This window comes from Euleptes europaea, chromosome 1, assembly GCF_029931775.1.
Source record: "Euleptes europaea isolate rEulEur1 chromosome 1, rEulEur1.hap1, whole genome shotgun sequence".
NCBI classification, from domain to species: Eukaryota; Metazoa; Chordata; class Lepidosauria; order Squamata; family Sphaerodactylidae; genus Euleptes; species Euleptes europaea.
Genome location: NC_079312.1, coordinates 37461958 through 38615390, shown reverse-complemented (window position 1 = coordinate 38615390; position 1153433 = coordinate 37461958). Strand labels below are relative to the sequence as shown.

At 44.0% G+C, this 1153433-nt stretch overlaps 3 protein-coding genes, 1 non-coding gene and 1 pseudogene across 18 annotated transcripts; 3 read left to right on the top strand and 2 right to left on the bottom strand.

Moving 5' to 3' along the window:
* The first annotated feature begins 46831 nt into the window (after positions 1-46831).
* Positions 46832-155237, top strand: LRIG1 (leucine rich repeats and immunoglobulin like domains 1). Its single transcript, XM_056846696.1, has 18 exons — positions 46832-46935; positions 55105-55179; positions 98198-98335; positions 99400-99543; positions 101944-102087; positions 103446-103589; positions 107546-107689; positions 109985-110065; positions 122542-122613; positions 124958-125029; positions 128505-128668; positions 142455-142775; positions 144455-144736; positions 146270-146689; positions 147405-147530; positions 149834-149983; positions 151951-152262; positions 155031-155237. Exons 1-18 carry the CDS (start codon positions 46832-46834, stop codon positions 155219-155221), a joined length of 3084 nt encoding a protein of 1027 aa, XP_056702674.1. The 3' UTR covers positions 155222-155237.
* A 6462-nt stretch (positions 155238-161699) lies between these two features.
* On the bottom strand, positions 161700-299715 carry SLC25A26 (solute carrier family 25 member 26). The gene is made up of 10 exons (XM_056861949.1): positions 299660-299715; positions 294720-294876; positions 289799-289908; positions 274989-275093; positions 272067-272114; positions 212801-212845; positions 194988-195057; positions 179515-179579; positions 177904-177977; positions 161700-161816 (listed from the first exon to the last, which is right to left on the bottom strand). The coding sequence occupies exons 1-10, from the start codon at positions 299690-299692 to the stop codon at positions 161720-161722; spliced, it is 804 nt and encodes a 267-aa protein (XP_056717927.1). The 5' UTR covers positions 299693-299715; the 3' UTR covers positions 161700-161719.
* Positions 299716-312804: 13089 nt separating this feature from the next.
* On the top strand, positions 312805-312876 carry TRNAD-GUC (transfer RNA aspartic acid (anticodon GUC)). Its single transcript has one exon. It is a non-coding gene; the product is annotated as a tRNA-Asp (tRNA).
* Positions 312877-484282: 171406 nt separating this feature from the next.
* Positions 484283-1105742, top strand: MAGI1 (membrane associated guanylate kinase, WW and PDZ domain containing 1). Of its 15 annotated transcripts, none has more exons than XM_056867146.1 (25): positions 484283-484589; positions 786586-786702; positions 930588-930707; positions 946205-946411; positions 954781-954991; positions 958232-958314; positions 963363-963398; positions 972025-972082; positions 979346-979443; positions 982803-982895; positions 986192-986374; positions 988950-989570; positions 1011557-1011588; positions 1033337-1033553; positions 1050590-1050667; positions 1059204-1059295; positions 1061246-1061438; positions 1062640-1062933; positions 1077056-1077259; positions 1093767-1093857; positions 1093998-1094058; positions 1094876-1095022; positions 1100446-1100584; positions 1103259-1103351; positions 1104823-1105008. In XM_056867146.1, exons 1-25 carry the CDS (start codon positions 484283-484285, stop codon positions 1104873-1104875), a joined length of 3828 nt encoding a protein of 1275 aa, XP_056723124.1. In that variant the 3' UTR covers positions 1104876-1105008. The 15 variants fall into 15 exon arrangements, with proteins under 15 accessions (XP_056723124.1, XP_056723119.1, XP_056723121.1 ...); XM_056867141.1 differs by having other exon boundaries at positions 986189-986374; XM_056867143.1 differs by lacking the exon at positions 1103259-1103351 and having other exon boundaries at positions 1077092-1077259; positions 1100446-1100588; positions 1104823-1105742.
* LOC130493412 (eukaryotic translation initiation factor 5A-1-like) lies at positions 754671-755124 on the bottom strand (annotated as a pseudogene).
* Positions 1105743-1153433: the final 47691 nt, after the last annotated feature.

The following is a 1153433-nucleotide window of genomic DNA, read 5'->3' as shown; positions in this document are numbered from 1 at the left end:
TCAGGGACCTTAAATTTTGCCATTTAGGCCCAAAATAGAGGAGCAGTTGGCATTGCATTCATCTTTCTTAATGACCGCTTCGATTTAGGGGCAGAGGCATTCCCATAAGAGGGTAGAAGGTACTGGTGAGAAAGAAATGGGGACAAGATATTAAAGTGCCGAGAAACTCTTCTTTAGACTTCGTGCATATCTTCATAGAATCATAGAGTTGGAAGGGACCACCAGGGTCATCAAGTCCAACCCCCTGCACAATGCAGGAAATTCACAACTACCTCCCCCCCACACACCCCTATGACCAGAAGATGGCCAAGATCTTTCTAGAAGATCATGGCAAAATCCGAGATTCAGAGGTGGTAGATTTTTCAGACACTAACAGTGCAGTCCTGCAGAGTGTTGTTCCTATAGAAATCCACTGAAATCATTGGGCTTAGACTGAAGTAACACTGTATAGGATTGCACTGTGAGCTTAATCAAACAAGAATAGGACAGTAGCCCTGTAGGTTATGTTGTATGTGTTCCTAGGTTGTCTGTCTTTGATTACAGCTTCAGTGAGCGGCTACAGCTCAATAGCATATATAATAATAGGTATACATTGCACTGTTATTTGAATGAAAAATGCTGATAAGTAAACTATACTGAATGGTGATGCTTTCCGGGTAACCAGATTGTATATGATGCGTCTGTCATTCTTGTAAATATGTAGAGAGGTACACATGAAGCTGCTTTTCACTGAATCAGATCCTTGGTCCATCCAAGTCAGTATTATCAACTCAGACTGGCAGCGGCTCTCCAGGTTCTCAGGCTGGGGTCTTTCATATCACCTACTTGCCCGGTCCATTTAACTGGCGGGGGATTGAACCTGGGACCTTCTGTATGCCAAGCAGATGCTCTACCACTGAGCCACAGCCCCTCCCCCATACACACAATAAATTTAAGGGTGTAAATCTTAAAAAAGAAATATCCTCCCCCATTTTAATTGAAGTAGTCAATTTGCCCCCCTCCCCAACATTTGCATGTCTTTCAAAAAGTATCCTGTAGGATGCTGTTTGAATTATGGTGCAAGGCAAGCTAATCGCTATACCGCTGATAATTCCCCCCCTCCCATTTTGTAGTGTTAGCTTATGGCAATTGTGGCCATCCGCTAGGGAGCAGAAGGGTAGAAAAGAACTACTGCATTGGGTACGCCTAAGTCATTGGGGAATTTGTTCTCCTTGGGGTAGATTTCTTGATAAATTAATATGCTTTTGTTCCAAATCAGCAGGGACATGCTTTTGAGCTTTTTAAAAATAGTAGTCTTTTCTTTATGCACCAGTTTCACACATATTTTCCCAGTTTTATGTATTAAAACCCATTTGTTTCCAATTGGGCCTTTTTTTATTTTTTTGCAGTACGTTTGAGCAGCAACTTCTTGTTTAATGAGCAGTTCCTCTCTCTTCTCCTTTTGCGTTCATGTGTATTTTGTCCTCCCCTGTCAAGAGTTTGTTGGCATGCTTTCCTCGGCCTTTGCTATTCCCTCAAGAGCATGCTTCAAGGAACTCATTGCAGTGAGTATACTTTGACCAGATCTTGGAACCCAGGGCCAGATTGTCGAGATGATTTTTTTAAAAAATTTAAAAAACAAACAAAACAGAACCGGTCAAAACTCCAGTGCACTTTTCTATAGATTTATTATCGGCAGTTTTGAAAGAATTGTCACTTTGTGTCTCAGCTGCGGTAAAGTCTGAGAAGTTCTTGTTTCAATGCTCCTTGAAGTGCCTTTGCTACCGAAGGACTTCAGGATCCCAGTAGGAAAATCCTCGGGGGCACCTTTCCTCTTGAGAAATGGTTTGAATCACTCTTGGCTTTTCCTCCCCCGCAGGGAATGCAATTTGAAAGCAAGCGCCGCATACAAAAGGAACCAGAGCTCAATAGGTTGTGTTAATATTCAGAACCCATTTACAAGGGGGTGGGTGGAAAGAAAAAGAATGAATAGCCTTGAGAGAGAGTTTTTTTGGGGGGTTGGGGGGAGCTGAAGAGGTGAAGGAAACATTCCCAGGGTAGGAAAACAACCATCTCTGTAGGCAGCTGAGAAATGAATAGTTCTCACACATACGGACACAATCCATAGTAACTTTGTTCTTGTGAATTTTTTAAATTAATTTCTACATCTGGGAATGTTCCGTACTGCTAAGAAGGGGGATCAGAAAGAGGTTAGATGTTGAGGGAACTCTGTTTTATCCCCATTGAATGTCCTCACAAAAAGACTTGAGGCTCTAGCAAATATGGTTAAAGTATCTGCGGTAGAGAGCTGAAGAGATTTCATGGCTTCCCCCAAGGGAATGTGGGAATTATAGTTTTTGGATGGTGCTGAGAAGTCTCAGTTAGAGATCTGTTGCTCTCTCAATGAACTAGAGTTCCCAGGGTTTTTTGAAGAGTGAAGAAAAACATAAAAGATAAACCAGTTTAATTTTGTTCTTTTGTGTGAAGGAACTTTCCCTTTTCATAACATGCCATTTTAGAGGTCTTCAGTAGTGGAAGAACTCGACCTGACCTAAGATGGGTCAGAGCAGATGCACCCACATCATGTGTTGAAAAAACAAAAGGAAAGAACAAACACATCTACTGTATTTGTATTGTGTCAAACACAATAGATTTGATGGTCAGCTCTTGAGGGACAAGATTTAAATGTAGCTCCACATTGGGGGTTAAAGCATGATTAGTCACTCCCCTGGTCTCCTGTGGCAAGAAAGATTCACCTCTAGGCAACTAGGTCTTTACAAAAGATTATCCTTTCTCATTGTAGCCTACAAACAAGTCACAGAAACCCTGAAGAGAATTTAGTAAATGTTCCTGCAGGCTTGCAAACTTTGTGAATGTATTTGCAAGACTGGATGAAGAGTCTGAGTAGGGGTGAAGGGCACCCTATTAGAAGGCTTCTTTGTCCTTCACGTCATTGCCTGGGGGTTGGGGGGGTTTCCCCTGCTATTTGCAAAATAGAGTAATATGACCCACCTTCCATGGCTTTTAGGAGGATGCATGAGATAAGGAATAGAGTTGTCCCCCCATAAAAGATAAGGCAGGTTATGTAAATCTTAAAAACAGTTTTGGTGCTAAAGTTCAACAGTAGACATGACTGGCTTGCATGAACTGTTCTGTTCTCCTGATTTTATGCAGAAGAGTGACTTACATACACATCTTTGTAGTGGATGTGTAGAGAGCTCCCTTAACATGAACTGTGATGAGGAGGACCCACAGGTAGGCCTCTCTTACGGTAATTAAAATGAGGGGTATCCTTTTTCTCCCAAAATAGCGTCTATTAGGGATGCTATAAGAGAAATGACCAATTGTGATCATCAGGATTGTCTGTGAGCATTCATAAGAATGGATATTGTGGTTCAGCACAACTATGATGCTACTTAGCAGCTGTGATGTATGGCCACCTCTTGATTGATGGAAATGTGCAACATACAGTTATTGGTCATGGATGTATACTCCCAGTTAGATGTGTGTGTGTGTGTGTGTTAAGTGCCGTCAAGTCGCTTCCGACTCATGGCGACCTTATGAATGAAAGTCCTCCAAAATGTCCTATCTTTGACAGCCTTGCTCAGATCTTGCAAATTGAAGGCTGTGGCTTCCTTTATTGAGTCAATCCATCTCTTGTTGGGTCTTTCAGTTAGATAGATACAACAATACAAGCAATCTTTCTCTGTGTTCTAGTTAATATAAATGTATTGTGCATATAAAGTCTATGATCGAAAGACTTGAGGCCAGTATTAGGGGCCAGTTTTCCCTTTTTGCAGTCCTTCATAGTGCAGTAGAACAATGATAAGTTTGAATGTAAATTTTCTTCTGTACCGCCATCGGTATCACAGATAAGGAGCAGGGGAGAAAAAGATGAGTCCCTGTCCTCAGTATTTCACTCTCCTGTGCTCATAGGAAGAGGGCAATAGAAGAAGGATTGGATCTTGGCTAAATTTTCTACTAACAGATGTTGTGTGGCAATTTCCCCGAGAAAAGAAACAAAACAGGAGGGAGGAAACCTCTGAATGACAAGAACAAGGGGTACAAAGTACCAAAGGTCTAAAAAGAAGCATAAAAATATTTAATTCAAAAATTGCAAAATGAAATAGAAAATACAAAGGATTATTGCTATGATTGCAAAAGTACACAATTGTACCGTAATATGTTCACAAGTTAAAATTTCAACAAATGGGAACACTATCAAAAGGTTTACATGGCAAGTATAGCGAATAACAATTTCAATACTGATACTGTGTGTACAGCCTCAATATGGTAATTCTTTAAAGCAGTTTACAAGCTGGAGAAGAGCGCACAACAATGATGACAAGATGCTGGCAGCCCCTTGTGGAGATCAGTGAGGTGCACCAGGACAGTGATCAGTCTGTTCCACTGACAAGAAGTGCCTTGCGTGAGTCAAAAACGTAGTCTTAAGGGTGTACTAGCTGATGGGGAGGTGCATTTGTAAAATCATAAATCATAAAAAGGGAATTAGTTTTTTAAAGGGGGGTTGTGTGGGAAGGAGGGGTTATGAATCTAGACTGCATTACAATGGTTTCTCTGTCCTATTTATGCTAAAACACTTGTGGGTTATCTGCGATCTGGATTCCTTCATCTGGTTAGTCACAGTTATATGATATATGGCACAGATCGGTGGAGAGGAACATCTCCCATAGGTAGATTTAGAAAAGAGTGCATGTCACAAATCTGCATAGTTTAGGATGTCCTAAAATACGTTTTTGCTAAAATCTGCCATGGAAGGGTATAATCAACACACATGAAGTAGTTGTGGAAACAGTATGTGGTAAACAAGGGATTTTGACCGAGTCTGTTGTTCAGGGAGAAATGCAGATACAGTTTTAATGCTGGCCCATTATGTACAGAAGAAATCTGCAGTCCAGTGATAGGAAGATGCTGATGATACATCATGAATTGCTAATATGTCCTAAGTTCCCCTCTGAATGATTCAAAGACTTCCTTTCTCACAATTTGTTTTATAAAAGTATGCTGCATTATAGCAGCCACATTATACAAGCACATAAAAGAGCAGCTTCTGCCCAAGTTGTTCACCTCTATCCTAGACACAATATACCTAACTGAGCATGACATGCCCTGAATTGCAGTATTTCTTTGCAATTCTTATTTTATTTCATATAAGCATCTTATGAAAGAAGAAGAGTTGGTTTTTATATGGCGACTTTCTCTACCAGTTAAGGAAGAATCAAACCGGCTTACAATCACTTTCCCTTCCCCATCCCCACAAAAGGCACCCTGTGAGGTAGGTGGGGCTGAGAGAGCTGTGACTAGCCCAAGGTCGTCACCCAGTTGGCTGCATGTGGAGAAGTGGGGAAACCAATCTGGTTCACCAGATTAGCCTCCGTCGCTCATGTAGAGGAGTGGGCACTAAAACACGTGTAACCTTTTCTGGATTGTGCCCTCTGGGTAGCCTTTTATAAGTTTCTCTTGAATCGTAGCCACCATGGTGTAGTTGATATGGCGTTGTGCTTGGCCCGCCGAGGCACAAGTTTAAATTCTCGTGATCAACAAAGATGATGGCTTGGATCCAATAGAGCTTTTCTGCGGAGAGAAGGATTTCCACCTACAGAGTAAGAATTCCTTGTTACGGCCCCAAATGCCCCCCATTCAGTTCCTGATCCCACAGCATCATGGTTGGGTGTTGGGCTGCAGAGAGAGAGGGAGAAGCTAGAAAGTCGTGCTCCACAGAAATGTGTTGCCCTGCAGAAATGCACCTCTGGATCCAACCCACTATCTCTGGTGAAGAAGAGTTGGTTTTTATATGCTGACTTTCTCTACCACTTAAGGGAGAGTCAGACCGGCTTACAATCACCTTCCCATCCCCTCCCCACAACAGACACCCTGTGAGGTAGGTGGGGCTGAGAGAGCTTTAACTGAGTGGTAACTTGCCCAAGGTCACCCAGCTGGCTTTGTGTGTAGGAGTGGGGAAACCAATCCGGTTCACTAGATTAGCGTCCGCCACTCATGTGGAGGAGTGGGGAATCAAACTCGGTTCTCCAGATTAAACTCCACCGCTCCGAACCACTGCTCTTAACCACTACCCGCTGGTTCTCTTAAAGAGTTATGTAAAGTGGTAGAACCCTTGTGGTTGCCAGCTCGAGCTCCGGAGAGGGCTGTTAGGCTACAACTAGGTTGCATATATTAGCCTCAGTTACCTATGTAGAAAGTGAGAATCTTAATTGCCTACGCTGTAAGGTCAGGAAGGCAGACAAGAACAAGGAAATGGCTCTGATACTTTCAGCCATAAAAACAGTAAAGGAGCAGTTGGTTGACATTTGTTGTGGCTGTCAGGTCGTGTTGCATTGTGGAGTTGGAATGGTGCTTTTTGGGCTGTACCAGGGCTATATATATATATATATTTTTTAAGAAAATGCCCAGTCCTTCTAAGTGTGTGCGGGTGTGTCTGTAGCCGTGCTTGTCGAAAAACGACCATTGCCATTTCCCTGGGACATCTTGGACTTCCAGGCTGACAGTTGCCCTGACCATCAGATTTACCCCCTCTCGTCTTCCAGCCCCGGAGAGGAGACAGTGGAAGGCACAAGGGTTAGAGGACTGGTTGGTCTGCAAATGCTATCAGGGGTAATAAAATGGATATCGTAGGAAACTTGCCTGGTTGGAGGCCCTGTGAAATATAACCCCTTAAATGTCTTCCAGTTGTCCAAACACTGCTGCCTCACCCTCCCCATGTGTGTATGCGTGCGGAGCTCGTTTCATTGGCCAGTAAAGGAAAAATAGAAGAAAATTGGCACTGGGTGGAATTTAGCACGCAGTCCGGACGGCCAGAGCCAGTGAAAGCTGGTTTGTCTTCCACAGGCTCCCTTTTAAATGGCCTGACTCTTGTCAGTGTGAATAAATGATGGAATCTGCTGGGGTGTGAGCAGCGTCGACTGATTAAAACTGCCTAGTGTCTGTGTTTTATAGTCCCCTTGGGGCTGAACGTTTAAACCGTTCAGCTTGCAAAGGGATTTCGGTGTGTTGGAATAACCACGCTTGCTTTGTGTTTTTTTAAAAAAACAAACCAGCCGGCAAAGGTACTTGGGATCCTTTCTAGTGGAACGTGGTCTGATGGTTACAGGCAGCTTGAAGAATGTGCGAAGTGCTGAACTCAGGCCAGCAAAGGCCCCACAGCTTGTCTGTTGCTGAACTCCATCATGCCACGCAACCTGATAGCCACAACAGAAGTGGGCGCCATGGCACCCACGAGCACCGCGTTGGGAACCCCTGCTGCAATCTTTTCTGGCGCCTTCCGAGTGTTCAGTTTCCCTACTCCTGCCCTTATCAGCTGTAGTAACTTAACAACCGTCAGAGCATGGAGGGCAGGGGAGAAATGGGACAGAGTAGTGTTGGGTGAGGGCATATGGAGCCCATCTAGAGGTTTTGGGCAACAACGCTGGTCCAAAGTAAAGTCTAAAAATAAAAGCCACACCATCACAATGACACAAGCTTTCAACTTCTTTGGAACTCCGCATAGTGTGTGTGGGGGGAGAAAAAAATGTTGTTTCACCTCATGACCCTAAGTCCTCTAAATCCTCTGTAGAATGCTGCCTAGATCTGGATGGGCAGTGATGCTGGATGGAACGGGTATTAGACTGTGCTTGACATTTCTTCGGTGAATAAGCTGTTCTTGATTGGACAGCCTCCCTTCAAAATAGCTTGGTTTTTATAATCCCTCCAAGTGGTGATGTGGATTTTAACCACACATTAACTGTAGATACGTAGCAGGATGGTCATCTGTATCCATCCATGGTGTTTCTGCCCACTGTTAGCCCTGAATTTAGGGTTGCCAACTCTGGCTTGGGAAATTCCTGGAGATCGGGGTGTGGCTCCTGGGAAGGGCAGATTTTGGGAGGGGAGGGAGCTCAGTGGGGATCTGATGTCGCTCTAGGACTTCAGTTTCTCCTAGATTCCTTGGTGTACCATAGAGTGCACCCTCTGCTGCTTCCTCCAGGGTAACTGATCTCAGTAGTCTGGAGATCGTTTGCAATTCCAGGTGAATTCCAGGCCCTGCTTTGAGGTTGGTAACCATCTGCTAGTTGCTACAAATTGGTAAGGGGGGGGAGTTATCCTCCAAACATCAGTTCCTACTCAGAGGAATTAATTCACAAGTAGCCCCCCCTCCCCAATAACTTGTAATGAGCTGACTTTCTGTGAACAATACATGGTAGACTTTTTGTGGTTATAAAAACTCTACCATCATTGGATAATGCCATTCCACCCCAGCTCCTTTTTTATGGTTTAGACTTTTCTGGTGGCAGTGGTTTTGCCGTCATGCTCCAGAGCCCAGACTTTGATCAGTGCTTCCTCAAATCATTTGGATCATATTTTGTGTCTCCTGTTCCTTTCTTATGTAAGATAGCAGGTCTCAAGCACTGCCCAGAGCAATGTAAATACCAGCTGTATCGTCGTAATATCTTTTGTGTTTTTAAAAATCCTTGGTTTTGATTCAGCTGGTGTTGTGTTTCATTTCTTCTGACCATACAGGAAGATTTGTTTCAATTTGAAAATCGAAACAAACCGTATATAATCAGCTTTGATATCATTTGCCAAGTTCTCTTTCTTTGTAGCCAGGCATGTATTTGTGGTATTTCTATCTGTGCAGTTTTTAAATAATGGAGGGATGTTCTCTACTGATACCAGAACAAAAGATCCTTTTTTTAAAAAATAGGAAGTGAATGCAATGATGGATGTTTGTTTGTGTGTGTGTGCTAAAAATCCTTGGATTGGAAATTTGGTTTAGTTTGAGCCTAATCTCTGTGCATTAAGCATGCACAGGTGGTTTGGGATAAGAAATAAAATCTCTACTTCTAGATGCTGCGGCTGAAAAAAATAGAAAGCGAATACGCTACTGAAACACAAGCAAAAAAGACTGCTGGTCTAGATAATGATGAATTTTCTAGGGTTTTGGCCATCATTTTCTGCCCAAACTAAGAATAATTTAAAAAATAATTTTGTACAAGTAGCTAGAGAACAGGTTGTAATTTCTTATTTAGATTTATATTCGATACAAATGAAAACGGAAGTTTTTTTGGTCTCTGTTTTTTTATTTTTCCTTTTTTCTTTATTTTGTTTATTGTAATTTTGTTAACAAAATGGCTGGATCCGAGGCAGAGGCACAGGAAGGCGGGAGTAGAGGGACCTCCAGCCATGTAACCAGTGAGCTGCCTGGAGAATAAAGTTGTTGTTGCCCTTGAGCCTGAAGTCAGCAACTTGATACAGTAAGGAAGGGGGATGGAACCCCACCCAGGGCTGGATTAAGACCTTTAGAGGCCCTAAGCACTTAAAAGGTTTTGGTGCCCCCCCATACATATGTAATTCAGAATATAAACAATAACAAACCATAAAAAGTTAAAATTTAATAAAATTACTAAAAGAAAAAAAGTTTCTGCCCAAACTAAAACGTGCTGATGTTTGTGTCACTGTCCTATTGCGGTGACGATGAAATATCCTCTGAATGAACCCAAAGATTTTTATTAATGCGCAGTCGGTTTGCTTACGTAGGTACATAACCCTCAAACTTTTTTTTATATAAGAGGCTTGGTCACAAGTTGTGAGTAGGGTTGCCAACTTCGAAAGTGGTCCTTCCAGCTGTCCCTTTTAATATCGGATTGATCCGCGGCAAATATGGAGGAAAGGGGTATCCATGGCTACTAGTTAAAATGGATACTAGTCATGCTGCATACCTATTCTCTCCAGGATCAGAGGAGCATGCCTATTATCTTGGGTGCGGTGGAACACAGGCAGGATGGTGCTGCTGCAGTCATCTTGTTTGGGGGCTTCCTAGAGGCACCTGGTTGTGTGAACAGACTGTTGGACTTGATGGGCCTTGGTCTGATCCAGCAGGGCTTTTCTTATGTTCTTAAATGTTAGGCGGGGTTGTTTTCCTCCATGTCATAAGCGTCAGCTGCCCATTTCCACTCATTAAGCCTCTGTTAGGGAGAAGGCATTTCCACCCCCTCTTGGCCAGTCAGCAACTGTAGCTGTGATATTTGTAACTGGCAGTCCATTGGATGTGGTCTTTACTCCCTAGTTTAAATTCATCTTAAATTAGAATGTACACAGTCTTTCTGTAAATCTGGGGGTTAATTGCAGTTTTTAAAAGTGTGGTGTTGTGTGTATGCTTTGATGGAGCCGATATTATGGATAGGGTTGCCAGGTCCCTCTTCGCCACTGGCAGGAGATTTTTGTGGCAGAGCCTGAGGAGGGTGGGGTTTGGGGAGGGACTTCAATGCCATAGAGTCCAATTGCCAAAGCGGTCATTTCCTCCAGGTGAACTGATCCCTATCGGCTGGAGATCCGTTGTAATAGCAGGAGATCTCCAGCTAATACTTGGAGGTTGGCAACCCTAATTATGGAACTGAGGAGCAGTTTATCTCTGCTATGGTAGGGAGACGGCAGCTCTCGGGGGTGTCGAATTGGTGTTACAGGTTCCTGGATGTTTGTGCCAGTGAGGTTCTGTAGTTCAGAGTTTACTGTGAACCAGGGTTTTCTAAGGTTCTGTTCAGTTCTGTGTTTGGGCTCCCTTCCACTTATCCAGTGCCCTGTACAACAGGCCACTCGTTCATTTTTTAGGCCGTGGAAAAGGGAGGGGCTGGAAGATCACTCTCTGCCCATTGACCTTGGCTAGTTCCTCTGCTTCTTCCTGACTTTTAAAGGCCCATAATTGCCTTCCTGATCCCTGTCACCCTGTTGGGTCATAACAGTGTTGTCGGCCCCTGGCTGAGCGGCCACCAGGCTTCCCGCCATAGGTGGAACTATGCCAGCTAGAGGGTTGGCCGGTTGTTGCCCAATGGCTCAGGTCTGCCCCCAACCCAACCCTCAACAAGTTCATCCAACCCCAGATCCTGTTTTGATTGCCTGAGCTTAATTTTGGTATACTTGAGGGTGGGAAAAAAAACCCAGAAAGCCTTTAAGCTTATTCAGAGTTCCTTCCCTTCTTCACCATATGTAGGATTAGGGGGGTATGTTTCTAGGTAGAATGCTTTCCAGGTAGGCTTAAGCCCCAGGAAATGATCTGTCTTAAAGATTTAGCCCAAACTTTTATATGAAACCTTTATATATGAATATGCCAGAATAGTATACTGTCGCTGTATTAAAAAAAATAACCCTTTTGGACACCCTTATTTCCCCAGCCAGTGTATTTTTTGTGCAGATGTTTGAGCCTTTCTAGGAACAAATGTCCAGGCTGTGCATGGCACCCGTATCTCCTTCCTTTGACTCTCCAGAAGTTTTGAATATCTGAATTTTAGGTCATCCTTGAGGTACAGGTGTTAGTAAAGAAGAGCACGCTGCTTGCACACGGGAACTGAGCTGTGCTTGTTTCAAGTTGCTTCCGTTTGTCAATATTTAAACAAAACAAGAATTGCTGGCCGTGGGCCTTTGGAAACAAAGGCGAAATGTTCATTAGCTGAAAATACGTTTAGCGTAAAGGCGTTCAGAGCACAGACTGTTTCCTCTTACAACTCGCTGGAGTTCAGCAGTGTGGAAGTTCCTCTGTCTAATAACTTCCAATTGCTTCCTCTACAGCTTCCTGAATCCTTTTGACTCGTCCTTGCTTGGGACACATCTGTCTTCATCATTGCAGTATTTAAATTCTCCACTTACAATTAATACGGTGTGTAACATTCTCCATTTATTTATTCACTCATTCTCTCTCATACACGCTCTCGTTTAATTTTTTCCCACCCACCCCACTTCCAAGGATCTTGGGGCAACATGTCGTGCTTTTCCCATTTTATTTTCATAAGAACTGTGTGAGGTTGGCTAAGCGGAGGAAGAGGCAGTCTCCTCAGTCTAGTCCAGCCCTTTGCCTACTGCGTGGTGGTGGCTTTCCTGGAATCTGCCAGTTGTGGAAGAATTCTGGGAATATCCTGGTTTTTACCTTTCTCGGCTGTCTCTCAGATAGGGTTGCCAGCCTCCAGGTAGCAGCTGGAGATCTCCTGCTATTACAGCTGATAGAGGTCAGTTCTCCTGGAGAAAATGGCCGCTTTGGCAGTTGGTCTCTGTGGTATTGAAGTCCCGCCCCAAACTCCACCCTCCTCAAACCCCAAAAACCTCCTGCTGGTAGCAAAGAGGGACCTGGCAACCCTACTCTCAGAGTAGATTTTGGCTTGTAAGTTTCCTAGAGTAAGAGTCTGTCATCTGTGAAGCACCACACATATTGTTTAGGGAAGGGGCTGTGGCTCAGTGGTAGAGCATCTGCTTGGCATGCAGAAGGTCCCGGGTTCTATCCCTGGCATCTCCACTTAAAGGGACTAGGCGAGTAGGTGATGTGAATGACCTCTGCCTGAGACCCTAGAGAGCTGCTGCTGGTCTGAGTAGACAGTACTGACTTTGATGGACCAAGGGCCTGATTCAGTATAAGGCAGCTTCATGCGATTGTGCCATAAAGATAATAAAAATATGACTGTATTTTTGTACTTTATAAGTGAACCAGTGTTTCCCCCCCAGAATGTTGAGTTGAGAAAGATAATTTTGAAAATGCATTGGCACTTTCTGGTAGGGGAAGATCTTGGCAACTGAGCATTACTCCTTCTTTTGGGTTTTCCTGCTCCTCTGCCTTATATGAACCTGGTGAGCGCGTTGTTCAGGAAAGAGGTGGGCCATGGGAGACAACAGCTTGGGTTTCAAATGGTACCTCAGAAGAAACCAAGAGGTGGGAATGACTGGGGGAAGAAGTTGGGTTACAAGTCTGACCGACAGAGCCCAAAGGTTTCAGTTGTGTCATGGAAAGGGCTGTGTTTGGATGCTAGGAACAGATGCTCCAGTGTAGAAAGAAAAGTATCTGTTGTTAAGGCTGGAGAGGGATTGTGGGAGGGGCATGCGGCCTGCAAAGGGAATTTGGATGTAAGGGAAAAAGGAAGAATGATTGTGAACGTGGAAGTTGTGTGTGTGTATGTGTGGTTCTGAGGATTATGAAATGTTGGCTGGGTCTGTTACAGCCCTTCCCCACCCCCAGGCCCTGACAGAAAGAGTCAGAAGCAAGGTCACCAGACAAAATAATGTTTTTGATTTTATTTATGTAAAATATTTCACACACAACACAAGCCTTTATTGGCATATAAAACAGGGGTGGAGAACCTTTTTCCTGCCAAGGGCCATTTGCACATTTATGACATCATTCAGGGGCCATACCAGGTGTAGATCTCCTGGGGGGGGGAGAGGCTAGGGTTGCCAGGTCTCCAGCCACCACCTGGAGTTTGGCAACCCCAGGGGAGGCCACACAGAGAAGGCCAGCAGGGTGCCCCCACTCCCCCCTCCCAGGCGGAAGGGCAGCCAGCAGTGGGCCCGAGCAAACGAGGTGCCAGGGGGGTGCAGCCCACAGTCAATCGGCAAGGGAGGAAGGAAAACAGAGAAAGAGGAAAAGGGAGGGCGAGAAATGGAGAAAGAAATGGAGAGAGAGGGAGAAAGAAAGAAAAGGACAGAGGGAGACAAAGAAGAGGACGGAGGGAGACAAAGAAGAGGATGGAGGGAGACAAAGAAAAGGAAAGGGAGACAAAGAAAGAGAAAGAAAAAGAGGGAGAAAGAGAGGGAGAGAAAGGAGAGTGACAGAAAAAGAGGAAGAAAAGAGAGAAAAGCCTTCTCCAACGCACACACACACAGGCTGGCCCCGCGTGACCGGGCCCCAGCCTCCCCTGCCCCCCCCACACACATACATACACACACACACACACACACACACATGCACACACACACCCGGCGGCGCACAAAGCCCCGCGCGACCGGGCCCCAGTCTCCATGCCCTCTCCTCCCCAGTCCACAAAAGGGCCCCCCTGAAGCCCGATCGGCTCCTGCATATGCTCTGCCACCGGGAGCCGCCAGCCTCTTTCCCCCTCCCTCTCGCTGCTCAACAGCCGACAGTCGGCAAGAGGAGGTCCAAAGGGCGCTGCAGCGCCGCTGTAAGCCGTGGCGCCAGGAACACCCTCTGGGAGGGCCGCCCTGCGCCCCACCTCTGCAGCAGGGGCCCGGAGCTCCCGAGGGCCACAAAAAATGTCCTCGGGGGCCGCATACGGCCCCCGGGCCTGAGGTTCCCCACCCCTGATATAAAAGGAAGAGCATACATTTGGGTAAAACCGAGTACAAATAAATAAAATTGGATAAAACCATCCCAAATCAACCATTAAGGAAAGCTACACACCATTGATGATACCTGATTGCTAGCTGTACGAACCTTGCCGCTGCTTCAATTATTTTTGGGTTTTGAGTGGTCATAAGATAGGATGTCCTTATTTCACCAGAGAGCCATTCCCTGTTTATGAATTGGCATTGGCTACAAGCATAAAAGCAACAATTGAAAAGGATGTGCACAAGGGATTCAATTTCACCATTCCCGCAGGGGCAAACTCTGTCCGCACATGGGAACTGAATCTCAATCATCCATATGGATAAGACATATTGAGAAAAAAATTAGATCAATAGGGATTTCTTTAGATTCCCTGTATTGCCTCACAGAAAAGTCAGCGTTTGATGTGATCAGACGTAGACTTTTAGACATAGAAATGCAGGAACGTAGAAGCCATGCAAGGAGTAGATGTTCCCCCTTGAGTTGGGAGCCTTAGCCAAATAGACAACATGTAGCACTATGCTTTACGTGTCTAACTGCACCACAACAGCGTAGAGCATATATGCTTGCCAGGCTAAATGCACTACCCTCTGCCTTGCTATATGTAAAATATTTGTTTCCTGCCCATCAACCTATGACTGTTGGTAATAATTAAAAACGGCCCAACAAGATAAAGTCAGCTGTGCCTCAAAAAGCTGTTTGTCTGTAGCGCTGCCCAGACATTCTGTGGTATTTTAGAAAAAGAAGGGGTTTTTCAGTTATCACAAGGAAGAGTTGGGAGTGTATGGGCGAAAACGCATGGTCGCTTTAGCCGCCTCTATTCCCTGTTTCAGCCAGGATTCAGCCAGGATCGAACTCATGCGTTTTCGCCGAACTGTGTTTGATCCTGGCTGAATCCTGGCTGAAACAGGGAATAAAAGAGGCTAAAGCGACCATGCGTTTTCACCCTATGTGCATCTGGAACTTGCCCATCTCTTGGGCAAGTTCTTGCTTCAAACATAGTTTCTGGAGCTACCCAGGCATAACCCTTACAGTGCTGAAGTCAGTAGTACATATTCCCAAGTAAATAGGTTTAGAGTGGGGTGGAAATCACCATTACAATACTGCCATGCATTTTCATGAAAGGTTTGCCTCAGGTGTTGTGGTTTCTCTCCCAAACCGTAATGTGGTAATCGCACACTGATTGTAAAATTGAGAGATTAAAAAGGAAAAAGAAAGGGGGAAAATGGCTTTGAAGCATGCTTCTGAAATGCTGCTTGCTAAATGTTACGGTCTGCCGTATCCCAGATTTCCTCTGAACATTTCCCTCGTCTTGTGTGGGATTTGTTTATTTTTCCAGACTTCCAGTGCAGAATTCCTTTGCTTCCATTTGTTTGGGTGGCTTTGTGGCTACTGGAGCATGTCGGCTGTAAGGCAGGAACATTGCTACCCCCATCATGTAATGTGTTTGTTTTGGAAGAGGAGCGCAGCACATTTCTGGTTAGATCTTGGTCCATAGAGAACAACTCCAAAACCAAGAATAGAAAAGTTCCCTCCCTTTAAACTCTTACTACTAAGTAATTATATCTCTCCTTTATAAGTCACATCATGTATGGGGTTACATTTCCTGTTCCTACACAGGGCTGCAGGCCGAATTTAGATGTTTCAAGTCAAGATGAATGAAACACGTCAGCTTCTTGGGTTTTCCTTGTGAGCATGCAAAGCACTTAAAGCTGCCGTACATATCGTGGGCCAAAAGCATCTGCACATGCTCAGAGGCCACCTTTTATTGCTGTTTGAAGCCACATGTTTTCTAGGCTTGAAAACTACTCCCATAGCCTTGACGCTCAGGATGCCTTAACCTCCAACTCTCAATTGCTATTGCATAACAGTGGTAAAAAATGTGGATTTTTATCATACATGCTTATGGCTGAACTGGGGTTTCTAGTCCATGCTATGGCTTTTCTGGGTAATTGCTTTCATTGAAGAATAATTGAACATTTGATACTTAGTTGTTGCAGGAGTGTCTCTTCCTCATTTAGAGGATATCTCATGAATCAGTGGCGTTTCCCCAGTCATCAATAATGTTTTGGGGGAAGGTACTTGAAGCCCTTATGTGTCTCCCCCCAGTCTAGCTTGCATATCCATTGCAGTTTTGAGCATTGGGTGGAACATGATTGTGAGAATGCCATAAACATTCTTGAATAGCGCTGTCCCATTGATATCCATATAGGGTTGCCAACCTCCAGGTACTAGCTGGAGATCTCCTGCTATTACAACTGATCTCCAGCCGATAGAGATCAATACACCTGGAGAAAATGGCTGCTTTGGCAATTGGACTCCATGGCATTGAAATCCTTTCCCCTTCCCAAACTCTGTCCTCCTTAGGCTCCGCCCCAAAAACCTCCCATGGTGGCGAAGAGGGACCTGGCAACCCTATATCCATAGATTGCCGAACTTTTAAAAAGGGATGTCTAAGATGCCCTGTCTGTTTCCTCCTGAAAGGAGGGAGAAAAACAACAGTAGAAATGCTGTCCTTTGGTTCATGGTTTCCTCTACCATTTCATATATTTCTTTTGAAAAGTTTCTAGATTCTAGACTCCCGATTGCCACCTCTGGAAAATGCAGTCCTTCTTATTTAGGGCAAACAAGCTTGCAGGAGAGCAGGCCATACTTCTGAAGCATCGTTTCCTCAATCACTTTTTAAAAAATCTGTTCTTTAACAGATCAACAATGGTTTAAATGTCAACAAAATGAGCCAATATGAAGTAGATTAGAAAATAATTCAAAACGATTGAAGAAAGGCTCTATAGATGAGAATAAAAAGAGAGCAGGTTGCAAAAATGGGAACCGTAATACAGATTTATTGACTGTAACCAAAGGGCAAGTCATATTGCTTCCTATGTTTGTAGTTACATTAATAATACCAATGTGTATCTTAAGACAATAAAACCTTGTATCGATTTGGGATTCTGTTGAGTTTTATACTGAGTTTTTGCGCAATATAAAATAGGAAAGAAAGCCAAGTTGTACAAAACGGTGTGGATCTCTTGGGCCTCTAGCTAACTTGATGGGGACCACCTTTGCCACGTGTGAAGTATTCCAAATGTAATTGAACCAGCCTTTCTTATCAATATATTTATTGCTCTTGTACTGAACAGCAATAGTTTTCCTAGCTGCCGAGCGTAAATGGACAACAGTGAACTGTTTATTTATTTATTTTTAATGTACAGTGAACTGTTAAATTCCGGAGTTCAGTATTATTTTGTGGGGGTCGAGAACTTCCTCTTCTATATGGGAATGGGCCTGTTCTTAAGATGGTGGTGGGAGAAAATGTATTACCTTTCTTTTATGTGGCAAAAGTCCCTTAGTGAGTGTGATACAGAACCCAATTACTTTGGGTTAACACAGAGTACAAAAATATAGTCTTGACTGTGTTTTGAAGAAGAAAGCTGGTCCGTATATCGAGTTAACGGGACATGTTGCGGTGAAAGAAAATATCCTCCAGCAAATGTCAAAGCCGTCGTTAGGGAACTGCTTGAGAAACGTGTACCATGAAAGTGAACATTCTGGAGGCAAGCACATATTAATCCATTTTCAGTCTTGCCTCTCCACAGAATGGTTGTTGCCAAGCCCACCAGCTTTGCTAGGCACACGAGGTTTTCCTGGCGTGGCAGAGAAACCCAGCTGGAAAAATGTGATTTTTGGGTGATGTTTGAGTTTCAGCTGCTTGTGGAGTCCTCTTGCTAGACAGAAAATAATTCTCATTTCTACACATTGATTCCCCCCCTTTTAAAATCTAGTGCTTGCTTTGAAGCTATTTCAGAAGAATAGATTGGTTTTCCTTTGCCCATAGCATGAGTACTCCTTACGGAGAGAAGTTGTGTTTGCCCAGACAATTTTCAACTTTCAGGAACCGGTAACTAGAGTGCTAGATGCGGTCCTAACCAAAGTTCACATTTTGCTTGAGCCATGGATTTGGTGGGTGGCCATGTGTTGGTCAGTGATTTAGGGCTCTAAACAGTTGCCAAGGCCTGTTAAATATTGGTGCATGGATGTGCTGTTACATCATACAAAATCGCTTCTTCTTTTCACTGGCAGTATGAGCTACTGGACCATACCTGTAAATGTTGAAGAAGAAGAAGAGTTTTTATATGCCAACTTTCTTTCCCACTTAAGGAAGAATCAAACCAGCTTACAATCATCTTCCCTTCCCCTCCTCACAATAGACAACCTATGAGGTAGGTGAGGCTGAGAGAGCTGTGACTAGCCCGAGGTCTCCCAGCTGGCTTCATGTTTAGGAGTGGGGAAACAAATCCAGTTAACCAGATTAGCGTCCGCCGTTCATGTGGGGGAGTGGGGAATCAAATCCCATTCTCCAGATCGGAGAAATTGTTGTGAAAATAGGCTCTGGGTTTCATTTTCTAGCATGCATGATGAGAACAGTAGCTATTTTCCTCACAGCTTTGGTAGGAAAGGGAAGAGGGTAAGAGTGCTCTGATGATTATTGTTTCCAGATGAACCGCAGACACCTTTTTCTGTGATATTCCCTGGTAGGTCCAGCTTATGCTTTGACAATCACTGACTTGGATCCAGCCAGTTTTTCCATTTAATCTCACCAAATTCTCCTCCTAAACAGCCTCCCCATCCCACATGGGTCTTATCCATGTAGGTTCCATGATCCCTAGCCTAACATTTTAGAATGGTCATGGGAGATCCCTGTTTTCATCAGCGGAAAAGCTGTTGTGTCCAGCCATTGGCCTGTCTCTGTGTAGTTGCTTTCAACAGTAGTGAATGTGACACAGACCTTGCTGCCTACTTTGATGAGCGTTTTCTGTGGCTTTTCACAGAATTTGGACTTTTTCCCTGCTGCTCTTTCCAGTCCTAGTTAAGAACAATGTGTAAACTGACTCTCCCAGGACAACAGAAGATGATTTTTCTCCTGAAGAAATGAATGGGTGAAGGTGCTATTGGTAGAACCCTTTTGCGCTGTGGCGGTGGTACGCTCTGCACCAAGTACCTTTGCAGGAGCTGCTCTGGAGATTGAAGATTAGTGTCCGCTTTCTGCCAGTATATCATATTTTGGCAATTTCTTCAAAGTTTTAGGAGGAACAGTCTCTGCCTGTGATGTGACCCTGATGGTGGTGTTTGCTTGTGTTTTTTTACTGTTTTGTTTTATCTCTTACCTCTCTTCCGTTCTCCATCCCCGTTTTATGTATACATTTGTCCAGATCCTTGTTCTGATGTTTGTTCTGGGGGGAAAGCGGAGGCTTTAGAAGCCGAAACTGCTGATTGACTCCGCTCTTCCCTTCTCTGTTAAAAGTGGAGAACTGCTTCCAAAGCTGAGAGGAGTCGGTGCCAGATGCCGCACAGTTATTGTTATAGGAATCCGAAATATAATTGAAAACAAACGTTTGTTCAGCTGCACCAATCGGCCAGGCTTTTCCTCCTCCCCCCGCTTTTCCCCTTCTCAGAAAAGAGACGCTTTCTGCAATTGCCTTTGACCAGATTTCATTGTCTTATACACACTCCTCCTGATAGATGAATCACCGTACACATTTCGTTACATCTGGTAATCATCTGCAGAGTTAAATCTCATATTTTAAACAACTTGTTAAAGAGGCGCAGGTTTAAAGTTACAGGCGTGTTTGCGTATTTGCGCGTGTGGCCTGTGGCAGAGAAACATCCAATTGAGGCTGTTGAAATGAACACATGAAGCTGCCTTCTACTGAATCAGACCCTCGGTCCATCAAAGTCAGTATTGTCTACTCAGACCTGCAGCGGCTCTCCAGTGTCTCAGGCAGAGGTCTTTCACATCACCTCCTTTCCTAGTCCCTTTAACTGGAGATGCCAGGGATTGAACCTGGGACCTTCTGCATGCCAAGCAGTTGCTCTACCACTGAGCCATAGCCCCTCCCCATATAATAATTTGAGTTGGGACAGTGACAGTGCTGTCCTAGGCAAAGTTACAGCACTTGGTCCCACTGAAGTCAGTAAACACAGAAGGATGCAACTCTGCTTAGGACATCTCTGAGTTCATTAGGTTTAGGAGTTTCTTAAATGAGCGTTTCCCTTTTCAGTACATTAGGCGCTATGAAAGCATCACAGTGGTGATTTTGGCATGTCCATCATTTGCAACCTGCAACATCAAGAGAGGGCTTGTGTGTATGTATGGACCACCATATATGACACCACAGATAATCAAATCCCCTCAGATCACCTCAAACACAGAGCAGTGGACTCTAATCTGGAGAACTGGGTTTGATTCCTCACTCCTCCACATGAGCGGTGGACTCTAATCTGGGGAAACCAACTGGGTTGGTTTCCCCACTCCTACACATGAAGCCAGCTGGGTGACCTTAGACTAGTCACTGTTCTCTCAGAACTGTCTCAGCCACACATACCTCACCAGATGTCTGTTGTGGGAAGAGGAAGGGAAGGAGATTGCAAGCCAGTTTGATTCTTCCTTAAGTGGTAGAGAAAGTTGGCACATAAAAACCAACTCTTCATCTTCTTTTCAATGGAGTTGTTCCACTCATTCAACTTTCACTCATCAAACACTTAATAATCAACCACAGAGAAGGTGGATATGCATGTGTAAAACTTGCTGAGGTCCTTGGCTGAGGTCATGGTGAGTCTTAGACTCCTGAATAATTTTCAGCCAGCCTTCTTGCCTGTTCTTCGTACTAGTTTGATCTCGCCATGGAACGATGAGACTTACAAGAAGCAGATTGTGGAAGGGTTGGGTTTTTTTGTTTTTTTTTTGTCTACTTTGGGATTCTGAATAGAATTTATGGATATCCCCTGAATCGATCTTTCAGGAAACATGGGGCCAATTTAATAAATATGTTGATTGGGAAAGAGGGTTTCAACTATGGATGGGTTTAAGAAATCTGGCATCATGTTCATTTTCTCAGTGCACGAGCTGGTTCATGCAGATTGGCACTCCAGTTCATCTTCTGTCTGCACTATGGGTTGCTAGGCAGAGGTGCTGACTGGCGCGCAAGTCTACAACTCTTTAAACTTGATACCAGATAGTATGCAACCCTGCTGGGGTGAAGTGCTTTTTATATACCAAGCATCTTATGGAAATTGTCCCACAGTCCCAAGTATTCGGTGAACATCCCTAAGGTTCAAGTCAGCTTTGGGTAGTCCTTGAGCCGAATCCAGACCTGCAAGAATGACCTTCCGGCTCTTGAGTTGCTCTCTGAGTTTTTTCCTGAATCGGCAATCACAGTTGTTTATGTTGAGGGGTGTTCGGCTTTTGGTTTCCACCTTGCCCTGTGGAACTAGCTGCAGGCCAAGCACTAAGGAAGTGTGAGCAGTTGCTTTTACAGTTCTTTCCATGAGTTCTGCAGGCCAGTTCCCCTCCCCTCTCCTTTGCACTGATTCACTGTTGAGAAAATGATCCCTCCAAGCATAAAACTCAAGGAATACACGATCCTCCACAACTTCAACCAGATGGAAGGGGAAAGTAGCCAGGGTGTCACTTGGCTACTTTCCCCTTCCATCTGGTTGAAGTTGTGGAGGATCGCGTATTCCTTCAGTTTTATGTTTGGAGGGTTCATTTTCTCAACAGTATTTGAAATGTTTAGACCTTGGTGAAAGTTTTAAAATACTATATACTAAACAATGCTGTAGGAGCTGAAACAAAGAATCGTGTTAAAACGACTTCCAAATTAATGGCTTTGGATCTGTTACCCTTTCCCCAAGAGTTTCGATGTGTGGCATATGAAGTTTTCCTTTCCTCCATTTTTACCCTGTGAGGTAGGGTAGAATTGGTGAATGCCCCAAGATCAGCCAATGTGTTTCATGGCAAGGATGAATTTGAACCTAGGTTTTCCAAGGCCTAGTCCCCAGACCGCTATTAGAAGAAGAGTTGGTTTTTACAGCCCGATTTTCTCTGCCTTTAAGGAGTCTCAAACCAGCTTACAATCACCTTCCCTTCCTTCCCCCACAACAGACACCCTGTGAGGTAAGTGGGGCTGAGAGAGTTTTGATAGAACTGTGATTAGCCCAAGGTCATCCAGCAGGTTTCATGTGGAGGAGTGGGGAATCAAACCTGGTTCTCCAGGTTAGAATCCACTGCTCTTAACCGCTACACCATGCTGGCTCCTGGTACACAGGACTCCAATGATTTTTATTCCATGTATCGAATTCTTATGAGTTTTTCTGTTATGTTACAGGAACAATTCCAGAGAAGCTGTACCAAAAAATATATGTACCTCATCAACCAGCCGTGCTTTGGCATCTGTCGTGTTCATGAAAGTAGTGTTCAGAGATAGTCAATCACATTGAGCTAATCAACACCATAGAGATGGCTCTTCTGCCATTCAACATTGCCATTAGCTGTCCAGTTGGGCTTTGCTTGCTCTTTGTTGCTGCTGCTATCATGTGGTTCGAGACTCATACATGATGATTGTTTTGAGCAAAGAGTGAGCCCGTTGTCCAAGTTTGGAGCTAGATTCTGTAAAGCATTTATAAGCATAAAGCTTTTTTTTTTTGGTGTGGGGGGGTTAGACACTGTTATTTCTCTGTCCCTGTACCGCACGTGCATGTTTGGCCAGCTGATCTGATGTAATCTCTCCCTCCTCAGCTTCCAGATGTTGAACAGATCGTGACGTTTTCCATAAAGATGGAAAAGGTTCAGAGTGCTTTTGTGCTGGGGAGGAGAGCAGCAGAAAGCTTCAGTGAAAGAAGAGTGAGCAGGAAAGGCATGTGCTGACTGCGCAACTCGAAGCCGAGTTACACGCCCTTCTGAGCCCACTGGTTTCAGTAGACGTAATGAGTTCTAGCAGGTTCTAGTTTGGTTGGGTCCGTACGGGGGGCCAGTTCAAAAAGTGCCCGAAATAAGGCCACCCTTAGGGTTGGCAGGTCCCTCTTCGCCACCAACGGGAGGTTCTGGGGGTGGAGCCTGAGGAGGGTGGGGTTTGGGGAAGGGAGAAGCTTCAATGTATCAATGTACTACTCTCTAGTATCGGAGGAGCATGCCTATTATTTTGGGTGCGGTGGAAACAGGCAGGATGGTGCTGCTGCAGTCGTCTTGTTTGTGGCTTCCTAGAGGCACCTAGTTGGCCACTGTGTGAACAGACTGCTGGACTTGATGGGCCTTGGTCTGATCCAGCAGGGCCTTTCTTATGTTCTTATGTTCTTTTTTAATGCCATAGAGTCCAATTGCCAAAGCGGCCACTTTCCCCAGGGGAACTGATCTCTACCGGCTGGAGATAAGTTGTAATAGCGGGAACTCTCCAGCTAGTACCTGGAGGTTGGCAACCCTAGCCACCCTACATGTGCTGCTGGAGGTAATCTTTTGGAACTCCAGATGTGGTGACTGGCCCTCAACAGCAGCCATGAGGGGCTTATGTGGATCAGGGCTCCCCACCCATTCCATTCCCCCTCTCCTCTCGCTGTTTTCAGCCCCTGCACAAAAGGAAACCCTTTTTTAAAAAAAAAACCTAGAACAAAATGCAGCCTGGCTGATTTTTAGTTGGAGAAATGGTGCTGGGTTAGGTGAGGGGGAAGGAGTTAAATCTTTCCTTCCCAAGCCCTGTAGTCCCTGTCCCGATTGCATGCCCAGCTGCTTTTAAGGGGCCAATTACACATCTGGAGTGCAAACTGCAGAACTCCAGTGTAGCAGGTCGTGGAGCCCCAGGTTCATCCCAGCTAACGTCCATTTGAATGTCTTCTTCCCTGGCTCTCGCTTTGGGGGTAGTGTGCCAAGCGCATGCTGCAGAAAATGGGCCAAAGCAGATGTAGTGAAAAATGTCTGCATTACTGTTTTTCAACACTGTCTCAGCTGAACTCACAAAGGTGACTTGCCACTAATATATATATTACAAACACATGCACACACAATTTATTAATGTGTGAGATACACACACACACAAACTTGCTGGCCACTCTGTTGTGTTCACAATAGTTGCACTGAAGGGCCTGAAAGGAAACCGAGAAACATCCGGGAGCGGGGGGGGAGGGGGGGAGAGAAATCCAGGGTTCTGGAAGACAAAGAATTAGATTGAACTTGTTTTTAAAAATCCATTCTGTGTACATTTGAAGATCTGCTGTTCTTCAGGGCAACTGAAACCAGATGAAATTGGCATTTAAGCCTAAAACAAATTACAATAACACATAAATGTTGATTCTCTGTAATCTTCTATCCCTTTAAAATGTTTATAAACACTTGAAAAGGCTACATATTTGGCCAGGATATCTTAGAAGCTGCTAACAACTTTGTGTGTTGCTTTAAAGAGGGAAAAACACGTACTTTATTTATTCACTGGGAAAATTTCTTTCCCACCTTCCAAGGTGGATAAGGGTCAGATTTTAATCAGTTAAAATGTGATAACAGTAAAACTACAATAGGACAGCAAAGATCAGTGCTTAAAAAAAGAGAAATTAAGGTTTAAATGGGGGGGAGATTAAGAGGGGATTGCATTTATTGTAATGAAGAGATAAACTCTTGAATCTTTTGTACTTCAGCATCCTTTCAGTGTGGGCCCAAACCAGAAGAGACACCCACAGTTTCATGATGGGTGCGTGCAGCTTTTGAAAATCCAGTTTTCTATGGGCGTAGGGGCCTGATCCTGATCAGTGCTGCGGTGTAATGGAAGGAGCAAATGGTGGCTCTGTGGGACTGCTTTTGATTAGGAAAATGATATGGGAGAAGATTTAAACTATCTTCCAGGCCTACACTGTCGTTCTGGTTGGAATTTGAAGTGCCCTGTACCTGATGGTTGTATTTTTTAAAAAGTTGGGAGCGCTAATAATGAAAGCCCCTTCAAGCATCTTGTCTTTTCTGACCCTGAGTGATCCATGCTTTAATAGGTGGGGTGGGGTGGAGTCTTCCAAGGGCCTCCAAAACCCTGTTTATTTTTGGTACAGTTTGGACAAGAGGGAATGTTACTATCCTAGAGCATGGACTCCAGAATAATAATGAAAGAAAGCCTAACATCCATTTCACAAGAAGCTGCCTTGTCTGGCTTCCAGTAAATGAAGTTCATTTACTTCATTTATAGTCCGCCTTTCTTACAGAGGCTCAAGTTGGGATGCCAGCCTCCAGGTGGGACCTGGGGACCCCCCCCCCCAGAATTATAGCTCATCTCCAGACTACAGAGATCTGTTCCCCTGGAGAAAATGGATGCTTTGGAGGGTGGACTCTATGGCATGGTACCCCACTGAGGTCCCTGTCCTCCCCAGGCTCTATTCCCAAATTTCCAGGAGTTTCCCAACCTGGATCTGGCCACCCTACCCCCCCCCCCCCATCCCCTGCTGGTGGCCTGGGAGGACCTGGCAACCCTAGGCTTAAAGGGGATAACAAAAATTGAAAACTAATAATAAATGCAACAAAGGCTACCTAGAAAAAATGTCCACACAGCTTTAAAAAAAGCAACAATATTATATTAATAAAAATGCTTTCCTGAATAGTTCAATTTTGAACGTTCTGTGGAATAGTTGTAGATAGGGGAGGGGCTGTGGCTCAGTTTGTAGAGCCTCTGCTTGGCATGCAGAAGGCCCCAAGTTCAATCCTTGGCATCTCCAGTTAAAGGGACTAGGCAGGTAGGTGATGTGAAAGACTTCTGCCGGAGACCCTGGAGAGCTGCTGCCAGTCAGAGTAGACAATACTGACTTTGATGGACCAAGGGTCTGATTCAGTATAAGGCAGCTTCATGTGTTCATAGGTAAATCCAGTTCTAGAATGAAGTCAAGGAGGTCTTCGCTGTTTTTGAGGGAGCTGTGGGGTTCCTTGGAGATCAGAAAGGAAATGCTTCAGGTGGAGAGTGACAGTTACTTTCAAGGAAGTGGGAATAATGAGGGGCCAGTGTGTTCAATAGTCTACTTCAAGGGTAAGCAAACTAATAAAGACTATACTGAATCAACCAGTTAACCAAGCAGGGAAACTTTCAAAATGCTCTTGGCCTCTGCAGTAGACTCAGTAGGTGGCCTTAAGAGAAGCGGATGTCCCTGTAATCAAATGTCACAAATAAGTTCCAGTTTGTTCATTCTGAAAATGAGCCTGGCTTATTCTTTGGCTTGCATGTTTTACTTCTCACCTGTGGAGCTGAGATTTCAAGGCTCACTGGTTAGGAAGTTATCAACCTAAACACAGTTTGTTGGGATGGCCAAATTTGGGCACTGTAACAAATTGGGGCCTGTTTTTTGCCCATAAACTAGGTTTCACAGAAGGATTGCCAACCTCCAGGTAGCAGCTGGAGATTTCCTGTTATTACAACTGATCTCCAGCCGATAGAGATCAGTTCACCTGGAGAAAATGGCCGCTTTGCCAGTTGGACTCGATGGCACTGAAGTCCCTCCCCAAACCCTGCCCTCCTCAGACTCTGCCCCCCAAACCTCCTGCCATTTGTGAAGAGGGACCTGGCAACCCTACCAGTAAGGAAGTTATCAACCTAAATGCAGTTTGTTGGGATGCCCATAAACTAAGTTTCACAGGTTCTGTAAATCAGAGCTTTTCTAATGGGTTTTGATGGCTTATGAGTGGAGGTTAAGGCCTGCTTTTTTCTTTTCTACTTGCCTTTCTGTTGAATTTGAGATTTTAGTTGGATTGAATTGACATAAATCTCTTGAGCCCCATCGGTCAGGAGAAACGGAGGGATGTAAACATTACAAATAACAGGACAGATCTCCCTCCCTTCCCAGTCTTTCCCGCTTTCAGTGGTGATCTGTATCCATGTTAGCCATTGTGGTGATGTCACACGCAGCATTGTGTGGAAGGGGTTTGGTTTAAGAGTAAAAGTGGGCTGAGCTACATTGAGAATAACACAAAATTCCAGCCCATGTTTGGGGGAATACTGCAGCTGTAGAAATGCCGGGGTAGGGTGGCAGGGTTGGAGTGCCTTTGGGTGACGCTTTGGATGAAATTTTTGCGAGGGTTGCTTTAAATGCTGTGTTCGAATGTCTGCAGTTTTATAGTCAGTTCAAGTAATAGAGCTGGAAAAATTGTTCTTTGTCTCGCACTGAAGAACTCCACCAGTGGGGAATAGAGCCTTTTTTAAAAAAAAGATCCCGTCTAGGGCTGTAGAACAAAGCCTTTAATGTACTGATTGCGTATTAATGAACAGCCAAGCAGCCCCGACGGTTGCCAAGTACCAGCGCGTAGGAGAGCCAACAATATCAGTGTTGTGAACTTTGCACTCTGCAAAGTGTGAAGAGATGTTGGTGAAAGGAGTTTATTGCACAAGTGGAACTCCGCGGCCCTTCTACTCATCTCAGGAAAAACGGAGCAAATCGACTGGTGCTAGCAAAAAACTACTCCTCCTCCCCTTTGCACCAGTTGACTGCCTCTGTCGTGACTCCGTGGAACATTTATAGTGTCTACCTGCGATATAAACATGTGTGCATATCCTGTCAGTGCCGCAGTTGGCATACAAAGCCATAATATCTCTTTTAAAGTGTATGGGCTTATGCCTAGTGCATCTGGTTTGGATCACCTTGAAGTATTTTTATTGTACAGCCGTAATATTGCAGACAGAATCGTTTTCTGTCTTCAGAGGCTAGCCGAGATATATCAGGTAGACCAGAATCAGCCTGAATCATCTGCAGAATGGCTTAATATAAAGCCATTTATGTAATGTAACTGCAGTATCTGTTACCCAATATGGACATATCTTTATTTCTAATATATGATTTAACATCAATTTCTCAGCTCTGAGCTAGTGATTAACATGCATTATTGAAAATATTCTTCTTGAAGCTCCAGCCGAGCAATGACTTAAAAAAAAAAAAAAAAGAACCCTTCAGACTTCAATAGGTTCAGTCGAGTCCTTTTTGACCTCTTGAAGAGACTTTCCATTTTAGAGTCTATTTTTCACATACTCAGAATATGGGAATAATAGTTTGTATGCCAAAGAACCATGAAACAAAATTCTAATTTGAGTGCTGGGGAGAAACTTATGTGTTTCTCTGAGTTCCTCTAAGTTAGTAGGGTAAAAATGTATAGATGGATGCAAAGGAAAGGCCAGATTCGTGTGTTGTGATTCTAGGGTCATGGTTTATTCACTACTTATATTGGTTGGCTTGCTAGCTTTTGGGGAAGGTTGTGATTGATTCCTGTGTCTGCACTGTTGGCTAAAATATAATAGTCTCTTGCTACTGCATTGTAGCATTAAAGATGCCAGCCATCTTTTACATTTGGTATAAAGTTAGTCTCAACTGTGGTTACTTTCTTATAGCATGGTCATCTTACTACCAGTGTGGTGTAGTGGTTAAGAGCAGTGGTTAGGAGCTGTGGACTCTAATCTGGAGAACCAGGTTGGTTTCCCCACTCCTTCACATGAAGCCAGCTGGGTGACCTTGGCTAGTCACAGTTCTCTTAGAGCTCTCTCAGCCTCACCTACCTCACATAGTGTCTGTTGTAGGGAGGGGAAGGGATGGAGATTGTAAGCCAGTTTGATTCTCCCTTAAGTGGTAGAGAAAGTCAGCATATAGAAACCACCTCTTCTTCTAACTACTGACATGGTAAATGTTTGATTTATAGGGAGTGCAGCAGCTAACGTACACTGAATCTATGGAAACAAGTTTCCCATCCATGTCCTTACATATCCAGTGGATGTTCTTTCTCTGCAACAAAATTGTGAACTAGAAATGTGTTGCAGAGAGAACTTCGATGAAACTTATGCTAGGTTTTTGGAGGGGAGCGGACAGGGTTCAAGCATCTGTCTTGCACACAGAAGGCTGCAGGTTTATTCCCCGTCATCTCCAGTTGGAAAGATCAGGTGAATGTGAAAGGCCTGTACCTGGAGAGCCACTGTTAGAGTAGACAATAAGAACTTTAATGGACCAGTGATCTGACTCCATATGAAGCAGCTTCCAAAAAGCTGTGAATAGCATGGATTGGAGCAATTTCTCTTTATTGTTCAATTTTGCAAATCTCTCCGCTCCTCAAAGTCCACAGTGCTTTCTCCTTTGGCTGCTTTCACACTTGTTGGGTAATGCACTTTTTGCAACTGGATTTTCCTGTGTTCCTACCAAGGTCCCTCAAGTATCCCATGAGTTTCATAAGTTCTTTCCTAATGTAGTACTTTTTTTTTCAATAGAGGAAGAATGTCAAATGAGAAGTGCCTAGTGTGGGTGTTGTGGTGGCCTAATCTTATACATTAAATGGCACGCCTGAAACTTTTGCATTGTGTAGTTGAACAGTAGTAAACATGCAGAAATGAATTTTCAGGGCTGCAGAATAACTAGATGAAGATCCTGCAAGCAGGAGAACGGAATGCTTTTGGTCAAGGTGAAGTGGAGAAGGAATTGTAAAATATGGTCTAATTTACACTTTGTACAGAGATTAGTTTGGGTGCTATCCTGAGTGCATGCTGGTTTCTAGTGAGTGTACTTGGACAATACAAGCGTTTGCCATATTTACACATTACATCTTTTGGGTGTATGCTCAAAACAACTTAAGGGCACATCTAAAAATGTAGTTCCTGAAATAACCCGGCCAATCGTTCACAATATGGCGATTATTTTATTTCTTCCTTGCTTAATTTGTGTTTTTTAATCTGTCTTGTGACAATATCTGAAGGTCAGTGTAACAAATTTTAGGAATGGGGAATGGGGGGTGGTGCCTGTGAAAATGTGTGTGGGAGAGGGAGATGGTCAGGAGATGGCTGTTCTTTCTTAGCCAGTGAAAAGGAGCTAGATGAACATAAGAAAGGCCCTGCTGGATCAGACCAAGGCCCATCAAGTCCAGCAGTCTGTTCACACAGTGGCCAACCAGGTGCCTCTAGGAAGCCCACAAGCAAGATGACTGCAGCAGCACCATCCTGCCTGTGTTCCACAGCACCTAATATATTTGGCATGCTCCTCTGATCCTGGAGAGAATAGGTATGCATCATGACTAGCATCCATTTTGACTAGTAGCCATGGATACCCCCCTACTCCATGATCATCTCCACTCCCCTCTTAAAGTCTTCCAAATTTTAATAGCCTTCCAAGCGTGTCATGGAGCTACTTGTGATTTCTACATTACAGCCCTCGTTCTCCCTCACCCCCCTCCCTTACATACCACCTCTGCCCCCGGGGCCAGCCTTCTGTTGCTGTTGTGGCTGCCCCAGCTATAAATTAGACAGGAGACCGTTCTCAGGCCTGTCGAAGCCGCGGCAGGGTAATTGCTCTGGACACCTTTACAGTAGGGAGGTGTGAAGGGCCTGCTGTCGGTCTGAGCTCTGTGAGGAGGCAAGGAGGGAGGCCGAGGGAGTGGGAGCGGGGGATGATGACAGATCGGCGAATGCAGTTGAGAGATGGGCGCTGGGGCCCAGATAACTAATTGGAAACCTGTTTGTTCCTGTCCTGGGATATGAGGTATGGGGAAATTGAGGTGGTGTTAGAAACAGGTCGGGCTTTCTTAACTTCCTTTGAAACTGGTTGGCGGTTGCTCTCTGGCCATCTGTGTGCTAGCTACGAACTAGGGTTGCCAACCTCCAGGTACTAACTGGAGACCTCCCACTGTTACAGCTGATTTCCAGCTGATAGAGATTAGTTCCCCTGGAGAAAATGGCCGCTTGGGCAATTGGACTCTATGGCATTGAAGTGCCTCCCCTCCCCAAGCCCCACCCTCCTTAGGTTCCACCCCAAAAAACCTCCCACTGGTGGTGAAGAGGGGCCTGGCAACCTTACCAGGAACACACTCATGGGGCTGGATCTGCCCCTCTTGGTGTTCTCTGTGTGTGGGGTGGTGGTGGTGGGAATGTGTTAGTAATACATCCCCAGATGGCACTTGGTACATTGCCTGTGGCTAATACCGAGTAACTAGTGGGCTACCTTATTTGTAGCTAGATGGGCCCGGAAGGGATTCCAATGTGCTGTGTAAAAGAATCAATTAAACAACTCTCTAGTGGGCCCAAATTCTGAGCCTCAGAGGAGGCTTGTCACTGCCTGTCTGCATACGGTTGCCAGCTCCAGGTTGGGGAATACCTGGAGATTTGGGGGGTGGAGCCATAGAGGCCAATTGCCAAAGTGGCCATTTTCTCCGGGGGAACTGACCTCTGTCCCCTGGAGATCAGTTGTAATAGCAGGAGATCTCCAGCTACCTCCTGGAGGCTGGCAACCCTATGTCTGCATGAGTCACTACTGTGCTCTTTTAATGAGAAGGTGCCCCCCAGCAGTGACCTCTGTAGAAACATAGAAGATTAGGCTAGCAGTGGGCCAGTAATTCTTACACAGTCTAAATCAGTGGTTCCCAACCTTTTTTTTGACCAGGGACCACTAGGACTTTTTTGTTCGGTGCAGGGACCCCAAGGTTCAAAATAAAAATTCTGAGAATTTGAAAATTTTAATCATAACTGTTAGTTAAACATTAAACTTAGAATAATATTTGAATATATATATTTTATAATAGAGAACTTTTAATTGAAAATATTAATTTATTATGGGTTTATAACTTTGTTTCGCGGACCTTAATTTAGTTCTCGCGGACCCCTGGGGGTCCATGGACCCCTGGTTGGGAACCAGTGGTCTAAATCTTTGGAGATGTGTGAATGGTGCATCCAATTTTACTCCGCTTTTCTCCAATATGCCTTTGCTATCAGAAGTGTGGGAATCGCTGTTCTGAATAAATTACTTAGCAAAATTGCCCCAAGGGTTGCTTTTGCAAGATTTCTCCCATTCCTTTCCCCCCCTTCTGTTCTGTGAGCCAACTGTGCAAGTCCTGTCTCGTGCAGGATTTGTGTGTGCGCTGTAGTTGCAAAATCAAAAAAATAACAATAGTTGCTGATCTCACAGGAAAGCTCAGGGTGTGTGTGTGTGTGTGTGTGTGTGTGTGTATGAAATAAAAAAGGCCAAGATCCAGTTGAAATGACACACTCTGATCTCACTGGGAGAGATTTAAGGTGATTGTGCTGTAAAGATGTGTAATCCTGTTAGGCGCAGGTCCAAAGCTGTTATCCATAAGTAAGAAAGTTCACAACTTTTTTTAAAAAAAAGGTGATGTCAAGGTTTAAACTGTGCATGCATGAAAATGTAAGAAGAAGAAGAGTTGGTTTTTATATGCCGACTTTCTCTACCTTTTAAGGAGAATCAACCCGGCTTACAATCTCCTTCCCTTCCTCTCCCCACAGCAGGCACCCTGTGAGGTAGGTGGGACTGAGAGTTCAGAGAGAACTGTGACCTGCCCAAGGTCACCCAGCAAGTTTCCTGTGGAGGAGTGGGGAAACCAACCCGGTTCTCTAGATTAGAGTCCACCGCTCCTAATCACTATACAATGCTGTCTCTCGAGATATGAAGGGGTTATGTTTCCTCACCCTTAACCACGACCCCCAGATAAGTGTTCCTATGGTGGTTGTGATGAAATGAGCAGGCACTGTGGACTTAGTAGGTCTAATGGGACTCATGCAGGAGAATTCCTGGTGGATGATTGTCCACCACTCTCAGGAAAGTTTTCCTGGGAGTAAGCCCCATTGAATAAAATGGGACTTCCTTCTGAGTAGTCCTGCCTAGGATTGCTCCCATAGGTTATGCAAGTTTAAATAAAGCCTAGTGCCACAGTAAGCTTCCATCATTTTTTTAAAGCAACGAGAGAAGTAGAAGCCTCATCAAAGGTGCACGTGCATCCTTTTTTTCTGCTTTCAGCTGGGATGTTGCAGTGGTTAAGAGCGGCGGACTCTAATCTGGAGGGGACCGAGATTGATTCCCTGCTCCTCCACATGAAGCCTGCTGGGTGACCGCGGGCCAGTCACAGATCTCCCTGAACTCCCTCAGCCCCACCTACCTCACAAGGTGTCTGTTGTGGGGAGAAGAGGAAAGGGAAGGTGTTTATCAGACGCTTTGAGACTCCTTCCAGTAGAGAAAAGCAGGGTATAAAAACCAACTCTTCTTCACTTTCTGGTCACTTAAGAACAAGTTGGTGCTTAGATGGGATCATGATGTGCTAGTTATGCAGTTGCCTTTTCTGCGTCCTCCAGAAGAAATTCAAACAATAACGAAATCTGTGATCGTGCCTTTGCAGTGACAACTTATCCAAACAAAAGTCGATGAAGGTTTCAGGGCTGGAGGAATAACCGAACTTTTTTTTTTAAAAAAAGTAGAAACAAAACCCCGCTCTCTTTTATGCAGTTTGGATTGCACAATGCCAGATAAATATTGACACCCGAAATCCTGGCAGGCTTACTGCTTTGTGAGATGCTCCTGGGAATCAAAGATCCTTTCTTTGGCGTTGGCTCCCCCCTCCTCCACCCCACAAGTTAGTACAGGTATCTCAAGGTAACATTACAGTGGAGGTATGATGTCATTGTTGCTTTGAATGTGATGCTTGAAGCAAACACAAGCTCCTGGTGGACATTTTTGTTAGACTGCAGCAATTCCAAAATGTGTGTGTATGTGGGGGTTTACCTTCGTGATGATGCAGAGCATTGCCGTGTCTCCCAGAGAAATGTACTGTATGTAGGGTTGCCATGTCCCACTTCGCCACCGGCTGGAGTTTTTGGGGGACGAAGCCTGAGGAGGGCGTGGTTTGGGAAGGGGAGGTACTTCAATGCCACATAGTCCAGTTTCCAAAGCGGCCATTTTCTCCAGGTGAACTGATTTCTATCGGCTGGAGATAGGGTTGCCAGGTCCCTCTTCGCCCCCAGTGGGAGGTTTTGGGGGAGGAACCTGAAGAGGGTGGGATTTGGGGAGGGGAGGGACTTCAGTGCCATAGAGTCCAGTTGCCAAAGCGGCCATTTTCTCCAGGTGAACTGATCTCTATTGGATCATAGCAGGCGATCTCCAGCAACTACCTGGAGGTTGGCAACCCTAACTGTATGGGGCTTCACATCTGATGTGAGTGGGGGTGAATTTTCTCTGGATGCAATCCGTGCCGCTAGTTTAAATGCCACTACTTAGTGGGACTGACATCCTGAAAGTAATTCATATTTATCCTGCCCTTCCTTTGTGGCCGTGTTCGTCTCCCACTCTGTGTAGCCTAACAACAGTCCAGTGTGGTGGACTGGTCTGAGAGAGAATAACTGGCTGAGTGATTGTTGTGATTGAACAGGGATGTGAATGTCCTACATGCCCGTCCGTATGGCCCGATTCTCCCACCTTAATCAGTCTCATCCTATACAATATGTAAAGAGCTGCTGTTACCGTTTAGGAATACAATTCAGTAGATAAATGGGCAATACTAACATTTGAATAAGAAATTTTTTTTTTGCTTCCTTAGATGTTTTCAGTTCAAATGCATCATCAATAAATAAAAGTTTCATATTGATTGGGAAGGGAGATCCAGCAGAAATATATTTTCTAATTGGCCCCCAGCAAGGCTGAGAAATAGTTCAGGGGCTTGGAATAGGGAGGCAGATTCTTGTGCTGCGCAGACGATTTCTTTCTTCCTCAAGGAAGAGTTCTGGGCAGTTGATAAACTTCTTGTTCTACCTGCATTAAAATGTGCACCATTTGAGAAGCCTGTTTGCTTAAAATTTCACATAACTAGATGGGATTGTCGGCTGAGCTGCATTGTACAAAGTTACACCATTTGTGTCTCCCCCTCCTTTCTGAGTCACTCTGGAGACTTTTTACATGACCCGTCAGGGGTGGTGCAGTCACCCAAACAATTAGGGATCCATCCAGTCAGGGGTGGCACAGTCTCCCCAAACAATTAGGGATCCATTCTGTGTGGGCTTGTACCTTATTTTCCACCATGTCTGTAACAACTTACGCTGGAATTGGACTACTGCTTGTGGCCAAAACTGGATACATGTTACAAGGGTCTCTAAAACAGATTCAGACTAAAATTCCCAAGTTGTCCTCCCATATGGTATTAAAATCCTGTGTCGTGGATATCTCCCATGAAATCTGGGGTCTAACATCCTGCTGATTTTTATTTTAAAGTTCTCAGTCCTGATCAGGTATCGGGGAACAGCTGCAATGACAAACGACCTGCTAACTAATTTATGCTTGTGTTATATATACACCCACGCACAGGTGTCTAGATCCCTCTAGGTATATCTTTATTGCCGTTTATCAAGTTTGACATTTAAAAAAATAAAATAAATGGATGACTCATTGCGGAAGGTGGTTGTGGCGGCAGGAACCTTTTTTTTAACATTCCGTTTTAACTTTTCGACTAATCAGTTTCTGATCCTGTAAAACTGGGTTTTGTTGTAACTTGATGGTTTATTTTTGGCCAGTGTGTTGTCAATTCTCTGCCAGTTTTTTGTATGAAGCAGAATTTTTTTTTAATTGCTACAAATTAATTTGGGCTAAAGTGAGATGAATGTGTCTGTGTGTGGGGAAGGGACCATGGTTTGGGAGGACTGATGATCTTTCGAGACGAAAAGTCTGCCATTGAGGTATCAAATCTGCTTGCTTGTTTTTCTTACTAGAGATCACGTTGTGCTTTTCTCCCCGGTAACTTGTGCAACTCGTTTATGCTTTCCTTCCTTTGATCAGTATGAAAGCGTTCCTTTTCTTCAAAACGGAAATGTGTGCAGTCATTCCACCAAATGATCCACGCAAAAGTTGAGGAGCCGTGATCCTCCTAGTGTAAGTGGAATGATACTTATCTGTACACCAGCTGCGAACCATACGCAGGCTTTAATGTTTTCAGCGAAAGAAAAATGAAGAATTGGTCTTGCAATTAAGTCATTGTGTTTCCTAATTTGTTGGATGAAAGCAGGAAGTCAGTTAAATATAGATGCTGCTAATTTTTTTATTTATTTTTTACAAATAAGCCATGCTACTAAGCTGCGTGACAAAAAGGCCCCTGCAGGAATTAAAAAATAATAGGCATTCCCTTTGGAAATCGGGGGGGGGGGGGAGTATGTTGGCAATTCTCATACCTTTTGGAACCCCTGTGGGTAAATAACAGAATACAAAATGTTTAGGTGTTCGTATTGAGATCCCCCCCCCCCCATGCAAAACTTTGTCATCATGAAGCTTTATATATTGTAGCGTTTTTGTTCAGGGCATTCATGGAAGGAGAGGATAAAATTGGTTAGGTTCCTTACTGAAGCCAGTTTTGTGATCTATTAAATTATGTAGTGCTTTATGAGTAACAAAATCCTACCATGACCAGGGACTAAATTATTGTTAGTCATTGATTTCTTAGGAGGAGACAAGGCATACAGCTGTAGAAACTGTATACCTCTGTTTGAAACAACCAATTTTAGGTCTGATTCAGTTTTAGGCTTGGGTTGGTTGTGTTTAAAAAAGAAAAGAAAGAAACCCCAGTAAAAATGTTTGGCTTTAGATTCTGTTCATAATTGCAAGAAAACATAACAGGAAAGAAACAAACACGGTTATCTTTTGATGCCTACCTTTAAAAAAAATGTTGGGAGTATAACTGCCTTACAATGCCCCTGGTCATTGTTCATGACTTGTACAAGATGCAGATGATGGGGGCACAGCGCTCCATTTTTTGATAGATGTAGGAGGACCTTTAAGGGCCAGAATAGGAAATCGTCAGGACTACATCCCGTTCTTGCTTCCCCTGTTTCTACTACTGCCTGCTCTTCATCTCAGTAGGACTCGGGCAAAATCATTTCAAGATACAGGAGCTTCATATTTACCATAGTGGTGTTTTGTCATACTTTCAATTTGGCTTGTGCTACCCACTCCCAAAAAGTTGGTTTCCACCGAAGCAGCTATGTATGTATCTTGCTTCTGAAGACGAAGCGACTCACGCATTCAAATGTCCCAACAAGCTCCATTTAAGTTCCAAGTAAACTCTGGTTTGCTTGTACTCGCCTGTGCCCTTGGAATCTTCGTACATTGTGGAGAACTTCTCAGTGTGGTTAAGCTTCTCTTCACTTTGCTGTCTGAACAAAGTACCCAGGTGAATTGGAGCTTGTTTACTCCACACCCGCTGAGAATCGAAGCTTTAATCACGGTTTAGAATCCTGACTTCTATGATGCGAAAAAAAAACCAAATTACTGAGGAGGTGCCTACATTTGGACCTCACAGTGAATTGTGGAACTTGATTCAGCTGGGAAGTTTTACGTGGGAGGAAAGAGACTACGGCAAGCACAGTAACAAACTGTGTTCTCACACCCTATTGAAGTTTAATTGGTGTTTAAAGGGAGCTTGTTGCAATCGCTAAATGCTACGTAAGTTTTCCGTTCAATCTTTGGCACAGGTTGTCCTTTGCCATGGCTACAGTAGGTCTTAGTCTTTCTCTCCCTGGGGAGAAACTCCACCCACGTTGCCTGATGTGATTCTTTAGCGACAATGTGAGTAGAGCTGATTGAAACTGGTGCTTATGAGTAGCAAGGTGGCTTTTTAAATCTTGTACGCAGGGGCTATTGATCTTAGCTCTCAACATATAATTTTAGACAATATAGCTGCGATGCAGATGATGCATACACCATATGATGCTTCATATGCTAGAGCGAGTTGTGGGCAGCCATGTTGATCTGTTGGGGGGGGAATCCAATGAGTGAAATCCAAGATGAAAAATCAGTTTCCTTTGGCAGAAGTGAACTAAAAATCAAGACAACGAGTTCTATAAGACTCTACGTAGAATACAACAGAATGATGTAATTTTTTTTGGAAGCGTGTTAATTTTTTGTGCTTTCCAAGTCTACGGTGTGTTTGGGGAACAGATCGGTCCTTCCTTTCTTCATTACTAAAGAAGAATGCACTCGCATGCAGAAAGAGTCTCAGATATTTAAGTAAACAGAGCCCTGGTAAACAATGCGCCTGCCTTTTGAAAGCATAATGATTGATTGTTTGTGGTTTTGCTTTAACAGAAATGGGCAGGACCTGTCCAAGTTCAGTCACTGGAAAAGGGATTGGCTGGGACCAAAACAGAATCCTTGCTATTCCACGGCCTTAACTTGAAAACAATGGCATATTCTGACTTGCCGTAATGCTTGTAAGTTTAATTTCGGTAATGATTAAACTTTGCCTTGTGCACTCGGCTTATTTACGAAGTTGATGGCTTCATCATCACAAAAAAAAAAAAAGCGTGAGAAGGTTACATTTAGCTTTGGGAATAGTTACATTAGAGCTGCTGAAACAAACGCTTCCGTTCCCTGCTCCCCAAACTCCTCACTGTTTATGATGCAATAGTGGGCAATCTGGCATGGTGTCAGCCGATTGAAGAGCCCTTCCAAAGTCAAAGTAGTGTGCTTTTTCATGCTTTGATTCTTTTCCAGTGTACTTCTCATCGTGTTTCAACAAATTCCTAGAACTGTTTGCTCTTCCTATGGTGGTAGACTGCTGTCTGCTCCAGTTGCCCAATGAGATGGATTCTCAGTTCAGATATTGTGCAAAATCGCAGTTTATTTTGACTACAGCTTGTGAAACCAGAATTCGGCTCACAGTCATTTCAATCCTACTGCAACCAATTCTGGTTTCATTACCTTCACTGTTTGCCCTGCCTCCTCTCCGAAGCCTGGCGGTGTGCCAGCCTGGATTGTTGCAAGGACAGTGCCGGGGAAAAGTCTGGATTAAGAAGCCCAGATGTCTGAGTTAGTACCTTACATTCTAGTGTGATGGAGACTAACATTAGTTAATAGTGGTAGAAAATAGTAAGAGTCCAGTAGCACCTTAAAGACTGACAAAATTTCGGGTATGGTATTAGCTTTTGTGAGTCACAGCTCACTTCTTCAGATAACACGAAAGCTCATACCCTACCAGAAATTTTTGTTAAATCTTTAAGGTGCTACTGGACCCTTGTTCTTTTCTGCTGCTACTGGTAGATCACGATGGGTAGCTGTGTTAGTCTGCCTCCATTGGTTAATAAATCAACTTCAGATTTCGATTTTGGGAATGTAGGGGCTGCAGTGGGAAGGAGGAAGTGAAACTATTTTGCTGTGCTTATTACGATTCTTTGGGCTTCTACCCAAAGTCTATTTTGAGATTTGGGTGTTTAATTTTGAATGTTACATAACTTTAATTGGAGCCCACAGATGTTAGTATCCACATTATTCATTCGGTGTGCGACATTAACAGTGAATTATCGTCCTAGAAGTAAAATGGGCTTACAGACGTGGGGAAAACACATGGAAACGCGTGGGGAGAGCAAGGCGACCTCTGATGGTCGGAAAATGCAAGCATAATCAAAGCAAAGCCCTGGAGTAGTTGGCAGGGTGACCACGAGGAAACAATCATGCATAATTGACCTAGGTATTTTCATTTCCTTGTAGGGATAACAGGTTCATCTTGGTGGCTAATGCTAGTTTAGATGTTAGTAGCAACTCATGAAGAATCCAGCAGCCCTGTGAAGCTCGCCCATGTGCATTCAGTATGGCAATTGCGTAAGAATTTGGTTCTTTAATTTTTAAATGCCTGGTAAAATTATTTGGGAAGTGGGGATGGCAGAAGAAGAATTGGTTTTTATACCCTGCTTTTCTCTACCTTTAAGGAGTCACAAAGTGGCATACAATCACCTTCCCTTCCCCACAACAGACACCTTGTGAGGTGGGTGAAGCTGAGAGAGTTCTGAGAGAACTGTGCCTAGCCCAAGGTCACACAGCTGGCTTCATGTGGAGGAGTGGGGACCTGGAATCAGATCTGGTTCTCCAGACTAGAATCTGCCGCTCATATGGAAGAGTGGGGAATCAAACCTGGTTCTCCACATTAGAGTCCACCGCTCTTAACCCCTACACCACGCTGTCCCTGTGTGGTGAAAATGTCCTTTATTTCAGGGAGATGCCATGCATTGGGGGTCGGGGTAATATTTCCCAGCACAAAAATATCAGGAGGGGAAAAAATTCTTTCCCCATGTTGTTCTTGTTCTCATCTGGAAAAAAAAAGCATTGAAGAAATCTTAAAGTGTAGTTGAACTCTCAGTTCTGTTGTGCTGGGTTCAATTCTGTCACCCTTTGAGACATGATAGAACTGAACCATAACCAGCTTGGTGGGGGGGGGGCTGCCACCTGCTCCAGTCTTGGATAGGTCTTAGAGTTTTATAGACTCCCAAAATCAAGTTTAAACATTTATCTGTGGTTTTGGGGGAACACAAATAATGGGAAGAAAACAAAATGTATCGCAAGGCTATCCTTACGTAACATTTTCTGCTTGTCCTTTTGCATATGTATTAGGAAAGAGTGACATCTGAGTGGGATAATCCACTTAGTTTCCCCCTGATGATTCTATTTACATAATTCTAGGTTGACTATGAGCCCTAGTTCATAGAAATGTTCAGTGTGTGTGGGGGGGTAACTGTTAAAACACAAATAAACCAAAAGTATTTTGCCAATTTAGAGATGAACTCTTTTTTATTCTGGCATACGTTTTTTTGTTTGTGGGCTAGAGACTCTGACAAATTGAGCTCAACAAAAACACTGTTAGACTTTTAAGATCACGCAAGACTTCTGTTTGTTCCTGCTCGTAGAGATATCTTGGGGACAGTCCTGCGGATAGCTGATTCTGAACAACACATTTTTGAGAAGATAATGCTTGCATTAAACTATTTCTTAGGGAAAGAACCTATTTGCCTATCATTCTCTTTGACCGCTTATCTTGGAAGCTGGAGGGGAATTCATCAAACCCTTCTTGGAGTCTGTGAATGGACTGAGATTCGGCTGCTGTCTGTTGAAGAACGGTGCTTTCTTTTCAGTCCGAAAGGGGCCCTTTCAGATTCGCTGCCCCTTCACAAGCAACTCAGCGGCTTTCTTTTCCCATTCAGATCCAGCCATGTGTGCTCCATGCTCCCTTTTACCGTACTGAAACAACTGTAGAAATTTGGTGGGAGGGGGTGTGCATTAGGGGAGCAGGCTGGCTATTCAGCAAGCTGCAGACTAGGCAGCTATCTTTCGACAGATTAGCCCGAGGAATTTCTGTCGCAAAAGATTTTGATTGTCCGGAGCCCTTGATTCTTTTGTATGTGCAATGGTGAAAAGTTGTGTTAGGCCAAAGAATGACAAAGTGTTTAATGAAAGCCACAGTTGGTATTAAGAGACATTCCCCAGCTTTTTCCTTCCCCTCCCTCATCCCTCTCCTGCCTCTTTAGCCAAAAAGTTTTGGACACAATTTGCTGATCTTACAGTGGTAGGTAAATGGTGGCAAACTGATCTGATAACTTTGGCTTTTGAACAAGAAGCAGACTGTGATGTGGCATTTTAGGAACATTTATTATGTACAGGAAGTAAACAGCCTATTAATTTAGAGAGTGCCCCCCCCCCCGGGTATTAACTTCTTTATAGCCTTGAAACCTTAGGCAGCACCCTGAGGAACTAGCTAATCTTGCTTCCCCACCTGAATTCTCTTCTTCAAGCAGGAATTAAAGAGAAATTCAGTGCTCTTGATGAATTAGAATGGCAGGAATATAGGGCACACACAACTTTTAATTTTTGTTGTTTCTTAGTCGTATTTACATAGCAAAAATATGTTGCCCTTTTTCTCTTTCAGTATGCACGAATCCTTTAACTAGAGCACTGTTTTCAGTTTACAGACTTGATTCAGGTATCTGTTGGCCACCTGAGTCTAGCACTCCCAGGGCAATATTAGCTTCCATCTGGAGTTCTAGAGCAGGGGTGTCAAACTCATTTGTTACAAGGGCCAGATATGACATAAATGTCTCTTGGTTGGGCTGGGCCATGTCTCGTCAGTCTAGATCGGGACTGGAGGGGGTGGCTACCTCAGCTGGCTTGCGGGCCGGATAAGAGCTCTCAAGGGGCCGGATCCGGCCCATGGGCCTTATGTTTGACACCCCTGTTCTAGAGTTTGCCATAATTGATGTGTTTCTGGTCATGCTAAGCTTAGATTGCTGTAATGTACTTCATGTAAAACTGCCTTTGAGGACCGTTCAGGGACTTCAGCCAACACAAAATACAGTGGCAAGGCTGTTGCTGGGAACATGTTATAATGAACGTAGTGTCTCTGTGCTGTAGGTAGGGTTCCAAACACTGGCTAGGCAAATGCTGGTAGATTTTGGGAGGCAATGCCTGGTGACAGTGGAGTTTGGGACAGATAGTGATGTCATTTCTGGGTGACACTCTAGGGATTTCCCTTAATTTCTGTGGTACAGACTGTAGAGACTAGAGGAAATTCCTAGAGCATCATGATGGAGGCCATTTTTTTCTCTCCTGTTCCTCAGATTCTCAAAGCTGGAATATTGGGGGTGGGCCTGGCCAGTTACTAGCTGCAAGTAATATATTAGGTTTTAGTTTTACAGGCGCAACTTAAAAGTGCTGGGTTTGTTCCCTGAAGCTACAAATGATCTGGCCTCAGGCTTGCTGAAGGACTTCCTGCTCCATAGTGTTGCCATGTTCCTGCTGGGCGCAGGAGATCTCCTGCCCCCAGCGGCTGTTGCCTGCCAGCACTCCAGCAGCTGGTGGGATAGTTGTTGTTTTTTAAATCACTGTGACACCAGTTCCTTCTAGGAATTGCTGCTTGTGGCAATTCCTAGAGGCAGAAGTGATGTCACACAGTTGCCGATGGTGCCCCCACGTCCCCTTCCAAACTCCCGCTGGTTGCCAGACAACCCTATAGCTCCACCCTTTCATTAAGATCTTTCTCACAGATTATTCTGGATCTCCCTCTCCCCCCCCCAAATCTTCTGAGGTTAGGGAGGTCGTGACCATTGATGGGCTTTTTGCGGGGTGATGCCACACTTCTTTCGGGTGTTCGAAAAAGTTTTGTTTCATTTGAAAACATTTTAACTGGCAGGTTATAATGCGAATTAACAACAAGAAAATAAATACCCTGGCTTACAGCAGTAAGCAGAGAACTACCCTGAGACATAGCCCACAGACTACAGTAATCCATTTGGGTACCTGTTCATTTTTAAGAATGCCCATCTGAACAAGGTATTTGAAAGATAGGCTGGCTAGGGGGTTTGCTTAACAGAGTCAGGAGACCATTCCACAAAGTAGAGAACCACTACAAAAAACACTGGGAAGTGGGCATTAGCTGTCTTCTGCTTGCCTGCAAGATACAGGAGCTCTTTTGAGGTCAGAAATTTGCAAGTTTTTGTTGAGGTCACATGGCATCCATATGTGCAGCCATGTTCTTTCCCCCTTTAAAATTAAACATATAAGTTCAGTTTGTTAGGACCTTGGAGCTTTATGGAGTTGTTTAACAAACCACCCCATAAACAAAGTCTCCCTTGGAAACATCGGGATGTGACGTCACCCCATGGGTCAGGAATGACCCGGTGCTTGCACCTTTACCTTTTTTACCTTAACACTCTTGCATCTCAAAAGTGAACTGCAAGAACTCAATCCTGTCCAGTGCAGAGTTACTCCAGTGTAAGCACATGGAAATTATTGGACATACTGGAGTAACTTTGCTTAGGATTGTGTGTGTTATGTGCCATCGGGTTGCTTCTGACTTATGACGACCCTATGAATGACTGCCCTCCAAAATATCTTGTCATTGACAGCCTGGCTCAGCACTTGCAAACTGTAGGCCATGGCTTCCTTTATTGAGTCCAATTCATGTCATGTTGGGTATTCCTCTACTGCCTTCAAATTTTCCTAGCATTATTGTCTTTTCCAGTGAGCCTTGTCCTTTCATGTTGCGACTGGAGCGTAGGAGGGAATTTCCAGTAGAAAATCAGGTTGTGTTTTATGGATTGCAGCAACACTTTTGACTGTGCAGACCATGAAAAGCTATGGATGGTTTTAAAAGAAATGGGTGTGCCACAACATTTGATTGTCTTGATGCGCAACTTGCACTCTGGAGAAGAGGCTAGTGTTAAAACAGACGATGGGGAAACAGAATGGTTTCCAGTTGGCAAAGGTGTCAGACGAGGATGTATATTTATCTCCCTGTGTGTTCAATCTACATGCAGAACATATAAGGAAAGATTGTGCTGTTAATATTTCTGCTAGTCTTGCGCAAGTGTGCCTTCCTTTGTGCTTACGTTTGCATTCCTTTTGAAAAAATTGACTTCAGGGCTGAAATGCATTCTACCTGCCCTTTTCATCTAACTGATGAGCTCAGGCTTGACTTTGTGGTTTTTGAGGAAGGGATTCTTTGCCATAATAATCTGGACAAATTGCATTTTTATTCTTTTTTTCCTCTTTATTGGAACATGTTGGCTTAGACTTGAAGTGCCTTGGAATTTTTAATCTGCAGTCCAACATCTTTTATTAGATCCAAAACCCTTTTTGAATGTTTGTAGCGTATTAAAGGCTGCCAGCTATTGATGCAGAGGGGAAACCTGGCTCCCTAGAAACCGTTGTAGGTCACTTTGAAGACTGTACGTTTTAAACTAGTTCAAAAGGTGCTTGTTTGTTACTTGTATTTGATAGCAATCACCGAGGACAGAGATGTGAAGTCAATTGAGGTTGTAACTAGTCGGTCTAACAAAAGAAATTGCTGCAACCTCCTTGGTATCTCATAACTGTAGGTTCAATGTGTTGGCAGTACTTTAACTGATAAGGTTCTCAAGGTTTCTTGCTTAGTTGTTTGTCACTTAACCTTACGGCTGATTTTTTTTCCTATTGCCCAACTCTGCACAAGATAGAATGTTTTATACCTGGTTTTGGGGTGGTGGAAGACTTTCAGGATAGACGATTACTACATTTTGTTGTTGGCTTAACATGGCAGCATGGTAGAACATGCCTTCAGTTAGGGTGTTGCTTGGTGGAAGAAAAAGAGGCTGAGGTTAAGTCATAAGAGCCACTGTTTTCTAAGGGAGTTGAAAATATTTAAGACTTTGACCACCAACTTTTGTTATGGTTGAGCCAGTTTACTGAGGTAGTGGTGGTAGGAGCCCTGTGCTATGATTTCTGGTAGGTCAAGAGGTATTCAGTTCTGTAGTTGTGACATCAGAAGATATTGGAGGTGTTTAGTTCTGTAAAAGGTAAAGGTCCCCTGTGCAAGCACCGGGTCATTCTTGACCCATGGGGAGATGTCACATCCCGACGTTTTCTAGGCAGACTTTGTTTGCGGGGTGGTTTGCCAGTGCCTTCCCCAGTCATCTTCCCTTTACCCCCAGCAAGCTGGGTACTCATTTGACCGACCTCGTAAGGATGGACGGCTGAGTCAACCTTGAGCCGGCTACCTGAAACCGACTTCTGTCGGGATCGAACTCAGGTCGTGAGCAGAGCTTTTGACTGCAGTGCTGCAGCTTAACACTCTGCGCCATGGGGCTCCTGTTTAGTTCTGTAGAGGGTACCTAACAAACAACTTCCTGTCAGAAGCTCACTCCTAAGGCATTTTTTCCCAGCAAGGGCAGAAATGTGAAATTGTTGGTTTTGTTTCAACCGTAAGGAGTCATTTAAAAAATAAAATAAAAAATATCACAGTACATTGTGCTCCTTGGGATAACACCAGCAACACTGGAAAAGGCGTCTGAGGAATTGTATGGATATGCGGTCACAGCTGCCGGAATGGTACTAGCCATGAAATGGAAATTGGATGAAGGTCTCAACATAGGAGAATGGAAGAATAAATTGCCGGGGCACGCTGTCATAACTAATTTAGTAAACAAAAGACCTAGAGAAGAATTGTTTCTAAATTGGAGGCTTTATTATGCTTATGTTAAAACAGCATAAGTTCAATATGGATAATACTAAAAATGTGTTTTTAAAGGTATTTTTGTTTAGTATAACAAATATATAGAAAAAGAGAAATATATCACATTTTAGAATGTTAGAGGTTAAATTGGGATAAAAGACATATTCACACCCAGTGTATATACTTTTTCTTCTATATAATTGAACAGTAGATGTAATATTTTCGATGCATTATTTCAATCCCCTATTTTCCTCCTATCCCTTTTCTTTTATGTTTATTCTTTCGAAAATTAAAAAAAAATCACAGTGCATCAAAGAAAACACAGGAATGGCTCGATGCTATAAGATATAACTTCAGGACATGCTGAATGAAATCCCTTACTTATCTGTAAACACTCTTGCTTCTGTAAATTATGTTAGTTTTCTGATGAAAATATATATTTTGGCAATCAAAAGCAGCCTCCTTGCTGAAAGATTGCTAGCCAGTGTAACAACAGTTTTCATAAAGAGGTCTCTTGAGTAAACTTAGTGGTTCTTTTTATTAAATGAAGTGGCTTTCTTATGAACTAGTAACTGTATTGAAGAGCAGTAAGCAGAGAGCAACACTTAAATGCCAAAAGATCAGGATCAAGGATTACCATTGTATCATTAAAGCATAATCATGACTGTCTCGCAGGGGAGCTGGTACTTTTTTTCTAGGGGAATTTTTTTTTAACTTGGTTGGAAACCGTTCATCACCAGCTCCATCCTAGAAGAGTCATGTTAATAAACAGATTTCCATTCATTTTGTTTGAACTACTCTTTAAATGCAGGCCATACAGGTTGCATATCCCTTACCGAAAAATCCGATATCCAAAACTTCTGGTAAGATAGTGACACGTTTGCTTTCTGATCATTCAGTGTATGCATACTTTGTTTCATGCACAAAACTATTTAAAATATTGCATAAAATATTGTATAAAATTACCTTCAGGCTATGTGTATAGGGTTTTTATAAATTGGGTTGCCAGCTCTGGGTTGGAAAATACCTGGAGATTTTGGGGGTGGAGCCTGAGGAGGCCGGGGTTTGAAGAGGGGAGGGGTTTCAATGCCATAGAGTCCAATTGCCAAAGTGTCCATTTTCTCCAGGGGAACTAATCTCTGTCGCCTGGATATCAGTTGTAATAGTGGAAGATCTCCAGCTACCACCCGGACGTTGGCAACCCTATATATGAAACATAAATGAATTTCATGTGTAGACTTGGGTCCCATCCCTAAGACATCTCATTTATGTATATGCAGATATTCCAAAATCCGAAATAATCCGAAATCTGAAACACTTCTGGTCCCAAGCATTTCAGATAAAGGATACTCAACCTGTATTTTGGTGCAATCCAAGAATAATTAGGATTGCCAAATTTTGTTGAGCGAAGTGTCTGTGATATGCTGATCCCCCTGTCTCTTCTTTTCAACAGAAACCTGAGCCACAACAAGTTGTCAGAGATTGATCCTTCTGCCTTCTCTGGGCTGCCAAACCTCCGGGAGGTGTAAGTATTTCTCTGAAAAGCACTTTGGTCTCTGCCCCCAACCCCAGCCAAGAAAGCGCAAGGAAAAATGTATATAGTTTCCCATTACATGCTTCCATTGTACCACGAGCTTGCATCAGCAGATTAAATCGGAGGTATGGTTTGTCTTTCATAGAGCACCTGTGTGCTGCCTTTCTGTCTCTTTTTAAAAAATTAAGCAGTCAATTAGCAGAACATAACATCTCAATTAAACTGCTGTACAGTTATTGGAAATCTTTGGTGTTGGCTCCTTTTATCTCTGCCTCTCTCTGCACTTCATGTTAGGATTAGCAAGAGTAGTTCAGGTAACCACACCTGGCGACGCGGATATGCTTTCCTCTGCCAAGGCAGAATGCACTTGGTTGTGACATCTCATGCTAGCTTGTCCCGAATCTCCCAGGAAACAAAGGTGTAGTGTATAGTGCAACAGAACCATTCATTCATTCGCTTCTGCCTTTTGCTTGCTAACCTGGGAGGCAAGTTGGGAGATTTTTGGTCTCACCCTGAGAGCATAGGTTGAGTGGCAACGGTTGTGGTCGGGGGAGCCAGTACAAAAAAAAATGTAGTTACTGATTTTTAAAAAAGTATTCCAACCAAAGTCTCAATCCATTTCTCTTAGTATAGAATCATAGAGTTGGAAGGGACCACCAAGGTCATCTAGTCCAAACCCCTGCATAATGCAGGAAATTCACAACTACCTCCCCCACACCCTCCCAGTGACCCCTACTCCATGCCCAGAAGATGGCCAAGGTTCTCTCCCTCTCATGATCTGCCTAAGTTCATAGAATCAGCATTGCTGACAGATGACCATCTAGCCTCTTCTTAAAAACCTCCAGGGAAGGAGCACTTACCACATCCCGAGGAAGCCTGTTCCACTGAGGAACCACTCTGTTAGAAAAGTCTTCCTAATGTCTAGATGGAAACTCTTTTGATTTAATTTCAACCCGTTGGTTCTGGTCCGACCTTCTGGGGCAAGTCAGCACCATCCTCTATCTGACAGCCCTTCAAGTACTTGAAGATGGTTATCAGATCCCCTCTCAGTCTTCTCCTCTTTAAGCTAAACATACCCAGCTCCTTCAGTGTGGCACACTGTATTATGAGATAAAAAAAAATAAGGCCAAGGCCAATGGTGCAAAATAGATAAAAATATATTTTAATCCTCAGAAAAAAATTCCCTACGCATTTAGCCCAAGAGGCTTTTTCAAGGGAATCTTGTTAGTCTTGAAGTAGTTTTTCAAAGAAGAGTACAAGTTACGTTATGAGAAATTTCATCTCTTATCCTTCTCCCCTAAAAACTGCTGTCAATAGGAGCTGCTTTGAGCTCTTCTTTGACATGTTCGGAAGATATAGAATTCCCAACATCCTGTTAGGCAGGAGCTTTATGTGAAATGGAACCCCAGAAGGGACTGTGTAGATGTCTGGGGATCTCAGACGGCAGGGGTCTGCTTTAGATCTGTCAACAGTGATACCTCTGCCCTTTACTTTCTTCACTGAACACTGCCTTTTATTCCAGTGGAAACCGTGTTGCAGAGAGGGGTACTGCGAAGGGTCCCTGGGTATCGAGAACAGAGATGGGTTGAACCTTTCTTAGGATCTTGGCAGCACACAAACTCATCCCTTGCTCACCCCCCCCCATCTTTCATAATAGGGTTGCCAGCTCCGGGTTGGGAAATACCTAGAGATTTTTGGGGCGGAGCCTGAGGAGGGCGGAGTTTGGGGAGGGGACTTCAATGCCATAGAGTCCAGTTGCCAAAGCAGCCATTTTCTCCAGGTGAATTGATCTCTGTCGTCTGGAGTTCAGTTGTAATAGCAAGAGATCTCCAGTTAGTACCTGGAGGTTGGCAACCCTACTTCATAAGTGTGAGCATTTGCAGGCACGAGACAAACAGGAAGGACAGTGTCTCCCTGGAGTGGTGGGCTTTGAGCAGTAATTGCTTATGACCAACTTAAACTGATTTAATGGTTGCATTTGACTCTATTAAGAGCGGCCTGCGCCTTGCAGTGAAATTAAAACCTGGGGGCATGTTAATAAATTTATTGCACTCCCTTATTTTATTTTTTAAATTACCCTGACTCTTCCCTCCTCTTAAACCTCAAGTTGATGTACAAAAAAGAAAAGAAAAAAGAAGACAAAACCAACAACAGCAAAGTAACCCATGCTACTCACAGATTGGGTTCCCCCCCCCCTAAATATAATTATACCCCTTCCAATTCTCGTCTGAAAAGCTGTCTGGTAGGCCCACTGTCATGAAACAGGGTCTCATTTGGCTAAAACACCTTCCCTTGGACTTGTACAAGGATAGGCAGGGGTTGAATACCTCCCTATTTCACCTCTTAGCTCTACTGCCTTCTGAGCTGGGAGCCCAAGCTGGTATGTCCGCCTTGTTCTCCTCTCTCAAGCCTTTTGAAGGCCCCAGCCGTGCCTGGGGCATGCCCAGTGGCCTCCCTCTACTTAGAATCTTTATGAGGATGTGGCCAAACCCATGAGGGACCAATGGCAGCCTTTGAGCAATCTCTCCCCTGCATAGAACATAAAAACATTAGGAAAAGCCATGCTGGATCAGACCCAGGTCCATCAAGTCCAGCAGTCTGTTCACACAGTGGCCAACCAGGTGCCTCTAGGAAGGCCCCAAACAAGATGACTGCAGCAGCATTATCCTTCCTGTGTTCCACAGCACCTAAGACAATAGGCATGCTCCTCTGATCCTGGAGAGAATAGGCATGCATCATGACTAGTATCCATTTTGACTAGTAAGCAACGGATAGCCCTCTCCTCCATGAACATCTCCACTCCCCTCTTAAAGCCTTCCAAGTTGTCAGCCATCACCACAGCCTGTAGCAGGGAGTTCCACAATTTAACTCGTTGCATGCCACCTCTGTTAGTCTCTTGCCATGAAAACCCCAAAAAGGGGTCGCCATAAGTCGGCTGTAACTTGACGGCCCTTTACACACACACACACACATGCCTAGTGTGGACTGTATGCATCAAGCTTTAAATTATTAGCATTTGGTAATTTCATTTATTGGCCAAGATTTTTTAAAAAGTGACAAATAACTCAATAATTTGTCTTGTGCGTTTTGTTGTTGTTGGTGTTTTAATGGAGAGAGTAACAGTCAGTGGGCTGGGTCTATTGCTTTTGATTCTGGTTGGGAGCCTCTCTGAAAAAATAAATAAATAAAAGTGAGTACTAGTTACAGCAGCTGTGATTGGAAACTCGCTTTCTAACCCTTTGATCTCACTATTCTATGTGGTAAAAAGGGGAGGTGGGAGAGCTACTCAGTATAAAATATTTACAGCCCATTTGCCAGCGAATGTCATGCTGAAATGGATCCTGCTCAAAAATAGCACAGTTCTCTTGAGGATCCTCTGAAAGGCACTTAGGGTTTTAACCCCCCTAAATTTTTTTTTTTTTTGTAAAAGGGGAGATGTTTGGGAAAAGAGCCTTACTCGATTTACCACTCTCTCATTTCATACAGAAGCCATAGCAGAATATCAAATGCATTTTTATGATGTACAGCCATCTTCCTTTCAAGTTACAAAACGGAACACAAGGCTCGAATGGAAAACAGGAGCAGGGCCTTAAGCTAGAACTATAATTTGGGGAGCCACTGGACAATGGCACCTTGTGTTCAGTTCTGCCTCCCACCCATAATGTTCAGAATCACTTCACCTACGTCGTGACAAATGTCACATTGCAACGTCACTGCTCAGTGCCTATTGTAACATGAGGTTAATTATTCTAAATGTTACAGAGACTAACAAAAAAACTCTACACAGGGATGCCGTTTTCAGCAGTATCCCTGTGATATGCCTACCATGTAGTTGTGATCTTGCAATGCTTATGGGGAATCAAACCTGGTTCTCCAGATCAGAACCCACCTCTCTTAACTACTACACCACGCTGGCTCTAGCCAGAAACATAACCTCTGTTAAAATTTTCCATTGTAGATAAAGTAAGAATGTATTCTTATATATCCTAAAGTCCTTGTTATGAAGAAACTTAATAAAATAATAAAACTATGCTATTGCAGATACTTTGGGAAAAGTGCAAAGAGGGAGAAGAAGTGTAACAGTTGTTACCTCAAAAGTAATAATATCTGCGACAGTTAATAAATGTGCTTCAATGTATCATGTACTAAAGTGGCAACTGAACCCACTAGGACAGAGATTCCCACACTTTTTGAGTCATGGAGCATTTTTCAGGAGGAAAATTTTCACCTAGCACCTATATACTAAACCAAATGACAGTAGTATGTTTCTTTCCAATCTCTTCACGGGGCACTAGGAGATGTTTCAAGGAGCACCAAGTGCTCCACGGAGCACAGTTTGGGAACCTCTGCACTTGGAGACAGCCAAATCTGAAATCACCTGAGATCGTGAGAATCCAGATAGATAGCCTCAAGTTGCAAGTGCTTCTCTTGACACCTGTTTTGATGTAGACACACTTAAGTAACATTCTTTTATTCGTTCCAGACCTATAATAATTTATTTTATGGCATGTTGCTCATTTTAAAGTCTTTGACTTGGATCCACCAGAGCATTTTTGTGGATGAAATGATTTCTACCAGTGCTGCACAACTTTTATCTTCTTTCCCCTTCCACTGTAGTCCAAAATGTCCTGTCCCCCCACCCCGAAATGCTGCTTCTGGTGAACAGAGGGTCACCCAGGAACAGTATATTGGGCTGGAGTAGAGAGGTGAGAGAGCTGCACTGAGCATAGAAGTCTGTCTTGGCTGTTGTAATGCAGTGGTGGATTCAGTCCAGCAAGTTATTGTTGAGGAGACCCATGCTCAGAATTTTTCGCTACTTAGCTTTTCCTTTCTTTACCCCTTGCCCATCAACCGTTTGTTTTATTTTTGTATATGTCCTACCTTTTCCCGAACGGGCTCATGCCACTTCATAAAAGGATATCCAATGGCATCCATAACTCTGTAGTAAAATAGGCGACAGTAAAAAGAAAAAATCCGCAGCAGCCTACCAGTCATTGAGGTTCTGTGGGAACACCATGGTACAGTGTCTTCACACCTCAGCTTTTCAGATTTATCTTTTCATCAGAATAATTTCAGAAATTTCCCAGAAGTATTTTATTGGACTAAACACTCACATTAAAGTTGCCAGCTCCGAGTTGGGAAATACCTGGAGATTTTTGGGGCAGACCCTGAGGAGGGCAGGGTTTGGAGAGGGGAGGGACTTCAATGCCATAGAGTCCAATTGCCAAAACAGCCATTTTCTCAAGGGGAACTGTTCTCTATCAGCTGAAGATCAGTTGTAATAGCGGGAGATCTCCAGCTACCACCTGGGGGTTGGCAACCCTAAATCACATGTATGTATATCTAACAGGCAATCCTGTACTGGTTTGATGCTGGTAATTTTCTGCCATATATATCAATTATACTAGATGTATAAATTATTGATTATACTGTACACTTTTTAAACTGAAGAGCATGTGGTGTCGAGACTGCTAGATTTCTTTTCTTTCTCTTTCTTTTTTTCTCTCTCTCTCTCTCTCTCCCCCTCCCTCCCTCCCTCCCTCCCTCCCTCCCTCCCTCCCTCCCTCCCTCCCTCCCTCTCTCTCTCTCCCCCTCCCTCCCTCCCTCCCTCCCTCCTCCCCCTTGGACTTTTGGGACATCACAAACAGTAGAGAAAAAGAAAACCCACTTACGCATGACTTAGAAGCCACTGTCATGGCCCGAGGCAGGAAGAAACCATCTTTGCTCTAAAATCTTTGGCTTTTCAATTGCTGGTTGAGAGGGTGAAGAGCAACGAGGGCAGTTTTCAAGCTGCCAGGCAAGCAGCTGTTATTATGGTAATTAATTGGCTAATTCAGCATACAAACAAGAGCTCTTCAAACCAAGAAGGGAGCATGTTAAGTGACCCAGATCTGCTTTCACTCAGTGAGAGAATTCGAGCATTCTGCCACTGAGAGGGATATACTTCTGTATCTGATAGCATAGCCAATATAATAGAAAGAAGGAAAGCTGTCGTACAACTGTCTGTCTGTGCTCTTTGGAAAGGATCATATATACCAGTGTCCAAGAGTGTTGCCTGAGCATTTCTTTTAAGTTTTTTGGTTTGGTTTGAATGCGAGGGCTTTCAGACATTTCCAGGGTATTATTTTCTTGCTGGATCTTAAATATCGGATCGCTCTTCTCTCCCTCAGCCGAAGCCCTGAAATATTTGACGCTCCTTTTTAGTCGCTCCTGGGAGGGATGCTCATGTTTCCAGGGCAGCGCAAATCAGGCTGCTGCAATCTCTGCTGGGGCGCCCGGTCCTGATACCAAGCTCTTATTGCAGTGGCAGAGGCGATGTCTGTTGTACGGCCTGTTAGCAGAGGGGGTCAGGGCTGCAAAAGATATGCTTCTTGTGGCAGCTGCAGCAAGGCAATGGCTGGGAGTTGGCAGGGAGTTAAACAAAGCCCCCCCAGGCCCTGCCCCTTAGTATTAGTATCAGCAGTCAGCTAATGCTAGCAGTATCTGGTTGTATATGAAGAGGGGCCATGGGGCGGGCCTTCAGGGCCAGTGCTCAGGGCCCTAGCCACCCTGCTTCAACAGGGCCTTCTCAAATGCAGGGTATAGCTTGAGGTTGCAAAGTGCCTCCCAGTTCACCGCCATCTGTATTCCTCTACTTCTTTCCCCCAAAATGTCTGACATTAATGGGGGCCCTTTTATCTGGAGTCCAAAATTGTTTAACTGTATAATGTGTGTGCAATTTTTAAAAAAATAATCAAAATTCTTCATTGATGACTGAATTTTTGTGACCTGTATGTGTTGAGTAGATTTAGAAGAAGAGTTGGTTTTTATACGCCGACTTTCTCTACCACTTAAGGAAGAATCAAACCAGATTGCAATCACGTTCCCTTTCCCGCCCCACAACAGACACTCTTGAGGTAGGTGGGCTGAGAGAGCTCTCGCAGAGCTGTGACAAGCCTAAAATCACCCAGCTGGCTTCATATGTAGGAGTGGGGAAACAAGTCCAGTTCCCCAGATTAGCATCCATCACTCATGTGGAGGAGTGGGGAATCAAACCCGGTATGTATATTTTGCATGAGTCCAGTAGCACCTTGAAAGACTAACAAAATTCCTGGTAGGGTATTAGCTCATACCCCGCCAGAAATGTTGTTAGTCTTTAAGGTGCTACTGGACTCTTGCTCTTTTCTATTGCTACAGACAGACTAACACGGCTACCCATCGTGATATGTTTTGCATGATATATTCTTCTGCTGGTGGCTAGAATAATCACCCCCAGCTTCTGAGACTTTGCCAGGCAGTTGTGTGCCTGTTTTTGTGTGATTGGGCCTATTCACAATGGGTGTGATTTAGCCAAAGTTAATTACACTTGTCAAAGGAGGGAGGGCTTGGACCAAAATAAACTTGATTCTAAGCTGAACTCCGTGTCTGGTATAAGAGTACATGTTTGTATGGTGCATTCGGAGGGATACCGAATGTACACAACTGAATGCTTATGGTGCTATTTATTTATTTACAACATTTAGACCCCACCTTTCTGCTCTCTTCAGGGCCACCAAGGCAACTAACAGATTAAAAACGAACATAATGAAAACACGTTTTAAAAATCATTAAAACCAAACAAAACCCATTGCTCTTCTTATTGCTAATGGTATTCCCTTTGTCATGCATCACAGTGGTTATAATAATTGCTAATACCTATGCCAGGAATTAATGCCCCCAGTGTAACAGGCCGTGTCCCAAACGGGTTGTGTGTGCCTGAGATCTCTTCAGGAGCAGCGCTCAGGCCTTGCCAGAAGGTGCGCATGTGTCTCACGAGTTGCCGTTTGGCCACCCCTGATGGGCACTGGCGAAGCTGCCGTTCCATAAATATGTGTTAGCAATAACTAAAGCAGGCATGGAATGTGCAGCTGGGTTTCTGTTGCAAGTGTTCTTGGCAGACTCTTTGCTGGAAAGTCACAAAGATACAGGAAGCATTGGAACAGATACCCAGAATTCTAATTATCTGGAGAAATGTGACTTTTGGGTTGTTAAAGGGTGACAGATAATGAACTTCATCGGTACAAAAAGGCAATTTACCTAAGGTTTCCTGAGTTGATGCGCTTCAGTTTTGCTTTAAAAAACCAAAAAAACAACTACAACCCAAAACCTTCTGGCTTAAATGACTGATTTTGTTTCTTCCAGGCGACTGAGTAACAATGAACTGACAGCCATTCCATCCCTGGGAGCGGCATCTGCCAACATCACATCCCTGTACCTGTAAGTTGCATTCTCCCCCCTCCCAGGGTTCTGTTTAGTATATGCATAATTCTTATTATGGCTCTAGCTAACTGTCACATTTATATCCCACCTTCCTCCAAGGCATTCAGGGTAGCATACATGGTGCCCCCCCCCCCATTTTATCCTCTGTTGGGTAGGTTAGGCTGAGAGAGAGACTGGCTCAAGGTTACCCAGTGAATTTCATAGTGGGGTAGGGACTTTAAGGTCTTTTATGCATGGCTGTTTCCGGGTCTTTGTGTTGATTATGCATGACATTTCCGACCTTCGGAGGTCGCCTCGCTCTTCTCCTGCATCTCCCCGCGTTTTGCCGGCGTTTTCAAATTCAAGATAAAACAGGTCTCTGAAAACATAGGGAAACACAGGGGGCGAGAGAGGCGACCTCTGACCGTCGGAAATGGCATGCATAATCAACACAAAGACCCGAAGTCCTTGGAGGAGTGACGGCGAGTGAAACAGCCGTTCATAACAGACCGAAGACTACACCACGTGGTCTCTGTTTTATGTGTAGTTCCTCCTATTTGCATTCAAAGCAGCAAGCCGGAGCATTCTAGAACATTTAGGATCTGAAAGGAGAGCTATTTATACATGTCTCTGTAGGTTTTTTTTCAGTTGCTTCTAGCACTTGGTAAGAGGAAGGATCAGGGTGTACTGCTGCCGAGTGGAATGCTGCAAAATCCCAATAAGGCAGGCTTTTTTAGTCAGTAATTTGTCCATCTGGTCAGTTAAACAGTTAACTCTTGCTAGTGAGTTTGTAGCACTAAGCGTGGCCCCCGCAGCCTCAGTTCAGGCAGGGCAGTGTGTTGAAGGGAGAGCCGCCTGTGATGAATTCGTGCCTGGCTTGTTTGGGTAAACAATGCAATGTCTCAACTTGTTCGGAGTGCCAAGTGTTTACTCTGAAGACCAAGCGGGATCATAGTCTGTGGGAAAAGGCCCATGCTTGCTAAGCATACCTGTGCCAGTTGCCTGTCATCAGCCCTGCCCTTGAGATTGTGTCCTGGGTTGGGAAAGCAGTTGAAGTCAATACCAAACCTGAAGCAGTTCCAACTTCTTCTCAGCTGAAGGTAGGGGGTGTAGCGTTACTAAGCTTGCCCCTCACCCCAAATTTAAGCAGCTTCAGCAAATATAAGGAAGAATCAGGATTCAAAGTACATCTACAGGATCAGTGGGCTACTATGCTTCTTTTGTGCTTACGGCAATCTTGTTGTCTTGGCACCAGCAGCACTGAGCCCTTCCATGTGAGAACGATTTCAGGGGCAAATCGAAGGAGTTCTACTGTTGCCACATCTTTCTGATTAGGGATATGTGCCTGAATATTTTTGGACCAGAAATACCTTACTGGGATTTTTCAGGTATACTCTGGTCAACAGAAACAACATTTGGGATTCCAGAATACTGAATATTGATTCTCCAAATATCCTGGAAATCTTTGGGAATATTCAGTGCCGCCATTTTAAAACTCCCAGGACTGTTTTTCTCCCACTTCTCAGGGTTCCCTGGCAATGCAAGGGAGTAGTGGGAAGACAGCTGTCCTAGCAATAGGATCAGATGTAAATGGAAGCACTTGAACGGCCTGCTCGGTCAGATTCTCACGTCGCTCCATGAGGGGCCAACTACGCCTTTAGGTTTTAAACTCGGGGTTCCTGCAGCCACACAGCAGCTGCGTGGAATGTCTTTTTAAAAAATAAAGGATAGCCCAAACAGGCTGAAAATGCCACCGAGGAAGGAAGAAGGGCTCCTGCCTTCCTTCCCAAGCCATTTTCCCATGCCGAAACAGCTCTGGGGGATTGTTTTCTCATTTTTGCTGCTCCATGTGGAATAATCTGTGCATGGGCAAAAACAGCTTGACTCCATTTCAGAGCTAGATTTTTTTTTTTTTTAGTGTGTTCTGCTTTTGATTCCTACTGCTTGCTGCCTGCCTGGAAAGACCTTCTTGTTCTCAGCCTGCTGGCTGAACAATCTTCAGGAATGGTAGAATTTGTTTCACAATATTAATTCAAGTTTTCCTGTGTGATTTTTTTTTTATTATTGGGGGAACCATGTACTTGGGAGTTCAGCCTTTCTTTTCTTTCTGGTTCTTGTTTTGTGGTTTTGTTGTGGTTTCCTTGGTTTTGTTTTGTGGTTTTATGGAGTTTTGGAGTGTTCCTGTGGATTTTTTTAAAAATTAATTGTTTTAGCTAGTTCAGAAGAAAGTTCTGGGTTATGTTTTAAGAGTTAACTGTAGGTATTTTATAAAACACAAGGCTGGCTTGACATTGGTTCTGTTGGGCTTGTATTTTGCATTGCAGGCTTTTGGCCAGTGGTTGCTATTGTGTGCTATTAGCTTCTTTGAACCCCCCCCCCCCATCCTGTAGGAAATAATGGAGATAAGCAGGATTGGGTGGGGGCACCTTGTTCAGGGACCCATCGAATTGGCCCCGTTTGCTTGAAAATGGGGGGGGGTCTTTAATGGACGGGCAGCACTAGACCCCCTCTGCAAGTCTGATGTCATTTGGTTTAAAAATAACCACTCCGAAGCACCCTCCCCCAATTCCTCTGAATAATTCTAGAATCCTGGAAAAAACCTGAATTGAATCCTGAAGGGTATTGGACCTGAATACCTCCAAGTTCTGGTCTTTGTCCTTCACAAAATCCAAATCCAAAAAATACCAGGGTTTTAATAGGTGCACATCTCTATTTCTGCTGCCAGGGTTGCTACTGTTCTGATATTGGTGGATACAAGGTTCTTTTATTACTTTTTAGTGTAGTTACCCTACTTTGTGTTTTGTTTTTTTTCGTTTCCGTAGTGGTGGCTTGCACATTTAGTGGTTTTTTAAAATATATCTAAGGATTGTAATCTGCTTCGGGGTGATGATTTTTATACAGAAATAGCTTAGATGCATAAATATGTAACATTGTAAGCATCAGGAGTTGGCTGGGGCTAATTTAAGGCAGATGAACCCTTTCAGCATACAGGGTCTGCATGGATGGTTGCTTGAGCTTGAGAGTCACAAGAAGGGAGCAGCCTTCTTCATTGACAGTTATGGGGATGTGGATGACTCCTCAGATGAGAATGAGGTAACCAAACAGGCAGACTCACGGGAAAAGTCAAGCTTGTGTCCCTCATTACAGATCTGAGGCAGTATAAAGGAAAGCTGGCGAGCGTGCTATAGACTTCAGAAGAAAGTCAGACAGGCTAGTGAGAGAAGATCCTAGCTGTCAAGGCCTGAGCAAGATCTATCCTGCTAGATTAAAATCTACTCTTACTTTTAAAATTTGTATATTTCATTTTTAGTCTGCCTTTCTTGCACGAATCTCAGGACAGCAGACACCGTTCCTCCTCCTCCTGCTAGCTGACACTGATCCTACTTTGACTGTGGCTAAAATTCTGGCATCATGGCTTCTGAGTGGGGATGGAAATTCAGCATGGCATTTGTAAGATTGGTTCTGTCCCAGACCGCTGGGCCAGTGGATTGTTACAGAAAGCTCTTGCTCCTCTGTTTTATCCTCACAGCAACCCTGTGAGGTCAGTTAAGTTGAGAGAACATGACTAGTCCAGAGTCACCCAGTGAGTTCCATCTCAAGTGGGAATTTGGACCTGCCTTTCCCCAGGCCTAATCCTGAACTCTAACCACTATACCACACTGACAGTTTGCTGAAGCGTAACAGGGCATGAGTAGCTACAGCCAGCCTCATCACAGTCTGTACTGAGAAGAACGATCAAGAAGTCCAAATTTCAGATATCTCCTTCATGAGAAATTGTCCAGTATCATTCTCTTGGTGGGCAAGGAAAGGGGGATGAGAGAAGAATGATATGATTAATGGAATTGGTTACCTAGGGAAGTGGTGAGCTTCCCCTCACTGGCAGTCTTTAATCAGAGGCTGGACACACACTTTTCAGGGATGCTCTAGGCTGATCCTGCATTAAGCAAGGGGTTGGACTAGATGGCCTGTATGGCCCCTTCCAACTCTATGATTCTACTACTGACAGAAGCAGGAGAAAAACAGAATTTATTGAGTACAAAGCATGTTCTTGGGAATAACCATGGCTAACTATCCGGTTATGATGGCAATGTCGTGGTTCTTTCAGTGGGAGAAACTTTGTGCCACCCCTGACTCGCTTGGAGAGAAGAACACATTAGGCGGTAATTTCGCTGGATGCGCTGGGACAAACAGATGTGGTGAAACGTGCCCTGGACTGTTTTCAGAACACAAGTTTGGCTTCACTTGACTTGAGAACCACAAAGAGGTGAAGGGTTCTGTATTTGAGCAAGAAGCGCCTTTTCAACTCTGGAACTGACTGCTCCTTGAGAAAATTAAGGACACTCGCTAGATGACCAGATGTACATCACAGCAGATGGCATTTTACAAAAAAAGAGTCGAAACATGTTTCTTGTTTCATTGACATTCACACTTTGACCTGATCCTCACTAGTACCAGATGGAACTAGAGATGGGCGAACTCCCTCTCCCCGGGACTCAAGTGTGGTTAGACTGAGCTTATTTATTTGCAAAGAACTCAGCAAATAGTTAATTATATTATGAACTTGCTTCCAAGCACACTGAAATTATAAACAGTGTGGCACACCCAATAATGTTACCAAAAGTGCCATAAAGTTCTGGGTGTGTAGTTGCCCAAAGAATTCACCCCTTTGTCTTTGAGCTCACCCCAGCTTATCTGACCTGCTGCTGGCAAATGATGTGGGGTGCCAGACTAACAGGAGACCAACTTGTTGCCTTCTCCATCCTCCTCTCCCTCTTGTCTTTTTCTCTCCTAAATGACTGAGACATTATTTCCCAGAATGCACCAGGCACCTGGCAGCATTGTTCTCAGAATTCCCTAGTTGCCATGGATGTTATGCGTCCAAGCTGGAGGCAGAGGAGAGGCAGCAAGAATTTTCCCTTGTCTTAGCTGTCTGCTGGCATCAGCACATCACTTCTCAGCAGCAAGGCAGATGTTTTGCTGGGGTATTTTTTTCGGTTGGATTTACCACCCAAGCTAGAGAATAATTTAACAGCTGTGAGGCTTGATTCACTTTGGAGCCAGGTTTTCTGAGCTGCTGAAGCTTGTACTCCGAGCCGAAGGACACACTTTTAAAACACAGAACCATAGAATTATAAAGTTGGAAGGGGCCATGCAGGCCATCTGGTACAACCCCCTGCTCAATGCAGGATCAGCCTAAAGCATCCTTGACAAATGTTTGTCCAGCCACTGCTTGAAGGAGACCAGTTCTTCCAGCAGAATAAGAGGAAACTGGACACAACAGCAAAGCCCTCTAATTTCTCAAAGAAAGGCTTTTGACATGGAAGGTGGAAACCTGAGACGCTTCCTAGACCCCTTCCTTCCTTCCCAGCTTCCTTATGTTTTCCCCAATATTTGGCCACACATCACTTGGGACAGACGGGAACAGGAAAATCATCTTGGAGTGGTATACAGTAAAGGTCAAGTTCCAGCCTTCCCTGTCCCAAGCAGTCCATAGCTTGGAGAAAATCTTTTCCTCTGCAGAAGACTGGGAAGGAAGAGGAGCAAGAACTATCACCAGTGGAAAGGGCTGCAGGTTTTTACTCAATCCTGTTGACCGAGAAGACAGAAACAAGTGCATATTGTTTGAAAAAATTTGTCAAGAGCAATAGATTGAATGGTTTCTGAGAGAGACATTTCCCCCCTTGCTAGAGAAATATATGTATGTTTTGTCAGCCTTGAACCATAACAACACATATTTCCACATAGTCATTCCCCTTTCCCTTCATTGTTGTCAGCGAGGGCATGTATATTTGGCACCACATGTATGAATTGCGTGATCTACCTCCCTTGCCAGAAGATCCAGTTGTTCCTGAGCCTGGATAAACAGCTGTTGATCAATCCCTTAAACGGGCTGTACAAGATCTTAGACTCATCGTGAACACAGGTCATATTGAAACCTAACCTGTGCTACATACCATAGATGTCATCTGACCCTTAAAGTTGGTTCACAATATGGTATAGAAGTGAAAAACCCTAGATTACTACACCTCCCAACTATGGATAGAAAGTGTAGTGTGGTTGGAAGCACAGCCATGTACATTCCTGCATGCATTATACCCTTCCTGAAGGATGAAATCCATCAAACGTTAACTCCACCATCTCTGTTTGATCTGGGGGTATTTATTTTTGTTTGTTCAGATTTTTAACCTTGTTTTTCTACCCAGTGGGAACCCAGAGCAGCTTACAACACCATTCTTCTTTCACTATTTTATCCTCATGACAAGGATAGGCTGTCTGTGAGGTAGGTTGAGTTGAAAGAGAGAGGGGGGGAGAGAGACTGGCCCAAGATCACCCAGTAAGTTTCCATGGCAGAGATGATATTTGAATCTGGTCTCCCAGATTCTACTCAGACATACTAACCACCACACCATGTTGACTTTGGGATACCTTTGCCCGTCTTCTGTGTGTCATTTTACTCTTAATTTTAGTTGTCGGTTTGTACATTTGTTTACTTTGCAAAGGTATTCTCTGTGAAGAGCAAACCACTGGTAGGTGTAAGTGAATGCTGTTATTAAAAGGGCAAAGCTCTTTAGTGGATAATTGCATCAGGGTGTAATTGTTGGACTGGTTGCTTATCTCCCAGCCTTTCACTCCCTTCCACGCTTCGCTTTTGCCCTACTAGACAGGCCCACTGCTGGGATGGCCCAGTTTATGGTTTCCGCAGGCTTTGAAAAGAGGTACTCTCAGAGCCAATGAGGTGACCTTGATATATTTAATTGTCTTCCTTTTCATGTAAACAAATAAATTGGCTGCATTCCTACTTTCCCATTAAAACGGTACTAAAATAAGGGGGGAATGCTGTGGAGCTCAAGTCAAAACTGGCAGCTGTGACCACTTCTTTCTCTTTTGCCTGGCAAGAAATGTGTCCATATTTCAAAGAAAATAAATTGAAATCTGGCTACTCATGGAGTGGGGTGCGTGTGCGCATTTCCCCCCACTGCGCCGCCGGCGGAGGGGGCGTCTCTTTCTCCTGTCTTGTCCACACTACATCCGGGACAGAAGTAACTAACCCAGTTAAAGCAACCAGCCATCTGGCTTGCAGTCACACGAGTCCACCTCATTTTAGGACTTCCCAAGATATTATTGTGGTTTCTGGGCAAAAGCCAGTGTTCTTTCCAACAAATTATTGGGTTTTCCTCTTGTGGGACAGGGTAGGGGTTGCTTCAGATGTATCCTACTTTATTTCCCCAGTTTTGTGAATTAAGAGTTATTATTTTATTATATTTCTAGCCCTCCCTCCCCGGCCAGGACCAGTTTAGTGTCAGAGTGGGTTGGTAATTACTGTTCTGAGTGGCAGGGGCTCAGGAGAAAATCCCAAGTCCTGGGACAGAAATCTGTCCTAGTGAACTGGAGAATACAGGTGGTAACAGCTGTATTGTGAGTGAGCAATAGACCTAGGATAACGCAATTTTTATTTGTGTTTGACCAGTTACACTTGCAATATTGTGAGTACTGAGGATAGTTTCCATGTTTCTGTGTAAAATTAACTGCAGCAAAATCCTAGCTGAAATCTTACTGTGTCGCCGTTGCTGCTGGTTACATTTTTATGGTCTTGTTGCTCATCTCGTATATTACAGTTTTTATTTTCAAGTGGTTTCTGAGATTGAAGTGCTGCAGCTGGAAATGGAAATAGATCAGCCGTGCCATTTTGCTAGTTGACTTAAGCCTAAAGCGTATTTCAGTTTAATTATCCACTGAGGAGCAAGTCTGATTCCCTCGCCTTTCTCCTTTGAAAATATTGCCAAAGCAGTTCATCTCCCAACACCAGCAAACATGAGGGATTTGGGATGGGTTTTCATGGAACAGAAGAAAACAATTTGCACATGAGTCAACCAAAAGACAGACCTGCAAAGCCCTTTAAATGCTAACAACTGTTTCTGCAACCCAGTAACTTTTCTGCTCCAGAAAACTCAAAAGCTTCAGGACCAGATTCTGATACCCATCTGTACTAACTCTAAAGTTACATCAGGAAAAGCATTTTTCTCATAGTTCTCACAGTAATTTATTTAACCATCGTCTGTAGAATTGAGCTTATGGGAATTGCTTGCAGCTGTTGTCAGAGAATGTATAGCTACGGAATTCCCTTTGCTCCTTTTTAGTTTCGCTATCATCTGATGCCTTTAGTCCCTCAGCCTTTCACAAAGGGCTCGGTGGACTCTGCAGTTCCGGCACTGTGGATATTTTCACATATGTTGGCAGTTGTGACAGGATGTCAAACAGCAGAAACCAAAGGCACTAGAGGTACTGGGCTGAAGGGGGGGGGATATTCAGTTCTGCTGTAAATGTCTTTTGTGTCGCTAACGTAGAAGAGGACATTGCAGAGTGGTTAACCATTGCTCTTTGCTGCCTCCAAAATTTTTTTAGGCCTTCCAGCATTGTTAGAACCATTGGGTAGAATGACAGCCGAAGAACACTTTGTTAACTTTTGGAACTGTGCAGCACCCGCAAAGGAAATAGATGCTAAAAGAAGAGTTACATACAAGATGTCCTGCCCAATAACAAGAATGAGTGAATGAAGGACATATCAAGCAATAGAACCCAGTGTTGTTTCTCTCTTTAGACAGAAGAGAGAGGCAGCAGTTGGCGTAACCCACTGTTATTAGGGTTGCCAGGTCCCTCTTCCCCACTGGTGGGAGGTTTTGGGGCAGAGCCTGAGGAGGACAGGGTTTGGGGAGGGGAGGGACTTCAATGCCATAGCGGCCATTTTGTCCAGGTGAACCGATCTCTTATCGCCTGGAGAACAGTAGTAGTAGCAGGAGATCTCCAGCTAGTACCTGGAGGTTGGCAACCCTAACTGATATGCCTGTGTGAGATGATGATGATGATGATGATGATACAGTTTTATTTATATCCTGCTTATTTATATCCTGCCCTGGCTCCTGCTTGGTGGAATAGTCTCTCTAATGAGACCAGGGACTGTAAGGAGTTCCTCAGGATCTGTAAAACAGAGCTATTCCACCAGGCCTATGGTTGAGGTCAGGTGCGGTTTTTCCATCAATGCTGGCCTCCCTACCTTCCCACCACCCCATGCTTCTATTTGAACTTATTACAATCTGTCTGGGGAGTTCTGTTTACCGGCTCCTCTGTGGACCATATATTACTGGCTGTGCCACCTTATACATTTTGTGTATGTTTTTATGGACTTACGTTGGGGCATGTTTCTTATTTATAGCGTTTTTAACATGATTTTATTGTAATTTTAATATCTGTTGGTTCTGACTTTAATGTTGTGTAAGCCACTCTGAGCCCAGCTCCGCTGGGGAGGGTGGGATGTAAGGTTCAAAAATAAATAAATATTTTGTAGTAAAAGGTCAATTACCCCCCCCCCCTTGGGCTAAGTGATGTTTCATGTTGCAGAGTCATTTGCTGTATGTATACATGTGCTTGCAATGCTGAAGCGGAGGCCTGTGTCAGGAAGTAGTAGTGACCATGTAGAGCAGAGGCATGGCCATTTGTGACTTCTTGGCTCTCGTCCATATGAGGACTGCTAGGAGACACTGCTAGGAGACATGAGGACTGCTAGGAGACATGGCTAGGAGACATGGCCTTGGGTTGCAGTGCTTTTGTTGTGGGGTAACAATGGAGAAACTGGTTTTTTACCTCAGTCTTAAAACACGAACACGAAGAAGAGTTGGTTTTTATATGCTGACTTTCTCTACCACTTAAGCAAGAATCAAACCGGCTTACAATCACCTTCCCCTCCCCAAAACACACCCTTTGAGGTAGGTGAGGCTGAGAGAGTGTGACTAACCCAAGGCCACCCAGCTGGCTTCATCTGTAGGAGTGGGGAAACTAACCTGGTTCACCAGATTAGAGTCTGCCGCTCATGTGGAGGAGTGGGGAATCAAACCCGATTCTCCAAATCAGAGTCCACTGCTCCAAACCACAGCTCTTAACCACTACACCACACTGGCTCTCAAAGGGGGATTATGACCCAGAACGCCTCACAGCCTGCCACTTGAAATCTGCATTATTGAGCCTCTTCAGCATCACAGTCCTTTGCCAAATAAGTGTTGGGGAAGTTGCAAGCAGTCCTTTTATTTTTATTTTTGACCAAAAGAGTGGAAAATAGGATTAGCTCATTCATAAAGGACGGGGCAGTGCTCTACAACGTGTTTAGTGCCAGAGCAAGATCAATAGGCTACTCAGCTGCCAAACAACATAAATCTCTCTTGTAAAACATCAGCTGTCTTTGCGGAGTCATTAGTGTAGAGATGTGTTCATGTTAAACTATAATTAAACAGAGAAGTCTAATAATGGAGACAAAACCCTCTGTTCGACCATTGGCATTTCAGAATACGTGAATATGGAGTATTCAGGAGTTAATCTACAGGAGCATCAGTTGTAGAACCAGAGAGGGAAAAGAAGAGTTGAAAGCTACAAAGATCATTAAAAAAGCCTAATAGGTAATTGCTGGGAGTAAACATCGAAGGAATCCAGCATGTTTAGTCTAGAAAAAAAGATGTGAAATCCACTACCTTCTTATTTAGAAAGATCGTTGGAAGAACAGGAAACCAATGAATGGTAATAAATACAGGCTAAATGGGCATATGAAGCTGCCATTGGCCCATTGAGGTCAGTATTGTCATCTGTGTGTAGAAGCAGCTTTCCTAGTTCTCAGGCAGAGGTTTCTCATATCATCCACTACCGGATCCTTTTGAACTTGGTGATACCAAGGATTGAACCTGCAACCTTCCATATTCCAAGATGATGCTGTGCCACAGAGCCATGGTGCTATCTTTAATGTTTCCTTTGTCACATGAATGTTTAAGGCTGATGAGCCAGTTCAGATAAATTAACTGTCTTGCTTTAGAAATAGACCTTTGACCAATTAAACAAGAAAAGAACACCAGGAACAATTCTGGGCAGATGTAAGCTGGTGTTCCTTGCCTAAGAAAATTCTGCTTCTGGGAACTCCTTCATACACCGTAGGCAGAATCCAGCCAAACTCAGACAGATTTGCCCCCCATTTCTTTGAGTGGGACATATTTTAAGGTGTGTAACTCCACTACTAAAATCAATGGGATTGAATTGTGCTTACCTGTAACTGCCATATATATTATATCATATATGTATAGACTTTAGGCATATTTCTGAGATGTTCTAGTTGGATCCCTAGAAATGTCATGGATGAACGGGACCAGTATGCAGGTTCTCTTGCCAGAAAGACATGACCAGCTATAGTTCCCTCTGGATAGCCCATGCTAGCCTGATCTCAGAAGTGAAGTAGGGTCGGCCCTGGTCAGTATTTGGATGGGAGATCACCAAAGGATACCAGGGTCACTACGCAGAGTCAGGGAGTGGCAAATCACCTGTGTCCGTCTCTTGCCTTGAAAACCCTATAGGGTCGCCAAAAGTTGGCTGTGACTTGATAGGAACCCCCCAACTCTATATTTAGAGTTCCATTCTCTAACCATGAAGCAGTAGCAAAATAAATCCTTATAGCTGATTTTATTGTTTATCTGCTAAACACAAGAGCAGTCAATCATGACTTTTAACACTAGGCAATTGGCAGAGCTGAATAAATTGAAGCAGTAACAATAAAACTAGGAGCCTCCAGATAAAAGATAAAACAGGGTTTCAAATTAAGACTGGAGGCAAGGCAGAGCATTACTATTTTAGTCTTAGGTAACAAATATACCTGAAGCACGGTATGTTCCAGAGTTGGGTTGCTACAGCTCCGGAAGCCCTACTCCTAGTTATTGGCTGGCTCAACAGGCAGTCTCATTGGGTAGGCAGGAACATATGGAAGAGGGCTGCTCTTTAGGTACCTTGGTCCTAGGTCGTTTAGGACTTTAAAGGTAACAGCCAGCACTTGAATTTGTGCCTGGAAGCACGCAGACAGCCCTTGGAGATCAGCATATATTGGAGAAAATGTCCCTGATTCATGGCTTTGATGGTGCTTTTGAGCTTCACATCTGCACCATGGAACAGCCATTCATGCTTAATGGTGTTCTGCCTCTGCTTTACCCCATAGCAAGAACACTGGAATATAATCGTTGTTCTGCTTTTCTTTGGATGTTTGACAACAATCCATTTCATAGCATTCCAAGCAACTGTAGAGGAAGTTGGAGAGACTGACCAGCCACAATTAGTAGCTACTTTGATTTTGCATCTTTGGTCCCAGCTGACATCCGATAAATTCTGCAATATTCTCTGGTCATACATTCATGAGTGGCACCAGCCCATGGTGTTGAATTATGCTGCCATATTTATGTTTCAGTGGTGACAAAAGGACACGTGAACTACTATTGTGAAAAACAGATGACATAATTGGATACTTCTGTCCTGTTTCATTGTCTGATGTATGGCGGTGAAGTCAAGTGTTACTTAGAATGTTTGTGTCATACTGCATTTGGCTGTCCAGATGAGAATTTGGTTGCCAGGAGGGAGGGAGGAGGAAGCCAGTGAAACCTGTACATTCCACCCCCAAAACACACATAAGAGAGGGGGAGGTCTGACACACAGACTTTCCATTAACTAAAGGTAATGTGATTGAATTTTTCTCTTGGCTCTGGGCCAAAGCAATGCATCTTGCCATTTCTGTTCTTTCTCTCCTACCTAAAGGATAGACAGACAGCTTTATAAGTGAATTAATGTACATTCCATTGTTTTGCTTGGACATGGCCAATCCTGTAATCTGAGAACCAGCAAGAATTACCACCTCTGGCCATGAGAAAATCCAATTCGTAACTGTACTGGCCACAGTCTGCTGTAGAAACACCTCAACCTGAAACTTAAAATAGAAACGTACATGCCCCTGAACGTTTCCAGTGCTCATGTTGCCCACTGAAGAATTCTGTGTAACTCAAAAGCTTACAACTTTTAATACGACGCTGAGTCCGGTGGAAGGTACGCTGCTTGTTCCTAGTTCAAAATTAGTCTTGGGGTTTTGCGTGTAATCTGGGATGGATTGAATCATTACAAATTCCAGCACTGACTAATTGAGAAACAAGTGGGGGCTCGCAGGGGGAAAGGAAGTACAATTCCTACCCCAACTTTCTGCTCCTCCTCCTGTTTCCTCTGCCCCACCCCCATTCCCCTGCTTATGATGCTTGTAAACTCAGAGTTGGGTGTCATTTTGAGTCAAATGCTGTTTTGTTTCATTGGTTATTAGACTTTTGAAGTTTTTACCCAAAATAATAATCTTAACCTACTGCTACTACTACTGTCACTATTGTCACTATTGTTATTATTACTATTGTTGTTATTATTATTACTGTTAGCAGCAAAACTGGGGGTTCCAGGATTACACATTTTTTTAGAAAATAAAATTTCAATGTGAGAATATACCAGTACAGGGCAATCTGCATCATCTGTATAAACACAAACTTCTGCAGTCCGAGCTTAGCAGAGCTTGCTGCACTTAGTGATTGTCATCTAAAAGAGCTGTTAACAAGCATGCAAAGTAAGTGCACGTGCAGTTAGCAATTCCCTTACAATGTCCACTACAGCATCTCTACCAATTAATGTAGGGAATCCTCAGAGTGGCACGTGTGAACTCTGTGGTGCCTACTCATGTGATTTCCTGGGATCCGCTTGCTTCTTCTCCAAAGCATCGCTTCCCTAAAAGAAAGACCCAGTCCTGACTTCCCTCCGTTCAAGCAGGAATTGCTTCCGAGGACCCCAGGAGACATCGCCCTTTGGAAATAGCTGCCCCCCTCATAGGAGGATTCTTGGCTTGGGACTTCCCAGCCTTTGATAATACCCCCCACCACAGCTATTTTGTGATTGGTCCAGCTTTTCTTACACAAAACTCCAAAAGTGCCCACAGGCTCAAGATGGTTGAGGACCCCTGATCTGGTGCAAAACTTCTTAAACTGTGGGTCGCGACCCTATATGGGGTCGCGTAACTGAATGTGGGGGTTGAGAACAATTTGGCAACCATAAATGGTAAAATTATATGTACAAATAATTGTTTTAAAATAAATTTCTTTACGATTTATTATCAGTAAACATTTGATTTGTATACCTATTTTATATACCTATATACCCGGGGTCGTGTAAAAATTTCTCAGGTGAAAAGGGGTCGCGAATGGAAAAAGTTTAAGAAGCCCTGATCTAGTCAATAAACTGGTAGTTTTAGCCATTGGGTTTAGCAATGTAACCAGGTGATCCCCTGGTTATTGAGTGTTAAAACAAGGCTAATGGGGAAGGCTCAGGTTGATTAGTGTATTTCTTTTGCAGAGTGAGATATCATTTGGGAAGTTGTTACGCTGTTTACTTTTAATAAAATCTGTATTTTAAACAGAGTAAAAAAAAATAGCATGGATCCCCACTTTTTTTTTTTTAGCTTTTTTAATTGATGATCTTGCCCAGCTCCCATTGTAGCAACAAGTAGAGATCACTGCATTGTGATGTGCCAATGGTGCTGTGGTGATGGTATCTCCTGCTGCTAAAAACATGGTTTAGGCACCTGGGCTTGACTGAGTACCTATGGTTTGAATCTCACAGGTGAGCAAGGAGCCAGTCCATCAGTCCACAAGAAGGTACATTTCCCACAGCTTTGTCTGCTTGGTGTTGTACAAAGTACCTCTTTACCTCTTGAAGAATGTCTCCCACTGTGTATGCCTTCTTGCCTGCTTTCTCTGCCAACAGCGGAAGTTTGGACAATTCATTGTCGTTCTCATTGATGAACGTCAGGTTGGGTACATGGAGATGAGATGCAACCATCCACTGGAGAATAGCCTGGAGTTCTTTATTCACTTGACTGTCATTTGCATTCTGATTGGTCACTATCACTTCAGAGTCAGTTAATTGTCCGAGGTCAGCTAATTGTCCTCCGTCAGCTGGCGAAGCTGATGTTTGCCCTCCGGAGAAAGTATCGCCAGAACCGTTTTGCTTTTCCACTACCTCATCTGTTGTAGTGTCAGAGCTATTGTCTTTGGCCAGGTCTAGTGACAACTTTGTAACCGATACTGACAATTGATCAAAAAGTTGGTTGACTGTCTCATCAATATCCTCAGGCACAACTGGGGCACTGTTTGGCTGTTCTGATAAACCTCCACCATTCTGGGGTGAATTCTCAGGAGCAGGATTAGGGATTGGATTGGTGGAGCTGTCAGGCATATTGGAAGTAATTTCACTTAATTGCCTTACCCAGTTCCTCTTTCAGTTGAGCAGATTTGATGGCCCAGATGTATGCAAGATGTTGCCTGCTCTCTCAGATGTCCATGCTCTAATACTGGCTGATGGCATTTTCAGTTGCATGGACACTTGGTTTCTATGTCGACAGTGACATCACAAAGCATCATTTTCAATCACCAACCAATGACACACTGACAATGCTTCAAATGTTAAGCCTGTCTGATTCCAGCAACCTTGGGCAGGTAATCTGTTCATCATGCAAGGAAATAACAATATAGCAGATTTAGCCCACATGGTATAGTGGTCAGATCTGAGAGACCTGTGTCCAAATCTCTACTTTGCCATGAAGCTTCCTGAGTGACTTTAGGTTAGTCACTGTCAGCCTAATTCATTTTACAGGGCTGTTAAGATAACATTGAGGGAAGACCAATGCATATCACGCAACGCTCTTTGGAGGAATGTCTTTAGTAAATAAATTAAATCTAGGGGTTCTGCTAATATGAGAGCTTTCCTCTGGTGGAAGCAACTTTTTGCTTGTGGAAGAAGTTCCTTGTGCTAACAGAAATGTCCTTGGGCTGGAAGAAAGTTCTGCTGTCAGCATAATAGTTGTAGGATGCAACCCAATGAACAAAAGTACCCATTCCTAGGCATCTTAAACTTCTAAGTTACTCTAGCGCAGGGGTAGGCAAACTGCGGCTCAAGAGCCGCATGCGGCTCTTTGGCCCCTTGAGTGCGGCTCTGGGCTGCAGGATCGTGGCCGCCCACCTGAGAGAGGCCACCTTCCCCAGGCGCGCGGAGGGTGCGGGGGGGGGCTGGCTTCTTTCGGCGGAGGATCAGGGCTGCACGTCACGGCGGAGGAGAGCCTGGCGTCCCTTCCCTGCCCCGGCTGGGCTCTACGCGCACACAGAAGTCCCGCAAAGGTTCTCCGCCTTTCCGCCAGCCCAGAGCTGCCGCCACGCCTGGGGGGGTGGATCTTTGCAACGTGCTGGCCTGAGCACTGGGGAGAGGGAGGGAGGCCCCGATCCAGCACACGGACACCCTCCCCCGCCTTCCTCACCTGCAAGCTCCAGCGCGTCGCCCTCGTGGCCTGCCCTTCCCTTCTGCCGCTGGAGAACGCCAGCAAGAGGGGAGGGGGGAGGACACCCCTCCGCCTTCCTCCTCCCTCCTCCTCCTCCTCGGAGGCTGAGGCGCTGAGGAGGGGCGGACGGCAGGCTGGCCGGGGAGGGAAGGAAGGAAAGAGCCCAGGCAGCGGTGAGGAGGAGGAGGCCCAGAGGCGAGTGTGGGAGGCCGAGGCGGCTGGGATGCACCAGGGCGGCCGCTGAGAGGTCAGTGGGGGTCGGGGAGATGCAAGGCCATTGTTCACATTAACTGTTTGTCAGTCACTGTCATGATTTAATTTTATGGATACCTTACTTACAATTTAGTTTTTATCAATAAATAAGATCATTATTAAGTATGATATCAAGTTTTAGTCAGTGTACCTATAGTTAAATTAAGACTTAAAACTTTAATTAAAGTTTATTAAGTTAATAAACAGTGTACCTACCTATATAGTTTAAGAAATTTGGCTCTCAAAAGAAATCTCAATGGTTGTACTGTTGATATTTGGCTCTGTTGACTAATGAGTTTGCCGACCCCTGCTCTAGGCAAAAGCATTCCCTTTCCAGGGAGCAGCTTTGATCGCAATGGCCAATATTTTAATTTCCAGTTTTTGAAAACAACAACCATGGCTATAGACAGTTGTATCTGTAATAACTGTATTGACTTTTTTCCTTCCTGCCACAACCAAGCTGGTCAGTGGTGATGTATCCTAGGAAAGTGCAGCTAGTAGAAATAGGCTTAGATCTTATAAAGCAAAACCAGAGCGGTGTTGCAGAAGTGATGACTATCCCACCTTTTCCTCCCACTGCAGTCATTTATGCCCCACCTGATATTGTGCCTCATAGGTCAGTAGACCCACGGGAACGTCATGGTGGCTGCAGTGGGAGGAGGGAACCTGCAAAAATCGCCGTCTCCCTCCCTCCCTCCCTCCCTCCCTCTCTCTCTCTCTCTCTCTCTCTCTCTCTCTCTCTCTCTCTCTCTCTCTCTCTCTCTCTCTCTCTCTCTCTCTCTCTCTCTCTCTCTCTCTCTCTCTCTCTTTTTCTCTCTCTCTCTTTTTCTCTCTCTCTCTTTCTCTTTTTCTCTCTTTCTCTTTCTCTCTCTCTTTCTCTCTTTCTCTTTCTCTTTCTCTTTTTCTCTGTTTAAAATCTAGACTGAACAGAGGGGGAAAATGGCCCAACATTGAAACCAAGTTGGGTACCCAAAGATTGGGTGCCAAACAGACAGTCTGTTCGGTTGATACTGATATTCACATTTTAAATGTAATGTCAGCCTTTTCCAGAAGGAAATATTAACACTGTATTCCTTGCATGCGTGCTTTTACAAGTCTAAACATACTTTGGTAAAAATCTAATTTCATAGGCACAAAGTCCATAGGATGCTTTCCCCCTCATTAAATAAGCGCATAATGTTATCAGTGCTGACTGGAAGAAAATCATTGAAAGAAAGCATGTTCTACCTGTCAGGTCTATCTAATGCAGAATTAAAGGGGAAACTGTTTTTGAGGGCATATCTAAAGTATTTAAACCGTGTCAGAGCTGACAAAAAAAAATGAATAATTTTGCAAAAAAGAAATACCTAGAACCAGAAACGGGATCTTTTAAAAAAGCAAGCCGCACGTCTGCTAGTCTGTGTATTACAGCCCTGTGCCTTGTGTTAGAATGGTGCTGTGAAAAGTAGAATTGATTGCTTGAGCGTATATGGAAAGTATTTTGTGTGGTCATAGCGAATGAGCTATGGCCTTGTGGCAATTAACACATTTCCTTTTTGGAATAGAGACAGCCAAAGAAGAAATTATTTGCGGCTATTTCAGAAAGATTTCTGCTGGATTAGCGTTCTTGTTCGTGCCTTCCAAAGCCTTTGCAAAAATCCCCTGTGGTGACATTGTGTTATAGGCCCGGGGTTGTATAATTAGTCATGTTTCTCTCAGTTACCTCCTCAGATATTTTTTCCTGGAGCCTGTTTTTTTCACAATTGCTGAAAGGATGTTTGCTTGCATTTTTGTAAAAAAAATATTAAAGAATGTGAGAGAGTGGCATTCGATGGTCACTTAATCGTTAAAAAAACCTTGAGCACATTTAACTCAAAGTTGTAGAAGACTTTTCCTTTGTAAATCTGAATGGTCTCTGTGGTACTTTGTAAAATACAAAAAAAAAAAAAAAAGTCTGTCAGTTCCCTAAAATACCTTGCAAGCTTTCTGAGGACCCTTCATAAGGCCTTTCACCATCCTCTGAGCTGGCTTTGTGCTATTGTTAACCACCTAGCATGCAGTTTCAATGTCTGAAGCAATCAAGGGACTTATCAACAAAGTGTCCAACCTAGTGGTATTTATCAAACCCCTTCCTCCACCCAGGACCTATTCCAAAATGCATTGATATTCCTATTATTGCTATCTGTCTTTAGGAAACCAAACAAAAGATGGATTGATTCAGGGCTGCAAGGAATAAGAGAGCCACATCGTTTATCTCCCCTTCCCTTTAAATAAGACTAGAAGCAACAAAGATGTCCTTGCTTTATGTCAACTCTGGAGAGATGGTGGGGCTTAACGCCCTTGCCGTAATGCCCACACCCAAGGCTCAATACTACATCAGCTGCATAGTCTACTTCTAAACATGAGGACAACCTACTTCTCACTAGGATGGTAAACCTGTTCAGTGTTGGTGTAGTGTCGTGCTTAGAGTGTCAGACCCAGGCTCAAATCCCCACTCAGACCTACCTTGCAGAGTTGTTTTGAGGATAAAATGAGGGAGAGAACCAATGCATGTTGCCCTGAGCTCTTGGAAGGGAAGGGTGGGATAAAAATGGATGGTTGGTTGGGTTTTGGAGATCAGGATTGTAGCTTGACATCCAGTTTACTGTGTGCAGGAAACTCTCTGGAGCGGGGTCTACAACTGAGTGTGCCTTGGTACAATCCAGAAATAGGTTTAGCCACTCAGCGAAAAGTAGGCCATTGTGACGAATTGCTAATAGAACATGCATACCATGTGCATACCATACCTGCATGCCTTTATTTAGTGTGTTAGCTCAGACCTCTGTCACGTGTATCATCACTTGGGGCCAAACTATGTAGCCCTTAAACATTTTCTTTCTTCAAATAAATGTGGGGCATCTTTTGTATTTATTAGTGACAACAAAACACCAGTGATTCCTAACTTGTGCCACTTTTCTACTAATTTACAAGCTACCCCTTAATATGTACATAATACATTTGCTACTTGCTTTACTCTTCACCCTCAGAAAAGTCCTCTGAGGTGCTTTACTGATATTCTGCAATCATGAACGAGAGAGAGAACACCAAGATTGAGATCACTGACTGGGAATATGAACCCAAATTCTCCCAGGTCTTAATCTAACAATCTAGCGGCTGGATAGTTGGAACTGTGTTCGCTTGTTGACTCACGGATCTTCATTTTCAGGCACAGAAATGTTGTGGCAATAAGTTGCCCAATTCAAAATACTGTATGTCTAGCACAGCTGGCTTGCTCAGTTGCTTCAAATGTGTCCCTGTCCTTTTGGGTATCCTTTCCTCTCTGCCCTGCCAAACAAGAAAAGACTCCACAAATATTCACACTGGATTTTCACTGTGTAGTATTTCCCTCTCCCTGTCCAAATTTAGGATGTGTATGCAAGCCTGATTATGTAATAAGAGCCCGCATCTCAGTCTGCAGCAATCTAAGGAAGAAGAAGAGCCCATATCCTGTTAAACTGAGTAGACATAATTGTTCCTGGAGCTCGCAGAGTTCCTACTTTGGAACAGGCTGTAGATTCCAGCACAATGACATGTACTGTGCTTGGCTTCATTTTGGGGTATGTAAGGGCAGACTAAAATGGGTGCGTAGAAGTTGTCATGGTTTTTTGTTACAAACTCACACAGAAATGTCCCTTTTTAGGAGCCAGAGGAGACACAGCCTTCCAAAAACGTATTTTTGATACATGCACCTGAATGTGTTTAGTATGGGGTGGGAGTCTGAGGGAAAGGGAAGCGTGGGTGAGTTTTTACTTTTGGTCACAGTATTGCCTTTTTAACATGAAATCCAGCATGTTTAGAAGAGAGGTGATGGAATGGTTAAGACACTTGATTGCATCCCTGGAGGTTATGGGTTGCTCAGACAAAGATTGTTTTGCCTACGAAAGGATGCCTTCTCTGAGTTCCAACCAGCCCATGTGATTTGAGGGGTGGGTGGGGAAAACAACCTACGAACAAGTTGTTAAAAACTTTGCAAGCAGAAAAATGTGCCCTAGAGATTTCCTTTCTCCCAAACCCCTTCCCTGCTTCCTCAGTGTACCACTCTCTCATGCCTGGAAGGAGGGAATCAGTCAAGCAGGGGAAAGATACCTAAAATAATGGCAGGTTTTGTGCATTAGGATTTATGTACAAAGTGGCATTTGCTTCAGCCATACTACTTCTAAGTTAAACAGAAGAGGGAGTCGTGCATTAAGGGTGCCTGATTTTAATAACCCCCCCCCCCACTAATATTCTGTTAGATATTATCTTTTGTGTGTCAGAACATATCTGTACAAAATGTCACTGTTCAACCGTGTGTTTTATGATGTAAATAAAAGGCACAATGGTTTTTGAGGATCTGGGGGAAGAGGTGTCCTATAATTTAAAGGTAAAGATAGTCCCCTGTGCAAGCACTAAGTCATTACTGACCCATGGGGTGACATCACATCATGACGTTTACTAGGCAGACTCTGTTTATGGGGTGGTTTGCCAGTGCCTTCCCCAGCCGTCTACACTTTACCCCCAGCAAGCTGGGTACTTATTTTACTGACCTCAGAAGGATGGAAGGCAGGCAGCCCATTCCTGAGCCTGCGGCGGCCAGGAACGGCATGGCCGAGGCACTGCAACGGTGCCTCCAAAGCTGTTCCCTGGCTGCTGAAAGGCTTTAAAATGCCTTTTGGAGGCATTTTTATTTTTAAATGGGGTATTTGAGAACAGCAAAAAAGCTGGCGCAGCAACGCGGTTCTCGCCGTCAGCGTACTTGGGCGAAAGGGGACAGGAAGCCGTCTACTGGCAGCTCCTCCCTGGCATGCCAGTGGGTTGCTGGCGGAAGGCCCAGCTGGCGTCCCTGGGTGGTGCTGCCATGGCAGCACTGGGAGACCGACGTCCAGGTTAGGGTTGCCAACCTCCAGGTACTAGCTGGAGATCTCCTGCTATTACAACTGATCTCTAGCCGATAGAGATCAGCTCACCTGAAGAAAATGGCCGCTGTGGCAATTGGACTCTATGGCATTGAAGTCCCTCCCCTCCCCAAACCCCTCCCTCCTCAGTCTCTGCCCCAAAAATTTCCCGCCGGTTGCGAAGAGAGACCTTGCAGCCCTAGGCCAGGTCCCCCCACCGGTGTCCGTGCCAACCTGGATGGTGTAAGTCGTGTGGCTGCTGCCGGCCGTGCCACTTACGCCGGCACAGCCCTTTTCCTGGCCTCCAAAGGATTTTCGTCCTTTTAGGACAGGAATGGGCTGTAAGTCAACCTTGAGCTGGCTACCTGAAATTGACTTCCATCAGGATTGAACTCGAATTGTGAGCAGAGCTTTGAGTGCAGTACTGCAACTTAACACTCTGCGCCTCGTGAGGAGAAATTAATCAAAGGCTTTTGAACTGTGTAGGGTTGAACATTGTTGTAGTCATGTAGTCATGGTGGAGACTGCAAGGATATAGAATAAATGAAATGGGCTCAACAGCAGCAAGCTTAAGTAAGTGGTATATAGCATAAATCGAGCAAGCAAAGAGAGTAATTTCCCCCTCCCCTTCTGAAAATGGCCGCAGAGCTCCCCAATGGCATTCAGCAACTGCAGCTCTGGTTTCACTTGGGTGGAATCAGCAGGTTCCTGTTCTAAGCATGTCCTTTCAGACTGTTCTCATGCGGGCCAGCACAACTCATCCCTTTACTGTGATGGAGGTGAGGGGGAGTATGATTGAAGTTCACTGAAACTGCCTAATGCTCTGGTAGGATAAACGTCATTAGATATTGTAATCGTTCACTTCTTGATTTTCTTTTGTGGACAGGGGAATCTATCTGGAATAATTACAATAGCAATTGCAATATAATTACAATAGCACAATATGCAACTATGTCCTACCCCCTTCACAAGTTATATTGAACGCATGTCTGTTGTGCATGTACACTAGTACTTCTGTTTGCATGGAAGAGCCACTGTGTATTGACTTTACAAACAAAATCAGGGACCACTTGAATAAATGTGGGGTTTAAATCACATGTTCAGCTGTTCATGCGTTGGATGCATTGTGGAAATTATTCGATGACCTTATTAAAAAAAATCAGGTGAGCTGTGCGTACCAATTGTACTTGTTTTCACTGTTGTCTGTTCAGACTAGCTGTGGCTGTCCAGTCTCAGCTAGAGATCTTTCACATCACCTACTACCAGGTCTTTTAAACTGGAGATGCCAGAGATTGAACCAGGGACTTTCTGCCCATAATAACACAGTCAACACATGGAATCACAAACCAGCATTCTGATGATGCCCATATATCTAGGGGAAAAGGTACAAAGTACAAAAGATCTGGAACAATAATTCAAAAAGAAACAAATTACCAAATTCAAAATTTTATTAAAAAAATGAAAATACCAAGGATTATTATGATTTGCAAAATTGCATGGCTGCACCACAGATTATCCAAAATTAAGCTAATCTCAATTACAGTACAACTATCAGTAACATACACCACGAGGCAATTAATTCAGCAACTCTCAATAGCAGTACAAATATCAGTAGTGTACACCATGTGGCAGTTCTTTTCAGAAATATGCATCATGGAAAAGGCACACAACAAAGACAGGATTCCGGCTTAGTTCCTGTTTCGGATCTTCATCGATCCTGAACGACCTTGCACAGATTACTTTAGGAGACAGAATTTCAAAGGCATGTTCATAATATGTAGAACAGCTTGACCTCAAAAGAAAAACATTTTGGCTCCTACTCAAAGGTCGATAAAAATTGAATCCTCAAAAAAGAACTGAAGGGAGGGTTCTTGCTTAAAGGTAAAGGATGATGGCTATTATAATGTAGAAAAGCATCTCTATCAGGCTTTTCTGAAGGGTCTTACCCGCAGGTGTCCATCATAAACTTATACATAAGTATCCAAAAAAGAAATTTATCTATAGTCAGAAATGTAAGAAAATTTAATAGATGGATGACGGTTATTAAGCCATACCATGAATTCCTCAAACCTGGCTTTTCCATCAAACACAGCAAAAATATCATCTTAAAAATATCTTTAAATATGTTGTCCATTGTCCACACTGAAGAAGGTTGAAAGATAGTTTTGTCCTCCAAGTAACCCAATGGTAGGTGCAACAGAACTGCCCGTTGCTACTCCTTGAATTTGAAAATAAAATTGATCCTGAAAGCAAAAATAATTCTTTTCAAGAACTATCTCTAATAATTGAATCAAAAAAGAAGTGGGAGGGAAATGTTCACTCCTTTTTTGAAAATATAATTCAGCAAACTTAATGGCCTCTGCATGTGGTATATTAGTGTATAATGATGTCACATCCCATTGTAGCCAAAAGATAGTGATCATTAAATGGCATATCCTTCAGCTTGAGAATAAAGTCAGCTGTGTCCTTAACATATGTTCTCACAGTAGAGACAAATGGGCAAAAAGAAATCCAAATACTTTTGCTAATGGCTCCAAAATGGAATTGGAACCCGATACGATAGGTCTAGCTGGAGGTGGTCTTTGTGGTTTGTGAATTTTAGGGAGCATATAAATAATGGGAGTCCTAGAGAATTCATTGCCCTGACCTGGATGGCCCATGCTAGCCTGATCTCATCAGATCTCAGAAGCTAAGCAGGGTCAGCCCTGGTCAGTATTTGGATGGAAGACCACCAAGGAATACTAGGGTTGCTGTGCAGAGGAAGGCACTGGCAAACCACCTCTGTTAGTCTCTTGCCATGAAAACCGCAAAAGGGGTCGCAATAAGTCGGCTGTGACTTGAAGGCACTTTACACACACAGAGATAATTCATTAATCAGAATGGAACAAGCTTCATCTATATATCCCAGTGATAAGCCCTCCTGCACAACAGTTTTGATGATAAAATCTGCTTAGTTGGATCATATGATATTGGTTTATAACAAGCCTCATCAGAAAGTTGCCTGTTCATTTCTTGTATATAATCAACAGTATTCTGAGTAACGCCCTGACCTGGATGGCCCAGGCTAGCCTGATCTCGTCAGATCTCAGAAGCTAAGCAGGGTCAGCCCTGGTTAGTATTTGGATGGGAGACCACCAAGGAATACCAGGGTTGCTGTGCAGAGGAAGGCACTGGCAAACCACCACTGTTAGTCTCTTGCCATGAAAACCCCAAAAAGGGATTGCCATAAGTCGGCTGTGACTTGACGGCACTTTACACACACACACACACACACATTCTGAGTAACAATACCATCTCCTTTATCAGCTAGTTTGATGATAATAGAAGAATCTCTGCTTAAATTTGGTAAGATGCTACATTCTTTACTGGAATAATTATTCCAAGTATGCATTTGTTCTCTTTCTTATTTTTCAGTATCCCTCAATACAACAAATGCAATAATATTATAATTTAACATTGAGGCATTGAAAGATGATGGAGGATGAAATCAGCCAGAAGGAACATATGAAGAGTCACCCAAAAAAAATCTTTCAGTTTAACTAAATGTAAAAGCATGAACAGATCAATTATAGTGAATCATCATCATAATCCTTTGTATTTTATTTTTTTGTAAATTTTTGAATTATATACACTTTGGTAAATTTTGTTTCTTTTAAAATTATTGTTCCAGACCTCTGGCACTTTGTACCTTTTTTTCCAGGTTTTTCAGAGGTTTCTTTTCGTTTTTGTAATGCCCATATATTTGCCTTATGTGGAAGAGATTAAGAAACAATGGCAGCCGAGCTTTTTCAACTGTTTGAAAGACTGTGGTGTGTCCATTTTGAGACTTGTGACTATCCTACACCAGGAACCTCTGCAGTTGGGGGTTCAAATCCCTTTCTGCAGACATCAATCCTTTTAATAGATAAACACTCAGGGCAAGACGTATATCACCTAGCTTCCTCCACAGATCACCTGGAAGAGGGAATCACCAGGAAAATTCTATGACCCTTCTAAGGAAAAGCCCTAGTGGTGGAATGGGGAGACTTTTGTAAGGCAAGGGCTAGCAATAGCAGGATACATAACTGCAGATTCACAGATGACATTATTGCCCTCTCTTCAGTAATTCATTGGGGAAAAGCACTAATGTTAGAAAGAGGAGGATTATGAGTCCAACCAAGGATAATGGTGGGAATAAGCTTGACTTTTGGCAAATGTCAGCAGCAAAATAAGAGGAAAAGGAGGAGGCAGGGCCAAAACCTACACACTGAGGAAATTGGTTCTATAAAAAAAACAATTACGTTTTTTAAAAATTAATTTGTATTTGTGTCTCTTTAGGTTCATTGAGAAAGTATGTATATCAAAACACCTGCTCTAATTGTGCCTTTCTCATCTGGAAGCTAGTTGCTTAAGTATTCTGCTCTGAGAAGCACTTGTATAACTATATTCTTTCAACCGTTGCTTGTTAAACCTTCTTGGAGATTAAACCCTTCAAAAGCGACACGTCAAATTAAAAAACAAACAAAAAACCATCACTCTTAGAGAGAAAACTGGTAGGGCACAACCAAATAGCAGTTATTTTAGCTATGTAGAATATCAATTTGAATGGCAAAATAGGTAATTGTGTCAACTGAACAATTTAGAAACTACAGGGAAAAGAGTACCTTTTAGGTCTTTCCCTCTAGTTCTTTCAAAACGTGTCCCAATCCTATGACCCCTAAATTACTCCCCTTGCATTTATGCTGACACCCTGGATTTGTTCAATCACCTATTCTAAACTACGATAGTAGATTGAAGGTAAGTGCAGGCAGGACTAGAATTGTGGTGTAGGAGACCATGGCAGTTTTAACTTGCCTTAGTTCTGACCTGGAAGTTATGGATACCCTTAGCAAGTTACATAAAAGAGCCAGAATAGAAAGGGATAGTAGAGACTTGCAAGGTGGTAGGATGTGAATCTATGACCTGTTTCCTAAACCTGGCCTTTACATGATGTCTGCACCAGCCCTGTAGTGATGTTCAGCAGAGGAGCAAAGAAGGGTTCTTTAAATAAACAAAAAAAACCCAAAACCTTGAGCGGCTGTTCAAACAGAGTAAGCTTTCATATTGGTCAGATGATGTTGGCAAGCTGGTGGGAATGTAAACGGAATCACTGTAGACTCCTGTGTGGTGGCTTGCCACGCTGGCGCTGGAAAAACATGTGGGCTGCTGGCCTGTGAGACGGACACCTGAGGCTTCCTGTTTAACTGTTTGGCTTGTGGCAAAAGGCTAAGGTGATGTAACCCAAGAGTGAGGTAATCTCTAAGCATATGCACGCTCACATTAAATACACAGGAGTTCCCTCCTGGGGCCGAGTGCAGCGGAGCTAACTAGAAACAGAAATGAGTGTTTGTTTACTCTTGTCAAAGTTAAGAGGGGAAATAGCTGCAAACTCTTAATGCTTTATGGGTGCCTAATAATTATAGGGTCGTTACTGACCGGTGCATGTGGAGGATAATTTGACTAGAAAGCAGCCTTTGGATAGAGAGTATTGCCCTTGGGGTGATCTATTGCCATTTTTGCCTTGTATTGCGTGCCATTCCTTAAACCGCCATGGGATAAGTTGAAGACCACAATGGATCATCTGGATGAGCTGGCCTCAAATCCATGCTCAGCTCAAGCGAATGTTGCTTGGGTCATGGCCACTTTCAGTATCAGGAATAATAAAGGTTTCCTTCACATGGGTTATTGTCGGGGCCAACAGAATCAAAGTTATAGACTCAGAGCATTCTGTGTATTAAGAGAGAACATAAGCAGAACCGCGTTGGATGATGATGAAGAAGAAGAGTTGGTTTTTATACCCCGATTTTCTTTACCTTTAAGGAGTCTCAAAGCGGCTTAAAATTGCCTTCCCTTCCTCTCCCCACAACAGACATCTTGTGAGGTAGGTGGGGCTGAGAGGGTTCAGAGTGAACTGTGACTAGCCCAAGGTCACCCAGTAGGCTTCATGTGGTGGAGTGGAGCAACCAACCTGGAGAACCAGATGAGAGTCCGCCGCTCATGTGGAGGAGCGGGGAATCAAATCTGGTTCTCCAGATTATAGAGTTCGCCGCTCTTAACCGCTACACCTCACTGGCTCCATCTAGTCCAGCACCCTGTTTCTAACAGTGGCCAGTCAGATGTCTCAGAGGAGTCAACAAGCAGGACATGAAGGCAACAGTGCTCATTTGCTGACTCTTTCCAAGCCTGTGACAATCTGACGAATTCTGCCTGTGAACTGTGAGGTCCCATTCAGCTCTCATGGGTAACAGCCATCCTCTACAAATCATATACCCATCCTCTATAAATTCGTCCAATCCCAATTTAAATTTAAATGTTGAAAACTTAGTTAGATTGTACTGTGTTGCCAAACTCTCATTGTTGTTCTGGGAGGAACTCTTTTTTTAAGGAGGATTTTGCTAACAAAGCCTCTGCGTCTAGAATGCTGAATTCTGACTTTCAAAGAAAAAATTAGCCCTCCTCGTTAGCAAAAAATGAAATGTTGGCACATGCTTTAATTTGACCATTACCACACAGGTACCATATTCTGGGATTTAGAGTTTGCCTCCCAATTTGAGAAAATAGCAAAGAAAAGCATGCCGTAACAAAATAATATGGCAGTCATATTCCTTAGCGCAAGTGTTTTGTAGTGTTTCTAATCTGATGCTTGTAGGTGTAGACATGCATGTGAAGTGCCTGCGTTATAGTATTAAGTCCCAATAACCATAACACAGGAAGAAGTTGATAATTTAAAGCAGTTTGTTTATTAAGCTTAATAATACATACCGGGTGGGAGCTTCCCAAATGCGCAGGGCAGCTCGCACACAGAACAAAGGATTGCCACAACATTTATAACCTCTGGTCAGGGGTGTTACAATATACGTAATATAGTGCATAGATACACAAAGACCCAATGATGGACACCCTTGGATTAGCATAGGCTTATCAGTGTGGGTTGAGGTGGGGATTTAGGTGGCTACATGATCTGGAACGGAGAAATGAAACTTAACATTTTTGGTGTCTTAAATTAAAGCTTTAGGCCCTGTTAAGGTGGCTGGCAGTACCAGGGCTGAAAGGATGATCTCACTAGCACCTGGTTTATAATGGCTGCTAGTTTATGCTAACTCAGTGCTCACACAGGAGTGAATAGGAACCAAAAAATTATACTTGACCCCTTATGCATAGGGTATTGCTATTATATATATGTGTGCAGAATATGGTATTGTGCTAGATGCTAACCTTTATACCCCGGGCTTAGCATCTTTATAAGTGTGAATATGCGGACTGAATATAAAAGCATGTATTTCCAATACTAATGAAGATTATAGGCATTACACATGTACATTCACTACAAAAAAAGATGTGCATGGAGCCAGAGAAAGGTGAGAGGATGGTATAGAAAAAGAATACATGGGCATACAGGAGTAGAGAGGAAGAAAAAAAAGGAGATGCTTTGATCATATTTTCCAGGTTATTCTTGTAGCCACGAAACAAACAAACAAAAAAAAACAATAACAAAAACTAACCTGTGCTGAAAAACTAAATGTTAACCTAATAAACAGCACAATAAAACAAGAGTCAGAAAACTCCTTAAAGACTAACAAACATTTATTTCAACGTGAACTGTAATTAATCAGAGCTCACTTCTTTCAATGCATAGAAATGTACATCCAGACCAGCCATTAGTCCTAACCACAGATTAACACAAGGCTACCCTCTGGTCTGTGTACATAATGCCTATGAACTAGCTTAGGACAGAATAAGCTGATAGGGTCAACCTTAGTTATTGTTAAGTAGCTTGAAGTCACATACTTCAAACAGAAACAAATGTTAACATTATGGAAGATGTTCTTGGGATTTGCCATGCTGGATAGAGCTGCAGGTTTAGAGATGTACCAGTACAACTTAACAAAAACCGTGCTCTTGTTTGTCATCCCACCTATACCATGACTGGCATAGGCTAGTGCTGGCCTTGGCATCCCCTGTGGGTTAGGAAGTCCCATAGGGTATTGCATATGAAACATAGAATCATGGAGTTGGAAGGGACCACCAGGGTCATCTAGTCCAACCCCCTGCACAATGCAGGAAATTCACAACTACCTCCCCCCTCCACACCCCAGTGACCCCTACTCCATGCCCAGAAGATGGCCAAGATGTCCTCCCTCTCATCATCTGCTTAAGGTCATAGAATCAGCATTGCTGACAGGTGGCCATATAGCCTCTTCTTAAAAACCTCCAGGGAAGGAGCACTTACCGCCCCCCGAGGAAGCCTGTTCCACTGAGGAACCGCTCTTAACTGTTAGAAAATTCTTCCTAATGTCTAGACGGAAACTCTTTTGATTTAATTTCAACCCGCTGGTTCTGGTCTGACCTTCTGGGGCAACAGAAAACAACTCGGCACCCTCCTCTATATGACAGCCCTTCAAGTACTTGAAGATGGTAGACAGGTATGAGGTAGACAGCAGTTTGCCCTTTGGCCCCATTTCCCTTGGTTTGTCCTCTGGCCAAAGATGGAGCTGTCAGAGGAAGAATGCTGGTGGCTGCTCCTGCCTCAGAGATGATGCTGGGGTTGAGGTCCAATGTCAGATTCTGTAACTTCGGTGTGCTTTTAGCATCATGCCATGGGGCACAGGAGTAGAGCAGATGCAGCTGCTGTTAAAACTACAGTCATGCAAGAGTTTATTTCAACAACTGATTGGCCTGTGCCATGAAATGCAAGTGGAGATGCTCTCACACGAAGGCCGGGCATAGAAGCCGAGAGCGTTAGGAACCTTGTGCTCAGGAGGGGGTTACGGATTCAAGTGGGACAGTTTTTGTGAGTCTGCCGTTGCTGCTGTGAAAACAAAAAAGGAGTCGTGCAGCACGTTAAATGCTCACAGGCGTTTTGAAGCAAGTTTTTGTCGGCTGCAGCCCGCTTCAATAGAAGAAATGGGCTTCAGCCCACAAAAAGATTATGCTTCAGTGAATCTGTGAGCTCTAGCCCATGAAAACACATGCTGCAATAAATCTTTAAGGAACCACAAAACCCCTTTTTAAGATTAGAGGAATGTGTTTTTTCCCCCTATGTTCATATACATTTTAAGAATAGAAGTATACAATGGTGTTTTTCTTGCTGTGGGGGACTTTGCTCACTGATGTCACATGGAGATATAACACTAGAACTCTTCCTGGCTCTGTTTCCTATCCAAGGGTCCAGCTGCTGGAAAGAAGCATCCTGAGAAAGGGGAAGGGACGAACCTGGTTCCTCTAAAATGCACAATTCAGAAGTTACACAGTGCATTCCTAAGGAGAGTTACTCCAGTCTAAGCCCATTGAAATGAACGGACTTAGACTGGAGTAACTCTCCTTAGGAATGCGCTGACAGTATCACTGCTCTTTAAAGGGGAGCCTGTACTATTATTCCATTTCAACAACTCTTCCAACTGGAACAGTCCAGGAGATAAAACACTAAAGGAATTAAAATGAAGAATCTGTTAACATTAACGTTGAATTATTAAAGCGAAGTATCTGTTAACATTTCCATGGGCAGGAGTTTTGTGGTACATTAAAAAGGGACGGCAGGAATTATCGAGGGTGAGCAAAACAGAGCCTTCTTTCCTTATGACCTTTGAGAAGAGGCAAATTTGGGAAATTTCTCCCACAATACATGGCCGTGTTGGAAGAAGTGACACCAGTGGGATTTCTGCTTGGAAGATCTTAAAGATATCTAAGATGCATCCCTTTTGCAATGCTTGTATCTTTTAAATCAGAATTGTTGGAAGCACCAAATGCAGATGCAGCACCAGAGCACATGTCTGACTACACGGCGTCCAGTAGTCTTAAATGATGAACTGTTGGGCCTTCTTGAACCTCACCTGTCACAGCCTCCTGTCCGGATAACGTCCTCTCCTGCCTATCCTCCCCTGTGCAATTTCTGCAGTTCCAGACATACAAAGGAACCATGGATTCCTGCAGTAGATCACCTGCTCTGCATGCAGAAGCTCCCAGGTTCAACTGGCAGCAGGTGATGACCCTGGAGAACCTGATTCTCCAAAGAATGCTGATTCTATGACCCTAGGGAGGGCATCTTGGCCATCTTCTGGGTCTGGAGTAGAGGTCACTGGGGGTATGTGGGGAAGCTGGTTGTGAATTTCCTGCATTGTGCAGGGGGTTGGACTAGATGACCCTGGTGGTCCCTTCCAACTCTATGATTCTATGAATTCCTGGATAGATGGGAGTAGAGCTGGGGTAGGGTTTGGGGAGGGAGCTCAGCAGGGTATAATGCCATAGAGTCCACCCTCCATAGCATCCTTTTTCTCCAGGGGAACTGATCTCTGTATTCTGGAGATTAGTTGTAATTCTGGATGATTTCCAGGTTCCACTTGGAGGTTGGTAACACTCTCAAGATTGTTCTGGGCCCAGAAAAATTATGTTGGAGCCCGAGTCCCCATCCTGCCTGAGGATTTGAGCCGTTCATTACATTTCGTTTGTTCTGGGCTCTGTTAAATGTCCAGTTCTTCTTTGCCCTCTGATCACCTCCTTTCCTTGCTTCCCATAAATGCACAAAGGTGCTTAATACTGAATCAGACCCTCGTTCCACACTCAGAATTGATAATAGTGGACCAGCGTTCTGACTGCATAGGACAACTTCATCTATGCTGTCCCAGAGCTACACTCTCCTGCTCCCTGGCTTTTACTTCCAACAATTCTGAATTTTATTTCCAGCACTCATTTTGCCAGAGCAATCTCTGGTTCAGTGGACTGGTTTAAGCTGCACCCCCTTTGCAGCCGGTGAGCACACTTGCATTTCAGTATTGTTCCTTGCCTTCACTCTTGGGAAAAAATGGTTTCCCAAGGAAAGGAGATTGGGGTAAGAGCTGGCACTCTTCTCCGCTCTTTGTTACAAAGCCAGCATGTGGCCCATCTTGCTCTAGGCCAATGCTGTAACCAATTAAGAAGCTGGTGTTTGCAGCTTACATTGAGTTTCGCAGTGGTTGACCCAAGCATGTCAGGAGTACAGATCTCATCCCTGGACTGCTCTGGAGGCTCCACCTGAACAAACAGTCTTTGGAACAGGCCTGACAATCCGCCAAGGATTCCTTTGGGGACGAGTGATTCAACAGCCTCTGAGAAAAGTGGGGGTTACTTTTTATGGATGTTCACTTCCTGCCTGAATAACATCTGTATATATAGCACAGCAGTTTTTTTTTTTAGTTTTTTTTTGAGCACAATGCCACTCCAGGGCTGTTTAGCTTAGAAAGAAGGCGGTTAAGGGGAGACATGATAGAGGTCTATAAAAGTATGCAAGGTGTGGAGAGAGTGGACAGGGAGAAGCTTTTCTCCCTCTCTCACAATGCTAGAATGCGGAGTCATCTGCTGAAGCTGGAGGGTGAGAGATTCAAAATAGATAAAAGGAAGTATTTCTTCACACAGTGTATAGTTAAATTGTGGGACTCCCTGCCCCAGGATGTGGTGATGGCCACCAAATTGGAAGGCTTTAAGAGGGGAGTGGACATGTTCATGGAGGACAGGGCTATCCATGGCTACTAGTCAAAATGGATACTAGTCATGATGCATGCCTATTCTCTCCAGGATCAGAGGAGCATGCCTATTATCTTAGGTGCTGTGGAACACAGGCAGGATGGTGCTGCTGCAGTCGTCTTGTTTGGGGGCTTCCTAGAGGGACCTGGTTGGCCACTGTGTGAACAGACTGCTGGACTTGATGGACCTTGGTCTGATCCAGCATGGCCTTTCTTATGTTCGTACGTTTTTATGAGGCTAAGACGTGTCATTTGAAAGACCTTTTCCACGCTGATTAATAAGAGGTGGAGCAGGCACATTACACTGACCCACAATCACAGCTCTTGGCATACGCATCTGTGTATCCTTAGGTTAGTCTAATCCACAGTCCTTATGGCCTCTATTTTAAATCAAATTTGGGTATATGAGATAGAGCCAGACTTTGCTTGTCTTTGACTTGTTAGTTTTTTGTTTTGTTTTGTTTGATATACATTTAAAGGGTCCAAATGCGACATAGTTAATGTGTGTCTGCTGTTTGTTACTCATAAGGGCTTCTAGCAACAAAAATTAAAGGCACTTGCACACTCATACACAAACATTTGGAATCATATATACAATTACGAACAGTTCATTTGGAATCATATACAATTATGAACAATATATACAACTATGAACAATTTCTTTCTGTCTCTGTTGTGTGCGCTGCTTGCTGGTGTAGCTTCTTAAGCTAGTGTGAAACTCTAGCTTGAGAGTTACCTGCTTTGTAGGCCCAACATAAATCCTGTTGCAGAATAAAATGTGTAGTATACAACCACAGTATAACCCCCACAAATATAAATTCTGAAAATCCTTCTTTACTCCATGCTGACCTGTACCAAATTGTTCAGAACCTATAAAATATCCGGAGGTATCTCAGCCAGATTGCTTTAGAAGCTGGAAGGTCTGTTGTGTATTCACCTCCATTCCCCTTCCTGCTATGAAACACACAGCTTGTTTCTGGGGCCAGGATTACACAGTGTGTTGGGCAGAAGTGGCACAAAACATGAAAAGAAACAATGAACAGCAGCAGCTCTTTCTTGCATTAATGTCTCTGTAGTACAACAGCGAATCCAGTGCTGCCCTGTCTGGTTCTGGAGAGCCAGCGTGGTGTAGTTGTTAACAGCGGTGGTTTGGAGCGGTGGACTTTGATCTGGAGAACCGGGTTTGATCCCCCACTCCTTCACATGAGTGGCAGACACTAATCTGGTGAAACAGATTGATTTCCCCTCTCCTCCACATGAAGCCAGCTGGGTGACCTTGGGCTAGTCACACACTCAGCCCCACCTACCTCACTGGGGGTCTGTTGTGGGGAGGGGAGGGAAGGTGATTGTAAGCCAGTTTGAGTCTTCCTTAAGTGGTAGAGAAAGTCGGCATATAAAAACCAACTCCTCCTCCTCCTCTTCTTCCTCTTCTCTGTTTCTGCTGCTGTGACTACTTCCTTTTTACCTGGCTGGGAAAGTGCCCTGCTACAGGTGCCTGAGGCTGGGGGAATTCACATTGCTTCCATATCAGGCACCTACCAGTGAGGTGCTTAGCATCTTAGCTCAGGGCAGCAGCAGCAGCCCTTGGGCAGAGGAGTGAGTGAATGGAGAGGGGCGAGTCTTGATATGTCATCATTGGTTTTGTTGGGAAGTCATAGACATAATGTCAACCAAGTACATGGTTCTCTAAGCGGGGTCTTTATATCAGGGGACCGCAGCCTGGCAGGGCCTGTGAGCAATCTTGGAATTTTGAGAAAGGGTGATGGTTGCCTTTTACAAGAGAGCTGGCATGGTGTAGTGGTTAAGAGCAGTGGTTTGGAGTGGTGGACGTTAATCTGGTGAACCAGCTTGGTTTCCCCACTCCTACACATGAAGCCAGCTGAGTGACCTTGGGCTAGTCACAGCTCTCTTAGAGCTCTCCCAGCTCCACCTACCTCACAAGGGTGTCTGTTGTGGGAAGGGGAAGGGAAGGTGATTGTAAGCCGGTTTGATTCTTCCTTAAGTGGTAGAGAAAGTCGGCATATAAAAACTAACTCTTCTTATAATGAGGGCAGCTTTTTTATTATTATTATTACAGTTTATATGGAGCTTGCTTTTAAAAATTACATTTTAATAGTTCTTTGAGTTACGTTTATCTTCTCAATGTATCTTCATATCTAATAACCTATCAATTACAAAACATTTATTACCTATATCTTTCTTCTTTTGTTTTGATTTAATTTTATTCTTAATTTTCAGCTATATAGTTTTTAAAAATCCTTATTTTTCCTGAAATTCAGAAATTTGTCTCTTATGTATAAAAGATGTTAGTTTTGCCATAGTCGCATATTCTGTTAGCTTATTCATCTGAAGCAGCTATTTCTTAATGGGTGTTCTCTGCATCACAACCTATTTGTGATGCCTCCTGAGGTCTTCTGAAGTGCTTTCTGGCTTTTTGGTTCTGAAAAGAGATGGGTGATGGGAAATTAGCCTTCTGAAGCCTCAGAGAGCCTTAGTATGTTCTGTGCTTGGCCACCTTTAAATATTTGATACAGTACAGCATGCACACCAATGATGTTATGGCTTTTTAGGCTTCTATATATTTCAATGTTAAGTCAAATGGTTTCCTGTCAAATCATCATTCAATTCTTTCTCTTTAAAAAGTCACTGGGCTTTGGTGCTGACTTTGGTTCCCTGGATATCTGTAGTGCTGTGCTTGTCCGTCCAACCTAACGTGGGCATGAAAGTATCTAGCGCTTAAATGGTCATGTGCTTTATTTGCAGTAGGAAATTGTTAGATTGATTATTTCCTTGAGTAATCTCGGAATGATGTGGATGTAAACGTGCACATAGGACAATGGGTTTGAACTAGCTTCAGATACCCCCAGCTTCAGGTACACCCAGAGGAACATCAACCTTTGATTCAAAACATTTCTTGTGCTTTTAGGAAAAGCAGGCACTGAACTCTGGTTGTGTCAAATAAGGGTGTGGCAGCTGCTGGGGATGGAAAGTCAGAAGGGCCGTTCCTAGCAACAGCGTTGGAATCATCTCATGCAACCTTTTTCTTTTCTTTTTTTGATCTCTATGTCCAAACATGGCCCTTGGCATTCCTCTGTGAATCAGACCTTGCGTGTCCTTTGGGAGCAGACATTTTTAGGTTGATTAATTGTTTCCGTCCCTACACATGAACATAGCTGAATATTAATAGAACAAAAGGGGATGTGTTGAGCTCCCCTCGTGTTTGAAGCTTCGTTTTGTTTTTTGATGCTAATAGCAGGTGGTGTCTTAATAGAGTTTTGCTGTGTTAAGGCTGTTTTTTCCCCTTCTAAATTAACAAAGCTATCCAGAACTGTAAGTCGATACTAGATGAAGGCCAACCATGAAATTTCTCCCTGCCTCCCCATTCTCTTCATGGCAGACCAAAAATAACCTCCACCGTGGAAAGAAAATGCCACCTCTTTAGTGTCAGAAGGAGAGCCTCCCCGCCCTCCATTTCTACTTGTGGAAAAAGCCGTTGAAAAGGCTTATCAATAAATATTCACTGAGACATTTAGCACTGGCCTACCCGCTGGGATTAAGGTGTAACTTTATCTTGAAAAGCGTGCTCCCGTATTCCTAGAAAAGTCGTGATCTTTTGAAGTTGCACCACCTGTTTTACTGTGTCATTTCTTGTCCTTGCCTCTCACGCACAAACACCCATTTCTGATCTTCTGCTTCAATTGTATCAGCAGCTTTAAACTGCAAGCAATAATGTATTGCTTTAACAGTTGGTATGAGAAGTAGGATTACCAGGTCCCTCTTTGCCACCAATTGGAGATTTTTGGGGTGGAGCCTGAGGAGGGCGGGGTTTGGGGAGGTGAAGGACTTCAGTGCCCTAGAGTCCAGTTGCCAAAGCAGCCATTTTCTCCAGGGGAACTGATCTCTGGCAGCTGGAGATCAGTTGTAATAGCAGATCTCCAGCTAGTACATGGAGGTTGGCAACCCTACACTCATGGTGTATGGCCAAAATAATCCATGCTGGTGTTTCCCAGCTGCAAAATTGCTGCAAGTTAAGGCATGTAGCATTTGAGAAGATAGAAGACAGTGGCCTCATTGAGATGTCACATAAAACTGGAAGTTGATTGAAAATTTTCCGAACCAGGAAGCTTTTTGTTGTGTTAAGTGTGGGGGTGGGGAGAACAAGCAAGTCCTGGACCAGCATTTATGTCTGTCACTAGCAGAGGTTCATTGCTAATGTCTGAATGCAGCCGGTGGCAAAACTCAGTCTTCTGTGTGCAATAAAATTGTGTCAGCTCACAGTTAGGGGAAGACTGTCCTGGAGAAGGGGAAGAAATTACAGGGAAACTGTAGCCATAGGCAAAAATCAGAAAATGTCTTTGTGCTTCTTCTCTTTCCAGTTGTGAGGAAAAGCAGAGCGGGGCAATCTGTTCCTAAATCTAGGCCAATGGATAGCAGAGCTCCATAGGTGTGAATAAGGCTGACATGAACATCTGTGCTGCAAGTGTATGTGGGTGGGTATGTGGGTAGTAAGGTTGCCAGCTCCGGGTTGGGAAATACCTGGAGATTTTTTGGGGGGCGGGGCCTGAGGAGGGCGGGGTGTGGTGAGGGGAGGGACTTCAATGCCATAGAGTCCAATTGCCAAAGCGGCCATTTTCTCCAGGTGAACTGATCTCTGTCGGCTGGAGATCAGTTGTAATAGCAAGAGATCTCCGCCTAGTACCTGGAGGTTGGCAACCCTACGTGGGTAGGTATGTAGGAAGACAGCAGTGTAAGTAGCACCGGTGCAAATGAGCTCAGTACTGGAACCCGTTGTTTAGCCGAGGAGGGGACTTGAATGGCTTTCTGCCTATGTTATTTGCTACAGAGTTCTTCCTAGCCTGAGCCACAGCCTCTTATTATTTAGCAAGTTCTCAGGTGTCTACAAAAGCAACTATTTAGAGCTCACCCATTTAATTGTTCCAAAGGACTGCCCGACATGTAGGTGATTATTGACTGTGATTTTAAACTTGTGTCGTGCATCTGTTTACTTTATTGTTTCTTAATACGTTTCTTTTAAATTTGCAATTTAAATTTTCTGCTGCAAGGACATAGGCAACCTTCATCAGACATGATGAATAACAACTCACCAGACCATCTTACTTGACAGACAGGAATGAAATGAGCCCTTGAAGCTCTGACAGAACTGCTGGGCCTCAGTTGGTTTCCAGTGGGTCTGAACACATAAAGCTGCATAATAGTAGGGCAGGCCGTTGGTCTGTCAAGATCAGTATTGTGTACTGTGACTGGCAGAGGAGTTTCTCATCAGTTCCTACCCATTCCTTTCATACTGAAGATGCTGGGGATGGTACCTGGGATCTTCTGCATGCAAAGAAGGGGGGGTGTCCCCTTCTTGCCTTTTCGTTGTTGTTACACCTACATCTTGGGAGCTTTTGGCATTTTTGGCACATTAGGTTTCCTTCTTGTGGTGCAGAGCTTCTGGTGGAGAGCCAGCGTGGTCTAGTGGTTAAGAGCAGGTTAAGAGTGGTGGACTCTAATTTGATTCCCCACTCCTTCACATGAGCGGCAGATGCTAATCTGGTGAACTGGGTTGGTTTCCCATCTCCACATGAAGCCAGCTGGGTGACCTTGGGCTAGTCACAGCTCTTAGAGCTCTCTCAGCCCCACCTACCTCACAGGGTGTCTGTTGTGGGGAGGGGAAGAGGTGATTGTAAGCCAGTTTGATGCCTCCTTAAGTGGTAGAGAAAGTCGGCATATTAAAACCAACTCTTCTTCCCCAAAACGATAATACCCCCTTGCGCTTTCATCTAGTGTAATTTTATTTTCTTCAAATGATTTAGACAATGGCTTGGGTAACTTGTTGGGCATTTTAAAAGGCTGCTTTGGAAGCATATAATGTCGGAGGGTGACCAGTAAATTGCCAATTCAATAGCATTTGATTGGCAAAAAGGGTCTTTGCTTTAACATGGGAGTGGAGGGCCCAGTCGCAGACAGTGAGCACATCGGGAAACCTTTGAGATGCAAGATCAAGCAATTTGCATCATGACCCTAGAAAGGAATGTTCTTAAAATGCTTTGGGAATTAGTTGGCCACTTGCAGTCCTATCTTGGACTAGTTTAGGGTTCCTTTGGGAAAACGTTGGTTTCGAGTGTTTGAAATCTGTGTGTGGGAAGGTATTGTGTTGAATCCTGAAGAACAGGGGTGTCAAACTAAATTGTTATAAGAGCCAGATATGACATAAATGCCACTTGGTAGCGCTGGTCCATGCCTCACCAGCCCAGATTGGGACTGGGGGAAGGATGCCTGCCTCGGCTGGCTCACGGGCTGGATAAGAACTCTCGAGGGGCTGGATCCGGCCCGTGGGCCTTATGTTTGACACCCCTGCCATAGAGGATTTTTGCTAGCAGAAAGGGGAACGATATTTTCATTGATTTCCCCCTTCCACTGCATACCTCTGACTCCCCCTACCATGCTGTTCCTTGGGATCCCTTTTCTCTCAGGAGCAGCACTTCGTGGGGCATTTTGGGCCACAGTGGGGGGTGTAAAGAAATCTTCAGCAGGATCCAAGCCGTCGTCTTTTTAATCCTGCCCTGCTTTTAAGGAGATTGTGAGGTGCTCCCTGCTGCTTAATTCTCACAACAACCCCGTAAGAAAGGTTAGGCTGAGAAAGAATAACCGCTCAAGGTTCTCCCAGTGTGTGTCACAGAAAGTGGGAGTTTCGACCTTGGTCTTCCCAGGCATCGTCCAACACTCTAACCACTAACATACACTGGCCCCCTTCTCAAATCTTGAGGAACTGTCTTTTTAATGTACCTGTTGCCAAGAAGAGTATAACCTGGGAGAGTTTTAAGAGAGTGTAGGTGTTTAAAAGGGCAGCTACTGAGAGAGAAATACTTATGTGTTCAGTGTGGTGTGTGTACATGCCTCTGGACTGCAGCCTGCATTCTCTTTGTTGATGAGGCATTTTGTACTCATTCAGAATGGAATAATAAGGAAGCATGGGTTTAAAGAAAGAAGTGGGGGAAGCAATATTTATGATATTGGAGGTGGGAATGTTTGATAATATTTCCTGCTTGTTGAAGCAAGATATGCCTTTAGGTGGGGTGGAGATAAATATTTGAGAGGGGAGTGCCTGGTGCTTCATCACTGGGTGCCTCTGAAGCCTATGAGAGTGCTTTGCTTGTAAGAGTATCAAGTCACAGATACCGTCTAGGTCATTTCTTACATTACTATAATATCGCCTCATTAGGAAGTTCGCTCATCAAGAGAGTAACATGGAATAAAACAGTGGTGGAAGTCAATGGATCTGTTTTGTGGTTTGAAGGCATAAAGAGGTTTCAGAATGGGATCTGTTTTTCCTGAAGGGAATATGACACGGGGAAAGAAAAAATACAGTTGTCTTAGAATCATAGAGTTGGAAGGGACCACCAGGGTCATCTAGTCCAACCCCCTGCACAATGCAGGAATTTCACAGCTACCTCCCCCACACACACCCAGTGACCCATACTCCATGCCCAGAAGGTGGCCAAGATGCCCTCCCTCTCATAAACTGCCTCTCATGAACTGCCTAAGGTCATAGAATCAGCATTGCTGACATATGGCCATCTAGTCTCTGCTTTAAAACCTCTAGGGAAGGAGCACTTACCACCCCCCGAGGAAGCCTGTTCCACTGAGGAACCGCTCTAACTGTTAGAAATTTCTTCCTAATGTCTAGATGGAAACTATTTTGATTTAATTTCAACCCGTTGGTTCTGGTCCGACCTTCTGGGGCAACAGAAAACAACTTGGCACCCTCCTCTATATGACAGCCCTTCAAGTACTTGAAGATGGTTATCATGTCCCCTCTCAGTCTTCTCCTCTTCAGGCTAAACATACCCAGCTCCTTCAACCTTTCCTCATAGGACTTGGTCTCCAGACCCCTCACCATCTTTGTTGCTTTTCTCTGGTCCCGTTCAGCTTGATACATCTTTCTGAAATTGCGGTGCCCCAAACTGAACACAATACTCTAGGTGAGGTCTAACCAGAGCAGAGTAAAGCGATACCATCACGTGATCTGGACACTATACTTCTGTTGATGCAGCCCAAGATTGCATTTGCCGTTTTAGCTACCACATCACACTGCTGACTACAAGCATTCCCTCTAGGGTTGTAGACAATTTTTGGCATTGTCCCTTTGGCAAAGTCTACAGCAGTCACAAAGCTAATACATGCATTTTGGAGACTTCGTCTTGCCTTGACAAAGGGAAGCTTTGACTCTTGGAAGCTCATACACAGAAAATCTTGTTGGTCTCTAAGGTGCTACTAAACTCGAATCTAGCTGTTCTACTGCAGACCGACACATCTACCCTTCATTTTGTCTGTTGTTTGATCTGTCATGTTGACACTAGAGTAAAATGGTCAACAGTTGGGGAAGGGGTGTTGTCGAAGACAATTTATGGAAACTGATAAGTTAAACTTCGCCCCGGAAGAGTTTTATGTAATTTGAAAGGTGTCCTGCTTCCTTACGCTATTTGGCCAACAATGCGTTAAGATTCCAAGGTTGAGCCCCTTCAAGGGCACACAGTGACTAAGAAAAGACATGGCCCTTCAGATGCTCGGGAAATGATGAGTGCAAAATTATGGTTTGTTGCCACACATTATCCAGTTTCCCAACAGTTTTCTTTTTTTATTTATTATGTGTTTAAAAAATTGATATTCTCCCTTTCTGCCCCCTCTGATCCACCAAGGAGGTTAACCATTAAAAACAGAGCATTAAAGCATACTGTAAAAGCAAAAGTAAAGGTAAAGGTCCCCTGTGCAAGCACCGGGTCATTCTTGACCCATGGGGTGACGTCACATCCCGACGTTTACTAGGCAGACTTTGTTTACGGGGTGGTTTGCCAGTGCCTTCCCCAGTCATCTTCCCTTTACCCCCAGCAAGCTGGGTACTCATTTTACCGACCTCGGAAGGATGGAAGGCTGAGTCAACCTTGAGGCGGCTACCTGAAACCAACTTCCGTTGGGATTGAACCAAGTATTAAAACATAGGACAGGTAGGGGAGGTCATTGAGGGTTCTAGGGATGCCAGCCTGCAGGAAGGATATGGAATTATAGCTCATCTCCAGACAACAGAGATCAGTTCTCCTGGAGAAAATAGATTATTTGGAAGGTGGACTCTATGGCATTGTATCCTATTGAGGTCCCTGTCCTTCCCAGGCTCCATCCCCGAATCTCCAGGAGTTTCCCAACCTGGATCTGGCTACCCTACCCCCCCCCATTCCCTGCGTTGACCGGGGGTGGGGGACCTGGCAACCCTAGAGGGAATTCCAGACAAACTATTAAGCCTTCCCTTGCTGGCAGCAGACAGTGATAGAAGGGGAGAAACAAATGTCCCTTGGGAAGGAGTTCCACAATTTTGCTACCTTTGTGTGTTTCTTGGGGTGCTCTTCTTGTCTATGTGTCTCCATATGGCAGTGATGGCGAACCTTTTAGAGAACGAGTGCCCAAACTGCAACCAAAAATCCACTTATTTATCGCAAAGTGCTAACACGACAATTTAACCTGAATACTGAGGTTTCCTCCCAGCTCGGCAAGGGGGGCGGCGGCGGGGAGTCCAGGGAAGGGGGGGGCTTTGAACGGCTCCGCGCTCCCTTCAAAGCCCCCGCCGCCCCCGCGCGTGCCCACAGAGAGGGCTCGCATGCCGGACTTGACACGCATGCCATAGGTTCACCAACACGGCCATATGGAGTATTCTAGTAACTCTCTCCTGAGTAATGTATACTTTTATATAGTAGAAATACTCAGAACATTTGCAGTAATCATCCATCTTGCTGGCTGGGGCAAGATATATGCCATATTCTCTCTCCCTCCCCTCTTCTGTAGTTGGCAGTGGGACAGCCTCATGGATTGATGTGTCATTGTGTCACAATCTAAAAAAAATCGCTAAAACTATTTTTCTGTTCTGCCTGACCTGCGTAACTAGAAAACTTGCCTGCCCCAGCTTATATTGACCCAATAAAAGGTGGCACGTCATGATTTTTTTTATTTTTTAAAAAAGCTCTAAGCTTTGCTTTCCTTCTCCATGAAAAGTCCTCAGTGCCACCGTGGAGCCAAATTAGTTCTGCTAAGGCTGTTGTTTTCATGTAATTTATTATTTTATTTGAATAGAAGGAAAAGTTAAAAGTGGATTAAGTCCAATTCTTCTGCATTCTGCATTGTAGGAATCACAATAGGATCAATAGTATCCAGGCGAGGGAACTGGAGCCCTATATTGCTTTGGAAACGTTGGACCTTAGCTCAAATAACATCACAGAAATCCGAAGCGGCTGTTTCCCACTGGGGCTTCATATAAAGGATCTGTAAGTATTTTTTTGTGTTTGTTTTTGTTGTTATGCTATGGAGCAGTTTCAAGTTTATATAGCAAAGAAGATTTTCAAATTCTCTTAAATTAAAAAAAAAACAACGGGTTATGATTAAGAATTTACAAATCAGCTTTAATCATCTAAATACCAAAAAATATTAAGAAGAGGGAACATTGGCTTGTAATGTGTCATGATTGTACCGCATCAAATAACGAATGGTGTATAAATCAGGGGTGTCAGACATAAGGCCAGTGGGCTGGATCTGGCCCCTTGAGAGCGCTTAACCGGCCCGTGAGCCAGCTGAGGTATCCACCCCCCTCACCCCAATCTGGGCTGGCGAGGCATGGCCTGGCCTAACCAAGTGGCATTTATGTCATATCCAGCCCTCATAACAATTGAGTTTGACACCCTTGGTATAAATGCTTTCACTGTGGCAGACTGACATGTCAAAATTGGTCCAAGGCAGAATTTCAGAGCAGAATCATACCAGAAAGAGATGTTGTAAAGCCTTTCTCACAACATCCCGATGAAATAGGTGGCCGCCATTTCCATTTTACGTATGTGGATCTGTGCCTTGGGAGGGCACATCTGAATACATGTCTCCCAGGTCCAATTCAACTATTCTACCTGTTAAGCCACAGAGATCTGATCTGCTTCTGGTGTGGTTTTGGTCTTTCCATATCAAATATGGAATTAGAACATAAAAAGGCCCTGCTGGATCAGACCAAGCCTTATCAAGTCCAGAAGTCTGTTCACACAGTGGCCAACCAGGTGCCTCTAGGAAGCCCCCAAACAAGACGACTTTTTAATTAAATGTGTTGGCTATTGATTCCTCTAGGAAATTAAAGGTGCTGAGATACCTCAGGGGATCTCCTATCATCAGCTGTCTAAATTGTGCTAATGGGGGAAAAAAGGCTTCATTTTATCTAAGCGGGGAAAAACACACTTGATTTTTTTTAAAAAAATGTGATATGTCTAATGTCGCCAGCCACTCTGATAAAAAGCGAACAACAGAAATCTCTGTCACAGCCGTTTAAATAGCTTGTGATGAATTATTGCAGCTACCTGGGGAGCAACCGAATCAGCACCCTGGAGACCAAGGCTTTTGATAGCCTGTCACGATCCCTGCTAACGCTTCGCCTGAGTAAAAACAGGATCACCCAGCTTCCTGTTAAGGCATTCAAGCTGTCCAAGCTAACGCAACTGTGAGTAGAAATGTGCACTTTAATTATGGCTAACCAAACTTTATGGAGACAAACACTCCCTGAGGACATGCTCACCAAATGCAATCCTTCTTCACACTGTGCCTATAAAATGTTGAATAAACTATATTTTAATGGCCCTATAGTGACACCTAATAAAACAAATTAGGAGTCGACTTTTTGTGTGTGTGTGTGTGTGTGGCCTTGTACAGTGTTAGATCATTCTCATAACAAGACACGCAAAAGAGAGAGTGAGAGAGAATTCTTTAATATGTTAATTATAGTGCCATCGGAAGCAGATTTACATTGTTCTAAGTTCTGTGAACTTAGACTTCCGTGAACTTAGAAGGGTGTAACTCTGCTTAGGATGGCACTGCTAGTGAATTAGTTACCCTGAACGTGGAAAGTATAGATTCTCAAGCCAAGGGGTACATTTATTTTACTTGTCTTGTTTTCCCCTCCTCCCTCTCTTTTCACAAGGGAGGGCAAAGCAGGTCATAGGCCTTTCTCGAACCATGTAGTCAAGACCACACATGAATTTTTAGTAGTAATAAAACGGACAGCAAGCAAAGGCTGTTAAAGTGTACGGTTGACATTTGGATGGTCAAAATGGTGATTTCAATCAGTACGTACACTGTTGTTTGTTCAGCCAAAGTATAGCATGGTCTGCATTTGATCATAAATGTACATCTGCATCTGTGATTGTGCTTTATGTGTCAATAATTGACCTTCGGTAATAAAGATTTTGCTGTCTAGAAGTTTGGAACCAGACTCATGACGACTAGATCATGAAGTATTTGGTGTCAGATTGCAATCAGTATTGTAATTTTTTTCAATAAAATAGATTTATATCAACACACAGGAGAGGTTATAGAATTCCTTTGAAATGGAAATCAAATTAACAGCTAGAACTCTGGTAAAGAAACTGTTTATGTGTTTTTAATTCCCCCAATGTATGCTATCTGTTCAGACAGTGAGTTTAAATTTGCACTCTCCTGTCATAAAGGCACATGGAAGAAATATTAGTATAAATCCTAAACAGCACTGCTTTTATAAATGTTTCAAAAGTGAATGCAGTATTTTGGTGCTTAATTCTCATTAGTCTTTAAACATTTTAATGAGTTGGAAAACAAAGTAAAACATCTGATCTTGTTAAGATATATTAATAAGTAGTAAATCTGTTACCTATACGGAAATGCTATGTGTGTGTGTAAAGTGCCATCAAGTCACAGCCGACTTATGGCGATCCCTTTTGGGAGTTTTCATGGCAAGAGACTAACAGAGGTGGTTTGCCAGTGCCTTCCTCTGCACAGCAACCCTGGTATTCCTTGGTGGTCTCCCATCCAAATACTAACCAGGGCTGACCCTGCTTAGCTTATGAGATCTGACGAGATCAGGCTAGCCTGGGCCATCCAGGTCAGGACATACGGAAATGCTGCACTGGTATAAACTGGTATAAGCACATTTTGGAGATAAGACCCTTCATCTGGCAGAATCCCCTGTGTAATACAAAAACTTGCATATCTCTGCATCTGTAGAAGTGAGATATTGCCTTACCTATTCCTTGTTTGCAGACACCAACAATACAGTGCACAGACATTGCCATCACTAAGTTAAGGCAGCAGGAAAAGAGGAAGACCCAACATGAGATGGATTGACTCTATAAAGGAAGCCACATCCCTCAGGTTGTAAGACCTGAGCAAGGCTTTTAATGATAGGATGTTTTGGAGCACATTGATTCATAGGGTCGCCATGAGTTGCAAACGACTTGACGGCACTTAACAGAAACACACACATACTCAAGTCAAAACCATTTCTACAAATTAGATCAGGGGTGTTTTGAAAGGCTAAGTTGATGCCAGGAGGGATGGGTGGCTCAAGGTTAGGTTCATTCATTGAATCTTTATTGTGATTTTTGCAGGTATTTTAAATTTCAGTACTTACAGATTTTATGTGTTTATGGTTATGATTTAGCCATAGCATGAATACCAGAACTTAATATTGCAATAACAGGCACTTTTGTGATTGAAAATATTTATAATCCTTCAGGGTTAATAGATAAAAACCATTGAATTCTTGAGAATGTTAACTCTAAGCAGATGGGGTAAGATACTCTAGAAATTAAGGGTTATGTGCATTTGAAACCACAGTCCTGTGTGTTTTGTGTATGCGGTTTGTCAGAAATGTGGCCAAGAATTGCCATTCTGTTTCCCTGCACGTGGTCAGGTTTGCTCAAGGTGGGATTTATTTAAGAAGCAGCCACCCTGGATTACTTTGTGGGGCAGCTGTTACAGACGCTTGTCGGAAAAGTTCAAGGCCAGGCTTATTGGATTGTGGGATTGTGCCAGTGCCCTGGAAAAGCAGGCCCATTTTAACACCTTTCTGTGCTGTTGGTAATTTTAGGGAGTTAAACCGTAATCGCATCCGCCTGATCGAAGGCCTGACATTCAAGGGACTGGACAGCTTAGAAGTCCTGAAGCTGCAGCGCAACAGCATAAGCAGACTGACCGATGGAGCCTTCTGGGGTTTGGCCAAAATGCAAGTCCTGTAAGTTCAAAGATGGTTAATGGTATCTTCCTTCTGATGGGATGTAAGCAATCCTCTGACAGTTTCCTTTCCAGATTGATATCCTGAGGATTTCTCATTTCGGGACCGCCTCTCCTGGTATACCCCCCAAAGGTCACTAAGATTGGCGGATGAGAACTTGCTGGAGGTTCCTGGCCCTAAGAGTGTGCGCCTGTCCTCGACAAGAGCCAGGGCTTTCTCTGCCCTGGCTCCAGCCTGGTGGAATGCTCTGCCTGGCAACATCAGGGCCCTGCAAGACCCGAAGGAGTTCCACAGGGCCTGTAAGACAGAGCTTTTCCACCAGACTTACAACTGAGGACAGGCGCTGATACCATCTTCACTGGCCCCCCCCCTCCAAATTTAGATAAATTATGGATTGAAGGGGTGCCACCTGTACGGCGCTCACAGTATAATTTGGAAATGGATGCGCCATCCTTGTGGTGGGACTTTAGTTTTTTACTGCTGATTTTATTAATGGTTTTATGTGTTATTGATTGTTACGTTTTAAATGATGTCACCCGCCCTGAGCCAGCTTGCTGGGGAGGGTGGGCTACAAATTTGAAGATAAATAAATAAATAAATAATGGGCAGTCTTTCCATGCCACTTCCAAGTACGGGAGTGCTGCATTGGAGGATCTGTGCCTCAGACTTCTAATTAATTTGTTAGTTCTTTAGTTTATTTGATTTTTAGCCCACCCTTTCCCACCCAAGGTCAGGCTCAGGGTGGCTTACATCAGTTTAAAATACAACATCCCTGCAATAAATAAGTATCATTAAAACCAATTAATACATCCTCACCTTTGGTAATTAAGCCAAGAGTCCAATGACACCATTTAAAATTGGTACTGATGGTGTCCCAACCAGGTGGAAGGTAGAGATTGATTGATACAAGATGTAGACAATGGTTTCATCTAGAAGTTGGGGAAGTGAACGTAAGTTGAGATGTGGTGGTCTTATTGGGAGTTTTTTAGTGAGAGGGTGCATAGGGAGGTTTTTTTAGCGAGATGGAGCAACTTTCTTTTCATTTTACCTCTTAAATGGTTTTTGATCCGTTGCAGTAGTAGATGTTGTGGCTGTGAAGGGTCACCATAGCGTCTGGATCCTTTCCCTCCACAGTGCTAAAATAAAAGCACAAAAAGTGCCTTGAAGGATTAGACCAAGGTCCGTCTAGTACCACATTTTGTCAGTTATCATTCAGACAATTCTGGGCATGAAGGAAACAGCCATCCCCTACATAGTGTACGCAGAAGTGCTGTTTAGCTATCAAGGCACATAACCATAGATAGGCCTACCCTTTACAGTGTGTGCACTAAACATTCTAAAATTTGTTGTCTCTTTAGGCATCTGGAACATAACATCCTGACTGAAGTTAACAGTGGCTCCCTGTACGGTCTGTCTTCTCTTCAGCAATTTCATCTGAGTAACAACTTGATATCCCATATCAAACCTGATGGCTGGAACTTCTGCCAAAAGCTACATCAGCTGTGAGTTACCTACTTTAGGAAGCAACTGAGATAAAAAGTAGATATTAATGGCCAGGAGAGTGTAATATACCCCTTACTATAAAATAAAATAGAGAGAAGGGCATGCAGAAATATGCCATCCTAACCTTCTGCAATGCCTGTAAGTTCTGGGTTAAGATTTGGCTTGGCTTATTAGCTATTCAAGTTTATTGTCTGCTTGTATGAAGTTAGCCTAGAGCCAGCGTGGTGTGATGGTTAAGGTGTTGGACTAAGATCTGGGAAACCCAGGTTCAAATCCTCGCTCGCCCCATGGAAGCTTGCAGGGTGACCTTGGGCCAGTCACACACTTTCAGCCCTGATGCTGGCATGCTTGGGTGGGAGACCTCCAAGGAATAGCAAGGTTGTGATGCAGAGGCAGGCAATGGCAAACCACCTCTGAATGTCTCTTGTCTTGAAAACCCCACCAGGGCTTGCCGTAAGTCAGCTGTGACTTGACAGCAAAAAAAAAAAAAAAAGGACTTAACCAGACTGAAAGATAAGTTGCATGAACCTTCCTAAAATCTGCTGTGCCTAGACTGATATGTGGTTCAAAGACATACCAGTGGCCGCCACCATTGAGAAGCTAGACATTGATTTCCTGGACTAGCTGCAATTTCTGTAGACCCAAAGGCCACCCTAGTAAGACCATTTGCTTAGTACTTTCTTTTTTTTAGAGAAGGACAAGATACTCAGAAAGCCCATCTTGTCGGGAAATGTAAAAAGGTATTTGAAGAACAATTGGTTGTAAATAAGCAACTTTTTTTGTAAGTACTCTTGTTAAGAGTGATTAACGATTTCAAAAATCTTTTAAGGGCACTTCTTTAATTGATCAAGACTTTTTATTGCTTAACCCAATGGATAGTTCCAGGCCTAATTATTAACTCAGTTTGTTCACATCTGTCCTTTGTGCATACAGATTGCCATCAGATGGTATAGAAAGGCCTTCGAAATATTTTTGGAATGTTTCACAAACAAAAGTAGAGGCTGTTTTCAGAAATCACTCAGTGTATTTTTGATTTGCCTTGAATCTTTGCCCCTTTATTTTAATATTTGCAAATGTGGCTAGTGTTCCAGGTGATGATGAATGTAGTAAAAAACATTCAAATGATAATCCATAGAAACATGGATATTAAGTTAAATCGAGGTATGGATGCTTGTTCCCCTCTGTCTGCGGATAGACATATCAGTAGCTGGGTGCTAGCGGTTCCTTCTCACTGTCTTTATCCTATATGTAATGCCTCTCCCATACTGAATGGCTGTGGGAATTCCTAGGATGTGAAATGTTGTTTCTTTGTTTGTTTTGCTTTGCCATGTGTAAGGTGAGTTGAAATGATGTTAACCTATGGATGTGCGAAGTTCAAAAAGGTTATTTTTAGTTTCTCATGTGAGAACCGCTGAGATTTCAGGCATTGGCTTGCTACTGGGGTATTGTGGACCTGTATTTTAACAGGAACCTTCACAAATCCCTTTCAGGGGAAAAAAAAAACCCTTCACATTCTAGAAGGAAAATGGGATGTTTGGGTCAACCTACCTACTTCAGAAGCAGTCCCTAGGTGAACATGCACTAGGAAAGGGAATGAGTAGTACTAAAAACGGTGAGATTTTGTGCAGATACCTGGCTTTATTATGGTTGCAGCCATAACAGAAGATATCCTGGAATTTGCTCTTTCATGACTATCTCTGTATCATGTCAAATGAAACATAGCTGTGAAAGTTCTGTCAGAAAATCCACGGACGCTGCCCACCCTCACCCCCCCAGTCAAGTTTAGCACTACACTTGGATTGATTTTTCCCTCCCTCTCAGAGAAAAAAAAAAAGCTTTCATTGCAGGTGAGGAAATAATTTTGAGTGGCTGCCATTTCTTCATAATTCAACAGTACAGCCTCTTTAGGAATGAATGCACGTTGTCCAATGGCTTCTCGAAAGCCATTAATCTCTTCTGAATTTCTTCCAGCGGTCTCTTAGGTGCGCCACCATCCCCTTTGCTTATACTTCCCAAAGGCAGACGGCTTGCCAAGGAAATGACACTTCTAGCTCTTAAAATATATGTCTGTTTTAACTTAGGCTTTGGCTTTTCCAGCTAACTTTCCTGTGCACCCAGACGTTATTTTTGTTTTAAGATAGGCAACATGAGAGCCAAACCTGTAACAGAAATAAGAAGCTCTAGATGTGGACAAAAATTCTGTATTGTTTCTCCCATCAGACCTTCTAATATTACCCAAAGATTATGTGGAGTTTTTTTTTTGTTTTTTTTACTTTCTTATGTTTGTTTTGTGTGAGAAGATGTTGCTCAAAGGCTTTCAAAGTGTGAGGCAAGGTTTTCTAGGAAGTACAGACAGTTGCTAGGGGAGGTCCAGCATTTACCTTGACACCTCCATTGTCAGTTGTGAGTGGGCCAGATGGCAAAAGGCCAGCTTGGCTCACAAATTCTCTCACACGCCTTATAATGATAGAGGCTATTGTGCCCCAACCCACTGATTGGCTGCCAGTTCTGGGAACTTCTTAGGCAAGTCATTGGACGGGGAAGACTTCTGCTTGTCTCTTTTGTTGTGTGTAGTCTTGAGGAACCTTGATTTCATTTTCTGCTTAGGGAGGTTTGCCGTGGTCCAGTCTGAGGTCCCAAGGCTGGTTTGCAATCAGTTCTGTCTCTGCAGTTTAGCTGAGAGCCAGCATGCAATAGTGGTTAAGGATGATCAGGAGAACTGGGTTTGATTCCCCACTCCTACACATGAAGCCAGCTGGGTGACCTTGGGCTAGTCACAGTTCTCTCTGAGCTCTCTCAGCCTCACCTACTCCACAAGGTGTCTGTTGTGGGGAGAGGAAGGGAAGGAGATCGAAAGCCGGTTTGATTCTCCTTAAAAGGTAGAAAGAATTGACATATAAAAACCAACTTTTCTTCATCTTCTTCTTCTTGGGCTGAGCCATGATCCAGGTAGAAAACTTTCTGGAAAAGAAACCCCATCTATCCTGTTCTGAGCTTCTTGGAGTGCGGGATACAAATATAGTAGCAAAGTAAAATGCCCCTATATCATTCTTTTAAGGTTCACTTTTCTAGACATAAGCAGTATTCAATAACATACAACTTACGTCTGAGTATGATACGATAAATATTTATTGTTTGTGGCTGAAGGCCATCACAATCTGTCATACAAAACCCAATCATAAATAGTAACATTACTTCTGAGCAGATCTGCTGAGGATTGCTCCTTAGACTGCTTTAAGTATTTTGGTTCGTTTTCCCACTGTAAAGGTATAGTTTGTTTTTTTTTAAACTTACTGTGTTTATTAAAAAAAACTTTTTAACTTACTGTGTTTATGGAGTCCTGTGGAGCAGAGTGGAAAGCTGCAGTACTGCAGTCAAAAGCTCTGCTCATGACCTGAGTTCGATCCCGACGGATGTTAGGTTCAGGTAGCCGGCTCAAGGTTGACTCAGCCTTCCATCCTTTCGAGGTTGGTAAAATGAGTACCCAGCTTGCTGGGGGTAAAATATAGATGACTGGGGAAGGCAATGGCAAACCACCCCGTAAACATAATCTGCCTAGTAAACGTTGGGATGTGACGTTACCCGATGGGTCAGTAATGACCCGCTGCTTGCACAGGGGACTACCTTTACCTTACTGTGTTTATTTATTAAGATATTTAAACCCTGCTTTTCTCCCCAGGGGGGCCCTAAAGCAGCTTAGAATATCATTCTCCCCTGCTCCATTTTATCCTCAAAACAACCCTGTAAGGTCGGCTAGGTTGCAAGATTGCAAATGGCCAGAGTAAGGGTATTTGAACCTGGGTTTCAAGGATCCAAGTCCCACATGCTAACCACTGCACCACACTGGTAGATATTCTAGACAGGACAGAGATGCTGAGATGCAACAGGGAAGTGAATGAAAACTTTTAAGAAAATGCCCTCTATTATTATTGATATGTGTTCTTTTTGTTCTCAGGTCACTATCATTTAACAATCTAACCAGACTGGATGAAGGGAGTCTGGCAGACCTGGGCGGGCTTCAGATTTTACACCTCAGCCACAACTCCATCAGCCACATCACCGAGGGAGCATTCAAGGGACTCAAAAGCTTGCGAATTCTGTATGTGTTTTGTATTCTTCTTTTTCGGGATGGCCAGAGGGGCCCCTTAGTAGGGTTGCCAGGTCCTACTTTGCCACCGGCGGGAGGTTTTTGGGGCGGAGCCTGAGGAGGGCGGGGTTTGGGGAGGGGTTTCAATGCCATAGAGTCCAGTTGCCAAAGTGGCCATTTTCTCCAGGGAGACTGATCTCTATCGGCTGGAGATCAGTTGTAATAGCAGGAGATCTCCAGCTAGCACCTGGAGGTTGGCAACCCTACCCCTTAGGAAAGCAACCGTGGTTGCTCCTTCCCTAAGACACAAAACCGAATATATGAACAAGGCTGACCTTTGTTTCAAAATACGTGAGCCCGTGATTGTCCTCCAGCCTTTGTGTGGCTAAGAAGGGATCCTTCTCAGGTTTTCCCATGCTTGGTATTATGACTGTACAGACAGTGTTCTACTACTGGGCTTGAAGCTGCCATTTGTTTTCAGTTGGGATGGGAGCTAGTAACACTGCTTGTTCCTTCTTTCCCACAATTTATCTTGGTTTTTAATGGCTCAGGATTATGCATGCACAATTATTAATCCTCCAGTGTCATAAAATCCGTAGTGCCAGTTTTCCAGCGCGATTTTCTGCTTCCAGGCCAGAAATCGTGATGGATAAGTTAAACAAACAAACAAACAGTGAAACACATTCAGTGTTTCTGTCCTTTCTCCTAAGCCCCGTCAAGGCTTAGTTTAATTGAACTTCCCTCCTTAGTTACCACACGGTGCGGTTATTTATTCTTTTTATTGCGCGGAGGGAGGAAGCACTTTTATGTTTCTTAGCCTTTCCCAGACCCACCTTTCGATCCCATGCTCGCTTTCCGAAAGGCCCTTCTCCTAGGCAGCTGGCACAGAAAAAAAAGGACTCTGGACTTTCCCAAACCCCAGAAGGGTGTTTGGATTGCAGCTAATTCTGGTCTTCCTTTGTGTCCCTTTGCCCAGAGAGGAGGGGAGGGCGGGGTGAGGTGGGGAGCGAGTTCTAATTGAATCAAGAAGAAGGCCTATCGGGTCCTGCACCTGGTGAAAAAGAGCCGGGCATGCTTTAATTACGGCCTATTGTTGGCGAGCCTTTGGTGGGTGTGAAAGTGCTGAAACGCGAAGCTATTCAAATAGAGGTCAGGCCCGGGGACCTCACAGCAGAATGATTAACAAGGCAGTAGGCATTCAGGGCCAGCCAGCCAGAAAGAATAGGAAATTGGCAACAGAGGCTGGGAGAAAAGCAAAGTGAATGCAAAGAAAGCTGGACCAGAATGCCGAATCCCTACACTTTTTTGTGTGAAAAGTCTTCTCTCTCTCCCCCCCCCTTCATTGTTATTTAAAGGCATTTTGGCTTCTTTGGGTGGGTGGGGAGGAAACCCAGCGTAGCAACAAGTCATGCTCTTTTCCCTCTTCTTTTATAGAGGATACAGTGTAAAGAGCAATTAACAAAAAGGTTGCTACAGAACTCTCACATACGCGGTATGTTCTCAAAGCATTTGAAGCTGGCTTGCGGGCCGCAGCATGACCAGAGAGCAGGAAACTTAGATTTTGTAACTTCTCCAGAGATGGAAGGTTTGCCTAACGTAGAAAATGGGGAGGACGCTTCACTGAGGTAAAAAGCTGCACTTGTATCACGTGTAGAGTCAGTCAGATATACGTGATTCAAATAAAATAAAGTTACCAGCAGCTCTGCTGAGTTGTGACCCTGGCCTCTCATTTAAAGACTCTTCCGCCACCACCGCCACTCCCACCCCTGCTTCACCATAACCTACTGTGTTGCTCACATTATTTTGTTGATTTCTATCCTCACACAGATCTTTCCAACAGCCACATCTACATTATCTGGAATGTGAGCCTTGTGCTCTGGAAAATTGATTCTGCTTAATTTTTCATTTCCTAATTTTGGTCTAACTGGGAATACATCCCCGTCCCTGTCCCCCATCCCCCAATTCTTTCATTGCTCTGAAATAGCAAGAATGGATTGGGCACCGGAAGGGAGAAAAACTGGACATCCGCTTTGGTCTTTAAAAGGGCTGGATAGGAAAAGCATCACTTTGGGAGCTTTCTTTGAGAGAAAACAATATGGAAGCGACCAGTTTTAGTCAACTAGACTAAATTACCTCTGATCTCTCTGAGAGTACTGGCCAGTTCTGGAAACAAAAGCTTTATGCTTTTGGAACAAAGAAAGAGGCCTTTGATAAACTTGTCCTAAAGGTTACCCTTTGGATCTTTTAATGTTGAGTTCACAAACCGGGAAATTGATTGCGGGCTTTCTTTTGTCTTCTTCTCTCCAGGGATCTGGACCATAATGAGATTTCAGGCACAATAGAAGACACCAGTGGGGCTTTTACAGGTCTGGAAAACCTAAGCAAGCTGTGAGTATCAAAAATGTCTTGTTTTGGTTTTGTAAAGTTTTTCTGTCTGTCTGTGTCAGTCCGTCCGTCCGTCTGTCCGTCCGTCCGTCCGTCCGTCTGTCTGTCTATCTATCTATCTATCTATCTATCTATCTATCTATCTATCTATCTATCTATCTATCTATCTATCTATCTATCTATCTATCGTCCTTTTGCTTAATGTGCATTTTGTAAGGATAAAAAGAGGCAACTCTTATCCTGTAAAGTTTAAATCATAAATTAGTTACAAAAAAGGCATTCTCCATTTGAGTTCTTAGCAAATTGATAATTAAGTGATATGAGCATGTTCAATAAATGACAGTAAACAAGACTGAGATTTCTGCTCTGCATAAAGTTTATTCTGAATCACTTATGTTCACACAGTCACTTTTCCAGTAATGCAACATCTTCTGTTTTGGAGGCAACTCTATTACTTGTTTCTCACAATTTGGGACAGTTCAAGATTCTTATGTGGGGCAACCTTTTGTGGAGATAAAAAGGAAACAGTGTGTTGTGAAAACAGTTTGTGTGTGTGTACACATAGACTAAAACTGCACCAAGCATTCAGAACTCTTTTTTTTAGAAGGTATTCGTTCTGTTTGTGGCAGGGAAACACTGAGGACAAGATTTTTACCACACCAGTTAGTGAAACCCAGGCGTTGAATGCTTAGCACAAACATGCCTTGATCACTCCTATTTATACCATTGTGCAGCAAGGAAACACTGAAGGCTGAGAAATGAATGCATATCTAAAACCAGTACGTAAATTTGTGCTAGGGAATTCTAAGAACAAACACAGGTCTTTCTTTTCAGCTCTCTTAGTTTCATTTTACAGCACTTAAGGTTGCATTCAGACATTACAAAGAAATCTCCGTTTGTGATTAAAAAAACCCAACAGAAAATACTGGGGCTTGGGTGCTACATTTTCTTGTGTGATGCAGAGACTGAAGACTTTCTGGTTTGTAACAAATGCCAGCATGTTGTGACATCTAAATTGGGTGAAACATTAAACTGAGGTTTGTTCTCATGCCTTCCCACCCAGGATTTTAAACCATTTTTGAAGTGTAGTTTGGGTTGTTAGTGACAGCTGAATGCAATCTTAGAGCAGGAACTCTATGCTATAATAGCCATTGTCCCTGTGAAAAAAGGATGTGACACATCATTTCACATTTTTTTAAAACCAAAGTTTTTGTCTAATTGCAACTCTAGCCCTTCAAGAAAAATGAAAGCATCAAGGGGAAAAGTTTACTCTGTTTGAGCTAGGCAGAAGCTCTTCCTACAAAATTAATTTTCAAAGGCCAGAAACAAACACAAAAGAATGAAATCCTCACATTCTCAAGCAAATTGGGACACGGAAGATGTCAAATGACATTTCCATTTTACTGAAAACCCCCCATAAAGGGTTCCTTTGACATATAAGCAGGAGCATATGATATGCATGTTATGTAGTTGGTGAGATAAGGAGTGATAATTAATATGGCCTTAATTTGTGCCAGAGCTCAGCTCAGCCTCAGAATCTGTTCTTAATAAAAGGACTGTATTCTAATAAAGTTCTATGTCTTTTCTTAACTCCTAAACCAATGGTCTAGGGATTTGCCTAAAATAGGATGGAAAAGGAAGAGGAGACAATCTGGCGCAGTGCTGTTTGGAGGGATGCTGAGAAGGAGGAGCCATCAGAGTTGAAGCATATATTTTAAAGGCTTTAAAAATGAAAATAATGGCTACTAGTCAGAGGGCCAAAATAGCAACAGAGCTGTAAAATACCATGTTTCCCCGAAAACAAGACACTGTCTTATATTTATTTTTCCTCAAGAAGACACACTATGGCTTATTTTCAGGGGATGTCTTATTTTTATTAAGTATGGTACAACAATCTACATTTATTCAAAGATAGTTAAGTCGTCTTCTTAACTAAACCTGTTCGATGGGAAACGAACCCTGCCGCAGTAGACACCTGAGCTGACACCGCCAAGCCGAATCTGCCCGCCAAAAGCCGGGCGGCGTTGCCCTGCAGAGCACCGACTGTGGCGTAAGCGGCTTCGGGATCGCAGACTACTTTCTCACAGACAGCCTGGGGAGTTTCCCCAGGTCCCCCTCGCCCGTTTTACAGTCACACAGAACCGAACCTGCACGCATCTGGTCCCCCCCTTGCAACTTAATACTGAGAGACAGAAATGCCCCCGGTTCTCCCCCCACCCCGTACACAATTCCCCCCCTTTTAAACAGATGGTGAAGGGAAGCATCTGCAGACGGAGAAAAGAAGCCGTTTTTACCTGATGAGGCAGTCCTCGCTCTTCTTCCTTTGGATCTCACTAGGGCTGTTGAAAAAAAAAATTCGGTATAGTTCAGCTTCGGCAAAATTCGGCTCGTTTTTATTCGGGCCGTGCCGAAGTCCGAACTCCCCTGCTTCGGATCCCCGGAAATTCGGGGGGGTTCCGGAGTTCGGGGGAAAATTCGGCCCCCCCGCGCGCCTTCAGGGGGCTTCCCAGAGGGTCTTTGCAGACAGCCCAGAGGGTCTTGCCAGCCCCCCGCCAGCCCTGCCGGGAGTCCTGGCAGGACTGGGGGGGGGGCTTTAAATAGATCTGCGCCTCCCAGCCGGGAGGCGCAGATCTATTTAAAGGGCCCGCCGTGAGCCTCCAGGGAAGCTCCCTGGAGGCCCGCGGGGGGGGGGGGAGGGAAACAGATCTGCGCCTTCCAGCTGGAAGGCACAGATCTGTTTAAAGGGGCCGAATTCGCCGAATTTATTCGGGACACCCCGAACTCGGCGAATTCGGGTCCCCGGTTTCCCCCCTTTTTGAGTTCAGTTCGTCCGAACCGAAAAACTGCTGAATTGCAGGAAATTCGGCTGTTTTTCAGTTCAGACCGAACTGAATCAACAGCCCTAGATCTCACCCAAACCCCACTGGGTCAGGAAGGTGGAGAGGGAAGCTGCCCGATTCCTGCATTGTACTGATTTAAGGATCACCGCCAAGATCTGGCTTTGTTCCATCGCTGGTGAGCGCCCCGATCCTCCTCATAAACCCCACCTTCCCCCGCCGATACGATTCTCTCCCGGAGGGCGGGCGGGTGAGCGAGCAAGGGGGGTCTTCCGGAGCCTCTGTCCAGCCGGTCATTCAACCCAGGCTCCGAAGAGCGGAGGTGATTTCCAAAGCCTCTTTTGTTTGGGGGGTGCGCAGGGAATCAAACCTCTCCCCACCCCCACCCCCCGCCAAAGATCCCGAACGGCGAAGGGGCTGAGTCAGTGCAAGGCACGGCCCGCAGACCCCGAGGTTCCCATCTCCCCAAAGCGCAAGCTGTTGGATTTCAACCGGGGGGCTGCGGCGGCAGCGGCACGCAGCGTTGCCCACCTCGAACAGCACCTTACCGCTCCGCGCCAGTACACTGCATAGCCACGCCTATCACCATGTCTTATTTTTGGGGTATGGCTTATCTGGGTATTGCGCAAATGCTTAGAAATCCTGCTACGGCTTATTTTATGGGTATGTCTTCTTTTCGGGGAAACACGGTACCTGATAGTTGGAGGCTCTAGCTCTGGAATTGTAGGAAGCAGCTCTATACAGTCTAGTCAGAAGCCGATTGTAGAAGTTGGTTTTCGAGAATCTTTGCAAAGGTGAACAAGATTTTTACCCAGTAGCACCTTAAAAGACCAACAAGATTTCCAGGGTATAAGCTTTCAAGAATCAAACCTCCCTTTGTGGGATACAAGAAGAAGGGAGCTTTCACTCTTGAAACGTATAACCTGGAAATCTTGCTGATCTTTAAGGCGCTGCTGGGCCCGATTCTTGCTCTTCTACTGCAGACCAACATGGCTACCCATCTGAAATGTATAAGCGTGGACCAGGATGGGTGCAAAGCAAGAGGTTATACAAGATGAGATCAAGCCTCCAGGGGGGAAATTTGCTGAGGCCAGATTGTAAAAATGCAAGAAAACTTGGACAATTTAGGCAGCAACTAGAGGTAAAGCAGAATGCAGGATTTGGCAAGTGCAGGACATCTGGATTTTGAGAACAAGAGAACAACTGGGCAGCTCCTAAAGGAAATCTCACAAGTGTTCACCAAATTCACTGCAGTCTATTCCTGTTTTCTTGTTACAGGGAGCCTGTCAGGGGAGCCCATAGTTGGGAGCACTTGGCAAGAAATAGGTCACTCTGTAGGCATCCTGGGGCAGGGCTGCAAAAAAAAAATGCCGTGTATTACCCCTTGATACTGTACGGCCATTTTTTGCCCCCTGCTCCATTTTGTCTCTCTTACATGGGGATAGGGGTAGGCTTCCAACTCTGAAATTGTTAGCCCCTGTCAAGAAGTTGCTAAGCAACCACACAAGGCTCCAGAGTTTCTTACCATGAAGAAACTCCCTTCTTCTCCCTTGTCCCTTCTCCCAGGGGAAAAAAAAATCAGTTAGCCATGTCAACGAACAACGAATCCCCCTTCCCTTTCTCTCCCTTCCTTTAGTGCCAAAATTGGCACCAAGAAAGTGGGGCGCCAAAGTGTCAACTGCTGGGGTGACCTCGGAACAGCCTGTACCAGAAAGCTCAATCCGCCTAATCCACAGCTGCACCTGGTGTAGTTAAATACTCGCACATATGAACGTGCCCTGTTTATTTTACTTCATATTTATTTGATTATTGCCATTTTTTCACCCCACACGTTTTTACAACCTTTCGTTTAAAAAGCCATTAAAAAAAACTGACCTCCACATGGTAAACATTGCTTTCCCTCAAGCGGGATCTTGTGTTTAAGCTGTCAAATGGCAGGCGTTTAAAAGCATTAGCATAAAGTAGGGGGGGTGGAGGAAGGGGCGGGAGAAGGGGACACTTAGGAGGAAACCTTCAAATGAATTAATAATTACCCGAGCTCTTTGGAGATTGCTTTGAGAGCTGCTCCCCGTTTGATCTGTTGTGGATAAAGCTTGTGAAAGGGCCAAGCGGCGAACCTGCAGCGCCTTGTTCAGCATATTGAAGGTGTTAAACTGGGGGAAAGGGGCCAGGCCCAGCCACTAGACTTCTCTGAATTATAGATGAGGCTCTCCACCGCGGCTAAAGCGAGCCTAAATTAAAACAATGCCTCAAATGAGCGATCAGGAAAAAAAAAACCACTCTTGGCATAAAGCGCATGGCTGGAGTCGCTGGAGATGCTAGCCCCTTACTCACCCCTAACCCCCAATTATGCAGACCATTAAATTTAACTCTCCTTGTTTCCCCCCCACACACACACACACATCAGTTCACTCAGGCTTGATTTAAACGTCATGTTGGAGAGGCAAAAGAATTCACCCGCCTAGCTGCTTTGTGTAGGTGGCAGCCCCGTTTAAGTGAGACGCCGCGCGAGTGCAAAGTTCCATGGGAAAGCGCTTCTGCCTCCTTGGCAGAAACCCTGATTTAGAAATGAGGCCCTGATTTAGAGCCGAAAAGGGTGGGGAGGAGTCCGAACGGGAGAACTTCTCCAGCAGGTGCAGAGCTTGACAAGAGTGGGAAATAACTGCTCGCTGACGGAGAGAAAACGCACGTAGGGCAGGTGCACTTATATGGCCGTGCAGTCTCCATGTGCACTTGGGTCTCCCACTGGTTTTCCTTTGACGGCGGAACAGGTTTATGTCTTCCAGGAGAGTAAAATGGGCTGTCTTTATGGCACCATTGACATGTCTTTCCTCAGCGCCTGAATTCTTTTTTTTAAGGAAGTCATTGGCTTTTGTTTAAGTCATTTACTCATTAGATCAGGGTTTCTGTCAAGGAAAGCATGTCGCTGTGAAAGAATTATGGTACTGTTGTGATGAGAATTCTGTAGTGTTGGCTCATCTTCAGAACACATGAGGGGAGGAAGGGATGGGGGCCCTGACAGTGTAGCACATCTCCGAAACATAACATAAGTTATTGCAGCTGCTGAGTTGCGTCTTAGCTAATTTCCTGCTTCTCAGTATAGTCTCCATACAGCTGTACAGCAAGATCTAAGGAATGTTTTTTTCCCCTCAAAAGTAATTCCAGCTAAATTAAGGGACACCTAGCACACGTGCTATGGTCATCAGGTGGAGCCTTGTTTCGAGGGTTGAGATTTGTGGCTGGCCCAAAGAATACAGCTTTTTTGTTTTTGTTTTTACCGTTTGGAACTCCCTTCCTCAAGAGGCTCAGGGGATCTGCTTGGTTCCCCCCCCCTACACCGCCCCCCCAAAAAGTGAAACTTGGTGCAACACAATAGTTCTTCCCCTGAGACACCCAGTTAAATAACAGATGAATGAACATTCACAGCTAGGAAAATGATCTCAATATATTTCCTCCAGGTGGAACTGGGTTTTGGAAACACAGGATAAGGAAGCAAGGTCCAAAACCTCAGCCAAGCTGAGAGAAGACCTAATGTGTAGTTCATACTCATAAAGGGGAAGGGGGGTCTGAAAGACCCACATGATGTCATGCTGCCTTTTCTTTTTGGTCTACCGTCACATATTTATTTTACCTAAAGCATTTTTATACTGCCTTTCCACTCAACCAACGGTCCCCAAGGCAGTGAACAATCAAAAACATTAAAACAAACTTTTAAAATACATATATAAAAACAAAACACGTAAATGGGAAAGAAGGTCAGTGAAGGAACACCAAATGAAACAGAAAATCTTCATCCACTGGCGAAAGACTGATGGGAGGTCAGATAAACCTCCCTAGAAGGGAATTTCATAATTTTTGATGTCACAGTGGAGAAGGCCTGTTCTCAGGCTGCCCCCTATCTAGCCTCAGATGGTGGGGCCAATCAAAGCAGGTCCCCTGATGTTGACTCTGTAGTGTTCGGGTAGGATCATATGGGAACAGGCGGCCCTGAAGTATGCTGGCCCCAACCTTGTTCAGGGCTTTAAAAGTCGATGCTAGCATCTTGAATTGGGCCCCAGAAGCAAACTGGGAGCCATTTTTTTGCCTAGGCGGCATGAGTGGGCGGGCCATTTAGTGGGTCAGTTTTCTTTCAGCCCCAAGAGTCAGGTATTGTATGTTCCTTTGCAAGGGAGAGGGAGAGGAAAGGTGGAGCAGCCAGTGGACAGATGAGATTGTAGCCCCAAAGACTGGGCTTGAGAGAAAAGAGTCCCGCTATGCAGGAAGGACTATTCTGACTACATTCCAAAGAGAGATAAGTACAACCGAGTAATCAACACGGCTCACACTATGTGCTCCATCTCCCCGCTGCGGTATGGTTTGAATTTGACCTGACAATTAGCTTGGGAGAACCAAAAGAAATAAATAAGGTGAAACAATTCTCTTCGATGGTATTTCTCTCTCCCATACTCGAAGGGAGGCATAGCTCTGCCCTTCAGCCCATAATGGTAGAACCATCCCTGGAGGAACTCCTGGAGATTCTCAGCCAAGGTGCTAAAAAGTCCCTTGTCAGAAAGTTGGCTTTCTCACAGATCTACATTTCCCCTTCTCACAAGTCTACAGTTCCCAGTGTTCCTTTGAGGAAATCACTGACAGTTAAATCAATTTTTAAATTTAAAGTGCAGACATGACCTAACTTCATCACAGTGCAACCGTGGAATAAAAAGAACAGTGGAATCCTGACCTATAATAATTTAGACCAGGGATTCCCAAACATCTTTGCCAAGCTCTCTCTGTGTCACCACTTCAGAAGTTCAAGCTCCAACAAACTCTTCTCCTTTAGTCTTCTTTCTTGCTGTGGGGCAGCCCCATCCTGAAGAGGGGGCAGATAGGCAGCGGCTGGGAGTGGCGCAGCCACGCCTCCTCCTCCTAGGCTTACTGGTTTCCACGGAGGGAAAAGTGCAGTTTAAAATAAATAAAAACAACAAAAACGGAGGAACGCCCCATTGAACAAAGCAAGGCTGCTCCACCAAAAAAGGTAGCGCAGTCATGCCACAGGTCAAGGGGGCTTTCCTGGGGTGAACGGGTTCGGAAGCTGCCCAAAGGTAGCTACGCCCCGGGAACGCCTCCCCCATGCTGACGGGGTATTCTCTTCCAGGATTTAGTTCCTGGAGTGGCTCCACTGGTGGTGTGGGCTGGTGGATCTCTGTGGATCCTGGATGGCGGCATGTTTGACCCCATGTCGGTGTAGGTCAAACTGGCTCCTAAGGTCACGCTGGCTCCTAAAAAGATTTGCCTCCCCTCCCCCCCCCATCAGAATTGCAGACTTAGTCTGTAACTTCTGGGACAGAAATCCAGTTTTGAAATTCTGTGTGAATGTAGTGGTGGATTACCTATAATACACAGATCTTTCTTGGAAAACAGACATGAATTGTAGGAACATTATTTACCTCAGTGCTTTCTGTTTAGGATTAAAAGGAGGAGCAGCTCTGAGGTGCAAGCCTAGACAAGGCCCTTGTTGGTTAATGTGGGATAGTTGGTTTACGCAGCCAAGGTGCAATTTCCTGCAGAGAACATGAGTTTGCCAACTCCTCATCTGATCCAGTAGGTTTAACTGGGTGTGTCTGAGAACTAACGTATCCAGGAAAGGCATATCTGAAAGTTGTTCGTGTGTTCTTGGTGGAAGTGGTTACACGTGCGGGTTACCTAAGGAATTGCCTGTGATTATTTTTTTTACTCCTCTTATAACCTGTTTTAGCAGGCTGTTCCCAGTACTCAAAACTGGCAAAATATGCAAATCCCCCACATTACCATAATTACTTTGCAATAAATGCATTTTGCAAAACATATGTCATTTTATGTAGGTAGAGCTTATTGCTGATGTACACGTAGGCAGGCACTCTGTTTCTGGAAGTTGCGCTGGGTTGACTGACACTGCCATTTTCCTTTTCTGTAAGAACCACTTTCAATTACGGTCTGTTAAAAACAACAACAAAAGACATATGTTGGGGCCCAAATCTTGTAAAACAAGATCTCACTCATGTCTGTTATACATGTTATTGTTTTCTGAGCATTGGCAAATGTGCATTTTTACTTAGAATCATAGAATCATAGAGTTGGAAGTGACAACTAGGGTCATCTAGTCCAACTCCCTGCACAATGCAGGAAATTCTGAACTATCCCACACACACACACACACACCCCACTCCCCCCACACCCCCAGTGACCCATACATCATGCCCAGAAGATGGCCAAGGTTCCCTCCCTCTCATGATCTGCCTAAGGTCATAGAATCAGCATTGCTGACAGATGGCCATCTAGCCTCTTCTTAAAAACCTCCAGGGAAGGAGAGCTTACCACCTCCCGAGGAAGCCTGTTCCACTGAGGAACCGCTCTGTTAGAAAATTGGTTCTCGTAGGTTATCCGGGCTGTGTAACCGTGGTCTTGGTATTTTCTTTCCTGACGTTTCGCCAGCAGCTGTGGCCGGCATCTTCAGAGGAGTAACACTGAAGGACAGTGTCTCTCAGTGTCAAGTGTGTGTAGGAAGAGTAATACATAGTCAGAAAGGGGTTGGGTTTGAGCTGAATCATTGTCCTGCAAAAAGTAACAAAGGTAATGTGCTAACCATTGTCTTGTAAGTATCAAGATAATGTGCTAATGAGGGTGTGGTATGTTAGCACATTATCTTGATACTTACAGGACAATGGTTAGCACATTACCTTTGTTACTTTTTGCAGTACAATGATTCAGCTCAAACCCAACCCCTTTCTGACTATATATTACTCTTCCTACACACTTGACACTGAGAGACACTGTCCTTCAGTGTTACTCCTCTGAAGATGCCTGCCACAGCTGCTGGCGAAACATCAGGAAAGAAAATACCAAGACCACGGTTACACAGCCCGGATAACCTACGAGAACCAATGAACTCTGACCGTGAAAGCCTTCGACAATATTTTGTTAGAAAATTCTTCTTAATGTCTAGACTTAAAAACATATATCTGCATAATGTTTCCTATATCTTTTTAATCCACTTTAGATCTTCAGAAAATACTGCCATATGCAGTGTTGATTTGTAATATAAATATCTTTAGACAACTGAAGGAGGGAACTAGCAAAATAGAGTACCTTACCTAAAAAAAGTATGTATCCCTAGCTGTGACGTGGCTCAGTGGCAGAATATCTGCTTTGTATACAAAAAGGATCTTTAGTTCAGTCCTTGGCATCTCCAGTTAAAAGGATCAGGTAGTAGGTGGTATGAAAGACCTCTAACTGGAGACGCTGGAGAATCACTACCAAAGTAGATAATATGTCCTGTGATAAAACCAGTGGTTTGGCTCAGTGTAAGGTGATGTTATGTATGTTCTCTGTGAACCTCTCTTGCATGAGAAGTCCTACTCCAGCCCTTATCACCTGTCTCACTGGAGCAATCCTTAATCAGGTCACATGGTGGAGAGTCCTCATGACCCTACCACTCTCACATTTTCTTGGCCTGTTGTAATCTTAACTTTTGCATTTATTCATGGAAGTGAGTTAGAGAAATATTCCTGTTTAATTAAAATAATACTAGTATGAACTTGGACAGTAGTATCCCAGGATCCATCATATAGTATCTTCCTCAACCTCCCCCCCCCCCGAAGTTTTGCTTATCAGGGTTACATTACATTAAAAAATTAAGGACAAAAACTCTAGAAAGAAGATAAAGTGACAGGATAAAACCTGCAAAAACATGATTTAAATCTCAGGTCAGTGCTAGCTTAGGGCCAAACTAAAGATATACGTGACATATGTCAGGTTTCCCCAACCCAACTTACAGTCGCACATGAGTTTGGGGAAGTAACATTCCCAAGGGCTTCACAACAGGGGCTTCAGCCTTCCCTCCTCTGTTGTTTTTCCAAGCCAAAATGGCCACGGTTGGGGGGGGGCTGTTTGCTCCAATGTGAGCCTCCACTTGCTGTAGTCATTGCATGTGGAGCACCATATCGAGGTAAATAGTGCCTCCCAATGACCATTTCAGCTTGGGAAAACAGCACGGGAGGGAAGGCTGAAACTCTTCCCCCCTCTGCACTGTACTCCTAAACTGATTCAGGTCCTGGAGCACTTGAGAATGTTAGTTCCCTAAAATCACGTGCGACTGCCAGCTGGGTTGGGGGGCTCCCAACCCGATGTACGTCATATATATCTTCTAGTTTGGCCTTTAGGACCCTAGCAATTAAAAGCCAACAGAAGTAGAGAGGTTTTAACAGCATTTTCCAGTTGTTGTGGTTGTCTGTTTTCCTGAGTATTCAAACCAGACTCATCTAATATAACAGAAGGGTAGAGATGAGCACAGTACTTCATTTTGGAATATAATATGATTTCGGTATTTCATGTTTTATTTAAAAATACATTTCTTAGAAGTGGTACATTGGTTTAGAAGGCAAAATGGAAATTCCTCCTGCCATAGCTTGCCAAATCCTGTCATTTTGGGGATATGGTTTTGAACTTTGGAACTTAGCGATACCAAGGCTTTTCATCCCGGTTGACTCAGAAATGGCTTCTTCTTTTTTTTCCTAAACTGGCACAAATTTCCATTTTAGTTCTGTCATGTGCTCAAGTAGGTTCTTTGGGGAAATAATTTCTCACCTTATAATGAATGACTTAGTGAATATAAACTAGAAGCACTCTCTACATAAAAAACACCTCCACGTTTTACAGTGTGACTATAAAAATCCATATTCAGCTGTCAAAAAGTTATGGAATTTAAAAAAATTAAATGCTTCATTGCAGTATATTGTTCTTGCACGATAATTTGAATTTTTTTTGCCATGGATTTGGCTAACATACGAAGCAGCAGTAGAAACCAAGGGATACTGGTAGGCAGCAAGTATTGCTATAAAACATAAATGTTGTGCTTGTGGGTTATCTGGGCTGTGTAACCGTGGTCTTGGTATTTTCTTTCCTGACGTTTTGACAGCAGCTGTGGCAGGCATCTTCAGAGGAGTAACACTGAAGGACAAATACCAAGACCACGGTTACACAGCCCGGATAACCCACAAGAACCAATTAACTCTGACCGTGAAAGCCTTCGACAATATTATAAATGTTGTGCGTTTGTGTATCTATGTAAAATTTGGTCATTTCTGGGAGAGAGACAGAGGACATGTTAACAGTTTATTCAGGAGGTTGTCAAGTGGATTTTGTTCCTTCTGTGATAATGAGGTCTGGAAATTTGCTTGCTGGGTTATCTAGAAATTTTCCGAGTCTGTATTGGCAGTCCATTTTGTTACCAGCAAGGACTTCAGTGTGCTGAGGCGATGGTCCAGAGTCTCATTTAAACTGTGTTCTCTCTGATAACCGAAGGTCAACACATATACTGACTCCCCTTCCCCAGTAACCAAAGCAAACCTCCATTTTTTAATGCAGTACAGCGTATCTTGTGTAAAGCTATCATCGCCATTAAGTTCTAATATAGATAAAAGTATTTAATTTCAGGGAACGGGGGGAAAGCACGCATACTCCGGCTTCCTTAATCCCCACGGGTCATATTTCCAGTGCCTTACTCGGGGATGTTTCATCAGATACAGCCATGCTAATTGGGGTCTTTTCATTTTCTTTTCTTTGCTGTTTTTCTCTCCCACCCCCCTTTCCACTGCTTATCTGGCGCTGGGTGTTTGGAAACTGCAGGACTCTGTTTGGAAACAAGATCAAGTCTGTGGCCAAGGAGGCGTTCTCAGGCTTGGAGGCCCTGGAACACCTGTGAGTAACCCACAATGCGTTGCGGGCTCGCAGTGAAGTGGCTGGGTGGGAGAGGGGAAGTCTGCCAGCAGTGGCTGCCGGAGAGGCCTGCTAGCAATTTAATAGCATCTTTGTAAGCTGAGAAGCCGGTCCATTTGTGAGAGCCAGCTGCTTCCTTCTCATTACAAGTCAGCTTCGACTCTGGCTTTTTTTTTTTTCCCCACCAGGAAGAAAGTTATAGAACACATGGCCAGTTTGCATGCTTTTGATTTCTCTTTCTCTTTTGGTCAAGTACAATGGATTACATCTCATTTATTCACGCAGAGCCACAACTAGTGTTTTGGTCCGCTGGGAAACCTGCCCTTCGTTCTCACACTCTGTTCGACTCTCCCCGGTGTCCACGGGTCCTTGGCTTTCTCCATCCTCTCCACCTGAGCCTGAAAAGGGCTGTGAGTGGAAGAGGAGGAGGGAGAGCAAGCCCAGCACCTCCAGCTATTGCCTTTACTAGTGTGGTAGGACAAGCAGGAGGGCTACCAGCCATTTTGTTTTAGCGCTTATCCTCTCCGTTTGCTCGGAATGAGCTCAGAATAGGGCAAGTGGACCTGGCAAAGCAAACGATGGATGCTTAACGCTGCTATTTTATGGGCTGGAATTGATAAGAAACATCAGCCACTTAATCCTTTTACAGCGCATTCCTGAGCTTTAACACCCTTAGGAGACCAGGAAGGCGCTGCACCGGCATTAGGGCCCCCCGCGCCAGCGTCTTGGCTACTTACACCAGTGTTAGTGGCCCCAGCACTGGCGAGGAGGCCTGGATGCTGGTCTCCGGGTGCTGCCGTGGTATAAAGGCCCGTGCTGGCGTTCCGGAGAACATCCCGGTGTCCCAGGAGGCGTTCTCGGGATGGGCCGGGGGGAGGAGCTACTGTTAGGCAGCCTCCTGTCCCCTTTCACCTTGGGTACGCCGGCGGCGAGAAAAGTAAGGCTGCACCTGCTTTTTAGTAGGCGCAGCTTTGCTTTTCTCTGTGGGGCGAAAAACCCCATTTAAAATTTAAAGAGGCTTTAAAAGGCTTTTTTTTTTTTGGCGCTGGAGAAACGGGTTAGGAGGCTCCGCAGCGGCGCCTCCTCCCCGCTGTTTCTCCACGCCGAAAGCTCAGGAATGCACTGTTATGTTCTCTGGGTTTCCCTCCAATCAGGAGCCCAAGTAACTTTTAGTGCAGATCGACCAAGGGGAGCCCTCTGCACTCATGAGGGCCTGGTGGACTAGATTAAGGCTTTTGTGTTTACGTGATGCTAGTATGCATGCAATGCAGCGGGCATCATGTTTTGATACATTGCTGGCCTCCATAGGTGCTTATGGAATTAATTCCAGTTAAGGAACACACACCAAAGATATAATAAAGAACTGGTCTCCTTACAGGTTCTTTCTGAAAATATCAGCCAAAGGAAATACTGGGATATTGGGTTAGATCCATTGCAAAATGTCTGCTTGCACTAGAGCTTTTGCACAAGCGAAAATGCAAGAAAAAATTTGTGCTCAGTCAAATATTGTATCCCATTTGCATTTGTATCCCGTTTGCTTCAAGAAACCTTTTTGAATGTGATTTTTGAAAAATACACCGGCTTGAACTAAATAGTTCCCCTTTCCCCTGTGTGCATTGCCTTTCTTAAGATCCATGCTCTGAGAATCAAGTGAAACTATTTCATCTTGAAAGATTCAAGTCCAAGAGGCTCTTTACTACCAATGATCCTTGACAGCCTAGATTTTTGCAGAATGGTCACGGAACCTGTTGGGGATTGAACAGGTTTATTCAAACATAATTGCACTTCATTGTCATGATACAGTAATAGCAAAAAAATTAATGCAGGTGATTTAAATCCACTCTGAGCATCTTTGGGGTTTGTATGTGTGCTGCAAAGGGACACTAAAGACAATTTTTTTCTTTTTAAATATTTAACAAGAAGTTTCCAAAACAAACTGTGTCAACTGGTTGTCAAAGAATTCCTACCTTTTGTTACGTATGTTTGACTCCTGTAGTTGACACCTGAGCCGGATTATTTAGGGAACTCAGTATGTTGTGCAGTACACTTAAAAGTGAATACTTCTTACATGTGAGTTTTAGGCTGCAGGTTTTAAAAGGTGGCGATGATTACTGGAACAGCCACCACTTGCAGTTACATCAGTTTGTCCAGCGAACAACACCACACTTTGTGAGGACACACGATCCCGGATAAGTAGGTGTATACATATTACAATTCACTGCAAAGCCATAAAGACATTAAACTGAACCAAATGCTTCTTTAGTGACAAAACCAATTAATCTTTCTCTCCATGTGTTTAAACACCTTTCCCCCCCACCCCCTGCAGTAACCTTGGAGATAATGCAATCCGGTCTGTTCAAGCAGATGCCTTTGCCAGACTGAAGAGCCTGAAGGAGCTGTAAGTAACTGGGGCTGTTAGGGGCTATCCTAAAACACATGTTGTTGCATCGCTTCCTTGTCCCAGCGGCTGTTCTCACCCTCCTCTTCCCTGCCCCCCAATCACCCCCACCCCAGTATTACTGCTCTCCACTTGCCGCCCCTCTGGAGTTATTTTTACAATTGAGCAGATGTCACGGGCTCATCTCGCTGTCCGTAATGAGTGAAATTCGATCGTCTCAGCAGCTTCTTTCATTGAACTGCATCTGCGCCCTTATCCATCTCCGTTCAGGAAATCCAGGCTCCTGTTCTCTAGCCTTACCGAGCATTCAGTGGGTGACTTAAAATCTCGGCAGCAAGCCTGCTTCTCCTTTTCCCTATTCACATTTATGGTTTGGTGACGTTTCGGCAATAAGTTCGAATTTCACCCTTGGTGCGCGCTAAGTCTTAAGGATGGGAAAAATTGCGGACGTGTTAGCAGATCTGACATTACAGCTGTGTGAGGGAGATCTGGTTTAGCACATTACTTGCCAGACTTCCTGCCTGGTGATGCTTTCCACTCCCACCTCCCCAAATGTTAATATGCTGCTTATGCTCGACCGGATGTTCAAGTGACATTTGATGTCTAGGCACTTTAATGTATTAGGTCCCTTTCCAAGAGAAAACATCAGCCAGGCACAGAATTTGTTCACATGTTATGTATTTGTGGCGTAGGAGTAACCTCTCTTCCAGTTTACAAAATCCTGGAGGTGACTGCTCACTTCAGTCAACCAGGCTTCTATAGAAACCTGGCATTCAGGGTCAGTTTGCTGTCTACACCCAGCAAGGTACTATTTGCCTTGAGCCAATAGTGCCTTTTTAGGGTGTCAAGAATTTTCCCCAGTCCTACCTAAAATCTCATATTAGGAGATGCCTCCTATGTGCAAAGCATTTCTATGTAGGGTAGTAAACTGGGTGGCTTGTGCCAGTCACGGAAACAGCAAAGCCAAACCAACCAGAGGCAAGGTTTCTGGGGACTCCAGAAAAATGTGACTTCGTAAATTAACCCGAAAAGGACTGAGCATGTTTCAGGAAACATGGAAGTTGGAAAGCTGTTGAGATCAGCTATGAACATATGAAGCTGCCTTATACTGAATCAGACCAATGGTCCATCAAGGTCAGTATTGTCTACTCAGACTGGCTCTCCAGGGTCTCTGGTAGAAGTCTTTCATACCACCTTCTACCTCATCCTTTAAACTGGAGAGGCCAGGGATTGAACTTGGGACCTTCTGCTTGCCAAGCAGATGCTCTACCACTAAGCCATGCCCCCCTCCCCATTTGGGGGGTGAAATTGGCTTGATCAAGGACCTGAGCTCTTATAGTATCACAGAGAGCATTTTCCAAAGATTTTGTATAATGTGAAGTATGCTGCTGAAGAGAAGAGAGAGCCTTTGTTGTCCTCATGCCAACTTAGTGTGCAGCAACTGTGAGGAAGGCAAATGCTGCTGCAGTCGCTTTGTTTGTGGGTTTCCTAGAGGCACCTGGTTGGCCACTGTGTGAACAGACTGCTGGACTTGATGGGCCTTGGTCTGATCCAGCAGGGCCTTTCTTATGTTCTTATTTTCAAACCCTATTCTGGGGATTATATGGAAAGGGGGTGAAAATGAAATGGCCGATATTATGATGCCCCTGTGTAGATCTGTGGTGTGGCCTCATTTGGAATACTGTGTGAAGTTCTGCTCACCATATCTCTAAAAGGACATTGCAGAGCTGGAAAAAGTACAGAAGAGGGCAAGGAAAATGATTAAGGGGTTGGTCCACTTTTCCTATGAGGAAAGGCTGAAGAGCTTAAGACTCTTCAGTTTAGAAAAGAGATGACTAAGCCAGAGACATGCTAGAGGTTTATCAAATTATGCATGGGGTAGAGAGAGTGGACAGAGAGAACTACTTCTCCCAGAATTCTATAACTCGATGGCATCCATTGAAGTTGATGAGCATAGATTCAGGATAGGACAATAGGAAATGTTTCTTTCTTTACAAAGCGAGTTATTAAAATGTGGAATTCACTGCCAGAGGATGTAGTGATGGCCTTGGGCATCGATTACTTTAAAAGGGGACAAGACAAGTTCATGGACAAGTTCATGGTCTATCAGCAGCTACTAGCCATGGTACTACTAGCCAGGGAACCTCCACTTTCAGAGGCAATAAAGATCTGACTCCCAGTGCCAGGAGGCAATATCAGGGGAGGGTGCTGGCTTCTATTCCCTGTTATTGGCCCTCCAGAGTAACTGGTTGGCCACTGTGTGACACAGGATGCTGGACTAGATGGACCGCTGGTCTGATCCACCAAGCCACTTCTTATGTTCTTATGTATTGGGGGGGAGTGGGGGGGGGGAAGAGAAGAGGCTTGCATTAACGTTTCACTTTATGATTTACTTGAGTCATCTCTTGTTTTGGATGCCCCTTCAAAGGATCTTTGGAATAGAAGTTTTATTTGTTAGAACTTGTATCAGGAGAGACTCCCATGCTGCCAAAAGCTGCCTTCAGATAGTCACGGCTGCATTGCCCATTTGCTACTGTTATATAAAAAGAGGACTTCAGGCCTGACATACCATTCTGCATGGTCTGGCTCCGATCATGGGAACAGCATGGTCCCCTGAATCCCCCTAAAGGCTCCATTTATAAAGAAGCAATCTCAGTGCAACCTTCCTCCTGCCCTCCAACCTTACTTCCAGAATACAATGTTGATGCTAGAATAGAGAAAATAGGCTTTTATTGCCTTCTCAGCCATCAGTGTGCGTGACCTGGCTCCACCTTCAGCAAACTGGGAGTAGCGGAGCCCTGAATACAGAACTGTAGTTAGAATGAATGGGATTGACTTTCTGATACTTAGGGCTGTTTAGCTTGGAAAGAAGGCGGTTAAGGGGAGACATGATAGAGGTCTATAAAATTATGCATGATATTGAGAGAGTGAACAGAGAAGCTTTTCTCCCTCTCTCATAATACTAGGACATGGGGTCGTCTGCTGAAGCTGGAGGGTGAGAGATTCGAAACAAATAAAAGGAAGTATTTCTTCATACAACACATAGTTAAATTGTGGAACTCCCTGCCCCAGGATGTGGTGATGGCTGCCAATTTGGAAGGCTTTAAGAGGGGAGTGGACACGTTCATGGAGGAGAGGGGCATTCATGGCTACTAGTCAAAATGGATACTAGTCATGATGCATACCTGATCTCTCCAGGATCAGAGGAGCATGCCTATTATCTTAGGTGCTGTGGAACACAGGCAGGATAATGCTGCTGCATTATCTTGTTTGGGGGCTTCCTAGAGGCACCTGGTTGGCCACTGTGTGAACAGACTGCTGGACTTGATGGACCTTGGTCTAGTCAAGCATGGCTTTTCTTATGTTCTTATGATCCTGTGTTTGTGATAGTGTTAAGGAAAGGCAAGCGGTTCAGCTTTTAAAGACTCCCTCACAAGTTTCACCACTCTCTCGCTTTTTGCTTGTTTCCCTCTAGCCACATCAACAGTGAGAGCTTCCTGTGTGATTGTCATCTCAAATGGCTGCCGCAGTGGTTAACCAGGAAGGAACTGCAGCCACTCGTGCTAGCCACCTGCGCCCACCCGGAGTCATTAAAGGGCAGAAGCATTTTCGATGTGGTGCCAGAAGGTTTTGTATGTGGTAAGTCTTGACTGTAACCTAGTAATTTTGAGGTTGTTTAGAAGGGCAGACTTTACACAGGAATTGGTATGTACTTTGCGGCTAGCTTGCTCTGTTGCATGTGGTGAAGTAGGGGCATTCCTCTTAGTATGATTAAACTTGTCACTGGGCAGAGCTGTTTTTCAATCAGAATGGCATATCGACAGAATACAGCAATGCATATCTAGAACTCTGTTACCTAACTTGAGATTTGGGGACCCCACAGTAGATTATGGAAGCCTTATTTTGGGGCGCGGGGGCAGGGAGATCAGGTCACGTGGCTACTGTGGAGGTGACTTTCATAGCATACTGATAGAGTATAAAAGCCGTAATGCAAGGAAATTTACCAAATTATTTGTTCAACACGCCCTTACCTGATTGTAATGCATGGCTGGGCAGTTTGTGGTCCATATGTTTTTTTTCCCATTGGTGCATTGTCCCGTACCAATGCTGAAGTCCTACACTGAGTTTAACTGTGGCCTGCGAAAGCTCCTCACTTTGCAATTGCTATAATGGCCACAACGTCCACAAAGATATTTTTTAAATCAGGAAACATTATTACAGGGTAGCTTGCCATAATACTGTAATGTAAAAACAGCTTTCCTGGCACCTGCCAAGTGTTTTTAGAAAGAGGCCAGGGCCAGGTGAGGCTTTTGATTTGCCATTGGAAATTTAATTGCCTGTGCAGATTTTTTAAAAATGTTGCTTTGGCAGCAGCTGCCACCACAACACAAGGATTTTCACTCTGTGACTGAAGGTAAGCAGTGGCAGCAGCCATTTTGTGGCTGGCTCCACCTCCTGTGGCAGCCATATTGTGGCTGGCTCCACCTCCTGTGGCAGCCATGTTGTGGCTTTGCCCACCGTGCTGTGTCAGAAATCCAAAGGTTCCCACAGGCTGAAAAAGGTCAGGGACCCCTGGGATAGATGATAAAAGAGTGTCATAGGGATGTGCGGGTATAGCTTCCTATCTGTTCTTGTTAGCATCTCCCATGATGCAGCCTAAAGCCGTATTGCTCAGGGCCAAACTAAATGTGACGGTGAACTCATGGCCACCAGGACATCGTCGTTTTAAAATGCAGCAAGAGGCCAATACTAATTGGGCCCACAGCTCTTTTCTCCCCACCTTGTGCCTTTTTAAAGTGGCAAAATGGGATCAGGCCCTCGCAGCATTTTAAAATCACTTTAAAGTGGGGATGGAGAACATGTGGTGGCCGTGAAATCACCATCCCGTTGAGTTTGGCCCTCAGTTTTATGCTGTGTGGATGGTAATGGAAGCAAGACTTTCCTTTGAGAACCCGCTTCCCAGTAGAATCTGAAAAATTGACAACCTGAATGTGTACGTAGGCACAAGGTCATTTGCCCGATGTCTTTGTTTTTAAAGAAAATGCTGTGTTCTGTAAGGATGGTCTATAATCAGAGGCAGCAGATGAATGAAGCTACATGAGACTTCTGCTCAGAATTTTGCAGGACTTTGTCGCTCTTGGATGAGGTTGATCATCTCATCCAATGTGCCCTAGGACACGGTGCAATCAACAGCAAATCCCAGTATGTGTTGTGAACTGATAGTCTTCCTTGCCCAAATATCATTAATAATTTCCAGGGCTGCCGAGAGGGCAGGCCTAGAGGGACAAAATTCTGGGTGGCCTTGAACCAGCAAATCATGTGACTTGTTTTCATGTGAAATTTGGGTTGCATCCAGGTGGTGTGAAGAGGGGCTCTTTTGCCGAGGGGGGAGCACTGTGGCTCCAGGCATGGTAGCTTACACAAAAAAAACCTGACAGTCTGGTACCATGTGACCACCACAATCGAACCACTACGGAACTTTAAGATTCTCTATAAAATCTAATGAAGTATTTCAAGTGTACGTTGTGTAAATAGTACACCCCTTTTCTCCCTTTTTGGACCCTGATAAATTAATAGAGGTTTTAATTGTGAAAATACGAGTGTGGGGGAAATTATCAGCTCACAAAATGGAGAAAGTTTGAGAATGTGCCATGGTGCGATTTCAAAATTCATTTTTGATTACTATAAATGGCACCCTTCAGGGAATTTGTTGTTTAAGAACTATTATCCCAAGTATCATTAAAAAGCAGGTCAAATCTAGCACCACCGAAAAGAACCCAGGAGCTGTAGTTTTAAGGCAGCTTAAGTCATATCTCTTAAAGTTCACAAGAAAGCATTTAATGGGTCTGTAGGATGCTGGTTCAGAATTTAGGGCCAACTGTAGAACTGCCAGTTGCTTTGGGGTATGCACTTTTTTTTCCCTTGAAGAGGCCTTTTTTATACTATTGTTTTAGGGAAGGGTTATGAACTAGCACAGTAAACAAAGAGCAGCTGAAACTACATGTGCATAACGTTTACCTCTTAAAAATGGAACCGTTTATAAAGTTTAGAGCCAAGTTGCAGCGGCTCATATTTTCCTGCTCTTAAACGAAAAGGAACCCTTTTTGTCGTCCAGCTTGTTTATTGGTGTAGAACTGACACCGTCCTACCTAACGCATTAGGTGGTGCTAGTTTTATACAGAGAATAACAGAAGAATCCATCAGTTCTGTCGAAAGCCTAATCCGCTGGCCCCATTGTTCACACCACGCACTGCAATCAGATCAGCCCAAACATACCGGCACCTGCTCAGATCACAGGAGTATCTCAGCTGCTGAGATGATCTCACTCTCCAGCTGTGTGTGCGCGCAAAAGACGATTAGGAAATGCATAGACAATAACACAGATAAAGGCATGGTCCCACCCACCATCAGTGTGACCACACCTTGCTTACAGCATGCATTGAGGTCAGTCTCTGTTGAGGACACACAGCAACAACAACATGTGGCTGGGGTGGGAACCAAACCTCACACCTAAACAGGAAAGTGTAGTTATTCTCCCCCAAGTGAAAGTGCAAGGCCTAGAGTTGCTCAGGACTGCACTGAGACACCTTGCACCATTCACCTAGTTAACCCAGATATAGCTATGTTGGGGAAACTGCATGGCTTAGCAACAACTACCAGTGATAACTGTGGCTGGTAGGAGCTGTTGCATCATTCTGTTTGAGGAACTGCAGGTGAGACCTACTGTTCCTGCTTTGGTCAGCATAATACGATCAGCGGTTGCAACATGGCCTCTGTGACATGTGGTCACCTGACCCCCTGGTGGCTCGTGTTTGCTTGTGATTGGTTGGCGATATCTACGCTTCTGAGGGAAGGTCTGGCCAAGACCTGACAACACAGAAGGAACTTTTTGTGTGTGTGTTACACCTTAAGGCAGGGGTATAAAACATAAGGCCTGCGGGCCAGATCCAGCCCCTTGAGAGCTCTTATCTGGCTCACGAGATATCTGAGGCAGCCACACCCCTCCACTCTCGATCGAGGCTGGTGAGGCCTGGCTCGGCTCTCACCAAGTGACATTTATGTCATATCCGGCCCTTGTGACAATTGAGTTCAACACCCCTGCCCTAAGGCTTCTCCTGACTTTGGTCTTTTTTATGTGGCTCTCAATACTTAAAATGTTATTGTTTTACCATTATTTATTGTTCAACTAAATGATTAATATTTTTCTTATTTTTTATTTTTTTTCCATTTTGTAATATAAGATGCTTTGAGTCTGGCAAGGGGGAAAATGGTTAATAAACTGCCTCAAAAACACATAATTCTTGTCTTAATATCAATATCAGGTTCGCAAAAGCATTATTAGATCATTATAATTATTTATTCATTTGAGTCTTGCCTCTCTGCAGAGCCATTCAGTGTTGCTAACAAAAGTTATAAAAGAGAATTCATATGCAAATATATGAAAGCCAACAATAGTGTAATTAAGCTGTAGAAAAGCAGCTATTGAGACTTTTAACCACTACACCACACATGGCTTAGGAATGCTTTAATTCTTGCAAGTTTGGCTCACTTTGCATTTGCCGGAGGTGATCAGGCAGCCCATTACTTGATGTGCTCTTCAGCTGTTCGCAACTTGTTCGTGTGTATTTGCATGAAGAGGCTACTTGCAGCCATCAGAAGCTGACTCCCACCTGATGAGACTTCCTTCCTTCTGGGGAACACTTGCTCCGTACTCAGCAAGGTTTTTGGGGGGTTGAGTGATCTGGAGGGGCTCCCAGCTGATCCTCTGATTGTCCATCCTAGAATCTTTTCTGCCTCTCTGACTTGCTGAGAGGTAAAGAATTGGGGTGGGGGAGTGATCAAAACCCAACTGATTTCCCTTCTTCCCACCCCAAACTGGCAGCTTAGGCTGCAGAGAAAAGGGAAGAAATGAGCTGTATCTCCTCTCCCTTTTGCAACCTCGCTAACTGTTTTGCTGAGGAGGATCAAAACATGACTCTCAGCTGATTCCTCTATCAGCTGTGAGATGGAATCTGAGGAACAGGCAGCTGCAAACCTATTTGGTAGCTGTTCTAGTTGTTCAATGCCAGTCTGATAAAGAGTATCAAACAGGGGACGTTTGGCTGTGGAAATTCGTGGCATCCCTAAAATGGCTTTAACACTACAGGGATGCATGGCCATACTGTGCTAATTTCAGTAAAACCTGGAGGAATGTGGATTGCCATGTTTTAGGAGTAAACAAAAAAGTGACAGAAAATGTCATTCTTAGAAGAGGTGACCTTGTCAGGATTATTGACTTTGGGTTGAAGAAAGAAACACTGAAAGTGCCCCAAACGATAGAGTATAACTGATCTGTCCAACTTGTTTCAACAGGCTGTTTGGCATATGTTGACAAACCTCTACGGCAGCCCTGCAATTTAACTGTGTTCAAAAAAGGGGACGCCTCCAAAGCATGCTGACAAAGATGGTGTCAGGCTGCTATCTCGGTTTCGTTATTGCCTCTGTCTCTGTGCTGTATTGTCTGCCCCCCAAGGTCGCATACCTAGGCCTGGGAACTCAGCTCCTGGGAAACTGTATTCATGCGTGTAATCTCCCGCCTTTCCTGCCTTATAATATCTCCCAGCTAGTGAGCCTCTCATAGCTGTCATTTTATTCGTTTGCACTGTATGCCTATTTGATCAGTAAAAGCCATCTGTTTGGACTCTATATGACTTTGTGGTGATTTCTGGTTCTGTGGGCCAAGGGCTGACATTATGACAGCTATCTCTCATCTTCACCGTTCTCCTAGCCAGGCTGGAGCCCAGGGGGGTTCGCCTGCCACTTGGATGGGAGCTGTGCAGCTCTCCAGGTGATCTACTACCCTGGAGCCCTTCTCAGAGGACCCTACTCTGTTACAAGACTTAATCGCTGAACTTTTCCGGACGACCCGAGAGGTTTGCCGCTTGAGGGGACTGGTACAGGCGCAGTGGCAATCTCTTACAGGACGTCTCTGGATGTTAACATCGGAGGATACTGATGCTCGTTTAGATCTTCAGGACTTGGATCAATTACTGGACGATGCCCGATTGGCGACTGAGGATTTACAAATATTAACTGGACTTTTGGATAATCTTATTTCTCGACAAACTCTTTCTACCATGGCGGGAGCCCCGCCGGAGGGTTTTTCCCTGATCCCGGATGCGGCCAGCTGCCAGGCTGAGGCCAAGCGAGTCGCTATTAGCACCGCTCTTCTCCTTGTGGAATGTACAAAGGACACCCCGGTAGCCACCTTGGCTCAAGTTTTGACCCCGACGTTTGGAGCCGAGGCATCCGCACTGGCGGTTCGAGTACAACCTCTGCTGGGCGGGGAACCTGACCCCATACTCTTGCTCCTCGAGACAGAACTTTTGCCGCGCATTACGGCAGAGACTGCCCTAAGACTTGAGAACGCCAAAGTTCTTGCGGATCAGCAAGCCGCCGAAGCGGCTAGGGTCGCAAGAGAGAGAGAGGCGGCGGAAGCAGCCAGGGCGGCTGCAGCAAGGATTAGGAATCAGGCGAACGTGGACACGCGCCCCAAGGACTATGTACTGGGACTATCAGGTCTAACTTTTTCCCCGGCGTTTGTCCCGTCGCGTGCGACCCAACGCGCACGCCGTTTGGCTGACCGACGTCGAGACTCAGATGAGTCTGAAGACGAGGATTTATATGGGGATAGCTCTCAATGGGCCACGAGCTTCCGAACCAGTAAGCCTCATCTTACTGGTGGCCCAAGTGAGGAGGTTCATCTTTTACGAGCCCAGAATCGGGAGCTCTCCGACCGTGTTGATCAACTCCAGGAAGTAATGGAACTTATGCTTCAAGAGAACAGGCAATTACAACAAACCCTGATAGCTCAGAGACAGCCCGTTCCGATACCGGGTCAGGGGGTACCCGTACAACCACCCGCTAATGTGCCTGCTCCACCCTTACCTCCTGGGGCTCCTGTTGCTCCTCCGCCCGGACCACCCGTGCAACCGGGTCAACCCGCGCCCGGCCCTTGGAAGCAACTCAAATTGAGGACTACGTATGACGGATCTCTTGAGACTTTGCCTTGTTTCTTGCATCAAGTGGACAGTTATATGCGAGAACAAGGTCAACTTTTCCCCACGGAAGATAGCCGGGTGCGGTACGTAGCTTCCCTCCTGACAGGCAAAGCGGCTGACTGGATGGTCCTCCAGTTTGACACCCGCTCTCGTGCGATTCGTTCCCTCAACAACTTCATGACTGCCCTGAGAAGGAGGTTTGAGGACCCCTTCCTGGGGGAAAGAGCCAAAACGGAACTCTTACAATTAAAACAAGGCTCTGCTACAGTTCGGGAATTTGCCGATGAATTTCAGCGACTGGCAAGTAAAATTGTAGGTTGGCCCGAGACCACCCTAATCCATCATTTCAGGGAAGCCTTGCATCCTGACATTCTGAACTGGTCTTACATGCGGGGCGATCCCGATACCCTCGAAGGCTGGATCCTATTAGCCGAGGAAGTGGAAAGCCGCCGCCGCTTTATTTCTCTCGTCCGTCAAAAGCACAAGGAGAAGGGCACCCAAAAGCCTCAACCCAAGGCACCACTGCTCGTCCCACGAAATCCCCCACGTCCGCTCCAGGAACGTGAAGCCCGATTTCAGAGGGGTGCCTGTCTTACATGCGGAGAAATGGGCCACTTTGCAGCCGTTTGCCCACGCCGCCAGGAATTATTTCGTCCCAGCACGACAACCCGCGCCCGAGGTCGTCCACCACGCAGAGGCACCGCGGCCACCCGCAGCGCAGCTCCGGGAAGGCCCACACCCTCTGCACTCCATGCCGGGGACCCAGCCTCCCTGCCTGCTTCCAACGACCCCGCCGGGTCTCGGATTACAAGTGCCCCATTGGGGGACAGCTTTCCCTCTTCGGATGAGGAAAACCCTTGGATTTCTCCAGCCTTAAACCTGGAATCTCCCCTCGACTTGTCAAAAAACGGCTCCGGTCTGTGGTGAATGGAGCATCTCCACAGACCTCTCAGGATCTTCCTATCAAACCGAATGCTCCTACCAAAATAAAAGAAGTGGACTCCACCGTCTACGTGGATGCAGTTTTACAACAACTTAACGGAGGTCCACAAATCCCCGTCAAAGCACTAATTGACTCCGGTTGCTGTCGCACTCTCATAAGCGAAGCCACGTTTGCTGCACTCAGAGCCGACTCAGAGGCTTTACCCGCCCCCGTCCAATTTGCTCAAATGGACGGGAGCCAATTCCAGGGGGGTCCAGTTGATCACCGCACCATAGGGGTGGCAATGGGAATTGGTTCCCACTGGGAACAAATAGACTTCACTATAGCCCCTATCCGATTTGAAGTGGTCTTGGGAATTAACTGGATTAAAGGACATAGTCCCAGTATTGATTGGGAAACAAACACTATCTCTTTCGCTAGTCCCACCTGCGACCAGCATCGGCAAAACTTTGCTCTGCCATTTCCGCCCGTTCCAGCATTAACCTCTACTGCCCCAGTACCACCGGCTCTACCCGCTGTATACCGGGACTTTGAAGATGTCTTCGACCTTAGGGAATGTGATGCCTTACCCCCCCACCGGGCCTCAGACTGTGCGATTGAAGTAGTAAAGGACTGCACATTAACCAAAAGTAAGATTTACCCTATGAGCGCTTCCGAGCGCACTGTCCTCCGGGACTTTTTGGACAAAAACCTCGCCAGAGGGTTCATTCGCCCTTCGAATGCCCCAAACTCGGCCCCCGCGTTTTTCGTCCGGAAAAAAGAGGGCGACCTTCGCCTGTGCATTGACTTCAGAAAGCTCAATGCGGTTACCCAGACCAACGCCTATCCTATCCCATTAATATCGGATATTTTGGGACAATTACAGGAAGGCCGTGTGTTCTCTAAATTAGACTTGGTGGAAGCCTACTACCGAGTCCGTATCCGCGAAGGAGATGAACACCTCACTGCCTTCTCTAGCTGTTTCGGAATGTATGAATTCCTTGTAATGCCATTCGGATTAAAAGGGGCCCCGGGGGTCTTCATGCAACTCATCAATGAAATCCTACATGACCTTCTATATCGTGGGGTGGTGGTCTACTTAGATGACATTCTCATTTATTCGAAAACTGTGGACGAGCATGTGACTCTGGTCAGGGAAGTTCTACAACGCCTGCGTAACCATCAACTGTTCGCTAAACTAGCTAAGTGTGAATTTCACCAAAGCAAACTCACGTTTTTGGGATACATCATCTCCCACCAAGGTCTTCGCATGGACCCCGCCAAAGTCCAAGCCGTTCTCGATTGGACTCCCCCCACCAACCGTAAGCAAGTACAGCAATTTCTGGGATTTGCAAACTTCTATCGGGGATTCATCCCTAACTTCGCCCAAGTGGCTCTACCCATTACGGACCTGCTGAAAACTAAGGGAAAAGTAAGCTCGGCTGCCTTGCCCTCCGCAAAAATCCTATGGACTGAACAATGCCAAGCCGCCTTTCTGGCCCTCAAACGCCTCTTCACTTCGGAGCCGGTGCTACGGCACCCAGACCCAAATCAAATGTTCATTGTGCAAGTCGATGCTTCCGATGTAGCCATGGGAGGGGCTCTCCTCCAGCAAGGACCGGACGGTCTTCTTCACCCTTGCGCTTACTTTTCAAAAAAATTTGCGCACGCTCAATTAAACTGGCCCATCTGGGAGAAAGAGGCCTCTGCAGTTCATCATGCACTGACTTTATGGCGGCAATTCTTGGAAGGGTCTAAAGTACCCTTTGAAGTTTGGACCGATCACAAAAATCTAGCTGCCTTCACGGGGTCCCATAAGCTATCGGCGAAACAACAACGGTGGGCGGAGTTCTTTGCTCAGTTCCGTTTCACCCTGAAGCACATCCCTGGGAAGCAGAACGTTCTCGCGGATGCCCTCTCCCGTTTACCACAATATCCGGTAAAACTCGAAAGACCCACCAACTCTCTGTTCACCCCTATGCAACGTGGGGCCCTACCTATGCTGGCTGTGCAAACCCGATCCCAGCATCAGCACACCTTCCCTAACTCGCAAGCTCCGCCAGCCCAACCGGCTGCCCAGCCGCCACCGCAACAGACCGGAGTTCCCGCCCCTCCTACCCCTCCGACCGCTCAGCCGCCTGCAGTCTGCGCGCCGCCGCACGTAAGCACTAGCCCTATAACTGTTTCTCAGATCTCCATGACCGACGGGGGGGCTCCCTCCAAAATCCCCATCTCCGAATCCTTTTTAACTGTCCTTCGGGACCAGTGCCTTTTAGAACGTTCCGCTCATACCCTACCTCCTGGTGTTTTGGAACAAGGGGGGTCCTGGTACAAAGACTCAAAATTGTATGTACCCAAAGCTCTCCGGAAGGACGTTTTACATTTAGCTCATGGAGCCAAAACAGCTGGGCACTTTGGGTTTCTGAAGACCCTTCACTTATTGCGCAGACAGTTCTGGTGGGGGGGAATGCGTTCCGACATTGACTCCTTCATCCGCAGCTGTCCCGTTTGTGCCGCTGCGAAACGATCGCAGGGCAAACCCCCGGGACTGCTACAACCTCTTGAAACGCCCAGCAGACCTTGGGAAGTGATTGCTATGGACTTCATGACTGATCTCCCTCTCAGTGGGGGTAAAACTGTGTTGTGGGTTGTTACTGATTTGTTTTCTAAGCAAATACATTTGATTCCATGCGCAGGGATCCCCTCTGCTCAGAAACTGGCCCGCCTCTTCGTGACGCATATCTTTCGTTTACATTCGTTTCCGCGTAAAATAATTTGTGACCGCGGAAGTGGTTTCGTTTCTAAGTTTTGGAAAGCTTTCCTCAAGTTGGTGGGGGTGGAACAGGGATTGTCTAGTGCATACCATCCTCAAACTGATGGTCAAACTGAACGTGTCAATGCTGTACTTGAATGTTATTTGCGTTGTTATGTTAACTACCACCAGGATAACTGGGTGGAACTGTTACCTTTAGCAGAATATGCCTACAATAATGCCATGCATCAATCCACAGGTTTTAGCCCGTTTTTTGCTGTGTATGGACAAGATTTCAGTCCCATCGCTCCTACAGATGATGTAGAGGGGGAGGGGAACCCCGACATTGCCTCCTGGGCACACGCCCTCCGTACCACTTGGCCCTGGCTCGTTAGCAACCTCGACCGGGCCAAACGTAAATACAAAGCGCAAGCTGACAAACATCGCTCCCCCGGGGGTGATCTGCAAGTGGGTGCTTTGGTTTACCTTTCCACCAAAAATCTCCGTTCCACCCAACCGTGCCATAAGCTCAGCGCCAAATTCATTGGCCCTTTCCCCATTACTCGGGTCATAAACCCTGTCACAGTGGAACTGGCTCTCCCCAAATCCTTGAGGCGTGTGCATCCTGTTTTCCACATAAGCCTCCTCAAACCCCATGTTGCTTCTCCACGGTGGCATCCGGACCCACCGCCTGCGCAACCCATCATGGTGGGGGGGGAAGAACACTTCGAAGTCTCCAAGATCCTTGACTCCCGTATTCACCATGGCAATCTGCAATATCTAGTTCGTTGGAAACATTTCCCCCCTGCCTATGACGAATGGGTGCGCGCACGGGATGTCTCCGCCCCCGACCTCGTCGACGCCTTTCACATTGCTTACCCGGACAGGCCAGCCCCCTTGCGAACTGGGAGGGGGCCTTGAGGGGAGCAGAATGTCAGGCTGCTATCTCGGTTTCGTTATTGCCTCTGTCTCTGTGCTGTATTGTCTGCCCCCCAAGGTCGCATACCTAGGCCTGGGAACTCAGCTCCTGGGAAACTGTATTCATGCGTGTAATCTCCCGCCTTTCCTGCCTTATAATATCTCCCAGCTAGTGAGCCTCTCATAGCTGTCATTTTATTCGTTTGCACTGTATGCCTATTTGATCAGTAAAAGCCATCTGTTTGGACTCTATATGACTTTGTGGTGATTTCTGGTTCTGTGGGCCAAGGGCTGACAGATGGTCACAACCTTTTGTAGCATCCTGCAAATCTAGTTATTGCAGGCTTGGGAATGCGTGCCAGATCAGGAATGAGAGGATGGGCCTCCATTTTTCTTTTGAAGCTGCAACACCACCAACCAGTGTTGTTCTGCCATGACTGCAGCAGTCCTATGCAAATTTACCTGGGATTTAAGCCCCTGGCATAGGATTGGATCTCTTGCTATGTTTGTTTCAACATCAAGCACTGTTTTATGCACTTGCCCGTGTGGCATTTCTTAGATTTCACAGCTGATTTGGATTCAGAAGAGGCCCCTTAATTGCCACATTAATGCTCATTTATGAAATTTGGAGACATTTTGAAGTTTATGCTGTCCATTCCTCTTCCTGCATCAGGCTTTTATTCTAAATTTAAATCCTGTCAGACATATGTTCATCCATCCTCCCCAAAAAGGCCTCCATGATTGGAGATGCCACAAATTATCCTTTGAACCTCTTCCATTGTCCAGCAGTTCTCACTGTGAAGGCTGGAGAAATCAGGAAAGGTAACATTTCCAGGGTCAGCTTTCTGCATCCATTTGAGCAGTCAGTTGTCCTTTGCTCTTCTTTCAGCGAGTTTGCCAAACACTTTCGTATCTCCTTTTTATCATGTCTAGTCAAGTGAAAACACTGCTTTATAACTGGATGTGGTGTATTTTTTTTTAAAAAAAATATCACCAGCCCCCACCAGTCCCGCAGTGCGATTCTTTCATTTGATCTGAACTGAGTGGGCATTTTACAGCCAAAGGAGAGTAGGGTATGGACACCCCCCCCCCCAACCGATTTGTTTCTGTCTATCTCAATGCAGGGGTCATAAGAACATGAAAACACTCACATGGTCATTTGTGATCATTTTATTGTTCCATTGATAGTCTTGCACTCGCAAAAAAAAACAAAAAAAAAAAGGCTTTCATGCCCATAAGAGGACGTGTATAAGAAATCAAGGCAGACTTTAAAGTCAGGGTTAAACAGCATCCTGAAAACACAGGGAAAACATAAGGGGAGAGCAAGGCGACTTCTGAAGGTTGTCCTATGATCCAGACAAAGAAAGTCCTTTGTGCTGTTTCTCCCACATTTGAATTGGCTCTCCATGTTTAATAAGTTGGTCTGCCAAACTCTTTTTCTTCTCTTTTTCAAGAAGGACGTGATTCGGTAGCGAGTGAGCCATTTGATTTCCCCCTTTTCCCCATGTCTGTGCTCTTGAAAAGTACTGAGTAGCACTGAAATCAGAGATGCCTTTTGTGTGACTAATAAATTAAGCTGCTTGGAACTCGGCTAAACCAAATAGTCTCCTGTGTCAGGCTCCACGAGCACAAGCCTTCGCTCTGGAAGGGTGACAAGCAGATGCATCTGCTGTTCCTCCGACATCTTTGTGCCAGGATGCTATCCTGCCTGTCAGCACTTGTCACCGCTGACGTTAATTGCAACAGTTGCTGTAACTCTTAAACAAATTAGCGATGTCATCGTGCGGTAGCAGCAGTTTTGAGGCCATGTCACAATGACCGGCTGGCATACAAGGATGGGAATAGCGTTTTTGGGGACATATTATTTATTAAACCTTGGGCATTTTTCCTCGCTACAATGGTTTGGCTATGGTGAGTCAACTGAAGAACACCGGGTTTGCCTCGGATGATCGATAGATTTCACTTTGGCCAGATGCCTCGTTAATGCTGCTCTTGCAGCTTGTACCAGGGTGTTCTGCTGATAAATATCCTTGGGCTTGCAACCAGAAAACGGGTTGGATCCCACAAGTCAGTAGTGGTAGAGAACTATTGATGTAACCCAGTTCCGTTGCCTAGAAGATTGTGCAACAGCTACTGTAACACGAAGTGCCGATTTTTCATTTCTGATCAGTGTCACTATGTACGAAAATCACAGGGCTGTATGATTTGAGCAAAGAAAGTCAGAGTGTGTACACATGCTGAAATATACCTTGTGTTCTGTCTTGCAGAAGCAGAAACACAAGACAAGATACTGCCAAGTTAACGAACGAACTACTCAAAATGGTTGTCTTGTGTTTCTGCTTGTGCAAGAGTTCTGGTGCAAGTGGAAATGTTTCATGGGATTCGACCCAATGTATACGTTGGGTCATTTCTGGAATTTTTCTTGCTAGCTACTTCTGTACACCTTCATTGGGCAAGAGGGGCAGGCAATGGCACATTTGCATAAATACAAATGATGCTCAGTTTAGAGTTGCAGTAAAGTGAAGCTGTATGATGGAAACATTGAACCATCAAGGTTGAAATTAGTTGTGTGTGTTTTTTTGGGGGTGTTTTATACTGTATTTGAACTGCAAAATCAAGGGTTGGATGAAGCAGCGATGTTTCTTAGGATTGGCGGGTGGGAGGAAGCTGATCATGAGAGGGAGGTAGTTGTGAATTTCCTGCATTGTGCAGGGAGTTGGAGTAGGGGTTTCCACTTTTGTGTCCATTGCATCTTTAAAAAAAAGTAATGAAAATGCTTTGGTTGTTTTTCAGAGGATTTCCCCAAACCCCAGATCATAGTTCAGCCAGAAACGACAGTAGCCGTCCTGGGCAAGAACATCCGCTTCACCTGCTCGGCAGCCAGCAGCAGCAGTTCGCCTATGACCTTCGCCTGGAAGAAGGACAACGAAATACTGCACCACGCGGAGATGGAGAATTTTGCCCACGTCCGGGCCAGGGATGACATGGTGACGGAATACACCACTGTTCTGCTCTTGCGCCACGTCACTTTCACCCACAAGGGACACTACCAGTGCATCATCACCAACCACTTTGGCTCTACCTACTCTCATAAAGCACTACTGACTGTCAATGGTGAGTAAGAAGCAGAAAGATGGAAATGACAAAGAATATTGGGAATGACTTCCGCTTTGGGCCTATACTCCTGCTCCTGGGAGGCACGTTGACTTCTTTTTCGGCTACAGAAGAGGGGGAGGGTGATTCCCACGAATTTCCCCTCTCCCGCTGCAGGCCCCCCATTTTGACTTCCCATGGTGTTCCTGGGAGTCTTCTGACTCACAATCTTGGGGGGCATAGTGGGATGCTGGGGAAGGGGGAAACGGTGGCTCTTTAGTGCAGCTGTGTTCACACTGCATTAGATCCATGCCTTCGGAAAAGTTTCTCATTGCAGATCATCTAAACAGCATATTTTCAGGTGTTGACCTGAAAACGCAACAGACAGGACACAATTCAAATGATACAAATCTATATTTATGAAAGACAGGTCCTGACACGTTTTACGTATTAGCTCTTTACTGTGAAGAGCACTCTTTCTGAGACATTGCATGCCCAGAAAGCATGGTTATCTTTGTATAAAGATTACATCCCTTGGGAATAGCTCAGGCATTTGGGGAACCCCCACCTCCACCTTTGGGGGCTTTACCCTTTTTTGTCATAGTGTCTAACTCTTGGTACTGGCCTCCACCCTTCCTTGGCTAATTTTAACACATATCTTTTAGGAGGTTTTATATTTTACGCTTCATGAGGGTTGGCAGCACTTCAGTGGGGCAGCGTAGTGTTGTGGTTAGAGCACCAGACTAGAATCTGGGAGACCCTGGCTGAAATTCCAGCTGAAGGAGAAGAAGAGTTGGTTTTTATATGCTGACTTTCAGCTTACAATTTCCTTCCCTTCGCCTCCCCACAACAGACACCCTGTGTGGTAGGTGGGGCTGAGAGAGTGTGATTAGCCCAAGGTCACCCAGCTGGCTTCGTGTGTAGGTGTGGGGAAACAAATCCAGTTCACCTGATTAGCCTCCGCCACTCATGTGGAGGAGTGGGGAATCAAACCCGGTTCTCCAGATTAGAGTCCACCTCTCCAAACCACTGCTCTTAACCACTACACCACGCTGGGGGTGACTGTGAGCCGGTTTAGTCTCTTTCTCTCCTTAAGCTACCTCACAGTGTAATGGTTGTGAGGATAAATTGGAGTGGGTGGGGGAGCCATCTTGTAAGCCACTCTGAGTCTGCATTATGGGGAAGAGTGGGTTGTAAATATCGAAATACATTTTTTAAAACCAGTGGAAGCTTTTAAAGCCTGCTCTGCACATACAGCAGAGTGAGTTGGTAGAGTGGACTGTTCTACCTCAGCCTACAGGTGAGGGAACGTCACTTCGAAATACTGCAGCATGTGGAAAACATCAAATCTTGGGAGAAAAATAACGTCAAATAGAAAATGGTATTGCAGCCCTTTTCCGTCTCTACTTTTTTTATCTTGGAAAGAGTTGGCTCTTTTATTTTTATGTAGATACCAAAGTGAATCCCCACTTTGCCATGAAAGCTTGCTGGGTGACCTCTGGGCCAGACACTGTCTTTCAACCTAATCTACCTCATATGGTAGTTGTTGTAAGGATAAAATGGAGGAGAGGAGAATGATGTTGCAAGCTGTTTGGGGGTCACCATTGGGGTCAAAAGTGGAGTAGAAGTACCTAAATCAGTAAGTATAGCAGTGTCATCCAGGAAATCTTTTCATTGTCATTCTCTCTCGTCCGTCACAGTGTTGCCATCGTTCATCAAAACCCCTCATGACATTACGGCCCGGACGGGGACAACAGCTCGGCTGGAGTGTGCTGCCGGTGGCTTCCCTACCCCACAAATTGCCTGGCAGAAAGATGGCGGCACCGACTTCCCTGCGGCTCGTGAGCGTCGGATGCACGTCATGCCGGATGACGATGTCTTCTTCATCACCGACGTGAAGATAGAGGACATGGGCGTTTACAGCTGCACTGCTCAGAACTCTGCGGGTTCGGTGTCCGCAAACGCCACGCTGACTGTGCTAGGTAAGGAGATTTGCTCCCTTTCAGGTAGGCTGAATGGACAGTGGGTACATTGAAAGTAAAGGGCAGATCCACCCTGTGACCCCATGTACGTGGCACTGGCAAACTGGTCAATATCCTGTACTCCCTCCCTTTGGAGAACAGATAATCCACAAAAGAGTCTACTCTAAGGTGCCGAATGCAGAGCAGTTGCACTGAAGTCCATAGCCAAACTTCCCACATGCATCACTCACAAAGTGGTGGGCTGCTGATGCTCCTGTGCCAGCCGGCTGTGTGAGCCAGCTTGCTTCCTTGACAGCCGTCCTTCTCCACTCATGCAGAGTATAGCAAAGGAAGGAACATACGGAGCTAGCACCGCCTCCCCCGTGTAACTTAGTCCATTTATACATGGCTGTTTCCTCCCGGTCGCCCTGCCGACTGCTTCAGGGCTTTGCTTTGATAATGCTTGCATTTTCCAACCATCAGAGGTTGCCTCGCTCTCCCTGCACGTTTTGCCCGCATTTTCTGGATTTGTGTTTAGCTAGCATCCAGAAAACGCAGGGGGGAAACACACGGGGAGAGCAAGGCAACCTCTGATGGCTGGAAAACGCAAGCATAATCAAAGCAAAGCCCCGAAGCATTCAGCGGAGTGACCGTGAGGAAACAGCCATAAATGGCCTTAGGATACCTGCACATGCACAGACATGGCAAAAAAAGTGCAAAATTATTTTAAAATATAAGGATTGACCTATGGGAGGGGAGGAAATGTGCAACGAGAGGGTTTGGGAAACAAACCTCTTGGCAAGGAAGTGGGGGCAAACAGGGGGGTGGGATTTCCCTTCCCCCATGAGTTGCCATGGGACTGCCTCTTGTATTATAGGTAACTTTGTTTCTGTGGAACATCATAAGAAATCACCGTTGCTATTTTCAGGAGTGCATGGCTGGTGCTGAGTAAGAAGAAAATAGATTATAAGGTGACTCTTCTGGCAAAACATCCCTTCTGTCTTGCTTGGAGGAGTTTTATGCAGTCAAAATGTCTGGGAATTCTTGGAACAAATTTGGGAAACCTGTTTCTGGGAATTACATTGAATTTTCATTTTCCATGCCTATACGGAGAAATAATAACTTCTACTACTAGAAAACAATGGTCCTTCTTGCCATGTGGGGTTATACAATCCTGGATAATTTTCTTTTGTTAGGGTTGCAAACTGCTTGGATTAAACTAGAACATGGTACTGTTTGGGTTTGTGGGCTGCCATTATTAATTTGCCTCTTTTGAATCTCCATTTGAGGCAGCGCTCACATTTATATCTGGAAACACCTGAAGTGATAAGTTACTTCACCATTATTTAGGAAAATATAAAGGGTACATCTTAAACTGTTACCTGTAACTACATAGTACAAGTAGAGTCAGACTACAGTACAAAACCAAGGAGTTTATAAGAACTGTGTGCCTTCTGCAGAGTGAATTTGAGAATTCTCTTGACTTTTTGTTAGATTAGCCAGCAATGTCCTAAACCATGGCTAGGTTAACAGGTTATATCTGGCTTCTTGCAGAGACACCAAGCTTAGTTCACCCACTGGAAGACCGCGTTGTCTCTGTGGGCGAAACTGTGGTCTTGCAGTGCAAAGCGACCGGAAGCCCGCCTCCCCGCATCACCTGGCTGAAGGGCGACCAGCCTCTGATAGTCACTGAAAGGCATCACTTCACACCTGGCGACCAACTGCTCATTGTCCGGAATGTAGTGATGGAGGATGATGGGAAGTACACTTGTGAAATATCCAACATTGTCGGAACTGAGCGGGCGCACAGCCAAGTCAATGTGCTGCCGACGCTTGGCTGCCGGAAGGACGGGACCACGGTTGGGATCATCACCATTGCGGTAGTCTGCAGCATCGTCTTGACTTCTCTGGTCTGGGTATGCATAATCTATCAGACCAGAAAGAAGAGTGAAGAATACAGCGTAACAAACACAGGTAGGCCCAGAGCCATTTTGGGTAACGGAACCCAGATCTGGAGGGGTTCTTTTCTGGTGCTGTTTGCAGCTTAAAAAACAGCGATACAATTTTCTGCAAATGTGGCAAGTAGCAGCTGATGCTGTCCTCCCAAATTGGGATAACATAAATATTTTTTACATAGACGAATGTGTGTAAATTAAGCCATTTGGCTCCTCTTTTATATAAACCTGGTGTGCTTCCTAGCTTTGAAGACCTGATTTGCACATGGCACATATTTTTAACCAGCACTGTAAAATGAAAATCAGTCAAATAGTTGCTGATTGCAGGAACCATAATAAAACCCTTTCCAGAACCAAAGAACTCACACCCTGGCCTTTGAAATGTGATTCTCCATTTAGGCAGGCACAGTATGCATCTGTTTACTGCATACCCCTCACGAGCCAGCATGGTGTAGTGGTTAAGAGCAGTGGACTCTGATCTGGAGAACTGGGTTTGATTCCCCACTTCTCCACATGAGCGGCAGACTAATCTGATGAACCGGGTTGGTTTCTCCACTCCTGCACAAGAAGCCAGCTGGGTAACCTTGGGCTAGTCACAGTTCTCTCCGTACTCTCTCAGCCCCACCTACCTCACAAGGTTCCTGTTGTGGGGAGGGGGAGGGAATGTGATTGTAAGCCGCTATGGTTTTGGTACAATGTGGAATGAGTATGTCACCTTTCCCCCCTCTTTCTAGATGAGACCATTGTACCACCTGATGTGCCAAGCTATCTGTCCTCCCAAGGAACACTTTCAGACAGACAGGAAGCAGTGGTCCAAGTGGAGAATGGCCAACAGCCCAATGGGCATATACAAAGCAATGGTATGACTTGGAAAGTCTCTCCTTCTGTGGTGTTGGTGAAAGGAGACGTCCAGTCGCAGCCGACTTAAGGTGACCCCGTAGGGTTTTCAAGAGACGAACAGAGGCGGTTTGACATTGCCTGCCTCTGTGTAACAACGCTAGACTTCCTTGGTGGTTACCCATCCATTTACTAACCAGGGCTGACCTGCTTAGCTTTCAAGATCTGACAAGATCAAGCTAGCCTGAGCTGATGAAACTGTGTTACTTCTGCTTTTTCTTAAGGGATTGAAAGTCCAGCAGCACATTCAACAAAATCTCCTATGCCATCAACTCCCTGCACGTAGTGTCAGGGACAGCGCTAGTCTAATCATGATAGTAAACATACATGTCTCATTTTAATAGATGAGGGTAACTCTACAAATGTTCTAGAGAACCCTCAGATCTAGCAAGGAGCAGAAGACAATAGGGATGCTGGAGAGCATCTTCAGTCCCACTTGCAATACTCGTCTGGGATCTACTGGATGGGTCTTGCATTGAGGATAGGTGTGTGGTCTTAATTACAATGCAGATTAGCTGCCCCCATCTAAAACCGAATCGGAGCCAACAAGCATGACATGTTTGTGCCCCTTTCTGTAAGTATAATTGCTTATCATCTTTACATACCTTTCCCTGCAGACTTTCCTTCACACACATTAATATTCTATAGTCCAGGAGTGTCAAACTCAATTGTTACGAGGGCCGAATGTGACACAAATATCACTTGGTCGGGCCAGCCCATGCCTCGCCAGCCCAGATCGAGAGCAGGGAGGGGGCTGGCTCACGGGCCAGATAAGAACTCTCAAGGGGCCGGATCCAGCCTGCGGGCCTTATGTTTGACCCCCCCCCCCCCGCTATAGTCACAACCAGCAAATCACAAACAGTAAAAGTAGGATTCTGTCAAGCTATTCATTTATTATGAAACCAATACTTTGTGAAATTGTGGGTGGGAAAGGAATACAATAGATTAGATTAGATCCCACAAATGGGATAGCCTGCTCTGCTCGTAGTTTTTCGGGAATTCAAATCTAGGAAAGAAGGAGAAGAGTTGGTTTTTTATACGCCGACTTTTCTCTACCACTTAAGGAAGAATCAAACCAGCTTACAATCACCTTCCCTTCCCCTCCCACAACAGACACCCTGTGAGGTGGGTGGTGCTGGGAGAGCTCTAAGAGAGCTGTTGACTAGCCCAAGGTCACCCAGCTGGCTTCATGTGTTGGAGGCTAATCTGGTGAACTGGATTTGTTTCCCCACTCCATCGCTCATGTGGAGGAGTGGGGAATCAAACCCAGTTCTCCAGATCAGCGTCCACTGCTCCAAACCACCGCTCTTAACCACTACACCATGCTCGCTTTCCTTTTAGTATTCTGGTTATACTTACTGGAGTGATGAAGAGTCCTTGCCCTTGTGTCCCAGTAGTTGCAAGAGCCCTCTTGGTGTATTTCAGTCTTTGGAGTCATAGCTGTGCAAAGGGACATTTCCTTCAACTCCCCCATTCTAGACCTCAGAAGAATTAAAATAGTTGTTCCTCGTGACACATGGCCTTTTGTTGTTTGTGCTGTGACCCATCATAAGGCTCCAGGATGTTGCAGTTTCTTTGGATTCACTGTTTGGGAATTGCTGCTTTGCAGGGCTAGATTAAAGAGAATAGGAGCTTTGTCAGGGAGCTCATTCATCACACGCACAGTGGCCATACAGGCAAGCAGAGACGCTTCTGTAGTCTATAACATGCAACAATGTGCTATATGCATAGGTTTTCCACAATTCTGCCTTCACTCTGTTTGTCAGTGAGAACTCTGGAACAAAATTCTACTGATAAAGGTGTTTGGATTTTGTTTTGGTGAATTTGGGCAGGAATTTGAATTTATTTTAGGCTTTGGGAATGGATTATCTGGTACAGTTATTACGTCCCTCAGTGATTTTCTCCTCCTAATATGTGCACGCCCTGACCTGGATAGTCCAGGCTAGCCTGATCTTGTCAGGTCTCAGAAGCTAAGCAGGGTCGACCCTGGCAAGTACTTGGATGGGAGACCTCCTAGGAATACCAGGATCGTGATGTGGAGGCAGGCAATGGCAAACCACCACTGAACGTCTCTTGCCTTGAAAACCCCACCAGGGATCGCCGTAGGTCAGCTGTGACTTGACAGCAAAATAATAATAATGTGCACATGATTTTTGGTCAGCATGAAATCTGGGTTTTCATTTTTTGATGTGAGATCTAGTATTTTCCTCATCCTCAGAAGCTTGTGGTGCCAGTAATCAGTAGCTAGATTGTCATTCTCTTGCAGGTATTTGTCAGACTGACGCAGAGAAGAGTCCGATGGTTGATGAGGCTTCCCCTCTTGTTTATCAGCAGCCAAAACTATACCTTGGATATAATAAAGAAACTTGGAAAGCAGACAATGTAGCTAATGGGATGCTTGCTACAGACAAGACAGGTACGCAGTGTGATTTTCAAGGGAGCCATTTGTGTCCATTCACATTAACAGAAACCACCAGAGAATCAAAGCAACGGTTTAAAACTTACAGAGAAATGTGTTTTATCCATCAGTGTTAGGTTTCAGGTTGTGTTTCCTCCCCCCAGTTACTGGTGAGCAGCATAAAACTAACAAGTTGCAAAAAGCACCTGCTGTGTTAGTCCAAAAAAAGACAATTGTCTAGGAAGTTTTCCTGTAGAGACTCCTCTGAAATAAGCAGGAGCTCTGTCAGAGCCTCATACTTCCACCTGGGTCTTGTCCCTTTCAGGAGGGGTGAAGGTAAGAGAACTTCTCCCAGGGTTGTGACCCAGAATGCTTCATCTGATATCATGTATCAAATTAGTTGCCATTGGCAAGAAAAGACAGAAGGTTGGCAGAAGGTCCAGTGGACCTTCTGGAGCCCTTCCAAAGTTTGCTGTCTACAGCAAAACACAATTTATGAGTTCTGCAGTTGTCAATTCCAGACTATGAGCAGTTAATTAATTGCAGACGTAGAAGAAATTAAAATGTTTGGCTTGAAGCAAGCAAATGGTGGCTGGGGAGGGGGCTCTTAACCGTTCTCCAGCTCAGTAGCTTTACCCTGCAACATTCTTCCCCAGCGTGGTGTAGTGGTTAGAAGCGGGGGACTCTAATCTGCTGAACCGGGTTTGACTCCCCACTCCTCCACATGAGCGTTGGACTCTAATCTGCTGAACCGGGTTTGATTCTCCATTCCTCCAGATGAAGCCTGCTGGGAGACCTTGAGCCAGTCATAGTTCTCTCCGAACTCTCTCAGCCCCACCTACCTCACAAGGTGTCTGATGTGGGTAGAAGAAAGGAAGGCGATTGTAAGCCAGTTTGAGTCTGACTTACAATTGCTAGAGAAAATTGTTATATAAAACCCAACTCCTCCTCCTCCTCCTCTTCTTCCAAACACACATCTAGAATGCTGGCAGAAGGCCAAGCAGCTAGAGGAGGGAACTGCAGGAGAAGCACCACAGACAGGGGAAAGATTAAGCACCCCTTTCCCTTTGATGTTTCCCCACTTCCAGTTGCACAACTGCTTTGCAGCTATTAAGCGGAGACATGGGTTCCCAACCCAGGACTCTGGCTACTGTCTTATTTCTGCCGACCTGTGTTTTGTTGCTGAAATAAAAATTCTGTGTTAACGTAAGACAGATTCTGCAACCAAAAAAAGCTAGATTCTGTGACCTGCATAAACGACACTATCTAAGCATATTGCCTGGTTGTTCTTATCTTGCATAATTTATTTTCATCTTGCTAGCCCCAAGAGCCCCGTGGTGCAGAGTGGTGGTAAGCTGCAGTACTGCAGTCCAAGCTCTGCTCACGACCTGAGTTCGATCCAGACGGAAGTTGGTTTCAGGTAGCCGGCTCAAGGTTGACTCAGCCTTCCATCCTTCCGAGGCCGGTGAAATGAGTACCCAGCTTGCTGGGGATAAAGGGAAGTTGACTAGGGAAGGCACTGGCAAACCACCCTGTAAACAAAGTCTTCCTAGTAAACGTCGGGATGTGACGTCACCCCATGGGTCAGGAATGACCCAGTGCTTGCACAGGGGACCTTTACCTTTAGCCCCAAGGTGAAATACGGAGTACTGGAGCCCCACACCTGGCTGCTGTTATTCTGTGTTGCCTCTGACTCCCCAGAGTCCACTCATTTCAGTGTCTTTACAGCCATAGGGACTGGAGAGTTTCCTTTTTTAGAAAGATGAGATTTTTCTGTAATCTGTATTCAGCCCTTCTCTGGCTTTTTAAATACTGCTGCAAGAACACAGCTTCGACTACCATCAAGTATGAAAAGACTACTCCGAGCTCTGAGAAAACAAACCAGCCCACAAAATTGGCTTTGCCCATTCCTCTATCATGTAGCTGCTCCAACTGCCAACTCATTGCTTCCCCCCCCCCCTCTGTTTTTGTCTCTCTCTACCCAGGGTACAGCTTGCCAGTTGTATGCACCGACTGCAGCGGGAGCACCGATAACACGAGCGTCACCATTTATCCCAAGGATCCCTATTATTATCCTCCAGCTGTGGAGAACGTACATCCAAATCCATCCAGTAGCCAGGACTCCAAGAGGCATGACGACAGCATGCCTGCTGCTAGCTGTCAAAGTCCTCCAAAGTGCAATGGGAGCGTCAGCAACAGTGACAGCCCGTCAGAGGTCAGAGGGACCATCTACCCTAGTAACCACGACAGAATGCCAGCCACTAGCCCAAGTAAACTGCTTCAGGAGGAGAGCAAAGGTATCTATTGTGTGTGTGTGGTGGGGGGGGGGGGGCGGAACTGGTTACCTTTCCCATGCGATCTTACATCCAGTTTAGGTTATGGAGGGACACAGTTTGTTAGAGCAGCAATCCACGAGTGTGCATTAGATGCTTCCACAGAGGGGTCTTGCAGAAAAAGTCTTGTGACTGGAGAATAGAATCAGGCTTTTTATGAGGGGTCCTTAGGCAATATCTGTTTGGGGGCATGTTACTAGGGAAGAAAGGGGGCTACACAAATGGGATGTTCAGTACTGCAATGAGGGAGGAACACTTCTGGGGTGTGTGTGGGGGGGGAGAACTGAACTAAGATTGCCCATCTTAGGATGCCAATGTTACACTATTTTACCTGGTCATTTATTATTGGGGCCAAACATCATTGGTCGCTTTTCTGGACCTGTATTGCTTTTGGGTTGAATTTTAGGATCTGTCCTATAATTGGGGAAGTTGGGGTTGTTCTGTGATTTATTAAGATCATCCCTCCCATTGGAGAAATGAGAGTTGGATCTGGATGAAGTAACTAGATTACCTGGGTCAGGGGTCGGCAAACTCATTAGTCAGAAGAGCCAAATATCAACAGTACAACGATTGAGATTTCTTTTGAGAGCCACATTTCTTAAACTTAAACTATATAGGTAGGTACACTGTTTATTAACTTAATAAACTTTAAGTTTAAGTTTTAAGTCTTAATTAAGTTTTAAGTCTTAATTAAACTATAGGTACACTGAATAAAACTTGATATCATACTTAATAGTGATCTTATTTATTGATAAAAATTAAATTGTAAGTCCCTTCCGTTTCCCCCTCCCCATCCGGAGTCCTCGTCTGGAGGCCTGGTCAACCACCATAAAAGCCTATTGGTAGACCTGGTTCCGGCTGAGTCCCATTGGGAGGCCAGGTCTACCCATTGGCTTTCTTGGCAGTAGACCTGGCCTCCGGAGGCCCATAGAAGCCAATTGGTAGACCTGGCCTCTGAAGGGGGACTTTTCCCCTCCTCGGAGACAGGTCTACCGCCAAGAAAGCCAGTGGGTAGACATGGCGTCCCAATGGGACTCAGACGGAGGCCAGGTCTACCAAAGGAACCCCTCCCCGCCCAACAGCTGATAGGCGGGGGGGGGCAGAAACCGCCGAGCTGCCCGCCCAGCAATCATGCGGCTAGAGGGGAGGGGAGGCTTTAGCCTCCCAACCATTGAGGGCAAGGGAAAGGGGGACCCGGCCATTCTCCACGGTGTGTGTGTGGGGGGGAGAGACAGTGCGCCCGCGCTCTCTCTCAGGCGCACCGGCTCCGCAGCCCGGCTGCAGGGGCGAGCGGGCGCAAGATCAGGGGCTCCGAACCAAGTTCAGAGAGCCGCACTCAACGGGCCAAAGAGCCGCATGCGGCTCTGGAGCCGCAGTTTTGAGACCCCTGACCTGGGTTATGTAAAAAAAAAAAAAAAAGTAGCAGTGGTAGTAAAGCTTGGTCTTCCATTCACTCATTCCAAAAGGGAAACAAAATCTTCAGTATTTTTTCTAGTGTTCCCAAAATTTCCCGATTTTTTTCATGCTGTCCATTTTGAATGAGGGAAAACCTTGTCTTTCACTCTTTCTAAAAAAGAAAATATTTTGTTAAGAGGGTTTTTTCCCCATTGCTCTCCAGCATTTCCAGCATGGTGTAGTGGTTAAGAGTGGTGGACTCTCATCTGGAGAAACAGGTTTGATTCCCCACTCCTCTACTTGAAACCTGCTGGGTGACCTTGGGCTAGTCTCAGTTCTCTCAGAACCTACCTCACAAGGTGCCTGTTGTGAGGAGGGGAAGGAAAGGCTGCTTAGAGACTCCTGTTGGTAGAGAAAAGCGGGGTATAAAAACCAACTTCTTCCTCCTCCTACTCCCAATGTCTCCATCGGAAAAATTAAGGAAGTTCTCAGACGTTTTCACGTTATACTTTCTGAGTAAGAAAACCCTTGCGTTAAAATTTCATGCTATACATTTAAGAACGACTGAAATACAAGACAAGTATTTTTTACTCATTGTTCTCCCAAATGTCCCTGTATTTTGATTGGAAAAATTGAAAAGAAGTCCCCAAAATAACAGTGGGGAAAACATTTTTTCCATGAAATGTTCCTGTCCCCCCTCCCCCAAAAAAACTTCACGTCTCTAGAGAATCTGGGATGCATTTGTTCTTGCGGCAGGCATGGTAAGGTCTTCCATTCCAAACTTTGGGAAGGCCCTGCATCAAGTGGCTCATGGGGACAATGCTGGTTCTCAGGGGTTATAGTCCTATTAGTGGGTCCAGACTTGAGTAGGTACCCAACCCCAGCTTGAGCCAGCGTGGTGTAGTGGTTAAGAGCGGTGGTTTGAAGCGGTGGACTCTGATCTGGAGAACCAGGTTTGATTCCCCACTCCTCCACTTGAGCGGCGGAGGCTAATCTGGTGAACCAGGTTGGTTTCCCCACTTCTACACATGAAGCCAGCTGGGTGACCTTAGGCTAGTCACAGTTCTCTTGGAGCTCTCTAAGCCCCACCTACCTCACAGGGTATCTGTTGAGGGGAAGGGAAGGTGATTGTAAGCCGGTTTGACTTTTTCTTAAGTGGTAGAGAAAGTCGGCATATAAAAACCAACTCTTCTTCTTTCCTCTGGCAGTAGACATAGATGAAAATAGTGACCTTTGGTTAGGTTGCAGCTGGGCTTTTTATTTTTGCCATGGCCAGAAGAGACAACTGGGTGACTCCTGCCTTCATTCTCTAAAATCTACATTGGGTTTGCTTGCAGGTCCTTCACAACCTTTATCGAAGTCTTCTGAGTCTCACAACATTCTGCCGCCTTTCGAAGACTCAGTCAGGCTCTCTGTTAGGACAGCTGAACTATCGCAGACGTTACCAGCAGTGGAAGCTAAACAAACTCTTCTTCTCAATGGACACTTACCAAGGTCATGTGACTCCCTTCACGAGTTCAGCCACTGAAGATCACGATGGACAGAGAAAACTGCTCCGTGCAAATAAGCGGAACATACTATATGTATCTACGGATTTCTTTGCACAGAATATCTAAGCTACTTCTACCTCAGGTTCTCAACTGACAGCCTCTCAATGGGAAAAAAAATTAAGAGAAAATAAAATGAGGTATAAGAAGCAAGCTTGTGTGGGGGGAACAAAGCCCTTTCCAAGCGGTGCCTACTTGTACATAGTTTGAAAACTTACATGAGAAGTTTCAGAAGCTCACACATTGGCTTGCATAGAAAGCACAGAAATGCAAAAAAAAAAAGTTATTGTGTAAAGTGGGGGGAAAGTGTATTTGGTAAATTTGTACATAAGAGTTTTCATATATATATATAATCTATATATATATTATATATATCTTCTAACAGAGTTATTTTATTCCTTGTTGCATGATCGAATCGAGTGAAATTGTTCAATGTTGACTACATTTTCTCGCTACACGGTTGCTTCCCCCCCCCCCCCCCGGCCGTTTTTCCCCCTCGAGAGTAATCATTCTGGTGCCTTACTTGGATCTTCAAGGTCAGGCCCATATTTTAATGGAGCAGGCCTTGCTGGCGGAATTTCGTAGCAAACAGGTTCGCTACTTCAGTTACAGATGATTCCCCAGCAATGTTGCGCTTGACCTTTACATTGAGATCTTCTATTATTTCAGCATCACTAGGCAGACTGCCCTGAGAGGAACTCAGAGGCAAGTTTCTTGAAATGAATGGGAAGCTCACCTGTGGGGAGTGCTTTGCGTAGTTCTCATCCAAGGCAATGGGACTTCTCACAGGTGACTGGTGGTGGTGGGGAGCTGGCAAATCTTTTCAACGGCAGAACCCACAATGCCGGTCATGCACACATAAACATCCAGTGGACTTTAAACATGTTTTAGATGCACAGATCAGGTGGGCAGGATCAGAGTTTGTTTGTTGCACTAGTTGAGATTTATGCATCCCAGTGGAACCCCATTAAAATGTTGGTTAGCTTCTTTTTTTAAAATGAGGAAAGAAACCTCTCTGGATTTTGTATTGTCTATTTAAGTTCCTCCAGGAATTAAGAACAACTATTCATAGGCTGTAACCACAATAAGCTACTGTTTTTTTTTTAATTATAGTGCTTTGAGAGCTGTTGTTTAAAGCGCTACTAAAAAGCAAACATGAAAAGGCGGACATGGACAGAAAGAACTGTTTTACTTAAAAATTGACCTTTTTTATCGGTTTTTGTAGGTTATCCAGGCTGTGTGACCGGGGTCTTGGTATTTTTTTCCTGACGTTTCGCCAGCAGCTGTGGCAGGCATCTTCAGAGGAGTAACGCTGAAGGACAGTGTCTCAGTGTCAAGTGTGTAGGAAGAGTAATATATAGTCAGAAGGGGGTTGGGTTTGAGCTGAGTCATTGACCTGCAAAGTATTAAAGGTAATGTGCTAATCATTGCAGGACAATGACTCAGCTCAAACCCAACCCCCTTCTGACTATATATTACTCTTCCTACACACTTGATACTGAGAGACACTGTCCTTCAGCGTTACTCCTCTGAAGATGCCTGCCACAGCTGCTGGCGAAACGTCAGGAAAGAAAATACCAAGACCACGGTCACACAGAACCGATGAACTCTGACCGTGAAAGCCTTCGACAATATTTTGACCTTTTTTACTTTATAGAAGTGCTGCTTCTCTTGATGTTTGTACCTGTGTAACAAAAATATCAGGGTGTTGTTGTTTTTTGCCCTATTTTTAGTTAAGGATTGTTGCATTTAATTCATGATACAGAAGGGAAAGATTTCTCTCTCTTTTTAAAGCCATGATTGAATGGCCACTTTTAGAGAAGCGAAGCAGCTGAGAAGGGGGGAACACTCCTCATTTTTGACCAGTATACCAAATTCCCATGATCATTGGGGCAACAGAACTGTGTTCAAGGCCCCAATTCAGGAACTCTCGCTGGGATGGAACATACAACTGTGCCCTAAACTAGTTCTCAATAACCAATGAGCAGCCTTGTGGTTGGCTTTGTAGGCATCTCAGCCATGATGCACTCTTTCAAATATTTAAGGGTGTTCAGTTGTTTCATGCAGCAACCTTTTTCTCAACCCTTTTCCCTATTAGAAAACCTCCTTACTGAAGGAGGTCATGTACGATATATCCCAGTACATTCTTCCCAGACTCAGGCTGCCTTGTTGGCTTATAGGAAGCAACCAGTTGTTGGGGGTGGGGGAAGGTCTGCCACCTGTAATTTATCCTGAAGGTTTGACAGGGAAGGGACACTTCAGTAAGAAAACTGCTCAAACACACACGGTTTCCCCATAAAGCTTGCTAGGGCTGTAGACATCTACTCATTTTGTATATCCCTTAAAATAGTCTTACCCATCCCGCTGCCTACCCAAACTACAAGAGACATGGGGGTTGTAAAGCAAGGACATTAAGCCAATAGTGTGTGGGAAGGTGGGGTGAGGGAAGAAGTACAAACTAAGACAAAAATTTGCCACCAACTTTTTAGCTGAAGCTGGCCTTTATGAAGCAATGCATAATGGCGCAAGCTGTCTATCTCTTATCCCTTCTGGATGGTTGATACTTGCACTTTGTAGTAGGCGACTAATTATGTGAAGTGCCAACTGATAGCTATTGAGGGATTTCTTTTAAGTGGCATTTCCCCCCTTGATTTGAAAGGAAGCGAGACGTTTATAAAGGGGAGGCAAACAAGTCACGATTGGTTCATAGGACATGAGCACAGAGAGGCATAGGAAAAAAACAAAGTTGTCACCATTGGAAAGGCTGAACACACTTGCCACATTAACAGTTTTTTTGGGGGGGTTGTATCTTTTGATACGGTTAACTGTTTAAATAATGTTACTTCCACTAAATATGTGAATCTGCTGCTTCTGAGAGGCAATGTGAAAGAGGAAGTATTACTTTTGTGTACAAAGTTATTTATTTATTAGAAAATTTTGGTACAATGTTGTACATTGAGAAGTACATTGTAAAAATATTGGAAGTGTCTAACAAACAGCATTGAAGTGTCTTTAATAAAGGTTCATTTATAATATCGCTGGAGTTTTTGTCTAGATGGAGCTCCAATTTTTTTTCCTTTTAGAAGAGAGAAAAAGCTCACATTGCTATACCATTTAGGATCTCCACGATCCCTCTGAATATCAATGTCGTAAGACGTTTGGGAAGACTCAGAAGACATATGCTGTGTGTCTGCCCCATGAGGTATGGAATTCTCTCCCATTCCTCCATCAGACAACTTGTACTAATTGGTCCAAAGCAACTGAAGTCTCTGGTCTGTGCCATTTCCTCCCTACTACCAATGCCGTGCCATCTACTTCAGACTACATTTAAACATATGAAAAGTTTTACTCAGTGTTCAAAGCAGACTTTCTCCTTCCTGGCTCCAGAGGACCAGTTTTTGTTCAGACCTTACATACTTGGATACACATGAACACATGAAGCTGCCTTATACTGAATCAGACCCTTGGTCCATCAAAGTCAGTACTGTCTACTCAGACCGGCAGCAGTTCTCCAGGGTCTCAGGCAAAGGTCTTTCACATCACCTACTTGCCTAGTCCCTTTAACTGGAGATACCAGGGATTGAACCTGGGACCTTCTGCATGCCAAGCTGATGCTCTATCACTGAGCCACGGCCCCTCCTCTGATGCTTAACTTCGCTTGTGCCTCAGTATCTGCTCTCATCACCGCTTCAAGGCCTAATGGCTGCTTGAAGAGCTTGCTAGGCCCTACCGATCAGTCACTGCCGCCTAGTCCTGGGAATACATCATCTCGCAGAAGATTCAACACAGGCAGAACTTTCCCATACATAGAAGGTGCAGTACCTTCCCACTCAACAAAGGCTGACGCATCTGGAGCTTGGGGAAAGACTGCTGGGATCAAAACGGGGGGGGGGCAGTCAAAGAGGGTTTATAAACTTTATGATCAGTGTAGAGAGGAGAGGATGAAACAGGCCTACAAATTCACACTACTGTGCTAAAATTCAAAGCAGCCCGATGGAATGAACCAGCAGTAAGTATAAAATTGACAAAAGGAAATAATTTTCCGTATGAAAATTTACCACCACAAGAGTTTGCTTTCCAGTTGCCCCTTTCTATTTGAGGCTTGGTCTGCTTCCAATGAGGCCACGACAGGTCCTGGTGGCTGTGAGTCTAGGGGCGAGGGCTCAAGGATGCAAAAAGACAAGAGAACTGTTTGGGTGTATTTGTATAGGTGTGTATTCAACCTTCCAGTTAAGGAAAAATGTACTTCCAATGGAAGTCATTTCTCCCCAGTTATATTAATTAGCATGCTTGCAATGTATATTGGTCCTTGGAGTCAAGTGAACACATGAAAACATGAAGCTGTCTTATACTGAATCAGACCCTTGGTCCATCAAAGTCAGTATTGTCTACTCAGACTGGCAGCAGCTCTCCAGGGTCTCAGGCTGAGGTCTTTCACATCACCTACTTGCCTAGTTCCTTTAACTGGAGATGGCGGGGATTGAACCTGGGAACTCCTGCATGCAAAGCAGATGCTCTACCAGTGAGCCACGGCCCCTCCCTTCCTCCCATTCCTTCCTCCTGCCACCCAATTTTTTTTAACAGTGAGCCAATTTTCCTAAGCACTAGACTGAAGAGATCCAAACCTCAAAGTGCTTGGTGTGGATTCTGGATGGGTACTCCCCCACCCCCTCCAAGTTCTTAGTAATGTCCTTGGGACCAGTATGGACCTGGAAAGATGGAATTATACTCAAGCCTGTAACCAGGGATTAACTTTGAAACACAGAAAGTGGGACACTAAAGCATATCCCGTTGGAGAGAGGAGCCCCCACTTACAAGTACAAAGCGGTTTAATTCACTGCTTCGTGACTGAAGCTCATTCTCACATTTGTGAGACTAGACCCCATAGTTTGGGACAGGGTTTTCTAGCAAGCCCATCTTCATAATCTATAAAGGAGAGAACTTCTCACAACTGCAGACTGCAGTTGTCCTGCATTAAGTATATCCCATATATCATCAAGCCCACCTTGCTCCATGGATTGCAGTGGGTTTGAGTGCATTTGGCTATCTTGGACTATGGCCTTAGGCTGCAACTGAAAGAATATCTTTTGACACACTTGTGACCCCAACATAAGTGACTCTTCAAAGAGCAGCTCCTCATGTTGCATCGCATGCTGCTTTGGAAACCCGAAAGTTTCACAGATGGGTTTGTCAAGGAGGAGGAGGCAGGAATCAAAAATCCAACTGTACAGACCACTTGCCCTGAGCTGGATGGCCCAGGCTAGCCTGATCTCATCAGAACTTGGAAGCTAGGCGGGGTCACCCCCTGGTTAGAACTTGAATGGGAAACCACCACGGAAGTCCAGGGCTGCTACGCAGAGGCAGGCTATGGGAAACCACCTCTGTTCATCTCTTGCCTTGAAAACCCTCCCGGGTTGCAATACGTCAGCTGTTCCTTGATGGCACTTTCTCTCACCACAGATAACCTGCTGTGCTACCATGAGGCTTGTGGGCATACACAGAAAGCTGCGCCTCACACCCTCCATGACAGTCCCCACCAAACTTCCATTCTGCTGCTGTGCTATAAATGGACTGTGAATGTCCCCTTTAGTCAACGAGTAGCAGGTGAACTTGCTGCCATTTAATCTGTCCCTCGCTCGCCGTCCACAGTCTCCTTTCTCATGTTCGGTGATTTTTGTGCTGCTTTAGAGGCAGGGGAGTGGAAAGAAAAGAAAGAGCTGGGCTTGGTTTCTTTTTCACAGGCAACATTGTTAGACAGTAAAATAATACAACATTGTACTTTTACTGGAGAAATCTGAGTCTAATTAAAAAAGGCAGCCTTGCTTATCCAAGCAAGAATGCTTGCTATGCACCTGCAGGTATGAACAGTGGTTTAAACTTTCCAAGCGGGGTCCAAACAAGAAACAAATGGCCTCCCCCCCCTTTTTATATTTCGAGGGAGAGGAAGACCCACAACCTATTCTGCCTGGGGTTTTTTGGAGAAGAGCAGGCCTGCAGTTGTACCCAGTCTTCCTGAGCGCCACTATCGAGTTGTCATGAAATAAAAGGTTCTTCTCCGTGCAGTCACGTCACTCCTGCTGCGTCCTTCTTACTCGCACATCCTTCTCCCTGAATGAGTTCTTATAATAATGCCTTTCAGGCACAGGGCTGGGTCCCATAAAATGGACTGCTTGCCCCCAAATATCGCCTTTCTTGGCACACTTCTTCCAGTGAGCTCACTGCTAGCACAGGGGTTTCCATACAGGGAAATTGTTTATTAGGGGAAACGGAATTAAGGGTTTTCTTTTCTTTCTTTTTGCAAACAGTGAGAATAGTGTCCAGGCTGTTGAACAGCTGCTGAGCCACAGGAGGCCAGCAAGGGTGGGGGGCGGGGAGGACTGTGGGAAAGTAAAAGAGGATCTTCACGAATGTGTTTTTTTTAGGGAGGGGAAAAAATCCACACGGCTCCTCAGTAGTTCAGCTTGAGCCTCAGGGCCGGCTCACAACAGCAAACGGCGTATCTTGTCATACGTCCCAAGGAAAATGAAGCCTCCAAGACTGATGGCCGACATTCGAGGGACAACACCTGCGAACAACCTGAAAGGACAGAAGGATAAAGAAAGGATTATTCCACCTTTTCCAGAAAGCTGCACCCAAAGGCAGGCTTGCTTGGCTTAATAAAAATGTGTGTGTTAAGTGCCATCAAGTCGCTTCCAACTTATGGCGACCCTATGAATCAATGTCCTCCAAAATGTCCTATCTTTGACAGCCTTGCTCAGATCTTGCAAACTGAGGGCAGTGGCTTCCTTTATAGAGTCAATCCATCTCTTGTTGGGTCTTCCTCTTTTCCTGCTGCCCTCAACTTTTCCTAGCATGACTGTCTTCCAGTGACTCTTGTCTTCTCATTAACAAAAATACATGACAATATATCCCATCAAAAATCTAGACACCATTAGAATAATCTGATAATTTCCAGCATTACTGTCATGCCAGTGGTAAGTGCTGGAGCACTTACCACTTATTCTATGCACCCTTCTCCCCCAGCGGCGGCCATCTGAGTCCATTTGGGGCTCTCCATGATCTTTAAAAAGCCCAATCCCTGTAGCTGCTGCTTAGCTGGAGGGAAACTGGGTTGGGTTGAGGAAACTTGGGCCCAACTTGTTCAAACACTGAAAATTAAGTTTGGCCCTTAAATTTTCTGAAAATTAATCTGCTTAAGAGAGCCTCTAAACTGCTATAGTCAATTTGTTTTTCCTGTGATAATTTTTTAATGGATATTTTATTACAATTTTATCCGGGGGGTTTTCGCACTCTAATATATTTTTAACACTTTTAGACAGTGGTTAAAGTATTTCAATGGTCATAAAAGCAGAATATAAAACATTTTATTTAAACCAATAAATTAAATAAAGGTCTCAATGAGGCAGAGGGCACAGCCCTTCCCAATCAAAGGGGGGAGAGGAACGGCTCTTCAGGCAGCCTCCACCTCAGGAAGCCTGCAGCATGAGTCACAAAAGCAACTCCCTCCCACATAATCTTGAGAGTCAGTGTGGTTTAGTGGTTAGTTTCAGACTAGGATCTAGGAGATCCAGGTTCGAATCCCCACTTGGACATGGAAGCTTGCTGGGTGGCCTTGGGACAGCCATACACTGTCAGCCTAACATACCTTACAGGGTTGTTGTGAGAACAATGTGGCAGAGAGGGGAGCAATGTTATCCACTTTGGGTTCCCACTGTGGAGAAAGGTGGGATATACATGAAGTTAATTAATTAATTTTCCCAGCCTAAATTTTGCAGCTACTGTCTGGCTTTCTTGTGGGTCTGCTTGTGATACACTTAGTGAATGGATCCCAAAAATAAAAAGTGTGATTTCAAGCCCAACTAGATCAGGGGTGTCGAACATAAGGCCCATGGGCCGGATCCAGCCCCTTGAGAGCTCTTATCCGGCCCGCAAGCCAGCCGTGACAGACCCCCCACACACACTCTCGATCTGGGCTGGCAATGCACAGCCCGGCCCAACCAAGTGACATTTATGTCATATCCAGCCCTCGTAACAATTGAGTTCAACGCCCCTGATCTAGATGATACCATATTTTCCCAATTCTGGAGAAATCTGGAGAATTTCCCAAATCTGCATGGCACCTGATTGTGATCAGATGGCCCTGGTGGTCCCTTCCAACTCTATGATTCTATGATTCTATTATCACCTGGTAGTGAGAGATCCTTTACATGGTCAGAAGTCACCTGATGATTCTAGGAACAGATTATGGGATTGAGAACATTTTTAATAGTCAATTCTGGGAGAGCCTTGAGGAGAAAGGTACACATGATCTGCATGTGTTAAGTCATGGGAATGAGTCTGGAGCCCATGTGCTGGGAAGACTGTGTAAATATGGACATTGTAAGTAAGGAGCCATCTTGAATTTGACCCAACCAGCAAAATTTATGCATCTTCAAAGTGCCCTCCATTTGAGAAGAACATATAATGTTCCAAAATATTTGTGCATTTGAAGAAAGGGTAGATTTGCTCTGCAATTGCACCGGGGTGTGCAAACTTTCCTTTTGTCACAATATCATGTACAACTGCTTGGACCATGTAATTTATTTGTACCGACTGAAACAAAGACAAGCTATGATTGGGTAGTCCCTTGAACAACATCCAGAATATTTAAAAAAAAAAAACACCTCAGCTTGTTTCTGAATCAGCCAGGGTGCTTGGTGCAAATTTTATCATGTGAATCAAGGAGGACACACAAGGCCCATTGTAAGATGCCCATCCATCCATCAACCAACCAACCAACTTTTCCCACATGCCCTACTCATGTATAATACAGGCTCAGATCTGGGCATTGCTCTGGGCTTGAAAGGAGATAAATTCCAAATGTCTCAGGGTTATCTTGTGCATCAATGGATGGAAGCATATATAATGCCTAGATGTACCTGTTCCCAATAGTGAGTCTTTAACCATTTTTAAATGGTTAGCCTAGCATAATGCCTTCAGGCTCCCTGAACTTTTGACAGTTCTGTCAAAATTCCTCCCTACTGTGAAACACACATGTAAAAACCACCACAGAGTTTGTGTCCTGATATAGTCCTCCATAGAAACAAGCACCGCTGTGTATTTTCCTGAAATAAGGCTACATTAAATCAGCTGTTTGTCTTGCTAGGACCATGCATTACCGGCGGGCCTCTGGAAGTCTGAAGCCAGCTCTGTAATGGGCATGGATGAGTTCTCTCTCTTCCCCATTAGACTAATTCAGATGTCGAGCTTGGCGAGAGTCTTCGCTGAATTCGCTGTCTGCTGCAACCATCTTCCCTTCAGAGCCATGGCAGGCAGATGGAAATGTTTTATGGTTTCTCTAGATAGCAATTCGCTGTATTACAGTAATTATATCTTTAAAGCCAAGCAATTTGTTGCAAGGCATGTACTAACAGAACATTCCATGGGTAGATCTTGTGGCAGAATACCATTATTCTCCACAAAAATGCAGACTCCTTCCTTTAGGGTTGATGGAGACAACCTGCTGGATAAAGACCATAACCTTTATCTGGCATCTACCCATTGCTTCCACTGACTAAGGATGAATACGTTTTCCCATACATTGTCCACAACTTAAACCAGTCTCCAAGTCATGCCAATGAAGCTAGACCACCAAGGCTCTACTTGGCCATGGCTTCTTTCAGCCACAAATTAAAACAGGAGTCCAATGACACTTTAAAGGCTAACAAAGTTTCTTCTAGTATAAGCTTTTGTGAGCCAGAGCTCACCTCATCAGATGTATTGGAGTGCAAACCTATCAGGCTGATACACACACACACAACAGAAAGGTGGGTTTAGGAGGGATGTTACAAAGAGATGGCCAGGAAGAGAGCAGGATATTAACTGAATTAACGACAGTAATAATAGTTCAAAACAAGATCCAAGCTACAGAGTAATTAGTTAATAAAACTGAGTGCAAGATACACCCAAATGTTGTTAGATATAAATGAGATAAGCAGATATAATAGGAAGCTACAGAGGTCCAGCTGAAGAAGTATGAACATGTGTAAGGGACAAGATATACAAGGTATTAGTACCTATAGAAACCCACATGATTACTAAGCCTTGGAGGTGGGGTATATTATCTTGAATTTGTTAATGAATCCTAATTCAGCAATTTAGCATTCAATTCTCTCTTTGGTTCTTTTGCAAAAGAATTATAACTCTTCAGTCATGAGTTAACTATAACCACTTTTTACACAGGACGGTACAACTAACAGTCATAGAGGAACCCAGATTTGGATTGTGCTTGTGAGGGCCTTTGTGTATGTGTCTCTGCTTCCCATCACCTGCTATCAGTGAACTCGTAAAAGCAGTTCACACCTTTTGGTCTCAGGCGCCAGGCCTGATCGCCCCATGTATCTTCCCCCCCCCGCTGTTCTTCCTGTCAGTACTCCCTCAGGCCGATGTGGCCTTGGAAGTGTGATAGCTTCACCAGACTTCCTGGGACTCATCTGATGTTTTGTATTATGCCAAGCTTGTAACTTCCCATAACAATAAGTGTGAACCCCAGTGCCCCAATGCCCTGGAGTCAATATATTCTGTAAACCCGATTAGCCCCTCACTTGCAACTTGCTACCTGTGCCTGTCTCATCTCCTGATGTCTTCAATAAATCCTTTGTTTCTTTATCAACGTCTGAACATTTGATTTGGAGAAGTAAACTCAGAGAGAGGGGATCTCTCACATTAAGTTGCAAGTCCTTGCCTCTCGAACTGCTGCTGTACCTTTTGGGACAGAATGTCAGGCGATGAGGAAAACACCCCTACTACCCCTGACGCACCGGACGGATCGGTGGTACCGGAGAAACCCGATCCCAAGGAGGAGGGTGCCAAGCCAAAGAAGCCCAGGGGTCCCATCCCCGACCAAGGCCGAGGACTTTTTAACAATTGGCTGGACTCCCCCAAGGGTTGGTCTCTCTCCCGAACCACGGCGAAGGATCGCCGTTTGGCCTTTCCCAGCACGGGACTTGAAGGGGACCCGGCGCGCAAGGAGGCCCTGATGGAAGAGGAACGCAGGCAGTGGCTGGAGGATCGCCAAGCCATGCAGGAACAGATGGAGTCCATGCGGCGGGTGATGGGTGAGATGGCCGCGGCCCTAGACGCGTTGAAAGTGCAACCGCCTGCCGGCAACCCCCCGGACGGAACACCGGCAGCCCCCCCCGCGCCTCCCAGCCTCCCGTCCCGTCGGGACCTGAAAGTCACCTATGACGGTTCGGGAGACCAGTTGACTTTTTTCATGGTCCAAGTGGACATTTTTATGCGAGAACAAGGCCGCACCTTCACTTCCGAAGAGTCCCGGGTGCAGTACGTGGCTTCCCTGCTGCAAGGGGAGGCGGCCGCCTGGATGGTGTTGCAGTATGAACTCCGCTCGCCGGTGCTACGAACCCTGGATGAGTTTATGGTAGCACTCCGAAACCGCTTCGAGGACCCGACTCTGGGTGAGCGGGCTAAAGCCTCCCTGATGCAACTGCGCCAAGGGACCAAGTCGGTGGCGCAGTATGCAAGTGAGTTCCAATCACTGGCCAGCCGAATCCTGGACTGGAGTGAGGCCACTTTGGTACAGTGTTTTAGGGAGGGCCTCAACCCGGACCTCCAGCATTGGGCTTTTATGCAGGGGAACCCCCCAGATGTGGAAGGTTGGGTTCGCCACGCTTCCGACATCGAGAATCGTAAACAACTCCTGACTTTGTCCAAACAACGCGTTGGACGAGACCCGAGACCCCGGAGTGACCGGGGCCGAGACTTCCGACCGGGAGGGAGCGGGGGTCCCTCGGCCGCTGAACGCCGTAAGCGTTTTGAGACCGGCGTCTGCCTGACCTGTGGAGGAAAGGGGCACTTTGCGTCGCAATGCCCCTCTCGTGCGGGTCGTCCAAACCCCCCTCGCCAAGCCCCGACCGAACCGCAGAAGGCGGCCGCTGAGGACCAGCCCCGCCGCAGGAGCGGGCCACCGGGCCGGCGTTCGGCGCACCCTCCGCTCTCCATGCGCGCCCCCAGGATGTGATCTCCACCTCTACAGGCCCAACGGAGTCCCGGATTACAAATACTACTTTTGATTCGGACGGATCCCCGAATGCCACCACTCCATCCCCCTCTTCCAGCGAGGAGGAAGAGTGGGAACAGCCGGCAAAAAACGCCGTCGGTCTGCTGTAGAAGGGGCTCCGCAGCAGACCGCCCCTGTCGTTGTGCAAGGAGCTCCACCGATGGTAAGCGCCCAAGAGGACAATGTGTATGTACGTGTTCACCTGTCCCTACCCAAAGGGGGTCCCAGTTTAGAATTCCCCGCTTTGGTTGACTCGGGGTGTGCCCGCACTATGATTAGTGAGGAAGCGGCCAAGAAACTGGGAGTCCGGCGCAAGCGGCTTCCGGGACCCCTCCGCTTTTCCCAAATGGACGGGAGCGATTTTAAACGGGGCCCAGTGACCCACCGAACTGCAGCTGTGATTATGTCGGTGGGAGAACATTGGGAACGCTTGTATTTTACCATCGCCCCTATTGTAACCCCAGTGGTGTTAGGGATGAACTGGCTACGGGGACATAACCCCTCCATCGACTGGGTTAAACGGGTGCTCTCGTTTCCCGAAAGCCCCTGTGGGTTGCATGACAAGGAACGGGTACTCAGGACTCCGGCCGCCGCTTTGGTAGGGTCCCCCAACCCGACCTCCATTCCCCCTCAACTTCCCACAGAATACTCGCAGTTTGCGGATGTCTTCGATGTTAAAGAATGTGACGAACTACCTCCCCACAGAGAGACGGACTGTGCCATTGAAATCGTGGGGGAAGGCAAACTGTCTAAAGGGAAGGTCTATCCCATGAGCCCTAGTGAGAAGGCGGTGTTGCGGGACTATTTGGACGCCAACTTGGCGAGGGGTTTCATACGCCCTTCCAAAGCGCCTTATTCGGCCCCGGCCTTCTTCGTGAAGAAAAAGACGGGAGATCTAAGACTGTGTATTGACTTTCGTAGGCTAAACGCGGTCACCCAGTCTAACGCTTACCCTCTCCCTCTTATTCCCGACCTTTTAGCACAATTAAAGGAGGGCCGAATCTTCACCAAACTGGACTTAGTGGAAGCATACCACCGCATCCGCATTAAAGAAGGAGACGAACCCAAAACGGCCTTTTCCAGCTGTTTTGGAATGTTTGAATACCTAGTCATGCCGTTCGGACTTTCGGGGGCTCCCAGTGTGTTTATGCAATTGATTAATGAGGTTTTGCATGATTTACTGTTTCGGGGGGTGGTGGTATTTCTCGATGACATACTTATTTACTCTGAAACCATGGAAGAACATGTGCGCCTTGTACGAGAAGTGCTCCAGCGGCTGCGGGAGCACAAACTGTATGCTAAGGTATCCAAATGTGAGTTCCACCAACCTTCCATTACATTTCTTGGGTACGTGATTTCCCACCAAGGTTTAGAAATGGACCCCGCTAAGGTCCAGGCGGTGCGAGATTGGGAACCCCCCACTACCCGCCGCCAGCTTCAGCGATTTTTGGGATTCGCTAATTTTTACCGAAACTTCATTCCCAACTTTGCCCAGGTTGCGCTCCCTCTCACCAATCTGTTGCGTACCAAGGACAAGGGGGCTAGCGCCGCACTTCCCTCAGCCCGTTTGCAATGGTCCCCCCAGTGCCAGCAGGCTTTTGAGTGTTTAAAACTGCTTTTTTCAACCGAGCCCGTTTTGGCTCACCCAGATTGCACCAAGCCTTTCGTGGTGCAGGTGGATGCCTCGGATGTGGCCATGGGTGGGGCCCTATTGCAGAGGGATGAAGGGGGGCGGTTGAGACCATGCGCCTACTTCTCCAAAAAGTTTTCCCAGTCCGAAATCAACTGGGCTATTTGGGAGAAGGAGGCGGCGGCGGTCAAACATGCCCTCACCATATGGAGGCACTTTTTAGAAGGTGCCGAACTGCCGTTTGAAGTGTGTACCGATCACAAGAATCTCGAGGCTCTCAAGGGAGCTAGAAAGCTCAACGCCAAACAAATTCGGTGGGCCCAATTCTTCGCCAAATTCCGGTTCACTCTCAAACATGTCCCGGGTAAAGACAATGCCCTAGCCGACGCTCTGTCTCGACTTCCCCAGTATCGCAACGATTTCGATCGCCCTGTCGACTCCCTGTTCACGCCCGAGCAGCGTGGGGAGGTCCCCGGCTTAGCCGTCACCACCCGCTCCCAAGCCCATCGACCAGAGACCCCCCCTACGCTCAAGGGTATCCCGGAAGCCTTCCAACAGCGGCTCCGGGACGCTTCCTTGCAGGAGGAGGAGCACCATCTCCTCCCTACGGGTCTGGAACGAACCAACACTTGGTGGATGCAGGGGGGAAAACTGTATGTCCCATCCTCCCTTCGCAAGGAGGTATTGGGACTTGTGCATGGTGCCAGATTGGTGGGTCATTTCGGCTTCATTAAAACACTTCACCTGGTACGGAGGCAGTTCTGGTGGCCCGGTATGAGAGCCGATGTGGAGCTGTATGTGCGCAGCTGCCCCACTTGCGCCACAGCTAAGAAACGGATGGGAAAACCCCCCGGGCTCCTCAAACCGCTGGAGAACCCCTCCCGCCCCTGGGAGGTCATAGCCATGGATTTTATCACCGACCTACCTCCTAGTCGGGGAAAAACGGTTCTCTGGGTAATCACGGACCTTTTTTCCAAACAGGTCCATTTTGTTCCATGTGCAGGTCTTCCTTCAGCCCAGGGTTTGGCTAAACTATTTGTTACACATGTCCTCAGGCTACACTCGGTACCGAGGAAGGTCCTCTCCGACCGGGGGGTCCAGTTTGTTGCCAAATTCTGGCGGGCATTTCTAAAGCTCATGGGGGTGGAGGAACAGGGTTTGTCTTCCGCCTATCACCCCCAAACGGATGGTCAAACGGAACGAGTAAACGCGGTGGTAGAATGTTATTTGCGTTGCTATGTAAATTTCCACCAGGATGACTGGGTCGACCTGCTGCCATTCGCCGAATATGCGTACAACAATGCGCCTCATTCCTCTACCGGCTTTAGTCCCTTCCAAGTAATATACGGGACGGAATTCGGTCCTTTCGGTTCCGCTCCCGTCACGCCAGAGCTCCAATCCACCCCTGATCTTCAGGAGTGGATCCAGGCAGTTAAATCTACCTGGCCGTGGCTGCTCAAAAATCTTGAGAAGGCGAAAAGCAAGTACAAGGAACAAGCAGACAAACACCGGTCTCCGGGATGGGAGCTAAAGGTGGGGGAGCAAGTGTATCTGTCCACCAAAAACCTCCGCTCTCTTCGTCCCTGCAAAAAACTGAGCGACCGTTATGTGGGACCTTTCCCCATTACCAGAGTGATCAATGAAGTTACCGTGGAACTGAAGCTCCCAAAGACTCTCAAGGGAGTCCACCCTGTTTTTCATATCAGTCTCCTCAAACCGTATGTGGCAGCTCCCCAGTTCCACCCCCCTCCCGATCGTGAGATTCCTACTGTGGTAGGAGGGGATACCCATCTGGAAATATCCAAGGTCTTAGATTCCAAATGGAAGAAGGGGAAATTGTTCTACTTTGTTCGTTGGAAAAACCTTGGGTCCGCTCATGACGAGTGGGTGGCCGCACCCCACATGGCGGCCCCTCGCTTGGTCCGAGAATTCCACCTCGCTTATCCCGATAAGCCTCGCCCTCTCGAGGACCCCGGAGGGGGCCTTAAGGGGGGCAGAATGTGAGGGCCTTTGTGTATGTGTCTCTGCTTCCCATCACCTGCTATCAGTGAACTCGTAAAAGCAGTTCACACCTTTTGGTCTCAGGCGCCAGGCCTGATCGCCCCATGTATCTTCCCCCCCCCGCTGTTCTTCCTGTCAGTACTCCCTCAGGCCGATGTGGCCTTGGAAGTGTGATAGCTTCACCAGACTTCCTGGGACTCATCTGATGTTTTGTATTATGCCAAGCTTGTAACTTCCCATAACAATAAGTGTGAACCCCAGTGCCCCAATGCCCTGGAGTCAATATATTCTGTAAACCCGATTAGCCCCTCACTTGCAACTTGCTACCTGTGCCTGTCTCATCTCCTGATGTCTTCAATAAATCCTTTGTTTCTTTATCAACGTCTGAACATTTGATTTGGAGAAGTAAACTCAGAGAGAGGGGATCTCTCACAGTGCTACTGCATGGAGTGAAGTATTAAAGCTACTTCCTGAACATAAATCACCTCATCCCAGCAGTAGTAGGGCTGCTTTTTTCCCTACCATGGCTCATACAATAGGTACAAAGCTGGAGGGTGCTTTCTATCCAGGAAACAGAACTAGGGGAAGGAGGAAGGGATAACCCTGAGTTCAACAGCCCTGACCCAAATCCCATCCCCCATAGCTGGCTCCCCCCCCATATTTAAGAAAACATTGGAAGCTGATCACAAATCTCTTCTGCAATAGAAACTTTGTCTCGTACAACTAGATTCTAACCATGTTTACTCTGAATTCCCATTGATTTCAGTGTAATTTATTTCCAAGTGTGTTTAGGACTGTAGCCATTAACAGGTCAGTTTCATTATCAATCTCAGCCAGAATCCTGTCTCTAGTTCTGGCCAAGTCCCAAAATGCTTCAGTTAAACTGAATGAAATGCTGTAATTGCTGGGGGTAATTGCTGGCCCTTCCCTCTGCTGTTGGCATTGAGGGGTGGGACTGAGAGTTAACATAACATAAGAACATAAGAAAGGCCCTGCTGGATCAGACCAAGGCCCATCAAGTCCAGCAGTCTGTTCACCCAGTGGCCAACCAGGTGCCTTTAGGAAGCCACAAACAAGACGACTGCAGCAGCACCATCCTACCTGTGTTCCACCGCACCCAAAATAATAGGCATGCTCCTTTGATACTAGAGAGAATAGGTATGCAGCATGACCAGTATCCATTCTAACTAATAGCCATGAATACCCCTTTCCTCCATGAATGAGTTGTTCATTTAGAAGCCTGCGCTCGACACAGGCAGTTGTGTTGTGATTCTGCAGGACTCAGAGCTGCTAAAGAGGTCAGTGTAAGTTTTTGCTTGTGCTTGTTCCTCAGCTGTTTGGGAGCTTCAGCTGAGGCTGGTGTGTGTGAGAGTGTGGGTGAGGGGTACTTGGGGCCTGTTGGAGAGGGGTTTCTGAGTGTTTCTCTTTGTTCTTTTGTTTAGTGTGGTTTCCAGAGTGAAGACGGCAGTGTAATCGCTGGGGGTAATTGCTGGCCCCGCCCTCTGCTGTTGGCATTGAGGGGTGGGACTGAGAGTTGTTCATTTAGAAGCCTCCGCTTGCCACAGGCGCAAGCCGAAGAGCGAGAGCACAAGGGCTCTTGGCCTGTGGCTCTTAGCCTGGGGGTCGTGTCTGGGGGTCTTGAAACAAAGTTTGTATTTGTAGTTTACTCTGAAACCGGGAGTGTTGTGAAGCTTTTAGTAGGGTTACCATTGAGGGAGTGTGCAAGAAACCATACCATATCTGCAATGAATCAAAGCGGAACGGCTGGTGAGAGAGTGGAAGCAGTGATGTGTAAGGTTTGTGGAATGTTTGTTTTCCTACCCGAGGGTAACTGCAATTACACATGCAGTAAGTGTAAGTTGGTGGTTCTACTGGAGGAGAAAGTAAGAAGACTTGAGGCACGCTTGTCTACACTGCAGAGTATAAAAGAGGGGGAGGAGTACATGGACCAAACTCTTGAAAACCTCTTGGGAGGACAAGAGGAGGAGGGCCAAATAACTCAGTGTAGGGAGGGGGACCCATCTCAGGAGGACAATATGTGGAAGAATGTTACCCACAGAAATAGGAAAGTCAGAAGACATTCCGTTCCTCTGCTGCTTAGCAATCGGTTTCAAAACCTCCCTATAGATGCTAAGCCTGGATCATTGGAACAAAGGTTCAGCTCCCAGTCCTCTCTGGTCTCTCAGGTTCCTGTGGATGACAGGACTCAAACTTCTGCTCCCCAATGTAGGAATAGGCAAGTGTTGGTTATTGGGGATTCCCTACTGAGAGGGGTAGAGGGTAAAGTGTGCCGACTGGACTTGTTGTCTCGAGAGGTGTGTTGTCTGCCGGGGGGGCACATTCGGGATGTGACAGAAAGTCTGGATAGACTTGTTAGACCCAAGGATCATTATCCCTTCCTTCTTATTCATGTGGGAACAAATGATACTGCCCAGCATAGCCCAGAAAGTATTAAAAGGAACTATACTGCTTTGGGGGGAAAGGTGAAGGAACTGGGAGCACAGGTTGTGTTTTCGTTGGTTCTTCCTGTAGTAGGCTGCGGATTGGGAAGAGAACGAAAAATTCTGGAAATAAATGAGTGGCTACATCGATGGTGTTGCCAGGAAAGGTTTGGTTTTTTTGGACCATGGCTTATGCTACCTGGATAATGCTCTTCTATCAGGAGATGGCTTGCACCTCACAAAGGTGGGTAAAAATGTGTTTGGCCGCAGCCTTGCAAGCCTGATAAGGAGGGCTTTAAACTAAATCTTCCGGGGGAGCGAGATGTTAATTTAAAGCCTCAAGTGAGGACAATAACTGCAAATATAGATAGGAACGAATTGCAGAGGGTAGCACATACGCAAGGAAAGACAGTTCAAAAACTTAACAATGGGAGGAAACAATCTTAAATAAGCTGCCAAGAGGAAGGCCCTGTGGTCTAAGGTGTCTCTACACTAATGCACAGAGCATGGGAAATAAGCAGGATGAACTAGAACTGTTAATAGTACAAAGCAAATATGATATAATAGTCATTACGGAAACCTGGTGGGACGAGTCTCATGATTGGAATGTATTAATTGAAGGGTATAACCTATTTCGGAGAAATAGACCAACTCGGAAGGGGGGAGGAGTAGCATTATACGTTAGGGATTATTACACCTGCGAGGAGATCCAGGTCTTAGACACTGGAACCCAGCTTCAAACCATCTGGGTAAAAATTAAGGGGGAGAAAAATAGTGATGTCATTGTGAGGGTATATTATAGACCCCCAAGCCAGACTGAGGAGTTAGATGATGCTTTCCTGGAACAGATGTCCAAACATTCAAAAAACAGAGATGAAGTAGTAGTAATGGGAGATTTCAATTATCCTGACATCTGTTGGAAGGCTAACTCTGCCAAAACGACTAGGTCCGACAAATTCCTCACTTCCCTTGCAGACAACTTCATAGACCAAAAAGTGGAAGAAGCAACAAGGGGAACAGCCATTTTGGATCTGAACTTAACCAATAATGATGCCTTGGTTTATGGGGTAGAAGGAGTGGGATCTTTAGGTGGGAGTGACCATGTTTTCCTGGAGTTTGTTATACAGCAGAAAGGAGAAGCAAGAAATAGTCAAACATGTATTCTAGCAAAGCTGATTTAAATAAATTTAGGGAACTACTGGGTGTGATCCCGTGGTGAGAATACTGAATGAGAAGGGAGTACATGAAGGATGGGAAATTCATAAAAGGGAGATACTGAAGGCGCAATTTAAATTAATTCCCACAAGGAGAAAAAAAGGTAGAGGTTTGAAGAAACCAGGGTGGATGTCTAAAGAACTTTTGGTTGAGATAGGATTTAAGAAGGGCATGTATAAGAAATGGAAAAAGGGAGAAATCAACAAAGAGGAATTCAAACAAGTAGCCAACACATGTAGGGAGAAAGTCAGGAAGGCTAAAGCGCAGAATGAGCTCCAACTAGCCAGGGAAGTTAAAAACCACAAAAAAAGGTTTTTTGGTTATGTCCATAACAAAAGGAAGATCAAGGTAACAATCGGGTCACAGCGTGGAGAGGATGGTGAGTTATTAACAGGGGAGGCAGAAAAGGCAGTATTACTTAATTCCTTTTTTGTATCAGTCTTCTCCCAAAAGGGGAATAGTCCTCAACTTGGGAATAATGGAGCAGAGGATGCAATAGGGGAATTACAGCATAGTATAGAATCTGAGATAGTATGGGAATACCTGGCTATTCTTGATGAATTCAAGTCTCCGGGGCCGGATGAACTGCATCCAAGGGTGTTAAAGGAACTGGCTGAAGTGATTTCAGAACCACTGGCAATAATCTTTGAGAATTCAAGGATAACAGGAGAGGTTCCAGCAGACTGGGGGAGGGCTAATGTGATCCCCCTCTTTAAAAAGGGGAGGAAAGAAATCCCAAACAATTATTGCCCAGTCAGCCTGACATCAATACCAGGTAAAATACTAGAGCAGATAATTAAACAGACAGTCTGTAAGCACTTAGAAAAAAATGCCGTGATCACTGACCGTGACAAGTATGGTAGATGAAGGGAATGCAGTAGATGTAGTGTACCTTGATTTCAGTAAAGCCTTTGATAGTCCCCCATGATCTTCTTGAAACATAGCTAGTAAAATGTGGGCTGGACACTGCTACTGTTAGGTGGATTGGTAATTGGTTGACCAACTGAACCCAAAGGGTGCTCATTAATGGCACAACTTCATCCTGGAGAGGAGTGACTAGTGGGGTGCCACAGGGGTCTGTCGTGGGACCAGTACTATTTAATATTTTTATAAATGACTTGGATGATGGAACAGAGAGCATGCTAATCAAATTTGCAGATGACACCAAGTTAGGAGGGGTAGTTAATACCCCGGAGGATAGGGTCAGAGTTCAGAATGACCTGGATAGACTGGAGAGCTGGGCCATAAGTAATAAAATGGATTTCAATAGGGAGAAGTGTAAGGTACTTCACCTAGGCAGAAACAACATAAGGCACAGGTACAGGATGGGAGATAGTTGGCTTGACAACAGTACATGTGAAAGAGATCTGGGAGTCTTAGTGGTCCACAAACTGAACATGAGTCAACAGTGTGACATGGCGGCTAAGAAGGCCAACGCAATTCTGGGCTGCATCAATAGGAGTATTGTGTCTAGATCAAGGGAAGTAATACTATCACTGTATTCTGCATTGGTCAGACCTCACTTGGAGTACTGTAACCAGTTTTGGGCTCCACAATTTAAGAAGGATGTTGACAAGTTGGAGCGTGTCCAGAGGAGGGCGACCAGAATGGTCAGAGGTCTGGAATCCATGCCCTGTGAGGAGAGACTTAGGGAGTTGGGTTTGTTTAGTTTGGAGAAGAGAAGGTTGAGGGGAGACATGATAGCCATGTTTAAATATTTGAAGGGATGTCATGTTGATGAGGGAACTAGCTTGTTCTCTGTTGCTCCAGAGACTAGGACACAGAGTAATGGATTTAAACTAATAGAAAAGCGATTCCACTTAAACATTAGGAAGAACTTTCTGACAGTGAGGGCTGTTCGATGGTGGAATGCACTGCCTCGGAGGGTGGTGGAGTCCCTGTCTTTGGAGGTTTTTAAGCAGAGGATGGATGGCCATCTGTTGGGAGTGCTTTGATTGTGGGATCCTGCATTGCGGGGTGAGGGTTGGGGTCACTGGGGATGTGTGGGGGGAGGTAGTTGTTAATTTCCTGCATTGTGCAGGGGGTTGGACTAGATGACCCTGGTGGTGCCTTCCAACTCTATGATTCTAAGATCACGGGGAACTCCACTGTCCGACTTCCTACAGTTTAATATCTTGGAATTCTTTTGGCAAGAGTCTTGGTTACAGCCTTTTGATACTTGGGAATTCCCCTCCTTTGTCTCATAGCTTTGATTTCAGCTGTACTTCTGGCAATTCACACAGACAGCAGGGGAAAGCAGGTCATCATCAGGGCAGTAAAATGACAGCCATATCTCTGAACCCTGACAAGACGGGAATGGCTGCAAAACATGGTGAGTAGGACCATGATGACATCAATCTATATATCTAATAGCAACAACTGAACCCCCCTCCCCATATGGGGATACCTAAATCTGTGGATCACTGCCACAATGACACTAAACATATTTTCCTGCAAACTTAGAGGATTCCCCATGTTTGCAGAAAAATCTGAACTCAACAATTAAAATATATGGGGGAGTTACATTTGTGTTGTCTGCGGTGAATCAGTCCAGAAACATACCATGGTCAATGGCATGAAAAACAGGAGCCTTGTAATTCTTTAAACCTATTGTTCCACATCGGCTCACCCAAATAGGAAAACCCAATGGATTCTATCAGACTGATGTAGTATTTTCTTCTAGCAAGACCATCCCAGGTCCATATAAGACTCTTCCTTTAAACATGTACACGAGTATTAAACACGGGTTGTGGAACTGTTGCAGGATACAATTGCACAATGTTACTGTAGGACACAGCTAAAGGCCTGCTTGTTAACTCAAGCAAGAAACCTAAAACCCACAATTCCCCGTGTCAATCACAACCATATGAGTACTCCAGAAACAGATCTGCCTTTCTTTGGCCAATGCTGAATTTTCATATTGACCCCATTTAAACAATCATCAGCATATAGTAGCAAAATTTATTGATTCGCCTCCCTGCCTCCAACCCACTATTAAATTTTAAAAAAATGTATTACATTTTATCTTGCCTTCCTCCAGGGAACTGAGGATGGTGTTTTAGGTTCTTTTCCCTTCCCCTTTGGTTCCCCTGCCCCAGTAGGTTAGGCTGAGAGACCGAGACTGGCCTAAGGTTACCTAGCGGGGCTCCTGGTTGAAAAGGCATTTGAATGTGGAAGTCCCCCAGTCCTCATCTGACATTCTACCCACTACACTGCATTGGCCCTTGCTACAATCTTCATTAAGCAATGTGGTTTTTTAAAAAGCAAATAAACAAGGCGTTCTTCTTCAGCATCCTTTTCCTTTCCACTAATTCTTACCCGGGTATCCCTTGGGTTCTCCACACTCCACACAGAGCCGGCAGCACATTCCCAGTTGCGTTCCTAGAGCCAGCCTGTAACAGAAGAAGAAGAGGTCCATATGAAGCTGCTTCCTACTACCACTGATGAATCTGACCCCACTACTGTATATTATCTGACAATACCTCTCCTGTCTTAGGCAGAGGTCTTAAACAGCTCTGCCCCATGAGATCCTTTAACATCACAGGACTGAACTTGAAAACATACACACGCAAGCATATTCTCTACCACTGAGCTATAGGCCCATAGATAAGGGGAAGCAACTGCTCTCCTTATTACACTATTAAAAGTCAACCATCAAACTATCCGGGAAAAACATATCTCGCCTGGCACAACACTCAGAAAGGAAGCATTCGGTCTAAGAATTATTTGGCATCTTTAAAATCAAAAGGGGGGTTGGACGCACATGTCTTTGTGGACTGGTTGATTCAGTTTTCATTCTTCCCCTTCCTTACTTCATGACTTCAACATCTGTTGTGATTTTAAATGAATCTTGAGTGCAGTCACTGGTTTTAACTTTGCAATTTAACTGGCTTAAAATTTGCACCACTTTAATTGTGTGTTTGCCACTGTGTTAATTCTTTACCTTGAAAAGCAAGTTCAGAGTATGTTAATAAATGAATTATTCTTTTTCAAGATGTGGGATGGCTCCCATGACTGTTTAAAGCCATTTACTGAATAAATAAGGCATGTGCCTGGCTTTCTGGCATTTCTTTTGAACGGCAAGGTCCCGATTCTCATCCGGATTGTCACAATGTAGCACTCTGGAAGGATGGTACATTTCAGCATAGTCTTATGAAAAACTACCTGGCCCAGAGAAGTAATGTTGCAATTTGGTTAAGAAGATCTAGGATTATATCAGTTTAATATGCAACTTATCATTAAAATCAGCCTCTCTGCTGGAGGATTGGTCAGTAGCAAACATAATGTTGATTTTAAAAACACCATCCTGGGTATTACAGGCCAATTACCCTAACATCTGTTCTGGGAAAATTCAAGATATAATTATTAAACATGGGAAGAGGAACAAGCCCTCGTGAGGAGAATCAGCAGAACATCTGTGACAGGAAGTCCTACCTCATTTTGACAGTGTTAACAAGTAAGCATATAAGAATCTCCCAGTAAAAACTACATACTTGGATTTTCACTTATGTTGTTAACCCTGGTTGGCTTTGGGCACACCGTAATCTCTCAAAACTAGTTTCTCACCTGAAAAATGGGAACACCATTGTTCTGTCTCAATGTACTGCTATGAGAACAAAGATCAGGGAATGTGGTTACTGGCTCTGAACTGCAGGAATGCGTCAGGATATAAATTGAAACGGTTAGATCAAATCTAGACCAAATTCTCCTTGGGAAGAAGAAACAAGTGAGTGGAGGAATACACTAGAAGTTATAGGAAAAGCCAGATATACCAGCGTTGCGAACCCAGATACAAGCGCAAACACAACATACAAGAGGAAGAGCCCAACAGACGGTGCCGTACTCGATTTTGTCGCTACCAGGCAAAGTGCTAGCATGCTCAACCCGCCAACCCATCAATCAGCCCTGCACTGTTCTTCTACCTCTTACCTTTGCCAGCATAATTCTCGTCTTGGCTACATCCAGAGGGGTGGTGACTGCAGCTGCGAATCCACCTGAGCATATAAAAATGCCAAACACAAGTGAGACTTTGTTTGTTAAGTATGCATGCTGCACGGCCCTATAGTTCCCACAGCTTCTGCCAAAACCACTTCATTACTAATGCCCGCAGCTTGTTTCTCACTTCAGAATCTGGCCAGATTTGCCTGAAAGCCACAACCTTGCTTTGCTGGGTTGCAGTAAAAGGAAGGGGGGAGAGAGAGAAAATGGCACTGGACAGCTCAGCTCTGTCTGTGCCCACCCTCATATTACCTCATACAGACAGCTCTCACCTTTCTCCACACTTCTGATTTTTCATCCTCATTGCCCAACCTCTCTCTCCCCCTCCTCAGGTCAGACTCTACGTCCTTGACGTAAGATTGCATCCTGAAACAGCTAGCTGGCTGCAATAACTCCAACTCCCCTCCCCACTCAACTAAGCTGATGAAGTTGCCTCTTTAGCCCTTTTCTCCTCTGTTCACAGAAACACAACAGCAAAAAATCAACGGCTTCAGCTACAGCAGAGCAGATACAGGAAAGCAGTGAACCGCAAAGGTATTTTGGCAAATGAGGGAGATGTGGCTGCCCTCCACCGACTGGGACAACCATGGGGGGGTCTGAAGGCAGCTCTCGCAGTGTTCCGAAAGTGCTCGGTACAGATTGGACAATATATATTTGGATGTGTTCAGACTACAGGCGTGGTTCTGGAACGATGCAATGATTCCTCCTCCCCCCCCCCAGCAGGGTGCGGGATATCTGGAGGAGGCGCAAAGTTCCAGGGAGGGAGAAGATCCTGCACCAGGAAGAGCCAAAGGCATTTCCCGCTCAGCAGCAGAGATTTAGTACTGTGTCCACCCAAACGTCTACGCCGATCAGATCACGGGAACAGCAGAGAGGCCAGGCATTTCTGACAGCAGTAGCTCCTCTCCCATCTCTTGCCTCTTCTGCTGCCTGGCTGCTTTAAAGGAAGAGTCTGTCAGGCAATGTGGGACAAGAGCCTCTAATACACTCAACAACAAATGGGGTATATAAACGTGAAGAGCATTCAGCAGGTGGTGTGCCAGTTGAAGAGAGAACTGCTGGGGAAGTCGGGCGGTACAGTGTGCTTAGGAGGAGGCCTCCATTGGCAACCAGTTGAGCAACAATAGACTAGAGCCTGTCATTCCCTAGATAAATCCCCCAAATAAGCCTATTGTTCTTTGCAACTGATACCTGACAACATACCGCCTGTGGATTATTTAAAATACTTTGCCGCCCTGCCTTTCTGACAATACAAACAAAGTGGCTTAAAAGAAAAATGTAAACACATTAATAACAGCTTCCCGTTGATTATATTTTTATGTCACATTTTCAAGGAGGATAGGAAGACGTACGTGGTTCTCTCCTGCCTGCTTTGCCCTCGCAACAATCCTATGAGTTAGTTTAATCTGGGAGCTTCATAGCTGTTCTGGTAAACTCACCCCTACCCCACCACATCTCAGAGGATACTAGTTACATTTCTTGGTACTGATCTTGCTTCTATTACTGTCATAAGCTGCTTTGAACTCCAATGTTGAGTGGGCAATAAATGAAAGATGCATCTCCCTCAGACTTTCAAAAATTAAATCGGACAGCATTAAAATGATACCAATATAAATATTTTATTTTTAATTTATTTATTTTTAAAAAACAACATTTATAACTTGCTTTTCTGCCCTCAGAAGGTGGCTAACAAATTAAAACATACGTAATAAAAACAAATCTTAAAAACCATTTAAATCAACAAAAATCATTAAAACAATTAAAGCCAGAGCTAAAATACATACAAAATTACAAAAAATATAATTAAAACATTGAGTAGGAAGAATTGGTAACTGAGGGAACACCAAATAAAACAAGATGGCCACAGAAGGATACAGAGGAGTCTCCCTGGGGAGAGAGTTCCAGAATATGGGTGCCACAGCCAAGAGGGCCCTCTCCCAGGTTTCCACCCACCTAATCTCAGAAGACAGGGGCACATGAAGCAGGGCCTCAGAAGATGACCTAAGTGGACAGGTAGGTTCATAAGGGAGTAGGTGGTCCTTCAGGTATATTGGTCTCAAACTATATAGGGCTTTAAAGGTCAAGACTAGCATTTTGAATTGCACCTGGAAACAGTGGGAGCTAGTGTGGACAGGCCAAGACTGGAGTGATAAAGTCCTTGCAACCAATCCAATCAACATCCTGGCTGCAGCATTCTACACCAGTTGAAGCTTCTGAACACTTCTCAAGGGCAGCCCCATGTAGAATGCATTGTAGTAACCTAGTTTAGATATAACCAGGGCATACACCCCTGTGACAAGCTCTTTTCCGTCTAGGAAAGGCTGCAGCTAGCTAACCAGTTGAAGGCACTTCTGGCGACAGCTGCCACCTGCTTATCCAGCACTAGGTCTGGGTCCAAGAGCTTCCCCAGACTATGGACCTTTTCCTCCAAGGGGAGTACAACCCCATTCAGAATTGGCGACACCTTAAATTCAGGGTCAGACCTTCCATTCATCAATAGCACTTCTGTCTTGTTGGGATTATTTTCAGTGTATTAGCCTACATCCATTCCAGAACTGCCTTCAGGCACCAGTTCTGAGTTTCCAAAGCCTCCCTAAGAAAAGCTGGAAGAGTGAGATAGAGCTGAGTGTCATCCACGTATTGGTGACAACCCAGCATAAATCTCCAGATTACCTCATCCACCAGTTTCATGTAGATCAGTGGTTCTCAACCTGGGGGTCGGGACCCCCAAGGGGGTCGCGAAGTGTTTTCTGGGGGGTCGCCACCACTGTCCTGGGACAGCCCCCATCCCGGGCTGCCCAGGACTAACCCAGAAGCCCTGTAACCCTGATCCGTCCGCGAGGGCAGGGAAGACCCCAAGCAGAGAGGTGAGGAACTGGCCGACTGACAGCCAGAAGGAGCCAGGCTGCAGAGACGCAGCGGTGTGCCACCGAACACCAGCTGTAGCCCTGCTGCCCAGCTGAGAGGCGGGTGGGCCAGCCCTGGGCACGGTCACACCTGCGCCGGGCAGATGATGTGGCAGGATGTGTGGGAGGCCGAGGAAGCTCCCCTGGCTCGGTCAGTTCAAGTCTCGGAGGAGAAGAGGGTGGTCCCCCTTGAGGCCGCTACAGCCACGTTGTTTTTACTTTTAGCCGCGCTCGGGTGGGGCAGGAGCTTCAGCCTGGAATCCAAGTGTGCATGTCTGTAGTGTGGCTTCCCTTTTCTGCCCTGAGTCATCAGTTCCGCTCTGGCAAGGCCAAGGGGAAGAGAGTCGAGGTGCATGCGCAGTTCGGGATTTCCCCCTCGGGGTTCGGTGAGGCGCAGAAGGAGCGGTGACTGGCAGAGGGGAGAAAAAGGCACGAAAAGTCCGAGCAGGATAAGCGGCCCTCGGCTCTTTCCTGGCCCTTCGCTCTCGTGAGGTGATTAAATGGAGCTCCGCTTTGAGGGATAACTGCAGTTCTGTGCACAAGCAGTGTCCCAGTCACAAGAGAGGGAGTTTCCTCGCGAGAGCCCCGGCCTGCTTGGAAGAGTTTTTGGGGAGAGAGCGGAGGACAAGGAACACAGTGCATGCTCAGAGGCACTCTTTCCTCCATGCCAGGAAAGGTTGCCGCGCCACACAGTCACAGCTGTTGCGCAACAGGTGGTAGTATCGTTTGCTTGTTTGTTTTAAACTTTAAAATTTAAAGTAATTATATATATGGATACCCTGGACTGCCAAAAAAACAAATGTGTTTTCTTTATCCTATTGAAAATGTCATTTATGCAAATTTATGCAAATGTGACGAGGGTCACAGGTTACTTGGCAATTGTAAAAGGGGGTCGCAACTCGAAAAAGGTTGAGAACCACTGATGTAGATAGTAGATAGTATAAAGGGGGACAATGGAGCCTTGTGGGATTCCACAGGTGAAAGGCCAAGGGGCAGAGCAGCAGCCCCCCAGCATCATCTTCTGAAACCTACTCTCCAGGTAGGACCAGAACCAGCCCAAGACAGTGCCTCCTGATCCAAGCCTGGAAAGGCAGTCCAGAAGTAAACCATGGTCAATGGTATCAAAAGCCACTGCAAGGTCCAAGAGAATCAACAGAGTCACACTCCCTGCCCATCTACTGGTGGATGTCATCCATCAGGGCAACCAGGACCATTCAGTCCCATAACCAGATTGGAAAGAATCTAAACAATTCACATCATCCAGGAAAGCTTGAAGTTGTGCAGCCACCACTTGTTCAATCATCTTGCTCAAGAATGGAGCATGTGAGATTGGTCGGTAGACATTGACATTGCATACTGATACACAGACCAGGTTATTGTCATCAACCCAGGTTTCAACTACAATTGAAAGACACCACTAGTTGAATGAATAAACGTGCTGAAGGAGGGCCACCTTGGCTTTAGACTGAGAACTAGAGCCACCATCAAGGTTCATAGTCAGAATGCTCATAGTTGAACACACACAGTTGGAATGAGGTGCAAAGATGGAACTTGCAGCAAAGCCACTCTGATAGCTTTGAAGAGGCAAGGATGGCCAAACAAGGTGAGGCATCCTCACAGGCACACAAATCCAAAGCTCCTTAAGACACTGCAGTTCAAGTGCAGCACCAAGTCTTGGGCTGAATCATATGAAGCTGCCTCATCCAGAGTCAGACCACTGTTCCATGCAGATCAGGGTTGTTTACTCAGACTCTGATCTTTCCAGGATCAGAGGAGCATGCCGAATATATTAGGTGCTGAACACAGGCAGGATGGTGCTGCTGCAGTTGTCTTGTTTGTGGGCTTCCTGGTTGGCCACTGTGTGAACAGACTGCTGGACTTGATGGGCCTTGGTCTGATCCAGCAGGGCTTTTCTTATGTTCTTATGGCTTCCCAGAGTCTCAGAAAGAAAGTTCTCTCTCAATCCCAACTACCCAATAGCCTCTTAAGTGGAGATGCTAAGGATTGAACCTGGGAATCAGGTACTCTGCCAGAACTCTGTCACTGAGCTGAAAGGCTTTCCCAGGGAACACCCATCCAGATCCAAGCTTGGCAGCTCACCACCAGGTAAGACACAGGGTGCCACAATTTACATCAGCTGAAACAGTTTTCAGGGACAGCAACATGTAATTAGCAGGTTGCACTGATGACCTACCAGGATACAGTTTTCATAGGTATGGGGGCTACACAAGTCACTCCTAGGAAGCAGCTGGTGATTACGGAACTATCACATCAAGACTTGCCCAAACTCTTAACGGATTTTTTTTATAAGTCCAAATAGATACTGAGAACCATGCTGGTTTTGAGAAACAGCATGCATGTTGAAAGAGATGGGGAGGTAAACCCGTTTCACCCACAGCAATCCTACCACTGCTTTCATACTAAAGAATGCTTAATTGTATGCTGGGGTCTTTGGGGTCAGGGACCAAATTTGCTGCTCTTACACAGCTACAGCCATTCGAAGATGTAACAGCTATTAAACCCTGTGCTGAACAAGGGACAGAAGGGAGAAGCAATGAGAGGTTAAAAAGAAAGTTCCTTTGTACAGAGTATATAGCAAATCCAAAGCCAAGATTGGAGTAAGTGTTCCAAAATGTTCAGCCCAGCTCATTGTCTTGGGAAGTATCTATAAATAGTTGACTTTTCCTCCCAGTTTTATGGAATATAGAAAGCTTGTTCTTTTCCAAAGTGTAGGCGAGGGAGATATATTTAAATCTGGAAGTGATCGAAAATCAGATTTCCTCCCCACCCCCATGACTCTGAATAAACCTGGAGAGGTCCCTTGATTGTCTTAGCTTTTCAAACCTTAACCCTTAGACAGGTAGAGTGAATTATACAAAATAATGAAAATGCTGCTAATGAAGCAAACATATATGACATGGTTCATTGCTCCTAAATCGGGGTGCCCTGATGCCATGGATTCTCCAGATACTGAGTAGTTGAGGCCCAGGAAAGGGCAGGTTGGCCATGAGCTATAGTTTCTGCTCTGGCAACTAAAAACATTTTCTTGACCAATAAGAAAAAGGGAAATACAAGCATGCTGGTTTTATTTCTGTGCGGAAACCATCAAGCAGTGCTGCAAACACTTTAACTCATACAATGGATGAATGCCCATCTGGAGAGACCAGACTACACTACCTTGGCTCCCCTGGCATAGCTGAGGTGAATCTACCTTTTTGGAACCTGCATTATGAGCTATAATATCTGCACAAAAGAGACAGAAAAGGGACAAGAACTGTCTAAATTCTGCACCTGAAGCAGAATGGATGGACATGACTGAAGTCTCATAGGTGTACTCCTGAAAAACAAAATTCCTTACACGATAGGAATGCATCAAGTGAAGGGGAAGTTATGAGAAACTTGTGGCAGACTGGCAGTGCAATCCTACACCCCTTACATCAATTGAAAGGCTACAGGATCCCAAATGAGTTTCTCACACCTGTGTATCTTTAAGATCTGCAGGTGACAAGGTCGTAACTAGCATAATAAGGTTAAATTGCCTCCTCCTCCAATGAAGTAAATAAATAAAAATAAAGACTATTTAAAATATCGTGCTTCCCCATGACAGCATCTCATGACAGCATTTTCCTCGTTCCTAATTCTCATGACTACCATTAGCTATCTAGATTGAGAACCACACACAGTCTCTTCATGCAGTCATAAAATGGAATCAAACAGCTCTACTTTCTACACACACACACACACACACGCACAAATCTGATCATCAGTTCCTGTTATACAGGTTGAGTATCCCTTATCCGTAAACCCAAAAATGCTCCAAATCGAAAGTTTCTGTAGCCCTTGGCCCACTCCAATGGAGAGCTCTCTCAAGAAGACTTACCACAGAAGAACGGTCCCCCGGATTTACTGAAGGGCTGTTCAGAGGCCTCCAAGGTAAGGAAGAAGGGTAGGCCACCAAAGCCTGCCCTGAGGACGACGGGCCAAGCAGGAGCTGGGGCAGACGGGACCCAGTGCGTACTCAGCAAGTGGCCGCAAGGGAACCCCGAGGAGCCGGCAACCAAGATCCATCACTTAGGGGAGGCAGGCCCCCCAGAGAACACAGCCGAGGCAACACAACCAAGGGAAGCAGCACTGCAGGGAGAAGAAGCTGCGGAGTAGGCCTCCTTGGATGAGGCAGCAGCAGCAAAGGGAAAAGAAGGTCCTCTCAGATGGTAGAGGAGCTGGGAGGGCAAGGGAACAAGCTGGCAGGAGACGAGGCTTTTGCCCAGCTGGAGCAGATCAAGGGTGCGGGTGTCTAGGGAAAGAGAAAGTGTGAGAATATTCCAAAAACTGGAAAAAAATTCCTTATCCAAAACACTTCTGGTCCCAAGCATTTCGGATAAGGGATACTCAACCTGTATCTATCTGACTGACAGGAACAACATGCTACTTTTCCATTGACCCATGTCAATATGGAACTACACTTAAAAGCTAAAAAGGTGTTTTCCATCTTAACCTCTCTATCTTTTTGTCTGTGCCCTACTTGGAGAACTGCCACCCTCCCCCCACCCCATTGCCTGCCTTGTACCAATGAAAGGGATGCACATCACCCTGTAAAATCCCTGGAACTAGAGTAATTGGGATTTAAGAATATTCCCATTTGTACTAGCTTGCAGGTCAGGTCTAACGCTTGTGTGGTCCACAAGAATAGCTTTATAACATTCTTAAGAGATCTGAGCAGTCTATAAAAGGACGAGTCTGGTCAAGAGGCAGAAACCTGGAGACTGGGCATTTCATCTGCAATTATTTAGCCAATTTAGGTTTAGAAGAACTGTCTTGAGCATCTGTAAAGAGTCAGTTCTAACAGCGGATTTCATCATTGCTTTTATACCTTGTATGGGCAAGGAGACTCTCAAAGGCAGCATTGTAAACCCATCAGGGCTAATGAGATTGGAAAGGAAACCAAAGCAACTCTCCAGGTTTATTGCTGAAAAAGCCGTCACTAGCATTTCACTGTTCACAATCTTCATTTCCAATAGATCTCTGCCTCTTCAACATGTCTCCGATTAACAAAGGCACATGGACTGTGAAAGACAACAGCTTTCAACAAGGTAGTTTCAAAGTAATTCAGCAAACCTTGTGCGCTTTAAGAAATGCCAAGATTGATCATATCAATAATCCATCCAGTACAATAGCCTTGGGCCAAACAGACAGAACCCTTAGTCATATACACTTGTAACGTATCCTGACTTCCTTTAGAAAGTAAACAAAAGAATTAACTCACTGGATAAGGCCAGCACGTACATTTTCACGGCCTTCAGTCCGCATTGTCAGATGTATGAAGTGACGTATTAAGGCTCCTCTGTTTTTGCTGCAAGAAACTAGCCCAGCTACCCCACTGGGATTCGCATCAAACTGAAGTGAATCTGTCCCAGCACTTTGATACCTGTGGCAGCCAGCTACTTGCCACATGTATTTCTTTATTACATTTATAACCCGCCCTCCTTCCCGGCCAAGCTGGGCTCAGAGCGGGTAACAACATTTAAAACCATTAAACATCAGCTAAAACCACAATATCCTAACAGGAATCTAAAACAAAAATAAAAGAACAAGATGGTGTTCTCTTAATAGGGAGATAGCAGCCACCGAAGACCTAGTTGGGAAGTGTAACCCGCACAAACCAGGGGGGCGGAGAGGATGGGGAGGCCAGCAATGATGTAAGAAAACTCACGGCTATCCTCAGTTATAGGCCTGGCGGAATAGTTCCATTTTACAGGCCCTGCGGAACTCATTAAGGTCCAGCAGGGCCCTTATGTTACTAGCAAGACTATTCCACCTAGTAGCTACGGATAGCCCTCTCCTCCATGAACATGTCCACTCCCCTCTTAAAGCCTTCCAAATTGGCAGCCATCACCACATCCTGGGGCAGGGAGTTCCACAATTTAACTATACGTTGTGTGTAGAAATACTTCCCTTTATCTGTTTTGGAATCTCGAAGAATTTGGTGGTCCGGTGGAGGCAGAATTTCACATCTCAATTTGAACCACCAGCCTTTTTTTTTTTAATTTGGCTACAGGCTTCTATCTAGCTTTTATTTGAAAGGCAGCACCTCTGGCTCTAAAGTGCCATAGAAAGTTTACTACAGTCACTGTTATTTTACAGGCAGGAAAACGAGGAGAGAGGGAGAGAGAGGCAGAGGGAGGAGAGAGAGAGATGGAGCTGGTCATTTAACTAAGCAGCAATGTTTGTTTATCCTTCGCCAAGTATGCCATATTATGATTAAAAAGAAACGAGACAGTAATTTTTCTTGGTTAAAGAGGGAACTCCAAACAGGAGGGGGTGTTTGTCTTTTTTAATGTCCCCCCCCCCTCCTCTGACCTCCAACAGACTTTAAGTAAATTTTGTGGTAAAGCAAAGAACATGAGCGGTTAGGGAGTCTCGGATGGTTATAGTGTCTGAATACACTCTTTGTGGTATTGGCAACACTGCTGCGATTAAGGATTGGATAGTTCTTTGGGATTATACACTTTTATTCTCCTTCCAAGAGACCTGCAACATAGTGATGAATGTAAGGAATACATACAAATTCGTAACGTGGCATCAGAATTTGGACTACCTACCCTGGCTTAATTTCTGAGGCGTCTACATTATTAAGCTTTAGACGCCAATTAAAATCTCCAGATTAGCGTCTGCCACTAATGTGGAGGAGTGGGGAATCAAACACAGTTCTTCAGATTAGAGTCCACCGCTCATGTGGAGGAGTGGGGAGATCAAACCCGGTTCTCCATGTCACAGTCCCTCGTTCATGTGGAGGAGTGGAGAAACCAACCCAATTCACCAGATTAGAGTCCACTGCTCCTAACCACTACACCACACTGGGTCTCCAGAGCTGATTGTTCCCTTTCCCTACTTGTCACTTTACAAATTTTTTTTCTCCCAAGCCCTACCTGATTCCAGTTTTGGAGTGGAGCTGGGAAGAAAAGTGCTCGATGAACAGGGAAGTAAGGCAGCGGAGGAGTCCGTTGCCCTCAGCTCCATGCGTCTTGATGTGAACAAGGCAGAAACATGAAGCATGAATAAGTGACTATGACTTCCCCGGCCTAGTTTGGACCACTGAATAAGTAATACCTTTTAGGCACCCTAATGGGAACTGTAATGACAGTTATTCTGGATTAAACACAGAACAAAAGTGTGCTTTTGTCACTGTAATACACGTGCATTGGCATGATCAAGCGCACTTCCATGGGTATTGGGAGACAACATTTGCAGCAACATTTGGATTGCCTATTTTCAGCACAGCGTTTGGCCTCGGAATTTGTTTTCTTCTTTTCACAGGCTCTGCTGTACAAACACCTCTATCATCCTCTCTACTGGAGCCGCAAGGGAATTGTCCAACATAGCACACTCCATTTGGCGTTTAAACCAGTATGCTATTTAATCTTGTGATCAGAACACATTAGAAGGAGTCAGCTTTTTGTAGTCGGAATGCGTGTGTGAGGGAGGGGGAAATGCTAGAAAGCAACAAAAAATGGTTTTCAAAAACATTAACGGCTACCACTCATATAACAAACGGAATTTTATTAGGTGTTCAATTATTGGCCATCATGCAATGCAATGTCAGAGAAGAGGTACTCTCCCTTTAAAGGCCTATCCACTTGGTGCATAGCTGTTGCATGAAGAGCAGTTCCCATTCACTTTAAGAGAGGGTGTAGCTCTACATGTACACAACCCTTTCCAGAAGATTACTGGGACGCTCCAGCTAGGCGAGGCCCACTGAAGGAGGCCTCTAGCCAGAAATTGTGTGTGGAAAGGCTAAGCGTACACCCAAGATGAGGCAGGGAGGAGGAGATCAACGCAAACCAGCCAGAACCTAAATACAGCTAGCCAAGTTTGATGTGTGAAATACGTGTGAAATATGAAGGAATTTAATTTTGTACCTTTTAAAATTAAGCGCCTCTGCTTGTTTAGCCAGTCCTGGAAGATGGGAATAGGTTTAGTCTTTACTAAGCACCCTACTTCACAGGGTTGATGGTCATGAGAATAAATGGAGGCAAAACATTGCCCAGTGTGCCTTCTCTCATATTGGTAGGGTTGCCAGCTTCTGATTGGGAAATACCTGGAGATTTTGGGGGTGGAGTCTGAGGAGGGCGGGGTTTGGAGAGGGGAGGGACTTCAATGCCACAGAGTCCAATTGCAAAAGCAGCCATTTTCCCCAGGTGAACTGATCTCTGTCGCCTGGAGATCAGTCGTAATAGTGGGAAATCTCCAGCCACTACCTGGAGGTTGGCAACCATAGAATCATAGAGTTGGAAGGGACCACCAGGGCCATCAAGTCCAACCCCCTGCACAATGCAGGAAATTCACAACTACCTCCCCCCTCCACACCCCTAGTGACCAGAAGATAGTCAAGATGCCCTCCCTCTCATCATCTGCCTAAGGTCACAGAATCAGCATTGCTGACAGATGGCCATCTAACCTCTTCTTAAAAACCTCCAGGGAAGGAGAGCTTACCACCTCCCGAGGAAGCCTGTTCCACTGAGGAACCGCTCTAACTGTTAGAAAATTCTTCCTAATGTCTAGACGGAAACTCTTTTGATTTAATTTCAACCCGTTGGTTCTGGTCCGACCTTCTTGAGCAACAGAAAACAACCCTACATATTGGCACGAGTATAACTTTTTTAAAAATGCTGTAAATTTACATAATGGTCTTAAAGGAGCCAGTGTGTTGTAGTGGCTAGAATGTCAGAATCACAGAGACCTAAGTTTGAATCCCCATTCTGAAAACTCACTAGATGACCCTGGACCAGTCGGGCACTCTCAGCCTGACCTACTTGACAGGGTGATGGTTGTGAGAATAAAATGGAGGTGGGGAGAATGATGTAAACCGCTTTCTCCCATTGAGGAGAAAGATGGAGTATAAATGATGTAAATAAACATACACCCTAGGCAAGGCCAGGGCCCAAAAAAGCTTTCAGAACCTCTGGAGATGGAGGTTGTCACGATAACTGCACACTGTATGTACTACACGTTATACAAACTATATGTTAAAGGAAATTTAAAAAATAGAAAGAAAAAGGTTCAGCAAGTGACTGCACACAGTGTTGTTGTTGTTGTTGTTATTCCATAATAGGGACCCTGGCTCAGAGCATCTGCTTGGTATGCAGAAGGTCCCAGGTTCAATCCCAGGCATCTCCTGTTAAAGGGAAGAGGCATGCAGGTGATGTTAAAGACCTCTGCCTGAGACCCTGGAGAGCTGCTGCCAGCCTGAGCAGACAATATTGACTTTGATGGACCAAGGGTATAAGGCAGCTTCATGTGTTCAATATCCAGTCATTCAACCAATTATTTGGGGGGAGGGGTTTATTTATTTATTTTTGTCACTTATAGTTCGCCTTTTTCACTTGGACTCAAGGTGGATTACACAGAGTGAGTCAATACAATCGACAAGATGGGGTATTGGACAGGACTATACCTTGTACTCCTATGTACCCATAGGAGTACAAGGTATAGTGATTAATCTGTTGGACTAAGACCTGGGTTCAAATATCCACTCTCCACAAAGTTCACTGGGAAATGACGTTGAGCCAATCATTTCCTCTTACCCTCACCTACCTCAGAGGGCTGTTGTGAAGATAAATCAGGAAAAAAAGAACTATGGATGCTTCCCTGAGCTCTTTGGAGAAATGCAGAATAAAAATGCGCTAGACAGAATAAATTTTGAAAAGAGCAAAATTATTGCTAGGAAAATTCAACAAACACGATTCCTTCAGAAGACTCCCATGAAAATGCCAAATTTCTCAGAAGGCCCAGCAGGACCCAGGACCCTGGTCTTCATATGCAAAGGCATGAAAGTGTTTAAGATTATGTCTGCATGACAGACAGAAACTCTCATATAACAAAACCACCAAACAAAGCAGTTTCTTGGAGGTTCATAAATGGGGTTGGGGGTTGGGGAGGTAATAGTAGACAGGGCCCCAAATTCTGTGAAGTGAAATGAAAAGGGCATCAGTTGGAAGGAGCAAAGAGCCACCATAAAAGAAGTTGATGGCCAGAGCTGCCCCACAGGCGGTATCACATAAAACAGCTGTGCCAAGGAAAGCCTAAGAAACTCGGAAGGAAGGAGCAGACGGAACAAAGAATGGAAGCTATAAAAAGAGGCCAGGGCTTCATGGGTCTTAGTAAGCACAACAGCCATAGGCAGGAAGATCTCAAGCATGACAATGCAGGGGACACACTGTTGGATACAGGACACCCTCACAGTAACCCTAAAACATGTTTTTGTCAGGCAAAGGCTCACTGATTTCAACACACTTCCAGTTTAAGTAAAGGGAACACAGCATTATGGCCCAGGGACCTACAGGCAACAACCATGAAGATTTGTAGTACAACAGACAGGAACAAGGACAAATGCACAAATGCAGCTACATGTATGTACAAGGTATGAGAGCAAGTGTGGCGTAGTGGTTAAGAGCAGCGGACGCTAATCTGGTGAACCGGGTTGGTTTCCCCACTCCTCCGCATGATGCCTGATGGGTGACCTTGGGCTAGTCACAGTTCTCTCAGAATTCTCTCAGCCCCACCTCCTTCACAAGGTGTTGTTTGTGGGGAGGAGAAGGCGATTGTAAGCCGCTTTGAGACTCCTTAAAGGTAGAGAAAAGGCAGGGTATAAAAAACAACTCCTCCTCTTCTTCTTCAAGTTACTTAGCATGATGTTGAGTCGTACAGTAGCTATTAGTAGGGGCACCAACCTCAAGGTGGAGCCTGGAGTTCCCCCAGAATTATAACTGATTGGTCCCCCTGGAGGAAATGGCAGCTTCGGAGGGTGGCATTTATGGCACCATATCCCTGTCCATCTCTCTACCTTCCCCAAACCAGGCTCTGCTCACAAATTTTCAGGAATTTCCCAATTCAGAGTTGGCAACCTGATCTATAAGGAACAAAAGAACATAAGAAAAGCCATGCTGGATCAGACCAAGGCCCATCAAGTCCAGCGGTCTGTTCACACAGTGGCCAACCAGGTGCCTCTAGGAAGCCCAAAAAACAAGACGACTGCAGCAGCACCATCCTGCCTGTGTTCCAAAGCACCTAATATAATAGGCATGCTCCTCTGATCCTGGAGAGGATAGGTATGCATCATGACTAGTATCCATTTTTACTAGTACCTATCAATACGCCTCTCCTCCATGAACATGTCCATCCCCTCTTAAAGTCTTCCAAGTTGGAAGCCATCACCACATCCTGGGGCAGGGAGTTCTACAATTTAACTATGCATTGAGTAAAGAAATACTTCCTTTTATCTGTTTTGAATCGCTCATTCTCCAGCTTCAGCAGATGACACCACATTCTAGTATTATGAGAGAGGGAGAAAAACTTCTCCCTGACCACTCTCTCCAAACCATGCATAATTTTATAGACCTCTATCATGTCTCCCCTTAACCGCCTTTTTTCCAGGCTAAACAGCCCTAAGCGTTTTAACCGCTCCTCATAGGGCACTTGCTCTAGTCCCCTGATCAAGAATCGTACTAACTCCCCGCCCCTCTCCTTTCACGGTTGCACAACATACTCCATAAATCTCCATTGCTGTAAAAGGTCAGCTAATATTAAAAATAAGTCAAAATTCACTCTGGAGTAATCCAGACATGCTATCATTACTATAGTCACAATTTCACTATTAACCGCTTTGGGAAGGTTGCACCTTACATTTCATATCTTCTGGAAAACAGATTTTGCCGCTCCATCCTTAGCAGCCGCCAACCTATTTCTATCAGCCCATTAAGTTCCCCCTCCCCTTCCCTGCTCCTCGTCAGACGTGTGGGATGAGCCACGTGTGACATCTTAAAGGAAATTATTTTAAAGCAGGCTGTTACAATAAGGCAAGGTGGCTCTTTAAGAATTCAATTAACTTCCAGCTTGTTTTGCAATAAATCGTCCAAGAGCATGTCCTGCCACTCTTCATTCCAGGGACAGTGTCCAGAGACTGGCCCAGATGTTTCAGCCTCCGGTTCTCCTCCATGGAAAGTTTCCGCCTGGAGGCTGCTGCATTTAGACATTCTGTTCTCCTGACTCTACTTAATCTAGAGCGCTGTCAAAGCTGTCACATGAACGGTGAATCATGGGCCCTCTACGAAAGCCCTCAAGAGTCGCTCGGGGCAGACAGCTGCACAAACCTGCACCCAAATGTGGTCTCTCCCTACTGAGGGTTTTACAACCCAACCTTTGGATAATCCCCCCCCCCCAGCTTGATTGACAGGACCGGTTTGTTCAATAACAGAAATTTGTCAAAAACAAATTGGCTGTCTTTCAAATGGACACCCTCGCCTAGGCTGCCTACCTCACCTTCCCCCCCCACTCCTCTTCTGTTTTCCCTTCCACACGGCGACAGCCATTTTCTCCCTTCTAAACAAACTGGAATTATAAAGGAATGCTGCGGCGCTGCTAGCCTTAACAGATTTGCACATTTTCCCTCCTCCCTTCCTTTCTTCTTCAGCATTTCCCAGGATAACATATAATCCTTTGCACCTGCAAACGCTCCGCAGACTGCAGACTGCCAAGAATCGACCACGTGTCCTTGCTTCCATGACCAGAGATCCTGTGTTTAAAGAGATAGGAGGGGGTTGGTTATTGCAAACTTAGAAAACTGTCCTGTTTCTCCCATGCTAGCTAGCTAGAGGGGATGGGGGAAAGGAGGTTTTTTTTCTGGCATTTTCAATATGTAGTGAGTCTTACCTCCCCACCCCCCAAATAATAGATGGGCTGGGAAAGATATCCGGAACTGAAAGAGACCAGAGTAGGCTTGCTTGCAGAGAGTTAAACTAAGCATTCGTTTCAGCCTGGAGCAATGCAGTTTTTGCAAATATAGCCTGGATCTTTCTTCCTCTTGGGAAGGTAAAACAATGCAAAAAAAGAACACTGGAAAAAACTTCCTCTCCAAATGTACATGCCAAACAAAACTATTTCCAAAGGGCAGTCTCCAGTTCACTTCATGCACAGGAACCTTGCCTAAAGTGAGGAGAGCAACGGGGTCGGTACGCTACAGCCGCCACCCTCCCCCCCATGGGTCAGTCTCAGAACCAAAGTAGGTCCAGGACAGCTGCTGCTGCCCCCCAGGGCTTTCCGGCCCAGCACATAACATATCCATAAGGCCAAGTAGTGGCCTTTTACAAGTGTCCCAACCAAGTAGCCATACAGGTGTCAATAAGCCTTGCCTTACTCTTAATAATTAGCGCAATAAATAATGCTTTGTGCAGACTTATTTCGGGTTGGATCCTATCTAAATCCCATGCATGGAAGTACAACTTCCCTGCTTCCTTCTCCCACTTCAGCCCAAAATGCCCCCTCCAAATGCTGTTCCTCTTTGATTGGGGGGGGGACACCCAGGAGCAGGAATGATGGGGGAGTTGGAACGCTGCCACAGCGAGGGGGGGCTCAGCAAAAAACACTCCTCCACTTCCACACAGGGAGCTTTCCCCATTGGATCCAAACCAATGACTCCCTTTCATTAAACTCGATCCTATGACTCTCTTCTAGGGTTGCCAGCCAACAGGTACTAGCTGGAGATCTCCAGCTATTACAACTGATCTCCAGCTGATAGAGATCAGTTCACCTGGAGAAAATGGCCGCTTTGGCCTTTGGACTCTATGGCATTGAGGTCCCTCCCCTCCCTAAACCCTGCCCTCCTCAGGCTCCGCCCCAAAAACCTCCCGCCGGTGGCAAAGAGGGACCTGGCAACCCTACTTTCTTCTACTAAGTCATTCTTCAGCAGAGAAGGACCTCCTTCTGGGTAGAATGCCATCTGTCTAATGGGCAGAGGTTTCCTCTGAAGAAGTAAAGTCTCTCTTTGTTGAAGGAAGCCTCTTTCTGCTGGAGGAAAACTTGGCGGAAGGGTGTCATTAGGATCCAACCCCCAATCGCAATGATTCCCACTGTGATGCAGGTCCTTAACATTCATATTTTACTGATGCTGAATCATTGCCAAGGGAGAGTAACTTACCCAAAGCCATCCAGAGCGTTTGTGGCTCAGCCGAGGTTTGAGCCTAATTTAGTATCCGAAGCCCAGTACTGCAGATGCCGCGCCAGACGGCACTGCTTCCCTAAAACATGACACTCCTACCCCTGATAAAAGGTGCACATGATTTACAGACAACTATTTTGTGAGTGCCCACATGCTGCAGAACTCAAAGTTGTTTGGAAGGCCAGGGCCGAAGGAGAATTGAAGCTGGCCAACAGGAAATGATGAAATCCTACCCACCCACCCCCGGTTAGGTCAACTGAACTGTGGAATAGCCGTCCCCAGGGAAGTGAGGAAAGCCCTTCTAAGCGGGATCATTTAAAAATAGACTGCAAAAAAAGTGTTGCAAAAGGCAACGCTTGAGAAGGCACCATAGGGAATAATTCTGCATTGGCAAAGGTTGGACTAGGATGACCTAATACATTTGTTTCCATCTCCGCGTCTCGTAGGCAGTTCCAAACTGAAATGTGTGTGAGTGAGGGAAGGAACACATCAAGCAAAGAGAAGGAAATGACTGGGAACAATAATTGTGAGCCTGTGTGGTGTAGTGGTTAAAATCAGTGGTTTGGAGAGGTGGCCTCTGATCTGGAGAACCGGGTTTGATTTCCCACTCCTCCACAAGAGATGCGGACACTGATCTGGTGAACTGGATTTGTTTCCCCACTCCTACACATGAAGCCAGTTGGGTGACCTTGGGCTAGTCACAGTCTCAGAGCTCTCTCAAACCCACCTCCTTCACAGGGTGTCTGTTGTGGGGAGGGGAAGGGAAGGTGATTGTAAGCCGGTTTGATTCTCCCTTAAGTGGTAGAGAAAGTTGGCATATAAAAACCAACTTCTTCTTCCACAGTACACTGACACTTTACAGATGGAACCTTTATCTATGGAACATAATTCGATGTGTGGGAGGGGGAGGAAGGTACAATTTTCTGTAAAAGCTACAAACGTGTGCAGAAATTTTACATAAAACTTGGTCCTACAGATTTTGCTACTTGTACTGAACCTGTTCATCTCCTAACATGATTTATGCCATCACATGCCAGCAATGCCCTTCCACCCTCTACACTGGACAAATGGACCAGTCCCTGTGGCAAAGATTAAATGGACATAAATCTGACAACAGAAACCACAACATTCAGAAACCAGTGGGGGAACATTTTAACATTCCAGGACATTCAGTTGCTGATTTAAGAGTAGCAGTTATCTTACAAAGGGATTTCAAAGGGAGATTAGAAAGAGAGACTGCTGAATTACAACTAATAATGAAACTCAAGACTAAGAATTCTCCTGGATTGAAAAGTGACCTGGGATTCCTGTCTCACTGTCAATGCTAATTTCTCCATGCCTACTTCCCTCTGCATATCACACCTAATCCAATCACACTTGTTAATGTCATTTACTTGCTTTTGACATTTACAATGCCATTGTGTGTCTAATTCACTCTTCTAGCTGTATCTGAAGAAGTGAGCGGTGGCTCACGAAAGCTCATACCTTGCCAGAAATTTTGTTAGTCTTTAAGGTGCTACTGGACTCTTTCTCTTTTCTACTGTACTGAACCTGTTAGTTCACAGTCATGGCGAGTGGGGGGGGGGGGCAAGGAACAGTCTAGTCACCATATAGCTTATAGGTTTCAGGTGCATGGCATTCAAAACAGCCTTCTGTCTGGAAATATTCCTAAGTGACTTCTGAGGGTAAGCCGTTTGCCATCTGTGCTGCTGTAGCTGCATTCAAACCTCTCCCACCAACTCTGGCTTGAGATTCCGATCATTTACAGGATGGGTGGTTTCTCTTCCCCACCTTTTGTAGAAAAGCTTGATTTGCGAAGTAAGCACCTGAAGAGAGTCTTGTGTTAAAATAAAATCTCTTTTTTTGCGTGCAGCTGCTCAGAAAGATGATTAATGGAAACTGGGATATCAGAAGCATCTTGGCAATTCATTAGGCCGCCCAGGATCTAGCAACACACTGAGATGCTTCATCTGAGGAGTCTAGACCAACTGTCGCATTAATTCTTGATATATGAGGACATTTTGACTGATCTGGAAATGTTTTATTATGGTTTACGGGTGTACTGTATTGAATTCTGTTTTAAGCTGCTTTGGACTCACCTTATTTGAGAAAAAAACAAAGGATAAAAATTGCTTTATGTTTCCATACTAAGCGATTCTCTGTTTCTAATCAAAAACTGACATGCTAGAAGGATGCAGACAAACTGAAATGGGTTCAGAGTAGGACAACAAATATGGTTAAGGGGTCTGGAAAACAAGTCCTGCGAGGAAAGGCTGAAGGAGCTGGGTGTGTTTAGCTTGGAGAAAACTGAGGAGGGACATGACGGATTTCAAATACCTGAAGGTCTGTCATACAAAAGAGAACAAGTACTTGTCGAAGAAGAAGAGTTGGTTTTTATATGCCGACTTTCTCTACCACTTAATTCACACTGGGTAGCCATGTTAGTCTGTCTGCAGTAGTAGAAAAGAGCAAGAGTCCAGTAGCACCTTAAAGACTAACAAAAATATTTTCTGGCAGGGTATGAGCTTTCGTGAGCCACAGCTCACTTCTTCAGATCTGAAGAAGTGAGCTGTGGCTCATGAAAGCTCATACTCTACCACTTAAGGGAGACTCAAACCAGCTACAATCACCTTCCCTTCCCCTCCCCACAACAGACACCCTGTGAGGTAGGTGGAGCTGAGAGAGTTGTGACTAGCCCAAGGTCACCCAGCTGGCTTAGTGTGCAGGAGTGGGGAAACCAATCCAGTTCACCAGAGTAGCGTCTGCCGCTCATGTGGAGGAGTGGGGAATCAAACCCAGTTCTCCAGATCAGACTCCACCGCTCCAAACCACCGCTCTTAGCCACTACACCACACTGTCCTCGGCTGCTGCAGACTACATCCAATGGGCTTAAGTTACAGGAGAATTGAACATTAGGAGAAACTCTGGAACAGTAAGAGCAGCTCAATAATAGAACCAGCTACCTAGGGGGACAGAGTTTCCTGTGCAGTAGGTTTTCAAGTAGATAGAAGCTGCACAGTCAGTTGTTGGGGATAAGATTTGGGTGTCCTGCATTGAGCAAAAGGGTTGGATTAGGTAAACAATAAGACCCCTTCCAACTCTATGATTAGGGATACCATGCTCTCCAATGGACTAGAGCAACTGTCCTATGGGGAGCGGTTAAGACGCTTAGGGCTGTTTAGCTTGGAAAGAAGACGGATGAGGGGAGACATAATAGAGGTCTATAAAATTATGCATGGTTTGGAGAGTGGACAGGGAGTAGTTTTTCTTCCTCTCCCATAATACTAGAACACGGGGTCATCTGCTAAAGCTGGAGGGTGAGAGATTCAAAACAGATAAAAGGAAGTATTTTTTCACACAACGCATAGTTAAATTGTGGAACTCCCTGCCCCAGGATGTGGTGATGGCTGCCAGCTTGGAGGGCTTTAAGAGGGGAGTGGACATATTCATGGAGGAGAGGGGTATTCATGGCTATTAGTTAGAATGGATACTAGTCATGCTGCATACCTATTCTCTCTAGTATCAGAGGAGCATGCCTATTATTTTGGGTGCGGTGGAACACAGGCAGGATGGTGCTGCTGCATTTGCTTTGTTAGTGGCTTCCTAGAGGCACCTGGTTGGCCACTGTGTGAACAGACTGCTGGACTTGATGGGCCTTGGTCTCATCCAGCAGGGCCTTTCTTATGTTCTTATGCCTCCCAGTATAACAGGCAACCTCCCGGTACCCTGGTGCTTTGCCTGCTGGTACCTTAGGTGCCAGTCGGAGATAATGGGAGGTGAAAATGGAATACACCCTGGCATTGCATCAAAGTGCTGATGTTTCTTCTGGTAAAACCAGAAGTGACATAGTGGATGTTCTAGAATTTACTAACACTCTATGGCGAAATCATAGAGCTTTTGTAAACTCTAGAGCATCTAATGACATCACTTCTGGGTTTTGTGCTTGCTTCGGCAGCACGGATACTAAAATTGGAACGTCCGGGTTTTACCAAAACTGACGTCCGTGCACTGGCATGGCACTGGCCCCACCCTCCCAATTTCTTACAGGGGTTGCCACCAACAGCCTGGCAACCCTATCTGTGATTCATGAGAGTGTGTTACGGATGGAAACATGTGGGTTGGCATGTTACAGGTTTGCACTGGGCTCAGTAAAACTGGGCGTGGAACTTGATGTAAACCTACACTGCTTGTGTTTTGGCCTCTTGCTGCTGGCAGTATCTGGTAAAACGGGTGAGGAAACACATGTGAGATCTTCTTACGGCTTAACACTTGTACCCAGAGATGACCCAAGATATTCTGAGGCATCAAACTGAAAATGCATTCATGCTGGAGATTAATTAGGCGAATACCACCTAATGGGTTGTGTCTAACCAACTGTCAGTACAACAAGCATGGATTTTACCTGCATCCATCCCCCACTAATCCTTTTGGACCCCTGGAAAGATGATGCCTGGAATCACAGGACGCATATAGACAAAATGCCATTCACCTCCTTCTTGAGAAACATCAGTATTCCAGAGATCAAGGAAGTCTTGAAGGAGGAGAGAAAAACCCAGGTCCACCTTCAGCTGGTGATTGTTTGGATACAATCCATAGTTTACTACACTGAACTGGTAATGTGGGCCATGGCCCCAACACACTTGGGTTCAAGCTCAAATCAGCTACCAGGCAGTCACTGCCTCTCAACCTGAACTCCACCATAGTCTGGAGAACTGGGTTCGATCCCCCACTCCTCCACATGAAGCCTGCTGGGTGACCCTAGGCCAGTCACATTTCCTTCAGAACCCTCTCAGCCCACACAGAGGCAGGCAGTGGCAAACCACCTGCGAACGTCTCTTGCCTGGAAAACCCTACAGGGTCGCCATAAGTCAGATTTGACGGCAAAATCAAATCCCACAAATAAAAAAAATTATCTTTATGCTGCAACCATACAGTCTGTTAGACCCAAAACAATTGTTTTGGCATCCTAAGTAAACCATCTTAAACATGTGTACAAAAGCATTTGTAGGATAAAAGAATAAGCAGTGCAATCTAATTATGGTGATTTCCCTTTTTCTTTGGCTCAATTAACTCTGGCATTATAAATACACTGACTAGGTATCAATGTGAGTACACAATGATTTGGCCATCCTGTTTCTTTCTAATGATTCCCTGTCTGATTGCTCCAGGCTTGTACCATTAAAGACAGCAGGAAATAATTAGCCGTGTTTTTCTTTCAGGGCAATACCCATTCCCACCAGCATTCCCAGTACTGGAAAGCAAAAGATGACAAGCGCTGTGCTTTTAAAACAGGCCCCGATGCCAAGCCTGTGCCATGTGTATTCTATTAGGCTGAAGACTGAATAGAAGACTTTATTTTCCACTTCAAAGGACCCATCCCAATCTTACGCTCCTCCCTTATGAATAACAAATTGGAAATAAATCTTCTGGCTGAAACACATGGAAACTCATATAATCTGGGCCCTCAATGGCTTCCCAGGTCACTTGTATGCTATTTTTTTTTAAGTTGAAAAGTACCCAAATGGTATCTCTGCAAAAGGACCAGCATGGCACCTGCTACATAGATATCTCTCTGGTATTCCCAATATAATTTTTTCCCTCTCCTTCAAATTATTTAATGCATCGGTAGCACATAGTTAAAACACATGATACAGCTTTTTCTCAATGTATACCAATTTAGGACTAAGGTATTAGCAGAAATTAGTTTTAAAAAACAACCCCCAAAAAAACAAAATCAGGCATAACTATCATCTCAGGACCCAGGCCGATCCTACTTAAAATCTTTGAAAAGGATGTATAACATAAGTTGCATAAGGTAGTTAGATTACATGCAGGTTTGAGTATAAACGTATGAATTTATACTACATTAAGGACTTATTTACTTTTAAGATTTAATGATTAATAACAGATATTATAGAATGATTTATTTCTGCTCCTTTCAGTAGTTGGCGAGGATCTTGTTACAGATATGGAATTCTAATTATGTATGAGGAATGTATGTTTTATGTTTGTATGTATGTGTTATGTTGTTAGAAAAATAAAAATTTAATTTAAAAAATCTTTGCAAAGGATGACAATCTAAAGTTTTGCATTCATTCATATTTTACTCCCTATCCTCACTGCTTGACATATCCTCTGTTATTTATGGTTTGAAAAATCCTTTTCAGTAGCTAACTTTTTTAAAAAAAGGCTGCACTCCCTAATTATTTCCAATGTTGCTCCTTTGCTAACTCTTCCGTAAACAGCACATAACTTCTGTTCCATCCATTTGTTGAAATTACTGTAATTATAACCAATTCACTTTCACTTACCCCATCCCACATTTCCAAACAAATGCCATCCCACATTTTATAGAAGTGACTAAGAGGACAAAAGGAAGATGCTCTGTTGATGAGAACATCATCATCATCTAGCAAAGAGACAATCAGGTTGCTAATCAAGGATCTAAGTAGACAATACTGACTTTGATGGACCAAGGGTCTGGTTCAGTGTAAGGCAGCTTCATGTGTGTGATCCTGACTCAAGAGTATAGAACTAATCCCCACCAATTGGGTGTTCTAGTACAGAAATTCTCCCAGGAGAAGCAACAAGGTCCAGAGCTACAAATGCTTTACAGTATTTAGAATGCAGCATGTACAAACTCTCTAGCAAGGGGATTGTTTCCCATTCTAGTGCCGGGCTGAAAGCAGTGAAAGAAACTCTATGTTAATTCACCCTCTGCAGCCTGTTTCCAACGCATTGCCTCTTTTTCCAATCTCTCCGGCATTTTCAAAGGGTGTTTTCAATGCGGCCAGCAACACGTTTCCTTTCCCTTCCCTGTTCCAAGCATACAGCAACTTACAGATGGCGCACAAGAATGTCTTTGCCAGTGTTTTAAATGCTACTGTGAATAACAGTTATTGTGACACTAATCAAATGAGGTTTGTTTGCTGAACAGCTGTGGCTATATTGTTCTTCTGGGGGGGGGGGGGCAGCCGTTAGGCGAATGGAATGTGCTTTCTCCATTGGCTGTGAATGACATCATCTGCCTTGAAACAGAGCACTAGAAATCTGGTTTCCGTGAAGGAGCACCTAAGCAAATGGCAGACACAATAGTGTAACCGAATGATTAGCACTTAATCCCCCCCAAAAGAAAGCAGAGCCGTTACGCCGAGATGAAGAAGGGAATGGTAGAACGCTTACTGCACAGCTTGCAAGGAAATGCGTTTAAGGCTTGGCCTGGGTTTCATCCACCTTGGGATTAAATGCCACTGAGGACAGCAAGCAGAGAAAGGGAAAGCTAAAGTCAAGTGGCGGAGAAAACAGTAAAAAAGACAAAAGAAAGGAACCCCCCCATACACACACACAATAAAAAAAGAATGGGAAAAAGGACACCTGCTCACTACTCAACAAAACCCAACTGAGGATTTTTTAAAATATTGTTCGCATTGATAAACAGAATTCTACGCATTTTTATGTCCTTACAAATATATACTTATTCGCTGCTGTGAGCTGTCACACATATGAAGTGTAATGGAAAGCTGATCCATGTGAGTAATAAAAACATAAACTCTATTAGGATGTTTTGCAGTTGTAACCTTTCTTGAGCCTGTTTAGGGAAAGGCAGGTATCAATACTTTAAGACAGGGGAGTCAAACCCAATTGTTATGAGGGCCGGATACAACATAAATGTCACTTGATCGGGCCGGGCCATGCCTCGCCAGCCCAGATCGAGTGTGGGGGGTGGCTGCCTCAGCTGGCTCGCGGGCCGGATAAGAGCTGTCAAGGGGCTGGATCCAGCCCACGGGCCTTATGTTTGACACCCCTGCTTTACGATAAATAAATGATCTGTAAGGATCTTCATCACTTCAGTACATCAGAAGAACTGGCCCATGATACAAAGCATCTGGAAATGCTTCCTTGACACTAATTCAGGGGGAGAAGGTCACATGAACACATGAAGTTGCCTTATACTGAATCAGACCCTTGGTCCATCAAAGTCAGTATTGTCTACTCAGACCGGCAGTGGCTCTCCAGGGTCTCAGGCTGAGGTCTTTCACATCACCTACTTGCCTAGTCCCTTTAACTGGAGATGCCAGGGATTGAACCTGGGACCTTCTGCATGCCAAACAGAGGCTCTACCACTGAGCCACGGCCCCTCCCGGTCCAAGGGATAAGAGCGGTACTCAAGCTGTTTCAAGCATCTAAAATAGTTTCCTAGAACCACTGAGTAGAAGGAAGAGCAAACAGCACAGGCCGCAACATGTTTCCTCAAAATTAAGTCCCACTGTGTGCATGGGACTGTAAGAATATCTGTGATTTTCAGGAAAGCCATAGAATCTCCTCTAGCAGAATTTTTTTTATGAACTACTTCTACATTGGGAGGTTAATAGGCTTGGTCTATGCCATCACTGCTTTGCTTGTCTTCCTACTTAGACTACAGCTGCAATCATCAATTTAATTTTTTTTTAGATAAGGTAACTAACAAATCAAAATTAACCTCCTATTGAAAGCCAGAGCTTCAGCTTATCCACCACAAGTTTAAGTAATGAGCCAAACATTAAAACCTCTTAATGGGGTAAATAGACAAAAGCCACAGATCCAACTCTAAGAACGTTATGGTTCCTAGGCCACATTCCTCTTAGATCAATGTCACATAATAGGGTTGTTGCTGATGCGACTGCAAATGTCATTGGAACTTCCCAAAATTGCTTTTAGATTATGTGTGTGTGTGTTAAGTGCCGTCAAGTCACTTCCGACTCATGGCAACCCTATGAATGAAAGTCCCCCAAAATGTCCTATCTTTGACAGCCTTGCTCAGATCTTGCAAATTGAAGGCTGTGGCTTCCTTTATTGAGTCAATCCATCTCTTGTTGGGTCTTCCTCTTTTCCTGCTGCCCTCTACTTTTCCTAGCATGACTGTGTTTTCCAGTGACTCTTGTTGTCTCATGACGTGACCAAAATACGATAGCCTCAGTTTAGTCATTTTAGCTTCTAGGATCAGTTCAGGCTTGATTTGATCTATAACGCACTGGTTTGTTTTTTTGGCAGTCCACATAATCCGTAACACTCTCCTCTAACACCACATATCGAAGGAATCTATTTTCTTCCTATCAGCTTTCTTCACTGTCCAGCTTTCACACCCATACATAGTAATGGATGCTCTAGGCTGATCTTGCATTGAGGAGGGGGTTGGACTAGATGGCCTATATGGACCCTTCCAACTCTATTATTCTAATACTGAGTTGTCTACTTTTTAAATTCCACTGGTACTCTTTATACCCTACATTTATAATCGATTTTACCCCACATTATCTTGAGACTTTACTTATAACAGCCTTGTATTCTCAGAATTGCTACATCATGTTCCTGCTTTAAGGGATTTTGAAGAGCGCATCATCTCCCCCCTCCCCTTTTAAAACTGTCATCTCCATTTTCCAGAACAAAATTACACTTCTTTGGTAATTACCGTGTCAAGCTAGTTCTGCAGCATACAAGTCAACAGAAAGCTGCTCTTACACTTTGGTATTGAAAACAGTTTTCTTATAAGATAAATGTAGTTACCCTGTAGGATGAAACAGTCCCCAGATACCCGCATGGCGAGAACACTTTTGCCAAAAAGCACCTTATAACTAGTCAGCCACTTTCGTAATACTGACCAGATATACTTTTTGTGATAAAGTCAGCAATTTCCCAGTAAGTGTGTGTCAGGGACCCTGACCCAGGAATCATGGGGCTGCGGCCTAGTCTGGTACGCTACAATGGACTGTGGGTGCATTCATGTCAGAGCTGGTTTTAAGTGTAGAAGGAAATAGACCCCTGAGATTGGCAGGTAGTATAATGTTTCTGGATTGGCCAAGCTTAATATAAATATTGGTATAGTAGTATAAATACTATAAATATTAGAACTATAAATATTAGGAACCTGGCTGTCTTCCTCTGCCAAGTCAATGGAGCACAACATGGTCCTTATGAAACATTCAAGGTCCACCTAGCAGTTTCCAGCTGAAGCAACTAATGTCAGGGACTCTAAACTCAAAGGCCTAGATTCATATATGTCATCTCACAATATGTTTAGGACTGCAGTTGAAGAACTATTATGTTTTTCATGATCCGAGCAGGAAAGCAGCTTGAAGATTTCCATATATGCCTATATGCACCCACCTGTCAATTTAGCTTGGAGGATTAGCTTTGATTAATAGTTCCATCACGCTATCAAGTTCAACTGGCTTCAGTGAGCATTCAGTAGTGCATGGCCCCTCATTTTTGGAAAAACTTGCCAGAGGAGGTCTGATCTAGCCCCCCCTCCTGTCATTGCCGCATGTTAGCGAAACTGTTCTTTTTCTAGGGCTGAGAACCTGGAGACTAAACTGCTGTTCCTTTGTTGGGATTATGGCTTTAGTAATATTATGGCTGGTCTTGAGTTTATTTAAGTCTTTGTCATTTTACTGAAATTTTTAACCTGCTTAGTCACTTGGAACAATCTTGGAAAAGTAAGATAACATGTTTTAAAAAAAACATAACTGAGATATGCATAGATGAACGCATGCACAAATGTCTGCATATTAACCAGCTTCTTGAAGGATTATAAACGACATGTCCAAAACACATATCTAGTCACAACTGAGAAAGATATAGGGACAAAATGTGAGATCTTCCAATGGGAAGTGTCCACATACCAGAAAGCTGAAGCCTCTAGGACAGGCTATCCTACAACCAAAGTATCTTCAGCACATCCAATCTGCCATGAGGCTCATGGGATGATCTTGAGTCAGTCATGCTCTCTCAAATTAACATACTGCATGTACGGTTGCCATGCTATGCCTGGAAACTGGCAGGAGTGTAGGGGGGATGTATGAGGGTGCCTTCAGCAGCAGTATGACATCACTTCCAGGGGGAAACCGGAAGCAACCTCATGCCATTGGCCCAACTGCCTTTTTAAATTTTTCTGCTGCCAGCATGCCAAGTGGTGGCAGGAAGAGAGGATTGCTGGTGGGAGGTCTTCCACCATAGCAGGAGATCTGGCAACCCTTACCTCACAGAGCTTCTGTATGGATAAAATGGAAAGGGAAGAATCGTACATGCTGCCCTGAACTCCTTGAAGAAAGAGTGGGATCAAAATGTGATAGACAGTCCAATCTTTCTGCAGAAGCATCAAAGGCAGATGATTCCAGGTATTCCCTACACTGTCCTTCACATTTTATATAGCATATTTCAAGAGTTCAAATAATTTCACACACATTACCTCAGTAATGCTTGAAACAGCCTTCTAAGGTAGGCCTTTTATCTCCATATCACCACACAGGAAACTTTCTGGCTGATGTAAGATTTGAACTAGAGATTTTACAGACACTCCTAGCATTCTGTCCACATTGCCATTTACAGTCTTCACCTAGTGCCAGTGTCTCCCGCTCACTCTGATTAGCTACCACAGAGACGGCTCATCACAGCTGCACACTCCTGGGTTCTAGTGATTTATTGACCAACCGCCTCCCTTCCCCTGAATCCTTATTCATAAAGTGTTCGAGTGGGGTTTAATGTGGTTACAAAGAACACATTTACAACATTCAAAGTAATATGAAATGTATTTAAAAGAAAATTTCCACATACATACTCTGCACAGCAAGGGACTGAGCAAGGATATAGAGCAGGGGTGGGGAACGTCAGATCCGGGGGCCGTATAAGGCCTGCGAAATCATTTGGTCTGGCCCTTCGTGGGTCCTGGCAGATCTCTAGCTCAGAAGGATCTGGCAATCCGCCCCCTCCCACGGACAAGAATAGCCTCTATTCAAGGCGGATGTGAGTTTGTTTTGCCGAGAAAAGGAACCTTCTTTCCTCCTTGCAGAAGAGTCATTAGCTATGGAGCTGCTAGGTCCGCCCAAGAAACTGTGTTAACCCTTTCCCACCAGGGCTGTGGAGAAATGTATTTCCTCTGTACTACAAGAGGGCTGGGGGCGGAAGTGGCAACAATGGAGGGGTTAAAGGGGGCAGGGCCAAAATACGCGGGGGTGAGTTCTTAGCCAGTGCGTCCTCATTTCATCCCTGCAGGCAGAGGTAGCAGGAGTCGGCTGTAGAATCCGGACCCGACCATGCAGAGCATGAGCAACTCCAGCGCAACAGACCATCCTGTGCCACCAGGTGGGCGAGTGCACCACCGGTTGGATGCCTGCCTGCTTGCCCACACATGGGGGGTCATCTGGGCAGCTGCCTGCTTGGGGTTTGGTCGGTACCCCCTCTCCCTTCTGGTTCTTTCCCCTCTAAGTCCTGCAAAAGAAGCGTAGGGCAGGAAAGTGCCAGATCAGGGCATTACTGGACTGGGCTCCTTCGCCTACAAGCCACGAGCAGCTTGTCGCTCACTCCGTCTTGCGTTTGCTGCCCCTGCCTGAATCTCTTGGGCCCAGCTGGGGATGGCAGAGCTCAAAAGCGAGTTGCTCTACGTGGCGGACACTCGGAGCCATCTCCGGCTGTGCCTGTTGGCTAAATGTTTGACCAAATATAGCAGGCTAATTTTTAAGTTGATAATTTTGTATGGCCCGCGAATGATGTTATAAATGTCCAAATGGCCCTTGGCAGAAAAAAGGTTGCCCACCCCTGATATAAAGGTGCATACGTGTAGTCCTCTGTCCCTGCCTGTTATTCTAGGATAGGCTATTTACTCTTAACGTTAGTGTTTTTTTCAGTCATCCATTACCTTGAGTCGAAGAAGAAGAAGAGGAAGAAGAAGAGTTGGCTTTTATATGCCAACTTTCTCTACCATTTAAGGAAGAATCAAACCGGCTTACAATCACCTTCCCTTCCCTCCCCACAACAGACACCCTGTGAGGTAGGTGGGGCTGAGAGAGCTCTAATAGATCAGTGACTAGCCCAACGTCACCCAGCTGGCTTCATGTGGAGGAGTGGGGAAACCAACCTGGTTCACCAGATTAGAGTCTGCCGCTCATGTGGAGGAGTGGGGAATCAAACCCTGTTCTCCAAATTAGAGTCCACCATTCCTAACCATCGCTCTTAACTACTACACCCCACTGGGCCTTTGTCCAGGGTGCCAGGTGGTAATGGCTGCCATCAAGATTGAGCCCCAGTATGGGAGCTCCTTCCAGCAAGTTATTCCTAGATGGAATCAGCCAAAAATAAACCTCTTCCCTTCATATCAAGGGACTTTACATCCTCAGTTCTCCCCCACCTCTGGCTCCTTCTCTTCCTGTTACTCCTAGGAAGTGATACAATCAAGCTTTTGCGTCTCCATATCTCTGCCCCCTCCTACATGTCACATTCCTACAAGGGTGTGAGATGGCCCTTAGATTGTTCTCTGCTGGAGAGAAGCATTTCATAACCAGGATGGGGGAAGCCTGTTTCCTGTTCGTTTACCAAAAGAGAAACTTCTTGGAGTGAATGTGGAGGTTTTGCAGCCCCTGAACTCCCTATACTATGATGTAGCCCAAAGCAGCACGCTTTTCTCCACAATGCCCATGATGCTTGTGTTTCAACAGCAATCACAATAGCAAAGAATGCACTATGTAGGAGAAAAAACACCTTGTTTTCAACAGCTTGTCATACTAATTGCTGCACCTGGGGAAGTCAATAGTGATTTAAATGGTAAAGAAGTGGCCCACAATGATCATCATAAGATAGACAAAGCCACGAGGCTAAGGAAGTTGTAGGATAGAGTATTCCAACGGCTAGAAGATTTTAAGTGTGGGGAAGCGTAGGACAACACTATTGTGAACACTTTTTTTTTTTTGCTGTCAAGTCACATCTTACATTTGGCGACCGACCCCTGGTGGGGTTTTCAAGGCAAGAAGCGTTCAGAGGCGGTTTGCATTGCCTGCCTCCATGTCACGACCCTGGTATTCCTCAGAGGTCTCCCATCCAAATACTTGCCAGGGTCGACCCTGCTTAGCGTCTGAGATCTGACGAGATCAGGCCAGCCTGGGCTATCCAGGTCAGGGTACAGTGAACACTACAGTGGAGTTTACAGCAAAAATACCAACAAAATAGAGAGATGCTGAAGGATGGTAGCATGAAACTCACATGGAACCACTGCAAAGAGTTCCCATCCAACTTCTTGCTACAGAAGGCTTGCTGTTGCTGAAGACAACCAATGGGGCATTAGCCACCTCTTCTCCCCAACGGTTTATAGGTTGGGGTTGCCTCACACTGTTCCACATCTTCCTTCCATGCACCTTTTCTGTTGCTAAACTACTGTTTTCCGCAGCACTCGGGTCACATACCTCTGAATCCCCTCCAGTTATATCTACCAGTTTTCATATTTAGCAACAACCAAGCAGTTGCTCTCAAAAAGATTTTGGAAAGTTGTCAGCGCCATTTTTTAAATTATTTCACTGTTCATTTCACAGCGAGTGAGAAAGCATAGCAACTACAAGGTCAGAAGTGTTACGCTCTCCTCCATTTAACGTTATAGAAATCTATTTATTTGCTGGCTTTCTTTATTTGGCTTTCTTTAGTCTTTCCCACCCTACTCAAAGGACTCATCAATGCACGAGTTGCAGTCTGGTTTTTGCCAATATAAAACATCGAAGGGCGTTTTTTCGAAGGCCATTTCCAATACTTAAATGTCAAGCACAAAACATTCTTTATTTCCCAAACATCTCAAATTTACACTTGAAATTATAAAACACCATCTCATCATGCCATCTGCCTCACATTCCCCACAATTCTTCACCCTCCTGGCCCCACCAATGAATTAAATTGCTCTTTAAATGCTATAAAGTAATCCCTGGCCATGCAAACTACTCAAATAAGATATTCAAAAAAGTTAAAACAAAACAAAACAAAAAGATGGGAAATGTTGTCTCGTTTATTTCAGCTTATGTGAAACTAAACTTTTGGGTTTCTTCCAGAAGGGTAACTGAAAATGGAAAATATGTATCAGGTTTCTTTTTATGTCACTAGAGCAAAGCCTGGTAGTGGCTCAAATTTACTAGCATCTGACAGCAGTTTGGTGGTTTATGTAAAATTATTTTGTGGTCTCAGCCAAGTTCCAAGTGGCAAGTGGCTTCAACTCCAAAAACCACTAGTACAATTTAAGCGCCTCAGAAGGTAGCTTGAAGCATGATTTGGAAGTGGAACTTGGTTTGTAGAACTGCCCTAAAACAAAAGATTTTGAGAAGGACCCCCGATAATAATTGAAGTGGTGAACTACAGGCTAGGCTAGAAGGATTTTGCACTGTATCCCCCACAATACCTGGGGGGTTGGGGGAAGGATTCAAATGCTAAGACTAGTGTTCATTCTAGGCCCAGCATGAAGAAGAAAGATTGTGCTCTTTCATAAGAAAGAAAAGGAAATATAAAAATAGCCTCTGGATAATACAGAACACACGTGCAAGTATCCTATAGTGGCTTGTCAATACCTTTAATATAATTTATCATGGCACCTGGAGCTCTTGGAATTTAAATTATTACAAGAATGTCAGTGACATGTTCAGAAGCAGGGTCTTAACAATGTAGTTCACTGATGGGGAGGTAACACTGTTCTGTTGTGGGTGGAGTGAGCAGACAGCAGGAAATGCAGTCCAAACCTCCGCCATCTTTAAGCAGTCACAATGAAAGTTAGGGAGAATCAGAATCAAATAGCCTTTATTGGCATAATATTGATAGTCTCAAGGTCAGAGATAAACATATCTCGATTAAAATTGAGTTTGAATCTTAACCTTAACAACTTCTGCCAAAAACTCTGCCACCTTCACCGTAACATCAGTAGCAATGTTGTTCAGTAAGAACTGGCAAGTGGATGTTCTATAAGGGGCCATCCGTTTGCTGATTAAGGGTAATATAATTTTTTTATGGGGTTCTTCATGTAAAAAGTTAGGGAGAAAAGAAGAACAGATGGTGTATGATTAGACAGTGCCGAGCTGCGCCTAGTCAACCTGTTTTTTTCACGGTATCTAACACAAACCATGTATGACATACTGATACACTCTAGTGATACCCATATTCTCCAGTCATCAACACCAAACAGGTTTTTCTTTGAAATGTTACAGTAAACTATATTATACGGGTTTGGATGTTTTTGTATTTCTATGACAATGTTGTTACCCACCCTGAGTGCGGCCTTGGCCGGGATAGAGGGTGGGATATAAATCCAAAAAATAAATAAGAATAAATAAATAAATAAATAAATAAATAAATAAATAAATAAATAAAATCTTCTTGGCTTCATCTTAGTGTTCCAGGGCTACTCTTCCTTGGTCTTTACCACCGTTCTTTCCACTCTTTCAATTGCTGCTGAATTTGCATCCATTTTTATCTTTCCTCTAAAATTCTGTACTATTCACACTTTATAACAACATAAAACCCTTATAATTTGTACATAAGAGGAGCTTACCTTTAAGGACTCCCAAAGAGGAAACTGTACCAGAGAGAAAGGAATCTGGAATCAAAGAGAAAGAAAGGGAAAAAAATCTGTCACAGAAGCAAATGATGTTGGCATGTTGGTTGTCTTACTAAATTAGGAAAAGTTATGGTTCACTCAATTAATTTCAGCTTACTAAATTTATAAATCCTGGAGAACTCAGTTATGCACACACGCTGTTAGGTGGCTGGTTTTGCTTAAGAAGTTAAACTTTGTTTAACACATTCCCTTGTGAGAGGTTAGTGTATTGCAACCAGGGTGGGCTCTAAGAGGAACAACTGGTACCATCTAGTACAGTGGGTTTGATTCAAAGTCTGGAAATACCATAAGGAAAATGGTTTAGAAACCACACACAGAAATCCAGCCTGCCAAACAACTGCCAGCTCAACAGAGCTGAGTTGTCACAAAAGGTTTGTGTTAAACTGAAGATAGTTTTAGATGATAGCCGTGTCAGTCTGCACTAGAACAGCTAGATTTTCGTCCAGTAGCACCTTCGAGACCAACAAGATTTTGGGGGGATGTGAGCTTTTGAGAGTCAAAGCTCCCTTCGTCAGATAGGGATCTTTGACTCTTTGACAAAGGGAGCATTGACTCTCAAAAACTCATACCCCGAAAAACCTTATTGGTCTCTAAGGTACAATTGGACTGTTAAACTGAAGACGCAGAGCAGAAATTGCTATATGGGAAAGGGTATTTCTTGTATCCAATCGATTTATTATTATTTATTTATTATATTATTTACATCATCTATAGTCCTCCTTTCTCATTTGGACTCAAGGTGCATTACACAGAGTGAGTCAATACGATCGACAGGGTGGGATATTCCATGAACAATACAATAGGATTAGGGTTGTAGAACCAATCAGAAATCAATTCTGTGAAACCATGGTTTATTTAAACTAACTATAGTCTGTTTTAACTGTCCAAATTCCACTAACTATGGATTAGCAATTCAACCAGGATCTGAAATCATGGTTTGAAGTAGGATTATTAACCACAGTTAGTAGAAAAGGGCAAGAGTCCAGTAGCACCTTAAAGACTAACAAAAATATTTTCTGGCAGGGTATGAGCTTTCGTGAGCCACAGCTCACTTCTTCAGATACAGCTAGAATGTGAATCCATCTGTCTTTAAGTAGAGAAGAGTGAATTCAGACAAGCATTAGTATGTAAATGTTAACAGTATGTTAACCACAGTTAGTTTCAGAGGGTAGCCAGCCATGTTGGTCTGCAGTAAAACAGATAGATTTTGAGTCCAGTAGCACCTTAAGAGACCAACAAGAGTTCCAAGGTATGAGCTTTCAAGAGTCAAAGCGGCCTTCTTCAGACACAAATGGAGTAGAAATGGAGGCCTTTTGTCCTAGTCAGAAGGTGAAAGGGGTGTTGTAAAGAATGCTTGAGGTTCAATGTGCATTGTAATCAGCTTGATTAGAGCAGAGGGGAAATGCTTGGGGGGCAGAAAATTAGCATCTATAGGGAGATAAGAATCCTATATCCCTATTCAGCCGTGGGCCTAGGGGTGTCCATTGCTCTGAACCACAGTTAGTTTCACATGACATATGAAGACATCCTGACTTGTTTCCCAGCACTGCCCTCACGGTAGTGCATGAAACTAGCACTTGTCAAAACAAACTAGGACCCTATTACTATGTATGGGTGTGAAAGCTGGACAATGAAGAAAGCTGACAGGAAGAAAGTAGACTCCTTTGAAATGTGGTGTTGGAAGAGATGTTACACATACCGTGGACTGCCAAAAAGTCAAATACCGTAAGTGGATTCTAGATCAAATCAAACCTAAACTCTCCCTAGAAACTAAAATGACTAAATCGACCCTATTGTATTTTGGTCACATTGTGTGTGTGTGTTAAGTGCCGTCAAGTCGCTTCCGACTCATGGCGACCCTATGAATCAATGTCCTCCAAAATGTCCTATCTTTGACAGCCTTGCTCAGGTCTTGCACATTGAAGGCTGTGGCTTCCTTTATTGAGTCAATCCATCTCTTGTTGGGTCACATTATGAGATGACAAAAGTCACTGGAAAAGATAATAATGCAAGGAAAAGTTGAAGGCAGCAGGAAAACAGGAAGACCCAACATGAGATGGATTGACTCTATAAAGGAAGCCATGGCCCTCAGTTTGCAAGACCTTAAGCAAGGACGCTTTGGAGGACATTGATTCACAGGGTCACCATGAGTCAGAAGTGACTTGATGGCACTTAATACACACAGAGAGAGAATCTTAAAGACCAACAAAACATTTCAGAGTGTAACCTAGATTTGAATGATCAACTTCAAGCCGAACCTTAACTTAAAATAAACCATGACTCTGTGCTATGCCTGAACTCAGCCTTTTAGAGTGCAATCCTAAACAAATCTACTCATAAGTAAGTCCCGTTTTATTCAGTGGACCTTACTCATCAGAAAGTGTTATTAGGATTGCAGCCTGAGTGTGTTGTATAAGTGGATCTTTGATATTTTAGCCTCTCTGGGATTCTGCTGGAAAGTATGATCTCACTTCTGAATATTGTCTGTGGATGTGCTTTTTTTAATGAAAAATGACAATAAAGGATGACAAATTTAAAAAACAAGGTAATGAAATTACCTCATCATTAATTTCTGTAGGCAGCACAATATTGCTGATTTCATTGGCTGTAATCCACACACAAGTATTGTTGCTTTCGTTCTGCTGAAGTGAATAGGACTTAAGCAAACCTCACGGTATACTGGACGGTAGCCATTGTTATTTTAGTATATTAACTCTTTTATCATGCTATTTCATCATGTTTGTGAAGCGCTTTTTCAAAACCTGTATTTTATAAAGGCACTACACACTTGTAACCTAAAACATGATTATACCATGACTGTCAATACAATAAGTTTCAGTGGATACCAGTTTACCTCATACACCATAGCTGTCCTATTCAATGTATACAGACATATAATAAGAAAGAGCGAAGTTGAGAGCCAGCTATTCATTGTGACATTTAATTTAATGTAATTCTAAAAGGCACTCAAGAGCCCTGGCATGAATTGTTTATGCTTTATTTTTTTTTTAATTATGAAGATGACTAGCTCAATACATACATTTTTAACAGAGCAACACAGAAACAGATGTAACCACTTAACATTAATCTAATATATTCACTCAAAACCCACTTGGCTATCTGTCCACATCGCCATCTGTGTACTTCTCAATTTCAACTTCCAAAAATGGAAACCCAACATAATAAAATGTGCTTATTGTTACAGTCGCTCTTCTTTTTCATTGCAACAACTTTATCTGTACGCTACAGTAGCTGAGAGAGCTGGTCTTTCTGCAACGAGCAATTTACTCACCTCTAGTGACATTGTGGTATATGTGGTATTGGCAATCCAGCCTATGAGCACAAAAGCTGTTTCTCTGAAAGTTTACTATTAAATTTTTTTAATACACTGTTCAGACTATGGGGTGTCCCCAATTTGTTGAGACTGCATACACTAGGGGAGATTTGAGAAAGGGCAGCATGTGCCAATGCAAAATGGCTGTCAGAGGAGATGGGACCAGTTACAGTCACTGAAAAGAAGCATCTGGTTCGGGCAGACGCATTGCAAATGGACAAAGGGGAAAATGCTTCTGATTGCCCACAGAAAGAGTGACCTGGGAGATACTGGTCCCATCTCAAAGAGTTTGAACATGGACTGTTTAAGCCTTGTGAGTAAAGAGACTCGCAAAGAGAGAGTGGCTGTTGCCCCCCCCCCCGGTTTAGATCTAGCAGCAGCTCAGGGAAGGTCAACATTGCACAGGGAAAGGGTTAAACCATTCTTTCCCCCACATCATGGCCCTGCTGTGTCTCAGGACCCTGTGCAGCTACAATTTCCACTCCACAAATTCTGGAAAGATCTAGTCACAAGTCATCTTAGCATCTCATCTGGCTTGGCCCCAAGACTCAACTTTACTCTCCCAAGCCTCCTTGCTTAGAACAAATTCCAACGTGATGTAATAGTTTTTGGCACAATGCTTTCTCGCTGCATCAGCATTCCAGACTGCAGGTGAAGGGCAGAACACATGAAAGCTTTCCCATGTTGGAATTAGCCTTCGGTTGTATGAAGATCTGACCTGCATTCCATTTCCATTTCCAGACCTTCTACCATATTTTCCAGCGTATAAGACGACTTTTTAACCCAGGAAAATCCTCTCAAAAGTCGGGGGTCATCTTATACGCCGGATGTATAAGGGCGGGTGCTGAATTCCGAGCCGGACTGGAGAATGTCCATGTCCGCCGGAGGAGGGAGGGGAGACGAGCCCGGCGAGGGCGCTTGCTGCCCGGCTGGGAGTCGGAGCCAGCAACAGCGCGTTGTTGTTGTTGTTGCTGCTGAAGAAGACGCCAGGGCCCGCCTGCTCGTCCATGGCCGGAGCCGTCGTCGCGGCCGGAGCGCCCCCCCTCACCCCCTCACCCCCGGCCCCGCCTGGGCAGCCCCGAGCAGCCAAACCCGTCAGCCGCGCCTCGGCGGGAGCAGCAGCAGCAGCCGCACACTGGGCGCGTCCGGCCGCCCGTCAGCGTCTGACAGATTCCCCCGCCGGCTGCTACCTGGCCCAGCTAGGGACAGCGCAAAAACGCGTTCCGCGTTGCCGCGCCAAGGCACGCTGGGAAGTGTAGTTCGCGCTCTGCTCTGGCCGGGTTCTGAGCCCAGAGCGAGGCGAGTGGGTAGAAGCGCCCGTAGAGAAACCGCCTCTAGATGTCGCAGCCGGGCAGATGATCACCCGTGCAAATCTCCTGCCGCAAAGAGTTTCTCTGACACCATAGGGGTGGGACCTTCTGCCCGCCGAGCAGGTGCTCTGCCATTGAACCACGGCCCCTCCCCTATGGGGTCAGAGAAACTCTTTGCAGCAGGAGATTTGCACAGGTGATCATCCGCCCGGCTGCGACTGCTAGAGGCGCTTTCTCTACGGGAGCTTCTACCCACTCGCCTCGCTCTGGGCTCAGAACCCTGTCAGGGCAGAGCGTGAACTACACTTTCCAGCGTGCCTCGGTTTCTCTTTGGGCGCTTCTACCCACTCGCCTCGCTCTCGGCTCAGAACCCGGCCACCATTTAATGTGCGTTATGTGGAAAAAAAAAACTTCTGTTTTGAATCTCTCCCCCTCCAGCTTGAGCAGATGGCCCCGCCTTCTAGTATTATGGGAGAGGGTAGTCTTATACGGCAAGTATATCCCAAACTCTATATTTTAGCTTGAAAAGTTGGGGGTCGTCTTATACGCCCAGTCGTCTTATACGTTGGAAAATACGGTAGATTATGGAGCTAGGCCGATTCCTCGAACTCTCACTGCCGCCTGTACCATTCTCAGCTATAAGTAGAGAGAAGCTTGGAAGAAGTGTGATTTTATATGAGCTCAATGTGAGAAAGCTGTAAGGGTTTTTTTAAAAAACTTATTTCCTCAGTAAAAGGAAAGAATGGACTCTATTTTTTCCATATCTCACTCCCCCCCCCCCATGTTTTTCAACACCACAAGAGTTAAAGATTATTGTCTGGTTCATCATGTTGCAGCTAATGATTAATAAATGAGTCGACACCATTCCTCTGCCAGGCAAAACTAAGCTTGACAGACACCTGCCATGGGAAATTTGTTATCTACTCGGGCAGGAAGTGGCAGTGAGAAAAAAATCAATGTCATGGCTGTACATCGAGCTGACAAACTGAAATCTCAGAGGAAGTTTGTCATCGCAAACAAGGAAGAATTTCCCTTGTGGCATCTCAAAGCCTCACAAGTAAAGGTCAAACACGGTTCTTACTTATCAGGGCCATGAAACTCAAGTGCAGTGATTAAATTTCTTCCTGCCCCCAATTTCAGGTGCCAAAGCCTGTTCATTTTACAGCAAAAGGCAGTAATATATTTATGAGGCGATCCAGGCTTACAAAAGGATGACTCACTCCTGAGCAGGAATTAACTCTTTGCCCTGTGGAGTAAATGCAGCATTATCTTAGGAGACGAACCAACTTCAGCCTCCTCATTATCTTCTATAATACAGCAGAGCACCCAGATTAGAACATAAGGAGAACAGTCATCATGGGTGGCACTCCTTAGGGGGCGCAGATCAGCAGAAGTATGGTCCTGTGCAAAAGAAGCTCCGTTATCACGGCTGTAATCTGTTTAAAGCAGGGGTGTCAAACATAAGGCCCATGGGAGAGACCGGCCCCTTGGGAGGTCTTATCCGGCCTGCGAGACAGTCGAGACAGCCCCCCACCACTCTCGATCTGGGCTGGCAAGGCATGGCCCGGCCCGACCAAGTGACATTTATGTCATATCCAGCCCCCATAACAATTGAGTTTGACACCCCTGGTTTAAAGCAAAAGTAGAACAATTCTGTTATGATATTAAAAGGGCTAAGCATTATTAAGCCACTTTGCTCCCCAAAGCGGTTACAAAATGTCTGGTTGAAGATAAGCTTGCTTATATTATTTATTTACAAAAACGTGAGCACAAATGTACAGCATTTGAGCTTCGGCCTCTCTCCCGCCTCTCCTGGTCCGTGCTTGATCTAAATTCAGTTCAATTATTCATGTCATCTTCACCCAGGAAGCTCATCTCCCAGTTCCATGTCAAAAGGCCTGAATCCCAACAGACCAAACTAGTACTAGATTGAAGATTAGTATTCTAATCAGTCAGCAAGGAATGAAAACCACCCAGGCACCTATGTTCTTTCTATTACTTAAAATGGTTCCTTCCAACCCTTATCGAGCTGAAAGTATGAAAGGGTGTTATTGATTGCAAAAAGTCAAAGTCAACAATTGTCAGATTGGCATGTATCCATCATGCAGTGCTATCCTGTACCAAACCAGAAATTGGGATCAAGTCTAATTCTGGGTTATGCCATACAAATGTAGAATTCAGTACCCCTGGGAATCTTAGCTTTCAATCATTTAACATTTTCCAACCCTTATCAATCTGGAAGTATGAATGAATTTTATTGATTGTATTCGTATTCTGCCTTTATTTCAACATGGGGCCTAAAATGCAGGGCTCCTAGGAGGTCTCCCACAAAGACTTCCTCAGCTTCAGCAAGATGATTGCTCCATGTGCCTTCCAACCATACCGTGGGGTCATGTATCTATAAGGCTAGGCAGGACTTTAAATGCTCCATTAAACGCTTCCATGCCCTGCATAGCTCCAGATGCTATGCAAAGCGATTAAATATACATGAAAATAATCTACGCAAGGCACAGAATTTAACATTTCTTGAAAACGGATTAACTTGGTATGATTTGTGTGTGTGTGTGTGCATGCACGCTGTTCACACATATCTTTGTCTATGATTGGTTTAAGTACAGTACTGTGCTAGCAGGTCTCTACAATTTCAGACACAGGTCTCTTCCAGTCCAAGGTCCCTCGACTAGAGACACCAAAAGATTTAGTCTAAGGCCTTTGTATAGGTAGAATGGTACTCTGAGGTACAGCCCTTCCACCAGCTTGTTTTAACATTTGCAGTAGATATGCAATGCTCAGCCCTAGAGAGCAGATAGATTTACACAGAAGATATGCTCTGTAAATTCATCCTAGAGCTGGATCTGATGTCAAAACACTCTGATGTCCACAGAATGGATTACAGTTTAGCTATTTTGGGCACTGGAAATGTATTTGCATTAGCTCCTATCTTGAAGGCATGTTCTGCAGCCAATGGACAGACCATATGACACTGAAGCAACAATTATAGTAATTAACAGCATAATCCTGGAGTTGATAACCCCAAAAAGGAAAAAAAGTGAATTCTGTGGAATTAATCTGACAGCTGATTGCCATTGGTAGGCTCACATACTCAAGGCCACTCAATGAAGAACAATTATGCATAAAGAGTAGCAAAATGGCATGGTTCCTACTGGTTCAAATGTAGCTTACATGCACACTGGGAGGTTTGGTTGGCTCACATACTCAAGGCTACTCAACGAAGAACAATCATGCATAAAGAGTAGTGAAATGATGTGGTTCCTACTGGTACAAATGCACGCTTACATGAAGTCTGGGAGGTTTAGCCTTCATTAGCAATTCTGAAAACAGCGTCAAAATAATCCTCACCTTCCTATTCCACTTTTACAATAAGAGGCTAAGAATTTGGGAATGTAACCCTAGAAAGTCAGTGGCACATTATCATCCTGTCCTTTCATATATGCATTCATGTAAGGCAGATGAGGAGCCCCGTGGCGCAGAGTGTTAAGCTGCAGTACTGCAGTCAAAAGCTCTGCTCACGACCTGAGTTGGATCCCGACGGAAGTCGGTTTCAGGTAGCCGGCTCAAGGTTGACTCAGCCTTCCATCCTTCCAAGGTCGGTCAAATGAGTACCCAGCTTGCTGGGGGTAAAGGGAAGATGACTGGGGAAGGCACTGGCAAACCACCCAGCAAACAAAGTCTGCCTTGGAAACGTCAGGATGTGACGTCACCCCATGGGTCAGGAATGACCCGGTGCTTGCACAGGGGACCTTTACCTTTACCTTTTAAGGCAGATGAGCACCACCTTTCTTAATCTGTCAATGGAGTCTGCTAAAGGGTGTTAGTCTGTATCAATGATCCTACACATCACGATGCCCAGCAATGTGTTTTAGGGTGTCTACTTCCTCTTCCTCCAAAGTATCTCTTTCCCAAAGCAAAGAGCCAATTGTGGCCTTTCTCTTATTGGAACAGCAGGTGCTTCAGCAGAGCCCAGGAGGAATCACCTTTGTATCTGTAGAAAGCACCCATTCAGAAAAACCCGCCTCCATTTTTTAGGAATGAACTTGGCTTGGAACTTTCCAACGTTTTGCGATTTCCCCCATGACATCCATATAGTGAGGGGCTCCACTACTTCTTCTCAAATTTCCAAATGTTTCCATAGACTTAACAAGGTTGGGAATCCCTAGTCTATATTATAGTACCTATGAGGTTCAGCCACAGAGAATTTTGGACCCTGTTGAGGTGGCTATTTTCTGGCTTTTCTTTGCCTCACTACGGCATCTAGCTCTTTGTTTCTGTGCTACTTGATTGCCTGAGCAACATAAGACAATGTACCCTCATGTGCGCAATGCCAGGTGGTCTTTGGAACAAATGCTCTCTGTGGCAGTCAGTTCATGCCACCAGGCAGCAAACTCATCCGTGCTCAAAAGAGGAAAGAAAACAAAAGCAAACCCTTCACTTCCTACTAACCTTAATAAACCACTACCAATATAACTGCCGCTCCTTAAATCAATCATCAGTCTTATTTGTGCATCTGAAACTATAAGGAAATGCTGATGTGACGTCTGTCACCATGGAAGCTGAACATCAGTACAGAGAGCAGCCTCCCAAAGGGAAAGAATTTTCGTTCCTGCCTATTGGCCAAGTGGGGGCCAATGAAACCAGAAGGAGAATATTGGCTATGTAACACTGTAATTTGCAAAAGAATCCCACATCTAGATATGTTTTAACCTAACTGTTGGAATGAGGTGAGGTACTTCATTGGAGGACTTCCCTGCTAAATAAAAGGTAAGAGATCTCAAGCTTAGTCTTCTCTAGGGGTGCCAGCGTCCAGGTAAGAGATCTCAAGCTTAGTCTCCTCTGGGGGTGCCAGACTCCAGGTGGGACCTGGGGATCCCCCAGAATTGCAGCTCATCTCTAGACTACAAGAGACGAGTTCTCCAGGAGAAAATTGATGCTTTGGAGGGTGGACTGTACAGCATTGTACCCCACTGAGGTCCCTCTCCTCCCCAGGCTCCATTTCTCAAATCTTCCTCCATCCCTTGCCAGGGGGACCTGGCAACCCTAGTCTCTTCCCTAGCACTTTCTCAAAGGCCCTCATTTGCCCAGGCCAATGAAGTGGCACTGGAGGAGAGAGAAACTCACAGTTGCCCTTGCATGCTTGCAGACATCTGGGCTATTATTATATGGAATAATATGAAGCACTTTGAACAGCATTTCTCCTCAGAGAACTTTACAAACGTTAAGATACTGGATTAGATCTTAAGGTGTCTACAGAGCACATGCTTCTGAGATGCCCATATTACAAGGAGGCCAGATCAAAACATCTCCAGCCAGTGTTAGTTGGACTTCTTGATTAATCTGATGTGGCTAAACTGAAATATCTGTTGTCTGCTAGAAACCACTGGATATCCAGACAAGTAGCTAAATTCTGTATTGGGATATGTAAGACATGGGGAAACAATATTAAAGCTGATGCAGAGTTTTAAACCCATCTGACTAGATCAAATGTTCATGCAGCTATTTTTAAATTCTTGTTGTATTGAACTATTGTTGTTTTAATGATGTTTTAACTTTGTAATACTGGTCAAGGACCACAATAAATTATATTATGACCTTAAGGTGCCCTTCTGTCGGCCCAGCAATAGCTCTTCCCTTTGCCAAGGAGAGAAGGGAGGTTTTTGTCGCTTTCCCCTCTGCTGCTGCAAACTCTCAATTTGCTATCCGGAGGCTGCTCCCCACCCCCTTCCCAGCCCACAGGAGCATAATCTGGGGAGGCACAGAAGGGTGCAGTGAAAATAAAGAGGTAGGGAAGTTGTCTTCTAGTACAACTCCACAGGTGCTGCTTAGGATACAAGCCATTTAATAACAACTGGACGGCAATTCCATTTGGTATCACAAGCCACAGTTTTCACACAAACTGCTCTGAAGTTGTGTACTCACAATCTTTTCTCCTACAAAGTTTACATTTGGATGACAATTTAGCAGGGCAGCCTTTGAATGGGGGGGGAGGGAGGGGGGAGGGGGAGGCATGAACTCTGAGTCACAGATACAAAGACCACTTTCTTTACGAGGTCATTTGCAGAGTGACAAAAATTGATTGGATTCACCGCAAGCCTTTTTACAGCTACACCACAATTAGGGCGATTAAAATGTCTTGCTCCAGAAAAAGGCTTCTTCTCGTTTTTGGTGGTTTGAGAGCTGATTGCATTCTGTGATTATTTTCCTAAAGAAATCACCGAAACAGAAGATCATCACGCCTTGCCAAGCACAGATATTTACACCTGAAATATGTTAAAACAACAGTAGAAATGTGTTCTGCACATGTGGATAGCTTTCTGCCAGCAAATGCTGGCCGGCTTCATCAGTTCTCCCCATCAATGTTCAGAGAAAACAAAGTTATATAGTTGTCCTGATTGTTCAGCGGAGTTAACTAACACCAGAATTACTTCCAGGGAGACATGTTAATACCGATGACTTCTTTGGGCCTCATATAACTTGCACCTCAAAAATTAAAATAACAGCAATTGTTGCAAGTTTTACGGCTCTGACTTGTTTCAGTTTAGTTTTATATGTCATATTTTTCATGATAATATGCCTTACTATACCTATTCGAGTAAGTGTAATGCCTATTTCCAATTCATAAGCTGGGCTGATGTGTCACCAAACCATTCCAAACACATACCTGACTGTGAACTGATTGTCTATGGGACTGAGTCTCATAGCAGTGCTAATGTTTTACAAAAGATGCAATGAAGAAAGTGTTAAAAACTTCCTTTCTTCTAAGCCCAGAGACTATGTTATTGGGAATAGCTCTGGAAGAATTGGAGAAAAATCATAGAGAACTGTTCAGTTATATGACAACAGCAGCCAGAATGGCTCTGGCATCAATGTGGAAGCAGGAAGAGATTCCTGAGATTGATAAGTGGAGAGAGAAAATGGCAGAGTACACAGTGATGGTAAAATTGATGCATTTGGTGAACAGAAGACCTGAGGAAGAGTTTCAGAGAAAAAGGAAACCATATACTGACTATGTGTAACTGCATTATGGATACAGGGTGTTAAATAATTAGAATGTTAATATCAGTAGTTTACAGAGAATGCAATAACAAGAGGGGTAGTATAAAGCAGATGTCTGTAAGTAGCAATTTGATCAATTTTAAATTGCGTTTAAAAATTGATAAATTAACAATCAATATTATATAGGCAGTAATGATAAAGGGTATAAGAATATCAATCTGATATTTGAAGCATTATGAATAGCTCTACATATATGTTCCCTTTGGAAGGTATGACATTTTGTATGTATGGGTTTGTATGTGCTTTATTTCCTTTCCTTTTATTTCAGGCTCTTTTGACCAAAGGTCTTAAGCAAAAATACATAAATTAAAATAAGTTAAATACTATAGTATACAAATTTAAAATAGACAACAGGAGTAACTTAGGATTCTTAAAATACTTACACATTAAAATCAAGATCGTTTGACCAAAATTATGCTTTATTTCTTATTTCAATAAAAAGTTTTTTGGGGAAAGATGCAGTTTTGAAAAAGAAACCTCATATAATACAAGAAACCACTTTCCTTTTGTGACAAATTCTAGAGAAGTAGCCATGCTAGCCTGTTACATCAGACTAACCTACTACTGGTCTTTTTAAAAGCTGGCAAAGATACTACAGATGATACAGGGGTTGGAATGGGGTCAATATGTACAGGGAGATTTAAAAATCGGCACCTTCCTGTCCACACAGTGGGTAAACATGGTTTGACTATGAAATTTCTGGAAAGACTGTATCAAACCAGCTTTACCACCATTCAAAAGCCTGTAGTGTTCACAATGCCGCCCTCAGGCTATAAGTAAACAATAAAAGCAACAACTTTAAAGAGATGGAATTTTAGATAAAGAGACAGGTGCTGACCTGGTACCTAAAAGATATTATTAAAGTACGTACCATGCAAGCCTTAAGATGGAAAGGCTGCAAAAAAACCTCGTCTCTGCTTGCCATAGGGTTGCCAACCTCTAGGTATCAGCTGGAAATCTCCTGCTATTACAGCTGATCTCCAGCCCATAAAGATCAGTTCCCCTGGAGAAAATGGCTGCTTTGGCAATTGAGCTCTATGGCATTGAAGGCCCTCCCCAAACCCCGCCTTCCTCAGGCTCCGCCCCAAAAATCTCCCACCAGTGGCAAAGAGGGACCTGGCAACCCTACTCGGTGAGCAGAGGCATAAAAAAGGAAGGCCTGGTGGGATGGACAGAATGGGAGGCAAAACTCCTCATAATGGAAATCTATCCTAAACCTTTCGACTCAGCCCAATTCAGTCTGAGCCAATGCAGACCAGGGTTCCTGTCCAAGAGATGTTGAGACATTAACAGTCTTTCACTTCCCTAGTCTAACATTTCTGCCAACTTATTTATTTTATAGAGACGTGGAACAGGTGGTTGTCTAAAAGGCAATTTACTACCATTTTTAAAAATGCAAACAAGCCATACAAATATAAAAAAAAAGCCATCCAATACAAACCCACAATTTACGAACTACGTGCAAGCAACTGTAACTAATCTCTACCAATCCCCAAATGCCTAGCAGACTAAAACATATGCAGGGAAGAACCAATCTGAACTTCCTGGTGGAAAACTATCTACAACTCCAGGGCTACCACACAACAGGCCTTGCTCAAGGTATACAGCAACCTCTCCTCTGTAAAAAGAGGAAGTGGGATAGCAGATCCTGGAGAACAACCCATCCTGTAATAGCAAGTCTGCAAACCTCAGGGATATATTAGCTGCCCTAATCACATGGCTACCAAGCCATAAAAGCAGTTCCATTGTTTGGAAGCAGCTATTAGGGAAACGAGGCCTTCTCTCACCAGCACTCTGCATCTCTTATAGTGTAATCCTATGTGAAGTTAAACCGTTCCGAAACAATTGAAACCAACAGGATTAAATGATCTAAGCCATTCTTAGTCTTATTGGTCAGGAGAAAAGATGAATATGATTGTTTTAAATAAACCCAATCCACAGGAAAGTTCATTATACCAACGAGAAGAGAACAGCAGCAATCTTGAGGGAAAGCAACTATCCTTCGCCACTATTTATTTAATTTGTTTTGATTTATATTCCCTCCCTCTGTCCCTGGCCAAGGCAGGGCTCAGGGCGGCTAACAACACACAGTTCAATAGAAACCACATACAATAAACTTTAAAAATTTATAAAACCAATTTCCAATTTCTAATCAGTTAATTAATTAAAACAAGTGGCGCTCATCAAACAGCATAGGGCCACAGTGGCTTGGAGAGGCAGTCAGGAGTCCGGAAGGGTATTGAAATATGTAGAAATGAAATATTTGTGGGCTATATTTTATATTCCAAGACTGAGGAGTCACAAGTGTAGCAATACAATACGGGGCCTCGACTACTCTTATATTGCTCCACGCAAAAGTGTTGTCAAGTCACAAGTAAGACTCCAGGGATGTTCAGAAATGGGGGAAGATGCCATTGCTGTTAGCTTGAGCAAGCCAGAAAATAAGGATCAACCAGCAGAAACCTTTAACTTTCTAAACGTGTGGATTAATAAGCCTTCCCGGCCTCGTAACAGGTTTGACAGCCTCCAGAACTGGGCTTGGAAGGAAAACAGCAGGCCCGGCACTCTGATGGCTGGCAAAAGAGGGAGGGAGGGAAGGAAGGAGGCTCCTTAAGAAATGCAACTGCCTTCAGTGCTAGAATTCAAAAGGAAACAGATGTCCATGGGTGGAATTTGCATGTGGCTTTATTCTCTTCTAAGATACAATAAAACCACTCTTCTGCTGGGGCTTGAAAACTTAAAATTAAAACAGTGGCATGTCATGCCTAGTGCAGCTGTGCCTTTTACCCCCATCCTTTGATACCCCCTTTTTTTTTTTAGAAGGGGGGGGACAACAAACAAGAGAAAGAGCACAAAAATGAATTTAAAAAATTGTGGTATGTGCTCTCAAAACAATCTATCAACTACAGATGTTCTTACTAATCTGCAGCAAGCGTTTGTTTATTCAGGTTCTGTCTGTTTCTGAAACGAGACAGCATAGCCCTCCAAATTATCTCCCGTTGCAAAACTCTTAAATAAATACTGAAAGAGGAGATGTGGGTAAACAGCCCCAGGAGAGAACTAGCACACCTTGAAGAACTGAAGGCCTTTGTTTAGTCCAACAGGTGCAGCTTTGTTTTTCTGTCGAGTCTGACTACATCACCCCAGCCATTAAACACATGGTGAAACTTAAAGAACTCAATGGTCTTAATTAAAGGACAGGCGTGGGGACCAATTGCCCTCACATGGTTAAGAAGAAACATTATAAAAGGAAGAAAGAAACAAGAGGGGAACATTAAAAGAAGAGGATGAGAGAAGTCTGTTTGACAAGACTCTCTCAGACAGATGTTGGGAGAACTGTGGGGAGGGAGGAAGCTAGACTGCTGATTCAGATCAGAAATGTGGTGCAGAGGGAGTTCAGTATTCCCACCCTCTCTCCCCTCAGCCCACGATCCCTGCAGAGCTGTAATGTGTCCCACTAGGCCTCCCGCGCAAGTCTAAATCACAACCCATTCGTTTGCATCAGCCCAGCAGATAGCAGTTCTGCAGGGCAATTTCAGGCTAGAAAAAGGGCGCTGGGCAGTAAGGCTTAAACTTCCCCACCACATCACAGTTCAGATCCGAACAGGGACCCAGTGCCCCTTCCCCTTAACAGGGGGAAAAAAACATTCTTGGGAGATGAGTCACAGTACTCTCAATGTTATATCTGATTTGGCTCTATACAGAAAGCAATTTAAAAAATAATAATGAAATGTACTTCCAAGCAAGAAACCTAAAGCAATAATTACAGAGGGGGCCATGACACAGTGCTCAAAATGTCGGACTAGGATCTGGGACAACGGAGTTGTCCATGGAAGCTTGCGAGGTGACCTCGACCCACACAGCTTCCTCAACTTGACCTCGGCCTCAACTACCTCATAGGGTTATTGTGAGGATAGCCCTGAGGAGGGGGAGAACACTGTGATAAGCTTGGGGTCCTCGCTGGGAAGAGGAGGGGGATTTTTTAAAGCATAAGAACAGCGCAAAAACATTCTTGCTAGCAGTCAGCAAAGTGGTTAAAAGCCAGGAATTATTAAAGGTTATCTTCTACGTTCCTCATCAGTGTCTTTAAAAAGCTCAATGACAGCTGGCCACCTCCTCAGACCTGCTGGGCCTTTCTTGGTTCCATCAGCCTCTCCACAACAGCCCTGCAGTTACCCCACTTGGAAGTGCAGACTGGCAGATCACCAGCAACAAAGGCAAGCGCTGTGAGGTAAAAGTACATCCAGTCTTTGAGGAAAGGGAAGAACAGTTCATACAAAGATGACAAACTCTATTATCTGTTCTGTCTATCTGCTAAGGACATGCCAAAACTTTGCTGCCACCTCTAAACTACAAAATATTCATATAAGCAAAGCTACAGAAACAGATGCCATAATATTTAAACGTTGTAAAACCGCGCATGGACAAATCCATTATTAAGGTAGTCCAATCTTTCTAATGCCCAGACTTCCTATTATCCCCATGGCTGGAAAATCCGAGGGAACAGACCACCTCTCTAGGAGTTTGAAAGATTATTTTCAATCTGTCCATTAATTTATTTGAAGTATTTATATCCCCACATTTCCTCTTGAGCATCTCAGGACTGTAGACGGAGCTGGTGCCTTGAAATAGTCCACCCCCCATGTCTACAACTAAAGAATTGGTTCAAATATCACCATATCTCACTGCATCTTGGCCCATGGTGTTTGGTTAGGTTTGCAAGATCCCTGTGCCACAGTCGTGGGAGAAACTGATCGTCTACTCTGTGTCATTCTTAAAGGAGCAAGAGCTTTTCAGGATATAGATCTAGCAATGCTTCATTACCCTTGTCACCCTTTTAGAGATGCGAAGGCCCAAGGCAGGTAACTAAAAAAATTCTGACCCCCCCCTTTTTTTCTGGGGAGGATTTTTCCAGTATTGAGGAACATTGAGGGAAAAACTCCCATGGAATATTTTCCTTTTTGGAGAATGAGGGAAATGCTTTTAAGAGAAAATTTTACTCCCTCAGATATGCGTAGTATGAAGATTCTTATGTAAAAACAATAGAGTTCAGACATAACTTAAAAAATGCAGAGACCTTACAAGATCACAGGTGGCATTATGGGGCTGCCTAGTAACTCCATGCATGAGGCATTTTTAAGAAAAAAAATTATGAGCTAATAAAAAATGAGCTAATAACACAGTGACGAGCAAATAAAATTGTCTTCGATTCATAGAGTTGGAAGGGGTTCACACAGCCAGTGTAGTCCAACCCTCTGTTCAATGCAGGATCAGTCTAAAGCAGTGGTTCCCAACCTTTTTTTGACCAGGGACCACTAGGACTTTTTTGTTCGGTGCAGGGACCCCAAGGTTCAAAATAAAAATTCCGGGAATTTGAAAATAAACTTTAATCATAACTGTTAGTTAAACATTAAACTTAGAATTATATTTGAATATATATATTTTATAATAGAGAACTTTTAATTGAAAATATTAATTTATTATGGGTTTATAACTTTGTTTCGCAGACCTTAATTTAGTTCTCGCAGACCCCTGGGGGTCCATGGACCCCTGGTTGGGAACCAGTGGTCTAAAGGATCCCTGACTAGTGTTTGTCCAACCACTACTTGAGCACTGCCAGTGAGGGGGAGCTCACCACCTCCCCAGGCAGCCAATTCCACTGCTGAACTACTCTTACTGTAAAACAAATTCCTAATATCCAGCCAGTACCTTTCCACCTGTTATTTAAACCCATTATTGTGAATCCTGTCCTCTGCTGTCAACAGCTCCCTCCCCTCCTCTAAGTGACAGCCTCTCAAACACTTATAAAGCAACCATGTGTGTGTCCCCCCCAACCTCCTCTTCTCCAGACTGAACATTCCCAAGTGCCTCAGCCTTTCCTCCTAGGGCTTGGTCTCCAGGCTCCTGATCATCCTCGTTGTTCTCCTCTGCGCCCGCTCCATTCTGCCCGCATCCTTTTTGAAGCGAGGCCCCCAGAACTGCACACAGTACTCCAGGTGCGGCCTGACCAATGCAGTGTACAGCGGAACTATGATATCTTGCGATTTGGCTGTTATGCCTCTACTGATACACCCCAAGATCGAATTAGCCTTTTTTTTGCTGCTGCATCACACTGGTTGCTCATATTTAGCTTACTGTCCACCCATATCTCAAGATCATGTTCACACACACTGCTACCCAGAAGTGTATCCCCCATCCAGTATGCATGTTTCTCATTTTTGTTACCCAGATGTAGATCTCTGCACTTATCCTTGTAGAATTGCTTCTTGTTCATATCCACCCACTTTTCCAGTGTGTTCAGCTCTTGTTAAATTCTGACTCTTTTCTTCCGGTGTGTTCGCTGCTCCTCCCAATTTGGTGTAATCTGCAAATTTAATGAGTAGTCCCTCTCCCCCTCATCCAGATCATTTATAAAAAATATTGAAAAATACTGTGCCCAGAACAGAGCCATACAGTACCCCACTGCTCCATCGCTTTTTCATCGTCTCTTTACTCCAGTTGGTGCAGCCCTTCTTCTTCTTATCCTTATAATAACTCAGGGAGGTAGGTTAGGTTGAGAGTGTATGACTAGCCCAAGGTCACCCAGCAAGCTGCCATAGCAGAGTGGGGATTCAATCATGGTTGTCCCAGATCCTAGTCTAACACTAACCACCAAATAATACCAAATAATACAATTGTGCACATTAGCTAAATTATAAATCATGCATTTTACATTGCTGAAGTAGTAAAACAGGTTTAGGATTAGTAAGAACATCCTGCACATAATTTCAGTTCTCCTAAAAATTTCCATACCTTCCCGATAACTCCAAAATACAGTTTCTATGGCTTCAAAGTTGCTGGAATTTTTACATCTTTATTCCCTGGCCCACACTTCCGAAGGCTAGAGGGCTCTTTCCTTTTCTCCCTTCATCTTTCAGTAGCAAAGAGCTCCTTCTGCCTGTAACTTCTCTAAGCACCTTGGCTATATCCTTAGGCTGGCAGTTCTCAGTTACATCTTGCAACTACACTCCATCCAAGGTGCCATCACCAATGTTACCAGTCATGCATTTTACAAACAAGTTTGCAGAGGGTTTTTTCCCCCTTAAGCGACAGCAGTAAGTGTGACTCTAGACTTTAGGATATCGTTGTGCAGAAACCTAACTTCTTTTGGTACATTTTTGGTATAGGGCAGCTGTGCCTTGAAACCTTGTTTCTTTTGTCCTTAAAGTGGTTATTGTCAACATCCATTTTCACAAAACTGCCAACAGGACTCCAAGGGATAGATTGCAGACTTCCCCAGAAACATAAGCTAGGCAATTTGTAACTTCAAACAGGAATGGAAAAAAAGCGTTGTCAAACATCAGGTGCCGATATTGCTGATTTGAACGATGAAAGGAAATAGTGTGGTGTCGAAAGAACCCCAAGAATATGCTATGGAAACTGGAGAATATGCAAGTTGATAAATAGATATCCCACACACACACACACACACACGGACTATGTAAGACCATGGTTAATTTTAACTATGTTTAACTTATGAAACTAGGAAAGCTAGGACTCAGTTTGCAGAAGATTTCCTTGGTGCTATGGAACAAGTCAGGATTAAGCCTGGATGTCAGCATTTATAGACAATACAAGAAACCACAGTTAAGACTGTGGTTAGTAAACCAATGTCAAACTATGGTTTCAGATCCTGATTTGACAGACTCTAATGGCCCAGGCTAGCCTGATCGCATCAGATCTCAGAAGCTAAGCAAGGACAGCCCTGGCTAGTGCTTGGATGGGAGACCACCAAGGAATGCCAGGGTCATTACAGAAAAGAGCAAGAATTTAGTAGCACCTTAAAGACTAACAAAATTTCTGGCAGGGTATGAGCTTTCGTGAGTCACAGCTCACTTTTTCAGATGACTTGCAAAAGCTCATACTCTGCCAGAAATGTTGTTAGTCGTTAAGGTGCTACTACACTCTTGCTATTTTCTACCGCTACAGACAGAGTAACACCATCCATCGTGATCTAGGGTCGCTATGCAAAGGAAGGCAATAGCAAACCACTTCTCTTAGTCTCTTGCCTTCAAAACCCTACTGGGTTGCCATCAGTGGCTGCGACTTGATAGCACTTTACACACATCTAACCATAGTCAATGGCGTTGAGTGTATTCACTCTTATATGTTCTGTAGTTAAGCTTAATTAAACCATGGCTTTGTGTGATGTCTGAACTGAGCCACTGACAAAAGGGCAGGGGATATGAACAGTCTTTAGGACTCATTCTGTAAAGACCATGCTGAAACACACAGATCTGGCTTTACCGCATATGCAGCCTCCCTGTGCCTTGCTGTGAGATTGTCTTTAGTCTACTGAGCCAGGGAGCAAGCAGCTGCACAGTCTTGGCCCCCGTGCCATCAACCAATCCCATGGGTACTCTTCCTCTTGTCCAGGTGTGCTACAAAATTCCCTAGTCCCTTGTGCTTCCTGTTGGCAGGCCACCCGTGGTTTTAGACTATATCCACTTTCTGCCTTCCGAATCAATGAACACACAAAGTTTGAAATGTCAGAGATGTGGTAAAAAAAAATTTTGAAAAATCTAACCACCACTCAAACCAGAGGTTTTGATCAATTGCCTCCAAAAGAGAAGAACACCAATTATCAAAGTAGCAAGTGAAGCTGACAGAAGCACAGTTTTGCCTGTGCAGGAACACTCAATCAAATATTTACTGTCCCCTAAATCCCCAAATGTTAGAAAGAGCAGGTAGGAAGACCTTCAGAATTATTTTTAATCCTCAAAAGATATAGGTGTGTGTATGAAGTGCCATTAAGTCACAGCTGACTTATGGCAACCCCATAGGGTTTTCATGGCAAGAGACTTACAAAGGTGATTTGCCATTGCCTTCCTCTGCAAAGCAACCCTGGAGTTCCTTGGTGGTCTCCATCCAAATACTTACCAGGGCCAATCCTGCTTAGCTTCCGAGATCAGATGAGATAAACTACCATAATATTTTCTGAATCTTATCATTATAATCCAAACACACATATTCCTAGTTTCATTTTTTTAAATTACATTTGTAAATTTTACAGCAGCTCACTGAAAACTATTCAATTTTTTAGTTAACCAGCATGGAATCAAAGTGACATGCCCGTAATCTGTAGTTTAGAAGTTTTCATATTCATGAAAATAAACATGTAAAATTATATAGACAGTTAAACTATGGAGATGATCTGCACCATTCTAGCCAGCTACATCTTCTAATATGCCCCATGGTCACTTAACCCCAGGGCAACAATATGCAAAAAGAGGGGAGGGAAATACATAATTGGGAAACGGAATATACAGCCATCTACTTGTACATGCTGTTTTCAAGGCAAAGATACAAATCTCGTAAGATAACAGATGAGTTTAGCAGCTCTGGAAGAATGAAGGTATTGTTTAACAGGAAGCAGATGTATGTCAGATGGCAAACTCATTAGAGTGTCCCATCGTTAAAGGAAACAGGATAACAATGAGCCATCTGAAAAAATGCGAAACGATCAGGAAATATACAAGCCGCAGCTAATCTCCTATTTATTGGTAGGTAATGCCTCTAAGTCATGCACATGCATTGAGTTTAGAACCATGAAGGACAAAACTTTGTTCACAGTAGAAAAAAGAAAAGTAACAGCTAGCCCCTTGAGCATGGAATGCAGAATTGGGGGGGGGGGTGCTTTCTAAAGCACAGATGTAAGAGGGAGAGGGAAAAGAATCCTTGTATTTGAAGAGACTACACATTATCCACAACTCCCCTGTTCAACATTCAATCCTAAAGAAACTTACTCTAGAATTAGCTTATTAAAAATGTATTTGGAGGGCTCAAGCTTCTAATTACATTTGCCCACGTCTAACACTTAAGTGGAGCCCTGTGGTGCAGAGTGTTAAGCTGCAGTACTGCAGTCAAAAGCTCTGCTCAGGTAACCAGCTCAAGGTTGACTCAGCCTTCCATCCTTCCAAGGTCGGTAAAATGAGGACCCAGCTTGCTGGGTGTAAAGGGAAGATGACTGGGGAAGGCACTGGCAAACCACCCCGCAAGCAAAGTCTGCCTAGGAAACGTCGGGATGTGACGTCACCCCATGGGTCCTACCCAGCACAGGGGACCTTTACCTTTTTAACACTTAAGTATAGATGTGACTAGATGTTATTTAAGGTATTGGGCATACACTAAGCAACATAAAGCAAATAAAAACGTTAAGCAAACTAAAATAAAGGGCAACTATGGCATGGTCTTTTTTATACTGTAGTTTCAATTAATGCTAATCTATATACCATTAACAAGAATAATGCAATAACTGCCATGACCCAACGTTAAGCATTGTTAAATCCTATCGTTTTCAGTAAAAGAATGTTGAACGTGGCTAGATTATGCTCCATGAATAAAACAGACAAAAATATTCCCAATTTACATAAACCAGAGGCTGAGCAACTTCGTACCTGATGCTAAACCAGCCTAAATGTTTTAGAAATGTTTAAGCTTAGGGAAAAAGAAAGAAACCAGAGGGTTATAAAATCAGGCAAGGTGTAAAAAGAATGAAATAAAATAATTCACTCAGGCAAACTACAGGAACTGGTATACATCCAGTGGATTCATCAATGTTATACAAAGAAATAGGGGGACACTTCATAATTAACACACAGAATCCATTGATACAGGATACAGTGATTATGGCCATCAAGACCAACTTTTTGCAAGCAGTTAATATAGTCTTGCATAGTTTCCACAGTCACAAATCTTGTTTCAGTACAGTATTTTTGCCCCAGACTAGTGGGCCATAGACAAATGCAGTTCCCTAGAGAGCCAGCATGGTGTAATGGTTAAGAGCGGTGGACTCTAATCTGAAGAGCCGGGTTTAATTTCCCATTCCTCCACATGAGCAGTGGACTCTAATCTGGAGAACTGGGTTGGTTTCCCCACTCCTACACATGAAGCCAGCTGGGTGACCTTGGGCTAGTCACAGTTCTCTTAGAGCTCTCTCAGCTCCACCTATCTCACGAGGTTTCTGTTATGGGGAGAGGAAGAAATTGTAAATTGGTTTTGATTCTCCTTAAAAAAGGCAGAGAAAATCAGCATATAAAAACTCTTCTTCTCCTCCTCCTAATAGTTCAAACATGGATTAGTCTGCAAACATCTCACTAATCCTGTGACTTCACAATTTTCACAGCAGGGTAAATTTTAGTAAGTATTACCATGATGAAGCCACAGCTGCCTTCCTTTGCCTTGCCACACAGCACTGGCAACAGAGCATGCCACATAATTATGCATTCCTTTTTTCACTAAAGGTATTCCCAGACCCATTCTTAATGCCATTTAATAAATGTTGTCTCTTTTTGCTCGCAGATAACCAACGCTAACAGAGCTTTCCATTAGCCCTTTCAGAATAAAGATAAAGTTAAGAATTGACATAAGAGTTTTCTGACTCCAGCCATTTTATGTTATAGTACAATTTTGTCCTTCCCTCTTCTAATTGGCATTCAACAACATTTACATAACAATTATTATCAACAATAATTATTAATATAAAATGTGTACGTGATACTGTATAAAAACAGGTTACATGCTCAATGAAAATAGGCAAACTTAACATACACTGAATATATATATATACACACACATACATACACCCTTTTCTGTCCCTTTGATCTATGATTCTCAACTACTTATATGCTGACCTTAAAAAAAGCAATTCTGAAGCAGCCAACTATGGATTAGTCCTTTTTGCCTTTTTTTTAAGGATCAAGTAATTCCAAAAAAACAGTGGTCTCTGAGGTTCAGTATTTATTGAGTTTCGTTCCCCTTTTATTTTCAGTGATCATGTAACTCAATTATTCATTATACAAAAAAAAACTATAAGACAAAATGACTGTGTAAGAGCACTGTACGTGAGTGAGCGGGGCGGGGGGGGGAATCCAACATAATTCCTTCTCCAAGAAGTTTCAGCCAGAGAAATCATGCTGATTGTATCTTGCACTGTCATCTCCATCGTGTGGCAGAGAGATTTATCGCAGAATTGTTTCAAGCACTGGAGGCAAAATCATCGCAATACCGTGTCTGTACCTTTGCATACAATCACACAAGGCCTCTATTTCTGTCAGAAAACACTATAAGTTCTCCAATGTCACTCCAAGCACATCTCCAAGGCCTGTAGCCACAATATATGAAGAACCGCTCTAACTGTCAGAATGTTCTTCCTAATGTTGAGCCGAAAACTCTTTTGATTTTATTTCAACCTGTTGGTTCTAGTCTGACCTTCTGGAGCAACAGAGAACCTAGGGGATTTCTAGGATGCTCACCATGGAGGGGCACCGAACTGACCAGTGCAGGACAGTGATGTGGGTGAGTGCTGCCTTCTCACCTTCCTAGGTGGGTTGGGTGGAGGGTTGCCAACTGCTGCACTTGTTGTATCCCTATGCGGAACTAGCTGACTATCCTGAATTATGGAATAGCAGTCATGATTTTGAAGCTTATATTTTATGAATGATGAATGAACATTAAGGATAAATATTGATTACAAGTGGGACTGAGGAAGAACTTGTGTGAAGAATTCAAAACGGCCGTATCCCCTTGTATCTCTGGCTTATGCAGAGTGGACTACTGCGTTGAACCACTTCACATGAACTTTTCCACTCCATATAGCAGGAGTGGGGAATCTTTTTCCTGCCAAGGGCCATTTGCACATTTATGACATCATTCAGGGGCCATACCAGGTGTAGATCTCCCGGTGGGGGGGGGGAGAGGCTAGGGTTGCCAGGTCTCCAGCCACCACCTGGAGATTGGCAACCCCAGGGGAGGCCACACAGAGAAGACCTGCAGGGCGCCCCCGCTAACCCCCTCCCAGGTGGGAGGCTAGCCAGAGGTGGGCCCGAGCAAACGAGGCACCAGGGGGGCGCAGCCCACAGTCGATTGGCATAGACAGACTTTTTCTATTGTGTATGTATTATATTCAGATAGTCTACTGAGGAGATAACTTTGTTGGTTACTAGAGTCTTATGTAGCTATTAGTACAAGTTTTTGCATTGGTAACATTTATCCTTTCGCTCCTGTACTGATTTCCTAACCTTCAGGTACTAGCTGGAGATCTCCTGCTATTACAACTGATCTCCAGCCGATAAAGATCACCTCACTTGGAGAAAATGGTCACTTTGGCAATATATGACATAAAATTAGGGAAAGTGCACAATTCCTACCCTCCAGTTTATTGTAATTTTATAATCTATGCATTGGGCTTTGCTTTAAAAACTAGCAATTAAAAATTATATGAGGTTCCCAGTAGTCTCCAATCCAAGTGATGTATATCTACACCATCACAGCTTTAGAGATAATACAGCTCAGTTGCTCACAGACCATTCACCAAACTCACTGTTTTAAATCTGGCAATTCTTGAAAGCAGGATGGAAATGGAAGGACCACTAGTGAAATATGTATATAGAACTAATTGGACACAAGACCCTCACAGAACCCTCAGTACCAGACCTTGCTGCTATTCAGTTTGATTCTTTAGCCAGTGAGAAGATACAGAGATTTTTCTTGTCATTTGAACAATCTGAATGAAAGCTTTGGAATTAAAATGTCACTCTCAGCCCATTCCTGAGCCTTTCAGCGGCCGTAGCGCCTACAAAGAGGTTTCCCGGCTGTTAAAATGCTTCAACAAGCCTTTTTAAATTTAAAAACTTTAAAAATGGGGCAATTCCCCCCATTGAGAACAGCGAGGCTGCGCCAGGAAAAAACTGGCACAGCAACGCTGTTGCTGGAGGTGGCATTCCCAGCCTAGAGGGGCTTTGGAAACTAACATCAGCTCCTCCCCAGGGAATACCCCTCATGCTGGCACAGCTTGTCTCTTCCAGGATTTACGTCCCGGAGAAACTGAGTTGCCAGGGGAGTGGCGTGCAGCTCCGCGGCGCCCAAGCACTGACAGAACTGCCCCCACCGCCAGCATAAGTGCCTCTTATCACGGAATAAGAGGCACTTATGCTGGCGGCGGATTCACGCCGCCTCCTAAACTGTCTCGGCCCTCCACTTCAGGAATAGGCTCTCTGTCTTCAAGATGGTAGTTAAAGAAAAGAAGAGATGTTTCTATGCAAAGTGTGAAGCTTGCCAAGCTTCTCCGATGCCACAGATTTTTTAAAAGCCCTGTGTTGGAAAAAATTGGACCAAAATTGGGTTAAAACCATCAGTAAATGAATAAAATAATCACTATTGGAAGAGCATGCAAGTAGTAAAGCATATTCATAGAATATCTAGAAATCACAGATACATTTGACGCGAAGAACAAAAATGGGTAAAATCTATTAAATGTTACATTACCAAAATGGAAATAATGTTTATTTGAAGTCATATCTTATGATTTTGCCAATTAATAATAGGAAAGATTGATTCTGTGCATCCCACAGAATCAAGGTATCATTTCCCAAAGGCTTTGAGTTGATGGAACAGGCTTTTTAAAAAAATAAAGGCCGCATACATACTGGAAACAGCAAACAATAAAAAGAAAAAAAAAACTATATACAAATAGCACTTCATCTTAAATATTAAACCAGGGATGCATAACTAGACAGTGTTATTCATCAAGCTTCCAAAGGGGGAAAGAGTCATTATAGGGTTGTCAGCTCTGGGTGAGGAAATACCTGGAGATTTTGGGGGTGGAGCCTGAGAAGGGCGGGGTTTGGAGAGGGGAGGGACTTCAGCAGAGTACAATGCCATTGAGTCCATCCTCCAAAGCAGCCATTTTCTCCAGGGGAACTGTTCTCTATTGCCTGGAGATCAATTGTAATAGCGGGAGATCTCCAGGCCCCACTTAGAGGTTGGCAACTCAAGTCATTAATATTAAGGCTACAATCCAAAAAACACACTAACAAGGAAGTAAGTCCCATTTAGAACATGTTTGGGGTTGGTCTTCTCATCTGTGATGGCATTATAAGAAGCCTGGATTCCCTCTAGGGTTGCCAACCTCCAGGTACTAGCTGGAGATCTGCTATTACACCTGATCTCCAGGCAATAGAGATCAGTTCACCTAGAGAAAATGGCCACTTTGGCAATTGAATTATGTGGCATTGAAGTCCCTCCCCTCCCCAAACCCCACCCTCCTCAGGCTCCACCCCAAAAACCTCCCACCTGTGGCAAAGAGGGACCTGGCAACCCTACTTCCCTCTCTAACTGTGCAGACAGATAGAGCAAGAATGTAGTACAGCTGCAAATCAAAGACCAACACAAATATGACGAATAGAAATGAAGAGGAACTTCATTTGAAGGTTCCCATAGAAGGAACCACAATAAATAGTGACCTGGAAAAAAATTATTGCCTCTGGAAGCCATAGCACTGATAACCAGCAAAAAAGGATGAGAGGCATGTTGCATGGATAAATTAGCCTTCTTTGTCTCCTGGCCCATCTAAATTCATTGAGCAAAATGCCAGGAACTCCCTTGAGGCTTTCCTGGGGAGGCCCATCTCACACTTTCCGAGTGGCCACTTTAGATTAAAAAAAAAACAGTAATTCACTTTGCTGACCCACACACTTTTAAGACTCCCTATGCGATCACTTTTAAGACGTTGATTTGTTTTAAAAAATAAATAAATATTAAACTCTTACTCTTTTTGCTCTGGAACGTATAGTGCCATAAGACAAATGGCAAAAGCCTTTACCATGGCAGGACAGCTAAACAAAATCACAATAACATTCCACCTGTCAAGCTCCCAAAAGCACCGCACATGTAGAATTTATACAAGCCGAACTGAAGTTATTTCAGGGCATGTCATAACATTTAGTCATTTCTGTAATGTGTACTGTTAAAAAATGGTTGGGAGATGAAATGAATGCCTACGGAAGGGCAACCACATCTCAAGAAAAGCAGGGCGTGCAGTGGGTACATGGACATCCTCAGCATCTCTGCTTGCATTCCAAGGTGTTTAACTTTGCCTCCTCTGTTTTATGCAGCGAGTTTCCAGGGTGCCTCCAAAAATTCTATAATCCAGTCAAAATAAGCTACAGTGGAACTTAACAGCAGCAAACAGGCCCTGAGTTTACACTGAGAAGATTTTTTTTATACACCACTATTCAACCATGAGCATGTTAAGGATAAGCAGGAGCCACAAATACATTTTGGCTCCCATAAATTGTCTGCAGTTTGTCAGCTCTCATAAACTAAGGTACAACGTTTCTATACAGACAGCATCGAATGAAATGTTTTAAATGGTCATCTCTTCTAGTCACGCGCCTGACGCTGACCTTCAGTAACAATATTATGAGAGTACCATCTGAAATTACTTTCCTGTCCGGATAATAGTTCTCAGCACGCTCAAGGAAAAGCACCGTTAAGCTTTCCAATCAACTCCAACAGACTTGGGAGAAGATTTTATTTGGCCTAACCTGGAGAGGTACAAACTACACGTTCAGTGGAAATGGAAACTGCCTGGAATGGACACTCCTATGAGAACCTAGCACATTTACAACACAAGCTCCAAAGATACAGGTCACATCTCCAGTAGTACAAGAAATTAGCCTATAGCAGTTTCCACGTGTCCAGGAGTGGTGTAAGCCCCACCCCCCCGTGTCACCTGTTGTAAACTTTAAAGACAGAACTATAGAACTGACAACGTTTTTTGACCCATGTTTTCCAGCTGGTGGGCTAAAGGCTTTATTTGGGCACTGAAGCTGTTACCTTTTTTTAACATAACAAGATTGATCTCATTGATTATCAAAAGGTATAGAAAAGGATGAACAAGTAGAAGAGTGAAAACAGTAACAATGCTTTAAAATGTTCATTCACGGCAGCCATGTTCTTAGAAGCATCTGCCATGTCATAATGACAGCAATTTTATTAAGTGTAATTCCACACACTGTTGGTCTGAATAGAATCCACCCACATGTTTGTGCCGTCCTCCAGGAGACAAAATAGATAAGAGACAGCTGGGAAGAAAAAAGAAAATGGATAAGCTGTCTAGAACCTGGAGAGGAGGAAAGAGTGGAGCTGGGTTTAAAGCACAGCCAGTTGAAGAGGATAGGAGCAGCAAAGTTGAATGAATCTGTGTAACTGGGGAAAGCTGAGAGGAGGAATAAACTGGGAGTGGACTGAGTAAGGGAGACTTTGAAAGAAACTCTGAGATGGGAAGGGAATGATGCTGAGGAGTAACTAGTTCAAATCCCCACTTGCCCATGAAAGTCAGTAGGTCACTTTCTGTCACTGAAACTTACCTCACAATATTCCTGTGAGGATAAAATGGAGGAGCGGTGAGCCATACGTACCACCCTGAGTTCTCTATAAAGATAGAAATGTAAAGCAGATGAACCATTCAGATGCTTTCCCAAGGGCCTACATTTTCCATCCACTCAGACTTTTTTTTTTATTACATATAGGTAAATGTAAACAGCTGTCACTAGGGCTGTCGATTCGGTTCGGCCCGAACTGAAAAACAGCCGAATTTCCCCTGATTCGGCGGGATTTAGTTCGGGACGAACCAAACTCAAAAATGGCAGGAAACCAGGGGAGCCAAATTCAGTGAGTTCGGGAGTTCACGAATAAATTTGGCAAATTCGGGGCGTCAGTAAGCAGCATAACCGTCAGTAAGCAGCATTCTCCTCCCCCGGCCAATCGGTGGCCAAGCTGGGTGGTCTTCTGGCCAATCAGTCAGGATTGAGTACTGGAGAAATCAGCTGCTGCGCGGCCTGGCTGGGGAGAGAGAGAGAGAGAGAAATCCTCGTGGGGGGGGTGCTTGTGCACATTCACTCCTTTCCATGGCTGCAGGGGGCGCATTTTTGGGGGTAGAGACTCCAAACTTTCAGAGGAGCTTCAGACGAGCCTTCTTAAGAGACCCCCCAAGTTTTGTAAACATTGGGTCAGGGCCCCCCGAGATATGGGCTCCACCCCTTTTCCCTCCCCCCTTTTCCATTTCCGTGGCTGCAGGGGGCGCTTTTTTGGGGGTGCAGCCCCCAAACTTTCAGCATAGCTTCAGACGAGCCTTCTTAAGAGACCCCTAAGTTTTGTAAAGATGGGCTCAGTGGGGGCAGAAATATGGGCTCCCCCCCTTTTCTCTTTCTGTGGCTGCAGGGGGTGCATTTTTGGGGGTGCAGCCCCCAAACATTCAGCATAGCTTCAGACAAGCCTTAAGAGACCCTCCAAGTTTTGTAAACATTGGGTCAGGGGGTCCCGAGATATGGGCTTTCCCCTTTTCCCTATTGGGATGAATGGATCACCCAATCTTGTATGCATCTCCAAAGCGGCAAATCCAAGGCAAACCTCCCGTGCTTAAATGGAATCATATTGGATTACCCAGTCCTCCTCCCAGTCGCTCCTGATGGAACAGAAGACAGCCACAGTAAGACCCATTTGGGGGCTTTAATCTGTAATATTTCTCCTGTGTGTGTGTGGGGGGGAGGGAGCAGTTTCTGTGGGTGGGGGAAAAGCCAAAGGGGGCTTTCGCCCGTTCTGCCTGGGGTGTGTGTGCCCCCCGAGTCTCTCTCTCCCTGGTTTAAGGGGGGGCTTCAGTTGTGTGTCCTCAGGTTTTCCCTCATTCATACGACGGTTAGGTCTATTTTGATGCTTGCTCAAAACTGGTTTTCAAATGGTGACTTAAAGAATGCATTTGCCTGGTCCCGAGTCCCATGCAAGAGGGGAAATTCCACCCCTTCCTGCTCATTATGCATAGCTAGCTGCCTCTGTTCCTTTCCATGGTTTGCAAACTCCCAGGTGTCAGGTGTTGCTTTGCATGTTTGCAAAGGTGTTGCTTTGCAGTTGTGTTGCTCTGCAGTGTTGCTTTGCAGTTGTGTTGCTTTGCAAACTTCTTAGCACCTACCCAGCCCTTTGCATGTTTGCAAAGGTGTTGTTTTGCAGTTGTGTTGCTTTGCTGTGTTGCTTTGCAGTTGTGTTGCTTTGCAAACTTCTTAGCACCTGCCCCGCCCTTTGCATGTTTGCAAAGGTGTTGCTTTGCAGTTGCGTTGCTTTGCAGTGTTGCTTTGCAGTTGTGTTGCTTTGCAAACTTCTTAGCACCTGCCCCGCCCTTGCTCTCATCAGCTGTTTGTCGGGGCTGGGAGCTTTGTGCGTGGGGGCAGGGGACCCCTTTCGGGGCCCATATCTCAGCCCCCCCGACCCAATCTTTACAAAACTTGGGGGGTCTTGCAAGAAGGGTCCTTTGAAGCTCCGCTGAAAGTTTGGGACCTCTACCCCCAAAAATGCCCCCCCTTGAGCCGAGTAAAGGCGAGGTTGTGTTTTTAATGGCTTTATTCGGCCAATTTTTTTTCCCGAACTTTGAATTCGCGCCGAATTGCACGGACCCGAAGCGGGGGAGTTCGGACTTTGGCATATCCCGAACCCAGACGGGCCGAATCCAGCCGAATCCAAACTATACCGGATTTTTTTTTCAACAGCCCTAACTGTCACAACACTAAAGAACACCAGAGTAAAGAAAGAACGAAATCCAGGCATAGAGGGATCTTCTGTTTAATGGCTTTTTCCCTGCATACTACCAATGCACACTAACCTTCTTCACAGTCAAGGAGGCAAAAAGGCAACAGAAGTCATATGAAAAGATATATAGGAAGCAATAAGGTCTCCAAAGATTCAAGACTAGCTGTACCTACACTGAAATTTGATGTTAAAAAACCACTCTGCATTCTCCATCAAGTAGGATGCATTTTGTCCTCCTTTCTTATGCCATGCCTAAGGCTTGCTCTGTTAGAGAATGGCCTTTCAGAACTTGTCCCCCATTCACATTCAAACAATCATTCTCATTTCAACATCTCTTGATCCTTTTATCTATATAATAAGATAAGGCTGTTCAAACTATTTGGACTTCCTCGGATCCTTGTGTCTTCCTTGTGCACTCTGTAATGTTCTATGGCATATTATTGTGTGTGTGGTTTTGCTGCCAAGTCACAGCTGATTTAGGGCGACCCCATAGGGTTTTCAAGGCAAGAGACATTCAGAGGTGGTTTGCCATTGCCTACCTCTGCGTGGGTTGAGAGAGTTCTGAGAGAACTGTGACTGGACCAAGGTCACCCAGCAGGCTTCGTGGGGAGGAGTGAAGAATCGAACCCGGTTCTCCAGATTAGAGTCTGCCGCTCTTATCCACTATGCCACACTGGCTCTCCTATGGCACGTTATTAGTTATTTGTAATAATAAAAGGGATAAATCTCCAACATTCAAATCAAACATGAGTCATTTAATTTGCTAACATCCCTTATGTGTACATGAGCTTTTCCTGCCATGAACTCCCATAAACTCTCATTGGTTGTCAATTCTTGCATAGAGTTTAACATTGCCTTTTGGTCTAGGACACTTTCTTGGACCATACAGCTACTCACCATCAGATAAAAGAGAATATCAACTTCTTCTTCCTGATCCAATCCCACAAAGGCCATAGGATCCTTGCATGGCACAGGATTCAGATCGAACCAAAGGATCCCCATAGATTAACGTAATATTTGAATACTTGGCGTTGTTAATGCACAGCTGGAGGACTCCAGGAAAGATAGGGGAAGGGAACACTATTTCTGGAAATAATTTATTGCTCATAAATCATTTAAACACCTGACAAAGATTCAATGCTTCCTTTTAAGATAATTGTAGTTTTTAGGAACTCCCAAATGAACAGGGTCTGCAAATGAATTCCCAAATACCATCCTATGCATGTTTACTGAATGATTCATTACTTTCAGCAGGAGTTCAAAGCCTTGCTTGTGACAGTTCCTAGTAGGCAAAACATCAGTCCTTAAGCCTACGGTACTGATACTGCAACACACCTGTACTTAATATATATTTTTACACCATATATACCGTTTACAAGAAACTTTGTTTCCTTCTAGCACGCACAAAATGTGTTCCTTGCTCCACCCGAAGAGCTTTTTCCTCAGACAGAACAATCGATAAGTCAGATCTGAAACCCAACAGGTCATATTATGTTCAAAGTAAGGACTTAAGGGAATTGCCAGTAACAAGGAGTAATCACCAATTCATAATTAACTCGCCTCTCTCTTCTTTGCTTAGTGGAGAACAGAAGTATTAACGTAAATACAGATTAAACCTAAAAAGGCTTGCCTAAGTTTACCTTGTGAACATAAAAATAAGCAACTGTGGTGTAGCCATTTGAGTGATGCACAAGGATCGAAGAGACCCAAGTTCAAATCCCCACTCTGCCATGGAAGTTTGCTGCACTCTCAGCCTATCCCATCTCACATGGTAGTTGTAAGGATAAAATGGAGGAGGGGAGAATGACATAAGCCGCTTTGGGTCGCCATTGAGGAGAAAGGTGTGGTATAAATGAAGTAAATAAATAAATAGGCAAAATGAGTTAATCACACAAAGCAGATGTTCATGGGGACATATCCAGAGGTTAAGATTTACAGAAAAACTCATGGGCATGTCTAAACCGATTAAAAGAGCATAGAGAAATAAGCCGTACTAAGGAAGAAATAACATGGTTTCGGTAAAGGAAACTCCTGTGTCACAAGACTTTGAGTTCTTTGGGAGGTTTAGCAGACTTTTGGATAAGAATGTGCCATCTGGTAAGTAGGTATTTTATACCTGGACATTAAAAAATAAATTCAAGTCCCTCCCCAAATGATGCTGAGTAAACTTAGCAGTAATACGATAGACAGGTCCTCTCACAGATTAGAACCTGGTTAAAATGGCAGGAAGCAGGGAGCAGATGCACACTTCTAACTACAGGGGGAAGGAATCAGCAATGTTCTACAGGGATAAGCCCATGCTGTTTAATTTGTTCATGAATGATTTAGTATCGGGTTAAATAATGCATTGGTCAAGTCAGCACTGGGGGTATGGGCACCAACCCAACAAATGAGTTTCAAGGTAACTGTAATGCAGGGGTGGGGAACCTTTTCCCCTCCAAGGGCCATTTGGATATTTATAACATCATTTGCAGGCCATACAAAATTATCAACTTAAAAATTAGCCAACCAAGCCCCAAGCAGGCAGCTGCCCCAGATGACCCTCCCTAGCATGGGCAAGCAGGCAGGCATCCAACCGGTGGAGCACTCGCCCACCTGGTGGCACAGGATGATCTGTTGCACCAGCCGGGCGTAGCCGTCCAGCCGCACGCTGGAGTTGCTCCTGCTCTGCATGGTCGGGGATGAAATGAGGACACACTGGCCCTTTAACCCCTCTATTGTCGCCACTTCCGCCCCCAGCCCTCTTGTAGTACAGAGGGAATACGTTTCTCCACAGCCCAGGTGGGAAAGGGTTAACACAATTTCTTGGGCGGTCCTAGCAGCTCCATAGCTAATGACTCTTCTGCAAGGGGGGAAAAGATTCCTTTTCTCAGCAAAACAAACGCACATCCGCCTCGAATAGAGGCTATTCCTGTCTGCGGGAGGGGGCGGATCGCCAGTCTTAGATCCTCCTGAGCTAGAGATCTGCCAGGACCCACGAAGGGCCAGACCAAATGATTTTGCGGGCCGTAAACGGCCCCCGGGCCTGACGTTCCCCATCCCTGCTGTAATGTGATACACAATAATAACAAAGGCACAGTCTATCCTAGGGATTATTAGAAAATGAGACTGAAAGTAAAATGGCCAGTAACAAAATACCTCTATACAGAGGTTGAAAGCTAACTTTAATTGCTTGGCTAACAATTTGTAACTCCTGTCCAGAGCAATGTTGTGTCCATCCTTGTTCTCTTACATACATCTCATCGAAGTTTTGCGTTTTCAAATTATCACAGCTCTCACAGAATCACAGAGTTGGAAGGGACCACCAGGGTCATCTAGTCAAACCCCCTGCACAATACAGGAAATTCACAACTACCTCCCCCCCCCACACACACACACACCCAGTGACCTCCCTACTCCACACCCAGAAGATGGCAACAAAAAAAAATACCCTCCAGGATCTCTGGCCAATCTGGACTGGAGGAAAAATTGCTTCCTGACCCTAAAGCGGCAATTGGCACTACCCTGGGCATGCAAGAAAGGGCCCTGAGATGCAAACCTTCCTGCCTTTCCTCACATGATCTGCCTAAGGTCATAAGATCAGCATTGAAACTAATTTTCATCATTAAATTTTCATAATTAAACTAATTTTCATTAAACTGATTTTGAAAACGCTGACAAATCCTGCACCCTCGCCGAGTTTGATGGTGGGCACCTGCATTCCACATTCAAGCGATTCTTTCGTACCTACAGCAAGAAGTATTATATGGAGAGTAAACAGCAACTTCACTGAATAACCAGCTTCTAACAGCTGGGTGGTAAAACAAAAGAGAGCTTCAGTTCTTGTAGGTTATCCAGGCTGTGTGACCGTGGTCTTGGTATTTTGACGTTTCGCCAGCAGCTGTAGCAGGCATCTTCAGAGGAGTAACACTGAAGGACAGTGTCTCTGGTTAAGAGAGCTTAACCAGCCCATTTATTGGGTAACCTTCCATCAAGCCCACCGTCAAGATACAGCTTGCTTCTCCTCTCTCTGACCCAACTGCGGGTTTGGGTCAGAGGAAAGAATGATAAACTTTGCCGCATTCCCCTCCACCAAGCAGTCCCTTCCAATTAACAGACATGTGAGTTGGAGGACTGCAGTGGGGAGGGGTGAAATTGCTCTCTCCACATCTTTCTGTCAACCGATTTTTCGGTGCCATTTTGGATAGGGATGGTTAATTACTTTTACTCACCTTAAAAATTATAGAGAATTTTTTTAAAAATTGACTTATTCAATGAACTCAGTTGGCTAATGCAGCAAAGCTTCCCCCCTTACCAGTTTGTATCCTTGATTTTTAACTCATTTAATGCTTGCTTAAAGTTACCGATGGTTCATGCAAGACATTACATAATCTTAAAATAGTTAATGATCCCTCGCCAAGTGTGGCACTGCAAAATCCAGAGAGAATTTTTAACCCATGTTAAGTACTTTGAACATCAAAACTGAACATTCCTCGTCATTCCATTTGCCCACATTCCCTGGTTATTGAAAACACATGCTGGCATGGAATCATTTCACGGTTCATTTCAGACAAACATGCAGAAAACTATGGGAAACAAATATGCAGCCCTGTGAACAAAGGCACTCGCAACCAATGAAAACTCAGATGAGCTGCTGCTTGAACCATGAAGAGCTATTGAAAAGCAGCTAACTCCATGGTGAGAAGAGATCATCAGGAAAGCATCCATACTGGGGTTTTTTTAAGGCTGACTGTTGCCCACGTTTTTAAAATTGTTAAGACAAAATAAGAAAAAGTTACTATATTATGTCACTGGATTGAAACCCTGAAGCCCAACTTTATTCTCACCTCCACCACGGGCAGTAAGGCCTACTGATCATGACCCACTATAGAACGCCCAAACGCCCTACTGATCATGACCCACTATAGAACGCCCAAATGCATGCCCCTGACTAGCCAGTTAGTAAGCATTGGAACAGCATGTCCATGAAAAGAATATCACTTTGAAAGTGGAAGCATGGAAACTTAACAGGCGAACAACAAAGAAATAAAACCCTGAAAATTCCCCTCCCCCATAAATAACTCCCTACAAGTTTCAGAACTGCAGTTGTACAGCACTGCTAGCTATTGCTAAACCCATAACGAATCTTCCGCACCAATGTGAACTGACAGGGTAAACCTCATAACCAGGCTAGCCAAGATTACAAATATTTGGGATGCACAAGAAATGTATATATACACACATGATACTTAACATCAAAGTAGACAGCCTATCTGACAGGGCTGATGAAGGAACATGTGGTATTGAACGTTTTGGTTCTAGTGCAGGGGTCTCAAAACTGCGGCTCCAGAGCCGCATGTGGCTCTTTGGCCCATTGAGTGCGGCTCTCCGAACTTGGTTCAGAGCCCCTGCTCTTGCGCCCGCTCGCACCGGGAGAGAGAGAGAGATCGGATGAGCGGGCACGCTTTCTTTCCCCCCCACACACCGTGGAGAATGGCCAGGTCCCCCTTTCCCTTGCCCTCAATGGTTGGTAGGCTAAAGCCTCCCCTCCCCTCTAGCCACGCAATTGCTGGGCGGGAGGCTGGGCGGTTCCTGCCCCCCAGCCTATCAGCTGTTGGGCAGGGCGGGCTTCCTTTGGTAGACCTGGCCTCCGGCTGAGTCCCATTGGGAGGCCATGTCTACCCACTGGCTTTCTTGGCAGTAGACCTGGACTCCGAGGAGGGGAAAGTCCCCCTTCAGAGGCCAGGTCTACCAATTGGCTTCAATGGGCCTCCGGAGGCCAGGTCTACTGCCAAGAAAGCCAATGGGTAGACCTGGCCTCCCAATGGGACTCAGCCGGAGGCCAGGTCTACCAATAGGCTTTTATGGCGGTAGACCAGGCCTCCAGACGAGGACTCCGGACGGGGAGGGGGAAATGGCAGGGACTTACAATTTAATTTTTATCAATAAATAAGATCACTATTAAGTATGATATCAAGTTTTATTCAGTGTACCTATAGTTTAATTAAGACTTAAAACTTTAATTAAAGTTTATTAAGTTAATAAACAGTGTACCTACCTATATAGTTTAAGTTTAAGAAATGTGGCTCTCAAAAGAAATCTCAGTCGTTGTACTGTTGATATTTGGCTCTTTTGACTAATGAGTTTGCCGACCCCTGTTCTAGTGAATGCTCATCTAGTTAAAACAGAACCCCAGAAATCTTCATGTCTTAACTGCACAACAATGGAGTCACAGCAAACATTTATTTCTATGATGGATAAAAAACAAATGATTAATTTTACCTCAGGGGATTGTATTGTGATTTAGTTCATGGTCTTTACTTTAATACTGCAGCTCTATTGGCCTAAAGTATTTACGGAAGTACATTTTGGTAGGATTAAATAGTAGTACTTTAAAGCCAGAAATAAATGTAATACCGGGGGTGGGGGCGGTTACAAAAGAAATTGGCCAGTTTATGCAAAGCCTGACTCCATTGCTTTAAGTTTATGCCTGGCAAGGCAGGAATGAAAAACATTTAAAATGTCCTGGGGGGGGGGGGACTTTTGACACCAGTTCAAGCATTTTTTTTGCATAATTACATTCTAAGGAAGACACAGATTTAAAATAAATCTCCCTTAGTAGTGAATGGCACATTATCCATTCTGCCACTCAGATGATCCTTGGGACAACTCGGTACAGTTCACTACACACACACACATACACAGCGAGATGCAAGTTTGTTCTGTGATGTTTGTTTTAAGCTGCCTGATTCCCTTTTATAAGCTTCCTTTGAGTTATTTGAGGAATTTCAAGATACTCAACTATGGAATCTGCCATCACAGAAGGAACTCCATGTCTAAACCTCTAAACCTGAGCCTTGTACCTTTTCCTGGAAATAAAATTATGAGGTTTACTTATTTGATCAGCAGCCTATCTGCAACCTTCACATATTTAACTTAACTATACATACAGTACTCTCAAAACAGTATCTTCAAAACATACATGCCTCTCCTATGTGGTACTCAAACAATAACATCAGAAACCATCCTGTTAATTTTGTTGATGATTGTCACCCATGCCAACTAAGCAAAGGAACTGTTTAGTGAATGTGATTGCAAGTTTTAATACTCAGGTAGCTTTTTTCTTCTTTTTGGATGTGTGAACTTTGAAACAGCACAGGAGCATGTGAGATCTTGATTAAAGGTCTTAAAACACAGTGTGGAATGGGGGGGAAGACTGGTACCCCTTCATTCTGGGCACAGCACAGCTCACTTCCTCCACCACGAGCACTTCCGTTTGTGCATAGGATCACTGAAAACCATTCGTCTTGTTCAAATGGAAGTACCAACGGCAGAGAAAGTGGGCTGCACTACAGCCAGAACAAAGTGTGTGCAGAACATGTTCACGGGATCCAAGCCAGAGCATTTAAGAGCATAAAAACATAAGAAAAGGCATCCTGGATCAGACCAAGGCCCATCAAGTCCAGCAGACTGTTCACACAGTGGCCAACCAGGTGCCTCTAGGAAGCCCCCAAACAAGATGACTGCGGCATTATCCTGCCTGTGTTCCACAGCACCTAATATAATAGGCATGCTCCTCTGATCCTGAAGAGAATAGGTATGCATCGTGACTAGTATCCATTTTTACTAGTATCCATGAATAGCCCTCTCCTCCATGAAAATGTCCACTCCCCTCTTAAAGCCCTCCAAGCTGGCAGCCATCACCACATCCTGGGGCAGGGAGTTCCACAATTTAGCTATGTGTTGTGTGAAGAAATACTTCCTTTAAATTACTTGCATGTCACGTCGGCCTCAAAGACAGAAAGAAAAAACAGGGTCAGCAGTGAAAGGTGCCCTGTACCTTGAAGAATTTTTCAGTGTGACTTCCTAATGCTTTGGAGACAAGAGAAGAAAGCCTTTTGAATTACTGCAAGGAGCCTTGCCCTGATTGGACAACTGTCCGATTAAAGTTTTACATACTGGAAACTACTGTGACCAAAAAAAAAATCTATGTGGAATGAATCAAAAGTCATTGTCCAGGTTACTCCAATCAACTTTGTATGCATATCAGACAAAATATTATCTAAGATTTTTTCCCTGTCTATCATATCAGTGTAGCTGACTTTTAGCCACCACTTCTCTATTACCTTGCCCATGAAAGGCAGAGTAGAGACCGGATAACAATTGACCACATCATGATGGAAAGCATTTTTGCCATAGTATTGTATTCACTCGGCTTCCACATCTAAAAAGAAAGCCTTTTTGAGGTTTATGTGTTCCCTGCTGTTCAGCCATGTTGACATCTTTTTGGACTTGATTGTGCTTTTTCTAACGTGCAATACACATTTTGTTTCATTCTGCGTAATAATGGTTTTAAACAGTATCCTTAAAACTGTATCTTTTATTTAATTAGAATGTAGCTATGTTCAAGCCACATAAAACTTGCCTTTAAAAGGCAGAGTAGTGCAGTACCCAAAAATTGAGACCATCTTTGTAAAAACACAACAACAACACAAAAATACACAACACAGAGATGAAGCCTTCTCTGATTCCTTTGGGAAAGGTCTCTGCATTTTTTAAGAAAAACCGAAAATCTGTAAATCTATGACAGCACCAAATTTCTCAAAACATATTGGCAGATGAGCACTTTGTCATAAAATTCATAAAAGTCAGGATTTTAGTTGCAGAATTTTTACTAAAGGAATTGGTGCTAATAGATGGTATGAAGTAATATTAATCATCAAACAGGATTCTTTCAGTTTACATATCTCTGTGACATTTTATTGAGCAGGGAAGGAGAAAAATCCTCCTTTGCTATTCTTTAAAAATCCATCAATCATACTGAGATACAAAAAGCAAACTTAATCCTTTCAGCTTTTCAACAGTTGACGAATGCCTCTCTAGTAAGACTTGAATTTGTCAACTGACAAATGCAGATGTAAAAGTTAATATTTCCCCCTATTGTAAGTTGTTAAATGGACGGGGAAATAACTAATTCAACTTGAAGGGAGACAGGCACATTTGTTTTGGCACAGTGAATGTGTTTCTCTACTTTACTTTACGGAATATTTGTTTGCTGGAAACTTAGTTGTGGAGCCAATGGGTTCTTTGAATAAGAGAACTAAACTAGAATAATTACCTCAAAGTAGCCCAGGAAACTGTAGATTTGGGAAGCATTGTTCCAATCTGGCCCATTGTGTGAACTGGCAAAGATCAACATGTACCCCTTTCTTCCATCACCACATGAACTGGAGAACTGGAATCTGGCCAGAGAAATATAGCTCCGCACTAAAGAGAGTCTGAGAAAATCCAGTTAATAACTGGGGACTTGTTACCCCTCTGTCAGCCAGTTTGAAGTAGCTGGTATTATTTATTACCCCACTACTAACTACAATAAATATATCTTATATCAGTCAATAAACCCTCTGAAATAAACAGTCTCGGTAAGACAAAAATGACAGCACAGACGACAAAAACAGCAAAAAATTAGCAGAACTTATAGGACACTCACGAAAAGGCAGTTATTGTCAAAATCTGCTAGCAAATGCCCCTTGCACAAATCTGCAGAATCTAACCAGAGAAAATGCCTTCTGCACTTCCTCTGATAAATCATTCCATTAAGTGGGAGCTATCACCAAAAAAAACCTGTTGCTCTCACTGAGGTCAAACAAACTTGGAAGAAGGAAACGTCTAACAACAATTGTTGGGCCAAGTGGAGTTGGCAGGCAGGTCTTCGTAGGGAGAGGCAGTTTTTCATGTACCAGGATCCCAAATCACAAAAGGATTTAAAGGTCAAAAGAAGCACCTTGTACTGAGGCCAGAAACAAACTGGCAGGCAGTGAAACTGCTGTAAATTTGGGGTCATATGGGCATGTCACCCAACCCCACCCAAAAGTCAGACTGCTATATTTTGCACAAGACGGTGTTCAAGTTACCTTCAAGGGCAGCGCCACAGATTACAGTAGTCCAATCTGGAGTTTGCAGAAGCATGGACTGGTGTACTAAATTAGCAGTTCAAGAAAGTGGGAAATTTTTCTGATCATAGGTAACAAACAGAGGTAACTCTCTGTACCTATATCAACTTGCCACTCAAAGAAAATGCAGGGTCTAAGTGTACTCTCAAGCTCGTCAACTGATCCATTAGAATCAATTTATCTTCATCCAAAAAGTGAATCTTTCCCATCATACGAATCAGAAACAGTATTGTTTCTTTGTCTTTCAATGAGACATAAATCTATTTTTAATTGAAAAGCTACACACACAAAAACAGTATGAGAAACAGAACAAATTATGGGAAGGCTGATTTCTATTTAATGAGGTAGCATTTCCATGGAAAGGAATTGAAAGCTGGTATGCTGAGGCAGAATATTCAATATCATGTCACAGAGAAGGGTACAAACTCCAACTGGGTTGGTTTCCCCACTTTTGCACATGGGGCCGGCTGGGTGACCTTGGGCTAGTCTCTCTTGGGGCTCTCTCAGCCCCGCCTGCCTTGTGGGGTGTCTGTTGTGGGGAGGGGAGGGTGACTGTGAACCAATTTGATTGTTCCTTGGGTGGCAGAGAAAGCCAGCATATAAAGGGCAGTTGTTTGGAGGTAGAAAAAGTCGGCATATAAAGGGGTGGTGGTGGTTTTTCTTCTTCTTTGCCTCTGTGTCACTAATTAAGCACCACTTGTCTGTTAATTTATTGATGTTTTATGGGATGTTAAATTGTTTTAATGATACTGTGATTTTATTGTATTTTATAGTATTCTGTTGTATTTGATGGTATGTTGTTGGCCACCCTGAGCTCGGCTTTGACTGGGGATTGAGGGAAGGGTAGATATCTAATAAAATAAAATAAAATAAATTACATGAGAAGTCAGTTGCTACAGGTATGCCTTCATTTCACACACACGCATACTCACTCCCTCTCTCTCTAATCAACTCCCATTATTTGAAGAAATTAACAATCAGCTAGCAATAAGTTGAAATGTCTAAATTTCTTCAAGGGGCAACTGGCAAAAATCATTCCTTTGCCCTTTCACATTCCAGGAAGTGAACAGTTAAATTATTAAGTCTTGAAGTTCAAATGAATTACCAGCATGAATGGATGAAAAGCGCCCCAACGCAGCTGTACGGTGAACACTGGAGGGAAAACAGCTGAGGCAGCAAGCATCAAAGACAAGTGACCCTTCACTAGGCAAAAGCACAGATTGGCCTCAGCTGAAGCCCAAATTCTGTGTGCAAAGGAAATAAAGACACCGATGACTATATTAACAGGCTTGCACATTTTTAATCCTTAGAGAAACAAAGCATAAAAAAGGCTGGTACTGGGTCTGTGAACTTGCACAAGTCACAAGAACAAAGCAAAGCTTGCAAGCAAAGCCAATTATGTTGAGTTTCCACCATCAGTTTTTACAGAGAGGATACCACCATATAACCCTTCTTTCTGTCAAGGAACCTTTCTTCTTCAAGGAACCCTTCTTCTGTCACCACTCTATTCCCATGCTAGTGGAACCTAAACTTAGTTGTGGGAAACTCAAACTCTAACAACTAACATAAAAATGGGAATTCCCTGCTATTTGCCTAACTCATAATGGTACTTTCCTGTCATAAACTAATCCTGTAACATCACCCTTCAAATGAAAAAAAAACACAGAAAATGAAATATTGATACTTCCTTTCCTTTTATGACTATTATACTTTTCTGACCAAACATCTTGAGCAAAATCAATACAAAATAAAATAAGATGCTGATATTTAATGAAGGTTTTTTTTCCTGGAATAAGAAGACCTGGTTTTACAGATTATGTGTGAGTTTGTAACTGTGATGATCAGTACAAATACAAAAAGAAAGCTAAATTGTTTGGGTCAGATATTAACTGAGTATATATAATCCATGTTGTAATGATCTGGCCATCATCCCTTTTTTACTAGTTTTAAGTCCCCCACTTAGTGTGATTTGCTAGCTGAATCGTCTACTTTTGGGACATCAGACCAATTGTCACAGTCCTTCAGCAGAACTGGGAGAAATTTATTTCTCAGATTCACAGATGCCACCAAAAGAGGCAATATCATCTGATTTCCCTCTGCCTTGAGGCATAGTCTGGCTGTTTAAATTAGTGGCATGCCAGAAAGCTTTCTCCTGCATTGTGGCCAACGTGGTATAGTGGTTAGGAGCAGTGGACTCTCATCTGGAGAACTGGGTTGGTTTCCCTGCTCCTCAACATGAAGCCTGCTGGGTGACCTTGGGCCAGTCACAGTCTCCGAACACTCTCAGCCCACCTACGTCACAAGGTGTCTGTTGTAGGGAAGGGAAAGGAAGGGAAGGGAAGATGACTGCATGCTGCTTTGAGACTCCTTATGGTAGAGAAAATCAGGGTATAAAAACCAACTCTTCTTCAAAAACAGATAAAAATTTGGACATAAAGTTCTTCTGGTGGAAGTTCCCATTTGCTCTCTGACTGATCTACCCTCTGGACGAGATCAGCCATACACCCAGAAGCAAAAATGACACAATGTGGTAGGTGAAGCCAGCCATGATTGTTTGTGGATGCTGTAAAGTTGGTACAACACTGCTGTGAACTACTGACACTACAGCAATAACACAGATACATAGTCCAGGGATTGTAAGAGTTGTTTCAGTCATCCCCATTCAGGATTGTGGAAGACATATGTAAACCCTAAAAAAGCATTAAAGTCTCTATTAAACTAAATTTGTTCCTATTAACTAAATAGGGTAAACAAGTTTATAGGACATGCTGAAATTTTAAAACATATGTATTCTAACATTGCAGTGTTAGATTTAACAAAATCAACCTAGGATATAGCTCCTTCTAAGGCTTTTCTTGACATAGTTTGGTGACCCATCATAGTTCTAGCAAAGTGAAGTACAGAGAAGCCATTCAAATACAGAAGTATTAGATATGTTGTACTTTGTCTTGGGAGATGCCCAACCATGAGGTGAGAAGTTGCAAATTGTCCTGTGGTTAAGGTTTCTTCAAATACCTTGTCAAATGTTGAGAAAGTACAACCACCAGTTTCCTTTCTGACGCACTTCAGTTGCCAAAAGACCATGGTTACAATTCTCATTCACCACAAGAAACTGGATGTAAACAAACCATAATCATGGAAGAATTTCCTGTCACTGTGCCCCCAGAATTTCATTCTCTTTGTTTTCTTAACTATAGTCAGGAACAAGCAGACACAACATCTCTAAGTTTATGTACCCTGCATATTTACTTGTCCCTCCTTTATGACCTTGCTAAACACTTCACTATATTCTTCCTCCTGCCATCATATCTTGGCAAAAATCCTGAAAATTAATACATGAAAACACACATAAATGTTATCTGTATACAAATATATACATAATATATTAATTACAGACTCAAATAAAACCAACAGTATGCAATTTACATAGCGGCTTTAGAAATATGTTGAATTTCTTGGACTGCACCCCCACATAAGTCTTGAGCCTCAAATGGATTCATCCTGCTCTTACACCGCTGCTGCCCCAATACCAAGGGGGGGTGGCTCCCCCACCTCATCTGAGAATAAACTATCCTACAGAAGCTTGGGGGAGTATATGTTGATAATTTCAAACCATTTAAAAGATTACCATGATCAGGTGAGGATACGGCATGCACAATTTGACTGAAGTAATGTTATATGCGGTTACTGGGCAAAGCTTTTCTCCGCAGTTGCTCTTACACTTCCAGACTGCCATGGAAAGTAAAATGTACATCTTCAATGCGTGGAGTATCAAGGCTAGACTGGTCTCTTATCAAGGATGTTCTAGTTACAGGGAATCATGCCCAAGGGGAGTAAGCTGGCTCCCCTCCAGTTCTCTGAATACCATAAGCTACATCCACTGAACAGACACACAAACTGTATCCCGCTTTTCACAACCAGAGAAGAATGAGAGAGACAGAGAACAGGATGGCTCTGTAAAATTAAGTCTTAGTGAGTACCCAAAGCTGTTAAGCCTTCTGGAATTGTGTTTCATCTATAGTGCCAGCTTTCCTGTAGTTTTAACTTAGTTCCCCATTATCAGTCTTTCCATCATATAGCCATTGGTCATTTTGGATTTTTTTTTAATGCTGCCTCAATTTGTTGGTAAAATGGTAATATATACAGCAAACCTGCTCTTTAAAAAGGTTCAGAAAGGTGGTAGAATGGTGGACAATCTCAGAATAACCCTGTGGGCTCAAATAGACTGAGAGATTGACTTGCCCAAGGGTACCCACATGACTTCACAGCAGAGCCAGCACTTGATTGCAGGTTTTTAGGTCCAAGATAATGGTTCGGGCCACTGTATTACCACACTGATTCTTTAATTTTCTACCACCTTGGGGGATTTATAGAGAAAACCCAAGGAGACGGCAATTTCTTCTGAACTTGCCATGCAAGCTGCTGTAATACCTGAGACGAAAACTACCAAAACATACACACCACAACACACAAGCATGTGCTGGCCCCTGATATAGTAACCATGGGGGGGGGGGGAGATCTTTTAAAAAAATGCAAGTATTCCTTGAAATCAGAAAACATGAATAATTTCATTACTATTGGTTCAAAGCTGTAACATAAAATTAGCTCTATGCCGGAAAAACAAAACTTTGCAAAACGTGTTTGAAGTATTTTGAACCCGGCATTAGAACCCATCAGTTATTTGCAGATCAAAGAAGCTCCAAGTGTCCTGGAACAATCAGAGTGAGAAATGCCAAAATCTGATTTCATCCTATGTCCACATGTTTCTTTGAACTTGTAATTCAGAGAATTGGTCAGTGTATTGAACTAATTATCATGCTTAACGCTTGCCAGTTTTGATGGCTGTGATCCTTTCTTGTAGAATAAGGAAAGCAATGAAGGGAAAGGGAAAAGAGACAGGAAAAGGTGTAGCCATCTGTAATGGGGAGGGTCTGAGAAAAGTACACGTGCAAGGAAGTTATTGTGGATACAAACACAGAGAAGAATGTGTTTATTCTTCTATACAATTATCTTGAATGAGAACCAGAACAAATCCAATTTTATAAAAATTATGACATTTTTGCAGAGGGCCTTGTGGTCTTAGGGGAAAAAGTTATCATTTGTGAATTTCAGTGCTTAATCTGTTCAAGCAGCATTTACATGCTAACAATTTCTATAGCCATTGACTGAAGTGACTACACTGCAATTGTCCAAGTTCTCTGGGAAGAGATAGTGGGAAAAGGAGTGAAATGGGGGTTTTGTTGATAGGAAGACTATCTCTGTGTCTGAAACTCTGCCTGGAACTGCATTAGGAGGTTGCTGTTTTCATTTTGGGCAACTTTTATGTGCTGACTGGCAAGACCCAGGAAGTTTCTGGACATTATGAAGTGACTCACCAGAAGGTATACAACATAGTGGTTCGGTTAAACCTTTCCAGCCTCCTTGGGGGTTGGCACTGAGCTCCACGGTGAGAGACTTTACCACCAAGCACTTGTTCATTATCTTGAGCTGAAGCAGGTAAAGAAGAGTTGGTTTTTGTACACCACTTTTCTCTACCTTTAAGGAGTCTCAAAGAGGCTTACAATCACCTTCCCTCTTTCTCCCTACAACAGACACCTTGTGAGGTAGGTGGGGCTGAGAGAGTTCTGAGAGAACTGTGACTGGCCCAAGGTCACCAAGCTGGCTTTATGTGGAGGAGTGGGGAATCGAACTCGGTTCTCCAGATTAGAGACTGCCGCTCTTAACCACTACAGCACATTGGCTCTGTGCATGTCTTCATAGAGAAGCACACACAAAATCATTAGGAGTTATTCTCAGCATGTAAAGAACAAAAGAGGAATTAAAGAGAAAAATGCAGTGGAAAAAGCATACAGTTGAAATATATGACCAAGTCAGGGAACAAACCAAAACCTATGGAGGCTCTACTTTAGAGGAGGGGACGTGGCTCAGAGTTAGAGCATGAGTTTTTCATGTGGAAGATACTAGGCTTAATCCCTGGAATCTCCCAGTTAAAAGATCTTAGAAATCAAGTGTTAAGAAAGGTCATTTGTCAATACTGAGTTAGATGGACCAATGTGCTTCCTCAGTTTAAAGCCATCATCTAATACTCAACTCCAGGCAGCCAGTTTTAATTGGGGGGGGGGGCGCTATCCAGTCCTAGTACCGATGCAGAAAATAATCACTGCTACTGGCAGAGTTAAAATGATATACAAAAGCAAATCAGCCTCAAGTTGAAAGGCAACTCGAGTAAAAAGGGAGTATTTCAAATTCATTTTAAACATCAAACTTGCCTACCAGTGAAATGGCTGAGGTAAAATCGGAGAGACTCCTCAAGCGACATACACAATGCAAACACTGGTATGCCTCCAATTAGCAGCTTCTGAAACAATAACACTGAGCGTATAATTAAAGCTGTATAAAGAACAGCTTACCAACAGTTAGCTAATAACGTGCTAATTTGATTTCACGAAATATTCAGTAAAGGGAAAAAAACCACCCAACTTCAAAGGGGAGTGGGTTGTTCACTGAAAACTGACATCTCTATGCAAACAAATCAGGTCTTTGTTTCTTAATGATAATAGACCATTTTTACAAAAGTTCTAATTGCAATTGCTCTACATCTTAAGATGTACCTGGAACTATGCGGCCTATTTTTTTTTAGGTTTTGTGTGCTCCTTTCCCAAACACCAATAGGAAAAACTGTTTATTTTTAGTAGTAGTAGTAGGAGGAGGAGTTGGTTTTTATATGACCACTTTCTCTACTACTTAAGAAAGTATCAAACTGGCTTACAATCACCTTCCCTTCCCCACAACAAACACCCTGTGAGAGCTCCAAGAGAGCTGTGACTAGCCCAAGGTCACCCAGCTGGCCTCATGTGGAAGAGTGGGGAAACCAACCTAGTTCACCATATTAGCATCCACCACTCATGTGGAGGAGTGGGGAATCAAACCCGGTTCTCCAGATTAGAATCCACTGCTCCAAACCATCACTTTTAACCACTATACCACACTGGCTCTCTTATAAATAATAAAAAAGGCATTGGGAGGCCAACCTTTTCTTGCCTATAGACAGCCTCCTAATGTTAATCAACTTCTCACCCACTGCAATACCATTCCAAACATGGACACAGACTCTAAGACCAAGGCCTGCAACTAGGGTTGTGCAAAAACAAAAAAAACAAAAAAACCCAATCTGGTAAATTTCGGGTTCTGGTTTATTTGGCCTGACTTTTTCCAGTAAACCCAAAATAAGTTGAATATCCATACCGATATTCCACTTATTTCCAGGTTTACTGAATAAAGTACGGGTCCATTATAGTCTATGGATATTTTTTTCAAAGCTCCTGTGGGGGCATTTTTGGAGGTAGAGTCACCAAATTTGTAGCATGGTTGCAAGGGACTCTCCTTAGACAGTCACCAAAGTTTGGTGAACATTGGGACAGGGGGTCCAATTTTATGGGCCAGCAAATGGGTTGCCCCCATCCTCCAGGCATTTGCAAGCCAAGCTGTCCATCGGTTTTCAGGTTCAGAAGTTCAGCATGCCGAGGACTGGCGGAAAGAGCTGATTGGCAGGCTGGTGCCTCAAAGTCTGGGGACTCCCTTCATATCTCGGGAGCACAGCATGATGGCCATGCAAATTAGCTTCCAAACTGAGGGGAGAAAGGCTTAATTGCAAGAAAAATAAGGCCTGGAACAATCCTTTATTATAGTCATCAAAAATCTGATTTCAAGAGATGGTCATGGTGCGGGGAAACGAAGCCTCTAATTTGGGCTACCTTCTTTTTGAAAGCAGGTTTTCGGGGGAGGTGATATCGGAGCCAGCCAAAGTCTCAACCATGGGGGCTGTCTGAAGGAGACTGCTCATCCGTGCAGGTGAGGAAGTCTCCTTCGGAAGCCTGGTGGTGTGACCAGCTGTTGAAGCCAGCTCTTTTTAGTTGGAGAGTATATCCCTCCAGATGGGACTGGGTGAGCCCCATCTTTTTAATGATTCTTCTACTATGCAGACTAGTCTTCTGTTGGGTGATATACCTGGAAAATTGGTCAGACCAAGTTGGCTCCGATTACATGACCCCAACCTCAAAAGGGCCCCAACTACGGGGCCCTAACAAAACCAGTCAAAAAAAGATAGAATAGGAGAAAGCACATAGCTGTGCATCTGAGCAAAAGCAAATAGCCGAACCCAAAAAAGCCGAATAATTATTCAGCTTTTTCGAGAATTGCCTATTCAGCTTTGGGCAGATTCCAAGGTTTTGGTATTCGGTAAAGCCGAAACTCGAATATTGCCAAAACAGCTAATTTCAGGTTTATTTTCGATTCCGGTATATCAATATGCATAACCCTACTTGCAACAAACCAAGATGCCAGCTCTGTCCCCATATCCACTCTGAGAACATAATAACCAGACCTAATAATACCTGCCATACCATCTCAGGTTTATTCATTTGTTCTTCTTCCAACATTATATATACCATCAAATGTCAGCAATACCCTTTCAGTCTCTACATCGGACAAAACAGGTCAGTCTCTATGCAAAAAAATAAAAAAAGGACATAGATCCGACATTAAAAACTGCAACACTCAAAAAACATGGGGAGAACATTTTAATCTTCCTGGACAAGTGTTGCCAAATGGCACATACATTGAAAAGTTCAACCCACCTTTCAGACATTACAATTTCTATAAATACAAGTATATAAACTTGTCTACTTCTAACTAGTGATATGGATCTTCCTGGGGGGAAATTCTGTAAATTTTTCTAATGCCATAAATAGAGCATGATCTGATTTAGTATGCCTATTTTGACATTTTGCTTAAGAGCGGCAGACTCTAATATGGAGAACCAGGTTTGTTTCCCCTCTCCTCCCCATGAAGCCTGCTGGGTGACCTTGGGCCAGTCACAGTTCTCTCCGAACTCTCTCAGCCCCACCTACCTCACAAAGTGTTTGTTGTGGGGAGGGGAAGGGAAGGGGGTTGTAAGCTGCTTTGAGACTCCTTTAGGTAGAGAAAAGCAAGGTATAAAAACTAACTCTTCTATTGTCAATGGGACTCGTTCACTATTTATTGATTTTATAAAACAATAGATCTTTAGAAATGGAATTTTTTCCAAGGAAAAATAAAGCACTGCAAAATTACTCCCTCCATATCTCTGCTTTTAACCAATATCTCCTACCAGTGTCATGAATTAGCTGCCTCCCTTTTTCCTTCCTTACAAGTCTGCATCTATTTAGGGTATCAATGGCCAATCTGTATACAGGTGCTACAAGTGGTACTGGTACAGAGGTTTATGCTCTGCTGGAGGGCTTCTGGGCCTGGGAGAGTTATATCAGCACACAAGGTGTAGCATGTGCACACTCCCGTACTTTGGGCTTGAGGAGACACATTTCCAAAACAGAAAAAAAATAAAGGTTGCCTGTCTGTGGTTTAGGAAAGCTGTTATGTCTGAAACATTCCAAGCCCTGGGAATAATCCAACCTGCCTTTCAAAGTGAAGCACAAAAAACTGAATTAGTTCCCAGCTGGTACATTAAAGATCTGGAATACAGACAATCTCCACATCCCATGTAAATTCGGTTGTTTGAAAACCAAACAGATAAATGGTAATAATCCAAACACAAATCTCATTGATTTAATTTTTTTTAAAGGTCCTGACACATGCAAACCTTAAGATAGTTTGGTAGAGCCTTTATTCTCTGACGAAAGAGAAACAAAAACATTGCTTGTACAGATTTCTCCAAAGAACCAAAGATAAAAATCTTAGGCGATTAAAGCTTGGTTTTTTCTCTATCAAACAGGAAACATGGGCACCTGGCCCCCTCTAGTGGTCAAGCATAGTTTGTAACTGTAATATGAACACATGCTACTAAAAACTATACAAACATATTAAAATCATCTTCTCAACTTTCAGGCCATTTCAAGAAAGGGAAAAATATGGCTACTCTATTTCCAAATTCCCAACACACCTGCATTTTCCACATTGATGAAATTCCCACAAACTAGGACGAATAAACAGGCCAGTATTTGAAAAGGACTAGCCCTGACCTGGATGGCCCAGGCTAGCCTGATCTCGTCAGATCTCAGAAGCTAAGCAGGGTCAGCCTTGGTTAGTATTTGGATGGGAGACCACCAAGGAAGACCAGGGTTGCTGTGCAGAGGAAGGCACTGGCAAACCACCTCTGTTAGTCTCTTGCCATGAAAACCCCAAAAGGGGTCGCCATAAGTCGGCTGCGACTTGACAGCACTTTACACACACACACACAGTTCAAAACAGATGAAGCCCCAGGGCTTGGAAAGGAGTTGGGCCTTGGAAACATTTTGGAAAGTGACCACAACTCCTAGACAGAGCACACATTTTGCAAATTAAAAGGCTCCAGAACCTCTAAAGATTACGTTTTGCAGGACTGGAACAGATTTCTTTCTCAGAGAGCTACGCCCAATCAGAATAGACTGCACTGGATTAGAGAGACCTATGGTCAGATTTATTTATTGTAGAAGGGGCTTTATACCATGCTGAATTCACTAAGAAGTAACAAGCAGTAGAGACAGAACAAATATCCATATATAGGCATATGCACACAGTATTCTTTACACGTTTTATTTATTATTTATTTACACTTATAGCCCGCCCTAATTCTTGGCATATCAAAACATACATGCTACACCCAGAAATAAAATTTGGATGGTAATATTCTAACCAGAAATCGAAGTTGTTAATTTGCTTTTAAAAATAAACACACACTCACAATGTAGTTGTTGTAGGCACAATTCTGACATGGACCAACTTTTCTCCAGTTATTTATCCAGCTCAGCCCTTGAATAACATGGGAGGTTACTGCATTATGTATTCCCAGGGATGTATTAAGAGTTTGAAAACATTATAAAAAAATACTGTTAGCACTTTCTATGTATTCCCACCGATGTATTAGGAGTTTGAAAATGTTATAAAAAATACTGTTCGCACTTTGTTTGGCCCCTTTAGCTGTGAAGACGTCTTCCAACCATTTTTTAGCCGTGGTATCCAAAAACCCTTTTAAAACGATGTTTTTTATAACATTTTCAAACTCTTAATACATCGCTGGGAATACATAATGCGGTAACCCCCATGGACTTAAAATCATGAACATCCATCAGCCTTAACTAGGGGGCTGTGTCTAGCAACATTTCACACAGCACATCACTGTGGTTAGAACTGTCAATTGCTACTACAGCCTCATAGGTGCTGTTCTGGAACCACAAGGCTGAATCAAAGGACCTCTACTTGGCACTGCCTGAATTTCAACAGGGCCATTATTAATTTTTTCCTCTTAAAATTAAGCAGCAAAACTGAACACTTCCTTCTTTAAAATTAAGGGATAAGCCTCCCCATCTTCTTTCCCACAGAAAAATAACCTGGTCATATGCCATTAAGTGTAGACTGAGATTGGACTGTGGTTTTTGAAAGCATGCAAAACACCTTGCTATAAAAACATCCCTACATTGGCTTTGCCAAGTCCTTTACATGTCACTCTGAATACGTCTGAAACATCCAGCTATATCCAGCATGGCAAAATAAATGTAATTTTTCAAACCATTGATTGTAGAACAGATACACCTAAAATTCTGGCACTCTACATCATCCATACACCAAACCCCAAAGACCCAGATAGTTCGGTACTGAAGTGGGCCTGCTGGCAAGTGCTGAACCTGTTCAAATCAGAGTGAAAACAAACAGGTCTTCTCCATTGGTTCCTTAATACCAGATATTACAGGTTAATTTAAAGGTTTATAAAGGTAAAGGTAGTCCCCTGTGCAAGCATCAGGTCATTACTGACCCATGGAGTGACGTCCCATCACAACGTTTACTAGGCAGACTATGTTTACAGGGTGGTTTGCCATTGCCTTCCATGGTCGTCTACACTTTACCCCCAAGCAAGCTGGGCACTCAGAAGGATGGAAGGCTGAGTCAACCTTGAGCAGACTACCTGAAACTGACTTCCGTCGGGATCGAACTCAGGTTGTAAGCAGAGCTTTGACTGCAGTACTGCAGTTTTCTACTCTGTGCCACAGAATTCTTTTCAATTTAAAGGTTTAGGAACATATAATTTCCAGATATCTGGCACCATGACTGCATGAATCCACCAGAGTCACCAGCACCATAAGTGGCTTACATCAAGACAACTTTCCACAGCATCCTACACTTGACAAAGGGACCAAGTTATGTATCATATACTATACAAATTGTCTGTTCTACAACACACACACCCCAAAACTTGTACTCCATTACCTCAAACACAGTCAAATGGCCAGACAACATCAACAGATATATCAGGAATTTCCAGATTTTGTTCCTTGACTAGGACTGCATAAATGGTGAGGTGCCCAACTCCTGGCAGGCCAAAATACAGAAATAGTATGCTATGTTCAGTTTAGCAGATCAGAGACTATGCAGGTCTGTTCTAGAAGAAAATATAAAAATGCACTACTAACAACCCCAGTTTCTTAACTAAAGTGGCTCACGGAAGCTCCTGAAGCACTTCTTTGAAGCTCTGTTTTGTTCCCGCCAGCATTCTGTAATGCAACTGTTAGAAGCAATCTGCTAAGTATAGTAGTACCAAGACAGCTGCCACACTAGTGCTAGAGTTAGAACTCAGTCCCAGCACCAATGAAACGCCATGAACGGCAGCAATATGCCATGAATCAGGACTCCGTTTCCTGATCTTGTTTGTACCTTTCCAAGAAGATAAAAATGTCTGAAAAGTAAATTAAGAAATATTGGCAGAACAAAACTAAGTAAAGAATGCACTTATTTCTACTGTGGGAATAGGGGCAAGGAAGGTAAAATACGTTTTAAGGGGATTGCTGTCCTCCATGCATCGGCTCCAATTACACAAGTTCTTTCCCCAGAGAAAGGCAGTATCTCAACCACAAGTCCAATTTTTAATTTAAAACTTCAGTTCATTCATATACACACACACACACACACACACACACACACACACTAAAATCAAAGAAAACCTCTACTACCTTTATGAAACAACTGAGCAGTTTAAAGGTACATGATGTTTAACTGAGGAAATCAATTTCCAAACACAGTTATTTGCAAAGCCAAATCTGACTGTCTGGGAGAAAGCTGATATTCTAGGAACCAGCACCAAATTTTTGCTGGAAACATCCAATTCACCTTCCCCTCCAGAATTCACATTTGTCAATCCTCTGTAATGGATAATGTAACTCTTCCGACTTACATAATGAATTGTTTGCAATTGTCTCACAATCTCTTGGTGGTGCAAAGTGCTGTCAAGTCACAGCTGACTTATGGCAACCCTGTAGGGCTTTCAAGGCAAGAGACACTCAGAGGTGGTTTGCCATTGCCTGCCTCCCCCTGGGCTGAGAGAGTTCTGAGACAGCTGTGACTTGGCCAAGGTCACCCAGCAGGCTTCATGTGTGGGAAAAACAATGCTTTAAAAAGTGATGGACAAAGCAAATACAAGCTTCCATAATCAGGATAAATCTAAGATCTTGCTCACGGGATCATTCCAGGAAAAGTTACCTAGGCCATCCATTCAGGCATAGTTATCCCATATGCATGTATTTAGAAGATTAAATCAAAATGTCACTGGCAGTGTAAAAAATATTGCACTGGGATCATAGCTCAGCTGCAGTAACAGCAGAGGTTCAACCTTTCAATTACGAAGGGCTGGTGTCAGCCAAATGGTAGCAACGCTACATTTGTCCAGTCCACTTGATCCATATTTACAAACAAAGCCTCTCCAGATCCATTTGTTCTAAAAAAGCACACAGGATTGAACACAAATAAGTCAACGGACAATTCAATACAGCTAAGCAAGGTTTCTCTTTCACGTTTTTCACTACTTTTCGAGATACTTACAAATCTCACAAGTCAAAGGGGGGAAAAAAGGATTTTAAAAAGCCCTCCCACAAACGGATAGCACAGCAGCAATCAGCAACTGAACCCAACAAGAAATACCATCAGCCTTAATTTCAGCACTTCTACACAAACTGTTTTGCAGTAAACTAGGGTAAAAGCTGCCGTTCAACAAAAGCTTTTTTTAAAAGTTACATTCTCATTCATTATAATGTCCTATTCAGACATCTGTTAAAAGACTGTTCATTTTCTTTTTTTAAAAAAAGAGAATTCACGATGGGGGGAGGAGGGATTCCCTACTTTTCCACCCCCTTTTCCCATGAACTAAATGTAAAGGAATTTTAACAGATGTTCTCCTTGGTCATAGTTAATAAAATGAATTCTACAGAAATTGAAAAGCCCATCTCAGCTTACTGCATAAACCTTCAAGCGGAGGAGCTGTGGGGATTGCCTACTCATCACCAAACTGTTACAGAAAGAATTCATAATTCCCCGCATGACTGCCCTTATCAGTATAAACACACATTGCCAAATTGGTGCTCCAAAAGGTCACAAGCAAGAATCTCAACAACTACAATTTATCTTACAAATGATGTCATCACCTGCATCCATATCACCCCCCACAATCCCCTCTTCGCATTGCTACCTGATGAAGCTCTCACCGGCAGCACTGCGATCTGATGTTTCTACTTTATATGACTGCAGTTCCCACTGTTCAATGCCCATTTTTAAGTTGCTACATCTGCAGGGGATCGGGTTATGCAGAGACAAGCAGGGCATCTTTCACAGGATGCTTGAATGATATTTCATTCTCTTCCGAGTCTATTGTACTACAACATGTAATATTGGCTTCAGAGGCCTGACATATTAAGCCCTGGAAACAAAACACCAGCAGCATCACAATTTGGAAAAATGTTACCAGCTAGAACTGAGTGCAGGTCTGTGTCTCTTCTTCTCCCCAACAGCATCTAGCATCTGAAGTCTCCATATTATGGATTTCCCTGGTCACTAGTTCTACTTGAGCAGCTACCTCTAAGCAGGGGCAAAGAAACGTGTACCTCAATGGCAACAGGTCACAAGCTTTCTCTACGTATTATGACTGAATATGTGAGGAAAATTTATTCTTTCTTTTTTTAATCCCTACCATGCCATTTTGTCCACAAAAAAACCCCCAAAGAATCTTACAATCACAGTAACAGAAGAAAAAAGACCAACAACAAAAAACCTCAAAGCAAATACCGTGGGACACGCAATACTACTGCTTTTGGAAATAGCCACAAAAGTCCTGTGCCTTTTGGACCAATAATACAAAGAACACAGGGATATATCTAATAATTAAACATAGTGTCACATATTGGACTCCGCAAACCCTTCTGCTAAAGGAGGACAGCAGGAATAATTTGTTTATTGCACATTGAGTATAAAATTGTGTATTTTTATGAGGACTCCGACTGCATGCTTAATTGGCTTCTTCTACAAATAAAGAACACGAGAGCAATATTTAGTGCAAAAGAAGATGAGTGGCGTAACTTAAAATAAAACTCATGACATTTGTAAAAAAAAAAAAAAGCCACGAACAACTGATCATTTATGATTTGTTTCATTCTGAAGTGAAGCCACATTTCATTCAACAATAATTTGTTACTCGCTCTATCAAGGCAGACGCTCCCCAAAAAGCAATATTTCAACCGAAATTGGTTCTGAAAGAACTTTTATGAATACACATAATGGAAAAGGCCCCAATTAAATTTCCAACAAAGTGTTGCCATCTTGAGTAAACAAAGTTCCCTCCGCGGGGTCACATACTGTGCTAAGAGACCTGCCTGGAAATTAATTACCACCCTGACACATGTCAAAACACATTTTTAAAGAGAGAATAGCATCCAGTTGTAGCTGTGCGTTTTTAACTGTTAATATGTAAAAGAAAAAATCAGTATTCTTTGGCAGTGACAGTTACTCATTTATTCCAAACCCCCCCAGAGAAATCAAAAGTCTTGTTGCCCTTTTTCCCCTCTTACAACTAGATGAAATCTGAACAAGTAACATGTGCTTAGTGAGGCAGAAAATAAGTACAGGATGAAGTGATAGTGGGGGTTATGTTTGAAAAAAAAGCAGGTATCATCTCTCGGCACAAATAACTAATTTCTGAGACACCTGGAGATGCCAGAACAAAGAAAGTTACATTCCCCACTCCTAGAGCTATACTAAATGTACAATTCTTAATGCTATATCATGGCATTTACAAAGGCCTGTGTCATTTTATTTCAGCCTGAAGTAGTCATCACCATCTGTCCCAAACGCATGAAAGAAAGATTTCAAAGTCATGAGTGGAACATTTTTATTTTTACAACTGGTATTTTATCCAAGAACAGACCCATTTTTAATGTTGTTGTTTCTATCAAATTTTGCTTTCCAAACATACAATGGTTTTCCATCGAATGCTTGTCCAGCCTCGGCATAAAGACTGCCAGTGAGGGGGAGCTCACCACCTCCCTAAGTAGCTGATTCCACAGTTGAATAACTCTTACTGTAAAAAATGTTTTCCTAACACCCAGCTGGTACCTTTCTGTCTGCAATTTAAACCCATTATTGCGAGTCCTATCCTCTGCTATCAACAGGAACAGCTCCCTGCCCTCCTCTAAGTGACAGCCCTTCAAATACTCAGAGAGCAATCACGTCTCTCTCCCCTCAACCTCCTCTTCTCCAGACTGAACATTCCCAAGTCCCTCAGCCTTTCCTCATAGGGCTTGGTCTCCAGGCCCCTGATCATCCTCGTCGCTCTTCTCTGCACCCTCTCGATTCTGTCCACATCCTTTTTGAAGTGAGGCCTCCAGAACTGCACACAATACTCCAGGTGTGGCCTGACCAATGCAGTGTAAAGAGGAACTATGACATCTTGCAATTTGGATGTTATGCCTCTGTTGATACACCCTAGGATTACATTAGCTTTTTTTTAGCATCACACTGGTTGCTCATATTTAACTTATGGTCCACCCGTACCCCAAGATCTTGTTCACACACACTGCTACCCAGATACGTATCTCCTATCCAGTATGCTTATCCCTCATTTCTGTTACCCAGATGTAGAACTCAGCACTTATTCTTGTTGAATTGCATCTTGTTCACATCTGCCTACTTTTCCAGTGTGTTCAGATTTCGTTGAATTCTATCTCTATCTTCTGGTGTGTTCACTGCTCCTCCCAATTTGGTGTCTCCTGCAAATTTAATGAGTAGTCCCTCCACACCCTCATCCAGATCATTTATAAAAATATTAAGTACCAGGCCCAGTACCGAACCCTGTGGCACCCCACTGGAAACCCCTCTCCATTCAGATGAAATGCCATTGACAACTACTCTTTGAGTGCAGTTCTCCAACCGGTTCCCTATCCACCTAACCATCCTACGGTCCAGTCCACGGTCCTTTAGTTTACCCATTTTTAGATTTTATTATGATCCTTGTGAATAGTTATAGTTGTTAGCCACCTGGGGTTCTATGTAAAGAGCAAAAAAGGAGAGATATAAATGCCCTAAAAAAATCAGGTTTTGATTAAACCCTAATTAGTTCCTTAATGAGTTTCTTTGCTAACTAACGGGGGGGGGGAGGGAATAATGAATGGATAAGAAGCTGCAACAACATTGAACCCACTGTTCAGCTTCAAACAAAAGTGGCATGAAACACATGTACAGTTTGGCTTTAATGTAATCACCACTGGACTACTTGGAAAGCTTGCAAACAGGCTTTCAAGAGACCACTGTAAAAGGCCTTCTCACCTGGATGCTCTTTTCCCTACAGTTCCTTAAGCTACACAGTGAGAGTACAACATTGCAAGGGTGACGTTCTTCCTGGTGTGGTGTGCCCTGCACTTTGTTGAAAGCAATGGGTAGACATGGCAAACTTGGAAAGCTAAATACAACGTTCCAACCCATAGGTGGGAAGAAAGCTCAGAGAACCATCTCATCACAACTTCCTTCTATACCGGTCCTTTCCTCCTTCTCTAAAATGAAGCACTTATTTTTATGGTCAAGGTTGAAAGTCAGCCAAAGCAGCAATAATGCCAACAGGTAACACGCCAAGTATATTGGGTAAAACTGATATAAAGGTGGAGCAGAATCGGAAGTAAATCTGGTTTGGCCTTTCCTCCGATATGGCACCAGCAGAGTTCAGCAAGAATATATATACATTAAAATTCTATAATCTCACCATTTTATTTCAGTTGTATTACCACCTGAACACATCCAGGAGAAAAATAATTCAACAACTTTTCAAAGACAGGTAACATTTTAAACAGGCGCAAGAAGAAAACAAGGATTGTTACCTCTCTTAATACCGTACTTTTATAACCTCGATAAAGTCCAAGAATACCCTGCAAAACAACAAAAGAAAGCTTCAGCTATCAGGAATTTATGTTAGCAAAGACTGCAATTTACTGATGATTACACGGCAGGTATTACAGCTTTACCGAGCATAATGCCCAGGCTTCTAACAAATTGACAATATTGATTATAAACACACTATATATTGCCATCCTAGCTTTACCGACACAGGAGAGCTTTATCCTCACTTTCAAAACTTGTTTAACGGCTGCTAAAAGTAATCAGTCACAGCTGCACATCGAAGGGGATAATATATCTCATTATTTTGTTAGAAGAGAAGGAAGACACAGAAGTGTGTGAGCTCGTTTTTGCCACCCTTGATGCTTGGAAAGCATAGCTAACATCCAGAGTCATCAGCCATTCCAAATACACAAACAGAGCAGCTCAGTTTTTGAGGCTGGAGGCCGCCTGAAAATCAAGTGTCTCATTAGGGGTTTGTGAAAGAAATGTCCTTCCTCAATAAGATGCTTTCACTGATCTTTGGGGGAGGGGGGCAGTACATTTTAAAATACATTGGAGCGTGATTTGTGGCTCTCATGCTTGCTGGTAATGAACCTATGTTTAAAAAGAAAAGAAAAAAAGGGTTGTTTTAGGTGTCCTCTTCACTATCAGTAGAACCTACCGCCAATTACAATGGCAACTGGAAGTGCAAAAAACAGGCCAGGCCAGGATGGGTATAGTGAGGCAAAAGGCAAAGTGAGCCTGAGACAGGCAAGGGCATCTTTCCCTGATGATCTAGTCAAAGAACTGGCCAGGCCTGGAAACTTCTAATAGTCAGGCCTTATCATATGACCTTCTCTATTAATGTCTACTGAAGTTTCCAGCAGGTCTGGCAGTACACAGGTTAGGTCACTGCCTGACACCTATCAAGTCATATGTTTGCACTCATCACTGGTCCCTTCCATAAATAAAATGCCAACATGAGAGACATTTGTTTGCTTAACTGTATGCCAGTACGCCAAGACTCTACCATGTATGGGTTCTTCATCAGAATTTTAGTCACGAGAGCGACTCCCAAAAGAAGAAGAGTTGGTTTTTACATGCTGACTTTCTCTACCACTTGAGGAAGAATCAAACCGGCTTACAATCACCTTCCCTTCCCCTCCCCACAACAGACACCCTGTGAGGTAGGCGGGACTGAAAAAGCTCTAAGAGAGCTGTGACTAGCCCAAGGTCACCCAGCTGGCTTCATGCGTAGGAGTGGGGAAACCAACTTGTTTCACCAGATTAGCGTCTGCCACTCATGTGGAGGACTTCCATTTCTCCAAACCGTGACATGGAAAGTAGCCTTTAGCTCAGGGCTCCCTCAAAATTGCTTGTTTCCACATGGAAATAATCTACATGTAGGAAAAATATACATGTACACTATCATGTGAGGAAATTGTGGGCGTCTATTTTGTTGCGCTCACACTGATTAGAAGCACCTTTGGACGCTGGCTTCCCAATAAACGCTATTTCCATTAACATAGAAATTTACTCCTACATTGTATGGAAATGTCCTGTGTAAGCAACTCACAGAAAAGAGGAGATGAACATTTATGGTGAAGCCTACCCTGGCCATCTAGAGCAGTTACCTATTTTCCCTCCCATATAAACAGGTGAAAGTATAGCAACCCAGTATAAGTGGAGGAACGTTAAACACTGCAAGGGTACCTTAGAGTCAACTCATTATGTCACTGAATTCACAGTTGTTCGATGGCTTCTCAATTTACCCAGGTAAATCTCACCTCAGTTCTTTCTCAGGTTTTCAGTAGCTTGATAGGCTGTTATTTAAGCATGTGAGTGAAAACTCAGACCACCACAGACTCAATCCTCAGCACTGAACTCAGCGACTTACTATAGGCAAGTGTGATGTACTGAGGGTTAATGTCCATCAGGGACTGTATGTGAGAGGGACATACAGGGAGTGGGTGGAGCTTAAGAGAGAAGACTCTAAGCTGCTGGGGAAAAAAGGGATTTTTAAACTCTGGGTTCCAATGTGATGGGTTGTGCCTAGTGTGACTGGGGAAAAAACCAGAAGGGTGACAAAAGAGAGAGTTTGGGAGGAAAAAAGGTCCCTACTCTAGTCACGGGGGAAGGAATAGACTCGGAGGAAAGAGTTATTCCTGGCCCAAGTATTGTGAGAGAATTACTTCATGCGCTGTGAAGTAATTCCACAGAGAGAAAAAGGAAGGAGGGAGGGAGAATCTCCTTACTTCCTAATTTTAGACACCAGAGTGTACACAAGAACCTCTGTGTGCAGGTTCTGGGACTAAGCTACCTTAAAGAGTTGGAAATCTGGGTTAAAATAACATTTGTGCTGCACTTGTTGAGCAACTCATTATTTATACAGAAAATTTGTACCTTTCCTTAATGCTAGTTTTTCCTCCATTACCTTTCTTTGTGAAGTACAACAAAATCCTGTTATTTCATTGTTGAACTGAATAAAGCCTCTGGTGTCTCAATTATCTGAGGATAAACAAAGTAGGAGACGAGGGAGAGATTTTCCCCATCATCACAGCCAGCTTTCATATTTCTTTTCCAGAAGCAGAGAAATATCCACAACTTATGTCCGGGCTTGCCATGATGACGGTACCCCCTGTTTACTTTCTCTCCCCCAGTTCTGAACACACTACCACTGGCACTACAACTAGTAACTTCAGAAACTTTTGCACAATGGCTACCTAGGGTAGGATGAACCTAGGAACTGCTCTGAGCAGAACAGGAACACCAACAGGAGACCACTTGGGAGTCTTAAGGTGTAGGGAAGAAGAAGAACTTGGAGAACTGAATTTTTTTCCAGATTAAATGATCATCTACCACTCCCGCAGCAGTTATGAGTCAGAGGCTCTTCTTAACTAAAAAGTATATTTCTCAGATCTCACCTCTTCACATAGAGTGTTGGAAAGGATCCGTAAGGTACTAGAAGAGGGAGAAACTTGTGCTCTTTGTTTCACAACTTCAGATGGAACCCGTATTAAACACGCAACCTGAAAAAGAAGCATAAAACTTGCGTAAGATGCACATATGTTCCAGCATGCTTCTAGAAACATCAACAGTTTCTGTTGTTTATTGCTTTTGCTTTTTTAACAAAGTATGATATACAACTGTAAGCCTTGAGAGGAACATGCATATTGGTCAAAAGTTGCACTCATAAAGCAACAACTGATTCGGATAAAGAAATTACTGGTGAAATCTTCACACACAAAAAGATTGACGATATGCACCCTTCCAGTATTAGCACATAACTCTGAAAGCTTTAGATAGCGTAATCTGGAACTACTTGCAGGCTGCACTTTCTTTCTCAAAGATAACATAGGGAAGCAGCACCATCTAGTGACCACCAGTAGCATGAGTGAGAGACAGAAAGTGAGAACATGCAAACAGATATCTCATATATTCAATGCTTTGAGGAGATGCAAAAATATAAGAACCGAACTATAAGCATCAAACTACCTTTTGCTGTAACAGTTTCAGTCCCTCCAGCAAAGAAGCTCTCAGTGCTGCCAGGTGCAACATGCATCTCAAAGCCTGCCCTACATAATAGTCCCGATATCAACCTTACTGAATTGCAGCAACAATTAACAGTAGGAATGCTACATCAAAGGGCCAGAAGAACCATTACACTGTATAAACTATAGACTGGGACAACAGAATACAACCCCCTAGCATTGTGCAACTAGCTATATTGGAGAAGTATCCATGTTCAGGGGGTAAAATATCAGAAGCTGATCCTCTTAAGCAAAATTACTATGCTTCCTATTAAAAACCAAATGCTATTCCAAGGAAAACACAGAAAAAAACTAATATGTGTACAGGATGCCCTCTGTTCATCTCTGCCCTGTCCTTCCAATGCTCTGCATGTTAACGCTCGCTAAGTTCAACGGGCTTTAGTCACAAAAAATGTGCACAGAATTACAGCCTCAAACTGTAAGCTCAACAGGGCAGAGAGAGTACCAATGTGGTCTTCAGTATAGTTGTTCTACTGAAGACCAAAATGGGACACACACCCCTCCCTCCTCCCATACACAAACCCCTCCTCGCCTCCTCTCTCACACACGCACCCTGCACTTCTCTCTTACACACCCACTCTTCTCCCCCCTTTTTCTCTCTCACACACACCCTTCCCCTCTCTCTCACACACATACACCCTCCCCCCTCTCCTTCCCTCCCTCCCAAATAAAAGAAAGCCTTTCATTTAACATAAAGCTCTAATGTTATAATGGCACGATCAGCTACATTGCCACCTTACCTGAGGATAAAAAGGTGCAAGGAGTTCCGGAGGGTGGGTGGGGAGCAACTGCTATACACAACTACCCAATGTTATCATTAATATTCTGTTAACGAAATCATTAGCTGAGAGCACCACCCTATCCAGTTCCAGCACCACCCCAGGCAAATACAGTAATGTCACTTCTTTCAAATACAGTAATGTCACTTCTTTCAACTATTTCCCAGCTAAGCAAGGAACAGAAGAGGCCTGATGAACATTCTATGACTCAGAAGTTTCAGTATCTAGGAGAAGATTTTTATTTCTAAAAACACTGCAGGCTTCCAGGCCTGAACAGCCCAGATTAGCCTGAGCTTGTAAGAGTTTGGAAGCTAAGCAGGGATCGGCCATGGTTCGTACTTGGAAGGGAGACCGCCAAGAAAGACTTGGGTTGGGACACAGAGGAAGGCAATGGCAAACCACCTCTGTTCATCTCTTGCCTGGAACGCCCCTGGATGGGATCACTGTGAGTTGGTTGCTACTCAACAGTGCATTCTTCTTCCAGGTTTCTGGGCTGTGCCCTCTGCACATATTAGAATACCGAGAAAAAATACCCAGCTATACCAGCACCATCATTGAGCAGCACTGAACAGGCACACTGCCACTACTAAACTCCCGCTGGAAGACGGTTTGTTATCAAAACGAAAACGGAGATGTACTATCAAGTACACAACAAATTAAGGACAGATCTATGTGTAAGGCTAGGAGTTCCTTCTGTAGATCACCCAGCACTTCTTTTCTTTAAAAAAAAAAAATCACACATGGCATCGGACAGGAGATTCCAGTTAGGGCCACAGCATAGAGAAGGGGGGAGGGAATTAAGCCTTCCTCCCCACACCTTTTTCCTGAACTGAAACAGCCCCAAGGAGCCGCTATTTGCCCCTTCACTTTCAGTACCTGCATGTTTGCCCAAGAGGGCAAATAAGCCTTACTTAAATCACCCCTTTCCCAATCCTGAAATGACCAAAATGCCTAACACCCCCTCATCTCCTGTCACAACCCCAATTAGAATAGGGGGCCATGCATGGCTTCTAAAGATTTTTGTTTAGAGCGCCATTCATGGAACTCCTAGGGTTCCATATAGCTGAGCCCAAGTCATGCATGTTCACAATATACAATAGATCTATAGCAAGATCTGAATGAGTTTGATACTTCATAGTTTGAGTTTTTCTAGACTAGATGTTAGAGCAGTAAAAGAAATAAATCTGTTACAGCCCGTTCCTATTCATTTGCTCAGAAACAAGTCCTACTGAGTTCAGCAGGATCTGCCCCCATTATGGAAAGGATTGCCTGCAGCCTTAAAATTTTAGAAACTTCATGCTAGTAGCCTATGCAATGCAGTATAAATTGGCCAGCAAAGTGTAGGATCTTATTTATTAGTCTAGACACCTTTTGTTGCAAAGTTTGGAGTGTTTGTAAAACGAAGCCAATTTATAAACTTGTCAAGAGAGAGGGAGAGAAGTGCCAATATCCAAATGTCATCCTGAAAAGGTACCAACTTGTGTGTTCTCTTCAATCCCAGTGGTCAAAAACAACAAAATGACCCCAATATGGCTGAGAAAATAAGAACAATCAACTCTTTTATTGTAGCTTGGCATAAATATTTATAGAACTTCACACTTCATAACACACAATGTCCTTATATTAGAGGGTTTTTTTAATATTATTCCTTAATACTGGAAGAAAAAAGACTTTAGAAATATTTCAGATGAAAACCAATCTAACCTACCGGGGGGATCCAAAGCACCCACTGTGGCTTCCTGACTTCTGTGGCGCTGCAATTTTGGCATGAGAGCAGAAGCTACAAAGCAATGCGTCTCTCTCTATTTTCGCTCAGACACTTGTGGTGCCTTCCATTTTGTTTCATATTACACTTTGATGTCTTCTGGATTTGAATTTGAGCTATAAGGGAATATTTCACTGCACAGGAACAAAAAAAAAGACCGTCGCACATAGTAGTATAAAAGCTAATGCCATCCCAAAGGTCTGTTTTCAGGTTGGTTGTACAGGGCACTACGTTCGCACAGGCATCCCAAACAGAAGGGGTGACATTTTCATTGTGTATCTGAACTCAGGATTTGGTATATTAGTTTTGCATACACACCTCACAGTCAACGATAAGACACAACTCTTCTTTTGCACCTCACAGTCAACGATAAGACACAAGCCTTCCAAATCTAATTCTTGAAAGGTCTGAAATATGAAAGCCATGTGTCTCCTATTCACTTCTTAAGACCACAGGCTGGAAATATAATAAGCATAACAGTGGCAATCTAAGTGGAGCTACACACACCCTTCTAAGCCCTTTGTGTGTGTATCGTCAAGTCACAGCTGACTTACGGCGACCCCGTAGGGTTTTCAAGGCAAGAGACATTTGGAGGTGGCTTGCCATTGCCTGCCTCTGCGTGGGCTGAGAGTGCGCCGAGTGAATGTGACTGGCCCAAAGTCACCCAGCAAGCTTCATGTGGAGGAGTGGGGAATTGAACCCAGTTCTCCAGATTAGAGTCTGCCATTCTTAACCACTACACCACGCTGGCTCTCCTAACTCCCCTATGCCCTGATAACTAGGGAAGGTCACAGGATTCCTCCATGTCAATCTTCATACTTTCCGAGCATTCAAGATCACATCTCGAGTTGCTTCTATATGAGTAAAGAAATGTAGGCAACAAGAAGATGTTCAGTTGACAGGATAGGAAGAATCAGGTAATTCACTAACACAGAGACTTTTCAAGCCTCAGGTATATAGCCTGAGCATGGGCAAAGGAGGCATGGGATCCTTTCAGTTTGGTGTTTCAGTATATTTTATATTTGTTGTTTTAAAGTTTGCTATTATTATTATTATTGGTCACATCATGAGATGACAATAGTCACTGGAAAAGACAGTCATGCTAGGAAAAGTCAAGGGCAGCAGGAAAAGAGGAAGACCCAACAAGAGATGGATTGACTCAATAAAGGAAGCCACAGCCTTCAATTTGCAAGATCTGAGCAAGGCCCTCAAAGATAGGACATTTTGGAGGACTTTCATTCATAGGGTCGTCATGAGTCAAAAGCGACTTGACGGCACTTAACACACACATTATTTTTATGTTGTTGTTACCTGCCTTGGTCCCCAAGTTCCTCAAGAGGAAGATGGGGGAATACAAAAATTTTAAATAAATACATGAAATATATATCCAGCACTCACATCAGACCACTTACAAGTTCCCCAAGGTAACATGTTCCAGCCTGCTTATTAGTGCAAGCACACCAATCCCTGCGGGGAGCATCATGAAGGGGCCCTCCCCACCAAGACACATACACACTGACCAACCATGTAACTATGTAATTGTTATCTCCGATTGCCATTTCTCCTGCCACAATATATACAACTGACACAGGAAACTGAAAAAGAAAGCTTTGTGGCTCAAAAGCTGAAAGCGGTCATTTCACTGATAACTCACTGCAGATTTTTTTCTTAGAGTAAGTATCTCCACAAATTAATTAGGCCTTGGAACAAAGGCCAAAGCCACCTCTGATTTTCTACCCATATTTCTACAAAGCACTAATTAGGGACTGAAACAAAGGCTAAGTTGAAATATGTTCAAATAAATGTACACGGAAGTTACACGGAATATGATTTTGCCTTTACTTTAGCAGAAAAGACAGGCTTATAGCTTGTTCGTCTTCCCTGTCAGGCAGTCAACGGAACATCAGACATGTAAGCAATTGGCAAGACGCTCTCTTTCATGCATGCTGCACTCACACAACGCGCGGGAACAAACAACATTCTGGAGAACCTAAGTGTCATCTTGTTACGTTAAACTCACCTCAAGTTTTCTATACATATTTGCTTTTCAGATTCAAATATTTCTAAAGTAATTAATCAGGGCTCATCCTTTCCTCCAAATACACATTTGTTTCCATAAATGCAGTAATACTGCCATCTAGTGCTCACTAGAGGTTTGCAATTGGCGTAGAACACCTCTGCCAGTTGTGTCCATTAAAAAAAAAAGATCTTAAAATTGAGATTATGGGTTGCAGCAGTATTAGAAAGAACCTAATCAAGAAGTTAGGTTGTGGTTCAGAGTCAGCTTCCTGTAATACTTAAGTGATCTCAGCACCTTGCCCTCTTCCCCCAAACTAGCAATACAAAGGATAAAAATATTGGTAGGGTTGCCAGGTCCCTCCTGGCAACTGGCAGATCTTGAGGGGGGAGGAGGTACAGGGAGCAGCGATTGGTGCATGCATGGTGACATAACTTCCAGCGAAGTGTGGAAGCGCCAGCTTTGTTCCGGGGGGGGGGGGCGCCATAGCACTTGCCCCCAAAACTCTATGGTTTCCATAAAATTTTGGGGAGAGTTATACAGTGTCCCCCCAGTATGATGCCGGCGCTTCTGCATCATGCTGGAAGTGGCATCACTGTATGCCCAATTGCTCCCCCCCCCTTCGGCTGGCCTACTTCTGCCAGTCAAACAGGTGAGTGGTGGTGGGCAGCATCAAAAACGGGCGGGAGATAGCCCGCCATTAGCAGGCACCTGGGAACCCTAAATATTGGCCTACTTTAGAAGGCCATTTGTGAGAATTCGTGAGGCACATGAAACACTCTGAACATTTGAAATGGGCTACATAAATGTAAGTATCATAATCTCTTTGTAAATCAGGCCATCAAAAGAGCTGGAAATACTGGTTCACTGGGAAAAACATTAAATGCTCATATTATACTGTTGTTTTGTAAAACAGATGGAGCAAGTTCACTTGTTCAGCTATACCCAATACATTTCTGTATCCCCAACTTCTTCTGAGAAAACCACACATTTACCAAATGGCATTGACTTGCCAGGTTGAAAGCTTACAACTAGGACACACATACTAACAGCATAAAAAGCAGAAGATAATTCTGCATATAAGGGCCAATTACATGGGGAAGCATGGGGGAGGAGGTAAACTTGGTAACAGTCTGGAAAATATAGCTTACAAATGAACATATACGTGTAACCATTAACGGACCGCCTTCTGATTTATAGCGCTGGCTAAGAAAGGAAATATTAATGAGATTATTTCCAGATGCAACCACAGTAACAGTCTGGGCATGAACCATGAAAGTTATTGTTCCACAGTAAGGGAGTGCTATTCAGAGAGCCAATGCCTTTTCTCAAAACGCCATTTGCAACAACGGTTATGGTTAAGACTAAGTTTAATAAAAAGCTTCCGGAAGACTTTCCGCCCCAGGGAAATAAAACGCATTACAGTCCTTAAAGCTAAGCCTTGCAATGTCCCATGCAAAGTCAGCAGCTGCAGCCATTTTTTAAGGGGAAGGGAATTCTAAGCAACAAACAATTTGTTGTAGGCTCACCAGGTGAAGCCCAGATATTGTATAAGGTAACTCTTGCTGGAGGGTGGAGGTAGCTGGCTGGTGCCCAAATTTTTTACCACTTGGAAAAAGCCATACTAGGTCATATTAAGTGGTTAAAGTTAACCTCAGCATTCACTCTTCTTTCAATAGCCAGTCTGATTTTTTCAGGTGAGATTACGAGAAATACATAATGGTACTATCCATCTTCTGCTTCTAGTCTGACATACTTGGGTTTGGACCTTCCGCTCCCGACTTGGGTTTGGACCTTCCGCTCCCCAAGCAATCTGTGGCCCAGCAAACCATCAAAACCGAGTGTCTCACATTACCAGTTATACTAATGGCTAAAGTGCAAACTTAGCCAAGGAACAACGGAATGAATTAAAAAAAAGACACTGCCACGGAAGTAATTTCTCACTCAAGGGAGGGAAACCCTGTTAAAAGCACTGCAAGGGTAAAGCATAATCCTGTTTCCAATTAAAGACTGGGAGAGATCTGTGGCTTCTTGGAGCAAGTGAAATGCTATGTCAAGACTGAAAAGCAGACCACCACCACAGAAGGAAAGGTGACTATGAGAATTATGACCGTCACGATTCTGAAAAGCTCTAAACACCAAGTGCTATGATAAACATAGGTAGAAAAACAGGAAAAAATGGTCACATTAAGTAGAATGGGGGAGTGCAAATCAAAAGTGGGAACTATGGCACAGTGATGTGGTAAATTAAAATGAAAAAGGTATTTGTGTTTCTCCTAACTACTGCTTAGATCTCCTTACAGAAATTTTGTAAATACGGGAACTAGGCCAGCCTTCAAAGTTTTACAATTGGATACCCACTCAAAAACCATCTATGTTTAACAAGTTATGTTTCATGACCAATATTTTAGTGATATGCTAAGATGCCTAATTTTATTGTTAAATTTCTTATGTAATTACATGAAATGTTTTAAACTGTTTTAGAGGGGTGTTAGCCGCTCTGAGCCTGGCTTCGGCCAGGAAAGGGCGGCCTATAAATCAAATAAATAAAAATAATAAATAATCTTCTTACACCTAGTTACAAAATATCTGCTCCAGTCTTTGAAACCTACTATACACAAGAAGTAGAATGAGGATGTTATTTCCTGATGTGATCGAGAGGCACTTCAGGCTGCAAATGGGGACGGAGATGCCATTTTAGAATGCTGCCCTACATTAAAAAAAAGAAATCCTGCAACAAAAATGCTAACATCGGGGGGGAAATACAATATAGTGTTACCATTTCGCTGCTGTGGTCGTTTTCTACTTGCGGGGAATACTTTCCTCCAAATCCAATCACCCCATGAAATCAGAAGTGGTACAGTCCATTCTACCACCTCAGGATTCTACAATAGGACATATGCATGGACCAAGCATTAATCTATGTAAATGAAGTGGAGGAAAATAATTTTCAGTAAGCCGGTTTGAGTCTTCCTTAAGTGGTAGAGCAAGTCGGCACATAAAAACCAATTCTTCTTCTTCTAACAGCCCCACATCTACTATAGCATGCAATTCTGCCCCAACATATCTTAGTTCTTAGAGAAGGGGGAGAGACCATAAATCTGAAGTTGCCAGTTTTGCCGAGAGGGAAATCTAATACTTCAATCATCAAAAAACCATATTCTCACAATAAAAGAAATAGTAGTCATCCTAATAAAAGATACCACAAATCTTTCAAAACATGTCTCAAAAACATTTTTTTTCCACTTCCAACTCTGGAATGTTATCATTTTAACTTGCTTTGTGTAAACTTGTTATCACAGACTGATATCATCAATCATTCTTCTTTTTATCACATCAGCTCATCATCTTATCAGGAGAGGCGGGTTGAGACGTGATAGGAAAGGAAGATCCAAGAGACCAGCTCGGCTTTAAACATGGCAGCCTTTACACCATAAAGAAGTGTGACCCATCACATAAAGTAATAGTTCAAACTGTCTTCAGGTAAGAACCATATAGTGTGTGAACATGTTGCTCATTGTTGAGAAGTCCCGGTTCCATATTCACTTTTGATGTGATAATCATTACAGCGCCTTACCTCATTACATAATGTGTGAAAACTAATTGGGCCCACTTTGTAGTAAGTACCAGCTGTCACCAGGCCTTTGAACAACATGAGACTACAAATCTACAACATACCACTGGAATCCCATAAGAGATGGGCCAGTGTAACCACAATATCTTCCGCGTTTACCCTCACAAGAAGTAGGGAGGAAGACATCAATTAGAGAGAATGACGAGCACTGGGCAGGGAATGTTATTCTAAGCATAAGCTCCCATCTATAAAATGGGAACAAAGCAATGTCAAGAAACTTAACAAGGAAAGAATTATAAAGCACTTGGTAGACGGCCCAGGCTAACCTGATCTCGTCGGATCTCAGAAGCTAAGCAGGGTCAGCCCTGGTTAGTATTTGGATGGGAGACCACCAAGGAATACCAGGGTTGCTGTGCAGAGAAAGGCACTGGCAAACCACCTCTGTTAGTCTCTATGAAAACCCCAAAAAGGGGTGGCCATAAGTCGGCTACGACTTGACGGCACTTTACACACACAGATCAACTCTCAAGATACAGATGGTTCCAGTGGTTCTGATATAATAAAAATTTAAGGGCATTTCAGAGACTTAACATTTTACTCTGGAACACTGAACAGATGACTGAAATGCACCCAAATGACATCTCCTGAGAAACCACTCCTCCTTATAGTAAATCATTCCTTTCAGCAATCAGATTGCCAAGTACAATTGCTGTGGAGACAGCAATTGTACTTGGCAATCTGCATAACTATCAATAATGAGATCAGCTTCTATACTACTGTAACAGAACTCTATTAGACAATGCCCTTGAAATCACTGACAGAAGACCCTTCCTTTCCAGTGGGATTTTGAAATGGGTGGCATGCTAAGCATCATTTCACTAGCCATCTCCCTTACTTTCCTACTGCCCTCACCCATCAATCCCTGGCATCTCCACTTTCTAAAAACCCTCTCGGGCAGCAAAACTGAGAAAGATCTGCTATCGACTACAGTAAGAACATCTGACTCTGTGTACGTGTAGCTTCACAGTTCCATGTTGTTTTTAAAGTCCCTATATGTGTGGGCAGGGAGTAGGGCTGCCAACATCCAGGTGGTGGCTGGAGATCTGCTATTACAACTGATGTCCAGGTGACAGATATCAGTTCCCCTAGAGGAAATGGCTGTGTTGGCAATTGGACTCTATGGCATTGAAGTCCCTCCCCTCTCCAAACCCCTCCCTCCTCAGTCTCCACCCCCAAAATTTCCCAACCCAGAGCAGGCAACACTAGCAGGGAGGCTAGTACAGGCACACTTCGTTTTATTGTGCTTCGCAGATATTTCGTTTTCAAGTAAGTTTATCAGTGCCATTTTTCCAACAGCCTGTGCTCACTGTGTCTCTGTGTCACATTTTGGTAATTCTCGCAATATTTCAAACTTTTTCATTATTTTTAAGTACGCTGGGGGTTTTTTAGACATAATGCTATTTCACACTTAATAGACTACAGCATAGTGTAAACATAACTTTTATATGCAATTGGGAAACAAAAAATTCGCATGACTCACTTTATTGCAATATTCGCCTTATTGTAGTGTCTGGAACCAAACCTGCAATCTCTCAGATATGCTTATACAATTTTTTTTTTTAATGAGTTAGTATGTTCGTGATTACTGTGTAAGGTTGAAATACGGCTTTAAAGGCATTGTGCTGGAGTCAGAAGGCCTCCATGCTGGAGTCAGAAGAGGTCTCCAATTCAAGTATCACACCAGAGTTCTCACTAATTGTTGTCTGGAATTTAAATCGCAGCACATGCTTCCGGATGGACCACAACCCACAGTTTACAGCTGTATGGCTGCTTTCATTTTCTGTTCTCAACACTCAGCTTCATAAGGCAATAATGTAAGTCCCATCTCCAGGGCTCAGCAACCTCTGGCCATCACAGTAACAGTTGGACTGACTGCGTATTCACTGAGATACACACCAAACCACAGCTATACACCTTTTACCACAGTGGCAGAATCAAGCAGAGACTTCATTTAAAATATTTTGTTCAAAATTTAAATTCTGTTTTGTATTTACTTTCTCTTTCCAGGTGCCACTTTCGTTAACTGCGGTTGCAGTGAAATAAGTATACTGCAGATTAATAGGCCATCAAGCTGGCATCCTGCTCCTCTGCCCCCTCCCCAAAAAACTAAGAAAGTTACATTCACTGGTGGTTTCAGGGGGAGGGGATGAAATGTTCGGGAAGAACAAAAATAGCCAAAGAGATTAATTCTCCCACTTCCCAATGGTGCAGGAGGAGAAAATCAGAGAGGGAACACACTTTACATATAAGAACGCATGCATGGGAAACTATGTGGGTGGCTGGTTAGGTACCTGACAGTTCTTAATTTGCTGGTTTCAGCCTTTAATTGTGTGATGAATCTGCTGGCGGCGTCTGCCGCTCTCTGCCTCCATTCATCTTTATTTACAGGCAAATTTGCAGCTGCAGCATTAATTTGAGTTTCCTTCCAACAGAACAGCAATCTCTTCTCTCTACTCTCCACCAGGTCCTAATGGCAGCGAACTTCATTTTCTCTGCCATGTTTTGACCAGCGTGTTCAATTGCTTTCCTGTAGACAAGCTTGGTAGAACACCCAGAATATGTATTAACACGAACCGTTGTGATTAACTTATGAATATTTCAGAACCTGCCATGTTTGTGTTCGATAGACAATGCTTGCTGCCGCTTCAAGCCCATTTTTCCCACCTTGCTGAAGATATCATAAATCATGGGTAAATGCTTCAAAGAGCTTATTATACAGGGGAATAAATACTACCCAGAGCATGCTTTTACAAAATGCATATTCATAAAATCCACGGAAGGTAAAATGCATATACGATAGGACATGAAGCCACGATCTAGAGCATGGGTGTCAAACATACAGGCCGGGGGCCTGATCCGGCCCGTGAACCAGCCGAGGCAGCCACCCACCCCCGCTCCCAATCTGAGCTGGCAAGGCATAGCCCAGCCCGACCAAGTGACATTTATGTCATATCCAGCCCTCGTAACAAATGAGTTCAACTCCCCTGAACTAAAGTTTAATTGCTGAACATTCACTTCCTGAAGGGTCTTCCAGTTTGTGTACCACACTGAGATTACATTGAACTCAAATGCCTGCCCCAACTTAACTAGAACTAGAGGGCCGAGTAAGCTAGGACCAGGGTTTCTTAAACTTTTTCCACTTGCGATCTCTTTTTGCCCGATAAATTTTTATAGGTATATAAAATAGTTATACAAATCAAACATTTACTGATAATAAATCATAAAGAAATTTATTTTAAAACAATTCTTTGGTATACATATAATTTTACCATTTACTGTTGCCAAATTTTTCACAACCACCACATTCAGTTGTGTGTGTGTGTTAAGTGCCGTCAAGTCGCTTCCGACTCATGGCGACCCTATGAATGAAAGTCTTCCAAAATGTCCTATTCTTGTTTGTATGCTGCGTTTTGTTGTCCCGCAGCATACAAACAAGGATAAAAGAACGTGAAAGATACTGCAGACTTGGCCAACCTGAGAAAATCAGCAGTGGCTGAACATGGACGGACACAAACAGGACACAGGGTCTTATTCCAAGACACTGAAAGACTGGACAATTCTACCAACTATTTTGTCAGATCCAACTATTTTGTGTTCCAATCACCTATGATTATCAGCATATCTTGTTTAGGTGTGTGATCAATTTCTTCCCGAACACTGACATAAACACTTTCAATATCTTCCTCATCAGCATCTGTAGTTGGGGCATAAACTTGAATGATGCTTATGCTGATAGGCTTTCCCTGAAGTCTGATTGATATTATTCGGTCAGACTTTGCATTATAGCTCCTGACTGCCTTTGCTACATCTTGCCTCACTATTAAAGCAACTCCGGTCTTCTCTTTTTGAATAAAAAACTTTGTAATTTTCTGATTGAAAATGTCCTAATCCAGTCCACTTTAATTCACTTACTCCCAGTACTGAAATGTCCATACGTTCCATTTCTTGTTTAACAATTTCAAGCTTACCCTGATTCATGCATCTCACATTCCATGTTCCTATTATATGCATCGAACAGCTTCGGACTTTCCTTTTGCATCTATTCATGTCAACCACTGAACGTCCTTTTGGCTTTAGTCCAATCGCATCATTAAGAACAGCGCTACTCGTACTTGTCCTCTGCTTTACCCCAGTAGCAGATTGAGTGCCACATTCAGTTACATGACCCCATATGGGGTCACGACCCACAATTTAAGAAGCTTTGGTTTAGACCAGGGGTGTCCAATCTTTTGGCTTCCCTGGGCCACATTGGAAAAAGAATTGTCTTGGGCCACACATAAAATACACTAACACTAATAATAGCTGATTCATGTTTTAAGTAAGTTTAGGATTTTGTGTATGGCCGCATTCATAGCCATCCTGGGCCACATGCGGCCCAGGGGCCGCAGTTTGGACAAGCCTGGTTTAGACCACCTTCTTCACTGTATTCCACAGAAAGGCAGCAATTTTGCAATAAGGTAGCTAACCAGTGGTTCAAAAACAATCTTAGGAAACCTGATACAGCTTACCTTTGGGGTTCATTATTGGCCCCTTTATCCAACAGTCATTTGTTACAACTAAGCAATTGAAGTGTTCGGGTGGGGGGAGATAGACCTACTTGCAAAATAATAGCCATTCCCTGTGGCTACAGCTTGATTAAATCCTAATGACTAATCAATAAAACTATAATTACAACTTTCACCCTTTTGCTTGCAATTTGGGATACAGTGGAATCAATCAAGTGAAGCTCAATAGTAGACAGTGGAGGGGAGAGAATCTCTCAGTTTGTGGCAATGATACAAGACCCCCACTGCACCAAATCCAGATCCCTGGTTCAATTGTTGGCTTGGTTTTTCATCCCAAAAGAGAAGGGGCAAGTAGCGGGTGATGGAGAAGAACCTTATTTGAAATTACATTAGATCAGAAAGGCTACTGCATGGAGCTGTATTAACATAAAGCTCCCATAGCCAAGGCTTCCTTGAGGCACACTGGTGTGTCTAGATGATATCCTGGGACTCTGGGACTCATTTCTCTTAGGAGAGATCTCTTACTGCTTTTTTTCCCCAAGACAGGCAACATATTTCATCAGGGACTCTGAGCATTCCTTTAGGGGAGAAAATGTTCACATGTCCCAACAGGGGAAATCTTGGTTGTTGATGCATGGGTACGTTTGCCCCCGGTCTGTCTCAGTGGTTCCTTGGAGTTACGCATGAGTTTTTTGTCCATTCGAGATTACCTTGCTGCCAGCCCTCACAAATTCCAGGTCTTACTGTTCCTCTGTTAACCCAATTCTTCCCTCTCCCATGAGCTCAGCCCAGGTGAAATCCCCGTGCTTAAGGCAAAGCATGGGACACGCAAGTTTGTTTCTTTCACAGCCAAATACAAAGCACCGTGTAAAGAGGCGGGGACTCGTATGCTTCCTCAGAGCTCTTTCTCAGCGGAAGAAAGGCTTTTTAAAACCAAGGTTTGGATTTCTCCCCCACCCCCTTCAGACTGCTCCATTTTTTGGTTTTTGTTCTTAAAATGCTTTTTTATGCAGCAATTGGGTTTGGGGGGATTTTCTCTCACAGTAAGCTCTACATAGTAAGCCAATTACAAAGCAAAAGGGGCGGGGACTTGTTTGAGCTTGGAGACTGCTGGTGCATAGATTCCCAACAGGAAAGTGTGGGTCCAGCAAGCAACAAACCTCAGGTAAAACTCCCATGCATAAACAACCCTTCACCCATTCAGTCACCTGCTGCAGACATCTCAAAGTAACAAAAGCCCTGACATTTTGGGTTCATGTATGATTTTATTTGGAAATCACTACAGCCAATTTTTCAGACATCCATTATATAACCCTCACCAATGGGATATATTAAGACTCTCCACAGAAGCTGCTTCAATTCCTCAGATAGATGACAGAATTGGAGACAGCACAAACTCCCCTCATGCAACCACACACCTGTGAAGATGTCCTCTAGCCTGCTTTTTCACTTTCACACATTCACACTGTTCGGTGTTACTTACTACTTCTCCAAATGAGGCAGCCAGCATATGTGTTACCGGAGCTACGTATGGAGATGCATTTGTGTGGAGCACGGCTTTCATATACTCGTAGGTGACAAAAAAGGCAGCAGCTGAAAAACAAAAAGCATCCAAGATTCCTTTTAATAAGCACTGTTATTGCCAAAGAACTATATAGCTAATGGGTCCAACATGGTGCTTCAAACTTCTCCCCTACAACTGGCACACCACCAATCACATTCAGGAAGAAACTTGCATGCCAATTAAGATCTTCACCAAGCACAAGCGGAGATAAAGAACAAAGCATAGATAAAATAGAAATGACAGGAACAGATAATAATATAAATTGATTATTTCTATAAATTAGGGAAATGAATAGTTATAAATATGGAACTGACAAATATTTTAACAGTATGTAGTGGAAATACTCGCAATGGATTTAGAACAAATTATCAGTTAAATAAATATTTTGTAAGATATAAAAAGATTGTTCTTATAAAGGCAATTTCATACCGAAGTCCCTTGAAGTTTTAATACACTGTATGTATGGAAATGTATGTGTTTTTTTGTCGTGTTAAATTTTTAATAATATATTTTTTTTAAAAAAGATCTTCCCCAAGCACCTTGCCTTTAGTTTTTTACTTACCAATACTCATTTCAGTATTATAAGATGTTTAAACGGACAGGTGGCTAGCTTTTGAAAACAATACTATATTTATATGTATTTATATATTTACAGCCTACTTTTCTCCAACAGGGACCCAAAGCAGCTTACAACATCATTCTCCCCTCTTCCACTTTATTCTTACAAAATCCACCCAGTGCTGTACGTTAGGTTGAGAGAGAGAGTGATTGGCACAAGGTCACTCAGATTCTACAGCAGAGTGAGAATCTGAACCTAGGTCTCCTTGAGTCTAGTCTGACACTCTAACCACTATACCACACCGGCCCTTTAAATATCAGCTTTAATAGTTTGTGCAGTTTCTAGTTGCCTAGTGAAAAACTCCACTCGTTCTGCCCCCACCTCCCATCTAGTGATGTATCACATGGCAGCACATGTAATTATTTAGTGCTATCTTAAGGATTCTAGAGGGGTCTTGTCATTGCCCTCGGGAATCTCGGGGCGGAGGGGAGAGACCCTGCCTGCTCACAGCGTACTAGACAGCACTCCTATACCAAATACTCAAACTGCTTTTTTAACTCGGGTAAGTTTAAAAATTAGATTGGGGGTCGATTTATTTCAGTCACAATATTCATATTCCACCTTTCTCCCCACCAACTGAGCTCAAAGACAAAATGTGCATGCGCTCAAAACATTGATACAACTCAACACTCTGCAAAGTTCTGTTTTATCTACATGAGAATTCTGAATTCAGGCTATCAAAGATCAGCAAGAGGTCAAACATCAGACCGTAGCCAAACAAGTGCTAGCATTTTAAATACATTTTTCCCTCTCAAAGTAGCCCCAATCCAATGAAGCAGCACAAATTTCAAAACCAGACGCTGAAATCGCAGTGACTTTTTTTTACTGAAGAGAAATCCAAAGAAGCCTCTGCCATTCACCAAGTTGAGCATTTGCCTTTACACTGAGACAATTTAAAAAGTCCATCTCATTCAGCATGGCTAAAAAAAAAATGCAGCTTGGAATTTAAAAATGCAAATGCTGCATGCAGAAGATGGACATTTAAGCTTGCCACGAGGAACAGTTTTAATTGTCTCATAGGGCCCGGCTGTCGCCCTCTGCTGCTAATCAAAAGATCCTTATCACCTACAAAAGGAGATAAGAGCAGAGGAGATAAAGAACAGAAAAATTTCATATCATCTTAGAAAGGGTTTAGAAGGTCTGAAGGTGCCCGAGGAGGCAGCTTTAAACTTTCATTAACATCCACTGAGAGAAGAAAGAGTTTAGAAACAGGAAGAGCATCCCCACAAAAAAGCGGAAACACTTTTCTTTTTCACAATTTTTACAGTAAATCAATATTTCCTCTCTCCCCACCCCCATTTAGATCTCCCCACCAACACATATTCTAGTGTTACCCTCTCTTTCAGTCTCTACTTCAGCTGAAAGATTTCACGTTCCTCACTCAGACACAGTCAGGCATATATCCTTTCGAAAGGCAGTAATGAGTGACTGGGCTTTTTAGCATTAAGATAATGGCATGCAATTTTTTAAAAAATTTTTTAGAAAATGTATATACCAGCTCCCCAGAGACCTTCTTGATGTGGTTCTCAAAATTCAAAGAAGTAGAAAGGCATCATAAAACACCATAAAAATTTCAGTGTCACTAATGCCATTAACCGTACCTCTATTCTAAGAGATACCTTGGATTTTCAGTGCTGAAAGATGCTTAAAGCTATGAAAATGGAAGAAAGCATTCCAAGGATTGGTAGGTCTTGGAGGTTTTCTGACGATATAGTGGCATCTAAACCATACTGAACCACATTTTACATAGCTTTGTACTGGCATTATCTAAGAGTCACCAAGATCTTATAAGATGAGAAGGAGGAGGAGTTGGTTTTTATATGCCGACTTTCTCTACCACTTAAGGAAGAATCAAACCGGCTTACAATCACCTTCTCTTCCCCTCCCCACAGCAGACACCCTGTGAGGTAGGTAAGGCGGAGAGAGCTCTAACAGAGCTGTAACTAGCCCAAGGTCACCCACCTGGCTTCATGTGACCTTGGAATTATGAATTATGGAAATGTGGCTGGTTGATGCAAAATGACCTCATTCAACACCCACGTTCTATCCTTCAGGAATTCTGTGCAGAAATAATATAATAGTGAGTGTGGTGATAGGATAGCTACAATCTGTAAGGATATTATTTATTTTTACCTCACTCCTTCTCCAAGGAGCTCAAATCAACTTATGTGATTCTCCATTTTTCCACTATCCATTTCCACTCATAACAACTCTCTGATGTACATTAGATTGAAAAATAGGCTAGCCCAAAGTCACTCCATGAGTTTTGTAGCAGAATGTAGATTTAAATCCAGGCCTCTTAAGTCCCTGGAAGACACACCACTATATTACACTGGCTCCTTTATTAAGTAAACAATCCAAGAAAGTCCATTTTATTTTAAATACTACGTACTGAGAATTTTGAATATTATCTCAAAGGACCTCCCATGCATTTCTGTAACTTGATGTCATACTATTTATTTTGTTAATTTATTTGAGGAAATAAATTATGCAAATGAATGCTAGCGTTGTCCTTGCAATATATAATCATCTTCAGCTTCATTGAACTCAAATACTTCAGTCTACCAAATATTGAACAGCACTATTATAAAACCAATGTCATCACAGAAAAATAAAATTGTGAAACTACACATGAGCATCACTTACTTAAAAATCATGCATTAGCTTGGGAACACAAGCTGAACTTCAGCACATGCTGAAAGTGTCAAGATCTGAGACAGAGGGCACATTCACTTGTACTAAATAAAATTCAGGAGTCTTCTCCCAGAAAGATAACTTCTTAACTTCTTCCAGCATTGAGAATATGGAAGACAGCAAGCTCAAGATCTCAGGCAGTATAACACTCAGGATTTAAGAGCCAGAAGGCAACGCAACTTGAGCTTCAAGAAGGAAAACAAGTACACGTTGTCACAGGACAATGAGCAAACAGTATCCACCTACAATCCCTGAATAAACCAAAACACCCAAGAATTTTGAGGTGGATTCTTTTAAGGATGGACAACCATACCCATTTCTATAACATCTAGGGTGCCCTTGTCCAGAGATGCCACCAGACTCTGCAGCCGGGGTGGGGGGATGCAGCTCCTAGCAGCCCCACCTTCACTGACAGAGAGCCTGTCAGCCTCCTGGATGACAACAGCAGGCCCTTACTGTCAATATTACAAGGCTGTCAGATTAGTTTGACAGGTGCAGGTTAGATCAGATGGATCTAGTAATGATGCAATCAGCCTGGAAAGTCCCTGGAGAGCTAGAGGGAGCTGGCCTGATCCAGTTATGGCCAGGTGGCTGATGCAATGCATTAGCAAGTCAGAATGACTAGGCATCTACTGTGATTGGTGGCTGCGTCCACCAGGTGTATATAATGGAGTGAAACTGAAACTCTGTGTGGGATGCTATGAGCGGAGAGTGTGTAAGAAGTATTTGTATTATATCTTTGCACTGTGAAATAAACTACACTTTTCTAAGTAGCAGAGGACTTTCTGATGGTGTTATCCTGGACAGACTGCCAATCCGCTGGCTTCCGCATCACTTACCTGGCATCCCAACTGCAGGCTCAGGCAGAGTAACCAGCTAGGGCCCAACAATACAGTAGCCCAGAGAAGGCGGCAGCCTCCAGAGCCTGAGCAGAAGCCAGGGTGGGGTCAGAGAGGCCTGCTCTGGAGCAAGTAAGCCCAGCAGTAGTTCAGGCGCAAATGCCTGGGAAGACCAGGGAAAGCGAGGGAGGGGGGACTGGCAGCCTATCCCACCCAAGCCCTGACATAACCAATAGAGCAATAGGGAGGACAGGTGGGGGGGAGGAGCCTTCCAGCTGCCCAATAGGAGGGACAGAGGAGGAGCAAATTACCACCCTCTCTCAGAGAGGCCAGGCATGCCCAGGGAAGGGAAGGGGCTATTTGGACCTTTAAAGCCAGGTTCCTGGGAAAGGCTAAGGAGAAGAGGCTACAGCTCTAATATGGCAAGAGCTGTGGGCCTGGGGAAAGAAGAAGGAATAAGGTGGTGCAACCCCCTTCCCCATTTTGAGGCCTGGGGAGACCTGCCTAGGACACTCAGCAAATCGGGGGAGGGCAAGACAGTGGAGCTGGAGAGAGAGGGCCTCACAGCCCTCGAGAATTTTACGGTGGGGTAAACAAGGTGACGGCCTAGAACTCTTGCACAAAACTTTTAGCTACTGTGACCGTCCGCAACAATCTCGAGCATTTATCTTATATCAAACATCCTTACCATTTGGAAAAGATCCTACAGCTGTTGAAGGAACACCAGCGTAAATGCCACGGAAGCCACCAGCCTTCTTAAATCCTTGGGGACTTTGCAGTCTTGTTTTGACCGTATCCAAAGGGAACAATACCAGGTCAACACACATTCCAGCTAGTCCTCCGGCCTTCAAAATATGGAGAGACAGAAAGACGTCAAATATATGCATTACTGACAACAGAAAGGCAAAAAGAGATGCAGCTGGGTAATTAGGGAAAGTGTTTGAGAACTCACATGTGGTGCAATGGATTATGATTTTAGAGGATGGGGATCAAAGACCCAATGTCTTTTCCTAGCCATGTAATCACTGAGAGTGATGATTCCCACTCATGGGCACCATGATGCCATCCATTGGTTTTCCTGGTACTCACTGGTTTCTTCCCAAAAGCAAAAAAAGCACCTCACCAGGAGGTGCTTCAGAAGAGGCATCACTTTTAGATCTGTGCCCTCCTAGCACCTCATGGCAGCCATTTTGTCATGACATCCACTCCCCATTCTCAAAATTCAAAAAGTACCAACAAACTTAACAAGATTAGGGTCCCCTGCCTAGAACAGCCTTGGTTCCCTAGCTTTGAAGCGGGAACAACCACTAACCTTTCAATTTAATAAAAGATATCATTCTAGTTCTCTAAATAATAGCAGTATGTTGTTTAATACTTACTCCAGGAACCCACGAGCAACCCGGAACAATAATTGTCAAAAACACACAGTAGACCTTTACTTCATTGGTCAACTTAGTAGAATATATTTGCTTGCAACAGAGCAGACTGGAACAAAACCAGAGCTAAGCATATGACAGTGTAGTTAAGGAGCAGAGATATATTATATGCATAAGAGTACTGGGCAGGATGGCCAGCAAATGTTGAGGATATTTGCCAGATGTACTATCATATGGCATCATTTAACAAAAATTTCTTACAGAAAGCCAGCAAGCAATATAAATTAACAAGTCCCACCCATTAACCCAAAAGAGCACCCAAATATTCATTAAAACATTCATTTGGTTTGAAAAATCAAGCCAACAGAGATTTGTTTTCAGCTCACATGGTACTACTGAAAGCTTGCTTTGATAACAGCAGCCAAGTAAAGCTGTACTCCGTTCTGATATTCCTTTTTACCCTATTCAAGAGGTGCTCACTAGCTACAGTTAAAGTTTAAATCAATAAGTTAATTACTCTTTTAATCTGCTTGGCTATTTTGCATGCATTGATTTCCTCTCCCACCCCCTACCCCACACCCCGTCCCATATCCTCCTAGCTCTTTTTCCATCAGAATTCTTATCTCCAGCAAGTGATTAAAAAGAAAAAAGAAAATTGATCTGATTTTAATCTTGCCACCTGGCAAAAAGCATGAATCAAAAGTTACTAATTGTTTCTTTGGATTTCAAACTTCTGTATCTTAAACGCAATTTAAATTCATGAAGTAGCTAATGGAGCCTCCTGCCAGGGAGTGCAAATACCTGAACGACTACTCCATCTGTGGAAAATAGTCATGATTTGGGGGTGGGGGGAGCAAGGGAAAACAGACACCCTCTTTCGATGCCTCATCTGCAGCTTTAAGGCTGACTGCATAATCCTACTTTTACCTGTGTTCTGCAATACAATTCAAATGTGTATTATGAACATACTTCCACGTATGGCAGGCGCATGCAAGCTACTTTCGGTCTGTGCTGCATGGACCTGTCACCTCTAGAAACACTGGAGAGGTCCAACAACTCAGTGATATGGAAACATAGTTTGCATATGTAAGATTCCCAAGCCAACTGCGCTATCGTCTCTAGGTAAAAGCATCTCAGGGGCAAGACAGCCCTTGGAGAGCCCAGCAGCAGCTTCCTGATTACAAATGCACATCTTACTCATGGGGAAAGGGTCGTGGCTCTAGTGGCAGAGCATCTACTTTGCTTGCAGAAGGCCCCTGGTTCAATCTCTGGCATCTCCAGTTAACAGGATCAAATAGTTGGTGAGGTGATAGACCTTTATGTGAGACCCTAAACAGCCACTGTCAGTCTCCATAGATAATACTGACCTTGACACCCTAACAGTCTAATTCAGTATAAGATGGCTTCATGTGTCCAACTGAGGGATGGTAATAGTCACATTAATTTTCTTTGGTTGCTATATTAAAGTTACGAAAATACATATGAAAAGACATAAAAGCAATTATCAGTTTGGCTAATCCCAACATTTTATCAAGAGACTGCTACTTCATAAAAGTAGCTTTAGTCGCCTTTTTATCATTCTAGTTATCGTGCCCATATAGTTATTTGGTAGAAGTAAATTTGTATCCCTTGTCTTCAGTTTCTTTCACTCAGCCAGACAAAAACCCGCCTAAACTATGGATGCTTGAGTTTGTAATGTGACCTTATGGAAGATATTTATATACAGGTTTAGTATACCCCATCCGGAATGCTTGTGACCACAAGTGTTCCATATTTTGGATCTTTCTGTATTTTGGAATATTTGCATATACATAATGAGATATTTTGAGGATGGGACTCAAGTCTAAACATGAAATTCATTTATGTTTTATATACACTTTAGAATGTCATTTTAAACAATATTTTAATTTTTTGTGTACACTGAACCATCAGAAAGCAAAGGTGTAACTATCTCACCAGAATACCTGTATCAGAAGTTAAGAGCAACAAACAACAAACTAACTAACAATGGCAGGCTTTCAGTATCCACCTATGATGCAGTGTACACTGTATTTTATTTTTTTAGGTGAGAAGAAGCATCAGAAGCAGTTGAGGGACCAGGAAGTCCAGTTTTCGGGTCATTCTGGTTTTGGATGTCCAGTTAAGGGATACTAAACCTGTACACAGTTTTCTTGTGTAGGTGTAACATACCTTGTGTAGGATGGAATTAAAGCTACAGAAATGAAACAAATAGCTTGGCATGCACCTGGCAAAGTGTTGTTTGAGGCCTGAAAATTCCTACCAAATACACATCTTACCAAAAGCATGATGTAGTTTTTTTACACCTCCAAAAGACAATTTGTAAGTTACCAGAAGTTTAACTCATCAAGTATAAATAATAAGTAAACAACTCAACAAGTATAAATCATAAGTAAAAGCCAGCGTGGTATAGTGGTTAAGAGTGGCGGACTCTAATCTGGAGGACCAGGTTTGTTTTCCCACTCCTCCGCATGAAGCCTGCTGGGTGACCTTGAGAGCTCTCTCGGCCCCACCTACCTCACAAGGTGTCTGTTGTGAGAAGGTGATTATAAGCTGCTTTGAGACTCCATGAAAGTACAGAAAAGCCGGGTATAAAAACCAGCTCTTCTTCTATTTTATGAAAGCTGCCCTTGCAAATGCAATAATAGAAGAAACATAACACATCTCCAGCTCCACAAGTCATCCCCATATTCTTATGGCATCTTTTATATTAAAATGCATCAACATTCTATAAAGCATAGCTGTAGTAGAGCACTGAGAATTTCCTTCAAGCAGGGCAATCCCAGTGTATGCTCATGACTGTGACAGGAACCCAAATGGTAACCACCTATCCCTCCGCAGGTCTCAAAATTATTGATCAGTATGCTGCTCTGATAAACCAGGGTTGCCAGCTCCAGGTTGGGAAACCTTAAGATTTTGGGGGTGGAGTCTGGGGAGGGACTTCAATTCCATAGAGTCCAATTGCCAAAGCAGCCAATTCCACAGGAGTCCAATTGCCAAACCACAGGAGGTTGGCAACCCTATTTGTCACTTGACACAGACGCCTACACTCACCCCATCTGTGATATGCTCATAGTGTGAGTATTGGAAATATTTCAGGACAATTTCCTTTCTGCTGTACCATGGTGGGGGTGGTATCATTTTTTATCAATATGTTATACAGATGGAATTACCTAATACACTTCCAAAACAAGTCACACAACAAATCTTCCTTCCCGCCTATCACTTGTCTACAGCCAATGGTGACAAAAAGAAAAAGTGAATGTCTTTGAGCATGTGCTGTATGCCTTTCTACAAACTGCCCAGTTAAAATATTCTTCAAGCATCTGAAGCAGTAAGGTCCGGCCCACAGAAGCTTCTTCCAGAGTCAGTCTTTACGATGCTACAAGACTTACTCTTGTTTTGCTGCAAGTCTAACACTGCAATTCCTCTGGGACAGACAACTGACTTGCCTTCCACACTAGGGCTTCTAACAGTGTAGTTTAGCAATGCTAAGACTCAGGATGAGGTTAGAATGGAGGAGGGGAGAATGACACACACCATCCTGACCAATTTGGGTGGGCATAAAAACGGACGGATAGACAAATGGGTGATAAACTCTGATAGTTTTACTTTTTTAAAAAGTATAGGCAGATGAGATAAGAGAACAAGTGGAAAGAAGCTTTGTGGGAGGGGCTGTTAACCCCCTGAACTATTGGCATGAATTAAATTCCCCCTTCTTAAAATATATTTGTCCAACAGGAGAAGCTGAATTGGCACTTATGGAAAAGGACTGTTTCAGGCTCCGTTAAGCAGAAGCCAACCAAATGAATAATTCATGTGTGCGTTGCAAACTGAAGGTAACTATCATTTCCACATTTGTAGCGCAACACAAGTATGTATTGCACAGCATACTGTGGGCTGATCCACTCTGTGAAGCTATCACACAGCCCCAAATCTTCACCCATTATACACACACGCGAAGTGAAACAAATTCGCGCATCCTCTATTACGACGACTCAATTATGTCATTCACAGACGCTTACTTGGGAGCAAGCCTCTCCTTTTGTGAACGCGGCAGTAGACTTATTTATGAGACATCGTGTCAGTACTCGCAAATACGTAAGTCCCGACGATTACTATACAATATCCCCCCCCCTCACCCGAAAACATTTTCACGTGCATGGAAATCCTACTTTCGCGCCTTACTTCGTCGTTACGTCTAACAAATCCATTCAAGCCCCCGCTCGCTCACCGTTAAGGAGGCCAAAAACTCCCCCCGATCCATCGGCACACGAGACTTTAACCAGGCACGGCGAGCACAACAGAGCCTCGCTGCTCATGGGCGCAGCCATATTGCAACCCTCCGCTCCGCCTCCCGTCGGTCATGTGACCAAGATTTGTTGACCTCTTGCCACTCTAGACTCTTAGAACGGTACCGGCCTCTGGCGCATGCGCAGTGCTAGGGCCTGAAGCTTTTCCCCCTTTCCTTTCCCCCCAAGACTTGTTGACGTCTTGCCACTCTAGACTCTTAGAGTGGTCCCGGCGTCTGGCGCATGCGCAGTGCTAGGGACTGAAGCTTTTCCCCCTTTCCTTTTGCCCTGAGAACTGTTGGGGAGCTCTGTAGGACAAAGGCGCCCTCTGGCTAGTTCAACCTTCCTTTTTACAGCCATAACCTATACATATAAGGATCACGTAATTCTTCATAGGACCAGGCTGTGAATCATGAATATATATGTTAGTCTGCACTGCAATTTGTCTTTTCTGCTCCCCCGTCCAGGGTTGTTAACAGGCTTGGAGAAAACTGTCCTGGGTCCCTTACCTAGAGGTTTAATGCGTGGGAGGTAAATAACATCCCCTGGTAAATAACATCCTATGAAACCTCATTTAAAAGGACAGGACACTTCCCTGAAGGCCTGTTAGCAATCCTGGTTGCCAGCTGAGCGGCAAAAAAGAAACATACCGGCTTTGTGTGGGTGCAGAAACCAGAAAATTTGCCAAGTTGCCAACCTTATCCGTAAAGCGGTTTTTTTAAATGTCAGCAGGGGCATTTTCACTTACAGGTTTACATTTTGTAGCTAATGTGTACACCCCAGATTTGAATTTTTTTTAAAAAAATTATCTCCTTCAAAATGTGTCTGTCACTTGCAGATAGCATTGAATACTATAGATAACATTCTCAGTAATAGCAATGAGCTTTTTTTTGTTACAAGTAGTTACAACTGAATATATTGTTGAGATATGTTTATTTTTGTTGAATTGTGGGAAATAATAACAATAATTAAAAAAATATGTATGTCACTTGCCACAGAAGCCTACATACAACCCATCTGTGTTATGCTCAGCGTGTGAGTATTGGAAATGTTTCGGGACAATTTCCTTCCTGCTGTACCATGGGGTTGGGTTTTTTTTGGCCAGGTTTCAAGACTTACTTACTAGTCTAAGTAATGTTTCAGCACCCCACAGATGACCTTGGTCCGCCCTGACCCATGATCTTCTCCAAGAGAGTGACAGAGAGAGTTGATTTTCTCGGACCTCTCAACAGTGTTCCATACCATCGACTATAGTATTCTTCCGGAGAGGCTGGTTGGGCTGGTAGTAGATGGCACCATGTTTCCATGGCTCTGCTCTTATCTGACTGGCCAATTTCAGAAGTGCTAGGAGACTGCTAGGGAGCTGCTGCTCAGCATCATGGAATTTGTGGTATGAGGTCCTGCAGTGATCCTCTTCTGCCCTGTGCTGTTTAACATCTACATGGGAAAGACTGACAAACATTGGAAGCAAAAATCAATTCCAAAGATAGAGGAATGGCTGGTTAAAGTTAAAGAAATTTATTTTTTAATTAAGCTAACAGCATATAAAAAAATAGAGATACGATAAGTTTAGATGAGTTATGGTCACAAACTATAAATAAAATAGAGAATTTTATAAATAAGGGCAAGAAAGGGGAATGCATTTTGCTCAGGACGGAACGATGAATATGAAGACAAAGAAATAAGCTGTAACATAGGAATCCTGTTGTTATTTTATCGTGTATATAGATATGTGTGTGTGTGTATAAAGTGCCGACAAGTCACAGCCGACTTATGGCAACCCCTTTTTGGGGTTTTCATGGCAAGAGTCTAACAGAGGTGGTTTGCCAGGGCCTTCCTCTGCACAGCAACCCTGGTATTCCTTGGTGGTCTCCCATCCAAATACTAACCAGGGCCAACACTGCTTAGCTTCTGAGATCTGACAAGATCAGGCTAGCCTGATATACAGTATTTTAAATCATGAAGATTGTCTTTCTTTTTCTGCTTCTTTCAGTTGTTGTTATTGTTTATTGTTATTGCTATTATCCAATAAATTTTAATTAGAAGACGAAGAAGAGGACTGAGGCATTGGAGCTTCATAGCCTCCTATCAACAGTCTGGAGAAAGGAAATATCAGTGCTGTCTATTTCAGTTTGTGTTGAAAGCATTTGGCATTAATAATAGGGACGTGTGCATAATCCTTGCTTTTGACACATCTGCAAAAATCCTGTAGTTTTCCAGATATCTGGAAAGATCTTTCATAAAGTCAGTATATTAACCAAAAGCATTACTATGATGTTCTGTTCAGTTTAAGACTAGCTGTCTCTCTGCCCCCAACTCTCTTTTAAGAGATGAAATGGTATTTGTTTTCAATCATGACCTTGGCCATCTCTTTAATCTGTCAGGTTTTCCCGTGCAACAGACGAAAGTCTGACAATTTCAGAAAGAAATGTTACATCTTCTCCTTTCTTCCTGAATAAGAAGCCTTCGGCCATTTTTGTTTAACCAACCGCCAAAAACCCCTTTGGGAAATAGAGCCGAAGCGCAGATGACCCAATTTCTGCTTTTTGTGAAATGATGCAAAGACTCGAGTAGTAGTTACAGACACTCTGGACTTTCTCAGAACAAGAAACACAATGAACAAAGCGTCAATTCGAATAATGACCGTTAGGAAAGAATGCAGACAAGAAACCCCAGCTACAGAGAAAAGTAAGATAAAAGCTGAAACTAGTTTCTTCTGAAATTGGTCTCACGTTGACTATTGCAGTTTTTTATTTGTGTATGTGTCTTCTGTCTCGTGTGAATAACTTTCACATGCGCCACCAAACACAAAGGATAAACGTGAGGATTTTTCTTTTTTAAAAAAAAAATTTTTTTTTGAAAAAAATATAGGCTGGAGACTGACCGTAGTCCTCAAGAGAGTAGAACATGGTTTTGCCTGTGGAGGGGGTAAGTAAAGTGTTGCGTTTGGGAGATGCCATTGTGGGGATATAACAACTCATTTCTGTTCATGTTCCCCCACTCTGCCCACATACACACTCTTTGCTTAGAGAAACCTGATGTGAGGATATATTGATCTGTTCCTAGCACATTAAAGCTGCCAAATGGCAGCTGTTAAAAGCAGGCAATTGGTCATTTATCAATCTCTAGAGGAATTAGTTGCACACATGTTCCAGTGTATTTTCTCAGACCACTGCTCATGCATTCCTTTTATTATCTTTATCCCCTTCAAATTAGGAGCACATGGGACAGCTAGTTCTGCCAACAATCTGCATCACCATCTCCCTAATGTGCAAGGGACACACACACACAAGGGACTTTTAATGATACCAATCGGAACCTTATTTTGTCTACTACCCAGGTCCAAACTACCTTCCAGTTGTTGTTTTCATCCTCTTTTTAGAAACCCAGGGAGGGAGCTCTGAGGTACAGCATCTGCTTTGCAGGCAGAAAGTCCCAGGTCCAAACTCTGGAATCTCCAGTTAAAGAAGGGTGATGTGAAATACCACCACCTGGAACCCTGAAGAGCTGCTGCCAGTCAGAGTAGACAATACTGACCTTGTCTACTGAGTAGACAATGGCCTGACTCAATATAAGGAGGCTTCATGTGTACATGTGATTCACCTGATGGCTGGCCAGCAGTGCCTAGCAACCCTCAGATAGTCTTCTTTAGAGGTGCGTCCTTGCCTCCATTTCTTGAATGTTTCCTTTTTCTTTCTTAGCTCATCATGGAGTTCTCTGTTCATCTGCATTGGCTTCTTCAGTCCCCTACCATGTTTCCATCTTGCTGGAATACTGATGGCTCCTTTCCCTTCCAGAATTCTTGCCCATGGAATGACTTTCATCATGCCTCTGAGTGACTCACCTAAGACAAAGTGGATTGACTAAGTGCTTTTTCAGACACGTTAGGCTGCGCCTGGAGTACTGTGTGCAGTTCTGGAGACCTCACTTCAAAATGGGTGTGGACAGAATGGAGCAGATCCAGAGGAGAGCAACGAGAATGATCAGGGGCCTGAAGATCAAGCCCTATGAAGAAAAGCTGAGGGACTTGGAAATGTTCAGTCTGGAAAAGAGGAGGTTCAGGGAGGACATGATTGCTCTCTTTAAGTATTCGAAAGGCTGTCCCTTAGAGGAGGGCAGGGAGCTGTTCCTGTTGGCAGCAGAGGATAGGACTCACAATTATTGGTATAAATTACGGGCAGAAAGGTACCAGCTGAACATTAGGGTTTTGTTTTTTTATGGTAAGAGTAGTTCAGCAGTGGAATCAACTGCCTGGTGAGCTCCCCCTCACTGGGTGTCTTCAAGCAGTGGCTGGACAAACACTTGTCAGGGACGATCTAGGCTGATCCTACTTTGAGCAGGGGGTTGGACTACATGGCCCGTATGGCCCCTTCCAACTCTATGATTCTATGATTCTAATATTCTAAATGCTGGGCTGAATCCAGATAACGTTTTCTATTAATTACATTTTCTGTTAATGTCAATTTTCCCTTCCTGCCACAAACCCGCCACACCATTCCTGAGGGGCCCCCCTCACCATCTTTGTTGCCCTCCTCTGGATACATTCCAGCTTGTCTACATCCTTCTTAAATTGTGATGCCCAAAACTGAACACAATTCTCTAGGCGAGGTCTAACCAGAGCAGAGCAAAGCGATATCATCACATCACGTGATCTGGACACTATACTTCTCTTGATAGAGCCCGTTTGCCTTTTTAGCTACTGCATCACACTGCTGACTCATGTTCAGTGTTTGGTCTACTAAGACCCCATGATCCTTTTCGCACATACTACTGTGAAGACAGGTCTCCCCTATTCTATAGTTGCCAGCTCCAGATTGGGAAATACCTGGAGATTTTGGGGGCAGAGCATAAGGAATGCAGGGTTTGGAGAGGGGAGGGACTTCAATGCCATAGAGTCCAATTGCCAAAGCGGCCATTTTCTCCAGGGGAACTGATCTCTGTCGCCTGGAGATCAGTTGTAATAGCGGGAGGTCTCCAGCCACCACCTGGAGGATGGCAACCCTACTGAAGTCCTATGCCCTAGCCACTAGGTTTGTTACTCAGTCCCCTTCTGGGCTTTGATATTTCACAGGGCCTGTGTGTCCTGGGCTGGCAGGTAGTGAAATGGCTTTGGCTAGAACAGGCATGACAAATCCCACTCCATCCTGAGCTTATTGCATTGTTGGGAAAACTATACAGTAATACTGATCTACATTGCGGAGGTGCAGTGAAAGCAAAGATTGTAAACAAGGAGGCAAACAATAAAGATTGTAACAGCTCTTTGCCAATTACAATTGCTATATTTGTAAAATGAATTTCACCAGGCATCTACTGCATAGTTTTCAATGCAGAGAAGTTTGCAAGAAATGTTAGAACAATACAACAAAAAGCTAAAAACTTCAGAAGGAAAAATATTTTAGAAAAAATTAAAAGCTGGAATGCTTATGATACCCATTTATATATTGCAGTGTTTGGGGTCGATCAAATGTGCAGAATACACACAGCATTTTGTCATGATTTGCCATGTGCTGCATCTGTAAGAATGGCTGTTGTTTGCAATACCACTCTCTGAAGAAATCTAAACTTGTTTTGGGGCGGTAAAAACGGGAGAAAATGAGAGATATTTGGCTGAAAGGCTAATTACTATAGATACAATACAAACAGATGGGGGGAACAGCCAGGCAGAGGGCTAATGGCTCCTCAGAGTGCTTAACAGTAGAAACACCTGTTTCAATATTCATTGAGAAAAAATGATTAATGAAGATGTCATTTTTGCATAATTATACAAAGACCCGAATGGTGCAAGTTATTAGTTTCCCATTTTGCTTTATTGGATGCCTAGATAATGAAAGGCTAAGGTTACCGTCCCAAAACATACCTGTTATGCTTTGTGCAATTGACATGCAAGCAATCCCCCCTCCTCCAAGGCTGAGACACCTGCTATTTTTAATGCAAAAGGCACTAGACTTTATTTGTGTTTGTTTTACAAAATTTACGCCCCACCTTTCTGCCCTCATAGCAGCCACCAAGGTGGCTAGGGTTGCCAGGTCCCTCTTTACCACCAACGGGAGGTGTTTGGGGCGGAGCCTGGGGAGGGCGGGGTTTGAGGAGGGGAGGGACTTCAATGTCATAGCGTCCAATTGCCAAAGTGGCCATTTTCTTCAGGTGAACAGATCTCTGTCAGCTGCAGATCAGTTGGAATAGCAGGAGATCTCCACCTAGTACCTGGAGATTGGCCACCCTAAAGGTGGCTAATTACTTAAAAACACACATAATAAAAATCACACCTTAGAAACCATCAAAACTAACAAAAGGCACATCACTAAGGCAATGAAAACCAGAGCTAAAATACCCCTATAAAAGCAGCAATTCAAATATGGAGCAGGAAAGAGAGGTCACCGAGGGAACACCAGAGGTGAAAACGCATGGTCGCTTTATCCTCCTTTAATCCCTGTTTCAGCCAGGATTCAGGCAGGATCGAACACGTGCGTTTTGCCTAATGTGCGTTCGATTCTGGCTAAAACAGGGATTAAAGGAGGATAAAGCAACCATGCATTTTCGCCCCAGATTAAACAAAAAAGTTTTCATCTGCTGGCAGAAAATGGCAACAGAAGGAGACACAGGGGTCTCCCTGAGGTGTTCTTTAATCAGCTTAAGGTTTCCTTTAACTGTCATGACTGACGGGGCAGAATATGTGAAAAGGGTCGAGTGTGAGTGAAGCTGAGTGAAAGGTGGCTTGTCAAGGTGTGCGGCACTAGCAGCCTCTCCATTTTTGGAAACCTCAGTTGCTCCTCCAATGCAGGGGTAACTATAAAGCCAGAAGGATTTAGAGGTAAGGTAGAGGGCATGCTGGCTTACCTATTGGTATCTCTAGCCCTTTAGAAAAACATTTATTGCCAAGCCTAACTCATGGTTTTCTCTTGTTACGTTTGCAGGAACAGAGAATAAAAGCTAATGCTGCATGCATCGAGACAGACTGTAACTGTGTCCAATTAGGATAATGTAATGGAGGAAACAACAGTAAATCCTTCTGCAGCTAAATCAAACCTAGTACTCATGGGTAGTTTTCAAATATATGCTTTCCCCCCAAAAAAGGAGAGGGAAACACATTGTGCTAAAGCTCATTAGCACCGCATACAGAGGCTTCTTAATTAATGGATTCAGCACCAGACACAACTCCCCCCCCCTTTCATGGGTTTCTCTGTTCCCGCCATACGCAGAACTAGCAAAGTGAAGTTAGAGACAAGGCTTACAGTGATTTAGATGTAATCGAGAAACATGCAGCTCCCCTCTCCATCTAATTGATTCCTCTAATGGAATTAATCAGCACCCTAAATACAAGACTCGCTAGCAATTAAAAAAAATTAAAAAATGCTATCTACCCCAAAATACAATTACTCTGACAAACTCAATTACACGCCTCAGTGGCTTCTTAAATTGTGTTGCTCATTCACTTCTTAAAACCAACCTGTGCTCTGTTCAAGATTTGATTGTTAAGAGAAGTCTCAGCTCTGTAAATCAGATGGTGTTTATAGAAAATATACAGCTGTGGTGTTTTATTACCCCCGTGGGGCAAAATAATTTGACACACGGAAACCAAATGAGCAAAACTGGGCGGGGGGGAAGGCCTTTTGGTGCTTTTTTTCATTTCAACCGATGCCGTTAATATGAGAAGAACATTCAAAGCATTAACCTTATTTAGGATTTTACCAAGGCAGATCTCAATCCAAAGTAGGTGCAGTGCAAAACCAAAGAGAACTTGCATGTAATTAACAGGCCTCAATGGCTGCTTTTTGAAGAGCTGATGAAAAGATAAAGTAAGGGAATAATACTTCGAAGTCTGCCTTTAAAGGGATATACCTGTGCACACTACTGAATATTCATTACATTCTTGTTTGTTTTTATTTCTGTACCTGTGAAGGAGGAGAAGAAGGAGGAGAAGAAGAGTTAGAAGAGTTAGTTTTTATATGCCGACTTTCTCTACCACTTAAGGAAGAATCCAACTGACTTACAATCACCATCCCTTCCCCTCCCCACAACAGACACCCTGTGAGGTAGGTGAGGCTGAGAGAGCTCAAAGAGAGCTGTGACTAGCTCTAGGTCACCCAGCTGGCTTCATGTATAGGAGTAGCGAAACCAACCCGGTTCACCGGATTAGCCTCCGCTACTCATGTGGAGGAGTGGGGAATCAAACCCAATTCTCCAGATTAGAGTCCACCACTCCAAACCACCGCTCTTAACCACTACACCACGCTGGCTCTGTAAGTTTCTGTAACAAGCGCAGCTTCTTATTTTTTTGCTCTAGCCTAGGGTAAAAGACTGTTCCCTTTGAAAGAGAGAGAGAAAACACAGTGGAGTTGTACTGCCTTTGCAGTGTTATTAATAAATGTTTGCAAGCCAGCACAGGTTCAAAAACATGCCCTGAATATCCACAACACTCAAAACAAAACTGTGTGGTCCTTATTAACAGCAACAGGGACAATAGTAGAAATACAGTAGTAGGTACAGAAATCTAAATTTGTGAGTATATTGTATTTGTTAATTTCGAGTAATATGTTCTTAGCATTGTTTGCAGTGTATGATTATGGAGGAAATAGAGAAATACGATCGAGTATCGGGATATAGAATAAACAAAAATAAAACAGAGATCATTTTAGAGAATCTGGACAACTTGGAAAAACAGAATATACAGATCCCAACAGGATGTAAGATTACAGAAGAACCGGTTAGATACCTAGGAATATACATTACTGGGAAAAATCATAACTTGCTAAGAGATAATTACCTAAAAATATGGTCGACAATAAAGCAAGATTTAAAAAGATGGGCAAAACTTAACTTATCGTGGATGGGGAGAATAGCAGTTATAAAGATGAACTTACTACCAAGGCTGATATTTCTCTTTTAAATGCTCCCGATACAAATCGAGGATAAGATGTTGAGGGAGTGGCAGAGACAAATCAATAAATTTGTTTGGGCGGGAAAGAAACCAAGAATTAACTTCAGAATTATGCAAGACGAAAATAAAAGAGGCAGACTCACCCTACCAAATATCAAGCTTTATTAACAAGCGGCAGGATTATCATGGATTGAGGAGTGGATAAAGAGCCCAGATCAAACAAACTTGAATATTGAAAAGGGCACATGGAATTAGGGATTTCACTATTACTTATGGAAAGCAAAGAAATCAGAAATTTTTGGAGAGAAACATGCCATTAAAGATGGATTGATGAAGACATGACTTAGAAACAAAAACAGATTAAGCCCGGTACCTTCACTGATAATGTCCCCTACAGATACATATCTAACCAAGGGAGAGAAGAAAAATGTAGATATGGTAAGATATCAAGATATGTTAAATGAGCAAGAAGAAATAAAACCGTGGAATGAGATTAGGAAGAATAGAAATATTGGCTTGCTGACCTATAATCAAATGATTATGAAAATGCGACAAGATTGTTTCCAACAGGGGAAGATAAGAAACAACACTGAGTTTGAAGATTTAATTAGTAAAGATGTGTGTGTTGTGTTAAGTGCCGTCAAGTCGCTTCCAACTCATGGCGACCCTATGAATGAAAGTCCTCCAAAATGTCCTATCTTTGACAGCCTTGCTCAGATCTTGCAAATTGAAGGCTGTGGCTTCCTTTATTGAGTCAATCCATCTCTTATTAGTAAAGATACGAATCATATTTTGGGGGAAATTTAATAAACTTTTACTTAAATTTGAAACAGAACAAGAACAAATCAAGACATGTATGATCAAATGGAAGGAATTTTTTAAAAAGGAGATAACATTGCAGCAATGGGAAAGACTTTAGACCAAGTCAATTAAATTCACGGCCAGTAATAATCTACGTGAGAACTGGTACATCACACCAATGGACATTAAAAAAAATGAATGAATTATATGACTGCCAGTGCTGGAAATATAAAGACAAAGATGGAGCATATTTTCATTTGTGGTGGACAAGCAAGAAAGTTAAGAAATTTTGGATACAAATTCATCAAGAAATGCAGAAAGTTTTAAGAATCAAATTTCCTTTGAACCCAGAAACTATGTTGCTAGGAATTGAGCCAGATAACTTGGACAGAAACCATAGAGAAATATTTGGCTATCTGACAACGGCGGCTAGACTAGTATTGGCAGCATCTTGGAAACAGGAGGATATTCCAGATTTGGAAAAGTGGCAACAAAAGATGGACGAATTTGCGTTGATGGCCAGACTGACCAGCTTGATGAAAGAGAAGACGACTGAAGAATCCCGAAAGAAATGGGAATGTTATTTTGATTATGTTAAATGGAAAGGATAGATTGTTAGATATAAGGATCAGCTTATAAAATTTACTATATAGTATAGAAGGAATTTATTATCTAAAATGTAGAATATAAGAACAATGTATAAGATTGGTTCTTGTATAAGATGTTTGAAATGTAAGATAAAATAGACTCCCTGAAGGAGTGCAAACTGTGTGAATGTATGTGTATATAATTTGTTTGTTTTTTCTTGAAAATGTTAATAAAATATCTTTTTTTAAAAAAAAAAGTAAAGCAACACAGAGAGAAGAAATTATTTTGTGGGCTGTAGTGGGAGGAAAATTGGAGGCTTTCATGAGGCTGGGAGTTTTAACTAGAGGTCATAACAGGAAGCAGTACCTGATAAGGCCTGTAGCTATAGGGGCACATAGGATTAGGCCTATGGTTCAGAGGCTTATAGAGGCAATGCTCTCACTTTCCAGCTTTTTAAAAAAACGGCAGCCCATCCTTGAAACTGGGGCAGATCTGCAGTGGCCAGGAGCGGTGCAGCCGTGCCGCCTCCTCTGAAGCTTCCTGGTTGCCATAGAGGCGGGAAAAAAGAATTTTTAAAAATCAAAAATGGGGAAATGCCCCATTGCACAAAGCAAGTTGATTCTCTTCCTCCAGCAAAGAGGATACACATGAACATACGGCATGGTGTAGTGGTTAAGAGCAATGGTTTGGAGCGGTGGACTCTGATCTGGAGAACCGGGTTTGATTCCCCACTCCTCCACATAAGCGGGGGAGACTAATCTGGTGAACTGGATTTGTTCATTATTATTACAGTACATTTTTATAGACATAATGCTATTGCACACATGATGCAATTGCACACTTAATATAGACATAATCCTGTTTCAATATAGCATAAACATAACTTTGTGTGATGTGTGGCGTAGTAGTTAAGAGAAGTGGTTTGGAGTGGTGGACTCTGATCTGGAGAACCAGGTTTGATTCCCCATTCCTCCACATGAGTGGCGGACGCTAATCTGGTGAACCGGGTTTGTTTCACCACTCCTACACAGGAAGCCAGCTGGGTGACCTAGGGCTAGTCACAGCTCTCTTTGAGCTCTCTCAGCCCCACCTACCTCACAGGGTGTCTGTTGTGGGGAGGGGAAGGGATGGTGATTTTAAGTCAGTTGGATTCTTCCTTAAGTGGTAGAGAAAGTCAGCATATAAAAACTAACTCTTCTTGTTTATTGTGATATTCGCTTTATAGCAGTGGTCTGGAACCAAACCCGCAATATCTCCGAGGTATGCTTGTATTAATGCATACTGTTTCCTCTCATGTACGTGTGACAACAGGATCAGTAGCCTTTATTTTTGGTTTATACTTTCCTATCCCATTGCTGTGAGATCCCAGCAAGAGCAGATATATCAAGGACAATTGACAGGAAGGCTCTGAAGCCTAGCCTGTCATCGACTGAGATTTGGCAGGAATGGACCAAATAACATTGCTGCTTTGTGTGGATCATCCATTATACGGCTGGTTAAATTTAATTACTCATCCCGGCCAAAACCACAGCAGAATTCCCTGACACCTTCAAGGGCTTCCTCAGTGCCGCCACTGAATTTTCTCCTGCCAGCACAAACCTGGCAGATTTTTGACATGTATTTAGCGCCAGGAGTCATGGGAAGCAGAAAGCAGGTTTGGAAAGACTTTGCAGCTAGTGAATTGATCCTGTTGTTGAGATTGCCATAAGGTTGCCAGGTCCCTCTTTGCCATCGGTGGGAGGTTTTGGGGTGGAGCCTGAAGAGGGCAGGGTTTGGGGAGGGAAGGGACTTCAGTGTCATAGAGTCCAATTGCCAAAGCAGCCATTTTTTCCAGGTGAACTGATCTCTATCGGCTGAAGATCAGTTGTAATAACAAGATGTCTCCAGCCAATACCTGGAGGTTGGCAACCCTAGGCTGCCACCTTTTAAAACCTGAGATATATTCCCTTTAGGAGTTGTACAGAAATCAACCATTTTTCCAAGTGTAGTGATTTCTTAGTAATTTCTTCAGTTTTACAGTTTGAAAGGCACTGGGACTCTATCCATGACGAGACGACAGCCCTACCCAGCCTCCATATAATAGAAGGCAAAATGAGGAGGGGGAGGGGCTGTGGCTCAGTGGTAGAGCCTCTGCTTGGCATGCCGAAGGTCCCAGGTTCAATCCCCAGCATCTCCAGTTAATGGGACTAGGCAAGGAGGTGATGTGAAAGACCTCTGCCTAAGACCCTGGAGAGCCGCTGCTGGTCTGAGTAGACAATACTGACTTTGATGGACCAAGGGTCTGATGCAGTATAAGGCAGCTTCATGTGTACGTGTGCCCACCCCCTTCTTTCCCAGAGTGATCATTGTACCAGCCTAACAGGGATGTGGAAAGTCTTATTACTATATCTTATGGGATGTGGTGGCATCAAAGAACTATAGAGTCTAGTGCTGATGAGAAAGGATGGGGCAGTGTTCCCCAATGTGGTGCCTGCCAAGGTATTTCCTGGCATCCATTCATTTCTTCCCCAAGCAAAGAGCCAATCCGGGTGTTCCTCCATTTCCCTGGAGTAAGGGGTACTTCAGAAAAGGCCGGGAGGCATCACCTTTGTGTCTGCAGGGAACACCCATTTGAGAAAACAGCTACCTCCATCATAAGAGGATGCTTGACTTGGAGTTCGCTTACATTTTGTAGAATCTCCCAATGTTTTGTAATTGAACCCAGTTCCCACAGCAACATTCTAAAAGCGCCCACAGGTTCAGCAAGGTTTGGGACTCCTAGGTTAGGACATCCTTGAGGAGAGTTCAATCCCTGACCCCTTCCATTAAAAGGATTGGGGAGGAGCTGTGGCTCAGTGGTAGAGCCTCTGCTTGTCATGCAGAAGGTCCCAGGTTCAATCCCCGGCATCTCCAGTTAAAGGGACTAGGCAAGTAGGTGATGTGAAAGACGTCTGCCTGAGACCCTGGAGAGCCGCTGCCGGTCTGAGTAGACAATACTGACTTTGTTTGCCCAACGGTCTGATTCAGTATAAGGCAGCTGCAGGTGTTCATGTGATCAGATAGTAGAAGATGTGAAAGACCTTGGCTTAAGACCATGGAGAGCTGCTGCCAGCCAGAGTAGACATACTGCCCTCGATAGAACAATGATCTGACTCAGTACTAGGCCCCATCATTTGTGCACGCAGTAGAAGCCTGTTTCCAGGGCTCCCAACGAAAATGGCGCAATCAGGTTAAGGATGTGGGAAAATAACTGCATGAATCCACTCCCATTCTTTGTACAGTTTTATCAGAAGTTGACAGAACGAAATCATACACCAAACGGATAGCTTTCTCCATCGCTTCAGTAGCTCAGGTGTGCCATCTCCAGACCTCATCCTTTGTTCATTCTACACATGTTCCTCCAGTCAGTAATGATGTATGAGATGACACTTGCAAACAGCTACCAAGCTCATACAATATTAGATAAAAATTACAAGTGAGAACCTATTTTACTGCTATTTATTTTCATCAGCTAAACACCGCTCTCCTAAATGTCATTCCCGGCTGGTCGATATTGGCTTTTCAGTCTTCTGAAAAGTTTTTTAATTCTGGTTTTGTTTTTTGGAGCTTATGTATAGAAATCAATAATACTTTGCAATCTCTTGAAACTGTGAAATGGCTGAGTTACGACTAATGTATTCCTCATTTTGCCTTCTATTATATTCCCATTCACTCTGCAGAATGTAGATTATTTCTTTTTAAAGTTAAAGATCTGTTTATTTGCTTACCTGAAGCAAGCCCTAAAATACATGTTAATATTTTCTTTTTACCTCTCATTCTGGCTTTGAAGCTTTAAAAGAATAAAATGAATGTTACCACTCTGTTCTGTGAGGATATTTATTTATTTATTGTTTATTCTATTTATACCCCACCCTTTCCTGACAGAGCAAGGCTCAGAGTGGCTCACAACAACAATCAATACATCGATATAGAAATATAAGATTATGTTACACAGAGGTTAGCATATGTAGGTAGGTGGGTAGATTTTACATTTTAAGGGGCTCTAGCATGCAGGCCATTTTGTAGGACTTCCAAAGGATAAAAATATACATATAGCAACGAATGCTTCAATGCTCTAGACCTCCATAAGGCTCATTGGCATAGTGGCCTATGTATGTAGATCCCTATGTACAGAAGCACCAACCATGTATTCAGCAGGAAAAAATATTGCAACGTATGGATTGTGCATTTGTTTCCTACTATACAGGCATGCCCAATAATGAAGGAGAATTGTGTATGCTGAGTAGGCAGGGCCTCCTGCTGTGGTATATATTTTGAGTATCTACATAGGGCTTGGATGACAGTTTGGAGCATGTGTACAAAATTGAATACCACCTTGAACCATGAGTAGCGTTGTCAACTTCCAGGTATGAGCTGGAGATCTCTTGCTATTACAACTAATCTCAGCCGATAGAGATCAGTTCCCCTGGAGAAAATGGCAGCTTGGGCAATTGGATTCTATGGCACTGAAGTCCCTCCCTCCCCAAACCCTGCTCTCCTCAGGCTCCCCCCAAAAACCTCCCACTGGTGTGCAAGGAGGACTTGGCAACCCTAGACAAACCCCTGGGCCCGTTTGTGGTCAAGAAAACTAGGTGCTAAGGGATGATGCAGGAGATCTCATCCCCCTTGCTATGGTGGTCCTAACCAGAATTAGGCCCCAGGCTCATGGTGCTCTTAAAGGGCTGGCTGTACAAAGATGGAGGTCATCCAGAGCAAAGCCAGGGATGGCATCTTGGTCTAGTTTGGCCCTGAAAGAAGTGGCAAGAGGCATCAGTCTGGCTTCTTTAGAGGTCTTCTTGATTCTTGCCACTTCTTTCAGGGCCAAACTAGACAAGATGCCATCCCTGGCTTTGCTCTGGGGATGACCTCCATTTTGTACAGCCAGCCCTTTAAGAGCACCATGGCCTGGGGGCCTAATTCTGGTTAGGACCACCATAGCAAGGGGGGATGAGATCTCCTGCCTTCCCCCTTAGCACTAGTTTTCTGACCCAAAACGGGCCCCAGGGGGTTGTCTAGGGTTGCCAAGTCCCTCCTTGCCACCAGTGGGAGGTTTTTGGGGCGGAGCCTGAGGAAGGCAGGGTTTGGGGAGGGGAGGGACTTCAATGCCATAGAATCCAATTGCCAAAGTGGTCTCGGATGGAGATCAGTTGTAATCTCCAGCTAGCACCTGGAAGTTGGCAACCCTAGGGTTGTCAGAAAATAACACCCTCCAGCACTGTTTCAGGTATGAAAAATGGCATGGGGGAGACAGGAGCTCCTCTTCCCCCTCCTCCCAGTCAGTGGTCCTGTTGGGATATGTAAGTCTCAGCATCCAGTCATGAGATAGTTAACTGCTTCGGTGTTAGTATGTAGCCAATAGGGCATCCAGTAAAGCATTTGATTCTAAAAGAGGGAATTTAACTGATGTTGTGCTGTATGTAGGTTCAGTTGTAGTTGATTTAGCTTTTCCATCATGTAGGACTTATATCCAGTATGTTAGTTAAGGAATAAGTCTTCATGTTTAAGCTAACATTAGCGTCTGTTATTAGCTAAATGTAATGTATCCAACAGGTCCTTACCATATTGTAAGGTTTCTGAGCTGCCTTCTCATCCTACAGGGAATTTTGTCATAAAGAAGACAGATGGGGATATGAGTGTGGGGAATGCTTTCCTTTTTCACAAATTGCTTTATCAAGTTCCCCCTGAAAAGGGGCACATTGAGGCTGGCTCTCATTCTCACTGTCATGTGAAAAGGCACATCAGTAAAGGAAGCTCCTTTCTTGTGCTCTAAGGAGTAAAGTGGTCATGTTGCTCTGAATCAAAGCTGTTGTGGAAATTTACATGGTCAGAGACTACCATCTAGTGTTGCAAAGAGAGCACAGCTTTCCTTTAAAAAGTTTAGCTCTCCCTAGCCTGTTTTAGATTCAAAATGTTGTCTGTGGATCCAAATACTTTCCGCCAAGAACAAGCTGACAAGCATGAGATCTATGTAAATACACCATACATCCGTGAAAATCTGGGAAGATGCAGATAGAATATCCATTATTCCTTCCCCATTTTCTGAGCGAACCATTTGTCAAAGAAGTATTGAGCTGATCAAATGCAAATTACTATCTTTTGCCAAATATTGATCCTCTCCATATTGCAATACATATGCAAACTGGAGATGATAAGATTCATTATTATTAGAGGGAGCCACAACAGGAAAATATTTTTAGCATATCAAGTCAAATCCCATTTTATTATCAATGCTCACCTGACCATAGGAAATTTTTTCATTAGTAACTAAAATTAGTTCAGCCCCCTAGAAGCTGATTTGACTAGTGCCCCAGAATCTAGCAGAAGAGTTTCAAAGGTAAACTCCAACAAGATGTTGCTCAAGAAGAGTTCATATATAGATTTGATACTATAAGACTATTACTCCATAAAGACTGGGGATGGTTAGCTTGCTGGCAAAAGTAATGGTTCGTCTGTACACAAGTATGTACAGATTCATCCTGCCTTGAACATCTGGGAATGGTCTACATTCTGGATGGATTTACTATTTATTTATTTATTAGATTGTTTTGCGACTTATGGCCAAATTACACTCATGTTGCCCGAGACAAGCGGCAGGATGTCCCCTCAAGTTGACATACAGCATAACATAGAAAGGAGGGGTGGTAGGGAGGCCAGCAAAGATGATACCCAAAGATGATATAAGCCACCCTAACCTCCCTTCGAAGAGCCCCACGGCGCAGAGTGGTAAAGCTGCAGTACTGCAGTCCAAACTCTGCTCACGACCTGAGTTCGATCCTGACGGAAGTCGGTTTCAGGTAGCCGGCTCAAGGTTGACTCAGCCTTCCATCCTTCCGAGGTCGGTAAAATGAGTACCCAGCTTGCTAGGGGTAAAGGGAAGATGACTGGGGAAGGCACTGGCAAACCACCCCGTAAACAAAGTCTTCCTAGAAAACGTCAGGATGTGACGTCACCCTATGGGTCAGGAATGACCCGGTGCTTGCACCGGGGACCTTTACCTACCTTTTTAACCTCCCTTCATCACTAGGTAGGGGACTATCGCTGGCTAGATCATAAGGATTGCCAGCTCCAGATTGCGAAATAATGGGAGATTTTTGGGGTGAAGACTGAGAAGGGTGGGGTTTAGAGAGGGGAGGGACCTCAATGCCATAGAGTCCAATTGCCAACATGGCCATTTTCTGCAAGGGAACTCATCTGTGTTGCCTGGAGATCAGTTGTAATAGCAGGAGAGCTCCAGCCACCACCTGGTGGTTGGCAACCCTATACATCATGTAAGTCACAATTTCTTCCTGTCCTCTGTCAGAGGCTTAATGCATGCAAGTGGGCAATTGAAGCTTCTCCTGGCACAGAGGAAAGTAACATCAACTGGTAAATAATATCCCATTAAACCTCTATTAAAGGACAGAACATTTTTTTCCTCCAGGTCCTGGCAACCTTGTGTATGGGGGCCAGGCAGTTTACTATTAGTGTTAATAACAGTCACCTGATTCAATCATATTGATGACCTGTGGGGATTTTAATCAAAGGATTCAGCAAATCTGCATAGTTTTACATACGAATAAAACAATAAGAACTATTGTTTCTTTTTCTAAAAAAAAGTAGAACAAAGAAAAAAGCATTCTGTTTTTGTTTCTGTGGTGGCATAGCTGTGTGAGAATTAGAGACAATGACATTTCAGACCTCAGATATTCTATCTCAAAGACCTCAGTTATTGGGTACTGTAGAAGCCCCAATGGACATGTTTGCAAGAATAAGCCCTGACGTTACCCGCCTGTGGCCACTAGATGACGCTCCTGCTGCATTCTGAGTTCCCTTCAGTTCTGCATGCTGTTGTCCTGTAAGTTGACAGCATAGTTTTACTTAGCAAGTCCCCACCACCCCACCTCAACGAACGAGCTGAAAATGAGGCACATTTATGTTGCTTCCTGAACTTCCCTCCCAATGTGCAGATCTCCTTAGTTTCAGTTTTCAGACCCTGACTCACCCTTAGAAAGTAGGTTCGCACCTTATTCGCGTTCATAGGCATTTTAAGCATGCAGCACCTGGCAAAAATATAGCCAATTACTTCAGTTTGAATTGAGGGAGAAGAATAGGTGCTGGCAGACAGGATTTGGCTGCTATTTATTCTAATAATATCCTTTTCCCGCAAGTTGCCTTAGTGCTCATAGTGAAGATGCTGGAAGAACCAAAAAACCAACCAACAAACAAAAACGAGTTGGATGGATCATCTTGATAGCAAATGATAAAGCTACTCCATCCAAGGGCATGTTTGTATAGATAAGTTTAGCTCTTGTCATTAGTAGGAATTGATCTGTTATGGTTTTTGCCTGATGTGCTCTGATACAAGTAGAAAAGCGGCTCAACAAAATGACCGAACTTGTCGAGCTGGGATTTGAGACTCACGCTCCACAGGCCTGTGTCTGGGAAACAATCAACATTGCAATTTCGTATTTGTAAACTGGGGTTGAGAAAGGGAGACTATTGGTGAAACACGGAGGTGGGGTTGGGGGAGCTCACCCAGAGACCTAAGCAGTCTCTGAGACAGTTGCCGGCCTCTCCCGCTGTTACAACTGATCTCCAGACGATCAAGATCAGTTCATCTGGAGAAAATGGCTGCTTTGGAAGGTGGACTCTATGGCATTATACCCCACTGAAGTCCCTCCCCTCCCTAAACCTCACCCTTCTCAGGCTTTGCCCCCAAAATCAGGTATTTCCCAACCTGGACCTGGCAACCCTAGACAGTGCTGCTGAGCTAATGTCAGAGTAGACCCTCAGAGGATAACTTGCTCAAGTCTGCTCAGTGTGTTTGAGACCGTATATTCTTTAAACTGGAAGAAAGGGTTATTATTATTTTATTATTATAATAACCTGTGGTTATTATTATTTTAGAAATAATAATAATGACCAGGCTGGAGTTGAAGTAAGTATTTACACCTTGGATCACACAAATTGGGGTTGGACTACATGACCTTGGTGGTCCCTTCCAACTCTATGATTCTATGAAATTCAAGCCGCAAACGAAGACTTTGAGAAATGACTTGCTGACTTAGAACGGATTTCCAGAGACTCCCTTGAAAGGCAATTGCAAAGTTCCTCACTGCTTTTTGAGTAAGCTATTGATGCAGGTATATCGTGAGGGGAAGAAGGAAGCCTGGAAATGGGGAGCTCTGCGATAACAGAATATATTTGGGGCTTTGGACATAAAATTATGGATTGAGCCAAACTGAAGTGCGTGGGGGAAGAAGACAGGGCAATTCTTACCAAAGTTGCCTGTCCAAATTAGAATCACCAAACATAAGTTTGGGGAGAGCATACTCAAATACTGACTTTGAAACAGGGGCATATTCTCTCCTTTCTTAGGATTCTTAGAAAGCAAGCTTGCCTGTATAATATTTTGACTCAGCTTTTGAGTCCTTTTGTCATCCTGTAGAGAAATGCTGGCATTTCTATTTATAAGTAAATGTGGGTTGAAATACTGTATTCCTTCTAAAGTTTTTGATTTGCACATGGAGCTCCTCTACTGTACAGAGCTAAATACAGATTTGCCAGACTTTAAATTTATTTCAGTTTCTTCCTGTTATAAGGGCAAGTACCAACGTTGATGCTAGAATTGCCAACTCCAGCTTGGGAAATTCCTGGAGATTTGAGGGTGGAAAATGGTGAGGGTGGGGTTTGGGGAGGAACCTCAGAGGAATATAATGCCATAGAGTCCACCCTCCAAAGCAGCCATTTTCTTTAGGGGGAAGGGAACTGATCTCTGTGATCTGGAGATCAGCTGAAATTCCATGGGATCTCTAGGTCCCACCTGGAGGCTGTCAGTGGGGCTGCCAACCTCCACGTGGTGATCTGGAGATCAGCTGAAATTCCATGAGATCTCTAGGTCCCACCTGGAGGCTGTCAATGGGGCTGCCAACCTCCAGGTGGTGGCAGGAGATCTCCTGTTATTACAACTGATCTCCAGCTGATAGAGATCAATTCACCTGGAGAAAATGGCCACTTTGGCAATTGGACTCTAAGGCATTTAAGTCCCTCCCCTCCCCAAACCCCTCCTCAAAAATCTCCTGCCGGTGGCGAAGAAGGACCTGGCAACCCTAAGTACATATGCTCAAAATAAATCTGATTTTAATTGCAAATGGAGTAACAATTTCAGACAATATAGTCTGGCTCAAAATAAAAAAAATATTACAAGCAGAGGGAACTTGTATTACAAGTATTTTATGCTGAAACTTCACAGCATTGCCAGCCATACCTACAGAACCTTTATTTATACTCCAGGCTTTCATAAATCCTCATAAAATACTTGGCGTTTGTATAGCACTTTCAAGTGTCCGAAGTGCTTACTTTATTTCATTGTAAATCCTACAGCAGCCTTGTAAGTGAGGTGATAATGCAGGCTGATTCATATGTTGCAAAGAGCACGTGGTAGATACGGGGCTGCCATAACGCGTTTCAGACCTAGGGTTACCGTCCACAAGGTGGGGCCTGGAGTTCTCACATCCCAACTCAGCTCCCTCCCCACCACAAATTCTGCCCTCCCCAGGCATCAACATCAAATCTTCAGAAGTTTCTCAAGCTGGAGTTAGCAATCCTAAAACATGTGCCAGAAATTCCGTGTTGGGACGAATTTGCGTCAGGATCATGGCACACAGGGATAAGGGGCTTAAGTCTGCCCATCCACATGTACTGATAGCTACACTTAATTTTCTCCAGTGGGGACAACAGTGGCACCCCAAGGGCATTTCACAGCAAGGAAAGTGTGTGTGAGGGGTGGAGGTTTAAGCATCCTCTCCCCTCATGCCAAGACATTTTCCACCTCTATCGTTCTTAGCCCCATCTCTGTCTCTGGTTGCAAGCAAAACAGTGGGGTTTACCGTACTTTGTATTCCCAGCGATGTATTAAGAGTTTGAAAATGTTGTAAAAAAAACATCGCTTTAAAAGAGTTTTTAGATACCACGGCTTATAAATGGTTGGAAGACGTCTTCACAGCTAAAGGGGCCAAACAAAGTGCAAACAGTATTTTTTATAAAGTTTTCAAACTCTTAATACATCGCTGGGAATGCAAGTGCGGTAACCTCCAGTTGCTGTCTACTATAGTGCAGCTCATACCAGATGGATAGACTGGAAACCCCAAATGTATGACTTAACAATGTTGAAGAAATGAGCGATATTTTTGAATGAACAATACCAGCTAATCCCAAATAATTGTGTGCACATCCCTGCTTTAGAAACCCCATCAACATAAGTTATCTACTGTGTGGTCATTTAAACAGAAAGGATAAGCCAAAGACACAGATTTCGCTTAAAACAACGAGAACCCTTGAACATTTCCTCAAGTGCTGAAGGATTCGCCTCATTTGTAATTGAAGCAGAATCTTGGTATGAGAACAGGAAGACTCGAGAAGGAATGACGCAAACTCTGCCCACTCCTTGTGTGAATGACAGAGCTATGACCCGAATACCCTCTGAGTCTGAGTGAGAGGAAACAGATTAAACCAAAGTCAAGCTGTTGTCAGAAGGACTGGAACTTGTGAAGGTTGAAAGTACGCAGTAGAAGGAACCTCACTATGAGCAACAACATTTAGCAAGTGTCATTTTGGCATAAGCTGTGAAGGATGAGGCAGATGACTCGTGTGAAATAACAACCTTTCTGCCGTTATTGTTGTTCTTGCTTTAATAAATAAAACGCCTTATTCATATTCATTTCTAGAGAAAAAGAGTAGGTAAGGGGGGTGGAAACAGAGGTCAACATATTTGTGCGGGAAGTCATAAGGAATAGATAGCAACAGATGCAAAGAAACCTCTCAGTATCTTTGTGACGAATGAGGAGATTATTTTTAAAATAATGTGTAACAGCAAGAGATATTATTATTATTAAGAGATACTATTAAGAGATATGATGAGCAGGTTCACAATGTCCCTTCATGAAAGCCTTGCAGGAGCTTATCACATCCTCATGAGTTACTCTCAGGCCCAAGCAAAATGCCTCTGGGCCCTATACTACTCTGAAACACGCCCTTCACATACTAACCTGACTGCCAGTGTGAAAGCTTGTTGGGTGATCTTGGGCCGGTGTGTCCGTCTGTCTGTCTGTCTCCCTCTCTCTCTCCCCCTCCCTCCCTCCCTCCCTCTCTCTCTCTCTCCCTCCCTCTCTCCCTCCCTCTCTCTCCCTCTCTCCCTCCCTCTCTCTCCCTCCCTCTCCCTCTCCCTCTCTCTCCCTCCCTGCCTACCTGCCTCACAGGGTTGTTGTGGAAGGGGGTGAGCCGCATGGTGTAGTGGTTAGGAGTGGTGGGCTCTAATCTGGAGAACCGGGTTTGATTCCCCACTCCTACACATGAAGCCAGCTGGGTGACCTTGGGCTAGTCATAGCTCTTAGAGCTTGGGCTAGTCACAGCTCTCTTAAAGCTCTCTCAGCCTTACCTACCTCACAAGGTGTCTGTTGTGGGGAGAGGAAGGGAAGGAAATTGTAAGCCAGTTTGATTCTCCTTAAAAGGTAGAGAAAATTGGCATATAAAAACCAACTCTTCTCCTCCTCCTCCAATAGAATCAGCTTTGGGTCCCCACTGAGGTAAAAGGATGTTTATAAGAAGTAGATAACTCTCTCACACAGAGAAACACACACAATCTCTTTCCCATTTATACAATCCCATGAGTCATGTCAGAAAATGTCTAGCTTATTTACACAGATCATATCACAGTAGAGAAGAGACCAACTGTGATGTAGCAGATAGCATGTCAGGCTCGGGCTAGGAGACATGGGCTCTAATCCCCACTCAGCCATGAGATCGCTGGATGATCTTAGGCCAGTCACACTTGTTCTCAACCTAACCTACTTCGCAGCAGCCCTGTTCACAAGTTACAATTAAAGCATGTACAATCTATGTGCAGTTTACACTTGATTGTTCTTTGTAAGCGCATTGAGTAATTCTCATGTTGCAGGCAATGCAGGTACAGCTGACTTTGTCATACATATCCCCCATTAATCTAGGTACTGGTTTCAAACATAAAGTGAATGTGCACTGGCTATTTCTTACAAACGGATGTATATTTGTAAGAATGTTTGCAAAATGTTTGCATAATGTACATTCATTCAGTGTAACATGAACAGGGTTAGTGTTTTTGGGAGGATAAGAGATAACCATGCATGCTGCCCTGTGCCCTTTGACAGAAGGATAAAAATGTGATAGACAGTAAAGGACCAGTATGGTATAGTGGTTAAGAGTGTCAGACTAGTATCTAGGAGACCTGGATTCGAATCCCCCCTCATGCCATGGCGCTGGGTGACCTTGGGTGACCAGCCACACACTGTCATCCTAAATTACCTCACAGGGTTGTTGCAATGATAAAATGGAGGAGAGGAGAATGATGTAAGTTGCTTTGGATCCCCATCGGGGACAATAGTAGGGTATTCCAAAATAGTGGGGTATTCCTTGTTTGGACTACTGGCTTTTTGTAGGCTCCACATAGCAATGGTGGCCATCAAGATGTAATCAGCTGAGATGGAAAACATAGATATAATGAGCATTACAGAAACCTGGTGGAGGGGAGAGAACCAGTGGGATACAGTCATCCCTGGTTACAAACTGTATAGAAATGACAGGGAAGGGCGTATTTGAGGGGGTGTTGCTATGTATATCAAGGAAGGCATAGTGTCTAATAAGCTAGAGACCATAAAAAGGGCAGACTCGTCCACAGAATCCTTATGGGTGACGATTCCGGGCTCCAAAGGAGATTTAGTACTGGGGACGTTCTATCGGCCCCCTGACCAAATGGCTCAGGGTGATCTTGAGATGGAGAATGAAATTAGGGAAGCATGTAAAGGTAATGAAGTAGTAATAATGGGAGACTTCAACTTCCCTCATATTGATTGGATAAATGTATGCTCCAGTCAAGCCAAAGAGATAAAAATTTTAGACATGCTAAATGACTGCGCCCTCGAACAGTTGGTCATAGACCCAACCAAAGGGGAGGCGATCCTGGATTTAATACTCTGTGGTGCTGCCAGTGATTTAGTGCGGGATGTGGATGTAGTTGAGCCAGTTGGCAATAGTGATCACAATGGCATCAAATTTAATTTATATGTAAGTGGGAAAATGACTGGGAAATCTCACACAATTACCTTTGACTTTAAAAGAGGGAACTTCTCTAAAATGAGAAAACTGGTAAAGAGGAAGTTGAAAGGAACAGTTAGGAGGGTTAAATCTCTTGAAAAGGCTTGAGGGTTACTCAAGTCCACATTACTAGAGGCTCAGCTAGCTTGTATACCGCAGGTCAGGAAAGGTAGTAATAAGTCCAAGAGGTCACCACCATGGCTAACAGGTAAGGTGAAGGAAGCAATTAGAGAAAAAAAGTCTTCCTTCAGAGACTGGAAGGTTTGCCCAAATGAGGCGAACAGAAGCAAACACAAACTTGCACAAAGGAAATGCAAGCAGATAATTAGAGATGCAAAAAAAGATTTTGAGGGGCATATTTCTAAACACATCAAAACAAACAATAAGAAATTCTTTAAGTATATTAGGAGTAGGAAACCAGCTAGGGAAGCGGTTGGACCATTGGATGACAATGGGAGTAAAGGAACTCTAAGGGAGGATAAAGTGATTGCTGAAAAACTAAATGAATTATTCTCATCTGTCTTCACTGTTGAAGATACAGGGCAGATTCCTTCTCCTGAACAGAGATTTTGGAGAGAGGAAAATGAGGAACTGAGGCAAATAGTGGTAACAAGGCAGGAAGTCCTAGAACGTCTAGACAAACTGCATACTAACAGGTCACAGGGACCAGACGGTATTCATCCTAGAGTTCTTCAAGAACTCAAATGGGAAATTGCTGAACTTCTAACAAAGATATGTAATATATGTCCCTTCGATCAGCCTCTGTACCAGAGGACTGGAGAATGGCCAATGTAACACCCATTTATAAAAAGGTTTCCGGGGGGGGGGACGCAGGAAATTACAGGCCAGTTAGCTTAACGTCTGTTCCAGGTAAATTAGTGGAAAGCATTATTAAAGATAGAATTGTCAAGCATATAGAAGGGCAAGGTCTGCTGGGCAAAACCCAACATTGCTTCTGTAAGGGTAGGTCCTGTCTCACTGACCTATTAGAGTTTTTTGAAAGTATCAATAAGCATGTGGACAGGAATGAGCCTGTGGATATTGTGTATTTTGTGTATCAAAAAGCTTTTGACAAAGTCCCCCATCAAAGACTGCTAAGCAAACTTCATAGTTATGGGATAAGAGGACAAGTCCTCTTATGGATTGAGAGCTGGCTGAAAAATAGGAAGCAGAAAGTAGGAATCAATGGTCAGTTCTCACAATGGCGGGATGTGAGCAGTGGGGTGCCTCAGGGATCTATGTTGGGACCGGTGCTTTTCAACCTGTTCATCAATGACCTGGAGTTGGGGTTAAACAGTGAAGTAGCCAAGTTTGCAGATGACACCAAATTATTTAGGATGGTTAAAACAAAATCGGACAGTGAAGAGCTCCAGAAGGATCTCTGCATACTGGAAGAATGGGCATTAAAATGGCAAATGAGATTCAATGTGAGTAAGTGTAAAGTGATACATATTGGGACAAAAAATCCCAACTTCACATATACACTGATGGGATCTGTGCTGGCAGCGACAGACCAAGAAAGGGATCTTGGGGTGGTAGTGGATAGCTCAATGAAGATGTCAACCTAGTGTGTGGTTGCTGTAAAAAAGGCAAATTCCATGCTGGCTATAATTAGAAGAGGAATAGAGAATAAAACTGCTGATATCATACTGCCCTTGTACAAATCTATGGTGAGACCACCCTTGGAATACTGTGTACAGTTCTGGTCACCACACCTAAAAAAGGATATTACAGAACTTGAGAAGGTGCAGAAAAGAGCAACCAAAATGATTAGGGGACTAGAGCAATTGTCCTATGGGGAGCGGTTAAGACGCTTAGGGCTGTTTAGCTTGGAAAGAAGGCGGCTGAGGGGATACATGATAGAGGTCTATAAAATTATGCATGGTTTGGAGAGAGTGGACAGGGAGAAGTTTTTCTCCCTCTCCCATAATACTAGAACATGGGGTCATCTGCTAAAGCTGGAGGGTGAGAGATTCAAAACAGATAAAAGGAAGTATTTTTTCACACAACACATAGTTAAACTGTGGAACTCCCTGCCCCAGGATGTGGTGATGGCTGCCAGCTTGGAGGGCTTTAAGAGGGGAGTGGACATATTCATGGAGGAGAGGGGTATTCATGGCTGTTAGTTAGAATGGATACTAGTCATGCTGCATACCTGTTCTCTCCAGGATCAGAGGAGCATGCCTATTATTTTGGGTGCGGTGGAACACAGGCAGGATGGTGCTGCTGCAGTGGTCTTGTTTGGGGGCTTCCTAGAGGCACCTGGTTGGCCACTGTGTGAACAGACTGCTGGACTTGATGGGCCTTGGTCTGATCCAGCAGGGCCTTTCTTATGTTCTTATGGAACGCTCAAAAGGGACCTCCTAAAAAGAACTTCATTCCCCTCATGCCCAGGGAATTTATTTCTGCTGTCTGCCCATCCATCTTGCTGTTCTCCTCGTACCAGCTTCTTGAGCTGAGATGGGGGGGCGGGAACACACTATTTGGAAGGCGTTGGCCACTATCCATGTGTGTATGTGTGTGGTATTCTTGTTCTACAGCCATTTACGGATGTGCATTGTTTGGGTGAAAATAAAGACTGTGGGGAGGGGCAGAGGAGTTTCTTGGAGGGAGGGCAAATTGTGTATCACATCTGTGTGAAAACCCATGGTGTTTTATAGTGAGCGAGCAAAAGCAGATCAACAAGTCAAGGGAATACGTTACCTCCTCTAGTATTGCCTGTGTGTGGCATTCAAACTTAGTATGGAGCTCTAGGAAGTGACACCATTCTACGGCAATAGATTTTGCCAGGACAGGCCAACTGGCACCCCTGCTTCAGCCTTCTCCTTAAAGGCTAATATTTCTGTGTTGCTCCTGGGTAATCATCCTGTCCTAAGCAAGAGTGATTCTAGACATTAGAAAGCCCAGGGGGGAATAATGTTCCTAATCTGACATTTGTGTCTACCTTCCTCTTCATTTCAGATTGCTGTAGTCTCCCAAGCACGAACATTTATCAAGAAGAAGAATAGACACAAACAGGCTCTGACTTTATTATCTTGTTTGCATCACCCATTTCATTCTTTTTTTTAAAAAAAGTACAGTAGTTTGGGAATACTCTTTCTGTGGTCTACAGTGAATAAAAGGCCTGTGTGTAAGGAACTAAATAAAAATTTGTTGTCCGTAAGTTTGTTTACCTGGGACATTTTCTCTTGGGAGTCCATAGGAATTTGTCTGCTGCCTTGAAGCTGGGATAGGATAAATGGCTTAAGTGCTTTTCAGCTACAAGATGTGTCATGGAATTTGGAAGGCGAAGGGTGGCAGGAGTGGGTGGCCAACTTTTTCTTACTATTTACCATTTTGCACTCGACAGCTTAACTATTAGATGAAGCTATGGAAATATTTCTAAACTAGGCTCAGTAATTTGGAAGTAATATTGCCCAGCACCAAGTAAGTGTTGGCCTCTTCAATATAAATTTTTTTAAAAAAAATTAATCTGCGGTCCCAAGTAGGTATAAACTTGCCTGCCCCAGTTTTTTGTTTTAAAAAAATACTGACAGTGGGAGCCAGCATGGTGTAGTGGTTAACAGCAGTGTTTGGAGCGGTGGACTCTGATCTGGAGAACTGGGTTTGATTCCCCACTCCTCCACATGAGCGACAGACTCTAATCTGGTGAACTGGATTTGTTTCCCCACTCCTACACACGAAGCCAGCTGGGTGACCTTGGGCAAGTCACAGCTCTGTTAGAGCTCACTCAGCCCCACCTACCTCACTGAGTGTCTGTTGTGGGGAGGGGGAGGGAAGGTGATTGTAAGCTGGTTTGAGTCTCCCTTAAGTGGAAGAGAATGTCGGCATATAAAAACCAGCTCTTCTTCTTCTTCTTCTATGGAGAATAAAAGGCAACATTATTGTTAATTTTTGTAATACTGATTTATGAAGTTGGCTACATTCTTTATTATTTGTAGAAAGAAGCAGCCTTATCTTTAGATTCCTGAGTAAACTCAGGATAAGCGGTCAGGTCCCTTTACAGATTAAAAATTGGTGAAACGGCAGGAAGCAGAGAACAGGACTAAATGGACAGTTCTCTCAATGGAGGGGAGTGAGCATTGGGGTCCCAGAAGGATTGACACTGGGGCAAGTGCTATTTAATTTGTTTAAAAAAGGATCTGGAATTATGGGCGAGAAGTGCAGTGGCAAAGTTTGTGAATGATGCCCAGCTATTTAGGATGATGAAAACCAAAGTGTATTGAAAAGAACTCCAAGAGGATCACTCCAAGACAGATGAGCGGGCAGCAACCGTGGCAAATAAAGTCCTCTCCTGATATGTGCCATGCCATGCTAGCAGGCTAGAGTCGCCAGATCCCTCTTCACCACCAATGGGAGGTTTTTGGGCCAGAGCCTGAGGAGAGCGGGGTGTTGGGGGGGGGAGAGGTACTTCCATAGAGTCCAACTGCCAAAGCAGCCATTTTCTCCAGGTGAACTGATCTCTATCAGCTGGAGATCAGTTGTAATAGCAGGAAATCTCCAGCTAGTACCTGGAGGTTGGCAACCCTATAGCAGACCCAATCCATAGGCATTTCAGCATAACTGTATGGCAATAATACCTGCAGTGTTAGCATATATAGTTACATTTTTTAAAAAACACAATTTGATACTGGCACTAAAAAATTCCTTCCCAAGACCACAAATGGGGCAGCTATTTTATAAGCTTTAAAAAACAAAAAAAACCCTCTTAAATCCCTTTATAAAAGAGTTGATGAGAAGATAGCACTTACATTCACCGCCCAAGCAACACTAATCCTGTGTTCGGTTTCTAGCACTGTGCTGATCCTCTGCTTTTCAGTAGTGAAGGTTTTATCCCTGTAAAATACTGAAATGTCATCCTCAGCCTCTTCTTTAAGGAGCGCAAGTTCACACCTGGTCACCATGGCAACTGCAAGGCTGTCCCACCACTACGACTACTTCCTCATAACACCCAAGAACAGGGCATAAAAAGATGCTTAAAACATATACATAAGATATACTACAATACCCCCCCCCCCCGAAAACAATCTTCAAGTGCTGGGACCTGTATAAGAAATGCCAGTAGAATCCCAAATCCATTTGCTTGAAGAGGAGATGAGTTGGTTTTTATACCCCGTTTTTCTTTACCTTTAAGGAGTCTCAAAGCAGCTTACAATCACCTTCCCTCCCCCTCCCCACAGCCAGACACCTTGTGAGGTAGGTGGGGCTGAGAGAGATCGGAGAGAATCGTGATTGGCCCAAGGTCACTCAGCAGGCTTCATGTGGAGGAGTGGGGAAACCCACCCAGTTCACCAGATTAGAGTCCGCCACTCATGTGGAGAAGTGGGGAATCAAACCCGGTTCTTCAGATTTATTAATTGCTATGCTGCATTCTGAATACATTTTTGACATGGAGCAAACCACTGGTACGCTTTTAATTGTTTTTTGTTGGTGGGGGTTGCACACAAGATTCCCTAGGTGCATTGCAGTTTGCACCACAGAAAAATGCAGCAGAAACTATCTCATTAATTTATTTCTCAATGAATGTATGGAGGGTTAGTGTCCAAATAGCAACATAGGAAGCCCGGACTTGGCCCCAGGCCTTCTTTATAATGTGGTACCTTACAGTGCCTGAGTATGCTCCTAAGAAAGCCACAGAGCATTAGCGCAACTCCTGTTTTGGATTGCATGCACAGGGATCCATGTAAATCTCCAGTTGCCTGACCTGGAAAAGACCCCTACTGGAGACTCTGGAGATCTGCTGTCAAAGTACATAATTGTGGATAGAGCAATAGGCTGGGTAATCTAATACAGGGATGTCACAATTGGAAGAGGGTGCCATGACACCTCTATGGCTCAATTTGGTCCCAAACAGCAGTGTTGTGGTAGGAGGTTTGTAGGGTTTCCAACTCCCAGGTAATAGAAGAAAATCTCCAGCTTATACAGCTGATCTCCAGCTGAGAGAGATCAGTTCACCTGGAGAAAATGGCCACTTTGGCAATTGGACTCTATGGCACTGAATTCCTGCCCCTCCCCAAACCCCATCCTCCTCAGGCTCTGCCCCAAATACCTCCCACTGATGGCGAAGAGGGACCTGGCAAGCCTAGACATTTGGAACATAGCTTACATCCATCATTGCCTCTTGGACTAGGGTTGCCAGGTCCGGGTTGGGAAATGCCTGGAGATTTTGGGGGCGGAGCCTGGGCAGGGCGGGGTTTGGGGAGGGGAGAGACTTCAATGCCATAGAGTCCAATTGCCAAAGCGGCCATTTCTGATTTCTATCGCCTGGAGATTAGTTGTAATAGCAATAGAACTTCAGACACCACTTGGAGATTGGCAACCCTATCTCAGACAAATGCTGCCCCTGGCTGGGTCCAAGGGGAGCCCTTAAGGTGGTTTTAGGGCCATTGGGGCTAGGCATTTCCCCCAGTACACAGCATGTTATCTCTTTCCAGACCCATGCAACCACTGGCCAAGTTTCAGCCAAACCCCTGTAGCATTGCTAGAACTGCCAGGGTTCAGCTTGCTTCCATGGCAGGCAGCAACAGCACGTACTGGTTTGTGTGGCAAAATGCCTTGAACCAGCACTGGTATGGCAGGTACTTTTATCCTATTTCATAGATTGGGTGTGTGCAGTTTTAGTATTTCTAAGCAATGTAGCCCAGCCATGCGTAGCCGGAGACCACAAACGCACACAAGATCTGGAACGTCAGCAGGCACCCTTCATGTGAACATGTGCTAGTGCACAATAAACATGCCCATGTGTGAAACTGGCACTGCTGCAGACATGGTTTGAGGAGGGCTCCACCAACAATAGTCCTGTATAAATTCAGACAGTTTGTGTGAGGAGCCTGGAGATTGCCACAGGAATACTTAGCACTGCACAGAACTACAATTCTGAGAGTTCTCAGAGGAGGTATGACAAACCAGTTTTGATGTGCAGTATAGACATTGTCTAGGAGTGTTATTCATTGATGGATTACATAAACTTTAAAGTGTGGCTTCTTTCCTTTACCTTCCACATTAGCAGCTAAAGATCATTTCTACTCTCAACTGGAGGCAAAACAGAGGGTTTTCTCTGACTTTCTTATGGATGTCCTCTGCCCCATCACTCTGCTCATTGTTTGATGCTTTCTTCCAACCTAAGTAGACTTACTCCCACATAAGTGGGTCTTCTAAGAGACACTTAAGTTAAAGGAAGACTCCTTAGGGAGGAGGGAGGACTTCAAACTTTGCTGAGCACAGTGGTAGGGTACGTTCCCATCGTTGCTTCAACACAGGGATCTTTCTCTGCCTTGGCTTCTGAACGTCAATGCTTTTTGGGGGGAGGAAACTTCTACATGACATTGAGCTTTAATTGACCTCTTTCCAGGTTTCCCCCATCCTCGGTGTGTTCTTGCCCACGTCTAATTTATTCTAATTTGTGGGGAAAGAATACTGTAATTGTGTCACCTAGGAGGAATGGTGCACATTTTCCTGCCCTGCGAAGTTACTGCCCATGTTGGTATCACTTTTCTAACCCCTCAGCTTCTCACAGGTATCATTTCCCCTCCTTTCTTTCCCTGCCATAGCTTGGCAGGTCTTTTGAGGGTGGAGGGGGGACAAACAAACGGTGATTCCTACTGTGCTATAACACCATGTTATAGCAATCCATTGACACTAAATTTGCATTTCAAGTTTTAGTTCCTTTGAATTCCCAGTTTCATTTTTGAAACGAAGGCTTTTTGCTATGGAAATATAAAGGGGAAAGTGCAGGCCAATTTTATCCAGACTGACTGAAAAGGAAGCTGCAAGACAGCTGGAGTGAGGTGGGAAATCCCTGCTCAGCTGATAATTTCAAACTCCACCATGCAGTGATTTCTCCACCTACCAGGTAGAGGAAATGAAAGGTATGGACAGTGCTTCAGGTGGAGGGATATCATTTGTATGTCAATATTCTGCTAGAGCACAAGCCATGAAGCAAAGAAGCCTAGAAACATGAAAGAATGGAGAATTATCAATACAGCTGTGACCACTACGCCCCCAAGAGAGCCAATATAGAGTTGCTGGAGAACATTAAAGAAGGAAGCAGTAGGGGAAAACTGGCAGAAAGGAAACAAAAAAACCCTCTCTGGGTGGATTCATTCACAGTGCCAATGAAAGCCAAGTGGAGAATCCTCATCGTGTGGAAGCAGCACATGTTTATACAAGAACACTTCCAAGGGCTGACAGTTACAACACAAACAGATCTAAAGGCTCTCCATAAATCTTCTCTTATCTCATTTATTGCTCCATCCCTAACCCTTCACAGGGCTGCCTTGCCTTTTAAATGTCTTCCATCTATTCTATTGATCCAAACAAGTCCATACAGCTACTGCTTTAGAATTTATAACACACTCACCCTTTGTGCTATATTTTGCTCCCAGATTAAGTTCTTAAGTCATGCTTCAGTGCATTATCTTGTTAGAAATGTGGAAACGGTACGATCAAGCAGACACAAAGCCTTCATTTTTTTTATTTTTCCAATTGGTTGCCTAACTACATGTGATTTCTTTCAGTCAGTGCATGCAAGGACCAACAAAATGTTCTTTATAATCTCTGTTCCCAAGAGTAACTAAGTAGCTTTCCGGCAGCAGATATCCAGTCCCCAGACAGAAATCTTTCCCAGCCTTTCAGTCCTTCATTTAGAGATGCCAGGGATGGACCTGAAACTGTCTATAACTAGGACATGGGCTTCACTACTGAGTTATGAACCGTCTCAGTCTGCGTGATCCCTTTCTGTGCCTGTGGTAGCACATATAGCCACTTCTAAGTGAGATGACAGAGAGGAAAAAGTTATTCTTGTGGGGACAAATACTTATGAATTGATAAATATATAGTAACCTCAAATTCCTGTCTGGATTACTGCACTGGAACATTCCTTGGAATGCACTCAAAGCCAAATTTCTCAGAAAAATAATGGGTACGCCCTGCTGTGTCCTGTATGCTGCACTGTGCTTGGAAAGTGGCCAAATGTTACTCAAAACTAGAGCGTGGCTCTTGACTGTAAAACTCTGGTTATGCCTCCAGTTTAAGGCAGACCCCTCTTCCCTTATTTACTAAATGCTTATGGAGTCACATACTATTAAGTGGTTTCAACACATTGAGAGCAAAATTAAATCTATTGGCCTTAATTTTGACTCCTTGCTTATGCTTACTGAGGAAGAAGCTTTCCAAAGAATAAAACGCAGACTATTAGATATAGGACTTCAAGATCTAAATCGTGCTGCAAATAAAACATGCTCCCCATTAAATTTAGGGGTACCCTTTGATGTTTACCAACCTTCTCCATACTTATCTCTCCTGTGTGATCCATCCCAACGTAGAGCTGTCTCTCTTGGCAGATTTAATGTTTTGCCACCTGCAGTACGTGAAGGCAGATTTGGGAAAATTCATTTGTCTGACAGTCTCTGCCCGTGAGACCGTAATTGTATAGAAACAGTCGCTCACGTTTTATTTTATTGTCGTTTCTACACTGAATCTCGTAATGAACTATTAAGCCCCCCTGTTGGTAAATAGATCGAATGTCTCAGATTCTTTTAATGTTCTCTATCTATTGAACAATCGTTCAATATTGGAGACGGTGGCTCAGTTTTTAAAGTTTGTTTTAAAAGCCCGCCAAACAGCTAATTAGGTGGCAGTACCAACAAACTGTATTTCTCAACGTAACCGCCTTTTAACCATTTTATAAAGGATACTTTTTAACTTTTCCATTCCTTTTGTAACCTTTTGTAGTGTGTTTGTATGCCAATAAAGGAATGATGATGATGATAGTAACCTCAAATTTCTGTTCCATCCACATTGTTTCACCCTTACCAATGGAAGATGAAGAAAGTAGAAAGATAATGGAAGTCTACAACTAAGTTTGATTCTTCTTGAAAGGGAGATGAAGTCAGCATAGAAAAACTAACTCTTCTCCTCCTCCTCCTCCTTCTAAAAAAACAAAAAAAATAACTATGGGAAAAACTTAAAATCCAGCAACTAAATAGGAGAGGGAGGGAGAAAAGGTATATATAAAGAAGAGGGGGAAAATATAACAACAATGGTGCTAGATCTACGCAGCTCTCTCAACCTCACCTATCTCACAAGGTGTCTGTTGTGGGGAGAGGAAAGGAAGGAGATTGTAAACTGGTTTGATTCTCCTTAAAAGATAGAGAAAATCAGCATATAAAAAACAACTCTTCTTCATAAAAAGTTTCCAAATATCTAAAAATAAGTCCAAATGCAATTGTTGTCTATGTGCCAGACATTCAAATATTGATAGAGTTCTAAGGTCCTTCAGCCACTGATTTACCGGAGGTGGCCATTTATCTTTCCAGTGTTGCAATATGAGTCTTTTAGCTGTAGTAAGGGCACGGAGGGTCCAATTTTGTTGTCCTTCGGTTAGCCTCCATGAGATGGGCAGATAGTTTGAAAGTACAGCAGCTTCCTCCTCCTTGCCGGGGTTGGGCAGTGTACGAGTAAAAGAAACAAACAAATAAAATCAGTGGACCTTCTAATACAAAATTAATATGAATTAATTATCTGTTAATTAATGTCAGTTAATTCTCTCTTGTAGCTTACATTATTAATGTTAGGAGAACTTTGGGAAATGCAATCCTTCACTTGCAGTATTACATAGTCTGCCACTGCACTGCATTCTGCCACTTTATTACCACCTCATTCTATTGCAAGGGTTGCCAACCTCCAGGTGGTGGCTGGAGATCTCTGCTATTACAACTGATCTCCAGGTGACAGAGATCAGTTTCCCTGGAGAAAATGGCAGCTTTGGAAAGTGGACTCTTTAGGCGTTATACCCCATTGAAATACCCCTTTCCAAACCCTGCCCTCCTCAGGCTCCACCCCCCAAATCTCCAGGTATTTCCCAACCCAGGGCTGGCCTATCTATTGCATGAGTAGACCCGGCCCCCTTTAAGATTACCTTTGGAACCTGGTGCAGAAAGGATGCCAGGAATAATGGGATTAGCATAGTCAGGACTTGTAAGGCCAACCTGGAGAACTGAGTTGGGTACTATAGTTCAAGAAATTTCTTGTGAACTGGAAAGGTTTCAGGAAGAGATCTATAGGTGAGAGACTCCATTCTGGCTGTACCTGAAGAAGTGAGCTGTGGCTCAAGAAAGCTCATACCCTGGCAGAAATTTTGTTAGTCTTTAAGGTGCTACTAGACTCTTGCTCCTTTCTACTGCTATTGACAGACTAACACGGCTATCAATCGTAAGAAGTCTATCCATCTGTTTAGTACAAGGCAGCTTCATATTGGTAAGGTTTAGGCTTACTTGCTGGTGTTCTTCAGTGGTACTAATTGATCAGCAGTCACCCTCTGCAGACCGTTTTCTGCTTGTGTTTTAATGTGATCTAGACAGTTTGAATTGGACTGACTCTTTCACGGCATGAATTTTTCAGTTTAGTGGTAGCAAGGTGGGACCAATGTCCTTGTGATCCATTTCAGCTCTATTATTCTAAATCTGGGAGGACATTATAAAGAGCAAGGCTAGCACAGAGTGTTCAAAACATTCATTGCCCTACCCACCCAACCATTTATATCTTATTTAATAATGGAGGAAAACCTGGCTCGTTCTGATAGGCTGCAGAGTTTTTAGTATCTTCCTGATGATGCTAATTCAATTAGAAGCCAGCAGGTGATGCTCAAGTCAAAAGCAGGAGTTATTTTAAATTGTCCTCTTGCACCTGATGTGCTGTAAGTAGTTGCGTCACGCTAAAATCATTATGCCTCAAAGACATCTTTTACCCGCAGTGACTCAGCCAAAAGCCCTTTTCTTTTCTTTTTTCTTTTCTTTTATTTTCTTCACCTCTTAGTGCAATTTAATCAGACACTGCAGAACAGAAAATAGAGGAGCAAGAGATTTGTCATTGTCCATACTAATCTCCCACTAGATGTGACCACCAAAGTAACGTCAGAAAGAGACAGACACCAGGATAATAAACTGACATGGCTGTGGGTAGTCTCTAAACTCCTTGACGTTTAATAAGTTCTAGCAAACAGACAAGTAAGAAAACGGAAACCTAGGGTAAGCCCTCAAGTGGATATATTACATTCTAGTGATACTCTAGATTAGGGTTGCCAACCTCCAGGTGGTTAAACAAAAACCCACTCTACTGTAAAAAGTATTGATGCAAATGGACAGTAGTAGGCAAAAAATAAATCAAACAACGGATGATAGGTAGCAAACAACAAAACAGCCAAAGCTGTAATTGTAATACATAACAATAGAAATATTGTACAACGAGGCTAAGCAACCGAGGTTACAAAGCTGAAACGTAACAACATGAGGAAGGAAAGTGACCAGCTAAAAAAAGCTATTAAAGTGCAAAAAAGTTCATGTAAGACATAGAGTCACGTTCTAGTCATATGAATGTGTCTTCAGGCGACCGAGATGCAGATGGTAACGCGGCTCCAGATGTATTCCAGCGTTAAGAATGTAAGAAGAGCCTTGCTGGATGAGACCAGTGATCCATCTAGTCCAGCATCCTGTTTCACACAGTGGACAACCGGTTGCTCTGGAGGGCCAAGTAACAGGGCACAGAAGCCACTTAAGGTATGGAAGAGAGTGGAAACCCATTCCTGTCATATAGCTCATAATATGCTGGGGAAATAATATAGACTCTGAATGAGGCACTATAGCTCAATAGCAGAGCACACATTTTGTACGTAGAAGAAGTCTATTCACTGACATAGTAGGGCTGGGACCTTGGAGGGCTACTGCCAGTTGAGTTTTTCCAGTTGTCCTCAGTTGTTCTGCCTAAGATCTCATCAGTGAATGACTCTCCATGAGCATTAATATCTAGTTATAGTGCAGGTCATCTTAACCCAAATGGCTTCAGCCAGTGTGGTGTAGTGGTGGTTTGGAGCAGTGGACTCTAATCTGGAGAACCGGGTTTGATTCCCCACTCCTCCACATGAGCGGCGGATGCTCATCTGGTGAACTGGGTTGATATCCCCACTCTTCCACATGAAGCCACCTAGGTGGCCTTGGGCTAGTCACGGTTCTCTTAGAGCTCTCTCAGCCTCACCTACCTCACAGGGTGTCTGTTGTGGAGAGGGGAAGGTTTGATTCTTCCTTAAGTGGTAGAGAACGTCAGCATATAAAAAACAACTCTTCTTCTTCAGCTGTGGGCATATAAAAAACAACTCTTCTTCTTCAGCTGAGGTCTCCTTTTGAGTACCATGTTCCTTGTGAGATCCAAGAAAGGGAACAGGATGAGATGTACAAATAACTGAAGAAAAGCTGCAGTCCCATTGGAGCAATGCTTCAGAATTTGATCCTCTGAGATTTGCAGCAGTGCTCACACTTTACGATAATAGATGCTTTAGAAATGCTGTTGCAAGTTCTGCAGATTATTTTTTACATCTTTCATCAAGTAGACTATAAAAAAAGGCAGGAGGGGGAGAATTCAACCCCTCCCTGACCCTGAATTGATAAGGAAGGTAGGCTCTGCTTTTGCTTCAGAACATTTGATCCACCCTTCAATTTATCTGCCAGTGTCCAACTTCAAAAGTTTTCAAGAAGCCACCACGACTGAGCACTAAACAGATGGGAAATAATCTCTTTCCAATAGTCCCAAAGCACAATTTTTATATGCCTTTCCAGTTAATTAATTTTGCTTGATAAGATAGATTAAATCAGAATGGAAAACACCAGCCGGTGAATCTGTGGGTGGGTGGGGGACCAGGCCCAGAGAGGTAGAATACTTGCCCAAGGTCAAAGAATGACTCAAGGATAGAACTGGGAACAGACAGCACATCTGATCCCCTATCTATGTGCTAATTAATGTCTAATCATCCATCTGTAAACACAGCCAAACACTTTAACAGATTATAACCGTAGGTGCCCTTGCCTGCCTTAGAGGAACAATATCCTTGGCTCTTATTTCCTTATTGTGACAACCACAATGTCTGCTCAAGGATCTCCACTGTCTTAAATTGCCATCTGAAATCAGCCACCTGTAGACCAAAATGGAAGGGAGGGACCAAGTGGGGAGGGGAAAACACCAGTAAACATGCATCTCAGGGATAACTGTTGTAGCCAGCATGGTGTAGTGATTAAGGGAGGTGGTTTGGAGCAGTGGAATCTGATTTGGAGAACAGGGTTTGATTCCCCCACTCCGGCACAGGACCGGTGGGTGTTAGTCTGGTGAACTTGGTTGGTTTCCCCACTCCTACACACGAGGCCAGCTGGGTGACCTTGGGCTAGTCACAGAGCTCTTCGAGCTCTCTCAGCCCCACCTACCTCACAAGGTGTCTGTTGTGGGGAGAGGAAAGGAAGGTGATTGTAAGCTGGTTTAATTCTTAAAGCAACAGTTAAAACAACAGATAAAAACAACAGTTAAAACACCGGGGAGAAAAGAGGGATCATTGAGGCAACACTGAATGAAACGAAAAAAATCTTCATCTGCTGGTGGAAACTGGCAACAGAAGGGGACAGAAGAATCTTCCTGGGGAGAGAGTTCCAGAGTTTTGGTGCCACTTCTGAGAAGGCTCTATCTCTCTCTTACAAATCTGTACCTCACTGCATTTAGAAGTTTGTAGGCAATTTAGAGATTCTTCAAGGAAGTTTATTCCCACTAACCATCTCCCCTGAAAAGGAACTCGTGTCCTGCAAGTATCCTGGGGTCTTGGAACCCACATGGTCTAAATGTCATTTGGGTCAGGAGGCTGCAGTAAGGAAAGGGTAGAATTGCCGCTTTCTTTCTCTTCTACCAATAGAACTGCACTGATGAAAGAGGCAAAAGAAGGAGAATAAATGTTGAAGATGGGTGATTACAAAACAAAATGCAAAACAGTACTCCCTTATCACCAGCATGAGGGCATAACCTTGAATTACAGAGTACAAGTTTAAGAGATCTACTGATAATATTCAAAGGACTTATTTTAAATTAAAAGACATAAAAGTTACTTAATCAAATTATTATAATCATCTGTTAGAGATAGAATCTACTGTAACGTGCTAATATAAGACCAGAAGTGAAAACATGTTAGGCATAATGATTAGGGTTCCCAACACTGTCTTGACAAATGGCTGGAGATTTTGTTGCTGGTGCCTGGGGAGAGAGAATTTAGGGTATGTGATGCCACTTCTAGGTGATGCTCATTGCTCAATGCCGCCTCTCCTAGTCTCTATGGTCTTTATCATAGAGAGTAGGGGAAATTCCTAGAATGTCACTGTGTGGCAGCCATTGTTTCTCCCAGTTTTCAATTCCTTGAGGGCAGGAAATTGGGGCTGAGAACAGGTAATTTCACACCCCAGGTGGGTAAAGGTGAGGTTTAATAATGATTAACAATTTTTACTGGAAACAATGATTTCACAACATTCTTGGACTTCTAAAAAGTATTGATGGTATTCCTAGATTGTGGTGTTTCCTCTTTGTAGTGAATTACAAAACACTGGATTTGATCCTATGAACTGAATAGAAAATTCTCCTTACTACCCTCCACAGTTCCCAAAAAGCTACTTCTGCGGCTTGAGAAGCTCTCTGCAGCACAGGGTACTGCAGCTTCAGAATAAACCATCTGAAATCGCCACTACCCTCTTGTTTCAGCTCTTTCATGAATGTGGCATGAATGCACCCAAAGGAGGGTTATTTCTGCTAATCCTTCCTTTCTTGCTACAGTCTCCTTCAGTTTATCTTACAGTGTTCCTGGGGGTCCTCTGAAACATCTAGGGGTGGTGGAGGAGGAAGATGGAAAAAACCAATTCTATAAACAACAGCTTCTCATGATTTACTGGATCCAACCCATTAAGTATCAAATACCAAACCTGATTAACCCAGTTTTAAACTGCAGGTAAACCTTGTGATTTCTGATTCTCTGTCATTAGACTTCTTGCTGTGAATAATAAATTAAAAACCAATCCAGTCTAACCTTTTTGTTCCATTTTTTTAACATATCCTAATACTATGACTGATCAATGCATAGGGGACCTAATTGCTGTGAATTTAATTACAGCACTGACGGTCCTTTTAATACATACAACACATTATGGTAATTAGAAGAATAATGCACAAATGCTTGCCATCTTTGTACATAAATATAAACAGGGGGAAAGCCACAATTATATAGGTAGAACTAATCAATAAAACTGGCAAAAATGTAATCCATTAATCCTCTATTCATAACCCCAACTTCAAATTTCCAAATATAGAGTGATTGGATTAGTGAGACTGAAGGAGAGGTTTCCATCTCGTTTAGAAAACTTGCTTTTTGCTGTAGTTTTGAAAGATGGCAGTCTGACAAATTCTGTTTACCCATTTCGGGTTGGTTTGTTTATTAGGATACCACCAAATTTTACAACAACAATCTTTACCACAGACCTTTTTTTCTTTTTCAGTACCATATTATGGTAGAAAGGGGTAACATTTTAAAGGTCCAATGAGATAACTTTAGGACTCATAGGCAGTTTGAGATCTACTTTGATTAATTTGTAAAATGATTTATTGCCGGTATTTTCAAATGGGGCATTGTCACCATATATGTAAAAAGTCTGCTGAAGCCTAGTCACTTTTCCAGCATTTATTAAGACTAATCTTGTGTACTCTAGTGCAATCCTATGTAGAGTTATTCCAGTCTCCCATTCATTTCACTGGGCTTAGACTGGATTAACTCTGCATAGGATTGCAGCGTTAGTGATTGATTAATATAAACATAAGTTTATCAAACTCTGTTTAGGATTGCAGTGTTTATGACTGATTATCATAAACATACGTTTATAATGATCCTCTCTTATGTTCAAATAGAACTTGCTGGTCCTATAGGAAGATCTTTTACTTTTCTGATGGTCAGATATGATCAAGTTAATTTTATATAAGTAGGATTTGTAAGTGCTTATGCAGTGGGATGTGAAATGTTTTGATGCATTTGTATATGTTGCATATATTTGTGAACTTGATTTGATGTTTACTACCTTTTATGTACATGTTGAACATGCACATTAATGGCATCCAGAACTTTCCCCATTTCCTCCCCACCCCCAATCTATATAGTGGCCACGTACAGATTAAGGTCTCATCCACAGATTATAAAAGACACATGCAGACATCCCAACAAAACTCTGTTTGTGTCAAACCCAAAAACTGAATTTTCTTCCTTGTCTTCATTCCAACCATGCAGAACACAACTGAAAGCTTCATCTCAGCCCAGGGTTCTATGTTGGGATGGTTTAGAATTCCAGTTTACTGGGAAGAAACAAACTCCAGTTTGTCATGGTAAAGTGGAGCTGAGCCTGGCAACGGGCAGGAGGGCTGGAGGTGGGGACTTGGGTGGCGGGCGCTACTTTGCCAAAGTCCCCATTGCCGATGTTGCTATGTCACTTCCAGGTTCTACCACAGAGTTTTACCATAGAGTTTCCAGTGATTCCTAGAGGTATCATTTGTTACTTCCAGGTTATACCTGGAAGTGATGTAGTGACACTGGCAATGTTGGTGGTTCTTTTCCCTTTTATTTTTGTCTTGCCATTGCTTGGAATATGTGAGCATACCAAACAAGCCATGTATGGTTGCTTCCAAAACTGAGGTTTTGTTATGTAAACAAATATGAAACTACCTTATACTGAATGAGACCAATGGCTGGCAGCGTCTCTGCAGACCCAAAGGTAGAAGTCTTTCACATTACCTACTGCCTGATCCTTTATCTAGAGATCCTGGAGGTTACACCTGGGATTTTTTTGCATGCAAAGCAGATGCTGCACCACTGAGCCACAGCCCTTTTTAAACCCACTGCCAAATCTAAAGATAAATGACTTGCTCATAGCTACTCAGATAGTTTTATCAAGATATCAAAAATGGCCTAAAATTTCCTTCATTTCAGAACTTCTGAGGAAAGTGACGGACACTGGAGAAAAAGAGAAATTGGTTTCAATAATGTATATTTGAAATGCTTTTATCATTGGTGACTTTCTGGATAAATGAACTTCATTTATAAAAGATTGGAATAGCTACTGTAAGGCTATCCCTTTGGACCACAAAGTATTTGCAATTTGAGCAAAGACAGTGGAAAACAATTGGTTGCATGACAATTCAACCCCACATCGCAGACATACACCCCACCCAAATCACTAGTTCATTTTAAAAATACAAACCAGTGCTAGACCACGCATATAAATACTCTCCTCTCTGATCTAAGAAGGTAAAGGATATTTCCCTTCAGGGAATGATCTGCACATGAATGCAAAGCTCTCGATGCTAGAAGGCAAACTTTCTTTTCTCCCTGGCCTTGTTGAAATGCCTAACACGAATAGGCAGGCCTGATTAGAATCTATATATACTATCCCATTAGGAATAGATAAGACAGGAAAGATGGTAAGGAAGAAATTGCTTCCAGTGGCAATTTATGTGGTTATTCCCCATTTACCCACCCCCACCCCTCCCTCTGTAGCATAAAACACTTCTGCTAGAAAAGAGATGGACCACTAGCTTCAGAAACCACTGGGGACTTTGTTCAGATGTCCAAAAAGAATAAAGTATAGAAGTCTGGGGATTTTGTAAGTTATCTTCTGTTTGTATGTGAAGTGCCTTCAAGTTGCAGCCGACTTATGGCGACCACATTAATATAGAGCCAACTCCCACCCAACTATTAGTAGGGTTGCCAACCTCCAGGTACTAGCTGGAGATCTCCTGCTATTACAACTGATCTCCAGTCGACAGATCAGTTCACCTGGAGAAAATGGCCGCTTTGGTAATTGGGCTCTATGGCATTGAAACCTCTCCCCAAACCCTGCCATCCTCAGGCTCCACCCCAAAAACCTCCCGCCGGTGGTGAAGAGGGACCTAGCAACCCTAACTATTAGTGAATCAATCTAGTTCTTCCCTTGGATCAAAGCCTGCATAGAAGGATTTAACTAAGAACAGGTGTCTGTTGTCCTGAAAAGTCCAGGCCATTTTTGGCACCTGAGGAAGGCCACAGTTGGTCTAACACTTATGCAGTGGGATGCGTTACAAAACAGAATATGTAATTCTGGGCTAGTGAGCCAGTGGTTGATGTAGCGACAGAATTTATAATTTACAGACATTTCTAGAGGCACCTGGTTGGCCACTGTGTGAACAGACTGCTGGATTTGATGGACCTTGATCTGATCCAGCGTAGCCTTTCTTATGTTCAAATCTTCCCTGCATGAATCTCAGTGCTTAAAGTCTACAACAGTATGAAATACGTCTTTTTCTGACTGATATGGTTTCCCCATCTAAAAGCAGGTGCTTCCGGGTATGAGACAACACATGCTAATAGTAAAATAGAATAGTAAAATATTGTGGCTACAGCCTTGGATTTCACACATTAACAGATCACTTCAGGATACAATGGTTCCATATTAACATACCACACCCTCATTAGCACATTATGTTGATACTTACAGGACAATGATTAGCACATTACCTTTGATACTTTTTGCAGGACAATGATTCAGCTCAAACCCAACCCCTTTCTGACTATATATTACTCTTCCTACACACTTGACACTGAGCGACACTGTCCTTCAGTGTTAGTCCTCTGAAGATGCCTGCCACAGCTGCTGGCGAAACGTCAGGAAAGAAAATACCAAGACCACGGTCACATAGCCCGGATAACCTACAAGAACCAATAAATGGTAAGTCCCTGCCATTTCCCCCTCCCCGTCCAGAGTCCTCATCTGGAGGCCTGGTCTACCGCCATAAAAGCCTATTGGTAGACCTGGCCTCCGGCTGAGTCCCATCGGGGGACCAGGTCTACCCATTGGCTTTCTTGGCAGTAGACCTGGCCTCCGGAGGCCCATAGAAGCCAATAGGTAGACCTGGCCTCTGAAGGGGGTCTTTTTCCCCTTCTTGGAGTCCAGGTTTACCGCCAAGAAAGCCAGTGGGTAGACATGGCCTCCCAATGGGACTCAGCTGGAGGCCAGGTCTACCAAAGGAAGCCTACCCCGCCCAACAGCTGATAGGCGGGCGGGGGGCAGGAACTGCTGAACCGCCCGCCCAGCAATCGCGCGGCTAGAGGGGAGGGAAGGCTTTAGCCTCCCAACCATTGAGGGCAAGGGAAAGGGGGGGGGATTCTCCATGGTGGGTGGGGGGAGAGACAGCTCGCCCGCTCGCCTGCTCTCTCTCGCTCTCTCACTCTCTCTCAGGCGCGCCGGCTCCGCAGCCCGGCTGCCGGTGCGAGCGGGCGCGAGAGCAGGGGTTCCAAACCAAGTTCGGAGAGCCGCACTCAACGGGCCAAAGAGCCGCATGCGGCTCAAGAGCCACAGTTTGCAGACCCCTGGACATAATCAACCGAAAATTATACCATCCATCATTGTTACATAGATAATTAAAGGAGAGCAATTACATGAGTCCATAAAGTTTCTTACCCCAAAGATAAGCAGGTCACAGACATGCAGCCCCTTCTGAGAAGCTCTCAGTCAATTGAGCTTTCCATATTTATAGGATTTTAACATAATCTCCTAACAATAGCTAACTGTCCCACTTGATAAGGGTGCACATTCTTGGCTAATTCATCACCTTATAACTTCCAGCACCATACAAGGTTATCTATACTTGACGTGTTTTCTTAAACTATATAAAATGTTAGTTCATTCTTACGACTCTCTATCTTAACAACGTCTGTTTTAAAATAGCGAACAGACGTTTCTCCTGCATATGAGTATCTTTTGACCCTCAACCAACACACCCATCTTTGAATCATATCTCCACTTCTGTGAAGTTGGACACTCCTGCCATACTCAGATAGTTCTGCACCTGGGCCTCAACAAATTATATCTGTCGATAATGGGTTAGACAGCTTCTCATCTACACACAGATATATTGTTATGTTACTACCTTGTTTCTTGTCCCTTTCCAAGGCTATTCCATTCTGAGTCTGTAAACTCCCTTTTTGGCATGTGTTAGCTGGGAGGCCGTGCTAGCTTTGTTTTTTCTGCACAGAGACATTTTCTATCCCCCCCCCCCCATAAAGCCTAGCAACTGTTCCCCTATATTTCTGGCTGTATTGGTGATATATCACATGTCCCACTTACCCACACACAAACTGTTCAAATGAACACATCACTTTTCCCCGCTCTCACATTCGTACACACACACTAATAGGCATGATGATGCCCTATGAGGAAAGGCTGAGGGACTTGGGAATGTTTAGTCCAAAGAAGAGGAGGTTGAGGGGGAACATCATAGCTCTGCTTAAGTATTTGAAAGGCTGTCACATAGAGTAGGGCAGGGAGCTGTCCCTGTAGGCTGCAGAGGCTAAGACTCGCAATAATGGGTATAAATTATGGGTGGAAAGGTACCAGCTGGACATTAAGAAAAATGTTTACGGTGAGAGTAGTTCAGCAGTGGAATTGGCTGCCTAGGGAGGTGGGGAGCTCCCCCTCTCTGGCAGTCTTGAAGCGGCGGCTGGACAAACACTTGTCAGGGATGTTCTAGGCTGATCCTGCATTGAGCAGGGAGTTGGACTAGATGGCCCCTTCCAGCTCTATGATTCTATAATTCTATGTGTGCAGACATGACCTCCTAAACACAGTATGCATACTCCCCCCCCTTAAATATAACATTTGCCACTGTTGCAGTGACCTTGATTAATTAATTAATTAATTTAAAAATGTGTACTCACCACCTAAAGCAAAGGTCAAGGGAGCTTGCCCGCATATCATAGCTAAACTCTGTAACAGTTTATCAGACCAAATTAATCGGAAAACACCCTTGTGCAAAAGTACCATTTTGCAGACCATATAAAATAGCAATATCAAAGGTGCCTTCCACAATTTGTCTGCCAACCCACACCACAAGTTGGGAGCTCCCCCCAAAATACAACATGCTCTTAAAGTGGACATCTATGAATAGAAATACATCTGCTATGTTTCCTCCATATAGTTCCACGCCAACATAAATTTAGATTAAAAAATCACATATTTTATCTGAACTTCTAATTATCTGAACATTTGCTGTCCCTTTGGTCATATAGAAATTTATTTTGGATTGTACTGCTTCAGGTACATGTCAAAGCACTTATTATATATTTCACTACTGAATGCCTTAGGAGCACCTAAGACAAACTTACCTTCTAGGTGTTTTCACACTCTTAAATTTATGACCATGTAACTTTAACTTTCCAGTGACCTTCTGAAAAGAATAAAGGACCATTGCCCTGGCAATGTTTCGGTCAAGAAGGAAATCATTTTTATTTATGGCTATTGACTAAATGCTGCCCTTCATTATGAGATTTCATTCCTCATGAAAAAATAAAGCTGAACATTAGCAATAACTTAACATACTGCTGCTGTAGACTGCAAAGCCAGAGGCAATTATCACTATGAGAACCTGTCAATTTCTTCAATACCACTTTTTCCAGAAATGTTCATCACTGTTAGATGGATACCATTGTCTAAAGATTTTCCAGGACAATTGTTCTGGGTTTCCCTGGATCTCTTGCCTGAGATGCTTAGCGTTAACTGTGAATGCAGAGTCTAATGAAATTTTGTTTGTGGTTCAACATGATAATAAAAGAGGTATTTCCCCTCCGCATACCCACAAATTGTGCCTTTCCTGTTGAAAGCCAGAACAAGATGGGGTTGTATCTGCTGGAACACATAACTTATTGAGCAATTTTGCTGGTCATCTCACATTACAATCTGAGTTTGTGTACAGTAAATTGAAGAAAACTTCCACCACAGGAATAAAATGAATTAGTGTATTGTAGTTCATTTCTGGCATCAGAAAAGAGGTAAAAACAAAATATCTATTTTAGTTTTAAATAGCCTCATTAGTACACCATCTTCTCTCTTGAAAATGTTTTTGTGACCTTGATTCCTTTATAAGATGCAGTAATTTAGCAAGAAAGCTGACAGGAAGAAAGTAGACTCCTTTGGAATGTGGTGTTGGAGGAGAGTGTTATAGATACCATGGACTGCCAAAGAAACAAAAACAAATCAGTGGGTTATAGATCAAATCAAGTCTGAACTGACCCTAGAAGCTAAAATGACTAACTGAGGCTATTGTATTTTAGTCACATTATGAGAAGGCAAGAGTCACTAGAAAAGACAGTCATGCTAGGAAAAGTTGAGGGCAGCAGGAAAAGAGGAAGACCCAACAAGAGATGGATTGACTCAATAAAGGAAGCCACAGCCCTCTGTTTGCAAGACCTGAGCAAGGCTGTCAAAGATAGGCCATTTTGGAGGACACTGATTCATAGGGTCACCATGAGTCGGAAGCAACTTGAGGACACTTAACACACACACACACAATTTAGCAGACATGATTTCTCCTACCTCTGCAACACCATGATGGATAATAATGTTAATTAATTTTAATTTTATTACCCACAAAGCACCCACCCAGGGCCAGATCATGGAGGGGTCTGGCGGAGGAACTTGCCCCCAGTGCAAGAAGAGGGGGTGCCAATGCAGGCATGGGGAGTGGAGGTATGGGCAGAAGGTGCACCACGGCATGGGCACAAGTCATGCCCGTGGCCCAGCTGGTGTGCACGTCACCTGCCCGCTGAACCTCTTCCTGTTGCCCAGCATCAGTATCAAGAAAAGAGATGGCAACACTTCCTAAACGAGAAATAGGCTTATGCCTATTTCAGGGGGATGTGCTTGAAATAAAAAGTGTTAATTATATCTCAGCTCCCTCCTGCAGATCCCCTAACCAAGAGTAATGCCATATCATTATAAACACATTTGCTATTTGTTACAAATGCAAAGTGCATAATAAATGAAGCTGGGTTTAGAAGAATTAGTTCCGTGGAGTAATTTGGCATATGTTAAATTTCCTTGCAAAACGTATTTTCGAAAAATCTAACTTCAATACGACATGTATCACTTAGCAACAGGTATTGGCTCTGCGTTGCTGAACTCCAGATAGCACAATATTTCTTCCAACTAATACATTTTTATTCTGAGAAAAGAATACAGCATTATTACTGTGTTTCGTGCCAGCTGTCAGGGGAAGGGGTGAAGAAGTTTTAAATATATCTTGGGTTATGGGTGTATGTGGAGAACATAATTCAGACTAGTGACAGATTATAAAGTTAGCAAGATCGTTTTAGATAACATTCTCTCCCCGGTATACTTCTCTATCCATCTCTGCCTGTGGCACTTAACAGATATGGCAGCACAGTTTGCCGTCTCTTAGGATCCATATTCCCTAGCAATGTGAGAGCTCTATTAAGGCAGGGCTGAATTTGGCCCAGTGCAAAGAATGGCAAGTTTCTTTAAATAGAGATATCAGGGTTATTGTCTGCTTAGAACTTGCACTTTGTGATCCACAAGCCCTGTTTCTTTATTCCAGCCGTTTAGGTTTATTGAGGTAAAGGAAATATGCTTAGAGGCACTCTAGTCTTTACTACCGATTTGTTTGGAGAATTTATATGCTGCCTCTCTAGAGACCTGCTAGAGGCAGCTCACAAGTAAAACCAATATTGTCGCATCCCATGTCCCAGAGCCAAGGAAAATGTGTTCCAGATGGTGTTCAGGTTCCTAGCTCAAGATGCCATTTGGATTCAAGCAAGTAATCCCCTTTTTAGGATTGTCATCCTCCAGGTGATGGCTGGAGATCTCCCGCTATTACACCTAATCTCCAGGCGACAGAGATCAGTTCACCTGGAAAAAAATGGCTACTTTGGAAGGTGGGCTGTATGGCATTCTACCCCTTGAAGTCCCACCCCAAACTCCGCCCTGCTCAGGCTCCACCCCTAAAATCTCCAGGTATTTCCCAACCCAGACCTAGCAACCCTATCCCTATTATATGTTCCTTGGCACTAATTGGCCTTCTTTCTGATTTCCCCTCCATTTCACCCTCACAACAGTTCTTTGATATAGATGACCTTGAAGCCTATCCTAATGATCTTCATGGCTGAGTGGGGCTTTGAACCTGGGTCTCCCAGTCTGACATTTAAAGCACTACACCACACTGGCTCTCATAAAGCCTTTGGTTTCCCATCTTGTTGTTTGTTTAGTCATTGTTTTACTGAATCGTTGTAGTGCTACAGGCAGAGAATGAGGGCCAGAGGCTCAAAGCATAGTCTAGGAAGCAGTCCAAGGTCATACACAGTTCAGGTAGAGTCCAAGAGACCAATAGAGTCAGGGGCAGTTCAAGGCGTGAGTCAGGATCAGTCAGTCCAAGAAGTCAGGATACCAGGAATCCAAACTATAGCAGGGAGCCATGACCAAACATAGGGAGGTTGGCGACAAGTTACTTGCACAACAGCCAAGCCTACTTGATGACTTAAGTAGGCCTGGGGGAGACTAGCTGTTGTTTGTTATCCTGTCTCAGCATTCCACTGCCTGGTGAAGCTCATTAATCTTATCACTGTCAGCAGGGAGTGCTCCTCACTGGGCCTGCAGTCTAGAACTCCTTCTTCACTCATGTAGCTGTGCCCTGAGACTCCTGCACCTCTGCTCCAGCAGCTCTGGTGGCACTGCCTGTGGCTGGACCTCTGACACAGGTGAGTCTCCTGTGCTGGGTGGCTGCAGAAACGGGGAGGACCCATCTTCCTGCAGCTGCTCAGCCTGCTGCTGCTCCTCTCTTTCATAGCCTTCAACTTCAAGGTCTTCGTCGTCTGAGAAAGCCCCAGCAGGCTGACCCATGTCAATCATACTAGTACCTTGAATTGGGCCTGAAAGTAAATTGGGAGCCAGTTTTGGTGGCACAAGACTGGACTGATATGGTTCCTGCAACCCACTGTAGCAACAAGAACTCTGTGTGCTACCCCAAGCTTCTCATGAGATTGGCTGGATAAAATATATGGATACTTCCTATGTTTGTGATGTGCTTTAATAGAATGCATTTCTTCATCAAAAGCAAAGCTTACTACTACCAATTTTAGGGTCCAAGTGGATTCATCATCCCAGCGCACATATAACAATGTTTTTAACTCATGCTGGTATGAGGGAGACATACATAATCCGCCTTGAGGCTCAGTGAGAAAATTGAACTATTAATAATGCAAATAAACTCTGTTCTAGCCCCTATTCCCTTAGAGAACCAGCGTGGAATAGTGGTTAAGAGCGATGGTTTGGAGTGTGAAGCAGGTCAGTGCCTTTCAGTGATTATGCTCTTAGAATTGACCCCTTCCTAAGAAGTGGTATGTTATCTTACTCAGTTAATCATTTAATAAGCAGGACACAATTTATTTAACTTACGCAAGTAAGCTCTCTTTATTGTATAGCTTCAAATAGAATATGTGTGTGTATGAATGTATTGTAAAGTCTTAAAAATGAACAAGAATACAAGTTCTATATACTAAGTAGTCTTAAAATCCCAAACTTAAAATATAACAGTTAAAGAGATCTGATTTAGTTAAAAGAATCTGATTCACAATATCTAGAATAGCATATAAGTAAGTAGATATACATACCAAACCAGGTATCTTCTGAGATTCCCCAGTCTACTCAAAGACTGGAGAGATCTAACTTCCCTGTCTTTCAACACCTATATTTTTATGTCTCCAATATTAATTAAATAATAGGAGAGCAGAAATTACTACTGCAATTCAACCTCTGTAGCAGTCAAGGCTAGGGTTGCCAGGTCCCTCTTCGCCACCGGTGGGAGATTTTTGGGGTGGATCCTGAGGAGGGCAGGGTTTGGGGAGGGACTTCAATGCCATAGAGTCCAATGGCCAAAGCGACCATTTTTCTCCAGGTGATCTGATTTCTATCGGCTGGAGATCACTTGTATTAGCAGGAGATCTCCTGCTACTACTGGCAGTTGGCAACCCTAGTCAAGGCTGAGCAGCCAATAGTGGCTTCAGGGTTGCTGCTACCCTTGACACCATCAAATACTAGTAGCTAGATAGTTTAATATCATTACAACAATCAGTTATTTTAGTGATTCAACACATATATAACATTTAATTCCACTAGTACCTTAATACTCTAAGAACTACAGTTAAAATAAGCACAGTACCATTATTGTATCTTATACCTATAGTTTATAAAACTAATACCATTCTAATATCCTTATTTAAGCACATCTCAGTCCCCTTTTACTGGGATGCTAAGGAGACATGGTTTAGAGGTTGAAGGAGACTAAGACTAGATGTTAGCTAGAGCCAGCATCCCTAAATGCTGATGTAAGACTTGGCATATTTTCAAGGTCTCTACACTGAGAGTGTTAGAGAGAGCTGAGAGCTGCTTTAACAAGGCTCTCTGCTATAGAGAGAGACAGAACCCTTTGAATGAAATGAAAGCACTCCTTGCTCCTCCAACCAATATTAGGGAGAGACAAGCCTCTGAATGGATTTCAATGAGGCTTACAAAGGATTTTAATAGGGATTCAATGATTCCAAAATGGGAAAATTCTACAAATCTATACAATTCTATATGTACCTCATGATCTTTATGCCTGTGACAAGTGCTAGACTCTAATCTGGAGAACCGGGTTTGATTCCCCACTCCTCCACATGAGCAGCGGAGGCTAATCTGGTGAACCGGGTTGGTTTCCCCACTCCTACACACGAAGCCAGCTGGGTGACCTTGGTCTCTCTTAGAGCTCTCTCAATCCCTCCTATCTCACAGGGTGTCTGTTGTGGGGAGGGAAGGGAAGGTGATTGTAAGCCAGTTTGATTCTCCCTTAAGTGGTAGAGAAAGTCGGCATATGAAAACAAACTCTTCTTCTTACATGAAACAGTACTCCTGGGTTGTATGTACAAGATCTGAGATCATGTGACTGGGTCAACAAGCCAAGCTCAACAAAGCCTCGGGTCCTATAAAGCCTGGCCTTACAGGCTGCCTCCAACTGTGCCAGCCAATGAGGGCTTGTTCCAAACTAACTAGTCACCCCTTTCTCCTCCTCCTCCTCCTCAACTGCACAGCATTGCTTCAAACATCTTCTTCCTCCCCAATCCAATAATATCAAAGCTGAGGTGAGATTTTTTTTAAAAACGCGTTGGACAAGGAATACTGTGAGATAAAAGGATTTAACTCTCCTTACCCACTCTGTTCTCGGAGGGGGTGGGGAGAGATGTCTCCCTCTTTATAGTCATATAGACCTTCCTCTACACATATTGTTTGATATTCTAGAAGGCAAATGTGTGAACCAGCTTTGCTTTTGCTTCTTTCTAAAGGAGCCATCTCATGAAACACCTTCTACTTCCCTGGACACTGGATTTTATTCCTTCCCTTTGGCAAAACAAAACTTATTTTGCAAGTTTTTTTGCATTTTTTTGTCAGCAGTGACGCTGCTGCTGTGAATCAACAGGGTTCTCCGTGCTGCTTAATGCGATACAGATTTTTAAAAGACTCGCTCGTCATACAAATGAATATTTCTTTGCACCTTTCAGATACCTAAAGCTTTCTTGCTAGGGAAAAGCACAGCCTGCTTAATTAAGGCGGGCTCACTGGAAAGGAGCTAATCTAGCCTGTTTCATTAGATAACACAGTGAAAGACAAACTGAGCACTGCTTCCTTTTGTTGTTGCCACTTCTGCTAGTTGGGAAAACAAGTGGCCCCCCCATGCAAAATCAACTTAAGAAGAGCCGGGACAAGATAAAATGGACCAAAGATGTACTTACATGCATCCTTGCGTGCCTTCACATCCAAAACGCCATTGATCTAGCAAGAATATTTACGCAATGGCTGCTTCTCCTAAACCTCCTAATTAAAGCTGTAAATCTCTGGTTTGCTGTTGAATTCTACTGAAGGGGGGGGAAGTGTACGAGAGGTAGTGTGGAGGGGCAGGGGGAAGAAAGAAATGTTAAAATAGTCTCCAAGTTCTCCCTCAGAAATCTTGTTTATTTGCATTTGGCAGCTTTTGTTATTCGAAGGGTGTGTAGGTCTACCAAGATATGGGGAATAAAATCAGCCTTAAACTATAGCTGGCTCAGTTTTCCTCCCCCCATTAATAACTTGGTTTAGAGCATGATGGGAAAGCAGCCAAGCTTTGCAATCTACAATAAAATTGCTGAAGGTTGTTCTTAACTTGTGGGTAAATTTAGGTTACAGTACCTGGATTTAAACAGTCGTCCACTCCTGGGCCTTTCTCCCTCACCATTTAAAAGCCAAATTGGAATGCAACTAGATGTTAACGAGAGCAGTTAATGAGCAAGGTCATGGACTGGCAGCCTGCTTTTGTTACTGGGAAAAAGTGGTGAGCCCCTCCACGGCTGCCCATGTGATCTGTAGCTCCAGACACTCCAAGCGGCATGATTCTCGACAGACGCGCTGCAAAACACCAAGAAGATGCACTTGCCAAGGAGATGCACTTGCTTCTGTGATCAGCTGACTGTTGCTGGCCAGTCAGACACACGCCTTTTTAGAAATATTGCTGCTAGAACCAGCTATGCATTTCTAAATACTTGGCCAAAAGCCCCTTTATGACAAGATTCCGGTTCTATCTTGTTTCGATGGCTTCTTCAACCTATATATTCCATTTTATCCAACTGCAACCTTGCAATTCATGATATTTGACTCTTAGAACCTGGAGGTTGGCAACCCTAGAGAGGGGAGGGACTTCAATGCGGTATAATGCCATAGAGTCCACATTCCAAAGCGGCATGATTCTCGACAGTTAGGGTTGCCAGATCCCTCTTCGCAACCAGCGGGAGATTTTGGGATCGGAGCCTGAAGAGGTCAGGGTTTGGGGAGGGGAGGGCCTTCAATGCCATAGAGTTCAATTGCCAAAGCAGCCATTTTTCTCCAGGTGACCTGATCTCTATTGGCTGGAGATCAGTTGAATCAGCAGGAGCTCTCCTGCTACTACCTGGCAGTTGTGCAAAAAAACCACTAAGGTAAGAATATCAGTACACAACCACTGATTGATTTATATGCAATTTTACTACTCTTGAGGTACTATCTTAATTATACAATAGAAACCAGATAATCCTTCATACAAAATAATGAAACAGTGGGTGATGTAAACAATAGCAAGACGACTGTTTTACTATTTGCAAGACTATTGGACAACGTATACATGCACAAAGATTCCCCTACTCCTAGCGAGATCCTATGTTGTCAAAGTCCCATATAGTCCTGTGGACCAAACTTCCAATAGTGTTGTAATCCACTGTATTATTGTGTGATTTGCCAAGGACAGATTTCTTCCAGCTGCGTGGATCCCACGCGCTGCAAAACACCAAGAAGATGCACTTGCCAAGGAGATGCACTTGCTTCTGTGATCAGCTGACCGTTGCTGGCCAGTCAGACACACGCCTTTTTAGAAATATTGCTGCTAGAACCAGCTATGCATTTCTAAATACTTGGCCAAAAGCCCCTTTATGACAAGATTCCGGTTCTATCTTGTTTCGATGGCTTCTTCAGACTATATATTCCATTTTATCCAACTGCAACCTTGCAATTCATGATATTTGACTCTTAGAACCTGGAGGTTGGCAACCCTAGAGAGGGGAGGGACTTCAATGCGGTATAATGCCATAGAGTCCACATTCCAAAGCGGCCTTTTTCTCCAGGGGAACTGATCTCTGTTGCCTGGAGATCAGTTGTAATAGCGGGAGATCTCCAGCCACCACCTGGAGGTTGTCAACCCTAATTTTAACCTCTCAGAAACCAATCCAGACCAGTAATAAAGAGGATGCTATTAAAAATGACAAAATGTTAAATGATAACAGGGTGGTGTAGTGGTTAAGAGTGGTGTACTCTAATCTGGAGAATCTGAGTTTGATTCCCCACTCCACCACATGAAGCCAGCTGGAGACTTTGGGCTAATCACAGTTCTCTTAGAGCTCTCTGAGCCTCATCTACCTCACAAGGTCTCTGTCGTGGGGAGAGGAAAGAAAAGAGATTGTAAACTGGTTTGATCCTCCTTAAAAGGTAGAGAAAATTGGTATATAAAAACCACCTCTTCTTCTTCTAAAGCCATTTCTTTGATGGCACTCAGTACTACAGTTATTGCTTAAAGTGCATTTTTGCTATAGCCAGCCCTTCCCAGAAAACTTTATTAGTGTTGTAAATGCAAAAAAAGAAAACAGGTTGTTTTTATTTAGATTTAGTGTTTTTTTTCTGCTTTGCTACTATAATTCATAGTCTTATTAATGTTAGAATAAGAAATAAAAAAGTGAAAACTCCTAACTGCTCTCTAGCATTTTAAAAATAGGCTTCTTCGTAAAAGCCTTATGGAAAATCAGGTTCAAATGTTTAGGCTGTAATTGTATAACTTGGGAGTGTCAGGGTATATTCATTGCTCTATGTCACCATAAAACAATACATATACAGTGCTATCTTAAGCAGAGTTACACCCTTTAAAGTCTATTGAAGTAAGTGGGTTTACAAGGGTGCAGTTTTGTTTCGGATTTTATCGATTTGCTAGCTTTCCCCATTATGGTCTTAAATAATGGGAGTGATTCTGCAAACCTGTCCACTGATTAAAACTGTAATGGGGGGGGGGGGATGGCAACAGCCAGAATTACATCCTTCTAAACTCATTGACTTCATTTACTTTAGAAGGGTGTAACTCTGGTCAAAAACGCATTGTCGCTTTAGTCCCTGTTTCAGCCAGGATTCAGTCAGGATCGGACGCATGTTCGGTGAAAAAGCATGCGTTTCATCCTGGCTAAATCCTGGCTGAAACAGGGAATAAAGGAGGCTAAATGACCATGCGTTTTCCCCCTCTGTTTAGAACTGCACGGTCAGTTGTTTAGCTACCTGAAAACCGGCAGGAAGTATCCTTTGGATGAGGGATACAATCCCTGAAAATCCCATCCCCATTGCATGGGTGGAAGGGAGGCTTTCTCCTATGGCTGAAATGTGAGAGACTCCCTTGTACAAAGGGTCCAGTCCACTGATTACAGTCGAGACTAGAGTCCAAAAAGAGGGTAAATGGGAGTAACTGAAACTCTTCCCTCAAACCTGCTCTGCCGGCGTTGATACTGACTCTCCCAGAGGAACAGAACTCGGCCAGAGGCAACCCCTGGCTCATCTCCTCCAGCACATCTGATGAAGGGAGCTCTGATTTACAAAAGCTGATACTGGAATACATTTTGTTAATATTTCAGATGCCACTGGGCTTCTATTCAATTCAGAAAAGTAACAGGAGGTTAGTTCTAAAATGGTGTGGGCAGGTTAGCTGAAAAGCTTCTAAGCCATCCCTGCACTCCTGAAAAAATGCATGGCTCTCTAATGAGAAGAAGCCCTGATCGAAGAAGCTAAGCAGGGTCAGCCCTGGTTAATATTTACATGGGAGACTACCAAAAAATGCCAGGGCTGTGATGAAGAGCCAGACCAATGGCAAACCATCTCTGAATGTCTCTTGCCTTGAAACTCTTACAGGGTCACTATAAGTCAGCTGCAACTTAACGGCAAAAAGAGAGAAAGAAGAAACATTGAGGAAAAGAAACGTCCTCCTCTTTGTCCTACGTTGTCCTGTAAGTTTTTCAAACAACTGAATGAGAGTCCTGGGTTTAATACTTTTGGGAATCTTTTTCTGGAAACAGGCAGAAATCAAGTGGGGCTAGCTGCATCCTGCTGTGCTGAAAGTTAAGGACAGATCCCTCACAAAGGAACTTGAACTTCTGCCAGATTTTTCATCATAGGAGAAGGAGGACACAATAAATTCGTCAGACCGTTCTGTCAGCGCCAGCTCCTAGTCAAGTTCATCTCTTGTTCCATAAAGCTAGAAGATAAATGCCTTACTCAACTGCATTAATGACCCAGATAACTGCAACAGAAACACAGAGAACAAAATTCAGCACCTTCAGATTTTATTTACATAAAGGAGTCACCAAAGGACAACTGGTGAAAATGAAATTTGTTGTCGTACTTAAAACTCCCCAAGATGCACCAGCTTTTGGATAGGAAATTTTCGATGGGAAGGATCCATAGCTCTATGGCAGCAGTTTCTAAATTGTGCTCCATGGAACACTTGGTGCTCCACAAAACATCTCCTAGTGCTCAGTGAAGAGATTGGAAAGAAAAATACTACTGTCATTTGGTTTAGTATATACGTGCTAGGTAAAAATTAGTCCTCCGTGAAGAATTTCTCTCCTGAAAAGTGCTCCATGACTCAAAAAGTTTGGGAACTGCTGTTCTATGGTAGTCCAAATGCATTGGATGCCAAGGGTCCCAAATTCAATTCCTGCCAGCTCAAGATGAGTAGCAGAAGATCAGTAAGACACTTCTGTGCCTGAGATCCTGAAAATCAGTAGAAACAGTATTTATGGACCAATATTCTGACTTGGAATAAGTCAGTTTCCTATGAGTGTACTTTGTGTGAACAAGGAATCATGCAAAACTGGGTGTGTTTCATTTAGAATGGGTAGCTGCAGAAATATATTTTGCTTTAGCCTGTCAAAAAACATTTATGCAATTTGAACATGTTCTAACTAAACTTGGAAAGGCATAGAAAAAGAGGGGAAATTGAACCTGTAACCAACCCCAAACCCTCAAAAGATTGGGGGGAAGGTATATAAAGGAAAAGCAAAGTTGCTATTTAGAAACCAGAATAAAAACAAAATACATATCCTTTGATGAGTATACACAATTTTTTAATTCTGTATATTAATTTAAGGCTTGTTTTTAAGATCTGATTGGTTTCTAAATAGTTTTGCACTTCCTTTATATACAAGCTTTTCCCTCTTAGTAAATTTAGATTCAATCCAATATCTGGTTTTTAGACTTGAAGGCTGGCCAAGGAACTCCCTGCTATCTAATTCAAAATGGTGCAGCCAGACAAATACATCCCATCAAGAGTTGACAGCTAAATAGGTGGGGGGGAATGGAACATTGCTTCTAATAATATAGGTGAGGACTGTTTTAAACAATGGGATGTTTGCCCTTGAAGTATGATATATGATATATAAGAATGTTTTAATATGCAATAAGTCATATTAAAAAACTATATCAAAGGAGTAAATAGTTGAGGGATGTACCCATGTACTAAGAGAGACCAACAGTGGATTATCTAAAACACTGCAAACATTTCCAGAACTTCAAGAGTAAAGGATTAAAGGGTTACTGTTTTAAATGAACAAATTTATGGAAGCTAGGTCTACTAGAATGGGACACCCAATGAAGTTGCTAGGCAATAGTTTCAGGATGGCCAAATATTTCTTTACTCCATGAGTAATTAAATTATCAAATTCACTTCCAGTAGATGTAATGAGGGCCATGAACATGGATGACTTTAAAGGGGGATTAGACAGATTCAAGGAGGATAGATCCATCAGCAGCCATGAGCCATGGGGACTAAAGAAAACCTCTACATTTAGAAGTAGCAAACCTCTTAATACCAGTTCTAGAAGCATGGCTGTTCTTATGTTCACTGGCCAAGATAGCTGGGTTTAGAGTAGGATTGCCAGTCGAATGCTGGCAAGTTGTAGGAGTTTTAGGAGGCAGGACTGTCTCCTAAATCTGGAAGAGGTGTCAGCATGATGCTCTAGGACCTCCAGCCAAACTCTATGATTTTACCAGGAATCCATGTGTGTCATGCTAATGCACTGATGTCACTTCTAGGTTTGTGCCAGAAGTGACATTGTGGCACCACCGAGATATCAGGTTCCCCAGCATTTTTCTCCTGCTGCTGCTGCACAGGGCAGCAGTGGGAGGCCAGGAGGCAGGAAGTCTCCCATTGTAGCTTCAGACATGACCTCCCTAGTTCAGTGGCAGAATGCCTCTGATTGTCAGACAGCAAGTTCCTCATTGAGCCCACAACAGCTGAGTTCCAGACAATGGAAAGCATCATGGCGAGATCCTAAAAATGTAGGCGGAAGTAGCTGCTAAGTCAGTATTTCCAAAGCAAGCCACAAATATAGCCAACACTTATACTGTTCAGCAGCTTGAAAGCCAACAATTACAATATACTAGCCCATCATGAGAGCTTATACTAGAATAAAAACCTACTCATCTTTAAGGCAGAAGAAGACTCCAGTTTATTTTACGTCTAGTCTTTGTAAATGATACAGGGAGAGAATTCTATGATCACAGTTGCCTAGAGGACTAAGCAGTTACACTTCCATATTCTGAACCAGCTGCAGCTAACACATGCACAAGAGAAGCTGCACCTCATGGCTGCATGGATGAGGCTCCCGCTGGATTTCTTGTTAGATATGTACCAGTTGCTAACTGGAAAACTCCACCCCAGGGCCATGGGTAGGGTGGCCAGGTAGGTTAAGGAGGAAGGGCACAGTGGCTAATAGTACATATAAATAAAGTTGCCAACCAGACAGGGAAAATGTCTTGTACCTTTAATAGAGGTTTAATATGTAGAAACGTGTCATTGAAGCTTTTCATGGCATACAGCTAACATTACCTGGTAATTGCTGCAGATTAAATTAATATTAAAGGGATAGCTAATGGGACCAGCTTAGAAAGTTGGCAACCCTTCCTATCAAGACTAAAGCTGTAAAGGATTTGTGGCAAAGAGATTTTGCAAAGCACTGCAGGCTCGAAGTTTCATCAAGGTGATCTCAAGTTGCAATAAATGCTTAGAGCAGGGACCATGAATTTTAAATACCCCTCCTTGCAGACTGCTCACCTGCCAACTGCCAAGAGAGACTCAGAATTACAGCCTCAGGACTGAAATAAGATTCTATCCTACCATGTTGCCATTCTCATGCTAATCTTTGTCATGAGGACAGATGAATATGCCATGTTCCAGCCTGGCTATTAAAATAAAACAAGAATTCATTTTGTGTTTCATCTCTGGTTTTCATCCCAGTGTTTGCCATCAGAATGAATGATCACTAAACTGGCAGAGCCCTTATAGGTCTTTGTTCTCACTGTCTACTCTCATTCCCATTGGCAGCCAAGTCTGCTAACACAGAAAATAGCCTGTCATTAATCCAGGCCACGGGTGGCATTAGGAGTAGCTTGAGACACAGTACAAAATGTGCCTGTTCTCATGAACAGAGTAAATAATGCAGAAGGCAGTGTGGTACAGCAGCTAGAGGACTGGACCTTGGCCAAGGAGATTGGGTTCAAATCCCCCATCCACTGAGAAAGACACTAATGACCATGAGCCAGTTATTCCCTCATAGCTTCACCTACCTTGTTTTGAATGAGGAAAGAAACCATGGATACCCCCTTGAGTCCTGTTGAGCAAAGGGGTGATAAAAATGCAATAAATGGGGGGGGGGACACATACTGGATTAAGGCTTTGCCTGCAGGGGGAAAAATCAGAGCTGTGCTAAGTGGCTACTAGTAAAAATGGATACTAGTCATGATGCATACCTATTCTCTCCAGGATCAGAGGAGCATGCTAATATATTAGGTGCTGTGGAACACAGGCAGGATAATGCTTCTGCAGTCATCATGTTTGTGGGCTTCCTAGAGGCACCTGGTTGGCCACTGTGTGAACAGACTGCTGGACTTGATGGGCCTTGGTCTGATCCAGCATGGCTTTTCTTATGTTCTAAGTCTATTTTATTATCCACTCACAGTTTGTATATATCACATCAGAATGTCCTGTATTTTTATGATGGGTAGCCGTGTTAGTCTTTCAATAGCAGTAGAAAAAAGCAAGAATCCAGTAGCACCTTAGAGACTAATACAATTTCTGGCTGGATATGAACTTTTGTGTGGCACTTCTTCAGTTATCTAAAAAAGTGAGCTGTGGCTCACAAAAGCTCACACCCTGCCAGAAATTTGTTAGCCTCTAAGGTTCTATGGGACTCTCGTTTTTTTCAACTATATTTTAATGTCAACCTTCCTTTGAGGAGATCAGGACAGCAGTTCATCCCATGCCTTGCATGCAAAAGAAACACTTCCACCACGTTTTGCTTGTCTTTCTCACTGGTAGCAGTGTCAAAGGACTGCACAATCAGAATTAATGGACACATTAAAGACAACTTGTAACATGGGATTACTTGAAGGAACACAAGATCAGATAGAGATGTGCTAACAGCTATGCACAGGATAGGTTGCATTGCACATGTGCAGCACACTAAAATTTCTTATGGAGCTTTGAGCTGTAGAAATAGCTCTGCAGAGTATTAGCAGGACATCTGACCCTAATAAAATATGCCATTGTTATCTGGCACTTTGAGAGAAGATACTTTCTGAGTGAAAGTACCAAAATGGGCAAGTGTGACTTCTTGTCACACTTGTCAACTTGTCAACGAACCTTGTCAACTATCCAAGCATATGATGTCAAAAGGCAAAATGCTGGCATCAAGCTATCCGAGGCACACTGGATTTGACAAAAAAGGCACAAATCCTAGCCCAAGATTCCTGTCCATGAAGCCAGCCTGTCTTAGACATACAAAACAGTGATACAAAACTGTCCCTTAAATAGCTGAAAAGGTCTTCCTACCCAAGAGACAGCACAATAAGCTTAAAGTACTCCCACACAGTCAAATGTCATGGTCAAATGTCATCCTTTAAGGTTAAATTCCAAACCCAGATTTCAAAATTTAACATTTTGCTAGTTGAATTTGTTTTTTAGTTGTAATGCACAGGACATCTGATTTCAATGGCAATCCACTGATGGTTTGGATTCCCCACTCCTCCACATGAACGGTGGACTCTAATCTGGTGAACTGGGCTGGTTTCCCCACTCCTACACATGAAGCCAGCTGGGTGACCTTGAGCTAGTCAGCTTTCTTTGAGCTCTCTCAGCTTCACCTACCACACAGGCTATCTATTGTGGGGAGTGGAAGGGAAGGTGATTGTAAACTGGTTTGATTCTCCCTTAAGTGGTAGAGAAAGTCAGCATATGAAAACAAACTATTCTTCTTCCTCCTCCTCTGAATTGCCCTAACTGAGATTATGTCTTTTTAGATGGGGCCATAGCTCGGTCATAAAGCATATACTCTGCATACAGATGTTTCCAGATTTGGTCCCTAGTTAAAGGATCTCAGGCAGCTGGGCTGAGAAATACCACAGTCAGTCTAACACTATGGAGACCAGTTATTAGACAGAATATGTAATTCTGGGATAGTGGGCCAGTGGTCGATGTAGTGACAGAATTTATAATTTACAGACATTCCCTTATGTTTAACAGTATTAAGGAACTGGTAGTTTGTAGACTTGCTCTGAAATCACATGATACCTTGGTTTTGATAGTTTGTTTTAGATCAAGGCTTAGAGATTGCCCTACGTTTAGCTGCTGTTACATTGAAGTTGTTTTAAGCCATTCCTTTGTCTATCATCTCTATCTGAGGAACCCCAAACACTACAGTTTGATTTACTATAACACATTTTCATATATAATTTGCTCTTAAAAAAAAAAACTTAAGTGGCATGTTAAAGTCATTAGACAAATTCAGAGTATAAGACTTCCAAGAGCAATTAGCCATGATAGCTAAGTGGTCCCAAGGTAGTACATATGTATCTCTGAAAGGCAGTGGGGAAAGGGTTGCCTTCATACTCTGCTTTTGGGTTTCCCAAGAGCATCTGGGTGTACAGCATCAGGAACAAAAAGGTGGACTGCAAGAACACTTGGTGGTCTTATCCAGAAGAGCCCATCTTATATTCTTCTCTTGGAAATGTGATGATCTCTGAGAAATGAATGGCGGTATGGCCACCATCTGATTTATGACTACCCCTGGTAGTCTTTCAAGGCAAGAGATATTCCGAGGTGGTTTGCCATTGCTTGCCTTTGCATCACACCCCTGGTATTCTTTGGAGGTCTCCCATCCAAATACATGCCAAGGTTGACTCTGCTTAGCTTTTGAGGTTTGATGAAATCAGGCTAGCCTGGGCTCTCCATGTTAAGGCATGCCCACTGTTAGGCCTGTTTAAAATGATCAAAATAACTTGGTTTAGAATGTGAATGGTACTCACTCGATTAACACAACAAGCACACTGTCAAATACTAAAAGCAAATCGCTAAATATCACTATTGGCCAAATACTGATTACGATCAAATATTAAATTCTGACTGTTCAACATATTTTAAATAAAAAAAATCCACAGAGAGTAATTTTAAGGAGGATGAGGGAGAGAAAGGCTTTATTTCATCCTTGCTCTGCATCCCATGTGCCTCTTTCTTTTCATACCCCAACTCCAACCTGCAATCGGGTGGAGCTAGGATTTCCAGGTCCACCATGGCCATCTGCTGGTGATGAGGTGGGCGTAGGGTTGCCAGATCCAGGTTGGGAAACTCCTGGAGATCTGGGCATGGAGCCCTGGGGAGGACAGTGGAGTACAGTGCTATAGGGTCTATCCTCCCAAGGATCCGTTTTATCCAGGGAACTGATCTCCGTAGTGTGTTGTAATTCTGGGGGATCTCCAGGTCCCACCTGGAGGTTGGCAACCCTAGGTGGAGCTTACAGAAGTGTAGTGTGCCTGCTAACATCCCGACTGGAATCAGGGTACTAACAGCCAATACAATGAATAGACAACACAGTTCTTCGAACTATATGCAACTCTGATGCCTTGCCTGTTTACAAAGTTCTTGGTATGTAATTGCAAATAAGTATTTCCCAAAACTTGTCATCTCTCTTACAAGACTCTCTCTGAACTATGCCCATTTCCCCCTATACTTTTGCGGCAACATGAAGAAAATGTATGAGTCTTCTTTCTCTAGTGGCATTCTAAATGATAATGAGGAAATAACGGTGTTATCTAAGTACAGATCATTGCTCTTCTATACTATAAATTTCTAGGGAATTGACCTTTAGTAACAGTGCTATGAGTAAATTAGTTGCAGTAATAGTCACTGAACTAGATCAGATAGACTGGGAACTGAATCCCTATTGTAGGAGGTTGTCAATTTGTTGAGTTTCATCCCCAAAGACAGAGGTGAAATTGGTCTCCCAGTGGGCCACATCCAATTATTAAAGCCCAAAGAATTGCTTACAAACTACTGTGAAGCATGCATGATGTTGATATTGCCATTATTTTTAATTACTTATAAGGCACAGTGTTACTGATCTTGAATGGTATATCCTTGGGAAGGGAGGTAAACATTGGAAATGGGGTTCTTGGTAGGGTTGCCAGCTCTGGGTTGGGAAATACCTGGAGATTCTGGGGGCGGAGCCCAAGGAGAGTGGGGTTTGGAGAGGGGAGAGACTTCAATGCCATAGAGTCCAATTGACAAAGTGGCCATTTTCTCCAGGTGAACTGATCTCTATTGGCTGGAGATCTGGTGTAATACCAGGAGATCGCCAGCAACCCTAGTTGCTGGCCATGAGCCTCCTGGAAGCATCTGGCTGGCCACTGTTGGAAACAAATGCTGAACTAGATGGTTCACTGGTCTGGTCCAGCTGGGCTCTTTTATGTCATGTAGCAAGAATGAACATGAGCCAGCATTGTGTAGTGTTTAAGAGAGGTGGTTTGGAGCAGTGGACTCTTATCTGGAGAACCGGGTTTGATTCCCCACTCCTCCACATGAGCAGCAGAGGGTAATCTAATGAACTGGATTTATTTCCCCACTCCTACACATGAAGCCAGCTAGGTGGCCTTGGCCTAGTCACACTCTCTCAGCCTCACCTACCTCACAGTGTGTCTGTTGTGGGGAGGGGAAGGGAAGGTGATTGTAAGCTGGTTGGATTCTCCCTTAAGTCGTAGAGAAAGTTGGCATATAAAAACCAACTCTTCTTTAATCCAGCACTACACCCTCAGCCAGGATTCTGTTCTGCTGTGAATAGATAGCTGAACATAAGGGTAGAGTTCCAGTTTTTACAGCACTGGAATTTTAATCAAATATCCAAAATAGTGCTGATAATGTTACTGCCTGCTAAATAGTTTTATTTGCATGGGGGTACATCTGTCACTGAATAGCACTTGGTATCTGCAAGCACATTTTCTCGCAAAGTTCACAAGCTACTTTGTGAGATCTGAAGAAATGTCTCCTTTCCCTCCCACTTTCTATAAGCACACTGGGGCTTATTATTTACATTATGAATTCCGTAATGGGTCCAAAGTAATTGTTGCCGTCGACCGTTGGTTGTTAAGAGCTCAAATGTATCTCATTCAGTTGTCGTCCGACCAGATGTGATGAGAGAGATTTGCGATTAGGAGAGATCCCTGCTCCCGCACAGGCTTCTGCAGGGCTAATTAGCAGCCCACGCAGCTGCCTTGATCAGGAAGGGATGCTGAGGAAGGGGGGATTTAACCCATTCTTCTCCTGCATCTCAACCATTTAAGCTGCTTCTTTGAAACCACAATGATCTCTATCAGAAGGATGGCCAACAACTCGGAGGAAAAAAATGTCCTTCCCCTTTCACAGAAGCTTGAAATAGGCTTAGCAGGTCCAGTCGGTTTATCGGCGGGAGGATTTCTGGGGTGTGCAGTGTGCGCACGCGCCTGGCTTGATGCACCCACACATCAGCGCACCCGTGTGCCTACATCACTTCCGGTTTACTTGGAAGTGATGGGGATGCTCTCTCAATCTCGGCTGAAACTCTATGGAAACCATTTCGGCTGAATTTGCTAGAGCGTCCACGTCACTTCAGGGTAAACCCTGAATTGATGTAGACGCATCACACGTGTGCGCGTGCATGGGGTGCCCGCAAGCCCTCAGCTGGTCGTTGTAGGCCAACGTGCCTACAGTGTTGTAGGCCAACCTGCCTACATCACTTCCAGTTTACTTGGAAGTGATGGGGTGTTGGGGACGCTCTCTCAATCTCAGCCAAAACACAGGGTGCCCACCAGCCCTCAGCTGGTCGGTGGGCAGCCCAGTGGATTGGCGGTAGTTTACCCCCCGCCACCGAGCACTTGGCAACCCTAGCGTGAAAGGATGTTTATTTATTGTTTATTTGTTTGTTTTGTTTGATACCCCGCCCTCACTCCCCGGCCACAGCTGGGTTCATGGCAGCTCACGACATAATAACTACAATAGTACAATAAAATCGCATCAAATCAATAATAAAATATATCAATAAGTCAATAATTTCCAGCCCCATAAAATACCCATACAATTTTAAATTTGTAGGGTTGCCAGGTCCCTCTTTGCCACTGGAAGGAGGCTTTTGGGGCTAAGCCTGAGGAGGGTGGGGTTTGGGGAGGGAAGGGACTTCAATGCCATAGAGTCCAATTGCCAAAGGGGCCATTTTCTCCAGGTGAACTGATCTCTATCGGCTGAAGATCAGTTGTAATAGCAGGAGATCTCCAGCTAGTACTGAAGTGCCTGGTTGTCTTATATAGTCCAATGATAGACAACAAGGAGGAGGTTAAAAGCAACATTTCTGACAAGCAGATTGATACACAAAAGCACCAATACACATTAGGTGTCTACTTCACATTAATGAGCATAGCCTATAGATATTGCCCAAAGGCGTCTCTAAGCAAGTGCTAGGTCTTGTGATCTTAGTAACCAGAAACCACATTCCTAAGGATGAACGTAATTCAAAGACACTGTTTTCTCTACTGGTGAAAGGCCGTACCAGGCAAGCAATGTAATCTGTTGGCCTCTTATAGTTGTGGATGCCAACGTTCCCAAAGCTTCCATGTGTGTGCGTATGAATGCATAGTGGTCTATACCAGCCCTTATATCTGGGCATTACAGTACCTGGAGGTTGGCAACCCTATACATTTGACAGATGGTGCTCATTTTGAAGTATAAGGACCACTGCAAGGCCTGCGGGCAGTCAACACCCCCCACACACACCCCTCAATTAACAGATAATGAAAAACAAAAAAGTAGGGTGTGGGGAGAAGGAAGGCCAGCGATGATGGAAAATCGAGGCTGTCTTCAACTGTAGGTAGGGTTCCCAGGTCCCTCTTTGTCACCAGTGGGAGGTTTTTGGGCAGAGCCTGAGGAGGGAGGGGTTTGGGGAGGGGAGGAACTTCAATGCCATAGAGTCCAATTGCCAAATCAGCCCTTTTCTCCAGGGGAACTGATCTCTATCAGCTGGAGATCAGTTGGAATAACAGATCTCCAGCCTGGAGGTTGGCAACCCTAACTGTAGGCCTGGTGGAACAACTCCGTTTTGCAGGCCCTGCTGAAAGTTTTAAGGTCCCACAGGGCCTTGGTCTCATTCGAAAAGGATTGCCACCAGGTCAGAGCCAGGGCCTATGGGTAAAGTTTTTTAGCTCTGTGCCGTGAAAAGCTTCAACTACCCATTTTCACACATTAAGCCTCTGTTTCAGGGCCCCCGTGGCGCAGAGTGGTAAGCTGTAGTACTGCAGTCAAAAGCTCTGCTCACAACCTGAGTTTGATCCCAATGGAAGTTGGTTTCAGGTAGTCGGCTCAAGGTTGAATCAGCCTTCCTTCCTTCCGAGGTTGGTAAAATGAGTAAAATGAGTACCCAGCTTGCTGGGGGTAAAGGGAAGATGACCGGGGAAGGCACTGGCAAACCACCCCGTAAAAAAAACAAAGTCTGCCTAGTAAACATCGAGATGTGACGTCACCCCAGTGCTTGCACAGGGGATACCTTTAAGGAGATAGGATTGTTGGCAACCCTATCTATCAGAGGCATAGACAGAAACAAATACTTGCTTCTGACTGGCTTTTTCTTCCTACAGAGGTGATTTTCAGAGCTGGGTTTTAATTTATAACTTTTAATGTTATGTTTGATTGTGCCAGCCTCCTCGGCAGGTTCCCCGAGAGATGGGGCATAAAAATTCCCTAAATAAATAAATAAATGCAAACCCATGAAGGTTTACATCACAGGTAGTTTCAGCCTAAACTAGAAAAAATTATATTAGCTGTATAGAGACAAATGAAGGCAGTGTTTTAAGCAATTGGAAACATGCCAACTTGGTTTGGGACTCAAATCCAAAATAGATTTACACAGCACTATAAACTTACCAGTAGAAAGCACTAGATGGAGCTGTAAAGCATGCCTTTAAGCAAATAATTGACTACTGAGGAATGGGTAGTCATTTATCAAAGCATCAATTACTCTTGCAGAAAGTATTCATAAATGGAACTTTAATGACCTTTTTGTAAAACAGAGGAAAAACTGACCAACAGCAGAAAAAAACAGAAACAAAGGCCCCAAACTGACCTTGCAGCAAAAATAATGTAGATTGGACAGCAACAGTCAGCATAGACTGAATGGTCAAAGCAGAGCCTTTCACCTGTTTTCAGCAGTGAAAAAGCTGGTTGTATCCAACCCATTCACTCTAGGTACCTGGAGTGCCAGAGTAACCTTAGTATGTCTATCAGGCATAGCAACATAAAGAGCAGAATCAGAGCATTATCTATATCTAATCCTGCCACTGAGGCAGCAGAATCCATCATATGTAACACCAATAGAGAGCCAGTGTGGTGTAGTGGTTAAGGGTGGTGGACTCTAATCTGGAGAATCGGGTTTGATTCCCCACTCCTCCACATGAAGCCTGCTGGGTGGCCTTGGGCTAGTCACAGTTCTCACAGAATTCTCTCAGCCTAACCTACCTCATAAGGAATCTGTTGTGGGGAGGAGACAGGAAGGTGATTGTAAACTGCTTTGAGACTCCTTAAGGTAGAGAAAAAGCAGAGTATAAAAACCAACTCTTCTTCATGCACCTGATGATGTGGGCTCTAGCCCATGAAAGCTTGTGCCACCATAAATGTGTTTGTCTTTAGGTTGCCCTTAGCTTAATTTTTGTTAATAACATGATAATAATAGCCTATATTAGTGGTTTTCAGGTTTCACCTTTGATGAACTCTTTCCATATTGATTAGTGGATGCCCTGTACATTGCAGAAGATACTGAGCTGCTTTTTTGAGGAGCACCTCAGATGAAATCAGTGATTAAATTGTCCTTCAGAATAGCTTGTCCATCACTACTGGCCTCCTAATTGGAGAACTCTTGATAGGTTGACAAGGAGATGAAGATTGATAGCTGCTGAGCTGGATCACACAGTTGCATAGTGTGTGTTAAACAGACAATTGGAAGAACAGTAGATATTGGGTTGGACAGGCCATTTCATTAACCAGTGGTGGTTTGGAGGGGAGGACTCTAATCTGGAGAACCAGGTTTGATTCTCCACTCCTCCACATGAGCAGCAGACACTAATCTGGTGAACAAGGTTGGTTTCCCCACTCCTACACATGAAGCCAGCTGGGTGACCTTGGGCTAGTCACAGCTCTCTCAGCTCCACCTACCTCACAGGGTGTCTGTTGTGGGGAGGGGAAGGGAAGGTGATTGTAAACCGGTTGGATTCTTCCTTAAGTGGTAGAGAAAGTCGGCATAGAAAAATTGTTCTTCTTCTTACAGGGAAATTTCCTGTTGGGCCAGTGCCCTAGAGGGCCACTGGTGGCCAGGGACAAGCAGAGCAAAGCCCTGACAGCTGTGATGCCTCTGGAGCAACTTGGCCCAGACTTTTAATTGGCAAAGGTAACTGGTTCAGATAATCATTTATCTCCTACCACACTGCTGCTAGTTTGCGGGAGGAAGCAATAGGTGAGCTAATGCCCATTGCTGTTGCCCCTGCACTGAGTAGTTTCTGCCATGCTGACTTGAAGACATGAACACATGAAGCTTGCCTTATACTGAATCAGACCCCATCAAAGTCAGTATTGTCTACTCAGACCGGCAGCGGCTCTCCAGGGTCTCAGGTACAGGTCTTTCACATCACCAACTTTCCTAGTCCCTTTAACTGGAGATGCCGGGGATTGAACCTGGGACCTTCTGCATGCCAAGCAGATACTCTATCACTGAGCCACAGCCCCTCTCCTTGTAGCAATGCAAGGGCCATTCATCCTGGCTTACTCCAGGGCTATGTGGACTTCCCAGTCCACTCCTGGTGAGATCATGAGAGTGAGTGCCGATGTGGCTAAATCACCATTTAGAGATTCATTTCTAATCACCTGACTTATGAGTGTGCTGCAGTGAACAAAGAATTGGACTTAAACTGGGGAAGCACAGGTTATATTTCCTGTTCAGCCACAAAGCTCGCTGGGCTTCCTGGGATCAGCCACTGTCTCCCTGCACAAACCATCACAGTGAGTTGATGTGCAGATAAAATGAAGAAGAGGAGGATAAAATGGTTTTTATGCCCTCTCATCGCTACCTTTAGGAGTCTTAAAGCGGCTTACAACTGCCTTTCCTCCCCCACAACAAGCACCTTGTGAGGTTGGTGAGGCTGAGAGAGAACTGTGATTAGCCCAAGGTCACCCAGCAGGCTTCATGTGGAGGAGCGGGGAATTGAACCTGGTTCTCCAGATTAGAATCCAGCGCTCATGCGGAGGAGTGGAGAATCAAACCCGGTTCTCCAAATTAAAGCTCTTAACCACTCCGCCACGCTTGCTGAACGTTTCCATCACTCTAATCTTGTTGAAGGAAGTGTGGGATTCAAATGTTATAAATGCATAGAAGACTTAAGGTGGTGCTTTGCAGGACAGGAAATAACCCTGGCAAAGAATGTGAGAGTCAGGTTATGAAGTTGCTTTTATTTGACTAGTCAGCTTTTATCCCTGGCATTCATATCCCCACGATTCTCATGTAACTGCCAAAGGAGCAGCAAAATCCATGGAATAAAAAGGGCAGTCCGAGCTCCCAGTGGACGCATGGAATGCTGTGTTTTTGAGCACTTCAAGACCTGCAGTGCAGGGTTTCTTCTTCACTCAGCCACAAGACAAAAACAAAAGTTCTGCATTTCACTTATCTTTGAACTTTGTGTGCCATAAAAAAAAAAAAAAAAAAGCTGAGAGCGAACTATGTGAGGGAGAAGGGAGGGAACAGAGAGAGAGGAGGAAGGGAAGGAAACCAAGCACTGTATGTAACCAGAAGCCATAAAAACATTCATATTCATCTCTCTAATCCTGGCAGCACATGATGTATTGCCAGCATTAATCTATCGAGTTATAGCAGGTTTCAAGCAGTGCGGATCATGTGGTTGCATCTTTTGTAAACAAGAGCATTCTAAAGATGCATTGATCTGGCACGCGTTGTGATTATTTATCAGAATGTTCCCTTGTCTCCTCGCACTTAACAATAATAAAGAAGAATGCCAACTTCTGCTGCTCAAAAACGTTCCGGAACTGTTCTGTAGATTTGCATTTAGGGAAGCCTATTTGTAAAAACAAACCCAAGCGCATTTGTCTTCTCTTGGGCTATGACGCTGACATAAAGAGTTCACTTTACATATCTAAGCTATCTGAAACAGCTAATAAAACACGGTTGCACAGCCTAGCAGCTACCAAAACAGATCTTTCTTGCTTTTCCCATCAGGTAGTGCTGTTATAGGAGCCCCGTGGCGCAGAATGTTAAGCTGCAGTACTGCAGTCAAAAGCTCTGCTCACGTCCTGAGTTCGATCCTGACAGAAGTCGGTTTCAGGTAGCCCGCTCAAGGTTGACTCAGCCGTCCATCCTTCCGAGGTCGGTAAAATGAGTACCCAGCTTGCTGGGGGTAAAGGGAAGATGACTGGGGAAGGCACTGGCAAACCACCCCGCAAAACAAAGTCTGCCTTGGAAACGTCGGGATGTGACGTCACCCCATGGGTCAGGAATGACCCGGTGCTTGCACATGGGACCTTTACCTTTACCTAGTGCTGTTATCCCAAACTTTGAATGGGATGGGGTTGTGCCTTTTTTCTATTTTCTTCTTCTTCAACAGGTTTAAAATCTCAGGCGTGAGACAAAGAGAGTCAGAGAGATGGTACAAATGAGTACAACGTATAGGGTTGCCAGCTCCGGGTTGGGAAATACCTGGAGATTTTGGGGGTGGAGCCTGAGGAGGGGGGGTTGGGGAGGGGAGGGACTTCAGTGGGGTATAATGCCATAGAGTCTACCTTCCAAAGCAGCCATTTTCTCCCGGTGGTGAACTAATTTCTGTTGCCTGGAGATCAGTTGAAATAGTGAGAGCTCTCTAGCCACTACCTGGAGGTTGGCAACCCTAACAATGTAAAATCATTCTCTAATAGCAAAAATAAGAAGAGCCCTACTGGATCAGCAGTGGTCATTTAGATCAGAAACCTATTTCACATATTGGCCAACCAGTTGCTCTGGAGGACTAACAAACGGCAGAGAGGTTGAGGCCTAGGGTTGCCAACCTCCAGGTGGTGGTTGGAGATCTCCCGCTATTACAACTGATATCCAGCTGATAGCAATCAGCTCACCTGAAGAAAATGGCCGCTTTGGCAATTGGACTCTATGGCACTGAAGTCCCTCCCCTCTCCAAACTCCACCCTCCTCAGGCTCCACCCCCAAAATCTCCTGGTATTTCCCAACCCGGAGCTGACAACCCTTTTGAGGCATTCCCCTGATTCCAAGCACTAGTATTCAGACATTTGCTGCCTGTAAATACGAAAGTTCCTTTTGGTCACCATGGGTAAGTAGCCGCTGATGGACTTGTCCTCTAGGGATCTGTCTAACCCTCTTTTAAAGTCACCCATGCTCATGCAACTCATAAGCCTGTGAGTGGTCTTCCTGAGGCGGTTAGAAGAACTCCTTCTTTGCTCATCTTCACCAGAAACTATAAGGCGATGGTTTTTAGTCAGGCCTTTAATGAGGGTAATAGTTATCTTAATTTTGTGGTGCTTTTCGTGATGTCTGTGGTATTTTTTTTAGTTGATGCTATTTTATTGTTTGATGGTGGGTTTCTTTTTGTAAGCTGCCTGGAACATAGGGTTGCCAGATCCCTCTTGGCAACCGGTGGGAGGTTGTAGGGGCGGAGCCTGAGAAGGGCGGGGTTTGGGGAGGGGTGGGACTTCAATGCCATAGAATTCAATTGCCAAAGTGGCCATTTTCTCCAGGTGAGCTGATCTCTATCAGCTGGAGATCAGTTGCAATAGCAGGAGATCTCCAGCTAGTACCTGGAGGTTGGCAACCCTACTTGAGCCCCTTCACAAGTGGGGGGGGGAACTGTGGGATATAAATGTTTTAATAAATGCATAAACATGGAGGAGGGGAAAACCATGCTTTAAAGTTGGGGGTCTGAGATTGGAATCCTCCAAAATGCAGTCTGCTCTTACAAAAGCAGTCAAGAAAGTGGACATTGGGTCAAGGCCATGCTTTCAGGGAAGTTAACACTTTGCCCCCAGACTGTTTCCCTTACTGAAACTGCCCTTCCCTCACAGGACTGCTATTAGCACAGGACGAAAAAAGTCAAGCAAAGAGAGGGTGCCTACTTTTTCCCCTTACAGTGGTTAATAATAGTTTGGGGAGGGAAATTTATTGGGGAAACACCCTGCAATGGAAAGAATTAACCCCCCCCCCACACACACACACACATACACTAAGGTTGCCAACCACCAGGTACTAGCTGGAGATCTCCTGCTATTGCAAATTATCTCCAGCTGATAGAGATTAGTTCCCCTGGAAAAAATGGCCACTTTGTCAATTGGACTCTATGGCATTGAAGTCCTTCCCCAAACCCCACCCTCCTCAGGCTGCACCCCAAAAACCTCCTGCCGATAGCGAAGATGGACTTGGCAACCCTAACACACACACACTTACAACACTGCAGACCTGGTCTAAATTGGGGGACTCTGCAACTGCTTTGTAAGGCTAAACTCTATTAGGGTATCTGATTAATGACACCCAGTGTAACTTACACATAAGAACATAAGAAAAGCTATGCTGGATCAGACCAAGGCCCGTCAAGTCCAGCAGTCTGTTCACACAGTGGCCAACCAGGTGCCTCTAGAGCCCAAAAATAAGATGACTGCAGCAGCATTATCCTGCCTATGTTCCACAACACCAAATGTAATAGTCATGCTCCTCTGATCCTGGAGAGAATAGGTTGCCCTTAGCTTGTGTAGGCAAGATCCTACTTCATCAAATTATATTATATATAAAATATCTAGTAGAGGATCAAATTTTTTCTATCCCATGTGACAACGTGATTCTGTGGGAAACCTTTTTTTTTTCTAAATTGGATTCTGCACACCCACACAAACACCAATTCATCAGGCAAAGAGATGGAACTTTTAGGAAGAAGTGTCAATCCTGTATCTCATTTGACTCTGGGCAAGGATAATGCAAGGAGGAGTGTATTATTCTTTTTGGGAATTGTTTTTCCCCGCTCTATGACTTTGCAGTTATTTCCTGCAAATGGGCTCCTAATGAAGATTTATGTAACTTTTTATTTAAATCAATAGCGCTCAAAAATAGTTTTGAATCATTATCCCCATATGGTTACTTTAAATGCCAATGTTTCTTATAATAGAGAAACAAGGACAAATGCAACAAAAGGACAATAAAACTGTTTTGATAAAGTTTATAAAAGACAGAGATAGGAGGAGAAAGGGGGGGAACTTTCATCTGATTTCTATCCCATATCACCAGATTCCATTTCCTTGGGATTCAGTATTGCCAACGTTCCTTTAAATCCTTATATTCATTTAAAGTTCACAGAAGTGTAAAGTTGTCTCAGAGAAGCTCTGAAAAAAAATAATTTCGCAAAGTCTTTTTTTATTAGAAGGGTGTAGTCTGTTTTAGCAAAGATTCCAAGTACACTTTCCCCTGGGTTGGACGGATTTCTTTTATTTTTTTGGAGAGTAACTTAATCAGAAACAGTTGAGCAAATTTGGTTTCATCTAGCAGAGGGGAAAAGTGCATAGCTGCAGATAGTAATCACGTGGCATGGAATTAGCGGCTAATTCTCTGATGATCCATTGTATGCATGTGGGAGAGAAGGAACATGCAGTTCCATGTCATATAATGAGACAGATCTATCGAATGTATCACATGCATCTTCCAATAGCTCCACATATTTGGTGCAATTTGGCAAAGTATTAGAGAAACTGTACTCCCAAAAACAATTCTTCTCAAACCATGACGCAGGAGACTTCAAGTCACTAGGCCTCCTGAAGTGTTCATTGATGCAATAGTAGGGCAGACAGGATGGTTGCCAGTCTCCAGGTGATGGCTGGAGATCTCCTGCTAATACAACTGATCTCAAGAAAACAGAGATCAGTTCATCTGGAGAAAATGTATGCTTTGGAAGGTGGAATCTACGGCATTTTACCCCATTGAAGTCCCCAAATCCCATCCTTTTCAGGCTCCACCCCCAAAATCTCCAAGTATTTCCCAACCCAGATCTGGCAACCCTAATGACGCATGAGTAGGCTTAAAGTCACTGGGCCTCCTGAAGTGATCATTAATGCAATAGCAGGGTCGTCAGCCTCCAGGTAGTGGCTGGAGATCTCTCACTGTTTCAACTGATCTCCAGGCAACAGCGATCAGTTCACCTGGAGAAAATGCTACTTTGGAAGGTGGACTCTATGGCATTATACCCCATTGAAGACCCCTCCCCAAACCCAGCCCTCCTCAGGTTCCACCCCCAAAATCTCCAGGTATTTCCCAACCCGGCGCTGGCAACCCTAACAATATGACATCAAGTCTAGAGGGAGAGGTCTTCTTAGAACATAAGAAAGGCCCTGCTGGATCAGACCAAGGCCCATCAAGTCCAGCAGTCTGTTCACACAGTGGCCAACCAGGTGCCTCTAGGAAGCCACAAACAAGACAGCTGCAGCAGCACCATCCTGCCTGTGTTCCACCGCACCCATAAGTAGTTCTTATGGAACTACTGCTGACATGTTCCCCACTGTGTCACATAACCTGCTTCTTAATTATTTTAACGATGATCTGCCTGTTTGTTCATATTTTTTCCAGTCAGCTTCATAATACTATGACTGTAGGGGAATTTTGCAAAACCATGTTCCTCATAGGTGGCTTCCACATGGGAATGGTCTTGTGTGATTTCCCCAATGTTGGTGTGGCTGCTGATGAAGAGCAGTGACAACGGGACTTCCACACAACCTCATCCCCATCAGGAAACCTCCCACGAGGCAGGAAAATTTGAATCTGAATCCCCCCCGCTACACAGCAGCCATCCAGGCTTTACGGTGATCTTTTCCAAACCTTCGGAGCAAAACAGGTTTGAATAAGGCTGGAGAAAAGCCAGGGAAACCCCAGAGGTGCACAAATGCACCACAATGCTGTGGGGAAGAAAGAAAAATGCTTCCCAGCAGCACTGAAAGCAGAGCAGATAATATGGGCATTTCCACAAAGGTGGAGGGGAATTTTGGTTTCTCTACCTTACTTTTGCAAATCACTGCCCTACAATCACTTGCCTATATGCTAGCTTTAAAAATACCAGGGTTGCCAGCTGACCAGGAGAAAATCGAGCTGCCCTGTTCCTATTCCCTAGAAATATCATTTGCAGAAACTAGGAGATGACATTTTCATGACATGAAGATCTGTATTATCACATATCAAGGGCCAAAAGTTAGCAACACTGCTTGAAGAACAAGGATCTCTTGTCAGTGAACTGGATTTCTTTGGGCATGGCATGTTCTGTATTTGGAGAGAGAAAATAGGAGCTCCAGTTAAGAATATTAGGTTTTGGATGTGAGAGAGGTTTTTTTTATCTGTAAAGACAGATCTTCTCCATCTTCAGATTTCCTCATAACTGTACTGCCTGAACAAATAAGCCACGCCTGATGGAATTTCACTTCTGTGTATCTCTTAAAGAACCAGGAGCCTTTTTAATGTCTGGTTCAGGTAATCCCACCAGGTTCTGGTAATCCTACTTTACAGTGGCAGTTTTCTACTTTGCTAGTAAGAGAATCTTCTTTCATTCCTCTTGTGAAAAGAATCCTGTATTTCATAACGTTTCTTTGTTACTCGTGCAATTAAAAGTTTAAAGATCAAAATCTTAGCCAACCAATACATATTCATAAATGTTATGAAGATTCTGCAAAAGGTGCAGAAACATAAGTATGTATGTATGTATGTGTGTATGTATGTATGTATGTATTTATATTTATAACCCATCCTCCTTCCCCGCCAGAGCAGATAGCATTTCAAATATAAAACCATTTCTGATATTCAGGAGAAGTTCGAAATTAGTATTGGAGTGCATCTTGCTATATGGTTTCAATTGCTTAGGCAGTGGAACAGGCAGTGAGGAGAAAGAAAAGACATACCTGACAGATATATTATCCAACCAGAATAAGTAGCCCATTTCCCCCCACCAAACAGAATTGTCCTGATTGGAGTTTCAAGTGCACAGTGTTTCCACTTTCCATCACATGAAGCTGCCTTCTACTGAATCAGACCCTTGGTCCATCAAAGTCAGTACTGTCTACTCAGACTGGCAGCGGCTCTCCAGGGACCCAGGCAGGGATCTTTCACATCACCTACCTGCCTAGTCCCTTGAACTGGAGATGCTGGGGATTGAACCTGGGACCTTCTGCATGCCAAGCAGATGCTCTACCACTGAGCCACGGCCCCTCCCCTTCCACTGTCTTGCTTTGATTGTACATAAGCAGAAGACTCCGATGTTTGAGGTGTTTCACTCTGGGGCTGTGCCTCAGTACACAATAAAGGCCTTTCTTGCACATGCAGCAGAGAAAGGTGGTTAGAGGCTTAGTCGAGCCTTCCCCTAGTGACCTGGGCCATGTCCGCACTGAACGTTTGCAGCTCCAGATTCTGCGGGCTTTCCCTGCATGTTCCCACTTCAACTCACCCGAAGGATTCCGAGGACGTCTCCAGAGCGCAATTTCGCCGCGTTAAGCGCATCCGCTTATACGGCGAATTTAAAAAATTAAGTGTCCTCCACACCCGGTGCCTTTAAGTGGGAACATGCAATGCGTGTTCCATCCACGTCCTGCTGCCAGCCAACCCCTGCCCTCCCCCTGCCTCCCTTACTCACGCTGGACCAATCGCCGTCCTTGCTTGGAGCGCCGACTGGGCATGCGTGGAGAGAGTGCCGGTCTGGGCTTATCAAATGCAGCAGAGAAAGGCGGCGCGGTGGGAACAGGAATTTAAACTCATCTTGGATGCTTTCGTACTGGACGCATGTAAATTGCGAGGTAAGTTGCTGGTGCGTTCACGGGCAGGGTTTGCCCAGTCCCTGAAGGAAAAGTGCTGGATCCTTTTAATAGACCTTTAATGGAATCTTGTTTATTAGGTGATGTTATTTACCGCCATGCCATGAAAAACTTCAACTTCCCATTTCCCCAAAGTAAGCCTCTGTTAAAGGAAGGGAACATTTTCCTTCAGCCTTGTTAGCAACCATACAGAAAACATATATACATAGGGTTGCCAGTCTCCAGGTGGTAGCTGGAGATCTCCTGCTATTACAACTGATCTCCAGCCGATCGAGATCGGTTCACCTGGATAAAATGGCCGCTTTGGCAATTGGACTCTATGGCATTGACGGCCATCCCCTCTCCAAACCCCACCCTCCTCAGGCTCTGCTCCAAAATCTCCAGGTATTTCCAATCCCAACCTGGAGCTGCCAACCCTATACATACAGCATGGGAAAGAAGCAAAGGCTTTGGCTGGAAACTCTAGCAGGAGCTATAAAGATGGGGAGAGAAATGAACAGACTTCATTCTCTCTTCCCCTGTAAATAGAAAGCCCACTTGTCTACTGATTGGTGGGGCAGAAACAAATTTTTAAGTTTCTCTTCAGTTTTTATAAAAGGTCAACTCATCGCTCTTGATAACAGGGACTGGTTATTGCCAGGATCTGAGATCTCTTGGATGTTTTTATTGGATTTCAGAACTTTGCAGCAATAGAGGAGAATTACAGGTCTGCTCATTTGCAGTTAAAGCACAGAAGGCCTACTTTTAAACAAAACCAGAATGTGCAGGCAAAGGGGACTGATGCCTTACCTTGCTCTGCTCCATTGCATGAACTGTGTTTTCTTCTGATCAGAGTCTGATGCAGAAAGTCTGCCAGACTGGAAGCAAAATGTTCAAGCAAATAGAATTTAGCGAGGTGAGGCATGGGAGGAGACAGGATTAGCTCCCCTTACCTGCTTGCTCCATTTTTGTAAATGAGAGAGAACACACACCATTTGAAGGTCGTAGGAAAAAGAAGGAAAGCTCACTCACGCCAATTCACACGTGCCTGTGCCTGCATGGTGTAGGGAGAGCCAGCGTGGTGCAGCAGACTCTAATCTGGAGAACTGGGTTTGATTCCCCACTCCTCCACATGAAGCTTGCTGGGTGACCTTGGGCTAGTCACAGTTCTCTCAGAACTCTCTCAGCCTCACCTACCTCACAAGGTGTCTGTTGTGGGGAGGGGAAGGGAAGGGGATTGTAAGCAGGTTTGATTCTTCCTTAAGTGGTAGTGAAAGTTGGCATATAAAAACCAACTCTCCTTCTCCAGTGAGAATGGAATCAGGGATATTTTCTCCCATGTGCCTGAAAAAATGTGCCTTTTTACCCTCCATTTTGTCCTCACAACAACCCTGTGAAGTAGATTAGGCAGAGGGTGTGTGATAGACCCAAGGTCACCCAGCAAGCTTCCATGGCAGAACGGGGATTCAAATCTGGGTCGCCCAGATCCTAGCCTGATACTCTAACCACTACACAATACTAGCTCTCCTGTAGCACAACAGTCCCCACAAGACCCTCTGTTCTACCAGCAGATCTGGAATTTTCCAGGCTGGCCAGGTCCCAAGTAACTAGACCCTAGTGAGTCACCTTTCCAGCCTTATTCCACCCCCACTCCCAATAGACATAACTGTCTGTAGAGCCACATGCTGGAAAAATAGGGGGATTTTTTTTTAGAACGATTGTTTTCTCACATGCACACCTGCCCTTTCTCCTCAGCTGGAGGATGTCACCTAGCGGAAACATCAGCCAAACCTTCTGAATCACCAGACCTAACAAAGAAATGGTCATTTTAGCAGTCTGCCTATTCCTCTTTCCCTGTTTTTTTTTAAACAGACAAATAAGGAATCTTCTTTTTGCTAGCAAACTTGGCTTCTCTTGGATTAAAAAAATGGAATGTTATGTCAGACTATATTCTGGGGTCCTATTTCACCAGTCCTTGGTGAAATATATTCTATGATGTATTCACAAGGATTGCATTTATCTGGAGAAAACTAAGAATTGTGAGGCACTCCTGTAGGGATAATTCAGCCAGATGTGACTCCTGTACTTTCCAGATGTGCTTTAAGAGCAGGAGTACACTAAAAAGTTTCCTCTCAGGTGGATCATGTTCACTGATGCAGCCACCCTGCTGATCATGAGCCTCTGGGATTCTGCATGGTACAATTTGCCAGGCCATTCGCAACAAGAAGCTTCTTTACTAACATTTGCTCTCGAGATTAGAATAAAGTCCACACTTGCATGTAGTAATCTCTGTAAACTCGGCTGTTACCCTAAGCAGGCAGTCTCCTCTTAAATTTGGGGGAATTCGCTGGAAAGACAGAGAGTGAGGGGGGGGGCACACGGATCCAGCGCGCACACACACCTTATGAATGGCCAAATGACCAATATTTATACCCCCAGAAATGGGGCCTGGGGTGGTATGAGGTAAGCTGGCAGGAAAGCCAGAGACAAAAAACTGATTGCTTTTCTGGGTTTCCAACAAAAAGATGGGAGAGACCTGATAAGATGTCAGCCTTGGGGTATTCTCTTGAATACTGATAGATTGCTGGGATGGGTGCAGATAGAGTAAGTAATGATCTGCTCGGAGCGCTGATGGAATAATTTTAGGGTGACACAATGGGGATTAGCTAACCCCATTGTCCAGCCAGGTACACCTTAGGGCCTGGGGGAAAGTTGGGCTGCCAACCCCCTTCCTGCCCAGGCTTGACATACAGGTTAGAGCCCAAAACTCTCTGGGGGGGCATCCATTTTGTGGGGAACAGTGTGTTGCTCTTATGCCAGTCTTTGGCCTCTGTGCCTCCATGGCACCCCTTAGAGGGAGGAGGGTTTCTGACTGCTTACACTGCTTACATGGTGATTTGAGGCTGTGGAGGGACTTGTGAGAGACTAGGCCATGTTCCTTTTTCCTCTTGAAATTTAAGGTTAATAAAATAAAAAGCAGACTTGTGGGAATGGTCTGGTGCACTGTGGGGCCATATACTGCTGCAAAGCGTCTGCTTCCATTTTCCACTCTTTTAAAAGCCATGACGAAAGAGCAGGAGGCAGAAACTAAACAGAAGGAACATCTGCAAACATTTCTCTCTCCTAGAATTTCAAGAATGCTTTATAACTCCAAGGCTCACAGCGTATTTCATTTCTCCCATAGCACAGACCAGATTGTACAAAAGGGATAGTGTTCCCTTCCCATTGTCAACACAAACAACAATGAACAGGTAGAGGTGATAAGGAGACAGCTGTTGATGAATTTGCAATGGGGTGGCTACGAATGAGATGGTGCCCCTTGTCTGAATGGCAGCAAGTTAAGTGACCATCAAAGATCCACAGGGCCTAGTTTGAGGGCCAATTACACATGACATGGAAGATCTGTAATCTGGTCCAACAGCATTTTTTAAAAAAAGGCTAAAAGCGGCCTCAGGATGGATGGAAGAGGATACTGAGATATAAGCTGATGCAGGAAAGGTGGTTTTAATCTTTTCTGCAGATGGGTTTTTTTCAAATTTAAATTGTCTCCTCCTGAACTGCTATTTACCTTGTGGGAGGGGAGAATCATACAAGTGAGAGAAATGTCAGAAATGTTGGTGAAGATATATAGGGAGTGACCCAAACATGCTCTGATGAATGTTTGCATGGAGTGCATGTGAGCAGGGCTCTCTGTGTGACTGGAAATCCTAGAAAGGTATAGATCAGGGTATCTTAACAGGTACCTTGTGAGATACTGGAGCTCACCAGCTGCTGCAGATTGGCTCAAATGTTCCCAAGAAGATCCAGGAAAAGACTGCACAAAGATCTGCTCTAGGCTTTTTTAATTTTTTAAAAAGCTTCTATTTCATAGGATTTTTCTCTGTGCTGCTTAGCTTCATTTCTGGTTCTGGTTCTAGGACAGAATAAAACCTGGTAACATGCTGTGGGGGAGTAGCTCAGGATACTTTTAATGAGAATGACCTGGATAGCCCACACTCTCATCAGATCTTGGAAGCTAAACAGGGTTGGCTCTGGCTAGTATTTGCATGGGAGCAGTGGCAGATCTACTATGAAACTAATGAAGCTTAAGCTTCAGGGGCCCTAATCCTGGAGGGGCCCTGAAGCAACTTATTTTTTAATGAGTGAATTTTTCAACAAAACCGATGGAGTTTTCTTAAAGTGTTTGTTATTAAAAATAAGGCTATTTTACTGATAGACTCATAAGACAATGGGTTGAAGTACTTAATATTGACCTTAGAATATGTTCTCATACCTGTTCCGTATGACCTCAAAATGTCTATGTAATTGGTAAAATTTCAAAATTTTCTCAGGGGCTTGCAGCGCCCAAACCCCCAGCTGTATGGGCTCGCTGAGCTTGCCAGAATCTATTCATAGCCTACATTTTGGCAGATGGATCCTCGAATCCTTTGTTGCTGCACAGCTGAATAGTTCTAAGGCTCAGCCCTTAGGCTAGAGCCAATCGGAACCATAAAAAACCACCAGAATTCTCAATTCAGGCTGCACTCGTCTCACTTGTGCATTTTAACACCCAGTGTGTGGTAGTGGTTAAGAGCGGTGGTTTGGAGCGGTGGACTCTGATCTAGAGAACCAGGTTCAATTCCCCACTCCTCCACATGAGCGGCAGAGGATAATCTGGTGAACTGGATTTGTTTCCCCACTCCTACACACGAATCCAGCTGGGTGACCTTGGGCTAGTCACACTCTCTCAGTCCCACCTACCTCATAGGGTGTCTGTTGTGGGGAGGGGAAAGAAAGGCAATTGTAAGCCGGTTTGATTCTTCCTTAAGTGGTAGAGAAAGTCAGCATATAAAAACCAATTCTTCTTCTCTTCCTCCTCCTCCTCCTCCTCTCTGAAACAAAATAGGTTTTTACAGCCCTTACGCCACCCCCCTACCTTCTCTCTTGTCCCTAACTTTGTTGTTTCTCAGAAACACAACCTTGGGTAGATATACACAATCATGGCCAGGCTACTTACTTACTCACTCACTCACTCACTCATTTTCTCCTGTGATACACAGGGCATGAAGAGTGCTCTCTATTTGTGGAGAGGAAGGTATGACAGTAAGTAGGGTGTGAACTGCATTTGATTATAATGATGCTTTGTGAGGAGCGACTTCTATGGTACCTGTCGTCAAACGGAATAAAAGCAAGTGACTGACAGAGCCACCCTAACCAGAGTTACACCCTTCTAAACCCATTGATTTCAGTGGGTAAAGAAGGGTGTAACTCTTTTTAGGATGGCACTCTGTGCATGGATGTCTTGCTGCCTTTTAAACTGCTTCTTGGAAGAAGCTGGAGCCATGCTGTCTTGCATGGTGATTCATCAGAAGCAGAGAAAAGGGGGTCTCTTAAGAGAACTTGAAAAGGTATGTTGCTGAAACAGCTTTTTTTCTTCTAATGCTTCTCTGTGGAGCTGACTGTGTACTGAAGAGGCTGAGAGGATCTCTTGGATACAAACCTATTTGTACCGAATTAAAAATACTGTTAGTACTAACCAAAGTTAACAAGGTGGACACAAGCTGCGATTTAAATTCCTGGTTTAGCCAGGATTTGTTGAGTAGCTGCATTTAGTCATCATGATAAGCCAGAATTTAATCAAACTGTGACAAGCTGGGCTTTATCATGATGCCAGCAAGTATCTGAAATGCAGCTATGCCATGATAATTGTCCAAAGGCCTTGCTGTTTGTGTTTTTTTGGCCATAACAGGGTAGGAATCAGAAAAAAGATCAAGGATTGACAATTAGGTGGATGAAAGGCAGGTGATAGCGTAAGAATAGGTAGGTGACGCTGGAAATGTGTATGAAAGTGATATGTTCATATATGAACACAGGGATTTAATCTGTCAGAATAGGGGCTGTGCTAAAAACTATCCAAGGTTGATCTCCTTGGGGGTGATAAATCTATAATTGCAGAGTCGCGAATGAGAAGACCCCATCCTAGGCAGGACTTTCCTCGGATGCAGCCTTTCCAGTAAAAGCCCAGCAGTTTTTCTTAAAACCACATAATCTAAGCAAGCACTTTGAAAGTCCCATTAATTTTAGCAAGGATTCTGCCAGCTGCTGCATGGTTTCCTTTCTTGTGGGAAAGGGATAGAGAACGCCCGACTGTTATAAGCAAATAATTCACTCAACTAATGGTTACTTTTTACATCACAGTGGGTAGCCGTGTTAGTCTGTCTGCAGTAGTAGAAAAGAGCAAGAGTCCAGTAGCACCTTAAAGACTAACAAAAATATTTTCTGGCAGGGTATGAGCTTTCGTGAGCCACAGCTCACTTCTTCAGATACCTGAAGAATACCTGAAGATACCTGAAGAAGTATCTAAAGAAGTGAGCTGTGGCTCACGAAAGCTCATACCCTGCCAGAAAATATTTTTGTTGGTCTTTAAGGTGCTACTGGACTCTTGCTCTTTTCTACTTCTTACATCACATTTTCCTGCTTCGAGATAATTTCCTTGAACACATATCCAAAATATTGTACAAATGTTTTTATTGTTCATCAGCTTCTCCGTTTATTTATGAGAAAATCTTCATGCTGAATTTACTACATGGCTGACACTTTTTTCCTTACCCAGCAGAAAATGGGAGAAGTGTAGCAGCTGAAGGGGATCCAAGAAACACTGGCTCCCATTGAATCTGAGTCAAGGAAAAGGTTCTGGAATCTATTACCAGCCTCTGGGTGCCCACTCCCTTCCACCTACAAGGCATTGACATATATAATAAAAATCAAATGTTGAAAGTAAATCATTTTCTTCAGTTCAATCAAAGCCATACGTTAGTAACCTCTGGAGGAAACTGCATCACAATTTACATTCTCTTTTTTAAAAATAACATACGGGATTTATTTGGGGGTGGGATTAACAGATGTGCTGCTGTCATGACATGTATCAAGTTCCAAAGATTTGGTGCACAGATATTGTCAAGATCCACAATGATAGAATTGTGGGCCTCCTTGGTTTGAGGCCAGCAATGGGCTCCTATCATTACTACTACAATAAACACACCTGTAGGTCATATTCAAGTATTGTAGAGTTTCTAGAGTAGAGGTTATCAGCTGGAAGCCCCTGGGCCAAATCTCACCCTCTAATTCCCATTTGGCCTTCCAGTTGCTAATCTAAAGAAAAAAATTGGAGATTGGGGGACTAGTTTTACCATACTGTGTCAACTAGTCTTACCATAGAGAAGGGTGAGCCATTTTGGAATGTGAAAATTGAGGCTATAGCCTTTCACTGTTCTCAAAGTGACCATCTAGGAAATCTGGTTGCTGACCTGGACTAGAGGATACCCTTTGTTCCTAATTAGTCAGTACTTGTATCTGAAGTATTAACTCATATCTCATTGATAAGCCATACTACTGGTGTTTGTGACCGAGTAGTGATTTATGATGGATGAAAGGGCTACAACCTGACCTATGCTAGGTTGCACTGCTAGTATAACAACTACATTTTGGAAACAGGGAAAAAGAAAGCTATTTTCATGGTTAGTTTTGTAATATATTGGTAACTGACTGGACCAAATTATTTATTGAAATATTTACACCCCATTTTTCTCCTCAATGGTGGTCCAAAGCAGCTTACAACATTATCTTCTGAAGCATGTTATTAAATATTTTACCAAGCAATATCTCAAAAATATATTATGAATTATTTAGGTATATTGTGACAGAGGCAAGAGTGGTGAATGCAAGAAGTAACTGAATGGTTAAATAAATTAACAGCATACGCAAATATGTCTAAATTGATGTCTTTGGTAGATAATAGATCAATTTCTGAGTTTTATAAAAATGGAATGTATTATTTAACTATATATTATTAGATATGGAAATATAAGTGAAATGCAGAAGAATGCTAGTTAAAGAAGGTAATAATTGAACTGTGACTACAAAGTAGGTTACATTATCTTCTGCTACATTTTATCCTCTCAACTCTGTGTGATAGATAAGGCAGAGAGAGAGAGAGAGAGAGAGTCACTGGCTTCTAGGGTTGCCAACCTCCAGGTACTAGCTGGAGATCTCCCGCTATTACAACTGATCTCCAGCTGATAGAGATCAGTTCACCTGGAGAAAATGGCTGCTTTGGCCATTGTACTCTATGGCATCGAAGTCCCTCCCCTCCCCAAACCCCACCCTCCACAGGCTCCACCCCAAAAACCTCCCGCCGATGGCAAAGAGGGACCTGGCAACTCTACTGGCCTCAGGTCACCTAGCAAGCTTCCATGGTTCTCCCCAGATCCCAAAGGAAACTGGTCAACTACTGAATGCAGTCTAGTTTTCAGAATGCCTGTTTTTAAAATAGTGTTTTCTCTTGTAGCCGTAGGTTGATTCAGATGAAAAGCAGTTATAATGACTGACTGAGATGTTGTCAAGCTAGGATGATATCTAGGGAAGTCACTTGAATACTCTGATTTATGATCCCATTCTGGCTTAATCATACATTTTCCACGAGGAGTAGGTGGTTGTGGAAAGGCCTGGCAACAATCCATGGCTTTCACCCTGACTATGGGGGAAGGAAGGTTAAGATCCACTGTGTACACCCAAGACTTAGATTCCTGGCATTCCACCAAGCCTCCAATGAAACGTTCCTGGCTAGCCTTCTCCCAACCCTTCAAACTTGGCTTTGCATACTATGCGAGCTCCCTGGCCTTCCCTGGGCTTCATGAAACATCACAGTTTCATGTGATAGGGGAACATGTCCCTGTTGCTACAGCATTAGGCACCTGACTGTTCCCTTGCTGTTGGATATGTGGAGGTGATGCCAACTCACATTCCTGCTGTCAGGGCAGTCAAGCCCTCACCCTGAGCTGTGCCACTGTGCTGAACTTGCTTTTATAAGGGCCAATGAAGCCAGACCAGGTATTCCACCCCCATAGCCCAATAGGATAGGGGTTGCTTACAGACACCAGTAATCTTACTTTGTGTTTGTTGCATGTCAAAGCAATCATCACCCCCAACAGTGTGTCAGTCAGTACTCCAGTTCTCAGAATGCTCCAGAAGTATCCAGAATGATTCTTCTGTTCTGTGACTGCCCAGGAAGGCAGTTTTGCAGTTCATCAGACCATGCTTTATCTCTTTGCCAGGGCGTAGGGCATCATGGGTTTGTGATTTCTCACTGTGTCAACTTTGAATTCCCCTGCCCATATAGCAATGACACTAGTCATTGCTAGCAGTTCAGTTGTGTGGCATCAGATTCCAGGATGACATACCTGGGGTATAGGGTTGCCAGGTCCTTCTCCTCCAGCGGGAGGCCGTTTGGTTGAAAGCGCGCGTGTGCCGATGCATGTGCGTCACTTTCAGTTTAGAACCAAAAGTGCCGCCTCACAAGGGGGCTTATACCTCTAAGTTTGAGTGGTAAAGCAGCCCTTTACCACTCAAACTAAGAGGTATAAGGCCCCTAAAGCGGCAGAACTTCTGGTTCTAAAGCAGAAGTGACATGTGCAGTGTGCACGCTTGCGTGCACGTTTGCCCGCCCACCCTCAGGTGGTTGCTGGGCAGAGGGGCAAATTGCCGGGGGTTTGCCTGCCACCAGCGGGCACCTGGCAACCCTACTGGGGTACCTTTTGGCTGAGAAGTTGCAGGAGATGCTGAATGGCACAATGGGGCTATGGATCAGATCTAGGGTTGCCAGGTCCCTCTTCGCCATTGGCGGGAAATTTTGAGGGGAAGAGCCTGAGGAGGGCGAGGTTTGAGGAGGGACTTCAATGCTATAGAGTCCAATTGCCAAAGTGGCCATTTTCTCCAGGTGAACTGATCTCTATCAGCTGGAGATCTGTTGTAATAGCAGGAGATCTTCTGCTGTTACCTGGACTTATTATTAATGACTTGACTTACTTAGGACTACTACTCAATGTCTCCTTGATGCAAGTTGGCGATATATTCACATAAGACTTTTGCTTTACAATGAGTGCATGTGACTGAACAATGCATATATAACATATTGATTTTTGTATACTATTACGCATATAATGATTGTATAATTTTATGCCTAAAATTGAATAAGAATACTGTTGCATAGAAAAACTATTGCTTCGCTTTTCTGCTATTTCTGGGTTTGCTAATTACCTGGAAGTTGGCAACCCTAATCAGATCCCAAATTTATCACAAATCCTTATTTTCTGCCCTTTTCATTTGGAATACATCCAAAAGCATTACAGATACTGATAAAATTATCTTTAAAAACCGTAAAAGGTTTTATCATCCCTTTGGATTTTTAAACTACATTTTTTAGTAATGTAGTTTCCCTCCTCATTGCTCTTCACAGTACTACTGCTGTAATAAATAGCCTTGCCTGTTTTCTTTCTTTTGTTCAATAAAAGTCTTGACAACATGGATTATTACCATGCAGTAGCTCAGATCCAGGGCAAAGTTAATTACAGCCTCGTGAACACTTTAGACAGAACATTTTCACACTAGAAGAAAGCAAGAGTGAAGCCAGTCGTGAATTACGGCCTTGATGTGTATCTTGGACCATGTTGGCTGTGGAGTGAGAGACTGCATGAGAAAAGAATAGACAGCATGAAACCACCTCAAATTCTGCTTCAATGTAACATTATCCTACTGGTACTTAGCCTACATCTTAGCTACATGTTGGGTGGGGGGGGATGTGTTCTGGTTTCCATCAAAAGCCGCCATATAACCCATATTTCTACTTTGCTCTTTAGAAAAGAGGTCAAATAGCAAGCAAGAGAAAGTCGAGTGTCTAATCCATTCAATACCAATGTTTATTTCTACTGGACAGGAACACAAAGTTATTCGCAACATTTCCCTGCTATCAGTTGGAACTTACTAATGGCTTCGGAGTTTGTAGCCAGATACACGCTTATGGTTGTCAACCCAATTAAAAAAAAATCATAGATGGTTAGTCTCAGTTTCGCAAATATCAAAATGTCTTCCAGCCAATGGACACATGTATCAGTATCAGTAAAGACTGGTGAGCATGATTATTTTTATATCCATTTAAACTTTTAAAATATATATTTACACACATATACGTCTGTAGACTTAAGGAAGACTGGGATGGTATTGCTCGCCTAGGTCTCACAGTGGCTCCAGCATCATTACTTTTAAGATCTCTCAACATCTTTAGTTTTCCTTAAACATATTGGGGGGCGGGGGCTTTTATTTCACTGATCAATAGGGTTGCCAGATCCTTCTTCGACACCGGCGGGAGGTTTTTGGGGCAGAGCCTGAGGAGGGTGGGGTTAGGAGAGGGGAGAGACTTCAATGCCATAGAGTCCAATGGCCAAAGCGGCCATTTTCTCCAGGTGAATTGATCTCTATTGGCTGGAGATCTCCTGGAGGTTAACAACACTACTGATCAAAATTGCTCCCTTTTCCCAGGTGACACTACTCTCAATACAGAAAAAAGACAGACAGCATTCTTTTGTTAATTCAACATATAACTAGAAAGAAAAAGAAGGGGAAAGTTACTTCCCAATATCACAGAGCAGATGGAGAGTTTGGATGACGGCACTGAGCCCTCTTCCTATCCCTGCACGACCTGCATAGAGGTAGCCCCACATTCCTGCTAATGGGATACTCAATACTGTTTTGTTTATGATATAGAGATGGCCTCATATACCTGATAAATGTGATACCCAATAGTGTTTTATTTATGATATACCCCAAAGCATTTTAGTTACTACGTCTATATTATTTGTGCCCAATATCAGTTTTCTGGGGCCAGCTGCCAAATGCAGGCCTTTGTGCCCGCTGTATATACTTCTACCTGCCTCTATCGGTTCGAGCTTCCAAAGCGCTGTTCTGCCCATTCTCTCCGACCACAGTTGCCCTCGGCTCCATAGTATAGCTCTGCCCACTCTGTAATGGTTCCCAGCACCTGAATCCAAGCACCTCCCGGAGGCTGCCCTGTAACACTGCCTGCTTTAGATAGTTGCTGTCTCTGTCCTGCTGCCTGCTGCCTTGGGTTGCCAGATGTCTCCATCTGCCTGCTCTGCCTTTCTGCCTGCCTTTCTGGAGCTTCCAGAACTTCCTTCTGCCCATCTTTACAAGTGAGAATTTTAATTGACTATAAAATTAGAACCCTTCCTTCATATCTGGAAGGGAGAATTCCTTGGGTGAAGACATACAATCTCAGAAATGTTCATCTTGATGGAATGTTGTGCAAAAAATGTATCCCCCCATTAAAATCAATGGGAAGAAAAAGATGAATTGAGTAGCAAAAACAAGCAGTTTTAGTAACAACATTACTACAAAATTAATAGTTTTTTTTTACAAACAAATGAATGCAAACCTGGAAGGAAAACAAAAATGAATCTACAGACCTTTACTACTGTTCCTCACGGAAAGACCTCTGACAATCTTGATGGCCCATGTAGGAAAAGAAACTCTGTGAATTATTCTGGATTCAGGTCATTTAGAGTGTTATATTAATTGCAAAGTAAAATTATATGAATTTTTAACCATTTTCGTTACACAATAATTAACAAAAAGGACATTACATCTCTACAACTGCAGTGCAAACTGAAAATTACTGTCATTGTCCTCTTCTAGCCAATTTTTTTTTTTACTTAATTTCTGCAGGAAAGGACAGCTGCCGAGCGTAGAAACAAGAATCTGTCTCTCCTATTAATTTACGGTTATCCAAGATATGAGAGGTGCTAAATTATCTTCACTTAATGCAGCAGGGATTTAAAGTGGTTCATGTTTAGTGTGAATAGAGGAATTAATGTATTTTCTTAACCTTTTAACTGTGCACAGAAGTTGCTTGGTATCCACCCTTACTGAGTATAAGAGGGAGGAATACCTTAGATTTGTGTTTCTCTCCACCTCCCCACATCCTCCCAGATTAATTACATGGCAGAATCCTACAACAAAATTGCATCTTGACATTGAATACAACTGAGTCAGTGAGTCAAAGGGGCTAGATTGAATTTTGGATGAGGAGTTAAGACCACTACTCAGCTAGAATGTTCACTGGGTGGTCGATCAGCTTAATTTAAATTTCACAATTTTTGTGACGTTAAAATGAACCTTAAGAGTGCTACTCTGAGCCTCCTAGAGAAAGACCTGGATATTAATATGACAACCCAACACACACACACAAAACTACAGTGTCTGAAATGTTAGGACAATCAGCGTTCCACATGCAAATTATGACAATTCCAGGTGAATGAAAATATTTCAGCTTTCAACAGCAAGGAGCTATATCTTTCTTCAAGCATTTGTGAAATCCATCAGGGATTCTCAGTATTCACAGATGCAAATTTCCACGGGTCCCTGTAATATAAAATTCTGTTGTGGAGGCTTTCAGAGACCACAACAATATCTTTGCAAGCAAGTGGAAACGAAATAATGACACATCTGGATTGCATGTGTGGACCACAAATGAGCCAGTGAGAGGCATCTCAAAAGCCAATCAATGTTTTGCTAGCAATACATTCTAAAGCCACACAATGTTTATATCTAGAAAGAAAGAATAGGCTTATTTACCACCACCCAACATAGCAAGCTAACAAACAGCCCAAGTCAAGTTTGGCTACAAATGAATAACAGACACTTTTGGCCTCTGGGGGCTCAAGGGGGGGGGGGACAAAGGAAAGAAAAGAACATTACATTGACTCTTGAGCTATCCGCTCTGTCAGCAAAGCACTCCTTAATTATTATTGATTTTCACAATGATGTTTTATTAGGCTGGGCTGTCTATTCAAGTTATAGCCTAAAAGAGATACATTCAAACTAACATAATCAATGCCAGTGCCACACTGTTTACATTATGCAAACTTTGGGTTGGAGATTCCTGCGAGCTTTCGGTTTGTGCGAGAGGAGGGTGGGTAATTTTGCCCAATTCCTCCTTACTGCAAATCTCTGTTCTGCATGAGGCTTCCTCCCCGTAGCCCCAGTATTGACTTTAAAGGGATTTCAGGGGGCTATTGGGGGAAGAGTGCAAGGTGGGGAAAGAACTACCTCCATGAATACTGGATAATCAGCAATGCAGTATAAAGCATTCACAGTAATATCTAACAAATGCTAGATTTCCATAACAAGAGCTCCAGGTATTTAGACACTGTGCCAATGACTCCATTCAGTAGGAGAGGACAGCAGCCAAGAGCAACAGGGGAGGGGCCACAGCTCAGTGGTAGAACATCTGGTTTGCATACGGCAGGTCCAAGGTCAATCCTCAGCATCTCCAGTTCAAAGAACCAGGAAGTGGGTGGTGTAGAAAACCTTTGCCTGAGACCCTGGATAGCCACTGCCAGTCAGAGTAGACAATACTATCCTAGGCCTTTTATGCATGGCTGTTTTCCTCGTGGTCACCCCACATACAGACACTGCTTCGGGGCTTTGTTTTGATTATGCATGCATTTGCTGACTGTCAGAGGTCGCCTCGCTGTCCCCAAGCGTTTCTGCTAGCTTTGCCTGCGTATTTTGGATGCTGTTTAGCCAGCTTCCAAAAAACGCAGGGAAAACACGCAAAAATGCACAAGGAGAGTGAGGCGACCTCTGAAGGTCGGAAAATGCATGCATAATCACAACAAAGCCCCAAAGTAGTCAAGGGGATACCCATGAGGGAAACAGCCATGCATAAAAGGCCCTAGACAGACCAGTGGTCTGACTCAGTATAAGGCAGCTTCATTTGTTAAGAAAGGACAGAGCTGGCTATATCTACTTATTTGTGCCCCTCTAGGCAAAGGCATTCAGGCAGCCACCAATTCAAAAGGGTATTTAAATTAATCCAAAGGGGAAGAACAACAGAAGTCAAGGGTCATCATGGTCCCCCAAAAGATATGTGATGTATCTATGGGAAGCTTCTGTAGCTACTCATGGGGATGAAGCTATCAAAGGTGTACACAAGATTCACTTCAATTAGAAGAAGGAGGAGGAGGAGGAGGAGTTGGTTTTTATACGCCGACTTTCTCTGCCACTTAAGGAAGAATCAAACCGGCTTACAATCACCTTCCCTTCCCCTCCCCACAACAGACACCCTGTGAGGTAGGTGGGGCTGAGAGAGCATGACTAGCCCAAGGTCACCCAGCTGGCTTCATGTGTAGGAGTGCTGAAACAAATCCAGTTCACCAGATTAGCCTCTGCCGCTCATGTGGAGGACTGGGGAATCAAATCCAGATCAGAGTCCACCACTCCAAACCACCGCTCTTAACCACTACACCATGCTGGCTCTCAATTAGGGGAAGAATTCCAGCATTTGGGTCCTCTTTCCAACAATGCAAAGTATTGTCGAAGGCTTTCACGGTCAGAGTTCAGTGGTTCTTGTGGGTTATCCGGGCTGTGTGACTGTGGTCTTGGTATTTTCTTTCCTGACGTTTCGCCAGCAGTTGTGGCAGGCATCTTCAGAGGAGTAACACTGAAGGACAGTGTCTCTCAGTGTCAAGTGTGTAGGAAGAGTAATATATAGTCAGAAAGGGGTTGGGTTGAGCTGAATCATTGTCCTGAATCATTGTTTTTGCAGGACAATGATTCAGCTCAACCCAACCCCTTTCTGACTATATATTACTCTTCCTACACACTTGACACTGAGAGACACTGTCCTTCAGTGTTACTCCTCTGAAGATGCCGGCCACAGCTGCTGGCAAAACGTCAGGAAAGAAAATACCAAGACCACGGTTACACAGCCCGGATAACCCACAAGAACCAATGCAAAATATTGTTATAGATTAATGTTATACCCTTCTCTCCCCTAGTAGAATATTTAATTCAAACATCACCGGCTTCCATGGATTTCTTTCAAGAGGTGGCAACTTCATGTGGAGGGCATAACACTGGCAAGATATTTACCACATGATTCAAATAGGTCACACGGAGGAGTATCTCTTGTGCTAATGCCAAAAAATGCATGGTGCTGTTGTGAAGACTCAGTCTATTCAATCAGCCCACCACACACGATTTTTTTTGAAGGATTCACAAATATTACAGCGCCCTCCCCATGGAGCTGCCATCACATAGAAGCAGGTTTTGGCAGCCTGCACATGAGTTGTAGTATTTGACTCAGCTCCCAGAAGTAATGTAACCAAATAAGTATGTGTACATTTATAGGATCCATAAGAGATTCTTCCAGTATCTCTAAACACATTTTTTTCTTTCATTTGCATTCCATCCTTCCTCCAAGGAGCAAAGAGTAATGTCAATATGGGGTGGAGTACTGGTTAGCCCATTGTATTCTCTTAACTACCCTGATAAGAGTAGGCCACCCAGTGAGTTTCATAGCTGAACAGGAATTTGACTGAGTGTAGGCTTCACCAGTCTAAGTAGAACACTCTTATCCATGACATCACAAAGGTTCCCATAGTGGAGCTCAGCTTCTAATTACTGGCTGTTCTTTGCATAAGCCTGTATGTGATCATCCAATTCCCACAGTCTAATCAGTGAGAGATCTTCAGACAGTGGAGAATGTGGGAAGAGCCATTCCCATGATCCTAGCTGCTGAGCAAGAAGACTCTGAAGACAAACTATGCAATCCAAACAGAGTTATACCATTCTAAGTCCTGTGCAGTCAGTGAGCTTAGAAAGGTGTGATTCTGCTCAGGAATGCACTGCTTGAGTTCTAAACTAATATACCCTATCATTAGGGTTGCAGGTCTCCCATGGCCACTTGCAGGGGATAAGAACATAAGAAAAAGCCATCCTGGATCAAACCAAGGCCCATAAAGTCCAGCAGTCTGTCCACACAGTGGCCAACCAGGTGCCTCTAGGAAGCCCACAAACAAGACGATTGCAGCAGCATTATCCTGCCTGTGTTTCACACCTAAGATAATAGGCATGCTCCTCTGATACTGGAGAGAATAGGTATGCATCATGACTAGTACTTATTTTGACTAGTAGCCATGGATAGCCTTATCCTCCATTAACATGTCCACTCCTCTCTTAAAGCCTTCCAAGTTGGCAGCCACCATCACATCCTGGGGCAGGGAGTTCCACAATTTAACTATCCGATGAGGGGTAGGGTTGACAGATCCAGATTGGGAAACTCCTGGAGATTTGGAGATGGAGCCTGAGGAGGAGGGGACCTCAGTGGGATACAATGCCATTGAGTCCACCCTCCAAAGCTGCCATTTTCTCCTGATCTCTGGAGTCTGGAGATGAGCATATTCCCACCTGGAAGCTGGCATCCTTCTCTCTCTCTCTCTGTGTGTGTGTGTTAAGTGCCATCAAATTGTTTCTGACTCATGGCGACCCTATGAATCAATGTCCTCCAAAGTGTCCTATCCTCAACAGCCTTGCTCAGATCTTGCAAATTGAGGGCAGTGGCTTCCTTTATAGTCAATCCATCTCTTGTGGGGTCTTCCTCGTTTCCTGCTGCCCTCAACTTTTCCTAGCATGATTGTCTTTTCCAGTGACTCTTGTCGTCTCATAATATGTCCAAAGTACAACAGCCTCAGTTTAGTCATTTTAGCTTCTAGGGTCAGTTCAGGCTTGATTTGATCTAAAACCCACTGATTTGTTTTTTTGGCGGTCCAGGGTATCCGTAACACTCTCCCCCAACACCACATTTCAAAGGAATCTACTTTCTTTCTAGCATCCCTACCTGTGATTTTTACTGGCTATCGAGATGCATAAGGAAATAGTTGGCCACTGGCTAGAATGCTACACAGTGCAACAACTTTCTCACTGTATTCTCCCACAGAGCATGTAGCCTCTTTTCCTGCAAAGTTCAAATCAATGCCAGCCTCACCACCAGCTGAACAAAGTTTTGCCTAGAGCAGCATTTTGCAAGACACAGCTTTTCGGTGCAGCAGAAGACAAAAGGAGTATTTCTTTCTCAGGGCCACCATCACCAACGAACAACAACAGGAACTATAAAATACAAAGATATATAAAAGACATAATCATCACTTTCCAATTTGCAACCATGTGCATAGACTTCCTTTATCAGCAAAGGGTGATTATGGTATTAATTCAGTCTATTCTATTGCTGTTTCCATCCTCTGTATAGCCCCTGACTGTAGTACATCTAATCCAAATGTGTCTCTGCTTTTCTTGTATGCTGTTAATTTCACAAGGGTATAGATTTCTTTTACTTTCAATAACCAGTCTTGTAATTGAGGAGTATTTTTTTTTTCATTGCCCTGCAAAGACCAACCTGGCAGCAGTAACCATGTGTAAGGTAACCATTAACAGGTCGCTAGAGATATCAGGTAGATAATTTAGCAGCAGTGTCTCTGGCTTGTGGGGTATCTGTTTTTTCAACCCAGCTGGTTGGGAAAGAGCTGGTAAGAAATCAAATAAACAAATAAATATAATTTCACAACTTGTTTCCAATAGCTGGAGGCATGCATATGTGTCCGCCACAAATGAAAGAAGTCTGCCTCATTTTCTACACATAATCAGTGTTTGCTGGTTTTATTCTAGGGCCACCTTCTTGTTCCAACTGTTGATATTCAGGCATAGGAATGAATGATGGAAGATCTAGCATTTAGATAGCAAGAAAATGAGCAACAGGCAAAGAGGAAACTGCAGCAACTGAAAGGGGGAGAAAGAGCTGTAAGGCCAAGGTTAGGAAAACAGAATGGATACATGAGCATCAATAGCCCACTGGGGTATAGTGTACAAGGCTCACGGAGTTACATTGGAAAGGGAGATAGAGTTGATTAGATTCCATCAACATAATCCTTTTTGGGGATTTCATCCCTTCTTCTTTCTTGGGATTCCTGGGATTGAACCCAGGTTGTGGAAGAATCCAACTCCAATTTATCCACTCACATTTGGACATCACGACACAATAGAAGAAGGCTTTTCTCTACCTTTAAGGAGTCTCAAAGTGGCTTGCAATCATCTTCCCTTCTCCTACTCACAACAAACACCTTATGAGATGGGTGGGGCTGAGAGACTAGACCAAGGTTACCCAGCAGGCTTCATGTGGAGGAGTGGGGAAACAAATCTGGTTCACCAGATTAGAGTCCACCACTCTTAACCACTACACCACACTGGGATTCAATTGAACACTTCTGAAAAAAGGAAGTTTGGTCACTGGCACAAGCATGGTCACTAATCAGGTTCAGGCCTGTCATCGACAACTGGAGGCTTGTTCCTGACATCTGAACCTCCCTAGTTCAGCTTTTCAAGCATTAGCTGGTATGGATATAATATTAGCAGATTTGCCACCTTCCCAGTGTTTCTGGTATGCCCCAAGTCTGGGCCGGGTGGGGGGGAGCAATCAACAAATGTGATTGATCTGATCTTGAATCTGATTCCAAACCTGACATTGAAGAAGAAGAAGAGTTGGTTTTTATATGCCAACTTTCTCTACCACTTAAGGGAGACTCAGACCGGCTTACAATCACCTTCCCTTCCCCACCCCACAACAGACACCTTGTGAGGTAGGTGGGGCTGAGAGACCTCTAAGAGCTGTGACTAGCCCAAGATCACCCAGCTGGCTTCGTGTGTAGGAGTGGGGAAACAAATCCAGTTCACCAGATTACCCTCAGCGGCTCTTGTGGCGGAGTGGGGAATCAAACCTGGTTCTCCAGATCAGAGTCCACCGCTCCAAACCACCGCTCTTAACCACTACACCATTCTGGCATTGGATTCTTACCTAACTTGGAATGGAGGTTGAATAGGTCAGATTATTTCCCATTCAACAGCCTTGTTCTGTTTCCCATTCATCAGCCTTGTAGTTTACATAGAAAACAATAGAGCCGGGCACTAGTGTGAATTTTAGGCAAATATCCTCTCCCTTGGACAGGAGCCATAAATCTTTATCCTGTTTGCCACAAGGTTTCCAAGGTTTCTTAATAGATATAGACTTGAGCCAACTTACTGTGTCCACCACTCCATGCATAATTAGCTTTGACCTGGTATTCTCCTGCCCTGTGCAGAACTGTAGATCAAGCAGGTAAATTAACAGCTCTATCATGCTTCTAAAGGTTTTAAATATCTCTTACTGGCAGTGTAGAAGGAGCATCCCAGTGAACCTTGTAGAATAACTTACTCAAGCCCTTTAATGTAATGCTCCCCTTGGTCATTGTTTATTTATACAATGGCATGAGATCCCTTGTAAATTTTAATTTTGCTTGCCGTGAGGTTAAGAAGCAGTAGTGATGAAGAGAACTTGTTTCTAACAAAGCTATTAAAAAGAAAGAAAGAAAATCATTCCAAAAAGCCATACTCATCTCTTGATGAGCTATGAGAATGGGTCGGCTTTATGGGAAAGGAAAATACAAGTGGCGAGTGGGTTTTCCTTTGATTGAGGCTATTGTATTAATGCAGCAGCCTCATGAATCACACCTGTAATTTTAAAAGTGAATCTGCTGGGCATAAAAAGGTTGCTTAAAAGTGAAATTAAAACACAGGCGGCATTGACTGACAGGCCTGCAAGGCATTTGGAAGGGGAAGGAGTCAGGCTGTACAGCAGCGCAACTGACAACCCTGGTCTCGAAAATCAGCTACACATGTAAGAATTGAAGACATCTGCTTTGCTTTATTCTGAACCTGATATTAGAGGTTTTGCAGAATGTGGGATTTGAGGCAGGGCAAGGAGCAAGGAATGGCATGCTAGGAAGTCTAGAGAAACCCCCACCCTGAATATCATGATTCTTTTGTAAATAAAAGTCCCATTCCACCTCTAATTGCACTCAGTTGGAAGCAATGGAAGCTTCGAATGATGACAGGCATCCCCATTCACCAGAGATGCACATCTTACGTTCAGCGGGAACAGAAGAAGCATCGGAAATGCTGTGGATGTATTTGTGGAGGGGTTGGATCACAAGCAAATGTTTCATTAGGACGGCCTGGACTTGGCATTTACTTAGGAGACCTTGAGAAGCCATTGTCAATCAGAAGAAGAAGAAGAAGAAGAGTTGGTTTTTATAGGCCAACTTTCTCTACCACTTAAGGAAGAATCAAACCGGCTTACAATCACCTTCCCCTCCCCACAACAGACACCTTGTGAGGGAGGTGGAGCTGAGGGAGCTCTAAGAGAACTGTGACTACCCCAAGGGCACCCAGCAGGCTGCGTGTGGAGGAGTGGGGAATCAAAATCAGTTCACCAGATTAGAGTCCACCGCTCCAAACCACCACTCTTAACCACTACATTATGCTGTCAACTAAATGGACCATTGGTCTGACTTGGCTCTCAGTCATCTGGGCCAGAATGGATGCAATGCAGACATATCAGTAAATGTAGCCAAGACTTGCTGCTTACAGCCTTGTTAACACAAGGGAGATGTCCAGGAAATGAAGTAAGGACTAGTGGTCTCGTAATCTGAGTGGTGAATGACAGGGTTATTCACAAGCAGTTGCTTGATGCAGACATATTGGTCCCTTCCCCACCAGAGTATCATGTTAGCAACTTCCAGGAAGCATCATCAGGTGGTTTTGTAGTCTGCCTGGTTGCCCCACCTTTCCTAGTATACTAATGAAGTCCTGATTTTATCTGGCCATGGAATACAGCTGTGCTTGAGATGGTGTTCATTGGCAAGAATGAGACTGACTCCTGTTTGACTCCTATTGACATAGGATTCAATCCTGCTTCTTCCCGACGAGGCCCAAGTCTGCCAGAGTAATAGTACTGCAATGGTTGCATAAATATATATATTTAATTTTTTTATTAATAACTTCAAAAATCCAATACACAATAAAATACAATATTATCCATCTAAGGTGTGTTTGGGTTTGGATTAACAGATCTACACTATATGTACATCATCAAACTCCTCTTCTATGCTATGCCAAAAAGAATTAATGTGTAAAGAGGTTCCTCCACATTCATTATGTGACACAGTGCTGATAAAACCTCTCCAAAATCTATAACATAACAAAATTTAACTCTAGCTAAAACAAAGTCTGCCTTGGAAACGTCGGGATGTGACATCACCCCCATGTGTCAGGAATGACCCGGTGCTTGCACAGGGGACCTTTACCTTTTTTTTTTAATTCTGAAATTTAATGGGGCCTTGAAATAAAATAGTAAATCTGGGAAGTTACTAACATGCACGTAACTAGATGGAATACAAAAATCTTGCCAACATGTCTGAAATTAACAACAAACAACTAAATCAGAAGATTCCTGATGGAACCTCTCCCAGTTCCACTAGATATCTTTTTCTCGGGCTGAACCAAAACGTCAGGACACACCATCACTGTTGTTTTAAATATACAATGCCCCTTGGATAAGCAGAGCAGAGTACAATTTCTGGGTAGGGTTGCTAACCTCCAGGTACTAGCTGGAGATCTCCTGCTATTACAACCGATCTCCAGCCAATAGAGATCAGTTCACCTGGAGAAAATGGCTGCTTTGGCAATTGGACTCTATGGCATTGAAGTCCTTCCCCTCCCCAAACCCCACCCTCCTCAGACTCTGCCCTTAAAACCTCCCGCTGTTGGCGAAGAGGGACCTGGCAACCCTATTTCTGGGTTATCATTTACTTTTAGCATGTCTAGAATTTGAAAATGGGCGATTCGGTCCGACAATTCCTGCAACAACTTTGAGGCCATTTTCACATCCTCGGTACTTTCGGCTGCATCTTTCTGGTGTGATAATTTTCCCTTGTCTGGAGTATTACATTTGGCACACAGTATCTTGTCAAGATTGCCCTCTGTATCCAGAAAAACACATCCATTACTGAGTGGTGCCACATCGGCAATGGCAAATTGGTCACCTAAAACGATGTGCGTAGAGTTGCTGGGCAGATTGATCTCCATACTGCCCTGATAGCAATTTGTCACTTTACCCTTTAATGCTGTAATAGAGGGGGGCGGGAGCGTTAGAGTATCTGAATAAGAAGATGATGCTCCACCCGGTGAGACTATCATTTTTGACTGAGGGACATTCTTAATATTCGTTAGTTTAAGATGTAGCTGTTCCAATCTGTTGGTAAGCTCAGTTTGTTCTACAGATGGGAGGGCTGAGAAGGGATTTGGGCAACAGAGAAGATATAGTTGTGTTTTCAAACGCTCGAACTGGGAATATTCCTTTGGAGTACAAGACTGATTTCTGGCGCAACAAAAGTGCAGGAATTTTAGGACTACCAAATGAAAGAATAATTCTTTGTGCCTGGAAGGTGTTGTTTAAAGGTTCATCATAGATAAATCAATTGAAGAAGCAAGCTTGCCAAAAAGAGCTCTTAAATGGCGATCTTCCTGATGTTTAGAGTTCCAAAGAGGAATCACACCTCTGTACCTGCAGATAATGAGGCAGACTTTACAAGGCTATAACTTCAGGTGGTAGTATAAGTTCTTAATATCTTGCCGTGTCTGCCCGTTAATCAATTTTCCTTATGGCCTGTAAGGGCTAGAAGTCTGCTTCCGGAAAAGAAGGCCTAGAGGAGACAGAGGTCTTTTATGCATGGGCTGGATTTCCCTGCTTGGACCTGGGTTCATTGCACATTTAAGTAACCTGAGTTGGGGAAAACTGTATGCATTGGCTTGAATGATCAGGGACAAAACTGTGTGCTAATCGAGCCATAAATACAGAAAAGCCGTCTCCCAAGCTCAAATCAAGTCCCACCCCTTTAAATGCTGCTCTGTAATTGGCTTGCCATGAGAGAAGATTTTCTTCCTCCCAAACCCAACTGCCACATAAAAAAGCATTTTAAGAACAAAAAACAAAAAATGGAGCAATCTGAAAGAAGGGGGGGGCGGAATCTAAGCCTTGTTTTTAAAAAGCCTTTATTTTGCTCAGAAAGAGCTCCAAGGAAGCAGGATGCACTTGATTCCCCACCTCTTTACACACTGCTTTGTGATTGGCTGTGAGAGAAGCCAATCTTCTGTGTTTCCCCCTAATACAGTGTGCATGCTCTGTGACTCCGGAATGAGCCAGGATCAATGGTTTAATTCGGGCCAGAAGAGGAATGGGAAAAGCCAGGGTTTTTTTGTGTCGAAACAGCGTTGAGCTTCCAAGGAATGAGATAGTGTGCATACTGAAAAATTTGATCCTGGCTGAAACAGGGAATAAAGGAAGTTAAAGAGACCATGCATAAATGACGAGAGTTAAAAAGCTCTCTCCCTTTGTGCCTTAACACTAATTGAGTAAGGTGATCGGTTTTAGTTTCAATTTGCCTTAGACTTTCAAAAAAGAGATTGACTGTTTTTGCAACTATTATGTTAGCAAATTGGTGGGTTGCACCCGCACAACTTGTAGGCTGGACTTCACTTACTACATTTATAACTTGCTTTTCTCTGCAGTGGGGACCCAGAGTGGCTTACATCATTCTCCTCTCCTTCATTTTATCCTCACAACAACCCTGTGAGGTAGATTAGGCTGAGAGTGAGGTAGATTAGGCCTACAGTCGCCCAGCAGGCTTCCAGATCCTAGTCTAACGCTCTAACCACTACACAACACTTGCTGTACACTACAGGAATAATATGCACACAGGTATGTATTTCCATTTATTTCTTCTTAATGTTCGGGAAAAGTTCACAAGTGCAGAGCAGTTCCATTCCCAGCGGCTGATTTTGAGTATTTTCAAAGGAAAAGCCATGATTCATAAACACAGGCTGCAATCCTAAGGACCTTCTCCTGGGAGTAAGTCCTGATGAATAAAAGTAGACCTGCTTCAGCTTGATCCCATGGCCACCATTTGCACCCAACTTAACCTGAATGTGGAGTTGCAAGGAACATGAGAGACAGATGTTCACTGTCTTAAATTGGAGTCAAAACCCCTGGAAGGAGTCCCAACAAAAACATACGGAACCCACTGCAGATCTCTGTGTTCTATATGAACCTGGTCACTATATCAATAAATGAGCTCATATGACTATATCTGGTAAATAATTCCAGTATTTGGTATTATTAATATTTATTAAGTGCCAGCAGTATAGCACTTTTGTTAAAAGCTTTGGCTAATTTGAAATGCATGCTGCAGAACATGATGGGAACTGAACTAATTTACTAATTTTGTTCATTTATATTTCAATTTTACAGCTATTTCCCTCTGTCATATTTTAAATCATTTATGGGCTTATATTCCACAAGGCAGCCTAATGATTTTAATTTACAGTTCTCTGTTCAAAAATATGAAAAAAATATTCTACTTCATCAAGATGTAATGCATACGTGTTTTTGGTAAGATCTGAATCATTGTGCTCTTTGGGATGGAATTTTTTTTAAAGGTGGCCTTGGACATGGTAGACCTTAACTAGCTTCCAGTGTTCTGCAACATTTCTAATGAAATTACTCTAGAGTAAATTCAAGTTCAAAAAAACTTTTAAGGAATATTGCAATATACTCAATATTATATATGGATGATGTGGACTAATCTGTTTGGAGATTTTGTATGTGGAGTGTGTGGGAGACTAGTCCTTAGAGAACATTCTTGGCATTTGCCATAGCAGCTTATTACCTGGATAAGAGATCAATTGCCAAAAGCCCTTTAAGTGTAAATGAAACACACAGTGGCCATTTATGCTTGGTAATTAGCAGCGTGTTCCAGGCTGAAGTGCCCTGCATTTTTTTTTAATTTCTTCACGCTGAACTGTCATTCCAGCCATCACTGCGAAGCCGGCACATACCTGCTTCACATTTCTTAAGAGCCCCTTTAAGGCGACCTTTTGTGTTTGCTCCGCCTCCGCATCGAAGCATTTACTGAAGGAACCATGAAAAATCACAGCCGCGGCTTAGCTATGCAAATGACCATTGCTAATGGCTCTGCAAAAAAAGGAACAGGTGAGGGGGGGTAGAGTTTGTTTGACTTTCTCCTCTTGCATCGAGACCATGAATAGTCGTTTTAAAGGGCAGATTTAAAAAGGCAGCTTTGAGCAAGCATCAAAATCAACCCTGCATAAATGGCCAATATGTCTAACTGAGCTCAGGTAGATCACAGACAAAGTACAGAGCCATATTCCCCCACAAAAGAAAAATAATAATCAAGAAACGCGTACAATAAAATTAAAATTCATTCCCTTTATTAATCAGCAAGATCATCAGTAGCCCAGTTGACTGATCTGTATTGCACTGATTGGGATATTATGCAACTGAGTTCTGATTCCAAGGCCAAACGATGGTCAGGCTTCATTCCTGCCGTAGTGGGACAAGGAAGGCAATGCTGACGGTGGCCAACATTGAAATGATGGTCATGAGCTCATAGATTGAGGCAGGAAGTTTCCCTGCCCATTAAGAAGATGGAAGGGGAAGGAAAAGTAGGAGAGCAGCTGGGGAGAAAGACAGAGAAGAAAAGAGAGAGAGAGAAACCGAGAAGGGGGGGAAAAGGGAAAGTTCAATTAGAACAGCTGTCGACAAATTATGTAGACCTCAGGGGCTTTTACAATTATTGGAGAGCACTGAGCTATTGATCACAACCCTGACTCGCAGCATACATTGTCACATAGTAGCTTCAGAGCAACTGAGGAGAAGAGGGGCTGAATAGGGACAACTCACATTACAGGGTTGTTAGGGCACAACATGAGGACTTTGTATCACGTGTGTGATGGAAATTTTGTGCCTACCGGGTACATACCAACTCTTTTCTGTTTGTGACCTCACCAAACAGGGAAATGTGGCTGTAGCCCCCCCCCCCCACACACACACATGGATTTTGCCTCCACAAATCCCTTATGGGGCCGCTATTAGCTATGTTGTGAAACTTAAGGGTAGCCAAGTAACTAAAAGCCCCCCAAAAGAGCCAATGGCAGCTCCCTGAGGCAGTCTGAGGACACAAGAACAGCAGTGGGGGAAGCTTCGGTTGTTTCTCCATGTGTGCTGGGGCCACATACAGAAAAGAGACAATGTATGTCTGGGAGGCACAAAACTCCCAAGACATGTGTTATACAATGTCCTTGTGTTGTTCCCCAAGATACATGTGGACTTAATAATGTGTAGGTGGAGACTTAATGGTCTCAAAGCATACGTTCAATAATTGGACTTACTTTCTCATATCTGACTAGGGTTGCCAACCCCCAGGTACTAGCTGGAGATCTCCCACTATTACAACTCATCTCCAGGCACCAGAGCTCAGTTCCCCTTGAGAAAATGGCCTCTTTGGCAATTGGACTGTAACAGTGCATTGCTAAGGAGAGTTACTCCAGTCTAAGCCCATTGAAATGAATGGGCTTAGACTGGAGTAACTCTCCTTAGGAATGCACTGTAAGGCATTGAAATCCCTCTCCTCTCCAAACCCTTCCCTCCTCAGGCTCCACCCCCAAAATCTCCAGGTATTTCCCAACCCGTAGTTGGCAACCCTATATTTGATGAAGAGCGTGTTGACTCTTGGAAGCTTATACCTCAACAATTTTGTTGGTCTCTGGTGCTACTGGACTCGAATCTAGCTGGACTTACCTTGTTTGCTATGCCCATTGACTAATGTGTTGAGTACTTCCTGTGTTCGCCACACTGATTTGCTCACAGTTTAAAATGCGGCATTTTAAGCTAATTAATATCTGCACATTCTGCATAGCAGCTGGCCAATTAAGTAACCGGTCTTCTAGTATACTTACAATATACAGCATTGCTTGGATTATGTATGTCCCAGGATCATTTTGGAGCAGGTCATACATCATTTAAAATCAACAACACTAACATGTCTGAGCTGCTTTTTGCACCTGGCAGCATTAATCATGGTGGTACAGGCTGAGAACTTACTGGATCGAATTGCAGTTCCCTGGGGGGGTGAGCAAAAACAGGTGAATGTAAAACAGTTGCCAACCTCCAGCTGGGGCCTGGAGACCTCCTAGAATTACAATTGACCTCCCTGGTGAAAATGGCTGCTTTGAAGGGGTGATCTCTATAGTATTATACCCCAGTGAGGTCCCACCCCTCCCCAAACCCCACCCTCTCCAGCCTCCACCCCCAGATCGCCAGGAATTTCCTAACTCAGAGTTTGCAACCCTAGCCCAGGCTTATGTGAGGGGAAGGGAAGAGACTAAAAATGAGTTTCGTGTATTCAGTGCCTCTTATCGTATGTGAATTAAAATTAAAAGTGAATTAAAAAATCCCCAAGTTAGAAAGGCAATATTTATAGCCACTTTGGAGTGCTGTGAGTCACTGCATTGGTACAAGGGTGATGTTAAAAATGGATTCATAAATCAAGTAGTATTATCAAGCCTGTGTTCCTGCTACTCACAGGCCCTTTCCCTTTCTATTGATTATTTTTACAGCTCTCATTTGGTATGCTGCTCACGTCCTTCCGAACGAAGCTCGCTTCTGTTACTGGCCTGCCTTTTTTATCCTTACAGAGCCCCACTAAAGTTTCAGAGCAACAAGGTGTCATACTTGCAGTCAATACAAGTAGAATAAAAGGCTACAAGAAGAAGAGCAGATTTTTGTAAAGCTGGGGAAGGGCAGGGAGATAGACAAGGATTTCTCAGATGAGCTACTTCCGTGTCTTGCCAGCCAGCAGATAAAATCTGTCCCTAATCTTAATGTTTGGGAAACCACTGTTAGCTTCCAGTTTTAATCAAGGCAAAAAATTACTACTGAAATTCATTTTGGGACTTAGGACAAACACATCTTTCTATGTGATTGGAACAGTTCTGGGTTTAAACCTGTGGCACTGGTACTGTTAGGGGAGGGGCCATAGCCAGGGTTGCCAACTTCCAGGTGCTAGCTGGAGATCTCCTTCTATTACAACTGAACTCCAGCCGATAGAGATCAGTTCCCATGGAGAAAATGGCCGCTTTGGCAATTGGACTCTATGGCATTGAAGTCCCTCCCCTCCCCAAACCCCGCCCTCCCAGGCTCCGCCCAAAAAACCACCCGCCGGTTGCAAAGAGGGACCTGGCAACCCTAGCCATAGCTCAGTGGTAGAGATCGTTTCACAATATATGAATTGCTTCTTCAGTTGATTATTTCCTTTTTTAGTCCTTCCCCTTAGGGGTAATGTTATCCTTAGTGTAAAGGGGTACAAAGACCTCTGTAAAAACAATATATACAACATGCTATAACAATCAATTATTATTAAGGTTATGGTAATGAATCAATTAATTACATTGCCAAGCTTACCACCAGTGGACCAGCAGACCCTCACGGTTCCTCAAGCTCTGCCAAGGCTGGTATAGAGTGCAAAGCCCATGCTGTATAAATTCCTAAACTCAAATAGCCTACACCTGTGAGTTACAAGGAATGTATTCATTTAAAGGAAGCAGGTCAAATCAAATTCATTATTCAGACCTAATGGTGTCATAGTTTTAAATAAATGGACAAATTTCATTTCGTGTCTGTGTAATAATTTAGCAACATCATCTTGACAGTAAGGACGTGGTTTGTATTGCCAAAACGCAAAAAACAGCAGGTCTTTATCCGAATGGCCTTTTTCTAAGTAATGGTTCGTTAAAGGTGCCTCACGCGTTTTAGAACGAATCCTTGCCCTATGCTCTCTGATACGAATTTTTAATTGCCTCGTTGTTAATCCAATGTATAAAAAAAAACATGGACAAAAAATTCCATACACCACGTTGGTGGAACTGCAATTAGTAAATTGATTAAGTCTAAATGTAAAATCAGAACTTGAAGAACTGACTTCCTTGATCGGCAGGCTATAGGCGCACATGGCGCATGCGCCACATTTAAAGTGACCATTCGGTTTAGTTTCCATCTTGCTCTCTAGAATATCTGACCTTACCAAATAATTGTGCAAGGATTTGGTTTTCCTAAGTCCAAATAATGGAAAATAATGGAAATTCAGCGCATCCAGGTACGTTGTATAAAACGTGCCCTCCTAAGGCTCCATCCCCAAAATCTCCAGGTATTTCCCAACCCGGAGCTGGCAACCCTACTCATATGTCAATATCCACAGTGTTCAGGGCATGCCCCTAAATAAGCCTGTTAGATTGATATACATGCCAGACACAAATCCCTTCCCGTAGAGTGTGCACAAAATCTTTGTATGTCCAATAATATTGCTGTAATTTTTATGGAGTAAATAAAAAAATGTAATTGCAAGTGTTCTGCTTGTGTGCAATTTAATTAATTTATTTTATTTTGTGATTTATAACCCGCCCTCCCCGGCCGAAGCAGGCTCAGAGCAGGTGACTATATCCAAGGATGGAGCCTTCAAAGGGCTGCCTTACCACAAACCTACGAACACAATTTCTTCGAAAACAAACTCGACTCCCTGAAGGGCAAAAACATGGACATCTTTGAACTCCAGAGTTCGTACAGTGTATTATCTGTTTTTCAAAAAGGAATGGTGACTATCTGAGGGAACAGAGCTAATGACAGCAATAGCTAGTAAACTGATCGCTTAAAGAAAATGGGCTGTAATGAACGATTTCTCTGAGACAGCCTGGCTTAATTCTCCCCTGAACCATGGCAGTTCAGTTGATAGAGTCAGAGCCAGAGAGGTTTGCGAGACGGCTTCTTTTGACTGAGTGAGCCAGCAATACAGTAATGGGAACACTACATTATACATCACAGTTAATTCTGATCTGGGATGTGGGGTCACCGGCTGGTATCCTTCAATGCTCCAAGGCACTGTTGACTCAGAGACCCAAATGAGTCAGAGAGAAATAAGGTAAGGGAAGTCAACAAAGTGGGCATTAAAAAAAAAAGGAATTCAGGAGAGAACGGTCATGCGTAACAAATGTGATTAAAACTGGTTTATTTGGTCATGGACCAGTGCAATAAATTGGGCTATTTTACCCTTGTCAGTGGCAGGTGAGGTCAGCTACAGTGTGGATAGTTGGGAATTATTTTATACTACCGCAGTTCTTCTGAAACAGAAAGAAAGACACTGACAACACAATCATAAGCAGAGTTATACCCTTCTAAACCCAATGACTGAAATAGATTTAGAACGGTGTAATTGTGTTTCAGAAGGCACTATAAGTGTATTGCAGCCACACTAACTAACTAACTAACTAACTAACTAACTAACTAACAGGAAGCATCTCTGTGGCAGCCTCAGGTGACAATTAGTATTAGCCAAGAGTTCCTGTGGGATCTCAGTTCTGCTTGCATTGTTTGACTTATTAACAGTGCAGGTGAAGTCATCCCTGCTATGGTCTAAAGGGTAATCTGGATTTGATAAGAGAGGCAAAGACAAAGATACAGGAGTTAACACATACCTTAACAGCTGAATTATTTGCTGCTCCAGTCTTCAAAGTGGTGCAAACGGAAGGTTAATGGGTACAATAAAGAGACAGCCAGCGTGGTGTAGTGGTTAAGAGCGGTGGTTTGGAGCGGTAGACTCTAATCTGGAGAATCACGTTTGATTCCCCACTCCTCCACATGAACGGCAGATGCTAATCTGGTGAACTGGATTTGTTTCTCCACCCCTACACATGAAGCCAGCTGGGTGACCTTGGGCTAGTCACAGCTCTCTTAGAGCTCTCTCAGCTTCACCTACCTCACAGGGTGTCTGTCGAGGGGAAGGGAAGGGGATTGTAAGCCGGTTTCATTCTTCCTTAAGTGGTAGAGAAAGTCAGCATATAAAAACCAGCTCTTCTTCTTCTGAAGGACATGACATGAACTCCACCACTTCTATAAAGGTAGAGGACAGTTGTCTATTAGCAGCCACTAGCCATGGTGACTAAAGAAAACTTCCACATTCAGTGGCAGTTAACCTCTGAATATCAGTGCCAGGAGCCAACATAAGGGGAAGGCCTTGGTTTCTATGCCCTGTTGTTGGCTGCTCTGGGAGAGTAAAATGGTTGGCTGCTCTGGGAGAAAGGATGCTAGACTAGATGGACCACTTGTCTGATGCAGCCAGGGCACTTCTTTTTTTAAAAAAAATTTTTTTTCATAAGAAGGGGAATACAAAGGAAAAAAAAGGGGGAAGGAAAGGTTTCAGCATTACAAATAAAAGGGGGGGAGGAAAATAAAACAGATTACATTGCCATACTTATTCAGTCATACAATCAAAATGGCCTTCCAGATCGGAGAAAGAGCTTTAACATTACAAATTAAACCATATAATACTAATCACCTTGTCTTGCATATTTTATGGTTAAAGGTAAAGGTCCCCTGTGCAAGCACCAGGTTTTATGGAGTGGTTTGCCAGTGCCTTCCGCAGTCATCTTCCCTTTACCCCAGCCAGCTGGGTACTCATTTTAACAACCTGGGAAGGATGGAAGGCTGAGTCAACCTTGAGTCGGCTACCTGAACCCAACTTCCATCGGGATCGAACTCAGGTTGTGAGCTGAGCTTGGACTGCAGTACTGCAGCTGACCACTCTGCGCCATGGGGCTCCTTATGGTTACACAGTCAAAGTAATCTTCCAAGTATAAAATTAATAGGGTTTCATAACCCAATGATCACTATTTTTTAATTGTTAAACCTTAACAATAAACCAAGGTAAAGGTTGGTCAGAAGTGGTTTACCAGTGCCTTCTTCTGCGTACTAACCAGAGTTAGCTGTAGTGGTTTAACAATAAAGAGTTAGCTGTAGTGATTTAACAATAAACCTTTTTATTGTTAAACCACTACAGCTATCTCTGGTTAGTACTGCGCAGAAGAAGGCACTGGTAAACCACTTCTGACCAACCTTTACCTTGAAAACCCTATGATGAGACAATCCAAAATGAAAAAAGATATAGTGCTGGAAGATGAGACCCCCAGGTCGGAAGGCACTCAATCAGGTACTGGTGCAGAGTGGAGGACAAGTACGAGTAGCGCTGTTCTTAATGACGCGACTGGACTGAAGCCGAAAGGACGTTCAGTGCTTGACGTGAATGGATGCAAAAGGAAAGTCCAAAGCTGTTCGTTGTATCTGAGCAAGGCTGTTAAGGATAGGACACTTTGGAGGATATTGATTCATAGGGTCGCCATGAGTCGGAAACGACTTGACAGCATTTAACACACACACACACAAACCTTAACATATTGATAAAATAATTTCCATTTTTCATAGAACTGCTCATAATTCTTATCACTATTTTCCATATTGCCACTACGAGGCTATCGTATTTTGGTCACGTCATGAGACAAGAGTCACTGGAAAAGACAGTCATGCTAGGAAAAGTTGAGGGCAGCAGGAAAAGAGGAAGACCCAACAGGAGATGGATGGACTCAATCAAGGAAGCCACAGCCTTCAATTTGCAAGATCTGAGCAAGGCTGTCAAGGATAGGACATTTTGGAGGAATTTCATTCATAGGGTCGCCATGAGTCGGAGGCGACTTGACAGCACTTAACACATACATTTTCCATATTGGTCACTTTAGCCATGATTGCATATTCCAATAGCTTTTCTTTCCATTCTTCTATGTCTGGGAGGAGTGCCTGCTTCCATTTCCTTGCTAGGACCGTTCTCGCAGCAGTAGTATCGTATTTAAATAGATCTTTAAAGTTGTAGAGGTAATTCTGATGGTGTTATGCCTAACAGCATATTCTTTGGATCTAAAGAAAATCTTTAGTTGAAACATCTTTCAGCCAGGGCACTTCTTATGTTCTTATGGCTTCTATTTGTACTAGCATTTTGTACTCAGTATTTGTACTCAGAACACCTCTCTAACATCAAACTATTTGCCCTTTCCGGCCATTAATGAACACCAGAAGAGTTAAGGGAATCATGTCTACTCTCCCCACATCGACCTTCCTACCTGTAGGCACAGAACTGATCAAAATGTGGAGAGCCAGGACAGGTACAATCCCTCCCCTGTAATGCATTTGTCGTATGCAGAATTTGGAAGTCTGAAAAGGGAATTTACTCGTGTACCAGTCAGTATTACTACAACACCAGTCAGTGCAAAGGGTGTCTACTTGGTGACTCTTGAGCAGGATACTTCCCGGTTTCCTGCAACTGTACCGATCTGTGATTCTTCCTTGTCTCTGTCACCTGTGGAAGGAAGGGCTAGGCATATTGTCAAGGGAACAAACTGCACTGTCATATGGATAATGAGAAAACCTGGAGTGACTGTGCTGGGCTGTAATTGCTCGAGGCCCAGATGAGGCCTTTTGTCTAAGCCTCATTACGGCTATTTTAATATGTGGCCCGTTCAGCTAGAACAGGAAGCGGGAGCCATTCTTTTCCCGGCTTCAGTGCAAAAGACTGTTGTCACAGAGAAGAACAAACAGAGAAGAAAAACTAATCTTTTCGGGGCGAGGATGTTAAAGGACTGTTGCTGAATAGACTCGACCTTACATTGCTGGACAAATCAAAACCCCAACGGTATATTTGAAGAACAAGTTCTGTGCTGATTGTTATACCTCGCAATATCTGAGAAATAAAGGCACTTTATAAAGGAAAAATTATGTGTAGTGTGAAATGTGGGGCGAGGGGGGGGGAGAGAACTGCTTCACCTACCTTCCCTCAGGGTGCCCAGTTACTTAAAATTTAATGGCAACTCTTCTCTCCTTGTCATTGCATTTCTGCCTTGTCCTGTCAGTGTTCCACGTCCCGCCACAGCCAACACTTTATCAAGAGCTTCCTTTAATTTGACCTTCGTCCTGCCTTCTTGAAGGGAAGAGCCTTAGCTCTTGAACAAGAAAAGGGGTGACCACCCAAATGTTTTTGTACTCATTTTCAGGATGCTTTGTTTTTTCAAATAATTTTATTCATTTTTTTCCTGTTTTCTTTATTTTGCATTGGGACCATGACACACACGGATTCGGGGTGGGGGTGGGGTAGGGTTGCCAATAATCTATGATATTAGTACAGAGGTGTTAATTTTTGATTGCCAACCTCCAGATAATAGCAGAAGATCTCCTGCTATTACAACTGATCTCCAGCTGATAGAGATCGGTTAACCCGGAGAAAATGGCTGCTCTGGCAATTGGACTCTATGACATTGAAGTCCCTCCCCTCCCCAAACCCCACCCTCCTCAGGCTCTGCCCCAAAAACCTCCCACCGATGGCGAAGAGGGACCTGGCAACCCTAGGGTGGGGGTTAAGACTTTGTTGGTCTTAGCCTCCTGTCTGCCTAAGACAATGTCCTCTGGAACTGGTGTTGCTGTGTTGGACTTCACCTCTGCCCTGCCTATAGGGTTGCCAACCTCCAGGTACTAGCTGGAGATCTCCTGCTATTACAACTGATCTCCAGCCAATAGAGATCAGTTCATCTGGAGAAAATGGCTGCTTTGGCAATTGGATTCTACAGCACTGAAGTCCTTCCCGTCCCTACACCCTGCCCTCCTCAGGCTCCACCCCAGAAATCTCCAGGTATTTCTCAACCTGGAGCTGGCAACCCTTCCTGACTACTATGACCACAATGCTTGCCTCTGGTCCGGCTTTTTCAGCTTGCTGCCCAGGGAGACTGATTTAGTAGGAGCCAACACACAACTTAGCAACTGTATTGCAACAACAATTTAAAGTATGTGACAGGGAACCCATAAACATACAGCCTCTTAGATAAAGTATTCAACACAAGTAGGGACATGACAGCTCTTCTCCTGCTTGTACAGTATCTGAAAAGAGTGATTGGTAGAAGCTTAGTGTGCAAAGATCTATCTGTGCAGTCATCTTTATCATAATGTGAATAAATGCTGCTGGTTGGTCCGTGTGCCCCTCACACAATTTTTTGATAAACTTTCCCCTTTATTCCTCCATCTACCCTTGTCAAACTTGACAGTGTCAGCGAGGTACCAGAATAAAGAGGATCAATGATATTCCCTGTATTTTTGAAGATTTGGTATACTACATACACTAAGGAATAGGTCACAGATTCCCAAGCCTGAGGGCACCTTTGCAATTTTGAAAACAGTGAGCGAGCCTTCTCAAAATTGCTGCCATGGGGACTGGAGCCAATCACAAACATTTGGAGAGGTTCCAAGACAAACATCCTCCTACGATGGAGACAGATGTTTCCAAATAGGCCCACCCTGCAGACAAAAAGGTGATAACTCCTGGCATGATCTCCTGGGATGTTCCACGCCTCCTACACCAATGAAGTGGATGAAAGCCAGTATTGATGGTTTGCTTTACTTTGGGAATAAAAGAAGTTGGTGCCAGCAACGTGGCGGGCACCATGGTGCCCATAGCCACCGTGTTGGGGGAAACTAGAATAGTGTGTAATCAGTAGGGTTGCCAACCTCCAGGTACTAGCCGGAGATCTCCTGCTATTACAACTGATCTCCAGCCGATAGAGATCAGTTCATCTGGAGAAAATGGCTGCTTTGCCAGTTGGGCTCTATGGCACTGAAGTCCTTCCCCTCCCCAAACCCCACCCTCCTCAGGCTCCGCCCCAAAAACCTCCCACCGGTTGCAAAGAGGGACCTGGCAATCCTAGTAATCAGTACCGTGTTTGATTAGTTACCATCCATCCACACTTCCCTAAAACAGACAGGCCTCAGCAAGAATGGAACTGCCACATCCTAATCCCCCTACCCATCAGATAGCAATGACTCTCCAAGATCTTTCAGCACCTTGCAATACATAAGAACTGGCAAGTCAGTTTCTTAATTTTTTAAGGTCATTGAAGTTTGTGCCAGATTGAATTCATTATGACCCTTTCCTTCTCTTGACATACAATATGTATCAAACACTTTGATACTAATTTTCTATCCATCTATCAAACACTTGTCAGGGATTCTTTAGTTTGATCCTGCATTGAGCAAGGGGTTGGACTAGATGGCCTGTATCGCCCCTTCCAATTCTATTATTCTAGTACAAGGTACAATTTGTTGGGGGAAGGACTTTGCTTAGGCAAAGAAATGCCACCAGAGGTGGTAAGACTGCCTTCAAGTTTTTGGAATGTGGTTGGATACAAGCCACTGTTTGTATCTTTTGCTCTCTTAATAACAGGGCTCCAAAATGGGGCAGAGGAGAACTGGATGCTTGCTGAAGAGTTTAAAAGAGCCTGAAAAACATAGAGGGAACCACCTGCAGTTATAATCATTCCAATTTTGCCTTTCTCTTTGGTGAGTTTTTAATTTGAAAAAAATAGTAGAAACTTGAAGCTTTTTATTTAAAAAAATGTATCTGCTGTTCCATCTTTGAAATAAATAGAGGGCTGAATTTGCAAGGGGGGAATGCTAGTTTTTCTCCTAACAGGCAGGCATCAAGTTCTGCATGTCCAAAGCCTGCCACAGAATTGTCAACTTGAGAAGAAAGAAGGAGCTGTGGGTTTATCTGCAGCATTTACAACTGGAAGGAGAGCTAATTTATACAGATTATGCAGCCTGCTCTCAGCGGGGTGCGAACTGATGCAGTATAGACAGTGCATCAATTGCATGCTAAGTGCCCTGAAAAGGGACAACCCCTTTGGAAGGATGGAGGCTATTTTGCTGTTGTGTTGCTTTAGTAATCAATGTAATGTCCAGGAGTCAAGAGATCTTTCTTTACCAAGAATGACCTAAGGGCAAAATAGGTTAATGGTGTTTTGGTTGTTTTTTTTATCCTGAAATATACCACTCGTAAATATAGTTAATGCCATGTGAAAAGCAGAACAGAGCCCTATATAAATCAAAAGTGCAAGCTATGAGGGGCCCTGTGGCGCAGAGTGGTAAACTGCAGTACTGCATTCCAAGCTCTGCTCAAGACCTGAGTTCGATCCCGACGGAAGTTGGTTTCAGGGAGCCGGCTCAAGGTTGACTCAGCCTTCCATCCTTCCGAGGTCGGTGAAATGAGTACCCAGCTTGCTGGGGTTAAAGCGTAGATGACTGGGGAAGGCACTGGCAAACCACCCCGTAAACAAAGTCTGCCTAGTAAACGTAGGGATGTGACGTCACCCCATGGGTCAGGAATGACCCGGTGCTTCCACTGGGGACCTTTACCTTTACAAGCTATTCAGCGGCCCTGATCTCTCTAGGAGAACTGTGCTCACCCAGGAAGACTACTGTGCACGTGATAGGGTTGCCAATTCCAGGTTGAGAGATTTGGAGGTGGGGTGGAGCCTGAGGAGGACAGGGTTTGGAAAGGGGAAGGGCTTCAATGCCATAGAGTCCAATTGCTAACGTGGCCATTTTCTCCAGGTGAACTGATCTCCTTCAGCTGGAGATCAGTTGTAATAGCAGGAGATCTCCAGCTACCACCTGGAGGTTCAATATTCTTAAATTCAACCACGATCGGTGCTGGAATAGTTATTCTTATATGAAATACAGCTCACCTGCTCCACCTTCAAAAACACAAAATTACTAAAAATGTCACTAGAAACCAATGTTAGTCTACATGAATATATTGTTGTTCAAACTAAAAAAAGGTTCAATTACCAAATAATACAATCTAGTATTGCTACTAAAAAAAGGTTCAATTACAATCTAGCATTACTACTAAAAAAAAGATTCAATTACCAAATAATACAATCTAGTATTACTGCTAGTATTACTACTACTAAAAAAAGGTTCAATTACAATCTAGTATTACTACTAAAAAAAAAAGGTTCAATTACCAAATAATACAATCTAGTATTACTACTAGATTGTATTATTTGGTAATTGAACCTTTTTTTAGTTTGAACCACAATATATTCATATAGACTAACATTGGTTTCTAGTGACATTTTTAGTAATTTGGTGTTTTTGAAGGGTGGAGCAGGTGTGCTGTATTTCATATAAGACCACCTGGAGGTTGGCAACACTAGCACACGTGCCTTGCTAAATGAGCAGCTGCTTGATATGTACCATAGTTGTTAGTGTGTTGGGGGAAGGGAGAGATGGGTTTGAACTCCCCAACTATGATGCTGCCTGGATGATCCTGAACCGATCACTCACTTCCAGACTAACCCATCTCAGTGGGTTGTTGTCAGGATAAAATGGAAAAGGGAAAATCATGTGTGCTGGCCTGAGCTTCTTGGAGAAGAGGGGGACAGAAATTTCTTAATACCAGTGCACAAACTGGTATAGCACATTGGCTCCTGTTTATAGAGCTGTGTTCACACCATCTCTGTCAGAAAGCGGGCAGTTTCACCAATTGACTGTTTATGAGGAAAAAGCTTGGTTTGTACAATGGCTGATTTTCTGTACATGCACAGCACATGCACATAGCTGAATCAGGGCCTAAAGGTTTTATACTTTATGAGAAACACGAATCTTGATTTGAGAAACACGAATCTTGATTTGAACATCACACGTGCAAAAGGAACAAGAGTTTTAAGCACAACAATCACCAGTATTACTCAAGGACGCTTCATGCATTGGCCGGATGCAGGGCAAATGAAAGCGTAAAGGAATTTCACTGCCTGGTTTTGTGCAGCTCATGTGAAAATGAAAAAGGAACTTGAATGGGGGAAATGCTCGGCATCGAGAGCTTGAATGTCTTCCGCTGTGAATTCCTTTTCAAATCTTGCACCATTACACAAACACAGGAAGCGCAAGTTGCAGCCACTTCTTTCCCTCTTCTTTCCAGGCAATGCGCAAAGCCCCTCTATGGCAGACCACAACTTCACTTTTAAATGGTTGAGCATGGCTGGGGGAGGGGGGTGGATATTTAATTAAAAGCACACACGTTGCTTTCCCAAGAATCAGTAGGTGGCGCTGTTGCATGTAGTCTCCTACATTCCTAATCTTCACTATGGAGTAAAAATAAAGGCAGAGGGACAGACAGCGTTGTACCCGCAGTAATTCCAGGTTAAGCAAGGCATTAAATAGGACAGTGGAAGAGCAGCAGGAGATTTTGTCTTCATCCATTACTAGGGTTCCCTCCCAACAGTCCTAGAGGAAAAACTGACCTGTCCCTTTAATAGAAGAAGAAGAGTTGGTTTTTTTATGCTGACTTCTTTCTCTGCCACTTAAGGAAGAATCAAACCGGCTTACAATCACCGCCCCGCCCCACAACAGACACCCTGTGAGGTAGGTAGGGCTGAGAGAGCTCTAAGAGAGTTGTGACTAGCCCAAGGCCACCCAGCTGTAGGGCTGCCAGGTCCCTCTTTGCCACCAGCTGGAAGATTTTGGGGCGGAGCCTGATTAGGGCAGGGTTTGGAGAGGGGAGAGACTTCAATGCCATAGAGTCCAATTGCCAAAGCTGCCATTTTCTCCAGGTGAACTGATCTCTATCGGCTGGAGATCAATTATAATAGCAGGAGATCTCCACCTGGTACCTGGAGGTTGGCAACCCTACCCAGTTGGCTTCATGTGTAGGAGTAGGGAAACAAATCCAGTTCACCAGATTAGCATCCACCGCTCATGTGGAGGAGTGGGGTATCAAACCAGGTTGTCCAGATTAGAGCCCACCACTCCAAACCACTGCTTTTAACCACTACACAATGCTGGCTTAATGTGTAGAAACCAGCAGGTGAAAATTTCCATGGCATCCAGGTAACTCACATCACCTGGTAAATAACTTCCTATTAACCTCTGTTAAAGGGATTTCTACAGGCAGTTGGCAACCTTTCCCATTAAATTCAGAATGAAGAACTTTTCCCTATAGATTGGGCCGTGGTGTTGAAATGAAAAAAAAAATTCCCAGTCTCAGGGTTTATCATCTATTTGAACATCAAATCAGTGCACCCACGTAAGCGGTTTGATGGGCACGATACATGAATACACAGGACTGACAATCTGGAAACAAAAGCTTTAGCTACCAGTTCCCACAGCACAAAACCTTTTTCTCTGGTAATCTACTTTGCTAGAGCCACCAGAACATAGACCACAGTTTTAAACGGAGCGTGATGCCAATTATCTCTTTAGCTTACACAGAAATGTGGGTGAAATTCATCTGTTCTCAGAAGAGGAGCCTTGTAGCTCTGAGTCAGAGGATTAAGGAGGAATCCTGGGGAATTGTGGATAGAGTGCTGAGATGGGATGTGGGAAAGCCAGACTGTGGCTCAGTGGTAGAGCATCCAAGCTGCCAGCTTGGAGGGCTTTAAGAGGGGAGTGGACATATTCATGGAGGAGAGGGGTATTCATGGCTATTAGTTAGAATGGATACTAGTCATGCTGCATACCTAATCTCTCTAGTAACAGAGGAGCATGCCTATTATTTTGGGTGCGGAGGAGCACAGGCAGGATGGTGCTGCTGCAGTCATCTTGCTTGTGGCTTCCTAGAGGCACCTGGTTGGCCACTGTGTGAACAGACTGCTGGACTTGATGGGCCTTGGTCTGATCCAGCAGGGCCTTTCTTATGTTCTTATGTTCTTATCTAGGTTCCATCCCCGGCATCTCCAATTAAAAGGGACTAGGCAACTAGGGACTAGTGACCTGGATGGCCCAGGCTAGCCTGATCTCGTCAGATCTCAGAAACTAAGCAGGGTCAGCCCTGGTTAGTATTTGGATGGGAGACCACCAAGGCATACCAGGGTTGCTGTGCAGAGGAAGGCACTGGCAAACCACCTCTGTTAGTCTCTTGCCATGAAAACCTCAAAAGGGGTCGCCATAAGTTGGCTGCGACTTGAAGGCACTTTACAAACACACACACACACAGGCAAGTAGGAGATGTGAAAGACCTCTGCCTGAGACCCTGGAGAGCCGCTGCCAGTCTGAGTAGACAATACTGACTTGGATGGCCCAAGGGTCTGGGTCAGTATAAGGCAGCTTCATGAGTTCATGTGGGCTGAGCTCCCCAGTGGGTGGCCTGGGACAGGGAACCACTCTCCCTGTCCAACTGCATAGTTAGGGCTGCCAGCTCAGGGTTCGGAAATGCCGGGAGATTTTGGGGATGGAGTCTGTGGAGAGCGGGCTTTGGAGAGGGGAGGGACTTCAGTGCCAAAGAGTCCAGTTGCCAAAGGGGCCATTTTCTTCTGTTGCCTGGAGATCAGTTGTAATAGTGGGAAATCTCCAGCCACCACTGGTAGGTTGGCAACCCTATACATAGTGAAGTTATCAGGCCTACATTACACAGGGTTGCCAACCTCCAGGTACTGGCTGGAGATCTCCTGCTAGGATAACTGATCTCCAGCCAATAGAGATCATTTCCCCTGGAGAAAAGGACCACTTAGAATCATAGAATCATTGAGTTGGAAGGTACCACCAGGGTCATCTAGTCCAACCTCCTGCCCAATGCAGGAAATTAACAACTACATCCCCCCCACGTCCCCAGTGACCCCAACCCTCCCCCCACCATGCAGGATCCCACAATCAAAGCACTCCCGACAGATGACCATCCAGCCTCTGCTTAAAGACCTCCAAAGACGGGGACTCCACCACCCTCCGAGGCAGTGCATTCCACCATCGAACAGCCCTCACAGTCAGAAAGTTCTTCCTAATGTTTAGGTGAAATCGCTTTTCTCTTAGTTTAAATCCATTACTCCGTGTCCTAGTCTCTGAAGCAACAACAAGCTAGTTCCCTCATCAACATGACATCCCTTCAAATATTTAAACATAGCTATCATGTCTCCCCTCAACCTTCTCTTCTCCAAACTAAACAAACCCAACTCCCTAAGTCTCTCCTAATAGGGCATGGATTCCAGACCTTTGACCATTCTGGTCGCCCTCCTCTGGACACACTCCAACTTGTCAACATCCTTCTTAAATTGTGGAGCCCAAAACTGGTTACAGTACTCCAAGTGAGGTCTGACCAATGCAGAATACAGTGATAGTATTACTTCCCTTGATCTAGACACAATACTCCTATTGATGCAGCCCAGAAATGCATTGGCCTTCTTAGCCACCATATCACGCTGTTGACTCATGTTCAGTTTGTGGTCCACTAAGACTCCCAGATCTCTTTCACATGTACTGTTGTCAAGCCAACTCTCTCCCATCCTGTACCTGTGCCTTATGTTGTTTCTGCCTAGGTGAAGTACCTTACACTTCTCCCTATTGAAATCCATTTTATTACTTATGGCCCAGCTCTCCAGTCTACCAAGGACATTCTGAACTCTGACCCTATCCTCCAGGGTATTAACTACCCCTCCTAACTTGGTGTCATCTGCAAATTTGATTAGCATGCTCTCTATTCCATCATCCAAGTCATTTATAAAGATATTAAATAGTACTGGTCTCAGGACAGACCCCTGTGGCACCCCATTGGTCACTCCTCTCCAGGATGAAGTTGTGCCATTAATGAGCACCCTTTGGGTTCGGTTGGTCAACCAATTACCAATTCACCTAACAGTAGCAGTGTCCAGCAACTTTGGCAATTGGACTCTATGGCATTGAAATCCCTCCCCAAACCCTCCCCTCCTCAGGCTCTGCCCCCAAGAAACCTCCTGCTACTGGCAAAGAGGGACCTGGCAACCCTAACAATACAGTGCTAAGCTGAGTTATGTACATAAGTGCTGTCAAGTCGCAATGGGTTTATGGAGACCACAGCAAAAGGCTGTTAAGGTTTGCCATTGCCCTCCTCTGCAGAGCCTTCCTTGGTGCCTCTCATCCAATTACCGACCCCCTTCCGCTTCCCAGATCTGATGAGCATTCCGCCTTTCCTTCCACTAAGCTTCTGAGTCCATTGAAGTCAATGGCTTAGAACTCTTTAACGCAGCTTGGGATCACACTGTACAATTACCGTTCTAGCTCATCGGAGGAAGGGCAAAGTCCAAGTGTAAAAGCAATAACCAACATATACATGCTCAGCTGCTGCTTGTGTTGAAACACATTGGGGTAAATGAGGTATCTGGCACCCCAAGAAAAGCAGCCAGAAGGGCACAGCGCATGTAGCGGTCCAGGGGGAAGGGAAGCAACGAGGCAATGTGGAGGCTGAGGCTGGCCCTTGGTAACCCAGCTCAAGGAATCCAGCCACAGAGAAAGCAGATCTGGCATTTAAGTGCCCCAGAAGTCAGGTTTCAGCAGTACCAAAGTGCAGGCAGGTCAGATCAGAGGTCCTGGCATCACACCACAGAGTGTCAGGGGCTCACCCTCTCACAGTTTAGGGAATTCCAGCAGGAGCAGCTTTCATTGTTTGCTTAGTAAAATATCTGTACCCTGCATTTCAGTATAAATACTCTCAAAGTGTTTCACACCATGGCAAAAAACTCAACATACAGAAAACGTACGGCAAATCATAAACACATTCCTTAATATTTGAAGGGATGGTGCCAGACATGTCTCATAAGGCATGATTCCACAGTCTTGGGGCCACCTATATCAAGGCCTTGTTATTTATAGCCAGCACTACCCACTGACACACTTGACAGATACGTTTGAAGCTTCCCAGACATACATGTCAACAACGGAAGTCTTGCTCTGTGTGCTGCTACTGAGTTTGGTGGACCTTTTCAGTAATGGTACTAAGGTGGCCAACAGGCCTGAAGAAAAAAAAAAGTCTTTTCTCTTTAATAGATGCTTAATGGGATGTTATTGACCCCATGATGTTATTTACCTCCATGCCATGAAAAGCTTCAGGTGCCCATTTCAGGGGCAAGACATTTTTTTATCTTGGCCAACTGGCAACCTTAGATAGCACCAAAGCAATGCAATGACTTAATGAGGGAAGCCAGTATGACGCGATTATTGCTTTCTTTTTGGAAACAGGAAAATACTAGTTTGTTTAGTGGCAATTGTGTTTCATTGAATATACTTATAGTTGCATAAGTCTAATATAATTATAGGGGTGGGGCAGTGGCTCAGTGGCAGAGCATCTGCTTGGCATGCCGAAGGCCGCAGGTTCAATCCCCAGCATCTCCAGTTAAAAGGATCAGGTAGGAGGTGATGTGAATAACCTCTGCTCAAGACCCTGGAGAGCCGCTGCCAGTCTGAGTAGACAATACTGACCTTGATGGACTGATCGTTTGATTCACTATAAGGCAGCTTCGTGTGTATGTTCTTTTTGTAGGTTTCTGTGTAATTGTTTTTCTGTTTTATGGAGGTTTGTACTTTAGATTTATATACTGACATAACCCACCCAATTGCCTGTTGAGTAAAAAAAGATGGAATATAAATATTGTAAATAATAAATACAATGCTCCCCTTGGTTTTTCTTGTCTATAGGACTGGAGCTGAGTTGAGTATCAGCTGTGTTTGATATAACTTTATTTCCTTCTCTGCTGTTGAAGATTTCAATCCAAAAAATCTGAACCAGCTGGAATAGGGTGTTATCTGCTAGCACAATCTTTGTCATTTCCTCTATATCTGGAAAACTGGCCAGTTCAACAACAACCTCATATTGATAGCTATTTCCTATACATTTTAATGTAATTTTTTAAAAAAGCAATAATTAGGGCATCAATCCTATGCATACTTTACATCAGGGGTGGGGAACGTCAGGCCCGGGGGCCATTTAAGGCCCGCGAAATCATTTGGTCTGGCCCTTTGTGGGTCCTGGCAGATGTCTAGCTCATAAGGATCTAGGACTGGCGATAGGCCCCCTCCCGCGGACAAGAATAGCCTCTATTCAAGGCAGATGTGTGTTTGTTTTGCCGAGAAAAGGAACCTTTTTTCCCCCTTGCAGAAGTGTTGTTAGCTATAGAGCTGCTAGGACCGCCCAAGAAACTGTGCTAACCCTTTCCCACCTGGGCCATGGAGAAACGGATGGTTAATTTTTAAGATGATAATTTTGTATGGCCCGTGAATGATGTTATAAATATCCAAATGGCCCTTGGTGGAAAAAAGGTTCCCCACCCCTGCTTTACATGGTTATGATCCCTATTGAACATAGTGTGACTGGCTGCCAAATAAACATACATAGGATTGCCTGCAGCTTTTAAAAAAATTAACCCCTTTTTTGTAACATTTTAGATCATTTTTGACTATCTGTAGCTTCCTCCAAAGTCTGCTTTTCACTTGCACAGTCTGAAGACAAGAGCTTAGATCCTACTGTTGGCATAGTGGATGTAGCAGAATGGATGAGCAGTAAATGCCCGCTGCTAAGAAAACTCCATAGAATCTGAACTGTGTTTTCTGGTCTGGAGAGGTTTCAATTAAACTTCTTTGGAGCCTGAACAAACATTGTTTCTCTAATCAGGCTTGCCAACAGACCTGAAGAGAGAGAAAATTCCTGCCCCTTTAACAGATACTCCATAGGCTATTACCGTATTTACCCGGTGATGTTACTTAGGAGATGATATAACCTCTGCCTGTGTGGGTTCTATGGAGTAATTCAGGAACCGAACCTGCAAGAAAATTTAAAGTAAACAAAATCCCTTTAACTCCCAACTCTCCCAGCATACAGAACAATTTAACAAAGTTTATAGAGCTTAACATCTTATATGAAGGGTGTGTGTGTGATATGCAAATACTTAAATGCACAGACTGGGCCTATTTACACAGCAAGAAGATTTTTCTACAAACTTGGGGGAACACTCCCCCCCCCCCCCGCCGCCCAGGTTTGCAGAAAAAACTGAAAATGATGGAAAAACAGAAGGGTGTGTGTGTAAATCTCCCAAAACAAAGAAGCATTGTCTGCACATGTGCATACAATGCTTCTGCTGTGAGAGGAAGATGCTGTATGAACATTGCCTGGTTTTGACTATGACAATGCCCTCGGGCATGACGCTGCTCTTGCTGTCATGGCTCCTGGCATCACTGCCATAGCCCCTTGACCCAATGTGGCCACCTGCATTGCTGCTGGGGCCAACACAGCTCCTGGTGTCACTTCTGCCACCTTGAGCTTGGCACACCTCTCCACCATGCTGATGGCCTCGCCACAGCCAGGACAAGCCCAGCCTTGTCTGGAGCTATACAAAGAGTCTGTCCCACCCTCTCCTGGGATGGGGGGAGGCAGCCGGGCAAAGTATTGAAGACTTGGGAGAGAGTGTTGGGGAGGGGGGGAGAAATTAACCCATTCCCTTCTTGTGGGGTAATATCCCAGCACTGACTAGATGGAGGATATTCCACCTCTTTAACAGCAGAGTCCTTAAACAGCCAATTCTATGAATGTGGAGGAATTTTGAATAGCACATGTATCAAATATTTAAGAAAAAACTGTTTTAATAAATGTTCATAAAGTATTTCAAAATAAATGTTTTCTTTAAGAGGTTTCTGTAACTTTTGCCTCATCTTAACTAAAATAGTGTAACATCTTGAGAGAGAGAGTGAGGCAGACAGAGACAGGCAGTTGTCAGTTGTCAGCAGCATCAGTTAGTTACAATAACTGTCAACAGAAGGGAGGGGCCTATTTTTGGAGGAAAGAATCCTCTGTCACTCAAATTAGGGTCCAGAGATTTTTCCAACAGGGACGTGGGCTGACTACCAATGATGGGTGGAGGTAAGAATAGTGAGGGTGGGAAGGTAGCAATAGTGAAGTTAGGAGGTATGGGGGTGGGGTGAAGGAGAGGGGGGAAAGGAAGGGGGTGGCAGAGCTGAGGATGGGGGGTTGGTTAGGTAGAGCAGTGAGAATTGGGGTGTGCTATGAGAGTGGGGAGGAAGGAAAGGCAAGGGGCAGTGGTGCAAGTATGGGTGGGGGGAAAGTAGTGAGGGTGAGATTTAAAGTAGCGAGAGGGGAGGAAGGAAAGGCAGGGGAATGGGATGTCCCCTCCCCACAAGTTACCTGCAGGTCCCCACTTGTATTACAATGAACTGAAACTGGCAACATATAGCCTCTATGAATTATTAAGCTACGGACCTGGTTCTTGATTGAACAACTCTTTGGGAAACCAAGACCTACTTCCCCAGTTACTGAAGTGCTGGGGTCTTCCAACGCACTCCTCTTGCAAAAGGTAACAACATGGACATCACAGAAACCAGACTTCAGTTGTTAGCTTGAAAAACGCAGGGTTGCAATAGCATTGTGACTGTAATAATAATACCAGTTTCAATCTCTTTTCTTAGCAATGAACTTTTCAATTATCTTATACAAGGTGATAAGAGCCCAGAAAATCTTATCTAGCTTCCTAGCACAAACTCTCCATCTGCTGCAAACCTCCATTCATTGATTCCATCTAAGATTGCCAATGGGGCTAGAGAAAAATGTCCCTTTAACAGAGGCTAAGTGTTTGGAAGAGGTGGGGCCATGGGTCAGAGCATCTGTTTGGCATGCATAAGGTCCCAGGTTCAATCCCCAGCATCTCCACTCAAAGGGTCTGGCAGTAGGCGAAGTGAAAGACCGCTGTTTAAGACCCTGGAGAGCTTGGACACAGTACTGATTTTGATGGACCAATGGTCTGATTCAGTTTAAGGTAGCTTCATGTGAAAACGGGCAGCAGAAGCTTTACATGGCATATAACATTACCTGGTCAATAACCTCTCATTAAGCCTCTATTAAAGGGTTAGGACTTTTTTTCCCTGCAGGCCTGCTGACAACTCTAACTCTGCCCCTACTTGGCTAAGCCAACTAGTTCTAGGGGGTAACACTGACACCTCCCTCCTTCCCTCATGTAAGTTAAAACTTCCTGATTTAGAATCATAGAGTTGGAAGGGACCACCAGGGTCATCTAGTCCAACCCCTTGCACAATGCATAATTTGATCATGCTCCACTTCATTTGTGACATCCAAATGCCGGCACAGTATCTGAGAATCATTCCACAAGGGTGAGGGAGAGGCAGCACTCAAGTACAGAAACTATCCTTGGCCATGCCACAACACAGTTTTATTGCAGCTTGTGCTAACAGAACTAATAGTTTCAGAGGGTAGCCATGTTGTTCATTTGAACAGTTAGATTTGAGTCCAGTAGCACCTTAAAGACCAGCAAAAGTTTCAGGGTATAAGCTTTTGAGAGCCAAAGCTCCCTTCTACTGTGTCTGATGAAGAGAGCTTTGACTCTCAAAAGCTTACACCCTGAACATCTAAGGTCTCTAAGGTGCTTCTGGACTCACAGAACTGGACTAACAGAACTAATAATGCATTCCTAAGAACACTTTTTTGAGAGCAAGCCCAATTGAAGGTACTCAAGTGGAATTCAGTGTAAGATTCTTAGGATAGCAGTCCTATTAGGGTTGCCAACCTCCAGGTAGTTAGGAAAACAGAAACAGCGGAAAATTGCAGAAATTGTTATGCTGTTATAGAAAAGTAGTAATATTTAGTATTCATATCAAACTACATGTATGTAATATAAAACATATGATACATCAAATAAAGCACAAAATTAATCCTTAGTATATACACCGATATACATAAGTGAGTTCAAATCTTCATCAGTGTGGTTGTTGTCCAAGAAGTGCTGCATGAGAGGCGCTTCCAGCACGCGATTCCTAATTCTCGAGCGATGCTCACTGATGCGGGATTTTACTTGCCTATTCATCTTACCAATGTACCAATATTGGCATGCACATTTTATAGCATAAATAAGGTACTTAGGGTCACAATTATTAAAACTGTTGATAACAAAGTTACGACCTGTTACAGGGGTAGTAATTTCTTGAACTGGTAACATAAATTTACAGCTTTGACATGATCCACATTTAAAATTTCCTTTAGGTAGGGTGGAAATTATATTGGATTGTGTGACATTTCGTACCAATGCATCCCTGAATGAATGGGTGCGTTTATATGCAATATGGGGAGGTTTGGAGCAACCTGGTAGATGTTGGACTAAATGCCAATGCTTATGTAGGATGTTCCTAATAAGAGGAGACATGGATGTATACTGAAGAACACAAGTACGTTGTGTAGATGGTAATGTAGATTTCTGTGTTAATAATTCAGTTCTAGATTTTTGTTGAGCTTTTTTTAAGGACATCTGGATTATTTTCCTAAGATATACTCTATGTGCTAAGTCCTTTTTGCACCGTTGAGCTGCTTGTATAAAGTCTGGCTTATGGGTGGCATTATACTTAAGCCTAAGTAGCTGGCTATAAGGAAGGTTGTTCCTCAAATGCAGTGGATGGAAAGAATTATAATGTAGGAGAGTGTTGCGATCCATGCTCTTTCTATAAGGGCGGACCCCAAGGCTACCGCATTCCTTCTTATATACGGTAACATGCAAAAAAGGAAACTCAAAAGGATTCGATTCCCCAGTCAATTTAATATTAGGATCCCTTTGGTTAATCCAATGGCTAAAGTTATCAAAGCTATGAGAGTCTTGCATGGCCAAGAAAATATCTTCAACGTACCTAATACAAAGAAAAATCCTATCACTGTAGGGATTGTTGTGTAAGATATGGGCATGTTCAAACGCCACCATGTATATGTTAGCAACAGATGGTGCACATGCGCTGCCCATCGCAACGCCGTTGATTTGTAAATAAAAATCATCATTGAAAATAAAATAATTCTTTTCCATGACGATGTCGAGGAGACTCAAAAGGAAATGGGTCGGAGGTTGTAAAACGGGGTGGGAGTCTAAAAGATCTCCAATTATGCCTCGTACTGCATATGTGGGAACGTTGGTATACAGAGCATTAACATCTATGGTACAAAGTATGGAATTTAAAGGGACAGTAACATTTTCTACCCATGTAATAAAGTCACGAGTATCCTTAACGTAGGAAACTGTTCTTATAGCAAAACCCCAAAACCTCCCACAGGTGGTAAAGAGGGACCTGGCAACCCTAAATCCTAAGCAGGTCTCCTCAGAAATAAATCCCATGTTATCCATTGGGTCTCACTCCAAAGAAAGTGCCCTTAGGATGGCAGCCATGTTTCTCTTCTGTCAATGCCTTCCTTCAAAGGTTTCTGCATGGTAATTTGTCCCCAGTGCTCTGTAGCAATTTAAAACACTCCCTGAAGGCCAGCTTGTAGACTAAGCCTGTGTTTAATAGATTTAGTATACATGACTTTTGTTTTTGTTTTACTTTCCCCCCCCCCCAACTTTTAGATTTACATTTTACAGACTTTTGGTAATGAAAAAAGATAACACGGCCTCTCCCTTACATTAGAAGCATCCATTAAGACATATCAAGGATTCTGGAAAAGAGAACATTTTTTCCAAATAGCTCAGAATGGTGCTTATGATTGGTCCCAGGAAAGGACTCTGAAAATATCCCTCATACACTTATTTATGTCCAGCATCTCAAAGTAGCCATTATCCCTTGGAGGACTCCTTTGATTCAATAACTTGGTGCCTTTAGGAAGATACAGAAAAGAAATAGAATAAAACTGAGGTCTAGTTCTAATGCATGTGTTTTAAAAAAACAACTGTTATCTTCCACGTCCCGGAAATTGCTTGAGGCAACTTGCAGAACTAAAGGATATAATTCACACTATCTGCAAGGTAGAATACAGAAAAGCAAACTGATCGGCCCAAACATGCATTTCAGAAGAACACACAAACAGCAGCCATCCGAAACTTTATTTATTTTCCTATTCCACCCTTTCTCCAATGGGCTTGGGCAGCACGTGTGGCTGTCCCCTTTTCTGTTTTATCCTGACAACAACCCAATGGAGGAGGTTGGATTTAGACAGCTACCAAGGTCACCTTGTAAGCATCATGCCTGGGTAGGGATTCCAGTGCTCTAACCAAACAATCCTCAATATGGCATATCCAGGGCAACATGGCACCTGCTGATTTGTTTCCCAGCACCCGCTTGCCTCTTGAATCATGGGGGTAAAATCCACAGGATCGTGATTTGGAATAAACAAAAACAGAGCGCTTCCCTACCAGCTGATTAACTAGCGTGGTATAGTGGTTAGGAGCAGTGGACTCTAATCTGGAAAGCCCACTCCTCCACATGAGCGACAGACTCTAATCTGGTGAACCCCACTCCTACACATGAAGCCAGCTGGGTGACCTTGGGCTAGTCACAGTTCTCTCAGAACTCTCTCAGCCCCACCTACCTCACAAGGTGTCTGTTGTGGGGAGAGGAAGGGAAGGCGACTGTAAGCCAGTTTGATTCTCCTTAAAAGGTAGAGAGAGTCGGGGTATAAAAACCAACCCTTCTTCTTCTAGTCTAGTAAAACACTGATCCTGATTATAATCTGGCCATGGACACCAGTCCTCTGCTGTCCCTGGGTTTGGAAAGTTCTTCCTATGGCTGTACGGGGAGCAAACCCTCCCCTTTCTTTGGAAAGCTTCTCTTTCCCAAAACAAACTACCAGTCCTGGTTTTTCTACTTCCTCAATTCAGGAAGTGTTGTAGAAGAGCCAAAGAGACATCACCTTTGAGTCTGCAGAGAGTGCCCATTTGGAAACAGCCACCTCTATCATAGGAGGGTGCTTGGCCTGGAACCTTCCAACGTTTTGTGACTGGCCCCTATGACAGCTATTTTGTGGTGGTGCCCATTATGCTTCCACACAATTCCAAAGTGCCCCTCAGCCTCAACAAGACTGGAGATCTCCACTCTAACCACTAGGTAATATGAGCTCTCTCCATTCAGTTAATTAATGGGAGGAAAAACACATTTTAACAGATGGCAAAAGTCTGGCAGATTTCTAACAATTCTCAAACAACCTCCAAAAAAGAGCTGACTAGAAAGTCTGACAGAAAACCGGTCGGGAGGGAGAAATGTGGACTTTTCCCCAGGAATCTATTCCAAAGCAAGCCACATTTGGTGCACAGATGAAACCCCCAATACCAACCAAAAAAGCAAACTAAGTTGGCGGCCAGGTATGTACAAGGAGAGCGTATGAGGGCTGTACCACTTCAGCCTGCACCAGTTACCTGTATATGGGTTGTACCATTTCAGACTACAGGTGGAGACTAGACTGAATGCTCATCTGTATAAGAAGAGTTGGTTTTTATACGCAGCTTTTTCTCTACCTTTTTAAGGAGTCTCCTTACAATCTACCTCTCTACCTTTAAAGAGTGCCTTACAATCGCCTTCCCTTCTCCTCCATACAACAGACACCTTGTGAGGTAGGTGGGGTTGAGAGAGTGTGCTGGATAGCTGCCAATGCTCAGGTCTCCACTTGCAGTGTCTCTGAGATACTGCTCCAGGCGGTTGGCAACAGCAGGGAGAGGGTACAGCAGAATCCAAAGAACAAGTCCGTTTGTCAAATCCAGAAATCAGAGTCCAGTACTTGCCAAATCAGAGTTACAGTTCCTAGTCCAGGTAGCCGGTCCAAGGTCAAGGGCCATGGAGAGTCAGAGCCAAAAAGCTTTTGACAAAGTCCCCCACCAAAGACTGCTAAGCAAACTTCATAGTCATGGGATAAGAGGACAAGTCCTCATGGATTGGGAGCTGGCTGAAAAATAGGAAGCAGAGAGTAGGAATCAATGGTCAGTTCTCACAATGGCGGGATGTGAGCAGTGGAGTGCCTCAGGGATCTGTGTTGGGACCGGTGCTTTTCAACCTGTTCATCAATGACCTGTAATTGGGGTTAAACAGTGAAGTAGCCTGTAGTGGCAATATGCGGAAGAATATTGTACGAGGAGTTTTAGGTTGACATGTCACATATTCCTCCATATTAATGTTAGTTTAGTTTGTTTCTGTAGTGTGTTGGGTCGCCAGGTGTGCTTACAAGTTGATTAGGCAGTCTTTGCTGGCTCATGCAGCAGCTGGTGTGCATGATTAGGGAGGCAGGGCTGTGGGCCAGGTGTCCTAAGTCAACCCAAAGTGCCTGGCTGGAGTGAAAAACCCAAGAAGGAGACGAACAAGGGGCTTCTACACAGATCAGGCTGGATGCTGTGTGACTGGACTGTTGACCCTGGGATCTCTCTGGATGCTGCACGCGGAGCCCCCTGCACCCAAGAAGGAGAGAGAGACACTCATGTACAGTGGTATTTGTACTGAGTTACTTTGTGTTGTTTTGCCTGCTGAATGTGTGGTTTGGTAATTAAACTGTTGATTTTCCTTCAACTACCAGAGTGCTCATTGCCTCCAAATCTTAAAGAACCCCTGCCTTGGCAGGACATAGCCAAGTTTGAGGATGACACCAAATTATTTAGGGTGGTTAAAACAAAATCATGAAGAGCTCCAGAAGGCTCTCTGCATACTGGAAGAATGGGCATTAAAATGGCAAATGAGATTCAATGTGAGTAAGTGTAAAGTGATGCATATTGGGGCCAAAAATCCTAACTTCACATATACACTGATGGGATCTGTGCTGGCAGCGACAGACCAAGAAAGGGATCTTGGGGTGGTAGTGGATAGCTCAATGAAGATGTCAACCCAGTGTGCGGCTGCTGTAAAAAAGGCAAATTCTATGCTGGCTATAATTAGACGAGGAATAGAGAATAAAACTGCTGATATCATACTGCCCTTGTACAAATCTATGGTGAGAACACACTTGGAATACTGTGTACAGTTCTGGTCACACCTAAAAAAGGATATTACAGAGCTTGAGAAGGTGCAGAAAAGAGCAACCAAAATGATTAGGGGACTAGAGCAACTGTCCTATGGGGAGCGGTTAAGACGCTTAGGGCTATTTAGCTTGGAAAGAAGGCGGCTAAGGGGAGACATGATAGAGGTCTATAAAATTATGAATGGTTTGGAGAGAGTGGACTGGGAGACGTTTTTCTCCCTCTCCCATAATACTAGAACACAGGGTCATCTGCTAAAGCTGGAGGACGAGAGATTCAAAACAGATAAAAGGAAGTATTTTTTCACACAACACATAGTTAAATTGTGAAACTCCCTGCCAAAGGATGTGGTGATGGCTGCCAGCTTGGAGGGCTTTAAGAGGGGAGTGGACATATTCATAGAGGAGAGGGGTATTCATGGCTGTTAGTTAGAATGGATATTAGTCATGCTGCATACCTATTCTCTCTAGTATCAGAGGAGCATGCCTATTATTTTGGGTGTGGTGGAACACAGGCAGGATGGTGCTGCTGCAGTCGTCTTGTTTGTGGCTTCCTAAAGGCACCTGGTTGGCCACTATGTGAACAGACTCCTAGACTTGATAGGCCTTGGTCAGATCCAGCAGGGCCTTTCTTATGTTCTTAGAGGTCCAAATAGCCAGTCCAAGGTCTAAAGGCACAGAGAGTTATTCAGGCATGGGAGGCAGCAGGTTGCTCAGGTATGCACTGCGTTGCTTCCTCAATCCTGGGCTTTTCTGAGGCTTTTCTGGCATCTGACTTCTCTGTCAGTCCTCCTCCTGCGAGGACTCACTATTCTGCTGCTGTTCCAGCACACACCGGTAGGCTTCCAGCAGGGCAAGATGTCTTTTAGCCACCAGTGCCTTTCTCTGCTGCTGCCTCCACCTGTCAGCCTTGGCTGCCTTAGTAGCTTGAGGGCTCACAGCTGGGCCACTGGGTCCAGGCTCTGAGCAGGACGGGGTTGGTTCTGCCATGACTTCTGACTGCAAGTCCTGTGCCCGCTCTGGAGAGTCACCAGCTTCAGAGCTGTCAGCCTCCTCGCCAGGCTGTGCTGAATCAGGCCCCACTTCAGGCTGCGAGGTCAGAGGCAGCTCCATTGGGGCTGAATTCTCCTGGTAGAGTTCCTCCTCTGAGGAGGACCCATTCTCCAGGGACTGCCCCAGGGCAGAGAGTTTGGAGAGAACTGCGACTAGCCCAAGGTCACCCAGCAGACTTCATGTAGAGGAGTGGAGAATTGAACCCGGTTCTCCAGATTAGAGTCCGCCACTCATGTACAGGAGTGGGGAATCAAACCCGGTTCTCCAGATTAGAGTCTGCCACTCTTAACCACTATCCCATGCTGGCTCTGAAGAGATAAAGTTCTGGCTGGAACTGTTGGAATCACAGAAATCAGCAGGTGAAACTTTTGCCAACATAAACAGATGTGTCCAATGGGCCTCAGAGGAGTTTCACAATACCAGCACAGACCTCCTTCCACATCTGCATTCAACTTTGGGTATATTTCCGGGCAGTTATCTTTTGGCTAAAACAGACAACCGCACCTATTCTTCTGGATTTTTTCCATGGTGTGTCTTTCTGATGCCTATATGGTTACTTAGTCTGTTTAGAGTACATTAGAATCATAGAATCACAGAGTTGGAAGGGACCATCAGGGTCATCTAGTCCAACCCCCTGCACAATGCAGGAAATTAACAACTACTTCCCCCCCATATCCCCAGTGACCCCAACCCTCCCCCCACCATGCAGGATCCCACAATCAAAGCACTCACGAGAGATGGCCATCCAGCCTCTGCTTAAAGACCTCCAAAAACAGGGACTCTACCACCCTCCGAGGCAGCGCATTCCACCATTGAACAGCCCTCACCGTCAGAAAGTTCTTCCTAATGTTTAGGTGGAATCACTTTTCTCTTAGTTTAAATCCATTACTCCGTGTCCTAGTCAATGATTAAGATCATTGAGAGAAATCTGCCAGTGAATTTAGCCACCTGTTAAAGATTGCTTTTCTCCCCCTAACATTTGGAACTTGTGTATGGGGAGGAGGGGAAGATCGTCTAATTTTAGCACCCTCATAGCGGCAAGCAGTGCCTGAGTCAAAGGCATAAAGGCATGTTAGTGAAAGTATGCCTCAATTTGCCTCAATCAGAGCAGCAAATCAGCAATTGCTAATCACTTTTATGAAGCCATGTGCCGCAAGGTAACAGACACTGTGGCACTCAAACATGCAACCACAACGAGACAAATAAAGGACAACAAAAGGCCTTTGAAGGGCTGGCAGCGAATTAGCTGCCAAAAACGTCAATGGCAAAAAAGTGAATGGCAAAAAAAGCAAAACTAATCTGCTAGATGTTTGGATAATTGTGGTTCATTGTGAGTGGCATTTCATTTGTGGAAAGTACGACGCATTCTGCTTAATGGAACTTCTGTTAATGTCTGGTTTTAGCCTTCTTTTCTGAGGAGCTGAAGATTAGCAGCAGTTTACATTTCCTCTCGGGTAAGCCACACGTCTCCTTGAGATTGCGCTGCTGTCAGATGTGTGTTTACCTGCCCAAAGTCCACAGAGGGTTTCGAGGATGTGTGGTTCTCCTTGCCATATGCACACATAGAAACAGACAATACAAGTAGCCAAGGAATATTTTTCTAAGGCTTCCAAGTATATTGTCCAAGGGGCCATTTATGCACGGATGAATTTGCTGCTCCCTCAAAGCTCTTTTTTTTAAATCCGCCTTTTAAAATGATTATTCACGGCACCGAATCAAATGAGAATGTCCGATGTTGATTGGAGCTGCGAATTATGCAATAGTATCCCAACGCGCAGAACTTTGCTCCAATAGGGCTGGGTTATCTCAATGGTGTTCCTCCCACAGCCATTTACCCACCTCTTCCGCCCTCTGTCGTCCCACACATGCTCGCAGTGGCCACCCTCGAAAAAGCCTGTTTTCCGCTGGTGGAGAGCTCGCTAAGGACTATGTCGTCCTTTTTTTAAAATTTCTCCCTGATTAAATAGCGATATAGTGATAAATTGGTACCTCCCTCATGGGAGGTCTTGCTTTGGATTTTCCGCTCTCTGGATGCACATCTTCCCCACCCGAATTCTGAAAACTGAAAAACGAGAGGTCTCAGCATTCACGGCAATGGAAAAATATGCATCTACAGAGCGGCGAATTCAAGTCAAAACCTCCCATGCAGAAGTATCTTGATTCCCAAGAAAATCACAGAAATTCGACAGGAAACACGGGTCGCAAAAATGCAGAAGGCTCCCGCGCTATAGGATTTGGGGGGGGGGGTCATGGAACCACGGAAAAAAGTTGTATTATAAATTAAGGGATATACTCAACAAAGATAATAAGATGGGTTTTAATCAAATTAAATCCAAATTTGAGATTATATTTTAAATTAAGGGATATATTCAACAAAGATAATAAGACGGGTTTTAATCAAATTAAATCCAAATTTGAGATTATATTAACTAAGGGAAATAAAGGATTGATAGGACGGATTTATAAACTATTGATAGAAATGAATCTAGAACAGGAAAGGATTAAACCAGTGATGGTGAAATGGATGAGGGAACTAGGTTATAATATAGATTTGGAAATATGGGGAAATTTGTGGAAGAAGGAATTTAAATTTACTATTACTAATGAAATAAGAGAAAATTTATATAAAATGTTTTACAGATGGTACATAACTCCAGTACTATTAAGTAAAATGAAAAAAAAGGAGGAGGGTTTTTGTTGGAAGTGCGGAACTGAGATAGGTACATTTATGCATGTTTGGTGGTTTTGCAAAAAAATCAAGAGATTTTAGCGATTAGTTTTAAAGGAAACTAACAATTTGATTAAATCAAATATAAAAAAAGATCCTGCCTTTTGCTTATTGGGTATTCCCGATAAGAATATAGATTATGCTGATAGAGTCATATGCCAATACAGTTTTGCTGCGGCTAGGATTATAATTGCTAGAAATGGAAGCAAATAAATAAACCTTCAATCAAAGAGTGGAGAGAAAAGCTTTGGATGTATATGCGGATGGCCAAAATTACAGATTCTTTACATGGTAAAGATATGGATGAATTTAAACAAGGCCAGGACCCAATGTTTCCCAGCAATTTATAACAACAACAAAACTGTAGTGAAAGAGCTACTCATTGCTTACCTAGTCACTGTTTTGATTAATGTCAGTGGCTGTGATCTAAGACTGTGATCGAGTTGTTTGGTGCAGAGCAGCCTTCCAGAGTAATGCTTGACCTTTGTCCAACTTAGCTAACTACAGCTAGCCAAAGGGGATTGCCCTGTTGGGTCATGGGAGCAGTTAACGCTTTCTTAAGGGAGAAGAGAGTTCTGGCCATATTGAAGGAGTCAGTCATGGGACCTCTCCTGAAGACTCTGAACCCTAACTAAACAATTACAAGGGGGGGGGGCACAAGGAGTTGTGGGGGACATCTCATTTCCCCCTGTATCCCCTCCCCCACTATTTCCTCTTTCCCTTATGCTAGCAGCTCCCATATCCTCTCCCTTTTCTTTGCTTCCTTCTCTCTTTCCCAGCGTGGTGTAGTGGTTAAGAGCTGTGGTTTGGAGAGGTGGCCTCTGATCTGGAGAACCGGGTTTGATTCCCCACTCCTCCACACGAGCGGCGGAGGCTAATCTGGTGAACTGGGTTTGTTTCCCCACTTCTCCACATGAAGCCAGCTGGGTGACCTTGGGCAAGTCACATTCTCTCAGCCCCACCTACCTCACAGGGTGTCTGTTGTGGGGAAGGGAAAGTGATTGTAAGCCAGTTTGATTCTCCCTTAAGTGGTAGAGAAAACTGGCAAATAAAAACCAACTCTTCTTCTTCTTTCCTATCCACAAACAGCCTGTCTTTTATTTGCTCCCTATCTTTAGCTATCTTTATTATTTATTTCCTTCATTTATACCCCACCTTTATCCCCAGTGGAAACCCAAAGTTTACATCATTCTCCTGTCCTTCATTTTATTCTCACAACAACCTGTTGAGGTAGGTTAGGCTGGGAGTATGATGGGCCCAATGTTACCGGGTGAGTTTCTATGACAGAGTAGGGATCAAACCTGGGTCTCCCAGGGCTTTGTCTGAAACTCTAACCACTACACCATCAGCGGGATTTCATGCGGCAGCTGCTGTTGAACAGTAGCCAAGGAGCCAGGCCTGCAAGTGGTTGCTGCTGGACTTGGGCCCTGATGAGTCCTTCCTCAAAGACCAGAACAGGCCTTGAAAAGGGTCTGCCCATCCCCCTGCCTTTTACTTCCTAGCAACCCCCACAATGGCCACTGCAGAGGGCATTTATTTCTTAAGGGTATAGGTGCTTCTATTATTTTGGGGAGGTTTAACCCACCCCATGTTTTTTTTAAATTATTTATATTTATATTTTGATTTTTCTGCAAATCTGGTTTTTTTTAATTTATTTAATCTGGAGCTTTTGTAGAAAGATTTGTCTTGTGTGTTCATAGCCCCAATCTCCAGATTTTAGTATTCACAGATGGGCCATATTGAGAATTAGATATATTGATTGGCCAGTAGCAAATATCTCCTTTTAGAGGAAGGTGCCTGAGCAAGTGGTGGCTGTGCAACTCCTGATTTTCTTGGAGGAGACACATTATTTGAACCCATTTAAATCTGGTATCTGACCTAATCTTTGAGCTGAAGCTGCCTTGGTCACCCTCAGCGATGACCTTCACTAAGAAAATGACCAAGGGAGTACATTGGTTCTTGTAGGTTATCCGGCCTGTGTGACCATGGTCTTGGTATATTCTTTCCTGACGTTTCGCCAGCAGCTATGGCAGGCATCTTCAGAGGAGTAACACTGAAGGACAGTGTCTCTCAGTGTCAAGTGTGTAGGAAGAGTAATATATAGTCAGAAGGGGGTTGGGTTTGAGCTGAGTCATTGTCCTGCAAATTATTTAAGGTAATGTGCTAAACATTGTCCTGTAAATATTGTCGAAGGCTTTCACGGTCAGAGTTCATTGGTTCTTGTAGGTTATCCGGGCTGTGTAACCGTGGTCTTGGAATTTTCTTTCCTGACGTTTCGCCAGCAACTGTGGCAGGCATCTTCAGAGTAGTAACACTGTCCTTCAGTGTTACTACTCTGAAGATGCCTGCCACAGTTGCTGGCGAAACATCAGGAAAGAAAATTCCAAGACCACGGTTACACAGCCCGGATAACCTACAAGAACCATTGTCCTGTAAGTATCAAGATAATGTGCTAATGAGGGTGTGGTATGTTAATGTGGAACCATTGTATCCTGAAGTGATCTGTTAACATGTGGTGTACATTGCCATTGATTCTTCTAGACCTCTTCTGAACCTTTTGGTACTATAAACCATGACAGTCTTCTGAACTTTTGAACTGATGGGCTGAGATAGGTATTGGGACCCTACGCTGTGGTGGCTCCTATCCTACAGATTCCTATCTGTAGCACAAGAAAGGAGGGAGAACCATAGGGTACCAGCCTCCGGGGTGGGGGGGCAGGGTGGAAAATCTCCTGGAATTACAGCTGATCTCCAGACTATATCAACCACTTGTTATTATTTTATTTACTTATTTAAAACATTTATTGCACATCCCCTGGAGAAAACGGCTGCTTTGGAAAGCAGACTGCATGGCATTATACCCTGCCGAGGTCCCTCCCCAAACCCAACCCTCCTCAGGTTCCACCCTAAAATCTCCAGGAATTTCAGAACCCAGGTTTGGCAACCCTAGAGAACCACCAGACGTGGAAACAATCTAAAGAGAGGCACCCCCCCACACACACACACACAAACCCGAGGAGATCCAAAACAAGTATTTATTTTTTTTAAGCCCATGTTTCATTCAAAAAGGATCTTCTTCAGGGGCAGAAACTTTCTGTGGTACTAACTCACTTTTAGCAAACAGCTCTCTCAAAAGACTTCTTGTTTTATGGGACTCCACAGGGTTCTATACTGTCCCCAATGCTGTCTAGTACCCACTTAAAAGCATCCAGATAGTTGAGAAGTTACTAAGCTCTCCTTATCCTTTTTCAACTTCATTAAGTGAGGCCGTGGGTGAACACTTGTTTGGGAACAGTCATGGGCAGGTTAAGGACAATCCAGACCAGACGGAATGCTTAAACACATTATATTTTCCCTGGGAATGTCTTTCGAGATGTGCGCTTTGGAGTTCCATGCTTTTCAAGGCATAATTTTGTTCAGGACCATGGTAATGAAGAGAGGAGGCTTAGACCTTCCCACCACACCATTTCTCCATTCAGAAACAGTTCAAGGGGGGGGGACACACCATTTGTCCCACTGCAAAAAGAAGAGTTGTTTTTTATACCCTGATTTTCTCTACCTTCAAGGTTTACAATCACCTTCCCTTCCTCTCCCCACAAGCTTGTGAGGTAGATGGGGCTGGGAGAGTTTGGAGGGAACTGTGACACTCATGGAACATCTCACTATGTGGGCAGCCCCCCCCCAGAGGGAAAACAGTGTCCTCTGGGGCTACTGTAGGTTGGACAAATGGGAAACGTCTAAGCTGCCTTTCTCCATAAACCATGGTCCCCATCTGAATTGGGCCCTTATGCAATGGGCCCATATGTATGGAAGTTCAGAACATGACTTGGGCCCGTATGTATGGAAGTTCAGAGCATGACTCTCCAATGACCGCAGGATATACCTGGGGAAAACATAACATGTGGTTAGGCCTGTCAGGTGCAGGTGGTTAGTCATAATGCTGATCACATTATAAAGAGACAGCCTGTTTTGAACAAGTTTGTAGTCTGAGGGTGATATTAGATCTGGGTCTACAAAAGGAGGCCCCGGGGACCTCTATAGTACAAAGCTCCTTTGTCCAGTTGATCAACAAACTGCCCAGAGCTATTCACCCACTGATTACATCTTGATCAGAGGCAGATCTACTGTGAAACTAATGAAGCTTAAGCTTCAGGGCCCCTAATCCCAGGGGGGCCCCTGAGTGAATTTCTCAACAAAATCGATGGAGTTTTTTAGTGATAGAATCATAAGCCAATGGGTTGAAGTACTTAATATTGACTTTAGAATATGCTCTAATGCCCATTTCATATGGCCTCAAAATGTCCCTGTAATTGGTCAAATTTCAAAATTTTCTCGGAGCCCAAACACCCAGGTGTAAGGGCTCTCTGAGCTCTCCAGAATCTATTCGTAGCCTACATTTTGGCAGCTGGATCCTCGAATCCTTCGTTGGTGCACGACTTAATAGTTCTATAGTTTTATTTCATCACAGTATGGGCCATTTTCAAGGACTCCACCCCACCACCCTGTTCTCCACCATTTGGGCCTCAAGGTCCTTGCAAGGGCAGCAAGGTCCTTTGGACCGTGTTGGATGTTGACCTATTGTTGCTGGTTGCGAAGGGGCCCCCATAACAGTTCAAGCTTCAGGACCCCAAAAATGTAGGTCCGCCACTGATCTTGATTAGACCACTGTACTGTGCTCTACACAGGACTACCTTCAAAGTGTCTACTTTCTACTTGTTCACAATACAGCAGTTAAATCCCTGACTGATACAAATTTCAGGGAACATATTTCTCCAGTACTAAACATTCTGCATTGTTTACTCATTTACTTTGTGTCAAGTCCCAGGGCTAGAGGCAGGGAAGTAGGGTCAAGAGGAGTCCAAAGTTAAAGCCGGTGTATCTGTAGAGTTCAGTTCCAAGTAGTACAAATGCAGTCCAAGAGTCAGTCAGAGTTTATAGGCACACAGAATTCAATTCCAAGGTAAAGCCACAGTTTGGCACAAGATAGTATCTCACATTGTTCCCACACACACCTGGATGCAAGCCTCTGCTTAAATAAGCCTAGGAGGAACCAGCTGTTGCTCTGACTCAGCACTCCTTGTCAGGAGGCTTGTTATCCTCACTGTTGTCAGCTGGCAGTGCTCTGAGTTGTGCTTGCAACCTAGCACTTCTCCTATTCTTGAGTAGGACTAATCTATTGTTCCTGCTGTGGAGGGCTGCTGTCAGCCCTGGATGGTTGTAGGCACGCGGAACATTAATCTCTTTGTGCCTGTTCTGCCTGCTGTGGTTCTTCCATTTTACTGCCTGCTACTTCCAGGACCTCTTCCTCTGAGGAAGCCTCAGCAGGCTGACTCATGACATTTCGGAGCACAATTCAAAGTGATAACAATTACTTTAAACCATTAAATGGTTTGCAACTAGGGGACTTACGGGACCACCTTTCCCCATATATGCCTCCCTGCGACTTCAGATTATCTGCCAAGGCCCTTTACTGTGTGCCCCATCTTCAGAACTGAGGTGGTTGGCTACCAGAGAGAAGACCTTTTCTGCGGCACACTCTCTCTCTAGCTATCTGGCCTCTGGCTCCTGACATTCTTACTTGCAGACACAAGTGAACAATTTTCAGAAAACGGTCTCTAGTTACCTAGTTGTTTGGTTGTTGTTTTATTGACTGGCTGTTACTATTTGTTTTCCTCTTCTTTTCCCTCTCTCCTCCCTCCCCAGAGGAGTACATCCTAAACTGTTTTATTGGCTTTAGCTGTTGAGTAGTTTTTATAAGCTGCAAGGTATTGTATTTCTGTGATTTTATGATGTTTTATCTCTCATACCTGGAGAGATGAATAAGAAATATTGAGCTTGCTCTCTGGGTAGGGTTGCCAACCTCCAGGTGGTGGCTGGAGATCTCCCGCTATTACAACTGATAGCCAGGCAACAGAGATCAGTTAACCTGGAGAAAATGGCCGCTTTGGAAGGTGGATTCTATGGCATTATAGCCCACTAAAGTCCCTCCCTTCCCCAAACCCCATCCTCCTCAGGCTCCACCCCCAAAATCTCCAGGTATTTCCCAACCTCGAGCTGGCAACCCTATTGCTGGGTGCCCATGGGCCACTCAGTCTCTGCCAGCCTAATCTACCGCGCACTGGTTTTATAAGGATAACATTAGAAGAGAAGAGAATGCTGTTGTAAGCCACTTTGGGTCCTACTAGGGGAGAAGAGCAGGTTAAGAATATCTTTAAAATGAGTGGAATATATCCAGAAATCACTGTTTCCATTACTAAAAGGAACGTATTTGGACTCCTGCATGTAAAATCTACACACGTACACCAGCCAATCCTGAGTCACATTCTTTATCACATTTTTATACCATCCTTCTCCCGAGGACCTCAGGACAACATGTGATCTATGGTTGCTAGTGTTGCCAGGTCCCTCTTTGCCATCGGTGGGAGGTTGTTAGGGCAGAGCCTGAGGGAAATGGGGCTAGGAGAGGGAGGGACTTCAATGCCATAGAGTCCAATTGCCAAAACAGCCATTTTCTCCAGGTGAACTGATCTCTATAGGCTGGAGGTCAGTTGTAACAGCAGATCTCCAGCTAGTACCTGGAGGTTACGAGTACAAAATAAGTATCACCTGTTGCTGTAATGGGAACTTCAAACATGCACAGTTTATAGAAAATGAATCATACTATAGAACAGGACTAACTAACTAACCTATATGATTATTTGCATTTCACCAAACGAGGCTTCATCAGCCTTGCATGTCTCGAAGATTCCCAATTGCCTTAAAAAAGGTCCAGTGCTCTCAGGAAGAAGAGAATTTCTCTTCTTCCTGAGAGCACTGGACCTTTTTTAAGGCAATTGGGAATCTTCTTGAAGCCTCGTTTGGTGAAACGCAAATAATTACCTGGGATTTGCGTCCTTTTCTACGCGGTCCTGAACATCCGACTTATGGGTCCCACCAGGAATAAGAAGTTACCCTTTTCAAGGGATTTTTTGACCTTGGTACCACTAGTGAAACGGAATACAACCGTCACATTTGTGAGATTGTTCTAGCCAATTTTGTGGCTTTTGGCTTTGGACTGTGTGTACCTATGATCACTATCAGTACATTGTGGGACCATTTTGACCATCTTGACCATTTTGGCTAATTTGGCCATGTTGTCTTTTGTATATATTGTACATAGTTGCTGTTCAGTACCTCTTGTGTGTTTAGTCATATCTTTGCATGTTATCATATAGGTTAGTTAGTCATGTTCTATAGTACAATTCATTTTCTATAAACTGTACATGTTTAAATATTGAGAGTGCTGTGATTTGTTTTGTTTTGAAGTACCTGGAGGTTGGCAACCCTAATGGTTGCCAACAACCTGGTGAAAAAAAATGCTCCTTCATGAATGGAAATGGGCACCTGAAACTTTCCATGGCATGGAGGTTAATAACCTCACCAGGTAAATAACGTTTCCGATTTATCTTTTGCCATCAAGTCTGTTAGCTTTCAAGGCAAGAAGCATTCATAGAATCATAGAGTTGGAAGGGACCACCAAGGTCATCTAGTCCAACCCCCAGCACAATGCAGGAAACTCACAACTACCTCCCCCCCACACCCCCAGTGACCAGAAGATGGTCAAGATGCCCTCCCTCTCATTATCTGCCTAAGGTCATAGAATCAGCATTGCTGACAGATGGCCACCTAGTCTCTTCTTTAAAACCTCAGAGGTTCAGAGGTGGTTTGCCATTGCCTGCCTCCACGTCACAACCCTGGTATTTTCTGGAGGTCTCCCATCCAAATATAACCAGGGCTGACCCTGTTTAGCTTCTAAGATCTGACGAGATCAGGCTAGCCTGGGCTATCCAGGTTATTAAGGCTCTATTAAAGGGGTGGGACATTTTTTTTCAGGCCGTTGGCACTGGCAGGGCGGGGCTTTTAACCTGGATCTCCCTGGCCCTAGTCTAGACGCTAACTACTACACAGACTCTCACTGTGTTGCTGTGAACCTATTGTCTAGGGAGTTGCTTTCATAAAATGTAGACACACATTCATTATTTCATTATGAGTCACAGAGATTTCTCATCTGAGCATTTTCCCTTAATTAATCAAGAACGTATGTCAGACTAGCCTGAAGTCCATAGTTTGCCCTCTTGTCTTTTCCCATTGGAAAAAATGCCCTGATTGTTTGCACTCCATTACTTTATTAACTGGTGGTTTGCACATCAAGGTAAATGTATGTCTGGAAAGCAGGGCTCCATCTGGATGCAATGTCTCCGATATGCTTCAGGGATTTTGTCTGATGATACTGTTTCTGAAGGTGAAGATGAAAGTAGACGAGAACATGAGGACTTCATGGATCCTGAATTACTCCCTTGATCCTGCTCAGTAGTGATTTTAATAACACGTTTACTCTAACATTGAAGAATAGTCTCCTGCAGGAAATTAGATGATCTGCATCTCTCTTGCGGTTTCGGAGGATTTCTGAAACAGAACTCTAGATGATCGTGGGTCTCTTGAAAGGCAGCTGTCTCTGGCAACTTCTTCTAGCAAATGCACAGAAAACTCCCATGTGTTGAAGCTCTGATTTCAATCTGCATGACTTTGCATTTGCAGCCGCGATAAAAGTGACACGGAAAACCTTACCATATGGAAGCAGCTTCTGTTGGACTTTTGGTTTTTTTAAAAAAAATTCTGTTGTTTTTAGAAGCAAACTTACAGTTGTTACCCACCTTGGGTCTCAATTATCTGGGAGAAAGGTGGGCTTATAGATGTTCAACATAAATAAACCTGTTATCCCTTAACAAATATGAACTCAGAATTAGTCAGAGTTTTTCTGGAGTTGTCTTGTCAAAAAATGCATTTCAGGAGCCCCTATTTATGGCTCAGGCTAGCCTGATCTCGTCAGATCTCAGAAGCTAAGCAGGGTTAGTATTTGGATGGGAGAAGCTAAGCCCTGGTTAGTATTTGGATGGGAGACCACCAAGGAATACCAGGGTTGCTGTGCAGAGGAAGGCAATGGCAAACCACCTCTGTTATTCTCTTGCCATGAAAACCCCCCAAAAAGGGGTTGCTAGAAGTCGGCTGCTACTTGACGGCACTTTACACACACACACACACACACACACACACACACACACACACATATTTATGTATACCTTTGATGTTCCTTGCAAAATATTGAGCCTGTAACATTCTCTTTTAGCCTAACCTGCCTCGTAGGCTTGTTGTGCAGGGTGGCCGAGAGGCAGGGACAGGGGGACACAATCTGGGGTGCCTAAGTCAGCTTGAGGGCCCCTGAAACCAGCATCAAGTTGCATCCAGTCAAACGTTTTTCCAATGATTTCCCTTTTGAAATCTGGCTGCAGCCTCTAGGGGTGCAGGGAAGTCTGAGCACAGTAAAAGGCACTCTTATCTGCTAGATTCATCCCTACCCTGCTTGGCAACAGAATATACTTAATAGCAGTATAGTAGCAAACCTTTGTTAATACTATGAAGAAAAGGGGGAGGGAGGTAATATTTCCCCATGATTTAACATAGTAGCAAAAGGATGCTTCCCCTCTCCTTCACCCTCTACATGCATGGTAATGGAATAGGGTTGCCATCCTCCAGGTACTACAATGAATAACAAGCTCAGGGTTTGTGTATATTTTTATATGCTGAAATAATAAGCAATAGTATAACTGTTCTCTGCTCTTGACTGTACAAGGTAACTTAACTAAGAAACTTTACACAAAAACTATTACAATGTGATACAATGTATGATATAAAATACAAAATACAATATCACATTCCCACTAAATATAATACTGAATAAATGTTCATAGTTAAGAGTTCGACTAACAGATCAATGATAGCAGCATTATTTCTTCAAATTCCCATATTTAAAAGACCTCTTTATTGCCATGCTATCCTCAAATATAGGCAAAACATGCGCAAAGAACATAGGCGATACAGGCATCCTGTAATTAATTCCTGTTTCCAACACGTCTTCTTCAGTCGCCTATTTCGCCGATACAAACCGACTGGCCAAGGTCTTGTCTTGTATTGGAATGACTATTGAGAACGGGAGTCACTCTGTCTCAGCCATCTTCCACAGTGGGATAAGTGTGCAACAATATATAATGTGACACAAACAACAAAGCTGTGTACATCAATCTCAACTAGTAATAAGGAATAAAATAGACTATTAATCCAGACATAGTTTACCAACCGGACGGGAATCGTTCTGTCTCTGTTCTAGCTGCTCACTGAGCATGCGTCTACAAATAGTAATTTCAAGCGTGAGCTAACCAGCTACAGGTGAGTATGATCTCATGAGACATGGGTCTTTGGAAGTAAATTAAAGAAATCCAGAATAATCACACACCAAAGTTAACCCATTACGGGCAATGGTGTTAAATGAATAAAGCGAGCTTCTTGTTGCGCTAAAATCTTGTCTATGTTTTGTTTAATAAACCTATGTTGGAACTGCCATACTACGGAAAATCTCAAATCAGTATCTCTATATTTGAGAGATTTCAAGTGCTCCACTAAGGGTGCTTCCACCACATTATTTCTGATTCGGGAGCGATGCACCCCTACCCTGAATTTTAGAGGTCGATTAATTTGACCTCTAAAATGAGATTACAAGAACATATGATAGCATAAATAACATTTTTAGAATTGCAATTGCTGAAAACTTTTAGCTCAAAACGGAAACCAGTTTTTACACAAGTGAAACATTTTACCGGCAAGGAAAGCGGACAGACTACACAGGACCTGGGCGGGACTTCAGTGCCATAGAGTCCAATTAGCAAAGCGGCCATTTTCTCCAGGTGAACTGATCTCTATCAGCTGGAGATCAGTTGTAATAGCAGGAGATCTCCAGCTAGTACCTGGAGGTTGGCAACCCTAGACAAATCAACACAAGCACTTGGCCAGAAGACGTTTAAAATCTGTCCTAATCTGAACAGTTGGGAAAACCACCGGCATCACCCACTGCGTTTCATTATTGGGATGAAAGTTGATACAGGACTGAGTCCTGGAAGGGATGGAACAGGCCTTGCAGCAAACCATTCCTTCATTCTTAGCTAAAGAAATAAATAGTGGAAGTGTCCAAGGCCCACATCTGACACGATTTGACAGCACAGAGGGAAATATGGAAGCACAGATTGTGACCCATATGTTGTGTGTAACTAATTTGTACTGAGTTGTCACTCCAGGCATAGAAGGCCAAAGATGCTCAGCTGGTGTAGATCAGCGTAATGCCACTGAAATTAAAGGGACTTGGCTGTGCCCATTTTCTCCAGTGGAAGATTTGGTCCCAAGTCAAATGCAGACTTTTCCTCTAAGTCTCCAGTTACTGCAAAACAGCCAAAATAACAAAACTGAAATTGGGGATTCAAGCACTAGTTCGCTAGTTCATCCCCCCAGCAGATTCCTTTCTGATGCTGACAGGATAAGAATCTCCCTAAAGACAGGAGTCCATGAGACTCAAACGAAACCCGACCAATGAATGGCTAAACTGGCGCAGTCTTGACAAAATAAACAGCTCGTGCTGTAATTCCCTCCCCATGCCACTGAAACAGCATTAAAAGCCTTATCTGAGGAAGGAATTGCCGGCACCAAACGAGAATCAGATGCAGCATTCTCTAGGCTGCAGGGCATATTCCTGTCCAGATGCACTGAGAATTATGTACATAAAACATAATATAATTTGGTTTTATATTGTAATTTTCATAGTGAGGCTTTTCCCTCAGGAGATTTACAAAGAAATGTATTAGTTCCTGGCGGCACAATGGAGGGGAATTTAGACATGATGCACGGGCGCACACATAGAGCATTGTACTTTGAAGAAGACGCACATCAGCCATTTATTTATTCTCCCTGTCTTTAAGAGCTACGGGAAATTTTGACCTGGGAGGACATTAGAAGAAAGGCAACAGTCTTAATTTTTCCTTCTCTCTGGCTAGCAGTTTGCTGTAGTAATGCTACGATTCACAGCTGCACCCTGGGAGTTTTCCCAGCAGAAGGGGAAATCTGGCATGTTGGTGTGTTGAATATCATCTTAGATTTGTTTTGTTATGATTAAATTATGTGAACAAAATTGGATGGGATCCCAAACGGTTTGGGTAATACCTTTTACTGAACCTGTTGTGATGCTGTATAACTGTTCAGACATCTGCTACCTGCACAGTTAAACTTCTCCCCCAACATCTAGTTTTGTATATTTCGGGAATCTTTTTTTTTTTTAAATGGCGGAACATTCAATTGTAATCTTCCATTTGCAGTCTGAAATGGTACATTAATGAAATGATACCAGGCCTGTACTTATCCATGGATGGGGACTAGGGTTGCCAGCCTCCAGGTACTAGCTGGAGATCTCCTGCTATTACAACTGATCTCCAGCCATTAGAGATCAGTTCCCCTGGAAAAAATGGCTGCTCTGGCAATTGGACTCTATTGCCTTGAAGTCCCTCCCCTCTCCTAACCCCGCCCTCCTCAGGCTCTGCCCCAAAAACCACCTGCTGGTGGCGAAGGGGGACCTGGCAACCCTAATGGGGACAATGTGTGTAGAGAGGGAACAGGAAGGAGTGTGCTGCCCTCCATCAGAACAACACATGCTGTCATTGCTCCTCCTATGGGCTTTTGTCTCACATAGGCACAATGCCTGTCCTAGAAATAGTCGGATCCACCCTCATGACGGGGAACATGAATGTAGATGTGTGTGAGAGAGAGAGATCTTGACACTATGGTACATGCCATGGTAGCATCTAGATTAGATTACTGCAATGCACTCTACATGGGAATGCCCTTCCAGAAGTCTCAAGAATGTTGACTGGAGTGGGTCATAGGAACCATATCACTCCAGTCTTGTTCCACCAGCAATGGCTCCCCATTTGCTTCTGGGCCTAATTCAAGGTGTTCATACAGCCCTTTAGATCCCTTGGGGCCAACTGTGGCTCAGCAGAAGAGCCTGTGAGCACTTGCCCTATCGAGAACCACTAACCACAGCAGGAGACGAAGTTGTCCAAAGAAGTTGGTTTAATGGTAGCATAGGTAAACAGCACATAGAGAACCCAAGACAGCAATGGAGGAAACTGGCATGCACTTGATAATATAAAAGCATTGAAAAAAGCATTCAGCAGTACAGTCTCATGAGATTATTTCGAACACATTACAAACAGTACAGAGGTGCCGCTGCTCCCACGGATATCTGCAAGCTTCAAAGGGAACAGGAATGTAAAACAGTCCTTGAAGGAGAGTCGGTGAGAAAACGAAACTAACTGAGACACAGGCCTGACAGCTATGCATGCAGAAGGTCACCTCCAGTTGAAGGAACCAGACAGAAGGTGATGTGAAAGGCCTCAGCCTGAGACCCGGGAGAGCCGCTGCCAGTCTGAGCAGACAACACTGATGGACCAAGGGTCTGATTCAGTATAAGGCAGCCTCATGTGTTCAGAGGCCCTGCTTTGGGTGCTCCTGCCATCAGAGGTTAGATGGGTGGCAGCCTTCGAAAGGGCCTTCTCAGACATAGTCCAAAAACTTTGGAACTCTTTTCTATCTCCCTTTATTGTTGTCTTCTGACAGCCAGTGAAGACTTCTTTGTTTTGTTTGGCATACCCCCAATAACTGTTGTGGGCCCTCCTCCCTGGTTTTGGTGTTATGTGTGTTTATATGTTTTCATTTAATTATTTTATCTAGAGTTTATTTTAAATGTTGCTTTAATGTTTCAATGTTTTGATATCTGCCGCCCTGGGTGATATGTGAGGCGAGAGCAAGTGCTCCATCTCTGAAGAAACAACAGTATGTGGAAGACAATATGCTCAAGACTGATGGGGGTGTAGACTGGTTTGTACTACTGTGTGTGTAAAGTGCCTTCAAGTAGCAGCAGACTTATGGCGACCCCTTTTGGGGGTTTTCATGGCAAGCGACTAACAGAGGTGGTTTTGCCAGTGCCTTCCTCTGCACAGCAACCCTGGACTTCCTTGGTGGTCTCCCATCCAAATACTAACCAGGGCTGACCCTGCTTAGCTTCTGAGATCTGACGAGATCAGGCTAGCCTGGGCCATCCAGGTCAGGGCTTGTTAGTACTACTACAGAGTCAAAAAGGTTGAAATTCAAAGAAGCCATGAAGTACCGGTCAGGAAAAATAATAATGGGTCATTTCTGTGGTGAATTTTTATTCTACGGGTTGTAAAAATGTAGAAAAGAAGAAGAGTTGGTTTTTATAGGCCGACTTTCTCTACCACTTAAGCAATAATGAAAATGGCTTACAATCACCTTCCCTTCCCCACAACAGACACCCTGTAGGTGAGGCTGAGAGAGCTCTAAGAGAGCTGTGACTAGCCCAAGGTCACCCAGCTGGCTTCATGTGGAGGAGTGGGGAAACCAACCCAGATCATCAGAATAGCATCCACTGCTCATGTGGAAGAGTGGGGAATCAAACCCACTTCTCCAGATTAGAGTCCACCGCTCTAACCCACTGCTGTTAACCACTACACTACGCTGGCTCTTCAGTGGGAATATTGTGTGTGCATGAAGGTTCTCTTGTTTTCAGATTGTAAAGTGAGTTTTTGGGCTAGGGTAGCTTAAAAAAATTAATTGATGAGTGGTGTGTGGAGAAAATATGTCTTCTTAGCTATAATTACATGTGTTAGGAAGTTGCTACATGCAGCAGCTTCCTAGCATGTGTGACTAGGGCAAAACAGGCATTCCCATTTATTATACTTCCCAGTGTAACTTGTTACAGCCATGCTTCTTCTATTATACAAAATGGCTCACTTCCAAGACTTGAGATAGACTGAGGAAAAATGGGCCATTGGCTATTCTAAGTATGTAGAAGAAAAGATGTAAAGGATTCAAGAATAATTTATTACGCACATGCAAATATCCTGTGATCACAGCCTGTATATACAATCCCATGATCCATGAAGAAAGAACATCTGTTTTGTTTCTGAAATTATATATAGACCATATTATGGTAATGAACTTGAGGCCAGACCTGGCCCTCTGAGGGGTTGCCAGCCTCATGGCTGACTTCTAATGGGAGACTTCCACAGAGGGCAATGTTGTGACATGGATGGTGACATGGTGACATTACTTCTGGTGCAGCCCATTGAACCATAGAGTTTGGGATGAATGTCGCCCAATGAGATGGCATCATGCATTTCTCTTATTCAAAACGGACCATGATGACACAAAGTACATCCATGTTTAAAGGAACTTCAAATCAAATCACACCTTTATTTGGCATAAAGTTTAAAGGAACTTATTTTCCTGTTGCATATATTCCACGAATTGTGGTATCTTATGTAATCCGGCTAGCCCAAACGGAAGATCAGTGTATCCACCCGAGCTGGTGGGGGGGAACTGTACGCATTACCTTGAAAAGCAGGGACGAAACTGTGCCAATCGATCCATGTAAACAGAAAGTGAGGGAGACACGAAGTTCCTGTTTAGTTTGGCACATCCCCATGCCCCCGGTGATTGGTTGTTTCAAATTGACCAATGAGGGCTTTCCCTGCTCTGGGAAACGACCAATCACCGGGGGCGGGGATGTTGCAAGCTAAACAGGAACTGTGCATGTTTCCTGCACTTTCTGTTTACATGGATGGATTTGCACACAGTTTCGTCCCTGCTTTTCAAGGTAATGCGTACAATTTCCCCCCAGCCCGGGTTAGTTTGATCCTGGCTGAAACGAGGAATAAAGTGGGTTAAGGGACCATGCATTTTTGGCCTTTGACTACTTGCCCAGAGGTTTTCCCACCCATGAAACATCTTGCAACCACAGAGGTGTGGAAACCGTCCTGATAATTCTGAGGCTCTTAATGGTAAAATGATGCATCTAACAAGTCAACACATCTTTTCTTAAAAAACAAAACAAAAAAACCCCAAACCTTTAGAGGGTGAAACATACCAGGGGGCCATTATCTGTGTATAACACACGGTATAAAGAAGCCTTGAGAAGACTCAGTTCAACTTCATCACAGCCAGATTCTCTATAAAATAGCTGGTGGTATAAGCCATTATGAAAGAACTGCTACAGCCTAAGAAGGAGTCTCACACAGATGCACAAGCAGTAGAATGGAGGGTGTTGAAATCACACCCAGGGGATATTTTAATGACTAAGAACACAGAAGATCTGCCTCGTAAAAGACATTCAGTTTTGGCATTAAAAAGAGCCAGACTTTATAATTGTACGTTTAATGTTATGCGAGCTAAACTTCAAAATTGGTAGGAAAGATGGTTATTGCTCTTTAAAAAACAAATAAAAAAAGCAAAATGAAACAAGAAACTATTTCATGCTTTTGTTCATTGATTGACAATCTGTCACTTAACATCCACACTAGATGATCAGAGAGTTTGAAATTATAGACCATTTGCAGGGAGGAAGGATGTATGCCTTTTACTGGCATGCGGCCAGAGGCCATAAATTATTAGGCCAGCTTTTAACAAAACCTTTTCCAAGAGGTTTGAATACTGCAGTTTAGAAGGAGTAAGGATCTCATCAGATCTTGGAAGCTAAGCAGGGTCAGGTCTGGCTAGTATTTGGATGAGAGACCACCAAGGAATACCAGGGTCATGACGCGGAGACAGGCAATAGCAACCCACCTCTGAACGTTTCTTGCCTTGAAAACCCCACCAAGGGGTCACCATAAGTCAGCTGAGACTTGAAGGCACTTTCCACCACCACCAGGGATCTATTGGAGTGACATTAGTGTTCAAGAATATCGTAGAGAGGAAAGTGACAGCCACAGGTGAGGCCACCAGATCTCCCCCAGCATCTCTTTCAGAAGATCTTAGGGCAGAACTAAACATGATGTTGCCTTCATTTGTGGGTCTTCCCCATTCACTTATGTGACTCAGACATTGCTTTGATGGCAATGAAGAGCAAGTATGTGCAGTGGTTATAGTGTTGGCCTAGGACCTAGAGGACCCAGCTTCAAATCCCGACTTACCGCGAAATATGTTGGGTCACCAAAGAACTGCTCACACTTACTTAGCTTAATGTACCTCACAGGGCTGTTGAAAGGATAAAATGAGGAAGGGAGAAAACCATCTATACACCAGGGTTGCCCACACCGGACTGGGAAATTCCTGGAGATTTGGGGGTGGTGCCTGTAGATGGGGGGATTTAAGGATGGGTTCCACCTAGAATCTATGGCATACTATAGAGTTTGCCCTCTGAAGCTGCCATTTTCTCCGAAGGAACTGATCTCTGAAGTCTGGAGATCAGTTTTAATTCCAGGAAAACTCCAGGACCCACCTGGAGGTTGTCAAGCCTATATGCCACCTTGAAGGGAAAGTGTACTGAATGTACTAAATAAGTTAAATAAATTAAAGTGATGATCAATAATAATGCAACAAGATGAACTGGGTTCAGATCAATACTTTGTGGCATGAGCCTCTCATCTGAAATGCCCAGAAAGATCTTCTTTAAGACAAAACAAAAATAAATACATAAAACTTCAGTGGAGAATACTTATAATTACATTAGAATTCCAGGGAGAGGCCATGTTACACTGTTGCAGCAAAAATAAAATGCACAAGAGAGAAACTCAATAAAAGAAATTAATTTTACAGATATAAATGGAACAATAATACATTTTAAAACAAACACCAGATTACTCCTAAGAATTAAAATATATATACAAAGTCACTCAAGTAGGCAAAACACAAGAAGAGGTATGATCCACAGAGGAGGGCCTCTGTTGTTCAGTGGTTAGAATGTTGGAAAAGGATCTGGAGTTCAAATCCCCACTCTGCCATGGAAGTTTGCTGGGTGGCTTTGGACCTGCCACAAGCTCTCAGCCTAACCTACCTCAAAAAGGTTGCTGTTGTGAAGATAAAACGGAGGAAGGGCAAATGAGTTAAGCTGCTTTGGGTCCCCATTAGGGAGAAAGTGATGTTTCTCTCACAGAAAGTACTACAGCCACTTACAAAACAGCATATCAAGAGGTGGGCATTCAAATGCTTCCTGCTTCTTCAGAGTTCTTTCTGAGCAGAAGAAAGAATGAGGCTTGGGTCCCCCCCCCTTCCCAGTTTCTTTTAGATAGCTCCGTTTTTAAAAATGCTTTTTTTCATGGCACTTGGGTTTCCATGGGGAGGGGAGGGGACTTTTCTCTCACAGTAAGTAGTGTATAAATGAAGTAAAGCAATCAATCCCCCTGCCCAAGGTGTCTTTTGACCACGTCTTTGGCAATACTGGCAGCCTTCCAGATACCCTTCCTAACTTCCCAGAGATAACAGGTCCTGCATAGAAGCGCCCAGCTTGTGGCTCATGATCATGCCTTTGAGCAAGACTGCAGCTGCTTCCACATTTATAACTCCTCACAGGATCAGAGCCCAACTAAGTCTTTGCAGGATGAGGCCCCAGAGACAATAGGAAGGATTGCTTCCCTTCAGCCACAGTCCTGCTGCTATCCTTGCTGATTTAGCTGCTTTACCTAGACCAGGGCTTCTTAAACTTTTTCCACTCGTGACCCCTTTTCTCCTGAGAAATTTTTACTCGACCCCGGGTATATAGGTGTATAAAACAGGTATACAAATCAAACATTTACTGATAATAAATCATAAAGAAATTTATTTTAAAATTTAAAAATATTTCTGCAACCCCCACATTCAGTTACGTGACCCCATATGGGGTTGCGACCCACAGTTTAAGAAGCTTTGACCTAGACTAGGGTTGTTTATGCATGGGAGTTTTACCTGAGCTTCATTGCTCACTGGACCCACACTTTTCTGTTGCGAATCTATGCACCATCAGTCTTCAAGCTCAAATCAAGAAGCAATTGAGTCCCAACCCTTGAAATGCTGTTTTGTAGTTGGCTGTAGTGCTTACTGTGAGAGAAAAGTCCACCACCACCACCCACAGAAACCAAAGTGCCATGAAAAAAAGCATTAAAAAAATGGAGCTATCTAAAAGAAACCGGAGGGACAGGACCCAAGCTTCATTTTTTAACTCCATTCTTCTGCTCAGAAAGAACTCTGAGGAAGCAGGAAGCATTTGAATGCCTGCCCCTTGACATGCTGCTTTGTAACTGGCTGTAGTACTTTCTGTGAGAGAGACGTCACACCCCCAAGCTTTTGTGTCCTGCCCTTTGCCATATTCATGGTTATTTCACCTGGGAGAGATCACCTCAGGAGGGATCAAAGTATTGGGTTAATAGAGGAACAGGAAATCCCAGGATTCGTGAGGGCTGGCTGCAAGGTCATCTCTAATGGACAGAAAACTCATGCATAACTCCAAGGAACAACTGAGACAGACCGGAGGTGAACGTGAAAGTACCTATGAATAAATGACTTAGGTTTCCAGATCTGACCCAAATTCCAGTTTTGTTCTGGGATACAAGTCTGTTTTACTTGGTGCTTCAGTATGGAACAGGCACCCCTATCCTTTTGACTAGGGTTGTCAGGTGCCCACCACAGGTGGGGGAACTCTCATCTCACCATCTGTTGACTACCCTTGATCCAGTGAGCAGCAGGAGAAAGGGGGAGATGACATCACAGCACCCCATGATGCTCTAGGAACTGACTCAATCTCTATGAGGGGCAGTGATGCTTCTCCCTGCCAGAATCCACCCCCAAACAGCTCCTGGGGATTGGAGATGTGGGCCTGATAACCCTACTCTGGCTCATGAGCGTTTGCGGCTGTTGGAAACAGTACAATCGCCTGTTAAACATGTTTCCCACATGTGGGCCAGAAGGATAAGACTACCACACCAGCTCTGTTAGTAATAACGGCTTCGCCAGTAAAAAAACGCCTGCACTTGGATGTGATGTCATCTGGGGTAAGGGACTGAGGAACAATTGTGCTTCCCGTAAGATTCCCTCAAGAGACAGACAGGAATCCTTTGTGATTCCAGATGTATATGAGATAACACCTCGATTATACCAAAGACATGCAGAAACGTGCTGCTTCTTGTGTTCTTCCCAGGTGAAACTGTGAGCTAATTCTTTTTATGACACTGTAATTAACATCTGGCTGGACTACCAGCTGCCTATGCTTCAGATCCAGCCATCTTCATCTAGAGCAGTTTCTGTCAGCTTGAACAATATTAGGAGCCTTGACTGGGAGTACAAAAGAACGCTTAAGGGAATACAACAAATAGGAATTAAAAGGCCCACATATGCTTCCCAAACAAAAACTCTGAACCCCTTTAAGAAACCAGAGATAAGGAGGACCATGGTTTGGTTTTTCCCACCACACAACCAATAGATAAAGCTCTCCCCCTTCTATGATTGCCAACAGGCCTGAAGAAAAATCTCCTGTCTCTTTAACAGGCACAATGAAGGGCCAAGACTGCACCAGTGGGAACCATGACACCCAACAACTGTTTTGGGTGGGACCAACTGGGGCTTTTACCCAGCAAAGCTTCTGCCACCACACCACAAGGATCTCAACTGCTTGACAGAAGGTGAGCAGTCTGTAGGCAAGAAAATAACAAGATGTTATCAGGGTTATGCGCGTTCATACTCCCTTACAGTTTGTGGTGGGCTCTGGCTGCCGTGGCAGGTGGCAGCCATTTTATAGTCGTACCTACCCCTCTGTGTCAGAATCCCAAAGGTGCCTGCAGGTTTAAAAACATTGAGGACCCCTGCTTAATGCATGCAAATGGGCAACTGAGACTTTTCATGGCATGGGGGTAAATAACATTTCATTCAGCTTCTATTAAAAGGGTCAGGACTAGGGTTGCCAACCTCCAGGTGCTACATGTGCTGATTAACGTGTAGTTAAGGGAACAAACAGCACCACAGCTCAGTTCATAAGAAACTATTGTGTAATAATCATAACATAAAAAACTCAAAACAAACACTCAAATATAGAGACAGTTCGGAACCCAAAGTATAAAGAACAGGGGTGTGTCCACAGGTAAGTTCCAATTAGAAACACAGTAGGTGAGAAGACCAGCTGTCTCACTGTTGGGTATCCTCCCGAGATTCCATAGAAAATTAACGCAGGTTACTTCACCGTATTCCAAATAACGAAAAATTATGAATGTTGTTTCCAAAGTATATTCACAATAAATGTTCAAATTGAAACGATCTTTCCGGATAGTGGAATCGTTTCGCAGTCAATCGCTTCTTCAGTCAAGGTCTTTGTGTTTTTCCGGGTACAGCGTCCTCTGCAATGAATAATACAACCCCACAAAATCTAATAATACAGAAATTCAATAATTGTACAAATGTATACAATTGAACCTATATATATATATATATATATATGCGTATGTATCTCTTACCCAGAGGTGACCAGCGACCCATAGGGCTTCTTATTATCTCTGATAGCTGGTATCAAGTCACACTTGGACCCTCATTATAACTGAAATAGTCTGCCTGCACAGCTGAAACGGATTATAGCCTTAAAGGAAGCTTGTCAAATCAAACTCACTATTGAGTCCTAAAGGTGCTAAAGATTTAAATAAATGGATGTATCTCATCTCCTGTTGGTGTAAAATCTTCATGATATCTTGGTGTTGATATGGACGAGGTCTATATTGCCATAGGGCAAAAAACAGAATATCATTTTCAGAGTGGCCCTGTTGGATGTAATGCTCAGTGAGCGGAGCCTCCAGAGTTTTTGAACGGATCCTTGTTCTATGCTCACTGATACGTATTTTTAATTGTCGGGAGGTGGAGCCTATGTAAATTTTTAAACAGGGACATAAGACCGCGTATATAACATTTTTAGAAAGACAATTAGTAAATTGCTGTAAAGAATATTTAAAATTAAAACTGGAGGAACTGACCTATTTTTGGTCTGAGGAAGACCAAATCTATACGGAATTTTTTGGTTCAAACCGACAGCATCAGGAGCCTTCCTAGGGTTAATATCCAGGGACATCACAAATGCGGCACGTGTGCAATGTGCCCGTATAGCTTGCCCATCAAGGAGGTCAGTTCCTCCAGTTTTAATTTTAAATATTCTTTACAGCAATTTACTAATTGTCTTTCTAAAAATGTTATATACGCGGTCTTATGTCCCTGTTTAAAAATTTACATAGGCTCCACCTCCCGACAATTAAAAATACGTATCAGTGAGCATAGAACAAGGATCCGTTCAAAAACTCTGGAGGCTCCGCTCACTGAGCATTACATCCAACAGGGCCACTCTGAAAATGATATTCTGTTTTTTGCCCTATGGCAATATAGACCTCGTCCATATCAACACCAAGATATCATGAAGATTTTACACCAACAGGAGATGAGATACATCCATTTATTTAAATCTTTAGCACCTTTAGGACTCAATAGTGAGTTTGATTTGACAAGCTTCCTTTAAGGCTATAATCCGTTTCAGCTGTGCAGGCAGACTATTTCAGTTATAATGAGGGTCCAAGTGTGACTTGATACCAGCTATCAGAGATAATAAGAAGCCCTATGGGTCGCTGGTCACCTCTGGGTAAGAGATACATACGCATATATATATATATATATATATATATAGGTTCAATTGTATACATTTGTACAATTATTGAATTTCTGTATTATTAGATTTTGTGGGGTTGTATTATTCATTGCAGAGGACGCTGTACCCGGAAAAACACAAAGACCTTGACTGAAGAAGCGATTGACTGCGAAACGATTCCACTATCCGGAAAGATCGTTTCAATTTGAACATTTATTGTGAATATACTTTGGAAACAACATTCATAATTTTTCGTTATTTGGAATACGGTGAAGTAACCTGCGTTAATTTTCTATGGAATCTCGGGAGGATACCCAACAGTGAGACAGCTGGTCTTCTCACCTACTGTGTTTCTAATTGGAACTTACCTGTGGACACACCCCTGTTCTTTATACTTTGGGTTCCGAACTGTCTCTATATTTGAGTGTTTGTTTTGAGTTTTTTATGTTATGATTATTACACAATAGTTTCTTATGAACTGAGCTGTGGTGCTGTTTGTTCCCTTAACCTCCAGGTGCTAGCTGGAGAACTCCTGCTATTACAACTGATCTCCAGCTGATAGAGATCAGTTCCCCTGGAGAAAATGGCTGCTTTGGCCATTGGACTCTATGGCATTGAAGTCCCTCCCCAAACTCTGCCTTCCTCAAGCTCCACCCCAAAACCTTCCACCGGTGGCGAAGAGGGACCTGACAGCCCTACGCGGGACACTTTTTCTCCCATCAGTTGACAACCCTTCTACTCGGGTTCTGGTGGGCAAAGGAGTTGTGCACAGGGCAGAATTTGACTTTGGTGTATACTCTGAAGCAGGAGTTCCCTTCGCTACGTTCCATAGAGCGACTACAGCAGTAGTGGTGACATTTCTTTCCAATTCCTTTGGAGCATTACACTGCTAAAAACTCTGAGGGCAAGAACCCTCGCTATTTCAGATGTTAATTCAGGCAAATGCATTATCAGAGCTCTTTATGAAGGTGCATATTAACTGCTGATATTGCTACCTCTGCAGTGGGAAGATTATATTCAGAATTTCATAATAACAGCATCTGCCATATAATATATTTAGACCCACAAGAAGCAACCTCCCTTCCAGTAATTAGTTGGTTTTAGCTACAATCTTATGCAGAGTTACTCCAGTTGAAAACTTTTTATTTCAGTGGGTTTAGATTGGAGGAACTCGAAGAAGGGTTGGTTTTTATATGCCGACTTTCTCTACCACTTAAGGGAGACTCAAACTGGCTTACAATCACCTTCCCTTCCCCACAACAGACACCCTGTGAGGCAGGTGGGGCTGAGAGAATGTGACTTGCCCAAGGTCACCCAGCTGGCTTCATGTGGAGAAGTGGGGAAACAGAGATTAGCCTCTGCCGCTGGTGTGAAGGAGTGGGGAATCAAACCTGGTTCTCCAGATCAGACTCCACCGCTCCAAACCACCACTCTTAACCACTACACCACGCTGGGGTTGTATCTTTACAAGTCAGTACTGCTTAGGGTGTTCTTCTGTTTTCAGCTTTCAGATTGAAAATAACATTTTGGGGAGAGAGAGTTACTCCAACCAAACCCCCCTAAACAGTATAAACATTAACTTTCTGTCCTGTTTTTTGTCACTGGTGCCACAATCTGCTGCAGCTTTCTGAGAAAAGCTGAGTCTGTCATTATCAGACTTTATCCACGTTGTCTTTCCGCTCTACCTTGGCCTCTGACAGAGAAGGGTGGAAATGGAGCACCAACTTATTCCACCTTCCCTGCATTTCCTTCTGAGCTGGGAACCAAAGCTAGTGTCCTCAGCTCCCTCTCAGGCCTTTTATAGCCATGCCCATGGCCTTCTGTCTTCACAGAAGCTCCATGGGGGCATGCTAACCTTCAGGTGGTGGCTGGAGATCTCCCGCTATTACAGTGGATCCCCAGCCAATAGAGATCAGTTCTCCTGGAGAAAATGGCTGCTTTGGCAAATGGACTCTATGGCATTGAAGCCCCTCCCCTCTCCCAACCCTGCCCTCCTCAGGCTCCATCCCCAAAATCTCCAGGTATTTCCCAACCCAGATCTGGCAACCCTAGGACATGGCCAAACCACAACGGGCCAATAGGAGCCTCACAGTAATCTTTCCTCCCCCCCCTCACCTTTCCCACCCCCATGGTGGAGCACATGGCTGGCTGCTGAAGGTAGGGTTGCCAACTCTGGGTTGGGAAACAACTGGAGATTTTGAGGGAGGAGCCTGAGGAGGGCGGGGTTTAGGGAGGGACTTCAATGCCATAGAGTCCAATTGCCAAAGCGGTCGTTTTCTCCAGGGGAACTGATCTTTATTTGCTGGAGATCAGTTGTAATAGCAGGAGAGCTCCAGCCACCACCTGGAGGTTGGCAACCCTAGTTGAAGGGCCAGCTGCCCCTTGATCATCTGGCTAGAGTATAGATCGTTACAGGGCATGTCCCTGGCTTTGCTGGGCTTGGTGGATGCCAGATTTGGCAACATGTGATGCTAAAGAGAACAGAGGGTCTGGTGTCATCACCTCCCCCACCAGGGTTGCCAATCTCCAGGTAGTAGCTGGAGATCTCCTGCTATTCCAACTGATCTCCAGCTGATAGAGATCAGTTCCCCTGGAGAAAATGGCCACTTTGGCAAATTGGACTCTATGGCATTGAAGTCCCTCCCCTCCCCAAACCCCACCCTCCTCAGGCTCCATCCCAGAAACCTCCTGCCAGTGGCAAAGAGGGACCTGGCAAGCTTACCCCTCCCCAACAAGCCCAGTCAAGGAGAGCCAGAGACTGAGTGGGACCACAACTAACACTGTCACACTGACTGGGAAAATAGCCTCTCCAGAGAAAAGCTGAGCCTCGCCCAGTACCAGGCAGTCAGAATAGTGATTAATTAGTGTGCTTTAAGTAACAAAAGGATCCTGTTATGAACACTCTGCCAGTCGAATAACTCAGCCAGCATTAGCATACTGCGCAAACTAGTCAAACTGGCCCAGTCATATAACTAAGATGGTTTGAACTGCCAAATCCCCAGTTCAATGAATTATTCAAGACTCTTCCCCAAACTCTCTCCTCCCTGACTGAATACTCCCCCTCACTTACCTTTTGTGGAAATGTTCCCAGGACCCTGAATTTCTCCCTTTCACCAATTGCCAGTTACCAAGCCAGAAATAAAAGTATCTTTTGTTTTTGGCTCAAGGGGAGGGGGGGGGGTCTTCTTCCTGGAAATAATCATATGGGAAAATAATCATATCCAATCAGGATTACATAGTAAACAGAATGGCATCACAATGCTGCATAGCTATGGTTGCCAACCTCCAGGTGGTAGCTGGAGATCTCCTGTTTTACAACTGCGACAGAGCAGTTCCCTTGGAAAAAATGGCCACGTTGGCAATTGGACTCTGTAGCATTGAAGTCCCTCCCCTCTCCAAACTCTGCCCTCCTCAGGCTCCACCCCCAAAATCTCCAGGTATTTCCCAACCTGGAGCTGGCAATCCTATGCAGATGGGGCTGCGTAATTACCCCTACTATCCTATGCAGAATTACTGCATTCTAAGCCAGCTATGCTGCGTTACTCCAGTCTAAAGGAGTAACAGCATAGGATTGTACAGGACATCACTGAGAGCACATGGAGAGTGATGGAAATTTTGCCCAGCAATAGCCATATTTCAATTACAAGCAGCCAAGGATCATGTAAAGAACAGAAGGACATCAAGATGCTACATAGTCTATTTGGCTTCCTGGTGAACACATGTACACATGAAGCTGCCTTATACTGAATCAGACCCTTGGTCCATCAAATTCAGCATTGTCTACTCAGACCACCAGCAGCTCTCCAGGGTCTCAGGCAGAGGTCTTTCACATCACCTATTTGCCTAGTCTCTTTAACTGGAGATGCCGGGGATTGAACCTAGGACCTTCTGCATGCCGAGCAGATGCTCTACTACTGAGCCACTGCCCCTCCCCACAAGGGCAAATGAAGTCAATTCCAAGTGAGGACAAGGCTTGCGGATGACTTGTGAGCCCTTTTACAGCATTCACTGAAAAAATGGCTGACAGGTGCAGGTTTCCCCACACTGCTCAATATGCTTTTTGTAAAAAACCTCCCCTCCCCCTTTTGCCTCAGTCAATAATGTTGCCACCACACTGTAAAATGTGGACTAGGATAGCTAAAGCCGAATCTGGTAGATTCAGAAAGTCCCAATTTCAGTTATTAAAACAAACCTCCAGTTTTCCCCTAGCTGCAAAAACCACACACTTCACTTGTTCCTAACAATGGCCTTTTGCCACTAGAGCTACTGCTGCATCCCTCTCTGCTGCACTACGAAAACATTTGCAATGACTGGCTAGGGATTGTACTTGCCTGATGACACAATACTGCTGGAAAATCAGCGGCTAGATTATGGTCCTGGCGTGTTTACAATTTATAAGGTAGGTGGTTAGTCTGTGGAGTATAGTGTATCTTCCTGCGTCCTCCTGGGAAGTGGTTGCCTGTTACAAAGGCAGCTTTTGCTCAGTTCCTGAAAATATGGGACAGCCATTCCCCCCCTCAGCGTGGAGACAGAGCAAAGATGAACGGCAGTTGTTTAATCCCTATAAAAACAGCCGCGAGGACAAGATAAAACAGTGAAATGGTTCACTGCTGAACTGAATGTGGGTGTGAACCGCCACCTTTTGCAAAGGTCAATGCCAGTACACCTTGAGTTGGTTGGCAACCTTGCTAAGCCATTTCTACGAGGTCAAGACGGTGATGAAGGGACCACCTATACTCCCCCAGCCGTTGAAAAGCCTTGAAGAAAGACAGGAGTGCAAATACCATCCATAAATGGAACATTTGAACGGCATAGTTTAAGGCATAGTCAGGGACCAGCATCGGCCCACATCCCAGAAGAGAGCCCACTGCCAATCTTTGGAGCCTCCTAGCCCTGCTCCTTCTCTTGGTTGCAGTTGCTGCCTACTTGTCCACCATATTTGAAGGCTGGGCAGTGGACAGGGTTGCCAGCTCTGGATTGGGAAATACCTGCAGATTTTGTGGGTGGAGGCTGAGGAGGGTGGGGTTTGGGGAGGGACTTCAATGCCACAGAGTCCCATTGCCAAAGCGCCCATTTTCTCCAGGGGAACTGATCTCTATCGGCTGGATATAGTTGTAATAGCATGGAATCTCCAGGTAGTGCCTGGAGCTTGGCAACCCTAGCAGTGGAAAGATCTACAACTACCATTCATTTCCCCCTCTCCCCCTGGCTGGAAGTGGGGTTTGGGCCCTAAGGGAGAGGACAAGTCAGTGGGCAGTGGCAAGAAGATGGATCCATCCAAAGACGCAGGCCCAGTGAGGCTTCTTTTATCACCCAGGAGATGAGCGAGTGTAGTGGGTAGGGTTGCCTAGGGTTGCCAACTTCCAGGTGATAGCTGGAGATTTCCTGCTATTACAACTGATCTCCAGGTGACAGAGATCAGTTCGCCTGGAGAAAATGGCCACTTTGGAAGGTAGACTCTATGGCAGAGATGTCAAACATAAGGCCCGTGGGCTGGATCCAGCCCCTTGATAGCTCTTATCCAGCCTGCAAACCAGCCATAAAGGTTCACGCAGAGGTTTTTTGAGGGGTGGCAGGCAAGCCTGTTAATTGGCGGACAATTGCCCACTATCAACAAGCACCTGGTAACCCTACACATTACAAGGGCAACTCCTGGGCAAATTTAGGCCTCTCTGTATAAATTAACTGCAGATTGTGGGTGATGATCTTAGCCCATGAATATTCTTCCCCATTCTGAAAGATAGTTTCCAAGATAAAAAGAAAACAGAAGAAAAGTTCTGGATCTAATGTGCCTCGTGTAAATTTACTCTGAAGGCATGGATGTAAAAATAAAAATATCCGTAGCACCAAGGCAGAAATGGGCATTGTGAGACTCCAAGGGGAGAATGGAGGAAATGGGGAGCATACCATCCCATGAAAAATGCTTCCAGTGGGCCAGATACACTTCTGGTAATACCACTTGCTGTAATTTAATGTCATGGCAGTGCTTTCTGGATCATTCAGAAATTCGACTTCCAGATCCTCCTAGTAAGCATCCTGCCTTTGAACTCCATTCAGAAAATAAAATTATTACCCCACAAGAATGTTGACTTGTCTGGCCTGGCTTGCACAGAATGTGACGCTGGAGCCAATATTTAGACGAATGAATGATCAGAGGTCAGGCTGCACTAAGGAGAAGTGAATATATCATCCTCTGGCTGCGGAACCTTTTCAAATCTAATTCATTTCTGGAGTTTAGCAGAGTTGATATTTTAGTTGCTATCTTTTTAAGACGTGCCTTGGTACTGAAATGGCAGCGAGGTCAGTATAAGTAGAGGCCTGATTTCCAGGGGAAGGAAGGAAGGAAGGAAGGAAGGAAGGAAGGAAGGAAGGAAGGAAGGAAGGAAGGAAGGAAGGAAGGAAGGAAGGAGAGGGCATAGGACATTGTATTGTTTATAATAGAAAGCTGAGGGCATAGGACAGTGACTTACCAATGCTACACCCAATGTTCTGCCCACTGGAGTATACTCACCCTGATCTAGGGTTGCCAACTCTGGCTTGGGAAAATCCTGGAGATTTGGGGGTGGATCCTTGGGAAGGTGGGGTTTGGGGATGGGAGTGACTTTTCAAAGGCCACCCTCCAAAGCGGCCATTTCCTCTAGGGGAACTGATCTCTGAAGATCAGTTGTAATTCCAAGAGATCTCCAGCCCCATCTGGAGGTTGGCAACCCTACCCTGATCCAATGGGAGGAGGGCCTGTGAACCAATGGATGCAGCAGAATTTCAGGGTTGCAAAATCAGAGCAAGGGGAAGGCATAGCCGTGGTCAGATTTCTTTATATCGAATAGATTTAGTCCTACCCTTTGCTCATCCTTCCTAACAAATGGCTGTTCAAGACAATCTGAGAAGGAGTTATCTATACACACCTCTGGCTCAAGGACTGGATTTTTTAATGTCTTGGGAAATCGATGCATGGCATCCATTTGTGTACATGTTTCCGCCTGGTTGCCACTTATTAGAAGCACCGCACGATGTAAAGCAGGGCTATGTCTAGTAGTGGCCCATTACTAGGGTTGCCAGCTCCTGGTTGGAAAATACCTGGATATTTTGGGGGTGAAGCCTGAGGAGGGTGGGGTTTGGAGAGGGGAGGGACTTCAATGCCATAGAGTCCAATTGCCAAAACAGCCATTTTCTCCAGGGGAACTGATCTCTGTCGCCTGAAGATCAGTTGTAATAGCTGGAGATCTCCAGCTACCACCTGGAGGTTGGCAATCCTACCCATTACATTAACTCTGCTCTGCTGCCTCCCATGATATTACCCACTCCTACTCTTAGGTGGGCTGGCTGAAACAAGGCAAGGCAGAGACCAAAAGCACTCACAGACAGGACTGTGAAAGGATCACTGGAACAAGATACAGGCAAGCCATACATGCTCTGTAGACCCACCACCCAATAAAAATAGGTATCAGAAGAAGTCATCTGACACTGTAAACCATCACAGGGGAGCCTTGGAGAACAAAGCAGTTTTGTACCTCTTCTGGTAAACCAGCAACACAGAGCCAGTGTGGTGTCATGGTTAAGAGCGGTGGACTCTAATCTGGAGAATCAGGTTTGATTCCCCACTCCTCCACATGAGCGGTGGACTGTAATCTGGTAAACTGGGTTGGTTTCCCCACTCCTCCACATGAAGCCTACTCGGTGACCTTGGGCTAGTCACAGTTCTCTCCAAGCTCTCTCAGCCTCACCTACTTCACAAGGTGTCTGTTGTGGGGAGACGAAGGGAAGGTGATTGCAAGCCAGTTTGAGACTCCTTTAAGGTAGAAAAAATTGGGGTACAAAAACCAACCCTTCTTCTTTACCATCTCCACCCAACCATTTCATAAAGTCTATCAACTGAGAAATCATGGATTTTGGCTGCAGGTATAAAAGCGTTAGGAGGAGGGATTACAAGAAACCCCTGATTTGAAAAATGCCCTTGGTGCACAGGTTCATCTAGGGAAAGACAGGACTTCAGTTATGTGAGTCTCAGATCATAAAGGTAAAACCAGCATCTTACATTGACGTCAGAAACAAAGAAACACTCCATGATGAGGTGAACAGATGTGCCCTCACTGCTTCTGTAGGCTTGTTAGCTCAGTGCTGGCAACTGCCAGGAAGCTTGGAAAGGCAGCCTCCAAGTCACCATTCAAGTCACCATTGCTTCAATGGCATGACATCACTTTTGTGAAACCCTGAAAGTGACACCCCTGCATTTGGACAACAGTGATTTTCCTGGTATTTTTCTCCTGCTGCTCTACCGAGTGGTAGCAAGAGGACGGGGAGTGCTGTTGGAGGTCTGGCAGCCCTAACTTCCTAAGATATGTTTAAACTACCTCTGAGAAACAAGCATCATTAGAAGCAAATTAAATAGAATTCCATTTGATATGTGTGTGCACTCAGTTGGCAAGGGTGCAGAGAGGTAACTGTGACCAAATCCAAAATAAACCTTTCCATGGACTTCCACGTATCCCACTACATATTGCTATTGCTCTCATTTAGTTACAGGGAAAAAATGCTTTGCAATCTCTTACAGTGCAATTCCACACTCTTCTAAATATGTTAAATATAATGGACTTAGAGTGCAACTCTGCTTAGGACTGCCGTGTTATTCTGTCAGGGTGATAGAACACTGCGGTCATTGTTACGTCCATTTCACATAAGCGCACCTGAGGCTCAGATATACTATGAGAGCAATCCTAAGCAGGTCCAATCAAAACCCTAGTCAAGTCTAATCAAAGGGACTTACTCCCAGAAAAGTGTTTGTTGGCTGGTGCTGCAACTTACCAAGTTGCAAGATGGATGGACTTGATCCCTTATTTCCTGTGCCACAATTGCCACTGACCCTGGGCTGGATTGCACGTGCAACTTTCAAAACAGCACTTTGTTAAAGACATTTTGCTGCTGTTCTGTTTTCTTCTCAATACTGACTCCTCAGTATGCTGTCTATTGTATGTTATTTAAGTCGGAAGAGTGACTTATAGGAATGTTTTATGGAACCATTAATTCATACCATGCTTGACTTCCACCACCTAAGCAGTGTATTAATGGCTCCATAAAACACACCCTGGAGTATCTTAAAATGATGATGAGATTGATCTTCAGCTTTATATTTTATTGTTTTAAACATGACTGGACTTAATTACAGAAAAAATCAACATAGCAAGTTCTTCCTATAGGAGAAGGGCAAGTTGTTTCCTGGTTTAAGATGGGTTTCAGCCATCACATTTTGCCACGTTCCATTTAATTATAGATTTGATTGTCCCTAACTGTCCTTGTACTAAGCACATATGCCCTTCCTTTTAGTATTCAGGATTTACCCCTCCCCTCCATATCTGAATTTATACAGTAGAACTCTTCGCTCTTCATCAAAATAACTTTAATTCAATATACTGGAAAACATGGAAAGGGACTTTGTGTCCAGGTTACTGAGTATTTCAGTATTACTATGATGAAACAGCAAAATATACTGTGTTGCTGTGGCTGCTAACTGACCATTCCTTTGTTCTGTGTTTATATAACAGAAAGAAAAGTACAAAAACGCAAAAAAAGACTAAACACTTCGATACAGAATATAAACCATACATACAGTATATCAGTCCTTCTAAAGAATGCCATATAACAGCTACTCTCTACAGTAACAGGTTGTTAAAGATATCTAGATTGAGACCATATTAAAAAACCTCCATTATCCCTTGAGGTACACTATGCCACATAATAGTTTTTAAATTACGTGTGCCTACTTATTGTGCTACTCCTTAAAGCCTAGTCTCCAATTTTCTTCGAGTGACCACCTATTAAGCTGGACCATGTATTTAACATATCTATGATGCAAAAACTTATATTTTTACTACTAAATAGCAACTTGACATATGTTCTGTGTTATTTTAGTGGGTGTTACATAGCTTTTGTTCTGGGATTTTGTTTCTACCAAAGAGGCTACCTGTAACTTTTGTTAAGAACATAAGAAGAGCCATGCTGGATCAGACCAAGGTCCATCAAGTCCAGCATTCTGTTTACACAGTGGCCAACTTTTGTTGGGCTAATGACTTTGACTGATCAGTTGATGTTTCTCGATGGATACTGTGATTGTTAGGCAATGACAGGTATCCATCAGAGCTTGGAGAAGGGAACTTCTCAGGGCTGAGAAGAAAGTGCAGTTGTGTGTAAGACAGCAGGGTGTCATCTGTAGGGTTGCCAGCCAGGTCCCTCTTCGCAACTGGCAGGAGGTTTTTGGGGTGGAGTCTGAGGAGGGCAGGGCTTGGGGGGAGGGACTTCAATGCCATAGAGGCCAATTGCCAAAGCGGCCATTTTCTCCAGGTGAACTGATCTCTATCAGCTGGAGATCAATTGTAATAGCAGGAGATCTCCAGCTAGCACCTGGAGGTTGGCAACCCTAGTCATCTGGAAGAGGCAGATGGGGACAGCTTGAAATTGGCTGAAGCACCTTGGGGTAACAGGATCTAGCTCTCTGGGGATCTGAGGTATGGTAGTGGATCTGATGCTTCTGGAAAACCTCTTTTTGCTTCCAGCTAGGGTTACCAAGCTCAAAGTGAGGCCGCCTGGTGCTCTCTCAGAATTACAAATGAACTCCAGACTACAGAGATCAGTTCCCTTGGAGGCAATGGTAGCTTCGGGGTGGGGGGACAACTCTATAGCATCACACCCCCTCTGAGCTCCTTCCCTTCTCCAGACTCTGCCTTCCCCGGGCACTGCCCCAAATCTTAGGGAGCTCCCCAAGCCGAAGTTGGCAACTCGATCTCCACTTGTAGATGTGTACTTGTAGATTTGTAAAACAAGCAAGCATGCATACAAACAAAAAGCAAATACCACAAAAATGCCATAAGTCTCCAGTCTTCCAAAGAGAACCAGCTTTGGTTAAGTCCTGTCCCCGGAATTTCTCACTGCTTGGGGAAACTGGGGGGCAGAGCTAGAATTCAACAAAATAAAAATCTGACTTTTTCACCATGTTCTGAATGTATGCGATTTTTAATTGTGGCTTTACTAAGGAGCGTACAGTCTGGAACAATGCTGTTTCCCCCCCAGAAGAGAAAGTGCTGAACTTCTCGTTGCTCTAATGATCACATTTAACCATTCCCCCATGTGTACTGTGGAGCTTCATTAATTAATGTTTGCAAACGACTCTGCTGCCCCTTGCAAACAGAAGATGCTATTATTAGAGCTGTGCCGGTGAGCGCTGGAAACGGACTGTGAGGTTATTGCTTTCAAGCTGCCCACTGCCTCCGTAGAAGCAAGCTGCAGCTTCCCTGGATAGACACAGAAGGTGCGGGATGCAAACGGTGTTTCGCTTGAATGTTTCACTTAACTCTTGCGCACACACACAAAAAGCCTGAGAAGCGTATCCTTGTTTGCCATATGTAAATACCAGTTACGTTTTGCTGCAGTTAGAAAAGGCCAGATTTACTGTTCTGTGACCCTCTTAGGCCGTTGCTCAGGGGTAACAATTTGGAAGGAACGGTGCTTTTGCTTCAACAGCCAATGGAAGGGAATTTCCAGCCTTGCCTCCTTTGCGGATTTCCCCCTCTGTCTAAATAGCATAATGGACTAAGAATGGACAGAAAGCCTTTCTTGTGTTGTAGGGAGGCAAGGAAAGAAACAAAGTAAAAAATAATGGAGGGATCTCAGTGAAGGTAGGCAGGGACACAGGATTTGTATTCAGACATAATGAACACATTCTGGTTTGCTCCTGATGAGCAGAGCCCGGTTTCTTCTTGTTCTCACCACCCTCCACACACACACACACACACACACACACTTGAGAGGTAGGGTTGCCAGGTCCCTCTTTGCCACTGGCAAGACGTTTTTGGGGTGGAGCCTAATGAGGGCGGGGCTTGGGGTGGGGAGGGACTTCAATGCCATAGAGTCCAATTGCCAAAGAGGCCATTTTCTCCTTGTGAACTGATCTCTGTCAGCTGGAGATCAGTTGAAATAGGTGAAGATCTCCAGCTAGTACCAGGAGGTTGGCAACCCTATCGAGAGGAGCAGAGATTGACAACTTCCTGGATCTAGCCACAATTTCTTATGACATCCAGATTATTATAAAAAGCCACCTTTTCCCGTGTCAGACAAATTGGTTCATATAATTCAGTAGTATCTATCCTGACTGCCAGTGGATCTCCAGAGACTCAAAGAGAGAAGCCAGCGTAGTATGGTGTACTGGTTAGAGTATTAGTCTAGGGTCCGGGGAAAGACGGTTTGAGGCGCCATGCCATGGAGTCCACCCTCCAAAGCAACCATTTTCTCCAGGGGAACTAATCTCTGTAGTCTGGAGATGAGTTGTAATTCCAGGGGATCCCCAGGTCCCACCTGGAGGCTGGCCATCCCTACTTCCCATTCTCTATCCCCAAATCTTCAGGAAATTCTCAACCTGGAGTTGGCAACCCCATATACAAAGTGGGGACTCTTAAACATTGTTTGCTCCTGTTCTAGGATGAGAGTTTATGAGTTAGAAATAAACTCCAGTTTCTTGAAGCATCCCCCGCCCCACCCCGGACCCCTTCAATTGCTTTTAATGGCACTTTTGCAACCATTTGCAAATCTGCAGAGGCAGACTGCTGTCTGTTTCACCCATTTACAGAGTTCTTAAAGAACTCTTAAATGCTGCAGGGCCCATATCAAGCTGAATAGGTGTTTGTTTTCATAGGTTTTTTTGCTGGCTCCTTATAGACAGTTTGTGTAAGTTGATAATTTATAGTTAGGGTTGCCAGGACCCTCTTCGCCACTGGCGGGAGATTTTTGGGGCGGAGCCTGAAGAGGGCGGGGTTTGGGGAGGGGAGGGACTTCAATGCCACAGAGTTCAATTGCCAATTTCTCTCCAGGTGATTTGATCTCTATCGGCTGGAGATCAGTTGAATTAGCAGATCTCCTGCTACTACCTGGCAGTTGGCAACCCTATTTATAGTTGAAGCAGAGAAGTTTCTACTGTGCTGTCCTCCTTGTGCTATATGATTGCTCAGAGATTAACAAAAGCTGTGTTGGAAGCCAGTACCGTAATAAGTTCTTTGGAGAAAGAGGCATTAAAATATGGAAGGAAGCCTACTGTAGGTACCCGAGCTAAGGGAGATTGTCCTTGCCCTATTGTATGAGGATGGTCTTCGGTAATTGGGCCTGTCATATTGAAACCCAGAAGGTGACTTGAGAGAGGCAAATGGTACCTCAACCCCCACAAACTCCTGAATAAGGCTTCACCCAAACTGAAGATCTTTTGGTAATCTGGTACTTGGTAGCAACATTGTATAGAGGGTGTGCCCAGTCAAGCTCTGTTGGGCACTTGTAAAATGCCCCACATCTTAAGATGTTGCTGCTGTTATTTCCTTATCATATATTCAAAACATACTGCTGTCCAGTTGAATTGATTTTCATATGTTGTAATCCACTGAGTCTCAGTGAGAAAGGGTTGCCAACCTACGGGTGGCACCTGGAGATCTCCTGCTATTACAGCTGGTCTTCAGACGACCAAGATCAGTTCCCCTGGAGAAAATGGCTGCTTTGGAAGGTAGACTCTATGGCATTATACCCTGCTGAGGTCCCCTCCTCAAACCCTGCTCTCCCTAGGCTCCACCCCCAAAATCTCCAGGTATTTCCCAACTCAGAGCTGCCATCCCTAACTATAAATGAAGATGATAATACATTATTCCTCACTTTTTCCCCAATTGGGAACCCAAAGCACTTCACAGCAGTGTCCCGCCTTCCTCCATTTTATCTTCACAACAAATACCCTGTGAGGTCGGTTAGGCTGACAGAACATGACTAGCCAAGTTCCCTAAGCAAGCTGCCATAGCAGAGTGGGGTTTGGAAACTGACAGTGCATTCCTAAGGAGAGTTACTCCAGTCTAAGCCCATTCATTTCAATGGCTTAGTCTGGAGTAATTTAGACTGGAGTAACTCTCCTTAGGAATGCTCTGGGAGTCTCCCAGATCTTAATGAAATCTGTAGTCACTCATGATTCCCCACTCCTCCACATGAGCGGCAGACTCTAATCTGATGAACCAGGTTGGTTTCCCCACTCTTCCACAGGAAGCCTGCTGGGTGACGCTGGAGGTAGTCACAGCTCTTCGAACTCTCTCAGCCCCACCTACCTCACAAGTAGGGTTTCCAGCAGGGCCGGTGCTACCATTAGGCAAACTAGGCAGTCGCCTAGGGCGCAGACCTCAGAGGGGTGCAAAACTGGCCTGAGGGGCACAGTTTTAAACAGATTAGTTTCTTGGGGGGGGGGAATGACAATTTATATTTTTTATTTTAAGATAAGTACCACAACAGTGCTATGGAGTATAGTTAATTATAACATCTTATAAAAAAATGGGTTAGCAGTGGGGGAGGGGCACAAGTAGTTAACCTTGCCTAGGGTGCAAAAATGACTGGTACCGGCCCTGGTTGCCAGGTCCCTCTTTGTCACCGACAGGAGGTTTTGGGGGCAGAGCCTGGAGAGGGTGGGGTTTGGGGAGGGGAGGGACTTTAATGCCATAGAGTCCAATTGCCAAAGCGGCCATTTTCTCTAGGTGAACTGATCTCTATTGGCTGGAGATCAGTTGTAATAGCAGGAGATCTTCTGCTATTACCTAGAGGTTGGCAACCCTAGGCTGGAGATCTCCTGCTATTGCAACTGATCTCCAGGAAATAGAAATCAGTTTCCCTGGAGAAAATGGCTGCTTTGGCAATTGGACTCTATGACATTGAAGTCCCACCCTCTCTAGGTGAACTGATCTCTAGTGGCCTGAGATCAGTTGTAATAGCGGGAGATCTCCAGCTACTACCTGGAGGTTGGCAACCCTACTCACAAGGTGTCTGTTGTGGGGAAGGGGAAGGGAAGGTGATTGTAAGCCGGTGTGATTCTCCTTAAAAGGTAGAGAAAGTCAGCATATAAAAACCAACTCTTCCTCCTCCTCCTCCTCCTCTTCTTGTTGCACGGTATGACATACAAATTTGAAGCCAGTGGTCTGATCTTGATAGGGAAGGAAAATCAGACAAGTGACAGCCCAGCCTTTCCCACTGACAACTTGTCAGAGTTATTTCAAAGTAAAACTCCTTCCCTGCCCGCTTTCTCTTGGTTCCAGTGACACACAGAGCAGGGCATGTGATGTCCACACGCAGCCCAGACAAGCCTCCTCCCTCCCGGCCAAGGCACATCACAGGAACTGATCGTGCTGGGGCATAACCTCGTACACTCTGTTCTCCAGAGAAGGAAAGCAGCCTGGCATCTTCTTGCCCCTTCTTCTTCTCCTCGAGCCTGTTGCTTGGCTGCTTTCTCCTTATTTCTGTATGCTAGAAACAATTCCCTCCGCTCCGCCCCGCCCCGTCCAAGCTGCTGTCACTCCTGCTTATTTATTTGAGCTTCTTAGCGTCTGTTCCCCTGAGGAAGGGAGCTGGCTAGGCTTGCTGATAATAACTGCGACTGTATTTCAGTGCCAGGGAGGGAAAGGCGGGCTTTTGAGTCCAGCAGGCCAAGGATGGAGCCAATCGGAGAGCCCCGCTAAAGTCGCCAGGCAGCTGCTAGGGAGAAGTCAGCGCAGTGTCACCAGCGCTCAGATCAAAACCAGAGCAGCCTCCGATCTTTGTAATTAAGGATTAAAATAAAGCACAAAGCAAAACAAAACCCATCAAGTGGGGGCTGGGGAGGATTGCCCGGAACGCTTAAAGACAGAGACGGGCATGGAAATAAACAAAGATCGAGTGGCCGACAGGCTGGCTCGGGTTATTTTTTTTTCTTTTCTTTTGATTTAGTGAGCAGAGCTCAGGTACATGTCCCTTACGGTCCATTCTCCCCACTATCATTTGTATATCCAGCCAACATCCCATTTTACAGATGAAAAAGCATGTTATGCCCAAGGTCACTATGTATGTGAGTCCCTGGCTTTAACCAAAAATCATGTTGGCACGAGAGTTTTAAACAGGTATTGTACTGGCTTCCTTGTCCTCTCATTTTCCTAAAGAGAGCAAACCAGGCATGTTCTCATCACAGACTCTGGTTGGTATGTACTGCCTGAATACAGCCCAAAAGAACATTCTGGATTAGGGCCTACATAGATTGCTCACCTTCAGGTGGTGGTTGGAGTAGGGTTGCCAGCTCCCACTTGGCAACTGGCGGGAGATTTTTGGGGCAGAGCCTGAGGAGGGCGGGGTTTGGGGAGGGGAGGGACTTCAATGCCATAGAGGCCAATTGCCAAAGCGGCCATTTTCTCCAGGTGAACTGATCTCTATTGGCTGGAGATCAGTTGTAATAGCAAGAGATCTTCTGCTATTACCTAGAGGTTGTTAATATATAAACCACAGCACGAGGCTCATAGAAATGTCGTCAAATTTACTGACTGGTTCACATATCACACAATAAAGAAAACTTATAAACAAACTATTAATGTAACTAGAAAACCAAAATGAAAGTTCCCCCGTAGGGTTATGGTATCACCCAAGCCCGCAGGGGTCTTGTTCTCTTCTATCATGAGGCTTGTTCGCCCACTTATAACTTAAAGAACATTGACTGAAGAAGCTTCACTTCGCGAAACGGCCACAGATCTGGAGGGGTCGTCTTGTTCCTTTCTCCATTTTGTTCCTTCCCAACTGGACGGCGGCAGCCTATCATCCGGGATACAAGGGACTTATTATTTTGAATTTCTTACCACCTTCTCATTTGGCTTTATTCGGACTTACTTTAAGGGTGACGTAACCCATTCTTCAGGATGCATTGTATCCGGACTTGGGTGATACCATAACCCTACTGGGGAACTTTCATTTTGGTTTTCTAGTTACATTAATAGTTTGTGTATAAGTTTTCTTTATTGTGTGATATGTGAACCAGTCAGTAAATTTGATGACATTTCTATGAGCCTCGTGCTGTTGTTTATATATTAACAATATCCATATTCAGTATAGGCATAAAGGTTTAATTAGAATTCATTACCTAGAGGTTGGCAACCCTAGGCTGGAGATCTCCTGCTATTGCAACTGATCTCCAGGAGATAGAAATCAGTTTCCCTGGAGAAAATGGCTGCTTTGGCAATTGGACTCTATGACATTGAAGTCCCGCCCCTCTCCAAACCCTGCCCTCCTCAGACCACCCCCCAAAACTCCAGGTATTTCCCAACCCAGAGCTGGAAAATCTAGGCCTACAAGATAGGGTTTCCAGGTCCCTCTTCAACACCGGCGGGAGGTTTTTGGGGCCTGAGGAGGGCAAGGTTTGGGGAGGGGAGGTATTTTAATGCCATAGAGTCCAATTGCCAAAGCGGCCATTTTCTCCAGGTGAACTGATCTCTGTCGGCTGGAGATCAGTTGTAACAGCGGGAGATGTTCAGCTACTGCCTGGACATTGGTAACCCTACTGCAAGACCCATGTTCAGATTCCCCACTCTGCCACAAATGCCCATTCTGTCAGCTTCAGGATGATTGTGGTGGTTACAATACCAAACATGAAGGGAATCGGAATAATCTGGCCCATGTTATCTGGAGAAACACCCCACCCACATGTGATTTGCAATGGAAACTACGTTTCTTTGTTTGTGGCCGGCAGAACTCATCAGAAAATAAAGCTAGGAGTCTCAAACTTGGGCACCAGCTTCAGGATGATGATGGAAGTTTCAGTGCCAAAAATGAAGGGAATTGGAACATCCTGGCCCAGATAAGCTCCAGAACACCCTCTGCTATTTGTAATGTAAGCAAATGTTTACTCACAAGAAGCCCAGAAAATTGCAAGGTGAGGGCGGGGGGCAATGTCCCCTCAGTTACAAGGCAAAAAGGATGGAGTAAGAACTATCCTGAACTTTCAGAGCCAGTGTGGTGTCGGGGCTAGAAAGTTGGACTATGATCGAGGAGACCCAGGTTTGAATCTCCAGTTTGCCATGGAAGGTTGCTAGGTGACCACGGGCCAGTCACACACTCTCAAACGGACCTAACCCACAGGGGTTGTTGTGAGAATAAAATGGAGGACAGGAAAATAATGTAAGCGGTGTGAGCATGGTATGACACTTGTTATAAATCTAAATTTTGCATATACTTCTCAAAAAAAAGATAATCATTTTTGCTGCCTCTTCATCCGGTATTGCTGCAGCTGTCTTGGCGGGAGGCAGAACTGCTCATTCAGTATTCAAACTACTTATAACATATTTCGAGCGCAGCGATCTATGGGGTTGGCGAGCGGGAACACCTCTCTAATAAATAAATAAATGGGCTGTGACTTGTAATATGTAATATAAGCTCTAAAAGCAGCTCTGTGTGCGCGTGATAAATCCCAATTTGGATTAAGGCCATGGTGCTGGGACAAGGGAGTTAAATATTCCGTCCTACCCGGTTACTCTGTAGGAAAGTGCCCCTCCCACACTTCTGTTTGACCTGGTGTGTGTGTGTTTGTGGGGGGGCAGTTGTTATATGAAGGGTGAACTCTATGTAAGCGGGTATAACGCTTATGTTCGAAGATCTATTGTGTTTAATTTGTCTACTGTGGTCGTTGGACTGGAACTGGAATAAACTGAACTGAATTGAACTCGGTGAGGGGAAAGAGCCAACCCCTCTCTGGCCCAGTTAGGACCCCTTGAGGCTGCTTTCTGAACTCGTCGTAGATCCGTCAGTGTCATGTACTGTTTGGCCCTCACGGATCGGATTGATTTCCAGTCTTCTGGCATCCTTTCTACGTTGTCTAGCAGTCATCAGAAAAGGACAGAAAGCATGTTTTTAGTTCATTTCAGATAGTTCTATTCTAGTAGCTCCAACTAGTAGGAAAAACCATCGGTGGTGCACCCACATTTAGGTTACTGTGTACACATCTAGTTACTCCAGGGAATATCATAGAGTCTCAAAAAACATGAAGAAAGGCAGCATGGAGCCTTAGCACATTTACTGAAAAGTACTACTTTGTTCAATAGGACTTACTTCTAAATGAGGGTATATTGGACTGGAGCCTAAGATGATTAAAAGCTTGGAACACTTTCCTATGAGAAAAGTATAATGTGTTCTTCTGGGGAAAAATAATCTCTGCAAGCTAGGGAAGAGCATGACAGAAGTTTGTAGAATTATGAATGGCTATATAAAGCAGAGATTTTTTTTCATACATTTTAATCCCAGAACTCAGGAACTGATGTTAATTGGCAGTAGGTTCAGGACTGACAGAAGAAAATACTTTTGCACATGATGTATCAAGGCCAGTATCAGCATACCATAAGATGGGGCAGCTGCTGGTCCCAGGGCTTTTGGTAGGGCCCACTGTCACCTCCCCTGCCACCTGTCCATGTGCCTTTCCTAGGGTTCCTAGAAACCTGCCAGTGGATCTCCCGCTTTGGGACCTCCCCCCTGGCACTATTCAGCTAGCCAATGGGTGTGGACGTACCAGCAGCAAACTGAGGCCTAGGCCTCTGCCACCAGTGATGCATGGACGTCACTTCTGGCATGCACCGGAAGTGATGTGAGCACATCACCAGTGATGTGTGGACTCTCTGGGCAAAAATGTGTGGTAAAAATGGCTTCCACCATAGAGTTTTTGCCCAAATACCAGAGTGCCCCCATGTTGCTGGTGACAAAGGGTTGCCAGTTCCCCCCCGGGCCACTGGTGGGGATTGGGGCGGTAAGGTTGCTAGATTCAGGCTGGAAAACTCCTGGAGATTTGAGGATGGGGTTTGGGGAGGAAACGGACTTCAGCAGGGTACAATGCCATAGAGTCCACCCTCCAAAGCATCCATTTTCTCCAGGGGAACAAGGGTTGCCAACCTTCAGATGGTGGCTGGAGATCTCCTGTTATTACAACTGATCTCCAGCCGACAAAAATCAGTTCCCCTGGAGAAAATGTCTGCTTTGGCAATTGGACTCTATGGCATTGAAGTCCTTCCCCTCTCCAAACCCCGCCCTCCTCAGGCTCTACCCCCAAAATCTCCAGGTATTTCCCAACCCGGTGCTAATCCTAAAGGGAACTGATCCTGTAGTCTGGAGATCAGCTGTATTTCCAGGGGATCCCAAGGTCCCACCTGGAGGCTGGCATCCCTATGGGTGACATGATGATGTAACTTCTGGTGCATGCTGGAAGTGATGTTGACATGTCGCCGGCAACAGAGGCCTAGGCAATCCTAGTAGAAGATCATGACACAGATCTTTCTCCCTGCAGCTTCCCATGTCCCCTGAAAAGCAGCTTCAGTCCAGATTGCCAGTGGACCCTCAGGAACAGAGTGGTGTGTGGTGCAGCAAGAAGGAAAAATGGTTAGAAATCTTCCCTCACCTCTTGTGGAAGCTTTTACCTCTTTCATTGAAGAGCTAGTGCAGAGGGAAAGGGATGTGCTCATATTTCCTTTCAAGCTGCAAGTTCTACATACCATACCCCCAGGATCAGCTTGGTAGAGCATGGGAAACTTCAGGAATAAGGAGGATAAACTGGAGAGACCTCATTCATAACCTCCTTCCATTCATGGTCCATCACAGGATCCAACTCAAAGTGTCTTTAGCCTGTATCCCACCTGGACATGGGACAGATGACCAAAAAAAGGAGGCTGTCTTGTAAAAATCAGGACAAATGGCCACCATATCTTTAGGGTGAGAGAATGAGAGAGTAAAGTCCACCAACTGGGGAAGGCTTTAAACATTTCTGGGTGGATCAAGTCTTCCCCAGGAGATTTTCCGAAAACTAATGTAGAAATCAAACCGTTTACCTCTGATTCTGAAACGGGGCCAATCTGGTAAACTTTGGGAATCAAAGGAATCGAACCTTGACCCCTTGGTACGACGGCCAATAGTGCAAAGGAGGAGGCTCTGAGTATATTGTTAAAGTATGTATATCAGTCATTGCCCGATATTTGCGCTTCCAGACCTCGGGGGGGGGGGAACTACCCAACCTGTATGAAATGAGTTCCAGAAGTGCATCTCATTCTTTTCCAAAACTGCCAGTTCCAGTTCCTTCCCAGCTGTATGAGGCAAATACGATGCAGTAAGGATGAAATATGGGTGTCTCAATCTACTTTACTTATGACCCAGTACAAAAATTGTATTTTAAAAAATAAATTAGATCATGCAAAAAAAAAAAAAAAATCACAGAAGGAACTGGAGAGAGTGAAGTCCTGGTTCTTAAGTGCTCAACTTTAAACTATTTTTTTTGTACTTATGTGGTTTGCTTGAAGAGATTTTAAATTCACTGATTGTCAATTCACTGGGAGGAAAACAGCCTTTGAACTGGTTTTGGGTTTCAGGTTTGGTTCGATCTTCTGCTTGTAGCCTTTTAAAAGTGTCAGAATATTTCATGTGGTTTGACCTCTATCTTCATCCCGTAATAAAAATATCATAATGGAACAAATAAGAGGAAACAGCACTGGGGACCAATAGCATGGGATACATGACTAGTTTGCTACAATTCATTACCATTGCAAAAACCTTTTTAAGATGCCGGGTACTTTTCAGACTTTTATCTCTTGCATTCCTAGGAAGCCTCAGCCCTCAAGTTGCAAGATCTGAGCAAGGCTGTCAAAGATAGGACATTTTGGAGGACTTTGATTCATAGGGTCGCCATGAGTCGGAAGCGACTTGACAGCACTTAACACAAACACATTCCTAGAACAACCTCCTAAGGCTGTTACTCTCATTTAACACGTGGGGCCTGAAAGCAGCAGGCAATAAAGTTGCTATTAGCCTGATGTTTGAATATGAAGGAGAATTCCTAATCTAACAGGTGGATTGCTTGGCTGCAGCAAATTTCAGGAAATATCAACACTACAGAGATAAAGTGGTTAAGCTTTGGCGTGTATTGTCTTTTTTCCTCTGGATATGCCACTGTCTGAATTCTGTACAGCTCCTGGCAGGCTGTAATAAATATTGGGTTGCTGTAGCAGAACGATAACAGGTACAACCTAACAGCATTAGCTCTGGACCAGGGGTTGCCAACATGGTGCCCGTGGGTGCCATAGACTGGTGCCTACCAACACCTTTCTTGGTGCCCACCAAGTGTTTTTAGAAAGTGGGTGGGAGCAGATAGGGATTTTGCCTAACAAGGCTTCTGGTTGGCCATTGGAGATTTAATTAGCTGTGCAGGTTTTTAAAAAACATTGATTTGGCAGCAGCTGCCACCACACCACAATGATCTTCACTGGGGTTGTCAACTCCAGGTTGGGAAATACCTGGAGAGTTGGCCATTTTCTCCAGGTGAACTAATCACAGTAGCCTGGAGATGAGTTGTAATCCCAGGAGATCTCCAGCCACCACCTGGAGGTTGGCAACCCTAATCTTCACTGTGTGATCGAACGTAAGCTGTGGCAGCCATTTTGGGGCTGCACCCACCACACTGTGTCAAAATTTTAAAGGCACCCGCAGGCTCAAAGAGGATGGGGACCTCTGCTCTAGACAGACATAATGTTCCTCTTCAGGACTGGTAAATTTGTACTTTGTGGCCCCAATATGGGAAGATACCCCTCAACAAAGTAACCAGCACACACCTAACAGGTGGAGAAAACTTTTCTTTCTGGATTACCATCTTATTGTAAGCACAAGTTCATGTGTGAAAAAAATCCACATCTCCCCCCTCCCATCAATCCTGACCATGAGGCTTAGTAAGCAGAGGAAAGGTAACATTCAGTGATGGGGGGGGGGGATATTAGTACATCTGATAGGTTGACCCACCCCCTTCCCTGTAGGAAAATTCTGGCTGCTGTGCTGTAAATGTAAGCCAGAGGCTCCCGAGGGCTCTGTAGCTATGCAAACACACTGCCATAGAATTACCAAGTGTACAGTAAGACTTGCATTGTAGATTATGAACACATGGTTCCCTCTCCTGGCCCATTGCCCGGGTCACAGAAGTTTTGATTTCCCCCCCCTCCCCAATTCATGCCTGTGCGTCTTTGATTTCAGGAGGAGGTTGGCTTATACAGTCAGATCTTTAGATGCTTTGCCTCTCTTCTCGGTTTAGGTACGTGCACACACACATACGCACCCCTTTTAGCCAAACGATTAAAAAAAATAAAGAAAAAAACACACACCCTGATCTGTGGCTACTACCCAGATTTCATTTGAAGAGCCCGTTTGTTAAGCCTTGTCTCCAGGGTCCATCATTTCGTAATCTTATTAACCGCCACTTGGCCTTTCAACAATAAATCAATAAATAATGAACAGGCGAATCTGTGCCAATTTCAGCTCAAATGCAGTTTAAAAAGAAGCTCAACGGGATGTATAGGAAAGCCAGACGTTCCTATACCAGTTTCTGCCAATTTAGGGTTGCCAGGTCCCTCTTCACCACCAGCAGGAGATTTTTGGGGCAGAGCCTGAGGAGGGTGGGGTTTGTGGAGGGGAGGGACTTCAATGCCATAGAGTCCAATTGCCAAAGCGGCCTTTTTTCTCCAGGTGATTTGATCTCAATCGGCTGGAGATCAGCTGTAATAGCAGGAGATCTCCAGCTAGTACCTGGAGGTTGGCAACCCATGTATGTGTGTGTAGGATGGCAATCTTGGTTCTTCTAGGGTGAAAAGAGAGAAGGCAGCACTCAGAGACCCCGATTGGTCAACTCCCCATCCAGGAGAATAATTTTGTAACACTCAAAATGTTAAATAACAGCTTTTTCTCCAAGATGAGCCCTGTAATGAAATCCCAGAAAAGCTCAAAATCCTGGAGGCGATTGCCGTCTGCTCCTCCTTCAGGGCATTGCACTGGACTCCAGCAGTGTATTTGATTTTTATTTAGATTGTATTCTGCTCTGATAGCCATGAGAAGAAACAAGGAAGGAACTACGCAGAGTACTGATGCCTTGCTCTGGGATCACTGAGTTCATGAATTATTTTACTGAGATTTTAATACATCGAAAGATACCTTGTGCTGTGCCCAGCTGGGGCTACAAAGGGGTTTAACAAAAAGATTTAAGAGTCTTTTTTTCATCAGTCTTCAGCCTGTTAAATTTTACCCTGAGGCTCCCAGATGTCCGTAGGGGAACAAGTAACCTGTCCCTTTAACAGAGGCTGAATGGGATGTTAATAGCCAGGTGATGTTACATACCTCCATTCTAAGCAAAAACTTCAGCTGTCCGTTTCCACACCTTAACCCTCTATTAAAGGCAAAGGTCATTTTTCTCCAGGCCTGTTGGCATACCACCAGGCACTGCCTACATATGTCCAAGCTTATCTCCACAGTCAAAATGGCTCAGAAATTTGCTTTTCCTTAATAAAAGAAAAGAAGGCTGAGAATCTCAGGATGTCTCAGCTGAATTCTGGGATGGCTTGCTGTAACAGTGGATGCCAACAATCCCACAACCTTGAGTACTGTTTGATTAACCCAATCAGGTAAAGCTAGTAGGTAAGTTAGGTGGATATTTTACAGGTATAAGGCAGGTGAACATTCGTGCTTTCATGATGCATCAGCCTATGTTCTTGATTCTTCAAAAGCGGTATTCATATGGAAGAAGACTGCTTCATTGGAATCGCCTTCCTGGACTGGAAATTATGTCCACAAAACATTGGTGTTTTGATCCATCAATCACTTACAGGGAGGAGAGGCCGGATCCAGCCTAAGGTTGCCAGCTCCAGGTTGGGAAATACCTGGAGATGTTTGGGGCAGAGCTTGAGGAGGGTGGGGTTTGTGGAGGAGAGGGGCTTCAATGCCATAGAGTCCAATTGCCAAAGCAGCCATTTTCTCCAGGTGAACTGATCTCTATCGGCTGGAGATCAGTTGTAATAGCAGGAGATCTCCAGCTAGTACCTGGAGGTTGGCGACCCTAACTTGGATGGGGAAAAAACACCAAGGAATACCAAGGTTGCTATGCACAGGAAGGCAATGACAAACCACTTCTGGTAGCCTCTTGCCTTGAAAACCTTACTGGGTTGCCATCAGTTGGCTGCAACTTGACAGCACTTTACATACACACACATTTTGGCTATTAAAGTTCATGGTAGCTTTGCTATTGGTTTACACAGGAACAAAACAGGTCCTAAGGTATTTAAAAATGCGTACTCTATAGCTGAAATAAATGTACGCTCCTGCTTGCATCTTTCTCCTCTCGCTTTGTGGTCTTTCCTTTCATCACATTTTTGTCTGTAGGTTTCTTGGGTCAGAAACCTGCCTTCTTGCACTTTGTAAATGGTTATTCATAATATTATTGTGCATATAATTACCATGTTAGATAATCATATGTTAACTTTCCAGAACAGACAGGGCAGGGCAAAAATTCCACTGTGACTGAACGTCCTGGTGGTACCTTAAAGATTTTTTTAAAAAATATTATAGCGTAAGCTTTTATGGACTTCAGCCCACTTTGTCGGATGCGTGAAGTGAATTCTCAGCCAGCAACACGCTTTTACACACAAAGAAAACTGTGAACAACAAGGGTGCTTTCTCACACACTGAATAATGCACTTTCTATCCATTTTCAATGCACTTTAACGATAGTTTGCAAGTGGATGTTGCCATTTCACACAGTAAAATCCAGCTGCACAGTGTATTAAGAGTGGACCGAAAGCGCATTATTTGGCATGCGTGAAAGCGCCTACCTGGTGCCATTTCAATGCAGAACTGAAGACCTGCACAACACACAACTACACTTAGGGCACTTTCACACAGCCTAAATAATGCACTTTCAATCCACTTTCAATGCACTCGAAGGTGGATTTTACCGCGCGAACTGGCAAAATCCACTTGCTGCAACCGATCGTTAAGGTGCGCTGGAAGTGGACTGAAAGGGCATTAGACGGGCTGCGTGAAAGGGCCCTTATTAGTAACGACTAATCAAACTTAAACAATGCATCTCCCAGTAGTCAAACAGGGCCAGAGTCCAGGAGCCCCTTAAAGACTAACAAAAATATTTTCTGGCAGGGTAGGAGCTTTCGGGAGCCACAGCTCACTTCTTCAGATGGCTCACGAAAGCTCATACCCTGCCAGAAAATATTTTTGTTCGTCTTTAAGGTGCTCCTGGACTCTCGCCCTTCTTCAGCTCTGAAGAAGCGAGCTGTGGCTCACGAAAGCTCCTACCCTGCCAGAAAATATTTTTGTTAGTCTTGAAGGTGCTCCTGGACTCTTGCCCTTTTTGACTACTGCAAACAGACTAACAGGCGACCCACTGGGAATGCCTCTCCCAGTTAAATACAGGTACAGGTAAAACCGATGGGCTAAAGGGCTGCGTTCTGTTCTGGAGACAAAAGGACAAGTTTTCGCGTTGCGTCGGGACGATAACCGCCTGGAGCGAGGGCCAGGCTCGGAAAACCAAGGGGACGCCCCCCCCCCCGTAACAAAGAAGAAACATCTGTCCGGCTCCGCTTTCGGGTCTGGCCGCCGCTTGTGGGCACTCTGCCTTCAGGGCAGCGGCTTCACTCCCCGCCAGCGCTTCCGTGCGCACACGGACCTGGGGAGCTCGCACATGCCCAGAAGAGAGGACTCCGGTTCCTCTCCGGAGGGGGGAGGCGAAGGGGGGGGAGAAAAGGGGGCGGGGGGGGAGAAAAGGGGGCGGGGGGGGAGAAAAGGGGGCGGGCTCGACGGCCGGGCGCCTGCGCCAGCGGTCCCTATCGCAGCCCTCCTCTGGCTCCGGCTGGGGCTCGGCGGCGGCGGCGAGGGGAGCGAAACCCAACCAAACAAGCGGCGGCGTTTGGGGCTGCTTAAAGGAGCCGCGCGAGGGGAGGGGGGTCCAAAGCGGCCGGGGAGGCAGAGCGGAGGGGCCGGGCCGGGCGAGCCGGGGTCTGCCTGGGCGGCGGAGGGTCGCTCAGGCGAGGAAGTGGGAGCGGGATCTCCCGAAGGGGGGAGAGAGGGGGCGCCTCGGAGAGCGCGCCGGACGGGACGGGACTTGCGGATCCCGCAAGCTGGGCTTGCGGCTCCCGCGGCGGAGAGATGCCGGAGTTGGCCGGCTGGAGCCGGGCACCGTCCGCTCCGTGATGGCTTGAAGCGGGGCGGCCGGAAAGTTGTCGGGAGCGCCGGCGGCGGGCTGCCTCCTCCGCCCGAGCCGCCGCCTGCCTCGCCTCCCCGCCGCCACCCCCGTTTTCCCGACGGTGGGCCACCGGGATCGCCATGTCGAAGGTGATCCAGAAGAAGCACCACTGGACGGCCAAGGTGCACCAGTGCACGGTGAGCCGCGGCGCGCGCGGCGAGCTGGGGGTCCCGGTCCTGGGGGGCGCGGAGTACGGCGAGTTCCCTTACGTCGGGCCGGCGGAGACGGCGCTCCCCGCGGGCGGCGGCGGCGAGGAAGGGGAGCTGGGCGAAGGGGAGCTCTTGCTGGAGGTGCAGGGCGTGCGGGTGTCGGGCTTGCCCCGCTACGACGTGCTGGGCGTTCTCCGCAGCTGCAAGGACCCCGTCACTATCAAAGCCGTCAGACAAGGTAGGACAACCCGGCGGGGGGGCGGACAAGTGGGGGCGAGGCTTTGGCGGGGCTCGGCTCGGGGGGAGGTTGGCTCTTCCACGGCGTGGGCGCCGGGCAGCCTGCGGGGCTCGGCGGCGAGGGGAAATGCGCTCTGCGCGTTCTCAGAGGCCCGCTCGACGACGGCGTCCGGGCGCCGGTTGTTGCCCGTGTCGGGGGAGCCCGTGGAGGATCGATCAGAGAGGGTTGTGGGCCTGGAAGTCCCTTCGGCTTCAGAGCGTCATGGAGTTGGAAGGGACCACCAGGGTCATCTAGTCCAACCCCCTGCACAATGCAGGGAACTCACAACTACCTTCACCCCCACCCCCCAGTGACCCCTAGAAGATGGCCAAGATGCCCTTCCTTCTGACAGGCGACACCGGCTAGAACAAACGGACTGTTGATCTCTTAGGGTTTTTTCCAGAGAAGTTGTGGGCCTCCTTTCTGGGGACTGTGAGAGGACTACTCCAGGCAGCTGATGGAGCGGAGGTTGCCTCTGGGACTGCAGGGACTGTTCTTCCTCTGCTTGGCTGCTTCAGGTGTAAACAGGTGGCATGCAATTCACAAGCTGTCTAAAAGGTCGAATGCTTTTTTTTTTTTTTACCTGGGATCTTAACGTTCGACTGGCTCAAGTCAGACAAGGTACTCTGCACATGGGCAGAGGCTGGATATCCTGGCTCACGCTTGCACGTGGGAGGTATGAGCCTTTCGGAAAAGGGTTTGGCCGGTCTGGTAGCTTGGCTCGTAGCTATCTTTAGAAGGGGCTGTGCTTGTTCTGTAGGGAGGTACCTGCCCTGCCAACGTGATGCTTTTTGAATCTTATTCGCATGGTCTGGCGTGGGGTGACTCTTGATGGGTTCTCCATCTACTAACCCAGGTGGTCTGGCAAAGTCTGTTCTCATTTAGCTGGCCCGAAGGCTTCTTGTCAAAAGCATAACGGAGTTAGAACGAGTGGTAAACTCCATCTCTCTTAACTTTTTCGTCTTCTGTCTCTATAGGGCTAGGTGTGGCTTACTTTTAAAACTGCAGACACATGCCTGCATGAAGTCAAATTGAAAATGGAGTGTGTATGTGTCCATAAATAAAAGCAATGCCGTAAAAATAAGGAAAAAAATATTCTTTCCTCAAAGGACAAATGGAAAACAGTCTCTGGAGGAGTGGTGGGTTCCTACCTACCGTGTCTCTTGAAATACAAGGGGAACCATAAAGGAAGTGTGCCCATGTTCAAGAGGAGCTGCTTAGAAGAGTATTTTAGCCTGTGTTTAGGGCTAATCCGTAGCAACAGTCCCGCTTGTCATTTGTGTCTCTCCTTTCCTGGGGGAAGAAGCGGGCTGATGTCTGTCTAGCGCTTTTCCTGCAGGAGGCTGGACTTTCCCCCTGCAGACAAGAGTTTCAGCTTCATCTAGTCCCGCATGCAGACTTCCCCCTGGCAGACGAGCCGTGTTCTGGCTGGCACGGGTGTGTGTGCTTCCTCCTAAGCCAGTCATGCTTTCTTGCTCCTGAGAGGTGACCGGGACAGCCTTGTGTTTGGACAAGGGGAGGGTGGTTTCGGTCTGTGAAAAAAGAAACTGCTGGGCGACTTGCTGAGCGAGAATGTTTCGGATGCTCGTCGTGCCCTTAAGTGGGTTTTATTCGCCTTCTAAAGATCCCACGCGCACGGGAGAGGAAACTCTCATTTCTTCGAGGGGCTCTCCAGACACTTCGCTGAGGAACGCTCCTTGGGAAAGGATGCTCCGGAATAACGCAGGGCTTGGGTCCTTTCCCCGAAGGCTTCTGGCTGAGCTCTGTGTTTTTGTTCCGCTGACCCAAAGCGAGAGTGTTTGCCAGCTTCTTTTCAGTATGCCACTGCAAAGACGCGACGGGCACCTTCAGGGAGTGGTTTCTGCTGTTCATTTTACGCAGCCACAAATCAGTCTGACTTTTTCCGTCTCTTTCCTGCTCCCCCCCCCTTTCCCCGGGCATCAAAAGTAATGGAATGTCCTTCAGAAAGCATGAAGGGGGTATCTTGTGTTGTTTGATGCCAGGGCAGTAATTGGGCATGACACTGCTTCACCTGAGTAATCCGAGATGTACACTGTACCCCCCTTTCCTCAGTCTCCCTTGGGGCTTGAGCCTTTCAGCTTTACGACCTGTGCCATTTTCTCCAAGTTGTTATCCCTAAAGCCCGGTCAATTTTTAAGAACGTTCTTTTCAAAAGCTGCGTCAGGGCCCCAGCCGCAGAGGGTGATGGGAGGGCTCCTGCAGTTTGTCAGAGGGTGAGCCCTTGGATTCGGTGGCCGGTTCTAATAGGGAGCCAAGCAACAGTTTCATTGGACTGGACCTAGAGGAATTTCCGGAGAGATCGACTCCTCCTGCAGCAATGTAGCTTCGTACTGGAACATTTGGTTGCTCTGATGGAATATGACTAGAATGTCTCTTTTCTTTAAAAAAAAAAAAAAGTGGGGGGGTAAGCATGTGATTGCCAGCTGCCTTCCCTACTTTGTGTCAAAAGGTTGGCATGGATTCTGCGTGGGGGATGGATGATTTCCTCCCCTCCTTCACCCTCCCTCCCTCCCTGGACTGCCAGGAATGCTTGTTCCCCCCTGCTTTGCTGAAATCCCAAACATTTCTTCTTTCAATCTTCCCTAGCAACAGGATGCTTCTGGATCACTTTTGCCCTATGCATTGCTGTTCTCTCCCCCCCCCCCCGCACCGTTCACATGCTAACTGCAGCGGGCATGCACAAGTAAGTCCAGGCAGTTGGCAGGGAAACGTCCGACTCCTCTTTGACCTCTAGTGATCTAGCAAGCCAATCTGCCCATTCCCAACTGAGGTGCGGGCAAAATGTCCCACCTCTTGGCCTAACAGTTATGGTAGTACAGCTTTTCTCAGCCTGTGGGTCCCCACCCAAAAGTGAGTTTCAAAACCTGGGAAAGCAGATCCCATGTTTTTGCAGTTGTATTGATTTCTGCATGCTCGTTGTTGTTGTTTTTAAGTAGGTTGCCATACCTAGTGAATTTGGACTTGCATGTTACTGGTGAGAGAGCCAGTGTGGTGTAGTGGTTAAGAGTATCAGATTAGGAAGGCCCCAGGTGCAAATTTCCACTTGGGTCAGTCACACTCTCTCAGCCTAACCTACCTTACAGGGTTGTTGTGAAGATACAATGGAGAAGATAAAATGCCCTTGCCTTCCCCCGCAGAGTCTTCTTTGGTGTTCTCCCTTCCAAGTTCTGATCATGCTTAGTTTCCGAGGTCTGACCAGATTGGACTATACCATGCCGCCTTCCCTCCCTCAACATCAGGGGCGTTGAACTCATTGTTTATGAGGGCAGGATGCGACAAATGTCACTTGATCGGGCCGGGCCATGTCTCTCCAGTCCAGATCCAGTGTGGGACAGGGGTTGCTGCCTCGGCTGGCTCGCGGGCTGGATAAGCGCTCTCAAGGGGCCAGATCCGGCCCACGGGCCGTATGTTTAACACCCCTGCTCTACATCTTTGTGTGTAAAGTGCCTTTCAAGTCGCAGCCGACTTATGGCGACCCCTTTTGGGGTTTTCATGGCAAGAGACTAACAGAGGTGGTTTGCCAGTGCCTTCCTCTGCACAGCAACCCTGGTATTCCTTGGTGGTCTCCCATCCAAATACTAACCAGGGCTGACCCTGCTTAGCTTCTGAGATCTGACGAGATCAGGCTAGCCTGGGGTCAGAATAAAGTGACTTAGTAGTGAAGGAAAGGCTTGTGCTTGGAAGCATTCTTCCTTTCCATCAGCCTGAAATGGAGGTGGGGAATTATATCTTGGCAGTGGTCTGTTCCACAGCACATGTGGGCTCAGGGTTTAAGTGTCAGTTCTGTGTTTGAGTCCTTTTCAGTGTGCCTTGCATAGGGTTGACTGGGATTAATGCGGGGGGGGGGGGACGGTCAGCGTAGCTGTCTGTCTGAATGCTAACCCAAACAGCACTTAATCAGCTGCCAGGAAGCTGCTGTCCAGATCCCCCCTTAAAACTTGCCCGAGGCTCTTGCAGTTCTGCTCTTTGCCTTTGCCTTCTTTCCCTGTGAACGTGCGTAAACGCTGCCAGGCAAACTATTTTGTCCTAAGTATACACAGGGGAGGTTTGAGTAATTCTAATAGTGACTTACAGGCTAGCCTAGCAAATCTTTGCTTTGTATTGCATAGAAGACTGGTTTTTTTCCCCTCACTGTTCTGCTGACCCTTCTCTAATCATTTGCTCACCATCTGAGGTTGCAGCTCTTGGCGCACTTACTAGGGAGTAAGCCCACTGAACTCAGTGGGACTCCTGAGTAAAGATGATTAGGATATTACTGCAAGCGTAGAGATTGCGAAGGGTGTGGTGTTTCCTGGGACCGGACAACATTTTGTTGGTATTCCGGATCTGTCTGTTTCAACCATTTGCTTGCTTCTGCTTGTTCTAGCCCTCATAGTTGGTCCCTCTGTGTGGACAGCACTCTGGCTTGCCGCTATGAGCGGGGTCACAATTCGCTTCTAAGGGTGTTACAGCGGGGTTGTAACTTGTTGGTGCATATCGGAATGAAATGGACTATCTCTGTGGATATGCAAAAATTCCCCAAGCCCCTGTGGATATGAGGGCCAGTGTGGTGTAGTGGTTAGAGTGTGGGACTAGGATCTGGGAGACCCAGTTTCGAATCCCCACTTTGCCGTGGAAGCTTGCTGAATGACCTTGGGCTAATCACTCTTCTCCTAACCAACCCCATGGGGTTATTGTGAGGGTAAAATGGAGAAGGGGAGAATGTTGTAAGCCGCTTTGCGTTGCCCTTGGGTTTCCCCATTGGGGGGAGAGGTGGAGTATAAAAGAAGTATGCATATGCATATGTCAAGGCTGGGATATCCTCAACGGCTTATAAGAAAGATGAAATGATCTGAGAAGCATTGCTTCTAATGGTGGACACATGCATTTAACTAGTTCCAATGTCTCCTTGGCTCAAGAGCTTCACAGGCTTTTTGAATGGATTTGTCAAGTGACAAGGTGATTTTAATGTATATACAATGAGCAGCCAGTTCATGAGCCAGCGTGGTGAAGAGGTGCTGACTCTAATCTGGAGAACTGGGTTTGATTCCCTACTCCTCCTCATGAAGCCTGCTGGGTGACCCTGGGCCAGTCACGGTTCTCTCAGAACTCTCTCAGCCCATGCGGGGGCAGGCAGCGGCAAACCGCCTTTGAGCGTCTCTTGCCTTGAAAACCCTACACCATAAATTGGCTGTGACTTGACGGCACACTCATGCACACACCATGAGCGGTAATCAGTCCTCCAAACTAATGCTTCGGGAGGGAACCCCTAACATTCATTTCCTCCAAGTATACAAATGAATAAGGGAAGCCATAGGAAATGTTCTGTCAAAAGCATGAGATCTTAATGCATCTTTTGAGAGTTGAGCGGATACTTGGGCAGACCTTTCAACACTTGATGTCTCATCAGAGGTTGCGCTGGCAGGCTGAATGAAGCCCAAGTTCTGGGAGCTATATTCCTTGTAAATGTTATGTGTAATTTCCCTACAAAACTCAGTTACTTGGAGGCTCCCCCCACTTGTATAGGAGAGGGGATGCAAATTTCGATTGTCAGTAACCTGGAATAACCTTAAATTCTCTCCCTTTGTGGCCCCCCTCCTCCAGCAAGCAGAGATCTGTCATACTTGTTAAGCGACATTGAGTTGTTGCTGAAATAAATGCCTGTGTTTTCCTTTTCAAAGGGGGGGTATTGCCAAGCCATGTGCTTCTGTGTGATAATAGATTTACAGATCAATGGGATGCTTTGAATGCCAATGGGCCGAATGGTCTGAGCATATAACTGACTTGCCGCCTTCGTTTGCAACCCTAAAAACAGAACACACAAACAACACCCCTTAATTTAATAGACAAGAGACAAAATGAAACTGAAATTCCATAGAGTGTGGATAAAAGAGCAAAGCCTGTATATGAGATTAAAAACGTACATGCATATATCCTGTCTTTGCGGGCTTTTATCTGCTAAGCTGCAGTTTGTGTTATAGGTTACCGGCTATGAACTAGGACACGAAGGCTGCAAATCTAAGGTTGCTTTCATGGGAGTAAGCCCTATTCAAGTAACGTGGGTCATACTTTCACATAGACCTGCTTAGGATTGCTCCCTAAAAGTCAGCGATGTGGGGCAGAACATTTTGAGTGTTGCATTTTTATGTGGAAAGAGGTCCATACCACATTTGTATCTATAGGCTGTTTATAGTTGCTTGGGCTGCACATCAATCATGTTAGATGGGTAAGATATGAAGCATGGACGAACCTCAGTGCTGGAACATGGTCCAGGATTGTGGATTGTATATTTCCCTTAAATTTTGCTAACATTATTTAAATGAATCGGAAAATTTTCCCATTCAAATCTCCCTGGAAAACTCACATTGCAATAACTGTACAATCCTAAACAGTTGTACCCATCGAAGTCCAAGGAAGGTGTATAACTCTGCTTAGGATTCTCCTGTAAGCTTGCCCCCCTCATCAGTTTTAGGATACAGGAGAATTTAGGTTTGAAATAGTGAAAAGTTTGTTGTTCCCAGTTGTTGAGTGCAAACTCCCTTGATAGGAAGCCTGTAACTCAGTAGTAGAGCTCATACTTTACATGTAGGGGTCCCGTACTCTTGGTGACCTATTTTATTTTTGTCTGAGTGGTAGGAGAATTTTTTTAAAAAAAACCATGACACTATCTGTGGCGCCAGGTCACGTCCAGTAAAAAAGTAAGTGACATAGGGTTAGGGCTGCCAACCTCCAGGTACTTAGCACAGGACTGGCTAGAATAACTTCTGGATAACAATCTGATACACAAGTGTATTAAGGTGCATAAAGTGACTATAAATAAATATATACAACAATATCTAAACAGTCCAAAAGGTACTAATTTCAAAAATTCAATGTAGATCAAGCTGGAACGTCTTCATAGACGAATGAAGAGGGGGACGATCGTTTCATTTCTTCCTCAGCCCCGTTTTTATTGGAATCATTTCACATGCACATATCCATGTACAGGAATTCAGTTATTTTCACTTCTCCCATAGGGATGAAAGTAGCAACTTACGGTATGTATAGTAACAATATCAAGTTCCATGCAGGATACATCAGCTCAGAGACATAGTTGCACAGACGAATTCAACCGTTCCCAAAGGGATACAAGTGGTAACTGCCATTCGTCTATGAAGACGTTGTTCCAGCTTGATCTACATTGAATTTTTGAAATTAGTACCTTTTGGACTGTTTAGATATTGTTGTATATATTTATTTATTTATAGTCACTTTATGCACCTTAATATACTTGTTTATCAGATTGTTATCCAGTAGTTATTCTAGCCAGTCCTGTGCTAGAATACTGTGGTAGCAGTACAGTGGTGTTGATTTTGGTTGCTCAACCTCCAGGTACTAGCTGGAGATCTCCTGCTATTACAACTGATTTCCCACCGACAGAGATCAGTTCCCCTGGAGAAAATGCCGCTTTGGCAATTAGACTCTATGGCATTGAAGTCCCTCCCGTCCCCAAACCCCGCCCTCCTCAGGCTCCGCCCCAAAAACCTCCCGCTGGTGGCAAAGAGGCAATGCTACATAGGGTAGCTTTAGGAATTGCCTGAAACTGTGGTTTTAATGGAATTGATGTGATGCTGCAGCTGGCATTGCAACCCCAATATCTCAGCCCACCGCGTTCCTACCAGTTGCTAGGCAGGCACTGCTTAACAACCCTAACAAGATCTCAGGTTCAGCCCCCAAGGATTTTGGGATTTTTCCTTGAGGTCCTGAGAACTACCAGGAGTCAGTAGAGATAATACAAGGATAAGATGGCTTAATGGTCTGATTTAGTATAAGGTGGCTTGATAATGTGATGAACGTGCATGACCTAATCCGGAGGTCCTCACCTTGGTGCCCGTGGATGCCATGGCACCCGCTGACACCTTTCATAGTGCCCACCAGGTGTTTTTAGAAAGTGGGGGGGGGGCAGTTGGGGCTTTCCCCTGGCAAGGCTTTGATTGACTGGGCAGCTGCTGCCACAGCACGGGAATCTTCACTTTGGGACTGAAGGCAAACTGCGGCTGGCTCCGCCTCCTGCAGCAGCCATTTTGTAGCACCCATTTTGGCGCACTGGCTCCAAAAGGTTGGGCGCCCCTGACCTAATCAGTAGAAGAACTTTAAAATACTGTAGCAGGACGAAAAGCTGTATTTATTGTGTGGCTTTAATAGTTTTAATTATAGATGTAGTATGGTTTTATTGGGTTTTGTTGTTGTTGTTCTGTTGTCACTTGCCCTGAGCCCGGCCGGGGATTGAGGGTGGGCTAGAAATGTATATAAATAAAATGAAACAAAATAAGCTGAGCGTGTGAAGTAACAATGAGAGCCAGCGTGGTGTAGTGGTTAAGAGTAGAGGTTTGGGGCGGTGGACTCTGAGCTGGAGAACCGGGTTTGATTCCCCACTCCTCCATATGAGTGGTGGAGGCTAATCTGGTGAACTGGATTTATTTCCCCTCTCCTACACATGAAGCCAGCTGGGTGACCTTGGGCTAGTCACGCTCTCTCAGCCCCACCTACCTGGCAGAGTGTCTGTTGTGGGGAGGGGAAGGGAAGGTGATTGTAAGCCGGTTTGATTCTCCCTTAAGTGGTAGAGCAAGTTGGCATATAAAAACCAACTCTTCTTTTTCTTCTGAATTTTTAATTTGTGAATTTTAATGTGATAAACTGAAATTCTGGGTTCTCATATATGTAGGACTGAAATGGGATCCCGATGCATGTCAGCCCAGTTCCAAAGCAAGGTATACGAAGTTGCCATTTGTTAGTCATACTAGGCCTAGTACTGTCTTCGTGGATGGGTTGTATGCCTTCCCACCCATGCTAATTGTGATGGGTTTCTAAATGGAAACGCCAGTGGCTGAACCTGGACTTTCTATATGATTCAAGCTCCTTTCTAAAGCTGTTCTTCTCTCCTTCCCTTCCCCGCCCAATTAAACCACATAATCCAGAGTACAGGAGTCCAAGTAGCAGCAGAACAAATGCTGCAATAGGAATGAACAGCCAGAGCTGTGAAACTTCATGCCTTGGAGGAAGGCATCTTCAGTCTGTTTAGGAGTTGCTCCTGTCCATTGTAAAATCTTGTTGAGAGGAAACTTGAGGACAAAAGACCTCTTCTGCCATTTGCATACCAGGAGGAGAGAAGAACTGCACACCAGGCTTCCATCGCTGAAGGCTGAATCTAGTCTTTTCCTTCCATGAGGACATGCTCATTTGAATTCTGACAAAACTGAGTGTCTCTGGAGCCTCAGCAGAGAAATACTGTTGTGATGAACTTGAATGTCTGAAGTGGCCCTTACCATAACCTTGCATTCGAAGCAGTTATCATTGTTCATCTTCTTGATACCTTGACTCCCTTGAATAGCTTAAGAGATGTCGGGTTAAACATTTCTCAGATTTTTTAAAAAAATGCCATTTGTGCTCCATTATCTTTTTGCACCCTCTAAACACTGGTCAGTTCCTGCCGGCTGTGTCTTTCAACATTGTCCTCTTCCTCCTTTTTGATGGCTTCAGATAAGTACTAATTATCGATAACATTCTTGAATTTCACAAAGGTACAAGGGTATTTTCCCCTTGCTTTGCAAAAAAGAGGAAGTCAAGGGACCATTTTTGTTGGCTCATAAACTGTTACTATTGTGTAGATGAATTGGTTCTCTAGAATGAGAGAGATTAAAGAGATGCTGGCACGGCACCAGTGACCTATTGGAAGAACTAGATGAAATGGTCCCCTTACTAAACACAATTTGGGGGCTTTAGGGACACTGAAATGCACACGCATAGGAATGACATGGCACTTGCTTTCTCCACCCATGACATCTGGGTCTGGTCTGCTAATAGTCCTATGTAGGTAAAGTGGGGGTCGGCAACATTTTTTAAAAAAACAAGTGCTGCTTCTGAGTAATAAAAAATTCCTGAGCGACTAAAACAAATGTATATAAATTTCCTGTTAAGATATTAAATTTGCTTCAACCCCCCCTCGCGCTGAATGAATGAATGCTTCCCTGTTCCCTTCACATGGAGAGAGGTCAGTTGATTGAGCCTTCCCAAATCTTCTCACAAGAGCATTCTCTCCCACAGTCTTTGCCTGAGTTCTAGGGGCTGTGCAAACTACTCTTATGCAACGGATGAACTAGCTGGAGGAGACCTCTGCCAGTTAGGGTATGTGCGCAGACTCTGCCTTATGATCTAGAACACTGCAAAAAGCTATGGTGGTGTAGTAGTTAAGAGCAGTGGACACTAATCTGGAGAACCAGGTTTGATTCCCCGCTCTTCCACGTGAAGCCTGCTGGGTGACCCTGGGCTAGTCACAGTTCTCTCAGAACTCTCTCGACCCCACCTATCTCACAAGGTACCTGTTCGGGGGGGGGGGGAAGGGAAGGCAATTGTAAGCCGCTTTGAGACTGCTTATGGTAGAGCAAAGTGGGGTATAAAAACTAACTCTTCTTTCACATACAGACCCCCATGTATGTACAATTGTTTTATACATTTGGAGTTCTCACTAGTAGTTGAACGCTTGGATGTTGGACATGGACCCATCAGTGAAACCCACTTTTCTTTTCATGAACAGTTAGGGTTCCCAACTGCCCAGTGGTGCAGGCAAATGCCCACCAATCAACTGGGCTGCCTGTCAACCAGCTGATGGTTGGCAGGTGGAAACAGGAAGGGGAGAGTGATCCCTGTGCCTTTCACACTCCCGATGTGATACTGTAACTTCCGGGTTTACCAGGGAGTTTTCGGAGAAAATGGCTGGAGTATCCTGCACGATGTCCAGGGTAAACCCGGAAGTGACAGTATCGCACCAGGAGACTCTCCCCCCAACCCTGCACAAAAGAAACTCCTGCTGGTGGGAAGAGGGGACCTGGCAACCCTATGTCCTCTGTATGTGCTTTTGCATCTCTGCACAGGGATAGAAAATGTTGCAAGCCTTTAAATCTGTCTGAATTGGTAATGAGCATCTCAGTTTTAATTTGGGGTGAGGTAGGGTTCTGGACGATGGATACCAGGGCAGTACTGCCTTCATAGAACGGAGGAGGTTGGAATCTTTCCAAGTGGACCCATAGAACCCAAAACCGACTTGTAGCCTAGCCATACAGAGATGCAGGCTAACTCATGGCATGGTTTTGTGTTGAGATCAGGGGCTAGCCTTGGATTAGAGAAGAATGCTCGAGAAGCCATGGCTTCCATGCCACCAGGCTTTTGGTAAAGGAAAGCTTGTTAGACCCGAGTGCTCAAACCGATGTTGGACTGAGAACAACCCTTCTTTACAGGAGCTTACTTCCTTCTGCCCTGACTCCTCAAAGGTGGTTTACTGATAGTGAATTATGAGTACAGTAAGGCTTTTGTTATGGCATGCCTGGATATCCTACCACTTGCAGTTTCAGTAGGCCACTTCAAGGGGATTCTCTATAGTTAAAGTCTGCTCCTGTGACTGAGGATTTTGTTCCATGTCACATTTTGGTGCCCGAGGTTTGAGGCTGAGCACAAAAGATTTTTGAGGACCATTATATCTCATTTCCCAGGAAGGTCAGATCAGGATAAATTCATATTAAAAAGGTAAAGGTCCCCTGTGCAAGCACCGGGTCATTCCTGACCCATGGGGTGATGTCACATCCTGACATTTCCTAGGCAGACTTTGTTTTTTTTACGGGGTGGTTTGCCAGTGCCTTCCCCGGTCATCTTCCCTTTACCCCCAGCAAGCTGGGTACTCATTTTACCAACCTCGGAAGAATGGAAGGCTGAGTCAACCTTGAGCCGGCTACCTGAAACCAACTTCAGTCGGGAGCAAACTCAGGTCGTGAGCAGAACTTGTACTGCAGCTTACCACTCTGCACCACGGGGCTCCTAAATTCATATTACTACTGATGAAAGCTGGGCAATGAAGAAAACTGACAGGAAGAAAATAGATCCCTTTGAAATGTGGTGCTGGAAGAGAATGTTATGGATACTGTGTTGCGACCACCATAAAGATGATGATGAAGCATTCTGATGTCAGCATGGTTGACCTGCACACTGATAGCACCACTGTGGGTCATTAGGCATTGAATTGTAAGGGTGGTTATTTTGAGATATTTTAACCCTCCACCACTGATTCCCCATGGCGCAGAGGGGTAAGCTGCAGTACTGCAGTCAAAAGCTCTGCTCACGACCTGAGTTCGATCCCGACGGAAGTCGGTTTCAGGCAGCCGGCTCAAGGTTGACTCAGCCTTCCATCCTTCTGAGGTCGGTAAAATGAGTACCCAGCTTGCTGGGGGTAAAGGGAAGATGACTGGGGAAGGCACTGGCAAATCACCCTAGTAAATGTCGGGATGTGACGTCACCCCATGGGTCAGAAATGACCCCGTGCTTGCACAGGGGACCTTTACTGATTCCCCCCCTGTTTTATGCCATCTTTTCGGGGCTTATTCATCTGCTTGCTCAGCTGTAACTAGATGTTACGTTTTAGTGGCGCCTTTGTTTAATAGATTGTATAGGGCTGGTTTTAACTTATTTTTTTTAGATGGTTTTATTCTATTTTTGTATAGTATTTTTGTGAGCCTCTCTGAGCCTGACCTTTGGCTGGGGAGGGTGGGGTAGAAATGTAATAAATAAATAAATAAATGGTTATTTTTAATTTTTCCCATGAAAATGTGAGATAAATTATTGTTTTTACTTTGATGGAATCATTGTGTTGTTGCTAAGGCGTATTTGCTGATACGATAAAGGCAGGCTCACTATTATAACCAGATAGATAAACTGCAAAGTGAGAATATTCCAATTAACATGTCTTAAAATAAAGCATGGTAGACTATCAGAATGGTGCCTAATCTTGTCAGCAGGTAGGAACATCCCCCCACTCCTTGAATCAAATACCCAGTAAAAGAGCTTGTTTTCAGCAAACAAGGAAAAAGGAAAACCACAGGAATAGTTTAATCCATATTTGTTGTACTGCAGTTAAGTTAAGACACAGCGCTGAAGGAAATCCGATAACTATAAAGAATCTCTTCACTTTAATGGTGTGTTTTTTAAATCAAGTGTTGTACTGTAAATTTGAAAGGCTAAACATGCCAACACACAGAAGTGCCCAGGGAAATGCTTCCGTATTGTTTTGTTGGGGGGGTGTTCTAGCAAATATTTGGCAGATTTGAGTGGTGAGCTCTCCAAGAACGCAAACCCAAGAGTTGATATGTACTTTCGGCTTCCTTTGTTCCACCCTAAGAGCTCTCCGGACTGCTGCCTCAGCGAGGGCCAAGGAACGTTAGACCCGAAGCGAAAATGATGCCGCAACAAGTCACTTGAGTGCCTGGTTTCTCAGCTGCTTCAGTATCTGAGTGGGCTCCAGGGCTTCATTCCCATCTCCTTGTGGTTTGGATGAGTTCTCTGTGCCACTTTCCCCTACCCGGGTGTTGAGCTTCCCCTACTCTGCTTAGCTTCTGAGATCTGGTGAGTCTGGGCTTGCCTGGGCCATTCAGGTCAGTAAGGATTATTGCAAACAAAACACTCGAAGCATCCCATCTATATTAAGTGCTTGTGCAAGTCCCAATATTACTTTGTTTAATTTACTATATATGCCATTTTGTATCGTTTTGTATAAAACATCTATAGTACAGTGACACAGATTTCCTGTGTTCATATGCAGCCATGAAGTGATCACTGTAAGTTAAATAAATGCTTGATACTTGGACATATATATCGTTTAGTATTCTAATAATCAATGAAGAATTGTCTGGTTTTTGCATTTTTCTATCCACCTGTGACTATAGTATGGGTGGCTAACTTACATTAAAAGTAAAGTAAAGGTCACGTGTGCAAGCACGGGGTCATTCCTGACCCATGGGGTCCCGAAGTTTCCTAGGCAGACTTTGTTTACAGGGTGGTTTGCCAGTGCCTTCCCCAGTCATCTTCCCTTTACCCCCAGCAAGCTGGGTACTCATTTCACCGACCTCGGAAGGATGGAAGGCTGAGTCAACCTTGAGCCGGCTACCTGAAACCGACTTCTGTTGGGATCGAACTCAGGTTGTGAGCAGAACTTGGACTGCAGTACTGCAGCTTACCACTTTGCGCCATGGGGCTTACATTGCAGCTCTGCAATATCTTCTTTTCTTCTATATCTTCTGGTATTTTGAAAAACTCCAGTATTTGGCACAAGTTACTCCTGCAGATAATTGGGGTAAAAGCCGAAAAATTATTTGTGTTTTTTTTAATGCTTAAAACAATAAATAACTCAGGGCTTTTGTTGTAATCACTGCACATTTTTACTATTACTCCGGTATTTTTTTTAGCTACCTGGAAGGCCTTCAATTAATTATAGATATGGTTTGTTTTTATCCTTCCAGCAAATATAGTCATCAGTAATTTAATGCATTTTGAGGGAATGGTATGAGGATGTGCATGAAAATGTTACTTGCAGTTGGGTTGTTCTGTTCTTTATTTTGTTCTATTATTAAAGGTGTTCAGATTCTTCTGCTTAAAAAAAAAAGCTTTAAAACCAATGGGACCACATTTCCAGTTGTAACTCGGTTGTTTCCCACTCAGTCAGGATTACGTTCTCAGGGATTGTACTTGACAATGATGGAATCCTCCTTGCTAAATTCACGCAGATAGGGGCGGGGGGAGTCCCCATTTTTTATCCAATTTAAAATTCTCCCAGGGCAGGCACAGCGAGACATTGTACCACCCTAGAAGGGCAGAGAGGGCACAGTTGTTCAGCACCCAAGAAAGGTAAGCCCTGAACCACACTGTCTCCTCTGCACAGTGTAGTAATTACAAACTAATTTATTGCAAAGCAAGTAAGAGGACCCATAAACGCATCTTTCAGAGAAAGTACTCAAATGCTCTGTTCCTACCACTCCGAAGGCATTCCTGGACAGAAGACAAAGAAGAAGAGTTGGTTTTTATACCCCGATTTTCTCTACCTTTAAGGAGCCTCAAACCAGCTTACAATTGCCTTCCCTTCCTCTCCCCCAGAGCAGACAGTGAGGTAGGTGAGGCTGAGAAGAGTTCTGAGAGAACTGTGACTAGCCCAAGGTCACCCAGCAGGCTTCATATGGAGGAGAAACCAACCTGGTTCACCAGATTAGTGTCTGCCGCTCATGTGGAGTAGTGGGGACTTGAACCTGGTTCTCCAGATTGGAGTCCACAGTGGGGCCCGAGGGAAGCAACGGCAGCCTTGATTCCGAAACACTTTGGGATTCTCTCTTCTCTTGAGAACTGCATGCACTAATTGATAGATTGGGATCAAGAGCAGAAGAGATTCTGAACTGTTATGAGGCAGTGTTCCAACTTGTATGGGCCTGCTTGTCTCCTAAAATCAAATGCTTGGCTTTAAACAAACAAACAAACAAAAAAAAAAGCAAAACCAAACCCCATCTACTTAAAGCCTTTTAAAAGAATTCCTTTTGCATTTTCCGCGGCTCTGCGTTATCAGCCGGTTTAAGCTGGAGCTCGTGAAGATCAGTTTATCTGAGTATATTTAGATTACATGGGATCGTTGAAAAAAGGGGGAGGAAGCACAGTTGAAGGAACACAGTGGGTCTATTTACCTCTTTCTGTCGTATGTGATGCTTTGACAACATTAATTTGACCCTGAGATTAATCTGAAAGCAGAAGGATGTAATGGTAGATGTCTATGCAGGGCTGGCATTAATTACCGGAGCCAGCTGCGGAATGTTAGGCTCAATTACATTTACCAATGTGAATGAAACAGGCTCTTTAAAAGTTATTTGCCCAGGCATTTATTCTGACATCTTTTCCCTAAGGGTGTCTGGGAGGGATGTGATGTCTTTCAATAGTCTGTTTCCCTCCCCCCTTCCTATATAAACCACTGGAGGGTTTGGTAAATTGGAGGGGGGGGTGGAGAGAAGAGACATAATTATCAATGCCTCTGTGAAAATTTTGGGCAAGTTCAATCGCTTTACGTACACCAGCAAGCAAAATGTCAGCATTATTAATAGATGACTTGAAACATCTTTTGATAAGTAGGTTATAAACACTGCTGGCTCTGGCATGAACACAATAAGTAAGCACTGAAGCATGTCTTGGTAAAAAAGTAGAAATATTTGCATTACATCTTGAGTTGTACTCCCGAATGCCTATTTGGGATAAATGTTAATAAGGTCAAAACACTTCCTTTTTTGCGCCTCAGTTGAAAATGTTGCTGCGTTTAAAAACCATCAGCATTTTATGTTTAAGCAGGTTGCCCCCAGAATCTGCTCCAGCTTACAAGTTGTGGGGTAAAGTTCCTTAAAGGCCTTGTTCCCTGATCACCTTTTTGCAGTGGTCAGCTATATTTGTGTTCCAGGAGTAAAACGTGTCGGTGAAAGAGAGAATGCATAACTGGTTATGTGGTGCTGCATGATCTGTTGAGGTGTTAACTGGCTTATTTTAATCTATGCATTGTTTTTAAGTTGACCCAATTAATTGGTTGACATGAAAACCCTTATTATAAGGGTCTCAAGTAGAAGTGGGTGGAGTCCCTAGACCTCTGACTCATTTATGTTGTGTTTTCTCTCCCCTCGCCCCCCAATCCCATGGACTCTTCACTGTCTTATCTGCATCTGAAAGCTGTCCTGGCAATTCTATCTGTTTCCTTTGGTAGGCTGGCTGTATCTTAAATGTCTCTGTAGCTGGAAGCCTGAGCCTTGGTTATACGATGAGGGAAAAGGCGCTCTATTCTGATCTGGGGGCAGAAAGAACTATGCCCAGGATCGAGGAAGGGTGCTGTGGTCAGGCTTCCCTCTGATGGCTTTCACTACCGTCTGTGGCCCTCTTCATATCATCATTAGTTTGAGATACTTGATGGTATATGAAATTCATATCTGAGTCATTATGATGTAGTGTGTGGGGGTCCCAGCCTTTTTCAGCCTGCGGGCCACCTTTGGCATTTCTTGCACAGGGTAGTGAGCACAGCCACAAAATGGTGGCTAGAGGAGGCAGAGCCAACAACAAAATGGTGGGGAATTGAGGTTATGTATAACACTAATAGTTTGTTTGTTTATTTGTTACGGCCAATGGCCAGCATATAACACTAATAGTAATTCTTTGATATTTCAGACAGAAGCTCTGTTTAACCGGATTCCTTTTAATCCACGCAGCCAATCGGAAGACTTGCTGGGCAAAAGCCCCACCTGGCCCTGCCCTCTTCCTAAAAACACTTGGTGGGCACCGGGAAAGGTGTTGGTGGCCACCGCGTTGGGGACCCATACTGTAGGGATTAGAGCTGAAAAGACCCAGGTTTGAATCCCCACTCACCAGTGAAGCTTGCTGACTCATTTTGTACCACTGTTTCCTCTTGGCCTACCCGACCTTACAGTGAAGATGAAAAGCCATGAATCCTGCCAAAAGTTTTTTTGGGGGAAGAGTAGTATTAAAAAAAAAAAAGATTAGTAAAATAGCCATTCAGTGGAAACAGAGATGGCTGAAGTCCTAAGCGAACTGTAGAGATGAGTGCAGCTTCTTACATCCATTAGGCACAGGAGGTGAGGTCCAACTGGGCTGTGTTAGAGGCAATTCATGTCTTGCCGAAGGCTGAACGTACAGCTTGAAGGGTTGTGTTGTTTCAAGGACTCTGGGGGCATTCAGACATACTTTCTACCTAGTCCTAGTCCATACTAATGTGTCTCAAAGCTTTTACCAAGCAAATTCAGCAGCACATCTGATTTGGACTTCTGTGGGCCTTCCCCCAACCTGGACATGAGGTCACCTTAGCCTGTTATTCCTAGGGTCGCCATCCTCCAGGTACTATCTGGAGATCTCCTGCTACTACAACTACTCTCCAGCCGATCGAGATCCGTTCACCTGGAGAAAATGGCCGCTTTGGCAATTGGACTCTATGGCATTTAAGTCCCTCCCCTCCCAAACCCCACCCTCCTCAGGTTCTGCCCCAAACACCTCCCGCCGGTGGCGAAAGGGGACCAGGCAATCCTAATTATTCCAGAACGTATGCACAGAAACACTGGTCATGGAGCCATGGCTCTTGACTTAACAACTGGGAACTGCTGTTCTGGACAGGAATCCCCACAAGCAGTTACTATAATCTGGAACAGGGAAACATTATCTTGTTTGTGGTGAACCAGTTAGCAACGGGCTGGTTTTGTTTCCTGTTGGCAAAGAGCGAGTTCACATTCTTCCCATCTGCCGTTTGGTTTCGATAGCCTTTCTGTGTACAGTTTGTCAAGAATTAATACGATCCTCTAATGGGATAAAATGGGATTATGTTTTTCTCCAATAAGGTTAAATATCTTTCAGCTTCATTATGAAATAACACTGCAGGCTCTAATTTCGGGGGACTGTCAAATCACAGTGCAGTTAACCTTCAAATTACATTACTAATTACTAGCAATGTTTCACAATTATTACTGCGTACAGCATTAAATAATTAACTACATTTTTTACTATTATGGTTCTTAAATAGAGTTAACTTGTTTTTTTGAGTGTGCGTGACCTCCTTTGGAACCAGAATTTGGACTTTTTAAAGCTTATGAAACACTAGCTTCTGGTAGCCGGGCAAACATTACTTTTTCTGAATTTAAAATCGGAGGCTCCCTTCCCTCTTGTGTTTGTGAGAACGCTCACTTTTCAAGAGGGTAAACGTTGCCTGCCCTCAGGAAAGTCCCCCTCGAGTCTCTTCGGTCAGATGCATGAAGTGATAGATCCAGTTGGCAGAGATATACACAAAGCTACGAAAAGAAGGAGAAGAAGAGTTGGTTTTTTTATTGTTTCTTTTTATACAAATTTCAATTATATATTTCTTATTCTACATACAATGTTTGTATAACATACTTTTCTCATTCCCTCCCCTCCCTCCCCTCCCCCTCCCTAGCCCCACTCCTTCTCTTTGTAATTTTTAGCCTCTTTGTAATTTTTAGCCTCTTGTAATTTTTAGCCTCTTTTAGTCTGGATCTTCCACCGAATGTCTTTTCTTCCTTCCACTGATATGCACTCTAAGTAGGTCTTCCATCTACTCGTGATTTCCCTGCTCTTGTCTTCCCATGAAGTCTTCTGGTGCATCATCTCGACGATGTCCGACTGTATAAATTCAAACAGATACTTGTGCCAGATTTCTATAGTCCATTTACTTTTATCCTTCCAACCCAGAGCTATTACTGCTTTGCTTGCTAATAGCATAGCCTTGAGTATGGCCTGATCCCTCTTATTTACCCCCGAGTTCCCTGTTGTGCTCATTAACATTAGCTTAAAATCTATGGTTAAGGAGACTTTACATATTCTCCTTATAATTTCTAATATTTGTGTCCAAAAGTCCCTAACCTCTGGGCATTCCCACCACATGTGGGAGAACCGACCTTTAGATTGTCTACAATGCCAACACATGGGGCTTAGTCCTGGAAACATATTCGCTAATTGCGCTGGTGTTTTGTACCATTTTGTAAAAAAGAAGAGTTGGTTTTTATATGCCGATTTTCTCTATCTTTTTAAAAGAAGAACCAGACCGGCTTACAATCGCCTTCCCTTCCTCTCCCCCACAACAGACACTTTGTGAGGTAGACGGGGCTGAGAGAGTTCTGAGAGAACTGTGACTAGTCCAAGGTCACCCAGCAGGTTTCATGTGGAGGAGTGGGAAAACCAACCTGGTTCTCCAGATTATAGAGTCCACTGCTCCTAACCACTACACCACACTGGTGGGGGGAGTGGGAGCAATAGGTCCAGCTTCCCAGACCAAGGTGTGTAACATTATATTGCCTAGCACAGAGGGAAACAAGATCCCGGTTAGAAGAGTAAGCGATCCATGCGGCTTGGATTCTCTCTCAACTGTTGATGAAACTGCAAAGTAGAATCATAGAATTGGAAGGGACCACCAGGGTCATTTAGTCCAACCCCCTGCACAATGCAGGACATTCACAACTACCTCCCCACCACACCCCCAGTGACCCATACTTCATGCCCATAAGATGGCCAAGGTGCCCTCCCTCTCATGATCTCCCTACAGTCATCAGATGGCCACCTAGCCTCTTCTTAAAAACCTCCAGGGAAGGAGAGCTTACCGCCTCCTGAGGAAGCCTGTGTGACTTGAATAGTGCACACAAACCTGTTATAAACCAAGCAGCCCAAGTCCCTGTCAAGTCCGAGGCTGGTGGTATCAAATCTGGGTGGGAATCCTCACTCTGCAGCTTCTTGCTGGGATCTGCCTCTGCAATGTTTTTGCCGGAATGCTGCAATGCAGCGAGGCAATATCCAGCCTTCTCTGTCGGTGGGTACAGCTGCTGTGCCTCCGGGACGGAGGTGATTGATCCAGTCGCACTCAGAGCAGCACAGCAGAATTACCAGTGGAAACGGACTGGAAGAAGGCAGGGCAGAAACAGAGGAAGGGGCCCTCGAGGACGGACTCTCGGGAGACTTGTGTGGTTCGGGAATTGCTGTCCTGCTCAGTGGCCGGGCCTGTTTCCCAAACATTCATCTGGCTGAATGTTATCTACAGCAATTGTAGATGAGGGGATGCTTTTCGGAGTCTGACCAATAAGTCCTTCTCGCTCAGAACCGTTTCAAGGGAGTAGCTGTATCGGTCTGCAGGAGAAGAGTGAGATTCGAGGCCAGTAGCACCTCAGAGACCAGCAAGATGTTGGGGATATGAGCTTCCGAGTCAAAGCTGCCATGGTCAGTATCTGACGAAGGGTGTTCTGACTCTTGGATGATTATACCCCCCAAAATCTTGTTGGTCTCTAAAGTGCAACTGGACTCGAATCTAGCTCAGAACTGTTTAGTCTGACAGGCAGTCAACTGGCAGCTTTGCCCAATTCTGCTGCCAGAGATCTTTTTAACCTGGAACTTGTAAGGCTTGGGTCCTGCTGCTGATATGTTTAGGAGCATGCAGTGTTTTCTTTACTTGGTATTTATTATTCTCAGCCTCATCTTGTGGAATACTTAAAATAGCCCTTGAAGGTACTTCCTGGTGGCTTGAATTATGCAGACTGGAAGTGCTGAGTCCCAGACCTGGGAGATGCTGCAGCCCGCTCTGGAGCAGACTGTTCTACATCAGCACATGTTGCAATATATTTTAAATGACTGGCAATGCATTTAAATGCTTAACCTGGTAGGGAGGGCTGCTTGCCGCCGAGTCCTGCATCAGAGCCAATGAGGTGAAGTGGTTGGAGTTTTTGGATCATGATCTAGGAAACGCAGGTTCAAATCCCTACACTGCCATGAAAATTGCTGCGTGAAATTGGCCTGGCCAGTCTCGGCCTAACCTGCCTGGCAGGGACGTTGTGAGAGGGCCAGTTTAGCAGCAGAGCCTCACCTGCTGGCCACTGGCTGTAACTGCAGGCATTTCTGGCTGGAAACTCACCCAGGCATCTGTTGTAAAGGTGGTGTTGCCTAAGGCCCACCTCTATACACTTGTAGCATTCCATTATAAACGTTGTGTCAGTGTTAAAGATGTTTCCATTGTTTGCAGTTAACTTGGAGTTAATTTTTTTTGAATTAGCGGTGGGTTATAGTTCAAATCAAGCCTGAACTGACCCTGGAAGCTAAAATGACTAAACTGAGGCTGTCGTACTTTGGTCATATTATGAGAAGACAGTCACTGGAAAAGACAATAATGCTAGGAAAAGTTGAAGGCAGCAGGAAAAGAGGAAGACCCAACAAGAGATGGGTTGACTCAATAAAGGAAGCCACAGCCCTCATTTTGCAAGACTTGAGCAAGGCTGTTAAGCATAGGACGTTTTGGAGGACATTGATTCATAGGGTCGCTATGAGTTGGAAGCGACTTGACTACACTTAACACACACAACAAACATATAAAACGTTGATTTAAATCTGTTTGTTCTGAATAAAGTCAGTGTTTTAAATCGTTGGCTAACAACCTTTTCTATCCTTTCAGAGGGCCGTCCCTCATCTGGTGTATCTTGCAGTGAACACAGGAGTATCCCTACTGAGGGAGAAAATGGTTCATGGTTTTCTCTGGGGCACTTCCCCAGAACAGACTAGACTTGCACAACAATGACTATGTCCGGGCATGATAATCAGTTCAGCTGGACTGTGAAGCAAGTGTGGGAATATGAATATAAATGCAAAGGTGAATTTAGCTTAACTGCCTAGAAGACTTGCTGATGTAGAGCGGGTGCAGAAGCAATGTGTAGGGTACTGAGCTCAGATATGCATTAGAAAGGTTCTTTACATACACAGCCTTCTTAGTTTGGGGAGGGAAATTAACCCTTGTATGGGACCCAAAGGAAAAGTTTGTTAGGAAAAGTTGAGGGCATCAGGAAAAGAGGAAAACCCAACAAGAGATGGATTGACTCAATAAAGGAAGCCACAGCCTTCATTGGTTCTTGTAGGCTATCCGGGCTGTGTGACCGTGGTCTTGGTATTTTCTTTCCTGACGTTTCGCCAGCAGCTGTGGCAGGCATCTTCAGAGGGGTAACACAGAGGGACAGTGACTCTGAAGATGCCTGCCACAGCTGCTGGCGAAACGTCAGGAAAGAAAATACCAAGACCACTGTCACACAGCCCGGATAGCCTACAAGAACCAATGAACGCTGACCCGTGAAAGCCTTCGACAATATTCCAAAGCCTTCAGTTTGCAAGATCTGAGCAAGGCTGTCAGAGACAGGACATTTTGGAGGACTTTCATTCATAGGGTCGCCATGAGTCGGAAGCGACTTGACGGCACTTAACACACACACACACACACGGGACCCAAGGCAGTATACAAAAGCAGTAAAACGCTATAAAGCAGCCATCCCAGCAGTGACCTGCAGCAATTGGGCCGTCTGTGCAGGTTGCTCGGTAAAGACTGTTACACCCTTTCAAAGAGGGTTGCCAAGTCCAGCTTTGGAAATTCTTGGAGATCTGGGGGTGGTGCATAAAGAAGGTGGAGTTTAAGGAGGGAACTCAATATGGGGTGTGTGATGTCATACAACGCACCCTTCAAAGCTGGCATTCTGGGGGAACTGACCTCTGTACTCTGGAAATCCCATAGAATTCCAGGTGAACCCCAGGCCTCGCTTGGAGGACGACAACCCTACCTTCGAAGCTCTTGTAAACTGGCTGGTTTTTTTTCTTAAAGGAGAGTTGCCACATTGTTTGCAGCCTGTGGTGTGGTGTTCCAGAGTGTGGGGGCTGCCGAGCTCAGGTAGCCCCACCTCTTTCCTCCACACAAGAGGGAACATCCACCAGATCCAGATCTCTTTTGCCACACCGCCCCCCCCTTTGCATGACTTTCTGCCTGGAAGAAAGAGCCAGATTTTACAAATGAAACTGGGGACCAGTACCTGGATAAAAGTGTGGTTTCAGTCACACATTCTGCTGTGTATGCGTCGAGCGGGACACGAGAATTACTCAATATACATATAAAGAGAAATCAAATGTAGACTGTACACGGATGATGCGTGCTTTCGATGTAACTTGCGAACAGGGCCTTCAAGCTCATATAGGAAAAGGTGGTTCTGCAGGTATGAAGGTTCCAGGTTTTGAAGGGCTTAATAGGTTACAATCTGCACCTTGAATCAAACCCAGAAACCGACAATCCTTTAGCAAGAGCATCACATAGTCAAAACGTCTAACCCCCGATAGCAGTTGGGCTGCTACATTCTGAACAAACTGCGGTTTTTCAGGTGTCTTCAAGAGTAGTCCTCGCGTAGAGCACATTGCAGTAGTCTAGTCTTGAAGTTATCGCATGGATCAACATGGCTAGACTAGCTGTGTGCCCCCCTCCCAATTATAGGACAGGCACACCAAGGAAGAAGTGCTTGGGACATCTAGCTCTTATGGGGCACATAGACAAAGCTGTTTCTGGTCAAGTTATGTTTCATGTGGAAATAATGCCACTTGCACTGTGCCCCCATGTTACAAGTGTATGTACTGGTTTTGCTGCATGTGTGACAAAACACTGCCAATTCCCCTCCAAAGGGACCTCTTTTTTCCTTTTTCATAGGGTTTCATAGTATTTTTTCACATAACACATAGTTAAATTGTGGAACTCCCTGCCCCAGGATGTGGTGATGGCTGCCAGCTTGGAAGGCTTTAAGAGGGGAGTGGACATATTCATGGAGGAAAGGGGTATGTTAAAATGGATATTAGTCATGTTGCATACCTATTCTCTCTAGTATCAGAGGAGCATGCCTACTATTATTTTGGGTGTGGTGGAACACAGGCAGGATGGTGCTGCTGCAGTTGTCTTGTTTGTGGCTTCCTAGAGGCACCTGGTTGGCCACTGTGTGAACAGACTGCTGGACTTGATGGGCCTTGGTCTGATCCAGCAGGGCCTTTCTTTTGTTCTTACGTTCTTATGTTCAAGGAGTTGGAAACCCTTAGGAGCTTTTGGGGGCACAGCTAGGTGTTGCCATAAATCAGATGTGACTTCACGGCACACAGATAAAAAAGTCACTTAAAAGCCCTCTGTGCTAGATTTTCCTATGTCTGCTGCTGTTTAAAGGAGTAAAAACGTGCCTACATTACATAGGAGCTGTGTAGAAATGGAGGGAAAAAAATGTTAAAATGTGTGCTAGCTAAAGTTTCTTTCGCTTTTACTTGGAATCAGATGTTGGGGGTTCATGCTTAGATTTCCATTTGCATGAAAATATGGGTTGAATGAGGAGATCCCTGAATTCCCAGACGTGAAACTGAGAATGGGGGAAGGGAAATCACCGTTGTTCTTAATCTCATATAATTCCCACTTCTCTCATCCCCCATCAAGATATACTGGATATTGCTGGATAATTTGTGTGTGTGTGTGTGTGTGTGTGTGTGTGTGTGTGTGTGTGTGTGTTTGGTAAGCAACGAACTCCTCTTCAGTTTCTGGAGTCTAGCCTGGAAGTAATTTGAGTATATTATTCTCTTTCTATCAAGTACTCCCTGAGGCAAATTCAGGGCTTGAACCTGAATGAATGGGCTGACCTAGGCTGTCACAAATGTGTCCATCTGGGTTCAAGGTATAAAAGCTGGCTAGATGATGGGGGGCCTGACCTGGATGGCCCAGGCTAGCCTGATCTCGTCAGATCTCAGAAGCTAAGCAGGGTCAGCCCTGGTTAGTATTTGGATGGGGGACAACCAAGGAAGTCCAGGGTTGCTATACAGAGGAAGGCACTGGCAAACCACCTCTGTTAGTCTCTTGCCATGAAAACCCCAAAAGGGGTCGCCATAAGTCGGCTGCGACTTGACGGCACTTTACACACACATACAGATTGGGGGGGGGGGGACTCCGTAGTCTACCATGATTCCTCACCAGTGCAGGAGGGGGCTCAGAAATCTTGAGACAGATTAGGGGTTTTTCTGGTGCGTCATCTACCCGGCCAGTCATGGTGGGGGGGAGCATGTTCATGCCTACTCTCCCTTGCTGTTCACTGGGTCAGTGCATGGGAAGGGGGGTATAGGCACTGGGTGACTGAACTGTAGGTGTAGCCTCAATTATGTATGGCAGTGCCCTTGTACTATCAATTCTTCAGCATGGACCATGCTGCTAGTCCCACTCCATCAAGGATTTCCCAAATCAAACTGGAAACCATGGAGCGCATGGCAGCGGAGAGAGTTTGTGATGATTGATTTGAAAAACTGCTGATAGAGGGGATAATCTAGCTGTCCTTTCTATGACTTGGCAAATTGGATTCTACAAATAGAATATATATATACACACACACACGTTTTAGCCGGCTGCTAACAGCATAATTATGGGTGTTAAATTATTTCTAAAGTGTGGGCTGCTGGGTAGATGCTTGTCTGGCAGGGGGACAGTCATTAAGGAAAGAAAACCTTTATGATGTGGGAAAGAGAGACTCCCTCGGCCTCTTGTTAGACCCTTGGCTTATTTGTATTTTAAGTTTCAAGACCGGAGTTGGCCAGTGAGATATTTCATAATCCTTCCAGAGGTGGCTGACCTCTGTGCTACGGTTCAAGAGCTCTCTGCTCCGCTGGAATCTTAAATTCATGCATATCAATGTCATCTACAAAAACCGGATTCTATTTTGAATCCTCCAGACCAGTGGTTCCCAAACTTTCTGGGCCACCGCCCCCTCGGTTCCTTAAACTCAACCCCAGCGCACCCTACCTTATCCAACAACACAGTTGAAGGGGCCTACCTCTAGCGCCCCCTGCTGCCCCCTTGCCTCTTAGTGCCCCCCTGGGTAAACCCACTGCCCCCCAGGGGAACTACTGCTCCAGACGGACCAGTATGGCATAGTGGGTAGAATGTTTGGGTTAGACTAGGTTCCCCTGGGTTCAAATCCCTGTTTGGCCATGAGTGTCAGTGTGTAATAGGCCAGTTCATGTCAGCAGACCTACTTCACAGGGTTGTTGTAGAGATGATGTGCAGAGAGGTATGTGCTACCTTGAGGATAGAGTAAATAATGAGATCTGCAGGAAGAATTTATGTAGCGTCTGCAGTTACCGCTTAGTCACCAATAATAGTTGTGTGCCTTTTCTTCCCTATTCCTGCTCTCTTTTCCTTTAAGCTTGCACCTCCCCATCTTCCTGTCCTCTTTGTCCAAACAAAGTGTTCGTAGCATGATGAACTTGAGTTCTGTCATAACCTGGAGGAGGGGGAGAGCACGGTGAGGACAGATAGTCTGGAGCTGAGTAATTTGCACTGTGGGTGACTGAGTCGATGGAAAACCTTGTAAGAGCCGACTTTTGCCTCTGCAATGCTGGCCAACATTCCCGAGGAGCTTTTTAGCGGAAGAAGGGGGTGCCTGGGTTCTTTGGGGGCAAGAGAGTGAGGGTATCAAACATTTAGGTCTATTCTTCACCCTGGAACACAGGTGGAACAAATAAAATACCTTGTAAAGCCACCAGTTCAAATTAACAGCTGGGCAGAATAACAGCTGCCGGTCCGCATGACTAATTCAAAAAGGGGCGGTAGGATGAAGGAGGCTGTGCGCTGTTTTGCTACAGCTGATTATTTTTTACTTTGGAGAAGGCAGCTGACCACTTTTAACATACTTGGCTGGTTTAGAAACTATGTCTCAGATGGGCTGGCACTGAAGTCTAAGAGTGCACAAACACTTAATGCTGTAGTTATGTGCTCCTAGTGTACATACAAAACTGAAGCTGGTATTGAGTGACTTGCTATTCAGCAGTTCTGTGAACCTGAGCTCAGATCTCCTAGCTACATATTTGGATGCTATTTCATGAATACAATGCTTTATTTTAAACATTTATTTTCCTCTTCCTGTCCAAGTTCTTTATGAATAATGTCTACTAATTATATTTATCTGTTTACCAGCTCCCGGAGAGCTCAGAGGATGTGTGTGAGATTGAATTTTCCCAACAGCCTAGCCAGTGCTAGTAGGATGGAGGGTCAGAAACTCTCATGAACTTGTTGGCTAACTAGGGGTCTACATCCAGATGGGGAGGGGCTATGGCTCAATGGTAGAGCATTGGCTTGCAGAAGGTCCCAGGTTCAATCCCTGGCTTCTCCAGTTAAAAGGACCAGTTAGTAGGTAATGTGAAAGACCCTCCACCTGAGACCCTGGAGAACTGCTGCCAGCCTGAGTAGACAAGACTGACCTTGATGGACCAAGGGTATAAGGCAGATTCATGTGTTCAGATCTTCCTGGCCCAAGCTAAACTATCTAACTGTTCCTTCTCCTCCCACCCCACTCGAATATTAGTAGACTCCAGTGCACAAGCTAGTTGGTAAATGTAATATTCCCATATTGCTTTTGAAGGCAACTAGATTTCGGAGTGGATCTCTTTATAGTTCTATTGGGTCCTGAACCAACACTTGTTCCGCAACCCTCAGAAGACTGGAAACTGGAAGGGAAGGCTGGTGATATTGTGAGGCATTATTAACCTTGGAGCCTCTATTTAACCTCTGCCTTACGTCTCCCCACAGGGGACGATATACACATTTTGGGCCAGGGAGGGGTGCTGAGAAACTTTTGAAGATAAATGGTCATTTGAGCTCTTACGCAGCTCATTTTCCCCTCTGACAATTGCTTCTGACAGCCAGCGGAGGAGAGTTCTGGATTTCTCACCTTACCATGTGGATAAAATTGCAGATGTCTCTCCACACAGCAAGTAGTGACCAAAGCTAACAAGGAGCCAGCTAATTGGTCAACAGCCACAAGGGTCTCACTGAATGTTTGCCTGGGATGTTCGTATCATACACATACTTCACAAATGTGTGTGTGTGTGTGTGTGTGTGTGTGTGTAAAGTGCCGTCAAGTTGCAGCCGACTTATGGCGACCCCTTTTTGGGGTTTTCATGGCAAGAGACTAACAGAGGTGGTTTGCCAGTGCCTTCCTCTGCATAGCAACCCTGGTATTCCTTGGTGGTCTCCCATCCAAATACTAACCAGGGCTGACCCTGCTTAGCTTCTAGAGATCTGATGAGATCAGGCTAGCCTGGGCCATCCAGGTCAGGGCCTTCACAAATATAGACATGAATAATACTGTCTTGCAGTGGTTCCCAAGCTTTTTGAGCATGAGGATCCCATTTTAATGTCAATTTTTGTTGCAGACCCCCACATGATCGTAGTTGTACTATTAGTATCTGTTGATTGATCAAATACATAATGACAAAAAGCTGCAGTACAGCAGTCAAAGCTCTGCTCGCAATATGATTTCGATCCTGACAGAAGTCGGTTTCAGGTAGTCTGCTCTAGGCTGACTCAGCCTTCCCATCCTTCTGAGCTTGGTAAAATGAGTACCCACCTTGCTGGGGGTAAAGTTGCAGAGGACTGGAGAAGGCAATGGCAAAACACCCTATAAACAAAGTGCCTAGTAAATGCCTAGTAAATGTCACCCCATGGGTCAGTAAGGATCTGGTGTTTGCACCTTTACCTTTTTATCAATCACATCATCTGCATACTTTTGAAAATATATATATATATATATGTGAGATATTCAGAATGCTTCGAAACAAAGGGGTTTCTTGTAACCACTGCCTGTCAGGGTAGACTGTCCAGCCCCATGACTTGTTGCAGTATAAGACAGCTTCACATGTTTGTATAGTTTGAAGGTACTGGTGTAGCTGCTTAGAATGACTCCTTTGCTAACTCAGTCTGTACTCTTGGGAATTTGGCTGGATGCCCGATGAGCTTTCAGTCCTTGACAGGACAATTGGGGAATGCCTCTTTATTTTTATTTTAACCTTGCTTTTCAGTGGGAAGTTGGCTGCCAAAGGAGCTCACACGTATCAGAACAACACAAAAAAGGACAATACAAAATGTTCCTTGTGGAGAGAATTCTCAATTGTACTGCATCCAGGCGTGATCAACGGATGCCTGGTTTCTCCCCCTCCTATGACATTAGCAATGGCACATCTCTTCATGAAGAGCAGTTCTCCTTGCGGATGGGTTTGTGGATCCTTGTCAATAACTCTGTGACCCCTTCAGTGGTCCCTGGCCCTAGGTTGGGAGCCACTGCTGTCTTGTCTAGAGTTGTGTCTTCTGACTCCCCTCCCTACCCCAGGAAGGTCTTCCCAGCTGTCTTGCGCCCCAGTGTTAGCCAAATTGCTCGGTTATGATATTTATTTGGGGAATAGCGAATCAATAACCAGCTATGGGCATAACCTGCAGGATCTAACCTGTGACTACAGGAGTCCAGACCGTGATTCAAAGAATAAAGCGGAGTCAATGGATTTAGTTGAAATATTTACTTATTAATAGTATGTGCACAAGCACTCAAATTACATGTACACACCAACACAGAGAACTAGGAATAAAGAGAGGAGTAGAGAGACAGTTGCCAATGTGGCAGGCCCTTTGAAGACGGGGTAATACTGCACCTGTCCTGAAGCGGAGTTGTCCTGGGTTCCGTGGGCTAAAATACTAGGAAAGCGGGGTGAGGAAGGGGGATTCCCGAGACTCAACCAGTGAAATGGGAGGGGAGCGTGGTCAGGCTGCGCAAAACCCAAACCAACAGAGTGGCGGCAAGTAATCCAGGGAAAGACCTAAGGTAACGTATGGATTGCGGGTACCCCAGTTATACCTTTCTCTGGGGGCGGGGTGATTGGATTACCCTCTCGTGGTTCCCATTGTAAAACAAAAGGTGACAAAAAGACTAATGGTCGGCTGCCGGGTTGAGGCGAAGGGGCAATTGAGAAAACTATCCTATTTCCATTGATTTGCACAATTCCGGGAGGACCGGAAGTTGCTTGCAGATGGGATTAACGATCGTGAACAAAGGCGTGCATAGCTGTGTCCGGGGCACGTCACTTTGCATAGCAGGGGGAGCGATCTTCCATTGGTATCTCGATGTCTTCCAATGGGCAATTAATCATGCTGATGAGGCTGGGGGGGGGGGTGGCTTGACACGTGCTTGACAGCTCCCTGCGAGATTGCTTCTGCTGGAACGGGGCACACAGGAAAATGGACTCCCTCTGGTTCACTGGAGGGGTTGACCTGGCCGTTGTTCCTTGACTGCCGGTTTCGTGGGACGACAAGAAGCCCTTTCCGCAGCGACTCGGGCTTGCCGCTAGCTCTGGAAAGGCGAAGGCACACATCTGTTGGGGTTGCCAAGACCAGTCGGGGAGATTGGCAACCCATTTGCTCACACCAGTTCTGCTGGGGGAGGTCCCTTAATCAAAGCCCCTCCAAACAGGGTTACCAACTCCAGTTTGAGAAATTCCTGGAGATATGGGAGCACTGCCTGGAGAGGATAGAGTTTCAGGAGGGAGGGAGCTCAGCAGGGTGTGATTCCATAGAGTCTTCCCTATGAAGCTGCTATTTCTTGTTTTGGGAACTGATTTCTGTAGTCCTTGAGATCGATGGTTAATTCCAAGAGAACTCCAGGTATCTCCAAAGCACCCCCCATTAGTTTAAATTACAAGCCTGAGCAGACTAAACTCTTCGGGCCTCTCCATAGTAAAAGAGAAATTGTTGCCAGGTGTAGTGGTGAAGAACCAGGTTCGGTTCCCCATTCCGCCACATGAAGCCTGCTAGGTGACCTTGGGCCAGTCAGAACTCTCTCAGCCCACACAGAGGCAGGCAATGGCAAACTACCTTTGAATGTCTCTTGTCTTGAAAACCCTACGGGGGGGGGGTCACCATGAGTCAGCTGTGGCTTGACAGCAAAATCACACACACACACTTATTGAAATGGAATCAGTAAGTCAGCTGCCTTTTAAATTAATGACACTAATAATGATGCACCAGTTGGTGTACAACCCTGATAACGGTAGCCATGATGATATGACGCATACAGGACAGGTTGAAGGTACACTTTGCATGCATTATCATGGTAATCCTTACAACAACCCTCAAAGGAAGCTAGGCAGGTATTTTAATTACCCATGTTGCAAAAGCTGTAGTTTAAACTGGTGTGGCTTCCTTAACTCCAGTCTAGCTCATGCATTTATTTGACCTGTGCACCTCCGCTCCAGGCAAACAGTGTGATATAGAGGGGATGTTCTGGTGAGTAGCGGAAGGCTTGAGTCAAGGAATTTTTAGAGCTTGCAAGTATTTAGCAGTGGAGCACAATTGTCATTCCTGGAATGTCTGCTTGTTCTGATGATTCTGGATATTAGAAGCCAGGGACATGCTTTGAATTAGTGTTGGAGATAAATGCCATAAATACCCAAATCTTTGCTTGTTTACAGAGAACGCTTCTTGTTTCTGTGTGAATCGTCTGCTCATTTTCAGTGTGGAGGAATAAAAGCAAGCAACACAAACTCGGGTTTTGCTGCAGTGCCAAAAGTAATGCGAAGATTCATTTTAGTTCACTGGTGCAATGAGAGGTATGCCCCCTAACAGGAATGTAACTTGCTCCCCCTGAGAGTGTTAACTGGCAATGTTGAACTCTTTTTAGAAACTGCAAGGTCACGTACCAAAAAAATTACTCCTCCTCAGATTTGTTTGTATCTTTGTTTTTGAATCCCACAGACTTCTCAAGGTGGCTTATGTATTAGCAAAACCATATCCTCTCAAGTTATTGATCGAAATTTAGCGACATTATAAAATATTGCATCAATAAAATGTATAAAATATGAGGAAACGTTAGCGCTTTTCAGGCATAATGTGAAACCATGGTTCGGCTCCAGAGGTTCATGCAAATCCTGGATTATTTTGAGAAATGCTGGTTTTACCTCTTTTGCTCTGGCTAGTTGTCTTTGCCACTGGTTAGGGCACAAAATGGTCACTGGGCATCTGTATTTGTATGCCGCGTGAAACCACAGCTGAGACTACCTTTGGTTAAAAAAATGATTTGAGCTTCTGATTTTACATATACATATGTTTGTGTATAAATGTGTGTATATGTGTATGTATATGTGTGTGTGTGTATATATATATATATATATATATATAGATTGGGAAATATACACACACACACACACACATTTTTGCTCCAATGGTGATCCAAAACATGGTACATTGCCTTCCCTCGTTCCATTTTATCCTCATACCAGCAACTCTGTAAGGTAGGAGAGGCTGAGCGAGAGTGACTGGCCCAAAGTCACCCAGCAAGCTTCCCTCACAGATAGGGTTGCCAACCTTCAGCTACTAGCTGGATATCTCCTGCTATTACTACTGATCTCCAGCCGATAGAGATCAGTTCCCCTGGAGAAAATGGCCGCTCTGGCAATTGGACTCTGTGGCACTGAAGTCCCTCCCCTCCCCAACCGTCTCCTCCTCAGGCTCTGCCCCAGAAACCTCCCGCTGGTAGTGAAGAGGGACCTGGCAACATTACTCACAGAGGGGGGATTTGAACCTGCATCTCCAAGATCCTAGCCTGGCACCTTGTCCAATACACCATGCTGATTGTGTATACTTGGTGGAACACCCTGAATTCCAGCAGTTGCGCTGATCAAAGATGGTTTGTTTATGGTGTCACATTACGTCTGAACTGAGCTCCAGGCAGAAACCGTTAAGCCCATTTAGCATCCTCCTCTGAAGTCCGACCAGAATAAAACTTGTTTTCCAAATGTGAGTTGTCAATGGTATAGAAACGATGCAGTGGAGGTTAGAAAGAAGTCTGGTGCAAATGCCCCCCCCCCATGTGTACACTCACCACATAGGGAGATAACAGTAGGCATGAATGTGCTGGTCTGGCTCCCGCTCAGTTGCTTTGACGTGACCACACATACTCCCCCACCCCGTGATCAATGATGCTGCATTCAGGATGTTGTTGATCTTGGTGCAGCCACTTCCTCTGTGTGGCGTGCTCATACTTGCTGTCTAGGGTTGCCAGGTCCCTCCTTGCCATCGGCGGGAGGTTTTTTGGGCGGAGCATGAGGAGGGCGGGGTTTGGGGAGGGGAGGGACTTCAATGCCATAGAGTTCAATGGCCAAAGGTGAACTGATCTCTATCATCTGGAGATCAGGTGTAATAGCAGATCTCCAGTTAGGACCTGGAAGTTGGCAACCCTATTGCTGTCCCTTCCTGCACAGAGAGTCAAAGTGCATGGCGTGGGCATCTCTGTCTGTCCCAGGTTTTCAGTCCATTAATTTATGCAGCTCAGTATTCTGACTGGCAACAACTGTGGATGGTTAAGGCCAGGCTCAACGCTTGCTACCTGAGATCTTTTAACTGGCAAAACCAGTGGTTAAAACTTGTGTTCTGAATGCGATGTATGTCCTTTGCAGCTGAATCACTTGAAGAACATGATGTGTCAAAAGTGCTGTCAAGTCGCAGCCGACTTATGGCAACCCAGTAGGGTTTTCAAGGCAAGAGACTAACAGAGGTGGTTTGCCATTGCCTTCCTCTGCATATAGGATTGCCAGCTCCAGATTGGGAAATATCTGGTGATTTTCTGGTGGACCCTGAGGAGGGCGAGGTTTGGGGAGGGGAGGGACTTCAGCAGGGCATAATGCCATAGAGTCCACCCTCCAAAGCGGCCATTTTCTCCAGGTAAATTGATCTCTGTCGCCTGGAGATCAGGTATAATAGCGGGAGATCTCCAGCCACAACCTGGATGTTGGCAACCCTTTCTGCATAATGACCCTGGTATTCCTTGGTGGTCTCCCATCCAAATACTAACCTGGACCAACCCTGCTTAGCTTCTGAGATCTGATGAGGTCAGGCTAGCCTGGCCCATCCAGGTCAGGGTGGAGAGCATTACACACACAATATGCCACCGTTTTTTAAATACAAAGTTCATAGTGGATGCCATCTGACTGCAGGCAGGGCTGTCTCCTGAAGCAAGATTCCTCTGATAGTCGGAACACACAGGGTGATTTGTATGAGAGAAGGCATTCGCTAAGGTGTTGGCTGCCTTAGGCATGGGACTTATGAAAAGCAGGTTTTCAAGCAAGGATGCAAATGATGTGGGTTCCTCCTCCCTTTCCGTATTGCGTGGAGGGAGGTTGTGGCGAGCGTCTAGGATCTGGATCTGTCTTTCCTCTTTCCGTGTGAGACGCTGCATGCAGCTTGTCATGTGCATGTTGGCTTGGATCAAATCGTCCTTGGAGGCAGCATACATACGCAGTCGTTTAAAAGCCAATGATGCTATAAGCCATGTTATAATGCCACTGCTTGGCGCATAGTATTCTAATACTCTCCCTCCCCCCCCCACACTTATCTTGGCTTCTTAACTCCTCTGAAAGTGGGATAAGAGGCTGTTGTAATCAACCTTCTCTCCCGGAAGGTAAACAGTTTCACAGCAGACACAGAACTCCGTTTGTCCTAGTCACAAAAGGCGGCCAAGAGCCTGAACCTTCGAGAGCACAGAAGTTTAATATTAAACAACCAATTGTACAGCGTGGAGCTGCTTTACTTTCTATATTATGTTTTGGCCTCCTCTGATCCTCTGTACTGATACTTAGGAGGGATTAATTTGCGCAAAATGGCTTTGTTTTTTTTTTTGTTTTTTTTTAAAGCTTCTAATTTAAAAGTTGAACAGAGGATAGATTCATTTTACAAAAAGGCGGGAGACGGAGAAAAGCCCTCAAATAACATGTGCAAGTTCCGGATTTTTTTTGTTTGTAAGAGAGAGAGAGAGAGAGAGAGAGAGAGAGAGAGAGAGAGAGAGAGAGAGAGAGAGAGAGAGAGAGAGAGAGAGAGAGAGAGCGAGCGAGCGAGCAATTTCATGTAAGAGGCAGAAGGCTATTAATTAGGTTGGCCAGACAGGCTTATGGGGGTTGCTTGCCCCCCATTTACTAGGTAATAGCCCCCAGTTTGTCTTGAATTGACTTTGTACTCTGTACGACACCATTATTTCCAACTTGATTAATATTAGGACCACCACGTTTCTTTTGCTCTCATCTTCAAAAGGGACCCATGTTTCTCATTTAGTGCAGGATACCCTTGACTAATGGCTGTCTTTTTTATTTTTACAAATGGACCCTGCCATTTTTTTCTTCCTGCTTTTTGTCCAACAGTTATTGCCATCCTGAATCACTACCTGTATTCCACTTAAGAGTACAACTGCAGATCGGGTTGCCGACAGCCCTGGAGAAGAACATCCTGCCCCTTTAACAGGTCTTATTGTGTGAAACTGGGCAGTTGAAGCTTGACATGGGATGGAGCTAAGTCACATCCCGTTAAGTTTCTGTTAGACAGGACATTTTCCTCCAGGCCATTTTTTCTTGTACTGAATTTCCAGCCTGATGTTGCACCCTATTTTGTGCTGCACATAACTTGTGAAATTTTGATTGGTCCCAATAAAAGCCATTACGCCTCTTTTAATTTTGGAATTTGTCTGCAGTTCAGGCTTGACTACTTGCAGTTTTACTCCCTTAGAATAATTGTTACTGTCGGCTTCTTGCAGAAGGAGAATGGCTTTCTTTCGTTATGCTTGGCATGGCCGGTCAACAGTACGCCTCAGGGCATATAGTCAAATAGGTACATGCGCCCTCCCTCCATATGACTTAAATAATGCGTAAAGGCTGGGGCAGAGGCGAAAGCTAAAAAAAGACTTGCGCATCCGCTGCAAAGCTGCACTGCATGACTGAATTTTATTTCCAAATTGTTTATTTCAGTATATACTAAGTAATTCTTGTTCCAAGTACAGTGTACAAAGTAATTCTTGTACCAAGTACAGCTTCTATCAAGTAGAACATGACATTACTTCTGGGGGAAACCTGGAAGTGATGTCACAACCCCTTTAGAAATCACCAGAAATTCTGTGATAAAATCATAATTTCCAGTAATTACTAGAGCAGATTGATATTATGTCCAGGTTTTCCCCAGAAATATCATCAAAGTCTTACTGGTGGCATTTTTTAAAAAACATTATTTTTCTTCCACTGGCTGCAGTAGCACTGGCGGGAAACAGGAGCCTGGGGTGAGGGATGCCCTGCCCACGGTAGGGAATTGGCAGCCTTATTTGAGACATTGGGAAAACAATATGCATTGTTTGGAAGCATCCTGTTAGATAAATCTAAACAAAGACAGTTAGTTTCAACTTTAATTCTTTACAAATTTATGTAGTCGTTATGTAGAAGTATGATTTAAAAAAACACAGAGGTAACCCAGTACCTTCAATGTACTGGAGGAGCTGAAATTATGGATGGAAGTAATATAGGGGGTCTTTGAGGAAAATAATGAGAGAATTGGGGTTGCAGTGGTCAACTGAGTTTAGCAGGTGGTTTTGAGTGGCAACTGAAAAGTGTCTAGGAAACCTTCGCCATTTCCTAGTATAGCAGCTCCCAGACTGCTAAAAGCAACATCAAGGAATGATCCATACGCTTCAGCGGGAAGTCTTCCATTGCATGAAAGGAGTCCATATTGTGTGATGCCTGTGATGCTGCCATGGTGAAGTGCCACGGCGTGGACGCTTTCCACTCGCCCACACTTTTTTCTGCATTGGAATGAGTCACCCTACCAGTGGGTCTGACGTCATGAAGGTTAATCAGGCCCTCAACTTGGTACATAGTTAGGGTTGCCAACCTCCAGGTGCTAGCTGGAAATCTCCCGCTATTACAACTGATATCCAGCCGATAGAGATCGGTTCACCTGGAGGAAATGGCCGCTTTGGCCATTGGACTCTATGGCATTGAAGTATCTCCCCTACCCAAACCCCACCCTCCTCAGGCTCCACCCCAGAAATCTCCAGGTATTTCCCAGCCCAGAGCTGGCAACCCTATGCATATTTTAGAGCTTGTGACATGCGAGATAATAATGTATGGTACAGCTCTAGTAGCAGCAGAGCTCCCAATACTGTGGCCCAGGTGTTGCCTCTTAGGAAATGACATGCTATTACTGCTATTTTGTACTGCTGGAAAACAATAACCATGACTATGGTTCCTCCCACAACTGGTCCCACTTGCTTTCCTGAGAGAACTGTAGGAACATAACAATACTGGTTGCTAAAATAGCTTGTCCCAGTCCTTGGTTTCTTTCCCCACCCCCTCTCTTGCATCTGTTTTTAACCACTCCTTGCTTCTTGGTGCATGCGTGGATATTCTTTCTCCCCTCCCCCTTATGCCACTGCCAGTTCCTTGAATGCCTACATACACCGTAGCTTTAAGATAAACTTTGGATTTTGTCCTCTTGGTTCATGCATTCTGCTTCCTCCAAATTGCCATGATTAAACTTGAAACATCATCTGAAAGCCTTAGGGTTTATAACTATAAATAAAAGTAGCAGCAGTTCTAGCATGCCGTTTATTTATTTAGGATATTTCTGTGCTGCCTCGCCAGAGTCCTACTCAAGGTGGCTTACAATTAAAACGTCACAACGCTAAAAACAGGCCATTGGACAAAAACAGTATAAAAACTATCCATAAAACAGAAGCTGACCATTTAAAAGCTCACGATGGGTAGCTGTGTTAGTCTGCCTGTAGTGGTAGAAAAAAGCAAGAGTCCAGTAGCACCTTAAAGACTAACAAAATTTCTGGCAGGGTGTGTGTGTGTGTGTGTGTGTATATATATATATATATATGGATATAAAGCCCATCTGTATTTTGGCTCTATATTGTCTGGCTGTTAAAATCGAATACTCTGAAGTTGCCAATTATGAAACGTCCTCATTCTTACATAACAGTCTGGAAATTGCTTTCATGTTTGCCAATACTTTATGTTGTTGTGTGTGCTTCTTTTTAAAACTATCGGTAATATATGATACAGGCTGCCTTTTACTCGTCTTTGTGAGAAGTTATTTGTGTGTATTTTAGTAATATTGTTTTCTTAAAGCAAATCCTAAGTGTTTTCAATCTTATTCCCAGGTTGGTGTTTTATGTTGTGTTCCTGAGGGGGGAATGTCATTAACGTTCTCTCTACAAACGCCAATAATTGTATGGGTACTGATTCTGAAGGGACTACAGCATTGTGCATATGGTTTACATTTTTCTTGCCTCAGCTGAAGGCACTGAATTGTAACAGTACCATAAATTGTTACGACAGCAAGTCGTATGCAAGACTGAAATCAGTTTCTGCTAGGCAGTGAAATTCGTAATAGTAGCCGCACTTGAAAACTCTTCACTGACCTTCTGTGGGACAGTAAGAGTGGTTTGGGCACAATCATATGGAATCTTTTACCGCTCTTACAAACTTTAATAGGACTTCCACGCAAGAATTTCTTAATGGATCATGGCCTTTGCCTCTACCTATCGAAAGCAAGCCTACTTTGAACACCCAGAGAATAACTATAAAACATAGCAGTCCTGTGGTACTGATTTAATTCACATGGATTCTTGTTGTATTCCATATGACAACTTAGTAAGGCAGGTCACAGGCAGTCTGAATAACCCAGCTTATCCCAGGCTTGTTAGAGCTTGAGAGCTAAGCAAGATTGGTCAAGGTCAGTACTTCGATGGTGTACCTCCAAGAAGACTGGGATTGCTATGCAGAGGAAGGCAATGGCAAACCACCTCTGATCACCTCTTGCCTGCAGTGGATGGAGTCACTACGAGTTGGTTGCAACTTGACGGCATGTTCTTTTTAAGGTAGGTCAGTATTATCTTTGTAGGAAAGTGTTGGGCCTCTGTGCGAGTAATGAAAGCGGTGGAGTGGGCACAAGAAAAGGTGATACATGTGGGTGCAGGGCTGCCGTGCAGAAAGATGATTTTTCTTGATTGTCCAAAGGCCCTCCCTGTAAAAATATGAAGATAAAGGGGGGGGGGCTGCACATGTGAGCCTGAAGGCACAACACTGGCATCAGCCTAGCCTAGACTTTCTGGCTGCTTAACTGAAGGGAAACAAGAAACTGACAGGTTGAAATGCAGGTGGGGAATAGAGGTTTCCAGGCCCTTCAGTGTATTTCCTGTCCGATAACAAACACTGAGGCCTGAGGAATCTCCTTCATCACATCCCTGAGCCACAGGACGACTGGTAGAAGAAGTAGCAGCGCCTCCTTCTCAGTTAGCATGCTGTGGTATGGAAAGCCTACCTGGCTTGATCTGGTTCATATCTGTCTCTCAACCAGCACTCTTCCCCAGGCCTTGGCAAATATTCTTTGGCTCAGAGAGGCAGCCCAGAACTGGATTGGCTTGTTGGTACAGGAAGCTTCAGTTGCAAATGGTTTCTATAGAAGAGAGTGCGGTATCCAACAGTGTATAGATGCCGACTTGGTTGGGTCTCCAGTGGAAGTGAGTTCTGTGCCCGTGTCCTCCTGGTACAGATATGGCTAAATGAATAGTACTTTCTCATTGAGGTATTTTAACAGCCTAGGTTTCCATGGAAGTGGTAAGCTGAAATCTTGCCTCTTCTTGGCGGTGTTGGGGGGGGGGGGAGAGAAGATGAGCATTGAAATGGATGACTCCCTTGTCCCCTCTTCACTTTTCTGTGATATCTTCAGCTTCTTAGCTTAGGGCTGGCAGGTCCCTCTTCGCCACCGGCGAGAGGTTCTTAGGGTGGAGTTTGAGGGCAGGGTTTGGGGAGGGGAGGGACTTCAATGTGTCACTGTTACCCTTGCACCATAATTGGGTTTCCCGCAGCGGGTTTGGGGTGCCATTTGGGGGCCGGCACAAAGGGTTTCAACAAACTCAGGTGGAATACTGGGTTTACCCCCTGTAAGGTTTTAGGAAGGTCCAACTCTACGGTGACCTCATTGATAACCCGGGAGATTAGGAATGGTCCCACATACTTTTGACACAGTTTCTTACACGGACATAAGGACCTGAGATTTTTTGTGGAGAGATATACCTTTTCCTCGACCCTAAGGTCCCATTGGGGCGCTTTGTGTTTATCCGCTTGCGCCTTGTATTTTTCCTTCGCCTGCTCCAATTGCTTCACTAACCAGGGCCAAGTATTCCTTACTGTGTTAGCCCACACTGATACTTCCGGGGGATCCCCTCCCGGCAGGGGAGGGACAGCTCCCAAGGGATCGAATTCCATACCGTAAACTGCCTTGAAGGGGCTCAAGCCTGTAGCTGAGTGCACTGAATTGTTGTAAGCATACTCAGCCAGTGGTAGCAGGTCGACCCAATTATCCTGGTGGTAATTTACGAAACAACGCAAGTAACATTCCACCACTGAGTTAACCCTTTCCGTCTGACCATCAGTCTGCGGGTGATAGGCTGACGATAAACCTTGTTGCACACCTACCAGTCCTAAGAATGCTTTCCAAAATTTAGATACGAACACGGACCCCCTGTCGCTCACGATCTTCTGAAGAAAACGGTGTAGTTGGAAGATCTGGTGTACAAACAGACGAGCCAATTTGTGGGCTGAGGGCATTCACTCGCACGGTATGAAGTGAACTTGCTTCAAAAAAAGGTCTGTGACCACCCAAAGAACCGACTTCCCCTGACTAGGGGGGAGATCAGTAATGAAATCCATCCCAATCACCCGCAGTGGCGCCTCCGGAGTCTCCAGGGGCTTTAACAAACCGGGGGACTTCCCCATCAGGCGTTTACTCGTAGCAAACGTTGTGCAAGATTTTATAAAACCATTGATGTCCTGGCGCATCCCCAGCCCCAGAAACGACGTCTCACCAGGTGTAGAGTCTTTACAAACCCGAAGTGCCCCCCGTCTTTGAGCTGTGGCTCCATTCCAATACTTCTCTCCGCAGTTTCTGGGGGACATAAGTCTTATCCTTCAGGGCGCTGTCGTCATCCTCCACCTGGGGAGGGAGGGACTTATCCCTTCACTTCTCCTGAAGGGCTTCCCACCACCTATCTTGGACGGTGTCGGGAAGATCCCCTGGGACTGCCAGGGACTGGGGGGCAGAGTCAGCCCCCTCCTGTGAGGAGTCCGGGACTGGTTCCGGAGCCGCCGCACGGGCTTGGGCTCTGGTCAGGACCCCTGCGCTTGCCCCTTCCGGGTCCAAGCCCAGGTGTTCCGGGGTAAAGAGGGACCCCACTGGCCACTCGACCTTACAGTCGTATTGCGGCATCCGGGACAGCCCGTCAGCCAGGCTATTCTCCCTCCCCGGGACATGCCTAATTGTGAAACGGAACGTGGAGAAGAAGTCCACCCAGCGGAGCTGTTTGGTCGACTGCTTCCTCTGCCCCAAGATAGCCTCCAGATTTCGGTGATCCGTCCAGACTTCAAAAGGATCAGCCGCACCCTCTAGGAACTGGTGCCAGATCGTGAGGGCATGCTTAATCGCCATGGCCTCCTTTTCCCCAATCGGCCAGTTAAGTTCGGGACCAAAGAATTTCTTCGAAAAATAGGCGCAGGGTCTGAGAAAAGACAGTTGGTTCTGATTGAAAGCATATTTCGAAAGTTTGGCATACAAATGGTGCTCTCGCAAGCGGCACAAGACCTCCCTCACCAACTCCCGGTGTTCTTCCGGGTCCCTGGAGTAGATCAGGATGTCGTCAAGATAAACGATCACCCCCTTAAACAGTAGGTCATGCAAGATCTCATTGATTAGTTGCATGAAGCACGACGGAGCCCCCGACAATCCGAATGGCATGACCATGAATTCGAACAACCCATAGCAACAAGAAAAATCCGTCTTTGCCTTATCCCCCTCCTTAATCCAACCCGGTAGTAAGCTTCCGCCAGGTCAAATTTAGAGAACACCCTGCCCTCCTGGAGTTGACTTAGGAGGTCCGGGATGAAAGGAATAGGGTAAGCATTAGTTTCGGTAACAGCACTATGCCCCCTAGAGTCCACACACAATCTGAGGTCCGAGGTCCTCTTCTTTACAAAGAAGCAGGGCAACGTAAACGCAGCCTTGGACGACCGTATGAACCCCCAGGCCAAGTTCTTATCGAGGAACTCCCGCAGTACAGTTTTCTCTTGGGGGCTCATGGGGTAGACCCGGGATTTGGACGGCTTAATGTCTTTAGTCAGCTCGATAGCACAGTCCGTCGTGCGGTGAGGGGGCAGCAAATCAGTCTTTCCCCTCGAACACATCCACAAAGTCCCTATATTCAGGGGGCAGTGTTGTAGCCTCTACAGCAGCGGCATCCCCCCATCTCCCCAGGGCATGTCCTCCCTGCCATGCTGTTCGCACTGGGGGGATCCAAACACCACCCGTCACTGTACCCAGTCAATGCTAGGGTTGTGTCCCGCTAGCCAGTTACTACCAAGAACCACTGGGTAAGAGATCCGAGGAGCCACCGTGATTAGGATCTGTTCCCAGTGGTCTCCCACCCCCAACAACACCGGGTGTTAACGCAAATGGACGGGGGCCCCCTGCAGGTCACTCCCATCCATTTGGTGGAAATGCAGAGGATGGTCTAGTTCCTGAGTTTCGACTTGCAGGCGTTTTATCACCTCCTGGTCTATCAAAATCCGGGAGCAACCAGAGTCCAAAATCACCACAACAGCAATGGGATCCCCACCCCAGGGGTTCCACAATACAACAGGCAGCAGGAGGGTATCTCCCTGGTCACTCACCCTGCTCGGGACTGGATTGGTGTCCTTTGAGGTAGCCTTCCGTGCCGGTTCTTTCACAGAAAGCCCTCCCCGTTTTTTGCCGGCGACGAGTCTCCGGAGCAGCAGCGATGGTCGTGATCCCACGAAGCAGGTGCCAGTTCTGCGTGTAGAACAGCCATCCCGTGTCGGCTGGTCATCCCCTCAGCTCTCCTCTGGTCCGGGATTCAAGTAGGGGTAGTGCCACGTCCCTGGGTTGCTTGGGAGCCAGACGAGTCCGTTGATCCACTGGGGCAGTTTGCCACAAAGTGGCCCATCTTGCCGCAGTTTACAGGCTCCCTCCTTAAAGCGGCTCAGGTACAAGGCTCAGATACAAGGAAACAATGCGGAAGGTAACTGCCGGTAACTACTCATTGAAAAACCCATACATGAAACTAAAGTGTGAAATAGCTAGGTGATTTCCAGGGCTCCCAGGCATTGTTCCGCGAGACCTGGTAACACTAACGATTAGCCGGGCAGGTTTCCATTGAGGTGTAGATGCCGGGGTGGGGGTGGGGGGAGGGGCAGAGGCAGAAAGCCAGAAAGCCTTAGCTGACACAATGCCATAGAGTCCAATTGCCAAAGCGGCCATTTTCCACAGGTAAACTGATTTCTATTGGCTGGAGATCAGTTGTAATAGCAGGAGATCTCCAGCTAGTACCTGGAAGTTGGCAATCCTATCTTAGCTAGTTGACTAAATTCATTGGCTAATGGCCTGTGCATTTTAACAAGTCAGCATTGTACTTTGCATTCAGTTCTTAAATGCTGGTTTTCACATTTTGAGCTTTCTCTTTTTCTTTTAAGAAGGAAAAAAAGCACATAGAATGTTTTTAGATGGCCAGTGGTATTTCCCAAGCAGCTCAAAGATCCATGCTGTAGGTTAGTTTCAGGTCTCCAAATCTCATAACTACTATGGTTTGGAATGTCTTGAAAGGTGCTAAACTGGAGTGTCAACGAGAAGCTTAAAAAAAAGGAATTTAATGCCACAAGTGCCATAGGTAAACTAAATTATATTGGCCCTTTCTTTATCTATGAATAAGCTAAAAACAAAAACAAAAAAAAACTTTCCGAGGGAACTTCCCTCTGCCTTGTATGCGGAAGGTAAGCTCTTGTTCGTCCCTAAGGGGGGGGGAAGGTACATTAATGGGTTTGCTGTGTGTGTTGGGGCAATCCTTGAAAATGATCTCTTCCTCCATGCAGGAAGAGAAGCCAATAAAAGAAAAGGGTGTGAGGTGAGTGAATGAGAGAGAACTATGAGTCAGGGCAGCACTGATTGTAGCCAGGACATTCCGCAGATGTGAGCTGGTTGGCTTCTGTTGTTGTTTTTTAGTCCCACCTACTTTGTGTAAGCAGTGCCTATACTGCACGCCCAAGGATACTGCAAGGCAGTGACGATTGGGGGGGGGGAGGTTTACAGTGTGGATGGTTTGGTCAGCAATATCTAATTTGGGCTTGGCAGAGATACTGCAGAGCTAACTCGATTCTCTTCCAAGCGTCCAATTTTAATTTTGTGGTTCACTGTCCGGGAGTTGTGGTGATGTTAAGCAATCCAACCGAAAGAGGATCTAATTTTGAAATGGGATCTAGTTGCCCGGGGGGGGGGGAACCTTTCATATGATTCAGGAAGGATCAAAAGTTAACATTATCATGCACCTGACTCCTCCAGAATAATGAATGATCTTTATTTAGGCCATCATGAGCTGTTCTGAACTGAAAGGTGCATGTAAAATTTATAATGGATGCAGATTCCCCCCTCCCCCCTTCTTGGTATGTGTTTCTGTATTCAGGAATGAGATGGTTGTAAGTACAGTCCGTAAATGAACTGTAAAAGTTCCATTACCTGTAGCGGGTAATGGAAATGTACTAGCAGTAACTCAATGAAATAGTACGTCTTTAAAGTTTAGTACTATGGTTTTATAAGCTTTCAGGCTTTTTGCACTGAGTGAAATGAATTATTATTTTACAGAGAGTCCCTCCCTTAGGAGTCTAGGGTTCCTTTTACAAATGTTTACGTTTGAAGCCAGTTGACACTTTTGGACTGAGGCAAAGGGTATTTTAAAAACACAATTGCTAGTTAAGTGTCTTGCCGTGGCTGTTCTCGTTGCTTGGTTGTCCTGTGCTGTGGTGTTTGGACAATGGAAAATTAAAATTTATATGTCTTTTTGCCTTCTTTATTTATAATGTTTTATTGTTTTTTAAAGAACACATAAACATACAATAACAATAACATACATTAAAGACGTTACAAAACATAAAAACAAGTGTGTCATACTTATATCTAAATTTACTATCTGTTTCATTTTTTTACTATATTATTGCCCCTTCTAATCTGTTCTTTCTTACTGTTTATCAGTAATTTAAGGCCTTAGAAAGTGTTGACTACATTAATGTACTTAGAACTAAAATCATACATTGATATTTCTTACTTTTTGCCTTCTTTGGAGGGATGGGATCAGGTTTTTTCCTGTACTCTGGGCCATGTGGCATCTTTTCTTAAGATTTGTCTAGATATTATGATGATTTTTTTTTTAAAAAAAAATAAGAATAGAAATTGCTATTGTAATACATGGTTTTATCAGCCGCGTGGTTTCTTTGCTCCCTGCTGCCACCTTTTGGTGGTGTTTCAAGTGCCATCAGAGAAGTATCTACAGGGAATGGCTTTGTGGACTAGATGGTTGATAGTTCTGCTGGGTGCTCATGAGAGTAGGAAGACTCAGGAAAGCTTATTGAAGCGTCATCAAGTAGGCACAGTCTGGCTGGTTCTCCAGGCTCTGTGATCTTTCAGTAATTTTTCTGGGACAGTGAACACACATGAACATACATGAAACTGCCTTATACTGAAGCAGACTTTCGGTCCATCAAAGTCAGTACTGTCTACTCTGACCGGCAGTGGCTCTCTCCGGTCTCAGGCATAGGTCTTACACATCACCTTCTTGCCTAGTCCCTTTAACTGGAAATGCCGGGGATTGAACCTGGGACCTTCTGCATGCTAAGCAGATGCTCTACCACTGAGTAGGGTTGCCAACCTCCAGGTACTAGCTGGAGATCTCCTGCTATTACAACTGATCTCCAGCCGATAGAGATCAGTTCCCCTAGAGAAAATGGCCGCTTTGGCAATTGGACTGTATGGCATTAAAGTCCCTCCCCAAATCCCACCCTCCTCAGGCTCTGCCCCAAAAACCTCCTGCCGGTGGCAAAGAGGGACCTGGCAACCCTAATCACTGAGCCACAGTCCCTCCCCAGTGGAGAAAATCAGAGCAGCTGTTGATAGCTACAACTCTTCTGAGACAAAGTAAAGAGAAATTGCCATTTCCCTCCTTTCTCCATTAGCGATTCTTCTGTTTAGAGTAGTGCATGTAGGATCCTGAAGGGTGAGTATCTCTGACAGTTCCAAGAAATTGACCTCAGAATATTGCAGAGACCACCCTTTACCGAAGGTAGTTTATGAATGTACAGCCAACTTGCTTCATCCATATCCACACCATGACAATAGAGGCCTTGATAAGTATATTTCTGTTGGCTTTGTAAGAATGGAGCTGAATTGATTTGTCACTTCATCCAGCGGGATTAAATTGTTTTCAGAGGAGCTGTGCTGTTTAAAACATTATGTGGTGCTATGAAAATGTATTGCTAGTCTTGAGAGAGCATGGGGTTATGGAGCTTCAGGGATTTCTCCAAACACTTTCTGGCTTTGTGTGTGGGAAGGGGGCATTAACTCTTCCTGGGCTTGTTGATTTAATTCTCCCTTGCAAATGGTACCCTTGATCATGTCCCCCTTCCCTGCCATATTGGGCTTCTACTGTCTTTAGAACTGGATGGGATGGGTTAAATGGTGTGGAAAAGCAACAAATGCACACCTCTCCTGGCAGTTATGAAGGAAAGATGTTGTATGTACTTCAGCTCTCGCCGAAATAGAGATGTTGGCAGTATAAGGTTTAACTGTTTAGCTATTATCTAATATGGTTTTAGACTAGGGTTGCCAGATCCAGCTTTACAACCGGCGGGAGGTTTTTGGGGTGGTGCCTGAGGAGGGAGGGGTTTGGGGAGGGGAGGGACTTCAACGCCATAGAGTCCAATGGCCAAAGCAGCCATTTTCTCCAGGGGAACTGATCTCTATCCGCTGGAGATCAGTTGTAATAGCAGGAGATCTCCAGCTAGTACCTGGAGGTTGGCAGCCCTATTTTAGACCTGCCCCTCCTCCACAAACCTCAAAGCTAAATACATGCTTCCCCTTTCCTCCTTTTATCCTCTCAGTAACCTTATGAGTATGGTTGCCAGCTCTGGGTTGGGAAATACCTGGAGATTTTGGGGATGGAGCCTAAGGACGGCGGGGTTTGGAGAGGGGAGGGGCTTCAGTGGGGTATTGTGGCATAGAGTCCACTTTCCAAAGCACCCATTTTCTCCAGATGAACCGATCTCTGTCACCTGAAGAGCAGTTTTAATCCCAGGAGACATCCAGCCACCACCTGGGGGTTGGCAACCCTACTTAAGAGGCAAGTTAAGTTGGCTTGAGATTAACCAGCAAGCTTCATGACCGAGTGAGGACTTGAACCCAGGTCTCCCAGCTTGGTACTCCATACTGTTACCATGCCTTTAGGGTGTTGTTTGTGTCAAGTAATTAGTAGAGAAGAGCTTTCTCAGGTTTTCACTTTTGCTTCTGAAAATTTTTAGTTTTCCACCACTCTTTTCTAGTGACTTGCCGTGTGAGATGCCACCCCTTCTTGATCATTCACGTGCAGAGTTTTCTTTCTCTTAAAAAAATTCCTGTGAGGAAACTCTTGGCCTCACAGTGTTGTTGTGAGGACAAAATAGTGTGGGGAATGTGTATGCTGTTCTTAGCTCCTTGAAGGAAAAGTAGGGGGGAAAGTGATCGTTGGAATATCATCGAATGTAACTGTGTGTCTAGTTTTATTATATTTAATTTTCCATGTTTAAGACCCAAAGAGACATAGGCATGTGAAGCTAGTTTATACACTGGCTTAACTCAGGCATCACACCACACCTATCCGTAGGAAGCCTAATTATGGTTGGGCAGGATGGATTTCTCTGCCTTCGGGTGCTACTCCACCATGGAGGCAGAAAATAATTTATGGCTTTCAAATGCTGAGTGCTGAGAGGATGGACAGTGGAAGCAGACACGCGTCTCCAAACTAGAAACGCCACCAAAACTCATACTTGCTGTGCTGCTTGCAGTGTGCATTTTATATAAGATCGCTGGCATTATCTGTTACCACTACATACTACAGCAACCAATGCTACAATGAGCTGGTTACTCTTTTAAGGTGCCACAGTTCTTTGTGTCCATTTGACTAATGCCTGTGTAATCTGGCACCAAGTCTTGGCTCAGAAAAGTTGCCCAGCTATTGTCCAGCGTGTTTGTCCAACGTAGTCATGGAACCAGGAACAAACTTTGTCATGGAACCTTGCACCGATTGAACCGTGCGTTGTACCATTTCACCCTTTTTGTTCCTCAAGAGAAACGGATGTGCTCGTGATTCAATGTAAGCACCTATTTAACACTCCTCTTTGTGTAGTTAAAATGACAACAGGAGTGTTGTGGCATTGTGTTGCGGAATATTACATGACAGTGGCTCTTCCAGGAGGCTTACTGAGGCACACCAACAATTTTTTTGCATCAACCGCTGCTTGCAGATTCAGGTTTCGCTTGCTGTTCATACTGACTTCACAAATTTTTTTGTGTGAAACGGACCTAGGTGTGCATTTGGGGGACTTGGATTGCACAAGAGGACATAACCTGAAACATACGTGGCCAGGGACGAGGGCGGGATAAAAATCCAATAAACAAACAAACAAACACACTCAATATTGAACTGGTTACATGTTAACTGTCTTCTTTGTTAACTGGTTCTAAGAAGAAGAGTTGGTTTTTATATGCCAACTTTCTCTACCCCTTAAGGGCGACTCAAACCGGCTTACAATCACCTTCCCTTCCCCTCCCCACAACAGACACCCTGGGAGGTAGGTGGGGCTGAGAGAGCCCTAACAGAGCTGTGACTCGCCCAAGGTCACTCAGCTGGCTTCATGTGTAGGAGTGGGGAATCAAAACCGGTTCTCCAGATCAGAGTCCACCACTCCAAACCACCTCTCTTAACCACTACACCACGCTGGGGTGATTATTCATTTTAAAACACCATGCCGGGCTAACTAAATGACCAGTTTAAGGGCCAAACTAGACGTAACTGTGTCCTTGTGGCTGCTATGAGGATGCCACCCCCAATTAAAAGTCATTTAAAAGTGCTGTGAGGGCCTCATTGGGCCCACAGCCCGGTAGGCTGAGCCACTCTTGCTCCCCCCCCTCAGTGCCTTATCAAAAGATGCACTGGGCGCTGAGACACAGAAGCACCTTGGCTCCCCTCAGCATTTTTAAATTACTTTAAAATGGCAGGGGCGGCCTCATAGCAGCTACACGGCTGTCATGCCTAGTTTGGCTCTAAGTTAAAAGGAAAGGCTGGATGGCCTTCTTTCGGGTAGAAATGCTTTTAAGTAGGCCAGTAATATAGAAGGGCTTTGATCTTGGAGAAAGATGCCATAACTTTCAACTGGCTTATTCTTCTGTACTCCCATTAGAGATCAGAGAGGTTGCAGCCAAGGAAAAATTCCAAAGCTTTGTGTATTTTGAGGGAGATCCAGATTCTTGAGGTCATGTCAGAGAAGACGGTCAAAAAGGAAGTGGTCTGAGCTGGTTTTTTGGTGTATGAGCGTCCAGATGAAATATAGAAACTAAACAGGTCTTATAAATGCGAATTTAGAAAAGAAAACTGTAGAATCAGCTTGACTCCAAAACATACTTTTGTTTTGGCTGAATTCCAAACTGTCAGCAAACCGTGAAGGCTCCTAAATCTGAGGTTGGAGCTATATGTTGCATGTGAATACATGTAACAAGGCCCCAATGTCCACTTGTAGTGAAGAGCCACATGGTTTCAGACAGATGTTTATCTTTGTACGTATTCTGCTGGAACTCTGGATGGAAAAGCACCTGTGAATTGGAGAGAATTCTCTCTGTGCGTGTAAACACACACCCTGCTACTTCTGTGACATAAATCATTCCTTCCTGAAGTTGGCTTGTTTTCACAAATTCATCTAATGCTGCGCTCTCCTTGTGGTGTTTCTGAAAAGGATTTTCTGATCAAAACTACTGCATTTCAGATTTTAAACGTTCAGGGTACATGCAGAAGCCTTGTAATTTTGGATCATCTAAACTATCCGATAACCATCTTCTCCTCCATTTGTGTACTACTCCGGCAGTTAACTCAGCCTTCCATCCTTCCGAGGTCAGTAAATTGAGTACCCAGCTTGCTGGGGGTAAAGGGAAGATGACTGGGGAAGGCACTGGCAAACCACCCCGTAAACAAAGTCTGCCTAGTAAACGTCGGGATGTGACATCACCCCATGGGTCAGGAATGACCCAGTGCTTGCACAGAGGACCTTTACCGTTTACCGGCAGTGTACAAGCTTTTGAGTTCTCCAGAATTCTTCATCAGGCTGTTTAAAAAGGTGTCCCTTAAAAAGAACACAGGAACATAGGAAGAATGTGGGAGCCCTTATATCAATAGTGCTGGATATTAATTTTATTTGGCGCTCTAAGTAAAGAATCTGTGTGAGCCAAATAAGGATAGCAGTGGTCATCAGAGCTCGGGTCTCCAATTAAAAAAAAAAAAAGAATCTGGGAAGCAGCGTTCTGAAAACCACTAGGAAATATTATCTCTCTTTGGCTTATATTGAACCTTTACTTTATGCAACAACTAAAATTTAAGCATTGTTAAGGTAAGAACTGCCGCATTCTTCTTACATGTTCTTGGCTTTTTAATTTTATTTGAATATTCCAAGGAGTTTAAGGCAGTGTAGATGGTTCTTTCTCCCCTTTTATCTTTCCAGCAGTCATGTCAAACAGGTTAGGGTGTGTGTGTGTGACTGGCGCAAGGGCACCTTGTTAGTTTCATGACAAGGGGGGGATTTGAACCTGGGTCTCCAAGACCTAGTCCAGCACTCTAACCCCTATACCACCACTCTTGAAAAGGACCTGTGAGTTCAGTTTAGTATCAAAGAAGTGCTTGGCTACTCATTTTTATTTTTGCAGTTATATGACGTTTACTTTTGCTTTTCATACCAGAATGCTAGTGGTACAATCTGACAGCATCCAGTGTGGTGTAGTGGTTAAGAGCAGTGGTTTGGAGTGGTGGACTCTGATCTGGAGAGCCGTGTTTGATTCCCCACTCCTCCACATGAGCGGCGGAGGTTAATCTGGTGAATTGGGTTAGTTTCCCCACTCTGACACACAAAGCCAGCTGGGTGACCTTGGGCAAGTCACATTCTCTCAGACCCACCCACTTCACAGGGTGTCTGTTGTGGGGAGGGGAAGGGAAGGTGATTGTAAGCCGGTTTGAGTCTCCCTTAAGTGGTAGAGAAAGTCGGCATATAAAAACCAACTCTTCTTCTTCGTCTTCTTCGTTTCCCCCCCTCTGAAGTCAGCAGAAGCAAGAAGCCATAAGAACATGATAAACAGCAAGTTCTCCCCCTTTTAACATCCATTCTGATTAAGAGTTCTGGAGAACTCAAAAGCTTTTGCACTGCATTGTGTTGAGTTGGTTGGTCTTAAAAATATTTCATGAGTTTTCTTTTTGGCTTTTTTAAAAAAGCCATTAAGAGAAAATGAGAATAAAGAAGAAAATGGAAATATAACATTACTAAAATATTCATAATACAAATCCTTGAAAATAAACTAAAACGGTGCTGCTAATTTCCTTTTGGATTGTACTGTGGTCCAACTTTCTGTGTGCTGATTTGGTGAACTTCCCTCCTCCAGATGTCAATAGGTAAGAGTTTCAGGAGCAGAAAATGGCCATTTTGGAAGGTGGACTCTATGGCATTATACCTCACTGAAAAGTCCCTTCTCTCCCCAAACCCCACCCTCATCAGGCTCCACCCCCAAAATCTCCAGGTATTTTCCAGCACAGAGCGGGCATCCTTAATTACCAAGCATTAATGATAGTACCCAAAGAGATGTAATAGGCAGTTCCAGACAATAACTTAATTGGCATTATATCAGCAAAAATCACAGTTATGCGACTTGTGCTGTCATTTCCAAATAATCCTTTGGTTCCCACACTCTCAATCCCAACCTTCTAAAAACCATGCAATATCAGAGGGTTACATTTCCCCCAGACCACCCCATATAAAAGGCAGGCAGATGCTAGTCTTTGTGTATTGTTTGAAAGTATTCTCCTCCAGGTTGAACTGATTTCTGTCACCTGGAGATCAGCTGTAATAGTGGGTGATCTCTAGCCACCACCTGGAAGCTGGCAACCCTATTGGTAATACAGAACATTATATGCCAGATTTCCGCAGCTCTGCTTTGTTGGCTTGCAGAGGTGGAGAACTTTTTAGTGTAGGGATGTCACGTCATGTGGCTTTCTTAACTAGGTATCACTGGGGGAGATGGGGAGCCTCTGCTTTTGGCTGCAGCAGGTCATAATATGTCATTCTGGCCACCACTTTGTTCCTAAGGAAGGAAATGTGGCATGTAATGGCTCTGAATACGTTTCAAGCAAGGAGGTCTGCTTCACTAGAGGGAAACAACCTTCCTCTGCCAAATATAGATAAACCGAGGCTACAGAGTAATTCCTTGGCAGGCAACCAGGATCAACACTGATGAGTTTATTTATAATGGACCAGCCCCTTGACAGTAACTCTGCCTGGCTGGTCTGGCAAGCGGAAGAGCTGATGCTTTTATGTAAGGCATCTGCTGCTTAACGGAGTAGCTTCCACAAACTACGCATTGCATTTGTCTGGGATTGCAGAAGCAGTACTGCATTTAAAATGCAATTGGAACAACTTGAGTTTGGTCCACTCAGTGCCATGAGGAGTCCCATGGGGCTCAATAGGACCCCCTTTCTTCCCTTCCCCCCCACATTCCACCACCACAGCTGTTGTGTGCAGGGTACATTAAAGGTGGTGTGAGTCTGGTCGGGTATTTGCACACAGACCTTTCGTGTCTTGCAGTGCTTCCTGGTGCTGCCTCTGCAGGTGTTCACTTTGGTGGGAAGATGAGAAAACAAAGTGTTGTTATTGGAAACTGCCCAGATGTTTGTATAATTGGAAATATACTATACAACCTACATACTTGCCTGGTCTGATATATAATTGCCTGTATATGTTTATATATCTGTAAATATGTGGGTATGTTTTACATGGGTATCAATTGACCACTGAGGAAGGCCAAATAGGCCGAAATGCATCTGGCATGTGGTTACAGTATATTGACCTAGGATATGCCATTGTGCTGTTTTAACAATATTTTACAATAATTTGTATCCTGACATAGCGCGTAAATAAATTATATTTTCTATATTTTTATTTTATTTATCCCACCCAACCTTGGGTAGCCAGCCATTGTTAGAAACTGCCCATGTGGGGGTGGGGCTCAGCCCCCCTTCTATATGAAGCATGACAGCTTGATCTAATGTGGCTTCTAAAAACCAAATTGTTTCCTCCCCCCCCCCATTTATTTGGGGACCTTGTGCAAAAGTGTGGCAGTAGTGTAAGTATTATCATGGCTTTTATTGTGCTTTAAAAAACAAACAAACCCTTGACAAAAATGCAGGGTTTCCCCCATACCTCTGCAAGGGTGAATAAAACCTAATGTATTCAAGTCAAATACTGAAATGTTTTTTTCAAAAAACATTCAAGTTTGGAGAAGAGTATTAGTTCCTTTTGTGGGGCAGAGAGATCCTATTCCTATGTATGGTGTATGGTTTTAATGATCAAGTTAAGGGGCTGGCTGTGCATTCCTAAGAACACTTTCCTGGGAGTAAGCCCCACTGTATATACCTGAGTGGGATTCAGAGTAGATCTTACGTAGGATTGCTCTCTAAGTCAGGCGTTTGTTTTGATTGATTGACAAGGATGTCTCCTATATGTCAATGTGGCTTTTCATTGGAGATGCTGTGAATTGAATCTGGGACTAGGGGTGTGCACCAAATTTTTAACAGACCTGAATTTTTTTGGAAAATCTGAAAAAAGCAGAATCTTCATACTGATATGGGTTTTTTTGGAAGATTTTCGGGTCCACTAAAACCTATGGGAAATATTTGCAGGGCTCTGGGGAAAGCTGTTTTTAAGGTAGAGCCACCAAATTTGCAGCATAGCTGCTGGTGCCTCTCCTTACAAGAACCCCCAAGTTTGGTGAGGATTGGGTCAGGGGGTCCAATTTTATGGGGCCCCCAATTTTTCCTCCATTGTTTCCAATGGAGGATGGATGGGCCACCCTCTTTGGGGGCCCACAGAATTGGACCCCCTGATCCAATCTTCACCAATCTTGGGAGTTCTTGTAAGGAGAGTTACCTGCAGCTACACTGCAAATTTGGCAAAACGACCTCAGCCCGGCAAAGATAACAGACCTGAAAAAGCCAGAAAAAATCTGGAAAAATCAGCTTTCCCCCCGCTTTGCCTATTTGGCTCAATTAAAATTGTGCTTCTTTTTTCAGTTCGGCATCTCTGAATGGACACCCCTACCTGGGACCTTCTGCATGTAAGGTGGATAATCATTGACTGAGCCACAACCCCTCCCTTGGAGCTTCTGTCCTTTTCTTCTGCTGATCTCGTGGTCTCATCTCCCTGATTTAGCAGCACATTGAGCAAAATCATACCCATATATCTTTGAAGCTAAGACATTCTCAGACCTTTATAGGGCCAAACCAAAGCCTTGGATTAGACCCTCAATTGCTGTAGTACAGTGTGGTGGAACTTGAACCAATATCCAAACATTCCCCTCTCCATTTCACCTTCTCTATAAAAGGCATAGCTTTTGCGTTCTGGTCACAATCTTGATTACGCTGAGCAGCAAGATGGCTGGGGTGGGAGGGCCAAACTCCATTGCCTGAACTGTGTAGCAGCTGCTAATTAAAAATATATAATAGTTCCATGATTAGTTTATAATGATTGTAATCCCCTCAAATTTGCTTATTACCACAGCGTGGCAGACCTTAAGCCACCCTATGCTTCAATCGAGGCCTTGTAAGTAAGAAACCAGTTATTAACTGCTGATACCCTGTTCCTAAAGGATTATTTTCCAAACAGAATAACATTGCTGAATAAAGGCGTCAGTTTCCCATCTGCTATTGAACTCCTAGGAGTTGTTGGCATTTTCTTCTTGTTTCTTCTTCTGCCCAGCTGGCTCCTTTTTGCTAGAGAACAATAGTGCCTTGTTTCTCGTTTGTGTGGCGATTCATTCAAACATAACAGCATTTCATGTAGGGGACTGGGGGTTAGGAACACAAAGGTGATGAAACAGTTCCCCGTCTGTTACAATATTTAGAAACACCAGCCCAAATCCTGTAGTACTACTCTACCAAGTGCCGTAGGCTCTTCAAGGAATTTATTCTAGTAGTTATAACTTCACTAGAAAATAATAATTCCAGACGAGTGGCTGTGTAGCAGCAAAAGAAAGCAGGAGTCCAGCATCACCGCCAAACAACTAGCAATTGATTTCAGAATAAGCTTTTGTGAGTCAGCACTCCCTTCATCAGATGCAGGGAAGCATACACCCTTTAGGTCACAACTTTATTTTCACAACAGAAAGATGGGGATACTTCTGTTGTTGTTAGTTAGAATCGAATCCCCTCCTGGACTTGATAAATATTGGGATGACAAACTACTGTTGTGTTGCCAAATCTCCACCTGTATGATACATTTTGATGCGTTCCTACACCATCTTAGGTTTGGGTTCTTATTTTATTGTAGCACACTTCAGCCATACAGTGACTGAAGAGATACGTTTCTGGTACGAGGTCCCTTATCACAAAATCTCCTTACAGTCTCTTTGCAGGACCTAAAATTAGATTTCCAGCTTTGCGCTGGCTCACAGGTGCCGGCAGTCATCTTTGGGTGCCCCTCTGGGAAAGGTTTCCTGTAAATTTCAGTACTCTGTTGAAGGGAGGAGTATGTTGCATAGATACGGAGAGGCACCGAAGCAGATGCTGAACCTCTTACATATGTTGCCTTTTGCATGACCGGGACTGATCTTGACTTCTTCCAAGTAAAGCTGGAAATTTGCCTGTATTACAGCTTATCTCTCCCCCCACCACTCCGCAAAGAAAGAGAGTACTTTTTATAAGACACCTTGACAAAACCTGTTTTGGACATGCCGGTGATTAATCTTGACAGTATCTTTATTCCATCACTTTCCTTTTTAAGAGCAAGATTCAAGTCCAGTAGCATCTTAAAGACCAAAGAGATTTCCAAGGTATAAGCTTTTGAAAAATAAGGATGCAAGGGAAACGGTCTTACCCTTTTTGAAGGTTTTAACTTTGCATATTAAAGTCTCGCACAGATCTCACCCTCTGTGAATCTTGAAGTCCATCTGTGCTTGCATTCCTTCACTGTATGAAACTTGTTTATATGTACATATATAGCGTAAGATGCCTCCCTGGTGGCTATTGAAAGAGGTTGTGATTGGCTGCTCTAGCAATAGCTGCTTTGACTAATATTTGAGTCCTGCTGTTTCGAGACTGACAAGCTTCAAGAAAGCTATCGTGGGGCAGTTCTACTTTTGACCCCTTTCTAGCATGTGGAGCCAACGGTGCAGTGGTGGCAGCACAAGAGAGACTTGAGTGTCTTCAGGGATGGGGCCAGTGTGACTTCCATAACGTCGAAGAAAGTTAAATCACAGCCTCTTCTGCGTTGCCGAGTTACGTCGCTTTGGAGGAAATGTGTGGAGCTGCCAGGAGTAATAAAAACAACTGCAAAAAAAATCCCCACCACAAATCCCATAGAGATTACAAGCCAGCTTCTCCTAAAAGAAGAAAATTCCAACCACCAGCATATTATTGATTGTGGTTTGGCCAAACAAAACAGTTCTTTCTCTCTCACTTCTTTTTTAAAAAAGCCTAATGCCTTTGTTTAGTCTGCAGTGGTGTAATGAGATGAACTGGTGGAAGATATATGATATTTGCACAGAATTTTAAAAAAATGGTTCTGGAGTAAACGTAGAGGGTAACTTAAATCATTGTTTAGCAAGACCGTTGTGTATCTATTATAGTGATTTTAAATCGATGTGGCAGGCAGACACACACATTGGTAAAGGGAAGTGATTTTTCCTCGGGTGTCTGGTTGTGCTAGGTCAGCCATGGGCTGGGACTCAGTTGAGTTTGCAAAGCCCCACTTGTGGGATCATGAGCTCCCCATAAAGCTGTCATTTTTGGACTTTTAAAACTTTTTTTTATGCCAGTGGTCTTGCACTGAAGCAAGAATGCCACATGTCCTGCCTCTCTTTGTTTGCACACTGAGAGGAACACCATAGTGAAGAGGCAAGCTTGGAGAATATTATACCAGGGCTCTGAGCCTTGGCTTGCGCTCCTCACTATAGTACCCTTCCTGGAGCATGGCTTTTGAACATATGAAGCTGCCTTATACTGAATCAGACCCTTGGTCCAGCAAAGTCAGTATTGTCTACTCAGACCAGCAGTGGCTCTCCAGGTTCTCAGGCAAAGGTCTTTCGCATCACGTACTTGCCTAGTCCCTTTAACTGGAGATGCTGGGGATTGAATTTAGGACTTTCAGCATGCAAAGCAGATGTTCTACCGCTGAGCCACCGCCTCTCCCCTTGAGTTTCCCATCCCTGGTTGTCTTGGTAATGCTGCCCATGGCTTTGTCACTAGTGAGGCCCAAAAGCCCCTCTTACCATGGTCAGGGAGGGTTGTGAAACAAAGCTTAAGGACTACACTTATTCATTCAACAATACCCGGTTGAATAAATGTGTTGAGTGTGACACTGGGATTGCATTGAACTGAGTCCTGTGCAGTCAGGGATCTTGCAAAAAGCAGGGTCCCTGGTTGTGCGTACAGAGCCTGTGTGAATGTTATTGTACATCATCTGCAAATCTCTAGATGAGCGCACAGAAGTAAGCTTGTGGGGCTGATGGGTGCCACCCCACCCCGTCACACGTATTCGAATTCTGATTTGTAAACAAGGCTACTGTTATGAGTAAAACAGCCTAATTCCATAATCAGCAGAGTGGTTGACTGTCAATGTGACCTTGAAATTGGGCATTACCTGCTTATTCTTCTGAAGCTGGCCTCGGGTAGATATTCTTGTGTAAGTTAAGGTTTGGACTTGAGGCCGGAAAGCTTTTACTGGTGAATATCGAGCCAGTCTGAAAGTAGTCTGATAATGCTGTGTGAAATGCCTAGTTTGAAAAAGAACAACCCCAAGACTGTTCCCCATATTTCCTGGGAAGTCAATTTAGCGAATGCTAGACAGACTCGCATAGCAGTGTCTCAAAAGTGTGTTTCGCATACTTCCATTAATATAGGAACGTGCAAATATGTTTGACGCATCACTTAACATCCTTGTTCCTCTGAGGGATCTGTGTTTGGTTCATGTAATATATTTATATACTACTTTCTCTACCCGTGTCTGAGGTGAAGACAGACAACATAAACATAGAATTGTTAAAGCAGCAGCGTTAAAACCCGCCACAAAATAATTCAGACCTGGTAAGACATTAAAAGTCTTACTGATTGTATTTTTATTGCACTCTTACCACAGGGACCTCTGTGTGGTCTATATGGCTTGTTGTGCCTTTCTTTTATCCTCCAAACAAGGTAGAGAGTGTGAATGACCCAAAATCACTCAGGGAGAATTACGGCTGAGTGGGGACTTGAACTTGCGTCTTCCTGGCTGACCAAACTAGCTGTCTTGAAACCATAGAAAAAGGGATTGGCAGAAACAAGAAGCCAAGCTAAACAACTGAAACCATATAAAACCTTATGAATAAGAACATAAGAAAGGCCCTGCTGGATCAGACCAAGGCTCATCAAGTCCAGCAGTCTGTTCACACAGTGGCCAACCAGATGCCTCTAGGAAGCCACTAACAAGACCATTAATATCAAACCATCAATTTACAGATGCTTGGGCATATTTTTTAAAAATAGCTTTGATCCTGCACCAGAAAGCTAGTATAATCAGCGCCAAGTGCTACAAACAAGGTGCCGCAGCAGTTAAGGCCCTGTTCTTAGTGTCCACCCACTTTGGAAGACATAAATGAAGTTACTTTATAATAACATCAAGGTCAGTATTATCTACTTTGACTGGCGGCAGTTGTCTAGGTGTCAAGTAGAGGTCTTCCACATCACCTGTTACCTGAACCTCTTCACTGACAATGCTGAGGATTGAATTTGGGACCTTCTGCATGAAAAGCAAATTCTGTACCACTGAGCCATGGCTCCTCCCACAAACATAGTGCTTTAGTTATATAAGTTCCAAATCCAAATGTTGTGTTGGGTAAATGCTTGATCTGAGTTTATGAATCTTAAGCTGCAGCACTGAGACTATTAAGACCTTCATTCCACATGTGTACTTAAAAGGAGAAAGGGAAGGCATCTGGATTTTTATTCTCCTGCAATCAAATGGGTGCTTTTCTTAGGATGCGATCTAAAAGGCTCTTACCTTAACTGTCTTAAAAAATTGTAGCACCAGTCCCTTGAAAGATATATATGCATGAAGGTGAAAAAGACTCCAAAGAAAACCCAAATCCTTCTAGATGCACTTCAAAGGGAACGCAGTCTAATTAAAACCATCCGTCATGAAGAAAGTGAATATGCTTCCAAGTTTTATTTAGCCAGAGAGAATGGTGTGAGCTTCTAATCTCAAGAAATTTAGCTTTGAATTCCCAGGGAAATTAACATAGGTGTAATTAAAAATGTGCAAATGGATTTTTAATACATGAATTGGGAGACGGAGAGAATATTCAACAGTGTCATGTAAGGCAGAGTTTATTTTCTTTCTTTTCCAGTGATCAAGTATCTGTGAAGGCTTTTTTCCCCAGCACGAGGGTCTCATGGATGTGTGTGATATTGTGGCCTTGTAGAGAATCCCCCCCCCCCCCGCTCTCCATGTTGGCAGAATGGGATTTGTATGGAGAACTCCGCTGCTACAGCTGTGGTTTGCTGGGTGAGTGGCACAAGCATGTTTTCAGTGAGAAGGCCCATGATGCATTCCTGCCTAGAGGTTCTCCACCTACCCACCCCTCTACCAAATCAGTATATTAGGGCTGGCCAGTGATTGCTCAGCACAGGTATGGTATCCTGTGCATGCCCAGGTTTTGGGACTGAGCATTTTTTCATATTTAAGCCCTGGTAAGAAGTGGGATGTAGGAGCCCCGTGGCGCAGAGTGGTAAGCTGCAGTACTGCAGTCCAGGCTCTGCTCAAAACCTGAGTTCGATCCTGACGGAAGTTGGGTTCACGTAGCCGACTCAAGGTCGACTCAGCCTTCCATCCTTCCGAGGTCGGTAAAATGAGTTCCTAGCTTGCTGGGGGTAAAGTGTAGTTAACTGGGGAAGGCAACGGCAAAGCACCCCAGTCTGCCTAGTAAACGTTGGGCTGTGACGTCACCCCATGGGTCAGGAATGACCCAGTGCTTGCACAGGGGACCTTTACCTTTTTAAGAAGTGGGATGAGGAGATAGAAATAAAGTGTCCTTTGAAAGAAAGAGTTTGTATATGTACACTTTTAATGGGAACATTGAGTACATTCTTGTAGACAGAACACTCTTGGCCAGATAAAAATATAAGCCCTCTCATTCCTTCTCATAACCCTTTAACTGTAGAAAATTCTGGTACGTGTGTGTGTGTGTGTGTGTGAGAGAGAGAGCGAGAGAGAGAGCCATCATGTGGGAGGAGCTCTCTCATCAAGGGGAGGGGCTGTGGCTCAGTGGTAAAGCATCTGCTTGGCATGCAGAAGGTCCCAGGTTCAATCCCTGGCATCTCCAATTAAAGGGAGACTAGGCAAGGAGGTGATGTGAAAGACCTCTGCCTGAGACCCTGGAGAGTTGCTGCCGGTCTGAGTAGATACTACTGACTTCTATGGACCAAGGGTCTGATTCAGTATAAGGCAGCTTCATGTGTTCATGTGTTCAAGTCACATCTGACTTCTGGTGACCCCTGGTGGGGTTTTCAAGGCAAGAGACATTCACAGGTGGTTTGCCGTTCCCTGCCCCCACATCATGACCCTGGTATTCCTTGGAGGTCTCCCATCCAAGTGCTAGCCAGGGTTGACCCTGTTTAACTTCTGACGAGATCAGGCTAGCCTGGGCTATCCAAGTCAATATACCAGATTGCATAATAGATTTGATGTGGCAGTTAACAGCCCACTGTTCAGATGTTGACTGAGTTTGGGCACAAACGCACTGCTTTGACCCAAGCAGAGCCACAACAAAGTTTCTGAGAAGTCATAGTTTTCCCTTTCTTGTTTACATTCCTGGGTGCAGGTGACGGCAGACTAGCATCGATGACACAGGTCAGACTTTACCCTCTGGGTGTGTCCCGTCAAGAAAGGGGAGAGCACACACCAGAGACTCAAATATATCCTGTCAAAACTTCCAGGTGTTTCTCTTATTGATTATAGGCTGCCAAACCTTTGGCTATAACATTCTATGTGTTTGATTTTTTATTTGTTTGGCAAACCTACTGTACTACAGTGTGATGCATTTGAAACTGCCAGAATTTCAGTAAATCTGCTAGATAGATGAAGAAGAGTTGGTTTTTATATGTTATAAAACATATGTTTTATATATATAGAATATATATATTATATATATAACATATAAAACATATATAATATATAACATATAACATTTCTCTACCACTTAAGGAAGAATCAAACCGGCTTACAATCACCTTCCCTTCCCCTCCCCACATCAGACACCCTGTGAGGGAGGTGGGGCTGAGAGAGCTCTAAGAGAGCTGTGACTAGCCTAAGGTCACCCTGCTGGCTTCATGTATAGGAGTGGGAAAACCAACCCGGTTCACCAGATTAGCATCCTCTGCTCATGTGGAGGAGTGGGGAATCAAACCTGGTTCTCCAGATTAGAGTCCATCGCTCCAAACCACCACTCTTAACCACTACACTGTACTGGCTGTAGGGAGGCGGAAACTACTCTGGGAGCTAGAGAGAACTCCAGCCCTTAATAGGTAGAAAAAGATGATCCAACTATGAAAGTTCTTTCTAGAGCAGGGTGCTGTGGAATGGGCAGTACTTGATTTGGTGCATTGTCCAGGACATGGTGGCTCTCTCTTCAGTGGAGGAGGTTTTGAAGAGCCGTAGCCAGCCTAGTGTCTGGCTTGGAAAGTTTAGCCTTTAGCTCTACAGGGTGGAAAAGTAAAAGCCTGCTTCCAGTTCATACCATCAAACGGCATACTGGAATGAACCACTGTAGATCAGGGCCCCCCATAGCATACTCACATGTTTTTTAGTGGTGGTAGCTGATGTATTCAACCAAAGAACATCAAGCATGTGTGAATCAAGCCTAGTAGTATGTGTTCATATCAGTGCATCTGTAAGAGGCCTCTGAGGTGCCTGGGCCCCCCAGAATATGGGTCAACGTAAGGCCACATCTCTGAAAACGGGCCATAGATACAAGTGAAATTAGCATCTTGGCAAGACTCCAGCTGTCTGATGGGGAAGGATGTCACTTTGACTGAGGGGTGTTGCTTAGTGACAGGCTGACTTGGAGAATACTGTTATCTCCTGCAATAAATAGGACAACCAGTCAAACTTGATTGATGGTTTTTTTTTGTAAACAAATGAGTAGACAAGGCAGGCACTCATAAAGGAAAGGCTCTCGTGTCCTGTAGCTGACCGACTGCTCATTTCCCTCCCCCCATGTATGTTTCTAATTTCATGAACATTATAACCTCATATGGCTTCAAGAAATGTCAGACTAGTCTTATTTGCATCCACAAGGAAATGTCAAGAGTAGACTATATGCATTTCGGGATTGCTAATGTGCTTCTTGGATGCAAATGTGATGGGTTGTGTTTTGTGTGTTCTTTTTTTAAGATTTCAGATCAAGGTAACTATTGACCAGTTGGCCTCCTTAGAATCCCCTAAGAGTTTGTTTGCCTCCTTAGCCTTTCTGTGAACACTGGTGACCTTCACATGTTTTTTTTTAAAAAGTTGTGTTTTCCTGCGTTCCGCAAAATGTTCAGCAATGAACAAGTACAGATGATAACCAATGCAATAATACTTATCTGTGAAAATTTGAAATAAATGAAACTAAACGAATACCCCATCCCCCAGCAAATAGACACAACTGATTTACAATAACAATAGCATTAGTGGTCCAAACCAACATTTCTGTTGGCTGGCCATGCTGGAGAGAGAGAGAGAAAGATAGTCCTAGTGTTTTCCTTCCCTGCCACAACCTCTCTGTTTCTAAAAATTTCAGAGCCTTTCTTAAATCTCATGTTTTACTTTATATTTTGGATACTTACGCCTAGATGGATACACCGTGGCTAGTACTAAAATGGACAGTTTTTCATTTGGGGCGTTTGTCTTCTATTGTCCATAAAAATGGGTTTTGATTAATATATCTGAAGAAGCGAATTGGTTGCTCTGGGAGAATATAATTTCTAATTGGTCTTTTAATATTTTCCCAAGGGCTTGTTGACCCAGCGCTTTGATCTCATGGCAGCCTGTACTACATTTTAATCGAGCCCATGCTGACTTCCGTTTAATAAATTTGACCTGGGTCTCTTTCTTGACACTTGAATACAATCCCAGTATTTCAGGTAATTTATTTGGGCGCTAAGAGCTAATCTGGGTCAAGTTAAATGACTGCTGGTGATTTGGCTCAACATGTGGCGGCCTTGTTGGAAGTTGGCACTCGCTGACTGAATATCACCAATGGTAACGTGAGCTCAGTGTTGTGTGAATAGGCCCTCAGGGTGCCATGGTATTTTGCATTTAGAAAACTGTTTTTGGCTTTCTCTTGCGTTGCAGAGCTGTGAATCCAACTGGGAATTTATTAAATCATTTTAGCCAAATTGGGTAATTTGGTCCTGGATTAGGAGGAGGTGATTGTCAAAATGAACAGTTTCGTGGGACTCTGGATGGAGAGCAGTGTGTCTTAATCTTAGGGTTTAGTGTGGTTCCTTTGAAGAAGCAGCTCAATGGAAACTAAGGTGCAAAGTCACCTCAGTGCAATTTATTTTTAAAGATTTTTTTTTATTGTATTTCTAAAGATTTAATGCCTCAGTCCTAAAACCCATTTGTTTTTAGAGGCGAGTCCTGCTGATTTAATGAGAACATAATTCCCACGTGAGTGTGTTTCGAGTCATGTAGAATAAAGTTATAACCTGGCACGAGGAGATTTGGGAATGTTGAAAGAACCCTTCTAGAGAGGCCCAAATGGTGAATGAATTAACTGAACAGCTTGGTATGATGTCAGCTGCTTCTTTTCTACCAATGTGACAGCTCTCCTTGTGCAAGAGTGTAAAAGGCTTATAAATTACAACCCAGTCTTCGTATAGGCCAATTCATGTCTCAGGTGGATCCTTCATGGGAAAAGTTCGTGGCAGCGAAGAGTTTGCTGACTTGCATCTAGAAATGTACAATTTCTGGAAACTTTGAAGTCATCAGATTATTTATTTATTTATTTTACCCTCAATGGGTTTTTGTTTGGAGAAGAAAAAAGAAAGCTGGGGGGGGGGGAATAGAAGCGTATGCAAGGTTTCCTTTCTTATAAAACCTACACATTTTTTATTGCTTTAGCTGCATAAAATGCATAATTTTTAACAGAATTTAAAATTGTACCGTTTGCAACCCTTAAGATATTTAAAAGTATCACTATATTGGTTTCTTCAAGTAAAATTCTATATACAGAGTTGCAGAATGCTATATTCACTATACCTCCCTAGAATATGGTGACCTTGGACCAGTCACACACTCTCAGCCTAACCTACTCCACAAGGTTGTTGTGAGGATAAAATGGGTGAGAAGGAGAGAGTGTTATATGCCACCTTGAGCTTCTTGGAGGAAAGGTAGGATAAATATGTACTAAATAATGTGGAACATCCTCTGAATGCTACATGGACTAACAAACACAGGGGATGGCCTTTGCACTTTATTTTAGAGTTTTCCAGTAGAATTTAGTTGGCCACTGTCGGAAACAAAACAGGGGCTTTTTTACTTCCCATGATTCAGATTCCACTGGGGTAGCCATGGAAGTCTATTGGAAAAGAAGAGCGCTTGAAAGACTCCTTGAAGAATGTCAACTCCAGCGGCATAACTTTTTGCAGGCTTGAACCCATTTTGCAGGGAGCTCCAAAAAGTGCATTTGATATATGTGGATTGGGACTTATGTACTGGGTACACACACACACACCTGAGGCTGCCTTATACTGAGTCAGACCATTGGTCAGTCAAAGTCAGTCTTGTCTACTCTGACTGGCAGTGGCTCTCCAGGGTCTTAAACAGAGGTCTTTTGCATCACCTAATACCTAATCCTTAACTGGAGATGCCAGAGATTGAATCTGGGACCTTCTGCATGCAAATCAGAGGCACTTCCACCGAGCCATGTCCCCTCCCATGAGCTACGGCTTGCAGGACAGGATTTTCCTGCCAAAGCCCACTGATGAAATTCTGCCCCTGAGGGTCAAGGGACTCTAAGGAGCGGTGGGAGGGAGGGTGTGTCAAAGCAAGGGACATGCAGAAGGAGGGAGAAAACTGGAAATCACTGCCCTCCTCCTCTACTGTCTGAAATGATGTTCTGTCAACATAATGGGCAATGAAATGGCATCCTAGCAGTCAATCCTATGTCTGGGAGGGAGGAGGTAAGTCCAGTTTTTGTCCTTACAACCCCCCAGATCCTAAGTGGTATTCATTGCTGAGCAATACTTTCTGGCCAGCCTCTCTGGCGCACCACACCTCACTGTCTCTGCGACGCCCTCCTTATTATAGTCTTCCCTTTATGTTCGCATACTTGCCGTTTTATTTGGAAGCGCACAAAACAAACCATGGCAATGAAATATTTAGTAATCCTTCTAAAAAATTTTGGGGGAGGGGAGGTCAGCTGGTTGGTTTCTAAGCTTTATTAACTGAAGGGCCGGCAGAGTTTCACAGGAGCCACACGCCAGGGAAAAACTCTCTCAAGGAGCACTGAACTGCCCGTGTCAAAAGTGTGCGTGAACTTGAAGAAAAATGGTTCTCCCCTACGGGATAAAAGAGGTGGCAGCGAGCACACCAACTTCTGTAGGAAGTGAACCTCCTTGAGAGGGTGGGTGCTGCTTCCTCTCTTTTCTAAGCGGCGTTTTTGGATATACCCTTTCACGGGTAACCTGAGCTAGCTGTATATTCTAACCAAGTTAATTCAAATCTCTGGTGTTAAGGAAAGAATGCAGCGGGAGGCACACTTGGTGTATGTATTCTGTGTATTTAATTTCAGCCACATATCCTGTCTCAAGTGATTGTTAACATACCCTGCTGTGCTTAGGCTTTTGTGAGGGTTTCCAGACATGGGTGGTCTTAAGGCTGAAGTACTCAGGCACACAAAGGCGTAGGTAACCGGAGCTTCAGTGTTAATTTTGAGTTTCCTTGTTTTTGAAAACCGAGGCCAGAAGTATTCTCTGCTTGATCAGATTGTGGTTCGGCTTTCCAAAAGATAATGTTTAATTCTGTTTTCTTCCCCTCGTAGTTTGTTTTACATTTTTGAGTTGCTGCTGGGGATTTGTTTGGGGAAATGACTGTTAAGGGGTGGGGGAATGCTTTTGAAATTGTAAGATGTTGATTGTATCCTCCCTGAGCATTTTGGGTGCCTCTACTTTTTTTTTTCCTTCTTAATTAAGGGAAACAAAAACCATATTTGGTACAACAGAGACAAACTGAAAAAATGAGTTTGAGCTTTTACTGCTAGATAAGCAGGGGATACAAATAGCTTTTTGTACCCTGAGATTCCAGCGACGCTTATCATTCCAGTCTTCACTTGCAATCACTTTAGCAGCCAGTCAAGTGCAAAAAAATGTGGAGAAACATAACAAAATTTGCTTTCTTTTGTGGCGCTCTTGCTCTGATCTTTGGTGTGCTTGGACAACAGCCATAAAATGGATTTGTATGATTTAAAGCATGGGGGTTTCTTGAAAATGTTATATTGCAGGAAAGAGCTCTGCAAAACGTTCTTTTGCAGAAAATCTGCCTGGGGAATAGCTATGGATCCTGGAGAGATTTGAGGAATGTTCCCCATTTTAGGACTGGGCCTTAAGGACTCGTGTGCCAAGGCAGGTATATTTAAAGGAGTCTGTTTTGATGATAAATACAGAAGTGTGGACAAGGAGTGGGACAATGAATGAATGGCAACTGAATAGTCAGTCTGAGGGACTGGACTACCCCATGGGCTCCAAAAGTCAGCTGCCTGTGCCCATGCTTTTCTTTCTCATTTTACTGCCTCCATATGAGTCACTAAATGTTTTTTCTTCTTAGTTTGAAATCTCCCATGCTTGGGGTGTGAGACTCCTGGCTGACTCCAAGTTTTATGAGGCCTTCAGCAAGGTGTCACCAGGTGGGCTTCCTCCCTGGTTCTTATCTCCCCCTTTCCCCCATATAGAGCAGCTGTTGTTGGCGCTTCTTGCTGACTTCTGAGGTAGGGTTGCCATTCTCCAAGTACTACTCATTTTTGCCTGACAAGTCCTCTTCAGCGTTGTGAACATCTACGCCAAAACTACGGCACAGTGAGATTTCAAGTATTTCCACTTATTTAAGTATTTGCTTTAGGACTGTCTATATTGTATCTTGAGTTTCTCGGACTCAGGACTCTGGTTGTGAGGGGCTGCCTATGGAATTCCGTTCTGGGAGCATTGTATGCGATTTGGTATTGTTTGCATGTATCGCCTGTTTGCACTGTATTGTATTGATCTTTGCCTTTTATTTTTTGTATTGTATGATTTGTATTGAATATATTGTATTTGCATAATTTCATTGAGCCTAGTACTGTTCCTTTTTGCCAAACTTACTCCACAGTATTGGTGAGCATTTTTTTAGTGAATCTCCAGGTACTAGCAGGAGATCTCCTGCTATTTCAACTCATCTCCAGCAGATAGAGATCAGTTCACCTGGAGAAAATGGCTGCTTTGGCAATTGGGCTCCATGGCATTGGGTCCCTCCCCTTCCCAAACCCCACCTTCCTCAGTCCATCAAAGTCAGTATTGTCTACTCAGACTGGCAGCGGCTCTCCAGGGTCTCAGGTAGAGGTCTTTCACATCACCTACCTGCCTAGTCCCTTTAACTCAGGGGTGGGGAACCTTTTTTCCACCAAGGGCCATTTGGATATTTATAACATCATTTGCGGGCCATACAAAAGGATCAACTTAAAAATTAGCTGACCAAGCCCCAAGCAGGCAGCTGCCCCAAATGACCACCCCACTCGGGCAAGCAGGCAGGCATCCAACTGGTGGCGCACTCGACCACTTGGTGGCACAAGATGGTCTATTGCACCAGTCGGGCATAGCTGTCCAGCCGCACACCCGAGTTGCTCCTGCTCCGCAAGATCAGGGCCGGATTCTACAGCCGGCTCCTGCAGGGATGAAATGAGGACACACTGGCTAAGAACTCCCCCGCCCCCGCGCATTCTGGCCCTGCCCCCTTTAACCCCTCCATTGTCACCACCACCCCCCGCCCTCTTGTAGTGCAGAGGGAATACATTTCTCCATGGCCCGGCTGGGAAAGGGTTAACACAGTTTCTTGGGTGGTCCTAGCAGCTCCATAGCTAACGACTCTTCTGCAAGGAGGAAAAAAGGTTCCTTTTCTTAGCAAAACAAACTCACATCTGCCTTGAATAGAGGCTATTCCTGTCCGTGGGAGGGGGAGGATCGCCAGTCTTAGATCCTTCTGAGCTGGAGATCTGCCTGGACCCACGAAGGGCCAGACCAAATGATTTCGCGGGTCTTATATGGCCCCCGGGCCTGACGTTCCCCACCCCTGCTTTAACTGGAGATGTCGGGGATGGAACCTGGGACCTTCTGCATGCCAAGCAGATGTTCTACCACTGAGCCACAGCCCCTCTCCAGAAAGAGAGCCTAAGTTAACACTGTGCAGTGGCTGGTCAAAGATTGGTGATAAGCCCTCCTGAGGCTCTGGAGCTCTGACAGCTGTCCAACAAGGCCAATCCCCTGACACCAGTGCAGGCAAAACGACTGAGATACATTCTGTGGTCTCTAAAATCCTGCATGACTCATCGAACAGGAATCCCAGTGGTACCTTGGAGACTAACTGGATTTATTTAACATAATGTGTTTGTGAGACAACACAAGCTCACTTCATGCTTAGGACCTCAACATAGGGCATTTGGCATGGAGAGTATAAATCAGTTGTAACAACGTGGAGTGATATCCTTGTGGGGTAAGGAATTCCTGCTTTAGAGAATCGTAAGACAGTGTAGGACAGGATTTGATGGGATGCTGCACTTTCTACTGCAAAATGTGCCAAGGTATTTTGGGCTGGTTTGGGGGAGGGGGAGGACCAGGACAAATGTCACCGCAAAAGCCGTTCTTCCTGCCCAAATCATCTGTACAAATTTGCAGATCCACCAGTCCCGTTAGAGGGTTATTTATTTATTTATCCTGCCCTTCCCAGCCAAAACCAGGCTCAGGATGGGTAACAACATTAAAACCAGCCTACAGGTGCAGAGTGGTAAGCTGCAGAACTGCAGTCCAAGCTCTGCTCATGACCTAAGTTCGATCCTGACAGGAGTCAGTTTTAGGTAGCCAGCTCAAGGTTGACTCAGCCTTCCATCCTAACGAGGTCGGTAAAATGAGTACCCAGCTTGCTGGGGGTCAAGTGTAGACGACTGGGGAAAGCAATGGTAAATCACCCCATAAACATAGCCTTCCTAGTAAATGTTGTGGTGTGGCATCACCCCATGGGTCAGTAATGACCCGGTGCTTGCACAGAGAACTACCTTTACCTTTTACTACATGAAAGGATGATTGTATACCCATATCAATGTTCATTCTTTAAAAATAAGGAGAGAAATCATGTGTGCCTGCTTCTTCACAAAAGTACTATTTTTAGTAACATTTTCTTGTATTAATGTGGAAGTCAGTTTTAGGTAGCCAGCTCAAGATTGACTCAGCCTTCCATCATTCCGAGGTTGGTGAAATGAGTACCAAGCTTGCTGGGGATAAAGGGAAGATGACTGGGGAAGGCACTGGCAAACCACCCCATAAACAAAAGTCTGCCTAGTAAACGTCAGGATGTGACGTCATCCCATGGGTCAGGAATGACCCAGTGCTTGCACAGGGGACTACCTTTATCTCTTACAGGCGCAATAAGTATTCATTAAAGCACTGAAACAATCACTAAAAACTATCATAAATAACATTTTAAAACAACAGATGATGCCAAAAGGTGGTCATCGCTAAAACTGTTGCAGCCAGGTAATTCCCCTAGGTTGTATAAAGGAAAGGTAAAGGGTCCCCTGTACAAGCACCGGGTCATTTCTGACCCATGGGGTGATGTCACGTTTCCTAGGCAAACTTTGTTTACGGGGTGGTTTGCCATTGCCTTCCCCAGTCATCTTCCCTTTACCCCCAGCAAGCTGGGTACTCATTTTACAGACCTTGGAAGGATGGAAGGCTGAGTCACCTACCTAAATGATTTACCTAGCTAAAATAATATAGGGGGAATGTAGGGAGGTAGGGTTGCTTTAAGTCACAAAGGTAGCTTCTTCTCAACAAGGAGCTACCGTTTCCCCCCTCCTTCTTGAGGGCAGCCTTCCTCCCCCCTTGTCCTGCTTCTGAAGGAATGAACCAAGTTCTTTAATAGACGTAGTATAGGGACAAACTTTGTTCTGTCCTGACTTGTAAGGACATTGGCCTTTCCCTTCCTTTTCTCCTTGTGAGATAATCTGAGACTGCAGACCAAACTCCCCACACTTTATTTCCTCTGTGAACATCTTCACAGGAGAGAATCTCCCAAAGATGGCACTTTAATGGATTAAGAGCTCCTAATTCAATACCAACAAGCGGAGTTTATCATCTATGGGATCAACAAAGTTTAAGGGAGAAGAAACAAATAACATAAAAAATTTATTTGCACTGGAGAGGGGGAAATAAATGAGAACCTCAAGTGATGGTTGATTAACTGTGTCTCTGTTCCCCTTTGACTCCCCCCCAAGTCTCTTGTATTATTACAAAATAGCTCTAAATTCTTGGAGCAGACCTTCTGCTTGTTAAATTTGGTGTGTGCTCAGCTCTTGACATTCTTCCCCCTCCCTTTGTCCTAACTTGGTTTTAACAAAAGTATGAGCGATCCCAGCAAGTTGGGTGATGTAGCCATTTGCGAGTAGGGCAACAATAGCTTTAACCAAGCAGGTATTTAATGAAATTTCATTTTTTTTTTAATAACGAGTCTCCAGCAGCTGAGTAATTACTGCAGTCTACTATCTGAGCCTGTGGGGCTTGTTTTAATGTGAAATCTTCTCTTTTCCCACAACATAAACTCCAAATGACTTCAGAAGCTTTAAAAACAAAAGTGTAAACTTCAATTAATGCCGGTTGCTGCCAACAAAAGCATTTCATGCTAAGAATATAATATATGTGTGCTTTGATTTGAATTTATTTTTTTTGGCCTCCATTGGAGCGATTCCCTGAAGGCTGCATTAACTGGGGGAAATCCAGGCAGTCTGCCCTTGACCTTCTGGACGCCTGAAATTTGGCGAATATTCAGGCACATTGTTCACTTTCCAGAAGAAAGGGACAGTCAAGCTGCTTTTAGTAGAAATTATTATAGTCTTGTGAACAGTGGAGCATTCAGAAGACAAATGAATGCGAAGATGGGAAGGGAACAAATAGCATTAACACATTGCTTTTTTTTTTTTTTGCATTAATGGAATTGATTTGATCATTTTGTGACTTTGGTGCATAGGAAATGCCACAGGACATCTGACTATCACTCTACATTGTAACTGAGGTACATGTACTGGACAAGTTACCCTTTTTGTCCTGAAGTGTATGTAGGGTTGCCAGGTCCCCCCTTTCCTCCGGCAGAAGGTTTTTGGGGAAGAGCTGAAGCAGGGATCATGTGCTCGCCGCCATGCTGACGCAATCGTGTCACTTCCGGTTTACACCTGGAAGTACCGCATCGCAATGGGCCTTTCACCACTCAAACTGGGAGTTTGAATGGTAAAAGGCCTGTTGCGATGCGGCACTTCCAGATGTAAACTGAAAGTGATGTGCTCACATCTGCGCGGCCACGCATACCCTACTTCTGAGTCAGGCAATGGATTGGCAGGCAATTGCCCACCAATCTAAGCAACCTGGCAACCCTAAATGTATGAGTCTCCCTCTTTTTTTGTTTTATCTTCCCAACATCCCTGGTGAGATACATTGGGCTGAGACATAGAGACTATCCCAGGATCACACACAATAAGCTTCATGGTTGGGTGACTTGCAATCTGGTTTCTCTTTAAAGACTAACAAAATTTCTCGCAGGGTATAAGCTTTTGTGAGCCACTGCTCACTTCTTCACATACCCTGCCAAAAATTTTGTTCGTCTTTACGATGCTGCTGGACTCTTGCTCTTTTCTACTACTAGTGACAGACTAACTCAGCTACCCATCGTGCTCTATCTGGTTTCTCTTGTCTAAGTACAGCACAGATCCTACTGCTTATGGACGCATTCTCTGTCCATTGTGGACCAGAGGAAATTATCTGAAGCACCCCTCAGGTTTTGCATGCAGGGTCTGAAGGTGTTCCTTTTCCTTGTCATTAAAGCCTCGAGAAATCCCTAAGTTCAACTCTCTTATCTGCTCCGCCCCAATGATAAAATTGCTTCGACTGTCCTTATCTAATATCTGTGCTTATAAAAGTGCCATACATAGGTTTAATCTCCGTTCTCAGCATTCTTCCTGTAGCCATAAGCACCTGCTGCCCTGACTGGACTGGTTTGACTAGTTTCATCTGTGTTGGAGCATTGCCTCAGAGCTGTTTTAAAAATAAGTGTTGAGAAACCCTTCAGCCTTGGCAACAGCATGTAAATAACCTGGGAGCCAAGGAACATGGCTGCCTAGAAACAGAGCCAGCCTTGGGAGTTGCCTTTTTTTATATATATATAAGTCTGCCTCGCCTACAACAGCAATGGAGTGCTTTGAGATGACCTCAAGGTCTTGAAACTTGTGGAGCAGAATTTTAGCTGCCAACTACATAGATAAAATCTAGCGAGCAAAGGGGAGGGATGTGTTTAACTGGCATCTCCTTCCAAATACATACTTCTGTGCTTTGCTGTGTGCAAAAACAAGAACATTTAAAATCCTCATTACCAGCTGCTGCCTAACTTTTAGTTACAAAATTGAGCAATTTCTTTTCTTTTTCCCGTGTATCACTTCATCTCAAACAAGGGAGCCGGTAGAACCCAGGCAGATACTATAATCCTTTCAGGTGATATTTTAAATCTATATACCCTGAAAGTAAGACATGAAGGAGACATGAGAGCCAGCGTGGTGTAGTGGTTAAGAGCGGTGGTTTAGAGTGATGGACTCAGATCTGGAGAACCGGGTTTGATTCCCAGCTTGTCCACATGAGCGGCGGACGCTAATCTGGTGAACTGGATTTGTTTCCCCACTCCTACGCATGAAGCCAGCTGGGTGACCTTGGGCTAGTCACAGCTCTGTTAGAGCTCTCTCAATGCCACCTACCTCACAGGGTGTCTGTTGTGGGGAGGGAAAGGGAAGGTGATTGTAAGCCTGTTTGAGTCTCCCTTAAGTGGTACATAAGAACGTAAGAACAAAAGAAAGGCCCTGCTGGATCAGACCAAGGCCCATCAAGTCCAGCAGTCTGTTCACACAGTGGCCAACCAGGTGCCTCTAGGAAGCCACAAACAAGACAACTGCAGCAGCACCATCCTGCCTGTGTTCCACCACATCCAAAATAATAGGGATGCTCCTCTGATACTAGAGATAATAGGAATGCAGCATGACTAGTATCCATTCTAACTAACAGCCATGAATACCCCTCTCCTCCATGAATATGTCCACTCCCCTCTTAAAGCCTTCCAAGCTGGCAGCCATCACCACATCCTGGGGCAGGGAGTTCCACAATTTAACTATGTGTTGTGTGAAAAAAAACGTCCTTTTATCTGTTTTGAATCTCTCACCCTCCAGCTTTAGCAGATGACCCTGTGTTCTAGTATTATGGGAGAGGGAGAAAAACTTCTCCCTGTCCACTCTCTCCAAACCATTCATAATTTTATAGACCTCTATCTTGTCTCCCCTCAGCCGCCTTCTTTCCAAGCTAAACAGCCCTAAGCGTCTTAACCGCTCTCCATAGGACAGTTGCTTTAGACTAGATAGTTTCTCTAGTAGAGAAAGTCGGCATATAAAAACCAACTCTTCTTCATCTCATGATTTTCATGGATCTGGGATGAGCAACAGATGGTGCAAGCACCCAGCTGACAATGTTAACAAACCCACTGGAGGCTGACATTGGTGTACTTGAATTAGGATGTGTAAGGAGGAGATACAACCATACAAAAGGACTCAGTTTCCTCCCTTTTCTCATCCCTTTCTTCTTTGTTTTTCTGGTTCACAGAGTGATTTCATGTATGCATGGCTGGAATCTTATCAGCGCATATGCAAAAATCATTAACAGTGCATCCGTTTGCATACATTAATGCAAATGAGGTTGCCTCCAGTTTTTTTTTTAAACAGCTTGAAGGCAAACATTGAGGCATAGCCTTATAACAAACCCAAGTTCTTTTACTTCCCAGTAAGAATACTGGAAGAAGAAGTGAATTGGCCATGCTCTGAATCATTAATAACAATGGCCCAAACATCAACAGCACAGCCTTCTGTCAACTCAGCTTCTGGACAACTCTTCATTGCTTCACGATTGTAACACTTCTTTAACAGCATGTGTATGCACCTGTGGTTGAAGACTGCACTAAATTCTTTATTTGCTGATATTCTTGTCGTCATAGTGAAGTTGTACTTGTCCACCTTTCGGTGACTCTGAAGTGTTAGGACAAGGTGGTCTGCATTGGAGTCTTTCTGGACTGGTGTGAAACTTAGAGGGACCTATAAATCCACATGACAGTCTAAGTCCTCTGGGCAACGATTTTGCATCATGCTGCCAGGTACTGAGGTCTTGCTCTCTCTGTTACTGTACTTGTTCTTTGGAACAGCTTCCCAGAGGTAGTGCACAAAGTCCCTTCAGTGGCCAAGTTTAGGAAACTGTGTACAACAACTCTACTTTAAAGGATATTTTATGATTATGTTGGTTTAGGGTTTAAATGTAGTAGTGCTCTGTTAAGATAGCGGTTGCATTGTTATTGCCATTATGTTATAGACTACTTCAGACGTTGGATGTCCATGAGGTATAAATCTTAAGCTTCCTTCATGACATTTGTTCTTTAATGGTGAGGTAGGTGGTCTTAAACCTCTGGGGTAAGTGCATCCCATGGTATAATGGCTTTTGATAATTCCAGTGGGAGAGACTACAACTTCAGTCCCCAGACCAGTTGGGTGTTGTTAGCTGGCAGTAGATCCTTGGCTGCAGTCTTAGCGGAGTGTGCCAAGATTATATTTAAAAATGCAGGAACTGTTTCCATTGCCCGTTTGTTGTCAGTCAAAAAAGTGAGGACATGTACAAGTTAAACAGATGGAATCTGTCCTTTCTCTCTCTTGCTCTCAAGCCCAACTTACACTGTCTCTCCAGGCCAAGTGGAGACACTATGATTGGGGTAAGGTTCATGATGGTATACTTTCTTTGCCCTTTGTAAGGAGGACTGTTCATTTTTCAACACCTCTGTAACTTGTTTCTGTTTGGCCTCTGTATATTTGGAGCTCTTTATAGCTCCTTAACTTGTACATCTGAGATTTAGAGAACAAGAAGTGTAGGCAGTAGAACTGAGGTTCAAACTGATTACTTCCTCCTATAAGAAATTCCTCTGCCCCTCTCCCACCAGCTAGAGGTATATGATGTAGGCAAATCTGTCTGCTTATGTACCAGCAGCAATGTTCAGGATCTCTGTAAGTCTTGCTGAATCATGCTGAATCATGTTTGTAGCTGTGCATTCTGGTGTGCCCAGAGATTTCAGTTCTCTGAAACTGAATGATTTTGAGTCAACAAATTCTCTAGATTTTTATTCCCAAAACCTGGGACTGAACTATTCCTGTTGTTGCTCTTATTTCAGGAACCACATACTATGCATATCCCACAATTGTATGCAGGTACCATAAAATGTTGCTGTAAAGTACACTCCACCCAACGACTTTTAATGTTATTATTTGTATGTTGAGATATTTATATCCTTCTTTGGTCACCTGACCAAAGCATTTTATGGCATTGCTGTTGCCTCTTCCATTTATCCTCACAACAATCCTTTTATTTTACCTCACAATAATCCTGTGAGGTAGGTTAGGTTGTCAGAAACTGACCGGCCTAAACAAGCTTCTATAACACAATATTTGCATTTGGGGCTCCCAGATCTTAATCTGACAATTGTAGTCTGACAATACCAGTGTGGTGTAGAGGTTAAGAGCAGTAGACTCTAATCTGGGAACCTGGTTGGTTTCCCCAGTCCTACACATGAAGCCAGCTGGGTGAACTTGGGCTAGTCACAGTTCTCTCTGAACTCTCTCAGCCTCACCTACCTCACAGGTGTCTGTTGTAGGGAGAAGGGAAGGAGATTGTAAGCCGGTTTGATTCTCCTTAAAAGGTAGAGAAAATTGGCATATAAAACCAACTCTTCTTCTTCTACTACCACATGCTGGGGTTTTAGATTGAAAGGGTACATGGTTTGTGTGTGTTAAGTGCCGTCAAGTCGCTTCCGACTCATGGCGACCCTATGAATGAAAGTCCTCCAAAATGTCCTATCTTTGACAGCCCTGCTCAGATCCTGCAAATTGAAGGCTGTGGCTTCCTTTATTGAGTCAATCCATCTCTTGTTGGGTCTTCCTCTTTTCCTGCTGCCCTCAACTTTTCCTAGCATGATTGTCTTTTCCAGTGACTCTTGTCGTCTCATGACGTGAACAAAATACGACAGCCTCAGTTTAGTCGTTTTAGCTTCTAGGGTCAGTTCAGGCTTGATTTGATCTATAACCCACTGATTTGTTTTTTTGGCAGTCCACGGAATCCGTAACACTCTCCTCCAACACCACATTTCAAAGGAATCTATTTTCTTCCTATCAGCTTTCTTCACTGTCCAGCTTTCACACCCATACATAGCAATAGGGAATACGATGGCATGAATTAATCTAGTCTTGGTGGCCAGTGACACATCCTTATACTTCAAAATATTTTCTACCTCCTTCATGGCTGCCCTTCCTTGTCTCAATCTCCTTCTGATTTCTTGGCTGCAATCTCCCTTTTGGTTGATGGTGGAGCCAAGGAATAGAAAGTCTTGAACAATTTCCATTTCCTCATGGTCAACCTTAAAGTTGTGCAGTTCTCCTGTAGTCATTACTTTTGTCTTCTTGATGTTCAGCTGTAGTCCTGCTTTGGCACTTTCTCTTTTAACTTTTAGCAGTAGTCGTTTCAAATCTTCACTATTTTCTGCCAATAATGAAGTGTCATCAGCATATCTCAAATTATTAATGTTCCTCCCTCCAATTTTCACTCCTCCTTCATCTAAATCTAATCCAGCTTTCCTAATTATATGTTCTGCATATAGATTGAAGAGATAGGGAGATAAAATACATCCTTGTCTGACACCTTTGCCAATTGGAAACCATTCCGTTTCTCCATATTCTGTTTCAACTGTGGCCTCTTGTCCAGAGTACAGGTTGCACATCAAAACGATCAGATGTAGTGGCACACCCATTTCCTTTAAAGCCAGCCATAGCTTTTCATGATCCACACAGTCAAAAGCTTTGCTGTAATCTATGAAACACAAGCTGATTTTCTTCTGAAATTCTCTCGTATGCTCCAGTAACCAGCGTATATTTGCAATGTGATCTCTAGTGCCTCTTCCTTTTCTGAAACCAGCTTGAACATCAGGCATTTCTCGTTTACACTTACTTTAATGTTATGGACTGCTTTGGTGTAGGTCATACTGGAAAAGAGATTGAGCTTTGAGCCAGGAAAGCTCTAATGTGAAATCACTGCAGCCACGAGACAAGTCACTGACTCAGTGTCAGCTCCCCCCCCCCCCCGGTAGTACAGGGATAATAATGCTGGTCTGTTTTAAAAGATTACTGTAGGGATTTCTTGAATAAAACATGAAGTGCTTTGAGCACTTGAAGGCACTACATGGTTACTAAACAAATATTCTTATAGCTGGATCTTCAGCAATAATTAAATTTGATTTGATGCCGGTAATTGAACTATCACTGTTAAAGATTACTTTGGAACAATCAACAGTTTGAAGACCAATCACTGTTGGCGGAAAGTGCAGGTTAAAAAACATCTTCATGTGAATTTAAGGTGGGCAGTTCCAACTTGTGGCATTTTTGATTTCCCTCTCTGAAACCGTCTCTGCACCAGTGGAAGGAGAAACTCCTTTCTATTTTTTTTGAAAGTTTATCACCTGAATTACTAAATACTGTCCAGTCTCACACTTCACCAGACATCCACCCACACACGTTCAAGTGTACCTCTGCAACCTTGTGATTGTTTGGAAATGAAAGCTTTACATCCTGTTTTTATGTGTGGTGTCTTCCTCCTGTTTAATTTAGTAACAGGGAGGATGGAGCGGGTATATGGACTATGAAATGCTCAGCCTTTCAGAGTTCTGAGTTCCAGAATCATTGCTGCTTATTGACTCCCCCAGTACTACAGGGCTGTACCTCTGTTGATTGAAAATGTGTCTCCAGCAATTTAACATCACTCCTTGGATGTGAAGTGGTGGTATGGAAAGTGCCATCAAGTCACAGCTGACCACTGTAAGGTTTTCAAGGCAAGAGACATTCAGAGGTGGTTTGCCATTGCCTGCCTCCACGTTGCGACCCTGGTATTCCTTGGAGGTCTCCCATCCAAATACTAGCCAGGGACAACCCTTCTTAGCTTCCAAGATCTGAAGAGATCAGGCTATCCTGGGCTATCCGGGTCTGGGCTGGATGGGATGGGTCAGTGTCAAGCAGTATCTGGGAGGAGAATCGGGGATACGGTTGCCAACTCTGGGTTGTGAAATTGCTGGAGTGTTGGTGGTAGAGACTGGGGGCCCCAGGGAACTCAGCAGGGTATAATGCCATAGCGTCCACTCTCCAAAACAGCCATTTTGTCTAGGGGAAGTGATCGTTGTAGTTTGGATATCAGTTGTAATTCTAGGAGATGTCCCGGCTCCATCTGCAAGCTAGTAACACTAGTTGTGAAAGAATAGTTCCTGAAAGGATAAAAAAGTTGCCACTTCGTCTACCATTTTTACATGTTCTAGTCCTTACAGGTATTATTTTTATTTGTTTTATTGATTTATATTATTTTTAGTCCACCTTTGTCACTGAGTCTCAAGGGGGATTACATAGTGTATGCAGTCAATCGGCTGGGAAATGAAATCACCAGTACAGTACAGTGTTTGAGAGAGCTCTCTTCTTCCGTGTAGCCCTGAAAATAGTTTTAACATTCTGTTTTGTACTTGTCTCCTGTACTTGCCTGTGAACCTCTATTTTGATAAATATTCAATTGCAGTAGATTTTGCATTGGGTATAAATTACGGGTGGAAACTGGACATTACTGGCTGGACATTAGGAAAATTAATTGTGTAGTGAGAGTTGTTCAGCAGTGGCATCGGCTACCCAGGGAGGTGGTGAGCTCCCCCTCACTGGCAGTGTTCAAGCAGCAGCTGGACGAACTCTTGTCAGGGATGCTGGAGTCTGATCCTGCATTGAGCAGGGGGTTGGACTAGATGGCCTGGTTGGCCCCTTCCAGCACTATGATTCTATTATTCTTTCTCCTTTCCCTTACAAATAGATATGGAGGTCAAGAAAGTAGTTAGACTTCAAAAGTAGAATGATATCATAAACATACCATATATGTGTGATCTCTGTTTTCAAGTGATACGTTGTTTTGTAGAGTGGACTTTAATTTTTTTTTAAGTTTGAAAATGGGAACAGAGCTTTTCATGTAACAGAGTCCTGCATGTGCATACCAAATTTTAGTTGGCTCCGATGTTCAACAGCATTAGCGTATTTCAGACAGCGAGAGAGTGTTGTAAGACTGGATAAAACCAAACGCCTCATTTTGCTTGGTCAGCTAGTGTGTTAGCAGAACTTTATGTTTAATTTTTGTCTCTCTTAATGTCTGCCTGCTTTTCCTGTTTGCTTCTTCCCACTAAACCATGGATGAGGGGGCAAGCGTTTCCGTGCAATATTGGTCTGGATGACTTGAAAACAGGAATTGAGTCATAGCAAACAAATGAGGGGGTCGAGCTATAGAAGGCTAAAACAACACAGAAATGATGGGTCGTTTCTTGAGAGACAGGAAGAGTGCTCTCAGCTCTCAAGGCTATAGTTAAATATGCAACAGCGTTTCCCTTATAAACATGTCTTGCAAATTAACACACCTGGGTACGTTTTGTGTGTGTGTGTGTGTTTGAGTTCGCTTGTTCTAAGGCCTGACTTGCCAACTGAAAGTCTGGCTAAGTGCTGTAATGTAAATGAAGAAGCAGGTTAAAGATGCCCTTACAGGTTGTTGGTGTGGTCAGCGGTCAAAAAATTGCATGTATAGTTTTGCCTTGTCAGCTTTTGTTCACAACAAGCATCTATAAAGAATGTATCTGAAAAGGTTTGGACCTAATCTTGCAGATGGATCATTACTGTGATGCAGCTGTTGATATATTTTTGTGCATGTTCCATGATGTTACTTTACCAAGTTTCTAGCTTTGGGGTGGGCCTTCTGGGTGGGCCTTGGAAAAGGCAGGAAGGAACCCGACCTTCTTTAGATGTGTGCTTTCGTTTTGGTTCTTCAACAGTGGCCATTATAACTGTGGTGGTTCTTGAGCTCCCAAATACCCAGAAAAGTATTGGAAAGTTATTTTACAATCCTTACTACATGAAAGAGCCCCTTGGCGCAGAGGGGTAAGCTGCAGTACTGCAGTCAAAAGCTCTGCTCACAACCTGAGTTAGATCCCGACGGAAGTCGGTTTTAGGTAGCCGGCTCAAGGTTGACTCAGCCTTCCATCCTTCCGAGGTCGGTGAAATGAGTACCCAGCTTGCTGGGGGTCAGTTGTAGACAACTGAGGAAAGCAATGGCAAATCACCCCATAAACATAGTCTGCCTAGTGAACTTCGGGATGTGATGTCACCCCATTGGTCAGTAATGACCCAATGCTTGCACAGGGGACTACCTTTACCGTTTACTACATGAAAGGATGATTGTATACCCATATCAGTGTTAATTCTTTAAAAATGAGAGAAATCATGTGTGCCTGCTTCTTCACAAAAGTGCTATTTTAGTAACATTTTCTTGTATTAATGTAGATGATGTATGCCTTCCCCTTCCAGCACTGGACCATCACTAAAGCAAACAATATTATCTTCCCCCGCCCCCAACATGCTTTTATTTAGTAAACAGATCCCCCACCCTTGGAGCAATGCTTTTCCTCACCATTGGTCAAGTTATCAAGCTCCTGGCAAAGAATTAAAGCTAGTTCCACCACAGCAGTAAGAAGAAACGTTGGTTTTCATACTCCACTTTTTCTTTACCTTTAAGGAGTCTTAAAGCAGCTTACAATTCCTTTCCCTCCCCAATACAGACACCTTGTGAGGTAGACGGGGCTGAGAGAGTTCTGAAAGAACTGTGACTAGCCCAAGGTCACCCACCAAGCCGCAGGTGGAAGAGTGGGGAATCAGACCCAGTTCTGCAGATTGGAGTCCACCACTCTTAACCACTACACCATGCTGGTGTAGGGAAGAAAGCTCACTTTTGGTGTTCTTTATCTTCATTTTATTATATTTATGTCCTGCCCTTTCCCAGCAGGGGAATGCAGATAATCATTTATATATGGGTGGGCAATGCCAGAAGTATTGATGATTTTTATAGGACAGGATTGTGGTAAGTGGTGGTATAGTGAGAGAAGCTAGGGGTGGGACCATGGCTCAGTTGTAGGGCATCCGGTTAGCATATAAAAGGTCCCAGTGTCCTTGGCATCTTAAAAGGACCAGGTAGTAGGTGATGTGGAAGAACTTTACTTTACCTGAGACCCTGGAGAGCTGCTGCCAGTCAGAGTAGACAATACTGACTTTGATGGAACAATGGTCTGACTTGGTATAAGGCACGTTAGTGAGTAAAGCTCATTTTGCTGAAGCCTTTTGTTTTAAAAATTGGTATACTGTTTTCGTTGCCCCCATGCCCTCAGTAGTCTCCCACTCTGGACTGTATAGCTGCAAGCTTAATTGGCTTTGTGACCAGATTTGCTAGTCTTTGTCTTTTATTTTATCAAGCCTCTCTGCCTCCAGGAGAACTGATCTCTGTAATCTGGAGATCAGTTGTAATTCTGGGGGAACTCCAGGTCCCACCTGGACGTTGGCAACCCTAGAGTGAATGGATTTATCAAGAACTGAAAGCTCCATTCGGGTTTCTGGAGCTATAATCAAATATGGTGAGAACTATGTTTCTGTTATTTGGATTCCACAATGACTTAGGTTTGCCTCGTCGTGACTCTAGGTACTACAACTCCTTTTCTGGATATACTTGGGGTTATTGCCAGCATGTTTTTTAATTGCTAGTCTCATACATTTGCCCCTAAAATAGAGCTGCTTAAATGATGCTGTCTATTTAAAATCTAGAGAGGCCGCTGAATCGCAGCAACATTAAACAGAAATTCAGTGGCACCTCAAAGACTAACAAAAAATATTCCAGCATGGGCTTTTGTTTGTCAGAGCTCATATCTTTAGGTACATTTAATGAAGTGAGCTCTTACTCATGGAAGCTCATGCTGGAGTAATTGTTTTTACTGTTCCACTGGACCTTAATTTTACTATGTAAGGAAGAAGAAACGTCACACTGATGCTGTGAAATGGATGGCTTCACCTTAAGAGAGAAGGAACCTGGTCTAGGTTCAAAATATAAGCTACATGTTAGGCTGTACTGAGATGTCACAACAAGGTCCAGTTAAGCAGAGACTTGTGGATGAATACATGCTAGTGCGCATGCCCCTCACACTTCCCCCCTTTCAGAGAATGCAAGGAAACAATGCTGGTTTCAAACCAGCTCCAATTACCAGCAGCATATGAATGCAGGTGTACAAGTTAAACAGTTTTTCCACCTGTAATTTCAAGTTGAGGATTAAACCACGGTTTAAATTCACAACATTGTCGGCCTTTTCGGCTCTGGCCCCCAGCCTGGGGGAACTCTTTGTCTAATGAGACCCGTGCCCTGCGGGACTTAGCTCAGTTCCGCAGAGCCAGTAAGTCAGAGATGTTCCGCCAGGCATATGGTTGTGGCAGCAACGGTTCAGTAGATCTGCTGGCATCCCTCTCTTTCCCCTCTCCCCTCCCCTTTTTCTTCTTTTCCTTTCCTCCCCTCCCCTTCCTTCTATTTTCCCTTCCTTTTCCTTTTTTCTTTTCCTCTTGGTCTCTTTCTCTTGTCTCAGCTCCTGGGAGGACCCCGTGAATGTTTGGGTCATTGTTGGGCATTTGCTTACCATCGTTTATGAACCAACTCACCATTGGGAATCATTAATATTATATATAGTAGGTATGTAATTAGAACACCATCTTTTAAGTTAAATTCATAATTAAATTTTTAAATCGTGTGTTTTTCACTTAAACTAGATATTTTATATTGTTTGCGTTGTTGTTGGAAGCCACCCTGAGCCCAACTTGGATGGGAAAGGGCAGGGTATAAATAAAATAAAAATAAAGTATGTGAAGTAAAAGCAAATTCCATTTAACCTGTGCCCTTATAGGGTTGCCAGCCTCCAGGTGGTAGATGGAGATCTCCAGATTACAGAGATCAGTTCCCCTGCAGAAAATGGCTGCTGTGAACAGTGAACTCAGGGTAAATTTTAAGGGGAGGGTCCATGTGGGTGACCCTGCTAAGGTCCCCTCCCCAAACTCAACCTTCCCCAGGCTCCACCCCCAAATCTCCAGGAATTTTTCAGCTGGGGCTGGCAGCCCTATCACATCACTGCACACATCACTGGTAATTGGCGGTGGTTTGAAACCAGTTTTGTATCATCACACTCTGTGAGATGAGAAGGGGGAAGGAAGGAGGAGAAAAATGTCATGGCGTGGCAGCAAAGTGGGTTTGTGCACATTGAGACTTAATGTTCACTTGATGCGAGTCTGAATGCCACCTCCCGTTGCAACTCTGGCTGCTGGCCTACAGAGAAAGCAAGCAAGACTGATCTGGACAAATGGTTGGCACCCCCATTAGCTGTTAGATCATTGCATTACCTTTAATTTAAAGGTTTTTTTGATCAGCTTATGTACATATGGCATCTTTCAAAACAAGTTAATGGGATAGGTAACATGATTGCCTCACTACGTCAAAAACGACCAAAACTTAGGAACACATGAAGCTGCCTTATACTGAATCAGACTCTTGGTCCATCGACGTCAGTATTGTCAACTCAGACCGGCAGCAGCTCTCTGAGGTCTTTCACATCACCTACTTGCCTAGACCCTTTAACTGGAGATGTCGGGGACTGAACCTGGGACCTTTGGCATGCCAAGCAGATGCTCTGCCACTGAGCCACACAGTGCACTCTGCCAGGTGATATGCAGAATGAGTGTACTGGGCTGTCTTTTTGTACGCTACAAGTGTGTGCATATAGTGAGGAGCAAGATCTTTCAGGAGCCAGTTCCGAGTAGCATTGGCTTAGACACAGAACTCCTGGCAATTCTGCTTTGCTGAATCACGTAGCTGAATAATTAGTGTTTTGTTTGGCGGACAGGACCTCACTGGAGTTCCCCAGAGGTGACCTTTGTCTTCCTCTCTCCAAGTCTGGGGAGACTCCTATGTAGCTTTGCCAGCTTAGGAAACAGCTGCTTTCCCAACTTCTACTGTCCAGGGGGGAGAATAGTAGGACCAGGCTAGCTAAATCAATCCTAGATACAGAAGCAGAGACAGAACTGGGTGGGGGAGGGGCAGGGTTCAGCAAATGTCATCTTTAGTAGACAAATCCCTATCAATAAGGAAAATCGGAAAATCCCGAAGGAAGCCATGCAAAGGCCTTCCATGCTGCATTACAAACATACTGAGAAATAAACTAGATTTGAAAATGAGCACGCTGAAATGGCTCCCTGATGCAATTACGTTTTTCGTTTTGTAGCTGCTTTATTGTATTTAGCAGAACGTTGCCTGTTTCCCTCTTGAGAAGAAATGTGCCAGTGGTTGCTTAAGATAACTTTGCACTTGCAGTGCAAAATCAGCCCTTCCCCCTGCCCTATCCTTTTTCAAGGTTTTCATTTTTGTGACCTGAATTTCCCTCAGTTGTCATCTCGGGTGTACACTCGGTGAAAAATTGACAGGATTCCTTCCACCTCTTGCCTTGCTGCCGATCTGCATCAGTGAACCCCAAGCAATGATCCCTGCCATCTCAGCATTGGTCCTTTTCACTCTGTCGTTGTTGGCAAAATCCAAAACTTTTCTGCTGGCAAACTTTTCCTGAGTGAGAAGCAAAGACGAAAATAGCTTCCACAGAGCGAAACTCCTTTCTGTCAAAGGTGTCATCACTGGGAACTTGGCAATTCCTCTGAATTTTTGTTTTGCATAAATGGTACTTGCTCTGAAGTTCTGGCCCAGATACAGTTGAGTCACCCACGTGGACCCTCCCCTTAAAATTTACCCATATGCAAGCATGACCTTGAAGCTGTCTATCGCCCATTATTAATAATAATGTAGCACAGTCAGTGTGTGAAGTGCTTGAGAATCTCTTCATATAAAACCTTCCCATCTACTTCCCATAACGGAGTAACATTTGCAGTTCTTGAGTAGGCTCGGCCTGCCATAAAGCAGGGTTCTCAAACGTCTTTGCTTCCTTCTGCAGCAAACAGGTCCTGCCTTCTCAGCAGTTGTCAGAAAAGAAATCCCACAGATTTGCAAAGAGGAGCTCAGCTTGACATGCTGTTTTTGAAGAGGAGGGAAGTTTTCAAGAACAGCAGAATTCCCTCTGTTAACAAACCACTGAAAGCCGTAAATTACGGGTAAAGGTTTTAACTCCGTGTTGAACCTCTTCCTATGCTAGAAGGGAAAAAAATCAGTGAAATCTGTTGGCGATGCAGGCAAGTGTATTACAGTTAGTTCGTTTCTCCAGGAGACACATTCATTTGCATCACTAAAGAGATACCTAATAGGTGCTCTGCGTTCAGTTTGTGTACAGCTCTGGCATCTGTGGAATAGTGAAGAAACTGTCACGGGGCAGGCTCTTGCCTGTTTGTGCTGATTCAGTCCCTTTGAGTTGAGTGAAAGGCAAAATGGTACAAGCTGAGATGCCAAGAACATGGCTGATGGGGCCACTAACTTTATTCTGTGACTCCGAGGAAACATGTAATCTGTGGATTAAATTTTACTACCTCTGTGCTGATTTTAGGAGAGCAATCACGCTGGTTGATCTTGGTAGATCTTTTCGATGGTCTGGGGAGCTTATAGCTCTGTCGCTGTCAAATTGGGTGTTGAACATTCTGGTGTGTACTAAAGGAACTGCTGTTTCACAAGAGGGCAATTCAGCTCTTAAAATGGATATGTTTAGTTATTCCAATTCTGATAAAGATAGAATTTTTAAAATGATACCAAAAAAGACTCCTACACAGAAAACGCTTAACGCTGATATGACTAAGGTTTGGAATGTTTTGAAACGAAAAGTGAGATCAGAATCTCACGCTGTAACATTATCTGAATATATTGACAATAATATTATCCCTAGAGGACTTAGAGTTCAGAAATCTCCCGCTATGTACAAATCTGATAAGGATTTCAACAGCAAATGGATAGCCATATTGAATAAATGTTCATATGACCTAATGATGTTAATAATAGAAAGGTCTATTAAGGAAGCTGACACAGCTAAAGAAGAGGCTGAGAAACTTAAGTTAGAAATTAAAACTACCGTGTCTGATGAGGTCTTTGTGAAACAGTTAGATCAGTTGGAAAAAGACTTGAACAAATATAGTGCTGAGATTGATACTTATAAGAAACGGAAGTTCCTTAGGGACCAAGAAGACTTTAACAAAGAAAGGGTTTACTTTTGGAGCAACAAAGAAAACAAACCTCGCCCCTTCAGGGGCGGAGCTGCTAGAAACTATTCTGATTTTGAGGGCTCATCAGGAGACATGGGCGGTTCTAGCATTTCTAGTGATGGCTCCTATGGTTCTTCATATTATCTACGTAACCGCCGGGATTTTTCCTATGCACCGGGTCCACAACGGGGACCCCGGAGAAAACAAAAACAGACCTCGAAGTTAACTTGTCATCCCGAGAGTTCACTCGTGAAGAGCTTGAGGTGTTGAATCTTGGATTGGGATTCGTCCCTACTCCGAAATACTCAGGATTTCAAACGAGGGTAGATTTGTATAAACTCTTTCGCAATATTAAGCTTAAGGAATTTTTTAAGGGACAAGACAGAATTAGGAAAGAATATAGTCAATTCCGGGTTAGATCCTCTTTCATTCCAAAAAATCCTGGTTTTCAGATCAATACGTTTCAGACCCTTGTGCTAAGAGATGTTGATAAATTGGAAAAACGGAGAAGATGGCAGTGCAATAGGACTAATTTTACCCCGTAACAATTTCATATTTTGGAAAACATTTCTACTGATCCCAATATTATTTGTAGACCTGCTGATAAAGGAGGAGCGTTAGTGATCATGGACCTTGAGTCCTATGACCGAGAGAACTTGAAACAGCTTAATGACAGAAATTTTTATAAACCATTGTCTTCAGACCCAACTAGGAGGGTCATGAACATAGTTAAAACAGTGGTTTATGAGGGTTTATCCCTCAATTACATAGATAAGGCGATTGCTGATTTTCTTTTGGTTAAATTTCCTCGGGTCCCTATTTTCTATTCCCTTCCTAAGATACATAAGTCTTTGAAGGACCCTCCGGGTCGTCCCATTATTTCTGCTATAGGAAGTGTCCTTGAGCCACTTTCTAGATTCATTGATTTTTTTCTGCAACCTTTCAGTAAGCTTACTGGCTCGTATGTTAAAGATTCTAGAGATTTTATAAACAAGATTGAAAATTTATCTTTACCACCGGATGCAGTGTTTGCCACCTTCGATGTCTCATCTCTGAACACAAACATTCCCTTGGAAGAAGCTAGGAACATTATTGAAAAGCTCCTTGACATGAGAACTGAACGTGATATTCCTACTCATTTTCTATTGAACCTAGTTGATATTATTTTTGAGAATAATTTTTTTAGGTATCAGGATTCTTTTTTCTTACAAACTAAGGGGGTAGCTATGGGCGCTGCTTGCGCCCCGTCGGTGGCTAATGTATATATGATTTCATATATTTCATGATTTCATGATTTCATTTGGACGGGTCATCCTGTTTATCGGAAACATGTTATCCATTATTTTCATTACATTGATGATTTGTTTTGTATTTTGAAGACAGCTGATGCCTTTGATTCCGTTCTCTCGGTTCTGAACACTTTAAATCTTCATCTTAAGTTTACAGGTCTCTGTGATAGACAGGCCATAGCTTTTCTAGATCTGTGGGTCTTTAGGACCTCGGGGAACACAATTGCTTTGAAACCTTACCGCAAACCCACCGATGTGGGGGCTGGGTTGCATTTCTCATCCAATCACCCCTTGCATTTGCGCCGCAACCTTCCTTTCAGCCAACTTCTTAGGCTCAAAAGAAACTCCACATTCACTACGGATTTCTATCCCGCGGCACGAGATTTATGTAGCACATTAAAGTCTAGAGGTTATGATGACTTTGTTCTTTCCTCAGCGCTTGCCAGGGTGGCCACTAGAGAAAGGAAATCTCTCTTGGAATCGTCCCCTACACAGGGAGAGGATTCCACTGGCATTTTTGCCTCCCTTCAATTTAATCATCTTACTCACGAAATCCAACGGATCATCAGACGTCATTGGCACATTTTGTTTAATATTCCGGGCTGTTCCAAACCACCCACTTTTGGCTTGAGAAAAACCAAATCATTGCGCAATTTTTTAGTCCATACTGACAGTTCTGTGATCAAACCTAGGGTTAATATTCGAGGCCATTACAAATGTGGCACATGCGCGTTGTGCCCTTATAGCCTTCCAATCAAGGAGGTTAGTGCATCTAGCATTAATTTAAAATATGTTTTACAACAATTTACTAATTGCTCATCAAAAAATGTCGTCTACGCAGTCCTGTGCCCCTGTTTAAAAATTTATGTTGGCTCCACCTCCCGCCAATTAAAAATTAGAATTAGTGAGCACAGAGCCAGGATCCGCTCTAGGACCCTGGAGGCGCCGCTCACGGAACATTATTTACAACATGGCCACTCGGAGAATGACATCCTATTTTTTGCCTTGTGGCAATACAGACCTCGTCCTTATCAACAAGAAGACATCATAAAAATATTACACCAACAGGAATTGAGGTATATTTATTTGTTCAAATCTATGTCACCCTCAGGACTCAACAGTGAGTTCGATTTGAGTAGTTTTCTTTAAGATCCTGATTTTCTTCAGCTGTGTGGCAGATCATTTTGCTCTTAATGAGATAGGAGAACCTTACCCGTTACCAGCTATCAGAGATAGTAAGAAGCCCTTATGGGTCGCTGGTCACTTAATGGTAAGCTATGGTATATTTGACTATGGTTTGATTGCTGTTTGAAGATATTGTAAGACATTATTTTCTGTGTGTATTATAAGACATTATTATCTGTGTATATAACTTTTTTATTTAGGTCTATGTACCACATATAAACTCTCAGAATTTTGTGACTGAAGAAGCTACAGCGAAACGATCACAATATCCGGAAGTATCGTTTCATCTTACTTTATTTCGGTGGAGCAACCGTTTGTGTTATCTGATATTATTATTTTGGAATCTCGGTGGAGCAACCGTTTGTGGATTTTTGATTATCTGCACTCTTGAAATAGCGGTGGAGCAACCGCAGGTGGAACTTGATTTAATAATATCTTTGGAACGACGGTGGATTTTCCCTTTGCTACAGACGGGAATACCGCTCTTTGGATACTGACTTGGATTTGAACATTTTCTTTTGGATCTTAAGTTTGGACTTTGGTATAGAGGTGATACCTGTGTACATATCTGCGTTGTTATTTGAGAACTTGATATTGTATTATTTTTGTTTATAATCACTGAATAAGAATTATTTACTATAAGACTGAGCTGTGTGCTGTTTGTGGTTTCAACTGCCAGGTAGTAGCAGAACATCTGCTAATTCAACTATTCTCCAGCCAGTAGAAATCAGTTCACCTGGAGAAAAATGGCCGCTTTGGCAATTGAACTCTATGGCATTAGAACATAAGAACATAAGAAAGGCCCTGCTAGATCAGACCAAGGCCCATCAAGTCCAGCAGTCTGTTCACACAGTGGCCAACCAGGTGCCTTTAGGAAGCCACAAACAAGACGACTGCAGCAGCACCATCCTGCCTGTGTTCCACCGCACCCAAAATAATAGGCATGCTCCTCTGATACTAGAGAGAATAGGTATGCAGCATGACCAGTATCCATTCTAACTAATAGGATGAATACCCCTCTCCTCCATATGTCCACTCCCCTCTTAAAGCCCTCCAAGCTGGCAGCCATCACCACATCCTGGGGCAGGGAGTTCCACAATTTAACTATGCGTTGCGTGAAAAAATATTTCCTTTTATCTGTTTTGAATCTCTCACCCTCCAGCTTTAGCAGATGACCCCGTGTTCTAGTATTATGGGAGAGGGAGAAAAACTTTTCCCTGTCCACTCTTTCCAAACCATGCATAATTTTATAGACCTCTATCATGTCTCCCCTCAGCCGCCTTCTGTCCAAGCTAAACAGCCCTAAGCGTCCTAACCGCTCCCCATAGGACAGTTGCTCTAGTCCACTAATCATTTTGGTTGCTCTTTTCTGCACCTTCTCAAGCTCTGTAATATCCTTTTTTAGGTGTGGTGACCAGAACTGTACACAGTATTCCAGGTGTGGTCTCACCATAGATTTGTACAAGGGCAGTATGATATCAGCAGTTTTATTTTCTATTCCTCGTCTAATTATGGCCAGCATGGAATTTGCCTTTTTTACAGCAGCCGCACACTGGGTTGACATCTTCATTGAGCTATCCACTACCACCCCAAGATCCCTTTCTTGGTCTGTCGCTGCCAGCACAGATCCCATCAGTGTATATGTGATGTTGGGATTTTTTGCCCCAATATGCATCACTTTACACTTGCTCACATTGAATCTCATTTGCCATTTTAATGCCCATTCTTCCAGTACGCAGAGATCCTTCTGCAGCTCTTCACAGTCCGATTTTGTTTTAACCACCCTAAATAATTTGGTGTCATCCTCAAACTTGGCTACTTCACTGTTTAACCCCAATTACAGGTCATTGATGAACAGGTTGAAAAGCACCGGTCCCAACACAGATCCCTGAGGCACACCACTGCTCACATCCCGCCATTGTGAGAACTGACCATTGATTCCTACTCTCTGCTTCCTATTTTTCAGCCAGCTCTCAATCCATAAGAGGACTTGTCCTCTTATCCCGTGACTATGAAGTTTGCTTAGCAGTCTTTGGTGGGGGACTTTGTCAAAAGCTTTTTGGAAATCCAAATACACAATATCCACAGGCTCATTCCTGTCCACATGCTTATTGACGCTATCAAAAAACTCTAATAGGTTAGTGAGACAGGACCTACCCTTACAGAAGCCATGTTGGGTTTTGCCCAGCAGACCTTGCCCTTCTATATGCTTGACAATTCTATCTTTAATAATGATTTCCACTAATTTACCCGGAACAGACGTTAAGCTAACTGGCCTGTAATTTCCTGGGTCCCCCCTGGAACCTTTTTTATAAATGGGTGTTACATTGGCCATTCTCCAGTCCTCTGGTACAGAGGCTGATCATAGCGACATATTACATATATTTGTTAGAAGTTCAGCAATTTCCCATCTTAGTTCTTAAAGAACTCTAGGATGAATACTGTCTGGTCCCTGTGACTTGTTAGTTTGCAGTTTGTCTAGACGTTCTAGGACTTCCTGCCTTGTTACCACTATTTGCCTCAGTTCCTCATTTTCCCCTCTCCAAAATCTCTGTTCAGGAGAAGGAATCTGCCCTGTATCTTCAACAGTGAAGACAGATGAGAAGAATTCATTTAGTTTTTCAGCAATCGCTTTATCCTCCCTTAGAGTTCCTTTACTCCCATTGTCATCCAATGGTCCAACCGCTTCCCTAGCTGGTTTCCTACTCCTAATATACTTAAAGAATTTCTTATTGTTTGTTTTGATGTGTTTAGAAATATGCCCCTCAAAATCTTTTTTTGCATCTCTAATTATCTGCTTGCATTTCCTTTGTGCAAGTTTGTGTTTGCTTCTGTTCGCCTCGTTTGGGCAAACCTTCCAGTCTCTGAAGGAAGACTTTTTTTCTCTAATTGCTTCCTTCACCTTACCCGTTAGCCATGGTGGTGACCTCTTGGACTTATTACTACCTTTCCTCCCCTCCCCAAACCCCGCCCTCCTCAGGCTTCACCCCAAAAATCTCCCACCGGTGGCGAAGGGGGACCTGGCAAACCTAAATGCTACTCTGCTCCCCACTGGGAGTCAGGAAGAAAGCAAGTTGCGCACCGTGGGCAGAAATCATTCTGTTTTTTTGCCTTGTCATCTGGGTGGAGGAAATATCAAGCCATTCAGGCATCTGATCAGTTTGGCATTTCTATTTATTTATTTTAAAATTGGACTCTATGGCATTGAAGTCCCTCCCCTCTCCAAACCCCACCCTTCTTAGGCTCCACCCCAAAAACCTCCCGCCGGTGAAGAAGAGGGACCTTGCAACCCTAAGTAGCATCTTAAAGACCAACAATATTTCGAGGGTATACACTTTCCAGAGCCAAAGCTCTCTTTATCAGACCTTCAAAAGCTTATACTTGTTGGTCTTTAAGGTGCTACTAGACTTGAACCTGGCTGTTCTACTGCAGACCAACACAGCTACCACCTGACAATTTTTCTTAGATCCCCTTAGCTTCTGTGTACCATTTTCAGTGTAAATATTTTAAGAAATCCTTAAATTGGCACCTGTGTGTTGGCCATGAATCGGGTGCAAGAAGGTGCCTTGTCCAATGTGAAATGTGCTGTTTGCTTTGCATCGTTCAGCTTTGGAATGAGAGTTTGCTTAATAAAATTTCTCTGGTTAAACTGTAATTGTTCTCTACCATTACATTAGCAGGTAATCTGTGAATACAGGAAGCAGGAAAGTATGTGCTCATGTGACTGCTGAGATCAAGGTTAAAGTATGAAATACTGCCACCGCTGCTCACAAAAGCCAAAGGTTCTGTTTGTGGTGGGGGAATCGATCTACAGCACATTTTTTCTCTCTGAGGTGTCATTAATCCTAGTTTGTTACAGCCTTGGCAAATTCCTGGAATCCTGTGTGGTATAAAGTCTTTCCCTATTGGGCCTGCATTAGAAAAATGTTGATTTCGTTTCTCATTAAGAACAAATGCATATATCCAGAGATACACTAATTAATATGGGAGCTAGACTTTAATGAAACATGTTCTCATAAGAGTATTAAACAATTGTGGCGTTCTAACGTGAATCCTGTTCTAAATAATACAGATTCAGGCCGGGAAGACCCATTGACAGAGGAGGCCGTGTTATGCTCAACCTGAAAAAACTGCTAAGGCAGGCAGTTGTAACCTTGAGGGGGCCTGTGGCTCTTGTGGAATTTTATTTATGTATTTAGTTACAAAATCTGTATCCCACCTTTCTTTCCTTAAAAGGGCTAGAAAAGTGGCTAACAATTTAAAGTGTACATGATAAAACCACGTTTTGAAACTATTAAAATCAACCCCCTCAACCACACAGCATTAAAACAATTTTAAAAACAGAGTTAAAAATACATACAAATCATAAAAAACAGCAATTCAAACATTAATTAGGAAGGAGGGATCATTGAGGGAAGGCCAAATGAAACAAAAATGTTTTCACCGACTGGCGGAAGACAGCAACAGATAGGGGGTGTTAACGCATTATGAGTTCCGAGCGATGTATTAAGAGTTTGAAAATGTTATAAAAAATACTGTTCGAACTTTCTATGTATTCCCACCGATGTATTAAGAGTTTGAAACTGTTATAAAAAATACTGTTCACACTTTGTTTGGCCCCTTTAGCTGTGAAGACGTCTTCCAACCATTTTTTAGCCGTGGTATCCAGAAACCCTTTTAAAGCGATGTTTTTTTATAACATTTTCAAACGCTTGATACATCGCTGGGAATACATAATGCGGTAACCCCCAGGGATAGACAAATCTCTCCTGGTAGAAACATCCAAAGCTTTGGTTCCATGACTGAGAATGCCCTCTTCTGGGTTGCCACCCGCTTAATTTGAACACATAAAGCTGCCTTATACTGAATCAGACCCTTGGTCCCTCAAAGTCAGTATTGTCTACTCAGACCAGCAGCGGCTCTCCAGGGTCTCAGGCGGAGGTCTTTCACATCACTTACTTGCCTAGTCCCTTTAACTGGAGATGCCGGGGATTGAACCTGGGACCTTCTGCACGTCAAGTAGATGCTCTACAAACTGAGCCACAGCCCCTTTCAGAAGGTTGGGGACACCCAAAGCCTCCGAGGATAACTGTAGTAGTTAGGCAGGCTTCACAAGGGAGTAGGTGAGCTTTCAGGGATTCAGTACCTTGAATTGTGCCTGGGAACAAATTAGGAGCCAGTGTAGATGGGTTCGTGTAGATGGAGTGATATGGTCTGTATTTTTAGAATGGCAGTGCTGCAATAAAAGCTTGTCTCTCTGTCTGTCTGATATGGTCTGTATGACCCATTCCAGTCAGTGTTTGGGGAAAGAGTAGTAGGTACTACCACAAAATGGCTTCCATGGAAGGTGAGACCATTCATAAAATGTCTGCCACAAGGTGCCATTGTAAAAGCTTGGGAGGTCCCCAAGCCAAACATCCTTCTGTATTGAGGACAGCTATTTCCAAATTGGTTATCCCTGCAGACCCAAAGGTGATGCTTTCTGGGGTCTTCTGATGGAAGGATTGGTTTTTTTCCTTTGGGAAGGGAATGCCAAGAAACACACCATGGCACCCATAGGTTCTATTCTAAGGCTTGCTGTCAGCCCTTGGCCCACAGAACCAGAAATCACCACAAAGTCATATAGAGTCCAAACAGATGGCTTTTACTGGTCAATTAGGCATACAGTGCAAACGAATAAAATGACAGCTATGAGAGGCTCACTAGCTGGGAGATATTATAAGGCAGGAGAGGCGGGAGATTACACGTACAGGCTGAATACAGTTTCTCAGGAGCTGGGTTCCCAGGCCTAGGTATGCGACCTTGGGGGGCAGACAATACAACGCAGAGACAGAGGCAATAACGAAACCGAGATAGCAGCCTGACATTCTGCTCCCCTCAAGGTCCCCTCCCAGTTCGCAAGGGGGCTGGCCGATCTGGGTAAGCAATGTGAAAGGCGTCGACGAGGTCGGGGGCGGAGACATCCCGTGCGCGTACCCATTCGTCATAGGCAGGGGGGAAATGTTTCCAACGGACCAAATATTGCAGGTTGCCATGGTGAACACGGGAGTCAAGGATCTTGGAGACTTCGAAGTGTTCCTCCCCCCCCACCATGATGGGTTGCGCAGGAGGTGGGTCCGGATGCCACCGTGGAGAAGCAACATGGGGTTTGAGGAGGCTAATGTGGAAAACAGGATGCACACGCCTCAAGGATTTGGGGAGAGCCAGTTCCACCGTGACAGGGTTTATGACCCGGGTGATGGGGAAAGGGCCAATGTATTTAGCACTGAGCTTATGGCACGGTTGGGTGGAACGGAGATTTTTGGTGGAAAGGTAAACCAAAGTACCCACTTGCAGATCACCCCCGGGGGAGCGATGTTTGTCAGCTTGTGCTTTGTATTTACGTTTGGCTCGGTCGAGGTTGCTAACGAGCCAGGGCCAAGTGGTACGGAGGGCGTGTGCCCAGGAGGCAATGTCGGGGTTCCCCTCCCCCTCTATATCATCTGTAGGAGCGATGGGATTGAAATCTTGTCCATACACAGCAAAAAATGGGCTAAAACCTGTGGATTGATGCATGGCATTATTGTAGGCATATTCTGCTAAAGGTAACAGTTCTACCCAGTTATCCTGGTGGTAGTTAACATAACAGCGTAAATAACATTCAAGTACAGCATTGACACGTTCAGTTTGACCATCAGTTTGAGGATGGTATGCACTAGACAACCCTTGTTCCACTCCCACCAACTTGAGGAAAGCTTTCCAAAACTTAGAAACGAAACCACTGCCGCGGTCACAAATTATCTTACGCGGAAACGAATGTAAACGAAAGATATGCGTCACGAAGAGGCGGGCCAGTTTTTGAGCAGAGGGGATCCCTGCGCATGGAATCAAATGTATTTGCTTAGAAAACAAATCAGTAACAACCCACAACACAGTTTTACCCCCACTGAGAGGGAGATCAGTCATGAAGTCCATAGCAATCACTTCCCAAGGTTTGCTGGGCGTTTCAAGAGGTTGTAGCAGTCCCGGGGGTTTGCCCTGCGATCGTTTCGCAGCGGCACAAACGGGACAGCTGCGGATGAAGGAGTCAATGTCGGAACGCATTCCCCCCCACCAGAACTGTCTGCGCAATAAGTGAAGGGTTTTCAGAAACCCAAAGTGCCCAGCTGTTTTGGCTCCATGGGCTAAATGTAAAACGTCCTTTCGGAGAGCCTTGGGGACATATAATTTCGAGTCCTTGTACCAGGATCCTCCTTGTTCCAAAACACCAGGAGGTAGGGTATGAGCGGAACGTTCTAAAAGGCACTGGTCCCGAAGGACAGTTAAAAAGGACTCGGAGATGGGGATTTTGGAGGGGGCCCCCCCGTCGGCCATGGAGATCTTAGAAACAGTTATGGGGCTAGTGCTTACGTGCGGCGGTGCGCAGACTGCAGGCGGCTGGGCGGTCGGAGGGGTAGGAAGGGCGGGAACTCCGGTTTGTTGCGGTGGCGGCTGGGCAGCCGGTTGAGCTGGCGGAGCTTGTACGTTGGGTAAGGTGTGCTGATGCTGGGATCGAGTTTGTACAGCCAGCATAGGTAGAGCCCCACGTTGCATAGGGGTGAACAGAGAGTTGGTGGGTCTTTCGAGTTTTACCGGATATTGTGGTAAACGGGAGAGGGCATCCGCAAGAACGTTCTGCTTCCCAGGGACGTGCTTCAGGGTGAAACGGAACTGCGCAAAGAACTCCGCCCACCGTTGTTGTTTCGCCGATAGCTTATGGGACCCCGTGAGGGCAGCTAGATTTTTGTGATCGGTCCAAACCTCAAAGGGGACTTTAGACCCTTCCAAGAATTGTCGCCATAGAGTCAGTGCATGATGAACTGCTGAGGCCTCTTTCTCCCAGATGGGCCAGTTTAATTGAGCGTGCGCAAATTTTTTTGAAAAGTAAGCGCAAGGGTGAAGAAGACCATCCGGTCCTTGCTGGAGGAGAGCCCCTCCCATGGCTACATCGGAAGCATCGACTTGCACAATGAACATTTGATTTGGGTCTGGGTGCTGTAGCACCGGCTCCGAAGTGAAGAGGCGTTTGAGGGCCAGAAAGGCGGCTTGGCATTGCTCAGTCCATAGGATTTTCGCGGAGGGCAAGGCAGCCGAGCTTACTTTTCCCTTAGTTTTCAGTAGGTCCGTAATGGGTAGAGCCACCTGGGCGAAGTTAGGGATGAATCCTCGATAGAAGTTTGCAAATCCCAGAAATTGCTGTACTTGCTTCCGGTTGGTGGGGGGAGTCCAATCGAGGACGGCTTGGACTTTGGCGGGGTCCATGCGAAGACCTTGGTGGGAGATGATGTATCCCAAAAACGTGAGTTTGCTTTGGTGAAATTCGCACTTAGCTAGTTTTGCGAAAAGTTGATGGTTACGCAGGCGTTGCAGAACTTCCCTGACCAGAGCCACATGCTCGTCCATAGTTTTCGAATAAATGAGAATGTCATCTAAGTAGACCACCACCCCACGATATAGAAGGTCATGTAGGATTTCATTGATGAGTTGCATGAAGACCCCCGGGGCCCCTTTTAATCCGAACGGCATCACAAGGAATTCATACATTCCGAAACAGCTAGAGAAGGCAGTGAGGTGCTCATCCCCTTCGCGGATACGGACTCGGTAGTAAGCTTCCACCAAGTCTAATTTAGAGAACACACGGCCTTCCTGTAATTGTCCCAAAATATCGGATATTAATGGGATAGGATAGGCATTGGTCTGGGTAACCGCATTGAGCTTTCTGAAGTCAATGCACAGGCGAAGGTCGCCCTCTTTTTTCCGGACGAAAAACGCGGGGGCCGAGTTTGGGGCATTCGAAGGGCGAATGAACCCTCTGGCGAGGTTTTTGTCCAAAAAGTCCCGGAGGACAGTGCGCTCGGAAGCGCTCATAGGGTAAATCTTACTCTTGGTTAATGTGCAGTCCTTTACCACTTCAATCGCACAGTCTGAGGCCCGGTGGGGGGGTAAGGCATCACATTCCTTAAGGTCGAAGACATCTTCAAAGTCCCGGTATACAGCGGGTAGAGCCGGTGATGCTGGGGCAGTAGAGGTTAATGCTGGAACGGGCGGATATAGCAGAGCAAAGTTTTGCCGATGCTGGTCGCAGGTGGGACTAGCGAAGGAGATAGTGTTTGTTTCCCAATCAATACTGGGACTATGTCCTTTAATCCAGTTAATTCCCAAGACCACTTCAAATCGGATAGGGGCTATAGTGAAGTCTATCTGTTCCCAGTGGGAACCAATTCCCATTGCCACCCCTATGGTGCGGTGATCAACTGGACCCCCCTGGAAATGGCTTCCGTCCATTTGGGCAAATTGGACGGGGGCGGGTAAAGCCTCAGAGTCGGCTCTGAGTGCAGCAAAAGTGGTTTCGCTTATGAGAGTGCGACAGCAACCGGAGTCAATTAGTGCTTTGACGGGGATTTGTGGGCCACCGTTAAGTTGCTGTAAAACTGCATCCACGTAGACGGTGGAGTCCACGTCTTTAATTTTGGTAGGAGCATTCGGTTTGATAGGAAGATCCTGAGAGGTCTGTGGAGACGCTCCATTCACCACAGACCGGAGCCGTTTTTTGACAAGTCGAGGGGAGATTCCAGGTTTAAGGCTGGAGAAATCCAAGGATTTTCCTCATCCGAAGAGGGAAAATCGTCCCCCAATGGGGCACTTGTAATCCGAGACCCGGCGGGGTCGTTGGTAGTAGGCAGGGAGGCTGGGTCCCCGGCATGGAGTGCAGAGGGTGTGGGTCTTCCCGGAGCTGCGCTGCGGGTGGCCGCGGTGCCTCTGCGTGGTGGACGACCTCGGGCGCGGGTTGTCGTGCTGGGACGAAATATTTCCTGGCGGCGTGGGCAAACGGCTGCAAAGTGGCCCATTTCTCCGCAAGTAAGACAGGCACCCCTCTGAAATCGGGCTTCACGTTCCTGGGGCGGACGTGGGGGATTTCGTGGGACGAGCAGTGGTGCCTTGGGTTGAGGCTTTTGGGTGCCTTTTTCCTTGTGCTTTTGACGGACGAGAGAAATGAAGCGTCGGCGGCTTTCCACTTCCTCGGCTAATAGGATCCAGTCTTCGAGGGTATCGGGATCGCCTCGCATGTAAGACCAGTTCAGAATGTCAGGATGCAAGGCTTCCCTGAAATGATGGATCAGGGTGGTCTCGGGCCAACCTACAATTTTACTTGCCAGTCGTTGAAATTCATCGGCAAATTCTCGAACTGTAGCAGAGCCTTGTTTTAATTGTAAGAGTTCCGTTTTGGCTCTTTCCCCCAGGAAGGGGTCCTCAAACCTCCTTCTCAGGGCAGTCATGAAGTTGTTGAGGGAACGAATAGCACGAGAGCGGGTGTCAAACTGGAGGACCATCCAGTCAGCCGCTTTACCTGTCAGAAGGGAAGCTACGTAACGCACCCGGCTGTCTTCCGTGGGGAAAAGTTGTCCTTGTTCTCGCATATAACTGTCCACTTGATGCAAGAAACAAGGCAAAGTCTCGAGAGATCCGTCATACGTAGTCCTCAATTTGAGTTGCTTCCAAGGGCCGGGCGCAGGTTGACCCGGTTGCACGGGTGGTCCGGGCGGAGGGACAACAGGAGCTCCAGGAGGCAAGGGTGGAGCAGGCACATTAGCGGGTGGTTGCACGGGTGGTCCGGGCGGAGGAGCAACAGGAGCTCCAGGAGGCAAGGGTGGAGCAGGCACATTAGCGGGTGGCTGTACGGGTACCCCCTGACCCGGTATCGGAACGGGCTGTCTCAGAGCTATCAGGGTTTGTTGTAATTGCCTGTTCTCCTGAAGCATACGTTCCATTACTTCCTGGAGTTGATCAACACGGTCGGAGAGCTCCCGATTCTGGGCTCTTAAGAGATGAGCCTCCTCACTTGGGCCACCAGTAAGATGAGGCTTACTGGTCCGGAAGCTTGTGGCCCATTGAGAGCTATCCCCATATAAATCCTCGTCTTCAGACTCTTCTGAGTCTCGACGTCGGTCAGCCAAACGGCGTGCGCGTTGGGTCGCGCGCGACGGGACAAACGCCGGGGAAAAGGACAGACCTGATAGCCCTAGTACATTGCCCTTAGGGCGCGTGTCCACGTTCGCCTGATTCCTAATCCTTGCTGCAGCCGCCCTGGCTGCTTCCGCAGCCTCTCTCTCTCTTGCGACCTTAGCCGCTTCGGCGGCTTGCTGATCCGCAAGAACTTTGGCGTTCTCAAGTCTCAGGGCAGTCTCTGCCGTAATGCGCGGCAAAAGTTCTGTCTCCAGGAGTGAGAGTATGGGGTCGGGTTCCCCGCCCAGCAGAGGTTGTACTCGAACCGCCAGTGCGGGTGCCTCGGCTCCGAAGGTCGAGGTCAAAACTTGAGCCAAGGTGGCTACCGGGGTGTCCTTTGTACATTCCACAAGGAGAAGAGCGGTGCTAATAGCGACTCGCTTGGCCTCAGCCTGACAGCTGGCTGCATCCGGGATCAGGGAAAAACCCTCCGGTGGGGCTCCCGCCATGGTAGAAAGAGTTTCTCGAGAAATAAGATTATCCAAAAGTCCAGTTAATATTTGTAAATCCTCAGTCGCCAATCGGGCATCGTCCAGTAATTGATCCAAGTCCTGAAGATCTAGACGAGCATCAGTATCCTCCGACGTTAACATCCAGAGACGTCCTTTAAGAGATTGCCACTGTTCCTGTACCAATCCCCTCAAGCGGCAAACCTCTCGGGTCGTCCGGAAAAGTTCAGCGATTAAGTCTTGTAACAGAGTAGGATCCTCAGAGAAGGGCTCCAGGGTGTAGATCACCTGGAGAGCTGCACAGCTCCCATCCAAGTGGCAGGCGAACCCCCCTGGGCTCCAGCCTGGCTAGTAGAATGGTGAAGAGAAGGTGATAGCTGTCATAATGTCAGCCCTTGGCCCACAGAACCAGAAATCACCACAAAGTCATATAGAGTCCAAACAGATGGCTTTTACTGGTCAATTAGGCATACAGTGCAAACGAATAAAATGACAGCTATGAGAGGCTCACTAGCTGGGAGATATTATAAGGCAGGAGAGGCGGGAGATTACACGTACAGGCTGAATACAGTTTCTCAGGAGCTGGGTTCCCAGGCCTAGGTATGCGACCTTGGGGGGCAGACAATACAACGCAGAGACAGAGGCAATAACGAAACCGAGATAGCAGCCTGACACTTGCTCTTGACTTAGTAATAAGGGGACAGCTTATTGCCCCTTCCTTTGCTTTGTTGTTCTCTGTCCCAGTGTTGGCTGGTTCCCAGGTTCTCCTTGCTCAGCCAGAGTTGGGTATGAAGAATGTACTTAAATCCACTGGCAAAATACCAAGCATCTATCTGCTATTGGGAGGTGTATTTATCTTAGAAGTGATCAAAGCATCTAATATATATTGGGGCAGTGTGGTGGTCACGGTAAGTGGGGCTGTAGCAACTTAGCATAACTTTGGCAACTGGGTGCCCATAAGATGGGAAATGTGGAAAGTGGGTTTTGTGGATCCAAAAATGGTGGCAATATTTCAAGTTGAACATTTTGTTTTGCCACACTTTTTACTGCAGAGCTTTAAATGCTGCCCATGGTCTCACGTTACTTCATCAATGCAGTTGCTTTAGATGGCAACATGATGGAGTTAATATGGTCGTGACTAAAATATTTATTGTGCTGTGAGAGATTAGAGTGTACAGAAGTTCTACCTCGTTTATTAAAACTGTCAGGCACTGATTAAAGTTCCAAATGAACACGACTGGCGTGGGTGGGAGTGTATAAAGTGTGGGAACCAAATTTTCAAGACTTTGTATGAAACAATTAAACTTGTGCGCTCTTATAGGAACATATGTATTGTTCTAGGTTTAGTTTTTAGATACTTCCCTAGGAAGCTAGTAACTTGGAAGCATCTACCTTCAACCATTTTTCATGAGCAGAATGATGGCTTCTCTGTTTTCTGGAAGTAGTATAAGAGAGATAGCCTCTCCTTTTTCTCTGATCTATCTTAATTCTAGACCATGTGCCTTAAGACTACGACGATACACAAGAGGGAACAAGTAGACTTCATGCACTTTGACTGTGTGGAGAGTGGAGAGCATCTTTTGTGGATCCCATAGGATGTTGCTTTGTTTCTCTTTTTTTCCAAAGGCATGGTTAGAATCAGACTGATGGGATGATGTTGGCATAAAAACACAGGCCCTGCTGGGTGAAGAAGAGTTGGTTTTTATACCTTGATTTTAACTACCTTTTAAAGAGTCTCAAAGCAGCTTACAGTCGCCTTCCCTTTCTCTCCCCCTAACTGACAACTTGTGAGGTAGGTGAGGCTGAGAGAGCTCTAAGAGAACTGTGACTAGCCCAAGGTCACCCAGCAGGCTTCATGTGGAGGAGTGGGGAAACCAACCTGGTTCACCAGATTACAGTCCACTGCTCCTAACTACTACACCATGCTGGCTGAGACCAGCGGTGAGTCTAGTTCACCATCCTGCTTCATACAGTAGCCATTAATGACCAACAAACAGGGCAAAGAAGCCAAGGCATTCACTTCATGTTGCCTCATAGCACTGGCATTCAGAGGTTTATTGGATGTGTGGGTTCTTTCTAGTCATCACAGTCAATAATCATTGGTGCTCCCGATACTCCACAAGCCTGTCTAATCTTCTTTCAAAACCACCTATGCTAGTGACCATCACTACATCCACTGTCAATGAATTCTACAGCTTAATTATTCACTGGGTAAAACAAAAACAAAAAAACTTCCCGCACATGACTCTTTCAGAATTGTGAATTGTTATCTCATAATCAGGGCTATCTCAAATTGGATACCTAAGTTGCATCATGAAGGCACCGTTTCAGGCTGCAGTGGGAGGGGGAGGCAGGGCAGTTATACTTCCATGCATGGAAGCTCTTCTGTGTTTGGAGATTTTAGACAGGATCCAACCCACAGAGAAGCATCTCTGCTGACCCACGTGTGGTCCCGTAGATCCTGACAGTCAGTGATAAGACATTTGCATTTGAAGGTTCTGATGCTGTTAAAACTTCCATTATGGAGGAGCAAGGGAGCTCAGCACTGGTATGCTTGCAACATTAGGATGCCTGCAGCATTTTGTGGAAGGTCACAGTACATAATTGAATGGTTGTCCTCTCTCTTGGTTTATACAGAAAAGATCTATGGAAGCAAATTGGGAATGGTACAGTGAAACCTGCGAGAGTTCTGGCCAGCATGCACATGAAAAGCTATAATGTCGTTTATTTGAAAGGAGGCAAAATGAAACACAATTGAAAACCAAATTCAATTAATATTGAAGATCATCCTGACATGTTTCATGCTTGTAATAGCTGAAAATTAATGTCCTCTTTTGTGTATTCTAATTTAATTTATAGCCTCTGGCTTACAAAGGAAGTGTAAACACCTATATTCCTTTAATTGTGGAAAAATATTAGAAATTACTTGGCATATCTTCTTTTGTGTGTTCTTTGTTAATGTCTCTGGATAATAGTGGGCATTGCAGATGGTTATACATAATGGAGCCCTCTGCTACTAAGGTTGTATACATTTATTTATCTTTTGTCGGGTTTTTCAGTTTAATCTTGCTGTAGGCTGCTCAGCCTTGGAGTCTCTTGGAGGTCATTGTGGTCTTTGAAAGCAGAGGGTCTTGGCTTTGGAAATGCAAATAAATTGGTCCTTCCACACAGGGGGAAAAATTCCTCATACAACTTCTGCCATACATCATGCTGCACTTCTCTGAGCTCACATTAAGTTAATAGTGCTGATGATTTAGGGTCGCCAACCTCCAGGTTGGGGGGGGTAGAGTTCTCCTGGAATTATAACTGAACTCCAGACTACCAGACTCAGTTCCCCTTGAGAAAATAAAAGCTTCAGAAGGCAAACTCTATAGTATACCATCGATTCTAGGTGAAATTCCTCTCCAAAGTCCCATGTTCATAGGTACCACCCCCAAACCTCCAGGAATTTCCCAGTCTTGAGTTAGCACCTCTAAGATGAATCCTTAATGAGGGAACCACAAGGCCATTCCACCAGCAGGCTTCTGTCACCTTGACACTCCATGATATTCTCAAATTTTGTTTATTGAGACTGCTTGCTAACATAGTCACATGCTGCATGGAGCATCCTCCGCATCAGCACCCAGTGAAAATCGGGCTTCAACCCATCTAGTTTTGGAATCCCAAAGGAGCTGGCTTTGGTTTATAGGGCCAAAGGCAAGTAGCATGATTCAGGGAAGCCAGTGGTCAAGGTCTGGAAGTAGGAACAAAAATCAAATTATGTATTTGACCATGTTTTGACCATGTTTTGGTGCTGGGATTTCATGAAACTTGGTTGGACCAGATTGGTCCTGGGGTCTGGTGGCTGAATACTGAGCCTGGTTTTGCGATGACACCAGTGAAGGACACAATTCATTTCACAATAGTTGTATCGAGAATGTGGAAATGTAGAAAGTACACAGAACTGCTGGGAGCTGAGGTCTCTCCCAACCCCAAACCCTGACCTGTCTAGACTCCACCCCTAAATCTCTAGTAAGTTCCCTATTCATAGTTGGCAACCCTAACCGCATCCAAGTCTTCTGGAACCTCCTTATGGAGTCACATAAAAGTACACACTCTTCCACTCCATTGAAAAGATACAGGAATTGTCATATACATTACTTAATCTGCAGTGCTGAGATGATTTCCAACAATTTTAGCTTCAGGACAAGGAGAGGAAGCACTTTTGAAATGACAGGATGCACCTGCACGTTTCTGTCCCTCCTTGTTTTGTACATGTGTTTATGTGCACATATATTAATATTTCTCTGTGACACTATCTCCGCTTCCCTGAGCTGTAAGAAGTTCCAGGGGTAGGAACACAGGATTTGATTTCCTTCTGGAAGAGAGCACGCTAAAGTCTTGTGACATTTTTTTAAGCTTTGTTTACAAATATGCATGCTGGGCAGGAAGAGGATAGATGGACATCTCGACACTGTGGAAGCCTGAAGCCTGTATTAGTTCCCCAAAACAAATGGCATTCCTGCATGCTTAAGGTTGCCAGCTCCAGGTTGGGAACTATCTAGAGATTTTGGGGATGGAGTCTGAGGAGGGTGGGGTTTGGGGTGTAATGCCATAGAGTCCAATTGCCAACAAAGCCATTTTCTCCAGGGGAACTGATCTCTGTCGGCTGGAGAGCAGTTGTAATCCCAGGAGATCTCCAGCCACCACCTGAAGGTTGGCAACCCTATGCATGCTGGTCTTTCCTGCTGCTGGCTGTATTCCAGGTAGATGCTGCTATTGTTGCTGTGCATTCATACTGGCGGAATGGCAGTCCTGATTGACGGACACGTGTCTTGACTGGTAGTGATGGCAGGAAACATTTTAGAAACCTCAATTGATCTGTAGCAAGCTTTATCGGTTCCAAGTATGGTAACTTGACAGATTTTAAAAAACTAATAGACATATGCCATTTCTGGCAATTGTGAAGGCATGGGGGAAAGATTGCACTTGGTTGCTCTCCTGTCTAGCAGAAATGGAAAGCAGAGAGAGGGTTATCTCTACATTGAAATATACTTCAGAGCTTTTTACCAGCTTCTAATTGGCAAATACACAGTATAGAACTGAATCTGTGCACTAAGAAATATAAAAAGTAGTCATCCCAGTGATCAGCATAATAACAGGATAACTGTTACCCATGTGCCTTTTACTTAAAGTCCAGGTCAGTTCTCCTCCTGGACTTTAAGTAAAAGGCACATTGCAAATTAAAAGGAAATCTGAACTTTTCCCTTCTGATTTTTTCCACCACTGTCGAAACATACTTCTAAAGACGTCTGTTGGCTGCTGCTTGTAAGTAGCAATATTAGCCTCTCACTTTGATTCTTGAAGGTATCTATAATAGCTCCCCAATGCTTTTCAATTGCAAGCTCCCCCCCCCCTTGTTCCCTTCTACTGGTTACACTGTTATGAGTGTCCCATAAGATTACAAATATTCTTACCAGCTCAGGCATTCACAATAGAAACCTGGTGAGAAGCTGGGAATGGCCAGTGTGATATAGTGGCCAGGCTTAACTATGAGTGAGGCAACCCCACTTGGGCTAATCGGTCTTTCTCGGCCTCAAGGGGTTGTTGTGAGAACCAGCTGGAGGAGAGAAGAAATACATATGTTACTCAGAGCTCCGTGATGAGGTAAAATGTAAATTGATAGAATTTCTGTGCGGGAACCAAGTCATGGTTCGTCTGAGAGAAGAAAAAGGGACTGCCTGCAGGAATTAAGTTCTGAGATATGAACTGTTTGGCCTCCTTGGAAGGCAGTTGTGTCCTCTGATACAGAAGCTTTTCCACCAGGATCCTAAATGTAATTGGGTGGTTGCAGTTACTGATTGGTGATGGGAAGGCACTCTGCCATATCCTCAGCAGCACTTGCATTTTTATTAACACTTTATAAATTCCAGAGCTCAGCTGAGGCGTTGAAAGCAGCTTTCTTAGCTGGTTCCTGTTGGCAGAAAAGGAATAGACAGCAAGCAAAGTGCTGGACTCCTCCCGTCAGGGAACTGTGGGTCGGAGTGTCGAGAGGGAAGAGCAAAGCCAGAGAAACAAATCAAACTGGTATCCCTTTGACTGTACAGCTCCACTTGGCAATATCCTTTATTATTAGTCAGGGAAGTGCTTGTGGGCATTATGGGAGGTGTAGAGTGACTTGCCCAATATCCTACTAGATGTCACTGGAAGAATTAAGACTGGAAATTGCGGCTTCCATTCTAAAGTGCTGTCTTGATCTCTCCCACCACCACTGCATCTTCATTTTGTTTGTTCCCATGTTGTTTGGGGTTGCTTATAGACTGCGTTTGGTTTGTGGTTACATACCGGTGGTCTAATACTCTGCTGTATTTAACCACAAATGAGAGTAGTTGCACATTTATGGAAGGTTGGTGGCTCCTTAACCCTTTCTTTACTAGAGCTGCAATCAAGACCATATATGTGTGGGGTTGAGCCATATATTTTCATGTTACAACAGCTTATTAGGAGATTTGTAAGAAAGATTATGCCTGGTGTCATCGGTAGCTATCAAGCATCAAAGAAGTGCCCTTCTACTGAGAGAATTGCAGTATAATGCAACTATAGTGAAATAGCAAGCAAACGATCTTGAGAAATTTATGTGCATGCTGCATTCTGGTACAAGAAATTTGTTTGCAGTGCATTTGGCAGATTTAATCCTCTGTTAATATAATCACATTTTTAGCTGTATTGTAATAATTAGGAAATAGATTTTCTAGGATCAAGACTTTGGAATCCCCTTGAGACCCACTTCTTAACCCCCCCCAGCCCCATCATCCAATGAAATTAAAAAAAAATAGTATGATGTTGTCACTTAACTTGGGTTGCAGGGAAGAAATCAGGAGTTTACACATTGTAGCTGGGATTGGTTAGGTAAAGTAAGGTAAAGGTCCCCTGTGCAAGCACCGGGTCATTCCTGACCCATGGGGTGACGTCACATCCCGACGTTTCCAAGGCAGACTTTGTTTGCGGGGTGGTTTGCCAGTGCCTTCCCCAGTCATCTTCCCTTTACCCCCAGCAAGCTAGGTACTCATTTCACCGACCTCGGAAGGATGGAAGGCTGAGTCAACCTTGAGCCGGCTACCTGAAACCAACTTCCGTTGGGATCGAACTCAGGTCGTGAGCAGAGCTTTTGACTGCAGGACTGCAGCTTAACACTCTGCGCCACGAGGCTCCTTGGGATTGGTTACCAACCATTATTTTTTCCCTAAACATTTTTAAAGACCAAACCTACCATAATATTACTTAAGAACATAAGAAAGGCCATGCTGGATCAGACCAAGGCCCATCAAGTCCAGCATTCTGTTCACACAGTGGCCAACCAGGTGCCTCTAAGAAGCCCAAACAAGACGACTGCAGCAGCACCATCCTGCCTGTGTTCCACCGCACCCAAGATAATAGGCATGCTCCTCTCATCCTGGAGAGAATAGGTATTCTCACTGGTATCATGTTGGAGATACCTGCTTTAGGAAAATCCTAGCTTTATGATACATTCAATTATATAGTTTTATAGTATATTGCTTTAAAGTGACTATCAACTCATTCATGTCTCTCCACTTCCAAATACTGTCAGGTCCACTTTCGCTCTTACCACAACTTTGACTGGTAGTATTACTTTGTGCGTTTTGGCAAATTAACTAGTCAACCAGTCATGACATTAATAACACTCCTGATTCCTGCCCAGTGTTAAGCCAATTTGCATACATCTTTGGAGCTGCATTTTCACCTTTCACCCTTTTTCACATGCACAAAACGAATGTGTTTGCCATTTTATTTAAGACTCCAAATAGATATTGTCTATTAAACAGTCAGCAATTTACACATTAACATTCAGCTACTTTAAAATATTCAGTAACAAGTCAGTAATTTATTTTCCTAATGAAGAAATAATGTTAATAAAAATCTAATTATACACACGCACATGACAGCACACAATAATCCAGATTTTTATACTGGAACTCAAATCCTTATTCCTGCTTGGCTTGCTGCTAAATAGTTGCAATGGGACGGTATCCAGCTCCAGTCTTGGGAGGCATGTTAACCGATCAAAAGGTCCTCATATATGGTCCTCATACACCCTTCAATTCAAAACCTTTATTGGCATAGCGAGTCATTCAGGACATTCCATGGTTAATCAGATAATAAAATATCAATAGACATAGATAAAATAGAGTAAGCCGAAATAAAACGAATTTGGAATACATATAAAACAGGTATCTAAAATAGACAAATGATAGATTTTTGATTTGATCTTAATCATTGAGGCGTACTTCAAAAACATGGCTACTGTTTCTATAATTTCCTCATACACCCTTGTTCATAGAAGCTGGGAATGAGGTGAGTAACTTGGTATCTGCAAGACCGCCTCTCCTGGTATGCTCCCCAGAGAACATTATGATCTTCAAATGCAAATCTGCTGGTGGTCCCTGGCCCAAAGAGTGTCCGGTTGGCCTAGGGCAGTGGTCGGCAAACTCATTAGTTAAGAGAGCCAAATATCAACAGTACAACCATTGAGATTTCTTTTGAGAGCCAAATTTCTTAAACTTAAACTATATAGTAGGTACACTGTTTATTAACTTAATTAACTTTAATTAAAGTTTTAAGTCTTAATTAAACTATAGGTACACTGAATAAAACTTGATATCATACTTAATAATTATCTTATTTATTGATAAAAATTAAATTGTAAGTAAGGTATCCATAAAATTAAATCATGACAATGACTGACAAACACTTAATGTGAACAATGGCCTTGCATCTCCTTGGAAAGTTTGGGTAAATCAGGTTTGTATGTTGTTGTTTTTAATTTTAGGCATGATTCCAGGTTCTCATCAATAAGACGACTTCTCAATTTACTCTTGATAAGGGTCATGCTTGAAAAAGATTGTTTGCATGAATATGTAGAACCGAAAAGGGAAAGAACAGCAAACGCTAGTAGAAGAAGGGAGGGGGGAGGAATGGAGAAAGGAAGGAAGGAACTGGGAAAGGAAAGAAAGGGGGAGGGATGGAGAAAGAAAGAGGAAGGAAGGAAGGAACTGGGAAAGGAAAGAGAAGGAAGGAACTGGGGAAGAAAGGATGAAAGGGAGGAAGGATGGAAGGAAGGGGAAGAGTGGGGGGAGGGACAGAGAGAAAGAAAGGAAGGAAGGGGGAAAGGAAAGAGAAGGAAGGAACTGGGGAAGAAAGGATGAAAGGGAGGAAGGATGGAAGTAAGGAAGAGTGGGGGAGGGACAGAAAGAAAGGAACTGGGAAAGGAAAGAGAAGGAAGGAACTGGGGAAGTAAGAATGAAAGGGAGGAAGGATGGAAGGAAGGAAGGAAGAGTGGGGGGAGGGACAGAGAGAAAAAAAGAGGAAGGAAGGGGGAAAGGAAAGAGAAGGAAGGAACTGGGGATGAAAGGGAGGAAGGATGGAAGGAAGGAAGAGTGGGGGAGGGACAGAAAGAAAGGAAGGAACTGGGAAAGGAAAGAGAAGGAAGGAACTGGGGAAGAAAGGCAGCCTGGAGCTGGACTTTTGGGAACCGCCTGAGGGGGACGAGGAGGAGGAAGGCGGCGAGGAGGAGAGTTTACCCCTTCCAAGTGGGCCAGTGATTAAGGCGCAGAATCCGCTCCCTGCCCTGAAAGTTCCCCCGCAAGATCCCGGCCGGGCAAGATGCGGCCTGCGCGGGGAGCGGGAAGGCGATGCGCTGGACCAGCTCCAAACTCTCAGTCTGAGGCGCGGGGAGGGCGAAGTGAGCTCGGTCCTGGCCCAGGAAGCATCGTCGCTTTCCCTGCCCGGGGCCAGGCGGAGCCAACAAGAGGAGGAGGAGGGGGGTGAGAGGTCGCCTAGTTCTGGTCGCCCATAGAGACAGAGGAGGGAAGGCGGCCGAATGAGTGCGGCTCTCCGAACTTGGTTCGGAGCCCCTGCTCTCGCACCGGCAGCCGGGCTGCGGAGCCGGCGCGCCTGAGAGAGCGCGAGAGAGCAGGCGAGCGGGCGCGCTGTCTCTCTCCCCGCCCCCGCCGTGGAGAATGGCTGGGTCCCCCTTTCCCTTGCCCTCAATGGTTGGGAGGCTAAAGCCTCCCCTCCCCTCTAGCCGCGCGATTGCTGGGCGGCTTGGCGGTTCCTGGCCCACCCCATCCGCCTATCAGCTGTTGGGCGGGGCGGGCTTCCTTTGGTAGACCTGGCCTCTGGCTGAGTCCCATTGGGAGGCCATGTCTACCCATTGGCTTTCTTGGAGGTAGACCTGGACTCCGAGGAGGGGAAAAAGTCCCACTTCAGAGGCCAGGTCTACCAATTGGCTTCTATGGGCCTCCGGAGGCCAAGTCTACTGCCAAGAAAGCCAATGGGTGGACCCGACCTCCCAATGGGACTCAGCCAGAGGCCAGGTCTACCAATAGGCTTTTATGGCAGTAGACCTGGCCTCCAGACGAGGACTTCGGACAGAGAGGGGGAAATGGCAGGGACTTACAATTTAATTTTTATCAATAAATAAGATCACTATTAAGTATGATATCAAGTTTTATTCAGTGTACCTATTATTTAATTAAGACTTAAAACTTTAATTAATTTTATTAAGTTAATAAAGAGTGTACCTACCTATATAGTTTAAGTTTAAGAAATTTGGCTCTCAAAAGAAATCTCAATTGTTGTACTGTTGATATTTGGCTCTTTTGACTAATGAGTTTGCCGACCCCTGGCCTAGGGCCGTGTTGGCGAACCTACGTCACGTGTGCCAAGTCCGGCATGCCGATCCCTCTCTGTGGGCATGCGCGGGGGCGGGGGGGGGCTTTGAAGGGAGCGCAGAGCCCTTCAAATCCCCCCTTCCCTGGACTCCCCACCACCACCCCCTTGCTGAGCTGGGAGGAAACCTCAGTATTCAGGTTAAATTGCCATGTTGGCACTTTGCGATAAATAAGTGGGTTTTGGGTTGCAGTTTGGGCACTCGGCCTCTAAAAGGTTCGCCATCACTGGCCTAGGGCTTTCTCTAACCTGGTCCCTGTCTGGCAGAATAGCCTCTCCAATGAGACCAGGGCCCTGTGGGACCTTAGGGAATTCCGCAGGGCCTGCAAGACAGAGCTACTCCACCAGGCCTATGGTCGAGGCCAGCTACGTTTTTTTCCCCATCAATGCAGGTCTCCCTATCCTGCACCCCCCCTCCGAATCATTCTATCTTTGGGGATGTGGAATACAGTGGGCTCTGCTGTGACCTACATATCACACCAGTTGCACCTTGCTGCATAATATATTATTGCTTATTGACTGTACGGTCTGGTTTTTAACCATTGTTTTAACTGTTTTCTTGTGTTTTATGATAATTATATTTATGTGAGTCACCCTGAGCCCGGTCTTGGCTGGGGAGGGTGGATTATAAATCCTCCTCCCCCTCCCCCTCCTCCCCGCCTCCTCCTCCTCCTCCTCCACCACCACCACCACCACCAAATTTGGGTCATTGGGGAAAGGTTGACTGAATATTAACCGTTTTCAGAACTTCAGTCCATGTAGTGCTTGGGTGCTTGTGTTTTGTATATGGAAACAGAGTGTTGGCAGGCCTTGCTCCACACAGTAGTCAGGTAAGGGCTGTGCATAGGTTCTGCATGTGTGTGGCTGGATCTCTGCTTCAACCAAAGGGCACATGTTGTGGGCCTGCTGCTATATGCCTACTCATGCTTCTGAACACATGAAGCTGCCTTACACTGAATCCGACCCTTGGTCCATCAAAGTCAGTATTGTCTACTCAGACTGGCAGCGGCTCTCCAGGGTCTCTGGCAGAGGTCTTTCACATTGCCTGCTTGCCTAGTCCCTTTAACTGGAGATGCTGGGGATTGAACCTTAACCTCTGACTTGCATGTTCAGTCTCCATGGACTGAAGGTCTGAAAATGGCGACTGAGACAGCTCCTATATCCTTCAAGGGCAGCTTTGGCTTTTGTTTTACTTTGTTTATTGTGTAGTAGCAAATTACTCATTCTTAGGTTAACCATTAGCCTTTAACTATGATGTATTTTTATTCTGTTTGGTTGAATTGTTAGCTGCCTGGGTGGCCCTGATTAGGCAGAAAGACTCCTGCCTTGTAAATAAATGTGAGAATCAAACAGAAACCCAAAGTCACGGCAGTGACTCTCAATATCCCAGGACTGTGACTTCTCTCTTGTTCTCTTCCTCTATTTTTTTGTAACTTGGTGATATGGGAAAGTGGGGGTAGGGGAAATCAGGTGATTAGGCTGCCATAAGTCAGGTATATTTTGTCTGATTCCTGTGAAAGCTGAATCCTTCCGCCACCACCCTGTTCAAATTCTACACTGAGATGGTCACAGGGTTTGGCCAGGGTTTCAAACCCTCACTTCATTCTCCAGTGATTAAAACAGGAACTCCCAGACTTTATAATTTAAAAATTCACAATGGACTGTCACCAAAGTAATAAAAGGTATACTCCGATTTTTAAAATAGCTCTTTGGGGGTTGAACTTATTTAATGCTTCCAGCATAAACCCTTTGGAAACAAGACTATCCATTCTTCAGATGCAGCTTTTAAACAGCTGCTACTCTTCCATTTTTCACCCATCATATAAATTTTAGAAGAAATAGATATCTTTGTATCTTATAATGACAGAACACGAGTAATCAACTCTGCCTTGACTGTAGAGTCATTTTAGTGACTCTATAATGAAACATGACATATTAATGAAGAATGGGGAAGAAATTTGAAAAAGAGGGTTTTTTAATAAATATTAAACCTAGTGCTGTGGACTAGACAGGTATCGTGACTAAGGAGTGCTTTTTGGAACTGGGATGCCTTTTTACACAAAGTGCTAATTTCAGTGCTAATTTCAGTTAATTTAAGACAATTTGCCTTTTCTAGATCAGGCAGGTTGAATGCCATCCTTAACAATCTATAAAAATATTCAAACATATTTTATGAAAACATTTATATCCTGCCTTTCCCCATGGTCCAAGGTGGCCTATGATACATGGTTGAAACATCAGACAAGAAAACCCCAAACTCTCCCTCCCCCATAAATAGGGTTGCCAACCTCCAGGTACTAGCTGGAGATCTCCTGATATTATAACTGATCTCCAGACGATGGAGATCAGTTCACCTGGAGAAAAATGGTCGCTTTGGCAATTGGACTCTATGGCATTGAAGTCCCTCCCTTCCCCAAACCCCGACTTCCTCAGGCCCCACCCCAGAACCTCCCACCAGTGGCGAAGAGGGACCTGGCAACCCTGTCCATAAAACATGCAACTAAATTCCTACAACCATTAAAAGTTCCAGTGCCTTATAATACCTCCATAAAGTTTCCTAGGATGGTGTTCCTGTGACTCCTTGAGGAGTTCGTTCCTTAAAGGGGGAGCAAGCATAGAAAGATCATAGGGCCTTGTCTATGACAGGTGGGCCACCATTAATGGGCGAACAACCAGAAGATGGCAGTATGATGACTGTAGCTGGTGCTCAGGGAGCCATACAAGGAGAGATGGTCCTTTAGATATGAGAGGCCTAGATGGTGAAGGGCTTTAAAGATCATAACCAGCACCTTGGATTGACTCTGAAATAAAGTTGCAACCGACGAAGCTGCTTTGAAATTGGCAAGATGTGTTCCCAGCAGCCCTCTCCTAATGCAATTGTGGGCAATAGGTCGCACAGTTTTATTTGCTCAAATAAACAAAGGATGTACGGCTGCCGGACAGTATTGTGCTTTCATTTGAAGCCACAACAGCTCGTACTTCTATTCCTGTGGGCTTTAATAGCTGGTTGGATTTTTCATTGCTTGTTTAACTATGACACATTTATTAGAATGGACCTTTCCTTTTCTACAGAGTTCTATCTGCACCCTCTAGTGGAGAGAGAAAAATGTTATCTGCCTAAAGATCAGAACTAACCTGGGCTGCCAAGGGCTTGGTTTAGTGTAAATCGGAAGCAAACATTAATTTGGAGCCAATTTCATTGAGCAGGTTTGAAAAGCTTGATAATACACATCCGTATTACAGAAGCATGATCAGACCATTTAGCTAAATAGTAATGGATGTTTTGTTTTAAAGTGAGAGGACATTATCCTATGGGGGTATACTGCATATACTAGAATCCGTTTTGGTTGTAAAATTCCAGTTGCAATGAAATATAGTGACAAGCTTAAGGATATTCCTGTAGGGATGCTGACGATTTCCATTCCTAGTACTCTAAAGTAATGCATCTATATTCCAGAGGCATGTCTATGTTATAATTTGTTGGTCAGGCAAGTTGTGATTTCTTTCGACATACTCTACACAAGTTAACAACGCTGGCTTTGTTGTTCAAGCGAGCAGTAAAAAAGGGACCCCCTGTGATGACTTGGCACATAACGCTTTTATATATTTGTGGGATTGCCTTGTTTTCCAATTTGGATACTCTGTTCCATGTTGCTCACTGTTACTCCATGCTGTGCTGAGTGTTCAACTTGTGTTTTCTCAGAGGGTAATATAATGAAGCTCCTGAAGAGACTGAAGCAGATTCTGGGAAATATGCTGACTGTATTCCTGTACCCTCCCCCCTCCCATCTATTCATACCTTGGTTTTCTTTGCATTTAGGATTTAATTACTTTTTTTAAAGCACTATTTTAGTCTGGAAATTTGTTTTAAGCTGTCAGTGGTCCATGTTTATGACCTACAAGTGTGGGACTGGCAAGGACTTGCAGGGTTATCTCATTTCCCCACTATTTCCTCTTTCCTTTCCCTGAAATCCCTCATAGCCTGTTTCCTACTTCCCTTTCCTACTTCCATCTCTCCTTCCCACCCACCAGCCAACCTACCTTTATCAATTCCCCTGTCTTCAGCTTTCTCTCCTTCCTTCTCCCAGGGAAAACTCTGGAGAATTTACACAGTGCTGGCTGAACCAGGCCCAGTTGCTTGGTGGGGAACTTTCAAGGACTTAAAAGGAGGGGTACCTCACTTTCCAGCATGGTGTAGTGTTAACAGCAGTGGTTTGCAGCGGTGGACTCTAATCTAGAGAACTGAGTTTGATTCCCCACTCCTCCACATGAGCGGTGGGCACTAATCTGGTGAACCGGGTTGGTTTCCCCACTCCTACACACGAAGCCAGCTGGGTGACCTTGGCCTAGTCACAGATCTCTTAGAGCACTCTCAACACCACCTACCTCATAGGGTGTCTGTTGTGGGGAGGGGAAGGGAAGATGATTGTAAGCCGGTTTGATTCTTCCTTAAGTGGTAGAGAAAGTTGGCATATAAAAACCAACTTTTCTTCTTCCTCCTTTTCCTCTTCTTCCTCCTCCACTGTATCCCGTCCCCCACACTCCTCCAGAGTTCAACCCTTGCACCTATAGATGCTTATGCTACAGCAGACCTTGAAGGTACTGAGGTAAAATGTTAAGACCCAAACTTTTGCTTCTGCATGCACAAGACTCATTATAAGGCATCCCCCCCACCTAATCATTAGTGCAACAAAGCATTGTGCGTTACACTGGATCTTGTGCTGTGTGGCTTGTGCTAGCACTAAATACGTGTTCCTTTTGGGTCAAGTTTTGCTGGATCCAACCTGTTGACTGGATCTGTATGAGCAGCAGAATGAGGTGGTGAAGTACGAAGTGATGGGAGACCTTTCCTGTGAGTGGAGAATTAGTACGGCAGATAGAAGACTATAGGCTTCATCTTTATTCACTTGTATGCCAGTTTACTACTTGTAGGGAAATGCTTGCAGTATTGGGGGACCATTCAAAAGTAACATCCCACATTTGTAGTAGAAAGTGCAACAGACTATGCTACCACCACATTCAGCGGCATTTGTAGACAAGTGTTCAATGTGTGGTTGTACTCCTATTCATGTTTAGTGGGGAGCAGTGTCCATTGACCTCAGAAGGCTTTACACCCAAGTAAATATGATTAGGACTGAGGCATTAAACTAACATGCCTTTGAATCTTTCCCTGATTGTTTCATTCCAGATAGGTCATTAGTGTCCTAGCATTTTAACAGTAAACTTTTCTTGTGTGTGTGTTAAGTGCCGTCAAGTCGCTTCTGACTCATGGCGACCCTATGAATCAACGTCCTCCAAATGTCCTGTCTTTGACAGCCTTGCTCAGATCTTGCAAATTGAGGGCTGTGGCTTCCTTTATTGAGTCAGTCCATCTCTTTTCTTAAGACCTGCATTATATTTCAGCACATAACTGAAGTATTTAGAATCTGCTTATCTCTCTTGAGGTTCCTCTTTCTGCTATGTAGAGCTCCCCATGAATGCATTTTAAAGTCTCTGTATAATGAACATGTAAAGTCTCTGTTTTTTTTGGCTATATGCATTGACTATATCCCTTGGCCTGATTTTAAGTTGGCAGCTTCTAGTTTAAAATCTCACTAGAGTTTTTCTTGATCAAATGTGTGTAGAAAATATGTGCAGGGCTAAGGTTTCCTGGCTCGGCCGGGCGACTGGGGGAGTGGGGAGGCTGCTGACAATGGTGTGACATCACTGCTGGGGGAAACCTGGAAGTGATGTCACACCTCTCTAGGAATTGCCAGAAATTCTAGGCATTTCCTAGAGAGGTGTGATGTTCTGCTTTTTCCCCAGAAGTGACATCATGCTGTTGCTGATGACATTTAAAAAGTTCTCCTTCCAGCCACTGGCATGCTAGTGGGCAATGCATGTTGGGAGCAAGAGATCTCCTGCCCACCCCTCAGAGGACATATAGCAACCCTATGTGGGGCGGAATTTTAACTGCCCATTGTGAGGTGAAATCGGCCGGCTCTGAAGATAGAGCTGTGGATGTTTGAAACATAAACATCAAGGTTTACTTGAATGATTATACTCAATCAAATCTTACTCAAAATGCCCTTGAAGTTATTCATTGCTCCTGGACCTTTTCTCTCAAATATTTTTTGGTCATTAATGAAACATTGAACATACTGAGCTATCTGACTTGTGTTCTGTATGGAAGAACAGAGTGAGACAGAAGAGTTGATATCAGCTAATGTCATCTTGGGATGCCGGTATTGACTTCAAACAGGGTTTTTTCATTAAAACTTAGCATATTTGGCTGGGAACAAAGACTGTGAAGGAATACGTCAGCAACAGCATGCTATGTTAAGAGTTCTGTGTGCTCTGCTTTAGAAAAATCCAATTTCAGTGCCAAGGTAACCACAATTGGCAGCCAAGAAGTGCTGATTTCTGAGGTTAACTCTTTAAAGCAGAGTTGAAGCACGATCCTGTGAAGGACAATGCATTAATATTGATAGAGCCCCAATTTCTGGTACTGAAGACACCCGAAGAATGTCCGGCTGTCTTCAAACAGGGCTTTTTCGGCTTTGTCCCCGGCCTGGTGGATGAAGTTAGATGGATGAAAGGTCATTGGCTCATAGATGCAATGCCTGCATCAGCAATGGCTTTGTGAACGATATCTCATCATGGGTAGCCTCAACCTGCCGACATGGGATCAGTGTTTAAAGTGATAAGTGATTATATGATTCTTGTCTGGTCTCTGGTCTCTGGTCACTGCAACTGGGTGAAATCCTTACTTGAATGTAAGTAGGATTTGAAACTTGGTTCTGGCACCTGGTTGAAAATGCTGGAGCAGAGGGGAATATATATAAATGAAAGCAATGGGAGCCTCATGGGGGGCTGTGAGGACAAGCTGAAAGGGTTAGTGCCGCAGAGCAGGGGTCGTGGCAAGTAGAAAAAGGTGATGACTTTGATCCTGCATTGCTCATTGAGTTGGCAGCATAACAGCTTGTGTTTCCTGTAGAGGTAATTTTTGTTGTGCCTGGCAGTCAAATGACGCAATCTTGAATCCGGACCTGTTGGATCATTTAGGACAAGATCTGCTTCAGTATGCTTTGCTGCAGATTTGGGCATCCATGCCTGCCTGTCGCTGAGCATTAAGCACCTGCCAGATTGGCAGGGAGACTATTAGTCTTCCAGGGTTGCAGCTCAGCAGTGAAAAAGAACATCTTAATGAGACAGTGAAAGTTGACATCAGGACACAAGAAATGGTTTCAAGCTAGAGTCCTGCATGGAATAGTTATTTATGGGATTATTTCCCTCTCATACTTGTATGGCAGGAAAGTCATTTTAGAAAGTAATCGTAGATGCTACAGGTCAGATTTTTTAGAAAAGAACAGCGGTGGAGTGTCGCTATTATTGTTATAGCACTGAGTTGATATTCACTATCTGTCAGGTGGAATCGTTTTGCTCTGCTTGCTCTCTTTTGACAGGGACAGAGAGAAGGTGAAGGGGCATCAGTGCTATGATGCTCATTATGCTTACATGGGGTGTGCATACATTTCTCCAGGTTGGGCTGCCTATGGAAGCAAATGCGGGGGTGGCAGTGCCTAATAATTGACTGGTGTATGTGAGCAGGCAGGCATTTTGTCCCCTTGTACAAATACTTCAAAGTCCTAAACGGTCTGGGACCATCATACCTGTGGGATTGCCTCCCCTGATACATCCCCCAAAGAGCACTTCTCTCAGCTGGAGACAATTTATTAGTGATCCTTGGCCCCAAAAGCATCCGGCTGTCCTCAAGAAGGTCCAGGGCCTCTTTGGCTCGAGCCCTGGCCTGGTGGAACGCTCTACCAAGTGAGACCCGGGCCCTGCGGGACTTGAAGCAATTCCACAGGGCTTATAAGGCTTAGGCCAGCAACAGTTTCCATCTTGCTGGCCTCCCTTCCCTCTCTTTCTTTTATTAATTGTTGGATTTATCTTATTTATTTATTCTCTGCTGGAATATGTTTGTTCTGTTATTCTCCTGTGTATGGTTCCTGCTATGGTTATATTGTTACTGTTTATGGTTTAAGGGCGCCTTGGATTTTTAAGTCATGTTATAGTTTTAATTGTAAATTGTGGTTGTTTTTAATTGTGTTGAAACTGTTGCAAGCCGCTCTGAGCCTGACTTGGTCAGGAAAGGGTGGCAGAAAAGCGGCAGACACTGAATTGAAGAACTGGGACCATTTCTCTGTCAGAGCTCTGCTGTGTATTCCTTTTAAATGGAAGTCCAGAAACGGTGGCAAATGAGATTCAATGTGAGCAAGTGTAAAGTGATGCATATTGGGGCAAAAAATCCCAACTTCACATATACACTGATGGGATCTGTGCTGGCAGCGACAGACCAAGAAAGGGATCTTGGGGTGGTAGTGGATAGCTCAGTGAAGATGTCAACCCAGTGTGCGGCTGCTGTAAAAAAGGCAAATTCTATGCTGGCCATAATTAGACGAGGAATAGAAAATAAAACTGCTGATATCATACTGCCCTTGTACAAATCTATGGTGAGACCACACCTGGAATACTGTGTACAGTTCTGGTCACCACACCTAAAAAAGGATATTACAGAGCTTGAGAAGGTGCAGAAAAGAGCAACCAAAATGATTAGTGGACTAGAGCAACTGTCCTATGGGGAGTGGTTAGGACGCTTAGGGCTGTTTAGCTTGGAAAGAAGGCGGATGACGGGAGACATGAGAGAGTTCTATAAAATTATGCATGGTTTGGAGAGAGTGGACAGGGAGACGTTTTTCTCCCTCTCCCATAATACTAGAACACGGGGTCATCTGCTAAAGCTGGAGAGCGAGTGATTCAAAACAGATAAAAGGAAATATTTTTTCACACAACGCATAGTTAAATTGTGGAACTCCCTGCCCCAGGATGTGGTGATGGCTGCCAGCTTGGAGGGCTTTAAGAGGGGAGTGGACATGTCCATGGAGGAGAAGGGTATACATGGCTACTAGTTAAAATGGATACTAGTCATGATGCATACCTATTCTCTCCAGGATCAGAGGAGCATGCCGAATATATTAGGTGCTGTGAAACACAGGCAGGATGGTGCTGCTGCAGTTGTCTTGTTAGTGGCTTCCTAGAGGCACCTGGTTGGCCACTGTGTGAACAGACTGCTGGACTTGATGGGCCTTGGTCTGATCCAGCAGGGCCTTTCTTATGTTCTTAAGTAGTAGAAAAGAGCAAGAGTCCAGTAGCACCTTCAAGACTAACAAAAATATTTTCTGGCAGGGTATGAGATTTTTGTTAGTCTTTAAGGTGCTACTGGACTCTTGCTCTTTTCTACTACTGCAGACAGACTAACACATCTACCCACTTTGAATTATGTTCTTGTGATACAAGGACAAGGGCTTTTTATAGTTCTAGGCCCAAGACTGTGGAATGATCTGATAGAGAAGCCTTTGGGGGGAAAGGTGCGAAACTTTCAGATAAGAGAAGGCATTTATGTAGAGGTTCAAATGTGCTGCTGGAGGTTTTTAATGGGTTTAACTGGTGATTTGTTACTGCAGTGGAAATATGATTGTTTTAGGTGTCTGGAGGAATGTCTGCTTCCTTCCCACTCTGCCAGTGAGGCCCTGCATAAGGTTCCATTTAGGATTGGCAGCTCTGACTTGGAGACTTCCCTAGACGGTTGGGGAGGGACCTCAGTAGGGTACAATTTCATAGAGCCCAGCTTCCAAAGAATCCATTTTCTCCAACGGAACTGATCTCTTGTAGTCTGGAGCTCGGTTGTAATTCTGGGAGATCATCAGGTCCCACCCGGAGGGTGGAAGCAAGGTTGTCCCTCACCCGGAGCAGAGCCTTCTCGATATTCGCCCTGATATTAAAAAACTCCCTCCCAATGATCGCTGCCTGTCCCTGCCTCTTGGCTCCTTCCAGAGGCAAGTTAAGAACTGTGTATTTCCACTGAGCATTTGATATGAGGCTGTGGGATGTAGACCGTTGCTGCTACTGTATGTGTATGGATTTTGTATTTTATTGCTGGGCTTAATACAAATTAACAGCTGTGTGTAATTTTTCCTGTGTGTTGATACTTTATTTAGCATTAAAATATAGTGTTCCTTTTCAAGTTAATAAACAATGTAGCTTGTCATGTTTTTATTTATTTATTTTATTTGACCACTCATTACAGCGCACGCATTGACCGGAGGTTGGCTTCGTACATGCATGATACATCATTTGCTTATGGTTTCACAACTTGGCCCTTATTTTTGGGAGCTTTTAAAGATAGTAACCCTCCCCCAAACCGATTCCCCCCATTTTTCAGGGGAAGGCAAGTGTCCTGTGTTTTTGAGATTTCCTGGAAGGTGTACCAGACTGCAGGTACTCTTCTGTAATTTTGCAGTCGGGCAGGAATGAACAGGTACGGGATACCAGCAAAATAGCTACGGAGTTTTAGCAAACTTCATGACTACGCTGGGGTTGTAGCAGAATGTTACGGCTCTTGTGGGAAAACGTGGGATCTGCTTTGGTGCTTTGCAGGGGCATGCCTGTTTTTTGGGTGAGGTGAACTGAGCACGCCTCCTTATGCTTGTGTGTCATGGAAACTTTTTTTTAAAACCTTTTGAAAAGCAGATTTGCAAGGCAGCTGCAGGCATGCTCAGTATCTCCTTAAAGAGGTAGAAACGAAACAAGGGAACACACCTCTTTTCTCTCAGTGCCTCCTTGTAAGTAATTTTAATAGCCTTGGATTCTAAAAGTGAAGAGGGAAACAGGTAAGAAACCCTTGACTGATGTTTCACCGGCTGTCGTAAGAAAAGATGAGGAAAACTTTCTTGTAGAAAGGAATAAATTAATCTCTCTCTTTTTTTTTTTTTTGAGGGGGAAGTAGAAGTGCATTTTGATGAGACTTTTATTTTTTAAAGTGATAACTGCACTCTGTAGAAGGGGGGAAAACCCATACTTTGGCTTCATGTTGGAAGTCACAAAAGACTTCTTTTGTCAGGAAGCCATCTTGCGGGCTCCGTGTGTGTTTTATTTCTAGTACTTCCCCCCCCCTCCAATTAAGTTGTTTTAGCTGGTGGGCAGGTGGTAGGTAGCCTCTTCAGTCAGGCAGATGGGCTTCAGAACAGTCTGACGATGCCGTGATTAAATGCCAGGTATAGCTTCAGTTTTTTATTCCAGACATAAATAGCAGGGGGCACTGGACCCTGATTGAGATCCCATGGCTTTCTGTCCCACATAACCACCCTACCTACCTTTTTGTAAGAAACAGACGATTCCAATCTCATTATTCCTCTTGAGTGAGAACATGTTCTGTGTTCACACTGGTTTTTTTTTTGTAAACTCAAACTGATATTAATGTGCATTTTTGTAAAGCCGTGGCTTGGTAGTAGTTGGAAGCATTGTAAAATGCTCCTACTGAACACTGGAATTGGATACTGGCAGATGAAATAGAACATGTTAACTCCACACATGTTAACGTCACTAGAAATTTACTTTTAGTGAATACAGTTGACTATAAGGTTCAATTTCTACATTTCAGAGTCACTTACAAGGTTTTATGGTATTCGAGATTCAGTTATGTGCAAGGCATTTGTGCAGCTTGAAGGCCCACAATAAACTTGTGGTTATGGAGTAACTTGCTTTAAAGTTGCCATTTTTCTTTTTCCTGTTTCCCAGCAGGAACATACTCCAGTTCCAGTGCAAAATGAGCAGGCGCAAATGAGCATTTAGGTCTAAATTGATTATAGCTTTGGCCACATCTTCAAGGCAGTTGTTAAATAATGAGCTACAGATAGGGTAAAGCCTGTTCTCTTATCATTGAGCCATGGTCTCTCCTTAAGGCTTACTAGAGAGTAATAAATGGAAGATACCAATTTAGACATGGACACTGTAGCCTTGAGCCAGTACTGTTCTGCTGTTCGGGAGGGGCTGTGGCTCAGTGGTAGAGCATCTGCTTGGCATGCAGAAGGTCCCAGGTTCAGTCCTCGGTATCTCCAGTTAAAGGGACTAGGCAAGGAGGTGATGTGAAAGACCTCTGCCTGAGACCCTGGAGAGCCGCTGCCGGTCAGAGTAGACAATATTGACTTTGATGGACCAAGGGTCTGGTTCAGTATAAGGCAGCTTCATGTGTACTGAGGATGATTGTGGTCAAAGAAGGAGCTGTTAATCGTGGGTTGGATCCAGCCAGCTTTTTGGCTCCATCCGCTGTTCTCTTTATTACTATAGCCCCTGATGCACATTGCTTTTGTCCATTTAGGTCCCATGATTCCCAACAAAGTCATTTTGTGTGGTCAAAGGGGCTCCTCCCATCCTTTTCCATTAGTATAAAAGCTGGTTATATCCATCCCCATATCTCCTTAACTCGATGAAGTCATGGGTGTGGTGCTGTTCACTGCTGTCTTCCCTACCTGTGCCACTGTGGGTAGGATGGGTTGGCGTACCTGCTCTGTAGGTTTGGTCCTGAGATCTTGTGCCTGGCTCCTGGAACAAGAGCCATCTGGGATGCATGCAAAAGGGAAGTTAAATTAATGTAATTCTAGCAGAGCCAGCATCTCTCTACCTTCGAAAGGAAAGCAAATATTTGCAATACCACTGATTCTTAGTAAACAGTTCACTAATGCCCTGGGGAGTACTTGATGATTGGGGGAGATGGGGGGAGGAAAGTGTGCCTCTCTAGGAATGCTGCAGCATTTCCCGACTGTCTGTAGAAATGTGACTGCATGAGAGCAAAATAATGAGAGCTGTATTTCATCTCCGTGATAGTTGCTGAGGCTGCAAGCTTTTCCCTGGGAAACAGTTATTCAAAACATAGTAAGTGCAGAATACTGCACAGCAGTCCCTAGGGAACGAATGCTTGGAGATTTTTTGGGGTGTAAAAATGGCTTTTAGGTGTTTACAGTGCAATAACAAAAAAAGTGAGATGAGTCCTCTTTCCTCCTTTCCCTTGGCCTTCAACAATAAAAAAAAATTAAGAGGTGGATCTGTGTGAGTCTTCAGAAAATGATGCCAAAGGTTTCTCCTTGGGCATACAGAGATTTATGCTTTCCTTGCCATCTTGGATTGAACAATCTGTAACTGTTAGCCTGGCTTAGAGTTCTGTGTCAAGCCACTGATCCCTAAGGCAAGCCTTGCCAGGTTGTCGTGAACCCATTGCTCAGACAGGAATGCTGAGAATCTGGCGAAAGAGAGGGCTAGCTATCCATGTACCTTTTGATTCTTTTCTTGGGGTCTGTGCCTGTCACTCTAAGGATTATTCCCAATTATTCATGCTTTCCAGGTTTTTGTGACTGTGTAGAATCTTACCCATGTTAGCCAGCTGCTCTACGTCGTGCTGACCAAGTGCCTCAATACTTTCCTTTCCCTAGATTTAACAGCCGTTGGGTATCCTTCAACCACTTCACACTTTAAAAAGGGGAAATGAAATTTAATTTTTCCTTGACACTATAAAGAGAAAAGTTGCCACATCTCTCATGCGATTGACCGATCTATTTGACAGCAGATAACGTGGTATCCGCGTCTCACAAAGTGTCTTTAACTGTTTTATCCAGGGAGTGGTATATTTATTTCGTGCAATATTATTTTGTGGACATGCTAAAACAATGGGGGTTAGAGAGTCTATTCAAAATGGGCATTTTCGTTCTTCTGCCGTAATTTTATTGTATCTCCCTTTTGTCTCGGCTGAGTCTAGGCCTCGCCAATAAGAAAGCTCGTCTAAACTTATGAATTTCTAACCAGCAGAAATAGTCTGGCAAGGAGAAAGTTCTGTTGAAGTGCCTCAGTACTGATTTAGGACAGCTGTGATGAATACAGATGTGGAAGGGGGAAGACAGCCCATAGATCTGCCTTTCTGTCTCTCTTGAGCACGTATACATGCCCCACATTCCTGGTGTTCAAGAGAGTTTGGAAAGCATAACAAGATGGTGGCAGCTACTAGTAGGGCAGAGAAGGGACTCCCTACCAGGGAGAAAGAAAAATGTTTTTTAAAAAACAAAACACACACGTCCAGTCCCACTGGGCTCTTGGCAAACCTAGGTGCAAGGGGTAGGGGGCCAAGTGGGAACATAATAGTGTTTTTTATCTTGCGGAAGGAGGAAGCAATAATTTTGTAAGCATTTACTTGACTGAAGAAAAGAAGGAACTCTAGCATACGTCTGTTTGTGTAGAGTCATGTATGTGGAGATTAAGCAACCATCTGTTTACATAGAGTCGTGTATGTGGAGATTTCACAATGAATTAAAGGTAAAGGTAGTCCCCTGTGCAAATGCCGGGTCATTGCTGATCCATGGGCTGACATCACATCACAACGTTTACTAGGTAAACTATGTTTACAGAGTGATTTGCCATTGCCCTCCCCAGTCGTCTACACTTTATACCCCCAGCAAGCTGGATACTCATTTTACTGACCTCGGAAGGATGGGAGGCTGAGAACCTCTAGCCGGCTACTTGAAACCGACTTCCATCGGGATCAAACTCAGGTCATGAGCAGAGCTTTGACTGCAGTACTGCAGCTTATCAGTGTGCGCCACGGGGCTCTTACTTCTCGAAGAATTACCGTGAGGGAATTCCTGATCAGTTATGCCTGAGGTCCATTTCTTCGGGAACATTTGTCACTTTTTAGCGAGGGCTGATGTAATGGAAAAGCTGCCCTCAGGTGCCATGAAATTAGTCTATTTTGGTGTTGTTCTCATCTCTGTACAGTTTTCATATTAAAAACCAGTCCTTTGAGAATCTCTAGGAATAGCTGTGCTGTGCTCAAGTGATACCCTCCCCAGTATATTTGTGCATCCATGACTTTCACCATTTGAGAGTCAGAAAACTTCCTCTTAAGTTAAATGAAGAAGGGGTTTTCATTGAAATAGTCAGCGTCTGTCAAATTTCATATTTTCAGCAGTTGCTTTGTGGTTCTTTATGTTAGCGTTCAACAGACTGCTTTAAACTTTGGCCAAATAATACTTCAGTCCTCTGCAGCATGTACAAGTGTGCAAATAATTCTGGGCAGGGATTATTAAAAAGAAGCACTTGTGTGGGTATTGTACAAGAATTTCTTCTGTTTTTGTTTTATGATTAAATACAGAAGTGTCCATTTTCTGGTCTGCACACAGCAAAGTAATACACTGCATGAATAGGGCATGGATGTAGTCCATCTGCCTGAGGTTAATTTTATAGTGTAGAACTTCATAAAGCAGATATCTCCTCTCTTGTTGCAGAAGCAGGACTGTTTAGTCCAGAAAAAGTTAGCAAGACAACTGCTGCCTTCCCCTGTTGGGCCACAATTAAACCCCCAACCAACTGAAATAACAAGGTCATTATCCTAGATGTTGGTTGCATTAACAGTTTCGGGGAGTCTGTTCCAGAACTTTACACTTTTATTTCCCTTATGGCCTATTGCTTCAGGGTACGCATTAATAATAATAATAAAAGATTTTTGAACTGTACAAAACTGAAGGCCGTTTTTTGGTATGTGATTGGAAGTGTAGCCCACTTGAGCTCCTGAAACGAAAAAACCCATGACAGTTACTTGGTAAATATGTAACTTTTCTGCAGTGGCAAACTCGTGTGTTCTTTAACACCATGTGAAAACCATGTGAAAAAGAGTGTTGCTTGGTGTGGTGTAGTTGGTACGACCCTCCCCCCTTTCTCTCCAGCACTTAGATGGTTATGGATGAATCTGTTATAATCTATCCCATTATGCATGCATGTGCTGAGAATTCTATTACAGGAATGTTGTGAAATGTTCACTAACTGGGTGATTTATGTCCTTAATACCGTCATTGTGTTAGAACTAAAATGTTTGGACTGAGTGATACTAATAGTGAAGATGACTGTATTATGAGAATGCAGTCTTTAAAAAAATTGATCGTAGTTCCATTAAATAGAGTCATAGTGCAGTCCTAAACAGAATAATATCCTTCTACCCCATGTACAGTTAGAAGGGTATAGGGTTGCCAGCTCTGGGTTAGGAAATATTTTGAAGATTTTGGGGGTGGAGCCTGAGGAGGGTGGGATTTGGGGAGGGGAGGGACTTCAGTGGGGTATAATGCCATAGAGTTCACCTTCCAAAGTGGCCATTTTCTCCAGGTGAACTGATCTCTGTCACCTGGAGATCAGTTGTAATAGCGGGAGATCTCCAGCCATCACCTTGAGGTTGACATCCCTAGAAAGGTATATAAGTCTGCTTAAGATGGTACTGTCAGGTTGGTGCAGGGCATTGTATTAGGACCAGGGAGAATTAAATTCTAATCTCAGATGATCCAGGAAGTTCGCTTGGTTGACCTTGGGCTAGGCATACCATCTTGGACCTAAGATTTAAATCTTCTGTGCTTCATGTATTCATAAGCTTCTTGAAAATTCTTTCTTTGGCCAGGTTTCTAGTCCCTGTGGTATATTGAGAGATGGCCAATGGGCAAATTCTGCTGAAGCTCCAGTATGTCAATTTAGTACAAGATGAGCAAATTGACTTGACCATTCGTTTAGAATCCTTATTATGGAGATCCGTGGTTATGAAGTGGTCCTCTTTAAGCTTGTACTCACATTGTTGCTTAAGAGAATGGACGGCGATGTCATATTTTGCTGTTTTGTCCTGTGTCACTGGACAGGCTGGGGCAGTTTTTGCCTTGTGTAACAATGGCAATGGAAGAGGGTTTGTGTATTAAAATTATATACCTTGCTTTAATAAGCTCCATGCACAGTGTTTGTCCATTACAGATCTAATGCTGAGTTGTGCTGTTTGTTACTAGGGGACTTGCAGTTCCTGCCTTTCTCTTGGTCCCCTCCATCCTTCTCAGACCATATATTTGGAAGTAGATTTGTTGTTGAGGTGCTGTAGTCCATCAGTATACTCTCCATGTAAAGACCTAAAGAAAAGTAAGGACAAAGTAACTTTAAGCATGTCTTCTTTATGGCACAGTAAATATTATGCAATGTTAAGTTTTTTTGGGGGGTATCATTTGGCAGTGATGTAGATAGCCATTAAAGGTAAAGGTCCCCTGTGCAAGCACCGGGTCATTCCTGACCCATGGGGTGACGTCACATCCCGACGTTTTCTAGGCAGACTTTGTTTGCGGGGTGGTTTGCCAGTGCCTTCCCCAGTCATCTTCCCTTTACCCCCAGCAAGCTGGGTACTCATTTTACCTACCTCGGAAGGATGGAAGGCTGAGTCAACCTTGAGCTGGCCATTAACACAATAATAAATCCATTTCAGCTTGCAAAACTTTTTAGAGTAAACAATCTTAGTTGCAAAGGAAGGAGAGATCTTTTGGAAGAGAGAAATAACAATAATTAGTTGTTACCAAATAATGCTGTCAATTTAATTTCTTATTCCCCACAGTGCTGGATTTATAAAAATACATGTGAGAAGGGTGAAATTTTACATCTAAAATTTTCCACCCACCCCTTCTATTTGGGAGTTCTAGATACCTCTAGCACCCTCACTGGACTGCCAGCAGCTGTCTGAGAAACAGACCCGTAAATAGGCATATGAAAGTATCTGGAACATCTGTCCTTTGCAAATAGCCAATCTATACATAACATATCCAGTTAGGAAAGGTACAGTGTGGAATTGTATCACCTTGTTCTACTCATTTGTAACACCTTTTAGTTTTCCTTGTTGTACTTCACTTTTCCTTGCCAGCCACCTCCAGGGCATTATGGTGCCTGACACTGTATCAAGGTTGTCAGTTTTACTGGGAAACATGTTTCCACCTACACACTTCAGCGTGACATGCAAGTTCTTGGTTGTTCGGCTCATGTCCAAAAACCCTACTCATTCTTCACAAGAAGCAAAGTGTTTTTTGCAATTGTTAACTAGACATGCTTCCCGTTGACATATTAGATGCATATGGCAGAGCCCTGATTGGGATTGCCCATGTTACTTAGTTCAAGTGGTTATGGGTCTGGGGTCACCCGTGTTGTTTTCCTGGTCTAATTCATCCATTCCCCAAAACTGCTGTTTTTGCCTCCTGGGAGGAAAAACCCGACTGTACCTATAAATAGCAGTTCTGGAGGAGCTGTGGCTCAGAGGTAGAGCATCTTCTTGGCATGCAGCTAAAAGGAGCAGATGATGTGAAATACCTCTGCCTGAGGTCCTGGGGAGACTGTGCCATTCTGACCAGACAGTAATGACCTTGATGGACTAATGGTCTGATTCAGTATGAGGCAGCTTCATGTGTTCATGGGAAGGTGAAGGTGGTATTTTGATCAGGGAAAATGGCATGTGATTGACCGAGAGGAATTGGTATTGCAGCCTTGATGCCCTTTTCTGCTCCCTTGTGTCTGTTTTGAACTAGCCCTCTACCCTCCGGAACGGAATGATCACGGAACACCCACATCTCATTTAGTTTTGTTCCCATTGGGGTGGTAGACCTATTAGTGAGCAATACCACTTGAGCTGTAGAATGGTGTTCATCACATGTAGGGTTGCCAGGGGGCTTGGAATGGTGGGCAATTGCCCCCCTCCAATCCGTCTGCTGCCCGACAGCAAAGATTTCACACTTGTGCGGCTGCGAACAACACAGTCCCATCATTTCTGGTTTACTTCCAGAAAGCAGCAGGACAGGATGATTCACCACTCAAACAGGGGTTTGAGTGGTAAATCGTCCCGTTGTGCTGAGGTGTTTCTGGAAGTAAACTGGAAGCGACAGAATTGCATTGCTCGCTACCGTGCTCGTCTGATCCCCACCCCCAAAATCTATCGCTGGAGAGAAGGGGGAACCTGGCAACCCTAATCACATGGTGATGTGCTGCTTCAAACAGAAAATTCCTTGCACAGAGAAAACTGATATCTTTGTAGAGAAGGCTAGGTAGGAGGTCTTTCCCCCAATATTGAGTGCCTGTTGGCAATGAATTCATTGTATGCTGGTGCTTATGTGAGTTTGACACAGATTTTTATTATCTTGGTATTAGCGATGCCAAAGAGGTTGCCGTTTCTAATCTGTTGCAGCAAAAATAAACCGGAGTTTTCTGGCACCCTAAAGATTAACCAGTGTTAATCCAACATATTTGAGTATCTGATAAAGTGATTTATGGCCCATGAAAGCTTACGCAAGAATAAAAATTAGTGCCCTTTATTTTTTTGGGGTGGGTGGGTTTGTGAGCGAGGTCTTTAAGAAAAAATGTGTTGTAACCGCCTCCCTGTCTGCTGGCTCAGGCTTGTCTTGTCCACATGGATTATAGCTCCTGTATAATGAACATATAATGGTATCAGAAAGACGTGATGTGGAAAGGCTGAAGAGATGTTGAAAATCAGGATGACCGAGTCTCTCATGAAGGAGGGGTATGGGCTTATCTGCTATGCAGCCAAGTTCACTACGGTATACAGATACTGTGGAGATAGATCACAGTATAGAGATACTACATGGAGACAGATCATGATGGGTAGCCGTGTTAGTCTGTCTGTAGCAGTAGACATGAGCAAGAGTCCAGTAGCACCTTAAAGACGTACAAAATTTCTGGCAGGGTATGAGCTCATACCCTCATACCCTGCCAGAAATTTTGTACGTCTTTAAGGTGCTACTGGATTCTTGCTCTTTTCTATAAATACTACATTTTTTAAAAAAATAACTGCATTGATCATTTTTTGTTGAGTTGTTTTTATCAAAGGCAGGTGTGTTAGACACATATGTTAGACACATGTTTTGTATTATCCATAAAGGACTAATCTTCTTCATCTCAATAAGAAAACATATTCTGTAAGTTAAACAGACTAACACTGCTACCCACTGTGAATTGTAAGTTAAACAGCTGAACACTGCTTTACAGGAAATGGTGTTGTGTATCTGTTGTTGCACAAGCTACATTAATGGTTTTGTAGCTTCTGGTGTTAAAATGACTAAACTGAGGCTGTCGTACTTTGGTCACATTCTTAGAAGACAAGAGTCGCTGGAAAAGACAATAATACTTGGAAAAGTTGAAGAGAGCAGGAAAAGAGGAAGACCCAACATGAGATGGATTGATTATATAAAGGAAGCCACGGCCCTCAGTTTCCAAGACCTGAGCAAGGCTGTGAACGATAGGACATTTTGGAGGACATTGATTCATAAGGTCGCCATGGGTCGGAAGCGACTTGACGGCACTTGTCACCCCAGAAGCTGGGTGTGCGTTATTTTCCCCTCAATTGTTTTGAACGTGGCCTTTTAAATAATAATACTTAGCTTTTATGTAGTGTTTTCTGTATTCATAGCTTGGATCCTGCAGTATATCTCTGCTGATCCATTCTCTGTATGGTTTATACCTTGCCTTAGTTTGTTCACTTTGTTCTCTAATTCTGTAATCCTAGTCCTGTTGGATTGCTCATTGGTTGTTTTATGCTGTCTGATTGCACTGTTTTATATTCTGTAATCTGCCTTGAGTCTCAGTGAGAAAGGCTGGCTATAAATACGGTCAATAAATATATATTTTTTCTGTTAGTGTATCAGGACTTCTTCACCTTCTATTGCATCCCAAAAGACTGATCCTGAAAGACACAAGACCCCCGCAAAGAGCATGAGCTGCAAATTTGGGGGGGGGTCTGCAGTGGGAGGGAGGGTTCCCCCCCTTCCATTGGTGGGGATTTGCTGCAGGAGCCAGCACAATCCTTAGTCTTTTAGCGTGGTGAGAGGCAGCATGGTGTAATGGTTAAGAGTGGCGGACTCTAATCTGGAGAACCCGGTTTGATTCCCCACTCCTCCACATGAAGCCAGCTGGGTGACCTTGGGCCAGTCACAGTTCTCTCTGAACTCTCTCAACCTCACCTACCTCACAAGGTGTCTGTTGTGGATGGGGGGAAGGGAAGGCGATTGTAAGCCGCTTTGAGACTCCTTTCAGTTGAGAAAAGCAGAGTATAAAATCCAACTCTTCTTCTTCATAGGCCAGTATTACTGCCTCCCTGTTGCAGGTGGGGTCGTGGATCAGGGGCTGAGAATGGGTTGTAAGGTGTGGACTTCCCAGATCACAGCATGTTCATGTAGCTGCAATGTTTACCTCCAGAAGAAGAAGAAGAAGAGATGGTTTTTATATGCCGACTTTCTCTACCACTTAAGGCAGAATCATACCCGCTTACAATCACCTTCCCCACAACAGACACCCTGTGAGGTAGGTGGGGCTGAGAGAGCTCTTAATAGATCTGTAACTTGCCCAAGGTCACCCAGCTGGCTTTATGTGTAGGAGTGGGGGAACAGATCAGGTGGTTAAGTATTCTTAAAGTGTAGGCTAGGCCACTTCCAAAAACTGTGCAGGATTTATTTTCCCTTCAATTTCCGAAATCTTTGATTCTCCCATTCATACTTTAATTGATTATTTATAAGAGCAAATACAAGAGGCTATGGAGTACTGCATCATGAGTCTTATATCAGTAATGTGTATAATTAGATGAGAAGGAAAGCAATTTGGCAGTTGAATAGTGGATAATTAATAGTTAACTGCTAATTCAAAATGACAATGAAGAAGCTTTTGTTTAAATTTCTCGCTGCCTTGTTGTTAGGACTCAGAACAGTAAAATAATGTCTTCAAGAATTCTTTTCATTAAAATGCAATTAAAAACACAGTCTTGGAAAACACTAAACCCATATGAATAGCCCATAAAAATGCTACTGACACAGTAGTGCCAGACATCCATATTCTGTTGGGCAGCTGAAGTAATGGATATAAAATTGTATGTCCCACGCAAGTATTAATGCCAAATGATACATGGAGCTTCTAGATCATCTAGATCAGGGGTGTCGAATTCATCTGCTATGAGGGCCAGATACGGCATAAATGTCACTTGGTCGAGCCGGGCTATGCCTCGCCAGCCCAGATCGAGGGGGGGTGGGGCTTCCTCGACTAGCAAGCCTGTAGCAGGCTCACTAGCCGAGATCAGGACTGAGAGGGTGGCTTGTTAGGCTTGTGGGTCATATAAGAGTTCTCAAGGGGCTGGATCCGGCCCGTGGGCCATATGTTTAACACCTCTGATCTAAATAATTTTAAAAAACCAGTTCTCAGTGGCTCTGTCCCCAGTGGCTCTATCCCCTTCCCTGTCGTTCAAAACACCCTTCCTTCTGGTGAGAGGTGGGTATATTTCCCACTTCCCACAATACTGTTCTGAAGGGCCGGTGAGTTAGTCAAGTGAACTTAATGCCTCCTGCTCTGCCAGGACTAGTGGTGAATCGCCACATGTGCCTTAAGGCAACATAGTTCTACTGGAATCCTGCCATCCTGACTGAACAAGCCATTGCATTCTGCTTTAAGGGGAAAACGGGTTGTGCTGCTCCACTCCAAAGGCCTTATTGAATGGGAACTGGGATTTCCATGTGTGGAGCTTGTGTTTAAAACTTCTGTTAAAAAAAAAAAACACCACAAAGCAAAACAAACCCTTGCCCTTCCTAGTGAATTTCAAGGAGATTTGACTCAATCTGAAATACATTTCTGCAGACCAAGGCCCCATATATTGCCACAGTTTAAATGCTAAGATGCCCAGCGGTGCTTATAAATGTTTTTACAACCAGCTCTCTTTTGGGACTGTTGAATTAAATAACTTAAGTTATCTGTAGTAAAGTAGTAGGGCTACAAGGTTTATAAATGGAGTATTTCAAAATATTGGTCAAAGGAAAGGGCATTGGGCAAACTACTTGGAAGGGACAGATATTCTGCTTGAGTGTTACAATTGATCAAGTTTCGGGGGAAATCATGATACGTGCCTTGTTTTTAATACCACTTTGAATTCAACTTTAAGGCTGGAATTGTTGTTTCCTTTCTGCTGCTGGTGATGCAAACATTCTGCCTATATGTCTCAATTTAGTTCAATTGGGCTTGACATAAGCTTTCCCTTTCCTCTCAAACCATGTTCGTGACTATTAGTTTAAGCACACATTCTTCAGCATGCATCATGAGCAACTGGCAATAAAGAGTTGGGATCTCAGCTGTACCGCAGAGGTCCTTGAGGGACAATTTCTGAAAATCAGAACATAAGGATTATTGAGATTAGGTGAATCACTCGATATTCCTAGGAGCATTAGCTCTCCTTGCCATATTACTTTTGTGGCGATAGACACAAGGTTCAGAATAGTATTCACTACATGTCTTTACCAAGCTTTTATACCTCGATGTGCCCAAATAATAGACCAATAGTGAGTAATCCACAATTGTTACTAACATTCCTAATATCAAATGAAAGAGTAGTTGGATGGATCTGACTTGATGTTCCCTGTTTCAGTTTGTTAGCTGTATGGCCAATCCCTGAATTGTAGTCCTGTTTGCTATGTCGTCAGTTTGTTCTGCTTTTAATTTCCAAGTCAGATTACATCTGTTTGGTGAAAGAGTTGGTGGTGGGAAGTGTAGTGGTGGTGGGGGTATAGCTAGAGTTTCACTGCTGGTGGTCTCTGATCTGGAGAACCGTGTTTGATTCCCCACTCCTCCACATCAGCAGTGGACGCTAATCTGGTGAACTGGGTTGGTTTCCCCACTCCTACACATGAAGCCAGCTGGGTGACCTTGTGCTAGTCACAACTCTTAGAGCTCTCTCAGCCCCACCTACCTCACAGGGTGTCTGTTGTGGGGAGGGGAAAGGAAGGTGATTGTAAGCCGGTTTGAGTCTCCCTTAAATGGTAGAGAAAGTGGGCATATAAAAACCAACTCCGCCTCCTCCTCCTCCTTCTTCCTCTTCTTTATCTGCAGTAGCTATTGCTTTGATGGATACTGGATGTCTTGTAAGACTTGGGTATTAGCCATGCTAGTTAAATGGAGCCTCCATTTTCTGAGGCTATATATCTCAATGCCAGAGGTTGGAGACAAAGGGGGGAAACTAATGTCATTGTTCCCTGTTTGATAAGCTCCCAGTAGCTTATGGTTAGCCTCTGATGAAAAAGGAATGCTTGGCTAGGTTGACCCTTAATTCAGATCCAGCAGGGTTGCCCTTAATGTGACCAAGAAGCATGTTCCCCATGGGAATAGGTGTAGGGAAGTTATGGAAGATAAATAAGCATGTATGCTTCTTTCAATGGCCACTTTTTCACAGTTGTACCACCTATACAGCTCCAGGGTGCCATTTGGCTTACTAAACATTGGGACTATCCTATTGTGTTTCCTTGATGCTTGCAGATGTCCAGGTTTCGGAATCAGCAAAAACATAAGAAGAATCCTGCTGGTTCAGACCAGTAGATCATATGGTCTAGCATCCTGTTTCAAATAGTAGGCAGCCAGTTGCCCTGGAGGACTAACCAAAAGGGCAGAGTCCAGTGTCTTTCCCTGATGTTGCTTCTTAGCACTGGTGTCCAGAGATTTGCTGATTCTTAATGTGAAGGTTCCCTTCAGTCACCATTGTTAGTATCCATTGGTGGGTATTGTTGTTCATATAGATGCATCCGAGTGATCTCCAAAAGGCCTTTGTCTAAAGAGAAGACAACCAGTGGAACTCCTAGAGCTCCCTCTCCCTGGCTTTCATTACTTCAACACTGGTATTTTTTTAGAAGAGCTTGTTGAAGAAAACTTTGTTTCTCTTTCTTATCAGTCTACTCTATGATGATGATAGTATCCTATGAGAGATTTCAGAAGTGTCTGAGTTCATTTATGCAGGCAGATTTATTGTTTTTCTCTTTTGGTGGAGAATTAAGATTCCATTTGCGTTAGATCATAGGTGTCTTCCAACAACTGAATCCCTTGGTTTTCGGCTGTTTATGTGCATAGTATAACAGCTATTACAGTGGAACCTGGGGGCTATTCTCGGCTCCATGTTGCTCTTACGTCACTAGCTCTGTGCCCCCTGACATATATTTCCCAAACCCTCCCATCAAATCCCTTTGCAAATTTTGTCCTACCCTGTAATGGTGCTCAGTAACCTCAGGTTACCCATTCTGAAGGAAGTGGCGCCAGTCTTGTGGATGAATTCATGAGAGGAGTTATAAGAGATTATGAGAGTGTTGTAGATTTAATGTGTTTGAGGTTTAATTTATTATTAATATGTCGAAGATTTATATGGGCCCAGAGCCTTCCTCTTTTTCCTCTGCTTTAAAAGGTAGATTTCTATTAAAATAAACAAGGCATTTTAGCCTCCCTCTCCCTCTGCATGTGTGTGTGTGTGTGTGTGTGTGTGTAGAGTCTTCCCCATGTCTCTGTACACTACATTCTCCTGTCCTGCAGGGAAATGTTTCCAGACAAAGTACATGAGTAACCAACATATGAATCACAATAAGGAATCAACTTCAAAGTCTCTTTAGTCCTCTTAAATGTTAATATTATTAGGTAAAGAGGTCTCAAGCAAGCAGGTCTTCAGTATTAATATTACAGGCTTGTGGTGAACTTAAGCATGCAATTAGAAGAACTGGTCCTACATTTACCTCTGAAGCTGCAGTCCTCTCCCCCCCCCCCCCGTTTGGTTTTAAGTATCCACAATAGTGGGTAGGGTAGGTTAAAGTCAATTTTGCTCTACTGAAATCTACAAAATTCTGAAAACTTGATGTTGCCGAAGAAATGTCAGTGTGATTAAATGCCGGAGAGGAAAAATCTGTGGGTGTTCAGAATTGATTGTTGAAAGTTTTTATTAATTAGTCTGTTAGTAGATAGCTATTATGCTTTAATTAATGTTTTTAAAAATCACAGTAGTAAATCAACAGAGAAAAATACTGTAAATCCATATCTCTATAAAGCAAAATTTATTTCAGTTAAAAATAATTTCCAGGAATTTTCCAGCCTGGATCTGGCAACCCCACTGGTGGCCAGTGAGGGCCCTGCAACCCAACTCTATCATTTGGAAGCCAGGTGCTTAAAGGTTGTGTGTGTGTGTGTGTGCATGCCGTCAAGTCGCAGTCAACTTATGGCAACCCAGTCGGGTTTTCAAAAGTCACTATACTGTGTACTGGTTAAGGTTGAGTACTCAGACCCAACTAATAAGGGGATCACTGGGTTCTGGGATGCACAGAGACTTTCACAGGTTCCCATAAACATCACAATATATTTTGTAAAAACAACAACAACAGTAGTAATTTCAGTTACAGTGGGATTGCTGTCCATTTGGGTTGCTTTATAAAACATTAAATCTTAAAAGCACCCAAAAGCAAACATGCAAAAAGCAGTCATCAGATTAAAAGAATTTTTATGTTTTCTTCTCCTTTGACCTTTTCTGAAATCTCATTGTAGTAATACATGTTGACTAATTGATGCTCTTTGCCCACTTGCATTTGGCAGTTTCCTTTGGCCATATTCTGTAGATCTGGTAGCTATTTCACATCTCCGGTTGGCAGCCGAGTCTAGTGGCATTCTGCCAAAGGCTGTCCTGAAATCCCAGGAAAGCTAAATTTCCTTGCCACTGCTTCAAAGAATTATTGAGACAGTTAGTAATAAGCTGTTCTCTTTTTGTTGTTCTCCCTTAGCTCCATAATCATAGGAACAAAGATACTATTACTCCTTTACATTGAGGTTGACTGGCTTTTCTGAAGAGAATTAAATATTCAGGGATATGAGAAAGGTAACTGTGTTCCTCAGTGAATCTCTTTATTTTGAGATAATGTTCTCAGTGGATTTTTAAATAAACTACTTGTTGCTGTGAGTGCTTTGGGGAAATCTAAAAGTAAACTTTTAGACTTGATGAAATCTCCCTCCTGCCCTCACATACAAATGGAAGGATAATACTTGTGTAACAATACTTGGGTAACAAATGTAGTCTCCTGTAGCATAACCTCTGTAATAGGCTTCAATAAATTATCAAGGTTTTGTAGATCACATTCATTGGGAATTGTCACTGACAGGGATCAGGTAGAAAAATGAATGTGAATTAAACTTTGTGGACTGAGTGTGAGCAGTGGCTTCAGTATGTGTCTTGCTTTAAGGCTTGCATGGTGATGGTGGTGGAAAGTACTGTCAAGTTGCAGGTGACCCCATAGGGTTTTGAAGGTGCGAGATGTTCAGAGGTGGTTTGCCATTGCCTGCCCCTGCATAGCAGCCCTGGTCTCCCATCCAAGTACTAACCAGGGTTGACCCTTCTTAGCTTCTGAGATCTGATGATCTTTGCCCATTGGGGGAAGCATGTAGATTACTTTAAACACGGGCATTTAGATGTTAAAACATATTTACATTGCTGTGCTGATTCCTGCCCCACCCCCCAAAGCTAATTGTTGAGTTGCTGTTTTCTAAAGTCCAAGAGTGACTTCACTGCTATCTTGGAGATATAAGATTTCAGAAAGGACTGCAGTACTTCTTAGTACCAAGTACCAGCTCTTTTAAATGCTGTTTGATCCTTTTTTGCAATACATATTCTCGCAATAATGGGTTTAAATTGCGGGCGGAACGGTACCAACTGGATATTAGGGGGGAAAAAATTACTGGAAGAGTTGTTCAACAGTGGAATCAGCTTCCTAGGGAGGTGGTGGGCTCCCCCTCACTGACAGTCTTTAAGCAGAGGCTGGGCAAATACTTGTCAGAGATGCACTAGGCTGATACTGCATTAAGCAGGGGGTTGGACTAGATGACCTGCATGGCCCCTTCCAATTCTATGATTCTATTCTGTTCTGTTCTATTGTATTCTGTCGTATTGTATTGTATTGTATTGTACTGTATTCCATTCCATTCCATTCCATTCCAATACAGCCTGATAGACAACTATTCTATTCTAATACAGCCTTATGGACCATAGGTTCATCTTAGCTGGCTACCGTTGTAAGGGAATTTTTGTTTGCTTCTTTAAATTATCAGTTATCTGCTTTTTGTTGTTGACTTGAAGACAGCAGTTCAGCATTACAGTAATGACCCACTCATTCATTGTCCTTGCTAGTTCTGCACAGTCCTTGCTAGTTGGCTGTCATGGTTCTTCTGTGCAGCTGTAGGTACTGGCTCTACCATATTCAAGATCTGTATTCTCTGCCCACAATTAATTGGCACAGCTTGGTTGAGGGTGATCACTGGACTGCCAATCAAAGAGCCCTAATGTCACTAACTCTCTTCCCACTCCCAGAGAAGATGATCCATGTTTAGGCAGGTTTGAAACCCAAATAAATATGGCATGTTTCAGTTGGATTGCACTGTCTATCTTATTATCCTTTCATCTCCTTTTAAAATTGGCTACCACTGTGGTGATTACACTTAATGGCGTGAGAGCTTTTAAGATGTTCTTCTTCCTACCCACAGTTCTTTGTTGCCATTTGTAAATCTGTTTCTATCAAGGATTTGTATCTTAATAAAAGGCTTCAGAAATGTCCCAGCAAGGTCAGCACTTTAAGATTGGCTCTGGTAAATGGAGAAGAAAAGGAAATTAAAGTCCCCCTTCCCCAACCACCATGCCCAGTGTGTCCGATTTGTGTTATATATGGCAGTGGAAAAGAGTAAGAAAAAGACAAAATGCACCTAGGTAAGTGAGCTGTTTGCTGCTCATTTCCTACTATGAATCTTTGTATAGTCGAGAGCACTAATAATTTCAAACAAAAATAGTATTTACAGTTTTAAGCGCACACAGGGCAAAGTGTTTCTTGCTCTTCATCTTATATGGTCATGATCAAGCCTGTTTATGACACAATGGCCTCAATAATAAGATTTCTTAAGTCTGAAAATATTAACACTACACATTTATAGCCAGTAGCTGTTTATCAGTTTTGTCAGATGATTTCCAGTACCTAGCAAGTATTGCCACACCAGAAACCAGCACATTGAAAACCACAGCCTTATATTTACTGGGTGTCACTTGCTTAACATAATTTAGTCCACAGATCCCTGGAACTGTATGTTTGTTTGAGTTTGCAGACATAAGATGTGGTATAAATATTTTAAATAAAATGAAATGACTTTCATCATCTTGATTACCATTCCACTCATCTTTTTACAACTCAGCCCAGTTCAAAGTGCTGGCTGTTAACTTTTAAAGGCCTAAACAACTTGGGGGCATAGTTCCTAATGGAACATCTACTTCCAGTCGCACCTGTCCATCACTTAAGATCTTAGCCTGAGGTCCCACCCTGTTCAGTCTCCCTCCGTTATTGAAATTGAGAAAAGTACTAACAAGAGAGAATGCATCCCAATTATGGGAAACCCTCCTCTCTCAGTTCTCTATCATCAGTCTTCAGCTTTTGACATTATGTGAAAACTTATTGATGTACCCAGGCATTCTGTTGAGTTTGTATCTTTTTCACCTTGACTGAAAGGTACTGCATGTTGTACTGGTTAAGGGTGGTGGACTCTAATCTGGAGAACCAGATTTTTGCTTTATATCTGCGCCTGACTCTCATGGCACTTGAGTCTCACTAAGCTTCTATGCTGCCAACAAAAAGGGCCCTGTTCAGTAGTTGAGTTGTCAATTCTGGGTTGGGAGTTCCTGGAGAATTCGGAGTGAGGTCTTTGGATGGCTAATTTTACGAAAAGGGGGGAAACCTTATTTACGATATAACACCATAGAGTCTACCCTCCAAAGCTGTTATTTTATCCCAAGGAACTGATCTCTGTAGTCTGGAGATAATTTATAACCCTGGGAAATTTCCAGTCCCCACCCAGAGGTTGGCAACCCCAGCCAGTAGCTGATTTTGTCACATCACTGATTGTGGGAAGAGTTAATGCAGCCACTTCCTCCACACGGTTGCCCCTGCAGATGTCCAGGCGATTGTGTGAAGGCAAGGGCCAGGCACTTGCTCTTCCTCTCCCTCCCTGTACCTTCAGTGTTGCTTGCACTTGGCTTCAGTCAAGGAGGGGAAGGGGTTGTCCCACCTGATTCTTCCTCCAGAATCTGCTATTCACCTGTCGCCTCAGCCATTCCTCATGCTCTGTCTCTCACGGCCTGGGAGCAAGGACAGGGAATTCTCCTTGGCCCAGCCTGGAGAGTTAATAGGCCTTTGTAGAATGTACATTACCCTTCCCTTCTGGCTTCCGGGCTAGGAAGGCCCTTTGGCCATCTTGCATAGTTAGGGTTGCCAACCTCCAGGTACTAGCTGGAGATCTACTATTACAACTGATCTCCAGCTGATAGAGATCAGCTCACCTGGAGAAAATGGCCACTTTGGCAATCGGACTGTATGGCATTGAACCTCAAACCTTACCCTTGTCAGGCTCTGCCCCCAAAACCTCTCGCTGGTAGCGAAGAGGGACCTGGCAACTCTATGCATAGGGTTGCCAACTGCCCCCATGGTGGGCAATCTCCTGCTGATCACTGCTGTTGTCCGCCGACTTTCAGCTGGTTGGTGGGTGGAAGTAGGTGGGGGAAGAGAGGGGGAGTGGCCAGCATCATCTACTCAATGACGTCACTTACAGTGTAACTGGAACTGCCGGCGTGAGGCTTTCCCTGCCTCCTTCTGTTCCTAGCTTAAGTTTCCAACCTGCCAGTTTTGCTCCCCCCACCTTACCGCCACTCAGCTGTTTGGCGGGGGTCCGGGCTTTCTTTTTTGCTTTGCTGCATCTCTGCAGCTTCCCTGGCAGCCCAGTGTGTGAGCTTTCTTTGCTGCGCCCTGCCCAGTGTCCCAGGTTTCTCAGGCAGCTTTCCTCCCTGGTCGCTTTTCCCCACGGTTTCTCGGAAGTATATGAATTGGTTTGAATCTGTGAATTACTTCAACAAATAGGAGTCTGGTGGCACATTAAAGTCCTACAAAAATTTATTCCAGCATAAGCTTTGATGGATTTTAGAGCCCACTATTGCTTCACAAAAGGTTATACTGGAACAAAACATTGTTAGACTTTAAAGTGCCACTAGAGACTCCTGTTCGTTTTCTGGCAAGAGACCATATTGGTTACCCCTGTGGAAGAATTCCCAGTTGTCTTTTGAAAGAACTGTACCCTTTGTCCTGTCCTTTCCTATCTGTCTGTCTGTCTGTCTGTCTGTCTGTCTGTCTGTCTGTCTATCTATCATTTCCACTTATTACCCCTCTCTCCCCGGCTAAAACCAGGCTCAGTGTGGCTAGGGTTGCCAACCTCCAGGAGGGGCCTTGAGATCTTTTGGAACCACAACTTTAGGCAACAGAGGTCAATTTCCCTGGAGGGGGATGGCTGGAGGTTTCACCCCCAAATCTCTAAGAATTTCTCAACCCAGAGTTGGCAACCGTACCCCCTGCCCCACTGATTTTTAAAGTTCAAACTGGTTCCCTTCATTTCAGATGCTAAAATACCAAAATGTCTCACCTCTTTAAACATTAACTAAGCAACAGTACTGAAGCAAACTGTCAAGTTCAGTTCTGTGGAACTAAATATTTTAGACCAAGTCTTGAACTGATGCCGTAGAAGTTTTTTTAATCTCAAGTTGAAGGTAGTAGGAAAAGAGGAAGACCCAGAATGAGATAGATTGACTCAATCAAGGAAGCCACGGACCTCAGTTTGCAAGACCTAAGCATGGCTGTTAATGCTAGAACGTTTTGGAGGTTATTAATTCATAGTGTCATCATAAATTGAAAGTGAATGCACTTAACACACACACACACACACACACATAAACATCAAGCAAATCTTGGGCTCTATATTTATGTCATGATGGAAGAATTTTTCATACAACCCAAAGCTTGAAATTGTGTTTATCCTAGATAATAGCAGTTCCATACCTAGCAGAAAACTTCTACAAGACTTGCAGTGCAATCCAGGAAACTTCAGCAGCATACACACAAACATTGGCTTGTCTGCCCTTTGTAGCAGTTGATGAGAATTGGGAAGGGCACAATTTGTCCGTTGTGAAGAACCATTTGTAGGACACAGTGGCATTGAGAAGGTGACTTGGAGATTTTAAGAACGCAGAGAACATAAGGTTTCTATGTAGTGTGTTCAATTGCCTCAAAACATTTAGCCACAAAGGAGCGGAATACTTCTAAATAAGTATGCACGACACACCTCTTCCTCTGTGGTTATATTTTCCCCCTTGCATCGAAAAGTTTGCAAACATGAAAGAATGAATTCCAATCTGTCTCGGGTGAGCTGATAATAGCTGACATGGTTCAGGCCATGCCAAGCCATCAGTGGGGAATTCTTTCCCCCTTTATAGGTGAGGTTTTTTTAAATCCCTCCTTTCCTCCAAGGAGGAGTGAAGCATTCATGGTCCCTTCCCATTGTTCTATCCTCACGGCAACCATGTGATGTAGGTTAAGCTGAAAATGTGTGACTAGCTCAAGGACACCGAGGAGGCTTTGTGGCTGAGTGGAGGGTTGGACTCATGCCCCCTAATGATTGTCTGGTAATCTAAACTCGGCACAGAAACAGATAAAATATGGGTGGTGGTGATCATGTATTGCTTACAGAACAAGTCCAAATGGCTGGACACTCTGCCCAGAGAAAGAGTACCATCATCTTCCTGACTTTATTTCTTAAACGGAGACTCTGCCTACACAAGTGTGCTTTTCTGCCCAGTTCTGAAGTGCAAATCCGATTTGTGCTTTACTTCACTGGACAACCTACTTTGAATGAGTCTTAGCCTGAAGGGAAACTTTTATGGGTTCTTCCCTCGTGTTAGCCTGTCAGGTTCTTAGGTAGGATAAGATTACTGGCTGGCAGGTAGAGTTATCACGCTAGTAACTAATATTTATTGCATTTCCCCCTAGTACAACTGATTATTACAGCATATATCATTTGTACCCCTCCCTTCTCTCTTGAATTTGTAGTGCAAATTTTCCTAGTTTAAGAAGTTGAATAAAATTAATGGGTTTTTTTCCTTTAAAGAATAATTACATTAGATTTTAATTAGAAGTAGAACTTAAATTCTTTAAATTATTCACTTCATCTTGAATGGAGGATAGAGTGAATAATTTATAGGCCTTGAAGGCTTTGTAGGGTTAAAAAAAAAACCCAACAACATTCAATTATTGTAAATAGACATAGGGTCAGACTCCATGGGATGTAATAGATCTCCTGAGTAATTTTCGTTGGTAATTATCAGCTATGGTGGAGGGTCTGATTTGGGTTAAGAGGAGAGGGATAGACTCCTCCCCCACTGGTTTGCCAACCTCATATCTCTCTCTGCCTCGAGAGCTTCTATTTTCCATGGTAGGGGAAATTTAAAGATGACCTGAACTTTTCTGCCCCAGCAGAGCCAATACCAGCTCTGGGGTTGGGGGAGTTGAGGATGAGAAAATATTTAACTTTCCCCCATACTATTGTTCTGATCTAAATCAATTGCTTTCCCAACAGCTTATATCGGCCTCACTGTGGGGAAAAAATACTGGTGCCATATTGGATGTCTGGCATTATACCCATTCGCCCAGGGTTTATTTGCCGTATTGAGTAGGTGTGTGGAGTCTCACTTGTAAATTATACATAAATAAAAATGTTTTCAAAATGTATCCTGACTCATAATTTTGCCCAAGACTGCTTATGGTAGGAGCAATAATAAGAATATGAAAACAATGAGTAATATCAATCAGTAAAAAGGGGGAAAAACAGCCTCTCTGTAAATACATATCTTTATAATGGCCAAACCGAACTGTGCTCTCAGAATGCTTGCAGCATTAAAAAAGAGTCACTTAGCAAAAATCCAGAAACCCAGGAAGCGTTTTTCATTCCTTTGTTATCTGCTTCCCCCTTACCCCTGGCAATGACTTCCTCCACCACTGGGGGTGGCTGTTTGCCTGCCTCAAAAAGTAGAGGTGAGATCTGGAGGAACAGCAGCTTGGTTTGGTGGGCCCATACAGGCAATCCCTAGCAATGTGCCTTGTGTGCGTGTAAAGTGCCGTCGAGTCGCAGCCGACTTATGGCGACCCCTTTTTGGGGTTTTCATGGCAAGAAACTTACAGAGGTGGTTTGCCAGTGACTTCCTCTGCACAGCAACCCTGGTATTCCTTGGTGGTCCCCCATCCAAATACTAACCAGGGCTGACCCTGCTTAGCTTCTGAGATCTGACGAGATCAAGCTAGCCTGGGCCATCCAGGTCAGGGCCTTAGGTCCATGTAAAACCTTGGTCCCATATCAGGTTCCCAAGAGCTAGCCGGGGCAACCAGAGGAACACCATTCCTCCTGTCGAATGGTAAAATATTGTGGACATTTGTAAGCTTATTTTTGAAGTGTGACTTGTTTTTTGTATTGTATAATATAGTGAACTATAGAAAAGAACAAAAGTCCAGTAGTACCTTAAAGACTAACAAAATTTCTGGCAGGGTATGAGCTTTCCTGAGTCACAGTTCACTTCTTCAGATATTTCAGAAGTAAACTATGCTGAGGAAAAAGCTTGGTCGTATTTTATATATGTGTGTGTGTGTGTGAGAGAGAGAGATTTGCACAATGTATTGAATATAAAACATTTTTTTTTGGAATAATATGCTGATTTTTAATAGTGGGAAGTGTAGGGGAGAATGAAGGGGGTCCCAGGAATGTGTCTCGTTCCGGGTATGCCACTGGTATTAATCTATGTATTCTATACTTCTCATCAGAAAGGGAAGGGAGGAGGAAGTTCGTGTAAAGGGAAGAAGAACCCAGTTAAGAGATTAAGGAATATCACAGGTGTACTTAGGCTGCTGTGGCATAACCACTTACAGCTGCCTCCCAGAAGGCATGTCTCTGTTCTAAGCAACAGGCAGCAATCCAGTTGGTGCATCGGATATGTTTAATCACATGTAAAAAAAGGCCATATGTGTGATTACAGAATGACCCACTGTATGTGGACCATGGGAAGTGACCCTCAGAAATGATTTGTAGGAGCCAATGAAAAATTTTTGCTTTGGTGATATCTGTGTCAAGACTGTATTCCTCAATATTCAAGTATATGTCAAGAACTATGTGAGAAAAATAAAGGGATACAGTATTTAAAGCAAAACCCAGGTCTCTTCCTCCTCCCAGCCTGGTGTAGTGGTTAAGAGCGGTGGAATCTAATCTGGAGAACTAGATTTGATTCCCCACTCCTCCAAATGAGTGGTGGACTCTAATCTGGTGAACCGGGTTGGTTTCCCCACTCTTCCACATGAAACCAGCTGTTTGATCTTTGGCTAGTCACAGCTCTCTTAGAGCTCTCTCAACCCCACCCTCTTCACAAGGGGTCTGTTGTGGGGAGAGGAAGGGAAGGCAATTGGTTTGAGACTCCTTAAAGGCAGAGAAAATTGGGGTGTAAAAACCAACTTTTCTTCTTCCCCACTTCTTCATGAAAGAACCTCAGCTTGGTTTGCCTCAAAGGCCAAGTATGGTTGCTCATATATGCACATAATTGCTATTCAGAAGTGCAAGAGGACAAATTTTATTTATCAAGGTGCTCTGTCAGCATGTTAGGAATTAAACACCAAAGGCTGCTATACCAATAAGTGTTTTACTGATCATTGTGAGCATTTGTCAACATTATGGGCTTCTGTCTGCGGCTGCAATAAAACAACTGGCATATCCTAGAGGAACAAAATAGCTTTATCCAAGAAGAGATGACTTTAACAGGGGGAATGAATAGCTCAAGCCGTAAATGTGTGATGATGGCTTAATTTTAAACAATGGGTGTAAATGAGACTGTGACAATTTGGCAATGGGAACAGTTATATACATAATGCAACTTGATTATTTCTGTTTATTTACTTTCACCCTATACTCTCAGTCAGAAATTTCCATGTCAAAGATATTTAACATCCTGATGAAAAGATAAAACAGTAAACATATGAAAGGCAAATCAGCCTTTCAGCCCTTGGCCCACAGAACCAGAAATCACCACAAAGTCATATAGAGTCCAAACAGGTGGTTTTTACTGATCAAATAGGCATACAGTGCAAACGGATAAAATGACAGCTATGAAAGGCTCACTAGCTGGGAGATATTATAAGGCAGGAAAGGCGGGAGATTACATGCAGGAATACAGTTTCCCAGGAGCTGAGTTTTCCCAGGCTTAGGCATGCGACCTTGGGGGGCAGACAATACAGTACAGAGACGGAGGCAATAACGAAACCGAGATAGCAGCCTGACATTCTGCTCCCCTCAAGGCCCCCTCCCAGTTCGCAAGGGGGCTGGCCTGTCCGGGTAAGCAATGTGAAAGGCGTCGACTAGGTCGGGGGCGGAGACATCCTGTGCGCGCACCCATTCGTCATAGGCAGGGGGGAAATGTTTCCAGCGAATTAGGTATTGGAGAGTGCCATGGTGAATACGGGAGTCAAGGATCTTGGAGACTTCGAAGTGTTCTTCCCCCCCCACCATGATGGGTTGCGCAGGCGGTGGGTCCGGATGCCACCGTGGAGAAGCAACATGGGGTTTGAGGAGGCTTATGTGAAAAACAGGATGCACACGCCTCAAGGATTTGGGGAGAGCCAGTTCCACTGTGACAGGGTTTATGACCCGAGTAATGGGGAAAGGGCCAATGAATTTGGCGCTGAGTTTATGGCACGGTTGGGTGGAACGGAGGTTTTTGGTGGAAAGGTAAACCAAAGTACCCACTTGCAGATCACCCCCGGGGGAGCGATGTTTGTCAGCTTGCTCTTTGTATTTACGTTTGGCCCGGTCGAGGTTGCTAACGAGCCAGGGCCAAGTGGTACGGAGGGCGTGTGCCCAGGAGGCAATGTCGGGGTTCCCCTCCCCCTCTACATCATCTGTAGGAACGATGGGACTGAAATCTTGTCCATACACAGCAAAAAACGGGCTAAAACCTGTGGATTGATGCATGGCATTATTGTAGGCATATTCTGCTAAAGGTAACAGTTCTACCCAGTTATCCTGGTGGTAGTTAACATAACAACGCAAATAACATTCAAGTACAGCATTGACACGTTCAGTTTGACCATCAGTTTGAGGATGGTATGCGCTAGACAATCCCTGTTCCACCCCCACCAACTTGAGGAAAGCTTTCCAAAACTTAGAAACGAAACCACTTCCGCGGTCACAAATTATTTTACGCGGAAACGAATGTAAACGAAATATATGCGTCACGAAGAGGCGGGCCAGTTTTTGCGCAGAAGGGATCCCTGCACATGGAATCAAATGTATCTGCTTAGAAAACAAATCAGTAACAACCCACAACACAGTTTTACCCCCACTGAGAGGGAGATCAGTCATGAAGTCCATAGCAATTACTTCCCAAGGTCTGCTGGGCGTTTCAAGAGGTTGTAGCAGTCCCGGGGGTTTGCCCTGTGATCGTTTCGCAGCGGCACAAACGGGACAGCTGCGGATGAAGGAGTCAATGTCGGAACGCATTCCCCCCCACCAGAATTGTCTGCGCAATAAGTGAAGGGTTTTCAGAAACCCAAAGTGCCCAGCTGTTTTGGCTCCATGAGCTAAATGTAAAACGTCCTTCCGGAGAGCTTTGGGTACATACAATTTTGAGTCTTTGTACCAGGACCCCCCTTGTTCCAAAACGCCAGGAGGTAGGGTATGAGCGGAACGTTCTAAAAGGCACTGGTCCCGAAGGACAGTTAAAAAGGATTCGGAGATGGGGATTTTGGAGGGAGCCCCCCCGTCGGTCCTGGAGATCTGAGAAACAGTTATAGGGTTAGTGCTTACGTGCGGCGGCGCGCAGACTGCAGGCGGCTGAGCGGTCGGAGGGGTAGGAGGGGCGGGAACTCCGGTCTGTTGCGGTGGCGGCTGGGCAGCCGGTTGGGCTGGCGGAGCTTGCGAGTTAGGGAAGGCGTGTTGATGCTGGGATCGGGTTTGCACAGCCAGCATAGGTAGGGCCCCACGTTGCATAGGGGTGAACAGAGAGTTGGTGGGTCTTTCGAGTTTTACCGGATATTGTGGTAAACGGGAGAGGGCATCCGCGAGAACGTTCTGCTTCCCAGGGACGTGCTTCAGGGTGAAACGGAACTGAGCAAAGAACTCCGCCCACCGTTGTTGTTTCGCCGACAGCTTATGGGACCCCGTGAGGGCAGCTAGATTTTTGTGATCGGTCCAAACTTCAAAGGGTACTTTAGACCCTTCCAAGAATTGCCGCCATAAAGTCAGTGCATGATGAACTGCAGAGGCCTCTTTCTCCCAGATGGGCCAGTTTAATTGAGCGTGCGCAAATTTTTTTGAAAAGTAAGCGCAAGGGTGAAGAAGACCGTCCGGTCCTTGTTGGAGGAGAGCCCCTCCCATGGCTACATCGGAAGCATCGACTTGCACAATGAACATTTGATTTGGGTCTGGGTGCCGTAGCACCGGCTCCGAAGTGAAAAGGCGTTTGAGGGCCAGAAAGGCGGCTTGGCATTGCTCAGTCCATAGGATTTTTGCGGAGGGCAAGGCAGCCGAGCTTACTTTCCCCTTAGTTTTCAGCAGGTCCGTAATGGGTAGAGCCACTTGGGCGAAGTTAGGGATGAATCCCCGATAGAAGTTTGCAAATCCCAGAAATTGCTGTACTTGTTTGCGGTTGGTGGGGGGAGTCCAATCGAGGACGGCTTGGACTTTGGCGGGGTCCATGCGAAGACCTTGGTGGGAGATGATGTATCCCAAAAACGTGAGTTGGCTTTGGTGAAATTCACACTTAGCTAGTTTAGCGAACAGTTGATGGTTACGCAGGCGTTGTAGAACTTCCCTGACCAGAGTCACATGCTCGTCCATAGTTTTTGAATAAATGAGAATGTCATCTAAGTAGACCACCACCCCACGATAGAGAAGGTCATGTAGGATTTCATTGATGAGTTGCATGAAGACCCCCGGGGCCCCTTTTAATCCGAACGGCATCACAAGGAATTCATACATTCCGAAACAGCTAGAGAAGGCAGTGAGGTGCTCATCTCCTTCGCGGATACGGACTCGGTAGTAGGCTTCCACCAAGTCTAATTTAGAGAACACACGGCCTTCCTGTAATTGTCCCAAAATATCCGATATTAATGGGATAGGATAGGCGTTGGTCTGGGTAACCGCATTGAGCTTTCTGAAGTCAATGCACAGGCGAAGGTCGCCCTCTTTTTTCCGGACGAAAAACGCGGGGGCCGAGTTTGGGGCATTCGAAGGGCGAATGAACCCTCTGGCGAGGTTTTTGTCCAAAAAGTCCCGGAGGACAGTGCGCTCGGAAGCGCTCATAGGGTAAATCTTACTTTTGGTTAATGTGCAGTCCTTTACTACTTCAATCGCACAGTCTGAGGCCCGGTGGGGGGGTAAGGCATCACATTCCTTAAGGTCGAAGACATCTTCAAAGTCCCGGTACACAGTGGGTAGAGCCGGTGGTACTGGGGCAGTAGATGTTAATGCTGGAACGGGCGGAAATGGCAGAGCAAAGTTTTGCCGATGCTGGTCGCAGATGGGACTAGCAAAAGAGATAGTGTTTGTGTCCCAATCAATACTGGGACTATGTCCCTTAATCCAGTTAATCCCCAAGACCACTTGAAATCGGATAGGGGCTATAGTGAAGTCTATTTGTTCCCAGTGGGAACCAATTCCCATTGCCACCCCTATGGTGCGATGATCAACTGGACCCCCCTGGAATTGGCTCCCGTCCATTTGAGCAAATTGGACGGGGGCGGGTAAAGCCTCTGAGTCGGCTCTGAGTGCAGCAAACGTGGCTTCGCTTATGAGAGTGCGACAGCAACCGGAGTCAATTAGTGCTTTGACGGGGATTTGAGGACCTCCGTTAAGCTGTTGTAAAACTGCATCTACGTAGACGGTGGAGTCCACTTCTTTGATTTTGGTAGGAGCATTCGGTTTGATAGGAAGATCCTGAGAGGTCTGTGGAGATGCTCCATTCACCACAGACCGGAGCCGTTTTTTGACAAGTCGAGGGGAGATTCCAGGTTTAAGGCTGGAGAAATCCAAGGGTTTTCCTCATCCGAAGAGGGAAAGCTGTCCCCCAATGGGGCACTTGTAATCCGAGACCCGGCGGGGTCGTTGGAAGCAGGCAGGGAGGCTGGGTCCCCGGCATGGAGTGCAGAGGGTGTGGGTCTTCCCGGAGCTGCGCTGCGGGTGGCCGCGGTGCCTCTGCGTGGTGGACGACCTCGGGCGCGGGTTGTCGTGCTGGGACGAAATAATTCCTGGCGGCGTGGACAAACGGTTGCAAAGTGGCCCATTTCTCCGCATGTAAGACAGGCACCCCTCTGAAATCGGGCTTCACGTTCCTGGAGCGGACGTGGGGGATTTCGTGGGACGAGCAGTGGTGCCTTGGGTTGAGGCTTTGGGGTGCCCTTCTCCTTGTGCTTTTGACGGACGAGAGAAATAAAACGGCGGCGGCTTTCCACTTCCTCGGCTAATAGGATCCAGCCTTCGAGGGTATCGGGATCGCCCCGCATGTAAGACCAGTTCAGAATGTCAGGATGCAAGGCTTCCCTGAAATGATGAATTAGGGTGGTCTCGGGCCAACCTACAATTTTACTTGCCAGTCGCTGAAATTCATCGGCAAATTCTCGAACTGTAGCAGAGCCTTGTTTTAATTGTAAGAGTTCCGTTTTGGCTCTTTCTCCCAGGAAGGGGTCCTCAAACCTCCTTCTCAGGGCAGTCATGAAGTTGTTGAGGGAACGAATCGCACGAGAGCGGGTGTCAAACTGGAGAACCATCCAGTCAGCCGCTTTGCCTGTCAGGAGGGAAGCTACGTACCGCACCCGGCTATCTTCCGTGGGGAAAAGTTGACCTTGTTCTCGCATATAACTGTCCACTTGATGCAAGAAACAAGGCAAAGTCTCAAGAGATCCGTCATACGTAGTCCTCAATTTGAGTTGCTTCCAAGGGCCGGGTGCGGGCTGACCCGGTTGCACGGGTGGTCCGGGCGGAGGAGCAACAGGAGCTCCAGGAGGCAAGGGTGGAGCGGGCACATTAGCCGGTGGCTGCACAGGTGGTCTGAGCGGAGGAGCAACAGGAGCTCCAGGAGGTAAGGGTGGAGCAGGCACATTAGCGGGTGGTTGTACGGGTACCCCTTGACCCGGTATCGGAACGGGCTGTCTCTGAGCTATCAGGGTTTGTTGTAATTGCCTGTTCTCGTGAAGCATAAGTTCCATTACTTCTTGGAGTCGATCAACACGGTCGGAGAGCTCCCGATTCTGGGCTCGTAAAAGATGAACCTCCTCACTTGGGCCACCAGTAAGATGAGGCTTACTGGTTCGGAAGCTCGTGGCCCATTGAGAGCTATCCCCATATAAATCCTCGTCTTCAGACTCATCTGAGTCTCGACGTCGGTCAGCCAAACGGCGTGCGCGTTGGGTCGCACGCGACGGGGCAAACGCCGGGGAAAAAGTTAGACCTGATAGTCCCAGTACATAGTCCTTGGGGCGCGTGTCCACGTTCGCCTGATTTCGTGCTGCAGCCGCCCTGGCTGCTTCCGCCGCCTCTCTCTCTCTTGCGACCCTAGCCGCTTCGGCGGCTTGCTGATCCGCAAGAACTTTGGCGTTCTCAAGTCTTAGGGCAGCCTCTGCTGTAATGCGCGGCAAAAGTTCTGTCTCGAGGAGCAAGAGTATAGGGTCAGCTTCCCCGCCCAGCAGAGGTTGTACTCGAACCGCTAGTGCGGATGCCTCGGCTCCAAACGTCGGGGTCAAAACTTGAGTCAAGGTGGCTACCGGGGTGTCCTTTGTACATTCCACAAGGAGAAGAGCGGTGCTAACAGCGACTCGCTTGGCCTCAGCCTGGCAGCTGGCCGCATCCGGGATCAGGGAAAAACCCTCCGGCGGGGCTCCCGCCATGGTAGAAAGAGTTTGTCGAGAAATAAGAGTATCCAAAAGTCCAGTTAATATTTGTAAATCCTCAGTCGCCAATCGGGCATCGTCCAGTAATTGATCCAAGTCCTGAAGATCTAAACGAGCATCAGTGTCCTCCGATGTTAACATCCAGAGACGTCCTGTAAGAGATTGCCACTGCGCGTGCACCAGTCCCCTCAAGCGGCAAACCTCTCGGTTCGTCCGGAAAAGTTCAGCGATTAAGTCCTGTAACAGAGTAGGGTCCTCTGAGAAGGGCTCCAGGGTAGTAGATCACCTGGAGAGCTGCACAGCTCCCATCCAAGTGGCAGGCGAACCCCCCTGGGCTCCAGCCTGGCTAGGAGAACGGTGAAGATGTGAGGAGGATATAGCTGTCATAATGTCAGCCCTTGGCCCACAGAACCAGAAATCACCACAAAGTCATATAGAGTCCAAACAGGTGGTTTTTACTGATCAAATAGGCATACAGTGCAAACGGATAAAATGACAGCTATGAAAGGCTCACTAGCTGGGAGATATTATAAGGCAGGAAAGGCGGGAGATTACATGCAGGAATACAGTTTCCCAGGAGCTGAGTTTTCCCAGGCTTAGGCATGCGACCTTGGGGGGCAGACAATACAGTACAGAGACGGAGGCAATAACGAAACCGAGATAGCAGCCTGACAGTGTTTAAGAACAAGTCTGTGTTTTTTTTACCATCAAATCGCAACCAATTTATGGCAACCCCCTAGGGCAGGGGTGTCAAACTCAATCGTTAAGAGGGCTGGATATGACATAAATGTCACTTGGTCGGGCCAGGCCATGCCTCGCCAGCCCAGATCATGGGGTGTGTGGCTGCCTTGGCTAGCTCGTGGGAAGGATAAGAGCTTTCAAGGGGCTGGATCCGGCCCACTGTCCTTACATTTGACACCTGCCCTAGGGCTTTCAAGGCAAGAGATGGTCAGAAAGTGGTTTGTCATTGCCTTCCTTTGTGTAGCAACCCTGGACTTCCTTGGTGGTCTCCCATCCAAGTGCTAACTGGGGCTGACCTTGCTTAGCTTCCAAAAGCTGACAAGATTGGGCTAGCCTTTGCCATCCAAGTCAGGGCAAAGTATAGCTAACGATTTTTACTAAATAAATTAAAAAAGGAATGTATAAAATGTTAAACCCAGCAAATCTAAATTGTTAAAATATTTTCAAAACTGGCAAATCATTAAGACAGACATCATTAATATATATGTGAAAGTAACAGTGTAATTTTACCGCCACTGATTAGATTAGAGAATAACAGCAGGGATGATTATGAAATCTAATCAGTGGAGGTAAAATGAATATAAAAATAGTGGTCCAGGTAGGACACGGGAGAACTCAAGAACTTCCACTGAAAGTTCAACAGCCTCTGTGCCAGATAGTTGTGAAGAGGGCATTCTGTACTTGAGGTGCCATCACTGAGAAGGCCCTGTCCCTTGAAGCCACCTACTATTGCACTATGCTGAAGCAAGGATACTCAGTTGATGATATGGGAGCAAATGTTCCTTTATGCACCCTGGTCCCAAGCTGTCCAGGGACTTAAAAGATAATAACTAGCACTTTTTAATTGGACACAGAAACTAATAGACAATCACTGCAGTTCTTTGAAAACTGACACAATCCCTATAATTAGTGCCAGCTGGCAATTTGTTGCATTTTAGGTAAATTGAAGCTTCCAGACTATCTTCAAAGGCAGCCCACTGTAAAGTGCTTTACAGTAATCTAATCTGGATTTGATCACGGCCAAATCATACCCCTTAAAGGGATGCTGCTGGAGTATTGGCCGACAGTCCCTGATTGGCTACCCTTGTCAGCTAGCATCTCATTTCTTACCTGGATTTAATGTCAGTTTGCTGGCCGCCTTCCAGCCTATTACTGCCTCCAACCCCCTGTTTAGCACATCTGCTGGCTTGCCTGATTAAAATGAGTGGGAGAAATAGAGACGGATGAAATCGGTCAACTGATGACGCACCACAACAGGTCCCCAAATGACCTCTCCCTGTAGCTTCATATAGATGAAACAGTATGGAGGACAGAATAGAACTACATGGGACCTCACAACACAAATGTCAGAGTGTTGATCTACAGCCTTCCAGGGCTGTCTTCTGATGTTAACTGGATTGGAGCATTGGGGCCTCAGTTCCCATCTTGGTCTACCATGTCAGTAGGATACCGCCAATATCAAAGGACGCCGAGAGGTCCACCTCTTTTTCCTGATGAAGAAAATATATGAATTCCAAAATTAGGTTGACAAATGGGTCTTTATAACCCATCTCATCCCCTCACCAAGGGGATATTTGCATAAGCCATGATAGAATATATGCATTTGGCAATATGGAGGCATGATGATTTCTCAAGGCATGGATCTTTTGCCTTGTGGAGACCAAAGAGAACGAGTGTGGCCAATTTTTCAAAATAGATTTGGAAGCCCAAATGATAAATTGGTTCTTGTAGGTTATCCGGGCTGTGTAACCGTGGTCTTGGAATTTTCTTTCCTGACGTTTCGCCAGCAACTGTGGCAGGCATCTTCAGAGGAGTAACACTCTCTCTCTCTCTCTCTCTCTCTCTCTCTCTCTCTCTCTCTCTCTCTCTCTCTCTCTCTCTCTCTCTCTCTCTCTCTCTCTCTCTCTCTCTCTCTCTCTCTCTCTCTCTCTCTCTCTCTCTCTCTCTCTCTCTCTCTCTCCCCTCCCCCCCCCTCCACGTCTGCTATAGGTGCTGTTTGTCAGGGAATATTCAAGGCACATGTGTCTATGGACACAATATCATGTATATTGATTATGGAATGAATACTCACCATGGTCAAACAAAGCATTCAATTGGTAGTGATGCCCAAGATTCTAGAAAAATGGCAATAAAACCCCCTCAGCCATCTGTTCTATGTTTGACTCCAGTTCTGTGCATTGGGCATAAAAGGACAGCTGCTGTTTATTAATTCTGTCTTTTTTTAAAAAAGCATGAAGTGCAGGGACTCCCCCCCCCCCTTTATCAGGTTGCGGGTGTTGAAGCCATGTGACAGCCAAAGAAACATAAGCAGAGCTGCCAAACTTAAAACGGACCTAATGCTGCTATTGTACAGAGCAGTTGCTGCATCGTCTCCATAACAACCACGGGCCTGTTACCAAAAGTCAGGCATGACACCTTCCCTAATCAGGCTTTTCAACGTCATCTCACCTAGTATGCTGTCAACGTGATTAAATCTGTGGAGGAATGCTTTTCCAATGTGCTTGAAAGAGTGCTCTCTCCCTTGGAGTGCACTCACATACACATGAAAAATACATTGATCATTAGGGCATTTGTCATAAAAAACATGAATCTTGCCAACATGTTAGGGGAATGGCTGTTAATCATACATATTGCAGTGGTATTTTTTAACCAATTCTCTTTTTTATTCGGATTAAATTTCTCTGGGGAGGTTGGTCCTTAAGGCTATTGGACGACTGTCTCATTGTTTAATAAGGGACAGGTTAGTGCGCAGAAGAGCGGAGGCTTCTTGGTTTGTGGCACCAATTTGAGATTGCTTATGGAAGGTGGCAGGCTGTGTGGTTCTTTTTTTTTTAAGAGCTGTAGCAAAAAAGATTATGAATGCATAACCTCCTTTGCTGTAACTCTTGGCTCATTATTTGCTTGTTGCTATCATAAGGCTAGGAAAAGTTGAGGGCAGCAGGAAAAGAGGAAGACCCAACAAGAGATGGATTGACTCAATAAAGGAAGCCACAGCCTTCAATTTGCAAGATCTGAGCAAGGCTGTCAAAGATAGGATATTTTGGAGGACTTTCATTCATAGGGTCGCCATGAGTCGGAAGCGACTTGACGGCACTTAATACACACATCATAAGGGTATTGTCTTTGTTTGAATTGAAAATAAGGCTCGGAAGTAACTTGATTTATCAGGTGCAAAAGTGACACAGCACAAAGAAGAGAAATGCATTTATTTAGGTACTTGCACTCTGCTTTTCTCCCCAGTGGGAAATGGTTTCCAACAGTCATCTCCTCTCCTCCATTTTAACCTTACAACAACCTGGTGAGGTAGATTAGGCTGAGAGAGAGCGACTGGTACAAGTAGGGTTGCCAACTGTCCCAGGATGGTGGGCAATTGCCTGCCAACTGACCGGGCTGCTGTCCGCCCCACAGCTGGCTGGGGGGCAGAAGTAGGCCAACTGAGAGAGGGTGGGGATCCACATGAGCAGTGCAAATACATCACTTCTGGGTTTACCTCGGAAGTGCTGGCAGCGCTCTAGCACTCCCTCCCAAAACTCTATGGTTTCCATAGGGTTTTTGGAGGGAATCACTAGAGCATCCCAACCTAGAAGTGACAGAAATGTGCCCCATGGGCTCACTAGCCCACAGACTTGTGCAAAACAAGCTCCCGCCAGAGGTCAGGTAGCACCTGGCAATCTTAGGTGCAAGGTCATCCAACAACCTTCAGTGACAGAGTGTGGATTTGAATCTGGGTCTCCGAGATCCTAGGCCAATACTCTAACCAACTATAGCATGCTGTGGTTCAAATGCTTTTGTTACAAACGTGGTTTTAGTATAAATCTGGAAGCAAAACACATTTGCTTGTCACTGTTTCCCCCCAGTTGACCTTGCATGAGCACAAATTTTGTTTATGACACTGTTGACATTGTTTTGTTTATGACACTGCCTTTCTCAGAAAAAAAAGAACTCAAGATGCATTACAATATTTGAAAGTAACAATAAAACCAGAATAGCATCTTCTGTATATTCAACCAACCATGACCCCATCACCACACCGCTCTAGAGGCATGAGACAAAAGGCCTTTTATCAACGTACTCTATAGAGCAGGGGTGTCGAACTCAACTGTTATGAGGGCTGGATATGACAGAAATGTCGCTTGGTCGGGCCATGCCTCGCCAGCCCAGATCAAGAGTGGGAGGGGGGAACTGCCTCAGCTGGCTCGCGGGCCGGATAAGAGTTCTCAAGGGGCCGGATCCGGCCCATGGGCCTTATGTTTGATACCCCTGCTACAGAGCATTCCTCTAGGCTGACTAGTCCCTTTTAGAGTGCCGAGGGGACCTCCTGCCAGTTTCAGGGCTCCCCAATTTAATATCAAGCTGGATATTTTATCCAGATCTTTAGGAGTTAACAACTGTGGGGGCCCCTGTGTGTGTGTGGGCTGTCACATAAGTATCAGTACTGTCTCCTCTAACTGGCAACATCTTTACAGTAGTTCTGTTACCTAAAGATGCCAGAGGTTGACTTATGTCTGTTAAGGCAAGACGGTATACCACTGACTCATAACTTCTCTCGTGACTCAAATGTTTTTACATCTGTCCGTTAAATTTTTTAGTAATCTATGCGAAATAAAGGTACAAGATTAAAATTATTTTTCTTGCAATATGCTCATATGTAAATATACTTAATTTGCATAATGGTCGGAATAAGACTTTTTCTTGGCATCGAATTTGGATTGCTTGGATGTGAATGAACTTTTTTTTTTTTTATAAAGGCTATACACAGCCCTGGTAATGGCTGCAGTAAGGACACAAATTAATTCTGGCATTCTTGTTAAAGAACAAGCCATAACATCTTTCAAAAATCATAAGCAAAGAAGGTAATGGAAGGCTAATTCTGAAAAGTAATTTTTCTTCCTTAAAAAAAAAAAGAGAGAGAGAGAGAGAGAGAGATGATCTTGCAAAATTCATACAGAAGACTTGTTTGAGAAATTTTATGCCAGAAAGTTGTTTTTAAAGAAGATATCTGTTCAAGTTAATCAGTGCAGTGCAAAAAACATGCTCTTTAACATAATAGGGCCTCAAGAGCTAATCAGGGTTCCTTCCATCTGTCATGCTGCTGAACTTGAGTAATTTTGCAGAGAAATTTACACAAAGCGGCAGGCAGCAGATATATTTACACTCAAGTTTCGGGAGACTTTTATTAAAGCCAAAAGGAATCCAGTCTGTTTATGCCTTGAGTGCCCTCAGGCATTGGAAAGATTACCTAGGTCAAGCTAGATATGCTGCTAAATGTTTGGCTCCCGCCAAATATGGACACCACCTGTGTAGCTCCCTTTCCCCTATTGCTTCTGCTAGGATGACTTGACTGTGTCCTGATAGCCCAATGTTCTTCATTTTCCAGTACAACAGCAGCCAATGATGTGGTGAAACACAGAACATCATTATGTGGGGGAAGTTCTGTTGGATATGATTGGAGCGTGGAGGTGGGGGGACAAGACAAGCAGCTGCTGTTCTTTTTCACACCTCATTTGGCTCTTGGAACTGGTTAACAATTGACTATTGAACTTTCTGGCAGTCGCTCAGACTGATTCAGCAGCCCCTGTTTAATTATCCAGAGGTTTCCATGGAGTTTCCAGACTTTCCCCCTTGTTCTTAGGTGATAAGATGCTTTGTGAATCTATTCCTCTGAGCAAGTGGGAAGGGGTCCCCAACCTGGCTGAGCCTGTGGGCATTTTTGTAATTTTTCAGAACATTGAATGGGCACAACCACCAAATGGCTGTCACGGCATCTGGAACTGATCACCAAATACTGGAAGGTTCCAAGCCAGGTATTGTCCTGTGATAAAAATAGCTGTATTTGTATGGGTGCTCCTTGCATACAGAGGCCTTTTATGCATGGCTGTTTCCCTCGTTGTCACTTCTCCAACAACTTCGGGTCTTTGTTTTGATTATGCATGCCGTTTCTGACCGTCAAAGGTCACCTCCCTCTGCATTTCCCTGCGTTTTGCCCACATTTTCAGAGACCTGTTTTATCTCAAATTTGAAAAGGCGGGCAAAACGCCAGGAAGGGGATGGGGAGGCAACCTCTGATGGTGGGAAACAGCATGCACAATCAAAACAAAGACCTGAAGTTGTCAGACAGGTGACCGTGAGGGAAACAGCAATGCATAAAAGGCCAAACTGATGACGCCTTCTGGACCCTTCCAGTCAAAAGAGATGGAGAAAAGCAAGGATTAGCTCCTTTCCCAAAGTATTTTTCCCCCAGAGGAAAGTGGGCACGAGAAAACACATTAGCAGGAACCATGGTGACCATGATCACTGTGTTTTGGTTCACTGATGTAGGAAGTAACTGTATAAATAAGCTATGCTGCCTTCCATCTTGACCACGTATTGTTTGTGATACGATGAAACAAGGAGAGGCACTAATCCTTAATTTATCAAACACTTTCTTCTTTCATTTAGTCCTATCTTTTAATTAGCTGTTTGTGACTAGTGGAGGAGTGACTAGTGGAGTGCCTCAGGGATCTGTCCTGGGCCCTGTGTTGTACAACATATTTATAAATGATTTGGATGAAGGAATAGAGTATATGCTTATTAAATTTGCAGACGATACTAAATTGCGAGGGGTAACAAATACAGTAGAAGACAGAACCAGGATACAGGATGATCTTGACAGGTTGGAGAATTGGGCCAAAACTAATAAAATGAATTTAAACAGAGATAAATGTAAAGTTCTGCATTTAGGTAGAAAAAAATCAAATGCATAATTATAGAATGGGGATAACTTGTCTTAGCAGTAGTGTGTGCGAAAAGGATCTTGGGGTCTTAGTAGACCAAAAACTGAACATTAGTCAGCAGTATGATGCGGTAGCTTAAAAGGCAAATGTGATCTTGGGCTATATCAACAGAAGTAAGTGTCCAGATCACACAAAGTGATGGTATTGCTTTACTCCGCTCTGGTTAGACTTTACCTAGAGTACAGTGTTCAGTTTTGGGCACCACAATGTAGACAAGCTGGAACGTGTCCAGAGGAGGGCAACAAAGATGGTGAGGGGTCTGGAGACCAAGTCCTATGAGGAAAGGTTGAAGGAGCTGGGTATGTTTAGCCTGGAGAAGAGACGACTGTCCAAACATTTTTCAAAGAGGGCCAGATTCAATGAAGTGAACATGCATGAGGGCCGACCATTTTGCCTGACATTCTTTGAACCATTAAAATTAAATGCAAATTAACTATTTTATGCAAAGTTTGTTGCAAACGGCATATTTTTCATTTCGTCACATGGATGACAAATCTAAACAGGTGTTAAATCACTCTGCCTTTCATATCTGAAGGCCAGATGGAAAAAAAATCCAGGAAGCGGAAATATATGTCAGGAACATTGTAAAGTGCCTTACATATTATTGGTAATAAAGGTTGTCTGTCAACTTTTAAGTTCAAAAAATATGAACAGGAACATAACACCAGGTATACATGTTGTGTCCAAATATATTTATACCTGATTTAGACCAACTGCCAATATCACTTCTGGGGTAGACTGTCCTGGCCGCAGCAGGAGCCCTGGTGGGTCTTGGCAGATCTGCAACTGGGCAATTACTGGAACCCACCTCTCTCCACGCTTGCAGGCCTTGCCTAGCCCTCGTTTCTGGTACTGGAGATTGTAGCAGACAGTAACCGCATGTGTATGTGTGTACAGTTTCCCATGCAACCGGAAGGACTGGCATTAGTAATACTGTGCAGGGAAATGCCAATTCTTAGGCTTTGCGTGGAACCTCCAGCCTCCCCCTGTTGGGTCAGCCTCCGGCCAGCTGCTCTCCCTTTGGAGCACCAAGAGGATGGGCTCCGTGCCGGGCTCCCGGGGCGCGTGGGCTCCATACCAGGCTCCCAGGGCACCTACGCTCCGCGGCGCCGGGGTGCAGTGAAATTCCAGGGGGGGGGGAGGAGGAGAAGAGAGTGAGAGAGAGAGAGAGAAAGCGGAGGGAGGTTTGATGAGAGAAAGAGCGAGCGGGGGGTGCGCGTGGCTTGGGCGGCCTCCTTCCCCCCCTCCGCCTCCTCGTGAGGAGCAGCTGCTTAAAAAAACCCAATAAATTAAAAATAAACTCTCCCCTCAGAAACACCCCCTTCCCTTCCCCCTCGTCCCCCCCCCAGCAGAGGGACTATGAGGCTGCTGCTGTGGCGGCAGTGCTGAGAGGGCTAGCAGGCAGGCAGGCCGGTCCCCGGCGGGCGTGAGGTGGACGACGAGGACGACGATTCGCCAGTGGGCTTCCTGCCTGTTCTCAAGCCTGGTGGTGGTAATAGTAGTAGTAGGAGCACCGCTGCCACCATAGACTTCCTCCCCGGGCACTGACGGAGCACCAGTCCGCGCTGCTATTGCGGCCTCCGCCAGGCTCCTGGGGCTCGCCGGCTCCGCGCCGGGCTCCCACAGTGCTGGGCTGCTGGGGCAGGAGGGCCCCGCCCCCCAGCTGGCTGTCGGCTTCCCAGCCGGCTCCCAGGCGTGCTGGGCTCCTGAGGCGCGCTGGGAGGCGGGGGGAGGCCCCCCGCCCCCTGCTGTCTGTCAGCTTCCCAACTGGCTCCCGGGGCGTGCCAGCTCCATGCTGGGCTCCAGCAGTGCTGGATGGCGGAGGGCCCCGCCCCCCAGCTGGCTGTTGGTATCCGAGCCGGCTCCCGGGTGCGCCGAGCTCCCGAGGCGCTGGGCGTCATCGTCCCAGCCAGCTCCTGGCCCGTGGACCAGCAGGGATCCCGGGGGTTGGCCATGGCTCCCAGGGCCCCTCGGCAGCTTTACCCTTCTCCCCGGGGCCGGATTCAACCGGTCCACGGGCCGCAATTGGCCCTCGGGCCGGACTTTGGACATGACTGGCTTAGAGTGATCAAATTGAAATTGAACCCTGACCAAATTGAGGTATCAATGATGGTTGAGAAGCCTGAGGTTTTGAAGGACATCATGTTTCCCACTTTAGCCTTACTGCTAGAGAAGAAAGTTAATATAGCTGCAAAAATGCTTTCTTCCAACTTAGCTGAGCCTGGAAGATGTCCCTCTAACATGACTTGGTCCCGTTCCAGCTGGTCCCCTTGTGCAAACCCTGAGCACTCACAGTTTAGAGAGGATCTTATGTGCAGCTTAAAATGTTCATTATTATTGCCTTTCATTATTGTAGACTACCTAGCAAAGTTTCATAGAGGGTCCTTGCAAATTTTTGCTTTTTGTGATGCTTTGTGTACCTTATTTTGCAGTTGGGTGGATGGTAAAATGGCTCAGAGGAATTCTAAGAACATGTCTTTGAGAATATGCTCAGTAATAGAATAAGATTGTCAAGTACCTTTGGGTTTGTGGTCTACCGGGGGAGGGATGGGCCTATCATTCCTGCATTAAAACTGTTATATGCTGCTCAAAGGCAGCAGCTGAAGAAGAGTAATTTTATCTCCCCTTAGCCAGTTCTAACTGAGTAGATGTGTTTAAAAAACAACAACAACCACCCAAAATCTGGCTTATACATTACTGTTAAACTAAGGCTATCGAGTAAACATCCTCTTACCAGCACATTTAATTGGAAGATAAATAATCCTTTCCATGTAATGAAGAGAGCGGCTAAATCTATGGATGAAACCCACAGAGTATCTTGCATAGCCAACTACGCTATCTTAAATAGGCTGTGCGGTAAGACAAATACCAGGTTTTTGGACGTGTTTTAAACAGTGCAATAATGGGTTCCTTTGGGAGAAATGGAAATGTGTTTCAGTGCTTAAACAGACTTGCAATCTATTATAGGTCAACTGGAACATCTGTCATATAGAACATTAATTTGCTGTGGCAGAATTGTATGTTTGAGAGAGAGCGAAAAGGGCTAAATCCTTTGGTACAGTTCTTTCTTTGTGCATGTATGTTTTAAATTGAGCTTCTGATGCTTTCCATATGTTTTGTGTTGTGTGTAGATGCTTTACACTTCTGAACATTGAGCAACCTTTTGAATTCTGCCCAACAGAATTCCCTGCACTACTAGAACAGCAGCTCAGTAATAGACCCTCTTTCTGTGTTCCTTGTCTGATCGGCATGGCATTATCTGCCCTTGGCCTATTTCACTTCGGCTTCAGGCCAGGTTATGGGACCAAGGCAGTCTTGGTAGCTCTGTACAACAACAGGTTACCCATATGTAGAGTAAATGTCTCATTTGATACCCTAGATCATGGCCATTGTGTTTCGCAACCTGGAGCATCTGGTGGGTGTTGAGGATTATCTTTATGCTGTTTCTGAGTAAGAAGAGGCAGAATAGTGAAGTGGGATGTTGGACTTCCTGCAAGCTGACTTGTGGGATGCTTCTGAGTTCTGTTCTTTCCCCTATGCCAATACTGATACAAGACTGGTTAGTGAGATCATCTGTAACTTTTGAGTAGGGTATTATCAGTGCAACAATCACACTCAGGTATCTATCTTTATCTTTTAGCCGCATGGATCCATGCCATTGTAAGTCTAGATTACTGTAATGTATTCTTATGTGGGGCTGCCACTGAGGATTATTTGGAAACCACAGTACATTTTGAATGCTGCAGTGTATCCAACGGAGCCTGTTGGCCCAGAATCAGCTGCACTTGTTACCAGTTTGTTCCTCTGTCCAAGTCACGGTGCTGGCTTTGAATAGTACTCAAAAGACCTGCTCTCTCCATATGAGCTTGGGTGAATCCTTCTCAGCAGCCTTTCATTTTCTCTCTATTTTAAGCTTGTTTCACACACAAAGCAATCTTATTCATTTTGGTGGAAACAGCAGTAGGCAGAGACAACTAACATGACTGGCACTTCTTAAAAAAGCCTTTATAACCTAAAAATTCGGATATCCTTTAACAGAACTGCAGTTCTTTGGAACAGTTTACATCTCCTTCCATGTATACATTTTAGTAGGCTGTGGTAAGACAAATACCAGGTTTTTTGAATGTGTTTTAAACAATGCAATAATAATTTTAGTGTGTGTTAAGAGCCACCGTGGTGTAGTGGTTAAGAGCAGTGGTTTGTTGGACTCGAATCTGGAAAACTGGGTTTGATTCCCCACTTCTCCACATGAATGGCAGACTCTAATCTGGTGAACTGGGTTAGTTTTGCCACTTGTACACATGAAGCCAACTGGGTGATCTTGGGCTAGTCGCAGCTCTCTTAGAGCTCTCTCAGCCCCACCTACCTCATGGGGTGTCTGTTGGGAGGAAAAAGGAAGGTGATTGTAAGCCAGTTTGGTTCTTCCTTAAGTGGTAGAGAAAGTCGGCATATAAAAATTAACTCTTCTTCTTGTTCTTAATTTTTTTCTTAGTAGTCCCGCTTAAGGCTAAGCAGCAGTATTGCTGATCTCTTTGTTTTGGTGTTCAAACATCTGCCTCAGATTTAACATTGTTAGCAACACTGGAATTAGAGCTACAAATCCTCAGTCTCCTGATGAAGATTTAGCTTCTGTCCTCCCTCCCTCCCTCCCCCTCTCTCTCTCTCTCTCTCTCTCTCTCTCTCTCTCTCTCTCTCCTCCCCCCCCTCTCTCTCTCTCCTCTTGTTCTTTGTTAGTACTTGAAGTTCAGCACTTTATGGTGCAATTATTAAGTAATTATAGAGGGGAAACAAAAGTGTTTTGACCATTTCAGTTGTATTTGGTTCTGTAGAATATATTAAATGGTGCTTTTTTCATCCCAAAGCTGCAGGAAGAATTTGACTAGAAAATCATGGATAACTTCATTTTGAAACCATGGGAGGGGCTGAGCCTCAGTGGTAGAGCCTCTGCTTGTCATGCAGAAGGTCCCAGGTTCAATCCCCAGCATCTCCAGTTAAAGGGACTAGGCAAGCAGGTGATGTGAAAGACCCCTGCCTGAGACCCTGGAGAGCCGCTGCCAGTCTGAGTAGACAATACTGACTTTGATGGACCAAGGGCATTCAGTATAAGGCAGCTTCGTATGTTCATGTGTTCAACTCTGCAAGAATGCCATGTGCAACAGGTTTTTATTATATTTCACAGTTTTATTTATTAAAAGTCCCAGCTGAAATACATAATATCAGCATATTGTGGAACTCTCACTCATATATAGGATCTTAATAATGTAAAATGTCTAAAGGAATATTTTGTTAATATCTCAAATTCCAAGGGTTTAAGCAGCATCCCAGCTCAAAGAATCTTTAATATTTCTTTGCCTAGATGTTCTCTGTATTAGTTACCAAACACGTGGTGTGAGCTGCATTAGGGAAGGATTAGAATAATAAATCTGAGAAGGGAGTTCTAAAGGAAACTTTCGGTTGAAGCATGAATAAAACAGCCCATTCGAATCAGTATAGTAAGCATGCAGAATTGCAGTACGTAAATAAACAAAGGCCCATGCTGAGCAATGCTTGGGAATTTGGCTGTCTCTAGAGGAAGTGAATTATCAATGGCTGCCCACTAATGTAGAGCATCGGTTTTGCACCATCAGGGTCATATTTTGCCACGTGGTGATATGAAGAACTTCACAACTGTTTATAACTGGTGAAGTTTCTCAGTGGTACTACATTGCAGTTTTGAAAGCACATGGAGGGTTATGAGCTGTTCATATGATCAATATAGACATATCGATAAGAGGTAGCAATGAAAAATCTTAAATTGTGGGCAGTTTCATAAGGGTGAAGGCGGGGCTCCTAGGTACCCTCAGGTACACTTGCTATTAAGAGTGTTCACGTTTTGTTGTGTGCTATAGTAATACAAAGCATGGCAGACTTTTCAGTAAACAAGACACAAACATACACATAAATATCTACCCTATGCAACGTTTGACTTGAGGGTTTATTTTGCTCCTCATTCAGGTCTAGTAGAAACTAATATATAAAGGAATACTTTTGAAGCAAAATGTTAGCAGAGTCCCTTTCAACAGTACTTTTTTGTGTAGTTAATTATTTTAATGGATTTGGGGACTTGCCATCTTAATGACATAGCTTTTAGTCTGCATATTTATGAGGAGCTGGCAGATTAGACTTTGGAAGTTTGAGTTCAGATGTGAAATTCTCCCTGGGGAGAGGTGGATTCAAATCCCACTCAGTCATGAACCTAATGAGGTGGTAGCTTAATCATATTTTAAAATATTAGTAGAATTCAAGGTGGCTTAAACAGGCTGATTAAAAGCAAGAAACACAAATTGTGTAATATGTCATCAGTGATTAATAAAAAGGTTATAGGACAGCAACAGTAAAAACTAGTAAATCAACTAAGAACTGTATCAGCCAGACACTGAGCAGAACAACCTCAGTGGCCATATTGGCTGAATGACCATGGAAAAAGAACTTTATTCCTTAAAGCAGTTGAGACCATTTTGTGGGGTTGGGGTAGAAGGATAAAGCAAAGGAAGAGATGTGGGGACCAGCTGGTGGGAGGAGACAATGCACAGTGATTGAGGAGTTCATAGAGGGGAGGGGCAGTCCTTTAAATATATGGGTCCCAGGTTGTGTGGGCCAGTCCCTTTCAGCCTACTCCACAGGATTGCTAGAAGGATACCATTTAGGAGAGGAGAATGTCAAGATTACAAGTCTGTCAGTTAGTTTGACAGGTGCAGGATAGATCAGTGAGATCTAAGGATGATGTAATCAGCCTGGAAAGTACCTGGGGAGCTAGAGAAAGCTGCCTGATACAGCTATAGCCAGGTGGCTGATGCAATGCAGTAGCAATGCCAGGATAATTGGATATCTACTGTGATTGGTGGCTGCAACCACCAGGTGTATATAATGAAGTGAAACCGCAGTTCTATGCGGGATGTTATGAGCGGAGAGTGTGAAAGGAGTATCTGTATATATTTCTGCACTGTACAAATAAACTACACTTTTTCTATGTGGCCGTGGACTTTCTGATGGGTATCCTGGACAAGACTGCTAATCCGCTTGGCTTCCGCGTCAGAGAACAACGTATACCCCGAGCTTCTTGGACAGACCACAAAATAATGGCAATGGCAAACCACCTCTGAACATCTCTTACCTTGAAAACCCCAAGGGGTTGCCATAAGTCAGCTGTGACTTGACATCAAAAAAAGTGTTTTCTGTTGGAGGGCAGGTTTTCTGTTGGGGGCAGGGCACCTTGGGCAGGTTCCCTGGAGAAGTGGCACAGAAATTTTCCAAATAAATAAGACCTTCACAGTTTATTTAGAAAAGCTTTGTACCAATAACTGGAAGGATAAATAGGGCTAGTGGAAATTACAAGAGGATGTATGTCTTATGACTGAGCACAACTTCTTTGATTCTTCTGCAGCATGCACTAAAGTACTTACAAAATGTACAAATTTATAAAATGTCACCTTTTGTGGCTGCATTTACTCTTCTTCCAAAAATAAGCCAGAATGTGTCTTGTGCACCTGCATCGTAAATCAATGAGTAACGAGCTGTTTTACTGTCACGATTATGGGTTTGTAATTTGGCTAAAATACAGCAAGTGGAATTGGTGCAGTTAAAAACCACTGAGTTTAGAGGAGCAGCCAGTATTATCCCCCCTCCCCACCACACACAAAAGTATTCTACCATCACCCATTGGTCATTAAGGTTTGCAATTTATAGTTCGCTGTTTTAAAACATTGAGTAATAACTTCTCCACCAGTAATTCAGTATCAGCAGGATTACTTCTTTGAGTCTCCTGTGAAAACAGAGCAGTAGTAAGCCAGTAGTAAATCCCCTGCTCACTATCTGAAATACTACAACCCCCAACAACAGACAAGTCATTGGGGTGGAGGTCTGGGCTTTCTTTCATAGGTTTCAGCACTGGGTGGGGATACTCGATGTAAGACTGTACTACAAAGCATTGCTAACTTCTGCCTTTTCCAGATTTTGTGTGTATGGAAAAGTTAAGGCACTGTTTTATACTTTCAATGACTTCAAACACTGATAAAATCTGGGTAAAGTGCTTGGTTTTTATGATGTGACAATGTACCATGGAACATGTCTGCTAGTGGTTTTTAGTCCAGCCATTGGTAGCTTCTATCTTCTTTGAATTGACTTTGAGTTGCCAGATTTGTGTTGATTAGGCAGCCTTTGGAGCTCATCTACCTTCTAAACTGGCACTTGGTAATCTTTGTTAATACATGCATTAGCAGTGGGCTTCAAATGAATAACAGATGCCGTGACTAATAATGTGAAGGGAATAGGAACAGGGCATGTTGGGTTGGAAGGAGGAATAAAGGGATCTGGAAATGTAAAGGGGGAAAATTACTTGTAAGATGGTTATAGAGAGAGAGATTCAAGGAAGGGTATGAGGATTTGTGAAGGTTTTCGAGATTTTTACAGCGATGATCACAAGTTGTTAACTAGCTCAGTATGTTATGGTATTTGTACATGATGCTTTTTAATGTGAGGTTCTGAAATACTTGAAGTCCTCATCAGGAGTTCTATATCCCTCTTCCAACCAAGCTCCCACCACATTGTACTACCTACCAATATGGCTGACACTCATAATTACCCGGGCTCTGATCTTCTGCTTGAGCCAAGGTGGTTCTCTATTATGGAGTGCATTTCTTCAAAGCAAGCTGGAGATGCCGGAATTTATTTGGGAGGTCCCCTGCTGCCCATTATATCTTCTATCAGTATCCTTTAAGCCAAGTTTATAAGATTCCATCTTATATCACTCAAAGTCAGGGGCCATCTGGTGTTTCCCTGATTAAAATAATTCTTACCTTGCTGAATTCTAATTGTGCTCATGGTAAAATAAAACTTGGAACACCTCCACACTGGGTTTTTGTTTTTGATCTGCTGATATCTGTGTGCTGGCTGATCATATCATTTAATTAAGGTAATCCAAAATGAGCTTAAAGTGAGCTGCAGGGGATAGATGTGGGGTTGTAGATCAGATTGACAGTAGACGTGGTTGAGCTGGATGCTGAAATCTGCCTCACGGTGAACTAAATCAATCTAAATGCTAGATATCAAATTAGACCTGCTCGTTAATGTGTAAGATTTCTTCTTTGAATTAACATTTTTCTATGTACATTAAAATAGGTCTTAACCAATATTAAAAATGTAAAATGGATGAATTACTTATTTCCAGCATTCTCCCCATTATTCAAAAACTTTTGATAACATATAAAGCCCGCCGCCCAGCACCTCGGGAGCCCAGCGCGCCCGGGAGCCGGCTCGGATGCCGACAGCCAGCTGGGGGGTGGGCCCCTCCTCGCCACCGCCCAAGCGTCCCGGGAGCCCGGCGCGGAGCCCATCCTCTTGGTGCTCCAAAGGGAGAGCAGCTGGCTGGAGGCTGACCCAACAGGGGGAGGCTGGAGGTTCCACGCAAAGCCTGAGAATTGGCATTTCCCTGCACAGTATTACAAACGCCAGTCCTTCTGGTTGCATGGGAAACTGTACACACACACACACACATGTGGTTACTGTCTGCTACAATCTCCAGTGCCAGAAATGAGGGCTAGGCAAGGCCTGCAAGCTTGGATAGAGGTGGGTTCCAGTAATTGCCCAGTTGCAGATCTGCCAAGACCCACCAGGGCTCCTGCTGCGGCCAGGACAGAGTCTACCCCAGAAGTGATATTGGCAGTTGGTCTGAATCAGGTATAAATATATTTGGACACAACATGTATACCTGGTGTTATGTTCCTGTTCATATTTTTTGAACTTAAAAGTTGACAGACAACCTTTATTACCAATAATATGTAAGGTACTTTACAATGTTCCTGACATATATTTCAGCTTCCTGGATTTTTTTCCCATCTGGCCTTCAGATATGAAAGGCAGAATGATTTAACACCTGTTTAGATTTGTCATCCATGTGACGAAATGAAAAATATGCCGTTTGCAACAAACTTTGCATAAAATAGTTAATTTGCATTTAATTTTAATGGTTCAAAGAATGTCAGGCAAAATGGTCGGCCCTCACGCATGTTCACTTCATTGAATCTGGCCCTCTTTGAAAAACGTTTGGACAGTCGTCTCTTCTCCAGGCTAAACATACCCAGCTCCTTCAACCTTTCCTCATAGGACTTGGTCTCCAGACCCCTCATCATCTTTGTTGCCCTCCTCTTCATCGAATCTGGCCCTCTTTGAAAAAAGTTTGGACACCCCTGATCTAATGAGAACCTCGATGAGAGCCAGGGCTTTTTCGGCCTGGTGGAATGCTTCCTGGTAACATCAGGGCCCTGTGGGACCTTGAGGTGTTCCACAGGGCCTGTATGACAGAGCTTTCCTACCAGGCCTACAACTGAGGACAGCCACGGGTACCATCTTTACTGGCCTCCCTACCCTTCCCCCCTTCTCATATACATAACATCATGAACTTGAGGGGTGGTCTCCTGTATGGCTCTCACAGTATAATTGGGATTTTGAGCGCCATCTTGTTGTTTTGGATTTTTAAGGTATTTTATTGTTGATTTTATTGCTTCAGTTATTATGGTTGTATGATTTTAACTGGTTTCCCACCCTGAGCTGGCTTGCTGGGAAGGGTGGGCCACGAATTCAAACAAACAAACAAACAAACAAACAAACAAACAAAGGCAGATAGCAGGCATGAGTGGAACTCAGGAAGCCTGGGCAGACTTGCATGGCTGGGGAGGGAAGCAGAGAAAAGGCTTCTGTGGACTCCATCCAGCACATAGAGACTGTGAGCTCCATCAAGGAGATGCTTTACCCCATAAGCGAAGGGTGAACGCATGAAAACATGAAGCTGCCTTATACTAAATCAGACCCTTGGTCTTCAAAGTCAGTACTGTCTACTCTGACCAGCAGTGGCTCTCCAGGGTCTCAGGCAGAGGCCTTTCACATCACCTACTTGCCTAGTCCCTTTAACTGGAGAGGTCGGGGGTTGAACCTGGGACCTTCTGCATGCCAAGCAGATGCTTCACCACTGAGCTATGGGTGTGATGGCTCCGGGTCTGGTCACTGCCTAGATGGGAGATGCCCTGGGGACACTATGTGCATTGTCTTGAGTTCCATAATGGAAGAAAGCAGGATATAAATGTCATTAATTATTAAAGATCTATCAAGGGTGTGAAGGAACTTTTTTTTTTTTAGTTACCGTTATTGGCTTTCATGACATCATATGGCATAAAGTTTCCACTAATATTTTGGATGGATTATTTGTAAGCGACTCCCTGCCACTTTTTATAACCTTCCAGCTGTTTAGCTATACTCTCTCTTACCCTGTTCACATTCTCCTTGCTGTTTGTGATGACTGTAATCTGGCTGTGTGTCTAGACTTGCCAGATGTTGCAGCATACAAGCTCTGAGAGGAACCTGAGGCTCATAGGTTTTCTGAGATGGGAAAGCACCACAAACCCCTACTGTCTCCTGCAAGCCTTGGCATCTGGTGACTCGAATAATTCCGCTCCCCTACTACCCTGTAGCCCTCCTTTTGAAGCTGCAGAGTCCTAATGAGATGTACTTGGGATTCTGCAGTTGGAAAACAGTGCCCTTACATAGGGCAAACGTTAGAGATTGGGTTGTTTGGGTGAACTGGGATGTACAGGTTTTCTAAAATTAAGAATGGAGAGAGTTTGTATTGAATGCAGATGTTCATTGGAATTCCCACTGAAACCCTGTGAAGACGTTAGCAAAATCTCCTCAGACCATATTTCTTCATAAAAATGAAAATTGAAAACCTGCTTTTTATTACAAACCATCAAAATATCCATTCCCCAGAACGTAATTTTCCCCATAGGGAATGAATTATAGCCAGTCACAGCATGGGGGAAAATAAGGAGATGCGCTTAGGGGCACTAGTGGGGCTAGCTACTGAGATAGCTTGCAATCCATTTATTATGCCTTTTTGAACAGAGTATCGAAAATCAGTCCAAGGCTGTTGGTCACACTAGAGCTTTGCAGTGACCCCATGTGGTGGTGTGGTTGGAGTATTGGACTGGGACTGGGGAGGTCTGGGTTGAAATTTCCACTCAGCATAACCTACCTCACAAGGTTGTTGTGAGCATAGCATAGAGGGAGGCGCAATCTGCATGGCATGCTTAGCTCCTTCGAGGAAAAATGTAGTAGATCTTCTTGAGCTGTGCTCAAAGTTTACTTCAAGACACGTGAGAACTCAAATTGTTTGAATGTTCTTCCACACAATTTTTTTTCTCTACATAAAACTAGCATCTAGGGAAAATAGTCCTAGGCTATCCCTCTCACTGATAAGCTTTTGAAACAGTTTGTTGTTTGTTTTTTTGTAATAAGAAAGAACATTGAATCCTGCGAGCATCGGTAGTGATAAAGTCCTGATTCAGGTTTACCATCTATATCTATAAGGTGTAACGTATCTATGGCAGTGATGTATTGTACAAACACGGGGTGCCCATTGTTGGATGATGTGTGTGTGTGTGTGTGTGTAAAGTGCCTTCAAGTCGCAGCCGACTTATGGCAACCCCTTTGGGGGTTTTAATGGCAAGAGACTAACAGAGGTGGTTTGCCAGTGACTTCCTCTGCACAGCAACCCTGGACTTCCTTGGTGGTCTCCCATCCAAATACTAACCAGGGCTGACCCTGCTTAGCTTCTAAGATCTGACGAGATCAGGCTAGGCTGGGCCATCCTGGTCAGGGCTGTTGGATGATAGGCCACAAATATTTGGTGGATATTAGTGTGCCCTTTACAGCCATATAGTGCCCAGTACTATCGAAGACTACTAGGTTGACTACTAATTGGTGGGAAGTTATTTGCAAACGTGATCATAAGGATGTGTTGTAACTGAATGGGTGGGTAAGAACCAGCAAGAACTTCTCTTCCCTGTTAAAAACTGCCTTTGTGTCTCTTTTCTTTTCCTCAGCTTCACTGTTCTCCATCCCTTTATTCCTTCTTTTCCTTTTGTCTGCTCATTGCCTTATTTCCCCCATCTTCTGGCATCTGCTGCCTCCACCTATATTTCCTTTCCCCTCTGAAGGATAATTACGTGATATGCACCTGCCTCCTGCCTCCTCTAATATCATGTTTTTTATGTTTAATGCACTAGCTAAAGTACCCAGCTGGGGGTAAAGTGTAGATTACTGGGGAAGGCACTGGCAAACCACCCCGTAAACATAGTCTGCCTAGTAAACGTCGGGATGTGATGTCACCCCATGGGTCAGGAATGACCTGGTGCTTGCACAGGGGACTACCTTTACCTTTTAAAGATTGGTTTAATTTTGTCTTTTAAAATTTAATACTTGCTTTATTTGTCTTAAAGTAAGTCATTTAGAATAATGGTAGTTTTCTTGTACAGGATACTTTGGTTTTTTTGCTTTTATATGTGTGCTAACCCATTTTTGTGCGAGGCCATTTGGTTGCTTTGGCCTGGTAAACAATACTGGCCACTGGTGTCATTCTGTAAAGAATTCAGTGGCAGTTGGTGTAACTGGTTCATGATATCACAGAAGCCCTGAAATTTAAATACCCCCAATAATATTTCTGTGGATTTTCTCCTTGTTAGTTCCTAAGGAGAACCAGTATTTGGGGAGGAGAATCTTCTGAGGTGGTATTTCAATGAGACACCAAAGCTAGCTGTCAATTTAGTGTTTTCTGTCTCTCTACCCCCAGCACCAGTCCAGTTGCCACAATCCCTTAGGAATCATGTCCTTAATCAGTGACTACAGAAAGGGTTATTTTTGATTGTGAAGTCTCCCCCCCCCATTTGTGTATGCTGTGCAAATAGGACACAATAAACTTTAAAATTTCTCCTTTTGTTAATGGTGTGATATAACCCATGAGCTTCAAAGGCATAGGAAAATGTAAATATTTGAACTAACACTTTCCCCCTAAGATGACTATCTTTTATTCTTTGTAAACTAATTGATAAAGCCTAAAACAAGCAGAGCAATGACATTCTCTGGATAGGAATTTAAACATCTTTTCTGCAATTGTGTTAACCCTTAAAAAATGCATGGCTTTAGAATTTTCTTCCATGAGTTCTCCTAGCACAGACTGCCTCCAGGTTGATCCTTTGAAAGTATATGGGCCTTTGAAGAAGGTGTGGAGGGTCGGTTGCAATAGTATAGTTGTTCCACAGAAACCAGATGATCTGTGGATTTGTGGATATTTTAATTGCTTGATCACCTGACTTCTGGAAAGACTAGTCAATTCAATTTATCATATTTTCAATATTACTGAAACCTTTACTTAAATACCTTTTTTTGTGATGAATGTACTTTATACCAATTCTGATCCATTTTTACCCCAAAGGGCTTTACAGTAGAGCTCAAAGAGCTGATTAGATCAATAGTCTGCCTCTTTATAAGGCAGCATTATATAAATTAACTGGCAATATTCCCTTTGCCAATGGAGGTATGATACAGCCCCCTCCACAATAGCCGCTGCTATTGTTTTTCTGTAGTTCTTGGTTTCAAGGTTTCCCCCCTTAGAACTTCACCATTGTCAACTAGCATCCTACTCACCGTTTGTTGTGTACATACAACTGTTGTAAAAGGTAAAGGTCCCCTGTGCAAGCACCAGGTCATTCCTGACCAATGGGGTGACGTCACATCCCGACGTTTACTAGGCAAACTTTTTTTTTACGGGGTGGTTTGCCAGTGCCTTCCCTGATCATCTTCCCTTTACCCCCAGCAAGCTGGGTACTAATTTGACCGACCTCAGAAGGATGGAAGGCTGAGTCAACCTTGAGCCTGCTACCTGAAACCGACTTCCGTTGGGATCTAACTCAGGTCATGAGCAGAGCTTGGACAGCAGTACTGCAGCTTACTGCTCTGCGCCACAGGGCTCTTCTACAACTGTTGTAACTCCATATAAATACTGAATGACAAACTCTTTTTTTGCTGTACCAAGGCTCTTTCCATGAAAGTGAGGATCACTCAGTATCCCTTTTGTCTGTCAAAGATCATCTGTGCCTCAGTACAGCTGACATGGGATGAGGCCAAACACCACGCGGCTTGCTCTTTCACAGCTGTGTTGAATCAAGTCGGAATCAAAACTTATTCTAGGCACAAAGCCTTCTGGAACTCCCTCTGAAGCTTTGTGGCTTTAGAGAATTGAAGACTTGTGAGTTGTCTCTGGCAGCAAAGTCTCCAGTTTCTATTTGACGCACATGGCTGCCGGCTGCACAGCTAAAAGCTCCTGTAAAACCTGTATTGGAGGCAAATCTTTCATTTTTGTTTTACAGGTTTGTAGGCATGGTGTCCCTTTTGAAAGCATGCTGTACAATAATCGAGTCTGAGAATTGGAAGTAATCCTACTGTCCTGAAAAGGTTTGGGATATCCAACACACTCCAAATGGGCAGGCCTATGGTTAGTGGTGCCACATTCCGATTCTGCACTTTCAATAGGGTTGCCAACCTCCTGGTAATAGCTGGAGATCTTCTATTACAACTGATCTCCAGCCAATAGAGATCACTTCACCTGGAGAAAATGGCCGTTTTGGCAATTGAACTCTATGGCATTGAAGTCCCTCCCCTCCCCAAACCCTGCCCTCCTCAGGCTTTGCCCCATAAGCCTCCCACCGGTTGCAAAGAGGGACCTGGCAACTCTAGCTTTTAAGTAGTCTAGTTTGCAGAGTGCTTTATTCTGAGTCAGGCTTGGTTTAGGATTCTCTCTGGATCAAAAGTGGTGGAAGTTGTTTTCTACCTAAGGCCCTTGAGCTCGAAATGCTGCTGGTGTTGGATTTGGGACCTTCCATGTGCAAAATACATAGTGTAGCTCGGCCCACAGCTTGTTTGGTGGAGGGCATTTATCTACTAGGCAACCAACTGGGAGGATCTTCCGGATCAAAATTGTGCCTGACCCTATGGTTGCTTTTTAAGGCTTTAAAATATGACTGGAGATCTTATCATGGGTCTTGTGCATAAAATGTAGTTTGATCAGGAGAGAGTTAATTCACAGATTTATGTAGGATCAGCTGCCATGTATTATACATTTCGGATAAGATACCATCTCGTGTGACCTGGATGGTTTACATTTGTAAAATATCTGGTTTTCAGAAATCCAGGTCTGTTCCTAATAGTGCAGAGGGCTCCATGTGGAGGGCTTTCGCTCTTGAAACCATTAAGCAAAGGGAATTAACAGAACCACTGGTTGGAAAAGTGTGGATTAATCAGCGCATTCTTGTAAAAAAAGAATAGAAAATTCTATGCCTTTTTGCAGAAGTCATGCTGTGCAAATACCTCAATACCAGGAGACACGCGTGCCCAGTTCCATTGTAGTTGTTCCCAGCCCCACCACAAATTACTTTAAACACTGTAATTAAGGAGCAAAACATAAAACATCATACAGAACCTATCATTTCTTTGCCTTTGGTCTGTGGAGATGGAGGAAAGGAAGAGAGATTCTTTGTGTGGGCTTGATTCTGGGTGGTAGGGGAAGGGATTTATTTTTCTGGCTGGGTTCCTTCTCGGTCACAGACATTTTTGTATGTTAATGAGTGAATGTTGTGTCTGAGCAATTTTTCAACTGCCAGTAGTCTTGACATAATAGGAATGTGTGAGAGATTTCTTTTTCATAAGTAACAGACAGCCTATTCATAAGAGATAAAATATAGATGGGGGAGGATAGGTTTTGCTCCTCAGAGAAACTTCTGTTAGTACAGCAACATGCTTTTTAAAAAGGTTTTTATAGGATTTCCTCATCAGACAAAATGGAAAACACCTAACCTTCATCTGCATTTGGATCAAGATTTCTTCAGGAGTTTGCTGTCTTGATATAGTTTAAGAAGAAGAAGAGTTGGTTTTTATATGCCTACCTTTTAAGGAGAATCTAACCAATTTACAATCTCCTTCCCTTCCTCTCCCCACAACAGACACCTTGTGAGGAAGGTGAGGCTGAGAGAGCTCGAAGAGAAATTGTGACTAGCTCAAGGTCACCCAGCTGGCTTCATGTGTAGGAGTGGGGAAATCAAAACCCGGTTCTCCAGATTAGAGTCCATTGCTCTCAACCACTACGCCAAGCTGGCTCTCCTTAATATCCTTTGAAAGTCAGCTGCAGTTTTAAACTGAGCCATTTTGGTTCCTTCTGCTTTTAATTTACCTGAAAAAAGCCTAGTTGCGCTTTCTTCTTTTTTTCTCCTTAGGTCTAATCATGTTGCATTATCATCTAAGGAATACAACTCCTTTGTCAAGGCTTAAAGACCTTGCCCGGTTGCCAAAATGCTGGCTTTAGTTTGGCTTTGGGAATCTGGCTTCCTTTTGAGAGTTTACCTGCTGCTGTTTGGTTTTCAGCTGTGATTGAAATTGGCCTTTCTTGGACCAATGTGAAAGAAAGTAAAACAACTGGTCTTGGTCATCCTGTGAATCCACCCATGGCCTTCTGCATCTTTTGCCAACTGGCTGGAATGAACAGAAATGCTCCATGTTTCTTGAAATATACTTTGAAGAATGCTTTTCCTGTAGGTCAGAGAATGGGATAAGTGAGGTGCCAGGACTTGAGTGCATCAGATAATGCCCCCCTCCCTGGAGAGTACAGGATGGCCTTATTACTGCCCCTGCTGGGGAGGGGGGGACCCACTGCTGCACTTGATAAAGCAGAAGGGTCCAGTTGCACTGTCTAGTTAGGCCAGATGTTGCAGGTGAGAGGCAAGGATATGTTTGCTGATAGTGTAACGGAATGGATGTTAAGATGAAAGAACTAGGCTTAGCCATTCCAAGCTGAATTTGCCTTGGCCCAAGTCTTTGCAACATGTGATATTACCGTCCTACCAAGGCTGAGCATGTTTCCTAAAAAAATGTCTCTAATCCTTTTAATCCCCAGAGCAATTTGGTGAGGTAGGTTGTTTAAATTCCAGTTTCAAAAGGGAAGGGGAGGAGAGGAATATGCCCAAGGTTGCCCGATGAATTCTGAGTTCATAGAGTTCACACAATCTGTATAGTACATCCATGAAGCACGGTCCAGTTTGCTTCAAAAACATGCTTGGTTTTAAATAGAATTTAAATAGAGTGGCCAATGTAACACCCATTTATAAAAAAGGTTCTGGGGGGACCTAGGAAATTACAGGCTAGTTAGCTTAACGTCTGTTCCAGGTAAATTGATGGAAAGCATTATTAAATATAGAATTGTCAAGCATATAGAAGGGCAAGGCCTAATGAGCAAAACCCAACATGGCTTCTGTAAAGGTAGGTCCAGTCTCACTAACCTTTTAGAGTTTTTTTTAAGTGTTCATAAGCATGTGGACAGGAATGAGCCTGTGGACATTGTGTATTTGGATTTCCAAAAGGCTTTTGACAAAGTCCCCCACCAAAGACTGCTAAGCAAACTTCATAGTCATGGGATAAGAGGACAAGTCCTCTTATGGATTGAGAGCTGGCTGAAAAATAGGAAGCAGAGAGTAGGAATCAATGGTCAGTTCTCACAATGGAGGGAGATGAGCAGTGGGGTCCCTCAGGGATCTGTGTTGGGACTGGTGCTTTCAACCTGTTCATCAATGACCTGGAGTTGGGGGTGAACTGCGAGGTGGCCAGGAAATTATTGAGGGTGATTAAAACAAAACCAGACTCTGAAGAGCTCCAAAAGGATCTCTTCAAACTAGAGGAATGGACATTAAAATGGCAAATGACATTCAGTGTGAGCAAATGTAAAGTGATGCATATTGGGGCAAAAAATCCCGAGTTCACATATACACTGATGGGATCTGGGCTGGCAGCAACAGACTAAGAGAGGGATCTTGGGGTGGTAATGGATAGCTCGATGACAATGTCATCCTAGTGTGCAACTGCTGTGAAAAAGGCAAATTCCATCCTGGTCATAATTAGACAAGGAATAGAGAATAAAATTGTTGCTATCATATGGCCCTTATACAGATCTATGGCGAGACCACACTTGGAATACTGTGTACAGTTCTGGCCACCCCACCTAATAAAGGATATTGCAGAGTTTGAGAAGGTGCAGAAAAAAGCAACCGAAATGATCAGAAGACTAGAGAAACTGCCCTATGAGGAGTGGTTAAAACGCTTAGGGCTGTTTAGCTTGGAAATTTACTAGACTTATAGATTTCTTTGAAATATTTCTGCTCAGCAGACTTCATTATTTTACCTAGATTTGAGTCCAGTAGCATTTTAGAGACCAACAAGATTTTGGGGGTATAAGGTTTTGAGAGACAAAGCTCCCTTCGTCAGACACGAGTAGGAAGTAAGCTTTGATTCTCGAAATCTCATACCCTGAAAATCTTGTTGGTCTCTAAGGTACTACTGGACTTGAATCGTACTGTTCTACTGCAGACCGGCATGGCTGCCCTCTGGCGTTATCTTCATTATTTTAGAAGACTTTCCTTGGACAACCTGAATAGAAAGCACTAAATAATAAAGCATAATAAACAGCAGTGCTGTGGTGATGGCAGACAACAATATTTTCATTAAACTATTTCAACCCATAACCTTTTTTTTTGTCTCCTTAATAATGAATAAATGTTATTTGCTTTGTTCAGAGCTAGACCTATATTTTGGTAGGAAAGGTGGCTTTACAATGCAATTCAAATACTCTTTAAGGAGAGGAAAACCCTTCAGTCCCCCCACCCCTTGAATACATGTACAAGAATGCAGCAGCATTTGCAAATGTAAGCTACTAGCTCCCTCTACAGTCAGAAATACTGCAGCTCTCTTTTGCCAAATAAATAGGAAACCCTGTATTATTGTTTACTGGACTGATAAGAATAACCGATACTGCTTTCTCTCCTATTCTCCTACAGAAAACAATGTTCAGTCATGGTATACATAACTACATTATTTCAAATGTGTTATGGAATAACAAATGAATAAGGGTAAAAATAATAATCCGAAGGGGGGTATAGTCAAGAGTTTCCTAAACGCTGTAATCAAAATCAACAACTTCCAGAAAACTGTGTGTGGTCTTTCCCCTCCTCCGCCCCCCAGTATAGTTAGTGTCTAGTGGTTTAATTACTGTCAAAAGAACAAGCTCAGATTACTCTTTCAGCAGGGTGAACATTGGACTGCGCTGAAGAGAGTCTTCACACATTTTGGATGTGAATTATGGCTGGGCAGATCAATGCTGTCTGGAATCTTTTCGTTTGGTTTCTGGGCTCTTCGTGTATTGGTGAAATATCATAATCTAGAATTGTGGTGGGGAGAGACCATTAACTATTACCAAGGACAATAACTCAACCCTACAAACAGTGATTAAGTGCTGTACTTGGTTGCCAGTATAGCATGGGTGATGGATGGCTATGCACCATTTAATTGTGAAAAGGATTTGGTTCAGTTCCTGATAGGGCTGTTGAAAAAAAAATGCGGTATAGTTCGGATTTGGCCGAATTCGGCCCGTCTGGATTCGGGATATGCCGAAGTCCGAACTCCACCACTTCGGGTCCATGCAATTCGGTGTGAATTCAAAGTTCGGGAAAAAATTTCGGCCGAATAAAGCCATTAAAAACACAACCGCGCCGGGGGGGGGCATTTTTTGGGGTAGAGGCCCAAACTTTCAGCGGAGCTTCAAAGGACCCTTCTTGCAAGACCCCCCCAAGTTTTGTAAAGATTGGGTCAGGGGGGGCTGAGATATTGGCCCTGAAAGGGGTCCCCCCACCCTTAATGTCCATCTCTGAGCAGAGCTTGCCGCCCACGCACAAAGCTCCCAGCCCCAACAAACAGCTGAGCTGCGGGGAGCAAGGGCGGGGCAGGTGCGAAGAAGTTTGCAAAGCAACACAACTGCAAAGCAACACAACTGCAAAGCAACATGTTTGCAACCATGGAAAGCAACACCTGACACCTGGGAGTTTGCAAACCATGGAAAGGGACAGAGGCAGCTAGCTATGCATAATGAGCAGGAGGGGGTGGAATTTCCCCTTTTGCATCGGACCCGGGACCAGGAAAATGCATTCTTTAAGTCACCATTTGAAAACCAGTTTTGAGCAAGCATCAAAATAGACCTAACCGATCTTATGAATGAGGGAAAACCTGAGGACATGCAACTGAAGCCCCCCTCAAACCAGGGAGAGAGAGACTCGAGGGGGCACACACCCCCAGGCAGAATGGGCGAAAGCCCCCCTTGGCTTCCCCCTCACAGAAACTGCTCCCTCCCCACACACACACAGGAGAAAAAATATAGATTAAAGCCCCCAAAGGGGTCTTACTGTTGCTGTCTTCTGTTCCATCAGGAGGGCCTGGGAGGACTGGGTAATCCAATATGATTCTATTTAAGCACGGGAGGTTTTGCCTTGGATTTGCCACTCTGGATCGGGTGATCCATTCATCCCATTAGGGAAAAGGGGAAAGCCCATATCTCAGGACCCCCTGACCCAATCTGCCGAATTTATTCATGAACTCCCGAACTCGCTGAATTCGGCTCCCCCGTGTTCCCGCCATTTTTGAGTTTGGTTCGTCCCGAACTAAAAACCGCCGAATCGGGAAATTCGGCTGTTTTTCAGTTTGGGCCGAACCGAATCGACAGCCCTAGTTCCTGACTTCTGCGTTTAAACAATTTCATGTAGAATCATAGAGTTGGACCACCAGGTTCATCTAGTCCAACCCCCTGCACAATGCAGGAAGTTCACAACTGCCTCCCCCTCACACACCCAGTGACCCCTACTCCATGCCCAGAAGATGGCCAAGATGCCCTCTCTCTCATGATCTGCCTAAGGTCATAGACTCAGCATTGCTGGCAGATGGCCATCTCTGTGTGTAACGTGCCGTCAAGTCGCAGCCAACTTATGGCAACCCCTTTGGGGGTTTTCATGGCAAGAGACTAACAGAGGTGGTTTGCCAGTGCCTTCCTCTGCACAGCAACCCTGGTATTCCTTGGTGGTTTCCCATCCAAATACTAACCAGGGCTGACCCTGCTTAGCTTCTGAGATCTGACGAGATCAGGCTAGCCTGGGCCATCCAGGTCAGGGCGATGGCCACTAGCCTCTGCTTAAAGACCTCCAGGGAAGGAGCACTTACCACCTCTTGAGGAAGTCTGTTCCACTGAGGAACCGCTCTGTTAGAAAATTCTTCCTAATGTCTAGACGGAAACTCTTTTGATTTAATTTCAACCCTTTGGTTCTGGTCCGACCCTCTGGGGCAACGGAAAACAACTTGGAACCATCCTCCACATGACAGCCCTTCAAGTACTTGAAGATGGTTATCATATCCCCTCTCAGTCTTCTCTCCAGGCTAAACATACCCAGCTCCTTCTTCCCAAAGACCACAGGAAATGACTGCCAGTCAGAGTTGGTGACACCAGTGCCCCTGTAATACAACTCCTTAACATATTAATTTGTGTGAGGTAAAATTTTGCTTCAAAAATATTGGCTTGTACCCAGTCATGTACTTCTGAAGACTTAAGGGCATTTCTTTCAGGGGGCGGTCAATTTTTGTGATTTCCCCCTCCAATTTTCCCTTCTCTATTATTTCTTTGCCCTCTGACCCCCAGCACAAACTTTGGAGGAGCTCAGTGGACTGTAGTAGGAGGGGAAAGCAGGGAAGTCTTATTTTGCAAGCAGGTCTTGTTACATACAAGCTGTTCTCTCCTATTTGATCTGTGTGGCACCAAAAGATGCTTGAACACCCACCAGTTCGGCTCACCTCCTGTTCGCCAGTCATGAACAGGAAGCTGAGTTTTCGATGAGCAGTTTTTCTATCGACCCATTTGTCGCTGTGCAACTGACTTTTCATGAATCACATTTAATAGGCTGCATAACCTTCTCAGCTGCGTAACTGCCTGCTGCCTAACCTTCTCAGCAGGCAGTAGTTTAAATTGACAATTAAATCAGTCACAGATCATATCAGTCAATCAACCATAAATAAATCCTGTGCTTTAATGGAATCCTACAGTTTGGTGTTTGTCTGAGTAGTCCCTAGTGACCCTAAGCTGCTGATGGTTTTAAATTGGAAGCATCTTTGTACATTTACAGTTTTGCAAAAAGTAAAACTAAAAAAATGATGCCAACCTGTTCAGCTGACAATCAGGGTGTTTGGCGTTGATAGGTGATCGGTTCACTTCTGACTGACAGTTTTGAACATTGTAAGTGTGAATGTTGAGCATGTTTGTGGAAAGATTCTCAGCTCCCCTTGTGGCACTATTCATCTGGTCTGGACTATGCGGCATAGTCTCTGTATGCAGAAGTGAAATCAGCATGTAGAAGATCTTGTCTGCTCCAAGGCTTAGATATATATTGTTCCCAAATGGTAATTGGGGACTCATCAATGGGTCATCGGAGTCATGTGACTTGCCATGTTGCCATTAGCACAAGAGCAAATGTCTTAATACACACTTGTGTGATCACTTGTAGTGAATGGGAATGGGTCTTTCTGAACAGGTAGCAAAGCTTTCTGAAAGAGGGGGGAAAGGCCTGTTTTATTTTTATTTTCTTCCAGCTAGTTCTTGTCACATTTTTAGACTAAATTGCAAGGCTACATGAGGCTACACTTCCATGGTCAGCGGGTCAAAATTGACAAATAGCTCAAGAGCACGTCCAAAATATTACTGCTAAGTGCCTTTGGCGATTCTTTTTATAGGTGGTCAAATGGCTGACTTACGAGGCTTCTTAAATCTGCTGTGGTGTTTTTTATGAGAAATCCAGCAAGGCTCAGAGATTGCCAGCTTTGTTGTAAAGCTGCAGTCTGTGGCCTTACCACTGAAGCTGTGTAAGGTAAATTAAGTTGAAAAGGAAATGGAAAAGAAAAAACTTTCTTGACAAGGGTATTGAAAGAAAGAACATAATGGAAGGCAAAAGAAAAAGGCTTGGAAAATCCAGGGTTGAGTTGCTTCCTGAAGTCAAGCTTGGCCAAGAATTAACATGTTGTCTATCTGTGTGTGTTAAGTGCCATCAAGTTGCTCCTGACTTACGGTGACCCCATAAATTAATGACCTTCAAAATATCCTATTGTTAACTGCCTTGCTCAGATAGTGCAGACTGAGGGCTGTGTCTGATAGAATCAGTCCATCTCATGTTGGGTCTTCCTCTTTTCTTGCTACCTTCAACTTTTCCTCATGTTTTTTTCTTCTCCAGTGAGTCTCATCTTCTCATAATGTGACTGAAGAACAATAGCCTCAGTTTAGTCATTCTAGCTTCTATGGAGAATTCAGGCTTGATTTGATCTAGAACCCACTTATTTGTCTTTTTGGCGGTCCAGGGTATCCCTAATCTCTCCTCCAACACCACATTTCAAAGGAATCTATTTTCTTCCTGTCAGCTTTCTTCATTGTCCAGCTTTCACACTCATGCGTGGTAATGGGAAATACCATGGCATGAATTAACTTGATCATGGTCACCAGCCACACATCTTTACACTTAAGAATCTTCTCTACCTCCTTCATGGCTGCCCTTCCTAGTCTCAATATTTTTCTTATTTCTTGGTTGCATTCTCCCTTTCAGTTGATAATGGAGCCAAGGAATAGAAAATCTTGCACTTTTTCAATTTCTCCATTGTCAACTTTAAAGTTGTGTAAGTCCCCAGTAGTCATTACTTTTGTGTTCTTGATGTTCACTTGGGGGGGGGGGGTGGCTGTTTTTTCAACTGGCCTAAGAGAACCAGCGTGGTGTAGTGGTTAAGAGAGGTGGACTCTAACCTGGAGGAGCAGGTTCGATTCCCCACTCCTCCACATGAGTGGCGAACTCTGATCTAGTGAACCAGGTTGGTTTCCCCACTCGTCCACATGAAACCAGCTGGGTGACCTTGGACAAGTCACAGTTCTCTCCAAATTGTCTCAGTCCCGCCTACCTCACAAGGTGTCTGTTGTGGGGGGAGAAAGGGAAGGAGATTGTTAGCCAGTTTGATTCTTCTTAAAAGGTTCAGAAAATTGGCATATAAAAGCCAACTCTTCTTCTTTCTTCTTCGTAGTACAAAAATTGCAGGGGGCCTACTGCTGCCTGACCACTAAATTGGGCCATGATGTCCAATTGTTCAGGCCCCGGAACAAGGTGCCATCCTACTTGACCTCATTGTTTCCTATGGAGGAAGCTCAAAGAAACCAACAGCCAAACATACAAGAACAACCACTGGGCAAAAGCCTCCAATATAAACAAAACAAGCCCAATAGAGTCACCATAAGTTGGAAGCAACTTGACGGCACTTAACACACACACACACACACACACACACACACACACCTGTGAGGGTTCCTGACCTTTCTGTGCAAATTCCATAAAATCACTTGCTCAGTCAGTCACGTAGAAACAAGTATCTTTTATTAGAAGCTTCAGATGATACAGGCCGCACACTGATAAAAGTTGCAAGTGAGCAGGGCTTCTCAACTACAGAATTATATCCCCTACAGGGAAGCAAAAGGTCACACCTATGTTATGGGAAGCTACAAGATAGATGGGTACGGTACAGACATCAATCGACCCCAGAGAGCTTGTTAGGGTTATCTACTTTCCAAGGGCGGAATTGGCAAGAGGGAGTGAACCAAAGCACAGCCGGGGAGACACAGCAGGGGAGGCATCCGTGAGACATACCAGCCAGGGCTTGACAGATATGGCGCCTGAACTCAGGAAGGCCAAATGGTCTGAACTGCTTTTACGAGTCCAGAGGGAGGGGGGAATTGGGACCACAGCACACAAGACATACAGACCCTCACAACACCCTTCATAGACCAACCTATGAAGGTCCAGGTTGGGAAATACCTGGAGATTTTGGGGGTGTAGCTTGAGGAGGGGGGTTTGAGGAGGGGAGGGACTTCAATGGGATATAGTGCCATAGACTCCACACTTTCCAAAGAGGCCCTTTTCTCCAGGGGAACTGATCAGTTGTAATAGCAGGAATTCTCCACCCACTACCTGGAGGTTGGTGACCCTAACCTAATCTCACACACAGGTGAGTAGAGCTCTCAGGCCACCTCTTGGGAATGGAAGGATAGAGGAATGTTGTTGGGTTGGCAAGAAATAGTGTGTATGGTTTGGGGTGGATGGTGACGAGTTGCTGTTTGGAAGTCAGAAAAATACAGCAACACCCTGATTCCTGGCCAATTTGGCCTGGAGGGAAATTGCTTGCTGACCCCAAAGTGGCATTACCCTGGACATGTAAGAAAGGGCCACATGAGCTGAGCACTAACTCATGCCTTCCTGCCCTCCCTCTCATTATCTGCCTAAGTTCATAGAATCAGCATTGCTGTCAGATGGCCATCTGGCCTCTGTTTTAAAACCTCCAAAGAAGAAGGGCCCACTACCTCCCGAGGAAGCCTGTTCCGCTGAGGAACTGCTCTAACTATTAGGAACTTGCTTGGAGCTATTGTGTCAGAGACACATTGGGATAGGGGAAGAGGCCCTGTTTTGCTGGGCCTGTACTGATCGGGGCATGATTTGGAAGGTGATTGTATGTGTGAACGCTCCCCATCCTATAAATTCAGTGCATGTGAACAATTAGCTAAAAAAGTTGGAATTAGACCTCCAAATATGAGTGTTTGTCAAGGAAGGGAATTATACCACCTTCTATTTGCCATTGTTTTTGCTGAGGCTTTTGCTCAAGAGAGTTTTCTAGAGGGTCTGTGTTGGGGGAAGGAGTATGACCCCCATTTTCAGGAATGCATATTTAGAAAATTGGTTCTGCATCACAGGGGCACTGACTTCATTCATATGCAATGTATGTGCTGTGAGGCTGTCCATCTTTTCATCCCTTCATGTGTTCACATTCACTCCCTTGCTGTAACAAAGCTGTAGTGTTTCGTGATGTCTAAACTGGGCATTCCACAGTTTGTGTAAGCCATAGTTTGTCTCTAAACCAGGGACCAGAACTATGATTTAAAGTTGGGTTCAGTCCCTGTTTTGAATGCAGACTAGAATTTGTGAATGGGCCACTCAATCAAGGCAGGGATGGAAGGAATCACAGTGCTGGAGGGAGGGGGAGAAGAAGCCTGTTGCATTTCCTAATGGTCCGTTTGAGATCACTGGCTTGGATCCAGCACAAAATTTCAATGTGAGCTATAGCTCTTGCGCAGGCAGAAATATAAGAAAAGGACTGCAGTAACTGCTTGCTCTAAGTCAAACATATTGTATCCCCACATATTGTATCCCCACCAATTTCTGGGCACTATAATACATAGGGATGATCCAATTTCTGGGCACTATAAAAAAGGAATGAATGTGCTAGGTCTTCAAGAAGATTTTGTACAGGTGAATCTGCATCAAGCCCACTTGTTTCCTCTTGTATGTCACTTGTTCCAAGCCATTATTTAGAAAGATCAGGAACATGAAATCTCAACTAGACCACTGACTTTGAAGCAGCAGGGTGGAAAAACCCAAAAAAACCAAAATGGAGTAAAGTGTTTAGCAGAAGATATAAAATGATCAGCTTAAAAGTGATCACATATTTTGAGGCATAGTTATGGAAGGATATAGTTATTTTCATAAATTAGAACTAAAATCTGGTTTTGTGTGGTGAGTATATCTACGTTGCTTTGCATTTCCGTGCTTGCAAAATAAGTAGCTTTTATATTAGCAATGTAATGCCAATAAAAATGCTGTAATTTGCTTCTGTGTATAAGAAAACTCTTCTAAAAATGATTATTCCAAATCTTTTCTGATAAAATGGTGATCTATATTAAGTGGAGTGATATGCACTATTAGCCCTTAAACAAAGGGATGAAGTCTGATAAATGAATGGCACCATCTCAGTTAAACATTTTTGTATGCTGTCAGGCAGACATATGTTATCGGTTACTGAAATGGTTGTATGACATTCATTAAAAGTAATGCACAAGTTTGTCATATGGTATTGAACTTGCTGTTTTGGTGCTTGCCGCTGAGCTTCAGGAAAACGGCGACAAACCAAAGCAATATTTTGATTCTCTGCCTCTCTCCCCCCCACCCCCATGTTGGGTTTTGACATTCCATCACTCCCTGTTCCATCTGTCATAATTTTGCTCAGTGCTTTGTTCATGCATTTTTATGGCCTCCAGCGAGGCTGTCTCTAGTTAAATTGGCTGGGCTCCTGATGTTCAGTGAAGAACTTGGTTCTACTAGAGATGGGATCGTAACCAACATGACTGCAAGTTTAACTTCAGAACTGGTGGAAGAATTCAGAATTCAGTATTTTATCTCGAAAATGCTCCATAGGCAATGACGAAGGAGCAAAAGAGTTGGTTTTTATACCCCAGTTTTCTCTATCTTAAGGAGTCTCAAACCAGCTTACAGCTGCCTTCCCTCCTTTCCCCACAACAGACACCTTGTGAGGCAGGTGGGGCTGAGAGAGTTCTGAGACAACACAAGGAACAAAATGAACACAAGAGCTCCAGCTGTTTTAAAGAATGGTATTATTTCCCCTAGTGCTGATTAAGTATTGAACAGGGCATCAGCTTTTTATTGCAACAATTTGGTACAACACATCTCAGCTTTATGTGCCAAATCTTTCTTTTAACTGCTTGTCATGAGAATGGACATTTATTTACCACATTGGGGAGATCCCAATGAAAATTAAAGGTCACATCTGGATGAGTTAATTTCACTATGTCTTCTTATAACTGACTTTATGTAATTTCTACTTGCAGTAGACTGGCGTATCAAAGTGTCACGTTCTCATAAACTGTGGCCCTTAAATTCATTGTGTCAGTTGTTGGGTATGAACTAGCTAGAGTTAAGCACATTTAAGTCCCTTTGACCTTAATAAGAAAGTCAAGAACTTACCATACAATGTTCTTACACATTTCTGGATGTTCTTACACATTTCATGAAATTTCCACCCTCTGGTGCTAGCAGCTGGATGCTGTCAGGAATGTGTGGCTCCACTGTGGAGATACTTCAAGTATGATAGAACAACAAAAACATTCTCTGACCATTCATGTTGCAATGGAGTTAAGCCATTTAAATGGAGGTAATTTTAATCAATTTCCTGCTGAAAAAAGAGGTGATAGCTCTTTTCATACCTGTTCTAGGAACATACAGTAAAGTCACATGTGTGAGGGAGGGGAATCATGGTGGCAAACTCTCCCTCCAACCAAGCACATTTATTAGACCATTTGTATAGAACCTATCCAGCAGTTGAACCTATCCATTTGTATAGAACCTCCAGCAGTTGGAAGCCCTATTTTTTCAAGGTTCCTGATCATAATTCCATTTTCATATGTCATATTTGGTGGTATTCAGTCAAATGTACGAATCCTTTGAATGCATGCGGTCAAAATTTCATCCTAATAAGGCATTGTGCCCTGAGGAGTTTCATACAGTATGTCTTGAAGTTGAGTGGTACCCTAATCAAAGTGGTTACCGGCGTATCAAGAGGATTGTGGGTAGTGCACTCTTCATTATGTCCAGTTGCAGTCCCCCAAATGCAGTGCTTTAGAAAGTTATTGAGAGGAGCCTATGAATGAACACTTCTATATGTGCATGTTCTTTGCCTATGATCTAATGATGGACTGTTATTTTCCCACAAATATAAAGGTCAGAAATATTTGGCACATGAGACGCTGTTTGAAGTAAAACATAAAATGGTTTTATTTGTCTCCTCTGAGGGAAATGTAAAGGTCAGGTTAACGAAGTCTCATTTTGCTTGTTTCAGAACATCAGGAATGAGAAACTTAAGTTAGTTATATACAAGTGATATTTTGTAATTCAAAGAGTTTCTAAGGTGGATCACAGACAAGTGTTGATACTTTCATTATGTACTGAGATTGATTCCTCTTGGAAGTCACTTTTTGTTTCATAAACATAAGCTTCTTCAAACAATAGTTCTTAAGCTGGAGGAGTTTGCAACAAATACACAATTTCCTAGTTTTCTTTTTTCATCTTACCCGGGATCACTTTTTTAACTAGAGCTATTTCCTATTAAGCCCTGACCTGGATGGCCCAGGCTAGCCTGATCTCGTCAGATCTCAGAAGCTAAGCAGGGTCAGCCCTGGTTAGTATTTGGATGGAAGACCACCAAGGAATACCAGGGTTGCTGTGCAGAGGAAGGCACTGGCAAACCACCTCTGTTAGTCTCTTGCCATGAAAACCCCCAAAGGGGTTGCCATAAGTCGGCTGCGACTTGAAGACACTTTACACATACACACATTTCCCATTAAACTCTGAGGGATCACCCTCTCAACACTAGAGCTATTTCCCTTTATAATTGGTTATGGATCCTGCTTGATCCTAAACCAGAGTGTGTTCCTCTCCCTCCAGAGGAGAATCCTCTACAGACAGATTGCAGCTCACTCTTTGTGTTAACTGCTCTACTTCAACTGTCTTCATCTGCTCCTTCGTTCTCAGCTATCAGTTTTTTAATTGCCATCCTTAGAATTCCACTCGAACTCCCTGTCAATCAAGGTGTTCTATGACTGGGACAACTCCTTAGAATGCAGCTGTCCACCATCGATGTGCATAAGACTTGGGAAGAGCTTACTGCTGCAATCCTGCTTTTACCCTTGCATGTATTCATTTGTGCTGACTTAAAACATCTGAAAAGGGGAAAAAATAAGTGCTTGACTTTGGTGTGACTCGTAAGAGAATTTAAGCCAAATAACCTGTAAGTCTCATTATCAAATCCATAAATTGATCTGTCCTTTTTAATAGTTAGGACTACTGTCAATATCAGCTTGGTTGAAAAGGAAGTTTTAATGTTCTCAAAAACAAAGGACAGAAGTTGGTAGCAGGTAGACACTGCAGATATTATTAATATTTTGCTCAAATGCTACAAAACTTGGAGTGCATTTTTTTAACTTGTCTTTTGTGTGAAGGTGGACACCTCATCTCTGATCTTCATTCCTCATCACAGAAGGTTATTGGGTAATTTAGTCTGTCCTTGCAGCTGGTGACAGCTTGTAGCAGACATTTGACAGTTAATGGCTTTTCAGAACTTGTTGGCCTTGCTGGCTGAGTTAGGGCGATGTTGTTCTTATTTCTCTCTCTCTCTCTCTCTCTCTCTCTCTCTCTCTCTCTCTCTCTCTCTCTCTCTCTCTCTCTCTCTCTCTCTCTCTCTCTCTCTTTTTTGGGAGGGAAAGCTATTCAGTGTTGTTTTAACATACAGGGATTGTACTTTGATACTCTTATGCAACTATCTTCTCAGAGGGGTTATTCAAAAACGTGCAGCAGAGGCCAGGAATGTGCAGCATATTTTGAACCCCTCATCTTATAGGTATTGTTATTTGAACTCAGAATTATAGCTTTTCTTTTTTCTTGATACATATAGCAAAGGTCTACAGCCCACATTCCTGCCAAAATGATTTTTTTCCCTTCAAAAGATGTATGCCGAGCTGGGTCGGCCAAAATAGAAAATCACAGTCCTTGAATGCCATGGTTTTCTAGTTCTGGTAAGGGCCATAGCAAAGCGCTGGATTTGTGTGTAAAAGTTCCCAGGTTCAGTTCCAGGAAATTCTTTTGCTTGAGATGTTGGAGAGAGTTGATACTAGTCAGAGTAGATGCTACTGAATAGATGCATGGTGCACTATAAATTAATGCATAGAGCTTCATGTTATCTCGGTGATACTTACTATAATCTTGTAGACCAGTATCAATCTCCCCCACCACACATACTCATGTGCACACACACGTAAGATAGGGTTTACTCCAAGTCCCTTTTCAGTTTGAAGTTAGGCTGCCAAAAGTCCCTGTCGAAGCAGTTTCTTTATGAAACTCTCCCAAGTAGTATGTTCAGGGCCACTTCCATAATTTTTATAAGAAATTGTGAAAACCTTGATATTTTGACAGTCTTTTTGAGGGAGGAGGGTTATGAGTGGCTTTTATTTTGAAATTTTGGTGGGTTTAGCTGCAGTTCTGAAGGCCGTATCCAAAATAAATACTTAAATCACAAGGAAGGCAAGTAAATATCACATGTGATACAGTTGAAATTAGTGATTTAAGGACTGGGCCGAGATCTGAACTGAAGACCTGGGCTCAGGCTGTTAATGTCATACACTAAACAAGTCCTACAAAACAGTTTTACCTCATTTTATACTGAACCTTATTTTAAGCTGTCAGGAACATGGTAGATAAGTGGAAAATAGGGTTGCCAACCTCCAGGTAATAGCTGGAGATCTCCTGCTATTACAACTGATCACCAGCCGATAGAGATCAGTTCACCTGGAGAAAATGGCCACTTGGGCAATTGGACTCTATGGCATTGAAGTCACTCCCCTCACCAAACACCACCCTATTCAGGTTCCACCCCAAACAACCTCCCGTCAGTAGCAAAGAGGGACCTGGCAACCCTAGTGGGAAAGCATCTACTTTGTATGGTGTGAGGTCTCAGATTAAGTTCCTGACATTTTCCGATCAAAATAATTAGTTTGGATGAATAAATATTTCTTTGTGAGATTTTTAAGACACAGTTCCAGCATGAGTAACAGTGCTTAGAAAGAGGGAGCTAAAATTTGACTTAGCATAAAGCAGCATCTTCAGTTTCAACAGTACCTTGCACATGCAGTCTCAAGTATGGAAGGTATCTGAAAGCTACCAACCTGTCTGTCAAGTGATTAAGGACTGCCCAGTCCTGGAAGATAAGTAACTTTTTCTAATGTTGGGGACAGCACAGCATAACACTTTCTCCCTCCAAACTCTGGGATGAAAGTGGTAAGGGCATAACCAAGAAGGTGTCCTGACTTCGCTTAGCTTGTTCCCAAGGCCAGAACATTTGGTGATTCTTCTAAAATGCAGAGTGGCTTCTCCTTGGCAAGAAGTACCAATTTTCTAATCAATTCCAGGAGTTTCTGTCGTTTGGTGGCAACCCCGCTGTAGAGGGTAAACCCAAGAAGAATTGTGAGAAACTGCCTCTTTTCATACCCCCCATTTTCTTTTTTGTGTATTATCTTAATCTGCAGTTTCTTGGTTTTTTGAACAAGGGCTGAAATTGTAACAGTGATGACAAATCTGAATAAGGCTAGGTGGTAATTATTACCCCTTTAAAAAACTCAGCCAGCTATTTCAATGCCCCTTGGGGTTTATATTTTGTGAAGAGAGCTATGCATTTTGTCTAGATATTTTAGTCAATGCTTTTCTTCCGTTCCTGTGGTATCCATAGTGTTCCTTTTCTTAACTGTGTAATTATTGCAGGGTAACAGCTATCATTTTTGCTCTTTCATGGCTTTGTGGAATGTTGCAATTTTTTGAAAGAAAAATGTAGATGACTTTGATAGTACTATTACCATGATCAGCATTTCAATTTCCTCTCCTCTCCTCTGATTAAAGCTCTTTTGATTTAATACCTTGATCAGTCATGTATCCTCCTCTGATAAATATCATCTTCGAGAATATATGCCGAAACAATTTTTTAAAAATTAGCGACAATGAGGGTAATATTAGGAGATCTATCAGATAAAAGGAGTGAGATTATCTTATAGTGAGGTAAAAAGGAAATATTATTTAAATAGTATGTTAAAAATCTATTCTGAACAGTCACATTCAATGAACATTCCAATAAAATATGCCCCATCGTAGCAATCTTCACTAAAGAAGATTTCAAACACTTTGAAAAAGGGGTCCTCATTAATCTACTACACATAATCGAGGTGGGCCGTGCATTAACAGAGTCAGTAAAAAAACTCTTAATGTGAAGTCTATTGTTTACAATAAATACTAACCCACCCACATCCTTTTGTTGGCCCTTAGAATGCTCTCCATGCTGAGGTCACAGTCCTGAAGCCATTTACTTCAGGATAGGAGCAAGGAGAAATAAAAGGGCTGTACCAGTCACAGGGGATACAAAATAAGGCCAAGACCAATGGTGCAAAGTAAGGTAAAAATATATTTTATTACTCAGTTAAAATTCCCAAAATTCTCTACGCATTTCGCCAAGAGGCTTATTCAGGGGAATCTGTTAGTCTTGCAGTGATTTTCCGAAAAGAGCCTCTTGGCAAAACGTGTAGGGAGTTTTGGGAATTTTAACTGAGTAATAAAATATATTTTACCTTATTTATCTTCAGAATAGGAGCACCATAGGTGTTTTCCCTCCACAGAAATGCTTGCCATGGATTTATTATTGGCAAAAGTTAGTAATCTGCTAGTACTGGACAGTTGTACTGAAATATAAAACATTAACCTGGAAGTATGGAAAATAGTGTTTTGTATGCCATGTACAGTGTCATAGAAAGCAGAGTTACAACCTTGTAAGTACATTGAAGTAAATGCTATAATATGCAACCATCTAACCACGTTTTCTGGATATGTTGCACTATTTGCTTGTTAAGTCAAGATATATTGATCACAGCTGGATGCCACTAATTCCATACTTGCTGGCATCACATACCCTCTCCAGTCAAAGTGCATTCAGCCCAAGTGCGCTTGTGTGAACAGTTCATGTTGTGGCGCTCTTTAATGCTGCACACTTGCATACCAAGTGGAAGGGGTTTACCTGGATCTTTATTTGCTTCCTGCAAAACCTGCAGAATTGATTAATACTTAAACATTCATAAATTTTAGATATGGTAGTCAATATTTGTGGAAGCAGCTAAACAAATGCTATCCACAGAGCTTGGCTAGTCTAATTTGCATCTCAGATAAAATTAGTTGTCCTTCCCAAGATAATTTTGCATTTGAGAGAGTACCTTGCTAATTTATTTATTTATTTAAAAAGTTGTTTGGATGCTATTTCTTTTTGATGCACAGTGGGATTCGGTCTTAGGCTCAGATAATTCTTCCCCACCCCTTGCAGGACAGTCAGCGTGGTGTAATGGTTAAAAGCGATGGACTCTAATCTGGGGAACCGGGTTTGATTCCCCACTCCTCCCCATGAGCGGCACAGTCTAATCTGGTGAACTGGATTTGTTTCCCCACTCCTACTCATGAAGCCAGTTGAGTAACCTTGGGCTAGTCACACTCTCTCAGCCCCACCTACCTCACAGGGTGTCTGTTGTGGGGAGAGGAACGAAGGGCAGTTGTAAGCCAGTTTGAATCTCCTTAAAAAGGCAGAGAAAATCAGGATATAAAAACCAACTCTTCTTTTTAAAGTCTGTATTAAGAGATCCTGCATTTATTTCAATGTGGCTCCAAGCTGCAGAGCCTGCTACATCAGAGAACATGCACCAAATGCACTATAGGTTTTTTATGAGCTATAGGTTTTTTGGACTTGCCTGATAGTATCCCTTGCAAGATCTTGAAACTCTACTTCTTAAAGGCTTAAGATCTTTCACTTTACATATATTTTACCCTAACTCATTTCCCCCCTTGTCTGTTGCCAAAAACGGTTGAATGCCATTCAAGTATCCTTTCCAAAAGTGCTGTAAAACCTTATTTTCAGGAATTGATAGCTAGAGTTAAAGAATGTGCTTGTGTATTTGTGTATGGAAGGAAAAATAAATGATGTGTTCTTGCCTGTGCCTGAGCCCATTCCTTCTTTTCTAAGTCTCTAACAGCTTTTGTTTTATTTTGCTGAAAGATAATGCTGGTCATTTGATTTGGGCTTTATTTTTAGCATTTTGCCTTTTCCTTCCCCTCTCTACAAATCATGTCTGCCTCCCAACGAGAATTAGTTCTGTTAATTGCGGGTGTCATTGGAATCATCACCTAAAATCCTGAAGCTTTGACTTGAACTTTTTTCTTCTTTTTCAGTCCTACTATTTTCATAGCTGATCTTTCTCTTTTTATACCTATCTGTGGTCTGCGCAGCATACTAGACACAGACTAGAATGAAAATGGTAGGAATAAAATACTGAGGGATGCTCCAAAATATTGTTTTTTTTACCCCCTCCCCAAGGGTAGCACAGATCATAGCACAAGATGGCTGGTGTGGATATTTTTATTAGCACCTTTGGAAAGGACCCTCCTATTTCATGTACGGCTCTGCTGCTTGGTAAATAATAGCCGATTCCTGGAGTTGGGGGCCGAAAGTGGTGTGGAGGTGGCATGGCCCCATGCCAGTGTAAATGCCCTCTTATCATGGAATAAGGGGCACTTATGCTGGTGTGGGGGGCATTCCCATCAGCCCCACGGCACCGTGGAGCTGCACAGGGCTCCTCCGCCAGTGCAGCCTTTGCAGGATCTAAATCCCAGAAGAGAACACCTTTTAAGGTGGCACAGGCTCACTTTCCCCTATGTGTCGGCTGAGACTATGGAGAGGGAGGACCCTGAGTCGACCTCCATCTCGCATAGGACATCTAGTATTTGGATGGTCATGCGGATTTTCTCCACCGAATGTAGTTTGTTGAGCTCCATGTTCTGAATGTGAGGCTGTGGAGTGCCCCGGCGTGTGCTTCCCCCTCTGGGTTACCTTGACTCCCTGCAACGATGGAATGGGTTGGTTGATGTTCACTGTGATCTTAAAAACAACCTCACCATACTTTAATGCTGTGAACAGACCACGTTTTTGGACAATGCACCATCTTATTTTGAATGAGTAATATGGTAATTGTATAAACATAAATAGTCAAGTACAAAGGATTAAGATAAAGTATGAATATGTGTGCTATTTCAAAGCTATAAGAAAAAGATGCACCTAAGTTCTTTGCAAAAAAGCATTTTCGGTGTGCTGCTTGGCTTGCATAGTTTTTTTTCTGTCCAGCTGAAGCACTTTTGCAGAGATCCTGTTAAATTAAGATGAGATTAAATGCCACCCTTTTAAATCTGTGATGATATTTTCAGCCCTGTTAAAAAATTGTTGGGCAACAATACATTTCCACCTTTTGTACAACCATTTTATTTATTTATTCAGATAACTCTGCAGCCATCCAGAATGTTCAGGTAAGCAGAAAAACATGATTGCTTTATACATAGGGCTAAAAATCGATTAATGGAAAATGTTCCCTGTCTGAAGATTCTTTTGAGGTGTAAGGCATATTCAGAATATGGGGCCCCTAAAAGCACTACACTGGGGATTAGTACAGCCTCCACAAGAGGCCCAACTTAAACATATTGTTAAATGCTGCTTTTAGGACAGTTAAAAAGTAGAAGAGTTGGTTTTTATACTTTGTTTTTCTCTATCTTCTAAGGCAGGGGTATCAAACATGCGGCCTGTGGGCCGGATCTGCCCCCCGGAGGGCTTTTATCCGACCTGCGAAGCTGAGGCACCTAGTCCCCCTTTCTCCTCTCCCCCAACCTTTTCTGGGCTTCACGGAGCCCATGCGTGGCCAGGGAGGGAATGGGGAAGGCTTCAGCCCGGTTAAGCCGGGCCACAGGGGCTCGTGCGTGGCCAGGTGTGTGTGGGGGAAGGCTATAGCCTGGTCTTGCCAGGCCGCATACGTGGGCAGGTGTGTGGTGGGGGGAAGGCTTTAGCTCGGTTGCACAAGGCCACAGGGGCGCGTGCACGGCCGGGTGTGTGTGGGGAAAGGCTTCAGCTCAGTAGCCCCGGGTTGCAGGGGCGCGTGCGCGGGTTGGTGTGTGGTGGGGGGAAGGCTTTAGCTCGGTTGCACCAGGCCACAGGGGTGCGTGCACGGCCGGGTGTGTGTGGGGAAAGGCTTCAGCTCAGTAGCCCCGGGTTGCAGGGGCGCTTGCGCGGGTTGGTTTGTGGTGGGGGGGAAGGCTTCAGCTCGGTCATGCTGGGCCGCAGGGGTGCATGCATGGCCAGGTGTGGTGGGGGGGAAGGCTGCGACCTCACCAGCCAAGGCAGTCACCTCCCTCCCAGTACAATATGGGCTGGTGAGACCCCGCACCATTCAGATATGGGCTGGTGACCCCACTGCAGGTTCGCCAGCCAAGGCAGCCAAACCCCTGGTTTATATTTTTTAACAAAATTAATGGCCTGGACTAGAGATACAAACTTCATAGAAGACACCTGCAAAGTCAATTAATATTACTTTGTTACTTTATTTTTTTACTTAAAATACAAACATACTTTACAAAATAACAATAAGACTGTTAAATAAAAGAAAATACTGTAAGAATGTTACTGTTGTAAACTTGTTTGTGTTTTAAGTAAAGAACAATATCATTAATTGACTTTGCCTGTGTCTTTTGTAAAGTTTGTATCTCCAATATCTGGCATTACATTTTATGGTATTTATTTGTTTGTTTGTTTGTTTATGTGCACATGACCCGGCCAGACCAAGTTATACTTATGTCATATCCAGCCCTCCTAACAAATGACTTCAACACCACTGTTCTAAGGAATCTCAAAGCTGCTTACAATCGCCTTCCCTTCCTCTCCCCACAAAACCCGTTTTGTGAGGTAGGAGGGACTGAGAGAGTTCTGAGAGAACTGTGTCTAGCCCAAGGTCACTCAGCTGGCTTCATGTGTACGAGTGGGGGAACAAACCCGGTTCACCAGATTAGACTGCACTGCTCATGTGGAGGAGTGTTGAATCAATCCTGGTTCTCCAGATTCGAGTCCACCGCTTTTAACCACTACACCATGCTAGAACAATGGATTTTGTAAGCTGAAATGCCTTATTACAAGGCTTGATAGATTTTAATTTTTACTAAGTGTCTTCCTTTCCAATAGATGCTACTTTTGGAGCATTTAATGAGCATTTAGAGTGGCAAGACTATCCAGTTTTGGAGATCTTTGTCATCTATGTGGTAAAATGGAGGATTTCTTAGTTCTGTTCTCCTTTTTTCAGTGCAGAGCATTAGATTTCTTACACCATGCCCATGGCTAAATTTTGGATTTATGCATGGCCACAATTGTGTGCCTGAGGGTAGCAAGAATCCCTTGTGGATGCAGAATGCACTTCATTACCCTGAACACAGCGAGCACCTTGGTGGCTTCCCTCCATTGTTGCAAGAGTTGTTGGGATTTTTTGGGGTCTTTTTTGCTTCCTGGGATGAATTTAAGGTTGTTCATGTCAAGTTCAGGCCAAATCCATGAAGACTCCGAGCCATCCCATTGAGGAAAAGGGCACAACAAAATGGCCTATAGATGGCGCTCTGAGTGTTGGGTTTTCTACCTGTCCCCAGTTCAAAGGTTTTTTTTAATAGGGCAGTGAGGGGTTGGGAGAACATTGGAGGAAATATTTATATTCTTTTTGGAGCAATATGTTAATACCATCTTTGCCAAAATGTGAAAAATTAAAGTTGTATATTCTTCCATTCCTCACAGCAAGAAATCTTGGGACTTTGGGGGCAGTTTTAACTGTTTGTTTAAACCGTTGCCTGCAAGTGGGAAAGCGATGCAGTAAGGTGGGGAGAAGTAAAACACCACTGGCCTGTATTATAGCACAAAAAGCTGATTTGTTTTACTAGGAATCGTTGAAGAATCCTGTTAAGCCACCCTGAGGCAACAGTGGACCGTCTCTTTAAAGATTGGCTCCATGCTTATGACTGGCAAATAGGGCATAAGCCAAACCAGCAGATGTTCCAGTGCCCCAAATGTTTAGGGCAAACTTACTTTGCCTAAGAAGAAGAAGAGTTGGTTTTTATATGCCGACTTTCTCTACCACTTAAGGAAGAATCAAACTGGCTTACAATCACCTTCCCTTCCTCTCTCCCACAACCGACACCCTGTGAGGTAGGTGGGGTTCAGAGAGTGTGACTCGCCCAAGGTCACCCAGCTGGCTTCATGTGTAGGAGTGGGGAAACAAATCCAGTTCACCAGATTAGTGTCTGCCGCTCATGTGGAGGAGTGGGGAATCAAACCCGGTTCTCCAGATCAGAGTCCACTGCTCCAAATCACCGCTCTTAACCACTACACCACGCTGGCTCTAATACATGATAAAAGTTTCTATGTGTGCCTGTACAGGCAGACACACTCACAAACAGCTGATATAAAGAGATTGTTTGCAATTTTGCCTTATATGGTGTATTTGAATACCAAAATTTTGATTTTTTTTTACATGTGGCCTTCCCCTGCACTGCGTGTAGTACTTCACCTGTTGCTTGTATCCTGTTGACTTGTGTTTCATTTCCTGGTAATCCATTAATGACATGCTATTGATCTTCCTTGTCTGTGGTATTTATTAGTCACTTAATATGTTTGCTACATGCCACAATGGGAACTTTACAAGATTAATAAAAATTTATGAACTTAATTACTCGATTGGCTCATGTCATTGCAAGCTTAGCAGCGTAGTTATTGGCTCATGACCGCTCGATGATTGCTTGGAATCGTTCCAAACTCATAAAACTGTCTGGGTTTATACTGCAGATGTCTTGATCAGAAGCTCTTCTGCACAAGAGGAAAGAAGGGTGTCTGTCTGAGAGTAGGTCACCATACTGTTTAAGGTGGCTCCACACACTTAACACAGCAAATCTGATGGCTGCACGTACGTTGCGGCAAATGTGTGAAAATGAGAGTGAGATGCATGGGTCATTCGTGATACAGGGGTGGTTTAAAGGCATCCTTCACATGTTTGTGGTAAAGCAGGCAAATATTCTGTTCCTGCCCCTCCCTGCAAGGGATTGGGTGTGAAGATAGGGTTTGTTGAGTTGGCCCATGGAGTCCCTGTTTTTGGCCTTATTTAAAGGGGCCAGTAGGCAGAAGGCTAGAAGAGGCTATTAAAATGGGAAGTAGCCCTGCCTGCGCCTTCATCTCTCAAAACACAGCTCCTTCCCTCCCTACTTTGTAGTATGCACTATTGCTGGGTTGCCTTCCAGGACCAAGTGGGATTTTTTTACCCCGTGAATCTGATTGGCTTTGCTTCAGTTTGTCGCGGTCCGTGCCGTTAAGGAACCCAGCCCCTAGAATTGACCCCTTCCTAAAAAGTGATCTGTATCTATTCAGCCCGTTACCCACTAAGCAGGGATCAACACTTTCCATCTCTCATGAGACAGACTTTCTATTGAATTGTTCCAGTAAAAATATGAAAAGAATATTTGAATAAAAATACTATTTATTTCACATAAAGTATATGCATGTAAACAGTTACAGAAATAAAAACTATATTAGTTAGTTCTACAGGAACAATAATGTCATTCTATGTATGCAAGCAATATTAGTAATATCAACAATCACTATGACTCTATATGAGAGTTTCTCAAGTATATATTTCATTCAAGAAATAATACAGTTTACAGAAATCTTGTAAAATAATGGTTAGTGCATTGAATAAGTATTCTACTTCATTTTATGTAAATATAAGACATACTTTACCCAGTTATGTCATTGCAGAGTTTCTGTAAGGAGTCTATAAGTTCATTGGTTCTTGTAGGTTATCCGGGCTGTGTAACCGTGGTCTTGGAATTTTCTTTCCTGACGTTTCGCCAGCAACTGTGGCAGGCATCTTCAGAGTAGTAACACTGAAGGACAGTGTCTCTCAGTGTCAAGGGTGTAGGAAGAGTAATATATAGTCAGAAAGGGGTTGGGTTTGAGCTGAGTATTGTCCTGCAAAAGTAATGTGCTAATCATTGTCCTGTAAGTATCAAGATAATGTGCTAATGAGGGTATGGTATGTTAATATGGAACCATTGTATCCTGAAGTGATCTGTTAATGTGTGTAATCCAAAGCTAATCTGCATGGCTATTGTTGCATGTTGTCTTTGTTAGTCTGGAGGTTTTCAGAACAGGAAGCCAAGCCTTATTCATTCTTAAACTCTCCTCTTTTCTGTTTGTAGGTTATGTTTTTTCAAAAGTTTCTCCATCCTATCAGTGACTCCTTTAATAAATGGCAAGAATACCTTTCCTATGGGAGACTGTTTTTCCTGAGTTTTCTGATTTTTGTTTGGTTTAATGGCCCTGCTGATTTCATTCTTGGAGTAGCCGTTTGCTAGCAGTGCGTGATTTAGATGATTAGTTTCTTCCTTGAGAAACTGTGGTTCACAGATCCGTCTTGCACGGTCCATTAATGTTTTGATTATTCTTCTTTTCTTTTTCTTTTTATAATAATTTTATTGGTTTTTATAATACAAATTTTCCATGATAGTAAACAACAATAAAAGCAATATGAAATTCAAAATTCTAACTCTATGTTGTTATGGTTTCTTAAATTCATAACAAAAAAAAACAATTAAAGGAAAATTTATGACTTCCCCATCGCCTCTCTCCACCTCTTAATAAAGTATTCATCCCATCGTAATTGGTCTGATCTTAACTATCATAAATTCATTTAACTTTCATAAAACATTTTCTGTTAATATGAATGATTATAACTCTTAATATTAATTGTGTCCTCTAGATCAGATTAATAAGTATTCTTCCATTTTCCCCAGTTTTAATTCATATTCACAATATTTCATCCAATCCTCCCATTCCCCTAAAAAACGAACATTGTCTTTTTCATTTAAAATGGCTGTAAGTTTTGCCATTTCCACCAATTCAAACATTTTCCCAATCCAGTCTTTTTTCTCGGGAATTTCTGCCCCTTTCCATTTTGCTGCATAAAGCAGTCTCGCAGCTGTTGTAGCATAGATCAAAAAAGTTCTTTGTATTAGCAAATCGTCAGGTATCATACTTAATAGCATCATTTCTGGTGTTTTGGGTATATTTTTTTGTACTATTAATTTCAATTCATTGTAGATCATATCCCAAAAATCTTTAGCTTTATCACAAGTCCACCACATATGATAAAAGGAACCAATTTCCTTATTACATTTCCAACATTTAGGGGATGTCACTTTATATATCTTTGCAATCTTCTTAGGTGTTAAATGCCATCTATACATCATTTTATAAATGTTTTCTCGAATTGATTGCGCATTTATTCCTTTCAAATCTTTTGACCATAGTCTTTCCCATTTATTTAAAGCAATATCATGTCCCATGTTTTGAGCCCAGTCGATCATAGTTGGTTTAATCGTCTCCTGCTCACAATATATTGTTAAAAGTAGATTATACATTTTCGAGATCAGTTTCAAATTGTTATCTAATAACATCTTGTGGAAAGGGGACTTTTCTTTAGAAAATCCATTTTTCATATCTTGTACAAAAACTGATTTAATCTGACAGTATTGCAACCATTGTAGATCCTCTTTAAAAAATTGAAATTCCTTTAATGAACATTTTTCCCCTCCCATTTAATTAATTCCTGGTAGATTATAAATTTGTCCGGTCTAAGTGGACGTAGCGTTAACATTTCTTGCGGTGAAATCCACATCGGTGTTGCTGGTTCCAAAATATGTTTATATTTCATCCAAATACGCAATAAAGAGGACCTGATTATATGATTCCTAAATGATGCTTGTATCTTGATTTTATCATACCATAAATAGCCATGCCATCCACTAATATTATTAAAGCCTTCAAGCTCCAGTAAACGTGTATTTGATAAGGTTATCCAGTCTTTTAGCCATGTTAAGGCTACCGCTTCAGCGTAAAGTTGAAAATTTGGTAATGCTAAACCTCCTCTGACTTTAAGGTCCACCAAATATTTATAAGCAATCCTAGGTTTTTTCCCTTGCCAGATGAAGTTTAAAATGTCCTTCCTCCAAATATCAAAGTATTTAACATGTGATATTATAGGCAAGTTTTGGAATAAGAAGAGCATCCTTGGTAGCACATTCATTTGAATTATTGAAATACGTCCCAGTAGTGACAACTTTTTATTTGACCAAATGATCATATCAGTTTTTATTTTACCCCATAGTTTAAAGTAGTTGTTAATTAACAATTCTTTGTTCTTCGCTGAGATCCAGATTCCCAAGTATTTAACTTTGTTGGCCTTCTCCCAACCTGTAAATGAAATGAATTCCTGTTGCTCTATTTCTGGTAAATTCTTGAATATTGTCTTTGTTTTTTCTTGATTAACTTTAAATCCCGATATCTCCCCAAAGTTGTCCAGAGTTTCTTGTAGTATCTTCATTGATTGTGTTGGGTTTTCTAGAATTAACAGGAGGTCATCCGCGAATGCTCTCAACTTAAATTCATGCTTTAATTTTTAAACCGCGAATGTCCTCCATGCTCCTTAGTTTACAACATAATGTTTCCAACACCAACAAAAATAATAACGGAGACAGAGGACAACCTTGTCTAGTTCCTTTCTTAATTTGACAATTTTCCGACATTGATTCATTCACCAAAATTTTCGCTTGTTGGGATGTGTAAATAGCCGATATACCTTTCAAAAAACGGTCTCCAAAATTTAATTTTTCCGATGTTTTTTCCATAAAGTCCCATGAGACCATATCAAAGGCTTTTTCCGCATCCAAAAATACAAAGGCGGCCGATCATTGAATATTCTGATCATAATATTCTAATGAGTCCAATAAGATTCTTATATTGTCTTTAATTTGCCTTCCTGGAACAAAGCCCGCCTGATCTTCATGTATAAGGTCTTTAATAAATTTTCTTATCCTATTCGATAAGACCGAGGCATAAATCTTATAGTCCACATTTAACAACGAAATAGGTCTGTAATTTGATGTTTTTTCTGGATCTCTTCCTTCCTTGGGTATCAACGATATATATGCATGCGACCAAGTCTCTGGGGCTACTCCCTTGTCCAAAATTGTATTGCAAAGTGATACAAAAAAGTCTACTAAGTTGTCACTAAATGTTCTATAAAATAGTGCAGTAATTCCATCTGGTCCAGGTGTCTTGTCCGGTTTTTGTTTCATTATTGCTTCTTGTATTTCTTCCCTTGCAATTGGAGCATCTATCCATTCTCGTTGGTCTATTGAAAGAACATTCATCTGTATTGAGCTTAAGAACTTATCTATTTTCTGTTTTGAAATATTTTCTTTCTGATACAGCTTAGTGTAAAATGAAACAAATTCTTTTTGTATATCTGTAGTTGAATGAACTGGTCCTTTAGCAGTTTGCATTTTTGTTATAATCTTCTTCTGAAATGAGTCTTTCAGTTGTGTTGCTAAAAATTTCCCAGGTTTATTAGCATGTTCAAAATATTTTTGTTTGGCAAATTTTAAGTTTTTGTTCATTTCTTCCATTATAAACAAATTTAATTGGTGTTTAGATACAGAAATCTTCATTTGTATTTCGTTTTTCTCTTCTTCTTGTAACGCCATAACAAGTTTTTGCTCCAAATTTTGTAAATCCCAAAGTATATTATTGGTAAATTGTAGTTGAGTTTTCCTCCACGCTGCATGTTTCTGTATCATAAATCCTCTTAGAACTGCTTTAAATGCATCCCACACTATATTCAGCGTAGTTTCTCCATTAAGATTAACTTCAAAAAAGTCTTTAATCAAATCATATAATTCTTTTTGAATCTTATTTCCCTTTAAAAGTTTATCATTCAATCGCCATCTAAATGCTTGTTTATTGTTCCACTCAAATGTAACCGGATTGTGGTCAGAAAAAGTTCTTGGTAAAATATGTATTTTACGTAGTTGCGTAAAAATTGATTTACTAGCCCAAATCATGTCTATTCTGGAGTGTGAGTCATGTCTCGCTGAATAAAAGGTATATTCTTTGGCTGTAGTATTCATTGTTCTCCAGATGTCTTGTAATTCCAATTCTGTAGCCATGGTGAAGAAGGTTTTGGGTAAACATCCTTCATTTTCGTCTTTTGCTTTTGATTTTTTATCCAAAATTGGGAGAGTAACGCCATTTAAGTCACCCATCAATAAAATCTGGTCATTGGCATACTGAGAGATCAGTTCATGCAATTGTCCATAAAATTTTGTTTTTCCTTCATTGGGAGCATATATTCCTACCACAATCGTCTTTTGCCCCAATATTTTGGTTTTTATAATTACAATTCTCCCTTCGTTATCTTTATATAGTAATTCAGGACTAAGGCTAGAATGAGCATATATTACTACTCCCTTAGTTTTTGTTTTGGCCGATGCAACAAATGCTTGTCCAAGCATTTGCCTATCCAAATATTTTTTGTGTTTTGTTGCTATATGAGTCTCTTGTAGACAAATTAGGGAGTATTTGTATTTCTGTAAGTATTTGAAAATTCTAGCCCTTTTAGTTTTTTCATTCAAACCATTCACATTCCAAGAAATTACTTTTGCCATGGTACAATGATTATTGAAGCAAAATATGCAGTCTATAATTTAGTTCCTCCTGCTGCTCCCTGTGATTCTTCTTCTTGTTGTTGTTCTTCTTCCTCTTCCTTTTGATCCCCAGTTAATCCTTTAAGATCTGATTTATATTTCCTCAGAAATTTTCCCACATCTGCTGCAGATGTAATTGTCATTTTCATTTCTTTGTAGGTAAAAGCCAAGCCTTGTGGCATAATCCAGCGATATTTGATACCATTAGCTTTCAAAACAGACACAAATTCTTTGTAATTATTCCTCTGTGAGAGTAGATGTCTTGGTATGTCCTTTAATAAAATTAGAGGAGTATCTCCTGCTGACACCGGGTTGTCATAGTGCATCTTCATGATCTTATCCTTAATCCTAGTGTCATAGAACACTATCATCAGGTCTCTTGGCTTAGACCTTTTCATTCTAGCAGGTAATGGTATTCTGTATACTCTGTTAATGGCTTGGTTCAATTCTTGTTCGTCCATTTGAAACAAGTAGGCCAGATTTGGAACTGCAGTTTCTTTGTTATCTCCCATCATATCTGGAAAATTGCGCAGACGAAGGTTGGTCTCTCTCACTCTCATCTCCATCATGGCTATTTGATCTTTTACAGCTGTCTGATTTAATTGTATTGTTTCAATCTGTTTTTCTTGGCTTGCTAATTTTTTCTTTGTATCCTTATGCTCTTCCATCACTTTCTTTATTGATAAATCCATTGCTTGCATATCTGACTTCATAGTACTCATTTGAGTTTTTACTTCTTTTAGGTCTCCTGTTACCACATCCAATTTGTGGTTAATGGCTTGAGATGCTTGGCCAAGATTTGTCATCATAGAAGTCAGCTGTGCCATCTGTGTAGACATCTGTTCAAACTGCTTGGTTGTTGCCTCTGTTTGTTTGGCTAACATGTCCTGTAATTTTTTATCCATAATTGAAACTTGTGCTGTCTCCTTCAGTTTAGTATAGGCAGGGCTATGCAGTGAGCCAGATCGGGGCCGAGTTCCAGACATTTACATTGGAATAAAGCTGGTAAAAGTCATGTCCTCAGACAGGGCCCTCCAGATGGTGATTAATAGAGGGTAGTTCAATGATCAGCTTAATAATTTTTTCGGGTTGAAAAGAGCCAAATTTGGCTTTAAAACAGCTTGATAAAGTTTTGAAATACCAACGAGTTTTACTGGACGCTCTAGGTCGGATCTACCAGGAAGTATTCCGGAAGTTGAATTTGCCGCGGACCTTCTACCGCCTCATCACGATGGTTGTTTCCTTCAGGAATTGTTTCTGTGTTACTCAAGTGCGGCGCGTATCCGGTCCTGCGACTTGTTTCCTGTTGTTATGACTCAGATGATAGAGAGGGTGGTATAGAGGGGCTTCCGGTCTGATGAATCCCTTGCTGCTAACGTGGCAGGAAATTCTTTTTCACCAGAGAATCAGGAAGAAATTCACCCTCCCCTTCCCTCCAAGTTGCTTCTCATTGGTGGAAATTTTAGTCCGTCATCTAAGCGTCCTTCCAACTCTTTGTTTTGGTTTAAGCTGATCTATTTGATAAGGCTCCTGCCGCTAATTCTGATGGAATTTACAAATCAAACTTTCCCGATTCAAATAAGGGAGGAGCAGAGGTACTGGGAATATCTTCATCTACCCCCCGGTTATTCGGTAATGCCAGTAAGAGACGAAGGGTTCTTTGTACTCACTTAGGCATCGAGAGGTGAGGTTCTTTTCTTAAAATAGTTCTTATGTTGGTATTAAGGTGGTGGAGGGTAGAGCCTTATGCCAAAGTTGCGTTTTGGCGATTCCTTTCCCTAAGTGCCCTCGCAGGACCGGCGTCCAAAGCTCCGGGGGACTTATAAAAGCTCCCTCAGAGTCTTTGGGAGGTCAAACTGCGTTTGCGGGCTGCAGGGAATTCCTGCTGTCCGACCCACTTGCAAGGGTCGGGTTGGGGTGCATATATCACCCCTAAATTGGCGCAAACTTGGATTTCCCCCAGGACAACCTGAGGGAACGTCGTACTCGTCCCAGCGCACCACCGGAAGTCTGATTATTCTTCTTTTCTGTCGGGGGTGGTGGTTGGAGTTTTTGTGTAAGTAGCGATCTGTGTGAGTTGGTTTCCGGTAGACCTTGTGACTTAACTGAAAGTTTGTTTTACGGATGACAAGGGTATCAAGAAATGGGAGTTTACCCTCAATTTCCTTTTCCATGGTAAACTGAATGTTTGGATGGATATTATTAAGATGGTTTAGAAAGTCCATAAATTGTTCTTTACCATGGCTCCAAATAGTAAATGTATCATCTACGAACCTGAACCAGACTGTTGGTTTGTAAGGTGCTGATTCTAATGCTGTCTTTTCAAAGGGTCTCCCATAGGAAAGGTATTCTTGCCATTTATTAAAGGAGTCACTGATAGGATGGAGAAACTTTTGAAAAAACATAACCTACAAACAGTGATTAAACCCACCAAGAAAATACAACAAATGCTACGATCAGCAAAAGACAAAAGAGACCCCCTCACCTCTGCAGGAGTATATCGTATACCTTGCAGCTGTGGAGAAGTTTATATCGGGACCACAAAACGCAGCATACAAACAAGGATAAAAGAACATGAAAGATACTGCAGACTTGGCCAACCTGAGAAATCAGCAGTGGCTGAACATGGACTGACACAAACAGGACACAGGGTCTTATTCCAAGACACTGAAAGACTGGACAATTCTACCAACTATTTTGTCAGATTGCACAGAGAAGCCATTGAAATTCATAAACATCAGCACAACTTTAACAGAAAAGAGGAGAGTTTAAGAATGAATAAGGCTTGGCTTCCTGTTCTGAAAACCTCCAGACTAACAAAGACAACATTCAACAATAGCCATGCAGATTAGTTTTGGATTACACACATTAACAGATCACTTCAGGATACAATGGTTCCATCTTAACATACCATACCCTCATTAGCACATTATCTTGATACTTACAGGACAATGATTAGCACATTACTTTTGCAGGACAATACTCAGCTCAAACCCAACCCCTTTCTGACTATATATTACTCTTCCTACACCCTTGACACTGAGAGACAATGTCCTTCAGTGTTACTACTCTGAAGATGCCTGCCACAGTTGCTGGCAAAACGTTAGGAAAGAAAATTCCAAGACCACAGTTACACAGCCCGGATAACCTACAAGAACCAATGAACTCTGACCGTGAAAGCCGTCGGCAATAGTCTATAAGTTCATTTAGAATAATTAGATTCCCTTCAGGTATCCTCTAAGTATTATTCTGTTATTTCAATGAGAGATCTCTTTGGTTCCATAGTTTCATGTTAGAGCTGGTTCTATAGCTCTTAACATCAGTCTGTTTGTGACTGAAGACATAAAACCATAGAGTCTCTATATGTTTGAGGTTTATGGGTCTGAAGATGGGCTTCAGATTATAAAAAGGCTATGTGAAAACCATACTCAAAGATGGCTTTGCTGTATAGCTGTATAGCAAAGAGCTATACTGTAATTAATCAGTATTTGAAGCTATGTGTAAAGCTTAACATTATGTGTAGAGTATAAACTCTATTTTACAATCTCCCTGGCAGTGTCAATCTCTAGAGAATATTGAATATAGTTCAGTTTAAGAGCTTAGAGCTTCATGGATCTCCATCCATGTATTTCCAATTATATGTATTTCAATTAGAGTAATTCTATGTGTTAGCCATTGCTGGCTGTGATGCATGTTCATGTATTCATGTGTATGTCAGACAGTTCTGTGTGAGACTTTAGTCTTAGAACTGACTGCAGAGTATATTCAGTGCTTCCTCCCTGTGTAGAGAATATGCTCTGGAATATGTTCTGTTAGTGGGCTTCTTAGAGAAGCTGCATTTACATCTTATCTGTCAGAACTAGGAAGTCTGTATATAAGACAGATCTTATGAGAAGACATTAGTCTTGTTAGAACAAATGAACTCTCAATGTCACCATATTCAAACATGGTAAGATCCATACTCTTATAGTCCTTAGAGCATAAGAGTCTTCATCACATATTCAAGATGAAGCATCTGAACAGACAGTTATTCCAGACAATCAGTCTTCAGAGAGACAGACTGTGTGGCATAATAACTCTCTTTGTAAGAGTTCTCCAGAAACAAAGACAAGAATAAATGTGTCCTGATCCACGCAAGGATCAGTTTCCTAATCCACGCAAGGACCAGGCTGCCAAGGCTTTTACATCTCTTGGTAGATGGAGGAAGTCCATAGGTCAGCATGTTCAGACCATCAGGAACGTCTCTCGGTCTCACTCTTAGTCTCACGCAAGAGACATATGTAGGGAGTGAGGTCAGACAGCGTCCAGCCGTCTTCCTTCAACCCCCTGTCTTCCTAGCTTTACATCATAGCGGATGTTCTGGAGAGTTAAACAGCCAGGCAACATTCAGTTGCCCTCTGCCCACTCTCTCCCTTGTAGTCCGAGAGAGAGCTCTATTTATACCTTTCCAGAGCCATTTATCTTGTAGATGGGCTGGTTCAGTCACCTTTTAGTTCCAGCAACCCTTAGCTAAGGCATTCTATAAATAAACCATAGCTAGTTTAGTCAGTAGTTCAATAGGCTATTCAATTATAAATGGTACTGTACCCTTGACTGACATCTGTTATAGTTAATGGATATGACCTTGTCTATCTTTGTCCAGCTGTATGCTTTGCTTAATCGGCATCCCTGCAGCTGTGACCTTTAATGATATGAAATTATTTTAATAGCAAGTTACTAGCCTTGAGCTTAATGCAGTCACAGGTGTTCCAATCTATGAAATGACATCATTTCTATAACATATTTCTGTCCTCATGAAGCCTAATGGGACATGCTTTCATATCAAAATCCTGTTCACATAATGATAGCCCATGACAAGTTTGTTGCCTGCTTCACTCTGCAGGTTGTGGAAGGGATTTGCTAGGGATCCAGCTAGGTGGTTGTTGATGGTAGAAATCCTGATTGCAACTAGCAATTGCAGTGTGCAAATAAAGCAGTTATTCTCTAAGCATTATGCCTTAAACTGTGCTCTGCAAAACATCTCCTAGTGCTCCATGAAGAGATTGGAAAGAAAAATACTACTGTCATTTGGTTTAGTGTATAGGTGCTAGGTGAAAACTAGTGCTCTGTGATGAATTTCTCTCCTGAAAAGTGCTCCATGACTCAAAAAGTTTGGGAAACTCTGCCCTAAGGTATCAAATAAAAGGTGAAGTCTAGAATCTCAGGGCTTCGATCTCTGTGGGAGCTGGAACATCTTGGGGGCTGTCATGATCTTTGAGCCAAAGTCCTCATGGTTAAGGAGGAAGGGATCTGGCATGTGCCCACCAAACACCCTGTTGTGTTTGCCAAGGAGGAGTCTGAATAGTCCAGCAGTCTGTTCAGAGATTTAGAATCTGACTGGACTCGCCCCAGATGTTCAGGGATGCTTATATTGAGGAGGCCTTACTCCTCTGCATCCTGCATAGCTATCTCCCATACTGTCTCAAGAGTTGTTGGTTAATTATTTTGTATGTTGCAGATCCCTCATGTTTAATAAAGTTGTTACAGCCAAAGAACTTGTGTTAGCTCTCATGACCATCTGCAATGCAGCAATTGGGTTTGCCGCACAGGGTGTACTTTCCCTGAGGTTTAAATCTGTTGTTTATAAGGCAGGGACTTTAATGTTGCAAATATTTGTGCCTGGGTGTCTGTTTTTGGAGATGATTTGGGGAGGGTCTTGTCTGCTTCGTATGGTTAATTTTTTGAGGCAGCCTGCGCAGCCCCCAGTGAACGTGAAACAAATGAAACTACTGAATTTCCACCTGCTTGACTCATTTTGTCTTACTGCCTTTTTGTTTTGATTGCTTCGTACTTTGGCGATCTTGGACACTCCTACCCAGAGGTTCTCATGTGACTCAGCCACTCTCATTTACTGCACTTGAACCCTGAAAGCAACACACAACCTGTGGATTTCTGACACAGACGAAAGGGACAATAAGAAATTGTAAAGGAAATACACCCTGCATTTCCTTTTGCTACAATACTGCACAGCATTGGCTCAAACTTTAATTCAGGCTGCGGCCTAGTTACCCCTAGCAAATGCATTTCAAAGCTCTGTTTGTAATCTGTGAGAGTGGGGGGGAAGGAACTCTCTCAAACCCCCTTCCCTTTGAAGCTTGCTCACTGATGGCCCATCTGTCTCCAAGGTGATACATCCTGTCACACCTTAGCCCTCGCTGACTCTTGGGGTCTCCTGATCATTTGCATTTACTGCAGGAATGCAATTTATCCCTTGTCTTCAAAGAGTTGGCTAGTGACATGACATATATGAAATTGGTTTGTTGTTTTCCTGAGGAATTCATTGGCTGCTTGATCACCAGCTGACGAATTCGGAAGGTATAAGAATAAACTTCTTCTGATATAGTTTTCATGGAGTTTTGGGGACATGCTGACATGGCCTCATGCTGCATCACTTTGCCCCAGGGAGAAGGGGCAAGATGGGAACAATCCTTACAATTGGAAATCTGGTAACGACTTGGCTACAAGTCCTTTTGTCTTTATAACTTCTTGCAAAGCCTCGCCTATCTGCTTAGAAATTACTGTGTAGTTAACAATTGTTAGACTTTCTTGTTTTCATGCTATTTTGCTCTCACAAATAATTTCCTTTCTGTAACGAGCACATTTTATTAAATAAACTTATAGACTTTATATTGAAGTCTGAGAAACCTTTTTTGGGTCTCAGGGCTAAATCCAAGTGCCTGAGTGTGTGTGTGTGTGAGAAACCACCTACCCTAGTGTTTTGTGGCAATAAGCCTCCCCTGGCAGAAGCTCTACTCTGCAGGGATGGTTTTTGCTTGTTTTGACTTTTGGGAAACTGGCTGGGGAAGAGTAGCTCTCAGCTCATCCCTGGGAAAGCCAGCCTTTTGGAATTGAGAGCTGGGGGCAATATACCTGTACTGCGCTCAAAGGGGGAATCCTGGGGCACAGTAAGGAATTTGGGTTTCCTTAGGGAAACATTTGGTGACTTTGAACTACAGAGGAATCGGCCTGCTGGAGAGCAGACCGAGTCTCCTCGACACGGTGGTAGAATCTACCTACATTGGGCTTTAGGGGGAATCCTGAAGCCCAGTGGGAAGTTTGGGTTTCCTTAGGGAAACATTTGGCAACTTTTGACCCAAGGAGGAACCGGTTTGCTGGAGAGCAGGCCGGACCTCCTTGACAGAAATACTTTGGGCGTCGATGGCAGCACAAACCATTTCTGTCTTTCCAACCTACCCAAATAGTGCTTTTTTTTTCATTCTTCTGGTTTGAGGCTTAAGGGGGCAGGTTCAGTACATGTTCTCTGCTCCTAATGCCCATGAAGAATCCTTAGCAGGAAGTTATTCATTTCTTAAAATTCTGTGGGCCTAGTGGGGTACAACAAGATCTGCCTGGCCATTCGCCTAAACTTACCCTGAAATCTGTTTCAGACCATCAGTAATTTCAACGAATATATTTCTGTTTTCTATAAATGTGAAAAAATTAAAGCGTGGAAACTGTAGCAGCCCTTTAAGTACTGAACGTAAAAGTAGTGGTGTGGAGATGCATCTCCAGTGGCCCAAACAATATTGATTATGCATCTTCTCCCACACCTCTCCTTTTACAAGAGATAAATGCTTCTGAATAATTGGTGAATATGTATGGGTTATAAATGCTGTCTAAAACAGATATTGCAGCACCTTTGTAAGCTTGACAGGAAGGGTTGGGTTTTGCATATGTTTTAAGATAGTAAATGTGTTATTAAGTTCTGCAGAATAGAAAGTAAAATGTATATTTCTTTGTTTTTCAGGTAAGAAATTGCATTCTGCTAAGCTGGGCTGCCTTTTGGGACTTGACAGATGCTTCCTCTTGGCTCTCATTTGTAAGCTGCCAAATGATGCAAAAATGTTCTAGCTTGCAAAATTAGGGACCCTACTTGTAAGTATCTTTCTTTTAAAAAAATGGTCTGGCGAAACAGGGCTGCACTGTACTGACATAGTCTTAACTGTTGATCAGTCCTTCCCCCCACTACCGGGAACCAGGTTATATTAATGATGAAAGTGAGATGCCTAATGGGAAAAAGTGGTAGAAGCTATCACTAGAAAGTGGTATAGTCCATCCATGAATGCCACATTGTCACTTAAGGGCTAAAAATGCCTTATCACCTGAGCCAAGTCTAACTTTAAGGATCTGTTAATGACGACCATTGGAAGGGGGAAAGTTTTTCTGTTTTCAGAGATGCCTAATAACATATTCCAGTGTGCTCTTGAGTTCCTAACAAATTAACGACCCCGGTCTAATGAGTGTGCTTTGGTGATTTCAGATGATGGCTGTTGAGGATCTTGATTATTCACCTATTAGACCAGTAGTATAATGACACTACTACAATTTGTTGTGCTGATTTTTGCAGTTTTCCAGTAGTATAAGAATAGTGGGATGATCATTGTGACACAGTGATTAGAGAAGGGGTCCCGTGTGGGCACCATGGTGCCTGCCAACACCTTTTCTGGCACCCGCCAAGTGTTTTTAGGAAGTGGGTGGGGCCAGGTAGAGATTTTGCCCAGCAAGGCTTCTGATTGACTGTTGGAAATTTGAATGGCTGTGCAGAGTTTTTTAAATGTTACTTTGGCAGCAGCTGCCACCATAGGACAAGGATCTACACTGTGGCAATCATTCTGTGGCTGGCTCTGTCTTCTGTGGCAGCCATTTTGCGGCAGCCATTTTGTTGCTGCGTGGGCCATGCCATGTCAGAATTCCGAATGTGACCATAGGCTCAAAAAGGTTGAGGACCCCTGTTTTGAGTGCCAGACTAGGACTGGAGAGATTTAAGGTTGAAAGCCATGCTCACCACGACAGAATTTACTGGGTGATCTTGGGCCAGTCATTCTCTCTCAGCCTCACTTATACATAATCCTAGTCTAAATAAATAGGGGCAGTTTCCTGGGTGCAAGCAAAATATAGCATAAAATGTGCATAAAATGTAACAGATTAGCAATGATTAGCATAATGAAAAACTAAACAATGCTTTATTTTCAGTATTGGCTAGCTAAGCATGTCTTCATGATGGTGAATGGGAATCCATATATCTGCTTGCTCAGAGGTTTAGTGATAGCTGCAGACCAAGCAGCTTTTCATTGGCCTGTGCCCGAAGTCTAGCGCAGTAAAGCATATTCAGGCAGTGCATATTGTCAGTGGTGATGAATGGAAGAAAACAGAGACATGCAACATTGGATAGCAACAGTCAGCTGATTTCCTTTCCCTCCTTTCTTTTGTTTCACCCCAAAGCCTTCAGGAGTATATGGACTGTGAATGCCAGCAGCAATATCTATAAAGGTCCACTTCTGTCCTTTACTTGTCCCATTGCCTGGTGCAAAAGGTAGAATTGGAGCCAGCTCCAGCCATAGGAACCAATTCGTTTTAGCACTGCTGTTTCCTTTGGCAATGAAATGCACAGGCTGAGGTGTTTTGATTTTGGTTCTTCTCTTGGGCCTGCGTCTTTCCTTTCAAGTAGGCAGGCTGAGCTGTGTAGAGCCAGTGTGGTGTAGTGGTTAAGAGTGGCGGACTCTAATCTGGTGAATGGGGTTGGTTTCCCCGCTCCTCCACATGAAGCCTGCTGGGTGATTTTGGGTTAGTCACAGTTCTCTCCGAGCTCTCTCAGCCCCACCTACCTCACAAAGTGTCTGTTGTGAGGAGAGGAAGGGAAGGGATGGAGATTGTACCTGGTTTGATTCTCCCTAAAAGGTAGAGAAAGTCGGCATATAAAACCAACTCTTCTTCTCCTCTTCTATTTGAAACGTTGAAAGCCCTGAGCTGAATGACAAAATGTTTGTCCAATGTACAAAACTGGCACCTTGAATTCATGAGAGTTTGTCCTTTTCAGTCTACTGATAAAGTTTCCCACATCATGTGATGCCGTTTCATTCTTTCCTCCCAGGATCAAAGGCAGCTGTTTATTATTAAGGCAGTATCTGGTAAATATATATACTGTAAGGAGACTGACAGACTAGAAGTGATGAGTCCTGTGCCCTGTTTATTAATCTGGAAGGTTTTATAATTAGCAGAATGCTATACAGAAAAGTGGGTGCAACTGGGTCAGTGGCATTCAGTTTATTAATATTTAACCAAAATCCACATTTTTTAATTAAAAGAAGGAAGAATGCACGCTTGGTGGCATGGGAGAAGTTGTCCCAAGGAAAGTGGTTACAAATTTATGGTTCCATATTTTCCCTCTTTTAGCTGTTTAGGTGCACAGCAATTTTAGTAGCCCTCTTTCAAGAGTGAATAGCTTGGGATGAATGGTTTCATTCTACTAAGGTAAGTGGATATGGCAGTCAAAAGGAAGGCTGCTTGTGTTCATTCCTCTACATCCCAGGGGAGAGCCTCTTACTTGAGTAATTATTTTTTTTCTGCATTAAAAGCTATGCATAGATTATGCGAACAAACAGAAAAGTGGCATCTCAGCCCTTTCTGAAGTAAAAAAAAAATAAACCAGACAAATTTATGCCATCTTAAAGACCAAGGCAGGGATGAAGTGAAGTGTACCTCCACAGCACATCTGAAGAAGGCACATGCCGTTAAATACCGTATTTTTCGCTCCATAAGACACACTTTTTTCCTCCTCAAAAGTGAGCCGAAATGTCTGTGCGTCTTATGGAGCGAATGTGCACACAGAGCCGGCTGGGCACGCTGGAATGACGCGAGCCGGCTCTGTGCGCCCCATTCCAGCGAGCCCAGCCGGCTCTGTGTGCCCCGCCCGTCTCCCAGCTGGCCGTCAGGGTGGGGAAAGCTGGCTCGCATCGTTCCAGAGCGCCCAGCCAGCTCTGTGCGCCCCGCCCGCCTCCCAGCTGGGAGGTGGGCAGGGCGCACAAAGCCGGCTGGGCGCGCTGGAACGACGCGAGCCGGCTCTGTGCATCCTGCCCCGTGTTGTTCCAGCGCGAGCCGGCTTTCCCCGCCCCGACGGCCAGCTGGGAGGTGGGCGGGGCGCACAGAGCCGGCTCGCGTCGTTCCAGCGCGAGCCGGCTTTCCCCGCCCCAATGGCCAGCTGGGGGGGGGGCGTCTTATGGTCCCGACGCGCATGCGCCCAGCTGGCTCTTGCGGCCCCGCCCGCCTCCCAGCTGGCCGTCGGGGCAGGGAACTCCGGCTCGCACCGTCCCAACGCATATGCGCCCAGCCAGCATTCGCTCCATAAGACAAGTTTTTAGAGGAGGAAAACAAGATTTTTTCTTGTTTTCCTCCTCTAAAAACTAGGTGTGTCTTATGGAGCGGTGCGTCCTATAGAGTGAAAAATACGGTAGTCATCCGTTTTACCTCACAGGTGACTAGTTATCCAAGTTTGCTCTGGGGTGGGGGAGCGTGTTGTAGGAGTTGGTCCTCAAATATCCACAAAACTAAAGGCCAAATTAGATGTGATGGCACCTGCCAACATCACGTTAGAGGAAAATGTAGCCTTTTTGGCACTTTAAAAGCAGAGGGAGAAGAAGGAGAGTTGGTTTTTATATGCTGACTTTCCCTGCCACCTAAGGCAGAATCAAACTGGCTTACAATCGCCTTCCCTTCCTTTCCCCACAACAGACACCCTGTGAGGTAGGTGGGGCTGAGAGAGCATGACTTGCCCAAGGTCACCCAGCTGGCTTTGTGTGTAGGAGCAGGGAAACAAATCCAGTTCACCAGATTAGTCTCCACCACTCGTGGAGGAGTGGGGAATCAAACCCTGTTCTTCAGATCACTTCCGGTGCTGAGCTGGGCTGAGTGCTGCGTCTTCCCAGGGGCTCCTGGGGAGTATCCAAGTTTGCGTGTGATTTGGGGTGTTTTATTGCACCCCAACCCAGCCCTTGCAAGTGGGCTGAGAGGCAGGAATTCCCTGCAGCCATATATGCGGTTTGACCTCCTGAATACTCTGAGGTAGCTTTAATAAGCCCCCCGGAGTTTCAGACGTTTGGTCCCGTGGGCACGAAGGGATTGAAATCGCCAGCGCGCAACTTCGGCTTTAGACTCTACCCTCCAGCACCCTATAAACATCATAAGGACTACATTAAGATTAAAGCCTCACCTCCGGGCGCCCAAGTGAGTAGATAAGAATCCTTCGTCTTTCACTGGCGTCATCGAATAACAGGGGGTTGAAGAAAATATTCCTGGTAACCGTTTTTCTCCCTTAATTGAACTGGATGATTTTGTTGTATGAGATCCATCAGATAAAGCAGCAGGAGCCTTATCAAACTGATCAACTTAAATTAAAACAACGAGCTTGAATGATTGATGTAAGATCTGCCAATCCGACGCGTTCTTAAAGGAAGGGGAGGGAGGAACTTTTGAGAAGTTACATGAGGGAAAAAAAGGTCCTCCAGCCACGTGTACAACAAAGAGGATCCTTTGACCGGAAGACTCTGTGCTTTACCTCTCCACTGCTCTACAAATCAACAGGAAGAAGGTCGTAAGACCGGAAATTCGTCTTACTCGTGTTACACCAAAACCACTCCTGAAGGTAATAACCATAGAGAAGAGACGATAGAAGGTCTACGATTAGGTAATCCCTGGAATACTTCCTGGCTCAGCCGATCTAGAGCGTCTGGTAAAACTCGTTGGTATTTTTAACTTTAAAAAGTTTTTTTAAGTTTAAATACTTATTTTTTCAACCCGAAAAAGATATTAAGTTGGACAATAAAGTATTTTCTATTAACTACATGCTGGACTCCTGCTAGATGACCATCAAATTTTTAATAAAGTTACATACTCTGGAGCCTCTCCCTGATCTGGCTAACATAGCCCTGCTCTTATGAAATCAAAGGGAATTCTACTGAATTCAATCATGGAAAAAAAAGTACAGGACATGTTTGCTAAATATTCTGAGGCGACAATTAAACAATTAAAACAGATTTCTACACAGATGGCTCAATTGATTTCAGTGATGATGACTCTTGACCAATCATCACTGGTATGTAATCAGAAGTTGAATCTGGTTACAGAAGACATAAAAGTCTTGAAAATTCAAATGATGACTACAAATATGGACTTACAAGCAATGGATTCTTCTGCCCAAAAAGTCACGGAAGAATATCAGGATATAAAGAAGAAGACAGAAGTTCAAGAAAGTAACCAGCCGGCGACAAAGAGACCAGACATACAAGAAATGGACTTTTCATTTAAAAAAGACATGGAAGGACGTGTGGATACAAGGAAGAAGAGAGCAGATCAAGGAACATAGATTGAAGCCACGATGGGGATTAAGCCCAGAAAGAATTATTTTTGGATATGCACCTTGCCTGAGGAAATGAGAGAAAACAAAGAAATCTTGTTCCCATACCTGATTGACTTATTTCAGTTACAGAAGGAAGTATTAGACCATGGTTAAAGGATTGACTTAAATATGATTGCTGGATTGGAAGGCTTTGACAGTGTGGACGGGTGGCATGGCTATTTTAAATTTATGTTAAATGGAAAGGGACAAAGGTTTCAGAATAAAGGGATTAAATCATTTTAACGCTAGAACTGGTGGAGTTGGAGAAACTGGGGAAAAGGGGAGTATTGAAGGAATCATTGTGATAATGTACAAGATCTGGGAATAATGGAAGGCTACTTTTTATTTTGATCCAGAATGTAAAACTTTATAAAACATGAAACTTTAGAATGAAATTAATGTTAGGATCAGTATATGTTAACGAAGGCTAATAATACTTTATTAAGAGGTAGATGGAGGTGATGGGGAAGTTGTCATATTTTTTATGTTTAATGGTAATTAAGACAACAATCAATATAATTGCGATTGGGATATTATTTTTACGCTGTTGTCAAAATTATGGAGAATTTATAGCTTTAAAAAATCAATAAAAATTTATAAAAAAAAAAAAACCCTGTTCTTCAGATCAGACTCCGCCGCTCCAAACCACCGCTCTTTTTTTATAATAATTTTTATTGTTTTTCTAAATTAAATAAACATATACATTTCTACAAATAATAACAGTTATAAAAAGGAACACGTTATATTGTTGTTGAAAGTATATTCAATATAAAAAGAAAAAGAAAAAAGAAGAAAAAAAGAAAACTTCCCCTACATCTTCCTCCATCCATCGATAAGCCTATGTACTCTTTAGTATAGATAATTCCAATCCTAATATTTTTAATTTTATTCATTAAACTAAATCACATGCAGTTTTAAAAATAAAACATTGAATATATTTATAAAAAATTAATTAATACTAACATTAAAAATTAATAAATTTCATTAATAGTAAATAGATTAGAACACTAGATAACATTTATTACCTCCTTTAAAAGTCAATTTCTCTGTAAACCCTCCATGTCTCCTAATCACCCATAATTGCATCCATTTTCTTTCTAGTATATTGATATAATAGATTGTTCCATTTTCACCAAAGCTAAGCCTTTTAACCAGATCCTTTTTTGTTCCAAAAAATCAAAACTCTTTTAACCAGTCCCTTTGTCCGGAATTTCCAGTGTCTTCCACTTTTCCTCTTTAACATTAATTGTCGAAAAGCATCCTTGGAGATTGTTGGTAAAATTCCCTCTGCAGACATAGGGTTCTCATAGTAAATCTGTGTTGTAGTTTCTTCCATCCCAAAGTCCTAGAGGGAAATCCCAGTAACTCCAGCCTTTCCACCCTTCAGTCCTTCAAGTCAGCATTGAAGAGTTCTTCAGGCAGATTGCAAAGACTGAAATCAAAGTCTCTCACATTCAGTTCCTTTATGGCCAGCTGATCTATTGCAGTCTCTTCTTGAAGATATACAGCCTCTGGTTGTTTATCATGGCTTTCCAGTTCCTTTATAGGATTTTCCTGTTCTTCAGCCGTCTTCTCAGTTAAAAAGTTCACTACTCCCACATCTGGCTTCATTGTAGCAGCTTGGTTATTTATATCTTTAAGTTCGTCCAAGATGATGTCCAATTTTTGATTGAGAGTTTATCATAGCAAATAGTTGATCCAGCTGATTGATCGCACATTCCATGGTTGCTACTTTTAAAAATTCTGTTAAAGCTTAGTTGGTAAAATCCAGACAGATACACACACACACACACACACACACACACAAAGAGTTTGTAAATAGTTGGCAGGGTTCTTGTATTGTGGGTAGTACTTTAATATTGAAATACCATCGAGTTGAAGATGCTCTAGCACGGAAATACTGCAGGAAACAGGATATACACAGGAAGTTACAAGATCGTGGACCTTCCGTTACCTCCTTTTGATATCCAGGAACTTGGGAAATATTTGCCAGTTGCACAAGGGAGACACACTTCCGGGCCCATGATCGATGATTCTGCGATGGTATTAGATGCCTTAGAGAGCAACGAGTTTCTTACTGTCTTCCGGTTCTCCAAGATAAGTCGCTTCCAGGGAAAACGTAGCTGAAGGACCTACTTAAGTCGGAAAGATGTCACCACTGGGGTGGGGGGGAATCTCCTCCTCCCTCCCCTTTCTGCGTTGTAGTGTCTAATTGGTAGTTGCAGCGTCTTTCAAAAGATCCTGTTTGTTATGTCTACCCACCGATCAAATTGATAAGGTTCCTGCCGGTTTATCAGATATTTTCTTGTTTTCAAAGAGTCATTTATACATTACGGGGTTAAACGCGGATTCAATAGATGTTTTTAACAATCCTTTAGAGTTTCCAAATCCAGGTAAAACTAAAGAGTTTTTGTAACTTACTCAGATTTTAGAAGAGTAGGTATTCTTGCTTCCATGTAGTTGCTTAGATGGTAATAGATAGAGGAGATCTGAGCCTAGTGCCAAGGAAACGTTCGCGGCATTGTATTCCCCTCAATGCCGGCGGGACCGCGCCCAATGTTTCCGAGAGTCTTCCTGAAATTCTCTCAGAAAAAATGGGGGTCAAACCGCTCTTCAAGGCTGCAGGGGTATTCCTGCTTCCCAGTCCACTGCTTAGGAACCTGGGGGGGGGGGTGCAGGTTTGCACCCCAAATTCGGACATTTCTTGGGTCCCTCGGGAGCTCCCGAGGAATGTGGCGCTCAGATCAGCGTCTCTACCGGAAGTTCCCAAAACCACCGCTCTTAACCACTACATCACGCTGGCTCTCTGAAGGGGAAACAAGGTCACCTGTTGCTGCTGCATTGTGGGCTTGATCAGGATCATGTGCTTGAGGCAATTTTAAAATGGCTTAACTTTCCTCTAAAATGTCATTGGCGGCCATGGGTTGGCCCTGCGGCTGCTGTCACGTCTAGTTTGGCCCAAAGATGCTATGACAAAGAGGACACTGGGTTGTTTTATTAAGTGTGGGGTATTCCCGCCAAAACAGTCTCACACACTGCAGATAACTCCAGCCACACATCTGTAACAGCATGCAGTGGGAAAAAATTGCTTCCCTTTGTGGCTTTCTGTGTTCCCTTTTTGTTTCCAGGTGTGGGATGGGAAGACTCGAGAGGCAGTTAGACAGAGGCAAAAGGCCTCCTGAAGGAGAGTTCCCTCTCACTTTGTCCTGTTTGACCAAGGAATGGCTCAAGACATGAGCTCTAAGTATGTGCAACTGGCAAGTGTAGTCTGTTCATGTTTGTTCATGTTTTCCTCTCCCCCCCGCCAACTACTTTTCTTAAGAGAAGCAGTAATGGTGGCAGAGCTTGCAAGCAGAAGGCGGCAGCATCAAATTAAATCACAGTAGCATAGTTCTTATCTGGTGGAAGTGGAATTACACGAAGGAACTTTCCGTGGGGCTTAGGTTGTTCTGCTTTGCCCAGGTTTACACCTACAGTAGCCAAATCCAGAAACTTCCAAGGGGGAAACTTTCAGTACCAAACTGCATTTCCAGTCTCTCAGACACTGATCTTTCTCTACCTTTTTCATTTTTCTCATATGCCATTGTAAAGTGAGATAAAGTAGGTGTTGTAGAATGCGATTGTTGGGCTAGGGTCTGGGATGCTGGAATATCTTGGTCCTGATATTCCTATTAATTAGCAGAGTACACAAGGCATATATGCGCAGGATCCCACGTGTGTGTGCTCTCAGGAACAAAAGAAACTCAGGCTTTTGTTCTAATCAAACTAAAACTCATTTATTGGTGAAATACATCACTGATAGGTAAGGACAAACAACTCCACTAAGCTAATCTAGCTTTCTAAGTTTCTAGTTTAAAAAGGTAGCTTCCTTCCCTCCCATTGTTATGGGTGGGAGGCCTGTACGCCGGAGCGCACAGCTTCTAGCTTCTGGTCTGAAAGAAGGCAAAGGAGAGAGAGAGCGGGAAGCGAAAGTCCCTGAGAATATCAGTCTACAACATCAAAGCACAGGAAGAGAGGGAGGGATAGTTATCAGATGACCCTTCTGCCCCCTGTCCTCTCTGCCCATCTAACTCTCTGGTAAGACCCCCTCTGGATCTGATGTTAAGTGACACCGCAAAAAGTCCATCTATTCCAACATGGGAGCCCCATTCTGCCATGGAAGTTTACCGGGTGGCCTTGGGCCAGTTGTAAACACTGCCTAATGTACCTCACAGGGTTGTTGTGAGAATAAAATGGAGAATGGGATGTAAGCTGCGTTGGGTCCCCATTGGGGACAAAGGTGAGGTATAAATGAAGTAAAATAAATAAGATGTAACTATCATTAACTTGCAACAGACCCTCTAATTTATGCCTTATTCAAGGGGAGATCTAGTGGCCTTTATGATACTGCAGACTGCCCTTTTCAACATGACATTCATGAGTATGGCGTACCTATTGAATTGCAGTGGATCAGTCAATACTGCTTTTATTGCTAGCCAGTGTATTGACAGATACAGGCAAGCTGTCATCTGAACAGATGGCCTGAAATTATTTGACAGCTTGGAATCTTCTATGTGTTAATAAATCAAATGCTTTCCCATAAATATGAAATGAAATGGGAGGGGGAAAAACCTTAGCCATGTTGGAGGTAGAAAATTTACCCTGAGACTAGATTTTGTGTGACTAAACATATGTGCATGCATATGTAAAACACCTAATTATCTCATTCTAAGATTAGGTGTGGTGTATATTGGGCAAACTTGCAGAAATGTGATTTGTTATGGTGGTTTAAGGAGAATCACAATTTTAAGTATTCATAATATTGTGGTATCTAGGTATCAGCCAGCTGTGGTTACTGAAGTAAATGGGAGAAGGATAGATGATCACTACAGACTAAGTTAAGCTTAAATTTGTTTCATTGGCAATTTGTCTTCTGAGTGTGACATGTCTTAAAAGCCACATGATTAAGTAGAGTACCAGAGGACCCTATTGATTAAAGCTTCCTTGGAAGTTTCTTGTGGAGGAAAGAGGAAAGGTCTGCTTGATGTGTACTTAGATTTACAGTAAATAGTGCTTGAATATGTTGCAGCTGTTCAGTAAACATCTTTCTGCCTACTGTGTTGCCATCAAGCATCCATTTTGTTTGGCTTTCTTGTCCCCCTCCCCCATCTTCATGTTGAGACCAGGTTTTCTTTGTCAGTTGTATGACACCCAGAAAACCAGTATTTGGTCATATAGAATATAAAGACTAAGAGCCAACAGAAAAGGGTCAGGATCAATCCTATTCTGTGTAATCCTATCTCACTTACTGGGAAGGAAGACCTTTACTTAACACTCAGATGATTAAGCAAGACTGTCATCAACAGAACAATAGTATAAAGGGCTCAAGCCTTGGACAGAGATAAATCCCAAGATAGATAAAAGTTGTCTTCATCCCAAAACCAGGTTTAAATCCAAATGAGAATAAGTACATAACAACATAAGAACATAAGAAAGACCATGCTGGTCCATCAAGTTCAGCAGTCTGTTCACAGAGTGGCCAACCAGGTGCCTCTAGGAAGCCCACAAACAAGACAACTGCAGCAGCATTGTCCTGCTTGTGTTCTAAAGCACCTAATATAAAAAGCATACTCATCTGATCCTTCCCGGCTTCCCCCCCACACACACACACGCACTCACTGGGCTGCACAAGTGGCCCGGCGCAATCGGGGGAAGCTTTCCTGGCTCCCCCCACACACACACACTCACGTGGCCCTGCGGTGGCAATGACAGAGGCTTCCACCAGAGAGTCCGCTGGCCGCACCAAATGTTGTCGCCGGCCTTAAACGGCCTGTGGGCCCGAGGTTCCCCACCCCTGGCCTAGAGCATCCCTGTCCATCCTCTGCTTAAAGACTGCCAGTGAGGGGGGATAAATTGCATAAAGTGCATAAATTGGCCTACAGTGAGAAAGAACATGTCTGAAGTCCTCTGAGATTTCTAAACCCTAAGAATTTAATAACCTTGATTGTGTAAACAAGTATTCTGAAGCTGGCAATTATTATGACTTTGTTTTTGTTTTGCTTTGTTACTGAATTTCCCTTAAGCCTTTAAATATGGGTCAAATATATATCTTTTTTGTGGCACCAGCTTGGCGACCGTATCATCTTGTCCTCATTTCTGAATTCAATTAAACTCTAACCGTAGTGTCTCACTTTGGAAGGCATAAAACTAGTACATCATAAGAAATGTCATTTCTTAATCAAGTGAAAATGGATGTTAATGCCCTAGGTATCAAATACATTATATTCTTATACGCTCCTTTCTCTGGTACCATAACTCATCTTTACACTTTCCCATTGAGGTACAACAATTAGAGGATTTTAAAGGGGAAAAGGATTAAATAGCTTGTGAATCACCTGCTTATTCTTCTATAAAGTCTAAATCAGATGAAAACATATCAGAATCAATAGACTAGTGGTTGCCTAGCTTTGAAGGACATCACCGGCAAATGACAATTCACAAGAATGTCAGTGATTCTTAAGTGTGCTTTTATAATGTGGATGAACTGTAAAGCACTTCTAAAGTTCTATTCATTATACAGGAGAAGTGCTTTTAAAAACCTTTCTGGCATCATGATAGATCAGCAGTGGACTTCTGTCTCTATATGCTTTTACTCTAGAAGTAAATATAATGGGTGTCACCCTGATTGTTGTCTCTTCCTTACTTGGAAGAAAGCACTACTGTAATCAAAGTGTTATTTATGGTTGTAACTAGTTGGTGAATCTCAGTGGAAGATATTAAGTACTAAGAGATAGCTGCTCTCATTGTTGGGAATGATTTGTGCAGACTATTGATAAATGCTGTCCCTGGAATGACTGGGGCCCATGGTTTAGGCAGCCATTGTGGCGGGGTCAGCAGCTGGAGCTCTGAAGGGATTCAGAGTTACAACTAAGGGCTAAGAACCCCCTGCCTGTCCCTTCCCACCCACAAATGTTCTGCTGCCCCCACTTTGCATGTTGGTAGCAAATGCATGGTTGGGGATCCGGTGTTTGCTACTAAATGTGAGAAGGAATTATATGAACCCTGTACAACATGTGCGTGTACAGGGCCAAGGCACATAGAGAGGGAGTGTTCCAGTCTTGCCCTCCTCCTCTCAGTCAAGATGATGCCCACTCCACATAGGCACTAGTGGCCTACTAGTATAATGTATGTCCTGTGATTGGGAATGTTAGAAAAGAAGAAGAAGAGTTGGTTTTTATATGCCGACTTTTTCTGCAATTAAAGGGAGAATCAAACCGGCTTACAATCACCTTTCCTTGTCCTCCCAACAACAGACACCCTGTGAGGTAGGTGGGGCTGAGAGAGTTCTAAGAGCTGTGACTATCCCAAGGTCACCCAGCTGGCTTCATGTGTAGGAGTGGGGAAACCAACCCGGTTCACCAGATTAGCATCCGCCACTCATGTGGAGGAGTGGGGAATCAAACCCAGTTCTCCAGATTAAAGTCCACCACTCCAAACCACCGCTCTTAACCACTACACCACGCTGGCTCTCACATAGTTCTGTCCCATTAGGGAGTTTGATCTGAAGATCTCCTATCAAAGGTTGTGATCTTTGACAGAGCGGAGCCCTAGGACCATAAAGGCAATGGTCAGTCACTTCCCTCCCCTCTCCCTATATATTCACCCCACTCCTGCCAAGTGTCTGTAGATATGGTCAGCTTTTCCTGACTACATATTTCTGCTGGATGTGATTTCCCAGCTGTATCCTAATACAAACTCTTGTCATTGATCTATACAAAGATGATGATGAAGGGTCAGAGCCATTTCAGGGAGGCACTATGCACATTGATACGAAGTGATGATACAGGGCACGAAATGAGGTGTGCAAATGGGAAGGTAAAAACAGGGAAGTTCTGCACCCCCCACTGGTGGCTCGCTGGATCCAACCTATGTAATGCAAAGCAAATTCAGAGTAATGCCATAATAATTTAACAAATCTTTAAAGTAAATTTACAACTGGGCAAAAATTTTGTATTCATTTTTATTGTGTTGAATCTAAGATTAACTCAAGGAATTTTCTCATTTCTCTGAAATATTGGATCTGCAGATGGTGAGGAACGCATTTTAATTACACTAAAGTTTTGCTGTTCATTATTGTATCTTCTCAATAATTAGTCAAGGGGAGGAAAAGCCATAGCATCTTTAAAATTTTTTTATGGATTTTATGACGTATCTTTGACTAATAGATTGTGGATATAATTCTTGCTGTACAGTGACCTTTTCAAACATGATCTTCACAGATTTTTCTTATCCCTTAAAGCAATTTTTTCTTTTGTGTTTAGTTTAGCTTATGCTGTGTTCGGAGAGAAAAGCCAGACTAGCAGGAGAGTTTGTTTGCTCTTGTCATCTTTGATTATAGGAATGTTGCTCCTGTTTTAAGATCTTTTCTGTTTCAGGAGGGTTATAGCTACATAAAGGCATCAGTTATAACTGAGGCCGGTTCTTGCATAATATAACTTGATTGTATAGTAATGCCATACCAGTCCAGGAGGGATTTTTTTTAGCCATCTTCTGTGAATGGAGTAGGGGTCACTGGGGGTGTTGGGAGGTAGTTGCGAATTTCCTGCATTGTGCAGGAGGTTGGACTAGATGTCCCTGGTGGTCCTTTCCAACTCTATGAATCTCTGATTCCACCTGAGAAGTTATACATAAAGAATTATCTGATTCATGTGATTTCCCCCCCAGTAGGTTGGCCATTGTAGTGAAGAGACTGGCGTACTGGACTAGGATGACTGAGAACTGCGTTTAAGGTTTAGTGCACTGTCTTGACATTGGTAAATCTGTTGTCTCTCAACCCTGTACATAAAATGGGAATGATAGTCACTTGAATATAACAGGGTTGTTTATAAGTAGGAACAATATGATGGGACGTTGTTGCTTCCTGGGAGGCTCAAGGCTATTAAAGCTAGTAAAACCAATGTGGATGAAAATGGTTGGCTCTCCAGCTTTTGTGAATGTTATGTTTTATGTTGAGTTTGCAATTTAATTTTAAAAAATCATCATTAGCTCTAGGGTTGTCTCCTTTCTAAACTGTAAAGTCCCAGACTCCTCAGCCTTTCATTACAGGGAAGGTGCTCCAACCCCCTAATCATCTTGGTTGCCCTCTTCTGGTCTTTTTTCAGCTCTGCAATGTCCTTTTTGAGGTACGGTGACCAGAACTGCACACCGTTTTCCAAATGAGGCCGCACCATATATGTGTGTGTGTGTGTGTGTGCGCGTGTAAAGTGCCGTCAAGTTGCAGCCGACTTATGGCGCCCCCTTTTGGGGGTTTTCATGGCAAGAGACTAACAGAGGTGGTTTGCCAGTGCCTTCCTCTGCACAGCAACCCTGGTCTTCCTTGGTGGTCTCCCTTCCAAATACTAACCAGGGCTGACCCTGCTTAGCTTCTGAGATCTGACGAGATCAGGCTAGCCTGGGCCATCCAGGTCAGGGCTCTATATGGGGCATTATAATCTCAGCCATTTGGTTTTCAATCCCTTTCCTATTTCCCAGGTAAGGAGCTGTCATTTTTTAAGCTAAGCAGTGAGTCACCCCCTGCTCCAAAACGTTTCTCCCCTTGAAACACAAAGAAGCTTAAGAGGAAGTTTTTGCCAGACCTAATCTCTGCTGGTGAATGAGTTGGTGTGCGTTTTCCATAGCTCCCCTGTTCTCCTTGTGAACACAGTGAATCATCTCTTGCACTCAGTGGGTCTATATACCTGAGGGGAAGATGACCCTCCTTTTTTTCCCAAAAGCTGCAAAAGGATAAATATGTCATCTTCCTCTCAAGTAAATACCATACTATGTTCAGAAGAAGTGAACCCATGAAACCATTTGTTGGAGACAGCATCATGGGAAGGATTGTGCATTCATTCCCTGCTTGTGGGCTTTTCAAAGCTACTATACTAGGCTTCTGGTCTATACTAGTTTTTTGCTGTGTTCTGGCAGGGGTTTCTTATGTTTTGGTGGTTTTATGTGCTTCATTCAGTAAACAGCAGGAAATCTTGGGATAGTGCTTTCATTTATAATATATAGATATTTTGTATAATTAACCAAGCATTTTAAATTTATTTTCTTGTGTTCTGTTGGGTAGGGAAAAATGAAATCTAGCTATCTTTCTTTACAAGAATTGGTCTTGAACAAAGTGAATCTCATATGAATTAAAGGAAGTTAAAAAAAGAAAAGAAACATAACCCTCTGAGTTTTGTGTCTTCTACTTATCTCATATATTTTACTCTTGTTCTAGCATTTAGATGTATTGCCATGAAGTCCTCTGTCTGATTAGTGAGATGACTGGGCGTCCAATCCCTTCAGATCCTAAATTAATTCGACTGTGTTGCTTGAAAAATGTAGTTGATGGGACTGATCTTTGGTTGATTATAAGTTTGCTAATGGCAGCTAAAAATGTCCATTGTGGCCCATGACGAGGGAACAGAGACCCATTAACTACAGGCTGGTTTAATTGAGTTTTGAAAGTTGCTTTGATTAAGCTAACACATTACACCAAGGGTAAGAGAGATAAATTTCTTAGATGGATTTGTTAGTTACGCTCTGGAATAATAAAGTTGGTAATGCTAACTATCCATAGGTATTTTTTAACATGGTGAAATTTTCATTTTTAATGTTCATGGTATTTGCTTTATTTGTTGGATAGTGCATTTTTTTCCTTTTGTTGCAGTGTATACAAATCCCTCACATACTCATGTACCTCCCCACAATTGCTGCCATAAACACACTGGTGTTCCCCTGTGCTTTCTGTTGATGAGGTATGTGGAACTATGGCTCACTTCAGACACCATGGTTTGTACTGACTGGATTTCAGAATCTGAACCATGTTATACATTTGCTTGTTCGCTTTTGTTTCCTTTCTACTCAACACTCCTCTGAGTGTGTGTGTGTGTGTGCTGTCAAGTCACACTTGACTTACGGTGACCCTGTAGGGTTTTCAAGGCAAGAGATATTCTGAGGTGGTTTGCCATTGTCTGCTTCTGCGTGAGTTGAGAGAGGTCTGAGAGAACTGTGACTGGAGGAGTGGGGAATCAAACCTGGTTCTCCAGATTAGAGTCTGCCACTCTTAACCACTGCACCACATTGGCAGGTACTGTGAATTCTGGAGGCACAATAATAGCTTTAGTTTCTGAGTCAAAATTATGGAGGTCCTGGTCATCCTGTGGGCTTGGAGAGCTGGGCAGGAGACTGCTGATGTACCACAATAAATTAAGCAATCTCTTTGTTGCAGGAAGGGAGGGGGGAAGTGTGATCTTAAGCCAGTCATTGTCCCTATCTTGCCAGGATCAATGTAAAGATAAAATGGGAGCATAGGCCATGTTCTATTCTCTGACCTCCTTGCTGGAAAGGTGAGACAATGTGATGGAAATGTGTGGTACAGAGAGAGGACCAATGATTAACATATGATGTTAACAGCAAGTGATGTGATTTGTTTTCATGTGATGGTTGGGAGTGGGTGGGATGATGGGGAGGGGGCAGAAGAAATATTTGTGGGTTCTCTACCCTTACAACAATCATACCTTTGGTTTGTTAGCTCAAGACATCCCACCAAGCCATAAACACAGTTTGCAAACTTACTCCAGCCTATAGTTTTTGATCTTGTTTTGTCAATCCATTACAAAATTAAAAAAACACACACACAACTAGTTTGTCAGATTATATATTATCCCCACCCCCAGCGAAGCTCTGCTTTTTTTTCTTTGCCTTTCCCCCTGAATTTCTTTATGTATTGACATCTAATATTGTTGACTCTTTTTGCATGTCCACTATTGGTGATAAAAGTTCCCTCTGTTTCAGAACATTTCAACAATTTGCTTGATTTGCCTTATACATCTTTTCGAGTTCTTTTGGTGCCAAGTACCATCCGTAGAGTCCTGACCTGGATGGCCCAAGCTAGGCTGATCTTGTCAGATCTCAGAAGCTAAGCAGGGTCAGCCCTGGTTAGTATTTGGATGGGAGACCACCAAGGAAGACCAGGGTTGCTGTGCAGAGGAAGGCACTGGCAAACCACCTCTGTTAGTCTCTTGCCATGAAAACCCCCAAAAGGGGGCGCCATAAGTCGGCTGCGACTTGACAGCACTTTACACACACACACACACACACACACACACACACACACACACACACACCATCTGTAGACCATCTTATACCAGTTTTCTCTAATAAGGAGTGAAAAAGAAAATTTTATTTCCATCGTCCACAGTCTTTCCCAGACTTTCATAGGGATCATCTCTCCAAAATTTTGCATCCATTTGATCATACGTGTTTTGACTTGTTTCGATGCGGTTTCATGGGACAACAGAAGTTGATGTAATTTAGTCAACAAGTGATCTTGAGATTTTGTTATAATTTATTCAAACTCCGTTAGTTTTCTGCTTTCTTTAATAGAATTAGTGTGAAATCTGAATTGAACCTTTGTGTTGCAGTAGTGCACTGCTGATTAAACTTTCCAGAATAAGATGTAGAGGTAGAGGACAGTAGCTAGTAAGTCTTGCTGTTGAATATTGCAAATGTGTAGTTTGATGCTAGGAAAGATATTGTTAAATGAGACATTCTAATTTTTTATTTTTTTTAACACCAAAATTCAGGCTTCTGTAATGATTAGAAGTTTTGCTAATGTGAAACATGCTCACCGCACTCTAATACATTCTTATCTGAGTACCCAGTGGGTGGCAGTGTACTAGCTATGGAAGAATATTCTGAATCTTCCTTCCATCCTTTTTTTTTTTAAAAAAAATTGGTGGCTATTCTGAAGCTAGTTTCCATGGTGATCACTGCAGCTTTGATACTTTTGGGGATGGGGGTGGGGTTCATTAAAAAATCTTTCCTCCCCCCTGAAGGTCTCTTAAAGAAAGGTGCATGATCAATATTGAATTAGAGGAAAAAACACAGCAAATGTTTATCTTAGCGTGCCATGATCCACTGTTACTCCCCTGAGCCAACACAGCTTGAAGGAGAGACTGTTTTTTAAGTTATGTAAGTAAATGTGGGATACCATGATTTATTATTAACTAGCCCAGCTGTTTATATATCTGCATTTTCCATCATTAGGCTGAGACAGTGTGGCTCACTGGGAAGAACATCAGTTGGGCTTGGGTTCGGATGTAGCCATACCTAAGCTGTTATCAGTGAGCCCTCATCCCGTGTTCCAGAAAATGAGAGTAAAGTTGCCCCGCAACACAGGGCTGTAGGTGAGGATGAAGAAAACAAATCACAACAATTATAGTTATTTTGGTTTCCCCTTGCAGATTTTGTTTTGAATTTTTTTTTTTGTCATCCATCTTCCTTAGAGTCTATCTCTTGGTGTCTTTACTTGCGTCTCCTTATATCTATGCTTCCCCCTTTCTTTGCACCACACTTCCCCTAAAAAGCTGAGGTGTTTATGTATTTTGTGTTTGCATTCATATCAATGCATTGAGTGAACAGTTTGGTTCCTGTTACAGAAGCATTTGCTGTTGGCACTTTAAGGCATTAATTTATTATCACTGTTCCCAAAATAGCCATTTTTTTGCACATAGCAGTATGCTCTGATAGTAAAGCCTGGCAACTAGAATTAATACATCGCTGTAACCATTCATCTTGTTTGTTGCATACATTCCAAAACAAAAAGGACTGCATAGTACAGACCAGGCAGTCTGTGGAACTGTGCTAGAGTATCCTGCAACTTGTATCTTGACTTTTATGCTTCCTTATTCCTCCCCCCCCCCCTCCATTGGACTAGATGACCCTGGTGGTCCCTTCCAACTCTTATGATTCTATGTTTTGAGAATTAAGATCGTCAAAACCCTGTTTTTGTTTTTACAGAGATAAAAGAAGGGACCCAGAGACTATTGATAGTCTGTAGAAGCATGCAATTCAGTTTACACAGTTTTTACTGTGGTTGCTAACCTATATATCTTACATACACACTTTTTAAAAAGCATATAATGATCCCAGGAGAGGAAATGTTGAAAGCATGTAAAACATGAAAATTTAAAAAAAAAATGTTTATTATTGTAAAACTTCAGGTAGCACATTTGGTCCAGAGCAAAATTAAAAAAAGAAGAAGAAGCCATGCAAAGCCTTTTATTAAGACCAACCAATTAACACAGATCATTTTTAAAACTGTTGATTTCTCTGGAGCTGTTCTTCCGGCTGGATGTTTGGAGGGGGGGGGGGGCTGGGGAGAAAATAAAGAGTTTTCAGATTATAATCTGAACCTTTTCCTCCATTTTGTGTAGAAGCTAAGTCAATGTAGATAGGTAGTGGTGCTGGGTATAAGTTTGCACCTTTGGCTTCTGGAAAGAAGGTGCTGGGAAGAGCCCCACCTATCTCACAGGGTGTCTGTTGTGGGGAGGGGAAGGGAAGGTGATTGTAAGCCAGTTTGATTCTCCCTTAAGTGGCAGAGAAAATTGGCATATAAAAACCAACTCTTCTTCTCCCTTCTTCGACAGGTTCTTGGTGAGGCTGCATAAAATTTTCCTAAGTAAGTAAATAGGGAACAGTTCTATCCCCACTACAATGGCTCAACTTCAGACATTCCCATTTGACCTTGGATTATCAGGACCTATTTCAGTATGAGTTCAGTCATCCAGGTGGGTCCTTTGCTTGGAGAGAAATGGAGGAATATGACCCTATCAATTTGCTGGACAACATGGTTACTTGCAATACCAGTGATCATGGAATCCTCACTGGACACATACTCGCCCGAAGAAGAATTGGTTTTAATATCCTGATTTTATCTACCTTTTTAAAAGGAGAATCAAAATGACTTACAATTAGGGTTGCCAACCTCCAGGTACTAGCTGGATATCTCCTTCTATTACATCTGATCTCCAGCTGATAGAGATCAGTTCACCTGGAGAAAATGACCACTTTTGGCAATGGGACTCTATAGCATTGAAGTCCCTCCCTTCCCCAAACCCTGCCCTCCTCAGGCTCCACCCCAGAAATCTTCAGGTATTTCCCAACCCGGAGCTGGCAACCCTACTTACAGTCACCTTCCCTTCCTCTCCCCACAACAGATACCTTGTGAGTGACCTAAATTGTATTTGAATATATATTTTTTGTTTTTGCTTCAAACCTATCACTGTAAAAGGAGCTTAGGCAGAGAGGGTGAGGGGAGGAAGCTGACTCCACACGTGGCTTCTTCACCATGAGCAGCTGAAGGTAAGGCTGAGCCGTATAATCAAAGAATCACAGAATCATGGAGTTGGAAGGGGCCATACAGGCTATCTAGTCCAACCCCCTGCTCAATGCAGGATCAGCCTAGAGCAGGGGTCGGCAAACTCATTAGTCAAAAGAGCCAAATATCAACAGTACAACTATTGAAATTTCTTTTGAGAGCCAAATTTCTTAAACTTAAACTATATAGGTAGGTACACTGTTTATTAACTTAATAAACTTTAATTAAAGTTTTAAGTCTTAATTAAACTATAGGTACACTGAATAAAACTTGATATCATACTTAATAGTGATCTTATGTATTGATAAAAATTAAATTGTAAGTCCCTGCCATTTCCTCCTCCCCGTCCGGAGTCCTCGTCTGGAGGCCTGGTCTACCGCCATAAAAGCCTATTGGTAGACCTGGCCTCCGGCTGAGTCCCATTGGGAGGCCAGGTCTACCCATTGGCTTTCTTGGCAGTAGACCTGGCCTCCGGAGGCCCATAGAAGCCAATGGGTAGACCTGGCCTCTGAAGGGGGACTTTTTCCTCTCCTCAGAGTCCAGGTCTACCACCAAGAAAGCCAGTGGGTAGACATGGCCTCCCAATGGTACTCAGCCGGAGGCCAGGTCTACCAAAGGAAGCCCGCCCCTCCCAACAGCTGATAGGCGGGCGGGCGAGGCGGGCCAGGAACCGCCGAGCCGTCAGCCCAACAATCGCGTGGCTAGAGGGGAGGGGAGGCTTTAGCCTCCCAACCATTGAGGGCAAGGGAAAGGGGGACCCGGCCATTCTCCACGGCGGGGGGGGGGAGAGACAGCACGCCCACTCGCCTGCTCTCTCTCTCTCTCTCTCTCTCTCTCTCTCTCTCTCTCTCTCTCTCTCTCTCTCTCTCTCTCTCTCTCAGGCGTGCCGGCTCCGCAGCCCGGCTGCCGGCGCGAGTAGGCGCGAGAGCAGGGGCTCCGAACCAAGTTCGGAGGGCCGCACTCAACGGGCCAAAGAGCCGCATGCGGCTTGGGAGCCGCGGTTTGCTGACCCCTGGCCTAGAGCATCCCTGACAAGTGTTTGTCCAGCCTCTGCTTAAAGACTGCCAGTGAGGGGGAGCTCACCACCTCCCTAGGCAGCCAATTCCACTGTCAAACAACTATTACTGCAAAAAAAGGTTTTCCTAATATCCAGCCGGTATCTCTCCACCCGCAATTTAAACCCATTATTGTGAGTCCTATCCTCTGCTGCCAACACGAACAGCCCCCTGCCCTCCTCTAAGTGACAGCTCTTCAAATACTTAAAGAGAGCAATCATGTCCCTCCCTCAACGTCCTCTTCTCCAGACATTCCCAACTCCCCCAGCCTTTCTTCAACAATGAACCCTTGGGTGATTAATTGGGTGTGTGTGAAAGCTGAATCTTGATTGCCCCTTTCAGCCAAGGGGAAAAATATTCCCCCCCACAATGCCATTTTCTTGCTGGTAGGAGGAATTCAGAGAGAAGAAGGAGAGCATATGCTCTTTCATTCTTACTCTACAGCTGAAGGTTGGTAGTAGGCCTTGCTGACCCTAGCACATATTCTTAGTGTGAAGAGTTGGTCGCCCAAGGTCACCCAGCTGGCTACATGTGTGTAGGAGTGAGGAAATCAACCCGGTTCACCAGATTAGCCTCCTCCGCTCATGTGGAGGAGTGCGGAAATCAAACCCAGTTCTCCAGATCAGAGTCCACCGCTCCAAACCACCACTCTTAACCACTATACCATGCTAACTTGATACCAGACAGCTTCCTATCTTCCTAAATCTTTCAGGTGGTGATATTCCATGCCTGCGTAAACATTTGAACTTGGTCTCGGAGGAACATGGCGACGCAATTAGCAAGCGGAAGTTGTAACGGCTGTGGGGGAGTCGTGGCCCAGCATCTACCTGGAACGTCTGCCAGTTGTAAAATGCAGATTGGCTCTGAATTAACATGAGCACTTTTAGGAGCGCTAGTCTCAGATTTGCTGCAAAGCGAAATAGCTGTGAATGCTAATAATGTTAATACTTCAGCATACTATTTTATGTTCCTAGCACCTATAGTGTGTGTGTGTGTGTGTGTGTGTGTGTGTGTGGTGACAATCTGACTCTCCCTGAGACGCTGTTCTGCACATTCAGAAAATTAAGCAGTTCTCTCAGCTCATCTCTCACGACCTGAGTTGGTATCTAGTTATGCTACCCTGAATACCTCACTGACAGTGCTGTTTCAACACACATGTATATGGAATAATTTGGGATCATTATTATTTTTTCATTTTTGACAATATTTCTGTGGGAGATGAAAGGAAATGGCAGGCTAAGCAGAAGTTCACTGAGCCCAATGGGTTCTCCTTATCTTTTCAAAGTGAAGCTAATTTAATAGCTGAACCTTTGCTCTATTATGTTAAATTACATTTCATGCATATCCAGCTGCAAAATGGATCTGATTCAGTTCACCTATGTGACACCTTGCTTTTTTTGTGTGCCCAAAAGCTTATTCAGCATTGGCAATACCCATGATTGCCCATTTATGTTTTTATTTTTAACTCAAGTACTGAAATTGGTTTTGTCTTGCAATCCTAAAGTGGGGGAGGTGTGGCTAATTGCCTGCGCTGGTCGAGCTTCATTTCTGACCCCTCTGCCAATGCAGAAGAGGGAGCAAGAGAAAATATTTTCCAATATGACTCCAATAATTATAATGGTGTTGAGATAAAATTTAATCTTCCCTAGGGTTCTGCATTACATATGTTTGCAGTATAGCACTGTGGCAGTTGAGAAGCATATCCTTACTGGGAGAGGAGTGGGATTTCACACAGTCAGTAAAAAAATGAATCAGTAAAACACTGCAGTACTATTTCAAGCAATCAGGGGGCCATTTCATTGCTGTGAATATTTAATATGGGTGTCTCTTAAAACATTGTGCTGTAGCTATAATTGGAAATAAAATGTGGAATGATGGAGAGACCCTTTGGACTTTCACATTGGCCTATTTTTTTTCTGGCGGTTGTAAAGGACTCTGCGCTGCTTCTCGTTTGCATGACTGAATATTCAGTAGGCTATAAGGGCCATGTTTCATGTGCCATTAGTGACCAGTAGGGCTGTACAATGTTTATATGTTGTAAATTGTGCAGGCATTTGTGCACAAATAAACTCATGAATGTCCCCATTAAACAGAACCAGAAAACAACTTGTGAATCTATACTTAGCAGACATCCAGTGAGATTAACAGATTACTGTTACAAGTATCATGGGATTTGTAGGGAATGTGTGTAGTGGAAGGTTGGGCCAAGACTAGTTATAACCCTGCTTTTGTTGACACAGCTATAATTTGTAGTTGTGGAAATGCACAGTGCGATCTTAAGCATGTGTAAGGCCCATTGAGTCCACTGAAGTTTATTACCTAGTAACTGTGTTTAGGAGTGCAAAGTTCATAAATACAGTGTTTGAAGTTGTCTTTATTTTATGATTTCTAGTATTCGAAGAATCATGCTATAGTAGTAGCCTGTAGGTACGTGTTAGAAATTCTGCCACGATACAGAGAAAGTAAAGAGGCCCAGAAAATAATCAGGGTTCCGAACAAGAAAAGGGCAAAAGAGATGAGTCAAATGGCAGGTCGTACATGAAAAGGGATGTATCAGGGTCAAGCATAATGATGTCCTGAACAAGCAAAGATGAATGTAGCGCCCCGTTTTGGTCAATCAGGATCATTGCCCTTATCACAAATTGTTATAACTTTGCTAGCTTTACTCTCCTCCTTGATATATGGCATGATTTCTGTAACAAACTGAGTTGCAGTGCTTTGAGAGTGGCCATATTGATTTTGATTTCAACAGTGTCTGAGAAGCTCTTTGTTGAACTATTTGTGTCTATTTAAGTCGTGCATGTCTGGATGTTTAAGGCAGTTTGCAAGGATCAATAAAATTCTGCACTATCCAACAGTACAGCATTAAAAGTCAATTATATCAATGAAACGACCAAGTAACAAGCCCAGAACAACACATTATCAAGCGATTAATCAAATCTGCAAAGAACAGCAAGAAAGGTTTTGCAACCCTTGTGAAATGACATTAAAGAAAGGTCCACAGATTTCACCAAACTGTTTTTGGAGAGGTTTAATACTCGATTCTTTTTCAATGTTTGCTGTTTCGCTCAATTTGGTCAGGCATTTTCTATAACTATAGTTCATAAACTCTGTGAACCAAGGAAAATAGACTAATTTTCCAAAACTGTTAAGTATATTTGTATATCATGGATAGCTTATTATAAATATAGACTGTTTATATAATATAATAAAAGGTGGGCACAATACACTGAAGAACTATACAGAAGAGATGAAAGGATAAAAAATTATTTCCAAGAAGAATCTTTTGAAGAAAAACCTACAGTTTTAGAAAGTGAAGTGAAAGCTGCATTGAGAGCAATCGGGAGAAACAAATCACCAGGAGCAGATGGGATATCAATAGAGCTATTCCAAGCCACAGAAACGGAGTCCATCAAAATCTTGACAAGAATATGCCAACAGATATGGAAAACAGAACAATGGCCCACAGACTGGAAACGATCCATTTACATTCTAATTCCCAAGAAAGGAGACATCAAAGATTGCAGCAACTATCAGACCATTGCATTAATTTCTCATGCAAGTAAAGTGATGCTCAAAATCTTACAGCAAAGGCTGTTACCATATATGGAACGAGAAATGCCTGATGTTCAAGCTGGGTTCAGAAAAGGAAGAGGCACTAGAGATCATATTGCAAATATACACTGGTTACTGGAGCATACGAGAGAATTGCAGAAGAAAATCAGCTTGTGTTTCATAGATTACAGCAAAGCTTTTGACTGTGTGGATCATGAAAAGCTATGGCTGGTTTTAAAGGAAATGGGTGTGCCACTATATCTGATCGTTTTGATGCGCAACCTGTACTCTGGCCAAGAGGCCACAGTTAGAACAGAATATGGAGAAACGGAATGGTTTCCAATTGGCAAAGGTGTCAGACAAGGATGTATTTTATCTCCCTGTCTCTTCAATATATATGCAGAACATATAATTAGGAAAGCTGGATTAGATTTAGATGAAGGAGGAGTGAAAATTGGAGGGAGGAACATTAATAATTTGAGATATGCTGATGACACTACATTATTGGCAGAAAATAGTGAAGATTTGAAACGACTACTGCTGAAAGTTAAAAGAGAAAGTGCCAAAGCAGGACTACAGCTGAACATCAAGAAAACAAAAGTAATGACCACAGGAGAATTACACAACTTTAAGGTTGACAATGAGGAAATTGAAATTGTTCAAGACTTTCTATTCCTTGGCTCCACCATCAACCAAAAGGGAGACTGCAGCCAAGAAATCAGAAGGGGATTGAGACTGGGAAGGGCAGCCATGAAGGAGCTAGAAAATATTTTGAAGTATAAGGATGTGTCACTGGCCACCAAGACTAGATTAATTCATGTCATCGTATTCCCTATTGCTATGTATGGGTGTGAAAGCTGGACAGTGAAGAAAGCTGATAGGAAGAACATAGATTCCTTTGAAATGTGGTGTTGGAGGAGAGTGTTACAGATTTCGTGGACTGCCCCCCCCCCCCAAAAAAAATCAGTGGGTTATAGATCAAATCAAGCCTGAACTGACCCTAGAAGTTAAAATGACTAAACCGAGGCTGTCGTATTTTGGTCACGTCATGAGACGACAAGAGTCACTGGAAAAGACAGTCATGCTAGGAAAGGTTGAGAGCATCAGGAAAAGAGGAAGACCCAACAAGAGATGGATTGACTCAATAAAGGAAGCCACAGCCTTCAGTTTGCAAGATCTGAGCAAGGCTTTCAAAGATAGGACATTTTGGAGGATTTTCATTCATAGGGTTGCCATGAGTCGGAAGCGACTTGGCACTTAACACACACACGCACACACACACATATAATATAATATACTCTCTACTTCCCTGAGTGGTGAAAAGCCTAGGAGTAGGTATTGTATGGGTCTTTGATTCAGAGATCACTGGACACGGGAAAACATAACTGTATTATCAGTACCTATATGGATGGATTATCATGAGCAAGTGTGGTGCAAGTTCTCATGTTTCTTGGTCTGTAGAAACCTAAGTTACAAAAACCCATGTTACAAGAGAGCCAGCGTAATGTCGTGGTTAGACAAGGATCTGGGAGATCCAGGTTTGGATCCCCACACAGCCATGGAAGCTTGCTGGGTGACCTTGGACCAGTCACATACTGTCAGCCTAACCTACTTCACAGGGTTGTTGTGAAGATAAAATGGAGGCGAATGATGCAAAATGCTTTGGGTCCCATTGGGGGAAAAGGGAGGGTATAAATGAAGTAAATGAAATAATATGGATATTGCCATATCTGTGCAATTGTAGAATTGTATATGCACGAAGCTGCCTTATACTGAATTAGACCATTAATCCATGAAGGACTAGCAGCGGCTCTCCAGAGTCTTTTATATCATCTACTACTGACCCCCCCTTTTTTTACTGGAGATGCCATAAATTGAACCTGGGACCTTCTGCATGCCCAGCAGACACTCTACCACTAAACTACAGCCCCTCCCCCAGAACATAATGGAGGCATATGGATTCTATAACACACAGCAGTGACCACTAATCCAGATCCATGTTTCCAAAAACAATGGCATGAGCCTTTCAGAGCCTGCTCTTATATCTGCTTGAAGTCCAACTAAACTCACAGATCACTCTGCTTTTGTCCCAGATTCATACTGCAATATTTCTTCTGTGTCACTGTGTCCCCTGTATCTGATAGGCGTCACTTTGCCATTGGGGGAGAGGTTCCAGACATTGAAGACTAATGCAGAACCATATTGATGCTCCCATTCATGCCAGCCATGAGAGCTGAATGTTGGTTTATTTACAGGACACGTTATTATTTAGTCATTCCTAAACTCTACCTAGATCTTGAGTGCTTAATTCTATATTCAAATAACATCTCCCATTTCCAACTAAATTAAAAAAAATGTTGATTCTCTCTGCTGGAGGATTAGTAAGACTTAATTTAAAAAATGTGATTGTCATCCCTAGGGAATGGGAAAGCCCAACACTTCTGCTTTTGAACTCATTTCTGGACTTATCTTTAAATAAAGCTTATCTTATTCCCAGTAATCATTGCTCGTAGAAGCATGTACTCTTTTTTTCTTGAATGTGCTGATTTATGTTTAGCTGGTTGTCAAAACAGTGTTTGTCATCCATGGTAATTTTGCTGGTGAAATTGCTGATGACAATAAACTGAGAATGCTTTTATTTAAAATGCTCCAAAATTTGAAGGTAAGATGGTAATAGTCAGTGTTCAAGAGTCTTCTCATGACAATTGTCTGAAGCTCCAGAGTCACATTTATACCCCATGTCAAAAGCTTATGCCTCAGAGATAGGGTTTCCGGCTCCTTCACTGCCACCGGTGGGAGCTTTTTGGGGCAGGGTTTGGGGAGGGGAGGGACTTCAAAGCCATAGAGTCCAATTGCCAAAGCGGTTATTTTCTCCAAGTGAACCAATCTTGGCTGAAAATCAGTTGTAATAGCAGGAGATTTCCAGCTAGTACCTGAAGGTTGGCATCCCTACTCAGAGAGGAAGTAGATATATTGCAGTGTGAGAGAGAACTTGTTTGTGCCATGCCAGATTGGTATCAAAGAGCACCATTTGTCGACATTTCCTTTTCAAGCGATTCTCTAAGTTTTTACTTAAAAGTAGTTCTTTTTTTACATATTGCCACTTAAAACTCATACTCTGCATGGGATTTTACCATACAATTATCAGTTACAAAAAACAAAGAGAAAAGAAAAAAATATACATGCCATAACAGGAGACAGTCACTCATTACAATAGGTAGCGTACGTTCTCATGCTGCCTCATGTTCAAATTTAATCTCTTACAGCCTGCTCCAACATTATTGAACCTATCATTGGGAAAACGGGCACTGGAGGAAAGGGTGAATGGACTAAAAGGTTTTTGTTGGGTGATAATTCCCCAGTTATCTCTCAGGTGGCTAAATATTGTGTGGTTGCACTTAAGGAACGTCACCTTAGAGTATCCACCAACCAAATTTGGAAAATGAATAACCCGGTATTCCATAAAGTGATTTGTCTTGTAAATTCACTCTTGGTAAGGTTTGCGGCTGTTTTATCTGGAAAATAGCCATAAATAAATCTAATGAACAAAAGGAAGCCTGTATCTTCAAGATGGATCAGTTTTCTGCTTCTCTACTGTAACTGTCTTCAAAATCATAGCTTGAATGTTATTGGTACAGCCCACCATTTCACTAACTACTCTTAGATACTGGGCTGCTGTACAAACAATCCTTTGTTATCCAAAAGTGGAAGTTAGCTTTAAAAACTTCATATTTGAAATCAGTGCCCTGTCCTTCATTAAGACCATCTCTTTAACCAAGTGAAAACAATTGGGGTATATATTGAGAGCTAAGCAGGGTCAGCCCTAGTTACTACTTGGATGAGAGACTGCCAAGGAAGTCCAGGGTTGCTAGAAAGATGCTGGCAATGGCAAACTATCAACATCTCTTGCCTAGAATCCAGTTTGTCATAAGTTGACTGCATTTTACACCACTATATAAATAAGTTGGCAGCATTAGCATTTGTGCTGTTTTACCACATATAAATGAAGTCTCTCTGTGCCTCTTGACAACATGTGCACTATCAGCATTTGTTTTAAATATTTTATATTGCCTCCAAGTTGTCTTTGCAGTAGGACTTGATAACTGTTTTCTCTTATATTCTGAGCTGTCAACCCACAAACTTTTTCCAGAATCTTTACTCCTCCATTCCCTGAAGATCAGCCTTCTATTTTATATTTTTCTTCATTGTCCCAGTTCTTTTGTTTCTCAACAGCATGTAATATAATGGTTTTTCTCCCCCCCCCCCACTTTTTATAAAACCAATCTTTCAAATTAATTTAGTGGCCTCAGTATCTTTTGTTGCATTTTTAATCTTTCTAAACAGTTTCTGATATGAAGACACTGATTAAAGGAGGTCAAATATTATTATTTTTCCCTGATGAACTAGTGACAAAGCACAACCATTTACTATTCTTTATATGTGCTAGCCCTATGATTCTCTCCAGTATCAAAGGCATTCAGCCATTGATGAAGCCATGCAACTTTGAAGTAACACTTGTGATTATGTTGTTCAACTTCGTCTAATATTAGCGGGTCATAATGACTTGCCTGGAAGCCTGTTCAGATTTATATTCAAAGTTGTCTGCTTCAAAAACCTCTAGTTAATAGTTTGATTTCTTGTAATGAAACCTTGCGCAAATTTAATTTACATTCTGACTTACAGCAAGCTTCCAGATAGTGGTGGGTCTCTATGGCTGTTTATGCTTGGTAATTAGCAGTGTGTTCCAGGCTGAATTGCCCCACATATTTTGAGATTTTCATGGTGAGCCGTCGTTCAGGAAGTGACTGTGAAGCCGACACATACCTGCTTCACATTACTTAAGAGCCCCTTTAACGTGACCTTTTGTGTTTGCTCTGCCCCCACACCGAATAATCCTCTCAAGTAACCATGCAAAACGACAGCCGTGTGTTAGCTATGCAAACGGCGGTTGGCTAATGGAAGGAACAAAGGAGTAGGCGTGTGTGCATGTGTAATATCTCCTTTTGCATTGGGACTGTGAATAGTCATTTTAAAGGTCACATTTTAAAAAAGAGCTTTGAGCAAGCTTCAAAATTGACCCTGCATAAATGGTCTGTGAAGAGCATTCCAAATTTCAAGTGGTCATTGCTCAGGAGGGATATGATTTTTGTGTGGGCTATTTTAATATTGTCCTTTCCTGGGAGAGCTGTTCTGTTTATAATTTAATTGCCGTAGCTCAGTGGCTAGTGGATATTCTGGGAGGTTTAGTTTCAAAATCTACAAGTTCAAGTTAAAGTAACTTAAGTAGAAAAGTTGGGGAAGTCCTCCTGCTTTGGAGTACCGCTGCCCATTGGTAGTACTAGACTAGATGGACCATTGAGTTGTCTTAACATAAGAGAGTTCTTTATATTCCTATAATACCATACCAGGTGTTTTCTTGCAGAGGATCTCCCCCTCCATGGTAGAAGTTCCTTAGTTGTTGCACACTTTGTTCAAGACCCCCTCCCCCGAGTAAAAATAGTGAGGAAACACATTTTCCAAGCAGTGTAACCCCAATGCTAGTTACTGTTAACCAAGTTCCCTGTCAGCATGGGTTTGTTAATGATCATTAAATTCTGGTTCCCGTTCTATTTAATGTGGAAATCCTGGATAGGGCTAACCATAGTTACAGAGAGCAGATATAAAGCTTAACCATTGTTAAGACTGGTTGGGGGAAATTATGCTTAGGAGGGTCTGAAGGGACAGAGCACATAACCCTGCATCCTACTCTAGCTGTCAAGACTGGGAATGCTACATCTGCACCACAACAAAATATGTCTTGGAAGTCAGTCTGCAACTATGGAAATGAGTGTTCTGCTAGAAGCAAAACATGCATTAAGTGCCATCAAGTCGCTTCCGACTTAAGGCGACCTTATGAATCAATGTCCTCCAAAACGTCCTATCCTTAACAGCCTTGCTCAGATTTGTAAATTGAGGGCCGTGGCTTCCTTTATAGAGTCAATCCATCTCTTGTTGCAAAACATACAGCAGGCTTATCTTTAGTAAACTGGAATGAAGATCTGTTACAGCTGATCGTAACAAGTAGTTTTTTTTTATTAATGGGAGCATCATTAGGCCAAAATTGTGTTCTGATATCAGTAGCAATTGTGGACCACCTAATTGTTTCTACAGCCACTGGATCAACGACTAATGACTGACTTGCTTGCCTGTGGACCCACGCCATGAAATTTGCTTTACAGAATTTAAAGTTCTCATTTAGAATAATTGAAAAATAATATCTTCAGCTTGGCAAGGATGGTATGTCCTATTTATGGTATTTGGAAGTAGAAGGAAAGTGGAGTCGTGCAAAACAAGGTCTTTAGTTGATGCAATAGTGGTTTATTTTTACTTGTTTCTCCTTTTGTGATGAACATTGTGTTGTTAACTGAACCTGGCCAGCTGGCTTCTATCCCAAACCCTTCCAACCAAGGTATTGATCAAATTACAAATATGCCGTTGGCTCAGAATTGATGTACTGTGCTGAGTGTCAGTATCCTATTGATTTGATTACATGTGGGCTGGCTTATACTCCACCAACTCACAAGTAGCTTTTGAAATAGCTAGCCACAGCTGGAAGCAATGTTACATAGAGGATTAAGCAAGGCCTATAAATCTGTCTATATAGTATACTTTATCCCTCCCTTCCTTCAAGGAGCTCACTGCAAGCATACGTTGTTCTTCTTTTATCCATTTTATCCATTATCCATAGTTAGGCTAACAAGGTCAGTAGTCCAAAGTCATCCAGCAAACTTCATGGAACAGTGGAGATTTAAACCTGGGTTTCCTCAATACTAGTTCCAGATACTAGTAGGGGACTCTACTTATTATACCTTAATGGCTCTTAAAGGGATCTGTAATACACTGAAGAATGTAAAAAGAGCCCTGCTGGATCAGACCACTGGTCTACCTAGTCCAGTATCACGTCTCACATAGTCCAGTCCAAATTTCCGTGGGCGATTTTACGTCCCCCGCCTTGTTTCAAATTCCTGGGTTCGCCTGGAAACGGGCATGCTAAAAATGGAGGCAAGAATTACCCTAGCCTCAATTTCCCTTTGGTTAAAGGCTCATGAGGCATCAGAGGGATGTTTACCACTGCTTAGTTTGGACAATTATAGACTCAGATGGTGGACGCAGTCTGTAAAAGGAATGGAGAGTCTTGGTTTTGCACCTCAATCCCTCTTAGAGCTAAAAAAAGAGAGCAAGCAAAGCTTCTAGTTAGACAAAAGATCTTTGATACAGAAAGACAAATAGAGCTCATGATTTCCCCAGCTTACTTGGTTCCTATTAGAACACGCTGTCGTTTACCACCAGCTGAATATCTGTCTGTTATAGAGCTAAATAAGCAAAGGAGAGCCCTAACACTGGCTAGAGGGTAGGCCTTGCCTTCAGCAATCCTGGAGGGAAAGTATAGCAAGTTATCAAGATCTGAGTGGGCATGCCCTTGCGGGTCAGGTGAAATGGAAAGTACAAGTCATGCTCTATTTACTGTAGGTGTATCTGTTATGAGGGAATTCATCAGAAGCTAATTCTTCTTCTTATTAACACAATGGAAGCCAGTTTAGAGGAAGAGAAAATTAAATTCCTTTTATGAGAGGGAGACTCTCAGTGTTATTTGCAGGTAGCCAAATATTGCTTTGTGGCAATTAAAATCCTCTTGGAAAAGGGTGTTAGTGTTAATAAGGTGAATTTTAATTGATATAATTGTATCTGTATTTTGTAAGGTAAAGGTAAAGGTCTCCTGTGCAAGCACCGGGTCATTCCTGACCCATGGGATGACGTCACATCCCAACGTTTTCTAGGCAGACTTTGTTTGTGGGGTGGTTTGCCAGTGCATTCCCCAGTCATCTTCCCTTTACCCCAGTAAGCTGGGTACTCATTTCACCGACCTTGGAAGGATGGAAGGCTGAGTCAGCCTTGAGTCGGGTACCTGAAACCGACTTCGGTCGGGATCGAATTCAGGTCGTGAGCAGAGCTTGGGACTGCAGTACTGCAGCTTACCACTCTGCTTCATGGGGCTCCTATCTGTATTTTGTACAAAGAGATTATTTATCATGTAATCGGTTTTATTGACAAGGTTTGTATCTTTTCTGGCTAATGCTGTAATAATAAATCGAATCGAGTCTCACACAACAGGGCATAGATGGAGATCAAAGCCTTCCCCTGGTGTTACCTCCTAGCACTGGCATTCATAGGTTTGCTGCCACTAAATGTAGAGGTTCCCTTTAGAAGTCATAGCTAGTAGCCACCGATGGACCTATCCTCCACGACTCTGTCTAATCTCCTTTCAAAGCCATCTATGTCTGTGCTCATCACTGTATGTCCTGGTAGCGAATTCCGCAATTTAAATACTTATTGAGTAAAGAAGTACTTCTTTTTTCTCTGTCCTTAGTCTCTTGCCCATCAACTTAATTGGGTACCCCCAAGTCCTAGTATTTGGGAGATGGAGAAAAAAGTTCTTTCTCTACTCCATGCATAATTATTTAAATCTCTATAATTTCCCCCAACCAAAATTATATGCAGCATTTCAAAGGACACTGTACACAATATTGGCCATCTTATTTTTAGTCCTTTTCCTAATAACCCCCAACATGGGGTCTGTCTTTTCCAGCACTGACAAACACTGATTTGACACTTTTTATTGAGCTATCCCTAGAAGCTAAAATGACTAAACTGAGGCTATCATTCTTTGGTCACATTATGAGAAGACAAGAGTCTCTGGAAAAGATAATAATGCTAGGAAAAGAGGAAGACCCAACATGATATAGATTGACTCTATAAAGGAAGCCACTGCCCTCAGTTTGCAAGCCCTGAGCAAGACTGTTAATGATCGGACGTTTTGGAGGACATTGATTCATAGGGTCACCATGAGTCGGAAGTAATTTGACGGCACTTAACACACTCTCTCTCTCTCTCTCTCTCTCACACACACACACAGACACACACATCCACGACAGTGCCCAGATGTCTTCCCTTCTCAGTCTTGTCCAGTTCAACTTGTATTTACAGTTGGTTTTTTAGTTCCATGGTGCATCACCTTATATATTCACCTCCACTGAACTTTGTTTGTCACACTGTTGCCCACTCACCCAATTTAGAGAGATTGTCTTGCAGCTTTTACATTTTCTCTTCTTCCCAAAGGCCATCTTTCCCATCTCAGATGGATGTACATGGTGCTCAGAATGCCCTGCTGAAAGGACAGGGAAGGGCTGAATAGGAATGGCAGCATGACACATAGTTCCACTCGCTATAATGGTGCAATGGTAGACTTAGTAGAAACTTGGGGGAGGAATTATGAAAGGTGACACAAGCTACCTAGTAATGCAGATTGTTTATTCACTTTAAAATATTACCCCAAAAATATGGCAATAGGAATGGTTGTGAGCAGGGATTTCCATCTAGGATTTTTAAAAAATAAGATTGTAGCTTTCTCATGACCTTGTACTGATTTTTTTAACTCATCTAGGCAACAGTGGGAAGATGGGTTGATCGTGACCCAAACTGGACAGGGACTTGATGGAAGGGGCCATTGGCTTCACCCCAAGGACAGTTTGGCTTGTGTTGTTGTGATAAGTGGAGGGATGAGATTAATAGAATGTCCTCTGCTAAGTCAATGTTTTCTCTTTCTGTTCACAAATAGCCTGTGGGAAGCTTCTGTATTTTGGAGCTTCATCAGGTATGCTAGTGGTCAGCCAAAGGTGGTTAACATTCTGGTGGAGACCCCACTTGCTACTGTCAGTAGTTGTAAACGATAATGTTAGGCATTTTTTAAAAATAAACATTTTAGTCAAATGGTTTTTGGTTTACTAAAATAAAGAGATGTGTGTCCTGTCAAGGGAAGGAAGGTTGGTGCCTTTGTGTGGTTGTAACGAAACCTGCGATTATTCTCCCTTGTGATCTGCTGCCAACATTTGCTAGTTTCAGTTAACGTCTTCCTCTTAGTGGAACAATGGGGGTTACCGCACTTGTATTCCCAGCGATGTATTAAGAGTTTGAAAATGTTATAAAAAATACTGTTCACACTTTCTTTGTATTCCCACCGATGTATTAAGAGTTTGAAAACGTTATAAAAAATACTGTTCACACTTTGTTTGGCCCCTTTAGCTGTGAAGACGTCTTCCAACCATTAATAAGCCCGTTATAAATGTTTGGCCCCTTTAGCTATGAAGACGTCTTCCAACCATTTATAAGCCGTGGTATCCAAAAACCCTTTTAAAGCGATTTTTTTAATAACATTTTCAAACTCTTAATACATTGCTGGGAATACAAAGTGCGGTAACCCCCAATGTTTACAAAATACTTTTTAAAAGCACATTATTGCAGACAAGGCCTTATCTTCTGTCTTTATCAGTACTTTTTACAGGCTTTTGTTAAAACGTTAAGCAAAAGGTCAGCAACTAGGTGTGCCCAAACTGCAACATCTACCAACTCGCTTGTTGTTGTTGTTGTTGTTGTTGTTGTTGTTGTCAAGTCACAGCTAACTTATGGTGACCACCTAGGGTTTTCAAGGCAAGAGACATTAGAAGGTAGTTTGGCATTGCCTCCCTCCCTGTCATGACCCTGGTATTCCTTGGAAGTCTCTCATCCAAATACTAGCCAGGGTCAGGGCTGAGAGTGTGTGACTGGCCCAAGAATACCTGGCAAGCTTCCATGGCGCTATAGGGGATTCGAATCTGGGTTTCCCAGGTCCTAGCCCAATACTTTAACCACTACACCACGCTGGCTCTCACCAACTTGCGTAGTAATGTAGAAAGCAGCAGAGGCATATTTTATTTCTGACTCTCTGTCTAGGTTCATTTCTCTCTGCCAGAATTTAGATGTCACTGTCAGCCGTGTTTTGTTTAAAGCACTGGTTCCCAACCAGGGGTCCGTGGACCCCCAGGCGTCCGCGAGAACTAAATTAAGGTCCGCGAAACAAACTTATAAACCCATAATAAATTAATATTTTCAATTAAAAGTTCTCTATTATAAATATATATATTCAAATATTATTCTAAGTTTAATGTTTAACTAACAGTTATGATTAAAGTTTATTTTCAAATTCTCTGAATTTTTATTTTGAACCTTGGGGTCCCTGCACCGAACAAAAAAGTCCTAGTGGTCCCTGGTCAAAAAAAGGTTGGGAACCACTGGTTTAAAGTGTTGTGTGTGACAAATGCTGGTAAATAACAAACTCCACTTCATGCATAATTGACCTGTTTCTTGCTTCTCTGCCATCCACCCACTAGATAGGGCATTCTCATATTTTTGTGAAAAGGCATTGTTCGATTCTACAAACTATGGTTTGTGAATTCAGCCATCGTTAACCCCCACCCAGTGTAAGCTATGATTCACAAACCACCTACAAACCCAAGTTTGTCAGACAACTTTAATTCAAGTTGGGTTTATAAACCATGATTTATCATGAGTTCTGACTGGTCATTGTATTTAGGAAGGGAATAACAGAGGGATTATCAGGAATTTCCTAGATAGATTACGTAGAGCAGGAAATAGAGTAGCTGTTCTGGGTGTCTTCCAGGTGAATGACAGCATCAGGGAGAGAAATGTAAAATTGGGCACATACGTACAGTGATACCAGGTGACAAAAACACCAGGAAATTCAACTAACAAAACTCAAATGGCTTGATGGATCATTGCCTTACAAAAAGGAATGAGTTGTGAGGAAATTTAAGGTCAGGAAAGTCTAGTGGAATCTGTTGATTATTGTGTCATTTGGTCATAATGAGATGGTAGGTCTGCTTATATAAACAGGAAGACACACACAGATAGGGTGGAAAAGCATTAGCCTATCTTCTGGTATGCACACACACCTGCTTTTAAGCAGGGTTGCCAAGGGAAGTCTTCAAATTTGTGCCATTTGTTTTCTGTTGTGTATTTAGCACAGGAAAGAGTTCCTAGACAGTTTTTAAAAATCGATTACAGAAGGTAAGACACTAACCTTGGTTGAATTTCTTCCTACCTCCTTAAAGTTACTTTCAGCATGTGACATTTCAGTGGCTTGTATTGCAATCAGACTTTTCCTTTGACTCACTAAATTAAAAACAACAACAACAAAACCTTTCAGTAGCTTGTGTTACCAGATCTGCATTTGAAATATAGCATGTTCATCACTTAGACTTGGAGTTATCTGACTATTATATATACATCTATCTAAAGCATCAAATAGTGGAAAACTCTATATTATAAGAGCAAAAGTTCATCTTCTGAGTACCAGCACATCTGTAAGCAAATATTCATCCATTGTGTTTTAGTTAATCAAGTCACAGTCAGCTTTTGCCACGAAATGGTTTATCCTCCAGACTAAACACCAACACCAAGACATCAGAATCAGGCCAAGTATGGTTTAATCTCCCCCCCCCCTTGTGTTCTCTCTCGCTCTCTCCACCCCCGCACCTTCCTTTGCCACTACATTCAGCTCAAAAACATTTTACCAGCTTTGTGCAAGTACCTTCCCACATCATCATCCTGCTCCTTCTTCACTCTTCTGTCCTTCTGTCTCACTACCAGAGACCCACATCTCCCCATATCCAGGCTTTTCGGAAACCCAGCAACATTCACTCACTCTCATCCTCTGCAACATCGGTCCCAGGCATATTCTATCCCCCATTGTGTGACGTCTGTTGGTCGGTCTCGTCTTGGCACCCCTTTTCTCTTGAATAACTTTCACTGTCAATTGTTGGTGCCTACAAGAGCTAGCTCTTTGATTAGACTTCCAAATGCATTGTTTCTAGTGCCAGCTTCTTACAACCTTGATGTCCATACCATGTTAAGTGCCTAATTATCATCTTTAAATGTGTTTTGAAAAAGGCACTGCAGTTGCGGCTATTTAATTGGAAATAATTATAGGGGCCATAGACCCACATGCCAGCAATTGCTCAATATTACTTTTTCTTTAATGTGGTAGCAGATGTGCTGCTAATGAACAGTCTTCCTTGAGGGGAAAATAGTTCTGCTTGCATTGATGTTGCTTCCTCGAAACATCACTTCTTGTAATGTCCTTGTAGAACCTTCAGGGAGGGCCAGAACTCAGAGGTAGAGCAGATGTTGCTTGCAGGAGGTCCCAGGCTCAATCTCAAGTCCAGTAAAGACTTTGCTTGGATATTTTCTTTCAGCCAGCGTAGACAGTCGCTGGCAAGACTGACCAACGTTCTGACTGCTCTTAAGTGTGTATGCATATGTTTCTTATATATAGTATTTATTTATAGCCCCCCCTTCTCACTGACAGGGATTGTGGGAGCCTTTCTGACCCCCTCAGGCAGGCCATTCCGCAAGGTGGGAGCCACCACACAGAATACATGTGAGTGGGCTTTTATTGATCTTACCAGTTGATGAGAATGTTCTGTTCAGATAAGCAGTGGTAGTAGTAGTAGTAGAAGAAGAAGAAGAAGAGGAAGAGGAGTTGGTTTTTATGTGCCAGCTTTCCCTACCACTTACATAGAGATTGAAAGACAAGAGAAATAAAACTGAGCCATGTGGAATGCCACAAGGCAAATCCCACATCGGTAATAGTTAGTCTCAAAACCAACCCTCTGAGTCCTTCCTGTAAGGGATGATTTAAGTCCAAGGGGTATCCCTTAATCCCAACTTCTTCTTCCAAGTGCCTCCAAGTGGGTGAGAGAAGTTTTATTCCAATGGGTTCGTTCAAACAACAAGTTGTACTAATGAAAGGGGTTTTCTTCTATGGCATGGGGCTTTCTCACTCCTCATTCCTGCTACAGTCTGAGATGTTCCCCAAAGTGCTTCTAGGAGCAAGCTAGAGGTCTGTAGTGGTATGAGAGAATCAATGAAAAGCATCCCCCCTCCATTAGTGGAAAAATATCACTGGATCCAGCCCATTGTTTTTAGGATCATTTTACAGGAACACTGATAATAGTGTCAGGTGAGAACAGATATTCACTCAGGTTGCATTCAGATGTCAAAGCAGGCTGATATTGACACTGAATGTGCATGAACCAGGGCAGCAGATCTGAATGGGTAAAACATATGGCAATACATAAAGAAAGCAAAACTAATGTTGCAGTTCAGGGTTGTTGTTTTTTAAATGTCCTATCTGCTCTTATGAGGCTTCCAAGTTTCCTCCACCAAACTTCAGTTTTCAGTGTTGTCCCTTAAAACAATGTTGGAATACAGAGATTTTTACTTGGGTGGTCCTGTATTATTGCCTGTGGCCATTACTTTGCAATTTAAGAGGGAAAGGGGGAGAGAGAATTTTTACCAGTGAAGAGATCGACATCGATTGCTATTGGGTGACTCTTCGGTGGCCCAGTACTACCAGACAGATGAGTGTTCCTGCACTAAAGGTTTTTCATTGGAGAAGTAGATGTGCTCATATAATGTGACACAGTATCGTGCCCCTCATAAATAAGGTTGCCAACTTCCAGGTACTAGCTGGAGATCTCCTGCTATTACAACTGATCTCCAGCTGATAGAGATCAGTTCACCTGGAGAAAATGGCAGCTTTGGCAATTGGACTCTGTGGCATTGAAGTCCCTCCCCTCCCCCAACCCCCCCCCCTTCTCAAGCTCTGCCCCAAAAACCTCCCGCCGGTGGCGAAGAGGAACCTGGGAACCCTACTAATAAAGCTGTCCAGACAATGTTCAGGATTAGGGAGGAGTGCTGGAAATAGTGAATTTCAGTTATCTAGTTTGTGTTGCAGTTTGGGGAGGCTGCTGAGAGTGGAGGTGGTTCATCATTCTGACAGATAATGTGCTGGGGAATCTTCCCATTTGGGTTAGCACAGAAGTTTAGGATTGGCGTGTGCTTTCAGAGTCATCGGAGCTCTGCAACCTGAAGCAATTGGAATGATGCTGTGATCCACTTCTGTTCTTGCTCTCTGTTTGGAATCTATTATCTTTTGAGGCTATCTTATCAGGGTCAGCAGTACTTGGACACGCACAGGCATGAGCCTACCTTACTAGTGTAGGAGCTTGAAACTCTTGGATTAAAGTAAAACAGGAAGTAATTGAAAAGACTTTCCTTTTTTGCAGAGGAAACAGGTTTTATGCCAGCCCTGGTAACAAACAGTGTAGTTTTAATTTCAGTGCCTGCATTGCAGTCCTGAACTGTTGTGTTGCTGTTTTTTCTCTGCGGGAGGCAATCTCCTCCTTCTCTGTCAATTCATCTCTGGTCCAGTGGATTCTTATATAAAGCTGAAATAAAAGTTGTTGTTGTTTTCCGCCTGCTTCTGCACATTGACAGCATACAATCTCTGCTGATGAATGTCAGGCCTTTACAATCGAGACCTTTAATTTCCGAATGTTTGCAATTCGAGAAGCTGTTTTTGCATGCATTTTGAGCCTGCTGTTCAGCTGTCCCCACTACCAACAGCAACTTTCTAGGGACGTTTCTCCAGCTGCAAGCAAGAAGAGAGGAAGCCAAGTTGTGGAAGCTTTACTGAATACTCTAGAACAAGTGCCATTGTGCAGTCTGTCTCTTTGTTGCTTGCCTAGGTTTTCTCCTTGCTGCTAAACGTTCTGAGATTGTGTTAGCGTTCTCCATTCCTAACAACTCCTTTATGCGGCTCAGCTGAACTGTGCAAGATGTCAACTGCCTGGAACTTCAAGGACTGCTAGGGCTGCAATGCAAAATACTCTTCTGTACTATCAAACAAAATAAATCTAGAATTAAGCATTGTTAGTATTTATATGCTGCATGAACTGGGGAGAGACAGCTGGCAAGGCCTTGTTTTATATTACTCACTTCTAATATATAGGGGATCTAAGCCCTATATAGGAGAGGAGAACGATGTAAGTCACTTTGGATCCCCATTGGGAGAAAGGCAGGGTATAAATGAAGTAAGTAAGTAAATAAATAAGAATGAAGAAACTGACTGAGTGTCTGGGCAGTAGTCTTGGGGGGATCAGGTGTTTTCAGGTGAAGTTGATCCTTGGTATATCTCAGATTGACTTAATATTCTCTTTAAGCATGGTTGCTCTGTAGCATCTGATGTGTGAGAGGTTCTTGGCACAACAGATATCCAGCACAGCAAACTTAAAGGTCATCTAGTATTGATTTTTTTCCGAGAGAGAGAGAGAGAATCTTTTAACTTCTTCCCTTTCTAAGCATTGTTCCAGTCTCAAGCCAAAAAAAAAAAAAAAAAACCTTCAGAATGAAAACTGCAGTAATCAGCATTGTATCTTTTACCTACTTGGAGTTCTCGCTCCATCACCCATATGTATGACTGATAGTAATTAACAGGCAAACTCAGTAATCCTGATTCCAGGTCATGGTTGGGGCTTTCCTCAGGTTCAGGATAAACTGAAAGAATGCAGCAAGAAGTGTATCATCCTATGACCTGGTAGTCAAATACCGGGCAAATTGCTTCTGTACCAGTGACTGGTATCCTGATAGAGGTGAGAAAGGCACTCTTCCATTTGAGCATGAATTGATAACATTTTATGGGAAAGTATTAATTGTTGAGGATTTTTTTTGGGACTGGATCGCTGGGATTCAGTTTACATTTTGCGGCGCCTTCTCGTCTCTCACACAGGCATAGACCTTCACACAGTATTTCTATCTTCTTACAGAGATGGAGCCCTGCCACAAGTGTGGGCTGGTGGTTTGGGGGCACCCCATTTGTGTTTCCCATATAGAGGATCTGGTTTCCCCTCACCCCAGTGTTTCACAGTACTGTGACTTGCTTAAGTAGAGAAACCAGGTATAGCACTTAGATCCGCTCTTTGTTGGTCATTCATGTTGGGTTGAGGAGGTGGCAGATTAAAAATATCAGAGGATTAAATACTAATCTAAAGGGCTAACCAATCTATTACGCCCCAGACATTCAAGAGATTCCTCAGGATGCCTGGGTTCTGGCTCACAAAAGCTTATGCCATACTAAATGCATTTATTTATTTACTGCGTTTAGTCCATCTTTCTCATTAAGACTAAAGACAGATTGCACAGTTAGGGGGGGAAGTAATATAATGCATAGAGCAAATAATGCAATAAAAACGGATTACAGAATTGGAAAATCATGCAATAAAACTGTATAATTCATACAATACAAAACATACTGAATACTGCCCAACATTTTCAAACATTAAAACTACAGCCCTGTTCCCTTTATTAAAAAAAAAAACCTACTGAACAATACCATTTTACACGTTCTGTGGAATTATAACAGTGCGGGAATCTTCCTGGCCTTGTTAGGCAGGCCAATTCATCATGTGGGAGCCACTACAGAGAATCCTCAAGTACAAGCTGCTGTTGTTCGTATGCAGGGGGATGCTTTCAGAAGAAGGCTTTGCACAGATGAATGAAGCTGCTCAGTGGAATGCAATGGGAGAAGTGGTCCTGTGGATGTGGGTCCTGGGCCATGAAGTTTTGTAGATAAGGACCAGGACTTGAACTGAACCTAGAAACTAATTGAAGAGACAGCAGAATAGGTGTGATATGCGCGCTCTGCCTAGCTCCTGATAGTAATTGAGCTGCATCATTCTATACCAGATGGAGTTTCCAGATTGTCTCAAAAGGCAGAGTCGTGTAGAGTGTATTACTAGCCTCCAGGTTACTATTGCTTGGATCCACAGGACCGAATCAACCCCATCAAGGTCATCCTCCAGGCTAAATGAAGACAGAAGAAATTTTTTTACAGCTGCACTTAACTTGCTTCTGCCGTAGAATCATAGAATCATAGAGTTGGAATGGACCACCAGGGTCATCTAGTCCAGTAATAACACTGGATCAAGTATAATCCCAAGACTCTTAACTGTGGCATGGAGGGTCAGGTAAACCCTATCAGCTGTGGGAAGTACAATGCTCTCCAATACTAGCATCACTTCTATCTTGTCAGGATTCAATTTCAGCTTGCTTACAGTTAGTCTGTTAACCACAGCAGCCAGGTGGTGGCTCAGGACCGCTACAGGAGAAACGGTTTTCCTGGAACGTGGAGCTGGGTTTCATCAGCATATCGATAACACCCAACACCAAGGCCACAAATGATCTCTTCTGAGTGCTTTATGTAGATATTAAATTGCATAGGGGTATCCTCTTCATCCAGTTAATCAGGAATAATTTTTGAAAAATCCAAAACCCATTCCTTGATACCTCTGAATGCCTCAATAGGATGGCATGGCCCACCGTATCCAAAGCTGCTGATAAATCCGATGATAAAAACAAACAGGCACAGCCCATGTCTATATACAGAGATAATCAGTTAAAGCCACTAACACTGTCATCATCCCTACAGCCTGGTTTGAAGCCAGATTGAGGAGGATCTAGAGTGGAATGTCGTCTAAGCTGGGATGCTCTGCCCCTACTCTTTCTATTACTTTGCCTACAAAGGTCAGATTAGTGCCTGGACAATAGTCACATCATTCTTCTCTAGTTATGTTTTTTAAATAATGGGCAGATAGCCACCTTCTGTAGAAGCTGTGGAAAAACAGGCTGTGAGGTGGTGAATGATTTATAATGGACACCAGGCACTCCTTAATCTGCTTCTTAGAAAATTTCAGTACCCAGTTTAGGCGAGGGTCAAGAGTACAAGCGGTGGCCATCCCATTAACCATGATCCTGCTGACATCCATCATGTCAAGATGGACCATAAACAGACCAGATGGTGCATTAGACATTTCTACTGCCTGAACAATGGATATCCAAATTGGAACATATATATGAGCATTTTTCACAAGAGTCACAACTGATTACCAAATCCCGATGACATCTTGAACTTAACATGTTAAAGTTATGCAACTGTTCCTTTTCCTTGGCCGGGATAGAAACTATTCTACAAATCTGAATGAAGGAATGAATGACCTCCATCATATGATTGTGTGGTCTACTGAATTAAAATTCAGAAAGCATCCTGCTAACAATTCTATATGCATTATACTTAGGACTATCAAAGATTGTTTAACTTTGCTGCTCCATCTATAAGTAGGGGTCATGATCAGTCAACGTTTTTTTTTTTTTTTTTTTAAACACTCTTCCAACAGATGTCTGTTTCTGTCTTGATATGTTGCAAATGGTGGTTGAAGATTACCGTACATTTTCGGTTGTTTTTTCATCTCCAAAAGGGGGAAATGCTTGTGTTGCATGGTTGTACAGTACATGGAATAGAAGGCCCGACACTAGTGTAGGGTTGTCCAGCCTGGCAACCATTGGGTGACCAAGGGAGGGGGTGAGGACAGGGATATAGCATGACATCTCTTTGGGGTTTGCTCTCTCCTGTCTGCCTACTAGCTGTTGGCTCTATCAGGAAGGTTCAACCTCCCAAAGCCATACATCTTCTGCAGATGAATAAATTGCCTGTGTCCTCATTAGATTCCTTGTACAGGAATCTAAAAATCTGATGCTGGTGCCTATAAATGCGTGCATTCTTTCCATCCTTTCATAGGGAGACTGCTAAGCTCTGATGCTTGCTCCAAAACATTTTTTCAGGTGCTTCAAATTGAAGATATTTTTCACTCTTACCCTTTATAGCAATTATTCTGTTATCGCCATGAAAGTAGCGAGATATTTCATTAGCAGTGCTGGTTAATGCAAACTAATTTGCATCCACAAATGCCTTGGATGTGGTGCAAATGTTACTGTTCAACATTTTAATGCTTTGCTATTAGCATAAAAAGGAGTTAATATGCACACTTCAGAAGATTTAATGTGCAAACTTTAAATTACAGTAACTAAATTGCTCAGCACAATCCCTATTACACAATAAGCATCAGGTAGGTAGGACCTACAGCACTGGAAAATGTCTGATCTTTCTTTCTTTCTTTCTTTCTTTCTTTCTTTCTTTCTTTCTTTCTTTCTTTCTTTCTTTCTTTCTTTCTTTCTTTCTTTCTTTCTTTCTTTCTTTCTTTCCTTAGTTCTTGAAGATGAGTGAGTCCTTGGTTGATTGCAACTCCTGTCATGCACTGTTTAGGACATGTGCTTATCAGAAGGGGAAATTGTAGTGTCGTTTACAAGCTAAATTTAGCCAGTAAGAAATTAAGACCAGATTAAGGTGAGAGGAGCCTTGACTTGGATGGTCCAGGCTAGCCCAATCCCTTGAGATCTTGGAAGCTAAGTAGGGTCGGCCCTGGTTAGTACTTGGATGGGAGACCACCAAGGAATACCGAGGTTGCAACAGAGAGGCAAGCAATAGCAAACCACGTCTGAACATCTGAACGTCTGAAGTTGAACAGTTGTCTGATTTGGTTGTTAAAATGTTGGCCCACAGGTTGGACCACAGTGCTGGTTTACATGGATTTTGCACCAGGCTGAGGACTTATAACTGTGGTCAGGCTTGAATCAATGCCATACTTGCCCATCACATGAGATACATTCAACTAAGTGAATTCCGTTATATATATAAGATATCATTGACTCGGTTCCAGAGGGATAACTCTGTTGGTTTGTTGCAGCAAAACAACAACAGGAGCTTTGTGGTTCCTTGAAATTACTTGTAATAAGATTTTATTCCAGCATAAGCTTGCATGTCACTAGGGCTTCCTTTGTCAGATGTTTGTTTTTACTGTGGACTCAGCATTGACTCCTGGTACATGATATCTGGTACTATGAACCCTTATTGACATCTATTTTTAAAAAATCTGCCCTTAGAGAATGTTAGGTATTTGACACATTTGCTGGACAGTCTGTAAACCTATAAACCTGTATTTAGCTTGTTCAACAAGCACTTTTTTGACACAGAACTGAGCATAGATGCAGAAAACTGTACCTTCAAGTTGTAGTTAAAGGCAGCGGAAATCATTAGTACGCACATGCCTCTGTGGTCTAGTTAGTCAACAGGTGTATTTTAGTATGAATATGTAAGTTCAGAGGCTTTATAAGTGAATTCAGAAGGAAGAAAGCCCATTGATTCGAAGACAGTGTTCCCTCATTCATCTGCCCTTGAAGGCCAAAACATCCCTGGAAAGAGCCCTGCCACCCAGGATGGTGCTGCTGCAGTCGACTTGTTTGTGGCTTCCTAGAGGTACCTGGTTGGCCACTGTGTGAACAGACTGCTGGACTTGATGGGCCTTGGTCTGATCCAGCAGGGCCTTTCTTATGTTCTTATATTCATTCTTGACCACGAAGGTTCCAATTGGTGCCGAAGGTCCAGTTCCTTCTAGGGTGCAGAAAGGTCCAGGGGAGAGCCCCAAGGCAAAATAATACAACTTGAAGAGGAGAACGTGTAGCCAGCTGTAGCACGTTTCACTACTCTTTGTCAGCTCATTCAAAGTTTATTGGCTCCTAATGCATGTCAATTTCACATTTACTGCATGCTGTAGGATGTCTCCTGAAACTGCAATAGAAAGCAAGAATCCTTGCTATATGAAAACTGTTGGAACTAAGGTCCCCTTGACAATGTAAAAAGCTTATTAACATGAGGATGATAGCCCATTGTTATAAATTCTGTTATTTACAGTCAATCTAATTAACAGTCAATATATCTTACCCCAACTTGTGCATCTATTAGTCCTAGACTGTAAGGTGTGCACCCAGTTTCTCCCATGGCATTAGCTATCACTACTGTTCGGTGATCTAAAAAGATTTAATGAGCCAATTAGGAGGTTACATCTGATCTCATGTTTCCCAAAGAAAGGCGTGGGACTGCTATGTTCTTAAAGAGACAGTCATCGTGAAGTACACATATAAGTTTATAAAAAGCATGAGACATCAAATTCACTGTTCAATCCATTCGGAAGCATAGTCTGGAAGGCAAATATGAAACACATCTCTTGTTGCAAGAGGATCTTTTTGGGATCCTGAGTCTGAAAAGGGCGAGGTTTGTGTTGCCATAATACAAAAAATGAAATGTCAGTGTCAGTATGGCCCCGGGAAATGTAATGTTGCACTAATGGAGCCTCCAATGTTTTTGCCCGGATGCGTGCACAGTGCTCACCTATCCTTAATCTGATTTGTCTGGACGTGCACCCGATGTACACCAGTCCACAGGGACAGATTATGGAAGAAATCACTGCCTCAGAGCCACAACTACTGAATTTTTGAAGTATGTAAGTAAATGTGGAAGACTTTGAACTCTCACTTTTGATGGGTAAACTATAAGGACACATGGAACAGTGTCCACATTTATGATGGCCAATGACATTAGTGTGTGTTCTTTTATGTTGAAGCATGTCTGTTTTGATAAGAACGTTTCTTAAGGATTTGCTCTTCCTCCAGCCGAGGACAGGAGCATTCTGGCAACCTGGGATATTTTCAATTAAGACAGGTGAGAAAATTGTAACGAGGCTGCCAATCTGTTGCTGTTATCGTTTGTAGTTTTAGAAGTAACTAAGAGGGTTTTTCGATCCCTGGTTCTAGCCCTGTCAAATGCTTGTCTTAAGGTGGAACTAGGATATCCTCTTTTAAGGAGGATCCGAAATTGACCAGTGGCTGCAGTGTGAAATTCCTCTGCTGAGGATGAATTGCGTTTTAGCCGAAGAAACTGGTTATATGGTAAGTTTTTGCGTAAATGAAGAGGATGATAAGATGAAAAATATAGGCTCCCTCCACAGTCAGTTGGTTTTTTATAAGGTTTTACTGCAAGAGTATTCTGCTGAGTGCGATAGATAACAATATCCAAAAAGGCAATCTCATTAGGGCTGCTTGTCCCTGTAAATGATAGGGCGTGGTTCAGTGTATTGAACCATGTTGCCACTATTTCATAGGAGTTCTCTTTGGTGAGAATCATACAGATGTCATCCAGATATCTATGGTACCCCAAAACATGCATAGAAAATATTGGAGCAGAAAATAAAGATGTTTCCTCAAAGTGTATCATAAACATGTTTGCACTGGAGGGGGCACATGCTATCCCCATTGCTATTCCTCTAATCTGCAAATAGAATTGGTCTTTGTACCTGAAAAAGTTATTTTCAAAGAGAATGTCAATTAGACTCATGAGAAAGTGTGTTGGTGAACATGAGTCTGATCTGGTTTTAAGTTTATCTTAAAAACAGGTAGTAGCTGGAGATCTCCTGCTATTACAACTGATCTCCAGCCGATAGAGATCAGTTCCCCTGGAGAAAATGGCTGCGTTGGCCATTGGACCCTATGGCATTGAAGTCCCTCCCCTCCCCAAACACCGCCCTCCTCAGGCTCCGCCCCAAAGACCTCCCTCCGGTGGTGAAGAAGGACCTGGCAACCCTGTTATGGCTGTATAAGGCAAGACTTGCTGAATATGGGCATTGCTGAGTTTGGGGCTTTAGGTATTGGAGGAAGATATTCCTGGAGGAGCATCCTATTCCTTTTAGGCTTGACCAGGCCATACCTCTTTATGGAGTGTTGTGTGGGAGAGAAAGGCAGGGAGTTGGAGAGACAGCTTCCTCTTAATCCAACAATGGAGCCTCCAAAAGTTCTCTGTTCAAGTTCCTTCCTCTGCAGTACCCGCCTGCCCCTCCCAGCTCCACGGCCAGCTCTGGCCTAGGTAAGCCTAGACAAGAGAAACAGGGCCCGTGAACGCACCAGCAACTTACCTCGCTATTTACATGTGTCCAGCACGAAAGCATCCAAAACGAGATTAAATTTCTGTTCCCACCGCACCGCCTTTGTCCGTTGCTTTTGATAAGCCCAGACCGGCACGCTCCCACGCATGCCCAGTTGGCTTCTCCAAGCAAGGATGGCGATTGGTCCAGTGTGAGTAAGGGAGGCGGGGGGAGTGCAGGGGTTGGCTGGCAGCAGGAAGTGGGCAGGCAGCAGGAAATGGATCGAACACAGTTTGCATGTTCCCACTGTAAGGCACTGGGTGTGGAGGACGTTTTATTTTTTTTTAATTCGCCGTATAAGCGGATGTGCTTAACGCGGCGAAATTGCGCTCTGGAGACGTCCTCGGAATCCTTCGGGTGAGTTGCAGTGGGAACATGCAGGGAAAGCCCGCAGAATTCAGAGCCGCAAACGCGCAGTGTGGACATGGCCAGGGTCTGCTGGGCTTTCTCTTAGTTGAATCTGCAGTGAAGGTAGTTTAAACAAAGAATATCTTAAATGTTTTGAAGCTTTTTCTCATAGCTAGTAGTAGGCCAGGTTTTTAATAGGCCTGATTTCATTTACATTGCTGTAATTATTCAAATACCCTGATCTGGATGGCCCAGGCTAGCCTGATCTCGTCAGATCTCAGAAGCTAAGCAGGGTCAGCCCTGGTTAGTATTTGGATGGGAGACCACCAAGGAATACCAGGGTTGCTGTGCAGAGGAAGTCACTGGCAAACCACCTCTGTTAGTCTCTTGCCATGAAAACCCCAAAAGGGATCACCATAAATCGGCTGCAACGTGACGGCACTTTACACACACGCACAATTACTCAAATGCAACACTAGATTTTTCCTCAGGTATGCCTTAAGAAAATGGAATGGTGGTTTTTTGTTTTGTTTTTTGTTTTTTTGCCAGGTTACAGTTTTCTTTAGTAATATTTTGAGGAGGATGTATAACATTTTTGAGGGGCATTTTACACTCAGGGTCATCTTCCTTTCAAGTAAATATGGTAAGTATTTTTCTCATAATCGACAGTAATGATTTCAAAGTGTGACCACCTAATTCAGACTTGTTAATAGTTTGCCAACAGTTATGTATATAATGGAGAACAGATTGCAGGCTAAACCGAGTATGTCCTATATGAAACTAAACCACTCCGCCCCGTCCCCCCCTTTATCCAATTTGGAACGTTGTTAGAGACGAACAGTTGCATACACAATGGCCTTTTTCGGTTGTTACATTCACATATCCTGGGAGCCTGGCAACTGCACATATCTGGAGTGTGCACTACTCACAGTGCTTCCAATATTCATGATCGCCATGTTGTGTCACATGTGCATTTTGTATGCACATACAGCTGTGGAACACACATGCCAGAACCCTGGAAAATCACATTGCTGGTTTGCACATACAAAACTGTTCACTTATGCAAATACACACTTTGCTCCTGTTCAGACAACATAGCAACTGTGCATATTGGGAGGATATATGTGAAAGTAACATCTGAAAAGGGCTAATATTTTTGAAGCATCAAATTGGAGTGGTGCAGTGGCCTTTAATGGAGTTTGCTCATGTCATTGTTATCACATACACATGAACACATAAAGCTGCCTTATACTGAATCAGACCCTTGGTCCATCAAAGTCAGTATTGTCTACTCAGACCAGCAGCGGCTCTCCAGGGTCTCAGGCAGAGGTCTTTCACATCACCTACCTGCCTAGTCCCTTTAACTGGAGATTCCGGGTATTGAACCTGGGACCTTCTGCATGCAAAGTAGATGCTGAGCAATGGCCCCTCCCCGTTCCCTTCCCTCCCATTCATGAATTTTAATTTGATGATTTGTGTACCTCCACATTTGGATTAACTAACAATCTTTCGATACTCATCCCCTGTGAAGCAGGAGCCATAGGTTATCTTGATTTTGCTCCTACTGTATTCCCCCTGTACTCAATATTTAGGACAAAACCAAATCCTTTCCATGGATTTTGTTTTTTGCCTGATGCAAGTATCAGGTGCTTCCTAACAGTAACCAGTTTTAGTACAGCAGCTTAGAATTGTTGGGATTTTAAAAATTTATTTATTGGAGCGTTTCAGATGTATTATGGCTATGTTTGCTTTACCTGGATTGTGTTGGGCATCAAAATATTGCACATGCCATGCATGTGTACCAGTTGGAAGCTTGTGTTAAAATATTGATGGAATTTTTTTTGCAAAGTAGTTGGAGAGATGTTTTTATAGCTGTTCCTTTTAGTTCGCTCTGAGTCTTTTATTTGAAGAGTTGGATGGGTGATGGATATTTTAAAAAATTCTGTACACAGAGTTCTTTTACTAAAAAGTTGTTCACGGCTCGAATGTGGAACAACTTGCACTCCAGCAACAGCAGGGATAGAAAGCAGATGCAGTCATATTTTCACCATTTTTCATTGACCATATCTGCTCTTCCATTAGTGTTCATGTTCAGGTCATAACTGAGGTGTGTGTATTTGCAGTGAAGTAATTCCAGGCACGGTTGAGTGATAAGATCTGGCTCTTACTAAACCTGTAGAAATGGTTTATTGCCATCAGATTTCCTGGCAACTTGCATATCTGTCCGGAACCAAAAAGGTTGGGCTAGCATAAATCCACAAAATAGTTTCTTTATTGTGACCAGACACATTCCATCACAGTGGTTTATGCGTGCTACCATATTGTATTGTTGCTATGTGGTGGTTTTAATACCTCTATGAGGTTTTGGTTTTTAATCTTTTTATGAATTTGTGCACACAGTAAAGATTGTGCACACTATTTTGTGGATTTGTGTTAGCTGAACCTTTTTTTGGCTCTTAACCCTTTTTTGGGGGGTTGGATTTGGTTCACTTCGTCCTTGTTTGAATTTAGTTTTGCATATGTATCCAATTTATGTAGTCTTCACAGGGAGACAGTTTTCACGCTCAGCTGACTACTTCTGGAATCAGAATGCTAGCTTTTATGGAAGTTGTTACCAGCTGTACTGGTTCCAAAGTAACATTTAAATAAAGGACAAAATTTTAACAAGAACTGAAGGGATTCTAGCACAGTGTGAGGATATTTATGTGGGTTTATATTAATCTAGAAACTCTGATGTAGCTAAAATCAATCTGTTCATTGCTTAATAAAAGATACCTGACTGAGGCTGCAATCTTAAAACACCTTTACTAGAGAGTAAGTCCCTTTGACCGGAATGGGATTTATTTCTGAGTATACATGCTTAGGATTGCACTGCAAATTATCAGAAGTGGATAGGACTGTCTTAGGTCACCCCACAAACTTATATGAGATCAAAGAATCAGTTAAAAATGTTTCAAAACATAAGGCTCCGGGGCTTGATGGAATCACTCCTGAATTTTATCAGCTTTTTAAAGGCATAATCTCAGATCCTTTACTTGCAGCTATAAATGAAACATATACATCTAAGACATTACCAACTTCTTGGTCTAAATCCAAAATGATAGTTGTTTGGAAACCAGATAAAGATCCAACTTCAGTAAGCTCCTATCAGCCTATTCACTTATTAAGCTACGACTATATATAATAACATCCATTTTGACTAACAGATTAAAGGGAGTGATGTCCAAGTACATTACTGAAGACCAAACCAGTTTTATCCCCAGATATTCAGTTACAACAAACATTAGAAATTTAATTAATTTGATCAGTCAGATATATATTGCCACATCTTCAACACATTTATCCATCCATAAGAAAACATCGAGTTCATTATTAAAAAATAGCAGGGTAAAGCAGGGATGCCCGCTATATCTATTGAATGACCCGGTGCTTGCACAGGGGACCTTTACCTTTTATCTGGGTATTAGGATCAGCCAGGATATTACAAGATTAATAGAAGGCAATTTTAAACCAATAATTTCTAATATTAAACAAATATTAAACAAAAATTATCTTGGGGATGTATAAATATGATTAAAATGATTATCCCCACATTTACTTACTTTTGATGAATATTGCTATAGTGATCAATGACAAAATGTTGAAGGAGTGGCAAAGTTTCCTGAAAGAATTTATTTGGAAAGCCATGAGACCTACCGGTAAGATAAAATGCTTATTGCTTAATCTAAGTGGTCTTTGGGAGAGTTAGATATCCCAAACATTGAAGCATACCATGATGTGGCTAAATTAGCTTGGTTGTAAGCATGGATTAATATGGAGGACACCTCACTGGAACTAGTAATTGAGCAAAATGTGATTAAAATGCCACTTAGGACCTTCTTATGGGCCACTTCGGTTCTTAGGAAGAGAATAAGAAGGGGGATTTATTTGATGAAGCTGTGGGATAAATATAAGAAGTTTTTTCCTGGGATTTCACCATTGGCTTCTACTGTTAGAGATTTTGACATATTTAATAAATTTAAGATAAGTTATCTTCTCTAGCTAAATGGGAAGCATGTAAACTAGATAGTTATCACACTTATCTCTGGATCTATTATCCCATATGAAGAAGTGAAGAGGAAAAGTAATGGTCAGATTACTTGGTTTGAATATCTTCAAATGAAGAATTTTCTTGTAAATTTAATCCTTAGCAGTTTCTCTGTAAGGCAAAAAAGTGAATTTGAAAAAATGACGACTCAGCATTCAAAACAATTATCTCCTACGCTTTATGGTCTGATTATCTCACAAGAATCAACAATGATACACAAGTTTGTTTATAAATGAAATCAAATTTTAGGATATGAAGTTGTAAAAGAAGTTTGGGAATTTGTACTTTCTTTAGCAACAACATTCACACTTTGAACTTCAGGGAGAACCTATATAAAATGATCAAACAATTATATTTTACTTCGAAGTTGATTGCAAAATTTATAACACTTGTACTGGCAAATGTTGGTACCAACTTGCAGAGTGAGCCAATTTCATCCACATATGGTGATTCTGTCCAGGAACAAATCTGTTTTGGAGGAAAGTTGCTATTTTGTTGAGCTCTGGCGTGTGTACAGAGGTAGAAATTAATCTGGAAATTATGTTACTAAAGTATTCCCCTGCAATTCCAAATAAATTACAAATTACAACCTTGAATTTAATTATGGCCACATGTTTGCTGTTTGTATGACACTGGAAATCAAAGGACATTCCTGAAGTTAAAAAGTGGTTAGGAAAGTTAAAGGAGGGTTACCTTATGATTAAATGCACATCTTTCCAAAGAAATGAAAATTCTGAATAGTTAAGGTCTGAGTGGTTAAGAATTATTAATCTTGTTCAGGTTAAAATTGCTGAAATACAGTAAACTATTGGATTCTTGTAATTACATATGTATTGATGTTTTCATTTATGTTTCTAAGTTATGAGCAAATAAAAAACATGAATTTTCTATTTAAAACAAAAAGAACACATTCCACTTTTGTTACTAAAACACAGCAGTGTGTGAGCTTTTGAGTTCACCGGAACTCGCTAGCAGGTTGGATGTTACCCCTCCTCCAAATAAAATAAATTAAAACCCTTAAAAAGAGCTGATTGTACCTTGAAGCCTGTACTCACAATGCACTCTTGACTAGGATTTCTCATCATGTTCTGAGGAATTTTCCTTTCTCGTTTTTTCACCTTTTTTATAACATCTAGCCTGATGAAGAGCTCTGGTGAACTAAAAAACTTGCACGCTGTTATGCTTCATACAGTTGACCCTAATCAAAGGCACAGTGTAGATTTTCTAGTTTTTGTGGGCCTCAGCCTGATCCAGGTACCTGTTCTTGTGTTCATCACTACCTTGAAATTAATTCTGCAAAAATGCTGATGATCCCCCCCCCTCCCTCGCTTGGTTTCTCTCCGTTTCCTTGTGTGGATGATCTAGCTGCTGCCAAAATAGGATTGAACGGAGAATCCTGACAACGGATTCTTGAAAGCTCTGTTTTTATTGGAGTCAACAAATATTATCCACACATTAGTATGGAAGAGAAAAGATGGTCAGTACTGCTTAATCTGCGTGGATTTGGCTTTCGTTTATTTTAAGATGCTTGCATCCTTATCCTCTGCAACCGTTCTAATCCCATTTCGCAGAAGGTGCTTTGTGCTTTGTGACTTCCTATCAGAAAGCTTTTGGGTACTCTAGCAAGTATTCAGCACAAGCTGGAAAAGAGGGCTTAAGAGTCTTGAGGCAATACTTCAGTTGCTTCATAGAAACATTCTGTGAATGCCAAGAAGTAAATTAACTCTCAAGTGTCACTTGAATTAAACCACTGAAGATTCCTCATTAGCATATTTCATAACTGAAGTGTCTCTTCATGTTTGTCCCTTTCAAAATGCTCCCCTCTTAAAAACACACACACAATACTGTTTGTTCTCGTTATGCAACAAAATAGCAAAAGTGTTGGTTTTTAATTTTGTGAATTTGAGAAAAAAAAGAGTTGTCAAGGCAGCAGGGATTTCCTATTGTGCAAGTTGTCATCGTCGGTTTTAGCTGGTGTCTCTTGGCTCTCTTGATACCAGGCCCTGCGTAAACTAAATGGTTGTGTCGCTTTAAAATGGTGTCAGGCAAAAAAATAAAATAAAAAAGACAACTTTCTGTAAGAGCTTATCTAATATAAATTTGTCTTTTGGGTTGAAGACAAACAAGAATAACAAGACAATGAAGCAGTGGGACCCTAGGTACTAAGCAGACACGCTAATACATTAATATCCACTCTTAAATCCCTACTAATACTACTATATCTCTACACTTGTCCTCCATGCTGGGGCTGTCGACTACAGAGACTTTGAGTCTTGTGAGAAGGTCCCAGAAGTGGGATTATGCGTCTTTCTTAGATGTAGAGATGTTGGAATGCTGATGTGTGTTTCTATTTGATTTCCTTCAGTCTTTCTGGAATTTCTGGTTACTCTTTACATGGAAACAATGGCATGTTCTCTGCCTGGTAAGTGATCAAGGTTGTTTCTTTAGCTTGAACCCCAGTACCCCTTCTTGATGTTTCCTCTGCTTTGATTGGGGCAGTGTGGGAAGATGGCAGAGACCAACAGTAGAGCACATGGGAAATACTCTCCCACTAGATTTTTCCAGTCTTCTCCATAACTTCAGGAAAGACTGACTAGAGAAAGGCAAGCTCACCTTTGTGCTTTCCTTTTGAATGGAGAAGGGAAGTAGCAGCATAGTTTGTGTTCTTAATCTGTAAAGTGGTGTATTTGGCCATGTTTGGAGAGGAGCCAAGACTCCCTGGTATGCATTGTATACAGAAGTTCCCAGGTTCAATCTCCGGCATCTCCCGTTTAAAAGAAACAGGTAGTAGATGATGTGAAAGACTTCCACTGTACACTCTGGAGAGCTGCTGCCAATCTGAGTTGACAATAAGGATCTTGATGGGCTGATTGAGTGTAAGGCATCTTCATGTATTCATGTATTCACTACATATGGTAGTGTCAGAGGATGAACCTTCTCCCAAATTTACCTGGGCTGCAGCATGTGGCCATGACCCTGGCCCCAAACTTCGGGTGGCCAACTGCTCCTATGGGTGCCCCAAAGACAAGAAAGCCAGTGTTGTCAGGCCAGGCAGTGCATAGCACCTGTACATCAGCGAGTGACCCCTTTAAGGCCCTGCCATCATTAGCTGCAGCTGGGCCACATGGGCCAGGCTTTCAAGCAAACAGGGAACAGGTGTGAGGGGTCCGGGAAGGCTGATGGGCATGTGCGCGATTAAGCCTGGCCTATATAAGGAGCCAAATGGCAGCACAGAGGGGAGGCTCCAGGTCTTCTCCAGGCTGTGGAGGAGAGACCTGGGAAGAGAAGAGGGTGATCAAGGTGTGCTTATCCTCCTCCCCTCTCTGCATGTGAGGCCTTTGCTGGTCCTGGGGTCATAGCTGGAACCATTGAGGCAGACAGGTAGGATCAAGCAGTTGTAGACCCCCTAGATCCCCACGGATAGTTAATTTCTAGTTTCTGATACAATTTTTTCCTCTTTGTTTAATTCAAAAGGGGCAGGGGAGATTTTGCTTTTTAAAGGAAGGGGGGGGGAGAGAAAAAAAGATTTGGGTGATTTGGAGCCAAATCGAGCCAGTCTGCGGGTTGTGATCCTCTCTGGTTCATAACAAGGTGCTGCTGCTGCTATTCCTTTATTTAGCCATGGCCTTAATAGCAACAGCAGCTTCCTCAGTCATTGCGGACAGCACTGTGATCAGAATTTCTTTGCCACAGTCTTACTTATGTTCAGTCTCCTTGCCCAGGTCTCCCTAAGGAAGACGCAGGTCCTCCCGCACATCTCCACTGTCCTGGAGCAGGGAGAACTACCCATCCTGGATCCCAATAAGCTGGAAGTCATTTCTCAATATTGGGCACATCCGTTGTGGTTCGAAGGGCAGATATCTTCATATTTCTTCTTGGTGAAGATGTCTGTGCCAGCAAGATGCACTTTGTTATTCCCATGCTTGCCAGTCTTAGAGGTAGATATCTCCACAGTCTTGCAGGGTACCACAAAGCCATTTTTGTGGAGAGCGGAGCACTGCATGGGGAAAATGGCAGAGGCCCTGGTACTGATGGTGTCAAAATCTAGGTCATCAGCCATGGTGGATCAGATGTTATGGAAACCGCTGTGAGCTCAACCGCCGCTGCCTGCTGCCAGTTTCTAATATAATTTTGTGCATTTCCCACTCATTCCAAAGAACATTTTTTCTTCAGCTGCAATCCTATGTACACTTTTGTTTAAACCCTGATGAATGTGTTGGTACTTTACTTCCAAGTAAGCCGTAATTAGGATGGGACTGTTAATATAAAAAAGAGTGCTATATGGAGATTTGTAGCAATGATAGATGTTGGGTAATAGAGAAAAACACCCATTATTTTTCTGTTCTGGCTTTCTGGACAGGCAGTCTTTGGTGCCCTTACATGTTGGAGAAGATTGATATGGTATTAATATTGCATTTCTCCTGACTTACTGCTGCTTTGAATGCTCTATGACTGAACATCAATAAAGAAGAATGCTGGAAAGCATACTGTTGCAAATTAATGAACTTTCTCTGTTAGGGATAATAAAGGTAAAAGTAGTCCCCTGTGCCAGCACTGGGTCATTACTGACCCATGGGGTGACGTCACATCCCGACGTTTGCTAGGCAGACTATGTTTACGGATAATGTTTACAGATGGTTACGAATAATGTGTGTGTGTAAAGTGCCCTCAAGTTGTAGCCGACTTATGGTGACCCCTTTTTGGGGTTTTCATGGCAAGAGACTAACATAGGTGGTTTGCCAGTGCCTTCCTCTGCACAGCAACCCTGGTATTCCTTGGTGGTCTCCCATCCAAATACTAACCAGGGCTGACCCTGCTTAGCTTCTGAGATCTGTTGAGATCAGGCTTGCCTGGGCCATCCAGGTCAGGGCTATGGATAATACCAAGTAAATATTATGTGTCCTCAGTTTTCTCTTATGTTGTGTGTGGGATTCCATGCCATCCCACTTACCCCAAGCTGTACATGTGCATTTCCAAGCATTTCCATTATGAATGCTTAGAGAACTTACACATATTAACTCAGCAAACCCTACAACCAACCTGAAAGGTTACCCTTGTAAAACTGATGAGGCTGAAAACATGCATGTAGCCTTGATGGTCCATGGAAAATTTCCCAAAAACAGTCACCTAATAGCGAAAAAAAATAAGGACCAATCAAAATAGCATTGGTGGGCAAGTTTTTGTGGGGTTTGTAGCTCTTTGTTTGGCTCACAATGGGCAAAAATGCATCGAACGCACGTTCGGCGAAACGCATGCATTTGATCCTGGCTGAATCCTGGCTGAAACGGAATAAAGGAGGCTAAAGCGACCATGTGTTGTCACCCAATGTGTGCTGTGCTGCTGCCATCTGGGGGTGGGAGGGATAAGCCACTTACTATGTCACTTTTATCCTACTCTATTTGCAACTAGTGATGGTTATGAATTCCTTCTTTAGAGTTTTCTGCCACTAAAACACTGAACAGAGTAGAATCCAAAGTTCTTGCTGAGTTATGTTTTGAAAGAAGTGTGTGTCTGTGTACACATTTCTTTTAAAACACAACTCAGCACAACTCACCACTATACACATACACACACACCGGAATTATATTTTTATCTTGTTTTTGCATTTAATCAAATACAATTATGCCTATATGCATAGAATACAAAAAATTGTGAAGCTGTAAAGCAACAGGTAAATGCAGCTGGATATTTCCCTCAGGTATTACACAAAACTTAATCAAAGCCAGCCGTCTTTTATTCGAGGTATAATTCCAAGGGGCTTTTCCTTCGAAACACAGAACCATTATAGATTAGTGTACTTTGGGAGGTGGTTTTTTTTTTTATAGCCTTCAATGCTCGTTATCATTTTATTTGGCTTCCCACATAAGTTATGCATATTCAGACAAATATTAGGAGGGATTTTAGATGTTGCCTATAGCTATACCGATAATGCCAGAAAATGTAGAGACGTTTTATGACTGTCATGCACAGAATATTAAAACCAACGTGTGAAATAAGAGATCCAGATACCAGTTCTATAAAGCAAAATGCTCAAGCCCTTCCATGTTTACTTTTGGAGGTCATACTTGCTCTGTACAATGCACATTAATCACTGTCGTCATTATTAAATTGAGTTATGAGTCACTTTACAAATTATGTGTAATTACCTTATAATTAAAATTACTTTGTAACATTACCATGAATATGCAATGGGCAGCCCATGTGAGTCTTTCAAATTACAGATGAGAGGCTTTAAATTACAGATGAGATGTTCATTTAAAATCTGGCTATAGGGTTTTGCAGTGTATTAACACCCAAGTGGGGGACCTGCAAGGACTTGTGGGGTGCATCTCATTTTTCCCTTGTATCTCCTCCCCCTCCTTATTGTATCCTCTCTACTTTTCCTGCTTCTTTCTCTTCTTCCCACCCACCAACCAAACTACCTTTTATCTGTCCTCCACGCTCAGCTATATTTATTAATTTCATATATACCCAACAATGGGGGACCAAAGCATCTTACATCATTCTGCTGTACTCTACCGTATCCTCACAACAACCCTGATAGGTTAGGCTAGGAGTGTGTAACTGGCCCAAGTTCACCCATTGAGCTTCTGCGGCAGAGATTAAAACTGGCCCAGCTCCTGCACATTTTTACTGAAAGAAACCAAGGCTTGGACACACACAGCCCCCTACAATGGCCACTGCAGAGGGCATTAGTTTCTTAAAGGTGCTAGTGCTGCTGCTATTATTCTGGGGTATTTTAATCCACCCCCCTTTTCATTTTTAGATGTATTTTTCAGATTTTTCTAGAAAGCTGAGGACTTTTCTCAGGTTTGCAGAAAGTCTGTTTTGTCTGTTCATGGCTTCCATCTCCAGATTTAAGTATCCACATTGAGAAAAAGATATATTGGTATTTAAACACCAATCATTTATAAAAACCCTCTCTTTCCACAATTCAATTCAGTGTAGTACCAACTGGCCCATATGTGTGCAGCATGACATGTATTATGCATGTTACTTGAGTTCTAAACATGAAGTGAATGTTTTAACAATTGTTATTAGCCTCAGTTACATAGAATGGTGTGTAAGAATTGGCCAGCACAAAGTGTGAAACTGTCATGTTTTCATTTCTTTAAAAATGGAGTAGACAAATTCTTAGTGGGTAGGTCTATCAATGGACACCAGCTGTGATAAGTAAATGAAACGTCCAAGTACAGAGACATTATACCTTTTTTATCTGAGAAAAACGGAGAATGGTAATCAGGTTCATATAGTTTTTGTGAGCTTCCAGAACTACCTGGATGGGGTATGATTTGAGCTAACACGGCAGTTCAAGGCCATGCAATGGACAGAGGGATTGCCTTGTCTTTCAAAAATTCCATGTGTTTGTGAGATGCTCTTTGCTGTTATAGTGGAACTTGTCTGATGCAAATTACACTTGATTGCTTAATAAACCTAAACAGATTAATGGGGTTTGTCTCTGGATGGACAATATGCCAACCAAATTCTTTTAAAATGAGGAGAAAACAGCATCTGAGTGAGGCCATAGTTCCAGGCAATTTATCAAACACTTGATAAAAGCCTTCCTGGAAATTATCGTGGTCTGGATCTGGGACTGACTGCAGCTTATGTGAAAATTCTGGTATATAGACTGGGCAATTCAATTTGAGGAGCTTCTCGTAGCATTCATCAAAACCCCATCCGTGTTCTTTCTTTTTTGAGAGAATTGATAGCTTCATTTGAGGGCTTAAGAGAGAACCTCACATGCTTCAAGATCAAAGTCCCTTTAAAATAAAAGAAAAAAGAACAGAAACATTTCAAAGGTTATTCTTCATTTATATCATTATCCCCATCTCTGTTTTCTGTTTCCCACTAGCTCTGTAGTTCTGAGGGTGTATAACCAATGAATGTCTAAGCACACAAACGGAATGATTTGTCTGTGCCAGGGACCATTTTATTTGCCATTAACAAAGACTCATGGCATCTGATGCGCATTACTTTTTGACCATAAATGTCTGGCCCAGAGAGGCTAGAAGCACAGAAACAATTTACTTAACTAAGGTGTTGTTGTTTTTCTCCCCTGCCACCCAAACTGTAACAATGACCCTATGTTGGAAGGCAGGCTGGAATAATGACAAGGCTGCATTCAGGTATTGTAACAAACACAATTTGTCTGTGATGGGCACAAACACTGCTTTTTGCAGTGTGTGTGTGCTTCCCAAAGCACAACTGAATGCTTCAGAGTTTGGGAATCTCCCCCACCCCCCCAAAAAATAGGGGCTCAAGACTCCCCAAGCCCACAAGCCTTCAATCATGTGTCACATGGGAGGAGTGAGGGGAGTGTAGGAGAACCACAACAAACTTGCTTGTGCCCTTCATGGACAAAATATCTGTCAAGGGGATTGGCTTGTAGCCAGAACGTGGTGTGCTTTTTCATTTCTCGTTTTAATTTTGTTATCTGTCATTGCAAGTACATGAGAGACATGTAGAAATAAATATGTTGTTGATATAGTTGTTTTTAAATAACCCAGCAGCTCTTCATATATGTAAATATCCTCCTCAGTATGGTTCTTTCTGAAATTATGTAAATGGAGACATAATCGTTCTTTCTTTTACCCCTCTTCAGCATATTCTGGGGAAAGTGGCGTGCCCACACATGACAGAGGATGTGTCAGTTAAAACAGAAATGGTCTTACATTGTCAAAATGAAAACTTTTTAGAATTTTTTTTTGAAGTATTTAAGGCAAAACCTTTATCACCATCATTTGAAATCTGTGTCAAGGGAAGGAGGAGGAATCGGTGTATGCCTTTCATTATCTGGTTTTTGTAATTGTCCCTCTTGGGGAATTGAGAAGATTATGAAATAAGAGGGGGGAAAGGAGCTGATGTTTCATTTACCTTGTCTGATAATGTGTTTTTGTGGAAGTACTGAAATAGACTTATGAACTTTATGAAATGAAGATTTTAGACTAAGGCATTTTTGGCATCAATTGGCATGTGGATCTTTTCAGAGGAGGGGACATATTGTCAGTTAATACCTGTGCAAAACCATCTTACCTATACTTCGGTCACAGTCTAAAGCCAGATTACAATGAACATATTATCTGTACAATAGTGGATCATATGTATTGAAAATGGCTGAAGAGCAGGACAGAATAATTTTTTCCACACTTGCTTCTGGCCACAAATCAAATCCAGTTAGATTTGAGTTCAAGAGTCCTTAAGTTTTATCCAACTTCCTATGGACCCAGTTTCCACTGCAGACTGAAAACTGAAGACAAATGAAAATCCCAAATGTCCAGATATTTGTGGCACATGGAGTAGGACCTAAGCGAACCTCTTTTCTAAGAATAAGCTGATTTCTCCAATCTCACACAAATCCCCATCTTTGATGTCAGAGGCTACTTTTCCCTTCCCGCCCCCTGAAGTGCCTGTTCTAGACCAGCCCTTTATGTAACTGTTTTACGGCAGACCAGCACAGCTACCCTTTGAAACGAAATTCAAATCCAGTTACCTTGGTCTTTCTGTCAGAAGATCCCTGTTGGCTCAGACCGTCTGGCCCAACATGACATTTTATCAGAGTGACTGACTGGATGTCCTTCAGAAGTCTCCAGACAGTCTGTGAAGGCAATAGGCCTCCCTCATTGTTGCCCCCTAGGGTTGCCAGCCTTCAGGTGAGGCCTGGAAATCTCCTGGAATTACAAGTCATCGCTAGATGACAGAGGTCAGTTCCCCTGGGGAAAATGGCTGCTTTGGAAGGTGGACTCTATGGCATTTTACCCAGCTGAGATCCCTCTCCTCTCCAAATTCCACCCTCTCCAGGCTCCACCTCCAAACTTTTATGAATTTCCCAACCTGGAGTTGGCATCCCTAGATCCCCCTCGCAAAAAAATTATGCCTCTGAGCACTGAGGTTCAACTGAGCATATTCGAGACCAGCCTTTATCTTATACACTTAGCAGGAAGAGGTTTAGTACTCTTCAGTGCTGGACAGTAGCCATAGTCCGTGATTGGGTGGCTATAGCCCATTGTCCAATCGGAATCGCAGGCGAAGGAGCCTGGAGAGAATAGCAAGCTCATCATGAGCCTTGCTTCCACTGCATACATAACACCCTGCATAAGATTACTAGTCAGAGTGAGATCAGTGAACTGGTATATCCAGCCCCAGAATACTCACATTGCGAAAGGGTCATCCATAAGCGGAGAAGCTGGTTGAGATGGGAGGTATCCACTGCCCAATCTCTTGCCTCTCTCCAAGGCTGCCAGTCCCCACCAGAGGTGGGGGAGCCCCAGCCATCCACCACCACCAGTGATCAGTTGGCCCATGGGGGGAAATGGGGGGGGTACCAGTGACATCCCAATGCACTGACTTCACTTCCTGTGCACTTGGAGCTAACATTTTGCTCTAAACTTGGCAACTCCTGGACATCACTTCCGGTGTGTGCCAGAATAATTGTGTCGCTGGTAACATCTCTGTGTCACTGGCCTGGGCCTCCCCAACTACCAGCTGGCCTGTAGGCAAAGCCTTTCTTCTTTTCCCTAAAGCTTACAGCAAGGACAGCTAGGCGAGTCATTTCATCTTGTTTTACTGAATTATGTTTAAACGCTGGAATATCTTTTTCTCACCTTGGTTTACAAAGGTTTTCTGTAACTAACTTAAAGAATACCTTGCACTACTCAAAGGGCTGGTTCCTAGGCTGGTCTTTTGCAAGATTGCTTGGCATTCTTATTTGCATGTTAAAACTCTTTTGTTCCTCGATTTACAATTTGCAGTGTTTAAGCTTGTAGAATTGGTGACAGCCAGCTAGCTTCTTTCTTGACATATAAGGGGAATTGCTCAATTGTATGCCATTTATTAATATTAATGCAGCTATAATTCTTTTTTAACCTTGTAATTATTCACCTTTTATCAAGAGGAGGTTGGCAGATCTGTCTTGACCATCAGCACACCCATACTTAGATTTCTAGACATTAATTAAATATGATGAATGTTTTAATATCTTGAGCATTTCGTATGTGGGCAGAAAATCTGCCCTGATCTGATTTCTTTGAGCTGCAAATGCAAATATAATACACTACCTCAAGTTAAAATAAAGATATACAATATACCGGTTAATCACCAATGGTTGGGATAGAGATAAAAAAAAAAGATATCTGATTTCATATTAAAATCAGTGTTTCATGGAAAGCTGAGCTTGGGACTTTGTTCATTTGGAGTATCCATATCCACTGGTAAATGCTTGTATGCAGTTTTGTAAAAGTTTATTAAGCCTTTTTTGGGCGGGGTTTGGGGAGGGGAGGGACTTCAATGCCATACAGTCCAATTGCCGAAGTCACCGTTTTCTCCAGGTGATCTGATCTCTATTGGCTGGAGATCAGTTGTAATAGCAGGAGATCTCCAGCTGCTACCTGGAGGTTGGCAACCATATATATACAGAGAGAGATAGAGAGATAGAGATAGAGAGAGAGAACACAAAAATAAGACCAAAGTACAATTAAGTCTAGTGGGGTCGGGGAGAAGAATGAGAAACAGAAACTAAAATATAAATTTCAGTCAGTACTAAGCAGTACTCCTGCTTAGAACCCCCTCCTTCAACTCACTGCTGTCTACCACCAAAGCCCCATTTGTGTTTGTTTTAGTGGAATATATGCAAAGGTTTTTGTTTTGGCATTTTGAATATGTTTCATATTCATTGTCTGTACCCTGCTCATGATTTTATAAAACCTCTGTCATGGCCCCCCCTTCTGTCATCTATTTTTGGAAGCTACAGACTAGCCCAAGCTATTCAAGTCTTTATTCATAATGAAGATGATTCATCCGCTGTATCCCTTTTGTTTCTCTCTTTTTATTTCTTCTCCCGCTCTCTTATATCTTTTTAAAGGTGAATGAAGAGAATCTCACATAGCGTGTTCTAATTGTGTACACCATTTAGCTCCTTGCTTTTATACTTATTCCAAACATTTTATTCCCCCTTTTTTTAATAAATTGCTGCAGCGTAGTGAACTGATATTTTCTCTGAGCTTTCTACCATGACCCGTACAAGGCTTTCAGAGTGATTATAGTCAATTTAAGCCCCGTAGCTAGAATTATTTTTCTTATAATGCAGCACTTTGCCTTTACTATCTCTGAATCTCTTCCGCCACTCCTTTCCTAAATGCCAAAGTGGTCAGCAGGCCAATGAGGAAGTGGTCCAGGGGAAATAGTTCCATTTGGCTTTTTATTTCCCAGCAAGGAACCATATGAGGATGTTACAAAAAACTAAAATGGTTATTTTGGGCATTTAAGCAAGCTAACCATTTAAACAGTCGTGTTGGGCAGCATACTGTTTGCAATTAAAACAACAACAACAGTGCTATCATACTGCCCTTATACAAATCTGCTGTGATACCACACTTAGAATACTGTGTACTGTTCTGGTCACCACACCTATTACCAGCTATTACAGAGCTTGAGAATCTGAAGAAGTGTATCTGAAGAAGTAAGCTGTGGCTCACAAAAGCTCATACCCTACCAGAAAATATTCTTGTTAGTCTTTAAGGTGCTACTGGACTCTTGCCCTTTTGTACTAGAGCTTGAGAAGGTGCAGAAAAGAGCAACCAAAATGAACAGGGGGCTAGAGCAACTGCCTTATGAGGAGCGGTTAAAATGCTTAGGGCTGTTTAAGCTTAGAAAAAAGGCGAGTAAGGGGTCTATATAATTATGCATGGTGTAGAAAGAGTGGACAAGGAGAAGCTTTTCTCCCTTTCTCATAATACTAGGACGTGGGGTCATCTGCTGAAGGGTGAGAGATTCAAAACAGAAAAGGAAGTATTTCTTCACACAACGCATAGTTAAATTGTGGAACTCCCTGCCCCAGGATGTGGTGATGGCTGCCAACTTGGAAGGCTTTAAGAGGGGAGTGGACATGTTCATGGAGGAGAGGAGTATTCATGGCTACTAGTCAAAATGGATATTAGTCATGATACATACGTATTATCTCCAGTACCAGACGATCATGCGTATTTAGGGTTGCCAACCTCCAGCTACTAGCTGGGGATCTCCTGCTATTACAACTGCTCTCCAGCTGATAGAGATCAGTTCACCTGGAGAAAATGGCCACTTTGGCCACTGGACTCTATGGCATTGATGTCCCTCCCCTCCCCAAACTCTGCCTCAGGCTCCGCTCCCAAAACCTCTCGCCGGTGGGGAAGAGGATCTGGCAACCCTACCCCCCTCTTTGTTACAACAGGTTTGGTTCATTCTCTTCTCAGCCTTTTTTTTGGGGGGGGGGGTCCAGTCCTTGGGTTTCGACAGATGCTAATGGCTGATGCCAGGCTTGGCATTGTGAAAAATAGTTGTGTTCTAGGGCCTTTGATGTTTGACCACATCTGTCATCTATTCTATATCCCCTGCTTTTCCACTGATACTAAATAAATAACGAATGACAGTGAGAAAGTAGTTGACTGTCCTGCAGAGGTAAGGCTGTTTCATAAATGTATATAAAGCTACATTTAATTCAGAAAAAAATGCAAGCTATACTTAATTGTTACTACCATTTAGTAGAGCAGGAAGCCATAAGTGGGCAGGAGAGATTGATTAAATGCCTCATTGTAGCCTCTGTTGTTCATCATTTCCAAGAGCTATTTGTAGCGGGCTGGGTAGAAGGCAATGAAGGGTGCTATTACAATCCATAAACACTTAAAAAGAATTACTGCACACAAATAAATCTAGCCCTCCCCATTGTCAGTGCTGGGAAATGCTGCTTTCTGAATAGGTGCTTTCAGGCTTCCTGCAGAGTGTGGCTTGCAAAATCTGACTTTAAAGAAATCAGTAGTTTCAGAGTCATTTATTTGAGGGAATAATATATACGAGAACCACAATTTGAGTGGAAGTTTCAGGTGCAGACCTGGCGAAAAACATTTGTTCCTAAAGGGATGGTTCATATGTTGCCTTAATGCCCTAAAATCCATAGGCATGTACAAAAAGAGTATCCATAAATAAATCCACCTCTCTGCATCATCGATGCAGTTCCTCCTGCATTGATGTTTTCAGAGTTAGTAGTAGCTATTCCTGGTAATGCTTTCCCATTGTAGATGCTGCTGCTGTTGTTTTTTTTAAAATGTATTCAGTGCCCATGATATTTTGCAGGTAGTACATGCAGAGACTTATATGGGTCTGTGTGCCCAAAGAAGTCTAAATTTGCATGAGAAAGCAGTTCACGCCCTGCAATGGAGAGCAAACTGAAGGACTAGAGCAGCCTGTCTCATTTTTTTGAATTTCTTCCTTCCCATGTACCATAAATAAACATGGGAGCAAACAGTCACGGTTACCGCACTTGTATTCCCAGCGATATATTAAGAGTTTGAAAACGTTATAAAAAATACTGTTCGCACTTTGTTTGGCCCCTTTAGCTGTGAAGGCATCTTCCAACCATTTATAAGCCATGGTATCCAAAAACCCTTTTAAAGCGATGCTTTTTACAACATTTTCAAACTCTTAATACATCGCTGGGAATACAAAGTGCGGTAACCCCCTGTGTAAATGTGTAGTGTAGAGACCAGACTATTTGACTGGAGCTGGAAATGCAAATTCATATCCTTGTTTATCAATGAAACACACTGTCTATTCATTCATTTGATGTTATTTATAGCCTACCTTTCTCACAGGGACTCAAGGCATATTACACAGAGTAAGCCAGAACAATCACAAAAATGGGACATTTTTGTGACACAATGGGACTCAAAAATGGGACACAAAAATGGGACACAAAAATGGGACAGCCCATTCCTGAAAGCTGGGGCGAAACCTCTTAGGAGGCGGCCTGACCCCGCCGCCAGTGTAATTGCGTGTAATCTCGTGATTACACGCACTTATGCTGGCGGGGAGGGCGGCTCTGCCGGTGCCCAAGCGTCGCTGAGTCACGCTTCGCCCCTCCTCCGGCACCCTCTCCGTGGCGCAGGCCACCACGTACAGTGGCTGCGCTGGCGCAGGGGGGCAGGCCGGGGGCGGGCCGGGAAGAGGAGCCGCCGGTTAGGTGGCTCCCTATCCCAGTTCGGCCTGGTACGTTGGTGGTGGGAACAGCGGTGCTGCACCTGCTTTTTAGCAGGCTCTGCCTCGCTGTTCCCTATGGGGGAAAACAGCTTTTTTCCCTTTAACGGCGTAGGCAAAATGGCTTAGGAAGAGGCGCCGCTACGCCTCTTCCCCGCCGTTCCCCTATGTCGTTGTTTCAGGAATGGGCTGTTAATAACCAATGCATTAGGATTTTAAAGTCTGGAACCACCGGAAAGAACTGAAGCATAGCATAAGTGTTCCTATGACACATTAAGCGGTACAGAAATCACATCATTAGGATCCTACTTACAATAAGCTAAAATAAGCTAGCTTTGGCAAGCACTGTTAGCTTAGCCTAACACCCATGTTAGGTGTGAGGGTCAAATAATATTAATTAATGGGCTACCTGGAGGCTCCACATGTGAAGAAGAAAAAGAAGAGGAAGAAGAAAGAGAAGAATTGGTTTTTATATGCTGACTTTCTCTATCACTTAAGGGAGAATCAAACCAGCTTACAGTCACCTTCCCTTCCCCACAACAGACACCTTGTGAGATAGGTGGGGCTGAAAGAGTGTGACTGGCCCAAGGTCACCCAGCCAGCTTCACGTGGAGGAGTGGGGAAACAAATCCAGTTCACCAGATTAGCCTCCGCTGCTCATGTGGAGGAGTGGGGAATCAAACCCGGTTCTCCAGATCAGACTCCACCGCTCCAAACCACCGCTCTTAACCACTACACCACGCTGGCTGACATTGTACTATGTGTTTCATTTTATCCAGAGATAAGGGATGAGGTACTAAGTCAAAGAAATGGTGAGATTTGAGATGGGATTTGTCAGTGTTCATATATAAGATTGAACTGATTTCTACTAATTCCCCCTCAGGACCTGGGAAACTCCTGATTTCTACCAATCCCCCCACCCCCAGGGGCTGGTATTCAGCACTGTTGAGTACTACCTCAAAGAAGCCCTGGTATTGCATCAGCCTCAGTGGGAATATGCAGAACTCCCAAACCAATTCCTGGGTCAGACTGGCCATTTCACTTACTGGGAAAGCTTTTGTTGTGCTGCAGCCTGGGCGGGGGGCGGGGGGGCACTGGTGGCCAGGAATAAGATGAGCCAAGTCCCAGCAACTCCTCCAGTACAACAAGAGTCACTGGACTCAGGCCCTTCAGCGGCAACTAGGATTGGTGTCTGTTCACCAGTTGCTTTGTCCTGCATCACCACTGGAGACAATGGGTAAGCCACTGAGCCGTGTTGGCCTTGCTGGTTGGGTGAGAGCTGAGCAGACCATGCTGGCTTAAAACAACTGTAAGTGTTCCACTGTACACTACATTGGTCAGGCCGCACCTGAAGTATAGTGTGCAGTTCTGGAGGCCTCATTTCAAAAAGCATGTGGACAGAATGGAGCGGGTGCAAAGGAGAGTGAGGAGGATGATCAGGGGCCTGGAGACCATGCCCTATGAGGAAAGGATGAGGAAGCTGGGAATGTTTAGTCTGGAGAAGAGGACGTTGAGGGGGGGCATGGTTGCTCTCTTTAAGTATTTGAAGGGCTGTCACCTAGAGGAGGGCAGGGAGCTGTTCCTGTTGCAGCAGAGGATAGGACTCTTAATAATGTGTTTAAATTGCGGGCGGAAAGGTACCAGCTGGATATTAGGGAAAACAATTATACAGTAAGAGTTGTTCAACAGTGGAATCAGCTACCTAGGGAGGTGGTGAGCTCCCCCTCACTGGCAGTCTTTAAGCAGAGGCTGGACAAGCACTTGTCAGGGATGCTCTCGGCTGATCCTGCATTAAGCGAGGGGTTGGATTAGATGGCCTTTATGGCCCCTTCCAACTCTACGATTCTATAACTGCAGGGGCTGTTCAGCCTGGCCTGTTAATGGGCCATTTAAACTTCCCAGTCTGCTCCCGATGGTTCCTTAGGGAGAGCTGAATATATTCGAGAGTCATGTTGCTGACAAATGCCCTTGCAAATAGATTCTCCAGATTATGAACTATGTGCAAAGCCATGTTCTGGTAGAAAATAAATCAACGAGAGGCTTACAAACTGTAGTAATAGCAAAGTGCTGAAAATATCTGATCAACCCATTTTCCCTGGTGTTCAGACAGAGTGTACATTCTAATTCTTAGTCTGAGTGTGACACAGCCATTGGGGAAAAAAGTGAGCGCATTCACAATTTAAAACACCATTTGTCCATGGAGAAGTCCGTGCATTCTTTTTTACCGTTCATTGATCTGGTCATGTAAAAAAGACTAAAACATGAAACTATTAAGCTGCATCTTTGCAGCACCAATAAAATATTCTGTTCTTGTTGCAGGGAGAGTTCAGTGATTAAAACAAACAAAAACAGAGAGTTCAGGAAATAAATGCTTACATGCTTATGAAACAAATTAGTTCCTCTCTTTGCAGAAGAGCTCATGTTTCCTTAATGACTTTGGAACTCCTAGCATCTAATTTTCCACCACCTCTCCCCCTTTTGAGAAGAAAGCGGGTTTCTCATTTATTGATTGCGGTGCTGGATGATCACCATGAAGGAAAATTAATAGAATTCATGCTTCTCCACTCAACACCCCAATGATTCTAAGACTGAAAACAGAGACACGCTCTAACATGTGGTAGAAGTGGTTTGAACACACATATACTTTCCAAGCAAAGAAAATGTGCTCAGACCACTTCTTCCATCCTTATAATGTCGTGTCCTGAAGTGTTAGCCATCACACTGGATTTCCTCATTGTCTCTGTCAAATGCATATCCTTCTCGATACAGAGTAAGTAAGATGAGTAAGGGGCAAAAATGCATGGTGGCTTTATCCTCCTTTAATCCCTGTTTTATCCAGGATCGAACGCACATAGGCGAAACGCATGCGTTCGATCCTGTCTGAATCCTGGCTGCAACAGGGATTAAAGGAGGATAAAGTGACCATGCGTTTTCGCCCAAGGTTAGAATAAAAAAAAATCTTCACAGTGTTGCTTTCTTGTATACCGTGTTTTCCCGAAAATAAGACATACCCATAAAATAAGCCGTAGCAGGATTTCTAAGCATTTGCGCAATATAAGCCATACCCCGAAAATAAGACATAGTGATAGGCATGGCTATGCAGCGTACCAAGACTTCCCGCCAGTTCACTGTTCCCGGAGAGTTTCCTCGGCCTCAGACCACTCGTCCTGTAGCCCCGCCCATTTCCCCCTGCCATGCCCATTCCCGGGCCATGCCCGCCCATTGTTCAGCTGGTCGACGGTCCGCGGGGAAGGCCAAGGGCCTTGTCTCCCGGAATGCCATTCCCCGCCCGGTTCGATTTGGTGCCAGCCGCGACAGAGCTCTGCTGGCCCAGCCGGGAGGCTCCCTCTGCACCAGGGCACAGAGGGAGTGAAAGTGAAAGTAAAAGTCTCCTCAGTGTAGTGAGGAGCAGGACGCTGTGCTTTAGGTATTGTGTGTCCTCAGGGGGAAGAAGTAAAGCTCTCTCCCCCAGCACCAACCAGCAACAGTCTGTGGTCTCTCTCATCCCACACAAACACCAGGGGATAGGGGAAAAGCTTCAGCAAGCAGTCTGCTACTGAGCCCAGAGAGATCCCATTGGAGGAATCGCATTTGTAGAATGATTTTGTTTTATTTCTGTAAAATTTGGGATGATCATCCCAATCAAACTTAAATGTAGATTGTTGTACCATTCTTAATAAAAATAAGACATCCCCTGAAATTAAGCCATAGTGTGTCTTCTTGAGGAAAAATAAATATAAGACAGTGTCTTATTTTTGGGGAAACACGGTACTCACATGCTGTGGTAAAAGGGCCACAAGCAAGGGAAAGATTAAAGCAGTAATGTTGGGCAGAAAGATACAAACATATCTTACTTGGCTGAGTTCACTTGGCTGTTGGTTTTATTTATATAGAAAATGTACATGGTGTAGGGTTGTGCATTTGGCTAAAGCCGAACTGAACCCCCTCCCAAAAATTCCTTTTTAGTATTGGTTTTTGGGGGCGGGGGTTTACTGGTAAAAAATGGCAGAAATAAAAGGTAGCTGAAAAATTTGATCCTGAATAATAACAGGTTTTTTGGCATTATTCAGGGCAGCTTTGGCCCTGCCTCCATTCTCCCTCCCCTCCCCTCCTCCCTCCCTCCTTACTTACCTGCTGGCTGAGTCCTCGCTGCTACGTTCAGATTGCTGTTGCCTGCCACCTCCGAAGTCTACATGGACTATCTGAATGCTGGGCCCATGTGGACTTTGGAAAGGGTGTGCGGTCATCCTTTCATCTCTTCTGTATAGCTCTTCAGTGTATTGTTCTCACCTTTTCTTTATTTTGTCCTGTTCAGTTAATGTATTTCCGTGTTGATCATTCAGCATGCCTAACCGTGCTTTAAATTTCCCTTGGATTTCTTGGATCTTGTGGAACAGATCCCTTGTTCTTCATTTTTTTTTGTTCTCTTCTATTTCTTTACACTGGTTATTATAATAGTTCTCTTTGTCTCTATGTGCAAGTCGCTGGAATGCTGCACTTAGACTTTTGATTCTGTTTCTGTCACAAGGCTGTTAAGGATAGGACACTTTGGAGGACATTGGTTCATTGGGTCGCCATGAGTCGGAAACGACTTGACGGCACTTAACACACACACAGACAGTAATAGTTATATTGCTCCATCTTGTACTTTGGGAATGAATAAGCACTTCAAATATGTCTCTGGTTTGGCATATGTGTTCATTGGCATATGGTTGTGTTTGGGGCTTGTATCACTACAAGCTTAGCGATTCCTTCTGTCTTCCTGAGCTCTTCTGGCTTTTGGCAACTCAAATAATTAATATCTCTCTCTCTCCCTCTCCCTCTCCCTCTCTCTTTTACACATACACCATTTTCCAGCTCTGGACATACAGAGTTGTGAACTGCATATTCTTTGTCAATATATAGTGGCTGGATGTGTTTTGTACCTTCTGGTTATGGTCATTCAAAAAGGAATTGTGTGTGTGTGTCATCAAGTCACAGCTGACTTATGGCGACCCCTGCTGGGATTTCAAGGGAAGAGACCTTCAGAGGTGGTTTGCCATTGCCTGTCTCTGCGCCATGACCCTGGTTTTCCTTGAAGGTCTCCCATCCGAATACTTTTCAGGGTCGAGCCTGCTTAGCTTCTGAGATTTGACGAGATCAGGCTAGCCTGGGGTTATTCAGATCAGGGCAAGGGAGAATTAACAGTTTGCTAATTGTCGTCCTTATAAGGAGCCTAGTGTTTGACCCTATGCTTCAGTGACATGACACAAACATAGGATCTGTTGGGCATTTGCATCTCAATGCATGCTTATTAATGAACGATCTATGGGGCCTGCCCCTGAGTAAACATTCATATGATTTAGCTATTAGGCTCCCTGGGATCAACATTTTAAAAGTTTTGTCGAAGGCTTTCACGGTCAGAGTTCATTGGTTCTTGTAGGTTATCCGGGCTGTGTAACCGTGGTCTTGGAATTTTCTTTCCTGACGTTTCGCCAGCAGCTGTGGCAGGCATCTTCAGAGTAGCAACACATCAGTGTTGCTACTCTGAAGATGCCTGCCACAGCTGCTGGCGAAACGTCAGGAAAGAAAATTCCAAGACCACGGTTACACAGCCCGGATAACCTACAAGAACCAATTTTAAAAGTTCATTGAGTAACATATTTAATATGTGCTGTACCTGTTTTCTTACATGAGTCTCTTGGCTTTTTACATAAATACTAGTTCTTATTGGCGTTTACTAGCAATTATTATACTTTGACCACTTACTCACGTTACCTTCTGGGTTGTTTGGATTATCTGGAAATGTGATCTTACGAGTGTGGCAATTTACAATGTTATTATTGCATGAGATGCGTTTTTTTTAAAGACATTTTGACATTCAAAGGAGAAAACAGTCTGTGTGAATTGTAGGGAAATGTATCTTTTGAAGCTGATAATTGGTAAGCCACAGAGCAGTGGCTTCACAAGTGATGCAGAACTGAACTGCGTATCATGTGAAGTCCCTCATGCTGGCTTTAGTCCCACACATCCCTCGTGTAGAGATAATGGGCATCATCCAATGGAAGACATGCATGTTTAAATTTCCATGGAAGGAAGCATGAACCAACCATGTTTGTGCTTTAGCACCAAAGGTGCTCTCCCCCCCCCCCCCCATGGGAAAGTGGAAAATATGCCACGGGTCTATTTTGCCAAAGGTTTTCTATCGAAATGGCAGAGGTACTTTTGGATTTAGAAGCAATGAATGGTAAAGGGGTTTATTAACAAAACAGCAGCTAGTAAGTTCTAACAAAGGAAAATAATGCTTAGAGGAGCAGATAAGGTTTACAAGTAAACCAAATGCAGATCAACAAAGCTTCTATGGCTTCCCTTCTCTGGCTCTCAGGCTCCTGTATGGCTCAGCTCTCTTACTTATATACAACAGGAGGTCTTGTACCTGTGTTGCTAATCAGCCATTACATACCTTGGGAGGGATAACATACCCCAGGCCCTCTCAATGTTGGCTGATCAGTTTCTGCAATTGCCTGTGCTGGTTTTCTTACTAAAGGCATTGCATCCAAATGCAAAGGCATGGAAAACAAACATATAATTGCTTTTGGCAAAGGAAATGTGGGTTAGGCACAGAGGAGAATTGTGGCATATCACCTAACTCCTTGAGTCAATCTTCTGCATTTTCTACTACATTCCACCCCTTTGGTGTACACAGTTCTTCCTCCACACCTTCTCATTCCTATCTCTTTTGCCATCTCAGAGCCTGAACCTCTTTATACAACCATCATTTCAGATATTCCTCATGTTGACTTCTTTTTTGTCATGTTGACTTCTTTCCAGCTTTGCACTGAAGTTGCTTGCTGACAAGATCCTCAGCAAGAAACTGATTCCCATAGACTCATGCAGTATCAGCCACAGCCTGTTATTCTGCTGTAAACACTCCAAAGGAATGTGTCGCGCCTCCCCTGGTCAGCCGCCGCCCCTGAAGTCTCTGCTCTGGAGGAGATGGGGCCTGGAGGAACCTCCTCGGCCTCAGACCAGTCCGAGGGAGAATCAGAACCGCTTTCCCCCTCGGACGCAGCCAGGGTGTCCAGAGTCAGCTCACCTCTACCACCTCTGGCTGCTAATCCTCCCCGGCCAAGGTGCCTCTCTGGCCTTATATCCCCTCCAGACCAGAGAGGCCCCTCCCCCTGCCCGCCCCTAGTCCCGCCCCCGGAAGCTCCAAATAGGGCAGGCGAGCCCCGCCCGCGGGAGAATGCTGAGCCCGCCGCCCGCGCGCTTTCCCCGGCCCCGCCCGCGCTTGAAAGCGGAACGCTGGTGGATCAAAGTTTGGTGGTGGCTTAAAGAGTGGGCGGCCGTCCCCGCTGCTCCTGGGCGGTCCTGCCTCCTTGCCGCTCCGTCGGGTCCCTAGGGGGGAAGACTGAGGTGTCCTTGTGCGTGGGGGAGCTTCCTACAGGGGAGCCAGCACCCCTGTCCCTGCTTTCTCCCGCCCCCCCGGGGTGGGGAACCCCCGCGGGTGGACTCGGGGGGGGGTCAGTGTTCGTCCCGGATGGGCTTGGGAATGGCCCGTCGCGGGACAGAATGAGAGATATTATTACCAATCCAAAAGAAAATATTCTTATTCCCAGTGCCTTAAATTAGCTATGTCCAGACAGATTGGGGAGGTAGCACCAGTCAATAAAACCCAGTGTGTGGCTCCTGGGACCTTGCTCAGGATCTTCCCAGTTGTATCAGGCTGGTTTGGGTAGAGGACTCACACTTTCTGACCTTGGGATAGGTCTTTGTCAGTGGACCCAAATTCTTTATCCCCTCTCGTTGTGGAATATCACTTGCACTTCCCCCCTCCTAATACATTAAGGCTCTTGAGAGCTAGACCTGATTGTGGGGCAATCCACCCATAATGTCCATGGGGTATTGCTACCCAGTTCCCAAGGGGATTGCAATTCGCCCTCTCCCCCCCCCCCTGGGCAGAATCACATCACTGGGGGTCATGAAGTCACCTGGATTAGTAATATACCATAGGGCTGAACTTTCCACACCTTAAAATGCTCCACTGATATAGGTACCCTCAATCCCACCATGTGTTGCAGGGGTGTTTGGTCCACACTCAAGGGACAACTATTAAGCTCAAATTTAGCTTGTTCCAAAACTGTTCCTTGTCTTTTTAGAGTATGATCTGGAGTTAATTGTTTTAACTGTCATTTTGATAACTCATTCAGCCTTTCAATGAGTTCAGCTGCCTGAAGATTATGGAAAATATGAAATACCCATTGGATATTCCATTCATTAGCCCATTCTTGTATTTCTGCACCAGTGAAACAATTTCCTTTATCCAATTGAATCTGAATAGAACTCTGCATTTTCAAACGAATAATACTAGTCCTTTAATGATGTTCTGTTTGGTAACTTGTGCACAAGGATATACCAACAGGTATCCCGAGTAGGTATCCACCATTGTTAATAGATATTGCCGTCTGCCAGACTGAGGGAGGGGACCCACATAATCCACTTGCCATACTTGTTCAGGCCCCTTACCCCTACACACGTGTCCCATTGGGTTTTTTGAAAGGGGAACTTGTTTAAGCTTTGAACAAAGTTTGCAGGCAGTAGTTACAATACTAGCAGCATCTACTGAACAAGGAATACCTTGCTGAAGCGTGCATTTTCTGGTAGCTTTGGCACATAAATGCCCTGATTTTTCATGAGCCCAATGGGCCAAAATCAATATTTCTTCTTCTTGCTTTTGTATTGTCACTGGCAAGTGGGGGCACTCATCTTTGGGACTAGCTGTCTTTATTAGTCTTCTCTCGGGAGCCATGTCACACCTCTAATTCACCAGATAGGGCATTTCCTATCCCATTATGTTCTGGGTGTACAAAGGTGGGTATAGTTCCTCCTTTAGTGGAGCAGTTGGGGTAGAAGAAGAAGAGTTGGTTTTTATATGCCGGCTTTCTTTGCCACTTAAGGAAGAATCAAACCAGCTTACAATCACCTTCCCTTCCCCTCCCCAAAACAGACAAAAGAGACACCCTGTGAGGTCAATGAGGCTGAGAGAGTGTGACTAGCCCAAGGTCACCCAGCTAGCTTCATGTGTAGGAGTGGGGAAACAAATCCAGTTCACCAGATTAGCCTCCACTGCTCATGTGGAGGAGGAGTGGGGAATCAAACCCGGTTCTCCAGATCAGACTCCACCGCTCCAGACCACCACTCTTAACCACTACACCACGCTGGCTCTGAAAAAGAGACATGGCTGTTTTCCAAGGTGCTTAGCAATCTCGCCTCTAAAATCAACTTCTTTATGAAGTATGTCAAAGTGAAGATCCATTTTCACTCATCACAATGGGAAATAGCAATCTATAATTTTTATTTTTCCTCTGACAATAACTTCTTTTTAAAGAAGGTCTATGACCATTTGTCTCCATGTTACTTTATCTTTTGGTTTCCCAGTGGTTACTCTGTGGTGACCAAAAACAAAATAACTACAACAACAAAATGAGCTGCTGATTGGAAAACATGCAGGGCCTCTTAATCTGTGATTGGGTCACATTCCTCTTTGCCCTGGGGATTATGCACTTTTTCGTGTGTGTTGGATGTTATTTCACCCTCAGGCATTTTCAGATACAACTGCAAGGTAAATATTTAATGTTGTTTTCCACTATTTTTACAAAATGATAGCAATAAAATCTTCCTAACCCACAGTCGTTTTTTAGTGTACTGGTCTTCATTCACACCCCATTTCCCCCCCCCAGATGATCACCTGGTGACTCTTTTCATCAATGCATCCTTATGAATTTTTTTAGATCAATGTAGTAGTAGTAGTAAAATTTATTTGTACGTGGCCATAGGCCTTCACAGATTAATGTATGGATCATTTTCTCGTGCTTAACTTGGTCTAGAATATTTTTCTATTTCCATCAGGAAGGGAAGTGCCTTCTTTTGATCCCCCAGTCCCCTTTTCTCACGTCTGTCCACCTCACCTTTTAGCCTTTGCCATTTCCAGAGAGGTTTTAAAGGTACCCTTGTCCTTCCTTTCTCCCATATCAGCATATGTTTGATTATTCTTCAAAGTGCAGGAAGGAGGAGGGAAGAGATACCTGTCCCATTCTTCAGGCATTGATGATGGCGGAAAACCATATTTTTCCTCCAAACAAGTTAATCTGAATCTTATAAAATAGTAACATTTGCTCCTATTTTGCTACTTGGGAAAGAAAGCTTGATCTTTTATTCCTCTCCTTTCTAACTATTTATATGCTTACATCACCAAATGTGCAAGTATCAGCTGGTACAGGCTAGGAAGAATAAGAATTTGTTTTTATATCCTGCTTTTTTCTACCTTTAAGGACTCTCAAAGTGGTTTACAATCGCCTTCCCTTCCCCTCCCCACAACAGGCACCTTGTGAGGTAGGTGGGGCTGAGAGAGTTCAGAGAGAACGACTGGCCCAAGGTCACCCAGCAGGCTGCATGTGGAGGAGTGGGGAAACATACCCCGGTTCATCAGATTAGAGTCTGCCGCTCATGTGGAGGAATGGGGCATCAAACCCAGTTCTCCAGATTAGAGTCCACTGCTCTTAACCACTACCTTTACCTTTTTAAACAGAGGAGGTAAATTCCAAAATGCTAATCAACCTATATTTAAGGAAGTATTTTGAAGGCTCAGAGCTACAGCTGCCAACATAGTCTCTGTCATCTCTAGACAGAAGGTTAAAGAAATGGTGATCACTAGAGTGACTCAGAAAAGACACTAAATCACATCAGTTGTGGAGTTGAGGGCATCCCCGCTTTCTCTTTCTTTAAAGAGCCCATGCCTACTAAATAAATACCCAGCCTATCACAACGGAAATTATCTTTTGGAATTTTGGTACCATAATCTATTAGTCCCTGTATGGCATTACGCCCCATCCAGTCAAGGCTTCCCAAATAACTTTCTGGTTTAAAAAAATGTAAGGAACAGCCTTAGCGAATAGGTCACTGCTTGCTGTTTGAAGCTCTTTTCTCTCATTCCCATGGCAAATATCTCACTGAATGGTATTAAGCTATGACTTTAAAAGCCATAGTAGTATGGAAACTGGAATGGCAGATGTAACATCCCCGACATACATAAATCACTCTCTTTTGTCACTGCTGGCATATGGCCAGTGAGTGTTCTAATTATTGAATGGCTTTTATAGCCCCATTACTTATAATCACTTTCGGACCGCAGCTGGAAAGCCAGGATGTAACAGAATGAATTCACATAGCACAAATGTTATCATTTATGCAACAGCTTCCGGGATTAGGAATCTGCCCTGGACAATACGGTTTAGATGCCTGCCATTGAGTTAAACAATTTAACAATGCACTCAGATGGTGCTGTTCTGGATACTGTGATTGTGTCTGAGTTATTAACTATCAATATGTTGTGGGATAACCTAAGCTTTTCACATCATTCTTAGAAACACCTCTGGTAAGCCTTCCTCTGGCGCAAGAAGCTTTCCTTGTTGGAAGAAGCCCTTCCTCTGATAGAAAAGGCTCTGTTCTTAGCTGAGCAAAGTGACAGAACACACACCTTGATTTCTTTTTTTAAACGTCTTTTCCTTCCGCAGTAACTGCAAAGTGTTTTCCTTCAGAATATTGTTTGCCTGCATTGCTATGAGAGTTGTAGAAATCATCTGAAGAAGTGAGCTGTGGCTCACAAAAGCTCATCCCCCGCCAGAAATATTATAAGTCTTTAAGGTGCTACTGGACTCTTGCTCTTTTTTTTACTATAGAAATCATTGTCATGCATAGTGCCTTGTTTCCTGTTTCTACTGTGATCTCTACAGTCAGTCAAACGTGGTCTCTGGTGGTTATGCCCTTCATGATCAAAATGGCAAAGAAAAAGGCTGTGTAGAAAGGAGCATTATATATAGGGAGGCTGAGAACTTTGTGGTGAATATGTTTGGCAGGTGAACATACAATTTTTGACAGCTGCAATTACTTGTGAACCTATCCTCGGATATCCGAGTGTCTCTTCCACCATCCATCTCTAGCAGTGCACTGAACAATTCTGCTGCTCCTCTGTAGCGGTGGTGATTATTTCCTCCTTTGCCATTGTTGCATCAGCACAGCAGATTAAATTGATTCTCTCCCCAGGTCATGGCTTGTTGGACTAGGTAACTAAATGATGTGGGGCAGAAGACTACCACTATTTAAAAAAAAGGTAAAGATAGTCCCCTGTGCAAGTACCGGGTCATTACTGACCCATGGGGTGATGTCATATCATGATGTTTACTAGGCAGATTGTGTTAACGGGGTGGTTTGCCAGTGCCTTCCCCAGTCATCTTCCCTTTACCGCCAGCAAGCTGGGTACTCATTTTACTGACCTTGGAAGGATGGACGGCTGAGTCAACCTTGAGCCGGCTGCCTGAAACCAACTTCTGTTGGATTGAACTCAGGTCATGAGCAGAGCTTTAAGTGCAGTACTGCAGCTTACCACTCTGCTCCACGGGGCTCATAAGGCTGTGCTTCATAAGGCATGCTTAAAACAACATGGATAACATAAACTTACACAAACTAACAAAATTTAGATTCTTTGCTGAACAGGCTTTTGAACCTGAGCTTTCCACATTCTAACCCAGCACTCTCGCCTCAACAGCCTCTTGACTCACCCAGGCAGCTGTGCAACATTTAAAATGTCAGAATTTTTTAAAATAAAACAACATTTATATCAAAAGATTGAAGCCAAAATTAATGCCACATTTTTTTTGGGGGGGGGGGCTGTAATTCAAGAAGAAGAAGAGTTGGTTTTTATATGTCGTCTTTCCCTACGACTTAAGGAAGAATCAAACCGGCTTACAATCCACCTTCCCTTCCTCTCCCCACAACAGACACCCTGTGAGGTAGGTGGGGCTGAGAGAGCTCAAAGAGAGCTGTGACTTGCCCAAGGTCACCCAGCTGGCTTCGTGTGTAGGAGTGGGGAAACCAACCCAGTTCACCAGATTAGCGTCCGCCGCTCATGTGGAGGAGCGGGGAATCAAACCCGGTTCTCCAGATCAGAGTCCACCGCTCCAAACCACCGCTCGTAACCACTACACCACGGTGGCTCTCAAAAAGAGACCCGGCCGTTTTCCAAGACACTTAGCAACCTCGCCTCTAAAATCAACTGCTGTATGAAGTATGTCAAAGTGAAGATCAATTTTCACTCATCACAACTGGAAAAAGCGGTCTAGAATTTTTATTTTTCCTCTGACAATAAGGGCAATGAGTTTTGCCTTGATTGCCGGTTCCTGGAAAGGGTGTGTGTTCTGATACCCTCCTAAGCAAGCAATTGAGTAATGCCTGATGAAGTGCCCTGAGACCCTCAGATGGCAGCTGCTGTTTTTCATAACAATCACACTGCAAAGCTCGTCTCAGCCTTATTTTGCCCTCCCAGCTCTTAGCAACTGTGCGTTTCACTTTTCAGACCAACCCTGTTAGTTGATACAGGAAACATAAAACCGGGAGTGGAATCATTCATCTGTAGAGCCCTAACATAGGTCAAAGGTCGTTGAACTCCTCCCTTGACCTGAATCTGCACAAACAGTACCTCCTTCTTCAGAATACAATTTATTACCCAGATTATCTTTGTTAGTTGGAGAGGATAAATGAAAGGAGGGGGGGAGTGCAGACATCTGTGTAGTCATTACTGAACGTTAAATACAGGTTGAATATCCCTTATCTGGACTGCTTGGGACCAGAAGTGGTCCGTATTTTGGATCTTTCTGCATACTGCAATATTTTGGAATTTTTGCATATACATAATGAGATATCTTGGGGCTGGGACTCAAATTCGTTTATGTTTTATATAAGCGTTATACACATAGCCTGAACGTTAATTTAAACAATATTTTTAACAATTTTGTGTACATTGAACCATCAGAAAGGAAAGGTGTAACTATCTCACCAGAATAGCTGTATCAGCTGTTAAACAAGAACAAACAAACTAAAAACGGCAGGCTTTCAGCCTCCACCTACGATGCAAAATACGCTGTATTTTATTTATTTTAGGTGAGAGATGAGTCCAGATTGAAAGCAGGCAGTACGGATCTGCCTGCATGCTGGCTCGAAGGGTCTGGTTTTCGGATCAGTCCAGATATGAGATGTCCAGATAAGGGATACCCTACCTGTACTATATAATATCTGCTGGATCTCAATTTGTCCTGCCATAAAAACAGACAAAAAATAATTTTGAACACATAATCTGAGTAAATGTTTATAACAGGATTGTAAATCCCCACTAGTTTTAGTGGTATTTACATGCCATGTTAGTTTTAGAAAACTTTTTAATAAAAAGTTGGTGAGTAAGATTAATTCCATAAAAATATAATTGAGCAATATTTGGTCTACACCTTGGAGAAAGGTCTGATAAATTTTGGAATACTGTGGAAAACTTCTGTTTAAATTTACTTTATTAATGTGACTTGCTTGCAAATTGCATGATGGTGAACAGTGAAGCATGGTCAGTGCACCTGGGGTTCCCAAATAACTTGACAAGCATTCCTCTGTAAATCTCCTGTCTCCACAGAAAGTCATGAGATTATGAATGTTAAGTGTTCTAAAACATGAGGGAAGGGGAATGAAAAGCATGAGGCCATCTTTAATGATAGCCACAAACATAAGCTAACGGGGTAAGGAGTCTGCTTAACTCAGCACAGGGATATCATAGGTAGACTGAGTCTGTTCAGAGATCACCAACATCTCTACTGGAAAGTAGTTCACTAGCAATTCAAAGAAAAGAACCTGAGACTTTGGGCATGCAAAATAGAGGCCATATGCATAGTGTGAGAGGAGCCATCCCCAGATGTGACTGTAGGATGAACATTCTGCATAGAAAACTTCTCATTGTTCACAGAAGGCATGGTATGGGAGAGAAGGATAGAGGGGATGAATTGTGGTGTTGTTGTTTTCTGGGCTGTGTAAAAATACAAAACGACATCTATCTCGGTTGGAACCATTTGAGGTTGTTGTATGATGCAATTTGTCAGTGCAGGATTTGTAATTGGGAATTGTAAATTGAATATTCCCTTCATGAATTGGGACCCGCCTATTTGAAGGACTGTCTCCTTCCATATGACCTTGTGTGTCGACTATGGTCATCAGGCTGCCAGCTGTTAGCTATTCCAGAGCCCTGGCCTTTTTTTCTCTTATAAATATAGGGGACACAAGAAGACAAGTCACAGAATGTCCCCTATATTTATAAGAGAAAAAAAGTGGAACAAGGTGCAAGGGAGGGTAATTTATTTGACCTTTTAGATATCAACGATGGAATCTAAAAGGTCAAATAAACGACTCTTGCGTGTGCCTTGTTCCCCTTTTTTTCTCCTACTCACCGGTGCAGCCTTGTTTTCTTCCTATATTTATAACACTGAATCTAGAGCTTGCTGGTGCAAGAACTTGACCTTGTTTACCTTTTCATTCTCTAAGGGTAATGCAGCAGCTTGTTCCCCCTCACTATTTTAATGATTTTAAAATCAAAACATCTGTGCCTTGCATTTCCCCTCCTCCATAGGGGCCTGAGGCACCTCACTTCATGTGACAAATGAAACAACCAATAAGAAAACAATTTCACAGTGACCTTTAAAGCCCTTCATGAATTGGGACCTGCCTATTTGAAGGACTGTCTCCTTCCATATGACCTTGTGTGTCGACTATGGTCGTCAGGCTGCCAGCTGTTAGCTATTCCAGAGCCCTGGCCTTTTCCATCATGGCCCCTGCACTGTGGAATGAGCACCTTGAAGAGTAGGGTTGCCGACCTCCAGGTACTAGCTGGAGATCTCCTGCTATTACAATTGATCTCCAGCCGATAGAGATCAGTTCCCCTGGAGAAAATGCAATTGGACTCTATGACATTGAAGTTCCTCCCCTCCCCAAACCCCACCCTCCTCAGGCTCCACCCCAAAAACCTCCCACCGGTGGCGAAGAGGGACCTGGCAACACTATTGAAGAGATGAGGGGGCCTCCTCTGAGACCTTCGGTAGGTGCTTCAAGGCCTGCTTGTTTGCCCCAGAGGGTTGAATGGCAGACATTTTTAAGGAGGGGGGAGATTTGGGGGTTGCTATTTTATTTTTGGTTTTAACTGAAAATGTTTGTTTTTTTAACTATTATTGCAAGCTTCCTTGAACCATGAGGAAAGGTGGGACCGAAATGTTTTAATAAATAAATAAATAAATAAATAATGAAAAATACAAAAAGGAGGGTGCTGCTGTTCTGTAATGAGCCGCCAATCAGATTATACTGTCATCATTTAAGCTAGTGGGCAGACAATAGCATTCAGTGACAGACCACTCTGCAAGGCTGGGACTATTGCCGGAAAAGCCTACCAACAGGCTGAAATAAATGCGTGATTGATTATTCATTGAGTATTCATAATACCGGAGTATTCAAACCTCTTTTCTTTACATAATATTAGTTTTCTGGCTAAGCATGTGGTTAAACTGGCAGGTAAATTTGAAATATGGAGTCCCAGGCTGTGGAATTTCATACCCTATGAAGATGTGATACTAATGGGAATCTATTTTTTTACCCTGTTATGAGGAGCGTCTGCTGCACTTCACACAGAACTGCAGGGGAGCTGGTTTTCTGTGACACAGTCCTACAAACGCTGGTGACTGTGTGTAAATAATGTCACTACATCTGCTGGGCACACCATTTGGATCTTTCCTATAAGATCAGCATCCATAACTCATCTGGTCTGTCTCGCCCGTTTGACCGTCTCATTCACACACAGATGTATGTGAATGAGATCAGAGCAAAATAGCTATCACATGGCTGCGCTGTGTATGAAGGACACCCTGCCCTATGTAATACAACGTCGATGCACTTCTTTTTGCTTTGAACCGTTGGAGGACGTATACTTAAGCTGAAATGGATGTCGGTGGGATTTGCAAGACTAACTTAAACCTCGTGGGAGTTTGCATTAGTGGACCATTTTCATTTCTATTTAATCATTTGGCACGCCCGGAGAATGAATGTGTCAGGTCCTTATGGGACTCTGAAAAGGATAGAAATAGATGAGTATGTGACAAAGAGAAGTGTTGGTTTTTTGCTTTTTTTAAAAAAAAAAGCTGATCCTCTCTGCCTTGCTAGAACCTCATTAGTGAGAATTCAACAGGACTAATAAAAATTGCTCTTTCTCAAATCCCAGAGCAGCGATTAGTCCCAGATGTCTCTGATGAAGTTGGGTTCCTGCAGAATACCTTAGAAGATCCTTGATTATTTTTTAATTAAGAGTTTCTGACTCACAGTAACTACATCAAATTAAGTCCCTGATGGTCTATGGCCAAATAACTAACTAGTACATACACACATACACACACACAGAGAGAGATATGTGTGCCTGTGTATGTGTGTGTGTATACACACAAACACATAAATAGTTTTTTATATATATATATATATATATATATATATATATATATATATATATATATATATATATATATATATATATATATATATATATATATATTGTCCTTTATAAATTTAACTGATGGGAAAAAAAACTTGTGCGCCTGCTTGGTCACCAGAAACCTTGTAAAACAGAGATCGTGCTCTTCATTAGGGCTCTTTAACAAGGGTTGCCAACTCCAGCTTGGGAAATTCCTGGAGAATTTGGGGGTGGAGCCTGGGGAAGGCAGGATTTGGGAAGGGAAGGGTCCTCAGCAGCTTGTACTCCATAGAGTCCACCCTTCAAGGCATCTGTTTTCTCCAGGGGAACTGATCTTCTTCGCCTATGATCAGTTGTAATTCCAGGAGATCTAGAGGTTGGCAACTTTGTCTTTAATTCACTTTGGCTTCTGAAGCTGAACAGATGCTTTTTAAAAAGGTTAAGGTAAAGATAGTCCCCTGTGCAAGCACCAGGTCATTACTGACCCATGGGGTGACGTCACATCCCGATTTCCTAGGCAGACTATGTTTACGGGGTGGTTTGCCATTGCCTTCCCCAGTCATCTATACTTTACCCCCAGCAAGCTGGGTCCTCATTTTACCGACCTCTGAAGGATAGAAGGCTGAGTCAACCTTAAGCCGGTTATCTGAAACTGACTCCCGTTGGGATCGAACTCAGGTCATGAGCAGAGCTTTTGACTGCAGTACTGCAGCTTACCACTCTGCGCCACAGGGCTCTATCTTTAAAAAGGTTACACATACTTTAATGGTAAATTACTGTCCTCCTGCAGTTAATGAAGCCTTAACCCAGATTTTTTCCAAAATCTGTTTTGTTCCTGTTTTTTTTTTTGTTGTTATTGTGATGCAGGGTTGTGTCAGACTGGCATTTGAAAGGTCCGCTGTGCTTTTAAAGGCACCACACCTCCTCCCTTTCTCCCACCTTTTTTCTTTGGCTACTTCTACACAATGACAAATCAACGACTAATCTTCCAGTCACAGCAGGTGTTACGTGGAGGTGTTAGGAGTGTTGGTAGGCCTGTCAAATTTGTCTTGCATTCTGTTTCCTGAGAAGAAATCACAGGTGTCTTCAAATGGCAAGTTGAATTAGGGGGAGGTATCATGCAGGGAAAGAGAAACTCTTGACCTTTTAGCAAAACACACACACACACAAAGTGCAGGAAACTATGCTTGGCTCTGAAAAGAAAATAGTGATCTACATCCAATTTCAAAATGGGTTTAATACTGTCTGAAACCATCGTTCCCATTTCATATCAGACAAATAGGAGGCAGCAACGGATAAAAATAAGAGAAAAATTGCTGGGTGAACGGGACCTTAGATAAGTGGTCTCCAGTAGGGCTGTGCATATCGATAAACCCGAACCAAAAATAAACCTGAAATTAGCCATTTGAGTATTTTTCGGGCTTCAGGTTTACCGAATACCAAAACCTGGGGGTCTGCCTGAAGCTGAATAGGCAATTCCCCAAAAAGCCGAATAATTATTGGTCTGACCAACCTTTCAGTGGGTTGATCTGGATCAAGCATAAGGGTTTTTTAAAAGATGGGGCTCACCAAGTCCCGTCCAGAGGGATATACTCTCCAACTAAAAAGAACCAGCTTCAACAGCTGCTGACCACCAGGCTTCAGAAGGAGACTCCCTCACTTTCATGGATGAGCAATCTCCTTCAGGCAGCCCCGATGGTCAAGACTTCGGCTGGCACTGTTTTTGAGTGCAGAATTTTAATGACATTTATGATGTTTTTATTGTGTTTTATATTGTACAGGTCCCCTGGAGAGGTGGCATAGAAATTTTCCAAATAGATAAATAAGGAATAAAATATATTTTGTTACAACGAATGTTGATTTTAACATTTAACGAAGAATCGCTAAAATAGTTAACAGAAATTAAGCGGGGGGGATGGGGACACACAGCCGGATCCATTCCTGAGATCATTACAATCGCTATTGAAACTGACCAGAGAGTCCAGAGAGGAAGCCTGTGAGGTGGGGCAGGGGGAAGAGGGACAGCGGACTTTATTCCCTGATGAAACTGACCAGAGAGACCAGAGAGGAAGCCTATGAGGTGTGTGTGTGTGGTTCTGTTCCCAAGATTTTTACACTGCTGCTGGAACTGACCAAAATGGCTTCTCTGGGAGGGGTTGGATGAGGTAGGGTCAAACAAGAATGGACGGAAGAAGACAAACCTGAAGTTAAGACTATTCACAGAAATTGCCTCAATTAGCTTCACTTTGGGATTGAGGGAAAATTGTAATAAAACAGCTTCCTGAAAATGCGGGACAAGTGCGTGGTGGCTGCAAAGTGACTTCTGAAGGCTGGAAAAATCATGAATAATCCAAAGGAAGCCCCGGAGCAATCCCTTGGGGATTGAGAGGCTAAGTAACCAAGCATAAATGGCCTATCAGTCCTATGGCATATCTGCTAGGATGCATTTGCATTTGACTTGGCATGCCTTGGCTGGGCACATTAGACTTGCTGCCTTACATAAATAGACACTCTTAATCACATCCCCATGTTCTCCTGTAGCTGCTGTACAAAATTAATAGTACAGCAGGGAAATTGTTATCAGGAGTCCTTCGCTGAGAAACCCTGGGCTCCTTGGTCTGAAAGCCTATAAAATTACATCTTGATATTTTGTGTGTGTGTGTGTCGTATAAAATAACAGCTAACAAGAGAAATGGTAAATAGTAAGAGAAGGTAAATAGTAAGTAACTTGGAGGTAGATTGGGGGAAAAATGATGTGGGGAAGTGTAATGGGATGAGCTAATGAAGGCGACCAACATTGTAACTGAGCAGAGTGCTTACTACAGTTTGTACAATTAACGCAATATATTGATCAATAATCACAATACATACAACCAATTAAGTAAGCATGGCATCTTTATTCCAGTTTTTAATAACACACAGCCATAAAATGCGTGATATTAGGGGATGATAATCTCTTCAGCATCAGCAGGAAGACAAGTTATAAGTCAAGGGAGACTTTTTGTTTAAAGCAAGGCATGTTTGGTAATTAGCCATTTCTAGAGCGCATAAGCCACCGTGCCATAGTTCAGAGGAGATGTATATTGCACATCTAATATTTTCCAGAGCTGGAACTGTTAATCTCTTTTTCACTCAACTATAATTTTTTTCCTCCTCTTGTAGGAAGCCGTCTGAACAAAGATCTGAGACATTATCTCAACCAGAGGTTTCAGAAAGGATCTCCTGATCATGAGCTGCAGCAGACTATTAGAGATAACCTTTATCGTCATGCGGTGCCTTGTAAGTAATAATTCATCTAGTGGATTTGGTATAATAAAGCTAAACCCCTTTGGTGGCGACCTTTTACAGTCAGCTGGTGATGCTGCTATATGGAGGCTTGATTATTACAATGAGGAAATGTTGGGTTTTGGTGTCATCTGCGAAAATGTTGACTTTGCTTTATGAATGGTTAGAGATGCTTTGCTTGGATGTTATGTAATTTACGAATGTGGATTCATGAAAATAAAAGGGTAGCAATAGATGCCAGTTTTCGGAAAGTTTTTTGTTCAGGGTTTTGTCAAGCAGAACTAGCCTTTGTTTGGAAAACACCTGTTAGTCCAACTACCAGGCGAGAATGTCAGGACCTTTAAAAAACATTTTGTACTGTACTGTCAACAGCAATGCCAATGGTCCTTAAGGCGCTACTGGATTCCGATTTTCCTGGTCTGATGGGTTACTCAGAATGTCTTAGAATCAAAGTACTGGTTTGTAAATGAGATCCCATTAAAAAAAAAACCTTCTAAATTAGCTTCAGTTTTATCAAGATCCATCTACTTCTGGCCATATGCCAACAGCAGCTGCCAGCTGGCTTTCGATGCATGGCAAAACTAATGCAAAAATTGACACATCAGTTCATAATATTCTCAATTTAAAGGAAGCATTTTAGGGTAAGAAAGTTCTCTTTGGAAAACAGCCAGGCATTTTTATTATGTATTTCGAATTCCAGTATTTTCAGATGTGCTTAAAACATTATAGGTTATTTTAAATGACCACAGACTGTTTTTCTATGAACCCACTACTTGCTTCAATAGAAAAGTTCTTTGCAGGAACATAAGACATTTCTGTAGATGAGGAATTATCCATCTGGCAAGGTGTTAAATGCAGTAATTGCAGTGGAACAAACAGGCATTCAAGATGGAGTTAGAAGATAAGAACATTAAGAAAAGTCATGCTGGATCACACCAAGGCCCATCAAGTCCAGCAGTCTGTTCACACAGTGGCCAACCAGGTGCCTCTAGGAAGCCCACAAACAAGATGATGGCAGCAGCATTATCTTGCCTGTGTTTCACAGCACCTAATATAATAGGCATGTTCCTCTGATCCTGGAGATAATAGGTATGCTTGATTACTAGTATCCATTTTGACTAGTAGCCATGGATAGCCCTATCCTCCACGCACATGTCCACTCCGCTCTTAAAGCCTTCCAAATTGACAGGGAGTTCCACAATTTAACTATGCGTTGTATGAAGAAATACTTCATTTTCTCTGTTTTGAATCTCTCACCCTTCAGCTTCAGCAGATGGCCCCGTGTTCTATTATTATGAGAGAGGGAGAAAAGCTTCTCCATATCCACTCTCTCCACACCATGCATAATTTTATAGACCTTGTCAGGCGGGCTAGTAGCCCTGGCCGTCGGGGCGGTTGCTGCCTGAGAGGACGCGAGGGCTGAGACGACTTCTTCCGCCTCAGACCAGTCGGAAGGAGAGTCTGAACTGGTCTCTCCTCCCGAATCCGCCAGTGTGCCTCCGAGCCTTCAGCTCCAGCAACCGCTCGCGTCTGCCTCCTTCCCGGCAGTTCCCTCTCTGTTCCCTTTTATCCTTGCAACCAGCGAGATTCCTTTCCTTGCCCCCCGCCCCCATCCCTCCTTCCGGAAGCTCCCCAAAAGGCACAGAGGCCAAGTCCTCCACATCTCTCCTGCCTCGTGCTCCTGGGTGTGGGGCGCATTCATTCCGGCCCCAGGCTCGCCCGCCGGTCAGCTGTTGGGCGGGGCGGATTTCCGCCACCCGCCCCATCTCGGTGGTGACAGAGGGTCCCTGGGCTGCTCCGGGAGTTGCAGGGTTGTTGGCGCGCGCTCTCCTTTCTTCTTGCAGCCGGGTCCCTGTAACAGAAGAGGGATGCGAGGTGACTGAGGCTGCGGGCCGCCCGGTGAGTGGGGCGTTGGGCCGAAGGTCCGGGGAGCGGGGCTGGAGCCCCGTCCCGAGACAGACCTCTATCATGTCTCCCCTTACTCTCCTTTTTTCTAAGCTAAAGAGTCCTAAGAGTTTTAACCACTCCTCATAGGACAGTTGCTGTAGCCCCCTGACCATTTTGGTTGCTCTTTTCTGCACCTTCTCAGGCTCTGCAATATCTTTTTTAGGTGTGGTGACCAGAACAGTACACAGTATTCTAAATGTGGTCTCAACCACAGATTTGTACAAGGGAAGTATGATAAGCAGCAGTTTTATTCTCTATCCCTTGTCTAAACAGCTTTAAGTGTTTTAACCGCTCCTCATAGGACAGTTGCTCTAGCCCCCTGATCATTTTGGTTGCTCTTTTCTGTACCTTCTCAAGCACTGCAATATCCTTGATTAGGTGTGGTGATGAGAACTGTACACAGTATTCCAAGTGTGGTCTCATAGATTTACCTAAGGGCGGTATCGTAGCAGCAGTTTTATTCTCTATTCCTTGTCTAATTATGGCCAGCATGGAATTTGCCTTTTTCACAGCAGCCACACACTGGGTTGACATCTTCATTGAGCTATCCACTACCAGCGCAGATCCCAACAGTATGTGTGTGAAGTTGGGATTTTTTTGCCTCAATATGCAGCCCTTTACATTTGCTAGAAGATGGCTGATAGCAGAAATGGATGGCTTGCCTTCAGTGCCCTAATACAGGATATTATTTTATTTAATTGTTGTTTCATTTGTATCTGCCTTTTTTCTGTGGAACTCGAGGTGGCATAGGTGAGGTTCCCAGGAGGTTTACAATGCAAGCACAACTTAGTCTTGCCTCCTTTCAGCAAAGGTGTGGCCTAATTTACCTTCAGACCATCCCATGAGAACCACTGTTCCAGAAAATGCAAAATAATTCTGGTATCTCCAGGCATAGTTTGCTGGTTTTGTCCTATAAAGCTTTATATGGCCCTATAAAGCCTTACAGAGTATTTTCTCCCTTGTACATGGGGATAGGAATGGCTGGGGCTGAAAGTAACTTTCCATTTCTTGTTGGTACAGTCATTCTTTGGGGGCTGAAAGCAATAAATGGGTAGTATCACTTCAACCTTTTTTTTTAACCAGTACTCTGTACCGACCTGCACCAGTTTACTTTCATCCCTCCCTGTGGTCCTTACCTTTCTTTAATATCAACTACAGTCTCATTTTAGAATATATAAAGACGCCCCGTGGAAACATTTCTATTTGCTTGGCCATTTGGCATTTGCTTTAACTTCAGTTGAGGTGGCTAGCTGTTGTTCTCTGGTTAAATTGCCAGTGTGGTGTAGTGGTTAGGAGCGGTGGACTGTAATCTGGAGAACCAGGGTTGATTCCCCACTCCCTCACATGAGCGGCAGAGTCTAGTCTGGTGAATTGGATTGATTTCCCCACTCTTCCACATGAATTCTGCTGGGTGACCTTATGCTAGTCACAGTTCTCTTCAAGCTCTCTCAGCCTCACCTACCTCACAAGGTGTCTGTTGTGGGGAAGGAAAGGGAAGGCAATTGTAAGCTGGTTTGATTCTCCTTAAAAGGTAGAGAAAATGGACATGTAAAAAAACCCTACCAAAACCAAGATTACTGGTTCTTTACCTGCTCAGTTGTAAGAATATTGTACAAACAAACAACTATTTTGTGTCACACCAAACACTTTATGGGATCACTTGGAAACTTTATTCACAGCCAGTACCAAACATAATTTGGGGTGGTTTTGTGTTTATCGATGTTGAATTCAGTATGGCAGATGTATGGTTAACTGCTGCTGACACATGCTCACAATTTACTGGTTTCGTTGGATTAAGTATGTCATCATGGACCAGTTGTGTATCATTTAAAATCAGCTAGACAGGTAACACAAGAGTGTCAGCAAAATTCATTGTCCTCATGCTCAGACTTGAAAGAATCAAATAGCAGTTCCCAGGCTGAAGTAAGATAATGTAAGCAAAACAGAAATCCATTGGAACCTTATTTATTCCAACATGAACTTTTCTGAGTCACGGCTCCTTCTTCAGGCGCTAAACAAACAAAAACATTCTCAGCTTTGGGAGGCAGGTAGGGAGAGGGGAAATGGGCAAAAGTGGCATGATAGAGAGACAAGCAACCCAACCCATACAGGATTGAGACAATAACAACAACAACAACAAAAACCCGACTTCTTTCATAAGATCACTTTCTATCCAGCATATTTGATGAATAGACGGAAGAGAGGCAAAACAGGGCAAGAGCACACCTTCACCAGTATTTCTGATCTGTACCTGAATATTAAGACAGCCATACAAAATAGTTACACAAATGTGCAGCTCCCCCTCTCCAAAGAACAGAGGCGTCTCATTACATTTTATTGATTTTTTTACGCAACACAAAGCTAACGGAGGGGCGGGGAAAGCAGTGGGGAAATGTGCAAGCGTTTGTGATCCAATTTCATATTCTCTTAAAATATATTTTTTGAAGTATGCAGCCAAACTATTGTCTCTGTTTTTATTGTTTCTGGTTTTTATTGTTCAGCGTTTTAGTGTTGTTAGTTTTATTAGGTGTTGGTTGTTACTGGCTCCTCTTCTTTTCTTTTAGTGTTGTTAGTTTTATTAGGTGTTGGTTGTTACTGGCTCCTCTTCTTTTCTTTAGTGAGTGACATATCTTTAATCCTGTTTTGAGAGCTTTATGGCTGTGATGATCATGTGGTACAGAAATCTCTTAAACAGAACGGAGAAGCATTTTGAATCACTGCCCCAAACCAGATCATGCACATCCTTTGGAAGGATTTGTTACTAGGGTTGCCAGCTCCAGGTTGGGAAATACCTGGAGATTTTGGGGGTGGAGCCTAATGAGGATGGGGTTTGGGAAGGGGGGAACTTCAGCGGGGTAAAATGCCATAGAGTCCACCTTTCAAAACAGCCATTTTCTCCAGGTGAACTGTCGCCTGGAGATCTCTAGCCACCCTATTTATAACCCCTTTCTATCCAGACTGGCTTTGGGAGGGAGATGGGGTTAAATTATAAATTATAATGAGCTTTGAAATATGTGTGCGTGTTAAAAACAAATATACCCTAAACCTGATCAACAGTTTAAAATTATATACTTAATACCTAGTTTGACCCATATAATCCTTCCCAGCCTTTTAGGGAGGTGCGGCTAAGCAACACAGCCGTTTTATTTGCCAGTTGCATGCATTTAACATGTTCTGGGGCACCCGTTTGTTTGAAACCCTCTGGAGCTGAAGCATCTTGTTGCTGATTTCTTTGTGCGCCTCATCTTCCTCGTTTTTGCAGTTTCAATTTAGGAAACAGAGAATAAAGCAAATGAGCATACGTTCCGCTGGAGCATTCCCCCCCCGTGTTGCCAAGGTGACGTTTTTGAAATGCTTTCCTCTTGACTCTCTTCACTGATTTATTGGGCTTGACTGTGAATGAAACTACCTTACTCGGTTTTTAATCTTGCCAAAGGCCTAGAATTGGTGATTGGAATGACTGTGTGTGTGTGTGTGTGTGTGTGTGTGTGTGTGTGTGCTTGCTTCCCCCTCCCTATTTTTTTTTTACACATATGGAATGCTGATAGTAAAGGCCTCGTGTTTCTGTTCTCACCTTAATAGGAACATCTGTATTCATGTCCCAGTTATATAATCAACAGACAGTTCTGGAACGAGGAGTTGATTGTTATGCAATAGTACATTTACAGAGCTGTTAGTTGAATAGCATCCTTTTATTTCCTCCCTGCCACAATATTTGGTGCAAAAAAAAAAAAAAAAGCTCTCTTGCGGGATTATGGATGTGATGATAAAAATGAACAGGCATGAAACTGAATGGAGCTACTGTATGTGTGGCAGCTCGCAGCTGGGAGGTACAGAATAGGAGGAGGAAAGGGGCTGTATTTTTCCTGTCAGGCTGAAGATTAATCTTCTAGCATACTTTTTTTTTTTTTTTAGTTTCTTGGTACACGTGACCAGAAAATCCAGGGCTCTGAACCAATCTATCGCTAATGGATTATGAAGCCTTGTATTCTGAAAATGGAATTCCCTGCTGATTATATGGGGAACATGTTAAAGGCTCACAAGGTCATCCGAACTGAGCATGCCTTGACTGCATGCTGATCATTATTGCTGTAAAGGCAGGACTTTCTGAATTGATGATTAATGGCCTAGAATACATAGAATGGGTGCTTTTCTGTACATTCTGGGGGATTAAGTTGGAAGCCTTTTAATTTACCACTTACTAGTACAGTTTTGTGCTGTGCTCCAAGACCCCAATAAACAGACACACACAAATACACTTTTATTAATACTTATTTATGTGGCAGGGAATGTAATGGTTGATCACTATACAGCTACCCTTTCAAGTTGATGGTCATATAAGGGTATAACTCTGTTTAGGATTGCACTGTTGGAATAATAATGAGTATTCAAAAGTGCAAGTGAGAGCCAGCGTGGTGTAGGGGTTCTGAGTGGTGGAGCTTAATCTGGAGAACTGGGTTGGTTTCCCCACTCCTCCGCATGAAGCCTGCTGGGTGACCATGGGCTAGTCACAGTTCTCTCAGAACTATCACAGCCCCACCTACCTCACAAGGTGTCTGTCTGTCTGTTGTGGGAAGAGAAAGGGAAGGTGATTGTAAGCCACTTTGAGAATCTTTAAAGGTAGAGAAAAAGCAGGATATAAAAACCGACTCTTCTTCTTCTTCTTCAAGTTGCCCAATGCAGCTATCAGTAGCTCACACTGCTGTTTCGAAATGGGGAAGGTCTACCATACCCAAACTGAACAGGACCAATGAATTATTTTACAAAAGAGAGTCAAATTATGAAAATTCCCATAGAAAATCAACTTAAAGGTAAAACTGGTACATACAGTTGCTATTGAACATAGACAATTAGCTATTTTATTTAATTGTTTGTTTATTTATTAGACTTCTAACCCGCCCTCAATCCCTGTCAAGCTGGGCTCAGGGCAGGTCACAACAAATAAATTCAATAAAACAATGAAACCTTATGTATCTGTACTTAAGCTATTGAAACCATAATACACATTAATAACATTAATAATAAAACCAGAGTTAATACAATCAAAGTTAATACAATCCGATGGCGCCAGTTCAGCCGTGATTGCTGCTGGGCTATAGTTGTTAAAGTCCACAGTGCACACCAATCCATTCTGTGATTCCTACCGAAATAAATATGAAAGATACCTAGCAATATGTACACTGTTCTTCTTCAGATGTGACCTTCATTATATCAGCAGCAAAGAAGAAGAAGAAGAAGAAGAAGAAGAAGAAGAAGAAGAAGAAGAAGAAGCAAAGATGTACAAAACTGTTGTCACAGTCAGTTCCATCACTTTATTTGTATGGGTCCTCAGCTTTTGTGGAGAAATGTCTTAACTAGAAGAAAGTAACTGGGCTTGCAGCAATGCTGATTCCACACAAGAGGATGTCTGTGCAGCCGCAAGTTTACTGAGGCTAAATTTTGTGTTCTCAGTAGTCTGATCTCCTTAGTAACAAAAACTGGCACGAATGAAAATGGTTAGCCATCTGTATGTATACAACATTCCCACATATATGGTACTGTGTGATCCAGGGGGATCTTTTTCCATGCAGCAACTGTGTGCAGTAATTATTATGTGGGGACGTGTGCAGAGCAGAAACAGAACTACTGAGAGTGGATTTTGCTTACCTTTTATTCATCAGTTCTGTGTTAAGCTGCTGTCATAGCTCTTGCCCGAGTAATAACCTGAATTTATGTCGACAAGTCATGTAGAAAACAAAAATGAGCAGTAGGTGAAAAGGAACAGGATGTTTGTATTTAGCCGTTTTTGTTTGTTTGTGTCTGCGAGGGTTTCACAAGGATAAAGCAATTAATGGAAAAGGCAGATAAACAAAATTTATACAAGCTAATTAAGATGTGGTAGTCTGTGAGAAAGGTGTATTAGGTAGGAATGAAACTTCTATTCTCTGGTGTTTCGGGAGGAATCTAGCATTGAGTCCACTTAGAACAGCCCTTCCTTTTCACTGACAACTGATCCAAGGTCAGCACTCTTACAAACTGGTTTGCTGTAAATTCCTCTCCTGGATAAGCACTAGTGCAAAAGCTCATAAGGTATCCTGCCAAATCCTAGCCAAGTTACTTAATTATTTTGCACAATTTACCCTAGCTTTCTAAGCAGATTATCAGAACTGAAAATTGTCATGGTATCCTTATCACCCATTAATATATGCAGAGATAAAGTTAATCATGCTGTGCTCTCACAGGAATTCTCCAACGCCGTTGAGGACTGCACAGTATTTTGCCTGCACACTGAAAGAACTAATACGCCATGGATAAATTACATGAAGGGATTTTTTAAAAAGTTGTGCACGGTAGAGATAGCAAAAAATGTGTCTTCCATTCCCACCAGCTATATTTCTTGGAGGAAAGCAACTGAAGTAATCTCTGACGGCCTGAAATGCACCAACTGAGAATTGTTTACACTATTGACGAAGGCAAGGAAGAGTCTGCTGAGCGGAGCTCAGGCAGTTGCCGAGAGAACACCAAGCATTTCCTTCCAACATTATGTTTCTTGATCTGGCCAGGAGGCAGAGTGTGATATAGAATCATAGAGTTGGAAGGGACCACCAGGGTCATCTAGTCCAACCCCCTGCACAATGCAGGAAATTCACAACTACCTCCCCCGTTCACCCCCAGTGATCCCTGCTCCATGCCCAGGAGATTTGAGAGGGGAACAAAATGTCCTTCTCTTCCAGCCATTCAGTGTAAAAGTTACAACTGTGTTCTTCTGTCTTTGTGTTCATTATCAGTGTTTTAAATGTTGGAGAAACGCTTTGTTTTCCAAGTGGTCCCCCCCATGTAGTGTACAGCTCTCTGTATTGCCATGGGTCCACACAACTCCTACTACCAGTGTTTTTTTTTTATTGTTTGTTCTGTGGTTGAAAAGAGTGGTTAACCAGAAGAACAGTCTATCATTGGGCCCTTAGGAGACGCTTCACTCAAAAAAAAAAAAGTAACAGGTCACCTTGTGGCACCTTTTGATTCAAACATAAGCATATTTGTCCTCTGATTATGACCTAGATCAGGGTAGGCAACCATTTTGGCCCAAGTGCTGAAAAAATGCTACCAGTGAAGCTATTGTTGTGCAACAAAGTGGGTGAGAGGGAGACCCAGGAGACAAGAATTAGCACTTGGATGCACTTGGAACAAATGTCTCTTGGATACTGTTGGAACAAGGTAAGCCCCAGCAGCATGACCAGCATCTCAGGGATTCACCTTGGACTCGGCTGCTGACTGTGTAGGTCTAAGAGGCATTAATGGGCATAAGCCATGCCTGTTGCCTTCACCTGCACCATTGGCCCCTTCAATGCAGCCAGTGCCTTGGTTGACGCCTAGGTGCCAGACAAAGGGCGCTTTCACACATGCCAAATAATGCACTTGCAATCCACATTGCAGCTGGATTTTACTGTGTGAAATGACAAAATCCACTTGCAAGCGGTCGTTAAAGTGCATTGAAAGTGGATTGAAAGTGCATTATACAGTATGTGTGAAGGTGCCCAAAATGTTCTGGTATAGCTCTTTCACCAAGCTTGCTTAGTTGCTCCAGGCCTAGAAACATCTGAGGAAGTTACTGTTTGTGGTCAGACACAGAGTAACAAGTAGAGTTGCTAAGTCTGGCCTGGGAAATTCCTGGAGATTTGGGGGTGATGACTGTGGAGGAGGAATTTGGGAGATGGGTTTCACCTAGAATTGATGATATACCATAGTGTTTGTCTTCTGAAGCTGGCATTTTTTTCCAGGGGAACTGACCACTCTGTCGCCTAGAAATCAGTCATACATCTGGGAGAATTCCAGGCCCCACTGTATGCAGTCAGACCCCCTCATCCTGTTAAGGGGTGCCATGGAGGAACAGGGGCCAAAGAGTGGCATGAGAGCAAAGCACTGCTCTCCCCAAAATGGATGCCCCTCAGAGAGTTTTGGGATCCATCTTGTGTGTCAAGCTTGGGCAGGAAGGAGGTTGGCAGCTGAACTTTGCCCCTGCCCCAGTGTGTGCCTGGCTGGACATTGGGGCTAGCTAATCCACATTGTGTCACCCTAATATGATTTAATCAACTCTATGATTAAACCGTTACTTACCCTATCTGCACCCTTTCCAGCAATCAGTCAGTATTCAAAGAAAATGGCCCAGGCATCCTCTTGGGGCCTGACAACCCATCAAGCCACCCCTGTCCTATTGTTGGGACCAGGGAAAAGCAATCAATTTTTTGCCTCTGGCTTTCCTGCCAGCTTGCCTCATACTGCCTTAGGACTGATTTTGGGGTATAAATATTGGTCCTTTTGCCATTCATAGAGTGTATGTGTGTTCTGGACAGCCACTTGCATGTGGGCTCCTTCCTTTGCTCCTGGAAACGCTGGTCGTTCTCCGGTGTGTGAAGAATACTGGTTAGAACTGGTTAGATCCAATTAGAGGGTTCTCCCGAGCCAGTGTCCTGATTGGCCCAGAGGGATCATCTGACTCCAGCCTAGAGATCCATAATTACAGTTAGGTATTATGGTGGCTATCTCTTCTTCCTCTTATTCTTTATTCTGACGCCTTGCTACCGCTACGCTTTATTTGCTTGGAACTTTGTTACTCTGCAACTTTGTTACGCAAGATTTATGCCCAGCCGTGAGGCTGGGACCAGGATTGACTCAGAGCTGTAAGTAGGACTATCTGCTAAGTATCAGTTAGTGAGCATTCTGATTAGATAGCCTGTTTTCGTTTCATTGCCATTGTGCTTTATCTGTAACTTGTATTTTAATTTGTGTTTTCTTGTAAATAAAACCTTTTTCAGCTTTCCTTTTAAAAGCTATGGTATTTCATTGAGTAGACTGGCCTAACCTCGGTTACGTTACAAGTCCTGGGGGTTCCTGGAGAGGACCTCAGGCTTGACATGGTTTTCCCTTGCTGTCCCTTCAAGACTGGTAACTATCACCCGAAACCCTATCCAACTTCCCACCTTTTCTCTCAGCTCTGCTTTGCGTGTGTATGTTCATTGCTTGAAATATATTTCTTGTTTGTACTATTTTTATTCTTTAATAAAACCTATTTCAGTGATACCGCCACCTGCTCATTTAAGTGTTCTCACCTGGACAATCCTGGTGTATGTAGGTTATTGATCCCAGTTACCCCCTCTCGCTCTGTCTCCAGCTAATTCCCCCAACAAGTGGAGACTGCCTGCTTAGGGTAACACCACTTGGAGGTTGACAACCCTTGTTAACAAGACATGTCAGTGTGATTGTGGCCCAATTTCTCATCTGAGCCCAAATTCACCCTAAATATCTTGATACATAACAATATCTTGGACATTTTGGCCATTACTGACTTTCTGTGCCTGCCCCTCGCCTCAATGTTTCATGGTCTGGAACTATTCCACTAATCGACTAATTTCCTCTGTAACATTGTTTCGAGATAGCAAATGATCAGATATTTTACTTATCTGAGTTTTAGGGAAATACAAGTCACTCCATCTGCTTGCCCACATCATTAAAGAACTGCCTATGCTTGAAACTGGCCAAAGATTAAAAGAATACAACAAAGTCAGAACAAACCCTTTCTGCTGCTCAGCTAAGGAGGTTTGGCTGTATAATTTGGCAAGCAACTTCCAAGTAAGCAAGGTGGGAAGATGGCCGATGGTTTAAGTGTCTTTGTTTCTTTATTAAGTCTCAGTGCTCCTCAGTTTGTGTGTAGTTATTATGGGAGTAAAGGGATTCAGAAGAGTGCTTTGTCATTATTGTGAAGGAATCTTGCAGTGGGTATTCAAGTGGTTCCAAAGGGTATTAAGGCAGAAGCCAGTGAAGGGAAGTGAGGGAAATGTAGTTTAAACCTGTTTACTGTATGAGCAGGTTTGTAGATTTGTGGCTGAAATAAATAATTTGTCAGAAGACTGTAAATGACAATCCTCAGAAGTGAAGGGGCCTTCACCTCTCCCTTGTAGGAACCATGAGTTCCAAGTGTCAGAACATGTGGGAGGTTTCCTTCCTCTCTCCAAAGTCATAGAATCATAGAGTTGGAAGGGACCACCAGGGTCATCTATTCCAACCCCCTGCACAATGCAGGAAATTCACAACCAACTCCCCCACACACCCCCATTGACCCATACTCCATGCCCAGAAGTTGGCCAAGATGCCCTCCCTCTGATAAACTGTCATAGAATCAGCATTGTTGACAAATGGCCATCTAGCCTCTGCTTAAAAATCTCCAGGGAAGGAGCACTTACCACCTCCCGAGGAAGTTTGTTCCACCCAGGAACCACTTTAATGTCTAGATGGAAACTCTTTTGATTTAATTTCAACCCGTTGGTTCTGGTCCAACCTTCTGGAGCAACAGAAAACAACTCGGCACCTCCCTCTATATGACAGCCCTTCAAGTACTTGAAGATGGTTATCATATCCCATCTCTGTCTTCTCCTCTTCAGTCCTCACATGCATCACAGTCTCTAACTCGACTAAAGGGATTGGAGGTGGGACATTCTTTCCAGAAGTTCTGGATACCAGTGGGAAGTTACAGTTTAAGTACAATCTAGAAGTACAGGCAACTATGATGTGGTTTACTGCTGACTATGATGTGGTTTACTGCTGAGAAGAAGTAGCCCACCTTCTGTGTAGCTTGGCTTCCAATGTCGTCATGCCTTCTCCCTATTTATGTTTCTTCTTAGATTCCCCCCCCCCCACAATTTTCTATTCAGCTGCTGTGTTCTTTGCAGCCTGCATTTTTTCTTACTGTAATCTTTCCCTTCCCCTTCTTTACTTCCCCTCCTGTGACTGGATGTACTTAAAGCATTTGCATAGTTGCATAATTATATAATACAAGTATGTTCTTACTAACTTTACTAGGAATGAAACCCTGTGTTCATTGGGACTTAATATCACAAGTATGCTTAGACATAGTGCCCCCCCCCATCAAAACAGGCATGGATGGCTAGAGCCATGGTGAAGACCAAATCCAAAATGAGTAGGGTTGCCAACCTCCAGGTAATCAATCAAAAAGTGGCTACTAGTGCTTAAACAGAGAGTGTGAATTCAAAAAATAAAGCACAAGTCAAAACAAGCCAAAATGAAAACAATACATATCACAACTGGATTATGCTGATAGAAAATATATTATGAGGAAAAAACCTCAGAGAGACAACCGCAGTTGATAAGAACAAGGGGACAAAGTCCAAAATGTACAATAAATATAGAATGCAAAGCGTTAAGAAGTACAAAAGGCGTTGGAATGCTCACAAGTCATAAAAGTCCATACATAGAACAAAAAGCAACGGAGCAAGAATATCACGCGATGCTCCCCCCCCATCAAAACAGGCATGGATGGCTAGAGCCATGGTGAATACCAAATCCAAAATGAGTAGGGTTGCCAACCTCCAGGTAATAGCAGAAGATCTGCTGCTATTGCAACTGATCTCCAGCTGGTAGAGATCAATGCACCTGGAGAAAATGGCTGCTTTGGCAATTGGACTCTATGGCATTGAAGTCCTTCCCCTCCCCAAAGCCCGCCCTCCTCAGGCTCCGCCCCCCAAATCTCCCGCTGATGGCAAAGAGGGACCTGGCAACCCTAAAAATGAGCCATAGAGCCACAGTTTATTAACTATGGGCCATACTTTAGTAATGGGCATACAGCCACAATTATATCACAAGTCCTTTCTATGGCTTGCTTTCTAATTTCTAGCTCCTTAGTAATTTAGTCATCATGCTTTGTGCTTATGAGGCTTGGAAGCCAGCAAACTAAAGCTTTGGTTGTATGATTACCCCCTGCTCTTCTCATGAACGGTGATTATCTCCATCATTTTCTTTGTGGTTTATGGAAAACCAGTTTGCCATTACATCTGAAGCAGCAAAGTATAGCTTGTGTTCGCTCCACAAACCAGAATTGCAAACCAGTGCGTCTGTGTGGTTTGCAGGGTTCAGATGTAGAGCCAGCATGGTGTAGTGAAAGCAGAGCTGAGTCTGTGCACAGCAGAAGTCTATAGTTTGGCTGCTTGAGGAATAAGTTTACAATCAGGCTTATTACTTTAGAAAAGAAATAGAAGTTTTTTATGGTAGGGGAACTCCATACTGGATAGGAAAGACAGAGTAAAGGCTTCTAACTAACTAAATAAGCTAAGATGGAGAGAGATTGAAGAGCACATGTCCAGGCCTCATGGTGGACAAAAGGGAGAGAGAAGGAAGGAACTGGAAGGAAGAGGAAACTCCTAAGAGTAGCATTCTGGGTAACAAAGGGACAGCAGTGGGAGAGGTTAAACGGAAAAAGGTCCTATCTACACCTATACTAACTAACTCTCTACTGCCCTCCCCAGTAGATCCAAGGCCTGTGCTAGCATTAAGCGACATTGCACAGTCCATTCCTTCCAACATGTAGACGTAAGAGCGGTGGACTCTAATCTGGAGAACCGGGTTTGATTCCCCACCCCTCCACATGAGTGGCAGACTCTAATCTGGTGAATCGGGTTGATTTCCCCACTCCCACACATGAAGCCAGCTGGGTGCCCTTGGGCTAGTCACAGTTCTCTTACAGCTCTCTCAGCCCCACCTACCTTACAAGGTGTCTGTTGTGGGGAGGGGAAGGGAAGGAGTCTGTAAGGGGATTTGATTCTCCATAAAAGGTAGAGAAAGTAAGCATATAAAAACCAAGTCTTCTTCAAAACTAGTGTTTGCAACAAACTGGGAGACAAAGAAGAGAATCTCAAGGGGAAACTAGAAACACATGAACCTGAGTCTGTCTAGTGCCAAACTCTGGCTTGGTGTTGTATCTGAGTTTTCTGCTTCTCTCTCTCTCTCTCTCTCTCTCTTTTTGAGAGAGCAGTGAGAGAGCTCACTATAAAAATCAGTCAACACATATAGCAAACATTTTCAGTTCTGCTCTTGTAAAGGAAATAAATCTCTCTTCTTAGATTCCAAAATAATTGCAGTCTTGAGTTATGAAGACAACAGTGCTGGGCAGTTGCCAGAGCAGATTTGTTTAAGGGGGAATGGATATCAATTTGATAGCCTTTTAAAAGGCATTATAATACCTCTTAGTGCACTCTGCACTTAATTAGTGATTTAAGAGCAGACACATCTGTTTTGCCAAAGATTGTGAAAATTATTATTATGTAAGTGGAATGCATAATAAATGGTCCTTGAAAGGGCTAATGCATCTTGAAAATGAGACACGTGTTGTTAAATGATCAGGTATCTTTTGGAGACATGTAGAAAATAAATATTTTGCAAACCCTATAAGCATAATCATAGATTTCTGGCTCACCTGTTTTCCAGAAGTGAAGGAAATATAAAAAAAGAATAGTTAGAAACCTACATTTCTTATTAACTCTGTTGTACATTACTTTTTTAAAACTATAGCTGTAACATTATCGGAATGCTACTTATTTAAGTGTTTCTTTTCCTCCTTATGTCCTTAGACTTAAGGTGGCTAACGATGCAACAATGCAAGAGACGTTCAGAGGTGTTTTGCCATTGCCTGCCTCCGCATCATGACCCTTGACTTCCTTGGTGGTCTCCCAGACAAATAAAAAACAGGACCAACCCTGTTTGGCTTCTGAGATCTGAAGAGATCGGGCTAGCCTGGGCTATCCAGGTCATGGCATACATACATACATACAAATCACATGAACAATTTGTAAGTTTATCCTCATGCTGATGATCAGAGGTGACCACTGTCTCACTAGGTTGGATCTAGCCCAAAGTTCTTTTTTATGCAAGTGGATATTCAAGAAAAAGACTGGTAGCTTATTGTATCCCCACTTGCATTTCAGCTCACTCATGATCTTGTGCAACCAATTTTTGGGGAGTATAATATATAGGGAGAAAAGGACTAGTTGTTACAGAACCTCTTGTGCAAGCAGAACTGCGTCTAGTCCATTTATGTTTCTCTTTATGCATCACTGAATCCAAGCCACTGTACATAGGGTACCACAGTGCCTTTATATTTTGCCTTTAAGTATTGCAGCATCATGTGATAAACATGCATGTGTAAATTTGCCTAGAGGAATGATTGCTCCTTGAGTTGTTCTACACTCTTCTGCTTGGCATGGAAGCTTATTTGTTCTGCTTGCTTTCTGCAGTGATTCAGTGTGTCAAATTTCAGCCCTGTCAGAAAAGCAAGGCGATTGATAAATATTATCCACCAGAATGCAAAGTGAGAAGAGAAGGCAAAACACTGACCCTTTAATCTGAAGTGAACCATCTGTGTTTGATTTCCACATCTTGCTGAGTTTTCTCTTAATGTGAATTCACAGTTTGTTTCTCCATTTGGTGCTCCCACATGCTAAGTGAATTGGTTCCAATATATACGAAGGAAATACAGAGAGGTCTGCTGCAGAAGTTTGCTTCTGTTTAAAAGAACCCGTTTTTGCAGGATGCTATAAGCACTAAAACTTAAACTTCTTGTTCACTTCAGTAGTCACCTCGGAAAATATCATGAAGATTTTTGGCGTTTTTTTTTAGCTTGGCTTTGTTTATAAATTTGGAAACTGATGGTTGCAGAGGTCTGTAAGTGAAGATGAAAACATTGGGTTGGACCCAGGCAGCATTTTTGATCAAGCTCTGGCTACAGCCCCATTCCACATGGCTTTTGTTCATGCCATGACCCCCAGCATAGCCTTATGGTGGTCAAAATGTTCTTGGTGTTTGTTTGCTTGCTTGCTTGCTTTATTTCTACCCCTTCCTCCAAGTGTAACAGTTCTTCTGAAATTTCACAATAACCTTGTAACGTAAGCTAGGTAGATTCCAGAGTAATTGAGTCAATTCCACACCTGGGTTTCCAAAGACTAAATTTCAAAAGTATTTACTACAATGTGCCAACCTCCAGTTGCAACTGATTATGGTTATCAGCACCCCTGAAGAAAATGGCAGCTTCCAAGGGTGAACACCATGACATTATACCTGGTAGAATTCCCTCCCTTCCCCAAACCCTGCCCATCCCAGTTTCCACCCCCAAATCTCTGGGAATTTCCCAGTCTGGAGTTGGCATCCCCAACGACACTGCTTTCTAATTCTCTCTAGGACAGTGACATCTAAGAACAAACCCTTTCTTGGTTAAAATGGGTACAAATTAGAGATACAGTGGACAATAATTCCTAGAAAGCTTATTGTTCCTAATAAACAGGACAGAAAGATTTAAATTGGCAATTTAAAATGACCAAACAAATTCCACTTACTATTTAGATACAAACTTTCTAAATAGGAGTACATATTAGCTGGCTGCTTTCGCCATAAAAAATAAGTTGATTTCTTAAACATTTAATTTCTTTAAAACTGTTCTAGAAAATAACCCTTGCAGGGTTTGTTTGTTTTTAAACAGGCGATTATTGGAATCAGTGCTCCTTCCTACCCACTAGTTAACCTACCGTTCTCTGCTCCCATCTTAAACTTTCTGTCCTTCCCTTCCCTTTGCTGCCTCTACCCAAGAAAACTTTGGTCCGGTTGCACAATTGCAGCTGCTGGCCCAGTTGCACAATCGGGAACTGGGTAGGGGAAACCTTGCAGGGGGCACCTAATTTTTTCCTGTACCTGCTTCCCCACACTATTACTTCTTCCCATCCTCCTGGCAGCCCCCATATACTTAGATTTCCCTTGCTCCCTGCTCTCTTTCTCACACACATACCAACCTATCTTTTATCTGCACCCCATCTTCAGATATATAAGCTTTCATGGCAGAGTGGGGATTCGAACCTGGGTTACCAATATTCTAATTTGAAACTCTAACCATTGCACCATACTGGCTTTTGTGGGGTGGGTCCTGTTGAATAGTAACAAGCAGCTGGGCCTGCCAGTGAGTCTTCGCTCAAAGGCCAAAATAACCCTGGAAAAAGCCCTGCCCCCTCCTCTGTCTCTTACTGACAGAAACCATGGCTTGAAGGCTGGTAATACTGTTGTTGCCTATTCTTAAGGTTACATATACTGTTTCTGATATTTAAGATTTAAGATTTTTCTGCACACATTGGGCTTTTCTAAGGCTTGTAGAAAGATCTGTCTTGTCTGTTCAGGGCTCCACTCTTTGGATTTTATTATCCACAAACATGGCCACATTCAGAATATTGATATATTAAGATATATTGATATTGTTGGGATACATTGATACTCAGCCAATTGAAGAGGCAATGTTAATAAAATTTACCCATAGTGCTAACAAAACTGGAAACTCTGATATCAAGCAGCCACATGTGTGTTATATAAAAATAAGAGTTTCTAGATGGGGGGGCTTGCTAATGTGCATGCCTAGCATCAGCCCAAGACCCACAGTTTGTATTTTGAACCCCATATTTTGTTTGTTTGAATCTTGGATCTATTATAGGCTATATTGTTTGATGGATGTGTTGTTTTTTGGAACTGGTTTAAGACCTTTCCAATTTGTGTTGATTTTCCACAGGTGATCTACCACCACCACCCCATTCTCGTTGCAATGTTTCTTTGTGACATGTTAGCCTCCACAAATGACCCGCATTTGTTGTCTGCTTTCATGGGTGGTAAATACTGCTGATAACTTGACACTTGTCTAAGACTACCCTGGGGCAGTTTCTAAGTTATAAGCTAGAGCTACTGCGGCAAAGGATATTCCCAGATATTCCAGAAGTTATTAAAATATAGAATTCTAGGGAATCCTAGCAAACCAGTTCAGGAACGCCAGGAAAATATTCTGAGGGAAACAGACAGGGAAGCAGTTCAAGCAAATGGGCAAGGTTCCAGGGAGCAGCAGGATTGCCAGACGAATGAAATCTGGAGACTAACAGCTTGGTCTTCTGCTACAAAGAATGCCTTGATTTTCTAGGAACCATTGCTAAATAGTTCTGGCATCCTAGTTATAAACTATAGGTGAGGTTGGGGCACTTAAATAAGGACAAAAAGAGCCAGCCCAGAACCTCAGTACTGACAGCACCATAGTCAACCACCTGTACTCATGAATGTTAAGCAATGTAATGTTTGATAACATATAAGCAGAGCACGTAAATGGTCCTATGATCAATAGAGAGGGAGCTTCCAGGTCCTGCTTGACAATGTATAAGATATGTTTTTCTATGAATGCTGAAGGAGGCTTACAAGTAATATGTATATATTATATAATATTATATATAATGCAGTTAATACGTTATTCACCATGAGAATTTAATGGTGAACATGCTTTGCCAGGCAAACATCTCTTATTTCAGCTCCATCCATTACAAGTGAGAAGAGCTTCTGACTGGATCACCTTTAGGTTCCCTGGCAAAGTTCATCATGGGCACCAATAGGGTTGTCAACCTCCAGGTGGTGGCTGGAGATGTCACACTATTACAACTGATCTCCAGGCGACAGAGACCAGTTCACCTGGAGATATATGGCTGCTTTGGCAGTTGGACTCTATGGCATTGAAGTCCCTCCCCTCTCCAAACCCGCCCTCCTCAGGCTCCACCCCCGAAATCCCCAGGTATTTCCCAACCCAGAGCTGGCAACCCTAGGTACCAGTCAGTTTTGTGCCTTCACAGCAGTTGTTTGGTCACTGCATCTTGCAGGTGCTTTTGCCCAGTTTAAGAATTAAATCATCTTATGTTCTGGAGGAGAGTCAGTATCCTGCAGGAACATGGCTGTGAAGGCCTTTATATTGACTAATTTGAATAAAACTAAATCAGTTGCTTTTTGTACCCTCTTTACACCTGTGCAGTCAGGTGCATCCTTTAAATAACCAAGATCTGTTGGTTTTTTTTTTTTTTTTTTGCCTGCACAGTCAGTGACATCTATTTAAGAGGCGATCGCAAGAACTGATAGCTTCATGAGCAGGCACTGAGTAGTAAATCTCTACTCAAAAACGGCAAACTGATTTTCTCCCCCCACCCCAATTTTATTATATCCCGTTTTAATAAGTGGAATCAATGGCAGATGTGTAGTGGTAATGGTGGTGAAAAAAATCTGATTATGTGAGAAAGACTGTTTATGTGAGGAAAAAAAAAGGTGTACTCATGTAAACACATCTAAATTCATTTGGACATCTGTTAACAGCTTGTGGAACAAACGCAAGCAAGAGTGTTCAAACATACCCAAATAACAATTAAACATATGACCATTTGTTTGGAGTGGGGTATGATTAGTCTGAAACCAAGAAACTCAAAGCTATGTTCCAGGGACAGATATGCGAGATTTAGGACATGTTTACCAGTGATGTAGCCCTAAGGAAATTACAGGAAAAAAAGAGGGAAATAGGTTTTCTGGGGCATTACCCTTGGTCAGCGTGATAGTCCTTCCTCTACCGTAGGCCTTGTATAGCCCATTCCTAGACCAGACAACATTCCCATGGAGGTTTCCAAAGCATGTGGCATAACATGTACTTGTAACAGGGGATGTTCTGGGCCACCACTAAGGCAATACATATGTAAAGGTTTGCATACAACTCCTGACTAGCTTAACTGTTTCAAAGTGGTAGGGCTAGATGGGTCTGTTTTGTGCTGAGACAGTCTTCAGAAAAGAATATATTTCTGGTGGTAAAGGACTTTCCAACCTGACCTGGCTAGCCCAGGCTAGCCTGATCTTAGAAGCTAACCTGGGTCTGCCATGGTTAGTTCTTGGATGGGAGACCACCAAGGAAGTGCAGGGTGGACTATGCAGAAGCAGGCAATGGCAAACCAGCTCTGAACATCTTTTGCCTTGAAAACCCTTCAGGATCTCCATAAGATGGCTGTAACTTGATGGCAAAAAAGAGAGAGGACTTTCCAGTGTAGCTCATGGTGAGTTGTCTTTGTAGTAGGACAATACTGGAGGCAAGGGATAACAACCTCAGAAGCGCAGACTGAGGCCTGGTCTGTCCATCCTGAAGAATGATGTGGTTGAATTCTGAAGGGGTAAAATTAGACTATAGGTAGGAAAACTCACAGGTTTAATACTTGCCATGTGAAGACACCCTGCATATTATAACAAACCAATAAAACATGAGGGGGAAAAGTTGTACTTTAGCCATTTGCCCCTGATGCTAATTTCCCACTGAACAGTTAACGTAGGAAAAATTTGTGTAAAATGTAATCCCTCATCTCCACTTTGCAGTGATATAGTCTGTTCTGCCATTTTAGCACTTTCCCCACCTTATTCCAGTGCATATCTAGACCAGGCCTAGTTTAGCTGCTAGTCTGTTAGCCTGACTCACCTACTCTAATTCTATGTGTCAACCACCTTATTTACTACTCCATGGGATCCAGTTATTCTTTGCCCAGCATTTTCCCTTTCTTTCTTTCCCACCTGAGTTGAATCTTTGTTTATTTGGGGCGTGAACTATAAATTATCCATATAATTATATGGTCCTTGTGATCCGGCTTGAGGAGGGCATGTGCAGAATGAACAGAAGAATGCTCTTGGCAGCCTTGTGTCCCCGCCCAAAATGGACCAAAGACAAAATAACCTCCTCCTGCTGCTGCTCAATTGCACTGAAATGAAAGACTTAAAATATCTGTATGCGTGATAATTTATTTTAAGTTCCTCGTATGCTCAGTAGGATCCTCTGGGAAAGGGCTATCAATTGAAATAAAGGGTGTGGCACACAATGACAGTGCTGTACAGTGTATTATTATTTTCATTGATCAAACTCCCCTTGGTCAAAATATTGTTGAAGGCTTTCACGGTCAGAGTTCATTGGTTCTTGTAGGTTATCCGGGCTGTGTGACCGTGGTCTTGGTATTTTCTTTCCTGACGTTTCGCCAGCAGCTGTGGCAGGCATCTTCAGAGGAGTAACACTGAAGGACAATGTCTCCCCTTGGTCAGTTTTTAAATATGTGTGTGTGTGTGTGTTAAGTGCCGTCAAGTCGCCTCCGACTCATGGCGACCCTATGAATGTAAGTCCTCCAAAATGTCCTATCCTTGACAGCCTTGCTCAAATCTTGCAAATTGAAGGCTGTGGCTTCCTTTATTGAGTCAATCCATCTCCTGTTGGGTCTTCCTCTTTTCCTGCTATATATAGGTTCCAATTTTCTTCCTGATCAGGGACCCAAAGTCGCTTTTCACATCGTTTCCCCCTCTTCCACTGAGTCCTCTAAACAAGAACCTTGTGAGGGTAGGGTAGGCTGGGATGAGCCCAAGATCACTTGGCAGGCTTCCATGGTAGAGCGAGGGATCTGAACCCCAGTCATCCTAGGGTGACATGTGAACAGGGCTTCAGTCAATAAAGCAGAGTTAGGAACCAAATCACGCTCCTTGCAAAGACCCATGGGGGGGGGGGTTTAATAGAAGTTGTTTTATCATGTCCACAAAATAATACTGCACAAAATAAATATATCACTCCCTGGATAAAACAGCTAAAGACACTTTCTGAGAAGCCACGTTATCTGCTGTCAAATAGATCAGTCAGTTGTGTGAGAGATGTGACAACTTTTCTCTTTATAGTGTCAAGGAATAATTAAATTTCACCCCCCCTTTTTTTAAAGTGTTTAATGGTAGATGAATAGCCAGTGGCTGTAAAATCTAGGGAAAGGGAAGGATTATGCTGTAGGTTGGATACTTCAAGAATTATGCAGCAAAATGGCAGGTGTATGGCTTTTTTTGGGGGGGGGAGGGAGTGTAATACTTAGTATTTTGGACTATGCCTTTAAGTTTGACCTAAACACGGACCAGCAGTGTACCATTAAGGTGAATAGAGTGCTTTTTCTCTTTTAAATAATTGTCAGTGGGGGGAAGTGTGCTGCAGTACTGCAGTCAAAAGCTCTGCTCACTACCTGAGTACGATCCCGACGGAAGTCAGTTTCAGGTAGCCGGCTCAAGGTTGACTCAGCCTTCCATCCTTCCGAGGTCAGTAAAATGAGTACCCAGCTTGCTGGGGGTAAAGGGAAGATGACTGGGGAAGGCACTGGAAAACCACCCCGTAAACAAAGTCTGCCTGGTAAATGTTGGGATGTGATGTCACCCCATGGGTCAGGAATGACCCAGTGCTTGCACAGGGGACCTTTACCTTTTAATAGAAAAAGAACGTCCCAGACAGCCACCTGCTTGTCTCCGTATGAATCACAACTGTCACTGTCTAAACTATTCCTTCCTACCCATTCCTTTCCAGTTCCTTCAGTTTTGTTTTGTACACCTGCAGAAGCCGTAATAAAAGTCTTTTTGGGCACTGGGAGGTTAGTCATGGATATAGATTTGAAAGAGGAACAAAGGTTTATAAAAGAAAGACTGAGGGGAAAATATGACTGCCTGGGTTTGTCCTAAAATATATGTATTAAAATGAAGCGGCACATCCATATATATGCATACATACATTTGTATGTATTCATTTTCTGGTTCCGTTGCCTTGCAAACGAGGGCAGTACCATTTCAGCACTTTGCTGGGCGTTTTCTCCAACAAAGACACCGACAATGTGAACAGGGAGGGGGAGAAGGAGACCTGTCTGCTGGCACGTCACATTTTTGACACACGCAGGTGCTTTTTAATGCCTCTGGCCTACACTGCTGGCATCTCCAGGAGCGGAGGGGCGTGTGATGCAACGCTCTTTTTCTTACACTCCCGGCTTCCAAATACCGATGGAAGTTGTTGTCATGTGTTAGAAATGTCACCAATAATATAAAAGGCAGGCGCCTGCCTTTTTCCCGTTCTGTGCTGTCAGCTGCCGCCACCAGCTTACCCGTCCTCCCTCTCAAACCTCCTCTCTCTCTGTCTTTTGTTGTGTCATGTGGCAGAAACTCTGATGCAAGGAAGCCCCGACCACCCCCCACCTGATCCCCCCCTCCTCGCTCCTGAGCCTGGCAACCTTTTTTTTTTTAATCCCCCCCTTTCTACTGCAGTGCTGAGGGTCTCTGCCTAGCACGACTTTAGAGACCAGACCTCGCAAAGGAAGGATTAATCTGGTGGTGGCGGCGCTCGCATTTCCAGGGACTCAGGCAAGTCAGACCACCGCCGCATTCTGGGTGTGTGTGCTTGTGTGTGTTTGTGTATGCTTGTGTGTGTGTGAGTGATGGGGGAGGAATTCTCTCTTTGGAGAGGCTGAGGCCATAAATGCAAAGAGCCAGCAAGTGGCGGGGATCGCCGTGCCAGGCGTCGGCTGAGCCAAAAGCCCAGGTTCCTCAGCTTCAGGGGGAAGGAAGGGAGCAGAAGCTTGAAGGGGAGGGGTGGGGAGGTTGGGAGAAAGAAAGGCAGCCCGAGCAGTGCCGGGGACCCAGTCTGCCTTCCGCCTGGGAGGACAGATGGCTGGTGCTCCCTTTTTCCCCCCTCCCTCCTTTGTGTGTGGGTGAGATTAATCAAGCAGGCTTTCCGTGAGGCCCATTGGCGAGCGGGTGCGCTGTGAAAAAGAGGGGTCAGCGGGCACGAATAGGTTGAGATCAGGACCAGATGCCTGCCCAACAATGGGGCTTTTGAGAGGAAGGCAGGGGGAAGCGTGGCGCTCGCTTTGTCTTGCCTCCGCATTGCAGGTTGGAACCGGGCAGCTATATTTTAATGAAGTGCATTCCAAAACGTGGTGGTCCTCAGTCTGTGGTGTGTGTGGATGTTGTTGTAGGTTTTTTTTTCTTCCCCTTCTCCTCCGAGGGGGGGGGGAGAACATGTCAAAAGGGGGCTCGGGGTGCAGGGAGAAGGAAGGAGGAGGGGAAGCGAGCCAGCAGCTGATGCATAGTGGGAGAACAATGCTGCCTCAGTGTTGGGGGGGGGAGGTGGGGAAAGAACCCCACAGATCTAGCCCTGCGCATATTAATGGAGTACGGCAGGTGTTGCAAAAAGTACGTCCCTGCATTGTGTTCTGGCTGCAGCTTAAACTGAAGGATAAGGAGTGTGGGGTGGGGGAGGGCAGAATCCTTTTGGTGTGTGAAGAAATTCATTTGAAATTTAAAAAAATGCAGTTGCTCTTCAGGCACGGCTGCGTGTTTTAACTAGAAGGTGGAGGGGGGGGCAGCCACGCTTTCAGTCCTCCTCTGTCTGCAGAGACAAGAACCCTTTGGTTGGGGGGGGGCGAGTAGGGCTGTGTGCGCGCGTTTGCGCTCAGAGAATGGAGCTTGCACCTGCGAGGTCGACAGCGGTGAGCCTGCTCCACTGGTCGCCTGCTTTTGGGTGCCTGGTTCTGGCCAGTGGAGAATGTGGATTCTGGCCAGTGGAGAAGGGACAGCAGAGCAACGGATTCCTTAAAGCCCCGGGGATGTTAGGAGAGTAGGCACATGGCAGGTTTGAAAGCAATGGCTGTGATTTTAGGAATGCCAGGATTGGGGCTGTGTCTTTCGCAAGGCAGTGGGCAAAGGCTCAAGTGGACGCAGACGCAGGGTCTGTGGTTGGGTGAAGAATTAAAAAGGCATCTCTGGGATTGCCATTCGGAACGCTGTGTGGTCTGGAATGCTCAAGATGATTATTAATACTAGATTTGATATTCTCTTTGCATACATTGTTATGTTTCTCTTTTGAAAACAGAGGAAGGTCTCTCTCTTCTTTCACCCATTACAGCTATGTTATCCAGTTTTGTAATCGTTGGTTGCAAGAGAGCAACTGATATTATAGTTCTTGCATATTGAGGGGCCTTGCCCTTCCTCTTTTCAGAAGTCTGTCTTCCCCATTACACGACATTTTATGTGTGAGTTCCATTCAGCTGTTGGGAGAAAGATCAGAACAGCCAAAAGGGCATGGGAGACCCTGTGGCATATTATAATTTCAGTCCAATGCACAGCTCTTTAAGGAGTCTGCTTCACTGCTCATTCTCATGATGGTGGTAAGGAGTGTATGGTAACATCATCTTGAGAGTGTGTGTGTGCATTGTGTAATGTGAGAATGAAGTGACTGTACCGCTATGAGTTGTAAAGACACGATCAGAAGTTTCCACACTTTGCCCTCCGTGGGAATAAATGAGTAATTCATCGAAAGGACAATACAGTGATGTCTACCGCAGACTATTATTGGTACTTCCTCATTGGTCAGCATGGAAATCACCAACGAGGGTGGGAGTTTTGTGTGTCCCCCCTTCCATTGTGGACTTTACCTGTGAGGGAAAGGATAAAGGATGAAAGTCAAAGCAGAGATCTATGCTTGAATCAATGAGACATTCAAGCTATTCAGATTCTCTGTAACCAAACCCTGTGCCTCCTACTCCTACTAATTTTATCAGCTGGCTGAACTACTTAACTATTGTTTTGTATATGTGAATGCAGTCAGCCATATATGAGTGTTTTTTATGCTGACATCAATGGCAGTGGCTTCTCAAGATTTAATAAACCCTGGCCTTTGCACATCCACTTTTAAGCATTTTGCCTTTAAAATAAAGCTGTTTGAAAGCCGGTCATAAAATAGAGGCATTCTGGGGGTGTGTGGGAAAGGGCCGGAATGATACATCAATGGCCTCTTTAGCACAGCAACCTCCAATAGAAGTGTAGCACTTGCCCAATTAAATGACTCTGTCCATCCACTTAATCGGCCAATTAAATTCATCATGCTCCCTATCAATTACTGTGGCCCTTTATTGATTTCCCCCCACCCCAACTTGAGGCTTAAATACACAATGGTTTATTTTAAAAGCATATTTAAAATGGAAGATGCTAACAAAAACTGACAGCGGCTGGCATAAGAACATAAGAAAAGCCCTGCTGGATCAGACCAAGGCCCATCAAGTCCAGCAGTCTGCTCACACAGTGGCCAACCAGGTGCCTCTAGGAAGCCCCCAAACAAGACAACTGCAGCAGCACCATCCTGCCTGTGTTCCACAGCACCTAAGATAATAGGCATGCTCCTCTGATCCTGGAGAGAATAGGTATGCATCATGACCAGTATTCATTTTAACTAGTAGACATGAATACCCCTTTCCTCCATGAACATGTCCACTCCCCTCTTAAAGCCTTCCAAGTTGGCAGCCATCACCACATTTTGCAACTGGCAGGAGTTGGGGGCAGGGGCATAAGGGTGGTTCTGTCAGTGTGACAGAGTGGCCGACAGAGTGGTGGCAAGCAGTGGGGGCTGCCGGTGGGAGGTGTCCCCCCCCCCCATAGTGGGAGACCCGGCAACCCTATTTTATCTACATAACACATTTGTATCTCTCCCTTCCTCCTCCAGTCAACACTAAGTGGTGTATATTGTTTCCTCCTGTATTTTACCATCATATCAACAGTGTGATGTAGATGAAGTTGAGATGGAGTGACTTAACAAAAGACAATTAAATAAGCATTGTGGTAGAGCAGAGATTTGAATTGGGGTCCCCCTGATTGTAGTCTGATACTCTGATCACTTCACAACATGGCCTCTACTTGGCTGTTTTATCTCATGTTGAGTCTATGGTTTAATTTAGGAAAGTGTACTTGTTCTTGATCATGATTCTAGGGAGGGGGTAACTAAATAAATTGATGCCAAGGCCAACTTTAAAAACAGGCTGTAATTTTGACCATGTATCATACCTAGGAGGGAAAGCAGCATAGTTACAGCCCAATCTCATCAGATTTTTGCTGCCAAACAGGGTCAGTGCTTGGAAGGGAGGCCTCCAAAGAAGACTACTGAGGAAGGCAATAGCAAACCACCTCTGCTTCTTACTTGCCTTGAAAGCCCCTTGCTGGGGTCACCATAAATCAGCTGCGACTTGATGGCACTTTACACACACATTGTGCCCAGATTACTTCCTGCCCTGAAAAACCTCCAGACAAAGACAACATTCAACAATAGCCATACAGATTAGTTTTGGATTACACACATTAACAGATCACTTCAGGATACAATGGTTCCATATTAACATACCATACCCTCATTAGCACATTATCTTGATATTTACAGGACAATACTTTTGCAGGACAATACTCAGCTCAAACCCAACCCCTTTCTGACTATATATTACTCTTTCTACACCCTTGACACTGAGAGACACTGTCCTTCAGTGTTACTACTCTGAAGATGCCTGCCACAGTTGCTGGCGAAACGTCAGGAAAGAAAATTCCAAGACCACGGTTACACAGCCCGGATAACCTACAAGAACCAATGAACTCTGACCGTGAAAGCCTTCGACAATATCATTTAAAGAAGCTTGTGTGTTAGTGTAACATCCTGTTAGTGATACATATTGGGAGGTGTGAATGGTTTTCTATACAAGATGAGTGGTAGTTCATGGTGATCAATATTACAATGGATCACTGATTTTTTTGACCAGACCTTCTTTTAATCTGTGCTCTGCAATGTAATGTTATATACCTTGTCCTTGGAAATGGGCCTTTTGAATTATATTTGTAATATCTCTTTTCTGCTGTTTGTATGTTTGGGAATATATATTACTGCCAACTGAATGTAGCACTTCATGCATTGCATCTAGTGGACTCTGGCTCACAAGCTTATGCCATAATAAGTTAATTAGTTTTAAAGTATTTATTTATTTACTACATCTGTAGTCCACCTTACTCACTGAGGCTCAAAGTGAATTACACAGTGTAAGTCAGTATAATCAATATGATGATAGCCATGCTGGATCAGACCAGAGGCCCATCAAGTTCAGCATTCTGTTCACACAATGATCAATCAGGTGCCTCTAGGAAGCCCACAAACAGGATGACTGCAACAGCATCATCCTGCCTGTGCTCCTCAGCACCTGATTTAAAGAGGGAGTAGATATCCATCATAATTGGTAGCCATTTATAGCTTAGTCCTCCGTGAAATTTGTCCACTCCGTTTTTAAAGTCTTCCATAACACCACCCCGTGGCAGCGAGTTCCACAAATTAGCTATATACTGTGTGAAGAAATGCTCCCTTTTGTCTGTTCTATATCTCCCACCCTTCAGCTTAAGTGGATGACACCAGGTTCTAGTTTTATGGGATAAGGAGAACAGCTTCTTCTAGTCCACTCTCTCCACGCCATGCATAATTTTGTAAACGTCTACCATCTCTCCCCTTACTCACTATTTTTTCTAGGCTAAACAGCCCTGAATGTTTTAACTGATCCTCATAGGCCATCTAATAAGCAATTTACTAGGATGAAGACTACAGAAATCTAAACAAGCATAGCATATTACACATGAAACAGAATGCAGATACAGCACAGAAAAATGGCATTGTATCAGTAGGAACTAAGGCAGTGATAACAGGAAAATACCTGCAGCTAACAGATAAATACATCCTGTACACAGTGGTCTAGTTCCCAGTCCCTTTCGCTTTAAATGCAACTTCTTGAACCATTCTTTTATAGTCATAATAACTTTATAGAAAGGATCTCCTGAACAACTCTATTTAGCATAGTTTGTGGAATGACAGAAGTATGGGATCCCTCCTGACCTCCTCAGGCAGGCCATTCCAAAAGGAGGGGGTTGTTGATCTTGCCTATTTGCAGGATGGTACTTGCAGAAGGCTTGGAACAGGTAAGCAATGCTGTTGTGGTAAATGTAGGAGGAGAGGAGGGTTCAAGGCCATGCAGAGCTTAGTATGTGATAGCTAGTACCTTGAATTGAACTCAGTAACTCTATGGACAATCGATGGAGTGACTGCAGAATGGGCTTAATATGCCTTCTCTGATGAGCTCCTGAAAATAACCATGCTATGGCATTCTATACTAACTGGAGTCTCTAAGTTGACTTTAAGGGCAGACCCTTGTAGAGTGCATTACAGTTGTCTAGCCTCAGTTTTACTGTGGCATGGATCCAGGTGGCTAGATCAGCCAAGTCAAGGTAGAGGGCTGTTTTCCAGGTTTGATGAAGTTGGAATAAAGATCCCCACCCACCAGCAACCCTGACTTGATTTTCCAGCAGTAATGCCAACCCCTAGGTTCTTAGCTCTGTCAGCAAAGGTCAGCTGAACTCCATCACAAGTGGGGAGAACAATGTTCTTCAAAGTCTCAGCCTTCCTGACCAGCATTATGTCTGCCTTCCAGCATTAAGTTTCAATTTGTTTGCTCTTAGCCATTTAACCACAGCAATCAGGCAGTGCCTGAAGACCTCTACTGTCAGGAGATTTAGATGAAGAGAGAGGGAGAGCTGGGCGTCGTCAGCATATTGATGGCACCAAATTCCGAAGCTATGAATAATTTCTCCTAAGGCTTAATATGGCCACTCCACTGAAATATAATGGTAGTCTGTACATTGTTTGACCTGGTCACATTCTTGCTACATGATGAAAAGCACCTAGCCAGTTCTACAACTTTAGAGGATCTAGTTGCTGTAGTGAGTTCAGGATCATCTCCAAGCTACATACCTGATTGGTTAGATGAGAATGTAAATATTTCCAAAAGTAAATAGGAAGTATCCATATCCTTATACCTGGCAATTGATGCCTTGAATTTTACCTTGAACGCTCTTGGACTGTGAGAGGAAGGGTGCATGCAAGAGCTAGGAAGTGATGTGGTTTACCATTTACACCATTTCTCTCTGTGTAAAATGCTGTCAAGTTGCTTCTGACTTGTGGTGACCCTATGAATTAATGACTTCCAAAACATCCTATCATAAGCAGCTTTGCTCAGGTCTTGCAAACTGAGGGCCGTGGCTTCCTTTATAGAGTCAATCCATCTCATGTTGGGTCTTCCTCTTTTCCTGCTGCCTTCAACTTTTCCTAGAATGATTGTCTTCCAATGACTCTTGTCATCTCATGATATGACCAAAATTCAATAGGCTCAGTTTAGTCATTTTAGCTTCTAGCAAGAGTTCAGCCTTGATTTGATCTAGAATCCTCATATTTGTCTTTGGCATGGTATCTGTAACATCTCTTCTAACACCACCTTTCAAAGGACTTTCTTCCTGTCAGCTTTCTTCATTGTCCAGCTTTCACACCCATACATAGTAATAGGGAATACGATGGCATGAATTAACTTAATCTTGGTGGCCAGTGACACAACCTTACATTTAAGAATCTGTTGTAGCTCGTTCATGGCTGCCCTTCCCAGACTCAATCTCCTGACTTGTTGGTTGCAGTTTCCCTTTTGGCTGATGATGGAGCCAAGGAGTAGAAAATCTTGAACAATTTCAGTTTCTTCATTGTGTAGTTCCCCAGTAGTCATGACTTTTGTATTCTTAATGTTCAGCTGTAATCCTGCTTTGGCACTTCCTGCTTTAACCTTCATTACTGGTCATTTCATGTCTTCACTATATCTCACATTGTTAATGTTCCTTCCACCAATTTTCACTCCACCTTCATCTAAATCTAATCCACCTTTCCTTTCTGTTTGTACATTTATTAAAAGGTTAATTTTTTTAATGGCAAAGTAATCCTTGTACCAAAGGCAGAGAGTGAGTAGATTGAATTTTTTTTAAAAAGGTAATAAAAGAGGTGACCTTTTCATAGGGTAGTAGTATTTGTAAGTAATGGATACTAACTGTGCACTGCATTACAGAAGTGTGAACAAGAATAAGGAGCTTGTCAAACAAGAGGAATGTCCTTCTTGTGAGCATTCAAGAAGAGCCACATGAGGTTTCTGAACACTGCTGATATAGAAGGTTGTTCAAAGCATGGTGTGTGAGCTTATTTTTGTACATTAGCGTAACATTAAATGAGTATTTTTGTAGGTAATATTGGAGGGAAGAGTTGATTATAGGACAGAAGGAACTAAGTATATTTAAGTCTTTCTAAAGAGGCTAGATTTAGCCTCTATCAATGTGGAATGGTTTGGGCAATTAAAAACGAATTATTAATTTGGTACACAGTTTGTGAACAGCAGCTTTTGATACCGTCAACCATGGTATCTTTCTGGAGAGGCTGGCAGAAGGAGACACTGTGTTTTGGTGGTTCTACTCTTAACTTGACCAGCTGATTCCAGGAGCTGGTGCTAAGGGACTGCTGCTTGGCCTCGTGGGGTCCCACAAGGTTCCATCTTGCTCTGTATGCTATTTAGCATCTACATGAAACGACCGGGATAGTCCATCCAGGGATTTGGGGTGAAGTGTCACCAATGTGTGGGTGACATTCAGCTTTGTTTCTCCTTTACAGCTAAGTTAGTTGGGACTGTGGAAGTCCTGGATAGATGCCTGGAGAAGGTAATGGGATGGATGAGGGCCATTAAATTGAAGCTCAATCTAGACAAGACTGAGGTGCTGTTTATGGGGAAGCTGCTCAGTGTCTGTGGAGTCAGCCTGTCTTGGAGGGGGTTGTACTCCCTGAAAGGAGTAGGTTCATAGCTTGGGGGTGCTACCAGATCCTAGATCCTACAGTTGGAGACTCAAGTCTCCCCCATGACACATAGCACCTTTTATCCACTCCAGCTGGTTTTCCCTCTGTGGCCGTTCCTATAAAAGCCTGATCTGGCCACAGTGATCAGTGCTCTGATCACATTCAAGTTAGATTATTGGAATGTACTCTACATGGGGCCCTGACCTGGATGGCCCAGGCTAGCCTGATCTCGTCAGATCTCAGAAGCTAAGCAGGGTCAGCCCTGGTTAGTATTTGGATGGGAGACCACCAAGGAAGTCCAGGGTTGCTATACAGAGGAAGGCACTGGAAAACCACCTCTGTTAGTCTCTTGCCATGAAAACCCCATAAGGGGTCGCCATAAATTGGCTGCGACTTGACGGCACTTTACACACACAAACACACACACACATGGGGCTTTCTTGAAAATTGTTCGGAAACTTCAATTTGTCTAAAGTGCGGTGTTCAGGTCCCTGTCGAGTTGGTTACAGGGATCGTATCACCCCAGTGCTGAACGATCTGCACTTGATTACCCATCTGTATTGGTTAATTGATTACCCATCTGTAATGGGCACAATTCCTTTTCGTTCTTTCCTTTATGGCCCTAAATTGCTTGAGTCCAGGGTACACGAAGGACTGTCTCACATGAACACATACACACATGAACACATGAAGATGCCTTATACTGAATCAGACCCTTGGCCCATCAAAGTCAGTATTGTCTCTCAGAGGTCTTTCTCTGGCAGAGAAAGACCTCTGAGGCAGAGGTCTTTCACATCACCTACTTGCCTAGTCCCTGTAACTGTAGATGCCGGAGATTGAACCCGGGACCTTCTGCATGCCAAGCAGATGCTCTACCACTGAGCCACGGCCCCTCTGATATTGCTCAACCTGCCAGTTAAGATCTGCCTTTCAAGCCCTGCTCTCTCTGCCCTGCCTTCAGAGTTGATGCAGGTGGTGATTAGAGACAGGGCATTTTCTGTGGTGACACCTCACTTTTGGAACTCTTTCCCCCTTGAGGCTCACTTGTTGCCTACTTTACTTTCTTTTAGTATGATGGGTAGCCATGTTAGTCTGTCTCTAGCAGTAGAAAAGAATACGAGTCCAGTAGCACCTTAGAGACTAACAAAACTTTCTGGCAGATAGTGAGCTGTAGCTCATGAAAACTCATACCCTGCCAGAAATGTTGTTACAGTTTAAGGTGCTACTGGACTCCTGCTCTTTCCTTTTAGTAGTCAGGCTTAAACACATCTCTTTACGCAGGCTTTTAATTAGTGGGTTTATTTTACAGGTATCTTTTTTAATTGTCTGCTTCTGTTTTATGGATAGCATTTACGCCACTTTTGTTTTAATGTTGTGGTTTTGAATTATAGGCTACCTTGAGCAGGACTCTGAAGTGGTTGCATAGAAATATCCTAAATACATTAATAAGTCCATACCTGGAAAACATTAGGGAAGATTCAGTTATGATTTTGGCCTGACCAAGCATGGAGAAATTCTCTGAATTTCTTTCCTTTTTGAGAACCTTATGGTACAATCATACATAGTGAAAACTCCATTATAAACCCATTGATTTCATTGGATTTATACTGGTGTTAGTCTATGTAGGATTGCACTGATAAAGTTCTCAAGGGCTGTAGAAATTCTAGGGCTTGCCTAAGGTATTGCCTTGCAAACATTCATTCCTGAATTTAAATAAAGCTATAAGAATTTAAGTTTCTTCTCCCACCCCGTTTTTAAGCACTGTGACTCTCCAGTTTCTTACAGATCACCAGCCTCCGTTCAAATAAACGTGACTCCTTTTTAATAAGCGGGTGCTACTTAGATGAATTAGTACAGCCTTTGCTCACTACAAGTGGCATCCCATAGTAATGGCAGGCCTGTCACGCCAACCGTAGTGTCTTGAAAAGGAGAAATAAGCCAACAGCACCAGACATTAATTCAGCAATGCAAGTTGATTAGGCAGTGCAAGGCTCTGATTCTTTGCCTGACAGTAATAAAGCTTAGATTGGATTCCAGTCATTTGAAAACTCCCCGAGTACTAAAGGCAAGGCTCAGACTTTCACTTTGAAGATCTGGCATTGATGTCCCCGACAGCCTTCCATTCACTCTTTGCCACTGAGTTTAGGAAATAATTTATGCTATAAATGCCTGCAAAGAAATCGCAGGCGTCAAGTCTGTGACAAAGACCACTAGATATGATTCTGCTGAGAAATGCGGTGCCTTTTCGTTGACATTCAGACCCTCCCTGAAAATCCTCTGCAAATATCCTGCTTTTGAATATTCTAGCAGGCATGATGGTTGGTTCACTATGTTAATCCCATACAGACTCGCTGTCTACAGTTAATCCTGAGTTACAGTCATTTGCATATCCCCCATTTTAATATCCATTAGAATTTCAGTGGACTGTAATTGTGTGCGTGTTTGTGTGTGTGTGTGTGTGAAAGAGAGAGAGGGGGGGGATTTAAAGGCAGTACAGGAAATATCTTGTTCTTTTTTTTTGCTTTCAACGTATACTTTCATGGTTCAGCATGGAAAACGGGACACTCAGTGGAAAATTAAGCGGGTGAGGAAAGCAACTAGATCATAATTCCTTTTGTGTATGGGTCAGATGCTTGTCCAAACTGGGGGATGTTATGTAACAGACAGTGTCAGAGAGTTTGGCTTATTGAGCTAAAGGCTACCACAAAATCACTTCTTAAAATAAAGATCGCCTCTGAAATCAGAATTCATGTGAAATAGTTGTTGTAGGAATTGCTTGTTTCATCTCTCTTTTTTCTGATTTTGAGCAGTACAATTCTGGTGAATATTTGGTACTGACTGTAATGTTGGTCCTTTCTTTTTGCTTATCTATTTGTATAATAATATTCTTCTTTTAGTAAGTTTCAGTTGGTATCCATTTATATCCTGCTGTTCCGTGGATTCATAGTTGTTTCTTCTCGTGCATTCTCATTTCACTCACGCTTGCACTGCATCAGTGGTTAGGTTATCATATTGAAACAGTGAAAATTGTCATGACAATACAGGTATTATTTGTTGCAAACGTTTTTTTCACACATCATGAAAATGCATGATATTAATGCAAGTATGTCCTGTGAGCAGATTTTTTTTTTTAAGGGAGATGCTTCATTTGGGACAAGAATTAGAATATTCAGCCTGAATTCCATTTTGTTTTTATTTGTTGAGAATTCAGCAAGTGAAATTTGTAGACAAGTAACAAAACTATTCAAGAGATGAATAGCACACAAAGGCAAGGCTATGCTGTAGAGGCAGGCTGATTTAATGGGAGGAAGGCAAATTCAGAAATGCAAGGTCTTCTCTATAAGGATATTCTCCAGTGCATAAGATTGTTTCCTGCAGCAGTAGCTGCACAATAAGGCAGTTGCTTGAGTGTTATGGAGGAACAAGGGAAGCACGTTTTCTGGCCATGTCTTTAATAAATCAAGTGAACACTGAAAGATGATAAATTATGATTCTGATTCTGAGCTACATTGCTGTGTGTGTCAGTCTGTTATGGTGAGGAGTCTGAGCTACATTACTTTCAAATGACGTGGCAGAGTGCCTTTTGAATACAATTCTCTAGTTCTGTTGGTTGTAATAATTATTTCATAGATGTTTAGAGGGTGACTTCTGATACCACTGGATCGCCATTGTTAACTGGAGATTATTTTCTTGAAAACTTTTATTTTATACCAAGTGTTTGCTCAGGTATTTCCCTGGTTAATTACATATGCTAGTGGAATGGACAAGCATCTGATGTCACCAGAAATTATCTAATTAGCAGTTTATTATTATCTGAGCTGGTTCCTTGTTGTTTCTAAGCTTGCAACTACTGATTTTCAGTGCATTGGATGATAAGAGAGGGTCAGTGTGGGAGACTTATGGGTGTACGTCACAGTGCCAAGCATATCTCTTTAGACAAAAGAAAAAAATGAATTTCTACTATAATCATGTAATCTTTTGGACTTGCAAAATTAAGGTTGCAATCCTGAAGGGGAGGACCGAAGCTCCTACCTGCCTACTCCCTTTAACTGGAGATGCCAGGGATTGAACCTGGGACCTTTTGCATGCCAAGCAGATGCTCTACCACTGAGCCACAGCCCCTCCCCTATATGAGAATGGTTTTATATGTCCTGTATATTAAATGAAAGCTGCTGGTTACCCCCTTTGTACCTCAACCTCTCCATTGTTTATGTATTTATGATGATTATCCCCCCTCATTTGTCTCTGACTTCTCTAGAAGTGAGTTATTATTAAACATTTAATGTGCTATTTTCGTGTAGTACATATTCATTTAATTAGTTTTTTTTTCAACCTTTTAAATAAATTACTCTAAAATGTAACATCACCACAAATTGATAGCATGCCAGAAGAGTATGTTTAGGATCCTATCCAAGTCTATAAAAGCAGGTGCCAATTCCATTTATTGTCAGTCGAAAGTCTTTAGGGTTTCTTATATTGTTGTAAATGGCTGAGATTTAAGTTACTCTCATGTCCTAATCAGCCACAGTTATGACTGCAAATGGATATCAGTTTGAGTAACAACAGCTCCATAAAGTGCTGACAGGCTATGCAGTTTAGTTATAGTTTCAACAGGATGGTAATGATTGGTGGACTGACAATTTGGGTGATATTGATGGACTGCTTAATGAGGTGGTCCCTTATAACGATTACTGGGCAGCAGAAACAACACTATCCTGGCCAGATCATATTTTTTCATGGCCAACAAGAAATGATTTTTCGCATCTGACAAAGTCCACCGCCTATTTGTGAATACTGGTGATTTCAGTGTCTCAGTTAGCTTAGCTTTGCCTATGCCCTTTTCAAATGTTAAAAAAGCAGACTTCCACTCTTTTTTTTCTGTGCTTGCTTCCATAGACTTTTTATAAAGAGGAAAATTCTTTGAGTGTTTCTTTAGGCAACAGTGGATGAATTCTTGTTTCCCCTTTCTAGACTTCTTTATGAACCCATGAAAACCTTAACTAGAATCAAATAATACTGTGAAGGCTGAGTGGCAGATGATACCCTCTTCCTTGCCTCACCAAAGTTATCTTAATTTATGATACATTTAAGTTTGAGTTTTGTTTGGCATTGTTTCCTGGGAAATCTTTGAGAAAAGGATCTGCTCCAACTGATCACTTGCAAATTGGCCTGCGTTTCCCAGTAGTTCTTGTATCTTCATTCAAACAGGGCTTTGCCAAGCAGTTATCTCAAAATGGTAACCTCTTTTTCAACATAGTGCAGTTAAAATAATTGTTGGATAGGTGTGATGTAGGGTTGCCAACTTCCAAGTATTGGCTGGGGATCTCCAGATCTCCAGCTGATAGAGATCAGTTCACCTGGAGAAAATGGCCGCTTTGGCAATTGGAGCCTCTGGCATTGAAGTCCCTCCCCTCTCCAAATCCCGCCCTCCTCAGGCTCCACCCCAAAAACTTCCCGCCGTTGGCAAAGAGGGCCCTGGAAACCCTAGTGTGAAGGGAATTAAAAAGTAAGGTGAAAAAAATCCAAAGATTGTTAGGAATTTACCCCTCGGGACATTTACCAGCTTGCAAATGGTACCACAGTTGGTAGGCAAGAGTGGGTTCAGGGAGCAAAAGGGTGGAGATGTAGGCCTAGGTCCAGCAGAGTGTTTCCACAGGCAGACACATTTCTGCCTATGAAGTGTGACTTTGTCACCATCCCTCTCCCAATGCAGCCCCTAATCCCCCCCCCATGTTGTTCCTGTAGCAGCATTTCTGGGGGCGTTTTGGGCTACAGAGGGGGGAAGGTAAGACTGTTGGGTTCTGTAGGCAAGAACCTTGCAACGACATAACGATGTTTTGCTCAGAATTACGGGAAATGAAATTGCTGAGGAATGGTATGTTTGTTTGGGGAAGCAAAACTCGGAAACAACCCTAGACAATCACAACAGATTGTAAATCCATGGAACGTGTGTGTACTTGGGGGGATAGTGCTTAAGGTTTTTTTTTTAGGGTGGTGGTTAGGTGCAGTACTAGTGTTATTAATAACATTTTAACAGGCAGGAATGTTTAATGACAAACTAAATAAGAGCACATGGAACCACAGCTGTGCGTAAACAATCGGTTTGTGAAAGTCTGGCAGCTCCTGAGTCATCCAGTTACCCATTTAGAAAAAGCAGGTTCTTGATTGAAACATCCCTGGGTAATTGAACATGAAACATGAATGCTGCCATACTAAATGCTCTGAAGGGCTCTTTTTTATTATGCATTTTTATTATTATTATAATGCCATAGCGAAGAACTTTTAATTCCATTTTATCTTTAGACTTTGTAGTAGCTATTTGATTTGGAAGTTTTTTTAACCAGAATTTTCACTCCATTATCTCTAATATTTCCCTGTGTTTTTATAGTTTCATTAGTCCTGCGTCTTTGATGTCTTCAAAGCCTAAACATTCTAGCCTTTTAAGAAGATCTTGGTGAAAACTGGATACCGATGGCGTGTCTATCTGTGTGCGTATTGCTCTTTCAAGATATTTTTGGTCAAATGATAACTTAGGAATCTCTGTTCTGCTTATTCTTTCATGTTGTGTATTTGTTACCAACTAATCAAATACAGATTGTTTTAAAGTGATGGATTTTTCTCTCTCGGCCCTTTATGATGCAGATTGCTGCGTTGGAGAATAATACTGGCTAGCCTTTGTCTAACTAGACAGATATGGTGTGTTGTTTTTTTAAGTGGTGGGTATTTGCACTCAGTATTTCACTTGTTCTTTCAGTGTTTGTGAGAGGGAGGAGGAATGAGCCGTGTACAAACTGATAGATTTTCTATCCCACATCTTCTACACCCCATTAATTTTGCCACTCATCTCTGCCTGCACAACTGATATGAGCAAATGTCAGAGGCTCCAATTAAATCTTGGGAGGAAAAAATGCTGACAGATCCAGGGTGCTAAAGAAGACTAACAGACTGGTATGGCTTCCAAAGGTTTCTTGAGCTGGCCTTTAGCAGAGGTAAAGAAAATGTTACCGTTGAATTAAATGGAAGGGGAGATCGGCCCAAGCTGAATGATTTTGAAAGTACCTTTCTCTAATTATACTAGTGCTACATTTGTAGACCGTGAACGGCATTCTTAAGTCAGACATCCCCCCCCCCCAATCTCCGTTCTTAAGCAAAACATCTTTCCCCCCAATCTTGTGCTGACTTTTGTTGCTGCTTGTACTTGGAGATTTCACGGGGCGGCAGAGTGGCTGTCCCAGTCACCACTGCCTAGTCAGAAGTGGTGCAGCATTGGTAGGGTTGTTCATCTACCCTTGAGAGAGCAGCGTGGTGTAGTGGTTAAGAGCGGTGGACTCGAATCTGGAGAACCGTGTTTGTTTCCCCACTCTTCCACATGAGTGGCAGACTCTAATCTGATGAACAGGTTTGCTTTCCCGCTCCCCCACATGAAGCCTGCTTGGTGACCTTGGGGTAGCCACAGCTCTTTCCGAACTTCTCAGCCCCACCTACCTCACAAGATGACTGCTGTAGGGAGGGGAAGGGAAGATGATTGTAAACCGGTTTGATTCTCCTTAAAAAAAAAGGTAGAGAAAGTTGGCATATAAATACCAACTATTCTTCTTCTTCGTTCTGGTTTTAGGCCTGGAACAGAGATGGCTTTCATTACTCTGATAGAAAATTCTCATCAGAACATGGGCAAGGGGCATGCTCCCCTGTTGATTGTGTTGGATCTGACAGCAGCTTTTGGCATGGTTGACCATTCAATATTATTGAATCTTTTGGAGGCTGAAATTGAAGAAAGAAGTTGCTGGGGAGGTGGGATAATTTTGATAGATGGGGGGTGGGGGAGCAGCTATTGTACCCAACATTTCTAGCAGTGTCTGGATTTCACCATGGTCTTCTCCCCTGAGAGCTTCCACACAGCTCATGTGTGCAAGCCCTGTAGTCTGAAGGAGAAAATGTATGTCTGAGTTAAGTGAGGAAAAATTAGGATGGGGAGGGAGGATTTCTGTAGATAATTGATTTGCAGGAATATGACTAGGAAATGAAATAGCTGGAAAAGGAAAGAGCTGGAAATAGGCTGAATCCATTGATTAGTAGGCTCATGGACTGAATATTAGTGGGGGTATGCATTAGTTAATGTTGCACAGTTGTAGAAGTGTGCTATTGCATGCAGTAAATGAACTCCAGAGTAGTATATTGAAAAAAAAAAACACATTTATTGAGGTAGATTCAATTTGCATCCATGTTGCAGTCAAAAGGAGAGCCAGAGGCCTAATCTAAAGCATACTATTCCCTATCACAAGTGGCTACCTATTCTGGCATTGTGTGTTCAAGTAAGATGTCATGGCTACTTCAGGAAAGACCTGCAGATGTGTCCTACTTCTTGTAGGTCCAAGGTAAAGAGAGAAGAGAAGGGGCACGGAAAGAGAAGGAGGAGCCGGAGAGAAGCTCCTAGGTTAGACAAAGAGAGATATGCCATTAATTAAGAAGATAACACACACATCTTGAGCAATGTAGCATCCCTCCAATGTCCAGGCATTCTGGGTTGCCTTATTACAACAGGTATTCCATTTGTTTCCCTCCCCTAAGCACTCCTTTCCTACCCTGGGAAAGTTTATTCCTGCAGTCTGGAAACGACAGGGACAATCGTGGGTTCTCAGGGAAGGGGTGCACTGAGGACAGGAAAGGGGGTGAAATTGCCCTTTGCACCTCTTCCATCAGCAGAGCTCTGCTAATGGAAGAATTCTCAGCACATTCCTCTCTGATCCACGTTGAACTTAGTCCCCACAAGTTTTACAAGTCAGTGGTGTGAGAAAGGATTGCTGGGTATCAACAAGGGAAAGGCAATGGCTGTGGGGGAACATGGGAAAGGTCCACATTGATAGGTGTTTTCTGGTAATGGATCACTGTATCCAACACAATCTTTCCAGTGTATTTGGGGCACAGCAGTGGTGTTTTTGCATTAGAACATCACTGGATCCCTACTGGGTTAGGTGGGTGTTCATGCAGTCTAGCATTCTGTTCTTTCTGTGGCAGCCACCCAGATCACAAGGAAAGCATGAAGATAATGGCCTCTGCCCTATTTTTTGTGCCTGGAATCAGATTGCTCTGACCGTGAAGCTATTTTGGCTCATTGTGGCTGGTAGACCTATTCTCTGAACTTTTCTATCACTTTGTTAGGGCTTTGCCATCTAAGCTAGTGGTTGTAACACTGAAAGTGAATTCCAATTATGCATTTTTGATGGAGTTATGCGTGCAGTTTGCTCTAAGTGGCAGCCTCAGTTTGGTTGTCCTTTCGTCTCTGAAAATATGGCAAGTCTGGGGTGGAGAAAAAGGAGTAGTTTAGAATATAGTGTTGCAGGAAATATCGGGTCAGAAGATGGGAATGGTAATTATTTTTAGGTAGTAATTATTTGGCACAGCTGTTGTGTGAAGATGACCCCCCCCCCCAAACTATGTTCTGAACTTAACCTTTTGGTTTGGACAAGCTAAATTGTTTACAAGTAGCTCAATACTCACAAGTGGCCACCCAGATGCCTTTGGGAGAGCCAGCATGGTGTAGTGGTTAAGTGTGGTGGTTTGGAGCAGTGGACTCTAATCTGGAGAACTGGGTTTGATTCCCCACTCCTCCACATGAGCGGCGGAGGCTAATTTGGTGAACTGGATTTGTTTCCCCACTCCTACACATGAAGCCAGCTGGGTGACCTTGAGCTAGTCACAGCTCTCTTAGAGCTCTCTCAGCCCCACCAACCTCACAGGGTGTCTGTTGTGGGGAGGGGAAGGGAAGGTGATTGTAAGCCAGTTTGGTTCTCCTTTAAGTGGTAGAGAAAGTCAGCATATAAAAACCAACTCTCCTTCTTCTCCTTCTTCTCTTAGTCCTCCTTCTCCTTTGGAAGCTTTCAAGTGGAGAATGAGAGCAGCAGCATTCCACAGCGTGTGGTATTCAGAGGTATTCAGACTGAAGATGGAGGCTGCTGGTTGCACATAGTTATGGAAATTGTGTAGGCAGAGCTGAGTTTAGCAGAATGGATAACCATTGGCTGGGTGATAAAGGTAAAGGTCCCCTGTGCAAGCACCGGGTCATTCCTGACCCATGGGGTGACGTCACATCCTGACGTTTCCTAGGCAGACTTTGTTTGCGGGGTGGTTTGCCAGTGCCTTCCCCAGTCATCTTCCCTTTACCCCCAACAAGCTGGGTACTCATTTCACTGACCTCGGAAGGATGGAAGGCTGAGTCGACCTTGAGCCAGCTACCTGAAACCGACTTCCGTCGGGATCGAACTCAGGTCGTGAGCATAGCTTTTGACTGCAGTACTGCAGCTTAACACTCTGCACCACAGGGTGATAGTAAGTTAAAATATAGTAGAAATATGTGGCAGAGTTGGTCGGATTCTTTCTATGGTAGAGCTAAGGATAGCTTAGATTAAGTTATAAAAATTAAACAGCCACCCAGATTTCCTGTCTTAGAAATTTGGATTTCAGATTTTTGAATGACATTTTACCTCAGTATTCAAGTATTTCAGTCTTCCTGGCATCTGTTGACTTAAAAAATTTTTTAATGGCAGATGTTAACTTTGAAATCTCATAAATTGTCAACCACAACATGCGGAATATAATTGCATGTAAGGCATAAACACTGTCAAATGTTGAAGTCAAATATGTTAATATCAGATGTCAAATACTGATAAAATATTTAGTATATTTGAACACGCAGATAACTAATACACGCAGTAACTAATACACAATGTCAAAATCCATAGTAAAGATACCTTGTTGAATCATTCTTTTGTTGCATTGTGATGATTTCTCTTTTTGCGCTATATTCAGTTGTATTTGCTGGGTGGGACCAAAGAGATATTCAAAGTGATCTTAATATTTAAAAAAAAGAAAAAAAAGAATGTAAACACCTCCTTGGATGCTTTTATGACATTTTTTTAGCTGGCAAACATCACATTCTTCTCTGTTGAAAAGGCTTAATTAATTCAAAGTTCCTCTTTATTAAAAAAAAACACCTTAAAAATCACTATAGGTTATATTATCTTGAAGGGCACACTGGAAAATGAGATGTCATTATCTCAGTGAGGTTTCTTTAGTATAAAATATTTAAAAGTAACTCACTCCCATGGAATTACCTGCTGACCTATTCCTTTAGTAGCTGCAAGATTCACCCTTATTAAATAGCTGCCTGTTGTCGAATTTTGTGAATTTTCTGAAGATTTTTTTTTAAAATGTCTGTCTGCACGAAGGCTCAAACCAGATTTTTCCATTATGGCAAAAACTCTTTATACGGGAGCACTTTGATCTGCTGATTCCCACGGGTGCTTTCATAATGAGCACTGACTGTTTTGTGCTCTCTTTTTCTTTCTGCTCAACCTTATCCCTCCATTTTAGACAATGAGAAAGACTGAGGTGATGCAATGCAACACAGGTCGAGTAGCCCTTATCTGAAATGCTTAGCCCAAGAGTAATTTTATGCAATATTTTTAATAATTTTGTGCATGTAGGGCATCTTGAGGAACCTGCCGTTGGCACGACTGGCCTGCACACATGCCATTTTGTTATCCTTTGTGGGATTTTGGAGTATTTTGGATATCGGATTTCTGGAGGAAGGATACTCCACCTGTAGTATTTAGATTATTTCATATGTTAAGAGTTTCTATAAGGGAACACATAGCAGGAGGGTATAGATGCAGAGATGGACAGCATATCACAAGGATTATATTTTTCTACCTCAAAATATAATTATGTGTGTTATGTGTTGTCAAGTTGCTTCCGAATTATGGCAACTAATGGCAGTTCCCAAAACACCTTATCATTAATAGCCTTGGGTCATTTATGCATGGGAATTTTACCTGAGGTTCGTTGTTCGCTGGTTCCTCAGTGGAACAGGCTTCCTCAGGAGGTGGTGAGCTCTCCTTCCCTGGAGGTTTTTAAGAGGAAATTAGATGGCCATCTGTCAGCATTGCTGATTCTGTGACCTTATGCAGATGATGAGAGGAAAAACATCTTGGCCATCTTCCGGTCACTGGGTGTGTGTGGAGTGGGGTGGTAGTTGTGAATTTCCTGCATTGTGCAGGGGCTTGGACTAAATGACCCTGATGGTACCTTCCAACTCTATGAGTCTATGATTCTAAGTTCCCACCCTTTTAAATGTTGCTTTGTAATTGGCTTTCTTTGTAGTGCTTACTGTGAGAGAAAATCCCCCCCAAAATCCAATTGCCAAATAGAAAAGCATTTTAAGAAGGAAAAAAAAGGAGCAATCTGAAAGGGGGGCTACAATCCTTGTTTTTTAAAAGCCTTTCTTTTGCTCAGAAAGAGCTCTGAGGAAGCAGGAAGCATTTGAATCCCTACCTCTTTACATGTTGCTTTGTAATTGGTTGCATGTTTTCTGTGATAGAAACCAAGCTTGGGTGTCCCGCGCTTTGCCTTATGCATGGGGATTTCAAGCGGGCTGAGATCAGGGGAGAGGGAAGAATCAGGTTAACAGAGGGACAGGAAGTCCCGGGATTTGGGAAGGCTGGCAGCAAGGTTATCTCTAATGGATGGAAAACTCATGCATAACTCCAAGGAACAACCGAGACAGACCGGGGGTGAACGTGAGTGAAAGTACCCATGCATAAACGACCTTGGTTGGTGTTGAATAAAGTGTTGAATTTTAGCATAAACATCTATGTAATCTGTTGCAGCAAAAATGTCCCTAATGGCGGTGACAAAGGCACCAGGTACCAATAACCAGTGTCTAGTGTCTGGATCACAAAAACCTCTGTCTTTGTCCCTCTTGATTTATCCCTCAGCAGATATGTAAACGTAAATGGTAGATGTGTGCCCTTGAACATGCCTGTGCATGTTTTGTGGAGCCAGAGCAATAGTGGGTTGTTAGGGAACAAAAAATGAACTGTGCTTTTAGGGTACATGACTGTGAATGTAATTTCTGATGTGCAGCTTGGCAAACTGATTTTTTCTTGACCTGCCTTGGGGAAAACCAAAACAGAAATGGAGTCAGGAATATGGACCCTGTGGTGAATGCCCACTAACGGAAGGTGTTTTGTCAGTGGAATGGAACTTCCTCTTTACTCCCCTCCTGCCGAAGAACTTCTCTCCAAACTGCTGGGCTCGGAGGGCAGGAGACCCTCAGAAGGGAAGGAGTCATTCAAAATCACCCCATTTCTGTTATCATAAATTTACACTGGATCTAAGCTGAAGACATTTTAGGACCACCTGTGTTAGATCTGCAGAAACGTTGGGAAACAATATCATTCCTGATTGAATGTGAAGAGATATCGAAGATAGATTGTGGAGGTGTTGAGATTTAAAAGAATTAACTCATTCAGTACGTGTATTGTAATAAAAAAAGCTGCAAGGGAATAAACGCAATAAAACCAGTGATGCTTGTCAGAGCTACTTGTCTGTCTTGGGTATTTGGAGGTGCTTAGGTAATGTAATTGCAAGCTCTTGGCAGGTCTGTTTCTGGCCTCATCATTTTCATGGCCATTAAGTTTGAATGTTTCTTTTTTTTCCCCTTGAGGTGAAAGAACCATGAACTTTTGTTAGAAAGAGGCCCGCAGATTGCAGAAAAGGAAAGTTTTATAATCTGCTTCCTCAAAATAGTGTTAGTACATCTAGTGACCTGGCAGACGGTTTCAATGTTCCATTGCATCTCCCCAATACTATTTTTCCTAGGAAATAGCTCTCAAATGCATTTGGTTTTGAGTGTGAATGGGTGATTTTATAGATGTATTCATTCCTGTCTTCGTGTTTTACTACTGGGTGATTTAACACAGTCTGAGACATGCATAAAAATAAACTTATCTGCAGTTTTGATGCAGACATTTGTAGTTCACTTAAGGGTTCATCTGAGCTAGTATTTTTTACAGATGGATCGTGCCATCTTTGATGAAGCAGAGTATAGCCATGACCTGAAAAAGATAGGCCTCAGTAAGAACTCCAGCTACTTAGTTTGATCTAGAGTCCTTACAGCAAGGCAAGTCCTGCATGAAATGCTATGGTTCTGTTAATTATCTACTGATAAAATGCTGGTGCAAGATAATGTCCAGTAGTGCATACACTGTCATGTAAATAGATGAGGATCAGATTGTTAAGATAAAGGTAATTAGTTGTGTAGAAAGTGAACCAACTGAGTAAATCTGTAAGCCAGAAGAAGTTAAATTGTGGAACTCCCTGCCCCAGGATGTGGTGATGGCTGCCAACTTGGAAGGCTTTAAGAGGAGAGTGGATATGTTCATGGAGGATAGGGCTGTCCATGACTACTAGTCAAAACAAATACTAGTTGTGATGCATACCTAGTCTCTCCAGGATCAGAGGAGCATGCCCATTATATTAGGTGCTGTGGAACACGGGCAGGCTAATGCTGCTGGTCATCTTGTTTGTGGGCTTCCTAGAGGCACCTGGTTGGCCACTGTGTGAATAGACTGCTGGACTTGATGGGCCTTGGTCAGATCCAGCATGGCTTTTTTTATGCTCCTAAATTACTCCTGCAATTTCCTTCAATCCTTGGACCGTAACCTGTGGATGTCTCACTCTCTTACTTTCTTGGAGTTTTAGAAAAGAGCACGAGTCCAGTAGCACCTTAAAGACTAACAAAAATATTTTCTGGCAGGGTATGAGCTTTCGTGAGCCACAGCTCACTTCTATAGAGAACCATTTGGTTGTAAGACAAAAGCGGGGTGGGGGGGATTCCACTAAATTACTATAGTGCACTGACAGTGTTCCATAGTCTTGAAAATCAGTGGTGTTGTTCCAAGCACCTTCAAACATAGCACAGGCTGTTTTATTGACCATGCTGCAAACAGTTGTTCATCTGCCTCCTACAAGCAAACAAGCGCTCCTTGTTTAGTGCCCAAGTGCTCACAAGATCCACATCTCAGTGAATAGAAAGTACTTGGAGCAAAATGGATAATTGGCCTAATGCAGGGTTCCCCAGTGCAGTGCCCGTGGGTGCCATGGTGCCTCAGACACCTTTCCTGATGCTTGCCAGATGCTTCTAGAAAGTGGGTGGGGCCAGATGGGGCCTTTGCCCAGCAGGCCTTCTGAATGCCCATTGGGGATCTGATTGGCTCTGCAGATTTTTTTTAAAAAAGGTTCAGCAGCAGCTGCCACCACAGCATAAGAATCATCACTGTCTGACTGAAGATAAGCTGTGTGTATATAAGAAAATGTTTTAGTAAAACAATACGTTCATTGTTCAAAAGAGAACCCCTCACCTCTGCAGGAGTATATCGTATACCTTGCAGCTGTGGACAAGTTTACAACGGGACAACAAAACGCAGCATACAAACAAGGATAAAAGAACATGAAAGATAGTGCAGACTTGGCCAACCTGAGAAACCAGCAGTGGCTGAACATGGACTGACACAAACAGGACACAGGGTCTTATTCCAAGAGACTGAAAGACTGGACAATTTTACCAAGTATTTTGTCAGGTTGCACAGAGAAGCCATTGAAATTCATAAACATCATCACAACTTTAACAGAAAAGAAGAGAGTTTAAGAATGAATAAGGCTTAGCTTCCTGTCCTGAAAACCTCCAGACTAACAAAGACTACAGTCAACAATAGCCATGCAGATTAGCTTTGGATTTCACTCATTAACAGATCACTTCAGGATACAATGATTCCATATTAACATACCACACCCTCATTAGCACATTATCTTGATACTTACAGGACAATGATTAGCACATTACCTTTGATACTTTTTGCAGGACAATGATTCAGCTCAACCCAACCCCTTTCTGACTATATATTACTCTTCCTACACACTTGACACTGAGAGACACTGTCCTTCAGTGTTACTCCTCTGAAGATGCCTGCCACAGCTGCTGGCGAAACGTCAGGAAAGAAAATACCAAGACCACGGTTACACAGCCCGGATAACCTACAAAAACCAATACGTTCATTTTCCTTGTATCCCCCTTCCCAAAACTATTACCTCTGAGAAACAATGAAAGATGGGAGAGAGGAACGGGGCACCCATTAGCCAGGCTTATTTGTATAGTATTGTATCATGGTTTATCATGTCTGAACTTAAACAACTTTGAGCTATGTAGAAATTGAATTGTGCTTATGTGTGCATCTTTTTATACATTGTGATAGAGGTACAGTGCAGTATTCAAAACATTCCTCTTACATGGATACACTGTCCATACCTTAACTGGAAAATAAGGAGGGAGAGTTTTTTTCCATTACAGGTGGAAATTTCGGTATTGTAACTAAGGCCCAAGTTACACAAAACACCTCATCACATAGAACATGATTTAAATCACTCCCCTTAGTGACTGTTGCTATGCAGATTGGAGATTTGGGGTTTTTTTTCCCCCAGTTCCACCGAAACTGAAACCCACTTTAATCTCCTGCCTGTATACACAGGGGTTACAGTTTTAGGAAACAGCCCTGAAATACTCTCTGAATCTTTTCTGCAATAAGGGCATAGTTTCAGTTCAAGTCGTCTTTTGTTAACGTTACATTAAATGTAGTCACAGCCCATGTATCCAGCTCACGCATCCCACTTTCAAGGAGGGTGGGATAGTCTCTGTTCATGTCATCTACCATATTTTCCTAAAGGAAATACAACCCTGACTGTTGGAAGACCTTCCCAAAAAAGTTTATGGACCAAATGTCTCTTTAGTTCTGTACATGCCTGTATCTGAATGTAAGAATACCTCCTTTTTTATTTTTATTTTTGGCAGCACACCGGGGGATGGGGGGGAAATACCTAGCTTTCCCATTTGGTAAATACAGTTGATGCTGTAATTTGATTCTCTGAACAAGGTTTCCCTAGCTTTATAGACTTCCGCATGGTGGTGCTTCTTGAGAAGCACCACGCTTACTCCCAGATATGGCAATTTTTTAGCGCTGTAAGGTAGAACATGTGATTGATAGGGTTGCCAACTGCCAGGTAGTAGCAGAAGATCTGCTAATTCAACTGATCTCCAACTGATAGAGATCAGATCGCCTGGAGAAAAATGGCCACTTTGGCAATTGAACTCTATGGCATTGAAGTCCCTCCCCTCTCTAAACCCCACCCTTCTCAGGCTCCACCCCCAAAATCTCCCACCGGTTGCAAAGAAGGACTTGGCAACCCTAGTGATTGAGCATATGTTATATTATCAGTGAGAGATGAACACCACGGGCCTTTAAAAACTCTATTTATCATGTACCATCCTTGCATCTCCATGCTCACTTTTTTTTCTTCCTGAGCATTCATGTAAAGCTACTCATATTCATACATATCCAAACACACAAACATATGCACACACAACTATCCATGTGAAATTGACCTCTGAAGAGTTAAATTGTTATAGTTATATAGAGTTACATAGTGTAGTTAAATTGTGGAACTCCCTGCCCCAGAATGTGGTGATGGCTGCCAGCTTGGAAGCCTTTAAGAGGGGAGTGGACATGTTCATGGAGGAGAGGGGTATTCATGGCTACTAGTAAAAATGGATACTAGTTATGATGCATACATATTCTCTCCAGGATCAGAGGAGCATGCCTATTATCTTAGGTGCTTTGGAACACAGGCAGGATAATGCTGCTGCAGTCGTCTTGTTTGTGGGCTTCCTAGAGGCTCCTGGTTGGCCACTGTGTGAACAGACTGCTGGACTTGATGGGCCTTGCTCTGATCCAGCATGGCCTTTCTCATGTTTTTTATGAAGAGCTCTGTCTCATAAGCTCCCTCCCTGACCATAGGCTGTTTGGGCAGCAGCATTTTAGATAAATCAAAGGATGAGTTTATATAACAAGAGTTGTCCTTACCACGAGGGAGTTGCATATGCCATATTTGTTTCATAGCGCGAGAGTCTAGAGCAGTGTAATCTGTAGGTGTTTTGCTGTTGAATTATTATGAATGATCCCAATTAAGCGTTGGAAGAAATAACTTCATTGACAAAAGGTTCTGCTCTTTACTAAGCTGCAGTATTGGACTTGGTCAGAGTGAATGGTTTTTGCTGGGAAGACAATAGCAGCCAAAAATAAGTTGGTGAGCTTTCCATTGTTAGAACGGTCTATAAATATCACCTTTTCCCTGTGGGCTTATAGTCTGTTCTGGCAGTCTCAGCCTGTTAGCAGTGTAAGTCAGATCCAGAAAATTCTAATGAAATTAGAGTAAAGATTCAAAAGGTTTAGATGAGGGGGGGGGGAATGACACTTTTCTCTGAGATGACAAGAATGTAATGAATTGTAATGGCTCTCCAAGGAAAGATGATAATGGCCTCAGGTCTTGGTCAGAGAAGGTGCAATGACAGGAAACTTGTTCAGTCCCTCATCCCATCAGAAAGAACACCTCTTATCTGTGGACTGCTAACCTAAGCCTAGAGATGCACAGGCCTCTGCCAACCCAACTGCAAAACTGAATGATTTTCTCCTAAGAGCTATGCATAGAGAATACATAGCATTGGGGGGAGGGGAAGGCCATGTCTTTGGGAACCCCACAGGACAGCCCCATACTGATAAAACCTGTTCGTTAACAATAAGCCTTTGAGTCTAATCCTCTACCTCTAAACATTTCAGCAAGATGGCATGGTCCACTGTATCATAAGCAGCAGATACATAAGAGTAGAAAGGAGGCATAACCCATGCCCATTCAAAGGGGTATCAACTAAAGAAGAACAGTTGGTTTTCTTATGAAAACTTTTTATACCATTTAAGGAAGAATCAAACCGACTTAAAATCTCCTTTCCTTCCTCTCTCCACAACAGACACCCTGTGAGGTAAGTGGGGCTGAGAGAACTCTAAAGAGAGCTGTGATTAGCCCAAGGTCACCCAGCTGGCTTCATGTGTAGGAGTGGGGAAACCAACCCCATTCACCAGATTAGCCTCCGTCGCTCATGTGGAGGAGTGGGGAATCCAACCCAGTTCTCCAGATTAGAGTCCACCGCTCCAAACCACTGCTCTTAACCACTACACCATGCTGGCTCTCTTTGTCATCAGCATGTCTCAATATTGAACAATATAAATATTTAACATCATTGTTCAATCTTTAAAAGAAACACAATGATCTGACAATTCTTTCAACCCAACTAAAGCAAATCTGGCACTTCAAATACAAGTCTTAAATAAGATCCATGCACATAGCTTGGTATAAGAACCAAAAATGCCAACAAATGTCAATAAAATGATGCCACAGTAACTCCAGATTGTCACTGCTTTTTATTAAATCATTCAAGCTTATTCTAGGGACCTAGGGCTTGCTTATGCCATACCTGAGACTGTTTCAGAAGTTTAAAAAATGCCCAAATCAACAGTTTCCTCTCTAGTGCATTTAAGAGGGAAGAAAATCCAAGGGAGCCTGAGCAATAATCTTTAAGAAATCTGACTCAGAAGTGCACCCTTGTAGTTGTCCTGACCTTGGCCCAACCTTGCATTCATGGGGCAATGACTCCTAGCTATCCCAAGAGGAAAATTCAAGAAAGAGACACACAGATTGCGCAGGTGTCCCTTGCATTTAATTGACATTACTATGTAAATAAATCTGTGGATGAAGTGATCTAAAGTCTAACCATTTCAGAATGACTGAGTAAATAAACATATCTTGATTGGATCATGTTTTGGAAAGTGATCCTTCTACAGCTGAGAATAAAAAAGAAAAACAATACAAATGAGGTTGAAGTACATGTATATGTGTATACACACATATGAAAATATTGATTTAGGATGTTTTAAAATCCAGTTTAGATGTAAGGGTCATTTGCTTTTGCATGTGAACCAGCAATGTCTTGTATTACAGTACTGACCTGGGGGCAGGATTGCTAAAATGGAAGGGAAAGGAGGGTTGGATTGCTTAAATACATTCTCCATGACTTCCAACAGTGAAGCCAACAAGAATTTTTTTTTTCCCCAATTAGGTCAATGGGTGGAGTCCTGGCAGATCTCCCACTGATTTCAGTCAATCTAATATTTCGGCCTTTGGGAGCACAGTTTTGGCAGCAACTGACTGAAAACTAGACATAATTCCATTAGGGGATAGATTAATGTGCACCTGTACTAGTAACCATCATGGTTTTGTATCTTTTAACATTTTCATTCTATTACTGTGCTTGATGTAAATTTAATGTGTTTCTAAAAATACAAGCTGAGTTTCATAGATTGGGAAGAAAGTGGGATATATATATTGTAAACTAGTAGTTCCCAAACCTTTTGGCCCACCGCCCCCTTGGTTCCACAGACTCAACCCCAGTGTCCCCTACCCTATCCTATAAAAAGCACTATTCAGAATAGGGGTTTGCATGAGTCACTAAAGAAGATAATAACAATAAAATTTCACAACAGTAACAATTAATTGCACATTTATTCAAAACCAAATTAAACTTTTTAGCTAAAATCTATTCAACAAAACTGATGAACTTGATCCAGTGGTACCAGCTCTTCCCCACCAAATTTGCCAGCATGGTGCCATAGCTTGATCTATTGTAATTTAGTGAACAACACCGTTGAAAGCCTCCTCCCTCTGCCCTCTTGCCTCTTAGTGCCCCCTTAGGTAATCCCCCCCAGGGGATGGTACTGCTCACTTTGGGAACCACTGTTGTAAACAAATAAATGAGACTCTGTAAAAATGATTTCTACAACAGCACCCCCTTGTTTCTCTCTGAATAGGATTCCATTCTAGATTGTTTATTTTGGGCATTATAGTCAAAGTCGCAAGCTCAGTTTCTGTTTTGTAATGTTGGGGCATGTTACAGCTATCCAAGTCATTAGTATCACATGGCAACATAACACATGTTTAATCAGGTGCTTCTATCTTAAAGCGTATCGGTGTTACTGTTATCAGAGCAACGTTTTTAATGTAAACAGCAAACAATTACATTTTTGCTTTGGACATACACAGGACTTGATTTCATTCAGATGTGCACTTTTGCTGAAGTACTGTCTATTTACATGATACCTTGCATGTCAGCAAAAGTTTGGCAGCTCTTGTTTTGGATCTCATCCTAGATATGGGCAAATGAAATTAAAAAGGAAAGAACAAAGGCTGTGTTGCCTTTAGTGGACTTTAAGGTCCACAGGGGAAGAGTTCAGGAAAATCAGGCACCATCTCATTGGTTTCTAGTCTAGTTATTGGAGCTGTGAATCATATATCAAGTTGAATATGAGTCCCCTTCTGACTACAAGGAAAAACCTTGTAAAATTTCACATTGGATGCAATAGTTCATGCAAAAAAAACCTTGTGATTTTTTGTTGTTGACTGGCTTAGCTTCAACCGAAAGGTACTGGCTCATAGCCCCTGGCCAATTACCTGCAGTCAGTTGGAACATTGAACAATTATTCAATATTTTGAGACTGCTTTTCCATTAAAATCATCAAAACGTTATAATGACGTACATATTTGCGTGCATTAAAACACTTTGTATCTGTGAAACAGCACTGAACAAAAAGACAACTGGAGCAGAGCAATAGTGAATAAGTAAAAGCTAGTCACCAGTATAAAAAACACACACATTGTTTTAAATATTTGTCTGAATGGCCCATTCCACTATGGCTGCACTGCCAACAACTTACCCAAGAACCACTAGATTTTACCTTCTTATCTGATGGTTGCTGAAGCATTTGACACTAGGAAGTGATAGACCTCATCATTATGCAGGGTGGATAGAATGAGCTACTCATGGCAACTTCAGCGGACCTTTTAAGTGGCAATTTTGAACAACTCTGGGCTTGACTTCAGCCATGTGTCCATACGAATGCACTGCACAGATATGATTTTGATATCCCAGTGTGAGGCAGGTGATTGGTTCCTTCCAGATAGGCTTGAATGAACTGACTCAAGGATGTGTGTGTGAATGTATTCAAGCAATATTTTATAGCAACATAATATTTCAATAAGAATGATTAACAACCACTCAAGTGACACCCCCCAGCCCTGCAAACAACCTTTGTGGTTGTTATTGTATGTATGTATGTATATCCTACTTTTCTTCCCAATGGGAAGCCTAAGTGTCTTGCAACTTGGTTCCATTTCCATTTTTATCCTCACAAAATCAGCCCTGTAAGGTGTGGTGGTGGAAAGTGCCATTCAGTCACAGCTTGATGTGGTTACCTCATAGGATTTTCCAGGCAAGAGACATTTGGAGGTGGTTTGCCATTGCCTGCCTCCTCATGGGCTGAGAGAATTCTGTGAGACCTGTGTCTGGCCCAAGGTCACCCAGCAGGCTTCATGTGGAGGAGTGGGGAATCGAATCCTGTTCTCCAGATTAGAGTGCCACCACTCTTAACCACCACACCTCACTGGTTCTCTTAAAAGAAAGTAAGCATGTCTGGAGGATCAGACCAGATGCCACTCCTTGTGTGTGAGTGTATGTGTTGTCAAATCACAGCTGACTTATACTGACCTTGTAGGGTTTTGAAGGCAAGACAGGTTCAGAGGTGGTTTGCCATCACCTGCCTCTGCATGGACTGGAAAGAACCGTGACAGGTCCAAAGTCACCCCTCAGGCTTCATGTGGAGGACTGAGGAATCGAACCCAGTTCTCTAGATTGGAGTCCGCCACTCTTAACCATTACTCCACACCTGTGAGGTAGGTATGCTGGTAATGATGTAGTCCCCATGATCTAAGTGGGAAGAAGTCTTTAAAATTCTGTTATCCCTTTGACAGCAACCATTTTGGTAGCACGAAGAAGTGAGCTGTGGCTTGCGAAAGCTAATACCCTGCCAGAAATTTTGTTAGTCTTTAAGGTGCAACTGGACCTTGCCCTTTTCTACTACATTTTGGCAGCAGAACATCTTAACAAGATCATCCCTTCAGGGAGAGAACTGTTCTGATCCATGTAGCAGAGTAAGATACAGCCATGTTGAAGTGGCCTCCATGTTGTTTTATTGAATGGAGAAATGAATCTCGTTTCAGCTTTCTTGCTCAACTGTAATAAAATTATTATAGAGGTCAGAGGTAGCCATGTTTGGATAGTCCTAAATAATTGCACAAACATGCATGTACTAATAATGGCAAAGGATGGTTACCTGTACTTCTTACTGCTTCAATACACATGACATCCCATAACATCCCTGAGATATCTCCAGTGCTGAAATGCTATAAGATAGATTTTGGCTCTGTGTTTTTCCTGAATTCACACCACTTGTAGAAGAGCGTTTGACTGGTTTATTTATTTATTTATTTAGTTTGCCTGGCCTCTCTTTTTTTAAACATTGCCTAATTAAATGGGTCGGAGACAAGTTGACTAATGTGGGGAGCTTTTTCCTTTCTCCTCCGCATGACTGCTTGTTTGCTGACGTCTGTATAAAGAAAACCTCTTAGGGTGGGGGTAGGGGTGTAAGGCAAATACAAACAGTGAAAGAAACTGAAGCAACTAATTTGTAGGTTATTGGGTTGAGTGCTCAGCCATGAATGCCTGAGCCCTGTAATAAAAGCTGTACAGTAGAATGGTTTGTTCTGTTTAATAGGAACACACACTGAAGGTACTTTCTCCATGCTCTTCATTTTTTTGGCAATAGGTTAAAAGAGCCCATGAGTATGCTCATTTTAGGCACCTTCCCAGCAGGTAATTAATTGTTCAGTGCATTTCCTTGTGTCAGCCCTTGGCCCACAGAACCAGAAATCACCACAAAGTCGTATAGAGTCCAAACAGATGGCTTTTACTGGTCAAATAGGCATACAGTGCAAACGAATAAAATGACAGCTATGAGAGACTCACTAGCTGGGAGATAATATAAGGCAGAAAAGGCGGGAGATTACAAGCATAGGCTGAATACAGTTTCCCAGGAGCTGAGTTCCCAGGCCTAGGTATGCGACCTTGGGGGCCAGACAATACAGCGCAGAGACAGAGGCAATAACGAAACCGAGATAGCGGCCTGACATTCTGCTCCCCTCAAGGTCCCCTCCCAGTTCGCAAGGGGGCTGGCTTATCCGGGTAAGCAATGTGAAAGGCGTTGACGAGGTCGGGGGCGGAGACATCCCGTGCGCGCACCCATTCGTCATAGGCAGGGGGGAAATGTTTCCAACGGACTAAATACTGCAGGTTGCCATGGTGAACACGGGAGTCAAGGATCTTGGAGACTTCGAAGTGCTCCTCCCCCCCCACCATGATGGGTTGCGCAGGAGGTGGATCCGGATGCCACTGTGGAGAAGCAACATGGGGTTTGAGGAGGCTAATGTGGAAAACAGGATGCACACGCCTCAAGGATTTGGGGAGAGCCAGTTCCACCGTGACAGGGTTTATGACCCGGGTGATGGGGAAAGGGCCAATGAATTTAGCACTGAGCTTATGGCACGGACGGGTGGAACGGAGATTTTTGGTGGAAAGGTAAACCAAAGCACCCACTTGCAGATCACCCCCGGGGGAGCGATGTTTGTCAGCTTGCGCTTTGTATTTACGCTTGGCCCGGTCGAGGTTGCTAACGAGCCAGGGCCAAGTAGTACGGAGGGCGTGTGCCCAGGAGGCAATGTCGGGGTTCCCCTCCCCCTCTACATCATCTGCAGGAGCAATAGGACTGAAATCTTGTCCATATACAGCAAAAAATGGGCTAAAACCTGTGGATTGATGCATGGCATTATTGTAGGCATATTCTGCTAAAGGTAACAGTTCCACCCAGTCATCCTGGTGGTAGTTAACATAACAGCGTAAATAACATTCAAGTACAGCATTGACACGTTCAGTTTGACCATCAGTTTGAGGATGGTATGCACTAGACAACCCTTGTTCCACTCCCACCAACTTGAGGAAAGCTTTCCAAAACTTAGAAACGAAACCACTTCCGCGGTCACAGATTATCTTACGCGGAAACGAATGTAAACGAAAGATATGCGTCACGAAGAGGCGGGCCAGTTTCTGAGCAGAGGGGATCCCTGCGCATGGAATCAAATGTATTTGTTTAGAAAACAAATCAGTAACAACCCACAACACAGTTTTACCCCCACTGAGAGGGAGATCAGTCATGAAGTCCATAGCAATCACTTCCCAAGGTTTGCTGGGCATTTCAAGAGGTTGTAGCAGTCCCGGGGGTTTGCCCTGCGATCGTTTCGCAGCGGCACAAACGGGACAGCTGCGGATGAAGGAGTCAATGTCGGAACGCATTCCCCCCCACCAGAACTGTCTGCGCAATAAGTGAAGGGTTTTCAGAAACCCAAAGTGCCCAGCTGTTTTGGCTCCATGAGCTAAATGTAAAACGTCCTTCCGGAGAGCTTTGGGTACATACAATTTCGAGTCCTTGTACCAGGATCCTCCCTGTTCCAAAACACCAGGAGATAGGGTATGAGCGGAGCGTTCTAAAAGGCACTGGTCCCGAAGGACATTTAAAAAGGACTCGGAGATGGGGATTTTGGAGGGGGCCCCCCCGTCGGCCATGGAGATCTTAGAAACAGTTATGGGGCTAGTGCTTACGTGCGGCGGCGCGCAGACTGCAGGCGGCTGGGCGGCCGGAGGGGTAGGAAGGGCGGGAACGCCGGTCTGTTGCGGTGGCGGCTGGGCAGCCGGTCGGGCTGGCGGAGCCTGTAAGTTGGGTAAGGCGTGCTGATGCTGGGATTGAGTTTGCACAGCCAGCATAGGTAGGGCCCCACGTTGCATAGGGGTGAACAGAGAGTTGGTGGGTCTCTCGAGTTTTACCGGATATTGTGGTAAACGGGAGAGGGCATCCGCGAGAACGTTCTGCTTCCCAGGGACGTGCTTCAGGGTGAAACGGAACTGAGCAAAGAACTCCGCCCACCGTTGTTGTTTCGCCGATAGCTTATGGGACCCCGTGAGGGCAGCTAGATTTTTGTGATCGGTCCAAACCTCAAAGGGGACTTTAGACCCTTCCAAGAATTGTCGCCATAGAGTCAGTGCATGATGAACTGCTGAGGCCTCTTTCTCCCAGATGGGCCAGTTTAATTGAGCGTGCGCAAATTTTTTTGAAAAGTAAGCGCAAGGGTGAAGAAGACCATCCGGTCCTTGCTGGAGGAGAGCCCCTCCCATGGCTACATCAGAAGCATCGACTTGCACAATGAACATTTGATTTGGGTCTGGGTGCCGTAGCACCGGCTCCGAAGTGAAGAGGCGTTTGAGGGCCAGAAAAGCGGCTTGGCATTGCTCAGTCCATAGGATTTTTGTGGAGGGCAAGGCAGCCGAGCTTACTTTTCCCTTAGTTTTCAGTAGGTCCGTAATGGGTAGAGCCACCTGGGCGAAGTTAGGGATGAATCCCCGATAGAAGTTTGCAAATCCCAGAAATTGTTGTACTTGCTTACGGTTGGTGGGGGGAGTCCAATCGAGGACGGCTTGGACTTTGGCGGGGTCCATGCGAAGACCTTGGTGGGAGATGATGTATCCCAAAAACGTGAGTTTGCTTTGATGAAATTCGCACTTAGCTAGTTTTGCGAAAAGGTGATGGTCACGCAGGCGTTGCAGAACTTCCCGGACCAGAGCCACATGCTCGTTCATAGTTTTCGAATAAATGAGAATGTCATCTAAATAGACCACCACCCCACGATATAGAAGGTCATGTAGGATTTCATTGATGAGTTGCATGAAGACCCCCGGGGCCCCTTTTAATCCGAACGGCATCACTAGGAATTCATACATTCCGAAACAGCTAGAGAAGGCAGTGAGGTGCTCATCCCCTTCACGGATACGGACTCGGTAGTAAGCTTCCACCAAGTCTAATTTAGAGAACACACGGCCTTCCTGTAATTGTCCCAAAATATCCGATATTAATGGGATAGGATAGGCGTTGGTCTGGGTAACCGCATTGAGCTTTCTGAAGTCAATGCACAGGCGAAGGTCGCCCTCTTTTTTCCGGACGAAAAACGCGGGGGCCGAGTTTGGGGCATTCGAAGGGCGAATGAACCCTCTGGCGAGGTTTTTGTCCAAAAAGTCCCGGAGGACAGTGCGCTCGGAAGCGCTCATAGGGTAAATCTTACTCTTGGTTAATGTGCAGTCCTTTACCACTTCAATCGCACAGTCTGAGGCTCGGTGGGGGGGTAAGGCATCACATTCCCTAAGGTCGAAGACATCTTCAAAGTCCCGGTATACAGCAGGTAGAACCGGTGGTGCTGGGGCAGTAGAGGTTAATGCTGGAACGGGCGGATATAGCAGAGCAAAGTTCTGCCGATGCTGGTCGCAGGTGGGACTAGCGAAGGAGATAGTGTTTGTTTCCCAATCAATACTGGGACTATGTCCTTTAATCCAGTTAATTCCCAAGACCACTTCAAATCGGATAGGGGCTATAGTGAAGTCTATTTGTTCCCAGTGGGAACCAATTCCCATTGCCACCCCTATGGTGCGGTGATCAACTGGACCTCCCTGGAAATGGCTTCCGTCCATTTGGGCAAATTGGACGGGGGCGGGTAAAGCCTCAGAGTCGGCTCTGAGTGCAGCAAAAGTGGCTTCGCTTATGAGAGTGCGACAGCAACCGGAGTCAATTAGTGCTTTGACGGGGAGTTGTGGACCACCGTTAAGGTGTTGTAAAACTGCATCCACGTAGACGGTGGAGTCCACTTCTTTGATTTTGGTAGGAGCATTCGGTTTGATAGGAAGATCCTGAGAGGTCTGTGGAGACGCTCCATTCACCACAGACCGGAGCCGTTTTTTGACAAGTCGAGGGGAGATTCCAGGTTTAAGGCTGGAGAAATCCAAGGATTTTCCTCATCCGAAGAGGGAAAGTTGTCCCCCAATGGGGCACTTGTAATCCGAGACCCGGCGGGGTCGTTGGTAGTAGGCAGGGAGGCTGGGTCCCCGGCATGGAGTGCAGAGGGTGTGGGTCTTCCCGGAGCTGCGCTGCGGGTGGCCGCGGTGCCTCTGCGTGGTGGACGACCTCGGGCGCGGGTTGTCGTGCTGGGACGAAATAATTCCTGGCGGCGCGGGCAAGCGGCTGCAAAGTGGCCCATTTCTCCGCAAGTAAGACAGGCACCCCTCTGAAATCGGGCTTCACGTTCCTGGGGCGGACGTGGGGGATTTCGTGGGACGAGCAGTGGTGCCTTGGGTTGAGGCTTTTGGGTGCCTTTTTCCTTGTGCTTTTGACGAACGAGAGAAATAAAGCGTCGGCGGCTTTCCACTTCCTCGGCTAATAGGATCCAGTCTTCGAGGGTATCGGGATCGCCCCGCATGTAAGACCAGTTCAGAATGTCAGGATGCAAGGCTTCCCTGAAATGATGGATCAGGGTGGTCTCGGGCCAACCTACAATTTTACTTGCCAGTCGTTGAAATTCATCGGCAAATTCTCGAACTGTAGCAGAGCCTTGTTTTAATTGTAAGAGTTCCGTTTTGGCTCTTTCCCCCAGGAAGGGGTCCTCAAACCTCCTTCTCAGGGCGGTCATGAAGTTGTTGAGGGAACGAATAGCACGAGAGCGGGTGTCAAACTGGAGGACCATCCAGTCAGCCGCTTTACCTGTCAGAAGGGAAGCTACGTAACGCACCCGGCTATCTTCCGTGGGGAAAAGTTGTCCTTGTTCTCGCATATAACTGTCCACTTGATGCAAGAAACAAGGCAAAGTCTCGAGAGATCCGTCATACGTAGTCCTCAATTTGAGTTGCTTCCAAGGGCCGGGCGCAGGTTGGCCCGGTTGCACGGGTGGTCCGGGCGGAGGAATAACAGGAGCTCCAGGAGGCAAGGGTGGAGCAGGCACATTAGCGGGTGGCTGTACGGGTACCCCCTGACCCGGGATCGGAACGGGCTGTCTCTGAGCTATCAGGGTTTGTTGTAATTGCCTGTTCTCCTGAAGCATACGTTCCATTAGTTCCTGGAGTTGATCAACACGGTCGGAGAGCTCCCGATTCTGGGCTCGTAAGAGATGAACCTCCTCACTTGGGCCACCAGTAAGATGAGGTTTACTGGTCCGGAAGCTTGTGGCCCATTGAGAGCTATCCCCATATAGATCCTCGTCTTCAGACTCTCCTGAGTCTCGACGTCGGTCAGCCAAACGGCGTGCGCGTTGGGTCGCGCGCGACGGGACAAACGCCGGGGAAAAAGACAGACCTGATAGCCCTTGTACATTGTCCTTGGGGCGCGTGTCCACGTTCGCCCGATCCCTAATCCTTGCTGCAGCCGCCCTGGCTGCTTCCGCAGCTTCTCTCTCTCTTGCGACCTTAGCCGCTTCGGCGGCTTGCTGATCCGCAAGAACTTTGGCGTTCTCAAGCCTTAGGGCAGTCTCTGCCGTAATGCGCGGCAAAAGTTCTGTCTCCAGGAGTGAGAGTATGGGGTCGGGTTCCCCGCCCAGCAGAGGTTGTACTCGAACCGCCAGTGCGGGTGCCTCGGCTCCAAAAGTCGAGGTCAAAACTTGAGCCAAGGTGGCTACCGGGGTGTCCTTTGTACATTCCACAAGGAGAAGAGCGGTGCTAATAGCGACTCGCTTGGCCTCAGCCTGACAGCTGGCTGCATCCGGGATCAGGGAAAAACCCTCCGGCGGGGCTCCCGCCATGGTAGAAAGAGTTTCTCGAGAAATAAGATTATCCAAAAGTCCAGTTAATATTTGTAAATCCTCAGTTGCCAACCGGGCATCGTCCAGTAATTGATCCAAGTCTTGAAGATCTAAACGAGTATCAGTATCCTCCGACGTCAACATCCAGAGAGTTCCTTTAAGAGATTGCCACTGTTCCTGTACCAGTCCCCTCAAGCGGCAAACCTCTCGGGTAGTCCGGAAAAGTTCAGCGATTAAGTCTTGTAACAGAGTAGGATCCTCAGAGAAGGGCTCCAGGGTAGTAGATCACCTGGAGAGCTGCACAGCTCCCATCCAAGTGGCAGGCGAACCCCCCTGGGCTCCAGCCTGGCTAGTAGAATGGTGAAGAGATAGCTGTCATAATGTCAGCCCTTGGCCCACAGAACCAGAAATCACCACAAAGTCGTATAGAGTCCAAACAGATGGCTTTTACTGGTCAAATAGGCATACAGTGCAAACGAATAAAATGACAGCTATGAGAGACTCACTAGCTGGGAGATAATATAAGGCAGAAAAGGCGGGAGATTACAAGCATAGGCTGAATACAGTTTCCCAGGAGCTGAGTTCCCAGGCCTAGGTATGCAACCTTGGGGGCCAGACAATACAGCGCAGAGACAGAGGCAATAACGAAACCGAGATAGCGGCCTGACACCTTGAGGGAAATATCTATTTTATTTTCTTGGCAGTCCCTTCCCTTAACTTCGCTGTGGCATAAAATTCTTGGCCATCAAGGTACAAAGATAAGTGCAATTATATGGTTATTTGAAGGAGAAGAGTTAGTTTTTATACTCTGCTTTTCTGTACCATAAGGAGTCTCAAAGCAGCGTACAATCGCCTGCCCTTCCCCTCCCCACAACAGACACCTTGTGAGGTAGGTGGGGCTGAGAGAGTTCTGAGAGAATGGTGACTAGCCCAAGGTCACCCAGCATGCTTAATGTGCAGAAGTGGTGAAACCAACCCAGCTCACCAGATTAGAGTCCGCCGCTCATGGGGAGGACTCGGTTCTCCAGATTAGAGTCCGCTGCTTTTCACCACCACGCTGGCTCTCATTTTTGGTGTTCTGGATTTATGCAAAGCTTCAGTTCAAGAACAGTGGGACCATTTAGTTGACCCAATTAAACAAAATTACGGGGATCTGCCAGAAAGGCAAGCCCAGCTGCTACAAGAGATAGGAGCACAGTGAGGGGCACCACCTATGAACATTATTTGCCTCTATGAAATCGGGGATTAAAAAACAAACACTATTTCCTACTGGCAACTGTGTCTAAATGTCAGTGCTGCGATGGGCGGCACAATGTCTTCATATAGACTGTAATATTCTGAGCAGAGGTAACCTGCCTGAGATCTGCATGGCTAGCCTGCTTCCCAGCTGGTCTATATTTAGGTTGTCTATAAATAATAGTTGGAGCCTCAGTGAGAGTTTTCTTTTGCTTAATTTGGATTCCTTTTCTTTTGCTGCACAGCCTCAGCCCTTCCATACTTATCCTTATTAGGCAGCCCTCCTATCTTTAAAGATAGGAGCTCAGCATTGCCTGAACTACGCAGGCTATTGTTCACTAGGTTTCACCGGCATAAATCATCTTCTAACTTCAGGGATAGGCAACTTTATTTTTCTGACTGAGGAACCGTTTGCAAAGCATATCATGCGTCAAGGAGCAAGGGAGGGGCGAGGAAAGTGTATTAAGACTGAGAATTGGACAAAGAGAAGCAACACTTTTAAAAAGGGCATCACACTTTATAGACAGTCCCCAGGGGCCTGTGTTGCTGGGTATCATGAACAATGAATCTGTGTGTGGGCTGTCTCTCGCCCACCTCCATGGGCCTGGCAGTTCTCTCAGTTGCTTTTTTGCACACAGACATACATATTTTATTTCACAGGCACAAAGCTCCCTATTCTGTTTGACATTGAGTAGAACAGGGCTCCATAGTTTCTGTAGGTTCTTTGGGCACTTTCCATAAATCATATGTCTTGAGATGGTATGAACTCAAATTTTGGTCACAGTCTGCTAATTGGTATATTGCTGGTAGTAAGAGTGATGCTGAAAAGGTAGAAGCAGCAGATAGCTCCCAAGTTGTAAGGGGGAGAGGCTTATGGAAAGTGTTTTCCTGTAGTTGGTACAATTTAGCCACCATACCGCTAAAAGTAAAGTTTGTTATTTTTACTTTATTTTAGACTTATACCCCTCCCCTCCCCTGGGCCACAGGGCTCGGGACAGCTCACAACAGTTCAGTGAACAATCAAACAACCTCAATAAAATATACAATAGCCTAACAGACATCAAAATAAAACATCATCAATTGGCACCTGGCAACCTACATCCCAGACTGTTGTCAAAACCAGCGGCACTGCTGATAAGGTGGAAAATTGGCCTCAACCATCCTCAACGGAATGGGTGGTGGTGTAAGCACTAGTCCCATGATAATCCCATAAGCAAACATCCACAGACAAGTAGTCCAAAGAAAGTTGATTTATTGGAAAATCCACAGGTTAACAGAAGCTAAGAATCAAATGGACACTAATGAAAACTACAAGCACAGTACAGGGCATATATGGAAGCATAGGGCAAATCGGGATAGATCTGGATGCCATGGCAACCCCCCTCCCAGGAGCTGTCAGGGAGGTAGGATTCTACCGGCATTCTCACAGAGTTCAGTCTAAACATGTTGTTTGCAGGGCTATAGCTGGCCTTGACCAGCAGCTGGAGAAAACCACAACATTCCTTTCTCAGGCCATGCCTGACAGGTGGAACAACTCCGTCTTACAGGCCTTACAGAAACTAGAAAGATCACGCAAGGCCTGGATGTCATCTGGCAGAGAGTTCCACCAGGCAGGGGCCACTAACAAAAAAGCTCTTGCCCTCGTTGAGGACATTCGAGCCACCCATGGGCCAGGCACCACCAGTAGACCACGTGAAGAAGAACAAAGCATTATTGGGGGGACATAAAGGGAGAGGCGGTCCTGAAGACGTGACGGTCCCAGGCCGTTTGTTCCGTAAAGTTTGTTCTTTGTTCATGGTATAGTTATAAATCAAACCCTCTGTGCTATCCAACACTGAGTTCTGCATCAGAGCTACGTCACCTACCCCAACCATTTTCCATTGTTGAGACAGGGTTACTGTTGCAAGTAGATGTGGCAGTTCTAGTTGTTAAAGCCAGCTATATTAGGGCTAAAGTATTTAGTCGAACAATCAATTAGGTTATTTAAATTTATGAAAATGTCCCTGATTAATTGGCGACAAATGTTTATATTAAAAAGTATCTGTTAAAAAAACATGGATGGCAAGTTTCATCTTAGAAGAAGTATTCTCCTGCCACCTTCAGCATTGCAGTTCATTTGCATGCCACTTTATGCAGATTTAATCAATTAAAAAGGAATGTGATTATCCACCCAAAAAATTAAATTAAGTGACTGTCCTGGTTCTGATGACAAATAGAGCTGATTCTTGGGCAGTATTTCTTGTTGACTTTTTAACTGCAAAAACTCAAGAGGTGGATCTCTGCTTTATCTGGAAGTGTGGCATTAGGCAGAATTAGAGCTGGTCGTGCAGTTTCTAAAAGAAAAGGATTTGAAAGGGAAATCTTGTTTCAAGAATGAACCTGAAGGAATCTTTCAGGTTTTCCACTATCCTTATGCTACGAAAAATATTCACAGGATTGTTGTGACACGCAGAAGTTTGCGAGCGAGTGTGGTATAGTGGTTAGAATGTCAGAGTAGGATCTGGGAGATCTCCATTCAGTTCCATGGAAACTCACTGGGTGACCTTTACACTCTCTCAGCCTAGCGTACGTCGCAGGGTGATCATTGTGAGGATAAAGTAGAGGAGGGGAGAACCATGTAGGAAACTGCTTTAGGTCTCCACTGGAGAGGAAAGGGGGTTATAAATATTTAAATTAGCAAATATCTAACTTCTTAATTGTTATGGATAGCAATTGTGAACTGTAGGAAATAAGCTGTAATGCTTTAGCTGAGTGGGCTGTAATGTATATAGTATAAAACAGACATTAAGTTTTCAGTTTTAATTTGGTGACATTTGCCAGTCTCAGATACCCTATTACAGGGGTGGGGAACCTTTTTCCTGCCAAGGGCCATTTGCACATTTATGACATCATTCAGGGGCCATACCAGGTGTAGATCTCCTGGTGGTGGGGGGGAGAGGCTAGGGTTACCAGGTCTCCAGCCACCACCTGGAGGTTGGACACCCATGGGAAGGCCATACAGAGAAGGCCTGCAAGGCGCCCCCGCTCCCCCCCTCCCAGGTGGGAGGGCAGCCAGAGGTGGGCCTGAGCAAACGAGGCTCCAGGGGGGCGCAGCCCACAGTCGATCGGCAAGGGAGGAAGGAAAACAGAAAAAGAGAAAAAGGGAGGGGGGGGAGAAAGGGAGAAAGAAATTGAGAGAGGGGGAGAAAGGAAGAAAAGGACGGCGGCCTCTTTCCCCCCCCCCTCGCTGCTCAACAGCCGACAGGGAGCAAGAGGGGCTTACAATGTGCAGCGGCGTTCCTGCATGCCGCGGCTGTAGGGGGCAGCCTTGGGGGAAGCGTCCCTCCCCCTCCCCTCTTCTCTCGCCAACCAACAGCCGACAGTCGTCGAGAGGAGGTCCAAAGGGCGCCACAGTGCCCCTGTAAGCCACGGCCCCAGGAACACCCTCGGGGAGGGCCGACCTGCGCCCCGCCTCCGTGGCAGGGCCCCAGAGCTCCCGAGGGCCACAAAAAATGTCCTCGGGGGCCGCATACGGCTCCCGGGCCTGAGGTTCCCCATCCCTGCCCTATTACCATGGTTTCTAGTGAGGTGAGGTGGAACCTTCCTGAGGGCACATAAGTTTAGTTTTATCCTTCCAAGAGCTGTTACACTGTGTGGTCAGGCATATCTGTTTGTTAGATACAATGGGGCGGCTCTTCTTACTATGGGAGAGCCACTTACGTTGGAGGAAAAGCCACCCCATTGTATCTAACAAACAGATATGCCTGACCACACAGTATAACAGCTCTTGGAAGAACAAAACTAAAGCTTAAGTATCCTCAGAAGGCACCTTAGAATGTTGGAAGATTTCAGACTTGATCCAAAAGTAAAGGTAGGGTATAAATACCTAAATGAATGACCTTTGCTCAGTGGAGTGGTAGGATGGGGGTAGGATCTACCTCATGCTAATATGGCCCTGCTCCCTGGATGAAGCTCACATTCACAGGAAGTAGTTTTAGAATCCCAGTATAGAGAAACTGCCTCTCTCCTGCAGCCTCTAACTCTGCCCTTGCCTATAGAGCTGTTAGCGTGCATTTTAATACTGGCTGATACAAAATGTCCTGGAAGCAGCACTGTTATGTCTTCTCCCAATCAACTAATCCTAACAACACCTATTCAGAGCAATGATCCACATGCTGCCAATGAAGATGCTTGGCTGAGTTATGAAGTGCGACCACAGCATTGGAAATGGCTAAAGGAGCAAACAGAGAGCAGAAATGGAATTAAAATCAGGAATGAGATTTATTAAAGAGGAATCTTACAAGGTTTTGGGATGAGGGAATTAACAGAGCTGGACAAGAGAATAATTTCGAGCAGCAAGTGAATGAATAAATTAGCTAGAAAAGCAGGAAGGAGGAGACCAAGAAAAGGCAGGAGAGAGCGAGAGAGTGAACCCAGCACCAGTGAAAGTGCTAGTAAATCCTAGGAGAAGTTAGGGTTGCATCACCAATGTGCAATGGCAACTTAAGCAGATATCAAGACATGGGTGGGTCTTGAAGCATATTTTGGATAGGAATCAATCCCCAGGAATAGGGCCGATGAGTGACATACTGGAAGAGAACATTGCTTTCTTCCTGGACTTGTAAATAAAATGGGTCACAGGTGAAGTCCCAGCTATGCAGGAGAAAGCAGGAGGTTGTTGGGCTCATGAGTCAACTAAAAAAATTGCGTCTTTGGAGGTGCTAATTCCAAATATGGCATCGCTACAGAGTGAGGTAATAGATATACTAATGTTGCTTGGACAAGTTTGTCCAAGTGAGCATTCTAATGATGAGATGGAGAATCTTTTGGGATGAAAAGGCACACTGATGAAATTTACTGGAGGTTCTCAATTGTGGTGGACCTTTGAATGAGCCATTGTCTCAAGAGTTCTTTGTTTGTTCGTCCTTGTATTATCCATGACATAGAAATGCAGTTCTGCTGCGTAACTAGAGGTAGTGTTCCTGCCAATAACTGGGATTCTAAGCCAGGATGAAACCATGGTTAAAATTAAAAATCAGGCTTGTGAGAAAAAACTGACTATATAACACATGAACACATGAAGATGCCTTATACTGAATCAGACCCTTGGTCCATCAAAGTCAGTACTGCCTACTCAGACCGGCAGCAGCTCTCCAGGGTCTCAGGCAGAGGTCTTTCACATCACCTACATGCCTAGTCCCTTTAACTGGAGATGCTGGGGATTGAACCTTCTGCATGCCAAGCAGATGCTCTACCACTGAGCCACAACCCCTTAACTATTGTTAAGCCATGAGCTTGCATTCGTATTTACAGGTAACCAGAGTTGTTGTTAAACTGCCGTTTCTTCCTCATGCTCCTCTTTGAGAAGGGAGGTAGAAGAGGGAGGAGCCAGGTGCACAGCTCACATGATCCTGGCACAAGCCAGGTTTGTGCACATTTGCAATTAGGTAGGATTAAATTGAATGTCTGGGGCGAAAACGCATGGTTGCTTTAGCCTCCTTTATTCCCTGTTTCAGCCAGGATTCAGCCAGGATCCAACAGACGTTCTGTTCGGCGAAACGCATGCGTTCAATCCTGGCTGAATCCTGGCTGAAATGGAATAAAGGAGGCTAAAGCAACCATGCGTTTTCGCCCCTGGATGCAGCCTGAGTTTTGTTTTGCCTATCTGTATTGTTGTGACCCCCAAGGGTAGATGGAATTAAATGAATATGGCTGGCCCTGTGTGAGTTTTGGAACTTCTCAGTAGTGCAAGTCACAATATTGGCTTGTTTGGGAAGCCATTTGATGCCAAAGCTTAGAAGAGCTAGGTGGGGGTGTCAATTCCCCTCCAGCATGCAAATGTCATGAGCTTTTTAGTAACGCCATAACAAGCAGAATTAGGAAAACTACCTAAGGGGTTGCAAAAAGAAGAGAAGCCAGAATGTGTGTTGACTTCTCATAATTAAGCAAATGTATAATCTTCAGGCTGCTCAGTTGTGCATGCCATTTTTTTTAAGTGTTGCAATTCTGATTTATAACCAACTCTTTGTGCCATAAAGCCTCCTTGCTCGTTTTGTTAAATGAACTAAAAATCCCTTGGTAAACGGAATCTCATATATAATTGGGTACAACCTGCTCTGACTTTCACCTGCAGGAAAGACCTTGATAACTATATAGTGTGTCATGGTTTCTGTACTGAAAGGAGTCTGGTATAATTACCCTTCGTGGGTGAGGTGTTTCACTCATCTCCTGGGAAACCCATATTTCTGAAAGACCTGACAAGAATATATTTCCGTCTAGGGTGACTGGAATCAGATGTTACTGAATTATTGTTAATTGAGCCCTATGAGGATGTAGTCTTTGCCTTTATCTTGCCTTCGCTTGTCTGAAAGCTGATTCAGATGCTCAAGAAAATCACATAGTATAGTCCTCTGGAGACTGTACCATTTCAGAATGCATGTGGAGAAAGCTATGTGTTTGAATGCTTCCCCCTATGACAGCCTGTACATAGACAGGTGTCTACTCAGGGAGGAGACTATATCGGGACATTTCTCTTGGAAATGGTAGCTTCCTGTATTCAGGAGAACTGTGTCACATGCTTCTTCTGAAGGGTTGGATCTGTCCTCAGTAATGCACAATTGAGTTCACGGTGGGATTATGCTGACTCCTTGAATAGACACTGCCTGATTGCAGATAGGTCAATTTAAAAACATTCCCATTTTATTAAAGGGATGAATAAGTATGGTAAATTACAAATTATGTATGGTTCAGTGCTGCAGTCCAAGCTCTGGTCATGACCTGAGTTCGATCCCAACGGAAGTTGGTTTCAGGTAGCCGGCTCAAGGTTGACTCAGCCTTCCATCCTTCTGAGGTTGGTAAATTGAGTACCCAGCTTGCTGGGGGTAAAGGGAAGATGACTGGGGAAGGCACTGGCAAACCACCCCATAAAACAAAGTCTGCCTAGGAAACATAGGGATGTGACGTCACCCCATGGGTCAGGAATGACCCAGTGCTTGCACAGGGGACCTTTACCTTTACGTTAAAAATTATCCTGAAGAACAACCCAGTTCCCTGGCAGTTGAATAGGAAAATCCTGAATGTTTCAACTCTAGTATTTACAGAGAGACTGATTATAGGAGAATATCAACATCTAACTGTTTCTGAAGATTCTGCCATTAGTAAAGTATTTTTTCTATCTTAACCATGGCAAAATTCTTCTCGGTGGTGATTACATGGAAGGAAAAGATGAACTTTTTAATGATGGGGTTAAGTAAGTAAATAATATTGGCAGTGAGAAAATACTTACCTATTCATTCCTTCAGATCTCAGAAGCTAAGCCAGGTCGACCCTGGTTGTATTTGGATGGAAGACCTCCAAGGAAGAAGAAAAAGAGTTGGTTTTCATATGCCGACATTCTCTACCACTTTTATATGCCGACTTTCATTACCACTTAAGGAAGAATCAAACTGGCTTACAATCCCCTTCCCCTCCCCACAAGAGACACCTTGTAAGATAGGTGGGGCTGAGAGAGTGTGACTAGCCCAAGGTCACCCAGCTGGCTTCATGTGCAGGAGTGGGGAAACAAATCCAGTTCACCAGATTAGCTTCTGCCGCTCATGTGGAGGAGTGGGGAATCAATGCCGGTTCTCCAGATCAGAGTCCAGCTCTCTGAACCACCGATCTTAACCACTACACCACGCTGGCTCTCAGGGTTGTGACGCAGAGGCAGGCAATGTCTCTTGCTTTGAAAGCCCTACGAGGTCACCATAAGTCAGCTGTGGCTTAATGGCAGTTTTCCCCCCCATTTAGTTCAGGTAGGGAATGTTGGAATACCTTCCAACATCTAAAACATTTAAGATACAAAGGAAGATTTATTGGTTCCTCCATAACACTTGGAACTGCACTTTAGCCTCACAACCATCCTATGAAATAGATTTGGCTAAGAAGTAGTACCTTGCCTGCCACAACGTTGTGGTTGAGGCTAGATTGTTCCCCACACCCAAGCCCTCCGCTTAGCCCTTACCACATTGGTTTTGCACGTGGGCAGCATGAAGGGGAAACCAGATTTGCCTTGCAAAGCAAGCGGTGTCATTTGTCAGCCTGGCCTGTGTAGGAATATTACCATACACAAGTTCCAACTGAATGTAGGCAAGATTACTGTGCAGGCTTCCATCTTCCAGTGTAATATTCCATTAGTAAAGCAAGGCTGGAAGGACACGGGCACCCAAACCGATCACAACTACTCAGCATTCTTTACTGATTGTGTGTCTCCGGTGCGTCACTCCCCAGCTCAGGAAATCAAAACAAATAGAATAAATACAACTAACATCTGCATATGGTCCAGACTGATAAAACTAGACATGTTTGTTAATCAGTCTCTAGAGGTGCTCATGCTGTAAGGCTGTTTGTTTTTGATGAAGGGAGCAACTGTGTAAAGTGCATAAGTCTAGTCTTTTTGTTATTATAATCATCATCGTTATCCTTTACTATGATCCTGTGAGAGTGGAGTAGAAAATGTGGGGTCTTCTTCTGAGCCATGATCTCGGGGGCTACAGCTCTTGCGGGTTGCCTGCACAGACGTGCAGTGGCAAAGAAGAGGACGCTTTTAGATATGGCAACAATCACACACATGTATGGCATTACTGCTTGTGAAGCTGGCAAGTTCTCTGAATTTAATATGTTCTCATATCTGCAAATAGGGTCACAGCTCCGTGTGTGTAGAATTATAAGATCCCTAATTCAGAAAGCAGAATAGCTGCTTCCTTGATGAATGTAACTATTATTAGCATACCCCGTTTCTAGAACTTGGGCATCTTGTCTGAAAAAGATACACGTTAACATCCAATAAGGCCATAAAAACAAAAAGTAAACTAAATGTTATGTCTGTTATAAGCTTACCCCAAGCAACCAGAAGCCAAATAAAATTAGGAGATTCTGTATGGGAAGGCAGTGTTCCAGTTGTGAAACGACACTGTAAAAACATGTATCTGTGCACAGCTGGAATAACCAAAATGTGCCTCAGCAGTGCCCCAGATTTGCCTGGGTTCCTGCTCTGCATTGATTATGCCGTTATAATTGTAGATGACCCAGTATCATCCTCTTTAAGATTTGTCAAAGTGACTGCTTGTGTAATTGTCATGCAGCAAGGGTGATCCTTGGTGTTCCAAGGAGAGCGTGCTGCCAGAGGAGGAAGCAGGTGGTGTACAGTTAGTTGCGAGGCTCACTGTTACTTGTCTTCCTGATGACAACCATGGGAGGCACAGAAAAAGGTTGTGGTTTTGCCCATCTCTGAGTTTGCTTATTAGATTACAGTGTGAAGATCAGAGTTTTTAATGCTTTCTAAGATGAGGTGGCGTCCTGTGTAGTTCAACCAGAGTGATCTCTACCCCAGTCTTCTACTGATAGACTCAACTCAAGTGGCCGTCTAAATGCAGTTACTTCATATGAAATGTCAAGGAAACAGGATAAAAAAAATAACTTTTATTCTTGTTCAGAGTTAAGAGAAATAAGGATATTCAGTAAAAGGCTTAACATTATTTACAGTTAACACAGGTTTTGCTGGACCCATTCAATTATAGCACCAGGGTGCACAAAACAGTTAACATCCAATCTCTTATTCTTGAGGTGAACATTGGCTTTCCCTCAATCTTAGGATTCTCACAGTGTACAAGTGAGCTTCTCCCAGAGTTAGAAATCCTTAGCCACTTTTCCTGAGGACCTGGGCCTTGAGACACTTATAGTCTTTTCCTAAAGCATTCACTGTGCCAGCCTGCTTTCTCACAAAGGACATTCTCTGAGACATCTAAAGTCTTCTAAGAAAGCCTACCTCCTTGTAAACACAAACTTGATTGTACAACATTCACTGTTTTACGCTGCTAACACTGTGAGACATCCAGTGTCCTGAGAGAGGATTTTTCAGCCTGCCCCTCTGAAGACACAAAACCCGAACTGAACTGAGCTGACAGATTCGAGTCCAATAGCATCTTAGAGACCAATAAGAATTTCAGGATATAAGCTGTTGACCAATGCAGTGTACAGTGGGACTATGACATTTTGCAATTTGGATGTTAGACCTCTGTTGATACAGCCCAAGATTGCAGCACTTATCCTTGTTGAATTGCATCTTGTTCACATCCGCCCATTTTTCCAGATCTTGTTGAATTCTATCTCTCTCTTCTGGTATGTTTGCTGCTCCTCCCAATTTGGTGTAATCTGCAAATTTAATGAATAGTCCTTCCACCCCCTCATCTAAATCATATATAAAAATATTGAAAAGTACCGGGCCCAGAACCGAGCCCTGTGGCACTCCACTGGACACCTCCTTCCATCCAGATGAAATGCCATTGACAACAACTCCTTGACTGTGGTTCTCCAACCAGTTCCCTATCCACCTAACTATCCTAGAGTCCAGTTCACAATTCTCCAGTTTACCCATCAGAACATCATGGGGAACCTGTCAAAAGCTTTACAGACATCCAGGTAAACAAGATCGACAGCATTCCCTCACTCCAATAAGCTCGTCACTCGATCAAAGAAGGAAATGACGTTGGTCTGGCAGGACCTGTTGGGGACAAATCTATGCTGACTTCCCCAGATCACCAAGTTGTCCTTCAAGTGAAGTTTTTGAAGATTGTACATTGGGTTTCAGGTGGTACAAAACACAGCAATGCTACTGATGGATGTAAATTACTAGAAACATTTCTTGGCAGTTTTGAAAAAAAGCTACAGTAGCTGTTCGTTTCTGGGCACAAGTTGAAGCTCAGGTTGTTACCTTTAAAGCCCTAAATTTTCTAATACTAGGGTATTTAAATGACCACTTACTCTTTCATGAACCTGCCTGTCAAATATGATCTTATCCAGAAACACTGCTCTGTGTGCCTCCAAAGTTCAGATGGAACTTCACAAGTCACCAGAAGCAGGGCTTTCTCTGTGGGGGCACCTCAGCCTGGAGCTCCCTCTCCACTGCACCTTTGTATCTAGCCTTACCTTTAGGCACCATATAAAAATGTAGTTGTTTTCCTAGACCTTGAGTTGATTTTCGCTGATCTGTTTTCCCTTCCTTTGATGAACGATGATTATTCTTTTCATATTGATTGGTGTGTGTTTACTGTTTTTAACCAGGTGTTTTATATGCTGTTAATGGTTTAATGGTTGTATTTAGAACTTGATTTGGGAGCCACCATGCAGAGAGCTTGCAAGATACCTATCTTGCCAATAAATAAATAAATACATACATACATACATACATACATACATACATACATACATACATACATAAATAAAGGGGTAAATGTGCTTTGTGTGAATGGAAAGGTCGGAGTCAGAGTCTGTGATAACCGAGTGACTGCAGCAATATTATATGCAGCGGGAAAAGACTGCCGAAGCCATTCTAAGACTATTGTCCGCGATGATAGCAATCTGTGTTGCGAGAAGTATACTATTATATCCTTATCATTCCACTATGCCAGTTCCTGTGGCATATGTGAAAATTTATAAGCACAGGTAACTCAGTGTTTTTGATAATATGCTAGCCTACTGAAATCAAGAAGGGCTTTTCATCCATTGACCTATTTTCCACAATGAAAGGTTAGATATGTACAGCTATGATGAACAGGCTGGACTGGATCCTTCCACCCCCTCTGCCCAAATTTCTAACCACTGGGCATCATCTGAGTGGCTTATGTTATTCAAATACTTTATTTTACGTTTTAAGACCTTTTTGTTTTCTCTTTGAGCTCCTCTACATTTTGTGCTAAGGCAAAAGCTAGCATTAGTATCAGTTTAATTTGGTGATTTAAAGACCTGTTAATATTACATTTCCAGGTGTTGATTACAGTTCCCACACTGATTGTCCTGGGTGACTTGAACATATATGCTGACGGAATGTGTCTGGGCCAGCACAAAATTTCATAGCCCCTCCAGGCACTATAGGTCTCTCTCACGCTATGAAGGGCTGTATACATAACAAAAAGTCATGACTTAGACTTCACCTTTTGTGCAGAATCTTTAGAGGAAGATTTGGTCAAGGAGTTAGAGGTTTGGTCTCTAGCGTGTTCTGAACATTGCCTACACAAGATGTCAGTATAGCACTGGTGCTCTGTAAGAGGAAGGGGGTGGTAAATTGTAGGGTTGCCAACCTGCTGGTGGTGGCTGGAGATCTCCTGCTATTACAACTGATCTCCAGGCAATAGAAATCAGTTCCCCTGGAGAAAATTGCCTCTTTGGCAATTGAGCTCTATGGCATTGAAGTCCCTCCCTTCTCCAAACCCCACCCTTCTCAGACTCCCCCCCTCAAATCTCCAGGTATTTCCCAACCCAGATCTGGCAACCTTATAATATTGATCTGCCCACAGTGACTAATGGATCCAACTGGTTTCCAGAATGCCCTGGAAGATTTTCAGATCCCAACAAACCATTCTGCTGAGGCTGCAGTGAGAAGCTCCTGGACGTTATTGCCATGGTTGCTTCTTGTTGTCTACTTCCACCCTCTAAGAAGGATCCCATTGCCTAAATTTATTACTGAGTTGAGTGGCTTGAAGAGGGCTGGAAGACGCCTAGCACAGTGTTGGTGGGAAACTCAAACTGAATGGCACGAAGTGGCCTATAGAGTTTGTTGGAGGACCTATTAGACAGCAGTGAAAGCTGTAGAGAAATCCTATATCACTGCCATTGCTGCAGAAGCTAATTCAGTTCAAGTGTTCAAAGTAGCTCAGCACTTGCTGACTCCAAGGTTTGAACCTGTGAATTCACGGGAACTAATACTTTGTTGTGATGCCTTTGCAAAGTTGATTTTTTTTTTTTTGCTGACCTGTATCTCAACTATGTTTTGACTTGAATGCTGATTGCACTACAGTGGCGACACTTGAAAAAACACCCACTACATCATCATTAATGGATCATGTTGATCTGCTAAATGTGATGGATGTTGACAAGATCTTAGGAAGAGCACCACTTGTACACTGGATCCATATCCTTCTTGGTTGTTGAAAACATGTAAGGACCATGTCAGTGAAGCGATGAAATACATCATAAATCAATCATTGACCCAGGGATTATTCTCCAGGTCATTAAAACAGGCACTCGTTTGTCCTCTACTGGGGAAAAAAAAACACTAGACAAGAATGATGTGCCCAGTTATTGACCAGTCTCCAACTACTGTTCCTGGGCAAGATCATCAAGAGAGCAGTAGCAGAACAACTCTGGGCCTTCCTGGATTGCTCATCTGCCCTAGACCAGGCAGTGGAATGGAGACGGTGTTCAGAGATTTGTTGTTAATCTCTGTTTGAATACAAAGAAAGGTTGTGCCTCTCTGTTTCTCTCACTGGGTCTATCAGCAGCTTTTGACAGGGCAGATTATACCATTTTAGTGAGGTGCTTGGAAGAAGAGGTTGAGATTAAGGGATGCATCTTGGACAGTCTGATATCATTCCTTACAGGTAGGACTTGGATGGTTGCTATTAGAGGTATCACCGATGTGGGACTTGTCTTGCTGTGTTCAACAAGGGTTCCCCATGTTATTCAGTCTGTGATGATTCATGAACCAGTGCCTAACTGCTGTGTTTAATTGGTTAAGGGTGAACAAGGTGAAACCAAATCCTGCTGAGATGAAGGTAACTTGGTTAGAAAGGCTGAGGTCTTGAAGGTGGACACTGTGCTCCTCGCTTTCACTGGGGTATGATTAAGTTAAGAGCCATGGGGGCCATACTGGACCCAGCATTACTACTAGAGAACCAGGCTGCTGCAGCTGCAAATAAAGTGTTCAATCAATTTCACCAAAGACCGGATGATGATCTGTCCTTCATTGATGGAGCCAATCTGGCACATGGATCCATGTCATAGCTACCTCAAGGCTAGACTGCTGTAGTGCATTCTGCATGAGTCCTCCCTTGAAGTCAGCTCAGACACTACAGTCAGTACAAAATGTGGCATCCCAATTCCTCTCTAATGCCAGTTGGAACATCTGGAGCGGTTGCGCCATTGGTTTCTGATCAGCTACCAGGCTCAACTGAAAGTACTGGTTATCACCTAGAAGGCCCTCTGTGGCCTAGGACACACATACCTGTAAGACCACCTCTGTAGGACCACATGCTCCACTACTGCAGTTCCTGATGTCTGAACAGAATATTTTAAAGGCTCCACCATGCAAACTGGTAAGATTGGCAACCACTCACTCATGTACATTCTCTATGGTGGCCTCCACTTTGTGGAATAGCCTTCTAGAAATGGTCAGGAAGGCTTCTGCAGTATAAAAAAGAAATGTTCAGAAGGGCTTGATCTGTGGCGAGACAGAATGGTCCAGAAGGGTGCCCAGAGTGGGTACTGCATTGCCTAAATCAGGAGTCCTAACCCTTTTTGAGCCTGATGGCACTTTTGGAATTCTGATACAGAGTGATGGGTACTATGACAAGGGTTAGGGAACTAGGTTATGTATAACTCAAAAAGTAACTCTTCAACATTTCAGGCAGAAGCTCTGTTTAACAAGATATCTTTTTATCTGCAAAGCCTATCAGAAGTCTTACTGGGCAAAAGCCCCACCTGGCTCTGCCTACTTTCTTAAAGCACTTGGTGGGTCACTGTATTGGGGCGCCCTGGCTAAACCTTTGTAATCCCACATTCTGCATTGCTTGCTCAATTCCTACTTGAACAGTTGGCTGTTCACGTTGTCTTTTAATTTTGTAATCCCAGTCCCATTTCACTGCTTGTTTCATACCTTGTTTATACACATGCACACATTCATTTTAGCTCTCTCCCCCCTGGTATGGTCATGTTTTGGCTCACTTTGTACAATTCTGTGTTCCTTGCCCTATTGCATTATTCACTTACTCTCTCTCTGTCTCTGTCTCTGTCTCTCTCTCTCTCTCTCTTTGTACTCTGTAATCTGCCTTGAGTCTTAGTGAGAAAGGTGGGTTATAAATAAGCCGCTTAATAATAGTAATAATAGTAGTAATAACAATCTTCTGTTTTGGATGTTTTCAGAAGGCTGACCTTAATATTTGTTGAATTTCTGTGCTGTGTTCTGATATCTGTTGAACAGATTTCGCTGGTGCCTAGACCATAATGATTTAGGTACATTTATTGGAGTGGAACTGAGTTTCACCCATATTGGGCAAATGAACCTGTAAGAAAGGTAACTATCTCAACTGGCAATAAGGATTCTTTAGTGATTAGAGAGATGTAGATCTTAGTGAGTTTGGGGCTTTGGATCTGAGAGATCCACAATCAGGTCTGTTGGCCTTGGTGATTGTACAGTACTTTATCAATAAAAGTGCTTTCATCAAAATAAAATGTTTTTACAGTCTCAGAGGAGAAGACTGAGAGGGGATATGATAACCATGTTCAAGTATTTGAGGGGCTGTCATATAGATGATGGTGTTTTCCGTTGCCCAAGAAGGCCAGACCAGAACCAACAGGTTGAAATTAAATCAAAAGAGTTTCCGTCTAGACATTAGGAAGAATTTTCTAACAGAGTGGTTCCTCAGTGGAACAGGCTTCCTCGGGAGGTGGTAAGCTGTCCTTCTATGGAGGTTTTTAAGAAGAGGTTAGATGGCCATCTGTCAGCAATGCTGATTCTGTGACCTTAGGAAGATGATGAGAGGGAGGGTGCCTTGGCCATCTTCTGGTCACTAGTGGTGTGTGTGTGTGGGGGGCGAAGGTAGTTATGAATTTCCTGCATTGTGCAGGGGGTTGGACTTGATGACCCTGGTGGTCCCTTCCAACTCTGAATCTATGATTACAGGCAAAACTAGTATTAAGGCTCCTCATGAAGAATAACTTCCATTGAGGACAATATTTCAGTAGGGACTTTGAACTAATCAGATATAACAATGGAGGGCTTAAATACGCAAGTGTAAAGCCATGTGAATCAACCTTCCGCTGATCACTATATTTAATAATTACATATTGAACAAAGCCGTCAAACATACCTTCTTCTTACCTGTTAATGAAGGATATTTAGTGGCTACAAATTCAATATTGTATCAACAAGGAAGTTGCTATTAAGCAAAGTGAGACTACAGCAACAGATTTTCTTTCCGTGGCAGTTGGTTGGTGATAACATACTGTGAAGTATCAGTGTTGTCTACAAGCAGAACAAATGTTGTCCTCAAAGCAGAATGTAGAACTGCATGACTTTATAACGAAAGCTCTTGCAATGGGTTTATGGTGGCTGATCCGAATGACATTAGTGTGAAAATTTCCCTATTGTAAATTATTTAGGGTTTTTCTACATTAACAGCCCGTTCCTTACCTTTTGGCGGCCAGGGACAGCGTGGCTGCACTACCACAGCGCCTCCAAACCTGTTTCCCGGCCACTGAAAGGCTTTAAAAAGCCTTTCGCTGGCTTTTTAAATGAGGCATTTTGCCCCATTGAGAACAGTGAGGCTGCACCTGCAAAAAAGCAGTCACAGCAACACAGTTCTCCCCACCGGCCTGCTAGGCCGAAAGGAGACAGGAGGCTACCTACTGGCAGCTCCGCCCCCAGCAAGCCCCAGGAATGCCCCCAGGATGCCGGCGCAGGCCTTTTGCAGAAGGCCCAGCCAACGTCCCTGGGTGGCGCTGCCACATTAGCTCCGGGAGCCTGGCGTCCGGGCCTCCCCGCTGGTGTTGGGGCCACTCTGTGCGGCGTAAGGAGCCTGGGTGCTGGTGCAGGAGCCCCCCGCAATGCCGGTGCGGCCCCCTTTTGGCCTCCTAAGGACTTTTGCCCTTGAGTATGAACAAGACAACCCCAAGAATCAGATCTTCATTGGCAAGAAATATATTGCAATATTTCTTCTTCACAAAGCAAACAATACAGTCTGAATTTACCCAAAGTTTTGGCTTTAATAATAGGTAATTTTCAGTGTGGGACATATAAACCACTGTTTATTGTGCTTTAAAATTCAAACTAGAAGTGTATTTGTTGGCTTGGAAAATCTCTGGGGGCAAGGGACCCCAGGAACAGGGTGGCAACAGAGTCTACCATGAGTGAGGGAATCAGCTGAAATCTGTACCCTTCCTTTGGTGGAAATTGTCTGTGGGATCCAACCCTTTGGGTATATGTCCCTTAGACAAAACCATGAGTATCAGCATGAGTAATTGACTATGTTACCAAAATATTGTTGTTTTTGTCTGTCACTGCTTTCCACGTGGGAAAATAACTTCCTATTTTGGCATTGTAATAGACTTGAGCCATAGTGGATGTGAGTGATTTATGTGAGAGGGAGGAAAGAGTTCTCAGTTGTTAAATTCATAGTGTGTTAGTATGCTGCCTTCAAAATCCTTTGTATTTCTAGTATGATGTGAGTTTAATATTCTTGAAAGCTACCTTGTCATTTCTGCTCATCTCTTCAAATCATACATTTTCTTCAGCATATTTTACACTGTAGAACACAGTAGTCTTAACAGCTGTGAGATCCGGTAAGGTGTGCTGCTTCATTGCCAAAATGAACATTTCTTTCAGAAATTTCACCTTCTCATTTTGCACTGTTGCATTTGCACGCAAATCTAGTTTTTCTTGAGTGGCCGAAGTTGGAGATAGTAAAAAACCCCAACAAACCTAAAATTAGGAGTTTATCAACTGCTAGCTGCAACATAGATTTTTTTATTCCTTGCCTCTGCTCCAGCATGACAGACCTCCTTCTCTATGGTACATCTGCTGTGTTAGTAATAGCCATACCCTTCCTGTGCCTGGTTGAAGTTTTGCTGGAGTTGGTAGATGGGTGTCTGACATTTTGAAACTTACTATTTGCTGCTTCGAAACCATGCTGAGTGCTTTCGCAGGATCCCTGCTACTCTCCCACCTTGAAAACTTTGCCTCAAGTCCTGATGCTTTTGTTCTTCATCCCTTCCATTCTTATGCAAAGGAAACTGGAGACCAGCTCCCCAAAGCGATTCCTCTGGCCTATTTTGCTGTTCTAACATTGTTCCCGGGCTCCGGTATATGCTCAACAATGCTTCCCAAGTCCCTTTATGGGTGAGATTTTGTGTAGGCAAAGTACTTGAAAGCAGGTGATAAGAGATAGCAGTCCAGCTTGATTTCAGCAGCTTGAGAGGCTCACAAAAAGCCCCCCTCCTGCCTGTTATATGCTCCCTCCAATGCTCAGTATTAACATATATATTTGTATATATTCTCTCTCTCCCTCTCTCTCCTTCTTTCTCTGCAGAATGCCAGGGTCATGTGATTTGTTCGGTGGGTGAAAGTCTTGTTTATCCAAAGGCCATGTGGAGGTGGGCGGGTGCTCACCAGGGGGACCGAGAGGGACAGGAGGGACGCCTCACACAAATGCTTGTGTGTGTGAATAGCTCGCACTGACTGAACTGGATAACTGGGCAGGGGGGGGACTCATTTGCTGTGCCTGCGAGGCTTGATAAAAAGGAGCAGCTGCCGGCAACTGCTTGCTCCCAGTGCATGTAGATGAGTCTGTGGACTGCAAAAAAGAAGGGGGACCTAATCCGACTCCCCACCCCTCCCCGGGAATATCTGCTTCTCTTCTCTGTGAAGTTGCACTAAATCAGGTAAAAGTGTTTCCGTTTTTTTCCCCCTCCGTGTCTCCTCTCCTCTCTCCGATTCCCTGATTTTATTCTTGCCGCGATTGATAGACTGGATGAATGAAAGAACAACTGAATGAGCTGGCGATACAAAGGATCCCAGTGATGCCAGCCAAACCTTTCTAGCGGACTCCAGTTGTCTGTGAGATGGACACTTTGATTTATTTATTTTTAATTAAAAAAAATAGGAAAGGCTTTGTCATGTTAATAAATGAGAGCGTAGTTTTATTTCTTTATTTCTTTTTTTATAAAATTGCTGTGCTCTAAATAAGGCTCTGTCGGTAAATTCTTGTTTGCATCTGTCGATGCACCAGCCAGCCATGTTTTTCATGTGATTCTCTACTGTGTTGGCTGTTGCTGAGAAAGCTAGGATGCTGACCGTCCTTTCCGGAGTGGGGCTGTTGGCGGCTCTGTCCAAAGGCGAGGGAATGGAACATAACCTGCCGGTCCTCTCGCTATTATTGTACGTTTTCTTCCTCTCAGGAGCAGCTCGGGAACGTTTAAATGATTTATTTGTGAGCGGCAAGATGGGATTGCATCCTCATTCTGTTGGATGCTTCTGATTAGTAGGCTATTCCATCTCTTCCCCCACCACACTGTGTTATTTGTTTTCCGAAATGCTGTTTGAATGAAGCGACGTCTCAGCTGGGGAAAATGGAGAAGCAGGCAGGGTAGCGGGGATGGCCTTTTGTGTTGCGCGCTTATTGTACTGTCTGCCCCCCTCCCCATCTCTTCAGCTTCACTGGAGAGCACCAGCCGTTGTTAGTTAACTGTCTATGGCCTGAAGAAACAAGTTCACAGGATCTTGCAGTGGGGGTGGTGTTGGTGGGGGGGAAGAAGGCTGAAATCTGTCCAGCTCACAATATCAGGAGAATGCGACGTGTAATTTAAAATTTGTTGGCTGGGGGTGGGGGAGCCGTGTTGTTTTTGCCAAATGTGTATTATCTGAAACCGCCTCTCCCCGCCCCTCTCCCCTTCCCATTTATTGACAAGCTGTTCTGTCCACCAACCCTCTTGGCTTGACGATTGATTGGTACATCCCTCAAGTTCCGCTCGAGTGCTACGTTCTGTAAAATGGCAATGATGTGATTTTAATAAAACACTTCTGGAAAATGTTTGTAGCCGCCTTAAGGACCGGTATCATTTCTCCTTATGTATGAATCCAGTGTTTGAAGGTGTCACACCTAATCCTCCTCATAAGACTTGGGATATGTTTGGATATGAGGGATGAAAAGACTCGATTTTGAGAACTTCCTCATTGACTAATGGTGGATATCAACCCCCTCCTCCCCCCAAAAAACCCTTAGCCAGTCTCCCTTCACCTTCATGTTTCGAGTGATTCTTTAGCCAGGGGCTTCTCATTGAATTCTAAGCGATCACCAATATATTTTTTTTCAATTCCTGGCATGCTGGATCTTTGTTCCTGATTTGCAGTAAATAAATTCAGAGGTAAGCAGGTGAAATTGACAAGGCTGCAATTGATAAATAGCTAATTTAGGGGTCAGTTACGGGACTTGTTTTTTTTTTCAAAAGACAACCCTGTTCATTTAACTACCAGCAAGAAAGCAGATCTTTTATCTGTAGTGTAAAACCTTTATTGGGAGTGACTGTTTAAGTTCAGCAATAAATATCAATGGAGGGGGTAGATTTTAATATATGATGCCAGAGGGTACCTTTAGATAAAATTATCTCTTGATGCCTAGCCAGTCTAATGTTGAAGTGTTTGTGCCTCACTTTGAAGGGGAGGGTCAGGTCACGATGATAGCTAGACCAAGATGAGTCCATTTAAAATGCATTAAAGGCCATTGAATTCAGTCTGAAGGTGATTTTTATATGTGCTTGGGCATGGCAGCGGTAGGATTTGGACTTCCCAGAATGGCATGCACAACAAGGCATAATATATAAGCCTCTTCCCAACTGTTTTTTCTTGTACTGGATGCACTTGATTTGGCAACAGGGTACACCACAGAAATGCTTCTTACCATCTTCGCACTATGAAAGCATAGCATGAGGCTGTGACATTGGATTGGAATGTGGGCATGTGTGTGTCGGGGTGAGGGGTGCATGGTTATAACTTGCTGCTATCAACAATGCAGTGCTTTGGAGATGTTAACATAATATTGGGGCTTTCAGCCCATATAGCATCCTCCATTTGTCTCTCTCTCTCTGTGTGTGTTAACATCTTCTGTCTGCACGCTTGTGAGTGGAGCCAAGCACAAGTGTGAAAAGGGGTCCGGTGAACCATCTGTCTTTGTGTTGATGACACTTGAGGAAAGCTCAAGCCGTTTTCTTGACTTTTTGCCAAGATTTTCAAAGTGGGTTTCCTAAGGGAGGCAAAGGGGCTGGGTGTGAAAACAAAGAAACCCTTAATAGTCACCTATCTTCCCTCACAAAGATATACCCATTTGTTTGTTTGCCTTATAGGCCTAGGGTTGCCAGGTCCCTCTTTACCACCGGCAGGAGGTTTTTGGGGCAGAGCCTGAGGCAGGCGGGGTTTGGGGAGGGGAGGGACTTCAATGCCATAGAGTCCAATTGCCAAAGCAGCCATTTCCTGCAGGTGAACTGATCTCTATTGGCTGGAGATCAGTTGTAATAGTAGGAGATCTCCAGCTAGTACCTGGAGGTTGGCAACTCTATATAGGCCTGAAGTTACCATTCCAAGTTTTTTTCCCCCCTTACCCAATTTGTATTTTTTTTTGGCAGAGAGATGCTGGGTTTAAGTAGCACATCCCTTCCCAATCTACTGAGGTTGGAAGGGAGGAGCTTCAAATGAAATCTCTGCATACTGTGTTTCTGCATAATTTCCACAGACACACACAAAAGCTATCATCATTACTACACAGTCCCATCTAAACATGTTGGTTTATCTCAATGGTGAATAGAGAGCTAGGCTGCTACTCTTCTGAATATATGAAGCCGCCTTAGGGTTACTAACTTCAAGTGTGGGGCTGGTATTCTCCTGGGATTGCAGCTGATCTGAACACCACAGAGATCAATTCCCTTTGAGGAAATGGCAGTTTGTAGAAGGTGGACTCTATGGCATCCCATCCTTGATTAATTTCTTCCCATTCACCCAACTGTGCCTTCCCCAAGCACCACCCCTAAATTTACAGGAATTTCCCATCCCTGCATATATTGTGTCAGAAAACGTTGGTATATCAAGTTCCATATTACGTCATCTGACTGGTAGTAGCTCTCCAGGGTCTCAGGTAATTTTTCACATCATCTACTACCTGACCCTTTCAACTTGAGATGTTGAGGATTGTTCCTGTGACTTTCTGCATGCAAAGCCAGTGAGCCATGGACCTACCCCTGAACAATCTTATTGGCATGTACAAAGGGCACCTAATGAATTGCTAATGGTGCTAGTGGACTCGAATCTAGCTAGTGCATTGCATATGGTGGCTGTATGGATGAGGGAAAGTATGTCAGGTAAATTTTTCACTTCCAAGGTACGGTAATTAGTGTTTCTTTTCTTTTGCTGTCAAGTTGCAGCTGAGTTATGGCAACCCCATAGAATTTCCAGGCAAGAGACATTCAGAGATGGTTTGTTATTGCCTGCTTCTGCATAGCAACCCTGGTATTCCTTGGTGGTCTCCCATCCAAGTACTAACCAGAAATGACCCAGCTTAGCTTCTGAGATCTGACAAGATCAGGCTAGCCTTTGATAATCAGGTCAGTTTGTCTTGGGGCTCCAGATATGTGGTACATTTTTTGTTTAAGGCCCAGAGTAAACATACAAGGAAGATAGATAATGTTTAAACCTAGAACTCTGTGAAACATAAATGTGGAGAGTGACACGTGGGTCCGTGATACAGAGGTCCCTATTTTGTCTCTTAAAATCTCACATAGTAATGCATAGTGATCCCTAATGACTCAATATTATTACAATTGGGGTAGTCTCAGAGTCACTGGGCACTATGGAAGTAAGACATGAGACCCTCTTGTGGAAAAGAAGGATCCTAGTTCGCTGTACTTGGGGCAAAACTAATTTGGTGGCAACAAATTCCCAAGGTTAAAAATGGGTCTGTTCCACTTGCAATATAGTTTATTTATTTACTTCATTTATACTCACATTTCTCCCTCATGGGGACCCAAAGTGGCTTACATTATTTTCCTTTCCTCCATTTCCTTTCCTCTGTAAGGTAGGTTAGGCTGAGAACGTTTGACTGACCCTAGGTCATCTATAGGGTTGCCAGGTACCTCTTCGCCACCGGCAGGAGATTTTGGGGGCGGAGCCTGAGAAGGTGGATGTTTGGGAGGGAGGGACTTCAATGCCATAGAGTCCAGTTGGCAAAGCAGCCATTTTCTCCATGGGAACTGATCTCTATTGGCTGGAGATCGGTTGTAATAGCCGGAGATCTCCAGCTACTACCTGGAGGTTGGCAATCCTAGTCAGCCAGCAAATGGCAGTATAGGGATTCAAACCTGGGCCTCCCACATCCTACTGTTTTACCATACTATAGTCTAGAACTCTTTCTACTTTCGTGCCAAGGGGGTCAGCATCATTTTCAAGGAGTTTTTGTTTTATTTTTACTGAATCACTCATAGGATAAAGGAGTAGCCAGCATGGGGAGATTTTAAAGGAGTCCAGGATCCTCTATCCATAAAGGTGGTCAGATAATTATACACCAGGTATTTTGGCCTGCCTCAACCAACTCTTACAAGATACGTAGCACCATATTTGTTCCAGTCCAGATTCTCAGGCTTCCTTTTTAGTTCATTTATAAAAAAGCACTTATAAAGCACTTATAAAGAAGCACTCTTCTTGGAGGCCCAGGTCACAAATACTGCCAGGACAGTATTTTTCCACCTTCGCCAAGTCCGGCAACTGGTTCCCTACCTGCCCTGCCCTGACCTAGCCACAGTGATCCATTCAATGGTCACCTTCAGATTAGAGAACACCTGACTTGCTGTACACAGGACTACCCTTGAAGTTGCTCCGGGAACTGCAACTGGTCCAGAATGCAGCAGGACAGGTCCTTACGGGGACCCCTTGGAGAGCACATATACAGCCAGTGCTCCACCAGCTGCACTTGCTCCAGATTGAGTACCAAATCAGGAACTCAAGGTTTTGGTATTGACCTTTAAAGCCTAAACAGTCTGGGATGGTTGTACCTATGGGACTACCTCTCCCAATACCCCCCCCCAAGAGCATTATTTTCAGCTGACAACAACCTCCTGGTGGTCCCTGGCCCGAGAAGTACCCGTCTGTCCTCAGCCAGGGCTAGGGCTTCTTCAGCCCTGGCCCCAGCCTAGTGGAAATCTCTGTCAAGTGAGACCTGGGCCTTGAAGATGTTCTGCTGGGCCTATGGTTAAGGGCAGTGACAGTGTTACAGCAGCTGGCCTCCCTTTCCTTCCTGTTCCCTCTTTCCACCCTTGTTTTCCTTTTCCCTCCTTCTCCCTGATGGACCCTGTTGGATCAATTCTAAGCCTCCCTCGTTGCTTCATAGCTCTTCCACTATTACCCCCTAGGACAAATTTCACCCTATTAAAGAATGCTTTCCTATATTTTTAACTTGGCATAATGAGGGAATCATTGTTAGGGTGCCAATTTAGCTAATTTAATTCTAAAGGTTTTTTTTATAGTAACATATGATTTTATGTATTGTATATCATGTTTGTTGTTAGCTGCCCTGAACTCAGCTTGTGCCGCAAAAGGGGTAGAAATATTATAAAATAAAATTAACTTTAAAAAATGGTTGAAGAGCATGCATCTGAGTGGAAAAACCCATATCATTAACCGCAGCAGGGAAGAATCTGTAGTGTAACTCCCTCCCATCCAACTGAATGCTCTTTTTGTATCCTTACACCTATGGGTCCGCACAAAATCTGAGTCTCTAGATTTTTTCTGTTACGGTAAGTAAACCCCGTTTTTTAAACAAGGAAAGCAAATCAGTGTAGTTCTGTTTTTCTCCCTTCCTGTTTGCATTCCTCTGGAGACATTTGTACATCTGAGTTGCCATGTGGTCATTACTTGTTCTCACCCAAACAGTAGCCTCTCTGCTTTCTAGAGTCTGTCTGTATGCTGCAGGAGCTTTCCAAAATTTCCTTCCTGCTTAGAATTTCATCACATTGCTCTTTCCTGAAGAATGTACTAGCTATAATCATATTCAGCAACACAGTCTGCCATATAGCTTGTTAAATTCCAAAACATAAACCATCATGTGACCTGTGGTACCATCTGTTACACTGTACCACCAAAATGATTTCTCTTTACAAAATAAATCTCACTGGTAGTAAAGCTATATAGTTCTCTCTGCCCCCCCCCCCCACACACACACTTCATATATATACTTCCTGCCATTTCTTTGCAGGTGTTCTGAAGACAGATTTCCTGAACCACTAAAGACTTTGAAATAAATCTCTAAGCACATGCAAAGGCTGAGTGAGATGGAAATCCATGATCAGATTTCCTGTCTCTTTCATTTTCATAAGTAGCGGCTATGACTGGTCAGAGTAGGATTGGGATTGTGACGCTAGGGAAGAGAGATTGTAGGTTTCTGATTAAAATATCTATTACATACATATGGAGCTGCTGTTTGGCCCCTGTTTAGAACATTTACAATCCTGCATATATATTTTTTTTTCCAGTCATCAGGGAGAATGTCATCATGTGAGGTGCTTTCAAGAGAAAATGGTGGGGAAGATGGGTAAATTCCCCTCTTCCCACACACAATCAAGGCTGCTGTTAACGGAAATTTGAAAAGATGGGAGATTGAAGCACAGGTCTTTAAAATCTTGTTGTTGCTTTCAGAATTAGCTTAATTGTTTTGGGGGGTTTTTGGTCATCTTGCCTGTTGGGTTTGGCTAAAGAACCAAAATTGTGTGCCTAAACAGAAAGTAGTCAGAGTTCATAACCAATTGTGAAAGTCTACTGCCAGTCTTGTTGTCCTCTTTGGATATTCTTACGAGCAGTCTGGTATTTGCTCAGAGACTGGAATGAAATGGTGTATTGAAATGACAATGATTGATTGTACATTCTTGTCCAAAAAAAGTGGATTTGGTTTTTGTTAAAAGTGCCAAAGACTGCACTGTATGTTACTGATAACCAACAATATCTAATTCTCAAAATGACCCCATCTGTGGATACTTCGATCTTGAGATTAGGACCACGGACAGACAAGACAGATCTTTCTACGTACCTAAAAAAGCCCTGTGTCGCAGAGTGGTAAGCTGCAGTACTATAGTCAATAGCTCTGCTCACAACCTGAGTTCGATCCCGACAGGAGTCAGTGTCAGGTAACCGGCTCAAGGTTGACTCAGCCTTCCATCCTTCTGAGGTCAGTAAAATGAGTACCCAGCTTGCTGGGAGTAAAGTGTAGATGATTGGGGAAGGCACTGGCAAACCACCCCGTAAACATAGTCTTCCTAGTAAACGTTGGGATGTGGCGTCACCCCATGGGTCAGGAATGACCTGGTGCTTGCACAGGGGACTACCTTTACCTTTAAAAAAGCCCCAGGTTGGCAAAGTATTTGAAACCTTAGAAAAAAGTGCATTGGGGGATTAAAAACCCAAGTAATAGAAGTAGCACCACAACCTATAGGAAATCAGTGCCCTTAGTGGCCATTGCTACAACCACAACAGTATTGCCAACATTCACGCCTTGGTTTCTGTCAGTAAAATGCAAGGGGGCAGGTCTTTGCGGGAGGATTCATCAGGTCCAGGCCCAGCAGCAACCACTAGGTGACTATCTCACTATCACACCATATGCACAGCTCACCCAAGGGTGGCTGCTTGCTACTATTTAACAGGAGTTACTCCGGTGTGGTTTAGTAGTTAAAGTTTCAGATTAGAGTCTGGGAGACCCAGGTTTGAATCCGCACTCTGCCATGAAAAAGCTCACTGGGTAACCTTCGACAAGTCACACATTCTCAGCCAAACCTACCACATAAGGCTGCTGTAAGGATAAAGCCAGCAAGACTAGATTAATTCATGCCATCGTATTCCCTGTTACTATGTATGGGTGTGAAAGCTGGACAGTGAAGAAAGCTGATAGGAAGAAAATGGATTCCTTTGAAATGTGGTGTTGGAGGAGAGTGTTACGGATTCCGTGGACTGCCAAAAAAACAAATCAGTGGGTTATAGATCAAATCAAGCCTGAACTGACCCTAGAAGCTAAAATGACTAAACTGAGGCTGTCGTATTTTGGTCACGTCATGAGACAACAAGAGTCACTGGAAAAGACATGCTAGGAAAGGTTGAGGGCAGCAGGAAAAGAGGAAGACCCAACAAGAGATGGATTGACTCTATAAAGGAAGCCACAGCCCTCAATTTGCAAGATCTGAGCAAGGCTGTCAAAGATAAGATATTTTGGAGGACTTTCATTCATAGGGTCGCCATGAGTTGGAAGCGACTTGACGGCACTTAACACACACACAAGGATAAAGCCATGCCCTGGTCTGGATGGCCCTGGCTAGCTTGATCTTGTCAGATCTCAGAAGGTAAGCAGGGTCGGCCCTGGTTAGTGCTTGGATGGGAGACCACCAAGGAATACCAGGATCGCTATGCAGAGGAAGGCAATGGCAAACCACCTCTATTAGTCTCTTGCCTTGAAAACCCTACTGGGTTGCCATAAGTTGGCTGTGAGTTATTTTATTTATTTTGATTTTTGACTTGACAGCACTTTGTACACAAGGATAAAGCCAGTGGGGTTTAGTGGTTAGAGTTTCAGATTAATGTCTGGGAGACCTGGGTTTGAATCCTCACTCTGCCATGGAATCTCACTAGGTGACCTTGAACCAGTCACACACTTTCAACCAAACCTACCTCATAAGGCTGTTGTAAGGATAAAATGGAGGAGACAAGAATGATGTAAGCTGCTTTAGGTCCCCACTGAAGAAGAAGAGTTGGTTTTTATATACCAACTTTCTCACTTAAGGAAGAATCAAACCGGCTTACAATCACCTTCCCTCCTCCTCCCCACAACAGACACCCTGTGAGGAAGGTGGACCTGAGAGAGTGTGACTAGCCCAAGGTCACCCAGTTGGCTTCATGTGTAAGAGTGGGGAAACAAATCCAGTTCACCAGATTAGTGTCTGCCGTTCATGTAGAGGAGTGGGGGATCAAACCCGGTTCTCCAGATCAGAGTCCATCACTCTAAATCACCGCTCTTAACCACCACACCTCGCTGGGGTATAAATGAAGTAAATGATAAATATTGGTGAAGATGGCAGGCAGATAAAAGGTTGGTTGGTTGGTAGGTGGGAAGGAGAAAAGGAAACAGGAACAGGTAAGGCTAGATGGGTTGCCAAGAGGAGGAAAAGAGTAAACAGTGTGGGGAGAGGATACGGGGGAAAGTGAGGTGCCTCCCCCAAGTCCGTGAACATTCCGTACTGCACAACTAGGCCTGGTTCTGCCCAGCGGCCAGAACAATACAGTGAGGCTGCTAGGGGGAGTGAAGGTGGGAAAGTTGAAGATAGGGAGTCAGATAGAGGTAGGTTGGCTGGTGGCTAGGAAGGAGAGAAGGAAACAGGTAAAAAAGGAAAGAAGCAATTTGTGCGGGGGGGGGGGCTTTCAGTGAAGGGAAAGAGGGAAAAGTGGGGGTGGTGGTGGAAAATGAGATTGCCCCTTCTCCAGTCCTTGTGGTTCCCCTGTTTGTAGTATTTAAATGTTGTTGCATTTATCCATAACAGGTAACCTAAAGATAAATGTTTAGTACTGATTGTAATTTTTTGCTCGTGTACTAGTTGATCCTGCATTAAGCAGGGGGTTGGACTAGATGGCCTGTATGGCCCCTTCCTACTCTATGATTCTAGTTGCTAACATTGTGTGTGTGTGTGTGTGTGTGTGTGTGATTTAAAGCAAGAGAAAGTGGCCTCTCCATACCTTAGAAGAGTGATTCCCAAAGTGGGCAGTACCACCCCCTGGGGGGCAGTGGGATTACCTAGGGGGGCACTAAGAGGCAAGGGGGTGGCAGGGCAGCGCTAGAGGTGGGCCCCTTCAACTGTGTTCTTGGATAGTGTAGAGGGCACTGGGGTTGAGTTTGTGGAACCAAGGGGACGGTGGCCTGAAAAGTTTGGGAACAACTGCCTTAGAAGCTTCATACACACACACACACACACACACACACACACACACACACACACCTGGTGATGTACTTCTTGGAAAAGGCCAACAGCAGCTGCATGCACTATCTTTTCCTGGATTTGTAGTAGGCAAAGTGAAGCCAGTGTTGTTGTTCTGGAACTAACCCTTTCCATTTATTATTATTTTCCCCCCATGAAACAATTGCAAATATCATTGGGGATGCAGGTGACGTCTAGCAATGTAAGCTCTCAGAATTACATTGCATACCCTGTGGATCCCAGTCATAAAATATTCAACCAAGCACTGCAGTTCACAGCTTTCTTTTCAAACTGAACAAGTACACCCCTCCTCCTTCCCTCCACTATTCCCCCTTCCAAACACACACACACACACCAGTATTGAGTTCTGGAATTAAAATAACTGGAAGCTCTGATTAATAGTCAACCACTTGGGCTTTTGTTATAGTGCTGTTTCTTGCACACGATTTTGGGTAACTGGGGGAAAAAAACCAAAATGAGTATTTGTGTGTGCGGGATTATGCCATTTCCCCATGGCTTTCCACGCACCGATTCTGATTTATATTCCCCTTCTCTTGCAATTGACATGAACAGCGCTTCTGCCTGATATAATTTATAGTTTATCCTGTAAACTGACCTTGTCCTGTAATTTCTCCACCCTTCTCTGCCACTGGTGTGTATCTCAACAGCCAAAGCATTAGTAGGGACTAAATAGTTGGAAAATGACCAACAAAAAACCATATTTTAAATAGTGTTGGTAGTATGCATGTTGGCTTGAAAATCCAGGTCTATTCTCACCCTGGTTTCAAGCCAACTTGTTATAACATCAGCTATTTTCCTCCAAGTTTGGCAGCTGTGATGAATGACTTGTCTGGAGACAGAAACTGATACTGTGATGCAGTTGTAGGAGACAATTTATTTTGCAATATAAGCAGTACCCTTTGGGATTTCCACTGTCATTCCATCTTTTATTTATGCTTTCTCCTTTGGTCTTAAACTTGCACATTCCAAATTGTTTATTCCACTGTTTGCTTTGTTTTGTGTGTGTGTGTTTTAGAGGGAAGTTCACAATAGCATCAAGACAGGTAGTTGCAATGCCTAATTAACTTAAGGAATACACTGCTTCCAAATGTGGTGCTGACTTTAAAAGAAGGATGCATTTAATTTGTGGAGAATGTGGCTATCCGTGGCTAGTGACAGCAAACAGGTAGTCATATCCAACACATGAGCTCAGAAGGAATCTGAATGGTCATGGTCAGGTTCCTGAAGTAGGCTGACCTTGTTCAGATTCAGCAAGGCAATTTCCCATTTTTAGGATCTTTACTTACAGTTAGCTAGCAGCTAATTTTAAACATAAGCCACCACCTTTGGAGCCTGCACAAATAAACCAATATATGATTATGTTGTGTATGTATGATTATGTAAGGCCGGAGGGTGGTTTATTCTTATCTAAAAAAGGTAAAGGTAGTCCCCTGGTCAAGCACCCATGGGGTGACGTCACATCCCAATGTTTACTAGGCAAACAATGTTTATAGTGGGTTTGCCATTGTCTTCCCCAGTCATCTTCCCTTTACCCCCAGCAAGCTGGGTACTCATTTTACTGACCTCGGAAGGATGGAAGGCTGAGTCAACCTTGAGCCGGCTACTTGAACGATCCCGACAGAAGTCGGGACCAAACTCAGGTTGTGAGCAGAACTTTTGACTGCAGTACTGCATCTTGCCACGGGGCTCTCTTATTCTTATCTAGAGTCTGCTTATTACCAGTTTCCAAGAACCTTGTTCTTAGAAATCAGTACTAAGTATATTCTTATCTAGAGTCTGCTTATCAATTTCTAAGCACCTTGTTATTTGGACATACTTTCTCTAATCATTTCCAATCAAAAATAGTAAGAATAACTGCTAATGTGGGTGTTTAACAAATTTAATTTGACCCAGTTTTAAACTAAAAGACAGAGTAAGTATGATCACGGACAGATAAACAAAACAAAGTATTTGCAGTTCATAATCACAATCAGTGTAGTTCATCGCACTTCAGAAACCTCAGCTAATTATATGAAGGGATGCTTTCAGTCTGTTGCTGTGGCTATGGCTGAAGCCCAAATAGTTCACAGTTTCATCTGGCAGAATCCCATAGACATATAACCAAACTGAAGACTGTTCCTTTCATGGTGAAGTTTTCTAAGTCATTGTCATGTCTGGAAAGCAATCCCCAATGTGCACCGCAAAGGTGAAATAGGAGCACATTACCTTGCAAAGAAAACATGAGGCTGGGAACATGCAGCATCATTCTCATGTGGCAGGCAGCTTAATCTGTGGGAGTGACACAATTGGGCCCCAGCATTTAAGGTGTGCCAGATGAAAAAACAACAACCCTGAACCCAGGAATTCATTGAACTCTTTCTTTCCCCTTAAGAACTTCCTTTTGCCTATCATGAGGAAAGGTACTCTTTGAAATGTTTCAGGCAGCTATTGTAGGAATAGGTGCCCGTGCCCTCCAATTTAGCATCAGCCACATTCATTAAAATGATCTGGAATTTAGATTATGTTCAGTAAAATATGGAAATGAATGGTAGCATGTGGGTTGGATCTTGCAAAGGACTTCAACTGATGGAACTGCTGATAACTCTGCTGCTGCAGACCTCCAGCTCCCCCTAATGCTGTTCTAGGGTCCCTTATCCCCCAGGACCAGCATTTCAGGAGGCCTTTGTGGCTGTGGTGAGAGGAGGAAAGTGAGGAAGCTGTGCTGTGCAGACAGAAATCTTCCACCAAGACGTGTTTTTGTTGATATTGTGATGCCATTGTGCTGCTGTGTACTGTCTAGACTGTGCACTGCCTAAATTGGCTACCAGTGGTAAATACATTGCAAGGTTAATGAAAAGGTCCAGACTCCAAAGGTCATTCACAGATGTTGCTGGCATATGAAAGACAGAATCCTTTAACACAGGCCTTAGAATTGTCACTTGGACTTATGTTTTCAACCACTGTGATTCACAATCAATGCCATTAGCTCGTTTTTAATAACTGTTTGCTCTCTCAGAGACAGGGATTCATTTAGGACTGGACTTTCTGGTTGTATTTTTAAAGAAGCAACAAAAATGCTTACCCTCTTCTCATACAAAGTTATCCTATCCTTCAACAGCTGGAGAGATTGCACTGGAAGTCTATGTCACACTCTTATGGAGATCTTAGTTCTAAGAGCATGAATTGGATTCATGATTGAGTACTGGCAAATTAATGAGTGTCTCTAAGAAATTCATCATAATGCTGACAAATGTTGGGATGAGCTGAAGTCGCAATTGATCTAGAGTGCCAACCCTGTTGGGCAATCTGTTGTTTCCATTAGCTGTGCAAATTTATTGGCAACGATAGAGCTTAAATAGAGGGTTAGGTGGCACATAGAACTTCTGTAGGCAATTTTTGCAAAGGGATGAACTGCAGCTATATCTCTTAGAACTTGACGATAATAGCAAAATTTTATACTGAGATGAGTTCTTCTAGGATGTCTAGATTAGCTAAGCCAGGATGTGTCTCATTTTAAAGGCCATCTTCTTCAGCAGAGAGTTTGTATCCTGCAAACTAAAGGAACGAGCTTGCATTTAAAACTCTAAGCATAGTTTGCCAGTTCTAGTCAACTTCCTTTAATATGATGTCAACTTCCTTTAATATAATATATTGTCTCCCCATTTGCTTTTTTGTGGCTAACTTCTTTCTAATCAACACAAGAACATAAGCAGAGCTTGCTGGATCAGATGAGTATGCTTCACAGTATTCCCCCCCCCCCCCGGATCAGTATTATCTTCATATAAAAGAAGGAAGACCAACAGCGCATTCCTGACTTGCGCTGGCAGCTGCGGCCAAAGGCCTTTGGAGGCCGGCTATGGCCCACGCTGGCACAAGGGCCCACAGTGCTGGCGTCCACAAGGCGCACACCTGTGTTTGTGACCAGGGCCGGCCACCGGCAAAGGCCCCGGGGGCAACCCGAGAGGCATTCCCGGGATGTTATGGCACTGCCCAGGGGGCGGGGCCTCCGGTGGCAGCCTCCTCAGCTGTTTCAGCTCGGGAACACCCCTTTTTATTTTGGCCAAGATATGGTGGCATATCTTCCATGCAACCCTATGAGGGTTGCACGGATTTTTGGCGCTGGGCAGAGGTTTCTGCCGGGCCGAAACCTCCTTAGGAGGCAGTGCCGCTGCATTGCCTCCTAAGCCTAGTGCAGGCATTCCGGTCAGGAATGCACTGCAAGTCTCCCAAACCTAAGCTTCTTGAGAGTTTACAGTTGGAGTGTGCTAAGCTATGGGAGGCAGCCACTGTTGGATCTTTGGCATGTGGTTAGTCCAAAGTTAGTTAAGGTTTGATATCGTATACAGCATCAAAAACCAGTCTAAAGCAGGGTTCTCAAGCTGTTTGAGGTAGGAAATACTTCTCAGCTTTACTTTTTTGGGGACCCCATTGCAAAGTAACTCTGCATTACTTTCACTTTCCCCAACATGAAATTCAAGAAACTGGAAACGTTTACATTGTATGTGTCATGTTTAGCATTTGTAACTATATAGCAGCAGTGGGAAACAAGCTGTTTGTGGCTGTTGTGATGCCCATATTTGCCATCGAGCCTCCCAGATTCACCTGTTCCTCTTCCTTCCTCCTCACTGCTTGCCTTGGGACCAGGCTACCTTTTAAACAGACCCCTTTAGCTATCCCTGTAATATCAGTTTGACCTGCAAGCAATGATCAAGTGATGTTTATCTCCATGGCCTGATAAGATTCAACCACCCAGTTCCTCCTATTACCTCTTTAAATCAAGGGACAGTCCCCCCCCCTCCCCAGTTAATTGACAAGCATAATTACCTGCAAGAAATTATCAATTGACGTTTGGAAAGATCCTTGAAGAAAACTGCTTTATACTCCTCACAAGATCAAGGCATATAGTCAGCAAGTTCATTACACTTTACTAATGCCAGCTGTTCTCAAATGGCCATAGACTAGTATCAAACTGTTGGCAGGACCACCTTGGAGAATAACCTTCCTTTGCTGCCAGAAGACAGTAAATAGATCCACTTTCAGTACTTGTGTATGGAGCGGACTGTTTCAGTATACTTAATGGATTTAATTTCTCAGGGTTTTTTAATTCATGTAATTTTAATTCATTGTGTATTTTATGTCTGTCGTTATGTCGTGGCCTTTAGCCAGTGCATTAATAAACTATAAGCAAATAAAGAACTATTCCAGAAAAAAAAACCAAATGTGCTGACTGTTCCAAGTCAAACATGCGAACTGCTCCAAATAAATTAGAAGAGTTTTTATACCCCACTTTTCTTTACCAAAGCGGCTCACAATCCCCTTCCCCCCTGCCCACAGCAGGCACCTTGTTAAGGCAGGTGAGGCTGAGTGAGTTCTGTGAGAACTGTGACTAGCCCACGGTCACCCAGCAGACTTCATGTGGAGGAGTGGAAAACCGAACCTGGTTCTCCAGACTAGAGTCCACCACTCATGTGGAGGAGTGGGGAATCAAATCCGGTTCTCTAGATTGCAGAGTCCACCACTCTTAACCACTACACCATGCTGACTATCCAGGTTAGTGATATACTCTTACTTTTCAGTATTAGTTTCCCTTCCCTCCAAAATCGTCATTATGATAATTTTAATAAACATTTTGAACATTACGATGGTTGAAGTCTTTAGACTCAGGTCAGTATTTTTTTTTAATATGTTTTTTTCTGATGAAAGGTTAGTGGCTGGTTTTGTGTATGCATGAAAAGTTGTGGAAAGTTGAGTTTTCCTACGCCAGTTGTCAGTTTTGCTCCTGAGCAGCTTCCAAGCTTATGGCAGCATGCTTGGTTATTTCCCTTTTGCTAGAGCCCTCTGTCAGGGTAAGGCTGAGAGGGAACTGATGGGCCCAAGATTATCCAGAAAAGGAGGAGGGGTTGGTTTTTATATGCTGACTTTCTCTACCATTTAAGGAAGAATCAAACTGGCTTACAATCACCTTCCCTTCCCCTCCCCACAACAGACACCTTGTGAGGTAGGTGGGGCTGAGAGAGCTTGAAGAGAACTGTGACTAGCCCAAGGTCACCCAGCTGACTTCGTATGTAGGAGTGGGGAAACCAACCTGGTTCACTAGATTAGAGTCTGCTGCTCATGTGGAGGGGTGTGGAATCAAACCCAGTTCTCCAGATTAGAGTCCACCACTCATGTGGAGGAGTGGGGAAACCAACCCGGTTCACCAGATTAGTGTCTGCTGCTCATGTGGAGGAGTGGGGAATCAAACCCGGTTCTCCAGATTAGAGTCCACCGCTCCAAACCACTGCCCTTAACCACTACTCCATGCTGGCTGTCCAGTGAGTTTCCTGAGTAAAAGTTTTAACCTGAATTTCGCTGGTCACAGTGTGACACACTTATACCTCTGACACTACTATACTACACTGGCTGTATGAAATAATGGGCTTTACAACTGTTAACGAAGGAGCTTAGACCAGAATTGGAACAAGAAAATTCATTTCCTGGGCTTTCATTTTTGAAGAGACGTTTAAGTCAGTTATTCAAGTTATAAGATATTTTAACTTTGTCTCTGTGAAATGGATTCACTAAAGTACCCGGAAATTGTATATACAAGGTTTAACTGTTATGAAATCCCCAGGCTTGTATACTCTCCCCTTCACGTGAAGCTAACAAATGTAAGGACTTCTTTTAAAAAAAAAAGCAAAGAAGAGATTGGTTTATACTAATCACGAATGACAGCTCATTCTACTATGAGGAATATGGCAGCCTAGCATTGTGCTCTGGTAGATGAATGCAGACTGAAATATGCAGGAATCAGAAACAAGAATATATGCAAGCAGATATTCCAGGCGACATAAGCTGTGAGGCAAGTCAAATGCATGTAACATGCATATAAACGCCCTATGTGGGATTTATGCCATTTTGAGGACATTAGTCCTGTTTTGCAGGCGAAGAGCAACGCAGCTCAGTATTGTGTCTACCTAAAAATCAGCCAGTGCATCTAGGGCATGGAATTCTTTTGCAAAAGTAATAAAGGAGGAGGTACTTCCGAGCATAGAGGGCTTTCCTCACACCACACGACTGGAAACCTCAGAGCCTCTTTAAGCATTCAGCCACAATTTCATGGCCAGTGAACGAGAAAAAGAGAGTGCATGTTTATTTATTTATTTATTTAAAAATATTTCTATGCAGCGTTTCTGTTGTACGTGCAGTTTGCTACTTTCCACATAGACCAATCTGCTCCTCGTGGTGAGGGAGTATGACTGAGAAGATGCAGAAGATTGTGGGTTCAATCTTCAGTAACTCCAGCTAAAAGGGTCATACAATAGGTGAAGTGAAAGACTTCTGCCAAGGCCCTGGAGAACTGCTCCCGGTCGGAGTAGACAGTGTAACTCAACATAAGGCAGCTTAATGCATTTGGCTTTTTCCTCTTGAATTCCAAGCGACACTTCACAAAGCATGTTGTTTTTTCGTAACAACTTCCCACTTTCCTGTTATAGGCGAGCTCTACTTGCCTGTTATTACTTCTCCTGGCCAGATTTGTGCAAAGACTTTTTTAAGATTTAGCCAAGGAATCTGTTTTCGCCATCAAAGCTGAGTCCTGGGACAGGGAAATAAACACCTCTAAGATACAAAAAATACAAAGGTTAACAGGAGAACAGCAATAAAATATATATTGCTGCCCAGATGGACGCTGGAATATGAATTCTTTGGTAGTTTGGTGGGCCATAACACAGCTCTTAGCTATCTGTGTGTGGTGTGCAAACTATCATGTGGGATGTCTCAAGTGTGTTGGATCAATGCATCTATTTATTTGTTTCAATTTTATCCTGTCCTTCCCCCAGGGATAGGGTTTCCAGGCCCCTCTTCGCCATCGGCGGGAGGTTTTTGGGGCAGATCCTGAGGAGGGCTGGGTTTGGGGAGGGGAGGGATTTCAATACCGTAGAGTCCAATGGCCAAAGTGAACGGATCTCTATCTCCAGGTGAACGGATCTCTATCGGCTGGAGATCAGTTGTAATAGCAGGAGATCTCCAGCTACTACCTGGAGGTTGGCAACCCTAACAGCCGTAGAGGCCTCAGTACTGTTGACAGTACTGTTGGGAGGAGTTATGGCTCAATGGAAGAACCTCTGTTTTGCATACAGAAGGTCTCAGGCTCAACCCCCAGCATCTCCAGTTGAAAGGACTGGGCAAGTAGGAGATGTGAGAGACCTTTACTTGAGACCCTGGAGAGCTGCTGCCAATCTGAGTAGACAGTACTGACCTTGATGGACTTATGGTCTGATTCAGTATAAGGCAGCTTCCTGTGTGACTTTCAGCCAAAAGCTGAAGCATCTTAAATAAACCCAGGCAGTGATTCCTCAGTGCATTAAAAAAAATACTTATTAAAGTTATACAAGTCCAGCAGGGTGAACGGATTTAGTAGGAAAATGCATTGAATTGAAAATAGAAACTGTTACAGAAATCACTGGTTTGTTCCTGCTCATTATGTGAGAGGCTGGTTGCCAATATCTAGTATTAACTAGAGTTTGTTAACATAAAGGCATAGTGAAGTGGTATATTGCAGAAGGAGGTCCCTCTGTCTTGTATGAAAAGACAACTAGAGTGATTTCCCTCATGGCTTCTCCACCAGCACCCCCTTCCCCTTTTTTGCTTAAAGAGTACTCTGAGCCGATCACCTGTCCCGCCTAGAAAATTGTCACAAAGTTCTTTTGTTCAGCTGTTTTTTAATGCAATTCTAGTCAGGATGCAGTGGAAGAGAGGAATGTTACCAATGCTATTATTACTCAGCTAACGTTGCACAGAGGTTGTCACAACACTCAGCTGAAAATCGTGGAAAATACTCCTTTTCTGCTATGTTGCTGAAGCTTTTCTCTTCTAGGCTTCCAAAATATGAGCCTTTCTGCTGTTCATTTAGTTTCAGAAAGGACTTATCACAGGGACTTGTTTAGGCCATATTCTGAGGGAGGAGCCTGCGGTTCCGTCCTTTTCTGTCCAGACTGTCATTCTTGCCTTGCATCCGAAAGTGTCTTTAAGACCAAGCATTACTGGCAAGAGGGCAACTTGGTCTCTGAACAATCGAGTGAGAATGGATGTGTGTCTGTGAAAATCATCGCTACCGCTGATGAGATCGTATGAGCTCTGGCGTTAAGCACCGCTGGGGTGGATAATTATAGTCCCCCTTTCCGCATAATGCATTTGCATTATAGGTTATGCTGTTGTGTACGTCGTGTTCATGTTGTATATCTGTTGTTGTTTTTATTTTTGTTGTTTGTTAGATGCGTGTCTGTGACATTCCTCCAAGGATCTCTGGACCATTATCACTATTTCTTTCTCACCACAGACCTGTGAGTAAACTAGGCTGAGGGAAAGGTTATAGGCTCAAAGTTCCCCAGTGATTGAATGGAGATTAATGCTGAGATATCCCTGCTTGGTGTTCATCAGCCTGATGGTTCTTACCTCACATTGGCTATCCTTTGTGGCACCTTGAAGATGCCCATGTTTATCGAGGCATAAGCTGTCATGGACCAGAGCACACTTAGGAAAATACAAAGAAATATCACTTGGGTAGTAAGAACCCAAGGCCCTCCTGACTCAGTTCATTGGTCTGTCTAGTTCTGTTTCTCACACTAACAAACCTGATAGAAAAGCTGCAAGCAAGCCACTAGCTCTTTACCGTAGTTTTCCCCGGCAACTAGTACAGTCTGCAAACTGCGGCTCCCGAGCTGCATGTGGCTCTTTGGCCTGTTGAGTGCGGCTCTCTGAACTTGGTCTCGCGCCGGCAGCCGGGCTGCGGAGCCGGCACGCCTGAGAGAGAGAGAGAGAGAGAGAGAGAGAGAGAGAGAGAGAGAGAGAGAGCAGGCGAGCGGGCGTGCTGTCTCTCCCCCCCCCCACCATGGAGAATGACTGGGTCCCCCTTTCCCTTGCCCTCAATGGTTGGGAGGCTAAAGTCTCCCCTCCCCTCTAGCCGCGCGATTGCTGGGCGGGCGGCTCGGCGGTTCCTGCCCCCCCCCCGCCCACCTATCAGCTGTTGGGTGGGGCGGGCTTCTTTGGTAGACCTGGCCTCCGGCTGAGTCCCATTGGGAAGCCATGTCTACCCACTGGTTTTCTTGGCGGTAGACCTGGACTCCGAGGAAGGGAAAAAGTCCCCCTTCAGAGGCCAGGTCTACCCATTGGCTTCTATGGGCCTCCGGAGGCCAGGTCTACTGCCAAGAAAGCCAATGGGTAGACCTGGCCTCCAAATGGGACTCAGTCGGAGGCCAGGTCTACCAATACGCTTTTATTTAATTTTTATCAATAAATAAGATCACTATTTAGTATGATATCAAGTTTTATTCAGTGTACCTATAGTTTAATTAAGACTTAAAACTTTAATTAAAGTTTATTAAGTTAATAAACAGTGTACCTACCTCTTTAGTTTAAGAAATTTGGCTCTCAAAAGAAATCTCAATCGTTGTACTGTTGATATTTGGCTCTTTTGACTATTGAGTTTGCCGACCCCTGAACTAGTATATGGGGCCTTCGTAGCTAAAATCTGTCCATAGAGCTACCCTCTGTTGATTTGTGTATTCCTCTTTTAAGGCCATGTTGAGGCAGTGTGAATAAGTGCTTCCTTTTTGTGTATCCTGACTCTACTGTCCCTTAGTTTCATTTGTTTCCTACACACACCATGCATGTAACATGTTTTCTTGTTAGTCATCTTTTTGGGTCTAAATTAAAAAAGTCCAAATAAAGTATTTCCTTATAGAGAATGGGGCTCAACTTCCTTGATTATTTTGGTTTGCCTTTTCCTGCATCTTTTCCAGCTTTATATTTATTTTTGAAAACATCTCAGAACTTTGCACAGTATTCCAAAATCATTAGGGTTGCCAGGTCCCTCTTCACTACCGGGAGGTTTTGGGGGTGCAGCCTGAGGAGGGCGGGGTTTGGGGAGGGGAGGGACTTCAATGCCATAGAGTCTAATTGCCAGAGCGGCCATTTTCTCCAGCCAAACTGATCTCTAACAGCTGGAGATCAGTTGTAATAGCAGGAGATCTCCTGCTAGTACCTGGAGGTTGACAGCCCTATGTATCATACACACACACACACACACACACACACACACTTTATATAATCTCTAGCATGGGATTTGCCTTTTCAGCATTGCTGTACACCAAGCTGATCTTTTTGATCACAAGCTTCTTTTACAGGTCAGTCACCAACAATTCAAATTCCTCTAGTGTATATCAAATTAGATAGTGCTGGTCCCGGTGTGCATAACTCACACGTAATTTGCCATACTGTTTCCCATCCACATACTATGAGTGAGATTCTCTTTGCAAGTTACTCTAGTCTTTGCCACTTGCATTTGACCTATTTCGTTTGGCTTTTAGACCTGGTTTTTGGGACCAAAACAGCTTTGGTTGCTTTCATGGATTATCTCTACTTGCAGATGGAAAGTGGCAATGCCTCATTGTTCTTCCTCAATCCGTCCAGAGCTTTTGACACAGTAGAGCAGTCAGCCATTGAAGCATTTGGGGAAAGGGTGTGGGGTTCTCAGGAACAGTTGGCTTATTGTTTTGGTCATTTCCAAGAGGGCACAAAGGGAGCACATCAGAGAGGCAGAGTGATCTATGCAAGTATTGAACTCTTGAGTCCCCCCAAGGCTCAGTACTCCAACCAGTGGAGACAGATCATGATGGATAGCCGTGTTAGCCTGTCTCTGTGTGTAAAGTGCTGTCAAGTCGCAGCCGACTTATGGCGACCCCTGGGGTTTTCATGGCAAGAGACTAACAGAGGTGGTTTGCCAGTGCCTTCCTCTGCACAGCAACCCTGGACTTCCTTGGTGGTCTCCCATCCAAATACTAACCAGGGCTGACCCTGCTTAGCTTCTGAGATCTGATGAGATCAGGCTAGCCTGGGCCATCCAGGTCAGGGCCACGAAAGCTCATACCCTGCCAGAAATCTTGTCAGTCTTTAAGGTGCTACTAGACTCTTGCTTTTTTTCCACTACTCTAACCAGTGCTTTTCATTATTTATGTGAAGCTGCTTAATTAGATCACCTGAAGCTTTGCAGTTGGGTGTCACCAGAGCAATAACATCTACCTATAAATGTCATTTGCTAAGCCCACAGATGTGTCCATTTAAGTTCTGAACCCAGTGTTTTGAATCTGTGGTCAGGTTTATAGAATCCGGACAAGATAGAGGTGGTATCAGTTGGAAAGCAGATGGGTAGGTCTTTCTTTCTTTCTTTCTTTCTTTCTTTCTTTCTTTCTTTCTTTCTTTCTTTCTTTCTTTCTTTCTTTCTTTCTTTCCTTCTTTCCTTCTTTCCTTCTTTCTTTCTTTCTTTCTTTCTCTCTTTCTCTCTTTCTCTCTCTCTCTCTTTCTCTCTCTCTCTCTCTCTCTCTCTCTCTCTCTCTCTCTCTCTCTCTCTCTCTCTCTCTCTCTCTCTCTCTCTCTCTCTCTCTCTCTCTCTCTCTCTCTCTCTCTCTCTCTCTCTCTCTCTCGGGGGGAACTGCGTGCTCCAATCTGATTTGTGTCCATTCTCTTATGTCTTGTTTGTCATATATAAATGGTAGAAGGGCATTGCTGGGGAATGCTAGCAAGTATCATGCCAGAAGCTATATGTAACTTCTGATGCTATGTTTGATCCTGTGATAATGGTTGTAGTCGAGGGGTAGCTTCTGTTCTGGCACAGGGGATAGGCAGGGTCGGGGTTTGGAGCAGGGTATGTAGGGGGGTCAGCCCTCCATGCCGGCAAGAACAACTTCAGACTCGCAGGTAAGCTTGTGAACTCCTTTATTACAGGTTTACAACAGGTCCAGCACTCTGACACAGGGTATTTGCTCCATGCCCTGCTTCGGCCACCTGGTTCCCGTCACTGATACATTCAGTCTTTGTTTGCCTGTCCCGCTCCCCAGCTCCTCTTCATGACCACCTTTAAGTCTTGTACCAACAGGCGTTGCTGTCCTGGGAACCAGGGATGTGGTCCTTTTCCTCCTCCAGTGCCACCCTTGCCAACCTAAGGGAGTGCTTTCTCTCATCAGGGATCCTAACACCCAGCTGTGTCCTATATTGTGTCACATGAACACATGAAGCTGCCTTATACTGACTCAGACGCTTGGTCCATCAAAGTCAGTATTGTCTACTCTGACTGGCAGCAGCTCTCCAGGGTCTCAGGTCTTTCACATGACCTACTTGCCTAGTTCCTTTAACTGGAGGTGCTGGGGGTTGAACCTGGGACCTTCTGCATGCCAAGCAGATGCTATACCACTGAGCCACAGCCCCTCCCCTTCAGGCCATGCCCAGCCCACTGGTTTAACCCCTGTGGGGTTTCCATCACCATGTCTTCCAGCCCTGAGAGCCTCCTTGCCCTCCACAGTGATGAAGTGGTAAGCTTTTATAACTCTATTTGTTCACATCAAAGGGCTGTGGAATTTTCTGATACTTTATGTTCTAATTTTTGTTGTTGAATTAACACATGGAAACACAGTGGTTGGTCACTTAAGGACAATTGGTTGGTCATTTAATGATTTCATTAGGAATTGGGCAGTGGTGGCAATCTATGTGCACTCATTTAAGGAATGTGAATTAATCTTCTTTCCAGTCTATTGTACAGTTTATTGCAATCATGAAGTTGTTGTTTTGCAAAAGGCCAGTTCCTTTATTGAGGAATCTAGTCACTCCTATTTTTTAAAGTTGAGAAAATAACAGTACACTGCTTACTCATCACAAGATCAGAGCCATGACATTAATTTCATAGTGTGTTTTTCAGTGGACCACTGTTTTAAAATTATTATTTTTGTTGTTAGTATGTTGCTGAGAGTTTTTGTTTTTTAAAAAGTTCTTTCTATGTTTAACACTTTTAGGACCAGGAGAGAAATCTTATTGATGGGATTCAAAATAGCCTTGTATAAGAGGAATGTACCTTTTATTAGGGTTGGAGAGTCCATATTTGTAATTTCCTCTTCAAACTGTTCCAGAGGGTCCCTCAAAAGTCAGGAGTGGCTTTTTGGGTGGCATGGGGCGGGGGCAGAAGAATGTGGGAGGTAAAAAAGCACATTATACAAGAAGAAGGTGTGTGGGGGGTTGGGTTGGTGGTTCTTTAGGCCTAACGAATGCTTAGCAGAGTAGAAGTTGCCTGTAACTTTTTAAAGTTTGACCATATGAGCATCTCAAGTTCTTATTTAAGAAATTGATTTCTTTTTAATGCTTGCAGCTTTGTGTAATTTTCTTGAATTATTTGAAGAGAGAGAGAGAGAAATAAAACTGTATACCTCCGTTAATGTGGATGTAATGAAAAGAATCCATAAAACAAGCACAGTAAAAATGCTGTATTGATTTTTTTTTTTTTGGTTTTAGAGGCCAATCATTGCAAATAACGTTTGTGGGAAAATCGTATAATTCACTCGGAAGCCAGCTCAGAATACTGTCTTCAAATAGTATTGAGACCAAAGCCAGAGATCTAAGCTGGATGATGATGATACACTGTGAAATGTTTCTGAATGTTTTGGAAGAGGAGAGGATTCCTCTCCCTTGATATTAAAGCACTGAAACATCATGGCAGCTGGAGTCAGTCAGTACAGTCAACAAAATGGGACATTTAGTAACCAATACCGTTGACAAGATTTGAGTTGTATCTGTTGAAAATGGATTGTGCCCTGAAGCCTTCATGTGTTGAAATCTTCTCTCTCCATTGTGTGTCTGAGTGTGAGAGAGAAGATGGAGAGAGAATGTCATGAGTTTGCTGACAGATTGCAGGAAAATGTAGAATTTCTGGTGGATTTATTTAATTCATTCATTAGAATATTTATATCTTGCTTTTCCTCGTGGCTCAAGGCAGCTTACAAATCAATCCAAAACATCCTATTTTAAAACATGGAAAATTAAACCTTTGAAAACCCCCACAAAAAGACGCCTGCATTCTGTACTCAGTTCAAATCCTCGGAAAATAAGATGGTCTTGTAGCATCTCCTGCAAATTTCTAAAATTGGAGAATCCGGGAAATGTTTCTGAATGTTTTAGAAGAGGAGAGGATTCCTCTCCCTTGATATTAAAGCACTGAAACATCATGGCAGCTGGAGGGGGGGTGAGAGAAGAGGCTATCTTACTGGAAGAGCTCAAAAATCCAACTGATCTGGGGAGGTTGGGAGATGTGTGCCTTTTCAAGGTAGAAATCTCAGAAGGATAGAGGCGGTTTAAAACGCTCAGAATATAACCAGTATTTGATTGGACACTGTTTTAAGTATGCTAGATGTGTGTGTATATATATATATATGTTATTGTTAAATTGGTTTGCACTGAGATTTCCAGTCTCCCTGTTCTCCCCTAGCGTCGTGCTTCCTTCAGTTTATCTGTGGATGAGCCTACAAGCTAGTCAGCGGCTTTCGATGATTGATGTCAAAGCTAGGAGCAAAACAGCCGCTGATTTGATTATTACTGTTCCGTCTCCAAACCTTCAGAGCATTATGAGGGTATATTTATTTTGCCTCGCGAATGGTTAATGGGATTTGGTGCAGCCCGTCTGTGGAAGCAGCGGTGTTGTGTAGATGTAGTGTAGATATTCTCCACGGCTGTTGCCAGATTTGTTTATTTGACTTTGAATGGGGGGGGGGGAATGGGAAAGGTAGCAGGCTTTTTGGCATACGGACAGATGTCTTGCTGTCTCGTGTGTGTGTGCGTGTTTTTTTATTTCTGTTTTGAGACCTATTAGAAGGAGAGGGGGTGGAAGGCTCAGCGGCATGGTAATAAATTAATAACGCAATGTGTCATAAAAAGGACTGGCTTCATTATTTATAAATTTCTTGTTCGACTTTCATTATAGTAAATGAATATCATGTGCAAATAATTTGCATGCCGATAAGGAAGTCCTGACAACTGCATAGCGTAATTATAGCACTGTGTGTGTCTTAATAGCACAGAAAAGCTGTTACTGGAAGTGTGCTCATGTGACTAATTGTGTTGCTTGTGTTATGCGTTAAGGTGTGAGACAAAGCAGCTTTCTTCAATATGAAGATCTGCTACATGTGAAGCACAGTAATTTAGGAGGGGAAAAGTGAACTATTCAAACCATTCTTTGAAACCATGTTAATAAAACAAAATATATGAAAAATGCTTAGACTGCATTTAATAATATATTGTCCCCAAGCCTATAAATAAGAAGCAACAACATGTTGAAACGTGGCTTAAACATTGGGGAGATATTTTGTTTGCTGACAAACACTACCGTTGATGAGATTTGAGTTGTAGCTGTTGAAAATGGATTGCGCGCTGAAGCTTTCACATGTTGAAATGTTCTCTCTCCATTGTGTGTCTGAGTGCGAGAGAGGAGATGGAGAGAGAATGTCATGAGTTTGCTGTCAGATTGTAGGAAAATGTAGAATTTCTGGTGGATTTAGTTAATTAATTCATTAAAATATGGATAACTTGCTTTTCCTTGTGGCTCAAGACAGTTTACAAATCAATCCAAAACATCACATTTTAAAACATGGAAAATGAAACCCTTGATGACCCCCACCAAAAGATGCCTGCAGTCTGTACCCAGTTAAAAGCCCTGGAAAATAAAATGGCCTTGTAGCATTCTCTGCAAATTTCTAATATTTGAGAATCTGTAACAGACTGAACATGCCAAAGAATTCCAGCAATTCCTCAGCAGGTTCCATCTGAATCCAGAGTGTCTGTCCCCATTTTGCCACGCCAGTCTATCCTTGCAAGGAGGCTTCTCAGCTTTTGATGTTACTGGCACACATTTGTATCTAAAGGATTTTGAAGCTGCAAGATCCCAGCTTGATGCAGAATAATCCATTCCAAATATCCAGTGTAGTGGATTATTCCACGTTATCATCAGAGTTAATCTATCTCCAGTGTTTACTGTTCTTATTTCTGTGTTCGGATCCTGACCTCACATCCAAAGACTTGTGTGTGTGCAAAAATATGTTATCCTCTCATTCATTTGAAAATAAGATCAAAATTAGAATGTACTTGTAGAAGAGTTCAACATGTTTGGATTTGAAAGTCAATTTGAGTTGTTTGGGTTGTTAGAACCAGGTTCTTTCATTTGTGGCACATTGTGAGCGAAACATATACCATACTGAATTCTAAATATGACCTAATGTGGCTAGCCACCAGTTCCTGATTTTAAGGAAACAATCAGTTGCTGTATTCTAGTAAAGTACCTGGAACATTCTCACATATATACTGTATTGTTTTATGATGGTTTTGTATTGTGGTCTTTATTCTGGAACTCTTGAAGTGGCAGCCCTCAACTTAGTGGTGAACTAAGCGTGGAATAATTGATCAGTGTCACCCTAATGCTATGTAAAGTTGAAGAAAGAAAAAGGGAGACTCGACATAAGAAGGATTGACTCATTAAAGGAAGCCATGGCCCTCAGTTTGCAAGACCTGAGCAAAGCTGTTAATGATAGAATGTTTTGGAGGTCATTAATTCATAGGATCGCCATAAGTCGGAAGCAACTTGATGGTACGTAACACACACATGATATGGGGGGGTGGTGAAAACACACCGTGGATATTAAGAGTTATTACATTATAAATATCATAGTTTTTTCCCATTTTGAAACTTGGGGGAAATCGAGGTATATACAATAATTAGTCTCTTATCAAATCTAACTTTATGTTACTTTTTTACTTAATTTATAAATATTTGCAGGAGACAGATCTGGCGGTTAATTTGAGTAGCTCAATGAAATATCAACTCAGTGTGTGAAAACGTTGAAAAAGACAAATTCTGTTTTAGGAATTATAAAGAAGGGGAATATAAATACAACAAACATATATGAAAATATGAAGTAACTCGATTTGGAATACTGTGCACAGTCCTAGTTCTAGTTCAAAAAGCCAGGAAAGATGCAGGAAAGAGGCCATCAAAGAAGTTGGAGCCCTTTCCCATGAGCATAGTCTTTTGTAGTGTAGAAAGGATGAATGAATGAATGAATGGAAACATAATAGAAGTTTATAGAATGGTGCGTAGTGAAGAGAAAATGGATGTTGTTCTTTTTTTCCTCCCTCTCCTATAATAGAACATAGGTTCTCCCAAAGAAATTGATTGGAATGAGAGTCAGGACTGGCAGACAAAAGTACTTCTTCTCAGGCTGTGTAATAAATGCATTGCATTCACTGCCACAAGATGTGGTGGTGGCTTTGAAAGTGTATTAGACGAACGAATAGGTCTAGCAATGGCTATCAGCCAGGGTAGCTGAAGGGGACCTCTATGTTTAAAGGGACCTTTAATATTTAAAGGTACCTTTGAATTCCAGTTCCTGATAGGGTTGTCAGGTCCCTCTTTGCTGCCGGCGGGAGATTTTTTGGGGTGGAGCCTGAGGAGGGTGGGGTTTGGGGAGGGGAGGGACTTCAATGCCATAGAGTTCAATTGCCAAAGTGGCCATTTTTCTCCAGGTGATCTGATCTCTATCGGCTGGAGATCAGTTGAATTAGCAGGAGATCTCCTGCTACTACCTGGCAGTTGGCAATCCTAATTCCTGGGGGCAAGTAAGAGTGGTTGGGAGATAGCGTCCTGCCCGGGTTCTGAGCTTTCCAGCTTTGGTGTATATATTAAACTGATTTTTTTTAGATCTAAATTTTATTCTCCTGGCTCTGTTCTAGGTTTATAATTATATAAAGAAATCATTTTTTGAATTAAAATGTAACATCTACAACATTTGACCAGCGTCCTAGGTGGCGTGCTTCAAGTGTCTGTTAATAGGAATGCAGCCCCCCTCCCCCGAAAATAATTTCTCTATATGTTCTTGACTGGGGAAGGCAGGGGCAAACCACCCCGCAAACATAGTCTGCGTAGTAAACACCGGGATGTGACGTCACCCCATGGGTCAGGAATGACCCGGTGCTTGCACACTTTTACCTTTTTAAAAATACGTTCATTATTTCATCCTTTCAAACAAATGTATGTGACTTGCTACAGATCCGTCAGCCTATATTATATTGACAAATATCTTAACATTGCATAATACATTATTGCACACTATTCATTCCCAGCACTGGTAAGAAAACAAACTCTTCCAGGACTGCATGTGTGTGTGTAAAGGGCCGTCAAGTCACAGCCTGCCTGCAAACAAGCAAATGGCAATCCATTTCTTTTTCCTTTCATTTTGGCAATAGCAATTCGTACTGCTGCATAAAGCATCATTGAGGTGCACAGTCCTTTTTGTATTTTTTTTTAATGTTACTGGTGAGCTGATGCAAACATGAATGCTGCCATACTCTAGGACTACAGGACTGGGTGCTAAACTCTAGAATCCATCCACCCTAGGGTTGCCAACTTGCTAATTCAACTGATCTCCAGCCGATAGAGATCAAATCACCTGGAGAAAAATGGCTGCTTTGGCAATTGAACTCTATGGCATTGAAGTCCCTCCCCTCCCCAAACCTGCCCTCTTCAGGCTCCGCCCCCAAAATCTCCCACTGGTTGCGAAGAGGGACCTGGCAACCCTAATCCACCCTGTTCCCATTGCCCCCACCTGGCAGCACAAAATTTACTCACCTATTATCTTAAACCCAATTAAGGAAATACAGTAATTGTCTAGGATTTAACCTAGAGTTAAGGATTCCTAGGTTTCAGATTGCATTGAGCTCAGATTGTCACACATGGAGTTATCCCATTTTATCCTGAAGATAGTCCTGTGAGGTAGGTAGATTGCTGATTCACTCATTATGAAGTTAATAGTTTGGTTTTGGAGTCCCAGTCTGTATTATATCTTCAACAGGCCAAATACCCTGTTATGTCTAACACAAGGGTGGGGTCGCCAGACTCAACCTGTGTACTCTACATTGTGTGCTTTGGCCTTTTGAGAGTTGGCTGTGATACACCTTCATCCAGTTTGAACACATGAATACATGAAGCTGCCTTATACTGAATCAGACCCTTGCCCCATAAAAGTCAATATTGTCTACTCAGACCGACAGCTGCTCTCCAGGGTCTCAGGTAGAGGTCTTTCACATCATTTACTTGCCTAGTCCCTTTAACTGGAGATGCTGGGGATTGAACCTGGGACCTCCTGCATGCCAAGCAGATGCTCTACCACTGAGCCACAGCCCCTCCCCTTGCTTCATGTCTGTGCAGGTATCTGTTCTCCAAATACTGATTTCCTTTTATGAGTGTTGGAAAACCTTAATACAGCAAAAATACCTAGACCACAGTTACACAGCCCGGATAACCCACAAGAACCAATTCTTCTGTTTCTGTTTTTCTTAAGTGGAAGATTTATCTAGATCCTTCTTTTGAATCATTTTCTTAACAGAAGTTCACACTTTAATATAAAAACCATGCTTTGTATAATCACACTAGATATTAGTAACCACAGGATGTTATTGGTGATGCCTTAAGCTTTATTTTTAATAGAATGCATAACAAAAAGAGCTGGAAGGGCACATTGCATTACCAATTTATGGCTTTATTAGCACCAGTTATCAGAATTGCCAGGTGTCCTTAGAGGGAGTAAAATGAAATTCACTGTTGGCTTAGCTGCAGAGGTATAATTCCAGCTGGTCAGAATGGGAGCTACCTGCAAATGCCCATCATCCAATAGGTCTGTGTGCCTTATGATAAGAAGAAAATTCTGCACTGATCTGGTGGTAATTGAATCTTAGGTCTTGCAGACCTTTCTCTCCCCCCAGTTCACTCTTTTTCACAGCGTATTGTAGTTTGCCCTTATATTAAACTTCACAAAACTATGGGTAGGGTGTTTCCTCTCCAAGCCAGAACTGCAAACCATTATCAAGGGTTCCAGTTTTGGTTTGGAGGGCAAATCAAGTGCAAACCTCCAGACTATAATGAAAACTATGGCTTGCTGCAAAACACAGTAGGAGGGAGAGAACCGCAGCAGGCCAGGTGAGAGGAGAATGGGGAAGTAGGAGTGCGTGAGCCTGAGGATTGTACATTTGATGCCAAACTATGGTTTACCTTTTTTTCTCAACCAACCTTGCATAAGTATGAATGCTGTCTGTGTGGAACAGCATGTGTGAATAGTATGTATTTGAATGGGGGGATTTGTTAGACTGTGTACAATGTGAGTACGTTAAACACACACATCCTGTGCATTTCAACACCTATCAGTTCTTATTATGTTTTTGATTATCTAGTTTTCCCCCCAGTTAAGTTTTGTTCATCCTTTCCTATCCCATGTACAAACAAAAATAATTTCATTGACAGTAATATCACTCTGTTTGATTCTGGACAGACATCCCACTATTTCTAATCAGACAATTCATTCTTTGCTTTGAAAATATTAATTTCCATCAATCTTTTTTAGCCAACTATGCATCTATACTTCTCCTCTTTTTCCTCTACCCGTTTTTGTATTCTTTCTCTGACTGTGACACAATGCCTGGCTCAGGCAAACTCTGAGACGTCATGCTTGGTTTCTCCTGAAGTTCTTCCTTTTTCCTTCCTGGCCAAGCTGAACTGGCGAAGATGACCGACTAGGAACTCCACTGCTATAATCAGATTCTGGCAAACTGAAGAGCTGCTGTAGCCAGGGTTCCAACCTCCTTTGGCTTCATTTTCCTTACACTTCACAAGAAGGATTTGTGAATGAAGTACACACAAGAAAACACATGGTGGTGGAGGGGGGCGAAGGAATCCTTTGCTGCCAAAGCTGCTGCTGTAGTGGAGATGGGAGCTTGTAGCTGGAATGGAGAGGGAGAACCACAGCTCAAAATATGCAGGTGGAGATGCTAGGGTTGCCAATTCCAGCCTCGGAAATACCTGGATATTTGAGGGTGAAGCCTGAGAGAAGTGGGGTTTAGGGAGGGGAGCGGCCTAATGCCACGCAGTCCACCTTCCAAAGAAGCCATTTTCTCCGGGAGAAGTGGAATAAATGTTTTAAACAAAAAAACAAGCAAACAAATAATAAGTGATTTACATAAATAAATAAATAAATTTTATTTGCGGGTCATATGCCAGATAAAGCAGAAACTGACCATACAGAGTAGATGTTTACAACCAAGGCCAAGAAAATTAGGAATCACCCAATTTTACACTTCCACAGATTAGGGAACATTGAGGCGACGTAGCTTCATTGCTACTGCACAATATTTTGCAACCTTTGTGGTGATTGGTGAGCCGTCTCCCAGCAGAAAGTGTTTTATATAGTTTGGGGAATAGTTGTAATTCTAGGAGATCTCCTGCCCCCAGCCTTCATAGAAGAATCATAGAGTTCGAAGGTACCACCAGGGTCATCTAGTCCAACCCCCTGCACAATGCAGGAAATTCACAACTACCTCCCCCACACACCCCCAGTGACCCCTACTCCATGCCCAGAAGATGGCCAAGATGCCCTCCCTTTCATGAACTGCCTAAGTTCATAGAATCAGCATTGCATCTAGAATCAGCATTGCATCTATGATTCCTTCCTGTAATTGTGGAGCATCAAAGGCTGTATTGGGGAATTATTGGGCGGGGGGAGGTCTTATTGAATGTGGTGTTGGAGAGGTGACAGTTTAACAACAGTTTGATTAATGTGTATACTGATGTAGGGCCTGGAGAGCCAGTGTGGTGTAGTGGTTAAGGTGTTGGACTAGGACCTGCGAAAGCCAGGTTCAAATCCCCATTCACGCCATGGACACTTGTTTGGTGACCTTGGGCCAGTCTCACACTCTCAGCCTTGATCCTGGCTAGCATTTGGGTGGGAGGCCTCCTTGGAACACCAGGGTTGTGACATGGAGGCAGGCAATGGCAAACCACCTCCGAACATCTCTTGCTTTGAAAACCCTATGGGGTCACCAAAAGTCAGCTGTGATTTGCCTCTTGTGTCCCTTTTCTGCCTGTAAATTAGATATATCCTGATGCTACTGAAAGGCCTACAGTTAGTTAATGCTTCTTGCAATCCTTTGGCTGTTCTAAATTTTACAGAGTACAACTCTGCGTGTGTGGGTCTGGTTTATTATTTATTTATTAACCTTATTTACAGCCCACTTTTCTCACTGAGACTTCTCCTGAGACAGGGAATTTTCTGCAGGTTCCAACGAGGGGTTCCCAATGATACACTCGAAACAGAATAGGCATTAAACTAATCCTTTTTCAAAAGTTTGAGCTGAGAAGTTCACCTAGTCTAAGCAGCAACTTGAAGACAATAAAGTTCTGCTATAATGAAATCACAGTGTTATTGGGGAAGAAAAACACATAAGTAATATGTCAATACATAAGTAAGTATTGACATATTTCATCTATCTTCTAGAAATTGCAGGGACCCCTAGACAAAATTCTACTCTGTACCCCCTTATCAGCACTCAAGGATGGATGCCTTGTCTTTGACAATTAGGGCACTTTCACACATGAATAATGCACTTTCAATCAACATTCAATGCACTTTGCAGCTGGATTTTACTGTGTGAAACAGCAAAATCCACTTGCAAATGATCGTTAAAGTGCATTGAAAGGGGATTGAAAGTGCATTATTCAGGATGTGTTAAAGCACCTGTCTTTTTATAAAATTAGAGCCAGCAAAAATACTGTCAGGATACAAAGGTTCATTTTTAGCTAGAGAGGAACCTTGCAGAAAATAAAGATGGCTCCATTTATGCTAACTTAACATTCACTCTCAATAGTTATCATTATTGCCCTTGAGTTAACTGCATTCTGCCTGATTCTTGTGCCGTGTAGCACAAGAAGTAGCACTGCATATGCTATGAAAAGAATATACCAATAGAGAGTTCATGGATGTCTTCGAATTTTAACATGTTGGCATCTTACCTCATTATTACTTCTAGAATTTACAGTGGTGTTTGCTATAATTGGAACTGGAGGTCTGATGTATTCAGATGGGATTCAGCTGTCTTTGTTTGCCACATTTTCCGTTTCTATAAATGTATATCTCTTCTTTGCTTGTTGCTATTCAGCTGGAAAGTGGGAGGGAGGGATCTTGACAAGGATCTGTAGCTCCTGCTTGTTATTGTGTTAAGGTAAACTCTTTTCTGGATAATGCTTGTGAGAAGAGAGACTTTTTTAGGGCAGTATATCCTTTATTATTTGTGTTCTGCTATAGAGACATACAAGCCTGGGAATTCTTGGGAGCTGCTCTGGAGTTTCTCAGTCCACATATATTGGCCTACTTGGTAGCCACTTTGGAGATTAGTGAAATGGCTGCTAGGACCTGAGACCCATTTGCAGTACAAGCCGACCTGCTGTAGGCTTCAGGCAGGGAGTGGAATAGGGTTACAGACTCCTAGCTCTTTCTCCTTCATCTAGCCTGGGCCTTTTTGCTCTCAGTTCCAGCTGCCGATGTTTCTCCCTTAGGTACTGGTTAGGCCTGCTTTAAATAGATCTTCTGAGGACCAACCTGCCTTCTCTCATGGTCAGCTCTTGTGACATCAAACCGAAGAGGTTGATGCTAAAATTACAAATATATAAATTTTAATAAGGTGCACAATCAAGTTAAAAACATAAGGCCTCTAGCATAGGCAAGACTTTCACATTCAATATATACAAACATAAACACCTGCGATTTACAATCTTACATTGACCAAAGTAGGATCCAAAAAGGACCAAACATGTTTCGGCCTGAGAAGGCCTTCCTCAGTGGTCAGTCATTGAGTTATAATTTAGCACACATCCTAATAATATAATTGTGTCATACTAAACAGTAAAAAATGTATTAAAGCTCTTCTAGTATAGTGAAGCTCCCTGTAAGTTTATTAATTCCTTGTATTCTAGAACATGGCTTCTATGTCTCACCTTCTTTTACATGCCGGGCTCTTGAGGATGTGTATACATCAAGCAGTGTATTTGACCTAGAGGCCTTATGTTTTTAACTTGATTGTGCACCTTATTAAAATTTATATATTTGTAATTTTAGCATTTTTCAGCTCAACCTCTTTCGTTTGGAATCTGCATTTTGGTTGAGTTCCATTTGGAAACCCCCCCCCCCCCCTTTCTTGTTGTTTTTTTCCAGCTCTTGTGACAACCATAGAGTTCACTGTTGAAGTGCCCCAGTCCCCTAAAGCAAGTTTAGCTTCACAGTAGGCCTTTGTCACTTCTGCCCTGCCTTCCTTCAGTAGACTGTCCAACTACAGAGGCTCAGGCTTGAATCCGCACTCTGTCATGGAAGCTCACTAGGTGACCTTGGTCAGTCACTCTCTCTCATCCTAAGCTACCTCTGTTCTGAGGTTAAAATGGAGGAGAGGAGAACAAAGTAACTGCTTTGTTTCTCCACTATGGAGAAAGGAGGGGGTATAAAGGAAGTAAATAAATAAGGGGAGGGAATAGAGGTTACTAAAAATTTGCACAGGGAAGAGAACTTTTTCTACATCTCCCAAAATACTAGAGCTTGAAGACATCCAATGAAGTTGATAGGCAGTACATTCAGGAGCACCATAAGGAGATACTTCTTTACACCATGAGTGATTAAAGTTTGGGATTCACTGAAGAGGGTCTAGTGATGGCCACAGGCATAGATTGACTTAAAAGGGGATTAGACAGGTTCATAGAGGATAGGTCTATCAGTGGCTTCTAGCCATGGTAACTAAAGGTATAGAATAATAGAGTTGGAAGGGACCACCAGGGTCATCTAGTCCAACCTCCTGCACAATGCAGGAAATTCACAGCTACCTCCCTAACACACCCCGAGTGACCCATACCATGCCCAGAAGATGGCCAAGATGGCCTCCCTCTCATGAACTGCCTAAGGTCATAGAATCAGCATTGCTGACAGATTGCCATCTAGCCTCTGCTTAAAAACCTCCAGGGAAGGAGAGCATACCACCTCCTGAGGAAGCCTGTTCCACTGAGGAACTATTCTAACTTTAGAAAATCCTTCCTAATGTCTAGATGGAAACTCTTTTGATTTAATTTCAACGTATTGGTTTTGGTCCGACCATCTAGGGCAACAAAAAACAACTTGGCACCATCCTCTATATGACAGCCCTTCAAGTACTTGAAGATGGTAGTTTCTACATGCAGAGGCAGTAAACCTCTGAATACCAGTTTGAGGAGACAACATCAGGGGAATGCCTCAGCCTCTGTGCCCTGTTTTTGGCCCTCCAGAGTAACTGGCTGGTAGGGTTGCCAGCACTGGATTGGGAAATACTTGGAGAGTTTGGGGGTGGAGCCTGAGGAGGGCAGGGTTTGGGGAGGGACTTCAATGTGGTCTGATGCCATGGAATCCACCTTCTAAAGCAACCATTTTTTCCAGGTGACTGACCTCTGTTGCCTGGAGATCAGTTGTAAGAGCAGGAGATCTCCAGCCACCACCTGCAGATGAAGCTAATGCAATTAGCAAAACAAGGATACGATTCGCAAAACCTTGTAAACTTGCATAGATTGTTGCAACCTGTATAAATTGTTTTGTTGGGTAACTGGAATCTTTTGTTGGAAACCCACGTTTTTGAAACCACATAAAACTTCCTTATCCAGAGCATCAGTGGTACTTTTTGTGTATATATATGTGTGTTCCAGGTACCACTCCCCTTTTTGTATTGTATACCACCTGAGGGTTGGCAACCCTACAGGTCAGCTGCTATGTGAGACAGGATGGTGGACTAGATGGACCACTGGCCTGATCCAGCAGGATTCTTCTTATGTTATTAATATGTTCGAGCATTTCTTACTATCTCAGCTCTTGCTGAGCCAGCTATGTTCCTGACTCTAGCCAAATACATTGGATAAGCATGGATTTCCTAACTTCTCTGACAGTGATGACAGACAAAGAGAGTTCCTGACCACTTTTACTTATCCTCCCATCCAGAGTGCACATGCATGTTGAATGTGTTCAGATGCTTACTGCATTCAAAGCTGATGGTGAACAACACTCATCAGACTTTTTTTCTTGTGTGAATTTACCCTAGCATTTACACAGCAGTCTCTGCCACAGAGAGGAATTATGTGATAGATGATGAAGTGTGTGTGTTTAAAATGCCATCAAGTTGCAGCAAACCTCTGCCAACCCCACAGAGTTTTCAAGGCAAGAGACGTTGGGTGGTGGTTTGCTATTGCCTGCCTCTGCGGAGTGACCCTGGAATCCCTTAATGTCTCCCATCCAAATACTAACCAGGGCCAATCCTGTTTAGCTTCCAAGATCTGACAAGAGCAGGCTAGCCTAGGCCAATCCAGATCAGGATAGGCTGAAGTACTCAACAATACTTAGAGAGTTTTCCATGAAGGTGGAATATGATACTCCCCACCCATTATAGTTCTCTTTGGATGATTCTGTAGGTCTGTGACTGGTGACTTTGGGAACAGAAATTGATTTCAGATTGACAAATAGCCTTGTTTAGCTTGGTTTTTGTTTTGTTTTTTGTTTTTTTAATATATCTTTCTCTACCTATGTACCTTCTTTGGTATGTAGCATCCTGAGCTAATTGCTCAAGTTTTCTGAAATGATGCACCCTTATTCTCTGCCTGTTGTTCTGTGATCTGTATCATGTTTGTTTATTGGGGGAAAGGGGTGCTTAATAACCAGGGAAATTACATAGATGCCCTTTTGGCCCCTTAAAATAATATGGAAAGTTTCTCTTGCTTCTCTTTATGTTATCATCCTATTGTGAGCTGAGCCTTGACTGCAGAGTGGATTGGCAAACTGTTGTTTTAATGTATTGTACCACATGTTTTGAGCAAGTTGTAGAATGACTGCCATGGATAAAAGGGCAAAATATGGTGTTCCATCAGCATGTTTAGGAAAGTCTTTCTGAAACCTAAAGGAAACCCGTTGCCAAGCATTTAAGATCTCTTTAATGTGAGCATTCTACTTGACAGCTTTAACTTCCTCCATTCTCCTGTGGAAAGATACATGGCATGTCCTGCTCTTAAATCCTTGTAGACAGAGTAAGACATTTTCCAGCATTACAAATCAAGTTCATTTTCAGAGATGTGAATAGCTCAGATTGTTCGTGGCATCCAGGCTTAGGAAACTAAATCTTCTTGTGTCTCAAGTTGAATTTTGATTTGCAGAGACATATATGCTGTGTCCCTAATGAGAGTATGGCACCCTGATCCTATAGATGTGCTCAGCGGTGACATCAGACAGAGTAGCTCATGTTCATGTAACTACAATGGCCTCTGGTGCTTGACAAGAGGGCAAGTCCATCCCAATCCTCTGCTTTTGAGTTAGAGTGAAATATTACATGTTGTGTGGTTTCTGGAGATGAAAATGTACATAGGATGTCTTTCTGGTCCAAGCTTTGTCTCATCCCCATCTATAATACATTCCTGGACACAGAGTAGCAAACCAGAGTTGAACAGTGGTACCGTTTGGTCTGGAGGTTACCTAGTAGCTTCCCACATGGCATGACCCAAAATAAGAGTTGGTTTTTATATGCCAACTTTCTCTACCACTTAAGGGAGACTTAAACCAGCTTACAATCACCTTCCCTCCCCACAACAGACACCCTATGAGGTAGGTGGGGCTGAAAGAGCTGTGACTAGCCCAAGGTCACCCAGCTGTCTTCATGTGTAGGAGTGGGGAAACAAATCCTGTTCACCAGATTAGTCTCCGCCACTCATGTGGAGGAGTGGGGAATCAAACCTGGTTCTCTAGACTAGAGTCCACCACTTCAAACCACCGCTCTTAACCACTACACCACGCTGGCTTGAGAAAGTGGACCTTTCTCAATATGTCTGAATAAGTTCACTAGGAAGCCTGGGATACAGAGCACGTGCCACATATCTCTAAAGCGTCTACTAAAAATTGTTACATTTTCTTCAAAATACCTGCAACAAATCCTTATATTATTATCTCTATTGTCGTGGGATGGGGGAGTGGGATCCAAAAGCTGAATCAGGGATCTGCAAGGTCTGAAGTTTTGACTTTTCCCAGCTAACTGTTCGTTTTTTGTTTGTTTGCATGTATTATTATTTTTTACCAGCCTTTCTCCATAAAATGCATAATTTTATAGACCTCTATCATGTCTCCCCTGGACCACCTTCTTTCCAAGCTAAACAGCCCTAGGCGTTTTAACCGCTCCTCATAGGGCAGCTGCTGTAGTCCCCTGATCATTTTGGTTGCTCTTTTTTTGCACCTTCTCAAGCTCTGCAATATCTTCTTTTTAGGTGTGGTGACCAGAGCTGTACACAGTATTCCAAGTGTGGTCTCACCATAGATCTGTACAAGGGCAGTATGATAGCAGCAGTTTTATTCTCTATTCCTCGTCTAATTATGGCCAGCATGGAATTTTCGTTCCTGGGATGAAGTCAGCCCCGTCCTTGGGAATGCCCTCTTTGGCACCAGTGCAAGCCCTACGTGGAGAAACGCTGCTGGCACCCATTCATAGCAAGTGGCCTTGCACCAGTGTTAGTGCCCATTTAGCCCGTGCAAGTGGCACTAACGTAAGTACAGAAGTCACACTAGTTTTTAAGTCCATTCAACCTCCCCCCCTAAGGTTTACTCTGTTAGCCAGCGTATAGTGGTTCAGAGAGGTGGTTTGGAGTGGTGGACTCTGATCTGGAGAACCAGGTTTGATTCCCCACTCCTCCTCCACATGAGCGGCGGAGGCTAATCTGGTGAACTGGATTTGTATCCCCACTCCTACACACAAAGCCAGCTGGGTGACCTTGGGCAAGTTACAGTTCTATTAAGTGCTCTCTCAGCCCCACCTACCACACAGGGTGTCTGTTGTGGGGAGGGGAAGGGAAGATGATTGTAAACTGGTTTGAGTCTCCCTTAAGTGGTAGAGAAAGTTGGCATATAAAACCTCCCCTCCTCCTCCCCCTCCTCCTCTCCTCCTCCTCAAAGGAGCAGACACAATATTAGCTAAAATCCATTTCACAAGACTGTATCCAATAAAAATAGAGCGACAGATAAGGAGTTGGGTAAAACCCAAGTATTCACTTTTCAGTTCTGCCAACTATTTTTTAAAGGTCTTAAGCACTTTTACTTTATAAATGTAGTGAATGGACATTCTTTTGTTGTTCAATTGGAAGAAAGGCCAATGTTGTGAGAACCTGAATTGATGAAAGCTCCATTTCACAAGTTGGGCCAGATCATGTCAGTGATTTGAAACCCAGATGGTTGCTAAGTAGTCTGTCAGCTTTCACATCCAGGGAAAACACACCCATCCCCCCCTTCCTATTGAACCCCTGTAATAAGGACTGCCAAGGAGGGAGCCTTGGTCAGCTTCAACTATGAACCTTTGTATGTTTGGCTCACCTTGGCTGAGAAGACACAAAGAATCCTTGCAAGATTTAAATTAGCTAGAAAACGTATTTTTATTTGATTTACCAAGTCCTATATTTCCCTTCCCCAGTTTACTCATTTGTCCGTAGAGTGTGCTGAGAAGAGATTTTTTAAAAATTTAATCTCAGCTCTGAGAGACAAAGCTTCCTGTACAGGCCAGCTGTTCAGCTCACACTGCAGAGACAGCCGAGGAGGAAAACGCAGTTGCCTTGCTGGAGATAAAGAGCTTACCAGGGTCTCCCTCCTATTATAGAAAAGGTACTTTTGTATAATACATATACACACCCCAGTAGTGGGGCAGCCCATCGGGTTAGTCCATCAGTGTTACAAAAAGGTTGACCTCCTCTCCCAGTGGCGGCAGTTGCACCTAGGAGTATAGGATCCATGTGTACATCCATGTATCCAGTTCTCCTGTTCAATGCAGTTTCTGAAAAACCTTCCTAAATTTTGGGGCAGGGGGACAGAGAGAGTGTTCCGTAATGTGAGAGCTACCCTAAGGTCCAGGCACTGACAGATTTTAACTGCCTGAGGTTTTTGTAAGTTAGGGTTGCCAACCTCCAGGTACTAGCTGGAGATCTCCTGCCAATTCAACTGATCTCCAGCCAATAAAGATCAGTTCACCTGGAGAAAATGGCCGCTTTGCCCATTGGACTCCATGGCATTGAAGTCCCTCCCCTCCCCAAACCCCACCTTCCTCAGGCTCTGCCCCAAAAACCTCCCGCCAGTGGCAAAGAGGGACCTGGCAACCCTATTGTAGGTATATAGTGCATGTTATATGTTGGAATTTAGAACAAAATTTAGATTTATCTATAATTTATGAAAGACTGCCTAGAATATTGGGAAGAAGAAATAAATTGCTTCAGGGGGTGAGGGACCGACCAAAACAAAACTCTTTTCAGAATACTTCAATGAAATAAAATGGAGTCTTGATAAGATTTTTTTCTTCTTCAGCTTTTTGTTTATATTTTCAAACAGGGAGTGATTTGTTATTATTTTTTTCAATTCTTTGATGGAAATCTTTTTTTTTTTTTTACATGTAGGTAAGCATTTATTGATCATTTTGTGTCAGAAGGGGAAAGTGATATTCCAACTATAACATCACATTGTTCTTTAAGGTAACTCCTTGAAGCAATTTAACAGAAACTCCAAGAAAATGGGTTAAGTGACTGGTCCAAGATCAGAGAATAAGCTTAATGGCAGAGAGGGGATTTGAAATCCAGTTTTTCTCCAAGAAGAAACTGAAGCTGAACAGGACTCGGAAGTAACAGACAGAGAGGTTTGAATTTAGGAAACAGTTCCATATGGATGCCAGGACAAATTATTCATGGCTGTGTCAGCAAATATTTTTCCCCCTTCCTGTGCACCATGGATTTTTTTTCCTGAGCAAATGTTTAGAAGCATTAATAATTGTGTTTTCCTCTTCACCTCTAAAAGCTGCCTAATTTGGCTTAGCAGTCAGAGTGAAAAATAGTGATTAATGTGACTCATCCATCCAGAAAGTATAACAAGTAACACAAAATGAATTGAAATTGTGTGTGTGTGTGTGTGGGGGGGGGTAATACAATGCATTCTGTGTATGATAGAATCATTTTTTTTCCACTGCAAAAAGAAATAATTTGAATGAAAGTAGTATCAGCTCTATCAGTCGGATTTACATTCCATAAAACAACATTGGGATTTCTCGCCTTCTTGTGTTTAAATAAAGATTGTGGCTAAAAATGTAGAAGAATCAATATTCTCAACCCCGGATTGTAAATAGTTCAGGGTTCCTCCCCCCCCCTCCAAGCAAACCACTGGTATTTTGGGATACGGCCATACTGATATATAGAGCAATTTTATTCCAAGAATAAATCCACCCCTGCTCATTGTCCCACTGCAGTATGCTGTTTGCTGTGCTTTATACTTCAGGGGATCACCCACAGACAGATACATGTGTTCTCTCTGCATCTGAAGAAATGCGCATGACCTTGCGATATGAGCTACGTATACGTTTTATGCCCCTTTCGCACGAGATTGAGAAATAACCACAGCTTGTCACTGGGGGGTCGTGTGTCACTTGTTTAGAGTTTCCAGAGCGGCGCTGTGTTGGCCAGTTTCTCTGCTGGAACCTCACATATTGTTGCTATTCAGCAATTCTGCAGTTGCCTTTCCTTCCTTCAACCCCTGCTGTTTCTGGGCAACAGAATAATTGGCACCGTTGCAGGAGGTAAAATCCATGGCGGCAGAAGCCTTGTTCTTCTTCCACCCCTTCCCTAAGGAGCCGTCCAAGGAAAACTCCCCGTCTTCCCCTTCCTGTGAAGGCATGGCGTCCAGTTTTGTCGCCAGCCATTCTTGGCAAAGTCGTTTTCTCTTGATCTGGTTGCTACAGTACAACTGCTAATGAGCAAAAATTATTCCCGAGGCGCATATTAATTTGCTTGGAAGGGAGGTGAGCAAAAAGAGGTAGTTCCCCGTGAGAAAAGTTTGCCTGTCCTGGATCATTTCTACAGAGGATTGCTCTGGAAACCAGTCTTTAGTGTGAGAATCAAGAATTACCCATATATTGAGTATCACTTAGGAATGTATCATAAAACAACAACAGCAGTTATTCTGCCCCCACCTCCAGTATGTGAATTTATGCCTACCAAATTTTCTGCAAATTCTTGCTAGTTGCTTACTAACATATCAACTTCTGTGTCCCCACCCCAATGATGTTCTGGTTTTCTTTTCATTTACTTTCACCCGTACAGTGGCTCCTACAGAGTTTTGTGGGACAAAAGTGGGCATTTTCCCTTCTTTGCTGTGTCCCAACACTTTCATAGAACTCAGTAGGAGATACTGAACAGCATTTTCACCCATACATTTGAGAAAAAGCCAACTTATTATGCATCTCATGCTGTAAACAGAGATTCTTCCAATCACAAATGAATTTAACCTTTTGAATAAGATCCAGTTATAAAATCCTTAAATTGGATAGAAAAGTCTTAATATTCTTCCCTAAAATGGTCAAGAACCAGAGATACATAACAGTTCTTTAGCAAACTGCCATAGTAGCTTTTTACAGCCCCCTTTTGCCCTTATAAAAATGATAGCATGTTGGATCTGGGAAACGACATCCTTGCATCTTTCTGCAGCCTCGCTATGGGCACTATCCAACTTTAGTTCCCTTCATAGTAGAGGAAAATTGCCAGTGATCTGAGCCAAGACACACAATCATTTCCCCCACAAAAAAGCGCCATCTGAATTGAGGGGAAGGGAAATGAGCAGATGTCCGTCTTGTTGAAAATTGGCATGTCACAAGAGCCACAGATTTGTAAGAACACAGTGAGGTTATCCCAGTTGGAAGTCCATTAGGTTTACAGCGTCTCGCAGCTTCTACACTGTGGGAAAAGAGGATATTGTAGAGAAGCTGTCTCTAGCGTGTTGGCTCAGGAATAGGAGCACTTTGAACTCTGGCAAAGTGCTCCTATAAATATGGGTTGTAAATATAATAACTGAAATGTTCTATAGATCCACTTTTGAAGATCTGCCCTCCATCCCTTGTGAGAGAGGTACTCCTTGTGAGAGTACAAAAAGTACATCAGTCCCTCTATAAGATCAGTGGCAGCAGCCGCCCTTTGGAATGGCCTCAGGTTTAGGAAACAGTGCAAGGTAATCTTCTTTCAGCAAGCTTTTGGTAACTAACAATACCATCTGATAATTCACAGTGGGTAGCCGTGTTAGTCTGTTTGCAGTAGTCAAAAAGGGCAAGAGTCCAGTAGCAACTTAAAGACTAACAAAAATATTTTCTGGTAGGGTATGAGCTTTCGTGAGCCACAGCTCACTTCTTCAGATACAGCTAGAATGTGAATCCATCGGTCTTTAAGTAGAGGAACAGTATGTAAATGTGAATAGCAGGCTTGATGGGATTAGGTGTGATATGCAGAAGAGTCTGTGATGTCCAGGGGAGAGATGGGTGTGGAGAAATCAGCATTGGTAATGGGCCATGAATGCAAGGTCTTTATTCAGCCCAGGTAAATGCATTGACTTTAGTTTGAATATCAACTGTAATTCAGCAGTTTCTCTTTCCAATCTCCCTTTAAAATTCCTTTGTAAGAGAACTGCTTTGGCAATTGGACTCTATGGCATTGAAGTTCCTCCCCACTGCAAACCCTGCCCTCTTCAGGCTCTGCCCCCAAAATCTCCAGGTATTTTCCAACCTGGAGCTGACAGCCCTATTGCTGCATGTACAGCCAATTGCACCGGTGGGCAGGAGTGTCTTTTTCCAGCTCAACTGGTTTGCCAACTGTGGTCTTACTGGGGACAGAGCACTTGGCTGTATACTTTGGTAACAGTGAGATTAGACTACTTTAGAGCTGTGCCTAAGGTTGCCTTTAAAGAACATGTGGAAATTTTAATCAGTACTGCTTGCAGCAGCAAGGATCCTGGTGGAGACCTCTCATGAACAGCACATACAGATGGTGTTTTATCAATGTCAGCGCTCCCAGCTTCTTTCCTAGGCAATTGAAAGTGCTGGTGTTGAACTGTAGTGCCTTAAATGGCCTGGGACTGAAGTATTATCTAGTCAGGCCTGTGCATTTATGAACCTTGGGATTTGAGGCCAGCTTAAATGTGCACATTCTTTGTGCTTGCCTTATCTGAGATATGATTAGCAGGTACTCAGGACAGAGTCTTTCAGACTGCGGCTCCCAGATTATGGAACTCTTTGCCGGCAAAGCTTTATGTAGCTTGTTTGAGGAAGTGTATGGAGTGAGCTGCCTGATTGCACTGACTCTGCTGATTTTGTTACTGTTGTTTGTTGCATTGATCTTACTGCTAGGGCTCCCAGCCTCCAGGTGGCACCTGGAGATCTGCTGCTATTACAATTAATCTCCAGGTAACCAAGATGAATACATGAACACATGAAGCTGCCTTATACTGAATCAGACCCTTGATCCATCAAAGCCAGTATTGTCTACTCAGACCAGCAGTGGGTCTCAGGCAGAGGTCTTTCACATCACCTCCTTGCCTGGTCCCTTTAACTGGAGATGCCGGGGATTGAACCTGGGACTTTCTGCATGCCAAGCAGATGTTCTACCAATGAGCCACAGCCCCAAAAAGCCACACTGCACAGTTGTGAAGCCTGAACACATGAAGCTGCCTTATACTGAATCAGACCATTGGTCCATCAAAGTCAGTATTGTCTAGTCAGACTGGCAGCCGCTCTCCAGGGTCTCAGGCAGAGGTCTTTTACATCACCTACTTGCCTACTTTCTGGAGATGCAGGGGATTGAACCTGGGACTTTCTGCATGCCAAGCAGATGCTCTACCACTAAGCCACAGCCCTCTGGAAAAAATGGCTGCTTTGGAGGGTTTATACCCTGCTGAGGCCCCTCCCCTCCCCAAAACCTGCCCTCCCTAGGCTTCACCCGAAAACTCTCCTGATATTTCCCAACCCAGAGCTGGCCACCCTACTTATTGCTGCTATGAGATTATTACTATCTTTTGGATTTTATTGCTTGCCTATTTTACAGTGCATTTTGGCTACTGGGTCACATTTTTTTTAAAAAAAAATTGAATACTTGTACTGGATGTGATTGTATAGAATAGATGTCAGTGTTTGAATTGCAGTCTGTATTTTCAGTCATTGTAAGCCATCTTGGGAGTTCCTGTCTGGAAAGGCAGGATGTAAATTAAGAACACACAATAAACCAGTTTGGCATTGCCTGGATAGGCATTGCACGGTTGGTACCCTGGGAATTATAAGCCATTAGTTCTGGACTGTGTCACCCTGGTCTGGCTGACCATTTATGTCAGGTTACCAATCCTGGGCGCAGAACTTTCTCTGGTGACAGTCAGCCTCTTTCTTGTCATGTTTTTTCCGCTTGTAGGGTGGAAAGTGATCTTGAGTAATTTGTAATCCTTTTTAAGTATTCCTGGAAAGCTGGTTTGCTTAACCTGGTATAAACTTGTAAGCACTTTAGCTTCGCCCTTTGTCCTGGTAGCTCCTTGAGAAACCGCCTTGGAGACTGAGCGTGTTCAGCTTTTATCAAACAATAGCGTACCATCTAGTTTTAGAAAAAGAGATTAAAAGAGCAGTAATATACCAACAAAATAGTATCCTAACAAAAAAACTTAGTGCTATAAGCACAAACTGCAATTGCAGTTTGATAAACTTGCAGCAGAAAAAAGACAAACATGGTGTCAATAGTTATAAACACAGGTCAGAGTTTATTGGTTCTTGTAGGTTATCCGGGCTATGTAACCATGGTCTTGGAATTTTCTTTCCTGACGTTTCGCCAGCAACTGTGGCAGGCATCTTCAGAGTAGTAACACTGAAGGACAGTGTCTCTCAGTGTCAAGGGTGTAGGAAGAGTAATATATAGTCAGAAAGGGGTTGGGTTTGAGCTGAGTATTGTCCTGCAAAAGTATTGTCCTGTAAGTATCAAGATAATGTGCTAATGAGGGTATGGTATGTTAATATGGAACCATTAACAGATCACTTCAGGATACAATGGTTCCATATTAACATACCATACCCTCATTAGCACATTATCTTGATACTTACAGGACAATACTTTTGCAGGACAATACTCAGCTCAAACCCAACCCCTTTCTGACTATATATTACTCTTCCTACACCCTTGACACTGAGAGACACTGTCCTTCAGTGTTACTACTCTGAAGATGCCTGCCACAGTTGCTGGCGAAACGTCAGGAAAGAAAATTCCAAGACCACGGTTACATAGCCCGGATAACCTACAAGGACCAATGAACTCTGACCGTGAAAGCCTTCGACAACAGGTCAGAGTATCAACAGAAAAGTTGTGTGTGTGTTAAGTGCCGTCAAGTCACTTCCGACTCATGGCAACCCTATGAATGAAAGTCCTCCAAAATGTCCTATCTTTGACAGCCTTGCTCAGATCTTGCAAATTGAGGGCTGTGGCTTCCTTTATTGAGTCAGTCCATCTCTTGTTGGGTCTTCCTCTTTTCCTGCTGCCCTCAACTTTTCCTAGCATGACTGTCTTTTCCAGTGAATCTTGTCGTCTCATGATGTGACCAAAATATGATAGCCTCAGTTTAGTCATTTTATCTTCTAGGGTCAGTTCAGGCTTAATTTGATCTATAACCCACTGATTTGTTTTTTTTTTTGGCAGTCCACGGTATCCGTAACACTTTCCTCCAACACCACATTTCAAAGGAAAAGGTTGAGCAAAAGGTAAAGGGCACAGCAGCTGGTAAATAGCTGTGAGAACCACAAAAGAAAAAAGGTCTGTCACTTCTGCCCCCCACACACCATACTTCAGAAGGAGGGGCATATGAAAGTAGGGCTTCAAGGATTACTTCAGTGATACTTGCCAAAGCACTGTAGGGCAGGCAAGTAGTATTGTACATATGTTGCAGGTGGGAGGCTGGAAGATGCCGGCTTTCCTAATAGGGTTGCCAGCCTCCAGGTAGTGGCTGGAGATCTCCTGCTATTACAGCTGATCTCCATCCGTTAGAGATCAGTTCACCTGGAGAAAATGGCTGCTTTGACAATTGGACTCCATGGTATTGTAAGTCCCTCCCCTCCCCAAACCCTTTGCCCCTCAGGCTCCACCCCAAAAATAGGGAGCTGGCAACCCTATTCCTGCACCAGTTGCCAAAAATCCTTTCAGCTGGAGATACCAGGAACTGAACCAAGACTTTAAAAAAAAAGCAGAACTTGTGCTGTGCTAACAAACCATGTGGTCTTAGTTCATCCCAATAGCATTAATCAATTTTCTTATTCTGTTGTGTTTCTGGTCACCCCATTCAAAACATTCAAGTCATGATACCATATAATCTAATTTTGTAAAGGTTACTAACATCTTATACCCTACTACTTCTTTGTGGAACGTTCACCTAAGATTGAATGTTGGAGGAGACCTCTGGTTCTATAATACTGTAGAAGAGGCTACTTTAATGTATGCTGTACCTGCATACTGTTGTCATTTTAATGAAGATAATTCTCCAGTAAAAGAATGCTGAAGCTATTCTATGACTCTTGTCTGCATTGATAGCAATCTGTGTTGCATGAAGTAAACTATTATATCCTTATCATTCTATTATGCTGATTCCCGTGGCATATGTGAAAATTTATAATCACAAGTAACTCAGTGTTTTTGATTGTATGCTAGCCTACAGGAGTCAAGAAGGGCTTTTCATCCATTGACCTATTTCACAGTATGAACGTTTACAGCTGTGATGGACAGCTATGATAGACAGGCTGCACTAGCTCCTTTTTCCTCCTGAAATTCTAACCAGTGTACAGACGAATGACTTCTATTATTCAAATTCTTTATTTTATATTTTATGACCATACTTTCCACCTGGTGGTTAAGGGTGAACTAGTTGGGACTGAATCCTGATAAGACTGAGGTATTGCTGGTCGCAGCGGCTGAGATCTTGAAAGACACTGCGCTCCCCTTTTTCGCTGGACACTCTCTGATTAAGTTAAGAGCCTAGGGGTTATATTGAACCCATCATTACTACAACAGAAGCAAACCAGTGCAGCTGCAAAAAAAAAAAACCCTTTTGTTAGCTTCACCTAGCCTGGAAGATGGCCCATAACCTTGACTCAGCCAGTCTATCCACATGGATCCATGCAATGGTTACCGCAAGGCTAGACTACTGTAATTCATTTTATATGGATCTTCCCTTTAAGTCAACTCGGAAACTCCAATTGGTACAAAACGCAGGTTGCAGACCCTAACCTCCCTAGCTAATAGACACTGTTCCCCCATGTTTCATGATATTACTCCGACTTATGGAGCTACAGTTTCTTACTTGTCTTATTTGGAGTCACTGGACATTCGCAGAGTTTTCATGCTCGCTCGACTTACCATTCTTCCTTCAGCTATTCTACAAGGAAGATACAAAGGAATCCCTTTTATTGATAGGCATTGTCCATGTAAGACTGGGGATCCTGAACACCTAACCCACGTGCTGTTGTACTGCCAGCTTTACATGAGGCCGAGGAATACCAATATTAAACCCCTACTGCCCAGTGATCAGAATCTCTCAGATCAGCAGTTGGTGATGTACCTTTTATCTGATAGAAACCCCTCTGTCACCCGACAAGTAGCTAGTTTTCTCCTGTCTGCGCAAAGGATTCGTGAGCAGTTTGTTCATACTTCTAAGTAATGCCATTTTAATGTAACCTGTTTTAACCGATTTCGCAACTCTGTTTATTGTGTGCTGATGTAAATGCCTAATAAAGGTAACGATGATGATGATGACAAAATGCAGGAGCCCAATTACTGTTGGTGCCAGGCAGAACATGCATGTCATATGCATCCTATAGTTGCTCAATTGGCTACCAACCAGCTACCAGGCTCAATTGAAGGTACTGGTTATCACCTAGAAAGCTTCTGTGGCCTAGGGCACACATACCTGCAGGATTGCCTCTCCTATTATACTCTGTCATAGCAGCTTTGCTTGTCTGAACAGAATTTTTTAAAGGTTCTTCCATGCAAACTGGTAAGATGAGCAACCACCCTCTTGTGTACATTCTCTGTGGTGGCTCCCACCTTGTGGAATAGGGTTGCCAGGTCCCTCTTTGCTACTGGCGGGAGGTTTTTGGGACGGAGCTTGATGAGAGCAGGGTTTGGGGAGTGGAGGGACTTCAATGCCATAGAGTCCAGTTGTTAAAGCGGCCATTTTCTCCAGATGAACTATCCGTTGTAATAGCAGATCTCCAGCTAGTACCTGGAGGTTGGCAACCCTATTGTGGAACAGCCTGTCTAGATGAGGAAGTCTCCCAAAGTACTATCATTCTACAAAATGTGCAAAACAGAAATGTTCAGGAGGTGATCTTGTAATCGAATTGATCTGTAGTGAAACAGAACACCCAGAAGGATCCTTTGGTAAGGGGGCGGGTACTTTATTGCCTAAACCGTTGTAATCCTACATTCTGCATTGCTTTTACTATGCCAGCCTAGGCAGTTGACTGTTCACATTGTCATTTAATTTTGTACTCCTAGCCCATTTGCGCTGCTTGTTACATATCTTATACTGTATGGCCACATGGTAGCTTGCTTTGTTCAGTTTTGTACTTCTTAGGGTTGCCAGGTACCCACTGGCAAGCAGGGGGTGGGATGGGGGACTTACCAGAAGCAGGAGAAGCCTAGGCCGGTGTTGCTGGTGATGCAGTGATGTCACTTACGGCGTGCACCAGAAGTGATGTCATCATGTCACCTGTGTACACAGGGACACTCCGGTATTTGGGTTTTTAAAAAGTCATTTTTACCAGAACTTTTTGGCCCAAATATCAGACTGCCACTGTGTCACTGTCAACGTGATAACAGCATTTCCAGTGTGCGCCAGAAGTGACATTGCCATGTTGCCAGCAACTCAGGCCCCCTTTTGCTGCCAGTAAGTCTCCTTTCGACCAGCTGATCAGCACCAGGGGGTGGGGTCCTGGAGCAGGGGATTTCCTGCCCCTGGCAGGGGCCTGGCAACCCTAGTACTACTAGTCCTATTGCATCATCTATTCAATTTCCTATTGAATCCATTCAATTTCCTATTGGCTTGGAGAGCCAGCGTGGTGTAGTGGTTAAGAGTGGTGGTTTGGAGCAGTGGACTCTAATCTGGAGAACTGGGTTTGATTGCCCACTCCTCCACATGAGCGGCGGATGCTAATCTGGTGGACCGGGTTGGTTTCCCCACTCCTACACATGAAGCCAGCTAGATGACCTTGGGCTAGTCACAGCTCTTTCAGCCTCACCTACCTCACAGGGTGTCTGTTCTGGGGAGGGGAGGGGAAGGTGGTTGTAAGCCGGCTTGATTCTTCCTTAAGTGGTAGAGAAAGTTGGCATATAAAAAACAACAACAACAACAACTCTTCCTTCCCCTTTCTCTCTCTGTACTCGGTTATCTTCCTGGAGTCTCAGTGAGAAAGGTGGATTATAAATAAACATAATAATAATAATAATCTTCAAGCCATTCTGTCAGATTAGACAGTTCTCACAAGAGGTGTCTATAAAGCAGCCTTGGCAAATGTTGCCATTTTATTTTTGTGTGTGTTGAGAGCACTGAAATTCATGGCTTGCCTCAGTCTTTTTATGGCTCTAAAATGAATTGGGTATAGTCCATATTTTGGATCCATATTGCAGTGCATTGGTGATGTTACTAAATCACAAAGCCAGCCTGTGAAGAAGGCAATATATTATTTTCAGTGTGTTTTGTTATTTCCAACAGTCCCCTTGTTTCTGCAAGATGGAAAGGAAGGCACATGATTCTCCCTTATTTCTCCACCACTTTTCTAATCTTTTCATCAAGCTGGTTTTTGTGAGCCCTGATTGGGACAGGAGGCATAAAGCATTATTTCCCATCAGCTGTGTGCCTCTCTACCTGCTTTGACTGGCAATGCTCTTGCTGTTATTGAAGAAGAGTTGGTTTTTATATGCTGACTTTCTCTACCACTTAAGGGAGAATCAAACCGGCTTACAATCACCTTCCCTTTCCCTTCCCACAACAGACACCCTGTGAGGTAGGTGGGGCTGAGAGAGCTTTAAGAGAGCTGTGACTGGCCCAAGGTTATCCAGCAGGTTGCATGTGGATGAGTGGGGAATCAAACACTGATTGTTTTATTGGATTGTTTTACTTCTCCAGAAAAGTTAGCAGTATCTCTAAAACATGCTGTATTGCTTTGCTTTCCTCTGATCCTTGAATTAGCTGCTCCAGCCAAGACAGCAGGAAACGCAACAGTGTGTTTGTCCTACACCCCACACACTTTGAGTCTTCATTCCTGACATTTGCTTGGCTTTTTAGCCTGCCTTATTTATCCCTATGGTGCAGGCTAATGATGAAATGGCAGCCTACAACTCTTTGTGAAATGAACAATCTGCCTTGCAATGAGGCAGACACCTAAAAATGGGAAAATTATCCAAACGTTTTTAAAACCTCCAGAAATTCCACAATAATTTTGGTTTTGTCCACCTACTTTCTCCTTTCTGGTTCTATAACAGTAACAAGGTGATGGCAATTTGTGGCATTCGGCTTTAAATATCTTCCCTCCAATTGATTTTTTTTTTTTTGCTTAATTCTCACAACCTTCGGGGAAATTAGATTCCAGTCTTCCTCCTCCCAAAGAAACAATCTGAAGATAGCTTTCAATGTAGAGTAGGCATTGATTGGATTACAACTGCCCTTAAGAGAGCCGTTGGGTGCATGAATTGCCTTGGAGCAACAGCTGTTCTTTTTATTTTCTTTCTCTCTCTCTCTCTCTCTCACAGTCCCAGCCAGCAGTCCAGGAGTGGCAGAAAAGATTCTCATCCCAGACTGCAGCTGTTCCCCATTTGTACTGTGGCTTGTGGAGAGAACAGAGGGAGCAAATGGCTCCCTTTCTTATTTGAGGCAGAAGCTGGAGGGGGGGAGGAGGGGAGCAAGACTGGCTTTGAGCCATGAGCTGCTCCCACGGTTTCCATTATGGCTGCTGGGCTGACCAAGTTGATGCTTTCTGCTGCTTATTGGCGAATTGATCCATTTTGGTTCCCGGTTGGAGCTATGGCTGATAGGGATGCGCACACAGAAATTCCTGAGCCAAAAATATACCAGAAAACTGCCTTTTCTGGTCGTTCTGTGTATTTACGGAATGAAAAATGGAATTATGGAACTTTCCAGAATTATTGGGAAACCTGCAAAACATTCAGGTGGAACAGGGGTTCTTTTCTCCCTCTCCCATAATACTAGAACGCGAGGTCATCTGTTGAAGCTGGAGGGTGACAGATTCAAAACAGATAAAAGGAAGTATTTTTTTTCACCCAACGCATAGTTAAATTGTGGAACTCCCTGCCCTGGGATGGGGTGATGGCTGCCAACTTGGAAGGCTTTAAGAGGGGAGTGGACATATTCATGGAGGAAAGGGGTATTCATGGCTATTAGTTAAAATGGATACTAGTCATGCTGCATACCTATTCTCTCTAGTATCAGAGGAGCATGCCTATTATATTGGGTGCGGTGGAACACAGGCAGATGGTGCTGCTGCACTCGTCTTGTTTGGGGGCTTCCTAGAGGTACCTGGTTGGCCACTGTGAACAGACTGCTGGACTTGATGGGCCTTGGTCTGATCTAGTAGGGCCTTTCTTATGTTCTTATGTTCTTTCCAGGGGTTGGAACGGGTGTTCTTTATTTGTTTTTTGTTTTGTTTTTTAGAACAAATGGTGCTACATTTGCAGGGAATCAAATCCAGCCATCCTGGCCTTTATTGTTTCTTATAGGAAAAATTGCTGTGCTGAAATCCTTCAATCTAATCTAGCAAAGCAAACTCAGTTTTTTTTTGTTTTTTTTGGGGGGGGTTCTCTGTTCCTGTTGTTTATGCTGATTTGTTGTTTGCTGGTGAAGTTTTGAGGTACTCTTCTGGGTGGAGGGGGTGATGAAGGCTGCTTTGGCATCCCTACCTGGGGTATCACTTCCTTAGTTTAGAACAAAAAGTGATGTCATGATGCTCTGGGAATTCTCTCTCCTTTAAAATTCCTAAAATGCCAAGATGTTACTTCCTGTTCCAAAACACACACAGATGGAACAGAGCAACCTCCAAACGTACAAAAACTGAGAGGACCAGAAAATTGGACCCCTTTGTCCAACCACCTGAAAACATGGAGGGCTTTAGGGTAGAGAGTGGTATTGGTTTCCTGCAGATTTGGTGCCATTGGCTTAACATGGAAAACAACACTGCTCCATGCAACCAGAAAGACCCCCTGTCCCTCCCATAGGAAACAATGGATCCATAATTCTGGAAATTAAAAGGAAAAAAACAAACCTTGAACTGGTATAGGGATACTCCAAAATTTAGGATTACTTTACTGGTGGACACCCCCCCCCCCAATTCAGGATTCAACATTTATCCTTTTGTAAAATGTACAAGTAGGGTTGCCAGGTCCCTCTCCACCACCAACGGGAGGTTTTGGGGGCAGAGCCTGAGGAGGGCTTGGGAGGGGAGGGGCTTTAATGCCAAGGAGTTCAGTTGCCAAAGCGGCCATTTTTCTCAAGGTGAACTGATCTCTTATCGGTTGGAGATCAGTTGTAATAGATCAGCTAGCACCTGGAGGTTGGCAACCCTATGCCCAATGTAATGGCTGATAGAATGGAGGGAAAGAAGATAACTGTTAGGAAGAAGATCAGGCAAAAGAGAAAAAAGAAGAAGAAATCATGTGTATCAACTCCCATCCCCAGGCTCACATGGTTCCACAATCTTGGGGTAATTTCCTGTGAGTGTGATATGTTTAACGAAACCCATTTTGACTTAAACTAATCAGTTGTCCAATATTGGCCTGAATAATACTGTAGCTATAATGTATTGGTCAGGAATAAAACCATAAAAAGTGTTGTGAGTGGGTGAGCTTCCATCCCCCCACCCTTCTCTTCCATATGAAGGGTTGTCTATTAGATAGACACTCCGCTTTCTTACTTTTTTTGTGGCTGTTGCTAAAGGTAACTGTGGCTGACTCACTGCTTTCCTCTCAGTCATATAAAAATAGTTATTGGGATGATAGGTGCCCTGCCAACCATTGACGGTGTTCTGAGCTGGAGTATTGCTATTTACTGTAATTTTTGTTGCAATTTACTGGGATGATATTTCTAATAATGTGTCATGGATGATTAGTTCATGTTCATGTCCGGCCGCTAATCAGGTTGCCTTTTCCAGAGATGGAGCAGGTTGTCTCTGTCTATTCTATTCTCTTGTTGCCGTCAGCAGAACTGCAGCGCTCTCCTTGCCTACCATTTAACTATGATTTAGGTGACAGATAACGAAAGAACCAAGCAGACTTTCCAAATTATCTGGTGACATGGGAGAAGAGGGTGACCTTTAAACAATATGGGTGCTCCTGAGATATAGAAGGATTCCAAGACAGCAAGAATGTTACTTCATTTTCAGTTTAAAATTGTGAAATGAAGAACTGGGGGAGAGGGAGCCAGTAAGGTATACTGGCTACAGCAGAGGTCCCCAGTAGGGTTGCCAACTTCCAGCTGGTGGTTGGAGATCTCATGGGATTACAACTGATCTCCGGGTGAGAGATCAGTTCACATGGAGAAAATGGCCGCTTTGGAACATGCTATGTCAGAACTAAGGTTGCCAGGTCCCTCTTTGCCACCGGCGGGAGATTTTTGGGGCGGAGCCTGAGGAGGGCGGGGTTTAGGGAGGGGAGGGACTTCAATGCCATAGAATTCAATTGCCAAAGCGGCCATTTTTCTCCAGGTGATCTGATCTCTATTGGCTGGAGATCAGTTGAATTAGCAGGAGATCTCCTGCTACTACCTGGCAGTTGGCAACCCTAGGGTGGATGCATTCTAGAGTTTAGCACCCAGTCCTGTAGTCCTAGAGTATGGCAGCATTCATGTTTGCATCAGCTCACCAGTAACATTTACCTGGCAGTTGGCAACCCTACATAGAGTCCAATTGCGAAAGCGGCCATTTTCTCCAGGTGAACTCATCTCTGTTGTCTGGAGATCAGTTGAAATAGCAGGAGGTTGGCAACCCTAAGTAGAAAGGGGGATTTGAACAGTTGCTGTATCTACCAAAATGAGCTGTAATTTGGGGCAGATGTTGATGGCCAGACTCTACGGTATCTGACTTTGAATTAATATAGAAAAAACTGTATAGACTGCATGGTGTGCCCAAAATTAGGCTTTTCAGAGTATTTCCAAACAGAGAGGGCCTCTTGCTCCCCCAGGTTGCTCCCAATGATGTCATCTGGAGTGCACTAGTGAGTAGAGTTCTCCTTGCAACCTGCACCTCTCCAAACACTCCCTGCTACAAGAACTCACTCCTCTTTTTTCTCACAGGTGACAGAGGGAGATGGAATCTCTCCCATCAAGTTTAGGAGGTAGCGAAAAGCCTGGTACACTTACAAGTGGTGCTGGAGGCATCTGAGTATCACGGGAGCCTTTTTGCCCTGCTTGGAGGCTACCAGTCTTCACTTGGACTATAATATGTCAAAAATGGCTACTCCCATGTTGGGAAGAAACCATATACCATAGAGTCAGTTATGTGGTTCCTAAATTATCTGAAGGTCCCAGTATATAGGTTAAAGACCACTGTTTAAGATAACACAGAGGAGCGTATATGTTTGATATATCTTTAAATGCTAGGAACTTTAATTTGTTGTCATCCATCGCTATCTCAACCCTAAACCTCTTGAAGACTGTTTATATACCTTAATTGCAGCACAATATGAGATAATTGTTTTGATCTAACAGGAAGTTAAATAAGATATCTGAATATGGGCGTCTTGAAGTGTTGTTCTAAGATTACGGTAGGCAAGTTTCTAATCAGTTTAGCCTCAAGGTGTCAACCTCTATTAAGCAACTTAACATGAAGCCTTGTTCAGTTAAAGTGAAGGAGAGCACACTGAGTTTTCAAACGGACCTTGTGACTGAGGTATAATTGAGGAGCATTTTGAAGTATTTATGGCTACGTTAAACAATATAATAACGATATCAGGTTGATACAAAGTGTGTGGCCTTTTAGATATTACTGTGGCAGCATGAAGGGGGGGTCAGTTTTCTACAGTGTAATGATGAGGTTTAAAGAGACGCCACCATAGATGGGTCCAATTGCACAGGTTCTGACTGTGCCATCATGGCTTTATCCAGGATACGGGGCAAATGCCCAGGTGGTAAGGCCCCACATAATTATCCCCTCTAACTTAGTAGTTCTGAAAACATCATAGAAGTATAGGGTTGCCAACCTCCAGGTGGTGGCTGGAGATCACCTGCTATTACAACCGATCTCCAGGTGACAGATATCAGTTCACCTGGAGAATAATGGCCTGTTTGGCAATTGGACTCTATGGCATTGAAGCCCCTCCCCTCTCCAAATCCTGCCCTCAGGCTCCACCCCCAAAATCTCCAGGTATTCCCCAACCCAGAGCTGGCAACCCTACAGAAGTATCATAGGATGAACCCACAGAAAAGCAGCTTCACCCTACTTCTGTAACCTCTAAAGCAGGGGTAGGGAACCTTTTTTCTGCCAAGGGCCATTTATATATTTATCACATCATTCGGGGGGCCATACCGGTGCCATACCGGTTGTAAATCTCCGGCAGGGGTGGGGGAGTGGTGGGAGGGGAGAGGCTAGGGAGGTTTTTGGGGTGAAAGAAAGAAAGAAAGAAAGAAAGAAAGAAAGAAAGAAAGAAAGAAAGAAAGAAAGAAAGAAAGAAAGAAAGTCCATTTATGCATGGGAGGTTTTGCCTTAGATTTGCTGCTCTCTAGATGCACATTTTCCCCATTTGAATTCTCAAAACTCTGCATGGGGGCTTATTGTTGAGTTTTGAGAATTCAGATCGGGAAAATGTGCATCTAGTCTAGAGAGTGGCAAATCAAAGGCAAAACCTCCCATGCATAAATGGCAGAAGGAAGGAAGGAAGGAGGGAGGGAGAAAGAGAGAGAGAGGGGGAGAGAGAGAGAGAGAGAGAGAGAGAGAAAGAAAGAAAAAGAAAGATAGATAAATAGATAGATAGATAGATAGATAGATAGATAGATAGATAGATAGATAGATAGATAGATGGAGGGGGGAGAAAGAAAAGGACAGGGAAAAAGAAAAGGACAGAGTGTGACAGACCAAGAAAGAGACAGAAAAAGAGGGAGAAAGAAAGGGAGAGAAAGGAGTGACAGAAAAAAGGAAGAAAAGAGAGAAAAGCCTCCCCCTCCACACACACACACCTGGCGGCGCAGGCAACCCCGCGCAACTGGGCTTCAACTTTCCCAACTCCCCACCCCGCCACACCCCCAGAGTGCCTAATCGGTTCCCGGGAGCGGCTGGCTTCTTCTTCTCCCCCCCTCGCCGCCTGTCAACTGTTGAGTGGCAAGAGGGAGGGGGGAAGAAGAGAAGAAGCCAAGCCTCTCCCGGCGGTGGAGCATCCGCACGGGAGGCGATTAAGCAACTCTGGGGGTGGGGTAGGGAGGCGGGAAGGTTGAAGCCCGGTTGTGCGCGCTGCAGCGGCATGCAGGAACAGCTGAGGCAGTGGAAGGTTTTTTTTAAGTGTTCCACAATGTTCCTGCACACCGCGGCTGTAGGGGCAGCCTTGGGGGAAGCATCTTTCTCCCTCTCCCCACCACTCAGAAGGAACCTGGGACCTTCTGCAAGCGGGTGCATGCCTGTGTGTGTGCTTGCAGGGGAGGGGAGAGGAGGGAGCCGGGAAGGAACATGGAATCCTTCCCGGTTCCCCCCTCCCCTGTGTACTCACACACAGGCACGCACCCGCTTGCAAAAGGTCCCAGGTTCCTTCCCGGTCCCCCCTCCCTGCAAACACAAAGGCACGCACCGGCTTACAAAAGGTCCCAGGTTCGTTCCCGGTTCACGCCCCTCCACCGCACACACACAAAGGCACCCACCCGCTTGCAGAAGGTCCCAGGTTCCTTCCTGCATGAACCCGGCCACGCACACAGGGGGCCACTAAGCCGGCGGCACAGCCAGCATGCAGGCTGGCGAGGCCCCGGAGGCCCGAGTCTCAACCCCACCTCAGCATTAGGCCGCAGCGCGGGGGTGCTCCCGGGGGTGGGGTCGAGCAGGGGGAGGGCTGAACAGGGGCTCCTAGCCGGCAGTGCGGCCAGCGCGCAGGCTGGCGAGGCCCTGGCGGCACGAAAGCTTGCGGCACGGGGGTGTGGCCAGGGGATTACCATGCCCCACAGACAAAGGCAAGCTGGGAGGGGGAAGGTTTGGGGCCGGCATGCGCTCCTGCCTCCCAGCAAAACCCGAAGTGCCAAGAGGAGGCTCCGGCTACCAACAGCTAGCTCAGTGGAGCTCCCGGCCTTGGCATGCGGGCTGGGGGCCGGATAAAATGAGCTCGCGGGCCGGATACGGTCCGCGGGCCGGAGGTTCCCTCCCCTGCTCTAAAGGACATGCATAAGTGTTCTTGTAGTGAGCTTTGAGCTTATTTGGAGAAGTCTTCTAAAATGTAAAGAAAACAAAATGAATACACTATTGCATTTTCTTAAGATGACCCTATATTAATATCATAGCAGGGGAGACCAAGATTAAGATATTTCTATTCAATACATTCTGTATCCCCTTATATATCTCATTATATAGGTTGGACGAGTAGTCTGAAAATCACAGCTGTGGACTGGAACTGTGTATTGTAGGGATGAGATGTGCATCTGAAAGACTACCCATGAATATCAGTGGAACTGGCAATTTGTAACTAATTGCCTTAAGAGGGCCTAGATTTAAATTTGATTGGGTTTGTCCTTCCTGCTATGTGCTTAGGGCCCCGATTCCTGCAGAATATGCCCTGTTTTATTAGCAATCAATGGTTTGGGGTGTGCTTTGTTGTTGTTGTTGTTGTTGTTGTTTTTGTTACTTTGTCTTACGATTTGTGATGGATTGCACTGGTATGTTCTTCGTCAATGCTTGATGAACAGGAATGGTGAAACACTTTTGAAAAAAAAAATTTTTCTGTAATTAAAGGGTTGGTATAACAGTAGGAGCCCCGTGGCGCAGAGTGGTAAACTGCAGTACTGCAGTTAAAAACTCTGCTCACGACCTGAGTTCAATCCCGACAGAAGTCAGTTTCAGGTTGCCGGCTCAAGGTTGACTCAGCCTTCCATCCTTCCGAGGTCGGTCAAATGAGGGCCCAGCTTGCTGGGGGTAAAGGGAAGATGACTGGGGAAGGCACTGGCAAACCACCCCGTAAAACAAAATCTGCCTAGTAAACGTCAGGATGTGACATCACCCCATGGGTCAGGAATGATCCGGTGCTTGCACGGGGGGGGGGGGGGCTTTACCTTTTATAACAGTATCCTTGACAAAGGTCTTTTGAACCTGTTAGCAAGGATTCATCTTCTTAAGAATGTTTTGTAGTCCAAATCTTAGTTTTTTTTAAAAAAAGATTACTGTTTTCCAGTTGTTTATTTCTCGCAAGTCAAGGTTTTAGCCCTATTGGGCTATTAGAGTGCCTGAAGACACCCCCCCCCCCCCCAGTTTGTGCATTTCCGAAATGGAAAAGAATCGTTCCTGGAATAGTTATGACTTCCTGGAAAAAAAATCAGAGTTCCTGGAATAGTTATGACTTCTGACACGATTTAATTATATGTTCATATCTTGCCTCTAAGATCTCAACCTAAGCTTGGTTTCTAGTGTAATGGTTTTAGGGAAAGGGACTGAGTTTGGTTTGCCTGTTCTTCAGTTTCTCTTCTTAAATTACTCTCTGGGTTGGTAGTAAATGTGGTTTGTACTCATTGTATACACCCCAGATGGTTCATAAAAACTCTCTGAAATGCCATCTGTCAGGCGTGTGTCTGGGCAGCAGCCTGTCTTTTCACTACAAGAAAGGAAGAGGCGGGGATTCCCTTGCCCCTTGTTTTCTTCGCTCTCTTTCACAATTGTAATTGGGAATGGTTTGGCTTAGATGTAGTGAAGCTGAGAGTGATGATTGCACTGATTGACAATGTGGACTGTGGGTGTTTTCAACTCTTGTCGATCCCACAGAATGAGGTGAAGCGATATCTGAAGTTATATTGTATATTTATATCGTAAGCCACCAGTTTCTTGAACATAGCACAAACTTCTAGGTGCGTTGGTGTTCCGATCGCAAGAAGCCGAATGAAAATACATGGGGGGGTCACCTTCAGTGTCACTGGATAAATCCGCATCCTAGGCAACACTTTGTTCTCTGTACATCCTGGGTGAACAAAGGGCACGTATGAACAGATCCACTTGATTCCGTGTTGTATTTGCACTGAGACTCAAGTAGAACCAGCAAGTTTCAGAAGATGACAATGTTAAATCAACTATCTGGCCAGTAGAATATATAATTTAAAGTCCCTACTAACAAATAACACAATCTGTGGGAATTCTGCAAATGTTTTCTGAGTATTGGGGATTGCAGCCTGCTTTTTAACTATGCAGAGCAAGTATATATATTGGGGAGGGGCTGTGGCTCGGTGGTAGAGCATCTGTTTGGCATGCAAAAGGTCCCAGGTTCAATCCCCGGCATCTCCAGTTAAAGGGACTGGGCAAGTAGGTGATGTGAAAGACTGCCTGAGACTGTGGAGAGCTGCTGCCAGTCTGAGTAGACAATTCTGACTTTGATGGACCTTGATGGTCTGATTCAGTATAAGGCAGCTTCAGGTGTTCATGTGTTCAAGACACTCAAAGTTGAGCTTTTTAAAAAAAATCCTTGATAGTACATTAAGCATGTGTATGGGTCTTCTGTAGAGATCAATACAACTTGAGATGTGCTTAGCTTTATGCCCGGTTTATGAACTTCTGTTATTCAAAGTGTACTGCAGGCCATGCCACATATGACAGTGAAGGCCATCTTCAAAATTTAGATTTCAGTACGTTCAGGAAATTAAGAACATTAAGATGAAACAAATACGTCTATCACAATATCTTAGAACATTATTCCAGAAATTTTGACAGATGTGATGATTTAATGCAGGCAAAACAAGAGAGGATTAAAGAGACGTAGAAAACATTTTATGTATGTGTGGTAGAGGGAGAAATTGGGAAATAAAAGTTAAAATTAATCCAAGTTTCTTTGTGCCAGTGGGCTAAATGGCAGTCCTGCATGGGGGGGGGGGCAGTGCCACATAGGAGACGGTGTGACCCTGCGCCGGCATCCATGTCACTTTGCAGCATGATAAGTGGCACCTACACTGGCATGGGGGCACTTATGCCGGCCCCCAGGAATGGCGCAGTGGCATGGGCCTTGGACACCAGTGCTGCCGCGTTCCCAGAAGTGAATGCCCGCACTAGCATTGGGGGGTGTTCCCAGGGGTGGAGCTGCCTTTAGGCAGCTTCCAAACCCATTTGGGCTGGGGAACACCCCTTTGTACTGCCACGGAACTACACCAGCAAAATAGCTGGCACAGCCCCGTGAAACTCAGTGGGTGAGTTTCACAGATTATTATTTTAAATGCTTTCTAAAATTTCATTTTCCGACTGAGAAGTCTCTCAGGAGGCGGCACTGCTGCACCGTCCACGGCGGTCAACTAACTACCCCCCTTCAGGAATGGGCTTCCCATGGTGAACTCATGGTTTTAAAATGTTTGTGTGTGCATCTCATAAGAACATAAGAAAAGCCATGCTCAGATCTTGCAAACTGAGGGCCGTGACTTCCTTTATAGAGTCAATCCATCTCTTAAGAACATAAGAAAAGCCCTGCTGGATCAGACCAAGGCCCATCAAGTCCAGCAGTCTGCTCACACAGTGGCCAACCAGGTGCCTCTAGGAAGCCCACAAACAAGACAACTGCAGCAGCACCATCCTGCCTGTGTTCTACCGCACCTAATATAATAGGCATGCTCCTCTGATCCTGGAGAGAATAGGTATGCATCATGACTAGTATCCATTTTGACTTGTAGCCATGAATACCCCTTTCCTCCATGAATATGTCCACTCCCCTCTTAAAGCCTTCCAAGTTGGCAGCCACCACCAGATCTCGGGGCAGGGAGTTCCACAATTTAACTCTTAAGTGCGTCCTCCAGAGACCCTTGCCATGGAGAATTGGCAGGGTGTAATAGACAAACAGAACAGCTGTGGGGTAATATAGAAAAGACATTGCAAAACCATGAAATTAAAGATATGACTCCACATGAGAGAAATCTCTCGCTACTCAGAGGAGGGAGATGTGGGATGAAAGAGTGGCGGTCACAGAGAAGCCCTGCATGTCCAGCAACAGATCACAGTATTTGCTGTATTATTTCTTTCCTCAAAGGTTCTACAGGATGTTGACTTCTTGGCACTTTCTCAATCAGTGGTGTTATGTGCTATTTACCTCCTCTTGCTAGTTCTATTATATTGTGTTTTTAATGTTTGTTCTTCTTTTCTCCTCTAGGCACAACTCGTCCTCCACGAGAAGGAGAAGTGCCTGGTGTGGATTATAACTTTCTAACTGTGCAGGAGTTCCGTGAGCTTGAGAAAAGTGGGACTCTTCTTGAAGTAGGAACGTATGAAGGTAACGTCGCAATTGTGGGAGCTCTCATTGAGGGACTGCATAATAAAAGGAAGTCTCATCTGAATGCTTTATAAAGCTCCTAGGGAGTCTTAGTGTCACCACACTGATTATATCTCTCACAGAGCAATATATTTTAAAGGGCAGAAATACCTACAGGAATGTCGTGGTTAAAAAGTTGATTATGATGGCATAATCTTAGTTGATACAAAGTTGGTTATGATGGCAAGAGACACTTTCAGAGACATATAAGTGGTGTGGTGTTCATTTTGTGATTCTGCAAGTAAACAGGAAAAACATGGTGCAAAATCCATCATCCTGTAACTGTGCAATCCTGAAGTGGGGCAGAGCCGCATTGGAACCAGCGTGACCCCTATACCAATGTCGGTGCCACTTGTGCCATGCAAAGTGGCACGGACACTGGTGCAGGGCGACTTATGCCAGCCCTGGGGTGCTGCACAGCATCCGTATGTCTGGCGTGACTGTTCACACCGGTGTCTTGGGAGGGGGGCGTTCACAGGGGAGGAGCTGCATTTAGGGCTGAAAAAGAGCCATTTCGCATGTGTCAAGATACTCCTGCAAAATCGTGATGCAGCCCCGTGGAACTGTATTGGGAGTTCCAAAGGTTTTTTTGCAGCAAGTCGCTCTGGAAGGCGGCACAGCAGCATGGCTGCAAAGATATGCTTGAACATCTTGGTGCGGGCTAGAGGTGGGCTGGAGGCGGCAGGGCTGCAAAGATATGCTTGAACGTCTTGGTGCGGGCTAGGGTTGCCAGCCTGTGGGGGAGGTGGGGGTGGAGATTGCTATGGACAGTGACATGGGTTTTTGACCACTGTGTGACACCATTCCACCCTTCCGTTTAGCTTCTGTTGCTCATTCATGCAGCACTGGGACAGGGGCAATGGTTGGGAAGTTGCCAAAGCAGGAAACCTGGCAACCCTAGTGTGGGCTGTTTCCTGAATCAGTCCCTATGTCAGGACTGTCACACGAGAACATTCCCCACATGTGGAAACTGAAAACAGAACCCCAGAGGTTAAAAAAGGGGACTTTTTCGTTTACTGTATACACAACTCCCAGCTTTGAAGAATACGTCTCAGATACAGAAAGGATGAAAGAGAGATTTGTGCTTAACCATCAAGTAACTTTATTGCCCTAACCATGATACACTAGAAAATGAGAAATCAGTATGAAAAATAGAAACCACTCACTTTGCACAATCCTAATATGCATTTATATTCCTTTAGCTAAATATCCAATTAAAGTTTCTTTCTACTCCAACTTGTATTTCTCCTCCTTGGCTAGTCCAGAGTAAACCAACCCAGAGAGAGGGGATAGGTGAGACATTGCCCAAACTGGGACCAGAATATGGGATAGACAGGAATGGAACCTAGGGTAGAAAAGGGGGAGTCCTTAACCACGGGGCAATGACTGGCAGTCACAGAACCCAGTCCTGAGTGATCAAAGGAGACGTTAAGCAAAGGTAGGTAAGGTTGGTTTATTCTGAGCTGTAAAACAACATTGTCTTATAGAATTACGTATGGGCTTTGTACCTTATAATATTGTATTTTTAGCTGAAAAAGTGCTGATGCACGAAGCGACTGGGTCCAGGACAAGTATTTTCCGTCGTTGTCTTCTACTGCAGACCACATCACTGATTAAGAACACATCTGTGAACTATCTTTTGGATTTCCCCTATCTGGTTCTGCAAAATAATTATGCAACTGTGTTGTGTATAGACCTTGTCAGACACCTTGAACTATTGCCCAGTTTACGTTGCTGACTGTACTTGGTATCTTTTAATTAGGGGTTGCACTTATCCATATAATTGGTTGTATTTACACAGTGGCGTGGTTTTTCTATTGATTGTATGGTTATTGTGGTACTTTGTGTCACACATATCTGCCTATGATGTGAACTTAGTCACTTTATGTGAATATAAAAATTTATGATACCTACTGTATCTCATTGTTATCTTGGCCTCAGTGCTGGGTTGGATTGTTAGTTGTACTGTGTTCACCAGATTAGTGTCCGCCGCTCATGTGGAGGAGTTGGGAAACAAACCCAGTTCTCCAGATCAGAGTCCAGAGCTCCAAGCCATCGCTCTTAACCACTACACCACGCTGGTTCTCCCAAACACCCAATTTGGGAGTTGGGTGGAATACAGAGATTAGTTCCCCTGGAGAAAATGGATGCTTTGGAGGGTGGACTCTGTGGCGTACCCCACTGAGATCCTGGTCTTCCCCAGGCTCAATCCCCAAATCTCCAGGAGTTTCAAAACCTGGATCTGGTGACCCAACCCCCTCATCCCCCACTGGTGGCCAGGGGGGACCTGGCAACCCTATTCACTGTCTATATGCCAGTCCCAATAAAGGCAAGCAGCTGGAAAATGTGTGAGTGTACTTTGTAGAGGCCATACAAGGCCAAACTGATGTTCCCCTCACCCCAGCGACCCTACACCTGAATGAGTTTGTGTTTTTACTAAGTAAAGGCTATCTGAATGTGTTAAATCTGTCACTGCAGTTTGCTTCAGTAATTTTACTGTGAATACAAACTCTATTCAGCATCGACAGAAGGTACCAGCCATAGTAAGATTGGTTTGAGTAGCAAGAGAGAATGCAAGGTGAATTAGTGCCAAAACTAGCATTAATTTTAGTGGATTGAGATTATGCAGATTTAATTTTATAGCAAAAGACTGCAGTGTGTATCTGTGTGTGTGTGTGTGTATAAAGTGCAGTCAAATCACAGCTGACTTATGGTGGTGACCCCAGCAAAGAGCTCTGAAGGAAATGGTGGTTTGCCATTGCATTCCTCTGCAGAGACTTCCTCAGTGGTCTCCCTTCCAAGTACTGATCCTGCTTAGCTTCCAAGATCTGACAAGATTGGGCTATACCAGTGGTTCCCAAAGTGGGCAGTACCACCCCCTGGGGATGCAGTGGGATTACCTAGGGGGGCACTAAGAGGCAAGAGGGCAGCAGGGTGTGCTAGAGGTGGGACCCTTCAACTGTGTTGTTCACTAATTTACAATAGATCAAGCTATGTCACCATTCTGGCAAATTTGGTGGAAACTATCATAATTTTTTTCAGACTTTGAAGAGCTGGTACCACTGGATCAAGTTCATCAGTTTTGTTGAATAAATTTGAACTACAATGTTTTAATTTGATTTTGAATAGATGTGCAATTAATTGTTACTGTTTTGAAATTTTATTGTTATTAACTCCTTTAGTGCATCATGCAAACCCCTATATTGAATAATGCTTTTTATAGGATAGGGTAGAGGGCGCTGGGGTTGAGTTTGTGGAACCAAGGGGGCGGTGGCCCGAAAAGTTTGGGAACCACTGGGCTATACCATGCCACCTTCCCTCTCAAAAGACTGCATTGAGGGTAGGAATGAAATGTGGATGATTTTGTGCTTGTTCTAAGTCAGGCTGGGAGAATACAAATCAGACAATGCAATTTTACATGGGAGTGCAAGATTTGTCCACTGTGTGAAGAATTGTCACTTACCAGCCAGCATCCTTTCCAAGGCTGTGCCTATTTTGGAAATTTTTTTTCCTTCCATTTACTCTTCTTTGAAGTAACTGGTGGTACATTACTCTTCCCATTTTATGTTTTCATGCATCTTGAGAGGGTGGCATTGAAGCATCTTTCCATGCTTACATTTGTATTCCTTGCTTCACAGTGATGATGAATAAATTTTGGTAGGATGTTAGACAGAAACCTTTTTTTAGTAGTCGAGGTATGCAATCCTGAAATAGTCACATATTACAGTCCATTTAGCCAAGTCATAAAAACATAAGAACATAAGAAAGGCCCTGCTGGATCAGACCAAGGCCCATCAAGTTCAGCAGTCTGTTCACACAGTGGCCAACCAGGTGCCTCCAGGAGGCCAAAAACAAGATGACTGCAGCAGCACCATCCTGCCTGTGTTCCACCGCACCCAAAATAATAGGCATGCTCCTCTGATACTAGAGAGAATAGGTATGCAGCATGACTAGTATCCATTCTAACTAATAGCCATGAATACCCCTTTCCTCCATGAATATGTCCACTCCCCTCTTAAAGCCCTCCAAGTTGGCAGCTTGGAGTCTATCTCCAGCCCTGTGAAACTGAGTTGTGGCCTGAAAGCTTCCTTCTCCATCTAGCTTTCTTAACTGAGGGTAACTGGAGAAGAAGGTAACTGGAGAAGATTGTTGGGTAATGTGGGCTTGCATATAAGTAGTGTGAGAGAGTTTATTGGCTTACTTACGCTTAGAATTTAATAAACTTCTTGTATTTTGAGATTGTGAGTATTCCCTCACAGGTCAGTTTAGCCTGGGGATGGAGGTTGCTTTCCTCTTGATTTGTAGTTTGGCTTACTTCCTTGAGTCATTTGGAGAAATTTGTGCCATGTTGTGTCTAAGTGGTGCAGTGTTGCTCCTTCACATATACTGTGGCACAGGCCATTTGAGGTCCATATTGCATGGACCATTTAACCTGGAGATGCGGTGGAGATTGGCATACTGTGTTCAACAGGAGATGGACGATGGCTTTCTGGCCACTTCAAAACCTATCCTTCCAGGAGTTATGGTTATTGCAGAAGCTAGGCTTCTTGGCTGACATTTCAAAAGGCATTTTAAATTTTCCAAAACTGATAGACATCGTAATGTCTTTTTTGAGCCTTGGAAATTTTTTTAATATTGATGTCACTTTTGTATCTGTAATGCGTCAGTTTCCCCCCTTTAATTATACTTTTAAAGAAAGTTGCAATAACTCTTGCTATTCTTACATTTCACCGGCGACCCACAGTGTAGTGCCCATAGGCATCATGGATCTCACCACTGAGTTTCCTAGTAGGCTTTTCCCAAAAGCAGCATTTCCCCAAAGCAAAGAGCCTATGCTGCCTTTCCTCTGCCTCATTGGACTAGGAGCTTCTTCAGAAGTTCAGGTTGCAGGGAGACAGCAGTCATTTGGAAACAACTGTCTCAGTAGGGTTGCCAATCTCCAGGTACCAAGTGTATTAAAGTGCATAAGGTGACTATAAATAAATACAAATAAATATATACAAATATAGATAAACAGTCCAAAAGGTACAAGTATCAAAAGTTCATAGTAAGTAGAAACTGGAACGATGTCTTCATGTATAAATGTTGTTGAGCTCTGCCCCTAAAACCTTCCACTGGTTGCAAAAAGGGACCTGGCAACTCTATGTCTCAGATATAGCAGGGTGGCTGGTTTTGAACATACTAACGTTTTATGGCTGGCCCCAGTCCCGAGGCAGCCACTAACCTTTTCTCAAAATCCAGGATTGTCCCCAGGCTCAACAAGATTGGGGACTCCTGCATTACACCACTTTCCTGAAGAAACATAATTTTGGTCTTGAAATGGACTAGAAAGATCTAATTCTGCTTAAGATGGCACCATTACTTTCATAATTTATAATTCAAACATCCTTTAAAATATTGTCGAAGGCTTTCACGGTCAGAGACACTGTCCTTCAGTGATACTCCTCTGAAGATGCCTGCCACAGCTGCTGGCGAAACGTCAGGAAAGAAAATACCAAGACCACGGTTACACAGCCCGGATAACCTACAAGAACCAATGAATTCTTTAAAATGTCTGCAAAAATGTTGGGTGTTTTAGGGTACTTTAGCATCCATTGAAATGATGAGAAAAATGAGTTTATATTCTTTCAGAAGTCTATGAAACATTTTAAATTATATAATGTAATAAGGCTGCATAGAGAACATTTCAGCTTCCTAATGATGTCTACCTTCTGTCCAAATAGATGACAATTAAAATGATAGCAACTCAATAGAAGAAGAAGAAATTACACACAGTCAGAACTTCTCCTTTCTTCTTGCCAGTAAAATGAGTGACCTCTAGCAAAAAAACCCAGCAGTCCCAACAATAGGTTCATCAGCATTTCAACCATTCTGAAATCAAAATAGCCAGCCTCTCTCAGGGCCAAAATTACAGTGTATTTGGGAGAAGATGGATTGTAATAAGGATAAAGAATTATTGCCATGATTTTTGTAAAGCATCACTAAAGAAAGAGGTAGGAGGAGAAACTAACATATTGCAGATAGAAAGCAACAGCAATATTGAAAAGCTTTCCAAGGTGTGTGCTCTGTTTAGGATTGCCCTGTTAATATATTTCTTCATGTTTTACTTATTTTTTTACCACTTTAGAAGAATGGGTGGCACTAAAGTCCCTCTGTAAGCAGTCTTGCAAATTTCTGATTGGGAGACTGGGACAGAAATACTTATAAGTACATAAATAAAACCACTGCAGCCCAGGTAGGGTTGCCAGGTCCCCCCGGCCACCGGCGGGGGATGGGGGATAGGGTTGCCAGCTCCAGGTTGAAAAACTCCTGGAGATTTGGGGATGGAGCCTAGGGAGGACAGGGACCTCAGTGGGGATACAAAGCCATAGAGTCCTCCCTCTGGAGCATCCATTTTCTCCAAGGGAACAGATCTCTGTAGTCTGGAGATGAGCTGTAATTCCAGGGAATCCCAAGTCCCACCTGGAGGCTGGCATCCCTAAGCACAGGAGATGGAACGACCCATGGTTTATGTTAACTACTGATGATGGGCTACATCTGGCATATTCTTTGTCCTGCAGTCTTTTCAGATCTCCCGTGTATCTTGTAGGGGGAGTGTTTGCCCATGCAATGGTTTCCTCAGTTCCTTTTTGATCTAGTTTCCCCTTCTAGGTAAAGGCAGAAGTGGCGGCCACCTTGAAAATTGTCCTTTTTTTTTTTTTTTTTTTTGCCCGTTACACTTGAAGAGACTCAACAGTAAAGGAGACTATGCTACTCTGCCTCTGGGAAGTAAGATGCATTGTATTATTAAAGTCATTTAAAACATGGTATTTACCACTCAATTGTGGTTGATGCAGGCCTTGAAAATTCAGTTTTAAACCCATAGTAAATTTCAAATGCCGACAGGACAGCTCTATTATGCCTAGACGTCAAAGGTGGTGAGATGATTATAATGATTAGGGCCGACTGGATCTATGTTTAGGTCCTTTTTGTGGCTCCCAAAGTAGCAATACGTTTCCTCAAAATGCCTAACTTCTTTTTTTCTTTCCTTAGCTTAGAATGAGTAGTCCCCAGACTATAGGGTGATTTGTTCTACGTAAGCTTTGCTTTGACTGTTCTCTGTTTTCAGTATTTGCAGTGGGTGTGTTGTGTTGTGGTAAATCATAGGGTGGTGCTTGTGCTTCCTGAGTGGATGACTGAAGTTATTTACGTTATTAGGAAGTGAAAGAACAAACAGGATACAAAGGAGGAGACTTTGATGTCAGGATGGTGTTTCTATTAAAAATCCGTTGTGTACACTGGGCCTGTTGATGTGGCTCCATCAAAAAAACATGAATACAATACAGTTAGCAAACTACAAACATGTCAATAGCAGTATTGGTGAAATTACCTCCTGGCCATTTTTTAAACTCCCCTCGCTATAGGCTTCAATGCCATTTTAATTTTATATAAAGATGAAGAAGAGTTGGTTTTTACAAGCCAACTTTCTCTACCACTTAAGGGAGACACAAACCGGTTTACAATCACCTTCCCTTCCCCTCCCCACAACAGACACCCTGTGAGGTAGGTGGGGCTGAGAGAGCTCTAAGAGAGCTGTGACTAGCCCAAGGTCACCCAGCTGGCTTCGTGTGTAGGAGTGGGGAAACCAACCCGGTTCACCAGATTCAAGTCATCCGCTCATGTGGAGGGGTAGGGAATCAAACCTGGTTCTCCAGATAAGAGTCCACTGCTCCAAACCACCACTCTTAACCACTACACCACGCTGGCGAAGATTTAATCCATATAAAAGAGTAGCGAAGGCAAAACTTTCAAATTGTTTCACCACTTTTTGTTAATGATTTTCCCCCTCTGACCATCATTTTATTTTAACAAGCACAAACAACCACAAACACATTAAAACATAAACTCTATATAACAATATATATGAAGGTTGCCATTCAAAAATGCAATTCTGTTGTCAACCTCGTTAAATTACATTGCTCTTTGTTTATAACATATTGTTCCATATCAGCACATTTATTACTTATTTATTACCTAAAGCTCTTTCATTTTATCTAAATTTGATTCAGTTCTGGTCCAAATTTCTGGCTATATAATTTTTAAAAATTCCATTTCCCCCAAAATTTCTGCAATTGGCCTATTATGTATAAAAGATGTCAATTTTGCCATAATTGCGTATTCTGTTAATTTGTTAATCCATTCAACTAAATCGGGGTATTTCTCTGCTTTCCATTTTGCTGCATATACCACTCTTGCCGCCGTCATCATATACTTAAATAGTTTATGTGTTTTTGAAATATTGCTTAATAAAATATTTAATAACATACTTTTTGAGTCCATCACAAACTTAGTTTTAAAAATCTTTATCCAAAATTCATTTGCTTTCTTACATGTCCACCACATATGATAAAATGTTGCATCTGTATTATCACATTTCCAGCATTTCCCATTATAATCTTTGCTGGCTTTTGCTATATCTTTAGGTGTGATGTACCATCTAAGTTCGATCCCGACGGAAGTTGGTTTCAGGTAGCCTGCTCAAGGTTGACTCAGCCTTCCATCCTTCCAAGATCAGTAAAATGAGTACCCAGCTCAGTGGGGGTAAAGGGAAGATGACTGGGGAAGGCACTGGCAAACCACCCCATAAACAAAGTCTGCCTCGTAAACGTCGGGATGTGACATCACCCCATGGGTCAGGAATGACCTGGTGCTTGCACAGGGGACCTTTACCTTTGCCTTTCACCATCTAAAAACATTTTATACCAGCTTTCTCTTAATACTTGACATTCAGTGAATTTTATTTCTTTAGTCCAAAGCTTCTAGCATTTACTCCTGTGTATACTTTCTGTAAAGTTTTGCATCCATTTTATCATACACTCTTTAACTTGCTCTGTTTCGGTATCATATTGTAATAACAATCTATAAATTTCCCCTAGTAAATATCTTAAATCTCACATGATTAATGGTTAAAATGTCATCTTCTTTCTTAAATATCCACCTCCCCCCTTTTTGTTAATGATGAAGAAAAAAGAAATAGAGGAAATCTCTAACATCATGAAGTATTTGCTGCATTGTTTCTACTTGCCAGAGGTTTGAATTGGCATTTGTTTTTCTACATGGTTGGAAATCCAAGCTTAGATTTGACTTACAAGTGGTGACCAGGGCTGGGTGGAAAAGGATTTAGTGTATGCTCTTTCTAGAAGGGGACTGTTAAAACTTGAATTTAGTACAGTTGTTTGAAAAAAAGACATGGCAGAAAGCATGGGACCTAAAGAACCTCATTCACAAGAAAAACAATTCACAAGAAAAACAAACTCTCCTTGCAAAATTATTCACTTCACAAACATTAAATTGTCATAGTTTTTGCCCTGTAGCACCGTGAACTGAGTTTGTAGGGGTGAATGGTTTTTCTGATTATTATATGTATTCAGCAGTGAGCATTTTGAATCGGAGATGAATATCCTTTGGCAGTGCTCTTCTTCTGAACAAAATCCATTGAACACCATTGCTCCCATCCAAGTCCTGCTGGATAAAATATATGGGAGTTGGCTTGGAGCAACACAGAGGATTATGCCAGTTAATGGTAAACCAGCTTGAAGACTCTTTAACCGCATCTCCTATATAAAACAGAACAGAATAAAGGAAAAATAAAGAAAAAAGAGCAGAATAAAGAACAAAGAAAAAAACTGATACAATGCTGTTACCAAAAGTCACCATAAAAATGAGTTTTTCTTTCTTTCTTTCTTTCTTTCTTTCTTTCTTTCTTTCTTTCTTTCTTTCTTTCTTTCTTTCTTTCTTTCTTTCTTTCTTTCTTTCTTTCTTTCTTTCTTTCTTTCTGCCATCATTTAACTTAGGTTGACATTACACAGTGAATAAGAATTATTTCTCCAATAGAGATGGGGCTGCCGTAAAAACCTTCTTTATACCCCATTAAAGCTCTTACCAGAAGTCATTTCCTTTTTTAAAAAATCAATAATGCATAGATGTGCGTTCAAGATCTCCAGATGAAGAATGAGTTTGAAGGTGTTGCTACTCCTGTGAAACTAAAACTTTTATGTGTGGCTTATTGAGATAGAATTGATCTATGAAGCAGTTACTTCCCTCCCCAAACTTCCAAGACTTTTAGAAAGAATCCTCCCCCTGTTGTTCTAGCCTTGAATTTTAAATCTTTCAAACATGTTGGTGCAATGGCTTATACTGTAATCAATCTTTTGGCTGGAAAGTTCAGGTAGCGTTATTGCAAAATGAAGCATGGTGTCTAACACTTAGCTTGTTTACGTGTGTGCTTATTAATTTATCTGAAATATTTATGTTCTGCCTGTCTTCCTGATAGCAGTCCTCCACAGAAGCAGCCGATAAGCAATAAGGGAAAATTAAAACTCAATGAATATAATAAAATAAGATTATTTCACACAGTGATTAAGTTACCTCGAGCGAACAGCTTGATTTCTGGCTTTATTACAGGCCTGTTTGCCATCTCAGATTCTTGTAGGGCTACATCGTGGTTGGGCCCTCCCTTCAAGTTACCGTAGCAGATACAGTGCAGGCCCACACTTTTTGGGCGGCAGCCATGGTGTTATGGGATGCTGTCCCTGAGGAGAGGCTGAGTTCCCTGTGCAATTCACTTCCTGTTAAACACGTAAGATCATTATTTTCAGGCAAGCATTTGGCAGCTCATCTGCAAAGTGGGTATCTATCTATCTATCTATCTATCTATCTATCTATCTATCTATCTATCTATCTATCCATTCTATCTATCTATCTATCTATCTATCTATCTATCTATCTATCTATCTATCTATCTATCTATCTATCTATCTATCTATCTATCTATCTATCTATCTATCTATCTATCTATCTATCTATCTATCTATCTATCTATCTATCGTATTTATAGCCCGCCCTCAATTCCTGGCCAAACCGGTCTCAGAGCTGGTTACATTGTCTAAAACGCATAAACATATAAAACCATAAAACATCAATTTGAAACATCATGTCAATAAACGAAGATGGCAGTTAAAACCCCAGTTACCACTGTGCCAATCTCCAGGTACTAGCAGGAGATCTCCTGCTATTACAACTGATCTCCAGCCAATAGAGAACAGTTCACCTGGAGAAAACGGCCGCTTTGGCAATTGGACTCTATGGCATTGGAGTCCCTTCCCTCCCCAAACCCGCCCTCCTCAGGCTCCACCCCAAAAACTTCCTGCTGGTAGCGAAGAGGGACCTGGCAACCCTAGTGAAACTGGATTACAGCAGATCACCCCACAGATGGCAGAGTGGGGGGGAGAAGGATGGGGGGGGCAGCAGTTGTGTGGATAACTCGCAGCTGCCCTCAGTTGTAGGCCCTGCAGAATAGTTCCGTTTTACAGGCCCTGTATTGATGGTACAGCCGTTTACTTTTGCTAGTTGTCTGTTTGTGGGTTTTCTTTGTTTTCTGTGAGTCAGGCTTCTTGTAAGTTGTCTGGAGCAGCCATAGTCAGTGGGAGAAGACAGCCTATAAATATTTAAATAAATAAATCTATTACCCCACTAATGCTAGCATAAGGTAACTTTTATGTAAAGTATTTTAGCCCTCCATCTCCATATAAATGTCTTAAGAAGCCGCTCACAACAAAAACTGAATAACAGTATTAATAAAAACACCAATAGAATGATAACTGCAGCAAAGCAGAAAAATAATAGGCAGATGAAAACGATTAACAGTCACATCAAAGGGAAAATGAAGGGGAAGTCTTTTAAAGCAATTAAAGAGCACAACTCAAGATGGCTGATATAATTCCACGGGAGAAGGATCTGAGCGCTCAGGAAAATAAAAATTTTGGTTGGTACGTGATTTGGTACTTGATGAGCTAGTTTAACAGTAGATCAATTGTCCATGTAGTCCAGCATCCTGTCTCACACAGTGGCTGACCAGTTGCTATGAGGGGCGAACTACAAAGCATTGAGGGGAAGGCCTTCCCCCAATCTTGTCTCTTAGCACTGGTGTTCAGAGTAGGGTTGCCAACCTCCAGGAACTAGCTGGGGATCTCCTGCTATTACAGCTGATCTCCAGCTGATAGAGATCAGTTCCCCTGGAGAAAATGACCTCTTTGGCCATTGGACTCTATGGCATTGAAGTCCCTCCCCTCCCAAACCCTCCCTTCCTCAGGCTCTGCCCCCAAAACCTCCCGTTGGTGGCGAAGAGGGACCTAGCAACCCTAGTTCAGAGGTTTTCTGCCTCTGAATGTGGAGGTTCCCATTAGTCACTAGTAGTTACTGATGGACCTATCCTCTATGAATTTGTCTAAATCCCTTTTAAAGCCATCTATGTTCATGGCTATCACTACATACTCTGGCAGTGAATTCTTAATTTTAGTCACTCATCGATTAAAGGAGCACTTCCTTTTGTCTGTCCTGAATCTGTTGCTGACCAACTTCATTAGTTGCCCCCAAATTCTAGTATTCTGGGAGGGGGAAAAAAGTTTTCTCTTTAAACTTTCTCCACCTCATGCATAATTTTATAAACCTCTATCACGTTGCCCCTCAGTTGTCTTTTTTTCAAAACCAAAAAGTCCCAGTCTCTTTAGCCTTTCCTCATTGAGAAGGTACTCCAACCCCTAATAATCTCTTCTGTACTTTTTCCAGCTCCTTTTTGAGATAATGGTGGTCAAAATTGCACACTGTATTCCAAATGAGAGATCTATATAGGTGCATTACAATAATGGCATTTTTAGTTTCAGTTCCTTTCCTAATAATCCCCAGCATGGGATTTCCTTTTATTTGTAGCTGCTTTACACTGAGTTGAAATTTTCACTGAGCTGTCCACCGTGACACCAAGACCCCTTCCCTCTCAGGTTCAGCAAGTTTAGACTCCATCACCATACACTTAAAGGTGGGTTTTTTTTTGTTCTAGTGTTCATCACCTTACACTTACCTACAGTGAATTTGGTTTGCTGTATTGTTTCCCCCTCACCCAACATATATGCCCCCCCTGAAAAGGTCCTGCCTCTGGTATTCCCTCACCTAGTTTCTGAAGGGGGGGGGGGAGAGATAACACAGGATGTGCCTCAGAGGAAGATCTTAATTGGCAAGCAGGCTCATACAGGAGAAGGTGCACATTATGTGCAAAGGAGGACTTGTTAACTTTAGGATAACTTGTTTTTTTTAATTTTGAGGGTGGTGATTTTTTTAACACATTTGCAAGTTTAAAAAAAGGAAGCCCAGGTACTTTGAGGCTATTAGACTACCTTTGTTTCATCCTGAGACAGATTATTGTAAAATATTGGATTGGATCCAAGCAGAAGCCAGGCTTCCCCACCTTCCTCTTTCACAGCCCTTGGCATGTCCTAAAAATACATCGTTGAGAGTTGGCAGACCCTGATGGGGAAAAAAATGCACTCCACACAGCGGCCTACTTTAAAGATCAGGCAAAATCACTTCTGCTGTCTCCTGTGTGATCTCAGCAGGACTTAAGCTTTTTAACATTCTTTCAGATTTGGGTTGGGCAGGCTTTCAAACTCCAATCAGAGACTTGCCATCAAAGAGTTCTGTATGCTATCATTCTTGCTACCCATGAGAGCCAGTGTGGTGTAGTGGTTAAGAGTAGCAGACTCTAATCTGGAGAACCGGGTTTGATTTCCACCTCCTCCACATGAAGCCTCCTGGGTGACCTTGAACCAAATTCTCTCAGCCCCTGCTACCTCAAAAGGGGTCTATTGTGGGGAGGGGAGGGGAAGGTGATTGTAAGCCGGTTTGAGACTCCTTAAAGTAGGGTTGCCAGGTCCCTCTTCGCCACCAGTGGGAGGTTTTTTTTTGGGGGGGGGGACCTGAAAAGATTGAGGTTTGGGGAGGGGAGGGACTTCAGTGCCATAGAGTCCAATTGCCAAAGTAGCCATTTTCTCCAGGGGAACTGATCTTTATCAGCTGGAAATAGTTGTAATAGCAGGAGATCTCCAGCTAGTACCTGAAGGTTGGCAACCCTACCTTAAAGGCAGAGAAAAGCAGGGTATAAAAATCAACTCTTCATCATAGTGAACTTCCTGGAGAGCAATTGAGCATCTTTCTTGTCAGATCATTTAGGAAATTGGACCATGTTGTGCTGATCCATCAAAAACGTTGGCAGAAGCAGAATGAAGCAGTAATGTTGAGTTCAAAATTCTTATCCATGTCTTAGAAGGACCCTCAATTTTACAGTATATTGTAGTTTTGTTAGAGGTGCATGACACATTTCATTGCCTAGTCCTAACAATCATTTACAACTTATATTACATAGGATATTAACAAGAGGCCTTTACATCAGAGCCTGAGTCACCTTCTCCCCACTCCCAACCCCGCACGGACTCTTTGGTTGTGTTTGGACATCCAGCAGGATAGAGAATTCTAGGGAACTTAAAACCTTGTACACTCTTTTGTGTTATTTTGGTTGGTCCTATTATGTGACTTTTTGTTTTGGACTTCACTTGATATTAGATGGCCATGACAGCGCCCAAAAAAGAAAGGGGATGTAGGATTTGTGCACGCTATAAAGAACGTGGAGCAGAAGGGGAGAAGATTGCAATTCCATGGCACATAGGGTTGCCAACCTCCCTCCGATGGCGAAGAGGGACCTGTCAACCTTAATGGCACAGCTATTTATTGGCAATGGTTATGCTTTCACCTTGCGATAAATGTGACGAGAGACACCCACAGTAGTTTCTCCCCAAGACTACGTTGTGCAGGCAGAAGCCACGTTCTCCCTGTATTCACCAGTAAATCTAAGTTCAGGGTTGGGATCCCTGCAGAGTTACCTTCCCAGCTCACCTGATCTCTCAGGTTCTGGCTTTGAAGTCCAAGAATGCAGTTGTTCTGGGATTCTGCCGTGCTTCCGTTGGTGGAATTTGCATGTCTGGTGCCTTTTGTTTCTATTCTTCTTGACCTCGGCAGCTGAAAGTCTGTCTTGGGAAAGCAGGTGCCATGTGGTGTCATTTTTTAAAAATTCCTTTTTGGAGGCTGATCACTTTTCTGAAATGTAGCTGCCACCCATTGAGGACATGAATTAAAGCAGGTCATCCCAGCCTTTCATCACTTTTCTGGGTGATGGTAGTAATGAATTTTTTATCTCGCTCTAAATCTGGCACAGAATTGTGTGGGTGCATGGTGGGGTTTTTTTTTAAGCTACTAATTGAAATTCAAATGTAATGTGATGAGGGGTTTTTTTGTTTTTTTGCTGTTCGCCACAGTTGTCTTTTGTTTTAGTCCTTGTACGCTCGGTGCACCTCAAAAAGGCAGGCTTTGGCTCTGCTGTTCAATTCAAACATGAATAAGTTTCGAAAAGGTAAAACAGCAGACATTGTTTTACAGCTTACAGTCAGAGGGAAAGGCAGGGGAGGGAACCGTGTTCATATTAGGGTAAGGTGGAGAAATGGCTTTGATTTGGGGTGCAGGAGAGACATCTTTATAATGAGATGGGATTTGTTGTTGTTTTTTAAGCAGCATGCAAATGTGTTTCTATTGCCTAGGTAACTATTATGGAACACCCAAGCCTCCCAGCCAACCCCTCAGTGGGAAAGTGAATAACACTGATGCTTTGCAAAACCTCCAATCCGGCTCCAAGCAGTCGACCCCCAAACGAACCAAGTCTTACAATGATATGCAAAATGCTGGCATAGTGCATACGGAGAATGAAGAGGAGGATGACGTCCAAGAAATGAACAGCAGCTTTACAGGTAAACATTCCTTCGCCTTATATACTTGGGGGAAGGGGGGATCGAAATATATTTATTGGTCTGCCTAAGTGTATTTCTATACATAAATGTCCAAAGGCTTTGGTTAAACCGTGTTGCTGTTTGGAACAGAGAAGTGCATACTTGTTCTCTTTTAAAACATTCACAGTGACTTTCCCAGTGTACATTTCCCCCCATAAAAAACTGTTTGTGAATGATTGATAGAATGAGTTCTTAACATAGCCTGATCCTTTCGGTTTAACAGGTGAGGTTAGAACTGCAGCACTTGGCAGAGCACATGGACTGAGACATGAGGCAGCGTCCCGTGGTCTTTCACCTTGTAGTTAACAGATGGGTTTGTGAGAATAAGGGAATGGGAGAAATGACGAGAAATAGTATAAAGGCAAAGTCATTATTTGTTCAAGGATCTTATGCAGTTGATGAATTTGGAGGGATGTGTATTTTTTACACCTCTTTGAAAAAAAGATTTCTCTCTAGATGGTTGACCTCACCGTGCAAATAGCTGACCTTTAGTTAATGTCCGAGTTCCCAGCATTCTCTTGATGAGTCTCTCTTTTGAAACCAGAACACTTGTTTCCCCGAGCACACAAGAAAATTACATTTATTATTTTATCAGCTAGTCAAACAAGGCTCTGTCTCAACATCTGAAGACTCTGGGTTTCATCTCTGTCTTTTGAGTTTACACACTTTTCACGCCGGATTGATGATTTTGGCTGACCTTCTTTGTAACACTGGGAGAGCCAGGGCAGATAACATCTCACACCTACTGTAAGCCTCAATGGTATACTCTAATCTCTGCAAGGATTTTACCTTTAACATCCATTGGAGGAAACTGTTGCAAGAAAGACTCAAATCTAAAGAAATGTCAGTAAAAGCTGAATTTTAAAACAAAATATCACCTGCTTTTAATAGTAACCACAGAATGTTCTGTGCAATGAGCAGAATCTTCAAGTATCCTTAGAGGTATATGACTATAGCAATGCTTACATGGAATTGTCCCAGAAAAAAATCAATAAAATTTTCCTCCAAGTGATCCCATTTTCCAAACTGATAAAATGAGACCCAGTAAACTGACAAAAGAAGCTCTCCACTTAAGTCAAAAGTTTGTGTTCAGTGTATACTGTCCGTAAACAATTGTTTTGTAATATTATAATTATCCTAGATATTTTGAGGAGCAGGGGGAAATGAAAGACTGAGACATTGACAGTGCCATCCTAAGCAGGGTTACACCCTTATTGGGCCATTGAAGTCACCAGGGGATTGCACTGAAAGGGAATCTTGCAAATCTTCAACATATGTCAGTGTAGTAAGTGCTAGATGTTGTCAATGATGATGTTGTGTTAGAATGTTTCTCTATTTAGAATTAGCTGTTTCGTTACCCTGCCAGTTCTGCTTGGCATGCAGAAGGTCCCAGATTCAACCCCCGGCATCTCCAGTTAAAGGGACTAGGCAAGTAGGTGATGTGAAAGAGCCTGAGACCCTGGAGAGCCGCTTCTGGTCTGAGTAGACAATACTTTGATGGACCAAGGGTCTGATGGACCAAGGGTCTGATTCAGTATAAGGCAGCTTCATGTATTCATGTGAAATTATGCATTTACAATTAATTTAACAAGGCCATTGAGTTGAACCACCACTCATAATTGTACAGGTTTGAATGCTTTAGCTTTTAAGGTCTATCTTGGGTTCTTCTTCTCTGGTGACCTTTCTTAGGAGTGGTAGTATTTAGCCCCCACACAACTACTTTTGTACTAGAGTGGATTTAAGGAGGATTTGAAGGAATTCATTGCACTGGCGTTCAGTAGGAGCTTGTGCAATTTTGAAGATCAGTTTACCTTTTCTGTGTTCCAAGACCTATTTTCTCTTTCCTCAGTGCTGTAGGTTCTGAGTGCAAAACTTGTGAATGCAAGGGAGAAAATGTATGATTGGACATCCCCCCCCCCTCACCCAGGCTAGGAATTTCCTTCCTATAGAAAGCTATCATGTCTGAGAGAATCTAGTTCAGCCTTCATTCTGACATGCTCCATTACTGTGTGCAGGCAGCTCTTGACACAGGGGAGCTTGTAGTCCTGTGATCTTTGACCGGCATTCAGATGTGGCATCATCCCAGTGGGCTTTTTCTGGCACTGTAGATCTTTACAAATTTCCATGTGGATGTCTGTGCGGCTTTGTGTGGCTTGGCTTGCTAAGTATTTAGAATAGAATCATAGAGTTGGAAGGGACCACCAAGGCCATCAAGTCCAACCCCCTGCACAATGCAGGAAATTCACAACTACCTCCCCCCACACACACCCCTAATGACCAGAAGATGGCCAAGATGCCCTCCCTCTCATCATCTGCCTAAGGTCACAGAATCAGCATTGCTGACAGATGGCCATCTAACCTCTTTTTAAAAACCTCCAGGGAAGGAGAGCTTACCACCTTCCGAGGAAGCCTGTTCCACTGAGGAACCGCACTAACTGTTAGAAAATTCTTCCTAATGTCTAGACGGAAACTCTTTTGATTTAATTTCAACCCGTTGGTTCTTGGGCAACAGAAAACAACTCGGCACCCTCCTCTATATGACAGCCCTTCAAGTACTTGACATGGTTATCACATCCCCTCTCAGTCTTCTCTTCAGGCTAAACATACCCAGCTCCTTCAACCTTTCCTCATAGGACTTGGTCTCCAGACCCCTCACCATCTTTGTTGCCCTCCTTTGGACACGTTCCAGCTTGTCTACATCTTTCTTAAATTGTGGTGCCCAAAACTGAACACAGTACTCTAGCTGAGGTCTAACCAGAGCAGAGTAAAGTGATACCATCACTTCGCGTAATCTGAACACTATACTTCTGTTGATGCAGCCCAAGACTGCATTTGCCTTTTTAGTTACAGCATCACACTGCTGACTCATGTTCAGTGTTTGGTCTACTAAGACCCCAAGATCCTTTTCACACACACTACTGCTCAAACAAGTCTCCCCCATCCTATAATTATGCATTTGATTTTTCCTACCTAAATACAGAACTTTACATTTGTCTTTGTTGAAGTGCATTTTATTAGTTCTAGCCCACTTCTCCAGCCTGTCAAGATCATCCTGCATCTTGGCTCTGTCTTCTACCATATTTGCTACCTCTCCCAATTTAGTATCATCTGAAAATTTAATAAGCATCCCCTCTATTCCTTCATCCAAATCATGTATAAAGATGTTGAACAACACAGGGCCCAGCACAGATCCCTGAGGAACTCCACTAGTCACTTCTCTCCAAGTGGAGGAGAAACCATTAACTAGCACTCTTTGGGTACGATCTGTCAACCAGTTGCAGATCCACCTAACAATAATAGGATCTAACCCACAATTTCCCAATTTGTCAACTAGAATACTATGTGGAACCTTATCAAAAGCCTTACTGAAATCTAGATAAACTATGTCTACAGCATTCCCCTGATCCAGCAAGGTAGTAACTTTCTCAAAAAAGGAGATACCGTATATACTCGTGTATAAGCCGACCCGCATATAAGCCGAGGTGCCTAATTTCACCCCAAAAATGGGGAAAAATTAGGCACCCGTGTATAAGCCGAGGGTCGGCTTATACAACGGGTCGCCCTCCCGCCCGGCCTCCCGGGCCCTCCAGACCAACCCCAGTGCCACCTCCTCCCGGGCCCTCCAGACCACCCCGACCCCAGCGCCACCCTGGGGGGGGGAGGGGGAAGAGCCCCTGAACCCCCAACTTACCGGGAGAGGTGGGAGGAGGAGGCCCGCTGATCAGCTGGAGGCGGCAGCGGAGCCCTTCCAGCGCTGGAGCCGGTGGCGGCGGCTGGCCACTTCCAGGCGCTGGCCACTTCCCCGCTGGCCACTTCCAGGCGCCCAGAGAGCGCGCCGGCCGGCGGCGGAGGCGGCGGCGGGGCCCAGCCTGCGCGCAGGCAGGCCCCGCTGGCCGCTTCCAGGCGCCCAGAGAGCGCGCCGGCCGGCGGCGGGGGCGGCGGCGGGGCCCAGCCTGCGCGCAGGCAGGCCCCGCTGGCCGCTTCCAGGCGCCCAGAGAGCGCACCGGCCGGCGGCGGGGGCGGCGGCGGGGCCCAGCCTGCGAGCAGGCAGGCCCCGCTGGCCGCTTCCAGGCCGCCCAGAAGTCATGCGGGCCAGCGGCGGCGGTGGCGGCGGTAAGTTCCTCTTCCCTCCTTCCCTCCTCCCCCCTCCCCCCTCCCCCCTCCCCCCTCCCACCGTATTGACCCGTGTATAAGCCGAGTTTGGTTTTTTCAGCCCTTTTTTTGGGCTGAAAAACTCGGCTTATACACGAGTATATACGGTAAGATTAGTCTGACATGACTTATTCTTGAGAAACCCGTGCTGGCTCTTAGTGATCAGATCAGATTTGCCATGCATCATAGTTAACTGCAAGACTTCTTACAAAGGACCCAAAGTTATTCTCAATGGACGCTTGGCTAGTTGGCTTAGTTTGGGCAAGGTTTTAAAATAATGTAATTTTTTGCAGAACCTGGTTTCGAGGAACATTTTTTTTTTATATAAATTTTATTAGGTTTTATACTAGAAATTTTCCATTACATTGAACAACATCTATAACAATATCAAATTTCAATTCTAACTTAAAGTTGTTATAGTTCCATATCATATAATAAAAAAGAAAAAAGAGAAATGGAAAAGTTTTTTTAACTTCCCCTTCACCTCTATCTGCCTCTTAATAAAAAGTTCATCCCGTCGTAGGTAATCTAATCTTAATAAGCTATCAATACCATATATAGAAAAAAAAACCATAGTCTGTTAGTAAATATACTTATACTTAATCATTATAAAAAAAATCAGAAATAATCATCTGGATCAGATTAGAAAGTATTCTTCCATTCTTCCCATTTTTAACTCATATTCACAATAATGCATCCACACATCCCATTCCCCCAAAAACCGAACGTCATTTTCTTCATTTAGAATAGCTGTGAGTTTTGCTATTTCTGCCACTTCAAACATTTTAACAATCCAGTCTTTTTTTCTCAGGAGTTTCTAGCCCTTTCCATTTCGCTGCATAAAGCAGTCTCGCAGCTGTTGTGGCATAAATCAAAATTCTTTGTATTGCTAAGTCGTCTGGAATCATACTCAGTAGCATCATTTCTGGTGTTTTGGGTATATTCTTTTGTAATATTAATCTCAATTCATTATAGATCATGTCCCAGAAGTCTTTGGCTTTGTCACAGGTCCACCACATGTGATAAAAGGAACCAATTTCTTTATTACATTTCCAACAAGTAGGGGACATCGTTTTATAAATCTTTGCAATTTTCTTGGGTGTTAAGTACCATCTATACATCATTTTATAAATGTTTTCTCGCACTGACTGTGCTTTTATTCCTTTTAGATCTTTGGACCATAGTCTTTCCCATTTATTTAAAACAATAGCATGTCCCACATTTTGAGCCCAATCGATCATAGTTGGTTTAATCGTATCCTGCTCACAATATATTGTTAAAAGGAGATTATACATTTTAGAAATCAGTTTTGTATTATTATCTAGTAAAATCCTTTGAAAAGAAGATTTTTCTTTAGAGAAACCTTTTTTAGCATCTTGTACAAAAACTGATTTGATTTGGTAGTATTGGAGCCATTGTAAATCATCCTTAAGAAGTTGAAAGTCTTTTAGTGAGCATTTCTTTCCTTCCCAATTAATTAGATCTTGATAAGTAATAAATTTGTCTGGTCTAAGTGGGCGCAAAGTTAGCATTTCTTGAGGCGATATCTACATCGGTGTTTCTGGTTCCAAAATGTGTTTATATCTCATCCAGATACGAAGTAAAGAGGACCTGATTATATGATTACGAAATGTTGCTTGTAATTTAATTTTATCATACCACAAATTTTCGAGGAACATTTTTAATGTCATCATCAAAAACGATGCTCAGGTGTCTTCGAAATAAGAAGTTAGCTAAAATTCTCATAGCCAATTAAAGAGATCTTCTAGATTATTTGCATTCCACAATGACAACAACATTAATCAGTGCAATGGTATTCTAAGCAGTTAATGCTGATTGGATGCTTGCAGATGACCACAGTAAGGGCTACAGATGAGTTTTACATTTGGTGAAAATGTATCTTTCTACTTATGTTTTTTTTTATGCATTTCGGTGTGCAGTTAGCATGGTTAAAATGTCATGTTCTGCAGGGGAGTTTGAACATGTATGGGTGTGTTAAGTGCCGTCAAATCACTTCTGACTCATGGAGACCCTATGAATCAATGTCCTCCAAAATGTCCTATCTTTGACAGCCTTGCTCAGATCTTGCAAATTGAGGGCTGTGGTTTCCTTTATTGAGTCAATCCATCTCTTGTTGGGTCTTCCTCTTTCCCTTAACTCTTTTCTTTTGAACATGTGTAGCTCTCCCAAATGGAGTCCAACCATTGACCATTCTAGCTCAGTAATGTCTAACTGGCACTGGCTCTTCAGGGTGTCTGGTGGAGACGTGTCTTTACCAAAACCTGCTACCAGCAAACCAGCATGGTAAAGTAGTTAGTGACAGGTCACAGCTGATGAGATTTGGGTTAAAATCCCTACTCACTTCCAAGTACTCTCTTAATTGCCCATCGTTCTTTCTCAGTCTAATCCTATCTCACAAAATTGTAAGAATAAAATGTAGAAAGGGAGAAACACATATAAAGAATAGGGTTGCCAGGTCCCTCTCCGCCACTGGTGGGAGGTTTTTGGGACGGAGCCTGAGGAGGGCGGAGTTTGGGGAGGGACTTCAGCGAGTCCATAGAGTTCAATTGGCAAGTGGCCATTTTCTGCAGGGGAACTGATCTCTATCGGCCGGAGATCAGTTGTAAATAGCAAGAGATCTCCAGCTAGTACCTGGAGGTTGGCAACCCTAATAAAGAATCAACTGTGTAAGTAGGTCAGTTTGGAAGGATTATTTTGCTGGGGTACCAGCTAATGTTATATTTTCAAATCAGATTTGGGAAAGTCTGATGAGTACTCTGCTATTTACACAGAGGGGGTTCTACAGGCTAGCTCCTTATGTTCAGTAAAACCATGAATTGCTGCTTACATTCTGAATACTGATGAAATATCAGTAAATATTATGGTAGCATGAAAATCATTGTGTGTGTGTAAAGTGCTGTCAAGTCGCAGCCGACTTATGGTGACCCCTTATGGGGTTTTCAAGGCAGGAGACTAACAGAGGTGGTTTGCCAGTGCCTTCCTCTGCATAGCAACCCTGGTATTCCTTCGTAAGTAAATTTATTTGTATATGGCCATAGGCCTTTACAAAACATCCTCAACAAATATAACACATTATAATTTAATTATACATAGTACTTTATAATTTAATTATACATAGTAAATTATACATTGTTAAAGGATAAAATCTATAAAAATAGTTTACAATAATATAAACAACCTTATGAGGATAAATATGGTATTCCTTGGTGGTCTCCCATCCAAATACTAACCAGGGTCAACCCTGCTTAGCTTCCAAAATCTGACAAGATCAGGCTACACCATACTGCCTTCTTCCCAAGAATCATTAGGCTTTAACATAAAACACATGTGTCACAGTGTACAATTACAGAACTACTGTGGTTTTAATATATTGTCCTGGCTTTGGCAGGAAGTTGAAACAAAGTCTGCCAGGGTCTGATCAGCATCTGTATGGGAGAACACCCTGGAACTTTAAATGAAAGAAATAGCTATATGTTGAGTTCCTTAAATACAGGGCAGGATAAAAGTGGGATAGAGTAATAGAACTTTGAGTTGGAGCATTCAGGATTGAACCAGGAATCTTTTTGCATGCAAAATATGTGCAGTATAACTGAGCCTAGCTCCTTCCCCAATAAATACCCTTGGATGGTAGTTACCTGAAAGAGAGAGTCAGGAGCCAGCATGGTGTAGTGGTTAAGAGTGGGGGTTTAGAGCAGGGGATTCTGATCTGGAGAACCGAGTTTGATTCCCCACTCCTCCACATGAGCAGTGGATACTAATATGGTGAACTGGATTTGTTTCCCCACTCTCACACATGAAGCCAGCTGGGTGACCTTGCGCTAGTCGCAGCTCTCTCAGCCCCACTTACCTCACAGGGTGTCTGTTGTGGGGAAGGGACGGTGATTGTAAGCCAGTTTGATTCTTCCTTAAGTGGTAGAGAAAGTTGGCATATAAAAACCAACTCTTCTTCATCATCGTCATAATCTTTTAATGTGAAATTGATACTCATTTGATCAAAATGTCTTTCTTACAAAAAAAAATTGTAGTGCAAGCAACCATGATTTGACAGGTGCCTTGCATGAATTGTGGGTGGGTGGGGGAGCAAAGTAAAAATAGTACTGTATCGTCGACTAAGAACTAACATTCTGATTTATGTGTTGTTGTGTATTGTTTTGCAGCAGACTCTGGTGAACAAGACAAGCACAATACGCACAGTACGAGAGAGACACCTCTTGCACCTGTGAATAGCAGCATCACAACCGTCCCCACCACGGAACCTTCTCAGAAGCTCCCTCAATACCTACCTCCTTGTGCAGAGGAAAACTTGGGTCCTCTGCCCGAAAACTGGGAGATGGCCTATACAGAGAACGGAGAAGTCTACTTTATAGAGTAAAAAGGGGTTTTCTTTCTCTTCTTCTTGCTGTGGGTCAGGTGGCTTAGCATATAAATGAAGGAAGAGCTAAACATTCCAAGCGTGTCAGGGCCGAGCTAGAGTTGACGACAGCAGCATTTGGATGCTACTAAGTGTGTTTACTTAGGAATAAGACCCTCTGAATATGAGGGGACTTGTTTCCAAGTAACATGTCCTTCTTACCTGCAGTTACTATAGGGAGGACAGGGAGAAGATTCTTGGCCCTCTTTTAAGAAAGAGCACTGGTTATCCTGAATTTGTTAGAGTTAACATCCTTCTTAAGGATGAATTTTCTCAGGTAACAAAGTTAGTGGCCAAGATTTGTGGAACAGTATTTAATTATAGGAAATCTGAATAGAAATGAAAAGTTGTAAAATGGATTGATTGTTTAATTTTATATTGCTGACCATTTTTTAAAGAGAGTAATATTTTGTATAGTGTTTTAACCAAAAGGTATTGTTTTATACTGCCGGTTTGGGTAAGGCAATGTATCTGCAAACATTTTATGTTTGTTCCAAGTAAGTGTGTATAGGGTAATACTCTTAACCATAACTAATGTGGGCTTGTTTGACAATAGGGATGTGAGTGTGAGAAAACTTTTCTAAGAATTGACTTGTCTGTGAAGTTCAGGCTCTGAGGAGAATAATCCAAAAACCGAGCAAGCCTCTGTAATACACTGTTACAGGGCACTGAATTAACATCTGGGTGGTAGTGATGTGTTACACTCCTTAAAACTTCTATAGCAGATGAATCACGGCGCGGTAAGCTAGGAAGCTGGCTTTTCATTGACGTGGTACTTAGCCCATGCCCTTGTGAAGCTCTGCTACCACTAGACTTGTTTCTGAAGGACATTCAATTACTGTACATAAATCCCTTTATCCTCTTGAGGACATAAACTGTTTTGCACCTTGGCAGACCCCCTTTCCTCTGTTCTAGTTAATTTGACTTGCTTGCTGGACTTCTATGCACTAGTTTACCAGCTGGAGATTAATTGCCCTAAAGTGCATAAAAGAATGAAAAGGGGCCGATACGTTTTGTAGTGAGAGGGTGGGTGAAGTAGTGTGTGAAACAGTGACCTTCCCCTCCAGCTTTCATATCACCCCAGTTAATGGATTGCTGGGATATAGAGTCTTCCCTTTGAAAACAGATCCATTATTTAGCGGTAAGTCTTTCAAAGAGCGTGGATGGCTCCCTCCACATAATTTCACAGGAGAGTTAATTCATTTTGTTAAAACCTCTTTTGAGGTTTGCGGAAGGAACTGGGCCGAGATATTAAACAGCGTTGGAACGCGCAGTTTCCTATCTGTTGAGAGGGTTAGGCAAAGTGTGTCAGCCTTCATGGTTCATGGAAGGGAAAGTCCCACACAGTTGCTGTGTTGTGACGGTGCGTTAGGCTAGGAAGCCCCTGTTTTTAATCTGGCCCAGAGTCCAATTCCATCTGGCCCTTCAGCACTTGCCAGCTCACAGCTAGTTCCTTGTGTTCACTGGTTCTAGCCCTACCACTTCCTGAACTTGGGAACTGGCACTGACTGATCCAAGAGCCGTTCATCAGGTGCTGCTTGCGAACTGGCAGTTAGCTCCTCTTATCTTCTCAGGCCCTCTAGCCATCCCTTTGTCAGTGCCTGAGGTGCTTAAGACCGATTCAGAAGTGATGCCATGACTCTCAAGCAAGTTCTTGTCTATCTTGGGCTGTTTCCCAAATCCTCACATCATTATACCTGGCACCCAGGAGCCTGCGTGGTGTAGTGGTTAAGAGTGGTGGTTTGGAGCAGTGGACTCTGATCTGGAGAACCGGGTTTGATTCCCCACTCCTCCACATGAAGCCAGTTAAGTAACCTTGGGCTAGTCACAGTTCTATCAGCCTCACCTACTTCACAGGGTATCTGTTGCAGGGAGGGGAAGGGAAAGGAAGGGAAGGTGATTGTAAGCCAGTTTGATTCTTCCTTAAGTCGGCATATAAAAACCAATTCTTCTCTTCTCCTCCTCCCCCCGATCAAGATCATTTGTTCTTTATTTCGATGAATGAAGTAGTAGAGGCTTCATGGCCGATGCTGACCCAACCCAAAACTGGTTCGGCATTTTAATCTCTTGGTGTTACTGAAACAATAAGGAGATCTGTGGCACTATATTTGTTATAGCATTATGTTTTTTGTGGGCTAGAACCCATTTCATCAGTAGAATGAAATTAAACCTGTTATGCATCTGATAAAGTGGGCTATAGCCCACAGAAGGCAAAGGGTTCAATAAATATATTGTGGGCACCTTACTGGAATCTCGGCTGTTGTAACCAAACAGTCTCCTGCATATGTAGCCGTGTAAAGTTTATCCTTTGGGGTAATGCACCTTTGGGGTATATATTTCAAATCATCACTAGTAAGAATGGAGCTGGGGCAGATAAGAGTCCTGGCGGGCCAATGGTCTGGGGGTGCTGCCCTGCCCACTGCATCAACCTGAGGAGTTCCGTTTAAGTCGTAGAAACTGGCTGCAGTATTCAGCGAACACCGTTGTGGAAGCTACAAACCAACGGGGGAAACTGATTTGTGAAATTTTGTAACACAAGGAGGAAGACTACTTATGGACTTCTTTAGATAGATTATAAGAACATCATATGTGGTTGCTTTTGGTTATTGTATTATGTATGTAATCAGATTGGATCCTTTATTATATAGTATGGTAAAGAACATAACATGATAACTTCTTTTTGAACATAAATAATAAGAATTGTTTGAATGAAGTGTGATACAGTATCTTTGTAATCCTATACTGAGTCATTACCCGGAGGTTGCCAACCCTATGCTCAAGGCTGGCTGGACAACCTCTCCCTCCCTCCTTTTGGGGAGGAGCAAAGCCAAGGCGGGCTGGGGATGGAGACCTTCCCCAGGGCTGTTTCTTCCTCCCCCAATCTACCCCTGGAGCAGAGAGAAGAGTATGAGCAAAGTTCTTTTTTGTATTGTATATCTGGTCCTGAATCTGAGCAGGTTTGAAAATTTCATGCAACACACTACCAACATTAATATATGTATACGTCTAACTGCTGATGACTTGCTTCACACTGTTGCATTTCTTAATACTCTGTTCTTCTAAAAGTAAAATTAAAATGCCTTCAAGTACAGATGACTAAAGTAGTGGTCATGCTTTGTTTTTTGTTTTTTTCTGACATTAATGCTTTAGCTCTAGTTTATTTTTTAAAAGGTCACATTTCCATTTTTGGTTTGCAGCCATAACACTAAAACTACGTCTTGGCTAGACCCACGGTGCCTGAATAAACAGCAAAAGCCTCTAGAAGAATGTGAAGATGATGGTAAGGAAGTAAATGCTTAAATAAAGATATGGAAATGTTTGCTTAAACTTTTAAAAGAATGGGGTGGATCCTGGCTCTTTCCCTTTCCCAAATCAGCAGTCTTCAACATCGCCTGTGCTTTCAGGCCATGCATAACAACAGGTTGACTAGATGGAGGTGAACGTATCAATCAATATCAAAGAAACACATCCATCAACTTCAGTGTGGTCCAGACGTGCACATGGGAATGCAGATTTGCATTGACATCAGTCGTGTGCAAGTCTCCTTTCCTGGACCATAGCAAATGCATAAGAAATTGTTCATTGTCATCTACTGTTGCACTATGTAGGATGCAGAATCCTCCATTTGTAGGTGTAGGCTATGAGACTCTTGTCTCTCATTAACTAGAGAATTCTGGACTTGTCCATAAGCTCGGGTTTAGCAAGAACAAGAGCTGAAGGCACCTCTCTGGTTTTCTGAGCTAGGAAAATACGCATGTGTGTGTGTATTTTGCTTTTTCGATCATTCATGACAAGAACACTGATTACAGGTAAGTTATCTGGTGTAAAAAGTGCTTCTAAATGGATCCACTGGAGAAACTGGTGAATAGTCTCATTATTGTCATAGAAGCCTACGTGGGCAGCCCATTCCTAAGGAGGGGGTGGATACGTGGCAGCTAGGAATACCGCCGCCATGCCTCCTCAGAGGCTTCCCAGCCGCAAAATAAAAAATTAAAAACACAGAAAAGCAAAATTACCTGAAAATCCCCCATAGAGTTTAGCAAGGCTACGCCACCCAAAAAGGTGTGGTACCTACGCTGTAGCAGCTCCACCCGCCGGAGCGCCCTGAGAATACCCCCCGATGGTGGTGAAGGCTTTCCCTTCCACGAATTCCCTGCTAGCTTGGATGTGCTGGCGGCGGGGACTGGCGCAGCTCTGCAGCTTCCTGATGCCAGCGTGTTTGCCCCCAGGACGGCAGAAGTGCCCCTTATCCCAGGTTAAAGAGTTACTTATACTGGCGCAGTATCACGCCGGCTCCTAAAGAGTTTTTCCCTCCCCCCCCCACCCTTTAGGATTGTAGCTTTAGGCACTTTCATGTGCACGAATGTATAGAATCTGTAAAGACTGTCATTTTACTTGTATCCAAAGGTCATTATTGTTTTCTTGTTTTGATGAAAATTAAACATGTATGTGTTGCTTGATTTTTGCCATTGTGTATTCCAGCAGGTTACTGGGGTGGGTGGGTAAAAAAACAACAACAATTGGCACTGATTTGATTTTTGCATTCCTTGAGCCACTGAAAAATGCAAGCCAGTGTCCAATTAAATAGGCCCTGAACAGGAAAATTTAGGACTATGTGACCGCATTTGTTAAAACCCCCAAAAGAACAGATAGTAAAGAGGAAAAGAAACTGACATTAGGAAGGATCAACAACAAATCATAAACAGTTATCCAGCCAAAGAGAATGATGTTCATTTAAAAACAATTGATATCCCAGTGTATTCACATACAAAAGTACCCTTTGAACACTCAATGAATTGTTCTCAGGTTTGAATAAAGAGTTTGGGCCAAAACAGATGATAAATTTGTTTGTTCATGTGTCTATCCCATTCACATATAAAGTATGGTTGGGTGTAATTTTATGTGTAATTTTAATATCAAAAGGAATGTATGGAGCTGACTACTCTTCTCTGTTCCCCCCTGTACATCTCGTCTCGTTATATTCTGAGAGATTAAGCTCTTTTCTGCCAGCTCAACTCACTTTTGGTATCTGAATTAATAGGATTGCCAGTTCCCTCTTTGCCACCGGCAGGAGGTTTTTGGGGCAAGGACTGAAAAGGGTGGGGTTTGGAGAGGGGAGGGGCTTCAATGCCATAGAGTCCAATTGCCAAGAGGCTATTTTCTCCAGGTGAAATGAACTCCGTCGGCTGGAGATCAGTTGTAATAGCAGGAGATCTCCAGCTAATATCTGGAGGATGGCAGCCCTATGAATTAATGATGTGTGTGTGTGTGTGTGTGTGTTTGTGTAAACAATGGGGAGGTAAGGGAAGATACCTTTCACCTTACCTCTCCTTTTAGTGTTAAGCCTGTCATACTTTATATGGAACGAGGCAGACAAGTTGACAATAAACATGGCTGCCACTATCACATCTAGTTCGGCCCTTAGGTCCCTGATGTACATACTAATAGCTATTTTGCTGCAGAAACTGTAAATTGTTACTTTCTATTTTGAATTTTTTTATATATATATATTGTAATTTACTCTGACCTGTATGGCCCAGGCTAGCCTGATCTCGTCAGAGCTCAGAAGCTAAGCAGGGTCAGCCCTGGTTAGTATTTGGATGGGAGACCACCAAGGAATACCAGGGTTGCTGTGCAGAGGAAGGCACTGACAAACCACCTCTGTTAGTCTCTTGCCATTAAAACCCCCAAAGGGGTCGCCATAAGTTGGCTGCGACTTGACGGCATTTTACACACACACATATCATAAATTATGTTAACGTCAGTAGAGTAGTGTTGCCAACCTCCAGCCAATAGAGATCAGTTCCCCTGGAGAAAATGGCCGCTTTGGCAATTGGACACTATGGCATTGAAGTCCCTCCCCTCCCCAAACTCCTCAGGCTCCACCCCAAAAATCTCCAGGTATTTCCCAACTTGGAGCTGGCAGTAGAGGCTTGCTTTTGGGAGGGCTGACCCCGAACAGTGCAGCCCCTATAGTGGCCCTCTGCACTGTGGCCTTTCTGGCCCTTAATTTTTTATATGATTCCTGAAAGCATTCTGTCTCTTACCCTCTCATACCACCTTTCGTTCCCACTGAAACACAGGATGCTGGATTGGTGATTACCTTCAGCTAATAGGGCAATTAATATATATATACCACTATAATAATTTTTAATGAATAGCTGCGTGACTGTATGGCAGCTCCTTTTATTCAGCCAATTTTCTTTCCTCAACCAACTTGATTGCTCATGAATACTTGTCGCAGTAGGGGGTGTAAATTCTCTCGTTATTCCACAGGTGCCTTATTTCGCTTTATGCTGTTTATCTGTTTTTATTTTTAATTGTGATGGAAATGCCATGGTGGGAGGACAATAGAAAAGCTGTTACTTTGTGTAGATGTCTCTGGCTGCAATGCTAATGTGATGTCCGCGAAAGAATACTGGTGACGCTACGTGGCTTTGGGGTATGAAGGTATAAAATAGATGAAGCTGACTTTTAGAGGCTGAGACCGGGGTCCCCTTGGCCAGCCAAGGCCTCTGGCAACCCTGTTAGTGAAATTCTTCTAATTGGGCCCACCAAGGGTTGATCTTAGTAAAAAGCACCACTGAGCAGTGAACCCACTCGCCTTGAGCATGTTGTATCTGTGAAACTCACAGGATAGCTTCCCTGAATTCATTTGTTGCAGTATATCGATAGGCTCAAATATTATTTGCAACGTTTTTAGATGCATATGCTCTGCTTTCTAGTACGGTTCCTTCTCGGTTACAATTAAACGTTTCTGAAATGTATAAAGGCTTCTGAAATAATGACGATGTGCTTGGAGAATTTTCGAGGTCCGGCTGACTTATGTTGTACTGAATCCATTGCTCCTTTTTTTACCATTCGCTTGCGAGTTTTTTATCATCACCCATTTTGCTGGCTGCAGTTTTGTTTCTGGACCAAAATGACACCTCCAGTCATTCATAACGTCATCAGCAGATGGAAATGGTGCACGCTAAATAAGTGGGTGATTAAGTGCTCATTATGGACCCTTTTGCCAAGCGATTGCCTGTTAAAGCAAACCTTGCATCAGAAAGCAGTTTTGTTTGGGGACTTGGGTTCTGAAGTCTACTAGGCCAAGACCCCAGTACAGAGGGGTACTTCGACACACCTTGAAACAAACATTTTGAACAATCCCAGTTTATTACAGTGGGGTTTGTTTAGGACCTGTATTTGGAGAATTGTACTCCTATTCGCTTGGGCTGGGGCTTTACTTACTTCAGAGCTCAAGCAGTAACTCGGTGTTCCAGCACTGAAGGCAAATACTTTGCACTGAGGCTTGGGTTCCATGGGCTCTGGTTGATGCATAAAGCTACACACACAAAAGAAGTCGGAGTGGGAAATCCAGATATAGATTAACACATGAAATTGCCTTATATTGAGTCAGACCTTTGGTTTATCAAGGTTGGTATTGTCTACTCTGGCTGGCAATGAATCCCCAGGGTCTCGGGTAGAGGCCTTTCACATCCCTGACTACATAAGAACATAAGAAAGGCCCTGCTGGATCAGACCAAGGCCCATCAAGTCCAGCAGTCTGTTCTCGCAGTGGCCAACCAGGTGCCTCTAGGAAGCCACAAACAAGATGACTGCAGCAGCACCATCCTGCCTGTGTTTAATCACTACCTGCTTGTTTTAAGTGGAGATGCTGGGGATTGAACCCGGGACTTTCTGTGGGCCATGCATCTGCTCTGATACTGAGCCACAACCCTTCCCTGGGCGGTGGCTCAGTGGTAGATCATCTGCTTGGCATACAGAAGGTCCCAGCTTCAATCCCCAGCATCTCCACTTAAAGGGACTGGGCAAGCAGGTGATGTGAAAGACGCCTGCCTGAGACCGCTGCTGGTCTGAGTAGACAATACTGACTTTGATGGACCAAGGGTCTGATTCAGTATAAGGCAGCTTCTTTGTTCATTTGCAGATGGAAGAGCACCATCTACAAATATTAACACAGGACATTGGGTTGGAGTGGTTAACCTTTCAGGGAACTAGTGACACTACTACTGAAACAAGATTGTTTCTCTCTCTCTCCTCCATCCCAGGACAAATGCGGGGGGTGGGGACACCCAGATGTGTTTCCTTAGCTTGGCAATGCAAAAAAATGGAGGTGAAACACCATTTTTTAGTAGCATCAGTAAGGGCTAAGAGTTCTCCACTGACTGGTGGTCTGTGGGTTTGGGCTAGTTTGTTACAAAACATGGTGTTGGTTTTGCTGTTTTACTGGAGGGGGAATTTCTTGCTTGGTGTTGGTGTCTGAATTTTTTTTCTTTTAATTTTTTTCCTATCTCACTTACTGCTCTTCCTTTGGAGAAGAAGGGGTACACACGGAGGAACTGGACAGTGAACTAGGTAAACCATCCATCTCTCATTTTTTTTGCTGTATCACTCGGTCTGCGCCGTTTTAACTGCTTAACATCCTTTATTTTTTCCTTTGTATCGCTTTTGCTTCTTTTAATTTAAAACAAGCCTAACATGACAGCAAACTGTGGGTGGGTTTACTGTACAGAGAACTGCTTTTTGCATCATGTGATGATTCTAGGCAGGGTCCTCGTTGTACAAAGTCTCATGCCCCCCCTACTGATAATAGAAATTAATTCTCTGCTGTCAATAGGATCAATAGGGCTAACTACTTATGCTACCCAGTTCATGGTACCTATCTTGGCAGCGGTAGTGTAGCCATGTGGTGCTTGTATGTATGGGGCTTCTTCCATAGACTGGCATGATAACATCACGCCACATTGATGCAAGTTTTTTGTACGCATTCTGCTGTGTGGTCTGTACTTTACTTGAAGTGGCCAGACCAGAATGGATACCAATGAGCCTGCTTTCCCAAGAGGACAATCAGAATCTGGAATGGACCCCAGATCATATTCCAGTAGTTTGGTTGGAGCTGTATTGAAAACCTGGTTGTTGCCAAACTATTTTCACAGTCATTTCTAGCCCTGCCCAATTGCCAGCTTTAAATGGAACAAAACAGGGCTAGGGTTGTGCCCATTCAGCGTTGAAATCGGGCATCTCACAAATGTATGCGTTATTAGAGAATTGCTGTGTTACTATTTCTGCCTGATAAAAACCGCTGTTCAGTGTTCGCCACACCGACCCTTTTCTCATCCTGTATCAGTTTCATTTTGAATGTGATGTAGAATCCATTCACAGGGCAAGCATTAACTAGCTCTTGTTTAGTGCTGACCTGAGAAAGAGCCAGTGTGATCTGGTGTTTAGAATGTCAGACTAGGATCTGGTTGACTCAGGTTTGAATCCCCACTCTGCCACAGAACCTCACTGGGGTCCTTGGGCCAATCACATACTTTCAGCCTGTCCTACCTCACAGGGTTGTTGCAAGGATAAAACGGAAGAGAGCACTATGTAAGCTGCTTTGGGTCTCACCGGAGGAAAAAGCAGGGTTTAATTGAAGTAAATAAATATTAGGAGTCATGTGTTAGGAACAAAATGGGCTTATTTGACTGGTCGAAAAAGAGTTGGTTAGTTGGTCAAGCCACTGTCAAATGACTGGTCAGTTATTTTTAAACCATTACCTTTATTAGAAAGCACGCTAAAATATTTTAACTATCAACATGTTTTGAATAGCTTTTGCTAATTAACAGTGCTAACAGTGTTACATAAGGTTGCTACCTTTATTGAATGTAACTAGCTTTTTTAGTTTCCCTCATACACCAGGGTCAGTGTCAAAATGTAAAAATATGCAAAGTAAACACAAAGTAACAACTATTAAAAAACAAGTCAGATTTTTTTTTTTTTTTAAAGACCAGATTTCAAAGGCAGTTATATAAGGCAACCCTTGGCCAATTTGTACTATGTGGAGATACTTGCAGTTCTTGCTAGGTGCCAGTAGGAGGCACTTTGTCCTACTGCCACTTCTGCCCCCAACTGCTGTAGATCAAGGGGGCAACAGCCCTTGATAACAATGACACCCTAAGGAAATACCAAAAGCCAAGGTGCTCATCTACAGAGGAGCATTCCTGGCATCATAGAATATTTGACCACAGTAAAATACCGTATATACCCATGTATAAGCCGACCCGCGTATAAGCCGAGGTGCCTAATTTCTCCCCAAAAATGGGGAAAAATTAGGCACCTGCGTATAAGCCGAGGGTCGGCTTATAACCCCTCCCCCCCCGCAGGCTTACCTGAAAGGCTCTCCAGCGGCGAGGGTCCGGCGGCGGCGCGGCCCGGGGGGGCCTGGGCAGCCTTCCTGCGGCTGCAGGAGGCTGCCCCAGGCCGCTCCCGGCGGGAGGAAGCGGCGGCGAGGCCCAGGGGGACCCGGAGCAGCCTTCCTGCGGCTGCAGGAGGCTGCCCCAGGCCCCTCCTGCCCGGGAAAAATGGCGGCGGGGGGCGGGGGGGCCTTGGGCAGCCTCCTGCAGCCGCAGGATGGCTGCCCAAGGCCCCTCCCGCCTGAAAAAAATGGCGGCGGGGGCGGGAAGGGCCGGGGCAGCCTTCCTGCAGCCGCAGGATGGCTGCCCAAGGCCCCTCCCGCCTGAAAAAAATGGCGGCGGGGGCGCCTTGGGCAGCCATCCTGCGGCTGCAGGAGGCTGCCCAAGGCCCCTCCCGCCCGGGAAAAATGGCGGGGGGGGCGGGAAGGGCCAGGGCAGCCTTCCTGCAGCCGCAGGATGGCTGCCCATGGCCCCTCCCGCCCGGGAAAAATGGCGGGGGGGGGCGGGAAGGGCCAGGGCAGCCTTCCTGCAGCCGCAGGATGGCTGCCCATGGCCCCTCCCGCCCGGGAAAAATGGCGGGGGGGGGCGGGAAGGGCCAGGGCAGCCTTCCTGCAGCCGCAGGATGGCTGCCCATGGCCCCTCCCGCCCGGGAAAAATGGCGGCGGGGGCCGGGGGGGCCAGGGCAGCCATCCTGTAGCTGCAGGAAGGCTGCCCCAGGCCGCACCCGGCGGCAGGAAGCGGCATGGGCCCGGCGGCGGCGGCGGCAGTAAGTTTCCCCCCTCCCTCCTCCCTCCTCCCTCCCTCCCCCGTATTGACTCGCGTATAAGCCGAGGCCGGCTTTTTCAGCCCATTTTTGGGGCTGAAAAACTCGGCTTATACGCGAGTATATACGGTAACAGCCGGACAGTTGACTGGGTAGTTATCAATATGTGACCAGTTAGGTGTGGAGTTAGGAAATTTTTAGTGTTTCAGTTTGCTGCGTTATATAATTAATGAGCCACGCAGATGTTAAAAGTTACTCAGAATGCCAAATGGCGTTAGACGCTCCTCAGAATAATGTACTTGGCTAGACTTTTTGAGTTTGAATTTCACCTACATCCCACTTTGTGGCATTCCTACTTGCTGTTAATATTCATAAGGTATTCAAAAACGGACAGCCGATTCATTATATTGTTGAAGGCTTTCACAGTCAGAGTTCATTGGTTCTCGTAGGTTATCCGGGCTGTGTGACCGTGGTCTTGGTATTTTCTTTCCTGACTTTTCGCCAGCAGCTGTGGCAGGCATCTTCAGAGGAGTAACACTGAAGGACAGTGTCTCTCAGTGTCAAGTGTGTAGGAAGAGTAATATATAGTCAGAAAGGGGTTGGGTTTGAGCTGAATCATTGTCCTGCAAAAAGTAACAAAGGTAATGTGCTAACCATTGTCCTGAAAGTATCAAGATAATGTGCTAACATACCACACCCTCATTAGCACATTATCTTGATACTTACAGGACAATGGTTAGCACATTACCTTTGTTACTTTTTGCAGGACAATGATTCAGCTCAAACCCAACCCCTTTCTGACTATATATTACTCTTCCTACACACACTTGACACTGAGAGACACTGTCCTTCAGTGTTACTCCTCTGAAGATTCCTGCCACAGCTACTGGCGAAACGTCAGGAAAGAAAATACCAAGACCACGGTTACACAGCCCGGATAACCTACGAGAACCAGCCGATTCATTGTTTATATTCAGCAAGTGTTTTGCGGTGTGTTTGCAGAACTAAATGCTTTGAAGTGGGATAGGAAGTATATTATCTCCAGACACTTTGGGGATATGCTCAGGAAGCTGCAGCTGACCTGAAACTCCCTGGCATATCTGCTGTGTGTTCTTTTTTGGTGACAATTCTTTCCTTCACAGTTTGTGATGTTTAATGCCTCAGACACTGGTGTGTAAATGGCCAGCATGCTTGTTAATTTTCTCTTGGTTTTGCATATTGCTAATTGGCCCTCAGTTTCTGTAAAGTAAGAATAATCCCCAAATGTGCTTGATAACTGAGGGCTACAGCCGCCTTCCAGCATAGCCAATAATAGTGTGTTCTGCACAAAAACTGGTAGCATGATGAATAGATGAACACAGAGCGCCCCCTCTGGAATACATCCCTGCTGGTAGGTTTAATAAAAAAAAGAGTGCCAGTCATTTTCTTCTGGCTCATCCTCTTTATTTTCAGTGTCTGTTTCACTGCCTTGTCCTATTTGAGACACACACACAACCCTCATTTGTGAAGCGCAGCAGAAAAGACAAGCATACCATTGCTTGCCAAGTATTTTCTCCCACCATCACCCCACCCTTCAATTATCACTGGCTTGCATTTGCTTCCTCTGTCTCTCAAGGAATCCAAAGATGCTTCAGATGGGTAGAACGTGGGCAGCGGAAGTTGGAGGGAAACCTTCCTTTTTATTTGCAAACAAGGAACATGTGGAGGGAAACTCATGAAATATTTTTCCTCTTGATTTTCAGCCAGTTCTGAATCACAAATATAAACTTTGAGTAATTAGCCCATGTGTGTTTATGTGGGTTTCATTCCTGTTCAGTCTGGAGCTATTTGTGTCCGTATGGCAGTGCAGTTGGAAGATGGCACACTGGATATCGGCCTCATATTGATAACGGGAGCTGTTGGATTGTGTCAGCTACATTACAGATTGCATTTCATATTGAATTGTGAGAATAAAATGGGGGACAGAGAACCGTGTACACCACTCTGAGCTCCTTGGAGGAAGGAGGGGATAAAAATGCACCAGACAGATAACATAGAAAGGGGCAACAGATCTGCCTACTTCAGAAACAGACACTTTTTGATATGGGTGTCTATGCCACTCTCTCTTTGTCTCTCTTAGTGTTACATGAACACATGAAGCTGCCTTATACTGAATCAAACCCTTGTTCCATCAAAGTCAGTATTGTCTTCTCAGACCAGCAGTGGCTCTCCAGGGTCTCAGGCAGAGGTCTTAAACATCACCTACTTGCCTAGTCCCTTTAACTGGAGATGCCGGGGATTGAACCTGGGACCTTCTGCATGCCAAGCAGAGGCTCTACCACTGAGCCACAGCCCCTCCCCAATTTTCACAGATCCCCCCCCCATCCAAACTCAAAATGTTCTTCAAAAGAAGAGCATGCTGATGCCCTACTGAGACTGTGGTGGAGAGTAGTTTGATATAGTTGCCTCTCTGTGTCAAAAATTGCTATGGAAACCTAGCATGTCAGGAAGTCTGCGACTCACCTTCTCTCTGATATGGTTCAGATATGGTTTCTATTATAGGAGAGCATTTAAATCACATATTCTCTACCTGCCTTCCGATGTGGTACCGTCCTAAGGAGGGCTGCCCCATGTAAATGTATGTATTGCCTTCTGGGCAAGCATCCTGAATTCAGAATCAAGCAAACCAGTTAAACTAACTGTGGTTAGTGAAATCACTTGAACATGGGCCTCTCCACTATTCAGTACCTACCTGTCCACCTATTTTTAGCTATGCTACAGTTTTAATTGTATTACATTTGTGCGTGTGCAGCACTGAGCCAGACCTGGTCAGGAAAGGGCGGCATAAAAATCTAATAAATAAAATAATAAAATATCTTCCGAATTTGGCTAATAAACTGCAGCTAATCTTAACTGTGGTTTTTCTTGATGTACGAATGCCTATGGTCAGGCTTAATCCTGGTTTGTTTCCCAGCACTGCCTTTCCACTTCCCCAGCCATAGAGATGTCAGACCAAAGCAAAAGCCACGAGGCCAGAATTTAGGTTTTGAATGATTATCCTCGAGTCAAATCCTATTGTTGTAAACTAGCCGATGTTTAAATAAACCACCGCTTTTTTGTTATGTCTGAACTGAGCCACAAATGTGTACAAACTTTTACTAGAGATTAAAAATCGACCACCCTTAGTCTTGGTTTGTTGGTTTTGTGTCAAATGGGAAAACAAACATGTACTTTGAAAATTACGGGTTCACTTCTGCACTGAAAGTCACATTCTTTCCATGCAGACTTTCAACCCACAGTTGCCACCATTTGTGGTATGCCCATGGAGAGCAAGTGATGGATTAGTATGTGTTGAATTACTTGTGAATGCATCCTTTGTGAATAGATGTTGGGGAGCTGCAGGACCGTACAGCCACCCTCTTTTATACTGCCATACAGTCATACCCCCTCTTAAGGTTTTTAAGACACAAGAGTAATTTTCTTTGAATAGAAAGTCTCACATTTCATCAGTGTTCATCACGTGTCCAGGTGGCAGCAGCAGGTGGGGAGGGGGAAGCAACTTTGTCATCAACATCACTACATCACTTACACGGAAAACCCAGAAGTGATGTGGGATAGCTCTAGGAATCCCCAGAAACTCTGTGGTAAAACCAGAGTTTCCGGTGAATCTTAGAGCTACTCTACATCCCCAGAAGGGACATGGTGTCGTCACTGATATCATGCCCCCTGTGTCCCTGCCCCCAACCCGCCCACCGGTTGGCTAGCTCCACCTGGCAACTCTAATGTTTGTTGACTTCTGTCTCTTTTTTCTTTCATTGACAGAAAGGTTTTTTAAAAAAGCTCAGATGTATATTCAATTGGTGTTTCTTCATCAACTAATTATGGTATAGAAATATTTACGCCTCCAACTTCGCAAGCCTGCAGGCATTGAACTGGGCACTTTCCCTGAGCATCCTCCCATCTCTCGTTGCTGCGTTTATTCCCCTGCAGTCACTTTAAAACCGAAAATCACTTTACTGTGTGATTAAGGGATAATGATTCTGTGACAAGTTTTGTAACATGATAAAATGACTGCATGTGCACAGAGACTTCTGCTGTCATCTCCGAGACTCTGATTCATTTCAGTTATGATAAGAAATATTAAATGCCTTGATAGAGTCAGAAGACACTTGCTGTAAATCAGGCCTTGTTAGCAACATACTGAGGACTGTTTGGAGCCTCTAATTAACGTGACCTGAGCAGTTTCTATCAACTGGATATGTTGGGGGGGGGGGGGGGAAGACGTGAACACCCATGTTTCAGTAGCACAGTGATGAGATCACTGGTGTGAAGAATTTAACTGTCTGTTGAAGAACGTGATATGTCAGCAGTGGCTTGGATCGCGTCTAGAATTTCCACATTTTCAGAGTAGGGTGTGCTTTTCACAGTTTTCCCCCTCCAAACTCAAAGTGCCCCTTAAATGCTGCTCCTGGAGGACAGGGGATCCTCAGGAATAACTAGGCAGGGTAGGTTTTTGTGTGGGGGTGGGTGGGTGGGTGGAGGAATAGCCTGCACTTGTGCTCATGGTAAATCTAGGTGAAATCCAACACATAGTGTTCTTTATTTGTTCCAAGGTCCTGTGGCATTGGTGTGTGTGTGTGTGTGTGTGGCGGGGGTCCCATTATGCTCTCTTGCTCCTAAATTTTCAAATATATCTCCACAACTATGAGAGCTGGGAACTTTTTTTTGTGTGGGGGGGGGACAGTTATCGGGATTATCTGACACCACCACAACCACCTAAGGAGGCTGATGGAACGTGCTCTGGCTCATGAATGCATATGCCACCATATATTTGTCGATCTCTTTGTTGACTTACAGCGCACCGCTGCAGTGCCTCCTAAGACGTTCCACAGCTGCCAGCAGCTTGAAAAAAGCCTTTGAAAGGCTTTTTTCTTTTAAAATGAGGCTTTTTGCCCCATTGAGAAAAGCGAGGCTGCGCCTGCTAAAAAGCAGGTGCACCCTCGCTCTTATCACGGCCCCCATTCTTGGGGCGAAAGGGGACAGGAGGCTGCCTAACAGCAGCTCCCTCCCCCAGCTCACCCTGGGAACGCCTCCCGGGACGCCCCCTTGAATGCCAGCACGGGCCTTTATGCCGGTGGGATGCTGGTGGAAGGCCCCGCTGGTATCCCGGGGCGACGCTGCCATGGCAGCACCCAGAGACCAGCATCCGGGCCTCTTTGCCGGCACCTGGGCCACTAACACTGGCAGAAGTAGCCCAGACGTTGGCGCGGGGGGTGGTGGTAACACTGGCGCGGCCACTTCCTGGCCTCCTAAGGGCTTTCACCCTCGAAGGCCAGGAATGTGCTGTTAATTACTGTGGAAATAACAATTGACAACCCAAATAATTTAGGAAGTCAGTTTTATTTGTTTGTTTGTTTGTTTATTGCATTTTTACCCCCCCCCCCCCACACATTCCTGGCAAGCCGGGCTCAGAGCGGGTCACAACATAGTCATAAGAAGACATGAATTAAAACATATATTAAAACGTACTTCATATTACATTAAAACAAGATGGCATTCCATTCGCAGCCTGGTCAGTACCGGACCCCCAGACCAGGTTGGGGGAGGATGGGGAAGCCAGCGAATGATGAAAGTAAAAAGACTTGCGGATGAAGGAAGTGCTAAATTGCGTGTGATGAGTCACTCCTTCTCCCTGGCCTTATAGATGTCCTGGCTGCTCCTGTTACTTTTCCTTCTTCAGTGGACCAAGCCCAAGAGCAGGGCAACTCCCCTCCCTTAGCTCTGGAAGAGATGCTGCAGAGCAGAGCCCTGCCAGGCCCAGGTGTTGATGGTTTCCAGAGCCTCTCCTTGTGCAGCTGCTGATGACAATGACACACATCTGTAAAAACCACTGCATGAAATGTCGGGGGTGGGTGGGAGCAGTGACTTCGCAAGCAAACCTAAACTATTTTATTTTAAGTAGCCACGAGCCCTTCCAAAATAGGCAGGTTATAAATGTGCTGAGATTACTTTAAAGTATGCATGAAAAAAAAATAAGCAATTGCTGTTCATTTGTTTCTAGAACTACCTGCTGGTTGGGAAAAGATTGAAGATCCTGTATATGGTGTCTACTATGTAGAGTAAGTACATTTGCCTTTGTTTGGATTTTTTATGTGTGCAGTTCCTCACTGCGAATAGCTGGGTTCTATACACGGCTGTGATTTCCTTGAATTTCCCATCTGCCATTGGAAAGCTAGCCTCTGTGCTTGTTTTCTTGTTACCTTACTGTGGTGCTGTGTGTTGATTTGCAGCTGGCAATGCAAGCCTGTACTAGTTTTCCTTTTTTTTAAAAAATAGCTTGAATGCTTGAGTGAAAGCAGAGGATGCATCATGCATTGCTCTTCTGCACCCCCTAGTGGTCATTGCAAGAAACAATCAACCTTTCAAGGCTTTGATAGGGGAACTTCATTTTCGGGATGCATGGAACTCCTTGGCATTCCCTTCATAATCTAGCTTCTGGAAATAAAGTTTGTAATAAAGAAATGTCTTGTTAAGGTTAAGTGGACATGGGCCTCCGTATCAAGCACTAATAAATGCCAGCCAAGAATATCAGTTCTTTTAGACAAAGCAGAGGTCTACCATCTGAATATTACTAAGAAGGGCTTTCCTGTTAAAAGGATTCTTTTTAGATGAGCTGAAGAGTGTCAGGCATTTTGTTTTTACTTATTTTATTTTTACTTTTGTATCAATGTGATTAAAAGGGTGCCTATTTTAAAAATATATAAATAGCAAAAAGTGATTCTAACAGCCCATTCCTGAGAGGGAGGGCTGAGCCGGTGGCTGGAGGCAGAACAGCCGCGCCGCCTTCAAAGGAGGATTTGCCCCCCCACCCCAGTGAAGCCGGCATTTTGCCCTTACCTAGCCCTGTGGAAACGCTCCATAGGGTTCCACAGGGATATGCCACCTAAAAAGGTGGCGTAACTCCAGGTAAGGGCAAAGGGGGTGTTTCTGGCATGAAGGGGCATTAGGAAGCCACCTAAAGGTGGCTCCACCCCCAGAACGCTGCCTGGGATGATGGCACACAGAGGTGCATTGTCAGGATGCCGGCGGGAGGCTGAGCCAGTGTGGGGCAGTGCAGGGAGGCTGGCATGAGCGCCCCAATGCCGGCGTCCGTGCCACTCTTGGCGGCGCAAGTGGCGCTGGTGCAAGCAGCCCAGATGCCAGTGTGGGTCCTTTCACGCCTCCTGTGGACTTTTGCCCTCCCAGCTCAGGAATGGGCTGTAGGTTTGGGGAGAAGAATGAGCTACGAGAAGTCTTGCAATATAGGGGATTGGTAAGGGGCAGGGAAGAGGAGGGGAGGGGAGTGGCTTCAGCGTACTTTTTTCCACTCTTTTCAATTTAGATGACAGGTCGTTCCTTTAGGTAATCTGAGACTCAAATTTGTTTCCGTCACTGACCCCTTAAGAATGACTTTGCAGTTATGTGTACACACTTAGGATGGCTTACGGTAGCCTTGAAAATAGACGTGGAACACAATATCCACCTGCTCAGTTCAGCTCATGCCTTCTGTGGCTTGGGATCAGCAAATGGTATAATTAAGGGGTGACATTTATTTTGCCAGAGAGATCAGGGCTAAATATTTTTCAAAGTTTTCCAGTTTTCATGCCAAGAGGTATCTCCAGTTCCTTCTGGACAACTCTCTCTCTCTCTGTGTGTGTGGTTACATCTCATATATTTATATTTTTACATGCTACCGTATGTACAGTGATTTTATGCCAATAAAGGACGATATGACTATGAGAGAGAGTGTTTGTGGCATGGGTATGCTGGTGTTTAGATGGCCCAGCATGGACACACACGAGCAAACATGTATGCACACCCATGCATATGTGTGCCTGTTTCTCTGTGGTTCACTTCTGTAGCGGCATTAGAATCGTAACATAAAGCAGGAGAATAAAGCCATGGCCAGGGTCCAAATGGCAGAATTAAGTACCCTAAGGTCAAGAACAAACATACATAAGGGCCAAAATTAATACTAAGTGCAAATAATGTTCTGCAATTACATATAATGAATGTATTACAGACAAAAATCAATAACTTGTATACAGTCCTACTATGGCCTCTATCGACCATCTTAGTTTTGGTCTAATTGTTTGATTGTCTATTTGTGTTTATGTCCATATTTATAATAGAAATATAGAGGCTATAGCAGAACTGTTTACAAGTTATTGATTTTTGTCTGCAATAAATTCATTATATATAATTGTAGAGCATTATTTGCACTTAGTATTAATTTTGGCTCTTATATATGTTTGTTCTTGACCTTAAAGTGCTTAATTCCGGAGGTTTTAGGATTAAGTCCCCCCCCCCTTATTTGTCGGCAGGTCCGAATGGCTACATGCCATGGTGAACATGTACACTGGTGCTTGTGAGGTCTCCATTCTTGCCACAAGTCCTTTGTATGCGCATCCCCCCCCCACAGCTGTTTCTGAAGACTGTGAGATTTTTCAGAACGGTATTCAGTGTGGCTCAAAGAATCACTTTGCAAGTGCACACAGGTGTGTGATTCCTTTCCTTTGATGCCCTAACTTTACAGAAGTTACTTTTCCTAACTCTCCTGGTCTTTTGTCCATCTAGACTCCTTTCTCCCTATTGCAAAGGACGGTTATGACTGGTGCTATTTCGGAATGTCTGCAGAGTGCAACTTAGAGCTGAGATAAAAGGCTATCATGCTGGCCTAGTTAGTTTGCTTCTTTGCGGCTGTGTTGTTTTGCTGTCCTGGATTGGAGGGCAACTGCAAACCGTATCTTGTTCTTTCCGATGTAACCGCCAGCTACGGTTTATACCGAAGCTGGTTTAACTAGTTGAATTGATGCACACAAGAAGAGGAGGGCATGTGTGAGCACAGGCTTGTTCAGGTAGAGTCAAAGAATGGCTTGGTGCTGTGTCTGAATCAGTCCTTTGGCATAGTTGTTATAGAGCACTTCCAGCTTTGTTTCCTGAGATCAATTTATAATAAAACTTGCTAGACAGGCAAGTTTGGGGGAGTGTTTAATTGCTGCCACCGGAACATGCTTTTTGGGACTCAGCATCATTCGGTCAGACTTTGATCCCTGTGGATGCTTCTCTTATATTTCTAAAATAGTGCTTAACAAATAAGCACCAGCGTTTGTTCCAGATGTTGACCCGTTCTTAGATACCTTCTAGCAACCTTGATTGCATGATTGAAAAAATGCAACCATTATTTCATTTGGAAACTTGCTGCATTGGGCTTACTTAGATAGAGAGGAGAGCGCCGAGAGGCCTTAAGAGTGCTGAGGTCTCTAAAGAAGAAGAGAACATCTGTATGGCCATCACAGTGGTTTTTGCCTCTCTCACGAATGCCAATGTATAGGCCTGTAATATATGCACACACATGCTAGTCCAAATTTAGACTTGTGTTTCATGTGGGAAATCAAACAAAACTAAGGACACCAGCTGGCAATGGCTGTACACCCATCTGTCGAGGCAACTGGGGGGCAAGGGAACTGATATGAGAGCATCGCTCAGCTAAAGAAAGAGAAAGGGCAATGTGTTGTCTCTCGCTCTTTTTCACATACACTCTTCCTTCACTTCCTGTTTTCTGTCTAGCCACCACAGTGGAACCAGTTCTGAGAACTCCTTTTCTGATTCTCTGTGGGGTGGATCAGTTTAGTCTCTGTTTTTAATGCCTGAACGCAATTTGGGATATGGGATATGATAAAAGCAAACAAGAGTGGCCCTGACCCTGCTGAGTGACCTCAGACTGCCCTCAAGTAACTGGGAATAAAAGAAAGAGATCCTAGATGTGAGTTCCAGACAATCGGAGGCAGGGGGTTGTATCTGCACAGCTTGAGGTGGCTGAGGAAGGGACTGTTGGCAACCCTTCAGTGGCACCAGAGCTCCCAGGATACAACATCTTGGCACAAATCCTGTTCCTAGTCATGAACGGGAAATCAGAAAGCTATTTCTTCACATTTATTACCCTCATTAAAGAAATGGAGCATTATTGAAAGTAGGGTCTTTGTTTTACGACTACCAAGTGTGATTTGGACCCTTTAATTGTGTCACTCTTGTTTTGCTAATAACTTTTGTGTTTGTGTTGTGTTAACCGCAATAAGGACTGCAGTCCAGAGGGAGACAATTGAGGGCAAATCATACAATGAGGGTTTGTATTAAGAAAAAGAATTAACGCAAACTAGATCCGGAGAATATATAAGCATATGTACTTTGCTGAGTTGAGCTCCTTATATGAGTGGTGTGAAATCTATTAGGATTAGTGACGCTGCGCACTTAGAAATATTGGATTCATACTATGAATTTCCCGGCCTTGCAAGCCTTGATTTTTATCCCCCCTTGCCCTGAAATAAGTACTCAGTTTGCAGTTTAAAACTATTGGTTACTTTAACTTTGGTCTCTACAAAGCTATCCTAATGACAGCAATTGTCTTGAGCTTTTTGTTAACAAGCATGTTAACAAGCACGTAATGTACAGAACCCTCGCTTTGTCTGAAAGCCAGCAGAGATATCATTATCATCAGGTTGGCCAAGTCACAAAGGTCCCAAGAGCGTCATCCTGTAAAGTTGAGTTTTACAAAAGCAAACAAGAAGGCTGGGAAACAAGAGCCTTTTATATGCCGACTTTCTCTACCTTTTAAGTGGTCTCAAAACAGCTTACAATCACCTTCCTCTCCCCACAACAGACACCTTGTGAAGTGGGGCTGAGAGAGTTCGAAGAGAACTGTGACTAGCCCAAGGTCACCCAGCAGGCTTCATGTGGAAGAATGGGGAAACCAACCCGGTTCACCAGATTAGAGTCTGCTGCTCATGTGGAGGAGTGGGGAATCAAACCTGGTTCACCAGATTAGAGTCTGCTGCTCATGTGGAGGAGTAGGGAAACCAACCTGGCTCACCAGATTAGAGTCTGCTGCTCATGTGGAGGAGTAGGGAAACCAACCTGGCTCACCAGATTAGAGTCTGCTGCTCATGTGGAGGAGTGGGGAATCAAACCCGGTTTTCCAGATTAGAGCCCACCGCTCATGTGGAGGAATAAGGAATCAAACCCGGTTCTCCAGATTAGAGTCCACTGCTCTTAACCACTACACCACTCTTGAATAACTGCACTCTCTCTAAGGTAGTCTTTCGAGAAGAATGTGAAAAAGTATGATTAAATTCTCAATTGATTAAAAAACAAACAAACCCAACCTTTGCAAAGGTATGGCTTTCCACACTCTTTCACTCTAGTTCCTGAGCAGCAATGCAGCCATGTCTATGTGTGATGACGTAAACCAACTAACTCTTGATAAAAAGGATTCTTTTTTCCCCCAGTTGCTCACAGAGGCCATTCATTTTATTTTATTCCATTTATACCCTGCCCTTTCCCATCCCAAGACAGCCTCAGGGCGGCTTCCAACAATATATTTATATTTTAAGTTAATTTACAAACCTCCTGCTATAATAAAAAAATATAAGCTAGAATAAGAGGTAGCAATAAAGATTCATAATGTTTATGTAAAACGACTCATGATTTATGGTGCCATAAAATGTGAGAGAGCCAACAGGGACAGCTAATAATTAGCGAACGATGGGCATAGTCCAGCAAACGTCCACCAATTTGTGACTGGCGACCCAGTTACACCGGCAACCCAATTAGCGATGGGAGAAGCTCACTTGGTTAATGTCACTTTTAACAGCCCCGCTTCCTCCCTACAGGATGGTGCTAAAGGATTTTGCGAGCTTGATGGGACTGATAACTCCGGCTAGTTTTTTGCCATGCACGCAGTGTTGGAACCCGTGCCGTCATGCTGGTGGAATGACGTTACTGTTTTGTCCTGTGTTCTACAGTTCCATTCTAGCAGAACCTCTAGGAGTAGAGCGCGCATTAGGTTGTGTTGTGAACCAAGCCTCTTGGCAGCAGGTTCCCTCTCTTCCAGAGTGGTGCCGTTCCGTTATTTTCCATGGAACTGTGCCCAAAACTGGACAGACATTGATTGTGTGTTTCTATTTCATGTGTCATCCAGGCGTAAATGAGTAGTAATTTGGAAAGCGACAATTGGATGCTGGCACAGGCTCACTGAAAACTGTGGAGGCTGCAGGTGTACCTGGGGAAAATTAGTGAGCTCAGTAGAGACCTGGCTTTTGGAAAACCTTGAATTAAAAAACGTTACTTGTCAACAAGACCTTAGTGACTTCAGGATACGGTGAATGACTCGATTCCTTCCAGTCAAGACAGCCAGTGTGGTGCAGTGGTTAAGAGCGGCAGACTTGAATCTGGAGAATGGGGTTTGTTTTCCCACTCCTCCACATAAAGCCTGCTGGGTGAACTTGGGCCAGTCACAGTTTTCTCAAAACTCTCTCAGCCCCACCTACCTCACGAGGTGTCTGTTGTGGGGAGAGGAAGGGGAAGGCGATTGTAAGCTGCTTTGACACTCCTTATGGTAGAGAAAAGCCGGTTATAAAAACCAACTCTTCCTCTTTCTCTTCTTCAACAGGATTAATTCCCATCATATATGGTTTCAAAACATTATTTACCTATCCTCTTTCCTACACTGACATTATGGAGTTTAGAGATACCTTTAGTAGATACCACCTAGGTTTATGTTTTTAATCATTATTTGGAGTCCTGTCATTTGCAACATTGGTTTGTGGCTTATATGCGACCTTTCCATTCAGCCATTCTATTCTGTATTTTATTCCATAGTGTCATAAAGTAGCTTGTGCACAGTGTGATAATACAGTGGGCCGATCAGATAGCATAGCAACATTGCAGTTTCATTTCCGTTTAAATTCTGCTGAACCAAAGGAGGGCTGAAAAATCTGATGAAAGGAAGCCTCTCTGTCTAGCCATGAACCCAGCAGAATCATCCTTCTTCCTTATTTTCATTTAGGGATGCCAGCCTCCAGGTGGGACCTGGGGATCCCACAGAATTACAGCTCACCTCCAGACTACAGAGATCAGTTCCCCTGGAGAAAATGGATGCTTTGGAGAGTGGACTCTATGGCATTGTACCCCACTGAGGTCCCTGTCCTCCCCAAGCTCCATCCCCAAATCACCAGGAGTTTCCCAACCTGGAGCTGGTGACCCTCCCCCTCCCCACCTCTTGCTGGTTGCTAGGTCCCCCCTGGCAATCCTACCCTCATTGTTGCTATAATACTTAGAGCATTAATGATATTTAGCCATACCTCTTCAAGGTGGCATGTTGGAGAAGAGGTAGTGTGAGTGATTTCTTAGCTCAGTGTTTCGACCCTGGCTGCAGGAAGACTATGCCTCATAGGTCTTGCATTTGACTTATCTTCCCCCCACTCTTCCTCAAAGAACTGTTCCACCCATCACTTGCTGTTCATGCCAAGTGTTCCTTTACTTAATGGTTATCCTTTCTCCTTCAGTCACATCAACAGGAAGACACAATACGAGAATCCAGTTCTGGAAGCCAAACGGAAGAAGCAGCTCGAGCAACAGCAGCCACAGCCAGCACCCCCAGAAGGTTGGCACCCACCATCGTTAAGGCCGAAATATTGGTTAATGTCTGTTGTAGAATAGAATCATAGAGTTGGAAGGGACCACCAGGGTCGTCTAGTCCAACCCCCTGCACAATGCAGGAAATTCACAACTACCTCCCCCCCCACACACACACACCTCCAGTGACCCCTTCTCCATGCTCAGAAGATGGCCAAGGTGCTCTCCCTCTCATGACCTGCCTAAGGTCATAGAATCAGCATTGACGACAGATGGCTATCTAGCCTCTGCTTAAAATCCTCCAAGGAAGAAGAGCTTACCACCTCCTGAGGAAGCCTGTTCCACTGAGGAACCGCTCTGACTGTTAGAACTGTAGTATTCCGTTGAGGTTACGTATTTATTCCTTAATTGGTTAGTCCAGAAGTTCCTAAATTTTTTGAGTCAGGGAACACTTTTCAAAGAAAAGAAAGAGAGAAATTGGTCACGGAGCACTAATTTTCACCTAGCACTTATATACTAAGAGCCCCGTGGCGCAGAGTGGTAAGCTGCAGTACTGCAGTCAAAAGCTCTGCTCACGACCTGAGCTCGATCCTGACGGAAGTTGGTTTCAGGTTGCCGGCTCAAGGTTGACTCATCCTTCCATCCTTTCGAGGTCGGTAAAATGAGTACCCAGCTTGCTGGGGGTAAAGGGAAGACGACTGGGAAAGGCACTGGCAAACCACCCCGTGAACAAAAGTCTGCCTTGGAAACGTCGGGATGTGACGTCACCCCTGGGTCAGGAATGACCCGGTGCTTGCACAGGGGACCTTTACTTTTTTAAAAAACTTATATACTAAACTAAATGATGGTAGCATTTTTCTTTCCAATCTCTTCACGGAGCACTAGGAGATGTTCCGCAGAGCACCAAGTGCACCATGCATTTTGGGAACCTCTGGATTAATCTATGCTTGGCCTCAGCTGCCCTTCTAAGCACTTGCTAGTAAGCCTGGCATGAGCCTGCCAAAGTTAAATAAAACATAAATTGAGCTATTATATGTCACCAGTGGTGTGTGGAATGGTATAGTATCGCCTGATCTCGTCAGATTTCGGAAGCTAAGCTGGGTCAGTACTCGGAAGGGAGACCTCCAAGGAAGTCTCTGCAGAGTAGGGTAATGGCAAACCACCTCCGCTTAATCACTTGCCTTGAAAACCCCACCAGGGGTCGCTATAAGTCAGCTGCGACTTGACAGCACTTTAAAAAAAAAGGGGGGGGGAGAAACCTCTGATAATAAGTCAGGAAAAAAATGTGCACGGCAACAAAGGTTGCAAGGCGTTTATCTAACAACTTGTAGCTATTACAAAATTATGCAACACAGTCATAACAAAGATTCAAAGAAATTGCGAGACACGGCCCGCACAGCTACGCTGCACATGTTTATTGAATTTATGGCTTCGTTGTCTTATTCTACCTATATTTCGTAAAGGATAATTGCTTGATTTCCTATGATAGCTACAGTTACAATCCGAAGAAGAGATACGGAAACAGGATACTAGCAGGTAGACCTGTCACTGTTGTGGTTTTGTGTTATATTGCCAACACTTTTGTTTCTGCTCATTATACGTATACTGCAATACACGTCTCACAGTTTCTTTGAACCTTGGTTACTACTATTTTTTATAGTTTTGTAGTAGCTATAAGTTTTTAGATAAGTACTTTACACACACACGTCGCCAGGACCCCTGCGGTGGAGCTGAGCTGCTGGATGGCCAGGCAAGTTGCCCTGTCATGTGGCAGGGTTCTGGCCATGCTGGGAACCGCATTGCCACTCAGCAAGAGGCCGGCAGCACAAACGTGGCCCAGCAGAGTGACAGAGTGACAGGGATCAGGAGTGCAATTGTGGGGCTAAAACAGGGAAGGAAGGGTTCAAAGGAAGGAACTGGCTGACTGGATCGGCTCTCATTGGAAGGCCCGCCCTCTTGTGAGAATCAGACCTGCACCTATTCAGGCAAGGGGCCTGCTGGACAGGGCATTGGACAGGTAGAAGGGAGCCTGAGCGTGGAACATGACATGATGAACGATACTCAATCTTTGCAGATGTTCATTCTTTCTGTAGGTGAAGAAGCACCTTAATGGCCAACAAGATTTCCAGGGTACAAGTTTATCAGAGTTAAATCTCCCTTCACATCAACACATGAAGCTGCCTTGTACTGAATCAGACCCTTGGTCCATCAAAGTCAGTAATGTCTACTCAGAACTGCAGCTGCTCGCCAGGGTGTCAGGTAGAGGTCTTTCACATCACCTACTTGCCTAGTCCCTTTTACCGGAGATGCTGGGGATTGAACCTGGGACCTTCAGCAGGCCAAGCAGCTGCTCTGCCACTGAGCCACAGCCCTCCCCATTTCATCAGATACAATCTAACTCTTGAAACCTTATACCCTGGAAATCCTGTTGGTCTTTAAGGTGCTACTGGACTCAACTCTTGCTCTGCTACTGCAGACCACCTGAAACTTTTTTGTCAGTGGAAAATTTGGGAACTCTACCTCCAAAAATGCCCCCACAGGAGCCTCAAAAAAAACCCAATAGAATATAATGGACTCAAATTTTTTCAGTAAACCCGGAAATAAAGCCAAAATACCCCTTTGCCAGTTTGCCAAAAAAATCAGGTCCAATAAACCCGAACCCGAAATTGACCTTTTTTTTTTTTTTTTTTTGCACAACCCTAGTGGGAGGGGACAAAGCCCTAACCAGAATAGAACCACTTCCTTCATGGATAGGGAATCTAGGAGATTAATTATTTCAGTGGCAAAATATCCATCGACATGTGGATCTTCTGTTATAATTCTGCATACAGCTAATGCTGAAATAGCATTCACTGGTTTGTGGAATGTCTTGATCAAAGCTACATTAAACCCCTTTGCTGTTGTTTTTAATTGTTCATTCTCCTCCATCGGGTTTTTCCCCCCTTATACAACACAAATGAAATCTAATAAAAGGAGTTACAGATGGAGTAGTACCCAAGTTTCTCCGTAGCCTGTAATCTTATACACATCTGCAGCAACATAAGCTGATACATTTAACAATATCGTCTTACCTGTTTTGCCTCTGTGGTTCTTTTGTGACCCATAAACTTGGTTATCTGATCAGGGATCATCTCTCTTTATAGTGACTCGTTGGTCTTGTTATCTGCTGGCTAGGAGGTCGAGGGAGATGGATCTCTTTCCTCTGGCTGAATGCAGAGCCTCCAGCCAAATATCTGTATGATGCCAAAGAAAGGTTATCGGAGACATAGTGCAAACTACAGTTGCATGTAGGAACACACACACACACACACATACACACAAATGCTTCAGTTGCAGACAATTCTATTGTGCAAACAAATAGGAAAATAAATGTTATCTTTTTTTCAGAATGGACAGAAGAGCATCCCCCTCTTGCCCCTCCTGCTGTTCCAAACCACGTTCCTAATAACCAGGAGACAGTTCGAGATGCACCAGTGCAAGGTAAAACATTGCAAGATGGTTTCACGGCATGAGAAAAAACAAACTGGGATTCAGATCCTCAAAAAATACTTTCCTTCGGCAGAGTTTAAGGTTGTAGCTAAGGGCTAACAACATAAAAATCCCAAGCTGAATAATTGAACACATGAACACATGAAGCTGCCTTATACTGAATCAGACCCTTGGTCCATCGAGTTCAGTATTGTCTACTCAGACCAGCAGTGGCTCTCCAGGGTCTCGGGCAGGGGTCTTTCACATCACCTACTTGCCTGGTCTCTTTAATTGGAGATGCCGGGGATTGAATTTGGGACCTTCTGCATGCCAAGCAGGTGCTCTACCACTGAGCCACAGCTCCTAATATTGAAGATATTGATACTATGCCACTGCTGCCCCTCCCCCCAGACAAGGAAAGGAAGTCGCCAGCACCCGAATCACTACTTTGAATACGCAGAAGATCCCAGGTTCAGTCCTCGGCTACTCCAGTTAAAAGGGCCACATAGTAGGTGATGTGAAATGCCTCTTCCTTGAAGCCTGGAGAGCCACTGTCAGTCACAGTAGAGATCCTGACCTTGATAAACCAGCTGCGCTCAAGGCAGCGGCATGTGTTCATGGGGCCTCAGCTCCAGCCTTGTGCATACTCCTGTTGGAGCTGGTTCACGTCTTGGGAGTTGCACTTTTTGCTCTTGGTAGGGTTATCTAGATGTGTGATCAACCAGGCAGGAGTATGCTACCTTGGAGCTCCTAGAACAGTGGTGGCAAACCTATGGCACGCATGCCAGAAGGGGCACTGAGAGCCCTCTCTGTGGGCACACGCGCCGTCGCCCCAGCACAGAGTTTGCCTGAGTTCTACTAGAAAGCCAGAGGGACGCGGGGCCAGGCTGCTCCCCTCCCCCTCTCCACGCACGCCTGAGGGCATTTCTCATGTCACCCGCCCCTCTGCCCAGCAGTCCAATGGGAGTGCTTCCTACCTCCCGTCACATGTGGCAGGGCGGCTCACACGCGGATATGAGGATGCAGCGCGGACAGCAGCCTGTTGAGTCTGTGGCAAAGGTGATTCCCGTGGTGGGGTTGGAGAGGAGCTAGGTTGGAGAGGAGCATAGCTCACAGCGTGGCATAGCTGGAGGGGAGCAGAGCGCCCGGGCCACAGCGCAGGCTTTGCGGCACCTCCCACCTTTTAGTGAAATCCCCTACTAAAAGAGGAACACCCACTTACCCAGCATGTAATTAACCTGTGGAACTGCTTGCCCCAGGATGTGGTGATGGCATCTAGCCTAGATGCCTTTTAGAGGGGACTGGACAAATTTCTGGAGGAAAAGTCCATCACGGGTTGCTAGCCCTGATGGGTATGTGCTACCTCCTTATTATAGATGTTGGCCGCTGTGAGATACAGGAGCTGGACTAGATAGGTATGAGCCAAGGCTAGACAAATTATCAGCATGCATACAACAGCAAAAATAACATTAATTGTTCAAAAGCATGCAAAATGCAAACTTTTACCTTTCAATAAAAAGTTGTTTGTATCATTGAAAGCTCTGTTATTGTGTTTTTCTTTTAAGACAAAAGATGTTAATGAACGAGTTGTTTTTTCTAAACTAAAACCTCAGTATTCAGGTTAAATTGCTTTGTTGGTACTTTGCGATAAATAAGTGGGTTTTGGGTTGCAGTTTGGGCACTCAGTCTCTAAAAGGTTCACCATCACTGTCCTAGGAAGAGCAGCTTCTACTAACTTGCTTCTAGGAGGGATATTTTGAGTTGTGATTTGGGCACCTGTGGAACCTGACAAAAAAGGGGGAATTCTCCCTATCAATAACCAAATATGTGTAAACACTGGGATAGTAAGCTGTCTGGAAAACTTTGTGTCTATTACAGTCACACCACTAATGTACCGCAGTCCAAATATAATTACTGAAAAGAGTTAAATTACATATACAGATATTTCACTAGGTGTAATAGTAGCGTTCCCATGTCATGTTCATAACAGAGGATTAAAAATTTTATTGGAAGAACAGCCTGATCCTGTTTATTTGTACCTAATAGTGTGAGAGTGTTCATCATCATTTACCTGCTGAAGAAGACCTTTGTGGTCAAAATGCATCTGACAAATGAAAATTTCAAAGTTTTCAGTTTTATTATTTTGGGCTATCTTGCTAGTTCTGTTATGTACATGGTGCAGCATGCAGGTGATACACCAAGTAACATATTTATCTTTACATTGTATTTTAATGTTCTCTGATTCATATTTTCATGTGTGTATGTATAATCATGTTTAAAGTTTTCCATAAAGACTTTCTACCCATCATTTTATACGTATTTGACATGTGTTGAATCATCCAGAAGGCAGGTTAAACAAGGTGCCAATCCATTAAAATGTCACAATGTGTTGACTTCAGTACATTATAAAAATTACAGTATGTACCGTAGCCTAATTTGCAAGTATTTATTCTGAAAATGGGAAGGTAAATTACAGCAAGTAGATTTCAGGCATTATAAGGTATTAAGAAGATAAAACATCAGAGAGTTCTACTGACTGGAGTATATTAAATCCTTTTTGTAGTCTAGTTTGAGTTGATTGTGTGTGTTAATCTTACTTCTTTGTATTGTCAGGATGCAGGAGAACAAATGTTTAAATTAGTAATAAATTTGACTTAAAAATTCCCTAAGGCCTGCTCATCTTACTTGGTAATTTTTCACACACACACACACAAATCACCTCTGCCCAGGCTCAAACAGTTAGCAGCAATTAAAGCTGTAGATTTTTGCAGTCTCCCTTGAGAATACCTTTTGTACCTGGTCACCTGGCTGGTGCTTGCAAATGCCATTTTTTGCAAACATTGAATTCACCCTTGCAGAAAGCTATATTCATTGCATGATTTTTTCTCAGCCACAAATATTTTAGCTATCCAGTGGATAGAACTAGTCATATTTAAGGAGGCCATTTCTTTAGAACATGAACAAGTTAAGTTGGACATGCCAATAATATTTCATATCACTCTTCATAGCTCCCCTCTACATGGAATTTTGTTGTGCTCTCACAGTAGTGGTTGCAGTCTAAGAATGACAGTCATGTTGGTTCTTTTTAATTGGGCCTTCTCCTTGTGATGGGTCTCCACCATCTTTTCAGCTTCACAGGAGTGTTCCACCTGCTTGCAAAAGGAATTTCTATAAAATGTTGAGGCTTGCTTATCTTTAGATATTGGTTCATTATACTGCAAACAGAGGTGGGGAAAGGGGGAAAATAGCAAGATTTTTGTTTCTTTTTCCCTTGACATATTTATGAGTTTTTGAAACTTCCTCAGCAGGAAAACCATTTTTCACACGGAACCCATCAGAGCTGAAAGGGAAGTTCATTCACACCAAACTGAGGAAAAGCAGCAGGGGGTTTGGTTTCACTGTTGTTGGAGGGGACGAGCCGGATGAGTTTCTTCAGATAAAGAGTTTGGTTCTCGACGGCCCTGCTGCTCTGGATGGCAAAATGGAAACAGGTAAATTGATGGTTCGGGGGGGGGGGATGGCGGTTCTATTTCCCTTGTATAATATTACTCATGCAGGAGTCTTGGAGCCCATCTGGTCCACTGAGTGTTTGTGCCTACTTCAGGTAAGCACTAGAGGATGGCCTGAACAAGTATTTTTATTTATTTTATTTAAAACATTTATTAGCTGCCTTTTTTCCTTACGGAGTTCAAGGCAGCTGTATGTTGTCTAGCTTTGTTCCAAGCTGGCGTGGTGTAGTGCCAGCATGGTGCAGTGGTTAAAAGCAGTAGTTTGGAGCAGTGGACTCTAATCTGGAGAACCAGGTTTGATTCCCCACTCCTCCACATGAGCAGCGGACACTAATCTGGTGAACCGGGTTGGTTTCCCCTCTCCTACACATGAAACCAGCTGTGTGACCTTGAGGTAGTCACTGTTCTCTTAGAGCTCTCTCAGCCCCACCTACCTCACAGGGTGTCTGTTGTGGGGAAGGGAAGGTGATTGTAAGCTGGTTTGATTCTTCCTTAAGTGGCAGAGAAAGTCGGCGTTTAAAAAACAACTCTTCTTTTTTTACCTCGGGGCTGCATAACTCATGTCAACAGCTCAAGGAGTGAGTGGGTGGGATGGGATATTGTAGACGCCCATTTCTTCCTTGGCTGGCTTTTCCCTAGGTTCCATCACTCCTCTCTCTTTCTCTCCCCTCCACACACACCCACTCTGGATCAGCAGGCAAAAAGAGTAAGGAAGTCCTCTTTGGTCCAGCCTGAATGGAGTTTAATTAGCTCCATGCAGGCCCTGCAATTGCCCGCCAATCCAGCAGCTGCTTGGAGCGGCGGCTGCGGGCAACGTGCTTACGTCCTGTGCCCCCCAAAAAACCTCCCACCGTTGAAGAGGGAGGACCTGGCAACCCTATATATAGACCTTTTCTGTATTAATTACATTGACATGAGGGCCAAGATGATGATGTGGTCAGAGTGTCAGATAAAGATTTGGGACACCCAGGTTCAGATCCTTATACTGCCATACTGCTTTCTGGAAGATCTTGGGCCAGGCTCATGCACTCATCCTAACCTACCTCACGTTGTTGTGAGGATGAAACTGCGGAAAGGTAACCTTTGTACGCAATCCTGAGTTCCTTGGAGGAACTATAGGATAAAAATGTATTAATATATATATATATTTTTAAAAAAGCTTATATCCCACTTACATTATGCAAGAGAAGGCTGCATACATTGATGTCTTAGGTCTTCCATCCAGCCATCGACCAGGCCCCAATCTGGCTTTGTTGTACCCTCCAAGCATATCCTGAGCCCAGTACATTTTTTGCCCTTGAAGGGGTAAAGTGTGCCATAGCTTAAAATGTATTCAAAATGACAATTTTTCATATAATGTTGTATAGCTCCTTATCTGAGAGGTCCTTTGTTAGTAATATCTATAGTTCAGCAAGAAAAGTACTTTACAATCAATATTTCTTTCCCCCCATTATATGTATACAAATTAATTCTTCTGTTATAACCAAAGCTATAAATCTCTCAGAGAAGCATCCTTAAAATAACTAGGATAAAAAACATTCAGCAATTTCTAAGCAGTGTTAGGGTATAACAAATAAGTTTGTTGCAGTCTGTTGAAGTCTAACCAGTTATTTCTAATAATTAAGAAATAGTTCCCACTTTTTTTTCAAAGGTGCTTATCCCAATCAGCCATTTTATATGCTGAATAAATAAGTTGGTAACTTATTATCTTCCATGATTCTGAGGTATTTATCGTGATTTCCATAATGAAGCAATTTACAATCAGTATTTTATTTGACCTCACTGCCACATACAGATAAGAGACTGAAGGTAGGAGAAGTTACAGGGTTGGTAAATCATGAACGATAGATTTGGACCTGGGTCCTTGTCCAACATTTTGTCCAGTAGACCACACTGCCTATGTTGTCACTTGTACAAAATTGTATTCTAGACTTAAGGTGTTTTCCAGTTCTGTTGTTCCTCATAAGCTAGTTGTTTACTTAAACCGAAGTGTTATCATAGAAAGGTACAAAGGCAGTTAATGTTAAATGGACCATTTCTCATACCTCTGATTTTGATATATTCAGTCGTTTTCTGGGAAAACCTTGAGCAGTCATGTGTCTGCATACACGTATAGTATCTCTAGAAGAAGAGTTGGCTTTTTATACTCCAATTTTCTCTACTGTAAGGAGTCTCATACTGGCTTACAATCTCCTTCGCTTCCTCCCTCCCTTGTGAGGTACGTGAGGCTGAGAGAGTTCTGAAAGAACTGAGACTAGCCCAAGGTCACCCAACAGGCTGCATGTGGAGGAGTGGGGAATCTAATCTGCCCTCATGTGGAGGAGCAGGAAATCCCGGTTCTCCAGATCAGAGCCTGCCACTGTTAACCACTACCTCACGCTGGCACTATTGCTGACACTCGTACAAGGCAAAAGCTGGACTTCCATATCTACGTTATGAGATGGAAGTGGTGGTAGATATTTGATAAGGGCTGAGAGATTTCTGAATATGTTGAGAGGTGCAGTAGCAACAATCTTGAATGTGTAATTTCATTTTTTAAAAACAATTTCTTCTATAGGAGACGTTATCGTCAGCGTGAATGACACATGTGTGTTGGGCCATACGCATGCTCAAGTTGTGAAAATCTTCCAGTCGATTCCCATCGGTGCCAGCGTGGATCTAGAACTGTGCCGAGGCTATCCTCTGCCTTTTGACCCAGATGATCCTAACACAAGCCTGGTGACATCTGTGGCCATTTTGGATAAAGAACCAATCATTGTGAATGGGCAGGAAAATTACGACTCTCCAGCAAGCCACGGTAGCAAAACGGGGAAAGTAAACGGGACGAAGGAGCCAAGGCCTAGCAGTCCGGCTGAGATTTCTTCAAACGGATCCCACGTTTACCCTAACGACACCGTCTCTTTGGCTTCTTCTATAGCAACGCAACCTGAACTCATAACTGTACATATAATTAAAGGGCCCATGGGTTTTGGTTTTACTATAGCAGACAGTCCCGGGGGCGGGGGACAGAGAGTGAAGCAAATTGTTGACAGCCCAAGGTGCCGAGGCCTAAAAGAAGGGGATCTTATAGTCGAAGTCAATAAGAAGAATGTGCAGAATCTTACTCACAACCAAGTTGTGGATATGCTGATTGAATGTCCTAAAGGAAGTGAAGTGACATTGCTCGTGCAGCGAGGAGGTACGTTTGAAACATTTTCCTTAGTTTTTATTACCCAATAACACGATTGAGTTACAAAGGACCTATTTAAATACACATCGCCGGCTACATGGCTGGACAATGACAGCCATTTTCTCTTCAAGTAGCAAAAACAACAACAACAAAAATGGAGTGGGAGTAGGGATGAAGGAAATTTGGTGTCTACCAGATTTCCCTCTGTTCTTCTTCATTGATATTTCATCGCTTCTTCATGGTTTAGGTTCTTCTACTTTTGTCTTTTAGCAAAAAAAAGGAGGGTTCTAGAAAGTTGGAAAATACAGTGGCACTTTTCCACAACATAAAAACAACAAAAAATCCAGAAGTAAACTGTTTTTTCAGGGTATTTTTAAACAATGTATTTCTTTTGTTGCTTGGGTCTCTAGTATACAACTCTGGAAGAATCTGAGAGTCCAACGTTAACAATAATATGAAATAAACATTTCCAGTAATATGAAACTCCCAAAATATAGGGAGAAATCTGGCAAAGGAGGATTTCAGAAGCATCACAATTTAGCATTTGCTAACAAACATTTTTCATTGATGAAAGAGGAATGGTTTACAAGGCCAGTGCTGAGATTTGTCCTGTAGTGTGCTTTAAGCCTTGTGCTTGATTTTTAGCCATTTGTACACTAGGAAAACAAAATGGCACAGCGTTATTAATCTTCCCAGAAATAACATAACACATGTTGCACAGAAGTTTATTAGAATCATACTTGACATTTAAACTTCCTCATTATGGATCCGGACGATGATGAGGCAATCTGATCAGGAACTAGAAGTATCTAGTACTTAATGAGAAACTGAAATGGTTGGTCAGCTGCTTTTTATTAATGAGTTTCATTTTTATTTTATCTTTGGAACCATTTCAATTGATCATCGTATTGCAGATTCACCGCAAGGGAATTGCTATGACCTTGCTTCCATCCCGGTGTTTAACTTTCTGCTTGCACAACGCTGTCGCCTTGACATTTGGTTTCTAATTACTTTTTCCTTTTAATGTATGATCCCAGTACCTTGTTGGCTGAGGGAGGGGGGGCAGTGACCCCTGGGCTCCATCTTGCTTTGCCACAGCATGCAGCTCTGAAGATGAACTGAGGCTGACAGGGAAGGTGATCCCAAGTCTGTGTATCCTCAGAATCAGCTAGCAGATTCTCACACTTAACCAGGCTCTTTAGTCACTTGCCAGATAATTTTCCTTTAAAGGATAGTCAGAATTCTTTTCCTTAGTACTTTGAACTGATGAGGCTGATCTTAAAAGAGCTTACAACCCCCTCTTGGGAATCTCTAGAATCTTTCTTCGCAAACACTTTCTTTCCCTCAAGCCTTAAGTTAGGAAGCAAATAATGACATTTACTGGCCTTCTCCTTGCTTTCCTGTCTTTCTGAGGTCCTCGTTTTTCTGCCATGCTTTTTTTTGTCCTCATAGGGCAGGGTTGCCAACTCCAGCTTGGGAAATGCCTGGAGATTTTGGGGGTGAAGCCAGAGGAGGGGGAAGGTTTGGGGAGGGAAAGGATTTCTGTGGGTATAATGCCATAGAGTCCACCTTCCAAAGCGGCCATTTTCTCCAGGGGAACTGATCTCTGTCACCTGGAGATCAGTTGTTATCTCAGGAGATCTCCAGCCACCATCTGGAGCTTGGTAACCTGACCACAGGGTGACTTCCTAACTTGGTGATCTGCAAGATAGGTTGTGTATGTCTGCTGGGCTTCTGACATTGGTAGTCTCACACCTGATTTTATAATGTCTGTGGACTCTTGTTGTATTCAGATAGCCTATCACTTTCAAAACTGGTTTGTACAGTAAAGTTTTAAAGGTAATGTGCAGATGTTTCAGCCGCAGCAGTAATGACCCCTCCCAGTCCTTGTTTTCCATTCTATTTGAAGGGACAGAAACTACATGGGTATTCCCCCCCCCCAAGACTGCCCTCGTGAACACTGAGGAAGTCTCCTTATGATGACCCCCCTCTAAAATGTATGGGTGTGGAAGTATCGGGGAGAGGGATGTATCATGGCAGTTTTTAGATGTGCAAAGACTGTGAGTGGAGAAAAGTTGTCAACCTGTTTGTATCTATATCGCTGTCTCAGGACAAAGGCAAGTAGAAGAAGAAGAGTTGGTTATTATATGCCGACTTTCTCTACCACTTAAGGAAGAATCAAACTGGCTTACAATCACCTTCCCTTCCCCTTCCCACAACAGACATCCTGTGACCAGCCCAAGGTCACCCAGCTGGCTTCATGTGTAGCAGTGGGGAAACCAACCTGATTCACCAGATTAGCATCCGCCGCTCATGTGAAGGAGTGGGGAATCAAACCCAGTTCTCCAGATTAGAGTCCACTCTTAACCACTATACCACACTGCTGGTGGTGATAGACAGTGTATCCTATTAGCCACTGAGAGGAGGTACCCAGAATATCATCCGGCATAGGGTCAGTTTTTCGTAAATGGGATATATTTACAATACTTCCCAAGTCTGAATGGCTTTCATTTATTTTCCTTTTAGTAGCCTTTCCTTAATGCCTATAGTGGCCAGATGAATCAGGACAGGGCTTTGTTACCATTTGGCAGGTGCCAGTTCTCACACAGAGCTGTAAAAAGCAGCGCCTCCTACACAACTGAAATTATAGGCATCCTGTCCGCCTTTGAAGGGAGCTTTGACTCTCAAAAACTCATACCCCGAAACTATTATTGATCTCTAAGGTGCTACTGAAATCACATCTAACTGTTCTACTGCAGACCAACGTGGGGTTTCTCTGAAACTGTTCTCCTTTGTACCTGTGTACTTTCGGCATACCTGTTCCTTTAGGTCCCAGACTACAGTGTCGACTTTGATTCGAGGAATGTGTTTTGTCTCCCCAAATATGTTCATAAACTTGGTCATCTCTGGTGACCGAGGTGACTCTGGTGGTTGCCTGTCTCTCCTTCTCCCTCTGGTGTCCGCTGGAGAGAGTGCTGGGGAGAAGTCTTTGCGTCAGGCAATTGTTTTATTAACATGCCGTTTGCTTCAGTGGCATCCTCCGCCACCGTGGCACAAAGCTTGGTGTTCGGAGTGATTCAAAGGATTTGTCAGTAGTGGTTACTAATCAGGCAGAGGGAGAAAAAATCACAACAAGATGAGTTAACGTTTGTGAAAAGCTAAGCTCGCTCCCAACCGGTGGTGTACTCATCGCAGGGACGCCTGGCTATTAAAATGCAAGACACATAGCCAGGGAGAGAGAAAAGCCTGTTAAATATTTACCATAATGTATCTTCAGCTGGAACCCTGACTTCCGCTAATTGGATCACTGGTGCCAACAGAACCTTACAGCTGCTGCTAGGTTCAGGGGATGTGGAGATGGCGAATAAAGGAGAGATCTTATCAAGAAATAAATATCAGCACGGAGCAGTTCGGGGCTACAAAATAAAACCCTACAAACCTGCATCATTTTCACATTTGGTGTTTTAAACTTGCGCGGAGAATCAGGCCTGATTCATGCATTGCTAGGAGCACAGTGAGCTCCTTGAAAGCAGAACTGAATCGGTGCTGAGTTTGCGGAGCGGTTTCCTGAAAGGGAGGGTTGAAAATGGATGGGTGGCGTTGATGGGCTCACAGAGACAGCTGCTGTGCAGCTTGCCTTGTTGAACAGTGATTTGTTTGGAGTCGTCTAAAGGTAAAGATCGGTATTTAAAACTTTATGGGCCGCTAACTAAAAACTCTTTATTGTGGACTCGATAGTTCAGAAGTTAACAGGCTGCATGAAATGTCTGGTACTTTTTAAGAAGAAGAAGAGTTGGTTTTTATACTCTACTTTCCCCTGCTTTTTAAGGAGTCTCAAAGCAGTTTACAATCTCTTTCCCTTCCCCTCCCCACAACTGACACCTTGTGAGGTAGGTGGGGCTGAGAGAGTTCTGAGAGAACCGTGACTTGCCCAAGGTCACCCAGCAGGCGTCATGTGGAGGAGTGAGGAAACCAACCAGATTAGAGTCCACCCCTCTTAACCACCACACCACACTGCCTCTTTAAACACATGCCTCCTGTTCAGCCCACTATTTTTTAAATTATATTTCTCAATGGAAGTTGCTTAAAGTGCTTTCCCACTTCAGCTGGAAGAATATTCACAACTGGTATCAATTTGGCTCAAATTATTTAGGACATTTCTATGCTGCCTTTCTACCCAAATAGGGCAAACATCCAAACATGAAAACATTCAAAACATTAAAATAGCATTTAACGTATTTATACAATTTATAAAAACATGCAAACAATACAAACACAAATTGCATACAACAGAGAGCACAACTAAAGTGGGTGCAAGTATAAACACGTTAGGGTTGCCAGGTCCCTTTTCACAACCGGTGGGAGGTTTTAGGGGCAGGGCCTGAGGAGGGCAGGGTTTGGGGAGGGGAGGGACTTCAATGCCATAGAGTCCAATTGCCAAAGCAGCCATTTTCTCCAGGTGAACTGATCTCTATCGGCTGGAGATCAGTTGTAATAGCAGGAGATCTCCTGCTACTGCCTGGAAGTTGGCAAGCCTAAAACACGTGCATGAGCATATTGGCATTTACAGGTTCCTGTTGTCCCAGGCCTGATTGTAGCTAATGACATAACATGGTTTTGACTAAATACATCCTTGGTCTGAAGGCAGCATAAAATTTAGAAAACTGATGTGAAGGAAGAGTGCTGTATTCCTCTACTTGACTCCTCCTTTATTTTCTTATTTTGGTTGATATTATGACCAGGGTTGCTTGCCCTCAGCTCCTGCTCCCTTTAAGGATCCTTTAAAAACAGCCATCAGGCCAACTGCATGACGTAACTTCCAGGAAAACCCAGAAGGTGATATCATACCTCTTTAGGAATCGCCAGAAACTCAGCTGGACATACCATAGAGTTTCCAGTAACTCCTAGAGAGGGGGAAAAAACCCACAGAAGTGTTGTCTATCCTCTCTAGGATGGAGGAAACTCTATAGCTTTAAGCATATACTGGCAGGTTGAACTCTACCAAAGAAAAGCTTATCTATTCTGTATAGTGTCTGTGATGAAGACCAGTGTGTATGTTATGTCACACATCTGGCTGCAAGAAAGATTGAACTGTTTTATCATCCGCCAGGGCAAAAGGAAAGGGATTCAGGTTCTAAAGACGACTGCAGCATGTTAGCCATGTGTTTTCCGTTACAACATACATCTGGGTAAACCACGGGCTTAATAGGAAGAATCAAGGGATCCTCTTCCATGCAGTATTCCTGGATTTTGATACATATGAGGAAAGATGTAAGATGCCTTTCAGGCCCTGAACATGAAAACAGCTCTTCAGAGTTCCTGCTTCTTTATTTCTAGCAATGGGAGAATTGCCCTAGGCTCGAGTTGCCAAAGAGCGTGGCAACTCAGAAGCAACATTAAAAAAAAAACTTTCAGGGGAAAAATGCTGAGAGTTCTACCCACCTCTAAAACGCTAAATGTTTGGAGTTCTAAACTGCTCCCCATGAGTCTCCCACCAGTGCCCCTTCTGGACATTAAGATGTCAGAGATGCCCTGAAAATCACTACCCCCAGGCTCCTTTGTACCCTGAGTGATTCCAAAACAGTGCTTGAAGTACAAGGATAGGAGAAATAGACACGGATGAAGAGGAATTTCTTTCGCCCACCCCCACCTCCTGTTGCCCCTGCCGTGCATTTAACTAGGACTGGGGGCAACCATAAGAGGAGCAACTTTTCTGACCTGAATTACAATCCAGACAAGGGAAAAGCTCGGGCTCGTACTGAATGCTGGAGGCAAGCCTTACCAGGTCCAGGGAAATACAAACTTCTATTTGCACCACCTGAAAATGAGCAGATCCCCAGATTAGTCTGAACACGTACTGTGGTTGGTTTCAGGCAAGTTTTCATTTCACCAAGCCTAAATAAAATAGCACCTTAGAAATAATGTCTTGATGTGGGAAATGTCTTGTGTTCTTTCTTTAAATTACTATGTAGGTATCCTGTTTCTGTTACTTATGCCTGTCTTACCCATATTGTCCTTTGACACTCTTTCCTAGCTTCTCACTAGTTTGGAATGTGACAGCCCCTGTCTTCTCCACAAATGGGAATTTACTTCTTCTTTCTCTGGCATTCACACCATATGGCGTTCCCAGCAGATATTGAGTTTTCATGAAATCTCATCTCAAAACACCTCTGTTCTCCTTGGCCTATCTTTTACTTATGCACACACAACAGACACGGTCCCAGTCTTCAGCAAAAAGAAACAAGATTCTGCTCAGGAGGCTTACATGTTACAGAGTGCTACGAAGCTGATAAATGTTTTGGAACTGCTCCCAAAAACTAGTTATTTTTACTGGCACTTAATGTAAGACGCTGCACTTCGTAACACATGTCAGATGGGACGCATAGAAAGTCCTTCCTATGTAGGAATTTTGGAATGTTTGAAGCAAGGCCCAAGCATCTAACTTCTACGCAGCAGGTAACCAGTGTTATTGGAGCTGATTGTCCACTAACTGGTACATCCATCATGAACACATGAAGCTGCCTTATACTGAATCAGACCCTTGGTCCATCAGAGTCAGAATTGTCTATTCAGACCGGCAGCAGCTCGCTAGGGTTCTCAGGCAGGGGTCTTTCACATCACTTACTTGCCCAGTCCCTTCAACTGGAGATGCTGGGGATTAAACCTGGGACTTTCTGCATGCCAAGCAGATGCTCCACCACTCAGCCACAGTGTGCAAGTAGCTCTAGCATTTGGAGGGCTACTTCAGGCCAGGTTTCTAGTCCTGGATGACCCATGAATGGAGTGTTTCTCAAATGGTGGACAACAGGAGTCAGTGATGAATTTGAGATGGGTACCTGTTGCCCTGACCTGGATAACCCAGGCTAGCTCTATCTTGACACATCTGGGAAGCGAAGCAGGGTTGGCTCCAGTACTTGGTTGGGAGACTGCCAAGGGATACCAGGGTCACTATGCAGAGGCAGGCAATGGCACATGAACACATGAAGCTGCCTTATACTGAATCAGAGCCTTGGTCCATCAAAGTCAGTATTGCCTACTCTGACTGGCAGCAGCTGTCCAGGATCTCAGGTCTTTCGCATCACCTACTTGCCTGGTCCCTTTAACTGGAGATGCCAGGTATTGAACCTGGGACCTTCTGCATGCCAAGCAGATGCTCTACCACTGAGTCACAGCCCCTCCCACTTGTGAATTTCTCTGGTTTTGAAAACCCCACCGGGTCACCATATGCCAGCTGCAACTAGATGGTTAAATAAAATAGCCCTGTTGCAACACAAACTGCAGTGACTTGTAGCCCTTTACATGTAGCCCTGTAAACCTTAAATGGTTTTAACTAGGGCTGTTGATTCGGTTCGGCCCGAACTGAAAATCAGCCGAATTTCCCCTGATTCGGTGGTTTTTAGTTCAGGAGGAACCGAACTCAAAACTGGCGGGCAACCGGGGGGGGGGGGCGAATTCAGCGAGTTCGGGAGTTCGCGAATAAATTCAGCAAATTCGGCCGTCAGTAAGCAGCATAACCGTCAGTAAGCAGCATTCTCCTCCCCCGGCCAATTGGTGGCCAAGCTGGGTCTTCTTCTGGCCAATCAGTCAGGATTGAGTACCGGAAGAATCAGCTGAAGTGCGGCCCGGCCAGGGAGAGAGAGAGAAAGAGCGAAATCCTCGTGTGTGTGTGGGGGGGGGGGTGCTTGTGCACATTCGCTCCTTTCTGTGGCTGCAGGGGGCGTATTTTTTGGGGTACAGACACAAAACTTTCACTGGAGCTTCAGATGAAGCTTCTTAAGATACCCCCCAAGTTTTGTAAACATTGGGTCAGGGGGTCCCGAGATATGGGCTCCCCCCTTTTTCTTTCCATGGCTGCAGGGGGCGCATTTTTGGGGGTACAGATCCCAAACTTTGAGCGGAGTTTCAGACCAGTGTTCTTAAGATACCCCCCACGTTTTGTAAACATTGGGTCAGGGGGTCTCGAGATATGGGCTCTCCCCCTTTTCCCTCCCCCCTTTTTCCATTTATGTGGCTGCAGGGGGCGCTTTTTTGGGGATATAGTCCCCAAACTTTTAGCATAGCTTCAGTCAATTATTCTTAAGATACTACCCAAGTTTTGTAAAGATGGGTTCAGTGGGGGCAGAAATATCGCCTCCCCCCCTTTTCTCTTTCCATGGCTGCAGGGGGCACATTTTTGGGGGTGCAGATCCCAAACTTTGAGCGGAGTTTCAGACCAGTGTTCTTAAGATACCCCCCATGTTTTGTGAACATTGGGTCAGGGGTCCCGAGATATGGGCTTTCCCCTTTCCCCTTTCCCCTTTCCCCTATTGGGATGAATGGATCAGCCGATCCTGTGCATCTCCAGAGCAAAACGTCCCGTGCCTAATTGGAATCATCTTGGATTACAAGTCCTCTTCAGCCCCTCTTGATGGAACAGAAGATAGCCACAGTAAGACCCCTTTGGGGGCTTTAATCTATAATTTTTCTCCTGTGTATGTGTGTGTGTGTGTGGGGGGGGAAAGCAGAGTCTGTGTGTGTGTGGGGAGGGAGCAGTTTCTGTGGGTGGGGGGGAAGCCAAAGGGGGCTTTCGTCGGTTCTGCCTGGGGTGTGTGTTCCCCCTCGAGTCTCTCGCTCCCTGGTTTGAGGGGGGAGGTTTCAGTTGTGTGTTGCAAAGGTGTTGTTTTACAAGGTTGTGTTGTTTTGCAGTTGGTTTGCAGTTGGTTTGCAAACGTCTCAGCTGTTGTCGGGGCTGGGAGCTTTGTGCGTGGGCGGCAAGCTCTGCTGAGAGATGCACATTAAGGGTGGGGGGACCCCTTTCAGGGCCCATATCTCAGCCCCCCCCTGACCCAATCTTTACAAAACTTGGGGAGTCTTTCAATAAACGTCCTTTGAAGCTCTGCCGAAAGTTTGGGACCTCTAACCCCAAAAATGCCCCTCCCAGAGCCGCAGAAAGGCGCGATTGTGTTTTTAATGGCTTTATTCGGCCGAATTTTTTCCGAACTTTGAATTCCCGCCGAATTGAACGGATCCGAAGTGGGGGAGTTCGGACTTCGGCATATCCCGAATCTAAACGGGCTGAATTCGGCCGAATCCGAACTATACCGAATTTTTTTTAATTCAACAGCCCTAGTTTTAACATGGCACAGTGTTTCAGGGGCTAAAGCTCATGTGATCAGATACATCTGATGAAGTGTGTTCTAGGCCATAAAAGCCTACGCCATAATGAATTGAATAGTCATTAAGGAACTGTATTGTTATTCCAGGTCTCAGTGATCAGGATGATCTGGTTTCAATAAAGTAATCACTAGAAGCTGTAAATTCTGCTAATAGGGCCTTCCGTATTGCTTTGCCTTTTTTTTTTTTTAAGGCATGGTCCGTGTTTATTGTTTCGAATGTTAATATTGTGCGAACGCCGTGAGCCTTTGCTGCGCATTGCTGTTTTATATCAGATGTGATGTGATATAACACAAGGTGGCACAGCAGAACCTTATATTGTGCATTAAACAAGGAAGATTTAACTAGAGATGAGATTCTCCGTTCTCCCAGCCGCTTCTTACACACCAGTAAATCAAGGCGGCGTCAGATTATTTCGGCTGTAAGAACAGCCGTATTTTATCCTGGCTTGCTAAAAGCAGATATCCCTACCACGCTCCCTGCAAGTGACTTCGGCACATAATTTGGGGAAGCATGAAATACTGAGACCACACCTGAGCCCCGGCAATAGAGCCACAGCTCAGTGATTAAGCATCCTCATAATCAATCAGCACCCATAGGATGAATGATGGGCTGCAGCTCCAGGAAACAGCTTTGTCGGTTGGTCTTGTTGAGCCGTTGGATTAAGGACTTCTCCTCTAAAACCTGATGCAAATTTCGCTGACATTTGTTGGCCCAGCAAATTTATAGTGAGTTGCGGATGCATTCTTGCTTTTGAGACAGGCTATGCAATATTTAAAGATGTGGCAATTCCCAGCCTCAGGCTTTTACTGACAATTGCAAAAAACATTATCTCGATATCTTGGGATACCCTGTCCCATCATTGATTAGAATTAACGAGGAACTGTAAGGCAAGAGTAGGCAACCCAAGCGAGAATGCTGAATGACCACACTCCGGGCTGTTTTGCTTTGGCTTGGGAGCTGCCACACACCGAAAACGGGTGTAGTACAGTTGGGATAGGCTGTAGCACAGGTCTGGGAATTCTGTGGGACCTGGAGCGGTGACATTTTTTTTTATATATATATAAATTTTTTATTATTTTTTGGTGACATCTTTAACTGGTACTCCTTTGGCCATGCCCAGCAAGTACCAGTAGTGGTTGGTGCTGCGCTGCATAGATTCCACAGCTTTGTACTCAGATTCTGAGACAGGCACAAGGGGCTGCTAGGTGTTGATACAGTGCTGCCACTTTTCTATGGAGCAGAAGCTACTGTCAGCCCCCTTAAGTGGAGCTAACCCTGTGGCCAAAAGAGATCAGAAGAAGAAGAATTGGTTTTTATATGCCAACTTTCTCTACCACTTAAGGAAAAATCAAACTGGCCACAACAGAGAATCAAACTAGCCACAACTACCCACAACAGAGACCCTGTGAGATAGGTGAGGCTGAGAGAGCTCTAAGAGAGCTGTGACCTGCCCAAGGTCACCCAGCTGGCTTCATGTGCAGGAGTGGGAAAACAAAGCTAGTTCACCAGATTAGCGTCTGCCGCTCATGTGGAGGAGTGGGGAATCAAACCCGGTTCTCCAGATCAGAGTCCACCACTCCAAACCACCATTCTCAACCACTGCACCATGCTGAATTTTGATAGAACCCAGCTTTGGTCCGGGAGACTTCCCCCAGTAGCCCCCTAAAGCTCTTTGGGTCCTCTAGAAATGTGGTGTGTACTGCTCACCCTCTTTCCCAAAGGTCTTCCCCATCTGAGCTCTACATATTGAAAGGGATGCCAGTGAGAAAATGGCAGGACACGAGGCCTAAGGACAGACTCAGGTATTGACTGGAAGGTAGACGGCAGCTGGAATCCATTAGAATCCTGAGGAGGTAGCCCTTCCTTTAGAGTAGGAAATGTTTATAATTTGGGGTGTGGTCGTTCTGAAAGCTTGGGTGTAAATGCTTCCACTGGTACACTCATGTCCCAGTAGGGAACCTCCTTTGGAAATCATCTTTTTAGATGATTACACAGGTATTTCTTTAATCTATTGCAATCACATTCCTAAGTATGTGTATTGATAGCAAAGTTGATAGCAAACATTGATGTTTTATGTTGACATTTATAAAGCAGGCTTTTTTTATTTGTTGCTTACTTTTTGTAGTCCACATTTATTTCAAAGCCTCGAGACGTCTTACAAAAAATGGAACAAAACCATTTAAAGCTTTCAACAGACATTAAAAATGACAATATTTGCTTCATAGTAATACCTTCATGTAAAGTTCTGTGTTAGACATTCTATGGAATGACACCTGTGTTCCATGTGTCTCAGGATAATTGAATTTGTAGTTGAGTGAGCTGCAGGAATGAGTCAAAATGTCTTTGTGTTCTCTTGGCTGTTGATTGTCTTCATTTTTGGTGGAGTAACAGAGCAATCCTCAGCAGGTCTACTCAGAATCCTATTTAGGTTTGTTCAGAGGGAGATTGGGCTTACTTCCAGGAAACTATTTTTGGAATGTGCTAGAAACCAACCCTATCCATGTAAATATTCATGGCCTTGTTATGGGAAACACCAAGGGCTGTTTCACTCATTTTTCTGACATAAATTCATTTTTGTGTTGGGTTTGAGAGGTACAGGATGGGACGAGTATGTGTACTCTCACTTTTCAAATGCACGTGAATGTTTATTTTGTTGTGTGTAAATGTACTGGAGGAGCTCCATTCCTCAGAGGGGTAAGCTGCAGTACTGCAATCAAAGCTCTGCTCACGGCCTGAGTTCGATCCTGACGGAAGTCAGTTTCAGGTAACCGGCTCAAGGTTGATTCAGTCTTCCATCCTTGCGAGATCAGTAAAATGAGTACAAAGCTTGCTGGGGGTAAAGTGTAGGGGAAGACAATGACAGGGGAAGACAGTGGCAAACCAACCCATAAAATATAGTTTGCCTAATAAACATCGTAATGTGACGTCACCCCATGGGTCAGTAATGACCTGGTGCTTGCACAGGGGACTACCTTTACCTAAATGTACTGTGGTCTTCTGGACTTGCATATTTATGGCAAACATTTGAACTTCAGAAGGGCTGATGTACACACTTCTGAAAAAGATTTGGAAAATGGCCTTATTGTATAAGTAATGCATTTTTGGAAACAAAAATATCTGCAAGCAGTCTGTCTCCCTCTCTCCCATTTTATGTACTTTTAAAACTTGTAAATGTTCGCAGTCCATACAGTCCTTGAACTGGGCTTTTATTATTCTGATCTTTTATTTAAAATTTTGCTGGCAACATTCTATGCAGAATTCGTTTTGTCCTCCTGCCCTCCCCTTCCAAAGAACATTATTGGCCATTAGTGTTAATTATTAAGAGCTCCTTGTTTTGTACTTGGAAGACAGACATATTTATGTACATTTGCTGAGTAAGAAGGAACTTGTGTCTGGGTTTTCCCTGCCACATAATGAGAGATTTGTATACTAGGTGCAATATTCTATCTGTTGTAAGATACATACCTCCGCCCCTGGTTTTTTAATTGTCTCTTAAACCAGAGCCCCAGGGAATATTACTAGGCATCCTTTTTTCTCAGCAAATGCCCCATGTAGGTACATTCCTTACAACTACCAGCACAACTCCATTTTGCAACTCATTTTGAAATCTTGATCTTGAAATCCATAGGTGCTTAAGCTCTGACAGCCATAGCTATGTTTAACAATTAGCGGTGGAGTCTGATCTGGAGCACCGGGTTTGATTCCCCACTCCTCCTCCACATGAGCGGCAGAGGCTAATCTGGTGAACTGGATTTGTTTCCCCACTCCTCCACACAAAGCCCGCTGGGTGACCTTGGGCAAGTTACAACTCTGTTAGAGCTCTCTCAGCCCCACCTACCTCACAGGGTGTCTGTTGTGGGGAGGGGAAGGGAAGGTGATTGTAAGCCAGTTTGATTCTTCCTTAAGTGGTAGAGAAAGTCGGCATATAAAAACCAACTCTTTTTCTTCTTCTTCTTCCTCCTCCTCCTCCTCCATTCAAGAAGATTCATATAGGGTGAAGGAAATAGGAAGCCATGTAGCCCACTGGTTAAGTGGCAAGATTACTGGTGATTACTTTACACTGCAATACTAAGCAGAATTGCACCCTTCTTAGCCCACTGAAATCAATAGATTTAGAATGGTGTAACTATTCTTGTGTGTGTAAAGTGCCGTCAAATTGCAGCTGACATATCGCAGCTGACTTATGGTGACCCCAGCAAGGAGCTTTCAAGGCAAGTGAGAAGCAGAGGGGCTTTGCCATTGCCTTCTTCTGCAGAGTCCTCCTCGGAGGTCTCCCAAGTACCGACCCTGCTTAGCTTCTGAGATCTGATGAGATGGGGCTATACCATGCTGCCTTCTTTCCTGTAACTGCACCATTAAGTTACTATGTTGGCTCTTCTCTCTAAGGTATCCTAGTAGCTGCCACTATGATTCATGGGTCTAAAGATTGGCCATCTAGTTTAAAAGCAAATAGATAATTTCCTGCTATAATACAACAGGATAAATGTTTTGCAAAGATAATTTATTAACCCTAGCAGTCCCCTCATGGGCAGCATTTCACAATATAATAAAATTATAAAATTGCTTAATTTTTGTCTGGTCCCAATGTGTCATTTAACAGGTAGAAGAAGCTTGTATACACATGCAGCTTTAAGGAGTATTGAGGAATGAGAAGAGCAGTTTGGTACAGATACTCATGATACTCTCAGTGATACTTAGTTTAATTGAGGTGCTTTCAGTTCCCTCAGTTTAGACTATCTCTGTGCATATGAGTATAAATTCCGTTTTGCGTGAAATGTCATATGTTATATTTCATTAAAAGAGAGAACTATCACCCCCACATATACAGCATCTATTTTTCTAATAAGCTTGTGTCTTCCTGTCCAATAGAGGGCACTCTACTCATAACTTCTACAGGATTCGGGTAGCAGAGGAGACTAATGGGCCCTCAGACGATTGGTACAGATTATGCAGTACATGAGATTGCCACATAAAATGGCATTTATGTAGAGTCCATCTCCTCTCCTGTATATGATGACAATCTGTCATGCCATTGCGTAATGCGTTGGATCCAATCCACTTTTCCACTGGTGGAAAGGGGGGGTGCCACCAAGAAGGCTAAGATGAAAATCATATAGAATAGGGACTGTAATAAGGAGGGGAAATGGCAAAAAGAATGGCTGGATCCAACCCTCACCACTGGCAACCAGTGATATGGGCGATAGAAAAAAACATGTGATCACATAATACAGAATAAGTTATATGTTATGGAGAACAAGTCAACTAAGTCCTGTTCACATGTTACAGTGGCCACACGTACAATCTGCATTTATATGTGTAATCTGTTATTGTAAGAAAGAGCTGACCTGTGTTCACTTTACAAATGAAATGGGGGACCAGTACCAAGATAAATGTGCAGTGTCCACCACACACTGAGCTGTACACGCGTTGAATGCAACACAAAAATTACTTAACACACGTATAAAGAAAAATTAAGTGTAACTTGTGGGAGGGGCGGGGCTGTGGCTCAGTGGTAGAGCCTCTGCCTGGCATGCAGAAGGCCCCAGTTTCAATCCCTGGCATCTCCAGTTAAAGGGACAAGGCCAGTAGGTGATGTGAAAGACCTGGAAACCCGCTGCCGGTCTTGAGTAGAAAATACTGTCTTTGATGGACCAAGGGTCTGATTAAGTATAAGGCAGCTTCATGTGTTCATGTGTGAACAGGGCTATTCACATGGTGGTTTGGCAGCATTCCTATGTAAGAAGAAATTGGAACCATTACTATATGAGGAAATCTTGTTTGTACAACATACTCATTCTGCTGTTCCTCAGGCTTTTTACTTTGTGTTTTACCTTGTGTTCTAACAGTTAGAGCGGTTCCTCAGTGGAACAGGCTTCCTCGGGAGGTGGTAAGCGCTCCTTCCCTTGAGGTTTTTAAGAAGAGGTTAGATGGCCATCTGTCAGCAATGCTGATTCTGTGACGTTAGGCAGATGATGAGAGGGAGGGCATCTTGGGCATCTTCTGGTCACTAGGGCTGTGGAGGGGGGAGGTAGTTGTGAATTTCCTGCATTGTGCAGGGGGTTGGACTTGATGGCCCTGGTGGTCCCTTCCAACTCTATGATTCTATGATTCTTGCTAGTACTTTTAATGGTCTTGCCCTTAATAGTCTTGCCCTTCTCCTCCTGCGAACCACAGCTTGTCGCCTGAGATTACCTACTGTCATTATTTACTCCTTACTGCCTGAACATCTTATGATGCTTTTGCTGTGGACTCAAGTCCATCAACTCTTAAAACATTTTTTTTTTAATTTCCATGTGCCAGTCGGCCCTCAGGGAGAAAAAAAAGACAAACGTCTGCCCATTTGCAGGTAAACACTTGGTAAACTTAGCAGAATGGTACAAGTGACAAAGAAATTTCACCACATATCTGCATCCAATTTGGGGAAGGAGGGGCATTACATAAGATTCTCTGATCTTAGAGGTGGCCAGTCTTCCACAAGCCATTTCTTGATAAATGCTGCATTTGCTGAAAGAGAAAAAGGTTTTGATTGATGGTAAATGAGTATGGTTCACTCTTCCTTAGTAATCATTCACTTCTCATTACCATCTCTCTCTATTCGTTGATGAGATCTTTTTTGGGAACCTCTATCTACTTTCCTATCGACAATGAAATTGTGATTTGTGAAACCTACTTGTCTTTTATACCAGGGGTGTCGAACATAAGGCCCGCAGGCCAGATCCGGCGCCTTGAGAACTCTTACCTGGCTTGCGAGGCAGCCACCACCACCCCCATTCTCGATCTGGGCTGGCGAGGCATGGCACTGCCTGACCAAGGGACATTTATGTTATATCCAGCCCTTATAACTATTGAGTTCGACACCCCTGTATGCTTGAGGCTTATGCTTTCTAAGCCAGCATGGTGTAATGGTTAAGCCAGCGGTGGTTTGGAGCGGTGGACTCTTATCTGGAGAACCGGGTTTGATTTCCCACTCCTCCACATGAGCGGTGGAGGCTAATCTGGTGAACCGGGTTGGTTTCCCCAATCCTACACATGCAGCCAGCTGGTTGACATTGGGCTAATCACATTCTCTTAGCCCCACCTACCTCACAGGGTGTCTGTTGTGCGAAGGGGGAGGGAAGGTGATTATAAGCCAGTTTGATTCTCCCTTAAGTGGTAGAGAAAGACAGCATATAAAAACCAACTCTCCTCCTCCTCCTCCTCCTGTTGGTATTCCTTTCCTTCATGGGTTTGGCTAAATGCTATCCCACTCTTGATGGGTGTGTTCCATGGATACCTGGATTCAGACAACATAGATGAAAGATGGAGACCTTTACTCTCAGAAAGACATGATAAATTAGACATAGAATGACCACGTGAACATTTCCAGTCTTCATTGCTGTTTTCAAAAGTGCAGGAAAAAAATCTTCACCTGTGGTTTCCATTTGACGGGTGGTAGATATTTGCTACTGCTCTGTGTCCTTTGGATGAAAATTCATAATGCAGATTGCGGCACATTTGTTTCCTGGCTTGGCCCTTGACAGCTGGGAACTAGTAAATACGCTCTGATTTTTAAAACTAGCAAACGGGCAAATGTCCATAAGGAAGTATTTTCCTGGGCATTCATTGTGGGTTGTACCTTTGTCCGAATGTAAGCCACCAGTGCTGTATGTATGTATTCTATAAGAATTGTGTGCATTTGTTTCTTTTGGTAAAAAGTCAAATTATTGCCTGCTCTGCAGCAGGCTCTGGCACAGAGAAGAACCTATACAAGATTCACGGGCCTTCGAAGCCTTGCCAAGCAGTAGCTTGTCTCTGTTTTCCACCATGTTCTTGGCTATATTCAATCCTTTCTGGATGATAGCAGCTGGAATTAATGACAGACATTGAGGGGGAAGGTTTATTCTTGTTTATTACATTTTAACATTTAATAACCCTAGTGCCATAAATTAATCCCTGATTTCATTATAAAAATGCAAAATGCTTCCTCTTGCATCTTTCATTTTATTAATTCATTTGGGAACATCCCATTGTGAAGATTATTCTGTGAGTGTGCATGCATGCAAACGTACGTGACACAGAGGCCGTGAACATTTCAGAGGTTTTGCTGAAGCCGAGGCCATGCGTGCTGGATGTGATCTGAAAATTCTACAGTTTGCAAAGAATGCACTAATTTAAAGCATATTTAAATCAGGTTCACCCTCTAAGTCAGTGGTAGCCAACCTTCCCCCCCCCCACTTGCGTACCCCTTTGCAGCCCATTTCAATAAATTGTACCCCTCATATTATTAAAATGTTTGTAATTAATATAGCTGCAGTTATTTAAAATGCCTTTTCCTGCCATTATTCATTTTTTTTCCACGTTCCCCTAAATGTCCTGGTTTGTACCCCAGGGGGTACATTAGGGTTGCCAACCTCCAGGTACTAGCTGGAGATCTCCTGCTATTACAGCTGATCTCCAGCCGATAGAGATCAGTTTACCTGGAGAAAATGGCCGCTTTGGCAATTAGATTGTTTGGCATTGAAGTCCCTCCCCAAACCCTGCCCTCCTCAGGCTCCGCCCCAAAAATCTCCAGGTATTTCCCAATCGAGCTGGCAACCCTAGGGTACACGTACCCCAGGGTTGGGAACTACTGCTCTAAGTCACAAATATTCTCCTTTTGTACAGTTGGGAAATGGAATTGCAGTGGTTTTTTTATTGAGTGGGTTCACATTTGAGGCACAACCACCCTAGCCCTGTTTCCCACTTACTTACTTATTTTTATTTTCATATTTCTAGCCTGCCCTCCCCTGACCAGGTCGGGCTCAGGGCAGGTTACAACATTGAAATTTCCAATATAACAATAAAACAGTAAAATATATAAAACCATAAAACAACCCAATTGATTTAAAAGATGGACACCGTATATACGTGCTTACTGTATATACAGTATATACAGTCCCTGTACAGCAACACATCTACAGTTGCACATACGGTGGAAACTGCACATTCATCCAGGTACTGGTCCCTGGTTTCATTTGTAAAGTGAATGTGTGTGGCCTCTTTCTTACAAACGAATGTAAACATGTGTCTGCAGGGTGCACAGGCTTTCACTGGAACATGTGAACAGGGTTCCCAATTGAGCTAGGTTGTGGTAACCCAAATTGCAGGTCAGCTTGGAGGTGGCCACATAAACATGTTGCTCCCCACTACATTAGCCTGTGCAAGCAAACAAGAGTCTTGAAGACCTGGATCATTTCCCACATCGCTTCAGGCTGCTCTACGAATAGCCAACAGTTCAATGTGTTTATTATAGGGATGAACAGATCCCTTCAATTCCACTCTGTTGATGTTCTGCAGTCACATGGTGCTTCAGGTTTTACTCTATTTGCATTGAAGCAGGAGAATACAATTGTGGAAAGCTGATACTGCATTTTGTGCAATTACAAAGTTTCCCCCCTTTTGAGATTTTTGTGTATTAAAAAAACTAATGCTCGTCCCAATAGTTAATTCTTAAAGCACAGTTCTGTCTTAGTTCAGACTTAACACAAAACTTTGGTTTATTTTAGCTATGGTTAGTTTGTGAAAACAGGATTTGGCTGCAGACAATCATCCCAATCCTGGTTTTCCTTGAAAAATGCCAGCTTAATCACCTTCACTCTTTGTCCCAGTGGTGACCCAACTGGTATCCCAGAATGTCTTGCAGCTACGATGGTGTCAGCATTAAGGTTCATGCCACACTGAACCATAATTAAGTAACTGTGGTTAATAAACCAAAACATGGCTTTAGATCCTGGCTTGACACAACTAATCTTGGTTAGTGGATTGGCTCATGTTCACATGGTCACACTAATTATCGTTTCGTTTAATTAAACCATGGTGTCACATAATTTCCACACCAAGCCTCTTTGCAATTTTGTAAAATGATGGCAAACATTACAGCCACCAGCCAGTGTGGGCCGTTGTAGGTGGAAAAACTGCACAGACCCTAACCATCTGACCAGATGGATGCAGAGATGTGCGGTTGGAGGGGGTGAGGTTATGACAGTGGTTCTTATGGAACCATAGAGATGAGAAAGGGCAAGACTGGAGCCACAGCTGAGAAGACCCACATTTCAGGGGTCTTGAGGGTACTCCCCGCCAGGGTTGGTGTCTTGGGCATCCAGAAGTGAGTGCTAGAGTGGAATTGCACCTTCTAAGGCAGCGGGGCCACAACTAGGGAGTGAGTCACTCATTTCCATCATTCTGTATAGAGATGGTGACATAGAATAGCTGCACATGTGTGGGGGTACATATATGGCAGAGATCTTACTTCCAGCTGTGAATTCTGTCAGTGTCCTTTGGTATACCATTGTGAGTCAGCCTTAGCCACTCATCTGTCATACATATGGGGGTAGCACAAGTCTTAACTGTGCTGTTGTAATGATTCACATGAACACATGAAGCTGCCTTATACTGAATCAGAATTGGTCAATCAGAGTCAGTATTGTCTACTCAGACCGGCAGCAGCTCTCTAGGGTCTCAGGCTGAGGTCTTTCACATCACCTACTTGCCTAGTCCCTTTAACTGGAGATGCTGGGGTTTGAACCTGGAACCTTCTGCATGTCAAGTAGATGTTCTACCACTGAGCCACAGCCCCTCCCCTAAAATACTGTGCAGATGCTTCCTGTTATTAGCATGTGTTATTTGTGTCTTGTTTTATTCTTTTAAAGCTGGAGTATGGAAGGAACAATCAAAGGGTGGTTTTCCTAGTGAATGGTAGCTCTATTTAGTGTGCTACAGTCGTCCAGTCACTGCCGGCAAAACGGCATCTCTCATTTTATTTATTTAATCTGAACAGTTTTTCATGTTTTGCTATATAACTGTCAGTCGTAGCTCAAAAGTACTTATGTGTGCTTGTTGGTATTGCAGCAAACAGTCTCATGTAAATGACCGAACCCACAATAATTGTTTATTTGTGTGTGTGCATTGGCTTTTTGCTGTTGTGCAGCAATCGTGGGTCCCTGTTCTGTTTCTCTTGTACTTTGAGATTCTCCACGTTTCCTCCTCTTACAGTTGCCACGTTGAAGGCCCACTTAGATTGCTTTCTAAATTAAAACTTGAGGCAGCCGTAATGCAGACTCCAGTCAAAAGAATGAATGTGCTGGCTGACGGCAAATAGGAAGCGTTGCTAGGTTGCTGTTAGACAATGCTAGATTTGCCACGTGTATCATGTGTCTGAAACAGTAACACGACTATTTAGGGCAAATGACAAATGTCTCAGTGACTGACCAACAGTGGCATAGAACATGTAAAAAATGTAACAATACAGTGGGCCGAACAGCTGCACCAGAGTGTAGAAGACATTTTAATTCGGCGTTAGTCACTGCTTGCGGTGCGTTCTCTCTTTATACTTTGGACTTCTTGACTTGTACAAGAACGTCAGCAGCCTTGGCCATATGGGCCCTGGTGATCTGTCAGGTAGCAATGAGTCAGTATGGAGTCTTGCCTCCTTGTCACAGACCCTCGTATACCTGTTGTTTCCCCCTCATTAATATGACTTGTTCCCCCTCAGTGTAGCATTGGTTAGGAATGTGTGTTTTTTCACCTTATTGCACAGAAAATGTGTTAAAAGGAAAAGAGAGCTTAATGTTGCTTAAGTGCTTCAATTAAAAAAAAAATAGAAGCAGATTCCACGTGGTTGTATTCCTTTGCACTTTAATACACATATATTTCTTGTAGCATCCCTTTGGCAATTTGTTCCACTGCCCCTTTCCCTCCAATTTCTGAATCAATATCTTTGTTACCCCCTCCCCTTTGGCTTAGGGCATAGTTTGCCTTTATTATTAATTGCTTCCCATAAGCTTGAGCTTCTTTACTGATGGGACTTTATTCTGGGAAAAATGGTGGTGAGGAAATTCTCTTCCTCTGGTTTGCCACAGCCAGAGAGCTGATGATATGCGGCAGCTCTCCCAGGGCTGGTCTCCAAAAGGCAAAATTTCCTGGAGGCTTTCCCTCCAGACCCTTAAAAGTGATGATGTCTCATTTGCATTTTCCTCACTATTAATTTCTGGGAAAAACTCCACCCCCCCCTTCTGAGCTAGTCATTCACTTCTCTGCATCCCCCTGGCATCTGTGAAAAGACCAACAAATTCTTAAATGTTGTGCAGCACTCTGTCGAATTATCCAATGGTGGTCTCCTCATATAATATCGCACAGCGTGGACTTGACACCAAAGTTTGGGTTTATTTCCATTTTTTAAAAAAAGGAGTATATAAAAACCTTATGCACCTTTTGTTCTTCCATTTTTGCTTCGCTTGGCTGAGCATCTCGTTTCGAATCTTGTATATAAAAACCTGTCTCTTCAAACAGAGGTCTGTCAGTCTGCCCATCTCTCTCCCTCTCTGTCTCTCCCTCCATCTCTTCCCACCACTGTTCCGATTGGTCTGATACGTTTGACAAGCCAGTCGCGTCAAAAGGTAATATCCTTGGCTTAATTGTACGCTAAGACTCTCTTAATCCAGGGGAGCGCTTGAGATTCTGTCCAAGTGTTCAATTTCCCAGGCCGCTGAGGTCTGTGAATTTCTTTCTCCAGCCTCCAGGCTGCCGCAGCACAAGTCAGCATAGCTAATGCAGATAGATCTCCTCCCCACACACACACACACACACTCTCTCTCTCTCCCTTTCTCTCTTTCCCCTCCTCTCTCCAACTCTACCCCCCCCCCAACCCTGTGCTTTGATTCGATATGAACAGACTGGCAACTCCGATGCTAGAGCAAAATCTGACATAACTCTGCAGATGGCTACGTTCGGATGATACACCAAGGATTTTTTCTTTTCTTTTAAGGAAGGTAATGACTTACGTGCTAATAATTCTTTTTTTCCCCCTTGTTGCCATTTTTCAGGACTTCCAGCCCCAAAGAAGAGTCCAAAGTCGGTAAGTACTTTTCCAGCTACTATACCTGTTTGGTTATTTTTGTCTGGGGCGTGGGTGGGCGGCTGCTAGAAATCTAAATTAAAAAATATCATGTGGGGAAGCTTTCGGTGCATGCCGGAGAGCTTCTTCTTCCCTGCCTCTCAGACCCCACCCCAGACCATTCAGTTTGAAAGTTGCTGGGGATCAGTCCATTGCAGCTCTAATTGCTTTGCACGGCTGGTGCCGAAGGATGAGAGCCGGGGAAGAATGCAGTGCAGAATTTGGATTGGGGGGTGGTGGAGAAAAAGCTTGGAGGGGGAAGGGGCTGGGATGGGATTCAGCGGGGCAGCATCTACGTCGCTCCTTCGGAGGGGCTGCGCTTCCCTGGCACTTAACGTACCCCTGAAAATGCCATTGTTTCTTTGTTGAATGATGGGGAGGGGGAGGGGCTCCTCCTTTTCAGATCATGCTTGCTATCGGCGGCTTATGTTGTGATTTTTTTTGAGGTTTTTTTGTGCATGGTTTGTGTGGGGGAAAATAATACAAAATAAATAAATCCCTAAGCCTGTTCCTTAACCGGGGTGGGGGGAGGAACCCTGCCACAATCTGAATGTATCGTCGTTCTACTTTCCAGCATTTGGCTTCCTGAGCATTGGAAGTGCCAGACAGTTTCTTTGCTGTGGAGGGCATCCTTTGTTGTTTTTGCGTGGGTTTAGCAGCATTATGCTGCAGGTGTGGGTTTCCCCCCCCCCATCCGCTTTTTAGAGGAGAAGGGGAGGGGGGTTTGGTATTTCCTTGTCATTGTGAATATTGTTTCCTTGTGGGAGTGGTTACCTGGTTGACATGTGAGCTAATAGCTTGGAGATTATTGCTAGAAGTATAATTAAAACAGAGGATTTAACCACCCTGGGGGGAAAAAACCCAAATTATCGAGCTGCGAGTGGGAAAGGGGGAGAGCAGTCTGTTTTATAGGGAGTTAACTGTCTAGAGGGTAAAAGTTTTTTCCCCATTTGTTTGAAGAAAAAAAAGGGGGGAGGCAATAGGGGAGCTCGTTTCCAGCCAGTTTTCAGAAGGTAAGAACGAGGTTGTTGCAGTAGCATAAGACGCCGCAAACTTCCCTGACGGTCCATACGGGAGCTGGAGATTTGTAGGGCCCCTACCTTTCTCTGACCCGGTCCAAAGGGAAAGATGGACTGAATTCTCCTCCTGCTTCTGATACAAGTTTCTCTGCTTGTCCAAAAGGAAAGTGCTGAAATAATTAATGTGTTTCTGCTGGCTTAGGGCCGTGCTGATTAAAGTCACATGACCTCGGGCCTCTACCATTGTCAGTTCGCATTATCGTTGGCGAGGGCGGAGATCACCGTTCACGCTCAGCCTCGAATCCCACAAATGTCAGCCCGTATGGGGTTTACGTCTGTGTCACAGTCAGGGAAGAATTCATCCTTTGGTTCAAATGGAAGCAAGCGTCGAAGGGGCACACAATCCTGTTTGGTTACTGGAAGAAGAAAAAAAGGTGTGTGTGCCAGGAATGGAAGAGCCGTTTGCTTCCAGTCAGAGGGGCAAAATGATTTTTCAGTCTTTTCTCCTCTCTGTTCCCCAGTCTGCTAATTAAATCGCATCTGATGAAAAGCTTCGCAGGGTTTACTGGGGGAAAGGCAGTCTTCTCCCTCCGCAATCAAGTTAGAGACAGCGTCCCCCATGAATTTGGAGTTGCCGTGAATGCCTCTCTCCAGTGAATGGTGCTCCGGTTAGAAGCTTTAAAGTCTCGTGCGTGGGACCTAAATCCATTTAGAGATAATCCTTCTCTAGTGAACAAAGAGCCTGTTTACAAACAGGTGTCACTAGAGATTCCTCCTCCCTTCACCCCCTTTTTCACCTTTTTCCTTCAGCAGAATTGAGTTGATATCTGGAGACTGCTTCTTCAGTTTAAGCCCCATGGATGCTACATTGCTGGAAGTCTTTCCCTTCCCTCCTCTTCTTTGTCTCCTTCAAAAAAATATTCTGTCTTCTACTAGAAGAGGGGAAATCCCCAGAAAACCTAATTTTACCCTTTTAAAAAAATACGTTGAATAGTACACTTGTTAACCACATCCCACCATACAGTGTCTTATTTTTGTTATACAGCAGCTGTTGCATTAGATATAGAGGGTATCGTCCTGTTCTCTAGTAAGATGGAGAGGACTTTGGCAACCCAGAACATATCTCTTATTAGAACCGAAGACGAAAATGTGATGTAGACTACACTTTTGTATTTTTAATTGGGTGACAGAAATAAAGGTTCTGTGCTTGCTAAATTTGGGAGGAGGTTGTAAGTGGGATTGAGTAAGCATCCTGCGAACTTCTGCCACCATTCTGAATGGGAATTCCCCCCAAGTTCAGTTCTTGAAAATGGCATGAAATATTTTCGGCGAGGGTGGCTATTCATCGAAGCCCACATATTGACAGTCTAGTGAAATGACACAGACATCAGAAATCCCGAGCATCAGCCTTTGGAGGTCCCCAGAGCCAACTTACACAGTCATGTGGTTGCATTTCTTTCTTCCTTTCCCCCTTTCAGTTTTTCTCCAAGAGTTCCCTTAAAACACTAATTATTTATTGATCAATAATAGATTAGCTGCCATTCTGTGAACGGTGCACAGGCAACCTTGTGGCATTAAAAAAAACCAAAAAAACCCAAACTAGGCACACTCGCAGGCCTCTCCTGATCTTAATGTTTTCTGTTGTCAGACTTTAATTCAAGGACAGCAAGTTCAACTTCAAAATACCTTCAGAAATGCATCAAATACATCAATTACAAAATAGCTTAAAAAGACATCAGGGCAAACTGGCCATTTAACTAACAGGGAAATTTCCCAGTAGGCTACTACCCTAAGAGGCCACTGGTGGCCATAGGGATGGGTGCAGTGTGATGAGGGGCCATTTTTCTCCAGGGGTACTGATCTCTGTCACCTGGAGATCAGTTGTAATAGCAGGGGATCTCCAGAAGCCACCTGGAGGTTGGCGACCCTAGGTGGCCAACTGCAAGCAGTCCCTAGCCCAGCAACTGTGATAGTAGGACCACTTGGCTCAGATCCATCAGTGACAATGATAATTGGTGTCATCAATTGTGGGCGGAAGCAATGGGTGAGCTGATGCCCATTGCTGGTGCTGCTGAAGTGAGTAGCCCCTTCAGCACTGAGAGCCAGTGTGGTGTAGTGTGGAAGAGCAGTGGTATGGAGCAGTGGACTCTAATCTGGAGAACCGGGTTTGATTCCCCACTCCTCCACATGAGAGGCAGGTGATAATCTGGTGAACCGGGTTGGTTTCCCCTCTCCTACACATGAAGCCAGCTGGGTGACCTTGGGTGAGTCACAGTTCTCTTAGAGCTCTCTCAGCCCCACCTACCTCACAGGGTGTTTGTTGAGGGGAAGGGAAGGTGATTGTAAGCTGGTTTGATTCTTCCTTAAGTGATAGAGAAAGTCAGCATATAAAAACCAACTCTTCTTCCTCCTCCTCCTCCTCCTCCTCCGCCATTGCTGCCACAGAGACCCCTCAACATGGCTTGTTCCAGGGCCATTTTGATTTTCCAAGTTTACTCCTCTTCCACATGATAAAATGCCAGCCAAACAATGCAAGGTAACAACTACGGGATAGGGCTGGAGGGCCCAATTTGTATGTTACCAGTAGGTTGTACGGAGCAGAATGGTTGCTGCCAGTACACCAAACCATGTGCGTGTGTTTCCATGCTGCTGGTGCGAAGCAGTGCTCACATTGTTCAAGTCAATTCTAGCCATGTTAAGAACTCTCCCACTATAAAAAGCCTATTTAGAATTGTCTTTGAACCGGGAGGATGCATACTCATTAAGTGGCATGCATATTGCAAGGATAATGTGCAGAGCAGGTGGTAGGGGAATGGCCACTCTGCATGGTGCACAGGTTAGACTGTTGCACTAGGATCTAGGAGACCCAGATTCAAACTTCCACTCTCCCACAGAAGCTTGGTGAGTGACTTACACAGTTACACACCCTCAGCCTAACCTACCTCAGAGGGTTGTTGTGAGGAGAAATTGGAGAAAAGGAGAACAATTAATATAAACTGGCCCATGTGCTGAGTCACATCCCTGTTGTGACTCCTTTTCGCCCTGGGAACACCCCTTCTCCTACATTAAGCAGGGGGTTGGACTAGATGGCCTCTCCCAACTCTGTGATTCTATGATCATCGCTGTGGCATTGCTACACCATGAAAATAGCTGGCGTAGCCCCGTTAAGTGCTGTGGGGGGTTTTCAGGTCTTTTTGCACCTTTGAGGAGGCAGTGCGGCTGTGCCACTCCCAGCTACTGTGTTTCCATACACACACACACACACACACACACACACACAAACCAGGAATGGGCTGCCCATCTCACTTTTTTTAACTTACGCTATTAAATCTAGTTTAGTAACTTATATATTTGAGATGAAAGGAGGGGGGTCTGTTTATTCACGTCGATAACCTTTTGTAAAAATCTGTGTCTATAGGTTAAATTCCCGGCTATTCTGATTCAAAATAGTGGTGGCAGGCCATCCCACAAAGACCCAACTGTTTTTGCTCCCTATAGAACTGAATGGATGGGAAAGAGAACACCGCTACTGCTGTCCTAAGCTCCCAGCTGCTGTGAATCTGAATGCCAATACTCCTTTGCAGAGATTCCAGCATAGAACGGAAGAGAGAGGGAACAGATTCTAAGGAAAGCAACTGAGTGAGCCATGGGCGGATAATCTTTAATTTAATTTTTAATTTTTTAAAAATTCATTTTCAGTACCTAGAGAAGCCATTGGAACGAAGAAGGCGGTTTTCCTGTGGAAACTTTGCCACTCCTTCCTTCTTTAAACTCACTCTAGTCTCCCTTTGGAATTCCTTAATCCTCACTACATTTATTATGTTGAAGGTGGCCTTGGTTTGAATTTCATTATCAGTCTGAATGAATGTACTTGAACAGCTAATAGGGTGACCCAGCCCTCGTCTGCCCTCTTGCCACTATGAGGTGCTCGGCGAGGCTGTTCTTTACTAGATGACGGCGTGTTCCCAATCCATCAGAACATTAGGGAAATGCTTCTTTAGCCTAATAAGTTGAATGGGCCCATTTTATTGTTTCAGGCTGGATCTAAGAAAAGCAGTAGCGCCTGTAGCTGGCACCTGCATCTATTTCCTTGAGTCAAAAATCTCAAATGCAGCCCATTCCTGGGGGTTGGGGTAGGCAGTGGCTGGAAGCAGTGCTGCCTCCAAAGCAGGATTCAGCCCCCCCCCCCCCGAGGCCAGAAAGCTGCCCTTACTCCATACCCACTAGGTTGGATCCTAAAAAGGTTGTGTAACTCGCCGTAAGGGCAAAGGGGGCGTTCCCAGCCCAAATGGGGTTAGGAAGTTGCCTAAAGGCAGCTCCATCCCAGGATCGCCCTCCAGGACACTGGCGTGGAGAAATGCTGGTGGGAGGCCACGATGGCGCCCGAGCGCCACGCAGCGGTGTGGTGTCCTGGGACCAACGTGAATTCCTGCCATTCTGGTGTAAGTGCCCCTTATCCCAGGATAAATGGGCACTTACACTGGTGCAGGGTCACCGGCGCTTCATCCCCCCCCCCACAGGAATGTGTGCTAAAGTACATAAAACTGGACTAAAACTCCTATACAATTGTTTAATATTTCTGCAGCACTGTGTGCTATACATCTGTAGATCATCAAAATGAAATGGCCCTTTTCTATCTGTATCAGCCAGTACCTCTGGCTTCCATAATTTTGGATATACTGAAGTTCCTGTACCATTGCATCCTTCTTCTAGAGGATGTGTGGATGCTGCTGCTTTATTTTCTGGCATAAACCTAAATAGATACCACTCCTTTCTGATACTGAAGGCAAAATGTTACTCATGGGGATACTTGTAAGCCATGGGGTGGAATGCTGCCCCTAGCACCAGGCTGCTCAACCTTCATAGACAGGGATCCTTTGGGGAAACTCACTCTATTTCTATACACACAGGGAGCAATCCTAAACAGGTCTACTCAGCATCCTATTCAGATCTGCTCAATGGGGTTTACTCCCAGGAAGGAGTTGTTTGGATTGTACTGACAGAAACATTTCACCTTACAATTGGAGACTATACCATGGTGGCCATATTATTAGTAGATGTGTGTGGGTAAGATAGAGCCATAGATGAAATAAGAAGGCAAGGTTTGGGGAAAAAAAGAGTTGTAGCGGGCAGAAAATGTATGTTTTTGTATACCTGATGTAAAGTAGCTGCTTTATTAATATCAATTATGTAATGCACTTCCTTAAGGCCCCAAACTGCAAGCATTTCCAGTTTGGTACAGAGGTAACCTTTATCACTTTAAAAGGTCAACATTATCACTTTAAAAAAAAGAAGGGGGAGAAACCTATGATAGACAGAAAAAAATTGCTGAGCAACAGATAGGGTTTCCAGGTCCATCATGAGCGGGAGGTTTTTGGGACGGAGCCTGAGGAGGGCGGGGTTTGGGGAAGGAGGGGACTTCAATGCCATAGAGTCCAGTTGCCAAAGCGGCCATTTTTCTCCAGGTGAACTGATCTCTATCGGCTGGAGATCAGTTGTAATAGCAGGAGATCTCCAGCTAGTACCTGGAGGTTGGCAACCCTAGCAACAGAGGTTGAAAGGTGTTTATCTGACAACTTGTAGGTATTACAATATTATACAAAATAGTAGTAACATAAGTACAAAGAAATTGTGAAACACCTATTGCAGTCTACATATAATGAGCAAAAACAAAAGTGTAAATACTATAACACAGAACCACAACAGTGACAGGTCTGCCGGCTAGTAGCCCATTTCGAAATCTCTTCTTCAGACTGTAACTGTAGCTATCATTAGAAATGAAGCAATTCTCCTTTATGAAATATAGGTAGTATAAGACAATGACGCCATAAATTCATTAAACAAATGTGCAGTGTAGAAAGCTAAAGGCTGAAGTCTGTCGCTCAGCAATTCCCCCCCCCCATCTTTAGCTCTTTCCCAGAATACCATAAAAATGGGAAATAGCATTGTTATCATCATCAGTAAAATAGGCTAATTGTACCACATTTACAGACTTAAATGTGTATTCTGGATTACATATATCTGTAAGTAGCACTCTTTGAAGAGTCAACAACATGCTTATGATTTCCTAACCACCCTTAATTTTCTCTTTCTCTAAATATAGTTTCTATTGTTGTGGTATGAAATTGAAATTTGCTGGTTTTCAAGAAAATAGTCTGTTGAGGGTAGTGCATGGGTAATAGATACTGTCTCTTTTATGTAATTGGTAATACAGTTTTCTGTATAGTCTTAATTCCATTTTAATGAAGCTTCTGTTTGTGCTGTGTAAACAGGCTAGATTTTGAATACAGAAGGAATCTTCAGGTTTTAATAGCAGCTTTACTTCTTTCTGAGCTATGTTGAAGTTAACCTTGGACAATAAGCATGTATAAATATGCAATTTTCCAGGTATTTTAGTTTTCATACATATTTGTTGTGTTTTCGTCCCTCCTATTTTCTTTGCTAGTTTTCCCATATAATTTCCTTTTTATAGCTTTTTTACATCACTTTCTGGTATTTCTATCATATCTAATTCTACACTATTCATACTATACACCATTTATACACAAAAACTGGTATCAATGTTAACATTAATTTTACTGTCAAACATATTTATTTTGGTTGAGGGGGGGGGGAATCACTGCAATTTCATCCTGAACACCAAGGAACCATAAAAGAAACTCCTTCTTTCAAATTGAACCATTAACATGCCTAGCAATATCTAGAATGATTTCATGTCTTCATACCCAGAGCATCGCTTCATTGTCACAGTGTACCATTGGCTGTAGTGTGTGTGTGTGTGTGTGTGTGTGTGTGTAGGGGGAATATAGAAGAATACCTGTTCTGTCATTAGTTTTCTCTTATGTTAGAAGGATCATATATAAAGCATTACTAAGACATCTAGATTTTCATCCAAAAGAATCATATCCTTACATATATTATACCTGGAAAATTTCACTCCTGACTCTTCCCAGAAGAACATTTTACTTACTCCATGGAAACACTGAATGAGTGAATGGATGGATAGATGAATCAGCTGAAGAGGGGAGGGGCTCAGTGGTAGAGCATCTGCTAGGCATGCAGAAGGTCCTAGGTTCAATCCCCGGCATTTCCAGTTAAAGGGACTAGGCAAGTAGGTGATGTGAAAGACCTCTACTTGAGACCCTGGAGAGCCACTGCCAGTCTGAGTAGACAATACTGACTTCAATGGACCAAGGGTCTAATTCAGTATAAGGAAGCTTCATGTGTTCAAGAGTAAGTCTCTTCCCAGAATAATATGTTTGGTATGCTTTAGATATTATATCTTCAGCCTAAAATCTGCCTTTTTATGGGTTTGTCCCATGGTGCCACTGTAACATCAGGGACTGCTGACACATGTGTGGATCCTTCCTAACTGATCATCTTCCCTAGTCCAAGGTGGCTGGCATTTAGATCCACATGGTTAGTTACTCTCTCCCACCCAGAATCAGGTCTTTATATACTGCTTCAGTGCCACCTGGTGAACCCACTGAAAATTAGGTTCTGTACTGCTATTTTTATTTCCTTTTTTTTAGCAAAGAGATGTATCCTGTGGCATATTGAAGACTAAAACCTTTGGTTCATACCTACAGAGGTGGTAAATGGTGTCATGTAGCAACAGTGGTTTTTTTAATTCATCGTAATATCAGTTGTAAACTGGTTGATAGAGGCACAAATGCTTGATCATGCCAAAACCTTGTTCATATAAATCCCCCTCACTTTTTATCAAATGCAAAATAATTATGCAAATGGGGCATCCGCACAGTTGAGTGTTAGTTCGGAACACCCAACCGGATGGAGGGAGGAACTCTACCATATGAAGCCTGCTGTTAGTCCATTATGAAGCAGGCCTCAGGATGTACTCCAGAGAGCTTCTTTAGATATCTTCAGGAGTTTGTATTCACAAGAGTAATTCTCACACTTCTCGTCCCCCTCTTCACATTTGTTGTGGTGTTGCTGAACTTGCTTTTGAAACTTCCTCACATTTCAGAGGTAGCTCACTGAATGGTTTGTGTGGGGATGCTGGGGCCAGATTTTGAATAAGACAGACTTGGAACTGTCTGTGTCATGATTGTATGGATCAGGCCATCAGGGTGTAACTAGCCTTATTAGAATACTTCATCACATGGACAGTAAAGTAGTGAATTCATATTGCCAAATTAGGTAAGGTACAAGAGATGGCTGAAAGGTTCTTAGCCAAATTGATTTGGAATTAGGCTGAGGACTTTTTAGCAACCCCCTGGGAGGGAAGTGACAATGTAGCTTTACTGATATGTTAAAGTTCTGAATAAAGAAGAAGAAGAGTTGGTTTTTATATGCTGACTTTCTCTACCACTTAAGGAAGAATCAAACCGACTTACAATCACCTTCCCTTCCCCTCCCCACAACAGACACCCTGTGAGGTAGGTGGGGCTGAGAGAGCTCTAAGAGCTGTGACTAGCCCAAGATCACTCAGCTGGCTTCATGTGGAGGAGTGGGGAAACCAACCCGGTTCACCAGATTAACGTTCGCCGCTCATGTGGAGGGAGGAATCAAACCTGGTTCTCTAGAGCCCACCACTCCAAACCACCACTCTTAACCACTACACCAAGCTGGCTCTGAGTGAAAAAAATAACCAGGCACTTGTGGGGAGGAAGAATTGCCTACAGGTGACTATGTGAAACAGACCTGTGTCAAAGAGCTTCAACCAGCCTCCACCAGTTGGGCTGCTTTGGTTTAGTCAAAAGTTTCCCAAAAGGGACAAAACATTAAACTCCAGGCTTTCACCCCAAGTTTAATGGATAGCTGCCACCAACCCTGGGGTCCAAAGGGTGAGCCTCCAGGCAAGGAGTCCAGGGTACCTCCAGCCAAGCTCCAAATTCAGTGTAACACTTTTCCTGCCAGGCGGAGACCTAGCCAGGACTGTGCACACTTCCCAAAACTGTCTCAGGTTTTTGGTAGGTGGTTTTTACACTCACACAAGGCACTTAGAATTTAGGCTTGGAATCCCAAAATCAAAAGACACAATCCATTTAAGGCTAACAATTTATTTATAAGGTTTATGCTGGTTTACAGGAAAGAAAAAGGGTTTCATGAAGTGATAGGCAATAAAATAATAAACTATTTAGCATAGCTAACTAATACATTCAAAAGCCTTCTTGATTCAAAAGGATTGGCAAAGGTTTCTTGCATCAGGTTTTATAGTTACCAACTTCCAAAGATGCTTCCAGCATTCAAGAGTTTCAAAAGATTGTCCAAAGGTTTCTCCAAGCAGGTCAGCTTGACCAGAGTTTCCCCCTCAAGGGTCAAAATCAAATGGGTTCTGATGCCGCCAGCACAGCTCTTCTGCTGTACCCCAAAGCGTGCATGATTTGCTTAGGACTGGTCTGTCCTTATATTCGCTTTCTCAAAGGGATGAGCTCATAGAAGCCAATTGAGAAAACGAAAGCAATTAGCTGGTGATTAATCGCTTGGTCAGAAATGCTGACTCTTTAATTGATGTGTTCAGGTGAGGAAGCTTACAGAACTACCTGCACCTGGACATTGTCATGATGGCTGACCGATTAGTTACTATGGCAATGCACGGTCTTGCATTCCAAAAAGGGGAGAGAAAGGTTTAACGAGAAGCAGCTGGCTGCCTATCTTGTTCTCTCCACAAAAGCAGTTTTCAAAAGGAAACTTATTTTGCTGGTCTAAAATCCCAATAACACAGAATTCATAGGCCTCTAGGCCTGAACCAAAAGAAATCCTGCAATCCAAGAAATTGAGGGACCTCAGCTTCTTGACAACCTGGAATCCACATATTTGGCTGTTTACCTCCCTGTCCTCTCCTGGTTAGAATGTGTGAGTGAGAGAGTCTGACAGCTGCTTCCAGAACACAACTCTTGTTTGGAAAGATGTGTCCTATTTGGCTGGATTTTCCCAGTCTCTTTCCCTCTTTCTCCTTCACTCCTCCCAATATCACAGAGAGCTCAACCAAGGGTAAAGGAGAAGTTCAATACTCTATGATTTCCTCAGTTCTTAAAATCGGGAGCACTGATTATTTTCTGCTTCTTCCCCTCTGCCAGGGAAAGACAGAGAAAACAAGAGGAAAAGTGTCCGAAAGAAATTCAGGTCCACTCTATTTGACTGACAGGGCAAAGGCAATGGAGCCAGTTTCTACATTTCTTTCCATCCTGTTTTGTTTGCTTTGTTGAGGAGAGAAGAGACAGTTGATCTAACCATTCCATTCCACTCGCCTGGGCTAACAACACCTGGTCGGTCCTAGAGTTTTAAAAGGGAACACGGAGGGTGTGTGGTTGTGTGTAGGTAGTATTTCTCTTCCTTTATTCCAAGAGAGAGAAAGGATTGTTGAGCTACTTGGAATGGGCAACCTCCCATTCTCTGATTATTGCAGTGCTTTGAGAAAACCTTCATCTTTCATTTTGCAATTTCATAATTTAATTCCTCTGGAAAGCTTGTAAACCAGCCATCTGACCAAACCATCTTAAAATGCAGCATACTCCTTGATGGCCAAATTCTGTGCCATCACTACTGTGTCACAAATATGCCCACACACACACAAAAAGGCAGTGATAATGTTTTATGTTTAAAGTACTTTATGTCTGAGGGTTATTTATGTCTGAGGGTGGTTTTCTCAGCACATTTTCTCATTTTTTGTTTGAAAGCCAAGTGTGAATTAGCTGTATTTCATAGCAAGGGGTGGTGGTGAATTATCACAGGAGTTGAGCAATCAGAGCTAGCACATGTCATTTAGGTTTCAGTGTGAAGGGTAGAGGTAATTTCAAATTTAAGTCAGTGGAGAGTTTGTATCATTTTAATGAGGTGCCTTGGATGGGTTAAGAGCTGTAAGGGAAGGCAATGAAGAATTTCAGAGCAAAGTCTGCCTTTGGTGTTCTCATTCTTCTCAGCAAACAGCGACACAACTCTTTCTTTAAAAAGAAAAGGAACGGCTGCCTTTTCGGATTCTGAGGGGCTTGCAGGGAGCATCCGATACAGAAAAATGAGGCGGGGTTTGACCTGTTCATTTGCATTTGTGAATAGTATCTAGCATAACTCACTGATAAGTTATTAAATTAGGACTCATTGTGAGGTTCTGAGTAATCCAGTTATAGTTGGTCACATTGTCCTCAAAAGTTAATTATGTAAAATTAAACATAAAATCAACCTTTTGATATATAGAGGGTATCGTGAAAGATATGACGATAGTGAGGAAAAGCTATACAGCTCAGCTCATAAAGATTTCCTCTTTGGCTGTGTTGCCATTTTGGAATTGCTTTTTTCCCCTCTTGCCTTGGCACATTTTTCAGCTTATATAGACCAAGCCACTCATGCATGAGTTGGACTTTTCTACATGTAAAGTTATTTAAATCTGAATCTTAGGTCACAAGCTCTTGAATTCAGAATGCTTGCTGATGTGCTTCTACCACAGTGGCTGTGTTTTTGGTAAAAATAATTGCTAATGTTTATCCAAGCACTGGCCAGTAAGGCTGTTGTATCGTAGTTTGTTTATTAAATATATTTATTAAAATATTTCATCTCACCTTCCCTTCAAAAAAGAGAGGTCCAACATAGATATTTGCCCTCCAACTGTAGCCTCGAAGCCAGGGGATCTTACAGGCAAGAGCAAAGTTGTCCAATATATCCTTTCTTCACCTCCGTTCTTCTCCTGGTGGCTGATTATTGTGCCAGTTTAAAATTGTCACTACTTCTTCCTTGATTGGTTGGAGGTGTTCGCAGCCAATTGGGGAGCATGTAGCAGCTGATATCTCTCTCACTTATTCAGAACGAGATGCAGTATTAGGAAATAACCTGATGAAGCATCAGGGCAGCGCTTCCAGATTTTACTCAGAATTGGCTGCATGACAATGCCATATAACCAATCAGATCTTACTATAAAACAGTATCACTAAATAGTTTATTTTAACTAAGAGACAGGAAGCGTTAGACTCCCTCTAGAAAGGGCAATGGTCACAGGTGGAATATGGGAAAGAAAAAAGAGAAGAGTGAAAATCAAGGTTTTGTGTCCGCTCCATAGTGAAGGGTAACATAGTCATACAAGGAGTGTAAAACTAAATTCCAGTGGCACCTTAAAGACTAATATTTATATCAATATGAGCTTTCATGAGTCATAGCTCACTTCTTTAGATACGCGGAGGGAAATCAAACTGGGAATTCTATTTAAAGGGAAGATTACAATGAGGGCAGAGAGGATAAGACAGAGAGATGGGTGTGAGAGGTGGGTCTCATTCCCCCCGCCTCTTTAAATAGAATTTCCAGTTTGATTTCCCTCCTCGTATCTTAGGAAGTGAGCTGTGACTCATGAAAGCTCATATTGAAATAAATGTTGTTAGTCCTTAAGGTGCTGCAGGACTTTTGTTTTATTTTGCTGTAGGAGACTAATGCATCTACCCTCTTTGCAATTATACAAGGATGACAGAGACAAGAATAAGAAGCTTGCTCTTTAATTTGTTGGTTATGAAAGACTGGTGCAATGTCCGAATGGAAATGTGGGATTGGTCAAAGGGGTGCTGAAAGTCATGGCATTTTATATGGTATAGAGAAAGAATAGAAATCTCTGAGAGGGCTCCAGTAAGAGAGAACTAAGGAAAATCTTACTCCATGGAAACACTGAATGAGTGAATGGAGCTGAATCAGCTGAAGATAATAAAAAATACAAAAACCCAAAACCCTAGGTAGTCCAGCAGGTGGCAGTGTATTTATTAATTTATTTATTGACTTTGTTTATAGCCTACCTTTCTCAATGAGACTCAGGGTGGATTACAAAGTATCGAGCATAGTTCAGACAGCACAAGACGGGGTGTCAAACATACGGCCCATGGGCCGGATCTGGCCCCTTGAGAGCTCTTATCTGGCTCTCGAGCCAGCTGAGGCAGCCACCCCTCCCTCAGTCCTAATCTGGGCTGGCAAGGCAAGGGTCATTTATGTCATATCCAGCCCTCATAACAAATGAATTCGGCACCCCTGGCATAAGACATCCAATAAACAATGCAATAGTACTAGGATTAAACAAGTAGAAAACAATGAAGACAAAAAAAGCTATCTAAGGCATGACATAATGAGATGCAGAAAGTAGATTACAAAGGCAGAAGATAATGCAGTAAAAGCAACGTGATACACATGGTAAACATCACAACAGACTCTAATCCTATTCCCTTCTAAAAGCGTCCTCCTGAGTTGTTCCATTTTACAACAATTCTAATCCCCTTATAAAAATGATCTCCTGAACATTTCTGTCTTGCACATTCTGTGAAATAACTGAAGTGTTTGGGCCTTCCTGGCCACCTCAGGCCAGCCATTCCAAAAAGTGGGAGCCACAACAGAGAATCCATGTGTACGGGCTGTTGTCAAATGTTGCCATTTGCAGGGTGGTACCTTCAGTAGGTTTTGCTCAGATGAGCCAAGCTCCAGCAGCAGAGCATGGTAGGAGAGGCAGTTCTGCAGATATGTGGGTCCAAGGGCATGAATGGGCTTGAAAGTAATGACCAATACATCTGAACTCAGTAACAATGGAGTGGTTGCAGAGTGGTTGTGAATGGTACACCTAGCTCCTGATAGCAACCAAGCGGTGGTGTTCTGGGTCAATTTGAGCTTCTGACTTTAAGCTCAGTCCTATGCAGAGTGCATTACAATAATCCAGCCTTGAAGTTACAGTGGCATGGATCCACATGGGCTAGGGTTGCCAGGTCCCTCTTTGCCACCGGCGGGAGGTTTTGGGGGCGGAGCCTGAGGAGGGCGGGGTTTGGGGAGGGGAGGGACCTCAATGCCATAGAGTTCAATTGTCACAGCGGCCATTTTCACCAGGTGAACTGATTTCTGTCGGCTGGAAATCAGTTGTAATAGCTGGAGCTCTCCAGCTAGTACCTGGAGGTTGGCAACCCTAACATGGGCAGATTGGCTAAGTCAAGATAGGGAGCCCTTTTCTGGGCTAAATGAAGATGGAAGAAAGTATCTTTTGCAAAATAGGCTGTTTGTTGATAATCTTCCTGAGCAGTGTGAAACTTCAGGAGAGGATTTAGAAGTGTTCTACAGCCTGGACATAGTCACACATGCCTAGATATTATCCTCCTAGATATTATCCTAGATATTAGATTTCAGTCTCATCATAGGGTTTTCAAGGTAAAGGTTGGTCAGAAGTGGCTTACCAGAGCCTTCTTCTGCGCAGTACTAACCAGGGTTAGCCGTAGTGGCACTGCCGTTGTCTACGAAAGATCCTCCGCCAGTGTCACCTTCCACTACTGCTGCTGCCCAGTAGCTAACCTTCAGGGATTCCTCTGCCCCCATCCCCATTGGAACTGCCTGTTCTCTTCTGCGGATGTGGCCATCGATCCCTTAAGGGGGTGGATGCATCTTCGACTGGTGTCTCAGCTGTGACCATTCTGTCTTGAGTGACTCTACTAGGAGTTTAGTCTCTTGATAGAGTCTAGACCCCTTACGGTATTACTCTCAGCTTCCCTGACACACACAAAACCCCTCACTACATTAAGGTGTGCATCCAGAAGAGGGTCATGAGACGTCAAGTGTCACTGGAAAAGACAGTCATGCTAGGAAAAGTTGAGGGCAGCAGGAAAAGAGGAAGACCCAACAAGAGATGGAAGGACTAAATAAAGGAAGCCACAGCCTTCAATTTGTAAGATCTGAGCAAGGCTGTCAAAGATAGGACATTTTGGAGGACTCTCATTCACAGGGTCGCCATGAGTCGGAAGCGACTTGACGGCACGTAACACACACACACACAGATTTCAGTAGCACTCTCTGTATGGGGCTACCCTTGAGGACAGTTCAGAAACTTGTTGGTGCCAAATGCAGCTACAAGGACATTACTGGGGCATGGCGAAATGAAGAACTGCTTCAGTAAAATTGGTTTGCTCTTTGTTTTTGAGTTCAATTCAAGGTGATAACTCGTATCCTCGATATCCTAAGGACCTCCTCCACCTGTTCTAGCTTGCATGACTCTTGACATCCAAGCATGGTGCCTTCATTCAAGAACCATCTTTTACAGAGGATAGTTTGGCTGGGAATCATGGAAGAAGAAGAGTTGATTTTTATATGCCGACTTTCTCTACCACTTAAGGGAGAATCAAACCAGCTTACAATCACCTTCCCTTTCCTTCCCTACAGCAGACACCCTGTGAGGTATGTGGGGCTGAGAGTGCTCTAAGAGAGCTGTGACTAGCCCAAAGTCACCCAGCTGGCTTCGTTTGGAGGAGTGGGGAAACCAACCCGGTTCATCAGATTAGCTTCCGCCACTCATGTGTAGGAGTGGGGAATCAAACCCGGTTCTCCAGATCAGAGTCCACTGCTCCAAACCACCGCTCTTAACCAGTGCACCACGCTGGAAGGGCCTTTCAACTGCTGCCCCAGACAGTGAGATACCTTTCCTGAGGAAGAAATTGGCAACATTTCTTCTCTGCTGGCCTTTGAACTAAATGGAAATATGGGATGGAACTTACTGTTTTTAACTTGAGCCCACCACAGGGGTGTCAAACATAAGGCCTGTGGGCCGGTTCCAGCCCCTTGAGAGCTCTTATCCGGCCAGCCGAGGCAGCCCCCCCCCCCGACTCTTGATCTGGGCTGGCAAGGCATGACCTGGCCCAACCAAGTAACATTTATGTCGTATTCGGCCTTTGTAACCACTGAGTTTGACCTGGCCTAACACTGTATAATACTTTTACTTAATTGCTTTGTATTTAAATCCATTTGCCAAGCCAACTTGAGGAACCAGTGATTGGAAGGGTAGGCTGTACATATAAATGAATATATGGTATGCTCTGTTGGCAAGAGGAAGCATCATTGTTTAACCCCATGTGAGTGAAAACTGTGACCTTGAAGAGCCCCTAGAGTTCTCTTCATGAGTTTTACTGAAGATATATAAGGAATCCGTGGCAGATAAATTGCTTGGAACGGATACTGCCTAAGCAGAGAGTTTGAAATCTATTTTTTTAATGGGAGTATTACTTAAATGGAAATAACTACTTGTAATGTATGAGGTGCACTTAAACAGTTATGTAAGAACAGATGTTCAGAGGATGACATAACATTCTCTATTAGCAGGGTGTTCTCATACCTTGTGATTTTTTTTTTTGCTTTATTTACTTCATTTATATCCCACCTTTCTCCTCCATTTTATTGTTAACTGTAAGCTGGCCCAGGCTAGCCTGATCTCGTCAGATCTCAGAAGCTTAGCAGGGTCAGCCCCGGTTAGTATTTGGATGGGAGACCACCAAGGAATACCAGGGTGTGCAGAGGAAGGCACTGGCAAACCACCTCTGTTAGTCTCTTGCCATGAAAACCCCAAAAAGGGTTCGCCCTAAGTTGGCTGCGACTTGAAGGCACTTTACACACACACACACAAGCATGTGAGGTAATTCTGAGAGTGACTGACCCAAGGTCACCCAGCAAACATTTGGGACAGTGTGGACTGAAGCCTAGGTCTGCCAGATTGAAATCTGACACTCTAACCCAGAGGTCCCCAACCTTTTTGAGCCTGCGGGCCCATTTGGAATTCGGACGTGGCATGGTGCGTGCAGCAAAGTGGCCGCCACAGGAAGTAGAGCCAGCCACAAAATGATTGCCACAGCTGCACTTCAGTAATTCCATGTAAATCCTTGTGCTGTGATGGCAGCTGCTGCCAAAGCAACATTTTTTTAAAAAAAAAATCTGCACAGCCAATGAAATCTCCAATAGGAAGAAGAAGAAGAGTTGGGGGATTAACGCATGGGCAGAATGTTCTTGATTCGCTCCTCACTTATCTCACAATATTTTATTCCGAGACAGGATAGTCAAACGCATGACGCGCTAGTCCATCCCACTATAAGTCCGAAGCAAGTAGCTGCTGGAGGCTCCCCGTACGTTTGAGCCACCCATATAATGTGGGATAGTAGTGGAGTGACCGCCGTGTCATTGCCCAAGGATTGGCTGAGGGGTTATCCAATCAAAGGCCGATTCTCCCCTTTTTTTCACCAGGGTTCCAGTATACCATCGTGATGGTGTGAAGCACCCCCCTACAGGGCTGGCCGGGGGGGCGTCTGTCTGGCCTAGAGAGGGTCGGGGCTTGAGGCGCCTCTTCAGCCTCAGACCAGTCCAAGGGAGAGTCTGAGCTTTCCTCTCCCTTGGAGGCTACCCAGGTGGCTCTATGCTCAGCCAGCCTGGGTCACAGCCTGCTTCCTCCCTGGCTACTCTTCAGGCCAGAGAAGCTCCGCCCCTTCCACCCTCTGCCCTCCCCCCGGAAGTCCATAAAAGGAGCTCTCCTTCCCCGGCACGTCACTTCCCTTCCTAGCCAGCAGCGCGGCTCACACCTGCCCCGCCCTTGCTCACCCGCAGCTCAGCTGTTTGCCAGGGCTGGGAGATTGAAGAAAAGGAGGTTAGTAGCAGGCTAGTCGTGTGATTACACGCACGCCGGCGTTCCAGTAATGTAGCGAAATAAAAAAAGTAGCGGTTTAGCACCGAAAAGATCGCTAGAAACCAGGGATTGCTTAACCCGGTTTTTTTCTGCTTAAATCGCGCCTAAGGTGGGTCCGATGCGCTGCCCTCGGATGGTCATGCGTTTTGACCACGGGAATTCGCTACTTTTAAGGCACAAAGGCGAGTCAAATTGGCCATTCGTTAAACCCCTTGGTTTTTATATGCCGACTTTCTCTACCACTTAAGGGAGACTCAAACCAGCTTACAATCACCTTCCCTTCCCCTCCTCACAACAGACACCCTGTGAGGTAGGTGGGGCTGAGTGAGCTCTAACAGAGCTGTAACTTGCCCAAGGTCACCCAGCTGGCTTCATGTGTAGGAGTGGGGAAACAAATCCAGTTCACCAGATTAGCCTCTCCCGCTCATGTGGAGGAGTGGGGAATCAACCCGGTTCTCCAGATCAGATTCCACCGCTCCAAACCACCGCTCTTTACTACTACACTACGCTGGCTCAGTCAGTCAGAGGCATTGGTGGGCAAAAGCCCTACCTGGCTCCACCATCTTCCTAAAAACACTTGGCGGGCACAAGAAAAGGTGTTGGTGGGCGCCATGGCATCCATGGGCACCACATTGGAGATCCTTGCTCTAACCACTATACAACGCTGGCTCTTACATAGCTGTCAATTTATGGAAGATAGGGGACCTCACGAATGCACTCTGGTGCTATGTATTTTTGGTTCGTGTTATTAGTGTCTTTATTATGTGGTGCCATATAATTTATATAGCATGTGAACCTTCCTTCGTAATTTCTGTTTGTTGAACCAACATGCTTCTCGACTGCTGAATTTTGTATTTAATTTTGTATTCCTAGTCCTATTGCATTGTTCATTTGCACTGTTTATTGTATATCTTATACTGTGTGAGCACATTGGGTGAAAACGCATGGTCGCTTTAGCCTCCTTTATTCCCTGTTTCAGTCAGGATTCAGCCAGGATCGAACGCATGCGTTTCGCCGAACGTGCGTTCGATCCTGGCTGAATCCTGGCTGAAACAGGGATTAAAGGAGGCTAAAGCGACCATGCTTTTTTGCCCATTGTTGCTCTCATTGTTCAGTTTTGTGTCGTTGTATTAATCACTCACTGCCCTGGCCTATACTGTATGATTACATAATTTTCTTCCTTTCTGTGTACTCTGTAATCCGCCTTGAGTTTCAGTGAAAAAACAAGGCTATAAATAAGATAAATAAATAAATAAAGCTCACTAATAACCAACTACACTAGGTAAATTTAAGTAAGTTAAGTAATCACTTTCCAAAATCTATAGTTCTCTCGAGTCATCCAGTGTAATCCCCCCAGTGAAGTTTTCATCCAGTTCTTAATGGCCTAACATAAGGCGACAAAGCTGAAGGGAAATGAAGATGTGGGATTTTAAATCTCTCTCTCTCTCTGCCCGTTCACTGGTTTGCTAATTTGAAAAGATTCCTGCTGTGCTTCAGGCCATCAAAAGCCGATGGTTTCCTACTCGGTTGTTTTAACTTCTGTGTGAAGTGCGATGGGGCTTAAACAAACATGTGTGGGGGGGCAAAGGCGTATGAAAGCCACTCGGAAGCTTGGCTTGGTGCAGGTGAATATAGCGGCTCGGCTTTTGGTTGGAGCAAGCCCCTTCATAGATGACACACCGATTTTCAGCCTTACTGGTAGTTCTGGCAACTATTCGTTGATCTGATCCGTTGTTTGTTTTACTGTGAGCTAGGGTTCCCAAGTCCTGGTTGGGAAGTACCTGGAGATTTTGGGGGTGGATCCTGAGGAGGGTGGAGTTTGGGGAGGGAAGGGACTTTAATGCCACAGACTCTAATTGCCAAAGCGGCCATTTTTCTCCAGGTGAACTGATCTCTGTCACCTGGAGATCAGGTATAATAACAGGAGATCTCCAGCCACCACCTGGAAGTTGGAAACCCTACTGTGAGCCACATTGGGCCAGCTTTGGGGTGATGGTGGTGAAGGTGGATTATAACTGGTAATAAATAAGTAAACAAACCACACACTCCTGTTCCCATTCCACCTATTTTCTTCCAATTGAGTAGAATTTCATCCCTTTCCTTTCAGTCTCACTCCTGTGCCATCCGTATGGACCTCATCATTCAAAAGCAGAGAGTCTGCCTCAAGGGGGTTGGCCTCCACAAGTGAACTCAGGAGGGGGGTGGGGAAGAAAGCATATACCATTCTGTTTAGTTTGTAAAAGCAGGTTTCCTTTTTAAGGCTGGTTAACACAGATCCCAAAACAGTTCTGAGCTGATGATGGAACAGTACAGTGGGATATGTGTGTGTGTGTGGTGGATAGGGTTGCGAGGTCCCTCTTCACTACTGGTGGGAAGTTTTTGGGGTGGAGCCACATCCCACTGCATTCCTGAAGGTGTCCTAATCTTCCAGAAGGGAGGGCAGGGGAGGATGAAGATGGATGCAGGGGGAAGGGAATCATAGAATCATAGAGATGGAAGGGATCACCAAGTTCATCTAGTCCAACCCCCTGCACAATGCAGGAAATTCACAACTGCCTCCCCCCCACACCCCCAGTGACCCCTACTCCTTGCCCAGAAGATGGCCAAGATGCCCTCCCACTCATGATCTGCCTAAGGTCGTAGAATCAGCATTGCTGACAGATGGCCTCTATGGACTTCAATGCCATAGAGTCCTATTGCCAAAATGGCCATTTTCTCCAGGTGAACTGATCTCTGTTGGCTGGAGATCAGTTCTAATAGCAGGAGATCTCCAGCTAGTACCTGGAGGTTGGCAACCCTAGTAGTGGAGGGAGGGGTGGAGTCCATCCACATATACACATGTATGCATAAACCACAGATTTGTATTGTATTGGCCAATTCAGACTGTCAATGTAGAGAGGACAAAGTAGTTCCCCACTGTTTTTGAGCAGTGGGTGAAAATAATATGAAGCCGCTGATCTAATAGGGAACTTTGATTTGTAGCGTGTCTGTACATGGAAGGTTGCATGTTTTTCTCCGTGATGGATGACTTTTCCCTTTCCTGCGTCCCTCTGTCACTCTGTCTGTCTATCACAGGGAAAATTTACCTGCGCTCAGCACAAAACTGGAAATGGTAGAAGCCAAAATGTCTCTCCCCCACACACACACACACAAACATGTATTTGGGAGCATGCAGAAATGCTGAACCTAGAGAAAAAACTACTACAGGAAATTGCTCACTTGCAAGCCATTAACCTTCTTGGGATTTTTTCCCCTCCCCTTCCCCATCTCTCCTGGCTTTTTTTGCTTACAGCAACCACTTGAAAGGAAAGATAGCCAAAACAGCTCTCAACACAGCGTCTCCAGCCACCGCAGCGCACACACCGCTTCGCCCGTCCACAGCACCCAGGTGCTTCCCGACTACCCTGCCACCGAAGCGCCCGCCACAGACCAGCCAGACAACACTGGGCAGAAGAAGCCGGATCCATTCAAAATCTGGGCCCAGTCCAGGAGCATGTATGAAAGCCGACGTAAGTGTCAGATGCGACCTTTTCTTGTTCTGGGAGCAGCTCTGGATAGCAGCTTTCTCTATTGCTGGAACTAAAAAAGAAAAAAAACCATTTTGTTTGACGGAGAAAATAAACAGGGCTTTTGTTTTGTTCATGCGATGGATTGACTGAAAGCATATGTGGCCAGAAAGAGGTTGCAGTGGCCAAGGTTAGAGAACCACAATGGTGAGAAGCTACAGAGATCAGCAAATTATACGTTGTTTACAATTGGGTTTTTTGTCTGTGATGAAAAAGGAGCGTTGATTGCCTACAGTTAAGTGGATTTACAGCGTAATTGTCAAAAACAATAGGCAAGTGCTTTCGGTATTACAAACCTTTCTTTATTTCATTCTCTTCTGCTTACTTTTGTCTTTTTCTTTAAAAACAAACAAATCAAATGTATATAGAATGAGAGATTGCCCAAATATCTTTGCAAGTAGTTCGGCGCCTTCCATCACTTGTGATTTACAAAAAATTCAAGTTTGCTGTCCCAGTCCTGAAAAGTACTTTACTAGGGAAATAACAGTCATATGGAATTGGGCCGCTCATAGGAGTGCCACCTTTTTTCTGTTCCTTTTTGGTTATTTACTGTAGTCCTTTTTAAACTTTCAGCAACTCCTGTTGTCCAAAAACAGGGAGAATTTCACTCCGTTATGGAAAAGATGTAATTTCCTAGCTGATGCCCTGTGCTGCCAAGCCACTCTGGCTGTTACCAGTATGTGCTGCTCTAACCACGCAAAAGCCAGATAGGTGCAGTAAGAAGCTTTTATTCCAGTTATTAATAGATACATTCTATTACTGTAATAATTCACCAGGTCTTTGATTCTGCTCCAAGAGTACGAAATGGATTCCAATCCACGCCCTTTCATGCAAAGAGAATCACCTTCTTCTTCTCAGTTATATTCTGCAGAGCATTGGTTAGATTTTTAGAGTCTGTTGGGCATTCTGAAGGATCGAGCTGCTCTAAAGTACATGCCAAATAATGCACTTTCAATCCACTTTCAGTGCACTTTGCAGTTGGATTTTACTGTGTGAAACAACAAAGTCCACTTGCAAATGATAGTTAAAGTGCATTGAAAGTGCATTATTTAGGATGTGTGAAAGCACCCTAACAAAATTTCTGGCAAGGTATGAGCTTTCGTGAGTCACAGCTCACTTCTTCAGATTTCACTATGAGGCAGGAACTTCCAAACTGAAAATGCATCAGAATAGCATGTACTTTTGTGTTTCCACCACTTCCTCTCCATTTCTTTTTGGAGATGCAGCGGGTGTGTACAAACAAGCGCTCTCTCCCAGCTTCTGCTTGCCTCAGTTATTTTTGCAAGGGAATTTTAAATACTTTCTCTCACTGATCTTGTACTGGCCTTTATAATCCATGTTCACATATTAGCAATGTTGTGCTCTTAGGAATGCGGCCGCCACCATTTTCTAGTTCAGCAGAAGCTGCACCCTCCCACACACACACACAAGTAAAGAACACAAATGTTGGGTTTCTGTTTGGTGCTCAGCTACTGCTACTGATCACCATCAAGACTGGTTTGTTTGTTTGCTTAGCTTCTGAGATCTGAGGAGATCCGGTTCACCTGGGTCATCCGGGTCAGGTCTGGGGCAATTTACGTTTTTAAATAAGCATGAAACCAGAAATATATATATATATATTAATATATTCATGTATAAATGATCTATAATTTCTGTTCTGAGGCCAGGTTAATACCCACCCAGCTACCAGTAATTCTCCAAAACATAGCCAAATTTACAGCTCTGTTACTCAGATTAAAATGGCTGTTTTCCATGTTACATGCCTGGGAACCCTATTTACAAGTGGAAAACCAAGGGTTAAGGTTCTATGAACTGTGAACATAAAGAGTTTGTAGAACAGATCCCTCTTAGAGGGGTTCCTCAGTGGAACAGGCTTCCTCGGGAGGTGGTAAGGTCTTTTTCCCTGGAGGTTTTTAAGCAGAGGCTAGATGGCCATCTGTCAGCAATGCTGATTCTATGACCTTAGGCAGATCATGAGAGGGAGGGCATTTTGGCCATCTTCTGGGCATGGAGTAGGGATCACTGGGGTTGTTGGGGGTGGGGAGGTAGTTGTGAATTTCCTGCATTGTGCAGGAGGTTGGACTAGATTACCCTGATGGTCTCCTTCCAACTCTATGATTCTATGATTCCCTTCCTCCTGCATCCATCTTCATCCTCCCCTGCCCTCCCTTTAAAATAACTATTCTGGAAGATTAGGACACCTTCAAGAAAGCAGTGAGATGTGGCTGCATCAAGAAAGGGAAATGGGCAGCAATTGCCCCTTCCCTTGCATGAGCACTTGCTACTTATGAATGGTGGGAAGGGCAATCCCTTATGACCTCCCTTTCTTGGTGCAACCCCTCCAGGACACTCTCCATCCTCCAGATACCCTCCAGGTATCTGACAAAGTATCTGACCCTGGGAAGCTAAAATGACTAAACTGAGGCTATCGTACTTTGGTCACGTTATGACAAGACAAGAATCACTGGAATAGACAATCATACTAGAAAAGGTTGAAGGCAGCAGGAAAAGAGGAAGACTCAACAAGAGATTGATTCTTTAAAGGAAGCCACAGCTCTCAGTCTGCAAGACATGAGCAAGGCTGTTTAGGATAGGATGTTTTGGAGGACATTGATTCATAGGGTCACCATGAGTTGGAAGCAACTTGACAGTGCTTAACACACAAGCATCTGACAAAGGGAGTTCTGGCTCATGAAAGTTTATACCCCTGGGAATCTTGTTGGTCTCTAAGGTGCTATGGATTTAAATCTAGCTGTTCTAACGCAGACCACCATGGCTGCCCTCTGAAGGGTTCTCCAAGACATTTCCCGCTCAGTTCTTGAGGGTCTCCCAACATCCACAAACAGCTTTATTGAGTTGTGGGCCCCAGTGGCTGCAGAGGGATGGAGACAGAGGGAGAGATCATTCTGTGAACGTATTCTGCTTAGATATTTGAGTGAGAAAAAGAAATTTTTGAGCCAGAAATTGTTTATTCCTTTCAGTGCATGGCCAGTGCTTAGCAGCAATTGCATGTTTAATTCCCCTTCTTTAAATCTAGGGTAACTACCTTGTATCTTAATATCACAGCATTTTGTGTTTCTTTCTCCCATTGGCTCACCATTCTCTTCATTGGCTTACCATTGATTAGTGGTGGGGAAACACATAATGCTATGACACCTGAATCCAGATGAGTTTTTTTTCATTATTGGAGGGAGGGGGGAGCTGGAGTTCCAAATCTGCTGTTTTCAATTGGGGTGGCAGCGGTGTGTTTAATATAACATCTTGTTCCAGCCTTCATTTCACTTGTGAAGGTTTCTCTCTCATACTTCTACCGTATTACAGTTTTTCCACTTTTCCCTTCCACAGACAGCATGCCTGCACTGTCATTGTCTGTGACCCCCTGCAGCGATTTAGTACCAGCTAAACAGTTAATTAGAAATTAGCTAATTAGTCATTAGGATTAGCTCAGCAGTATTAACTCTCGCTGGTTTTGCTTTTTTTTTAAAAAAATGCGCGCAAGAACGTACTGCCGGGCACCGCCGCTTCCAGCTCTCTGTTCCCCTATCCACACCGAATAAGGAAAGTTGCATCATTTTTAGTAATAACTAGAGCTTTGCCTAGAGAGCCAGCATGGTATAGTGGTTAAGAGCAGTGGTTTGGAGCGGTGGACTCTAATCTAGAGAACCAGGTTTGGTTCCCCACTCCTCCACATGAGCGGTGGATGCTGATCTGGTGAACTGGGTTGGTTTCTCCACTCCTCCACATGAAGCCAACTGGGTGATCTTGAGCTAGGCACAGCTCTCTTAGAGCTCTCTCAGCCCCCTCTGCCTCACAGGGTGTCTATTGTGGGGAGGGGAAGGGAAGTGATTGTAAGCTGATTTGATTCTTCCTTAAGTGGTAGAGAAAGTCAGCATATATACACCAACTCTTCTTCTTCTTCTTCCTCCTTCTTCCTCCTCCTCCTCCTTTAAAATGGGTTTTAGAAGCAGGTCCTCTCCTAGGCAGTGAAGATGATACAAGAGAGTCAGTGTAGTATAGCGGTTGAGAGTGGTGGACTCTAATCTGGAGAACTGGGTTTGTTTTCCCCACTCCTACACTTGAAGCCAGCTGGTTGACCTTGGCCTTGTCAAGGTCAACCTCCGAACTCTCTCAGCCCCACCTACCTCACAAAGTGCCTGTTCTTTGGGACTTCTGCTAGGGACGCTGAGCTGAGCACCACGTCTCTTGGGGGCTCCCAAGGGAACCAAGATTCGTTCGAATCTGGGGTGTAATTCTGCACCCCTATCTGATCCTAAATAGTGGATTGGGAAACAGGATTTCCCCTGCTGCCCCTGAAGTGCGGTTTGACCCCCAGTTTTGCTGAGAAAGCCATCGGACGACTCTCGGGATCCTGGATGAGGTCCCGCCTAGCCTGAGGGGAAACCATTGCCGTGAACATCTCTCTGGAATTAGGCTCAGCTCTCCCCTACCTATTACCATCTAAGCAACGATACATAAGCAAGAATACCTACTCTTCTAAAATCTGAGTAAGTAACAAGAACTCTTTTGTTTTACCTGGAATTGGAAGTCCCAAAGGAGTGGAAAAAATATCTATAGAATCTGTATCTCCCCATCTGAGGTTTGGATGACTCTTTGACAATTAAAAACATTGGATAAGCCGGCAGGATCTTAATCAAATTGATCAGTGGATAGACATAACAGTTGGGACCTTTTGAATGACGTGATAGCCACCAATCAGAAACTCAGAAGTGTAAAAGGGAGGGACGCGCAGATTCCCCCCCCCCCACTTCCGGGAGGAGGTTTTTCTGAGTAAACAAATTTTCAAGCAACGTCTTATCCGGAAGCATCAGCTATCGTCTGCCACTGCGAGAATACTACGGGATTTGAGACCGGATGTGTGGCACCACTGTGTAACTGGCAAATACTTCCCAAGTTCCTAGGCAAAAGGAAGGAACAGCAGGCGTGCGACCTTATATCCTGTCCCCCTTAACACCACTTTACAACTCACAACGTATACCTCTCTGGATTTTACAAATTAAACTTCAACAAACTACCAGAAGTAGCAACCATGGAAAGTGAGACTAAATTCATGGATCGACTAGTCTCTCTGACAAACAATATCTACGAACTTGTCAATCGGAAACTGGATGTAATTTCGGAGATCTCAAGGATATAAAAGACCGAATTATGACAATGAGATCAGAGATGAGAGAAGGAAGCTCCCCAAACAACAAACCATTAAAAGAAGAATTAAATTCTGTAAAGGAGATGGAGAGCTATGAAGGACTACCAAAGGATATACATCTGCAAGAAGAAATTGAACCAACCCAATTGACAACTATGTATATGAACGTAAGAGACTTTGACTTTTGTTTGTATGATCTACCTGATGAACTTTTCAAAGTTAACTGGGAGAATTTAAAAGGGCAAAAAGCTGGAAATACCGGGATTTTTCTTCTCGCCTTAGGGATGGAAGAAAACATGCTGCAGATTTACTATCCCCCATCAATTTTTACACAGGGAACTGCACTAACAACTTCCATGGATGCCCTTCAACGTTTAAAGCTACTGGGAAAAAGAGGAAGATGCTGGAAATTTAAGATAAAGAGACTGGGTCAAAGGGTTTAGTTTTTCTCGGGATTTAATTAAAAAGGACTGATTAAATGGCTTGGCTCTGACAAAAACAGAATAATTAATGGCATTAACATAACTGATACTTATTAGATATGTGGGAGAAATGGAGGAATCATAATGATATTCATTCTCAAAGGAAGTTAAAAATGATACTTATTATCTAATCCATTTTTTATTATAAAAATAGTGCTTTTTATTTCTGTTCTTTTTTATTTTTATTTTCTTTTTCTTTATTTGAATATAGATAAATGAAATAGCAAATACTTAGATTATGAGTAATGTTAAATAAAGAAAAAATATCTTATAAACATTTGTAACAATATTAGGATTAGAATCTTAAACAAAGGAGAGTACAAATAAATGACAAGATTGAGGGAGGTTTAGGGGAAGTCTTTATATTTTATTTTTTATCTATATATGTATGTATTTTCAACAATTGTTTATAAGAATTTATACTCTGATGTTTACCTATATTGATTGTTGAATACCTTGTCTAATTAGTATAGAAAAATAATAAAAAAATTTTTTAAAGGTGCCTGTTGGAGAGGAAGGGAAGGAGATTATAAGCAGGTTTGATTCTCCTTAGAAGGCAGAGAAAGTTGGCATAAAAAACCAACTCTTCTTCTCCTTCTTCTTGTTCTTCTTCTCTTTCCACAAATCTTCTGTAACCCCCTCCCAGGGTAGAAGCCTGGTTGTTTCCAGTTTGCTACAGGAAACTGCTCGACTTTATGTCCTATGCAGGAATCCTTTGTTTATGAAATAGCACTTGTTGATATATGAAAATGGGCAATACTTATTGTTCATTGAGACTGTACATAGTGATGGTCATGATCATACATGGCTTTAAAGGGGGATCAAACAAATTAATGGAAGAGAGGTCCATCAATGGCAACTAGCCATGGGGACTTAAGGGAGGCAGCAAACCTCTGGGTACAAGTTTTGGGAAGCAGTAGTGTGGGGGTGGGGTGGGGAATTCAGCCTCTGCTTGTTTAGTCCTCCAGGGCAACTGGTCATCTAATGTGTGAAACAGGATGCTGGGCTAAATAGTCCCTTGGTCTGAACCGGCAGTTGTCTGCTTGAGTTCTTAAGTCAGATGGTCCTGTTTCTTGGGAAAAGATATGAGCTGACAGCATACCTAAAATATAAAATGGGAGGAGATGTAGAGAGGTCTCTGTTCATAAAGGAATCTGTTAATCATCTGGAGGTACGTACAGCTTCAACGGCAGCCAGTTTAGTTCCTCCTTCAGGTACTTCATTTAGTGACACTGCCAAGTTGGCCTTTTGTGTTCTTAGAATATGAGCTTCATTACTCGTGCTTGAGATGAGGGCTCCTCTCCCCCCAAAAAACTTCTCTGGCTCAAATACAGTAATACATTGGTGACTCAAGTGCAAACTGAAAACATTTCTTGTTGTACGCCAGACATCTCAATCCGGGATGGAACAAGTGAAGTTGTTCCTCGGAGGGTGGTGGAGTCCCCGTCTTTGGAGGTCTTTAAGCAGAGGCTAGATGGCCATCTGTCAGGAGTGCTTTGATTGTGGGATTCTGCATGGCAGGGGGAGGGTTGGGGTCACTGGGGATGTGGGGGGAGGTAGTTGTTAATTTCCTGCATTGTGCAGGGGGTTGGACTAGATGACCCTGGTGGTCCCTTCCAACTCTGTGTTTCTATGATTCTATAAGTGCCAGGGCAGGAGTAAGACTCCTGCTGACAAGTCCACCTCCTGCTACTACAGCAGAACAACAAGTAAATTCATTTGGGATTGGAGTCAGGACTTTGGGAAACCCCGACTTGAGAGTACTTTGAGGTCCCAAGTCCTCCAAGTCTTCATCCCATAATCAGGTTTACAATATCCTGAACTATGATAACAATATATTACCCAAAGAATAGAGAAAAAGTTGCCAGACCTCATGAAAGAGTGTTGGTATATTTTGCCTCCAATGGGCTGCTTTATTTTCACTTAATCTTATATTCCATCAGCCCTGATTAAGAGCAGCAAACGTGGAACTCGAAAAAGACTTTCATAGTCCTCTTATCAATAGTGCCCCTCATTTTTGCTGTATTTGCTGGTCATGGACTGTAATAAATACCTTTGACTTTAGTGCCCCTCACATGCACATGCCTGATTTTTCTTTAACCAGCTTGCACGTTGAGTTCTGGAGAGTTGAAAAACCAGTTTGGAGATTGCTTGGGTACAGCAGGTAACAATATATAAATTCTCCAAAATAAATCAGGCATGTATATGGATGGCCCACTTGTGCCAGCATGGTGTAGTGGTTAAAGAGCGGTAAACTCTAATCTGGGGAAGCAGGTTTGATTCCCCACTCCTACACATGAGCAGTGCCAGATTTACGTGTAAGCCAAACAAGCTATAGCTTAGGGCCCCACTCTCTTGGGCCCCCCAAAAAAATTTAAAGGAAAAAAAAACTGGATGTACATTTCCAAAATATACTGTAAGATAAAAAAAACAAATAAAATAAAACCTACATACAGCAACAGTGTTTTGTGTTGTGTAGGCTCCTATGATGTAAGTAATGGGCCCCGCCTGCTAGCCTGTTCCCTAAAATATCACTTGTTTTCTCATTACCATATAGCATATATTCAACACAAAAAACAGCGACAATTTGTTGTTGACAAAGGACAGCTGGACATATAAAGGGCCCCATTACCTTCAATAGCTTAGGGCCTCATCAAACCTAAATCTGGCCCTGCACATGAGCAGCAGACTCTTAATCTGGAGAACTGGGCTTGATTCCCCACTCCTCCACATGAAACCTGCTGGGTGACCTTGGGCTAGTCACAGTTCTCTCTGAACTCTCCCAGCCCCACCTACCTCACAAGGTGTCTGTTGTAGGGAGGGGAAGGGAAGGTGATTGTGAGCCGCTTTGAGACTCCTTAAAGGATGAGAAAAGTGAGACATAAAAACCAACTCTTCTTCCTCCTTCTCTTCCTCCTCCTCCTCCTCCACCTCATTTGTACTTAGGCCTCTGAGCCTGTATTCAGCATAAGCAATTTTTAAAGTGCATGCTAAGATGTTAGTCTGTTGGGCACAGCTTCTTTAAAAGCCGCAATCTGTAGATACAGAAGATCGAGTTTGATGTTTTGGAATCCATCTTAATGGTAGGAGATAAATCATCTTAAGAACGCAGCTTACTCTGCAGTGGCAAATGAGCCTGCCCTCCTAGGGTGAAGAGCGCTGTCCGCATATGCTTCCGTTCTGGCACTCTTCCCAGGAATGACTTTCACTCTCAGTCTTTCCCTTATTTAAGGTTTTGAATACTGGCAATATCTTAATCCTGCAGAATAAAAAATAGTGTATCCCCCCCCTTTCCTTACAGTACTTGACAGGCTGCTGAAGCATATCTGCATCAGGGCAAACCAAGATGCTTTTGTTAGGCGAGCTATTCCCATAGAAGCAGCTGGTGGAGCAGGATTTATCTCCAGCAGGAGCCAGTGTGGTGTAGTGGTTAACAGCAGTGGACTCTAATCTGGAGAAATGGATTTGATTCCCCACTCCTCCACATAAAGCCTGCTGGGTGACCTTGGGCTAATCACTGTTCTCTTCGAACTCTCTCAGCCCCACCTACCTCACATGGTATCTGTTGTGGGGAGGGGAAGGGAAGGTGACTGTAAGCCGGTTTGAGTCTCCCTTAAGTGGCAGAGAAAATCGGCATATAAAAACCAACTCCTCCTCCTCCTCCTCCTCTCCTTCTCCTTCTTCTTCTCCTTCTCCTTCTCCTCCTCCTTCTCCTTCTCCTTCTCCTTCTCCTTCTCCTTCTCCTTCTCCTTCTCCTTCTCCTTCTCCTTCTCCTTCTCCTCCTCCTCCTCCTCCTCCTCCTCCTCCTCCTCCTCCTCCTCCTTCTTCTCCAAGGAGCCTGGGGGATATGAAGCAGTTTGGAAGATGTTAAGGATGAGTCAGGACATGCCATAGAGCAGGGGTGTCAAATGTAAGGCCCACGGGGTGGATCCTGCCCCTTGAGAGCTCTTATCCGACCCGCGAGCCAGCTGAGGCAGCCACCCCCTCCAGTCCCGATCTGGGCTGGCAAGGCATGGCCCAGCCCAACCAAGTGACATTTATGTCATACCCAGCCCTCATAACAAATGAGTTCGAAACACCTGCTGTAGAGCCATATGAGGTAACTGATGGTGGCGAAAAAAGATTTCTTCTCCACAGCCATTGCATCAGTTTAGTCTCATCCAGTTCACTTGTTTAAAGCGGTTTTTGACTTGTTAGCACCTATGTCTGACCCCTGTCTGTAACGTTAATTTGGCCTCTAGCTATGATGTTTTTGCAAGAATCTGTGCTGACAGAATCTCATCCGTGCTGACTTAGGCACCAAGTTGTGAACAGGCCTGGTACCGTATATACCCGTGTATAAGCCGACCCACGTATAAGCCGAGGTGCCTAATTTCTCCCCAAAAATGGGGGAAAATTAGGCACCCGCGTATAAGCCGAGGATCGGCTTATAACCCCTCCCCCCCCCGCAGACTTACCTGACGGGCTTCCGGGAGCAAGCGGTGCGGCCCTGGTGGCGGCGGTGGTGCACCCGGCAGGGGCTGGGGCAGCCTCCCTGCAGTTGCAGGAGGCCGCCCCAGGCCCCAGGAAGTGGCGGCGCGGCCGGGCGGGGGCCGGGGCAGCCTCTGCGCAGCCGCAGGAGGCCGCTCCCGGCCCCAGGAAGCGGCGGCGCGGCTGGGTGGGGGCCGGGCAGCCTCTGCGCAGCCGCAGGAGGCCGCCCCAGGCCCCAGGAAGCGGCGGCGCGGCCGGGCGGGGGCCGGGGCAGCCTCCGCGCAGCCGCAGGAGGCCGCTCCCGGCGGCAGGAAACGACGCGGGCCCAGCGGCGCCGGCGGTGGTAAGTTCCCTCCTCCCTCCTCCCTCCTCCCTCCTCCCTCCCTCCTCCTCCCTCCCTCCTCCTCCCTCCCTCCCCCCTCTACCGTATTGACCCGCATATAAGCCGAGGCTGGCTTTTTCAGCCCTTTTTTTGGGCTGAAAAACTCGGCTTATACGCGAGTATATACGGTACTTGAGATGTAAAAACCACCTGCCTGTCCCATTGTAAATTGATTCAGATTGCCTGTGGATGCTGACAGGGTTGTTGGGAGTGTGAGGGGCCGCCACATGTTCTCAGGGTCTGTGCCTGTCCTGGCTTTTAAAATTTTGCTGGGAAAAGGTATTGGTGAAAATCATTATTTATTTGTTTGTCTGTTTAGATTTATATCCTGCCCTTTCCCAGCCAGGGCCAGGCTCAGGGCGGCTCACAACAACAACAACAACATAAATACAAGATATTAATTAATTAATTAATTTTAAAAGTGTTGGACCTGTGTGGGAAAGTATAAAAGCTCACTTAACAGAAAACGATGCCAGCCCAGAGAAGTAGCTCAAGTCATGATTTTTGTAGAGAAAGTTCTTCCCAATGCTACCATTATGGCCATTAAGAACTGAGTGGGAAGGCACAGCTCCCCCTACTTAAGGCATGCACACTGTTGCCTCTTTCCTCATGGTGGGCAGAACCAGAACTAAAAATGTTTGCAGTTTAGCTGTAGAAGATTTTGAATGATACTTTGGCTGAGGGGGCTCTTCCCTAGACTTTTGCAGGAGGCATTTCTGAGACCTTTGCTTCAAAAGCTCAAATTGGCTAGAGGTAAGGTGGCCAGTTATAGGCCATTCTCCAATTTGCCTTTTTCTGGGGAGCTGACAGAGCGTGTAATGGTGGAGCAGCTCCAGAAAGTTTTGGATGACACATCTGCCTTTGACCCGTTGCAATTCAATTACAGGCCTGTGTTGGACCTCAGATGGTTTTAGTTGCGCCGGTGGATAATCTTCATTTAAAGTTGGACAGGGGACAATCATCCCTGTTGATACTGTTTGATCTTTCAGCAGCCTTTGACATAGATGGCCAGTTTTGTTCTTTTGTACCAACTGGAATATGGAGTTGGTGTTAAGGTAGTGGCCATTTGATGGTTTCAGTCTTTTCTGTCTGATCAGACACACAAAGTCTGTCTGATCAGACACACCATCAGCTTGGTGGGATTTGTCCTGTTGAATGCTGCAGGGTTCTGTTCTCTTACCCATGCTTGTTAATGTATATGAGGCCACTGAATAAAATTGTCCAGAACTTTGGGGTTGGGTGTCATCAATCTACAGATGACATCCAGTCCTATGATTCATTCTGCAAGCCTTGAAAGGAACAAGCCTTGGTTCTTAACCAACCAGACAAGATCATTAAAAGGAATACATTAAAATACACCTGTTCAGTTCCAAAATTTATATTTGCTTCTCTCTGGTTTTCTTGGCCGCCAGGCCATAGAGTGCTATTTTTTTGGGAAATATAGGGATCCCTATCTGATAGCAGATAAATTAATCTATCGGCATCAGATGATGATTGCAATGCAGATAGAATATTTGCCAAAAACATGTTTCGAGGTTAAATGTATGAAGGACAGGCCAAGACGTAATGGGGGAGAACTTCTACTGCCCCACCACATAGGCATATATGCTGAGCAAGGGGTTCTTAACCAGCATTTTGAGGGCAGGGCTAGTGATGACTAAGGCAGAATAAGCTGAAGTTGAATCTAGATGAGACAGAGGTAATGCTCTTTTGGGAAGGGTGATTTCTAGAAGGATTGGACGCTGATCTGGAGACGTGGAGTGGAGTTGGCTTTTGCAGAGCAGGTAAAGAGCTAATGGACCCAGCCTTGCTGTTTGAAAAGCAGGTTGACACAGTGGCCAAGAGCACCTTCTGTAAGCTGGTGGTAGAGGTCGCTCATGATAGCTTCAAGGAGCTTCACGTTCCATTTTTCCACTGCGGCCTCAACAGAACATCTTTGGAATTCTAAAATTTTCCAATGCGTTCTGGGATCCAGTAGGATTCATGAGCCTCCATGGGCGGACCATTTTAACCAGGCGCCCTCTCATGCGAGGTGTCGGGGCCACATTCACCTTGGCTTTAAGTAGGCAATGGTCAGACCATGGTTCAGGCCGAATATCCAGCCCCGAAACCAAACGTTGAGGGGAGGGAGGGGAGAGACTTCAATGCTATAGAGCCCAATTGCCAAATCGGCCATTTTCTCCAGGAGAACTGATTTCTGTCGCCTGGAGATCAGTTGTAATAGTGGGAGATCTCCAGCTAGTACCTGGAGTTTGGCAACCATAGTCCAGCTGCCTCTTTTGCATGTTAGGCTGCTGTTAATGCTGTTAAATAACCAGATGTGGAAGCATATCCTTAAGCTTGGTCATGTCTGTCGAACAAAAACATCCTTTACAGCACAGTCCTCAGAAGACTTGCACCCTTCCTATAGGGCTGCCAACCTCCAGGTAATAGCTGGAGATCTCCTGCTGTTACAACTGATCTCCAGCCGATAGAGATCAGTTTACCTGGAGAAAATGGCCGCTTTGGCGATTGGTTTCGATGGCATTAAAATCCCTCTTCTCCCCAAACCCCGCCCTCCTCAGGCTCCGCCTCAAAAAGCTCCTGCTGGTGGCGAAGAGGGACCTGGCAGCCCAATCTTCCTATTTAGAAAGTTGTAGCTTTGTCTCGCATTGCCCTGTTCTATATCTCAGTCCAATGAGGCATAAGTGAATATAAGACATGCCTAATTCCAGAAACCTTGATCTGTTTTCCTAATATAGATTCCTGTAATACTTTCTTTTTCTTTTTTTTGTGGGCTTTTTAAAATTCTTAAACTTCCTTGAGGATTGCAGCAATCTGTTGTTGTGCTGTGTGCCTCCCTCCCTTGCAAAGCTGCCATATCCTACGTATGGCCATCTGTCAAAACAGCAGTGACAAAATGAATTAATCTGAATTGCAGATGTGTTAATGAGCCCCTTTGAAAGGCTTAAGCATGTTCTAATTAAAAGCAGAGCAGAGCAGGGTCGAGGCTTGCTACAGCTTTTAAAATATTGCAGTGGTGGTTTTTCTTTTAATATTTGGGATTTTTATTTTCGGTCACACAATAGAATTGTTGTGTGCAAACTGGATAAAATTGAAAGCAACCGCACGAAGCCGTTCATTCATCTAGAATTAAATAGGCTTTGGGGGGGGGGGGAATACGTGAGCACGGTGTAACTCGTGGAAATTCTGAGTAGGCAGGCTTTAAAACGAACTAATGAGGGCGAGGAGGAGGGAGTTTACCCCTTTTATAGCTAGAAAGCAAGCAGCGACACAGAAGGACGTGTCTCCGTTGTAATTTTTAATCTCCTTATTCGTTTTATTTAAAAGCAAACCTCTAGTAGAGCAAGCCTCTTGTACTGATTCAGATCCAGGCTGGGAAATTGGCCACCCGGTCTAGTAGTTAGAGCATTGCTGTTTATCCTGAAAATTATTAATTTGGGTTTCAGGTGGTTTTACTGCCCTTTAAACTTGCATAGAGCAAACCCTTAGAGACTCAGGGAGCATTATTGGGACAAGCATAATTCACAAGGAAAACGGCTAGACTTTAAACCAGGATCTTGTTACCAGCCATGCTTGTAGCTTACAAGTAAACACTGGCCATCTGTCAGCAATGCTGGTTCTGTGAGCTTGGGCAGTTCATGGGGGGGGGGCGTCTTGGCCATCTTCTGGGCACTGGGGGTGTGTGGGGGAGGTAGTTGTGAGTTTCCTGCATTGTGCAGGGGTATGGACTGGATGACCCTGGTGGTCCTTTCCAACTCTATGATTCTATTCTATTCTATAAGCCTTGCAAAGAAACTTTTTAAAGGCTTTAGGTAGTCCTGTCTCTATTTGTCTGGGTTGAAAGTTCCAGGTAGCTCAGGTATAATTTGACAGAGGATTACAAGAGTATATTCTTTGTTCTTGGCATTGTAAAGGATCAGCCAGAAGTTTAGTCAGTTACTGAGAGTCTAGTCCAGTCGCAGGTAACTCAGGCCGTTCTTCTGTATACCACAAGAAGTACAAAAACAAAGGAAGGCCAGGCTTCATTGTGGTTCTGACCAAAATCATAAAGACCTTAATGAATAGGGGACAGGGCAAGGATGCCTGAATATTACAGTCCACTTCCAACACTGGAAGTGCCCTTCCTTTCTGGTGGTGTTGGGGTAGCAGGGATTTCCACTGATTTTTCTACTTCGCCCTCTATGGTTTTGATGAGGGCCCCATCACACTCGGGAACGGAACTGAGAGGCGCAGTGAGAGGGGGAAGTAGGCAACGCCCACTGGGTGAACTCCACTCTACTCGCTGTTGCCGTAGGATACAAGCCAAAATCTGTATGAGTCATGGTGATTTCAGTCTTGAAAGTGCCGCAAGACCCATCCCCACCCGCCCTTTGCTTTTGCTGCAGCAGACAATACAGTGGCCCACGAGAGCCAGCGTGGTGTAAGTGGTTAAGAGTGGTAAACTCTAATCTGGAGAAGTGGGTTTCATTCCCACTCCTCCACATGCAGCCTTCTAGGGGACCTTGGGCTAGTCACCATTCTCTCATAACTCCCTCAGCCCCATCTATCTCACAAGGTGCCTGTTGTGGGGAAGGGAAGGGAAGATGATTATAAGCTGCATTGAGACTCCTTAAAGGTAGAGAAAATCAGGGTATAAATACCAACTCTTCTTCTTCCCTCCTCTGGAATTGTCTTGGCATTTAGACTGAAAACCACACGGGAAAGGAAAGGTTCAGAGGACACCTGTGAACCTTCTGCTGGTTTGGCCAAGCCAGAGACAATGTATGTCCAGCTGAATGATTACATATTGATTTTCTTATTATATTTGGGAAAGAAGATTTAGGGACGCAGTGTGCCTATTTTAGCCTTAGCAAGTTATATTCAAATGTGGTATCAGCCTAGGCAAATAGATCCAGAAATATGGTTATTAACAAGAGACCTCTCCCTAGGTTCGTCCTGAGGTGCTGCTCAAGTGCCACACTGAATTTTCTTCTGCCTGCAGAGCTGCAGATTTATATTCATCATGCAGAGTTGGTTTTGTTAAAGGTAGACAAAGGCAGACAAATGTTGACTGTATTGCTCTCCTGTTTACCCTAGGCCATAAAAAGTTTGTGCATTTTTCACTGCTGCCAGATCTAAGAGGCCAAATGGCTGCATTTGTCTTTTTGGTTTGTCATCATCTTGGAGCCTTGAGTCAGCAAAAGGTGTCCTTAAGGTACACCAAAGGTTAAATGTGTTTTATATACGGAAATACTCCTGGAAGAGCAGAATGGCAAGCTCTTTTCTTTGATCCTCCATAGATTTATGATTCTCTGTGATGGGGTTAACAGAACTTCAACAATAAAAACTTTGCCAGTTTTTTCTTAGCGATTGCCAAGCAAGACAGTATTGTTCTGTTGGTATTTAGGGACTATCTCACAATGCTTTTTTTTTTTTTTAGTACACAAGGGCTGCAATTCTGTGGACACTTTCCTGGAAGTAAATCCCACTGAATAATATGGGACTTACTTCTAAATAGACTTGCTTTCTAAGAGCTCTCTAAGATTCATAGTGTGTGTGGGGGGTGGGAGATAAAGCATATATTTTAATCTGACACCCATGCCCACAACCATTACCCAATATGATTATTGGAGCCAGTGTAGTATAGTGGCTAAGAGCAGTGGACTCTAATCTGGAGAACCAGGTTTGATTCCCCACTCCTCCACATGAGCGGCAGACTCTAATCTGGGAACTGGGTTGGTTTCCCCACATGAAGTCTACTAGGTGACCTTGGGTTAGTCACAGTTCTCTCCGAACTCTCTCAGTCCCACCTGCCTCACAAGGTGTCTGTTGGGGGGGTTGGGAAGGGAAGGTGATTGTAAGCTGGTTCGAGACCCCTTAAAGGTAGAAAAAATCAGGGTATAAAAACCAGCTCTTCTTCTTTTTTATCAAGGGGGAAAATGTACACTGATATCAAAACATTTTTGCTTTGCACTATTTTATACGCACAGGTATTAGCATATAGGAAAAAGTGAATGTGAGACCCTGGGCTCTGACAACCATCATTATTGAAGCAGATGTTCAAAAGGGCACACGGACAAGATTTTTTCCTAGCCTAATGCTGCTACCGGTCACCTTACATTTTAAAAGTTATGTTATCGCTCAGCGTCTTATTCAAATGTTTTCAGTATAATTTTCTTGTGTGTATAGATTTTGCTCTTTAATCTGCCAGATAAGAATTGTGTGTTTGCAAAAACCCTGGGAGCTCTTTTGTGATGGCAGCAAATATCACATGGTGATTTCCTCCCCTCCATGATACCTGCTTTTAACATATTTTCAATGATGCATATTACATTCTGATAAAGTAGTCTAATCCTAAATATCGCTAGTAGGCACAGAGCTGACAAAGCAGGTAGGTCTTTGCCCTAATCCTTTGCATCTACAGCCTTAACTGAAATTAACGAACAAGAAAACAACGTCCATTAAAGCTTTGCAAAAATGTTAAAATTAATATCCACAGCTATGTCACCTTCGCCTGCGACTGGACTGAGCAAGGGTGAAAGAGAGAGAGAAATCAGTTCCACGAATTTTGGAGAATGTAAGGATGAGCGGAGAACTTTTCTGTGTGTCTTTGTTGTCCATCATGTGTAGTGTTTGTGATTTGGGGACAACTCCCATGGCACGGGTGGGGTGGAAACATAAAGCATGAAGGGTGGTGAAGACTTGACCTCCTTTTCTTAACTGTATACAGTCCAGCACTGGAGCAGACACCATTCTAGCAGAAAAAGAAAGCTCTGGTTGTGTTTTGTAAGAAATGACGCTGATCAATTACCCATAGTCATCTGGTATCATTTTCCTCATTACTGATCCAAAACTCTTTTTATTACTTTTGCAGTGAAGGCCTTAAAAAGAGTGAGCTGCTGTGGATTACCCCAAAGGCATGGGTATTAGAATAATTCCCTATGTCATGGAGAAATTGACGACAGGAGAAAGAGGTTTAGCTCTCAGAAATATACAATGCCAGCCCCATTAAGATCCATAATCAAAACATGTTTTGATTGTATTTAGGCTAGATTTGAATTAAGTATTTTTGATGTATTCTTTAGCAGCACCTAGTTTTACTAATTAAACTTCAAACACTGATTTACAATTTGATGGAACTAACAGATTACAATACACCCTACTGGGGAAAAAGTCAGATTGGGAATAATACATAAACTGGTTTATTTTTGAAACACCTTTCACAAAAGCCTTCTGGTTCATGGGGCAGTTCTGCCACACGTTGTCTGCTAGTTCTCCACACACACACACACACACACACTCACACTTGGGGAAATCTCACAGTCATGCATAAGAGAACCAGCGAGGTGTAGTGGTTAAGAACGGTGGACTCTTCTCTGGAGAACCGGGTTCGATTCCCCACTCCTCCACATGAAGCCTGCTGGGGGACCTTGGGCCAGTCACAGTTCTCTCAGGACTCTCTCAGCCCACACAGAGGCAGGCAATGGCAAACCACTTGTGAAAATGTCTCTTGCCTTGACAATCCTACAGGGTCGCCATAAGTCAGCTGTGACTTGACGGCACTTTACACACACACACACACACACACACACAGTCACACGTTGCCAGACCCAGTCATGTGCAGCAACATCCAGATTGCAAGCCAATGGCTGGACTTTTGATAGCCTTGTGGATCCAGGATCACCCACTTGACATGCCATTGCCCCAGCCCCTAAGCTTGTAAAACAATCTCTGCCAGACAGGAAGATAACAGAATCTAGTTTGGAGAGCAATCAGGTCATTGGTTAATGCCTCTTGATAATATCAATCAGTGCAAAAGGTGCTAAAAAGAATTTTGTTTCATTTTTGTTTGTGTTGTGATGTGTGTTGCGCATGTACGGTGTTTGTGTCTCACCGACCTCTTTTCCTCTTAATAGATTTTTTTGTTCAACATGCAGTGTTAAGTGTTGTCAACTTTAATGAGAAAGCGGCGGAATTAGACCTTTCCTCTTCATGTTCTCTTCTACTGCATGGGTCTAAAGTCCTAGCTACAATATAGCTTGGGGTTCTGCATACTGTTTATTTGTTTTTGTTTTTGGTTGAGCAGACTGTTTCAAATCAAATTTATCATCACACATTCTAATCATAGGCTGCAGCAAGTCAAATTCAAAACAGTGGAAAGGTTACATCACATAAGGCAAATCCATAAAAAAAGGATTCGAAGGAATATACATAAATGGATGAACTGGATCATTAATGTAAACTTAATAAGTGACTAAGCATTCCGTACCCTAAACAACCTACAGAAACACAGAGTACCTGGTGAAACATCACCTTCCTTACAGCAAAGTACACCTTTATGAATGAAGTCTTTGCAAATGGCTGCTGCCTATTTCCCATAATAAGAATAAATCCCTCCTGAGTTAGAACCCCACAAGGAGTATTGTTTACAACCAGAAATATAAAAAATCTTTTTGAGCAGAGTCTTACAACAAGTGTGACGGTAATAGGGTATATCCCTATGATAGGGTGTATCTTCTCAGCCTAACGCACAGCTGAATAGAGCAGACATGTTTCAATAAATATAATATTTGCTTAAAAAAATTAAAACGAAACATCATGAAAAACTTTGGCAGCTGAAGGAAATACTGTAGAGTGGACAAATAGGTTTATGCTAGAAGATGCTGAGGGGGAAAAAAAATTCCATACTGGAGTTCCCAGCAAACTCTATTATGCTTTTATCAGACAAGCTGCGTAAACTGTATGCTTAAATGACTTGGCCTGACCTCCTACATGAGACATATCTTGCTATCTACCTGTGGCTTCTTGTACCACAGTGAGTTGAAGTCAGTGACTAAACAGCATTTAGCTTAGGATCGGATCTGTTTCCCACTGGAGTGGGTGGCAATGTTCAAACAGGCTTTCATCCAGCTGCGTTTCATATGGTCTAAATTGTACTTCTGTAAAGTAGTTGCAACCATTGTAAGCCAGTGTCCTTCAGGCGGCTGAACAGATTCCCACTTACAGACTTCCATCACGGTAATCACCTTATTATTCAGTAATTGTATTTAGAAGATTGTTGAGTTATGGCTCAATGCGCTAATAACCTGTAAGTATGAGGGAAAAAATCTTAGCTTCTGAAATACTGATCAGTTAAAATGAAAGTACATGCAAAAAATGTACTCTCAGAACCGTAAAACGTTACAGATTGAAGTGTGCAGGCTAGCTTTTCTTTTATTCCTGCTCTTTCCATCTGTGCGTTCATTTTGTACTCCCTGCTTAAATGGACTTCAAAGGTGAGTAATTTAAAAGGGGAAATCAGCCTAAAAATCCCAGCCAGCCCCTTTTGATGCAGACTGAATAGTGAACTCAGTGCAAGCAGAATAGCACCTGCTTGAGATGAAATAATCTGCAATCCATTGAACCTAGAGAATTTGGATATAAGAACATAATAAAAGCCATGCTGGATCAGACCAAGGTCCAGCAGTCTATTCACACAGTGGCCAACCAGGCGCCGCTAGGAAGCCCACAAACAAGACAACTGCAGCAGCACCATCCTGCCTGTGTTCCACAGCACCTAATATAATAGGCATCCTCCCCCGATAATAGAGGGAATAGGTATGCATCATGTTCATTTTGACTAGTTGCCATGGATAGCCCAATAAACTCCTTCAGTTTCATTAGATGGGGCAGCTGCAAATATCAGGAACCAAGGCACATTTTGCATGTGGCTTCATTCCATTCCACTAGACAGAGCTACCAGATTCCCGTCATCAGTGTGACCGGTGTCCTGCTGAAAAGATCCCTGAGTTTTCCTGGGATGCGTTACTATGGAATTATAGACCTCTACAGCACCCCCCAGCTGAGAGTGTGCAGTTGCCATATAGAGAATAGTTAGTACATGCAATTCCTGTGATTTGAACCAACTACTTGTCAAGATGTCACTTTGAACACAGCATTGCACATGTGCTAAGCTCTGCTTCTCTGTGTCCCTTAAGTATACTGGCCGTGGAGGCAGAATGAATCTGAATGATGCTTCCTTAAGGCTTATCTAGGGTTGCCAACCTCCAGGTAGTAGCTGGAGATCTCCTGCTATTACAACTGTTCTCCAGCCAATAGAGATCAGTTCACCTGGAGAAAATGGCCGCTTTGGCCATTGGACTCTATGGCATTGAAGTCCCTCCCCTCCCCAAACCTCACCCTCCTCAGACTCCACCCCAAAAACTTCCTGCAAGTGGCGAAGAGGGACCTGGCAACCCTAGGCTTATCTCAGCATTGGAGTGGATTCGTTGTGACCCCATTCTTGGAAAGACCGAAGGAAATATCTGAAGAAACTCTACTCATGCAACAGGCAAAAGGGAGCAGTTTTGCCTCCTCTTCTCTCCCCACTGGAGTGTCCAGTTCCTCGTGCTCCGCATGGCTCCCACAGGCCCAGAAATAAACTATCCCAGGATCTGAAACACTGCTAGGGGAAGGAGTCACCTGGGAAGATTGGTCGGAGGTCCCAAATTTCTTATGTGGGACCAATTTATTATTTGTGTAGTTACTTCTGGTTGCAAGGCATCCCCAAGTTGACTCACGTCATAAAATCTACAAAAAAAATTACAAAATGAAAATCAATGTAATAACAATACACTTAAAACAACAGATAGCTAGTGTGTTTTGATTCTATGTAGAGTTTTAACACATCCCTTGTCACAGACCCTGGAAACCAGTGAGTACTATTCCGACCCATTTGGAGGCTTCAACCATTTCCCCCTTGATCTAGGAGGAACTCATTATAGCAAAATCTGATAACATGTGATCTAGAGTACCTCCTTATGCCTTTTGGGTGCCTTTATCTGAGGTTTCCCTGGATCGGTTAAAGTTAAGGGATAAATGCTGCCTTTGACACGATTCAGGTAACAGAGCTGTGAAATGGCTTCATCACAAGCTGACAGTCAGGGTTCGTAAAACACCAACATCTTGCTGCGAAGAAATCACTCACCTGATTTAGTTAACAAAAATTCCTCTTCAGAGCAATTAACGTATCAGTTTCATTTTATTGTAAATGTGCACACCTGAACACATGTTTCTGTTGCTTTCAAAATCCATGTTGGCTCTCTTTGTGGGACGTAAAGGAAATAATTTCTGATCAGGAAAATAAAAAAAAAATTTTTTTTAGAAGAATAGAAGTTATTGACATCTGTTGAAGAACTGGTTCTTAATTATACATGAATACGTTTATGCTGAAATATAACAAAATCAAAGTTCTACCGTTAACAATATTAACTGAACCTAAGTTGTTCCTCTGATATTATTTAATAGGAGCAATTCATTTTGCATTTTAAAAAATCATGACTAATATAATCTGAAACATCTTTGTTAATTGCATTTGAAGATTAGGGCCTTTGTGCATTGAACAGTAATTGTGGACTTCTTGCCCGGCGACTGGAGACAACCAGTTTCTTTATTGGTTTATCTGAGTATTTAGTATTGGGTTGACTCTTGGTGTTAAGTCTCTTCTCCCTAGGAAACTAAGGCAGGATTCTCAGCCTAGTTTATCTTGCATGCTATTATGAAAATAAATTAAAATCATAAAACGTACACTGAAAAAAGCTGAATATTCCATTAAAAATATTCCACTTTTTTAAAAAAAAAAATGCATGTGGTTGAATTTGGCTGAACTGTGTAGACTTGCAGGAGAGAGGACTCATGCAATCATTTTCTGCCACACAATATTTTTTTTAATTTGCAGCTGTCGCGTGGTAGACAACCCACATTTATTCTGTCTTGTGAATGGTTTGAAGCTGTGCAGCTCATGGGTTAACGAAATACACCCTGACATTTCAACAAGAACTTTTCTACTAAAAGGCTCACAAATATATCATTCTAGATCATGAATGGGGGGTTGGATCCAGCCAGGTTTATTGCTCAAACCTGCTCTATTCCCATCCTTATCACAGCCCCTGTCTCACATGAGTTTTGTCCATGCCAATCCCATATTCCCAGGTAGGGTCGCCAACCTCCAGGTACTAGCTGGAGATTTCCTGCTATTACAACTGATCTCCAGCCGATAGAGGTCAGTTCACCTGGAGAAAATGGCCGGTTTGGCAACTGGACTCTAGAGCATTTAAGTTCCACCCCTCTCCAAACCCCACCTTCCTCAGGCTCTGCCCCAAAAACCTCCTGCAGGTGGTGAAGGGGGACCTGGCAACCCTATTCCCAGGGTAGCTTTTTTGGTGCTCAGAGGGGAGCTTCATTTCTCTCCAATCCCCCAGCTGAAAAGCTAGCTGAATCTATTGGTGGTGGTGGGGGAACCATGTGAATTAATTCTGTTGCTAGTGATTCATCACACCACATTTAAAGGTTGTTTCTTACCAACAAAGATTTTGTTAGTTTCAAAAAAGCAAACAGACCAACAAACCTCTTCAGCAGCTTCTCAGGTGGGGAGCTACAAACAATGGCCTTAAGTGTTTTCCATTCAGAGTTTGTGATCAGCAAGCCTTAATTAGCCTTCTGGCATGGTCATAGCACCAGATGACTGGCTCCATGGCATCATTCCTTTTGTTGCATCATCTCTGGTTGGTTAGGCAAAGGGAAAGCCAGGAAAGAGGGAAATGGTGCGAAAGCAGCAGCACCAGCAAAGCAGAAACCACAGCTGCAAAAAAAAAAAAAATCAATTCAAGGCTTTCTTGCAGGGAACATTCCAGCCTCCCCCCCTCCCCAATCCCCTTTTTACTCTAAAAAATGACCATAGCCAAATATTCAGCGCTGCACTCCAACTATTGAGAGTTCATACGGTGACAACAGTACGGAAGGCACAACGCAGATAGTGGAAGCGGGCAGACCCCTTTTGGGAGGGTTTATAATCTCCTTTAGGTGGCCGAGATAAGGGCAAGGTGTGCATGGGGAGTGGAGAAAGTGGACAGCCCCAGGCATGAACCTCTGCAAGGGCTTTTGACACAACCCCAGATGTGTAAAATGTGTTAGATGAGAGCCAGCTTGGTGCAGTGGTTAAGAGCGGTTGTTTGCAGCAGTGGTCTCAGATCTGGAGAACCGGGTTTGATTCCCCACTCCTCCACACCAATGGTGGAGGCTAATCTGGTGAACTGGGTTGGTTTCCCTACTCCTACACACGAAGCCATCAGCTTGGGCAAGTGACAGCTCTGTTAAGAGCTCTCTCAGCCCCACCTACCTCCCAGGGTGTCTGTTGTGGGGAGGGGAAGGGAAGGTGATCGTAAGCTGGTTTGGGTCTCCCTTAAGTGGTAGAGAAAGTCTGCATATAAAAACCAACTCTTCTTCTTCTTCTTCTAAAAGAGAGAATCTCCCAGTCCTATTATATTGGGCTTCAACACAAGAGGTTTTCTTCTGGGTTGCGCCCTGTTGCTCCAGCTATTTATAGCATTGTCAGCAGAAATGATGCTGGCAATAAGAAACGATGCGCTGCAGATGTTAATTAGTGCAGCAGTCATTTCAGCAGAGATTTGTTCTCCTCTCCCCCCATTTTTATGAAAAGAAAATCAACTGTGCTGTGTCGCTGATGGAGTTGTGCTCTCTTATAGACCCTCATTTGCTTAATGACAAACCAAAAAAAAAAAGTTTTATTTACTCGTCATTTCTAATAAGGATGTTTTAAGCGCTGATGCTAACGCTGATGGAATTCTAATAGTGTAGCGCTAGGCCAACCGTTGATTCACAGTCGGTTGCCACCTAAAATGAAAACCCCATGTCTAGTATCAGATTACTGTGAATCCGTAAGGATAATCGCCAGATCTTGAAAGGCATTTCAATATTTCTAGGCAGCCAGCCTCATTTAAAGGTCTTATGCAAAGGAATAAAACGCCACATGCACCAAGTGATATTGGAGGACGATAATTCAAATTCCTACTGACTCCAAAGCCGGAGTTCCAAAAGATTAACAAGAGTCGTCACGATTTCCTTGCTCAGAACTCTGCTTTCCTTTTAGCATTTGCATCTCTCTCTTTGGCAGAGGAATGAGTAGGCTGCGTATTTATTTTTAGGTTTTTCACACACCTTTCCCCTGCCGTAACCTGAAGATTTTTTTCTTCCTCTGTTGCTTTTCATAGACAGGTAAGCACTTCTGCGGGAAGTGCTGAGACCTTTCACAGTTGTGAAAACATATCAGGAGCATATACGTGCCTTGGTGTTGTGGCCTTTACCCCCACTCCCCTCATGCACGCACACACACACACACTCAGGGTGGCACTTCTTCACTGAACTGTAAAAGAAGATACAGCAAAAGCTGGCATATTTTCTTGCTGATGACAAGTATTGCTTGATCTATAGCAGAGAGAGCGAGAGAGATAGTGAGCCCAGGGACCTGCAGCCCCCTTGTAGTCAAGGCGCAACAAGGCTGGACCGGCATAGACTGACTCCCTGGCACACTGAGGGTCTGGCAAATGCTTCCCTTTAAAGTAGCCATACAATATGTTGTGCACCTAGTACATTTCTGTTTGACAAATAAAAATGCACAATCTTCCTGCCTGCCTGCCTTCCTGCCTTCCTTTGTTTCTGCCTGCCTTTCTTCCTGCCTGTCTTCCTGCCTGCCTGCCCTCCTGCCTGCCTGCCTGCCTTTCTTCCTGCCTGCCTTCCTTCCTGCCTTCCAGCCTTTCTTTCTTTCTTTCTGCCTTCCTTCCTTCCTTTCTTCTTGCCTGCCTTCCTTCCTTTTATGGTACAGCTTTATTGGCCAGAGCCTAACAAATGCACAATCTCTTAAACTGCCTGCCCTGCTTGTGCCTTCTTCCAAAACAGACACAGGCATTATGTCTCTGACACGACCTTATTCTGGTATCTCGACGAAATAAGGGAAGAGCCCGGTGAATAGTGAAGTGGGGCATGGAATGGCTTCTGCGGGTTACCTGGCATGTATTGCATCTCTAATATGACCCCTAGAGATCAAAGGCTGTGCAGGATTGTGTCTTCTGGAAGCTTTTCAGTAGCTGTGCCATTTAAAACACTATGAAATAAATAGTTACACATTTGAATAATAAACCGCAATTCAGTATAGGTAGATTACCAGTGTAAAACGGGCTTTCATGGAGCATATCCTAAATGTGTTCTGCCATTTCAAGAGCAAGACACTAAAAAAAAAAAGGACTGTCCAGCTGTTAACTCCTTGCGTTTTATTGCAGTTCCAGATTATCAAGAGCAGGATATCTTTCTATGGAGAAAGGAAACTGGGTTTGGATTCAGGATTCTCGGCGGCAATGAGCCTGGGGAACCTGTGAGTATTTTGAAATTCCCAACCAGTTTTAATTGTTATCTCTTTCCCTGTCTGGAACCTGATGGCTGTGCTAGCAAAAAATAAATAAATAAATTTCAGAACCGTTACTTAGCGATACTAAGAGTGTTGCTCCGAGTTCACGTGGAGAGATGACCCTGGCTACCAGCTGAGCCCCTTGAGCTGTTTTTCCAGCAGCTACTGACCAGAACGTTAAACAGATGTTAGCAACTCCGGGCTGCTGCTGATCTAGGTCACACTTGAGCCAGGGCTTTTGATCTCATTACCAGTCCCCTGAGCTGTCTAGCTCTATAAACACAGACTCGTTCAACGGAACTCTGCGGCTCAAACAACACAGCGTGCGACAAAAGAGGAAGGATGGCATGGAATTTAATCAGACTAAAACTCTCCCATTAATAGTATTAGATTGGTTGGCCGGAAGAGAGCCTGCACTTGCGGGGTGTGTTCTTTGGAGAATGCTTCTTTCAGACTTAGATGAACAGATGAAGATGACCCGTACTGAGTCAGGCCCAGTATTATGTACTTGGACTGGCACTTGCTGACCAGAAGAGGCCTTTTCCAGCAGGGATTCTTTAATTTGAAGTGCCAGGGATTGGGTTTAGGATGTTTTGCATGCTAAACATGTGCTTTACCACTGACAATTTATGTGCTCTCTGTACACCTCCTTTCATGAGGTTATGTCAGGGGTACCCAACCTTTTTGAACATGTGGGCATGTTTGGAATTCTGACATGGCGTGGTGGGCACAGCTGCAAAAGGGCTGCCTCAGTAGATGGAGCCAGTCACAAAATGATTGCCACTGCTTAACTTCAGTAACATAGTGCAGATCTTTGTGCTGTTTTTGGCAGCTGCTGCCAAAGAAACAGTTAAAAAAAAAATCTGCACAGCCAATCAAATCTCCAGTAGTCAATCAGAGGTTTTGTTGGGCAAAAGCCCTACCTGGCCCTGCCCACTTCCTAAAAACAGTTGGTGAGCACCAGAAAAGAACACAAAAACAACATAAGAGCATAAGAAAAGCCATGCTGGATCAGACCAAGGTCCAGCAAGCCCAGCAGTCTGTTCACACAGTGACCAACCAGGTGCCTCTAGGAAGCCCACAAACAAGACGACTGCAGCATTGTCCTGCCTGTGTTCCACAGCACCCAAGATAATAGGCATGCTCCTCTGATCCTGGAGAGAACAGGTATGCATCATAATGAGTAGCCATTCTAACTAATCGCCATGGATAGCCCTCTCCTCCATGAACATGTCTACTCCCCACTTAAAGCCTTCCAAGTTGGCAGCCATCACCACATCCTGGGGTAGGGAGTTCCACAATTTAACTATGCTTGCTTTTTTTTCCCTGTCTGTTTATACAATCAATATATCATGACTACTATTCACAAGTATTAAATTTTAAAATAAGTTAATACAGCTTCTCTCATCATCAGTGCGATACCCATTAAAATTATTGGAACTAACAGGCACCACGCTGGGGACCCCTGGACTATGTCAACTTTGTGTTTGGTATAGCACTTAACCATTTCATTAGGTTAGATTCTGTCATCAAACTCCTTCTGTTCATGCAGGGCTCGGATTGAACCTATTGTTTTATTTTGTAGTTCGTAATGAATAGCACCCAATCCAAATGTTTTAGAGTAAATTGGAGGTTCTATCCTCAAGGAATTTCTGGGGATGGTTTCTAAGAAGAGGCTAGATGGCCATCTGTCAGCAATGCTGATTCTATGACCTTAAGCAGATGATGAGAGGGAGGGCATCTTGGCCATCTTCTGGGCATGGAGTAGGAGTCACTGGGGGTGTGGGGGGAAGAATTTCCTGCATTGGGGTTGGACTAGATGACCCTGGTGGTCTCTTCCAACTCTATGATTCTGTGAGACTGCTGAATACCTCTGTGAACACCTCCTTATCTCACACGTGTCCATGTTTTCTACAGATTTACATTGGTCACATCGTGCCACTGGGTGCTGCAGATGCTGACGGCCGCCTGCGGTCAGGGGACGAATTGATCTGTGTGGATGGGACTCCGGTGGTTGGGAAGTCGCATCAACTTGTCGTGCAGCTTATGCAACAGGCCGCCAAGCAAGGCCACGTCAATTTAACTGTCAGGCGCAAAGTGGTGTATGCAGGTAGGCTGCCACGCGACTGTGTGGGTGTGTTTATTTTTACTCTGGATGAAAGTGAACTACTTTCTGAAGATCAAAAGCCTCAATTCCAGGCAAAAATAGCAAAGCACAGGGTTTTGTTGTTACATTTTGTGTTTCATCTTCAGTGTTTGTTGCTGAGGCTGTTCAGACTTGGAATAAATACAGATTGACTGCTATCAATTTATGACTTGGGCTGTTAATACTTAGGGACCTTTTGCTACTTTTTCATGGACATGGTAGTTTCTTTGTTATATTTAAATTCAGAGTTTTAAAAATATTTTGTTATTGGGCCAGTACACTGTGAAATTATATGGTGTCTGGGTAATCATAGGAGTTACCATTGACTATTTACTCTGCTGTTTGTGAAGACAGCATAATAATACCCAGTGGTATTTATAATACCCTTCTTTTCTCCCCATTGGGGACCCAAAGTAGCTTACAACATCATTCTTCCTCCCCTCCATTTGATCTTCACAACAACAACCCTGTGAGGTAAGTTAGGGTGAGAGAGAGTGACTTATCCAAGGTCACCCAGAGATTTTCCCTGGCAGAATGGAGTTTCAAACCTTAGTCTCCTAGATCTTGGTGCTACAAAGGGAGCTTTGACTCTCAAAAGCTCATACTCTTGTTGGTCTGTAAGGTGATACTGGACTTGAATCTAGCTGTTCTACTGCAGACTAACACGCCAATCCTCTGAAACAGGCCCTGGTCCATCCTTATCTAAGTACTGTACCATGCCAACTCTCACATTTTTTTTATTCAAGTGATACTTAATGCTGAGGGTTCTGCATCCTGAAAACATCAGACTCACCTTGGAGAATCCGATCAAGTTTCATGGAGTTCCACATTCTGCTTCCCGCAGGTGCCTGGAAAAATTTGTAGTAAAAGCCTACATAAATCCATGTGGAACAACCAGAATTCACCATCAGAAAATAAAAAATGGTTGCGAATAATTCCTCGCTGAGAACTCCTTTCTGGATAAATAGATCTAGGACTTGGGGCTGGTTTCAGGATTTGGGGCCCTTTAAGAAGCCCCACCAAGAGTAAACACAGGATATTAATTTCTGTCAGTTGGCCCAAATGCAGAAACCGAGGAACTTGGTGATCAGCAGATATGTCTGAAGCCATGTTACGAAAAGCCCGGTCTCTTATCAAGACTTAGAACCGTGTCTTTCTCGAACAGTTCCGAAAGCAGAGAACGAGGTGCCGTCTCCAGCTTCGTCCCATCACAGCAGCAACCAGCCTGCTTCTCTGACGGAGGAGAAACGCACTCCACAGGGAAGCCAGAACTCCCTCAACACCGTCAGTTCAGGCAGTGGCAGCACCAGCGGTATCGGAAGCGGAGGCGGCGGCGGGAGCGGTGTGGTCAGCACGGTAGTGCAGCCCTATGATGTGGAAATTCGCCGGGGAGAGAGCGAAGGCTTCGGCTTTGTCATTGTGTCTTCGGTTAGTCGGCCAGAAGCTGGAACAACTTTCGGTAAGTCCCAAATATTTTTTTTAAGAATTGAAGGGCCTGTATAGCTTCATCTTTTTGGGCCTGACAACATTTTATCCTCATGAGTGCTTTTGTGTTTCAGGAATACGTTACCTAATTTGTCACAGTACTGTACACATCTCCTTTAATTGAGGCAGGGGGAAATGCAGCGGCTTAAATTGGGAGGTTCCTCAATTAAGTAGGCGGGATTTTCTGTTGTTTGTCCACAGTTTTGGTAACTCACAAGTCATCTCATTAATGGCCCATGTATGACCAACAGGAAAATTCAAGCCCCCTTGGTTTTTCAGTACACGTTTTACGAAAGGAAGGAAGGAAGGAAGGAAGGAAGGAAGGAAGGAAGGAAGGAAGGAAGAAGGAAAGAAAGAAAGAAAGAAAGAAAGAAAGAAAGAAAGAAAGAAAGAAAGAAAGAAAGAAAGAAAGAAAGAAAGAAAGAAAGAAAGAAAGAAAGAAAGAAATGTGAGGGGATGTGCCACTGTTACAATGAGAAAAGCCCATGCCCAAATAGTAGGAACAGTTCATCAACATGCCCTGTTATAATTAATATGTTTAATCGCAACATCAGCTTGGGGAGGTGTTTGCTTCCACAGTCTTTGTTCAAACCTGAATCAGAGGGTATGAAATAAACATGCAGATTGACATTTTGGACTCTGAATAGGTAGGCTAGTGGCTACCGAAGCGAAGTCACTCATGGAGCCCATCTCTGGGGACAGAGTCATTGTGAGCCTGTGTTTAAAGACAGGCGGCCTTCTGTGTTGATGGCCACGGCAGGGGGTGGCCAGGGAGAGGCCTTGAAAACACTGATGCTGAACACAGGGAATAACTTACTTTGGAAACATGCTCAAAGCTATGAAAGCCTGAAATCCAGTTAATCACAGTTAAAACCATGTTAAAGTATAGCCTGGTTTAAAAAAAAATCAATGAAATGGTACTGGTGAAAGATTAGACCTCTTGGCATAAAAATAACTCACCTTCCCCATTAATGCTTAAAAGCCCATTTTAAGGGTAGGTAGATTTTGCAGCCCCTGCAGAATCCAGTTAATGAACTTGCCTCCTTTTTCTCTTTAAGAAGGTTTTTCAGCCCCCAGGCTAGCCCAATCTCATCAGATCGTGGAAAATAAGCAGGGTGGGCCCTGGTTAGTACTTGGATGGGAGACCACCAAGGAAGTCCAGGGTCACGACACAGAGGCAGGCAATGGCAAACCACCTCTGAAAAGTCTCTTGCCCCCACGAGTTTGCCCTAAATCAGCTGTGAATTCATGGCACTTCACACACAGAGGCCCATGTGGAGAGATGTGTTCCTGCAGATTGTGGGGGTCTCAGGCTATGCAAAGCTTTAGAGGCTAAAGCCAGCATCTTGAGTTGAGCTGAGAAGCCAACTGGTAGCAAGGGCAACTGTTGTAAGATTGGTTGTGTGTGATAGCAGCACCCAGCCCCAGACACAAAGGCAAGCAGCTGTATTCTGCTCCAGTCCATTCCAGTTTCTTAGGAGACATGCGCATGCTTCGATGTTGAAAAAAAATGAATGAATTATTAACCTCTTCACTGGTGGAATTAACTCTGTCTCTGATACCACTGTGACCCATCCTCAGTACTTCTAATGCAGCAGTTCCCAAACTTTTTGACTCATGGAGCACTTTTCAGGAGAGAAATTCATCACAGAGCACTAATTTTCACCTAGCACCTCTACACTAAACCAAATGACACTAGTATTTTTCTTTCCAATCTCTTCACGGAGCACTAGGAGAAGTTTCATGGAGCACCAAGTGCTCCATGGAGCACAGTTTGGGAGCGGCTGCTTTAATGTGTTTAGCACCATAAGCACTTTGAGAGTTTGGGAAACACCATGAAACCCAAACTGTAGCAGCCACACAGGGCAATTCCAGGCAAGGACAGGCTCTTAGAGTTCCATTGTAATTACTTGTGTAGGCATTTCACCTGGCCAGCATCACGTTTTAAAAGGTTCTTGCCCCACATGCTGGAATATTTGTATACATTGTGCTTAGCACTTCTGGCCCCAAAAGCAGCGTCATGGAAATGCTGAACTATAAGTGGCGAGCACATAGGGCACTACTTCAAGGAAGGCAGCAGCTCTGTAGAGGGCCTACATGGCTTAATATTTTGTCTCTGGCTGCATCGCATGTATATCAAGTCATGCAGGCCATTCCTAAGGGGTGTGTGTGTGTTATGACAGCAGCCAGGAGTTGTGCTGCCACGCCACCTCCTCAGAGGCTTCCCAGCCACCAAAAAGAAATTTAACATCTGTAAAAAATAATAAATAGGAAAATTCCCCCATAGACTTCAACGGGGCTATGACACCAAAAAAGTGTTGTAGCTATGTTGCTGCGGGAAGGGGCGGTCTTGGGGTGAAAGGGTTCACCCTCAGGAATGCCCTGGGAACACCTCTCAGGACGCTGTTGCAAGGACTTGCTGAGAGGCAATGCCTGTGCCTGAGCCACAATGTGGCATCCCAAAGCCAGCATGTTTGCTAGCCATGATGGCACAAGTGCTCCTTATCACAGATTAAATGGGCACTTACGTCAGCGCAGGTTATGCCAGCTCCTGAGGAGCTTCACCCCCCCCCTTCAGGATTGCAGTCTTAGTCTTAAACTTCGTCCTGAAAGTTGTGGATGTGTTAAATGCGTCAAGCCATTTTGATTCAGGATTGACCCTTCCAGTATTAGAGGAGGTGTATTTCAAATCAACTCAATCTTCAATCAGTGGTTGTTGGTTAGTCTGCATTTATTTTTGCTTCGGCCTGATTATGGGAGAGAATCTGCTATAGCAAATGAGACCCTGGCTACCAGAGGAAAAAGAAATGGGAGAGCTTTCTAGCTCCACAGTTATTTAAAGTATCATGGTTTAAGTCTAAATCTGGATAAGCCTGTCCAAAACAATCACCGTGTTGCATTAGGGAGAGGGGGGCTTCTGATTCTCTGATTTAAACTTGCTAAATCCAGGGCTTTTTTATCACAGGCTTTAAAATGTGATGTTACGTTGAAACAGCAATGGACGTCTCATTTCCCAACTACCTATCCACAACATAAATGTCTACTGCTGTGGATTATAAGAGCAGTAATTTATAATTAGATTTAAGAGGGGAAGAAAGGTGCACTCCCCCCCCAAAGTGATCCCCTTAGAAATGACAAGTTGTGAAGTGAAAGTTGTGAAAGGTGCACTCCCCCCCCCCCAAAGTGATCCCCTTAGAAATGACAAGTTGTGAAGTGCTTGTATCCTCTGGCAGTCCCCAGAGAAGAGAAAAGTGCAATTGGAATTAAGTACAATAGCTATTTGATCCTAAAAGACTCCCTCTCTGCCTTCTCCCTCTCTGCCTTCTCACGGTAGCTATTAAAAGGTCGTTGCAGATAATGAAGCAAGGTGCAATCATTAAACCAGCCAAGGCCCACCAAATTGCTTACGAATCTTAGGTACAAAAGACATAATAGGAAGGGAAAAGTCCTTCCTTGGCAGTTCCCAGCTCCCAATCTGCATACTTTTTTCTTTTCCACTCTAAGGCTTAATGAAGTGTTGTGACACCAACTGGAATGGCCTCTTAAAGAAGAGCATTCTAATGGTCCTACCTGTCAAATCCTGTTTGAGTATAAGATGGCGAACGTGTTCATTTTTGAAAGAAGCTTGCGAGACGAACTGCTTGTAGCTAGAAAATATGTGCTAGGTGAAAGCAAATACATGTTTTGACTTGGTTTTTTTTTTCTCCTCCCTGCTCCCAATGAAACTTCTCTTTACCCCTATATACTGCATGAGACGCTTGCCCTTGGCTACACAGCGCTTGCCTCGTATCATAGAGTTTTCCTTTATATTAGTTGTTATGGAGATAGTCTATGGAGATAGGCTGCCACCAGTTCAAAATTGTGTCAGCCTGAATACTAAGGGAGGAGTCCTTCACTGCACTGATTGCAGTGAATAAAACCTCATCTCACCCGAGACAGTGTGCCAGGCTCACCATGATAAATTGCGTAACAGTCCGTTCTGACAGTCACATGGCCTTCCAGTGGTGAGCGGGCATTTCTCTCTGTTGCCATTTTTTAACTCTTCCTTTGTTGTGATCTTTCTGAAACTGTCACACGCATATGTAGAGTATGTCTAAAACTACTAATAAATGTTACAGTAGAAGTGGATCTTGGGATGAACGGATTGATGCTGTAGCCAGTAGAAGTGGATCTTGGGATGAACGGATTGATTCTCTTGTCAAAGATGCTCTAGGCTGACACTGCATTGATCAGGGGATTGGACTAGATGGCCTGTATGGCCCCTTCCAACTCTATGATTGTATGATATTGTTTCCTACTTAGAAATTACGCTGGAATGATTATTATTACCACGCGCTACGTCATCAGATCTATTGTTGCTTCTAGTTGCTGTTCTCTTGTCTATTTTTGTATCCTGTAAATATCTCAGGGTACCATACGTGGTGTATACCCACGATTTTATGCTCTGTGAGGTAGGTGCCCAGGCTAGCCTGATCTCGTCAGATCTCAGAAGCTAAGCAGGGTCAGCCCTGGTTAGTATTTGGATGGGAGACCACCAAGGAATACCAGGGTTGCTGTGCAGAGGAAGGCTCTGGCAAACCACCTCTGTTAGTCTCTTGCCATGAAAACCCCAAAAAGGGGTCGCCATAAGTCGGCTGCGACTTGACGGGCACTTTACACACACACACACACGAGGTAGGTTAGGCTGAGAGTGAGTGACTCACCCAAAGTCATCCAGTAAGCTTCATGGGTAAACTGACTTGAACCTGGGTGGCCCCCAGTCCTAATTTAACTACTGCTTTGCATGGATGCAAAGTGTTGGGAAAACTAAGTAGTATCAGCATACAACAGATTTGGGGATTGAAAAGGCAGAACTGAAGGCAACGCCTTGTTAGAAATGAGACTCTGGAGCCCCGACATCAGATTCAGTTTGAAACTGGAGTTCGAGTCCAAAGGATGGGTTAGAGAAGAACGCTGAGTTGAACCCAAAGTAGAGTAGAGCCACGCAAGAGTCACAGTGGAGTAAAACAGCTAAAGGGATAGGTGAAGAGAGAAGCTCAATCAGTGTCTTGGGCCTGAAAAGAAGGCGGCGGCAGCCTGCAACATACTGGAATCTGGAAGCCAGGCAACGAGGATTGTGGGTTTGCCCTGCTGAAGGCAATCCCCACTTCCTGGCTGTATCAACAGCCATGAGTGCAGACAAGCTGGAGCTGGCCAACGGAGCCCATTAACTCTTATGATGATTCATAAATTATGTCACACTTCTTAAATTAAAAATGTTGCTTAAGAGAAAGGGTTTTACAAACAGACTTGTTGGAAACTGCAGAACTAAAAAGCAGTGCCTTCCCCAAACCACGCTCACTCTGCTTTCAATACCTTTTAAAGAACACATATAATGATAATGTTCAGTATGTTGTAGTATTAGTAATAATACTTTGCACTCTTTCAGTATATAAACTGTTTCATATATATTAACGTAATAATAGAAACAACATCCCTGCAAGCTAGACCTGTATTAATATCCTCCTGTCACTCAAGGCGGGGGAACTGAGAGGGAGTGGCTTGCCTCAGGCTGTCTAGTGAGCCTGTGGTTGAGATGTGAATCCAAAACATCCCAAATCGTCTTAGCCATTGTGCTATACCAGTAAGGTTGCCAGCTCCGGGCTGGGAAATACCTGGAGATTTTGGGGGTGGAGCCTGAGGAGGGCGGGGTTAGCAGAGGGGCAGCACTTCAATGCCATAGAGTCCAATTGCCAAGCAGCCATTTTCTCCAGGTGAACTGATCCCTGTTGCCTGGAGATCAGTTGTAATAGCAGGAGATCTCCAGCCACACCTGGAGGATGGCAATCCTATACACCAGGCTATATTTACAGGCCCTCTGTAGACTTTTTGTTCTGTTCATGTGAACCAGAGTCCACCAGCCATGTGTGTGAGGAATATGATCCACCCAATTGCCATCTCATGTGAACTGGTAAGCGCATGGGTTTTCCATGCTGGTACAGCTTCTATTCATGCATGCCAGAACCCCGATTGACGAGAATAGAAGTTGTACTTGCACGTAAAATCCCACCCATTGCCCAATGCACACGAGGCAGCCGCTGTGCAGATCAGGTGCATTGTAGGGGCCTGCACTCTCCCAGTATGCACCACTGTTGGGCTGCCAGCTTGTGTGAATGGAGTGGAACGTCTGCAGAATGCGGTTCATTTTTATGTACGTGTTGTCTACACATGTTGCCAACACATGTTGTGTAGCGGTCCCATATTTGACTCATGATATTTGCTCACTATTGAAGTGTCCCCAAATTTTCTGAATTTGCTCTGCAATGCTAGAAGTTTATTTTTGCAACATTGGACTATAAAAATGTGAGCAGTGAGTACATAGCTGAAGGATTTTCTTGTAAGTCTACCCAGTCTCTTTGGTGGGTGTAAAAAAAAATGTTATCACCAAAAAGCCAGCCATGCCACAAGGCATGGGGATATGTTCCTGTTTCTCACATGTGCTTCCAGCATTTATTGGGATTTTGTGTATAGGTATTCCGAGGTCTGATGTGAGATACCAGAAAGAGTTCTAAAGTAGCTTTCTCTTAAATTTAATGTGTAAAGCCTTTTAAACTCTATTCCTTTTGTCACACTGTTTCACTGTTTCAACTAATACTAGTAATCCCACCTTCACCACAATTTGGCAATTCCCTCTCAACACATGCCATACGGTTTCAGTGGCAAGGTGTGACTCATATATAGCCTATAAGAAATGTGACACATTGGATCCTCATCTCAGCCATGACGTCACTGGGAATCCCTCAGTGTTTCTCTGGCTTGCTGGATTCAGTAACCGTGAAGGTACTGGACAGAGTGAAGTGAATTTAAGCGGATAATAAAATAAGGAAGATCTAACAGCCTGATCCAGGTGTGAGAGATCCCCCTCTCTGAGTTTGCTTCTCCAAATCAGTTGCTCAGACGTTGATACAGAAACAATCGATTTATTGAAGCCTTCAGGAGATGAGACAGGCACAGGTAGAAAGTTGCAAGTGAGGGGCTATACGGGTTTACAGAATATATTGACTCCAGGGCACTGGGGCACTGGGGTTCACACTTATTGTTATGGGAAGTTACAAGCTTGGCATAATACAAAACATCAGACAGATCCCAGGAAGTCTGGGCGGCTATCACACTTCCAAGGCCGCATCGGCCTGAGGGAGTACTGGCAGGAAGAACAGCGGGGGGGGGAAGATACATGGGCCATCAGGCCTGGCGCCTGAGACCAGAAGGTGTGAACTGCTTTTACGAGTTCACTGATAACACAGCAGGTGATGGAAAGCAGAGACACAAAGACAGAGACCCTCACATTCTGCCCCCCTTAAGGCCCCCCCCCGGGGTCCCCGAGAGGACGAGGCTTATCGGGATAAGCAAGGTGGAATTCCCGGACTAAGCGAGGAGCCGCCATGTGGGGTGCGGCCACCCATTCGTCATAAGCGGAGCCAAGGTTTTTCCAGCGAACAAAGTAAAACAGTTTCCCTTTCTTCCATTTGGAGTCTAAAACCTTGGATATTTCCAAATGGGTGTCCCCTCCCACTACGGTAGGAATCTCGTGTGCGGGAGGGGGGTGGAACTGGGGGGCTGCCACATAGGGTTTGAGGAGGCTTATATGAAAGACTGGATGGACTCCTTTCAGAGTTTTTGGGAGGTCCAGTTCCACAGTAACCTCGTTGATTACTCTGGTAATGGGGAAAGGTCCCACATAACGGTCGCTCAGTTTTTTGCAGGGGCGAAGAGAGCGGAGGTTTTTGGTGGACAGATAGACTTGCTCCCCCACCTTGAGTTCCCATCCCGGAGACCGGTGTTTGTCTGCTTGTTCCTTGTACTTGCTTTTTGCCCTTTCCAGATTTTTGAGCAACCATGGCCAGGTGGATTTAACCACCTGAATCCACTCCTGAAGGTCAGGGGTAGACTGGAGCTCTGGCGAGACGGGGGCAGAACCGAAAGGGCCGAAATCCGTCCCGTATATAACTTGGAAGGGACTAAAGCCGGTAGAGGAATGAGGCGCATTGTTATACGCATATTCGGCAAATGGCAGCAGGTCGACCCAGTCGTCCTGGTGGAAATTTACATAGCAACGCAAATAACATTCTACCACCGCATTTACTCGTTCTGTTTGACCATCCGTTTGGGGGTGATAGGCGGAAGAAAGGCCCTGCTCTTCCACTCCCATTAACTTTAGGAAGGCCCGCCAGAATTTGGCAACAAACTGGACCCCCCTGTCGGAGAGGACCTTCCTCGGGATCGAGTGTAGCCTGAGGACGTGTGTGATGAACAGTTTAGCTAAGCCCTGGGCTGAAGGAAGGCCTGCACATGGAACGAAGTGAACCTGTTTGGAAAAGAGGTCTGTGATAACCCAAAGAACCGTTTTTCCCCGACTCGGAGGTAGGTCGGTGATAAAATCCATGGCGATGACTTCCCAGGGACGGGAGGGGCTCTCAAGCGGTTTGAGAAGCCCTGGGGGTTTTCCCATCCGTTTCTTGGCTGTGGCGCAGGTGGGGCAGCTGCGCACATACAACTCTACATCAGATCTCATACCGGGCCACCAGAATTGTCTTCGAACCAGGTGAAGCGTTTTTATGAAACCAAAATGACCCGCTAGCCTGGCACCATGTACAAGTCCCAATACTTCCTTGCGAAGAGAGGAGGGGACGTACAGTTTCCCCCCTTGCACCCACCAAGTGTTGGTACGTTCCAGACCAGTGGGGAGGAGATGATGCTCCTCCTCCTGCAAGGAGGCGTCCCGGAGTCGCTGTTGGAAGGCTTCCGGGATGCCTTTGAGTGTAGGGGGGGTCTCCGGTGGTCGGGCTTGGGACCGGGTGGTGACGGCTAAGCTAGGAACTTCCCCTCGCTGCTCGGGAGTGAACAGGGAGTCGACTGGGCGATCGAAATCGTTGCGATACTGGGGAAGTCGTGACAAAGCGTCGGCTAGGGCATTTTCTTTGCCAGGGACATGTCTGAGAGTGAACCGGAACTTAGCGAAAAATTGGGCCCACCGAACCTGTTTGGCATTGAGTTTTCTAGCCCCCTTGAGGGCCTCAAGATTCTTGTGATCGGTACACACTTCGAATGGCAGTTCGGCCCCTTCCAAGAAGTGTCGCCATATGGTAAGGGCATGTTTGACCGCTGCTGCCTCCTTCTCCCAAATGGCCCAGTTGATTTCAGACTGGGAAAACTTCTTGGAGAAGTAGGCGCATGGTCTCAACCGTCCCCCCTCATCCCTCTGCAATAGGGCCCCGCCCATGGCTACATCCGAGGCATCCACTTGCACCACAAAAGGCTTGGTGCAATCTGGGTGAGCCAAAACGGGTTCGGATGAAAAAAGTAGCTTCAAACGTTCAAAAGCTAGCTGGCACTGGGGGGACCATTGCAAACGGGCTGAGGGAAGCGCGGCGCTAGCCCCCTTGTCCTTGGTACGCAACAGGGCAGTGAGGGGAAGCGCAACTTGGGCAAAGTTAGGAATGAAGTTCCGGTAAAAATTGGCAAACCCCAAAAACTGCTGAAGTTGGCGGCGGGTAGTGGGGGGTTCCCAGTCCCGCACTGCCTGGACCTTGGCGGGGTCCATTTCCAACCCTTGGTGGGAGATCACATACCCCAGAAATGTAATGGAGGGTTGGTGGAATTCACATTTGGACACCTTAGCATACAGTTTGTGCTCCCGCAGCCGCTGGAGCACCTCTCGCACTAGGCGCACATGGTCTTCCATGGTTTCAGAGTAAATAAGGATGTCATCGAGAAATACCACCACCCCCCGAAACAGTAAATCATGCAAAACCTCATTAATTAATTGCATAAAGACACTCGGAGCCCCCGAAAGTCCGAACGGCATGACTAGGTACTCAAACATCCCAAAACAACTGGAAAAGGCCGTTTTGGGTTCATCTCCTTCTTTGATGCGAATGCGGTGGTAGGCTTCTACCAAGTCCAGTTTGGTGAAGATTCGGCCCTCCTTTAATTGTGCTAGAAGGTCAGGAATAAGAGGGAGGGGGTAAGCATTAGACTGGGTGACTGCGTTCAGTCTGCGAAAGTCAATACACAGTCTTAAATCTCCCGTCTTTTTCTTTACAAAGAACGCTGGGGCTGAATAAGGAGCCTTGGAGGGGCGTATGAAACCCCTCGCCAGATTGACATCCAGATAGTCTCGCAACACTGTCTTTTCACTAGGGCTCATGGGGTAAACCTTTCCCTTAGACAGTTTGCCTTCCCCTACAATCTCGATGGCACAGTCCGTTTCTCTGTGGGGAGGCAGTTCGTCGCATTCTCTAACATCAAAAACATCAGTAAATTGCGAGTACTCAGAGGGTAATTGAGGAGAGACTGGGGCGGGGGACCCTACCAGTGCGGCGGCTGGAGTCCTGAGTACCCGTTCCTTGTCATGCAACCCACAGGGGTTTTCGGGGAAGGAAAGCACCCGTTTAACCCAATCAATGGAGGGATTGTGCCCCCTTAACCAGTTCATCCCTAACACCACAGGGGTTACAATAGGGGCGATAGTGAAATACAACCGTTCCCAATGTTCCCCCACGGACATAATCACGGCTGCAGTTCTGTGGGTCACCGGGCCCCGTTTAAAGTCACTCCCGTCCATTTGGGAAAAACGGAGGGGTCCCGGAAGCCGTTTGCGCCGGACACCCAACTTCTTGGCAGTTTCCTCATTTATCATGGTGCGGGCACACCCCGAGTCGACCAACGCGGGGACCTCTAACGGGGGACCCCCTTTGGGTAGGGACAGATGGACACGCACAAATACATTGTCCTCTTGGGCGCTTACCATCGGTGGAGCTCCTTGCACAACGATAGGGACGGTCTGCTGCGGAGCCCCCTCTACAGCAGACCGACGGCGTTTTTTGCCGGCTGTTCCCACTCTTCCTCCTCGCTGGAAGAGGGGGACGGGGTAGTGGCCTCCGGGGAGCCGTCCGAATCAAAGACGGTATTTGTAATCCGGGACCCCGATGGGACCGTAGAGTCGGATGCCCCATCCTGGGGACGTGCGTGGAGAGCGGAGGGTGCGCCGGAGCGCCGGCTCAGTGGTCCACTTCTGCGGCGAGGCTGGCTGTCGGCGGCCGGTTTCGTCGGCTCGGCCTGGGTTTGGCGGGGAGGGGTCGGACGGCCTGAGCGAGAGGGGCATTGCGATGCAAAGTGACCCTTTCCCCCGCAGATCAGGCAGACGCCGGCCTCGAACCGCTTGCGGCGTTCCGCGGCCGAGAGGACCCCGCCACCCCCTTGCCGGAGTTCCCGGCCACGGTCACCCCGGGGCCTGGGGTCTCGCCCAATCCGTTGCTTGGACAAGTTCAGGAGTTGTTTGCGATTCTCGATGTCAGCAGCATGGCGAACCCAACCTTCCACATCCGGGGGGTTCCCTTGCATGAAGGCCCAATGTTGGAGGTCTGGGTTGAGACCCTCCCTGAAACATTGTACCAAGGTAGCCTCACTCCAGTCCAGAATTCGGCTAGCCAGTGACTGGAACTCACTTGCATACTGCGCCACCGACTTAGTCCCTTGGCGCAGTTGCATCAGGGAGGCTTTAGCCCGCTCACCTAGAGTCGGGTCCTCAAAACGGTTTCGGAGTGCTACCATGAACTCGTCCAGGGTTCGCAGCACCGGCGAGCGGAGTTCATACTGCAACACCATCCAGGCAGCCGCCTCCCCTTGCAGTAAGGAAGCCACGTACTGCACCCGGGACTCCTCAGAAACGAAGGTTCGGCCTTGTTCCCGCATAAAAATGTCTACTTGGACCATAAAAAAGGTCAACTGGTCTCCCGACCCGTCATACGTGACTTTCAGGTCCCGACGGGCCGGGGGGGCAGGGGTTGCGGGCGGAACTACTGGCGCCCCGTCTGGGGGAGCACCGGCTGGAGGTTGCAATTTCAGCGCATCTAGGGTCGTGGCCATCTCACCCATTACGCGTTGCATGATCTCCATCTGCTCCTGCATAGCCCGGCGGTCTTCCTGCCACTGTTTTCGTTCTTCCTCCATGAGGGCCTCTTTGCGGGCCGGGTCCCCTTCGAGTCCCGTGCTGGGGAAGGCCAACCGGCGATCCTTCGCCGCAGTCCGCGAGAGCGACCAGCCCTTGGGAGAGTCCAGCCAATAAGTGAGCCCCCGGGGACGTCCGTCCCGATCTTGGTCGGGGGCGCGACCCTTCGGTTTCTTTGGCTTGGCTCCCTCCTCTTTAGGGTCCGGCTTCTCCGGCTCGTCCGGTTCCTTGGGGGCATCGGGGTTAGGGGTGGTGTCCTCGTCGGCTGACATTCTGTCCAAAGCGGTACAGCTGCAGTCCGAGAGGCAAGGACTTGCAACTTAATGTGAGAGATCCCCCTCTCTGAGTTTGCTTCTCCAAATCAGTTGCTCAGACGTTGATACAGAAACAATCGATTTATTGAAGCCTTCAGGAGATGAGACAGGCACAGGTAGAAAGTTGCAAGTGAGGGGCTATACGGGTTTACAGAATATATTGACTCCAGGGCACTGGGGCACTGGGGTTCACACTTATTGTTATGGGAAGTTACAAGCTTGGCATAATACAAAACATCAGACAGATCCCAGGAAGTCTGGGCGGCTATCACACTTCCAAGGCCGCATCGGCCTGAGGGAGTACTGGCAGGAAGAACAGCGGGGGGGGGAAGATACATGGGCCATCAGGCCTGGCGCCTGAGACCAGAAGGTGTGAACTGCTTTTACGAGTTCACTGATAACACAGCAGGTGATGGAAAGCAGAGACACAAAGACAGAGACCCTCACACCAGGGTCATTGTGGAAACGAATGGAGCAAGGAACATAAGCCAGACAGTGCTGAGTGCTTTTATAGTCTATGGATTTCAGTTGGAGTTAAGCACCATTATAAGGATTGATGGGCCTTAGAATGGACTTAAATTTGGCTGCATCGTGCCTGAAGACTGAAGAAAACAGATCACTTGCTACAAAAAAACATACAGTTTAGGATCTTGATCAGGGCCCATGGTCAGGAGATAGTGGCTACCATCTGGGTGTTGAATGTCTTGCAAATGGGTTAGGTAGCCACTGTTCTTCTGTCCGTTTTTGATCACTTAATAAGTTCCTGTTTTGCTGCAGCAAAGAAATAAATAATTCACTGGATTAAGCAATGATAATGATGGCAAGAGAGATATTGCATCGATCCCAAATCACTGGCTGTTTTCTTGCCATGAGTTCTAATGAGGAAATAAGTTCCAAGGAAGCTAATGGGATTTATGAATAAATGAATCTAAAAAGATTCACTGTGCAACGCTTAGTATACTTGGATGTAAGTCTTCTTATCAGGGCACTGTCAGGGTGCTAGAGCTTAATTGGTGTTGGAGGCTTGAGTTATTTTGAACCCATTTGTCTTTGGACTGAGATCACAAAAAGGGAAGAGTTGTCAAATGGTTTCAAGGTGGAAAACCACACCTTCTAGTGCTATTCCACCTTTAGGGGCGCTGCTCCGTGTCTCAGATAGTTCCTGCATTCTTTGTAGAAAAAAAAAACCCTCAGTTCCTTATCACTTTTACCCATGCTGTGTTCATTAATAGAATGGATCACTATGGATTTTTTTAAAAACCAAACTAAACTCTTATTCCTTAGTAGGAATAGAATTCTTATCTTTCAAAATGGAGAAAGAACAAAACATTGGCAGAAGCTTAAAACTACTAGCTAAGAAGTTATTATAAACTAATGGAAGTAAAAGAGGATTGCATTTTCTTCTAGCAGTTTCAAGTTTACAGTGAAAATCTTGTCTGGTTTTTATTTTGAGGGCTGCTGAGCGTAGATGCATCCTATTCATGCGACTCTCAGCCAAATTAACAGGAGAGTATGTACATGGATTACCGAAGGAGGTGTAGAAAATAACCAAGTTGCGAGTTCTAATTTGTGCTCGCCAAGTTGATTGCCAATGTTTTGAACACTGGCAGCAATGCTATCCTTTAATAACTTTTGCTTGATGCATTAATTAATTAACCCTTAACCTTCTCTTTCCCTTTTCGACCCTTTTTTTCCTTTCCCCCTTCACCATGTTCCCAACGTATATAAACGATTTTAAAAAATGCACACGCGCAAAAAACAAACAAAATATATTCACAATATCAATACAAAAGCAGGCAATGCATGTGTGGCCATGCCTCACAAAATAGGTCGGATTATTGAGGGGAGCCCAGCAGACCGCTGCGGGAAGCTGAAAGTGGGGGACCGGATATTGGCCGTTAACGGATGCTCCATCACCAACAAATCACATTCGGACATCGTCAACCTAATTAAAGAAGCCGGGAATACGGTTACTCTGCGCATTATTCCAGGGGATGGTAAAGTATACGTTCTATCTATTTCTCCCGAATGATTATTGCTTTTAATGGTCCTTTTGAGTTGCGCTGAGCTGCTCGCTTTTACAAGTATTGACTTCAGAGAAGTGCAAAAGCAATTGGGCATATTGTGAAGGAAGCTCCTCTGTTCTGCCTTCTTTACTATGTTTTGCTTCTCTGTTGCTATATAAATGCTCATGCGGGTGTGGGGGTGATGAGCGAAGAGGTGCTGTCGGCTCAGAGAAAAGTAGACTCTGTTCCCACAAAATAGTGTCTGTGAGAGCCGAGTAACAGGAGAGAAATTACGAAGCAAGTGTCACAGAATGACTACTTGTGTGCTCAGATTCGAATACAGGTTGAGTATCTCTTATCCAGAAATCAGATATCCAAATTACACCAAAATCCAAAACTTTTTGGGCACCCACAAAGGATAGTAAAATACCACGTATGCAGGCCGGTCACGCCAACTGCAGGTTCCCCACGATGCCCCACGTGCAATTTTTTTTAAAAAAATATTGCATAAAATTACCTTTAGGCGATGTGTATAAGATGTAAATAAAACATAAATGGATTTTGTTGTTTAGACTTGGGTCCCACCCCAAGATTTCTCGTTATGTATATGCAAATATTCCAAAATCCAAAAAAATCTGAAATCCGAAACACTTCTGGTCCCAAGCATTTCAGATAAGGCGTACTCAACCTGTACTGACTTGTGTGGTCTTTACTTGTGTGCTTAGAACAGAATGGATTCAGAGCTTGGCCCTCCCACTGTCTGTCTGTTTTATGTGCAGTTATCCTGTCCATGTTCCCTTAGGTGTTTGCAAGACATCTGGGTTCTGCTTTTCGGAGGGTTGCCGGGCATATTTCAACTTGGCGCCTTACTTTTCAGCATTCGGTGCATCTACCACCAAAAGTGCACAGCTGGACATGTAGGGTTTTGGTTGGAATGCTGAGCCATTAAAGCACTGGTACACTGCAGTCATATGACACTGGAAGTGCCCTGGATTTAGCATACGTTTTGCATCTTGTGCATGTTTGGAGTATAGCTCCAGCCATCTAGATTTGTTCACTTATTTTGACTGTCACAGCATTCCCACAACCCGTATAACCAGATACAGTACTGTACACCTTGGACAATCTGACCTTTTAAAGCAGCTGTTTTCTAGCAAAGATTCTCAATAATATCTGTGTGTGCGTGTGTGTGTGTGTGTCTGTGTGTGTGTATGAGAGAGTCTCACCCACTTCTTATGAAATCCTCTTTCCTTCTTGGTTTGCAGTTATAAAATGCCATCACTAAATCTAATGTGCATGCCATATACTCTGAATTGGTGTTTGTCTGGAAAGGATGGTTGTATATGTACAGTTAGGACTTTGGTTTCTCCTCTTCTGTGGGGAGAGGAAGGGAAGGTGATTGTAAGCTGGTTTGAGACTCCTTAAAGTTCGAGAAAATCAGGGTATAAAAACCAACTCTCCTCCTCCTCTTGCCTTTTCTCCATGCCAAACCCTGGAAGTTTTACATGGTCAGAGAAAGGTAGGGAAGCAAAAGGCATTAAAAACATATCACCATATTTTAAGTTTGATGAAAATAGGTTTTTTTCTCTTCAAATTGTGGAAGATTTTTCTTCAGTGCTCATCATTTAGTTTCAGGAGATGATTCCAGAATGGGGATTTGTTGGCTTAAGTCAGAGAGCAAGGCAGAAACTTTGTAATTCATTCATTGAGTCAGAAATCCAAGCCTGCTCCACATGCTTTTATTTTAGAGGAGAGCCCCTTGTTCTACAGTCTCATAAAACATAAGGCAAACATTTTAACTGAAAATAGTATGAAGCCACAGAAAACATATGAAAACTCAGTTATTGATTTTATCCTTATTCTTGGTATGATAATGAGTTTGCCCCTTCTCCTCCAGTGCTGCTTTCACAGTGCATCACAGGACGTTTATTAAATTATGATGAAACTGTTGTCTGTTGCTTATGCTGACACATAGGCTGTTTATGCTCAGTAATTAGCAGCGTGTTCCAGGCTGAAGTGCCCCACATATTTATTTGAGTTTTTCACGCTGAACTGTCATTCAGGAAGTGACTGCGAAGCTGCCGCATACCTGCTTTGCATTTCTTAAGAGCCCCTTTAACTTGTCCTTTTGTGTTTGCTCCGCCCCCGCCTCGAAGAATCCCTTCAAGGAAGCATGCAAAATCACAGCCGCGCGTTAGCTATGCTAATGGAAGGAACAAAGGAGCAGGCGAGTAGGGTGTGGAATCTCTCCTTTTGTGTCGGGACCGTGAATAGGCATTTTAAAGGTCACATTTAAAAAAAGAGCTTTGAGCGAGCATCAAAATTGACCCTGCATAAATAAGCATAGTGACTCTTCTATGGAGCAATCCCTCCCCCCCCAAAAAAAACTCTATAAAAGTAACAGCATAGAAATTGCTGCGTCTGACTTTTTTGAAGTCAGTTGTTACAACTTTTGGAACCCAAACTCATGTAGAAACTGAAACGTCAAGGAAAAGGCAAGGCTAGGTTTGTGTGTGAAGCGTCAACACAGGTGCAGAAAGCTGTTTATGTGTGTCTGGGGAGACATTCAGTCGTGGAATCTTTCCCTTCACCTGCAGTACTATAGTTCAAAGAGGACTGATAATGTGATATTCCTCCCCATCCTTGCTTTTTAGGTGCTTATAGACTCTACAAGAAGAAAAATTACACAGAAATCTTGTAGAAATTTAGACATAGGTAATTACACAGAAATCTTGTAGAAATTTAGAGATAGGTAACACATTTTTTACTCTAGCTTAAGTTTTCATGGATTTAATTAGATGCATGCAGTGTGACTGGTCCATGAAAATTTATAGTAGAATAAAAATGTACTTGTTTTGTGCTACAAGGTTCCTGTTTATTTCTTCTGCCATGGGATACCATGGTTACCCCTCTGGAATTATTACCTTAGATCTGGAGTCAACAAGCTTTTGTAATTAGAACCAAACTATGTCAATATTAAGAGCAAAAACAAAGAACCAGTATAAGAGAGCCCATCACTTGCATAACTGAAACCATAAAACTTAATATTTCTAGTAATAGACACATAAAGTTTCCGCAGCTCAAACACTGGTTGTGTGTCCTCTATTAGGAAATGACACACACAATAAGTAATAAATATACACAAGAGTACCCTGTGCAGCTGTTTTCATGTACTGGCATAAATCTGTGCATAGTTCTTCCTTGGAGTACTGGCAACTGTTCACCTCAGTCATTTAAGAACATAAGAAGAGCCCTGCTTAGGCTTGCCAGGTCCCTCTTCTCACTGGCGGGAGGTTTTTGGGGTGGAGCCTGAGGGTTATGGGAGGGGAGGGACTTCAATGCCATAGAGTCCAATGGTCAAAGTGGCCATTTTCTCCAGGTGAACTGATCTCCATCGGCTGGAGATCAGTTGTAATAGTAGGAGATCTCCAGCTAATACCTGGAGGTTGGCAACCCTAGCCCTGCTGGATCAAACCAATGGTCCATCTAGCCTGGTTCTCACACAGTGGCCAACCAGTTGCCCATTTCCCTTTCTTTAAAGCATATCTAAGGAAACCTTCAGTCCCACAAAAGTCTTTGTCTGCAATTCCTTTCACGTACTGGTTATTCCTGCATCCAACTACATCCCACCCCTCCAATGTACCTTAATTTAAAAGCTTTCTTTTTAAAGAGCCATATTTGCTTCTGTACCGAGCCACATTTGGCTCTGGGGCGATAGGTCTTAGAAGGTTCTGTAAGCATGTTTCAGCCGCGTCTCAGAATGTGCTTTGCTGCTCAGCTTGGTGTGTGAGTAGCATAGCGCAGGGAAGACTTTTGCTTGCTCCCAAACACTGAAGTAGTAGAGAATAAGGGAAGAAGCAGTCTCTCATGGATGTAGACACAAAGAAGGTTAGCCCTTTATAGGTCAGTTGTTGTTGAGAGACCCGGTGACATTGTTGAACAACTACATTAGCCTAGAAAAATACTGCCTTGTCAGTTTGCAGTCAGCTGCTTTTGCTTGAATGAATTTTAAACAGGGGCCTTGGGGAGCTGTAGATTACCATCCATTTGCTCCATACTCGCCTTTCTTGGCTGATATTCTCATGCTAGAGGGAGGTAACCAGTGGGCATCAGGAAGTGATAGCTGCCCTCTTGTATGGGCAGATCCTGGCCATCTTGAAGTATGAATTGATTACACCTCTCTTAAAGAATCATCCTCTACATCCTGATGCTTGAGCCACCTCTCGATGAGTTGTAAATCTCCAGGTGCAAGGGGCTCAAGCAGGTAATGGCAAGTTAGCTCCAAACAGTGTGGCTTGGCATGGATTTTCTAGATTTGGTGCAGGCTGGTTAGGGGGCTGCTCCTTGTTAGCACTGGCTAGTGTGGTGTACTGGTTAGGAGCGATGGACTATAATCTGGAGAATCAGGTTTGATCTCCCACTCCTCCACGTGAATCCAGCTGGGTGACCTTGGACTAGTCACAGTTCTGTCTGAACTCTCTCAGCCCCACCTACCTCACAGTGGAAGGAAGCTTTGTGATCATCGACCACTGTATTCTTCTGGACTGCCTATCCAGAGAAGATGCTGGGGCACAGGCCTGTGGTGCTTCCAGTCTCATTAAATCTTGCAGTTTCCAGAAGGTGGTGCTGTGGAGTTTCAGCTCTGCCCCCCTGATATTTATGCCGTGGAGTTCTGTATGGCTCAGTTCTTTCCCCCAGGTTGATGTCACCCATATGAAACAGGAGATTGGGGTTAAACAGTGAAGTAGCCAAGTTTGCAGATGACACCAAATTATTTAGGGTGATTAAAACAAAATCGGACTGTGAAGAGCTCCAGAAGGTTCTCTGCATACTGGAAGAATGGGCATTAAAATGGCAAATGAGATTCAATGTGAGTAAGTGTAAAGTGATGCATATTGGGACAAAAAATCCCAACTTCACATATACACTGATGGGATCTGTGCTGGCAGCAACGGACCAAGAAAGGGATCTTGGGGTGGTAGTGGATAGCTCAATGAAGATGTCAACCCAGTGTGCGGCTGCTGTAAAAAAGGCAAATTCCATGCTGACCATAATTAGACGAGGAATAGAGAATAAAACTGCTGATATCATACCGCCCTTGTACAAATCTATGGTGAGACCACACTTGGAATACTGTGTACATTCTGGTCACCACACCTAAAAAAGGATATTACAGAGCTTGAGAAGGTGCAGAAAAGAGCAACCAAAATGATTAGGGGACTAGAGCAACTGTCCTATGGGGAGCGGTTAAGATGCTTAGGGCTGTTTAGCTTGGAAAGAAGGCAGCTGAGGGGAGACATGATAGAGGTCTATAAAATTATGCATGGTTTGGAGAGAGTGGACAGGGAGAGGTTTTTCTCCCTCTCCCATAATACTTGAATATGGGGTCATCTGCTAAAGCTGGAGGGTGAGAGATTCAAAACAGATAAAAGGAAGTATTTTTTCACACAACGCATAGTTAAATTGTGGAACTCCCTGCCCCAACATGTGGTGATGGCTGCCAGCTTGGAGGGCTTTAAGAGGGGAGTGGACATATTCATGGAGGAGAGGGGTATTCATGGCTGTTAGTTAGAATGGATACTAGTCATGCTGCTTACCTATTCTCTCTAGTATCAGAGGAGCATGCCTATTATTTTGGGTGCGGTGGAACACAGGCAGGATGGTGCTGCTGCAGTCATCTAGTTTGTGGCTTCCTAGAGGCACCTGGTTGGCCACTGTGTGAACAGACTGCTGGACTTGATGGGCCTTGGTCTGATCCAGCAGGGCCTTTCTTATGTTCTTATGAGATATCATCCAAGGCCCAGGCCCCAGCCTTGGCCCCAGCCCCAATGAGACCTGGACCTTGCAGGATTTAACCCAGTTCCTCAGGGCCTGTAAGACAGAGATGTTCCTCCAGGCTTATGTTTAAGGGCAACGATAGGAGTACATTATGAGCCAGCCTCCTTTTCTTCCTTTCCCTTCCCCCTTTGGCCCTTTCCTTTAATTCCTTCCCTGCTGCTTCCCTCCTTTCCCGTCCTTACCCTACCCTTTGTGGTGTTCCCTGTCCCCATGTTCTCTCCATCCTTTCTACCCCTCCACTGGATTGAGGGACATCAACACTGGTCATTGCTGCACGGCCATCTTGAAATAACATCCTCCCTAAAGTGGAGTAGTTTGGGTGCCATCAGGATGGGATTGTTAGTTCAGTTGCAATCTTAGATTGTTAATTCGTACTGTACTTGTATTCTGTATATTATATTTGTATTTATATGATGTTAGCCACCCTGAGCCCAGCTTACCAGGAGAAGGCGGGGTACACATATTTTAAAATAATAATAATAATAATAATATTAATAAATAAGTAGCAGTAGCAGTAGTAGTAGGGCTATGGAATGAGGTGTCATTAGTACCTTGATGATACTTGTCTGTGTTTTGCTTTCTTCAAGGATGTGCAAAACAGGCGTCTGTGCTCAGTCCAGGCCAATAAACTGAATCTCAGTCCAGTCACAGTTGTGACACTGTCCATAGGGGGTTCAACTGACCAAAGAGGTGGTATTCAGCCTATGCTGTGTTGTACACCCTCTCCCCCTTCAAGGGCAGGTTTACAACTTGACATACATTTAGACCCAGACTTGAGTTTGGATGCCAAACTGGCATCTACGGTAAAAGCATCGTTGTCCATGCTTCAGCTCATACACCAGCTTGTGATAGTTTTTGAAAAGAAGCGACTTTGCTACAGTCATACTTGCTCTGATGATGAGGCAGGGCTGCTGCGGGAGCAAGAGAAGGGGAAATGGCTGTCATGTGTGCAGGGCTGAGAAAATCTAAAAATTTCCCACCTGCACCACACAACAGCTGTCCATTCTTTGCTGTGACATTTCCCAAAAGCAGTTTTGGGAACGATATAAGCTGGGGAAACCCCCGGTGATGTGCAAACGTACCATGATACATTTGGGGCAAATAACCTATGTGGAAATGTCCTTAGGTATGCATTGAAAGCTCTGTTCTGGGAGCCCCTGTCTTCTGAGCTTAGTCAGGGAGACTAGAGATGGGGCCCTGGCTGTACCGGTGCCATGTTTTTCAAACGGCTTCTCCAGAGATATTAAGTTGGCATCCTTGTTATTGTCAAAAATCATTTATTATGTTGGGGGTTTGTGATTTTGCTTATTGCTTTTCTTCATTGATTTAGTATGGTTTTTATCCTGGCCTTCCTCCAAGGAACTTAGGTTAGGCTAAGGGAATAACTATCTCAGGGTCACCAAGATCCCAGATGCTAGTCTGACATTCTAGCTCAGGGGTATCAAACTTAAAGCCTGTGGGCTAGATCCGGCCCCTTGAGAGCTCTTATGCAGCCCGTGAGCCAGCTGAGCCAGCCCCCCCCCCCCCCGTCCTGATCTGGGCTGGTGAGGCATGGCCCAGCCCGATCAAGTGATATTTATATTATATCTGGCCCTCGTAACAATTGAGTTCAACACCCCTGCTGTAGCTGGTATACCACACTAGCTCATTGGATACCAATGCTGTCTGCCAATTTGTGTGTGTGTGTGTAATTTTGTTTTTAATGTTGTGAGCCACTACATTATTAATCAAAAAGAAATATTTTGAATAAATTCTTTCTACATTATTTTTACAGCGCAGTCCTAAGCAGAGGTACACTAGGGATGCTGTGAATTTAGTAGCAAATGTGTCCGACAGCTGAACATAATGTCAGCTGTTGAACACATGGGTGTTTGGCTCATGATGAATTCCTCGAAAGGCTGCCAAATGGAAGCCACCTCCCAAACTTATTGCTAAGTCCCTGCCTTGCAGGGACTTAGTGGGAGATTTGGAGGTGGAGATTAAAAGCTGCTTCTCAGCTGACTATTGTTGGGCTTTGACGGCTGCAAGTAGGCTGCTCCTGAGGATAGACACAAGCAGATTGCAAACAGCAGTGAATCCTGTTGATCTTTCAGCTACCTGATTACTGCCTTTATATATATATATAAAAAATCACTGCTGATCCAAAGTTCTTGTGAGAGATCCCCCTCTCTGAGTTTGCTTCTCCAAATCAGTTGCTCAGACGTTGATACAGAAACAATCGATTTATTGAAGCCTTCAGGAGATGAGACAGGCACAGGTAGAAAGTTGCAAGTGAGGGGCTATACGGGTTTACAGAATATATTGACTCCAGGGCACTGGGGCACTGGGGTTCACACTTATTGTTATGGGAAGTTACAAGCTTGGCATAATACAAAACATCAGACAGATCCCAGGAAGTCTGGGCGGCTATCACACTTCCAAGGCCGCATCGGCCTGGGGGAGTACTGGCAGGAAGAACAGCGGGGGGGGAAGATACATGGGCCATCAGGCCTGGCGCCTGAGACCAGAAGGTGTGAACTGCTTTTACGAGTTCACTGATAACACAGCAGGTGATGGAAAGCAGAGACACAAAGACAGAGACCCTCACATTCTGCCCCCCTTAAGGCCCCCCCCCGGGGTCCCCGAGAGGACGAGGCTTATTGGGATAAGCAAGGTGGAATTCCCGGACTAAGCGAGGAGCCGCCATGTGGGGTGCGGCCACCCATTCGTCATGAGCGGAGCCAAGGTTTTTCCAGCGAACAAAGTAAAACAGTTTCCCTTTCTTCCATTTGGAGTCTAAAACCTTGGATATTTCCAAATGGGTGTCCCCTCCTACTACGGTAGGAATCTCGTGTGCGGGAGGGGGGTGGAACTGGGGGGCTGCCACATAGGGTTTGAGGAGGCTTATATGAAAGACTGGATGGACTCCTTTCAGAGTTTTTGGGAGGTCCAGTTCCACAGTAACCTCGTTGATTACTCTGGTAATGGGGAAAGGTCCCACATAACGGTCGCTCAGTTTTTTGCAGGGGCGAAGAGAGCGGAGGTTTTTGGTGGACAGATAGACTTGCTCCCCCACCTTGAGTTCCCATCCCGGAGACCGGTGTTTGTCTGCTTGTTCCTTGTACTTGCTTTTTGCCCTTTCCAGATTTTTGAGCAACCATGGCCAGGTGGATTTAACCACCTGAATCCACTCCTGAAGGTCAGGGGTAGACTGGAGCTCTGGCGAGACGGGGGCAGAACCGAAAGGGCCGAAATCCGTCCCGTATATAACTTGGAAGGGACTAAAGCCGGTAGAGGAATGAGGCGCATTGTTATACGCATATTCGGCAAATGGCAGCAGGTCGACCCAGTCGTCCTGGTGGAAATTTACATAGCAACGCAAATAACATTCTACCACCGCATTTACTCGTTCTGTTTGACCATCCGTTTGGGGGTGATAGGCGGAAGAAAGGCCCTGCTCTTCCACTCCCATTAACTTTAGGAAGGCCCGCCAGAATTTGGCAACAAACTGGACCCCCCTGTCGGAGAGGACCTTCCTCGGGATCGAGTGTAGCCTGAGGACGTGTGTGATGAACAGTTTAGCCAAGCCCTGGGCTGAAGGAAGGCCTGCACATGGAACGAAGTGAACCTGTTTGGAAAAGAGGTCTGTGATAACCCAAAGAACCGTTTTTCCCCGACTCGGAGGTAGGTCGGTGATAAAATCCATGGCGATGACCTCCCAGGGACGGGAGGGGCTCTCAAGCGGTTTGAGAAGCCCTGGGGGTTTTCCCATCCGTTTCTTGGCTGTGGCGCAGGTGGGGCAGCTGCGCACATACAACTCTACATCAGATCTCATACCGGGCCACCAGAATTGTCTTCGAACCAGGTGAAGCGTTTTTATGAAACCAAAATGACCCGCTAGCCTGGCACCATGTACAAGTCCCAATACTTCCTTGCGAAGAGAGGAGGGGACGTACAGTTTCCCCCCTTGCACCCACCAAGTGTTGGTACGTTCCAGACCAGTGGGGAGGAGATGATGCTCCTCCTCCTGCAAGGAGGCGTCCCGGAGTCGCTGTTGGAAGGCTTCCGGGATGCCTTTGAGTGTAGGGGGGGTCTCCGGTGGTCGGGCTTGGGACCGGGTGGTGACGGCTAAGCTAGGAACTTCCCCTCGCTGCTCGGGAGTGAACAGGGAGTCGACTGGGCGATCGAAATCGTTGCGATACTGGGGAAGTCGTGACAAAGCGTCGGCTAGGGCATTTTCTTTGCCAGGGACATGTCTGAGAGTGAACCGGAACTTAGCGAAAAATTGGGCCCACCGAACCTGTTTGGCATTGAGTTTTCTAGCCCCCTTGAGGGCCTCAAGATTCTTGTGATCGGTACACACTTCGAATGGCAGTTCGGCCCCTTCCAAGAAGTGTCGCCATATGGTAAGGGCATGTTTGACCGCTGCTGCCTCCTTCTCCCAAATGGCCCAGTTGATTTCAGACTGGGAAAACTTCTTGGAGAAGTAGGCGCATGGTCTCAACCGTCCCCCCTCATCCCTCTGCAATAGGGCCCCGCCCATGGCTACATCCGAGGCATCCACTTGCACCACAAAAGGCTTGGTGCAATCTGGGTGAGCCAAAACGGGTTCGGATGAAAAAAGTAGCTTCAAACGTTCAAAAGCTAGCTGGCACTGGGGGGACCATTGCAAACGGGCTGAGGGAAGCGCGGCGCTAGCCCCCTTGTCCTTGGTACGCAACAGGGCAGTGAGGGGAAGCGCAACTTGGGCAAAGTTAGGAATGAAGTTCCGGTAAAAATTGGCAAACCCCAAAAACTGCTGAAGTTGGCGGCGGGTAGTGGGGGGTTCCCAGTCCCGCACTGCCTGGACCTTGGCGGGGTCCATTTCCAACCCTTGGTGGGAGATCACATACCCCAGAAATGTAATGGAGGGTTGGTGGAATTCACATTTGGACACCTTAGCATACAGTTTGTGCTCCCGCAGCCGCTGGAGCACCTCTCGCACTAGGCGCACATGGTCTTCCATGGTTTCAGAGTAAATAAGGATGTCATCGAGAAATACCACCACCCCCCGAAACAGTAAATCATGCAAAACCTCATTAATTAATTGCATAAAGACACTCGGAGCCCCCGAAAGTCCGAACGGCATGACTAGGTACTCAAACATCCCAAAACAACTGGAAAAGGCCGTTTTGGGTTCATCTCCTTCTTTGATGCGAATGCGGTGGTAGGCTTCTACCAAGTCCAGTTTGGTGAAGATTCGGCCCTCCTTTAATTGTGCTAGAAGGTCAGGAATAAGAGGGAGGGGGTAAGCATTAGACTGGGTGACTGCGTTCAGTCTGCGAAAGTCAATACACAGTCTTAAATCTCCCGTCTTTTTCTTTACAAAGAAAGCTGGGGCTGAATAAGGAGCCTTGGAGGGGCGTATGAAACCCCTCGCCAGATTGACATCCAGATAGTCTCGCAACACTGTCTTTTCACTAGGGCTCATGGGGTAAACCTTTCCCTTAGACAGTTTGCCTTCCCCTACAATCTCGATGGCACAGTCCGTTTCTCTGTGGGGAGGCAGTTCGTCGCACTCTCTAACATCAAAAACATCAGTAAATTGCGAGTACTCAGAGGGTAATTGAGGAGAGACTGGGGCGGGGGACCCTACCAGTGCGGCGGCTGGAGTCCTGAGTACCCGTTCCTTGTCATGCAACCCACAGGGGTTTTCGGGGAAGGAAAGCACCCGTTTAACCCAATCAATGGAGGGATTGTGCCCCCTTAACCAGTTCATCCCTAACACCACAGGGGTTACAATAGGGGCGATAGTGAAATACAACCGTTCCCAATGTTCCCCCACGGACATAATCACGGCTGCAGTTCTGTGGGTCACCGGGCCCCGTTTAAAGTCACTCCCGTCCATTTGGGAAAAACGGAGGGGTCCCGGAAGCCGCTTGCGCCGGACACCCAACTTCTTGGCAGTTTCCTCATTTATCATGGTGCGGGCACACCCCGAGTCGACCAACGCGGGGACCTCTAATGGGGGACCCCCTTTGGGTAGGGAGAGATGGACACGCACAAATACATTGTCCTCTTGGGCGCTTACCATCGGTGGAGCTCCTTGCACAACGATAGGGACGGTCTGCTGCGGAGCCCCCTCTACAGCAGACCGACGGCGTTTTTTGCCGGCTGTTCCCACTCTTCCTCCTCGCTGGAAGAGGGGGACGGGGTAGTGGCCTCCGGGGAGCCGTCCGAATCAAAGACGGTATTTGTAATCCGGGACCCCGATGGGACCGTAGAGTCGGATGCCCCATCCTGGGGACGTGCGTGGAGAGCGGAGGGTGCGCCGGAGCGCCGGCTCAGTGGTCCACTTCTGCGGCGAGGCTGGCTGTCGGCGGCCGGTTTCGTCGGCTCGGCCTGGGTTTGGCGGGGAGGGGTCGGACGGCCTGAGCGAGAGGGGCATTGCGATGCAAAGTGACCCTTTCCCCCGCAGATCAGGCAGACGCCGGCCTCGAACCGCTTGCGGCGTTCCGCGGCCGAGAGAACCCCGCCACCCCCTTGCCGGAGTTCCCGGCCACGGTCACCCCGGGGCCTGGGGTCTCGCCCAATCCGTTGCTTGGACAAGTTCAGGAGTTGTTTGCGATTCTCGATGTCAGCAGCATGGCGAACCCAACCTTCCACATCCGGGGGGTTCCCTTGCATGAAGGCCCAATGTTGGAGGTCTGGGTTGAGACCCTCCCTGAAACATTGTACCAAGGTAGCCTCACTCCAGTCCAGAATTCGGCTAGCCAGTGACTGGAACTCACTTGCATACTGCGCCACCGACTTAGTCCCTTGGCGCAGTTGCATCAGGGAGGCTTTAGCCCGCTCACCTAGAGTCGGGTCCTCAAAACGGTTTCGGAGTGCTACCATGAACTCGTCCAGGGTTCGCAGCACCGGCGAGCGGAGTTCATACTGCAACACCATCCAGGCAGCCGCCTCCCCTTGCAGTAAGGAAGCCACGTACTGCACCCGGGACTCCTCAGAAACGAAGGTTCGGCCTTGTTCCCGCATAAAAATGTCTACTTGGACCATAAAAAAGGTCAACTGGTCTCCCGACCCGTCATACGTGACTTTCAGGTCCCGACGGGCCGGGGGGGCAGGGGTTGCGGGCGGAACTACTGGCGCCCCGTCTGGGGGAGCACCGGCTGGAGGTTGCAATTTCAGCGCATCTAGGGTCGTGGCCATCTCACCCATTACGCGTTGCATGATCTCCATCTGCTCCTGCATAGCCCGGCGGTCTTCCTGCCACTGTTTTCGTTCTTCCTCCATGAGGGCCTCTTTGCGGGCCGGGTCCCCTTCGAGTCCCGTGCTGGGGAAGGCCAACCGGCGATCCTTCGCCGCAGTCCGCGAGAGCGACCAGCCCTTGGGAGAGTCCAGCCAATAAGTGAGCCCCCGGGGACGTCCGTCCCGATCTTGGTCGGGGGCGCGACCCTTCGGTTTCTTTGGCTTGGCTCCCTCCTCTTTAGGGTCCGGCTTCTCCGGCTCGTCCGGTTCCTTGGGGGCATCGGGGTTAGGGGTGGTGTCCTCGTCGGCTGACATTCTGTCCAAAGCGGTACAGCTGCAGTCCGAGAGGCAAGGACTTGCAACTTAATGTGAGAGATCCCCCTCTCTGAGTTTGCTTCTCCAAATCAGTTGCTCAGACGTTGATACAGAAACAATCGATTTATTGAAGCCTTCAGGAGATGAGACAGGCACAGGTAGAAAGTTGCAAGTGAGGGGCTATACGGGTTTACAGAATATATTGACTCCAGGGCACTGGGGCACTGGGGTTCACACTTATTGTTATGGGAAGTTACAAGCTTGGCATAATACAAAACATCAGACAGATCCCAGGAAGTCTGGGCGGCTATCACACTTCCAAGGCCGCATCGGCCTGGGGGAGTACTGGCAGGAAGAACAGCGGGGGGGGAAGATACATGGGCCATCAGGCCTGGCGCCTGAGACCAGAAGGTGTGAACTGCTTTTACGAGTTCACTGATAACACAGCAGGTGATGGAAAGCAGAGACACAAAGACAGAGACCCTCACAGTTCTCTTTTTTGTCCTTGCCCTCTTGGACCTCTCTGCCATCTTTGATAAACTGATCACTCTCTCATGCTTGAGTCCCTTCGCACCCTAGGTTTTCATAACTCTGTTCTCCGCTGCTTCTCTTCCTACCTATTAAATCACTCGCTTATTGTTTCTGTAGGTTAAGCTTTTCTTCTGCTTTCCCTCTCTGCTGGGGTTCCCTCAGGCATCTTTCTTTCCATCAAAGGCCTCCATTACATTCACCTCTTTGTCCTCTGTGCCTTTGACCTCTCTTCCTTCAGCTCCACCACCCTCAGCCATCCAAAAAATCCTTCTCTCTCAAATGACTTTGCCCTTTCTCTTTTTCTGCCTGTTTGCCTGAAACTGCCTCACAGTTTTCATGCTGCTGTATGCTGCCATTTCTCTCAGTTCCTTAAAATCCCTCCTAAAACGTACCTTTTCCATGATGTCTCTTGGCATAACTTCTCTCTGACTAAAACTAATCTTAAATGCAAGTTACAAGAATGAACACATACTATCTCTACTTCCACCTTTCTCTCTCCCCTTTGTTGTCTCCTTTATAGAATATATGATGAGGGATAATAACATCATTAAATGAGCGCTAATGTGAGGTCCAGTCTTTTGTGCAATATTTATGATGGCTCATTCACAGCAAGACGTGTTTGAGACATATCAACAAACTACAGTTTGGACAAACTGTGGCTTGCAGTTGTGACCAAATCATTGCAGCATAGCATGAGATGACACTGTGGTTTTTGGACAAGAATCCTGGAAATTCTGATTAGGGTTGCCAGGCTCCAGGTGGGACATGGAGATCTCCCAGAATTACAGCTGATCTCCAGACTACAGGGATCACTTTTCTGGAGACTATAGGAGCTTTAGTGGGGGAACTCTGTGGGATCACATTGCTGCTGAGCTCCCTCCCCAAACTCTATTTGTCCTAGGCCAGCACTCATAATTATATGGTCTCTCATTGTAAGCCAGCTCTTAAGTTTTTAACTGACAGTATGAGACAGAAGTCCTGACCTGGATAGCCCAAGCTAGCCCAATCTCATCAGATCTTGGAAGCTAAGCAGGGTTGGCCCTGGTCAGTACATGGGATGGAGGCCATGAAGGAATACCAGGGTGGTGACGTGGAGGCAGGCAATGGCAAACCACTTCTAAGCATTTCTTGCCTTGAAAGCCCCACGGGGTCTCCATAAGTCAGCTTATGGAACATTTTAAATAGAAACATTTTAAATAAATATATATTTTTGACTAAAGAGATTAAAGATCAGGAGTCCAGCCAAAATTGCTTTCCTTGATCATGCTGATTGTAATTAATGTGGAGAAGAGTCTTCTGCGTTTAGTGATTTTTTTGCCTCACATTGTAAAATATTTGTATTATTTCGGTGCAATATCTCTTTGCCCTCACTGCCCTTGACTCATTTGCCCTGTTCACTATTAATCAGATTAACTACAATGACTCTATGTGTTTTTGTTAATGGCATCATATTATTACATCAGGCAAGGTCACAGAAACCTATTTTTAAAAAAGTAAAGGGTCCACCATGGCCAGTCAAGATGAATGGGCAGTGAGGACAAATGAAGACAGAGTTTGAATCCAAAAGTAAAACAGCATTTTAAAACAGCTGCCACCTGGAAGATGAAAGCATGATGAGCAATGTTGACATCGTTCAACAAGATGCACATTTTTGCAATAATTTATTTGACTAAATGTTTGAGACCCAGCGTGGTGTAGTGGTTAAGAGCAGTGGACTCCAATCTGGAGAACCTGGTTTGATTCCCCAGTCATCCACATGAAGCCTGCTGGGGGATCTTGCTCCAGCCACAGTTCTCTCAGAACTCTCTCAGCCCAGAGGCAGGCAATGGTAAACAACTTCCACATCTCTTGCCTTGAAAAGCCTATGGGGTCGCCATAAATCAGCTGTAATTTGACGACACTATCAACCACTAAATGTTCCACTGTAGAAGCTAATGTCAAAATTAGTGAACCTTTGCCTCAGACCTCATTAGGAGTTGAATCTTAATTTTAAAAAATAAATGTTTGCCATTTCTACTTACATTGTATATCAATGTATAGTGCTGCAAATAAAAGGTAAAATTTCTTTGATCGGTTGTATTACCTCAAGTTTTCCCCTGCATTCTAAGGTTTCAAGTTTCTTTTCTTTTTAAAAGAATAATGAAAGTAGCTGTGAAGCAGATTGTGTTGTAAAGAGGATAGGGATGGAGAGCAAGGAAGCAAATTAAGGAAACCCTAAACAATAAAGGCCTAAAGAAATAACATACAATCCAGACATCTACAATTGTTGTTCCATGCAACTGTGTCTTGACAGCTACTATGGGAAGAGGAGAAATGCTAGTATTATTAACTTTCATAGACATGTTATTTCATAAGTTTTGATAAAGTTTTGTAGGCAATCACTGTACTAGTGCAACATTACATAAATACTTAACTACTTATATGGCCCCCTGACAGATATTGGCTTTCCAAATTGTGGGCTAGATCAAAGCCCTCTTGAGTGTTCTGTTGTTTAAAAATGTATTTGATACCTTTGAACGGGAATGCTTCACCCCAGGGGAAGCTGCAGGAGAACCGTGATTACAGGAACAGTCTGCCTCACGAAGAGTATCGTTTTATTTTGCAGAATCCTCCAATGCTACTTTGTTGACCAATGCAGAAAAAATTGCAACGATTACAACCACGCATACTCCTCAGCAAATGCCACAGGAGACCAGGTCAGCTTGTGTTGTTTTTCTGAATGAGTGTTAATGTGGGGTGTCTCCTGTTACTTCCCAGCAACTTCAAATAAAACTGAACGTGTTTTTCCCCTCCTGCTTCTTGTCCTCCCTCCCCCACCCCTTTCCAAACTGAACAGGAACAACACAAAACCAAAGCAGGAGTCCCAGTTCGATTTCAAGCCGCCCCCAGCTTCACAGGTAAGGAATTCTTTTCAAATGTGCTCCATTTTTGCTGCCTGCCATTTTAGCTCATGGATTACAACTTGCTTCCCAGGAGGAAATGTGTGCAGTGGGGGCTCTGCTCCTTCTTCCCCATTTGTTTGAGAAATGGAGAACAATGAGTAGCTCACGGAGATGCTCCAGTTGGAAAGACGCTTTCTTGTAGACAACTGTATCAGTAAAATCAAAAGCAGTTAATATTTTGTGGAAAAAAATATTTATGGTGCATTTAAAGGCATGTATTGTTTCAAGCTAGCCCTGGAAGTAAATTGTGTTCCAAACTGTTCACTGAGAAGGTAAGATAGCAGGATAGTAAAGTATTCTGCCAAGTGTCTCTCCAGCTATCCGTGCTGTAGGTGTCCTTGTTCCTGTTACATTGCCTGTCAATGCCTCACACATCTGTGGCCTCTCCTGCTGGCAATTGCCATAGAAACAAGAGTGTTTCCTTTCTGTTGCATGCTAGCTTACTAGAGGAAAGGATAAAGGCTGAGGACATTTTCTGTGTTTTTGTTAGTTATCCTTTATGTCAATAAATAACATGGGAATAAATATAAAACAGGAATATATAACCGTACATTATCTGTTAGTCTGGCAAAATGAAGACTTTCAATCCTAAATAATGTCTTCCAAGTCGATCATTATCAGTTCCTCTTAACTAGGGTTCTTTAAGAACAAGCGGAGGGATAAAAATAACCCTGATTTATGTATGGCTCGTATTAATTTTTAGAAAACAGTTTTGAAGGTTGAAAGATGTTGGCTGCAAATGTCTCTTCTTGTTTTCCCCACCCTACTCCAGCCGGACCAGGATTTTTACACAGTTGAACTTGAAAGAGGAGCCAAAGGTTTTGGCTTCAGCCTGCGAGGTGGCCGAGAATATAACATGGATCTCTACGTGTTGCGGTTAGCAGAGGATGGTCCTGCTGAGAGATGTGGGAAAATGAGGGTATGTCTGGCCTGAGATATAATTTTAATATATATCATTTTAAAGAATATTATGTGATGTTGAAGCCAGTATCTCTCTGCAGTTTCCTACTCATGCTTGGTTCAAGGGATGGATGATTCTTGCTTAAGTAGTTAGCTAATGCCACGAGAGTTAAGCACCCTGTGTTGCTCATTCTACATATCAGCCGTTGGGTGTTTCTTAATAGGTTCCAAATCATATTAACAGGACGCAGTGAATGAAGTGCTGTTCTTAGAAGTGAAGGACTGTGGGCTTCGAAACCAGCCACTTAAGTGCACAATCATTAGCCACTCCCAGAATTCCCCTGAATTTTGAGAGCAACTTGTCATGTGACCTGTGGAGGACCTCTGAAGCCCTTTTGCAATGAAGGACTTCACAACGGAATCTAGTCTGTAATGGTCTTGAGCCTAATCAGTGTCATATCTGTCCTGTGATTGGTTGGGGAATACTAGTGGCCTAATTTCGTAATCTTGTTGCAGTGATTATAGTTGTGAGTTAAGGGTTGTATATAGGGTTGCCAGGTTCCTCTTCACTACGGTGGGAGGCTTGTGGGGTGGAGCCTGTGTAGGGTGGGGTTTGGGGAGGGGAGAGGAGGGACTTCAATGCCATAGAATCCAGTTGCCAAAGCGGCCATTTTCTCCAGGTGAATTGATCTCTATTGGCTGGAGATCCGTTGTAATAGCAGGAGATCTCCAGCTAGTACCTGGATGCTGGTACCCCTAGTTGTATAGGTCTTTGCACACTAAATGGTGTTAAATTAATACGTATGGTATGGATTTAAGGTCATTTTATAGACTGTGATTTTCTAACTGTGATTTTTCAAGTGGTGTTGTTTTAGAAACATAAGAATAGCCCTGCTGGGCCAGACAAAAGTTTCATCTAGTACAGCATTACACAATGGTGCAAAATGTGGCTGCTTGTCTTTACATACGTTATGCCAATGTTGAGACAGCATGTTTGTTTCCAGACTCAATTCTAGGCATTGGTTCATATGTTTTAAAGCCTTTCATGACCTGTGCCAGCTACACTTCTCTGGTTAGCAGCTTCTTGTTACCCCCTTCCCAAAAGGTGGTCAGAATAGCCTCAGCTCAGTCTTGGGCCTACTCAGTGGTCACCCCAGCCTTGTGGAATGGAATGCCAAGAGAGGTCAGGGTCTCCCACATTGACAGTTTTTAGGAATACTTGTAAGACCATTCTTTTAAGAGGTCCTTTGGTAAAATTGCTGGCTGATGTTTTATACTGGAGTCTTTTTTATTGGCGTGTGTGTATGTATGTCAAGTGCCATCAAGTTGTTTTCAGCTACACTACAAATTAATTTCCTGCAAAATGTCCTATCCTTAACAGCTTTCTTCAGGGTTTGCAAGCTGAGGGCTGTGGCTTCCTTTATTATGTCAATCCATCTCATGTTGAGTCTTCCTGTTGCCTTCAACTTTTCCTAGTGGTATTGTTTTTTTCCAGTGAGTTTTGTCTTCTAATAGTGTTATCAAAATGCAAAAGCCTCAGTTTAGTCATTTTAGCTTCTAGGGAGAGTTCAGGCTTGATTTCAACCCACTTATTTGTCTTTTTGGTGGCCCATGGTATCATGTAAAACTCTTCTCCAACACCGCATTTCAAATTAAGAAATTCTCTTCCGGTCAGCTTACTTCATTGTCCAACTTTCACACTCATAGATACTAATTAGGGAATACTGTAGTATGATTATCTTGCTCTTGGTCACCAGAGACACATCCTTACACTTAATAATCTTTCTAGCTCCTTCAGGGCTGCCCTTCCTAGTCTCAATCACTTTCTGGTTTCTTGGTCACAGTCTCCATTTTGGTTGATGATGAAGCCAAGGAGTAGAAAATCTTTCATAATTTCAGTTTCTTCATCATCAGCCTTAAAGTTTTATAATTCCTCAGTAGTCATTTCTTTCATCTTCTTGATGTTTAGCTATAATCCTGCTTTGGCACTTTTTGCTTTAACCTTTGCAGTAGTCATTTCAAGTCTTCGCTCTTTTCTGCCAGTAATGTGATGCCATCCGCATATCTCAAAGTGTTAATGTTCCTTCCACAAATATTTATGCCACCTTTATCTAAATCTAAACCAGTTTTCCTTATTATGTGTTCTGCATATAGATTGAAGAGATAGGGAAATAAAATACATCCTTGTCTGATACCGTAGCCAATTGGAAACCAGTCAGCTCCTGGAATTGTTTTAGCTGAGAGAATAGCGCTTCTCCATCTTGGGCTTCTGATTATGCTTCCATCTTATGCTTCCAAGAGCCAGCGTGCTGTAATGGTTAAGAGCAGCAGACTCCAATCTGGAGAACCGGGTTTGTTTCCCCACTCCTCCACATGAAGCCTGCTGGCTGACCTTGGGCTAGTCACAATTCTCTCAGAACTCTCTGAACCCCACCTACCTCACAAGGTATCTGTTGTGGGGAGGGGGAGGGAAGGCGATTGTGAGCTGCTTGTAGACTCCTTAAAGGCTGAGAAAAGCAGGGTATAAAAACCAACTCTTCTTCTACTACTACTACTACACTGGCCAATCAGTGATGTCCATGTATACAGTCATTTCTTCAGTTACCTGAAACGTGTTAGCAACATCTTGTTGTCTGCACAGAATTCTGTGAGTAGCTCTCCTGCTTCATTTTGTGCTCCTAGCCTAAATCTTCCAACAGTGTTGGGTTCTATTTTGTTTCCCAGTTTTATGTTCCAGTCACCTATGATTATCAGCACATCTTGTTTAGGTGTGTGATCAGTTTCTTCCTGGACACTTGCATAAAAGCTTTCAATTTCTTCCTCTTTGGCATCTGTAGTTGGAGCATAAACTCTGAGTGATGGTTATGTTGATAAGCTTTTCATGAAGTTTGATTGATATTATTCAATCATACTTTGCATTATAACCCCTGATAGCTTGTGCCACATCTCGCCTCTCTGTTAGAGCAATTCCATTTCTTCTGTTTGTCATTTCACGAGTAAAACACTTTGGCCAAAAACGCATGGTCCCTTAACCCACTTTATTCCCCTTTTCAGCCAGGATCAAATTTACCTGGGCTGGGTGGGAAACTGTACGCATTACCTTGAAAAGCAGGGACGAAACTGTGCCAGTTGATCCATGTAAACAGAAAGTGCGGGAGACATGAAGTTCCTGTTTAGTTTGGCACACACCCCACGCCCCTGGTGATTGGTCGTTTCAAATTGACCAATGAGGGCCTTCCCTGCCCCGGGAAATGACCAGTCACCACGGGGCTGGGGTGTTGCAAGCTAAACAGGAACTGTGCACGTCTCTTGCACTTTCTGTTTACATGGATGGATTTGCACACAGTTTCATCCCTGCTTTTCAAGGTAATGTGTAGAGTTTCCTCCCAGCCCGGGTCAATTTGATCCTGGCTGAAACAGGGAACACAGTGGGTTAAGGGACCATGCGTTTTTGGCCTTTGTAATAATCTGACTGAAAATGGCCAGGGCAGTCCACTTTAGTTCACGCACTTCCAGGATTGCAGTGTTTAAACATTCTGTTTCTCGTTTGACGATTTCAAGCTTATCTTTATTCATACTTCTCACATTCAGTGTTCTTATAATTTAAATATGTGTTGATCAGCTTATATTTTAAATATGTGTTTAAATATGTATTTAAATATGTGTTGAACAGCTTTGGACTTTTTTGCATCCATTCACATCTATTCAATTTCTCCCACCATGCTTAGATGATAAACCTTGATCATGTTCCCCCCTCCCAGTTGTCCTTTCCCTAAATTGAAAAGCACTCAACTCTGTAGGTTTTCCTCAAAGGAAAACCACCTTGATAATTTTGGTTACCCTTTTCAACACCATTTCCACTTCTCTGGTATGCTTTTTGAGGTGGGGTGGCCAGAACTGTAGACAGTTGATAGACTTTGTGGTAATATGCTTCTGCCTCAGGGAGGAAACATGGGTTTAAAAAATAACAGATGAAGCTGGAAGAGGAAAGAAAACATATCATATAACCAGACGATAGAATTTAAGAAAGTTTTCTATGCTTAGAAATGGGATATTAGAAACTGTGAGGGCAGAAGTGCAATTTCCTGGAGAAGGCCTTGAGAAATGTTTTAATACCACACACCTGTGCTGTTCAAAATGAGCTCTGGGGTTGGTTTTTCAGGCACAAAGCAATGTAATAAAGCATTTCTCAGAGACAGCAGGGTTTTCTGTCAGCATTTGAACAGGACTCTGAGCACTGTGTTATAATACAGGTTGAGTATCCCTTATCCGGGCTGCTTTGGACCAGAAATGGTCTGTATTTCAGATCTTTCCATATTTTGGAATATTTTGGAATTTTTGCATATACATAATGAGATATCTTGAGAATGGGACCTAAGTCTATACACAGAATTCATTTATGTTTATATATGTTTTATATATACACATAGCCTGAATGTAATTTTAAACAGTATTTTAAATAATTTTGTGTACATTGAACTGCGGAGGGTCTTTGAGTAATGCCTGCTTGCTGGCTCAAAATGGCTGGTTTTCGGCTCAGTACCAATATTGGATGTCTGGATAAGGAATAACCAACCTGTAATGAAACCCTGCTTAAGTCACTGTGGATGATGAATGTTCATGGATAGGTGAAGTGTTTCATATAGTCCTAATCTTTCTGGATTGTGGTTTTTCAATTTACATTAATTTGGTGTAAATGGTAACATATTTTGGATGTTTTCACTAGGGCTCAAAAAGCACATGCTTGGAAACAACAGGTTCAAATGGGGCTATTGGAGACTGTGCAGTCACAACTTGATTTGGTCTTTGCCCTGATGTTAGCTTTCCACAGCCATGGAGATTTGTCATGGGAAGCCTTCCAAACAAGCATTTTGAGGTGGTACAGCGATTTTGTGATGTGCCAACCTGAACATTTGAATGAGTTTTAATTCTGTTCTGGCATGAATGATTGTGCTGGATATGTATTTGAAAGTAGCCTGAAAATTTGCCTTTGGCTACAAAGCTTGTGGAACAGCCTTCCAGAAGATGTCAGGGGGGCTCCTACCCTCCTGGCTTTCTGACGAGGTTGTAAAATAGAAGGAGAGCTTTGGGGATAGTCTAAATATGCCAAAAGGGGAATATTTGGTTGCTGGGCATATGGTATTTTTAGAGTGGTGTGTTAAGGCAGTTTCACTGTGTTTTATAGTTATTGTCTTAATCTTTAATTGTTTTAACTCTTGATTGTACACAGTTTTATTGAATTTTATATTGTTTTTACCTGTCTTGGTTCCTGAGTTGGCCAGGAGGAAAGGGGGTATATAAATAATTTAAATAAATAAGGGTCCAATGCTAAACCATATTTGCACAGTCTACCTTTACCCAGCCATGTTTTCATCATGTTATACTTTTACTTTCCTGCATAATTTTGCTTTAATTAGGGATCCTTTCCTTATTTCCTGATAGATTGGTGATGAAATCCTGGAGATCAATGGAGAAACTACAAAGAACATGAAGCACGCCCGGGCCATAGAACTGATTAAAAACGGTGGCCGCAAAGTTCGCCTCTTTCTCAAACGTGGAGATGGTTCTGTACCAGAATATGGTGGGTCAAACTATGAAAACATTCCTTTCCTTGCTCCTGGCATCACACCATGAATGATATGTCTCAAGATCTGAAGCGGGGATTCTTTTTTTCTCTCTTTTTTCTCCTTTTTCACCAGTGTCTTACCAACCTTGGCAACAAATGGTTTATTGCCTCGCTTGTGCTGAATTTTCTCTACACATTTTCATCCTTTGCTTGCTACTATGGACTCTTTTTGGGGGCACAGTGTACAGGCAAGATCATCTTCAAAGCAGTATTTTTTGGTGATCAGAGGGGGCAAAAACTTAAGAGACAAATTCCCCTACTGTCCTGTCCGACCAAACGAGGAATGTTTATTGAACTGTGCCAAACTGTTTCTCAGCGGATGAATTGTTCTCTTGTTCTTCTGATCAATGCAGAAATCCTGTGTTACCATTCTGAAGCTGTAGACTCTGTTGGGCTTTTGTCCTTGGCTGTTGTCTGTATCTATAGGCATGAATTCCAAGATGGTGTCTGGGCTCTTACTGTCCCCTTATATTTATGTAAATATTTATAAATTTATTTTTTAAAAGTACACAGTACAAAATATATATATATAGTTGCACCCTCCCCCCTCTCCTGCCACCTCCCTTACCCTTTAGGATGTATGTTTATTCATGACTGTGTAAGCTATGAGCAAATTCAGAGGGCCGTTCCCAGTGTTTATGACAGAGGATCACATGTTACTTGCCTACCAAGGAAGACAAGGTCAGGACTGAAAAAACAAAACAACAAAAAATCCCTCTCTTGTCCACCGCTGTATGAGTTGTGTAGGTAGAGAGGTTGGGGTGACTTAGTAATGTATATAATATTATTATGTCTTATTTATTTGAGATAATTATTCAGATGTATGCCCTAGATGTAGGGCTTTTCCCAACTATAATTGGTTTCCAGCCAGTTATGAGTTATAAGCACATAATTAAAAAGATGTCCTTTTATGCTTCCCCATATTTGGGATAATGTTATAACAATAAACTCTGTTCCTCATTTTATCCTAATAAGGAACATAACAAAGATGCCAACCAATCTCCTTTTCGGTTTCCCCTATAAATGAGAGATTGGTGGGATTCCACACTCTGCTGCTATTGTTGCTGCTTTCCCCAAAGACATAATTAAGGGTATATTCTCACAATTGGTTTTTGCATGTTGAATTTGGCACTAGCTGATTTTTCTCCATAGGTTTGTACCAAGTTGAACTGGTCTTCTGAATAGCTGCATCTATGGCTAGCTGTCAGTTCGGCTGGTCCTCAAAAATGTAGAACTTGTTGATGAGGAGTTTTGACCTGGGCCCATGTTGAATAGTTCACAAGACGTAAAACCACCTGGGAAAAGTCAACTAAGGTTGACTTCGACATGTTGGGGGAGGGAATGTCATCACAAAAATGGGTCCTTTCTACTGTTCTCTCAGAGCTTGTCAGAGAAATCTTTGAGGTAAACAGGCGAAGGGGCAGTGTATTTAGTTTTATGGGGAAGGTGTTTGTCAAGGAACACAAGGTATTGCTATAAGGGAGCTCTGACGGCACAATTTACAGAAGGCCTTACAGTAAATTTACCCCAGACCAATGGATCTTCACTAAAAAAAACTCACACTTGTTAGCTCATGATTCCAATCCCTGTTAGTAGTAATGATAATAAAGAAATGTGAATTTCTTTGGGTAGGTTGCTCAATTTTTGTTTTTCATATGCTTAAGACCTCACACTGGACCTAATATTCGGGCCAGACCCCACTATACAAATCAGTTTACACTATTTAATAACTTTACACTGCTGTGTTTACACTTTTGTTGTGCAGTTGGCCGTCTTTCAGCAGAACTAAACCTGTGTAATGTTCTTTCTACTCTGTCTTTTCCTATGCTCTCTTTGCCTGTAAAGTATTGTATCATATGCTAAACATCATAAATATACCCTGTTTAAAAAAAAAAGTGCTTCACATCTCCAAGAATGTCTGTTGCACTGAGGGTGAATATCCAGCACCAGGGCGTGGGGCGGGGTGGCTTATTTGTTTGTTTTTCTCTTTTTGATTTTTGGCTGCCAGTAACTTTTCAATCATGTAACCGATTCCATTTTCAAGCAAAAGGGGGGTTGCACTGCTGCTATACGCTTTTGTGACATTGGGGGGGCTTTGCTTCTTCGATACTCTCACTGCGGTCACTAACAAGTTGCTTCGAAAATAATGTTAGGTTCCAATATTTTTCTGACTTGATTGGAACGCGCTTCTCTAACGAGGCTGTATATTTTTGTAATGATTTTTGTACTTATTTTTAATGTTGTGGTCTTTGGTGGGCTTCTTTTCGTCACTGTTGACTGTTAACTGTTTTTTCCTCTCACATTCTGTGTTACTGTTCCAGTTATGTCTTTCTGCTCCCTCCTCCTCCCCTCCCCTTCCCAGAATGGATGCTTTAGTTGTCTGGGTTACCTAATCACCTTTTGTACATGATGAATTACAATACGTTGCTTTAACAACTGCTGTGTCTGCAGCCTTATATTTGGGTGATGCCTAGACAATCCTGTCTGGAAAAAAAATAAACTTTTCTTTATTCTAAGATAAAATATGGAGGGGTTTTTTCTTTCCTCTTTATTATAGGGTATCTAAACATTCTACTTTTCTCTTTCTCTTTCTTCTACTTTTCTTGGTGCCGGGCTCTTCCTTCCTCAGCGATGATACCTCCTAATATCGCTGCATGTATGAGAAATGACAAGCTCGGGGAGTCTTGCTTCTACCTTATGGGCCATAATCAAACTACGGTTTGTAGCTAAAATCAATTTTAGGTGTTTCTGTGCTGTGGCCTAATTCTCTCACATTGCTTTCCGCTTTGCTATCCTTTTGTATATACGGCAATTCATTCTGAGCACCCTGCAGTTCCTTCAATTGTAAGTACGTTGAGCAACATGGTCTCTCTCCCTCTCTCTTTCTCCCTCTCTCTCTCTCAAAGTCTTACAACAGGCCACAAGAAGCCAAAAGTAACTTGGCATCTACGGAAGAAGAGAATGTGGTCCTCCATCTTGTCAGTTTTTTGAAAGCCAGTTGATAACGTGAAACTCGTATGTGGTTTCCAGATAGTAATTATCAAAAGAATGGCCTGCACAAAACCCAAAGCTACTCTAGTTTGTCAAGAAAAGAGGCTGCATCTGGGAAGACGTTTTGTGACTATTTAGCATGCAAGAGGAGAAAGAGAGGAATTTTAGTTGCTTTAGCCATTGTCATCAAGGTTGTTTTAATTTACCTTAAAACACTGTTCTGATTAGATTTTTGGGCTCTTGAGTTGTTGATTTTTTAAAAAATTAAATGTATACACATATGGAAAACAAAATAAAGAATGCCATACATTCCTCTCAAAGCAACCCAATTGCAATGTTTTGCCATTTTTGTAATATCATCCATTGCAAATTACACACAAAATTTAATGTTCACTCCAGCACAGAATCTTTTCTTCTCAGTTTGCAGTTCAGAAATCTTTTAGCATATGACATCTATCTCTGTGGCAGCAAGAAAGATTTAAGTATCCTTAAAAGATCCATTATGCATAGCTTTCCATTGCTTTAATAAGATGAGGTCATGCCCTTCTGCCACCCATTCCCCCATTGTGTGTGTTTAAGTTGAATCATTGTGGCAAAAGCAAAATCGTCACTCCACCCAGCACACTCCCTAGATATCCTGAAACAAATTGGGTTTAAGGAGTAGGCTCCCTATTTGGAAAAGGGGGGAACTAAAACACTGTGGTGTAAAATTACAGCAAAACACCAAGGAACACTTATTTTAGTGCTGCTTAGAACAAAAGAAAAACACTAACTATGAAAGACTTCTTTCCCGAGAAGAGATTTATCCTTTTTCTTTAGCTTTAAAGGATTACCTTTTTCCCAGTAATGCAGCATTTACCCTGGAGGTTCAACAGGAATTGAAAAGAAGGATTTGAAGGTGTTAAATCTAAAATATTCTCTCTTAAACCTGGAAAAGTTTAAGTTTCCCACTCGTGATGCTGAGAGGACCAGTGTCTGGCCTAAGAGGGGCCTAGTGAGGACAAACACCAATACTAATCTCTAGCTCTCAGCCTTTGCTGTTACACTGAAACTAACAAAAGCTTCAGTTAGTCTCCTACTGACTGCTTAACCATTGTTTGTTTTTGTCACTAATGAAATCTGAGGAATGAATGACTAGTGACACACTCTGAAATGAAGCTACAGGTACCAAACATTCTGTTGTTCTTTCTTTCAGACCCCAGCAGCAATGACAGGAACAGCCCAGCCACAGGTACACAAAATGTATCGGAAATGAAAAACATGCCATCTGACAGACGACAACACTCATCATTGGAGCCCAGTTATCCACCAGATCTTCACAAATCATCACAACATGGAGACAAGCGGATATATTTTAAGGACCCAAAAGGCAGCAAAGAGTTTGGCAGACAATCCAATGAACACCACACTTGGAACGGAACTCCTAAAAACAGCAATAGCATAGCAGGCAGGAAAAAAGACAAGTCACCAGAAGGGAGGCGAGACCGGCCGTCAGACAGAGTGGTGGTGATCAACGGACAAAAACGGAAATCTCCTGAAAAGAGGAGGGAAGGGACAAGGAGTGCTGATAATACTCTAGAGAGAAGGGAACGGCATGAGAGGAGGAGAGAATTTTCTCCAGAGAGACGAAGAGAAAGGTCTCCAACCCGCAGGAGGGATGGCTCACCTAGCAGAAGGAGGCGGTCACTCGAGAGGCTGATGGATCAAAGGAGATCCCCAGACAGGAAGAGAGACAGCTCACCCTCCGAAAGGAGGGCGAAGTCAACCGACAGGAGGAGAGAGAGGACCCCAGAACGGAGGAGAGAGAGGTCTCCTGACAAAAGAAACAGGGATGACAAAGTCGGCTTCAGGGAGAAGGAAGAACGCACTCTAAAATATGACACGAGTAAAAATAACAGGCAATCCCTTGAGCAAAGACGGAGACCCTACAAAGAGTGCAGTACTGACCTCAGTATCTAAGGGGCTTTATAGGCCTATGATACTATTGCGGCCTTTCCCAGCATTCAGAGTTCACAAGAAGGAAGGTAGCAAACCTGAATCCATTTTAGTTTGTCGTGTCTAATGCCTCCAAGAGCAAAAAATCAAAATAAAATCTGATCATGAGAATATGTACAGTTGTGCCTAGTGTATAACGACATTAAAGTATTTTCCAATGTATTCGTTTTTTTCTAAAAGATACTTGCCAAATGTTCCACCTGAAGGATTATAAAAATTATGTTCTTCCATAATAAGTAACCATAATTAGCATCCTTTTTATTGGTTATTTTTGTTGCTTTGTTGTCCTTTCATTAGTTATTTGGAGAGCAAACCACCAGTGGTAAAAAGATTTTATGACCAATCGCACTGATTTGTTCGAATTGATTCACTGCTACGATGTTTGTAGGATTTTCTCTAGGATGAGTCAGAGGAAGGGAGGGGTGTATTGGTTAAAAACCGAGAACTACTGTAGAAGGAGGGTGTTTTTTTCCCTTTACAAATTAGGAATGTCTTGCCAATATTAACTCTTCGAAGAGTCTTCTGTTGGGATGAAGGATATTTATACAAATCCACACAGCACAAGATATTAAGGAATTTATAGTTTGTTCCATGAACAGTGAGTATTTTGGGGTCTCCTTTAAAAGGAAGCAAGGTGGCCAAGGACAGGTCTCCATTGTGTCTTGTGTCATGCAAGGGATAAACCATCCAGTTTGTTCATCTCTGCAACATTAAACAATGTCTCACACAGGCGGCACTGGTGTGGCTCTTGTTCTCCTTTTAGGACTATATGGATGAAACTGGGACCCAAATGCTATCATTTGTCTGCTTTGAAAGGAAGCAGATGTTAATTTTGGTTCCTTGGTCAATATGCATCTTGAGGAACAAATGCTTCTTTCAGAGGGGTCACTTGTCAGACTTTTTTTTTTTTTGCCAAATTGGATCTGCCTCTCTATGCTTCTGTCTGTTGAGGGGGGGGGTGTTTTGTTTTTCATTTACCTCATCACTCTTACTTGAGATGAAATAAAAAGGAGCAATGACTGGAAAACTTGGGTTTCAGGCTGTTGACACCTGATACGGTTTATGTTGTACTTTTAACTGTAAAGAATGGATAACACCAATACAAGGTTCTAAGGTGGTTTTTTTTTTTTACAATGGCAAGTTTATATGGTAAGTCTGCTGTAGTATTGATATGAGATTTTAATGGATTACTGCCTAGCTGAGCCAAAACAGTTACTGTTGGACCACTAAAAGTAAAAATTGCTGCTTTTTTTTTTTTACAGTGCATTGGTATGTACACGTATACTGTTTCACCATATTTTCCACACACATAAACACACACCCAAAATAAGGATGACAAGTCTATCACTGTTGTTGCCATGGTACTGTAAAGGAAAAAGAAAAGAAAAAAAGATGGCCAATCATTGTGTGTACAGAGTTTAAATTGTAATTAATAGAGCCTGTTAAAGAAAATGACAAACTGTTGCCTTTTTTTCTTGTATAAAAGAGATTTTATGACAAAAATTTAGCTGTGAGGAATGTGCTAAGTGTTTATATTTCTGAAAAAAAATGGAACAAATTGATTCATGGGGAATATATTTTAATGTAAACTGAATCAGGTATGTAAAGCTGTTTTAAACAGGAGACTAGTGAAGTCACTCCGATGCATTTGTTGGTTTGAATAGCCTATCTTTCCTCATGGCAAGGGCCTGCCTGTGTGACTCCTAGGCACCTGTGTGCAATCTGTGTGCAGTTCTTTAGTTATCATTTCTTGCAGTGTGCTATAGTCATAATGCTCTTTTCTGTGTTGATGAAAAGCAGTAATGTGGGCCAATCTTTTTTTATAAAAAAACAACAACACTATGCATATATAAATACTACATTGTTCATAGCTTTATTTGACTTAATCGGGTTTATACATAACATTAGTTATAAGTAGATGTGGACTTTACCCAGTAAAAGATTCTTTCCTTGGGACAAAACATAATGTATATGATGTAGCTACTCAGAAGGAAAGAGTCTGTGAATGCTATTTTTATTATCAAATAAAGATTTCCATACAAAGCATAAATATGACTGTAGTGGTAAGATTAAGTCCGAAACGAAGCAGAAGTCATTCATCTTTGTCCTGTTCTGTCTAAAACTGTTCTTTGCAAAAGCGTGAGGCAAGTTCTCTCAGGGAGGCACAAGGATTTTCATGGCGCCCGAGTTCTTGCCTCCCCTCAGCTCTTTGTGTACGTGTGCTGGTATGTCATGGGAAGACCTATTCCTGTGTGAACAAATTATCTCATTGGACAGCTCTGGTGACGAATGATCTACTGCCTCTCCTTTTTGACATTTCCTTTGTTGATATTCAGGTTCAGCAAACTTCACACACTTAGGTGTCCTTTTGCAGCCATGACTTCTTCATTTCTTTAACAGCGGCCATTTTTCCTTGGCCATCTTGGGCTCAGAAAACACAGGATGGAAGTTGTACTGACAAATCTATGTGAGATATTGTGATCTCCTTCAGGGCCCAAGCATAATGGCTTGTTTGTGGAGATCCAAGAAATAATTGCTCAGCTCAGTTTAAGAGTCTCTTTACTGAATTAAGAAAAGGTTGGCCACTGCTGTTTTACAAGCACAAATTAGAAAACTTCTGGTTATTTACAGGATGCGGGAAGGGTCAAAATGATTATCCTTTTCTTTCAAATGGAAGAAGAAAACTTTCTCAAGCCCTGTCACATCATCAATCCAGACATGCACCCAGTCTGACCTTCATTCTTTTCCTTTCTCAAACTGCTTTTGCAGCTACCCAAACTGTAAAAAGTGTATTTTCAGAGAGTATGTCAGAGCTGCTGTCTGAGTGTATTGGGGGAAGAGAACAGCACCAACCAACATGCTGAGCTACTCACATCAGGGTGGTGCTCAAAAGAATAAGAACATTTTGCTAAGTACCTCCTGAATTTATCTTGGGTTCAATCTTTTTGCTGTTATAAATTGATCTGGTAAAGAGTGAGATTACCAAACATTCTGGACTACTAATAATCTTTGTCATTCAGCTAGTTGCGCTAATGAGAACGTTTTGTGGTACTGGAGTCACAGGAAAAGGCTAGGTCCACTGAAATGCATCAATTCTGCCACGTTCTCCATACTCATGAAGAGTTTTCGCATGAGGAAGTGATGTGTGTCTAGGTCAGAAGATCTGCTTGCATCAAGACTAACTAAGTCAACTCTGGTCTCCCGTGCCCCATCTAATATTTAACCAATTTATTTCCTCATAGGTTGGTATTTTAATCCTCCCTTTGTAAGGAATCCACGAGAAAATTAGTTTTTAAGACCACTGTAGATCTCTTATTCTTTATACAACATTGGTCTAGTGAGGAAAAACAAGTTCCCTGTGAGCTATATTTTACAGTTATTATTATTTTTTTTTAGATAAACACATCCAAAAGGTTTGGAACAAGATGTTAAAATACTAGCTGTAAGTCAAGAGGTCTGAAGGAACTTGTAAGACGTTGCAGAGCATATTAGTTCACATCTGTAACTGCATTGTTTTTTCTACACATTTAATCTCATACTGATTATAAAACTAAACATTTTATCCTTTCTCTTCTGGATACTGCTTTGGTGCTGAGCATGGGTGGAAAGAAGGGCAAAATACATGCTGCAGTGTCATATGTTAAGCAGAAAGAATTTATTATCTCAGGTGCATGACAATATCCCATATCTTGGTCTTCCGTTCCTCACACAAAGTTTTGGATTTCCATCAGGAAAATGCTCTAAAATTAGAGTTGACAAGATTTTATTTCAAGCAGATATTGTCATCCATTCACATTTTTAAGGACAGTTAGTGGTTAAGAGCGGGGGGCTCTAATCTGGTGAACCAGGTTGGTTTCCCCACTCCTACACATGAAGCCTGCTGGGTGACCTTGGGCTAGTCACAGTTCTCTCTGAACTCTCTCAGCCCCACCTACCTCACAGGGTTTCTGTGGTGGGGAGGAGAAGGAAAGATAATTGTAAGCTGCTTTCAGGCTCTATGGTAGAGAAAAGCAGGGTATAAAAACCAACTCTTCTTCATGTTAAATATAAAACTCATTAGGGGCTCTGTCTGATTTTTGTTAAGGCAAAATTGTACGTCTGAGCAAACTTCATTCAGTCCTGTCCTCCATTTCAACACTTATATGTATGAAGGTAAGGTGGAGAACACTCATGGAAGCAGCAAAGAGCAGTAGCGCACATGCCCAAGATAGAGCAACAACTAGCTTTCTCTTCATTATCTGCCTCTTGACATAAAACTGTGGAATCAGATCACTTCAAAAATATGTGATAACCATCTGGTTCCTTTGTTTTGTTATATGCAGAGGATTCTGACTTGGCGGAGAAGTCCATCAATAGCTAGTAGGCATAAAGACTAAATGGAACTTCCATGTTCAAAGACAGTGACCCTCTGAATACATGATGCTGTAGAGGGCAACAAAAAGGGGAGGAGTTGACCTCTTTGTCCTGCTTGTAAGCCTTCTGGAAGCATCTGGTTGGCCGCTGTGAAAAAGAGGATGCTATACTAGATGAACGAATCCAGCAGAAACTCTTATTATGGCTGCCTTTAGGGCCAGAAATTTATATGACCTCCAGTTGCTTTCTATACTTGCTACCCGGCCTTGGGTTGTTCATCAGCACTAACAGCATCAATTTACCTACTTATCCACCTTCTTTTTAAAACATATGGTGTTTTATTATCATTAATGTTTCAGATCAACAGATTCCACTGCAGTACATTCCTGTTTAAGGAAGCAAGACCATCAGTGGAGGAAAAACGTTATCCCTGAGTCGATCCATTTCATTGCAACCTTGTTTGTTCTACAAGAATGGCCTCCTGACCAATTCTGTTCTGTGAATTTTGCAAAAAGAAAAAGGTGTGTGTTGGCCAATGATGGCTGGAACAGCACCCAATCTGAGGAAAGCAGTCTGTTTTGTGAATTACATCACAAGGGTAAAGAGTAAAATGGTTGATAGTAGTATCATTATGAATTCAGGTATTACAACAAGCCATAATTATTACTAGGAAAGCATAAAAAACCTGCCAGTTCGGCTCACATTCTGTTTGCCAGTCGCAAACAGGGACCTTTTTTTTTCCTTTTTCCTATGATAGGTTTGATAGATCATCAATTTGTTCCTTGGGGTTTGACAAGTTGCTTCAGGCCTTTTATGCATGGCTGTTTCCCTTGCAGTCACCCCTACAATGACTTTGGATCTTTGTTTTGATTATGCATTCTGTTTCCGACCGTCAGAGGTCGCCTCGCTCTCCCCCTGCGTTTCTCTGCGCTTTACCTGCATTTTCAAATTTGAGATAAAACAGGTTCCTTAAAAATGCAGGGGGAGAGCGAGGTGACCTCTGATGGTCGGAAACAGCATGCATAATCAAAACAAAGACCCAAAGTCATTAAAGGGGTGACGGCGAGGGAAACAGCCATGCATAAAAGACCTCACTGTATTCCTTCCTAACCATATACAGTGCAGTTGGCAATTTGTTCATGTGTATTCCCACAGGGTGAAAGCCTGCCAAACAAAGGCTCAGATCTCTAATTTTTCTATATTTCAGCCTTCCCCAAATACAGCAATCTTGGGGGGTGGGTTAGAAACCCGCTCTCAGCTCTGCTAAGAGTGGACTTCTATTTCATCCCACTCACTGTTCATGGTGGGGGAAGTCTGGTTAAAAGATAGATCAAGATTATTTTAAATGTATCATCATGAATTCATAGGATTTTTGCACTGAAACAAGCAAGATGCTGTTACATAGTTGTTCATATATTGGTCAAGCTTTGTGGTGCTGCTATGGTGCATAAACATGGATCTAAAAGCACAGATCCTGATAATTTTTATAGGGGGTTAACCAAAGCACATTAGAAGATTGGATATTGCATCCCTGTCTACACACAGCATGGATCCATAGGTTTGTGGTCATTTGTAGTGGGCTTCATTGTTTGGGGAAGGTTGAAATATGGCATAGTTAGAAAATAGCCCTGACCTGGATGGCCCAAGCTAGCCTGATCTCGTCAGATCTCAGAAGCTAAGCAGGGTCAGCCCTGGTTAGTATTTGGATGGGAGACCACCAAGGAAATCCAGGGTTGCTGTGCAGAGGAAGGCACTGGCAAACCACCTCAGTCTCTTGCCATGAAAACCCCAAAAAGGGGTCGCCATAAGTCAGCTGCAACTTGACTGCACTTTACACACACACACACACACACACACACAGAGAGAGAGAGAGAGAGAGAGAGAGAGAGAGAGAGAGAGAGAGAGAGAAAATGGAATCTTCTGATTATCTAACTTTGATATGTTTCAGCCTTCCACAAAAACAGTGATTGGGCTGATGGTAGAGTAAAAGCCCACTCCTGGAGTGGATTTCTAATCATTACCCAATGATGTTAATGGCCACCAATCTGTTTGAATTGGCAGCATCTCTGTGCATGTACAGGTTCCCCCCCCCCAAAAAAAAAATCCAATGCAAAGCAGTTCAGCAGGAATTTGCAGCTGTTCAGTGTGAACCAAATGGTTCGGGTGATCAACTTGCATCAGATCAACACCTTTGAATGTGGTGAGTTCAACTGTTGAACATGTTCATGGTGAAATTTCTCTAATTAGTACCGTCTCAAGTTAATACAAAAGACCCTGGTTTGTTGGAACACCTGCATTTGGATAACACAGTGAATAGGTCTGACCAAACCACAGATCATAGTGATATCTTAGTCTCATAGGGCTGTGTATATTGGTAAACTCAAACCGAAAATAAACCCGAAATTAGCTGTTTCGGCAATATTCAGATTTAGTTTAGGCCAAACACCAAAACCTGGGAATCTGCACAAAGCCAAATAGGCAATTACAGAAAAGCCAAATAGAAGTTCAGCTTTCGTCTGTCCACCTTTGCTCAGATGCACAGTTCTGTGCCTTTTCCCATTTTTCTACCTTTTACTGGTTTTGTTAGGACCCCATAGTTAGGGCCCTTTTCACATAGGGGTTGTGCAATCGGAGCCAACTTGTTCAGACCAAACTATCCATCACCCTTCCATGGATTAATCTGGATAGCAGAAGGGTCATTTTAAAAGGGGCTCATCCAGTCCTGTCCGGAGGGATATACCCTCCACAAAGCACCAGCTTCAACAGCTGCTGATTTGGCTTCTGAAGAACGCTCCTCACCCGCATGGATGAGCAATCTCCTTCAGAACAGCCGCCTTGATCATGATTTTGGCTGGCTCCGATATCACCCCCCCCCCCAGCATGAAAACCTGCTCTCAAACTGAAGGTCGCCCCAAGTAGTGGCTTCATTTCCCTACACCATGGCCATGTCTTGAAATAATATTTTTGATGACTATAATAAAGGACTGTTCACAAGATGTCATTTGCCACCAAAAGAAATGTTTTCTGTTCCTTATTTTCCTTGCATTTAAGCCGTTTCCCTCAGTGTGGAAGCTAATTTGCATGGACATCATGCTATGCACCCCAGATATGAATGGAGACCCCAGACTTTCCAGACTCTGAGGCACCAGCCTGCCAAATGGCTCTTTCTGCCAGTCCTCAGCAACGCTGACCTCCTGAACCTGAAAACTGGTTGAGAGCTCAGCTTGCAAATGCCTGGAGGATCGGGGCAATCCCTTTGCAAGCCCATACAATTAGACCCTCCTGTCCCAAACTTCACTGTCCATCTAAGGAGAGTCCCTTGCAGCTATGCTGCAAATTTGGTGACTCTACCTCAACGCCCCCCCCCCATCCTTGAAATTAAAGTCCATATAATGGGCCCATTTTTTAATTATTATTTTTTGAAAACCCAGAAATAAAGCCAAATACCCATTTACCGGTATAGGTATTCAATGTATTCCAAGTTTACAAAAACAAAAACAAAAAAAAATCGGGCCCAATAAACCCAAACCCGAAATTTACTGAATTTTTTTTTTGCACACCCCTACTAGATGAATTTATTATGAAGAAATGACGAGTTGCGGGAAGGTTATTTTTCATCCCAGCAATACACAATAGGTAAGGCCAATTTTATTTTATAGGTCCAAACTGTTCAACTTTGAAACATGCAAGCTGTATTGTGATAATGCAGAATTCTTTGCTACACAGAGTGAAAACTTAGGTCAGTTTCACACATGCAGGAGAATGAGGTGGTAGGAATGGTTCCTCTCTTCAGGCTGCAAGTGGGGAATTCCAGCTTACCCATTTCCTTACCCAAAAGACCTCCATACAAATAGAAAAATAGCATAGCCAGGGATAGAGGTTCTATGCCTTCTCTTTGCTTGCTGTGCTGCTTTTCTATTTCCACCTGCAGCCTGAAGTGGGTGCAGTCCAATCTACCACTGCAGATCTCTGCCCCCTCATTCTCTTGCATGCGCCAACCAAGCCTTGGCTGATTCTGCTTGAAATATCTTTTTGGTCAGCATTTCATACAGGATTAACTAGCTCTGAGTAGCAGAGATATGTACTGCATTCCTTTGCACGTTACTTGGTATCTGTTTCTGTTAAGTCAACTGCATATTGAAATGTGGGAGTTTTGCATCTATGGATGTGGGAACCTACCATTTGTGATCACGATGAGTCTGTGTTCTTGCCCGCCTTCTCCAGCACAGACCCTATGGCACCAAAGTGAGAACAAGAGTGAGGGGTGTATTCGTCCTCATTCCTCATTATGCATGGTTTGGAGAGAGTGGACTGGGAGAAGTTTTTCTCCCTCTTCCATAATACTAGAACGCGGGGTCATCTGCTGAAGCTGGAGGGTGAGAGATTCAAAACAGATAAAAGGAAGTATTTTTTCACACAATGCATAGTTAAATTGTGGAACTGCCCCAAAATGTGGTGATGGCTGCCAACTTGGAAGGCTTTAAGAGGGGAGTGGACATGTTCATGGAGGAAAAGGGTATTCACGGCTGCTAGTTAAAATGGATACTAGCCATGGTGCATACCTATTCTCTCCAGGATCAGAGGAGCATGCCCATTATATTAAGTGCTGTGGAACACGGGCAGGATGGTGCTGCTGCAGTCGTCTTGTTTAGGGGCTTCCTAGAGGTACCTGGTTGGCCACCGTGTGAGCAGACTGCTGGACTTGATGGGCCTTGGTCTGATCCAGCAGGGCTTTTCTTATGTTCTTATGTACTGCAGCCCCATTCATGCCATGCGGAATCTTGTCCCAAAAGGACCCTTCAGCATTAGCTATGTGGGGTATACAGATAGAGAAGGATGGGAGACAACCTCTTGTTCACAGTCTTTCTCTTTGCGTGCCAGGATGTAGGCCTCAGCTTGCAATCAAGCAGAAGCCTGAATATTATCATAAGATTTTTGCTACTAATTTTGCTGTGTTTGGATTCTATCTTGAAGGTATGCCCACTTTATCATGTGCCATGCTGTGTGCAGGCCACCAGCACTTTAATGTGACCCTAGGTGCCTGGAACGAAGAGAAGAGGAAATCTCTCAGGATCTGTTAGAGCCTAATGTGTTCGGAGTCAAGAAGCTATAATTTAAGAATATGGCTGAATGGGGTTCTTCAGAGGAACAGCTAAACAGTCTAGCACACTCATCTGACAGTTTCAGGTTTTTCTGTGAAGAGTTCAGCTTGACAACAACACCCCCTTACTGCCACATTTTAGTTATTGTATACAGTAGGTCCCAGGTTTAACTCCTGGCACATACCTTTAAAAATATCTCAGGTAGTGGAGCTGAGGAATACTTGCCTAAGATCCTGGAAACCTTTTGCCCCTCAGAGTACACAGTACTAGAGATAATTTTCACACTGAGGTTTCCCTGTGGTTTTGTTTCTGAACTGCACTGGCATTTCTCCAAGGTTATTCGCAATGTCCTTTTCCATTTGCTGTTGTCTTGTGGTTTCTTTTGTCATTCCTCTGCTTTTTCAAATTGGACGAAAGGTGTTTTGAGAAAGCATGGACAAATAACAAGGAAACCACAGAGAGACAACAAATGGAAAATGATGTAGTGAGGAAGCTTGAAGAAAAACTGCTGCAGTTCAGCCCACAAGCCATGTGAAAGCCTCATGTGAAAGAGCCTCAACTACACAGTTCAAGCTTCATATGTTCAATACGGTTGGAGTTTGCAAGGGCTGTGCAGCCTATGCTGGCCTTGGGTAGGGGCTGTGTGGTCCACATCAATATTGTAAATCACATGCTAAAGCAGTCTCAAGAGTTGCATTAATTCTAGTATTTTTAACCCAGTGCAATATTCCTTCACTTCCCACCCCCCAGCAGAAGACACTTAAGAAGCTGTGAAATTCCCATTAAGGCATTCCACGCACTGAGGAATGGCACCTCTGAGGACAGTTCTACCTCCCCTGTGCTTTCAGATGTGGCATTTAAAAAAGGGAGAAACTGTTAGTTGTAAAACCAGTGGCTGTTTCGGAACAAAAAGTGCCTTATCTGCCATAAATGCACGCGTTTTTGGCATGTGGGGGGTGGAGTTTGTTTTGGAGTGGGAAATGACAGAACCTAGGGCCGTGCAAGTTTTCTTGGAAATAGGTTGCAATTGTGTGTGCGTGTGCGCGCCTGCCATCAAGTCACAGCTGACTCATGGTGCCCCCTAGGGGTTTCAAGGCAAGAGATGTTCAGAGGTGGTTTGCCATTGCCTGCCTCCATGTGGGCTGAGAAAGTTCTGAGAGAACTTTGGCTGGCCCAAGGTCACTCAGCAGGCTTCATGTGGAGGAGTGGGGAATTGTACCCAGTGCTCCAGATTAAAGTCTGCCGCTCTTAACCACTATGCCATGCTGGCTGTCTAGGTTGCAATTAGGAAGATCAAAACTGATCTGTTGGAGTAATTGCCTGGTTGGCAAGGGATCTGCAGTTGTCCCTGTCTATGCTTTCAAGTCAATGGGATGTATCCTACTACCCCACTAAGCCAGTTTTGATGCCTTCCTCTTCTCTGAGGAACATTTCTCCAACTTAAACCTCATGGTTGAATAGAATGAGTCTCAACTCCTGCACTTACAATGTAGCCCACCCAGGAGTATGCAGCACTCTGTTTTGGGCTTTGCCTATTATGTTGGAGGGGGACGTTGCCTAATGACAAGATCCCCCTGCCTGAATGCATATTTAGCAGCCTGGCCAAATAGTACTCAATTTGCTCCCCCCTCCCAATCTGGCTTTTGAAAACTTTTGATCCATGTTCTTTCCTCAACAAATTTTCTTTAGTCTTAGATAGACACTGTGCCTGAGATGTTATTATTCTAACTGGGTTTAAGTATATATGGAGTTCTGTTACAAAAGGGCAGAGTGAATTTTGTGAGGTTGTGCTTCTCAGGCACAATTCAAGTCGTGCGAAGGCATATGCTTGTTTGTAGCTCTTTGTCCTGTTCATTTTCCAATGCTTTCCCTCCTATTCCCCTGTTGCTCTTCATTCTTGCTTTTTGAGCAAGGTATTACTTTTCCCTTTTCTCAAAAAACCACCTCAGGATGTTCCCATCCTTTTGAATTTCTGTTCTCTTTCTTGTCTCTCTCTTCTCTCCAGTCTACTAGTGGGACTGGTTTCCTCCCAGTGTCGCAACTTTCTTTCATCTTATGCTGAAAAAGCTCTAGCGAGCCTCTTGGTAGTAAATGGCAGGGGCTTTTCTCTAGTCGTCTATGGCTTGATCTTTCCTCAGCTGTAGATATTGTGGAGTTATCCTACCCTTTCTTTACTCTCTTTAATCTCACAGTTCTGTGACCTTGCACATTTAGCTCTTACTCCACAAGCCAATCTTGAGAATTACTGTCAGTAGTTCTCCCCCCACCCGTTTCCTCTGAGGCTTCATTCTTGTTCCTCTGTTTTTCCCCACCCTCAATATTCTTCCTCTCCCCAGTGTGGTTTGGGGTTGTGTGCACATAGTTAAGTTGATATTTATGTTACTATTCTTTTCCACTTCTGTCCTTCACCATTTTCTTTGCTGCTCTTTCTTCTGTGTCTCAGATGACTAAAAAACAGAATTATCTTGCCCCAAACCTTCACCCTTGTCATCTTTCCCCCCTCCTATCTGTAATGTCACTTTCCAGTCTTCTTCACAGGCCTGAGTCCTTTGTGTTGTCCTTAACTCCTATTTCACATCTCAACAATTAGCTAAATCCAGACCACCACCCCGCCAAACACCATTATAACATGCAAAATTAATCTGCATTTCCAAGGATTCTACAACTGTTTTTATCCAAACCCTTATTATTTCCCACCTGGAATATTGCAGTGATCTTACTGGGCTCCCTGACTCTAAGCATAAAGCCCTTAATTCTGTCTGCCATTCTTTAACCGTTCTCATTTTTCTGCCATTTCACTCTGCTCCACTATTTCCCTTCTCTTCCCTATTAATTTTTCAAGTTCTCCTGACCTTCAAAGCTCTCTACAGGTCTTATCTATTCTTATCTTTCTCTATCCTCCCTCTCACTCTCTTAATTTCCTGCAAACTGCAAACCTTCTCGAAAACTCTCCCAAGCCATATTTTATTTCCCATTTGCATTCCTTTTCTTTAGCTGGCCTGCAGAGCCAGCATGGTGTAGTGGGTAAGAGTAGTGGTTTGGAGCAGTGGAATCTGGAGAACTGGGTTTGATTCCCAACTCCTCCACATGAGCGGCCGATGCTCATCTGGTGAACCGGGTTGATTTTCCCACTCCTACACATGAAGCCAGCTGGGTGACCTTGGGCTAGTCATAGCTCTCAGCCCCACCTACCTCACAGGGTGTCTGCTGCTTCTTCTTCTTCTTCTTCTTCCTGGTTAATTGGTTGACCTAATGTTGGTTTCGTTTCCTCGCCTTTAAAAGGAGCTCTCACTGCCCATCCTGATTCTATTATGCTTCTAGTCTACAGGTGACATTGCCCAGTTTTGATCTTCTTTCCCAGGATCTGGTGACATCTCCACCCTCCCTTCTAATCCTCCTGTCTTACTGTCCTTTGTAACATTTCAATTGAGAGAATCAGCAAACAGGAGGCAGTTTTAGCTGTCCTAGAAATGAATGACGATGGTCTATCCATCAGCTAGGTGGAAGTCGCCTGCCTCTGCAGATTAGGGGTTTGGAAAGTGTCCAGTAAGTGAGCTTTTTAAAATGCTATCCTAAGAAAGAGCCAGCTTTTATGCAATTCTGTATGTTGTTGCTTGGTTTGTGTAATGTGATTAGTCCTATTCTTTAAAATCTTCTTTGCTGGGAACCCATTGTGATGTTTAGCCTCTTTTCTTCATGTTCCATGTAGATAAAGTGACCTCCAGCCAATTCCTTCTGTTGAGTGTGTTCTTTGTCTTTATCAGCCTTATTGTAATCTCTAATTAAAGCCTTCTGAAGTCTAGCTTCATAGACTTAATACTTGATGGGCTTCAAACTACATTAATCAAAGCACCAGTTAATGCCTCCAATGCTTTTTGCAGCAAAATTCCAAAGGAGGGAAGAGCTGAACCAAGACTGCTGCCGTGTTTCAAAACCCTATTTTGTGTCTATCTGGAAGGTAATCAGCTGCCTTTTCATATCCACACAGTTCAATTAGGCTTCTGTTAATTACTTCATTTAATTGATACATCTACAAACTGGAGAAAAGCTGTATTCGGTACAGCATTTGGTAAGTTCTTAAAATAGGAATATTAGAGATGCAATGGACAGGCAAGGAGGCTTGTAAGGAAATACCAATTTAGTCAAAGATTATTTTGAAGCACATCTCTACCATTTATTATTTTAAAATGTTTAAAATAAAGACCAGGTCTTTAGATGTAGGAGTTGTTTTCCATGGTGAGACGCTACCTGATTGCACATATTGCACCAGTGTTTGGCTCTCATGGCCCTTTCTTACATGGCCAGGGAAATGCCGATTGCCACTTTGGAGCCAGGAAGCAATTTTCCTGCAGGACAGATTGACCAGGCATCCTGGAGGATTTTATTTGTTTGTTTGTTTGTTTCGATTTATAACCCACCCGCCCCAGCCAAGGCCAGGCTATCTTTTGTGTGAGGTAGGTTGAGGCTGAGAGAGTTCTAAGAGAACTGTGACTAGCCCAAGATTACCCAGCAGGCTGCATGTTGAGGAGTGGCGAATCACAGAATCATATAGTTGGAAGGGACCACCAGGGTCTAGTCCAACCCCTTGCACAATGCAAGAAATTCACAGCTACCTCCCCCACACCCCCAGTGACCCATACTCCATGCCCAGAAGATGGCCAAGATGCCCTTCCTTTCATCATCTGGCTAAGGTCATAGAATCAGCATTGCTGACAAATAACCATCTAGCCTCTGCTTGAAAACCTCTGACACATCAGTTGAATATATATTCATTTGACATATCCCGGGAAATGCCTGAAAAAATACTATCAAGTCTCTGCGTTTGGTCTTCAGCATGATTTTTTATTATCTTTAGCATCCGTTTCTTCCCCTTGTTGCCACATTTACATGTTACTGTTGCTCCTTTGCCTTTGCTATGGTGCCTCATTTGCTGTTTCCTATTGGCTTTGACTCCTCATAAAATTTGATTTATGGAATCTGCAGTGTGGTTCTCAACCTTCAGGTGGCGGCTGGAGATCTCCCACAATTACTTCTGATCTCCAGACAACAGAGATCAGTTCACCTGGAGAAAATGGCTGCTTTGTAGGGTGGACTCTATGGCATTATACCTCATTGAAGTTCCTTCTCTCTCCAAACCCTGCCCTCCTCAGACTCCACCCAAAAAAATCTCCAGGTATTTCCCAACCCGGAGCTGGCAACCCTAGCAGGCACACTGAATTTGCAATGAAAATTCTCAGAAATGAGAGGCATTTTTCAGCATTCATACATATGAACATGAAAAACACTTAAGTTATTTCGACTGAGCTTTTTTTTAAGATGCTCACCATTGCTTCACAAAGAATCTCAAACAAGGAGAATGGGAGGCTTGGATGAAATATTGTGAATATGAATTAAAACTGGGAAAAATGGAAGAATATCTTTTAATCTGATCTAGATGACACTTTTAATATTAAGAGTTATAACCATTTATATCAATAGAGTATGTTATATGAAAGTTAAATGAATTTCAAATGGGTTTAAGAACAATTAAGATCAGAACATATCACGTTGGGATAAAAATACTTTATTAAGAGGCGGACAGAGGTGATGGGGAAGTCAAAGAAATTTCCCTTGTTTTTTCTTTCTTTTTGTAATGTTTATATGTTCTTGATTGTTATGGAAAATTTCTATTATAAAAACCAATAAAAAATTTTTTTAAAAAAAAAAGAATCTCAAACAAGGGGAGACCCCTGATGGGTGATGACATTCACTGAAGATTGCTGCTCAAGTTTCATGATTCATTGTGGGTGAATGGCTTGCTCCTCCTTCATATGGAGTTAGCACCATACCGTCACACTGAGCAGAACTCAGATGTGGCATATTCTCTGTCCAAAGGTTCCCATTCCCATACATGTTACACAGAAGGACAAGGGGAACAGGACAGGTCTTAATAGGGAATGTGGATGTAGGAGGATAGGATTGATTCATGGTTGCAGGCATTGAATTGCTATTTGCTGATGTACTAGTTTAAAACTCTTAGAATTGTCATTATCATATAGTTTAAACATGCATGTTTCTCTTCATCACCTTTGGCCAGTGTGTGTGTGTGTGTGTAAAGTGCCATCAAGTCACAGCCGACTTATGGAGACCCCTTTTTTGGGGGGTTTTCATGGCAAGAGACTAACAGAGGTGGTTTGTCAGTGCCTTCCTCTGCACAGCAACCCTGGTTTTCCTTGGTGGTCTCCCATCCAAATACTAACCAGGGCTGACCCTGCTTAGCTTCTGAGATCTGATGAGATCAGGCTAGCCTGGGCCATCCAAGCCAGGGTAACACCAAGCAAAGGGAGTGTTCCAGTCCTCTAATACCTCCTAGATTCACCATTCACTCTAGGGTGACACCCTCCAGCCATATTACAATCAGAGCCAGTGCTACCATTAGGCGAACTAGGCGGTCGCCTAGGGCGCAGACCTCATAGGGGCACAGAACTGGCCTGAGGGGCACAGTTTTAAACAGATTAGTTTCTTTTAAAAATGCAACTGACAATTTATATATATTTTTTTATTTTAAGATAGGTACCACAACAGTGCTATGGAATATAATTAATTATAACATCATAAAAAAGTGTTGTGCTTTTATTTTTTCTACAAGACATCTGTTTTTGAATATTGGTTAGCAATGGGGGGGCACAATGGGGGGCCTTGCCTAGGGCGCAAAAATGACTGACATCGGCCCTGATTGCAATGCTACCAGCATCGCAAGAACATGGTTATAGGTCTGGAGTGCCTTCTAAAACTTATTACTGTATTCACTCAAAAAGAAAAGTGACCCTGAATGTAAGACAACCTACTTTTAAAAATTTATAGACACCCCCCCATTTTTTTAATAGACATAACTAACCTGTATGTGAATATAAGATGACTCCTTCTCTCTCCTTGAGAGAGCCAGTGGAGTATGGTGGTTAAGAGTGGAGGGCTCTAAACTGGAGAACCAGGTTTGGTTTCCCCCCCTCCTCCACATGAGTCCAGGATTCTAATCTGGCGAACCAGGTTTGATTCCCCACTCCTCCACATCCAGCCTGCTGGGTGACCTTGGGCTAGTCACAGTTCTTTCAGAACTCTGTCAGCCCAGCCAACCTCACAAGGTGTCTGTTGTAGGGGAGGAAAGTAATGTGATTGTAAGCCACTTTGAGACTCCTGAAGGTAGAAAAAAGTGGGGTATAAAAACCTACTCTTCCTCTTTTTCTTTGGAGAGAGAGAAAAAAACTAGTCTTGCATTGCAGTAAGTACTATATTATTATTTTTATTATTATTATTTAGAAAATTTTAATGCTGCCTCTCCAGGACCCTGCTCAAAGCAGATTACAAAATAAGAATAGTTAATTTTTAAAAGAAATTAAAATCCAACATTAGGAAAAAACAACAGCCTAGCATAAAAAACATAGAGCATAAAAACAGACCATAGACAGCTTAAAATAATGGTTTCCAGACTAAAATCATATTAAAAGACCAACCTTTTAATTAAAAGCTAGGTGAACAGAAACATTTCCACCTGGTACCTAAAAGAAAGCAGGGCAAGCCTCCAGGGGAAGGGCATTCCACAAACAAGGTGCCACTACTGATAAAGCACTGTGTCTGGTTGCCACCTGCCTTACCTCTGAAGGCAGGGGCATAGAACAGAAGAAGAGTTGGTTTTTATATGTCTCTACCACTTAAGGGAGATTCAAACCAGCTTACAATCACCTTCCCCTCCCCTCCCCACCACAGACACCCTGTGAGATAGGTGGGGTTGAGAGAGCTCTTAATAGAACTGTAACTTGCCCAAGGTCACCCAGCCGGCTTCGTATGGAGGAGTGGGGATACAAATCCAGTTCACTAGATTAGCCTCCACCACTCATGTGGAGGAGTGGGGAATCAAACCCGGTTCTCCAGATCAGAGTCCACTGATCCAAACTACTGCTCTTAACCACTACACCACACAGGCTCTCACAGGGCCTGTGAGGTACACCTGAACTGGCAGGTTGGATCGTACATGAGGAGACGGTCCTTCAGGTGCCCTGCCCCCAAGCTATTTAGAGCTTTAAAGGTAAGAAACAGCCCTTTGTGTCCAGAAACAAATGGGCAGCCAGTGCTGATCTTTCCACACAGGGGTGATGGTACCCCTCTATCTGATCCCTGCCAATAGCCCGGCAGATGAGCTCAAGTTTCCAGACCATTTTCAAAGGCAAGTCCACATAAAGTATATGACAGTAATCTATGATGCAATATGAGCATGGATCACTGGGGCAAAATCATGCCCCTGAGGAATGGCTACAGCTTAGGGTTACCAACCTCCAAGTAGCAGGTGGAGATCTCTTGCTATTACAACTGATCTTCAGCCAATAGAGATCAGTTCACCTGGAGAAAATGGCCGCTTTGGCAATTGGACTCTATGGGATTGAAGTCCCTCCCCTCCCCAAACCTTGCCTCCTGAGGCTCCGTCCCAAAAACCTCCCACCAGTGGCAAAGAGGGACCTGGCAACCCTGCCGTAGCTGGCGTTATCGAGCCAAAGCTGCTAAAAGGCACTATGTGGTACAGGAGAGATCTGGGCCTCCAAATGTAGGCCAGGAGTCGTACCCCCAAGCTACTCACCTGTTTCTTCAAGGGGAGTACAACCCTCTCCAGGATAGGCTCAAGGACAGCCTCAGTCTTACCTACATCTTTTTGTTCTAACTGGAATGAAATGAGCATCCTTAACTCTTCTTTTGAATTGGAAATGCCTATTTTTCTTAGATCGGAGCCTTGGTCATTACAACTGTTGTTTTTTTCACGGAGGAAGCTTGATTAACCGGTGGACGTTCTGCACTTTGTCTAATGTGCGTGGTTGTTTTTTGTTTTTTTTTAAAGGATTGTAACAGATATATTATGTGCTTCCTTTTTTTTAAAGTTTGATTCCATAAGAGTGATTTTAACCCAGCTTATTCCTGATTTCAGATTTAATATTTCTGCCCATGCCTTTCAAAATGAAGCATGTATACGTGTGTGTGTGTGTGTGTGTGTGTGTGTGTGTGTGTGAGAGAGAGAGAGAGAGAGAGAGAGAGAGAGAGAGAGAGAGAGAGGTCATTGTATTAGGAAACAAAGCAAGCCTATTGATCCTTTGCTAGGCATTCTGCTTTGCAGCCTACTCAACTTCTGCTCAGTTTGACCTTTCCGAGGATGTACAATGACTGCTGCACAAAAGGCAGGTTGCATCCTGGGATCTTTTGATACAACACTGAGAACCTCCATTAGAACTTGTTTGTTTTAGACTCTTCCCCATCAGGACTTCACCACAGGACATCTCTCTTTCAGAGTGACTTATTGCCAATAATCTTTCTCAACTAGACACACAGTTCCTCCGATCCTTCTCAGTATTTAAGACAAAGACTGTTGCGATGCCGAGGAGACTAGCTGGTTTATAATGGATGCACTTTCTAAAGCATCATCCTAATTCCCTTGACATTTCATCACAGTGTCCAGAGCACCACATCACTATCTGCTATTTATTACGGGCCCGTTTGCCTGAATGACTAAAGGCATCCATTCAGTGCCCTTTTTGGATTCTCTGTCCTTAACCATTCTTGTTTACCTGCCTAGCAGGGGCAGGAATAACACACCTCACTCTTTCTTCCCCCTCCTTACATCATTGCCTAGACCTAGTTCTACAGTCTGCCAAGGATTACTATTTTAAAAGTGGAGATGTCTTAGCCTCTCCCATTGTTGTACCTTGCAGGGCAAAGTTTGAGACAGGGAGGCAAACTGTCTTTGGGGGGAATCTTATATGTCATTAAAGGCTATCTAAATTAAGAGTCCCTGATTAGCTTGTGGAAAACCTCTCAGGTTTCCTGGAACACAGTTTGCAAATCGTAATTATATGCAATTAATAGGAAGAATACCCAGTTATTCCAGCGGGGTTTCCTTTTAAGTGATTCAGCCTTCAGCTGCCGTGCTAAAGACCTCCAGGCTACTTACTATGTATAAACTGCTGAATCAGGTGAAACTGCTACGGATGTTTCATGGGGGTGGGTGGGTGATATTAGGGCAGCTTTCAGAGCTGTTCTTGAAGATGTCTGTTCACAGCCTCTCCTATCGTAGCCCATTTGTGAGACCAGTAGATTTATGTGCATGGCTATTTGTTTATTAATTTATTTGTGCATTTAGAAAATGTGTACGCCACCTCTCCCGAGACCTCTCTAGGTGGCTAACAGCTAATAAAACAAAGCCATTAAAGCCCAAGCATTAAAAAAACAAAGCCCGTAAAACACAAGCACCACTTTGAAAGAGATTCCCAGTAATTGATATGTGCTCATTCCTGCTTAAACTTTACCTATTCCTCTGAAGACAGTGTTAAGAAAAAGGACACATTTTGGGCACTCCCCCCAAAAGTCTGTTCCCTTTTTTATCCAATAGAAATTAATGTTTTAAATCCCCCCCCTCAAATTAAGTGCACTTGAAAAGTCACTTATAAAAATCTCATCAGATATGCTCTGTGTTCATTTCCCATGGCTGTGCTGTGATGGCTGTGGCTGAACTCTGCTTTCTGTATCATCCCCCCACATACACACACGCACATGATCGTTAATGTTTGTCCCTAAGGGGACAAAGTGTAGGATAAGGGAACAAGTGAGGCCACCGAGATCTGCCTGACCAGGACTTCATCCAATCAGAATCCTTAGCCTATGTTCACTCCAAACAAGATTATCTAAATTGGTACTCCTGTGCATTTGAAACATTTCATCCTATTATTTTATCTATGTGGTTGGGTGTCCCCCAAGAAGCCATTTTATGATGGTGTCCACTACCTCTTCTCAAGATCCAAAATTGCCCACAGGATCAAGAAAGTTGGTGAATCCAGGCCTAAACTATTTTGTAATCTGGGAATACATTAGGGTTGCCAGGTCCCTCTTTGCAACCGGTGGGAGGTTTTTGGGGCAGAGCCTAAGGAGGGCGGGGTTTGGGGAGGGGAGGGACTTCAATGCCATAGAGTCCAATTGCCAAAGTGGCCATTTTCTCCAGGTGAACTGATCTCTGTCGGCTGGAGATCAGTTATAATAGCCGGAGATCTCCAGCTAGTACCTGGAGGTTGGCAACCCTAGAATACATGCATACTAAGCAGGCAGGGGAAAAATTTTACTGGTCAGTGGGATAAAATTGAAGACCCAGAATAGCAATAGGAAGCCCACACCTGTTATGCAAATAGACAGGATAGAGGTTTAAGGCTTCCCTTTAGTTAAGATTAAGCATACACAAGAGAGATCAGTGAAGATGGAGGATTAGAATCATAGAATCATAAGAATTGGGAGGGACCACCAGGGTCATCTAGTCCAACCCCTGCACAATGCAGGAAATTCACAACTACCTCCCCCCCACACCCCCAGTGACCATGTCTCTCAAGGGACTATGGATTCAGGAATCTGAGATCTTTCAGATGTCTTAAACTGTAATTTGAACTTGAAGTCCTGATAGAACCCAAGATGCCCGAGTTCACCTTTTCTTGTATAAAGTGGGGTTCTATTTTTTTTAACCAAAATTGTGTCAAGCAGGTGAGGCAAAGCAAAACATGCTGCCTTTCTCCTGCCTTACCTTGTTGTGTTGAACTCTTGGGCTGTATTTTGGGGGAAAGAAGTTGTCTCATAGACAAATGCATAAAATGGTAAATTTAGAACTGAGAAGCTTTGTCTTACCTGCCTAAATGTCAAGCGAGAAGGTCCCAATAAAGGGCATTGACTGCTAATTTCATCCCAGTTCGTTTTGATACCCCCCCAAAAAAATAATAATATTGTTGTGGCTTCTGTGCGGTCTTCTTGTCACCACAAAGAGAGGAACTCCACTGCTGTTCTCTGTTTTTGCCTCACCTCAAAAAGAGAACTGAGGGAGTAGAGTCCCCTCCTCCTGGTCGTGTGATGGTTTTGGCAGGAAAGTGACAAAGGGAGGAGGGGCGTTCCTAGTCTGCTATAAAGCTCTGGAAATCTTTTCCGTGGATGGCCTGCGCTCACATAGACCTAGTGGGCGCCTGCACAGAAGACCGCTTGATGAACAGTTACAGGAAAGTGCAACTCTGTTTCACCAGGAGAAAACTAGTTCCCGTTGAAATAGGCTAAAGAGTCCAAACACATCTTATAATAATGGTAACAAATCCAAGCCCCCCCCAAAAAAAAAGGATTAGAGCAAAAGAAGCTAAACGCAAATAAAATTTCTATGCACCTCCCAACCTCAGAAAAATGAGAGCAGCAATGACATAATCGTAAGCAGAAAATGGCATCTATTGTGATTTTATTTTTGGCTGAGTGGAGCAGCAGAATGAAGAGAGTGTTATCAGTCAGTGCTGCGGTGTAAAAGATGCAAGACTGCATCTGTCATGCTTCATAAGCCTGCAGACGCTATTATCCTTTCTGAAAGGCAAAATATTTCACAGGGAGAAACGCTTCAAATATCCATGCTGGGCCTTACGCTGCTGAAACGAACTCTTGTTTCCTCGCTATCGAATCAATCTCTTCAGGGTTTGCCTAATCGCTTTTACTAAGCCTGTAGGTGCCGCAGAGCGGTATCTCACATCGTAGGTTTGCATTCTTCAGGTCAACACTGGTTCTAGCTGGATATTCACCAGCCAACTCTCATGGTGCAGGGAGCCATCACAATCCTTATGGAAGCTTTGCGGGTTCCTTAGCAACATCCTCACCCTGAATTCTGCTTCAATCACACACCAGCTACTGGCCATCAGGCTATCACCAGGCTAGCTCTACACTGACCTTGCTGGCTCAAGGGAGAAAGATGGACACAGTCGGGGAGAAGCAGGGCTTGATCCCAGGCCCAATGGCTGCATAATATTAGGCATGCAAAACAGAGGGCAGAAGTTAAATGCTCCTTTAAAGCCAATGGGAAACCCCAGAGGACAGCTCACCCATATCCCTGTGGTGATCTGACTCTAAGCTGTGAGTCTTCCCATTAATAATGAGTTAGCTGTCTCAATTTCTGAGCAGGATTTTTCCAGTTGGTCTTGAATATTATTTGATGCTTACACAAATATTACCCTATTCATTCTCTGATCTGGTAATGTACAGTATTATTGCGGGGGGGGGGGATAAGAACACAAGAAAAGCCATGCTGGATCAGACCAAGGTCCATCAAGTCCAGCAGTCTGTTCACCCAGTGGCCAACCAGGTGCCTCTGAGAAGCCCCCAGAACAAGACGACTCCAGCAGCATTATCCTCCCTGTGTTCCACAGCACCTAATATAATAGGCATGCTCCTCTGATCCTGGAGAGAACAGGTGTGCATCATGACTAGAATCCATTTTTACTAGGGATGCAGATATCATCAGCTATATATCTATTTCTCAAGTGTGGGCAGATCTGCAGATATCTAAATCTGTGGATCAGGCCCACAATGAGAGAAAGTAAACAGTAAAAGGTTACACTGAGGGGGGGGGGGTTTGTCGGAGTCTGTCAGAGTCTCAGTGGTGACTGTGGGTGGGGGGAGTTACAGCAGGTGAGACTGTGAGCTGCGCCAGGCTCACTGGCATCAGCTGCAAGGGTGGAGAGGCTTTGGGAGCCACAGTTACTGGGCATCGTAGGCCTGGAGCCACACTGCCCTCCCTGGCATTAATGTTGATGGGGGGGGGGAGCTGTTCAAGGCTTGCCAGCAGAAACTGTGGAGTGTGGAGGGGCTTTGGGAGCCACAGCAGGCCTAGTGGTGGAGCCTGGAGCCGTGCTTGCCTTACTGGCCTTGATGTCGGTGGGAGGACCCATGAGTATCATGGATCCCTCACTTGTATATTTTAATAGCTAAGTCAGCCAAATCTGAGGCTACTTAAATCAAGTGATTGGAGCTGTAAATAGACATGACAGATCTTTCTAAAAACCCGAATAATACCCCAGGTTTGCAGAAAAATCTGAAATCTGGAACAAAAATATATTGGAGGTTTTTTTTAAAAAAAACAAATGCTAAAAGGAGCGCCTGTAGCTTTAACAAACCGAATTATTCAGTGACTGTTGCTAGGCAATCACAGCATTCCAAGGCTTGGTTTCTGTGAGTAAAAGGTGTGGGAGTTTTGGCCTTTGAGGGAACACTCATCAGAACCAGGTCTGACAGCAACAACTGGGTGACTTGATACCACCAAACTTGCATGACTCACTTAGGCCTAGCTACTTGCTACTCTTCATTGTCAGCCACCCTATGAAAGCCAGTGTGGTGTAGCAGTTAGAGCTTCAGATCAGGGACTGGGACACCCAGGTTTGAATCCTCCTCTTGCTGTGGAAGCTCACTGGGTGATTTAGGGCCAGTCACATACTTTCAACCTAACGTCCTCATAGGGTTGTTGTGAGGAGAAAAAAGGAGGAGAGGAGAATAACCTCAGCTTCTTTGGTCCCCATTGTGCAGAAAGATGTGATATAAATCAAGTAACTACATAGTAAATATAGGTGGACAGGGGGGGCAGCTAAAAGGTAGGTTGGTGAATGGCTGAGAAGGAGGAGGCAGAGAAAGGGGAGATGATATAAGGTTGCAAGGAGGAGGGAAAGAGAAAATAGTGTAGGCCGAGGATATAGGGGGGAATGATGTGCCCCCAGAAGGTCTTGAGCATCCCTTCCCATGCAAGTGGGTTTGGCCCAGCAGTTGGAACCATTCAACATAGCCGTAGTTTCCTAGTTAGAGGGTGCTGTGGGGGGGGGAGGTGAAGACAGAGGGGCAAATGAATGTAGGTTGGCTGTTTGGTGGGAACAAGAGAAACAAGCAGGAGGAGATGCTATGGGTGCTTTCAGGGAGGGAAAGAAGAAATAGTGGGGGAGGGGCAAATGAGATGCCTCCTGCAAGTACTTCCAGGTTCCCTGTTGTAATAATTAATGTTTAATTTACTGTTGGGTTCCTTATTTTCATGGATTTTTATGATGTTTAAAATTATATCTTTTAGGTCATGTGCCTACACCTCATATAGAGGACTTCAAAGAAGCCTGATTATAAACGTGGACTGCAAAAATTTTCCTCACTGCCAGTTCAATTCTAGGTCTACAATATCTACTAAACATGAAGAGACTTTCTGATATATCTAGATTTGAGTCCAGTAGCACTACAGACCAACAAGATTTTGGGGGTATGGGCTTTTGGAGTCAAAGTTCCCTTTGTCAGAGCTTTGCCTCTCAAAAGCTTATACCCCCAAAATCTTTTTGGTCTCAAAGATGCCACTGGACTCAAATATAGCTGTTCTACTGCAAACATGGCTACCCTCTGAAATTTTCTGATAAATTAGTAGGTATGTTTATATGTATATTTGTCTATTATGTTTTGAATGGAGATTTGCTTTTTATAACACAAAATTCTTTTCTTTCCTTCTTTTCTCATTTATTGTTTCACAGGATATTTGTGATAAATTTGTATATGGTGATTATCTGATGGCTACTGTATTCATCAGATGCTTTTAGTGTAATATATTTCTTGTACCACTGAGGAAGGCAGTAGCCAAAATGGGTTTGGTATTTTGTTGTTTTATCATATTCTTTGACCAGCTGTATTTTATTTATTTAATTTATTTATTTAGACTTGTATCCCATCCTCAATCCCCAGCCAAGGCTGGGCTCAGGGCAGGTAACAACAAATCAACAACAGAAAGTACAATAAAACCATAAAAACATCTTCCATTAAAACAGTATATGTGTCACTTGATGATTGCATTAATTAGTTTATCTATTATATTGGTGAAGGGATGTCGAGCATTTTTTAATAGCGTGTGTGGTTTACTGGTCATTATTTTATTTTAATGAATGGATTATTAAAATTCATTGGGGGTTTATTTGCACCCTTCATGTGCTTCAAAGTTACCTAAAGGGTGAGAATGTTTCTGAGACGCCTGAAATTGTTCACACACACACAAAACATCTTGTTCCTAATTTCTATCAATCCTACAATCTTCTCGCACACGCCAGCCACTTTGCACTTTGTTCGGATCCTTGAGATGACATTCATCCCCATCCCCCTCTGGGAATCAGTAAGGAACGGGTATGAATACAGAAATGAAGGACATATCACAGCATTGAGAGAGAACCGAGCCTGCATTTGAGAGATGGTGCCCTGCCATCCTTCCCTCCCTTTACTTTTGCATATTGTTCCCCAGCACTTTTGCTAACTAGATACCTTGTACAGGGGAAAACTAGCAACTCCTATTGTAGATTCTTACATGTGGAAGCAATCTCTCCCCTTTGTCCTTCTCTATCCTCTCCATCTTGTGTTTCTACTCCATCCTCTTTTGAGCTGGAACAACTTGAATGAGGGATGTTCTGTCGGCAGAGAGGCTGGGTTTATCCCGAGAGGTTAGCTCTTTTTAGAAAAAAGCTCTTGGATTATTAATGTAACATCCACTGTAAAAGGAACCATTGGCAAAAGATCCTGAGAAGGAGCTTGGTACAGTGTTGCGGCTGATGAATGGGAAAGTTGAACAGTGCGAAAGCTCCTCCATTATAGCTCCGTCGTGAATCTGAGCACAGTTCAGAAGCTGACTTTGAACTCTTTATGCTGTTGAGTTCCGGCTCTGATGTGTTTGACATTTCTCAGAATGTTATAATTGAAATCCTCTATCAAGCGTTGCGCTGCTTACCTTGGTGAGGGATAGAGAGTTATAGCTCTGCCAGCTGCTTTAGTGTAAGCTGGAGAAGATGTACGATCACTGCGAAATTGGCAGGTGATATATTTGGGCTGGCCCTATATCTGTGTGTTTACTTTTAGCAAGGCGATAGGAGAGTGCAAAAGAGAGTTTAATACGGTCCAAGACCAGCATAAATAGGAGAGTGTTTTTTTGCATGCACAATTATTTTGCCCCTCTTGGTAAGCATGAGGATTCCATTCAGAAGCCATTGGCCATGTTCTCTTTCATCCAACTGGAAGACGTTCAAATGTGTGTTTGCAATGAAAACCGTCATGTGTTCGCTTTGAGTGATATTTCTTGCTTCCCTATTGATTGCCTCTGCTGCAGTTCCAGTCTATGAAAAGAGCAAGCGGGTTAAGAAACAGATCTCTTTGAGGGGTGTGAAACTCACTGTGCTTTCACTCCCAGTTAGAAAAAGGCCCTGCCATGTCTGTCAAAGGACACTGCTGATTTCCGTCAAAGCCAGCTCTTATCAGAAGCTGAGGGGATATAACGGAAGCCATTTTAAGTGGTATGAAATGGTTAGGAGTCTAAAGGAGCCTCTAAAACAGTGGTTCCCAAACTTTTTGGGCCACTGCCCTTTTGGTTCCACAAACTCAACCCCAGAGCCCTCTACCCAACAACACAGTTGAAGGGGCCCACCTCTAGCACACCGCTCCTGCCCCCTTGCCTCTTAGTGCCCCCCTAGGTAATCCCACCGCCCCCCAGGGGGTGGTACTGCCCACTTTGGGAACCAAGGTTGATGCCATTTTCCAGGTGGGTGTTCAGAAAGCAGATTTGGCCTTGCTTTTTTGCCCAGGGGTGGAACACATCAGGTCAATCAATCAATATTTATTTCGATACAGAATCCGCTCCATATATAAATAAAAGGCAATGAAATTCAAATTAGATTAAGAGTATTAACAGTAGATTAACAATATAAGTAATAATAAATTTATGTTGTTGGTTTTTTTAAAGGGAAGCAAGTGCCATCCATGGAATAAGATTATTGATCTCAGTCAGCCATTTACGTATCGCTCAGGCCCAGAGACAGAATTTGGCTACTTGGATGGTTATTGTTAAGTCCGCGTGGGAAGGATTCATAAGATCAGAGATGGAGTTCAGCAACACCGCTTTATTTGATTTCAGCACAGAACTAACTTACACACTGAACGTGCCCTGTTTATATGCCCCCCTGGCCGCCTGCGGCCACTCCCCCCTGATCCGTGATGGGGGGGAATACCCTCTCGGTGACCAATGGGACATGCTGGCTTAGGGCCAATAGGATCTGTTTGCCTAGCCAATAGGGTGAGCAGGGTTTAGGATCCTTCGTGCTGGACTCAAGCTCCTAAGTCTCCCTTGCTTACTCCCCAACTATATACATACACAACAGTTATCTCCCAAAACGAGTCTGTGAGGAGAAGGGAAACATAAAATTCTTCGAACACATCAGATAAAAGCTGCACCTTTTCCCCTGATGCAAACCCTCTCTTATCTATTAGCCTCAGCAGAGGAAACATACAGGCAACCCCATTCATTTATGGGGCTGGAAATGGGGATACTAATTTTTGGCTGAACTCCTTGTGTGTGTGTGTGTGTGTGTGTGTGTGTGTGTGTGTGTGTGTGTGTGTGTGAAGTGCCATCAAGTTGCTTCCGACTCATGGCGACCCTATAAATGAAAGTCCTCCAAAATGTCCTATCTTTGACAGCCTTGCTCAGATCTTGCAAATTGAACTCCTTACCATATCCCATATCTGCTGGCGTTTATTCACCATCTGGCTGACTTCTTGGTATCTAAACCAGGCTAGCTGAAGAATGCCAGAGCACAGCTCGGCAAGGTAATGCAGTGTTTGGCTTCCTTTATCAATGTACTCCATTTTTGAATGCCTGGGGAAAGGATGAGGAAAGCTCACCAAATCCCATCTCCAAATACGTGCCGTGCAAATGAAAATTTTATTGGCCTGATGCTTTCTCTTATGTGCCTGAAATTTCAGAGAGTAGATCCCCCAGGAGAGGGGTACTACCCTGAGTATGTAATCCCAGTTGGGTGGACAGGGCATTACAGGCAGAAAAGAATTTTGCTGTTGAAACCAATGAAAATGGCTATTGGATTGATTTCCTAAAACAACTGACTGTATTTAAAGAATGGTTTTAAAATGGTCGATGAGTGTCAGGCTGCTATCTCGGTTTCGGTATTGCCTCTGTCTCTGTGCTGTATTGTCTGCCCCCCAAGGTCGCATACCTAGGCCTGGGAAATCAGCTCCTGGGAAACTGTATCCTTGCGTGTAATCTCCCGCCTTTCCTGCCTTATAATATCTCCCAGCTAGTGAGCCTTTCATAGCTGTCATTTTATTCGTTTGCACTGTATGCCTATTTGATCAGTAAAAGCCATCTGTTTGGACTCTATATGACTTTGTGGTGATTTCTGGTTCTGTGGGCCAAGGGCTGACATTATGACAGCTATCTCTCATCTTCACCGTTCTCCTAGCCAGGCTGGAGCCCAGGGGGGTTCGCCTGCCACTTGGATGGGAGCTGTGCAGCTCTCCAGGTGATCTACTACCCTGGAGCCCTTCTCCGAGGACCCTACTCTGTTACAAGACTTAATCGCTGAACTTTTCCGGACGACCCGAGAGGTTTGCCGCTTGAGGGGACTGGTACAGGCGCAGTGGCAATCTCTTACAGGACGTCTCTGGATGTTAACATCGGAGGATACTGATGCTCGTTTAGATCTTCAGGACTTGGATCAATTACTGGACGATGCCCGATTGGCGACTGAGGATTTACAAATATTAACTGGACTTTTGGATAATCTTATTTCTCGACAAACTCTTTCTACCATGGCGGGAGCCCCGCCGGAGGGTTTTTCCCTGATCCCGGATGCGGCCAGCTGCCAGGCTGAGGCCAAGCGAGTCGCTATTAGCACCGCTCTTCTCCTTGTGGAATGTACAAAGGACACCCCGGTAGCCACCTTGGCTCAAGTTTTGACCCCGACGTTTGGAGTCGAGGCATCCGCACTGGCGGTTCGAGTACAACCTCTGCTGGGCGGGGAACCTGACCCCATACTCTTGCTCCTCGAGACAGAACTTTTGCCGCGCATTACGGCAGAGGCTGCCCTGAGACTTGAGAACGCCAAAGTTCTTGCGGATCAGCAAGCCGCCGAAGCGGCTAGGGTCGCAAGAGAGAGAGAGGCGGCGGAAGCAGCCAGGGCGGCTGCAGCAAGGATTAGGAATCAGGCGAACGTGGACACGCGCCCCAAGGACTATGTACTGGGACTATCAGGTCTAACTTTTTCCCCGGCGTTTGTCCCGTCGCGTGCGACCCAACGCGCACGCCGTTTGGCGGACCGACGTCGAGACTCAGATGAGTCTGAAGACGAGGATTTATATGGGGATAGCTCTCAATGGGCCACGAGCTTCCGAACCAGTAAGCCTCATCTTACTGGTGGCCCAAGTGAGGAGGTTCATCTTTTACGAGCCCAGAATCGGGAGCTCTCCGACCGTGTTGATCAACTCCAGGAAGTAATGGAACTTATGCTTCAAGAGAACAAGCAATTACAACAAACCCTGATAGCTCAGAGACAGCCCGTTCCGATACCGGGTCAGGGGGTACCCGTACAACCACCCGCTAATGTGCCTGCTCCACCCTTACCTCCTGGAGCTCCTGTTGCTCCTCCGCCCGGACCACCCGTGCAACCACCTGCTAATGTGCCTGCTCCACCCTTGCCTCCTGGAGCTCCTGTTGCTCCTCCGCCCGGACCACCCGTGCAACCGGGTCAACCCGCGCCCGGCCCTTGGAAGCAACTCAAATTGAGGACTACGTATGACGGATCTCTTGAGACTTTGCCTTGTTTCTTGCATCAAGTGGACAGTTATATGCGAGAACAAGGTCAACTTTTCCCCACGGAAGATAGCCGGGTGCGGTACGTAGCTTCCCTCCTGACAGGCAAAGCGGCTGACTGGATGGTCCTCCAGTTTGACACCCGCTCTCGTGCGATTCGTTCCCTCAACAACTTCATGACTGCCCTGAGAAGGAGGTTTGAGGACCCCTTCCTGGGGGAAAGAGCCAAAACGGAACTCTTACAATTAAAACAAGGCTCTGCTACAGTTCGGGAATTTGCCGATGAATTTCAGCGACTGGCAAGTAAAATTGTAGGTTGGCCCGAGACCACCCTAATCCATCATTTCAGGGAAGCCTTGCATCCTGACATTCTGAACTGGTCTTACATGCGGGGCGATCCCGATACCCTCGAAGGCTGGATCCTATTAGCCGAGGAAGTGGAAAGCCGCCGCCGCTTTATTTCTCTCGTCCGTCAAAAGCACAAGGAGAAGGGCACCCAAAAGCCTCAACCCAAGGCACCACTGCTCGTCCCACGAAATCCCCCACGTCCGCTCCAGGAACGTGAAGCCCGATTTCAGAGGGGTGCCTGTCTTACATGCGGAGAAATGGGCCACTTTGCAGCCGTTTGCCCACGCCGCCAGGAATTATTTCGTCCCAGCACGACAACCCGCGCCCGAGGTCGTCCACCACGCAGAGGCACCGCGGCCACCCGCAGCGCAGCTCCGGGAAGGCCCACACCCTCTGCACTCCATGCCGGGGACCCAGCCTCCCTACCTGCTTCCAACGACCCCGCCGGGTCTCGGATTACAAGTGCCCCATTGGGGGACAGCTTTCCCTCTTCGGATGAGGAAAACCCTTGGATTTCTCCAGCCTTAAACCTGGAATCTCCCCTCGACTTGTCAAAAAACGGCTCCGGTCTGTGGTGAATGGAGCATCTCCACAGACCTCTCAGAATCTTCCTATCAAACCGAATCCTCCTACCAAAATCAAAGAAGTGGACTCCACCGTCTACGTGGATGCAGTTTTACAACAACTTAACGGGGGTCCACAAATCCCCGTCAAAGCACTAATTGACTCCGGTTGCTGTCGCACTCTCATAAGCGAAGCCACGTTTGCTGCACTCAGAGCCGACTCAGAGGCTTTACCCGCCCCCGTCCAATTTGCTCAAATGGACGGGAGCCAATTCCAGGGGGGTCCAGTTGATCACCGCACCATAGGGGTGGCAATGGGAATTGGTTCCCACTGGGAACAAATAGACTTCACTATAGCCCCTATCCGATTTGAAGTGGTCTTGGGAATTAACTGGATTAAAGGACATAGTCCCCGTATTGATTGGGAAACTAACACTATCTCTTTCGCTAGTCCCACCTGCGACCAGCATCGGCAAAACTTTGCTCTGCCATTTCCGCCCGTTCCAGCATTAACCTCTACTGCCCCAGTACCACCGGCTCTACCCGCTGTATACCGGGACTTTGAAGATGTCTTCGACCTTAGAGAATGTGATGCCTTACCCCCCCACCGGGCCTCAGACTGTGCGATTGAAGTAGTAAAGGACTGCACATTAACCAAAAGTAAGATTTACCCTATGAGCGCTTCCGAGCGCACTGTCCTCCGGGACTTTTTGGACAAAAACCTCGCCAGAGGGTTCATTCGCCCTTCGAATGCCCCAAACTCGGCCCCCGCGTTTTTCGTCCGGAAAAAAGAAGGCGACCTTCGCCTGTGCATTGACTTCAGAAAGCTCAATGCGGTTACCCAGACCAACGCCTATCCTATCCCATTAATATCGGATATTTTGGGACAATTACAGGAAGGCCGTGTGTTCTCTAAATTAGACTTGGTGGAAGCCTACTACCGAGTCCGTATCCGCGAAGGAGATGAACACCTCACTGCCTTCTCTAGCTGTTTCGGAATGTATGAATTCCTTGTAATGCCATTCGGATTAAAAGGGGCCCCGGGGGTCTTCATGCAACTCATCAATGAAATCCTACATGACCTTCTATATCGTGGGGTGGTGGTCTACTTAGATGACATTCTCATTTATTCGAAAACTGTGGACGAGCATGTGACTCTGGTTAGGGAAGTTCTACAACGCCTGCGTAACCATCAACTGTTCGCTAAACTAGCTAAGTGTGAATTTCACCAAAGCAAACTCACGTTTTTGGGATACATCATCTCCCACCAAGGTCTTCGCATGGACCCCGCCAAAGTCCAAGCCGTCCTCGATTGGACTCCCCCCACCAACCGTAAGCAAGTACAGCAATTTCTGGGATTTGCAAACTTCTATCGGGGATTCATCCCTAACTTCGCCCAAGTGGCTCTACCCATTACGGACCTGCTGAAAACTAAGGGAAAAGTAAGCTCGGCTGCCTTGCCCTCCGCAAAAATCCTATGGACTGAGCAATGCCAAGCCGCCTTTCTGGCCCTGAAACGCCTCTTCACTTCGGAGCCGGTGCTACGGCACCCAGACCCAAATCAAATGTTCATTGTGCAAGTCGATGCTTCCGATGTAGCCATGGGAGGGGCTCTCCTCCAGCAAGGACCGGACGGTCTTCTTCACCCTTGCGCTTACTTTTCAAAAAAATTTGCGCACGCTCAACTAAACTGGCCCATCTGGGAGAAAGAGGCCTCTGCAGTTCATCATGCACTAACTTTATGGCGGCAATTCTTGGAAGGGTCTAAAGTACCCTTTGAAGTTTGGACCGATCACAAAAATCTAGCTGCCCTCACGGGGTCCCATAAGCTATCGGCGAAACAACAACGGTGGGCGGAGTTCTTTGCCCAGTTCCGTTTCACCCTGAAGCACGTCCCTGGGAAGCAGAACGTTCTCGCGGATGCCCTCTCCCGTTTACCACAATATCCGGTAAAACTCGAAAGACCCACCAACTCTCTGTTCACCCCTATGCAACGTGGGGCCCTACCTATGCTGGCTGTGCAAACCCGATCCCAGCATCAGCACACCTTCCCTAACTCGCAAGCCCCGCCAGCCCAACCGGCTGCCCAGCCGCCACCGCAACAGACCGGAGTTCCCGCCCCTCCTACCCCTCCGACCGCTCAGCCGCCTGCAGTCTGCGCGCCGCCGCACGTAAGCACTAGCCCTATAACTGTTTCTCAGATCTCCATGACCGACGGGGGGGCTCCCTCCAAAATCCCCATCTCCGAATCCTTTTTAACTGTCCTTCGGAACCAGTGCCTTTTAGAACGTTCCGCTCATACCCTACCTCCTGGTGTTTTGGAACAAGGGGGGTCCTGGTACAAAGACTCAAAATTGTATGTACCCAAAGCTCTCCGGAAGGACGTTTTACATTTAGCTCATGGAGCCAAAACAGCTGGGCACTTTGGGTTTCTGAAGACCCTTCACTTATTGCGCAGACAGTTCTGGTGGGGGGGAATGCATTACGACATTGACTCCTTCATCCGCAGCTGTCCCGTTTGTGCCGCTGCGAAACGATCGCAGGGCAAACCCCCGGGACTGCTACAACCTCTTGAAACGCCCAGCAGACCTTGGGAAGTGATTGCTATGGACTTCATGACTGATCTCCCTCTCAGTGGGGGTAAAACTGTGTTGTGGGTTGTTACTGATTTGTTTTCTAAGCAAATACATTTGATTCCATGCGCAGGGATCCCCTCTGCTCAGAAACTGGCCCGCCTCTTCGTGACGCATATCTTTCGTTTACATTCGTTTCCGCGTAAAATAATTTGTGACCGCGGAAGTGGTTTCGTTTCTAAGTTTTGGAAAGCTTTCCTCAAGTTGGTGGGGGTGGAACAGGGATTGTCTAGTGCATACCATCCTCAAACTGATGGTCAAACTGAACGTGTCAATGCTGTACTTGAATGTTATTTGCGTTGTTATGTTAACTACCACCAGGATAACTGGGTGGAACTGTTACCTTTAGCAGAATATGCCTACAATAATGCCATGCATCAATCCACAGGTTTTAGCCCGTTTTTTGCTGTGTATGGACAAGATTTCAGTCCCATCGCTCCTACAGATGATGTAGAGGGGGAGGGGAACCCCGACATTGCCTCCTGGGCACACGCCCTCCGTACCACTTGGCCCTGGCTCGGTAGCAACCTCGACCGGGCCAAACGTAAATACAAAGCGCAAGCTGACAAACATCGCTCCCCCGGGGGTGATCTGCAAGTGGGTGCTTTGGTTTACCTTTCCACCAAGAATCTCCGTTCCACCCAACCGTGCCATAAGCTCAGCGCCAAATTCATTGGCCCTTTCCCCATTACTCGGGTCATAAACCCTGTCACAGTGGAACTGGCTCTCCCCAAATCCTTGAGGCGTGTGCATCCTGTTTTCCACATAAGCCTCCTCAAACCCCATGTTGCTTCTCCACGGTGGCATCCGGACCCACCGCCTGCGCAACCCATCATGGTGGGGGGGGAAGAACACTTCGAAGTCTCCAAGATCCTCGACTCCCGTATTCACCATGGCAATCTGCAATATCTAGTTCGTTGGAAACATTTCCCCCCTGCCTATGACGAATGGGTGCGCGCACGGGATGTCTCCGCCCCCGACCTCGTCGACGCCTTTCACATTGCTTACCCGAACAGGCCAGCCCCCTTGCGAACTGGGAGGGGGCCTTGAGGGGAGCAGAATGTCAGGCTGCTATCTCGGTTTCGTTATTGCCTCTGTCTCTGTGCTGTATTGTCTGCCCCCCAAGGTCGCATACCTAGGCCTGGGAAATCAGCTCCTGGGAAACTGTATCCTTGCGTGTAATCTCCCGCCTTTCCTGCCTTATAATATCTCCCAGCTAGTGAGCCTTTCATAGCTGTCATTTTATTCGTTTGCACTGTATGCCTATTTGATCAGTAAAAGCCATCTGTTTGGACTCTATATGACTTTGTGGTGATTTCTGGTTCTGTGGGCCAAGGGCTGACAATGAGCCACATCCACCTCAGGTGTTTGGGGCTATTTGCAAGTTGCCTTGATTTAACTTTTTGATCATGATAGAATGTCAGCCTTTGTTATTGTATGTGTTCAGTTCTGTCAAGTAGCTACTGACTTATGGCAACCCTATGAATTAATGACCTCCAAAACATCCGATCATTACCAGCCTTGCTGAGGTCTTGCAAACTGAAGGCCGTGGCTTCCTCTATTGAGTCGATCCATCTCATGCTCACCTCTTTTCCTACTGCCCTCAACTTTTCCTAACATTATTGTCTTTTCCAGTGAGTCTTCTCAAATGGGACCAAAGTATGATAGCCTCAGTTTAGTCATTTTGTTTTGTTACCTCACTGTAAAAATCTCCCCTTCTCTGCTACCTCAGGGTTTTAATTCTAAGCCCATCCCCAAAGTTGGACCTCTTAGAGGAGCTAAATTTTAGCAAGCTCAGTTAAATTTAGTTTCAGTAGTGTAGCTGTGTTGGTCTTCAGTAGAAGTGTTAGATTCAACCCCATTAGCATCTTAGAGACCAACAAGATTTTGGGGGTATAACTGTTGAAGGGAATTCTGACTGGATCAGACCAAAGCCCATCAAGTCCAGCAGCCTGTTCACACAGTGGCCAACCAGGTGCCTCTAGGAAGCTCCCAAACAAGACCACTGCAGCAGCACCATCCTGCCTGTGTTCCAAAGCACCTAATGTAATAGGCATGCTCCTCTGATCCTGGAGAGAATAGGTATGCATCATGACTAGTATTTATTTTGACCAGTAGCCATGGATAGCCCTATCCTCCATGAACATGTCCACTCCCCTCTTAAAGCCTTCCAAGTTGGCGGCCATCACTACATCCTGGGGAAGGGAGTTCCTCAGTTTAACTATGTGTATGACTTTTGAAAGCTTATACTCCCCCCCCCCTCAATCTAGTTGGTCTCTAAGGTGCTACTGGGCTCAGATCTAGATCTCCAGTTGAACTTTGCAGGGAGGTTAGACCTTCAAATGGCAGCCTTCCCTCTCAATATGTAGTGTCCTTAAACTCAATGACAATAGAAACTTATTGAGAAACAAAGTTCATACCAAAAAGAAACAGAAGCAGGACACAGAGGTAATTTCTGCATCCTCCAGAGCGGTCAAACATTCTTAGATGCACAGCAAGGTGACCAGATAAATAGTGTTTTTGTAATCCAGCAATTACTATACATTGCTGCCCAAATCATGCTTTCATGTTCTGGTCAAAGAATCAACACTGCCAGATAAATTCGTAAATAAGTTTTGTGAGGTTTCCTTTATTTTCCCTTTCCTTTTTTTTTTACAGCACAGCTTCCCGCAGTGTTCCATCGGCCTTGAAGTACTTTTGAAGATAATGTCACTGGGGTAGCCCGGCTACAGAGCAATACTGTTGATGTGCAAATGCGCTAGACGGTAGGGGAGTTTGCAGGCAACATAAAGCAAGTTTACCTGCTGTGTTGGACTCTGGGAACAATCTTGTTTTACTCCAAATTAAAAAAAGAAAAAGAAATGGAAAAAAAAACCAGATCAGAGGCAAACGTACTCAGTGCAAGAGAGATCTAACAGGCATCTTCAAGAAGCCATATTAGGTGGTTGGCTTACCGTGTGCATACACTTAGTTAATTTATATAGAGTGAGTTGCTGTGTCAGAAATCTAACACATTTGCATGCATATGACAGCATGAACTGTTTGGGTGTGTACGTCTGTTGCTGCAATCCTCAACATGGCACCTACTGATGTATTTCTTGCTACATTCTTGCTTCTTGACTCTTGAGGGCAGAATCCAAATAGTTTTTGATGGAACATTTAAAAAAGGAGATGTTGGTCACTCCCTACTGGCTGAGCTCATCCTACCCAGGTACACCATAGCTATGTGCGCTTAGTTTGTCCAGGAACACAGAATAGTGTGGCTTGGGAACCCACACTAACCTCCAGGTGGTGAGAATTTCTCTCATTATGACATGTGAGCCAGCCACTGAGCGGTCCATGTCCTTATCTGAGAAAGATTAATAATCGAAACAGGAAGATTACCAGATCCCTGTTGCCAACACTCTTGATACAGGTCAAGGGAACTCAGAAACAGCATCATTGTCCAAGATTGCATGCTATATAGCAAGCTGATTTACTGCCTTGAAGTAAACTTTCTTGGACGTTCCTACATTTTATATACCTGCTGTAGTTTTTTATATATTATTGCACTTTGTATTTGACATAGTTCTTGATACTCTTACAACAATGTTCACACTTTTGCATACTACTTGTGACTTTGCCTTCCTATTGTTTTCTTGTTCATAACCTTTGTAACAATGGGCTAACTTTGTATTGAAAACCTCCAGGTGGTGGCTGGAGGTCTTCTGCTATTACAACTGATCTCCAGGCAACAGAGATCCCCTGGAGAAAATGGCCACTTTGACAATTGGACTCTATGGCATTGAAGTCCCTCCCCTCTCCAGACCCCACCCTCCTCAGGCTCCACCCCCAAATCTCCAGGTATTTCCCAATCTGGGGCTGACAACCCTACCTATGCATTGGGAGAAGGCCCTCCCCTTTCTTTGGAAACTGAAACCAAATATCATCTTTGAAACTGGAAGGCAAACAGATGATTCCCTTTCCCAAGAACTCCTTTTTTGAAATAAGGATTTAAAACTATATATATTGTACACATTTCTGGTTTCATAAATAAATACTGCTTTTGTGATTGGCCCTGTCTCCCATAGTGGCCACTGTGTTGTTGCATCCATTATTCTTTCTCCAAAATCTCAGAAGTGCTCCTGGACTCAATAAGGTTGAGAACAACCCCTGGTTAATGAGGAGGTAATACGTTTCTCTGATTGCCTGTGCCACTTTGCCTTACAATTATCTCCTGCTATCACTTGGGATAGATATTGAAAGGTGAGATTTACCTGTCTTGGTGACAGTTCACTAAGGGGCAAGTTTTGAGGGTGTCTGTGGGATAGATCCAACCAATCTCCAAGTATCCTTCCACCAGCCTAAGAAGACTTCCAATGGAAGAGCCACTTAATTCAGAGGAAGTCTCCTTAGATTGGAGGAAGGCTTCAAACTCGAGCCAAAAGAAAAGGTGGAGTGGTAGGATAAGGGCATAACATCCTTACATTAGCAGTTTCCTACTAGCTGCTGTGCTTGATTGGCTGCCACTTGTCAGCTGGGAAACACTAACGGGATGGAGCCACATCACATGCTTTTTCAATTATACATTTGCAGGTAGGTGACAGTCCCCAGCATCTGAAGAAGTGAGATGTAACTAACAAAAGCTCATGCCCTACCAGAAATTTTGTTAGTCTTTAAGGTGCTACTGGACTCTTGCTCTTTTCTACTGTTACAGATCGACTACCCATCACGATCTAGTACCCAGCACTGCTGTGTGTTGCTGCTAATATGGAGCATGAGCTTTAGGGTACCTGGCTGTCAAAGGCCACCTCTGTTAGAGACCTATTAAAGATATTTTGAAGATTAACTTCATTGTCACAACACTATGCACCTGAAAACTGACAGTCTAAGGGAGTCATTGCAACTGACATGCAACATAGCTGCACTATCTCTCTATATGTGTCCCTCACAGCTACTCTGGTGTATGTATTCTTATGCCCAATCACAATTACGCATGTCTATGTGATTAGGCAGAGGCGGCCAAAAGTATCTTGGAGCCCAAGGCAACAAACTCAAATGGCACTTCCCACAGTTATAGGAATATAATCAAAATTGACAATTTGCTGTCTTTTAATTGTACTCCAGAATTTGCTGCCTGAGGCAAACTGTTTTGACTCCACCTCACATGAAGTCCAAGCCTCTAATCAGTGTACAGGACACAAGAAAAAGCTCATAGCAGCTTTTTGCTCGACAGAGAGCCTCCTCACATACCCAGAGCACTGAGGGATTGTGGCTTGTATTGAATTGCACCACAATCGTAAGAGAACATTTGGATGATGTTGGCCATCATAGAACTGCAGTGGGCTAAAAGAACAACGGAATGACTGTAGTACCTCCAGCTGGTGGAAGGACATGCGATTGATGCACTGAAGCAGTATCAGCAATCCAGTTGTTTCAAAATAGTGGACTACATCATGTTTCCAGGTGGAGGAACTATCTGCCAGTGAACCAGGCAATTCAGCAGAAGTCACTTGGGATCAAGAAGGATTTGTTTGTTGTACATTATATTAGAAGAAGAAGAAGAGTTGGTTTTTATATGCCGACTTTCTCTACCACTTAAGGGAGGCTCAAACCGGCTTACAATCACCTTCCCTTCCCCTCCCTACAACAGACAACCTGTGAAGTAGGTGTGGCTGAGAGAGCTCTAACAGACATCAGTTGTTTGGGACTCTCGTTGGATATTGCAAAGGAGGATTCCCTCTCCTGATGCACTGCCTCCCAGCTGCATCATTTTTAATGATGGGTATGTTTAGCTGAAAGTGAATGGCTGTTGCATTTAATTCACTGGGCTTTGAAGGGAATCATGATCTTGAAAAATCTGAGTGTCTTTTAACACCATACATGGAAAACACACAGACTTAGGGCGAAAACTCATGGTCGCTTTAGCCTCCTTTATTCCCTGTTTCAGCCAGGATTCAGCCAGGATCGAACACACGTTTGGTGAAAATGCATGCGTTCGATCCTGGCTGAATCCTGGCTGAAACAGGGAAGAAAGGAGGCTAAAGCGACCATGAGTTTTCACCCTTAGTTTACATCTATGTAATAAGAAATTACTCATCTTAATTTTGTTTTTCTTTCCTTGAGTTGTGAGAAGTTCAGTGCAACATGTGCAGTGTCAGCTGCCTTCTGAGATGAGACCGACTGCTGGTGGTAGATGGTTATTAACATGAATATACATTGGGCAGCATCTAGCAGAAACCTGTAAACCCAGTGCTAATTATGGAGGGGCTGTGGCTCAATGGTAGAGCATCAGTTTTGCATGCAGAAAGTCCCAAATTCAATCCCCTGCATCTCCACAAGGATCAGGTGGCAGGTAATGGGAAATACCCCTGCCCGAGGCCAGGATCAGAGGAGCATGCCTATTATATTAGGTGCTGTGGAACACAGGCAGGATAATGCTGCTGCAGCTGACTTATTTGTGGACTTCCTAGAGGCACCTGGTTGGCCACTGTGTGGACAGATTGCTGGACTTTATGGACCTTGGTCTGATCCAGCATGGCCTTTCTAATGTTCTTATGTTCTTATGAGGCCCTGGAAAACTGCTACCTGTCAGAGTAGACAATAGTGACCTTAATAGACAAACAGTACATTCCTAAGGAGAGTTACTCCAGTCTAAGCCCATTCATTTCAATAAGCTTAGACTGGAGAAACTCTCTTTAGGAATGCACTGAAAGGGTCTAATTTCAGTTTAAGGCAACTGCATGCATTCATAGAACCCAATAAAACAGCCCCCGTAATCCACGTCAGAAGAGAAAAATCTGATGACGAATGTGACCAAACTCACAACTGAGGTATTTTAGAGCCACTTAGGTTTACTTTTCCACCACCATTGCAGCTAGGGACAAAACTCTGAAAATCTGCACTGCACAGGTTCTAGTGATGAACTATAGAGAACCATCTATGGTAATTTATCTGCTAAGCCCTTTGCCCTTGGAAATGTGTTGCCGTTGAAACCAATGGAAGCAACTCCTAGATTGCCTTCCTAGCTGTTGTTAAAGAACATGCCTCATGGCAGTGATAGGTCTAACTAAAACCTACACTTATTAGGGGCAAGTCCAACACTTCCTCCATTCCTTTTCACCTAGACTCTGTCTTGACAGTCTCCTCAGCCCTATAAAAATGTTTTTGCTGTGCACTGTACATCCCTTGTGAGTTGAACTATGACAAGCTGACATTCACTTGATTCCAGTGTCAGAAGCAAGAAAGCAACTGCTGTCATTTCCATGTCACAGGAAGACCAGACTGATAGGAGGCATGCTTTGCTGAACACCTAAATAAAATATGAGGGGATTTCTTCATTGACTGTTGTTGCCATGCAAGCTCAGACCTTTCCAACAGGCATGGCATTGGGAATGGAAACAAGAATTCCAACAGGAATAAAAATCAATACTGCTTTTCGTATGATCTACCCTGTTGCTTATTTGCTTACATGTTAGGAAGTGGAAACGCAGGACTGCAGAACAATGCAGTGAGACAAACAAAAAGCAGTATAATAAAACTGGATTACAAAATCAGAGGTCAAGGCAATGAAAGTAGTGTAATATACCCAATGGGTTGGATCTAGCCAGCTTTTCCCACCAAATCCTTCCCAGGTCCCCTCCTTAACACTGTTCCCATTCCACAAGATTTTTGTCCATGCAGGTTCCATGACCTCCAGCGGAGCATTTTTAGCCATCAAAGGACACCCCTGGCGGCTAGAACAGTGTTTGCAATGAAATGGAAGGACAGGAAGATACCTGATTTAACAATGTGGATTACAAAAATGCAGGAATATGCATCCATGTCAAGGCTTTCAACTTTGCTTCAGTATAAGATGATTGACGAACACAAACAAAGATGGCAACCTTTGTATGATAAATTCAGATGATTAATGTTTTCTTTAGACTATATGTAATAGCACTAACAAGATAGTGAAGCAATGCAATATGTATGGTAAAATAAAAGGCACAAAGTAGGTTTTGAGGTAGTAGAAATAAAACTCAAGATTAAAAGGTTAAATTATGGTATCTACAATCTATAATAAACGTCAACGAGAAGTAAATGCACATAAGTAGCAGTACCAGAGGAACAGTGACTGAACGTTTTATTTAAATGAAGACACAAAGTTACAATTAAGACTGAATGTTTTGTTCAATTACAATTTAAGTTTACGGTGGGGGTTGAGACTGTTTTAAAAGATGGCAAGAAGTGATGTTTATATTCTCTTTGTGTTTCTTTCTTCCCCTTTCCCACATTTTTTCCTTTCTGTATCCCTAAAAAGTTAATAAAAAATTATATAAACAAAAAATAAAATAAAAAAGGACATCCCTCATTTCTTTTCTACCAACTGTAAAGCTTGCTGGATCCAAACCCAGTGAAAACTGCCTTAAATTTCACAGACAGTAACAATATTTAGCCTCCCCTCTATGTTTTCTTTTTGTTGGTTCTTGAAGGCGAGAGCATCTATTAGTCTAATTTTTTTTACAAAGTTGTTCCTTGTATCATGGAGGTCCCATTAAAGGTCATGTAAACAACATGGGTCATGTGATTGTTTCCTATGAATATTGTATTATTTATTTAAATCCTTACACCATACTTTTCTCCCCAGTGGAATCCCAAAGCTGTCTGCAGTATCATTTGTGCCCCCCCCCATTTTACCATCACACCATCTACCCTGTGAGGTAGGTCAAGCTGAGAGAAGCTACTGGGCCAAAGTTACTATGACAGAGTGGGGATTTCAGCCTGGGTCTCCCAGATCCTAATCTGACACTCACTACACTATGCTGCCCCCTACAACCCTACTAAAAATGGCTGAGCTGCTATCTGGATCATCCCCTTTCTGCCTCCATCAATGTCAGAGTTTTTTGGAAGCCAACCATTCCGTACATTAGCAGAAAAGGCAGAGAGCACAAGTCCCTTCCATTGACATACCTGGCTCAACAGCCATCCATCTTTAGGCTTGGCATTTGCCTGCCTGTGAAAGGGAAACCCCTGCCTTTAGCCCATCGTCCACTCCCAAGAAATTGAGGAGGGGAAAAATGGCTGGGAAAGGAAGATACTTCAAGGGTCATCTAGTCCAACCCCCTGCACAATGCAGGACATTCACAACTACCTCCCCCCCCCTCCACCAGTGACCCCTGGTGCATGCCTAGAAGATGGCAAAAAAACCTCTAGGATATACGTTGTAAATAGCTAGATGTAAGTAGCTACGTCTATGCAAACAATTAGAAAATATAGGAAGATGCTTGGCATTACTGCTTGTTCACACTCTGATGGTAGCATCAGTGTGGTTCAGCATCCCCTGAATTCCCAAAAAGGGACATTATTTTGCTCTGTTCTTTGAAATTCAGGGCATGAAGCTTGCAATGGCAGTGCATCAGTAGCCAGTCAATATAGCAAGTAGAGAAGAGAATGGACATTTTCCGTCTTTGATACCTGCATCCGAAATGGATAAACAAGCCTAGCTTAGATATCACAGCAAAATTGGTATTCTTTTTTCAGCAGGTGCCCTTGCAGGAAAATCCCTGTGCTGTTTTCTTTAAAACATTTTTTTAGCTTTGTTAGTTCATACCAATATTTCCCATGTTCTGTACCTCAAACCAGTTTTTCTGGGGATCGTCAGCCCTTTGAGAGATAGGGAAGAGGGGGTGGAATGAATTTTGCTTTGTTTCTACTGAGGAAAAGGCTGTTTTTTTAATGTAAACAGTGGAGAGACGGAGACGGAAATCGGCACAAAATTACCTCTTCTGTTTTTGTTCCCCAGAACCCCTTTGATTCCTGTGTTTGCCAGAAAGTCTATATGTCCAGGCGATAAAAAAATGTCAAACCCTAGACAGAGCACACACCACCTGCACATTCCCCCCCTCAGCTGTGTGTAATGCCTTGCTGGCCTATTTAATATTTGGTGTGGTGCTGTGTTTTGTATCACTTTCCGGAAAATGTTATTCAGTGCTGAAATGTATGTGTGGCTCGCGAACTCAAAGCAATCCTGTTCTTTCATTTTAATTATGTATGCAGCTCTTGACTTTGGTGTCTGTTGGAGGAAGGTAGCTTACAAAGTATTCTTGGACACATTTTAAAGCCCTGTAACAAGTAACAATGTTGCTCTTTATATAAGTGCTCAACAACCTTCCCTTCCTTACTGTCGCGTTCCAAACACCTCTGTCGCCCACATACTGCTTGTTATAGATTGGATGGAAATCCATGTAAACATGATGTGGCTGCAGAGACAAATAATTACACTTAATGCATTTGCAGGGGGAGGGGAGAGAAACCAGGCTCCAGGCTTCTATAAGACCCTGGAAAAATTATCTATCAGTGCTTCATTATCTTCTGTTTTAGTCACGAAACTCGAGTATATACTATGCTTCTCTGAACGTAAGTTCCTTCTGGTGCAGTCCAGCTGTTTTCTAAATGTCAATACATCTAATTCTCAACATGGCCAAATATGTGGATACTCAAATCCAAAGACTGTGGAACTATGAAAGACATGATAGATATTTCTACAAACCTGCCCCGTGACCCAGGTTTGCAGAAAAATCTGAAATCTTAAAGGATATACATAAGAGGGTTAAAAATAAATCAAAATAATAGATGCAACATCTGTATCTTCAAGTGCCATCTGCAGTGGCCACTGTGGGTATTGTTAGGCAACCATAACACCATGCCAGCCTGCCAGCCTTGGTTTCTGTTAGCAAAAGCCAGGGGAAGGAGGAGGGCCCTTTTCAGACCTGCTTTGGCCTTTGAGGGAGGGCTTATTTGGGCTGGCTCGACAGCAACCATTGAGTGAGTTGACACCAAGTCACTTGCATGACCTACTCAGGGCTGGCTGCTTGATATTATTCAACAGCAGCCACCCCAGAAAAGTCAATGTAGTGTAGTGGTTAGAATTTCAGACTAGAATCTAGAGACACAGGCTCTAATTCTTACTGTGCCATGGAAGCACACCGGGCAAGTAACATGACCTCAGCTTAACCTACCCTGCAGGGCTGATGAGAGGATAGTGGAGGAGAGGAGAATGATGTAAGCTGTTTTCAATCCCCATTGTGGAGAAAAGTGGAGTGTAAATGAATAATGCATAAATATATCTGAAGAGGAGGGGCAGATAAAAAGTAGGTAGGTGGGTGGGTAGGTGGGGAGAAGAAAGCAGGGAAGTAGAGACGATATGGGGTCTGCCAGGAGGAGGGAAAGAAAAAGCAGTGTGAGGAGGAGGGGATACAGGGATAATGAGGTGCCCCGCTGGACAACTGGGCCTGTCTTGGCAGTCAGCTAGAGTTGCCACCCTTCAGGTGGTGGCTGGAGATCTCCTGCTATTACAGCTGATCTCCAGGCGATAGAAATCAGTTCCCCAGAAGAAAATGGCCACTTTGGCAATTGGACTCTATGGCATTGAAGTCCCTCCCCTCTCTAAACCATGCCTTCCTCAGACCCCACCCCCAAAATCTCCAGGTATTTCTCAACCCAGAGCTGGCAACCCTACAGTCAGCACTGGGCCATAGTTTTTCCTGGTAGAGGCTGCCCTGTGAGGTAGGTGGGGCCTAGAGAGATCTAAGAGAACTGTGACTAGCCCAAGGCCACCCAGCAGGCTTCGTGTGGAGGAGTGGGGAAACCAACCCGGTTCACCAGATTAGCCTCTGCCGCTCATGTGGAGGAGTGGGGAATCAAACCCCACTCTTAACCACTACACCACGCTGGCTCTTGGATGATGCTGCACCATTTTTTCTTCACCACCTGACTAGCCTCACAGGGTTGTTATGAGGATCAGAGGAAAGGCTTTATGTTGCCCTATGCTTATTGGAGGTAGGTTTGAGTCCAGTAGCATCTTAGAGGCTAACAAGATTTTCAGGGTTTGAGCTCTCACCCTGAAATTTTTGTTGGTCTCTGAGGTGCTACTGGACTCGAATCTAGCTCTTCTACTGCAGACCAGCATGGAACCCTTTGCAACTACGCTTATTGGAGGAAGAGACATTTTAAAAAGCTCACTTACTGGACACTTTCCAAGCCCCTAATCTGCAGAGGCAGGCGACATCCACCTAGCTGATGGATAGACCATCCGTCAATCATTTCTAGGACAGCTAAAACTGCCTCCTGTTTGCAGATTCTCTCAATTGAAATGTTACAAAGGACAGTAAGATAGGGGGATTAGAAGGGAGGGTGGAGATGTCACCAGAACCTGGGAAAGAAGATCAGAACTGGGCAATGTCACCTGTAGACTAGAAGCATAATAGAATCAGGATGGGCAGTGAGAGCTCCTTTTAAAGGCGAGGAAACGAAACCAACATTAGGTCAACCAATTAACCAGGAAGAAGAAGAAGAAGAAGAAGAGTTGGTTTTTATATGCAACTTTCTCTACCACTTAAGGGAGACTCAAACCAGCTTACAATCACCTTCCCTTCCCCTCCCCACAACAGACACCCTGTGAGGTAGGTGGGACTGAGAGAGCGTGACTTGCCCAAGGTCACCCAGCTGGCTTCATGTGTAGGAATGGGGAAACAAATCCCGTTCACCAGATTAGCCTCCACCGCTCATGTGGAGGAGTGGGGAATCAAACCCGGTTCTCCACTGCTCCAAACCACCGCTCTTAACCACTACATCACGCTGGGATAAAATTGTGGGATAAAACTGTGACAGGTTGGCAGAAATAGCCAGCTTGCTATTTAAAACCTATTGCCTGCTAATTGTTAATTTAATTTCCCCACATGATGTATTTCCAAGTAATACTAATTCAGAATTCAGTGGAAAAACACACATTAGTTCAATTTTTAAATAATATTTTTTTCGATATGCAACCACACTAAATATGTATGACACAAGCCTGATGAATGCCAGCTTGCTAACAATTTACATTTCTTGTTTTTAGAAATCTATCTTATTCTTTCAGGTGTGAAATATCATGGATATTGAATTTTATAGATGTTCTCTGTAAAAATGTATTCACAGTGATACAGCTGAAGCAGTTGTAAAAATATTTTTTCCATTTTTCTTCAGATAATTGAGTCCCCAAGACAGTTTCCCATCTTATTTTAAAATTATTACCCATATAATTTTCAGACTCCAGCCATCTCTTCTACATTCTAGATAATAAACCTTTAGAATAATAACTTTTAGCATACATTTCAATTTGAGTAATAGTCAGCTGCTTCACATTATATTCTGTGTGACTGTGGATGTTAAACTTCAGTTGAAAACCCCGGAATCAAAAGTGATTCCACTCACAGATTACCACTGATACCCTGATAAGTCTTCCCATCCGGGTTGCCAGGTCCCTCTGTGCCACCAGCGGGAGGTTTTTTGGGTCAGAGCCTGAGGAGGGCGGGGTTTGAGGAGGGTCATAGAGTCCAATCGCCAAAGCGGCCATTTTCTCCAGGTGAACTGATCTCTATCAGCTGGAGATCAGTTGCAATAGCAGGAGATCTCTAGCTAGTACCTGGAGGTTGGCAACCCTACTTCCCCACATTATCTGCATTGCCTGAATGTGTGGGGATAGTGGGCATGAGTCCAATGGCTTCTCTCCCCACCCCCCCGGCACAATAGCTGTGCACTGTGCCAACGCATAGAGCAAGAGTCTGCTTGTGCTTCCTTCCCATGACTGGCCATGTTTGGAGAGAAAGTCAATGTGCAGCAGGGTTGCCAGGACCCTCTTCGCCACCAGCGGGAAGTTTTGGGGGCGGAGCCTGAGGAGGGTGAGGTTTGGGGAGGGGAGGGACTTCAATGCCATAGAGTCCAATTGCCAAAGCGGCCATTTTCTCCAGGTGAACTGATTTCTGTCACCTCCCAGCGGTGACAAAGAGGGACCTGGCAACCCTAGCCTTCCCTCTCCTGCTGCAGGCCCAATTGACTGAGGGGGTGGGGCTCTTGCAGTTAGTGACATACCAACTGCCCATGCTCAGTGAGTAGCGTTGCCAGGTCCCTCTTTACCACTGGTGGGAGGTTTTTGGGGCGGAGCCTGAGGAGGCCAGGGTTTGGGGAGGAGAGGGACTTCAATGTCATAGAGTTAGGGTTGCCAACTGCCAGGTAGTAGCAGGAGATCTTCTGCTAATTCAACTGATCTCCAGCCGATAGAGATCAGATCACCTGGAGAAAAATGGCCGCTTTGGCAATTGAACTCTATGGCATTGAAGTCCCTCCCCTCCCCAAACCCCGCCCTCCTCAGGCTCCGCCCCAAAAATATTCCGCCGGTGGCGAAGAGGAACCTGGCAACCCTACATAGAGTCCATTGGCCAAAGTGGCCATTTTTTCCAGGTGAGCTGATCTCTATCGGCTGGAGATCAGTTGTAATAGCGGGAGATCTCCAGCTAGTACCTGGAGGTTGGCAACTCTATCAGTGAGGTCCTGCTGCCTAGTCCCTAAAGTCTATGAATTGGCATGGGTTACACA

What these genes read in the sequence shown, in the direction of transcription:
- MAGI1 (XM_056867133.1), top strand. Translation starts at nt 484,283, where the DNA reads ATGTCGAAGGTGATCCAGAAGAAGCACCACTGGACGGCCAAGGTGCAC. An exon ending in TATGGTGTCTACTATGTAGA is followed by an intron (nt 972,083 to 979,345) that starts GTAAGTACATTT and finishes TTTCTCCTTCAG; the next exon opens with TCACATCAACAGGAAGACAC. An exon ending in AGCCGCCCCCAGCTTCACAG is followed by an intron (nt 1,094,059 to 1,094,875) that starts GTAAGGAATTCT and finishes ACCCTACTCCAG; the next exon opens with CCGGACCAGGATTTTTACAC.
- LRIG1 (XM_056846696.1), top strand. Translation starts at nt 46,832, where the DNA reads ATGCTGATCCCCCTGTCTCTTCTTTTCAACAGAAACCTGAGCCACAAC. An exon ending in CTCAAAAGCTTGCGAATTCT is followed by an intron (nt 107,690 to 109,984) that starts GTATGTGTTTTG and finishes TCTTCTCTCCAG; the next exon opens with GGATCTGGACCATAATGAGA. An exon ending in GCTTCAGGAGGAGAGCAAAG is followed by an intron (nt 152,263 to 155,030) that starts GTATCTATTGTG and finishes GTTTGCTTGCAG; the next exon opens with GTCCTTCACAACCTTTATCG.
- SLC25A26 (XM_056861949.1), bottom strand. Translation starts at nt 299,692, where the DNA reads ATGGATCGGGGGGAGTTTTTGGCCTCCTTAACG. An exon ending in TGTAGGATCTTTTCCAAATG is followed by an intron (nt 289,909 to 294,719) that starts GTAAGGATGTTT and finishes TTTGTTTTTCAG; the next exon opens with CTGCTGCCTTTTTTGTCACC. An exon ending in AGTCTGCGGAGCGTTTGCAG is followed by an intron (nt 179,580 to 194,987) that starts GTGCAAAGGATT and finishes TTATATGCTCAG; the next exon opens with GTGGATTCGCAGCTGCAGTC.